The sequence below is a fragment of the Pongo abelii genome, chromosome 21, assembly GCF_028885655.2.
Source record: "Pongo abelii isolate AG06213 chromosome 21, NHGRI_mPonAbe1-v2.0_pri, whole genome shotgun sequence".
Lineage (NCBI taxonomy): Eukaryota > Metazoa > Chordata > Mammalia > Primates > Hominidae > Pongo > Pongo abelii.
Genome location: NC_072006.2, coordinates 65527135 through 66541000, shown reverse-complemented (window position 1 = coordinate 66541000; position 1013866 = coordinate 65527135). Strand labels below are relative to the sequence as shown.

The window sequence follows — 1013866 nt, the reverse complement described above, 5'->3', positions numbered from 1 at the left end:
CGCCGCGAACGCGGAGGCTTTGCCCCCTTGGCCTCAGTTTCCCCTCCTACAGAAGTGGGGTCTGGACGACTCCCCTATCTTGGGCCAGATGCGCCTATAGCCCTCACCCTCATGGGGGACCGGGGAGTGGCGGAGGCCCTGGGAGCCTGGTGTTCCCGGGGAGCCCCGGGACTCCCGCCCCAGTGCCCAGGTGCCGGCGGGGGGCGGGCGCGGCGGCAGCTCCCGGGAAGGCGGCGCTTCCGGCGTGGCAGCCTCTAAATATAACATGCTGAGCACACTTTCTCTTTTAATGCTGCCCCTCCTCCCAAAGCCTGCCGCAGCTTTCCATTTCCCTTAAAATAAATTCTGACTGGCTACCGGGGGCCTCGGAGCCTCCGCTCGTACCCGGGGCTGCGGCCCGAAGGCCTTGCCCACCTCCCCGGCCGTGGAGGAAGCTCAGCCCCCCGCAGTCGCTTAGCTGCGGGCCCTCCCCGCGTGTACTCCGCGTGATTAGTGACCGAGGGCGCACGGTGTGCTTTTTTTGCTTCCGTCTTGACCGTGAACATCATCAGATCAGGGACCAATATTGGGTCCTGAAAAAAAAATAGTGGGTGGTGACTATAAAAATGCAATAGGCTGGGCGCGGTGCCTCACGCCTGTAATCCCAACACTTTGGGAGGCGGAGGCGGGCGGATCACTTGAGGTGAGGAGTTCAAGATCAGCCTGGGCAACATGGTGAAACCCCGTATCTACTCTAAAAATACAAAAAAATTAGCCGGGCGTGGTGACAGGCACGTGTAATCCCCAGCTACTCGGGAGTCTGAGGCAGGAGAATCGCTTGAGCGATTGGAGATTGCAGTCAGCAGACATCTCACCACTGCATTCCAGCCTGGGCGACAGAGCTAGACCCCGTCTGAAGAAAAATAATAATAAAAATGAAATAGAATAAGATAGAAAATATCAGATGGCGTGGTGGGTGGCTCATGTCTGTAATCTCAGCACTCTGGGAGGCCGAAGCGGGAGGATCACTGGAGGCCAGGAGTTTAAGATCAGCCTGGGCAACATGGAGACCCCATGTCTACAAAAAAAAAAACTTTAAAAAAAATTGGGCGAGTGTGGGGGCACATACTTGTAGTTCCAGCTCCTAGGGAGGTGGAGGCAGAGGCGGGAGGGTCACTTGAGCCCAGGAGTTGGAGGCTACAATGAGCTGTGATTGGACTGCTGTACTCAGGGGTGGCAGCAAGACCCTATTTCTAAAGGAAAAAAAGAAAATAATAGTATCTCGCATGGTGAAAGTAAGTATTATTTTGTGAAATATTTAATTCACCTGTTTGTGTAAGTGTGGCCTTGGTAAGGACCTAAAATGTGTTTCTGACTATAGTAAGAAGATCTCACCTGCCCTGCAGGATAGACGCTGTGACTCCCCATTTGACAGAAGGGGAAACAGAGGCCCAGCACGGGGGAGTCACATGCAGGGAAGTTGCAGTCTGGCCTGGTGGCATCCTTCACAGGCTTGGGGTCGCATCACACTGTCTCTTGTCTCTTCACAAAGGTGAAGCCAAGCTGCTCCCACCAGAGCCCGGCAATGGCCAGTAAGAGAACAGTGATGAGTTTGAGGAAGGGGACACAGGAAGCATAAGAGAAGAGGGAAAATTCAGTTTCATCTGCCAAGATTGACCTGTACATTCTAGAATTGCTTCTTGGCTCCTGGAACATCATGTGCAGGAAGAGAACAGAGACGGCAAAGCCATGGAGTCAGCCCAGCTCAGGGAGGAGAGGTCTCCAGTGACTGGGGCATCTGGCCCTGGGAAGCACAACCCAGACTCTCAGCTTCTCAACACAGCACATCCTTCCCCACTTGGACATACAGGGTGCACCTGTCAGGAGGAGGTGCCAACCAGGTCTCCTGAGTGACCTGGCCTGGTGATCCCGTGTGGAGTCAAAGTCCTTCTGTCCCCCCACCCCGCCCCACCCCATTTGCCAAGTAAGGAAATCCAAGGTCATAGATCCTGTCCTTCATGCCTTCTAGTTTCTGAGCCACAAGCTTCTGGCTGTGTTGGGGGTGGTGTGCATGCTTCACTAGCAGGAGCTGATTCTGCCTTGAAAGAGGAGCTGGCTTCTGAGCCCCCGGACTGAAGGCAGGGAGGGTGCAGTTCCCAGAGACCTCCGAGTGCCTGCCCAGCCCGTGGGTGTGCAACTGGTGGCTCCCTGAGAACATTAGCCACCCTCCAAATGCCCAGGAAGGCAGAGGCTAAAAATATACGTAGTGCCCAGGTCCAGGAATGCAGGCCCTGCCATTCATTCTTTGGTGTCCTGCCCAAAGTGGAGGGCACTTGGGTGAGGTCTGAGAAGGCGAGCAGTTGTGCCAGGCCTAAGTCGACCTGGACGTTCACTGGCATGGCTTGTTTTCCAGGCTGGGACACATGTATCCAATACCTCCACTATAAGCAGCTCTTTACTGTGCACAGGTCTGAACAGCCCGCCTGGTAATCACCAGGCTTTAGACCAGCGAGCCCAAGGATTTGGAGGAATAAGCTGGGGCTTCTGGGAAACCCTGGGCCAGTTGGACTGCCTGCCTGTTTCTTCGTTTGCCTGCCCATCTCACTGGTGTGCTTGAGGACCCTGGAAGATCATGCCTGTGAAGGGCTTTGAGAGTAACCAGGGGCTATTCTGGAGGAACATGTAGGAACTGGGTGTGCAGAGGGCACTGGGAGGGCCATAGGGACAGCTGGAGAGGTTTCTGCTGCAGCCACAAGCCACTCATTACATGCTCGCTCTGTGTATGTAGGAGCATGCCATGGTCCCCAGTGACAGGTGGGGAGACATGGAGTAAGGACCCTGCTCTGCGTTGCATCACCAGTCTAGCTGAGGTGGCATAGGCCAGCATCCTGCAGCAGGTAAGTGTGCCCCACCACAGAAAACCATCCTGTGACTCTAATGTTCCCCTCAGCAAGAATGACTGGCACAGCCATTGATCTCACAGGTGTCATTGCTCAGTAGGCGCCACACAAAACAGCTGAGTTAATTCAGAGGGTGTTAATGATGGGTGGTCCACAGATAAGTCAGTGGTCTGAAGTGTGGCCACGTGCTGGTGAGACAGGACTCAACCGTCCCCCTCCCCTCATTCAGGATCTGGCACAGGAGAGGGGATTGGGGAGGCCCTGCAGGCCTCCGGCCCCCTCCCCCGAGGAAGACCCTCCAACCGCACAGGTGCAACAGCGCCAGCCTGGAGGGAGCTGAGGGGGGCACAGGTGCGCCAGGTGGGGAGGCTCAGCGCCAGCTTTGCTAGGAGGCTTTCCGGGCAGGGAATGGGACAGTGAGGCCCAGGGAAGGTGTTCAGGGCACAGGGACCCGCAGGTGGCTGGACAGTAAGGTGAAGAGGGAGGGCTGAGTTGATCCTGCACAATCAGGAATTCTCATGGAGGTCTGACCTGCTCTCTGTGAATCCAGTTAAAATCCATTTCCTCCTGCATGGGGCTCTGCAGGGCTGTTTTCCCAGGAGGCTGGATGAGCACCAGTGGGTCGAACTTCAGGCATCCTCAGACCCTCTTCCCTCTTCCCATCCATCTCCCCCTCCTGCCTCCTGTCCCCTTTCCACCTCCCTTTCTCCCCTTCCCACCCCAACAGCCGAGTTTCCTGGCGTGAGGAGCCCTGTGTGATGGGAAGTTCCTTGGAAAATAAAAGAAAAGCGTGTTAAACTCCAGCAGCTAGCGGGCAGCCTCGGCCCCGCTTCCAGGTGCAGCTGGAGGGACAGCCGGGCAGAGCTGATGAGAACCTGGGCAGACCCAGACACCAGCTTTCAAAATGTCAGATTCTGATAGGGCCAGCCCTGGCGCTGCCATCTCAGAATGCAGGATAAAATGCTGACAGATCCTGGTGGAACAGAAGACGGGCTGTCAGCGGGAGGCCGGCAGCTTTTCTCTCCCGGTGGCTGTGAGGGGCTCCTGGGCTTTAGGGGCTCAGGAATGGCTGGGGTGGGGGCAGCATTCCCCGGCCCTGTGTTCTACTTGGATAGAAAGTAAATGATGAAAGGTCCCTTCTAAGTGAATCCACCACTGTCTTACTGAGTGTCCACCAGCCCAGTCCCACCGCTCAGTGCCAGACCTGGTGCCCAAGCCGGCCACGCATTTCCTCCCCGAACCCCTCCGCAGCCCTCGGGATGTGGTGCTGCACCTTGCGAGAGGAGGAAACCAGGCTCTCAGCCTGGGCTAGGTGACAGCCAGCGTCACACGGCCAGCACATGACAGAGCTGGGATTCCTGTGTCAGTCTGTCGGCTGCTAACCCTGGGTGCTCAACGTCCGGGCCTCCTCCCTGGTGGTCCTCTGTGCTCAGCCTTCAGGTTGGGGTGGGGGGAGGGGATAGTGAATGGCAGGAAGGGACAAAGCCCAGACATGATTTCTGCACTTGGAACTCGTGCTCTGCGGATGTCCAGATGGAGACTGACCTGAGGTTGGCACTCGGCATGAGGGAAGGAAGCAGCAGCTTCTTTGAGGGTCTCTCCTCTTACATTGTATCCTCTCTTGACTCCATGCAAAGGATGCCGGGTGCGTCCTAGAGCGTTGCCATGGTTACCGAAGAGGCCTACGGGCGCGTCCCAGCCAGGCTGGGCCGTTGTCTTTACGCCTGCCTGATGCGGCACGAGCGCCTGCTGGGCAGAGTCACAGCCCGGGGAATGAGGTCATGTAGATAAAGGAGCGGTGCAGATGTCGGGAGACGTGTGCCAGGCCTCCCAAAGCCTGTCCTCACCCGGCAGTACACCTGCGGACCCTCGTCCGTGCACCAAGACATCCTCGCCGTCAGATGGAAAGCATTCTGCCAGGGCACGTGGTTACTTTTATTCATGTTCAGTTCCAACTTGTTAACACCGTAATCCTTTCCTTATGTTGCTGCCTTCACCACCCTGAGAGCACAGGCTGGATTGAGGCTCTCTGTGGCAAGAAATGATGTGCATCAGAAGCCAGCAGGCACCCACACGGGCCTACCGAGGTCGACCCTGGCAGTGAAGCCCATAACTGGCTGCGCAGGGGTGTGTGTGGCGGAAGGGGCAGAGCGTGGGCTAGGTGAGAAGAAGGTGCGCCAGTGCAGGGCTGCCCCAGGCTTTTCCAGCAGGTACCAGGAGCTGGATGGGGAGGATGGCGCCTGAGACATTTCTGGTGGCTCATCTCGTTGAGACAGGCAGTCGCGGATGGACGCGAATACGTGTTAGTCTTTCCCAAGCACCGGAACATGGAAACCCCATTTGCCCTAGAAGCCTTGCTGCATTCGGGCCAGAGAGTGTTTACAAATGGCCTTCCCCACGCACCATGGAACCTCGGAGTCTGGCCCTTCTGTGCTGGGTGGAACCGGAACTTGTGCCTTATTATGTGTCTAACAGCTTTATTAAGGTTGTTTATTTATTCTATAATATTCACCCATTTGAAGTGTACAGTTTCGGCTGGGCACGGTGGCTCATGCCTGTAATGCCAGCACTTTGAGAGGCCAAGGCGGGCAGATCATTTGAGGTCAGGAGTTTGAGACCAGCCTGACCAACATGGTGAAACCCCATCTCTACTAAAAATACAAAAAAAAAAAAAAAAAAATTAGCTGCGCATGGTGGCGCACGCCTGTAGTCCCAGCTACTCAGGAGGCTGAGGCAGGAGAATTGCTTGAACCTGGGAGGCAGAGGTTGCAGTGAGCCGAGATTGCACCACTGTGCTCCAGCCTGGGCGAAAGAGCAAGACTCCGTCTCAAAAAAAAAAAAAAAAAAAGCTGTATAGTTCACTGATGTTTAATATACACATAGAGTTGTGCAGCCATCACCACTAATTCCAGAATATTTTCCCCACCCCAAAATGAAACCCCAGGCTGGGTGTGGTGGCTCACACCCATAATCCTAGCACTTTAGGAGGCCGAGGCAGGTGGATCACTTGAGGTTAGGAGTTCAAGACCAGCCTGGCCAATATGGTGAAACCTCATCTCTACTAAAAATACAAAAATTAGCTGGGCGTTGTGGCATGCGCCTGTAATCCCAGGTACTTGGGAGGCTGAAGCAGGAGAATCACTTGAACCCAGGAGCAGAGGTTGTAAAAAAAAAAAAAAAAAAAAAAAAGAAGAAGAAAAAAAACCCATGCCCATTGGCAGCCTTTCTCCATCCCCCTTCCCCGAGTGCCCAGCACCCACTGTTCTCCTTTTTGTCCTGGTGGATTTGCCTTTTCTAGGCATTTCCTGTAAATGGAGTCCTACCGTAGATGGCCTTCTGTGCCCGGCCCCTTCACGTAGCACGTCTCTTGGTTTCAAGGTGTGCCCGTGCGGTGTGGGAGCCTCTTTCCTTGTTAGGGCTGAATGTGGTGCCACCGTGTGATGCTGCCTATCTGTCACCAGCTGATGAACACATGGCTTGTTTCCACTTTTGAGCAGTTACAAATCATGCTGCTATGAACATTTGTGCGTGTTTTTGTGTGGACATATGTTTTCATTTTTCCTGGATACATACCAAGGAGTACAGTTGTAGGGTTATGTAGTGATTCTTATTTATTTATTTATTTATTTTTTATTTTTGAGATGGAGTTTCGCTCTTGTTGCCCAGGCTGGAGTGCAATGGTGTGATCTTGGCTCACTGCAACCTCCGCCTCCCGGGTTCAAGTGATTCTCCTGCCTCAGCCTCCCGAGTAGCTGGGATTACAGGCATGTGCCACCAAGCCCAGCTAATTTTGTATTTTTGGTAGCGATGGGGTTTCTCCATGTTGGTCAGGCTGGTCTCGAACTCCCGACCTCAGGTGATCCACTTGCCTGGGCCTCCCAAAGTGCTGGGATTACAGATGTGAGCCACTGCGCACACCCCCATGTGGTGATTCTTTGTTTGACAGTGTGAGAAGCTGCCAAATTGTTTGCCAAAATGGCTGCATCACTCCCTGTTCCCAGGAGCCATGTGTGAGGCAGAAATTTCACTTTTTTTTTTTTTTTTTTTTTTTTGGAGTCTTGCTCTGTCGCCTAGGCTGGAGTGCAGTGGCGCGATCTTGGCTCACTGCAAGGTCCGCCTCCCGGGTTCACGCCATTCTCCTGCCTCAGCCTCCCAAGGAGCTGGGACTACAGGCGCCCGCCACCATGCCCAGCTAATTTTTTTTTTTTTTTTAATTTTTAGTAGAGACGGGGTTTCGCCGTGTTAGCCAGGATGGTCTCGATCTCCTGAACTTGTGATCCACCCGCCTCGGCCTCCCAAAGTGCTGGGATTACAGGCGTGAGCCACCGCGCCCGGCCAGAAACTTCACTTTTAAGATATTGGTTGTGGCTGGGGAAAGGGTGTTGGTGTCTCGGTGGGGCTGTTCCTCCACCTGGGGATGAAGGCGTCTCTCTGCTCAGATGAGTGCCTCAGAACCAAGGGTCTACTCTGCCTGACAGCAGCTGCCTTGGGCACAAATGAGCAAGGCAGATAGAGGCTTCTTTTACATGGGGAGGGGATAGCAGCCCCTCCTCGGAAGAGTGACGCAGAGGTTGCCACACATGCAGCCCCCTCTTTGCCAGCCAGCCATATAAGTTCATGAGACTAGCAGCCATGCACCCCAAAACCCCCAGATTTCACCACTCCAAATCCTCAGTCTTCTTGGTACCATCCCTCCCCTGATGCTTGTCAGACCAGGCATTCTAATTTCTGAATAGTAAGGCCCACATCCCCAAAACCTTGAAGTGAATGCACCAACATATTGAAAATAACAGGCCGGGCGCGGTGGCTCACGCCTGTAATCCCAGCACTTTGGGAGGCCGAGGCAGGTGGATCATGAGGTCAGGAGATCGAGACCATCTTGGCTAACACAGTGAAACCCCGTCTCTATGAAAAATACAAAAAAAAAAAAAAAATGTCTGGGCGTGGTGGCGGACACCTGTAGTCCCAGCTCCTTGGGAGGCTGAGGCAGGAGAATAGCGTGAACCTGAGAGGCGGAGCTTGCAGTGAGCCAAGATTGTGCCACTGCACTCCAGCCTAGGCGACAGACCGAGACTCCATCTCAAAAAAAAAAAAAAAAGAAACTGAAAATAACAGCAGACAAAATTCCTAATAGTTGAGTGCGTGCTGGGCATTGTGCTGAGCAGTTTATGTGTGTGGTGTTCAAAGCAACACTCTGGAACAGGTTTAATGAGTGTCCCCATTTTATAGCAGGGAACTGAGGATCAGGGCAGTTAAGGAACATGCCCACTGTCCCAGCAGAGCCAGGATACAAACCCAGGTTGGAGAACCCACAGTCTTAGGTACAGTGTTACACATCCTACCCAGATATTTGCTGAGTAAATAAATGAACCCTGTCTGACTTTCCTGCCTGTCGTCAACAAAGGCCAAGTGAGGTCAGGTGCGGTGGCTTACGCCTATAATCTCAGTGCTTTGGGAGGCCAAGGCAGGAGGATCACTTGAGGCCAGGAGTTTGAGACCAGCCTGGGCAAGATAGTAAGACCCTGTCTCTACTAAAAATAAAATTAGCTGGGCATGGTGGCATGTGCCTATAGTCCCAACTTTCAGCAGGCTGAGGTGGAAGGATCACTTGAACACAGGAATTCAAGGTTACAGTGAGCTGTGATCTTGCCACTGTACTCTAGCGTGGGTGACAGAGCAAGATCCTCTCTCTAAAATAAATACATTAATACATAAATAAAAATAAAGGCTGGGCCAGGCATGGTGGCTCATGCCTGTAATCCCAGCACTGTGGGAAGCTGAGGTGGGCAGATCACTTAAGCCCAGGAGTTCAAGATCAGCCTGGGCAACATGGCAAAACCTCATCTCTATAACACATACAAAAATTAGCCAGGTGTGGTGGCACTCACCTGTAGTCCCAGCTCAGGACTGAGGTGGGCAGGTCACTTGAGCCCGGGAGGTGGAGGTTGCAGTGAGCCGAGATTGCACCCCTGTACTCCAGCCTGGGTGACAGAATGAGACCCTGTCTCAAAAAAATTAAAAACTTTAAAAAGAAAGGCCAAGTGTGAGGGCTGTGGGCTGGTTTCTCTGGGAAGGAGATGCCAAGGAGCTGGAACTGAGGGTGCAAAAGTTAATGGGAGGGTAACACCCGTGAGAGGAAACCTGGGGAAAGCGGATTAGGCTGGAGCTGTTGGCTGTGATGCCGACCTGACACAGCACCTGCTGAGCCGAGTGGGAGTTTGGCGAGTTGGGAGGAGAGAGTGGCCGGTACAGGAGCCCTGACGGGGCAGAGGTGGCTGGTCCTGGTACTGCCATGTGACTCAGTCACTGGCTGTGGACACCCCAGCAGGCGCCACCTCAGCAAAACCAGAGGCAAACCCTCAAGGCTCTAGCAGCTGCAGGCAGGAAACTGGGGAACAGGCAGGTAACCCCTGGAGAAGGAGCTGGGCAGCAAGTCTCTTTCTTTTTTTTTTTTTTTTTTGACACAGAGTCTCGCTCTCTCTCCCAGGCTGGAGTGCAGTGGCGTGATCTCAGCTCACTGCAAGCTCCGCCTCCCGGGTTCCTGCCATTCTCCTGCCTCAGCCTCCCAAGTAGCTGGGACTACAGGTATGTATCACCATACCGGGCTAATTTTTGTGTCTTTAGTAGATATGGGGTTTCATCATGTTGGCCAGGCTGGTCTCGAACTCCTGGCCTCAAGTGATCCACCTGTCTTGGCTTCCCAAAGTGCCAGGATTACAGGTGTGAGCCATCGCGCCTGGCCTCTTTCTTTTACCCTTTTTCTTGTTTTTGTTTTTGAGACGGAGTCTCACTCTATTGCCCAGGCTGTAGTCCAGTGGCTCGATCTCGGCTCAGTGCAACCTCCACCTCCTGGGTTCAAGCGATTCTGCTGCCTCAGCCTCCTGAGTAGCTGGGATTACAGGCGTATGCCACCACGCCTGGGTAATTTTTGTATTTTTAGTAGAGATGGGGTTTCACCATGTTGGTCAGGCTGGTCTCAAACTCCTGACCTCGTGATCCACCTGCCTCAGTCTCCCAAAGTCCTGGGATTACAGGCGTGAGCCACTTTTCTTTTTTTCTTTTTCTTTTTTAATTTAAACAGAAGTTTGCTGTGTCACCCGGGCTTGAGTGCGGTGGTGTGATCTCGGCTCACTGCACCCTTGACTTCCCAGGCTCAGGCAATTCTCCTGCCTCAGCCTCCCGAGTAGCTGGGACTACAGGCATGCACTACCACGCCCGGTTAATTGTTTTCCTTTTTCTTTTTCCAAGTTTTTGTAGAGAAGAGGTCTCCCTCTGTTGCCTCGGCTGGTCTTGAATCCCTGGGCTCAAGCTATCCTCCTTCCTCAGTCTCCCAAATCACTGGGATTACAGACATGAGCCCCCCCCCGTGCCTAGTCCTTTTCTGAAGGGAGATCTGAGTGGTACATTTCTGTACCGTCCACCCCTCGTGCCCAGGGCCTTTGTCCCGTGCCTGGGCAGAGGCTGCTCCTCTGGGGTCTATAGCCCCTTTCAGGAGGGAAGATAGAGCAGGGAGGTGGGCAGATGAGCCCCCATTGCTGTGGCTGAGCTGGGGCCCACCTGGCACGTGTCCCCTCCCTCCTGCACTCTCCCACCTCAGCTGTGACTACTGCAGGTCCTGGAGGCTCACGCTCCTTCCCTGAGCCCCAGCCACTGGACCTTCTCAGGCTGGGGTGGCCGCACTTGTCCATGCAAGAAATGATCCGGCCAGGGGGTGCCATGATGCCCAAAAGGACCCTGAGCACCCTTGGAATCCAGTGCCACAAGTGTCCCCCAGTCTTGGCAGCATGCGCTGACTGAGCCTTGCAGCCCCCCTGAGGGTGTGGCCTCTTTCCTCCAGTGTCAGCCCAGTGTGTCACCAGGTGGGCTATGGTCTGGTTTGGGGTCTGGTGGCTCAGAGAGGATTCAGGACAGCTCTCAGAGAGGAGGAGCCTGTTATCTTGTGGGGGAGAGAATTCTACACTACAGAATTCTGGGGAACAGTGGGCTCTTGATGGGGAAGGGGGCGTCTGAGGGGTCAAATGCTACAAACTCCTCAGCATGGTCTGCACATTCAGTCTGCACCCCCAGCAGGGTGTCCCAGGGCTCCCAACCAGGGCTCCTGACAGCCTAAGCTGTGACTCCGCTGGCTGCTGAGCCATCTCTGTGTTCAGCCACTGTGGCTGTGAAATCTGGACTTGAATTTGAGCTTGTTCTGCACCCCTGCCTGCTGCCTGCTGCCTGCCTGCCCTGAGGGCTTCTTGGAAGCCAACACACTTGCTGGCTCTCACACTTAGTCTTCAGTTGTTTGTTAATTGCCCTCAGCTTGTCATTATCCATCTCTAAGTCAATGCGACTTAGTTAACAACCCTCCAATTCCATTATCCTCGCCCTCGCCACACATTTTAAGAACTCGAATCAGCTTGGGTTGTGGCACAGGGCTGGCCACGGTCTCTGCACCCTCTCATTCTCCCAGGTTATTGCAGGGAGAGCATGAACGGCTGGGCCGGCCAGGCTGGCTGTGCCCCTTGAACCAGGGAGAGTCCTGGTCACTGACCAGGTGGAGTGCGGTCCTGTCCACAAACCCATCTTGCTGCCTGCAGAAGTGCAGGCAGTCACTGCCTTGCTCAGCAGTGACTCAGGTCACTGGAGAAGAACATGACCTGGCTTGAGATGGTCATCTGCCAGCTTACTCCACCCCCGGCAGCAGGGTGTAGTCCTTCCTTAGATGGGGATCTGGGCAGCACCTTTCTGCCTTGGCCATGGAGAGGATGTCGGTATTCACTGTAATCCATGCCCTCAACAATGTCCTCGTGTGCCATTTTGTGAGGAGTCATGCACACCCTTTGGGAAGCTGCCATAGTCCTTGTGTTTGAAATCAGCATCCACCCCATGCCCCTGCTGGATCAGACATGGGGCTCCCACGGCCATGGCTGTGCTGCCCGGCCATCTCCTTTGTCACCACTGATTGGATGGGATGGTCACCTGGCCAGGGGAACCAGTCCCTAGGCTGGGCCGACTTGTTCTCTCCTGGGAATCTGCATTTGGGGCACGAAGGAGGGTGCTGAGACTGATGATGGTAGGTCTTCTCATGGGAAGAGCACACAGGGCTGGGCTGGAGTCAGGGCCCCAGAGCGGCACCTATTATGGGGCTGCAGAGGAGCTGGGAGCAGTGGAGAGAGGCAGACAGTGGGGCCAACACGCCCAGGTGCAGCTCCAGGAGAGGCGGAGGGAGTCCTCCCCTCCCCTCCCCTCCCCTCTTTTGAGCCTGAGTCTCAGTCTGTTGCCCAGGCTGGAGTGCAGAGTGCAGTGGTGTGATCACAGCTCACTGCAACCTCAACTTCCCAGACTCAAGCAATTCTTCCACCTCAGCCTTCTGAGTAGCTGGGACTATACAAGCATGCACCACCACACCCAGCTTTTTATTTTTTTATTTTTTTATTGAGAGAGAGGTGGGGTCTCACTATGTTTTCCTGGGCTCAAGGGATCCTCCCACCCTCACCTCCCCAAGTGCTGGGGTTACAGGCATGAGCTGCCTGGTCTCATTTCATTAAAAAAAGTTTTTTATGCATACATAGTAGTTGTATATGTTCATGGGGTACATGAGATACTTTGATACAGGCATGCAACATCTATTTTATTTTTTATTTTATTATTATTTTTTATTTTATTATTTATTTATTTATTTGTTTATTTTTCTTTTGAGACAGAGTCTCTCTCTGTCGCCCAGGCTGGAGTGCAGTGGCACCATCTCGGCTCACTGCAAGCTCTGCCTCCCAGGTTCATGCCATACTCCTGCCTCAGCCTCCAGAGTAGCTGGGACTACAGGCACCTGCCACCACGCCTGGCTAATTTTTGTATTTTTAGTAGAGTTGGGGTTTCACCATGTTAGCCAGGATGGATTCCATCTCCTGACCTCGTGATCCACCCACCTCGGCCTCCCAAAGTGCTGGGATTACAGGCGTGAGCCACCACACCTGGCCTAGTTATTTTTTAATGTATGATAAATTACTGTTGACTGTAGTCACCCTGTTGTGCTATCAAATATTAGATCTGGCCAGGCACGGTGGCTCACTCCTGTAATCCCAGCACTTTGGGAGGCTGAGGCAGGCAGATCACTCGAGGCCAGGAGTTCAAGACCAGCCTGGACAACATGGTGAAACCTATCTCTACTAACAATACAAAAATTAGCTGGGCATGGTGGCCAGCACCTGTAATCTCAGCTACTCAAGAGGCTGAGGCAGGAGAATCATTTGAACCCAAGAGGCAGAGGTTGCAGTGAGCCAAGACTATACTATCACACTCCAGCCTGGGTGACAGAGCAAGACTCCATCTCAAAACAAACAAACAAACAAAAAACTAGATCTTACCAATTCTATCTAGCTATATTTTTGTATCCATTAATCATCCCCCCTTCCCAACAGCTCCCCCTCCCCCTCCCCGTCCCCCCACCCCAGTATTTCATTTCCGATGTCGGTTTCTGGAGCCCAGTGTGTGTGCAGCTCTTGGCCTTTGGCAGCCTTCATGGCAAGTGAGACACTCATGACAGATTTCCCCAGTGGAGCTGGCATAAGGGGCTGTCTGTTCTGGGGCCAAATACCCTCCCCACACCTAAGCACCCACAGCAAAAAGGGCCAGCTTTCACTTCCAGTTTGCCATTCTTCCTTGTCCCAGCCCTAGGAATTCTACAGCAGCCGTGCCCCTGTTGTAAACTTCAGGCCCCAAGAGATTTGAAAACTGTCTGAAAGGCTAGGGGAAGGGCAGAATTCACTCCTCCCCCATGCCCAGGATGGACAAAATCACTGTGATTGGCTCAGGTGTGGTCATGTGATCCCAGCCTGGCCAATGGGAGGATGGCCTGGGACTTTTGCTGCCCTGCAGGGATGGAGCTTCCCCTCTCCCCGCCTCCACCTCCCTTGGGCTGCCTGGATGGCAGCTGCAAGCCTGGAGCTGCTGGGGGTAGGATGGGGGGGATGTTGCCCCAAAGTGGACAGAGACAGACCACCAGAGGCAATTTGGAGGCTAAATCCACCTGTGCCCTTGTTGCATTCTTCAGACATGAGCCAATAAGGGCCTCTTTTTCTTTGAGATAAGTCTTCCTCTGTCACCCAGGCTGGAGTGTAGTGGTATAATCGCAGCTGACTGCAGCCTTGACCTCCTGGGCTCAAGGGATCCTCCTGCCTCAGCCCCATGAGTAGCTAGGACCACAGACATGTGCACCGTGCCAGCCACCATGCCTGGCTAGATGGGATCTCACTATGTTGCCAACTCCTGGCCTCAAGTGATCCTCCTGTCTCAGTCTCCCGAACTGCTGGGATTATAGATATGAACAACCACACCCAGCCATCTTTTTGTTGTTGTTGAGACAGAGTATTGCTCTGTCACAAGGCTGGAATTCAGTGGCACCATCATAGCTCACTGCAACCTTGAGCTCCTGGGCTCAAGCAATCCTCCTGCTTCGGCCTCCCGAGTAGCTGGGACTACAGGTGCATGCCATGGTACCTGGCTATTTTTTCTTTTTTCTGTAGACACAGGGTCTTGCTGTATTTCCCAGATTAGTCTTGAAATCCTGGGCTCAAGTGATCCTCCATCCTCAGCGTTACAGGCATGAACCACTGCACTGGCCCTAATGTCATCTGTTGAAGAACAAACATTTTTTAATTTGATGATATCCAACTTATCTATTTTTTCTTTTGTTGCTTGTGTTTGATGTCACATCTAAAAAACCATTGGCTAATCCAAGGTCTATGCCTATTTTCTTCTAAGAGTTTTACAGTTTTTGCCCTTACATTTAGGTCTTTGATTAATATATTAGGCCATTCCTATATTGCTTTAAAGGAATACCTGAGATTGTAATTTATAAGAGAAGTTTAATTGGCTCACGGTTCTGTAGGTTGTACAGGAAGCATAGCAGCATCTGCTTCTGGGGATGCCTCAGGAAGCTTCCAATCATGGCAGAAGGAGAAAGGGGAGCAAGCACATCACATGGAGAGAATAGGAGCAGAGGGGAGGGGGGAGGGGGGAGGGCGTGTCACACATTTTTAAATGACCACTCTCACAAGAACTCACTCACTATCACAAACACAGTACCAAGCCATGAGGGACCAATTAGGAGGTGTTTGGGACCCATGACCCAAACACTTCCCACCAGGCCTCCCTCCAACGTTGGACATTACAATTCGACATGAGATTTGAGCAGGGACAAATATCCAAACTATATCATTCTTCCCCCAACCACTCCCAAATCTCATGTCCTTCTCACATTGCAAAATACAAACATGCTTTCCCAACATTTCCTCAAAGTCTTAACTCACTCCAACTTTTTTTTTTTCTTAACTGAGATAGAGTCTCACTCTGTCACCTAGGCTGGAGTGCAGTGGTGCAATCTTGGCTCACTACAGCCTCCGCCTCCCAGGTTCAAGTGATTCTAGTGTCTCAGCCTCCCGAGTAGCTAGGATCACAGGTGTGTGCCACCACACCTGGCTAATTTTTGTTTTAGTAGAGAGAGGGTTTCGCCATGTTGGCCAGGCTGATCTCGAATTCCTGCCTCAAGCAATCCACCCGCCTCAGTCTCCCAAAGTGCTGGGAATACAGGCATGAGCCACAGCACCCAGCCTCATTCCAGCTTTAACTGAAAAGTCCAAAGTCTCATCCGAGACAAGGCAAGTCCTTTCCACCTATGAACTTGTAAAATAAAAAAACAAGTGATTTATTTCTAAGTTACAATGAGGGTATAGGCATTGGGTAAACATTCTCATTCCAAAAGGAAGAAATTGTCCAAAAGAAAGGGGCTACAGGCACCACGCAAGTCTGAAACCCAGCAGGGCTTCAGACTTACACCTTTTTTTTTTTTTTTTTTTGAGACAGAGTTTCACTCTTGTTGCCCAGGCTGGAGTGCAATGCTGTGACCTTGGCTTACTGCAACCTCTGCCTCCCAGGTTCAAGTGATTCTCCTGCCTCTGCCTCCCAAGTATTTGGGATTACAGGCACCCGCCACCACGCCCAGCTAAGTTTTGTATTTTTAGTAGAGACGGTGTTTCACCATGTTGGCCAGGCTAGTCTTGAACTCCTGAACTCAGGTGATCTGCCTGCCTCGGACTCCCCAAATGCTGAGATTACAGGTGTGAGTCACCATGCCTGGCCTCATTACATCTTAAAGCTTCAAAATAATTCTCCTTTCACTCCATGTTCCACATCCTGGACACATTGGTGCCAGGGGTGGGCTCCCAAGCATTGGGCAGCTCTGCCCCTGTGGCTTTGCAGGGTTCAGCCCCCAGGGCTGTTCTTACTAGTTGGAGTTGGATATCTGTGGCTTTTCCAGGTGCAGGATGCAAGCTACTGGTGGATCTACCATTCTGGAGGTCTGGAGGATAGTGGTACCCTTCTCACAGCTCCATTAGGCAGTGGGGACTCTGTGTAGGGGCTCTAATTCCACATTTCCCCTTGGCATTGCTCTAATAGAGGTTTTCTGTGGGAGCTCTAACCCTGCAGCAGGCTTCTGCCTGGGCACCTAGCCTTAACCATACACCCTCTGAAATCTAGGCAGAGGCTGCCAAGCATTCTTCATTCTTGCATTCTGCAAACCTACAGGCTTAATGCATGTGGAAACTGCTGAGGTTTATAGCTTGCATTCTCCAAAGTGGCATCCTGAGCTGTACCTGGGCACCTTTGAGCCATGGCTGGAGCTGGAGCTGCCCAGATATGAGAGCAGTGTCCCAAGGCTGTGAAGGACAGTGGGGCCCTGGGCCTGGCCTACAAAATCATTCTGTCCTCCTAGGCCTCCGGGCCTGTAATAGGAGGGCTGCTGCAAAGGTCTCTGAAATGCCTTTGAGTCCTTTTCCCCATTGTCTTGGCTAGTAGCACTTGGCTCCTTTTTAGTTATGCAAATCTCTCTATCTAGTGGTTGTTCTGCTGCCTGCTTGAATTTCCCTCCCAAAAGAGCTTTTTCATCTGGGTGTGGTGGCTCATGCCTGTAATCCCAGCACTTTGAGAGGCTGAGGCAGGTGGATCATGAGGTCAGGAGTTTGAGACCAGTCTGGCCAACATAGTGAAACCCTGTCTCTACTAAAAATACAAAAATTAGCTGGGCGTGGTTGCGCGTGCCTGTAGTCCCAGCTACTTGGGAGGCTGAGGCAGGAGAATCACTTGAACCTGGGAGGCAGAGGTTGTGGTGAGCTGAGATTGTGCCACTGCACTCCAGCCTGGGCAACAGAGCAAGACCCCATCTCAAAAAAACAAAAAAAAGGAGTTTTTTCTTTCTCTGCCACATGGCTAGTCCACAAATTTTGCAAACTTTTGCACTCTGCTTCCTGTTTAAATGTGAGTTCCAAATTTAAGTCATTTCTTTGCTCCTGCATCTGAGTTAGACTGTTAGAAGCAGCCGGTCGCTTCTTTATTTTTATTTTATTTTATTTTTTTTGAGGAGTCTCACTCTGTCACCCAGGCTGGAGTGCAGTGACGTGATCTCCGCTCACTGCAAGCTCCGCCTCCTGGGCTCATGCCATTCTCCTGCCTCAGCCTCCCAAGTAGTTGGGACTACAGGCGCCCACCACCACGCCTAGCTAATTTTTTTTTTGTATTTTTAGTAGAGATGAGGTTTCACTGTGTTAGCCAGGATAGTCTCCATCTCCTGACCTTGTGATTCACCCGCCTCAGCCTCCCAAAGTGCTGGGAGCCACCGTGCCCGGCCCTTTTTATTTTTATTTTTTTTGAGATGGAGTCTCACTCTGTCACCTAGGCTGGAGTGCAGTGACGCGATCTTGGCTCACTGTAAGCTCTGCCTCCTGGGTTCACGCCATTCTCCTGCCTCAGCCTCCTGAGTAGCTGGGACTACAGGCACCTGCCACCACGCCTGGCTAATTTTTTGTATTTTTAGTAGAGACGGGGTTTCACCATGTTGGCCAGGATGGTCTCGATCTCCTGACCTTGGCCCCCCAAAGTGCTGGGATTACAGGCGTGAGCTACCACGCCCGGCCTCAGCAGGTCACTTCTTGAATGCTTTGCTGCTTAGAAACTTCTTCCAGCAGATACTCTAAATCATCACTATGAAGTTCAAACTACCATGGATCCCTGGGGCATGAACAGAACACAACCAAGTTATTTGCTAAGGCATAACAATGGTGACCTTTGCTCCAGTTCTCAACAAGTTCCTCATTTCCATCTCAGACTTTGGCGGCCTGGACTTCATTGTTCTTATCATTATCAACATTTTGGTCACAACCATTTAACCTGTTTCTAAGAGGTTCCAAAGCTTCCTTCATCTTCCTGTCTTCTTCTGAGGCCCCCAAACTCTACCAACCTCTGTCTGTTACCCAGTTCCAAAGTTGCTTCCAAATTTTCAGGTATCTTTATAACAATGCCCCCACTCCTTGGTAACAATTGTCTGTATTAGGCTGTTCTTGCATTGCTATAAAGAAATACCTGAGACTGGCCCAGCACAGTGGCTCACGCCTGTAACCCTAGCACTTTGGGAAGCCAAGGCAGGTGGATCACGAGGTCAGGAGATTGAGACCATCCTGGCTAACACAGTGAAACCCCGTCTCCACTAAAAATACAAAAAATTAGCCAGGCGTGGTGGTGGGTGCCTGTAGTCCAAGCTACTCGGGAGGCTGAGGCAGGAGAATGGCATGAACCCAGGAGGTGGAGCTTGCAGTGAGCTGAGATTGCACCACTGCACTCCAGCCTGGGCGATAGAGCGAGACTCTGTATCAAAAAAAAAAAAAAAAAAGAAAGAAAAAGAAAAAAGAAATACCTGAGACTGCATAATTTTTTTCTGAGACAGTCTCGCCCTGTCACCCAGGCTGGAGTGCATTGGCGTGATCTCAGCTCACTGCAACCTCCGCCTCCCAGGTTCAAACGATTCTCGTGCCTCAGTCTCCCAAGTAGCTGGGATTACAGGCATGCGCCACCACGTCCGGCTAATTTTTTGTATCTTTAATAGAGATGGGGTCTGGGTTCTCAATATGTTGGCCAGGCTGGTCTTGAACTCCTCACCTCGTGATCCGCCTGCCTTGGCCTCCCAAAGTGCTGGGATTACAAGCACGAGCCACCGTGCCTAGCCATGACTGCATCATTTATAAGGAAAGAAGTTTAATTGACTCATGGTTCTGCAGGCTTTACAGGCATCTGCTTCTTGGGAGGCCTCAGGAAGCTTCCAGTCATAGTGACAAAAGAAGTGGGAGGAGACACATCACACAGTGAGAACGGGAGCAAGGTTGGTGTGCCACACACTTTTAAATTACCAGATTTCACTCGTTATTGCAAAGACAGCACTAAGTGATAAGAGATCCACCCCCATGACCCAGACATCTCCCATCAGGGCCCACCTCCAATGCTGAGGATTACAGTTCAACATGAGATTCGGACAGGGACATACAAGCTATATCAATTAGTTTTTTTTTTTTTTTTTTTTGAGACAGAGTCTCGCTCTATTGCCCAGGCTGGAGTGCAGTGGCACGATCTCTGCTCACTGCAAGCTCCGCCTCCTGGGTTCACGCCATTCTCCTGCCTCAGCCTCCTGAGTAACTGGGACTACAGGCGCCTGCCACCATGCCCGGCTAATTTTTTTTGTATTTTTAGTAGAGGCAGGGTTTCACTGTGTTAGCCAGGATGGTCTCGATCTCCTGACCTCGTGATCCGCCCACCTCGGCCTCCCAAAGTGCTGGGATTACAGGTGTGAGCCACCGCACCCAGCCTATCAATTAGTTTTGTGTTAATTTTTGTATATAGTGTGAGGTAGTATCCAACTTCATTCTTATGCATGTTGATATTCAGTTTTCTCAGCACCATTTGTTGAAAAGACTGTTTCAACAAATTTCCCATTGAATGTGCCTGGTACCCTTGGCAAAAACCAGTTGCCCATAAATGTGAGAGTTTCTTTCTGGTCTCTGTGTTCTGTTCCATTGGTCTATATGTCTACCCTTATTCTAGCACCACACTGCCCTGCGTACTGTAGCTTTGTAGTGAGTTCTGATATTGGAAAGTATGAGTTCTCTAATTTTGTTCTTCTTTTTCAAGATTGCTTTGATTATTCTGGATTCCTTGCCTTTCCATATGAATTTAGGGACAGTTTGTCAATTTCTGCAAAGAAGGTAATTGGGAATTTGATAGGGATTGTGATGAATCTGCCATACCAGTGGCATCAGGGAAATGCAAATAAAAGCCAATTTGGGCAGTAATGTCATCTTAAAAATATTCAGGCTTCCAACCCATGAACATAGGATGTCTTTCCACTTCTTTAGGTCTTTTAAAATTTCTTTCAACAATGTATTGTCATCTTCAGAATATGTGTTTTGCACTTATTTTGTTAAGTTGACTCCAAAGTATTATGGAATTTTTCTCTTCATCTCACTTTTGGTTTGTTGATTGCTGCTGTATAGAAACACAATTGATTTTCATATATTGATCTTATACCCTGCAGCCCTGTTGTACTCATTTATTTATTTATTTATTTATTTATTTATTTATTTATTTATTTTTTTTCGAGACAGAGTCTCACTCTGTCACCCAGGCTGGAGTGCAGTGGCGCGATCTCAGCTCACTGCAAGCTCCGCCTCCCGGGTTCACGCCATTCTCCTGCCTCAGCCTCCCGAGTAGCTGGGACAACAGGCGCCTGCCACCACGCCCAGCTAATTTTTTGTATTTTTAGCAGAGACGGGGTTTCACTGTGTTAGCCAGGATGGTCTCGATCTCCTGACCTCATGATCCGCCTGCTTTGGCCTCCCAAAGTGCTGGGATTACAGGCGTGAGCCACCGCACCTGGCCTGTTGTACTCATTTATTAGCTCTAATAGTTATTATTTATTTATTTATTTTGGGACAGGGTCTGGCTCTGTTACCCAGGCTGGAGTGCAGTAGTGTGATCATAGCTCACTGCAACCTTGAGCTCCTAGGCTCAAGTGATTCTCCTGTCTCAGCCTCCCAAGTAGCTGGGACTATACACATGTGCCACCATGCCTGGCTAATTTTTAATTTTTTTCTAGAGCTGGGGTCTTGCTATGTTGCCCAGGATAGTTTTGAACTCCTGGGCTCAAGCAATCCTCCCACCTCAGCCTCCCAAAATGCTAGTTCTAATATTTTTTCAGTGGCTTCCTTAGGATTTTCTATGTACAAGGTCATGTCATCTGCAAATAGAGATGACTTTACTTCTTCATTTTCTTTTCTTTTCTTTCTTTTTGAAATGGAGTTTTGCTCTTGGTGTCTTGTTCCAGGCTGGAGTGCAATGGCATGATCTTGGCTCGCTGCAACCTCTGCCTCCTGGGTTCAAGTGATTCTCCTGCCTCAGCCTCCTGAGTAGCTGGGAGTACAGGCATGCACCACCATGCCCGGCTAATTCTGTATTTTTAGTAGAGACGAGGTTTCTCCATGTTGGTCAGGCTGGTCTCGAACTCCCAACTTCAGGTGATCCATCCGCCTCAGTCTCCCAAAGTTCTGGGATGACAGGCGTGAGCACTGCACCCAGCCTACTTCTTCCTTTTCAATATGGATGCCTTTATTGTATCTTCTTGCTTAATTGCCACCTCCCTCTCTTTTTATAGATGGGGCTCAGAGAAGAAAAGTGACTTTCTGGGTTGCTCAGCTGGGGACTGGCAGTTGGGGCTGATGCCCCATTGAGTAGAGGCAAATGCTGCCTCCCTGGCCCTTCCTTCCCCACCTGTGTTATTGCCTTTTACTGCTGGGCCTCTCACTGGGGTCCTGGAACTCAGCACACCAGCACATGTAAGGCCTTCTGTGGCCATGGGGATGGGGAGGGCCCAGCATGCTCCAGCGTTTCCAGGAAAGCCTGTGAGGATCCTGTCTCCCCACAGCAGGACTCCCTGGAGTCTTCCTGACCTTGATGGCCTCCTGTGGTGAGAGGCTGGCTCTTCTGAGCACATGGCAGGCTAGGTCTTCATCAACTTTACAGGTGCGAGCCACCGTGCCTGGCCAAGACTGCATCATTTATAAGGAAAGAAGTTTAATTGACTCAAGATTCTGCAATCTTTATGGGAAGCATAGTGGCATCTGCTTCTTGGGAGGCCTCAGGAAGTTTCCAGTCATAGTGACAAAAGAAGTGGGAGCAGACACATCACACGGTGAGAACAGGAGCAAGGTTGGTGTGCCACACACTTTTAAATTACCAGATCTCATCAGATGGCAAAACCAGATGCCTCCCCAGATGCCGTTCCGCAAGGTGGAGCTCTCTGGAGTGCTGGTTACTTCTGCACCCAAGCCAGTGGGCTGTCTCTCCTGGACGCCAAATCAGGGTAAGAAGCTGACTTGACCCTGACCCCAAGCAGGTAGGGACCAGCAGGTGCATGGGGCAGCCTGATGCACTCTCCCCTCAGGGCATCAAATGGCAGTAGAGTCCAGCCAGGCACCCCCTGCCTTCCCAGGAGCCCCTTTTCTGGGGCTCTGTAGATACCCCCTCACTCTGGGAGGTACATGATGAGGGAAAACCAGGCTGGGGTTGCCCTCATGGAACATCCAGTTGAGAGGGGGAAGGAGAGGTAAACCAGATACTCACCTGGCTGAGTAATGACCGGCAGCCAAGCAAGCACAGAGAAGACAAGGAGAGGGTGCATGAGGCCTGACCCTATAGGGGCCCCAAGGAAGTGACAGCGAGCCCCAAATCGAAGAATGCATGGAGGTTAACGAGGCAAAGACAGGAAACTGCATGGCAAAGGTCCTGTGGCAGAAGGGAAGATGGCACCTCTGGGGAGCTAGAAGGAGACCAGAGTGGCTGGAGGGGCAGAGGTGTAGGTGGTGTAGAGTGAGGTAAGGCTGGGAGGGTTAGGGTGGGAGAGTGGTGGCACAGGTATGGGTGGGCCAAGGAGAGGCTGGGCAAGGGGCAATGGGGAACTTCAAAGGGTTCGAGTGAGGCCCCTTATGTCTGAAGACCAGGCAGGGACATCTCTGCAGAATGCATCCCAGAGCAGGACCGGTCCCCAAGAAGAGCTCAAGCAGAACACTTTATTCTTTTATTTTTTATATTTTATTTTTTTGAGACAGGATCTCGTTCTGTAGCCCAGGCTGGAGTGCAAGAGTGCGGTCACGGCTCATTGCAGCATCGACCTCCTGGGCTCAAGCGATCCTCCTGCCTTAGTCTTCTGAGTAGCTGAGACTACTGACATGTGCCACCATGCCCAGCTGATTTATTTATTTATTTGAGACGGAGGTTCACTTTTGTCACCCAGGCTGGAGTGCAATGGCACGATGTCGGCTCTCTGCAACCTCTGCCTCCTGGGTTCAAGTGATTCTCCTGCCTCAACCTCCCATGTAGCAGGAATTACAGGCGCTCACCATCATGCCTACCTGATATTTTTATTTTTGTACAGACGGGGTCTCACTATGTTGCCCAGGCTGGTCTTGAACTCCTCTGCCTCCCAAAGTGCTGGGATTACAGGCATGAGCCACCATGCTCGGCCTCATTATCTTAATGATTAGAACATTGTCAAGTCCACAGGGGTTCAAACATAGTTGATTTATCACTCTGGTAGTGCGTCTGTGGTTCAAAGGCAGCATTAGCCTCTTGAATTATTTATAAGCTAAATGTATAAACATGAAGAATTTAAATAACAATGTAAGGTTATTTGTAATTATGTCCAGAAATAAAGGTTATAGGCAAGAACTTCTTGAGAACAAAGAGAAAGAGAAAAGTAATGTGAGAAAGGCCTTTGGATAAAGGTTTTGGAGGTGAAAGACAACAACCCAGTCCTAAGAAAATAGAGTTGAACTGATGTTCAGCTACACAGGCATCTATCCGTGCATCCACCCACGCATCTATTCATCTGCCCATGAATTCGCCTATCCTTCTATTCATGCATGTATCCATCTATCCACCTACCCACCTATCTGTTCATTCACCCATCCATCTGCCCATCCATCCATCCATCTATCTGCCCATCTATCCATCCATCTGTCCATCCATCTGCCCATCTATCCATCCATCCATCCATCCATCCATCCATCTGCCCATCCATCCATCCATCTGCCCATCCATCCATCCATCCATCCATCCATCCATCCATCCATCTGCCCACCCATCCATCCATCCATCCATCTGCCCATCCATCCATCTGCCCATCCATCCATCTATCCATCCATCCATCCATCCATCTGCCCATCCATCCATCCATCCATCCATCCATCTGCCCATCTATCCATCCATCCATCCATATATCCATCCATCCATTCATCCATCCATCCATCCATCCATCCATCCATCCATCCATCCATCCATCTGCCCATCTATCCATCCACCCACCCATCCATCCATCCATCTGTCCATCCATCCATTCATTTCTATTATTCATTCATACATTTATGCATTGTGTTGGGTCTGGAAATGCAATAATGAACTGAACACAACAGGGCTCTCCCTTGCGGAGCTGGCAGAGATCAGCTGCAGCTGGTGGCAGAGACCAACGTATACCCAAGTGTGTGCTTAATACGGGGTAAGGCTTCTTGATAGGCAGGTGCAGGCCACAGGGAGGTGGGGGGAGCAGGATGGGGGCACTGCTCCCTCTAGGAAGGTGAGAAGACCTCCCAAGGAAGGAGCCGGTGTGATGGGGCTTCTGTCTGCTCCCAGCAGATGCAGACCCTCCCCACACTGGCCTGTCCACTCCTCCTCCTCCTCCACCTGGGGCCTTTGCTCAGCCCATGTTCTTGTCTGGAAAGCCATCTCCTCTCTACCTGGCTGATTTCTACCCATACTCCCACCTCTTCCAGAAAGCACTCCCTGATTGGTATCCACGTGACCTGTGTTTCTCAGAAATGCTAAGAACATTCACTGTTTGGATGAAGAACGCAATATTTTTTTTTCCTTCACATGCACTGGATGACTTCACCGTGTTTACTGTCTTTGGTTTTGTTCCAAAGTGGTTGTAAAAGTTGGGCCTGAGATGTGAAAACATCATTCTTTGGTTGCTGCTTGTGCGCCTGGCTGAGTCCAAGTCCTTATAGGCAGTCCCTCCCGCCTGCCATGTATCCCCCACTCCCACCTCCCCCAACACCTAACTCTTCCTCCTTTCCCAAGGGCTCCCTCCTGCCTCCCCCTCCTTTTCCCCACCTCCCCTGCCTCCCACCTCCCCTGCCTCCCACCTCCCCTTCCCATTCCCCCCATCTCTTATCTCCTTCCTTCCACAAGGCTCCTCCCCCGGCCCCCCGGGCTCCCTTCCCTTCTGCTGAGTCCTCTCCTGGGAACTTCAGCTTTCCCCTCTCTTCAGAGCCATCCCTAGTAGCCCCCAAGTATCCTGCAATTTTGCCCACTCTAAACCCCCTTCCTGTAACCCCCTATCCCCAGCAAGCTTGCCTCCTATTTTCTGCAAACTCCAGAGGAACCGCCCCTGCGATCACTGCTGTTCTGCCACAAGCTGATGCTGTCGTGGTCAAGGTCACCCATGACCTCCTGGAGATTAAGTCCCTTAAGCTGTCCTCTGGGGTGGGGAGGGGCAGCTCGGCCACAGTCCCCCTCCTACTGCTGCCGGGCTCCCCAACATCCCCTGGTTTCCTCTCTCTGCTGGCCCCACTTCTAGTCTCCCTCGGGTTCCTCCTGGGGCTCAGCGCCCAGTCCTGGCCTGGCCATGTGCAACCTCACTGCATGGGGTCTTCTCCCTGAGCTGCAGCCCCCATGGCTCCCGAACCGCGGGTTCCCATCTCTCCGGGGCTGAGTGCAAAGGACTGCAGTTCTGATGCCAGGAATGCAGATCTGTCTCCACTGGCCCCAGTGGCATTGGTCCCCACCACCAGTGCTCAGGCAAAGGCCCTGGAGCTCTCCACAACCCCCTGTCTTTCTCTCACAGCTGGGGCCAGGAAATCTCAATGCCTTGACTTTCAACACCTATGCAGAATCCAACGACACCTAACCTGCAGCCACCCGGCCCCTGCCGCGGCCACCTTGCTTGTGTTCCAGGAGGAGCCTCTGCCTGGCCCTCCTCTGCCCTGGCCCCCCACCTGGTGCACACAAGGCCAGGGGGGATCCCTTCTGGAGCGTGGAGTGGCCTGGGGATCTGCCCAACCGCCCACCTCCCTGCTCCTCCCCCTTGAGGTGCCACTCGGGTCCCCCTGCTGTCCCCTGAGGCCACTCCTGCCTTGGTGCCCTGTCATCTGCTGCCCCTACCTGGAGACTCTTCCTCCAGACCCCACGTGGCTGGGCCTTAGCCTCCTCTGCTCTGACTTCATCTTGGAGAGGCCACCCAGCTCAAATGGCAAGCAGCTCCTCCCTGCCACCCTGGGTCCACCCTGCACTCAACCCATCTTTGCCTCATGTTCTTTCTGGCTCCCCGGCTGGCATGCCTACCCCGTGAGGGTGGAATGCGTCCCCAGCTCCCACAGCAGGCACGGAGGGGCACCAGCCCAGGCCTGAGGAGTGAAGGGCTCCGAGGCTGCCCCTGCACAGTGGAGGGGAGAAGGGGCCTAGAGCCGCCCCACAGTCACCCTAACTCCCTAGGCCCAGGGGTCATAGACTCACTAGTAGGAACGGTGGTAATGTTGGGGAGCGGGCAGATTTGAGGGGCACAGATCCTATCCCAGGGGGTGGGGCAGTTGTCACACCAGGCCATTTTTAAAAAATTAAAAGTAAATTTTTATTTTACAGATAAATACATTGACACTCAGAAAAATGAAGTGGCTTGTCAAGAAGCCCTGGCTCTAAGCAGACAGACAATGCTGCTTTGTGGGAACTCGGCTCCAGAGCTGTTTTTTCTTTTTTTGCAACAGAGTCTCACTCTGTTGCCCAGGCTAAGTGCAGTGGTGTGATCTCAGCTCACTGCAACCACTGCCTCCCGGGTTCAAGTGATTCTCCTGACTCAGCCTCCTGAGTAGCTGGGATTACAGGCATGCACCACCACGCGCAGCTAATTTTTTGTATTTTTAGTGGAGACAGGGTTTTACCGTGTTGGCCAGGCTGGTCTTGAACTCCTGACCTCAGGTGATCCATCTGCCTTGGCCTCCCAAAGTGCTGGGATTACAGGTGTGAGCCGCTGTGCCTGGCCCAGAGCTGGTTTTTAAGAGGAGCTGTATGTTAGGCTGTGGTTTTTGTTTGTTTGTTTCTTTTTTTTTTTTTTTTTTTTTTTTTTTTGCATTGCTATAAAGAAATACCTGAGGCTGGGTAATATAAAGAAATAAGTTTAATTGGCTCATAGTTCTGCAGGCTGTACAAACATGGCATCACCATCTGCTCGGCTTCTGGGGGTCCTCAGGGAGCTTCCACTCAGGCAGAAGGGAAAGCAGGAGCGGGCACATCAGCGGGCACATTACCCGGCGAGAAGTGGAAAAGGAAAGAGTACGGGGCGGTGCCACACGCCTCTAAACAATCAGATCTTGGAGAACTCACTATGGCAGGACAGCACCAAGCCACGAGAGATCTGTCCCCAGGACCCAAAGACCTCCCGCCAGGCCCACTTCCAGCACTGGTAGCCACAGTTCAACAGGAGATTTGGAGGGGATGAACATCCAACCTATAGCAAGCTGGAAGTCTGAATGTGACGATAAATCTCCTGATTTTGTTTGTCGGCTACTCCTACAACTGCCCCATAACACTGTGCCCCGGATTCTTCCCGAGGTGGGAGGACTGCGGGCAGAGGCTCCTGGCCCAGTCACCCAACCCCACCTCCGGGCTTCAGCTCTTGGGCCAGGTGGACACACTCTGTCTTCTTTTTCTCGTGCAAGTGACATCTCAGGTGCCATTTCTTGAGATTGCCAGGCTTCCCAGCCTCTGGCTGCTGCTTGTGTCTTTGTGGGGGAGGTGGCTATGATGGTGACAGCACATTTGAAGCAGCAGTGGTTACAGTTTCCTTCTAAAAATACATTTAAGACAGAGTCAAATGTAAGGGGGTGACTTCTGGTTCAGCACGGTGTGCAGAACACACGCTTCTCCCTGGATCTTGGACCACAGAGGGGACACTGCTGACCTTGCTCCTCTGGGGCAACCCCTCCCTGGACTCATGGGAGGACCACAGAGGACACGGCTGACCCTGCCCATCTGTGGGCATCTCCTCTCTGGCTCAGCTGGAAGACAGACAGCTGGGCGGCACCAACTGGGCAGACCAGGGAGAGGCAGAGCCCAGGCACACAGGGTGGGGAATCCCCAGGACCCCAGAGGGACTCTATCCAGAAGGCCAGGCAGCTCTGAAGGTGGAGCATGGGGTGGACTGGGAGCTCAGACCCACCCCTAGGAGACTGCTTTTCCTACAGATGCAGGCAGCAGACAGGGGTCCAGGTGCTGCTCTCAGGAGTCAGGGCTGGGAGGTTCTGGGCTGGGGCCAGGGGTAGGCACAGCCTATGAGAGAGCAAGGCACTAAGGAGGGCCAGGAGAGCAGGTCACAGCCACATCCTGAAAGGTGGCCTGAGCCCTTTACTCTGCTCTGTCCCCGAGGGCCGACAGCCTGAGGTGTCTCCAAGGTGGGAGATGGGGGGCTCTGTGGACTTGCACTGGCCTCTTAAGAACTCTGACCACATATTCAGACCTTGCTGCTTCCCCCTCTGAGGTCCACCCTGGAGCAGCCCCTCATCCCCCTACACCCACACTGCTCCACCTCAGCACTTTTGAGCCCCTCATGAAGACATGTGGACCCCAAGGGTCACTGGACTTTGAAGAAGAAAAAGACCCCACACGAAAGACAGATCCCACATCCCCACGTACCAAAGAAGGGAGCTTGGGGGAAAGAGTAGCAACCTGAGGAACAAAAAATATAAAAAAGAAAAAACCCTATTGCTGATACCCTTGGAGAGAGAAGAGAAAACAGCACATCCATGACCTAAGAACAGGATGTAATAAAAAAGGAACAGTGAGAAATTAAGAAAGAGCTCTTGGAAATGAAAAAAAAAAAGCACAAATGAAAACTTCCACAAAAGATAAATTTCTCAGGCAGGGCATGGTGGCTCATGTGTAATCTCAGCACTTTGGGAGGCCAAGGCAGGTGGACCACCTGAGGTCAGGAGTCCGAGACCAGCCTGGCCAGCATGGTGAAACCCTGTCTCTACTAAAAATACAAATATTAGCTGGGCATGGTCGTGGGCACCTGTAATCCCAGCTATTCAGGAGGCTGAGTCAGGAGAATCACTTGAACCCAGGAGGTGGAGGTTGCCATGAGCCGAGATTGTGCCACTGCACCCCAGCCTGGGTGACAGAGTGAGACTCCGTCTCAAAAAAAAAAAAAAGATAATTTTTTCATACAGTAGAGAAAACGAAATGAAAAATAGGGAAGAAAACATTAATAAGAGCTCCAGAAAGAGAAAACAGAATGGAGAGCATCGCCAAGCAAGTGATTTATGAGAAAACATCCTAAAATGTGGACATGAGGCTCCAGGTTGAACGAGTGAAGGGAGGCCGGCATGGCATCATGAAATTTCTGAACACAGGACATGAAGCCAACTCTTGGCAGAGCAGGTCCCAGTCCCATGAAAGAGCTGGTGATCTGACTGGCACTGCCTCTCAGGTGGCCGCAGGTGGACACTGTCAGCAGCGGGCAAAACCTTCACAGCCCCGTGGGAAGCTACTCTGCATCCCCGTCGCCGGGGGGACCCTAAGGCTGAGGAGGCCTCCAGGCACCTTTCTCAGTGAACTCCTAGAGAATGTGCAGGGAGTGAGTGGGGAGGGCAGTCGGGGTACCCAGGTTCCGCTCAAGACAAACCCCAACAGAGACGTGGGAGCCCGTTGCCCGTGGACAGCAGCGTGAAGAGCAGCCGCTGGAGAAGTCAGAGCCAGGGTGCCCACGAGAGCCCCTGGGAGGATGGGGCTGACGGCTTTCTTGCTCCCCACGTGGAAAGGTGGCCCAGGACATGCTTTCTAGAGTCCCTGGGGAGGTTTGGGATGGGAACAGGCAGACACGGGATAAACTGACCACAAGAACGACTTACACCCAAAGCCTGGAGGAGTGCGCTGCTCAGGCCTGCTTGGGCCCAGGGGACCACCCTCTGCCGGGCGGGTGAGCAGAAGAAGTGCAGGGAAGAAGCAGCAGGACAGCAGGGCCGTGGGGCTGGGAATCCAGAGCAGGCAGGGCCATATTCTTCTCTTCGTGGCATCATCTGCGGCCTCAGATCATTTTGATGCAGATGCAAAGGATGCCTTAGGAGAGTCAGCTCGGTCGTCATCGGGATTTCCATCTGTATCAGAGGCAAGGGTGTACCCATGGGAAGCAGAGGTGGGTCCAGGGGCGCACGGAGGAGGGTGGGCTGCTCAGACAGCAAGCAGGTAGTGAGGACAAACCTGAGAGAAGCCGTCTCAGCCAATAGCAGTAGCCACTCAGATCATCCAGTCATTGGTTTGTTCATTGATCTGTTGATGGACTGATCCTCCCATCACTGATGTATTGATCCCACAGACACTCATTGAGTGTGGGTCAACATACAATCCCCAGGCTGGTGAGCATCGGGGCTGGGGTGGGGCTGGGCAGTCTACGGTAAGGGCTCCCTCCTCTGTCTGGAACTGAGGCTTCCTACCTGCTGCACCCTGGATGTACCTCGAGGCTTCCAGGCCAACTCTAGGTGTCTGGTTTAATGGGCCTGGGTATGGCTGAGTATGGGGTTTTATTCAAGCTTGCCAGGCATTCTAATAAGTAGCCAGGGATATGAGCTGTGGGTCTAGGGAGAGTGGGGGAAGCTTCAGTGAGAATCTAGGAGGAAGGAGCAGGCAGAGAGGTGGGCTGCAGAGTCCCCTGAAGGCTGGTGTGGGGAGGCAGCTGTGAGGGTCTGAAAGGGGGTGTGGAGGGACAGGCGGGGGAGAGCCAGGAGGAGCCCCCACGGAAGGGCTGGGTTGAGGGAGGGTATGGGAGAGCAGAGCTGGGAGGTTGCAGGAGAGCCTGGAGAGGACAGAGGGGACGGCCTCGGCATGGCGGCTGGACCCACAGAGCAGGCAGTACCACGTGGCACCTATCGAGTGCTGCCAGATGCCCAGTGACTGAAGCAGGGCTAGTGGGGCAATCTGTAGGCGGGATGTCCGTGGGGTCCTGGGTCTTGAAGTGAAGAACATGCTTCTAGACTGTTCTTCACCACCCTGTTCAGCTTTCCCCTGTCCAAGACGCCGGCTCCCAACAGGTTGGGGGGTGACCTGGAATGGCGTGGAAATCCTCACCAGCTGGCAGATGGTGGAGTTGGGTCCAACCCAGCAGCCAGCCCCTCCACCATGAAGTGGCGGGAGGTAAGTTCTGGGGAAAGCTGCTTGGTTCTAAGCAGCACCCTGTCTGTGGCAGGACAAACCCACCCGACCCAGTTCTGTGCTATTTTTTTCTTTTCTTTTTTTTTTTTTTTTTTGAGATGGAGCCTCCACTGTCACCTGGGCTGGAGTGCAGCGGTACAATCTCGGCTCACTGCAACCTCCGCCTCCCAGGTTCAAGAGGTTCTCCTGCCTCAGCCTCCCGAGTCGCTGGGATTACAGGCGCCCACCACCATGCCCAGCTAATTTTTTCTATTTTTAGTAGAGATGGGGTTTCACCATGTTGACCAGGCTGGTCTTGAACTCCTGACCTTGTGATTCACCCGCCTCGGTCTCCGAAAGTGCTGGGATTACAGGTGTGAGCCACCTCGCCGGCCTGTTCTATTTTTAAACTCTCAGCTTGCGGGACTCCTTCACCATCACCTTTTGATCTCCCTGGAAGACAAGGGTTTTTTTGGTTGTTTTTTGGTTTCTTTTTTCTTTTTCTTTTTTTCAAGAAGGAAATGTTCTGAAACAAAAGATTTGTCTAGGCCCACATCTCCTTTTCCACAAGATTCACCTGGGAGGAGGTGCAGGCCAGGCGCCGCTGCAGCGTCTTTTCCTGCCGTTCACTCTGGTGCGGGAAGGGACGCTGGGGATCCTGTGACTGAGGGAACAGTGGACCCCAGGCAGGCCCCTCCCCAACGCCGCCTTGCAGGTCCAGCTTTGCTCCTACGCTCGTCCTGGCTGCAGGGTCTGTCCTGAGCAGCCCATGAGGCGGTCAGAGCCCTACCTGGCTCCTGTCCTGCTTCCTCCTGGCCAGTGTCCAAAGAGCCCCAGCCCCAGGCCCAGGTCCCCACCCTGGGCTCCCACGGATCTGGGCTCCAGCACATTGAATCCTGGGCTTTTAGGGTGACTGTGTTCACTCTGTGTTTCAGAAATCCATTTTGACACCAGAAAAGCCATGGGCCGCCCTTCCCATCTTCCGTTTCTCTGCAGTGGGGCCTGTCTGCCTGTGTGTAAAATGCTGCCTGGAATGTGCCGTCCGCCCGACTGTCCGTGGTGCCCCCACCCTGCCTCTGGCAGCACCCATCCCCCTGCATGGGGGCACAGACCCCTCTCTCCCCACACCCTCTCCCACCTGCACTGCCCCTTGTGAGGGTGGGGCAGGCTGCCCCATGGGCCAGTCCATGCTGGGGGACGGAACTCAGAGCCATGCCCCCCCAAAAGCATGCAGATGCCTGCCTCATGCCCACCCTGTTCCTGGGAACCCGCATGCCCATGTCCGCAATCGCCTCCCTCCCCACACTCCACCGCGTTTGCCCTGAGCGTGGTGCCTGCGTGGCCTTCCCGGAGCAGGCTCTTGACAACAGTTCTGCTGGGGCTCGAATTACCCATCACTGGACAGCGGGTGCAGTGAGCAGGGGGAGTCCCCATTGTGAGGACAGGCGGGAGCTGAAGTCATGTCATGGGATGTGGTCATGGACAGGATGGTCTCCCACCCCTGGCGGGAGGACCCGAGGGTCTGGTCCCATGAGGCCCCCAGGGCATTTTGTCCTTGGCTGTACCCGTGGTGGCATCAACACAACTTCCCCAGCCTAGGGGTCTTCCTTCCTCTTTGAGACCCCCGCCACCCCCCACCCCGCGCTCTGATCCGACCAGGCAGGACCTCCATTCCCCCGGTCCTTGCCATGCCCCACGAGGGACGCAGAGGTGGGGCACTGTCCCTACTGCATGGATGAGAAACTCAAGCCCCAGGGCCAGCCTCAGGCCACACAGCCGGCGGGGACAGAAGAGGCACCCAGTGCCATTCTGGGTGACAGGTAACCGCAGGGCCCAGCCCTTCCTGGATCCACTTCTCGGCTCCCGGCCTGGGCAGTGCAGATCCCCCTGCAGGGTGCATCCCTCCCCATGCCTGACAGTGTCTGTGCCCATGACACCTCCGGGAAGCCCTCCCTGGCTCCTGTCCTCCCCCTCGCAGCCCTGCTGGCTCCTCGTGCCGGCACAACTGTGCTTGTCTCCTGTCTCCCTCCATGGTGGGAATGTGTCCCTGGCACCTGGAACATGCCTGGCCCAGCGTGGCACCCAGGAGGTGTCTGCAGAGCCAGTCAAGGTTGTAGAGGGGAAGCCTGCTAGGAGCTCCTGGCCCCTCCTCTTTCCCCTGAAATGTCTGCCAGCAGATCTGAGAGGGCCTTAGATGGCGAAGAATGAGGGGACCTTAGGAAACCCCTGTGGTCCCTGCCGCAGGCCCCCAGGGGAGGGCTGGTGAGTGCGGTGGGGCAGGGGTGTAGCAGAGGAGGCAGGACTGGGGTCCCAGAGGGAGAGGTCGAGGTGGGGCGGTGGGCCGGTGGGCCAGGGCATGTGTGAGCGTGAGCGTGCTCATGCGTGTGTATGCAAGGGTGTGCAGCGTGTGCACCGTGCGTGAGAGTGCAGACATGCATGTGTCCGGCGAGGTCTCGGATTATCTGTTCTATGTTTCAATTTAGTGCTTTGGCCCTTTCTCCTGCAACTCAAGTCAAGGATAGAGGCCCAGTACCAGGCTCCTAATGAGCAGATTCTGGCCCTCATCCATTCCAGAGCATGGCTTTCTGTCTAGTTTTGGGTTTTTGTCTTTTTTGAGACAGCATCTTGCTCTGTCCCCCAGGCTGCAATGCAGTGGCACGGTCACAGCTCACTGCCGCCTCCACCTCCTGGGCTCAAGCAATCCTTCTGCCTCAGCTTCCTGAGTAGCTGAGACAACAGGTGCACACCACCATGTTTGGCTAATTTTTAATTTTTTTGTGGAGACTGTGTCTCGTTATGTTGCCTAGGCTAGTCTTGAACTTCTGACCTACAGCGATCCTCCCACTTCATCGTACTGAGCAGCTGGGACTACAGGTGTGTACCATCATGCCTGGCTAATTTTTTTTTTAATTGTGTAAAGACAGGGGTCTCACTATGTTGCCCAGGCAGGTCTTAAACTCATGGTCTCAAGTGATTCCTTCCTCAGCCTTCCAAAGTGCTGGGATTACAGGCATGAGCCACTGCTTCTGGCCTCCCTCTGCTGTGTTATTCTATTCTATTCTATTCTATTTTCTATTCTATTCGAGACGGAGTTTTGCTCTGTCGCCCAGGCTGAAGTGCAATGGCGTGATCTTGGCTCACTGCAACCTCTGCCTCTCAGGTTTAAGCGATTCTCCTGCCTCAGCCTCCCAAGTAGTGGGATTACAGGCACTCACCACCATGCCTGGCCAATATTTTGTAGAAACAGTGTTTCACCATGTTGGCCAGGCTGGTTTCAAACTCCTGACCTCAGGTGATCCGCCCGCTTCGGCCTCCCAAAGCGCTGAGATTACAGGCGTGAGCCACCGCTTCTGGCTTTCCTGTTTTTTAAGCTGAAAAAAAAAATGTGCCTAGCTTATCGAGGCAGGACATTCATTTTGCAAACCGTTTCTGAACCCCACATCCCATTTTATAAAATATAAACATTACAATGCAGATTGACGTGAATTTGGGAAAGGTTTTAATGTATGGGAAAGGTTTTAATGTATGAGATTACACTCATCAGCCTCTTCATGACTTCTAGCCTCGTACAGCACGTTACTCACTTTGGCTTCTCATGCAAAGAGCAAATGATGTGTTTCAATTATCCCTCATTTTGGGAAACCTGAGGGAAAAGATTTGAGAGCACGAGCACCTTTTGTTGCAGAGCAGGAGGTCTCAATCTCGGGGGCTGTGAGAATCATCTGAACGATCTTTGCAGAATATGCAGGCGGCTGGGTCCCACTGACACCTGCTGGCAGAGCTCCTGAGAGAGGCTGGGCACACCTGTGTGCACAGCTGTGCAGGTGCAGGCACATACGCAAGTCTGTGCATGTGAGCATCTGTTTTACTGTTTAATATGAAATCTTTTTAGGCCGGACGCGGTGGCTCATGCCTGTAATCCCAGCACTTCAGGAGGCCGAGGCGGGCCGATCACAAGGTCAGGAGATCGAGACCATCCTGGCTAACATGGTGAGACCCCGTCTCTACTAAAAATACAAAAAATTAGCTGGGCGTGGTGGCGGGCACCTGTAGTCCCAGCTACTCGGGAGGCTGAGGCAGGAGAATGGCTTGAACCTGGGAGGAAGAGTTTGCAGTGAGCCGAGATTGCCCCACTGCACTCCAGCCCGGGCAACAGAGCAAGACTCCGTCTCAGAAAATAAATAAATAAATATATATTTTTTAATGTTAGAAGAGTGCAGGCTGGGTGTGATGCCTCACACCTCTAATCCCAGAACTTTGGGAGGCTGAGGTGGCTGGATCACTTGAGGTCAGGAGTTTGAGACCAGCCTGGGCAACATGGTGAAACCCTGTCTCTACTAAAAATACAAAAATTAACCGCACGTGGTGGCAGCCACCTGTAATCCCAGCTACTCGGGAGGCTGAAGCAGGAGGATCACTTGAACCCAGGAGGTGGAGGTTGCAGTGAGCTGAGATAGTGCCATTGTACTCCAGCCTAGGTGACAAGAGCGAAACTCCGTCTCAAAAAAATAATAATATTAAAAGATTACATATATCAGGGTGTGTATAAAAGAGTGTATATATCACACAAGCAACTAAAAAAAAAATAAGAGTGCACACCCATGCACCCAACACACCACCCAAGAGGCAGAATAGAACCAACACTCTGAGCCCCAGGAAGCTTTCTCGATGGCTTCCCTTAGTGACAGACTTCGTTTAGCTCACCTGCCTTGGTCTCGCACATGGCAGCTGGATGGGCTGCCATAACAAAGTGCCATAGACTGGGTGGCTTATAAACAACGGGAATTTACTTCTTACAGTTCTGGAGGCTGGAAGTTTGAGATCCGGGTGCCAGCATGGTCGGATTCTTGTGGGGGCCCTCTTCCGGCTTGCACCCTTCTCGGCTTCTCAGTGTACCCTCATGTGGTAGAGAGCAGAGAGACTTGCTCTCTGGAAATTCTCATAGGGCGCTAGTCCCTCTTGGCGTCAGCTGATAATGATCACCTCTCAAAGGCCCCACCTCCAGATGCCATCACACTGGAGATCAGACTTCAACATATGAACTGTGGGGACACACAACCATTCCATCCCAAGCTCCCCAAATGTATCTATTCTTCCCGTGTAAAATACATTCATTCCATCCCAACAGCTTTGCATGCCTTAGGCTTGCTGCAGGTTCTACTCTAAGGTGTGAGGTCCAAGTCTCATCTAAATATCATCTAAATTAGATACAGGTGGGACTCAGGGAACAATTCATACAAGGCAAAATTCCCCTCCAGCCGCAAGGCCTTTTCGCCAAACAAGTTACGTGCTTCCAAAATACAATGATCAGGGCTGGGCCTGGTGGCTCACACCTGTAATCCCAGCACTTTGGGAGGCCAAGGTGGGCAGATCACTTGAGGTCAGGAGTTTGAGACCAGCCTGGCCAACATGGCGGACCCCATCTCTACTAAAAATACAAAAATTAGCTGGGCATAGTGGCGGGTGCCTATAATCCCAGCTACTGGGGAGGCTGAGGCGGGATAGTTGCTTGAACCCAGGAGGTGGAAGTTGCAGTGAGCCAAGATCATGCCACTGCACTTCAGCCTGGGCGACAGAGCAAGACTCTGTTTCGAAAGCAGACAAACAAACAAAAATAGTGGGATAGGCATAGTATAGACATTCCCGTCCTAAAAGGGAGAAATAGGGAAGAAGGAAGCGATGGATCCAAGCAAGTTGAAACTCGGACTTGGAAAACTCCAAGGAAAACTCCAAGCCAAAATAGTCTTCTTTGGCTCCATGCTCTTCCTGCCAGGTGCACTGGGGCGGCAACCCTACCTACCAGCTCTGCCAGGCAGGAGTCCCACCCCCAGGGCTCTGCTGGGCAAGGGCAGGCCCCCATGGCTTCGGGCAAAGGTCATCTGGTCTGCCGAAAGTGAGGTGAGACCCCCCGCTTTTGAAATCTGGAAGGCAGCCGTGATGAGCTTGGATTCACCTATGGGGTCATTCTTCCACTGTCTTGAAGAATGGAGCATGTTCACATAGAGCAGCTCTATGGTCCTGACCCATTAAATCCAAGAAGTCCAATTCCTTCATTCCTTCCCGTCTCCTTCCCCTTCAGTTTAAGCTCCAGTGTTCCCACTGGGTGGCTAATAGAGTCCGAGGTTCACACCCACACAAATCTCCTTATCCACTGGTTGATGACTACACCCTTAGTCTTCTTTGTCAAATATGCTTTCTCATTTGTTGCAATACGAATGGATAGGCTGACCATTTTCCACATCTTTTTTTGTTTTTTTTTTTGTTTGTTTGTTTGTTTTTTGAGACGGAGTCTCACTCTGTCACCCAGGCTGGAGTGCAGTGGCGCGATCTCTGGTCACTGCAAACTCTGCCTCCCGGGTTCACACCATTCTCCCACCTCAGCCTCCCGAGTAGCTGGGATTACAGGCATGAACCACCACGCCCAGCTTTTTTTTTTTGTATTTTTAGTAGAGATGAGGTTTCACCATGTTGGCCAGGATGGTCTCAATCTCCTGACCTTTGATCTGCCTGCCTCAGCCTCCCAAAGTGCTGGGATTACAGACGTGAGCCACCGCGCCCAGCCCATTTTCCACATCTTTAAGTTCTAGTTACTTTTTGCTTAGTAATTCCCTCATCAGTCATTTCTCTCTTCTTACGTTTTGCTATAAGCAGTCAGGAGGAACCCAGCCAGTCCTTTCACACTGCTTAGCAATCTCCTCAACTCAAATCGAATTTCATCACTGGCAAGTTCTCTACCTTTCCCATAACACTAGAACATGAGCGCGATTCAGCCACGTTCTCTGCCTCTTTATAATAAGGATCATCTTTTCTCCATTGTCCAATAACATGTTCCTCGTTTCCGTCTGAGACCTCATGAGAATGACCCGACTGTGCACATTTCTCCCAACAATCTGGTCATTGATTGCATATTTGCTAAGAAGACAGAGGCTTTTGCTCTGGCCTCCTCTTTCTTTTCTGAGCCCTCACCAGAATCACCATCAAAATCCCTTCATGACAATCTCGGCTTCTTCAAGCATGCACTTCACAACCCTTCCAGCCTCTACGCCGCTACCCAGTTCCAATGCTGCTTCTGCATTTTTAGGTATTTGTTACAGTGGCACCCCACTTCTTGGTACCACCTTCTGTGTTAATCAGGGTTTTCCAGCGAAATAGTGCCAATAGGAGGTATATACATATACAATCATGTGTCACTTAATGATGGGGCTATGTCCTGAGACACTTAATGATGGGGCTATGTCCTGAGAAATGTGTTGTTAGGCAACTTTGTCCTTATGCAAACATCGTGGAGTGTGCTCACACAAACCTGCACGGTACAACCTACTACCCACATAGGCTGTACGGTAGAGCCTGTTGCTCCTAGCCTATCAGCCTGTACAGCCAGCATGCTACTGCACTGAGCACTCCAGCAAGTGCTGCAGCTCAAACGCTTGTCCCCTCCAAACCCACACAGAAGCTTGATCCCAGGGTGGTAATATTGGGTGGTGTGGCCTTTAAAAGGTGATTGAGTCATGGGGGCTGTGCCCTCGGAATGGAATAATTCATTCATGAATTAATTAATGAGTTAGTGGATTACTGGATTATCACAGGAATGGGACTGGTGGTTTAGCAATAAGACATGAGCTAGCAGGCTCAGGCCCTTCACCGTGTGATGCTGGCACCACCTCAGGACTTTGCAGCTTCCCCACCAGCAAGAGGGCCCTCACCAGATGCATCCCCTCCACGTAGAACTTCCAACCTCCAGAACTGTAGGAAATAAATTTCTTTTCTTTATAAACCAGTTTCACCTGGGCACAGTGGCTCACGCTTGTAATCCCAGCACTTTGGGAGGCCAAGGTGGGTGGATCACGACGTCAGGAGTTCGAGACCAGCCTGGCCAACACAGTGAAACCCCCCCCATCTGTACTAAAAATACAAAAATTCGATGGGCATGGTGGTGGGTGCCTGTAATCCCAGCTATTCGGGAGGCTGGAGCAGGAGAATCGGTTGAACCTGGAAGGCAGAGGTTGCAGTGAGCTGAGATTGCGCCACTGCACTACAGCCTAGGTGACAGCCTAGCTAAACTCTGAATCAAAAAAAAAAAAAAATTACCCAGTTTCAGGTATTCTGTTATAAGCAACAGAAAATGGACTAAGACAGCAATACGTATTTCTGTATTTAGACATATCTAGACAGAAAAGTTAAAGTTGGCTGGCCATGGTGGCTCACACCTGTAATCTCAGCATTTTGGGAGGCCGAGGTGGGTGGATCACCTGAGGTCAGGAGTTCAAGACAAGCGTGGCCAAATGGTGAAACCCCGTCTCTACTAAAAATGCAAAAATTAGCCAGGCATGGTGGTGAGCACCTGTAATCCCAGCTACTTAGGAGGCTGAGGAGGGAGAATCGCCTGAACCCGGGAGGTGGAGGTTGCAGTGAGCCATGATCATGCCATTGCACTCCAGACTGGGCGACAGAGTGAGGCTCCATCTCAAAGAAAAGAAAAGAAAAGTTAAAGTAAAAATGTGGCACAAAGATAAAAAGGGCACCTGTGTAGGGCACTTACCATGGATAGAGCTTGCAGGACTGGATGTTGCTGTGTGTGAGTCAGTGAGTGAATGTGAAGACCTAGGACACTGCTGTAACTGCTGTTGCCTTTATAACACCATATACTTAGGCTACACTACATTTATAAAAAATAGGTTTTTTTTTTTTTTTTTTGGCCAGGTGCAATGGTTCACGTCTGTAATCCCAGCACTTTGGGAGGCCAAGGAAGGAGGACCACCTGAGCTCAGGAATTTGAGACCAGCCTGGGCAACATAGCGAAACCTCATCTCTACTAAAAATACTAATAAAAAAAAAATCAGCTGGGCATGGTGGTACATGCCTATAGTCCCAGCTGCTTGGGAGGCTGAGGTGGGAGAATTACTTGAGCCCAGGAGTTTGAGGCTGCAGTGAGCTACGATAGTGCCGCTGGACTCCAGCCTGGGTGACAGAGTGAGATGCCATCTCCCAAAATATATATGATGTGTATACATATATATGTGTATATATATTCTTTCCTCAATAATAAATTAACCTTAGCTTACTACGACTTTTTTACTTTATAAGCTTTTAAAAATTTTTTGATTTTTTTTGAATTAACAGCTAAAAACATGAACACATTGTGCAGGAAAATATAAAGAAAATATTTTTCTTTATATTTTTATTTTATAAGCTCTTTCTAATTTTTAAAATTTTTTATTTTATTTTTACTTTTAAAACTTGCTTGCTTAAAAGTGAGACACAAGCACACACGTTAGCTCACACCTACACAGGGTCAGGATTGTCCCTGGCACTGTCTTCCGCCTCCACACCCTGCCCCACTTGAAGGTCTTCAGGAGGAGCCATCCTCTCCCGTGATAACAGTGCCTTCTTCTGGGTACCTCCTGAAGGGCCTGCCTCACTGCTTTACAGTTAACTTTTTTTTTTTTTAATAAGTAGAAGGAGTACACTCTAAAATAACAATAAAGGCTGGGCGCAGTGGCTCAAACCTATAATCCCAGCACTTTAGGAGGATGAGGTAGGAGGATTGCTTGAGCCCAGGAGTTTGAGATCAGCCTGGGTAACATAGTGAAACCCTGTCTCTACAAGACAGAAAAAAAAATTAGCCAGGCATGGTGGCACGTACCTGTAGTCCCAGCTACCTGGGAGGCTGAGGCGGAAGGATCTCTTGAGCCCAGGAGTTTGAGGCTGCAGTGAGCTGTGATCACACCACTGCACTCCACCCTAGGTGACAGAGCAAGACCCCGTCTCAAAAATAAAATAAAATAGGCTGGCGCAGTAGCTCACGCCTATAATCCCAGCACTCTGGAAAGCTGAGGCAGGTGGATCACTTGAGGTCAGGAGGTTGAGACTAGCCTGGCCAATGTGGTGAAACCCTGTCTCTACTAAAAATACAAAAATTAGCCAGGCATGGTGGTGCGGACCTGTAATCCCAGCTACTCAGAAGGCTGAGGCAGGAGAATGGCTTGAACTCAGGAGACAGAGGTTTCAGTGAGCCAAGATCATGCCACTCCACTCCAGCCTGGGCAACAGAGTGAGACCCTGTTTCAAAAAAATAAATAAATAAAATAAAATAAAACAAAAAATAAAAATTATAGCATAGTAAACGTATAAACCAGTAACTTAGTTGTTTATTATCATAACCAAGAATTATGTACTGTGCATAATTATATGTGCTAGACTTCTACGTGAGTGGCAACACAGGTTTGTTTACAGTCACGTCACCACAAACATGAGTCAGTAGGTTTGTTTACAGCCATGTCACTACAAACATGAGTCATGCATTGCCCTGGGACGGCTATCATGTCACGTGGAGAAAGGAATTTCTCAGTTCCACTGTAATCTTATGGGACAACCATTATATATGCAGTCTGTTGTTGCCCCTAACGTCATTTTGTGGTGCATGACTGTATCTGTGTGTGTGTGCGTGTGAACACACGTACATATAGCTCATATATACAGTCACAGTCATACAGGAGCATGTGTGAGTGTGTGTGCAACTGAGTATACAGGAGCACAGGTGAATGTACAACAGCACGTGTGAGTGCATGCAGGTGAGTGTACAGGAGCACACGTGAGAGTGTGCAGGTGAGTGTACAGGAGCGCGTGTGAGTGCGTGTGCAGGTGAGTGTACAGGAGCGTGTGTGAGTGCGTGTGCAGGTGAGTGTACAGGAGCGCGTGTGAGAGTGTGCAGGTGAGTGTACAGGAGCGCGTGTGAGAGTGTGCAGGTGAGTGTACAGGAGCGCGTGTGAGTGCGTGTGCAGGTGAGTGTACAGGAGTGCGTGTGAGAGTGTGCAGGTGAGTGTACAGGAGCGTGTGTGTGTGCAGGTGAGTGTACAGGAACGTGTGTGAGAGTGTGCAGGTGAGTGTACAGGAGCGTGTGAGTGCGTGTGCAGGTGAGTATACAGAGCGTGTGTGAGTGCGTGTGCAGGTGAGTGTACAGAAGCGCGTGTGAGAGTGTGCAGGTGAGTGTACAGGAGCGCGTGTGTGCGTGTGCAGGTGAGTGTACAGGAGCGCGTGTGAGTGCGTGTGCGGGTGAGTGTACAGGAGCGTGTGTGTGTGTGTGCGGGTGAGTGTACAGGAGCGTGTGTGAGAGTGTGCGGGTGAGTGTACAGAGCGCGTGTGAGTGCATGTGCAGGTGAGTGTACAGGAGCGCATGTGAGAGTGTGCAGGTGAGTGTACAGGAGCACGTGTGAGAGTGTGCAGGTGAGTGTACAGGAGCGCGTGTGAGTGCGTGTGCAGGTGAGTGTACAAAAGCACGTGTGAGTGTGTGCAGGTGAGTGTACAAAAGCGCGTGTGAGAGTGTGCAGGTGAGTGTACAGGAGCGCGTGTGAGTGCGTGTGCAGGTGAGTGTACAAAAGCACGTGTGAGTGCGTGCAGGTGAGTGTACAAAAGCGCGTGTGAGAGCGTGCAGGTGAGTGTACAGGAGCGCGTGTGAGTGCGTGTGCAGGTGAGTGTACAGGAGCGTGTGTGTGTGTGTGTGTGCAGGTGAGTGTACAGGAGCGCGTGTGAGAGTGTGCAGGTGAGTGTACAGGAGCACGTGTGAGTGCGTGTGCAGGTGAGTGTACAGGAGCGCGTGTGAGTGCGTGTGCAGGTGAGTGTACAGGAGCGTGTGTGTGTGTGTGCAGGTGAGTGTACAGGAGCGTGTGTGTGTGTGCAGGTGAGTGTACAGGAGAGCGTGTGAGTGCGTGTGCAGGTGAGTGTACAGGAGCATATGTGAGTGCGTGTGCAGGTGAGTGTACAGGAACATGTGGGAGCGCGTGTGTAGATGAGTATGAGAGTGAGTGCTTGGGAGCAGATGTGTGTGTGAGTGTGTTTTGCATCTCCCCTCTTGCCTTTCGTGGGGCTGGTGCAAACCAGCAGGGCAAGCTGGGCAAGAGCAGCTTGTCCCGGTGCGGTAAGCCAGGCTCCGCCCCTGGTCTCAGCAGGGTTGGATGGTCCTCAGATGTTTGCCGCAGCCTGAGTTGCAATGGACACAGCTGTTGTGTTGTTCGTTCAGATCTGTTTCCTTTGCAGCCTGTGGGCTCCCCACCCAAAGTAACATCCTCAGTTGTTCTTTAAAGACCCCCAATTTCTTGGAAGGGATGTGGCTGCTGTCCTCATCCCGACCTCGGCTGGGCTGGGGTCCCAAGGACTGTGTCTCTCCTTCCTCCTTGAGGCAAGAACTGGCCGCTGTACCCACCCAGGTTTTACTGCCTTCAGGAGCTCTGAGCCTCCGCTCCCTACTGGATGGGCCGGTGGTCTCAGAGACCCCTAAAACAGTTTTATGCGGGAACCTGAGGGGTTCTCTTCCCAAGACGCTCTGTGTCTGTGCCTAGCAGTGATTAATACTGAGCTTCCTTCATAAATCCCAAGGGCTAGAGGTGGAGACAGAGGTGTTGTTGTTAGAGAGTGGGGTGCCTGTTATCTACTGACACACAACCACTCACCCCCAAACTTAGCAGGTAAGACAGCAACCGTTTTATCCTCTCTCTGTTTCTGTGGATCAGGGATCCAGGCAGGGCACCGTGAGGATGGTTGATTTCTGCTCCCTGGAAGCCTGTCCAGCCTCTGTGAAACCCCAGGCCCCCGCCTCTGTGTGACCCCAGTCTCTCTGTGTGCCCAGCTTCTATGTTACCCTCGAGGGATCCCATGGGTGGAGAGAAGTCCACATCCTCCGTCCTAAAAGGCAGAAAGAAGGCAAGGACAGACCAGATGCAGATCCACTCATCATGGTGGGAGCAGAGGGCCAGAGTGTTTGACAACCTCTCCCTTCTCAGACGAGTGGAGACCAAGGCGGAGGGTCAGGAGAGAGGGTTTTGTGGTGGTGTAGGAAGTTGGAGGAGTGTGGACAGTTTGAAATGCAGCAGTCGCTTGATCTTAAGACACAGAGTCTTTCTGCCATCAGTGTTCAAACTTCATTAATAGCATTTCTTTTTTATTTTCTGGTTTTTTTTTTTTTTTTTTTGAGACAGAGTCTTGCTCTGTTGCCCAGGCTGGAGTGCAATGGTGTGATCTTGGCTCACCGCAACCTCTGCCCACTGCAACCTCCGCCTCTTGGGTTCAAGCGATTCTCCTGCCTCAGCCTCCTGAGTAGCTGGGATTACAAGCATGCACCACCACGCCCAGCTAATTTTTTGTATTTTTAGTGGAGATGGGGTTTCACTATGTTAGCCAGGCTGGTCTCAAACTCCTGACCTCAGGTGACCCACCTGCCTTGGCCTCCCAAAGTGCTGGAATTACAGGCGTGAGCCACTGCACCTGGCCTGGCTTTTTATTTTACATAATTTTGATGACATAAATCACACAAGACCATCTTCTCCTGGTAAAACATCAAAATATCATCCAAAATGCGAACTTCTGGAGGCCACTCCTCCTTGTCCAAAGACTCCTTCACAGGGAACCAAGCTGTTTAAACGAGGTTTTAAAAACATCATTGAAAAAGTAACATGGCTGGGCGCGGTGGCTCACGCCTGTAATCCCAGCACTTTGGGAGGCCGAGGCTGGTGGATCACGAGGTCAGGAGATCGAGACCATCCTGGCTAACACGATGAAACCCCATCTCTACTGAAAATACAAAGAATTAGCTGGGCGTGGTGGCAGGCGCCTGTAGTCCCAGCTACTCAGGAGGCTGAGGCAGGAGAATGGCGTGAACCCAGAAGACGGAGCTTGCAGTGAGCCAAGATCGCGCCACTGCACTCCAGCCTGGGTGACAGAGCGAGACTCCATTTCAAAAAACAAACAAAGTAACGTGCATAGGTAGAAGAAAAACGTCCAACCGTCCAGCGGGGGACCGGCAGGGAGTGCGACTCCTCTGCAGCCCGGCTCTACCCCCGCGTGTCCCTCTGTGCAGTTCCTCAGTCACCCTCAGTCCAGGCTTCCTCCTCCCCTGTGAACTTGTACACATCTCTAGAGACTCTGAGAATTCTGCAGGCTGACTCAAGTCTAACACAGGGGTGCTGGCAGGCCTCCCAGACTCAGCCCCTCGAAGTCACCAGGCCCCGTCCGCATCTGCTGCCCCCACCTTGAAATCCTCCATGACATTTGAACAAGGAGCCTTCGGCGTGACCTGGGGCTGCTGTGACAAATCACCACAAGCTGGTGGCTTAAAACAGCAGACATTCATCGCTCACAGTTCTGGAGGCTGGAAGTCCAAAATCAGGGTGTCAGCTCCTTTTGGAGGCTCCGAGGAGAATCTGGCCCAGGCTCTCCTAGCTTCTGGTGCCTTTGGCAACCCTGGGCGCTCCTTGGCTGGGGGCAGCAGCACCTGCCCCTGCGTCTGTCTGTAAGATGCTCCTTCTGTGTATTTCTGTGTCAAATCTCCCCCAGCTTCCTCTTAGAAGAACTCCAGCCACTGGATTTAGGGCCCACTCTAGTCCGGGATGATCTTATCTCAACATCCTTAATTACATCTAGAGACCCTATTTCCAAATAAGGCCACATTTGCAGGAACCATGCTGTCAGGACTTGGAGATACCTATATCTATATCAATATCTTTATATCAATACCTGTATCTATGTCAATATCTTTATATCTTTGTCAATATCTTTATCTACAGATAGACAATCTTGAAAAAATGTAACTTTATGTCCATTAAAAAAAAGCTCCCCACTTTTCCCTCTCCCCAGTCCCTGGTAAACTCATTCCACTTTCTGTTTCTGTAAATTTGACCACTTTAATTTTTTAATGTTTATTATTTTATTTGAGACAGAGTCTCACGCTGTCACCCAGGCTGGAGTGCAGTGGTACGGTCTCAACTCACTGTAGCCTCGACCTCCCTGGGCTCAAGTGATTCTCCTGCCTCATCCTCCCGAGTAGCTGGGACCACAGGCAGGTGCCACCACGCCTGGCTAATTTGTGTATTTTTGCAGAGGTGCAGTTTCACCACATTGCCCATGGCAGGTCTCCAACTCCTGGGCTCAAGGGATCCACCCACTTCAGCCTCCCAAAGTGCTGGGATTACAGGCGTGAGGCACCACGCCCGGCCTTGTCATATTGACTACCTTAGATTTTTCTCATTTAAGTGGCATCACGCAGTATTTGTCTTTGTATGACTTGCTTATTTCGCTTAGCACTTATTTATTTATTTTCTGATTTTTTTTATTATGGTAAAATACATGTGACGTAAAATCTGTCATCTTAACCATGTTTTCAAAGATTTTATTTTTTATTGACAAATAATTGTATATATTTATGGGGTACAATGTGATGTTTTCAGACATGTATACATGGCAGATGATCAAATCGGGCTAATTCATACATCTATCACCTCACAAACTTACCCTGTCTCTGGGTGAGAAAATGTCAAACCCACTTTTTGGCAGTTTGGGAATCTATAATGCGTTACTTCTCACTCGAGTTGCCCTGCTGCCTGTGCCGCAGATCAGCAGAACTCACTGCTGTCCATCCAGCAGAGACTTCGTGTCCTTTGAGTGAGGTCTCCCTTTCCCACCCGCCCTTGGGTGCCCACCATTCTCTCTGCTTCCAGGAGTGCTTCAGCCAGGGTTCTCCAGAGAGACAGAGCCATGGAGAGGCGAGGGGTTTGATAGGGGAATTGTCTCCTAGAGGTCAAGGAGTCTGCAAGCCGGAGAACCGGGGAGGCCGGTGGCGGGCTCAGTCTAAGCCCGGAGGCCTTGGAACTTGGAACCTCAGGTTGCAGTCGCCAATCTGAGGCCAAAGACCCAGGAGCCCTGTGAGGCCCCACTGCAAGTCCCAGATCCCAAAGCCAAATGACCTGGAGTCTGATGTCCAAGGGCAGGCAGAGTAAAGGTGTCCCAATTCGGAAGCGGGAGAGAGGGAGAGAGAGAGAGAGAGAAGGAGAAAGAGGAGGGGAGAGAGAGAGAGAGAGAGAAGGAGAAAGAGGAGGGGAGAGAGGGAGAGAGAGAAAAAGAAGGGGAGAGAGGGAGGGAGAGAAGAAGAAGGGGAGACAGAAAGAGAGGCAGAGAGAGGGAGAGAAAGAGAGTGGGAGAGAGAAAGGGGTGCACTCCAGCCTGGGCAACAGAGCGAGACTCTGTCTCTGAAACAAAATTAAAAAGATGAAAAGCCTCTAGAGATGGATGATGGTGAGGCAGTGATACCATTATGAACGTACTTAATGCTACTCGTACACTGAAATTGGGTAAGATGGATGCCCGAATGCCTGATAGAAAGGCTACTGTCAAAAAGGTGAAAGGTAAGTGCTGGCCAGGTGTGGCAACCTGTTCATATAACAGCATTAGATGGGTGTTGTATTAGTTCATGCTCACATTTCTATAAGGAAATACCCAAAACTGGGTAATTTATTTTATTTTATTTTATTATTTTTTGAGATGGAATCTGACTCTTGTTGCCCAGGCTGGAGTGCAGTGGCACGATCTTGGCTCACTGCAACCTTTGCCTCCCAGGTTCAAGTGATTCTCCTGCCTCAGCCTCCTGAGTAGCTGGGATTATAGGCATGTGCCATCACACCCGGCTAATTTTTCTATTTTAGTAGAGACGGGGTTTCACCATGTTAGCCAAGCTGGTCTCAAACTCCTGACCTCAGTTGATCCACCTGCCTCCGCCTCCCAAAGTGCTGGGATTACAGGCATAAGCCACCTCACCAGGCCAACTGGGTAATTTATAAAGGAAAGAGGTTGAATTGACTCACAGTTGAGCATGACTGGAGAGGCCTCAGGAGACTTAACAATCGTGGTAGAAGGCAAAGGAGAAGCAGGCACCTTCTTCACAGGGCAGCAGGACGACGGAGTGAGTGCAGCAGGGGAAATGCCAGATGCTTATGAAACCATCAGATCTTGTGAGATTCACTCATTGTCACAAGAACAGCAGGGGGGAACCACCCCCATGATCCAGTTACCTCCACCTGGTCCCACTCGTGATACGTGGGGATTATGGGAATTATGGGGATTACAACTCAAGATGAGATTTTGGGTGGGGATACAGCCAAACCATATCAGGTATGTTTGGTTTGAGAGAACGTGTTGATGTGTGTCATTTGTTGGAATATGTTACACTTGAATGAGAGACAGTGAGGGAATGTCCAGCTCTTCTGAGCAGACTCAGCTTTCTGAGCTGGAAAACCTAAAACAAAACCCTTATTTTGTTTGAGAAGGAAACCAGAGTCCAGAGCTGGCAAGTGACCTGCCTAAGGCCACCAGCAAACGGTACAATGTGGACCAAAACCCACGTTTCCTGAATTCCCAGCCAGCAGTCTCTCATCAACGTTTTTAAAAATTGTAGTTAAGAATAAAAACAAAATTTACCATCATAACCAGTTTCAAGTGTAAGTTGGGGAACAGTAAGCATATTCACATTGTTGTGCAACAGATCCCCAGGACTTATTCATCTTGAAACACTGAAACTCTACACCCATTCAAAGCTCTCCATTTCACCCTCCCTGCCGTGCCTGGTAACCACCATTCTACTGTCTGTTTCTGTCAATTTGAGTGCTTTTGATAACTCATGTAAGTGGACTCACCAGCATTCACCTTTTTGTGCCCAGCTTATTTCACAGCATAGCAGCCTCACGGTTGATCCTTGCTGTAGGGTGTGTCCGAATTTCCTTCCTTTTCAGGGCTGATTAATATTCCACTGCACATTTTCCTTCTCCATTTCATCTATAGTTGGACCATTGGGTTGCTTCTACCTCTTGGCTATCGTAAATAATGCTGCTATGAGGCCAGGCGCGGTGGCTCATGCCTGTAATCCCAGCACTTTGGGAGGCCAAGGCAGGCGAATCACGAGGTCAGGAGTTCGAGACCAGCCTGACCAACATGGTGAAACCCTGTCTCTACTGAAAATACAAAAATTAGCCGGGCGTGGTGGCACATGCCTGTAATCCCAGCTACTCAGGAGGCTGAGGCAGGAGAATCACTTAAACCTGGGAGGTGGAGGTTGCAGTGAGTCGAGTTCATGCTGCTGCACTCTAGCCTGGGTGACAGAGTGAGACTCCATCTCAAAAAAAAAAATAATAAAGCTGCTATGAACATGAGTGTGAAAATATCTCTTCGAGATCCTGCTTTTACTTCTTTTGGATATAATCCAAAAGTGGCCTCATCAACATTCTTTTTTTTTTTTTTTTTTTCAGATGGAGTCTCGCTCTGTCTCCCAGGCTGGAGTACAGTGGCACAATCTCACTGCAAGCTCCGCCTCCTGGGCTCACATGATTCTCCTGCCTCCGCCTCCTGAGTAGCTGGGACTACGGGCGCTCGCCACCACGTCCGGCTAATTATTTTTTGTATTTTTAGTAGAGACGGGGTTTCACCGTGTTAGCCAGGATTTTCTCGATCTCCTGACCTTGTGATCCACCTGCCTCGGCCTCCCTAAGTGCTGGGATTACAGGCGTGAGCCACCGCAGCTGGCCAACATTCGTAAGTTATTTAAGACTTGTAGGTTTTACTACCTCAAGCAAACTATGAGGCTCTAGAGTCAGACATTGATTATCTGGGTGGGTACTGCTAAGTGTTTAACAACCATCTCCCTAAGGAAAAAAAGCCCCGAGGCATAGTGTCTGCCAACGCCCCCCGAGGCATAGCGTCTGCCAACGTCCTTGGTGGAAATGCCCCCACCCTGGCTGGTTTCAAGCTGTCAGTGTGACGTCACTGAACATGGCATTGGGAAGAGACACAACAGCTGGTTCTTGTGAGCTGGATGTGGTGTATGTGCCACTCAAGTTACCCATTTTTCCTTAACACTTGCCCCAGTGTGAAGGCACACACGTCAGTGTGGACACGGATAACTCTTTTCCCATAGACACAGGAGGACTTGGCAGTAGATGTGAGCCAGGAGCAGTTCCAGAATTTGCAGGGGCTGGTGCAAAATGAAAATGTGGTGCTCTGGGGAAGGTTGAATAGTGTCCCTGGAAAAGATATGTTCAGGGAGAGAGAATGAGGAGTTAGTGTTTAATGGGTGTAGAGTTTCAATTCTGCAAGACACAAAGAGTTCTTGGCATACACTTGCGGTCCCAACTACTCGGAGGCTGAGGGGAGAGGATCACTTGAGCCCAGGAGGTTGAAGCTGCAGTGAGTGAGCTCTCTCATGTATCAAGAGTGGGACCAGGTGGAGGTAACTGGATCATGGGGGTGGTTCCCCGCTGCTGTTCTTGTGACAATGAGTGAATCTCACAAGATCTGATGGTTTCATAAGCATCTGGCATTTCCCCTGCTGCACTCACTCCGTCGTCCTGCTGCCCTGTGAAGAAGGTGCCTGCTTCTCCTTTGCCTTCTACCACGAATGTTAAGTCTCCTGAGGCCTCTCCAGTCATGCTCAACTGTGAGTCAATTCAACCTCTTTCCTTTATAAATTACCCAGTTGGCCTGGCGAGGTGGCTCATGCCTGTAATCCCAGCACTTTGGGAGGCGGAGGCAAGTGGATCAACTGAGGTCAGGAGTTTGAGACCAGCTTGGCTAACATGGTGAAACCCCATCTCTACTAAAATAGAAAAATTAGCCGGGTATGATGGCACATGCCTGTAATCCCAGCTACTCAGGAGGCTGAGGCAGGAGAATCACTTGAACCTGGGAGGCAAAGGTTGCAGTGAGCCAAGATCGTGCCACTGCACTCCAGCCTGGGCAACAAGAGTCAGATTCCATCTCAAAAAATAATAAAATAAAATAAAATAAATTACCCAGTTTTGGGTATTTCCTTATAGAAATGTGAGCATGAACTAATACAACACCCATCTAATGCTGTTATATGAACAGGTTGCCATTTATTTCTCCTTTTTACTGTTGATGGAAATTTTGGTTGTTCCCGTTTTGAATATTAACGTGCTGCTGGGATGTCCAGGCACTTCTCTTGGGGCACAGAAGGACTCATTTCTTCTGGGTGCATATGGAGTAGAGTTGCTGAGCCAGATGCTGAGCAGTTATACAACTTTAGTGGAAATGGCCAAGCAATTTCAACAGTGGCTGAACTGACTCCTGTCTCCTCAGCGAGTGCTCCTTACCAACACTAGGTGTTGTCAGTCCTTTTAATTTTGGCTGTGCTGGTGGGTCTGCAGTGGTTTTAATTCAAATTCCCCTGATGACTAATGAGGTTGAGCATCTTTTTACACCCCTGCTGGCCATCTGGCCATCCTCTTTGTGAAGTGCCTGTTCCAGTCTTTCACTTATTTTTGTATAGTGCATATGTCTTCTCCTACTCTGTCAGCTGTCTTTCCATTCTTGTAATGGTTTTGATGAGAGGTTCTTTTTTTTTTTTTTTTTTTTTTTTTGAGACAAGGTCTCACTTTGTCACCCAGGCTGGAGTGCAATGGCATGATCATGGCTCACTGCAGCCTCAACCTCCTGGGCTCAAGCAATCCTCCTACCTCAGCCTCCTACGTAGCAGGGACTACAGGCACATGCATGATGCCCAACTCATTTTGTACTTTTTGTAGAGACGGGGTTTCGCCATGTTGCTCACGCTGGTCTCAAACTCTGGAGCTCAAATGATCTGCCTGCCTTGGCCTCCCAAAGTGCTGGGATTACAAGTGTGAACCATTATACCCAGCCCATGAAAAGTTCTTAACATCACATAATTTATCAAATTTTTTTCCTTTATAGGGTTTAGCACTTTTTTGGGGGGGTGGGACAGGGTCTCACTCTGTTGCCTAGGCTGGAGTGCAGTGGTGCAATCATACATCACTGTAGCCTTGAGCCTTGAACCCCTGGGCTCAAGTGATCCTCCCAGCTCAGCCTCCTGTGTAGCTGGGACTACAAGTGTTTGCCACCATGCGTGGCTAATTCTATTTATTTATTTATTTATTTTGAGATGGAGTCTCGCTCTGTCACCCGGGCTGGAGTGCAGTGGCGCCATCTCGGCTCACTGCAAGCTCTGCCTCCTGGGTTCATGCCATTCTCCTGCCTCAGCCTCCTGAGTAGCTGGGACTACAGGCGCCCACTACCACGCCCAGCAAATTTTTTTTTTTTTTTTGTATTTTTAGTAGAGACAGGGTTTCAGTGTGTTAGCCAGGATGGTCTCAATCTCCTGACTTTGTGATCTGCCCGCCTTGGCCTCCCAAAGTGCTGGGATTACAGGCGTGAACCACCGCACCCAGCCATGTCTGGCTAATTTTTAGTAGAGATGAAGTCTCACTGTGCTGCTCAGGATGGTCTCAAACTTCTGGCCTCAAGTGATCCTCCCATCTCAGCCTTCCAAAGAGCTAGGATTACTGGCATGAGCCACGGTGCCTGGACAGGTTTAGCACTTTTAGTGCTTACTTTTGAGAAAATTTTTGCCTTAAGATTAAATGCATGCTTTATTCTAAAAGTTTTGCCTGTTATTTGACAGTCTATAAATAGGTTGGAAAGCTTTATTTCAATATTTTAAAGATGTTGTTCCACCTTCTTCTGGTTTCCATAGTTTCTGATGAGGTCACGAGTTTTAATTCTTTGTTCCCCTGCCTGAACAATTATAGTTCACTCTAGCCTTTCACTCCTGGGCTCAAGTGATCCTCCCACCTCAGCCTCCCAAGTAGCTAGGACTACAAGTGTGTGCCACCATGCCCAGCTAATTTTTAAAGTTTTTGTACAGACGGGGGTCTCACTATGTTGCCCAGGATGGTCTCAAACTCCTGGCCTCAAGGGGCTCTCCCACCTTAGCCTCCCAAAGCACTGAGATTACAGGCCTAAGCCACCATGCCTGGCCTTGAAACTGTTTTGAGGCACATATCAATTTATCATTTCTTTCTTCTTATGAGTTAACCATTTTATCATTATGCAGTGTCTCTTTTTATCTCTGAGAAGGTTCTTTGTGTTGAAGTTTATTTTATTTGATGTTAACATAGCCACCTAGCCTTGCTAGGCTTACTGTTTGCATACCATATCTTTTCTAAAGCATCTCTCTTGAAATCTGAAGTCTTGTCTTTCTATCCTTTTTAATTGACGTGCTTAATGCATTTAAATCTAATATGATGATTAAAGCCTGGCACGGTGACTCATGCCCGTAATCCCAGCACTTTGGGAAGCCAAGATGGGCAGATCACCTGGGTGGATCACCTGAGGTCAGAAGTTCAAGACCAGCCTGGGCAACATGGTGAAACCTTGTCTCTACTAAAAATATAAAAATTAGCTGAGCATGGTGGTGTGTGCCTGTAATCCCAGCTACTCAGGAGGCTGAGGTAGGAGAGTCACTTGAACCTGGGAGGCGGAGGTTGCAGTGAGCCGAGATCACACCACTGCACTCCAGCCTGGGTGACACAGTGAGACGCCATCTCAAAAAAAAAAAAAAAATCTAATATGATTAATTAGTGGGATTTAGGTCTATCATTTTACTATTTGTCCTACGTTCATTCCTTCTAAAATTTCCTCTTTTTCTGCTTTTTTGGGATTATTTGAAAACTTTTAGCATTCTATTTTAGTTTATCTATTGGATTTTTATCTATACCTCTTTGTGTTGCTTTTCTAGTGGTTGCTTTAGGGATTATAATACACATTCTTAATTTATAACAGTCTTCTTTAATATTGTACCACTTCATATAAAATGTAGAAAACTTCCAATATCATAGTTTCATTTTTTGCTACAGTTGAGTGTATCTACAGAGTCAAAACCTCACAGTTCAATGTTATAATTTTTCATTTATACTGACATATATTTTAAATTAAGAGGAAAATTGTTTTTTAAAATTTAATCTACTATTTACCATTTCTGATGCTTTTATTCTTTCCTGATGATGAAATTTCCATCTGGGATCATTTTCCTTCAGCCTGAAAAATTTCTTCAGCAATTCTTTTTTTTTTTTTTTGGACATGGAGTAGCGCTCTGTCGCCCAGGCTGGAGTGCAGTCGCACAATCTCAGCTCACTGCAAACTCCGTCTTCTGGGTTCATCCCATTCTCCTGCCTCAGCCTCCCAAGTAGCTGGGACTATAGGCGCCTGCCACCACGCCCGGCTAATTTTTTGTATCTTTAGTAGAGACGGGGTTTCACTGTGTTAGCCAGGATGATCTTGATCTCCTGACCTCATGATCTGCCTGCCTCGGCCTCCCAAAGTGCTGGGATTACAGGCATGAGCCACTGCGCCTGGACAGCAATTCTTATAATACAGGTCTGGTGGTGATGAATTATGTTAATTTTTTATATGAAAATGTGTTTATTTACCCTCATTCTTTTTTTTTTTTTTTGAGATGGAGTCTCGTTCTGTCTCCCAGGCTGGAGTGCAGTGGTGTGATCTCGGCTCACTGCAAGCTCTGCCTCCCGGGTTCACACCATTCTCCTGCCTCAGCCTGCCCAGTAGCTGGGACTACAGGCGCCCGCCACCACGCCTGGCTAATTTCTTTTTGTATTTTTAGTAGAGTTGGGGTTTCACCGTGTTAGTCAGGATGGTCTCGATCTCCTGACCTTGTGATCTGCCCGCCTCGGCCTCCCAAAGTGTTGGGATTACAGGTGCAAGCCACTGCGCCTGGCCTATTTACCTTCATTCTTGAAAGATAGTTTGACAGTCTACAAACGGGTTAAAAAGTTTTACTTCAATACTTTAAAGATGTTCTTCCATTCTCTTCTGGTTTCCATAGTTTTGGATGAGAAGTCATCAGTTTTAATTTATTTAAACTGATTTAAATAAATTTAAATTTTTTATTACATTTAATTTATTTAATTTATTTGTTCCCCTGCCTGAAATTTTCTTTTTTTTCTCTTCTCCAGACAAAGTTTCACTCTGTTGCTCAAGCTGGAACAGTGGCATGATCTTAGCTCACTGCAACCTCTGCCTTGGGTTCAAGTGATTCTCCTGCCTCTCAGTCTCCCGAGCAGCTGAGACTACAGGCATGCACCACCACACTTGGCTAATTTTTGTATTTTTGTAGAGATGGGGTTTTGTCATGTTGGCCAGGCTGGTCTTGAACTCCTGGTCTCAAGTGATCGGCCCACCTCGGCCTCCCAAAATGCTGGGATTACGGGCACAAGTCCCCACACCTGGCCTTGAAATGTGTTTTTGTACACTTATTTTTAGGAATTTTCTTTTTAGATTTGCTTTCCAGCAACTTGACTATGATGTACCTACATATGGTTTTGTTTGAGTTTATCCCAGTTGGGGATAATGAAACTTCTTAAATACATAAATTTGTCTCTTATTAATATAGAAATTCCAGGCAGTGTTTCTTCAAATACTTTTTCCTGCCCCATTTCTTCTCTCCTCTCTTTTTGTAATTTTGACTACACGTTACAGGCTTTTTGATATTGTTTCACAGGTCCTGAGGTTCTTTTTGTTTTCCCCCCACCCTTTCTTTTTTAGATTGGATACATTCTATTGATTTATCTTCAAGGTAACTGAGTTAATTGTCATCTCCACTCTTCTGTTAGACTCATTCAGTTAACTTTATATTTAAGATATTCTAATTTGCAGTTCTAAAATTTCCATTTAAAAAATACAGTTTCTGCCAGGCATGGTGGCTCATGCCTGTAACCCCAGTACTTTGGGAGGCTGAGGCAGGAGGATTGCTTGAGGCCAGGTGTTCAAGACCAGCCCGGGCAACATGGAGAATCCTCAACACTACAAAAAATACAAAAGAGTTAGCTGGGTATGCTGGCGTGAGCCTGTAGTCCCAGTTACTAGGAAGGCTAAGCGGGGAGAATCACCGTAGCTGAGAGGTCAAGGCTGCAGTCAGCTATGATTGTGCCACCGCACTCCAGCCTGGGCAACATAGTGAGACCCTGTCTCAAAAAAAAAAGTTTCTAATTATCTGTTGCAATTTTAAAATCTTGTTAAAAGTGTATTTTTGGCTGGGTGCAGTAGCTCACACCTATAATCCCAGCACTTTGGGAATCAGAGGTGGGTGGATCACTTGAGCCCAGGAGTTCGAGATCAGTCTGGGCAACATGGTGAAACCCTGTCTGTACCAAAAAAAAAAAAAAAAAAAAAAAAAAAAATTAGCCAGGTGTGGTGGTGCACACCTGTAGTCCCAGCTACTTGGGAGGCTGAGGTGGGAGGATCTCTTGAGTCTGGGAGTCAAAATCTGCAGTGAGCTGAGACGGTCTCACTGTATTCCAGCCTGGGCAACAGAGTGAGACTGTCTCAAAAAAAGAAAAGTGTATCTTCCTTTACAGCAGCAATTATAATAGTTGCTTTAAAATCCTTGTTTGCTAATTCATCAATCTGGGTCCTATCAAGCGTCAATTTCCAGTAGGATGGAGAATGTATAACAATTTTTTTCTTTGTATATTCAGTAATTTTGAATTTTATCCTGAACATTGTGACAGTTTGGAGTAGAGCATTGATGTGTGTGTGTGTGTGTGTGTGTGTGTGTGGTAGCAGACAATCGACTTGATGGAACTGAGACTGCAAACCCAGTCCCTTGGACAGTGGCTCAAATTTCATTTCTGTTTTATTCTAGGTCGAGCTGCTTGGAGTCTGTCCCATACATGTAGTTCAGTGCTCAACTAGAGATGTAGACAAAGAGTATCAACAGAATTTGGATCTGCAGCTCTCTCCTTTCTGGGATGCTCCCATACTTTCAAGAGGTTGTGGTTAGTTCAACTAGCAAAAAGTTTGCTAGTGGGTCACTAGGGGTGATGGTGAGTGGTGCCACTTCCATTTCCACCCCTTGATTTCTGGTCCTGTGAATCCTGACTATGGGAGAAACAGTACCATATGTTGGATGCTGATTCAGAGCATACATGGCCTTCTGGAGAACTCTGCCCCAGTCTTGCAAAGTATTCTCACATAGTTGCCATTGTGACTGTGACTTCAAAAGGCCATTCCAACATTCAATCAATCCAGCTGCTTTGGGATGGTGGGGAATATGGTACAACCAGTGAATTCCACGAGTCTGAGTCCACTGCTGACCTTCTTTAGCTGTGAAGTGAGTACCTTGGTAAGAGGCAATGCTGTATGGAATACCATGATGGTGGATAAGGCATTCTGTGAGTCCACGGATGGTAGTCTTGGTAGAAGCACTGAGTGCAGGATAGGCAAACCCATATCTGGAGTAAGTGTCTATACTGGTGAGGACAAACCACAGCCCTTTCCATGGTGGAAGAGTTCCAATATAATCAACCTGCCACCAAGTAGCTGGCTGATCACCCCACTTCTGGTACCAATTTACTGTATGATCAGGGTTCTCTAGAGGGACAGAATAGGATAGATGTATATAGGAAGGGGAGTTTATTAAGGAGAACTGACTCACATTATCACAAGGTAAAGTTCCACAATACGCTGTCTGCAAGTTGAGGAGCAAGGAAGGCAGTAGTGGATCAGTCTGAGTCCCAAAACCTCAAAAGTAGGGAAGCTGATGGTGCAGCCTTCAGTCTGTGGGTGAAGGCCTGAGAGCCCCTGGCAAATCACAAAGGCCAAGAGTCCAAAAGCCAAAGAACTTGGAGTCTGATGTTTGAGGGCAGGAAGCATCCAGCGTAGGAGAAAAATGGACGCCAGAAGACTCAGCAAGTCTGCTCATTCCTCCTTCTTCTGCCTGCTTTATTCTAGCCACGCTGGCAGCTGATTAGATGGTGCTCACCCACATTGAGGGTGGGTCTGCCTCTCCCAGTCCACTGACTCAAATGTTAATCTCCTTTGGAAACGTCCTTACAGACACACCCAGGAACAGTACTTTCCATGCTTCAATCCAATCAAGTTGACACTCAATATTAACAATCACACTTGTCTTCTAGCTTTTCTAGCCAGAAAAACATATGGCTTTTTATTGGAGTTTTATTTGCCCTGCATGGCATGGCCTGTTACCTGACTTTGGTCTAGGAGCTGTGAAAACCCAGTACCGTTTTCCTCTTCCAAGTGTTGACACCTTCAGAATGTGCCTGCTGTGTTCATGCTCTGGTGACTTCAGGTAAGTGTTGTTTCCTATTTTGCCCAGAGTTTATAGTGCTGCCTTTGGAAGGGTTAGTTCAATAGGTGTTTACTCCACCATACCAGAAACAGAAGCCCAGCTTGTCCATTTCTGTAAAGAAAAAAAAAAACCAGCTGGGATTTAAATATTCATTTTGTGTACAATCTGTAGATCATTTTGGGAGAAATGACATTTTTACAATATTGAGCCTCTGACTCTTTTTTAACAATTTTTTTTATTATACTTTAAGTTCTAGGGTACATGTATACAACGTGCAGGTTTGTTACATATGTATACATGTGCCATGTTGGTGTGCTGCACCCATTAACTCGTCATTTACATTACGCATATCTCCTAATGCTGTCCCTCCATGCTCCCCCCACCCCACAACAGGCCCCAGTGTGTGATGTTCCCCTTCCTGTGTCCATGTGTTCTCATTGTTCAATTCTCACTTATGAGTGAGAACATGCGGTGTTTGGTTTTTTGTCCTTGCGATAGTTTGCTGAGAATGATGGTTTCCAGCTTCATCCATGTCCCCACAAAGGACATGAACTCATCATTTTTTATGACTGCATAGTATTCCATGGTGTATATGTGCCACATTTTCTTAATCCAGTCTATCATTGATGGACATTTGGGTTGGTTCCAAATTATTGTGAATAGTGCAGCAATAAACATAAGTGTGCATGTGTCTTTATAGTAGCATGATTTATAATCCTTTGGGTATATACCCAGTGATGGGATGGCTGGGTCAAATGGTATTTCTAGTTCTAGATGCCTGAGGAATTGCCACACTGTCTTCAACAGTGGTTGAACTAGTTTACAGTCCAACCAACATGTAAAAGTGTTCCTATTTCTCCACATCCTCTCTAGCACCTGTTGTTTCCTGACTTTTTAATGATTGCCATTCTAACTGGTGTGAGATGGTATCTCATTGTGGTTTTGATTTGCATTTCTCTGATGGCCAGTGATGATGAGCATTTTTTCATGTGCCTGTTGGCTGCATAAATGTCTTCTTTTGAGAAGGGTCTGTTCATATCCTTCGCCCACTTGTTGATGGGGTTGTTTTTTTCTTATAAATTTGTTTGACTTCTTTGTAGATTCTGGATATTAACCCTTTGTCAGATGAGTAGATTGCAAAAATTTTCTCCCATTCTGTAGGTTGCCTGTTCACTCTGATGGTAGTTTCTTTTGCTGTGCAGAAGCTCTTTAGTTTAATTAGATCCCATTTGTCAATTTTTGGCTTTTGTTGCCATTGCTTTTGGGGTTTTAGACATGAAGTCCTTGCCCATGCCTATGTCCTGAATGGTATTGCCTAGGTTTTCTTCTAGGATTTTTATGGTTTTAGGTCTAACATTTAAGTCTTTAATCCATCTTGAATTAATTTTTGTACAAGGTGTAAGGAAGGGATCCAGTTTCAGCTTTCTACATATGGCTAGCCAGTTTTCCCAGCACCATTTGTTAAATAGGGAATCCTTTCCCCACTTCTTTTGTCAGGTTTGTCAAAGTTCAGATCATTGTAGACGTGTGGTATTATTTCTGAGAGCTCTGTTGTGTTCCATTGGTCTATATCTCTGTTTTGGTACCAGTACCATGCTGTTTTGGTTACTGTAGCCTTGTAGTATAGTTTGAAGTCAGGTAGTGTGATGCCTCCAGCTTTGTTCTTTTGGCTTAGGATTGACTTGGCAATGCGGTATTGAGCCTCTGACTCTTGAACCCAGTGTATCCCTCTGTGCATTTTTTTTTCCCTAATTTCTCTCAATCATGGTTTACAATCTTCTGACTATAGGTCTTACATTTATTTTTGTTAGTTTGATATTGAGGTATTTGGTTTTTGATGCTCTTGTAAAGGGTCTTACTTTAAAAGTTTCATTTTTTACACTCAAATTGACACTTGATGGTCAGCATCTATTATCTTAGCTGTATATGTCCCATCCTAACTATGCTTACTGAGCAAACTTTACCAATGACAAACCTGTGGTTTGTTAAATCTTCCAAAGCACCTGCAATGGAACTAAAGGTTTTCAGGAAGGTGGGGTTTTTTTTTGTTTTTGTTTTTGGCAGGGGGGTAGTGTCTTCCTCTATCACCCAGGCTGGATTGCAATGACACGATCTCAGCTCACTGCCACCTCCACCTCCTGGGCTCAGTAGCTGGAACTACAGGCACTTGCCATCATGCCCGGCTACAGTTTGTATTTTCGTAGAGACAGCCTTTTGCCACGTTGGCCAGGCTGGTCTCGAACCTCAGATGATCTGGCCACCTTGGCCTCCCAAAGTGCTGGGATTACAGGTGTGAGCCACCACGCCCAGCCAGGAGGTGCTTGGGTTTTATAAACTGAGTATGTGAACATAATATGGGGAAAGTTATTTTAGGAAGTAACCACAGCAGCAACAGCACTGCTAAGAAACTCCTGGGTGGACCTCGTGCTTAGAAAGCGGAGCCCAGTAGCATTGCACCTTTCCAGGTTAGGGAGGAGTCCAGAGGCCACAGGCTTCTCTCACTGGAAAGGTCATTTCTTACTTGCACCTTGGGAAGGAGGAAGCGTCCCAGGAAGGCTGACTTGTTGGAGTGCCGTCAGGACAAAGCCGTTCACTCCCGAGCTTTGAAATGCGCTGCTGTCTGAGTTAAGCTAGTAAAACCCATCCGCGATGGCTATGGTTAGCCATTTGTGGGAGTCAGCCAAGAGGCTGTTGTAAATGAGTCACTCAAGAGTTTGCAGACAGCCCCACTTGGGAGATCTGGGTCAATTTCAGGGAGGAAGCAGGCCTGACTCTTGACTATAATTTAGTGAGCAGGCGTCTAATCCGTGGCGCCTGGTGTGTGGATGGATGCACGGGCTGGTCAGCTGGGCGGTGCCAGCTCTGCCAGCTTTGGGGTCTGAGTCCAAGGTTTCTGCCCCTTCCAAGAATGAAACCTGGGCTGCTGACTTAACCTCAAGCTCCAGTCCCTCCTCATCTGTACAACAGGCTCTGCCTGGCCCTTGATCACGTGTCAGGCCTGATTAATGCTGGTGCCTGGCCAAGCCCTGACCCTGGTGAGAGTCCTGGCCGAGCAGATCTGAGCATCCTCATTTTCTTGGGAAAGCAGGGCAGGGGTTGGAGGTGTCTTGGCCAGTGGACTTCTCTACTCCAGAACTCTCAAGTCGCAGGCTACTGTCTCAGACTCCAGCCTCCCGAGGCTTGTGTCCCGGGGTGAAGGAGCCAGGCTAAGTGCCTCTTAATTTATCAAAGGTCTCCCCATAAGTGAACAGTAAGTAGCCATCCCATATACTAGCTTGAATAGTGTCCCCTCAAACTATATCCACTAGAACACGAGGATGCGACCTTATTTGGAAGCAGGGGCTTTGCAGACATAATTGGTAAAGGATCTCATGATGAAATCGTTTTGGATTTAGGGAGGTCTTGAATCCAACGACTGGTATCCTTGTAAAAGGAGAGGACTCAGACACACGGGGAGAAGGTCAGAAGACAGAGACTGGTGTGATGTGGCCACAAGCCCAGGAATGCTTGGAGCCACCGGAAGCTGGAGGAGGCAGGAAGGATCCTCCCCTAGAGCCTCCGGAGGGAGCGCAGCCCTGCCCACACCCTGGTTCTGGCTTCTAGAGCTGTGAGAATCCACCTGTTGTTGAAGTTGGATACGTTTGTGATCATTCGTTAAGGCACCCTTGAGAAATGCATCCCTCTGCATTTACAGAGCAATTAGGTAGCCACAAGTTTCTCCCTGGGATGTGGATTCATTTTTGACCACAGACATCCCCCTGAGTCTGCAAGACTGAGGAATGCTGCCAGCGGGGCTGGTGAAGACACCCCAAAAACATTCAGCTGCTATCTAGCTGCACGCCTTTTTCTTTGCGGAGTGGGTGGGGGCAAGAGGTCTCATTCTGTCGCCCAGCCTGGAGCGCAGTGGCACAATCACAACAGCACGATCACAGCTCACTTGTAGCCTTGAACTCCAGGGCCCAAGTGATCCTTCTGCTCCAATCTCCCAAATAGCTGAGACCACAGGTGCACAACACCACGCTCGGCTAATTAAAAAAACCTGTTTTTAGTAGAGACAGTGTTTTGCTTTGTTGCCCAGGCTGGTCTTGAACTCCTGGGCTCAGGCCATCCTCCTGCCTCAGCCTCCTAAAGCGCTGCAATTATAGGCGTGAGCTGGCGCTGGATTTTTTTAGAAAAACTTTTATGATGAGGGCTGTCAGACAATAAAAGCACAGGTCACACAACAAACACCACAGACCTTTCACACAGCCTGCAGCTTGGAAACCACTGATTCCTTTTATTCTTAGTTTTGTTTTATTCTTAATGTGTCTTAAACTTAATTCAAAACTTGTTTTTATAATTTTTTACATTTAAGTGAGCATGTCTGATGCTCTATTTTATTGAAAAAGACAAGACTCTGCTTAGTAAACTTGGAAGGCCCACTGAGCTGCCAGCCGCCGAGGCCACCTCTTTGCCCACAGCCTGGCAGCAACCATTTTTCCGGGTTGAAACAGTGCTTATGATTGACATTTGCTACAATTCCCCCTTTTCTCTTTTTATGCTGGGTGAGATTTTTCTTTCAAACTACACAAGTCCTAACTGCTTGTGGCAACAACTAAAATCACAGAGATACTAAAATTTGGCCGGAGGTCCCCAGGGTGACTCCCCACCACGTGAACATTAGGAGGGGAAGTCACGTGGTGTCCTCACCTGCCCCGCCCCCGGGAGGCAGTGCTCCTGCAAACCCCAGACATAGAAGAGCTGTCTGGCTGTCTGCGGCTCCCACCTTCCTCAGGGCCTTCTGGTGCACAACACCCTCCTTGCAAGGGAAGCTGGGATAGGTGGGCACAGACCCTCAACTTCTCGCAGTTCCTGCAGCTGCCAGGCTGGACGGTTCCCCAGAAGATCCTGCGAATACGTTGGAATTAAGGACTCCTGGCGGGGCCTTGGAGAAGAGCAGCCACCACTGTGCGTAGATGGCAGGAGACTCATTACAGATCTCAGTGGAGTAGCAGCGGACTTGAAGAGTGGAAGCCTGAGCGTGGGAACCTTCAGTTACCCCAGCCTTTGGGACCCAGGGGCCTTGGAACCTGGTCTGTTTCATGCGAGTCCTGCGTTCTGCTTCTGCCCCGACTCCAGTCTGAGGGGTCTGTGGGTATGGGTTGTGCTGTGAGCCTGGTGCGCCCTACCTTGCAAGTTGTGCATGGGACTGGTTAGCCTGCCTGTGGTTTGACCTACTTTAAAAATGTTCTAATTAGTTGTCAACACTCAAAAATTAAAAATCCCGAGATTTAATCATCACTTTATATTTCTGTTCTTTCTGGAAAACTCAGACCGTCCCCCTACTAAGCTCAAGGTGCCCCGTAGGTGTACCCACAGGGGCCCTCTCCGCCATACTCAGCTTGCTTCATTCATTTCCTTTCCTGCCTTCTGGGAGCCAAAGTTCAGGTACAAAATTCCAGCTGCACGTTTACAGTGATTTCCCCCAAACACTGTTCCCGTATAGGGGAGGCACCTCTCCTAGGCTCCGTCCTCAATGCTCATTGGCTGCTGCTGCTGTCGAGAAACAAGCCTGGGGTGAAGTCCCGTATTCCAGTTATCAGTAAGTCCATTCCTTTGCAAGGCTGCAATTCGAACAGGCACAAGGGTCCAGTTCGGGTCTGCTTTCGAGACTAGCAGTCTCCTTTGTTAAAGCAATTAAAAAAATCATTTTCTATGTCAGCAACGTCATTCATCGTCCCGAGGTCTCTGCTTATTGCGGCGCTGTCTTCAGCTGCAAAGACTGATCCTGGGGCCTCTTGTCCCCAGTGAGGTCCGAGGCAAGGAAGCGTCTCTCTGAAACCTATTCTGGGCTCTTAGGAAGAAATGAGAGAAAGGAAAACCACTAGAAATGTCCAATAACACCATCTTTTGGTTGGAAAATAAAACACGCAGAAAGATGGGACTGGAACTTTTACCGAAGTATTTCTAGACAGAAGGTGCTTGGGAACACTTCAGGTAACTTACTCCCCTCCCCCAGCACAAGGTAAAAAGAAAGCTATTTCCAGACGTGCCGGCTTCAGGCTCGGGAACTTCGTTTGGCGCCTGGCAAGCACCGTGCTCTTACCTACGGGCTTATAAGACACTCCTGTCTCCAAGGCAGCTGGGTGCGGGGACAGTCACCCCGGGGGCGGCTTGGTTTATTGATTAAAAATGGAGGGAAGGGCCAGGGGTGGTCACGATTGGAGGGCGAGAAGAGTCGTGCGCGCAGGACCCCTCCCCACTGCCCGGGACCGGCTGAGCCAGAGGCAGACCCAGCTTCCCCGCGGCAGCTTGGAGGGACCAGGCGCCGGTCTCCGTCCTCAGGGCGCGCTGCGAGAGTCCCGTCCCCGTTCCCGCCCGCCTCCCAGGCCCATCCACTCCGGGGCCTGCGCGCTGCCCGGCCGGCGCCCCGGCATCCCCGCGCGCTGTTCCCCGGGCCTCGGACCGGCCCTGCGCCGCCGCTGCCACCGCGCACGGCGGCCCGCCGGGCGCTCCCGTCGGCGCCGCCGCAGCCATTTTGGAGCGAGAGGAGACAAAGAGCGAGGCCCCGTCGCCGCCCCGCGCCCGCCTCGGCCCGGCCCAGAGCACCTTCCCCGCATCCCGCGCCCCGCCCGGCGGCCTCCGCCCCGTCCGCCACCGCCCCGGCGCCCGCGCCCCTGAGCTCCAGCCCCCGCGCTTCCCGCCGCTGCTATCCCGCCCCGGCCGACCGCCCTCGCCCCGGCCTCTAGCGCTCGCAGCCATTGGCCGCGCCTTTTAAGCGCGCGCCGCAGCCAATCGCCGGGCGCCCGCGGTCTCTGCGCCTGCGCAGTGCCGCCACCCCGCTCCCCCGCCCCCCGGCCGCGCGCCCCCGCCCCCCGCCGGCCGCGCGCCGCCCCCCGCCCGCCCAGCGCCCGCCCCACTCGGAACCTCCTCCTCGCCCAGGCGCGCTCGGCCCGAGCGGCGGCGGCGGCGGCGGCCGAGGAAAAAAGATGGCGGCGGGCTCGGATCTGCTGGACGAGGTCTTCTTCAACAGCGAGGTGGACGAGAAAGTGGTGAGCGACCTGGTGGGCTCGCTCGAGTCGCAGCTGGCGGCCAGCGCGGCCCACCACCACCACCTCGCGCCGCGCACGCCCGAGGTGCGGGCCGCGGCCGCCGGCGCGCTCGGGAACCATGTTGTGAGCGGCAGCCCGGCCGGAGCCGCGGGCGCAGGGCCGGCCGCCCCCGCCGAGGGCGCGCCCGGAGCGGCGCCGGAGCCGCCCCCCGCAGGTAGAGCGCGGCCGGGGGGCGGGGGGCCGCGGCGCCCGGGCCCCCCCTCACCGCGCCGCCCCCTTGTCCCCGCAGGGCCCGCGCCGCCCGCCGCGAAGCTGAGGCCGCCGCCCGAGGGCAGCACGGGGGCCTGCGCCCCGGTGCCCGCCGCCGCCGCCGTCGCCGCGGGGCCCGAGCCCGCCCCCGCCGGCCCCGCCAAGCTCGCCGGCCCCGCCGCGCTGGCCGCCCGCGCCGGCCCCGGCCCCGGGCCCGGCCCCGGCCCCGGCCCCGGCCCTGGCAAGCCCGCCGGCCCCGGCGCCGCGCAAACTTTGAATGGGAGCGCCGCGCTGCTGAACTCGCACCACGCCGCCGCACCTGCTGTCAGCCTGGTCAACAACGGGCCCGCCGCGCTGCTGCCGCTGCCCAAGCCCGCCGCCCCCGGCACTGTCATCCAGACGCCCCCCTTCGTGGGCGCCGCCGCGCCCCCTGCGCCCGCCGCGCCCTCGCCCCCCGCCGCCCCCGCGCCCGCCGCCCCCGCCGCCGCCCCGCCCCCGCCACCCCCCGCGCCCGCCACTCTGGCCCGGCCGCCCGGCCATCCCGCCGGACCCCCGACAGCTGCGCCCGCCGCGCCGCCCCCCGCCGCCGCCCAGAACGGGGGCAGCGCCGGGGCAGCCCCCGCCCCCGCCCCGGCCGCCGGGTGCCCCGCGGGGGTCAGCGGCCAGCCCGGGCCCGGCGCGGCGGCTGCGGCGCCAGCGCCGGGGGTCAAGGCCGAGTCGCCCAAGACGGTGGTGCAGGCGGCGCCCCCGGCGGCGCAGACCCTGGCGGCCAGCGGCCCGGCCAGCACGGCGGCCAGCATGGTCATCGGGCCAACTATGCAAGGGGCGCTGCCCAGCCCGGCCGCCGTCCCGCCGCCCGCCCCCGGGACCCCCACCGGGCTGCCCAAAGGCGCGGCCGGCGCAGTAACCCAGAGCCTGCCCCGGACGCCCACGGCCACCACCAGCGGGATCCGGGCTACTCTGACGCCCACCGTGCTGGCCCCCCGCTTGCCGCAGCCGCCTCAGAACCCGACCAACATCCAGAACTTCCAGCTGCCCCCAGGTGAGTGGCCGCACGGGGCGGGAGGGAAGGGCGGGTCCCAGCAGCGCCAGCTGCCAGTTCCAGGAAGTTCTCCGCTGGTGGAATGCTAAGGTCATCTGTCCCGTAGGCCCGTGGCTGGAGCAGGCCGAGGGGCAGCCTCTACCCAGGTGCGGGGCCAGCCCGGGTGGCTGTCTGCGAGTGAGCCAGAGGGAGTCGGCATAGCCTGCGTCTCTGTCGCTGTCCCTGACGTCCGCGGTGGCTGCCTGTGCCTGAGGCTGGTCTGTTTCGGAGTGGCTCAGCCAGGACTCCTAGTGGAGCGGTCCTTACCTGCTCCCGCCCTGTGCGTCCCTGCCCGGGTTGGAAGGCTCAGCGCAGGGGCTCCCTGGGCCAGGCGATGGGGTCTGCAGAGCTGACGGCAGTACTTGGGGTTGTGAGTGGCAGCAGCTGTTCTCTGCTTAGTTTTGCAGTTAGGCGTGTGGCCTGTGTCCCCACTTAGCTTTTCTGCCCCTTGGTGACCCTGGGCTTGAGCCTCCTCAGTCTCCAGGTGAGGACGGGGGCGCGACGCCCCCTCCTCGAGGCTCGGGAAGTCTGGATGGAAGGCTTGGGCTTCCTTGCTGCCACCAGGCAGGCAGAGATGTCAGGCGCACCCTGCGAGAGTCCTCCCGGCGCGCAGCCTTGCTGAGAGCCACGCTCTGGAGTAGGGTTTCAGCACCGTGTGTCACTGTCTCTTCCAGAGCTGTGTTGGTGCCTAAAGGACGGAGCGCCCAGCTACTCTGGTTGCTGCCCCCTCGGAAGGGCAGTGGGAGGGCGGTGGCAGCAGATGCTCTGGCTCCGTGCAGGGGTCTCGGGGTGATACTGGCTATGCTGCGGATGCCTGGGGCTCAGACACCCCTTCCGCCTGGCAGTTCTCACGCTCCTGTCTAGTCTGCTGTCTCTGCGACTCCTCAGGGCCCCTCCAGTTTGACGGGAAAGATTGCCTGGCCAGCATTGCTGCTTTTGTCTGGGGCTCCCCGTCCCTCCCCAGCCGCCGTGGTGGGTGCTGGGCAGGGGAGCTCCTCCCCGGCCTGTGGTGACGCGTGCCGTGCAGTTGTAGCAGCGCGGTGGCAGCAGTAGTAGGAACTGCAAGGAGAGCGTGGGTCCCTCCTGCACCCCCACTCTGAAGGGAGCTAATTGGTCACTTTGACAGGGTTGCAGCATCTTCAGAAAGTGAAAGGTTTTCTTGTCCAAGTATGTGAGGTTCAGGGCTGGTGGTCAGACTCTGGACAGGGCAGGGAAAGGGAAAGCCTGTCTGGGCGGCTGCTAGGCTGCAGTGCTCCAGGGAGGAAGAGGGCTGTGAAGCCACTTCCCGGGGTTGCTGAGACGCCCTTTACGACAAGCTTTTGGGGTACTGAAGCGTTTGTAGGGGTGTTTTGCCAAAGGCTTGGTTTTGCTGTTGTGTGTAGGTTGACCTTTTAGTAGGAAATGTGGCTGATCTTTAGTAATGTTGTAAAAAGGTGTTTGATGGCTGTGATCTATTATGTAAACTGTCACAATGCTTTATTTATAAAAATGTTTTTCAGCGGTCCCACGTTTTTCAGCTCAGGCCAGGTGCCTGTTGCACCCCTTTGGGTAGGTATTGGACTCTGTCTTGTGGGGCTGGCCAGGTCCTCTTGCTCTTAGCCTCTGCAGAGGTAAAGCCTCATTTCTCTCTTTCTTCTGGGAGGTGGTGGAGGAATACGTGGTTGGAAGAGGGCATCTCTGCTGTATTTATCATGAGTGATCCTGGGACTCACTTCTGTCTTCTGTTTTAAGGTCAGTTTTAGGGTCGGATGTGTTTGATGAAGGGACAACTTGAAAAACTACTGTAGGAGTGTTGCTGTGCGTGATTCCTGTGTGTGAGGACAGAGGAACAGCTCACACAGACATTTGGGTGGCAGTGCTGAGAGTGGTGCTTTCAAGGAGTTGAATGCTACTGTCTAAAAAAATGAGAGATTTACCCCATCTCTTCATGCCCCCCTGCAGTCGATCTACTGATGAGGAATTTTGATTAATTATGTTATTTATTTCAATAATAGCCAAAGCAAAAAAAAAAGAAAGTATCAATAAAACTACCAGTGCCCCGAACCAGAGTACCTTCTTTTAAACAGTACAAGTTAATTTTGTAAATCAAAATGGCAAATTGCAAATACTCTGGTTACTTCCTGTAATTGATTGATCAGAGAATATTAAATTATTCTAGTTGACTCCCTTTTCATTGAAATATTTCATAATAAAAATGTTTAGGACAAAGATGGAAGTAATTTATAAAAATAACTCTTGCTTGGCTAATAATTTATTCTCGTTACAACTCAGTCTTGCAAACTGAGGAGGAGCCGGGAGTATTAGGGGTGGGCAGGGTTCTCAAAGCTGCATGTGGGTGTCAAGTGGAGTAGCAGACGGGTGGCAATTGGATGGGGTGTGAAAGGGCCTGCCTTTCCCAGCCTTCCCTCCGTGGAGGTCTTGAGTGGGAGAAGGGAGGGGACAGAGGTTTCACCCTGAAGTCTTTAAGGCTAAGCCTTAGGCCCAAGTGTTTCAGCCCCACAGTGCACTGAGTATGTTGAATTTGGCTTTAGCTAGCTGTCTTGATATTCTTTGTCAGGACAGTGTTGTAAAGACAGTTATGTTAATGTAATTGTAATTTGCTGGTTTGAGGTGCCAGAGTTTAAATTTTATTCACTGAGGAAAAATGAGAAAACTCCGTTTTTAGTGAGATTGTTGCAGATGACACAGTTGTCCCAAGATCACGGAAAAGCACTAGTTATGTACAGCTTAGGTTAGTCATAACGTCATAGTCAGGTTGTGATTACAGCTGAAAGAAGAAAAAAGTGATCTGACACCCACATTAGCATGTTGGTAAATTGTTGAGAGATCTTTTCAGATCAGTGTAAGGTAAAGAAGCTCATTTCTAAAGGCCTGGCAAATTCGCATTTTCTTCAGTGTATCTTGGTCTATTGTGCTTTCATGCAGAATTTACTCTCCTGTTGCTCTAAGATTTGGCCCAAGTGTAGATTCCCATTCCAGGACAGAAAAGCACTTTCTCACCATGGGCCTCGATCCCTTGGCCTAGGGAGCGTGTGCTTGCTGCGTGTTTTAGGATGAGTACTCCCAGGTGAATGTGTGTCTGCGGGTGCTGTCTGGAGCATTGGTTCCCGTCTGTGGGGAAAGGGCGAAAAAGTCCACTAGCCCTTAATTGCGCTGTTGGGACACGGGTTGGGTTTGGCGCGTCCAGGCCCATGCTGGGTGGCGGCATGCAGAGGCCCACCCCTGAGGTTGCAGGAACTGTGAGTTCCGGTGGCCAGTGGTGGCAGCCAGTGCTCTGGCACAAGGGACATTCCTAGAAGTTTAGATTTTGTGACTTGAGGGCCCTGTTGCCATTTGACCTGGGAGGAATATGTTGTTCCTCGGAGCCTCGGCTTACCCAGCTGTAAAGTGGGGTTGCCTGTTTGGTGAAGAATGTGAATTCTGTCAGGTTGGGCCAGATAACACAGCTGTCAGGTGGCACTCACTATTCCAAACTCTCCCAGTTCCCCTCATTTTTCACTGATTTTCACACATTAATCCAGACTGGATGTTTTCTCAGTGACCGAGGTGTTTGGTGTGGCAGCTGACTGGCTCTGTCAATGGGGAAGTTACTGAGGTCTCAGGTGGGTCACCCTGGGGCAGCGGTTGCCAACATAGGGGAGGGTTGCAGTGGCCTTTGGAGGCCTGGACCTGGGTGGAGGGCTCACTTTAGGCTAGAGGCCTTAATCAGGCGTTTCTTTTGACACACTCAGGTAGGAGTGACATTTGAAAAGAACAAAGAAAAAGAACTTTTGGGGAGCTGTGTAAAGACAGCCCTGGACAGCTCTGCCTAGCATAGGGCAGGGGCGCTGCTCTGGGCCTTCCCTTCCTCCCTGCCCCGCTGCTGGGGTCGTCACCGTCGGTTGGGATGGAGCTCACCTGCCTTTGGTGTCTCAGAGCTGGTGACCCTCATGGGTTAGTGGCAGCCAGGACTCGGGGTCCTGTGACACTCTTAGGAGCCTCTCTCCTCACTGCTTACTGTACCCGAGCACTGCATTCACGGCAGAGGTCTGTGAGTTTGAACAGAGGATGACGTTTGAAGTTCGTTACAGTTGCCCTGTTTCTTAGGGCCTGCGAGAAGCTTTGTAGGAGAGAGTGTCCCGCTTGCTTCCGTGGCAAATGGACCTGAGGCAGGCCCTGAGCACCTGGGAAGCTGGCCTTCTCCCAGGGCAGAGAGCAGAGCCACCCTGGCTCCCAGGACTGCCCCCGGGCTCCCCGGTGTGCTGTGGAAGTTGCCCCTTAGACATCAGCACAGGGTGGCCAGGAGGCGGCGTCTGGTCAGAGCAGCACAGATCGGGCTCAGCAGAACAGAGTGGTGGGTGTGTCTGCTTCCTGAAATCAGAGTGGAATCGAGATAGTTCCTGTTCTGCCTCCAAAGCCTTTTCTACCGTATAATGTGAGTTTTCTTCCACTTAAGTGATAAATTTGAAGAAAGCTTTTATAAATTGTTGGTTATATGTGTGTTGATCAAAGCATAATTAGCAGCTGTGTTTGAGGATCTTGAAGCAGAGGTGTAACAGGGCTCTGGAGAAGCTTGCCTGAGATTTGGGGTAATTTGCAGTGTTCTCGAAGTGCTTTGCTTTTCTTCTTCGTGGTGCTCAGTAGGAACCTCCAAGCCCTCGATCATCCAGGAAACAGTTGCTGTTTAGGGTGTTCACCTGTGGCGCCCGGCTCAGACAGCGTGTTGGTGGCCTTTACTTAATCAGGCCTTTGATAGCAATAAAGCAGTTAAATAAAGGGGGGCTTTTTGCTGCAGGCCCTTCTGTGCCGAGTGCTGTGCACCTGGGCTTCCTGGACGCTTCTGCTTCCAGGTGGGCCTGCGGTTGCTATGGCATTGTGGTGTTGTCAGCTGCAAACATGTACACAGCTGTTCTCTCCAATTCTTGCTTGGAATAGTGAAGTAGAATAAGTGCTGTCAAGTTATGCTTGAAAATGGGGTGTTTAATTTTTCCATGGTTGGACCATGAAAGTTTTGAGTGAAAACTTTTGATTTTTATACATCTCAAATAAAGGTTTGCACCAAAGATGTACAGCTTTCAAAAAACAAGGAGATACATGTTGTCCACCATGAGGTCCCTCTCCCATTTGAGAAGGTACCTGGTGTCCCCTGTTGGTCAGTCCGCGGTGGTCCCAGGCTCTTTTCCAGGCCTGCCTTCTGCCTGGAGCAGGCCATGCTGCTGTGTGCAGGATGAGGTAGTGAAGTGCCCCCAGCTTCTCCCGCCGTGGGTGTCATGTTGTGGAGCGGAAGTTGTCGTTGGGAGCCGCGTGTGAGGACAGGAGAAGTTGTCTGTTGGGGACTGTGTTTGGGGACTGGAGAAGTTGGCCCCCCGAGCCCCATTGTATGTGGCCTTGTGTGTAGACCTGTGTCCGTCCTTCCTGAGGTCTTGATGGGCCCTTTCTGTCCCTCACTGGGCATCACTGGAAAGCACCAATGTGAGGAAGACACACGTGGCATCTTGATCTCGAAGTTGTGAGAGGAGCGTGGCCAGGTAGGGTGGTGTTGGGGCACATGGATCTTGGAGGGACCATTTCCGAATGGTCAGGAAACCCCAGAAACAGTTTTTTATGTCTATCAAATTTGACATTAGGTTTTAGAATGAGGGCCCTGTGGCTCCCAAGGGAATTGTTTCGGGGTTGGGGTCAGAGGTCTGAGTGGACAGTGCATGGACAAGGCAGGACACTAGGAGCCAGGGAGCTGAGCCCTTCTCTGGGCGCTGGGTGTGGCCAGAGCACACCCGGGGCAGAGGCTTTGTGGGTCAGCTGGTCCGCTGTGGGCTGCAGACACTGTGGGCGGAGGTGCTACAGGTGGCAAGGCGGGCACCTTGTTCCACGGGGTCGGGGGACACAGCCTTTCATTTTCTGACTTTGCACTGAAGTATGTGGGACAACGACCTGTGAAAGTTTTTAAAAGCAGTTCTGTGTCTTCTGTGGACGAGCGTGGTCTCCGTGGTGTTCATAGGAGCCACGCACGGTGCTCAGAGCATGGCCAGAATGCACAGGCCTGCCTTGCTTTGGAGCTTTGCAGAAGGTTACGAATGTCAGTGTCAGAAGCATCATGACAGGAACGAGGGGTGACACGGGAAGCAGGCTCGATTGGCTTTTTTATGTAACTGTAAGTGTAAAAAAATTACTAGTTACATCAACATGATTTTTCTGATTATAAAATTAGTTTTTATTCGTTATAGGAAGTTTGGGAAGTAAACTGTGAAGAAGAAAATATGGTCACTTGTAACGTCACCTGGCCCAGACTACTAAAATTTTGGGGTGTCTCACTTCAGCTTGTGTCCGGTGCAGATCTGTTTCTGTGTTTTTCTGTAATTACAGTTCTCCTGTGACCCAAGTCTGTGCTTTGCCTTGTCCTGTGTCTGGTGCACTTTCCCTTGGCCCTCGGTGGTCTCAGGCTCCAGCATTTGGTAACAGCCCCTGCGCCAGGGTGCTGTGCTGACGGTGACAAGTGGCCCCCGTAGGTGAATGCCTTTATGTCTAACTGTGTGTGTTTCTGGTGGGTTGAGCATTTTCAAGGCTTTGATCCATATCATCTTCCACCAGATTACACTTTTAAAACCATTGCCAGAATACGACTTTTGGAAATGGGTACCATTCTAAAGGAAGAAAATCTTGTCTAGTTTTAAGTTGCATTTCTTTGAGTGAAATTAGACCTCGTTCATGCGGATGTTGGCTATTTATTCTCGCCAACCGTGCCTATTTGTATAAGCGCGTTCTTGTTTTTTCTTTTTTTCTGAGACAGAGTCTCACTCCATCACCCAGGCTGGAGTGCAGTGGTGCAATCTCAGCTCACTGCAACCTCCGCCTCCCGGGATCAGGTGATTCTCCTGCCTCAGCCTCCCGAGCATCTGGGAATACAGGCATGTACCACCACACCCAGCTAATTGTTGTATTTTTAGTAGAGACGGGGTTTCACTGTGTTGGCCAGGTTGGTCTCTAACTCCTGACCTCAAGTGCTCCGCCTGCCTCGGCCTCCCAAAGTGCTGGGATTATAGGTGTGAGCCACCGCGCCCGGCCTATGGTGGGATTACAGGTGTGAGCCACCGCGCCTGGCCTGCATGAGAGCGTTCTGAGGGTGTATACTGGGCCACGGTGGAAGGCTGATGAGGGTACCAGGGTTCAGCTGTGGGGGGTCCCAGGCTGGCAGCCCCTGCATTCATGGTGTGTCCATTGTGGGGGCCAGGCAGTTAACAGGCAAACAGATCAGCAGGTCTGTCTGATTGTGATTAGCACCCTTGGGTGAGAGGGGACTGCTGGGCAGGGCAGTCAGGGAAGGCTTTCCCAGGAGGCTGAGGGATGAGAAAGGGGTCAGCCACATGCAGCTGGGACCTGTATCCAGGCCGAGGAAAGAGCAGATGCAGGGGTCCCCCGTGCAGATTGTAGGGCTGCCCTCTGTTAGTGTGAATTGGTATTGTAGGGCTGCCTGTACACAGTGTGAATTGATTGTATCACAGGGCTGCCCCCAGGCAGTGTGAATTGATTGTATTGCAGGGCTGCCTGCACCCAGTGTGAATTGATTATATCACAGGACTGCACAGTGTGAATTGATTGTCTTGCAGGACTGCCCGCAGGCAGTGTGAATTGATGGTATCACAGGGCTGCACACAGGAATTGATTGTATTGCAGGGCTGCCCCCAGGCACTGTGAATTGATCATATTGCAGGGCTGCCCCCAGGCAGTGTGAAGTAATTCCAAGTGCCTCAGTGGCTGGAAGCCATTGAGGGTTTGAAGCCAGATAGGGCATAATTTAAAGTTGTATGTTGAGGTCACTTTTGCATCTGAGTTGTGGAACGTGGGAGTGGTTGTGGCAGGGGCCCAGGGCGGATGGTGGGGCTTAGGGAGGTGTGAATGGGCTGGAGGGAGGGGTGAGGACAAAGGTTCTTGTGGAATGAGATTGAGGTGGGCAGGCGGGGTGAGAGGGAACGTCAGTGGTGGTTGGTGGGAGGCAGGAGCTCAGGGGAGCAGCTGGCACAGGCCAGGGTCTGGGAGTCATGGTGTTGCTGGCTCTGACGGCCACGACGGTGTTATGAGCCTGTAGAGTAGACTAGAAGAGCCGTAGGAGGCTGTCCTGCAGGTGCCGGCACCTCCAAGGCTGGGCCAGCTTGGGAGCCAGGGAGGAGTGCTGGGAGAGGTGGGCATTCATAGGGCGCATCTGGCCAGCAGTGCTGGGAGTGGGATGGTGAGGGTGGACACCTGGGTGCAGGAGCCTGGTGGAGGAGGTTGCAGGAGGGGTGGCCCAGAGCAAAGAGCTGTCAGCTCTTGGGGCAGAAGGACGTGGTGTGGCCGTTGCTGAGAGCCTTGTGTGGTGGAGTAGCGTTTGTTGCAAGGTTGGCGTCTCTCCTGGCCTCCAGCGCAGTGATGGTGGAGGTAGCATGGCTGTGATGGAGGCTGCTTTGCTCTTGCGCGTGCAGTCCTCGCCTTCCTGCCACAGGTTGGCGTGCACAGATTCACAGATCTGTAGATCTCTAGAGCCAGAAAGTCCTGGAAGAGAGTCCCCCTCCACAAAGATGCTGAGGCTCACAGAGGTGACCGGCTTCTCCAAAACCCCATGGCCACTTAACGGAGGCTGCATGCCACAAGGCACCTGTCACTCCTTCAGGCCTCCTCCTTCATGCTTGTGCTGCTGAGAGAGACTGGAAATGGTTCAGCTTGGAGCAAACTTATGGACTTAAAACCCCTAAAGCACGCGGGCTTTCAAAGAGCAAATCCACAGAATGGAATGTCCTGAGTGCATGGTGAGGGGCTGTTGCACTGGGGTGGGTCTGTGTGGCGCGTGGCCTCACCCGATGATCCTACTGTGTCCTGTGGGCCCTCCAGTGCTTGGGCTCCCCCCAGCTGGTGGCTGTCTGCTAGGTCTGAGCCACCTCATCTGCCTGGGGAGGCCCATTTCTGTCAGTCCCTGCAGTCCTGTGGCTGCAAGGGCGTCAAGTGGCCAAGAGGCACTCCTGGTCTTAAGGCCCTTGCTCAGAAGTGACGCAGGCCTCTCCCTAGTTCCAGCCGAGAAGACTTGGTCATTGGCCGTGTCCATCTGCACAGAGTGCTGGGTGGTTTAGCTTGTGCCTGGGGGCAGGGTGGGATACAGGTGGACAGCCAGTAGGCCTCAGACCGTGCATGGCCTTGGTGGGCCAGGGGGATGAGTTTGGTTGGTTGGTCAACAAACGTGCACTCGGCAGTGAGCTCAGGTGAGACCTTGTGGATCTGGCAGCTTGCTGACGGAGTTGCTTGGGGAGTGCTGCAGGTTGGCGTGGACGGGCGGAGGCGAGGTTCACGGATGCAGCTTCTCAGCATAAACGTCACTTGCGGCTCTCTTCTCCAGAGTACCTTCTCAAGGTGGGCGTCTTCTCTGTTCAGATGTGGGTGCCCCAGCATTTCCCTGCTGCTCCTGCCTGACCAGGCACTTAATGGAGCCGCTTAGTGATGGATCCAGAGCAGCAGAGAGCTGGGCCGGGAGCTCATCAGAGGGCAGTGCAAGGGCGGTCCTGGTCCTCCGGCTCGGCGGCCTCATGGGCTCCTGGCTTCAGGACGGTGCTTGCACTCAGGGCCACTGTGGCTCTCCATTCACCCCACCATCGATCAGATGCAGAGCTCTGAGAGTTTGGAAAGCACGGACTGGGTGTCTTGGAGGCTGTGATTCTGGACGGGTGATAGGGCCGCCCTCTTCCACTTCCGGGTGCTCTGTGGGCCAGACGCAGCTCTGCCTGGGCCCGAAGGCTGGGCTTGGGGATGGCATCACCTCAGTGCCTTGGAGGTTGTGGGCGTGCCACCAGAGTTCCTGTGTGGGAAGGGCTGCCACCTGCCTTGGGCCACACAGTTCCAGCCCTGGAGACCTGGTGTTGTGGGGGGTGGCGGAAGGGACCTGATGTCATGGGGTGTGGTGCAAAGGAATTGGCATTTTGTTGGGTGGTGTGAGGGACCTGATGGTACGAGTGGCGGCGTGAGGGACCTGGTGGTGTGGGGAGTGGTGTGAGGGACCTGCGGTGTGGGGGATGGCACGAGGGACCTGGTGGTGTGGGGGATGGCCTGAGGGACCTGGGATGCGGGGGATGACCTGAGGGACCTGGTGGTGTGGGGAGTGGTGTGAGGGACCTGGGATGTGGGGGATGGCCTGAGGGACCTGGGATGCGGGGGATGACCTGAGGGACCTGGTGGTGTGGGGAGTGGTGTGAGGGACCTGGTGGTGTGGGGGTGGGGTGGTGTGAGGGACCTGGTGTTTTTGGGGCGGCTTGAGGGACCCGGGGTGTGGGGTGTGCGGGGCGGTGTGAGGGACCTGGTGGTGTGGGGGGCGGCGCGAGGGACCTGAGGTGTGGGGGGTGGTGCGAGGCACCTGGAGCGTGAGCCTGCAGTTCACAGAGGGAGGCATTGTGGGAACGGTGGTGTTCAAGCCATGGGACACTTGCCCATCTGTTGTGGGGGAGGTGACAAGATACCAGCCCAGACACCTGGGCGGGGACATTCTAGTGGTGCAGGGGAGGCAGTGACCCACAGGGCACACACGGGCTGGGGCTGGGGTGTGGAGCTGGTGCGGGGCAGGGCACCCTGGGGTTTGTCTATCTCAGCCGACTGGAGGCGGCTGGTCCCAGATGGCACTGCTGGGGGTCAGGTTCAGGAGGAGATGGAGAAGTAGGTCACTGACTGTGGTGAGGGGGTCAAAGGACAGTTTCTTTATTTTTTCTTGTTTGTTTTTTAAGGAGAGATCTTGGAGCCACGCTCAATAGTGGAAACAAAGTGCGCCCCATTTGGATTTGTGCTTCGGGTCAGTGCGAGTTAGGCTGGATGAGGATGGGTGGGGCGGGAGGTTGAGGTTGAGCCTTTGACGTGCTTCATGTCAGCCACTTCATCCAGGCCACTGTCATTTAGCCTGCACCCCGCTACTGCACCCCACTTGGAGCTGGTTGGCCTGGGCACGTCTGCAGTGCTCGGTGGCCATGCTGTGCTGCGGGGATGCAGGGAGTCCACGGTGCAGGACGCAGAAGGGGAAGGTGGCCTTCCTGTCATCTCTCTTCCTTGTGGTTGTGGAGGTGACGTGGCCCTGCAGGGGGTTGGTTGTGTGTCTGCAGGCCCTAGAGCCTGGTGGGAGGCGGCAACCTTGGTTTGTCTAGGAAGGGGTGGCAGATGTCCAGAATGGAGCGTGTCCTGTGGGTGCAGGTTCCTCACGGGTGGATCTGTCTGTCATCACTGCATCCCTGCTGCCCGGGACGCCCCTGAGGTACTGATGGCCTGGCCAGTGACAGCTGAAGGAGGCTTGGCAGGGGCAGCGTTGAGGGCCACAGGCCACCTGCCATGAGGTTCTGAAGTGGTGCCATGGCAGGGGCCAGGCCCCTCAGAGGAGGGACTGTGGGGACTGAGGGACTGTCCCGATGGCTGTGGGGGTCACTGAGCGGATGGGGAGGGAGGGTGGCCTCTGTGGATCAGGGCTCTGGTGGTGGGAAAACAGGCCTGGGACAGGCCCAGCCCTGTGTCCTATGGCAGTGAGAGGGGTGGGAGTGAGCGGCGGATGGGACTCATGCTGCAGGCCTGAGATGACAAAGTTCCCTCTGCACGTGCAGCCTGGGGAGGGCAGTCCCAGGGCCCTGTGGGGAGGGAGCATTGCTGGCTGGCTCCCTGCCTGACAGGAGTATCCTGTGAGAGGAGGCCTGAGAGTAGCCAGGCCGGGCGGTGACGCCCTGCGACTGCTTCGGGCACAGTGGGCCCAGAACCCCCGGTGTCCCACGTCAAGAGCTGAGCACCCTGGGTGTCTGGTCAGTGGGCAGGAAGGGGCCTCTGTGACTGGCTGGGGCACAGGCCTGGGCCTCGCTGGAACCCTCCCAAGGCTGCCGGTCCCACAGGGGACTTGGTCTCTTCTTGCTCCTCAGCCCCAGCGCCCGCGGGGTGGCCCTGCCCCCTGCCTTCTCCTTGACACTGGAGGCCATGGGCTGAGGTTCATTTTGGACGTGATTTCCATGGTGATTTCCTCCCTTTCTGAACCTCCTTGTAACTTTTCGAGAGTGTGCTGTTGACTTCAGATGCTTCCCCTGTGAGGGGTGAAAATATTTTCTTCCCAGCTCTGAGCTGTTCTGTGGGAGGGGCCCTGCCTGGGGTCTCCACTGATTCCCCAGTGCCCAGGGCAGTGTGGGTAGTGGCAGAAAGGGGCCTTGCTGGGTGGGTGCAGGAGGAAGCAGTGCTGGGCATGCCTTGTTCTGGGGGGCCAGGTGTGGGGATTCTGATCTCTTGGGGCCAATGTGTGTGTGTTTCCTCGGCAGAGGTCCTTTCTGCCGTGACTTCTTCCTTCTGCCTGGAGCCTGGCAGGTGGCTCTGGGTGATGCCTAGACGGCCCGTCCTATCAGCAGCAGGGGTGTGCCCTCCCGGGCGGGCCTCTGCTGTTCCTGAGCCCCGTGGCTCTCATGGAGCCTGCACTGGGTTTATTGAACTCTCTTGTCCTTCTCTTCTCTTTTTATTGGGGCTTTGACCATTTAAATTCCTTTACTCTTGTTTTGGTGGGTCTTGCTGGGGAGGGGTGGGGGAGAGAGGAGACTGTACTGCCGGCACCCAGGGCTGCTCTCAGCGGGTGGGGGCACCTGTCTGGAATCTCCACGTACAAGCACAAGCAGGCATTGTGGCGTTTTGGGAAGAGTCGTCAGAAGTTGCCTCCTATGGGGCAGAGGTGCCAGGAGGAGACTCCTGCCGTGCCCAGGTCCAGACTGGCAGGAGAAGGGAGCGGTGAGGGATGGGACATGGAGTGGTCCATGGGGAGCAGAGCCAGGCCGGGACCCTGGAGTGGAGGATGATGAGAGGCCGAGGACAGGTCATGCGGGGGACGAGCCCTTCCTTCTGCTGCTGTGCCCTGGTCGCTGCTGTGCAGAACCCTCTGGTCTGCAGTGTCTTCCTGGGGCTCTGGGTGTTACCTGTTTTGACTGTTGTGGCCTCATCTTATGGAAGGTTGTAGAAAAACAGTTTGTCAGGTGTCCTCCGTGAGTACTTACGACTCCAGCGTGTGACAGTAGGTGTTGGGTGAAGATGGGGTGAGCGGGTGAGGCTGACTCCCTGTATTGGGGATGGGCTGCTCCGTGGGGCTGCTGTGTGCTCCGTGACAGGTTGGGTTTCTGCAGCAGGTCTGAAGCAGTCACTTTGCTCCAAGCATCTTGAGTGCCATCGTCTCTGGCACTGTGTTTAGTCTTTGTGATGATGGTGTTGCGAAACCTGCCTAGGGACGAGGACACTGAGGCTCGCATTTCTATGAACTACTCAAGGCCACGTGGCTGGTGGGGCCTGGGGCTAGAGACCCGGGCTCTGGAACCTCTGCCCTGGCCCTGCCTCCCTCTGGAGTGACCCTGGTGGCAGCTGTGGACTGCTGGGGAGTTGGGAGTTGGGCTGGGGTGCATGGTGGACGAGGGGCAGGGTGTGGGGCTGGGGCAGGCAGGGATCTGGGCTGTGGTGCTTCTCTGCAGGTGTGAGTATGGGTGTGACTCAGGCAGATGAGACCCAGGACGATGCGGAGAGCAGGGCCTTCCTCTGCAGGCAGTGGGGACCCCTGAAGGCTGTGGAGTGGAAGAGCCAGAAGGTCTGGCCTGGGTTCTACACGTTGGTCCTGATGACACACTGGAGACAGAATCAGAAACAGGGTGGTGATCACTGAGCAGGGGACGCAGAAGTGGGCCTGTGTGTCGTGGCTACCGGGTGCTGGCTGGTGCCAGGCACTGTGTGCGCCTCCCATGCTCACCACTGCCCTACAGGGCAGACGTTTGGGGTCCACTTCCTGGACAGGTCCCAGACACTCGCACAGAAGCTCAGCCCGGGAACCCCGCTCGCAGGGTCTCGGCACGTCCTGATGGTGGGGATAGTGGGGGCAGATGTGGAAGGCGGGTGTGGGCACTGCTGCACCTGGAGAACCAGCAGCCATGATGGGGCTGGTGGATGGTGCCCAGTGGAGGCACAGTGCAGATGCTGCAGCTTGGAGTTTGGGGACGGAGCCTGGTGACCGAGGTGGTCATGCGGGGAGAGGACTAGGGGAGGGAGGACGGAGCCTGGTGACCAAGGTGGGCATGCGAGGAGAAGGCCGGGGGGGGACAGCGCCCAGTGATCAAGGTGGGCATGCGGGGAGAGGGCCCGGGGGGGCGGAGCCCGGTGACCGAGGTGGGCATGTGAGGAGAGGGCCGGGGTGGGGGTATACGGAGCTGGGGGTGTACGGAGCCTGGTGACCAAGGTGGGCATGCGGGGAGAGGGCCAGGGGGGCAGGGAGCCCAGGGACTGAGGTGGGCACGCCAGGAGAGGGCCCTGGGGGGATGGAGCCTGGTCGCAAGGTGGGCATACAGGGAGAGGGCCTGTGGGGATGGAGCCTGGTGACGGAGGTGGGCACGTGGGGAGACGATCCTGCTTAACGGAGGTGTGGCCCCGCATGAGGACCCTGAAAGTGCAGTGGGTTTGTGTTGCATGAGAGTGGGGGCACCTCTGTTAGGGGAAGAGCAGGGCCCACCCCGGGGACAGGAGGGAGGGGCTAGCTAGGACCTGCTGGCCAGCTGGAGTCAGGGAGATTCCAGCCAGGCCCTGCAGGTGGCCGTGTCTGTGGTTGTCCTCACTGCTCTGCACTCGGGATGCCCAGCTGAGCAAATCACTTGACAACTCCCATCCTTTCTTAGCTGTGTCCAGGAGGAGCTAGTACAGGGCTGGGCTGCCTCTTGGTTTTTAGAAAAGCATTTGTGGTAGAATGGAATCCCCAGAGGCAGCCCCCTTTCTCATCTGGGACTTGGGCAGGCATGCGCCAGCCTGCCCTGTGTGGAAGGGTGCTAGGTATGTCGCAGCCACAGGGAATTGACTCGGCATTGAGCCCCAGGGCTTCAGGGGATTTTCAGAGGTGACTTCGAGACTTGATTTCTTCCACACACCCCTCCCCGTATTGTGGCTCTGGGTGGGGGACCAGGCATCTTGTTGAGGGGGTGGTCCAGTGAGGGCGTGGGTGCTGGGGAGCTAGGTCTGGGATGGCCCTGATGTGGGGCGGTCCCGGGGCAGGGTCGTCGGTGTCAGGCAGCGCCCGTGTTTGAACATCTTGGCGAGGAATCCCGGGTGCCGGTGTTTATAAAAATAGACCTGCGGCTTCCGTGGCTGTGTCATTTTTGGTTTGATTGACATTTGATAGCGTGCGTTTGTATTCTGCCGTGTTCCTGTGGTGGGAGCCAGGGGCAACTCTTCTCATGGCAAAGCCTGGTTGGTGCCGAAGCACGTTGCATCACCTGGGCTTGACGGTGCACTCTGCACTCACGGCAGAGGCAGAGGCTGCAGCATTTTCTGCCACCGTTTCCATCTCTTTATGCCAGCTATTTCCAGTGCGATGGTGCCTCTAGCACTGTCCTGAGCGTGGCCTGTTGTGCATGTGATGGGGTCCTCACTGGCCTGTGGACTTACTCTTCTCAGCGCCCCTTTCCTGTGCGGGGCTGGGGAGGGTCTCGCTGTAGAGGGAAGAGGGTAGAGCAGGTGCCCTGAGACTGTGTGATCTCTTCCTTCTAAAGGAGCTCATGAATATCCATCAGCTTTAAGGGAAGTCCATACTCTGAGTGCCTTCTTAACCAGACCTCAGTGTGACTCTCGGAAAAAAAGAGTGTTTCTAGAAGGTCAGTGTTTCAGGGGTGTCAGTGCAGGCTGGTGGTGTGGCCTCTCGGGGTAAACAGGGAGCCTGGTCAGCTTTGGGATTGCAGTGGTGGCTACCGTAGCCCCATGCTAGTAAGAGTGTGTCCTGCTCATAGTGACACTGAAGTTGTCCTTCTGAAAAGAGAGTAATTGTCGAAGAATAGATGAGTAAAACACAGTGATGGTCTTTATGACTGTGGCTGGAGAAAGATGTCCTAGGATACAAATAGCATGAACTAATAGAGCAGAAAGTCGATACACAGGACTTCAAAATTAAAGACAAACTTTTGCTAGTTGACAGACGTTGTTAAGACAATGAAAAGGCAAGCCGTCGACTGGGAGAAAATATTTATATCTAACAAAGAACTCATATCCAGAATATGTAAAGAACTGTCACGACTAAATAACAAGATGACAAACTACGGTTAAAAATGGGCAGAGGGTTTGAATAGACCCAAAAGAAGGTACACAAATGGCTAGCACGTGTATGAAAAGGTGCTCACATAGTTAGACTCCAGGACATAAAACCCCAGTGGGATGCTGCGGCTGATAACACACCCACCTAAAAACAGCCGGAGTTAAACTGACAGCCATCCCGTGTGTCGGTGGGTGTGGAGGTCCAGGGACCCTCAACGCTGACAGTTAGGAGAAGCGTAAAAAGTTAAGTACTGATTGACCGTGTGCGGCAGCCCCACCCAGGATATTTGGAAAGAACCGAAGTGTCCATCCTGCCATGAGTGGTGACAGGTGATGTGATAGATCCGTATGGTGAGATGCTGCTCAGCTCCACGCAGGAGCAGATCACGACACATGCAGCAATACAGTGAATCTACAAAATTCCCCACCAGGTGCAAGAAGCCGGGAGGGAAAGACCACCTATCGCACAATTTCATTTGTATGAAATTCTAGAAAAAGCTAAGCTGGAACAGTCGTGGTTGCCTGGACTGAGGGTGATGTAGTGTGGCATTAGGACATGTTTTAAGCGAATAGAAACGTTTTAAATCTTGATTGTGGTAGTGGTTACACAACTGTATACATTTGCCCAAACTTTTCAAATTGCACACTTAAAATAGGTGAATTTGTTTTATGTAAACTGTATTTCAGTAAAGCTGTACCAAGTCCCTGGAGCCACATTCCTTCCTGTTGCCTGTAGCGTGGTGTTTCGGGGAAGGAAAGGCAGTTGTGGCTGTGGTTGTCATTTGTGTCTCATTTGTTGGTACAGAATCCCGATGTCTGCCATCCGCTGCACCGGGCACCGCAGAGCGAGGGCTTTCAGCGGCCTGGCGGGAAACAGCCTTGTTAACTGCCTCTTAAATCTGATGCTGGCTGTGGAACTTTGCATTTCTTTAGGAGAGAATCAGTATTTGGAAGTGCTCGCGTGAGAGAAGGAAAATTTGTTAGTTATAGTTGTGAAAAAGAGGTTACTGCTATTCTTGCAGAGGACACAAATGAGGAGCTGTGTGTTTGGGACCTGTTTGTACCTGGGCGTCAGTTCTGTCTTCCCTTTGTCCAAGCAGGAGCGTCTGCTCTGGATTAGATGAGGAAGAGTTTTCGTGTCCACCGGCTCTTTCGCCACAGATCTGTTGCGCTCTCCTCAGCATTCACCCTTTCCAGGAGCAGGTGTGTGGCAATAGCTTATGTAGCCTTATACTCACAAACAAGGCAGTTTTCTGGCTTTTTAAATAGTTACTTTCTTTCTGAGTAATATGTACTCATCCTAGAAAATTTGATAAAGGCAAAAAAGTATGGAAAAGAAACGCATGCTAATCTGTATTCCTGTCACCAAGGAAGAACTGTAGAACCGAGACCACGGGTGTGTGGCTCAGGCAGCATCGCTGGTTCATCCCGCAGCACTCACGGAGTGCTCGCACGTGCAGGGATTCTGCGCCTGTTCTCTGAAGCTTAAACCCAAACAGGCGCGCTGTTGAAAGTTTAACCGCCATCGGCTCCACCAAGCACCTGAAGCAGGTCAAGGGTAGAGAGGAGCAGGGCAGGCACGGCAGGCAGGGCTTTCCCAGGAAGGGCAGGGAAGAACATTCCAGACCTTGTGTGGCCGGTGGGGAGGGTGCATGGGCCAGGAGGTGTGGGACAGTTGTCCCTGTGACAGTCCTGAGCGGGGAGCGTCCCGATGGGATTCCGTTTGAGCGGCATGGCTTTGCGAGTTCTCTTCCTGCAGTGTGGCTAGACTGTCTGTCCCTACCTGAGGTTATTTACGTACTCACCTGTGTTTTCACGTCGGTGTTGTGAGTTTTCTTTTCCTTGTAGTCACTAATCTGTCTAGGATTAGTTTTCATGTGTCACTCAAGGTGGCCTGTTTTCTCGCCCTGGGCTGAGTGGCTTGTCCATTCCCATGTGGGACTGCTCCCTGTGCCCCTGGGTCTCCTCCTGGCCTTCTCTCCATCTTGTTTGGTGCCTCTGGTGCGAGACACCAGCCTCATCCTATATTTCCTGTCCCAGGCCTGTCTCTTCCCCAAGGAGCCTTGGAATGGCATTTAGAGGAAGATGACTCTTGAGCAGTTTCGGCAGGGCTGGGGGTGCTGGTCACGCTGGTCACATTTTTAACACAGCACATTCTCCCCCTCCTGTAAATTCTGTGAAATTGTATTTTTATCTCTTCTCTTGCACAGAAAGGCTTAGATCCTAGTAACATAAACATATTTACTTACTTGGCTTCTCCTACCCTATCCTTAAACATAGATTCAGAATTACAACAATAACATGAGAGTAAAGTTGAAGGTTTCTTCGCACTCTGTCTTTAGAATTTATTCTTTAAGGATGTTAGATCAGTACTGCGTTCAAAACTCCACCGAAATGGTTCTTTTTTTGTGTTGGTTATGTTACCAGTTTGATACACAATTTAGTTATGTTTTGGTTTGTTTTCAATTTTTACTTTTTTTGTTTCATTTTGTATTTTGAGGGTATAAAACATTTATGTGGTTCAAAATACACATACTCGCATGCATACACACATATATTCTTTTTCTCCTATTATAACTAATGTAGCATATACACTGATTTTTACCTTGATATTTTTTCTTAATATAATCTGGAGATCATCTCTGGTAGCATTTTATTTTAATTGAAGAGCTTGAAGTTTTATGTGTAGTACACTCAGGATATTACTTTGAATAGTGATTCTTTTCTGCATAATTTAAGCACTAAAACTTAAAAAAAATAATTTTGGAAGGAAATAGTTTAAAAAATACATTATATTTTTCTCTGCCAAGGCAAAAAGCATATAATAAGCACAAGCTAGCTATGCCTGGGAATATTGGGCTGGAGACAGGGGAGGCTCAGTCTTAAGGGAAGGCCAGGCAGGGTGGTCTTTGCATTGGTGGGAGGCTGAAGCCTGGGGTAGCTAACGGGCCCTGCCTCTGTGTCTTCCCGTCCAGCCTGCAGTGGGCTTGGAAATACTTCCTGGAATTACATGTAAACCAGGTACAGTTGTGCGCCACTTAGTGATGGGGATACATTCTAGAAATGCATCATTAGGCAATGTCATCGTTGCGCGAGTATCGTGGAATATACTAACACGAACCTGGATGGCATGGCCTGCTACACTCTTAGGCTGTGTGGTGCGGCCCCTGGCTCCTGGGCTGTAAACCTGCATGGCTTGTGACGTGTACAGTTGTAACACAATAGTGAGTTTGTGTATCTAAACATAGAAAAGGTACAGTAAAAATAGGGGATAAAAGATGAAAAACGGTGCACCTGTGTAGGGCGCTCACCATGAATGGAGCTTGCAGGACTGGGTGTTGCTGTGCAGGAGTCTGTGAGAGGCCTGGGACATGACTGCGCTGCTGTAGGCTCTGGGGCACTCTATGCTTAGGGTATGCTTAGGGACTATGGAATTTATAAAAACACAGTTTTCTTTCTTCAATAATAACCTTAACTTACTATAACTTTATAAACTTTTTAACTTTTTAAAACTCGTTGACTTTTTTGTAGTAACACTTAGCTTAAAAGACAAACACATTATACAGCTGTGCAAAAAAATACTTTCTTTGTATCCTTATTCTGTAAGCTCTGTCACCCAGGCTGGAGTGCAGTGACGCAATCATGGCTTACTGCAGCCTTGACCTCCTGGGCTCAGGAAATCCCCCCACCTCAGGCTCCCGGATAGCTGGAACTATAGGCAGGCGTGGCCACCATGCCAGGCTAATTTTTGTATTTTTTTTTTAGGTTTCACCATGTTGCCCAGGCTGGTCTTGGACTCCTGGGCGCAAGCGATCTGCCTGTCTTAGCCTCCAAAAATGCTGGGTTTACAGACATGTGCCACCACGCCCAGCCAGCTTTTTTCCATTTTTAAAATTATTTATTACTTTTTAAACTTACTTGTTAGAAACAAGACACAAGCACACACGTTAGTCTAGGCCTACAGAGTCAGGATCATCCATATCACTGTCCTCCACCTCCATCCAGGTCCTGTCTCCCTGAAAAGTCTTCAGGGGCAGTAACACACATGGAGCTGTCATCCCTATGATGACAGTACCTTCTTCTGGATTCTTTCTGAAGGACCTGCCTGAGGCTGCTTTACAGTTAACTGTAAGATTTAATAAGTAGATGCAGTATATTCTGAAACAGTGATGGGAAATAGAATATAGTAAATACAGAAACCAGTAACATAGTTGCTAATTATCATTGAAACAGGAAAGTTCCCTGACCCCCTCTGGGGACTTGCAACAGGGGGTGTGGCTCATTTGCTGGAGGGGGAGCGCGCAGACGGACAGGTGCAGGAGCCCGGGTGAGCCCTTTTGGGCTCTGGCCCCACAGTAGCATCTAGGGGTATGTTACAATGAATGCTCTTTTAGCAGTTGCCATTCTCAGATGGCTAAGTGTTAACCAGCTCAGCAGAGTGTCAGGCGACAGCCTTTTACCCCCTGCCCTCTCGGTACCCGAGTCCTTGTGCGGTGTCCAGGAAGAATCAGGTCACACGGACTTGAAGGATGGCATTTGTGGGGATTTTATTGAGTGATGGAGGTGGCCTTCAGTGAGATGGATGAGCTGGCAAGGGAATGGAGTTCTCGAGAAGATGATCTTCCTCTGGAGTTCAGCTGTCCCACAGCCGATCTCCTCTTGGACGGTGCCCAGCCAAACCCCTCTCGACATTCAGACGCTCCTTCTCTTTTCTCCTCTGATGCGCTACTTTGCTGTCGTCAGTGGAGCTTGGGGTTTATATGGGCACAAGATAGGGGCGTGGCAGGGCAGAGTAGTCTTGGAAAAGGCAACATTTGGGCGTGCAAACAGGAATGCCTGTTCCCATTTAGGGACGCAGGTATCCAGGCTTGAGGGTGGGGCCTTTGCTGGGGAATTGCCCTCTTCTACCCAGTATTTCCTTGCCTTCTGTCCGTATCATTAGCCAGTATTCTGTATGCTACAGAATTGTATGTGGGAGGGTTTTTTTTTTTTTTTAGGAGATAGGGCCTCACTCTGTCACTCAGGCTGGAGTGCAGTGGTGCCTTGAACTCCTGGGCTCACGTGATCCTCCTGCCTTGGCCTCCCCTAAGTAGCTGGAACTACAGCCACTGTGCCTGTCTGATGTTTCAATTTTTTGTAGAGAGAAGGGCTCTTGCTTTGTTGCCTGGGCTGGTCTTGAACTCCTGGCCTGAGGCAGTCTTCCCACCTCACTCTCTCAAAGTGGTGAGCTACTGCACCTGGTCAGTGTGCCAAACTTTTCTTTTTTCTTTTTTTTTTGAGATGGATTCTCGCTCTGTTGCCCAGGCTGGAGTGCAGTGGCGCGATTTCGGCTCACTGCAACCTCTGCCTCCCGGGTTCAAGCAATTCTCCTGCCTCAGCTTCCCAAGTAGCTGGGACTGCAGGCGTATGCTATCACACCTGGCTGATTTTTTGTGTTTTTAGTAGAGACGGGTTTCACCCTGTTAGCCAGCATGGTCTCGATGGGACCAGCGTCATGTGTGCCGTCTGTTATTGCCAGGAGCATCATTATGTGAGGTGTGGCTGTACATGGAGGCTGACAGTTTGTGGGGGGGGGGGGGGCTCTCCTTTAAATAGAGGTTAACATGCATAAAAATTCTTGGAGGGGACATAATTTATATACAATAAAATGTCCCCGTTGTAAGTGCACAGATTGAGGATGTCTACCCTCATTTTGTTCAGCCCCCCAGAGGGTCTGCTTGTGCCCTCTGCTGTCGGCCCACAGCCCCGGACGGGAAGGCGTTCTCTGGGCCGCCTCTAGCCGTCGGTGTGGATCTGTCCTTCGGAGAGCTCAGGTCGCTGAAACCCCAGTTGTGTGCTCCCTGGTGTCCGGCTTCCTACTCAGAGTACTTGGAGGGTCATCGTGTGCTACACGTGTCCACAGTTTGTTATTTTTATGGGGAATGGTTTCTGTTTCGATGTATGCTATACATTTGCCAGCTGAGGGGATCTGGCATGTTTCCAGTTTTTGGTTATTATGAATAAAGCTTCTTTTTGAACATTTGTGTTCAAGTCTTTGTGCGAACATACGTGTAGCCGTCCTTTTCTTTTGGGTAAATGTTAGGAGTGGAATCGCTGAGTCGTAAAGAAGGTGTGAGTTTGGTCTGGTCAGAAACTGCCAGGCCGTGTTCCTGAGCGGGTCTGCGAATTTAGTTTCATCCGCAGGCCCAGTGCTGCTGCTGTGAGATCCTGCTGGTGCTTGGCGTGGCCAGGCTTTTCTGTTTTGCCCATTCTAGTGGCAAAATCTAGTGGCAAAAAGACTTTTTAAATCTCCGTTTATGGAGGCATAGTTGGCGCATGGCAGAGTGCACCTTTCTCAGCGTGTAGGTCTGTGAGTTTTAACGATAGTCACGTCACCACCACCGTCGAGTACAGAATTCGGAATCATTCTGTAGCCTCGTGCCCCTGGGAGTGAACCCCTGCTCCAGCTTCCTCCCCGGCAGCCACTGAGCTGCTTCTATCACTGTGATTTTGCCTCTTCTAGAATTTTGTATAAATGAGATTATGTAGTGGGAACCTCACATCTGGCCCTTTCCCTTGGCGGGATACTTCTGCGTGGTGCCCAGGTGGTGTGTCGTGTGCGTGCCAGTAGCTGGTTCCTTTGCATTGCTGAGCAGCATCCAGGCTTGTGGCTGGATTGCAGTTGATCTGGTTACCAGTTGATGGGTATTTGGGTTGTTTCTAGCTTTTGATTATTATGAGCAATGATTCTATGAATGTTTCCTATAAATCTTTGTATGAACATAAGTTTTTCTTTGTCTTGGGTAGATAACTAGGGGTGGGATTGCTGAATATGGCAAATGAATATTAATTTCTGAAGGAACTCCAAAGTGGCTGTCCTATTTTGCATTGCGTCTCACCAGCAGCGCATAATGGTTGACATCCTTGCAGAAAGCTGGTATGGTCAATCTTGAATTTTAGCCTTTTCGATGGGTGCTGTGCCATTATGTTGTGGCTTTGATTTGCATTTCCCTAGTGACTAATAATGCTGAGCGTCTTTCCACCAGCTTATTTGCTCATTTGCCTATCTTCTTTTGGGAGGTGTCTTTTCAAATCTTTTGTCTGTGTGTTTTAAATTGGGTTGTTAGTTTTGTCATTATTGATTTAGTAAGAGTTTAAAGTGTATTTTCCAGATGTAAGTAATTTATCAGAGAGAATTGTTCTGTAACTATTTTCTTGGTCTGTGTTTGCCTTTTCTTTTACCTGCATGCATTTTAAAGTGCAAGTTTTCAATTTTAAGGAAGCCCAATGTATCATTTTAAGAATTCATTTTGTGCCTTCTTAAATAAATCCAGTGTATCATTTTAAGAATTCATCTTGTGCCTTCTTAAATAAATCCAGTGTATCATTTTAAGAATTCATCTTGTGCCTTCTTAAATAAATTTTTGCCTAACCCAAGGCACAGGAGTTTTCTAGAATGCTTATGGCTTTAGCTCTTACTCAACCCAATTCAAGTTAATTTTGGGAGAGTTGTAAGGTGGGGTTGAGACTTGTTTTTTCTGTGGGTACCAATCATGCCAGCCTTATGTGTTGAGGAGACCTTCCTTTCTCTGTTGAATGATGCTGCTGCCTTTATTGAAACTCAGTCGGCCACGTGTGAGGACGTCACTTCTGGGATGTGTTCTGTCCACTCATGTCCTTGTCTTCCCCTCTGCAGCTCAGCACTTTCCCGCCCATTTAGAGGGAGTGTTGATGGGTGGCAGGAGTCCTCCAGTGCTGCTTTTTCGAAAACGTTGAGGGCTGTCCTGGTCGTTTGCATTCATGTGTTTCAGAATGAGTTCGTCAATTTCTACAAAAAAAGTCTCTTGATACCTTGATAGCTTTTTGTTTGTTTGTTTTGAGACAGAATTTTTCACTCTTTCACATCTTTTCCTGGAGTGCAGTGGCACGATATTGGCTCACTGCAAGCTCCGACTCCTGGGTTCAAGTGAGTCTCCTGCCTCAGCCTCCCGAGTAGCTGGGATTACAGGCACGTGCCACCATACCCGGCTAATTTTTGTATTTTTAGTAGAGATGGGGTTTCACCGTGTTGGCCAGGCTGGTCTCGAATTCCTGACCTCAGGTGATCCGCCTGCCTCAGCCTCTCAAAGTGCTGGGATTACAGGTGTGAGCCACTGGGCCTGGCCAATACCTTGATATCTTGCTTGGGATTGTATTGAGTCTATAGATCGGTTTTATGATCACTGGTATCTTAGCAATATTGAGTGTTCTGATTCACGAACGTGGTGTACTTCTTCATTGATTTAGGCCTTTCAGGATTTTTCTCAGGGTTGTTTCATAGTTCTCAGTGTTTGTGTCCTGAACATATTTTGTTAAATTTATTCTTAAGTATTCATATTTTATGCCATGTACATGGTCCTTTAAAAATTTTTGTTTCCAATTGTTGCCAGTATTTAGAAAAACAATTGCTTTTGGCTGGGCGTGGCCGGTCGGTGGCTCGGTGGCTCATACCTGTAATCCCAGCACTTTGGGAGGCTGAGGCGGGCGGATCACGAGGTCAGGTGATTGAGACCATCCTGGCTAACACTGTGAAACCCTGTCTCTACTAAAAATACAAAAATTAGCTGGGCATGGTGGCACACGCCTGTAGTCCCAGCACTTTGGGAGGCCGAAGCGGGTGGATCACGAGGTCAGGAGATCGAGACCATCCTGGCTAACACTGTGAAACCCTGTCTCTAGTAAAAATACAAAAAATTAGCCGGGCGTAATGGTGGGCTCCTGTAGTCCCAGCTACCTGGAGGCTGAGGCAGGAGAATGGCGTGAACCTGGGAGGCGGAGCTTGCAGTGAGCCGAGATCACGCCACTGCACTCCAGCCTGGGCGACAGAACGAGACTCCGTCTCAAAAAACGAAAAAAAAAAATAAAAAAATTGCTTTTAAAAATACTGACTTAGCTCTTCCCCACGCAGCCTGAGATGAGCTGTGAAAATGGTTCATTAGTCACTTGACCCAGAAATCCCCACAGAATCGTGCAAATCAAGAGGTTCAAGTCTTCCTGATCACTTTAAGAACGCTCGCGAAACTGCTCAGGCCATCAGGGGTATGCATACATGAGAAGTCACCAAGTGTCTGAAAGACGTCCCTTTATACAAACAGTGTATGCCATTCCGACATTGCAGGGGTGGAGTTGGCAGGTGTACCTAGGCCAAACAGTGGGGCTGGACACAGGGTTGGTGGCCCAAAAAGAGCGCTGAATTTTTGCTGCACACACTTAAAAATGTGGAGAGTCACACTGAACGTGAGGGTGTAGATGTAGGCTCTCTGGTGTTTGAGAACCCAGGATGCTCCGTGGGACTTCCAGGGCTGGTGGTCGGGTTCATCCATACAGGGCGCCCTGTCACATTGAGACGATCCTCACAGTAAAGACACTTGTTCCCAAGCCAGGTGAGGAAGTTGCACAGAGGAAAACTGTACGAGAAGAAACTGAAGAAACAAAAACTTATGGCATGGGAATAAACTCAGCATACAATAAATGCAATTAAAATAAAAAAAAATTGACTATATCCTGTGGCTATGCTTCATTCATATATTAGTAGCTTTCTTCTGTAGATTTCTTAGGATTTTCTTCAAAGATAGGTGTGATCTGCAGTAAAGAGGGGTTCATATCTTTTTTTCTGGTCTGTGCACCTTTTATTTCTTGTTCTTGTCTCATTGCACTGGCCACAACCTCCAGTGTAATATTACAAACAGAAGCGTTGAGAAGGGACATTTTGCCTTGTTTCCGATCTTGGGGGAGGCATTCCGTCTTCTCTCATGACGCGCATGATGTCAGCTGCAGGTTTTTCATAGAGGCCCTGTATTAGGTTGAGGAATCCCCTTCTGTCGTAGGCCGTTCTGGCTGCTGTAACAAAATACCGTAGACTGGGAGGCTTCTAGACACTGGAAATTCATTTCTCACAGTCCTGGGAAGTGCAAGATTGCCATGCTGGTGAGGGCCTGCTGCCTGCTCCCATGCAGCTTCTTGTGTGTCCTCAGAGCATGGAAGGAAGGGGCAAGGCAGCTGTGGGACAGGCTCTTTCATAAGGGCGCTAATCCGGTTAATGAGGGCTGGGCTCTCAAAGGCCCCCCCACCCTGCCCCTTCTGCCACCATCACCTTGGGGATTGGGTTTCAGCATATGAATTATGATGGCAGTCAGTCTATGCACCTTCTTTTCCTAGTTTGGTGAGAATTTTTGTCGTGAGTGGATGTTTATTTTTGTTAAAATGCTTTTCTTCCTGTATTGGGATGCTTGTATGGTTTTTCTTTTTTAGTCTGTTAACATGGTGAATTACACTGATTTAATTTTGAGTGTTAAACCCTGGTGAGTTCCTAGCATAACCCCTGTTGGTCACATGTATTATCCTTTTTATATACAGTTGCATGCAGTTTGCTACAGTTTCGTGTGTAGGTTCAGGAGGGATACTGGCCTGTCATTTCCTTGCAGTTTCTCTTGCAGTACTGCATGAGTAATGTTAGTTGCAACAGTTCACTTGCCTCCCCGCAGTTTCTGTTATTTTATATCCTTGATAGCACTGGGTGTTGTCAGACTTTTCAGTTCCTCAAATCTGGGGGTGTAAAATGCTATGATAGTGTTGTCTTAATTTTCATTTAAAAATTAATTAATGAGCCAGGCACAGTGGCTCATGCCTGTAATCCCAGCACTTTGGGAGGCCGAGGCGGGTGGATCACCTGAGGTCAGGAGTTCGAGACCAGCCTGGCCAACATGGTGAAACTCCATCTCTACTAAAAATACAAAAAATTAGCCGGTCGTGGTGGCGGGTACCTGTAATCCCAGCTACTCAGGAGGCTGAGGCAGGAGAATCACTTGAACCTGTGAGGGGGAGGTTGCAGTGAGCTGAGATCGCGCCACTGCACTCCAGCCAGGGCAACAAGAGCAAAACTCTGTTTAAAAAAAAAAAAAGAAATTTAATTAATTTCCTTTAATTTATTAATGAAAATTAATTTCATTTAACTTCTTTTCCTTTAATATGGAGGAAATTAATTTTCTGTGTTTATTGTTTGTGGGTAACCTGTGAAATGTCTGTTTGTGTCTTTTTGCCCAGTTTTCTTTAAATTATTTCTTATTAATTATAAGAGTTCTGTGCATATTCTGGTTACTGTGCCTTTATAGGTCATATGTATGGCCAGTATCTTCTTCCAGTTTATATTTGATCTTTTCACTTTCTTTATGGTGTCTTCTGATGAATAGGACTCCTTGATTTTAGTGTAGTTGAATTTATCTATTGTCTCCTTTTTGGTAAGCCTTTTCAAGTCATCTTTAAGAAGTCCTTTCTAATCCGAAGGTAATAGGAATATTCTTCTGTATTTTCTTCTAAAATGATAGCTTTTGCTTCTGCTTTTAAGTATGTAATCCTCCTGGCGTGGGGTTCGCGTATGGTGTGAGTTAGAGCTCCATTTTCATTTTCCTCCTATTTGGATGAACAGTTGTCCTGGTGTTATTTATTTGAATGGTCCTTCCTCACCTCTGTGGTCTCCATGGCCCGTCTGTAACATTTCACGTTTTATATTATGTGGGATCCGTTTCTAGCCTGTCGGTTGTTTCCGCTTCGTTTATTTGTCTGTCCTTTCATCAGTAGCATCCTGTCCTTAAAATAATTTAGCTCCATACTAACTCTTGATGTCTACTAGAGGTAATACCCCATTCTGTTGCTTTTGAGAATTGTCTGTGCAACTCTTGGCACTTTGATCTTCCTTATAAATTTTAGAATCAACTCTTCGGGGCCCATAAAAGTCCTTGTAGGTTATTTTAATTGAAGTTGTATCAATCTGTGGGTCAATTTTGGGAGAATTGAAATCTATGGGCCGGGCGCGGTGGCTCACGCCTGTAATCCCAGCACTTTGGGAGGCCGAGGCGGGTGGATCACGAGGTCAGGAGATCGAGACCATCCTGGCTAACGTGGTGAAACCCCGTCGTTACTAAAAATACAAAAAATTAGCCAGGCATGGTGGCGGGCGCCTGCAGTCCCAGCTACTTGGGAGGCTGAGGCAGGAGAATGGTGTGAACCTGGGAGGCGGAGCTTGCAGTGAGCCGAGATCGTGCCACTGTACTCCAGCCTGGGCGACAGAGCGAGCGAGACTCCATCTCAAAAAAAAAAAAAAAAAAAAGAAATCTATGATATAGTGACTATATCCATGAATATGGTATATTACTCTATTTACATATTTTGTAATATTTTTCAATGAAGTTTTATGTGTCTTTTTCATATAGGTCTTACACATATTTTGTTAGATATGTGTAGGGCATTCCAGGACATTCTGAGTTCATTGCTGCTATTTTAAGTATTTTTTTTTAAACACATTTTCTGGCTGGGAATGATGGCTCATGCCTCTCATCTCAGCACTTTGGGAGGCTGAGGTGGGAGGATTGCTCGAGGTCAGGAGCTTGAGACCAGCCTGAGCAACATAGTGAGAACCCCTGTCTCTACAAAAAATTTAAAAAAAATTTAGCCAGGTGTGGTGGTACATGCCTGTGTCCCAGCTACTCAGGAGGTTGGGGTGGGAGGATCGCTTGAGCCCAGGAGTTTGAGGCTACAGTGAGCTATGATTGTGCCACTGCACACTAGCCTGGGTGACAGAATGAGACCCTTCTCTAAAAATAAATAAAAAATTGTGTTTTCTAATTCTTTGTTGATATTGTGTTGAATTGCAGTTGAATTTTGGATATTGATCTTACTTTTTAGCACTCTTAAACTCTTCCATTAAAAATTTGCAATTTTTTGAGTGTCATACCTAGAGAATTTATTATATGCCATTAATGACAATTGTATTTCACTGACGTCCTGTGCTTCACTCCCTTGTTGTCTTCTGGTATTGGGCTTGTTGGGGTCTCAGGTGTAGTGTTGAGGGGAAGTGGTGATGACCGGCAACCTTGAATTGTTTCTGGTTATAAAGAAAATGCTTCTAGTGATTTACCATTGAAGATGATAGTTGCTACAGATGTTTTTCATAGATTCCCTTCATGGAGTTAAGGAAGTTCTTTCCCACTCATTTTCTTTTTTTTTTTTTGGAGACGGAGTCTTGCTCTGTCACCCAGGCTGGAGTGCAGTGGCGCGGTCTTGGCTCACTGCAAGCTCCACCTCCCGGGTTCACACCATTCTCCTGTCTCAGCCTCCCAAGTAGCGGGGACTACAGGCGTCTGCTACCATGCCCAGCTAATTTTTTGTATTTTTAGTAGAGAGGCGGTTTCACCATGTTAGCTAGGATGGTCTCAATCTCCCGACCTCGTGATCCACCCGCCTTAGCCTTCCAAAGTGCTGGGATTACAGGTGTGAGCCACCTCTCTTGGCCCTTTTTCTTTTCTTTTTTTTTTTTTTGAGACGGAGTCTCACTCTTGTTGCTCAGGCTGGAGTGCAATAGCGCAATCTCAGCTCACTGCAACCTCTGCCTCTCGGGTTCAAGCAGTTCTTGTACTTCAGCCTTCCGAGTAGCTGGGATTATAGGCATGCGCCACTATGCCTGGCTAATTTTTGTATTTTTAGTAGAGATGGGGTTTCGCCATGTTAGCCAGGCTGATCTCGAACCCCTTACCTCAAATGACCTACCAAATCCCAAAGCGCTAGGATTACCGGCGTGAGCTACCCTGCCCAGCTCCCACTTCTTGTTTTCTAAAGTTGCTTTCTGTTTGCTTTTCTTGGGGCAGGGGATATTTGTTTATGTGTCTCAATGGATGTTGGATTGTATCAAATGCCTTCCTATTATTTAAAACCCACTAGGGCCCTTGTTAGCTCCTTTGTCCTGCCACCTCCCTCTTCTGCCTTGGTCTCTGATTCCTGCCACACACGCATCTTGGCAGGTGGCTCCCCTTGTTGCTTCATGGAGAGCACCAGAGCCATCCGCTGAGGGCTGAGGCCACCCTGCCTGACCCCGCCCCGCTGAGGGCTGAGGGATCTCATCTGTGGCCTCACTCTTCTCCTGTGGGTGGCCCTCTGCCCTGCTCTTCCTAGGTCACTCCCTCACCATGTCCTTGCTGCTTTATTTGCCCTCCTGCCTCTCACCACGTCCAAACAGCCGCCTCCCCTCTTTTTTTCCCCCCTCATCCATCATTTCCCAGCTGTTTCCTTCGAGAAGCCAGTCTTGGTGCTCAGATGAGGCCAAGAAGATCTGCTGGTGGCAAGTTCTTAGAGGGCTGGGCAGCTCTCCTTCCTAGCATAGACTGATGAATCGCATTGATTGGAAGCTCTAGGAGGGTGTGCACCATCCACATGTGTTTCTGATTTGGGGCCAGTGCCCAGTGTGTGCTGGTTGGCTGCCGGCTGCTCGGAGCCCCTGCTTTGCTGTCTCCCTGCCAGTGTGTTCTGATGAGTGAGGTTGTCTGAAAGCTGGGTTCTGGAGAACTGATGTTTTGCTGTAAGTCATTTAAGGTCCATGTCATCTGCCAGCTGACCTCAGTTTTCTTGAAATTGTGCATGGGGATGGCACTATTTAAAACATTTTGAAAGTAAGCAGAACATTTGGAGTTGAGTGCTGGAGATGTGGTTTCAGGTGCTGAGAGCCGAGGCCCTGGTGGGCCACCGGGCCTTCTGGAAGCCCATCCTCTGCAGACAGCAGGTGCTGCCTGTGGCCCCGAGCTCCTCTTCTTGTCACTGGCACTCTCAGATTGGTCCCCCTTCCCCAGCCTCTCTGGATAAAGCTGCCTTAAAACACAGTGAACATGTGGAAGAGAAGCGATGTTTGTTGCCATCTGGACAAACCCGTAGACTTTAGGTTAGAGAAGTCCTGTGTCCTGGCCCATCAGAGGACACAGAAACTGCTGAGATGGTAGCTCAGGAAGCAGCAGTTTGTGGGTGGAGGGAATCTGAGCATGGTCCTTGTCCTCTCAGAAAAGCAGAGCCGACTGCTTGCAGAGTTGACTGCCCCCACCACTGGCTTGGAAGCACCATCCAAATGGTGACTTCACTAACTGTTTTTAAGTTAGCAGATCAAATGTATCCAAATATGTGAAGTCTTAACCTGGAGACTCCAGAGGTGCTGAGACACCGCTGGCTTCAGGAAGAGTGCGAGGTGGGAGGTGCAGGCTCGCAGAAGGACAGTGCTGCGGGGGAGCTCTGAGGAAAGGAGGGTTGTTTTCTTCTTGCTTGCTGATCATGAGAAGAATCCGGAACTTTTGTTTGGAAGTGTCCTGTGCGTTCTGTGTCTCGGTGTTGCTGGGCCAGCTGCCCTCTTCCCGGGCTGTTCCACGGGGCCTTCCCTGCGAGCCCCGTCTCCGGGTGCCGGGGGCTGCATGCCCTGCACCCCGGCCTCTCCCTGGGGTTTTGGTAGGAGCCTTTGCTTGTTGACTATTTTATTTGTTGACACATGTGCTTACTCTAGTAAGAGCTTACAGTGACTAAGAAAAGTACTCATAACCCAAGAAGATATGATTAATGAGAAAGTCAGGGGACGGGGAGGATAGAGTGAAAAACGCCCACCTTGGGCTCTGTTCAGCTGCTAGTGGAGTAGGGTAGGGGGAGGCTGAGAGGTGGGCACAGAGTTGGAACTGAGCTCTCAGTCAAGGCAAAGGGAATGCCCAAAGTGTCATTTGAATGAATTCAGAATCTGCAGATGAAAGAGCACATGTTAAAATTGTGCAGAAGTGAAGGCTCTCTGTTAGTGCAGGATTTTTAGAGTCTTGGGAGTTAAATATGTGCAGATGAATATGCTTTATCCTGAGGTTTAGCAAAGTGTCGAGGAGGCACCCTGGGCCCAGCCAGCATGCTCACTGCTGTCGGCGGAAGCAAGCACAGCCTGATTCTGCACACGCTGGGCCTCAAGGTGTGCGATGCCTAGAGGACGAGGGCTTGGACGCCCAGCCTGGAGCAGCCTGGCCACGTTCCGACCTTGGACCCAGGCTCCCTGAAAGAGGGAGTCAGTGAAGTCGCACGAGGCTTGTGGGTTTCAGAGATTTTAGAAACCTGAGAAAATTAGAAACCAGGAATGGCTGAGAATATAAGGGAAGGCTTCACGAAGGCAGAAGTGATACCAGGTGCTCGATGTTTTCAGCAGAAGCCTTTTACCTAAAGACGTGGAGAAAAACCTGCCCGAGACCAACTGCAAGTCATTTCCTGTTTGTTGCATGTTGTGTCTGTCAGATAGACCCGGGCATTTCAGGAAGCTCAGGTGCAGTTGGGCAAGTGAATTGAGTGCTGAGAAGAGGCGAAGGAGGCCATCGTATCGTGGAGGCGGTGGGGTACGGACAGCCTCCGGAATCAGGCCCTGCCACGTGTTTATCCATGAGGTTCCACATTTGCGCTGTGTGGCCCTTGGTGTTGCTTTCGTGGTCACCTGATACATTTTGTGGGGCCAGTTTAAAAAGTAGATAAGACAATTCAACATTATTGGCAACTTAGTAAAGTTTTTGGACGAAATTTGTTTTCAAAAAATTATTACTCTAAACATGTTAATTGGAAAATTGCAGGCTGTACTGAGGTGTATGGAGTAGGGCAAGCAAGACCCTTCCCAGCACTCTCCAGCCCATCCTGCGAGTGTGTGCTCTGGCTTCAGGGCTAATCGAAAATGTGCCTCGAGGCAGGACAGGCCGCAGTGGGGTGTGGCAGTTAAGAAAAAGCAGAAATGGGCACTGCTGGGCAGGGTAAACTTTATTAACTGTTGAATGACTGGAAAATCATTTTAATGTTTCAGAGCTGTTTTAAATTATGTGTCTGTCTACACATGAAAGCGAATCTAAATTAGTATTAGGCTTTGGCATGAAAAGGCTATGGTGTCCTGACTCTGGGTGGTGACGTCTGTGATGCTTGTGATGCTGCTGTGTCGTCTTATCCAGGACACCAGAAACTCAGATTCATTGCCTGCACTGACCGGGCACTGTGGAGGTACAGGTGTCCAGTTTCCTGGCAGGCTCGTTGGTGTCCCTGCCTGTGACTCCGCTCCCTGGCATGCTGCAGAGGCCTCCACTGCCTCCTCTCCCTGTGCCCGTGGCTGCACCCCCCTCTTAGGGCTCTGGCCGCTGCCCTGCTCGCCTGGCCTCCCAGCGCTGGCATCTGTCCTCTACCTGGCACCACATGGGGAGCTTCACCGTGACCATGCCCCTGCGGCGCACTCTTCTTCCCTCTGGGCCAGCCCTGAGGCTTCCCCTGACCACCGTGGGTTACCTGTGCCTGCCGTTCTTTTTTTTTTTTTGAGACGGAGTCTTGCCGTGTCGCCAGGCTGGAGTGCAGTGGCACGATCTCGGCTCACTGCAAGCTCTGACTCTCGGGTTCAAGCGATTCTCCTGCCTCAGCCTTCCAAGTAGCTGGGATTACAGGCGCATGCCACCACGCCCAGCTAACTTTTGTATGTTTAGTAGAGGCGGGGTTTCGCCATGTTGGCCAGGCTGGTCTCGATCTCCTGACCTCATGATCCGCCCGCCTCGGCCTCCCAGAGTCCTGGGATTACAGGTGTGAGCCACCACGCCTAGCCTGCATTCCCATTCTTTACCAGACTGTCAGCTGCTGGAGGCCGAGAGCCAGGCTTTCCTTACCCCACCCCACCAAGGCAGCCCCAAGTACAGGGGATTGGATGGAGTGTGCATGTATGAGTGTGTGTGTGTGTGCGCGCGCGTGCGGGCACTGGGCCCTGGGGCTGCAGAGCTAGCAGGGCTCCCTTTGAAGGGCTTCTGTGTCAGAGTTTACCAGGAGTCCCACTGTTTACCTTGTTACTCCACTTGCCCATCAGCCCCAAGTGGAGGTTATCACACAGAGTTGCATGTCTAGATAGCAAAGCAGTCCTTGCCTCCGAGTTTTATCTTGCAAAATTTCAAACTTAAAAGAATGAGTACAACGGACACCTATGTACCCCTTCCCTGATCCATGAATTCCTAAGTTTTTTTTTTTTTTTTTTTTTTTTTTTTGAGACAGTCTCGCTCTGTCGCCCAGGCTAGAGTGCAGTGGCACGATCTTGGCTCACTGCAACCTCTGCCTCCTGGGTTCACACCATTCTCCTGCCTCAGCCTCCTGAGTAGCTAGGACTACAGGCGCCCACCACCATGCCTGGGTAATTTTTTGTATTTTTAGTGGAGCCGGGTTTTCACTGTGTTAGCCAGGATGGTCTCTATCTCCTCACCTCGTGATCCGCCTGCCTCGGCCTTCCAAAGTGCCGGGATTACAGGCGTGAGCCACTGCGCCCGGCCCATGAATTCCTAAGTTTTGAGCAAAGCAGTTTTAACCTGTAGCTGACACAGGGGTTGGTATTTATGGGATGCAAGCCTGTGCCTTTGTTGAGTATCATTGGAGACTTAGGCAGGTGCTTTATGGCACTCCTGAATGTGAGCTCACTGTCGGGAAGGAGATCTGTGTTGGAGGTCAGGTGGATGCCAGCCTCACTGAAGGCTGCTCACGAGCTTTTCGGAAGCAGCTTTGGGTTGAGGTTTGCAGCAGGGCTCTGCTCCCAGGCTGTGGCTTGACAGACACGCATGTGCACTGCACCTGTTCACGGAGATGTGTCCATGTGCTAAGAATTTCCTAAAGTGATCGTGCCAGATACAGTCACCCCGCAGTGTTCTTGGGACGGTTCCAGGGCCCTGTACGCACATGCAAGTTCCCTGTGGAACCCAAGCGAGCAAAAACATCAGCCCTCTGTGTATGTGGGTTTCATGTCCTGTCAATGCTGTATCTTCAGTCCTTGCTTGGTTGAAAAAAAATCTGCATGTAAGTGGACCCTGGAAGTTCGACCCATGTTTTTCAAAGGTCAACTGTATTTCCTAAAGTATTCTTACCAAAATATCTCAGCCATTTAAAGTTAACTTAAAGAGAATTCAAGGAGCTAGCATTCTTTGGGGGGTATGTTTGGGTTTGCAGAAGCCCTGGTGGGAAAAAAGGGCAGAACCCCTGTGTGGGGTGGGTCTGTCCCTGTTGGTCACTCTGACCGGCCCCCCTTAGCACCTCTAGCATCCCAGAGCAGGTGCGGCTCCTGGGTGTCCAGGCCTCTGCTCAGTGCTTTAGGGAGGCTCAGCTGCAGGAGCAGAGCCCTTGTGGGACCCTGCACCATAGAGAGGTGGCTGTGAGCAATCAGATGGCTTAGAAGCCCACTCGGCTGCTTTTACAACCTGGAAAATGCAATTCAGAATGATACAACTCCTGGCCTGGCTGACTGGTTGCACGACCTAGGCCGCCGAGGTGAGGGGAGAGCAACCCACCCAGCAGGGAATGGAGAGGGGCCAAGGGGCAGGCGGGAGGCTGTTTCTCAGTCACCATTTCTTTGCCCCATGCGCATAGAGCGATGCGGGCCACTCCTGCTATGCCCTCCATTGTGTGTTCAGGGCTTGGTGATAGTCAGTGTTTCATAAACACCTCTTGAATGAATATGTGATTTAGATGTTTGTAAGGTAAAGTTAATGATTTTTTTAGGAATCCAATGCAGAAAATTAACTATTTGCCAAGCTTATTTTATCCTGTTCTGAAAATGGATAAATTTGACACAGTTCCAGTAGTATGGTTTTGTGGTTGGCAGGAGAAATGGAGACAGGTAAGGAATTAGCATATACGGTGGGAGAGGATGGGCCTGGGGTAGGCACAGCACACCTGTGCGTTCACTAAACTTTTCTCCAATCTGTTCATTTGTGTGAACTTAGAGATTTAATCCCTGAGCGCAGGGAGCTTGCATTGAGGGGGAGACAGACGTTAGGGAGTGACTAAATCACAAAACAGTCACCGAATTGCAACTGTGATAATGCCAAGGGGGAGGAGGGACTGTGTAGGCCGATGCTGAAGGCCGGGTGAGGGTTTTCCAGGGGCAAGTCCCATCAGTCACAGCGCCTGTTTAGGGTTTGCACCTTGCTCTTTTGACGACGCTGCTTGGCTCTCAGGGCTGCGAGGCTGGCTTCTTCCCAAACTTCATTCCACTCCAGGTTTCTGCACTGGGCCCTGAGAGCCACATCTGGCCATCAGTACAGATGTGCTTTGCAGTGCCTCTGCATTTTGAGGTGAAAGACAGTCTTTAAACTTCAGGGTGAACTTCTAACTCGGAGTTGGGTGTATTGTTGCCATTTCTTTTGTGTTGATTTGCACATAGCTCTTTTGTACACAGGCACGAGGGTAAGCATTCCTGTTGAGTTGCAGAGGAATTAACGAGTGAAACAAATCATGAGTAGAAGTCTCCACGGGTTGGTGTTTTAACTTTGCTCTAAGGTGAGCAACTGTGTATTTGTGAAATTTGGCCAAATGATGGGGGGATGCTGAGTTGGCTGACTGCTGTGCAGACCACCTAAGGAATAAGGATAAATCCTGGAATCAGAGCCCAGGGGAGAGTGCTGGGCCCAGCTCTCCACTCACAGGGCGGCAGCAAGCCGTGGGTGGGTTGGTGGAGGCCCCATTCAGGCCCTTCTGCCTGCAGAGCCAAGCTGCTGATCCTTCAGGAGAGGCTGCTCTTTCCTGTGCTGAGTGTGGCCTGCTGGGTTCGTGTTTCTGCGGAGCCTGGCTTTCCAGAAGGCGTGGAGGGTGCACGCAGTCTGTCCACCTGCGGCTTTGTGGAGATGGGGGCTGGAGGCAGCTCCCACAGAGCTGGTACTTTGTGGCCTGCTCCTCAGGCCTGACCACAGTTCCTTCTGCATCATTTCGGGGGATCCCTTTTCCATCAAAGGAGCTAGCTTGGTGTTATTTTTCGGAGACTTGAACACGCACTTTCATTTGGAGGCTGGGAGCTGAGGACCCCTGCAGCTGTTTCATGCTCTGAGCTACTCAGTGAGCTACTCTGTTAAAAAGGCAGCGTGGTGGAGGGTGTGATCGCTTGGGGTGCCATCGACAGCACACTCACGTCCCTGTGTTGCTCACGGGGTCAGGTGGAGTAAAACTCATTGAACATGGCCTGGTTTTTGTGTGTGGTGGTGAACGGAGTTGTTAATACGACTCTCAGGCAGCTCCTAGTGTTCTTAAGAGGCAGGGCTGGTGGGGGAAGGTCGTGTGCTAGCTGTGAACTTGGCAGTTATTTTCACTCGGGAAGGATGGTGGGAAGAAGAGAATTAAAACTATGCTTTCCATTATTTTTTGGGGGGAGAGTTGTACCTTTTTCTAGCTCTCTAAGGGCTATATGCGTGTGTTTTAAGAGCTTTATTGGGGTGTGATCGACAGCAGTAAACTGAGCACATTTAAAGTGACTGGTGAGTTTTGACAGACGTGCGTGCACGTGGAGCCGACACCCCAGGGTCGGAATGGTGAACCCTACCCCCGTCACGGCCTCTGCCTCTCTCTAGCCCTCCTTCCTGTCCCTCCCACACCCCTGGTCCCATCTGCTTTCTGTCACTGCAGGGGAGTCTGTGTGTTTTAGAATTTTATATAAATGCAGTCAGACAGCGTATTAGTCTGTTCTTACATTGCTATAAAAAAATACCCAAGGCTGGGTAACTTATAAAGGAAAGAGGTTGAATTGACTCACAGTTCCACATGACTGGGGACAATCATGTGGCAAAGGGGAAGCAAGTACCTTCTTCACATGGCGGCAGGAGAGACAGGAGGGCAGAGGAAACTGCCGTTTATGAAGCCACTGGATGTCCTGAGAACTCACTCGCTATCATGAGAACTGCCTGGGGGAAGCCGTCCCCATGATCCAGTCACTTCCCTCCCTTCACACGTGGGGATTACAGTTGGAAATGAGGTTTGGTGGGGACACAGAGCCAAGCCATATCACATGGTGTGTACTCTCTCTTCTGGCTTCAACTCGGTGTGATTATTCGAGAGTCATCCGTGTTGTGTGTATCAGTAGTTCATCCCGTTTCATTTGAGAGCTTTTCCATTATAGATACACGAGAAATTGTTTATGCTTTCATCCTTTGCTGTACTTTGGAGTTGCTTCCAATTTATGGCTATCAGAAATAAAACTGCTTGGAATGACCCATGTACAAGCCTTTGTAGGGCCACACACTTGCCTTTCGCTTGCTTAAACACCTCAGGTGGAATGGCAGGTCCTACATGAGGAGTATGTTTAACTTTCTAAAAACTGCAGGGCTGTTGTCAGAGAGGCTCCCACCAGCGGTGCACAGGAGCTCCGGTTGCTCCACATCCTGGAGAGCACCTGATCTTTTTAGTTTTAGCTATTTTAGTGAGTGTGTAGTGGTGTCGCTTTAAGGATTTAATTTGCGTCTCCCTAATGACTAATGATGTTGGGGCTCTCTCCGTGTGCTCTTTTGCATCCGTCTGCCACCTTTGGTGAAGGGTCTATTCAGTTGCCCACTTTTTTTTTTTTTTTGAGACACGGAGTCTCTCAGTGTTGCCTGGGCTGGAGTGCAGTGGCGCGATCTCGGCTCACTGTAATCTCTGCCTCCTGGGTTCACGCGATTCTCGTGCCTCAGCCTCCCAAGTACCTAGGACTAGAGGTGTGCACCACCACGCCCTGCTAATTTTTTGTATTTTTAGTAGAGATGGGGTTTCGCCATGTTGACCAAGCTGGTCTCGAACTCCTGACCTCAAGTGATCTGTCCTCCTCGGCCTCCCAAAGTGCTGGGATTACAGGCGTGAGCCACTGCGCCCAGCCTGGGTTATTTTCTTACTGAGTTTTGAGGATTCTGCATATATTCTGGATCCAAGCCCTTTATTAGAGGGATGCTTTCTAAAGAGTCTGTCCGTTCTGTGCCTTGTCTTCTCATTCTCTAGCAGTGTCTGCTGAAAAGCCGAAGTTTAACATTTTGATGAAGTCCAGTTTATCCTTTTGTTCTTTTATGCATTGTGTTTCTGATGTTGTTTCTAAAATTTCTTTGCCTAACCCTGGGTCAGAGAAATGTTCTCCTGTTTTCTTCTGGAAGTTTTAGGTTTCACATTTAGATCCGGATCCATTTTGAGTTGATGTTGGTACACACTATGGGGTGTCGGTCCAGGGGTTTGCCTGTGTCTGTCCAGTTGTTCCAGCATGTGAGAAACCCGTCCTCACCACTGGATTGCCTTTGTCCATCTGTGTGTGGGCCTGTTTGTGGACTCTGCATGGCTGTGTTGATCTGTTTAACTTTGCACCAACACTGTGCTGTCCTGGTTACTGGAGCTTTTTTTAGACAGGGATCTCACCGTGTCACCCAGGTTGGAGTGTAGTGGGGTGATCTTGGCTCACTGCAGTCTCTGCATCCCGGGCTCAAGCAGTCTTCCCACCCCAGCCTCCTGAGTAGCTGGGACCACACCGTCTAATTTTTGTATTTTTAGTAGAGATGGGACTTCACCATGTTTCCCAGGCTGGTCTTGAACTCCTGACCTCAGGCGATCTGCCTGCCTTGGCCTCCCAGAGTGCTGGGATTACAGGCGTGAGCCCGGCCCTGAGATTACTGGAGCTTTCTCTTTCTTTTTTTTTTTTTTGAGATGGAGTCTTGCTCTGTTGCCCAGGCTGGAGTGCAGTGGCATGGTCTCGGCTCACTGCAACCTCTGCCTCCCGGCTTCAAGCGATTCCTCCGCCTCAGCCTCGTGAGTAGCTGGGATTACAGGTGTGCGCCACCACGCCCAGCTAATTTTTGTATTTTTAGTAGAGACAGGGTTTCACCATGTTGGCCAGGCTGGTCTCGAACTCCTGAGCCCAAGCGGTCTCCCCGCCTCGGCCTTCCGAAGTGCTGAGCTTTCTAATGCATCTTGAGATCAGCTCCTGTCAGCCCTCTGACTTTTTCTGGTTTGTTTGGTTTGAGAGGGAGCCTCATTCTGTCACCCACGCTGGAGTGCAGTGGTGTGCTCTTGGCTCACTGCAACCTTCGCCTCTCTGGTTCAAGCGATTCTCGTGCCTCAGCCTCCACTACAGGGGTGCACCACCACGCCCAACTAATTTTTTGTGTTTTTAGTAGAGACAGGGTTTCACCATGTTGGCCTGGCTGGTCTCGAACTCCTGGGCTCAAATGATCTGCCCGCCTTGGCCTCCTAAAGTGCTGGGATGACAGGCGTGAGCCACCGCGGCCAACCTGACCTTTTTTTTTTTACAGCTGTGTTGGTTACTCTAAGACTTTCACATTTCTGTATGAATTTCAGAATCACCTTGTCAGTTTCTACACAGGAGGCTGCTGGGACTTTGGGATGCGTTGCTTCTGCAGATCAGTTTGGGAAGAGTTGACATCTTAACTATCTTGAGTCTCCTGACCCATGAACACAGTGCACGTCCCTTCACTTGCTCACATTTTTGTTTTAATCAGCATTTTGTAGTTTTAGGGGAGGATGAATCAAAGTTCATGATTTTACAATAGTATCTGCAATGTGCGGGCAGGGGGGCTGCAAGTGCTGGACCAGGAGCTGCATCAGAAGTTTAATCTTAAGCAAAATATTCGGGTTGCAGTGGTGTTAGCGCCTGCGCCGGGCAGCACATGTTCCCCTGTGCTGCCTTGCTCCGGCCCTTACGCCTGCCAGCCCCCAAGAGGTGGGAGAGAACACTTGCTTTAGCCAGGACAGGTTAGAAGGAAGATGCGGCCGTGCGTCTGTCACAGCACAGCACCTGCTTAGAGAGAAAGCCAGCCTCTGTAAGGAGCGCACGCTGGATTCTGGAGGGGCCCTTTCCACATCTGGGCCGTCACCACGTGTGTCCTGTCCACCACTGGTCCCAGCTGGCAGCATGAAGAGGGTTCAAATGTCCTAGTTACAGAGGGAAGTGGGGCTGCAAACCCTCAGGCTTCAGACCACCCCTTTCCACTGCAGGGAAACACCACTTTTGCTCATCTCTTTGGCCCTTTTGGTAGCTTATTCCTTGAGGACCATGCTCTTCTCTGCTGGGGACGAGGCTGCCTACTGGTGGCTCCGTTTGTGTTTTCTGGGCCTTCCAGAGGGGCTGCCTTTATTCTGCAGCCAGCCCTGACCCTTCCCACCTCTCCATGCTTGGGTGAGGAGTGAGGACCAGGGCAGCTGACTGACAGCACAGCTGTCCTCTGCATCTTCCTGGACAGAAACCGTCGCAGGCCCACCCACCTCCTGACTGCACAGGTCTCCATGGCGCAGACACTTTCGTGATACTATTATAAATACAGCTGGGAAAGGGAGGGAGGGATTTTCTTAGATTTGTGTCCCCAGGGGTCCATCCTGGGGTGTTCTTGCCCCTCCAAGACCTTGGCAAGCCTGGAGGGCCTGCTCCGCCTCTGACGCTGTCCACCGCTGGCCGCTGTGTGCCTGAGTTTCGGAGTGCCCTCCCGGGCTTTGGACCTGCCCTGCTCCCCAAGGATGCACTCACTCACAGAGTAGCCGCTGCACACAGTGCCTCCCCGTCACCGTCTGATGTGCCGGCTGCTTTTTTTTTTTTCTTTTTTTAAATATTTAAAAATGTAAAACTTTAAGCGAGACTCCGTTTCAAAAAAAAAGTATAGAACTTTAATCATATGCCTGTTTTGAAGAGCAGAGCTTTCAGTGAGAAACAAACTCTGCTGGCCCACCCACCCCCTTTTAACTGCCTCTCAGAGGGGACCACTTTGAAAACGTGTATCCACATGGCTCTGCCTGTACAGCCACCTCCTGAGGTTGCTGAGTGAGTGTCAGCTAGTGACTGTCTGGCTGCCCAGCCGCAGTCCGCAGAGCCCCGGCCCAGCCCACGCAGTCCTGGCCGACTCTGCGTTCGGCGCGCACGGCCATTGGCTGTGAACACGCTGTTTGAGTCGAGCCAAGTGCTGTGCTGCTTCTGCTTCCTGTGCAGGCAGCTGTGTCTCAGCAGCTAGAAGTGCTGCGGGTTCCCAGGTGCTTACTGCCCTGCGGCCAGCCCCAGCGCCCTGGCCCTCCGGACCCTGTGCCTGGCCAGGCCTGTTCCTTCCTTCTGCTTCGTCCTTGAGAGTCCCGTTGTTTCCTTTGGGTTCAGTCCCATGTTTCCTGGATCCTGTCTTTTGTTGTCTTCACGTATTCCCTTGTTTAAGTGGCTTCTCCCTTCTTACAGAATATACCTTTTTTGAGACCTAGTGTGTCTGAAATGACTTTTTTTGCTTCTGAGCCTTGGTGGGTGGTTTGGCCTGGCGTTGAGTTCCAGGTGGAAGGTAATTTCCTGCGGGGTTTTGAAGGTGCTGGCCATCTCTTCCCGTTTCTATGGAGCTCTCAGGGCTGCTGAGCTCTCCTTCCCTGTACTGTGGCTGGGATCTGTGTTTTTCCTCTGGAAACACGGGGAAGATCTTTCCTTCCCAGTGGTCTGGCTTCTGCGGTGAGGCTGGTGTGCGCCTCCTTCCTCATGTTCACCCTGGCTCCAGCAACTGCTCTCCTTTCTGTCCTCCTAGAATTTCTGTTGATCACCTGTTGGGTTTTCTGGAATGCTCCTTCACATTTTCTCATCTGTTCTTCCAAGTTTCCACTCTCTTTTTCTATACTGTATTCGGGGGAATGACTCGGTGCTGTCGTCTGGTCATCCCAGGAATTTTTAATTTGACTGTATCGTATTGGGTAATCTTTGAGATTTTGAAGAGGGTTTCTTGCTTATTTTGATCAGTTCACTGCTTTGGTGTCTGGGTTGATGCTGGGCCTTCCTCAGGTGGCTGGTGGTCCCTGGCTGTTTGCCCATCTGGTGGAGGGGCTGGTATTCAGCTGCGACATGACAGAGAGATGGGACAGAAGTCCTAACACACCTTCCCATTATCAGACACCCAGAAAGGCTGGGGAAGTTGGATAAGAGTTCTTTTAAATGAAGAGTTTAGCGTTCTAGAAAATAAGGAAAACCAGCAGGGCTCAGACGTGGAGCTGGACAGCAGCTGAGGGTTGGGACCTTGTGTCCCCGTGGGCTGGCAGGGGTGGCTGTTCAGTGCCTGGCTCCGTGCCCCTGATGCTTGTGCCAGAGAGCCCTGTAGCCTCAGGAGGAGAGCTGGGGCTGAGAGCCCCTCAGGACCAGAAAGAGCCCCCCACCGGCAGAGGGCACAGCGGTCCCTGCAGCCTGTCCTGTGCGTTGGGAGGGAGGAAATGCCCCTCTCAGAATCCACAGGGGCCTGTCCTCCTGGGCTGGGGTTGGGGCCGTGCTCCCGAGTGACTTGCATACCAGGACGGTCGCAGCCCTGGGTTTGGCAGAGGTGAACGTGGACCCCTGTGGAGGGATGTGTCCTGACCTGGGCTACACAGGAGAGCCACAGACAGAGCCAAGCCAGTGCGGGCAGTGCAGGGCCAAGAGGTAGCCGGGGCTGGGCCTCAGGAGGCCAGGGCGGAGTCCACAGCCCCAGGCCCAGGGCCGGGGTTTGTGCTGAGAGTGTGGGGCGGCCTGCGGCACCCGGCAAAGGCATTTCTCCCACAGGTGGGGGTTCCCAGGGTGCAGGTGCCTGTGTGGTTGTGGCGCAGCTTCGCATGCTCTACATTTTGGCTTCAAGTACAGTAAAAGTGTTACCTACGAAAGGAATCAGGAAAACTGTCATATGGGGTCAGAACCCTGGTGTTTCTCCTCAGGGAGGGTGGCATTCACTCACACTGTGGGAATCGGTGACGGCATGCTGAGCTGGGGATGTGGGTCCCTGGAAGACTCCGGGGGAGGCACTGGTCACCACTGGCCAGGCTTTGGAGGGGTGCACGCTGTTCCTTCTCCTGGGAGGCGCCTGGCGGCCGCTGCTGACTCTACATTGCCCGCCTCAAGCAGTGTGGCCTTGAACCGCTGGGAGAGTGGAGAGAGTTTCACACTGTTTCAGTTTCAAAACCTACATTTTTCACCATAATGAAAAATAGAAAATAGCTTAAATCTTCACCAAAAGGAAATTATAAACACGTTTTGGATGAAATAGTATGTAGCCACGGACAGTTATGTTTCTGAAGAATGTTTACTGCCATGGGAAGTGAGCCCGGGGAGTGGGCAGGGAACAGGGGAGCTGGCAGGGAACTCGGGCGGGTGGCCCTGTGGTCCTTACGGCTTCCAAGTGCACAGTGCACACTGGGTGGCACCTGAGCAGTGCCAGCCAGGAGAGGGGCTTCAGGAGGTTTCCATTGTTCTTATACTTCTCTGCACTTCTTAAATTTTCTGTGAAGAACACTTCTTTCTATGGTAAGGAGAATATTAGGACAATTAGAAAAGGAAGCCCCAGTGCGGTTCTGTTAGCTGGACCCGACATACTGTGCTGGTTGCACGTGCACATTGGCTGGTGCGGGTTTTTGGCTGTGCCATGAAGGAGTCTCCAGGAAGGTGGGGTGGGGCAGAGAGAGGGGCTGCGAGCTGGGGAGGTTGCGGGGGAGGCGGCGGTGGCCACGGTGGCCCGGTCAGGAGGCTGGGTCCCAGGCCCCAGCCTCCTGACCTTAACTGTTAATGACCTTCAGGGCTATGCCCCATCCCGTCACCACCTGGAATTGCCCATCTTGGTTGGACGAGGATGCTGAGGGTCTTTGGGACGGATGTTGTGTTTCTCGTTGCAGGTTTGACTGCTTCCTCCCTGACTCGAGGGCTGGGTGCGTGGAGCCGGTTGTGCCTCTGTATCTGAGAGCCCTGCTCCCTGTCATCCTTGGCTCCTCTCTGCATTCCTCACAAAGACCTGGGTGGGGACGTGGCCAGTGTCCCACGCGGCTCTCTCCGGGGAGCTCTCAGACAGAACCCTCCGCCTTGGCCTTGGGGTCCCATCTGTGGGGCGGGGTGGGGGCCACACCTGCCACGTGTACCCTGCTGCAGGTGCAGAGAGAGGAGTAGAGGCACGAGGGGCGGCTGCCTTTCGTAGGTCAGTTGTCGCCCGTAACCACGGTTGATTACTCTTAAATTAGTTATGTCTTGAGACGGAGTTGCATTTCTTTGCCTTGGCATGAATAGATGCTGCTGGATTATTTGTCCTAAACAGAGCTCACAGGACCCAGAACTGTGAGAACATCTCGGAAACATGGCGTGGATGCAGCCGTTGGTGTTCTGAGTGTCCTCAGAACATCACACAGTGTCTGACTTTGCTTTTTGGTACAGTCAGGCTGTGATACAATAACCAGGGAGGCAGACGAGAAAGTCCCCAGTGACAGCGCCTCCTATGTGCTGTTTGTTGGAAGCAAACCTCGGTTCGGCTTAGGAGACGTGGCCACTCGCGCTTGGTTCACAGATATTTTCAATGCCTCGAGAGGCTACGTTATACCTGCCTGAAGTCACATGGTCACTTCTTGTGGGACGTTTGATTCCTTCTCCAACTTTTTTCCTGACCACAAGGGACACTGGGCCCGACCATAGGGCACATTTCACAGTGACCCATGGCTGTTTCCTTACACTTTTGTGATGTCCAGAATGCCACTTTTATTTTGTTAGAATTTTAACCACATTGCTATTTTGTTAATACTTTTTTTTTTAAACGTATTCCTTTAAATATCTCTGGAGACTTTTTTTTTTTTTTTTTTGAGGTGGACTCTTGCTCTGTCACCCAGGCTGGAGTGCAGTGGTGCAATCTCGGCTCACTGCAGCCTCCGCCTCCCAGGATCAACCGATTCTACCTCAGCCTCCCAAGTAGCTGGATTACAGGCATGCGCCACCACACCTGGCTAATTTTTTGGATGCAATTTTTTAAAATTATTATTTTAATTTTTTGAGACGGAGTCTCACTCTGTCACCCAGACTGGAGTGCAGTGGCGCGATCTCAGCTCACTGCAAGCTCCGTCTCCCGGGTTCACACCATTCTCCTGCCTCAGCCTCCTGAGTAGCTGGGACTACAGGTGCCCGCCACCACGCCCGGCTAATTTTTTTTTTTTTTTTTTGTATTTTTAGTAGAGATGGGGTTTCACCGTGTTAGCCAGGATGGTGTCTATCTCTTGACCTCGTGATCTACTTGCCTCGGCCTCCCGAAGTGCTGGGATTACAGGCGTGAGCCACTGCACCTGGCCTTGGATGCAGTTTTTTAAAGCACAAAGCTCCTGATAATTAAAGTCTCTTCACTCACTATGAGATTGTCAGGTTTGACGTTGGGTGTGGAGGCACTAGGACACTGAAGCCTCCTTTGTCCTGTTTCCGTCCCATTCCCACGTGTGTGCTTAAGTCTGCGTCCATTATTAGCTTCTCAGAATTCCTTAAAAACATTTTTTTGTTTTTAGGAGATGGGGTCTCACTCTGTGGTCCAGGCTGGAGTGTGATGATGCGATCATAGCCCACTGCAGCTTCCAACTCCTGGACTCAGATGATCCTCCCACCCTAGCCTCCCAAGTAGCTGGAACTACAGGTGTGCCACCACGCCTGGCTAATGTAAAAAAAAAATTTTTTTTTTGTAGAGATGGGGTCTCACTATATTGCTCAGTCTGGTCTTGAACTGGCCTCAAGCGATCCCTCCTCCATGGCATCCTAAAGTGCTGGATTTCATGTGTGCCACCACACTCACCCTGGCTTCTCAGAATTCTTGAGGAGGAGGAGCAGGCATCTCCGAATGCAGTGAATGAAGTGTTGGATTTGAGGACGTTGTATTAGCGTTCTCTAAAGGGACAGAACTAATGGGAGAGATGAATATATGAAGGGGAGTTTATTAGGAGAATTGACTCTCAGGATCACAAGGTGAAGTCCCTCAATAGGCTGTGTGCACGCTCAGGAGCCAGGAAGCCAGTCCGAGTCCCCAGATCTCAAAAGTAGGGAAGCCAACAGTGCAGCCTTCAGTCTGTGGCCAAAGGCCTGAGAACCCCTGGCAAACCACTGGTGTAAAGTGGTTAGCCAAGAGTCTAAAAGCTGAAGAACTTGGAGTCTGATGTTCCAGGGCAGGAAGCATCCAGCTCTGGAGGAAGATGGAGGCTGGAAGACTCAGCCAGTCCAGTCCTTCCACGTTCCTTTGCCTGCTTTATTCTAGCCACGCTGGCAGCTGATTAGATGGTGCCCAGCCACATTGACGCTGGGTCTGCCTCTTCCAGTCCACTGACTCAAATGTTAACCTTCTTTGGCAACACCCTCACAGACACACCCAGGAACAATACTTTGCATCCTTCAATCAAGTTGACACTCCATAATAACCATCACATACATGGGGGTATTTACCAGGTGTCTTGTTTTGGGGTCCCCAGGCCCCGTGTGTGCTTGGGTGAGAGTGGAACTCTCCCTCATGACTCGCAGCAACTCTGGCAGCCACATGGCTGATGAGTGCCCGCCTGGCTTGAAGGCTGTCCTTGGGCACTGTGGGCACAGACTCGGAGATGGAGCCTTGGAGGCCTTTCCTGTTACTTCGTTCCTGAGCTCCAGGCTCAGAGATTCTAGCAGGTTATTTGCTGCAGCTGGGTGTTTGGTTTTTGTTTGATTTCAGCATGGTTTACTTTGAAAGGGATGTTTTGGGGGGAAGTTTTCTTAATGGGCATAAATGTGGCTTTTTGGATCAAGAATTTGAGATGTTAGCCCAGGAGAGGCATCACCATTATTCTTGATACCATGCTGAGTTTCGAAAGAGCTGGAGCCCGACAGCTCTGAGAGTGCCCCAGCGTCGTAGTGCAGGAGGAGGAAGCCCCACGCTCATTTGTCGTCATGACCAACAGGAGGTTTTCAGGCCTTACTTCATCTTTTTTGAGGTTATCGTTTTCCATTCTCCATAAAGGGGAGGAAGGAGAGGCTGGGAAACGCAGTGGCTGCCTTGTGCCCCGTGTCTTGGCCAGTGTGTGATGGGTGGTGGGGACGGCCGGTGGCGGTGCCTCATTGCACGTGTGTTTAGTTTCTCAGCTCCGTGGTGCTGGGCCGTCTGCCGAGGCTTCACTCGGGAAAGAGTGCAGTGTTTATAGCCCTGCTCCCGCGGCTGCATCCCCACCTCTGTCATGGGAAGTTAAATTTAAAAGTTGGACAATTGTGTTACTGTTTCTAATGGAATTTATGATAGAACTGGCTGCTGTTTTCTGAAGCTAAAATTAATGCCAAACCTAAATGGTAGGATTTGCTTTCCTGTGATTCAGCTCAAGAACCATGAAGGGCAAATGGTTCTCCTGTCCTAAGGGTTACGTCGCATCTCTGCGCCTGTTGTGTTGTCAGGGCAGCGTGGGGGCAGCACTGCCCCGCCTCCCGAGAGGAGGGTTCTGGTGAGGAGCCTCGTGGCCCACCCTCCCTCTGTTGGGTCTGGGTGTCACAGGACAGCAGGCTGGGAGACCCTGGAGTGTGGGCTGTAGACATGGTTGTGCCCTCTAGGCCCAGCCTAGCCGACGTGGCCCTGGCACAGGCAGGAGGTGGGGGCAAGGAGACTGGCATGTCTGTGGGGTGTGTGGGCCGGTTGGGGGCATGGGGGCACGTGGTGTGGCCGGTGGAAGCCATTGCTACACTGCCTTGCTGTCCAGCTCATAAAAGGAGGGCTCAGGTGCCATTTTTTTTCCCTGGCCTTTTACCAGCCTTTACAGTTTTTTCGTCTTGTATACCATCTTGACTCACAAGTGTGTTTCGAGTATGGGGGATTCGTGTGTTTAAGACTTGATTTCCTTTGTTTCCTTCTCACAGCTGTCAGCTTCCCCTGGGTCGGGCCAGGGCCTCCTCATGGCTCTGGGGTGGGTGCGTTCCTGACGCCAGGTCTCCTTTGTCTGCAGGAATGGTCCTCGTCAGAAGTGAGAATGGGCAGTTGTTAATGATTCCTCAGCAGGCCTTGGCCCAGATGCAGGCACAGGCCCATGCCCAGCCTCAGACCACCATGGCGCCTCGCCCTGCCACCCCCACAAGTGCCCCTCCCGTCCAGATCTCCACCGTACAGGTGAGTGCACGTGTGCCCTGGAGTGCGAGCCCCTTCCCTGCCCAGCCCCTCTCCCCACGCATGCTGGGGAAGCCTGCAAGGGCCAGGCACAGCCGTGGGAGCGAGGACTGGGAAGTGTGGGCGGCGTCCCAGTCCCATCCAGGATGGGCCCGGGACGGCGCTGCTCTCCTGTCCTCCTCTCAGTGGCAGGGCCGTGCCTGGCTCAGAGACGCCAGCTCCCGCAGCCCACTGCGGGGCTGGCCGAGTGGGGTCAAAGTGAGCAGTCCAGGATTGGCCGCCCCGGCCCCTTCCCTTCTCTCCCGGTGGCTTCACCTTCCTATGCCTGTCTCCTCATCTGCAAAGCAGAGATGCTGCTAGGACTCCACTGGCAGGACCACCACCAGCGCCGCATGGAGACTCTTAAGGCACCAAGAGTCCTGGAGCTGCTGTGTGCGAGTGGGGCTGGCTGCTGCTGTTAGGGGGCGCATGAGGGCCGCACACACACACACACAAAACCGCGTCAGCCTTCAGGGCCGAAGCTCCCGTCTCCCGAGCTGTGGTAGGGAGCAGGGATTCTGACTTGGAGGGCAGAGTGCCCGGGACTCGCCTCTCCCGGCGTGTGTCTGTGTCTGGCCCCATGACTGTCACCTGCACGTGCCCGCACACTGCGTGTTCCTGCTCCGTCTCCTGCCATGTTTCCCTGGCACTGTGACCCTGCTGCTCTGAATGACCTGGCAGGTTTGCGAAGACTGGAATGACTTGATCAGCATTCTCCTCCTGCTACGTGACCTGCGTACCCTCTGGAGTTGTGCCTCCGTCCCATAGACAGGGACGTGGACGGACGTGCCGGAGGCTGCCAGAGACCACCCAGATCTGAAGTAGCACAGAACGGTGTCCTCAAGTCTGCAGCATCTGTCTGCTGAGTGGGACACCGTGGAAGACACTCGTGGCTTCACTTGCACTGTGGACATCCCGTTGCAGTCTGCCATCTGCTCTTTCCATGTCAGTCTCTCTCCGACAAACTTCATGGGCTCAGGACTTGTGGCATCCCTCTGTCCTGGGCAGCCACCTTCCTTCCCATCTCTGGCAGTGACTGGCCATCTAGCCTAGGGGCGGCCACCTCCCTACCCCTCAGCGGCACTGACTGGCCGTCTGCCTTTGCACCCTTTTTAGTGATTGTTAAGGAGGTCACAAGCCAGCAGCACGAGGACTGATTTCTAGATACCTGCGTTCTTCAGAGATGACCTTTTGTAGACTCTGTTAAGAAGCCTAATGATATGTTTATTGTAGTATAGGAAAATGTTTGTCATACACTTGTTCTTTGGTAAGAAAACTTTAGAATTACAGTGGCTTCATTGCAGATCACGGATAAGCCTGGGACCCACTCGGATATACTAGTTACATATGGAAGGAATAATTTCTGTGTACCTGGGTGTGGGAATTCCTTTTACTTGCGCTCGTTTTAGGTGACTCTGCTTATTTTTCAGGCACCTGGAACACCTATCATTGCACGGCAGGTGACCCCAACTACCATAATTAAGCAAGTGTCTCAGGCCCAGACAACGGTGCAGCCCAGTGCAACCCTGCAGCGCTCGCCTGGCGTCCAGGTGAGAGGGCAGGCGGCGGATCTGTTGAGGCTGCAGGGGCCACGAAGTGTGATTTCTTTGATGCAGAGATCAGGCCTTAGGAGTTTTTTTAATTTTATTTTTTTTAACTGGATACTACGTCAAACCTGGGGAGGAAGGTTCTCTGTGAAGAAAGTGCTTTTTCTTTGCCCACCAACATGGGATAAGTCAGGATTTGTTTTTTTTAGTCACACAGAATTTAACACCAGCAGCACTGTTCAAGCTTTCCACCATGTTGGAAGCATTAGAACTATGTCCTTACTAATACTTGATCATAAGGCATGTCTGAAGCAGAAGCAGCCTGCGGTGAGGACAGTGTGTGTGTGCGCACATGTGGCCTTGTGTGTAACTTGAGGACGGCAGATGTCGTTAAGGTGAATGTGGCCGAGGCGTCGCTCTCACTGTTGCAGGCACATGGACTATAATTTTCACCACACCCTGGGAAGCAGATGACATCGCTCCGTTCATCTCATGGTGCGGTGCTTATGCTGAGGCGAGGGAGGTTCTGGGACTCACTCCCGGCCATGCCACCTGCACGGTGTCTGCCACGCCATGCTACCACCTGCCGCTTACGTCCCTTGTCCGTAGTGAGAGCATAGTTCTAGAAGGGTTCTGTATCCACCCTGGTGGCTGCTGGTTTCTAGAACAGTGTTTTCATCTGCAGAGAAAAGCGTGTCCCAGAGCAGGTGCTGGCCCCTCTCCTAGTGGTGCTGATGCTCCTGACAGCTCAGCCTTTGGCCTGCAGATCCCAGAAGGGTTTGTATGCAGGCCAGGCTGTTCTGGAGGGGGCGGCGGAGGTGTGTAGAGGAGAAGGGGCTGGCCGGTCAGACGCACCTGGTGAGGGAAGCAGCCTTCTCTGGGCAGTCAGCAGGAAGCAGCTGGGAGAAAAATGGTTCAGGGGTTTTTCTTGGTCACCTGGTGTCTGTGAGCGTCCATGGATGCGTAGGTCTCTGTGGTGTTGGTCACTGCCGGTGAAGCACCTTCTGTGAGCCGGGCAGTGGGCCTGGACGCGCTGCCGAGAGATCCAGAGTCCTTGCCTCAGTGCCACAGGCCCTGTTCCTATTGCTCAGTGGTGAAATGGAGGCTGAGCCCCAGGGGGTGTGGACTCCAGGGGCAGCTCCCCCAACAGCCCCGGCTCTTCCACCCTCACTGGGTCATGTCCTGGCTGGCTGCAGCTGCAGTGGGTGAAAGTGGGTGGAAGGGCGGTTCAGTACCAGGGAGACGTGTGCTGGCCTTTGGTGCAGGCCCCGCCCTTGGTGTTTTCCCTGAAGGAGCTTGCTCAGTCCTGTGCTCTGATTGGTGTGTCTGGATTTTTGGTTACAGTGACTTTTCTGAGAAGGTAGTGGAGCTTATGGTTAAGTTTTTGCATTATACTTAGTGGCAGACACAATCTGGATATCATCAGAGTGAAATACGTGTTCTTAGGAGTGGAAGTAAGTCTGAGGAGTCAGTTTTGATGGGAAAGAAAACTCCCAAAAGATGAGGTGGGTCCTGGGTACTCCCGGGGTCCAGAAGCAGCAGCTTGGTGTGTGTCCTTTTACGTTTTCTTCACTGGAGGTTTTTATTTGATGTTTTTCAGTTAAAAAAAATCCACGCTTATTGTTACAAGTGAAAAGATACACAGACTTAGAAACAGTCCGTCCCCCCTGCTGCCTCCTCACAGCCCTTCCACACCCCTCTGGAAGCGGGGTGGTTCAGAGCTGCTTCCCGCGTGCTGGCGGGGCTGCACCCATTGGGAGGGAGCTGCGCTCGCTGCTCCGGAGCCATTCTCAGGCTTACACTGCCCCCTGCTTTCAGAAGTTGCAAAGGAGTGTTTAAAAAATTGGAGAGAGAAAATGTTGACTGCTAGATTTATACATTGGAAAAGTACTAGTTTAAAATATCAGTAAACATTTGCATTCTGATTATTCATGTAGAATGGAAATGTTAGGAATCGAGTACGGGCCACTGAGTTGTCTGAGCTACCTTTTGGCGTCTGGCTGTTCGTTTGCTTAGCAAAGCAGCCCCTCCTTTCTGACAGTTTGACACTGATGACCCATCCTCCATTGCTCGAATCTGCTCTGAAAACTCCCCTCTGTGGGAGGCTTCTTGTTGACACTTTTGGGGAGTAAAGAAAGGTGGGTTTGGGTGATTGCAGGGAGCTGGGGACCCTCCCCTGTGGGAGGCTGCGGCTGTGGAGCCCTGACTGCCCTGTAGCCAGCCTCCGCACCTGGGAGGATGGAGCGTTCAGGAGCCGTTCTTCTGTTTGTTGTTTTGATTTCTGAGAGATGGGGATCTGGGTTGCCTGTTAGGATTATTTACTCTAGTCGCTATGTGACTTTTTCCATGGACTTCTGAGGACTGGGGTCTCTGCAGCGCCTGGCTTTGTGAACGTCCGTTTTTGATGCAGGTGCAAATCATGCCTTCTTCACGCGCTCAGGACTGCAGTCATCAGGGCACAGGGCAGGCATCCCAGCAGCACTCCCGCATCCAGCGGGCTGCAGGTGGCCGGGGTCCTTGGCTTCCTGGGCATCCTGGCCACCGCAGGGAGGCTTGTTTTCTTTTGCTGGGCGTGAGGCTGGTCTCCCCCTCATCAGCTGGTGGCGTGAGATGCCCTTACCTTGTGTTTTGGATTCTTGTAGCCTCAGCTCGTTCTGGGTGGCGCTGCCCAGACGGCCTCACTTGGGACGGCGACGGCTGTTCAGACGGGGACTCCTCAGCGCACGGTTCCAGGGGCAACCACCACTTCCTCAGCTGCCACGGTAAGAGCCGCTCCTTTCCGTGCCTTCAAAGATGGTCAGGCCCGTGGCGCAGGTCAGAAAATGCAGCCTTGAGACCTTAGGCCAGCTTCTGTCCCAGACTGCTCGCTGCCTGCTTCACAAAGCGGTGAACAGTCTGGGGCCCACATGAGCGCATGGGGCTCTGCTGCTGTGCTGTGTGAGGTGGGCCCTGAGGGCCTCGGACCGCAGAAGTCTGCAAACAGCAAAAGCCCAAACACCTGCCTTTGAAAAAGTCACTGGTGGACTGTCACGTTCAGTCTGTAAAACAGCAGCGCCACCCGTTTGTACACACTCGCAGTGTCGGCCTGTATCGATAGACATCTTTAATCAGTGGGCCCCACTTGACGCCTTTTTGGTGTTTCTTTGCTGCGCACTTTTCGTTGCTTTAGTGACCACATCCTGTTTGGTTCCTTCTGTGTCCATTTGGATTGGCATAGGTTGTCCTTATGGTCAGCAACATTGTAGCAGGCATCTTCGCAGAGTCTCTTCACTTTTTTAATTATTTGCATAGCTGCATTCCTAGACGTGGCCTTGCGGGGCTGAGGGAGATGCTGACTTCGGTGGCCATGTGACTGATGTGGCTGGGCTGCCCCTCAGAGCACGGCCCAGGGTTCCACTCCCGTCCACAGGCCAAGAGGTGGTGCGTTTTCTTGAAGGAAGTTTAGAGAAGAGATATATGTATCTTTTGTACATATGCATATTTTAGTAACCAAAGGCTGTGACAAAAATCTGCCTTTTAAGATTTTTCACTTTTATCTTTTTACTTTAATCCAGGAAACTATGGAAAACGTGAAGAAATGTAAAAATTTCCTATCTACGTTAATAAAACTGGCTTCATCTGGCAAGCAGTCTACAGAGACAGCAGCTAATGTGAAAGAGCTCGTGCAGAATTTACTGGTGAGAAACCTTGACTTTACATTCCCTTTCCCCTAAAGCCTGTTGCATAGGACAGACACCTGTTGCCGCTGTGACCTGTGCCCGGGAGGCCTGTGCCAGCAGGGAGAGCTGCTCTGGGAGGCTGCAGGCAGAGGGCAGGGGTGCACACCTGTCAAAGGCGTGTGTGGCCTAGCTAAGGAGACTCTTTCCTGGGGCTGGGTGTTCTGGGGCCGGCGCCTGGCGGTCTCCCAGGCTTTGCCGTTTTCCGGTACCTGCGTCCCTTGTCTGTGGCTGTCTTCTCCTCTGGCTGCCCCAGCCATGCTGCACTCTGGTCAGGGTCCCCAGCAGCTCACTTCTGGCCCTCTCCCCACTCCTGTGTGACCTCTTATAAAATTCCCAGGTGTCTGCAGTCCCGGCTGGAACAGGCATTCCACACCCTGAGCCACCAGAAGCCCCCTCCCCATGGAGCAGACCAGCTGAGGCACATTCGTGCTCCAGCGGCGGAGCCGTCCCCCCCCAACCCCTGCCCGCACCCCTCCCGAAACCTCTGTCGCAGAGGACAGCACTCTGTCCCCTGGCCAGAAGGTGGGAGGGAGGATTCCTGGCAGCCTCCCCTCTCCTTAACCCACAGTCCCAAGCTCCAGATCTCTACTCATGGCCGAGCCCTTGGCTGTCCACCCTCCTCAGCCTCATGGCTGTCTCATGGCTCAGGGGTATGCTGGCATCAGTGGGATGGCCTGGGGATCTGGAGTGGCTGGTCTTACCGTGCCTTCATGACCATGTCTTCCCGAGTCTCTTAGGGTTCAGTCCAGGCACTGCCTTCCCACCCTTGTCGCCTGTCTTCCCGACTTTTATGCCACGCTGGCCTCTGTTTCTGAAACAGGATCTGGCCCTCTTGCTCTGGGCTCCCTTTTTTCTGACTGTGGACTCTGGGCACCCTGGCCGCTTGCAGGGGTGAGCACAGCTGTCGTCTGCTCCTGAAGGTGCTGATGCCCTGACTGTCTGGATCCTGTCTGTGTGGTCCCTGGCACGCTGTGACCTCCTGCAGCACCGCACTTGCAGTGCTGGCTTTGATAATGGAGTTACTTTTAGGCTGATCTGCCTCCTAGCAAAATGCCTGACACCGAGTAGGTGCCTGGTAAACACTGAGTAAAGACTGGCATTGAGTAAGAGACTTAGAAAAAGACAAGAAGTAGACAGGTGACCCTCCCAGGAGGAGACGTGGTCCGCAGCTGGCTGCACTGCAGTGTCCAGGGTGAGCACCTGTCACACGTGTACCTGTGGAAGGTGTAGCACGCAGACTTTCCCATCTCCTCTGTCCAGTGAAACTCGGGGCGGAATCAGCCGTAAAATACGAGACCAGAGTGATGCGGGATTCAGAAGTGTGTGTGGAATCTCATTCACCAGAATTTCAACATGGATTTTATTTTTAAGGATGGAAAAATAGAAGCAGAAGATTTCACAAGCAGGTTATACCGAGAACTTAATTCTTCACCTCAACCTTACCTTGTGCCTTTCCTGAAGGTAATTTCAAAGGCCCCGGTGCCTGTGAGCAGTAGAGCCAAGGAGGGGTGGGGCACAGATGCTCCAAGTGCACAGGGGCGAGGATGCTCCAGGCACGGAGAGTGCACAGCGCCTGTGCTGCCTGCGGGGGTGGGGCCGGGGACTCAGTGCCTGGGGACAGAATGTTAGGTTTTTTCTGTAAAGCAGGAGCTCCCCTGACACTGGCCTTGTGGTTCTGCTGTGCGCCAGGTGAGAAGGGCGTGTGCTTCCTGAAAGTGAGGGGGACGGGGAATGGGGTAGCGTTTGCAAAACTGGATAGGCCAAGGGTTTCAACAGCGTCAGGCTGTCTCTGTTGGGTAATCATTGGTATCAGCACATTTTAAAAATCAATACGTATATTTGTACTATTTATGAGGTGCATGTGATGCTTTGTTACAGTCATAGAATCAGGATATCTGGGGTCTGTCACCTTGAGTACTTATTTCCATGTGTTGGGAACATTCAGAATCTTCTCTTCCAGTGATGTTGACATATTTTAAAAAGTATTTTAAAAATATGTCTCTTTTTGTTTGTTTTCTTAAACACATTTTGGACATTTGCTATCAGGAATAATCCCGCTTAGTGGGAGGGCAGGATGGGGTCCTGGCCCCTGACATCCAGACATGCTGCTGTGAGGGCCAAGATCCGTCTTATTTAGCTCAAAAACTTTCTGTAAAAGTTGATATTTCTGAATTTTTAAGCAAGGAAAACCGACGCATGAGCAGCCGCCTGACCCCTCGTGTCTGTCTTTCCACCCAGAGGAGCTTACCCGCCTTGAGACAGCTGACCCCCGACTCCGCGGCCTTCATCCAGCAGAGCCAGCAGCAGCCGCCACCGCCCGCCTCGCAGGCCACCACTGCGCTCACGGCCGTGGTGCTGAGTAGCTCGGTCCAGCGCACGGCCGGGAAGACGGCGGCCACCGTGACCAGTGCCCTCCAGCCCCCTGTGCTCAGCCTCACGCAGCCCACGCAGGTCGGCGTCGGCAAGCAGGGGCAACCCACACCGCTGGTATGGAAGGGGTGCCTGACTGGTCTGCACAGCCCACCGTGCCTCTGCTCCCGCCAGCTTCTTAGATAAATTGGCCACGGCTCAGAAACTTTTTCCAAGCATGCAGGAAGGCTCCTGCTAGAGGAAGCTTGGGTATTACCTTAAATAGTTAAAATAGAAACCAGAGGTAGAGGCCCTGGGATTTTGTATTTTGTCTCAGTAAAATGAAATAGTTGAGTTGACTTTGAACCACTGGCACGTCCCCACCCTGCCTTGTCTAGGGATGTTACTGGTGTAAATGAATGCAGCGTGTTTTTAGAGGATCTTGTAGATAGATGTTCTCTTGGATTAGGAGCAGCGGTTCAAGCGTGTAAGACACGGGCACCCACGTGGGACAGGTGGGCAGGAGACTGGAGGCAGGGTGTCAGCTCACAGCACAGGGTGGATTTAGGTGAGTCCCGGGAGGCGAAGCTGTGGCTGCTCATAGCGGTTCATTTATGTGCAGTTTGGATCTGGCTTTCTTGGTTTTGTAGTCATGATGTTTGCTCTGCAGCTAGAGAAAGGATGTCTTTGCCAGAAGAATTACATTTTGAGCACATTCCCTTTCATGGGCAGAGGGATTCACCAAACGTAGAAGGGCAGTTTTAAAAAAATTTCAGAGGGGTTTTCTTCTTCTAAAGACAGCTTAAACAACAAAACGGTGCGGGCTCCCTCATCATGAGCTGGTATGTGTTCTGATGGTGCACACATGGGAACCAGCTGGGTGAGGAGTATCCATTAGGGGCTGGTTGTATTTGTTCTGTCTTGATGGCAGCGAGGAGAACAGGGTGATTGTGCACACATCAGAACCAGCTGGGTGAGGAGTATCCATTAGGGGCTGGTTGTATTTGTTCTGTCTTGATAGTAGCGAGGAGAACAGGATGATGGTGCACACATCGGAACCAGCTGGGTGAGGAGTATCCATTAGGGGCTGGTTGTATTTGTTCTGTCTTGATAGTAGCGAGGAGAACAGGGTGATGGTGCACACATCGGAACCAGCTGGGTGAGGAGTATCCATTAGGGGCTGGTTGTATTTGTTCTGTCTTGATAGTAGCGAGGAGAACAGGGTGATGGTGCACACATCGGAACCAGCTGGGTGAGGAGTATCCATTAGGGGCTGGTTGTATTTGTTCTGTCTTGATGGCAGCGAGAGAACAGGGTGATGGTGCACACATCAGAACCAGCTGGGTGAGGAGTATCCATTAGGGGCTGGTTGTATTTGTTTTGTCTTGATGGCAGCGAGAGAACAGGGTGATGGTGCACACATCGGAACCAGCTGGGTGAGGAGTATCCATTAGGGGCTGGTTGTATTTGTTCTGTCTTGATGGTAGGGAGGAGAAAGAGGAGAACAGGGTGAAGTGGCATGGAGGGAGGGAGGGTGCCCCTTAGAAAGGCAGGGAAGCATGGCCACCGGGAAGGGCTGAGCTCCTGTGGAGAGAGAGGGCTTCCTTGCCTGCCTTTTGACTCCAGAGGGGAAGAGATGTGCCGTGCCTCTTGCTTTAGTGTAGTGTAAGGACAGAACTTCCCTATTCACTAGTCAGTGGAGCTAGTTTACCCAAAAGGTGGGTTCTGTTTAAGCAGGTACAGCCTGTGGGCGATCATTTTCTTTTCAAATTTTGACCTCTGGTGCTTAGTCACACACGAGCAGCATGGGTGTTTTTAGAATTAGATGTTGTGTTCGGCAGCAGGATCACCTCTGCATTCTGCTTCCCTGGGCTCCTCCTGACCAGGTGTGGAGTCTGCAGAGCACAGCCAGCGGGATCCAGGGCATCCAATCCATTGCCTGCACCCTGAAGCCTGTGGAGGCAGAACCCAGGCTTCTCCCTGATTTGATGACAGGCTCCCTGCACCGCAGGGCCTGGCCCTGGCATTTGATGGCAGGTTCCCTGCACCCCAGGGCCTGGCCTGAGCATTTGACGGCAGGTGGCCTGAGCTGCCTGAGGCTCTTCCTGTCCGGTGTGGGTGTTCCTGTTTTGTTGAAGACATGTTTGCATTACAGGCCTCTTCCCCAGGTCCCCACACATATTCTGCAGCATAGAGTTTACCTGCCAGGGCACCTTTGCAAAATGGTAGCAACTAAATTCTGAAACATCTGGGCCCAGAGGTTTGAGGCCAGGCCTTATGGACTTGAGCATTGGCTTTTGACAAGGACACCAGTGTCTGTGGGCCCCAGCGTCCTGGGTACAGGGCCAGAGCACAGGCCATGGTCAGTGCTGCCAGGTTTTGGATCTCTGCCTTGTGCCGGAGGTGAGAGTGAGAGGCAGGATGACAGCAGAGCTGGGCAGACCCTGCCATGAGGGGCCCAGCAGGGGCTGGGCGGACAGAGCTGGCCATGCTGGGGGCAGTGGGTGGAGGCCCTTGAGGGCCAAGTTCAGGCAGGACTTAGGAACTCTAACCCCCCTCCAGTAGAAAAGCCCTCAGCCTTCTTATAGAAAATTCAGAAAGGGAGCTGGGTTTGGTAGCTCATGACTGTAATTCAGCACTTTGGGAGGTCAAAGTGGGAGGTTCGCTTGAGCCTAGGAGTTCAAGACCAACCGGGCCAACATGGTGAAACCCCATCTCTACAAAAAAAAATACAAAAATTAGCCAGACGTGGTGGGCGCCTATGGTCGCAGCTGCTCAGGAAGCTGAGATGTAGGATCACTTGAGTCTGGAAGGCGGAGGTTGCAGTGAACCGAGATCATGCCACTGCACTCCAGCCTGGGAGACAGAGCAAGACTTGTCTCAAAAAAAAAAAAAAGAAAAAAGAAAATTCGGACGAGGTGGAACCACTTGACCTGTAGCCACCAGGCAACAATGTCACCTCTGCTAATATTTGGGGGGCAGTGGTCTGCCCCATCCTTTGTTGCTGAGGTCAGCAGGCATCACTTTGCCACCCGCCCCCTCCAGGCCCTGACCAGTGCCCAGGGGCAGCTTCCAGGCAGCAGATCTGCTCCTGCTTGCCCCTTCTGTGCCCACACAGGCACCCCTTGCCCACGTCCTGCCCTGGTCTGGCCGAGTCCATGCCCAGAGCATGGTCCTGCAGCCTGCTGGGGCTGAGCTGCACACGGGGTCTTCCTAGGGCTTCTTACTGGGGGTGTGGGGTGCAAAGGAAGGGAAGGGAGGAACCTCCTGCTAGGGACTGAGTGGCCCCCAGCCCTCGGGGAGCATGCTCATCATTCTCTGCTGGCTCTGCCTCAGGTGATCCAGCAGCCTCCGAAGCCAGGAGCCCTGATCCGGCCCCCGCAGGTGACGTTGACGCAGACACCCATGGTCGCCCTGCGGCAGCCTCACAACCGGATCATGCTCACCACGCCTCAGCAGATCCAGCTGAACCCACTGCAGCCAGGTGAGGGCCTCGCGGGCCCCTGGCCGCTCAAGACCAAGGGCTGCTCTCAGAGCCAGCTGCCACTGGGCTTTTATTTAATTGTGGTAAAATGTATATTTACATAAAATCGGCCATTTTAAGTATCTAGTTCAGTGGCATTGATTTCATTTACACATTGTGTTGTGTAACCATCACCACTGTCAGTATGGTTTTAAATGTTATTTACGTATTTACCATGGTTAGCTTCTTTATCTGTAATCATTCCTGCACTTTAAAAACCTTGATGAAATACAGAAAAATAAATGCTTGAGAGGTACAGCTTACACTTTGTACTGTAATTTAGAGTTATTAATCTGAAGTTTTTGGAAACTTTCTTGTAGCTAATTAGGAGAGTGGTAGCTGTGCCCTTGAGCCTGTAAAGCACCAAAGCACATAGTTGATCTAATAAAAGCCTTGTGTGGTTTCCACTGTGTGTTTGTTTTGTAGTCCCTGTGGTGAAACCCGCCGTGTTACCTGGAACCAAAGCCCTTTCCGCTGTCTCGGCACAAGCAGCTGCTGCACAGAAAAATAAACTCAAGGAGCCTGGGGGAGGTTCGTTTCGGTAAGGAATGGGCCTGTGTACATTGGAGAAGTGTGGCCAGAGCGGAGAAGAGTCCAGAGTCCGTGCTGCTCCATTCCCGCCCATGGGTCTTTCCCACGTGGCCCTGGTGGCCGGGGGTTCCAAGGCTCCTGCTTCACGCTCACTTTGACCTCGTGTTCACACAAGTGTGTTTTCCCATACAGTTGGCTCAAAGAGGTTTTGCTTCATACACATAGCCAGAAAGCAAATCAACTGATTATTTTTATATGAACTAATAGGAAATTCATTTTTTAATATAACATAGTATTTTGAGTTCATTGCATTCATAGTATGGAATGCTTCACTTTCCATGTATTCAACTTCAGAACCCTCAGAAATGCTGTACTGGGCCAGGTGTAGTGGCTCACGCTTATAGTCCCAGCACTACAGGAGGCTGAAGTGGGAGGATCGCTTGAGCCCGGGAGTTTGAGACCAGCCCGCACAACATAGTGAAACCTTATTCAACAACAACAAAAAAAATTAGCCAGGCTTGGTGGTGTGCGCCTGTGGCCCTAGCTACTTGGGAGGCTGAGGCAGGAGGATCACTTCTGCCCAGGAGTTCAGTGTTACACTGAGCTATGGTTTTACCACTGTACGCCAGCCTCGGTGACAGAATGAGACCCTGTTTCTAGAAAAAGAAATGCTGTGCTTTGCCTGGGCCTCCTGGAAAGCAGCTGGTCTGAGCATCACCTCAGTCAGGGAGGTGCTTATGGGACCTGAGCAGTGGGAGAGGCTTGGAGTGATCTCTGTTGTGATCAAGGGGCGGTGGAGTTGTGTGTATTTCAGGAAGTCTTACTGTGAATTTTCCCTTTCCCAGACGCTTCATCCCTAAAGGCATCAGGCAGGGCATAGCAGGCCTGGGGAGTGGCTGTGGCCCAGCCCAAGCAGGGAGAGGTGGCCAGCATGCCTGGGCCCAGCGTGAGGCTGACACCTCAGTGAGAAGGGAGGGCACTTAGGGACATACACGAGTGAAAGAATTCATCAGGGCTGCGGGAAGCCTTGGTGTTTTGCTGTCAAGGAGTTCGCGGCCTGGCAGAAGGGAGAAAGGAGAGTGACCCCTGTGGGCTGGCTCAGGATTGGAATGCTGACGCGAACCCCTGGGTTTCAGCGTGTCGGCAGGCGTGGATAACCATGGGTCTTGCCGTAAGTTTCTAGCTTTGTCCACTGCAGGGTCCTGGGAACAGTGATGCCCCAGTAACACTGAGCACACCTAGTGTTCAGATGTCATCTTCTAAAAACCGTTTTCCACTAAAATGACAAGGGCTCCTGAGAGAAAAGGCTGATTGCAGGGCTGGGATACGGAAATACAAGATGAGCGGACACCGTCCTGTGTCAGAGAGCAGTGGACATGGGTATGACATGGACGTGGATGTCAGCAGAGCAGCCTCCCTCCCACGGCTGGGTCCCTCAGCTGGAGCCCTAAGCTGTGCAGCCCAGCCACAGCCCGTGACCGCCAGGGACGCCAAGCCGTGGCCAGACCCTGAGTGAGCACCTGGAGCCCATAGGAGGCCTGGGCATGAGAACTGCTGTAGAGCTCCTCCCCGAGACACAACGACCCCAGGAGACACCAGGCAGGCCCTTGGCCTCGCGTTCAAAGCCCACTGCTGGAGGCGGCAAGTGGAGGCTGCGTGCGTGTGGAATTCCCAGCAGGACTCTTAGTCCATGTCTCCTCACGAGGGGGCCGAAGTCAGCCTGGAAGAGGACGTCCTGCACACAGGCGGCCTGTGCCTTCCAGGTGTCAGGGGCAGCCCAGGAGTCAGGAGAAGCTGAGGAACCTTCCAGCTCGAGGAGCCGGACAAGACGTGGCAGCTGCAGGCAGCTGAGATTGGGATGCCGACTGTCCTGCAGGGAGAGGCGCTGCTGGGACCGGGGCCCACGGGGGAGGGCCTGGGGAGGGGCATTCATCATGGCCCGGTCTCAATGGCATCCTGCTTCTGGAGGGGATGCCCTTGTCTGTAGGAAACGCGTGCAGAATGTTCCGGGTGGAGGAAAGTCAGGTTAGCAACTTTCAGGTGATTCAGGAAAAAATTGTGCGTACTCTTCTTCCAACTTTTCTGAGCCTTTAAAAAGAATTTAATGCTGCTTCTGGCTTTGAAAAGCTTTGCATAGATCAGACCCCCGCAAGTCCCCGCGCTGCTCCCGGCTTTGCTTTCTCTGGACTTGAGTCCCCTGCGCATCTGTGTGTAGATGTTAACCCGGCGCCAACTGACAGCTCTCCTTTCGCAGAACAATCGAGCTTTCCAGGAAAGCAGCGAGGCACCCTCTTTGCTGTGGCAGATGCAGCAGGTGCAGGCGCTGGGAGGACAGAGGCCTGGCCTCCGCACGGCCCTGCCTTCCACGTGGAATTTCCTGCCCTTACCACCCCAGCCCACCTCCTGATGAATTCCTTGTACAGTTAAAATGATCTTTCCTTCTTTCCTCAAGGGATGATGATGACATTAATGATGTTGCATCGATGGCTGGAGTAAACTTGTCAGAAGAAAGTGCAAGAATATTAGCCACCAACTCTGAATTGGTGGGCACGCTAACGCGGTCCTGTAAAGATGAAACCTTCCTCCTCCAAGCGCCTTTGCAGAGAAGAATATTAGAAATAGGTACGTTGGTGTTTAATAACTGAATCCTTATTAAACAGCTGTGCTGCTGGGGCATGGGAGCTTCAGGTGAGCACACCTGATACCTGGTCATGTGTTTTGTCTGAGTTTGTGATTTCCACATGGTTGCTGGTGGTGGTTCTTGGGTAAAATGTGGGTACCACTGCCTTCCACCCCACCAGCCTTTCTGGGCTCCCCTTGGGTTGTATAAAAGCAGTAACTGCCGGATCAGAGATTAGCCGTAAAGAAAGAACTGTGCTTAATGATTTTAAAATACTGTTTTTATGCCTGACTTTTAGGTAAAAAACATGGTATAACGGAATTACATCCAGATGTAGTAAGTTATGTATCACATGCCACGCAACAAAGGCTACAGAATCTTGTAGAGAAAATATCAGAAACGGCTCAGCAGAAGAACTTTTCTTACAAGGTAACAGGCTGTTTGCCGAGGAGAGCGTCTTTATATTGTTGGCCCCCACTCTCTGCTGGCTGGGAGCCTCCTCCCCACACCCAGGTAGAGGGCGGTGGGTCCCAAGTGCCTCCATGTTCCTTTTGAACGTGTTTGGGATTTCTTACAGAACTAGATTTTGGGAAGATTTCTTTTTGAGATAGGGTCTCACTCTGTTGCCCAGGCTGGAGTGCAGTGACGCAGTCTTGGCTCACTGCAGCCTCCGCCTCGTGGGTTCAAGCGATTCTTGTGCCTTAGCCTCCCAAGTAGCTGGGATTACAGGCGCACACCACCATGCCCAACTAATTTTTGTATTTTTAATAAAAGAGACAGGGACTCGCGATGTAGCCTAGGCTGGTCCTAAACTCCTTGCCTCAAGTGATCCTCCTGACTTGGCCTCCTTAAGTGCTGGGATTACAGGCATGAGCCTCTATGCCTGGCGGGTTTTGCCTTTTGGAAGGTGATCCTATTCACGTTGTGGCACCTGCCTCTCTCTCTGGGCCATGGGCTGAACTGGCAGACCCTGAGGTGCCGCAGCCCTATTCTCATGAAGCAGCTCTTCCAAGTAAAACATGCCTTCCTCACCAGCAGTCACATGAACACTCTTCCAAGGGCACACTGGGTGAGGTGGTGCCTGCTCCCACAGCCAGGAGGCAGTGCCTTCAGGGCAGCACTGAAAATAAACACACTTAGCCCTTGCTGTAAAAGTAGTTCTGTGTTGCAGCAAAAAGGTAAATGTTACTTTAAAAAATCTGACAGTATCAAAGTGTATAAAAGGGACACTCTCCCACAAGTGTGCCCCTGAGACAGCCAACACGAGACTTCGTTCTGTGGACATGAGCATTGATAGAGCTCTTGGGCGCAGCATTTGCAAGGTGGGAGGGATTGGGTCCTCGCCGCATTCAGACTGGACGGAGGGAGGGCGTTGTGCACGGATGGTCCAGTGGTGCTAGACAACCCCTTTGCTTGCTGGGCTCTCAGATTTATGACAAGCAGTATTTTAACTTTCTTCATAGGATGACGACAGATACGAGCAGGCGAGTGACGTCCGGGCACAGCTCAAGTTTTTTGAACAGCTCGATCAAATCGAAAAGCAGAGGAAGGATGAGCAGGAGCGGGAGATCCTGATGAGGGCAGCAAAGGCGAGTGCTGGGTGTCTGCTGCTGCCATCTGGGCACCTCCGTCTCGGCTGCAACCTGATGAGCTCACTGAGACGCTAGGGTTTTGGGTGGTCAGAGCATGTTTTGGGCTGGCCTTGAAGCAAAGGTGATGAGTGCTGTCAGTGGAGCTGCAAAGAGAAGCCTCATTCATTCGGCACGAGTGTAGATGCTTGAAAAGTGGGGCTTCTTAAGATTCCCAGCACCTCACACTCCACACAGTCACACCCAGGTGTGAAGCACATGTTCCTAGAGCCCCCTGTGTGCGCTGGACTGGACTCTTCACACTCACATTGTCCTTGTTCTAGAACATTCACAGCCAGGCGAGGCGCCGCTCATTAATACAATCAGACAGGAGACCACAGTTCCCCAGGGACGGGGGTGGGTACTGTGGAGTGGGAGGAGCACTTGCTTTGATCACAGCCACAGGCTGTCCCGTCCCTGGTGTGTGGGGCAGGACAGCAAGGAGCCTACGAGGCCCATTCTGCCCGCCGTCATCCGGTCACATCAGATCAAGTCAGAGCCTGCGACTGGTAGATGTGTTTCAAAGACTGTATCTTACATCCAAATGTTACTGACTTTTCTCAAGATTACTGGCTTTTTTCATGGTGTGTGATGTAAATTTTCATCTTTGGCTATAAGCATTTCACAAATTTGCTATGCATTCTTTCACATTACCTAGATGTTATTGTATAGTAAATAAGATAACACATTTGTTAAATGATAAATATTTAGTTCATAACTTACTTTTCTTTTCTACCTCTTTTAAAAATAGTCTCGGTCAAGACAAGAAGATCCAGAACAGTTAAGGCTGAAACAGAAGGCGAAGGAGGTGAGCCCTGTTAGTCATGGACGCTTTGCTGTGCACTGTAATGCCCCACGGGAGGGGGCTGAGGAAACCGTGGCACTTCTGTACGACAGGCATTTGTGTGTCTATTTAAAATGTTTGCCAAGTTTAAATAAATACAACGTCAGAGGTATTTTCCTGTGCAAACAGTTGGTATCCTACTTTAAATTCAATGGTGACTTCCCTTTGGGGGAGCATTAGTCTCTGTGCTTTTGACTTGCATATGTTTTCTGAGAGTTTTAAGGCAAACATCTGTTGCATTAAAAAAAATCTAATTTTTTGGATTATAGAATATGCTTACTATTGAGAAAGTCAAAACATTAAAGAAGTTATGATTTAGAGAACTACAGAAAACCCTTTCGTATCTATGTATTACTTTTGTGGTAAGTAAAAAACATGCAAGAAATGATGCTCCTTGTTTCCTTTTCAAAATAAAAGATGCAGCAACAGGAACTGGCACAAATGAGACAGCGGGACGCCAACCTCACAGCACTAGCAGCGATCGGGCCCAGGAAAAAGAGGAAAGTGGACTGTCCGGGGCCGGGCTCGGGAGCAGAGGTACGGCAGCGTTGTGGGATCGAGGTCCTGGGGGAACTGTGGGTAACATCTTAGAGCCACCCTCTTCTAGGGGACGGACACACATAGGGGAATTTGCTTTCTCACCATTTACATGTTGTCTCACCTTTTCTGGAATATTTGTTTTACATTTGACATTTTAAATCCTAATCAACTTATTTGTGGCTATCACATGAGCTGAAAGTCTTTTTCATGAGGAAGTTTGATTACCGTGATGAGGTTTAGGCTGGATATGAAAAGGATGTGGGGAAGTTATAACTGTCAGAAGAATGATCCAAATAGGGATCTTGCTGATTGTTCTTCCTGCACAGTGTCTATGGGATAAGCCGCTGTGGGAGAATGGGCAGTTCGTGGGATGAAGGGGAAGAACTGCTGCGCACTGCTGTTTGTCCAAATTCCATTAGTTTCTCGTCTGTGTTTGTGGTTGTATCTTTTACTCTAATAATTATAAACCCAGCCTTGACATGTTATTTTTGCTTTCAACTGTCAGTTGTTTTTTAAAGTAAATTACAGGAAGAAAGATGTTTCCCTCCTTATTTGCCATCTCCGGTACTCTTCATTCCTTTCCGTGGGTCCGTTTCCGTCTGCCACCATTTCCTTTTGGCTTGAAGGAGAGCTGTTGGGATTTCTTGTGGTGCAGGTCTACTGGTGATGGATTCTCTGGTTTTGTTTACTTGAAAAATTGTATTTCACCCTCATTCTCTCTCTTTTTTTTTTTTTTTTTTTGAGACGGTCGTGCTCTGTCGCCAGGCGGGAGCGCAGTGGCGTGATGTCGGCTCACTGCAACCTCTGCCTGCCAGGTTCAAGCAATTCTCCTGCCTCAGCTTCCCGAGTAGCTGGGACTATAGACGTGTGCCACCACGCCCAGCTAATTTCTGTATTTTTAGTAGAGACAGGGTTTCACCCTGTTGACCAGGAGGATGGTCTCAATCTCTTGATTTCATGATCCGCCCACCTCGGCCTCCCAAAGTTCTGGGATTACAGGCATGAGCCACCGCACCTGGCCTTCATCCTCATTTTCAGAGGATATTTTTGCTAGTTAGAAAATTCTGGGCTGATTGTTTTTTTTCTTGCAAAACTTTGAAGACCTTGTTCCACTGTCTTCTGACGTCCTGCTGTAATTTTTAATTTTTAATTTTTTTAGACGCAGGGTCTCGCTGTGTCACCTAGGCTGGAGTGCAGTGGTACGATCGTGGCTCACTGTAGCCTCGACATCCCTGAGCTCAGGTGATCCTCCTGCCTCAGCTTCCCAAGTAGCTGGGACTACAGGTGCATGTCACCATGCCTGGCTAATTTTTTTTTTTTTTTTTTTTTTTTTTTGTAGAGACAGGGTCTCACCATGTGGCATGGGCTGGTCCTGCTACGATTTTTAAGCTTGTTCCCTGTACGTAGTATGCTTCATGTCTCTGGCGTGACTTTCAATCTTTGTTTTGAGATGTTCTTTATTTTTTAGAGGTTTGTCTGTGTTGTGTTTTGCTGTGGTTCCCTGGATATTCAGCCTGTTTCCGGGTTCTCTGAGCTTCACAGATCTGTAGGTCAGTGTCTTTCATCAAATTTGGAACATTTTGGCTAATATTTCTTCAAATTTTTTTTTTCCATTTCAATCTTACTTTCTTCTGCTGGGGCTCCAGTTACATGTATGTTAGACCTGTTGATGCTGCCCTGCAGGTCTTTGAGCCTGTGTTCCTGGACTTCAGTCTGTCTTCTCTCTGTTTTCCAGACTGGAAGATGTCTACTGATGTGTCTACGAGGTCCTTGGCAGATGGATTTCTGCCGTCTCCAGTTGAAGTTTCCATTTTGTTAACGTATTTTGCAATTCTAAGATTTCCATCTAGTTCTTTTTTACAGTTTATATTTCCCCTAATTCTTTGAGCTTATTATTAAAGCTGTTTTATAAGGTTTTTGTCAAGTTCAGCACCTGGGCCATCTCACATTCAGTTTCTCTCGTCTGCTGTTTTCCTCGGCCTTGCACACTTTCTTGTCCCTTGCATGTCTCATGGTTACCTGCCAAGAGACTGGACTCTGTGAACTCTGTGCTCTCCCTTGAAGAGTTGATTCTTGCACGCGGTTGAGTTACTGGCTGACCATCTTGAGTTTGTGTGGTTTTTTCATTTTGTCAGTAAGGATCTGGGGAAAGCTCAAGGTGTTTCTCAAGCCCCTTTAACTTAGTGGGACTCAAGTTGCAAACTCTGTCTTTCCTGTCTGGGTTTGGCTTTAGGCTTTGCTAAGGTAGGTCTTACTCTAGGGTGTGATCCTTACGTACAAGGAAAGGTCTTGCTGCTCGGGCAGGCTGGACTCCCATGCTTCTGGACTCCCTTCTACTCTGCCCGACCCCTGACTTCTCTGTTTCGCTTTCAGCCCCGTGGCAGCTGCTGTCTGATGCGCACTGGACGGTCTTGCACCGCTTCTTGGTATGCAGTTGCACTCTGGGACAGGGTCAGGGTAGTGACCTGATGAGGACAGAGCCCCCCCTCCCCACCAGGGCTGTTGGAAACGTGTGGGTGGGATGTCCCAGACCTCAGGGCTGGGGCTCGCCTGCCCACATGCTAGTAGTGACTTCTGAGAAATGGCTGCCTGGCGTGGAGAGGAGGGACTCCAGGTTTAACGGACGCTAGAGTTTTGGCAATATGGCGTCCCAGAGGTTCAGAGAAATTCCTCCTGGGACAGTACAGGTTAAAATGTCGGGTACAATGTAGGAAGAAAATAAAGATCTTGTCTTTATAAATGCATGCGTGAGATATAGATAAAATAGGGGGATTCTTCTCTGGGCCAGAAATAATAAGTAAGTACAGATTCCCAAGGCTAACACGGGCTCTGGCCACTGTGTGGCTGGGAGTCTTGGCCCAGGACGGGCCCCAGCAGGAACCTGCACTCACCTGGGCGTAGGCCTGAGTGCCCCCTGGCTGTGAGGCCCGCAGCCCACGCTGAAAATGTAGTTGTAAACCAAGAAAGAACTGAAATTCTGAACGACAACAACATATATCGAGAAGAGCACTTAGAGTTAAGGACTGTTATTTTTTTGTGGGGGAGGTGAAAGATATTGATTAGCCTTTTTTTTTTTTCTTGGATTTCTTTTATGGTTAACTGAATTCTCAAAGGCGTAGATCTTGTAGCCCATCATCAGTTCGAGAACTATAATGTTGTAATCCCAGCACTTTGGGAGGCCGAGGCGGGTGGATCACGAGGTCAGGAGTTCGAGACCAGCCTGGCCAAGGTGGTGAAACCCTGTCTCTACTAAAAACACAAAATTTAGCCGGGCATGGTGGTAGGCATCTGTATTTCCAGCTACTCAGGAGGCTGAGGCAGGAGAATCACTTGAACCCGGGAGGCGGAGGTTGCAGTGAGCTGAGATTGTGCCACTGCGCTCTAGCCTGGGTGACAGAGCGAGACTCCATCTCAAAAAAAACAAAAAACAAACTAGAACATGCCAGTCACCTGGGAGATCCCCCACCCTTTTATGTGCCCCACCACATCACAGCTGCTTTTACCTCACTCCAAAATTAACTGCTGCCCTGACTTTATGGCAAAGCCAGGAAGAAATGCCAGGACATGACAGTCCCCAGTTGTGCAGCCAAGACACTGGTTAGCCTTGCCATCCTTTCCCATTAAACTTGACTTAAAAGGAAACCAGAATTTAAAATTTTTAAAAATCTGTAGGTCCCTCCCACCCCTCCATCACTTTTCTTTTCCTTACAACTTGTCGGTTGAAGGACCGGGTCGTTTGGCCTGGGGTGTGTCCTGCGTCAGGATTGCTGGTGGTGCCCTTGTGGTGCAGTTCTGCCTGTTCCTCTGTCCTCTGAACTTCCTGCGCGTTGGTGGCTGGACACAGAGACTCCTCCAACTCTGGCCGCGTCCCTGCGTCAGGACCCTGGCTGCTCTTGTGCCCCCTCATCGCGAGGACACAGGTCTGGGCTGTGCGCTCCAGGGATGGTGGCTGGTCATGCTTCATGCCTAGGGCCACTAATCCCTTGAGGTTGGAGATGGCGATGCTCTTAGTCTGTGAGTTCCTTCTCACTTCCTCGTTGGGGTATTCTTTTGGAGACCCTTCCTCCTCTACTGTTTGGCCGCTTGGTGAGTCCAGCTCATAGAGGAGACGCAGGGTAAATACTCGCGTGTTTTCTTCCATATATCCAGGTGAAGATAATGAATCAACTGGTTGTCACCCTCAGAGGGTGACCAGTAGTTTTATGTTTTAGTGTGTTGTTTTTATTTTTTATCGTTGTAATCTCAAGGGCTTGCACATAATCCATCTATTACAGTTCTCATTTTGGTTGCAGTTCAGACTGTGCCATCTTTGGCCAGTGGAAGCATCTCCAGGTTGGTTCCTGAGTCACGCTGGGACGTGGGGCTGATGTCCTTGCCATCTGGACGTTAACATGTGTCAGGCTCACCTTACACCTTTCCTGTTTCAGACCGAAAAAGTCATTTCTCCAAGAACTGGTTTCTTCTAGTGGGAAATGGTGTTTGAAGACCACTCGCTGGGACTAGGGATGTCATTGCCGCTGGAGTGGGTTGGCCTTTTCAGTGGACAGCACTGGGAAATGTGTGTAAACAGGGTCTCATGGGCTTATATGGGTATTTCCAATTCAGGTAGTTCAAATTCAGAGGTGTAGGAGTTAACCATGTTCAAAATGACGTCTTTATCTTCACAGTAAGAATTCTGGCTCTTGGCTGCCCCAGGGGCTTAGGAGGCTGGGGAGTTCGAGGGGAGGGCAGGAGGAGAGAGAAAAAAAAAGAATCCCGGTTATCATGGACATAGGAGATAATAGAATTAAAATATCTCCTACCTTTGGACATAGCCTGAGAATAGGAATATGGGCACTCCTGCCGAGGGTGGTGGAAACAGCTGGAAGTTGTTCATGTGCTTTCTCCCTTGGCCCCGTTTTGTATTTTGTGCTGTATTTATGTTGTCAAAACATTTAGCTGTTACACACCATGAGCTCTCCCTTTCGCCCTCTTTCAGTTTTAGTGCCATAAATAATGACATGTTTAATGCCGTGACTCGTCTCTGTGTTGTGTCTCTGTAGTCATTTTGGTTTTTCCAAGTCTTATTCTCTGCTAGATTCTTTTGGAACGCTTCATGGGAACAGCCACTCCCAAGTTCCCACCTGCTGATGAGTTTGTGCACTTTGTACCTGAAGGTCTGTTGTTTGGCTCACATTGTATTTCCTGAAGTGTCTTAAAGACGTTACTCTGGATTATTTCCTCCCTAAAGTGTTGCTGTCCAAATCTAATGAGAGTCTCATTTTACTTCCTTTGTAGGCCACGTGTTTTTCTTCCCTGGGTGTTCTTTTTCTTGGAAGCTGGCTCATCCCACTGGAGTGCGTGCTGGGGTTGGTTCTGCTGGGGTGGTGTTCTCAGTACTGGCTGTGTTCTTTCAGTGTGGTCTCAAGTCTCCTTAGGAACATCTGCAATAATGATCCTTTGTGTTTGTTCTGTTCTCTTGTTTCTTTCTTCAGAGATTCCCATTTTCCACATGTTGTATCTTCTTTGCCTGCTGGAGCACTTTTTACAGTCTCTTAGTTTTTAAAATCTCTCTCTTTTTTTTTTTTTTTTTTTTAGAGACAGGGTCTCTTTCACCCATGCTGGAGTGCAGTGGTGTGATCACAGCTCACTGCAGCCTCGACCTCCAGGGTTCAAGCAGTCCTCCCACACTGGCCTCCCTAAATGCTGCTGAGCCACTGTGTCCAGCCTAATTTCTCTCTCTTTTTTTTTTTTAAAAATTTTTATTTTTTGAGACAGAGTCTCCCTCTGTCGCCCAGGCTGGAGTGCAGTGGCTCTATCTCGGTGTGATCTCAGCTCATGGCAACCTCTGCCTCCTGGGTTCAAGTGATTCTTCTGCCTCAGCCAGCTGCGATTACAGGTGCGCACCACCACACCCAGCTAATTTTTTTGTATTTTTAGTAGAGACAGGGTTTCACCTTGTTGGCCAGGCTGGTTTCAAACTCCAGACCTCAAGTGATTTGCCCGTCTCAGCCTCCCAAAGTGCTGGGATTACAGGTGTGAGTCACTGTGCCTGGCCTAATTTTTCTCTTTTTAAAAAAATTTATCTTTTTTGTCCTTTTTGGCTTCCATTTCTCTTAAGGCGTGATTTGCTGTTTACCTGCTGTTTTGAGTATGTGTTTCTGAGGTCTTCTGTGGTCTGTGGGGATGCTCTTCTACTTTTTATCCTCTTTTTCTCTCATGGTAGCCTGTCTGGGATTTGACCTTGATGTTTTTCTGTTGCTAATTTCGACGTGAGTTTAGGTTTCTCGAACTTGTAACAGGACACGTGGTTTGCAGCGTTTGCTGACTTTGTGGTGCTCCTCTGTGGTTACTTTTGCGTGATGTTAAGAACGGGAGTCCTCAGCTTCTGTGGCTCCAGGGCTCTGAGCACCTTCCAAGCATCTGGACCTTACTTTGCCTTCCTTGTCCCTGTCCTGCTCAGTACTGATTCACTCCCAGCAGGTTCTCTCCTGCGTGAGGCCCTGTGCTGCAGGAGCCCTGGCAGGTCAGTGTGGGCATTTGCGGTGGCCAGGCTGCCCTCCCTGGTCCTCCCCTGCCCCAGGTTTGACTGCGGCTCTCGGAGGGACCTGCCGCTCTTCCCAGGAAGTCTGCTGGCTCCTGGGTCCAGGCCCGTCGGGGTCCGGTTCTGCAGCGTCCTTCAGGTGATGGCTGCTTGTGGTTCATCTTCATCGGTTTTGTTCTAAAGATTGTCCACTGGCTTTTGGTTTTGCTGTGTAGTTGCTCTTTTATGTGGAACTTTGGGAAGATCCAGAAACTATGCTACCCCTGTCATCATCTTCCAGAATACATTAACTTTGAAAATTATTTATTTTAGTCTGAAGTAGTTTTCAAATCTACAGAAAAGTTGCAAGAACAGAATGAGGAGCTCCGTGCAGACTCCGGTGTATGGGCATCACGCTGCTGCTTCATCCCCACTACACCACATGTGTTTGCGTGCATTCCTGTATTTTTTCAATATGTACACTTTAATCCTTGTTTTGACACGAAACCCAGCACCCTAAGTGCTCGTGTGGCTGATACCTTAGGTGGCTACCAGGCAGCCCTCCTGGTCAGGTGCTTAGCACTGACGCTACCACCCCCAGCATAGCACTTGCTGTGGGCTGTTTCTCCACAGCGTGGTGGCCGATTCCCTTGGCTGTGTTACCGTGTTCCCACCTCACACAGATGCCCCACCCTTATCGCACCTCCACCCACAGCCTCAGTGTCATTAACCGCCTGCCTGTGTCGCCACCTCTGGGGCTGCCCAGTTGTGGGGATGCTTCAGGCACCCCTTCTGTTACCTGCTGGTTGCCCTCTGCTGGGAAGCAGAGCTTCGCCCCTCCTTGTTGGTTTATTCATTCGCTCATGGATTCACTCACTCATTGCAGTGCTGTGGGTGCCAGGATCCCTCATTCACTCACTCACTGCAGTGCTGTGGGTGTCAGGATCCCTCGTTCACTCACTCACTGCAGTGCTGTGGATGCCAGGACCCCTGTTGTGTTTGGTGGGCTCTGATCAGCACTCTCATTATTTCTAGGCTTGCTTGGTGGGAGCTTCTTGTGGCTGGAGTCTGTATCCTTTGACGCGTCCCTTGTCTGTGGCATTCCTTATTGCCACGTGCACTTTCCCTGCCCACTCTGCAGCTCCCCTGGAGCTCTGGTTCCTCTAGTGGAGTCTGATGTTGAGAGGACAGGATCTGGGCACTTGGTGTGCTGATTGCTGGGGCCCCTGCTTCCGGGCCGTGCCAGCAGCCACAGCTCGGGACCCCAAATGCATGTAGGGGAGTGTGTGGCGTGCGCCCTTCCATGTCGAAGGGGTCCTGTATGTTCGTGTTGAGACTATGGTCCTTGCCTAGCCTGCCAGGGCTTCTGTTTAGCCGTCCCCCATCCTTGTCTGTTAGTCGTTTCTCAGTGAGGAACCTGGTTCCCATCATTCAGTGTATTTGTTTTTTTCTTCAGTGTAACCAGCTTCCCAACCGTTTTACCTGCTGGGGTCCCTGCGCCAGGAGGGAGGATTGAATGGGAAAGGCACATTGATGAACTTTGGATGTGAGTGTTAACAGGTGCAGAGTAGCCTCTAAGGAAGAGTAAGGGAGCTCGTGCGTCCTCACTCACGAGAAGGGCCGGGGTGTGGGGTTGCGAGGTACGTGGAGTATCGAGAAAGCCGGACCTGGAGGACCCAGGTGAGGCGCTGCTGAGTGGATGAAGATTGGCGCCAGCGTCTGTTTGGGGAAGGACCCAGGTGAGGCGCTGCCGAGTGGGTGAAGATTGGTGCCGGCGTCTGTTTGGGGAAGGACCCAGGTGAGGCGCTGCCGAGTGGGTGAAGATTGGTGCCGGCGTCTGTTTGGGGAAGGACCCAGGTGAGGCGCTGCCGAGTGGGTGAAGATTGGCACCAACGTCTGGGGAAGGACCCAGGTGAGGCGCTGCCGAGTGGGTGAAGATTGGCGCCAGCGTCTGTTTGTGGAAGGACCCAGGTGAGGCGCTGCCAAGTGGGCGAAGATTGGCGCCAGCGTCTGTTTGGGGAAGGACCCAGGTGAGGCGCTGCCGAGTGGGTGAAGATTGGCACCAACGTCTGGGGAAGGACCCAGGTGAAGCGCTGCCGAGTGGGTGAAGATTGGCGCCGGCGTCTGGGGAAGGACCCAGGTGAGGCGCTGCCGAGTGGGTGAAGATTGGCGCCGGCGTCTGTTTGGGGAGCAGTTGTTTCGCAGTTGTTCCGCTTGCCTTTTCTGAACTTTGGGGATCTTTGTGTGTTATCTGTGTAACAATTAACACAAAACACAGAAAGTAAAAGTCCTTTAGACACCTTTCTTCATCAAAGATGATGCTCAATCGTTCTTTTCTTTTTCCTTTAGGATATCTCTTAAGGGTAAGTCTTCTTTTTTAACTTTTAATTTTGAATTCTACACTTACAGGAAAGTTACAGAAATAGTACAGAGAGTTTCCATCTACCCCTCACCCAGTTTCGCCTCACGTGAAATATGGGTATGATACTGTTTACTGAAGACCTTATTTGATTTTTTTTCCCTTAAATTAACTTTAAATAAATTAATAAACTATTTTTTAGAGCAGTTTTAGGTTCACAGAAAAAGGAGGGGACTTTTTTAGTACAGAGACTTCCCATACACTCCTCCCTGCAGGTGCACAGCCTCCCCCGCTGCCCAGGTGGTGCGTTCGTTAGAATCCACGAACCCACGTCAACACGTCCTTCTCACCCAGCTTCCATAGTTCCCATCAGGGTGTACTCTTGGTGTGTACATTCTGTGGGTTTTGACAGCTGTAGAATGACGTGTTTCCACCAGTATCATATCATGTGGAGTCGTTCCGTAGCCCTGAATTCCTCTGTGTTCTGCCCGTTCATCCCTCCCCTCCTGTCAGTCCCTGGTCCACTGATCTTATTGTCTCCTAGTTTCACCTTTTCCAGAATATCGTGTGGTTGAAATGATGCAGCCTTCTCAAACTGGCTTCTCTCATTTAGGAATATCCACCTGAGGCTCCTCCATGTTTTTTCATGGCTTGATGGCTCATTTCTTTTCAGCACTATTCCAGTGTGCTTTTGAGCACTATTCCAGTGTGTAGCTGTGCCACAGTTTATTTTATCCACTCACCTACTGAAGCACATTGTGGCTGCTTCCAAGTTTTGGCAATTATGAAGAAAGCTGATATAAACATCTGTGCGCAGGATTTCGCGTGGACATAAATTTTCAGCCCCTTTGGGTAAATACCAAGGAGCACGATTGCTGGATCGTGTGGTAAGAGCACGTTTAGTTTTATAAGAAACCGCCAGACTGTCTTTCAGCAGCTGCGCCATGTTGCATTCCCAGCAGCCGCGGCTGAGGGTCCTGTTTCTTCACATCCTCGCCAGCGTTCAGTGCTGTCCGTGTTCTGGGTTTTGGCTGTTCTAGTAGTTGTGTGCATCTTGTTTTAATTTGCATTTCCCTGGTGACGGAGGATGTGGAGCATCTTATTGTTGATATTGTTGAGTTTCAAGAGTTCTTGGTATATTTTGGATAATAGTCCATTATCAGATGTGTCTTTTGCAAATATTTTCTCCTTATTTGATTTTTACCAGTGTCCCCAACGTCCTTTCCTGCCCCGGGACTCTTGTGGCTCCTCGGCTCCTTGGTCTCCTCTGCTTGGTGGTAGCTGCTCAGTCTTTCCTGGTCTTGGATGGCCTTGGCGTGCTGGAGAGCGCTGGTCCTTGTCTGGTGGACGTTTCCTTAGTTTGCGTTTGTCTGGCGTCTCCTCGTGATGACGTCCAGGCTGTAGAATCTCAGCTAGAATGCTGCAGGCTGGCTGGCATGTCCTCAGAGCACCGTATTGGGAGGCAGGTGGTGTCGCCTGGCTGCTGCTCCTGCTGACTTTGAAGCTTGGTTAAGGTGGGGTTGGCTGGTTTCTCCACTGTCGAGTTACTCTTTTTCTCTTTGTAATTAGTAGGTATCTCAAGGAGACACTTGGAGGCTGCTGATACCATTTCTTATCAGGCCTTTGGCCCCTGCACGGGCATTCGCAAGGACACTGCCAGTGGAGGCTGCTGTGGCGTCTGATGCTGACTTTCTATTTCTGTCTTTCTGTTTACAGAATTCCAATTAATAAATGTAAAGAGAGCTGCCCCTTCTCCCTTATTTCTCCCACTTGTTAATTCATTCAGTTACTTATTCATATTAGCATGGATATTTATTTTCTTCTGTAGGTAACAAGCCGCTGCTGCAGTTTATTTATTTTGTTGCTTGAGCAGCCCGGCTCTGGCCATCATGAGCTCCTCAGGTTGGTTCCGTGTCCTTGTGACGTGACAAGAGGATTTGGTGACTTTATGACACCACAGAATGTTCCAGCACATCTTCTGTTTTCCACGGTTTCTTGGAGGGGCATTGCTTCCTTTGGTTGGGGATGGTGCTTCCTTTGATTGGGGATGGTGCTTCCTTTGATTGGGGATGGTGCTTCCTTTGATTGGGGATGGTGCTTCCTTTGATTGGGGATGGTGCTTCCTTTGATTGGGGATGGTGTTTCCTTTGGTCGGGGATGTTGGTTCCTTTGGTCGGGGATGTTGGTTCCTTTGGTCGGGGATGTTGGTTCCTTTGGTCGGGGATGGTGCTTCCTTTGATTGGGGATGGTGCTTCCTTTGATTGGGGATGGTGCTTCCTTTGATCGGGGATGGTGCTTCCTTTGATCGGGGATGGTGCTTCCTTTGATCGGGGATGGTGCTTCCTTTGATCGGGGATGGTGTTTCCTTTGGTCGGGGATGGTGGTTCCTTTGGTCGGGGATGGTGGTTCCTTTGGTCGGGGATGGTGGTTCCTTTGGTCGGGGATGGTGGTTCCTTTGGTCGGGGATGGTGCTTCCTTTGGTCGGGGATGGTGCTTCCTTTGGTCGGGGATGGTGCTTCCTTTGGTCGGGGATGGTGCTTCCTTTGGTCGGGGATGGTGGTTCCTTTGGTCGGGGATGGTGGTTCCTTTGGTCGGGGATGGTGCTTCCTTTGGTCGGGGATGGTGCTTCCTTTGGTCGGGGATGGTGCTTCCTTTGGTCGGGGATGGTGTTTCCTTTGGTTGGGGATGGTGGTTCCTTTGGTCGGGGATGGTGTTTAGAACCATACTCTGGGCAGCAGGTGTGCTCATTGCTCCTGGGGTGTCCCTGCATCCAGGCCTTCCAGGTGGACCGGGGCATGTGCACACACACAAACACTCGTCTGCACCTGCACCTGTGCTGAACACAGCGGCCTTCTCACTTCTCCTCAGGCCTCAGGATCTAGTCTTGATGTCACAGGCTCATTCTAGCTTCCCTCATGCCTTACATGGGAACCTGGTTCTCATCCCCCACAGTAGATGTACTTCTGTGTTCAGTTCCAACGTACAGATAAAGCACCTTCGGGATTGCCAAGCTGTGTGAGAAACAAACGTGCTAACTACCTGGAGTGCAGCATTTCTGTGCAGCCCTTTTATTTAACCTCACAGGTCAAAATAGTACACTTCAAAGTTACATAGACGAGTATTGTTCTTGCTCATCCTTTCATTTTTACTTTTTATATTTAAATTTTTATTATTTGTTTTTAGAGATGGGGTCTTGCTCTGTGTCCTGGGCTGGCCTGAGGCTCCTAGACTCAAGCAATCCTCCTGCCTCAGCCCCCATCAGGAGTTGGGACTGCAGGCACACACAACCAGGCCTGGCTTCCTGCCCACCGTTCAGTGTGACTGTCACTCACCTGCAGGACAGCTGGGGTTTAGTGGTTACTGTTTGTGTTCCTGTTGGTTTCCTCCAAATCTTGGTTAATTTTTTGTTTGTGAGGGGTGGAGCATTGCCATGGTCCCGAGAGTCGGAACTATACAAAAAAAGTATAGAAAGAAGTGCCCCTTGCAGTGGTGTCGTGCCACACCCTCCCTCCCCCCGCCGCCCCCCCTCCCCCCGCCGCCCCCTCCCTCCCCCCGCCGCCCCCTCCCTCCCCCCGCCGCCCCCTCCCTCCCCCGCCGCCCCCTCCCTCACCACGCCCTCCCTCCCCCCCACCGCCCCCTCCCTCACCACCCCTCCCTCCCCCCACCATGCCCTCCTTCCCCCCTGCCGCCCCTTCCCTCCCCCACGCCCTCCTTCCCCCCTGCCGCCCCCTCCCTCCCCCACCCCCTCCTTCCCCCCACCACAGCCTCCCTCTCCCACCACACCCTCCCTCCCTCCACCACCCCCTCCTTCCCCCGCCGTCCCCTCCTTCCCCCTACCACAGCCTCCCTCCCCCTGCCACACCCTCCCTCCCCTGCCACCCCTTCTCTCCCACCCCCCTGCCCCCTCCTCCTGCTGCCCCCTCCCTCCCCCCACCACATCCATCCTCCCCCTTCCTCCCCCGCCGCCCCTGCCGTCCTCCCACCTTGCTTGCCCTCCTGCTGCACCCTCCCTCGTCCTGCTGCACCCTCCCTCGTCCTGCTGCACCCTCCCTCGTCCTGCTGCACCCTCCCTCGTCCTGCTGCACCCTCCCTCGTCGCACCCTCCCTTGTCCTGCTGCATCCTCCCTCCTCCTGCCCTGCCCCCTCCCTCCTCCTGCCCTGCCCCTTTCCCTCCATTTTTGCACCCCGTTTCCACTCACCATGCAAACAGATGAGCTCCTGTGTCTTTTTCCTTCCCTGGCAGTGCAGCACAGGTCAGTGACAATCTCTCACTCTCTGCAGCTGACAGAGTTCCTGGGCACCGCCCTCGTGTCACTGCATCAAGAGCTTCCTCTTTCCCAGCTGGGTGGCACTTCATCGTGCTGATGTCCCGTAGCTTTTCACCCTCTCTCGTGTGTGCATCTAGGCTGTTGACACGGTGACAGGTGATGCCATCAAGAGTAACCTTGTACGTGTGTCTTTGTGCTGTTGGAGGCCTGCTGTTGGGGCTGAGTTCCGAGAGATGGGATTGCTGAATTGAGGAGTTGGTGCGTGTGCACTTTTGTTAGGTTTTGCCAAGTCCCCCTGTTGCATGTGAGAGAGGCAGCTCTTTCCCCCAGCCTCACACGTGGGACACGTGTGTTGTCATAGTTCTTGTGTTTGCTGGTCTGGGTGGTGCAATCAGCGTCTGTGGATGTGCTGTGGGCGCGTAGGGCTGAGGCACGTGATGAGCGGGTGGGCATCCCTGAGCCGCCCCTTAGCGATGGGGTCGTTCAGTCTTCCGGCTGCTGGCTTAGTTTTGTCTACTTGACCTGTTCTGCGGCAGGCATGCTGTTCCATGACTGCTCCTAGCATGTTTCTGTCTCCTCGCATCTCCTGTGTTTTTATTGGTAGGGGCTGCTGTGTTGTTTGGTGCATAAATATCCACGTGTCATATCTTCATTGGCAGCTGTGAGTTTTTGCATTGGAAAGTATCTGTCTTTGTCACATGTCAGACCGTCACCCTGGGTGTCTTTCTTGTACCCCAGCCCACAATCCCTGAGATCCTTACTTTTCACCTTCTGAATCCCTTTGTTTTCTGTGTCTCTCTGTAGCATATGGTTTGGTCTCAGTTTATGAGCCGAATTGAAAATCTTTTTCTTTTAATAGGTGAGTTAAGCCCATTTACCTTTATTGATAGGACTGACATGTTTTGTCTTGACTCTATCATAATGTTTTATAATTATGTAAATTTTTATTTATCTTTTGAGACATGGTTTCACTGTCACCCAGGCTGGAGTGTGGTGGCGTGATCATAGCTCACTGCAACTTTGACTTCCTGGGCTTAAGAAGGATCCTCCTGCCTCAGCTGCCCCAGTAGCCTGGGACTATAGGTACACAGCACTGCACCTGACTAATTTTAAAAATATTTTGTAGGAATGGGGTCTCATTATGTTGCCCAGGCTGGTCTTAAACTCCCAGCCTCAGGGAATCCTCCTGCCTCGGCCTCCCTTTTCAAAGCGTTGAGATTACAGGTGTGAGTCGCTGTACCTGGCCTGAATTTTAAATATTTGCTGTGTTTCTTTTTCTGTGAGATGTTTATTCTTTGCTCTTTTAATTGATTTTTTTTTTTTTTTTTTGTATTTAGGAAGGTTCGTAACTGTGTATTCCTGGTTACTTTTGTACTTAAACTAGTTCCTGGTCTCCTGTCTCACAGGACTATTCACGCTGCAGTCGAGCAGTTTGCACTGGCCCGGCAGCTCCACTGTCGGCCTTCGGCGTCTGTGAGCCCTAGTGGCTTCTTCCTCTGCCTTTTGGTGACAGGACCTCCACAGGGGAGGCATACTCTGGTCCTCAGCCTCCGTCTCCCGCCTCTGCCTCACTTGGAGCCTGAGGATGTCTCTTCCCTGCAATTTCCCGCCCAATAGAGGAGGCTCTTCCTCCCATTCCTGAGGCTGTTTCTGGGCCCTGACCGGAGGCAGCTTGGCTGGCTCAGAAGTCTTTCTGTTCTTGCCTTGTGGGGGACGGGCGGGGAGGGGGGTGCAGGCTGGGAGGAGCCGTGGAGGCTGATTCCTTCCCCTTCGTGGGTTCTCTTCTCTTCCTCCTCGGCAGCCCTGCCATCGGCTCTTAGAGCCCGTAGTGTATGAGGTTGCATCTCAGAGTCCTGCCACACACTGGGCCCTCTCAGTGCGTTGGGTTTGGTGTCTCCTCTCGGGTGGGTGTGGGTTTTGGTGTCTCCTCTCGGGCGGGGTGTGGGTTTGTCTCCTCTTGCGAGGGTGGGGTGTGGGTTTGGTGTCTCCTCTCGGGTGGATGTGGGTTGTGTGGGTTTTGGTGTCTCCTCTCCGGTGGGGTGTGGGTTTGGTGTCTCCTCTTGGGTGGGTGTGGGTCATGTGGGTTTTGGTGTCTCCTCTCGGGTGGGTGTGGGTTGTGTGGGTTTGGTGTTTCCTCTCAGGTGGGGTGTGGGTTTGGTGTCTCCTCGGGTGGGTGTGGGTTTGGTGTCCCCTCTCGGGTGGGTGTGGGTTTGGTCTCTCCTCGGGTGGGTGTGGGTTGTATGGGTTTTGGTGTCTCCTCTTGGGTGGGTGTGGGTTGTGTGGGTTTTGGTGTTTCCTCTCGGGTGGGGTGTGGGTTTGGTGTCTCTTGGGTGGGTGTGGGTTTGGTGTTTCCTCTTGGGTGGGGTGTGGGTTTGGTGTCTCCTCTTGGGTGGGTGTGGGTTGTGTGGGTTTTGGTGTCTCCTCTCGGGTGGGTGTGGGTTTGGTGTCTCCTCTCGGGTGGGTGTGGGTTTGGTGTCTCCTCTTGGGTGGGGTGTGGGTTTGGTGTCTCCTTTCGGGTGGGTGTGGGTTTGGTGTGTCCGCTCGGGTGGGTGTGGGTTTGGTGTTTCCTCTCGGGTGGGGTGTGGGTTTGGTGTCTCCTCTTGGGTGGGTGTGGGTTGTGTGGGTTTTGGTGTCTCCTCTCGGGTGGGTGTGGGTTTGGTGTCTCCTCTCGGGTGGGTGTGGGTTTGGTGTCTTCTCTCGGGTGGGGTGTGGGTTTGGTGTCTCCTCTCGGGTGGGTGTGGGTTTGGTGTGTCAGCTCGGGTGGGTGTGGGTTTGGTGTCTCCTCTCGGGTGGGTGTGGGTTTGGTGTCTCCTCTCGGGTGGGTGTGGGTTTGGTGTCTCCTCTCGGGTGGGGTGTGGGTTTGGTGTCTCCTCTCGGGTGGGTGTGGGTTTGGTGTCTCCTCTTGGGTGGGTGTGGGTTGTGTGGGTTTTGGTGTCTCCTCTCGGGTGGGTGTGGGTTTGGTGTCTCCTCTCGGGTGGGTGTGGGTTTGGTGTCTCCTCTCGGGTGGGGTGTGGGTTTGGTGTCTCCTTTCGGGTGGGTGTGGGTTTGGTGTGTCCGCTCGGGTGGGTGTGGGTTTGGTGTTTCCTCTCGGGTGGGGTGTGGGTTTGGTGTCTCCTCTTGGGTGGGTGTGGGTTGTGTGGGTTTTGGTGTCTCCTCTCGGGTGGGTGTGGGTTTGGTGTCTCCTCTCGGGTGGGGTGTGGGTTTGGTGTCTCCTCTCGGGTGGGTGTGGGTTTGATGTGTCAGCTCGGGTGGGTGTGGGTTTGGTGTCTCCTCTCGGGTGGGTGTGGGTTTGGTGTCTCCTCTCGGGTGGGTGTGGGTTTGGTGTCTCCTCTCGGGTGGGGTGTGGGTTTGGTGTCTCCTCTCGGGTGGGGTGTGGGTTTGGTGTCTCCTCTCGGGTGGGGTGTGGTTTTGGTGTCTCCTCTCGGGTGGGTGTGGGTTTGGTGTCTCCTCTCGGGTGGGGTGTGGGTTTGCTGTCTTTTGTGAACGTCCCCTGGGTCACGATGTGAATGTCCCACTCTGCCTGAGGGGGAGATTCGCCCAGCTCTCATTTGCCCTGTTTTCTCCTGACCCTTTTCCTCCTTTCTGCATCTCAGTTCCGTCCTCTTGGCTTCCTGCCTTTTGTAGGTTCCTTACTGCATTTTCACCGCCTCCCCTCCCTCAGACTGTTTGCAGTTTATTCATTTCTGAGATAATTTTGTCTCTTCCTTCCATTACTTTCTTAAGTCCAGTCAACTCTTATTTCCTTTTGGTGTTGCATTTGTAATTTTATGGTTTTTATAAAAATTTGTCTCCTAGTTTTTGAGGTTCTGATTTGAGGTGATTTTCATATCCTTAAGAGCACACTTAAGCAGATTTTCCTGTATTGAGAGTTGTTAATTTTCTTGTTGTTCCAGGGTGGGTTTTTCTCTGATGTGTGTGGGGCCCCCATTTTCTGACTCTTCTCTGACTTTCCCGTGGCTCTGGATGGCTTTACCGCCTCTGTCCCTTCGCCCTGGTGGCCTTGGAGTGTTTGCCAGATCTGTGGTTTCCTGGCGCCCTCTGCTGGCCGCATAGGGAAGTCCAGGTCTTGAGCCGGTCCTTGCTGGTGTGCAGGACGGAAGTTGTCCTCTGGTTCTCCTGGCCCTTTCCTGCAGGACCCAGAACTTCCCCCTTTCCTTCTTTTCTGCCTTACCACCCAGTGGCCAAAGGGCTCCTCTCAGGACACGCTGTGTTGCCTTGACAACCCCTTCCCGTCTTGTGCTTGGTGGTCCCTGCCCTGTGGTCCGCACTGACCTTCCTGGACACCTCTCAGGCCCTGGGACTTGGGGTGGCTTAGCCTTTCAGCAGTGGCTTCCCACGGACCCCTGTCCCACCCTGCCCCACCGCGGCCTTGCAGGGGAGAGACTGGGGGATCAGGCTCAGGCGTGTGTTGACTCTGCGCCGACTTGTAGTGATTTTGAAGTCTAGGCACCCTCGTCCTGTGCAGACGGCGATGCTGGTGTGAACCTGTGTTCCTTGCTTGTGCTGAACTGTGTTTGGAAGAGAGGCTGGGAGACATCAGCTCGGCAGCCACGTTGTCTTCGGCCTCCTGGAAGTGATGCTAACTTTGTAAGCTGTGTGTCTGAGTGTTTTTCGCTACTACTGCTGTTCTTCAAAACATGCTGCCAGTGACCTGGCCTCGTGTTTGTGATACCCCGTAAATGGTTAGGCACGGAGAGGGCACGCATGCGTTCAGGGCGGAGCTGGCTGGAGTGCGTGCGGCATGGGCTATTGTTACCCGCTGCCCGGGGCGGCTGTGGGCACAGCATTCTCCACCCATTGCTCGGCTGGGGCTCCGTGGCAGAGTAAAGGATGGACCAAGGGGCTCCCACCCCAGGAGCAGACGCACTCCTCCCAGACAGCCCCCAGGTGCTGACCGTGCGGGGCCTGACGTTCGGGCGGCACATACCTTGCACCAGGCGGTTCCGCGGACGGTGACTCTGCATTTGGCTTCGACATTGAGTGCCTATGGTGCATGTGCAGTGGAGAGATCGCCTACTTTCATTTGATCCTTTTAAGAGCCCTGTGATGGGGCGAGGGGTGTCTGTAGCACCATGTTTCAGAGGCGGAGACCTGCAAAGGGAGGGTTCATGTGGTATGTCCAGTCATGGGGATTTTGGTTTGCTTGCTTGGTTTTCTAATCCTAGTACCTGTACCTAAAAAACCCCAAGCCCCTGTGTTTGGAGTTGTTTAGACCGAGGCCCCCAGGGCTCCATGTTGGTGCCGGCCTTTGTGGAGCTGTCTGTCGTCCCAGGCTCTGCTTTGCGCCATCGCGCCTGCACGTGCCGCAGTCCCTCTAGAGTGGCCATCGCGCCTGCATGTGCCACAGTCCCTCTGGAGTGGCCATCGCACCTGCACGTGCCGCAGTCCCTCTAGAGTGGCCATGGGTGCCTTGGCCCTGGTCCCCGCAGGCACTTCTTTCTCAGGAGTCCCATGGGAGCTGGAAGCCCCCACTGAACACTCTCCTCCCAGCAGGCTCCATGACCAGTCCCTGCCTGCCCCCGAGGGCTGCTGCGCCCACCACGGGCACAGCCCATGAGGGGTTTGGATGAATCTAGGGAGGAAAGCCACTGCCACTGCCATGTGGGTTGGGCACAGAAGGCCTTGGTCCGCCGGCAGCCCCAGTCCTGAGAAGAGAGGGGGAGGTTCCCACGAGATCTCCACTCCATCTTCAGAGCAGTTTAGCAGCAGACCCTCTGCGGGAGCCAAAATCCACATAGAATTCTGCAAGCAAAGACCCTATGGGAAAGGCAGGGAGTGTGGACCCCTTCTGCCTGGGGCGAGGTGGGCTGGGGAGAAGCGGGAGTGTGCCATGTAGAGAGAGGCAACTGGAGTATCAGGTAGGTTAGATTTGCATTTTTCTTTTAAGATTTAAGAAAAATTTGAAGAAAAATTTGTATTTATAAAACTCACAGAATCTGGAGAAGTTATATTGTTCATTCATAGTGCACCTTCAGAGCTTGATGCAGAAGCAGGGCCTGGCATCAGTTTCTCAGTGTGCTGGGCCCTGGGGGTGGCCTCAGCTCCAAGGAGGCACCGTCTGGCCTTGGTTGGTCTCGCCCCTCCCTTGGTTGTTCTCACCCCCGGCCTTGGTTGGTCTTGCCCCCTCCTTCGGTTAGTCTCACGCCCTCCCTTGGTTGGTCTCGTGCCCTCCCTTGGTTGGTGCTGACACTTGCATTAGAATATCTTGATTTCTGACCCTCAGCAGCCCTTAAATTGCACACCTGAGATGAGCGTCTCTCCTTCACCCCGGTCCTCTTTTTTGGCTGCTGAACTATTTTGAAGATAGAAACATCAAACACAGTCCGGAATTTATAGCAGGCGTCACTGGGTCGCACAGCCTGTTTGGGTGGTGCCTGTGAGAGCCCCGCCCTCACCCTGCAAACTGTCACTCGCCCCGCCTGAGTTCTCTTTTGGGAGGCCTGGCCTCAGGTGTGGATCACTTTGTAATGAGCTAGTGTGGAGCGCGGAGGCTTCAGTAGCAAAGGGACCCCGGGTAGGTCTGAAGAAGGGCCCTCACAGCGCAGGGCGTCTGAACGGAGACGGGTGCCCTCATCTGTTTGAATCTCACAGGAATAAAGAAAATGCAGTGGGTCAGAGCCACACTTGCATGCCATCACACAAGGCAGCCATGCTCCCAGCCTGAACTGAAAGTGGCAGAGCGAGGAAGGGAGGAAGGACGGGATGAGGGGCGGTGCCATGTCGGGGCAGCCCAGGAGTCGCCTGCAGCTGTTCACAGCAAGGCTCCCACTGGCACACAGAGCAGAATCCGCTCCTTCCAGCATCTTAACTTCAGTTGAGAATGTGCTATAAAGATGCCATCGTAATCTTTGTACTTAAATATACGTGAGCAGCTTTCACCATCGGAGCAGACCTTAGTTTTCATGCCAGATGGGGAAACGACAGCCATTGGGAGTTGTGTGGCGTGTGCCCCGCTGGGCGGTGTCATGTGTATGGCGCGTGCCCCTCTGGGCGGTGTCGTGTGTGTGTGGCACGTGCCCCGCTGGGCGGTGTTGTGTGTGTGGCGCGTGCCCTGCTGGGAGGTGTCGTGTGTGTGGCGCGTGCCCCGCTGGGTGGTGTCGTGTGTGTGGCGCGTGCCCCGCTGGGTGGTGTCATGTAGGTGTCATCAGCTGAAACCACCGGAGCTCTCCACAAGAGCTGGCACCCAGCAGCTATGCTTCTCCAAGCAGGAACACATCTGAGGCAGCTCGGGAGACACCTGGTCACCTGTAGGGGCTGACGGAGGCGGGGTCTGTGCAGCCAGGGCCCAGCCAGAGGCTCAGAGATCACTGTGGGAGCCACTGAGCAACCCAGCCTTCCCAGCTGACCCAGCATGCCCAGTCCCAGCCAGCCCCAGGCCTCCCAGTGCAGGAATTCAGCAGCCAAGCGGGGATGACACACACAGACCTAGTGTGGCTTTTGTGCCCCAGCTGAGTCCACAGGCAGTCCAGCTGTGGTCACATGGAGGGTGGCCCTGGGGCCGCTCAGCCATTTGCCTTGGGTGGGTGCCACCCCCTGGTCCATCCTCAGCTCCAGGACCAGGTCTGAGCACTGTGGGGCGTTGGGCAGCATCTGAGTGTGCCCTGTCCTGAAGGCGCAGCATGGGGCCTCCTACCCTTGCCCCTGCCCTGGCAGGGCCCTGGACAGCACCCCAGCTCCAACTGTGGGCCTACCAGAAGGAGCCCGTGCCAGGCCTGGCCTCCTCTGGAATCGGGGTACTTGGCTCAGATACACAGGCCTATTGCAAGCCCCACTCTGAGCCCCACTAACACACTGTCTTCTCCTTTTTCATCACCAGGGGTCGGGCCCCGGCTCAGTGGTCCCAGGCAGCTCGGGTGTCGGAACCCCCAGACAGTTCACGCGACAAAGAATCACGCGGGTCAACCTCAGGGACCTCATATTTTGTTTAGAAAATGAACGTGAGACAAGCCATTCACTGCTGCTCTACAAAGCATTCCTTAAGTGACACAGGAGGACGCCTGGGGACTTTTTATATATTTGCAGATTACGCCTTTTTGTAACAAGCAAATGGGATATTGTTTAAAAAACAGCCACCTCTTTACAATGGAACAGTTTTATATTCCTGTTTCTAAATCAACTCTTCAGTGTGAAAGAAAATACGTTTCTGTAACAGAGAGAACACAAAGGCCTGTGGATACTCTTAAAGGACAATTAAATCTTAACTCATCTTGATTGAGTGGCCTTCTTGCCAAACAAGCCATATATAAAGACTGATGGAATCGTTAGCAAATAATTAGCTGCCCTCTGTCAACTCATAGCAGTTTCTGCATTATTTGTGCATTTTGGTTTAGTTCTACCTAACTTACTATGTAGGTGTATGTCTACAGCCGATGACCTCATTTCGTTTATTTTATTTTTGTAATAGTCAGTTGGCAAAGCAAACTGATTTTTTAGGCTATTTATCTTCCTTCCCCTCCTCCCCCCCCCCGCTCTCCTCTTTGCCCCCCTGCCCTGCCCTCCCCTCCTCTCCTTCCCCTCCACTCCGCTGAGAATCCTGGAGGAATACACAATTCATCGTTGCACCCCCACCTCAGAGTGTAATCGCATTTCTGCTTGGTAGAGGCCGAGCCCAGCAAAGGTGGCTTCTTCTGAATGTGTGGTCAGCATCTGTACAAATGCATTTTATTTGCTATAGTTTGTAAAGCTGTAAAGTTAAAAGAGATGAAAACCTTTTCAGCATAAATATATTTTACTTGCACTGTGTTTTTTAGCTAAAAGTGAAAACCTAGATTAAATAAAATCAAAGTTGAGAAGAATCATCAAAAGACTGTTTCTCGGTGTGAATCAAGTGTTGAAAAATGGTTGGTGTATTTTGTCAGTAATTGTACATAACTTTTGGCACATGACATAGAAATGGCTATGTAAACTATAATTATTTTGCTAAGAGACTGTATGCAAGCCTTGGGCCGACTTTACAGACGTCCAGAGCAAAGCCCCTTCTTTGTACCTATTTTTTTATTACAAATATACTAATTGGTTCTTTCTATTTTCAGAGGTTATTGTATGAAATTGTCTATTGATAGTACTTTTATGACTGTAAATACTCTGGCTTTCTCCGTGTGAATTCTCACATTAGACTTTAATTCGAGCGCGTGTGAACTGAACGCTGATCAGTATTTTTTATCAACACCTGAGAACTGTTACACCTTTTATTTTGTCTTTTAGGAAATCCCTGTCTTTCCATTTTTTCATGTAAATTTTGCACAGTTACTTGTTCATATGTAAATATTTTACTTTCAAAAATGAAGTTTTTAATTGCTATTGTTTTATATAGGATTGAAAGAAAATTAACTCCTTTATTAAAAACAAATTTATCTGTATTTGTTTTGCCTATTTTTCCCCCGTTTTCCAGTTTTAGATTCTGCTGCCAGATTGCACTCTGGCTCTGCTGAGGTGCTGGTTTCTGAGCCACCTGTTGGAATCTGTAGCTGAGCCCCATCAGAGCCGGGAGAAAGAACTTTCTCTGTGAGGACAGGGGCCGAGCCACTCTGTGCGTGGAGTCTGGGGGCTGGTGGCTGCGCCTAACACCTTCTGCTCTCACAGGTGGAGATGAGCTGGGCACAGCTGGGAGGGGCGGGGGGAGGCCCAGCGCTGGGTGAGATGTACACAGAAATGCACCTGGCGAGCCCGGCTGAGGTGCCCAGAGGGCCCCAGCCTTGACGCAGACCTCTTGCGGGGAGAGAAGGCGTCTCCAGGGCAGTTTGGTATAGGTTGGTCCTGACAGGTCACAGCTCCTGCTGGGCCCTCAGCGCCAATGTGTACTGCTCCCTGCCTTTGAGCACCTTGGGGAGCCTTTGGGAATGGTCTCTGATGCGACTGGAGTCGGTCTCCCATCGTGACGTTCACTCCACCTACTGTGACGGACCCACAGCGATATGCAGGTTTACTTACAAGTTCCGCTGGAGACACTGCCCCTGTTCCCACACCTGTTGCACTGCCCCACTGGGGCTGCCGTCACAAAGGACCACAGATCGTCCCACAGCTCTGGGGGCCATGGTTGGAGATCAAGGTGCCAGCAAGGTGGGTTTCTCCCCAGGCTCTGGGGAAGGGTCCACTCTCCCAGCTTCTGGCAGCTGCTGGCACCTTTGGGTTTCTTGGCTTAGACACAGCGCCCGATCTCTGCTTCTGCCTTTCCACAGCTTCTCCCTTGTGTATGTCGGTCTCTGGGTTCAGCTTCCCCTCTCTGTAAGGACCTCCAGCCCTGTTGGATCAGGTCCCGCCCAAACGACCTCATTCTGACTGGATTATCTCTGTAAAGACCCTAACTCCAGATAGAGTCACATTCTGAGGACCGGGGGTAAAGAGTCCTCCATATCTTTTTTAAGGAGGAAACAATTCACCCTGGACACCTGTGGCCACACGGAGAGTCTCGGCAGGAAGCACTGGTGGGCGCCCTCTCCAGCTTCCTGCTGCAGGCCGTGCCAGGGTCGTTCACTGATGGGGTCACACCTGTGCTTTCCATCCATGACCCATACCTGCCTTTCACAAAGTTCTTGGCCTGAAATAAATTAGTTTAATCAGGTACAAAGGGCAGTTGCACTTGAATTTCTGCAAGAGTGATTGATTTCATTCCAGCTCTTCTGCTCTTCCTGTCGGGTCCAGTCAGTCTGCGTGGGACAGTCATGGTGACTCGAGGCTTAGGCCAACATGAGAGAGATTCCCCTCAGCCAGGCACTGCCAGAAGACTGGGTCCGCAGGCATGTTTGTTGTACTCTGTTCTTGAGACCCGTAGCTGCTGTTTCGCATCTCATCACAGACTTGCTGGCTGCCCTCAGTCTGATCTGGGTGTTTGCACAGGCTTGGGGCACAAGCAGTCTCATGTGAACATGACCGGGATGGCCGCTCTTGCTGCCTCTGCTCCCCATGTACAGGCAGCTCCAGTTGGGCAAAAAGGCAAGAAAAAGAGGCATCAAGTGTGGAGAGGAAGAAGGTGAACAAAGGATTCAGAGGCGACACGACTGTGTGCCTTGGAAGTTCAGACGAACCTACAAACACAACACTGAGCACGGCACGTGAACTCCCAAAGAGGGCTGGAAGTGAGGCCGGTAGCTGGAGGCGTCTGTAGTTCCGTGTACTCACAACCAACAACCAGAAGGTTAAAAACATGCCGTCAGCAATAGCACAGAGAACACACGCCTAGGAATACACCGAATGAAAGACGTATGAGATCTTACACTGGAACTGAGAAATCGAAGCCCTCAGTGGAGGCCGACACCACAGTGCTAGTAGGGAAGACTCACTGTTGCTGAAGACCGCAAGTCTGTCGGAACTGAGAAACAGATGCAATGCCAGCTCAACCAAATCCCAGCAGGATTTTCCTAGAAACTGACAATCTGATTCCACAAATGTATATAGAAAGGCAGAGGACTTAAATAGCCAAGACAGCCTAGAACAGAATGGAGCACTTGACCCTCCCACATTTCAAGACTTCCCCTGAAGTGACAGCAATCAGGATGTCGTGGCGTCGGAGCAAAGACAGGCGTGGCTGAAGGCCCTGTGCACGTTCTGTGCCCTGTGGGGGAAACATGAGCCTGGAGTCCATCTTCAGACTGTGCATAACCATGAACTTGAGGTGGATCAGAGACCTGGAAAGCATCAGAGGTCTTCATGACTGGGAGTGGGCAAGGATTTCTAAGCACATAGAAGGCACACATCCTGAAGAAGAATGGATAAATTGGGCCTCAAAGCTACAGCCTTTTTTGCTCATGAAGATGCCCTTGGAGGTTGGTCAGCGTTTGGTTCAAGGTCAGAGTGGAACCTTTGCTTTTTGGCAGTCACATGTTGTGGTCCGAGGTACGGGACACACAGGAGATTTTCTTGAGACTGGCTCATTCGCCACACTTACGAATTCCACAATCTATCATTTAGATTTCATGAACACAGTGGGAAAAAAGTGTCTATTCAATTTTTATGAAATACATTGTTTCTGAAAAAGTTTAGATACTAATCTATATTTTTTTCTTTATTGTTTTGCTATGTTACTGAGAAAAAAATGGAATGTAAATTTCTCTTTAGAATGTTAAAAAAAGGTATATAAAGTAAAAAGGCAAGCCACAGACTTGGAGAAATATTTGCAATATTTATACATGACACAGGAATAAAGAATTCCACGACTCAGTAATAAAAAAACACAATAACAAATGTGTGAGACACTTGAACAGGTGCTTTAGAAAAGATACACAAGTGGCAAATAAGCAACTGAAAAGGTGCCCACCATTACTGGTCATTAGAGAAATGCAAATAGACACCACAGCGAGACTCCACTGTGTGCCCACCCTCAGGGCTTGAATCTGAAAGACCCTCATCCAGTGGTGGCGTGATGTGTGACACAGGAAGCCAAATGCATGTGTATCCAGTGTGTGACACAGGAAGCTGAATGCACGTCTACCCGGTATGTGACACAGTGATGAAGCTGAATGCTTATCTACCCAGTGTTGAATGCACATCTACCTGGTGTGTGACACAGTGACAAAGCTGAACGTGCATCTCTTCAGTGTGTGACACAGTGACAAAGCCGAATGCACATCTATCCTGTGACCAGCAGTTCCAGTCCTAAGCATCTACTTGAGAATGAGTTCCTTTGTCCGCCAAAAAGTTATACAAGAATGTTCACAGTGGCCGTGTTCATTGATGCTCAAGATGGAAGCAGCCCAAATGCCCATCAGCAGGTGAATGGAGAGTCAAACAGACGCATATTTAGTCAGTGAAACGTCCCCCAGGAATAAAAAGGAACGAACTACTGATATGCTCAACGACGTAGCTGAATCTCAGAAGAGCTACGCTGACTGGAAGAGGCCAGACACAGAAGCCTATGCATTCTGATTACACCTGATGCAAGTTCATGAGTGGGTAGAAGCAGGGCGTGGGGCTCTGGTGAGGAGACTGTCGGGAAGGGGCGCCAGGGCCCTCTGGGGTGATGAAAATGTTCTGATCATCGTGGGGGTCACTCAGGCGCGTGCCAATGTGAAACGCTAAGCTGACAGGTAATATCTGCTTTTGAGCCAGTGTAAGGGCACCTCAGTTAAGCACCCGGGAAAAGCTTGGGCCCCACCCAGGTGGGTCTCCTGGCCCCGCACTAGGGATCTGGCACCAAAGGACTCGTGGCATGTAATGGCCCCGATGGGGGGCCGAGTGCCCCGATGCTGGGCCCAGTGCCCTGATGGGGGGCCGAGTGTTCCGATGGGGGACCGAGTGTTCCGATGGGGGGCCGAGTGCTCCGATGGGGGGCCGAGTGCTCCGATGGGGGGCTGAGTGCTCCGATGGTGGGCTGAGTGCCCGAGAAGTTGTCATCGTTTTTCCAGTGCTGCTCTGACTGCAAATCTGGTGGTTCTTCACAGTCAGTTGCTGGTGTTTTCCCTTCTATCAGATGGTGGCCTCCAAATGTAATTTAAAAAAATCTTTTTAATACTAGGTCTACAAATCAATTCAAGTGTAATTTTATCTTAAAAAAAAAAGTCTGGGCGGATGAGGTGGCTCACGAGGCCTGTAATCCCAGCACTTTGGGGGTCCGAGGCGGGCGGATCACCTGAGGTCAGGAGATCAAGACCATCCTGGCCAACATGGTGAAACCCTGTCTCTACAAAAATATAAAGAATTAGCCGAGCATGGTGGTGCACTCCTGTAGTCCCAGCTACTCGGGAGGCTGAGGCAGGAGAGTCGCTTGAACCCAAGAGGCAGAGGTTGCAGTGAGCCAATATCACGCCACTGCACTCCAGCCTGAGGACAGAGCAAGACTGTCTCAAAATAGAAAAGGTCCCCTGAGCCTTCACCTGGCCCTGCCCTCAGGGCATTGCCCACCTGGGGCCGCCGCCAAGGCAGTGGCATCTGTGCTGCTCTAGGCTTTCATTGGTCTGAGCAGCTTTGGGGACCCATCGGGGCCTCCTGTGTCCTCAGTGCCATACATACAGCAAGTGCTCAATCAGTGCCTGATTTCACGATGGTGGTTATATGATTCGAAAGACCCCAGTCCCTATGCAGCCTTCCTAAGCCCCCTGCCTGGCAGGGCTGGCTATGCGCAGCAGAGCGTTGACACAAAGCTGGGCTGGGCACAGTCCCTGTGAGGCTGAGCTCACCAGGAAGGTTGAACGGGAGCTTCCCAGAGCACCTTCAAGACTTGCTTGAAAGACAGATCACACTCCTTGTTAGAAACGCAACTAGCTGCTTGTCAGGCTGTTAAGTCCTAACTGCTAGCATTTCTGTTTGAGAAGGGTGGGCCTGCGTATACCTTGTGTTTTCTCAATGTTCTTACTCAGCAAGTGCTGTGAGCGCCTCTCAGGCACGGGAGCCCTTCCAGGGGCTGCAGGGGCCGGACCCTGGGGAGCCTCCTGGCTGGCGAAGGGGCTGGGTAGAGGCTTGAGGTGGAAAAGGCTGGGGCTGGGGAAGGGCGCAGGTGGACAGGAGAGCTCTCAGGTGTGAGCAGGAGAGAGGCGGCTTCTCTCTGGGTGTGTCTGAGGAGGATGTTGAGAATCATGTTTCCTGAGCTTATTTAGAAATTAAAAACGCAACAAAATACCAGGAACACACTCCTGAGGATGGGACCAGGACGAGTGTCGGGAGGGTGCCGAGCTCCTGGAGGTGCTGGGGTGTGGACGGTGGTTCACACCCTTCTGGCAGTTTCTTGAGGGGTTAAACATGCGTCTCTCACCGCTGCTCCTAGAGAAATGAACACAGGTGTCCAGCAAAGCCTTGTACAAGATTCACAGCAGCTTTGTTTTGCCCCGCAGCGGAACTCTCCGCAACAGCCAGGAGCCAGCCGCTTACACTTGTGGGAGATGCTGCGCAGCGCAGTAACGGGAGTGAGGAAAGGCCCCTGGGCGCCTTCGGGGATGGGGTGGGAGAGGCCTGCCAAGGGCATGAGGAAACTCGGGGGATGGAGAGTTATCTTGACTGTGATGGTTTCACAGGTGTGTAAAGCGTCGAAACTTTCCACATTGCACACTGTAAATATATGCAGGTTACCATACATCAATCAGCTGTATTCAATAACGCTGCAAAAATGAATGAAAAATAAAAAAAGCTGCGTTCCTGTGTGGAGACAGGAACATGGGAGACGCCAAATGGAAGAAGCAGAGGTGCGGGTGGGGAAGAGGTGAGGGTGGGGCAGTGGGGAGGGGGTAGGAAGGAGCAGGGAAGGGGAAGGAGGAGGGTTCAAGGAGCGGGGAGGGGGTTACAGGGAGGAGGGATGGGTGAAAGGGAGGGAGGGGAGCAGGGGGTGCGGGAAGAAGGGGATGCAGGGAGGAGGGGAAAAGGCATAGCAAGGGGAGGGGGGAAGGGGAGGGGAGAGGGGAAGGGAGGAGGGAGGAAAGGGAAGGGAGGGGGGAAGGGAGGAGAGGGGTAAAGGGATGGGGGTGAGGGAGGGGAGGTGGGGAAAGGAAGGAGAGAGGGTAAAAAAAGGAAGGAAGGGAGGGGAGGGGGTAAGGGAGGGGAGGGGTAAGGGCGGGGAGGGGGGAAGGGGTGCAGGGAGGTGGCAGGTTTGATGGTGCCAGGGGTGGGGGTGGCCACTGCTGCTGACCCCGGTCCAGGTCCAGCACTGTCTCTGCCGATGCTGGAAGTGAGGTGGGAGGTCCGAGGTGGGAGGAGGGAGGAGGTCTGGACCTGGTGGAGAGACGTTTCCATCTCTAGGCTGCAGGGGCGGTGGGGAAGGAGGGGGGGACGTACAATATTGTTTCCCCAACAAGCGTCCTAGGAGCTGGAGCTTGCTGGGCTGCCAGAGTCCCCCGAATGTGGCCCAGTTCTCCTGCAGGGCCTTCCGCTCTGTGCTGCTCTTCCCCTGTGTCCTCTCAAATGCCACCAACTCCAGGAAGCCCTCCGCCTCCGTCTTGAGCACTCATCCCCTCACCAGCAGCCCTCTGGGTCACTTCAGACTTCACTTCTTGGCCACACCGGAGCCCTGGTGGTCCCTGGGCCGCCTCGGAAGCTTATGAGAAACGCCATGTGATGACTGAGGGGGCCCCGTGTCTCCCGGCACAGCGCCTTGCATGGGCACATGGGGCCAGCGGGCTCCACCCATCCTACCCGCTGGGGGTGGACCCAGGGGGGTGGGTCATGTGGTCTGGCTTGTCTTGGTCACTGACACAAGCTGAGGGATGGCCGTGACCTCAGCCTGGCCAGTCCTGTCTCACCCAGACACGTTGCAGGAACTCCCAGAAGGACACTTCATGTTTGGGGGCTGGCAGGATGTCAGCTCAGTTGCCCAAGGACCGCCACCGTGGCCACTGCAGGGCAGAGTGTGGCTGAGACAACACAGAGGCCGAATGAGAAGCCAGCCTTGATGGCATTCCCGGAGTGCCTGGATCCAGCTGTGCCTGAAGACTGGCGCCGGGATCCAGCCGTGCCTGAAGACTGGCGCCGGGATCCAGCCGTGCCTGAAGACTGGCGCTGGGATCCAGCTGTGTCTGAAGACTGGCACTGGGTCTGTTTTCATGGTTGGGGGCAGGTGGCCGTAAGAATGCCACACACCCATTCCAGGCTGCGGTGGACCCAGCCAGCCATGAGAACGAGCTCCCAGGAGCTGAGGATGGAGGGGGAGCCCGACATTGCAAGGCAGGCCCTGGAAAGCCGACTGCCCGGTCCTCACTGCTGCCCTGCCAGGGCCCCTCCCCGCCCTTCCCCTCCCAGGGTAGATTGAGAGGAAAGGAAGCGTGGGCCCCAACCCTGGTGGTGCCGAGGACGCTTGCCAGAGAGACTTTGGGGAGCGCTTCCCCTGGAGGGGATGTCAGAGGCTTTTGGACACTCGGTGCGTGGGGAGGTGCTGAGACTCCTGGCGGGTCCTGAGGGCTGGATTGGGGCCACATCGCAGGGCTGAGGCCCGCCCCTCCTGAGGGCCCCAGAGGGAAGGGTCCCCGCACCCCCTTCTCAGAGCACCCACTTGCTGCGTTCGGGGGGGGCTAGTCGAGGCCTCCCTGTTCCTCCAGGAAGAGTCCGGCTCAGGCCCTCCTCCGGACGCAGATGGCCCTTTCCCCTGTGAGCCTCAGTTTCCTCATCTCTGAAATGGGGACAGTGGCAGCACCACTCAGCTCCCGGGTGGCCGAGGGTTGACCCCAGAGCACTCGCCCCCACCTGGCCGCAGAGGCAGGAACACAAAACACGTGGCCGCGCTGCGGGGTGGGGACACGTGGCGGGCCAGGGGAGGGGCGGGGCCAGAGGGCCGGGGGCGGGGCCGGAGGCGGGGCCGAGGCGGCAGGTGGCAGCGCGAGTTCGCGGTGGGTTTGGGGCGGACACAGGCTGTGCCTTGTGGGGGCCGAGGAGGAGCCAGGGGCGGGGGGCCCGGGGAGGAGAGCAGGCTCGAGCCCGGGGGTAAGGCCCGGGGCGGGGCACCTGGGCCTGGGATTCTGGGTGCACGGTGGGGGCCAGGTGGGGAGGAACGGGACGTGAGCGGGGGCGGCCGGGGGGCCGGGGAGGCTGGGGAGGCGGGACGCGGCACGTGTGGGGACGCGGGCGCCGGTCGGAGGGTGCCGGGGACTGGAGGCCCCGCGCGCCCCGCGTCCTTCGTGGGGGACACCTCCGCCACCTCCCACCCTGCTTGTGTCCGTCCACACCTCCCCAAGCAGACTCCTGACCCGTACCCCGGGGTTTAGAGCCCAGGGCGGTCGCAGTCACCCGAGCCGACTCGCGGGAGGGCTGCCATGTGCTAGGCTCTGCGGGGAAGGGAGGGGTCACAAACCTGCCACAGTCCCTGCACGTCGGGGCGCTGCCGGTGGAACTCCTGAGAGGGCACCAGACGTTGGAACCCAAGAGGCATTCGGCACCACAATCCCCAGGTAGAAGGAAAAAGGGGCCCAGGAGGACGCAGTCCTGAGAACCCCGCGAAGGCTCATCTCCAGGGAGTAAAAGACTTGGGGACCCCCCGCCTTCCCGGACCTCAGGGCATCCGGGGTCCTGCAGTCGCCTAGGGTGGTGACACCCGGAACGGTGTCCAGGCAGGGCAGGCGGAGCCAGCACCCACCACATCTCCAGGGGGTCTTGCTTCTCAGAGAGGAGACTCTTCCCAGAAAGCAAAAGAGGCGGGGACACCCTAGATTCGGCAGCAGGTCCCAGGAGGAGGGACTGCAGGGACAGACTTGGGGCATACTCGTAGGCAGGTGGGCGGGAAACTGGCTCAGCCTCCACCACAGCAGCTTAAAGCACAGCCACCAGTGCCTGAGAAAGGACCTCTGCTCTTCCTAAAGCCAAGGAGGCTCTGTGGGGGTGAGGCAGGGCCAGACCCCACCCCAGCCACACAGGGCTTTGGCTTGCCGTCTTGACTCCTCCAGCAGTGACTTGAAGTTTCTCAGCTCAGTTTAAAAAAACAAAACAAAACAACAAAAAAACTTGGCCTATTGCGGTGGCTCACGCCTGTAATCCCAGCACTTTGGGAGGCTGAGGTGGGAGGATTGCTTGAGCCCAGCAGTTTGAGACCGGTCTGGGCAACAAGGCAAGATCCTGTCTATATAAAAAATACAAAAATTTTCACGCATGCCTGTAGTCCCAGCTACTGGGAGGCTGAGGTGAGAGGATCACCCGAGCCCAGGATTTCAAGGTTGCAGTGAGCTGTGATCATGCCACTGTACTCTAGCCTAGGGGTGGACCCTGTCCAGGACCTAGGGTGTTGAGAGCAAGACCCTGTCTCCAAACAAACAAACAAACAAACACCACCCCAAACAAACTCAACTAGGAATTTTCCTGGGATTGCATTGAATCTACAAATTGATTTGGGGAGAGCTGACATTTTACATTATTGAATTTTTTAATCCAGAAGTACGGCATAGCCATTTATTTATGTGTTTAATTTCACTGTGTAGTTTGCAGGTGGAGGTCTTTCATGTCTCCAATTAGATTTATTTCTAAATATTTGGATGCTGATATGGTTTGGCTGTGCCCCCACCCAAATCTCATCTTGAATTGTAGCTCCCATAATCAGCGTGTGTTGTGGGAGGGACTTGGTGGGAGGTATCTGAATCATGGGGCTGGGTTTTTCCCGTGCTGTTCTCGTGATAGTGAATAAGTCTCATGAGATCTGATGGTTTTATAAAGGGCAGTCTCCCTGCACACGCTCTCTTGCCTGCCGCCATGTAAGACGTGACTTTGCTTCTCTTCCACCTTCCACCATGATTGTGAGGCCTCTTCAGCCACGTGGAACTGTGAGTCCATTAAACCTCTTTTTCTTCATAAATCACCCATCTTGGCTATTTCTTCACAGCAGTATGAAAATGGACTAATACAGATACTGTTGTAAATGGTGTAATTTTAAAGTTTATGTTCTGTTTGTTTGTGCTAGTCTGCAAAACACTTGATGGATTTTTTTTTTTTTTGGGTATGTTGACCTTGTCCCCAGTGACCTTGTAACTCCACTGATTAATTCTAACAGATTGTTTATCTATTCTTGAGGCGTTCCTCTGTATGCAGCTGTGTCATCCGTGAACAACCACGTTTTATTTTTTCCCTTCCAACCCTTACATCTTTTATTTCTTCTTGCTTTCTGCACAGGCTGAGGCTTCCAGGCCAATGCTGAGAAGAGTGTGGTCCAGGGCCCTTGTCTCCTTTCCGTCTCCAGAGGAAGTCTTCCCGTGCCTCAGTAAACTTTCTGAGCTTCATGCAAGTCCTGTGCCTGGCTGGGTGGGCTTTCCTAAGGCAAGTCCCTGTGTACTGTGCTGACATTTGTTGTACCCTGGGCATGGAGGGGCTCAGCCAAAGCCTCCTTTAGCCCAGCCCCCAGTTGCTCCCCTCCCTTCGGGATTGAGAGAGGGAAGCAGGCCCCGGCGGTGGGTGTGGTTTGGTGGGGAGCGGCACTCCTGTCTCCTGCGCCTCCTGGGGTCTCTGTGTGTTTTGACAGCAGACCCCTGAGCCACGGGGGGCTTTCCTCCTAGATGTGCTTACGTGGTCAAGGCGGGCTCCTGGTTTTTTTGTTTGTTTATTTGTTTTTTTCTGAGATGGAGTCGTCTCACTCTTTCACCCAGGCCGGACTGCAGTGGTGCTATCTCAGCTCACTGCAAGCTCCGCCTCCCGGGTTCACACCATTCTCCTGCCTCAGCCTCCTGAGTAGCTGGGACTACAGACGCCCGCCACCGCGCCCGGCTAATTTTTTGTATTTTTAGTAGAGATGGGGTTTCACCGTGTTAGCCAGGATGGTCTCGATCTCCTGACCTTGTGATCTGCCTGCCTCAGCCTCCCAAAGTGCTGGGATTACAGGCGTGAGCCACTGCGCCCGGCCGTTTTTTGTGTTTGAAACAGGATCTCTCTCTGTCATCCAGGCTGGAGTGCCGTGGTGCAATCATAGCTCACTGCAGCCTCGAACTCCTGGGCTCAAGCAATCCTTTGGCCTCAGCCTATAGCTGGGACTCCAGGCATGCACCACCACACCTGGCTTGTTTTTAAAATTTTTTTGTAGAGATGGAGTCTCGCTATATTGCTAGCATTGGTGTTGAACTCCTGGGCTCAAGAGATCCTCTTGCCTTGGCCTCCCAAAGTGCTGGGATTACTAGCGTGAGCCACCATGCCTGGCCTAGGCGGGCTCGTTTTCACTGGGAGTGTCTGCTTTCCGGTCATTATCGGTGCCTGCTGTTCCTGAATCACTGCTGCCTGGAGACATCTTCCTGTTCTATCTGGAAAACTTCCTGGTCCTACAGCCTGTGAATGGCTGATCAGGGCTCATGAGCCAAGTAGAACTCTGGGACCCAATCCAATTAAACAGTGGTGGAGGTCACTGTGCACAGCGTGTGCCGCAAACTCTGCTTCAAGCCCTGTGGCAGCCTCTCCTCTGGCCTCAGCCCACCCTGCACCACACTCCCCAGGCCCATCCGCCTTCCCCTTATCGGTGAAGCATGACCGTGATGTTGGGCTTCTTGCCTCCAGAACTGAGGGAATACACTTCTGTTATTTTATACCACCTCATTCATGTCCTGTGTCAGTGCAGCCCCGGAACATGAGCCCAGCTGGAGAAAGAGCCACTCGCTAGGGTTAGAGGGAACAATCCCTAGAGCTCACACAAGGCTGGGAATAGGGCCTCTTCCCATCAGTCAGAGGTAAACACCTCCTCATTCGTGGGGTGTTGCATAGAGCACCCAGAAGGACTTTTCCTCACCACCAAGGAATGTGCTGCTTTCCTACCTAATAAAGCAAGGTCCCCAAGGATGAAACTGTTAAGTGAGGTGATAGTGTCCCACAGCAAAGCTCAAGAATGTTTGGAATAGAGAAACATCCAACACCCAGAAGAAAGGTAACAGTCACAATGTATGGCATTCAATTAAAAAAAAAAAAACAATTACCAGGCCAGCAAAGAAGCAGGAAAATACAACCCATAATGAGCAGAAAATCCAACCCATTAAAATTGACCTAGAAATGTGATAGGTGAGAGAACTGCTATGCAAAGAAATTCACACAGTCACTGTAACTATGTTGCGTGCTCAGGAAGCCAGCTGAAAGCCTGAGCAGAGACAAAGAACATATAAAAAGGCTCTGACAAGGCTGGGTGTGGTGGCTCATATCTGTGATCCCAGCACTTAGGGAGGCCAAGGCAGGAGGATTGCCTGAGCCCAGGAGTTCAAGACCAGCCTGGGCAACACAGCAAGACTCTGTTAAAAAAAAAAAAAAAGTCTCTGACGAAACTGCTGAAGATAAAAACCACAATGTCTGATGTGAAAATCACACTGGATGAGGTACGAGATGAACGGTAGAGTGGACATGGCAGAGGAAAAGAGCAGAGGACCTGAAGACGTAGCAGCAGAAGTCATATAAAATATAACACACGGGGGGATGGGAGGGAAAAAGACTCCAGAGCATCAGTGGGCTGTATGAGGACGATGCCAAATGGGTTAGTATGTCTGTAAGGGAAGCTTCCCAAAGAGGAGAAGCAAAAAAAATTTGAAGAAATAGTGATTAAAGTTTTTCCAAATTTGGTGAAATGTAAGAAGCTCATACATAAGAAACACACAAAACATAAGAAACATAAGAAACACACAAAAAACCCCGACATCAGCCAGGCGTGGTGGCTCATGCCTGTAATCCCAGCACTTTGGGAGGCCAATGCAGGAGGATTGCTTGAGCCCAGGAGTTCGAGATCAGCCTTGGCAACGTGGCAAAAACTCAACTCCACAAAAAATACAAGAATTTTCCAGGCATAGTGATGCACACCAGCAGTCCCAGCTATCCAGGAGGCTGAGGCAGGAGGATTGTTTGAGCCTGGGTGGTGGAGTGAGACCCTGTTTAAAAAACAAAACAAAAACTGACAGCAAGGCATGTAAAAAATCAAATGGCCTTAAAAAGAAAATCTTTAAGGAACAAAAGGATGACAATATTTTTGTCGGAATATTTGCATTGTTGGAAACAACACAGTCTGGAAATGGTGGAACGGCATCCCGAAAGCACTGACAGAAAACAACAGTCAATGTAAAATTCTTTTTTTTTTTTGTTTTTTTTTTAATGAAGTCTCGCTCTGTTGCCCAGGCTGGAGTGCAATAGTGCGATCTTGGCTCACTGCGACCTCCGCCTCCCGGGTTCAAGCGATTCTCGTGCCTCAGCCTCCTGAATAGCAGGCACATGCCACCACGCTCAGTTAATTTTTGTATTTTTAGTAAAGACAGGGTTTCACCATGTTGGCCAGGCTGATCTTGAACTGCTGACCTCAGGTGATCCACCTGCCTCGGCCTCCCAAAGTGCTAGGATTATAGGCGAGAGCCACCGTGCCCAGCCACTTTAACATTCTTTACCCAATGAAAACATTTTTTTTCTTTAGAAAAGGTGAAATTAGTTTTTCAGAAACACAAAAATTGAAAGAGTTCATCGTCATCAGACCTGTGTCCTGGCAATGTTAAAGTGATGTCCCATTGTTACCGGGTGGAATGTCTTGACTGTGGGTTGTCCAGGTTCTTGGCGTGTTGAACAAAGAATTGAACAAAATGCACAAACAAAGCAACAAAAGAACGAAGCAATGAAAGACAAGCAACGAAAGAACGGAGTGACGAAAGCACAGATTTTTATTTATTTTTAAAATGTTTACTGGAATGCCATGCATTGCCTTCATTTATTGTATTTCAAATCACTGTACATTTACTTTTGTGAAAACACTGCCTACATTTTCTACTACCAAAAAAAAAAACCCTAAAAATTGTTTCAGGAACGTGGAGAACTAGCCGACATAAATATTACTACTGCACTGCAGTCATTTCTGCAATTCCCGTTTCTTAAATAACTATCTTGTCTGAAAACACACAATATATGGAGCAATTGTGAAAAACAAACATTTACATATACTTCTAAAATCTTACTGAGAATGTCTTTTTGGCCCCGGATAACCAATCATAGGTGCGGCTGCAGTAGCAGGATATGAGTGTTCCTGTTGGTTCTTACCATTGTGCATATTTGGAACATTATTTCTGTTTTGCTGAGTCGAAGGCACAGCTACATTGAGGCGGAAGTACATTCCGCAGAGTGGGAGTGGGCTCGAGCAAGTGGCTCAAGACACTAACCCCCCTATTGCAATGCTCCCCACGGTTTTTATAAAGCTAAAAGATTTGGTAACACCCCAGGTGCCCTTTAGAGGCCTCCCATTGGTTACACCGTATGAAGGATTGATATGCAGCCAATCAGAGGCTGACGTGGAGGCTTCTGTCTTGTCATCGTGGGGGTGGGGATGCGGCCTGTGTGCTGCGCAGTCTTGCCTGGAGCTGGCGGAGCCTGCTGCTCTTTAGCTTCTGCCTTAACCCTTGGTTACCCCGATTCCCTATTCTCCTGCCTCAACATCCTCAACATATTAAGGTTAAAGTAAGCTCTGTAAGCAGAAGGAAAGTTGTATCAAACGGACACAACAGTAAAGAAATAGCACCAGAAATGGCAACTATGTAGCCAAATATAGAGATGAACGTTCCTGTGAGACAAGGGATTGGAACAGACTTCCCCAAAGAAGAAGTACAGATGGCAAATGAGCACACACAAAGATGCGCAGCATCATTCGTCATCAAGGAAACACAGATTCGAACCACGGTGGGACACCGCTGCGCACCTCCTGGAAAGGCTGGAATATGCACAGGACAGACCATGCCAGTGCAGGGAGGGTGTAGATTCGCCGGAACGCCCACACCCCGCATGGGGGAATGTAACATGCTGCAGACATTTTGGAAATCAGCCTGGCAGTTTCTTGAAAAGTTACACCTCAGTCACCGCGTGATCCAGCCGTTCCATCCCAGGTGGCCATCCACGAGAAGGCCTCTGTCCATGTGAAGAACTTGACTTCGACATTCATAGCGGCTTTATTCATAATAGCCGTGAATGGGAGACAAGCCAAATACCCTTCAACAGGCGATTGGATAAAATAAACTGTAGTACACCCACATAAGGAAAGTTTTTCAGCTAGAAAAACAGAATGAGCTACCCCAGGGTGCAGCAACGATAACTCTCAAAAGCATTATGTTTGGTGATAGAGGCCAGACTCAAAATGCTGCATCCTGGGTGGTTTCATCTATATGAAAGTCAAAACTACAGGAATAGCGAATAGAATACAGGAGCCCAGGGCGAGGGTCGAGGAGGGGATTGACTGTAAAGAGGCCCAGGGAGGGAAAGTTTTGGTGTGATAGGAATGTTCCACATAATCATCGTGCTGGTGGTTCCACAACTGTATACCTTTGTCAGAACTCATCAAATTATATTTAAAATTGGTGAATTTTGTTGTATGTAAATTATACCTCAAAGAGTTTTGTTGTTGTTGTTTTCTGAGACGGGATCTTGCTCTGTCACCCAGGCTGGAGTGCAGATGTGTGATCACAGCTCACGGCAGCCTCGGCCTCCTGGGCTGAAGTGATCTGCATGCCTCAACCTCCCAAGTAGCTGGGATGACAGACACACATCACTACATTAGGATATTTAAATTTTTTTTTTTTTTTTTTTTTTTTTAGTAGACATGTGGTCTTGCTATGTTTCCCAGGCTGGTCTTGAACTCCTAGACTCAAGCGATCCCCTTGCCTTGGCCTCCCAAAGTGCTGAGGTTACAGGTGTGAGCCACTGTGCCTAGCTCTAGTTTTAATTTTATTTCAATAGCTTTGCACAGGTGGTTTTTGGTTCCATGGATGAATTGTGTCGTGGTGAAGTCTGAGATTTTAGTGCACCCATCACCTGAGTAGTGTATATTGTACCCAATAGGTAGTTTTTTGTTGTTGTTTTTTTCTGTTTTTTGTTTTTTTTGAGACAGAGTTTCGCTCTTGTTGCCCAGGCTGGAGTGCAGTGGCACGATCTTGGCTCACTGCAACCTCTGCCTCCCAGGTTGAAGCGATTCTCCCACCTCAGCCTACTGAGCAGCTGGGATTACAGGCACCAGCCACCATGCCCGGCTAATTTTGTATTTTTAGTAGAGATGGGTTTCTCCATGTTGGTCAGGCTCGTCTTGAACTCCCGACCTCAGGTGATCCGCCTGCCTCGGCCTCCCAAAGTGCTGGGATTACAGGGGTGAGCCACCACACCCGGCCTCCCAATAGGTAGTTTTTTGTCCCTCATCCCCCTCCCTCCCTCCTCCTTTTTGATTCTCTAGTGTTCGTTATACCACTCTGTATGCCTTTGCGTACCCACAGCTTAGCTCCCGCTTATAAGTGAGAACATACAGTATTTGGTTTTCCATTCCTGAGTTGCATCACTTAGAATAATGGTCTACAGTTCCATCCAAGTTGCTACAAAAGACATTATTTCATTCTTTTTTATGACTGAGTTGTATTTCATGACATATATATGTGTGTATTTCATTGTCTGTCTGTCTGTCTATCTATCTATCTATCTATCTATCTATCTATTTAAATCTATCTCACACTTTCTTTATCTGCTGATCAGCTGATGGGCACTTAGGATGGTCCCATGTCTTTGCAATTATGAATTGTGTTGTGATAAACACACATGTGCAGGTGTCTTTTTGATGTAATGACTTCCTTTCCTTTGGGTGGATGCCCAGTAGAGGGATCGCTGGGTCGAATGGCAAATCTACTTTTAGTTCTTTGAGAAATCTCCATACTGTTTTCTATAGAGGTTGTGTTAGTTTACATTCCCACCAGCAGTGTGTAAGCATTCCCTTTCACCACATCCACACCAACATCTATTGTTTTTTGACTCTTTAATGAGGCAGAAATTTAAAAATAAATATGCATTCACTCTAAGAAAAGTAACAGGCAAGGCAGGGGTTAAAAAGAAAAGAACAAGTTTTCCTCTGCCTAGCAGGGGAAAGTGCAGCAAGCTCACTTCAAGGACAGTTGTAAGATAACACCGTTTTGAGTAGCCACCGCCAAAGGAATGGGCTCCAGACACCCCCACTCCAGAGCAAGGTTGAGGGAAAAGAGAGAGAAAGACAAATTCTTTTACTGTTACTCCTTTCCCACGCCTCTTAAGCATGATTATGTTTTACAAATGTCTGTATTTAGCCAGTTCTTGTTTTTCTTTTGACACAGCTATGAGGTCACTAGCTATGCAACGCCACAAGTTATGCTAAGTCAACAGTTATGCTATAGATTACGTGACCTGTCACTGTACGATTAACTGCTTTGTTTGACTCTTGTAAGTCCGCTTATAAACCCTGCTCAGTCTTTGTTCAATGCTCAGCTTTTTGGATGTGAGTCCACTGAGCCGGTGCGTACCTAAAATAAACAACAATCCTCCTGTACTCCATAGTGGTCTCTCCGTTCCTCAGTTTACCCCAACATTAATGGCCATTCTGGCTGGGATAAGGTTTGCATTTCCCTAATGGTTAGTGATGTCAAGCATTTTTCATATGTTTCTTGGCCATTTGTTTATCTTCTTTTGAGAAATGTCTATTCATGTCATTTGCTCACTTTTTAATGAGTTTTTTTTTCTTGCTGATTTGAGTTCCTTGCAGATTCTGATTATTAGTTATTAAATGCATAGTTTGCAAACATTTTCTCCCATTCTGTGGGTTGTCTGTTTACTCTAATGATTCTTTCTTTTGCTGTGCAGAAGGTTTTTAGTTTAATTAGGTCCCACTTATTTATATTTGGTTTTGTTGCATTTGCTTTTGGGGTCTTGGTCATAAATTCTTTGCCAAGGCTGATGTCCAGAAGAGTTCTTCCTAGGTTTTCTTCTAGAATTTTTATGGTTTCAGATCTTAGATTGAAGTCTTTAATTCATTTGAGTTTATTTTTGTGTATGCTGAAAGATAGGTATCCAGTTTCATTCTTCTACATGTGGCTCACCAGTTTTTCCTAGCACCTATTGAATACGGTTTTGTTTGCTTTATCAAAGATCAGTTGGTTGTAAGTATTTGGCTTTATTTCTTGGTTCTCTATTCTGTTCTATTGGTCTGTTATCTACTTTTGTACCAGTACCATGCTGTTTGGTAACTATAGCCCTGTAGTATAGTTGGAAGTCAGGTAATGTGATGCCTCCAGATTTGTTCTTTGTGCTTAAGATTGCTTTGCCTATTGAGGCTCTTTTTTGGTTCCAAATGAATTTTAGCATTGTTTTTCTAATTCTGTGAGAAAGGAATGTTGGTATTTTGATAGGAATTGCACTGAATCTGTAGATTGCTTTGGGCAGTTTGGTCATTTTCACAATATTGATTCTTCCAATACGTGAGCATGGGATATATTTCCATTTGTGTCATCTGTGCTTTCTTTCAGCAGTGTTTGTAGTTCTCCTTGTAGAGATCTTTCACCCCCTTGGGTACATATATTCCTAGGTATTTTATTTTTCTGCAGCTATTTTAAAAGGGATTGAGTTTTTGATTTGATTCTCAGCTTGGTCATTGTTGGTGTATAGCAGTGCTGCATTGATTTTGTGATCTGAGGCTTTACTGAATTCATTTATCGAATCTAGGAGTCTTTTGGAGGAGTCTTTAGGGCTTTCTAGGTATAAGATCATACCATTGGCAAACAGATAGTTTGAATTCCTCTTTTCCAATTCGAATGTCCTTTCTTTCTTTCTCTTGCCTGATGGCCCTGGCTGAGAAATTCAGCTCATTTTGCAAAAGCAAAGAAAAGAGGGTGTCAGCCTGGGAAAAGGCATACAGGAAGATAGCTCAAAGTCAGCCTGGGAAAAGGCATACAGGAAGATAGCTCAAAGTCAGCCCGGGAAAAGGCATACAGGAAGATAGCTCAAAGCCAGCCTGGGAAAAGGCATACAGGAAGATAGCTCAGAGCCAGCCTGGGAAAAGGCATACAGGAAGATAGCTCAAAGTCAGCCCGGGAAAAGGCATGCAGGAAGATAGCTCAGAGCCAGCCCGGGAAAAGGCATACAGGAAGATAGCTCAAAGTCAGCCTGGGAAAAGGCATACAGGAAGATAGCTCAAAGCCAGCCTGGGAAAAGGCATACAGGAAGATAGCTCAAAGCCAGCCTGGGAAAAGGCATACAGGAAGATAGCTCAAAGCCAGCCTGGGAAAAGGCATACAGGAAGATAGCTCAGAGCCAGCCTGGGAAAAGGCATACAGGAAGATAGCTCAAAGTCAGCCCGGGAAAAGGCATACAGGAAGATAGCTCAAAGTCAGCCCGGGAAAAGGCACGCAGGAAGATAGCCCAGAGCCAGCCCGGGAAAAGGCATACAGGAAGATAGCTCAAAGCCAGCCCGGGAAAAGGCATACAGGAAGATAGCTCAAAGCCAGCCCGGGAAAAGGCATACAGGAAGATAGCTCAAAGCCAGCCCGGGAAAAGGCATACAGGAAGATAGCTCAGAGCCAGCCCGGGAAAAGGCATACAGGAAGATAGCTCAGAGCCAGCCCGGGAAAAGGCATACAGGAAGATAGCTCAGAGCCAGCCCGGGAAAAGGCATACAGGAAGATAGCTCAGAGCCAGCCCGGGAAAAGGCATACAGGAAGATAGCTCAGAGCCAGCCCGGGAAAAGGCATACAGGAAGATAGCTCAGAGCCAGCCCGGGAAAAGGCATACAGGAAGATAGCTCAGAGCCAGCCCGGGAAAAGGCATACAGGAAGATAGCTCAGAGCCAGCCCGGGAAAAGGCATACAGGAAGATAGCTCAGAGCCAGCCCGGGAAAAGGCATACAGGAAGATAGCTCAGAGCCAGCCCGGGAAAAGGCATACAGGAAGATAGCTCAGAGCCAGCCCGGGAAAAGGCATACAGGAAGATAGCTCAGAGCCAGCCCGGGAAAAGGCATACAGGAAGATAGCTCAGAGCCAGCCCGGGAAAAGGCATACAGGAAGATAGCTCAGAGCCAGCCCGGGAAAAGGCATACAGGAAGATAGCTCAGAGCCAGCCCGGGAAAAGGCATACAGGAAGATAGCTCAGAGCCAGCCCGGGAAAAGGCATACAGGAAGATAGCTCAGAGCCAGCCCGGGAAAAGGCATACAGGAAGATAGCTCAGAGCCAGCCCGGGAAAAGGCATACAGGAAGATAGCTCAGAGCCAGCCCGGGAAAAGGCATACAGGAAGATAGCTCAGAGCCAGCCTGGGAAAAGGCATACAGGAAGATAGCTCAAAGTCAGCCTGGGAAAAGGCATACAGGAAGATAGCTCAAAGTGAGCACATCAGATTCAGGGCGAACAGGTGTGTGTGGAGGAGGGTTTGAGGGCTACTGAGTGGAACTCTGAGATCGTAGAGGGAGGACCCGTTCTCCCTCACCATCGGGGTGGCTGGGCTGGTCATTGTGGGGAGCTGGCTTGTGGCCCGCGTGGATGCCCTCCCTCTGTGGGTTGGCTCTCTGCCCCGCGCCACCAGGAGTGCGTCCTTTGTTATTTCATACTCAGCCTGCACGCAGGCAGCAGATGCAGGAGACAAGGAGACACGGGACACCTGGGGGTATGTTCGGGATGGGCAGGTGGAGAATCCATCTTAGTTGGTGGTAATGGAATGGTTTTAGTGGGTGGAAGTTACAAAGAAGCTTGTTTTGGCTTACCATGGAGTACAAGGGTACCATGGGGAACCGAGCTGTCCAAATACAGAACTGACTGTTTGCAGGCTGTCTGGGCGAGTGTGTGTTGGGGACGTTGCTGAGAGGATCTTTTCCTGCTGAGGGCTAGATAGGGCTGTTGAACGGCCCAAGTCAGGCTTCCCATGAAGGGTCCCAGGGCCCCACAGCATCCGAGACTGAACCTGACAGGCCCACGGAAGGCCTGGTAGTAACGGTCAGCACCCCAACTGCAGTGGGGACCCCTTGGCCTCCCTGGGCTCCAGCTCCAGGTCTGGAAGGGCTGAGCAGGCGGACACAGTCACAGCTGACAGGAAGTCTGAGGAGCAGCTTGTAACGAGCTTCGTTGGCTGACAGTTTTTTTTTTATTAAAAAAAAATTTTTTTTTGAGACAGAGTCTTGCTCTGTCACCAGGCTGGAGTGCAGTGGCTTGATCTTGACTCGCTGCAAACTCTGCCTCCTGAGTTCAAGCAGTTCTCCTGCCTCAGCCTCCTGAGTACCTGGGATTACAGGCATGCACCACCACCTGGCAGATTTTTGTATTTTTAGTAGAGACGGGGTTTCGCCACGATGGCCAGGCCGGTCTCAAACTCCTGACCTCGGGTGATCCTCCCGCCTTGGCCTCCCAAAGTACTGGGATTACAGGCGTGAGCCACCGTGCCCAGTTGGCTGACAGTTTTATGTTACCACGAGCGCAGCTCCTTGTCAGGGCAGGTCTGTGGTTGTGCTACGGCTCATTAACGAGATTGCAAATCATGCTTCTCTCCTGTGTGTGCCCACTCCCCCTGCAGGCCTGCGTGGCACTTGGTAAGCAGCGGGCTCAGGGAGAGCGTCCCGGATGGTCACCGTGCAGGTAAGATGAGGAAGACACTTGGAAACAGGCATTGGATGCAAGCCCTGCCCCATGGGAGGGGGATGGGGGGACGCTGGGCACCTGGGGGACCTGTGGGCCAGCTGGCCCTGGGCTTGTGCTCAGGGAGTGAATGATGGGTTCTGACCCCCATGCACCCCTGGCATCACTGGCCCCATCCTTCACCCCCTGCCAACCACACTTGCCCTGTGCCTCTGAAGCTCCCCCACTAAGGGGGTGGAGTCTAATTCCCTGCCCCTTGACTGTGGGTTCAGCCATGTGACTTGCTTTGACTGAGGGGATGTTCACAGGGCATGTGGTGCTCTGAACTGAGAGCTGTGGTGACCAGGCTGCTGTCCTGTGTTGCTGCCATCAGTGAGGGTGGCTAGCCTGCTGGTCAGGAGGAGGATGAGGGAGTTGGGGGCAGAGCTCAGCTGACCCAGCAGCCTGGCTTGGACCAGCCAACCAAATGCTGACTCTGTGCTGCTGAGATTGTGTTTGTGTTTGTTACTCAGCAGTAACTAGCTGATACATGGTCCCAGAAACAGACAAGGAAGCCCAGAGGTAGCTAAGTGACACTCCCAAGGCTACACAGCTGCTCCTACTGGGAGCTGTGTAAGAAATGACCCCCCCAAACCCTCCATCCTGGCAGCTGAGGGATGAAGGAGAGACCCAGTCCTCCTGTTGTCCACCTCCTCAATATCTAGGTGGGATCCCTACAATATCTTGATTTTTTCATGTTGACAATTGTGGTCAGCTGAAAAATCCCCCCCCCCACCCCCACCGCCCTAAAAGAAAAATAGCCCGTGAAGGTGAACTTATTTGGAAATAGAGTCTCTGTAGATGTGATCAAGTTAAAGGTCTCAAGATGAGATCTTTCTGGACTAGTCATAGGCCTGAAATCCAATGGGAAGTGTCCATATATAAGAGGGAGGCAGAGAGAGGTTACACTGAGAAGATGAAGTGAAGATGGAGGTGGAGACGGGAGTGATGTGGCCATGAGCCAAGGAACAGGAGGCTGGAAGAGGCAGTGAGGGCTCGTCCCCTAATTCCCCGGAGGGAGCTCAGCCTTGCCGACCCCTTGATTTTGGCCTAGGGATACTGATCTCAGACTTTTGGCCTCCAGGACTGGGAGAGCATAAATGTCTTTAAGCCACCCAGTTTGTGGGATTTTGTTACCCTAGGAAACAAATACAACAGCATATTCAACACTGTAAAGTGTGCTGTGCCAGGCGGACTGTGCCTGAGGCTGGGCCGGCCTGTGGTCTGCAGCGTTGACCCCTTCTGAGCCCCCCGAGGGAGCCCCTGCCTGCCCCAGGCCAGGGTCTCAGTGTATCCGGCTCAGTCTCTGCCGAGGCCACAGACCCTCCCTCTTGCACCTCCGTGTGCTTGAGATGAAGAGCCGGCGCTGTGTCCTCAGGCTGCTGAGGGGTAGCCCTTGGGTGGCTGGCCGTGGTCTCGGGCAGGAACGGCACAGGGGGCTGAGCAGGGATTTCGGGTGCTGTCCCTGCCTGGCCCTCCCAGCTGGCCCAGCTGACTTCCCCTGCCCAGCTCAGCAGTGAGGGGCCCAGCAGCAGGGAGGTCAGTACCTTGGACAGCGTCCTGCAGCCCCCTGTGAGCCGAGGAGGGCTGTGTGTGTGTGTGTGTGTGTGTGTGTGTGTGTGTACGTGTGTGTACATGTGTGAGTGAGTGGGGTGCAGGGTCCCGCAGCCGGCTGTGTGTGTGTGTGTGTGTGTGTGTGTGTGTGTGTGTGTGTGTGTGTGTACATGTGTGAGTGAGTGGGGGGTGCAGGGTCCCGCAGCCGGCTGGGCCATGCCTCTTTCGTCTGCCCTGCGGGTGGGTCTGTCAATACCTGCCTGAGTGGCCAGTGCCATGGATGAGTGGCTCTGCCCAGCATAGGTCTGTGAACTGACCTCTCTGAGTCCTCCTGGGACAGAGGAGTGACAGTGACCCCCATCCTGGGAAATGACCCAAGAGAAGGCCTCTGGGACTCCCTGGAAAGGGCCCCAAGCTGGATTTTTCAGGTCGTTTGCCAGGCCCTGGCCTCTAGGCCTGTAAGCCCCGCCTTGAAGCTAGGAGGGGGCTGCTTTGCAGATCACCTGATCCCCACCCCCGCCACAGGGCCTCACCCTGGGAGTCTGATTACAAGGAGTGTCCCCCCTCAAGGACTCCTGTCCCAGGCCTACAGCAGTTGCCTAATTGTGCATGTAATTAACTGCTTGCACCCTCAAAATTAGCAAGTGGCTAATTGTGCCTGTAATTATCAACTGCACCCGTAATTAAGCGTGTGAGTGGTTTTCTGTTATGCAAGTCATTGTACATGTGAATTGTGCCCCAGGAAAAGGAAGGTGGGGGCGCCCAGGGCTGGGGGAACGGAGAGGGTGGGAGGGGGCCCAGGGCTGGGGGAGGGGAGAGGGTGGGAGGGGGCCCAGGGCTGGGGGAGGGGAGAGGGTGGGAAGAGGGGCCCAGGGCTGGGGGATGGGAGAGGGTGGGAGGGAGTCCCAGGGCTAAGGGAGGTGAGAGAATGGGACAGAGGGGCCAGGGCTGGGGAAGGGGAGAGGGTGGGAGGGAGGGCTCAGGGCTGGGGGAGGGAAGGGGTCACCACTGGGCCCAGCCCTGTGGCCTGCCCTGTGGGGAGCTGGGACTGACTGGCTCCTGAGGCAGAGGTGGAGGCTGCTGGGTCGGGCACCAGCGTGGGGCTCAGGTCAGACTGCTGCTGCCCAGCAGGGGCCGGAGGGCTGCCTGCTTCTTCGAGCTCAGTTTCCTCAGCCTTTGAGCTCAGCCTCCACAGGTCCAGGGTGGCTGGCACTGACGCTGTGCAGGGGCTCCACTCGAGCCACTGCCGGTGTGGACTCAGGCTCTCAGGGCAGGTGGGGTCAGGGGGCTGGGCCAGTTGTAGAGCTTTGAGGACCCAAAGTCTGGTGTGGGAGAACCCGTTTGTGCCTGGACTCATGGCCTGGGGGGCTGGGATTCTCTAGTGGGGAGGCGAGGCCAGGGCACCAAGGTGACCAGAGGGGCACGTTGGCTTGGGAGAGGCGGGCAGAGCAGGGGGGCAGATCATGGGGCTGTGAGCCCATGACCCCCAGCTTGGCTGGGACTTGGCAGGAGAATGTCCTCCCTGGGCAGCGCCCACGGCAGACCCACCTTACAGCCACGTGCCAGGAGAATGTCCTACCTGGGCGGTGCCCACGGAAGACCCACTTTACGACCACGTGCCAGGAGAATGTCCTCCCTGGGCAGTGCCCACGGCAGACCCACCTTACAGCCATGTGCCAGAGCGGATGCAGATGGGTGGGATGGTTGGGAGGCTCAGCCTGGGCAACTGGGGTATTGGGGCAGCCTGGGGGGTCCTGGATAGTTGTCTGCAGTGATGGGCAGTGAGTGGCCTGGCCCAGTCACCCATGGGCAGTCTCTCAATACACAGACACCGCTGCACTGACCCTACATGGGGCCTGGCTGGTTTGGGATGGAGGCTGTCCCGGCTGGGTCCCCTTCGTCATAGCCAGGCAGGCGCTGGGAGCCGATGCTTGTGCCCTCCAGAGGCACACAGGGAAGGTGGGTCCTGACCACTGAGGGCCTCCGAGGTTAGGCCCAGGACTGTGGACTTTGGCCCAGGTGTGTTGGGAGACTCAGTGTTCCACTAGAGTTGGGAATGCAGCTCAAGTTCACGTCCAAACTCAATATGCTCTGGAGGGACCCTTCCCCCACCCAGTACCACAGCCTCCTGATACAGTGCTCTCTGCGTCCTGGAGATGTCCTGTTGCTGCGTCCTCCAGGGACGCGGGTGCTGTGTCCTCACATGGACAAGAGCAGAAGGCAAAGGGGGAGCCTTTTTTATCAGAGCACCAATGTCATGCACGAGGTGGGAGCCCCTGGGACCGGGATGGCATCTTATCAAAGGGCAGGAGGTAGAGAGCTGGGCCTTTCTGCCCCTCACCTTCCACCATGTGAGGATGCCTGGATGGCACCACCTGTGTGGGGCAGGCCCTCACCCAGCACCAACCCTGTGGTGCCTGGATCCCGGACTCCCGGCCACCAGACTTCACCCATGTTCCCGTCCATTGTGATCAAGTACCCAGTCCCGGCAATAGGTGGTTACAGCACCACACATGAGACAGCTGGTTACCGGACATACTGGGCTGGTTAGTATGGATAATAGGCCGGCTTCCTGGGCTGGTTAGTGTGGTTAATGGACTAGTTCCCACCCGGTTAGCGTAGTTAATGGCTTGCTTTTCTGGACTGGTTAGTGTAGTTAATGGACTAGCTTCTCACATGGTTAGTGTTGATAATGGGCTGGTTGATAATGGGCTGGTTAGTGTACTTAATGGGTTGTTTTCCTGGGCTGGTTAGTATAGTTAGCAGACTAGTTTCCCACTGGGTTAGTGTTGATTAGGGCTGGTTTCCAGGGTAGTTAGTATAGTTAACAGGTTGTTTTTCTGGGCTGGTTAGTGTAGTTAGTGGACTACCTTCCCACCTTGTTACTGTAGTTGATGGGTAGTTAATGCCCCAGAGCTGCTGGAGGCTGGGCAGGTGCTGTCTTTCAGCAGGTGGTCATCAGGGCCCTGGGCAGCCACTGAGCAGGTGTCCTGTGTGCTTCTCAGTCCTGGCACCCAAACCCCCAGCTCCCACAGTGCAGAGTCGCAGTGCTCCTCATCGTCGGTGAGAAGGGGCGGCCACGGTGCAGAGTCGCAGTGCTCCTCATCGTCGGTGAGAAGGGGCGGCCACGGTACAGAGTCGCAGTGCTGCTCATTGTCAGTGAGAAGGGGCAGCCATGTCGCAGACAGTCGCAGTGCTCCTCATCGTCGGTGAGAAGGGGCAGCCATGTCGCAGACAGTCGCAGTGCTCCTCATCGTCGGTGAGAAGGGGCAGCCATGTCGCAGACAGTGGCAGTGCTCCTCGTCGTTGGTGAGAAGGGGCTCCCCTGGTGCAGACAGTCGCAGTGCTCCTCGTTGGTGAGAAGGGGCTCCCCTGGTGCAGACAGTCGCAATGCTCCTCATCGTTGGTGAGAAGGGGTGGCCTCGGTGCAGACAGTCGCAGTGCTCCTCGTTGTTGGCGAGGAGGGGCTCCCCTGGTGCAGACAGTCGCAGTGCTCCTCGTTGGTGAGAAGGGGCGGCCTTGGTGCAGACAGTCGCAGTGCTCCTCGTTGTTGGCGAGGAGGGGCTCCCCTGGTTCAGACAGTCGCAGTGCTCCTCGTTGTTGGTGAGAAGGGGCGGCCTCGGTGCAGACAGTCGCAGTGCTCCTCGTTGTTGGCGAGGAGGGGCGGGGCTGCTCCCCTGACCTTGGATGATCCTGAGCTGGGCTGCCCAGAGGGAGGTGCCCGAGGTCCCCTCTCCCCCAGGAGAGGGGACTCATGGTGGGTGCCCGCCGAGGACCAGAAGCCTGTCCGGTATCTGGGTCTCTTCCCCCAGACCTCAGCCCTTGCTCCTCCAGCCCCCTGTCTCCATCGCCCCTCCCAGGCTGTCCCTGCCAGCAGCTTTGGTCGCCCTGCCTGGCCCTCCCCCATGTGTTGACCTGTCTGGATCCCCTCCCTCCACAAGATGGAAGCAGAACTGAGGGAGGGGACATGTTTGTTGCAGGGTCCCGTGTCTGGTACAGGGTTCTGGTGAGTGTCACCCCCAACCCCCAGCACCACGCTTGTTTTTACAGGGGAGGCAGTGGAGGGCCTCGCAGAGCATCTCCGCTGCTGAGGAGGGTGGGCTGGGCTGGGCCTGGCTTCAGGTGTCCCAGAGCTGGAGCAGCCGAGGCTGTGTCTCTAAGGAGTCCCCCAGTGACTTTGAGACCAGAGCTCTGTGGGGCGAGGGAGACGCCTGGGCTGTTCTGCTGGTTCTGTGTCCTGGGAGGCCCCCAGGGACACAGGGAGGCCTGAGTTCAAACCCCGCTTGCAGTGGGCGACTGCCCCTCTCTGAGCCTCAGTTTCCTCCTCTGTAAAGTGGGGGTGACCATAGCCTTTCCATGGCCGGTTCTGTGGGACCCAGAGTAAGGCCTGGGGACAGGTGGCATTGTCTGTGCCTGTCCTCTCCATCCGAGGGGGTTCCCTGGGCACTGTGGATAGGCATGGAGTGCCCGTGAGCCTCTGTGTAGGAGCCTGGTCCACAGGGCACTGTGCTGGGGAAGCCTCCGGAGCTCATGTCCCCTCCCCTACAGAGGACTAGGCCTGAACATGGCCCCCAGAGCTGCCCTTTGGGGACCAGCGGTGATGGCCTCAGCTGGAAGGGCCCGGGGAATGCTGGACTGCATGCCTGCAGAAGGCCCAGCTCACTGCCAAGGTGAGCCCCACTGAGGGGTACAGCACTGCTGCATGGCCCGTGCCGACCCTGAGGGGCCACTAAGATGGTGTGCCACCGTCCCTTGGTGCCCAGGCCTCCAGCAGGGTGCCTCCGGCTGCAGTGGTGACCAGCCTCCTGCCTGGCCATTCCAGGAGGCCCGGCCCAGGGACTTGAGCCTCCTCATGCCCCCCTCCTGGGATAAGGCAGTGACAGGAAAGAGGGAAGCAGGAAGCGTGGAGAGGACAGGAGGCACGGAGGGCAGAGGGCGAGAGAGGCACCTTCAGAGGCCCAGCTGGTGTCACCACTGCAGGAGAGCCTCCACTTGAGGCTGGGGAAACGAGGTGGGGAGGGAGTGATGCACGCGGCAGCTGGCATCCGTGAATGGGGCTCCGGGGCTTGGTGGTTTTATCTGCTGATGTCGGCTGTGGCTGCGGAGGGTTTGCATCCAAACATGTCAGTGGCCAGAGGCCTATCTCAGTGCATGTGCTCCATGCGTGCTGCCTGTGTTTGCAAGTATGTGAATGAATGTGTGTGTGTGCACACGTGCATTGCATGCATGTGCATGTACACGCGGGTGTGCATGTATGCTCGTGTGTGCAAGCATATACATGTGTGCACATGTGTGTCCGCTTGCTGGCACTTCAGCCCATTTGACTGTTCCCCCACCACAGGGGGAGGAGTCTACAGGGCTGGGGCCATGTGCTCGCCCCTGCAGACACCTCTGGGCACCAGGACCCTGAAACTCCTCACAAAGTGCCTTGAGCCCACTCTCTGGTCTGCTCAGGCCTCTCCTGCAGGAACATTTTCACCAGGTGGACCTGTCCCGAGGCCCAGGGGATACTGTTTGTTGGGGGCTTAGGCGAAGCCAGGACATGCTGGCTGGGGCATCCACATGCCTACACGCAGGCCCCCTGGGGCGCTGGGCAAAGCCGGAGGTGGGAAGAGAGGGAGGTGGGAAGAGAGAAAGGTGGGACGAGAGGGAGGTAGGAAAAGCCATAGGCCCAGGCCAGCTCCTTCCTTGCTGCCACTTATGGCATCAAACTCCAAGGAGTCTGAGAATTCCAGATTGGCCTGGGCATTCCATGGAGTCTGGGAGGTGTATATGCCGAGGTAGGAGGGGAATGTGATTTTGCTTGTTAGCTTCATGGATACCTTCTAAACCCTTTAAAACATTGAGACAGATGGCATGTGGGCCCACAGGTGTGAGGAGCGGGCCTGGCTTTGTTCTTTCTGTTTTCCCGCAGCCTAGGACAGTGCCTCGAGCTGCACAGGTGCTCAAGGAGTGTGTTCGGCGTGGATGGAGCTCATGGTGGCCGCCACCTCCCCCGTGTGCACCCAGCTGCTGTCCCGGAGCACCATCTGTTTCTCGAATGCTTGGAAGAAAATCAAGCCAGGGTGAGGCCGACTACGAAGAAGGGGGACTTTATTCAGTCTCTGGAGCAGCACGCCCCGCCTGCCCGCGCACAACCGCTCTGCAAGGGTCTACTCAGTTCGGGACCAAGACTGTCTGGCACTAGAAACACACTGAAAACATCAACTCTCTTCCCTTTTTTTTTCCTTTTTTTTTTTTTTTGGTACAAAATGATACAAACAACAATACAAAATAGTTGTGCTGTTGACGATTACAAAAAAAGGTGGAACGTTTAACCTCGCGATGCTCAGATTTGCAGGTGTGAGTACATCATACTCCAGTATCTTTCCCCAAAACAACTGTGCTCATGCGGGCTGCTACACATTTTGTCCATTTCAAAAAGAAACATGCAAAAAAAATCAGAATGAAAAAAGAAGAGAAAAGAAAAGTAAAACGCGTTCCAATTATACAGAGAGGTGGTCCCCTGCTGGGCCTGTTGCGAGGTGCTGTCCCTCCTACGGACCCACGGCGCCGCGAGCTGGGTCACGTGTGTCTGGGAGATTCTGTGTTGATTCTTTTGGTGTTATTCCTTTGAGCACTGACAGAAATTGAGACTGCCCCTTGCCCAGCTTTTTGCTTTGGAGAGAACAGAATTATCATCTCAGTGGACCGTGTGTGTCGGCTGGTGCTCATGCTAGGGAAACTGACGCATCTCTGAGAGCCTGACAGTTGGACATTGCTCTGACACGTTGGTGGCAGGAGGCCTAGCATTTTGGATGTGCTGAAAGACACTACAAAGAGAAACCTGCTGGGCCAGAAATTGGGGCTGCCCAGGCCCTGAAGAGCACTGTGGCCCTGGGCTGGGGGCTGCCTGCTGACCAAGGCCAGTCGTTCCTGCCACTCCAACCTGCAGCACGGGTTTCTCCTGTTTGCCAAACAAAAATTCCCTAAAGGAACCAAACCATGCCCTCCCACCCAGCCAGCATTGGCCTCCCAGCCTCCAGCGGGGGTCCCCTGATTACAGGCAGTCATATCTACAAGCTAAGGAAGAGAGACGTTCGACATTGATTGTATGCTTAGCTAATGCTAACTCAAGTTCAGAGGTGGAGCTGGGAAGGTGCTTCGGGAAGCCCATCTTTCTCTGGCCCCCAGGGGCTCACCGGGGTGGGGGTAAAGGGCAAGCGGCCCAGCCGTTTGGAGCAGGGATGGGCACGGGAAGCCCTACAAACGTCCCTCCAGCTGGCACTGCAGCTTCCGCCTGCGTGATTTGGGCAAAAGGAACGGGGGCTTGGCAGTGACAAGAGGCTGTGGGCTAGGAGGGGAGCTGGTGGGAGGCGGCACCAACATCGCCCAGCCCTCCTGGGTAGCGGCGGCTGCTGGCGGGACTGGGGTCTCCTGGTGCTGGGTCCTGGGAACGCCAGCCCAGGGTTCAGGGAACCCAAGGAGGCCTCGAAATTTCAGAGAAAGGAGTTCATGCTGCCCTGGCTCCCGGACCATGGTCACACTTCGAACAATCCACGCACACTCCTCAGGACTGGAGCATGGACTTCCCCAAACAACAACAGAGATTTCCAGTCCTTCCACTAGCCGCCCAGCCGTCCCTCCAACGGCCATGCCCTACACACTCAGGAGCATTCTTGTCTGCATAGCACAGCTCAGAACTGGGGGACCCCGGTGTGGCCTGGCCGGCTGCCCCTTGACCTCTGTTGGTCCATCTCCTGGACTGGCTGTCTGCAGAGGGGGGCACCCAGCACGTGGCACAGTGAACCCCGCCCTCCCTGGGCAGCCATAGGAGGGTTGGAAAGGACAGGGTTGGAGACTGGGACCCCAGCTCAACTCTGAAGGCTGCACAGGGGCGGCTGTGAGTTTGGTTTGGACAAGGACCCTGACGTCCATCGGGAACATGTGTGAGCCTGGCACAGATGTGTGACTCAAGGCCAAAGCTGTTCAGAAAAGGCGTGACCTTAGCCATGGGGAAGGGCCATAGGCTGAGGTGGGGGCCGGGGCCCCCGGTGGAGCTCATGCTGCCCCCACAGGCACCCCGAGACACTCCCTGACCCCAGCGGCAGGTGCAGGGCGGGGCTCCGGGAGGGCTCCCTGTCCTTCCCCAGTGCTAGCACCGCCCTGCCCGACACCAGGTCCTGCCCAGGGTCCCTGGTACCTCACTTCCTTCCTCAGGAAGCCAGTTGTCACTGGCCTGGGAGGGACAGAAAGCTGACCAAGCACGAGGCTTCCCCACGTGGGGCCTGCCTCCTGCCGCAGCCCAAGGCGCCCAGACACAGCCATGCCAGAGGGAGAATGCACCCTCCAAGTTTTCTCATGCAGTGAACACAGGCAGCTGAGCGCTGTCCCGGGGGTGCCGGGACATAGCCCCTCTCACTGTCCTGCAGAACCAATTCCTTCCCCCTGTCTGGCTTGAGTCAACCCAGCCCTGGAGATAGCAGTGCCAGCCTCGAGGACAGCAGCAAGTCTGGACCCGGCCACTGCCTGCCCCCAATGTGGATCCATAGGAGAGGAGAGACACCGTCTGCAGTGTGCAGAGGCATCTGTGCGACAGGTAGGCACGGCAAGACGGGGCCTCCCGCCACCCACACAGGCTCACAAGCGTCTGGTGGGAATCAGGAGCACAGGCTGGGGACGGGGAGGCTGCGCAGGCTGCTGGGTGTGTTCTGGTCACCATGCCCACCTGTAACTGCCCTCTCCAGCCGCCAGGGAGGGTCCTTGGTTGCTGCCACCTGCACAGCCCCCTGGATGGTTGGAGCTGTCGAGAGTGTCCTGGGGTTTGAATTGATGCCTGTCGTGGGGCCCTTGATGGCACCCCATGCGGTCTGGTCACCAGGGTCGGAGGGCTGGAGCCAGGATGCTGGCTGGTTTGGACAACTCACTCTTCTGGACCAAAGGCGGAGGGAACCTGGTGGCACTCAGGGTGACAGGTGGCCCTGAGGGAGGCCTGGGTTGACTGGGGGTGGAGCCCTTTCGGGATGACCCCTGTTTCCCTCCAGCCCCTCGCCTGAGCTCCTCACAGCATCCGGGAGGGGGTGGGGAGCAGCCACAAGGCGGGGGTAGTCCGAGCCACACCGGCCCCAGGGCCTTCTGCTGCTGGGGCTGAAGGGCTAAGCCTCCCGGCTGGCCTTGACTCCCAAGAGGCTCAAGAGACCCCCAAATGTGTACAGCAAAGGCTGCTGGGATTTGAACCCCACTCTGTTTTCAAACAAGTCACCCACTTTCTTTTTCTTAATAAAAGACCAAAATAAAAAAGAAAGAAAGACACAGTCTCCCCCATTTCTGAATGATGCCTTCAGAGCTGGGACTAGCTGGGGTTGGAGGCCGCTCGGGATGGGAAGGTGGGGACAGTCTGTCTGCTTTAGACACTCCTGAGTTTGAGGGAATCTGATACATGTACCAAAAGGCACTTTCTTTTTTTTTTTTTTCTTTCTTTTTTTTTTTTTTTTTTTTTTAAAAACAGTGCTTCTGTTCTAGGAAATTCAAGTGAAGACAGAGTGCCTCTTGCTGTCCTTCAGTGCCAGCCGGCGCGGTGCTGGGCAGCGGCCGCGTGCAGGGCGCTGTGGGGGTGGGTGCTCATGCTAGACAGCTCAACGTGGGGATTGGGGGGCCTCCTAACAGCACTAAAGACACGGCCGCAGGGAGTCGGGAAGACCGGCCACCTCTGCTCAGTCCTGCTCCTCCGGCGTCCGAGCGCGGCTCTCACTTCGGTCCAAAGACGCGAGGTCAGTCAATCCTCTTCACCGCCTCCATACATGTCCGCCAGCTTCTTGAATCTGGGCCCCCAGTCGTTGAGGTAATCGTAGTCTTGGTCCCCGGAACTGGATGAGTTCAGGGAGCTGACGGAGCCTGCGGTGGAGCCGCTCCCCTCGTAGTCGAAGACCAGCAGGGAGTCGTAGGGGGGTGCCGTGGGGTCGTTGTCGGCAGCGCGGAGTCCCTGGGGGGTCACAGACACACAGTTAGGGCGCAGGACGCGCTGTCTCAGCCCCGGGATCTGACGGAACGGAAAGTGAGGCCCAGAAGAAGAGGTAGGGAGGTAGGATGTTGCATAAAGTCAGTGTCCAATAAGTGCTCTCTGCATTTAGCTGAAGGGCATTTCTGAGTAGAAAAGGGCATTTGTGAAGATGGAGCGTGGGAGTGTTGAAGGGGCAAACTCAAATCCAGCAGCGGCCTGTGGGCAGGGGAGGCAGAGGGTTGAGTAGGGCCCATGGCTGGAGTTCAGCTCCTCCCAACCCAAGGGCAGATGAGGGGGGTGGGGGGGGAGGGGGAGGGGTGTGGGGGAAGGTGGAGGTGTGGGAGAGGGTGGGGGGGGTGTGAGGGTTTATAGGGGAAGGGCAGGGGGTGTGTGGGAGAGGGCGAGGTGTGGTGTGGGGGAGGTGAGGGCTGGGCCCTGTGGCTGAAGCTCAGCTCCTCCTAAGGGGGCAGGCAGATGGTTCTCCAGTCTAGCTGACCATTGTCTGGAGGGAAAGTGGACCTAGGGTGGACAGAAGTCAGAATCTGGCAGTTATGAGTGTGGCATTCCCACGGACAAGCTTTCGCAGTGCCATGGGTGTTGCTGGAGCCCCGTCCTCTCCTCAGTGCCTGTGGGTGCCACCTCCATGCCAGCACCTGCTCCTCCTGTGGCCCTGGGAGAGGGTACTCAGTGTCATTCAGTACGGACTGATTTGTCGTTTTCATTTTTAATTTCTCCTAAGAGCTATCTAACAGTGGGCTTTATTTATTATTTATTTTAAAATTTTTCTGAAATGGAGCTTCGCTCTGTCTCGCAGGCTGGAGTACAGTGGTGCGACCTCGGCTCACTGCAACCTCTGCCTCCCATGTTCAAGCGATTCTCCTGTCTCAGCCTCCCAAGTAGCTGGGATTACAGGCACCCACCACCATGCCCAGCTAATTTTTGTATTTTTAGTAGAGACGGGGTCTCACCATGTTGGCCAGTCTGGTCTTGAACTCCTGACCTCAGGTGATCCACCTGCCTTGGCCTCCCAAAGTGCTGGGATGACAGGCAGGAGCCACTGCACCCGGCTAACAGTGGGCTTTAAATTATAGACGGGGTAGGGCATATGTTTGGCAATCTTTACGTTTTTATTATGTCATAGACGGTAAGCGTCGTGTCGTCAGAGCAGCTTCTGCGTGGGCAGTTGTAGGAATTTCATTTGTGGCCCACAACACCATCTGCTTTGGGGATACCTTTCTGTCTTTCTGCTGAATCACTGCCTGGGTTATCTTCTGTTTAAATCAATTCCTTTAAAGTGAGATTCTGACCTAGGCTGAGATCCAAGTGTTGCTAAACCTCCTTTAAAATGCAGTGGGCATTGGAGAGCAGGTGATGAAACCACAGGGGCTCATGCCGGCTAGAACCGGGATGGAGGACACCGTGATCCCTGCAGAGCCACAGGCAAGTCCCAGCCTGGAGCCTCAGAGTCACTGCCCGGAGGACGCTGCCTGGGAGGAGTCTGCCCTGTTTGACTTGCTCCTCTGGTCGCTTCACCACAAAGGAAGATGGGAGTGAAGACAGGGAGCTGCGCATTTTAAGTGGAAACTGAGTGTTTCCCTAGCGACATTGTAAGAGATGTTTCAAATGTTTCTTGCAAAGGGGAAGATAGAAGGCTGAGGTGTGCTGTTCGTTGGACAAGTCCCCTCCAACCCTCAAGTGTCAGGTTGGGCACGTGGTCAGGCAGCAGCCCTGGAAGGCGGCCACCTCTGTGTGGCTCCCACCTGCTGTGTCCTGATGCTTGGGGCTGAGGGGAGGGTTGTGGGGGAAGAGTGGCGGGGGAGGGCAAGTTGGCCTGGGCCCTGAGACCAGGCTTGGGCCTCTGCCTCTCTGAGCATCTGGGTGGGCCGAGCCCAGGAAGGCCATTCCCAGCGGCAGTGGGCTCTGTGTAAGGTTAATACTTGGGGGGCTCATTGCACCAAGTGCGGCTTCGCCGCCGTCACCCCACTGATTCTCCTCCTGAGGCCCGTCCTTGCTGCTGGCGCCTCTGCTGCAAACCCGAATTCTTATGAAGCCCCTGCCGTGCACCCAGCCCTGTGTGTTGATCCTTCGCCTAGCCCACAGGTAGGAATCCTTGTCCTTGGAAAGAGGGCCTGCTGAGGGAGGTGATTTACCCAGGCCACCCAGCTGGAGGGGCAGAGCAGGGCCTGGAACCCAGGTCTGAGCTGCCTCCTCCCCACGGCGGCCGCCGGCACTGTAGAGATGGCTTCTGTTTGTGTGTTACTAGAATTTAGTTTTTAGAGGAGACACCTTGCCCGGGACCCCCCCAACTGCTGAGAGGCACACACCTCATTGATGAAGTCACCGATGTCGCCTGGATGCGGCACCATGGGCCTGATCGGGTACTGGGGCTCGGCGCCCACCGGCCGCTCATCCACGCGACGCACGCCAGGGGCTTTGCTTGGCACGTGCCCCATGGCTTCCGGCTGCTGCAGCTGGCTGAGGTCGTAGTCCTGGGGGAGGGAGCCGGGAGGAGTCACGGGCATCGGAAGAATCTGCCAGACCCCCTTCCGCCCTGCATCCTTTTCTGTCCCTGGGCCACAGATGTGCCTGCTGCCCTGTGGCCTGGTCTCCAAGCATCCCACAGAACCATGCTGTCCCCTCCTCCTCCTCCTTTACCCCACCTCCTCGCCCTTTACCCCAATCCCTTGGGCAGGGATAGGGGCTGTGCCTGGCTGTGTTCTATGGCCTGGGTCTCTCCCCGAGTGACCCCACCACCACTCTGCTCACCAACCACATGCCCCGAGTGCTCAGGTGGCCGGGAGCTGGGCCTCCGCAAGGCACATGCCTCACATTCGTTATGGTCATGTTGCGGGAGGGGCGGGGAGGGGTCTGAGCTTTCGACGGGTTTAAGGACTTGCCCCGATTCCCTGAAAGGCCAAGGGCAGACCCAGATTCCAACCAGCAGCTCTCACAGTCTACCCTCCCGGGCACCTGGTGCGCTGCCCCTGGTCAGTCGACAGCCCTCTGCACACAGCAGCATCCGCGAGTGGACATCGGTGTCCTCGGCCAACCCGGAGCCCTCTCCCCTCCAGGTCCCAGGATCCCCCGTGGGGGATGCAGGTGCAGTGTGCACAGCTCAGCCCAGGCTAGATATGCAAACGTGGGCAGGGTGGCCAGGCTAGGAAACTGTGCTCCCCTGCCTGGCACCTTCACTGGTGAAAAGGTTGAAATGTCTTACTGTTAAACCCCAGGGCAATCCCTGCTGAGACTCTAGTACACGTGAGAGCTGGCCTCGCGTGGGGAGGCAGGGGCGGGCCGCGGTCTCACCTGGTCCTCCTCTCCGCCGCCTTCCTCGTCATACTTGAGGATGTTGTCGCGGACGTCGTCCTCGGGGTCAATGAGCAGCTGCTTCGTGTGGCGCTCCTTCTCTCGCCGCTTCATCCACACAACAAACAGCAGGACCATGGCTGCGGGGGAGGGCCGCCCGTGAGCAGGGTGTGTGGGTGTGCCGCGGGTGTGTGCATGCATGCCTCTGTGTTTGCCATGTGTCTATGTGGGCATGTACATACAGGTGGCACACAAGCATGACTCTGTGCCCATGTGTGCATGCACACCTGTACTGCACACGCGTGTGTCTCTGCACATGCAGGCCTGGATGTGCAAGGACACATCTGTGCACATGTGCGGTCCGTGTGTGTGCATTCGTGGATGTAGATGCTTCATGCGTGTCTGTGTAAGCATGCATACGTGTATCCGCAGGAGGATGTATGAAGGCTTGCACATGCGTGTGCCTGTGTGTGTGTAGATCTATGTATGTGTGTTCATGTGTGTAGATGCACACAGAAGTCTGCACAGGTCTGTGTGTGCATGTGTCTTCATGTGTACTTCGTGTGTCTGTGTATGCTCATGGGGCGTGAGTGCATGCATGTGTTCATGTCCACAGTACATGTGTGCCCATGTGTCTGTGCGTGTGTGCATGCCTCTGTGTGTGTGTGCATGAGTTTCCAAGGCACAGCTGCACTGGCTCAGGCCTTCTCCCCAGCTCACTGCCTGGGCACTGGGCTACATTTTGAGTCATTGATTTACAAGCTTGCCCTCCTCTTGCACTCCCCTTTTGAGGAGGCAGCCAGCTCAGGGTGCCCCTCACCGCCTAGGGGCGGGAGGACATGGGGGGCTGAGGGGCCCACCCACAAGTCTTTCTGAGTCCCTCTTCTGAGCAGCAGGAGGGAGATGGCTTTGGCAGAGGAGGTGGAAGTGAGGTATTAGGCACACAGTGTCTTGGTAGAAATCACTGAGAGAGGGAAATGGACTCCCCCATATTGAAAGAGGCTCTGCCCTGGGAGGACAGGAGCCCAGAGAGGGGATCCAGGGATCCTGCTTCCTGAAGGCCCTTGGGGCGGGGTCAGTCCGGGGCTTCGCTGGACAGAAGGGCAGCCCCACCCAGTACCGAGGGGGTCACTCAGGGGCTCTTTCCACCACTCGAAGGAATTGGGGTACAGGCTCAGAAGTTCAGGTGCATGTGGAGATTGAAGAGAGGTAAAGCCCCCTTGTGGGGTGGATAGAGGGACCCTCTCCCCCAAGCTGAACTGGACTCTCTCTGCCTTCCGAGGTCCGTGTCCAGGCCTCGCTCCCCTAACCAGCCTTGCTCACTCTGGACCCCTGGCTGCCTCTGCTGCAGGAAAAGCCTGGCGCACCCATCTGCAAGGCTCCGGGAGCAGGTAATGCGGCCCACGGCCCCAGTAAATGCCTGCACAAACCACTCCACTGCATCCTCCTGAAGCCTCCCGTCACCTCCCATGTCACAGATTAACGACTGAGGCCCAGAATCACAGGTGTGCTCTTATGTACTGCAGAGGGTGAGCTCGGAGGCAAGAGAGGCGGCGACACCCCAGTCAGGAGGGCTGTTTTTTGCCAACCCGATTAATTGGCTGTGGCTGCCTGAGTGCCGTGAGGAGGATTCCGAAGCTGAGTGGAGGCTTGGGAGGAGCTCTGTGGGTACTGGAGGTATCCCTGCTGCCTGCGGAGGTTGAGGTGACAGCCGGGGGACGCTTCCTGACCTGGCCTAGATCATGGAGAGGGAAATGCAGGCAGAGGGAGGAGCCACCCGCTGCAGGTGCAGCTCGGTGAGAACCTGGAACCTGGAGCCTGGGCCTAGACTTGGCTCGACGGAAGCCACAAGGCCAAGAACCTTTGAAGGGGTCAGCTCCACTCTCACAGCTGGCATCCCAGGCTCATCCAGGCGGACAAGATGAACGAGGGTTGAGAGGAGGAGTGTGGAGGCCACTCCGGGTGCCCCCCATGCACCCCACCAGGGCTGAGGTGCCCACGACTGTGCAGAAGCCGGGCAGCAGGCGGATCTGCTGTTGACCCTGGACCCGGCCCCACTGTGGCTGCCCTCGAGAATGGCCCAGGTCTCCTGCACGGGCCAGGCACTCAGCTAAATTGGGTCTCACAGCCCTGCCCACAGAGGGTGCTCTGGCTGGGGCCTGGCCCCGATGTCTTCAGAGCAGGGGACATTGGTGAGAATGCCCCCACCTTTGCTACAGAGACACCTCCCAACTTCTGTGGGGCTCTTTGTACTCCTGATCATACAAAGAAGCCCATGACACTGAACGGCTTTCAAAACAAGCCTCAGAAATGAAAACCGGCTTTTCAAGGGGTGATAGGTCTGGAAATGGGGAAAAAAGCAGAGTCCTCATAACTCAGACATGCTTTGGACAGGGTTCAGGTTGGTCCCTGGGGTCTTAAGTCAGCCACAGGCCAGGTCTGCAGGAGGGGCCTATCGCCTGCTCTGGCCTGTTCTGGACGTAGTGGGGGACCCTGTGGTTTGGGTGTGAACTGGGGAGGTGGTGGCCCAACCCTTCCCCGCCCTGCCTCCCACTGGGATCCCTGGGGTATCACAGACCTTGGCGACTGTCCATGAGGGATGATGGGAAGAGGGACCTCTGGAGTCATTTTCAAGCACCTCCCCTGGCACCGCCTCCCTCCCCCCCGCCAGCCCTCAGGCCTGTTGGGAACCCACAGTGGTTGTGGGAAACTCAAGAAACTACTAGAGCATGTGATCTGGGCAGAGCCAATGAGAACACTCCATTGCTTGGCTGGTGATTGGCTCCAAGGTGTGCATGTGACCCAAGCCAGTCCAATCAGAGAGTGTCCTGGGACTTTGGATGGGGATGCTAACAGGCAGGGCTGACCTTCCCTCTGCTAAGTCCACCTGGGAGCTGCCCACAGGCGTCACAGGTCCTGGAGGGCAACAGCTTCAGGACACGGGGGCTCTGGGAGGCAGAATGGAGCCATGGAAAGGGGCCAGGCCATGGGAGACACCTGGGCTGGCCTGCACCTCCAGACTTGAGAGTAATGGGAGGCTCCAATTTCCCATTGTCATATGGACCAGTTCAGCTGCATTTCTGAAAGGCTCCTGACAGATGAGGCTGAGAGATGAGGGCTGAGGGGCAAATCCAGGCCCCCCTCTGCCCACCATCCCTGGGACAGGGCACTCATACCCACGATGCCCCTACCCACCCTGGTGCTCAGCCACACTCACTCAGCAGGATGAGGATGCAGATGAGGATGGCCACGATGGCACCGGTGCTCAGACCAGCCGCCGCCACCGCGCCAATGGTGGTGCAGTCCCCGTTGTCATCACATGGGCACACCTTGACTTTGATGATGGACGTGTTGGACAGGGGAGGGTTTCCAGAGTCTGTGACGATGATGGGGACGTCATACATCCCAGCCTCCAGGTACAGGATGCGCAAGCGGAGTTGGGCATAGTCACCTGGTGCAAAGCAACAGTAAACATTCAGCCAGAGCCCGGCCCTCCCTTCCAAGCAAGACGTCCAAAGGAAAAGACTAAGTCCGATGGCATGGAAATCTGAAATGTCTGCCTGGTTACCACACATACATACCCCTGTGCTACATCATTAAGTTAAAAGACATTGGAGGTTGGGTGTGGTGGCTCACGCTTGTAATCCCAGCACTTTGGGAGGCTGAGGTGGGCAGATCACTTGAGGTCAGGAGTTCACGACCAGCCTGGCCAACATGGCAAAACCCTGTCTCTAGTAAAAAATACGAAAATTAGCCGGGCGTGTGGTGGGAGCCTGAGGTGGAAGAATTGCTTGAACCTGGGAGGTGGAGTTGCAGAGCTGAGATTGTGCCACTGCACTCCTGTCTGGGCAACAGTCTTAAAAAAAAAAAAAAAAAAAAAAAGACATTGGAAACACAACCAAAAAGAAGCAATTGCAACATGTAGGATGAAGAAATAATTTCCTGAATATATGAAGAGTTTTACCAAATCAATAAAAAGAAACTCCCCAAAGAAAACATAGGCAAAGTCATTGAACAGACAATTCACAGAAGAAACAAAAATGGCCAATAAATATACATAAAAAATTTCCACTGGTAATTGGGATATACAAATGGAAATAATGATGACTTTGGCCTAAAGGTGACAGAATAAAATATTATTTTAAAACAATAATGTTCAGTGTTGGTGGGGTTTGAGGAAACAGGCACTCTCCCGATGGAAGTAGACATGTCTAGAGCACATTTTCACAGTACTGCAAAAACTTGAGAATTTTGATATCCTTTTATACCACAAATCCATATCCAAGGAAGTATTCTAAGGAAACATATCAGTCAGGGTCCAGTCAACTGATTGATAACCGGCACAGGAAGTTGTCATGGATGTACATGGGCAGAGCTGCAAGGATGTTCATGGCTGGGGTCGTTAAAGCAGCAAGAAACTGGGAATGACTTGGTGGCCTCCTCAGGGCCAGGTGAAGAAGGCTGAGCAGCTGAAGCGTGGCCAGTGTCCCCAGCCTTGGCGGGACAATCCTATTGGAGGGCTGTCGCCCACCTCTGGTGCTCAGTCTTCCAAAGCCAGCTGGGTCTCCCAGGAGCCTGCACCCCAGGCTAGTCTGACCCTCCCCGTGGCCTAAGGCGGGCTCACCGTTTAGGCGGGTGATGGTCCAGTTCTTCCGCACGGCCGCCGGGACAAAGGGCAGCTCAAAGACGTAGGGGCCGATGTTGGGGTCGACGTCAGCGTCAGCCGCCGTGATGTTGATGGCATTCAGGTTGGGCTTCTCACAGATCTGCGCCTCCTTGGGCAGCAGCTCAGGGGCATTGTCGTTGATGTCAATGAGATAGATTTGGAGGGTCCCAGTGCCGCTGGCCGGGGGTATCCCTGCAGAACAGACACAGGTCACCACACGGGCCACTCCTGGTACTCCACGACCAACCCACAGCTCCACACAGGACACACACACAAACAACCACACACAACATACACAGGGACACATCTGCAGCCCCCCAGCCGGACACGGCCAGCCACCCCCCAACACAGCTGCACAGGGACTGACCCACAGCCCAGCCATGGCTCCTGACCGACACCCTGCCACACACCATGGGCAGCCACACCACTGCGTACGGCATCTCAACAGACACGGCAGAGCACACGACCACACCCACACCCACAGCTGCACACACGCACACAGCGGGGTGTGGCATTCACGTGGAGCCCTCGCCACATGCCCTCCACCAATGCCACGGAGGTCACAGCCACGCACGGGGGACTCACTCCCGCTGGGGAGCCAGGGAGGGGTTCTGAGGGTGCTGGGCTCTGCACCAGCACCTGAGGGCTGCACCGCCCACATCTTGCCCCCATCTGGGACTTCTTAGGGCAAAACCTTTCCTTGCCTCCCTGAGTTTTGCTGGCCCCACCCAGCAGAGCCCCAGGGTGCTGGAAGCCCTGAGCCGAGATGCATGATCGCGTGGAAGAACTGTTGCTTTTGGAAGTGTCTGTGAGAAAGGCAGGCACGGCCACTCCAGATGAGCTTTGATGGAAACTCCCTCCTGGCCCGGCAGGAGGTCTCCTTGGAGGAGCCGATGACCTCTGGCCTCAGCATGGATGGAGGTGCTCTGCCGAGCCCCGAGAGCTCCTCAGGGGCCGTCCCTGTTCCTGGGGACTTCACATGCTCAGTCCTTGCTGCAGCCCAGGCCAGCAGTGCTGGTGGATGCAGCCCAGGTGGCTGGAATCTGGGGACAGAGAGATGCCCTGTCTGCTCTCCAGGCTTGGAGGTGGCGGCGGTGGCAGCTCCTGACCTGACATTAACAACCACGTGTTTTGACTGAGGCAGGCGAAGCATGTAAAAATATATCCCACAGGATGTCTCTTTAATCTTCTGGAAGCTGCATCAAAACACATTTAAGGTGACGCAGCGCAGCGCTACCTTTGAAAACTGCTTTGAGATGTAGCTGATGGCATGGCACGTGATCAGAGAAGCACAGACAGGTTCTGTTAACCGGAGGGCTCCTGCTCTGGCCTGCACACCCAGGCTCACTCACATGGCGTCTGCCACGTGCGATGGACGCTCTGATGTTCCAGCTACGGCCTCAAAATCACTTTCTTTCTTTCTTTCTTTTTTTTTTTTGAGATGGAATCTCACTCTATTGCCCAGGCTTGAGTTCAATGGTGCGATCTTGGCTCACTGCAACCTCCGCCTCCCAGGTTCAAGTGATTCTCCTGTCTCAGCCTCCCGAATAGCTGGGATTACAGGCGTGCACCACCATGCCTAGCTAATTTTTGTATTTTTTTAGTAAAGACAGGGTTTCACCATGTTGGCCAGGCTGGTCTTGAACTCTTGACCTCATGATCCACATGCCTCGGCCTCCCAAAGTGTTAGGATTACAGGTGTGAGCCACTGGGCCCGGCCCAGGCTCACAATCACTTTCTACTTTAACCTCAGGGCTTGAGCTGCGGCGGGGGTCCCTCAAGGGGAGACGCTTCCCCTGACCAGGGCCCTGGGCTCATAGGCAGCTGCACAGCTACACAGCCCGGGCTCTGTGGACCCCGGCAGGGGAGGCAGCGATGGCTGGGGGAGGCTGGCAGGGAGGTGACCACGTCCTGTCTTCACCTGCTATGGGACGAGCGTTTGCACAATGGCTACTTTCACTCATAAGGCTTCATGCACAGCCGTTCGAAGAGCCGACCAGGCACGGCGCCGCCTTGGGGCCTTTGCGCACACCGTTTCCTAACTGTTCGCCTCCTCTGCCACCCCACCTTCCCCTGCTTGCTCCTCTGGTTCCACAGCTCTTGGTCCCAAGGTCAGCTCCTCAGAGCAGAGCCCGTGGTCACTGCTTCCCAGCCGACCATTTTGTTTTCTTCCAGCTCTTGCTGCCTGAATCATCTGCGTGGCTGGTTTCTCTCCGGTCTCCCTGGGGCAGACACTGCTGAGTCATCCCCAATATCCATTTTCTGTTTCCTTTTAATAAAATAATCGGAGTCCTACATTTTGTCTGGGATCATCACTGTCCACCTAGAAGGCCCCATTTCCCAGCACCCCTTGCAGCTGGGGGTGGCTGCATCAGTAAGTTCTGGGCTTTGTGAGCTGTGGGTGGAGGACTTGCGTGGGGCTTTCTGAAAGTCCTTAGTAGCAGGCGTGTGCCCGTGCTCTCCCTGCAAGGCCTTCTGTTTGCCAGAATGTGGCTGTGATGGCTGGAGCTCCAGCAGCCATTCTGGACCATGCCGTGGCACAGTCAGGGTGCCCCGGGTCTCGGATCTCCCCCTGGGCTGCCTGCCTTCAGCCTTCTTTGACGTGAGAGAAAAAAAGCCTCAATCGTGCTGCAGTTTCCTCTAACGGTATTCACTGACCTGGGTTCCAGCCAACACACTCAGGCTGTCAGCCACACCAGGGCAGGGCATCGCGGTGTTCTGCCCACTGATGAGCAGCTGCAGGCACTCGGCCGGTACTCAGCGAACAGCAGGCCGGGCAGTCATCACGGCCGCAGCAAACAGGAGCCCATGCTGCCCTGAGCCAGGCCCTTCCTCAGTGCTCCGGTGACTCGGACTCGTTTGATTCTCAGGGGTACTAAGACTCCCCCGACTTGGCAGAGGAGGAAACTGAGGCACAGAGAGGTCACGTCTCTTCCCACTGGTAAGCGGTGGCACTGGACTGATCTTCGGTTCCAGAATCCCTGCTCCCACTCGTCCTGCCTCCATGCCTCTGAGAGCGTGTGACCCGTGGGGGGCTCGGCCAGCTTGCGGGGTTACTGCAGGTCCAGGAAGGGGTGGCTGCTTCTTGAGATGCCGGCCCACATCCCTCAGAAAGCCCCGCGTGTTCTCAAACCTTCTTCCTGCCACCTCTGCCCAGCCCATCCTCGCCCTCCCGTCCAGGCTCTTGACGTCGTCTGCTGTGCCGCCTGCCCCGGGACCTTGCTGCTGCCTTCTGCACTCCCAGGGCCCTGGAGGGTCTCATGCCTCCTGTTGTGACTGAGGGCCACAGGGGTCTGTGCTGTGGGTGGTCAGAGACACGAGGGCAGCACCCCAGGGGCTGCTGACTGCTGGGGCTGGGCCTTCTTTGCAGGATGGGGTCTGTGGCAAGGGCTGCCGGCTAAAAGCATTTGAAAACTGTGGACCTGGTTCCAGTGCCTTAGTTTACAGGCAACAAAACTGAGACGCAGTTCAGGTTGCAGAGTGCAGCAAAGACAAGCCTGGGATGACCGGTGCCCTGACGCCCCTGGAGCCTGTGGGTGAGTGACGTTGGGGGGATGGACCAGGCACACCTGTGAGCAAGCAAGTGAATGCTGGCGAGGGGGCAGAATAAATGACTGACATGGGATTGGGTGGAGGGCGAGCATGGCCTGGGGGCCCTGAGATGATGCAGCCCTGATCACCGCTGTCTGCGCAGATGCCCCCTCACCCCTCTGGGTGACCCTCTGGATGCCCGCTGGCCTCTCGGGGTCTCCCTGGCTAGCACCCTCCCTCGCCCACAGAACCCAGGACACGGGAAGGCCACTGAGACAGCTGCCTCCCTGGGGCGGGCCGCACCATTGTCAGCTGCCAGGAAGGTGGCCTCGTAGACGTTGTTTTTGGTGTAGAGGGACTCACGGTCCAGCACTGCCGCCGTGGTGATCTGCCCGTTAGTGGCGTTGATGTGCAGCCAGTTCGCTGGGTCTGACAGCTTTGAGTATCTGTGGAGACCACAAGTGCATGGGGAGGTAAGGCTGGGGGTGGGCAGGGCTGCCCTGGATCCCAGGCCTCCTTGGTCTGGGTTGGGCAGCTACACTGGCCACACCTCCAGGGCCTGGGCCTGGGCCAGTGTCTCCGTCTCCTTGGAGCCCCCGAGGCCTTGTCCTCTTCTAGGGCTTCCCCTCCACATTGGACTGGCCCCCACCGCCCCACAACAGGACAGGCCACGCAGCGGCTACGGGCACCGAGCTCATCCATTAGTGGGTGGTCTCAACTCACGAGGACCTTGTGGGCAGACGCCCTCATCGTCCCCATCAAATGGACAAGGACGCTGAGGAACAGAGAGGGCAGGAGGTTGCTGAGTCTCACGGCTATGAGAGTGCGGCCAGGATTGGGCCGGCTTGTGTCTAGACAGTGCTGAATGTGTAAGCACCGGTCACAACACTCACGATTGATCAGGGGCTGCATCTGGCTATCTGGGACTAAGGGGCTGCTGCTCCCTCCTGGAAGGACGCCTCAGGTTGGAGATGCCTCCGACCACCCATCTGGGGGAATTCTGGGCTGTGGGTTTCATGGGGTATTTCTGGACCCTTCTGTATGGAACCTGGGAAGCTGCAGGCAGGGACGAGGCATGTCCTGTGGACCCACCTCACAGCCTGCTGCATGAACCGGTCAGGGTCCACAGCTGAAAACGTGGTCAGCACGGTGCCGGGGGGCACGCCTTCCTCCAGGCGGATCAGCTTGTGGTTTGAGGGGAAGTAGGGAGCCTCGTTGATGTCCATGACGGAGATGGTCACCCCTGCCGTGGACTGGAAGGACATCTGGATCCCGCTGGCCAGGGGCGCCTGGTTGGACACCATCACTGTCAGCATGAAGGCTCTGTTGAGCTCGTAGTCGACTGCCTGGAACAACAGATCAGGGCTGGGAGTGACCTGGCACAGCTCCCGCGGGGGTAGGCATGTGGGGACACACGGGAAGGTTGGTCTCCACCCCTCCCTGAGCCATGTCCAGCTCTTCTCTGCCCTGCTTTTTAGCCAGGAGGCCCCAAAGGGTCCCATCTCCCAGGCACCCTTATCTTCTGGCTTCCTGCTGGGTTTGGCCGATGGGAGGAGAGAGGGAGGGGGTCTAGGCCTCCCAGCCCCTGTCTCATGCTGTGCTGAGGTAAAAGCTGGGCTCCTCCTGGGGGGCTGCAGCCCCTGATGGGTGGCCCCTCTTCCTGGCCTGGTAACCCCGTCCCTACCTTCCTCCTTTGAGCCTAGTGTGGGGAAGGCTCCTGACGTTGTTGGCCAGGGGGGCCTCACCAGGTGCAGGGGGTCAAATGGTGGCCCCCAAAAGACATGTCCACCTGGGACCTGTGAATGAGCCCTTATTTGGAAATCGGGTCTTTGTACATGTAAGTTAAAGACAGAGGCCCTCATAAGAGACAGGCGGGGCTGGGTGCGGTCATGCATGCCTGTAATCCCAGGGCTTCAGGATGCTAAGGTGGGAGGATCGCTTGAGCCCAGGAGTTTGAGGCTGCGGTGCACTGTGATCACACCATTGCACTCTAGCCTGGGTGACAGAGCGAGGCTCTCCAAAATTTCAAAACAGAGAGGAAGGGAGAGGGATATTTGAGACACACAGGTGCAGGGAGGAGCCATGTGGCGACAGAGGTGCAGTCTGGAGTGAGGCAGCTACAGGCCAAGAAACAGGAGAGAGGCAGGCAGTGGGTTCTCCTCTAGAACCTCCTAAGCAAGACCGTTCCTGCCGGCACCTTGATTTTATGTCTCTGACTCACAGAGCTGGAACAGAAGACAGTTCTATTGTTGTAACCCACCTGGTTTGTGGTAATTTGTTACCACAGCCCCGGACACAACCATGCCAGGTCTGCAGCTCCCATCACTGCTGCACTTGGCCCCTGCATTCACACAATTCTTTGGTGCCCTTCTGGTGCACCAGGACCCTGGCTGATAAATGCTAGAGCTACAGTTCTGCAGTGATGCTATATTATCAGAAAAGCTTCGCTCAAGCCTTTCCTACACATTTTGGGGAGGGAGGGAAGTTACATGGAAACAGCTTGGAGCCCTGAGACGTTCAGTGGCAAAGCTTGCAACAGTCTCACTGGAAAAAACACAACACAATGTGTTGCAATTGCATTAAAGTATTCTGCTTAGATACATGCAAAGTAACATATGCATAAGAGTATTCATTGTGTAGTATCTGTAGAGACAATATGCTGGAAACGACCCAAACATCCATCAGCAATGGTTGGCTGCACAGCCTGCAGTACATCTGCATGGGGAGACACTTGCAGCTGTAAAGAGGAATGAGAACAACCTCTGTGTACTGAAGAGGAGAGCTTTCCAGGATCTACTGGTGGGTAAAAAAGCAACCCACATAGTGTGCACCTTTTGTGCAACAGAGGGAGAAAAATATGATTTGTATACGTATTTGCTCATATTTGCAGAAAGAAACATCGTGAGGATAAACCAAAAACTAGTAAAAATGATTATCATTATCAGAGGGAAAGAATGGGGTCAGGGTCACAGCTGGGAGTGTGAGTTTGTGAGTTTCCTCTCTATTTCTTATCATAGAGCTTTGATTTTTTTTTTTTTTTTGACAGAGTCTTCCTCCATTGCCCAGGCTGGAGTGCAGTGGCGTGATCTCGGCTCACTGCAACCTCTGCCTCCTGGGTTCAAGTGATTCTCCTGCCTCAGCCTCCCCAGTAGCTGGGATTACAGGTGCCCGCCACCATGCCTGGCTAATTTTTATATTTTTAGTAGAGACGAGGTTTCACTATGTTGACCAGGCTGGTCTTGAACTTCTGACCTCAGGTGATCCGCCTGCCTCGGCCTCCCAAAGTGCTGGGATGACAGACGTGGGCCACTGCACTCTGCCCAAAATATGCTTTTGAGGGTGATGCATTCTGACAGATCTAGGTGCGGAGGATCATGAGGTCTGGTAATTAAAAAAACGTACTCCTGCAAAAAGTGCAGATTGCCACGCAGCAGCGTGCCTATCACTGTGAGATTTACACGACACCACGCTTCCACACAATCACCGCGACACCACGCTTCCACATAATCACCATGACACAACGCTTCCATGCAATCATACCACATTTCCACACAATCACCGCGACACTGTGCTTCCACGCAATCATCATGACACAGTGCTTCCATGCAATCACACATTTCCATGCGATCACCAAGACACACTTCCACACAATCACCGTGACTCCATGCTTCCACACAATCACGATACCACGCTTCCACACAATAACCACGTGCTTCCACGCAATCATCATGACACAGCGCTTCCACGCAATTACGCAGGTTCCTCCTACTTCTAGGAATGCCTGGAAACCTTCATGATAAACAGTGTAAGGCATTTCCACTTAGAGAGGAACTTATCTGCTGGAGGAATCAATCAGCTTTCCCCAAGAAGCATGAGGGCACCATGCCCCGCCACTGATGTGATGTCCCCATGTTCCCAGCCCTCGTGAACCACCTGCAGGCAGGCCAGGCACTGTCCACAGTGGAGCGGAAAAGGCCAGTTTGTGGCTTTGGAGCTTCATAAGCTGAGGGCCATAGGTAAGTCAGGAAGGAACCTGGGGTGTTCCACCCACAACGTGCTGTTGCTCTGAACCCCACTCCCCATGCTTGGGGCTGGCAGTGAAGCACCTGACTCTGAACAGGTCCAACCCCGCCCCATATCTGGGGCCACCACAGCCTCTCAGCATCTGATCTTTCCAAGCAGGAACAACCACATAATCTGGTATGTCACACTCAGGACTTCTCGGCACTGCTATTGAATAAGATATTTCAATACAAAAAGAAGAAATTTAAAAATCACATCAATAAGGCCAGGTGCGGTGGCTCATGCCTGTTATCCCAACACTTTGGAAAGCTGAGGCAGGAGGATCACTTGAGCCCAGAAGTTCGAGAGCAGCCTGGTCAACATAGTGAGATGCCGTCTCTACAAAAAAAAAAAAAAAAAAGAAATTAGTTGGGCGTGGTGGCACACACCTGTAGTCCCAGCTACCCAGGAGGCTGAAGTGGGAAGACTGCTTGAGCCTGGGAGGTCAAGGCTGCAGTGAGCAGTGATCGTACCACTGCACTTCAGCCTGGGCAACAGAGTAAGACCTCGTCTCAAAAAATAAAATTGCCTAAATAGTATTGGATGAGCATGGAAGGAAAACTGAGACGCTGGCTCCTGGAAGCCCATGACAACCTCCAGGAGGGTCTGCAGGGAGTGGCAGAGATCACAGTTCTGGTCCTGGGTCCCCACGGTCCCTGCACTGCCCCTGGGGGTGACACGCAATCACTGCGATACCACGCTTCCACGCAATCAGCACGACACCACGCTTAGGTGAGCCCTCATCCTCCCCAGGGGTAGTCTCCTTGTCCATCTGAAGGAAGGGGTGGTCCCTGCAAGCCTCCCTGAGTCCTGAGTGAGATGCCTCGTGGCTCGCTGATGCATGCCGTCACCTCTCACTGCGTTGGTGCACGACCCCCACCCTGACTCTGCCACCCCTGGGGCAGGGGCTTTGCCCTGTACCTCTGCCTCCCCAGCGCCCAGCACAGCACCAGTGTGGGTCATCTGTGCCCCATAGGTGCCTGGGGGTTATAGGGGGTGGGCACTCCCTTGTTCATCACCACTGCCCAGGCCCATCTCGGGGTTGTGTGCGCCACACAGGGGCCTCGCACCTGCAGCTGTCACCCTGCAGTACCTTCCACGGCCCAAGCTGACCGCAAGCCTGAAGGGACGCCCGATCCAGAATAACCCAGCGCACTCCTCTGAAAGGTTCTACCAGGGGTCTCAGGTTCCCCCAGGTCTGGCCTTGCTCCCTCTGTCTCTGGACTCCAGATGCCTCCAAGCTCCCAGCACCTGCCTGCACCCACATCGTGTTGGGGTCCCCCCAGAGCTGACCATGCCAACACCTGCAGCTGCTCCCCCAGGCCCTCCAGGAGTTGGCTGGGATGGGGCCACTCATGTGGCTAGACTGTTTCATCACGTGGTGGTGGTGCTATGAACAAGCCCCTGAGGGAAGTGGTCTTTCTCCCATATTTGTTGGCTCATGTTCCCGGGGACATGGAATAACGCTGCATGTCATGCGTTAAAAAATCGTGTCACCAGTCTGAGCAAGGAGGCCTTCCAGAAAGACGATTATGGCCAATAAAAGCCCACAGGAAGATAAAATAAAACACATTTGTAATGGAGAAATCAATAGGTAATTTGCTCCAGCAGTTTGGATTAGGGTGGCTGGATGTACTTGCCGAGGCTCAGCATGGCTGCCGCCCACATGTGGCCGTGACCCTTCACTCAGAGGTGAGCAGCTGGGCGTGTGCCTGAGCAGCAGCTCCAGCACCGGCTGAGCGGAGTGGGCAGGGCCAGGTGGGGACACACCAGGATGTCTGCCCTGCTCTTCTCCGATGGGAGGCTCAGGAGCTTCCATTCAAAGTCTCACTCTGTGCCCCTGTCTTGGGGTAGAGTTGCCTGAACTGACCCCATCACTGACCTGCTCTCCCTGGAATTCCCACCTACTCTCCCCGGAATTCTTGCCACCTGTGAGCCTCTCACAGGAAGGCCAGCTCTGTTGCTGCCCAAAGGGGAAGTGGCAGAGGCCGGTTCTTGGCTTTTTAGCTTTAAAACTGAGGGCCATGGGTGAGAAAAGAAAGAACCTGGGATGAGCCTGGGCCTGGGCCTTGCTCCTTCGAGATAAGATTTCACAACTGGAGGAGGGAGACAAGAGGCCGTGCTGGGCCCTGAGGAGGGTGTGATGGTAACAGATGGTATTTGGGTTTGGGGACCTGAGAGCGGAGAAGCTGTGTGCCCACCTCAGGTAGAGCCTGGGAGGTGGCAAGGCGTATTCCTCATCCCCGGCTGGTATGGCTAGGGAGATGGAATTGGGAGTGTGAGGCAGGACAGATCTGGATGACCTGCCCGAGATGCCTGTGGACTTCTTTTGACAGTGGCCAAGCTGGACCCCAGAAGTGAGGGATGATGCAGCCAGGATTTGGGTGACTGATGGCTGAGAACAGAGGTGACCAGACACCTCTGACAGTTGCCCAGGAGTGCTCTCCTCCCCTGCACAGGGCACTGCATCAGCCCAGAGCATAGACACAACTGTGTGAAAAGGGAGGCAGAAGAGATGCCAGTCTACCACTTACCACCACCTGGGGGGACCCGGCTAGAAACAGAAGCTAAGTCGATTTAGAGAAGGAAAGAGCACACTGCTGCATTGCTGGATTTGGGGCCTCCAGTGTGTACCTGACATAAAATATTTCAGTGATTCCTCCTCACCACCCCCTCTGCAGACTATAAACTACTAAAGGTTGGGAGCAGTGACCTGGTCAGGTCTGCAGTGTACATACATGATATGGTGCCTGCTCTTCTGAGGGACTCAGGGGACCCTTCATGGAATTAAAGTAACCTTCACGCTCTGGGGAACTAAGCAGGGAGAATGATCAGGAGCCTCTCCCCAGCTCGGGACAGCAGTGACAATGATGACAATGAGGATGATGATGATGATAACGATAATGGTTATGATGACAACAGCAGCTAATACCACTGATTCAGTCCTTACCTTGTGCCAGGCACTGTGCCAAATCTTTTATATCTAGGGTCTATTTCAATATGAGTCATAAGCCTCTGGGCATAGGCCCCACAATTTGCCTCATTTTATGTTTGAGGTAACTGAGGCACAGAGAGATTAAGTGGCTGGTCCATGCCAGGAGTAAGTGAGCAAAGAGCTAGTGTGGGAATCTAAGAACAGATGCCCTCAAGATACTGGACATCTCCTGCGGGCTGGGCCATGGGGTCCCTGCACTGGCCTTCTACCTCCCGCACCACCCACCACTCCCCAACCCCTCCCCTCTACCCCACTCCCCTGCTCTGAAAGAGAATGCCTGAAAAGACGACGTCTCTACCAAAGAACGCAAAACCAATTTTGGAAATGTTTTCTAAGGTGAAGCATCCCCAGACTAAATACGCACCTTAAACAGACTCTAAATTGAAACTTCAGAGAAAAGCACTATATGGAGTAAGAACAAAAATGAAAGAAAAAAAGAAAAAGTATGGTTCTCCTGTTGAATTCTACCTAGGACACAATGACCCATGACTCTTTGGGGACAGTGTGGCTGTGAGTCTGTGCTCTCAGCTCCTCAAATTTTAAAATTTATTTGGAAATTGACATGCAGTAAGAGTCACTCTCAGGAATGTTAACAAGTGTACAGAAGCACGGCCAGCCCCACAGCCAAGGTGCAGGAGAGTCCCGTCTCCTCCACACTTCTCTCGTGCTGTGCCTTTGCAGTCCCTTCCTCTCCACCCACCAGCAAAGCACTGAAGGGTTTTCTGTCCCCACAGTTTTGTCTTTTCCGGGATGTTCTGCAGATGGGGGCATGCAACAGGCCACCTTTTGGTTCTGACTCATCTCACTTAGTGTGATGCATTGGAGACCCATCGCATGTCACATGGATCTCCTGTTTGTTCCTTTTGACGGCTGAGCAGCTTCCCATTATAGGACTCTTGGACTTACAGCTGGGGAGAGGCATCATGGGGTCTCAAGGCCCCTGGGCTGGGGACCATCAGCTGGGCCAGAGTGTCATGCTGCCTCAGGAGGCCTTGGACCCCTCCTCAAGCCTCCGTGTCCCCTCCTCATGGCACTAGGAAGGTTTCAGGCTGGTCAGACGGTACCATCTGGCCTTGTCAGGATGCCCTGGAAGAGGACTGGTTTCTGAGCAGACACAGCCCAGCCAGCCCTCAGCCCCAGCTTCAAACCTGTGGAACGTTGTCCTGAACACACACACACACCTTGGCTCAGTCAGATAGGCAGGGCCAGCGAGGAACCTGGACGGTTAACAGATGGCTTTATGGAAGAGGTAGCAGGTTCCAGCCCCAGCTTGTACAGTCCCCACTGTGTGATCCCGTGTGTGGGCCCCCAGTTATGCCATCTGTGAAACGGGACAAGAATAGCACCTCCTTGGTGGGCGTAAGGACCAAGTGAGATGGGGGTGAGGATGGCACACCTGGTATTGGTGCCCAATCAATGTCACTGTAGCTGATCACATCGGGGCCTGGCCTGAGGCTCCCTGGCAGTTTCAGGGTGCTGGAGATCTGGGGAAGTGCAGAAATAGGGATGGCACTAGTTCTCTGGGTCATGAAGACTTGAGCCAGCCGCAGCCCTTCTGGGCCCTCCCCTGGCCTGGAGGGCCCCTTCCCTCCAGGCATGTGCAGCAGGCGGTGCTGTAGGAACTTGGTTTCCTCCTCCTTGTGCCCAGTGGGGAAGACGGCTGCTGTGAAAAGGCAAAATGCAAAATGCACCCCAAGCCCCAAATCTGAAAATCTGCAGATTTTTACATCTGGGTTTCTGCGGGTGGGTGCCAGCCCGCCTGTGGGTGTGGAGTGGCAGCACCTTTCTGTGGCTCTGGTGGGAGATGCGGGGTACCAGGCAGGGGCTATGTTTGTTCCCCTGAGCATGGCAGGTCTCCAAGCCTCCCAGGCCTGAGGGATGGGGCCTGCAAGATCTGAGTCGATTCCAGGGTGATTCTGCTGAGGCTGAGCCCGCACCGATCTCAGTCGATTCCAGGGTGATTCCGCCGAGGCTGAGCCCGCCCCGATCTCCGTCGATTCCAGGGTTATTCTGCCGAGGCTGAGCCCGCACCGATCTCCGTCGATTCCAGGGTTATTCTGCCGAGGCTGAGCCCGCACCGATCTCCGTCGATTCCAGGGTTATTCTGCCGAGGCTGAGCCCGCACCCGGGAAGAAGAAGCACAAGTCCCAGTGGGATCTGTGTCCTGTGCTTTTCCCAAAGAGGGTTTTGAGGACTTCAGTATTTAAAGAGGAAAGAGCAGACAGGAGGGGAAGGAGGAAAGGAAAAAAAAGCGGGGGCTGGGTAGGCAATGAGACAGTGGCCACATCCTTGTGAGGCTCTGCTCAGCGCTCAGTGGATCCACCTTTCACAGAAGCTGGGGTAGGTGTGTGAAGCCCCAGCTACCTGTGTGGCCACAGAAGGGAGGCAGCACCGTGAGACTCAGTCCCCACGCTCCACTTCCCTTTGGCACAGTGGGTTCGGGGTCCTGAGGTTTTATCTTCCTTTCACAGGCCCCTCAATGGCCTCAGTGCCACTGATGTTGACTGGCTGTGGGGGGCAGGAAGCACAGGTGATGGGGAGATTTTAGCTGTGAACGTGGCTCACAGGCAGCGCTCATCAACATCCTGAGAACCAGCATTCTGCAGACATGCTTCAGGAAACCCCACTGTCACCACGTAGACAGAGGCCTGACAAGGAGAGGGTGGAGCTGGACAGGAGACCCTGGTGGCTAGAGGAGGGGATGTGGCACAAACTCAGCAGAGGGTGGCCTGCTGCCAAGCTGTCACATGGCAGAAGGACAGTGAATGTGCCCGGCCATGCCCACCTGGCTGCTGTCAGCACCTCCTCTCTGTCTCCAAAATTCATGCCCCACCCACCTGCCAGCCAGGGCCTTCCTGCTGTGGGGAGATGGCTGCCAAGCAGCTGAGCCCTGGAGGAGTTGCTCTCCCAGCGGCCTTCTCAGGAGCATCCCCAGCTGGAGGAAGAACCCGAAGGGGATGATTTCCCACCTCAGGAATCAGTTCCCGGGGTGGCGGCACCCAGGCCTTCCTGGGACCCTCAGTCCATGCCCCACAGTCTAGTCTGTGCTATATGCTTGGAACCAGTGGCTCCTCTCCGAAGAACAGAAGAGGGCTCCGTGGGCCTGCCGAGGGCCTGGCCCAGTGCCACAAGGCCCATGCAGTCCCAGGACACTGGCTCTTCCCTGAAGTTGGCTGTGCTCTTCCACCTTCCGTGGCCGTGATGCTCTGCGCAGATAGGGCCAGGCAGCCACATGATGGCTGAGGCCACCAGCCCCTGGGCTGGGCAGGAAGCCACCTTCCCTGGAGTCCTTAGGGGTCAGGCTTTCCCCACCACATCGAGCCAGCCTTCTTCCTTGGTACCGGCCCTTTCTGATCTATGTTCGGCCGATGAAGGTGGCGGGGCTGTGTGTGCTCCAGCTGCAGAAGTGGCCCTCCAGGGGCAGGGGAGGTGAGACAGGTGCTGCTCTCCTGGGGCCGGGGGCTGCCCTTTGGGCCCCCTGTGAAGGCCACAGAATCTGAGCTGTGGGAGTCAGAGATACCTCCTTGGAATCACAAGCAGGAGATGGGCCGAGGCTCGCTGCTCACTGGGGAAGGCCCCAGCCAGCTCTGGGCTCACGGCTCACTCCTCTCCTCTGCCCGCATGTCACATCCAGTCTCCATCACCTTCCCATGAGCAACGTTGCCAGCAAAGCACCTGACGATTCACCTTGTGGGTTTCTAGAGGCCAGAGCTAGAATGCTAGCGCGAGGTCAAATGCGCCCAGAGAAAAGGAGAAAGGGTTTGCTGCATCCTTCCTCACCATGCCCAGTCCCTGCGCACACAGATCTGACTTTGCCACTGGGGGCGTGACTGTGCTAATGCCTTACTCTGAAAATTCATAATTAGAGGGGAAGTGAAACGTGTATTTTGCCTCTTCTCTAAGAACTATCTTTCAAGGTGAAAAAATAGCCTCTCTTGAAGAAGAAAGCTTATACAGAGTTAGGGCTGGAATGCTGTGACATGTTAATTTACTTTCAAACATATCAGCCAAAATAAAAAGATTTAGTAAATGTAGCACAATGTTAATTAAATCTAGGTGACGGGTATACGGAAGTTCATTTTACTATTATTTCTGCTTGTCTGTATGTTTGAATATTTCATAAAATAAAAATGATGAAGAATTTATAAGATTTTTCAGGAGAACTGGTCTTCACTAGCTTGCTTAGAAAAGGGGTTATTAAGAAAAGGAAAAAGATGACTTTGGGGTGTTGAGAAAAGACACAGATCCTGGAGAAAGCCTATTTTCTTCCCCTGTGATCTCCTAACATCTAGCTCCACTCTTCCTTAGGAGAAGTTTGGGATATGTGCCCATAATTATGTTATGCAGTGTCTTCTCTGGATAAGAATGGCCATGTGACTAAACTCTGCCCAATAAGATGTGAACAGGTGTTCTGGGAAGGTCCCTTAATAAAGGAGGGGCGAGCCATTCTTCCCCCTTTTTGATTTCCTACCGCCTGGGAAAGTCTTGCAATGGCTGGTGCTCTAGCAGCCATTTTGGACCACAAGGGGCCCTAGAAGCTGAAAGGCGTGCACAGCAGAGCAGAGGATAGAAGCAGCCAGGGTTTCTGTTGATTGTGCAGCTGTGACATCGGCCCCAACTGCCCACCTCAGACTCCTCTCACGTGAGAGAATACAACTCTCGAGTATTTAAATTTCTGTGGTTAAGTCTCTGCTCTGGGCTGCTGAAGGAAGTTTCTAAATTATCCAACTCAAAATGAAACTTGCTTTTCCTTATGCTTCGGCAGATCCTATCCAGCTTTAAGCTCACCTTGCTTTTCCTTACGCTTCGGCAGATCCTATCCAGCTTTAAGCTCATCTTGCTATTCCTTACGCTTCGGCAGATCCTATCCAGCTTTAAGCTCACCGTTCTGTCACCCCCCACTTTTCTCTAAAAATGCCCAATGTGCTCTTGCTCTTTTCTTCTTAGTCCTATTCAAAATTGTTTTGGGATGATAGCTGCTAAACTTCTTCACACTAAGTTGTAAACGATCGCTAAGTGTTATGATATAATTCCCAATCTGCCCTTCCAGGGGAATATGAATTATGAGTGTAGAAAAAGAGTTAGGTTAGAAGACTGAATCACTACTACTATAATGATAGACCTTTATAAGTAAATTTGAAAATTTAGATTAAATGGACACTTTTCTAGAAAAACATATCTGACCAAAACCATCAAAGAAATTGAACCAGTAGTTACAAACTGATCTCTCTCCAAAACAAAAAGAAGCACAACCAAAAAGACAAAATCTACAGCTACTCAATGGCTTCACAGCACAGTGTGACCAAACATTCAGGGGACAGATTATTACAGCATCACAAGACCCATCTCTGGGACAGAAAAAGACTCTTGAGATTAGTCTGTAACCTTGATAGCAAAACCCAGATGAGGACGCTATAGGCCTAAATCACCCAGAAAAGTACATGAAAAACTTCAAATATCAGCAAAACAAATTCTTCAACGTGTTACAAAATATTACCTCACTACTCAGTGGGATCTATCTCAGGAATGCAAAGATGGTTTAACATTAGGAATTCTAATAATGAAATTCGCCCATTACTAGATTGGGGGCAGGAGCAAATATATAGACATTGAAAAGGGAATGGGAGGGTATTTTTGGGGAGTCTGCCAAGCCCCTGAAGGTCACATGACAGGTCCTTGTGAAGGTTGTGTCTGCCTCCAGCAGGTTGGGTTAACTGCCTCTGCCCTTGGATATTAGGGGGGCACTAACTTTACACTGAGTATCACTCCTGTTTGACTGGTCCTAAGGGAGTGTGCAGGTGGCAGAACTTGGGGTGCCTGGCAGGGTGTGAGAAGAGTACGCACCTTCACCACGGTGACCATGCCCTCGTTGGTGACGGGGTCTGTGCGGACGCTGAAGTGCCCGGATGGATCCCCACTGATGATGCGGTAAACAGCATTCCAGTTTGGAGAGTGGGGCTGATCTCGGTCCATCACTGTGAGGTTTGCGACCACGGTCTCCATGCGATTTTCGGGGACCTCCCCTGCAAACTGCAAAATGGAAGGAAAGAATGTTACAAACCCGTGTTAAGTGTAAATATGCACAGAGAAGTGCACGTAGCATATGTGCAGCTCAACGAATGTTCACAGACAGAACACACCATGTCAGCCCAGCTCAACGAATGTTCACAGACAGAACACACCGTGTCAGCCCAGCTCAACGAATGTTCACAGACAGAACACACCGTGTCAGCCCAGCTCAACGAATGTTCACAGACAGAACACACCGTGTCAGCCCAGCTCAACGAATGTTCACAGACAGAACACACCGTGTCAGCCCAGCTCAACGAATGTTCACAGACAGAACACACCGTGTCAGCCCAGCTCAACGAATGTTCACAGACAGAACACACCGTGTCAGCCCAGCTCAACGAATGTTCACAGACAGAACACACCATGTCAGCCACGCCCAGATCAGGAATCAGAGAAGACAGGCTGCTCGGGGGTGCACAGGAGTGCATGCCTCGTAGCATGGCTGCTGGGGCCCCACTGAAGCAGGTGTGCAGACCTACCCGGCAGGCGCGTCAGCCCCGTGGCCACGGCAGAGGGCCACTGATTTAGCGGCTTCAACAATGGGCATTTCTCTTCATTCCCAGTCCCCACCCCAGACCCCTTCCACGTCCCAAAGTTTCCACCTGTACTGGTTCAATGGTGGCCTCAAAGATATGGCCACATCTCAATCCTCGGAGCTGGAAATGCCACCTTGTAGGAAGAAGAGGCGCTGGAGGTAAGGATTCTGAGCTGGGGAGATTTTTCTGGATTATCCAGGTGGGAGCTAAATGCTACCATGTGCATCTTCAGAAGAGGGAGGCAGAGGGGATTTCACAAAGGAGAAGACACAGACATATTCAGAAGATGAGGCCATGGGAGACGGAGGCACAGACTGGAGTGATGCCACCACAAGCCCAGGAACACCAGGGTGGCCAGCAGAACCCGGAAGAGGAGGAAGGGTGCTCCCTGGAGTCTTTAGAGGGAGCAAGACCCTGGTGATTTCAGACTGACAGAATAAATTCCTGTTGTTTCAAGCCCCCAGTTTGTGGCCATTTGTTGCAGGAATCTGGTAAGCTCATGTTGACTTCCGGCGTCACAGATGAGTTCACCTGGGTTTGTTCTTTACATGGGTGGAATCTTCCAGCACTTGTGTCTGGCTTCTGCTCAGCACTGTGGGTCTGGGATTCCTTTGTGTTGCTTCATGCAGCTGAGATGGCTGAGCAGCGCTCTGTGATGTGATGATGCTGTGATCAGGTACCCTTCCTCCCAGGACGGGCGCTGGAGTGTCAGGACAGGGCTGCTGTGCACATCTGCAGGCAGCTCTGCTCCGCTTCCACTGGGAGTGTCCCCGGGTGGGAAGCCCCTGTGTCCCGGCATGGGGCACTGTTAGGGGCTGAATGGTGTGTCCTGGAATTTCTGTGTGGAAGCCCTAAACCCCCAAGGCCTCAGAGTGTGACTGTATCTGGAGATGGGACCTTTAAAGAGGTGACTAAGTTAAAACAAGGCTGTTAGGGTGTCTAGGGAATTACCCAGGCCACCTTCACACCTGCCCTCAGCCAGGAGTCACAGAGGAGCCCTTGGGTGCAGCAAACAGAAACTTGCACTGGGGTGACCTGAACCCAGGAGCCTGAACTTCCAGGGCTGCAGGTGGCTGGGCCCATCGGGGCGGGGCTCTTTCCTTCCCCGGCCTCCCGTGGTCAGGACTTTGCAGCTCGGCCTGGCCCTCTGGCTGCCTGAGAAGCACAGCTGCCCCTTCGGTAAGAAAGAGTCTTCCTGGAGTGCCCCTCCCCAGCTGACTTGTGCTGATGCTCCGTTGGACAGGGAGATGTCCCGCGGCCACCAAAAGCCCAAAGAAGGGAGCCCTGTGAGGTGGGAAAGGGAGAAGGGGTCGGAAACGGGCATCGGGAGGCCAGCAGACTGCATCTACCATAGGCAGGTCCTGCAAGGACAGAGAAGCACACAGAGGCCCCAAGGTGGCGGTTCTGTGCCCAGAGTCTCAGAGCCGGTGTGAGAGGAGGCTGTGAGACGGTGCAGATTCACCTGACCCACCCGCGCCCCTTCAGTGCACATCTGTCATGAGCGTGGAGGCCCCGTTAGACCAGTGGACAAAGACGTCAGGTGAACAGGGTCCGGGGACATACAGATGGTGACTGTCCCTGCTGGCCCAAGGCCTGGCCTCTCATCAGTGCATGAAGGAATGAGTGATAGCCTTCATATAAATGCACAAAAATGAAATACGCTGGTCCCCTTTCCCAGGCAGGAGCCAAGTCAGCATTCCTAAAAAGGACGGAGACGCGACAGAAGAATTCAGAGCCCACACCAACGGGCTGCCTTGTCAAGGATGGAAAAATATTCCAGTTTAATCCCAGACAAGTGTTGCGTCCTTTCTCTGTATTTCAAAAGCTTAGAGAAAGTCCTTTAATCAGCTTCCTCGACCTGGTGCTCTAAGCTGGGCTGAAAACCCCGCAGCCCGGCCCAGCTCTGGGTCTGGTAGGAAGGGCCCTGCCTGTCACCGCAGGTCCAAGCATTCACATCCCGATACAATCAGCTTGTTAGGAAGAAAAATTGTGGGTTTGTCCAAAGTGGGATCTCAGCCATGTCTGTGGAGCAGGAGCCCTTCCTCCCACAATGGCCACGCTCAGCCATAGATCGCATCTCAGGATTGGGAGGAACCATCTTTGTTAAACTCCAGAGTGGACAGCTACTGCCCCCACCACTCCCGATGTCCAGTGTGGGACGGAATCTCCTAGCTGTCTCTGCTCCTGAGCCAGGTGGCCAGAGCCCGGAACCTGCAGCTCGGTCCCCGGGGAGGCCTGGAGACGCTGACCCGGCCCTAGAGGAGGGAGCTTCGGGACTCCCTCCGTCTTCCCTTCATCACACATGTTTTGAGCCACCCGGGGTCAGATCGTCCCCCAGCAGGACAGGGAGCTGGCGTCGCCGTGGGACACACTGGGCTCTGCATCGCGTGGCATCATGGCATGGGGGGTGGTGCCTGCTGGGGGATAGCAGGGGTGACTCAGGCCATGGTTGGAGATCCATATGTTCTGGGGGTAAGAACATGCCTGAGAGTGAGGCGCAGGGAGCTGCCTGCCTGATCTCAGCCCTGCGGTCCTTGGGTGCAAGAGGACAGCCCTTGCTGAGGCTGTGGCCACGAGGGATCCTGGGCGGCCAGGCCCCAGGCAGAGGACCACTGCAGGGGGACATTCAAGGAAGCTTCGCTGAGGCCTGTGAACAAGTTCCAGAAGGGCCGGGGACTGGGCGGGAGGAGCAGCCTTCCTCAGCCAGGGTTGTGCTGCTGTGAGTCTAGGAGCTGACCTGGTGCCTGGGGGGGCCTGGGGGTGGGACAGAGCTGTGAGGTGGAGGTGATAGTCCCCCTGGTGTCCTCAGGGGAGGTGGTAGCTGGGCCACATTATACACTCCCTGCTGGGACCATCTTGAGGCAGAGGTGGTGGTGGGAGGGCCTCAGGCTGGGGGGAGCTTTGCAGACCTGGAGCAGGGAGGAGGGTGTCCTGCCCCATTGTCAGTGAGGCAGGCAGGTGACCCCTGCAGTGGCTGGTGGAGGAATCAAGGCCAGTGAGCTCCCCTGACCCCAGGGATCTGAGTTGCAAAATGTGCTGGGTGCCAGGACCCTGAGCCCTCTCCAGAGATGCCATGAACACACAGATGCTGCTCTGGCCAGGCCCCACAGCATACAATGCTGGTCTCTGACACCTGGCCCCGGGCCATTCCCTCTGCTGGGGACACTGCCTTGCCCCAAAGCAGCCTGCCACGGCCCCATAGCACACACTGCTGGGCTCTGACACCTGACCCAGGACCACTCCCTCCACTGGGGACACCGCCTTGCCCCCAAAGCAGCCTGCCAGGCCGGCCCCTGCAGCGCACACTGCTGGGCTCTGACAACTGGTCCCGGGCCATTCCCTCTGCTGGGGACACTGCCTTGCCTCCAAAGCAGCCTGCCAGGGCCCCATAGCACACAATGCTGGGCTCTGACACCTGGCTCAGGGCCACTCCCTCTGCTGGGGACGCTGCCTTGCCCCCAAAGCATCCTGCCAGGGCCCCGTAGCACACACCGCTGGACTCTGACACCTGGCTCAGGGACACTCCCTCCGCTGGGGACACTGCCTTGCCCCAAAGCAGCCTGCCTGAGTCTTGGGGCTACCTCTCCTTCCTTGGGTGAAAACCTGCTGGCCTCCCCCGGGAGCCACTTGGCAGCCCTCAGTAGCTTCTGGCCTTTAGGACTCTGTGGGAGGGTTGAGCAGGACCACACCGCTCTGGTCCTGCGGCCATGTCACCCCAAGTTTCCTTAAGGGCTTGGTGGGATGAAGGGCTCTCTCTGGTCAGCTTGGTCTAGTGTGGCGTTGGCCCGAAGCCTATTTTTATAAATAAAGTTTTATTGACACCCAGCCATGCCCCATTCATTTACATATCACCTGTGGCTGCTTTCCTGCCCCAACAGTGGCATTGAGTCGCAGTAACAGAGACAGCCTGACCATAGATGAAAATACTTTCTGGTCCTTCGCTGAAAATGCTTCAGATCCTTGTTCTCCACCCCTGAGGCCCCTGCCTCAATAACTGGTTTGAAATAGGCTAATGACCTAAGTCAGCCAATTAGGGGTCAGTTCTGGTGGCCCCTGCGTCTGGCCTGGGCATGGTAACCACGTGAATCTGGAGGTGTTGGGTTGGGTGGGAGCCGCCATTCGCAGCCCGAGAACAAAGCCAGCTGGAGGAAGCATGGCCCAGGGGAGCGTCATGGTGAGCTGGTGGAGCCTAGGTCCAGCCATGCCTGAAGGGGTAGATTTTCCAAGACTTCTCAGCTCTTGTGAGATGAGCCACTCTTTTTTTTTCAAGTTGCCAGGGTCAGCATAGTGGTCATTAGTGAGGCTTCCTGGCTCCCCTGCACCTTCTGAATTCCCTTCCTTATTTTCCAGATATCCACTTTCCCAGCCTCCTCTACAGCCACAACCAGGTAGGTGACCTAGGGACCTGCCAGCCAGCTGCACCTGGATGTCTGTGGTTCAGAAGAGAGGCGGAGAGGGCCTGATCCTGGCAAACTGCAGAGATGCCTTGAGCTTTGGAGCCAGCAGAGGCAGAAGGTGGGGCCAGCACCCTTGCAGGTGGCAGGGGCAAGGCTCTGTGCCCAGTGGTGGGGGCAGGAGGGCCCCCTCCTAGTGGAGCAGCCATGCCTGATGCTCCCGGCCCCTTGGATTTCGTGGCCCCTCACATCATCCTCTGTAGCGTCTGTCTCTGCTTACATGGCCAGGTGGGTCCTGGTGTTGTCTGCCGTTTTAGTGAGGGCCTGTCTGATGCTTCTCCACTCGCTCCTGTCCTTCTGAGGAGGGAGTGCGGCGCTGTCTGCATCCATTCCCTTGCAGACTTCTGAGTGAAGTTTATACAAAGAGTCTATTCTAAATCATGCAAGTTTAATAAAGGTTCACAAAGAAGGCCTTAGCTGATAAATCTGGTTTAGAATTTTCTTATTAACCTTCCCCCAGCCATAATGACTTTTAAATTTAATTTTTTCAGATTTTCCGACACAAGGAAAGCCTCTCAGTCCCCTTGGGATGAAAAGGCAGATATTTGGGAAAGGAGAAATTTTAAGAGCATCGGAATGGAATTTGTTGCCGAGACTGTAATCTAGAATTCAACTCTGCACCCATCCTGAGAGGTAGGAGGATTTTGTCTTCCTACGAGGGCCTTCCAGCACAATCCCAGCTCTGAGGCAGAAACCGTGAGGTTCTCAGGGGAAGGTCACCATTCCAAGAGGAGGATTTGGGCAGGAACCCTGCAGCACAGCCGGTGTTTCAGGAAAAACCCACCCAGCTGTTCCCTTATGATGTCAGCGGGTGGTCAGGGCCGAGAGGGCCAGGCCCCATCCACACAATGTCCAGCAAGACCCTGGGGCCTCCAAGGCACCTATGCTGGGGCCACGGTGGTCCTGTCCTCAGGGAGAAGTCCCACATCTGCCACACGGCAAGCGGCCATGTCGGAGGCAGTGGGAGAGAAGTTTTGTTCCCCACAGGAAGGTGGTCCCCTCTGTGACACGGGGAGGAGGGACCCTGTTCTTCAGGAGGCTGTGGGGTCAGGTGGGCTGGCACAGTCAGGGCACTCAGTGCAGCACCTGGTACAGGGTCGGTGCCCACCTGCTGCTGCAATGACCAAGGCTAAGGGTGGATTTCTGTGCCTGCAGCCGAGAGACCAGGGGGACACGGTGCAGACGAAGCTGACTTCTGGCTGGTGGGTGTGAGGACTCCAGCCCAGGCAGGTGTTTCATCAAGAAAGAAGGGGGCCAGGGGAGAGAAGGAAGAGGGAGAAGCTGCCAGAGAGGAAGGAAGAGCACAGGGCACACCCTGTCCCACGTCCCACCAGTTCTCAGCAGCTGCCTGGTGATCCCCATGCTGCATGACCATGATCTCCAGGTACCCAGAGGACTGGGAGCCCCATGAGAGAGCCGCAGCCCCTGGTACCCCTGCGCCCCTTCCAGTGAGTTGCTGCTGTGCTAATCCTCATGCCCCTAACATCCAGTCCCCGGTGGAGGCCCTGATGACAGCTCCCGCCAGCTCGGTGTGGGTGGGGCTACGGGCCCTGCAGCCCACACTCTCGGGACTGGCTGCTGTCCCCCGTTGGGGCCAGCCCACAGGACGCCGGCTTGGGAGAAGTCCCAGGGGCGGCCACTCAGACGCCTCCAAAGCACCAAGAGAAGCCACATTTGCAAGAGCAGAAACGCAAAACAGCTGGCAGTGGGCAGAAGCAGAGAGGAGAAGCTTGCAGGCCCTCACAAGGAGATAGGCCTGTCTCAGAGAGGGGGCACCTTGGGCTCATGCTGGTGACAACCCCAGGGAAACAGAATGACAGCATTTCAGGAGCAGGAGGCAGAGGGGATTATATTATTGTTCCCATTTTGCAGGTGACGAAACTGAGGCTCCAGGAGGCAACCTGCCCAAGGTCACCAGTGGTGGGGAAGGGGCGCTGAGGCTGCACTGGCCCCCTGGGGGTGGCCTCTCGGCCCCACACCCTGCTTGAGAGGTCACCTTCATGGTTTTCGTTTGGAACAGGGAATTGTACATCCATGAATGAATAACAATTGCTCATGGTAGGAAAATGGGAAAAAACAAAATCCACAGAAATAAAATATGTACATTTACACTTTTTTTTTTTTTTTTTTTTTTTGCGATGGAGTCTCTTCTGCTGCCCAGGCTGGAGTGCAATTGCTAGATCTTGGCTCACTGCAACCTCCACCTCCTGTGTTCAAGCAATTCTCCTGCCTCAGCCTTGTGAGTAGCTGGGATTACAAGCACTTGCCATCATGCCCAGCTAATTTTTGTATTTTTGTAGAGACAGGGTTTCCCCATGTTGGCCAGGCTGGTCTTGAACTCCTGACCTCAGGTGATCCGCCCGCCTCGGCCTCCCAAAGTGCTGGGATTACAGGTGTGAGCCACCATGCCTGGCCTTACAGATTTTAAGTATGTAGATTAACCTCTGAGGAGCAGGGGCTGTGACTGCTTTGGTTTTCGCTGTAGCTGTCCTGTACCCTGGCATAGGGAGTGCCCAGTGCGGGGTGAAATAATGAATGAATGAATGAATGAATGAATGTGCAAACGTAATGAACAAGGCCTGGCACGTGGCACACGAAGTTTCGTAAGATATTTAGTTTTTTAATTCAATGCTAATACTGTGTGTCTTTTTTTTTTTTTTTTTTTTTTTTTTTTTTTTTTTTTTTGAGACAGAGTCTTGCTCTGTTGCCCAGGCTGGAGCTTAGTGGCATGATCACACCTCACTGCAGCCTCGAACTCCTGGGCTCAAGTGATCCTCCTGCCTCAGCCTCCCACGTAGCTGGAGCTACAGGCCTGTGCCACCTCTGCCGTGTGTGGTGTGTGAGATTTTTAATCAGCTCTCTGAGACAGGTGGTGATGAGGCGCTGACCTCAGACGTCTGCGATGCTAGAATCTTCCTCCTTCAAAATATTCCCAAAATGACACCGATGTAGCCTTTTCGCTATAATTGAAGTCAGGGCTCGACAACAAGCCTGTGGCCTGAATCTTTGTTTTTGTAAATAAAGTTTTATTGGGACATGGCCACACCCACTCGCTTCTGTTTTGTCTGTGGTTGTTTTTGTCCTACAATGGCGGAGTTTCGGAGTTGCCACGGAGACTTTCTGGCAGCCAAAGTGCAAGCATTTACTCTCCAGACCATTCAAGAAAAGGTGTGCCTGCCCCTGTGTCAAGGGCCGCTCATTTACCTGCAAATCCCTGGGAATGTGGGCCCCGCACGCTCCTCTGGATCTGCCCTTGCACTCCTGGAACGAGCACAGGAGCGGTTCTGCGGGGTGGTTATCGCGTGCCCCAGGGCATGGCTGGCATTTAGGGCACTGCCCATAGCCCCCAGGTCTCCGTGGCTGGTGAAGGGCAGAGTGAGGCTGCTCCTCCTGGAACGGAGGCCCCGGGGGTCCTGGTTTCAGAGGCCCCGGGCTTGACCCATTCTGCCTCTGCATTGTTCATCCGTTTGTGCTGCCTGCCCTGCTCTGAAAACGGCCGTCCGCGATCCCTCCACGCCTGCCAGGGACCCGCCTTTCGCGACTCTGGAACTCCAAGGACTGAACACGTCATGGATTGAATTTCCATCAGTTGCTGGGAGCCAGAAGGTGCCCCCGGCTCCAGGCTGCTCCTCAGGTGTGACACACAGGACTGCGTCTTGGTGATTTGCTGCTGTACTTAATTTTTGTCCGTCCCTCCCACATCCTGTTTCCTGGCAACTAGGCTAGTGGTGGTGAGTCAACATCTCATAAAGATGAACCACGGCCGACTGCGAACTTTGCTTCCACCTCTGACGGACAATAGTGCCACTGAGGCCCGGCTTTGTCTCCTGGAAGGCTCAGGACCTCCTTTTGCCTCTTCCCACGGAGCAGGTCTGAATGAGTGGAAATGGGACTCTGCTGCTACCCTCGTCACCCCAACCCCGTGGGCCAGCGTAGGATCGATGCTTTCACTGAGGCGCCGCTTGCTCAGAAGCGTCCGGCTGGTCCTAATGAGGCCTTGACGTTCCCAGCCACCCGGCATTGGGCGCTGCTTCTCCCGGCCGGTGCCCGGTGTGGACAAGGGCATCTAATTGGAGGGAAGTGCCCAAGCCTGGTGCTCTTGCCCAGCCGGAGCTCAGCGGATCCATCACTGTAACTAGCACAGCTGAGCGCCGGCCCTGACGGCTCCTGTCTGGCTGGGGTGTGGTCTGCTGCGCACCCCCATGGGGCTGGGAGCCACCTGGGGACACAGCTAGCTGCAGTTCTCTCCATTCTGCGATTGCTTGCATTGGAAAATTGATAGTGTAAACCTACAAACCACAGCTCCTTTGGATGTTACAATGTCATTGCTTTTTGGAATTTTGTGTTCTATTCAATGACGATTTCTGCTGAGTTCTGAGTTCACAAATCAGAATTGTTGGATCCATGTCTCTTGTGACCAGAAGGAAGTTGCAGGCCCTGCTCCTGCTCCTGCTCCCTTTACAGACAGGAGCTTTGGGGGTGGCGGGGGGCAGTGGCAGAGCCCACCTGCCTGAGCCTCTGCTCCCGCCTTGCAGTGCTGCTATGAGGATAAATAAATAGTGTACAAAAAAGCGCTCACTGCAACGCCCGCTTGAGCGAAAGGACCAGTCATTTAGCTAAAAATTAACTTGAAACCCCCTTTTGGGCTTTTGGGTCCATAGACCAGGTTGGCTTGCTCCCTTCCCAGAAAGGACACAGAGATTGACCCATCTTCTTACCCCGGATCGGAGCACAGCTTCAGGCAGCTCCTGTCAGCAGCTTGTCTGTGCTGGGGTGAAGGACACAATTGCTATCAATCGTCATTATTAATCATACAACAGCCACAACGGCCATATTGTTGCTGTTTTACTCATTGGTCTTTCTTTGAGTCAGGTACGCTGCCAAGGAACTGATATCCGGGAACATTCAGTCCTCACACACCCATCAGGCAGGAACAGATGAGGAAAGGGAGGCAACTTGCCCAAGGTCAGCAACTGGTCAGTTGTGGAACCAGGCTTGAAGCTGGGGAGTCTGGCCCAGCGCCCACCCCCAACCCCTGGGCCCCACCTCTCCTGCGCAGCTGGGACAGGTGGGTGCAGGGAGGCCTGAGAGACTGGCGGGAGCACCACGGCTGGGAGGACTAAGTCTTGACCCCCAGGCCGAGAGACCTCAAGTTTCTGTGTGTCCCTGCCTTGGGGTTGTCCTTCCCAGTACGCGGTTCCCCCATGTCCCTGCCCCAGGGTGGGCCCCGACTTGGCCTCTCAGAAGCGCCCCCTCTGCAGCCGTCTCTGGGAAAACGTCCCTGGTGGGAGGAGCAAGGAGGCGGGAGGAGCAAGGAGGCGGGAGGTGATGTCGGGCGGGTGGGAGCTCCTGGTCCCTGCGGCCGCCACCTCTGTGCTCGGAAAAGCTGGCTCCAATTAATTATTTATGGCCGAGGCTTGCACTGCGCACCCAAGCATAATTAAGGGCACTGAGTCCATTCTAATTTTAAGATGCCAAATTCCTGTGCTCAGGAACTCACGCTGCATCGTAATTTCTCCCTTCTTCTGCAGAAGTCAGGGACTCACAGGGCTTGGCCAGAGTGGGCACACAGCCAGGCTTGAGGGGCCGGGGATCTGTGGGTGAGAGCTGCCCTGGGTCAGCCCAGCCAGTGCCCCCGCTGAGGCTGGCCAGTAGTCTGTCTACCCTGCAGAGCTGGGGCTGCCCTTCTTCTTGGCCAGGAGGGTCACTTCCGAGGAGGGACCTCAGGCAGCATCCTCGGGCGGCTTGGGGAGGGAACTTCCAGAAGGACCTCAAAAACATGGGGGCCAGAGACCCACAGACACCAGGGCTCCTAAGCTCAGCTGACACCCTGCCTCTGGCAAAACCATTTTTAACCCCTTCGAGAGAAAAATCTGTATTTCCACATCAACTGTGATAACCAGGCACTGGCTGAGCTGGGCACATCCTAAACGCTGGGGACCCGCTCATCCTGCCCTGGGAGACCCTGTGGGGAAACCACCACGACTCCCCTCCCTCTTTATTCAAAAAATATTTAACCTGGGCTGGGCGCGGTGGCTCACGCCTGTAATCCCAGCACTTTGGGAGGCCGAGGTGGGAGGATCACGAGGTCAGGAGATCAAGACCATCCTGGCCAACACGGTGAAACCCCATCTCTACTAAGAATACAAAAAATTAGCCGGGTGTGGTGGCAGGTGCCTGTAGTTCCAGCTACTCGGGAGGCTGAGGCAGGAGAATGGCGTGAACCCGGAAGGCGGAGGTTGCAGTGAGCCGAGATCGCGCCACTGCACTCCAGCCTGGGCGACAGAGCGAGACTCTGTCTCAAAAAAAAAAAAAAAAAAAAAAAATTAACCTGATTTTATTCATGCTTGCCTTGGGACAGGGAATAGATCATTCATGAAAGACATACAGTAAACAAAATAAGTCTTATCATGTATGCATTTTAAACTACAACAATGATATACCACCTCCCTCTTCTTTTCTCTCTCTTTTTTTTTTTTTGAGACAGGCTAGAGTGCAATGGTGCGATCTCGGCTCACTGCACCCTCCACCTCCCAGGTTCAAGCAATTCTCTGCCTCAGCCTCCTGAGTAGCTGGGATTACAGGTGTGCACCACCACACCCGGCGAATTGTTTGTTTTTTTTTTTTTTTGGTATTTTTAGTAGAGATGGGGTTTCACATCTTGGCCAGGCTGGTCTTGAACTCTGGACCTCGTGATCCACCCACCTTGGCCTCCCAAAGTGCTGGGATTACAGGCTTGAGCCACTGCGCCCGGCCCTCCCTCTTCTTTTAACAGCTGGGGAAACTGGGCTGAGAAGGTTTTGGTGACATTGCTGTAAGCCCCTCACCTGTGAAAGGCTGAGACGGGACAGGACTCCAGGTCTGTTAAAGCTGGAACCTTGTCTGCTCGCCACCCAGCTTCATGCCCCTGGGATGGGGGTCTGGGCAGCACCCATGGCATTTTTAGAGCAGATTTATATTGCTGAAGTCTTAAACTTTCACATAGATCAGCAGTGCTCCCGATGACACCTTGAGGTGGGATTAATTCTAGGTGGAAAGCGGGGATAAAATCCTGCTGCTCAGAGAGGTCCAGCTCTCCGGCTTTGGCTACACAGCTGGCAGGGACCAAAAGGGGTGCCAGGGCTGGGCTTCCTGACTCCAGGGGACCCTCCCTGTGGGCATGTGCGTGGGTGGGGTGGGGGTGGCCTGGAGGAAGGCCTGTGATGCCAGATCTCCAGGGTCACTCTGTGCTGTCTGGACCTGTCCCTGAGAACTTCACTGCAGGACCCATCAGTGTTAATAGGAGGCTTTGGGGCAGGGTCTGAAGCTCGTGTCCTCTGTGGCCACCAGCTTCTAGTGCAGCAGACCCCATAGCAGACCCCATAGCAGACCCCATAGCAGACCCCATGCTCACCTGCTGGAGGGAGTGCTGAGGGCCGAGGGTCCCCACTCAGCCTCACGTGGGCAGTGCAGCCACACTCAGAACCAGTGAAGGGAAAATAACTTTTAATTAACATTTAGGACTCAGAATCGGATCATGCAAATCCCCTGCATCTCTGTAGCTTCTGCTGATTGTTCTTGATTACGCTTGGTAAAAATAGCCTGGCGGCATGTGCGGCAGTGTGGCCGGCCTTCACCATCCTGCTGGCCCCTCTGCCCGCTCCTTCCCACGGTGAGGCATGGACAGTGTCCCGGGGCTCCTGCCTGTCACCCTTCTCTAGGAGGACACACCAAGGGCCATCCTAACCCCGAGTATTTACGGACACCCCTTCTCCATGACCATGTGACCCAGTCACCTGGAAAAGCCACCCCAGGATGGAGGGAACCCTCCCTGCCAGGGTCATCCGTCCATTGTCCACCCACTAGCATGTCACCCCGCCGGCCTGACCAATGCAGCAGATTGCAGATCCTCTCCCGGACCGTGTTAGACTGGGAGGTGCCGCGGACACTGGCTGAGAAGCATCTAGACATATCTGCGTACTCCTCAAGAGATGCCATTCCCCTGCCCCATGATCCGGGGTCTGGGACCTGCCTGAGGCCCCCTGGAACCAAGGATGGACAAGCGCAAGGCTGCAGTAGCCTGTGCTTAGCCGTTGGAAAAGCACAGAGACGCCTCTCTCTAATAAATGCCATGGAGACCCTCTGCCCCAGTCCCAGGAGGAGCAGCCCCAGGGTGGTGTGGCCGGTCAGCAGTTGCGGCGAGGGTAGCTCAGTGCCAAGGGCTGCTTAGTGCTGGTCAGTGCTGGTGGCTGGTCAGTGCTGGCGGCTTGTCAGTGCTCATGGCTGGTTAGTGCTGGTCAGTTCTGGTGGCTGGTCATTTCTGGTCAGTGCTGGTAAATGGTGGTGGCTGGTCAGTGCTGGTGGCTGATCAGTGCTGGTCAGTGCTTGTGGCTGGTCCACTAGATCTAGAAGGGCCTCTGCTTTGGCCTCCCAGAGTCTCGGGAGGGGGACCAGAGACGAGGGGTAGGGCTTGCAATGGAATGATGGGATTCTCTGAATTTTGGGATTTAGGACCACAATTCCCCTTGTTTATCTTCTGCCGCCCAACATCTCAGAGAATCAGGCCATCCCCACCTTTCGTTCATGGGGACACAACGGTAGGAATGCTCCCCTGCAATGTGCTTTAAGTTGCCTTGAGCCAAATGCAGAATTCTGTGGGGGGCTCAGTGTGACTCTCGGGCTGGCCGTTTTTCAGAGCATGTGCCGGTCAAGGACATCCTGCCAGTTCTCCATCTGCCTTCACAGGGATTCCGGCTCCAAGAAAGGCAGAGACACCTGCTCCACACAATTTGGGTCACCTTCTCCCCTCCCTCCCTGCCATCACTTCCTTCTCTTTCTCGGAGTCAGGGAGGAAGGACAGCTGGGGCTGCCCGGCCAGCTGTGTGGGTGCAGCCCTGCTGCACTCTTGGGCCTGGACGTTATTATTCTCCAGGGCCCTGGGGTTAGCAGCTGCTTCCCCTATGTCCAGACTCCCCGGCAGCCTGGCCCTGAGCTGTTCCTGCCCATTGCTCACTGGCCGGAAGACAGCAAATAGAGACTGAAGCCAAGAGAGAGAAGCGGGTGTGTTCCAAACCATCTGAATGCCTTCGTGGCCAGTTGTATGAGAGCCGTTGCATCCTGGGGCTGTGCCCGGTTAAATGCTCCTCGGGCTCCTGGTTGCCCTGGCCGCTTGCTGCCTGGGGCTCACTGCCAGGAGCCTGGGGGAGCGCCTAGAGCGCCCTAGCCCTGCTGCAGTGGGGCTGAGCTGGCTTCCTTTTCTGTGGTCTGCCATCTTCCCACCACAGGGCACTGTGTGCTCACGGCCACCTCCGCCTGGTGCAGCCGCGCCCCAGGCCCAGGGATGCAGGACGCAGGAGGCCCAGATGCGGGACGGCCGCTGTGGCGAGGGGCTCTGGCTTTGAGTTGCCTTCTCAGCAAGCCAGCCCACCCACCAGGAGGAGTGTCTCCCTCCTGACCCCATCCCTTCCCCTCTCCCTCTTAGCCTCCCGGAGCCCAGAGTCCTCATCTGTCACTGGGTTGGTCAGGGTTGGCAGGGATCAGAGGCTAGCTCCACACCTGGCCGCACCCTGGTGCCCGAGGGGCAGCTCCACAGATGCAGCTGGTGCTGCTGCTGTCATTGCTATCATGACTGACACACAGCTCTGCGGGGGCCTAGGCCTGGGAGAGAAGGGGGTGATATGGTTGTAGGAGCAGAGAAGACCCTGAGATCCTGGCATCTCAGGGCCACAGCCACTCTGGGAGCCCTTGCTGACCCTCCCCTCTGCACGTCCCAGCCTGGCGCCTTCGACCTTTCTAGAGGGGCTGCCGGGGCTGGGCCACATGCCCATGATGTCAGCACCGCCACGCGGGGCCCAAAATGACAGCCTGGGGACAAAGTGTCACACCCCACGGACCCAGGGAGTCACCACAAAGGGTCCTGGTTGGTAAGCAGGGTGACAGCCAAGGCCGGGACCTCCCCAGATTTCCGGGCAGCAGGGAAGTGGGGTCATCAAATGTCTGTTGGCGCGGTGGCCTCTGCAGATTTAAGGGAAGGGTCCCTCCTGGTGGTGCAGCTGCCCTGCTGGAATCCAGAGGAAGTGGGGGCTGCATGCCTTACAGCCCTGTCTCCACCATGTTCCCACCAGAGAGAGTTTGGTCCCCTATGAACTGGGGGCTCAGGGCTCACAGTGGACTTTCAACAACATTCAGTGAATGGTCACTCAGGCCCCAGGCAGCCGGTATGGGGCCCAGTCACAACCCCCTTTCTGCCGACAGCAGGCCACAGAGGGTCAGCCAAGTTCCACACACAGGGATGGACCCGCCATGCCAAGCCCCCATCTGGGCATCCCCCAAGCAGGTCCCACACGCAGGCCTCCCAAAGTGGCAGTGACATCAGCCCAAACAGTACCAGTCAACTCCTCCAGACATCAGAGATGCCTCCCAGGCAGCAACCGACCTCCGCCGCAGGTCCCCTCCCTGGCTGAGCCCCAGCCTGTCTCCTACTGCACACACCAGGAGTGGAGCCACTCCACACAGCAGCCTCCGCTGCCCAGGGCCTTTCTTACACGCTACCTGCCAAGTGCCCATCAGGCAGAGCCTCAGAGAGAGAGGGGGCTGCGCCGCACACCAGTGCATTCCTGCCCCGCACAGGCCACGCGTCACTGGGCAGCTTCGAGGGACTCACCGTGCTAGCGGTAAATTCTGGTGGGTTGTCATTCACATCTGTCACCGTGATGATGGCTGTGGCTGTGTTCGAGAGGCCATAGTTGAGATTTCCTTCCATATCTGTGGCCTGAATGATGACTGTGTACTGCTGAACTTTCTGGAAGGGAGACACCAGTTGAGAAAGAACAGAAAATCAGTTTGGGTTTTAATTGACAGGGCACTTATGAAAAGAAATCTGTTCAGAGGAACGGAGTTCCTGGAACCAGTTCTCTTTCATTGAGGGCTGTGTGCTGGGCGCAGGGCCCTCCCCGAGCCTCCTGGTTGACACTGCCTATTGGAGTAAGTTTCTCCTCCCCTTGCCATGCGTTAAGATGTGGCATGAAGAGGTTTGCTTGTGTTTTCATCTCAGTGGCCCTGCCGTTGATAGGGGCAGATCACGTTTGGTACCAAGATAGAAGGGAGGAGAACAGGGGAGCCCAGAGGGCACTGGGGTTGCATTCGGTCTAGAAAACCAAACAGGGACAGTTTGCAAAGGAAGGGATGCCCCACAGACGCGGGTCAGGAGGGACTTCGTTTCTTGAGTGTTTACCTTGTCCAGCTGAACTGCAGGTCAGACATTCAAATGGGAAGAAAAGACAAACCCTTTCCCTTCTCTTTGCAGGTGCAGAGATGCAAGCATGCTTTCTGCTGGAAAATGCAGTCCTGACAGTTTACTGTGCAGGCTCAGGTGTGAGCTTTAAATGGCAAATAAGGCTTGGTGGGATGAATGCATTTTATTAGGCATTGAAGGAGTCTCAGGCCTTTCTCCGCAGGGCCCTTGCTGGGAGTCCATCAGTGCCAAAATCCCTGAGCTGGCAGAGGTGGCTTTTCCACACCTCTGTTCTGACCCAGAGGCCATGAACTTCTGAGGTGACAGCGGAGGACAAGCTTGTGGGCAGCTCCCTGCTGGGACCACAGCCCACCTCTCATCAGTACCATTAGGGGAGGGGGATTCTGGGGACCAAAGCAAAAAGGGACCCTGTGAAATGCTGTCCAAGCGACTAACAATCCTGAGTCGTACTTCTCTAAGAGGTTAAGGGAAAAGACCAGCTCCTAGCAGTGTGATTCAGTGAAACGTGCTCAAGTTCCATAAACTGGCTTTATAAGGAATTACAAACAGCAGATGGTCACCAACCTTTTCTCTTTCCAACCATCATCCATCCATCTATCCACCCAGCCACCCACTCCCACATCCACCATCCCTCTATTCACCAATCCATCCATCCATCCACTCACCCACCCATCCACTATCCCTCTATTCACCCATCCATCCATCCACCCACCCACCCATCCACTATCCCTCTATTCACCCATCCATCCATCTATCCATCTACTCACCCACCCATCCACTATCCCTCTATCTGCCCCACACCCATCCATTCACCCACCCACCCACCATCCCTCTATTCATGCACCCATCCACCATCCCTCTATTCACCCACCCATCTATCCATCCACCCACCTACCCATCCACCATCCCTCTACTCATCTGCCAATCCGTCTATCCCTCTATTCACCCACCCATCCATCTATCCACCCACCCCTCCATCCACAATTCCTCTATTCACCCATCCATCCATCTATCCCTCTATTCACCCACCCATCCATCTATCTATCCATCCACCCACCCACCCATCCACCATCCCTCTATTCACCCACCCATCCATCTATCCCTCTATTTACCTACCCATCCATCTATCCATCACCCACCCCCCATCTACCATCCCTCTATTCACCCACCCATCCATCTATCCACCCACCCCTCCATCCACCATCTCTCTATTCACATATCCATCCACCTATCCATCCACCTACCCACCCCTCCATCCACCATCCCTCTATTCACCCATCCATCCATCTATCCCTCTATTCACCCACCATTTATCCATCCACCCACCCAACAACCATCCCTCTATTCACCCACCCATCCGTCTATCCCTCTATTTACCCACCCATCCATCTATCCATCCACCCACCCCTCCATCCACCATCCCTCTATTCACCCACCCATCCATCTATCCACCCATCCCTCCATCCACCATCTCTTTATTCACATATCCATCCATCTATCCATCCACCCACCCACGCACCCATCCACCATCCCTCTGCTCACCCATCCATCTATCCCTCTATTCACCCACCCATTCGTTTATCCACCCACCCACCCAACCACCATCCCTCTATTCACCCACCCATCTATCCCTCTATTCACCCACCCATCCATCTATCCATCCACCCACCCATCCACCATCCCTCTACTCACCCATCCATCCATCTATCCCTCTATTCACCCACCCATCCATCTATCCATCCACCCACCCACCCATCCATCTATCCCTCTATTCACCCACCCATCCATCTATCCATCCACCCACCCACCCACCCACCCATCCACCATCCCTCTACTCACCCATCCACCCATCTATCCCTCTATTCACCCACCCATCCATTTATCCATCCACTTACCTACCGATATACCATCCCTCCCTCCCTCTTTCTACTTTTCCATCCCTCTGTCTTTCTATTCCTTCCTCCTTCCCTCCAAGACCAGCCAGCCCCAAGCCAAACTGGCAGCTGATGAGAGATGGATGAATGAGCCCAGCCAAGGAAGGAAGGGTTTTCCAGCTGAGCCTAGCCCAAATTGCCAATTTGTGGAATTGTGAGCTAAATAAATAGAAATAAATGGTGGTTGTTCTAGGCTGCTAAGTTTTGGGATCTTTTATTATGCAGCAAAAGCTCCCCGGCATACTCCCAAACCCTCAACATGGCCGCAGCACTCCCTGTGTCATGGCTGCTAACCCCCTCTGTGGCCTCATCTTGAATCAAGCTCCCCAGCCCCTAGATGTCCTTTTCCCATGGAATTCTCTCGTGGCCCTCCAGCCCAGGATGCTCTCAGCTCAGCCTGCTCTTCATCCATGACTCGTTCCTGGCTTGCACTTTTACATTTATTGTGTCCTCCCTTGATCGTTGTCTGTGACCCTTGCCAACCTGAGCTCTGGGGGGCCATGGCTGTCTCATCCATCACCCACTGTGTCTCCAGGGTCAAATGTGGGCCCAACACAGAGTAGGTGCCCCATGACAGCAAGTTAATGTTGCCAATGATTGTGGTGGCAACAGAAGCTCTGAGGAATGACAGAGGGGCCTGGGTGCTCCATAAGATGTCTGGACAGTCTTTGGACAGCTGTGAGTCACCAACGGGCTTTGAGTGCATCACAGGATCCAACTTATACATGACAGCAAGCGATGGCCTGTGGGCTGAATCTGCCCATCACTATTATTGTAAATAAAGTTTTATTGGCACATGGCTCTGCTCTTTTATTGACACATTATCTATGGCTGCTTTCACACTCGCAAGGCAGAGCTGAGTATCTGCACAGAGACTGTATGCCCCACAAAACCTAAAATATGGACCACCTGGTACTTTATAGAAGATGTTTGCTGAGCCTGGGCTCCAATATCAGGCAGTGTAAGCCACTGCCACCTGGACAGGCCTGAGAGTGAGGCCACAAGCATCTCAGGGAGGGAGGGCTGGGGATCCAGGGGAGGCTTCCAGGAAGAGGCAGTCACACTGCCTGAAGGTGACAGGGTGAACTGATGGCAGGGCTGGGAGGTGTGGTTGGACCCGGGAGGTGGGAACACGGCAGCCAATCAGGGTCTGGGGTGTTCCACATGGCCTCCCACCCAGAACAGGGTGACTGTGGCCTGGTGACCAGGCCCAGCCTACATGGGGCCAGGGCTCAGTGCAGTGGGGCGCTGGCTCCTGGGCCCTCCAGCCCCAACATGTGCCTCATCACGCAGCCCTGGCTGTTGTTCTGAGAGATCTCCCTCAAGGAGGCAGGTGTCAGGGGCCTCTTGGAAGGGCAGGAAACTGCTTCTTGGCCTATGCCTGCATGGTCCCTGCAGCGAATCAGTCACCTGGAGAGAGTGGGGGAGGACTGCAGCACTCAGAGCTCCTGCAGGGCCGGGGAGAGTGGGTGGCTCAGGCCCCCTGCAGGAGAGGGTTCCAGGGGGAGGCTGTGAGGCTCAGCAGGACAGGGAGGGGCCTGCAGGCTGCAGAGCCGTCGGCAACATTGGCCTCCTGTATTTGGCAGCCCCCTCTGTAAAATGGGACACAACTGTGTGTTCTGCTGACCGCATAGCCGTGACTAGTTGCTGAGACAGTGAACAGGAACGTGCAGCCCAAACCAGTTTTTCATTATTTCTCTCCCACTGTTGGCTTTCTCCCCTCCCTCATTACCCCAACATTTGCCCCACATGGCGCCCTGTCTGCACTGTGCACCCCACACCTCCTATCCCTGCCCCTCTGTGCTTGCAGGTGTGTTGTCCCTCTCCTTCTTTCTGCTGGTGAGACCCCACTCTTCCTTCCAGAATGAGCTCCCCTCGTGCCTCTGGAATTGATTTTGCTTCCCTCATTAACCCTGGAGGTGCAGTGTGACCCGGACAGCCACAACCCTGCCCACATCTGCTGCAGGCCGGACTCTCCTGGAAGACCCAGAGTGCCACGAGGACTGAGTCTTGTCTAGCTTTGTGTCCAAAATGCCAGGTACAGACCTGGCACACAGTAGGTAATCGGTGTCTGTTGAGGGAACCAAGTTAATGAGTCATGTCTAACAGAGCTGACATTTACCAAGATGAATAGAACTTGGAGTCAAGGAGACACACACACACAAAAAAAACAGAAATAGATTACATTTACTTGGGTGCTATATCCTACTTTGATAGTTTTCTCCCAGTAGGTTAACCCTTACCTGCTCCCCTTCTTTCTTTCTCCCTCATCCATCTACCCATCCCCTTACCCATCCATCCATCCATCATTTACCCATCCATCATCTGCGTATCCATCATGCATCATCCACCCATCCATCCATTCATAATCCATCCATCCACCTGTCCATCATCCATCATCCACCCATGCATCCATCATCCATCATCCATCATCCATCCATCCACTCACCCTTCCATCATCCATTTATCCATCCATCCATCCATCATCTATCCATCCATCATCCATCCATCCATCCACCCATCTACCATCCACCATCTGCTTACCCATCCATTATCCATCTATCCATCCATCCATTCACTCACCCATCCATCATCCATCTATCCATCCATCATCCATCCATCCATCCACCCTTCTGTCATCCACCATCTACTTACCCATCCATTATCCATCTATTCATCCATCATCTATCCATCCATCCACTCACCCATCCACCATCTGTCTATCCATCCATCCATTATCTATCCATCCATCATCCAACCATCCATCCACCCATCCATCATCTACCATCCACCATCCACTCACCCATCCATGATGCATAATCCATCCATGCATCCATCCATCCATCCATCCATCCATCATCCACCTATCCGTCTACCCATCATCTATCCATCCATCATCCATCCATCCACTCACTCATCCATCATCGATCCATCTACCCATCCATCATCTATCCATTCATCCATTGACTCACCCATCTACCACCCATCTACCATCCATCCATTATCTATCCATCCATCATTCAACCATCCATCCACTCATCCATCATCCACCATCCACCATCCTCTCACCCATCCATCATGCATAATCCATCCATGCATCCATCCATCCACCATCCATCCATCCATCATCTATCCATCCATCATCCAACTATCCACTCACTTATCCATCATTGATCCATCTACCCATCCATCATCCTCCTATCCATCCATCCATCATCTATCCACCCATCATCCATCCATCCACTAACTCATTCATCATCGATCCATCTACCCATCCATCATCCATCATCCACCATCCACTCACTCATCCATCATCCATTCATCCATCATCCATCCATCATCCACTCATCCATCCATCCATCCATCCATCCATCCATCCATGCATCATCCATTCATCCATCATCCATTCATCCATCATCCACCATCTACCCACCCATCCATCATCCATCATCCACCATCCACCCACTCATCCATCATCCATCCATCCATCATCCATCCATCATCCACTCACTCATCCATCATCCATCATCCATCCATCCATCCATCCATGCATCATCCATTCATCCATCACCCACCATCTACCCACCCATCCATCATCCATCATCCACCATCCACCCACCCATCCATCATCCATCATCCACCATCCACGCACCCATCCATCATCCACCATCCACTCATCCATCCATCCATCCATCCATCCATCCATCCTTTAGAGAGACCTCTCCTTATGTCAGGTGGATTACAACCAACCAATAAGGAAGCTGAGGTCCTCTCATCCATCCATGAGATAAGGAAACTGAGGGAGGTGAGAGAGGCTTCTACGGAAGTGCAAGGGGAGCTGGTTGTGGAAGGAGGGTGGGGGCTCACTAGAGGGAGGAGGAAGTGACAACATGAGCTGGAGGCACAGCAGGCTGGGGCAGGAGGTATGAGGTGCATGGTGCAGAGCAGGGCATTGTTGGGGGCTAATGTGGAGGCCGTGAGGGAGGGGAGAAAGCCAACAATGGGGAGAGAAACAATAAAAACCCAATTTTGGCTGCATGTTCCTGTTCACTGTTTCAGTGACTGGTGTCACACTGCATGGTCAGTGGAGCTCATGTTTCTTTACCATTTACAGAGGGGAAGACTGAGTCCAGTGAGGGCCAGGTAGTCCCATGACCTCCCCAGTTCTACACAGCTGACCAGGGCGGAGCGAGGGGACCGGTCAGGGTCCCTGACACTGCGTCAGTCTGCGCTTCAGGCCTTTGTTATGGATGGGACTCAGGCAGCACCAATGATGTCCACGGTGACATCAGCCTGATGCCTGCTGGGTCTCCTGAATGTGGGATGGACATCATAGAAACAGCAGAGCTGGCGCCACCCTTGACTGGCTGCTCTTGGCAACCTCAGGGTCAGGATCTGCCTTCTAACTGCGGACAATGTGTATCCAGACTTTCGCTGGGCCTGAGGCCTCGGACTTCATGGTACTACCCATGGCAGAGGTCCCTTCCCCAAGGGTTCTGTGCCTCAGGATCCCAATAGAAAGAAAAAGTGCCTCCTGTTCATCAAGGCAGAGACCAGCCAGCCCACCTCTGGAAGCTTCCCCATCCTGGAAGCACCCGGCTTCCAGGTGCTTCACCTTCACCTGTGAGCACCCGGCCCTCCCTCGCAGTAGCTGGACGGAGCCTGAAGGTTGGCCCTGCCTCTGGGTAGGATGCTGCAGAGATGGGCTGGGGATGGTGCCAGCAGCGGTGCACAGGCTTGCCAATGTGAACCCAAACGTCAGATACCCATGCCACCTTGGCGAGCGGCCGGGATCCTGCCTGCGGAGCCTCATTTCATCCGTGCCCCATCTATGTGTACCGGCAGTGGCGGCGGCTCCACGGGGATATGGCTGCATCTCACTTCAGTCCCCGCTCCCCCAGGAAACGGAATCGGGTTTTCTGACAGGGTAGCAGGCGGCCTCGCTGTGGACACTCTTCATTTCTCACCCAAGTTTCTCTTGTTCTTTACAAATCCGATTTTCTTCCCCCTCCCAGGACAGATTTGGAAATCGAAGCTGCAGGGGGCTCTCAGCAGCCTCTTTCCTGGACGTGATGTCCCCCTCAGGCAGTGCCCCACTGCCTGCCTGCACCGGCCCCCCTCGGCCACCCATCCTGCAGCGTGGGGCCCCCAGGCTGCTCTCAGCTACATGTTTATTTGGCCGTGGCCGCCTCCTCCCGCAGCATGGCACCACCAGAAGGACCAGACTGGAAAACAGGAGACTGACACAGGCCGGAGGGAAAGGGAGGGATCGAAGCAGAGAAGAATGTCAGCCCGCAGAGAAACCGCTGTCACAGACTTGCAGCACGACATCATTCTCCAAGTCTCCATTTCTTCAGTCATCGAATCAGCGCCGGTTCATGGAAGCCACCCCTGGCTGTGGTGCTTTCAATGTATAGGAAAGAAATGTATTCTTTTCTATATATTGAAAATAAATCAAGAATTGTAGAAACCCAGAGACATGTACAGTGTATTGTATGTGCGTGTGCATGTGTGTGTATGTGTGCTTGTGCATGAGTGTGCATGCCTGTGTGTGCGTGTATACACACGTGTATGTGTGCACCTCTGTATGCATGTAAACCCACATGTGCATGGATGTGCATGGGTGTGTTGTGTCTGTGTGTGTGCAGCTGACTGCCACAAGAGGGCAGCTGGGTCTTGATTTCGAGAGGCAGGGCAGGGGTGTCTCCTGGCTGGGTAGGGGCAGGAAGCTAGACCCGCAGGAAGGAAGAACTCTCCCAGGGGACCCTCAGAAGCAGCCAGTGGCCTTCCTGTTGGCAGGGCTTCTGAAGTCCAGGCAGGGTTGGCCTGGCTCCCCTGGGAGCACTGGGGAGGTGGGGTCAGGCTCCTGACCTCATCACTGTCCCCACCGCCCCCTTTTCCAGGATGGTATCTGGGGCTAGAGGGTGGGTAGGCAGGACCCAGGCATGTGCTCATGAGGCAGCCATGGGAGCTCCTGCAAACAGGTCTCCTTGCAGACGTGGCTGGTCTGCATGTAGCGGGCCTGGGCTGGCTTGGCTGGAGGTTTCCACATATTTATCTAAAAGGCTTACATGGGGCTGCGCCCTTTGCCCTCAAGGGCATTTCATTCCTATGAGGCAGGCGAGGGGAACCCCACGTTAACCACAGGGCAGGGCCCTGTTCTCAGAAGTGTCTGGCACCTCCTCCCAGTGCCCCAACAGATCTCGCTGTGTGCAGCCTTCCAAGGGCCTGTGTGGCACAGGGGCAAGGCGCCCTCCCACTTTGCAGAAGATGAAGGCCTGGGACTTCCCCGAGGTCAGGGGCTGGTGAGTGCTTTGGAGGCCAGCAAGTGTCTCCCAGCCCTCACAGGACAAACAGATGACCCAGGACTCAGCTCTGGACCAGCGTCCCAGCATCCTCTCTCCATGGCTGACAAGTGCAGCCTCCGCTCCCCACGTCAACCCTTGATGGAGGTGTCTGCGGGGGCAGCGGGAGTCCTGCACAGCCAGGTGTGCCCTGCTGGATGCCTGCTCGTGTCCTGGGCTGGGGCCCCTACCCTTCCTGCTTCTGCTGGGTGCAGAGAACATGGCAGAGGTCTCTGGAGCCAGCCACACCATCAGCAGTGGAGCCAGAGTGAATTCATTAAAAAGTGATTTGGCCATTTTCAAGTTCAAGAGGAGGGAAGAAAACCAGTGGGCCATCCCTGGGGTTTTTGCTCACCTTCCCATAGCTCAGCATGTAAATTTCGCAGAACAGCCATCAATAATGCGGGTGGCCGGCCTGCCCTAGAAAGGCATCAAAGCTTCCTGAGTCGAGCGTGCCCTGCCCATACCCAGCGTCGGCTGGCCAGCCGCACAGCCAATGAGGCACCCTGGCAGGACCGCGCCTGGAACTCAGATCCTGAAGTTCTCCTGGATGCTGCCCCCACCCCAGCCACCATCTAGGGATGGTCTCATCTGCCAGGCTGCAAGCACGCCTCCCCCACCTGCTCCGGGCTCTCTGTACCTAGAGGCGGTCTGTATGGGGGTATAAAAGGAGTCCCAAGGCCCTGCAGCCCAGGCTTGCAGATGCCCTGCATCCCTTCCTTCTTGGTGAGCCGGAGCCAGTCCCAGCGTGATGGCGGCTGCTGCTCTGGGAGCTCTCCAGCTCCTCTCAGGTCAGTGCTGTTCCCACCACTTCCTTCTGGACCACACACTCCCCAAGGGCCTTCCCAGCTGTCATTGCTGGAACCTCCATCCCCTCGGAAGCTGAGAGATGGAGCAGACAGAGGGCTGGGCCCTGCTCTGCGTCTCATCCTCAGGCTGCACAGCACCTGGGGTCTGTCTGGAGCCTGAAAATGTGACTCCAGCACGAAGATTAGATGCTGTGGGAGGAGGGAGTGCAGGCACCGTGGAAAACAGGCTGGCGGGTCCTCACAAGTCAAGAGTCACCACGGGGCCTGGCAGCTCCGATCCTGGGTATGTATCCAAAAGAGCTCAAACCAGGGGTTCTGACAAAGACTTACACGCCCTCGTCCAAAGCAGTGCCATTCACAGCAGCCAAAAGGGCCGAATAGCCAAGTGTCCATTGAGCAATGAGTGGACAAAGAGAACGTGGTTGCCCCATGCAGCGGAATATTATTCAGCCATAAAGAGGCATGAAACGCAGACACGAACTACCACGGTGATGCTCGGTGAGAGACGCCAGACACGAAACGCCATGCGTGGAACGAGCCCACTTACAGGAAATGTCCAGAATAGGCGAATCCGCAGAAGCAGTAAGAAGATTCGGGGCTGCCAGGGGCTGGGTGAGCTGGGGGAGCTGGGGGAGCTGGGGGAGCTGGGGGGAAGGGAGTCGAGGAGAAATGGGAGTGACGGTTCTGGGGTGATGGAAGCATCCCGGAGCTAAGTCGAGGTGATGGTTGCACAACCTCGTGACCACGGAACCGCTGAAGCGTACAGTTAAAGGGTGTGTTTGGTGGCGTGTGAGCTCCCTCTCAAGGCACAGGCACGAACGTGCTATGTGTCGACTTCAGTCCCCGCTGCCTTGCAGGGCCCCGAGGGACTCAGCACCCTATGTCCACTCTGGCGTGGATCACCGAGCTGGTGGGGTGGGGGCTGCCTCTGGCTGGCAGTGGTCCTGGCCAGGCTCTGTGCTGGGCCTGCAGGCTGACCCTTAGGCTATCAGAGAAGGGACCCTCCAGGCTGAAGGGACCTGGGGCCTACCCTACGCCTACTCCTAGTCCAGGGCTCCAGCAGGTGTCCCGACCCTGCACCTCCCGCTACAGGCTGAGTTCCTCTCCAGGAAGCCTTCCCCACCCCCACCCCAGGGCCCTCTCCTTCCTCCAAACCCCTCAGCCCTTCGGGGCTGCTGCTGTTCTGGGAGGAGGCGCTGCCTGGGTGGCACATCCCACCTGTCCAGGTGAGTTTCCCGGGCACCCAGGAACTAGCAGCAACTGCCCCCGAGGTGAGGTGCTCAGCCCTTCAGCCTTCAAATGCAGGTCCAGGGGTGCAGAGGGCTCCTTTCTGAGGTTCCCTCGCCTGGGGTGGGGAGGGGCTGAGCATGGAGCCCCTCGCTGGGTGCCCCCAGGCTGTCACCGAGAGATCACCCCTGCTCAGGGGCACGGCCACACAGGGAGCCCCAAGGGGTGGCCACCTTCCCTCCCTCCTTCCTGAACACCCTGCTCACCCCTTTAAACTCATGGACTGCCCACTGCCACTGTCTCTCCCTCACCACTCCTGGCTCCGCAGACTTTGCCTCCTCCAGGATGAGGGGCTGAAACCCGGGGACCTGGCCCCTTAGCTGTCCGGGTTGCTGTGTGGAAGGAAGCGTGTCTCACTCAACCTTCTGCTCAGCTGCCTTTGCACACCCACGACAGTGACGTGCAGCTGCCTCAGCTCTTGTGGGTTTTATGACCCCTTGGGGCCTCCGGTGTCCCTAGCCCTGGCGGCATTCACTGGTGGCCCAGAGCCTCTGCACTGCGCCCCACGAGCCCAACTCCAGCAGACCCTCCCCCTCACTCTATAGCCAGGTTTGCCTTCTGCTGCGCCGAGCTGGATCAAACCCAGAGAAAACACCAGCATTTCCCAGTTCCAGGCAGCGAGTCCCAGTTCCAGGCAGCGATTCCTCCCTTGGCCTGATGTTGGGGGCAGGGGAGGCCACAAAGAAGGTCTGTGCTTCCTAAATCCACAAAACCCACCACCTGGGGGTGGAAAGGGGAGATGCTGGGACCCTCTCGCTTCCCCCGTCTCTCTCTGTCTGTTTCTCTCTGTCTCTCGCATTATCTGCTGGGCACAGAGGGAAGAGGAGCTGCCAGGAATGACCGCTGGTGATTCGAAGAGTCTAGATGTCTGGTAGGAACAAGATGGGGGCAGGCAGGGGAGGTCCCGTCAGTCCAGCAGGCGCTGGGGGCTCCTCTCTGGGGCCTCTCTTGGCCCCTCACCCCTGGGTCACAGAGGAGAACACTTCCCTCTCCAGCGGCCGGGCAGTCACACCCGACTGTGGAGGGCCACGTGCCTGAGCTCTCCAGGGGCCTGGGGTTTCTGAGCCATGGATTCCAGTGGCTCTTGGAGCGCTTGCCCTCCTGGGGCTGATGCCCTGGGGAAGCTTTTCCCACACTGGGCACTGTCAGCCCTGGGGCTGGGTTGTTTTCTGCTGTGGGGTGTCCTGGGCACTGAGGGGTGCTGAGCATTCCTGGTGTCCACCCATGCAATGCCGGTGGCGCCCCCCACCCAGCTGTGACAACCACAGATGCCACCACTTGCCCAGTGTCCCAAGAAAGACGTCACCCTAGGTTGGAAGCATGGCTCTAGGGGAGGAGACCGACAGCAAATAGCAAAGAGTATCATATCAGCTGGGGGCAGAGGCCGTGTAGAAAAACACAGCAGGAGAGAGGGACCCGGCACTTAGTGCGCTGGATTAAACCAGGTGGTAGGCAGGGCTGTCTGCCAAGCAGACATGTGGCTATCGAGCGTGGGGATCTCGGGAGGAATGCTGTAGGCAGGGGGAACAGCCAGAGAGAAGGCCCTGGGGCAGGCGGGGTGGGCTCGGGGTGCCGGCGGAATGGGGCCGGGTTTGTTTCTCATTCTGGGTGAGACAGGAAACCGTGGTAGGGTTCGAGAAGACAAGAGCTCAGACTGGTGTTTGAACAGGATCGCTGGGGCTTCTGGGCGTGGACAGAGCAGGGGATGCGCAGAGGCTGGAGACAGCGGAGCAGGTGTGCCATGGTCTGAGTGGCTTCCGTTGGGTGTGGGGGAGACGGTGGACATAAAAGAGAAGGAAAGGCACCTGCAGGGCTGGCCGGGAGACTTCTCGGACAAATAGGAAGGGGTGGGGGGCTGGGGCGGCCCACGCCACCTGGGGTGCCGGGAAACACTCGGGAATATCCAGCCCTTCCGCAGACACGCTCCCTCTCCCATCCTCCTGAGACGCACGGGACTTTTTGTCTTTCGTTTTCTCACTTTTGATAGACCTAGAGGAAGTATTTCTCCACGGCAGGGAAAACAGCTGCACACAGTGACTCAGGGAGCACCCTGGGCCTGGCGTCGGAGCCCCAGGAGGGAGGGGCTGCACCCCCCGGGCCAGGGGCTTCAGAGCCCTGGGTGGTCACTCCCTTAGCCCAGGCCTCCTGGTGCCTTGCAGGAAAGCAGGCCCTGTCACCAGAGGATCTGAATCTTGAGAGAATCCAGAAGGCGGGATTTGAATAGAAATCTCCTGCTTCGACGCTGGCCGAGTTAAAACAAGATTAATACAAACTGCACCTCTGTGGTGGGACCTGTCTCTGGGTTTGAGACTCTGGATCTGACCGATAAAGGAGCCGTGCGGCTGAGGGTGCAGATGAAATCCCCGCTCCTTCCTCTTAAGTAACCTGGCTTTCACGACACGGTGCCATCCTGGAGTGTGGCACCGCCCATGTGCAAATGGTCAACCACGCTGTGTGCCAATAAAGCCTCGGCACAGAGCCAGACACAGGCTTCTCGGCAAAAGGGACTGAGTCTGGCCGCTTCCTGTCAGGGTCTGGTCAAACGAGGTGGCTTAAAAACAGCAGTCCAGAAGGCCAGAGGTTCGAGGTGGAAGCGTGGGCAGGGTCCGGCTCCATCCAGGGGCTTGAGGGAGGACCCCTCCTGCCTCTTCCACCTCCTGGCGGCTCCAGGCGCCCTTGGCTTGTCTGGTCTCTGCCTCGGTCTCCAAGCAGCCTTCTCCCCTGTCTCCCTCTGCCTCTGTAAGGATTTAGGGTCCACCCCAATGCAGACGATTGTATCTCCAGATCTTTACGCCTGCAAAGGCCCCTTTTCCAGACAAGGTCACACGGCCAGGGCTCAGGGTGTGGACATAGCTTTTCTGGGGACCACGAATAAACCCAGTTCAGATGCCAATTGGGCCAGGTCTGTGGCTGGGCCAGTGGCCCCCAGGGTACCTGGACTTCCGGCTGTGACGGGTTCTCACTCCTCGCCACCTGCAGCCCCCTACGTGCCGCCCCCTCCTCTTCCTGCCCTCTGCCTGGCGCTGGCCCTTCTCAGATGGGGACGTTGGCCTCTGCTCCGGCTACAACCACAGCTGCCTGGGCCCAGTTCCAAAAGCAGATGAACAGAGGTCGACTAATTGACCACTAGAGGCTCTGAGGCGGGAGTCTTGGCCGCTGCTGCCAGGTGGGGCCGTAATCCTGGCCACGGTTCATGCCGCGGCCGGCTCACGGGAGCGGCTCGCTGGGGAGCTGCACCACGAAATGGTTTATTTCTTCCGCAGCCACCGCTTCTCTCTCCTGCAGCCCTGCCCTGGACCACACTTGGCACTTTGGTTACGAAATGCCACGGCTGGAATGGAGCCTCCTCTCAGACTCCATGGCCATCGCCTCCCCTCCCTTCGCAGCGCTGGTTCCTGAGGCACAGAGATCACCCCGTGTGCACGTGGCCCTATGGTGGAAGAGCTGCTCAGGGGCTGCAGGCTCATCCTCCAGTGGCGTCCGTGGACGGAGGAGCTGTCCGGACTCTGCTCTGCTGTGACCCTGCTCAGCGTGGTTGACACTCATGCCCTGTGGCCGCAGGACCCCTTCATGCTGGTGGGTGTAAGGGGCACTCAGCTTCCTCACCAGGGAGGGACCTCTTGGTGGGAAGTGGCCTGAGTTGGTTGGGGGTCACCTGGGCCGTCCTGTGGCTCAGCCCCCTCCTCTGCCATCCAGGGTCCCCCATGAAACCAGGTCACCATTAGCACCGCTGTTCCTGCCCTCCTGGGGCCTGGGGGTCCCTCACTCTGTAACTCACTGGCACCTCTTCTCACCTTGCTGGGTGGCCACACCTGCCAGCTCTAGCCTTCGGAAACCTTGAGACAGCAGCGGTGGGTGCCAGCTCACGTGTGGCCCAACCTTCAGAGCATGCACTGCCCGGCGTGCCTGGGAACCTCATCCTGTGTGGGGACCACACCCAAACCCCGACCCTCTCTCTGTATCCGACCCTCACCCCCAAGGCAAGGGGTGGCGGCCTCTGCGTCCTGGGGGTGACCTGCTGGCCTGAGGTCCTCTTGGGGCTGCTCAGTGCCCCACACTTGGGGGACGCTATGGGACTCGGGAGCCGAGGCCTCTGTTTTGGAGGGAGGTGGAAGCCCCAAGATGGCGGCTCCTTGGCTGGGTCCACCTTCTCACCACCGTCCTCCCCTTTCTTCTCTTCTCTTGGGAGGGGCGGAGGGGAGACCAAGATTTCAGGGGGCACAAATCTGGCCCAAGGTGGGTCAGCAGCAGATTTGTCTCAGTTGCTAATATTTTTTTTCTTTGAGACGACATAGCCATATTCAGCGTCTTCAAAACAGGGTTCCATGACAGTGATTCAAAACCCAGCCAGCAGGAAACGCTGAACCCCGCCTCCCCCAGGCTACTGCCCTCCCCAGACAGACGCCTCTGGGTGGGGCTTACGAGAGGCTCACTGCCTGGGAGAAACGCCTTCAGAATGCCACGCTGCTCTCAAAGGGAAAGGGGACATTCTGGTCACCGATGAACACTTTCTACTGGAATTGGAATCACGTGAATACATTAACTAAAGTCGATGGTGGTGAGAACGATATCCCGAGCAGTAGAACAAAGCCACGTTATCACTCTCCATCCAGTGGATGACAGCGCCGAGCGGGCAGAGGGTCTTGAAGACGTTCCGGGAGGTGTGGGTTTTGCTTTCCCCAGAATCCTTTCAGACCAGGAGATCACGAATTTGGCCCACCTTGTTTGGGAAGAAATTTCAAGCTGATGAAGGTGACCAGGTGATAGTCCTCTTGTGATAGGACCGGGAGGCCGGATTCAGTTTCTAATAACAAAATCAACGTCCTCGGGAGCAGCCAGGAAGGGACGCTGAGCACAATGCTGGCCCGGCGCTAATTTCACCACACAACAATCGGAATGGCGCCTGCGTCTGCAGAGCCCACTCTCACCTTCAGGATGGGGCTCGGGCGGCACGTTCACCTCCTCATTAGGCCATAAATATTCTAATTAGGAAACAACGTCAGATGAATAGGATTAGCAAGTGGGGCATCTTCGGCTGGTACACGAGAGACACTTGAACCGCTCACGTCTTATCGAAGCCTCTCCTGACGTCTTAATCATGTAGAAGCGCTCAATTTACATAGCTCTGCCTAATTAGACACGGCAGCAATGATGTTTGTGGATTTTCTTCTTCCTAAAGATGACTCACTCTGTCAGATGGAGGCTGGTGCTGAGAAGCATCTCCGGTGCTTCCCCCGAAGACTCTGCTTGTTGCACAAGGGCAGGGGAGATGAATCTTTGTAAAGCGGGAGGAAGAGAAAAAGGAACTACTGATGTGTCCTTTTCAGAAGCGGCTGAGCTGTCCAGCTGAGGCAAGCCAAGCTGGGCTGGTGGAGAAATGGTCCCGATGTGTGCTCTTCTCTGATAGGCCAAGCCAGACAGAAATCAGCTTGTCGGGCTCAGCAGGCCTGGGCCCAGGGGCGCAGTGGCTCTGCTGGGTGAAGGCCGGGTCCTGGGAGGGGCTGAACTGGTGCTTGCTTGGCGTCTACACTGCTGTCAGTGGCTGCCTGGGTGGGTTTACTAATGCCTGGCAACAGTGGTCCTGGAGCCGTTGTCTTAAAACCTGTTGTTGTTTTATTGTTTGCTGCTGAAAATCCAACAACGCGCTTCCTCTGCTGCAAAAGCGGTTAACTGTAAACCATTATTCAGATTTCCCCAGGAGGTGGGCGAAGGAAGAGCAGGGCAGCTCTGAACATTAAGCACAGACCCACACTGAAAGCAGAGCCGTGGCGAGGGGCGCCCTGGCCTCGGCACACCCCCGCTGAGTCTTTGGCAGCTTCCAGGACTTCTATTCCGAGGCAAAGGCGAAAAAGTGGGAGAGACTGTGTGCAAGGCGGGAGACAGGACCTGGAATGGCTGAGTGGGCAGAGGGGGGTGGCCAATGCCAGGGCCCTGCGTCTCCCCCGGCCAAGGGGTCACAAATTCAGAGGTCACCTACGACCTTGAGACCACGCCATAAACTGCTGCAGAGACTGGCCCAAGGGGATGACCTCTCCATGTCTGGGGAGGGGAGCCTGCCTCAATGTCCCCACTGGGAGGGGCTGCTGAAGACTTGGGGCCAGGCGGTGGCCCGGGGACATGGCTGCTGTGTGCTGGAGGCAGCTTCTCTAATGGAAGCCCTTGAGCTGGTGCCTTTAGAAGGGGAAACAGACTCATTTGCACAAGGAAAATAACGTGGAAATGACATGAACACCTTTGGTTCTGCCCACCAGGAGCTCTGAGGGCGCCCAACACTGTCTCTGTACCCAAATGCAGCCAGCTGCAGGCCACGCGTAGGTCTGTCTCAGATTCAAGACCCCACAGCCACCTTCCAGCCAGGGGCTACATCGAACCTGGGGAGGGAGCAGCTCAGGGACCTGGATATTCCTATGCTTGGGCTCAGTTTGAAAGGGGCAGGGGGAAGAGAAGGTGGGAGGGGTCCTGCTGCCAGGGACATGCTCCCCATGAAGGTCTTGTTTTGATAGTGGCTGGGAATGAGGACGCCACGGCCACGATGGGGCCTTAGCTTTGCCCCAGCTGCCCCAGGCCTGCAGCTCAGCTCCCGGCCACTCACGCAGGCCAGGGCCTGTTGTCCTCTCTAGGACAACCACGCCCATCTGTGTCCACGCAGGCCTCCCTCTGTGGCCCCCGTGGTTCCTGGTGATGACCCTGTCACAGTCTCCTTGGGGCTGGGCCTCATTTGGGTTACACCCCATCCCCTGCCTGGGGGTCCTCCCAGCCAAAGACGCGTTGTCACACAATGCACCCCAGGGACGTTCTGGGGGTCATGGCCCCAAAGTCCAGCCCCATGACCGTCCCCTGAACCCCTGGGCCACGGCTCTGCTGTCCCCCACGATGCCGGTCCACATGGGGGTCCTGGGTTTCACTGCATCAACCAGCTTGTTTCACACGCACGAGACAGAAATGGGACAGAAATGGATCTTCCTGGAATCGAATGTTAGCAGCTGAAGGATCATCAAGGAAAATAACCACACAACCTACGTTCCCGACGAGCCCTGGAGGAGGAAGACACGAGACCGCCCTCTCCAGCACACCACACCTGAGATGCACCAGACGGGGCCTCCCGTCGGACAGAAGCCGGGCTGTTCACATCCCCAGGCACACACAGCGGAGAACGCCAGCACCCGCAACACCAGCGTCTCCTCATGTCCCTCAGTCTTCATAAATCTCCGTCCGTCAACCACACCTCTAATGGCTTTTAAATGAGCATTTTATTTGGAACATTTTGCAGGCCACGGTGAAGCTACCGACAGCGGTGGCTGGGGGGTGGGGGGCGGGTACTGCTCTGTGTCTGCTGTGGGCCTTGGGGAGCAGGCTGGCCCCGCCTTGCCTCAGTGTCTGGCCTGGGCAGGGGGTCCAGCTGCCGGGTCAGCCTCACTGGGGCCTGGCCAGTGGGTGGGGAGATCTCTGGGTGGCTGGGACTGCTGGCCCTCCCTTGGCCGAGCTGCCATGATCTGTAGGGGCAGGGGGAGCTGAGCCCAGGAGGCTGGGCACCGTCCCTATCACGGGCCTTGACATGCCCACAGGAATGCCCGGCCCAAGGAGGCCAGGGGGTGTCCCTCCCGTGGGGTGCGCCAGGCCAGCTGGGGGAACCCCAGGGTGTCGTGGGCTCCGTGGCGCTCTTGATCCCTCCCAGGGTCAGAGTCTGCACCCATACTGACTGCTGGAGCCTTGCAAGATTTTCAGCTGTGAAGCGGGGTCCACAGATGTTGCCTGTATATATTTTCAGCCTGGAAAATATCACATATTCTTTCCTACAATATAAACTACAAAGTACCCCAGACCTCCCAGCCCTCCACCCAGCAGTGGGAAAGCTTCAGCTGTTTGTCTTTAGTCCCTTTATCTATAGACACTCGTGCTAAAGGAGACCAGATGGTCCTGAAGCCACAGGGACCCCCTCAACCCCATCGGAAACCAGAGGGAAGGCGGACCGACATGAAATTAGTGCAGGCCAGAGCAGGTGGCCTGTAGTTCCCTTTAGATCCCCAGCTTATCATTATAATACGAAAACCCCGGCCCTAAGGGAGGACTGCTGCCATGTTGTACACGAGATGTATGAAGAGGTGTGTTCATGGACTGCGTCTGCGCATCTGGAACCCTCCGCACGCCTGCATGCCTCTCCTGCAGGCACCCAACCCTGTGAAACCCCCACACCTTCCCCTTCCCAGTTCTCCTTTTGCTCAGTAGAACCAGCTGCCTCTCCAATTGGACGTTGCTCCTTCGCAATGTCCGATGCAGAGTAGGGAGAGAATGGTTTCCTGGGGCCAGCATGCAGCCAGCCATGCCCCTGCACTGGGACTGGAGGGCGAGGCCCCATTGGATCTCCCTGAGTGTCCCTACTGCCCTTTCGGCCCCTGTGCTTTCCCCGTCACAGACCAGGAGCTGATGGCTCGCAGGTGGGGCAGTCTGTGGGCTCTAGGTAACCCCTGCCCCTGCCCCTGCAAGGGGCCATCCCAGAGGTGTCGGCGCCCACAGGCCTGACCGTTGCTCGGCTGTCCTGTCCTCTCCTTGGACACAGCTGGCAGCCGTGTCATGCCATCTGTAACTCTGGAGCATCACGTGTGCAGGAGTGTGTGGGCAGGGGCTTGCAAGCACACGCTCCAATCAGACCACCTGCTCTGCCAAAAGCTGTGCAAACACCCTGGAGAGGTGCCAGCCTGTGGAAACGAGCTGCTCACAGGTGTGTGTGTGTGTGTGTGTGTGTGTGTGTGTGGGCAAACAGGGGCTGCCCTCTCTCCCCAGGGCAGGCGGGGGACCCCAGGCTACCGAGGAGATGGGGGACGGTATCTGGTTCCTCTACATCTGTATGGGCCTCACTAACAGCACTCCTGACTCGGCCATGGGCCCATGGGATCGTCTCCCCAGCTGAATGATGGGACCAGGGCCAGGCGCAGCTCATCTGCAGAGCCTTGTCTGAGTGGAGCGGGCGCTCATTCATGGCCACTGGAGGGCGGTGGGGCCTCAGCGGATCCTGCAGTCCTGGGGTGAAGGTGCTGGGACTGACCGCAGCTCACTCGGAGCCCCGGGCATTCTGGCCAACATCACTCTAAGAACGTTTATGTAAATCCTGCATCAAAAGTCCTCGCCTGTGCCATCCGTGCCAGCCCTCACGCTGCCTGCCACACGACTCCATCTCTGATCCTTGGAGTCCCAGGCTGTCATCATCCTCCCGTTTCTCAGATGAAAGGTGCCACGGCCGGGGCTGACAATGTCCTCTGCTGTGCGGGTGTGAGTCCCGAGCCTGTGCCGACCCTGGGGGCCACCTCGCTTTCCCTGCAAGCCACACGGCTGCTGAGGCTTACCTCCCAAGTGGCCTCTCTGCCCCCATGTTACCCTGAGCACCACCCCCTTACAATTTAGGAATTTCCAGGAAATCCCTTTGTGCTCTTCTCAGGGATGGAGACAGGTGGGATTTTCCAGGCTGTAGCTTGGCTTTGGTTGATTTGAAAGGCGGGGATGAAGACAGCACCACAGGTTAGTCTTGGTTTTTGGAGAAGAGGTGGAAACTGGCGGCCCCGGGGGTCCCACAGCCCCAAACCTGGAAGAACCTGCCACCTCCTTGCCAGCCCCAGCCCCAAAAGCGACACCAGCAAGTCCTGGTGACAGGTTGGCAGCCCCAGCTTGCAGTGGGGTCCCCGCACACCCAGAGCTTGAGGGCCGTGACGCACTCAGAAGCCACCGACTCGGAGCAGGACAGTTGAGGCCAGCAAGACCGAGGAGCTGCCAGAAAGTGGCACTGTGGCCTCTGGAAACAAGCCTCCCGTGGGCAGGGCCCCACTGGCTCTGAGCCCAGTGAGGTGGCTCTACCGGCTCCTGGGAGCCAAATGCCTTAGAGGGTAAATTACGTCTGGAATGACGCTGGCCTGTGTGGGCACAGTGCAAACAGGAGACCAGACAGCGAGACCTGGAGATGGAGATGGGGAAGGCAGGTGATGCCCTGTCCTGGGCACCTGGGGACTCAAGGTGCTGCTGGTGGGGTGCTTTCAGCCCCAGGAGTGGGTGGTGAATCTTCCGGGGACCTGGAGATGCACCTGCACTTGGCAAGCTTCAGAGCAGAAGCAGGCACCCGACCTCACCCACCGCCCAGGGCCTCCCTCTGTGTTCTGTCTCTGAGTGGGGCGGGCACTTGAGATGAAGGGGTGGAGGGAGGCCTCTGTCGCAAAAGCCTCGTGGGGCCGCAGGACAGTGCAGGAGGTGGGAGCGCATGGAACCCAGCACCAACCAGCAGCCCATTCATTTGGCTGTGATGGTTTCAGGCTGTGTGAAAAGCATTGCTTCTCCATGCCCTCTTCGTCACAGCCAGGCTGCCGCAGCCTGGGTGGGGTGGGTCTCCTCGAAGGCGCCAGGCCCAGAAGGGGTGGGTTTCGAGGCAGGTGTGTGTGTTCAGGTCCTGAGAGGGGCCGTCAGAGCACCCCAGACTCTGAGTGCCACTGCGGCTAGACCCTGAGACCCCAGCGTGTAGTCCCTGCTTTTCTGAGGCCTCCACCCATAGCCACACACACCAGCAGGGCCTGTTCTGGAAATCTCACAAGGACTCGCCCATAGCAGCCGGTGGTGAGTGCTCCAGAGCCTCCTTTGTTGAGTCTCTCTATGGCAAGAGAGTGACACTGGGGAGGCTTCCGATCACTCCCCGACTGCACCACTGGAGAGGCTCCCCGAGGGTCCTGTGGGTGTCCTGCGGGGACCAGGAGCTCACCCACCTGCACACAGACCCCACCCCGCCTCACCTCTCGGTCCAGGCCAGCTGCCACTGTGACGATGTCTCCAGTCTCGCTGTTGATGGTGAACATATTCTGGGACGGGCTCTGTGGGGTCTGGGTCACGATCCGGTACCGCACCATCCCATTGGCCGTGGTGCTGTCGTCAGCATCGTTGGCAGTGACGGTCATCACGTAGGTGCCTGGAACAGAGACAGCAGCTCAAATGGGGATGGCCTGCCACACAGGCTGCCGCCCCTGCACACACCTGGGCAGAGCCTCCCGACGACAGAGCTCTCTGTGAGTCTGGCGTAGCAGAACCCCCTTCCTCTCGGCATGTTCAGAGGTGGTGTTAGTGCACCTGCTGCCTCCACCCCACCTTCTAGAATCACAGAAGGATTTCTTCTAGAGCTCGAGGTTCCTTTGAGGTCATCTGCTCTGACCTCTTCCTTTTTCAGCTGGGGAAAGACCAGGCCTCAGAGGAGGAAGAATTTCTCTAAGCTTCCAGAGCATGGGGCAGCAGACCAGGCCTGGAGCCCGGTGGCCTGAGGCCCCGACAGTGCGTCCAAGGTGCCTCCACTCCTGCAGGGAGCCCAGCCTGGCTGGGCTTAAAGGGAGGGACTCAGAGGCACTGAAGCAGGGCCTGGTATAGGTCTGGACACACAGAAGCTGTATAATGAACACCGCAGAGGACACAGTGGAAAACAAACCTAGAAGGGACCCCCTGAGCAGGGAGGCTGTGCCTATGGGACTCCGTCAGATGGAGAACATCTGGGGGTGCTCTGGGACTGGGGGCCGCTGGCATTTCAGAGGGGCTCAGTGAGCTGCCCATGCGCTCTCGCAGCTTGGTGCCTCAGTTTCCCCATGCACACATTGGGGTTGAGGTCTGTAGCACACACTGGCACATTCCCCACTTTCTGAGAATGGCACTTGGCTTTCCTTTGGCCGTGCAGCCTTTCCTACCCTCGGGAGGGATTGCATCAGCACACCCCACCCTGTGGCTTCAGAACATCTCCAGGTCTGAGGACCAAGCTCTGCCGGGAGCAGTGGTGGGTGGGGGCTTTAGTTCCTGCCTACTGAGCACCAACTCTGTGCTAACGCTGTGCCCGGTGGAGGCCCCACTCTGTGAGCTCCTAACTGCTGTCTCCTGATGCTGGCACGGCGGGCTCTCCCACCTGGAAGTCCTGGGGCTGCACTCTGCCCTCCACCTTCCGGTGTTCCTGCCCCGGCTCTGCACACGTGTGTGCTCAGCTTGCCCTGGTGGCTGCCTGAGATGCCCCAGAACCCTGGAAGCTCGGGTGCCCGGCCCTGCAGCGTTCACACACAGAGGAGAGCTGCTGGTGCCCTGCTGGGCCCTGGGAATGGTGCAACCTTTACCTGCGCAGCGCCTCCCCTGGCTGATGGGGCTGGGGTCATGTGGAGGGGGGGCGGTCTCAGAGAGACCCGAGGTGCTCGTTCCTGTGTGCATGAGATGAAAGACTCTCGCCACACCAGCCTTGGGATCTTGCGCAATCTGTTCTGCATCTGGAACGTTCTTCCCTCTCCTCCACCTGGCCAACTCCTCCTCATCCCCAAAGCCCCGTCCTGGCCCTCTGGACTGAGTCATGGGGCCCTGTGCATCCTCATCTCACCTGCATTGAAACAGCTGTGTGTCTGCTTAATGTCTGTGTCCTCTGTGGGATTACAGCCACCACAAGGGCGGGGCTGGGTCCATGCTGTCCCTGTGACTTGGCACACAGATGCCCTGATGGACATTTGCTGGACTGTGCCAGAAGCCCAGGGTGTGGGGCGGCCTCATGCTCAGGAGGCAGGGTCTGCGAGGAGCCCGAAGCTACTACTTATTTCCAGGACCCCAGAGCAGGCAGGGAGCCTTCCCCCTGTCCCCCTCTCCCACCTCGCCCTCCCTCTGCAGCCCTGCAGAGAAGACCCCCACTCTGGCCTTCCACCCAGGCAGGACAAGCCCAGGTGGGACACAGGGGAACCTTGGGTGTGTCGGACTAGGAGTTTGCTTCAGCTTTCAGCTTCTACTGAATGCAAAATTCTCAAAGCAGACGTGTTTCACGAAAACACAGAAAAGCAAGCGGAGGCAGGAGCGGCTTAAAGAGCAAGCTGTATGGCATGTGAAGTATAGTTCAATCCAATAGATGTATTTATGCAGTAAGCAAATGGGTGGGAGGGGCCGTGGCCTGGCAACCATCAGCCTCTGGAACTGGGTACCACACCCCGATGATCTTTGCCCCCATCACAATGTCCCCACCACTTTAGAGCACAAGCCTGGTCCCAACCATACTCCCCTCTAAAGAGACATCCTTCTGCCTCTGTTCTGGCTTTCCTCTGCATTTTCCTAAGAGGAAAACCTTGAAGTGCAGCACCCTAGGAGCAAGGGTGAACTGGGAAGAAACAGTCCTAACACACGCACAGAGCTAATTGCAGTAACTTAGGCTGAGGTTCTCTGTGATTGTTAGCGTCCCCTACTTAGCAGCAAAAAGAAATCATTCATGGAGAGGGATAACATCACACACAGCCTCCTTTTTAAAAGAGCACAAAACTTTCAATGTGGCAATAAGAAGACTTCAAGCTGACTTCTCAATAGGAACGATGGAAGCTGGAAAACAATGGAATACAAGGAACTCACGAAGAACCTGGCGTTCATTATTCGGTGAAAAAAACTTTCTAAAATAAAAGTGAAAAATAGACACTAAAGTGATAAATGATAAAACAAAAAAATTACCACCTGGAGACCCACACTAGAGGAAATACTAAGGGTGTTTTCAGGCAGAAGGAAAATGATTCTAGAGGGCACCTTGGAAATGCAGAAAAATATGAGGAGCTCTGTCTCTGTCTCTCTCTCTAATATGTACACACACACACACAGCTCCTATAAATATACATATACATAATGTTTATATAAAGGATAAATACACTGGTGCATCTAAGGAATATGACTTGTATAAACAAAAATAACTTTGCCTTGTGAGGGTTTTAAAGCTGCTTACCAAAACACCAGAACAAACACCTGCAGAATTTCATTTGCAAAGCAGATGGTGGGTCTGACCAGGGCAGTGTTACTGATGTTCAGCCTTCGTCAAGCCAGGCATCCCCGAGCAAGTGAAGCCAACATTGGCACATCAGGCACTATTTGAAACCACCCATCTCTACGAAAGCTGGGAAAGTCATGGGGGTCAGTGGTGACTGCATTTGGCTCATCTGGTTCAGAAAGTCAAAGGGAGAAGCCACTCCAACTTCCCGAAGCACTCACTGTTCCCCTCCACCCGTGGCCCCCGGCATTTTCGTCTGTGAAACCTGTGAGGATCCACATGCCTGTCGCAGAAAGGAGCCTGCAGCTGTGATGGTGGGGGTGGCAGGATGATGGCAGGGACATGGAGAAGGTGGAGGGAGAGAAGTAAAGCCCTGACCAGTGAGGGAAGAAGGGATCAGGCACTGTCTGTTGTACTCACTGAAAGCAGCACAGCTGGCCTGGTTTCTGAGAATGACGGTCTCTCGGGCTGGATGGGGATGTGGAGCCCTTCTGACTGCCTTGGTCTCTTCCTCACCCTGCCCCAGCCCCTCACCGCCATTCCTGGGTCCCCACCCTGTGCCCAGCTGGCCCGAGGACCTTTTGTGCATGGGTTTGTCATGTCTCAGACAAATCTCACGGACGGCCTGCTGCCCACGTGCAGGAACTCGGGCTAATCACACATCGGACAGTGGTGGAGCAGGGCTAGGGTCCAGGATCTGGGCTTGGAGCTCTTCTCCACTCAGCCCTACTGGCTGGGGGAGGTGGAGGGACAATGAGTCAGCCCAGGACTCCCAACACCCCAGGGTTACTGATCCGCTGTGAGGCAGAGACCCGCGTGCTCCCTTTGAGTGCCTGCCCTGGTCCACCATGTCACTGAGAAATCACATTAGCAGAACGGCTGGGAGCCTCCCACCACAGAGGTCCCCCTCCTCCGCCTCCACGGGGTCAGATAACCTGACGACATCACGGGAACTCCCTGCCCACTGGGGCCAAGCTCTCCCCACTCAGGACAGAATGTGGAATGGCGTTTCCAGCTGATCTGTCCTGAAAGCCTCCTCGGTCCCCGAAGGCCAGGCAGGAGGTCCTCCCCCACCAATTGAAGCTGCCTCCTCCAAGCAGTCCCTCGGCGGAAGGGGCCCGCTGCTGTGTGATTTCATGTATGGAGGAGGACTAAGCCCCCTTGGAGGCTTGGGGACCTGGGGAAAAGGCGGGCCAGGATGTGGACGTGAGAGGGCTTGGCATTGAGGAGGGGCCAGGTGGGATGTGTGGAATGGGAAGTCAGCGGGAGGCTGGAAACAGACCTTTGGGACCCTGACTGTGGCCACCTCCTTTTTTGACAGATGGGGAAACTGAATCCCACAGAGGAGGAACGTGGCTGGGTCCAGTGAGCTCTGCTAGACCCAGACTGAAAGCAGCCACACTCTCCTCCAGGGTCCAGCAGACACTTTCTGTAAAGGGCCGGACAGTATGTATGTCAGGCTTTGCGGTCACACATTCTCTGTCCCAACTCCTCAACACTGCACAGAAGCAGCCTGAGAGGATGCGTCCAGCAACGGGCACGGCTGTGCTCCCATCAAACCATTCACAGAAGCAGGTGCTGAGCTATGTTTGGCTGGTGGTTTGCTGACCCCTGCTGTATGCTCTTTTTTTGGATTTCAGGGACAACATTGGTTTTTAAAAATACAGGGGAATCAATACAGGGTTGCCAACTTCTCGTTCTACCAAGGGAAGACTTTAAAATATACATCTAGCTCAAATGTTTCATGAAAGGAAAATAATATTTTACCACCAAAATCATAGGAAAGACTTAGTTTCAGAATAAAGGCCAGTCCTTCATTCAATAAGTTGAGCTCCTTGAAGGCACTTGCCACATTTGCCACGTCTAGAGGCTTTGTGTGTCCACCACAGCCTGTGAGCTGCAAGCACCATGGCTGGAGGCTTGGCTCAGTGGGGGCCAGGTGTGCCCGGCTGGGATGGGGCTTCCCCACGTGTGCTCAGAGCTCCCTGTCTCCTGCCCTCTTCCCTGAAATACATGGTGGGGAAACCAGGTGATAAGAGGAGAGGCAACTCCAGCACAGGAGGAAAGCACCTGGCCGGCCAGGGAGGAGGACACCTGCCCAGTGTGGAGGGACATCTGCCCAGTGTCGGGAGACAACCTGCCCAGAGTGGAGGGACACCCGGCCAGTGTGGAGGGGACACCCGCCCAGCATGGAGGATACCGCTTAGCATGGAGGGACACTCAGCCAGCATGGAGGGGACACCTGCCCAGCATGGAGGTATAACCGCCTGGTTTGCCTTAAGGCTGATGACAGCAGGGTTTATGGCCTGTTGTGGGTTTGGGAGTCAAGATGCTGACCCTTCCCCCCACTGTCTATGATGCTGAATACTGTGGAGCTGTCTGGGTCCCCACCTCCCAAGCTATCTGTGCCTCTTGCCCCTTGTTGGCCCCTGCCCCATTAGAAGTTGGGCCTCTGCGGCAGGAACCAGCCCGGCTGCCTCCCCTCTGACTCCTCAGAGGTCCTGCTCAGGCCAACAGCTGTAGAGGGTTCCCTTGGGCTGAATTCCCTCCCATCTACAGCATTCCTGCGTCTCTGTACCAGGGAACACAGACGGCCCCAGGATGCCCGCCCTGGGAAGGGGTCCTGGCATGGACGCACCCCCTCTGCACCCCCACCGTGGGATGAGATGGTGGCCCTGGCCCAGACCCCAGAGTCCTCCAGGGTGGAAACTCCACGTGTCTGACTTGAGGGGCTGATCCAGTCTGTGGTTTATGCTCATTAACCAAGCACTAATTGGACATTGATCAGGGGTCCAAGTCTCTGCCTGCTTTTTGGTTACAAATAATTGCACCCCTTACATCTGATGCAAGCAACAATATCCCCATTTCCATTTGGTGGAGTTTTTGCAAAAATAGAATGTCTTCCTCACAGAGAAGAGTCTGGACATTCTGAGATGGCCAGAGTCATCGGAACCCAGCTCACCTTGGCAGGTGCATCGCGCCTCGTGGGCCGCCTTAGTTTAAGCACCCCTCCCCCATGGAGAGGACTGCTCATTAGAAGCTTGAAGTGGCTTTTATCACATTAGCTCTTCATTAACTCAAGACAGTAATGGCTTTAAACCAATGCCATGATGCCCTCCTCTGCTCGCCTCCTGCCTCAGGAGGCAAATCCTGCACTTAGAGTTGTTGGCCACCTCCAGGTCACAGGAGGAGGGGCCTGGCGGGGAGGAGGAAAATGTGATGAGCACCCAGGAATCCCCCACTTTACTTGGGCTCAATTTTATCGTAAGCTCTCTCTCTCTCTTTTTTTTTTTTTTTGGATGGAGTCTTGCTCTGTCGCCCAGGCAGGAGGGCAGTGGCATGATCTTTGTTCACTGCAGCCTTCACCTCCTGGGTTCAACTGATTCCCCTGCCTCAGCCTCCCAAGTAGCTGAGATCACAGGCATGCACCAACATGCCCGACTGATTTTTGTATTTTTAGTAGAGATGGGGTTTCTCCATGTTGGTCAGGCTGGTCTTGAACTCCTGAGCTTAGGTGATCCACCTGCCTTGGCCTCCCAAAGTGCTGGGAATACAGGTGTGAGCTACCGCGCCTGTCGTATCATAAGCTCTTTGAGGGGAGGTCCCCTGCTTCTGACACAGTGCCTGGACTGGCAAAGCCAGGGTGTCAGTGTTTCAGGAAGGGAGAGCAGGGCTTCAAAATCCCAGGCTCAGAGTCAAACATGCATGAGCCCAGAGCGAGTGTTCTGGAAACAGGTATGTGTGCGTGGGCACCTGGAAGGCAGCCTCCACCCGTCTCTCTCCTGCTGGTTCCTCACTGGATGCTCCCTGAGGATGGACACTGCTCCTAAGAACCCACCCCAGCCACCTGCATCGTCTCCTTCCCGGGAAAGGGCGACGGCAGGGCCCCTCTTTGGGAGGTGGCTCAGGATCCCACTCTCTGGCAACAAGGACTGCTCACTGCTTTCTGGCCAACTGCAAAAACATGCTCCATCTAGGCATCTACCTTTTTTTCTTTTTGCTACGCTCAGGAATCTGCTTTATAAGGCCAAATGATATACTTTTGAGAATTCTTTTCTGGATGCAGAAATAAAACACACTCATGGTAACTAGCACACGCTCACCGGGAAATATCTAAAGGCACAATGAGGAGAAGGCACTGACCGTCTCACACCCAACACACCTGCTGGAAAGCTGGGGTGTAGCCCTCTTGCCAAAGGGGCTGGATCCTATATCTTTAACACAGATGGGCTTTCTGCTGCTTCTCCTTCTTTTTAAAACCAACTTTATTTATTGATCAAAGAAATGAAAGGAAGACATTTTCCACATGTCAAATGTGCAAAAGCTACTTTAAAATGATGATGGTACCTAATCGCGATGGCACAGAGGGCAGCTGGCACCTTCCATGGCCTACAGGGAGAGGGGGAGGCCTCAGCTTCTCGGAGGCGGTTTGGCTGTGCATACACAAAACCCTTCAAAATGTGCCCACTCAGCAAATCCACTGCTAGGAGTTTATCCTAAGGAAAAAATCGCAGGTGTGGAAAACCCTGGCTGTCCAAGCTGACATCGTTTCTGAGAGCAGAATGGGGCCTGGAACAAACATTTACTGAACATCCACTCTGTGTCAAGCATTGAGACCTATGTTGTGTATACCCCAGGGGCTGAAGCTCATAAACAAAATCCCCCATGCGAGGGGGTGGCACCGAGGGTCCTCTGGGCAAAATCCCCCATGCCAGGGGGTGGTGTGGCCACTACAGAACAACTGATGGTCCTCTGGGTAGGAAACTTCTGTCCCTTGACGACCTCAGTGCCAGGATACTGGTGGTGACAGGGTACCGTATGATCCCAGGTATTGCTAAGATGTTCAATATAAACACGAGCAATGACCAGACCAAATATAAAAATAGAATTCTGACCACACCTGCAGTAAGCAGCCCAGGAAACTAACCCATTACATACACTAACCAGCCAGGAAGCCAGCTATCATCTACACTAACCAGCCAGGAAACTAACCCATTGTATATACAAACCAGCCAGGAAGCCAGCTATCATCTACACTAACCAGCCAGGACGCCAGCTATCATCTACACTAACCAGTCCAGGAAACTAACCCATTACATACACTAACCAGCCAGGAAGCCAGCTATCATCTACACTAACTAGCCCAGGAAACTAACCCATTACATACACTAACCAGCCAGGAAGCCAGCTATCATCTACACTAACCAGCCAGGAATCCAGGTATCATCTACACTAACCCATCCAGGAAACTAACCCATTACATACAGTAACCAGCCAGGAAGCCAGCTATCATCTACACTAACCAGCCAGGATGCCAGGTATCATCTACACTAACCAGTCCAGGAAACAAACCCATTACATACAGTAACCAGCCAGGAAGCCAGCTATCGTCTACACTAACCAGCCAGGAAGCCAGCTATCATCTACACTAACCAGCCAGGAAGCCAGCCATTATTTATACTAACCATTCAGGAAGCCAGCCCATTATCTACACTAACCAGCCAGGAAGTCAGTCCATCACCTACACAAACCATTCCAGAAAGTCAGTCCATCATCTACACTAACCATCCTCAGAAGCCAGCTCATCACCTACACCAACCAGCCAGGAAGTCAGTCCATCACCTACATTAACTAGCCAGGAAGTCAGCTCACTGCCGGATGCAGCGAGAGACACAGGGCGGCAGGAGGGGTACCTGGCAGAGCTGTTGGGGGGCAGGGGCAGGGGTGGGAGCACAGGGAGAGGCCAGGCAGGGGTCGGGGCATGAGGTCTGGGCACACAGATTGAAGGTCACGAGGCTGCCTCGAATCCACTCAGGGATGGATTTAGGCAGAAAATCCCCCAGGTGTGGCACAGAGCCCTGGAGGCTCTGCTGCACAGCGGACTGGAGAGAAAGCCAGGGCCCGGGTTAGTGACAGGGCAGGAGAGCAGCTCCGTGCAGCCCCAGAGAGGACCACGGCCAGGGGTCAAGGGCAACAGTACAACTGCTGCACTTGGCCTTGCCCTGGGAGGCCCCAGCGAACTCACCAGGGCTGGTTTGTCAGTGGATTCAGGAGAGAATGATGGGTGGAGATAATCGGGTTTGTCTCATCAGGGTCTGCCCGGGAAGCTGGGGCCACCTCCCCCTCGGTCCTCTCACGGGCACCGTCTGCGCTGGCAAGGGCTTGGCTCTGGGAGTTGAGTGAGTGTGTCCTGGAGAGGGAGCCGCCGTGCCTCTGACCTCACTGGATCCATGGGCCCCTTGTGTCTGGAGTCCCTGAGCCAGAGTGGCCGCTCCAGGATCCTGGGATCAGCAGACGTGGTCTCCGTGGCTTGGGTCACACAGCCCTCCCCAGCAATGCGTTTTCTCGCGTTTCTGGGGGCATGCGCTGCGTTCCCCACAGGCTCCAAGTGGCGGGATGTTCGATGGACGGGGTTTCTGGCTGCACGGGGAGGGAAGTGGGCGAAACCAGGGGGGTCCCCAGGCTTCTCCCCAAAGAGGACTGCACTGGTCTCCTGGGCTGCTGTGCCAAAGCACCGCAGATGGGCAGCTTGAAGCAACAGAACTGGCCCTGTCAGTTCCAGAGGCCAGGAAGCAGCACCAGCACACAGGGCTCAGCGCCAGCAGCCCTGCCCTGGCCCTTCCAGGTCCTGGGGTGGGGGCGCCGTCCAACTTGGGTGTTCCTGGGCTTGTGGCCACCTCACTCAAGCCTCTGCCTCCACTGTCTTGGGCCCTGCCCTGTGTCTTGTCCTCTTGTTAGAAGGAAAACAGTCATTGGATTCAGGGCCCACCCTACTTTGCAGACAAAATGTCTGCAAAGAACTATTTTTGAATAAGGTCACATTCTGAAGTGCTGGATGGACGTGAATTGGGCGGTGGGGGCTCCAGTCCACCTGCCCAGGGGCTAAGCTGAAGCTGAGGCAGGCAGCATCTGGAAATCCATGCTGGCAAGGCTGGGAGGAGACAGGGGCCTCTTTCCATCCACATGAGGCTCTGTGGCCCTGGGTGACTTTGGAGGCCAGGTGGGGCTAGGCACTAGGGCAGCCGTCCCAGCCTCAGGGCTCTGCACCCTGGCTTCACCTCTGGGAGCCTTGGCTCCTCCTGTGCACCTAGAGCTGCCCTGTCCCTCTGGCCTCCTTCCTGTGCTGTGAGCAGGGCTGGCTCTGGTGTCTGGGAAGTGGGAACCTGGACCTCCATGTCCACACTGACCCTCTCGCTTCTCCAGTGATGCAGGATCTGGGCCACGCTCAAGTGCGAGCCCTGCAGGGCTCCATTCCACAGAGGCTGTAAATCCTGAAACTGGGCTCCCCGCACGAAAGACGCAGCCAGCAGTCCCTCACCGGTGCCCTCTGCCGAGGAATGGTCACCCAGTGGCATCTGCGCTAACCTGGGGTGCCAAAGTGAGTTCTCCTGCCCCGTGGGCTTTGAGAACGAGAAGGAAACCATCTTTCTAGGGCCTCATCTTTCAATTCTCTAGACCTGAATATTTCCCCAACAGCGAAGCAGTGAGTCGGGACAGCATCCCCCACCCTGGCTGCAGGTGAGAAGCAGTCTCGTCTTTCATGTGGGAGATGCTGGACACCTCCTTATGAATCGTGCTAACAGGTAAAGGGGGAGACAGCGGAGGCTGCCAGGCCCGGCTCTTTCTCGGAATTCATGTACCAACACTGCCATGCGCCTTAAAGGATTAATTTCACAAGCCTTCAATTGCAGTTTAATTTGAAAACTAATTCAGCCCCATAATTGGCTTTCTGCTCAAATCACTGAGGCTAGAGATTTAAATTCTTAATATTCAGACGACTTTCAAGTATCTAGTGCCATCTGTGCATTAACCTCAGGGGGACTTCTGCTGGCAAAGAAATAAAATAAATAAATAAATGGGGCCCACTAATAGAATAATCTGTTTAAGCAAAAACTCGGTGCTGTATAGATGAAGGTCTCTTTCACTTCATTTGCAGCACGTAGATTTCCCTGCTTTTTAATATTTTAAAATGACATTAATTTTAAAACTTATAATATAGGCCCCACACAGTTACGAGGGGTTAGAGGAAGTAGCGCATCCCGATTAGAGCCCTTTTTAGTTAAAAAATCATCAATACGGAGTTGTCTTTCCCTGGGCAGTTTGAGAAATGCTGAGAGCCTGGGTGAGTTCCCGAGCCCTGAGAGCTCGTTCTCTGATGCTGCGGCGGACAGCGGTGGAAAACGGTCACTGGGCAGTGATGGGGAGTGAGGGGTCCAGGGGACCAGGCAGGACGGATGGCAGGCTGGCTGTCCACTGCCCTCCTGCCCTGGGCGAGACGCCTGGCCTCACTGTGGGCCTGGCAGACATCTGCCTCCCTCTGCGCCTGTGTGGACCCGACCTGTCCATCAAGGACCGCCCCCCCAAGGAGGTCCTCATGGACTCCTGCCCGTCTTGCAGAATGAGCCCACCTTGGGAGCACCAGGAGCTAGCGCTGGGACACGTCCGAGGTGTCATCGAGGCTTGTGAGCTGCCCCCAGGGTCAGGCTGAGGCTGGGCTCTCCCTGCAGCCTCCACGGCAAGGGTGAAGGAGGAGATGGGGTCTCTGCGCTCAGAACTGGAACCCGGTGGTGGAGACCAACAGCCACCTGAGTGACTCTCCAGGTGTCAAGGGAGTCGCCCAGGGCATGGAGGGGGCTGCCTGGGGGAGAGGCTGGGGCAAGACATCTTTGCAGAAGTAGCTGTGAGCTGCAGGAGGAAAGGAGCTGGCGCAGAGGGTGGGGGACAGCACCCCGGGCTGAGGGCACAGCCTTTGCCAGGGCCCGGGGACAGGGAAAGGCGCTTCCCATTCACAGTGGCCTGGGACGTTTGCTTCCCTGCCTTTCCCCAGGTGTGAGTCCTGCACCTTGAGAAGCGGATGTATCTCTGGGTTTCTCAACTGGACAGTGGGCTTCTGGAGGGTGGGGTTCATGCGTTCCCACCCGGTGCCCTCCACAGCACCCAGCTAAAATGCCCACCTTACCCATGGAACAACACAGCCACCTGGGACTTCTTCCTACAGGAAACTGCCCATGCTACACACTGCCCCCTCCTCCCTCCTGCCTGATGGTGTACATGACGCTTGAGGGCGCCACAGCCACCTCGTGATGACGTGGTGAGAACTGAGAAGCGGGGTGACCACCACACAGGCCTCGGCCCGACGCCTTGAGCTCTCACCCCAGCCTCCGCTGGTTCAAGCTGCTGTGGTTGGGTTTTCTGTGACTTTCAGCCAAAGGCATTCCTAACACACAGGCAGGGAAGGGGAGGCGGTTTGCAGAGTGGTTAGCAGGGGATGTTCAGGAGCCAGTCCGTTGGCCTCTAAGTCTTGCCTTTCCCTGCCAGCTGCTGTGGGTCTTTACTGTTACAGAACGGTGCCTTCACTTCCTCATGTTGTATGCGGGGGAAATAAAACTAGCCGTTTCCTGGGGCTGTTGTGGCATTTAGTGAGCTGATTCGTATGGAGAACTTAAGAGTGGTGTCTGGCGCCTGGCCGAGTGGACGAATGCCGTCGGCCGCGTTTCTGTGATGACCGCATGATTGCATCTTCAGTGGAAGGTGTGTCCTTCCCACGTGGAACCTTACTAGGCCTCATTGCTGGCCCTGCCCCTGGGTGCAGAGAAGCAGGGATCGTCGGTGGAGACTAGCGGAGCCCACGTCCAGTGCGGTTCTTGGGCCTAGGCAGAGTGGACAGCTGAGGCAGGTGCGGGCGCGTGAGCTTCAGGTCAGGGTGGTGGCTGCAACTATTTTTCATCTGTTGCTTGCTCTTCTCAAAAGGTCCAGTTCAAAGGAACAGAACACACCTTTTTAGACCCAAAGGCACCCTGGGGTGCTGCATGCTGATCTGCAGGCAGACAGCCAGAGGGTCCCCCAGGCACTTCTCCGCCCTGGGGCAAGGGTGGCTGTTTCTCAGCACAGGTCTCCACGGGTCTCAGAGTCCTCCTGCAGATATAAATGCCAGGATCCTGCAGGAGGAGCCCTTGGGAAACGCAGCCTGTGGGCCATTACTCTAGAGGGGAGGGGGAAACCAGCTGTGGCTTGTAGCCAATCCTGCAGGGGCCGGGATGCCACCTGGACAGACACCTTCAGTGGTCACTGTCGTTTTCAGTGACGCCTCTTCCCCTCCTGAGAACCTGCTGGAGCCGTGCACAGAACCCAGCAACCTTGCCTTGCATCGGGGCCCTTCTGAGGTGTTGTTTCCGCTTATCAGGGCGTCCTGCACCTCCTCCTCCCTCCTAGATACCTCCTGGGAGCAGGCGGGTCCTTCATAAATCACCTGCACCCAAATCCTCCTGGTAGGCCAGCGTCTGGGAACCAGACCTCAGGCATGGCCAAGGTTGGCCCATCCCAGGCCAGAAAACTGCATCATTCAGACATGGCTGATTTGGAATTTGTGATAATTCAGAAATATGCGTATCCGAGGTGTAGCTCAGCCCTCAGGGAAGACAGGGCCTGCCAGGAAGACCAGCAGGGTGACCGGGCAAGGACCCCGTGGACCTTGGTGCTCCGAGGAATCTGGAACACAGGTGGTTTTCAAAGTTGTCTTGTATTTATTAAGAGGTTTGAGTTGACAAAATTACCTTGGTGGAGTCAGGAAAATGAACTGATATTTTGAGCCAGAATGTATTATTAAGTTGCTGTTAATATGAAGGAGTTACAGCTGCAGATAATAAGGACACTGTCAATGACAGCGTCACTGCCGGGAGCCACATGGACGCCTGCCCCTGACCTTCCCCGCCCATGAGGCGGGCACTGTCCTTGTTCTTTTACTGAAGATGTGTGAGGCAGTGGGAAGGAGCTTGCCTGGGGCCACACCAGGGCCATGCTGTGGTCACACGGCACTGCCGTGGACAGCGTGGCAGAACCCCTGCCTGCTGAGGAGGGGGCTGAGTACGGGCAGTGCTGTGTGCATGTTCCCACCTTGGTGGAGGGACACAGGTGAAGGCCAGGGCATGACCAACTCACACTGTCCACGAAGCTATCCCTCTACCCGGCAGTGAAGCTGGCCGTGAGGCTACGGTCATCCTGTGGTCTTGGCAGGAGACACACAGACCAATAAACCTAGGAACAGACCCACACAAATGTGCCCAATGGATGTCCTGCAAAGATGTCAAAGCAATTCACTGAAGGGAAGACAGCCTTTCAATGTATGGCGCTGGGGCAGTCATGGAAAATATGGAGATGAGCAAAAAATACACCTGGATCTACATCTCACATGTTATATAAAAATTAACTCAAAATGAATCATGGACCTAACGTAAACTACAAACCTAAACAACCGTTAGAAAACCCAGAGACGAGCATTTTCAGAACCTAGGGCTCGATGAAGAGCTCTCAGACTTGATGCCGAAGCCTACTCCGAAAGAGGAAGCATGGATAAACCGGACTTCCTCCAAATTAAACACTTTTGCTCGCGAAGACCCTGGGAGGAGGATGGTAGACAAGTTACTGAGTGGGAGAAATATTTGCAAACCACATATCCGACAAGGGACTTGTATCTAGAATATGTAAAGAATTCTGAAAACTCAACAGTAAAAGAATAATGTAGTAGGAAATGGACGAAAGCCATGAAGAGACGTTTCCCTGAAGAGGACACGCAGATGCCAATAAACATAGGAAAAGACACTCAGCACCATTTGCCAGAGGGAAAACACATTAAAACCACGAGGGGCCACCACGCAGCTCTCAGAATGGCTAACGTTGAAAGTGATGACAACATCAGATGCTGGTGAGGATGCCGAGAATCTGGGTCTCTCGGGAAGGCGGGATGAGTGTGCGACGGGGCAGCCCCTCTGGCAGAGAACATGGAAGTTCCCCACAAAACAAACGCCTGCTCCCGAGATGACCCCACAATTGTATTCTTGGGCATTCATTCTAGAGAAATGGAAACTTACGTTCACACAAGACCCCATGCAGGAATGGGTGCTCAGAGAAGCTCAGTTCATCACAGCCCAGAGTTGAAACCACCCAGCATCCATCAACTGGGGATGGCTCATAAGCCGCGGTACACCCAGGCCACGGAATTCTATACCATAGAAAGGAACGAGCTATGGATACGACCTGGCTGTATATCCAGAGAACGATGCTGCGGGAAAACAGCCAATCCCAAAAGGGAACACACGGCTGTGATTCCATTTCTATAGTATCCTTGGAATGACAACACTACAGATGAAAATAGAGTCGTGGTTGCCACAGGTTAGGGTTGATGGGAGGCACACAGACAGGCACACATGCAGACACAGACACACACACAGACAGACACACACACAGATGCAGACACACAGACACAGATACACAGACACAGACATACAGACACAGAGACACACACAGAGACACACACACAGAGACACACACAGAGACAGACACAGACACACACACAGAGACACAGACACACATACAGACACAGAGACACACACACAGAGACACACACACAGATACAGACACAGACACACACAGACACACAGACACAGACAGACACAGAGACACAGACACACATACAGACACAGAGACACACACACAGACACACACACAGATGCAGACACACAGACACACAGACACAGAGACACAGACACACATATAGAGACAGAGACACACACAGAGACACATACAGACACAGAGACACAGAGACACACAGACACAGACACATACACAGATGCAGACACACAGACACAGACACACACATACAGAGACACACACACTCAGACACAGAGACACACAGACACTCAGAGACACACACAGACACAGAGACACACAGACACACAGACAGACACACACTGACACACACACAGATGCACACAGAGACACACACACACACACAGACACACCAGTGAATGTAGGTCAAACTGGTGGGATCCCAGTAGGGACTGTGGCGGGTACGAAGGCCAGTTTCCTGGCTGTGACCCTGCGCTGTGGTTCTACAAGATATCGCCCTTGGGGGAGGCTGGCTGAAGGGCTTACAGGATCTGTCTGTCTTATTTCCTACAACTGCATGTGACTCTACAATTATCTCAAAATGAAAAGATTTTTTGAGAAGTCATTTCTCCCAGTGAAATCCCATCGGGAAGCCCAACGCAGCAGATGAAAGTGGCGAAGCTTGGGTGGACAGAGTGAGGGCTGCGAAGCCAGGCCCCAGCCCCCTGCACATGGGAGGCCCCTAATCACCTCCGTGGGGCTCAGGCCCCACTGGAAACTGGGCAAAAATCCTCGGCCCTCCCGTCATTTCAGGTGGACCTTGTTTTTTTTGGAGGGAACCCTGATTTTGGTTCCACTTTCTGGGGAACTTGAAATAAACAAACGTTGATTTCTTTGTGGAAAATGTTTGTGGTACAGGTCTGTGGATCACTCAGCAGGGCCTTCTCCCACCATCGGAACTCACCAGGCTTAGGGTCACTTCTGCAGCCTGGGCCGAAGGCCTCGGTGGGAATGCCCACTTCTTGGAGCCCCGTCTTACTTGACGGCGAACGCACATGCACCGCCCACAATCCCAGACAGCCCGGAACGCATGAAGATGGAGGGTGTCCCCTGGTTGTGTGCCACAAGCTGTCACCCTCTGTCCCGGGGAGGGGTACGGGGGCAGGGGCAGGGCAGTGAGACCCATGAGAACCTGCCTTGGGACTTTTGCAGGGACTTTTGGGAAAGACACGCTCCCCTCACCCCCAGGGCTGTCCAGCTGCTTAGGAACAAGCTTTCGGCCTCCAAGGCCATGGTGGCTGCAGCAGACAGGATCTCTTAGAGGGGAAAGGACGGTGGGGTTGAAAACCGGCTGGGGAGACTCTGGAAACACATCTCAGCCAGGGGCGCTGCCACACCTGGCACTGCCAACCCTGCCTGCACTTCCCAGTCACAGTCCCCTTGCTTGGGGAGCCCCTGGGGTGGGCTCTGCATCCTGCTCACTAAGAAGGCATCTCACTCTGCACCTCAACCACAAAAGAGCCGGCCACGGCGCCTGCCACACCCTCTGAGCCCAGCAGGGCAGGTCAGCAGTGCCCCAGGGGATTTCATGAAGTCAGGAGGGCTGGATAAGAGTATGGGGTGCACACAGGACCCTCGTGGATCCTGGGGTCCTGGGGAGGAATGTGGGGTGCACACAGGACCCTTGTGGATCCTGGGGGTCTGGGGAAGAGTGTGGGGTACACACAGGACCCTTGTGGATCCCAGGGGGGCTGGGGAAGAATGTGAGATGCACGCAGGATCCTTATGGATTCCAGGGGGCTGGGGAAGAGTGTGGGGTACACACAGGACCCTCGTAGATCCTGGGGGACTGGGGAAGAGTGTGGGGTGCACGCAGGACCCTTGTGGATCCCGGGGGGGGGAGCTGGGGAAGAGTGTGGGGTGCATGAAGGATCCTCGTGGATCCCAGGGGGGCTGGGGAAGAGTGTGGGGGGCACACAGGACCCTTGTGGATCCTAGGGAGGGAGCTGGGGAAGAGTGTGGGTATATGCAGGGCTCTCGCGGATCCTGGGGGGCTGGGGAAGAGTGTGGGGTACATGCAGGACCCTTGTGGATCCTGGGGGGAGCTGGGGAAGAGCGTGGGGTGCATGAAGGATCCTTGTGGATCCCAGGGGGGCTGGGGAACAGTGTGGGGGGCACGCAGGACTCTTGTGGATCCCAGGGGGCTGGGGAAGAGTGTGGGGGGCACACAGGACCCTCATGGATCCCGGGCCTGTAATGGCGTGCTCATGTCCCCAGATGAACTCCCCAAGCCTTCGAAGTTCCTCTGGAGCTGAGTCAATATTTAACCCATCTTTCCATTTGTTTTCCATTAGAACGCGCATCTGAAACCCTTCATTAGCCTGTCCTTCCAGAGAATAATGACTAATTTCTGGCGGTAGTTTTTCCTTATCCCACAAAGGCACTGTGTAGAACCCTTCCATTATTGTAATTTACTGATGGAAGAGAAGAAATTGTAGAGATGATTTCCAAGTCCTGGGAAGACCGCCACCGAGAGAAGCAAGCCACACTTTGCGTGGGCACCATCTCTCCCCGCCCTTGTCCAGGGTGGGTGAAGGGTGACTGAGGTGGGCTTGACAGCAGCACCTCCAGCTCCTTCCTGGCCTTTGCACAAAGACAGCTTGTTCTGGGACCAGAGACAGACTCCCGATCCCCCAGGGGCTCTGAGAGTCCATGGACATTTCACTCAACATAGTCCTGGAAAAGCTCAGGAGTGGTGGGAAGAAGGGCTGACTCCGGGGTCCCGGCATCAACATGTCCTCTGCCTGCCAGGCCACACCCAGCTCTGCAAACGGCCGGGCAGCCGGGCTCTCCAGGCTTGGCTTACGCGGACTTCTGAGGCCACGGCTCCGCAATTTGCTCTTTGTTATCCTAATGAGCAAAGCCAACTGCGCTTTTGGGAAGACTTTCGCTATTGATTTTTTAAAAAGTAAGACATGGGAGGTTTGATTTGTGATAGAAAGGCCAGGAAAATCCAGGCGCCTTTAAATAGCATCCTGGGTCTCTGGGAGAGAGGCCAGTGGTATCTGTGTGAGGAGTGTGCCTGGCCTGCCGCCCACTCTTCCACATCTGCACCCTCGCGAGGGGCTCCCGTGTCCTCATCTGTTTTCTTTGGCTGCCTGGAACTAATCTGCTCACTCCCTGCCTGCCCCTCAAGGGACAGCTGAGGAGCAGCTGCCCACGGTTCCAGTGAAATAATGTCACATTCGTTCCCTTCAGTGACACCAGATGCTCCCGTGTCTCATAATCCTGAAAGACAACCAATCAAGGGTGCAATTCACCCTGTTCACACTGCAGCCCTGGGGACAGGCGAAGGGCACAATTCACCCTGTTCACACTACAGCCCTGGGGACAGACCAAGGGTGCAATTCACCCTGTTCACATTGCTGCCCTGGGGACAGACCAAGGGTGCAATTCACCCTGTTCACACTACAGCCCTGGGGGCGGGACAATGGTGCAATTCACCCTGTTCACACTACAGCCCTGGGGACAGACCAAGGGCGCAATTCATCCTGTTCACACTACAGCCCAAGGGTGCAATTCACCCTGTTCACACTGCTGCCCTGGGGACAGACCAAGGGTGCAATTCACCCTGTTCACACTGCTGCCCTGGGGACAGACCAAGGGTGCAATTCACCCTGTTCACACTACAGCCCTAGGGACAGACCAAGGGTGCAATTCACTCTGTTTACACTACAGCCCTGGGGACAGACCAAGGGTGCAATTCACCCTGTTTACATTACAGCCCTGGTGACAGACCAAGGGTGCAATCCACCCTGTTCACACTACAGCCCTGGGGGCAGGACAACGGTGCAATTCACCCTGTTCACACTACAGCCCTGGGGACAGACCAAGGGTGCAATTCACCCTGTTCACACTGCTGCCCTGGGGACAGACCAAGGGTGCAATTCACCCTGTTCACACTACAGCCCTGGGGGCGTGACAATGGCATAATTCACCCTGTTCACACTGCAGCCCTGGGGACGGACCAAGGGCACAATTCACCCTGTTCACACTGCAGCCCTGGGGGCGGACCAAGGGTGGTGCAATTCACCCTGTTCACACTGCAGCCCTGGGGCGGACCAAGGGTACAATTCACCCTGTTCAAACTACAACTCTGCGGACAGACCAAAGGCACAATTCACCCTGTTCACACTGCTGCCCTGGGGGCGGACCAAGGGTGCAATTCACCCTGTTCACACTGCTGCCCTGGGGGCGGACCAAGGGTGCAATTCACCTTGTTCACACTATAGCCCGGGGACCGCTTATGCAGCCACCTCCATGAGCAGGCATGATAAAGGCCTCCCTTCCCATCCCAGAGCTGGGATGCTGCTGACTCCTCTCTGGGGGCCTGCAGGGGCATGTGGTGCCCCTGGGAGCTGGCCCTGGCTCTGGGCTCCATGTGCTCCAGATTTCAATGCAGAAACAGCCTCCCATTTGCCCGGCACTGCCAACTTCTATAAAGCCTGGAAGCCGTCACTTGCTGGGCACTGGCCAGGCGTGCGGCTGCTGGTGAAAATACAGAACACCCCATTAAACTCGAAGTTCAGATCAGCAAGGATTACTCTGTTAGTGTAAGTCCGTCCTAAATGGTGCTTGGGCCACACTTTAAAGTGCTTTGCTGACTCTCTGAACTTCACATTTACTTGGTGTCTTGTACTTTAGGGGTGGCCCCAGCAGAGGCTCCTCAGTGACCTCACCTACCCCCACCCAACCCAAGCCAGGCAAAGGTTTGTCCCAAAGAGGACCCCTCTCCACTCCCCACGCGGGAGGCAGCCACAGTGGGGAGCTGCTCCCCCCACACAGAAGCCCCCTGGGGTTTGTTAACTCACAGACCCGGGCCACCTGCAGCATCTGGATGAGCAGGTGGGGGCTGTGCCAGCCCTGTGGGGATGTGGACACTCAGGTTCTAGCCCATGTGCACCCTGAGGGTCTGCAGCTGCTTCACCTCCCCGGCTGAGCCTCCTCACTGCTGTTGGGGGTCGTCCACTTCTTGGCAGTCACAGAGGGCAGAGATGCAAGACATGACACGCTCAGCTAGGGCCCCACTCATGAAAAAGCAGGTGCCGCCACCGGTGCCAGAGTGAAGTCTCGGGGGACAGGCTCTTGGGTCAGCTCTGAGGGGAGCAGACGGCCTCAGTCACATGGGATTGCCTCTGCGGGGGGAGTCCGGGCCTCTCTCACTTCCCGTTTTGCTTGGAACCAAATCTTATGTTTAGCTGGGAGGCCTCCAGTGGCTTCAGCCCTCTGACCTCGTTGCCTCCCCAGGCCCTGGCATGTGCACCTTGCTCCCCTAGCCTCTCCGCCTGCCAAGGAGCCCACCCTAGTCCCACTCTGGGAGCTGCTCCACCTCAGGCTTCAGCTCCCAGCCCACGTGCCAACTCAGCAGAGGGGCCTGCCCAGGCCCACCACTGTCCCCAGGACTCCCAGTGCCAGGGTTTCCTTCCCAGCCCGTCGGCCCTGCTGTGGCTGCAGTCGCTTCTCACCTGTGGTCTGCAACCCCCTTGACCCCGAGACCTGTGAGAGCAGGGGCTTTGGTGACACCTGCTGCGTGATGTGTGTCTGCACCCAAGTTCCGTGGCACCATCCTGGTAGTGGGGGCTAAGCAGCCCTCCCCTGCTCTCGGGGCCTGTGCTGTGCCCGCAGAGCCCACAGGGTCTCCAGCAAGAAAACGCTAAAGGTCTCACCTGGCTTGGAGCCCTCGTCCACGGAGCCATTGTAGACCTGGTTGATGAACTCAGGGCGGTTGTCGTTCATGTCAATGACATAGATATACAGGTCGATGGGGTTCTCCACCTTGTTGCCATTCATGTCCACAGCGTGGGCTCGGAGCTGGAAAAGCAGCAGAGACACGTCAGGGCCCAGTGGCGGGTGGGCACCCCCACTCAGCTGAGAGCGGCCTGGGACCCGCGGTGCTGGGGTAGGAGACTGATGGCAGAAGCAGGTTGGCTATAGGGGCCAGGGGGCTTTGGACACGTCATGGAATTCTCTGAGCCTCAGCTCTCTCCTCTGCGGAAACAGGGGTCGGGAGAGTGCAGAGTGGGGCAATGCACAGAGCTGGAAGCCAGCATAACCCCCCAACACCCCATGGTCAGGCCCACCCAGGACCTCCCACGCCTGCCTGACTGTTCCGTGAGCCACCGACTGTTCTGATCAGATGTCTGGAGCAGGACAGGTGCCCCTTGGATGGGATGATGTCCACCCAAAGTGGCAACAGAAAAGACATTTGTGCCTAACTGGGCGGGGGCTTAACTTCTGCTACTGTAAGGTTAGTCCTCAGGGGAGATGGGGAGGAGACAGGCCGGAGTGTGCAGGGGCCAGAGCTGGAGCTGGGAATTGGGCCCATTTGGGCGTCCACTGAGAGTCCAGCCTGGACAAGTTCCAGGCTCCTCTGCGTCTGCGTGCCCTGTCAGCTCTTGGGCACAGCAGGGGAATATGCGTGGTGGGGAGGATCCATGGAGAGGCAGGGCCGGGAGGCCTGTGCGGAGCTCCCGGGAACGTCACAGGAACCACCTTCGAGGTGAAAAGGGAAGAGCTGAACCTGGGCTGGAAAGTTCTGCAGGAGCTTCTCAGAGTCACCCCTTAAGTTCTGGATTTGTTCTTTCACTCATTCATTTGTTCTGCAGATGCCCATCAAGGGCCTGCAATGGCAGGTGCTGGGCTGGACTCTAGAATACTGTGCACTGAAGGCAGTGTGGCTGCCCTGGAGCTTCCATCCAAGGGACAATGGACACCGGGAAGAGAAGAAGCCATCAGTGGGTGTGGTGGCCGCCAGGGAGGCCTCTCAGAGGAGGGGCTGCTTGAGCTGAGACCTCAAGAACAGGCCAAGGCAAAAGACACGGAGAGGTTGGGCGCTGCCGGCAGGCAAGGGGGCTGCTGAGGGGCTGTCGGGGAGTGGAAAGGGCATGTCCGAGGCCTCTCCACCCAGAGCTGGATGGATACCCAGAGGTGTCCTCAGCTCACATCTTTCTGCCAAAACTCCACATCACCCTCGAAGTTGGACACAACAGACCTCACTCAAGGTATTTGCAGCAAAACATCACCAAGCCCAGGGTGTCTGGGAGAGGAGCCTCATGCCAGATGGGTCTCCACATCATCTCCTTGGTGGCCATCACCAAGCCAGGGTGGCCGGGAGAGGAGCCCCATGCCAGATGGGTCTCCACATCATCCCCTTGGTGGCCTGCCTCACATGGCCGCTGCCGCTCCCCCGAACTCAGGGGATCAGGGGGGCCCTGAATTCCACGCCTGCCCCAGGGAAATCCAGGAGCTAACTGTGTCCATGCCTACACCAGTGTTTTGGTTTGGTTCCAACAATCCAAAGTGGAATTTTACCCCCTACATTGCCTGTCTACGGAAGATCTGGAGGCTGGCTTTGCCCAAAGAGGCAATCTGTGCTGTAGTAAGGAGACAAACTAGGCCTGACTCCTGGAGGAACTGCAGACTGCCACACGAGATGTGACTGCACGCACGCCAAGTCAGCTTTACATATCATGTTTAAACAGCCTGAAGTGCTGTGTGGTTGCTGTAACCAGCTGCCCCCGCCCCGTCGCGGGCAGACTCCCCCATCCCCGACCCATCTGCAGCTCTGTCCTGCTGTGGATGTGCTTCCCGCATGCCCAGTCAAAGGTCACAGGGCCTCGGGGGGAGAAAAAGTAATTCTGAGCTAAAATTAAAGTTATTATCTCCTAACTAAAGCAGTTTCAGGTGCTATCTGTAGCAGCGGGAGCAGCGCGAGTGCAGATAACGAAGAAATACCGCCTCTGCCCGAGGCCTGTGTCCTCCTTGTCCCACTCCCTGCCTCACCCCCAAAAGATTTAATTACATTTGACAGCCCCTGTTGGAAATCTCCCCTGCCCATCTCAGGCTGGGCACACCCAGGGTGGGCCTGAGAGAGGTGATCTCGCCGTGGTGGTGGAGGAAACACGCAAACATGGGTGGAGGAGTCCCCCGAGTGTTCTGCAATCTGCACATCCGAGCGTCAGGTGCAGAGTTCATTTCCTGCAACATTTTGAATAGGACATTTTTCTATCCTTGTTCCAGGAGACAAGATTAGGAAATATTAATACGTGGGTGTGGTCTGGCATTGGGGCGGGAATGCGCTCGGGAGAAATGTGTCTGTTGACAGACGACTGTTCAGATGTGTGTGGGATCTAATGCTCCTGCCTCTTGGCTGCTCTCTTTTCCTCCTATCTTAATTGTGGGTGTGGGTTCCCCCCAAGGCGTATGGAACTGGGAACAGTCCATGAGGGCCTGGGAAGTGGCCGAGGGGTGCAGGTGTTGGAGAGTTTCTTCATCGGTGACATCGGCAGCCAACACGCACTGTGCGTGTGCTCAGGGCCAGGCAGTGCTATAAAAACCCTACACACGTTAACTCCAATTTTCATCAGAATCTGTGAGACTGGCATTGTCTTGGTCCCTCTTTTACAGGTGAGGAAACTGAGGCTCAGGAAGGTTAGAAAACTTTCGGAAGATGACAGCGTGTGGCCGGGTGAGCTAGTGTGTCTAACTTACGGAATCCTTCAAGGAATCTTCTGGAGCATCGCCCTGCAAAGCCAGCAGTGAGCACTTGTGCGTGTTGTGCATTTGAATCTTTACAGGCTGGCTTTAGGGTGACACGTGTCACAGTCGTCAGCATACTCAGGCTGGGGATGCGTCCTGGTCACCCTCAGCCCACAGAGCTGGGTGGAAAATGGAACAGGCTCCAAGGACACTGGGGAGGCAGGCAAAACTCTAAGATGACCCCAAGGATGTCAGGTGCTGGTCCCAGATGTGAAGACAGATGTGTTCCCTCCCCACTGGGCTACGTTTTTGACATTAAGACAGGGCTGGGTGGGCGCCATCCAACCACATGGGCCTTCAAAAGCTGAGCGTTCTCTAGCTGGAGGCGGGAGAGAAGGGCATGCGGGCATCCTATGCACCTTGCTGGGTGACAGTGGAGGAGACACGTGCCGAGGCATGCAGGTGCCCTTTAGGGGGTGGCTGTGGCTCCCCGAATAGCCAGCAAGGACATGGAGACCTCAGTCCTGCAACCACAAGGATCCTGACCTGCCGCAGCCCCAGTGAGCCTGGAGGCAGGTCCTCCCTAGGGCTGGGGGAGCGCCCGGCCTGGCCGGCACTTTGATTTTGGCCTGGTGAGACCCTGAGCAGAAACACAAGCCAAGCACATCTGGACTTCTGACCTACAGCACGGTGAACTCATAGGGTGCTGTTTCAGCCACTAAGTTTGTGCTGATTTGTTTCACAGTGCAGAGAACTAACACGCCCCTGCTGGCTGGCACAGCTGCCCCCAAAGACCCTGGTGGGCATCCTATGAGGTGGAAATCCGGAGTTGGGGTCACACTGGAGTCTGATAAGGACTGCGATGCCTGCAGGGAGGGGCTTCCTTCTCCAGGGAAGGGCAGGAAAGCTGGGCATCCCCAAGGCCTCCATCTCGGTGGGACAGAGAGATTAGCTACAAGTGGAACTTGAGGGCTTCATTCCAGAATTTGGCAGACGATGCAGCTTCTTCTCCAGTCCGGGCCCTGCATCTCCTGCTGACTCTGCCATCCCCGAAGGGGTGAGGAGGCTGGAGCCCGGCCAGATCTCAGGGTTCACCATTCTTCACCGTGAAAATGGGGAATGAGGATGATAAAACTAATGATCTCCACAAGCTTGCTCCTAGAACCTGGTGTGCAGGAGGCACTGAGAGACACTGGTGATGTGGGATGACTGCATTTCTCATCTTCAAAGCAGGGAGAAAACCATGAAGCCTCAGGGCTGAGGCAGGACATACACAGGAACATGGACCGGGTGCAGTGGTTCATGCCTGTAATCCCAGCACTTTGGGAGGCTGATGCAGGCAGATGGCTTGAGCTCAGGAGTTCGAGACCAGCCTGGCCAACATGGTAAAACCCTGTCTCTATTAAAAATTCAGAAAAATTAGCTGGGCGTAGTGGTGGGTGCCTGTAGTTCCAGCTACCTGGGAGTCTGAGGCAGGAGAATCATTTGAACCTGTGAGGCAGAGATTGCAGTGAGCCGAGATAGTACTACTGTACTCCAGCCTTGCTGATGAAGTGAGACTCTGTCTCAAAAAATAAAAAAAATAAAAAAAGTCCCAGGTACTTGGGAGGCTGAGGTGGGAGGATTGCTTGAGCCTGGGATGTTGAGGCTGCAGTAAGCTGAGATTGCACCACGGCATTCCAGACTGAGTGACAGAGCGAGACCCTGTCTCAAAAAACAAACAAAAGAAAAACAAAAGAAGGGAAGGGAACGTGTGTGCAAAACTGCGCAGTGGCAAGCCACGTGGGTGGCTGGGGCAGGGGTGCCTGACCTTTCACCAGCAGCCCCACTCCCACCACCCTGGGCTCCCTCATCTTCGTCCATGGCCAGCTCAGGTGGGGAGTGTGGGGGGCCTAAGTGCATCTGTGGTGAGGGCCAGGGGCCTTTGGGGGCACCTCAGCTTCCCCTGCAGGTGTGGGACCCAGGTCCCTGGTCCCTACCAGCCTGTGACCCCCATCTTCCTGGGGGTTTGCTGCAGGACCATCTACAGAGGCACCGCACCTTTCCTAGGTAGAGCCTGGTGCTGAGCAAGGCTCTGCATATGCATCAGGCAGAAAGAATAAACAGACGAATGGAGGTGTGTGATGTGGTTTGGATGTTCTGTCCCTTCCAGATCTCATTTGAAATGTGCCCTCCAGTGTTGGAGGTCGGCCTGGTGGCAGGTGTTTGGGTCATGGGGGTGGATCCCTCGTCAATGGCTCAGTGCTGCCCTTGTGGTAATGCGTGAATTCTTGCTCTGAGTACACTCCAGGGCCTGTTGTTTAAAGAGCTTGGCACCTCTGTCCCTCTCTGTCTGTCTCGCTCCTGCCATGTGGGACGTCTGCTCCCCTTCACTTTCTCCCATGAGTGGAAGCTTCCTGAGGCCTCCCCAGAAGGAGATGCCGGCGCCATACTTCCTGTACAGCCTGCAGAACTGTGAGCCAAATAAACCTCTTTTCTCTCTATATTACGCAGCTTCAGGTATTTCTTCATAGCAATATGAAAGGGCTAACACAGCGTGTTTGCACCACATGTTTACACAGTGTGTTTGCACCACATGTTTACACAGTGTGTTTGCATGGTGTGGCAGGAGGTGGTGGGGGCGCTGGATTCCTCCCCAGTGCCAGCCACTGTCTCTGCACATGGTGGGTTGAAAATTTCTACCTGTGCGTAGAGGAGGGCCTTGGGAATGAATCACAGAGGGGTGGGTGACCCAAATCCCTGGAGTGGTCATTCCAACCTCTGGCCCTACACACCTGGACCCCTGCTGTAGGCAGAGCTCCCAGGCTGGGTTGCAGGCTGTGTCTTAGGCTTCAAGGTGCATGGAGGGGGCACTGTCCAGCGGTGGCCCTGGAGGTCCCTCTCCCCTAGCCATGCTGTGTGCAGAGGTAGCTGAGCCCTGAAACCTTTTCCAGGGAGTCGGTGGGAATGCGAAGGCTGCCTCTGGTGAGAATCAGCTCATTGGGGATGCTGCAGTGAGCTCCAGGTTTCCAGGAGGAATTACAAGATGAAATGGAAGGAAGAGGCCTTCTGCTGGTGCGGGTCACCCGGGAATCACTGTGCATTCAGCAAGTGCTGGGTCCTGAGTCCTCCTGCAGCAGGCACCTGGCAGCCCTACAGCACTCCTGGTGCCCCTCAGATGCCCCGGCCAGCACCCATAGGCTGCATCTGCGATGCCACACCTGGGAGAAGTGGGCCGACCCAGCTCTCCTGGTGCCCCTCAGATGCCCTGGCCAGCACCCAGCTCTCCTGGTGCCCCTTAGATGCCCTGGCCAGCACCCACAGGCTGCATCTGCAATGCCACACCAGGGAGAAGTGGGCTGACCTAGCTCCAAGTCTGCCTTGGTTAAAAAAACAACAGACAGAAACATGTGTCAGGAATTCACAGAGTTGAAGGGTTGGCTCCCCCTTCCCCACATCTAGATCTGGCAAGACTTGTATCAAGTCTCTGTCTCTGAATCTGTTTCTCACGGTCAGTCTCTCTTTACTTCTGTCTCTGTATTTCCTGTGTCTCTCTTCTCTGTCTCCTATGTCTCTGTGTCTCTGTATCTCTATCTCTGTGTGCGTGTGTCTGTGTCTCTCCCTAAGTCCTTGGTCTGTCGCTATTTCTTGGCAGTAAGGGCTGTTGAGTTCCGGTTCCTGAGCCTGTTGTAGACGCGTGTTGACAGCAGCCCAAAGCCCGTTTTGGGAGCCAGCAGCCATGCTGAGGGCTTGTCTCTTGCTGCACAGCCGGTGGGCGTCAGCCGGAGTCTCTGGTTGGTTCTGTGGTTCTGCCCCGGCCACTCCTGGGGGGCCCAGCACACGAAGCCCAGGCACTGTCAATCAGGTCTCCCCAACACCCAGCCAAGGAGTGAGCCTTCCCAGGAGGCAGCCGTGAGGGACTGATAAGTCCCCGGTGCAGATCAGTGTTAGGGCAGCCACCTCCCAAGTGGGGTCCCCAGGATCCATCCAGCTCTGCCCCTGCTTCAGATGGTGCCTCAAGGGCTGTCAGGGAGGCCACCGTGGCCAACGGCAAAACCAATCTTCTCCCGTCAACGCCCTCCCTTCGTTGAATGCTTAGTGAGCCCCCCGAAGGCCAGGCTCTGTTCTTGGGCCTGAGATCTGGCGTGGAAAAGCTGGAGGATTCTCTGCCCCTATGCAGCCTCCTTCTGGTGTGAGATGGAATGAATGAACCCCAAAACAAATAGTGGCAGACATGAGAAGCTGCAGGGTCGGGCCCTGTTTGTTGCCACTGACTGAAGCCAAGCGAAGGTAGAGCCGAGCAAGGTGACACCGTCAGGCAGGGCCGAGTCTTCCATGGTTGTTCCCGAGTTACCACAGAGAAGCACACGGCCCTGACAGCACAGGCTTGTGCTGAACGCCTCACCAGGGTTAACCCTGGAGTCCTCAGAACAACCCCATGAGGAGGAGCCGGGACTGAGGCCAGGAGAGGCGACATCATTTGCCCAGTAGCTCACACCTGGCCAGGGGCAGGTCTGGGTGTTACCCTCGTGATCTGGCTTCAGCCTGTTCTGCGCTGCTGGTGCAGCCTTCACCTACACATGATGGACAGCCCCGGACCCTGAGGTGGAGGGATGTGCACCCCCCGCTGCTTTCACCATGGCCCAGGCCCCCTCCTCTCAGCCAGGGTCAGTTTGGCCCGGGAGGAGAAGGCCCGCTCCCTGGAAGCTGAGGCCGCAGCCCCACGTCTCTCCAGTATTTCTCTTTCCGTGCACAGCCCGTGACAGGGAACCAGCGCGGCTCTCCTTTCAGAGGCTATTTCTGCCGCAAGAGACGTCAGAGGAAATGAATAGCTTGCAGGACTCATGTCCCAGCCTAGAGAGGGTGTGAGGGACAATGGGCCGTGCTTTGGAGAAAGGGGCCAAGGGCAGCATGAGGGGCCCTGAGGGAGCATCACAGCTGGTGACCCTGACTCCCAGCCCCGCAGAGCCATCCAAAGCAGAAGACCACGTGGATGGAGGCCTTCTGGACCAGTGGTTCTCCCAGTGTGGGCCCAGGCCTGACTTGCATCCTGGAGAGTGTGTGAAACGCAGTTTCCCAGGCCCACCCTGGGCCCACCCTGCTGAATTAGAGACGGGGGACAGTGCCCAGCGACCTGCGCTTTCCCCAGCTTCCCAGGATTCTGCTCCAGGCCAAAGTTGGAGCGCTGCCTGTAGAATTAGGGCAGGCATGGACCTGCTGGGGGCACCTGCCAAGGCCTGGTGGGGCTGGGATCGCCACCCCAGGGCCCCGTGCTCAGCCGCGTGTGGACACTCACATGGTAAGAGGCGTGTTCCTCCCGGTCCATGGGCCGTGTGACATACATCCGGCCGGACATGGAGTCAATGCTGAAGACCTCCATGGGCGGCTGGTCGGCGCCCACTCCCGTGATGCTGTACCGGATGGGGATGTCATTGTCTTTGTCGGACCGGATCTGAAAGGCAGGAGCAAAGCGAGAAGAGGTGAGCCTGTGGTGAGGCGAGGCCCGGGGCCGATCTCTGACATTCATCCCCTCTCAAGAGTTCCTCGAGCTCGACCATTTTCAGGTACAATGGGGACCACAGCTGATCTTTCATCCACTTTGGGAAGTGGAAGGACAGTCGGTGGTCAGGGTTTCACTGAGAGCCGCTGACTGCAGGTCCAGGGCCTGTCAGTAACTCAGCAAATGCACCGAGAACTTGAGACGCCTGGCAGACATCCATAGCACAGGTGAAAACAATGGAAATGATGGTATAAAATGGCCTCGTGTTATGACATCAAACCCAGGACAAGACAAAGGCAAGAAAACAGAGCAACCTCCACAGTGAGAGAAAAGACTAGGACCCAATGCATGTGTGTCCCAGCCTTTCTAATTGTTTAGAAAACAATTGAATGATAGTTATCTGGGTCTCAAGTCCAAAGTAAGCTAGAAAAGGCTGCTAACTGGGGGAGGAAATGGAAAGACACAGGCAGACACGAAACTCCGAGTTTTACTTGGGATGGGGAAGCATTAGGCAAAGGCTTCATTTGGTTTTTGAGCAGAGAGTGAGATTCATACAGATTTTGGGAAACAGAAAGGACACTGGTAGCATTAGAAACAAGATGCATGTCTTTCACTCAGTTGAGGTGAAACCTCCTGTAATGAGAAGGGGAACTTGGTGGTCACCAGCCCACCACAGGTGAGTGGTGCTTCCCAGAGCCTGGCGGTCCCTCAGGGAAGTTGGGGGAGGCCACGGGGATTTGAAAGGTGAAACTGAGAAGGTGGAATGAATGGATTTGCATTCAACTTTGAGCATGTCTTTAGAATATACTACTTTTTTTCTCAAAGCCCACAGGACCATCACAACATTTCATAATACAGTGGGCCGTAGCGGAAACCCCAAAAATACCCCCAAAACAAAATGGAACAGGACTTTTTTTTTTTCTTTTTTTTTTAGAGACAGGTCTCACTCTGTCACCTGGAGTGCAGTAGGGCAATCATATCTCACTGCAGCCTTGACCTCCTGTGCTCAAGCAATCCTTCCACCTCAGCCCAGGAGTAGCTGGGACTACAGGTGCCGGCAACCACGCCTGGCTAATTTCTGAAATTCTTTTGTACAGACAAGGTCTCACTATGTTTCCCAGGTGGTCTCGAACTTCTGGCTTTAACTGATCCTCCCACCTTGGCCTCCCAAAGCACTGGGATTACAGGCGTGAACTACCGGCCTGACTAGGACCTTTTACTGAAATGATGCAATTAAAAGTTAATAATAAGACTGAAAAAAGACCTTTTAGAAATCTGAATGACACTGCGAAATAACCATTGGGTCAACAGGAACCAAAGTTATTTTTAGAGGCTTTTAAAAATATTTCTTTTGTTTAATAATAATATAACAACGTGATTGTTATACAGTGAAGCCCAGAGGTAGAGTGCCTGCAAACCCATAACCTTAAATGTTTTCATAATCAAAACGGAATTACAGCCAACAAACCAAGCGCTCAACCCCACAAGGAAAGGAACAAGAAAGCAGGCAGCAGCAGACACCAAAGTCATCAATAAAGATGACACAGAAACTTCCAAATCTGAAAACAGAAAAATAGGGGCAACGATAGATTCCAGAGCTGTAGTTAGGGGGAAAGTCCTCAGGAAACTAGCTGAGTCTTTGATAAACTTCAGAGAATAAAATAAGATTTTTTAAAAAGCATTTTCTTCTCTATATGTTATGCAAGCACAAGTGAAAATTGTATGAAATTGATTATTTTTTGAGAAAATACACAATTTAAAACTTGACTAGCAGAGAACACACACCTGGAGATACCGTATGACTTCAGGAAATTCCTTCTAAAAGAGCTGAGGACAGGTCAGCTTGCCCTGGAATTTCCTGAAACTTTTCCAGAGCAGAGAATGAGATAGAAAAAGCAGCCCACTCGGTTTTATGAAGCTCGCAGACCTTGAAGTGCAGGAGCATTCTGAATTCTGATGACACACAGTGTGACCACAGCAACTGCCCCACGTGTGGCATAGGTGTGACACCCAGCAGAGATACCAGCCAGTAGATGCAGCGGTGACTTCCAAGCCTCCTTCATCGTGCCTGAGTAGCACTTATCTCAGAGACAGAGGGCTGGCTTCTCACCAGGCACCTCATCTCTGCAGCACAATGACAATCATAGGCTAGCCTTCAGAGAGGCTCAAAGCACGTTTGATAGAGTATCCCTTCCAGCTTAATTCGTATCAAAGAAAGCAAGTCACCCCCCGGAAAAACTCCAATTCATAGAGAATTCAGCCTGATGGAGAACCTCTTTCTTAAACCAGCATTTAGCATTTGCACACCAGTGCTGTTCCTATGTGCAGGAGCACAGTGCCCGGCACACCAGCCACCCCAAGACTGTCTCATGTCGTAATAGAAAAAAGCTGTTTTCCATATAGAAAGAGGGAGATGCTGTTTCCATCATAAAGGCGCCATGGGGGTCAGTGCCAGTGGGGGGATGCTCATGTGCTGGGAGACACCGCCAGGAGAGGAGGCCTGCAGGCCCGCGGTGCGCATGCACGCGCACACACACACTCCTGTGCACATGTGCACACACTGGCAGTCTGTGAGGAGCGTCTTTGTTCCCCCCTGCAATGCACCTCCTTACTTTCCCATGATCAGGTAGGGCCCTTTCCCGGCTCTGCCCTGAGCTGCAACACACCAAGCAGGGCTTCAGAGACAGCAACTGAGGGAAGGGCGGGTCTGGGCCCCTCAGCGGTCCATGGGAAAAGCCTCCGACGGAGCCTTAATCACCCCTCCTACTGCCAAAGGCCACCAGCAATGTTATTCCTGCAGGCCTTCCATGGGCAAGGCCCATCTCTTCTCCACCCATGGAGAGTTTTCACCAAGTTTGGTCACGAGGGTGTATGGAGCAATGTCTAGATAGAGGGGAGGAGCCCCTCTCCCTGACACCTCCAATGACTTGTTCCTCGGGGGTGGGAGAAAAGCTAAGAGATCACATTCCCAGGACAGCAGGCAGCTGAGGTGGGGTACGGAGCCCACCAGCCCTGCTGTCTGGGAGTGCGGCGCTTCTCTGAGGCCTGATGAGTATGGACGCTGCTTTGGCTTTGGGTTAGGAGAAGGGCACTGGGAGCACACAGTAGGCGCTCGAGTGGCTGAGTGGCACTGGGCTGAGGAGAACACACGGAGCCAGGTCCAGGAGGCAGGAGGTGGGCGCGAGGGACGGGGTCTGTAGCAGCCGGAAGGATGGATTGTGGGCGCCAGGGAAGGGGTCTGCAGCAGCCCGAAGGATGGATTGTAGATTCACTGTGTGCTATTGCTAGTTTTGGGCGAATCAATCCCTCTTTCATAGGGAAATTTAATGAGGAGACTGCTGAAAATAATCCATCACATATTTAAAGAGAATTTGTTTTTCAAGGAAAGCTCATTATGTTTTGGCCATCAGGCTGCATTTGCTTATTCTCCAGGTCCGTCTGGCCGCCTCTGAAATACGGCGGGGCAGCAGGCGGCTGCGGGTGGTATGCATCCAGGGGCTCTGAGCATCAGCTCTCAAAATGCTCTGAATTCTCCACAGTTTACCATATTAAGAAGAAATACTGTGCGAGTGAATCCACCAGATCAGGGGAGAGCAGTTTTCCACTTGATTTGTATCTGGCAAATGAGACAAACACCGCAGAAGCCCATGATGGGCCGTGAATAGAGAGCACAGACAGGCGCCTCCAGTGCACCGATCGTCTTAGGATGCCGCGGAGACCCATGCTCTTCCGCATTTGTTATTAGAGGACAGAACAGATGGTGAAAGGTTAGTTTAAAGTGATGTCTACATTAAAATAACTTACAGGGCTCCGCGATAGTGTTCACCCAGGGACTTCTGCTTGGAAGGCCAGTTCTCGTCCTCAGAAATGGCTGGATGACATGAAACGTTCTGGCAGAGTCTCCCCCAGGAGGATTTGCCAGGTTTCAAATGAACTTGAAACTGGAGAGAAGTCACCCTGTGTTGTTTTGAATCGCAGACACCTTGGAGGTGGATTACCTAAGCTTTCAAGGGCAGAAGCCGGGGAGAGAGAGTTACACCCAGATTCCGGGGGAGAGAGAGACCCACCCACCTGGAAGGCCCCTGCACCAGGGCCTCCTGCCAGCCAGAGCTGTCCCCGTGCACGTGCACAGTTGGGAAGGTCTCTCTCAGTCAGCCCACAGATGGACACAGACACTCTCAGAATTAGGGCTTTTCCCACGAGTGACACCCCCTTAAGTTGTTGTTGTACATCAGGATAAGCATTGCGGGGTAGAGCAAGGTCTGGGAGACCCCTTGGGGCACTGGGTAAGGAAGGCCTTGGAGAAAGTTGGGGTCAGGTTGGTCAGTTTGGTCCTGACCACTGCCTCACACAGCTCTGGACACACACACACCATGCACACAAATGCACATACAGACATGTACACATGACACACACAAACACGCACACACAGTACACACATACACACACCACACAAGCACACAATACACAAACACACATACACGTACGCATACCTACACACATACACACAACACACACATGCACTCAATACACACAAACACACACACGTACACACAAACACACAACACATATGCAACACACAAACACATACATGTACACACAACACACACTCAATACACAAACACATAAACAAACACACAAATACACAATACACACGGACACCATACACATACACAAACATGTACACGACACAAACACAAACATGCACACAGTACACACACACAACACACAACATACACTCAATACCCAAACACACACACGTCACAAACACATGCACACATGCACACAACACACACAATACACATACGCAAATATACATACAACACACAAACACACACTAAATACACACATACAAACGTACACATGTACACAGTACACACATACACAACACACACATTCAATACACAAACATACACAAACACAAATATACATACGTATGAACACACACACACAGAACACAATACACACACACACACTCCCCCACGCACACCCGGCGGGATATCCTTTCAGAAGGGAAAGGGGTGGCCATTCTGCATTCATGGGACTTGCCTGCCACTCATCAAGCCTCCCTTGGTGCGTGTCCCAGCATTTTAGACACTTTAAAAATCTCCTGGATCAAGTTCTTCCAGCAGGATGTAATTCTTCAGCGAAGTGTTTCAGCTTTCTCCATGATATTAAGCCCAGAGATGTTCCCAGGAAAACAGATTGCAGGCCCTCGCCTTTGCAGCCTGTTGGGAGTTCTGAGCTGCCTGGAGCAGTTCCCCTCTCTCCATGGAGTAAAAGCTGTGGATGGTGCCAACAGGTGCCATGGCTGTCTTGCCCCATCCCAAAGGCACAGGATCCAGGCAGGCGGACTTGCACTTGGCCTGCTGAGACAGGCAATTTTCTTTTCCTTTTTCTTTTCTTTTTTTTTTTTTTAGACAGGGTCTTGCTCTGTCACCCAGGCTGGAGTGCAGTGGTGTGATCTTGGTTCACCGCAACCTCCACCTCCTGGGTTCAAGTGATTCTCCTGCCTCAGCCTCCCAAGTAGTTGGGACTACAGGCACTCCCCCCACCACAGCCCCCTAATTTTTGTACTTTTAGTAGACACGGGGTTTCACCATGTTGCCCAGGCTGGTCTTGAACTTCCCGACCTCAGGTGATCTGCCCACCTCAGCCTCCTAACGTGCTGGGATTACAGGTGTGAACCACCATGCCCGGCTGAGACACGCAATCTTCTTTTAGGATCTGAGTCTCATGGGAGCCTTGAGGGAAGAAGGCGACTTGCCCATTGCACCTGCAACTTCTCCGTGGCCCCAACCAGTGCTCCTACTTGAGCTTCTTGGTTTTCTTGCCAACAACATCAGAGTTTTCTCAGGGTTTCTGTCTGTTCCCCTGCCTGCATTGCACAGTCAGGGCCTCCCTATCTCCCCACCTCCTGCCTTCCCCTCCACACCCTTCTCTAGGCCCTGGGAACACACACGGGGCTGCCAGTCCCCAGGGATGGCCTGTTGGTAGGTAGGGCCCAGCTGTTCCTGGACAAACAAGTGAAACGAGGAAGGCAGCTCAAGGGGCAGGGCAGACAGGCAGACAGGCAGGTAGACGGCCCCGGTCACCCAGCTGCGTAGGGAAACCCAAGGCTGTCCTGGCCCTAAGGAGGCCTCCTGGAGCAGAAAAGGCCACCCCGAGACCCACGGTGAGCAGGCAGAGAAAGGTGGGGATGGCGGTGAGGGCTTGGAGGGCGATCGGAGAGAATGTGGGAACCTCTGCACGAGGGAAAATGAACAGGACCGGAGGCCACAGAGAAGGGGGGATGGGAGGGGAGGAAGGGAGGTGTGGCCGACCCAGCAACCAGCAGTGGGCTGGCCTGGATGACACATGGGTTCCAGGGCATGAGGAGGCGGAGGAGAAGGAAGGCTCCTGGAGGCTGGGGAGGATTGTGGAGGGACAGACTTACGGGGGGTGCTCTGTTCTCCCCTCACCAGGGCGTCTCTGGGGGCTTACCAAGGCTTGTCCTCAGCCTGCTTCTCACTGTGTCTGTCCCTGGCCCCTTAGGGCAAATCACAGTTCCCAGCCTTATGTGTCCTCACCACAGCCTCAGAAGCCTCCTCATTCACCCGGAAGCAGGCCCAGAAACCTCCACCCTCCACGCCTGGAATTCCTTAAGGGACCATTGAAAAAAATCCCAGAGCGTCAGCCCCACCTGACCATCTCACAGAGCCCATTCTGAAGACGGAGGCACTGAGGCTCAGAGAGGCTGAGGGATGTGACGAAGGTTCACGAGTAAGTGATGACCCAGGTGGAGTTCCCAGCTCCTGTTTCTGCATCATGCTGCTGGCCTAAGTAGCCTCTGAAAGCTGGAAGGGGGCAGAAGAGTTCCCTCCCTGCCATCCACAGGGTTTGAGTGTCTTCTCAGCGCCCCTGGATGCTCCACAGGAGACGAACATCCTAGCCCCTTCTCTCACTCCCACCAGCTCTACAAATGCAGCTTTGAGGGATGCAAGTGATAAATGAAGCCCCATTTTTTGGAGACAGGGTCTTGCTTTGTTGCCCAGGCTGGAGCGCAGTGGTGCGATCACGACTCACCGCAGCCTTCAACTCCTGGGCTGCAGTGATCCTCCCACCTCAGCCTCCTGAGTACTTGGGACCAGAGTGTGGAGCACCACGCCTGGCCAATTTTTAAATTTGTTGTAGAGATAGGGTTTCACTATGTTGGCCAGTCTGGTCTCGAACTCTTGGCCTCATGTGACCTTCCTGCCTCAGCCTCCCAAAGTGCTGGGATTATAGGCATGGGCCAGTGTGCCAGACCCCTACCCACACTTTTAAAAGTCTCTCTCCAAGGTCCTGGACTAGAACTTCACTTCAATGGAAAGTGATTCTAAAATTGTAACCCCCTCCAGCGTGAGATTCTTCCAGGTTGATGCAAAGTGTAATTCCAAAGCCCTTGCCATGGTACTGGATAACCAGCAAGATTCGGCGACGTGAAACCTGTTCTCATAAAATTAATGGGACAAATGTGGGGCCGAGTAAGTATTCTTACTTGTTTTCCCCCTAACTCTTCCTTGATTCTTGAATATTACTTAAGAGGTTTGAAGATGTTTGTATTTCTTGCATTTTCCGAAATACTTTTCACGCATGATGAAATTCAGCCTTCAATTACTTTCAATTAGGTTCTTGTAATGAGCAGAAAAGCCCGGGATGTGATGTGAGAAGTCATTTGTTGTGTAACATTGACACCATCATACAGAACTGTTCACACATACTTTGAATTTTAGCAATGACAAAAAGCCCCTCAAAGTCATATGAATGCTAATAAAAGGCATGAATATGTTCTCACAGATTTGCCCGGTGGGGAACAGTGAATTAGCTCCTTCTCAAAAATGCCCTTCAGTTTGCACCAAATTAACAGAGAGAGGCACCTCCTGAATTTTTGGCGTGGGATTGCAGGAGACTCTCCCGGCTCTTCTGGAAACAAAGGCCAGTTTACTCCGGAGGCGTCATTGCTCTCCCATGGGGAGTGGTCCTGGGAACACAACCGAGGTGCCTCACCCTGCCCGTAGCCGATGGGCAGGCCCAGGAGCTAAGCTGGGTCGATCAGCTTCTCTCACCAATGTGGACCTGGAGTTAAGGATGAGCCCAGAGTGGAAACACAGATGGAGCCCCCTTCCTTGCAATGCCAGAGCCCAGTCAAGACCCAGAGCCCTGGGGTCACCCGACCGGCCGGCCTTCCCCTCCAGCCTGTAGGCAGTCGGGTCCTTCTGGCAGGGTCCTTCCACTCGGGACAGTCGGAGTTTGCAGGTGCAGCAAGTTGACGCCTCTGCCTGACCTGGTGCTGTCTGGGGAGCCCTTAACACAGTGCCCGGCAGGAGAGAGCTGACCAGAGGGCGACCTGACTGTGGCGCTCAGGGCTGGGCCTCAGCCACAGAGAGGCCCACCTGGACTTCTGGATCCCTGTGTCTTAGGTTGGGGTCCCTATAAACAGAGCCCAAGACACGGATTCTCGTACAAGTTATTGACTAGGGAGAGCCCCTAGAACCAGCGGGAGGGATGAGTGATGTCTCAGCCTGGGTCATTTCAGCCTCACCCCACGGGAAGCCCTGGTGTATGACCTGAGCCTTGAGGCCAGGAGGCTGCCTCTGTGGGCCGACCCTCCTCCCAGGCACCTCCCAGCACAGCTGCTGCCCTCAGCCCCACTCCATCTTCTGGGAGGCGTCCAGCTGTGAATCATTAGCAAAGCAAGCCGACCTCATGATGGCAGGGGCTGGGTGGCTGGCTCCCAGGGGACCTGGCTACACTAGCAGTGCCTACCACACCCAGTGGAATTGTCGTCCTAGCCCTTGTCATGGCCAGCTATTTTTTTTATTATTAAGAACACTGGCCAGCACGGTGGCTCACACCTGTAATCCCTGCACTTTGGGAGGCTGAGGCAGGAAGATTGCTTGAGGCCAGGAGTTCAAGACCAGCCTAGCAACATACCCTGTCTTTAAAGAAAACAAAAAACAAATAAAAAAAAAAAAACCTAGTTGGACATGGTGGCACATGCCTGTAGACCCAGATGCTCAGGAGGCTGAGGCGGGAGGATCACTTGAGGCCAGGAGTTCAAGACCAGCCTGGGCAACACAGTGAGCCCACATCTCTCTAAAACAAAACAAAACAAGACAAAAAATGAACACCGTTTTCTTATTTTGTTGCCTGCCTTCTTTCTGTCTCACCCACTGGACTGTAAGCTTAGGAAGCCAGTCTGTGATGACACAGCACCAGCCTCCAGCGGTCTCTGGACAGCTGTTCAGAAGAGTGACAGATTCTCTGAAAACTGTCTGGGGCAGATCTGAGGCGTCCAAGGAGCTCCTTGAACTTGATGGCTAACAAGGGCTGTCACTGCACAGAAGCCAGAGTGGAGGCAGCTTCTGCTTCTGACTCAGCCTAGGAATAATCCTGCCTGTCAGAGAGCCACACAACTAAAGCCAACTCCAAAGCCGAGACAGTTCTTCGTTGTTTCAGCCTGTGAGGCCGGGACTGCAGGGATAGGCAGCGCGAAGTGTCAACCTGTAGCGCAGCGTGTTCGCCCTCAGAGGTGTCCATGCCCTCCCCTGATTAGTCCCTGTCATTTTCTGGCTCCAACACGAGAAGTCAGGAGTCTCGTCAGAAAACCTTCATTGATATTTAATGCACGCGTCCCCACCTGTCTCTGGAAGGTCACAGCGTCTACTTTCCTCTAACAGGACCTGTCTGCCCCTGTAAATGTGCCACATCGCTGGGGATAAGGGAGCAGGGTCCTGTCCCTTGGGGGCCGGGCTAGAAGATGCAGGGAGCTTAGACCCTGCCTGGGCTGGAGCACAGGTGCAGGGGTGGTGGGAGCCCAAGGGGGCCAGTGTCCAGCAGAAAAGATGGAGGCCAGACCCCAGACCCCAGGCCCCAGATCCTAGGCCACAGGCCCCAGAAGGAGAGGCAGCTGAGTGAGGGGGGCAAGGGGCAGCAAAGGAGGGCATTTAGGGGCAGCAAGGAAGCCATGAGGCTGGAGTCAGGCCCGAGAAGGAGGCTGCCGTCAGCCCTGGCTTTGCCTGCGGAGACCCACTTCTGCCAGTCTTTGGAAATCGCCCCGGCCCACCCTTGCTCTGCATGGACTGCGTGGGGGAACCCTCCCACCTGGCCCCAGGACAGCCATGGGACCCCACGTGGACCAATGAGAGTGCAGCTCCCTGGGCACTGTGATTGGCTAGGAAGGACATGTGACCCACGCTGGGCCATTGGGAAGGAGACCTGCCAGAATGGATGTCTCCCACTCCTGCACCCTGTGCCTCCAGGCAGTGCTCACAGAGATGCAGAGGAGGGGGCGCCTCCTCACTGGCTCTTCACTTTGGGAAATGGTTTTATCTCCTCATCTGGAAATGGGATTTTTTTATCCAGCCTGCAGAGCTGTTGCCAAGAGTATATGAAAGATGGCAACTGAAGATCTGCGGTGTCTGTAATTCAATGCTGATGGCCGAGTGCTGTGCTCAGTCACTCACGGGGGCTGAGTGCTGCGCTCGGTCACGCATGGGGGCTGAGTACTGTACTCAGTCAGTTATGAGGGCTGAGTACTGTGCTTGGTCAGTTATGAGGACTCAGTACTGTGCTCAGTCAGTCATAGGGTCTGGGTCCTGTGCTCAGTCAGTAATGAAGGCTGAGTACTCTGCTTAGTAATGTGGGTTGAATACTGAGCTTTGTCAATAAATGAGGGCTGAGTACTGATCTTTGTGAATAAATCTGGGCTTTTTGTGTTGTCAATAATGAGGCCTGAGTACTATGCTATGTCACTAAATGTGGGCTGAGTATTGGTTTAATCATTAATTTAATCAGTAATAATGCCTGAATACTATGTTTGCTGTCTCCCCTAGAGAGCTCTGCACACTAGTAGACACACAGAAAGTGCTCTGCAAACCAGAGTGGATGATTGAATGAAACAAGGGACAAGGGACAATAAATATCTGTATATCCAGCCTGGAGGTCCCAGACCACAAGAATAAAAGGATTTAATTTAGGCTTTTACTGCATGATGGCACATTTAGGTCTTGTCCACTGGAAACGTCAGAAATCCCAATGTAACTGGCTCAAGCAAAAAGGCAATGTACTGGCTCCTATCCTGGAGTGGTGTGGGTTTCAGGCATGGCTGGATCATGCGGGCTGAGTACTGTGTTCACTCACTCATGGGGGCTGAGTACCATGCTCAGTCCATTATGAGGGTGTCCATTCTGACAGGGCTCTCAGCACTTGCTCAGCCCACCCCTCAGACTCGCAGGTACTCTCCCCTTCTGCTGCCTCACACTTCTGTGCTTACATCCCATCAGCCTAGCAGCCCCAGGGGTAACAGCAATAGGCTGACAGTACAATTGTGACAGTACTAGTAATAGCATCAGTATCAGGGACACAGAAATAGAGGTCGTAGAACCAGTGATGATGGTAATGACAACGGATGCTTCCCTAACTAGTTCACAGTGCCAGGCAGTACCCCAGGTGATATGGTTAGGCTTTGTGTCCCCACCCGAATCTCATCTTGAATTGTAATCCTCAGGTGTTGAGAGGGAGACCTGGTGGGAGGTGACTGGATCATGGGGGCGGTTCCCCCATGCAGTTCTCATGATAGTGAGTGAGTCTCATGAGATCTGATGGTTTCATAAGTGTCTGGCGTTTCGCCTGTTCACACGTCTCTCTCCTGCCTCCATGTGAAGAAGGTCCTTGCTTCCCCTTCGCCTTCCACCCTGATTGTCAGTTTCCTGAGGCTTCCCCAGCCCTGTGGAACTGTGAGTCAATTAAACCTGTTTCCTTTGTAAACTATCCAGTCTTGGATAGTATCTTTATAGCAGTGTGAAAATGAACTAATACTCTAGGCACATTACAACCATCCACTCACTTACTCATCACCACAACCCCATAAGGCAGTGCCGTTAATATAGACAAGGCCATTCATATGCAGCCCTTCCTTGTTACAGATGAGGAAACTGCAGCACAGGGAGGTTGAGTCACTCACCCAAGATCACACAGCTCACAAGCCCTTGAGCTGGGATCCAGAACCCAGGTGTCCTGGCCTCAGTGCCCCTGCTTTGACCCACCAGCTCCCTGCCTCAGTAGGGAAGGCGGCTGTTTCCAGACAGCTCCGTCGAATGTCCTGGGGCAGACACTCATTGGCTCTTATCCCAGCCTTGAAGCAGCTGCCATGGCTGGAGATTGGAATGAGCACATCTACCAGGCCTGGGTTGGCAGCAGCACCCACCCAACCTGCAGGATGAGTGGGCAAGGCGGTCCCCCAGCCAAAGGAGATGGAAGGAGGAAGTGGATGCAGGCAGGCTCCAGCCGCTCCTGCCCAGGCCCGAGGCTCCCAGCCGGTCCTGCCTGTTGGGTGCCTGTGTCACATCTCATAGCCTTCTGGAAGCCATGAGCCTCTCAGCCTCTGTGGGAATGAAGGCAAATGCTGGAGAGGCTGGAGGATTCAGAATTGGGCACATCACTTGCCAGTGACACCTTCTCCCCTTAACGCTGGGAATCCCACTGCCGGGGTGGTATGTTGCGGAGAAATCCCTGTCCCCCCACCCAGCCCAGGAGCCTGGAGGGACCACATGAGAGTGTGCAGGGTGGGCCTGGGGTCCTGAGGGGGAGGGGGCTGCACTGTGGCCTGCTGGACACTTGCTTTGTTTGGCATCAAAGTTTGATGAGGACGGGGACCTGCTGCATGGCTCAGGTGAAGCATAAGACCAGAAGCTAGTGAAAAGCTGGTATTAATGGAAGGTCAGGGAGTTGCGCATTCGGGGTGTCAGGGCCTGGCTGTGGCCCAGGGACTCACCCGTCCTGGAGGGGGTGTAGCCTCCACAGGTGCAGGGATTTGAGCACAGGCCCTGCTAACAGAGGCCTGGGGCTCTTCCCTCGAGACTTTACTGCTCGCTAAAATGGACAACTTTTTACAAAGAAATGGCTGCTTCTCAGTTGAAATTCAGCCTGGAAGTGGGCCAGGTCTTTGCTGGTCACCACGAAGACCCATCACCATGATTTATCCTTTTAATTGAAATTTCACTTTCATTTATCCTCAAGTGCAGGGCACGTTCCCAGTGCCAGATGTGGCCAGGACAGCCACAGGAAGGAAGCTCTGGCTGCCTGGTCTACCAGGGACAGACGCCGGTGTGAAGCCCGCGAAGGGGCTGAGAAGATCGATTTCAAGTAAACTCCATTCACAAAAGCTCCCCCAAGAGCTGAGGGTAGCCAGCGCCTCCAGGAGGGGTGAGACCCCGGCCCTCTTTCCCAGAGTTCTTCCCTTTCCCTGCCCTTGAGGCCTTCAGAGCTCAGCTTCAAACCCCACTCTAGGAGCCCTCCCGACTGACATTTCAATTTCCTAACTGCAGCAGCAGGTTCCTGCACCATCAACAAACAGGGCCTCAGGAGAGAGGAGTGGAGGTGAGCAGTTGGCAAGCTCCTGCAGCTCCGAGACTCAGCGCGTGCGACCAAGAGCAAGATGTGTAGAGGCAAGAAAGGGCTCCCAGAAGCAGAAGTAAATGACCTCGGAGTGAAGCCAGCACCGCCCGCTCCTGCCGCTGTGCAGGGCCTGCCTGTGATGGATTCTGGCCTTGGGGGAAGAACTTAATGGGTGAGGAAAGGGGACCAAGTTCATTTCACTGTCTCTCCGGAGCACGCACTAGGGCGTCTGTTGAGGTGGGTGAGCTCAGCAAGGGGGAGGCCTGGGAGGCGGGGCCGCTGCAGATTTTCTGGGGCTCCTGTCAGCCCAGCCCCACCTCACCAGCAGCAGAAATGGGGCAACCTGGGTTGGCCAGGTCCTGGGGTGCCCTGGGAGATGGTGGCCCTGGGCCGGATGGCAGAGGCCCTGGGAGGTGTGTGCTGCCTTCCTGGATGCCGGGGAACAGGTGGAGTGCGGCAGGCGGTAGAAGCCCAGGGAGGGTCCTGGGGAAGCATGCTCAGGGCCCGCCATCTCTGAGGCTGAGGGTGTGGATGGACTTGAGTATGTTCCACACAGGACGCTGAGCCCCAGGATGTGCCGTGCTGCGCAGTTGCAGGGATGTGGGATGCTGAGGGACAGGTGGAGTGCGACAGGTGGTGGAAGCCCAGGGAGGGCCCTGGGGGAGCACGCTTAGGGCCCGCCATCTCTGAGGCAGAGGGCGTGGATGGACTTGAGTATATTCCACACAGGACACTGAGCCCCGGGATGTGCTGTGCTGCGCAGGTGCAGGGACGTGGCCTCTGACAAGAGAGGACTCACCTGCTTCCCTCGGAGCCTCTGTCTAGTGAGAACAGGAGGTATGCTCAATTTCACCTGGGGGCGGGGGGCTCCAAGGAGATGGATCTGGGTCACGTGAATGGATGTGAGGATGGGGCATGCGGGTAGAACTGCGGGAGTGGGGTTGGGGGGCAGTCCCCATGGAGGGGGCAGGCCATGAGGGCAGGGCTGTGGGGGACAGAAAAAAACTTCAGAGATCTGGGGTCTGCAAGGGTTTCCATAGCATTTAATGGGAGTTTGGGTCAGCTTGACAAACACACCGAACCACCCACCTGCACTTCCCACACCTGCCTCCCAGCCCCAGGGCCGTCCAGGCAGGAGCCTCGTCCCTCCCACCCCAGCGGGCTAGGGGCAGAGGGATGAGGGAAATGAGCTTTGCCCCTGGTCCAAGGGGACTGGGGGCTGGAGGAAGGCTGCACAGACTCCCTGGGGGCAGAACCATCAGCCCCAAAGCTGGAGGCTGAGCAAGGGGCCCACAGTCACCCACCGTCTGCAGCCCATGGGCGTCGGCACAGAGGGAGCCTCCTGGGGGCTCCTGGAGTCCAAGTCCGTCCCCAGTGGTGAGTCCATATTTAATGCTTGGCAGAGGAGCACCCACTCACCAGGGCTTCCTCAACAGGAGGCCCACAGAGCCGCCGTGGAAAACAGGCTCGTGGCCTCCAGAAAGGCAAGCAGAGCTGCTGCATGCATGACCCAGCAATCCCACTGCTGGGCAGATACCCTAAGAATCAACACCTGTCCACAGAAAGCCTTGCACACAGATGTGCCTAGCAGCACATTCACAACAGCCCCAAAGTGGAAACGCCAAGTGTCTGTCAGCTGCTGAGTGGCTAAACGTGGTCCATCCACACAATGAAATATTATTTGGCCCTGAAAGGAACTAGGTTCTGATACGAGCTGCAGCATGGCTGAACCTTGAAAACATTATGTTCAGTGAAAGAAGCCGGACACAAACCCCACATAATATCTCCTTCCATTGACACAAAGTATGCAAGACAGGCAAATTCGTAGAGACAGGAAGTACGTTATTGGCTGGTGGGGGCGAGGCCAGGGAAGGAGAAGCGACTGCTTAAAGCAGGGTCCCCAACCCGGTACCGGTCTGTGGCCTGTTAGGAACTGGGCTGCACAGCTGGAGGTGAGTGGCGGCTGGGCAAGCATGACTGCCAGAGCCGCCAGTGCTCTGCCTCCTGCGACGTCAGTGGTGGCGTTAGACTCTCACAGGAGTGTGGACCCTGTTGTGACCTGCGCATGTGGATGGAGGCTGCGCACTCCTTGTGAGAATCTAATGCCTGAGGATCTGAGCTGGAACAGCTTCATCCCGGAAGCATCCTCTCTCCCCAGGTCCATGGGAAAATTGTCTTCCAAGAAACCAGTCTCTGGTGCCAAAAAGGTTAGGGACTGCTTATCTTATCTTTACAAGCATACTACGAGGCAGGTAAAATAATCATGCCTAGCTTATAAGTGAGGAAGCAGAGGCACAGAGAGGCTCAGTGTCCGAGCCAAGGCCACACAGAAGTGAAGTGCAGAGGCTGGGAGCTGACCCAAGCATGCAGGACTCCCACATGCAGGCCATCAGCCAAGGGAAGGAAGAGCCTTGGGAAGCAGTCCATTTCCTCAGGACGCTCCCCTCAGGAACTCTGAGCAAGAAGCGGATTCCGAAGATGGGGCACACACTGCCACCAGCTGATTGTGCTCTTAGATCCCCTTGAATCTAGAGGTTCCTCCCTCTCTTTCTATCTTCTTGTGATTTATGTGTTGAGGAAACCAGATCATTGGTCCTACAGTTTCCCCAGGACTGGATTTTGATGGCTTCTCCCTATGGTGAAATTTAATCTGTCTCCCTCTCTTCTGTATCCTACACATGGTGGTAAGATCCAGAGGCCAGGTCAGGATCATGTGTAATGAGAGGAGGCAAATACTTCACAGGCGGTAGGTGGTGGGTGCTTTCGTCAGAAAGCAGATAATGTCTGTTTTCCTCTTTTTCTTGGTCTCTCTCGTTGCCACTGTCTCTCTTTTATTTATTAATTTTTTGGGAGGTTAGCAGCAACTAATGATCATTGTCTAGACCCGTTATTTCATTAAAGATCACAAAATAGAAATATTTCATCACCTCTACCTCATTTATCAGGTGGAAAACTTGATGAAGTGCAACTTCCTGTCATACTACCTTGAGGCAGTGGCATATAGAAATGTCAGGAAAATGCTTAGTTCTTTTGCTTTACTTTCTTGTTTTCAAAATAATGAGTTGGTTACTTAGCTTCCTCAAGGGTGACCTGTGAGATTTATTTATTTGTAAAGAATCCTGATGAATCTAACCAATAGATTTATTTCCACCTGTTGCAATTGCTACACTGAGAAACCGTTTCATTTTGACCAGTGGGAGCATCTCCAAGTTGACTTGGGTGTCCTGATGGTGTGACCCTGTCGTCTTTGAGTGTTCATTTGCCTGCTGGTGTGACAAAGTGTTTTGGTCTCATCTTGTACATTTCCTACCTGGAATTAAAATTTCTCCAAGAAGCACTGATTCCTCTTGGTAGGAAATGGTCTTTAGAAGCCATAGCCTAGGGGCTTGGGTGTTCAGTGCTATTGGGCTGGTCCTTATAACGGCTAGAGCTAGGAAATACATTTTTTTAAAAAGATGTCATATATCAGGAGTTCACATTAATATCTAAAACCAAATTGAGGACTACAAGGTAGTAGAAATCATTGATTTCACATCTGTATCTCCTTTCTCCCATACCAATCATCCTGATCCTCAATACTTACTCATTTGCTTTATACCATAAGACACAAACAACAGTCTCAAAATAGCAATACCAATAAATCACAAACAACATGATTACTGAAAGTAGTTATGATTTTTCTTTTTGGTCTTGGACTATATCCCACCAAGAATATGTAAGTAAAATTATCATGTCTTAAAGTCACTTAAAATAATTCCCACCTGTGCAGCAATGTCACCAACTTGACAGAGAGACGCATTGATTCGCTTTTGCTTTTGATTTTCAGGGATTGCTTTGTTAATGTATTATAAAAGATAACTTTGTAAAAATCTTTCAAAGTCAAATCCACTGAGGTCTATTCTGCAATGTTCAGCTTCTATTCCTATCCCCTCCATCCTGGCCCCTTCCTTCCCCACATTTGTTCATTTTTTATTTATTGTATCTTTTTTTACAATAAGGAAACACATACACACACACACACACACACACACACACTTTTCCCTTCTTAAACGCTAACAGCTATGCACATTTTCCTCTACCTTGCTTCTTTAACTTACTGGTCCCGGATCATGGTTTTGTCTTCAGACCTCTCTGTGGACTGCAGAACCTCTGCACTGGATGGGCCAAGAGCAGAGGTGAGGAGACAGGTAGGAGGCCATGAGGCCACCAGGTGAGCAAGGTGGGCAGCCTGGTGAGTGAATGCTATCCCAGGCCATCAACATGTCTCGAAGGACCCAGCGTACCCTAATGCACGCAGTAGGTGTGAAATAGTGGCTTACTTAATTCACCCGAGAACAAACATTTGTGGAGGTCTTTGCTGAAAACGTTTCCTTCCCTGGAACATTGACCAGCTTATATAAAATCTCCACCTGTGTTATTCTTGAAACCACCCCCACCCCCATCACTGCCCTATCTTAGCACAGGGGCTGGTGCATGTTCTCCTTAGCACAGGGGCTGGCGGTGCTGTTCTCATAGACACGGTTTTCCATACGGGCATCAGCAAGGCCTTCTCTGACAGGGTGGCCCTGGAGCAGAGGCCTGGATGGAGTGAGGAGACAAGCCACATGGGGGTTGAGGCAAGAGCATTCCAGCCAGAAAAGACCAAGAGTGCTTGGGAAGGCAGAGGCGCTGGGCTGGGGGCTTAGCTGGCATGGCTGAGGGGCAGTAAGGAGGCCAGGATGGCAGGTGTGGAGCAAGCGAGGAGGAAGTTCATAGGAAATGGGAGTAGGTTATGCCCAAGAGGCCCAGGAAGGCCTCACAGGGACTCTGACTTCCACCTCCATGAGAAGGGATGACACCATCTGGGAGTTCTGAGCAGAAGGGGACGCTATCTGACATGCATTCTAGAGGGACCCCTTGCTCTTGCTGCATGGCCTGCAGGAGGAGTCAAGGGCAGAAGCAGGAAGGACAGTGAGGAGGCTGCGGCAATAACACAGGATGGTGGCTGGGGTCAGAGCACACCGTGGCGGTGGGAGAGGCGGCCTATTCTAGATCTGTTTGGAAGGTACAGTTGACAAAATCTGGAGACAAATCAGATGTGAGATGTGAGCTAAGAGAGGCATCAAGAAGAGCTCCAAGGTTCTGAGCAGAGCAGCAGGAGGGCAGAGCTGCCATTAACTTTGGGGAAGCCCATGGGGAGTGCGAGATGGTGTTGGAGGGAAGTCAGGTGTTTGGTTGGACATGACAAGTTTGAGAATCAAGTAGGCAGCTGACCACATAACAGCAATGCCTTGGAGCATGGCAGGTGGGGGTCAGCTCTGGGTCTTGACCAGCTGGGTTCAAATTCTGCTTCCATTTTCTGCCTTGTAATTTTGGGCAAGTCACTTAACTTCCTCTTTGCCTCAGTTTCCCCTCTGGTAAATCAGAGATAAATATAGTCTCGCCTTCCAAAGTCTGGGTGAGTATTAACTGAGATCTTTATGTGAGGCACTGAGAACAGTGCCTTGTCCTTCATCAGGGCTCAGTAACATTCTTAGGAGTGAACTTGGTGTTGGGGCAAGAACTAGAGACTATATCTATCACTCTGCATTTTGGTGTTATAGTTTTTTTTGTTTGTTTTTGAGACAGGGTCCTACTCTGTTGCCCAGGCTGGAGTGCACTGGCATGATCTTGACTCACTCTGCCTCCCAGGTTCGAGTGATTCTCGTGCCTCAGCTTCCTAAGCAGCTGGAACTACAGGCATGCACCACCATGCGCAGCTAATTTTTTGTATTTTTCGTAGAGATGGGGTTTCACCATGTTGCCCAGCTGGTCTCGAACTCCTGGCCTCAACTGATCCACCCACCTTGGCCTCCTAAGGTACTGGGATTACAGACATGAGCCAGTGTGTCTGGCCTATAAAGATAGTTTTTAAAGTAATGGGGTGAAGGAATGAAGGAGGGATGAAAGGAAAAAAATTCACCAACTTACAAACTATGTAGAGAAAAATTAACCCATGCCATAAACCCAGTTATAGCTATGGTTATAGGATAAAGAAAGTGGCCATGAGGTCCCAGAAAAGGAGTGAGGTTTGGAAAGACGATCTGACTTTTCAACACCATCCTTGAAGAAACCTCATGCTTCAGCTGTCAACACTCAGAAAATTTAAATTCATTTTGTGGTCTTAGGAGGAGGGTTAAGCCTGTTCTTACAAGGCACATGGCCCGGTATTATTATACAACTTACTGTCTCCTTTACAGACTAAGCAGGAAAAAGGCTGCAGATGAAAAGGCCTTCACATGAAAGGATATCCCCCCTCTTCTAGATATCACTAGAATTGGATTAAATGTGACCTGGATCTCTTGTTTGGCACTGGCTTACTATTTCTTATCAAGACTTCTTTTCTACCAAGTTTTCATGCTGGTTAATTCCAAATAAGTTAATGATGTCAATATTAGAAATATGAACACATGCCTGTTAGAAATAGAATCTTCTAACAGGGCAGACGGCTCAGTGTAGGGGAAAAAAGGATGGGAATTTCGCCTCCTTAGGTGAGACCTGTGACCCTGCAATGACACTTCCCAGGAGCCTCTCTGCTTTAATTCTCACCTGCCTCTCTACCATCATTGATCCATTTAATTCATGTCGCTGGGGTTGGGGGGAGGCATCTTTTTTGTTGTATTTTTATCCATCTTTTTAAGATTCAAGAGCCAACACTCATCTCAAGCCATACCAGTTATCCATGAATCCAGCTACCCACCAGACACCTGTAGTTGACAAGGTGGCAATGGGGATGGCTTCTAAGGACAGTGTACTTGACAAGGTGGCAATGGGGACAATGGGAACGGCTTCTGAGGACAGTGTAGGAGGGGATGAGGCTATGCTCCAATGGAAAGTGGGCACGAAGCAGCCATGACCCTCAAGCTGTGGTGGACAGTGAGGAGGTTTTCCAGGGAGCCTGTTGCTCCAGACATCTGGTAGAAAATAGTAATGTAAAAAGAAAATAGGCTGACGTGTTTAACAGTGGCAAACAAAATAATGGTCCTTAGTGACTTTGCTTCCTCCAACAGTTCCTTACCTATCCAAAAGACATTGTCTCTTCCAGTCTCAATAAAACATGCCTTTTACACATAAAGAAAGCCACCCCACTACATGGTTTTACTACACAGTATTTATTGATAGAGTCATCCTTTGGCATAAAATTTACTTAGCAGAGAATAGCATGTCTTATTTTCTAAATAATGTACATGAACTGGCAACAGAAATGTTCTACACACATATATTCTTGCGCTACCAAAGATTTCAGTGGACATCAAGAGATTTAGCAATTCAGATGGGTTCAAAATATACAAATTCATGGTGAAGATACCATGTCAACAATTATAAGCATGGGTTTGGGATATAAAGAGCTCCGGGTTCAAGTCCTCATCCTGCCACATTTTAGTGTATCTTTGGACAAGTTTTGACCTTCTTAATTCTTGGTCTCCTCATCTATAAAGTGGGTATGACACCTACTGCATGAAAATTCTTGACAGGATTAAAACAAAGATGTTTGTAATTTAGATGACTCACAGGAAGCGCTCAAGACAAGGTGGCTGCAGCTTTCTCTTCCTCTACCACCATCATCACTATCACCTTCATCATCATCACATTATTCACCTTCATCATTGTCATCATCATCACTGTAATCACCACCAACACCATCACCACTATCATCACCATCAACACCATCATCACTATCACCACCATCTTCATCACGATCACACACTTATCACCATCACCATCACCATCATCATCATCACCACCATCACCACCACTACCATCATCATCACTATGATCATCACCACCATCACCATTACCATCAACACCATCACCACCATCACCATCACCATTACCATCAACACCATCAACACCATCACCATTACCATCAACACCATCAACACCATCACCATTACCATCAACACCATCACCACCATCACCATTACCATCAACACCATCACCACCATCACCATTACCATCAACACCATCACCACCATCACCATTACCATCAACACCATCACCACCATCACCATTACCATCAACACCATCACCACCATCACCATTACCATCAACACCATCACCACCATCAACACTATCATCACCATCATCACCACCATCACTACCACTACCATCATCACCATGATCATCACCACCATCACCATTACCATCAACACCATCATCACCATCACCATTACCATCAACACCATCATCACTATCATCATCATCACCACCATCACCACCATGAGCATCACCATCATCACACCATCACTATTACCATCAACACCATCATCACCACCATCATCACTATCACCACTGTTTTCATCACTGTCATCATCACCATCATCATCACCATTTAAACTGGCCAAATCTGGGTAAAGCAGACTGCCCTCAACAGTGTGAGTGGGCCTCATCCAATCAGTCAAAGGCCTGAATAGAACAAAAAGGCCAGCCTTCCCCAAGCAAGAGAATTCTCCATCAGACAGTTTTGGGACCGGAACTGTGGCTGCAGATCTTAGGACTTACCAGCCTCCATGATCACCCTAGCCAACTCCTTAAATGGAATCTCCTTCTCTCTGCACCTGCATCCCCCAGCTCTGCTTCTCTGGAAGCCCTGGCCAGCACACCCGTGCTGGAGGTGACAGTAGGTGGGTTACCTGGGATCTTCGACCTGCTCCTCTGGCAATACTATGTTCACAGATCACGGGAGGAGGGCATGCCCTGTTGTGGCCGGAGTCTGACCTGGGCTAGGCAGCCCTCGTCCATTAGGGAGAAGGATCAGATGGGCAGCTGGCCATTTTGATGAACTCAATGCCCTTTGGTGGGCCATATCTGATGAAAATTGACCTTTTCCCGCCCCAAACTCGGTGAAGCCCAGAAGTACTTATGCAGATGCTCCATGGGGAAGCAGGGGCACCGGGGGTGCCTCTAGATGTTCCCACTGACTGCTCCACCCTCATATGACGCCGTGGTGTCCCTCGCCCGGCACCCTCCCCTCCCTGCCGTGTGGCTGTGTACACAGAGGAGGCACCACGGAATACCTTGTAGATCGATAGCGAGGTCGCTGAACCACACCTTCGCTGTGGCTGTCTGCCTTGGAGACCCTGGGAACTACAGGTGTATCTGCTACTTTTCCCGTTATCAGTTTTATTTTAGCACCATAATAAAAATTCTGATAATCTAAACACAGCAATAGCTCTGCTCTGTAAAAACGACTGTCTCCCACATTATTGCTCTCATCAGAGGTGCAATAATCATACTCACCACACAAGACAAGACGGTTATTGTATTAAAATGAATAAATGACAAAGGTTTCTATTACATGAGCAATTTTTCTAGGCATCAAGATGTTTTTTATGCAGTACTCACATAATGAACACATAATTCATCAGCACGTTAGAGCACAGGCCTTAGAAAGTCTGAAGGCAGAGTTACTGCAAATAAGTAAATCATTAATGAGATGATGTTTTAAAATAAAAGCGCAGAGCCCCACCTTCCTCCTAAAGAAGGAGAAACAAAATCTAGTAAGTATCCAAGCCAAAAATCACTTTCAGAACCATCACTCGCTGGGTGGAGTGCTCTCCCGACTTGCTTATGAAGAGCCTGGGGAATCCTGTCTGCACCCCCACACAAGGAGGTGTGCCCCGAAGGGCCTGCCTCGCTGGAGAACCACAGTGTGTGTTACTCATTAATGTCTGGGTAACACTTATCTCCTTCCATCTCTCTCGGGTACATGGTACCCAGGTCATCCAGGTGCCTGGGAAATGGTTGTAAAATTGAGCTGGATTACAATAGTAGGATTTTTCCTTTTGCTTTTCCCAGGAAATGAAAACCTTCCTATAGATCCAAAGTAGACCCACCCAAGGGTCTTGCAGGAAGCAAGGTATAAGCCCAAAACCCAGGGCAGCAGTGAAAGGGCTGAGGTGACATCTCCCTAACTGTGTCCTCCACACTTGCCAGGACTGGACTTTTCTACCTCACTGCCTCTCGGAACATCAGGGAGCAGGGATCTGGGCTGGGGTAGGGGCTGCGTAGGGAGTGAGAGGGGACTGGAGCAGTGGGATCTGGACTGGGGTGAAGGCTGCATAGGGAGCGAGAGGGGACTGGAGCAGTGGGATCTGGGTTGGGGTGGAGGCTGCATAGGGAGTGAGAGGGGACTGGAGCAGTGGGATCTCGGCTGGGGTGGAGGCTGTGTAGGGAGTGAGAGGGGACTGGAGCAGTGGGATCTGGGAGGTGGAGGCTGGGTAGGGAGCGGGGCAGTGGCATCTAGGGACCTGGGATCTTGGGAAGTGGGAGCTGGCAGGGGGTGAAAGCTTTGGGTGGAGGGGAGCGGGAACTGCCCTGCAAATCCTAGAACTACAGGACATGCTAAGGCCCAGCACTGTGCCTGGAGCCCAGGACACAACAGGATTTTAAGGATTTTTCTTTCACTCCGCAAAGCCCGTCGTATTTCTACCTGCATGTCATATTTCCCCAGGTGGACAGAGGGTCCTGGGCCTGGAGGGGGCACAGCCTCCCTGCCTGGCTGCCTCGAGCTGATCCTGGGAAGGTTTGAAGGTCGGGGCAGAGGCAACTCGGCTTCAGAAAGCTGATGTGGGTCTTGGGAGGGGAAAGCTCCCATATGCACTAACCCGGGGGTGTCAGAGCAAAGCTGCCTCCAGGCCTTGAGGGGCTGCGAGGGCAAGAACGCAAGAGGGATGGGGGGCGGTGATGCCGGCACTGCTGTGTGGGAGCCCCGTGGCCTGGCCACAACTTCCACCTGCCACCTCCGCCTCAGCTCACCTCTGCTCAGCGGGTACAGTGGGACTGCTGTGAGGGTGACGTGAGGATTGGTGTGGACAGAGTGACCCTTGGGCAAATGGCTGCTGAGGAGCCTCCTCGGGTGACTTTGGTTTGACCAGAACAGGTTTTAAAAAATCTGAATGTGAAGGCCTTGAGGTGGGCAGGTGGCCGGAGGCCCGCAGCTGCGTGGCTGTCCCTCAGGTCACCAGCCTGGCCTCAGCGGTATCTGCAGTGGCTGCATGATAAGTCCCCCACGGACACAGAACATTCTTATGCCAGGCAGCAGCCAGTGAGAGCCGCTGGTTGCTGTGTAGGTGGAAGGCGGTCTTGGGGATGCCAAGTTCTCATGCCAGGCAGCAGCCAGTGAGAGCCGCTGGTCTATGTGTCAGTGGAAGGTGGTCTTGGGGATGCCAAGTGACCTGGGCCTTCTGGGCAAAACCGGTTTTGGAAGACAAGTGGAGAGGATAGGAAGCCACAGCGGGAGGCAGGACCCCCAAGTCTGAAGCAAGGTGCAGCTGAGGGGATGGGAGAGTAGGGGAGGAGGAAGGGGCCAGACACGGTCCCCGGGAAAAGTCAGGAGATGGCCACCCCTGGGCTGCAAGGGCCTGTGCCTAGGGCTTGACTCAAGGCCTTTCACAGGCAGGTGTGCACACAGCTCAAGGTCGTGGGGTCAGATCAGCAGCCCTGCACCCTTGCCTGGTCTGGTACCTGAGGACCAGGCCTGCTGAACAATAACAGCTAAATAACCACCAGGCCCCCTAAATGAATATGCATTTCATCAGCACAACTAAAATATCACCTTTAAAACGTCTTTCCTCCTCAAAGTACACAAAGCCGGGAAGAAGGGTTTGTAATTATATGTGTATCACCAGCAGTCCCAGCCTGGCAGGGGGCTTACAGCCTTCATATAAATTATACCAATCAGCAGCAGAGGGGAGAAAACCCACAAGGCTATCAAAAGTGATACTTTCTTATAACTGGTGTACACAAGTACTAAATCATGGCAAAACAGTGCTGGGGGTGCGGCGCTGTCATCACGAAGCGGGTGCTGGGCTGCAGCCCGGCCGCCTTTGTAAATGCATGTGATCATCTTAATGATGCATTTGGGGAGACGTGGAAAATCACAGCATAGAGGGAGGCTGCAGAATGCGAATGCATGGAACGCTCCTGGGGCAGAGCGAGCGACGTGCACTCATGCATCTGGAAGCCGAGCAGCATGTGCCAACATCCATGTGCTCCGGTTCTCTCTCTTTCTTAGAAGGGGGCAGTTTCTGGGCCAGCACCGGTTTAGCCACCCTGCAGTGGCTTCCAATGCACTCTCGTGTCTGCTTACCTTGGTCCCTACAGGGCCTGGCCGTGGGGCTGTCTGAGGGGGTCTAACTGGGAAGCAGAGATGACATCCTTGCAGATGCAAAGACCCCACAGCTCAAGGATGGGGGAAAGGCCTGCAGCAGTGACCCCAAAAGCCCATCTGGACAGGGTCCTCTGTCTGCTCAGGGCATGTGGGGTGCAGCCACATGGCTCCTGCCGTGCTGCCCACCTCAGAAAGTTCCAGCAGGTCTCCCGACAGTTCCAAGGGCTCACCCTAAGCAGCCCCTGCAGGCCAGGCTGGGATGTAGGATGAGCAGAGGCCCGAGAGAGCCCCCTGCTCTCTGTGCCGTCAGTTAGGATGACATGCATCACCTTCTGCTTGGACTGCCGGGCGGGGTGGGGCAGGGGGTGTGGATATGCAGAGGGCTGCCTGGAAAGCCCACCTGCTCCTTCCCACCCACCATCCTGGAATCCTCAAGAGATCTGCTGGGGTCTGAAACACTCCTAGGCCCACACAAGATGTGGAAAGCAACTTCCCGCTTTTTTATTAATTTTTAGTTTTTTAAGAGACCTCATTCTATTGCTCAGGCTGGAGTGCAGTGGGACAATCATAGCTCACTGCAGCCTGGAACTCTGGGGCTCAAGCCATCCTCCTGCCTCAGCCCCACAAGCAGCTGAGACCACAGGCACACACCACTACCATGTCCAGCTAACTTTTAAATTTTGTGTAGAGACAGGGCCTGGCTATGTTACCCAGGCTGGTCTGGAATTCCTGGCCTCAAGCTATCCTTCCACTTCAGCTCCCAAAGTGCCGGGATTACAGGATGGGCCACCACACCCAGCCAAGTTCCCACTTTTTGGAATTCTGACCTAGAGACCTGGAAGGCAGTTCTCACCAACTAAAGCCCAGAATCAGGCCTGGATGGGTTGGGAGGACAGTGCAGAGAGGACCTCCCCCACACCCCAGCAAGGGCATGCAGCCTCGAAGCCAAGCCCTCCTCACCGTCTGTGTGATGTGAGATAGTGTTGCTGAAATACAAAACATAAGAGGCGTAGTGGTGTGTACCTATAGTCCCAGCTACTCGGGAGGCTGAGGCAGGAGAATCACTTGAACCCAGGAGGCAGAGGTTGCAGTGAGCCAAGATTGCACCATTGCACTCCAGCCTGGGTGACAGAGCGAGACTGTCTCAAAAAGGAAAAGGAAAAAAAAAAAAAGAAAGAAAGTGCACGTGACAGGGCAACTGCCCCAGGTGTGAGGCTGTTTTCACCTGAAATCCTGCAAGATCCAAATCCCTGGGTTACTGGAGGTCAAGAAGTCCTGACTGTGAGCTCAGCTTGTGTCCTGCTGCTGCTCAGAACCCTCGCTGGCTCCCTATGGCCTCCCGGGAGACAGCCCAGGCATTTGCAGCTCATCAGCCTCCACTCTCTAACCCAGTTCCTAATTCAAGCCCTTGCTCTCAGCAGCCTGGCCTCCTCCCTGCTGGTGGGAATGGACCTTGCTGACCCACTGTCCAGCCAGGCGGCATGTGTGGATGCCCCGGCACGTGTGGATGCCCCGGCACGTGTGGACGCCCCGGCACGTGTGGACGCCCCGACACGTGTGGATGCCGTGGCATGTGTGGATGCCCCAGCATAGCTAGCCGTGGATTCAGAGATGAACGCTGACACATCTGTGACCTCAGGGCACTCGCTGTTCAGTGTAGAAGAAAACACATGTGGGAGGGTGACAAAGTGCGCAGAACAGGCAGCCCAGGAGGAGTGCATGCTCGGAGGAGCCAGCAATCCATTTGCGGGGTGGGGAGGGCTTCCCAGGCCAGCTGGGAACAAGGCAGATCTCGGATCCAGGTAGGCTAAGCCCAGAGAGCATCCAGGCAGAGGCGGCAAAGTAGCAAGGCACAGAGATGAGAGAGCTGGGTGCAGCCCAGGACTTGGCGGGGCTGGGGCCGGTGAGGGACACTCACTCAGGGGCCTCTGCCTTGGGGTCCTGATCTTGCTCCCGCAAGAACTCACATAAACATGTGATTTGGGGTTCAGACTCAGGCATCAGGGCTGTGCCCAAGGATGTGGGGGATGGAGGTGTCAGCAGGTTTGGGAGAGGACCAGAGGTTGGTTGGTGAAACAGTCAGACAAAGTGCGGCGTCACGGTGTGCCCAGCGAAGGGGCGAACATTTCACTTTAACGGAAACAGATGCTCCTTCCATGAGGCAGCCAAGCCTTTCCTGTAGGTGCAGGCCTGCTGTTTGGTGTTCTCTGGCACCTTTTCCCCCAAGCCACTGCCATGATATTGAATTAACTTGCAGAAACGAGAGCAGGTGGCACACACAGGGAACAAACATAAATGACCCCTGAGCGTCCCCACCGGGCAGGGGGATGGGGATGTGGGCGAGCTCAGGGCGGCTTGCTGATGGGAGTATCCCAGGCCTGGGCCCAGCTCTGTGTCAGGAGCGGGTCATGCCCCACTGGTGTGGCAGGTGATGAATTGAGGCCTGTGAGGGCATCTGCCCCCTTAGCAAACCCACACAACCCCCATTTAACGTGCGATTCACCCAAGTGCCATCAGCCCTTCCAATGCCCGCCTGCCTTGGGGTGGTTTCTGAGCCCTCCCCAGCCGCTCACCCACGGCAGGAAACACATGGAGCATATTTCGGCTCAAGCAGTTGTTTGAATAAGTCTCAGGGAGCAGAGAGAATGGGTTCTATCTGTGATAGTAGCTACTTTTTATAACTCCAGTTTGCAAATATATGATAGCCTCAGTTATTATAAGAATTAACAACTCATAGGATAAAAGAAAATAAGTTTGGTGTTTAAGAAAGTGGAAAATAGAATTCTCCATCGCTTTTTTCCTAAGAATCTCAGCTGAACTCTGCTACCAGAATGGCCCCTTTTCTATTTAGAAAATCAGGGAGCGATTTGAGAAAACTCTTTAATCTTGCTGTGTATTTTATCCTCTGTGAACATCACAGACGGGAAATATTATTAGGCAAATGATGATGAAAGCAAAGACAATTGTTAAGTTTAGGTTTGGGAAGATGATGGTGGCACCTCCTGGAGATAACCTGCTTCTTCCCAAGGCTCCCACGGGACAGACACCAGGTCACAAACCCAGGGCCCCCCAGCTGCCCTTCTGCGGGGTGCTTGCTCCTGGACTTCCTGGGAGCTGCTTGGGGAAGCTCCTAGTTTGTTCTGAAACGCAGCTTCCCTGGGTTTATGCGACTTTAAGCTCCTTGGTGCCGAGGCCAAGGGAAATTGCTTCCTTAAACCTTCTTTTGTAAATTGAGAGAAGTGGAAGCTTTAACGAATAAATGCGGGCATTGCGGCTCACAGGCCAGCCAGGATAACCAAGGACAGATAAACACAGTCCTGGTTCCAAACCTTCGCCAGAGGGAGCTTTGCATTTCTGGCTGCGGCATATTTTGCATTTGATAATCTAGGATTAACAGTTTCGAAGATTTAAAATCAGAAAACTGGTGTTCCTTTGGTTTATTTTAATTCTGGCTTGGACCTCCCTCAGCCAGGCCTCCAGGTGTCGAAAGCACAATCTCTCAGCTTTCCAGGCTGCTTCTGTACCTTTGCTAAAACAGATGCCAACCAGGCGGGCTTTCCACTCTGAGAAGGTTTCATCAGGGGGTCTTCAGGCTCCTGCAATCCAGGGAGTTTCATTTCATGTTGTTTTACCTTCAGAGGCTCAGGACAGAGGCTGCATCTTCCTCCTGTCTCCCGGAGCCTCCCTGGGCCGATGTGGTAGAGGGTGAAGTCCAGCTGAAGAGCTCTGATTGTTCTAGAAAACAGCGACGGGCGGCTTCCCTGCTCACCAGCACAGATGTTACTGGAGTTATCACAGAGGCCACTAAGCCTGGGCAAATCCTTCATGGGCACAAAGCATCGTACACGAGACTCATGACAGGCAGCCCCACGCCCTCCACAGCAGCGGCCCTGGGATGCTCTGTTACTGCTTTTTGTGGCTGGATGTGTCAGGCCTGTGATTGTGGCCTTGGGGTTAGACAGGACTTCGTACGTAGCTCGGCCGCCACTAGCTCTTTCTGCCCCACCTCCCCCAGTCCTATCTCTTGTACTCCAGGGCAGAAACTGTATGCTTAACATATTAAAGGGAACCCAAGTTAATTCAGGGTGCAGAATTTCCTAGAATCCTATTCAACGATTTCAGAGGTCCAGGGTTGCTGGAAAGCCAGGCGGGATAGGGAGAAATTCATTTTGAGGGGTGCCTCCCAACCTCAGCACCTATGCTTACACGGGCACTAGAACACCCTGGGCTTTGCAGAGCCGGGGAGCGGAGCATGGGAGGAGCTGATGGAATTCATGCTGTGGACACTGGGCCTCAGCGCCTTGCAGGGATCAGAGAGGACTGACTTTCCCTGGGAGGCTTACTGCAAAGAAAGGCCGGCATCAACATGGTACCACGAATACCGTGAGAGCTGCCTCCTCAGACTGTTTGCTCAATAGCAAGGAGGACATTCAGAAGCTACTCCATCAAGTGCTCATCGCCCCTGTGGAGAAGCACGGCGAAATCAGGAATTTATGAAGGTAGCAATTACAAACACTCCAACATCTTAAGTATGTATTTAGTGGATATATTCTTTTAATGGGGGTTCATTTTCACATCACTGCAAAGCAGGGCTTAATTGCACACTGCAAATGTTCTCTCTGCACATGAGCTCCGCCTTCCATCTCTTGCACAAACAACTTTTCTGCAAGTTATTTTGGGGGCTTCAAGCGTGGGTGTGAGGGGCTGGGTCTGCAGGGATCATCGTTGAGCGGCTGCAGCCACCCAGGTCAATGCTGCCAAGCTCCTGGGCAGATCTGCCAGCCTCGGCCCACAGTGGGGGACAGGTTTTCCAGGGCCTTTCAGGTGTCTCTGAAGGCCTGGGTTCCAATCCTGCCCCTACTTCCTAGCTGTGTGATCTGGGGCAAGTTGCTGGCCTTCGTGGCTTGCTTTGGGAGGGTCGCAGCGTGGGATTCCTAAGAGAGTCCCTGGGGTGGTCTCAGGGGCTTCAGGCCTCACTGCCTACAAAGTGGGCCTTTCCTGTCCCTGTTCCACAGATGTAAGACATGCAGGTTGCTGTACTCAGACAGCAGGAAGGTGGGGACCTGCTCCCCGTACTGAGCCCCTCCCCACGCTGCACATGGGCCCGGCACCTGGGGTGGGCTCCTCTGGCCTGGTTGTGCCTGGAACAATTGGTCTGCATTCTCAGGAATGGGGATGGCCTGGGAGCCAGCCCTGCACCAGACACATATGGACTCCTGCTACGTGTTGGGCTGGGAAGACCCTGGTGAGCAAGGTGGGCCAGTGCCTCAGCTGCTCCCAGGGGCACTGGAGAACACCCTCTGTGCAGGGTTTGTGCAGCAGGGGTAGGGCCGTTGGTAATCTATTATACTGGAGAGGGCTCGTGAGCCAAGGAGGCTATGGGATCCCTGGCAGTTGGGCATAGCTTCCTGGGAAGAGTCAAGCTTTGTCGAGGGAAAGGGAACAAGGTGAGAAAACAAAAATAAACAGAAATAAGCTGGAGCCCCGAAAGAGGCCCAGGCACCCAGTTCTTGCCCTTCTGACAGCCAGAGTCTGGGCCCCCATTACACGGCCCTGAGCCAGCAGAACGACCGCTCCTCTCTGCCAGGCCTGGCCCTAGAAGCCGGAGATGTGATGCTCACACAGCATTTGGAATCACACACCTGGGTTTGAAGCCACTGCCTTCCAGCTGTGACACCGTGGGCAAGTGACAGCTTCTCTGAGCCTCAGGTCCCCATTGGTGGAAAGAGAATGTCCCCAGAGTCCTCACAGGGACGCTCACTTCATCCCCCAGCTCCTGCTATCAGCACTTGCGGGGCACTGGGGAGGGGCAGGTTGGGGGGCCCAGTGCTTGGCACCTAAGTACATTACTCCAGACTCCTCAAGGGAGTGAAGACACACGTGGACTCCCGAGGGTGTGGCCCTGGGTGGGGGAGATCCTGGCCCGAAGCTGGGGATCTCCAAGGAGCTGGAGGGAGCTCGTGAACCATTTTAACTGGTCACCCCACTGCAATCTTGTTTACACTGGGAATACTAAAAACCAAAGGAGTTTGCCAAGGACGTTAGAAATTCTGTTTGAAATCTCTGGCAGTAATAATTTAAGACCTTGCTCTCTCTGTTTGAAAAGGAAGGCAGCAGGATGTGGATCGCAGTCAGCCTCCCATGTGTGCGTGGAGACTCCCAGCCCTGCGGCCCGGAGAGCCTCGGCAGGGCGCCTCCACCACGTCTGGACTTGCAGTTTCCCTGCAGAGTCCCCATTTGGCCATCATGTTAGCTGTGATTACCAGGCAGCTGTGATTTTTCCTGATCTGTTCCTGGATGTGCAGGTGACCTGCAGGAAGAAGCCTTGCACAGCTGTCATGGCCTGGGGAGCACACCCCTCCACGTACATGGCCTGGGGAGCACAATCCTCCAAGTATTTGGGATACAGTAGTTGAGGGAGGGATAGAAGGTTGCAAGAATTTTGTACAAATGCAAATCGTGGAAAATGCACATATCCAAGCCCCAACTCCCTGTATTATGCCCAAAGGGCGTTGGCTGGCAAGGAGCCATCTTCTACATAACTGCAGTTAATATCTGTTGGTCAGTGACTGAATTACACACCAAGGGCAGGGAATGTGTTCATGAAATGTTAAGACTATGTTTGCGATGGTTTGACTGAAAATACAGACCAGGTATGGTGGCTGAAATTCTCTCGGGGGTTAAAGGATACGTCAAAGAGAGAGGTGGAAGCTGGTGCAGTCGGTACCAGGCCCAGACCCATTTCCCTGGGCAGCGAACCTCTTCTCCAGCTGCTGGGGGGTGGCTGCTAACAGCTCACAGCTGCCCCATCTCTGGAGAGCTGCCCCCGGCCCATGGCAGCCCCACCCGGGTAGCCCAGCAGCCCAGGGCCAGTGACGGCTTGAGGGCAGGGACCCCAGGCCAGCCTGTGCTCCTCAGCTCTGGCAGGGATGGGGCTGAGACTGTCTCTGGCTGCAACCACGCCCTCCCATAGCTGCTCCCCCACCCCCTACAACTTTCCTCCCTGATACCCCGCTTTCAATAACACGCACCTAAACCCCGGTCTCAGCTCTGCTTCTAGAAAACCTGAGTGAAGCTTAGACAGCCACCCTTGGAGCAGATGAACTAAGGCACGGTGAGAGTGCTGTGTCCCCTGCAGCGGGGGAGAAACAGGAAAGACTAAGGTGGGCAGGTGGGAAAACCACACAGGGCCTCAAACCCAAGCCCAAGCGGGGAGTCTGAAGGACAGCAGGCGGCTAGGTGCAGTGGCTGATGCCTATAATCCTAGCACTTTGGGAGGCCGAGGTGGGTGGATCACCTGAGGTCAGGAGTTCGAGACCAGCCCGGCCAACATGGTGAAACCCCATCTCTACTAAAAATACAAAAATTAACCAGGCATGGTGACATGTGCCTGTAGTACCAGCTACATGGGAGGCTGAGGCAGGAGAATTGCTTGAACCCAGGAGGCAGAGGTTGCAGTGAGTGGAGATAGTGCCACTGCACTCCAGCCTGGGGGTGCCATCTCAAAAAAAAAAAAAAAGCTCAGCAGGCAGCCAGGGGCGTGACCCCGGGTGGCAGTGGCTGGGCTCATTTGTGGGCTGGTGGGCTCTGCTTTCACACAGTAGCACTGGCAAGGCCAGGGAGCCCCGGGATGTTCTGGACTAGGGAGCCACCATTTTCCCATTTCTAACTGGTTGATTCCACTGCTCTGAAACGAGCTTCCTTTCCTCGTGGCAAAAGCATACAGATAGATGTCGGCTGTTTTTTCCTTGCTTCAGATTGTCAAAAGTGTGTTCTTGATTTCAGGCAAATGGTCACTGCTTTTTCTCCTGGGCTGTGTCTGCGTGAGCTGGGAAGGGGCATTTCATTCTCACCCTTGATGAGGGCAGTCTTGGACTGCCGGCATGTGGATCCCAGCTTTCAGGAAAAGCTCCTTTACAAAGCCCAAGCCTTTTGGATGTTTCCTCCAGCAATTCTTCACTTCACCTGGATCACATCCTCAGCAGGGATTGCATTTTTTTTTCTCTAAGAGTTTGGGGATGTTTGGTTTTTTGGAAATGTGGTTTCTGTTGTTCTTCCAGAGCAGCAGGTCTGACAGGCGGTGGCAGGGCTGCTGAGGATGCGGCTGTCAGCACCGCGCCGTTAGTTTTGCAGGGCATGAAGAGCCATGAGTTCACTTGGCTGATTCCTTTCTACCTCCCGTTACAAATGCAGCATCATTTGCAGAGCAGGATAACGTCAGGCTCTGCAGGCTCCTGCAGCCCCTGTCTCGAAGCTTTCTGGAGCGGCCACACCCTCTGTGCTGGCTGCGTTCTGGAGAAGCCGGGCCAAGGGGCAGTGGCTCTGTTGAGCAGCTGAGACCGGAGAGGTGACCACCGAGGCATCTGGGGGTCCCAGAAGTTCTTGCAGACTGCGGGCCCTGCTTGGTTCTGCCCTGGCAGCCAGACCCTGAACGTGGCTACACTTCATCTAGCGGCAGAGTACTGATTTTTTCCAAAATTAAATGTTTTATAGCCCTGGAGTGGTTCCTGGCTTGTTAGGGGGCTGGGAGGTGTTGGTGGCAGTGGATGGGAGCAGGGCAGGAGGCAGGGTGAGGTGGGCACGCTGGCCCGGGGCTCTCTCGGGCTTCCCGTATGCCTGTGGCTTACTGATTCTGGTTCCTGTAAAAGCTCCCTTGCTCCTTCCCACTGCGGGTGAGCAGAGTGGGTCAGAACTTGGGTCTGAGAACCCAGGTCAGAAACATGGCCGAGGGCAGTTTTTGCTGGGAAGAGTCCTGGTAACGGCACAAGGAACTCTGCCACAGACACACACAGCAGGCTCGTCGGGGGTGACGGCCTGGCACAGCCACCCCGACTGGCCTGGTGGACAGCCAGGTAATTCTTCTGTCCATACCAACACATCCATGTGGCTGGCCATGGCCTTTCCCGGGGTCTGCCACTGGGATGTTAGCATGGCTGGCCTGGCCTCCCTCACGCATCTCTGTCTCTGTCTTGAGAACAAGTCTAGGCTCAGGTGACCCCCACCCCGCCGCGGCTGAGGCCCGTCCAGGTGTGACCAACGCTAGCCAAGCCTCTGGATGCGTGAGAAACACACTTGTCGTTGGATGTCACTGAGGTTTTATGGGTGGTTGTTATGCAGGATTATCAAGGCAATCAACAACTGATACGATGGTCTTCTACAGGGCAGCCAGACCATCTTCCTCTCCTAACTGCCTGCAACAGCCTCCTGTGCAACTGAGAACAATGCACACACTCCTCACCACGGCCTATGGCCCACAGTGACCCCCACCCCGCGCTGTGCTCCGGCCTCACCATCCTCACTCCGGACACCTGCCTTGTCTCAGGTACTTGTTGGTTGTAACATCTGCAAATATGGAAGTTTCTGCCTTTGTCCAAACAGCCTCCCAGCAATGAAAAACACCGCCCTGGTTAGAAAACAGCTCCTTTCTACCGGAACCCCTCCTGGCATTAAAACCCCAGTTCCCAGCTTTGGCCTCCTCATCTGCCCATTGTCAAGCAGTCCCCGGCACAGGCAGATCCAGAACGGGATCCAGCCATGCCTTGTGCGCTCACAGCCTGCTTTCCCTCCTCCAAGCGCGAACGCTCATTAGTCCCGTGTCGAGTATGTATGGCTATAATTACACTTAATCATCCAGCATACTGGGACTTTGATCTTTAATGAGATGTCACTTATTTTCAGGATACCTGGAACTGGGAATTGGTTTTAGTTATGTAATCCACGCAGATAACAGGTAAGCTTGTCTTCCTGGGTGTCATTTGCAATTTGCCACAACATTTAAGATCATAGATGAATTTGAATCCCAAGTAGCACAGGTGCGTCACACCCATCATCCCGCCGCTGACCGTCCCCGGGACCACGCCACACCCATCATCCCACTGCTGACCGTCCCTGGGACCACGCCACACCCATCATCCCGCCGCTGACCGTCCCTGGGACCACGTCACACCCATCATCCCGCCACTGACCATCCCCAGGACCACGTCACACCCATCATCCCGCCGCTGACCGTCCCCAGGACCACGTCACACCCATCATCCCGCCGCTGAGCGTCCCCGGGACCACATCACACCCATCATCCCGCCGCTGACCACACCCATCATCCCGCCGCTGACCGTCCCCAGGACCACGTCACACCCATCATCCCGCCGCTGACTGTCCCCGGGACCACGTCACACCCATCATCCCGCCGCTGACCACACCCATCATCCCGCCGCTGACCGTCCCCGGGGCCACGTCACACCCATCATCCCGCTGCTGACCATCCCTGGGACCACGTCACACCCATCATCCCACCGTTGACCGTCCCCAGGACCACGTCACACCCATCATCCCGCCGCTGACCATCCCCGGGACCACGTCACACCCATCATCCTGCCGCTGACCATCCCCGGGACCACCATGGCGGGTCACGACAGCACGTCCTTCCTAGAAACACATCTGAATAGTACAAGAAAAGGACACCACCCGGATTCGTGGAATCAGATCACATATAGATTAATTCCCAATCAAAGGTCTGGGTCCAGAGGACCCCTGGCCACATGCCTGCAGTCATGGACACGGGCATTTTCCAAGGTGCCAGGCATCTGAGGCTGGGACTCGGGATGCCTTCTGTGGTGGGTGGGCACACACTCATTTTAGACAATAACATGACTTCTGTATTGGCATTGTATTTAATCTGGAAAGTCACATTATCTTTATAGCTACTGACTTGTTGTTGTTGTTAAACAATGACTCCATAAAATGTCCTTGAAAATAAACGTATTTAGTTTAAAAAAGGAGTTGATTTAAACAAACACATCAGAGTATCAAGAGTATTCTTGGAATCCAGTCAAAGGTGGAAGGGGCAGGCGGGTGGGTGTGGACAGCTAGCCCTTGGCCAGCGCCTGGACAGTGTGCAGGAACGCAGCTTGGACGGGAGCAGCTCCCACACTGGAAAGGCAGTTGCAGGCTCACAGCAAGGGGAGGGGCGTGCTGCCAGAGAAGCTGCTCCAAGGGCCAGTGTGGGGCTGCTCTTCTGTTTCAAATCACATTAAGGAGGAATTTTGCATAAATTCCCTTTAATGTTCTGAAAAGTAGCAAGATCTGGGAGGGGCCGAGCCAGGGCTGGAGACAAAACCTACACCTCATTAAGTTCTAGAGTTTGTCCTTAATGTGCCCACAGACTCAAAATGAAGTCTACACGGAGGCTTCCCCCACCGACTGCAGGGCGGAGTGATTATAAATGTGTCTTTGCACAGAGACGTGGCTGTATTTTTTTAAATTTATTTATTTATTTATTATTTATTTTTGCAGCTGGTGTTGCTACATTTGAAACAAGTCCAAGAAAACTGATTGTATCCCTTAGGTTTGAAATCAAAGTGGGGTTCTGGAAGTGAGGATTCCTCAGTGACCGGCTGAGACGGGGTGATTTTGAACCCAGGGCTAGGGTGGGGCTTGCAGCTCTGTTCCTGCCAGGGCCATGGTTCTGGGCCTCCCCAGCCTTCCCCAGGCTGTGGGCCCCGCGCTCAGCTAAGGAGGATTTATTTCCATGCTGCTTCTGTGTGGCAGGGGCATGCCGACCACACTTGCTGGTCTCAGCTCCCTTGTGCTGGGATTCCTGGGATCTGGATTACCGGCCATTGTCAGGGCTGGAGACGTGTGCGGGCTCATTGCTGCTATGGCAGCTTGCCCTGAGGTGGCACCCAGACCACCCAGCACTGTGCTGGATGGCGCTGTGCCTGCATCCTGCCAGGCCCACAGCCTACTGCCCAGTGGACGGCCTCTAACCTAATGAAAGCGACAGTAGTGACCATCCTACATGGATATGTGCTGTGTGCAGAGACGTCCCATCACTTCCCTTCCTATATTTCAGAACTCCCAGCTAGCTGGGCCTCCTACTGGCACCAGGCATTTTCCGAGTCGGTTTGTTCATCACACCGTTTGAGTCTGAAGAGCCGTCCACAGTTCCCCAGCTGTTCTCACAATCTTCTGTTTACCTCCCTGAATGCTATTTGGCCACCACTCTGTGGCTGGCCTCACACCAACCAGCCCTGCACGGAACACCTGCCCTTGGTCACACTCCCCTCGCTGATGGTGGGCACAGCTGCACCTCGATGGGGAGAAAGGGCTGCAACTTCCCAGCCGGGAGGAGATGGAGTAGAAAGAGGAGGGAGATTTCCAAATCCAACACATTGAACTTGAATAGCCTCAAATTCCGACATTTAGGTACCCAGACACCCTGTTACGAGAAGCTGATGGTAAATTCTACAGCTCAGGGAATCCTCTCCCACCGCCCACTCTCCTGAGATCCAAAGACCCCAGCGGGGCCGCAGCAAGGCTGGGTCTGGCCCTGGTGGTTCTGAATACAGCTCCGAGGACTGGACAACACCCAGTCTCTACAACATCACTGACTTCCTTCCCCAGGGCAGTTCTCCCACAGGCCACTCCTCTGCCTGGCAGGCCCCACCAGGCACCTCCCGAGGCCCTCCCGGCACCTGCCCCACCGGCCTTGCAGCTGGGGGCTGGCGGGGCTGCGGAGCCCTGGGAGCTCGTAGATCAGGGGATGAGCGAGACGTTTTCAAAATCATCTCCTGTATCAGTTTCTTAGCAACCCATTATTAGAGGGCTTTGTGGTAGTTAAAAAAAGATCCCCTCTCAAAGTGTAGCTGTGGTTTGGAGAAGCCCCCATCTCTGTACCATGCATTACGGGAAAACCTGGAGTGCAGCGGCTCTTACCCAGGTCCTCCAGGCCCTGTGGTCACCCCTCCCCTGTAGGGGACAGGAACAGGCACAAAACACCACCCCCAGATGCTGACAATTCCCACTCACAGAGATGTATGCACATGTGTGTGGCAAAACATGCATGTTGATGAACGTGTCCCTGATGTCTGCTCACGGCAGCCATGCCAGGGACCAAGGTTTCTTCCTGCGTCCTCACTTCCCTCCCAGAATTAAACAGCCCCAAGGAAAAGGTGAGGCAGCTCCTCCAGCAGCCCCCGAGCGATTCCAGTCCAGTCTCTGCTATACCACCCACCCTCTACATGCTCCAATGGCACTGCATGTGTGTGTGCGTGCGCGTGGACATACGTGTGCACACGTGTTCCTCAGATGCTCACATGGGTATGGAATTGCCTCCCCACTCCCTTTTAACAGGGTGCCTCCTCACCCTGGGTGTGCACGGCCGCACAACCTGTGTTTCTGGTGCCCTCCTGCAGGCGAGTGGACGGTCCTCCCTGTGTGTACCTAACCCCATGGGAGGTGGCGGTGCCTGGTCTCCTTGTCCTGGGCATGAGGCTTTGGGTAGGCTTCTTTAGCCCTGTGGATGCCCCCCTCCCCATCTCTCCAGTGGTGACAAGGACACTCCAACCCCAACCAGGCAGGCAGGCAGGCCATGACGCCTGGCTCTGACATCTGGGAAGACGCAAGGGTCCTTTTGGCTACTAAGAGGTCACTGCCGCTCTGTCCTACAGAATAGGCTGTTGCCTAGAACAGACACACTTGTGGAATTCCTTCCAGAACGACATCCTGCAGCCATTCTAAATGCACCCCGAACCACAACGCTTTCAGTGCTGGGTACCACAGAGTGGAAGGAGCCCCCAGGCGAGGTTTCCTGCCTTTCCCTTTCCCCAAGCACCCGTATCCCAGTGGGCCTGCGTAGTTGTCCACAGCACCGCAGTGGACACCAAGTGAGTGATGGTGGGTCTCTCCTGGGCATATACCTACATAGCTGGCAACTGCTGGGCAATGAAGGTCCCATGTTTTCGCTCTTTCTAAATTAAAACTGCTTTGCAGAGCTCTGGCTGTGACAACTCATGCACCCACCACAGGGCTGGATGATCTTGGGGTGATGGCCGGTATGAGAGGACCCCTCCCTGAGTTTGTTTTCCACGGATTATCAATGAGCTTGAGCATCTCCCAATACACTGCCCTGGCCTCGTGAGAGTTTTAAACATACCTCTGCCATGCGGTAGGTTGGGTGGCATCAGGCAGTCGAATGCTCCCCAGGTGATTCTGACCTGCGGTGGGTCCGAGACCCCCGGGCAGGCTGCCCTCTCTGTGCTGTGCACAGGAGCCTGTGTTTCTTCGCAGGAGGGCGAGTGTCTGAGGCCGGGCAAGGGAGTGTACCCTCTGGACCCCAGAAAGGTTGTGCCTGGCTGGAGAGGTGGCCCTGACCCTTGCTGGCCTTTATGGTTATGGGGCTCGGGCGTGGCTCTGTGGGACACCCAGCCATGCTGCCCACCTCCATCTGCCAGCACAGAGGCCATCCTGGCCACTTCTCAGCAGATGCCTGTTTGTTTTGTTTGCTCACTGTCCACTGTCCCCTCTTCTGAGGACAGCACCCCAGGGATCCTTAGGAAGCTGTTCTTCTCTGCTCCTCTCTGTTCTAGTGGCTTGGGTAGGGATGGGGGACTGGGTCAAGGACTGGCCAAGCAGAGCCTAGAGTCTTCTCAGCACTGTGCCGGCTTCAGGCTGCGCATATGAGCCCATCGGAGCCAATAAGTCACTCCCAAGATGTTTGCTGGAATGACAAGAAGGAAAGGACCTCTCTTTCCATGAACTTGGAGTTACTGGGATGCACTCTTGGTGCTGCTCAGGGCCTGGTGCTGGGGGTTCTGTGGAGACTGGGGCTAATGTCAAAGACGACAGGTCTGCGGGATGAGGGGAAAGCGCCTGCTGACCCTGGCATCGTCTGAGCGCCTAGATCCCGCCGGTCCTGAAGCTGACAGCTCCGTATGTTCCATTTATGTGCCGCATAAATCTTGCACTTTTCACTGGCCTCTGCCTTTTAGAGTTGGCTTCTGCCCCTTGCAACAGATGAGTCCTAACTGCTCTACTCCAGACCTCTGAGCCATCTCTTCTTCTGGTTTTGTACTTAGATGGTGATGCCTCCACACAGGGACTCCCCTCTGGACTCTCCCTGCACTTCTGAGGCTACGGCCACTCCCTCCCGTGGAGGATCCCCACTCTGGGGCAGCAGAAACCTGACACACCCACCAGGCAAGAGCTGGGCAGGTCCACAGAGGAGACAGGAGGGATGCTCAGAGGGGAACCCATATGGTAAGGAGAGGGCAGGACCTGGAGCCTTCAGGAGGAAGGGGGACTGAGTGCTTTCAGTGTGGCCCAGAGGTCCAGACAGCAGAGCTGCCCGCTGGGTATGGCTGACCTCCAGGTGACTGGTGGCCAGCAGTGGGTGAGGCCGAGGCCAGATGCAGAGGCTGGACGGCGGAGAGGGGTGGTCAGAGAGCACGGGCAGTGGCCGTGCAGGGGACAGCTCTCTGCCTCTCCTGTCACTTCTACCCGCCTTGGTCCTCTGTCTCCTCACCTGCACCATGTGGCTGGTGACACTCGTCTGGTGATGCCTCAGAGACAAAACAGAACCTGCAGAGGCCAGCCCATCACCTGAGGGCGAATCTCCACTCCCCTCCAGCCCCTCACCTGAGGGCGAATCTCCAGCCCCGTCCTCAGCACAGTAGTTCGGCCGGCTCTCAGGCCGCCATGCAGGCAGGCCGGACATCCTGCAAACTGCTGTTTCCACCACCTGCTCCAGGTCCCAGCTTAACACGTTTTCTGTCGTGCCTCCTTACCAACAACAAGCTTGTGTGGAGAGCAGGCGCCTCTCTCTTGGCAAGAACATTTGCGAGTTTGGCAACTTCCTTGACAAGAGATACTTGTTAAAAACAACAAAAAAGTTTAACTCATTTCTGCTTCCATTACCTCCGCCGTCTCGGCACCACCTCCTGGAAGCAGACGCGGCGGGGGCCAGCCTCCTGCTCTGCAGCGATGGAGCCTGTTCTCGTTTCTCCTGTCCTTCCTGGGTGGCGTGTGTTTTTCAGTTTTGAGTTTTCTAAGCTGCAGAGCCACTGGAAACGGAGCTTTTCTTATAAATGACTTTCACTGACAGTTTATAAACATCGAGTGATTTGCTAGGACTCTGGGAAGCACACAATTAAACGTTTCCTTCCAACCTCCCTTGGGGAAAGCAGAGCTCTGGGTGCCCCCTTATCCTGGCCATGCAGAGTAACTGGAATCCCCCAGCCTCAAGATGCCCCACCCTCCAGGCCACCAGGCCTGCGGCTCGCCCGCGGTAGCAGAACTGATTCCTAATTTGGATGGATTCCATTCGCTGGAGGATGAACTCAGAGGAGCAGAGATTTCGGCTCTAATCCCCCGACCAAAGCTACCTTAACATGTAATCAAGTTACCATTTCATATTTCCAAATAAAGTTGAACAGTTGAACGAAAAGATTTCATTTGGGAGCCAGACTTAAATTTAAATACCGCCCGTCTCTTGGTATTAGGGAGTTTTAGACTTTCAAATAACCCAGCCCTGGGAAATTGGGTTGGACAGCCTCTCTGGCCACACCTCTCTTGGTGGCTTCTCTAATTGCCAGCCCGGGCGGATTGTGCCGAGCATGGAGAGTACCCAGGCTGCTCCCTGCCGCTCTGAAAGCATCTAGAGGAAGACCCCAGCCCATCCACAGCCGCCACAATGGGACCCCACAGCACGCCACGGACACACCGGCAACGACGGAGCTGTGACTCGCCGTGCTACAGAGACAGGGCTGGCCGCTCTACAGGCAGGCAATTAGCAGTGGGGGCGTGGGAAGGAGGGGGGCGCTGTCCAGACCTGTTGGTAAATCAGGTCCCGGCAGTGACAAGGTAGACACGCCGCCTCCTCTGCCTCCCCAGCTGCCATGTTGGAGAGAGCCAGACCCAGGACAAACAGAATTCGAAGCCCCTCCAGCGAGAGCCAGCCTGCGACTATCCCGCAAAAGGCAGCAGCCAGGAGGATGGGGAGGAACGCTGCACGCACCTGTGAAGCCTCTGTGGATGGCGGCGGCCACAGACAGGGCCCCATGGTGGGAAGGCCTGGTTCCTCCAGCCTCTCCTCCCAGGCATCACCCCGTCTAGGCCCAGGTGGCAACTGTTTCCCCCTGCACGGCCCCCAGGCTGGGAGGCAGCTCCCAGGGCTGCGCTCTGCCTTTTCTCCATTTCCTTTGCAGCCATTCTGCAGTGAAAACGGCTGATTTGCTTGAAGCAGCAAGTGAAAAACCCAAGCGGGGACTCCCGTTTGGAAATTGCTCCCAACGGAGACAGTTGTTTTTCTTTCCCCAAGTAAGTTTTCCTTCAAAGCGATGCTCTGCAGAGAAATTCCTTTCTTTAGAACTAACTGAGAGACGGTGAAAACAGGGACGATGGGGCCACCCCCACGATTTTGGGGGAGGTTGTTTCCTCACATACTTTCTCAGGCACAACTGACCCCCACGAGGTTCTCGGCTACACACAGCAGGGTGGCTGCAGGGTGGATTCTTTAGTCTGACTTTTGGGGTTCAAAGCCTAGTTCTGTACTTTGAGCTGTGTGACCTGGAGTGAGAATCTTGACCTGTCTGAGACTGTCGTCTCTGCTGGGAACAGAGCATGATCAGGGTGTATAGCGCCCTTTCTGGGGCTGCCAGGGTGGCTGAATGAAGCCGAGGAGGGGTCTGCCCGGGCCTGGCTCCAAGGAGGTGCTCTGTGAATGAATGCAGCTGTCATTGGCATCCTCGTTTAGAAGAGAGAAAGGTGGGGAGAGCTTGAGGACATTGCTGGACAAAGGGGCAGAGACCAGACCTGATTGAGGCCCGCTCTTGTGCCACTTCCAGGGCTGGGAACTCCATGGCATTCTCTTACGGCAGCAAGGCTGGCTGAATCCGGCTGCCAGAGACATCTAGGTTCTCATCCTGGGACCAGTGAATGCCACCTTCCACAGCAAAAGAGAGTTTGCAGACGTGATGGAGTGAAGGACCCTGAGATGAGGCCCATCCTGGATTTCCCAGGGGCCCCTCAAGGTCATGTGAAGGGTCCTTATAGAGAGCAGGAGAAGGAGCTTTGACTACAGAGGAGAAGGTGATGTGGAGAGAAAGCAGAGAGAGGCTGGAGGAGGCTGCGCTGCTGCCCTTGAAGACACAGCAAGGGGCCAGGGGCCACGGAGGCAGGGCAGGAGCTTCCAGAAACGGGAAAGGGCAGGAGATGGGTTCTCCCCTAGGGCCTCCAGTGGGAGCATGGCCCTGCTGACCCTTGACTTTGACCCACAGAAACTGACCTCCGACTCTGACCTCCAGCACCGTGCAGGGCTACACGGGGCTGTTCTCTGCCACCTGGTTTGTGGTGATTTGTGACAGCAGCTCCCGGCAACTCAGACAGACAGGGAGTGACCACTGAAGGAACACCTACTTCTGCACTTTAGAGACACAAAGAAGAGGATAGGTGGCTTCGGGATGACGTCTCAGAACTCTGAGGGTCCATGGCTTTAACCACACACACCAGTGTTTGTGGTTGATGCCCCCAACCCTAGAAGGACGCTTGGCTGATGCGGCTGGACACCCTGGCCCTGCCCAGAGGCTGCCTGACCCCACTCCCCCAATGTCTAGGTGTCGGGGGACCACCCTGCTTTCTGCCGGCTCTCCCACTGCAGCCTGCAGACACTGAGAGGTACTGCTGTCTGTGCCTTTTGTCCCCAAGTCCGCAACATCTCCCAACGAGAGGTAGGAGCCCCGGTGCCATGGCATCCTGAGGACTAATGTCACTGCAGAAGGGGGGTTTCTCAAGCCCCCAGCGAAAACCAAGCCTGGGGTTGCAGTGCCCAAACTGACAGATGAGAAGGGGACAGTCAGTGCCCCTCGTAGCTGCCCCCAACCAAGATGCTTGGAGGGTCCCAGGAGGGCCCTGCAGCCATGCCCAGGCCTACCCTATGTGTGGCACAGATGGGCCCGAGGCCACTGTGGAGTGGACACTGGCCATTCTCACTGGTGGGCACTAAGGTTGTGGAGTGCCAGAGGTTACAGGCCCCAGGGTCCACAGCGGGCCTGTTATCATGCAAGGGAAGGCAAGGAGTTCCAGCCCATCTGTCTCCCAGCCCCGGGCCCTGGGGGTGTGTCCAAGAGGCCATCCGTGCTTTCAGCCTGCCTGGGGCTCTGCCTTGAGCCAGGCACTGCCAGCACTTCCTGTGAGCCCCCTGCCCATATCCTGGGGACTTGAGGTTGTCAGGCCCTAAGGGCAGGCAGTGGCCCTGGAGCCGAAGGGCTCACACTGCAGCCCCGCTCTGCCCTGTCTTGGCTGTGTGTCTTTGGGCAGGTGTTTTACCCTCTCTGGGGCTCCATTTCCTTTCTGTGGGGGGCGATGAGGAGATTCACAAGGATAGTGGTGGGAGAAGCGCCACCCCCGTGGAGCCACAAGGCAAGAGTGCAGCAAATCGTTGCAGTGACAGTGGCCCTGAAGCTGGGTCAGCCCTGTGACGGGCATGGGACTCTTGGCGTAGCCTAAAGGGAGTGCCCGAGGAGGGGGCAAAGAATCGGCTACGCAGAACTGCCCCTACCTGGTCATGGGGCGAGGAGCTCTGCCCCTCTGGTGGCCGCGCAGCTTCCCAGAAGCACCGTGCATGTCGAGGGAGTGCGGTCTGGTCTTCCGGGCTTTGCAGCACTCACAAAGGGGCCCTTGGGGCTGCAGGCCGCTCGCTTGCTTGCACACAAGGGAGATGCAGCCCTGCGCAGGCTTCAAGGAGGGAGTGGAGGATGCTGGTCCCACCCGGCCCTGGACCACGCTGGGGGCTGGGGAACCCCTCAGAGGAAGCATAGGCGGGGAAGCCAGGCCCGGTGACTGCGCCCACCGAGGGCTGCTGCAGCTGAGCGGGTCATGGGAAGGGACGGGACATGAAGACAAGCGGAGATGGCCCTGGGCTCTCAGGGAGGTCGCACGAGAGATGGGGAGGGGGGCAGAGTCGCCACAGAGGCCCCACTCGAGGCCCCGCAGGGACCGTGGTGTTATGAGGCTGGCGGCCATGACCATGTGACTGGCCTTTTGGGCTGAGCATCAGTGAAGGCAGCACGGGAAGGAAATCTGTTACCGCTGTGACCGGGCCCACCCCCTGCCCACCCAGGAGCGGGGACACCCTCGGAGGAACTTGAGGGACCTAGGAGAGATGGAGAGGAGCTCCCTAGGCCCAGCTCAACAGCCCTTTGTGCAGAGACTCCAGCACCCCTCCTGCCCCCGATGCCCAGGCTGAGTGTGGTATCCTGGTGGGGAGGAGCAGCCCAGGATGCATCTCCTGAGACATGGGAGAGAGCAGCCCCCTGGCCTCTCCAGACCACAAAGGGTGATGCCAACCCACCTGGAAACGCAGGCCCAGGCTCTGGGCACAGGTGCCAATGGTTAAAGGTTAGCACAAAGATCGACTCTAAAATGCAAAGTCCCTACCAGCCTGCAGGGAATTGAGGCCTCAAAACATTCATAGCTTGCTCGTGTTCTCCAGAAATTCATAGGAATATTTAAAATAATCCTCTTATATTATGAAGCGTATTTAACCTTTTCTCCTGGAGGTAGCAGCTGGGTTTCACCCAACTCAAAACTTACACCAGCCAGTTGCACGGACCTACCTCTTTGCAATTCCCAATTTATAGCTTTCCACATGTAATTTCCTCATAGAGGTAGTAAGACAGTTTACTTAAGCTATTCAAATATTATCTGATTATTTTGAAACATTTATAAGGGCTAATTACAAGTAACAGTTGATGAGTAATGTAGCAGCTATAAAATTAATCCTCAATAACCACAGCTCTGACAAGTAGCTGGTATTTACTTAACATACATTAAAAGCTTTTTAAATTTGCATTAAGAAAGCCTTGAGCTTAGTGAAATCTCAGGGGACCGTTGATCGCAACACAGTAGCTGTCACCTCTCGCCCTGTGTTGTGAAAGGAACCCGGGTCATCGGGTCGGTGGGGACTAATTCTCACTGACTGCCAGTTTGGAAAGGACGCATCGACGTGAGCTAATGAGACTGGGACCAGCGCCGTGTCCTGGCTGGACTCGGGACACACAGCCGCCACCCTGCCAGACTGACCACTGGCACCTGGGGCTGCTGCGGAGGACTCCTGCCAGACCGGCCCTCTCCTCTTCTGCAAGGAGGAAGAAGCAGGCTGTCCAGGGTCCCTGGCATGTGAGAACGTTACTCAGAGCCTCTGCCCAGCGTGCTGATGTCCCTGAGAACTGGTCACCAGGAGCAAGGGGCCTGGCCGAAGTGGCATTTGTCCATGTGGTCTTGGCCAGTCTAACATTCAGGTGGCTCCGCACAGAGCATGCAGCAGCCGCGTCTGTTGAGTAGTTTTCTTCCTGAGGGGCCCACCCGCCTGCAGTGGAATCAGCACGATGCACCCCGGGGCCACGCTCCGGACCACACCCCACAAGCCCTGCTGCGCACAGAGGTAGCAGGAAAGGAGCCGAGGGTCCGGACGGGCTGAGGACCCACAGCCCATTCTGTGTGTGAGGAGTGTGGAGGCCCGTGGGGCCAGGGAGAGGCTGAGGTACAGGGAGGGGGCGCCCACAGCGGGGATGCGTGCGAGGCGGGACCGCACCCCCTCCCCTGGGTTGCTCTGTGCTCCCGCAGGAAGCTGAGAATGCTCCTGGCAGGAGGCGCTGCCGCAGAGCAGGGCAGGGGCGGGGGTCACGGCTGCTGGCTCAGGAGAGGCGCAGGGTGAGAGGGCGGTGACCGACGGTGTGACCTGGGCGAGGGGTGTCAAAGGAACTGCTCATGGATGTGACAGTGAGACTCAGAGAGTCTGGCTGTGGACGCTCAGTGAGGCCGGAGCTGACCCCGGAGTGGTGCTTTTCCATTTTGGCTTTCTCTAGAAAAACTCTAGGATGAGCAAGTGCTGTCCCCCGGCACACAGGGCCCCGTGAGGGCCGCAGCTTGCCCTAACCTGCGGTCCGTGTCCTGTGGCCATGCCCTACCTGAGAAGCTGGAAAAGATGCCGATCCCTCCGCCTGGGCTTCTCCGCCAGAACCTCGGTGGGGAGGCCTGGCCGGACATTTGTCTTTTTTGTTTTTTGTAGAGACGGGGTCTCACTTTGTCAGCCAGGCTGGAGTGCAGTGGCACTATCACAGCTCACTGCAGCCTTGAATTCCTGTGCTCAAGCAATCCTGCTGTCTCAGCCTCCCGAGGAGCTGGGACTACAGATGTGCCCCACCACACCTGGCAATTTTTAAAATTGTTTTGTAGAGATGGGGTCTTGCTATCTTGCCTAGGCTGGTCTCAAACTCCTGGGCTCAAGTGACCCACCTGCCTCCCAAAGCACTGGCATTACAGCATGAGCCACTGCCAGAGGCCGGATGTTTTTATCAAGCCCACCAGGTGGTGTGGTTTTGTTTTGTTTTGATACAACCCCAGCTTCATGTAAGCCAGGACTGCTTGATTTTGGGCTGTGGGGAAGTGCGGCTCGGCTGCCAGATCCAACGCTTACCTCCCCTCTGTGCAGTTTCAGCCTCTTTCCTGCTCGTCCCCACCCTGGGCAGTGGATGGTGTGAGCCTTCCCCATCCTGGGCAGTGGATGGTGTGAGCCTTTCCCCACCCTGGGGAATGGATGGCGTGAGCCCTTCCCCACCTTGGGCAGTGGATGGTGTGAGCCCTTCCCCACCCTGGGGAATGGATGGCGTGAGCCCTTCCCCATCCTGGGCAGTGGATGGTGTGAGCCCTTCCCCACCCCGGGGAATGGATGGCATGAGCCCTTCCCCATCCTGGGCAGTGGATGGTGTGAGCCTTTTGACTTGGCAACGGCATTATTGTTCTTCCAATGCTCGGGGAGAGGAGGGACTTGTGTCTACCAGGAGCTGGCCAGTGTTGTGGGGGGCTCTTCCTGTCCCAGCCTTCAGAGAGCAGCCCACACCCCCTCTTCCCCGGCCACCCAGGAGAGTGGCTGGCACTACCTCCCCAGTGGGGAGCTGATGCCGCAGCTGGCGCTGGATGGCGCTCCCAAGCAAGCTGGCATGGGCACGCGAGCCTCACCGTCGGGAAGGCAGCGTGAAAGTTAAATAATTTCTCGATGGAGTGGAAGATTTCCCACTTTAGCAGAAGCCTCTGGAAACGGTTTCTGCTCGGCAGCTCCATTTTCTCCCTCCCACCCCTCATTCTCACACACTCCACTTTCCAGCGTTTCCCGGCAGGATGGGGGTGCTGGGAGCCGCAGGCTCAAAGCTCCCCGTGGGCCCTGACACCACTGGGCAGCTTCCACACCATGGAGCCTCGCCTCAGCCTTCATGTGAGACCCTGGCTCTGTAATCAAAGCGACTTTCTCAGGGCTAACCACACCCCAGGGGTGGCCAAGCTGAGAAATAATCAAATCCTTTGGTCCTCCCTTTCCCAAGCCAGAGCAATGGTCGGGGGCCGCTACAGGGCCCGGGAGGATGGCAAGCAGGACCTCATCTGTTCCTACAGGATGCCCCTTCCAGGAAATGGGAGGCAGGGCAGTGGACCCAGTGAGGCTGTAAGATGTGGGGCTGAGGGTAGTGACATCTGTGTCAGAAGGTGAGAGCCCAAGCCGAGTCCTCCTGGGCAGCCCTGGCCTGTGCTGGGCTGTAAATAGAGTGTGGGGTGGAGGGGCTGGAGAGGGGCTTTGAGCAGTTGTCAGGTGCCCTGGATGCAGAACGGATGGGTCAGGGTCCTGCTCTGGAGATTCCTGGCTGTGTGGCCTCAGGGGAGTCACTCAGCCTCTCTGAACCTCCGTAAAATGATAGGAGTAAAATGATAACACTCCTTGCCTCACAGGCCAGGGCAGTGCAGGGAAGGACTGTAAGCAGCCAGTGGCCCCTCAGGATGAGGAGGCAGCAGTCCAGGAGCTTCCCTGGATGGTGGTTGGGGCTTGAGGGAGGGGGAGGGGCCAGCCCCCGCCCCTGCCTTCCACTAGGGTCCAGCTTGCTGTGTGGGGAGTGGGAGGGGAAAGCACGGATTAAGGTAAGCACAGATCTGACCATGTCACTCAAAGCCTGAAAGCTCATCAAAGGCTCTCATTACTCTCAGAACAAAGCCCACCCTTCTTAGCACAGCTCTGAGAATCTTCATCCTCCATCCACTCATTCATTCATTCATTCATTCATTCACTCATGCAACATTGCTTCTGCCCCAGGCAGCCTTCCAGGGTGGCTGTGTGAATGAAACTCCAGCCCAGTGGCTCTTATGGTCCCGGGGCCCAGCCTCCCTCCTTCCTGAGTCCACACTCCTGGCCCTGCCTCTGGTATGTTCCAGATATAGACGAAGCAAGCTGCACGTCCCAGTGGCCTGCTGGCCTCCCTGCCCCTTCTCTCTGCCTTGATGCCCTCCTTGCTTTAAGGGGATGATGCCTTTTTGTTCTGTTTTCTGCTCACGCCTCTCTTCCCCTGTGAAGCCTGCCTCGGTCTCCCCAAGCACAATGTACATGTCCTCTTGGGGGGCTCCCATTGTCACCCTGAGTGTCTCATTTATGCCACCATGATGTGACTTCCTGCTCACCTGTCATTCCTCTCACCTTCCTGGGGGCTCCTTAAAGGCAGAGGCTGCATCTCATTCACATCATTCATTCCATTCTGTCCCTGGTACACAGGACAGCAACTGGCCGATGGGGCTCAGGATACTATGGTGAAGAAAGGGTCAGTACAAAGTGATTGCTGGGAAGGTGATGGGTTTTATGAGGACTAAAACTTAGGATTTTAGAGATGATCTGTATGAAACTCACATGGTAGCTGGTAGCAATGATAAATACTAGCCCTTGTCCTCCTCTTAATTATTATGATCACCAACCCCGTCATCCTTACCACTACCATCATCACTACAATTACCATCATCACCATCATCACTACCATCACCATCATCATCACCACCATTATCACTACCATCATCATCACCATCACTACCATCGCCATCACCGTCACCATTATCACTACCATCACCATCACCATCATCACTACCATCATCATCACCATCATCACTACCATCAGCATCACCATCATCACTACCATCACCATCACCATCACCATTATCACTACCATCACCATCATCACTACCATCATCATCACCACCATCACTACCATCACCATCATCATCATCACTACTATCACCATCATCATCACCATCACTACCATCACCATCATCATCATCACTACTATCACCATCACCATCATCACTACCATCACCATCACCATCATCACTACCATCACCATCATCATCATCACTACTATCACCATCACCATCATCACTACCATCACCATCACCATCATCACTACCATCAGCATCACCATCATCACTACCATCACCATCACCATCATCACTACCATCACCATCATCACCATCATCACTACCATCACCATCACCATCATCACTACCATCACCATCATCACCATCATCACTACCATCACCATCACCATCATCACTACCATCACCATCACCATTATCACTACCATCACCATCATCACTACCATCACCATCATCACTACCATCACCATCACCATCATCACTACCATCACCATCACCATCATCACTACTATCACCATCATCACCATCATCACTACCATCACCATCACCATCATCACTACCATCACCATCACCATCATCACTACCATCACCATCACCATTATCACTACCATCACCATCATCACTACCATCACCATCACCATCATCACTACCATCACCATCATCACTACCATCATCATCATCATCATCACTACCATCACCATCACCATCATCACTACAATCATCACCACCATTATCACTACCATCATCACCATCACTACCATCGCCATCACCATCACCATCATCACTACCATCATCATCACCATCATCACTACCATCAGCATCACCATCATCACTACCATCACCATCACCATCACCATTATCACTACCATCACCATCATCACTACCATCATCATCACCACCATCACTACCATCACCATCATCATCATCACTACTATCACCATCATCATCACCATCACTACCATCACCATCGTCATCATCACTACTATCACCATCACCATCATCACTACCATCACCATCATCACTACCATCAGCGTCACCATCATCACTACCATCACCATCACCATCATCACTACCATCACCATCACCATCATCACTACCATCAGCGTCACCATCATCACTACCATCAGCGTCACCATCATCACTACCATCACCATCACCATCATCACTACTATCACCATCATCACCATTATCACTACCATCATCATCATGATGACTACCATCGCCATCACCATCATCACCATTATCACTACCATTACCATCACCATCACCATCATCACTACCATCAGCATCACCACCATCACTACCATCATCATCATCACCATAATCACTATCATCATCATCACTACCATTGCCATCACCATCATCACCACCATCATCATCACTACCATTAACATCATTGTCACCACCACCATCACCATCATCATCACTCCCATTACCATCATCATCATCACCACCATCACCACTATCATCATCACTACCATTACCATCATCATCATCACCACCATTTTCATCATCACCATCATCACCATCACCATCATCACTACCAACAATATCACTATCACCATCATCCTCACCACCATTATCACCACCATCATCACTATCATTACGATCATCACCACCACCATCACCACTATCATTACTACCATTACCATCATCATCACCATCACCATTTCCATCATCACCATTATCACCACTATCATCACCATCATTACCATCAACATCATCACCCTCACCATTATAACCATCATCATCCTCATCATAATCATCATCACCACCACTCCCACCTTTGTCACCATCATCCCACTGGAGGAACACTCTGTTCTACTGATATTTAAGAAACCAAGAAAACTCTGACAAACATTAGGACAGAGGGAACCACTTCAAGAGTGGCTCAGGAATTACGCCAGTTTGACATTCTTCCTATAAGGCGCATAGTTACATTTAAGAACATCCTAAAATGCCCACAGTGCCTGGCTCAATGAGCCCTGTGGCAGGTCTGAGAGCAGGCAGGCAGGACCCACTTGCGGGACTGTGTGATCATGCACTTTTCAGTCCTGCTGGCCGGGGTTAGAGCTTCTTTTTGGTCCTAGGTGCATAGGACCAGCCATAGGTGGTTTGGGGGAGAGTCATGGAGCCTGTGTCCAGTCCAAGGACGTGCTATTGTAGCAGAAGCTGTGGGTGCCCACCCGTGTCTGCCTGATGTTATCATTTCAGGGCACATTTCCAACTTCCAACCAGCACCTGCGACTCTTTGCCAGGGGCCTTTCTCTTCCCGCTGAGCCAACTTTGCTGCCCACTTGACAGGTTGAAAATGCTGAGGAAGTAATGTCCTTGGGAACAGCCTCCAACTAAGGACCAAGGGACCATGAGCACCCCAGGATCTCAATACAGTGGTGGAAGCGGGGGAACGATGCGTTCCCAGGGCTGGCTTAGCAGGATGTCCAGCTGCCCCCAGGCGGGTGTCTTGATAACACATCATTTACTGGCCTGCATCCCCTTCATTGGTTCACTTCCCCGCCCCACCTTGTGTCTCCTCCACCTCTCAAAGAAGTACTCACATCAGAGTTCTCCCGGGGGCCCAGGCTTAGACACCTCCTGAGCTGCCAGGGTGAGAGGTATTCACTTATTTCAGGCTCATTCTATTTTTTATTTATTTATTTATTTATTTTTGAGATAGAGTCTCACTCTGTCGCCCAAGCTGGAGTGCAGTGGCGTGATCTTGGCTCACTGCAAGCTCCACCTCCCAGGTTCACGCCATTCTTCTGCCTCAGCCTCCCGAGTAGTTGGGAGTACAAGTGCCCGCCACCATGCCCGGCTAATTTTTAGTAGAGACGAGGTTTCACCATGTTAGTCAGGATGGTCTCGATCTCCTGACTTCGTGATCTGCCCGCCTTGGCCTCCCAAAGTGCTGGGATTACAGGAGTAAGCCACCGTACCTGGCCTCTTTTTTTTTTTTTTTTAATGCAGTCTTACTCTGTCGCCCAAGCTGGAGTGCAGTGGCACGATCTCGGCTCGCTGCAACCTCCACCTCCCGGGTTCAAGCAATTCTCTGCCTCAGCCTCCCAAGTAGCTGGGATTACAGATGTCCACCACCACGCCCAGCTAATTTTTGTATTTTTAGTAGAGACGGGGTTTCACCATCTTGGCCAGGCTGGTCTTGAACTCCTGACCTTGTGATCCACCTGCCTCGGCCTCCCAAAGTGCTGGGATTACAGGCGTGAGCCACTGTGCCCGGCCTCAGGCTCATTCTTGCTGGGAGCCTGAGAATGACTGTCCAGGGAGAACCCTGACCTCGGGGGCCACTTTATGGGTCCCAGAGCAATGTTTCTCAATGTCTCTTATTATCCCCCCAGCCCCCAGAGCCTTTTTAAAATTTTTCTTTCCCAGTTGCCTCTTCCAGCCATGAAATCTGTTTATGTGCCTTTGGAGGGCCACCATCCGTTATAATATCTAAGTTGTTTTTTTGTTGCCAAGAACTGATGTTTGCTCCGCTTGGGAGCATCATCTGGGCCAGGCACAGTGGCTCACGCTTGTAATCCCAGCACTTTGGGAGGCCAAGGTGGCCAGATCACTTGAGGCCAGGAGTTCAGGCCCAGCCTGGCTAACATGGTGATAACCTGTCTCTACTAAAAAATACAAAAAATTAGTTGGGCGTAGTGGCGGGCACTTGTAATCGCAGTTACTCTGAAGGCTGAGGCAGGAGAATCACTGGAACCCAGGAGGCAGAGGTTGCAGTAAGCCAAGACTGCACTACTGCACTCCAGCCTGGGCAACAGAGTGAAACTCTGTCTCAAAAACAAAAACAAAAACAAAAAAAACACATAGGCCAGGCACGGTGGCTCATGCCTATAATCCCAGCACTTTGGGAGGCCGAGGCGGGCGGATCACGAGGTTGGGAGTTCAAGACTAGCCTGATCAATATGGTGAAACCTCGTCTCTACTAAAAATACAAAAATTAGCCGGGTGTGGTGACACATGCCTGTAGTCCCAGCTACTCGGAAGGCTGAGGCAGGAGAATCACTTGAACCTGGGAGGCAGAGGTTGCAGTGAGCTGAGATCATGCCACAACACTCCAGCCTGGGCCACCAGAGCGAGACCCCATTTAAAAAAAAAATACACACACACACACACACACACACACACACACACACACACACACACACAGAGCATTATCTACAGATCTTCTGATTTATTTTGATTTACATTTTTTGGGGTGGACTAAGAGACAATAGAATAAAGATCGTGGGTGAGGTGTCAGTGGCCTTATTTGATTTCCTGCTTTCCTGCAGCATCCTGGAGAGCTGAACACAGAGCCCGGGAATCAGCCCAGCAGACTTAACTCCCACGCACCCAGCAGCTGCATCTCGGAAGAGGCCCCTGGGCTGGGGCAGGAAACCTCTTTAGTAACAAGAGGTGAGGAGGGAGTGGGAAGAGATGGATGTGCAGGACGGGGGACAGATGTGCACGGCATCCCCATGGCACCCCACACGTGGGCACCTCCTGAGCAATGGGGATGCCGGGTGCTGTCACCTCAACATCAGGGTGGGCTGAAAACCCAGGAGCCAGCCTCGATGGCTCCCTTTCCTCCACCTGCCTCTCCCTAAGTCCTCTGGGTCCTTCCTTGCAGGCCATCTGGGCTCCCCACTTTCCCCTCCTCACCTCCACGCCTCTACTGTCCTAGCCCAGGCCCCCACATCTCTCCTCAGGGCAACTCTCTTCTCCCTGGGGCTCTGGGGCAGCTCTCGCCTTAACCTTCCAGCCCCACCAGGCAGCCAAAGGCATCCAGGGGATGATAGATGGACAATCAGATGGCTCCTTGCAGGCTTTTTCCTGCATTGGAGCTACACACAACCTCCTACTGGCTGGAGGCCGTGGGACCTGCTCCTGCCCTCCCCCAGGCCCCTCCCTCCCTTTCCCTCACTCATATTCTCACTGCACAGACCTTTCCATTCTTTGGGTGTGCCCAGCTCATTCCTACTCCTGGGCCTTTGCACTTGCGGGTCTCTGCCTGACCTGTGCACAGCTGGCTCCTTGTCATGCAGGACCAGTTCAGCAGCTGGCTCCTCGGAGAGGCCTTGGTTGGCAGGTCCCATCTATAGCCTTGCTCCCCATCCCAGCCTGCCCTTCACTGCCCATCCCATCCCTGTGCTCCACTCTCCCTGTGGTTCCTTCAGTGTTCTAACAGTTTCTTCTCCTCTCATCTGTTTTTGCCTTTACTGCCTGTCTCCTCCAGCAATGTATAGTGCTTCAGGATAGGAACTGTGACTGAATGGCCCACTGTGGATCTCAACACCAGCCACAGAGCTGATCGCAATACACGTCTCATCCATGACCGGGTGAATCACTGTTTTCATCTGGCCTAAGATGGACTTTCCTAGAAAAACCTAACATTTCCTCTAAGGAGAAATCTGGGTGAACACACTTCTTTCTCTAAGTCCACATTTTTGTTGCTGATGATTTAGGAAAACAATCAAGAAGACTGCTCTGGTCCTAAAATCTTCCTCAGGGCTAGGCTTCAGCATCAAGTCAGAAAGTTTGTGTAGTTTTCATAGGTAAGCCAAATGGGATGGCTTTCCCCAAACCCCTGGAAGAATTTTCCACCACTGTCAAAAACTTATTACCTTTATCCTCGACAGGGAGTTTTCAAATGTTGAAACAGTTTTAAGGACAGCAACTCATGACGCAATTTTTTTTTTTTGCCTGTTCGGTTTTTCATTTACTTGAAAGGCCTTAAGCGTTTTGAAACAGTAGCTGGAGCTGGGTGCTGTGGTTATGCCAGAGTTCTGGCTTAGGGGCCTGCTGCTGTCAGGAGCAATGAGATAGTCTGAGGGTGAGAGCACTGAGGATGGATGGGTGGATGGATGAATGGATGAATGGAGAGATGAACGAATGGGTGTAGAAATGAATGGATGGATGGTAGGTGGGTGGATGGATGGATATATGGATGGATGAATGGATAGAGAGATGAATGGATGGATGGTGGGTGGGTGGGTGGGTAGATGGATGGGTGGATGAATGAATGGATGGAGAGATGAACGGATAGATGGATAGATAAATGGATGGAGAGATGAATGGATGAGTGGAGAGATGAATGGATGGAGAGACAAATGGATGGATGGAGAGATGAATGGATGGATGGTGGGTGGGTGAATGGATGGGTGAATGGATGAATGGAGGGAGAGATGAATGAATGAATGGAGAAATGAATGGGTGGATGGTGGGTGGATGGATGAATGAATGGATAGACAGATAAATAGATGGATGGTGGGTAGGTAGATGGATGGGTGGATGGATGAATGGATAGATAGAAAGATGAATGGATGGATGGAGAGATGAATGGAAGGATGGTGGGTGGGTGGATGGATGGGTGGATGGATGAATGGATGGATGGAGAGATGAATGGATAGATGGATAGGTGAGTGGATGGGTAGAGAGATGAATGATGGGTGGAGAGATGAATGGATGGATGAAGAGACAAATGGATGAATGGAGAGATGAATGGATGAATGGATGGATAGTGTGTAGATGGATGTGTGGATGCATGAATGAATGGATAGAGAGATGAATGGATGAATGGAGAGATGAATGGATGGATGGTAGGTGGGTGGATGGATGGGTGGATGGATGGATGAATGGATGATGGATGGGTAGATGGGTGGGTGTGTGGATGGGTGGACAGAGGACGGATGGATGAATGGATGGGTAGGTAGAAGTGTGGATAGATGGATGAACAGATGGATGGGTGTATGGTTGGAAGGGTGGATGGACACTAACCTAATATAATAGACTGTAGATATACTGTTCACCCCCTGTCATCCTTTATTGACCAATTTCAGACTGAACACAATAAATTGTGTCAACCCTGCCCAAATCTACACCTTGAATTTGCAACATGGATTAGCTTCAGATTCCATTATTTTTCATAGAAAGCCTAAGTCTTCACCTAGCTATTTATTTATAGACACAAAGTCTTCAGGCCTGGGCTGTCCCAAATTGATCACACAGGACAGCCATACTTCCTTTCCCTTCACCAGTTCTACCTCGCAGAGGCAATGGTGAGTGGGAAACGCTGTGCTTGCAGCCCCTGCCTAACTCTGGGCCTGCATGTCGGTTTGCTGGGCTGAGGCGCTGGCATGCCCTGGGCAAGGCAGGCTCATGCACGCAGCAACATGGGGAACGATTTTCTGCTGAAAACACGGAGCACATCAACAATTTCCTCTCCTCCCTAATGTGCTTTATGTGCGTAGAAAATTCCTGAAACCACTAGATCAGATAAGATCCACTGGTTTTGTCCTCCGGGGAGAGGCTGCTTCAGGCAGGCAGGGTGTGACTGCTGGCCCCTCCTATCCCGGGGGCACCAGCCCAGGCACCACCCCCCCCTCCCCTTTTCTGACATGCATCTTAGCTGAATGCTTAACTTTGCTTTTAAGAAACAGACACCAAGCCTCCATGGCTTTTCTTATTTTAATAAGCCTACATTTTGGGAAAATGAAATCAGCTTCTCAACTTCAATAGGCATTACAACTCAGAAGCCGGAAAGCCCAAATCAAACACAACTCCATCGAAAACCACTCTGACAGGGCCCCACACAGCACAGGTGCAGATGCATCTGTAGGCCGTCGTGGGCCTCTACGGAGAAAGCCAGTGCCATTAAGACAGCTTCGAGGCCTTTTCCCCGGGTTGGTACCAGGGAGGTCCCTGAGCCCTGGTGCCTGACCAACCCACACCCGTGTCAGATGAGCCTTTCTGCCCGAGCAAAACAAAGCCCCACACAACCCAGGCCAGCTTGATGCTGGGGCCCCGGGGACAAAGTCTCTTTCTCGGGCATGATTTTAGAGAGTCATTTTGAAGACAGAAGCCTGACTGTTTCAGCACCACTAGGGAAGCGGAAACTGAAGCAGCATTTTCTGCTGTCTTCTATAGCTAAGGGACAGTTTGATTTCCAAGATGCAATTCCCCTCCTATGCATCTACTTCTCATTGGCTTTGCTTTTGGGCCTCGTCTCCCATGCTCTTGTTTCTCTGAGCTGAAGTCAGGTCTTTGAGCAGACAGCTTTGGGGAGGTGGCTTTTCCTCCTTAGGTCTCTAATATTCTGAGAAAGGAGTCTTCAGAATATTAGAAAAGTCTGCTGTTAGAAATTAACAGGAAACATCAAATATCGGAAACATGGTCAGGCCTCCTGCAGGACTGCTATCAGCAGGAAAACACTGCTGGCCTGGGAGCCCAGGAGGGCTGACAGTACATGGGCTGTCTCCTCTATCAGCTCCAGGGAACACCTGCTGTCAGCACCTGGGGGCCTCCTGACCCCACCTCTGGGTGCTGGAAGGGAGCTGGGAGCCAGGATCCTGGAAGATGAGTTTCAATTTCCCCAGGGCTCCTCTGCCATCACTTCCCTTCCAAGCCAGGAGAAATCCTTTAACGAGAACCTACGCTGTGCCTCATCCCCACCCTGTCTGCACCCCCAGCCCTCCCCCAGCCCCTCAGGGCTGTTTCTTTTTCTGGCTGTCACACTCCAGCTCCTCACATGCACACACAAAGTGAAACAGAAGCTCTGCAACCCCATGGTCATGAGTGGACTCAAAGGGAGCCTCTCATTCCTCAAGGGTCACAGACGTCCAGTCTGTGATAAGATTGGGGTTTCCAGCTGTTTTATTGGGTGGGACATTAAAACAACACCCCTGGCCTCCTCATAGCTCAGTGGGAGGGTTGCGAAGCCGCTTCCTGCTACTGCTTTGCTCCTGCTCTGCCTGGTCCCTCACAGCAGTCAGAGGGGTCTTGGTAAATCAATTTATGCCACACCACATCACCCTTTTGGTTTCAGAGTCAACCACCAAGTCCCTCCCACGGCCACATGCCCGTGAGTGACCTGGCCCTGACACTCTCTCAGTTCCTGTCTCTCACCCTCTCCCTGGCCATTTCTATTCAGCCACTCTGACATCCTGGCTCTTCCTCTAAGACTCTGAGCATTTGCACTTACTGTTCCCTCTGCCTGGAGCACTCATCCCCTTGATATCCCCATGATTCTCTCTGCCACTGCATTCAGTCCTCTCAGAAGTGACTTTCCTGGCCACCTTATCTGAAATCAAACTTCAATGGCACCCCACATTCTCTGGTTCCCAGACTGTAACTAATGGTTACTTATCCTTGTCTTTGAACATAAACTCCATGAAGGCTGGACTGTTCCATCTGTTCCCTGTTGTAGCCTCTGTACCCACAACAGCACACCTGGGGGTTGATATGGTTTCGCTGTGGCCCCACCCAAATATCATCTTGAATCGTAGTTCCCATAATCCCCATGTGTTGTGGGAGGGACCTGGTGGAAGCTAATTGAATCATGGGGGCAGTTACCTCCATGCTGTTCTCATGATAGTGAATTCTCATGAGAGCTGATGGTTTTATAAGGGGCTTTCCCCTGCTTTGATCTGCACTTCTCCTTCCTGCTATCATGTGAAGAAGGGCATGTTTGCTTCCCCTTCCACCATGATTATAAGTTTCCTGAGGCCTCCCCAGACCTGCTGAACTGTGAGTCAATTAAACCTCTTTCCTTTATAAATTACCCAGTCTTGGGTATGTCTTTATTAGCAGCATAAGAACAGACAAATACAGGGGTGCTTGACATGGCAAGGCTTAGTGAATGCACGAATGGATGGATGGAGGGATAGATGGATGGATGGACGGACAGACAGATGGATGGATGGATGGATAGATGGATGGATGGATGGATAGACGGATGGATGGATGGATGGACGGACGGACGGATGGATAGATGGATGGATGGATGGATGGATGGATGGATGGATAGATGGATGATGGACAACGGCCACCACAGCCTGTTGTCACCATCATTTCATGCACAGTTTCACCTTCTCAAGTATGAAGGCCACAACTGAAGAATGAAGGACATCTCTTTCCAAGGAAGGGCTGTTGCCAGCTTGCCCCAACATACATACATACTCTCCTTCATCCTTAAACTTGTCCTCAGAACAGCTGCACTCTACAGTGGCCCTGGGAACCCACTCATTAGCACCTAGACAACATCTGGTCAGCAGTCCTGGAGCTGGCCTGGCAGACACAAGGCTCCCTGGCCATTGCCAAACTCTAAGAGTCCATTTGTGGAAGGTGCCTGAGCTCTCATCCTAAACACCTGTTCACACAGGGTGCTCCAGCAATTCAATGACGAAATTAAATCCCTGAATATTCAATTAATGATGAAAATCTAAAATATTAATATATTCTAATTGAATATTCTCCAATAAATTATCTGAGCATTTCCAGCCATTTGATTTTACTTTCGTTTCTTAAGGAACTTTCAGCTGCGTAAATATAGCCATTGAAGCAATTCAAGAAAGGGAACATTTTCTGCTTGGATGAGGGGGCAGTAAACACAAAGGGCCTGCCTGTTCCTTTCACACGAGCAATTAAACCACACAACCCAGGGCAGTAGAGTCCAAAATGATTGCTTTCTTCAAATCCCTCTGGCTTCAGCAGGGACAATGTGAATCCCCGTGGGTCTCACTGCGGTGTCTGGCTGCCGGGCGACTCGCAGACTGCAGCAGGGCGATCGCGTTCGTCTTGGGGCTGAGTCTTTAGAACCACACTCAGGACAGTCATGGGGGTGGTGCACATGTGTAGCCGCCCCTGAAGTGTAGGTGATGGGCAAATCAAAGTGCCACGCTGTCTTGCTGTGGAAGGAGACGCTGTTTGAACGAGAGGTCCAACTTTCTCAGGGGTCCTTGTTTCCCCTGAGGGCTGAGCCGAAGACCCCAAAGCCTCTCGTTCACATGTTCTTAGAGCAGTTCCTCCCATCTTGGACGTGGATTCTGTGTCTGGTGAACCAGAGGGGAGATTTCCACAGTCCACTTACGGGGGAGAAAACCCAGACTCAAGCTGGCTCCTGGGATACCTCCTGCCACTGGTTTCTTCCCAGAGACTTTCAGTCTGAAGGTTCCTTTGGAGGAAAGAAACCTACCTCATTTTCCACTCACTCGCAAGCTTCCTGGCTCTGAAGACTTAAAAATTCACTAGCACAGGTAGAGCTGGAGCATGAGGGGCTTCTGCCTTCCAAGAAAGTGGTTAAGCTGGCCCCAAATCTCTCTCCAGGCAGCTCCTTGAAAGGGAGGTGTCCTGAACTTTAGAGGGCCCTGTCCACCTGGGCAAGGTCTCTACACACCTGGGTAGGAGCCCTACACACCTGGGTGGGGACTCTACATACCTGGGTAGGAGCCCTGCACACCTGGGTGGGGGCCCTATCCACCTGAGTGAGGGCTCTGCACACCTGGTTCGGGGCCCTGTCCACCTGGGTGAGGGCTCTGCACACCTGGCTAGGGGCCCTGTCCACCTGGGTGAGGGTTCTGCGCACCTGGCTAGGGGCCCTGTCCACCTGGGTGAGGGCTCTGCGCACCTGGCTCGGGGCCCTGTCCACCTGGGTGAGGGCTCTGCACACCTGGCTAGGGGCCCTGTCCACCTGGGTGAGGGTTCTGCGCACCTGGCTAGGGGCCCTGTCCACCTGGGTGAGGGCTCTGCGCACCTGGCTCGGGGCCCTGTCCACCTGGGTGAGGGCTCTGCACACCTGGCTAGGGGCCCTGTCCACCTGGGTGAGGGTTCTGCGCACCTGGCTAGGGGCCCTGTCCACCTGGGTGAGGGCTCTGCACACCTGAGTGGGGGCCCTGTCCACCTGGGTGAGGGCTCTGCGCACCTGGGTGGGGCCCTGTCCACCTGGGTGAGGGCTCTGCACACCTGGGTGAGGGCCGTATCCAGCTGGGTGAGGGCTCTGCACACCTGAGTGGGGGCCCTGTCCACCTGGGTGAGGGCTCTGCACACCTGGCTGGGGGCCCTATCCACCTGGGTGAGGGCTCTGTGCACCTGGCTGGGGGCCCTATCCACCTGGGTGAGGGCTCTGTGCACCTGGGTGGAGTGTGAAGTGTCCACCAGACGATCCTACCTGACAGGCAGTGCTTAGTCCAGGGGTCACAAACCACAGCCCACAGGCCAAATCCAGCTCCTGCCTCTAGCAGGTCACCATCCACTCCTCCAGCAGCAATTCACCTAGGGATTCTCTGGGCCAGGCTGCATTCTTAGTGGCTGGGACACAGAGAAGGGCAAGATCAGAGCCGCCCCACCCTCAGGGAGCCCACAGCCCAGCAGGAGGAAGCTGATAATAGGTAAAGCTGAGCTGCCGCAGGTGTGACCCTCCCCATGAGGAAATGCCACGTGGTGTGAGGAGATGGTGAGGTACGGCCAGGGAGCAGGCCAGGGCTGCGTGTGAATAGGGTGAGGGTCCTATCGTGGCAGAGAAGCCGTTGGAGGAGAGACCTGATGAACGGAGGTGGTGAGCCCTAGAGCCACATGCTGGGCGGGCAAACAGCCAGGGAGGAGTGTCCTGACCCCGTCTTTGGGGAGCAGGAGGAAGCCCCCAGTGCCCAAGCCTCGGCCACAGCTTTGACCTCGAGTGAGCTTGGGGAGTGGCCAGAGTGGCTTAGGTGTAGAAGGCCGCTCTGCTCCAGGGGTAGGGCAATGAGCTGGAGGCCACGAAGGAGGAGGCCAGGATCCAGCCTGCACTTGCCCATAGCCAGGAAGAGGATGGGACGCGGGAAACTCGCACCACCCAGAGCTGCAAAGGGACTGTATGCTAATATCTGACGGGGCCCCGGGGGCACAGGACATCTGAGGGCCTGGAGAACTGTCCCGAGGAACTGGGCTTACATTTCTCCTGGGGGCACAGGACATCTGAGGGTCTGGAGAACCGTCCCGAGGAACTGGGCTTACATTTCTCCTGGGGGCACAGGACATCTGAGGGCCTGGAGAACTGTACCAAGGAACTGGGCTTACATTTCTCTCGGGGGCACAGGACATCTGAGGGCCTGGAGAACCGTCCCGAGGAACTGGGCTTACATTTCTCTCAGGGGCACAGGACATCTGAGGGCCTCGAGAACCGTCCCGAGGAACTGGGCTTACATTTCTCCCGGGGGCACAGGACATCTGAGGGCCTGGAGAACCGTCCCGAGGAACTGGGCTTACATTTCTCTCGGGGGCACAGGACATCTGAGGGCCTGGAGAACCGTCCTGAGGAACTAGGCTTACATTTCTCTCGGGGGCACAGGACACCTGAGGGTCTGGAGAACCGTCCTGAGGAACTGGGCTTACATTTCTCTCGGGGGCACAGGACATCTGAGGGCCTGGAGAACTGTCCTGAGGAACTGGGCTTACATTTCTCTTGGGGGCACAGGACATCTGAGGGCCTCGAGAACTGTCCTGAGGAACTGGGCCTACATTCTCCTGGGGGTACAGGACATCTGAGGGCCTGGAGAATTGTCCCAAGGAACTGGGCTTACATTTCTCTCGGGGGCACAGGACATCTGAGGGCCTGGAGAACCATCCTGAGGAACTGGGCTTACATTTCTCCCGGGGGCACAGGACATCTGAGGGCCTGGAGAACTGTCCTGAGGAACTGGGCTTACATTTCTCTCGGGGGCACAGGACACCTGAGGGCCTGGAGAACTGTCCCGAGGAACTGGGCTTACATTTCTCCCCGGGACACAGGACATCTGAGGGCCTGGAGAACCGTCCCGAGGAACTGGGCTTACATTTCTCTCGGGGGCACAGGACATCTGAGGGCCTGGAGAACCGTCCCGAGGAACTGGGCTTACATTTCTCTCGGGGGCACAGGACATCTGAGGGCCTGGAGAACCGTCCTGAGGAATTGGGCTTACATTTCTCTCGGGGGCACAGGACATCTGAGGGCCTGCAGAACTGTCCCGAGGAACTGGGCTTACATTCTCCTGGGGGCACAGGACATCTGAGGGCCTGGAGAACTGTCCCGAGGAACTGGGCTTACATTTCTCTCGGGGGCATAAGACATCTGAGGGCCTGGAGAACCGTCCCGAGGAACTGGGCTTACATTTCCCCCGGGGGCACAGGACATCTGAGGGCCTGGAGAACCGTCCTGAGTAACTGGGCTTACATTTCTCTCATGTATTGGAGGAAAGGAAGGGAGGGAGACCTTGATGTCACTTTAGCTCTATTTAATGTTTTTATCTAGAAAACATCTACATATTAAGGAAAGGTTGTGGGCAAAAATCATATAGAATGTGCCTTTGGATAATTTAGAGTTTAAACCATCGATCCTAGAAATGTATATTAGTGTGTTCAGATAGAATGTTGGGTAATGAATTTGGAAGAAGCCTTCAGAATCATTGATGCCTTGTATTTGTTTTCATAGGTGGGCACATCCAAAACTCACTTATTCGTGCTAATAAACTGGACAATCTGGTGACTAACAGTTTTCATTTATGCATATATAAAGAAATTCTTTTTTTTGAAACAAGGTCTCACTCTGTTACCCAGACTGGAGTACAGTGGCATGATCTCAGCTTACTGCAACCTCTACCTCCAGGGTTCAAGCGATTCTCATGCCTCAGCCTCCTGAGTAGCTGGGATTATAGGCATGTGCCACCACACCCAGCTAATTTTTTGTATTTTTAATAGAGATGGGGTTTCACCATGTTGGTCAGGCTGGTCTTGAACTCCTGGCCTCAAGTGGTACGTCCACCTCGGCCTCCCAAAGTGCTGGGATTACGGGCATGAGCCACTGCACCCAGCCTTAAAGAAATTCATTTTTATTAACTTTACTAATGACAATACCTATCTCAACCTCATAAGCATCACAGTTTACCTAGAGTTAATATTGGACCACTTAACCAGCAATGTCAGAACCTCAAAACAGCCTTGCTCCATTTACCCTGTCTGTCCTTTGTCCAACTGTTGTCTTATTTAGTTTTTCTCCTACTGTTGTCATATTTATTACATCAACATATATTATAAACTCCCTAATACAATGCTGTACTTTTGCTTTAAATAGTCAGCTTTTTAAAAGAAATTAAAAGAAAAATGATAATCTTTTATATTAGCCCATCCCGTCCTGGAGGTGTGGATCTCCAACTGGTGTCATTTGTTTCTGGCCTGAGGAACATCCTTTATCACTCTCTCTGGGTCTGCTGGTGATGAATTCCCTTAGTTTGTTTATCAGGAATGTCTTTATTTCACCTTCATTTTTATTTTTATTTTTTGAGGCAGAGTCTCACTCTGTCGCCCAGGCTGCAGTGTAGTGGCGCGATCTCGGCTCACTGCAACCTCCGTCTCCCAGGTTTAAGCGATTGTCCCACCTCAGCCTCCTGAGTAGCTGGGATTATAGGCATGTGCCACCACGCCCAGCTAATTTTTTTGTATTTTTAGTAGAGATGGGATTTCACCATGTTGGGCAGGCTGGTCTTGAACTCCTGACCTCAGGTGATCTGCCTGCATTGGCCTCCCAAAGTGCTGGGATTACAGGTGTGAACCACCACGCCCAGCCTCACCTTCATTTTTGAAGGATATTTTTTCTGGATATAAAACTCTTGGTTGGTAGCTTCTTTTCAGTAGTTTAAAGAAGTTGTTCTGTTGGCGTGTGACTGCAGGGATTCTGAGGAGAAGCCCCCATTCTGACTGCTGCCCCGGACATATTGCACCTTTTCCTCTACTTCAGAGACGCTTTCTTTATTTTTGCATTTCAGCAGTTTGACTGTGAGCAAGGAATGGCGCTCTTTGTATTTCTCCTACCTAGGGTTCACTGGGTTTCTTGAATCTGTAGGTTTGTTTCACTACCACATGTGGGAAAGTCTCAATCATTGTTTCTTCAAGGATTTTTTTCTGATCATCTCTCCTCTCCTGTTATTGCCATCACACAGATGTTAGGCCACTGGCCACCGCCCCACTGAAGCTCTGTGTGCTTCACTTCTCCTCCTTCTTCAGGCTGGATAATTGTATTGATCCATCTTCAAATGTGCTGACCCTTTCTCCTGCCTCAGCAATCCACTTGTTAACCCATCCAGTGAGTTTTCCGTTAGAGATACTGTACTTTTCAGTTTTATCATTTCTATTTGGTTATATTTTTAGAGTATCAAAAATTTTTTTCTGCTGTGATTCCCCATCTATTCATCTATCCATCTATTCTGACCCTTGAACATACTATAAAGCATTATGTTAAAGGCCTTGCTGCTAGTTCCAATGTCTGGGTGATCTCAGGGTTCCTGGCTTCCTTTCTCTGGGCAGTTTTTTTCTTGACTGTGGATCACATTTTCTCTCTCTCTTTTTGACATGTCTAATAATTTTTGTGTGTATACTGATCACTGTGAATGCAACCTTGTAGAGACCCTGGTTCTGTTATCTTTCCCTGAGGGTGTTTATTTTTCATTACAGCAGGGAGTTCACTTGGCTGGAGGCAAATCTCAATGTGTTTCCCCTGGAATCTCTGCTTAGTTCTTTCCATCTGCTGACTGTTACTTTCACTGGGTCCTTCGGTACCTGTCTGTGCATTTACAGTTCCGGGGCAGCCAAGGATCTGGGCAGAGCTTACATGCATATTGGGGAGTTCCTATCTGTGGCTACGTATTTTCTAGAATTTATCCCCTCACATTCCAGCTGCTTTGTCAATTCTAAATTCCATCTTACAACTCCTGTGACCAGCACGTCTGTGGCTTCCTGCCTGAGATCCACTCACCCTTTGAGGCGAGGCCTGGGATGGTGCCCTCGGAGGGAAGCCACCTGCACACACGTCTCCCCCAGTGCCATTTTCTCCCTTCGAGCGTGGAGTCCCCAACAGATTCTGTCTACTCTCCATTTCTCCCAAGTAACTTCAAAGAGCTTAAACATTTTCCCCTAGAATTTATAGTTATTATTGATAGGAGTGTTAGAATGAAATAAACCACACCACCATTACTAAAAGATCTTCCAATTTACTATGGCCAGGTACTGTATCCCTAACATAACAATCTTCCTAATGACCACGAAGGGCTGACTAGCAGAGATGGGCACGGGGGCTGTGTCCATCATTCTCACTTAAGGAGTGTTGAACGACACGTGCGCTCCTCAAGGAGCTTTAGGTTTAGTGGGGGATGCAGACAATAATTACCGACAAAAGTGTCAAAAACTCTGCCACAGTAGCAGGCAAAGCGGGTGCCCTGGCCCCATGGGAAGGCCTCTGATGGGTCCTGAAAAGTGGGGAGTTCTCAGAGCAGGTAGGCAGTAGCCGGGCTGAGGGGAGTGTCGGGTGCACTGGGAAAACCCTCCAGGCTGAGGGGAGAGCTTGTGCACAGGACTGCAGGTGACCAAGGCTATGAGCCAATCTGGAAGCTACGAGCCACCAGCACAGCTGGAGCTTGCTGTGCCAAGGGGTGGCATGAGCTCATGAAACCTGCGGGGCAAGGTGAGGATTCAGGCCATCTCCCAAGGACAGTGAGAACCACCCAGCCACATCTGTGCTTTAGAAAGGCCACCCTGCTTCCATGAGACAACGAATGACTACCACGTGAGTCATTCGTACACACATGGATGCTTTAGAGTATCAGAAAGTGGGTGCTTAGGTGGACTCCATGCTAATTACACTGCTAAGTTACCCAGCAAACATTCCGTAAAGATAACGTGGGGCTAAAATTCAGCTGGCTCCATCACACCTGCTCACACATCCAATCAACTTTTATGGGGCCCCTGCCACGGGCCAGAGAGGGGTCTCCGGCGCCTTGGCTGTGCATCTCGGGATGCAGACCCAGCTCGTGGCATCACTCATTTGCTCAAGCAGTCCAGAGCCCGTGCAGGGCAGGCACGCGCCCTTTCACCTCCATGCTCCCAAAGACCCAGCCCATCTCTGTTCACATAGAAAGGCGTAAGTATTTGTGGTTGGATGTGAAGCAATGGGGTGTATGTGCACAAATGGGAACCGAATTTATCCAGAAGATGTGAAGGAAACGTTGCACTTCCATCCGCTTATGCTCATTTGAGTTGTTTGCTGTCAGGAGCTGACTTGAGCAATCCTTTGTGAGCTACCTGTGGCTGTGCACCTGTGATTGTGCTTCTCTGGAAATGGCTCCTGCGTGTCTCCTCCAAGCGGCCTAAGCACCTCGTAGGCTCCGTGATTGTGGAGCGACCTCCCTCCAAAGCCTTGTCTTCAGAGCTCTTTTCCTGGCTTGTCCTCTGGCAGGGGGGCCCAAGGGTTTGCATGACTTCTTGTCTTCTAAAATATCAACCGCCAAAATGAAAGGATTCGCACCCAGGAGCACTACGTTCCTCCTCGTCACCTTGAGCTGATTCGCTGATTCCTACAGTTGCCCTGGACAGCCTCTCAAGGCAACACATTGTGAATTGGTATTAGACTCAGCCAAGCAATAGATCCTCTTCTTAAAAGTTTCATTTTATCCTCTTTCTGAATCTCGCCAGGAGTCAAACCTAACGTGTACGCTAGCCAAGCAAGTGGTGTTTTAAAACCCTTCACGAATGTGCCTGTGTAGGTACCAGCCCTACAAGGGCCGAGGGACCAGGTCGTGAACTTCAGGCAGAATGTGGATTGCTTGGTGGTTCCCGAAGGCCACAGAAGAGCTCTATATCCTCTCTCCCCTGAATCCCCAGTGCCTGCGTGGTGCTTGGCACCATAGCAACTGCCCAAACTGTCCAGTCCAGAGCCAGAATTCCAGACCAGGGAGGGTGTCCTGCTAACCTTTTAAATGCTGCTCCCTCCTGCGATTTTCCCCAGTTCCCCTGGGGACATAAAGAAAAGTCCCTATCCAAGTTCCTGGAAAATCAGTTCGGTAACTGTGAGCGGCTTCCTCCCTCCTCTGCTTGAGAAGAAGGGACAGCCTGGGGTTCCGAGAGTTCCCTCCGCAGTGTGGCTCCACCTCCTCACTCACCACTCACTTTAGACTGCGGTCCGATTCCAGTGGCAGAACCACCAGGCGTGGCTCCCTGCTTTGCCACGGATACCCCTGGCTCCACAGCCCCGCCGATTAGAGCCACCCCTTTGCTTTTCAGGGCTTTCCTCTCTACAAGTAGGTTACCTATTTCCCCCTGCGTGGCGCCGCTAGTGCTTAGGAAGAGACGTGATATTCCTTCCAAGGAAAAAGCCTGTAATTAACAGACGTTTTTTGGGGAAGAGTATTCTGCCTCCTCCTCTCCTGCTCGTTTTTTCATTTAACATATTTTATCAGAATGAAATGCCTTAATGAGCGCAGAACTGCAGCTGATCCCAGCTGAACCTCAAAGCGCTCTGTGCTCAGCTTGCTGCCCCACATCAGGCTGCATTCACCACCGTCTCTGTGATTGGGGCTTCTTCCAGGAGCCGCCTCCCCTCCAACACTGCCAGGAAGCTCATCAGCTTCCTATAGATAGAAACGGGGACAGGAAAGCACCCCCCAAAACACTGCCTGTGCTAGATAAGAACTTAATGGAAGATAGAGGGGAGGGTGGAGGGAGGGAGGTGGCAAACATGAACGTGTAGGAGTGTGTAGGTGTGAAGCAGGGTGGTATGTGCATGTGTGTGCATGTGTGTATAGTATGCACGTGTGTGCGCGTGTAGATGTGTGTATAGTATGCGTGTGTGCATGTAGATGTGTGTATAGCATGAACACGTGTGCATGTGTGTATAGCATGCACGCGTGTGCATGTGTGTATAGTATGCATGTGTGTGCATGTGTGTATAGCATGCACGCGTGTGCGCATGTGGATGTGTGTTTTTGTATGCACCTGTGTGCGCACGTGGATGTGTTTTTGTATGCATATGTGTGCGCATGTGGATGTGTGTATAGCATGCACACGTGTGCATGTGTGTATAGTATGCATGTGTGTGCATGTGTGTTTTCGTATGCACGTGTGCGCGCACGTGGACGTGTGTTTTCGTATGCACGTGTGTGCGCACGTGGATGTGTGTTTTCGTATGCACGTGTGTGCGCACGTGGATGTGTGTTTTTGTATGCATGTGTGCGCATGTGGATGTGTGTTTTTGTATGAATGTGTGTTTTTGTATGAATGTGTGTGCTTATGTGGATGTGTATATAGCATGCACACGTGTGCATGTGTGTATAGTATGCACGTGTGTGTGCAGGTGGATGTGTGTTTTTGTATGCACCTGTGTGCACACGTGGATGTGTGCTTTTGTATGCATGTGTGTGTGCACGTGGATGTGTGCTTTTGTATGCATGTGTGTGCGCACGTGGATGTGTGCTTTTGTATGCATGTGTGTGCGCACGTGGATGTGTGTTTTCGTATGCATGTGTGTGCGCACGTGGATGTGTGCTTTTTGTATGCATGTGTGTGCGCACGTGGATGTGTGTTTTCGTATGCATGTGTGTGCGCACGTGGATGTGTGCTTTTTGTATGCATGTGTGTGCGCACGTGGATGTGTGTTTTCGTATGCATGTGTGTGCGCACGTGGATGTGTTTTTGTATGTATGTGTGTGCGCACGTGGATGTGTGTTTTTGTATGCGTGTGTGCGCATGCGTGTATAGTATGCATGTGTGTGCATGTGTGTATAGTATGCACGTGTGTGCGCATGTGGATGTGTGTTTTTGTATGCATGTGTGTGCGCATGTGGATGTGTGTTTTTGTATGCGTGTGTGCTCATGTGGATGTGTGTATAGCATGCACACGTGTGCATGTGTGTATAGTATGCACGTGTGTGTGCAGGTGGATGTGTGCTTTTGTATGCATGTGTGTGCGCACGTGGATGTGTGCTTTCGTATGCATGTGTGTGTGCACGTGGATGTGTGCTTTCGTATGCATGTGTGTGCGCACGTGGATGTGTGCTTTCGTATGCATGTGTGTGCGCACGTGGATGTGTGTTTTCGTATGCATGTGTGTGCGCACGTGGATGTGTGTTTTTGTATGCATGTGTGTGCGCATGTGGATGTGTGTTTTTGTATGCATGTGTGTGCACACGTGGATGTGTGTTTTTGTATGCATGTGTGTGTGCACGTGGATGTGTTTTTGTATGCATGTGTGTGCGCACCTGGATGTTTTTGTATGCATGTGTGTACGCACGTGGATGTGTGTTTTTGTATGCATGTGTGTGCGCACGTGGATGTGTGTTTTTGTATGCATGTGTGTACGCATGTGGATGTGTTTTTGTGTGCATGTATGTGCGCATGTGGATGTGTGTATAGCATGCACACGTGTGCATGTGTGTATAGTATGCATGTGTGCGCACGTGTGTATAGTATGCACGTGTGTGCGCACGTGGATGTGTTTTTGTATGCACGTGTGTGCGCAGGTGGATGTGTTTTTGTATGCACGTGTGTGCACACGTGGATGTGTTTTTGTATGCACGTGTGTGTGCACGTGGATGTGTTTTTGTATGCACGTGTGTGGGCATGTGGATGTGTGTGCACATGCACTGAGTTCTTACGTAATGACTTGGAGTCCATTTGGAAAAGGCAAATCTACAGAAGCCACAATGGAAATTCCATTTTCCGTTCACTAAAGGTCTATCTTTCTTAGGCATTAAGCTGGGTTTGGATGCCCACTCGCCTTCCTGTGGATGGAAGCTGAAGGGGATGCCCCTGTGTGAACCACATCAATACTTGCAGGGACTCTGAGAGCCAGGACAGGCAGTGCTAACGTTTCTGCCAAATTCCACCTGCTGGGCCATTTTGCAGGGTGAGCTGATGGGTGCCCAGCACAACAGTCACCACTGAGATCACATCTATCACTCACTCACTCACTCACTCATTCATTCCCTCAACAAATATAGTGCCCACTGCATGCCAAGGGCTGTTTACAACACTAGGGGTACAGCCAAGATCCTTGCCTTCAGGAAGCCTCCTCTTAGAGAAGAAGTAAGTAGGTGAATAAAGAAAGACAATACGGCCAGATCACACCAAGCACTATGGTGAACTGAAGCAGGGCAGAGGGTAAAGAATGACGTGGTTGGCGAATTACATCTGAACTGCTCGCCCAGGGCTCCAGTGACCGGGGGCTTCTTGGGACAGTGGGTTCATCAGGGAGGAAAGGACACAGGCTGATCTCATCTTTAGAAACCTGCTTTGGCAGAGACCAAATATTCACCAACCATATTTCCCCCTCCTCCATGACATGGATTTGGACTCGTTCCCCATGTCCCTTACAATTAGACGTGGCCATGCGACTGGGCTTTGGCCAGCAGCATGTAGGCACGATTGACGTATGCCACTTGTAAGCCTCGCCAGTCCAGAGATGCTCACCCTGGGTGGCTGAATGACTGGAGCACAGGCCACCCTGGCCCTGCCCACCAACCTTCACAGTGAGCAAGAAATTGACTTAGGTTGGGTTCAGTTTCTGAAATGCTGCAGTGCAGCTTGTCAGCCCTAACACGCACCCACCTCACTGCCTCCTTCCGCTCATGGCCTGTTCTGCAGTGACGTTCTGGGCATGGAGGTGACCCTGCCTGCAGGGGCTGCTGGACAAATCAGGGGGTGTGAGGAGCAGATGACAAAGTGGTTCCAAACCATAGCAAAGCCACAGACCCCAAAACAGGAGAAGCTGCCACTTCCTGGGTCGGAGATGCTGGAGGTGGTTTCCTGGGAGCACGGAATTTGCACCTTTTCTCATTCTGACACCCAAAGCCAAATTCACAATTCCTCCCTGCATATTTCTAGTTTAGAAAGGTCAGCGGCAGACAGTCCTCAGGAGGCTGCACCTGCAGGGCCTGGAGAGCTCCTGGTGCCGGCTGCTCTCTCAGCCACACTTTCCAAGATCGTGTTAATCAGAAGGGGCATATTTCCCTGCCGCAAACTGGAAAACCATGTTCCCCATCAGGGCATTCAGATGTGGAGTAAGCTGGGCTCTCATGGTGATGTTTTCAGGAGAAACGTCCTCATCAACAGGACAACTGGGCCCATCCTCACCCGAGCCTTCTGCTGGTCTGGGAGGATTCAGTCCTTTCACGGGCCCTGTCCCAGCCCAGACTTCCTCAGCCATGGATGCTGCAGGAGGTCTTTCTCTCCACTGTCCATCAGGAGATGGTGTGCGGGGCCACATGCAGCTTGGGGACTCTCCTGGGACAGGGGCTGTGCCTATGTGACCTCGCTCTTTTGCGTTCCCTTTTACAAGCCTGTCTGCGGAGCAGAGCTGAGGAAGAAAGACCCGCCTTTCAGTCCTAGATCATCAGGCTGAGAAACTCCAAAAGCCAGGACAGCAGAATATCCCAGTTGTGCTAAGATAACAGCCAGCTGCCGCGGGTACCCCCTCTGTGGGGTGCAAGCAGATGAGGGCCCTCAAATTCACTGTTCACTCACTCCACAAATAATGTGCCTACCCTGTGCCTGTGAGGGTGGCTTGGGCAGCCCTTTCTGGAGTTTGGGAAAAGTGTCTGATTGGCTGTTGTCAAATCATGGCCCATGGGCCAACCCAGCCCACTCCCTGTTTTTGTAAATAAAGTTTTATTGGAACGCGGCCAACCTGTTAGTTGACACGTTGCCTGAGGCTGTTTTCACACCACAGCAACAGAAGCTGTATGGTCACAATGCCTAAAATATTTACCACCTGGCCCTTCACAGAAAAGGTTTGCTGACCCCAGAGTAAGATCGATGACTGTCTACCAGGGGCAATGTGGGGGTGGCAGAAGCACAAGGCATGAAATAAGGCGGAAGAGCACGATGGAAGCCCGCTCCCTGTCTCGGTGACCTTCAATCCTGATGACCTTCAAAGAGGAATCTCTAGTTGGTCCTCACACCTCCAGCACACCCTGCAGCTCCTGCCCCACTGGCCTGGGTAACAAATCAGGGGCAGCCTCTGTTCCCTCGCCTTACGCTTTTCTCTATAGTTGGCTTCTAGCCTGACAAACTGTCCCAGTGATCAAACTGTGGTTTGGTATACAATCTCCTTTGGGGATAAACAGTGTGGCGATTCCTCAAAGACCTAGAGGCAGAACTCCCATTTGATCCATAATCCCATTGCTGAGTGTACACCCAAAGGAACAGAAGTCATTCTCTTATAAAGACACATGCACGTGTATGGTCACTGCAGTGCTATTCACAACAGCAAAGACATGGAATCAACCCAAATGCCCGTCAATGATAGATTGGATAAAGCAAATGTAGTACATATACCCCACAGAATACTATGCAGCCATAAAAAGGAACGAGATCACGTCCTTTGCAGGGACACGGATGGAGTTGGAAGCCATCATCCTCAGCAAACTAAAGTGGGAACAGAAAACCAAACACCACATGTTCTCACTTATAAGTGGGAGCTGAATGATGAGAACACATGGACACAGGGAGGGGAACAACCCACACTGGGGCCTGTGGGAGGGGTGGGGCAGAAGGAGAGCATCAGGAAGAGTAGCAAATGGATGCTGGGCTTAATACCTAGGTAATGGGTTGACAGGGGCAGCAAACCACCATGGCACATGTTTACCTAGGTAACAAACCTGCATATCCTATACGTGTACCCCTGAACTTAAAATAAAAGTTGAAAAAAAAAAAATGAATCACTTTGAGAAGAATTTTAAGTCAATGACAACATAAGCAACGGCCGGATGCAAGAAATCCCGGCCCCAAGGATGGTGAGGTGGGTGCAGCATGGGGGCCACGGCACTGCCATTGGCATCGTCTCTGGCTTCCGTGGTGGGTGGGAGGTTGCCCAGTGGGCCCAGGAGATGTAGGACTGGGAAGCTCCCCCAGGATGGGGTTCCAATCCCTGGTGGCTTCCTTCCTTCAAGCCCTGAACTGCATTTCACAGGAAAATCTTCAACCCTGCCTGGCCCTCAAGGGGCGTGGGTGGCCAAGGAAAGCTGAGCCCCGACAGGGGAGGATGCAGCAGAGGCTGGGTGCTGAGGTGGGAGGGCCGGCTCTGTGCAGAGAAGGCAGGTGATATATTTGCAACCAAGTCACCTTGGCTGGGGTGTGGAGGCACGCTGCATTCATTCATGCCAGAGTTTCTGCTATAAATAACCGGTCATTTTGGCTGCTCCCTGGTGGGGTCCCCTGGTGGCCAAGGTTAGGGATACAAAGAATTGGGGGGACCCTGCCTGGTGGCTGCTTTCTTCCTCCCATCTCTGCATTCCAAACGCACAGCCCAGCCTTCTGCATTGAAAGGAATGAGAAACAAAACACACCAAACAGCACGAAGAATGAGAATGACCCCTTAAGCACACTCTGGGGACCCTCATTTCCAAAGGGTGGGATGAGGCTTTTCCACAATGGTTGGGAATTATTTAATGGAATTCTCGCCATCCTTTTATCAAATTATTGCGCAGATTCAGCTGCAATTTTCTTCAAAGGGAAGAAGAAATTGCTCGTTGATGGCCTTGATAATAGAAACACAAATTTGTAAAATAAATTATTTCTGCGGTAAAAGCAATCTCGGGTGGCCTTGGGAGCTCCGGGACCAAGAACTTGCAGACAGACCACGGCACGGCGCACACTGGCCTCTGTGCAATGATCGTCATGGCACCATCCCATCATCTGGGATCTTAGTCATCCATGGAAACAAACGTGATCAGACCAAAGAAAGGGGTCAGAGGTCAAAGGCCACGATCCACACCCCTGCCCACTGCTTCCACACACACAGCAGCCACTTGAAAGTAACCAAGAGAGAAATCACCCCTAACTCACAAAGGCCCATCCACCTCAGAGGACGCAGCTTCCCAGCCTGAATTTTTCATCGCCCTGTGTAAGGGTAATCTCATTTCAGAAAGGGTGAAATCGCGACCTTCTTAGACACCAAACGCGGAACCCGCCCCTGGCTTTGTGATGTCGGGAGAAGAGCCTACCGCTAACGCCGAGACCCCTGTGCCAAAGGGAGGCGTCTGCACTCACCCTCACGAGCTGCTGCGGGAAGGGCCCCCGCGAGTTCTCGGGCACGTTGATGGGCGGGATGACCCAGTCCCGTTTGCGCCGCCTCAGCCCGTTGGCGTTCTGGTGCTGGGGCCACGGCAGCAGGGTGTCCTTCGGAGGCGGAGAGGGGTCCAGAGCCACGGTCTTCTTTCCTTTCTGTGACTTTATTTGGAAACGGGAGAGAAGAGGCAAAGAAGTCCAGTTAAGTTTTGCACAGAGGAAAACGGCATCTGCTAAGACGAACTGCACTGCCCGAGACTGAGGGGGAAGGCGGGTAACGCTGGGACAAGGAGCTAAGTGGGCAGGGCGGCATAACGCTGGGAAAGGAACTAAGTGTTAGGGAAAAAAAAATCAAGTGACACCCCCATCAAAATGATGAGACAGATTACAAAATTAAATGCGGGAAAAAGAAACCATAAATAAAGAAGAAAATATAGTTGACAATGTCACCAATAGCGTAGACAGGGCGTTTTAAGCCCACCCAAAACAATGCAAGAGATCACAAAAGAAAAGACTAATACGTTTTTCCACAAAACTCCTGTTTATGAAAACAGACCCAAAAGGCAATTGACACATTTGGAAAATATGATTTACAACAATTTGACACAAGGTTAATAGTCACTAGATAGAGCACTCTTAGAAATAAGAAAATAAAATGAAATGTTGTTTCCTAACAAGAAAAGGACATGAATAGATAATTCACAGCAAAACAAATATAAATGATCAATAAACTTATGAAAAATGTCCACATCTCCCAGTAATCAAATAATGCATATCAAAGTAATATATCCTTTTTACCTGTCAGATTGACAAGGCTGAGCGAAATGAATCTGCAACACTGGGGGTGTGCAGTGAGTCAGTGGGCGGAGGCTGATGGCTGAGGGTGTGGGATTTGGCCTTAGACCCCACCTGTGTGTATGTACAAAAGTTCATGTGACACGGGGCAAAGTCCCTTCATCTCTCACAATCCTGGGTTCTTCTCTGAAGAAGGGAGATGGTAGCAATGGCCCTGAGTTTAGGGACTGCTATGGGAATGACATCAGATGACAATGAGAAAATGCCCAGCCCATGCTTAGCATAGGGCCCAGGCTGTCAGGACTGACACTGATGCAGCTCCTGCTGCTGGGGCCCCGCGGTCACCCAGCACAGCCCTCTGCCTCCCAGTTGCCAGTGACTATCAAGAGCCTCAAAAAGGATGGTCCCTTTTGATCCAGTAACTCCACAGCTGGAAATCTGTCCCCAGGAAACTCTAGGTGGACCAAAGTCCTCATAGACAGATGTTTACTTTGGATGTTTTTAAATAAGTAAAAATACCAGAGCACAAATCTGAATGTCTGACAGTGAATTCTAAATGCATTACACTGTGTTCATGTCTTGGAATATTATAGTTATCATTAAAAGTTACTCTTTTAAGACTGACATGAAGAAATGTCCACAAAATATTAGTAAGTGGAGAAATAGCACCAAAGCATACATACAGCATCAACTGCACCTGCATTTTTTCCTTTTTTTTTTTGAGATGGAGTCTCACTGTGTCACCCAGGCTGGAGTGCAGTGGCACGATCTCGGCTCACTGCAACCTCTGCCTTCTGGGTTTAAGCGACTCTCCTGCCTCAGCCTCCTGAGTAGCTGGGATTACAGGAGACCGCCACCACATCTGGCTAATTTTTGTATTTTTAATAGAGATGGGGTTTTGCCTGTTGGCCAGGCTGCTCTCAAACTCCCGACCTCTGGTCATCTGCCCGTGTTGGCCTTCCAAAGTGCTGGGATTACAGGCGTCAGCCACCATGCCCAGCCTCAACTGCATTTTTTTTAAAGGATAGAAAAACAGCCTGGGCGTGGTGGCTCACGCCTGTAATCCCAGCACTTTGGGAGGTCGAGGCAGCCAGATCACCTGAGGTCAGGAGTTCGAGACCAGCCTGGCCAACATGGTGAAATCCCATCTCTACTAAAAATCTAAAATTAGCCAGGTGTGGTGGTGCGTGCCTGTAGTCCCAGTTACTTAGGAGGCTGACACAGGAGAATCACTTGAACCCGGGAGGTGGAGGTTGCGGTGAGCCAAGATTGTGCCATTGCACTCCAGCCTGGGGAAAAACAGCGAAACTCTGTCTCAAAAAAAAAAAAAAGAAAAAAGAAATGTAAGAAAATACATGAAAATGCACACACTGGTTTTCTCTGGTCTCCAGGGAGTTCTGTTATCACATTTTACTTCCTTCCTTTTACCTTTCTGTGTTTTCTTTCTTTCTTTTTTTTTCAGACGGGGTCTCACTCTGTCGCCCAGGCTGGAGTGCAGTGGTGTGATCTCGGCTCACTGCAAGCTCCGCCTCCCGGGCTCACGCCATTCTCCTGCCCCAGCCTCCTGAGTAGCTGGGACTACAGGCGCCCGCCACCACGCCTAGCTAATTTTTTGTATTTTTAGTAGAGACGGGGTTTCACCTTGTTAGCCAGGATGGTCTCGATCTCCTGACCTCGTGATTCTCCTGTCTCGGCCTCCCAAAGTGCTGGGGTTACAGGTGTGAGCCACCGCGCCCGGCGCCTTTCTGTGTTTCATAAACGTGATAGTGCACATGACTCCTGTGGCTGACAGCGCCAACAGAATGTCATGCATATACGTGGCGTCCATGCGTCTGCCACATCGGGTCCAGCGCAGGGTGCCCACATGGCATGCCTCGCCAGTCTTCGTGGTTGATGCTCATTTTATCTGAATTGCAGAGGCAGTAGGATACGAGAGTTCACGTGGAGAATGGACCTTGCACCAGGGCAGCCCAAGGCAGGGAGGACAAAGCTGGCCGGGAGGTGTCTGACCACAGGCTGCCCCTCCAGGCACAGTGGGGGTCCACACCACCATTTGCCTCAATTAATAAAACCCAGGAGGCTTCCATGGGGCACTCCCAGCCTTCCTTAGAAAGGAGTCATGTGAGGTGCAAACATGGAGACCCAGGGGTCTTGACTTCAGCCCCTCATGATGACAAGGGGCGGGTGCTTTCCTAGGCTCCTCAGGGGCCTTTGAAAAGCTTCCAGGACAGTCCTAGCTGCACATTCTCCCCGGAACCCAGCACAGACAACTGGACTCCATGGTTTCCTCGCCCAGACCAGTAGCCTGTGCCTCATAGGTACTGAATGTCCGATGAGCAGGACAGCAGGACTCTGCATCTGGCCGTTCCACTGAAGACATCCCACCTGTCCTCCAAGACCTAGCCCCAGACAGACAGCACCTCCCTGGGAGCTGGTCTTTACCTTGGGGATATGACAATTTAGGTTAATATGCTCTAAGCTTTGATGAGAAAGATCAGATTAATCCCACTGCTCTAAGTGGCTTGAAATAACGCCAACACAGCCAACAGGAACAATGATAATAGATGTGGCATGCACTGAGGATCCAGGCTCCAGGTCAAATGCTGTTCCATGCAGTCTCCCCATAAATCCTCCCTCTCACCAGTTCAGCGGGGAGCACCATCATTCCCACTTTCCTACCATGCGAGGCCAAGGCACTCGTGAAGCCCACGCAGCCCGTTCAGCAGAGGCAGGATTCGGATGCCAGGAGTGTGACCCCAAGGCCAGAGCACCTGAAAGTGCCACCCCTCCCTTCTGTGGTCTCTGTTTGTGAAGTCGAATCCCCTTTGCTGGACCTCAGGAAGGTCCTGGACTGGGCAGAAATCGATCTTCCCATGGAACAGATGGGGAACCAGGGGAAAAGGGGGTCTGAGTGATGTTTCCTGCACCCACCTGGGATGTGTTCCATAAATCCCAGACTGGGGAGAAACAGGTCTGAGCTCCCAGGCTGGTCCCAGGACCAGCAGCTCAGCACCCTGCGGAGCTCATTAGGAATGCAGGTTCCTAGGTCTCACCTAAGACTTAAAAACTCTGGGGTGTGGCCGCCAACCACGCCTGAGATGTGCTGCAGTTGGAGAACAGGGGGTCTCCCAGCCCACAGGCAATTGGGGCTCCACCTCTGGAGAAGGGTGGTGGAGCATTATGTTTGTTCTTGAGCATGTCTGCACGGGGGCAGGCAGCCTGGACAGATCTCTCCCAGATGAGGGCGAGGGGAGCCTCTGGCACAGCCGCTAGGAGGGGCCCTCTGGCCATCTGCAGCTCCCCTGCATTTCCCAGCGGGAGACCGAGGCAGAGACTGGCTGGTCTCTCCCACCCGGTGGTGCTTCAGAACCAGCAGCAGCTCACCAGGGCCCTCTGAATCTCAGACTCTGAGTTTTAAAGGGTTTCCATACAGCTGTTTTTAAAAAAAATCCTTCATTTTCATTTGCTTGGGATGAGCTTGCATGGCGTTAATTTCCCTAGTGTTGTTTAAATAAATTGCACATATTTGCTACTATTGTAAAGCTGTGAGACAAATGTAATAACAAAATCTGGTGAAAATAAGTGCCAGACCTGTGCGGGCTTCTGCCTGGAAGATGCACCCGCTTCCCTGGAAGAAAATGTCAACCACAATTAGCACTCACCCTGGTCGAACGAGCATGTTCTTTTGAACACGCAGTCATCTTGGGCCCATTCAGAAGACATCACATAAACACTGATGCATAATTATACTCATTAAAAATAATGCTTCCAGTTACACTTAAAAATATTTTCTAACAGATGACACCTGCTGATTTTCCCTAGTGCATGTCTTCTGTATTTCTGAGTGAATGAAGACTGAGCATTGGGTAATGACTTAAAGGTGACCTCTACTACACCATTACCAGAAACTAGACAGTACACATAAGCACATGTGTATACAGGCGCTATGCACACATGTATGCATGCATGCACACACATGCACATGTAGATATATACGAATGCACACGTCAAGTATGCACAGATGTATGGGTGTATGACTACATGTACACACATACACAAATGCATGTGTATGAATACATGTGTGTTTATGCATTCTACACATGCACAGGTATGCATATGCTTGTGTGTGTTTGTATGTCTGTGTGTATGTGTATAGAGCACATCACAACTTTCTCAAAACCAACAGCCCAGCAGCAAGATATCTTGGCCATGCCCACTCCCCGCATCCTGACAGTTTAGCTCAAGCTAGAAGTCCTGTAACTAGCAGGGTCCAGGAGGGTCCTGGTGGCTGAGCTGGTCTTTGGGGTCCAACCAAGCTTGTGCCTGCAGATCTGCAGAATCAGGAGCTCCAAGGTGGCTGCCCACTGTCGCCTCCATCCACTCACTGACACCTGGGAAGATGCGTGAAGGGGGCAGCTTCCTGGACCTGCTGCAGCCTGCAGGATGGCTCCCCAAGGATATTTCATGGAGCCATCCTTGGCAGGATGAGACCTGGGCTGTGGTCCTACTTTCATCTCCCATGAGTGTTTCTGGGCCTGGAAACGGGCCCTGTCGCCCGTGAAGAGGCCAGCCACCCTGGGCTGCAGTGTCCCATACCCCACAGTTCCCCTCCCGTGCTCCCTCCTCTTCCCCGTGCCTTTGACTCTGCCCTGCTGCGGCCCCACTGGGCTCCCTGATGCACTCTCAGCTCCCTCAAAGCCCTGCCTATAGGGCAGTGGGCAGGAGCGGCCCAAAGCACCCACTCTGGCCTCCACCCTATAGGGTTTCAGCTCACCTGCCAGGTGCTGGGGACCGGACATCCACCTCCACCACCCGAGGCCCTGCTCCCGCCCCTCTCTCTGCCTGGGCGCCTTATCCTCATGCCAGGCTCAACCTATAGCACCTCCCCTGGCAGGCCACACTCCACACTGCAGGAAACACCTGCTCTGGTGCCACCCTGGACCTAGTACTGCCCCGGGGGCTGTGCACCTTTTCCTAGTCCCACACGTTAGGGAGGTACCACAACCCCGGTGGGGGCAGCAGGGCCCTGATAGCCACTCACTTTCTATGGAGCAAACTCAGTGGACAGACTTAAGCCACTGCATCCACACACAGTTACTGATACCACCCTTGAGCCAGGAGACGACAAAGCAAATGGCCCTCAGCCTGTCTCCTGCATGCTCATGTGGGGGCGGGGTGCAGCCATGACCTCAGGGACGCCTTCCTGAGTCCTGCACGGGCCCTGGCCCTGCCCAAGTGACTTCCCAGGCACAGTCTCATTTAGTCCTCAGGGCAGCCCACAGAGGACATCAAGCTCAAGGGGTGAAGTCCTGCTCAAGCTTGGAAGGCCAGGACTGGAGCCCAGGCTGTCTGATCTGTAGCCCACCATCCTGATGGGCCCATCCCACCACCTCCCACGGGGCCCATGATTAGTGCAGAGTCAGAATCAGGCAGGAGGTTCAAACCGGCACCAAGTCGCACACAATCAGTCCATTGGGGACTTGGGGACAGAAATACTCATGGTGGGTATTATACCTCGGTCAGGGCACTGAAGGGTGAATAGGAGTTTGACAGGCAGGACAGGCGAGGAAGGGGGCACAGACAGTGGCGCAGGACAGTGTGGATGCCTCGGAAACCAGGCAGACACCACCATTATTTGGGGCCTGGAAGGAAAGCAGGGTGGGGGCGTCACAGGCTCCGAGGTTAACACAGCTGCGTGGAGTGTGGGTTTGCTCTCCACTGCCCAAGTCAGGATTTATTTCATCCCCGACCTCAGTCCCTCATCTGTGAAAGGGGGGTGATCAGGAAGCCCCCCTGCCAGGTGTGGGGTGAATGTGGTACTGTCTAGGGAGCATTGACAGACGTGGGGACCTTTAGCCCTGCCATTGGAAGAAACCTGAGAAGGGGCAGAGCTGGGGGTGGAGCTCCTAAAAGCTGGGCAGGACTTCCAGAGGGCAGAGAAGGAGAGGGCAAGGCTCCTGCAGCCTGGAAGCTGGGTCAAGGGGGGCCTGGGATGAACTCTGAGTGTTCAGGGGCTAGGGCTGGGGCGCGGGCGAACTTGGGGTGTCCCACAACCCTTACATCCCAGGAAGGGAAACTGAGGCCCAGGGCAGTGGAAGAATTTGTCCAAATTGCCTGGCTAGGGAGAGCTGGGGCCAAGTGGCGAGGGAGACTGAGGGTGGGGTAGGGAGGGGAGGGTCAGGGACTGCTCTGGTGAGGGCACCGTGAGCAAAGTGGGCTCCTGGACCCAGACCAAGGGGCCTGCCAGGGAGGGCTCAGGCTCCTTCCTGGGTGGCCTAGTGGGGTCCTAGAGAACCCAGGGCTGGGCCCAGCAACCACAGTCCCTCTACCCCACCCATACTTTCCTCCTGGGAGCCAATCCCAGAGGCACGGGGGTGGGCCTAAGGGTCCAGCTGGCCAATCAGAGCCCGGCATTCCACCTGGCCAGGTGACTGCTCCAGAGAAGGCAGGTGACCCCAGCAGGGGACTTCCCCGGGGCTGCTGGAAGAGGTGGGCTCTCCTCTCTGGATGAGGGTTCGACATGGGAGGGTGAGAGCCCTGCCAGTTCCCTTGCCCCCACAGGCACCTGGGGCTTTGGGCCTGGCCTCCAGGCCGCCCGGATCAGCCCCTGACTCCGCCTTCCTGACTCCTGACCCCAGTCTTGCTGTTCCTGAAACACGCCATGCCCAGGCTGGTCCCTACCAGGACAGGCTCCTCAGAGTCTGTTCACACTCGGCCTCCTTGGCCTGGACAGCAACCTGGAGACACCGTACTTCTCCTCCTCCTCCTCTTCCCTGCTCTCCTTACGCCCTGATGCTGCTCTGCTGCAGCTGAGCTGAGAGCCCGGCCTGTCTGTTTGCAGATGACATCTGTGAGCCCCGCAACTGTGGCTTCGTGGCTTTAGCTACCTTTCCTGGGACAGACCCCAGGGTGAGTCGCTGGCCTCAGTATCACGTACAGCCATTGGCCGGTTGGGGATGGCAGTCCACCGGTAGAACAGAGCCCAGGGGTGGAGAGAGTCTGCAGCATGGGGCATCATCAGAGCCTGGAGCAGTGTGCCCCAGATGCCTGGTAAGTGGTGTCACCACTCCCGCCTCTTGCTTACATGAGGCTGTGGGAGGTCCACCGTCGGGACTCCTCCGAGCCCGGAGGAGCCAGGAGTGGCAGCAGATGAGCTTGTCCAGGGGCCCAGGTTCCAGGGTCAGAGCCCACCTGCCCAGTGCTGAGCGGGGACAGGGCCATTTCCCCAGGGGGCAGATGAAGGGTGTGGGGGCCTGAGGCCCCCAGGGATGTCTCTACAAGGTGCAGGTGACTCTAAACCTGCCTGCTTCTTAGTCAGCTTTTATTTACAAAGCGCTTCTCACTTCAGATCACCTCTCCCTACTAAGCCCTAATCAACTGTGCTTCCTATCGAACGCATTCTGCTGATCCTACTCTAAGATGGTGATTTATGGAGGCAGCGGTAGCAGGAGCCCCCAGGCACGGGTCCTAGTGCTGGGCCCTGCGACCTGCATGAGGCTGCCACTCTCTCTGGGCCTCGGCTTCCCTGCTGATGGAAGGGGCTGGTGAGCTCTGTGCTCTGGAGCTACCCGGACGCCTGGGATGTGGGCAGCAGTGGGGATAGGAGTGATATTAGAAACCGATGGCTGGGGCACCTTGGGGAGCAGAAGCTTCACTTCATATCTGGGGAGGAAGGTGCCGCGAAACTGCCACTGATGGGGTGGATGCGCGACAAAGCCCCATGCATAAGTGGAGCTTGGCTTTTTAGAGATAAAATGACAGCCTGGGCTCCAGTGGGCTGCTCGGGGGGCCCTGCGCGGAAGGTGTGTTCACGCTCCATCCATGGCTCGAGGGGTCTGGGTGGTCTCATGGTCTTTCTGGATGAACTCTTTTCCAGCCCTGGGTCTCTCTGTGCAGGCTCCCTGGACCAATGTCAAATGCAGGCATCCTCTCTCTTCCCAGGGATACAGTGACCAATCCCTCACACTCAAGAATATATAAATTGTGATTTGAGGAAGTGATGAGAGGTAAATGAGCTTAAGAGGACAAAAGGAAGGCACGCAGACAAAGACAAAGACAACTTCCGCTCCACTGGAAGTCCACGGCCGCGGGTTCATGGGCAAGGTGCATGTTGAGAAAACCACACTAGCCCCCGTGTCCACACCTGCACCCTGCAGCGGTCTGTGCTCTCCCCAGGGCCAGATTCTGCCCTGCCAGCTTCTCGGGGCCACATTTTATTTTCTTAAGCTCCTGGCAGCCCTGCTCCTCGCCTGGGTCTTGCTCTCCTGTCTGTGTGATGAGGCTGTAACTGGCTGTGGCTGCGAGGTCAGGTCTCCAGGGACAGCTCAGTATCAGCAAAACGCAGGTCATTTCCCTCCCCTCATCACTTGCAAGTGAGAGACGAAGAATGCAAAACTGACCTGGGGCAGGCTTTACATGATCGTCTTTTTCTGTTTTTTGAAAAAGAAAAAAACAGTGTTAAGGAAAGAATATAATCATATGCACCTCCCAAGCTACATGCAAAAAGTTATCATTTGTTTTATTTTTTATTCTCGAATCCACACGTCTGTTAGGAGCCTGGAATTACGAAGAGCCAAGGAGGAATCCTGGCTTTTAAGTGAAGGGACAGATGCTGAAACACTCAGAGGTGAAGCTACACGGGAGAGGGCAGCCACCAAGACCCGGCTTCCATTCAGAAACTCCCAGAGCGCCTTCCATGGAAGACGAGGGGTCTTTCCCCACAATCTTGGTCTGGCCGGGGAACGGGAGCTGGTTTGCAGGTGAATGGTGATCAACTATTTTAACATTTCCTTGTGGTAGAGATGCAGATAGCAGGTCCCACTCCGGACCCTCTGGACGCATTGCATGAGGCTCTCTGCAGGGTGGACGAGCTCCCTGGGCATCCTGAACTGAGCACCCACTCTGCAGTGCTGTAGCCATTGTGTGAAAATGCCTCCCAGAGGCACAGATGCCAGAGCAGGCCTCTTGAATAGATGGGCTGAGATGGGGTGGACCTGATCAAAACCCCAGCGTGGCGCAGATGGAACAGGGGAACAGGGCCTGGGTTCCCTGAGCATGGGTTATTAGTTGTGGGGGGCCTGATGCTCCTGCCAAGTTCAGTGAGGAAGAACGAGCATCCCTTGTTCCTAGTCGAAGTCATTACCCTCAAGAGATGGCATAAACATGGAAATTGCTTCAAATTCCCTGACACCAGATCCGTAGTATGTTTCTAAGGGAAGCCGGCAGCCCTGGCCTTTGGTGATAGGTCACAGATGGCGGTGGTGGCATCCCTCACTTGTCATCCTGCCCAGCGGCCAGGTCCTGCACTGATCCTGCTGGACATATCCTTAACATCTGAAGTGCCCCACAATGTTGAGAAAATGGCATGGCACAAGTCCACCTGATTCTACAAAAGCATTTATGGGAATGTTTTCAAATCGGTTTCTGCTGGGACATGACCTCTGGTCACCATACTGGCTGTTGCCATGGTCAAGGTGCTCCGTGTCAGCTTGTTGGGGTGCACCTGCCCCCCTCCTGGAAAGGTGTAACTGCTGGCTCTCATTACCCAAGAAAGTGGCTCTTTGGGGAGGTCCCCATGCCACTGGATTTCTCTGATAGGCAGCATAGCCCCGTGAACCTGTAATGCTGAGAGACAAGGCTTCTGTAGCCGCAGAGCCTGGGGGTCCGATTTGCATAAGCCGATAAACTAGACCCAGTGTCAAGGAATGGTGAGAAGACACAGAGGGGATTGTGCTTCTTCACTTCCCTGATTTTGCTGCCTCTCCTTGTCTTTCAGGCTGGACAGAGTGCAGTGGGAGCCATTCCTCCAAGGAAGAGAAGAACATTTGCAACAGCCCCAAGCTGGGAATTCTGCTGGATCTGCTCCACACACCCCTGTGAGCCACGTGGGGGAAACAGAGCCCTCCTTTTCCGTGAAGATAAAAATAGAGGCGGCAAATGTCTCCAGAAGTAGAAATGTGGGTGAACAGTGGGTATTGAAGATGGTTTTTGGTGTGAATGAGAAAGTTAATCATCATGAGAGAATTCAGCTCAGAGAGCAGAACTTTCTTTACATACCAGATGCTGTCCAGTCCTGCTGTGTGGTCACGTCAGGCATAAGACGCATCTAACTTGTGGATTTCATTTTGTTTCCAACATGCTTCATGACTGTGTAGAATGGTGACGGGCACAGAACAGATCTTGGAGGTGTCACTAGAGAGTGCCTACGAAACGGTCTTACTCTGACTTGGGGAAGTCCGCCACCTGCAGACTGGATGGCCCAGGGAAACAGCGCAGGGGAGTTCCTGCCCCCTGGCCTATCCCCACAGCAGAGCCAGGTGGGCCCTGGGGTGGCTTTGAGGCTGGACTGGCTGCAAAGGCAAAGCATTGCAGCTCTTCCCTGCGCCCAGCCCTCTAACATCATCCTGCTGTGCAGAGCTGCCTGCTGTGCAGAGCTGTCAGCATGGCTGAACAGCACGGCTTATGAGGATGCTCCATGCACTGGAGCTTCCTGTGAGAGGAAAGGTGCTCTGTCTGGGAATGCAGGGAGAAGAGCACTCTCAGGATGGAAGGTTCTGGGAGCTCTGAAACCCTATGTAGGTCCCGGAGCCCTGCTGAGGCCATGGCGCCTTCTGCGCATTATTCACTAACAAAATCAGCGCTCACCTCTCTGTGCACTGCAGTCCCAGCCACCCAGCACCTCTGTCCCCAAAGCCACCGGCTTTTGACTTTGTCTAGCCTCAGGCTCCTGGGTGCTGGCAGCTTCTCATGTGGCAGTGACCACAGACCCATGGCAGCATCTCATAGTGCATTTTCGGCTCCTGGTTTGCTGAACGCTCTAATGTTTGGGTAAATATGTGGCTGACCCCAGTCACATACACACCACGTCTTGGAGTCTAGTGCTCCAAGACTATCGATTGCATAGGAGTCTGCCACGGAAATGAAACATCTGGGGAAGGACCAGCCGTGCCTGCATTATGAACGTACATTGCTCTGTTGGAACAGGGAGGATACGATTTCTTCCCCAAATATCAAGGCTATTTATGGCTCTTCTCAATCTCTCTGATTCGCAGTCTTCCTGTTCTCATTGCTTCCTTATAGCTTTGGGTTAAACATGCTTCAAGAAGAAATAATGTGGGCCCCCCTCCCCTAAATGTCAAACCTAGTATGGATATTTACTGAGGATAATTAGATTTCTTTTAAAAAAGGGGTGCCCTAAAACCTACAGAGTTCATTCCTCTACCTCCTGTTTCCTTTTCAGTGTACCTTTGAGAAAGGGTCCATTTTGCTTCCCCGAAAACATGTATATTTAAAATATTTAACTAGGATATTGTCTGCAGCCTTCTAGCTGGTTTCCATGGTAGCTAAGGATGGATGGAATAAAATGGTATTTAACAAACACAAACTAAAACAACAGAACGATATCTACATTCTTTCACAAATAGAACGTGCGAGCCATTGTAAGTCAGCATTTGCATGAGTTTCATTCCGAAAAGGCACTTAGTGGATTTTTTTCTTACGTCAATGACACCAGTAGGGACTGAACCCACTCTCCCTGCCCGACGAGCACCACCGAATTTCTTACTTCTGATCTCTCATAAAAAGGCGACATCATTTTGAAAATTCCCATAGAAATAACACAAGGAAAGGTTTCCTGAACACAGTTGGGCGGTTATTTCTTCACTGTGTCCATTTGGAAGGAAAGCCTTAGCAGGAAGGCTCCTGGCTTGCTGCCATGGTGTCGGTGCACCGAGGTCTCGGCTCATTGCCCCCAGGATGGAGTAGGGGCAGGGAGCCAGCACCTTCATTTTTACCCAGGGAGGTTCCATGACCTACCCAGCGTCATGCCGCTGTCCTCTGGAGGCCGCTTGGAACTCAGGCCATGGCCCCAGGAGCCTGGGCTCTCAGCCCTCACCATTCCTCCTCTCACAGGACACAGAGGATAGAGGATCACCCAGCACGCTGCAGTCCTGGGACCCCTCTCCCCCCTGCACCTGTGGGCAAAGCCGGTGCCTGGGCTGTAACTTCTGAGGGCCTGGGCTGTCCTGGGGGAGAGAGTTTAGAGTTGGTTCTTTAGGCAACTTGTAACAATTACCATCACTCCGTGGAAGGATTTCATGTTGTTCCTAATTAGCATCACAAACCACGTAACCACCACGTTTCTCCGGATGAAGATCTCAAAGCCACTCACCCCCTCCCCCTACCCTTCAGCCTTGCCTCCCACCAAAAGCGAAGATACAGAAGGATGAGGAATTGTGGCTGACAAGAGAGCATGTGGCATGTGTGTTCTGATGTCAGCCTCTTTAAGGGTGTTGATAAGCATTTCCGTCTAGCAGAAGAAAGGAGGTTCCAGAATGTTCTGGTACAAAGAGACCTGGATAAGCCACTGAGCTTGTGACCTCGGTCCTGGGCCGGGCTGCACCCTTGGCTTTAGAGCAGGTTTCTCCACCTCGGCATTCCTAACACTTTGGGCTGAATCCTTCTCTGTTTTGGGCATCCTGGGTTCCGTAGGATGCCGAGCAGCATGCCAGGCTGCACCCAACTCACAAGCAACCCCACCGTGGTGACAACCACAGGCGTCTCGGGTCTCGCCTAGTTCCCTGGCTAAGAACAACTGCTCTAGAGAATCAGGAAAATTACGTTTAGTTAGAAACACCTTAAACAAAATTACCCTCCAGTTTACAGAAAAATATATTCATAGTAAAAAAAATTAAATTAAATTAGCAAGTTAAGGGAAAATGTATTACTTTTTTCCAGAGTCATTAGTGGTGGAACTGAATGAAATCATTCATATTTTGTCCATTAGTGAGAAAGATGGTCGGTGCCATCAGTGTGTGTGATTCGGGAAGGCTTTGGTGAGGACCACGGTAAAGGTTCCAACCAGAGCCCTGGCACCCAGACCCTCAGTGACATGTCCTCTGAAGAGTCCCCTGGGGACCTCCGGCTTCATGGATCTGTCGTCCACCACATGGTGCCAAGTGCCCGAGGGATGGGCTCCAGCCACATCACATGCCCAGGCACCTGCGTTTTAGTCTCACAGACACCCCTGTTCTTGCTGGGAATCTTTCTGCCAGCTACAAAAGACTGTGTCCGTGACCCCTTTCTCACTGTTTTCACAAAATCCTTCTCCAGAACCACAGAGGGTTTTATTTTTAACCAAATATTAAATGAGAACCATGGTGCTGGAGTGAAACACAAACGTGTTGGTTGAGAAGTCTCTGCCTTCAGCTTTACTTTCATCACCTGCAGGAGGGCAGCGCTGGCCCCTCACACCTCTGCTTGGGGGGCTCTGAACAGGCTCCCCAAAGTGTGCATATAGATGTGTGTGTGTGCACACATGCATGCACAAATATGCACATGTGTGCACACACATCTTATCCCATGTGCGAATGCACACATGTGCACACACATACACTCACACGCGTGCATACACGTGCACACCCATGTGCACACCCCCGCACATGTGCACACTCATATACATGTGTACACCCATGCACACACATGTGCACACACACACCAGCTCTAGTCGAGAGCTAACGGCCCAAGTAGAACTTGACTGTGCTAGAAGCTGAGACGCTGGAGGGCCCATGTGCCTGCCCCTTCACCACGCCTGTGCACCCTCTCAGCTCCCAGCCCACACAGACCTGCAGAGGAGGTGGGCAGGTGGGCTCATCCCCCATCAGGAGGCCAAGTCTTGGACTGACTGGCCCAGACAGACATGGAGCTGGGGTTAGAGTGGCCACGGCTCAGGGGGACCGTCACTGTACATGGGACGTGGTACCACGTGCAGTCCTGAGGTCATGTCCTCAGGACAACTTCACGGACCTCGTGGTCCTTATTTTGCAGATGGATCAGAGACATCCTTGGCTGGGAGGTGGGCAGCGGCAGATTCGCCCCGGGGCTGTCTCTCAGTGCCCCACTGCCCCTAAATCCTCGTGGCAATTCTGGGAAAGCCCTTGAGCCTCCGATTGCGTCAGGACAGACAGCAAATGAGTCAACCATGCAGAATATACAGCCTCATCCACGGCACCACAATACAGGCAGGGCCCGGGGCCCGAGGCAGAGCACACATCCCACAGTGGAGCACTGAGTAATTACGCTGTGACCGGGGCTGGCCTGGCTCGACTCTTTGCATCTGCTGTTCCCTCTGTCTGGAACACTCCTCCCACGGGAATTTTTTCACGGCTGGCTTCTTCCCATACATCACCTCTCAACTTGGATGTCAACATCCTGCACCCCTGGATGAAACAGCACCTCTACCCTCTGACCACCTGTCCCGGGGCTGGGTACCCCTCACCTGACTCTGAATGTGCCTGCACAGCATTTGCCAAACTACATCTGCTGCATGGACACCTGGCCTGCCTGCCCCGAGAGAAGGTAAGCTCGGTGAGGGCGGGGACCATGTTGCAGTGTCCTCCGTCGTGTCCCCAAGCCTTAGACGGAGTTGCCACACAGCAGTGCCAGGACACGTGAATGCCCAGCATCACTCCTGGAGTGAACAAAGACAGTGACTTCCAGATCTTCCCAGCCCATGGGACTCCAAGGTCCTCAGAGGCATGGCTGCTACTCAGGTCCAGTCCTGTGGCCATGCCTCTGGGGGAGGAGGTGACACAGAGTCTGTACCTCTCGCTCCTCCCTCCACAGCTCACGTGACCAGAGCCTCCCTGCTGGCATGGCCCACTTTTATCCCCGACACCCTCCACATGGCAGCAAGAATCTTCACCAAGCCACCTTCCAGGTCACCACAGGCTCAATCCCCTTCAGATGTTTTTGGGACCATGCCCCTGGCAGCGTCTGCACTGAGGTCTGCCCTTCTCCCACCAGGACGGCCTGGGGAAAATGACCAATAACCCACCAGATTTTGCTCCCTAGGGGGCTTCCCTGCCTGGTCCTGGGGAGTCTGGGGTCACCCCTGCAGCTGATCGCCCCTGGGGCCCTGGGCACCCCTCTATGTACAAGTGAAGGGCTGGTGGGGAGTCTGGGGTCATCCCTGCAGCTGATCGCCCCTGGGGCCCTGGGCACCCCTCTATGTACAAGTGAAGGGCTGGTGGGGAGTCTGGGGCCGCCCCTGCAGCTGACTGCCTCTGGGGCCCTGGGCGCCCCTCTATGTACAAGTGAAGGGCTGGCCCAGATGTCATTCAAGGCCGTTTGCAGCCTGAAAACACTGGCTAAGTTTGAACTTCTCAGGCCTGAAAGAAGCAAGACCAATTCCAATAGTCACTCCCGTCCTTCGCACCCTTGAAGAGTTACAAGCTGCCGTTCCTTTGGGGTGCATTGGATGGCCATGAAACCTAATACTGACGGCCTATCACCCCCGAAACTCGAGCCCCCTGGAGGGCGCTGGGGGGCTCTGTGTTCTGATGTGGAGAAACACGCGTGGAGACACCAACACACGCTCTGCTGAACCCAGGGGCCATGGAATCTGTGCCTGAGCAGCCAGACCTCTGCTGGTGACACTGTCTGAACTTGCAGGAGCGTGGAGGTTATCCACACTCATTAAAATAGCTCGTCATCTTCAAAACAAAGCCAGGAGGTGGACAGGTTGTCTACAAGTTTGCCAACGGCACTGTTGCTGTTTATTTATTCTAGAATTGCTGTTTTTCAGTCCCGTTGAGGGCCACCTTTTGGGAGAAGGATAAAACAAACCACTATTTTCTGGAGACGTGAGCTTCAAACTTGGACCCACAGCTCAGGACCTTCTAGTTGCTTTCCCAAGGCAGACGTGCCTTCTGCAGAAACAGCTCATGTGGAGAGCCCTGGGGGACCATCCCCTCACTGCCCTGATGACCTGTAGCCCCCTTCAGTTAAAGTTCTCAAATGCTCAGGTGTCCAGGTTCAGATCAGACACGAGCCAGCCAGCCCTGGGGAACTCACGGAGGAACGCAGTCTGTGGATGCTTCCCTGCAATATCAGCCTCACTTACGAGGCCTCCACTCTCAGGGTGAAGGGCAAGAAGTGATTCATATCCAGGCTTCTCCAGGAGATGGAGGGAGGGACCAGGGGATGGGGGAGGGACCCGGGGATGGGGGGATGGGCCTGGGGGATCGGGGGATGGGCCTGGGGGATGGGGGGATGGGTCTGGGGGATGGGGGGATGGGGGGATGGGCCTGGGGGATGGGGGGATGGGTCTGGGGGATGGGGGGATGGGCCTGGGGGATGGGGGATGGGGGGATGGGCCTGGGGGATGGGGGGATGGGGGGATGGGCCTGGGGGATGGGGGGATGGGTCTGGGGGATGGGTCTGGGGGATGGGGGGATGGGTCTGGGGGATGGGGGATGGGTCTGGGGGATGGGGGGATGGGTCTGGGGGATGGGGGGATGGGTCTGGGGGATGGGGGGATGGGTCTGGGGGATGGGGGGATATGGACCACGTGAGTAGTGGAGGACAGGCCTGTGCAGGAGAGTTCGCCCTGGCCTAGGCCTCTCCTGGGCTCCCTGCTCCGGCCTTTGCACGTGCTCTACGGTGACACACCTGACATTTGCTAACAGCTGCCTGTGGGCCCCACCTCCACAGCTCAGCAACCCCTCTCATTCTGTGTCAGCCCCACAGCCCCCAGAATACAAATGCAGATCGGAGGCAAGGAGAAGCCGAGCCCCTGGCCAGGGTTGAGAGGAGCTCAGGTGCAGGCCCAAGATGCAGACTCCAGACATCCTGCTCTGAGCTTTTGCACCACAGCCCAGGGGGTGCGTTCATGCTAACGAAGCCCGCACCTCCTCCATGTGCTCCTAGGCTGTCTGTGATTCATCAGAATGTGCAGAGAAGAAGGCATGAGAGCTTGGCCCAGAGCGGACACAGTGGCGCAGCCTGCCCTGCTATTGGAACGTGAGCATGGGGGGCATGGGCTGGGCATGGTGAGCACCCCAAGTGAGCCTGGGGTGATGCAGTTGGGCGGCCGCATCCAACCCTGTGACGTGCTGGGTCCTTTGCTACTGACCATACACAGAACTCTTTTTCAGACTGAGTTTGGTATCAGTGTGAGTGTGCAACACCCGCGCATGTGTTTCATGTAGCAGCACGTGTGTACTGTGTGGAGTGTGTGTACGTGTAGATGTGTGGTGTGTGTGCATGGTGTGCCGTGTATGTGTATGTGTGGTGTGTATATGTGTGTAGTGTGTGTGGCATGTAGTGTGTGCAGTGTATGTGGTATGAAATGTACTGTGTGTGGTGTATATGGTGTGCAGGGCACGTGTGGCATGCTGTGTGTGTGTGGTGTGTGGGGCATGTGTGTGGGTGTGTGCAGCATGCACTGTGTATATGGTGTATGTGGTGTGTATGGGGCATGTGTGTGGGTGTGTGCAGCGTGCACTGTGTATATGGTGTGTGTGGTGTGTATGGGGCATGTGTGTGTGTGTGGTGTGTGTGGCATGCACTATGTGTGTGGTGTTACAAGGCAGTGTGTGTGCAGTGTGCACTGTGTGTGTGGGGCGTGTGTGTGGTACGTGTGGTACGTGTGGTATTGATATGGTTTGGCTGTGTCCCCACCCAAATCTCATCTTACATTGTATATCCCAGAATTCTCACGTGTTGTGGGAGGAACCCAGGCGGAGGTAACTGAATCACGGGGGCCAGTCTTTCCCGTGCTATTCTCGTGATAGTGAATAAGTCTCACGAGATCTGATGGGTTTATTAGGGGTTTTCATTTTGCTTCTTCCTCATTTTCTCTTGCTGCTGTAATGTAAGAAATGCCTTTCGCCTCCTGCCATAATTCTGAGGCCTCCCAGCCATGTGGAACTGTTAAGTCCAAGTAAACCTCTTTTTCTTCCCAGTCTCGAGTATGTCTTTATCAGTAGTGTGAAAACGGACTAATACAGGCACGCACTCTGTGTGTTGTATGTGCAGGGTATATGTGTGGTGTGTGTGAGGTGCACTGTGTGGTGTGTGTGGGGCATGTGTGTGGTGTGTGGCATGCATCGTGTGTGTGGTGTGTGTGGTGTGCACTGTGTGTGTGGTGTGCACCGTGTGTGTGGTGTGCGTAGTGTGTGTGGGGCATGTGTGCATGTGGTGTGTGGTGTGTGTGCCATGCACTGTGTGTATGGTGTTCCGGGCACTGTGCCTGCACCTGTTGTGTGCTGCTGCCCTTCAAATGGCACCCATTCCTCATCCCTCCTCTCCCCAGGGACACCCCAAGCCCTGTGGAGCCTGCAGTGGGCAGGGGGACAGCAGGGGCAGTGGAAGGGCCTGGACAGCAGCAGAGGGACCTGGGGGCTGCCGTGGGTGGGGACTTGTCCTCAACAGCCCTGGAGGGAAGAGTGGCTGCATCAAGAGGATTCAGGGGTGTTTGGAGCCCTGGGTGGGACCCCTGGCTGGGGACACTCCTCCCTGCCTTCAGGGATGCCTTGGGGTCTGTCTGCACTCTGCCATCTGAGTCTCCACCTCGGCTGAAAGGCTCTGGTCCACAAGCCAGCGGGCTGAGACAGAGATTTATTCCCTTACAGCTCTGGAGGCCAGAAGTCCAAAATCAAGATGTCGCAGTGCTGGTCCCTGGGAGGCTGTGCAGGAGAATCTGCTCTGGGCGTCTCTCCTGGCTCCTGGTGGTGCTGCAATCTTCCCTGATCCTTAGCATTTGCAGGCATCCCCCAGCTCTCTGCCTCATCTTCACAGGACTTCTCCCTGTGCCTGTCTGTGCCCAAATTTCCCCTTCTATAAGGACACAGTCCTATTGCATCAGGGCCCACCCTAATCACCTCTTCTTCACTAATTACATCGGCAAACCCCCTATTTCCAAGTTAAGTCATGTTCTGAGGTTAGGGTTTCAATACCTGAATTTTAGGGGACATAGTTCAGCCCAAAAGACCTGTGGGGACAGAAACACCCAGGAAAGTCCACAGGTCAGCGCCTGGGCCCGCCTGGCTGTGGGACATTGCTCGGCCGAGTTTATCCTCATAAACGCTGACGTGTGCTAGAAGACACGATATTAGTTTCATAAACAACAGTTTCTTTTTTGCAAACGATACCCACAGGTCCTATTGCCACTTTTCAGTGCTGTAGCAGCTAGTCAGATGACAACTGGGTGAGAACTCGGTCTCGAGTGTTTCCTGTGAGGCCAGAATATTGCTCTGATTCCTCAGGGGTGACTCAGCACTCCGGTGGGAAATATGTGACCTCATTTGCATTTCCTAATTGAATTGCTATCAGCTTTCCTGCAAGACTGCACCAAAAAACAGTTCTTCCAGATTCCAGCACTGCCTGCATTGCCCACAGAAAGGCTGCTTTTAAATAGTTGCTAAGAGAGGGCGACAAAAGAAGGAGAAAAGTTGCCAAATTTTTATGGTTCATCTAACTGTAAAGCTGTCAGTTTTACCCAACTCCACAGAGTCGCTAAAATAATGGACGGAGGAGGCTGCACTTGAAGAAACCTCAACATAAGAGAAATGAAATTTACAGAACCAGGAAATTGGGGGTCCCCATGCGCCTGCCCTGGCAGAATTTGCTTCCAGGCTCCTCTCAATAAACACTGCCCTGGGACTCCCAGCGCTCTGTAAACTGATGCTTTGAAGGAGGCCATTTGTTTCTCCAGAACCTTCTGCCAGCAGAACTCTTGCTCACCACGTGCCCCCATCAGAACTCCCACCTTCTCTAAACACAGTCAGGTAGCCCTCTGCATGCATTTGTTTAAAAAAAATTAAATTGTGAGTAATAGACTATAAGCACAACAGCGTACAGAACACCAGCTAAAAAAAATGATGGCAGAATGAGCACCTGTCTCGCCACAAGACTCCCTCCCACCCTCTGGTGTCCCCCAGCATGGCTTCCTGCTGCCCCCTGAAGGGAACCCTCAACCGACTGTAACTCTGCACCTCAGTGCCACCCGCATTTGGACTTCATGGGAATGCGGTCACTCAGCTGACACATGTTCCTGCTGCCTGGCACCTGCCTGCTCTCCTTCTTTGGTCTGTTTGTGAGATTCGCTGGCTTTATTGCTTCTAGCTGCAGTTTGTTCACCTTTACTGCTGTATAATATTCCACTTTAGGAGCCCACCGCAACTTATTGACTCATTGCAATGGTGAGGGCATGTGTGTTGTTTCCAGCTTTTGGTGATTATGTGTAAGGTTTCTCTCAACGTCCCGTACAGAGTTCTTGGTAATACCTGCCTATACTGCTATGGGCATACACCAAAAAGAGGCATATGTATATTTGACTTTAATAGTAATTCTGAATTGCTGTCTAAAGTGTTTGTACCATTGTACACTCCCATCAAGAGTATATGCAAACGCCAGGCAACGTGGCTCACATCTGTAATCCCAGCACTTTGGGAGGCCAAGGTGGGAGGACTGCTTGAGCCCAGGAGTTTGAGACCAACCTGGGCAACATGGCGAGACCCTGTCTCTACAAAAAGTTAAAAAACAACCAACCAACCAACCAGGTGTGATGATGCATGCCTGTAGTCCCAGCTACTCAGAGGCTGAGGTAGGAGGATTGCTTGTGCCCAGGAGTTTGAGGCTGCAGTAAGCTAAGAGAGTGCCACTGTACTCCAGCTTGGGCAACAGAGTGAGATCCTGTCTCAAAATAAAAACAAACAAGTGAAAAACAGTATTTGAAAATTCCACTTGCTCCAGATTCTCACCAATACTTGGTAGTACAAGTCTTTCCAATTTTTGCCATTCTGATTGCCCTGCTGAGGTTGAGCCAGTCTTATTTATTTATTTTTTTGAGACAGAGTCTTGCTCTGTCATGTAGGCTGGAGTGCAGTGCCATGATCTTGGCTCACTGCAACTGCTTCCCTGGTTCAAGTGATTCTCTTGCCTTAGCCTCCCCAGTAGCTGGGACTACAGGCGCCTGCCAACATACCTGGCTAATTTCTGTATTTTTAGGAGAGATGGGGTTTCACCATGTTGGGCAGGCTGGTCTTGAACTCCTGACCTCAAGTGATCCTCTTGCCTCAGCCTCCCAAAGTGCTGGGATTACAGGGGTAAGCCACCATGCCCAACCTCTGTCTTATGTTTATCCACCATGATGTACTGCTCTCTGGCGATCAGCCTGTTTAAGCCTCTCACCCATCTTCTGTCTGTCTGTAGGTAGTGATCTGAAGTTCTCTACATGTTCCAGGTGTGAGTCCTTGGTCCATAAGTGAGTGCGGCAAATGTCCTTTCCCAGACTCTGCCTTATTGTCTCATTTTTAAGATATATGTTTTGATGATCAGAAGTACTTTTTTTTTTTTTAAACAGTCTTTTGCTCTGTTGCCCAGGCTGGAGTGCAGTGGCATGATCTCGGCTAACTGCAGCCTCCACCTCCCAGCCTCAAGTGATTCTCCTGTTTCAGACTCCCTAGTAGCTGGGATTACAGGTGTGCACCACCATGCCTGGCTAATTTTTGTATTTTTAGTGGAGACAGGGTTTCACCACGTTGGCCACGCTGGTCTCGAACTCCGGACCTTGGGTGATCTGCCCACCTTGGCCTCCCAAAGTGCTGGGATTACAGGCATGAGCCACCGCATCTGGCAGAAATTCTTATTTTTAATAAAGTCCAATGATCATTCCTTCCCATGTTTCACACTTCATGTGCCACGTGCGAGGAAGCTTTCCACACCCTGGGGTCACATCACTCCCAGCTGCATTGCTTTGCCTTTCCTGTTTAGGTTTTCAGTCCACCTCAAATGGATTTTGGTTGTGGTGTGAGGTAGGGGTCATTTTACTTTCTTCTTAAAGATGCCCCATTGGCCCAGCATCATTTATTGAAAAGACAGTCTTTCCTCTGTTGTTTCTGTAGAAATGGGCAAACTTTCCCCCAAATGGCCAGATGGTAAATATTTTAGGCATCTCAGGCTAAGGGACAAAATTGAGGACATTGTATAGGTACTTACATAACCCTTTAAAATGGAACCATTTAAAAATGTAAAAACCAGTCTTAGCTTGCTGGCAGTAAAAGGCCTGTGGGCTACAGCATGCTGGCACCTGCTCTACAGTGCTGCTCTTATAATAAAAAATCAAGCGTCCGCACCCTGGGCATTTGACAAGGCTCATCAGATTGTAAAGATGAACTGGGTGGATTTTGTAGTATGAAAGTTATATGTCCATGAAGCTGATTTTTAAAAACATTACATGTCTTTTTCTGGGCTCATTATTTTTGTTCTAAGTGTCTATCCAATCATCTTTGCTTCAAAACGACACCATTTTAATGGCTGTAGTTCAGTGGTTCTCAAAAGGGGGCAGTTTTGCCCCCCAGGGAACATTTGGCAGTGGCTGGAAAGAGCTTTGGTTGCATATGGAGGTTATGGGGCTTTACCTGGCATTTAGTGGGTAGAGGACAGCAGTCTGGCTTACTGTCCTGTAGCACACTGGACAGCCCCAACAACTTGTCTGGAAGGATGTGTCCTCCCATCTTTTTCTTGTTCTAGGTCACCTTTGCCCTTTCCATTTCCATTAAAAAATTTTAAGTCGGCTCTTTACTCTTCCCAAAACGAGCAAACAAAAAATCTGCTGGAATTTTTATTGAGGTTGTGTAGACTCTATGGCAACTGTGGGTAGAATCAATATTCTAACATAAGCCTTCCAAGTCATGAGCTCAGCATATCCCTCCATTTTTATAGGTCTTTAATTTTTCTCAACAAAATGTAAGAAGTCTTGTACATTTTTGTTAGATTTATTCCCAGTTATATGATCTTTTTAATGCTATTGTAATTGGGATCTAGTTCAGATTTTATTTTCTAATGATTTATTCCTGGTACATAGAAGTACAACTATTATGTCCAGCACCCTTGCTAATCTTACTCATGAGTCCCAATAACTTAGGACAGGTTCTTTTAGGACAGATTACATTTTCTAACATTCATAATCATATAAGCTACAAATAATGTCAGTTTTATTTATTCTAATTTCTTTTTCTTGCCTTACTGCATTGGCTTGTACCTCCAGTGTGTGCATCCTCCCTATAAGGATTTGGGAAGACAAAACTTTGGGGGAGCAATTCCTCTCGTTGTAATCTGTGAATAGGTTTGTGTAAGATTTGTTTTAATTTTTCCTGACAGCTTGGGTAGAACTTACTAGTGGAGCCAACAGGTGTGGACAGTTCTTTGTGATAATGATTTTAGTTTTGTTTGTAACAATAAAACAGTGCAGGATTTTTTCTTATGTTAGTTTGGTAAGGTGTATATTTCTACACTATTATCCTTTTCATGTATATTTTTAAGTGTATTGGTATAAATTGTACATAATATCCCCAAATGATCTTTCTGACATCTACGAGATTAGTCACGATGTCATCTTTTCATTCCTGATAAGGATTAGTTGCAGTTTATACCTTTTCTTTTTGCTCAGTCTGATCAGCCTCATGGTTTAAAGGACCAATTTTGTTATTTCTATTGTTTTCTGTTTCATTGTTTTCTCCTCCTGTTTTAACAATTTCTTTAGACTTTGGGTCTCATTTTCTGTTATTTTTATAGTTTCTTGAGATGAATGCCTGGATTGTTGATTTTCTGCCCCTTTGTTTTTTTTCTTCTGATAGGGTCTCGCTCTGTTGCCCAGGCTAGAGTGCAGTGGTGCAATCTCAGCTCACTGCAACCTCTGCCCCCTGGGTTCAAGCAATTTTCCTGCCTCAGCCTCCCGAGCAGCTGGGATTACAGGGGCATGCCACCATGGCTGGCTAATTTTTGCATGTTTAGTAGAGACGGTCGCTATGTTGGCTGGGCTGGGCTCAAGCTCCTGACCTCGGGTGATCCACCTGCCTTGGCTTCCCAAAGCGCTGGGATTACAGGCATGAGCCACCACGCCCAGCCAATTTTCTGCCTTCTTTATCTTGTAATGTATACATTTAAGGCTGAACATTTCCATCTGGGCATGACTTTAGCTACATCCCAGTAGTTTTATTACTCAGTTCAAAATATTCACTAATTTCCATGTGATTTTTTTTTTTCTGCCCAAGGGTTAATGAGAAGGCTTTTACTTAACTTCCAAATCTACGGGGATTTTCCAGTTATGTTCTTTGTTATTGATTTCTAGCCTACTTGCTCTGAGTTAAGAAAACAAACTATGTTTTGATTTTAAACCTTTGAAGTATGTTGCGAATTGCTTGAAGGCTATGAAATACGTCGGGACTTGCTTGGTTAATGTTTGTAAATGTTCTGTCTATACTTAAAAATCATGTGTATTTAGTGGTGGTTGGTTTCTGTGCTTTTATGTGTCTCAATAAAGCCAGACCTGTTAATTGTGTGATTCTAATCTATTTCCTTACTGATATTTTCTGCTCGTTCTATTATTTGCTATGAAATTTTGTTAAAATTGACCACTGATTGCATAGTTACTTCTCCTTTTATTTCTATCAATTTTGGCATAAATATTTTGGAGTCATATTAATAAGTGCACACAAATTTAGGATTCCTGTATCTTCTTGGTGAATTATTTATCATTATGAAGTGTTCCTCCTTGAATAGAATGCTTTTTCCTCAGATTCTATTCATCTGATATTAACAGAGTCCACTAGCTTCCTTTTGATTTGTACTTGCATGGTATTTATTTCTCTAGGATTTTACTGCTAACCTTTAGCCTTATACCTTTTAGATATATCTTTTATAAACTGCATATAGTTGGATTTATCTTTATCCATCAATTTTTTAATTACAACAAAATATATTTTCATTTGTTATAATTACAAATACATTTGCAAATCTGCCATCTTACTTAAAGAGAAATGTGTAGCCCATCTATTCTGTTTTCATTTCTCTTTCTTGCATTTTTTGGCTTGATAATTTTTATTATTCTATTTTTTCCTTTTATTACAGACTTTGACTCTTTCAGTGATTTCTAAAGACTTTATAACAAGTGTTTTCGTCTTATTTAGGAGTCATATTAATTTGTTATTTCCATCATTTTTGAGAAAAATGCAAACAACTTCTATCTCTTTGATTCCATTTATTCCTTCTCAAAGTTTATGCAGTTTTTGCTGTAAATTCGAGTTCTCTGTTTACACCCATGAAACATTACACTGCTGTGATTCATTTGTATTTTTCTGTGTTCTTGGCCTTTTCCCAGCTCTTCATTCTTTCCTCCATTTCTGAGTGTTCACCTCAACTTGTTTTATTTTTGTTTGAAGAACATCATTTGGGACAGATTCTTTCAGTTTCTCTTCATTCAACTTTACTTCTTGAAAGACAGTTTTACTGGATAGAATTCTATTTTCTTTTAGCACTTTTAAGATATCATTCCTTGGGAAGCCGAGGCAGGCAGATCACGAGATTAAGAGATCGAGACCAGCCTGGCCAACATGGTGAAACCCTGTCTCTACTAAAAATACAAAAATTATCTGGTCATGGTGGCACACGCCTGTGATCCCAGCTACTCGGGAGGCTGAGGCAGGAGAATCACTTAAACCCGGGAGGCGGAGGTTGCAGTGAGCTGAGATTGCACCACTGCACTGCAGCCTGGGCAACAGAGCGAGACTCTGTCTCAAAAAAAAAAAAAAAAGAAAAAAAAAGAAACCATTCAATGGCATGGATTGGAATGGTCTTCCAACCCCCCCACAACCCCCCAGCTCCTGCTGAGAAGTCAGCCTCCTAGTCATTGCTCCCTCAAAGGAACTCTGCCTTTTCTGTCTGCTTTTGAGATTTCCTCTTTGTCTTTGGGTTCTAACTATTTTACTCTAAAGCATCCAGGTACTGTTTTTTAAAATATTTCTCCTGCATAGAGTTCATAGGCCTTCTTGAATCCATGCCTAGATGAATGTTATCAGTTTTGGAATATTTTCTGCCACTATATTTTCAAATATTACTTCTGCTCCATTTTCTCTCTCCCCCTCATATTGCAAATATACACGTTAGACCTTCTTACTACTTCTCCAATATCTCTTACGCTTGCTTCTGTATTTTCCTTCTGTGTATCTCTTCACGCTTTAGAGCACGAATGTTTTTGATATACTTTGCTTCACTAATTCTTTCTTCAGCTACGTCAAATCTGCAGATATATCTATCCATTGAGCTCTTCATTTTGTTTGGTTTAGTTTTCAGTTCCAAACTGCCCAATGATTAAGAATTCTGTTTTATACCTTCTAATTATCTATCAAAGTCTTCTATTTAATTTGCTTAAAGATAGTAAGTATAGTTACTGTAAAATCTCTCTGATTGCCCCATGCTGTGGAGCCTCTGTGGGTCTTTTTTTTTTTTTTTTGAGACGGAGTCTCACTCTGTCGCCCAGGCTGGAGTGCAGTGGCTCACTTGGCTCACTGCAAGCTCCTCCTCCCGGGTTCACGCCATTCTCCTGCCTCAGCCTCTCAAGGATCTGGGACTACAGGCACCTGCCACCATGCCCGGCTAATTTTATTTTTTTTTGTATTTTTAGTAGAGACAGGGTTTCACCGTGTTAGCCAGATGGTCTCCATCTCCTAACCTCATGATCCGCCCGCCTTGGCCTCCCAAAGTGCTGGGATTACAGGCGTGAGCCACCGCACCCGGCCCCTGTGGGTCCTTTCTTATCTGCCACTTCTTTCGATTGTTCTTTCTATGTCTTGTCCCTCCTCATGTGCCCAGTCATGAGGCTGAGTGCTGGACGTTGAATATGAAAGGAGATGGGTACAGCTCAAGGCCTGGGTGACAGTTCACACTGGGGAAGATGCACAGTTGCTTCTGGCAGGCGGCCAGGACACCAGCAATCCGGTGTCACCTTGATCATCTATAGAGGCTGGCATCACGCTCTGTAAGGGTGTATCAACCAGGTGGCCCAGCGTCCCACAGTGACCCCCACTCCCTGCCTGCTCCCTCCTGCCCCCATGCCACCTGGCGAGGCCCAGCAGCTGTGATAAGCACAAGACTGTGAAGCCTGGAACCAGGCAATGACAGCCATATGTGCTGCTATTTTCCACCTCCTGACCTCCATAACCTCATGAAATACCAACACTCTTCGGCTGGGATGTGGGTAGCATTACTCTCCCATTCTCCAGAGCAGTTCACCTCAAAGTTGTGTGAATTCTCCCAAAACACCCAGCCAGTAAGTTGCAGAAGCTTTGCCGTGCACCCATACCCCGGGTGGCTGCTCTTGCGCCATGCCAGGCTCTGCCATACCTGCAAAGTCCTTTTCCACTCCTTCCCCACACATCAGTTCTCCTATGCAGCACAGGGCTGTGGTCACATGCTCAGCACTCTCATCCGTGATGTAACAGCACCCACTTCCAGGGGTGTGGAGAGGGTTAGACAGACTACACCACTTGGGGCAAGGTCTGAGTGGGTGCTAGAAAGTCAGGAGAGGAACCATTGGCAACAAAAGTGCTGGAGGACCGGGTCTCCCGGGCTGCGGAGACCGCCCACTGCGCCCTGCAACAGTCATGTCTCAGGGACTCAGGGCTGTGCCCCACAGTGACCCCATGGCCCCCATGGGACAGGGTCCCCAGGCTGCCCAAGGGCCTGCCTTGTTCACCAGGGCGTGGCTTGTAATAATCACTCAGGAAAGAACGAGAACGACATACGCTGGACTCACAGGTGGGGCTCACGATTTTGGGGCCACTGCTGTTATAGGCACGCTGTGCTGCCTGGTTTAATATCTGGGCTCCCCCAGGTGCACTGAGCCTAGGACACGAATTCAATGTCCCCTGCTTCTCTGGTTGGGTGCTTCCTGCGCCAGCCTGGCGTGGGTTGAGGTGCATTCCCACAGGGACTGTCTAGCGGCAACCACAGCTGGGCCTGCCCCTTCCGCAGAGGATCAAGGGATTAAATCTGAAATCGCTTCATTAACATGCCCAAGAAAAGGTGTCATTATATTTTCAATTAGAGCCTTTATCAGAGGCCTTCGACAGGCTCTCAGGGGCTCTGCTCTCAGCTTACAATCGGGGACTTGGGGACAGTTTGGAAGTCACAGGCATGATGGGGATGGAAGTCCCTGCCTGTCAGTGTCCCAGCACAGCTCTGGGAGGGAAGGGACCCCCATGGGACAGTGTCCCCAGGCTGTCTAAGGGCCTGCCTTGTTCACCAGGGCATGGCTTGTAATAATCACTCAGGAAAGAGTGAAAATGACATATACCGTGTTAGACTCTTCAGGACTCACAGGTGGGGCTCATGATTTGGGGCCACTGCCATTACAGGTGCGCTCTGCTGCCTGGTTTAACACACTCAGGAGGACGCTCAAGATCTCCTTCCCCCGTGGGGTCAGCTCATCATGCAGTAAAGACTGTCCACCTGAGTCACATTTTCTCTTTTCTAACCTAAACCACCTCCACTTCCATATAAGAAACAAGTCAGAAGATGACACAGGTCCCTCCCTTCCCAAAGTGGGTTCCTTGGCACACCTGTCTTGCAAGATTTCCATGGAGAAGGGTTCCTTGGTTAGACAGTTTGGGGAAACTTGCAGACTGGGTCCCACTCAGAGGCTTACACAGCACATGAGTCATGAGGTTCTGGGAAACCCACGGAAAGGAATCTGCTTGCCTCTGCTTAACACTTTACTTCCCGAGAGCCCTTTTCCGAGGGAGTGCCCATGACTGCTAGTGGCCACCGCCTTGCGTGGTGATTTCCTTTGCTCACCGTACCTCAAACGACCCCATAGAGGCCTCATGTTAACTGGGGGGATCTGGAGGGGTTGGCACACGTTCTTTCCACCACTGGGGCCCCTCAGGCAGGCAGCTGCAGCAGCTGGACCTGCAGGCTGGCCTTCCTTAGTGCCCTCCCACAGGCCGCCTGGTTGCAGCTTCTTCAGCAGCCTCCACACCTTAAGGCTGGTGCAGTGGCTGCAACCAACGCCAGGACACTCAAGGCGAATGGGACCTGGCCACTTCCCCATCAGGCATGGGGAACCTAACAGCTAGAACTGGGGATGAACACAGGTTGTTCAGGAGCCTGGTGCTGGACTGCTGGAATATGCTGGGATGAAAGGGAGCCTCAGGACAGGGGATGGTGAAGGTGCCCCTCCCTGTCACCCGGGTGAGCCAGGCAGCCGGGTTAGAAGGAGGCAGAGTCAGAGGGCAGCTGGGATCCTGAAGAGCAGACGTTTTATGTCTGTGTGAAGCTGTCTGTCTGTCTGTCTCTCTCTCTCCCTCTCCCTCCCTTTCCTTCTCTCTCTCCCTCCACCTCTCTCCCTCCACCTCTCTCCCTCTCTTCCTCTCCCTCCCTTTCCTTCTCTCTCTCCCTCTCTCTCCCTCCTTCTCTCTCCCTCTCTTCCTCTCCCTCCCTTTCCTTCTCTCTCTCCCTCCTTCTCTCTCCCTCTCTTCCTCTCCCTCCCTTTCCTTCTCTCTCTCCCTCCACCTCTCTCCCTCCTTCTCTCTCCCTCTCTTCCTCTCCCTCCCTTTCCTTCTCTCTCTCCCTCCACCTCTTCCTCCTTCTCTCTCCCTCTCTTCCTCTCCCTCCCTTTCCTTCTCTCTCTCCCTCCACCTCTCTCCCTCTCTCTCCCTCCTTCTCTCTCTCCCTCTCTCTCCCTCTCCTCCCTCTCCTTTCCTGTCTCCTTGCACCTGCCTTCCTCTCTCTTATTCTCTCCATCCCCTCCCCGCTCTCTGGTTGGCTCCTTTCCAACCACATGTTCTCCGCTTGCTTCTCATCCCTCCAGGCTTCAGAACGCCCTGGGCCTGGTGGACTACAAACTTTGGGAGGCAGAAGAGATTCCAGAATTTGCAGTGCCCAGTTTGAAATGAAAATGTGGGGCCCCTTGTTCAAAAACATATGAAGAGCGACAAGACCGTGGCATAGTATCTGAACCTGAGTGTGGGGCCTGTGCACCTGCCCAGGGGGCCTTCCCACAATGACGGCCCTGCCTCAGGTCAGTGCAGAGGGCAGGGGTGCTTGGTTGGCAACGGCCTGAGCGGCACAGCCAGAGGAGGAGGTGACTGTCTGTCCCGTAGGAGCCCTGGCAGAGGCTCTGCCCAGGGCCTGCAGGAGGAACTAGGTCACCTAAACTCCAGCGCAGACCCGGGCGGTCACACCTTACCTTGTGTCCAGAGTGCGGGGACACGGTCTGGGCCACCAGCAGCCGCACCATGGCGTCCCATTTCTCTGCTGTCTGGCTGTCCCATGCGGTCACCGTGAACGCCACCTGCTCGGAGGGGACCTGCAGCTCCCGGGTGGCGAAGACTGTCCCGTCTGCCCCAACTTTGAAGTCCACGCTGCTGGTCTCATATTGCGTCCCCTTGGTCCCCACACAGCTGCTGAACTTGACTGTAAGAGGAGGGGGAGAGAGTCAGGGTCGGCTTGGCCAGCAGAAGGGTGGTGACAATGGCAGCAACCACACAGGACGCCCTACAGGCCCCCAGTGGGCATCAGGGGCATGAGGTTTGCACTAATTTCTCCACCTCCCGAGAAGGTGGTGTGTTTTATCTCAACCCCTAGAGAATTAGCCAGAGGCCTTTAAAAAAGGAGGGGGAAAAAAAAAACAAAGCCGAGCTTCCATTCTATCTACAACACAGCTGCACTCCCTTCTGCCAACGCATCTCTCCCTTGCCGCTGTTATCTCCAAATCCAGCCGGAGTCTGTGAGCAGCACAGTGGGTATTCTCCACCTCAAAAATATTCCCTCAGTTCCCCCCACTCTTGCCTATGCAAATCTTCTTCCTGCCAGCGGAGACTGTGAAGCCCCTAATGGACCTGTTTTTCCACCCCAAGAAGGCTAAGTACAAGGAAGGAGCAAGAGAGAGCTGGCATCTGGGACCATTCCCCCACGGCAGGTGGATTCTGGCAGCAGAACTCGGCTCTGCTGTGTTTCTGGTCCTTTTTATTACTAAGCCAGACCTGATGCCTGCAAATGGCCTTGGGGTGGGCTGGGCAGGTGTGGCCAGGGCAGACCCTGGCCCCACCAAGTGCTTTCTTGGTGAACTGGAAACAGAGTTGAAGGCAGACAGTCTATTGATACCGCTGGGTGCTGAGCATTGCTTCGCTTCCAAAACATTAACTACTAGGCACCAGGATGCCAACCTCCCTTCACAGCTCCAGCACCATGGCCATCTCTAATTCTGCTGCAGAAAAAGACACCTCCAGAGGCGCAATTCATCCGGACACATTAGTGCATTTTTTAGACATGTGCTTTTGCAACTGTCACCTACAGCCATGGTAAGTTACGACGCACCCACAGCCCGTGTCACATTCTGCTGATAAAAGCCATGGATAAAGTTACCTGGTATTTATAAAAATGTGGCTATCTAAGCAATTATGGTGGGAGGATTGGTTTTTCAAGCAATTTTGCTGTCACAGCTTACATGATTTAATTACTATTTATTTGAGAAACCAAAAAAAGCGACTCACTGTTACACTAGATAAAGTGTTTTCCCCTCGCATTCACCTTTTACTGTTGCCTGCCTTGAAAGAATAAATAACGCGTCTGTTCCCTCGTCTCAGTAGTTCACTTTAGATATCTTCCCAGCCAATGGCACCTCCCACTTGTGGGTTTCATGTGAAAATGTTTTTAAATGTGATGACACCAGGCATTTCTACCCTGTCTGGTTCAACAGAGCAATGAAACTTCCAGACTCCAGGGCCCCCCGGTGGCTCTCTGATGGACGGGGTCAACCCAGGCAAGGGCCTGCTGTGGCTCCCCGGACCTATTTCCCCTCTAAGGATGGAATCATTACATTTTTTTTTCAGGTGACAGGAAAATTCCAAACTGCTTTTATAGTACTGTTTGCCCAATGGTAAACAAATTAAAATCAGCAACAACTTAGTGGATCAATCATTTCTGACATCCGATTATCACTGACAAAGATAAAAATGACAGCTCTGTGATTGCTGAGAGATGAGCACAAACACACAAATAAGCCCCTTTGTTCTCTAAAAGCAAATTCCTAATAAAACAAATGCAATTGGACAGCAGCAGGAGGGTTTGTGTTGTCTTCAGGATTAAACACAGTGTTGTAGTTAAAAAAAAGTACAGGCGGCCGGGCGCGGTGGCTCACGCCTGTCATCTCAGCACTTTGGGAGGCCAGGCGCGGTGGCTCACGCCTGTAATTCCAGCACTTTGGGAGGCCAAGGTGGGTGGATCACGAGGTCAGGAGATCGAGACCATCCTGGCTAACATGCTGAAACCCCGTCTCTACTAAAAATACAAAAGTTAGCTGGGCGTGGTGGCGGGCGCCTGTAGTCCCAGCTACTCAGGAGGCTGAGGCAGGAGAATGGCGTGAGCCCAGGAGGCGGAGCTTGCAGTGAGCCGAGATCGCGCCACTGCACTCCAGCCTGGGCAACAGAGCGAGACTCTGTCTCAAAAAAAAAAAAAGACAGGCACACAGCTTTGGCGACATCTTAGGCAAGCGTTGAAGCTTCTTTGAGAATGAATGGGCCACCAACATCTGAAAGCCAGGCAGGAAACAGCGGGGGTGTCGGCCACGTGAACCAAGGACTTTGCAGGTGAAAGGTGTTCCCTGCAGGAGACACCCTGGATGAAACTGACAATAACGCCCTCAAAGGCAGCTCCATGGGTGGCTTGGGGGAGTGATGCCCAGGGAACCGCACCAGGGCCCCTGCACACCGGCTTCCTAGATTTTTGTTGTTGTTGTTGTTTGTTTTTTTGAGACGGAGTCTTGCTCTGTCGCCCAGGCTGGAGTGCAGTGGTGCCATCTTGGCTCATTGCAACCTCTGCCTCCCAGGTTCAAGTGATTCTCCTGCCTCAGCCTCCCGAGTAGCTGGGACTACAGGCATGCACCACTATGCCCGGCTCATTCTTGTATGTTTAGTAGAGACAGGGTTTCACCATGTTGGCCAGGCTGGTCTTGAACTCCTGACCTCAGGTGATCTGCCCGCCTCGGCCTCCTCAAGTTCTGGGATTACAGGCACGAGCCCCTGCGCCTGGCAACTTCCTAGATCTTTATGGCCTTTTCCGTCTGTGTCTGACATGGCCCCGTCCAGTCACGAGAAATCTCCAGGGCTTTGTGACAAGATGCAGTCCCAACATCCTGTTTCGGTCTAACTATAACTTGGGTGTTCCACTCGAAACACTACCTCTGTGTCTGAACACTCAGCCTACTAGCATTTGTGATTCTGAGTCCTCATCCGCAGAGAAGCAGGAGGAAAACAGGAGTTGTCACTGGTAGAGAAGGAAGCAGCCCAAGGGACAAAGGTCAGGATATGGTTACGCAAATGGTGCTGGCCCACACCCTCCTGGAGAGAGGCCCGGAAGATGGGGGAGTCATTCAGAGACCCCAGTTGTTGGAGGGACCTGCTCTCCAGGAGAAGAAAGGAACTTCAGAACCTTCAGTACCTGCTCCTGTGCCCCACCAGGCTGTGGCCTCTTTCATAAGGAAAGAGCAATAAGGCAGGTCTTCTGAGATGCCAGGGGCATTCATAGAACATTAGCACTGAATGTATGAACACTCTATTTGGAAACTGTGAAATGTGGGTACCTGTGAACACAACTCAGAATGTTACTAACAATTTGCCATGCTACAGAAACGGCAAGTGAGTATGCAGGGCAGCCCCAGGGGAGAGATGTCTGAGGTCTTGGGATGGGGACTCCTCCCCATATCCTATTTGTCTTTCCTTGTGAATTGCCTAAATATGGTTTCCCTTTTCACTTTGGCTACTGGGAAGCTCAGAGGCAGTACCGTAGCTGGCTTTTCTAACAATGCTGAGACATTTACTAACCTCAGCACATTCCATTCTATTTTTCACCTTTGTTTCCTCTTCAACCTGCTTCCTTTTGCTTCCTTTTTAATTTTTGGAGTCTTCGCCTCTCTCTGCAAGATTAAATGCATTCCAGGAGGACAACAGAAAAGTGCCCATGTATGTGTGGGTGTCGGCATGCACTGAGTGTCCCCGTGTGCAGAGAGGATGCTCCTGACGCTGTTGCCTGGCACAGACTTATTTGGATTCTGCTTTGCCTCTCTATGAATGTGGCTGGAGGCTGAGCCTGAGGCGTCAACTGGAGAGGCCCCTGGCTGCTTATAGAACTTTCTGTGGGCTCTTGGAGTCCTGTGCTGCCCTCGCCTCTGCAGCGGCCGGGAGCGGCCTGCTGTCTGCCTGAACCTTGGCTCTGGCCAGCAGTGGGCAGTCCTTCCAGTTTCACCTTCTGAGCTGGGCCTGGGCTCCAAGCCCACTGTCACTCACCCTCCTCTAGGCAGGAACCTGGTGCCTCAGCCCCCTCCAGGCCCGCAGTCTGGACTCTGCAGACTGGACACAGAGGTTGTAACTGGTGGTTTCTGGTGGAGCTGGCTCCGGCCCAGTGCTCAGGCCTGGCTGGGATGTTGGCTCCCGTGGAAACCTGTAACCTCCCCCACCCCTCCCCTCACATCACCCATTTTTGTTTCATTCCCTGGCTTCATACCTGGGATTCCCGTGTCCTCCCATGTCCCCCCAGGACTGGTGAGTGTGCTGAGGCCAGGGCTGCTGTCCTGGGACCGGACAGCATCAGGCACCTGGTCAGGGTGAAGTAGGGGCAAAGCCTCCCCAGGCTGGTCCGGGGTTCCCATCAGGCTGAGGGCAGAAAGGGGGCTTCTGTCCTGCTTTGTGCTCAGCCCAGAGTCTTCACGGGACCCCCCGCACCTCCCTCCCCATGGCAAACAGCCCCCAGAGGAGACTGCGCCAGCAGCTGCCCAGGCGTGAAGGTGAGTGACCAGTGGCAGCGCCCCGGCTGGAAGTTTAGTTTTCTTATGTATTTGTTTTTGATCTCCCGATTTCTCTCTTAGTCTTCAGGAGACAATTAACATCCAATGGATTCCCAGAAAACTTTTCCCTCAATGTACCAGCAAAAACCTACAATGCCCTGAAAAGCCACCTCTGCAACCCCAGTGCAGATCACACATCCTGTCCCAGCCCCTGCAGCCTCCACGCAGCGGGTGCGCTGCCAGGTACGGAAAGGCAGCACTGATAAGTGGAACTGGCCCATTTTGCAGATGAGGAAGCTGAGACTCAGGGACGTTTCATGCCTTCGTCAAGGTGGTGAGAGGAGGAGAGGGGTTTGCCACCCGACTTCAGGGATCTGTCACCCTTGTCCAGCAGTGTTGGTTCTTCCCGAGGCTGGGAGGATGCCAAGCCTGGCGGACGACGGGGGCAGTGGTGTGGTGTGGGGAGCTTCTGACTTGCACATCCTGAGGGAACTTTCTGCAGCTGATGTGTGAACTGGACCCCAGGAGGTGCCTCCGAGGAATCCCCAAGGCTACGGCCCCTCAGGTCCTGCTGGGGTGCTGGCCCCCACCTCTGCCTCAGGATGCAGGGGTTCTGCAGGGAAGCCGCAGACCAGCCTGCTGCCTTGGGCCCTAGGGACACTGTGGCCCCAGAAAGAATTGTGGGGGACGAAAGAGTTGTTTCTTGGGGGAGAAAACACCTGTGAGGAAATGCAGGTGCCACAGAGGGAAATCCTCATGGGGAGGAGGGCACCTGTTCCATCCTCGGCCGACACGGGCCTGCCTGGTGCCCGGTACCCACAGCCGCTACCTGCCGCACGCGTCTCTCCATGGTTTGCTAATTACTTCCATTAGTTTTAAACAAACTTGACAAGAGACAGAAGGGTCTGGAGAGAAATTAAATCTAACTGTTTAAACATGTAGTCAGAGCCTCCCTTGCCTCTGTCCCCCTGGCAGTGGCTGCTGCAGATCCCCAAGCCAGTGCTGGAGGTGGCACAGAGGATTGGGCCCTGGGGTCAGGCCCGGCACCGCGTGCCCCAAGGAGGTGGGCCCCGGAGGGTGGGGAGGGAACACCTGCTGTCCTCACACCACAGCCACAGGCATGGAACCTCAGGGTCTCAGCACCCGCTGTGAGCGCTATGGGGCAGGTATGCATGTGCCCAGCAAGGCGGGTGTGCACCAGCAGCCCTGCGCACACCTCCCCTGGTCTTGGGGTGCAAACACCAACCACAGCCTCCTGTCTCTGTGACTTGAAGAACAGGGGCCCCTCTCTGAGCAGTCTTTGTTTCTGTGAAATGGGAGTGATGGCAGAGACTTGGGGAGGGGGACAAAGGTAGCATGTTGATCCCTTTGCTCAGTGCCTGGCATAGGGCAGGCACTGGGTGGATGTTGGCTGCTGTCCTTATGCTCTGGCCAGTATGCCCTGTGACATCCTCCAGCGGTATGGACACGGCACCAGGGAGCAAGGCACCCAGCCAAGGTCACACAAGGTCAAGGTCGTCCATCCCACAAACACTTACTGAACATCGGGGTCTGCCGGGAACCGCACAGGCTGAGGCCAGGGTGGTCAGTGGCCGGGTGATGACAGCACGGATGGCCGAGCCCTCCAGGTGCAGTGGGGTCACACAAGGGCCCTAGTCAGGCCGGGGGTCCCCGGGGTGGGATAGGGAGCTGTGCAGGGTGTTTGCGGCCAGCCGGCTCTTGGGATTCTGAGCCTATGGGGATCCAGCTCTTGTTCTGCTGGGGGTCAGCTCCCTCTCCTCACCCCAAGGTGTGGGGTCAACAGCTTCTGAGGTTCTGGGCAACCTGGCCCCATACCACTGGCCTCGTGTTCTGGACAAGATGGATTTAATTTTAAAGCCCATGTTTTCTTCTGAGAAGACACCAGAGAACAGAAGCTGCTCCATCTTTCATCCTCCAGGGACCACCCTGTGCTGTCCACTCTGAAATATGACCAAATGCCGGGCAGGGCTCAGCTCCCAGGGCCGGCATCCAGCAGGATCTGCAAAGCCATCCAAGCAACACGAGGAGCAATGAATGCCGAGGCAAACCTCTGCCAGACACCCAGGAAGGGCGCACACCAGAGAATCCAACAGCCTAGGACTCGTCCCAGGGCGGCCCCCTGCCCCTTGACCAACTCCTGGCAGCCAGAGAGCCAAGCATAGGCTGAGGGTGGTCCAGTATCCTCTTCCCTTCCCCTTCCCCTTTCTGGGCTGGGATGCGGCTGGCCCCCACCTGTCACCCACATCTTTGTGCAGTGTGAATGTGGGCCTTAGTCTCCCTCTGTCGCCCTGGTCTTGGTTGTGTTGTGGATGGAGTTTCTGTGGGCGCCCCCCCCCCCGGTGACCTCATGATGGTCCCATCTCCCAGGACTCACGCCAATCCTGCTCCCCTAAGAAGGGACCCCCGCCTGTTGTGAATGCGCCTCTGGATATGCACAGCTGAAGAAGGGTAGCTTGCTCCTCTCTCTCTCTCTCTCTCCTTCCTTCCTTCCTCCCTCCCTCCCTCTCCCCTTCATCCATTCGCATGACATATCACTGATACCACCAGTCAGCAGACACCAGACACAGAGACTGCCAGTGGAGCTGAGAGTGTGGGGCAGGACAGACATTAATCAAGTTATCACATCAGAAGTGCGGCACTCTACAAGGAAGACACAGGTTCTGTGAGAGCCTGACCCAGGCTGGGGGGACAGGTGGGGAGGGCTTCCTTGATGACAGGACCCTTCCGTGGACATCTGGGGAATGAGGTTCCAGAGAAGGCTCGGGTGGGGAGCACATTCCTGGTAGTGCAGATGGCACTTGCAAAGGTCCTGGGGCAGAGGAGGGGAGGAATTCCAGGACCTGAGAGCTGGTGTGACCGAAGCAGGGGCAGCTGAGGTGACAAGAATGAACACAGCATGCTGGCAGGAAGACCCTCGGCCAGCGAGATGACCTAAACCTTTGGGGTGAGGACCGGCCCAGGAGATGTTGCGTGGAGCCTGCTGACCTGGTGACTGCAAGAAGGCTCAGAGATCTGCACAGGAGTGGGGGGCACCCTGAGTTCCCAGGAGGTCCCGCAGCCTCTGGGACCGAGGGGGGTGTCCTGAGTGGAAGCCACACCCAGACACCCCCTTTCGGGCACAATATTAAGAGAGCTATGGCCTTTCCTAGCCTTGCAAACAACTTGGGGAGCTGAGTTAGGAGGCTGTTGCAGTGGCTTCAGAAGCACATCCTCAACATTTGGCTGCAAAGAGGATCACAGCCCCCGAGGCAGAAGGCTGTGGCCCCCGCTTCATGCACATGCTCTCAGACATGTCTGCTGGGGACAGAGAAATTCAAAAGCCAGGAAAAGGAGAAAAGAAAGAAGAAAGAAGTGAGGAATGTCAGAGGGAAGTCGATTCCTCCATTCCTGTAGCAAAGACCCCTTAGCTACGGAGGCCGTGGGGAGGCCCCAACCCTGGGCACCATCGTCAGGGAGCATGGGGTCCAGCGGAGAGGGCAGATGTGGCCTCAGTCCCCGCAGTGGCCCCGAAGGTGCTGGCCCGGAGGCAGAACCTCAGGGTCCCTGTGGTCCCCCCCGTTTCCTGCGCTTGGTCCCTGAGTCCCTGGGGAGCCCCTTGGGGGTCTGCATTGGGCTGGGCTGTGGTCCCTGCAGGCACCTTCCTGTACCTGCCACAGGTTCTGTCCACCAGGGGGGTGCAAGAAACAGAGGAGGGTGGGGGAGTGAGGACTAATGGGGACCGGGTTTCCCTTGGGGTGACAGTGGCCCAGCATTATGAATGTGCTCAATGCCACTGAATTGTATGCCTGAAAACGGGGACATTTACGTTATGTGAATTTTACTTCAATTTTAAAAAAGCAGCTTCCAGGGTCCCTAATTCCAGCCTCTGGGGAGATGGGAGAGTCCTGCTGAGCTCTGTGCCCACGGGGCCCCAACTGCACCCTGAGTCTCACACGTCTCCCTGGAGTGGGTCCCGAGTGCCAGCCACAGTTTCCTCTCTCCACAGAGATCTCCAGATCAGCCCAGGGCAGGGTCCCTCCTCCACGACTCCTCTTTCTGGCCCTTCTGTCATTTTTCCTGTCCCTGGGGAAGACGATGGTACTTGCCGGAATGAACTGAGACAGAAACGCTGATGTCGAGGGGAAGGGGCCACAGGGAGGGGCTGCAGAGCAACGGCCATCCCCAGAGGACTGGGTACGTCCGACACCAGGTGCCTGCCCGAGGCCCACCGAGGGCAGGGAGATTCTCGGGAGTGAGGGCTATCATCTGTGCTGGGCCTCAGCCCTGGAGACTCAGGAGGGAGATTCGTAGGTTCTTGAATATCTGCCCAAATTGATATGTGTGCCTGTGCGCGCTTTGTGTGCACTGTGTCCACGTGCTGGGTGGGGACGGAGAAAACTGGCGGCACAGGGAGAAACTGCTGAGGCTTAGCTCAGCCTCCAGAGCTCCCCACAGCCCCAAGCCTGCAGCACGCCAGGCCGGGAGGCGCCTCGGAAATGATCTACTCCAGCCCCTCGTTTGGGTGATACGGAAACTCAACCTGCTGAAGGAAAATTACCTTGTAGGATGAACTCTCATTCAAACAGTTTCCCACACTCTTATTGAATCCCTGCACCATGCGGGGCCCAGAGTCACGACCGAGGCCATCCCTCCCCGTCTGGGGCTCTGGGCACTTCCAGAACCTGTGTAGTAGATGCCCCAATGCAAAGCATGTCACAAGCGCACTGCCATGGTGCTTTTCTTAGAACTGTGTGTATTCACAAAGCTTGCAGCTGGTGCAAACCTCACATACAACAACTCCCCGTTCTGAGCCTGGGAAGTGTGCAGTGAGCCCCGCCCAGGCTTGGGCCAGTTCTGAACTCTGAGGATCACGTGGTTGATATTCCCTGTGTGTAGCAGTCATAATTAGACCCTCAGCTAAACAGCAGAGCCCGGCTTCTTTTGTTTTTCCAAGATGAAGGAAATAATTTTCTTAGCGTGTGACTTCACATCTCCCCCCAGCCCCCAGTCTCACGCGTGCATGGCAGTGATGGGTGCAGTGATGCGGATCCAAAGCCTCTGTGGAGACTCGGCATCACGCACCCACAGAGGAGCCGGCAGCTCCCCTCATTAGGAGGCTTCCGGGTTAACCCTTTACCCCCATCTGTCTAATTGCTTCTCTGTGAAAGGGGCCGGGAGACAGCCCGCGCTGGGAACCAGCCCTGAGTGACACACGCTCTGCTTCCTCTGCGGCAGGAGCCTGCTGACATTTATGGGCGCAGCAGGCTGTGTCTCCCCAAGACGGGCATGCCGGAGAATGGTGCTGCAGTTATAAAACACACCTTTTTATTATTTTACTTGTTAGGTGAATTGAGAAAAATCAAATGAGCCAGAGGTGAGCTTGTAGCTGGGACCGTGCTGAGGAGAGGGTGAGTTTCAAACCCTCAGGTTCAACAGCAGAGGCTGCCAGCTTTCTTTCTTTCTTTCTTTCTATCTTTCTTTCTTTCCTTCCTTCCTTTCCTTCCTTCTTCGTTCCTTCTTCTTTCTTTCTTTCTTTCCTTTCTCTCTTTCTCTTTCTCTCTGTCTCCTTCCTTCCTTCCTTCCTTCCCTCCTTCCATTCATCCATCGTGTACCCATTGCCTCCCTATGTACCGTCCTGGGTGCTGGGCAGTCAGCCCACATGGCATGTAGTGTTGTGGGGAGACCACGAGGCACCCGGCCCATGAACAAGGTCACTGTGACAGGGACAGCAGGGGAGATGAGGGAGCAGAGGGCCTGTGGGGGAGGAAGGATCCATCCCGAGGCCTCTGTGACCAGGGGAGCAGCCCCAGAAAGTCGGAGCAAGAGTGCTTTGATGCGGGAACAGCACGTGTGAAGGCCTGGAGGTAGAGAACCAGTGGGAGCGGCGGCTGTGAGCGGGATGAGGGTGATGGGAGAAGCTGGGATCCAGCCTGGTGGGCGTGGACCACGACTGCAGACCCCCGGGCATGTAAATGGCTGCCACTGCCCGGAACTTGCTCTGCGTGGAACATAGAGAATTCCCTTGAAACAACCAAAGACCCTCTTAAACGACATCAGCAGCGGTAGCAACCGAGCACCGAGCGTCCCAGGAGACCGCCCTTCTTCTTTCCCGCCCTGCCTGCCTCGCCCTGGGCCACTGGTTTCCATGCGTCATCTCACACCTGCTGCCCCCACACAGCCCAGAGCACCCCCGTTTTCAGAGGTGGGAGCTGGGGTCTAGAGGGGGAGAATTAGGCCTGAGCACTCTCTCCTCAGCAGGTCACTCCAGCCGGTGCTGAAGGGGCTCCCAGCACACGTGGCACAGGCAGGAGGCCACATTCAACCTCTGCTTTGAGATGCCCCAAATGGAACAAGATGCCCTGAGACATCAAAGTCTTGGGCAACACAGGGACGTGGGCTGGGGGACTCATCTCCAACCTCCAGCCTCTTCCTTTCTCCCACATATCCATTCAAGAATCGCCTCTGAGCACTCTCACAGGCGTGGGGGACGAGCGGTGGACACCGAGGTTCTCCCCCAGGAAGCTGTCTAGTGGGGGACCATGCGTGATGAGCTGGCAGCTGGACGTGCCTGGCTAGGGAGGGGTAGTGTTATGGAGGAGGAGGCGTCCCCTCTCCAATAGGCCAACCTGAATGAAGAGAGGTGGGAGGCTGTGTTGGTGCCTGAGGGAAGAGCATTCCCCGCAGAGGGAACAGACAGTGCAAGGCCCTGGGTTCTGAGGTATGCTTAGTGTATCTGAGGATGGGAGGGGACTGGGGGACATGAAAGGAGTGAGGAGGAGGCGGGGAGGGATGGGGCAGTGCCTGTGGGCTCTGGGAGCCCCAGTACGATTTCTGGATTTGATTCCAAGGCACGCGGTCACCTCCACACTTGTAGGTGGGAGAGCCGGGACTTGAACTCCAAAAGCTCCTTTTCCCTGATGCAGTGCGGAGACTGAGTGTTGGTTTGGAATATCTCAGTGTTCATGTCCGTCACTTCACCAGGACTCACTAGGAAACCACTGTCTCTCATGAAAGTTAGATGCTGCTGGGAGGCAAACGTATATGCATATTTTGTACATAGAAGAAACTTGGGTTATTGCAAAGACCTGAGTAATTCACTCGAGCCACTTTAGAGTGAACCAGCCCAGCGGTGATTCACCGTCACTGTGGCAGGAGCTCGCAGAGGGGAGAGGAGGCTGAAGAGGAGGGAGAGATAGGACAGAGTCTGAGTCCGAGGTTTCTGGAGGTGGCGGCGCTGGCTCAGGTTCTTGATGAAGGAGAATCTCCTAAGGGGAGTAGGTGGGTGGGGGGACCGTGCAGGTGGGGCAACCTGGATTCTGATGTTGTTCATTCCAGGGGACACACCCTCCAATAGAGGCATCCCCGCCGGGCTGCGCAGCCCCCCAGTCCTCATGGGGGTGACAGTCGGGCGGAGGAACAGCCGCACCCCCGTGGCGCCAGGACACCTGCAACAGTTTGAGAACCTTCTACCCCACGAGCCACTCGCTCACGTCTCCAAACCAAGGGGGCATTTCCCGGGTGATGTGGCAGTGTCTGCACGGGGCCTGCCCATCCCAACCCACCTGCGCAGTTCTGGGTTTGGCAGGAGGTGTCCCGCTGGAAATGGCGCTTTTCCGATTCTACAAACACGCAGCTGCCTCAGGAATCTGCTGAGCAACAGGATGTGGAGGAGCTGAGGCTGCCCAAAGCCTCTGCTTCACCCCGCCCGGGAGGGAACTACCCAGGCTCCAGGTGCACCCAATGGGCCCTGCCCAGTGAGTGATGGGACGGCGTGCATCTTCCAAAGAGATCATCCTGACTGAGTAGACCCCTGTGGGGTGGCAGGGATCTCATGGAGGGTTGCAGGGCTGTGCTCAGAACCATCTAGGAGGGTGGCTGCCAGGAAGGGTGCTGCGGGAACACAGAACCGGACTGAGCACACATGAGGGGCTGCTGGGGGGCAGGGGGGTGAGGAGAATGTCATGAGGCCAAGATCCCTCAGGAGACCCTCGGGACAGGACACACCACAAGGGGCACGATTGTTTGGCCTGAGCAGAGCCAAGGGCAGGGCTGAGGCGGGGACTCGGGCGCCCTCACGCTCTGCAGATGAGAGGACCCTGCCGCGATGGGCCCCAGGACATCTCCCAGTGCAGATCCTTCTCCTGAACTCCAGACCCCAGGTTGAGGTCTCTGGGGTCCTCCCCTTGCACACCCCTCCACAGCACACCCTTGCTGCCTGAGACCCCCTCAGCTGCTCCTTCCCCTGGAGCCACCAAAGGAAGGGGTGCTACCTTCCATGCCGGAGCCAGAGCCCCTGGATACCCCACCTGGACACCCAATCCATCCCAGACCTGCCCGACCCTGCCGCCCGGCTCAGCCCGCTGCCTGCATGGCCCAGTGGTCTCCCCAGCCAGGCCCTGCCCCCAGCACCAATCTCTGCCTCACAGAGCAAGTAGATCTGGCGTTTCTGGAAGGCTGATTTGCTCCTGTCCCGCCTACAGTCACAGAGACGCAGTCGAGTGTCTCCACTGATGGCTGCTCAGGCCGCCCTGGCTGGTTTCGCCCTGGCTGCAAGCACAGGCAGGGCCTGAAACTGCCAGCCACCTCCTGCGAGTCTGTGGGCCTGGGGCTGGCGGGCGCTGGGCCTGCCTTCCTCACCGGGGTCTCTGGCACCTTCCAACCAAGTGACTTTGGCACCCAGGAAGTACTTGAGAAAAGTTAGTGGGGTAAATGCACAAGTTCCATTTCCCTTAGCTTCAGAACTGGATATCCAATGAGCTATCAGGCCCCCAGACATGGAGGAGCATTAAGGACATGTTGCTAAGTGAAAGACGCCCATCTGAAAGGCTGCATACCGTAGGATTCCAACTCCATGACATTCTGAAAATGGCAAAACCACAGACACAGTGAAAGGACCGTGGGAGGAGGGAGGGATGAACAGGAGGGCATGGGGGACTTTCAGGCAGGGAAGCAGCACTGTGAGGTCTGTAGTGGTGGCTCCGTGTCACCATGCATTTGGTCCAAACCCACCATGCATTTGTCCAAACTCACGAATCCGCCACACCAAGACAGAGCCCTCCTGGAGCCTGGACTGTGTCCTAATAACGCATCGGTACTGACATGTTATTTTTCCATTGTCTGTCAGTCCTAACAAATGCACCACACGAATGCAAGATGTTAACAACAGGGGAAGCTGGCAGTGGGAGATGGGGGTGACTTCCTGCTCCATTTTCCCATAAACCTAAACTGCTCTAAAAACCAAAGTCTATTAAGAAATGGATATTCACTATCTATCAGCTGTACCTTCTCCAAAGAAAACAAAACACTATGTCTCCGGAATGTTAGAAATCCCATTATAAAGTAAAACAGTGAAACCTCTCTCTTGCTGTCTCATTTATGGCAGGAAATATTAAACTTACGTCTCCCTCTGGGTTTTCTTGATGCATCCAACGCTGTAATCTCACATCCTCACGGACACTGCACTTCTAGCTGATGAGAAAATACCACGGGATTCTTCCTGTCCAAGAAAAGCCAGCCAACATGGCAACAAGTGTGTGTCTTACACTCTCCAGCGTGGCCCTGTCCCCCAAAACTTGCATTCATCATCTCCACGTCTTTGTTTAATATTTATGGTGCTATGTGCAAACCAGAGACTCTGCCAAGAGGAGACGCAGCTCCTCAAAGGTCCTGAGCGAGCCTGTTTGCAGCTCCCTGCTGGTGACAGAGCCTTACGTCGTGAAAGGTCTCTGAGCCTATATAAAGAGAGGAATTTCTCTAGGTTCTGGCACTAATTAACAGTACTCTGTTCAAGAAAAAAAGGTGCAGGTGTATTAGGAGATACAGAAGAGGGGACAACAGGGAAGGGCCGCATTCTGAGGCAGGTATTTACACAAAAGTTCTTTTCCGCAGTGGCCGTGGAAACTGAGCTGTGAGCGCCTCATTAGCCAGTTCTACTGGTGCCCACTGAAATGAAGCACAGTGGCTCTTGATGTGGGCGATGTCGCTAATGAAGTCCTCCCACTCACGCCGACACAGGAGTGAGCAGAGAACAATAGTGGTAAATCCAGCCACTGACGCGCCGTGCACCGAGGACTCCTGGGCTTGTGAGATGCCAGGGCCTCTTGTCAAAACACGCTGCAGTCAGCACTCGCAGAGCAACAGGGCTAATGGGCAAAGCCTCGCTTGTCATTCCCATGCGGGCGAGGATGGCTGGAGACTGACATTCTTCCCAGCAATGGCCAGGACATCGGGGCACCGCTGCCGCTCTGAGTCCCTGCAGGGAGGAAAGCCCTTTGTCCCTCTCTCCCAGGGCCAGCGGTGTCCTGATGGCTAGGGGTGTTCCTTGGGAACCTGGACGGGGTGGCCTTGCTGGGACTTTTGCTCTCTCATTCAAGGCTGTGAGAGACCATTTAACGGTGTGGAGAAGTGTGAGTAATTTTTAGAACTCTTAAAAACGTCACATTTTTACTGAATATCTGGAACTAACATTTCATGAACTAACATGAACCAGTGTTTCCTGAATCTTCACTCATGCATTCATCCGTTCATTCAATATTGACTGTCTGCTCAGACATCCTGCTAGGCACTTGGAGCACATTCTCTTGCAGAACCCACACAAACCCATATGGAAGGTCACGTTCCTTCCATTTTCCCGAAGAGGAAACTGAGGTACAGGTATCCTGCCCCCTATCCCGAGGTTCCACCGTTGGGGCATGGTGGGCCAGGGGTGCCTGGCTCTGCCACCCCCCACCCTCACGAGCCTCATGTTGCTTGGCACTCCCCTTTCCTGCTCATTCCAAACATGGCCCTTGAGCTCTTCTTGAATGACAAACTCAAGCAGAGTTTTAGAGGACGGAAGGATGAGAATAAGGCACCATCTAAATAACACTGCCCTGTCAACAGTGCTGTGATCTTCCACCACTCTGCCCCCTTCCACCCTGCGCTCTTGCTATGAAGAGCTTCCTGGATGCAAGACACACACAGGCATCTACTCATAAACAGGTGGTTATGCTTAGATGTTAAGCACCCCTTACAGAACACAGCAGCCCACTCACTCACAGCTTGGAAAGCAGAGAGGCCAGGTTCTATGGCTGATGATGTTCAGGGAGAAAAAAGGTGTGCTGAGGTCTCTGGATCCTCTTAGGGCAGGTGGCCTGCTCAGGCCCCGGCTAAAGCTCGCTCACTGAGGTGGCCCAAGGGGCCCTGAGCTCTTTCTTCCATGATGAAGAGGTGCAGGTGCTTTCTACACTGCTGGGAGTGAGTCACCTTCTTCTAACCAGGGCAAGGCCTCTCCTTAGCCCTAACAGCAATGCCATGGTGTGGTCATGGTTGGTTTGGCCCAGCTAAGTCTCGTGGAAATTGGATCCCCAGGGTTGGAGGTGGGACTTGTGGCAGGGGGGTAGGGGGGCATTTGGGTCTTGGGGACAGATCCCTTATGAATTCCCTAGTGGGGGAGTTCTCACTCTAAGCTCCCATGGGAACTGGTTGTTGAAATGAGCCTGGCACCTCCAACTCTCCCTCCTCCTCCTCTCTCACCATGCGATCTGCACACCCATGGTCTCCTTTGCCTTCTGCCATGAGTGGAAGCTTCCTGAGGCCCTCGCCAGAAGCAGATGCCCATGCCATGCTTCCTGTGTAGCCTGCAGAACCGTCAGCCGATTAAACCTCCTTTCCTTATAAATTACCCAGCCTCAGGTTGTCCTTTAAAGTAACAAAGGTGGACTAAGGTAAAGGATAATAATAATGCATATGATGATATTGGCAGTGATGATGATGATGGCCGTGATAGTGATGATGATAGAGATGGTGATGATGATGATGTCAGCAATGGTGATAAGAGAGATGGTGATGGCACTGATGATGGTGGTATCAATGGTGATGATGGCACCGATGATGATGGCACCGATGGTGATGGCTCCAATGGTGATGATGATGGCAGCAATGGTGATGGCTCTGATGGTGATGATGACGGCAGTGATGGTGATGATGATGGTACCTATGGTGGTGATGATGGCACTGATGGTAATAATGGCTCTGATGGTGATGATGGCAGCAATGGTGATGCCTCCGATGGCGATGATGATGGCACCAATGGTGATGCCTCCGATGGTGATGATGATGGCAGTTATGGTGATGATGGCACCAATGGTAATGATGGCTCTGATGATGATGACGGCAGCGATGGTGATGATGGTGATGATGGGACTGATGGTGATGATGGCAGCGATGGTGGTGATGTCATGATGATGATGATGGCAGCTCCTGCTTACTTGGCCCATACCACATGCCTGGGAATGTACCAAATTCGAGACACAGAGCACCTCACTAGGTCCCCACAATGGCCTTAGGCTGGGATTATTATCACCCCATTTTACATATGGACACACTGAGAAATAAATACCCAGCACACCCTGATTTCCGAAATGTAGTCTCTGCCTTCAAGATGCATCAGTTGAGGAGGGGGTTCCCAAGCAGAAACCACCGCAGGGCACCTCAGAGGAAAATACCCCAGGCCTGGCTCATGGGATAACTCACTCCACCATGAGGCGCCTGGTCTGTGCTGGTGCCAATGGTCACTGGTGGCTCCCAGCTGCTTTTCAGCTCCTGTTTCTTTTGTGGCATCAGCCCTGGGCCACTGGGGGTACCCAGACACACTTGTTGCTGCAGGAGTGGAGAGGGTTCACCACTGACCCCCCCAAGACTACCCCTATGCCATGCTCTCCCCACTGCAGGGCCCTGGTTGTGGTGGCCGGGGGCTGGCTCCTGTCATCTCTGAAAGCTCCCATCACACATCTGAATGCTGTCCATGTGACGTGGTGAGAAAGATGTTGGAGCTGACAGCTGGGACTCAGGGAAGCCGGGCCCTGGGGTGGATCCTTTCAAACACAAGGCACAGGACCGGCCAGGCTATTTCTAGAGCTGCAAGACTCCCTCATTAGTGCCTTGCACATCAGCACTGAGCTAATGAAATCACTTGCAATTAAGGCTCAGGTGGAGAGACAGCTCTCTTTGCTGTCCTGAGAGGCCACCTCCTCTCCCAGCCCTCCCCTTCCTCACCTTCCCCTCCCTCACCTCTGGCCTCCTCCCCCCGTGTTTCTCTCTGCAGATGGGAAAGCCCACTGGAGAGGTGGAGGTAGGGGCGACTCTCGATGGGCATCTAGGGTTGGTTTCTGCTTGCACTCCATTTCCCACAAGTGCAATTTGGGGGTGTTTCTCGTTTTCTGTATTTAAAAAGCATTCCTGTGGCAGTTTCATCCATTCAGACTGGAGGGAGTCACAACTTCCTTTTCCTCTCAAAGCTCTCAGAAACATCTGAGAGAAAAAGAGAGCTGAGGCCTCGGTGAGGTTCAGGAAGGCAGCTCCTGTTGATACTGGGAACAGTGCTGCCTGCTCCCAGGCAGTGCAAGGCCACAGGGGAAGAAACTCCAGGCAGAGAGACCAGACCCGGGTCCTGGCTTTGGCCCTTCCCAGCTGCGGGTGCCTATGCATGTGCGTGTGTACTGTGCAGTGTGCACTGTCTATGACCAGCTCGGGGAGGTGTGTGCGGGGCAGGGCCCTTCCTATGCTGTGGTGTGTGCAGGTGGACGGTGCCAGAGATGTCCCTGAAGCAGAAGGGATGGGCGCTGGAAATGTGTACATCAGTGTCATCAACACACTCACTCCACAGCAGTGCCTCTTCGCTCCTCCACCTTTTAAAATTTACTGTTTATTTTTTAGAGACAGGGTCTCACTCTGTCACCCAGGCTGGAGTGCGATGGCACACTCATAGCCCAGTACCACCTTGAACTCCTGCACCCAAGTGACTCTCCTGCCTCAGCCTCCTGCGTAGCCGAGACCACGGACACCTGCCACCATGCCCTGCTCGTTTTTAAATTTTTTTGTTGAGATGGGGCCACGCTATGTTGCCCAGGCTGGTCTTGAACTTCTGGGCTCAAGCGATCCTCCAGCCTCAGCTTCCCAAGGTGTTGGGATTGCATGCATGAGCCACTATGCCTGGCCCTCTCTCTTTTTTTAATTAAAAACAAATACACAAACGGAAAATATTTTACCCTCTGCCCTTGACCGCAGGTGTACAAATCAGGAGGAAAATTTAGAGGCAAGGATTACAAGACAGAATCTTCCCATCTTGACTGCCGCCCCCAAGTGGACAGCCCTGATGGCCACAGTACAGCCCGGGGTCGGGGGCGAGGGGGCAGCAGGAGGCACCCCCATCTTTCCACTTCCTGCTGCCTCTCCTGTCTGGAAGGGCCTTTGATTTTGGTGGAGCCAACACTGCAGTCTCTGAGGCTGTGATTGGGTAAATACCTCTGGGCTCCACGGGAGTGCAGGGGGCAGGGCTGAGCTTTCTTGCTGAGCCCACTGTACTCAGCTCACACATTTCAGAGTTTTCTAAGTGAGGGCCTTCACGGGGAGTCTTGGCGGGACACGGGGTTCTGAACTGCGGCACCCACAACACAGGTGCTGGCTATGCTGGCTCCTGTCTGAGGCTGCTCTGCTGCCGGCGTGGTGAGTGCCTGGATGCTTGCCTCAAAGCAGGGGCAGGGCAGTGAGGAGCCCGCTGGGTCCACCCGACTGTGCCCTGCCGGACCCCTGCATGGGGACCCACCCCGCCTGCTGCACAGGGCCTCCATCCTGTGGCCCGTTCAGGGGGACCCACCCTATCTGCCACATGGGTCCACCATCCTGTGCCCCCCATGGGGACCCACCCCGCCTGCCACAGGGGTCCACCATCCTGTGCCCTGTGCATGGGGACCCACACCGCCTGCTGCATGGAGCCTCCATCCTGTGGCCCGTTCAGGGGGACCCACCCCACCTGCCACATGGAGCCTCCATCCTGTGCCCCGTGCATGGGGACCCACCCCGCCTGCTGCATGGGGCCGCCAGCCGCTTGCATGTCTGGCTCATGTTCACCTCGAGCTTTCTAGGGCTGAATCCAAAGATGACCCTGAATTTTCCCAGCCCAGATCCCTCTGTAAACACACTCTGGTTGGCTGCCAACTATGTTTTCTAGAGTAAATAAGAAGTAACTCAGGAAATGCAAATAGATTTTCTCTCCTCTCTGCACCGCACAGCCCTGCCCAGGAAACCTCTCCCTGTCAGCCCTCTTGTCCCAGGTGCGTTCACTTCTTATGCATTTTTGAGCTGTTCAGGGACCCCCTCGAGAAGAGCAGGTGCTTGGGGTATCTGTAAAGTGAGGATGGAAGCTCCTAGGGTCTCTGGTGCCCTTCATGCCCAATCCCTCAGCAGGGCCCAGGCCAACCCCGCCTTGAGCAAAGGGAACCCAAGCCTGGAGAAGGCCGCAGGCACTGGGGAGGAAATTGACGGAGCCAGAACCCACTCATTTAAACGGCGGTTGCACTGCATGCCGCATGGCGCACGGTGCTCAGAGGGCCCCGGGAGGGGCCTGCCTGCTGCTGGGGAGCTAGGACAGGGGTCCAGAGGAGGTGCAGGGGCCCCTCACCCAGTGAGGCTGCCCTCGGGCAGGGGAGCAGTCACCACTGAGACCAAGGGTCCACTTCCCTCCAGGCTGACCAGGGCTCCATAAGGCCCTGTGAGGATATTGCTGAGGACTTCTTCGGGAAAAACAAGGACTCTGATCCTCTGGGAGTCGGGGACACATGACCAAACTCATGGTGATCGGTGATGAAGAGTGAGGTCTGCCCTCGTGCAGAAGGAAAATCATCATTCCACTTTCTAGTGTCTTCTACAGCGTCCTCTTCCTCAGCCAGGGGCCAGCCCACAGCAAGCAGGACCCCGGATGTCTGTGGTGGCCGTTCCTGATCCAAATCCTGTTTCTAAAGAGCACGAGGAAAGAATCAGCGGGTACTCTCAGGTCACAACAGCATCGTCCCAGGAACGTCTTCTCTCGGAAATTTTCAATGCACATCAGAGGGTCTGAGAAGTCCTAGAGGGGAGGTGATCATTGGATCCCCACAAAATTTCTGGTATCCTTGGAAGAAAGGCATCGTTGGAAATTCAGGGTGCATCTGTCAGTGCGGGCTGGGTTAGGAGTACCAAACTGCTCCCAGATCTTGTCACTTGAAAGAGCAGAGCGTGATGCTAGTCCATGCACATGACATGTCCACTGTGCACGCGTAGTGGGTGGGGGGTGCCCTGCCCTGCGGAGTCCCTGGGACAGAGTGCAAGAGGCTTGTTTTTCTGCTTCCACGATGGCCAGTGCGGAGACCGGCCACAAGGGATTAGACACAGCCTGGTAGGGCCCCTCCTGGGGGGATGCACCTGGCTCCTGCTTCCATTTCATCGGCCAAGGCAAGTCACATGGTCACCTCTAACTTCAGAGGCCTGAGGAGGTGAAATCCTGCCTCACATCTGGAAGGATGAGTGGGCTCTGTGCCAATGATATGTTAACATGTGTGTAGCAGTGAGTGCTGATGACGGCGGCTGGCATGACCAGCACGCTGGGCTAGAGGTTGTCTCTGTTGTTCATTAGCAGCCCTCCCACAGCATTTAGAGATAGTCCTGACTTTCCAACCATGGCTTCTTTTCTGCAATAAATACAATGTCATTTACAAAGGAAAAAAAACCCCAAAGCAGGTCCTGTGTCTAAAGAAGTAATTTTAATGGATGCTTCCAAAATAATCTGCCATTTCTTCTTGGCCTGGGGTGTGCTAGTCTGTATGTTTCTCTGCAAAGGCTTCCTAAATCTGTCTAATCTCAGTTTGTTCTTTCTCTCACACTGGACTGTGAGGTGCCTGAAGGTGGAGGTTGTGAGGTTTCTGTCTTCTGTCCTTGAGCAGGAAAGAGCCCAGGGCCCCCACTCTCCAGCACACCCCATTTCTCTGAAAGGGCCAATGGAGAGTGTGGGCCATGGAGCCTCCCACAGCCAGGGAAGGGATGCCACGCAGCGGGCCAGGTCCTGCAGGAATTTGTCAAGATTCCTGCCCATCCAATATCCACTCTGATGATTTAATTTGTGGCTGGGAAAAAGGCTGGTAACGAAGTCAGTTTGGAGGTGATTGATACTTCAAGAGGTCCTTGACCGATCCCCAAGCCTCACCAATGCCCCCTTCCAGAGAAGCGTATCACCAGCCCTCAACAACACTGCCCCAAGGGGAGCTGTGCATGGTGCATTATGCAAATGAAGCATTTCTCCCCAGGTAATTATCCCTGTACAATTCTGACATGAAGTCTTGATAAAGAATTGTTTTTTAAGATAGCAGTGAAAAAGCCCAGCTGAATGCATAAAAATTATTTGACATTTTACTCCTGGGTGTAAATTATAATTTGCAGAAAGGTCAATGAACCAGAAATGATTTTTTTTCTGATGATTTAGACACTGAGAAGCGAGAGGGCTGGAGGCAGAGGGAGAGCCCCTGGTGTCCATCCTTCAGGCCGGGGTGGGCTCCTCTTCTGGAGAGGGCTGTCCACCAGCCTGGCCAACCATGCCTGGCCTTAATTCCATCCATTTCTAGTGAGTTATAGCTTCTGCCGAATGCACATTAGAAGATGGTGAAAGAAAGCTCTAGGCTTTCCTTAGAGAGCAAAGTGTGCTCTCAGAGAAGGGCAGCCTCTGGACTGGACCCTTCTGGCTGCTGAGAAGAGACAGACTCATCCTGGAGGTATTCAACTCACCTCCCACTTCATGTCACTGAGTCCCACTGTGCGCTTAGCTTCTACTCTGTGCTAGAGCTACTGGAGGGTGCAAGAGTGGCAAGCTACCTCGGGAGGAGCTCAGGGCAGGGAGCCGGGGGGACACATGGTGTGGCCTTGGAGAGCTGAACCCTCAGAACATCAGATCTGACCAAGCACAATGCCCAGAAACCACCAGGCACTTGCCTGTAGCCAACAAGTCAGGTTTAATGACTCACTGGACCAAGGGAGGCCGCCAAGCTAATGGTTACTGTCTCGTGTCAAAGGGAAATAACCACCTCTACCTGGCAGGGTGTTTGAGACAATTCAATGTGATGGTACAATGAGAGAACAAGCCTCCCCCACCCCTACAATCCTCGGCTTCTAGAGGCACCTGGGAGGTTTAGCTGAATAGGGAGAAGCCTGTGTGTATCCATGGATCAGAAAATCACGCTGGAGAGAAAAGCATGCAAGCAAATACACAGAACACAGACACAAGATGATGGCTTAGGAATGGCACCCTGCACCCATGCACTCTGCACCCCTGCGCCCTGTACCCCTGCACTGTGCACCCCTACACTCTGTACCCCTGTACTCTGTACCCCTATACTCTGCACCCCTACACTCTGCACCCCATACCCCTACACCCTGTACCCCTACACTCTGCACCCCTGCACCCCTACACCCCTGCACTCTCCACCCCTTCACCCCTCCACTCTGCACCCCTACATCTTGCATCCCTGCACCCCTACATCCTTACACTTTGCACTCCTGCGCCCCTACACTCTGCACCCCTGCACGTGTCCCCAGCACACATCACTCTCAAGCTGCTGCCCTGCTCCCTGGTGAGTCAAGACCAAGCCGTGGAATCCCGAGCAGGATCGGGGGGCCAGGAGGTACGGCCCATGAAGCGTGGAACTAAACCCGGCTGCTGCATCCTTGAGAGATGGGGAGACTCCAGCTCCTCTCACCACCAACGTCCACCCAAAACATGAGTCAACTTACGTGAACATGCCCTCCACCTGAGGGCAGGAGGGCCCTGCAGACACACGGGCGATGTTGCCTAACAGCAGGCGGCACCACCCCCAGCCCCACCGCCGACTGCCCTCCACTACTGCCTCCTTCTCCCTTACTAAGACATGGGAGGAACTTGCAAGAAGGAAGACACTGGCTCACCCAGGAACACGATGCAAAGTGGTAACTGTGGTGTTTAAACTCTGGGAGGGAGCACACCGCAATGTCTTATCACCTTTTCTGCTGTTCACAAAAGCAAGGTGCTTCCCCACCAGCCGCGCCTTCATCTCAACAGTCAGGGCTGCAAGGTTTATCTTAATTTAAAAAACAATTATGAGCGAAACAGAAACTGCCAGGAATTATCCACTCTTCAGAAGGAAAGAACAAAAGGAAGTGATGAGAGACAGGGCGGCTTCTTGTCGTACAATATTAACACGGCTGTTCGGAAACACCTCGAGAGAGACACCAGCTTTCCCCACGCTCTTCCTTTGGTTTCTCTTCTGGGGGGACGTTGGATCGCACGGATTTGCAGGTGAGCACAGCCTAAACATAGCTCCGTGCGTTTTGCATCCATAACTCTAAAGGCTTTTGTGATTTAAAGCGGCAATTATACAGAGGAATGAGATAAAGACTCCCGAGAAATTATCTCTCTTTGGGTTGGGAGGGGAAGAAAAGCCAGTGAAGGTTAATGTAGTTAGTGAAATATTTCCACAGTTATTTCACGCAAGCATTTTGCAATATTGCTAATGTTTTTGCATATTACATGCTCTTCCAGGGGAAAAACAGCTTGTGTTTTTGAAAGCAAGGAATAAAACCTCACAGGCCTCCGTGGCTGACTCGTACCTTGGAAGATTCTGCAATGAGGCCACATGGCACAGAAATGTTCTTTTACATTCAGGCACTACACAGTGGCTTGCATCCTTCTCTGTATTAGTAATGAACAAAAACTGCCAAGACTTAAAAAAAAAATCTCTGATTAGAACCCATGGATGCTGACAATTATGTGTTGCTTTCAGATGCAAAGCCATTTGGCTGTAGGTGACATGAAGAGGCTGGGATACGATTTTGATCATTTGCTTTCGCCAGCACTTCCTATTAGCACGAGTGTGGCCAGGGAGGGTCCTTCTCTCATCAGGTTCCATCACACTTAGAGCCACTCGTGATGCTGAATGTGCTCGTTCATCTGGTGCAGGGCAGGGGGCAGGGCGAGGAGAGAAGACCCCTGCTTCACCCACTAACAAACCCCCTGGGCTGGAAGAGCTCCAACAAGCAGCAGACAGAGAGTTCCATCCCCATCCTGACAGCATGAACAGTGAAGTCCAAGACACAGCCAGCTGTCGCTGGGAGCCCGGGACGGTTGTGAGTGCAGCCTCCTCTGCAGCTGGTGAGGGTGTGTGTGTGCAGGGGTATAGGGTGGCCTGTTAGCCTAGTGGCTCCTGCACTCAAATGCCATCTGTTTCAGTTGAGTAAGCTGATTGGCACAGTGTTATGCAGGCTCCTCTGGCTTAGGTTAAAGTTAATGTCCCATTGAAAGGCTTCTGTTCGCCTTAGGACACCCAGTCGGGTAACCCCTGCAGTGCTCTGCCCTGTGAGCCTGTGCAGGTGGCACTTGGCTGTGATCCTGTTGGGCTGTTCCAGGAAGGGAAGCACGGCCTGGGATATGGGATGGCACTGCCCTGGCACTGCCCCTAACCAGGGTCAGGCTTAGCAGGTACCTGCCTCCTTCTGTGTTGGGTGTGTCCAGAGCCAGAGAGGAGCATTCCTTTTCATCACACCTGAATTATCTCCTTCAACACCCAGAGGGGCCAGGCTCCCACCCTTGGCATGATCCAGGAAGAACATTGACTCGAGTGTGGCTTGGCAGCGCCTTACAGGAGAGGCAGGGATGCCGAGAAGGGCAGGTTTGGGCTTCCCCAGGAGGCAGAGTGGGGTCTGGAAGGCAGGGCCCCTTGGACAGCATGCACTCTTCACCCTGCCCTGGAGAGGGCAGGAGGACCCAGCGGCTTAGTCTTCCGGGTGGGTCCTAACCAGCCCCACCCCCACACTGTGGCTGCTCCCTTGCCTTCTCTGGGACCAGGTCAGCGTGGCTACAGTAAAGGGCCACGTCCCTTCACAGGGGATGCTACCCACAGAGGCCAGCATTGGTAGGGTGCTGAGGATGTGATGTGCAAGGTTGTAGGGCACATCAGGGCCTTCTATGGCACAGGCAGGACTTGACCTCAGGTGGTGGGCTCCTCGGCCTCCCTCACAGCGCCAGAGCCCACTCTCCTGTCTCCATGTCAGTCCCTTCCACTAAACTAGCCCAACACCTGGTTCACGGCTACCTGAGCACAGCATCACCAGGGGCCAGGGGTGGGTGGGGGGTTCTCATTAAAACCAAGAATTGGACATGGTGGCTCATGCCTATAATCCCAGCACGTTGAGAGGCTGAGGCAGGCAGATCACCTTAAGGTCAGGAGTTCGAGACCAGCCTGACCAACATGGTGAAAACTGCCTCTACGAAAAATACAAAAATTATCCAGGTGTGGTGGCATGCGCCTGTAATCCCAGCTACTCAGGAGGCTGAGGCAGGAGAATCACTTGAACCCAGGATGCAGAGGTTGCAGTGAACCAAGATCGCACCACTGCACTCCAGCCTCGGTGACAGAGCGAGACTCCATCTCAAAAAAAAAAAAAAAAAAAACCAAAAACCAAAAAAACAAACAAAAAACCCCACCAAGTATCTGTGGGGGCAACCCGTGCTTCCAGCTGCCCAAGAGATGGGTGCCACTGCAAAGAGTCCCTGTGCTCAGAGAACAGCAGTGTCCGTGGCTGGTCCTGCCCAGTACCGGGCCACTCTCTGTCCTGTCCACCCTGTGTTGTCACTAGATCCCAGTGGCACAGTGCTTATGCCCCTGCAGCTGTCCTGGGCTGCTCCCGCTCCCCTGCCTTTGTCCTGTGACAGCAGCAGAAGTGGGGACAAGTCAACGGGGACTTGGTGCATGTCAAGTGCTTTATTCATCTCTGCCAAGCAGGAGGAGCTGCTCCTGCCACTCTGCCCTGACGCCCTGCCCTGCTCATGGCCCAGCATGCTGAGGAGCAGGGATGGGAAGAAGCTGCTGGCACTGGCAGCCAGTGGGCAATGACGGGGGTGCAGAGGGCTTCCTCCACCTGGTGAATGCCTGCCCAGGAACCCACATTCCACAGCCTCAAGGTCAGTTATACATCAAGGACCTTGGATTTTATTTATTTATTTATTTATTTTGAGATGGAGGCTCACTCTGTTGCCCAGGCTCGAGTGCAGTGGTGGGATCTCAGCTCGCTGCAAACTCTGCCTCCTGAATTTGAGCAATTCTCCTGCTTCAGCCTCCTCAGTAGCTGGGATTACAGGCACCCACCAAACACCCAGCTAATTTTTGTGTTTTTAGTAGAGATGAGGTTTCACCATGTTGGCCAGGCTGGTCTCAAACTCCTGACTTCAGATGATCCTCCTGCCTTGGCCTCCCAAAGTGCTGGGATTACAGGTGTGAGCCACCACGCCTGGTCCAACCTCAGCTATTAGATGAAGTGAAGGGCTTTGGTGAGTCTTTCTTTGTGGGACACAAGCCTGCACTATTCTGTAGACAAGCCCGTGGGGATTACCTTAGTGGGTGCCTGTGGACAGGTGAAAAGCAGCACTCAGACCTCCAGTGAGGATGGGACAGTTCCTCCTGCTGGGTCCAGCCCCCAAAGCCCCAGCTCAGGGCAAGAGGCAGCTCATAGGTGATGAGGATCCACTCCTTTACAGGTCCAGCCAAGGGGTGGCTCACAGGTGAGGAATGTCCACCCCTTTACAGGTCCAGCCAAGGGGCAGCTCACAGGCAAGGAGCATCCACCCCTTTACAGCTCCAGTCAAGGGGCAGCTCACAGGGAAGGAGTCTCTTGCCCTTTTATAGCTCCAGTCAAGGGGCGGCTCACAGGTGAGGAGTGTCCACCCCTTTACAGGTCCAGCCAAGGGGCAGGTCACAGGCAAGGAGCGTCCACCCCTTTATAGCTCCAGTCAAGAGGCAGCTCACAGGGAAGGAGTGTCCACCCCTTTACAGCTCCAATCAAGGGGCAGCTCACAGGCGAGGAGCATCCACCCCTTTATAGCTCCAGTCAAGAGGCAGCTCACAGGGAAGGAGTGTCCACCCCTTTATAGCTCCAGTCAAGGGGAGGCTCACAGGCGAGGAGCATCCACCCCTTTATAGCTCCAGCCAAGAGACGGGTCACAGGCGAGGAGCATCCACCCCTTTATAGCTCCAGTCAAGGGGCGGCTCACAGGGAAGGAGCGTCCACCCCTTTACAGCTCCAGCCAAGAGGAGGCTCACAGGTGAGGAGCATCCACCCCTTTATAGCTCCAGTCAAGGGGTGGCTCACAGGTGAGGAGCATCCACCCCTTTATAGCTCCAGTCAAGGGGTGGCTCACAGGTGAGGAGCATCCACCCCTTTACAGGTCCAGTCAAGGGGCGGCTCACAGGGAAGGAGCGTCCACCCCTTTACAGCTCCAGCCAAGAGGAGGCTCACAGGTGAGGAGTGTCCACCCCTTTACAGGTCCAGTCAAGGGTCAGCTCACAGGCGAGGAGCATCCACCCCTTTATAGCTCCAGTCAAGGGGCGGCTCACAGGTGAGGAGCATCCACCCCTTTACAGGTCCAGTCAAGGGGCAGCTCACAGGGAAGGAGCGTCCACCCCTTTACAGCTCCAGCCGAGCACAGTGACAGCAAGAGAAGCCACCGCCAGAGCCCCAGCTGGCACTAGGGCTGCTGCTGCCTGGAGCCACGATCAAGTGTAGCCAGGCACGTCTGGCCAAAGAAAGCCCAGAGGGGGCTGTGGAACTTTGTCAGGCAAAGTGGCATCAGGTGGGGTCTCTGAGGGGGCCACCCAATTGCAGGGGCTCTCCAATCCTGCTGAGAGCATCTGTTAGAAATGCTGGCTCCTGCTACGGCCCTCAGGCCTGGCCCAGTGTATGGGAGCTGGGCCGGCAAGCTGCATGTTAGATGAGCATTGCTGTGACTTTCAAGAGGCTGCTGACCTCCTTGCTCTGAGAGCTGAGTCACATTCCAGGGCTTTCAGTCTCAGGGGTCTCCAGACTCTGGCAAAGCTGGGTGGTTTCAGACCAGAGGGAGCCACCTGTGTCTGCCCCTAGAGGCAAATTTAAAAGGTGCTGTGGTTTGAATGTGTTTGAGTTGGAAACTTAATCCTTCTACCCACATGAATGGATTAATCAGGGCTCTGCCCTCATGAATGGATTAATGTTGTTATCCTGGGAGTGGGCTTGTTATGGAAGGAGTGGCTTTGTTATAAGAGTCAGCTCTCTTGTCACCATGTGATGCCTTCCATCATGGTATGAGGAAGCAGGAGGGCCTACACCAGGTGCCAACGCCGTGGCCTTAGACTTCCCAGCCTCCAGAACTGTCACTCAAATACACTTTTCTTTATAAATTACCTTGTCTGAGAAAATATTTGCAAACTATGCATCCAACAAAGGACTAATATCCAGAATTTACAAGGAACTCAAATCAGCAAGAAAAGAAGGAACAGTCCCATCAAAAGTGAGCCAATGACATGAATAGACACTTCTCAGAGGAAGAGATACAAATGACCAACACATATAGGAAAGAATGCTCAACATCACTAATCATCAGGGAAATGCAAATGAAAACCACAAAGATATTACCTTTCCCCAGCCAGAATGGCCATTACTAAAACGTCAAAAAACAATAGATGTTGCCATGGATGTGGTGAAAGGGAATGCTTACACATTGCTGATGGGAATGTAAATTGATACAACCTCTATGGAAAACAGCATGGAGATTTCCCAAAGAACTACAAAGATTTACCATTTGATCCAGCAATCCCTCTACTGGGTATCTACCCAATAGAAAAGACGTCATTGTATCAAAAGACAACTGCACTTGTATGTTTATCACAGCACAATTCACAATTGCAAAGACATGTTACCAACCTAAATGCCCATCAACCAATGAGTAAATAAGGAAAATGTAGCATATATATGTGTCATGAAATACTATTCAGCCATAAAAAGAATGAAATAATATCTTGTGCGGCAACTTGGATGGAACTAGAGGCCATTATTCTAAGTGAAGTAACTCAGGAATGGAAACCAAATATTCCATGTCCTCACTTGTAAGTGGGAGCTGAGCTAGAGGGCACAACGTCATGTAGAGTGGTATAATGGACACTGAAGACCCAGAAGAGGGGAGTGTGGGAGGGTAGCAAGGGATTAAAAACTACCTATTGGGTACAATGTCCACTACACGACAATCTCAGACTTCACCATTGTACAACTCATCCATGTCACCAAAAAACACTTGTATCCCTAAGGCTACTGGAATAAAAATATATATGAAAAGGTAAATAAAAAATAAAATAAAATAAAATAAAATATCACGAATACCCAGTCCCAGGTGTTCTGTTAAAGAATAGACAATGGGTCCGGGCGTGGTGGCTCATGCCTGTAATCCCAGCACTTTGGGAAGCCGAGACGGGCGGATCACGAGGTCAGGAGATCGAGACCATCCTAGCTAACACAGTGAAACCCCATCTCTACTAAAAATACAAAAAATTAGCCGGATATGGTGGTGGGTGCCTGTAGTTCCAGCTACTTGGGAGGCTGAGGCAGGAGAATGGTGTGAACCTGGGAGGCGGAGTTTGTAGTGAGCCAAGATCACGCCACTGCACTCCAGCCTGGGCGACAGAGCGAGACTCCATCTCAAAAAATATAAAATAAAATAAAATAAATTAAAAAAAGAATAGACAATGGACTAAGACAGGTTTCCAGTGATGTTTCCCATTCAGATAGAGGCTGATGTGCTCAGTCCTGCTGGGGTGAACACATATCTGATCAGCCCACTGCATGGGGAAAGCTGAGCATGGGGGTCCCATGCCCACACCCACCTTGTTGATGAGAAGATGTCACTGGGAAAGCCACAGATGGGCTTCTAGTCGTCTCAGTAGCCGTGTAGGAGCTGCTTTCTAACTTTCCATTTTGAGGTATCATGAAAGGCAGGTGTGGTGCTGCAGCCCATGAGGAGTCCCCTCCCGCACTGCTCACATGGGGAAACGGAGGCTTGTATGATACAGCAGGGCAGTGGGGGGCAGCCCTGGCCCCAGGTCCTTACTCAGTGCTGGCGTGGGAGCACAGACTGTCCTTTTCTGGAGGGGTCTTTGGCCCCTCACACCTGCACATCCACCGTTAACTGTGCTGCTACATAAGCAGAGGAGACGGGTCTCCGTCCTGGGGAGCTCAGCATCACAGAGACCCTTGCAGACAAGCATGATGAATTCCAAGATTTCCCCAAGAAGACGTGTCCAAAATGCCTTTAAACAAAGCTAAGAAACAAAGTTCCACACTTAGAGTACACAGGACCCATTTCTGTGCGTATTTGAAAGGTGGGCTGCTTGCACAGGACCCCCATGGCTTAGCTCACTCCTTGCGGGAGGTCTGGGAGGGAATGGAGACACCCCATGCACCTTGAAGCTCAGCATTGCAAAGTGTATCTCCAAAAGGTACAGGATGTGCACCTCGAACCTGGTGGACATGCGGGGGTCAGGACACGGATGCGGTCCATCTTGTGAGGATGTGCGGATACATTTCAAAAGCATCTTTAGTTATTTTTGCATATTTTGCACATCTGCCCAGACAGAGGAGGGATAAGGCTCTTCTGAAATGTCAAGATGGGAAGATGGGGCCAGAACTGGCCACGTGAGCGAACGACAGTGGACACTTGACCACTGTCCTGCTTTTGAGAGCTGTGGCTCTTCTGCTCTGAATTGCCAAATCACGAGTCTCAGGGCCATCCCTGGTATCCTGGTGAAGTTTCTGCTGCTTGTCTCTATTAATACATTAACATTTCACAAAATGACTTCCTGCCTGTCAACAAGGAGTTCCCACCACCCTCAGGGAGTCAGGGCATTCACTCTCCTGGGCTGCCCAGGGGACCACATGGGCCCAGAGCATGGAGCCAGCTCTGAACCAGGGCCCAGCATGAGGCTGGGCATGTGGAGCTTTCTGTGAGGGAGGCTGCCCCGCTGAATTCCCAGCCAGCTCGCCGTGGCTCCTGCTGCCTTCTGGGCACTCAGACCCTGACTTTGGTCTGTCCCTTGGAGCGGGTGCCCCTATAGGGCCAGGGATGTGCCTGTAGGATTGGTTTTTTGCACCACAGATATTTGATCCAGGCTTTAGGCTACAGAGAAGGGGAGGAGGAAGAAAGGAGGGGAGGAGAAGTTGGGGAGGGAAGAAGAGGAGGAGCTGGGCAGGGCTGGCACATTCCCATGCACCTTCTGCCCTGCTTCCTAGGACTCCCATCCTGCCCTTCTCCCCTCCAGGGCAGTGGCTAAGCGTCCTCTCTGGATCAACACTGTTGGCCCTGCCAGAGCTGGTATGACCTTCCAAACACCCTGTCCCTGGCTGCCACCTCTCTCATCAGCTGGTTCTCCTCCCACCTTCGCCGGGCAGCCCACCACAGAGCCCCACTGCCTCCAGGGCTCACAGCTGACCCTTCCTTCCCATGCACCTGGAGGCCCCAAGGCCCACAGGACTCCACCACAGGGATCAAGTCCAAAGTCTGGACACAGCTTACTTGGCTTGGTGGAGATGGCCCCTTGGACCACTCAGCCTCACCAGCCTCTCCTGGCTTCTCAGTTCCATCATCCACGTGGAAGACCCTCCGCCCCTGCACCACCATGTCTGGCTGACCCAGTCTCCTTCCCAGCCTCTCTCCAGCCTCTCTCTGTCCTGGCCGAGGCTGCTCAACCCCCTGGGGACCCCTCCCTGCACAGAGTGGGGCAGTGTCTGTCACAGGCTCCCAGCAACTCACCTCAGCACACAGCTATCTGTCATGCTGATGACACCCCAGGACACTTGCACTGACTGTCCCCAGATGTCTCCATGGCTGGCCCCCTCCTCCCTGCAGCTGGAATACCACTTCCTCAGAGACACCTTCCTCCTCCACCCTATATCTTGTATGTTTCCGCCCCGCACACGGTGCTACCCAAGCCAGTAGGTGATGGTTCACTTCCCCCAGGGCAGGCAGAATAATGGCCCTCCCCAGATGCCCAAGTCCTAATCCCAGACCTGTGACTATGCCACCTTACACTGCAAAGGAGACTTGCAGATGTGATTAAGTCAAGGATCTTGAGACAGGGGATTATTCCAGATGATCTGGGTGGGCTCTGTGTCCTCACAGTGTCCTTATGAGGGAGGAAGGAAGGTCAGAGGGAGATGGGAGAGGCTGCGTTGCCAGCTTTGAGGGTAGAAGGCAGAGTCGGAGCACAGGCGGCCTCCAGGATTGGGAAAGGCAGGATTCTGCCCTGGAGTCTCCAGAAGGAGCCAGACCTGCCGACTTCTTGGCTGGCCTGCAAGACTTCTGTATTAGTCCATTCTCACATCACTATATGGAAATATCTGAGACTAGGTGATTTGTAAAGGAAAGAGGTTTAATTGACTCACAGTTCAGCATGGCTGGGGAGGCCTCAGGAAACTTACAATCATGGCGGAAGGCGAAGGGGAAGCAAACACGTCTTTCTTCACAAGAAGACAGGAAGGAGAAGTGCTGGGTGAAGGGGGAAGAACCCCTTATAAAACCACCAGGTCTCATGAGAACTCACCCACTATCGTGGGAATAGTAGTGGGGGAACCGCCCCTATGATCCAATTACCTCCACCTGGTATCTCCCTTCACATGTGGAGATTAGGGGGATCATCATTCAAGATGAGATTTTGGGTGGGGTCACAGCCAAACCATATCAGCTTCTGACCTTGAGAACTGTAAGGTCATATGCCTATGATGTTCAGGCCACTGAGCTCATGGCGATTTGTTAGAGCAGTGACAGGAATCTGGTGCACTCTCCCCGGCAGGCGCGCTTCATGAGGGCAGGGACCCCCTTTCAGGACTGCATGGTCTCTCGGCACTTTGAGCAGGGCTGAGCATGTAGGGCCTCAGAAATTGTTTGTTGAGTGAATAAGTGAGCATCTGGTCTCTTTAGCCTGGAACAGCATCAGCTGACCTTATCTCTGCAGCACCGAGAATGTCAGGATGAACGTGGCTCTGCCTGCTCCCTGCTCCACATGGGCCCTTGCCCCTTCCTCACCAGGGCCCTCCAGCTCCTCTGGAGGCCATCGCCTTTGCAGCCCCAGGGCCCCAGAGGCAGGGGCTGTGGAGTTCCCTGGATGAAATCCCTTTTCATCAATGCACATTGTTTTAATTATCAATGGTGATGCAGCTGGTGGACTGAAGTGGGAACGTGCATCTGAAGCTCCCCAGGAGGGGGGGCTCTGCCGCAGGAGCGAGGACTCAAGGCCTGCACACAGATAGAGGCTGGGAGGCTCGGCAGCTTGGGAGTTCCTGTGCCGCCTTCATCCACAGACACTCAAGCACTCAATTCCTTCACATTGGGGCCCAGAGAACCAATCGGCAGCCACTTAGCCAGGACACCAGGCTCAGAGAGGTGAGCTGACTTCTCTGAGGACACATAGGCAGCTGCCAGCAGAGGGACTTCTGGCCACCAGTTTTTCTGGAAAGTTCTCTGACTTGGTTATTATTAGTCTGGGCTGGGAAAAAACACCGAGTTGAGGCTAGTAGGGGAGATAGTGCCTAGTCTGCTGTGCAGACGCACCCAGCAGGGCTTTGAGGTTCTCGGTTCATTCTGGATCCATTTGTTGAGGATTCTGCATTCCCCAGGCCCACCCTGGCCGCCCACAGACAGGGGAAGAACATCCCACTCAGCTATCGTTTCAAAGTTTTAAACTCGCTGTTGGTGGCAAACTTTTCTCTACAACACACAGATGGTCTTGCCCGATCCCGTTAATGAAAAAACTCTCACATGGCTACAAAAACAAACGTGATCATCTGTTTTCCAACATTCTGAAAAACGTCTACAGAGGTGTAAGGTGCTACACAAATGAGAATAATTAGCTTGTGCCATCTGTGGGAAAAAAAGAAGAAAGAACCCCTACCTCCTGCTCCATCCTGCTATTTTGGGCTTCGTGAGGACCTGGGGACGTGGCAAGTGTGTACAGTGGAGCATCACCAATATTGCTTCCGTTTATGGGTGCCATTTGCCCTCCTTTACTCTGGAAACCATGCTACCTTCTCTGCCACGCACCTCTGCTCACTCTGTGATTAGCCAGCAATAAAAAAAAAATTGTCATTCAAAAATTGCCAGGCACAGTGGCTCACGCCTGTAATCCCAGCATTTTGGGAGGCCGAGGCAGTCGGATGACTTGAGCCCAGGAGTTCGAGACCAGCCTGGCCAACATGGTGAAACCCCGTCTCTCCTAAAAATAGAAAAAAATAGCCGGGCATGGTGGCACCTGCCTGTAATCCCAACTACTTGGGTGGCTGAGGCAGGAGAATTGCCTGAACCCAGGAGGCGGAGGTTGCAGTGAGCCAAGATCACCCCACTGCACTACAGCCTGGGCAACAGAGCAAGACGCTCTCAGAAAATAAATAAATAAATAAATAAATAAATAAATAAGTCTGACGTTTGCTGACAGCTGTCTTGATTAAATTTGTGGAGAGCAAAACCCCTGACAGTGGCCCAGCCTGGCCCCAGTTTCCTGCATTTGCTCACACTCCCCTGGAGAGAGGGGCAGGTGCGTTGTGGGCTCATCGTTTGGGTGGCCGCTATGCCACTGGGTCCCGAGGCTTTGGGGTGATGTGAACTCAGCCAGTGTCCTCCACACTCCCATCATGAGCCAGGCCTGAGCTGGACCCCAGCCCCACTGCCTGTGTAGCCTGAGGTCCTTCGGGGAAGGCAGGGCTGAGCAGGTCTGCTGCCCGTCCGTCCGGCTGAAGGAACAGCCTTTTGTTTTCTAATGTCCAATCTCTGTCACAAGCTGATACTTCGTAAAATATGATAAAATTGAATTACCAGGAAAAGATCGCATGTGGGGTGTTCTGCACATCTGCCAATGCCCACTATTGATTTCTGTGCTCATCTCTAACAAACAGCCCGCAGAGGAGATGCCTGTCCATGATGTACACTCAGAGAAGGGGCCTGCAGAGGCAGTGCTGCCTCACGTGAGGCTGGGCAGGATGGGGCCTCCCTGGAGAAGGCAGCATTTCTCTGAGCCCCAAGGATGGGAAGGGGTGGGGTGCAAACATTTGGGAGGGGCTCCAGGCACAGGAGGGCGGAGAGGGTCTACAAGGCGCGCGAGGCTGGAGGGAGCGGGGCTGGGGGAGTGTGGGGCAAAGAGCCTGCAGCCACCAGCTACAAGTCAGGGCTGTGTGCCCGGGTGTCAAGCTGGGAGCCCGGGGCCTGGATTGGGTTTCTTGATAGACCCCGGCTGTGGCAGGAGGTGGATGCTGCAGTTGCCCTGGCTGGGGAAGCCTGTGTCTGTGACCCAGGCTGAGGCAGCCAAGGTGGAGAGTGGAGGGTGGTGCCCCGACCCAGTTAGGAGGCAGAGGGGACAAAGCTGCTGGGGGTAGGCAGGGGATGGGGAGTCTGGGTCAGCGGGGTGCTTGGAACGTCTGGTTTGGGGTAAAAGTCAACCTCCTGCTGGCCACGCTACACTCAGCCCCTGTGTGTGTGTAGGTCCAGGCACTTGTGGGCAGCAGCAGCCCCTCTTCCTAGGTTTTCCTCCCAGGCTGTTGCCTGAAGCTATTGCTCTGCTGGGTGATGGCTATTCCCAGGGAGATGGGCAACAGCCCAGGACCCCCAGCAGAGCCCAGGTCCTGGGTCCAGGGCACAGCTGGCTGGGCTGCCTCCTCTCCTCAGCACTGGTGGATACGAACTCCACTGTCTCTCCCTCCAAAGCCTGGTGACCGCCTTCCTAAGCCGGATTTCACAGCATGACCCTCCCTGGAATCCGCAGGCATAACGTGGAAACAAACACACCAGACACATTCCCGAGCTGAGAACAGGACACAGGAAGAACCCCCTGGCAGGTCCTCCACCTCCTGTCAGATTAGCAGTAACACCAGAGTCTCAAGATTGTGAACCCTGTTGTGAACTGCACGTGTACGGGATCTAGGCTGCGCGTTCCTTGTGAGACTCTAACACCTGATGATCCGAGGTGGGACAGTTTTATCTCGAAACCGTCCCCCCTACTCATGGTCCATGGAAAAATTGTCTTCATTGTCTTCCACAAACCTGGTCCCTGGTGCCAAAAAGTTTGGGGACCACGGTTGTGAAGGATTTGTTTTTATTGATCTTTGCTTCCTTTCCCCTTTTTTATGGGGTAACATTTTCACTATGCACCAGGGCAGGATGCTGGGCGCTCTAGAGAGGTAAGGATTACACGGCACCCACACATGTCCACATCCCACGTTCACCCAGTACCCCAGGGTGCCAGGGAGGACACAGCCAGCGGGGCTGCCGGGCAGGCTGAAGGCCTTGGTTTAAGACGTCCTTTCCCTGTATAACAGGCCCAGGTTTCCTTTACTGTCCAAGCTGCACAAAGCACACACTGCAAACAGCAATTGATGAAGGCAGAGTTGGGCCTTTCCTTGTCCCATAAATGTGGACAGAGGGCCTCTGTGCATAGGACCATGCCAGGCTCCTGGGCACCAGGTGGGAAGACAAAGCGGGTGCTGTCCTCAGGGAGCTCAGGGCCACCGGCTCAGCAGCAGGGCTGGCGTCCACACCATGGGCTCATGGGGACCCCAGCACTGTGTTCAGACATGGATGACAGCTCGTGCCTGTGTAAGGGACTGGCCTCGGCTTCCTGTTTTATCCCAGGGAAGATGGAGAGAGAGTACAGCTGCAGAAGCTTCCAGAACAGTGTTGCCTTTGAGATTGCTTTCAGGCAGACCCACCTGAAAGCCCAGCTGAAGGCAACCAGAATCCAGGGGCTTCTAAAGACCAGGTCCCCCACCACGTGCCACAGACGCCTCTCTTCAGCCCTCTGCAGGGATTGCATCTCAGCTGGTCTGGGCATCACAGAGGGTCATGCGGCTAACGTGGAGGTTGGAGGCTGACGGTCACATGACTCATTCCGGTTGGAACCTCACCATGAACATCCTGCCCGAGCCAGTTCCGGTGAGATTCCCAACCACGGTTCCCACTGGCCTGCATCGGGCTCAGGAGAATTCAGCCAAGGCGGTTTCTACACATGGGGGATCAGGGAGTCGGTGTCATTGTGTGCAGCTTGGGAGAAACCGCTCCCTTTGGTCTTGGTTCACCTCTCTTCCAGCAGATCCCACAGGCCCTGTCCTCAGCTCAGCAAACTCCAACTTCCATTTGGGCTGGCCTTTCCATCCGTCCTTCCTCCCTGGAGTCTTCGTTGTAGCTAAACTTTCTCCGTTCCCGAACAGCTTCCTTTCGCTACACACATTTTCTCTCATCATGTTTGTTAAGACTGTGCCCCATGTTATTGTTGAGAGAAGGGGGTCTGCGGCAAATGAGGCCGGCTGCAGTTTTCTGTCAATTGGCAGTGCCTCAGGTGGTGGTTGGAGTCCTGGGTGGGGTGTCAGGTCCCTCACCACCCCCGGCCCTCTGAAGCCCCCTTTAGTAAACATAGCCCCAAAGCCTGCTGTGCCCAAGTTGCTTAGGGGAAAGCTGCCCAGACCCTCTGAGACAGGGTCCTGGGCCTCACGGGAGAGCTGGGAGAGACGCAGCTGGGAAGGTTTTACAGAGAACAGTTGCTGGGCAGGCACCGGGCAGGTGTTGGGCCAGCATGTTCCTCAGCCAGCCTCACCCGGTTTCATGGGCTAAGGCCACTGGGCACAACGGGGCGGGATGACTTGCTCTCCGTCTGGAAGGGAAGAACAGGGCTTTCAGATCCCAAGTCCAATCCAAGCCAGCACCCATGGGAGAGAAATCCACAGGCGTCTTTAAGAGAAGGAAGTGACGTGGAATTTACAAGGGGCCCTGAGCTCTGCACATCACATCTGGGAAATCTTGACACAACTGGGGTATTTGATTTGTCTGTTAGTGATGTAATTTTTCACTGTTGACACAAATATGTGCAGAAGAGCCCGGCCAGCCCCTTGCAAATGGAGCCTGTCGGCGATTCTGCAGGCATCCACCACATTTAAAACATCACTGGGCTCACACTCAAGGCTGTCGTTAGAGAAAGCCAGCTGCCGGCTTCCAGGGATATGCAGCTTGGGTGAGGGGGCTTCCAGGCCAAGCTGCAATGAGTCCCCCTTTTCTACATGCTCCCACCCAGATCTACAAGGGCCAGAGGGAGCCCCATGAGGGTGGCTCTCCTGATGGAGGGTTCTTGGAAGTGGCAGGAATGGACCAGTTGCTGCTTGCATGAATGGCCATGGGCCGTGGACTCTGAGATTGAAAGACACTGTGAAGATGGCCACTGGGGCACCTACGGCTCTCCCACAACTGAGGGGTTAGCCCCAGCGAGCAATATCTGAGCACATAAACCAAATGCAGAAGCCAGAGCTGAAGGGCTGAACGTGCTCCTGCTGTGGTGTGGAACCCCCAGGTCTGGTCCCCCAGATAGGCTGTTGCACACCATCTCCCCCGCCAGGTGGAAGGGGCCTGGCCGGGACAGGCAGCAGGGTGACATTCTGTTCATTTCATGGGATTTGTAAAACAGCCCCACCTGGGATCTTGAGTCAGCTCAGGTGCGGATGCCTCCACCAAGGTGAGAACAAATATTCCCTGAAGTTTGTGAGTGAGTGGGGTTTGCAGGAAGTCTGCTAGGTCTAGGCACAAGGCCCCTGTGCCCTGAAGAGGGCAACGAGACAAAGCGGACGGGAAGCAGCAGCTGGCTGGGTGCAGAAGCACTGTGTGCTCAGGGGACCTCTGAGCCCCAACGCGTTCCTGGGCCCAGCTGGCCATTAGTTCACACCTGGGTCCTTTGGTTGGACTATTAGAGAATTCACAAAATGACAGCCCATACTCTATATCCCTGGTTCTGGAATCGGGGTGCATTTGGCTCCAGGAGACACTTGGCAGTATCTGGAGACATTCCTGTAGTCACAGCTGGGAGTGGTGCTACTGGCATCTCCTGAGTGGACGCCAGAGATGCTGCTAAATGCCTGCGGTGCCCAGAGTGGCGCCACCCCATTTAATGCCCACGATGGTGACCACGCCAAGACTCAGACACCGTAGAGATTAGATATTGGCAATTTCCACATTTTAAAAAAGCCCAGATGTTTGGCTTATCTTGAAAACTCAAAAGCTCTGTGGACACTAGGGGTGAGAGTGACTCTACCCACTGAGACGACACCCCAACTCCTACTGTGCGCTGTGGCCACCGGATCCCACCAGCCCCGCCAAGCATCCTGGCTCTGGGGGCTTCAGGGCCAGCTGCTCTCCTCTCTCAGAAGGTGGCGCCAGCCAGGCCTCCAGAAAACTTGACTTGGGCTGAAAGGTGGCACGGCACCCAGAGCACGTTCCAGCTTTAACGAGGGCGTCCCACAAGGCTGCCTGACCTGGGGCCTCCTTCCTCCCGAGAGACCTGGATCAGCATCTGCATTGGTTCTTCACCGCAAAAGCCCATTCTGAGAACGTCAGAGTGGGGAGGCAGTGCCGCCACTGCTTCTGCTTGGGAAGGAGTTGGGTTTCCTGTGAGCTGATGCCTTCCTCGCAGCACCTTGAGACGACATAGAGAGAACCAGGGATCCTGTCCCATCTGCACTTCTCAAACACTGCAACTTCAGGTGCTGGAGACGCCGAGGACTGTCCTGACCCCCATGGACATGCGTTTCAGCCACTGGTGCCTGACCCCAAGACGGGGAATTCTGCTGCTTCTTCCAGGCTCAGCCAAGAGCGCTCGAGGCCTGGCTTTGCAGGAGGCTGGCAGGAAGCGTGCCCGGACTCAGGTCTCCCCATCCAAGGGGGCAGCTTTTCTTCTGACTCCAGGTCAGGGTCCCACAGGGCACAGCCACCTGCCTGGCCACTCCCAGCGGCTGTGACTCTGCCACCCTCATCCCAACCACGCCCCTGCCTCTGCTCCAGCTCAACCTTCTCATTTTATTGGAAAAATTTAATTGGGAGTTCTGAAAGGTCACAATTAATATTTCCAAATGAAAATACAAGGTAAAGCAGCTCTGAGTAAATATTGTTTAAATCCAACGTGCTTAAAATTAAAATGAAAAGGACACGGTCAGGGGAGGGAGGCTGAATAGGGCACAGGGTCTGATGCAGACACAGAAAGCCTCAACCCTGCCCTGAGCGGAGCCACCTCATCACCAGGGCCCAGATGAGGAACGGGCAGCTCTTGTATGGCCAGTCAGATGGCTGCACACATCGGATCCCTGCTCTCTTCGCAGATTCATCCAGGCATGGGAAAGAGGTGCGACGGGGAAGGGACACAAGCTGGGGACGAGGGGCTTTGATCCCCACGCCTGACCTCGCTCCTTCCTTCCCCACTAATTTGTTGGTGGGGACAAATGTTGTCTTTTCAATATTAGGTTAAATACTCTGCAAATGCAAGGCCGCCCATATCCCAGCCACACCGTTCCCTCCTTATGAAATCCCCCTGCTGCCAGTGTCTCCATTCACGCTGAAGTATCAACTGTGTCCATCCTGCCAGGCCCATTTTCTCCATGACACTCGTGGTGTGTACTGCCTGTCTCCTTAAACTAGGTGAATGCCTCATGATGCTCAGGTCCCTGTGCTCAGAGCAGCCCCTGCCACAAAGTAGGAAATTCACCTCACACTGAAGTCAGGAAAAGACAACCCAAGGCCTGTGTGTTCTGAGCTTGTCCAAGGGCCCCCACTTCTGATCACAGCTCGGTCTCTGCCGCATTTCTAACATCCCGTGGCCCCCTGCCCCACCAGAGCGTAAATTCGGCCAAGAGGGATGACATCCTTTATGTTCATTGCTCTACCCCAAAACATGGCACTGACCACAGCACGCAGAGTGAGATGAAGAAAGGCTTGTTGAGGAAGTCTTCACACCCTCAGGGCTGCACGCACACAGCCTCTGCCAGCTGAGCACATGCCTGGCAAGACCTCCCACACGTAACAAACAGGTTGTCACACACCAGGCCTGATTTGCTTTGCAGGAAGGTGACAGATATAGATCAAGAACTCTAAATTTCAATCAAATGGAACAGCAGATTAATTGCAAAATCCTTCAAAGTACTTTGGAAAAAAATAACACGATAAACTAGACATAAATGCCCTGTGCTTTTTCTACAGATGACATTGCCTATAATTGGATTTACCGAGCACTTTTGAATCTGCAGCTCAAGTACAAACAAAGTTTTTGTGATTTTAAGATGCATACACAGATAAATTAAAAAGTGTGTAATTACAAGCAACCGCTTTACCTTGCTTCAACTTTGACGGCTCTGGCTCAAGGTCGCACTCAGCTTTCATATGCTTCAGAAGAATTAATTGCATCACCAGAATGCCTGCAAGGATTGTAACAACACACAGTGCGAGGCATCTGCACCTGGGCTAGTGACTTTGGCTGCGTTTGGGAGGGTGGCCCTTGTTGTCTTTTTACAGAGCAACGTTTTGTGTGGAGCGTTCCCGGAGGACAGAGGGACCCATTACGTGGCTCCTGCCCTGTCTAACCCTGCACACACCTTTGTTCGGTCCCATCCTGGGCCCCCGATTCCACAAGGATCGAGAAATGGGCAATTACAAGCCAGTCTTATTTTGCCGTCTTCGTGTGGTTCTCAACAAAACCCAGTTCGTTGGAAATAGTCCTATGAGGCGGCCAGATGGGCTTTATGGAGAAAGTGGCAGAGGACCGTGTTTTATTGCTTCTCGGCCACCTCTCAGCACAAGAACCACTCAACAGAGCTGAAGGGACCAGGAAATTGCAGTGAAGAAGACGCTTTCTTCCCATTGTCCAATTTCTGTCTGGCAGACTTGGCTGCACTTCGGTGAAGAGGGGATTTATCAAGACCCCTGTGAGGTCCAGGCTTTTCCTCCCGGCTGCCAGCTAAGCAGCTGACAAAGGAGGGGGACGAGGCTTCACGCAGCTGAGTGAACTTCTCTTTGGCCTGAGCCACACCCATGCTTCTGTGATAAGGTCAAACTTGTCCCACTAGAAAGCAGTCTTTTTTGGACTGAAGAAAACTCCATTCTGGGCTCACCTGGATATTTCAAATCTGGAAATGTTTTGCCAATGCACGCTTTGTCCGAATCATTCAGAATGAGGTCAACACTGAGAAGGGGAGATCCCTGCATGAGCCGAACTGAGGTTCTAGGAGCCGCAGCTCCTAAGCTACCAGCGCTGGAGGCCTGCCTGGTGAGTCCGTTCCTTCTTGCTCTTGCTTTGGTTTGCGATCCACCCCCGACTGATCCATAGTCCTGCTGTGCTGGCTGGAAGGCACCCCATGGCACACACCACTCCCATGGGGACCTGACACCCACAGGGCTGGTCCCCACCCAGTGAGGATGGGCACGGCCTGATCGCTTGGAGGCCATGGCACTGCCAGCTGCACCCAAACCTCCAAACCCACCTACATGGACAAGCCCAGATGTCCACCAGCCCTGGATGCATGGAACTCACTTACCCACGGGGACTCTCACAGCCAGGACCCTGACATCCATTCACCCGTTTGTTATGGGTTCAATTCTGTCCCCCTAAATTCATACATTGAAATTCCACCCCAGCATCTCATAATGTGACTTTGTTTGGAAATGGGGTCGTGGCAGATGAAATTAGTTGAGATGAGGTCATACTGGAGTAAGGTGGGTCCCAATCCTGTATGTCTGCTGTTCTTATAAAACTGGAGACTTGGGCACAGACACACTCCCAGAGGGAAGGCGATGTAAAGAGATGTGGGAAGAAGGTGGCACCTGCAAGCCGAGGAGAGATGCCTGGAACAGAGTCTTCCCTCCGAGCTCTCCGACAGCTTTCATCAAACCACCCCTGCCGATGCCTCGGCTTTAAGCTTCCATCCTCCAGAACGGCGAGAGCATACACCTCTGCTGTTTGTACCGCCCCTTTGTGGCGTTCTGTTATGGCGGCCCTGGAACACGAATACACCTTTGAAAGTGTTCTGCAAAAAAGGGGGGAGCCGCCGTTCCCTTGAAGATGTCGGTTCGCTGTCAAGATCGGGCACTCCAGCTTTGAAGGCAAGACTTGTGTGGCACTCACCTGCTGAGCCGGCAACCCCGACTCTGCCCCAGGCCTGGGCCACACACCCATGAAGACAGACATGAAGAAGACACCCATGAAGACAGACATGGCCCCACAGTGAGGCCGTACGGGGTGACGTGTGGCCCCACAGTGAAGCCGTACGGGGTGACATTCTTTCACTGACCAGGCATGCACGGAGGCTGACGACACGGCGGGTCCCTTGCTGGGGTGACAACCCTGAGGCCTCTCTGGGTTCCTGCCCTCTGGGCCGACATGCTACCGAGGAACTTCTGACATGCGCTGGAGTAAAGAAAGACCAAGATTCTGATCCACATACGTTTTTCAAGGAAGGCCTGACCCCAAGAGTCTAATGTAAGCCCAAGGACAGACCAAGAATATATCCCAGATGCAGGAGACGTGACCAGCCATGCGGGCACATTTCCTACCCAGCCAGTCAGAACGGCTGACAATGAAAAAACTGTCTTCCCTGTCGATGCTAAGCGCTCTCCTGACGTGCGGATCTAGGGAACGTGTGTCTGTGGGCAGAACTGGGCCTCCCTCACTGTGAATCAGTCTTTGAAGGCAAGAGCAGGCAGAGCTCACGGCTGGAGTGAAGGGGACAGGATGTGGCACATTCCACCCTCTGGGACCTTTGAGGCACCAGGAGAAGGGAAGTCACCACATCCTCTGACCAGAGGCCCCCTTCCTTGTCCCCGGGGTTGGGGGTCTTCCGAGTGCATGCCTGCACTGATACCTGCAGCTCCGGCGCTGTGAGCCTTCACGCTCATTCCTCAGCAGCCACCTGCCCGCATTTTGACACTTCCTGGGCTTGATGTGGGGCCCCCCAGAGTGGAAGCCCCTGGCCTCACTGTTTGGTTTGTACTCACTCAGCCACTGCCAGCCCATGCAGCTGAGCCCTTGGAAGTAAAGACGTTCTTACAGGCTGGTCACGACACGTGTGTGCCCTGGGTCAGCGGTGAAAGCCCCCGGGTCAGCGGTGAAAGCCCCCGGGTCAGCGGAGAAAACCCCCGGGTCAGCGGAGAAAGCCCCCGGGTCAGTGGAGAAAGCCCCGGGTCAGTGGAGAAAGCCCCGGGTATGCGGAGAAAGCCCCGGGTATGCAGAGAAAGCCCCGGGTCAGCGGAGAAAGCCCCGGGTCAGCGGAGAAAGCCCCGGGTCAGCGGAGAAAGCCCCGGGTCAGTGGAGAAAGCCCCGGGTCAGTGGAGAAAGCCCCGGGTATGCGGAGAAAGCCCCGGGTCAGCGGAGAAAGCCCCCCGGCAGCAGCCCTGCTGCCGCTCAGACTCTTTCTTACCCTCTAATTTGTCTTCAGCTCTGTTTTCCTTTTGACACTAATGACAAAGTGAAACAGCTACACAGGCTCGAGAAAGGCTGAGGGGGGTGATGTTATCCAGCCTGGGGACATGACTTGGCAGGAAGCCGTGTGAGAAGCAATCTGTTGAAAATAATACTTTCTCGAGTGGACAACAACTCGGAGAGCCAGAAAGTGCTGCTGCCACATATCCTAATTAGCCACCTGGGGCTGCTGACCCAGGGTGAACAGTGCTCCTGGGCAGAGCTGTGAAGAGGGGCAGCTGGCTGTGCCCGCCGACCTGGCAACCGTGGCCTTGCCACAAGCCCAGGGAGCCCCGGTGCCCATCCTGCACCGGGGGCTTGTGATGACTGGGGGCGTTCGAGGTGTGAGCACCACAGACCCTGCCTCTCTGTCCCCTCATCAGCCAGGCCACACGCTGGCCAGCATCCCCCCAAACATATTTACAGCCACAGTGACCTTTACCAAAGGACAGGATGACCAGCTAATTAAATGCAGGGATATGGAGAAGGTCAGAGCGCCTGTGTGCCACCACACACTTCATAGTAAGGTTCTAATAAATCATGTCCATGGCCGAGGCTGTAATGAGAACAGAAAAGTCATCTTTCTCCAGATAAAGACACTGTAAACACGTTCCACATGACCAGCCACCGTGGGGACCTGCCAGTGGCCATTCTTGTGTAGCATAAAGTGGGTGAATCTGTAATGGGATGCAACCACCAAAGACGGGGATATCCTTGCATACGCTAAGTGAGTGGCTTATCCAGCTGCCCTCAGTCAGTTACTGGTTTAACACACTCTGAACTCTCAGCCCCATGCCCCAAGGCAGCCCAACATCAGGAGGACACAAAAGGCTAAGCACATCCAAGCTTGGGTTCCTTCCTTCCAGCAGTGACCCCCAGAGGTTCTCAATGTCTGGAGATCTCCTTGGTTGTCACACTGGGGGTGTCTACTGGGTGGGGACCAGGGATCTACTGAGCACCCCACAGTGCACGCCCCACAGCTGAGACTCTGGCCCCACATATCGGCAGCACTAAGGCTGGAGACAGGCTCTAGCATATTCTCCTAGACCCACTCCAGGAAACAATTGCAAGCCCACCAGTCCCAGCTCAGGTGCCTTCCTGTGGGAGGCCTTTGCTGCTGACCGCCTGACCAAGGGCACGTCCCCCCTGCCCTCTGCAGGCACCTGCAGTCACCAGCCCCGGGAATGAGCTCCTTGCCTTGGTTTCTGACTTGCTTCCCCTGAATGGGGAGCACCCGGACGGCAGGGCTGCGGCTCCCACTTTCCAAGTGCCTGGCACAGCCCCATTAGGAGGTTTCTGCATGAGTGGAGCCATATTAGAAGACCTACTCGAAGGCTCGACTCTGTGCCCTCAATTGCACCAGCAGTACAGATCTGGGGCAGACGCTGGCATGGGCTGGAATGGTCAGTGGGGGCTGCACTTGGCTTTGTGCTTGGCTTAGAGAGCAGGCGTGAGGGCGGGAGAGTCTCAGGGACCGTCCAGAGTGGAGCCCGTGCAAGGGCACCCCTCCTAGGGTGGACGACATGTCCCAGGTCTGTGCTGTCCAGCAACGTGTGGCTAATGGCTGCTGTCTCAGGCAGTGTGGCAGTGTGAGACAGGCCCAAGATGCTGCCAGCTCAGTGATGAGCCCGAGCGAAACAGCCAAGGAATGGCCGGCCGGGCCAGAACCCTCTTCTCCTGGCTTGGTCTCTGGCTTCTGCTGCCCAGCCCTGGCTCTGCAGGGAGGCACTTACTCTGCAAAGGAGAAGAAACAGATGGGAGGGTTGAGAGGCCCGGGAGTGGGAAAAGGTGGAAGCGTCTCCTGGGCAGGTGGACAGGTGAGGACCTTCCAGCCTGGAGCAGGAGCAGCACTTCTCGGACAGAGGAGACAGCCCTGGGGGATCTGGAGATGGACACCCCTCTGGGGAGACACCCCTCCGGGGAGATACCCCTCCAGGGAGGGCCCATGAGTTTAGATTTCAGTGGTTTGCAGTCAGGAACCCTGCTGGGTTCCGGAACACAGGGAGCTGTGATGAGAGCAGGGTTAGGGATTTCCTTTTTTTTCCCCCTGAGATGGGGGTCTTGCTCTCTTGCCCAGGCTGGAGTGCAGTGGCGTGATCTCAGCTCACTGCAACCTCCGCCTCCTGGGTTCAAGCGATTCTCCTGCCTCAGCCTCCCGAGTAGCTGGCATTACAAGTGTCCACCACCACACTCAGCTAATTTTTGTATTCTTAGTAGAGACGGGGTTTCACCATGTTGGCCAGGCTAGTCTTGAACTCTTGACCTTGTGATCCGCCCGCCTCGGCCTCCCAAAGTGCTGGAATTACAGGAGTGAGCCACCGTGCCCGGCCTTCTGTCTTATTTCTGTGCCATCTGATGTTCTTTTCCTAAGGATCCAGACTTGCCTGGGTGTGGGCCCTGTGAACTGGGCTTCTCATCAGCATCTTCCACCCTTTCCATCTTTCGTCCTCACTCTCAGGCCCCAGGAACCCCTAGGATCCTTCATCTGCACATCCGAATGTTTGCAATTGGGACCTCCTATGTTAGCTTCCTGGGGCTGCTGCAATACATTCTTGATTTCAGAAGTCTGAGATCAAGGTGTGGGCAGGGCCATGCTCCCTCCGAAGGCTCTAGGGGAGGGCCCTTCCGGCCTCTTCCAGCCCCTGGGGGCTCTGGACATTCCTTACTTGTGGCTGCATTAGTCCAGTCTCGGCCTCTGTCTTCTCGTGGCCTTACTCTCTTCTCTCCAACTCCACTCTGTGCGTCTCTTTTAAGGACCCCTGCCATTGGATTTAGGGTGTGCCTAGATCACCCAGGATGATCTCATCTTGAGATTCTTAATTTCATCACATCTTCAAACACTCTTTTTCCAAGTAATGTCCTATTCACAGGTTCTGGGGGTGAGGACATGGATGTATGTTTTGGGGGCCTCCATTCAGCCCACTCTCCTCTGCCACCTCCCTGGTAGTATGTTCTAGAGCCCTGGGCCAGGGCAGCCCCATGGACCATGGAGGGCAGTGGGTCAGAGGGTGGACTCGGGCCAGAGTTCCCCCTCAAGCCTCAGCTCCTGCCCTCCCTGACCCAGGCACTGGCCTGCTGGGATCTCAGCCCTGGTCCCGTCTTAAGGACCGTGTTGTGGAAGAGTGAGCTCTGCTGTACACAGCTGGCGCTCAGTACAGAGCTGGCGCTCAGCCAGTGCTAGTCTTGACCACACTTTCACATCCATTCCCGCCTCTCTCCAGCGTCCTCAGCCCAAGTCTCACCAGGGGTGCTGCATCTGCCTCCCAGTTCCTCCTGTGCCCGGGAGAAAGAGTCCCTGAGGTACTGGACATCTGGGCCCCAGGCCCTGCCCCTGGCTCAGCCCTGTGCAGGCCTCGGAGCTTCCTTCTGTGCCCAAGTCAGCCTTGTTGGTTTGTGGGGGGGCGGTTCTCATTCTTTCCTTCCGCTTCCTTCAAGTATGTGTGGTTGGTAGACCAAGGCACGTGTGGAAGGGGCCCACAGAGAGGCCCCCAATCAAGCCTGGCACAGACATGGCCCCTTCCTCTTTAGATCTGTCTGTGTGCGACATGGATGTGAGGCTTGCAAGAGGGGCTCAGGAAACGCAGGTAGGACAGACCTGCAGGCCAGGAGGTGCAGCCCAGCTGGCAGAACCAGGGCCTGCAGGAGGAGGGGCCTCACAGAAGAGGAGCCTCATGGAGGGGGCTGGTCGGGTGCCTGAGGCCTGGCAGCGGGTGGGTGAGGCCGGGCCTGGGGACCCCACAGGAGGGGCTGCATCCTTTCCTGCTGTGTAGCTCAGTGTGGCGGCCGAGTCACTGGGGCAAAGCCCAGCCCAGCAGTCCAACTGCAGAGAGGGGAAGGATCGGATGAAGGAGGTTGGTGCAAATTCCGAGGGAACCCGCCAGGGCTCACCATTTTCCAAGTCGATGCTCCTCTCTCAGACACTGCGACTGCCTCCCTGCATTTTTGACCTCCCCTGTGGGCCATGCTGGAGGATCCAGGGGTTCACTGCTCTCTCCTGTGGTCCCCAGCACAAAAGCACCGCCACGTGGAGCCTCACAAGGTCCCGAGCTGATGGCAGACCTTGGATTCCTCTGTGGCTAGACCCAGAGCGTGACATGCCTTCTCTGTGGTGATCTCAGGCTCAAGGATGAGAGGGTGCCACAGAAGGGGGCTTGCTGGGCACCCCTAGACTGTACTCAGTTTCTCCTGGGCAACTTGAGCTCCAGGACAGTTCAGACCCTCGTTTGGGTCTGATGGCGTGAGTTTGCAGGGCCCCGTGGAATACATCTGATAACCACAGCAGCAGGGCCAGCAAGAAGAATGAAACGAAGCTAGTTCATGCCTCCTGGGCGGGACGCCTCTGCGGGCAACTGGCCTGTAACCTCCGGCGGAGGCAGGGTGTGTGTCTTTAGCTAATCCTCTCCTTGTTCGGTGACCTCTGTGCCTACTGCATAAATTGCTAGTTACTCTAAGTAGGTATCAATTCTGAATCAACATTACCAATCTGGAGGCACGGTTTCAAAGCATTCAAATTCTGCTCTCAGAAAACACGGCTGTTTTGATCCTTCTATGCAGCCAGGCAGTGAAAACGTTGCACATATTTTCTGCACCTATCCAAAGAAATTTATCTTTCACACCCTACTTCATGCCATATGCTGGGAGCTGAAAGAATGAAGGATTTAGCTGTCAGTCTCTGAAGGCACAACAGGCCTCATTCCAGCTCTCCGGCGGTGCACGGGATCTGAAGCTATGACATTTCACTTCGGTTTCTGTCAGCACTATCTGCCGCGTATCGCCGGCGCTCGGCGGAGCAGGCTTGTGAAGGTGGCTCCCGTGCAGAGGAGAAAACCGCCTGCTAATCTCCTCTTCACGGTGCCAGGAGACAGGAGTGGCTTCTCATCTCTAAAGCATGTGGGAGACTGGAAATCTAAGGTACCCTCACACCCCCGTGTCCAACTGTGGGGCTGGCAGCCCCTCCTCCTGGAGGTGCCTGTTTTTAGGAGTTTTTACTTCTATCCCACAACCCCAGTTCAGCCTTCCTCCAAGTGTGCTCATTATCTTGGGTAAGACTTGGCAACCCCAAGGTGCACAGCCTCCATCCCAGAAAGCATTCTCTTTTTCAGTTTGAAATCCAAATTCACATTTTATCTGGCAAGGATGATTTAAAAATACGTTTACCTCCTCATTTCCCTCAGTCAAAGGGTCATCTTGAAAACTGCACCTTGACCACCCTGGGAAATGATTTTCTCCTCTGCCTCAAGCCTGGGAAGGGGCACAGTCCAGCAGTGTTGATGCAGAACCAGTACCTGCAGCTCCTCCGTAAGGGAGGGAGTAGAAACAGCAGTGGGGTCCATAAAGAATGCCAGGCAAGTCAGTGTGGCTTCCTCCTTTCCGTTCTACCTGCACCTCTTCCCGACACCTTGCACGTTTAGGAAAGGGTGCCTTTATGAGTGTCTGAGTCTGGGCGTGGTGGCTTACACCTGTAATCATAGCCAAGGAGGGTGGATCTCTTGAGGTCAGGAGTTCAAGACCAGCCTGGCCAACATGGCAAAACCCTGTCTCCACTAAAAATACAAAAAATTAGCTGGGTGTGGAGGCAGGCACCTGTAATCCCAGCTACTCGGGAGGCTGAGGCAGGAGACTCGCTTGAACCTGGGAGGCGGAGGTTGCACTGAGCCAAGTTTGCGCCACTGCACTCCAGCCTGGGCAACAGAGCAAGACTCTATCTCAAAAAAAAAAAAAAAAAAAAAAGAGTGTCTGAGAAGCATTTTCAGTAGGAAGGTGACTTGGAGCTGTGAGTGACAATTAGTTTCTGATAAATAGCACCAAATCCTGCCTCATGCAATTATGGGGGGCATGATTGTTCGATTCCATGTGTGCTCCACTTCTGCCTGTTGTTGGGCTCTAGGTGCCGGGGATGCCCAGGTGGATGAGACCAGGCCTTTGCCCTCTAATGCTATAGCTCAGGGAGGCTGAAAATTCCAAGGAAATAAACATAATTCTAGAGAGTGACCCATGCTCTAAAAGGCTGCAGGGGAGCAGACGCAGGGCAGAGGAGGCAGGTGGGCTGGGCAGCAGGCACTGTGGAGCAGGTGCTGAGTGGCAGAGGTCAAGGATAACCAGTGCCTTCGGCCTTGGGGACTCAAGCCCACACGAGGTCATCTGCTCGCTGCCCCACCCACAGAATTACCTTTGCTCAAAGATCCTGTGCAGTTTCATCAGAAGTCAAGCTAAAGCCGCTCCCCCGCACACTCCCCAGGCCTCCCCCACATTTCCAGCACAGCACTGGAGCAGAGCAGGCAGTCCACAGAATGTGCCTGCGAAAGGAGACCAGGAGGCAGCACAGCCCAGGAACAGGCCCGACATGGCCCCCTGCACTGGCCTTCATCACAGGGAAGCATCAGGGACAGGCCTGGAGTGACCGCTTGTACCTGCCTTCATCACAGGGAAGCATCTGATATACTGTGATGTGCCTTGAAAGTGACTGGCCTCTCTGATTGTTACCAGGCTGAGCTGTGACCGGTCGACCCAGTGATAAGTTAACAGAGTCCCTGTAGATCCCAAAATAGCCATTCAAGACCCAGCTGGCATTCTCCCTCCTCTCCATCCCAGGGCTGGCTGAGCTCATGGATCATTTTAATTGGATAACTGGAAAAACATTCTCCTTTCATAAGCCTCCTGACACAACTAGCTTCAAGGCTTTCAGGAAAATGTGCTAACTTTTGACCAATATCCACACGGGCATTTCTGAGGTCCTATCTAGCATTTGCAAAAAAAAAAAAAAAAAAACAACACCTCGCTTGCTAGTAGAAAATAGAGTATTAAAATAGAATCTAAATCAATTTTTCTGATCAGTTGCTGCAGAAATGTGTATAAGTAGCTACAAATTGAGTCATATGGCACACAGATGTGCTTTTGCGATGGTGTAAAGTTGTTATAAACTTGCCCCCTGCCCCATCACACTTCCGTGCCTGGGGATTTGCTCGCACGGACACATATCTGAGAAAATTTCCTGGTCCAATCAATAAATGCTTATTAGGAAACTTGGCACAAAATGTGCCCACAGTAAAAGCAAATTCACGTGATTTAAGAGGCCAGGACTTTTTCTCACCCTTTCTCTTTTAAACCTAAAGGGAGATTAGTCTTATGTCAGTCTATCTATTTCAAACAGATCTCTTTAAGAAGATGTTGACCAGAACAAAAATAAAATACCTTGATGCCTTTGGAAATAATAAATGTTCCTCTGATAAATTCCTTGATTCAAGTTGACGACATAGGTGGTGAAAACAAATATAAAAACAAGTTACATACATACACAGACACACACATACACACACACAAAGACACATATACACACACATACACGCATATGCACACATATACACATACACATACACATATACATACATATAAACACACACATACATACACACTTACATACATACACACGTACACACGTAATACATATGCACATACACACATACAGACATACACACAGACACACACACGCATACACACAGACACACACATACACACACACATCTTTACCCCTCATTGGACCTGGTTTTACCTAATGTCTGGAAATTTCCTTGCTCTAAGACAAGGTGAAGAATTTTACATCCTTGGCAAAAACAGCAAGGGTTTATTTCTTTGCAGATTCAGATAATACACAAAAGTGCTCAGTAGGCTGTCATAGGTGCTAGTTTATTTTAAGGACTCAAACATACATGCATACATACACATACACACATAGACAGGTATGCGATACACTGTCGTGTGCTGCGTAAGGACGTCTCCGCCAGTGACAGACCACAGACACGGTCGTGGGCCCGTGGGATCAGAATGCTGTATTTTTACTGTCCCTTTTCTGTGTTTAGATTTGTTTAGCTCCATAAATACCATTGTTACCACTGTCTGCAGTACCCAGTCCAGTCATAGGCTGGACAGGTTTGCCGCCTGGAGCAACAGGCCCTACCATGAAGCCGAGGGGTGCAGAAGGCTGGACCGTGTAGGTTTGCATCAGTTCACTCTGATGTTTGTACAGTGATGAAATCAGCTGCTGACGCCATTTCTCAGAGTATGTCCCTGTCATTAAGTGAAGCGTGACTGTACATATATGTTCCTAATATCTACATCTATAATGTATGCACACACACTACACATGCACACACATACACACATACACACATGCACATACACACATCCACGTGCACACACATACACACAAATACACACACATGCACATGCACACACGCATGCACACACACAAATACACACACATCCACACATCCACTTGCACATACACATCCACAAATACACACACACATATATGCACATGCACACGCACATACACACACTTGCACACACACACACATACACTGAATTCTTACTGCTCTTGCTTCCCCGAGTCCTGGGATTGGTCACAACCCGGTATTTGGAAATCTCAGGGCAGAGTCAATGTGAAGGGGCTTCTGGAGACCAAATCTAGGGGTAAATCATGTCCCTGCTGGCCGAGGGGTGGGGAGGGACTCAGTGGCCATGCACTTCCGGGAGCTGTGAGAGGTGGCATCACTCTCAGAAGGAAAAGGAAAAGGTACCAAATGCTGAAATCATTCTGTGAGTTCATCTCGACCCAGGAAGGGCTGGGCCTCTGCAAAGTCTAGAGGGCTCAGCCCTGGGGTGGGGGGTCTGCAAGGCTGTGGTCCCCAAGTGTGCCCCTCCCAGGACATGCCCCTCCTGGCAGCTCCAGAAATGCCTCTGCTTGGACCTGGCTTTCCCCTGAAACCTCACAGACTTTGGAAAACCTTAGGCCACTTTCCCTTGTCTCTTTCAGGCAGGCTGTGCCATCGCCAAACTCCCCGATGAGGACTCGCAGCAAGTCCATTGTGAGGAGAGGTGGACACTATCCCTGGTGGGGGGTTGGTCTTTGAGTTGTCCCCACCCGCCTCTCATTCTGCCAGGTCCACCTGGAGAAACTTCTCCCGTCCTCCAAAGCTCAGGTCCAACGCTCAGAGCAGCTCCGAACAGGAACGGAGACATGCAGCAGACCTGCCCCAGGAGGCTCTTCAGGAAAGACAGTGAGTTATTCAGAGAAAATGCTTGGGCGGGGACACCAAGTGGGCAGCCGAGTGGCTCCACAGTCCTTCCTTGGCCTCAGTCTTTCCAACCCAGAACTGCAAACCCTGTGGCCCCTCCCTCCTGGCATCACCTGCGCCACCCTGGGGCTGAGGCAGTGGACTCAGAGTTGGTCTTTGAATGCACCAAACTTACCTAACACATGCTGATCACACACAACGTCACCACCACTCCGGGAAGCCTCCCAGGAGGGACCATGCACACGGGTCTCAGTCACAGCAGAGGGTCCCAGCCTGATGACCACACCATCTCACCTAACCACTGTCCCTGCCCAATTCCACATCACCTCACCAACCACTATCCCATCCTGATTGAACATCACCTCACCAACGACTGTCCCAGCCTGATTCCACATCACCTCACCAAACAATGTCCCTGCCCAACTGCATTACTTAGACTTGTCACCAGTGTCCAGTGGCAATAGGGTTGGTGTGAGTCAGTCACAGCCACCCACAGATAGGAGAAATTCATCCAAAGTGGAACATGGTATCCTCCCAAGACACACAGGGAAGGGGAGGAGGGAGCTGCAAAGGCAGGTCCAGTGGGGCTTTCGGTTTGAAAGAATAAAATACAGGATACATGTGTGTTTTTCACTTTCTACAAAGGAGAAGATCTTGAAGGAGGACCACCCAACTAGCGGTGCTTCTCTCTAAGCAGCTGAGATGACAGGGACGTTTCCCCCACTGGGTTGCACACTCCTGTGTGTGAAATTTTTCTGCATTATGTTACTTGTGTTATCAGAAAAAACAATCAAAAATATAATTTAAAAGATGAATTGATTCCTTAACAGCTCTGAGATTGAGGAGCGACTCTTAAGTTGTGGGCACTGGCGGAAGCTCTCTGAATGGAAGAGGCAGCATGCACATGGTTACAGCGCGGGCCTGAGTCAGGAAGCCTGGGCTCCGTGAAGGCTCCGGAGCTGCAGAGATGCTGCGAGGCCCTGGAGGACTCCAGCCTGTGTCCCAGTGCTTCCGGAAGGCGGCCAAGAAGCAGGTGTCCTGCCCAGAGTGCAGTCCAGGGGACCAAGAGTTAGTGCTGCTGTCAGGGCAGGGCACGTGAAGACCCTGAATGCATTTGCTGCTGTTCTTATCATTATCAGATTGACAGCTATTCCAGAAGTGCTTAATAAACCATCATTCAGAAGGAAGTTCCTTGAGGCACTGGGTGGTGGGTGTCGGTGGGGGGAGGACACAGTGGGGAGAGACGACGAAGGTGGGAGGAGGGAGAAAGACAAAGCCCCCAGCTGGAGAAGTTCCCTTGATCTGGCAGCTATTTGCATGGCATTGCTCAATTTAATGGTGGTGGAAAGACAAACCCGTGGAAGAAGGGTGTTTCTGGTCATGACGTCACCCCTAACATTGACCCCTATGAGCCCAGCTTAGGGGAGGCCCTGCAGAAGCTCAGAGGCTGCTGCAGGGGAGGCCTGGGCTGTCGGCGGGTCCTGTGATCCTGTCCACCCCACTGGGCCAGCTTCCTCCAGCCTAGGGTCGCTCATCTATACCCGAGGCTCCTGCACGTATGACTTATTATGAAGTCATAATAATATCTAAGCTGGTATAAGGTACATGCTTGTCCTTAAGGAATGTGACTTCATTTCCTGCAGAGAAAGGACTTGAATACTAAAAAACCCAAACCCAAAAGCCCCCAAGCTCCCCTGTGGTCTAAGGTAGGCTAAGTCCTTTTACTGGAAATATTTTCTATGCCCTAGACACATTGTAACTGTAGGCCACAGACCACATTTCTGGTTTTTCAAAAATAAATTTTTGCTTCATCAGGTGGTGCTCCCTGTGATAAATGCTACCTGTCAAGACTTCCCTTTGATCAGACTTTAAGACAGAAAGAAGTTCCGAATCATTTACTTGGGAATTTAAAAAACTTACACGCATTTGTTTGGCAGAGAGGAAACCCTAGCCTGTTTTACATTTTGTCAAATCTATTTTTAGATAAATTTCCTCTTTGTGCTTAAAACTACTCCTAAATTAACTCTTGGGTCGTTTTATGGAATTAAAATAAAGTTACTGATTAAATTCCTGCCTGAGTCAGCAAGTCCTGCCCAGGCTGTGGCTGAGGATGCAGTGTCGGTGTGTCCCCGGGGGCGCCCATCTGCATTTTGGGTCCATTTCACACACCTTCATTCCTCCTGGCACCGCGCTGCCTCCAAGTACAGACGGTCACCGACAAGGGAGACGGGGTTTTGTAAGAAACTCCCCTGAACAAGTTATCCCAACAGGGAAAGGGGAAGAGAGCAGACACTGTCCAGCTCAGTCCAGTGGATGATGTCTGGTGTCAGAAATAAAAATGGGACAATAGGCCATGGAGCGGGAGAGGAGGGCACCTCTGCAGCTTTCTGGAAAGGGTGTGGTTTGCTTCAGTGTACACTGAACATGCACTTCAATGATGCCAGTGAAGTCTGAGGGACTGGACAGGGCGTGCGGGGAGGTCGCCTAATCAATCACCAGCCACGGTCCTTGGAAATCTTCGGAGCAGAGACTTCCAGCAAGGGCACCACCCAAGCTGAACCCAGGGCTGATGATCACGATGAAAAAACACCTTGCTAGTCGGGGGAGCAGAGTTGCTGGTGGCGGGGGGTTGGTTTGGAGGGGAAGGTTTAACCTGACTTGAGAGGATCTGATAGCAAGTTAATCACCCTCTGTGCTGTACATGCACAAACCCTAGCACAAACCCTAACAAACCCTACACACATGCCCACACATGCATGCAAGTGGACATGCACACATGCACACACACGCGTGAATGCATACACACATATGCACACACGTGTGAAGGTGCACACACGGGAATGCACACGCACATACACACATACACGTGAATGCACACACACGTGAATGTACACGAGAGTGCACACACACATGCACACACACGCACATGCACACACATACACACACAAATGCACACACACGCGAATGCACATGCACATACACACAAGCGAATGCACACACATACACACATGCACACACAAATGTACACGCACATACACGCGAATGCACACACACGTGAATGCACACGAGAATGTGCACTCAGATACACACATATGCACACGTGTTCGTGCACACACATACACACGAATGCACACACGCATGAATGCACACACATACACACGCGAATGCACACACACACATACACAGGCAAATGCACACGCACATACACACACGAATGCGCACACGTGAATGCACATGCACATACACACATATACACATGCAAATGCACACACAATACACACACGAATGCACACACATGCGAATGCACACGCACATACACACATACTTGCGTGAATGCACATGCACACATACACACGAATGCACACACACACGCGAATGCACACACACATACACACGCGAATGCACACACATATACACACACGCGAATGCACATGCACATACACACATATACACGCACAGTTGGGCTTCTGTTCTCTCCAGACTTTCCATTATTGGCACTCACAGGCAGGCCTCCCAGCCACGCAGATATGGAGACTGGCTAGTGCTTAACAGAGAGCTCTGCAAGGAAACCAACTGTCATCAGATTCGCAAACAGTTTGTAGAACTCCAGGAGTTTCGTGAAACTTCTGATTCTTTTAGGAAAAGCTGGCAAGATCCTCATTCTCTTGGCAGAAAATTCTGTAAAATTATCGGTACAGATGCCGCTGGTCTATTTTCACTGGAAGAAAAAAAATCCCATCACCTCTGATGGTGCTAACATTGACATTATTTTTGCCTTCAGTATTTATTGAGATCTTCAAGAACTGCACAATTTTCTCTGATGAAAGGCAGGAGAGGGGTTTGGAAAGAAGAGCTTTCCCTTCCAGAACTCGGCCATCTGGAATGTTAAATGGTGTGTGGGTACCACCCAGTGGGGATCCCACAGCCTGGACTATCCCACCTGAGATTAATGTGAAGGTTTTGAATCAAGTGTATTCCAGGTTTCTGCAGGGGGCTGGAGGTACACATGGGACGAGGGGTCGCCCTGTGAGGACTGGAGTCCAGGAACTCTCCCAGGGCAGGTGCCTCGGGTGCTCTGAGTCTGGACAGCGGGAAGGGGTCTGAGGACAGTCTCACTCTGTGCAAAGGGGTGTGGGTGACGCAGTCAGAGCCAGAGACACAGAGGCTGAGTGACCAGGCTGGGATAAGGTGGTAGTCACTAGGACCAAATCAGGACACTGACAGAAAGCGCCACAAACAGCGGGGTGGCGGGGCCAAGGAGCGGCCTTTGCAATCCAAAGGGGAGAGATGGGACTGATGAGAGCAGGCACTCTCCACAGGGGAGATGAAGGGGCCCAAGCTTTTATTATGAGGCAGGTACAGCGAGAATGGTTTGGTACACAGGCCACTTGCTCAACCCCTGTCATGAGCCTGTGGAGAGGGGCAGTCACCCCACTTCACACAAAGGGTGGTGGAGAGACCAAGTTGCTTTGAGACATGAATTGAGTGGAGACGGCTTTGAAGCCAGTAGCAGTGCATGGAGAGTGAGGCAACACAATACATTCCCAGGAACAGACCCAAACCGCACGGGAGACCCTTAAAAACACTGTGCTAAGTGAAAGAAGTCCACCCCAAAGACGATCCCACCTGCATCAAATATCCAGACTAGGCACATCTAGAGATGGAAAGACAGAAGGTGGAAGGTGTATTTATGGCTGTCAGGGGACCGGGGCAGGGAATGGGAGTGGCTGTCTTATGGGTACAGGGTTTCCCTGTTGGGTGATGAATAGGTTGCACAATTAGATGACAGCAACAGTTGCTCTCTGTAATATATACTCAACTCTACACTAGAAATGGAACTCCGTGAATTGACTAAGGACCATTGAATTGTACACTTTAAACAGGGGAATTTCACGGTATGTTTTTATATCTTAATAACATGGTTAGAAATAGAGTGAGCAAATATTTACGGATGAATTGTGTGTTTGAAGGTTCAGGAGCAGTTTAGAAACCTCACCCACATCGAGGGGTGGTCACGGCAGGCGGCTGTGGGCTGCAGATTGAGGGAGGCTGCAGATTGAGGGAGGCTGCTGGGCTGGGTGGGTGTGGCAGGTCCCAGGTGCTGGTGAGGATTGGGAGCTGTTTGCTCAAAAACGCTAAGATGGTTTATAAGACTTTGAGATAAAATGAAACTACCCAAGAAAGCCCTAAAATTTTAAAGAGCGGGTTAAAGCCTGAACCCCCAGGAGCCTTTCAGCCCCCAGGACAGAGCCCAGGATTCCCAGCTGCAGAACAACATAGGAGGCTGGACCTTGTGTGTGATATGGAACAGGCAGCCAGGAGATGGCTGCCTCCGAATTCTGCCCAGGCTCAAGGCTATTTTGTATAAAAGGGTCTGAGATGTCCCTGCCCCTGCATTTTGGCTTGGTTAACATCAGACCTACTTAACCAGCATAAGCAAGACGGAGGTCGAGGCCATGTGCGCCGCGCTTGCTGCTTCCTTAGCTGGGCAGCCCCCCTGCTCTTCCCACAGGGCTTAGCCGCATGGCCGCCCCTTTGCCACCCTCTGAGCACCTCCCAGGCCAATTCGCAGGCCGGCCAGTCCCCCTCATTCACAGCACCCCGACGGCCTCCTTCACCAGCAGCAATGGCTGCATTTATTCCTTTGGGCGTTTCTAGAATGTTTGGCGTCCAGAGGGCAGGGGCTTTGTCCGATGCCACTGCAATCCCTGCTACACAGTAGGTATCAGCCAACCCTGTTAAATGAATCCACACAACAGGGAAGAAGCATCAAACAGACCCAGCTCTGGTTGTAGTCCCTGCCACACCCACCTCCCTAGACACGAGGAGCTCCTGGGAAGGGGATGATGTGGTTGTGATGGGGCTACAGTCTCACCCACTGCCAGGAAGAGCCCAGCCTCCCCACTCCCACCCGTCCCTCTGGCTGCTCTCTACTGTGAAGTGCCAGCTAGGCGGTGCATCTCACCCCATGGCAGGCAGGCAGCGGCTTGTGCAAGAACAGACAATGAAAACAGGGTTTTAATCAAGATCGTTTACTTAGCACAGAGCCTGGCTTGAAGGAAGAGGCCAGTGAGTGGTAACTGTATGACAGGAAGAGTCTTCTACAGAAAGATCATGCCCCTCCAAGGAAACACATTTTCATATTTGACCTGAACATGAAATCTCATTCTATCAACAAAGTATGCATCTCACTCTGTGGGTGACTGACAAGCTACCAACAAGGTTCTGAACACCTGGCCCATCTGCGGGATCTGAGGAAGCAGATGCTTGCAGTTTGGGGTGCTCTTCTACCACCCCACCCTGTTCTGGTACCATCTGCCTGGGCCGCACTCCCGGGGCACCTGCCCACGGGCCTCCACAACTCGTGGTTCGGGGGACACCAGATGCACCGTGACAGCTCCAAGGAAAGAAACCCGTGCCGTTCACTGCAGGATACAGTAGATTTTGCTGGAGACTTTCTTTGTGAAGCAGAAACTGCCTCTGAAATGCATGATTTCCTCTTGTGATTGTTTCTTTCTCTGCTGTCTTAATGCCTATTACTCATCCTCCCAAAGATCAGAATTTTATAAGAAACATATGGATCTCGAGACTTATCATCTGCCCTATATTGCACAGACGTGGAGAGTACAGCTGCGTGCACTTCTCTGTACTCTGCACATTTACACACAGCCTATAAACTCCCATAAACACATTCCAGGGAGAAAATGTTGAATCAAAGCCATAAGCAGCCAGTCCCATTGCCAGGTCCCGACATGGTGACTTTATATTTATTTTAATAGACTCTGGGCTGTCATTTCCATCTTTATAAAAAGATACTAGATTTTTTGAAAACTAGCTGAAAGAGAACCATTCACAATTGGTTCTTATACATCTTCTCACCGAATGTATTTTCACAAATAAAAGGAAATATTAGATGGATGAGCAGCTGATCTCTACCTTCAGGGGATTTGCTTACAGGTAGATTGCCCCACAATAAGAACGTTTCCATAACAAATGCCATAAACCTACAGATGTGAGAGTAATACAACATTCCACAGATTAGAATCACTTTGGCCTTCCCAAGGTTCCTCTTCACTAAGCCAGAAACATCAGACATTCCTGGCGTGGGGAGGTAAAATCATTCCTGGCGTGGGGAGGTAAAATCCATGCTTCCTCCAGTAATTGCTTTATCATTAATGAGTTTCAATGCCCTGTTCTCTCCTCTCCTCCCTTCCACTTTTCCACCCATCCCTCCCTCTGTCCCTTCATCTCTCCCTTCCTCTGTCTGTCCACCCATCCCTCCACCCATCCCTCCACCCATCCATCTATTCATCCATCTATCCATCCATCCATCCCCCCCTTCCCTTTCTCCCACCCCTCCACCCATCCATCTATTCATCCATCCATCCATCCATCCATCCCTCCCTCCCTCCCCTTCTCCCACCCCTCCACCCATCCATCTATCCATCCATCCATCCATCCATCCACCTGTCTGTCCGTCTGTCCGTCCGTCCATCCATCTATCTATCCCTCCCTTCCTCCCTCCCCTTCTCCCACCCCTCCACTCATCCGTCTATTCATCCATCCATCCATCCATCTATCCACTTATCTGTCCATCTGTCCGTCCGCCCGTCCATCCATCTATCCATCCATCCATCCATCCCTCCCTCCCTCCCCTTCTCCCACCCCTCCATCCATCCATCTATCCTTCCCTCTGTCCCCCACTTCTCCCACCCCTCCATCCATCCATCCTTCCATCTGTCCCTCTGTCCATCCATCTATCCATCCATCCATCATCCATCCACCATCCATCCATCTATCCCTCCCTTCCTCCCTCTCTCCTTCCCTCCATCCTTCCATCTGTCCCTTTGTCCATTCATCCACCTGTCCATCCATCCATCCATCCATCATCCACCCATCCACCTGTCCATCCATCTACCCTCTACCCACCTATTCCTTGGTCCACCTTCCCATACCCCATGAAGGTAGTGTCATAAAGGCAGGGACTGGCCCAGAAGCCAGGACCCAGAATGGAGGCAGACGCTTAGCAGGACACAGCGACTGTTAGCACTGAAGCCATAGGTTCTCCACTAGCAGCTGAAACCCACTGGGCTTCCTCCTGCACTGACAGCCCAGATTGCCCTGAGGTCACAGGCAGCTCCTGCAAGTTCACAGCCCTGGCCTTGGCATCACGTCATTTTCTGCTGAGCCTGCTTGCTCCCGTATATACCACACACCCTCAAAGGCAAATGTGGGGACACTCTGTCTGTCCCTCCATCACCAGGAAGCCAAAGGAATATCAGCTGCATGGGCCTCAGAACACGGCAACACCATTGCCTGGGTTTCTAGGGTGGCACCTCCACATGCACTGGGTTTCTCCACCGTTCACTGGGTTTCTAGGGTGGCAGCTCTACATGCACTGAGCCCTGACTTTCCCGATGCCCAGGAGGCTCTTTAGGGGCTCTGCAGCACCCTCAGCTCTGTGCCTGCGGAAGGGATTCCGGGCTTCCTCCAGGAGGATCCTGAGATTCCTCCCAGCTGCTAGATGATGCCCCCTTTTTCTCCCAGCCCTTGGAACAAGAGTTCGCGAGCTAACAGATTCCTTAAAATGCACACAGTCATCAAGTTCCAAGGACTGTCTAATTCTCCCACCCCTCAGAACGAGAGCTCAGAAGCCAACAGATCCCTTGAAATGCGCACACAGTTATGAAGTTCCAAGGATTGTCTAATCCATTTTTGTCACCTTTTGGGTGATTTCGGCCTCATTTTTATGCATGGCAGAAGATCTTAACTATTTAGAAAGAGTATTTTGTATGATTTGGACAAAAGAGAAAATTCATACCAAGCCTTGCAAAAAGCTACTTAGTCCTAAAGTACTGTATACAATTTGTAGGTAATTCACAGCAAATTATGCCTCAAATTTGACTGTGTGTGGCTGAAAGAGAAAAAAAGCCATTAGGACATGAGGGCGGGTGTTTTACGCTCGCAGAGACATTTTCTTGAATTCTGGAGGGTCTGCATCCACAGTGCCCTCAAGTGATGTGTTAATAATTGCACGGCACAGAGGGATTATGTTAGAGAAGCTACATGTTTCTTTCTGGAATGTGACCTATTTGTCTTCCCAAAGAAGTGGGTGGAAAGGGAGGAAACAAGTAGGAATTCTAACTCTGCCCTCACTGCCCAGAGAACTAGCCTCTGAGCCACCTGCTGTGTCTCTAGGGAAGAAATGGTGCATCCTGGAGACAGGCGGCCACCCCTGGCTTCCATCCAGTCCCCCTGAAGGACGCTGGATGAGAAGACACAGGGGGGACTCAGGACAGAGCTGAGGTTCCAGGGCACTGGCCGAGGCTGTCCGAGGTCCTGCATCCTGGGGAGATGGAATTCCCTACAGAGTCAACGCTCCAACTACCACAGTCCCAGAAACAGCCAGGAAAACATTGAACTTGCTGAACCACGACTACCGCAGCTTTGAAAATCCACAGGGAACCATTTCCTTAGAAAGGACACCGGGGCACCCTTCTAGCCTCTGGGGATGCTCGGCTCTTTGTGTTTCTCCCCGCCCTTCCCGCACTCCTCATTTCTGCCCTTGCTTCCCATTTTGAGAGCCCCTGCCCATCAGGCATTATCCCCTTGACTATTCTGTCACAGTGGCCCTGAGTGACTGTCTTGTTTCTCATTCTCCCCACAACCTCCCATCATATTTCACCCTGAATGGAGGCCCTGGCCAGGGACCTTGGGGCAAGGTCACGGAGGCAGGAGCCACCTCCGTCAGGCCATTTGGGCCGTGCCCAGCCCAGCACCCCTCAATCCTAGTGCAGGTCCCACAGCAGCTTCTTCCCTGTCTTAGTGCCAGCCTGGCACCCTGTCCCTCCTCATGGTCTGGATCCTGACACAGAGCCAGGGCTGCAGGGTTCCTGCGGAGGACAGCGGCAGGGGATGATGACTGGGCTGTAGTGGAGCCCCTGGCCCTGGGGAGGTGGTGCTGGGTCCTGGGGTGCTTAGAGATGCTTAGAGATGGCGTCTGTTCCTCACTTCAGGGTGCAGGGTGCAGCCCTGGGGCAGGGTCCTCCATGGCTTCCTGCTTCCCCTTTCCTCTCCGCCAGGTGCCCCAGGCTGTGGGCAGGCTCTTCAGCTTCCTGGGGGCTGCAGGCTTCACTTGGGTACGAGGGTCTCCTCTCGGGGACTCTCAGGCTACCCGAGGCCCCGGGCAGTTCCCACTGACAGACAAAATGGCTCTCTCGTGAGAACCTGGTGAAGAGCCTTGGAGGTCCACCCATATGCGGGCCCTGAGAGCTAAAGCAAAGCTCCGGGGTCTGTTCCAGGTGGAATTAGCATGTGGCCCAGGTTTCTGCTGCAGGCCAGTGGGCTGCTGAAACCAGAACGCCCCTCCTAAGTCGGGAGCTACACACAGGGGCCACGGGCTCCCTCCTGGGCCTTGGCGTGCTCACAGCACCACCAGTGGGGGAGGATGATGGGGAGGCCCCTGCTCCGCACGCAGCTCCTCACCTGCCCTGCAGATCTTAGTGGGTGCTGCTGTTAACCTCAGGTTTCAGGAGAGGACTCTGACATCCCCAGCAGCTAGTGGCTTCCTGGGTGTGCACGGGCGTTGGTGGTGGAGCTGGAACTGGAGTGCCGTTCTTTCGGAATCTAGAGGAGCCTTCTGTGCTTTCTTGGACCAGTGGTCCTCAAAGTGGGGTGCTGGGCCACAGAAGCAAGATCCCCAGGAACTTGATGAAAGGACAAATACCTGGGACCCACCCCTCACCTCCAGGCCTGGCCCAGCAATTTGTGTTTTGACAAAAGCCCTCCAGGGGCCCTGACAAGCACTCAAATTTAGAACCTCTGTTCTATACCGTGCTGCAAAAAAGCTGGAAAATAGAGGAAGAGAGACGAGAACAGACACAGGGCTGTGTTTTATGGAGGAAAGGAAGGCCATGAGGAGACAGAGATGGAAGGTGGACGCTGAGTGTGAACTGCAAACACCAGGCCATGCCATGCAGCCACTGATCCACCCCACCTGGCAGCATTTCTGACCCTTGTCACTGTGTGTGCTGTTCGCTGTTGCGGGCTCTGGGTGTGGCAGGAACAAGACAGATCCAACCGGAACGCTCAGCAACCTTCAGAGAAACGTGTGAAATCCACAGGGCAAAAAGAAAACCTGAGTCATTTTCATACTTGCCCTCTTGGACACTGCAGGGATGAATAGTGTCCCCCAAATTCATATCCTCCTAGAACCTGAGAATGGGACCTTATCTGCCAGTGTAATTAGAGGCGAGGAGGGTTGGAGCTCATGCTGGATCCAATGAGAGCATCCTCATAAGAAACAGAAAAGGACACACAGGGAGAAGATGGCTATGGGAGGCTGGAGGCAGGGATGGGGTGAGGCTTCCTCAAGCCACTGGACGCCAGGGCAGCTGGAGCCCCAGAGCTGGGTGGGGCTGCTGCGGACTCCCAGAGGAGCCTCCTGGAGGAGCTAGCCCTACCCACACCTGGATTTCAGACTCCTGGCCTCCAGGACCGGGAGAGAAGATGTTTTTATCATTTTAAGGCGCCCAGTTGGTGGCACTTGTTACTGCAGTGCAGGAAACTGACACGGGCACCCAGAAACTGCGTTGTTGAGACGCTTACTTTCCTGGCTACCAGGAGTCATTGCGCCCACCACAGGTCCGCATTATTAATGTCTGTGACCTTGTTGATAGCTTTCCTGTCTACTTACTCTCCTTCTGAAGATTCTGAACCAATTACCCAGTTACCATCTTCAGAAAATTATGAAGCTACATCTATATACCCATGTCTATATTGATCTACATTTATATTTACCATCCATCCATCTATCCACCCATCCATCCATCATGTATCTATCTCATCTATCATCTATCATCCATCTATCTATCCACCCATAATGTATGTATCTGTCGTCTATGTATGTGTGGATGCATGCGTGCATCTATCTGTCTATCATCCATCCATCATCTATTTACCTATCTATCCATCTATCTTCCATCCATCGTCTAATGTATCATCTATCATCCATCCAAAATATATGTATGTGTGTATGCATGCATCTATCATCCATCATCCACCCATCATCCATCTATCTACCTATTTATCCATTATCTATCTTCTGTCATCCATCTGCCTATCTATCATCTATCCATCTATCTATAATTTATCATCTATCATTCATTCATCCAAACATCCATCTATCATTTATCTAATGTATCGATCATCTATCATTTATCATCCATCCATCATCCATCTATCATCTATCCATCTATCATCTATCCATCATCTATTATCTATCTATCTAGCCTATCATCTGTCATCCATCCATTATCTATCTATCTATCTATCTATCTATCTTCCATCCATCATCCATGTATCTATCCATTCATCATCTATCTAACCATCCATCCACCTACCCACCCATCCACCTGCCTACCTACCTATCTTCTATCACCTATCCATCCATCCATCCACCCACCCACCCACCCACCTACCCACCCACCTGCCTGCCTACCTATCCTTTTGTCATTAGAATGCACCCCACTAATCTCTCTTAACTTGGATCTGATGGGGATGTGCCTGCTGCAGAAGGAGGTAGTCTGAATGAGTAAAAAAATCTAAAGTGTGAAGTGCTATGTTTTTTTGTTTAAAAAAGACAGTTGTATTATCGTCAAGTCTATACATTGACACCAACTATAACACATTAACAAAAAGTAAAAGTGAACTGCATGCTGTGAGGCAGGCGTCTGGAGGGAAGGCCCTCCCACAGATGGGAGGCCGCTTTCTCTGTGTGCCTGGTGCTGGGGGTTCAGCACATTCGCTGCCTGCGAATGGCGCTGCTCGTGCATTGTGTACAGGCTGTCATCTTAAGTAAGTTAAATGCCCTTTTTCTGTACTTGAATCTGAACCAGGAGTCTGCCCCTGCTCCCAGATATCACAGAGGGCAGGGCCCTGCTCCTTCCCCTACTCCAGCCAGCTCCACTCTGGGGAGTCCCAGCAGTCATTCTTCCCACGTATACTGCACACCCCAGAGGTCCTCAACTACAAGGCTCCTCACCGCATGCGGAGTAAAAGGTATGGTCCTCATGACAGGTGACAAAGCCCTACAAAGGACCTACTGCACCTGTCCTCTCTCTGTCTGGTCCTCAGCACCCTCCTGATCTGCTCTGCTGGGGCCATACCACAGCCCCTCGTGCCCCAGGGTCTTGGACCACTGGTCCCACTGCAGCCTGGCCCACCACCTCACCCCATCAGGTCCTCCAGCAGAGGCCACCCAGTCAGGCCTCCCTTGGCAAAGGCCACCCAGCCAGGCCTCTCCTGACCTCCCCTTGGACAACAGCAACCCCCCCCTTCCACTCCAAGCCTCATCCTGATCCCACTTTCCCTTTCTCACAGCAAACACCACCTTCTGAAATGCAGCATCATTTACATTTGTATTACATGAAGGTTTATCGTCTGGCCACTTCCACAGGCTCCTGGGGGCGTGTGGGACTGAGTTTGTTTGTTGAGGGCATGTACAGACAATTGAGAGACTGCCAGGTACACTCAGTGAACCTTGCCTGGGAGCACAGAGCCAGGGCACTGTCACAGCCTGACCCGGGGTCTCCAAGCAGACCCATCCCTGCAGACAAGGAGTTTTCTCACCTCCCCTATGTCTGTCCCCCTCCACCCTGCTCCTAAAGGGGTGGGTCCAGGAGGAGGGAACCCCGGGACTCCATTGTTCACACCATCCCTCCCCCATCCACCTTCTTTTTCAGGTAAAGATGGATGCCTTGGAAGATCCAAATTGGAATGGAAAGAAGGCGCTAATGCAATCCCACCTCCTCTGGGGGCCGCAGTATTCAATCGCACTATTCATTTCCCAACCTGAGTTTTATAAAGATTGTCTTTGTGGCTGGCAAATAGACTTGAGTCAATTACAGCCCACCATTCCTGACACCAGGCGAATGTTAATGGGAATGACAGAATGATGTGATTTCAGAGAGCAGCGTCTACACGTGCAAATTTGAACTGGCAGGCCCTGTTCAGAGAACCTGGAATTAAGTCTTAGACCTTGGACCCCACACTCGGTCCTCACTGAGGCTCCCCCCACCGACTGCCCAGTTACGTTATCTGCGACATCCCGAGACCCCTCTGAGGGTCCTAAGCAGGCAGTGCCAGGAGCCTGAGCCTGTGCTCTGGGCAGGAGGAGGGGAGAGCTGGGCTGAGTGTGCAGTGGGCCTCCAGGCAGGGCAACACTCCACAGCGCAGGTGGGCCTTTTGGAAAGCACAGTGAGGGGCACCCTGGTCTCAAACTCTGAAAGCACGGGAGTGCTTGGCTGAGCCCAAAGCCTCAGCCCCTACGATAGTTGTTCCCTTCTCCTCAAAGCAGGGGTAGGCACAACACCGTCTAACCCTGTCCCCGAGCTGTCTTCCACCCAACCTCATACCAATCTACCAGCTGCAGGGATTTCTGCCAAAAAACTGCAGCCCGTCACACGCTGCTCAGACCCAGCCCCTTCCTGTGCTGCTAGAATGAAGACCCCATTCTATCTCCGTCTAGAGCAGAAGGCAGCAAGCATTTTCTGTAATGGGTCAGGCAGTATATATTGTGGGTGGGTGGGCCATAAGGTCTCTTTCTATTGCTCACCTGGTCCACAGCAGAGGCAAAAGCAGCCACAGACAATACGTACAGGAATAGGTATGGCTGTGTGTCAATAAAACTTTATTTACAAAATAGGCAGGGGGCCAGACTTGGCTTGAGGACTGTAGTTTGCTGACGACCACAGTCTAGGTTCTAGGGCTGTGCTGGTTCTAACTGGGCTGAGCAGTCAATCAGCATGAAATACACATAAGGCTTTGCAGTCATCACTCCCCAAAATGAATGTCAGGTTTCCCATGAACAATTTTTCATATGGACTGGATGTTGAAAGAACATTTTGGATATATTAGGTTAAATAAAATATAGCATTAACAAGGATGTTGCCTGTTTTACTTTTTTGAATGTAGCTCCTGAAAATTTAAGAATACAGAAGCGCTCCTATGCCATTTCTATGGGACTGTGCTGGTGGAGGCGGCCCCAAGTGGTGGGCCCTGCTGAGCACCGGGCCCAGGGTCTCTTGAGCAGCCGGCTTCTCCTGCTCCCTGTGAACTGGCATGTGTCCTTCCCATTGTCTGCGTGAAAGGCCTGCTGCCCGTCACTCCCAGCCTGCTAGTTAATGCCCACCCTCCTTAGCCTGATGCTGCTTCCACAAGGGCCCTGGTCTGGACGCCCTGTGACCAGCACGACATGACATGCTGTGACTCCTGCTCCAAGCTCGGCGTCCCTCCCTCCACCTCTCCTCTGCCTCGCTCTTGTCACCCTGTGTCTCTCTGCGCCACGGGACTCGGGGCAGCTCGGGCTTGGGGCTCCGCTAGTCTTGGATCTTCCTTGCGTGTGCTGTGCTGGGCTTGGTGCCTGGCCAGGCAGGCTTGGGGATTATTTGCTGAACAGATTCTGGGCTGCAGAAGAAAGCTAGGGAATAAGGTCTCATTTGCACACCCCCAAAGCCAGGCAGCCCTTTCAAGTCATGTGAAAAACAGGTTTGTTCCCAATCAGGCCTTCTTTTGAGGACTTCCATTTGTTTCTCTTAAGATATATGTTAAGACTGAAAAATGTAATCTTTTAATGGGTGCAATTTGGAGGAGATCGTCACAGGATGCAAATGCAAGGACTTTGACTTCCTGAAGGACATTTTCCCTGACTTATGTCTCATTTTGTCATATTGTCTAGAAGAGAGATGTGATTTTTATTTCCCCCTTAGCAGAGAGATAATTTGCGTGTGTTATTTGCTCTGTGGGCATCTCCATAACCCATTTAGAATTTATTTCATGATGTCTCTTGAAAGCACCATGAACCTGAGACATGCTGAATCAGACTAATGAACTCCGCACTCGACCGCCAGACCCTCCCCAGCCTGCCAGGCTGTGTCGCCTGGGAAGGATGGATAAATATTCAAGAACGAGGGGCCTTCTGGGCCCTGGACACGTGTTCTTGAGATAATGAGACCTTAACAAAGATGTAGCTGCTCCCACGGAATATCAGACCTGACATTTCATCTAAGGTGAAAACCACCAGGCTCCTCAACCACCTCCTTGCTTGCTAGGAGCAGAAGGGCAGGGCCCAGGCACGCAGCCTTCCTGTGTGCCCCACGGTGATGAACACCACACCCTTCACGTGGGCCTTTAAAAGGAGGCACAAAAAGATTGTCCCGGAAGTAGGTGCTGGCCCTGAGCTGTCCTTGAATTCCTTCTAGGATGGCCTCACGCTGCAGCTGCAGCTGAGACTCAGGGACACCGAAGTCCCGAGCCTCCTGGGGCTGCTCTGATGATGACCACAAGCCTGGTGGCCAAAAACATCTCAGCGCTCTGGAGGTCACTGTGCAGGAGGGGCAGCTGAAGTCGAGGTGTGGGCAGGGCTGCGTTCTCTCTGGGGGCTCCAGGCCAGAAGCCCTTCCTTGTCTTTCCAGTTTCTAGAGGCCGTCTGCATCCCCACTCCTGGTCCTGCCTTCATCCTCAAGCACAGCATCTTCCAATCTCTCTCTCTGATGCTATCTTTGTCTTTCTCTCTGAGTCTCTTTCTTTCTCTGTCACTGTCCCTCTGTCCCTGTCACTCTCCTGCCTCCCTCTTTCTCTTCTACGGACACTAGTGATGGCATTTAGGACCCACTGGATAACCCAGGATGACCTCCTCCTCTCCCCACCTCTTCCCCTCCCCTCAGGCCTGTGCCTCACCCATTCCCTTCTTGACAATCCCTGTCAGGTTGACAATCCCTGTCAGGTTGCGGTTCCCAGCTGAGCAGGGACACAGGGACCCAGTCCTTGAGCCCCGTTGGGTTCCCAGGGATGCTCCATAATCTTCTCCCACCCCTCCCAGTGAAGATTCCAGTCTCTGCCAGTGACCCTGAGGGATGCTCAGCACCAACTCCCACCCTTGGCAGATGCCTCACTGTCCACCCCAGAGACTCGGCTCAGACCTGCTTCCCCTTCTGTGGTCTCAGGTGTTGTCCTGACTATGGGCAGTTTCACTCATTGGAATCACACCTCATTTCTCACAGAGCCCTTACTACACAGCAGGCACAGTGCTGGAGGTGGAAGCTGTGAACACACTTCACGGATGGGGCCTGCCCTCTTGTGCAACACATACACACCTGATTGAAGTCTGTGTGTCTGACTTTGCAGAGGGCTCCTTGACGGACTGGGCTTTGCATAATTCATCTTGGAATCTCCAGGACAGGGACAGCACCTGGCACACAATCCTACTATGTACAGAGCATCTGATCTGCTTTTGGAGGAATATTCTGTCCATCCACACACCCATCCATCCACCCATCCATTCATCTGTTTATCCACCCACCCACCCATCTACCGATATGATCATCCATGCATTCACACACCCATCTATCCATCCAACATCCACCCATTATCCATATACCCACCCATTCATCTATCCATCAACCCATCCACCCATATGATCATTCATCCATCCTTTACCTGCCCATACACTCATCCATCCACCTACCCACCCACCTATCCATCCATCTATTTATCTATCTAGCCACCCATCCACCCATCTGTCCATACATCCATACATCCAACCACCCATCTATTCATTCATCTGTCTACCCACTTATCCACCCATCCATCCATCCACCATCTATCATCCATCCATCCTGCATCCACCTACTCATCCATCCATCCATCCTCCATCTGTCCATCTATCATCCACCCATCCACCCATTCATACATCCATCCATCCTTCCATCCATGCATCCATCCAATCCACCCAGCCACCTACCCATCCATCATCTATCCATCGATCCATCATCCATCCATCCATCCATCCATCCATCCACCCACCCACCCGCCCACCCATCATTCATTCATCATCCATCCACCCATCCATTCATTTATCCATCTACCATCTATCCACCCACCCATCCATCCACCATCCATCCATTATCCATCCATTCACCCATCTATCCACTCATCTACACACCCATCCATCCATCTACCCATCCATCCATCCACCTGTTCATCATCCATCCAGCCACCTATCATCCGTCTATTATTCATCATCCATCCATCCATTCGTCCATCTATCCATCCACTTATTCTTTTTTTTTCTAGAGACCAGGTCTCACTCTGTTGCCCAGGCTGGAGTGCAGTCACACAATCACAGCTCACTGCAACCTTGAACTTCTGGGCTCAAGCAATCCTCCTGCCTCAGCTTCCCAAGTAGCTAGGACTACAGGTGTGTGCCACTGTGCCCAGCTAAATTTTAAAATTATTTTTTGTAGAGACAGGATCTTTCTATGCTGCACAGGCTGATTTCAAACTCCTGGCCTTAAGCCATCCTCCTGCCTTGGCCTCCCAAGGTGTTGGGATTACAAGCATGAGCCACTGCACCTGGTCCACTTATTCTTTATTCACCCATCCAATGATCCATCCATTCATCCACTGATCCACCCACCCATCCACCCATCCATCATGCATCCACCCATCCACTTATTCATCATCCATCCACCCATCTACCCATCCCTCCATCTACTCATCCATCTACCTATCCATTCACCCTTATACCATACACACTGGACTGTTAACTGTGCAGCAGGATTTGATATGTACATGTAATTCACTAAGGGCAGGGACCAGGGTTTATGCCTGGACACTCACAGGTTTTTTAGGGCTGAGTCTGTTTTCCTCAGTCTTACCTCCTAGGGGCCCTTCCTTTTGTGGAGAAGGCCTTGGAGCTGAGATGCAGCAAAACCTGTTTGGAGCCCCTCACTCCACTGATCCCAGTTCCTTCCTTACTTTCTATCCCGTATCAATGGGAGAACAGTGCCCCAGACTTCCCCACGTTTCCATCCCTTTCCCTCATCCTCGTTGACACCCTGGGCCCCACCCATAAGAATGGCCACAGAAGTCATGGAAATCCTCACAAACCACTTTGATTTTGCTTTTCCTGAACAGCCTCATCAGCCTCGGGCTCTCCATACAAAAACAAGTGCTTTGCACTTTTTCCAGCATCCTCCTAGAGTGCTGGACAAATCTTTGGCTGTTTCCCTCCTCTTTTGGCAATGGTGCCTCCAGTATTCTGTAGGGAACCACTCCTTTGTTATCTTGGTCTATTTGGTGAATGGGCTGACTTCACCCTTGGCTCCATCAGGGGACACGTGACCCTGGTCTGGCCAGTGCACAGAGGCCATGGCCTAGACCCCATGACCAGGTCAGAGGTGGACACATGACTGAGGCTGGGTCAATGACAGTCACTCCCAATATTTTCCTGGAACTATGGGGGAAGAAAACAGTTTTTCTCTTCCTACTGAACTTTAAGGACAGAAGTCAGAAGCTGTTGGGGACCAGCATGGGGGTGAGGAGCTGCCTGAGCACAGAGTCAACTCAAAGGGAAGCAGTGAGAGCTTGTTGGTGGTGTTGCAGAGCACCTGAGTCTAGCCATTCCTGAAATCCATATTTCCCTGCATGTCATGTGGCAGCCATGCTGTCCAGCTACTCGGAGCTATGTTTTATTGCTTGCAATTGGAAATGCCCTGGCCAGCATCTGCCTCCTGTCAGCACCACCTTTGGGGGTCATGCATTCCTCACACTCATTAGACCAGCTCCTGCTAGAAAGGGTATTAATGCTGCAGCCTGGCAGATCCTCACAGCTCGAGGGTCCACATTGTCTCAGGCTGCCTCCCATGCTTGGAGTTCAGGTCCACCAGTGACCTCATGGGAGCAGAACCTGCTCTTCTATTTGCTCCCAGAGCCATGTCCTGCATAGATTTATACAATTTATTTATACTGAAATGTCACATCCCATCCTGGATCAGTCTCTCATAAACACAGCTGCCAGAAGTTATTTTCATTAAAGTCTTTTGTAGCAGAGGGTACGGGAAGATTGAGAGGGAGGACCCTCTTTTGCCAGGCAAAAGGAAGAGCATTTAAAGAAAAAGATCACTGTGGCTCAGCGGTAGATTCGACTTTCAGGAAAGAGCTTCTCTCCAGGAACATTACACACAGATAAGTTTCTGATGGGATTTCAGCCACCCTTCTTCAGTTTTCCTTCTACTCTTTAATACCTCTGGGCTTGAAAACAGGGGCTGAGGCATAGGCCACCTAAGTTCCAATTAAATCACAGCCTCCACTCCTGCTGAAACCCTCAGGGGCTCCCAGTGGTGTGAGAATAAACCCTAAGTTCCCTCCTGGGTGCATTCTCCCTCCGAGGCCCTCTGTGGCCTGGGGGCTCCTCCAGGCTCCCCTTCCCATCCTGCCCGTCACCAGATGGTGGACCTGCCAGGACTTGCCCTGGCCCAGGCTTGCCTTGGCACTTGTGGTGCTCGCTGTGTGGGGTGCCAGTGCTGCATCATCCACGGGACTGGATCCCTTTAACTCTCCAGGCCCACAGTCACATGTCTTTGGGGAAGCCTGTCCTCTCTATCCCATGGTGCTCTGAATGCCCTTCACAGGGAATTACTGCCCCGAGATGTGGCCATGCCTGCTCCTTAACTTACTGCTGGAGAACGTGGGCTCCAGGAGGCCCAGGGCTATGGTAGGCACCATCCCCGAGGGTGAAGGAAGGACCCGACCTGCTGCCGGCTTGGGGCCTATGGGGCGGCCCTGAGCTTTGCTGGACAGGGGTCCTCCTGGAACACACCTGTCCCACTGGCTTCCCAGCATTGTCCCGAGGACAGACTGGAGAGAGGGGCTGGCGGACGGTGCTCTGATGAGAACAGGTGGGTGCTGGTGGAAGGCACCTGGGCCTGCTGGTGGATCCTAAGTACGTTTTCCTTGCATCCTTTCTTTTCTCCCTAGATGACTCTGCAATAGCACTGAGCAGTGGGAAGCAAGAAGCGGCAAGTGGAGGGCCCAGGGGCCTGGAGCCAGCATCCCCCTAGAGCACACACAGACAAGCAGTGCAACCTTCTCTGAAGACCTGGGCTTTGGTCCTACAGCAGTGAAGCTCCCAGGCTGCTTAAGCTTGAGTGTGCCATTTCACCTCTCTGACCCCAGTCTCTTCTTCCCTCACGGGGCTGGGGGAATGCACACAGGAGGAGTTGCCCTGGACAGCAGTGGCCAGCAGGTGCCGGCAGCCCGGACAACCCAGCACCGTCAGACTCCACAGCATGCACGCGGGCCCCAGTGGTGAGCACGCCCCATGACAACCTCCAGCGGGGGCAGCTGGTTCCACAGGGCACTGCTTTGGCTTCTAAAATCTGGATTCACTGTGTGTTCTCAGGGTCATGTGCAGAGGGTTTTGTGCTTCCTTTTCCAGACAGGTGCATCCTCTGCGGCTTTGGGGCAGCCTGGGCTAAATTCCCCCTGCTGGCACATGCATGTGTGTGTCTGTCTGCCAAGAGAGGGATAAACATCCACCCACACGCATGCACCCATTTGCACCTACAGCTTCCAGATCCTCCCGCTAGATAAATACACACTAACACATGTGCACACACAGCATAAAAGCTCGGCTTCCCTGGGATGATAGCCAACCTGACCTCTGGAGGAGAATAGGGCTTTTCTTCTCTTAGGGTTGGAAAATTTAAAAGATAGCAGGGACCTAACAAATTAGGAATGCTCACTCTTTTCAATATAGAAGCACTTAGCATCCCTCTGGTCTTAGAAGCCTTGGGCAACAAAGTGCTTCCAGCCTCTCAAGAGCACTTACTCTAATGTCTGCAATGATCATCTCCCTGGCTGCCCCCGTGACAGCCACGTGCGACATTTGGCAGCCTCAGACTTGGCGGGGTCCCTTTGCCTTGCAGTCTTGCTTTTAAGAAGTGCATTTCCTGTTCAGAACGAGTTCCTTGCTCCTCTGCCCTTGCATTCATTCGCTCTTCCTAGCCTGCTTGTCCAGGAAACTCACCGAGGACCCAGCAGCGAGGTCAGTGGGCTGAGAGCAGGATATAGGGCACATAAAGACCGGAGTCCAGCCTGACCCCTTCCATTGCCTCCCAGGGCATGAGTGTGCATGCACGTGTGCATGTGTGTGTGTGTGTCGCACACAAAGCCCAGGCCCTACCCCATCCTGGGCCATCACCTCCCAGGGTATGTGTGGGGGCACGCGTGTGGGGGCACACATGTGTGCTCACATGTGCAGCTGGTGCAGTGGGGCTGTCTGGGCGCGTTATGCCAGCATCGGGTGCTGGCCACCCTCTCTGGAAACACAGGTTTGGAACTGGAAAGATCCGCCTTTGAGTCCCAAGTCACTTTCTGGCTCTGTGACCTTTGACATGTAACCCCACTTCTCTGTTCCCGTCTCCTCATCTGTCGAGAGGGCTCATGGGGGGTCTCTGGCTCACAGAATGGTGAGGACGGTGTGCATAGAAATGCTGCATGCGGAGCCCCAGGGTGGGCGGGACATGCAGTGAGGGCTCCGTGAGCCCGGCCATCCCGGCCGACTGTTTCTCCACACACCTGGTTGCCCAAGACCCTCTTAGCCTTCCTGAGGGCGGGGTGGCCCTGTGAGCCCTGCCTCCCACACCACTGCAGCTCCCAGTGCCGGCTGGACTGGCCCCTTCTTTACCTCCATCACATTGTCCCAATTTTCTCTGATCAAACACATCCACAGGGACCCTGGGTGCAGCTTATGAGATGGTGGCGTCATGCCCAAAGGGCACGGTCCACACAGACCGTGTACCAGCACTGTGTGGGCTGCCAGGGAGCAGTCGTCTGGACATACAGACTGACTGGGTGTGCAGGTGAGGGATGCTTCTCATCCTTCTCCTGGCTTTGCTCGAGACATCACCCCTACCCCGGCAAGTGTAACCACACTCCCAGGGCAAGCGGAAGCTGGGCCCAGACTCTGCTGTCTTCAGATTCATGCCTCTTTCACCCTTTCCTGACAGTGAGCTGTGAGCAGCTTGCTGCCACTGTGGCAGGCAGATTCCCAACACCCCAATGAGGGTAAGATCCAGTCAGCCAGGAGCTGTGTGTGGAGAGTGGCGATCTGGGGCGGAGGGGGTTCTATGGGCTCTGCAGGGGGATGGGATCCCTCCTGGAGTCCCTAGTCCTGCCTGGGCTGGCCCTCCGGAAGCGACAGTTCTGCGGATGTGGCTTTTGTGAGCCCTAGGCCTCAGCTCCAACATCCTCCATGTGGACTCTGAATTCAGTGGACCTCGGCCAGCGTCAGCCATGCCATCATCCTCCCTCCTCTGTAGGGAGTCTGCCTGAGCCCACGGCTGTTTTCATGGAAGTCACAGCATTGGTGCCCGTGCACTGCCAGTGGGATTGGCTCTAGCACCAAGGGCAGAAGTGGATTTCTTCGGGTTGCAAGGATGCAGCGGCCCTGGCTGTGCCGGCAGCAGCTGGTGTTCACTTAGCAGCCTTTCTTCAGGTGAATTTCAAGTTCGTCTACAGGGCCGACTCCCCAGCTCCAGGCACTGTGGCTCTCATCTATGCAGCCATCTCTTGTGGGGAGGCATGGTTGCTGTTGGACAAAGTGTGGCAACAGCCACTCCGCTTTTTGGCAGGGAAAATCAAGAACAGCCTGACGATGAGGGCAGGAGGCCATGGCCTTACTTGCAAGCCAGGATTAAGATGGGGCTTGCAGCTTCTGTCTGCAGTTTTGGAAAACACAAGTGGGATTTGGGCCCCAATGTCCATTTGGGTGGGGCTGGCTGGATGGTATGGCATGGCCAGGGTCAGCATTTGGAGTCCCCAGCCATTCTCCCACCTGGACCCCACCCAGAACTGCAGGAACCAACCTTCCAACGCGTGACCTTAATATGTAGCCGCAGGTGCCCCTCGGTCCCGCCGCCCCGATTTTCCTGGGCTTCCTGACAGCCAATATCGCTTCGCAGATTCCCAGGGTCCAGAGAACGCAGCTGTGGTTTACTGGAGGACCGTGTACGCTCTGCATGCAGCAGCCACCAGCCTGCCTGTAGACACTCAAAGGTCGGAGATAAATCCGATGTTAGGTGACCCCCGTGTATCATAAGACAGCTCGGCTGCCCTTGGCTGCGTGCACACCTCATCAAAATGAATAAACATGAGCCTGCCAGGAGCACTCGTTCACAAAGCGCTGCTGGTGGATGCTCCAGGCCCCTCTGCCTAGGACGTGAGCTTCATGGGGGGAATTTATCACCCACTAGGAGACTGACGGGGACCTCGGCTCTCCGAGAAGGGAGAACCTGGGGTAAGAAGGCACTCTGCAAATTCAAAGGCAAACCCTTGATGAGAAACTACCCTGGTCTTTGCAGGCAGCCTCCCCTCAACCCACAGTTGCACATCCAGGCTGCTTTTGTTTTTAGCATCGCTTAACTGATGAAAGGTCAAATTGTTGCATATGCCATTTCAGGAGTGAGCACTAAGCGCCCTGGCCAGGCCAGAGAACAACAGAAACAGCTGCCGAATTGAAGGGCGGGAGCCCTGGTGGCAGCTTCCTGGGTCTGGAGGCCAAGGCCACCCCCAGCCCACCAGCATGGTGCTCGCCTTCTCGTCTGTGATGTGTGACCAAGATGTCACTATCAGCTCAACAGGCATGGGCCCTTCAGGCTGCGGCACCCGGATCTGGTTGGATTGTCCTTCTCAACTCGTCCCACCTCCCTTCTGACTCAGGGAGCAGCCACCTGTGCCAGCGACGTCCCCACGTGGTGACATCTGCCTTTTAGCAGCTAGAGATTTTTATTTACTCAACCTCAGATGAATGGGCTGGTAGAAGTAATTTCAACTGTCAAGCTTATTTTCTGGGTAGCCTCTTTGTTCAGATACGACGACTGTTGCTAATTTCAAGAAACTTCATTCAGTTCATGCTGCTTTCCTCTTCCGAATAAGCGTTGAAAAGATTGGTCTAAATTGTGGACACCAAGACGCCACACTGGAGCAAAAGATTTGGATTTCTTGGGTGTCTGCTGATTTCTCAGCAGGCAGACCCCTGGAAGGAAGGAACTGGGGCAGGGTGTTTGAGGTGGAAGTCTGGGCTCTGAGCCGACGTCTACAGATGTCACTGCAAGAATCTTGGCTGAAAGAACTTTTCTGGGCTGCCCAGGCTCTATCTCCGAACACAGGCATCTCAGGGAGTAGAAGTGTTCATGTGAGGGTCTTGGGGGCAAGACCTGCTCCTGGGTTTCTTGATGTGATGTGGGTTCTCAGCTTTCCGCAAGCTGCTTTAAAATCAGACTCCTAGACCTGGCTCCCAGCCCTGCTGATGCAAGCGGTTGCATTTTCGGAGATCTTCAAGGAAGAATGCTGCAAAGCCTGTGGTGTTCAGCCACACAGGAGTGGGGACTAGCTCTCCCTATGCCCCAGCTGTGGTTTCTGCCCTCACCCCACTCCCAGGCCCAGGAGTCCCCTGTCCTTCCCACCCTGCTTTTGACTTAAAACAAGCAACAGGAATAAACAAGGGGTGGCTGCAATGCCTGGGGCATGTGGATGTCAAGAGGCAGGTGACAGCACAGCTCCAGGAGGGTGGGCAGACGGGCCCAGGGCCTGCCCTGGACTTGCTCTCCCAGGGGGTGGATTCTAGAGGCGAGTGGTGTGACCCTGTTTGGGGAGGCATTTCCACTGGGGAGAGTCTGGGATGGCCCACGGCGCAGGGTCAGTGGAAATCACACGTGCATGGTGTCCTCTCTGGCACTGACTGAGGCCCGGTCAGCCGATACACAATGCCCCTGGACCCCTCAGAGCAGGGTCAGGCCTGGTCTTCATGGTGCATGTCTATGGAAGGGTCCCAGTGACACGCAGACACCTCAACGTGGACCGGTGCTGGACAGAGGACAGTGCCGCTCTAAACTGCCGCGGGCACAGATGCTGGTGTCAGCAGTGGGGGTATGGAGGGCCAGGGCAGCCTTGAGGGAGCTGGAAGACCCAGCATGGGAGCGATTTGTTTACCCCGTGTTCAGTGGTGCCCACAGCGCCCAGCCTGGACACCGGGAGCTCCTGATCTTCCCCCGACCCCGCATCTGTCAGCCCTGCCTGGTTCTGCACGTCCTTCCTCAGTGCCGCCAGCTCCCTCCGGGAAGACAGCACAGCTTCCTCCCTGCTCTCCCTGAGTCCACGCTTCCCCTGGGCAGCCAAGACGGTCTCTTGGACGCACACACCCGGTCCTGCTGTCCCAGCAGCCTCCTGACTCACTTAGGATAAAATCCAGCCCCACTGCCCCTGCCCTGTTCACCTTGCTCCGGCCCCTCTGACCCACTCGGCGGCATCCCCAGCATTGGCATTTATAGGACTCTTGCCTGAAATGCCCCCGACCCAGAGCCTTCAGAATTGCCTTTTACATAGCTCTTTTTCTAGGTTTCAGCGCAAACACTGCCTCCTTGGAGAGGCCTCCCAATCCTTGTCCGAAGCAGCCCTTGCCCCAGCGTCACCCTCTCAGGAGCTTGGCAGCACAGGCCTCCTGTGGGTGCCACTCCTTTCCTGCACGGACTCATTTGTTGTGGGCGCCACGCCCTCGATGAAAGCTCCTCTGGGACAGGGACTTTGTCACAGAACGTTTACCTCATCAGTCCACACATGGAGGCGTGGACACTCATGTAGCTGCGGGCCCAGTAGCCTCATTTCCTTTTCTCCTCCAGTCAATATTTTAACAACGGTTTGCTTCATGTCGACACTGTCTGCGCTGGGCAGCATTGTCATCAATATCACGGTGGAGGGGGAGGGAGGTGAGTCGGGGCCGTGGGTTCTACCCCGGGCTGCTGTGCCAGTGCCTGTGGGGAGGGGAGGCCCTGAGGGACAGGCAGAGTCTCAGTGGACAGAGATGAGTGCTGAGTCGAGGGCTGCTAACGGTCCTCTCCTGGACTTGCGTCCCGATCCTGGGCCTGCACCACTGGCTCTATCCCATAGGCGGACATGGAGATAAGAGGGCAGGGCGCTGTGTGAGCCTCCCCAGGGTGCTGTGGGCAATGGTACCTCCAATTTGCGTGCACAGGCGCCCTTGCCACCCCGAGTCTCGCAGGCTGGAGTCCAGGTGAGCTGCCCTGTGTTGGCCATGCGAGCAGCTGGGCACAGCTTCACCTCAGACACTGTCCGTTCCTCTCTGTAATCAGCCTGGGGACTGAGCGCACTTTATGCCCTGAGAGATGTCCTTTCCTCACGCCCCAGTCCTCCAGGCGCACAGCCATGGCTGGGGACTCAGGGGGCCTCTGTGTGCTCGTTCTGTGCCCCCAGCCCCCAGCCCCCAGCTCCCAGCTCCCACCCCTTTCAGTCCGAGTCTCATTCAGGCTTCTCTTCCCGGTGCCTTTGGGCAGCCGCCCTCGTCCTCCCAAACTCAGAATGGTGAAGCCGCGCACAGAGCTGAGAACGTTGAGGACAGATTGTTTCATCATTAATTGAACAGCACAACTGGCGCTACAGTCGCGCTGACAGAGGTTGCTCTGTGCGGCTCCAGGAAGCCAACGATGGCTCCAGAAAGGGGCCCAGAGCCTACCTTTGCCACCGCCATTCCCACGTGCTCTCACCGAGCAGTCCAGTGCAGGTCCAGTTTGGAAGAACTCTGTTTTTACAACTTCCCTCAAACCACGGTCTGCCAGCATCGATCACACACCAGGCTATGGCAGATTAGGGGGGTCAGTTGGGGTTCAAAGGGGAGGTCTGTGCCTGTGGTGGGGGATGGAAGGCTGCTTCTTGGAGGTAAATCCCAGAGAAACCCAGCTTGGGAAGGCAGATAGGATGTGACATTCCAACACACCTGGGGTTTCAAAAATTAACCTTTTAAAAAACATGTACCCTGGAAGAATTTTAGGTTCACAGGGAGTTGCAAAGGGAGGCCCTGTGGACCCTTTGCCCAGTGCCTACAACAGTTGCATCTTACAGGACCACGGCACAATATCAAGTGAATGAGATCATTTAAATGGGGATCCATAGAAGGCGTACCCACCCTCGGCACCGGCCAGAGACCTGGCCTGTCATACGAGCTGCGTCAGTGTTTGGTGAATGATGGGCGGACACTCAAAGATGGTCAGTCCAGACCCAAAGTGGAAATGTGTGTGGTGGCTGCAGCGTCTCTACAACAACTTGCCGCAAAGGTGACAAACACGAAGGATCCATGGTCCTAAGACCCTCTTTTTAGCCTGGGTTAATTGGGAAGACACATGTCAGATCATGCCCGTGACGCAGATGGCATCAACTGTAGGCCCTTCCTTCAGCTATTAAAAAAGAAGAGTTTCTTTATAGACCCAACTCTGACATGTATGAGTGTAAAAAAAAAAAAAAAAAAAAAGTCAGAAGGCAAAGCCCACTTAAAGGGCCATCCGAGAGCACCACCTTGTTCTAACAGAGAACTTAGTTTTGGCGACGTTTTCCCTCCTGTTGTTGAGGCAGAATGATGTGCTCACTTCCACCCTGCAAGCTGAAAATACAAGACTTACGATGCAAAATCCAGCTTTCCCATCTGGCTGAGCTGGCCCTGCAGAGGTGGCCTGGTGAGAGCCTGGGGGGTGCTGGCCTCCCAGCTCCCAGACGGGCGGAGCCACGGGCTGACGGTGACAGCCATGGCCCTTCTGGCCCTTCCCAGGTGGAGCTTGGGGAGCAGGTGCAACATGCAAGAGGCTGCCCCACTGCGCCCACCTGGCATGAGCCTGGCACTGTGTCCCCCCCCATGCCTCCTGTCCATGCTGCCTCCCTCCATCCATGGCTTCTTTCTGGCAATGATCTTGTTAAAGCCACTAGAATTTTTTAGAATCTGCTCTTAGTAGCAATTTAGAGCAGAAAAGGATGGAGGACTCATTAGTGCTGGCCTTGAGCAGAGTCACAAACTCCAGAGGCTGCAGGACCAGGAGTCCTGGTAAGGCTGCCCGGGTGGAGCTGCCAGGACTGTGGAAACTGGGCAAAGAGGCTCCTCCACCCCTGCTGGGTGTTCCATGCGGGAGTCCAGGTATCTCCGCGAAGCACCTACTTCTTCAATGTAACAACCAGGTATAAAGCAACTGCCAGCCAAACAAAACCTGGGTGGCCCAGGGTGGCTGAGGACTAGGCCTTCTGAGACCCAAGCCAAGAATGAGGTCCCATCCCACTCAGAGGGTCCAGACTCAGTGACTTCCACGAACCCACAGGTCCTGCCGGGAACGACTGCCCCGTCCACCCCTCTGTCTCCTGAGCTGCAAACACAATCCATATTCAAACAGTTAGGCGCACCCGCATGTAACAGACTCGCCACGGCTGATGTTTGAAAATGGATACATGCAGGACTTGGGGGAAAGCAGAACCAAGAGTGAGGTGCAAGCGAGTCCCGGCGTCACCTGCCTTTGATGATTAACATTTCGAGGCATTTTACTGCTAACATTCACTGACTTCTGTCTAATATGTCTGATTTATAGGAGCACCAAAGTGAATTAATTATAGTTATTAAATGCTGTTTGTTTAATAAGAAGAGAACAGATGCCTTGCGGGAGTTTCTGTTGTAAGTGGAGGGCAGCAGGGCCAAGCTCCGAAGCAGGGGAAGACAAGAAGGAAAGACGGGGAGGGCGGCCTCTGGCTCCCAGGGGGGCTGCTGGGCCATCCAGAGATGAAGGTCAGAGAAAAAGGTCACCATGTCGCCTGAGGCTCAGCCGACCGCAGCCACCTGTGGGTGTTTCCATCCTTAGCTCCGGGGTGGAAAAGCGCTGGTGCAGACCCCCGAGGAGCTACCCACTTGGGAGCGGGCATCACAGCCGGAAAAGCAGGAGTCCGGATCCCTGCTCAGCGGCTTTTCCACCACTGTGCATGGAATAGCCAACTCAGGAACAGAGACAGGCTTGGAGGAGGGGCCAGGAGACACAGGGGGGTGGGGGGGACAGACTGAGGAAGCCAAAGGAGAAGGTGGAGCCGCTTCCTTTTCCAGAGGCTGCAGCTGCAGCCCTGCCTCTGCCCGCCCACTTCACTCAGGCCTTCGTTGCAAACAGCCTGCCCCGGCCCCTGGGTCCGAGGCCCACCCCTCCTCCTGTCTCCAAGCGTCGGACGCCTGAGGCCCACCCTCCTCCTGTCTCCAAGCCACTGAGACCCTTCGCTCACTTGAAAGCCAGGCCGGAGCTCCAGGAAGCAGGCAGCTTCCTCCAGGCCCCACTGAGCAGACCCCTCCCCAGGTAGGGGGCAGCACAGCCCCTCTCTTCCCTGCACTTGTTCTTTGTTTCTTTTCATTTTCTTCTTTTTCTGCCTTCCCTGGTTTTAAATGAGCATTCTATAAAACTCTGTTTCTCTCCATAGCGGATCAATTGTGCTTCTTTTCATAATGTTTTAGTGGTTGCCCTAGAGTTTGCAATCTACACTAATCCGATGTCCATGAATCCAAGTCCACTTTCAAACCCCCACGAGTATCACGGGTGGTGCAGGACCTCACGTGGCATGTCCCAGGCCCTCCTGCCTGTCTCTTGGGCGTTGCTGTCATTGATTTCACTTACCCATCAAATACATTCTGGGTGCTATGACCGTGAACAGTTTAGTATTAGGCTGATTGGGAGCTACTATTGGAGTATGAGGTTGATTCTCACCATGAGTTCAAGACCAGCCGCAGCAGCCTGGGGGCCTGTTAGAAATGGCCTGAGGGTGAGCCGCTGCTCCGGGGGCCACAGATGTGGGGAGATCTAAGGGTTCACTCTGAATTGTGGGGACCCCTTCCCTGCATGTCATTCCCCCCTACCCTGGTCCTCCCTGGGTTCACTAGGACAGGACAATTTCCTCCCATTGGCCTCACCCACCAGGCCCATCTGCCTCCATGTCCACCGTGGATGTTGCTGCCTGGGAGTGGGCGGGCGGTATTTCCCCCAGCTCTGACTATCCGGTTCCTTTGTTCCTGGGTATTTGGGCTTTTGACAGCTCTGCCCCAGACCCCCAAGCCCGGGCCCCAGCTGGTGCTGGGACAGGAGGGCTCCTGGGCCAGGACATGTATGGGGTGGCGAGCCCCTGCCCAGGGCCACACTGGTGTGTACAATGACCTGGGCTGCCCATCCTTTGCTCCTTGCAGGTACTCGGCCTCCTGAGTTTTGTGCAGGGCAGGCTCCCGGGGTCCTACCCTGGACACTCATCCCACGCAGAGCCTGTAGATCAGAGCACCCCAAGTGGAAAGAAGTATCTCTGAGGTGCCTGGGCTCCTGCGAGCTCAGAGGGAACAATGACTCAGGGATTGCAGCTGCGATGGAGCCCTCTCTAATAGAGATATCTGGAATCTGGAAGGGACGATGACTCAGGGTTGCAGACCTGTTGGATCCCTCTCTAATACAGAGATCTGGAGCTCGGAGAGGACGGTGACTCGGGGGTTGCAGGTGCGATGAAGCCCTCTTTAATAGAGATCTGGAACTTGGAGGGGAGGATTGCTCGGGGGTTGCAGATGCAATGGAGTCCTCTCTGATAGAGAGATCTGGAGCTTGGAGGGGATGGTGACTTGGGGGTTGCAGATGCATTTGAACCCTCTCTAATAGAGAGATCTGGAAGTGGGAGCAGCCTCCAGGGGAAGCAACAGCCAACAGCGCAGCCAGACCTCAGCACTTGCAGGAAGGCTGGAGCTTCCGTGGCTGGGGTCCTGGGAGACTTATTAGCTGGTGAAATAACCAGCTGTGTGGGGACCCTGTTCCCTTAATCCACTCTGCTTCCCTCCAGTAAAGGGTCATGAAGCAGAACCACAAGACACACAGTGCCGTTGACTCCCACCGGCGACGGGCCTCTAATTCACTCCACATGTGTCCTTCCCAGGCCCGGCACCCTTACTTAGCACAAACGGGCACAGCAGTGTATTTTTAAAGGATTAGTTATTTTACTGACATGGATTTAACACTATTGATTTTTGGCCCATCACAAATCCCATGTAGCTCCACATTTTACTACGAGGTGAATACGGCATTTATATTCTTAAGCATTCTGCAAATATCTTCATTTTGATCGACGTCCCTTCAGCAAAGCACAGATGTCAATGCGCAAAGCCATGGAAGGCCCATCCAACTCCTGTAGATCTTTCCAGGACAGTCTGTCTTCTCCTTCACAGTAACCTTGAATAGGGTAGGAGAAACTCTGCCCCACGTTTTCCTCATCTGGGGAATTGGAAGACTACTTATCTGCTTCCGCAGAGATCCTTTAGAATGTTTTTTTGGTAAGTGAGAAAAACGGGCAGAAGACTAATAGGTTAAGCTCGGCATTAATAAGGTGCTTTGAAAATAGTCTTGTGGTTGTATCTTTATAACCCCTAAACTACAGAAGTCATTCAAAGATACATCTGCGAAGTGTGCACAGGTTACCATTTGAGGTTCTGTGGAAGCAACCCGTTTGGGGAGCGGAGACTCCTTCTGCGTAATTCAGAGCATGTAGGAGAATCAACCTTGTTTTGTTAGCAGCTAAGTTTGTGTCAAAAACAGATTTGCATGAGATAGGAGGAGAAGGAGATCTGACTCCTGAAGGGGAGGGTGAAGAGGTCTTGTCCACGCAGCCCTGGGTGGGAGGGATGATCCCTCTGGGAGGACCCTAAAGGACTGAGTGTGTGTTTGGCATAAGCCCTGTCATTAGATTTGCTCAAATACTGCCAGGCGTCTGCTCTGGCCCAAGAATGGCTCTAGACACTGTGGATGCCCTAAGTCCAGCTGAGGCCTCCAGCGGCCTCAGCTGGACTCAACTGCTTTGAGGCATGTCCAGTGCATCCCAGTGGGTGTTTCTGGGCAGTGGCAACATGGAGTGCTGATGGTTGTGAAGGCTGCCGGCCTCCACATGCACCTGTGTCCCAAGCCTCTGCACACAGCCTAAGACCTGGGCTGGTTCTGTCCTTTCACAGCTGAGGCACAGGACTTGACCGCAGCCACACAGTGGGTTTCCTGGATGAATGGACCCCCGCCTTTGGCATCACCTCCTATTCACGAATGCAGGGGACGATCCAGGGAGGAGAGATTTTCTGAGGTTCAGTTCAATGCAGAATGGCAGGTGGCCTGGTTAGACACAGGGAAGCGCATCTACCCACCCAGGAGAGTGGCTGTGGAGCCCAGAAGCCCCTGTGACCACAGCTAGAGAAGCCTGGTGATGCACACTGACCCACGCCTCAGCCAGGGGAGGCTGCGCCCCACAACAGCCACACACCTGACCACGCTGGCCATGCACCTGTCCATCTCAGCACGCACCTGCCCACCCCAGCATGCACCTGTCCACCCAAGCACAAACCTTTCCGCCCCAGCACGCACCTGCCCACCTCAGCATACACCTGCCCACCCCAGCACACACCTACCCACTCCAGCATGTGCCTGCCCACCCCAGCATGCACCTGCCTATCCCAGTACATGCCTACCCACCCCAGCATGTGCCTACCCACCCCAGCACGCACCTGCCCACCCCAGCATGCACCTGCTCACCCCAGCACACACCTACCCACGCCAGCACACACCTGCCCACCCCAGCACGCATTCCCAAGCAACACCCTAACTAAGAGTGCAAACCCTGCTGTGGATCCCAACCAAGAGCATGTCAGAGAACACAGTGGGTGGTTCGTCTCCAGCCAGTCTTCAACCACCTTCACATCATCCACACTTTCCACCAAAGCAGGGCTCAGCTCCACCAGCCCCTCTCACTCCTCCAGGGTGATGTGGCTTCATGTGGTCTGTGTCCCTTCAGGACTGTTCACGATATCCGAAGCTGTCACCCTTCAGCCTCTCATACTCTCACAACAAGGTGAGTTCAGAACCACGTCCTCTCCAGGCACATGCAGCCTTGATCTCAGCTGCTCTCTAACAGTCACACACTTCGCCTGGGCTGTGCCATTTACCGACTGCATGCAGGTGATACAGGTGACCCTGCAGGTGTTGGGACAACCTGGTCCCTGAAGGCAGGGACTTGTGCTGGCTGACCCTGCAGCATCCCCATGCCCAGGACAGAACAGGGCCTGGCCCATGAATGAATGAATGACCCATGGAGGCTGCTTTCAGAGCTAACCAACTCATCAACACACCGACCACCTAACAACAAAAGCCAGTGGAGCTTCTTGGCCGGTGGAGCTTCCTGGCCGGTGGGCGCTGCCTTCTGCTTCCCCTTCCTGAAGCTAGAGCCCAGCCAGAAAGTGGGCTCTCATCCCAGAGAGAGAGGAGGACACGGCAGTGGTCAAAGAGGCCCCTTGTCCTGGGACAGCCGTGCCTGGAACGATGGCCGTTTCTTTTAACTGGATCCTACTTGCCTTGTCACTCTCCAAAAGGCTGAAATGAGTGTTCTGTGTATGTGTGTGTGTGTGTGTAAGTGTGTGTGTCAGTGTGTACTTTAAAAAATGATATTTACATACTTTGTTTATGTTAATGAAGTAATATATCATCCACTGGAAACTACAGGGCACATACAACTTTAAAGCACAAAAATTACGCTCACAATCCCACCCCTGAGAAGGACCCTTGGTGATTATTTTCAGGTGTGTGTCCAGCCGTTTTCCCATGTGAAATACACACAAGCAGACATGTACACATATATGCCTGCATATATAAGTACGTGTGTGTACCTACCACACATACGCACGCTATTAATATAGTTACAAACGTAATATCCTTGTCAAGATAACAAGCAAAACTTGACTCTGATGAAGACACTGAAATTCCTCCCTGGGACCCAGTGCCACCTCCTCCCCACAGGAGCCAGCACTGGGGACTCTGCAGATGCGTTTCCATGGGCCCCCTGTGTCCCTGTCCCAAGCGGGGCTGGCTCAGGCCCCCACGTCCCTGTCCAGAGCGGGGCTGGCTCAGGCCCCCGTGTCCCTGTCCAGAGCGGCGCTTGGTCCGCCCGTCTTAGAGGAGCAGCTGGTCCTGCACAGCCCCTTCCTGGGCTGCATCATGGCCCCCAGTCTGTGCTGGTGCATGGAGAGTTCTGCCCGCTGGTTTAACGGCCACTGGCGCTGGCCATCCTGGGCAAAACTGACATTGGTGAGACCACACTCCCTACAGAATTCGTATCCTGCTTTGATGAACTTAATTTCATAACCATTTTATGTCATCTAACTTTCCTTTGTAAACATTTTTAGTAAGTTGTTTTTGATGCCAAACGAACCCCAGAAATGGACTAAGAGACATCTAATAAATGAAACTATGGAATAAATTACAAAAGAGCCAGGTGAAAAGTTAAAGAAACATACGACTGTGTTTTGAAGATTATATTGCTTCTCATACAATGTAAATACACAACTAACCAACAATTAAAATTTCTTTAAAATTCTTGATTTTTCTTTGGCATTATTGGAAATGAAAATGTATTTTTTTTTCATTTGAAAAAAATCACCCCATGAATTAATTCCTAAGTATAACCTTTGGGACTCTACCCAGGAAAAATTCAATTTCAAGATTCCGTGAATTTGAGTGGCTTTTCTCTAATGCCAATGGTGGGGATGTATGGAATCACATTTTTCTAAAGATGATATGGAAGTATTTATTAGAAGCATTATCAATGTCCATGCATCGTGACCTCAGACTCCTATTTTTAAGAATGTATCTAAGGAAATAATAGACAAATGCAAAAAAGATTAAAGGTGTTCATCCCCATGTTATTTATGAACTTGAAAAATTAGAGATAACTCAGCCATCCGTCATAAAGGACGTTTAAATAGACAACAGTTATAACAGTGAATTCAGTCATTTAAAATGGTGATGTAAATGTATAAGACTGCAGGTGTGCATGGTTACTGCTAAGTGACCAAGCCTCGTACTGTTTAGTATGTAGGGTACGGTCCCACTGCAATAAGCAAACCCACATACATAGCTACGTATACAAAGGATTAAGAGGGTGGAAGGAACTGTTCGAATGTGTCACCGTAGTTTCATGTGGATACTGGGGTTCTGTAGGATTTTTATTTTCTTTCCAGTATTTTCAGCTTTACCTATCATGAGTGTATATTATGTACTTTAATAAAGAGACGGTGACATTAAAAGTGCTGGCACGTGCGCAGACCCCACGGCGCTTGGCTTGCTCTTCCTCCTCCCTGGGACCACAGGCTGCCGTCCTGGCCAAGGACATCTTCTAAATAAATGTGTGGAAGAGAAATTGTTCTTCACCACCCTGTAGGTCCATCACCCCCTCCTGTGAGACTCTCCTCTCCCCTGTGAGTTTCTATCGCCTCAGTAGCAGGACCGTCATAGGGCCTGCCTTCCACCCCCGGAGCTGGGGCCCTGCCTGGCACGCCCAGCCCCGATGGCTTCCCACCCTCAGCCTCAAAGACAGGATGACTGAAAATCAGAACGCCATTTTTTAAACAATTGTGTTTAACATGAAGACAGACAGAATCCTGAGAAAGATACTAAAACCATGAAATCACTAGAAAATAAACGAATATAGATAAAAAATAATTGGGAATCTTAAATTTGAAGGAGAGGAGGTTGGTGCAAGTCCCCTGCAGCAGGGCTGAACAGATGGCCCCCGATGGCCACCTGGGAGGTGGGGCCGCCTGCCTGAGGTCACAGGGCAGCTAAATGGTGAAGCCAGAGTTCCGGTGCAGGTATGAGTCCAACCCACACACTGCTCAGGGCGCCCCGTGGCCTCCAGGTGGGGGCTGATCGCACCTAGGACCGCTGTGAAACAGGCTGCCGGTCATAAGGGGTGGGAAAGACGCAGAAGGAAAGGAACGCCGCGACAGGCACAGGTGTGCTCCCGGGAGGCCCCTGTACGCTTGACTCGGGGCTGGGACACATGCCTTTGGGTGACCTGAGCAAGACTCAATATCCCTAGAGTTTTGGAAATGGCACAGAAGGGGCACTCGTCCTTCCCAGATCGTTGAGACCCTGCAATCAGAACTCACTGCCATGGCCAAGCATATGGTAACTCGCTCACACAAGCACACCAGTGCACGGCCAAGCACGACGCTAACTCCCTCACACAAGCACACCGGTGCACGGCGAAGCACGACACTAACTCACTCACACAAGCACACCAGTGCACGGCCAAGCACGACGCTAACTCCCTCACACAAGCACACCGGTGCATGGCGAAGCACGACACTAACTCACTCACACAAGCACACCAGTGCACAGCCAAGCACGACGCTAACTCATTCACACAAACACACCAGTGCCCTCCGTGCTGCGTGCCATGGGGTAAAACCACCTTCAGTAAAGGTTCGATGTTAGCCCTGGGTGGAAATAAATATGGGGCCACTGAAGAGCATAATTACATAGATAATCTGTGTATGGAAGTGTTGATTAAAACCCCCGCTAATGTCTACGTGAAATACATCTCACACCAGCAAGAGAGACGGAGCTAATTGTTAGCTCTTGGAAAAACCAGCAAAATACTACTTATTTCTGAATTAGCAGCACTAAAGACCTGTAATTATTGTTACCTTTAAGTATGGAAGTAAACCTTTTAAAATACAATATAAATGCAGTATATGGGTGATCATCTATGTTGATTCTAAGATGTAGTTTTTCTAAAGGTGGGGAAGCTACTTGTCTCACGCCAGGGTATGCCCTCCTGGCTGTGCACAGGGCCTGATGTACAGTAGATGCTTAGTAAGAGGGAAGAAATGTTTAATTGAAAAGCTTCCTGGCTAATATGAAGATACACTGATTAATGACAGTATCAGCCAGCATTTACCCACACTTCCAGATATGCAGTACATATATATCTTATGCATATGAACTTATAGAAACATACAGCCCATTAGAGAAGACAAACGTGGCATTTATTCTACAAGTAAGTATATACGGATTGCTGCCTCTGTGCAAGACAGCACTAAGCAGTCACTGGTGAACAAAACACAGACCCTGTTTTCACATAGCTAGAATCTTGAACCGTAAATGAGGTCAGCGGTGGCCAGAGCAGGGAGGGCCATGTGGAAGAGATTCTTCTGATTTCACTCCAAATGGGATGCAGAGCCATTGATGGATTTGGAGCAAAGCAGTCACATGATCTAATTTTTGGTATAAAAATATTGATGGGCCGGGCAACAGCATGGAGGAGAATACACTGGAAGAGGCAAGAAGGAGAGGCAGGTAAGATTGGGATAGCCAGTGATTGCCCATTTAGGAAATGTGCCCAGGAGAATGGAGCTGCTGGCACAACCTGGGGTGACTCAGGGCTCCAGCACAGGCAGAAGGCCCGGCATCCTCTGCAGTGAGTTTCACACTGTCAGATCCCAGGCAACAATGCCTGGAGCTGGGCCATAGCTCAGCGTCCTGGAGGTCAGACACAGGCTAACAAAAGGTCCTGCCTCAGTCTTCCTTCTTTCAGATGTCACAGCCCAGGAAATAGTGAGTGAGTCCAGGGCCAAGGGACTGTCCTGGGAGTAAGAGATCACAGACCTGCTCATGGCCTGCCATGCTCTTCTTGCTAATCACAAACACAAACGCTTCCTGCAAGCTGCTCTACACTTTCCAAATATCCAATCTTCCGAAGTGGATACTGAGCCCCCGTTCAGCCGCACCTGCTCCCGGCAGGAGTCAAGCCTGCAAGTCTCTTCCTGCAGGAGGCGATGCATTGTCATCAATGCCAGGCTCCTTGATTCCCTGTCTCCACTGAAGAGATGTCAGTTTTTCACTTTTGAAGAAGAGTTTCATGACAACTGATAAGTGGTGACCTGGATGTACAACTTCCAGAATTTCAAAAATGAATTCAGTGGAGTAGCGTGCAAGGGAAGATGGCTTAAAAAGAAGTGAGGGAGAAAGTGCAAAGGGTTTAGAGGAAGATCTAAGCCACACACCTGGCCTACACGGCCCCAGGCAGCGGAGCCCAGCACGCCTCTTTGAACTCTCTGCCAGACGTGGTACTGTTGACCCTGGCCTCTGGCCACAGGATGGGTGTGTGATGCAAAAGGTGAGCGTGCATGCTCGGGGGGCTCTGTGGGGCCTTCGCCCTTGATGTAGTCAGAATCTGGCAGCCATAGAAGGGAGAAGAGCCCACTGGCAGACACACGTGTGCAGGTGAGGTTGAACAGAGCTGGAGTTAGTCAGATATGTGACCATCACTGTTATCAGCTCATGCCGAAGGCAGAGAGGATACAGACTCCAGGACAAACTCCTTCCCGTAAAAGTAGGATTCCTGCAAAGCTGGAGTCAGCAATCGCAGTGCCAGACACTGTTCTAAGCATTTTACATGTTAACACACTTAGTTTTCGTTACCACGCTGGGAGGGGTGTGGCCATTGCTATCCCCATAACACATGCCAATACTGTGACCCAGAGTGGTGGTTTGACTTGGTTCAACATGAACCCTGGGAGTGCACCTCAAAAAGCTACCTTTACGCACCGCAGCCAGCAGCTCTTCTCGCCACTCACCCCCGGCAGTGGTTCTGATGGTAAAGGAATGATGAGAGACTCTCCAACGTGGGAAATGGGAAAACGATGGGCGAGAGCAAGCTCATCATACTGTTCACTTCCAAATCCCCACCCCATGCTGTCTAGACGACAAAGTGGGGCTCGGCAGAGCTGACCCTGTGAGGAGCTGCGGACCTGGGTTGCCTCCAGCTCGGTCGGACCTGAGGTCTGTGTGCCCTCTCCACATCACACTGCCGGCCCTCGGAGGTTAAGTGAGAAATCCTGTCTGCACAGAGGAGTGAGTCCTTATACATAATGCAAGCACAAGCAGGATCTGATAACCACCAGCCGCGAGTGCCTCTCCAACCCGGGCTGACCCTTCTTCCTCCCTCCTGAAAGCCCTGAACTTCTCACTGCCTCCTATTCCCACATTCCGTCAGAAAGACCCAGACAATGAATTAGCATCTTCAACAAGTCTTCATCTTCCTTTTCTGTTCCTTGCAATACTCAACCGATGGTGTGGTGTGGCCGGTGCCTTCTGCACCTGCGCTCCTCTGAGGGCAATGGCAGGCAAGGGAAGTCAGAGGTGGCTGGAGCCCACACCTGCCTGCAGTGAGTCGTGCTCCTAATTGGGAAGCGTCTCCTCTTCTGTCCCGGCACCCAGTAGTCAGGGTTCCTGGCCAGCCAACCTGTGTCCATCCCCCACTCACTCCGAAGGCCGCAGGCCCTGCAGGGGTGAGCTCATGACCAGCGTGACCTGAGACTGCCAGTCTCGGTTTGTGCTTCTGATAATGGCTGCTGTTTAACTGTCCCCTGGGGGCTGTTCTCCCTCCGAGTCTGACACATTGCTCTGCTGTCCTAAGCAAACACCCGTGCAGGGGCAGTAGATGGGTCAGGACCTGTGACCAACTCCCCATGGTACCTACAGAGCAAGCACCCCACAGACACACAACACCAGCCTGGCTCTTCTCCACATTTGGAAAACCAGCAGTAGCCTCCCAGATGGGGATCAGCCTGGTAGGGAAGATCTTCCCCATCCATGTACCTAGAGCCCCTTGACACCTAGTGAGGACAGAGAGAGAGAGAGAGAGAGAGAGAGAGAGAGAGAGAGAGAGAGAGAGGAGAGGGGGAGAGAGAGAGAGGAGAAAGGAGAGGGGGAGGGAGGGGGAGGGAGGAAGAGAGAAGGAGGGAAGGGAGGGAGGGGGAGAGTATGTGTGTGTATGCTGATGTGCTTTTCCTATTAGATGCTTTGACTATCATTTTGAGATACAAAGACACAAAGCACGTGTTTCTGGCATTCGACAATTTCATTTTACTTCTGCAAATCACCCCTTTGGCTTCTTACAATTCTATGCGAATCACGTTTTTGGACTTCTGCTAGGACAAGTTGTGCTAGGGCAAAGCGTGAGGGAGATGCCTCCAGGCAGACAGACAGGTACCACCTGCAGTGAAGGGTGTTTGCAAGGGGACTTTGGTGGCTCTGGATCCAGTCACCTGGGGCATGAGACCCTGATCCTACCCAAGGCTGAGCTACTTGGGAACCTTGGGAACCCAAGTGAACCTGCTTGGGAACACGTGCCTGGCGCTATACTGGCTGGATGAGGTATCTCCTTCCCTAAACATTCAGGTGGATGGAGAGGACAGCTGGGTGGGTGTCACCCACTCTCCCTCCAAGCATCCTGTGCTCAATTTTGCATAATTGTCAAGAACAACAAGAACGGCTGAAGTGAACTACTAGGCAAACGCTCGAGAGCCCACTCCCCGGAACCTTCATTTTCCCAGTCTTCCCAGGTCACAGACAGTGTGTTTTAACCACACTTGCAGTTTTGAGCCAACATGGAAGTTCAGTATTCCAGTACACTGGAATCAGAAAATGTTCTAACCAAATGTTTAAGGCTGGATTTAGCCTCAACTCCTTAGCAAAAGCTTTCCTGTGGTTATTTAATTCATAGCCCTTCCTTGAAGTGTTTCTGCAGAATTTTTAGTGCTCTTGGCCTTAATGAACTAGAGGCTGATGCGTCTGGGACTCAGGGAGGCAGGCGAGCAGCTGGGGCGCCAAGGCCTGATCCGTGTCTGTAGCCCTCACCTGCCTGCAGGAGTGAGGGCAGAAGCTGCTCAGAGCCCCAGGGCATGGCCCCTCTTTACCTTTGTCCCTCCAGGGATCCCCCACAGCAACCCCTTTCTCTCTACTTGACAATGAGCTGAGGCCCAGAGGGGGTGAACGGCTGGCCCAGGGTCACACAGGTAGAAGGTGGCAGAGCCAGGGTGAGCCCAGGTGTGTCTGACACCCATGCCCACGGCCGGTGATCACTGTGCCCTGGTCCTCTGTGTGGGTCCCTTCAGAGGGGTGGCTGTCAGGTGGCAGGAACATGCCTGACCAGAGCTCTGAACAGGGATGCTGAGCAGGTGCAGGCTGAATAAACACTCACGGAAGATGGCCCAGTGTGTGAAGGCCTGGGGACCCGAGTGCCAGGAGGTTTAAATTTCAGCCGAGTTCCTGAACGGACATCCAGGCAGGGTGAAGAGGCCCCTGCTCTAGGTGCCGGGTTCTTTAATGAGCTGACTTCCCACCGCGGGAATCACATGCTCGGTCCTCTGAGCTGAAAGGGGTATGATTCCAAGCGTCGTGGAAACCATGACCTGGGCTGTGAGTGACCACACAGACTGTTAGAATATTTCTCCCAAGCTCACTGCACGCTGGTCCTGGGCCAGGCCCTGTACACACAACATTGCCTGTGAGTCTCAGACTTGCGCACTGCAGAGCTGGAATCCAGACTGGCTGTCTGCCCTCTTACCCACCACCCTGAGGAGGAAGGTGCTATCTTTCCCTCCACCTTACAAGAGGGGCAGGACTAACTCTGGGGTCAGATGACCTGGGTTTGAGTCATGGCTCCATCACACAGCAGGCTGTGTGATCCTGGGCAAGCTACCTCACCACTCTGTGACTCAGTTTCCCCCTTAGTGTGTGCAGGTGATAACCACAGCACCCTGTGGTTCTGGGTGGTTGAAGGCAGGTGAAATAGACTGGGTGTGCAGCTCTCCGCATGGTTCCCTGAGGTGCAGAAGCACCAGGAAACGTTAGCAGTTAATTTTTTTTCTTTTTGAGTCAGGGTCGTACTCTGTCACCCGGGCTGCAGTGCAGTGGTGTGACCATAGCTCATTGCATCCTTGACTTCGGGTTCAAGCTATCCTCCTACCTCAGCCTCCTGAGTAGCTGGGACCACAGGTGTGTTGCCATCATACCCGGTTAACTTTTAAAAAACATTTTTGTAGAGATGAAGTCTTACTGTGTTGCCTCAGCTGGTTTCAAACTCCTGGGCTCAAGTGATCCTCCCACCGCAGCCGCCCAAAGTGCTGGGATTATAGATGTGAGCAGCTGCCCCTGGCCAGCAATCAGTTTTTAACTATGAACTTGCTGCTCAGAGAGGTTAAGTAACAGGCCCTAGGTAACACAGCACAGCCATGCAGGGCAAAGCTGGAATTCTAGACTTGGCTGTCCACTCTTATCCACTGTTCCAAAAGGCAGATGGGATCAAGAGTTACAAGCACACGACAATGGAAATTGTTGTTGGCAACACAGGGAAAGAATGCATCTGGAAACCTAGTAACTAACTTGCGTGTGGTTGAATTTGGAGTTGGGGCCTCCAAGGAAGTTTAAGGTTAAATGAGGCAATAGGGTGGGGCCTTTGTGATGAGTGACCTTGTAAGAAGAGACTCCCGGGAGCTTGCCCGCCATGTGAGCACACAGAGAGCCGGCGCCCACAGGCCAAGCTGAGAGGCCGGTCTGGAGTCGGCTGGCGCAGTACCTTCCTCAGGCGGCACGACTCAGCGACTCCTCCCTAAATGCTTCTCTGTTTTGGATCCAGCTCGCAGCGTGTGTTTTCTGCAGGCTGGACAGGCCAGGGAGGAGGGTTTCCACATCAGCTTGTGGACTGCTGTTCCTGGCTGACGGTGGGGCTGCCCCTTCCTGTGCACAAAGTATTTCAGAACTCCACGAAGCCAGAGCGGTAGGGCACAACCCCACCACACAGACGGGTTGTTGATGTTGTTGAAGAAGCCCCTCTGGTCCTGGCTTTGCCCTGGATGTGGAAGCAGCAGGTGGGGCCTGGGGAGGCCGCCCCTCCTGAGCTCGCTCTGTGACCTCGTGCTTCTCCTCTGGCTGGTGATCATCTCATCCTGGCAGCTCCCCTTCTGGAAAGCCCACTCATGCCATTCAAAGCGGGGGCTCCATGGCTCCTTTATTGCAAGCATCTGGGACCAGGACTTGAGGGTGCAGTGGGAGGCCAAGGCAGGGTGGTAGAGCTGTTGAAGGTACCAGGCGGGTTCACTGGGCTTGGCTTTGAGCCTCTGCTCCCCCTCCTCGAAGGGCTCTGTGCAGCCTGTGCATCTGTGAGGAGGTGCTGACCCTGTCCACCCTCAGGGGTGCTCCGATGATTAAAACGCACCTGTGATGTGGCCTCCCTTTTTGAAAGAACTTCACTCAGTCTCCTCTGGTCCCTCTTCTGGACGGGGCCTTGACCTTGGCCCGCCAAGCCTGGTTTTGGCAAAGCTCAGCTCATTCACTGAGACTCTCCTCCACACTCCTGATATTGGATCAAGTTCCTCATTCTCCACTCTTGGTATCTAACTCCTTGGCCTGCCTTTAGCAAGAATCCCCACCCTTGCTATCCAATCCTGTTCCTGTCTGTAATTTTCCATCCCCTGACCCCTCACTCTGCTCATTGGCTGTGAATCCTCAGCTGTCTCTGCTGTATGCAGAGTTGAATTCCATCACTCCCTTCTACTGCAAAATTCTCCCAGAAAGTCTTCCTTGCCTTCTTTAACTAGTGTTGGAATCATTTATTTTTTTCTGGACTAACGTAGCAGGGGCTCCGCCTACTGGGGATGCCTCAGTGCCAAAGCACATATGACGAGGGGAACTCAGATGGATTAAGGAAAGGGCGGGTCCAAAGTTAAAGAACATGGAACAGAAAACCGTGAGGATCTGGTGTAGCAGCAGCTGGCTGTGTATGGCATTGCTGATCAAAGAAGAGCCACCGTGGCCAATGACAGCTACAGAAAACAGTTTCTGAGCTGGTGGAGTCCTGAGGTCTTGGGAGGAAGCCTGGTCCGATTACACTAAATGCTGTGTTCTTCAACACACATAGGACACACGGGTGAAGGAGAGATGGGACATGCACCTCTCGGTCCCCTGACACACTCAGGGCATTAGTGCACACGTTTCCCTCTCTCCAGAGGTGTGGTGGGCAGAATAATGGTCCCCCCAGTGGCCTTGCCCTAATGCCCAGAACCTGTGAATTTGTGACCTTACATGGTGCTATGGTTTCAATGTTTGTCCCCTCTGGGACTCATATTGAAAGTCAGTTCCCAATGTAACAGTACCGAGAGGTGGGGACTTTAAAAGGTAGCTGAGTCATGAGGGCAGAGCCGTTCGTGGATTAACAGACTAATAGGTTATCACAGGGGTGGGGTCGTTACCACAAAAGTGGGCCTGTTATAAAAGCCAGTCTGGCTCTCTCTATACCCCTCCCTGTGATGCTTTCTGTCATGTTATGACACAGTGCATGGCCCTGACCTGAAGCCGGCCAGATGCATCTGCCTGGTCTTGGACTCCACAGCCTCTAGAACTAAAAGAAAGACATTAATTTTCTTTATAAATTTCCCAGTCTCAGCTATTCAGTTGTAGCAACTGAAAATGGACTAAGACACATAGCAACTAGGACTTTGTACATGTGACTGAGTTAAGAATCTTGAGATGAGGACATTGTCTTGTATTATCCAAGTCAGTCCTAAAAGTAATCACAAGGATCCTTAAAAGGGAAAGAAGGAGGCAGGAAAATCAGAGTAGGAGATGTGAGGATGGAAGCAGAGGTCTAAATGATACATTTTCTGGCTTCAGAGATAGGGGAAGGGGCCACGAGCTGAGGAATGCAGGCAGCCTCCAGAAATGGAAAGGTAAGGAAGTGGTTTCTCCCCTGGATCCTCAATAAGGAACCAGCTCGGCAGACACCTGGATTATAGCCCTGTAAGACTTCTTACCTACAGGACTGTGTGGCAATCAGCTTATGGTAATTTGTTACAGCACAATAGGAAATAAAAGCAAGAGGACTTTTATGTCAGCCTTCATTGGGAGATTCTTAAGGATCACGCAGTTCGTGTCTGCCTGTGCTTCAAACTGCCCGCCAGATCCTGTTGTGCTCCAAGTAAAACCCCAAGTTCTCGCTTCAGACATAACCTGGCTCTGGCTACCTCTCTGTTCTCATCTTTGATCACCTTCAACAACCCTCCCCCTCAAGCCTTCTGTCCTGCCCACATCTCCTGCCCAGCCTGGTAAGCACTTCCTTTTGTAGTGTAGACCTCTCTGCCATCCACCTGCTGGTTCCCCCTTCCACACCCCAGGCCGCCCTAGGACTTCTGTGGGCCTCAGGCACTTTTGCCTTGGTGGCCCCTTCCTCTAGAACAATAAAATTAAGAATTATATTTCATTCATGACCGTATTGGTAAAAAGATGACTACAATCTGGGCTAGACCATACTCATTTTTTCTTTCTGATTTTAAAAGAAAACATTTCAGGGGCTGCTAAATATCACGTGGTCTTGGGTGCTATGGTGCCTGGTGGGTCAGGCAGCCCCATCTGATACAAAAGCTGTAGGTGTGGTGGGGTCAGGGCTTTCTGGACACCCACTAGGCAGCTGGAAACATCTGCTAAACCAAGGGTGCTGAGGTGAGGGATGTATTCTGAGCCAGAATGAACTGAGGTGGCAAAGTCTGATGATTCCTTGAGGGCTCTGGGGTAGCAGGGGGTTGGGAGGAGAAGGCCTGGTTTGTGGGAACAACTGAGAGAAGGGGCCAGTGGGCTGTGGGGAGCTGGAGGGGTGGCCCACCCTGCTGAGCTCCCTTGGATCCTCTGTGCTGAGCGGATAAAAAGGGCCAACCTTCTAGAAGCCTCTGAGCAGACATCAATCATGAAATGGGGAAAGGGCTGAACACTCCCCCAAATCACTGGCACACAGCTGCAGCGAGGCTTTCCTCTCCCCAGACCCTGAGCCAGGCTGCCTTCTCCCTCTCCGGGGTCCCCTTCCATCCTGCCGCCTTCCTGTTCTCCACTCTGCCCAGAGCCTGCAGCTGAGAGGGCAGCACAGGGCTGGGGAAAACATAGAGGTGCACGTCCCAGGGACCCACCTGCCCAGCCATGTGCAGCAAACGTGGCCACCAGCCACCACCATCCAGAATGCAGGCTGGGCATTCCCAGAGCAGGCCCAGCTGCCTTGGCCGGCGGCACTCGCTTCCCCCGTCTCAGAGCTAGAACTCGCAGCATTAAGGAGTTATTAGCAGAAACGGAACCAAGAATCACCCAAAGACAGACCAACAGCGTAGCCCACACTCCCGCTACCCTTCAAACATTAATCAGTGTCTCATGTTTAATTAATCTCTGCTGAGTTTGCTGGGTGATGAAAGCAGAGTTTTTCATCAGTAGGAAAATCACGTATGTATTCAAGGCTGCTTTATAAATTCTCCCCCAGCAAATTCCTGCCAACTCTTTAAAGATGCATCTCCAGTCCATCTCGAAGCATCCCTCCTCTCCTCCTCGAGGGGTGTCACCTGGACTCCAACCTACAGATTTATTTTTTACCTGTCTCATCATGGTGGCAGTATCCCACTGATATGACAATAGCTCCTCCCCTTCTCTAAACCCTCCTCCAATCCCCCTGAACAGCAGCAGCCCCCTCATAGGCCCCGGAAGCCAGCACAGGGCTGGGTGGTTGGTCTACAGTCGGAGAATGTGTCTACTTGCATGCTTGTCTTCTGAGTCAGATTCGCATTTATGCACGTGCACATTCATCTCTTCAGCTGGGGCCCTCATGCAACCTGGATGGCGTGGCCACTGTGTCTGCGGTGAACCAGGCCGCCGAGGCACGTGACATTGCTGCTGTGTGCACTCTCTGAGCTGGCTTCCAGTCTCCCCAGGCAGCAAGGCTGGCCTGGGTTTCCCTGCTGATAATGTCACAAACACCAAGAAGAGTCAATGACTTTGAGCGCACGCCTTCCTCCAATTAGAGAGATCTTGCTATTTTCTCTGGGATTTTATATCAAAATCTACCACTAACCATCAGAAGCTGCGGAGCTTCATGGGGAAGCCAAATCTATGGCTTTCTTTTTCCCATCAGCTCTCCCAAGTGAACTATCCACTATGATAAAACAACAGAACTCCTATAAGACAGTAATTACTTCAAAACTGAACAGAAGGCAATTATGACGAAGCCGAGCTGGGTTTGGGTTCAGCATCCGACACAGTGGCTCCAAGATGACAAAGATGGGCATTTTCATTGTGAGATAACCAGATAATTTTCTGTTCACAATGGTTTTCTCAATATAAAAAGGACATAAAATAATTGGCCAGCTGACCTAAAGCCTACCAAGAAATAAAGATGCTGTTCACAGATCCAAGAGTCCCCACAAAGCTCGAGCCTTCTGCGCCGCGTTAAGAATATAAATAGCCAGAGGAGACCTAGGTTAGGGAAACAGCAGCCTCTTTCTCTTTAAAACCGTGCAGAGTCAGGACCCGTGTGCAGACAAGCACTGCCGCGATGCATCCCTTCCGCCCCACAATCATGTTACACTCTGGGTCTCATCAAGATGACCTCTTAGGCAAGGCTTTCATCACGTCCTTAGAGAGGTCATGTGTGGAAATTAATCTCGTAAACGATTTTATTTCAGGTTAAGAACTGTAGGCATTGAACATTAGCAAGCATACCAAGGAAATGACAGAGCAGCCATCTAACACAACCAAAGCAAGAAACCAATTATTTCAATGGCACTTGCCATGCTGAGCTGCCCTGCTGGCAGAGGGAGTCAGCGTCTGCCAGTCTGACGCCTGCCCCCCACCTCCAAAGGAGGACCAATGCAGAGAATGCCCTGGAAAGCCCTGTATGAATGGTGGGTATATAACGGCACAGACTATAATTGCACAGATTACCACCACTGAAGTAGGGGCAGGTCCTACATGATACATCCCTGCTGTGCTACATTTTCAATTCACCACCTTGCACGGACCTCAGAACCGTCGCCAGATATTGTGGGACATCGCTTATCCCGCACGTAGGCTGATGCTGCCCCTTTCTTTCTCTCCGTCATTCACTTATGCACGTGTTCATTCATTCTACCGGCAGTAATAACAGGGACTGACATTTGATAAACATGACTACGTGGCCTTGGCTGCCCTCCACATGGTGTCGTTCATTCCGTTATGACAATGCCATGGGTGACTATTGGCCTCCGTGGGTCCCTGGATCCTGAGTTGGCTTCAATCCCCTTCCCTACACTGTGTGGAATCTGAAGTCTCACTGCGATCTTGGGGAATTTTCAGGGTGCTTCAGTTTTCAGGGTCACCTTTGCTTCTGTCCCATAACCCATCCGTCATCCATCCATCTCCCATAGAGCACCTCTGTTTTGCATTGCATCTACCCAGATGTCGAAGTAAAACCAGAAACCAACCCATTTTCAAAGGATTTAACTCACAATGTGGGCAGAGAGGAAGAAAAGAAAGGTTTACGTGCACATTGTGCCTCAAATGGAATGACAGGTATTTTTATATTTCACCAGGTTCTTCAGCCAATACCCTGGGAACTATCAGGCCCCTTCCCATTGTTGGTCTCCATGACACCCGGCTGCCCTCCCAGCTCTCCTCCATCCATCGTACTTCCTTCCAAAGTGTCCTCCCAGAGTTCAAAACACTTCCTGCTCTTCTTTTCATATCTCAGCAGTTCTCCTATGCTTTTAACCCCCTTGCCATATTCAAATCCATTAGGATATTCTACAGAACACAAGGGGTTCCTGTTTGCCAGGACACACTCTCCCTAGAAAGCCACAGCACAAATCTCATTTCTCCTTTAGGATTCATTCATTCAGCAATATGGTGAGCAGGAAATACTCAATGAGGTTAAGTGTTTACTCAGGGCTGCCATGAGATCAGGAAGAAAGTGTGGAGGGGGCAGCCGATCCATAGATCAGCACCTTATATGTGAGGCCTTCCCTCAATGATGCGTGCCCCCTTCCACTCATCTATAGTGGATGCTGTTCTTTTTCAGATTTTTGGCTGTCTTTCAACTTACTAATTAGCCTCATGTCTGTGATCTCACTCCCTGACTCCTCTCCTCTCCTCTCCTTTCTTCCTTTTTTTTTTTTTTTTTTAGACGGAGTTTTGTTCTTGTTGCCCAGGCTGGAGTGCAGTGGCACGATCTCGGTTCACTGAAGCCTCTGCCTCCTGGTTCTGGGCTCCTTCCAGTGATTCTCCTGCCTTAGCCTCCCGAATAGCTGGGCTTACAGGCACCTGCCACCATGCCCGGCTAATTTTTTATTTTTAGTAGAGATGGGGTTTCACCATGTTGGCCAGGCTGGCCTCGAACTCCTGACCTCAGGTGATCCGCCCACCTCGGCCTCCCAAAGTGCTAGGATTACAGGCATGAGCCACCATGCCCGGCCATATTTTCATGTCATTTTTCTTATCATGTCACAGATGCTTTATGCTAGAAGAGAACAAAGCTAATATTTTATACGGTTTAGATGCTTGTTAAGGGAGAACGGGAGCATGACATGAAGAAAGTAAGCAGAAGTAAAAATAAAAAATAAAAGAGAAAAAAAAAGAAGGTGAAATTCACAGAAAAGCTGACATAGGGCAGTGACAGGACAGCTTCTTGGAGTTACTGCCAAGAGCTGAGACACTGGGGTGAGAAAGAGCTGCAGCTTCAGGTAAAAGCAGGTAACCAAGGCAGTTCTTAAGGGCGCCTCCAACGTTCACACCGGGAGGTTCAGCCTCACATACACCCTCAGAGGAGATCCAGGGTGGGCACTGAGTAACCCAGATTCCGCCTCAGGGCTGGGGGTAGGGGAGGTCTCTCTGGTCGTGAGAGCAGCTGTGCAGCCTGATTGTGGTTAAACAAATCCACCCGTGTGATAAATGGCAGAGTCAGACACACATGCACGTCCCCTCACTAGCTTCCTAGCGCCCTTTTCCTGGGAAAGGGTGCTTGGGACCCCTGTGCTATCCTTGCAACCCTCCATGAACCATGATTATATATTTCAAAATAAAAAGTTAAAAAGCAGAACTTGAAGAAAAACAAACAAAAGCAAAAAAGCAAAGAAGGTAAAACAAACAAAAACCCCAAACTGAGGCTCCCCTGCCTGCCCCCGAATGGACCCAGGAATCTTTGCTGGACTGGAGTCCAGGTGATCTCTGCATGCCAAGGGGTGGATCAGAACTGGCAGAGGCCGCTGCAGTCTTTGCAGAGGACTGTCAGGGGAGGTGAGTGGCCCGGCCCTGGTGCAGCTCAGGGAGGGTGAGCCCCCAGCTAGCTGCCCTCCTACATGCTGTAGAATCTTCCTGCAAAGCCTGGCATTCTGCTGCTCCTGTGGAGCCTTCCTGGGCTTCCCTCTGGGGTTCAGGCACCCGGTGCTTCGCAGTGACGGAGCGACTCAGGAGTCTGGGGCACCAGGGGAGAGCGTGGAGCTCTGGAGCCTCCAGGCGCTGGGAGAAGAGGAGCGGGTAGGACTGGCAGCCTTGTCTCCTGCCTTCCATCCTAGGCCACAGCTGGGCTGAAAGCCCCATGGAAGAGCGGCCAGAGCCTCGCAAAGATAGACAAAAGGCCACACTCGCTGGGCTCAGAGACTAGTAAAAGGCAGCAAGGCCGCCCGGGACAGCCCTGCGATGGGAACAGGGATTGATGTTCCATTTTATTTGGTAATGATAAAACGAATTATTCAAACAAAGATCCTCATTTAAAAATCACTTGGCTTATTAATGGAACAAGAGCCCTGGCAGGTCTCTCTTAAAAAGAAACTTCTTTTCTCTCTTTCATTTTTAATGATCAGAGCCAAACTCTCCCAGATTAAATAGGAGCCACTTTCTGCCTTTTCACAAGGGCTCTGCCGTCGCCACATTCCATTGAGAGGCTCCGGGAGTTGCTTTTTCTTATGCGATTCATGGTCCGAAGTTTAAAGAGAAGCGAATCCGCACAGGGGAAACTGCCTAAAAATTTCGGCAACGGCCATTAGCCCAGCTGCCAAAGGAAGGGCGGGGCAAGCTTTCTGTGTTGGAAGTAAGATGAGGAAAAAACTCGGAAGAATGATCCACGGTGGACCCCCACGCGTGTGGAGCCCCCCGCGTTCATCACGCGTGTGGAGCCCCCCGCGTTCATCAGCAGGCCCAGCCGCTGGCGTCCTGCCTACCTTGTACTGGGAGGACTCAGGCCTGCTGCTGTCATGGCCACGCTTTCTGGGGCTCAGGAAAATGCTCTCTGCCCCTCCCTGGAAGAGTGCGGGAAGCCCCCACTGCCTCTAAGTCACTTTCCAAAGCTTCGAGGTCTGTGTCCTGCCCCCTGCTCTGGAGTCTAGCAGGACCAGCCATGGGCGGGCAGGCTCTGGGAGCACAGTGGGGAGATCCTGGGGGCAGGTGTGGACCAGGAAGACGTGCTTGCAGCCCTAGCGCTCAGGCAGAAGTGGGTGGCAAGTGTATGCAAAACTGGTCAGCCCCCAGGGAATCCTCCTCCTCCTGCTTCAACCCCCAGAATTCCCAAGCAGCTTCCCGGGGATGCCCTCTCTGGTGGTGATAGCCCAGCCTCTGCTGCCCGGCCCCTGGGCCCCTGCCCGCCCCTCGTTCCCTTGTGCGCTGTCCTTCTCAGGGGACCACGGGGATGCCCGCAGTCAAACAGAGCATGGAGGGGACACAGAAGAGCCAGCTGAGACCCTGAAGTTCTGTCTTCAAAATGCAGGCAAAAGGCCCTCCCTCTGCCAGCCCCTCTTGGGCACAAGATGAATGAGGGGACATCACCCACAGCAGCCAAGTCACCATTCTCCCAGGGGCGGTGACTGGGTTGGTTATATTTGCAAAAAGCCCCAGCACCATTTCACAATCCTCAGGATGGCTATTATAAAAAAACAGACATTCACAAGTGTTGGCAAGGATTGGGAGAAAGGGGATCCCTTGTGCATCGCTGGTGGGGATGTGGAACCGTGAGGCCCCTGTGGAAAACAGCTTGGAGTTCCTTACACAATTAAACCTAGAGTTACTGCCGAGTCCAGCAATTCAACTTCTCAACAGACATCGTAAGGAACAGGAAGCAGGACCCGAAGAGAGGTCTGCACCCCACGCTCACAGCAGCACCGTTCACATCACCAAAATGTGGCTGCAACCAACCCAGTGTCCACGGGGAGACAGGCGCGGAAGCAAAGTACCGCCTCTACACAGAATAGCAACCACTCAGACTTACAAAGGAAGGCAATTCCGACACATGCTTCGGAACATTATCATACTAAGTGAAATACGCCGGTCACAAGAGGGCAATTACTATAAGGTTCCATTTATGTGAGCACAGAGACGGACAGTGGAACAGCGGTTGCCAGGGCCTGGCAGGAGGGGAAGTGGGAAGTTTGTGTTTAATGGGGACAGAATTTTATTTTGGGAAAAAGAATTCTGGAGGAGGATGGCGGTGATATCCACACAACAATGTGAATACACTAACGCCGCAGAGCTCTGCGCTTCAAAGTGTTAAAATGAACGCTTACATTAAGTGTAGTTTACCACAGTGGGAAAAAAGCTTCCAGCAATGGGCAGGGGCGGCCCAGGAGTGCTGGGTGCCCCCCCCCACACATTGTTGCGATGGGCACAGGAGGTCACAGCCAGATGCTTCCTGCAAAGTCTGCTCCAGCCCCCAACGATCTCAGGTGGGTGTCCTGCCCCGCAGCCTCTGGGCATTGTTGCTTTAAAGCTGCAGATCTATGGGTGTGGAGAACACTCGCCGGAAGTCAGGGTCACCGGTGTGGGGTGCTGTGCGGGGTGACCGCTCTCTGCCTGAGCTGTCATGGCGTTAGGCACCTACCCCGAGCTCCACGGGACTGTATCATCCTCCCTTTGTTTCACCATTCCTTCTGGGGGCTCGGAAGGTGCTGCGTGTGTGTTCAGTGCATAAATGAGCCCGTCTCTGTCCACACACAGGAAGGAGGGGTATGCAGAGTGAAGAGGCTCTCCCTGTCCGTGTGGCTGGGGGTAGCCCATGCCCTGAGCTGCTTACAGAGCGTTACAGTTTGCAGAGCCCTTTCATGAAATGTGCCACTCATTTAATCCTGAACAACCCACTGAGTTGGATCAGGTAAATAACAGCACCTCCCTGTCAGAGATGGAAAAACCGGGCTTTAGCTGGGTCCGAAACACTGACTTGCCATAGGTTTCACTTGCAGAGGGAAGCAGAATCAGCCTTGAAAAATCATTTGGGATTGGTGGTGGTGTTTTAAAATCTGAACTGGGATTTTCCATCAGGGCCTCCTGCTATTAAACAACAGAAAGCCCTCGTGTTTCTGAGAGCAATTAGATGTCTCTGTGTTTAAAGAGCACAGTATGGACAGCTGGGAGGGAGATGGCACTCAGTGCACATTAACTGCAGGTTACATCACTGGGCACCAGCCCTGGACTGAGCTCTGTGCAGGGGCATCACATTGACTGTCTCGTCTGTTCTCACCAGAACCCCGAGAGGCAGGTGCTCCTGTCACTTCCTTTCCCAGATGAAGAAACTGGGGTACAGGAAGGTTGTGCAACTCACCCTTGCTTCCAGAAACCATGCATTTTACCACCATGATAGATGGTCTCTGGGAAGATCTAGGCTGTCTTACATGTTTTGGAACTTGGTGATGGGTGGATGGGATGAATGGGTGGATACATTGATGGATAGGTGGACAGATAGGTGGAAGGACAGACAGATACATGGGTGGATGGATGGGATGAATGGGTGAATAAACTGATGGATAGATGGATGAATGGATGGGAAGATGGATGGTTGGATGCATGAGTGGGTGGGTGGATGGGTGGATGGATAGATGAATAGATACATGGATAGATGGATGGATGAATGAATGAATGAAGAGATGGATAGATGAATGGATGGTTGGATGCCTGAGTGGATGGATGGGAGGATGCATGAGTGGATGGGTAGATGGACAGATGAATAAATAGATGGATAGATGGATGGATGAATGAATGAATGAAGAGATGGAAGGATGGATGAATGGATGGAGGATGGATGGGTGGATGAATGGGTGGATGGATGGGAGGATGCATGAGTGAATGGGTGGATGGATGGATGGATGGATAGATGAATAGATGGACAGATGAATGAATGAAGAGATGGATGGGTGGAGGAATGGATGGAGGAATGGATGGAGGATGGATGGGTGGATGGATGGGAGGATGCATGAGTGGGTGGGCGAATGGACGGATGGATGGGTAGAGGAACAGATAGGTGGATAGATGGATGGGTGAATGAAGAGATGGATGGATGGATGAATGGATGGAGGAATGGGAGGGTGGATGGAGGAATGGATGGGTAGATGGATGGGAGGATGGATAGGTGGGTATATGGGTGTATGGGAGGATAAGAAGATGGACAGAGAGACAATGTAAAACCAATAGGTAAGTTGATGGATGGATAGGTGGATGGGTGAGTGGATGGAGAAGTGAGTGGGTGGGAGGGTGGGGAGAGGAGGAGAGGAAGAGGAAGTGGGTGGTGCACAGGGGAGTACGGATATGCAGACGGGTCAGTGGGTGAGTAGAGGGATGGATGGGTGAAGGGTAAAAGGATGAATGAGTGAGTGGCTGGTTGGTGGCTTATCAGGTAAATGGGGGAAGTGAGAAGGGAGGAAAGGTGGGTGTGTGGGGGGATGAAAAGAGAGGTGGGGAAATGGATGGATGTGAGCAGACGAGTGGGTGGAGTGGGTGGAATGGGTGGAGGGTAGAGTGGGGGCTGCCTCTACAAAAGAGAGACCACCCAGCCCGGGAGAGGGAAGCCTGGCCGGTATGCCTCCAGCAGCCTTCAAGGCTCCCTGGTGTGAAGGTCATTTCCTGGAGGCCCAGCGTTAATGACGCTTCCATCCTTTAATGGGGCGAGGGTTACACTTGTCCTGGCACCTCTGGGTGGAGAGTTGGAAGGATCGGTGACACTGTTTTGCTGAAAAGCACAGCGTCGATTATTGGGGGTGATACAGGGGGGATTGTGCAAGTGCACAGCTCAGGAGCCACACTCCAGACAGGCAGGCAAGGCCTCCAATTGAATTTGTATTTCCAAGCAAACAAGCCCCATCCCAACATGCTCCTTCACAGCCTGCACTGAACGCACGTGCCCTGCGCTTCACTCTCCGCCCTAGGAGCATTTCTTCTGAAGGTTGCATTGGTGGAGACTCCAAACTCAGAGCCTGCCCCAGTGTGCGGTGCACATCACAGGAGCCTACACGTGTGTGTGTGCCAGCACATCTCGGATGATCTGACATGTCAGCAGAGACTGGCATCATCCCGACAGCCACCTGTGCAGCCTTCACAATGCACTGGATGGTGCTCCACTGTCAGATGGAAATAACCTGTGTGGTTCCACCCACACCTGGCTGCTTACGGCAGCAGCTGGGCGGGGAGGTGCCGTCTTGTGGTCTGCAGTTGCAAGGGAGGACACGCCTCCTGAGGGCTCCTTCCCTTACTACTGGCCAGAGGACACGTGCCACCCCCACTGCTGTCCACACCTTCAGCCATTTCACAGTAGAACAAAAGCTGCTGTGGCAGACAATGGCAGAAGGCAGCCAAGAGGGTACTCCTCAGGGGTGGTTCATGGAGTCTGAGTCAGAATCTCAGGGGTGCACCTGAGAATGCAGATTCCTGAGCCCCACTCTATTTTTTCTTTTTTAGAAATGGAGTTTCGCTTTGTTGCCCATGCTAGAGAGCAGTGGCGTAATCTCGGCTCACTGAAACCTCTCCCCCGAGGTTAAGCGATTCTCCTGCTTCAGCCTCCTGAGTAGCTGAGATTACAGGCACATGCCACTACGCCCAGCTAATTTTTGTATTTTTAGTAGAGAGGGGTTTTCGCCATGTTGGCCAGGCTGGTTTCGAACCCTTGACCTCAGGTGATCTTTCCTCCTCGGCCTCCCAAAGTGGGATTACAGATGTGAGCCACTGCACCCGGCCATGGCCCCACTTTTTATTTATTCATTATTATTATACTTTAGGTTTTAGGGTACATGTGCACAATGTGCAGGTTAGTTACATATGCATACATGTGCCATGCTGGTGCGCTGCACCCACTAACTCATCATCTAGCATTAGGTATATCTCCCAACGCTATCCCTCCCCCCTCCCCCCACCCCACAACAGTCTCCAGAGTGTGATGTTCCCCTTCCTGTGTCCATGTGTTCTCATTGTTCAATTCCCACCTATGAGTGAGAATATGCGGTGTTTGGTTTTTTGTTCTTGCGATAGTTTACTGAGAATGATGATTTCCAATTTCATCCATGTCCCTACAAAGGACATGAACTCATCATTTTTTATGGCTGCATAGTATTCCATGGTGTATATGTGCCACATTTTCTTAATCCAGTCTATCATTGTTGGACATTTGGGTTGGTTCCAAGTCTTTGCTATTGTGAATAATGCCGCGATAAACATACGTGTGCATGTGTCTTTATAGCAGCATGATTTATAGTCCTTTGGGTATATACCTAGTAATGGGATGGCTGGGTCAAATGGTATTTCTAGTTCTAGATCCCTGAGGAATCGCCACACTGACTTACAAGCAACCAAGCCCCACTGAACTTGAAGCCCTGGCTCCAGTCCATGGTTTTCTTCCAAACGGGACAGCTCCATGTCCCCAGTACTATGGCGACATGCACAGTGGACACAGACGCAAACGCCTAGCAGCCATCACGGTGGGACAGTCAGGGGCCTCCAGGGGAGCCGGGCTGTCTTATGCTTCCCCTGTGCATCCCCAGTCCCAGCTCAAACACCTTGGACACAGCGGTGCTTAGTAGGCAGAACTGCAGACCACTGGGAACCTCCGGACTTCTCCTCTGTCCTCACACATTAGAGTCTGTCTCATTCCTCAGTCAATGTCACCTCCTCAGAGAGGCCCTCCAGGCTTTCCTGGGGCAGGCCAACCTCCTATCCCTGCTCACTTCCTTCTTACCTTGTGTCTCCCTTGTCAGTAACTGTGGGTTTCACCCGTCTACCTTCCCATGGGCACAGAAACGTAGCAAGGGACCCGTTCATGCTCTACCCCCAGCCCCAGCACCTGGAGGGCTCTGGAAGGGTTTGGTGAATGAATAACTGAACGCTGTTTTCTACCTATTTCTACCCAGACAGTCGTTTCTGTTTCAAATCGGTATCAGGGAGGATCTGAACCTGACCAAGAATTATAATCCATAAGTTGGTTCTTGCCAACACTAACTTTGGGATCCTGGAGTGTCTTGGACTCTGGGAGAATTTTAAATCATAATATAAACTAATTTCCAACCAACCGTGACTCCTTCCACAGGAGGAGGAGAAAGGCGCTGAAGCCCCATGCAAGAGCAATGCCAAACAAACAAACAAAAAAATCCAGGGGAGCCTGGATCCCATAGCTAGGGGCCTGCAGGTGCAGCCGTGCCCTTCCCAGCAGGTGTGAGCCCCGAACCAAGGCCCTGCCTGACCTGCCCCGCTGAGCGTCCCATGTTGAGCTAAACCACAAGCCCTGAGCCAAGCAGATTTCCACCGTGCAGAGTCCCGGGGCTTTCTGACACTTCGCCCTTCGCTGCTGACTGTGGTCAAGAGCATCCTGGGGCCCCAGTGGCTGGTGTGAGCGGGCGCCCAGGCAGACTCTTCAAGCCCAAGTCCTACTCCCACGTGTACCAGGTATGGCCATGAGGTCACAGTACAGAAGTGTTAGGAGGATGCAACACACGCCGCACACACACCGAGGCATAACTGGCGGCTGGCAGACGCCTGGCTGGGCTGGCTGGGGATGGTGGCTGAGGTCCAAGAGGGACTGGGGTGGATTTGCCTCCGAGCACTGCTCTGCATCCTGTGTTCATGGCTGTAAGCGGCGGCACCTTCTAGGGCTGATGCTGCCTCTGCCAGGCTCCCTGGGCATCAGGGAGCAATGTGAGAGGCCTCGCACCACCTCAGAGCCCGGGCAGAGGTGGAAAGCTGGGACAAGGCAGTCACCTGTCCTCCGAGCCACAGGTCACGTCTCCCTGACTCCTTGCTCTGAGTCATGAGGGACTCCCTGACTCTCACCCTCTGCCTCCTGTTCAGCTGGTTCCATTTGCAGAGGCCTGAAGACCGTCTAAGGAAGGGGCCGCATCAGGATCAGGCTCAGGCTCCAGGCTGCAGGGAGGACGGAACCTGGACACGCCGGGCACCGAGCACCTTCCCATGGGGGCAGGGAGCTGTGCAGACAGTTTTCGGCAGGGACATGGCAGCCTAGCTTGTCTGGGGCTCCTAGATTCTTCTCCATGGCTCTGGCCAGCTCTGTTAAGGCTGGAAAAACTGCGGCTGCCTTAAGTGATCATTATGAACAGGTTTCCCTGTAATTGGAAGATAAACTTTCCAAGTTCGCAGCTGTCTCAAATTCATCTTTAACTTAAAAAGAAATATCAATAATTAAAGCCAACCACATGTGCCAGGGCGACAAGTGTGGAGGACAGATAACAGCCCACCATTCCTTTGATTACAGCTCATTTTTGCCTTGGGGAATTTTAATCCCTAGACCTTTGGAGTCCAAGCTCTTAATTATTTTTTTTATTTCATTTCTGGCATCAGTGAGCTCTCAAAACATCCGTCTCCAGCTCTCCCTGCCGGCTGCTCCCAGGGACTCTGGCCGGAGTCAAAGGTTTTGGCCAGAGACTTCCTGGAGGGCTCGGGCTGGGGGGCCGGGCTGGGTGCACAGAGCCACAGGGGGCTCCCTGGCCTGCACCGCCTGGCCTTCCAGTGGCCATTTCTGACCTGCTTCACAAGACAAGAACATGCCTCCTCCCAGCCCCTCTCTGCTCTCCACGGCACAGCTATGCAAAGTGGCAGCTGCTTTGGGGACTGCAGCTGAACCTGCGTGGCCAAGCTCCTGCCTGTGCGGATCAGAGGCGGCTCCTGCAGAGAGAGCCTGGGAAGCTTGCGAGATGCCTTGGCTGAGAGGCACTTGCCGGCACACACTCATTAAGCATTTATCAAGCCCCCACTGTATGCAGCGCACGGCCAGGGATGGTGATGAGAGATGAAAGTGAGACACCATCCTACCCTAAAGGAATGTGCAAGCCAGGAAGGAGAGGGGCCCATCATCCATTCCTCACGTCCCCACACACTTGTCTGTGCCCATGACGTGGCTGGTGTCCAGAGAAGACCTGGGATGCAGAGACAGGGCTGGGGAGCAGGCTCTGTCTTCTTGGCTGCAAGCCTCTGCGTGACATCCCAAGTCAGTGGGCGTGAGTCTAGCCTGGCAGCTGCACTCAACAGACCCGCTAGGCGGGGTGAACCCAGGCCATCCCCCACAGGACCCGGAGAAACTCCAGATGCCTGGCCTGTGGGGCTGGAGGCCCTGCTGCCTGGTGGACGGCGTTCTCCTGTAGCAGCAAGGGCACCTGAGCTCCCGGCAGGGCAGGAGCTCAGCCTCATGCTCTCTGCCTTTAATGAATGTGGAGAAAATAAGAGTTTGTAAAGCCGGGCTTAGAAGGGCAAGCAGATGAATGAATGAATGAATGAGCTGGCAAACCCAAAGTGCAGTGGGGAAGCCAGCTGCAGGCAGGCAATTCCTGAAGTTGCTTTGACAGCAGTGGGGAAGCCAGCTGCAGACAGGCGATCCCTGAAGAAGTCACTTTGACAGAGCAGTGACCAGCTGAGCACAGGGGTTCCATGTGCAGAGGGGTGGGGGTGGCAGTGAGGAAAACCGTGGCACGGCAGGCGGCACCATCGCTACAAGAGCTCAGCACCTGTGTGTGTTTTCAGGCCGATGCAGCAGCCAGGGGTCCTGGGAAGGGGAAATTGCACATGTGAATGAGACACAAATAGCTCAGGAAGCTGCAGGCTTCGGGGCTTGGGTCTTCAGGAGGATGTCTGCGGCGATGCCAGAAGAAACCCGGCCTCCTCGGGGCTGTGTCCATGCGTTCCCACACGGGAGAATGGCTGGGCCACACATGTGAGGTGGGAATTCTTGGTCGGGCATGTTGGCTTTGTGCTGTGTGAGGAGGTGGCACAGACCCCTGAAAGGCCACAGGGAAGGCGACGGGCCCAAGGAGGCGGCTGGCCTGCAGGGAAGGGAGGGATGAGAACAAGTCCTGGGCCTTGCTGGGGGACACCGACCCAAAAGGGAGAAAGGACGAAAGGCTAGAAGTGGCCGCCTCTCATAGAACCGCCCTGCCCCACCCTAGCGGTCAGGGACCCACCCTCCTCTACATCAAAGGGATCCTGCACCAGGCCGTCTGGACACCCCTGCATGACACCAAGTGCCTAGGCCTCAAGTCGAGAGGGGGGTGCTCTGCTGTCCCAACCAGGGGGCCTCAACTCTACCAGGCACACAAGGGACCTTCCTGGGATGCCCTCTCTGCCCGTCCGCTTCCCAACTTATAAAAACAAAAAGCAGTCATGGTCGACATAAAGAGCTCTCCATGGGGGCACATCTGCTCTGCAGGGGACACTTGGCGATGGCTGGTGACCTTTTTGATTGTCACATTAGGGGCAGGGTGCTCCTGGCATCCCCGGGGGTGGAGGTGGGGAGACTGCGGAACACCCTACAGAGCACAGAGGTCCCCACCCCAGACAATGAGCGGAGAATGTCTCGAGCATTCACCGTGCGAAGGGGGAGACCTGAGTGTTCCCTGCTGTCCCACGGGCCTGAAGCCGGCAGGCGGGTTGGCACCTAAGTGCCACCAACACCCTGGGAAGTTCTGGGCGGAACTCTGGCACAGTCAGGTTTCCAGCAGATGGTTTCCTGGTTTGCTCACCTTGAACCACTGGCCTGATCCCCAGAGGACACACCCCTGGAACGGGTCCTCCGACCTGTGTCTAGACAGAATTTATCACGCGTGTGCCCCTCTCCTGCCGCCGCCAGAAGCCGCTGAGCTGATAGGCCTTTCTCAGCACCCACCCACCCTCCTCCAAAACACGCTTCTTCTGACTCTTTCCCCCTAAAGTCTGTCTGGTTCAGCGATTGGAGCTGAGGCTCCTCTCATCACTGTATGAGCCAGGGTAGGGTCCGCCCTCCTACAGGATCCGGAAGAGGATTCTGAAGCCCTGATTTTCAGGGTTTTATTCCTGACCCTTTCAATCCCAAAGAACCAGGAGGCAAGGGCAGAAAACAAACATGTTTTCTAGAGTTGCTCATTCTCTGGCCTGAATTCAGTGTTTCTGACCCTTCGAGTGCAATTTAAAAAATTCAGGAGGCTCTGAGTTACAATGGCTGCCTTCCTATCATTCTAAAATCTATAGGCAGAGGCGACAAGTTACACCTTCCTTCCTGTTCACTCAACATGAGCAACCAAGCTGTCTATGGCTCCAGGACCACCTGCTGCTGGGCTGGTGCAGGAGCAGACCTGCTGCTCACGTTAGCTAAGCCCGGGCACGGAAAAAGGCCTGACCCAGCAGAAGGGACTGGCAAGGCCAGGCGCCGGCCAACACACAGAGGAGCTTCTGCCCTGTCCCTGTTGTTAGGCAGTGAACCCGTCCATCCTCTCCAACCCCTTCTGTGCCACCCCCACCCCTCACAATGTACTGACTTCGGGAACACGAGTGCTTCTCCTTCCGCTTCTGAAAGTCACGTGCACACACACATACATTCTTGGCTCATGAGCCCAAAGTAATGCCCCCACATCAAGGCCAGACAGAAAACGCAGGTGACAGTGCAATGAGACCAGTGAAACTGGCCTCTGCAGCTCCAGGTCGTCTTTGGAGGGTGCAGAGGTGGCCTCCAGCTGATTCCCCCTGCTTTGACGCCCCATTTAAAACTGACCCCCACCCCTTGGCCTGCTCCGCCGTTCCCTGACCCAGTCGACAGTTCACTTCTGGTTACCAACTCTCCCACTGCAACCTCTAGAATGTCCCCTTCCCAAGGGCAGGGTCTTGGTCTCTTCTGTTCCCTGCTACAACCCCTGGACGCAGGACTCGGCCAGACACACGGTAAGTGCTCAAATATTGCAGGGGCTGAGTGTGCCTTGCTGTGCAGTGAATGGCCCATGCCAGCCCAGCACTCAGCAGGGGTGCTAACGTGGGTCCAGCACTTCCTGACTGGTCAGGTCCTGTTGGATCCTCACAGAAACCCTACAAGGTGCGATGGGAAGTCAAGGTTACATGATGTGTGAATGGAAAACTCGGGCCAAGTGATAGCTCAGCTATAGACCCTGGTAGGTCACAGTCTCCTCGAGCCTTGGCATCCTTATCTTGTAAGTCCAGATGATGTGGTATAACTGCTCTGCGCTGAAGGTGAACACGGGGCTTAGAAGATGAACCCATGATGGTAACTCTTGGGTCTGTTACAACATTAATTTTGTGAAGTATGGAGGCTGCGAGCATCTGAACGGTGTCTGCTCATACAACCAAGTCTAAAAGCAATCCTGAAAAACAAAATTTAAAAACCCTGTTTTTTTCTCTTGAAAATCATGTTGTTTTCGCTGCTTTGAGATTTGTTTTCGTTGATCTGCTGATATTTGTTCTCATGATAAGCAGATAATCATTATTCCTGACCCTAATATAGCCCTGTGTTTGTCATGCTTCCGACTCCCACATGCGCTTTTTGGAACAAACTATCACGCAGACTGCTCAAAACTGTGGACGCCTCACATCCAAATCCATAATAAAGATGCCAAGCTGGTTCAGCAAATGTCAGAGATTTCTGATGTCATGGAGAAAGAAAAAAACTCCTTAAATATTTGAATGTTGAATGAATATACTAATTAAATACACAGAGAAACAAACTTGGTCAAAATGCCTCTCCCTCCCTGCTGTCGAGCGAGCAGACTAGGATCACGCCTCGGTCCGGGTGCCTCTGGAGACCTCACGGACGCTCCACGCACAGCTCGGGAGAGGTGCTTCCCTCTCGTCCCGCCCTGGTGAGTTTTGTGGGGATTCTTACACATCCTATTAGACACTTCAGCCTCAAAGGGCAACACGAGAGGCCCAGGAATCTCCCCAGCCCCATGACTCAGAAACAAAAGCCCCCCTTGCTCAACTTGGGTTCTGGGCCTTACAATGTGTCTGCGATTATAATTAACTGGGTTCAGCTCACCTGCCAGTTATTCTGTGGCCCCAGTCACCTGCTCCACCTGTTTCCTGGCCTCCTATGCTGCAGGTTCTGCAGATGGTGTTGCTGGGATCAAGGGGCGTCTGGCAAGCGGTGAGGGGCTCTGCGAGCAGGTCTGTACTATCCCCCATGCCAGCGTCGGCTCCCTAGATCTCAGACTTCCCCGACTCTTCTTCCTTCTGCAAACACGCCCTGCAGCTCTTTGTAAACCTGGCTCTGTTTTCTCCTCACCAGAGAATTCACCACTGCTTTCCCTGGGCCTCTGGGCCAGTTATTCTGAAGTCTTTTTGCCCCTCAAAGTTGACTTTGTCTTTTCCTCTCTTTGTCCCTGTCATCAAGCTGAGGATCTCGAATCCAGAGATCCCAGGTTTGGCCACTGAGGCTTGGCCTCCTGGCTGCCTGGCCTTGGATGCCATTTGGTGGACACAGCCCTTCAGACATCCTCACTCCTGTCTGGATCACCCTTTGGGGGAGCTGGGGAAGGGAGAAAGCCAGGTTCCTTCCTGTGAGCTAAGCCTCTCTCCTGGGGTACATCTGTGATTCCAGAGAAGGATTCAGTGACCAAGAAGCCCTGACTCCATGTCTGCCCGATGCTGGGACTTGGTCATTGGATACCTTGGGTCCAACAGTCATTCCTATGGCTTTCAGGATGACTTGTGGGACTTATTTAGACCTCTCTCAGTAAGCCACTTAGCGACTGTTAGTATCTTCCCGATTCCTGAGAGGAGGTCCCCAGGTGAGCATGGCCTAGCACAACTGCTTTGGGGAACACTGACCGGATGATTGGGTCGCAGAGTTTTATCCTTCTAGCAGCCTTCTGAGCTATGAACCATGCTCACTTCACTTCAGATGAGGAAATGCAGCTCCAGAGAGAACAGGATACTTGCCAGAAGACACGGAGTGAGGGAACGTTGGAGCCAGATTTGAACACCAGTGTCTGATGGTGGATCCACTGTTCCTCGCTCTAGGAACTGTGTCTTTCCTGTTCAGATTCTGGGTACCTTTTATTTTCTGATTGCAAAAATACTTTGCGCTCAGTGATGCACTAAAACCAGCCTTCTCCGTGGATGGCTGGTCCCCAGGGCTGCATGGTGACATGTCAGAACCTCCCTCAAAATCAGCTGTGATGCACTTTCCACAAATGATGCTCATGTACAGGAAAGACAACACGGCTGCTGGGTCTAGCTCTCGATGACCCTGCGGGCTCTCTTGATACGGTTTGATTATACTTTTTTAGGTATTCAATTTGCTCTTGAAATTGTTTTCATTGTAATGGTATTTCTGAAGGCTTCAAGGAAGGTGTAATCTATATAAAGAAGACAATGTGAAATTAGCACCTTCAATCACTGTTCTAAACGGGAGTTGAAAGGGGGCTTCGTGATGGGGTGGGGAAAGGTAACAGACAGGAAGCCGTCACCATGCTCCCCTAGGAAGGCAGCCACGGAAACCAGCAGCTGTCTGCTGATGACAGACGTCCCAGATGCTCAAGGAAAAAGCAGGCGCCGCGGTGTGGTGAGTGGGGTGCGGCATGGCAGGTGGGGTAGCCAGCGGCTGGCATAGGCAGGGTTGAGATTTGAACCCAGGCCCTTCTACTCCCACCTCCACATCCTCATCTGGAAACTCCACTTCTCTGCATCCATCTCCAACCCACACGTCTTATGTCATTATTTTAAATGAAGCTTTGCCTGTAAGGCACCTCCCCGTTTGTTTCTCTGACTGTCTTAAATGACTGGTTGTGGTCCATGTTGGTAACAGGCTTATCCCACTGTCCCAAGCAGCTTCCGAGTGAGGGCTCCAGGCCTCCTGGGCCCCCAGTGAGCACCCATGACTGCGAGGCTCTTAAACTCTGCAGCCACCTCCCCTGATTCAGGTCCCCTCTAACTCAAATGCAGGAATTCTCAGCTGGGGGCGATTCTGTCCCCAGGGGACGGGGCAACGTTTGGAGATGGTCTTAGCTGTCACAACTGGACAGGGTGGGTGCTACTGGCATCTACTGGGCAAAGGCCACAGATGCAGGTAAGTACCCCACAACGCACAGGGCAGCCCCTACAGAGAGTTATCCAATCCCAAGTGCCGAGGTCAGGAAACCCCACTCCAGTGGCATGCTGTCCCTGTCACTGACGTTTTCCGTTTGCAGAGTTTTAGGTGAGTCTTCCGTAGCAAGGGCCTGGGCCATGTGCAGCAGGAGGCTGCTGTGCTGGGGCAGCTTTAGGACCCTCTGTCTCCCTGTCAGTCTCTTTGGCATGGGCCACAAGTGTCTGGTCCTCGGATGCTGCAGCCAAGCTCCATCATGTCCCGACGTCAGCTTCTCAAACACCAGCCATCCAAGAAATGTCTCACTTCCTGCACCCAGGGTATGCCTGACAGACTAACACCTCTTAACTCTCAGCAAACTACCTGCCCCAGGGAGTACATAGCAGGGGCTCTCCCCTTTCTGAGGAAAGGACGTGGCTCCCATGCATAAAACTCAGTGGCCACCTAGGTCTTTTCCATAAGCACATTACTCCATAAACACATGGGTGGGGAGGAGGCGGTGGCACCTTAAATGCAGTACCTTAAATGCAGCCAACAGGAGCAGTCTGCATTTCGTAGTTACAGACGTGGAGCATCGAGACCCAGTTTCTCCTTTTGTGGCATGTACTGCTGCTGGATGACATCCCTGGCATTCAGTGAGCAGCCAACCCTTGAGTATTGATCCTAATAGGAGGCCTGCCGTGATAGGGCAAGATGCAACTGTGAGGCGATCGGCACAGATTAACAATCGGCTGCTGGGACCTGCAGAGCATGTTTCCTACATGGATGGGAACATGGAGCTTTGACAGGAGCCTATTTTAATAATTATAGTTTATGCACTTCGTCTGTTTTTATTTTTAAATTAAACACCTATGTATATTAGGGATCTTCAGAGAGAAGCACACACACTTCATTCCAAAGAGGGTTTTCATCTGTGGCAAATTAAATAAAATATAAAATTAACAAATGTAAATAGGATCAACAATCTGAATTAAATATTAAAGCCATCTTATGTCTTAGTGGCTATATTTTACTTCCAAAAAAGAACTTGAACTATAAACTAGCCTTGCTAGTGCAACGCCCAGCGTTTGGGTGCTTTGCTCTGGAATAATATTTCCCTCTGCAGCTGACGCTCGTGTGTGCTGTATTTCTGCCAATTCGTATGAGCCAGCGATGTTCTCCTGGAGAAGGACGGTGATGAAAGCCCTGCCTGACAGATGCAGGCAGCAACAACTTTGTTGCTCTGATTGACTACATGGTATTTTAGGCAAATTAACCTGTCCAAAAAATTCTTTATTACCATGCTCATGCACAGATGGAAATATGAACTTGACAATTCTGGGTTCTCGCTTTGCAATTAACTGAAATGTTTCAATAGACTAATGAACTTTCATCCGAGGCATGTTCACTGTCAGCAGAGGAGACAGGCTGTTGTTGGAGAAAGAGTTACAGAATGTCAAACAGATCTTGACAGCGTGTTCTAGGAAGCAGGGCAGTACAGAAGCAAATAGCCAACACTAGCAGCCGGCCCTGACCTGGAACCGCGGTCCATTGGAGACTTTCTTTCTTACATGCACATTCCGCCTGACGGTCAGCTTTCTACAGAAATCTCAGTTCACAATGCTCACCTTTGACTAAAGAAATACTGACGGCGCCATCTTAAGATATGTTTCACTAGAACAAATATTAACAGTGTGGTTGGAAAACAGAAACAGATGTCAATGCTTCTTTGAACACAGATAAATCTCCATAAACCTGCAGACATGATCGAGAGCAAACAGCCAGACTTGGGATGAACCAGAGACTCAGCGAAGCTGAACCTTCCCGCGTGGAAGAAGTGCCTCTCCACAGTCCGGGGGCACTCACTGGGGTGGCGGGGGGGCTGGGAAAGTGGGCTTGACATTCCTGTTTGATAACCGGGATGGCATGGCTAGGGAGAATGTGTCCATTTTCTACCTGATTCTTATTACAACATACAAGAAGAGCCTCTGCAAACAAGTAAACAAACACAAACAAACAAACAAACATTGCTCTCCTGGGAGCCTAAAGGGAAAGATGTTGGTTTCAATTAAATGAACTACAATTAAAATAATTTAAATATCTTTGTTAATAAATTATGGAGCATGTTGGTAAGTAGCAATTTTCACCACTATTTCTCCTGCTATAGCAAGATTTGTCTCTCTATCCACCTCTTTATTTCTCCGTGTATCTCTGCCTATCTATCATGTATGTATGTACATATCAATCTATCATCTATCATCCATCCATCATCCATCGATCATCCATCCATCATCCATCTATCTATCCATCCATTATCTACGTATCTATCCTCTATCATCCATCATCATCATCTATCCATCCATCCATTATCTATCTATCTATCTATCTATTTATCTATCTATCTATCTAATCTATCTATCCATCCATCCATCCGTCTACCTACCTATCTACCTACCATCTATCATCCATCCATCAACCATCTATCTACCCACTCATCCATCATCTATCCATCTATCTGTCTATCTATCTGTCTGTCTGCCTGCCTACCAGCCTGCCTGTCTGTCCATCCATCCACCCATCCATCCATCCATCCATCCATCCATCCATCCATCCATCCATCCATCCATCTTTCCAAGTGGTACCCAGCGCACACTTTCTTTCCTGACCCCTCTGGGCCCTTCATCTCTGAGCTGACTCAGGAAGCCAGGGAGGACAGGCCTTGTGAGCAGCTGTGATCCCTGCCTGGCTGCCCCTGAATGCTGGGCCCATTACCAGCTGTAGTTCTCCCTTCTACCAATGTCTCAACAGAAGCAGAACAAGCGTCATGGAGGCCCTCGTGCAGCTGTGCTTGGCTTGGATGTGCCTGGTCCTGATGCTCGGCCATCAGGTCTCCAGCACTGCCATCATCAGAGGCCCTACAGCAACCTCTTCTCCTGCTGCAAACTCTGACAAGTGAGTGCCAGCCCCTCTTCCCTGTGGTGTAGGTTCCTGAGTGCCCTCCCACCCAAGCATCTGCAACCTCTTTGTGTGGAAAACTCAGCCCCGTCCAACAGTGCTCACGTGAGGATACAGATCACAACGGCTCGACATAATCACCATCCCAAACTGAATGCTGGACCCTGTGCTCTCTGAGAATGGAGACCAGGAGAGCCTCACACAGCCTGAACCAGACTCGAGCAGACACCGCTCTGTCCCAGAAACAAAGCTCACTCTGCTTCGGTGTGAGGTGTGGCCCGGGGCCAGCAGTGGATGGTTCATATCTACTGAAGCTCTCACTCTGTGCCAAACCCGGAGAGTTCTAATCATCATTTTGCTTTTAGGTATAGTTTAGTGAATGAAAAAAATTATTTGCGTTTTAAAAAATGGATACTAGGGGCTTCCCACAAGTTCCAGAAATCATTTGATTGATACTTATCCTCCTTCTAACTCCGGGAGACCACATCACAAAGCAGGAAGCACACAGGCGAAGGAGTGAGGGGCATGCGGAAGTGGAAGAGAGGCGGGAGGGAACGGCAGCCCGGGCTGGGGCTGGTTTCGTCCAGCGAGTGTCCGGTCAGGGTGACCGAACCCAGCAGACACTCCTCAATCTGCTCCTCAATAGCAGAGCATCACCTGTATCTGTGGGGTGGCAACATCTGAGACCTGCCAAGCACTTAGTGGGGCCAGGCATGCTACTGCAGCCGGCCCAGTCCTGTTTCTTTATTCACTATCACTGGGCAGGGGCCATGCCAAGACTTGCTGCTCTGGAAAGGAAGAGGGCAGTGAACTGGGGTCTCTGCTGCCGACTTCAGATCTCCTGCTGTTGAGGTATTTGTGGGAGGTACATCCCAGACTCCAGGGGTAGCGTTGTAAGCCAGCCTGCATGCTCTTCTTGGCTCCAATTTCAGAGTCACAGAAAGAACAGAAGGCTGGAAAGTCACCCCGTTGGCTCCTGGTCTCTACCCCTCTCTGAATTCACCACTTGCCATAGAAACCTCAGTCCTCAGGCAATAAAGGGCAACACATCTGCATTGCTCACACGAGTGAATTCTCAGTTAACTGAAACAACAGGGGCCTCCATAGGGATGCTCTGAATCTCAGAGTCTCTGTGACACAGCAAACTCTGAGATCCATCTGCCCAGCACTGCTGAACTTCTGCTCCATAGCCAGGACCATGCCGGGTGCTGGATGCGCCTCCAGTCATTGATTTGGGGGACTGGACACTGGGTTCTGAGGGCTGAGCACACAGGCAGGGGTCCCATTCCCAGGCAGCAACACCAAGGTGGAAGGACCCGCTCCTGCCCCCTGGGCATCTCTGCGCCACCATCAAACCAGTCTCATGAGGCTCATTTGCTTCTTTTGCTTGTCCTTTGTTGATTCATTCAGAGAAATAAGAATAAAATCCCCTCAGCCAGCTGAACAGATCCCATCTCAGCCAAGGGGACCCCAGAGAAACCTGAAAAACAAGGCTCCCAGCCAGGATGGGATGGGAGGCCAGACACCCCTCAGTGAACCCCTTTCCCATGAACATGTTTACCCAGGATGCTTTCCTGAGGAGGTGGCGGAAACCAGCTCCAGAAAACAAGAACCGGGCCCCCCATGCCTTTGCTGCCTTCAGCCACCCAGCCGAGGCCAGCACCGGCCCTGTATTAGTCTGTTCTCACGGGCCACCCATGCCTTTGCTGCCTTCAGCCACCCAGCCGAGGCCAGCACCGGCCCTGTATTAGTCTGTTCTCACGGGCCACCCATGCCTTTGCTGCCTTCAGCCACCCAGCCGAGGCCAGCACCGGCCCTGTATTAGTCTGTTCTCACGGGCCACCCATGCCTTTGCTGCCTTCAGCCACCCAGCCGAGGCCAGCACCGGCCTTGTATTAGTCTGTTCTCATGGGCCATCCATGCCTTTGCTGCCTTCAGCCACCCAGCCGAGGACAGCACCGGCCCTGTATTAGTCTGTTCTCACCGCTGCTGATAAAAGCATGCCCGAGACTGGGTAATTTATAAAGAAAAAGAGGTTTAATGGACTCACAGTTCCACATGGCTGGGGAGGCCTCACAATCGTGGCGGAAGGTGAAAGGCACATCTTACACAGTGGCAGGGTGAAAGGCGCATCTTACACGGTGGCAGGGTGAAAGGCGTGTCTTACACGGTGGCAGGGTGAAAGGCACATCTTACACGGTGGCAGGGTGAAAGGCGCGTCTTACATGGTGAAAGGCAAGAGAATGAGAGCCAAGTGAAGGGGCAAACCCCTTCCAAAACCATCGGATCTCGTGAGACTCTCTCACTACCACGAGAACAGCATGGGAGAAACCGCCTCCATGATTCAATTACCTCCCACCAGGTCCCTCCCACAACATGTGGGAATTATGGGAGCTACGATTCAAGATGAAATTTGGGTGGGGACACAGCCAAACCCTATCAGGCCTCTCCTCCCTCTTTGCAGTTTTGGGATGACAGCGCACCTGTTTCACAGGTATCCCTTTCTAAACCCAGAGCGCTCTCCCTGGACCGGTTCCAGCTGATTCTCAGAGGATTGTGCTCAGGGCGTTCATGCCCCCTGCTTCACCTTTTCACGTCAGAGGCTGAAAACTTCACCCTCGGACCACGCTGTCGCCCCCAGATTTTGAACCTGTGACCCACGAAGGGGCACGAAGCTCAGTTGTGCCTGTGCATTTTCTCCTTTTGTAAGTATTTATGCTCCTCCTATGACTTCTTGAAAACAGGGAATGGGGGGACGTTCTCAGCCTGTGCTGGGGGCTTCATTCCCCAGCCTGTGGGATGGCTGTCTGCAGCTACAATGCTTTGTGAGAAAGAGAGCTCTCCTCTCCAAACGTAGGGACTTCGGGAGTCTTCAGTTGACAACTCATGACTTAACTGCCCACTGAGCGCTGCCCCACGCCAGGCCCCAGGTGCTGGGGACACATCTGCAGATAGAGTGGAGTCCCTGCCCTCTCGGGGCTTAGCTTCTAAGAGGAAAGACAGGCAGACACGACATAGCGTGGTAAGTATGGGTTCAGACAGGCTGCATGTTCTGAAGAAAACAAAGCAGGCAGCAGCACAGAGGGCGGTGGTGGGTGCGGGTGAGAGCCAAAGCCGACGAGCCTCTGCAGGATGACTCTTGAGAAATGGACCAAGTGCCAGTTCTTCCAAGTCACTTGGTGTTTTTCCGTCCCATAGTGACAGGGGCAGGCTCAGAGGCACATTTCAGGAGCTATTTGTTCCTCTGTTTCCCACTGAGACACCTTTGCACTGCACTCAGTCCACTCACCCCCTCCACCCAGCAGCCCCCCATGGACCCACTGCCCCAGGACACAGGAAGAACCCCCAGATGTGCAGCAGAGACCCTGACCGGGTCCACGTGCCGGGCCAAGGCCAGGGCAGTGGTGAATTTTCTGGCCTGTGTCCCTGCAGAATGGGAAGGTTGGCCCTGAAATCAAGAACATTTGGAGAGAAATGCAAGGACCCACCTGGCTATGACTGTTTTTGGGGTCCAGGAAGAGCAAGAATGGAGAGAGCCCATTGCGGTTGCCATGATGATAGCAAGCTTTGCTGACAGAAACCTTCCAGGGAGGCTGAGCTATGCTTTGCCCTAAGTAAGGTCCAGCCCTGCCCTCTTCATCAATGCTCAGATGCCACCAGTAAGCTCTGACCCTCCCTGGAGCAGGAGAGAGTTCTATTATTTACCCCACTAACCTGCCTGGCATCGTCTCTTACTGTGGAGGAAAAAAGGGCCTCCCCCAACTCCTGCAGGGTGGGCTGCTGTTTCCTGTGGTGGAAAGAAGGCGCTATGGACTGTGTCCTCCTCTGTGGGCAATGCAGGAGTGGGAGTCTCCAGAGTCCTCCAGAGACTGACATCCTCCAAAGTGCTGCAGGAAGGGCTTCAGATATGAGAATCCCGACGGGCACCTCCGCCCGCCCCACACAGAGGCTGGCTGATTCCCCGAGGGAAGGTGGCGGGGCAGCATCCCCAGGGCCTGAACCTGCAAATGGGACCTCCCCTGTCACGGCCTTTCCGGTCAGAGACGGCAGTGGTGGTGCACGGTGTCAGGGAGGGAGCTCACCAGCTCTGCAGTCTCCCTCCCTGTGCCATTGAGCTTCTGATTCAGCTTTGTGATGTCACCGGCCTCGTGCTGCTCTCTCTGCGGAGGGCTCACTCTGAGTTCCCAAGGGCAGGACGATGCAGGGGGCCCGTGGCCATGAGTCGGCTCGCTCAGCAGCCACGTCCCTCATCCCGTGGCTGTTGCGTGGCCTTCACAGGGGCCCACTCTGCCCTCTTGGCCTCTCAGACAGGAGACAGGGCCGAAAATCCAGCCAGCAGTGAGGCTGACCCCACCAAAGGCGTTTGACCAAAATCATGGTAGTGGCAGAGAAACTTCCACAACCTGATACTCTGTTCTATTCCCAGCTCCCTTTGTCCTCACCATCACCCAAAATCTGGAAGTGCAAGATTCAGTTACCCTCACTTTTATATATGCTGATTTCATAGAAATCATTAATTCTCCTAACCCTCACATCCCTACACTGATAATGACAATGTCTGTTGGGAAACACAGAGCTAGCTAGGCCTAGATATACGCTTTTTCCTTAAGACACTGCAGAGACTAAAGGAAATGCCAAATCCTGAACCCTCAGAGTCACAGGCAGGAAGTTTCCAACTCCCCACTATCCATTAATTTATTTTTCTTTACAAAATATTAATGCTGGAAACTTGAAAGTTGACAAATAAGCTGCATGTGGGCACTCTGACGCTTCAGTGATTATCTATGTTTTCATCATGGGACGTTCCTCACTTAAAAAATGCAAAATGGGCCGGGTACGGGGGCTCACGCCTGTCATCCCAGCACTCTGGGAGGCCAAGGTGGATGGATCACCAGAGGTCAGGAGTCCAAGACCAGTCTGGCCAACTTCGTGAAACCACGTCTCTGCTAAAAATACAAAAATTAGCTGGGTGTGGTGGTGCACACCTATAATCCCAGATACTCGGGAGGCTGAGACAGGAGAATCGCTTGAACCCAGGATGTGGAGGCTGCAGTGAGCTGAGATTGTGCCACTGCACTCCAGCCTGGGTGACAGAGTGAGACTCTGTCTCAAAAAAAAAAAAAGCAAAATGTATGAACACTTTTCCAGTGCAGAGAATTCTAACACAGCCAGAAGAGTTATCTCCCAGCAGAGGCCTCTTCCACTGGAAGTCAGGTCCACCTGGTTTCTGGTGCTCTGGGGTGGGTGGGATTCACTGTTTTCACACGAAACCTGGACAGCAGGGCTGAAGCAGTTCTCACAGTGCTGGGAGGCTGAGCTGGGAGTCAGTGCTGGGAGAAAGTCGGTGCTGGGAGGCTGTCCCGCTGCCCCATCCCATGGATCTAAGCAGGTGGCCCTCATCCCCATCCTCAGGGAGCCTGAAGAGCGGGCCCCCATTAGTGAGTCACCCCGTCGCTGAATTTTGAGAAATGGGTTCAGCTCTGGCCACCTACAAAAACAAGAGGCTTTTCTTTTTCCCTTGCTTTTTTGTCACATTCTCTGGGGTGTTTTCTCTGACACCAACCAATTCTTCAGTTCTCCAATTCTCCAACACCCAAACTAGGTGTCCAGAATTCAATTCAATTCTGACACTAATCGCCCACATCAGCGAAGACCCCACAGATAAGGGCTGGGTCCTACTACACAACCCCCACTGCAGGCCAGTCCCATGTACCAGCCACCTGTGCTTCTGACTGACGGTTCCCAGGACTCCCTCCTCAGGCTCAGTCCGTTGCTAGAAGGGCTCCCAGAACACAATTTGCTTAAGTTTACTGAACAGACAAATGGAGAGGGCAAAGGTGTGGGAGGTGCGGGAGCTTCCCTGCCCCTGATGTGCTCACCAGCCTGAAAGCTCTGCATCTTCCTGTTCGGGGGTTTTCACAGGGTTCAGCTTCCAGCCCCAGCCCCTTTCTTTTCTCTTCCTGGGGTCAGAGGGTGGGGCAAAAAGTTCCCATAATCTCTAGGTCTTTCTGGTGACCAGCCCTGTCTGAGAATATACAGGGGTCCACCCTAAGTCACCTCATTAGCATAAACTCATAAGCATAGAGACACTCCTAACACTTGCTAAATCCCAGGCTCTGGGAGCTGAGCCAAGAACCTGGACAAAGACCAAGTCAATTTCTCATTCCACCACACGTCCGTCCCTGCCACCTCTCCTCTCATACACCCGCCTGCCTCTGCGGGACGAACATCTGCACCAGAGACTTAGTCATGTTTTCAATCACAAGGAACCCAAGACATACAAACATTTAAGCTGCATTTGGAAAATCAAGCGCCAGCAACCACTGTGGGGAAACAAACAAGCTCCTCCCCAAAGGCCCCCCTCCCCAATTTGAGCTTCAGGATGTTGGAAACAAGCTCCAAAGAGCAAGAAGTCTGTAGAGCCGATGGCTCCACAAAGAGCTGTGGACTGCATGCCCGGCTCAATAATCAAATTCAAGGGCTCAAGTAGAAAGCAGGGAAGGGAGACACAGCCAATGACTTCTCCACATCGTCCCTCTGCTTCTTTTACCTTCTTGAAATTAATTATTTCCCTAGTGGTTTAGGTATCCAGTTCACCAGATCTTTTTTTTTCCTTTTGAAGCCTTTTTTTCCAGATTTTGTTTTTGGAACCACATCCTAGATTCTGCACACAGATGGACAGTTTATAAATGACTAACACCACTGTGGAGGTGATAGGAAGAAAAGCGTACTCCACACGGAGACAAGCATGTGTCTAGGGCGATATTAGGAGGTGAGAAGATTGTCACCTGGCACTTGAGGTTCCTCCACTGACTGACCTACGCACACGGCCCTGGGCCAAATCTGGCAAGAACTTCTGCACCACTTGGAGATGAGCTACTTCGGAAACTCAGAATGAAGCCTCCCAGCTCGCTCTGCTTGGAAGGCAGCAGCTGTGTCTCTTTGGTCTTTAAACGACTTTAAAGTGTGTTTGTTTTCTGAAGCACTTGGGTAAAGACTAGGGGCTGTCAAGGGGACAGAGAGTGTGAAATGAAGAGGGGGCAGGAGAAGAAGAAAAGCTCCTGTTTTTTCCAAGGAAACTTGTGGAGGTGAGAAAAGATGAAGAGACGAGGCAAACACTGCTCTCGGCAGGGGCAGGAGAAGCCTCACACTCCAAGCTTGTCTCCCTGGGCAAGCAGGGACCTCTAATTCACACCTTTATCTGCCCTCCTGGAGGTGCGGCCGGCTGTTCATGGTCGTTTTCTGCTTTGTACACAACACAGAGATGATGAAAGAATGCCCCTGAGGAGCTGAGTTCCCTGTAGTAGAAATTAGGCAGGAAACGGCCAAAGACCAAAGAGATCAATGAGGAGAATGCAGAGGTGTGCAATCCCTACCTCACACCAAATGCCAAAGCCAAGCCCTATGGGTGACAGGCCTAAATGCAGCATGCAAAACCGTCATATTAGCAGAAACTAGGAGGCTGTTTTCAACTCAGCAGCTAGGGAGAGAGTCCTTAAATTAGACCCTAGAGTCTAAGCTGTAACATCGGAATGAAGGGCTTTTCATTTGGGAAAGTCCATAATTGGCCATGGTTACATCCCCACTCTGGGCCTGAGCAGGAAGGATGGTCTTAACAAATCTCATGGCAAAGTCAGGTGTGATGGAAAAGTGACCATGTGGACAGCTGTCCCTGGTTGGGTAAGTGTGAGTCCAACCACAGCATGCATATGGCACCCTCATTAACATGGGATGAGAGGCACAGCTGCTGACAAGGAGGAATGCCCACAGCATCCTATTATGAGAAAAAGGCAAGTCCACCCAAAATACGTCAGGCCTCAAAAATAGGCAAAAGTACCAGGAAGATATGTTGATTACTGGTTACAAATATACAGTTTGACAGAAGAAATAAGACCTAGTGTTTTACAGGTCAGTAGGGTAACTACAGGTTATAATGATCTATTGTATATTTTGAAGTAGCTAAAAGAGAATAATTTGAATGTTTCCAGCATAAAGAAATGATAAATATTTAAGGTGATGGGATATCCCAATTACACTGATTTCATCTTTACAAATTATACGAGTATATTAAATTATCACAAGTACTTGAAAATATGCACATTTTTATGACTTGAAAAGAATTTTTGAATTCCATAATTGTACTAGATTGGAGACTTGCTATCTGGCAAAATCAACAATGTGTGTAATATCCAAGAAACCTTTGCAAAACCACAAGAAAAATGCATGAGCTAAAGATGTCACCAGGATGGTGACACAGAAGTGACTCACCCGTATCCCCCCACACAACAAGAAGTTTTCGCCCATCCACAGTCACAAGTCTCTCTGCAGGAGCCTCTAGATTCAGGCAGGAGTTCGTGAAGCCCTGGTGGAGCCCAAGATGTGGGAGGATCATTTTTGAGAGCTCAGACCCACACCCAGGTGGCTGATCCACTCCACTGAGCTTGCTTCCAGGTTCAAGCCTGGAAACAGCCCTGTCCCCCAAGCAGCTTGGCTACAGCCTCATTTGGCCTGAGCGTGCAACCAAGACATTTGCCAAGCCCAGGAGGAATCGCTCATGCTAGTGGGTTGGCAGAAAAGCTCTTGTGACCTCCGACATGAGTCTTGGCAGTGAACCCAAATGTGGCCCAGAAGTGCAGCTCCAGCCCCACTCAGCTGAGGTCCCAGCAAAGAGCTGCTCACACAGGAACCCAGAGTGAGCCTTGCCCACATCCCGCAGGCTGGGAGTCTGAGCCTCCCTGTCAGGCTCAGCAATCCGGGATCACCAACCTCATCCCATGGCAGATCCTCAGGGACTGACTTGGTCTTTGCCCAGGTTCCCGGCTCAGCTCCCAGAGCCCTGGGATTTCGCAAGTGTTAGGAGCATCTCTATGCTTATGAGTTTATGCTAATGAGGTGACTTAGGGTGGACCCCTGTATATTCTCAGATGGGATTGGTCACCAGAAAGACCTAGAGATTATGGGAAATTTTTGCCCCACCCTCTGATCCCCAGGGAGAGGAAGGAAAGGGGCTGGGGCTGGGGCTGAAAGCTCTGGCCCCACTCACTGCAGTTGGGGACTATCCCAACGTGCTGGGAGACGTGCACCCTCTGAGCCAATGAGACTAAGCTCTCCAGCCTCCACCCCACCACAGAGCCTGAGGGGGCCCAGTCTCAGCTGCAGCCCCTCTTGCTGCAGGCAGGGATCCATTGTGCCTGTGCAGAGACCTGCTGGGAGGCATGGCTGTCTGGGCCACCAGACGGTCTTCTGGATTCTGAGCCCTGGCCAGCATTTCCACACAGCCCCAGCACGCTTACTGGTCTTCTGCAGGTCCACTCTGGAGCCCTCGAGAGCCTAGTGGCCAGCCTGGACTTACAGTATCCTCTAGTGCTGAGATGGCTGCAGGGGTCACAGGTTCAGGAAATGGATTCGTATCTGAAGGACAGGCACAAGCAAACCTGACTGCAAAGACTGAAACAGACACCTAATCCCTCAACACGGACACGTCACATGTCCACAGGCATCAAGAACACTTGGGGAAATACGACCTCACCCAACAGAAAAAATCCTGCCAGCAAGGAGGCAGGGAAAGGGGAGCCCTCATATGCTGCTGCGGGGAACATTAGGTAAGACCGCTGCCTTGAGAACAGCACGGAGGCGCCTCAGAGTCTACGAATGGAACTGCCCTATGACTCAGCAACCCCACTGCTGGGCACTCATCCTAAAGAAAGGAAAGCAGGTGTCTCGAGGAGATAGCTACACTCCCCAGTTTTTTGCAGCTGCATTTGTAGTGCTAAGAGATGGAATCAACTTCAGTGTCCATCGATGGACAAATAGATAAAGACAATGTAGTTCATGTACACAGTGGAACAGTATTCAGCCATAAAAAAGAATGAAATTCTGTCATTTGCAGCAACATGGATGGAACTGGAGGTCATTTTATGTGAAATAAGCCAAACACTGGAAGACAAACACCACACGTCCTCAATCCCATGTGGGAGCTAAAAGGATGGACCTCATGGAGGCACAGGGTAGGATGGTGAATGCCAGACCCTGGGAAAGTGGAGTGTGGCTGGGGGGTTGAGAGGGATAAAGAGAGGTTGGTTCATGGGTACAAACGTCAAGTGAGACAAAAAGAATAAGTTCTAGTGTTTGATAGTATGGTAGGGTTACTATAGTTAACCATCATTTATTGTATGTTTCAAAATAGCCAGGAGGAATTATGATGTTCCCAACGCTAAGAAAAGATAAATGTTTGAGGTGGTGGGTACCCCGATGATCCTGGTTTGATCACAGCACACTGTATACATGTATCAAAACATCACACATGTCCCCAAAATATGTACAATATATTAATGGGAAAGAAAAAAATAGAAGAAAAACACAGGGAAAACAAATTTTAAATGGCAAAGGATGTGAGTGGAGAATTTGCAGACAAGCTCACTCAAATGGCAATCAAGTGCATGCCGAGATGCACGTGTGCAGAACTGCTGTAAAGACAGGCCACGCACACCCACTGGATTAGTGAAGACACGAGGTGACCAAGCGTGGCCGCCTGCTGCCTGGTTCAGGCTCAGCCGACAGAGAATGAGGAGCACATGGCATCTCCTGGAATTTGCCTGTGGAACTTGCTGCGTGTCGTGTGCTGGGTCTCCACCTTCTCTCCAAGAGGTCCCTCCCTCAGGGGAGGGCCACCCCATGGCACTTCTTTTGGAATTTGTTTCAACTTGGGAAGGAGAGGCTGAAAGTACTCTATAAACAAACAAACACAAACTAGACAGAAAAAAAAAAACGCTCTGCAGATCTAGGCAGCCCTGGACAGAGGCCGCTGCATTGCACGAGGCCAGCGCTTGTCGCAAAATCACAGGAAAAGCACCGAGCAAAGGCTGCCCAGTGGAGCACAAACTGGAGGGGATTCTGCAACAGGAAAGACGAAGTCCTCTCCATGGTCATTTTCCAGCCCTCACATCAGCATGCACCAGTGATCCCATCACAAGCAACGGGAACATGTCCATGTGTTTGGTTTTACAATGATGATTCAGAGAGACATACTGAGATGTCCTTCCTATAATGGCTTGATTGCACTAATGTTATGCCACATTCGTATGCCCTAAACACATGATGCTTGAGGGGGTCCCTGTAGCACCAAAACCTGAGAAGGAAAACTGGCCTGTGATTCAGCAAAAGATGGAGGAGCTGGGCACTGAGCTTAGGGTCTTGTGCTTCCCCACCAGCCCTCCCGGAGAGGTGAGGCTGCAACAGCCTAACCTCGACGGGGCGGCCTTGATGTAGGTGCCACAGAGCAAATACAGCAGTGTTGGCCAAGGCCCCAGCTGCCAGCATGGCTCTGCATACAGAAGGTGGACATCTGCTCTGTGATCTAGGAGGTCACGCTCACCACCCCGCGTTTGGCTGATCACATGACAGCTTCATTGGCAAATACCTCCAGATACCCGTGGCAGTGACGCCTGCAGCCTGCCGACCACCACCACCAGCAATGAGGAAGGGCAGGTGGCGGGCCAGTGACCAGGACAGCAGAGCGTCCAACATGCAGAACTTTCTGAACAAAACCAGGGGAGCAGTGCGAGCTGTGGTGGACCACGTTCTTAGCTGCGTTGAGCACTCCTATGCCATAAAGCAAAATTGAGAGGATCAAGTAGAAAGAACAAGTGCAGTCTTAAAAGCCCAGTGGGGCAGAGTCATCCATCACCAGGCATGAGACCTGGAGAACTGTCCAGGGTTCTGACGACTCTAGGCTGCAGGGCCAGGTGCTGCGGGATGCGTGCTGGGGTCATAGCAGTCCCACTTGGACAAGGATGCTTTGTGGGCTGTCTCTTCATAGACTCTTCTCTTTGTTCTCAGAATGACAGCTGCAACTTCTGTTTGACTGGACCCATTTGGTAAATTTATTAACACTTTCTAGATAACATCAAGATATTTCCCTGCCAACCTGCGTGGCTTAGAAATAAATTTGCTCTCAGCCAAATTATGCATGCTGGTTGGACTGGTTAATCAAGCGTTATGACAAGCAGACACATCTAGGCTAGAACCCTGTGGCGGGTGTGGCTTTACCTTGTCCTGCAGCCCAGGATCTTCCCAGAAACACAGGACACACGCTGGGGGCTGGGGGAGAGGGGAGAATGATGGAAGGGGGAGATGCAGAGGGGGACAGGCTCAGCTGTAAACTGGTGGAGTGTGAAATCTAACAAGGGCAGGGTTCTAGGAATGTGGATGAGGGAGAGGAGAGGAGGAAGCCTCAGGCGTAGACCCAAGTGTTGGGGTTGAGAGGGTAGGGAGACTCTGCCCTGTGAGACATGGGCAGAGCCTGGCAGGCTCAGGTTCCAAACTGTCCATACAACAAAAGCATTAAACCACCTCCCTTCTGTCTTTGCCTACTAAGGACAGCTGCTTCCTATTCCTGCAGAAACCTTCCCAAGGCAACCTTTGCATTACCCAACGACAACTTGGGCAGGAGCTGGACCAGTCTCTGAGGGCAGCCTGGCCCAGGTAAAGACAACACTGGCCCCAGCAGGTCATGAGTCTTTGGCCCCGGCTTGATGCTGCTGATTCCTCTTCACTGGGACCTCTAAGATGCTATTGCGAGTCCACGCAGGTGTTGGAAAAACTCCTTAAAAAGAGATGCTTTTTTTTCTAATCTTATTACATCATTGCCTGTTTTGCAGCTGCCAACCATTTCAGCCTCATGTTCCCTCTTTCTGCACTAATGTGTTGGGTTTTCCATTTTTTTAAGTCTATAAGAAAAATAATTTATGAGAAAATCATAAATAATGGGTATGAGGCATCAAGTGTATTTTCCAAACAGGACCTTCTCATCTTAAGTGGAATAAAAAGGCTTTTTCTGAATTAAAAAAAAAAATCTATTTGCATTTCAGAAGGTCGTGGTATTACCTAGTGCTTTTATGAAAGGAAAAAAGCAAACAAATATTAGCAAGGAAAACATCTCAGTTAGTGCACCCTGGGGCTAGGGAAAAATCCATCTTTATATGTGCACAGATTAAAAATCTGCCTGGTCCTACATTGAGGGGTATGTTTGTTTTTTCATCCAACTTGTATATTCAGGTTGGTGCCTGGGTTTCAGGTCTGTGTGGCGAAGGCAGGTTAGAACGGTGATGGTGTTATCACAAGGTTGTAAAGGTTAACAGAGTAGGATATGGACACATCACTGTCACCCACCACAGACTGGCCAGCAGCTCTATCCCTCCTCAGCCCTGCCCCAAGCTACTCAGCAGACCTTTGACTCAGTTTCCTGCAGGCCAGTCGGAGAAATCATTTCTGGCCACCCTGGACTCACCAGGACGTCCTGGAGGCAGCCTGGAGTCGGTCTGGAGGGGACAGTGTCCTGCACTATCCATCCCACCAGGGACCTTCAGGCAAGGCCACACAGAGCCATTTAACCTCAGGCAAATTAGAAATTTGCTTTGTTTCCACTTACAACATTTGGACCCCAAAATGTCACTGGGCCTGAGCAGGTGTGTGCATGACACAAGCCATGGCAGCCAAGGAGCCCTCCAGTCTACACAACTGAGGAGTGGCGGGGTGCACTTCCCAGGACAAGCCACTGAGGCCACATCAGGAGGCAGCAAATCTGCCCACTTCCTGGGGGTCTGGCCCCTTTGCCAACAGCAACCATTCAGATACGCAGAGGAACTGGGAGAGGGAGAGGCACCTCTGTGTTCACAGGACAGGGCACTTGTGGGTGCTTGTGGGCCCTATTTTAGCTGAGAGACTGTCAGGTTTTGCGACAGAGGTGAGCTCTGGAGTCAGCCTGGGTCTGGGTTCAAATCCCAGCTCCCTCACTTGACCTGCTGTGTGACTCTGGGGAAGTCATTCAGCCTGTCTGTGCCTCAGTGCCCTCGTCTGTAGTATGGGCGATCACAGCAGCTCTCCCCTGTGCTGTGGAAGGAATGGCAGCATGCAGAGCACTTGGAAGTGAGCCCAGCACAGAGGTGGCACTTATCGGAATGGCCATCTCTCCGCCATTCTCTGTCTGCTTGGCCACCTTCTATCCACAACTGCTGCGTGGACACTGAGCCACAGAGGGAGGTGCCCTGCAAACCCTGGCCACCAATCTTTGCCGTTCAGCCCGGCCTCGGGACTCTGCCATGCCCATCACCTGCACGGGCAGCCCTGGCTCCAAGGCACCCTGGGCCCATGTGTCCTCAGAGCCAGCGGGATGCCATTACCCAGCATTGCCCAAAGGTTTGGCTCCACAGCCCATCCACCCAGGGCCTCCTCATCCCAGGGGCAAATCATGCAGAGGTCCTTAACTTACCAGCTTATCACTCTCTACCTGGTTTCCGGTTTTTTTTTTTTTTTTTTCCTCCACAGCCTTGACCGCTACTGGGAACAAAATTTTGCCCTCTCTGTACAGGGATCCAGATTCTAGATGTTGCAAGTACCTTCACTCATGTGCAAAACCTGAATTCTGCACCACAGGTCACAGCTTCTCATGGCAATCTGCTTACTGTTTCATGGAAAGGAGTTACAGAGGGAAAGCAGGGTGGGATAGACAGGAAAGAGTGAATGAGAACAAGTCAGAAAAAGACAGAGATAGAGACAGAGAGACAGAGAGACAGGGAGACAGAGACAGAGGGAGAGACAGGGAGACAGAGACAGAGAGAGGGAGAGATACAGAGGGGGAGAGAAAGACAAATAGGGAGACAGAGAGAGACACAGAGTGGGCACCACGGAGGACCCACCCCACAGGCAGCAGGGCCCTGGGCCTTGCTGCACAGAGGGGCCTTCGTCACCCCTGCACCCCGAGGGCATTCATCCAAAGCCACATTTCCTCAGTGGCAGATGCCTCGCCGCCTACCTGTGCCCAGTGGCAGGCAGGGGTCATTACTTCCAATCACAGTAACTCACACTCATCACCTAATCTTAAGGGTGACGTTTTCCCAAGTGCGTGGATTTGCATTTGATGGAGAAGTGAAAACAGGCACCACGAGAGGCCAGCCTTCCACACTGTCTGCACCAAAACTTCCAGCATGAAATACTGGAACCATTTCACCCAGACCCCAACAAGCCTGGACACAGCCCCTATTCAGGGAGGTGGTGATGGTGACAGCAGGAACTGTCCTTCCAGGCCAGGCCTCTCTCTTCCTGTAGTCATTTCCTCAAATTATACCAGGGTCCCTGGCCTATTTCCATTTCTCCTGAAGTGACGCCCATAGCAACATTCACCAGGAGATTCTAATTAGACCATTAGTGCAAGCTGCTGGATAGAAGAACGGCCCATTTATCAAATGACTTGTCCAAGAAATGACAGTAAAAACAAATCTACATGTCTGTGTGTTAAACGGATGCATGTGCATGTGTGCTCTCAAATGTGTGCAGGAAGGAGTGCGTCCGTAAGAACAAACATCAAACACCGAGACACCTCCCAAGCCAGGGCGCCCCTCACTTCCCTCCCCTCCCTTCTTACCCACGAGGTGGGGAGATGATTTCTACAGGACTTGAAATGCTGAAAATATCCTAAAAGCAAATCTCATCTGGGCTGGCCTCTCGCCTGGGAATATGCTGAAAGGAGAGGCCAGCGAAGCATTTCTTCCACTGTCAGGTATATTCCCATTTGGAGTCCTGTGCTTTTCTTGCAATTATTCAAAAGCTGCATCACAGTATTAACAACTCATCGGAGATCATCGTCACTGTCCAAAAAGGCACATTAGGTGCAAAGACAGGCGCTGCACCTGCCGCCAGGGCAGATACTGTAATGAAGTTTGCATCTCGGCCTCGACTGAAGCTTTTGGGCCTGTTACTCCGGAGACAGCCACTGGCTCAGGATTCTTCCTCCAGGGCCTAAAAATAGTGTATTCTTAGCTTTGGACACAAAAGCTAATCGGGAAGGAAACAATGGCATCAGTACAATGGAATGGGAGCTGACAGCATCTAAACAACACCCAGGCTCTCTGTTAGGATGTGGGTAAGGGGAGGCTCAGCAGGGAGCTGGCCATGGGGATTGCGGTAATTCCCTGTGGGTTTTAAAGGATGATCAATCACGTATGTGTGTGCATGAGCGTATGTCCCTGCTCATGTACATGTGTGTGTGCCTATGTGCATGCATGTGTGTGTACTGCATACCAGCATGTGTATATGAACACTCTCAGGGCTTACTATGTCCCTGATGCTTTTCCCACATTATCTATTCCCCTATTTTCCCCTATTTTCTCATTTAGTCCTCAAAAGGTCACAGGCATTGAGCCCTTTCCTCTTCTACCTGGAGAACACCTAGGCAGGCTTCCTGACCCAGCTCAAATGTCACCTCTTCCAGGAAGCCTCCACTAGCACCCCAGGCACTTTGCTGCTCACGTCTCTGTGCTCCATTGGCACTTTGCAAACTTGAGAGCCTGCCCTGGGCAGATGGGGTGGGCGTGGAGTGAAGGGGACAATGGGATCTAGCAGGTGAGGGCCTGGGATGGGCCCTTCTGCTCCCTGTGCTTTGGGTCTCCCCTCCCACCCCTGGCAGGGCACACCTGGCCTCCACAGCCTGGACCTGCCTCCCTTCCAGCAGGGACCCTCTCCTGGCTCCCACAACAGCCACCCAACTGCCTGCCTGCATTTGTTTTCCTAGAGTCTCCTCGTCCAGATCTGTCTGCAGCCAGCTTCCCCGGGGAGCTGTGTCTCTGCAGGGGCCATCGGGAGTGGTGTGGGGCCCTGGTTGCCCCACCTTAGAGACTCCACCCCATCACCTGGCTTTGTTTTCTCCACGACACTCACCACTCCTGCAAACACTCTCCATGGACTTGACTTCCCTATCTGTCTCCCAGCCAGAGTGGGAGCTCTGTGACGTGGACTCCGTGTCATCCCTGGCCACACCCCAGTGCCCTGAGCTGGACCTGGCTCACAGGGGTGCCCAGAGAATAAAAAACTGTGCTTCTGTTTAGCCACTTCTTGAACTAGACTAAGAGCTTCTGAGGGCAGGGGCCATGGCGCTCCCAATGTGTAGCCTTAGTGCCTTGCATGGTGTACGGTGCAAAATGGTTGCTTAATCCAGAGCTTCTCTAAGACACCTGCAGATCACGCAGGAGCTGGTGAAAATGAGTCCAGGGAGGGGGCCTCAGATGCTGCATCTCTAAGGCACCCCATTCGCTGGTCTGGAGACCACACTGAGAAGTGAAACCGTAACATGTTCATCAAGTAAACGCCCTGCAGGCGTGTACTCCAGTAAGCAGCTCCTCTGTGTGCGCTCACCAGGCCAGTCACAATTTCAGAATCATTTCATGATGTTGGTGCTGGCCTGGCACACGCAGCACCTGGGAGACAGGGGGTGCTCAAGTTTTTTTTTTAATAAAGTGAATGTATAAACCCAGCATCAGAAAGCGACGCAGAGAACGGGCTGCAGCTTCAGGGTTTTTCCCCAAAGAGCTAGAATGAGCTTCCCTCTGCTCCTTCTTCCAGCTCACCAAAACATCCCTGAAGAATGAGGCTTGCAAAATTCGGAAGTGTAGGCTGTATTATGGCTATTTTTACTGTTATTATTATTGTTTTGTTTCTTTTTCAGCTGCTTCCTTTCCTTCCTAAGCAAGGCCTGTTACACCAAGATGTCCATCCAGCTGTTTGTGACAGTGGAGTCCTGTAAGTTAAGACGTGTGAGTTTCCTTTGAGGACCTGGTCATTTTCAGAGCAAGTTTCCTTCTGGAAGTTTAAGGCCATCCTCTCATTTTCCACCCCACTGGAGACTGGGTGTCTGCCTGTGTGATGTAGCAAGCCCATCGCTGAAATGCAGCAAGAGAAGAACCTTGTGATAAAATGTGTGCTTTGGGGTGTCAGCGAGGGTGCTGGCAACATCCCCTAACCTGGGAGGGCTCAGCTAGACACCCTCCGAGCCCAGCACATGATGAGGACCTGCTGCATTCACCAGAAAGCATTGCCAGCAGCCCCCAGCATGGGCCGGGCAGCAGGGCACGGCGCCTCTCCACCCCCTGGAGAAGATGCATTCTTGGGAGTCGAACGCTTTGCCAGCCCCTACCTTGGCATCCTGCAGCTTGGCTCTGGGCGGCATTGTAGGCATGCCTCAGGGCAGACGGTGTCCTGCCATTCTCATCCCTCCTGGTATGATCCTGTCTCTCATATTTGTGGCTGACTTTTCTACAGAGCTGTGTTTCCAACTGAATGCGACACTTTGCTTTCTGGATGCTGAGGAATGAAGCCGTGCAGCCCCTGTAGGCATCCACAGGCACCAGGACTGGTAGACTGAGCTCGGCCTAAACAAACGCCCATGGAAGGGAATGCATCCGTCTCCTCTGCACAGACCTGGGTGGTGAAGAATGGGCTGCATGCGCCCTGTCAGGTGCTACTCAACTGAGACCAGGGAAAGGCCAGACAGGGCCCAGTGTCCGCCTTCCCTCCCCCAGACTCTGCAGTGTTGTGGGAGAGCTGGGCACACACGCAGGAGGGCAGAGGGTGCATGGTGGTCAGCGAGTGGGCATCTGAACAGGCCCCGGGAAGAGCAGAGCTGAGGGTTAGGCCGGGGCTGACAAGGAGCACCACAGTGTTGGGCTGCAGGCTGCCCAGGTGAGTCCGGAGATCTGCAGGGACGGCACAGGTGAGGGGTGTGGGGCACTGGGCACCAGAGGAGGGAAGCCAGGGGACACAGGTTAGATGTTTGTCCCATCCAAATCTCCCGTTGAACTGTGATCCCCAGTGTTGGAGGTGGGGCCTGGTGAGAGGTGTTGGGTCGGGGGGCGGATCCCTCGTGGTTTGGTGCCGTTCTCACCACAGTGAGTAAGCTCTCATGACAGCCAGTTGTTTAAAGTATGTGGCACCTTCTCCCTCTGTGCTCCCCTATCGCCATGTGAGGTGCCTGCTCCCGCTTTGCCTTCCATTATGAGTAAAAGCTCCCTGAGGCCTCTCCAGCAGCTGAGCAGATGCTGGCGCCATGCCTGTACAGCAGGACCATGAGCCAATTAAACCTCTTTTCTGTATAAATCACTCAGCCTCAGGTATTTCTTTATAGCAACACGAGAACAGACTAACACACAAGGGAAGCTGCTTCAGGGAAGGGCACTCGGGCAAGGTGACTAAGGCTGAGTAGGAGCTCGCCAGACAGCAAGCAGGGCTAGAAACAAGTCCACAGGGTCATGGTAAGATACAGCTGGCTTTCCACATTCGTGGGTTCTGCACCCACAGATTCAACCAACTGAAGACTAAAATATTTGAAAAAAAATAAAATGACAATGTAATAATAAAAGATAGTCTAGCTATTTACATAGCACTTTCATTATATTAGGCATTATAAGTAATCTAGAGTTGATTTAAAGTATACAGGAGGATGTGTGTAGGTTACATGCATATACTACGCCTTCTTATATAAGGGACTTGAGGATCCTCGGATTTTAATATCCCCGGGGGGCCTGGAATGAATCCCCCTGTCCCATACAGAGGGACGGCAGTTGTGAAGACAGCAGTGGCTGGCTGAGTGCTTCCTGTGCTGAGGCACTGCGCAGGGCGAGTTGTGGGCATTCATTTCTGAATTAGATTCTCACGGCAGTCCTCCACATGAGCACCACTGTAGCTCCCGTTGCAGAGATGGCTCAGGCTCAGTGACTGGAGTGACTCCCTCAAGGCCCCAGAGCCAGGACCCGGGAGGACCCTGCCAGGCACCGAAGTCTGTGTCCTCAATCACAGCATGCCTGTGCCTCGCAGGAGATGAGCTGCAGAGAGCACGCTGGGCCATCCCCGCCCTGGGAAATACGGCACGCTCATAGCTGGGAAAGCAAGGAATCCGGGAATCCAGGTGGCCACTGACCCCGCCACCCTCTGTCTCCATAACATTCTGCACTAAAATTAGATGCACAGGCCTCCGGTTCTGCAGCAGCGGCCTCCCCGCCACGCCCTCGCGCGGGACCTGCGCTGCTTTCTCACGGCTTCCCCATTTCATTCTCAGCAGCATCCGAGGAGCCAGCTGGTTTTAAGAACCATCCCCGGAGAGTAAGACAGTCTGTTCAAATAGAAAGGCTCCTAAATTATAATAAACCCTTCACACTTTCCCCATCATGAACACGGTGTACCTGTCACTTCAGCTCAGGAGCAGCAGCGTCTCTGTGGAGGGGCCGTTCCTCTATCCCGTGGCTGGGACTCCTTCCTCCCTTTATTTTCCAAGCTGTGAGCGCACGGCTGAGAAGATTGCTCCTGTGTCGTGTGCGGCGAAGGGAAGCGGGCTTCAGCTTCAACCAGGAACGGGAAAGGGGCAGCATCATCAAGGCAGAGGGAGAAAGAAGCAAGCCAGAGCGCCGGTGCGTGGGAGAGGCAGAGCCGCGTCAGGAGGAGGCGCCGGGCCTCGGCAGATGAAGGAGCCCAGACGCGGAGGCCGCGCGAGACGCTTCTCCACTCTGTGTCTTTCACTGGGACAGGGCTGTTGTCTTGGAGGGAAATGCCGCCTGCCTGCGCTGCTGAAACGTTCCTGCACTGATCTGGGGGCTGCCCCGCCTGGAAGGGTGGCCGGCTTAGGTGTGTTTTCCACGTATCCCCTTGCTGCTCCCCACACCTCCCGCCACGGTGGGGTCAGGGGTGTCGGGGAGTCAGGAGGGTCAGGAGGGTCGGCCTTTGGAAAGCCCTTGCTGGGTGCACACTCAGGGTGCTGATGAATTCACATTGCGGGTGAGAAAGGGCAGGGCCGAGGCCTGGCTCTGCCACCTGACACTTGCCTGTCCCTCAGGCACATCCATCCAGCGTGCCCCTCTTTTCTGCAGAGTCCCCCAGGAGAAGGAGGTCCCCAGTCCAGCACCCAGCACAGCTGCCCCCTCAGCCGGGTGAAAGAGGGCAAAGCCCTTGGCTTCAGGGATGGTGAATGGCCTGGCAGGGTGGGGTGGGGGTGACCAGCAGGACACAGAAACGAAGCCAGCTCTCCAAGAGCGACCTCTAGGGGCAGCACCATGTCGGGCGAGCCACCAACCTGCAGGGGCAGGTTGGAGGTCCCTGAAAAGAAGAGTGGGAACTTCCCAGAGATGTGGCGTCAAGAAGTCAGCATCGTCAAATTTATTCAAAAGGGAGAGACAACACTGACAGAACCCGAGGCTTCTCCCATGACCACTGAGGGACTCGTGTTAGCTCAATGGACCTCAAGACACTCCTAAAAGAGGCGACCCTCAATGACCGCAGAGACGCCCAGGCTGCACAGCGTTGGCCCTGGAGGAGCCATCCAGGGAAGCTTGGCGGGGAGTGCCTGCAGTGGGGAAGGGCCTCGGGTACTCCCACCACCCTTCCATGGAGGACCCCGCCATGTGGGGTGCCCCACAGCCAGTCCCTCCGGTGCATCAGCAAGCTTGGTCTCCGGGACGCATGGAGAAGAGGGTGAGCAACGCGATGAGATCTGGCCTGTGGCTGAGGCACAGACGGCAAAGTCCCCGTTCTAAAGGAAAACTGGTCCCAGGGTCGGGTGGGAGGTGGGGGCTCCCTCTGCACATCCTCCCCACATGCGATTCTGGAAATGGGGCATCTCCACACCTTACTGCTGGCACCGCAGGGGTCGTCACTCCCTGTTTCGGCCACTCAGGTCCCTTTTGTTTCAGGAGGGGGTGTGGCTCTGGCTGAAAGGCGAGGGAGGAGCATCCTCTGCTGGGGTCCTGGGCTGGGGGTCTTGGGGGGTGCATGATCGCTGGAGCAGCCCCTGAGGTGACAGTGGGGGGGTGGGGTCCCAGTAGGGAGCAAGGGTGGCAGGGGCTGGTGTTGGAGGCAGGCATGGGAAGCAGGCAGGCCGGTGGGTGGGAGGGGCTTGGAGAGGTCCCAGCAGCCAATTCCTGGAAGGTGCTAGAAGGAAAACATCCCAGCAATTCAGCAGATCAGAGGGCAGTGGGGTCCTCCCATCCAGCATGCCGCCAAGAGGCAAAGTCCCGGCGGGTCACCATCACCCCCGCAGTGCCCGGTGTGTCTGGCCATCGACAAGAGCTTGGCATGTGTTCACTGAGACTGAGGTGGGAAGGGGCTTGGGATTTAACCTGCTGACAATTCAGGAGCCCTAAAGGGGCTTTTTAGGAAAACATATTCTAATTACAAAATGAATAAGTGTTTAAAGCAAAAACTTGGAGAAAAGAGGAAAAAGGAAAGAGTTCTCTGCTGGTCCACCCTGCCCTTCAGTCTCTGGTGGGTTCTGTCCCTGCCCTCTGAGGCTCACTCCATGCCTGGCTGCATCTGAGGCTTGGTCTTGTTTGTGGTTGGCTCTTTTATTGTTTTGTCCACTGGGGATGAACATTTTTGACCTCGGGTTGATGTGGTTTCTTCATAGACCACCCTGTCCCTCTCCTGTGAGAGTCGCTGAAGGCGCACCCCTGCTGAAGCTGCCCCTGTCTCCCACCCACCCAAGGAGGCCCTGCCTGTCCTGTTTGGGTGGCTCTGCCTCTCTGCCCCTCCCTCTCCTCAGCAGAGCCCTGCCTGCTTCACCCGGTCCATCTTGTGCAGATGCATGAAGTAACTGGCCCCTCTGTTCGCCCTGATGCCCCAGGACAGGGCTCTCTGGATCTGGCAGAAGGTATGGGCAGCTGGGGTATTGGGGAATCTGCACTGGGGAAGGTGGAAGGTGCAGCCAGGCTGGCCAGGAGGCAGAAAACAAATCCAGGCAGAGGGTGGTGAGGACGATGTGGGGACAGGCACAATCCTTGTATGCCCCAAGGTAAGCAGGGCTTGCAAAGATGCCAAGGAAAAGGAGCGCAGAGGGCAGAGAGGCAAGAGATGGGTGCAGGGTGGAGGGAACAGACCTTCTGGGCCAAGGGTTCTCAGTCTGTAGATCGGGGGATGGAACCCAGGGCTCTGTGAACTTGGACGACCAACAAATTCACCTTTTATTCCCCTCTTACTTAATGTTTCCTTCTGTTATGAATGTGGGCACCACGCCAAGAAAACAGCAGCCTCCTGTGAGTGCTCATCTCCCAGCACAGTTGTAGCTGATCTGACATTTAGTTTATAGTTGGCACCACCTTGAAATCACCGCATTTATCAGGCCCACTGCAGGCTCTTGTTACTAATCGTGTTAATAAAGATGCGCCTACCTCACAGACTTGTTTTTAATGTTTTGATAACTACATGCCAATATGATTGTTTGCTTCTGTAAGTCAATGTGTTTCACTTTGTTAGGCATTATTCTGTAAAGGTGGGCGGGTCACAGGCTGCACCAGGCTGCTAACAGGATCAAGGGCACAAAACAGCTTCAGAACAAGACATGCAGATGCCTGGGTGGGAAGGAGTATGGAAAGGAGTCCAGGGCAGCTCCACAGAGGAGTGATCAGCCCCATCCATGATGTTATTCATCATTATTATTATGAAATCTGAGCATTTCCAGGACCTCATCTGTTGTGTTCACAGCTGTATCCCAAACCCAGACCAGAGCTGCCATTCAAGATGTGGTATGACCTGTTAGTAAACATTAGCCACTGTTTCTATTACAGCCAGGGTGATCACTGCCCCTGATCTTCCACCACCTCTTTTCTTACAGACATTGGGCATAAGGATGAGCACCACTCACGGCCCAGAGACTTGCTGCTTCCACCTGCATAAGAGCCATAGTCCTCCCCATGCACCCAGCAGTGTGCAGGGGGCCTCTCCTGACACCCTTCCTTTCTGCACACGATGAGTTGGGTGCATAGGTCAGAGGATGCAATCCTAATAGTAACCCCTCCTGTGGCCCCGTGAGCCAGTCCACGCCCTGGGCAGCCACCAATTGTGCACCACCCTCTCCTACCCAAGATGCCTTTCAGAAGTGCGTGTGCACCTGTCAATAGCTACATCTTCCATTCCTTCATTTCCAGGGGGCGGGAAGTCATTAGGGGAAAGAGGAAAGAAAATTTTACAGGTAAAGACCAAAAATACTTTATCCCAGCACTGAATGCCATTCCCATGCCTGGACACTCCATAACTCAGCTGGGTCCAGCTTGGCCCCATGCTCTGAGGACGGTTGGTCCCGGCGCTGTCTCTGTCATGGAGAAGCTGTGTGTTCCCAAAGGATGCTCCATGACAAGCTTGCACATTCCAGCCGCCCAAGGGGCAATGTGCAGCTGGGAGCGAGTGGCCCCTCCTTGCCCTGAGCCCAGGGAGATTGACTTTATGGACAAACGTTATGTGAGGGAGGGGTTTATGGGAAGCCGTGCGGGAATCATTCACCCCCACTGTGCTCACGGCTGCCTCAGGTCAGCACCGGAGCCTGGTCCCTGATAGTTCCATCTTTCCCACCCACGCACTCCCAAAATGCAGTTCACAAATTCATTCAGTGGCCCAGCTCTGTAGTGTACCGACAACACACCACGCTGCTTAGACAGACAGACACCTCTAGTATCGAAACGAGCCCCACTGCTTTCATGCACGTGGTGCCTCGGAACCTCAGCTAATGCTCTCTAAATGACTACAGAAGAATCGATAAAAACATTTTCTAAAAAAAAATTAAGAAGTAACAGAAAACGTTAACTCCAGGGCAGTTCTTATTGTTTGTTCCAGGGGACACAAAAGGGAGGGCCCCACGGGGTGTTCCCGCACGACGCAGGGTTGCCACAGCCCGTCCTTCCTTCCATGGACTTCTCGGACAGCGCGTGGTGGGGAAGGATCCTGCAGTCAACACAGGCAGCTCATTAGGCTGTCAGGAAGGCGGCCCTGATGGGCACACTCCATGCAAAGGGAATCTGCTCAGGGCAACAGCCACGGCTCTGCTGTGACCTGACACTCAGGTAGGGCAGGCCCCATCTTCCCAGATGCACATCCTTCCCGCCCACAGGTCACAGCAGGGCTTGGCTCCTCACACATGTAGGGCTGGGCAGGACATACCCAGACACTGGCGGCAGAGGGAGGTTCACTCAGGAATGCCTAAGGGCCTACAGTTTTGTGCTCAGGTGGACCCAAGGGTGGGAGGTCCTGGGGCGCTGCACAGGTCCTGATTCTCTGCCCACAGGCTGCGTGACCTGACATGTGACCAACCACTCTGTGCAACACGAGCTAATGACAGCACCAGGGTGCCTGGATGGAGCCCACAGTCACTGCACCCTCAGTGCATGGCCAGTGCTGGGGTAAAGAGGGTACCTGATAAACAGTAAGCGAATGAATGAATGAATGAACCAATAAATGGCCACACTGAGGACTTCGTGAGATAACGAAAGTAAAGCCCTGAATATCATCTATTGATGTCATCCTTCTATTTGTCTGTCTTGAAAAAGCCAACAGTGTCTGTGGGTCGGCAAAGATGTCTTGATTTCCTCAGGTATCTGTGTGGGGGCTGAGGGGACCCAGCGCTCTGCAGACACAGCGGCGTCTTCACTGCCTGACCTGGAAGTCTAGGCCCTTTCTTGAAGATGCACATTTATTCTCCCTGCTAGAAGCATGCACATAAGCAGAGTCACAGGGCTGTGGCATCTTCAGCAATTTAGAAAAAGGCGGCAGCAGGTGTCTAGGATTGGAAGGACCCTTGAGCTCCAGTGAACTGCCCTGCTCACCCTCCCGTGTACAGTCCTTCCATGCACAGCATGCCGTTTTGGAAACCCTGGCTGCTGTCGACATTGAGGGGACACACATGTGATAGTTCTGTTCTCCTCTCTGGGCAGTGACAGGAGCCAGGGCAGACCCAGGTGGGCCTTGTGGGGGCTACCTAATGAGGGGCACACTGTCCTCCCTCTGCATCTAGGGCAACAGTGTCCGGCCTGTCCCTGGGCGTCAGGGACCAGCACTGGAAGTGGCCCCCCACCTTCTTCCCTGCTCAGCTCAGCCCCTCTTCCCTCTTCCCCACCACCCTCTTCCCCTGCTCAGCTCAGCCCCCCTCCCTCTTCACTCTGACCCCCTTCCCCCTCTCAGGTCAGCCCCCCACCCTCCTTTCTCCCCTCTTCCCCCAACCCTCCTCCCCCCAGCTCAGCTCGCCTCTCCCTCTTCACCCTGACCCCCTTCCCTGACTCAGGTCAGTTCCCCACCCCCTTCCCCCCCTTCCCCCAACCCTCTTCCCCCCCAGCTCAGCTCCCCCTCCCTCCTCCCTCTCTCCCACCTCTGAATCTGTATTTCCTCATGCATCACAGCATTTCATCCATGCATTCACCAGGTGCTGAATGTCGAATGTGTACTGGGGAGACTTCAGCAAACAAAACCCCAATCCCTGCTCGGGAGGTGCTGGGTTCTGCTGGGGGGACCCTTGGTGAGCAGCACGCACCTCACCGAATGTCACAGCTGCACTCCAGGCATGGCCCAGACCCCTGGGCATCCCCAGGGGGTTCTATTATGTCCAAGAATCTTTATAATAACATTCAGATGTTGCTTCAAGAGACTTCCAGAATGGAGGCATGAGGACTTTCACAGACCTCGTCCCCAGAGAAACAACCATAACTGGTGAAAAGTCTTAAAAAAATCCACCATTCAACATCTCTAGAAATTGTCCTAAGCATATACAGCAAACTGAGTGACTCTCATTCTGGAAAATCTACTAAATTACAACACGACACTGCTTCACGCCCCTGGGATAAACTAAAACATGAAACCAGAACACAGCAAGTGTTGGCGAGGATGTAGATCAACTGCAGCCCTCACGCATTGCTGATGTGAATGGAAAATGGCACGGCCATGCTGGAAAGCAGGCTGGTAGTTCTTGAAAATGCTGAACAGTGTGAGTTATCCTATGACCCAGCCACCATTCCAGTTCCAGGGTATAACCAAGAGAAATGAAAACACATGTCCACACAAATGCATGCACACTAGTGTTCACAGCGGCTTTACTTCTAACAGCCAGGAAGTGGGAGAACACCCTGTATGCATCAGCCCAGGCAAGGACGGACAAAGTGTAGCCCATGAGCGTGTGTGAGTTTACTTTTGCTGCCGTAACAAATTACCCTAGTGTCTGAGGCTTAAACTGACACACACGCATTACCGTACAGTTCTGCAGGTCAGAGTCTAAAGTGCCCCTCTGGAGGCTTCTGGGTAGAATCATTTCCTTGTCTCCCATGGCACCTTGACCTCTGTGTCCACTGCCACTTCTTCTCTGACCTGACCCTCCTGCCCCCCTCCTATAAGGACCCTGTGAGTGCATGTAGGGCCCACCCAGGTAATCAGGGATCATTTCAAGGTTCTAAACTTTGTCACCCCCACGAAGTCCCTTTGCCACATCAAGTGCCATATTCACAGGCTCCAGGGATCACAATGTGGACCTCTGGAGGGCCATTATTTTTCCTTCCTCACCACACTATGAAGTGATTCTGCAATAAAAACAAAGCGAGTACGAATGATACTGGACACATGAACCATGACAGCAGTGTGCTGGGTGGCCTAGAAGACTGCGTGGGAGTGACTCCGTTCACATAGGGTATCCCAAAAAGGCAAATCCACAGACAGAAAGTACACTGGTGGTTATCTTGGGCCCGTGGGAAAAGCGGGGTGGAGGGGGAATGGGGAATGACTGCTTAATAGGGATGGGGTTTCTCTTGTGGGGTTCACTTTATTTTGAAAATGTTCTAAAATTAGATTGTGGTGTTGGCTGCACAACTCTGAATGTACTAATCACCATAAATTGTACACTTTCAAAGTCTGAATTTTAAGGCATATGAATTGTATTTCAACCAAGTTTATTTTACAGAACAATACCATTGGCCATTTTCACAGTGGTGCCTTTTGCATGGATGATGGGTGCCCCCATGGAACCACTGCAGGGCCCTGAGCAGTACCCAGACGTCCTCTTGCTCTGCCTCACCATGCTGGGGCCGTGGGAGAAACATCATTCCACTAGGGAATGTTCTCAGTGAAGTAGAAGTGGTGAAATCAATTGTACCAAGTCTTGACTTCTTGACTTTTAAATATATTTCTTATTACTCCATGTGACAAAATGGGAAGTACAGACAAACTCACACCAAAGTAAATGGCTGGGGGAAAGCACCTGAACCACTGTTTGAGTTGCTAGCTCAACTAGCCACTTCTTCATGGAAAACCTGTTTTTGCTTAAAAGAAGGATTGACAGACAAGCTGCAGGTAGTCATGTTTGAGCGTTAGGCAGATAGCTAATTGAAAAGGAACTCGTGAGTCTGTTGCTTTGAGGCAAACAGTTGGCAGTATTTGCTGCAAGGACAAACAGAGCTTTCAAGCAAAACTTAGAATTTTGGAAACTTTGTGTCTGCCATGGCAAGCTCAATGGCTTCCCAATAATGAAGGACTTTTCTGATGAGGCTGGTGGTGATGTTAACAAACGTCATTTTTTTAAACTGCTGTATAATGGAAGACCTGCATAATTCAGAAAACCAACAATTACATATGATGAATCCATGATGCTACAAAATTATGTATCGGTTAAAGATCCATTCAGAGAACAAGAGAAACCAATAGGGTTTAGCAGAACAGAGCAGAAGTTCAATGACACGGCTTCAGCTTTCATGCTGCAACTAATGTTTAAGAAACAGAAAACTACCCCTTGTTGACTTTTGAAGTAACATCAAAGAATAACATCCACAATCATCTGAGGAGATTAAAATGACCCTCCCTTCCCATCTACACACCTGAGTGAGGCTGATTTTTTTTTTTCATCTATTTCAACCCAAACAACGTATCACAACAGAGTGAAAACAGAAGCAGACCCCAGAGAACCCAGCCAGCTTCTGTGACACCAGACACGGAAGAGATTTGCAAAAATGTAGCACAATGCCACTGTCTCACTCAGCTGGTGTTGTTTTGGAAAACACAGTTTGTTTTCATACAATACATTGCTTCCGTTAACATGGAATAGGCTTATTGTTGATAGTTTAAAACAAATTAATCACTATTTTTCAAATGTCTGGGTTTTGATGTCTCATATGGTGATTATCAATAGGTCTGGCCCTAGTACTTGTCAATCAGTAGATCCAGCCCTGGTACTTATCAGTGGGTCCGGCCCTGGTACTTATCAGTAGATCCAGCCCTGGTACTTATCAGTGGACCTAGCCCTGGTACTTATCAATGGGTGCAGCCCTGGTACTTATTAGTGGATCTAGCACTGGTACCTATCAATGGGTGCAGCCCTAGTACTTATTAGTAGGTCCAGCCCTGGTACCTATCAGTGGATCTAGCCCTGGTACCTATCAGTGGATCTAGCCCTGTACTTATCAGTAGGGCTAGACCTTGTACTGGGGAATAAAGTAGCCATCTCCCTGGGCCCCTGAGGGGTGCCATCTGGATGCTGTTCATGGCTCAGCATTGGTGGTGCAGACCAACTGCCCCCATGTCAGGAAGCATCACATGGAGCTGGAGTCTGGAGACCGGGGACCCCCCATAGATTTGGGGACGACCAGGCTTTGGCAGGCACTCACTGTAGGTTGTTTAGAGTGCCCACTTTAAAGGGTCAGGTATTTAAATTATATCCCCAAATCCAGACGACTGGACTCAACACCGTCACGAAGGTGAAGGGTGTGATAACTGCAGCCCCATCTCCAACTCGGGCCCACTGAGCCGAACGTGGGCTCCCAAACCCGACCCGAGTCCCCAGGCTGGGAGGCTGCCTGTGGTCAGAGCCTGGCAGAGGGAAGGTTCCAGGCCCTGTCCAGCCCCCTCTCCTCCCTAGCCATGGACGATCTGCTGATTTCAGCAGCTCCACTGTTCCAGACTGCAGCAAGCAGACATATGTTTCTATTTTCTATAAGGAAGAAAGACTCTTGTCAAAGAGTCAGCCATGGGTGCTGGGCTGACTGTCGCAGATTGGGGGAGAGTGCCCTCCTTCGGGTGTGAGTAAACGCCCAAACCTGAACCTCCTACTGCAGGTGCAGGAAACGCCAGGGCTCCCCCGACCCACTGGGCCATCACAGCTCCCTGTGATCACGAGCAAAAGTAAATTTAAATCTCCCGTCAGAGGACTCAGCTCAGGCCTGTATTCTAGGAGTTTCCTCCTTTGTCACCAACTCTAGGCCACTGGCCCCATCCCCATCCTTTCCTGTCTCTGAGAATCTCCTCGAAGGAGACTTCTCTGTCCCCCTCCCCCCACCCATCCCTCCACGTCCATCTCCCTACAGCAGCCAGAGGAACCACAATCGTTTAAGCTCTTGTGCTTCCTGTTGCTCCTGAAATAACAAGGAGAGGCTCAACTCCCCTCTGTCTGGGGATCCCACCGAGTCCTTCCCCACCCAGGGCCTGTGTGCTCACCCTGCCTGAGACTCCCTCTTCCAGCTGGGCACGGCTGCTCCCCGACCCTGGCCTCCTGGCCGCCCCGTCTCAGGGAGCACCATTCCCATCGCTCCTGTTAATCCTGTTGGTTATCTGTTCTCTGCCCCTGCAACGTCTGGGAGCTCCCTGGGGCTGAAACTTGTCTTTCAATGTCAACCATGAATCCTTGCCATCTAGCACATTACTTGGCACAGAGTGGGTGTTCAGCAAACACAGAGTGAAAGAGCTTTGGATGGTTCTTGTGGGACTCACCCTGCTTTTCTGCATGCCACTTGTAGAATTATGTGAGGACAGGCACATCATATTTACCAAGAGGAATTTTCTAGCAGAAAAGCATCTGAAAATTTACACATTAGAAACAAAGTAAGTGGAGTAAAACAAAGGCAGCTCAATCATTACCCTTTCACAAACAATTTAAAATTCAGACCAAGAAGAAATCCCTCCTAATTAATTTGTGTCTGTCTTAAGTCTAAGTTGAACCTTTTTTGTTTTAACATCACTTCATGCTTAGACAGAAGGAAGCCTTGTGTTTTTTAAGACAAATGCTTTGAGTCTTGTTTATGAGTCACCATGCAAGCATTCATCACTCTGGGAAGCCTATTTGGCAAAAGTTAATCAGAGATCAGAGATTTAATATTATGCACACATTTAAAGTTATGAGGAAAAATTCTAAGCAAATAAATCATGTTTTACAAATTACTAATACCCAAGGAACAGATTAAAAGGTGCACTGAAATCACGCTCCAGCCTCAGATGTAGGGATCCTCACGCAGCTCTGATCTGTCGTCAAAGGCTCCAACTAAAACAATTATCGATGTTTGCATATATTTATCTCCATGTGTGTTTTTACGAACAGAATGGCAACAGTGTGCTTGGAGCGGCACAGAAGATGAAACAGGACGAGGTCTCAGCCCTCGAGGCTTACAATCAAAGTAGGACAGATAAAACAATTCAGACATGAAATACATCAGTTGGAAAAGCTGTTAAAATTTATGAGGTGCAAGGTTTCATCGGCTTTTCTCGGGAAAGACAGAATGGAATGGGAGGCCAAATGGCTGAGGACCACCTTGGGCTGGTGGCGTTTGCGAGGAATGATGAATGAAAGATAAATGCACTGGAGACAGAGGAGAAAGGGGGATGGTGAGCAGCCGGCTAGTGTGGTCTCAGGAGGGGTAGGGCCCTGGGGTAAGAAAGCCAAAGGCCACGGCACCACAGATCTCAGCATGACTCTGTTTCCCCTCAGGGGGGAACGAGTCATTGGCCAAGTGTATAAAACACAGCTACTTGTGTCTGGAACTGGTCACTCCACTCAGAATTCACGATCTTTCTTTTTTTCTTTCTCTCCCTGCAAAGGGCCTAGAGCTGGTCCTTGGTACGAGCTGAACAGAACAGAGAAATAATCAGCCTTGTGCCTCCCTCCCGCTGTGCCCAGACCTCCTGGAAGCAGGACCAGCATTGCAAATCACATGACTGATGGACGTTGCAAGACCTACGCCTTCCTAGTTCTTAGATTTGGTGTTATCTTGGTTTACCCATCTTGGAAACCAATTTAAAAATCTGGAGTTTTCCCCAGTTTACAAATCCCAGTTCAGTCTCTTTCCCAATTTCGGCTTGCTACAATTAATAATAACAGGTAACATTTCCAGAAGGGTCGTGGCAGGCTAAGCGCTTGGCTAAGTCTTTGCATGCTGGCTTCTCGGAAGGCCCTCCAAGGCACGTTATTCAGTGAGAACAGCAAGTTCTGCACAGCTGCACCAGGACATCATTTATGTTTTTAAAATGCCACGGAAAACAAATCTGTACACTTTTACAGACATTTTTAGCCACACAGGAAAGTAAACACATGAAGCAGAAAACGCTGGTTGACTCTGAGGTGAGAATCAATTTAACGTGGGGCCTGGGCGGGGGCAGAGTGGAGGATTATTGCTTGAACTGTACACTTTGAGTTTTCAGTGATGAGAAATCACTCATGTGTTGCTTGTGCAATTAAAAAAACAATAAATAATAGTGAAAGTGGCTGCTTTCTGCTGCTTAATTTTCCTTCAGAAAAGGTGCTGAGAACTGTGTGGGTGACTGTAATGCCGTCTGCCTTTGAGTTACCTACAGCCAGGGTCCCTTTGGAGGCCACAGAAACACAATAGCTGTGGAAGATGTGGTGCCCCAGCTGGTTATGGGGTCAGCTGGGGAAGGAACTGGAGTCAAAATGGAATCATTTTGTCCCTGGGCCCTAACCTCCCCGTGCTCTGCCTGGAACCCTGCCTCAGAAAGCAGGACCGCAGTTTCCGACTGGATGACCCAGGACTAAGAGCTCTACAGGAAGACCCAGGCCTTAGATTCAATGTTATCTTGGTCAAACTGATTTGGAAACTAATTTTAAAATCCAGCAGGGCAGCTGCTGTGCCCCTGCTGCCCCTCACTTAGTGTGGGCAGGCGTCCCGGGGGCTCTGGGAATGAGGAAGATGGCAGAAACCAGAGGGCAAAGGTGGAGGAAGAAAGAGCGTCCCCCTTGACAGTGTCCACCTGCCCGGCCCTGTCCAGTCACTCGGTGGCCCCCCTTCAAGCACCCAGCCTTCCTCACCTTCCCCGTGGGTTTCCCACTCTCGCCTGCCCCGAGCCTGGAGGCTTCCCCCTTGTCCTCCCCACTGGCTCCCTCGGATTCTCAGCCTTTCTTCAGCAGTTGGATCAACAGTACTGATGCTGAGAAGCTGTGCCCACCATTTCCAGCCTCTGCTGACATCCCTCCTCTGACCTGCAGATATTCCCAGCCACACCTCCTTCCTCAGCACGGCTCACCCCGGGGGGTGCTGGGAGAGCAGCTTCTCCCTTCTGCTCCCAAGCTCTGTGAAGGCATGGCTGCTTATCTGTGATTTGATCCCCAGGCTTAGTACACAGTAGGTACTCGGATGTTTATGGAATGATAAATTAAATAATGAGCCTCAGTAGATTATTTTTTGAACTGTTATTTAATTACTCTCTCTCTCTCTCTGTGTGTCTTGTCTCTCCATAACCTGGTGACTTTTCCAAGGGCAAACAGGATGGTGATTGAGAGTGTGATCTATAGTCCCAGGTGACCTGGGTTTAGATACCAGCTCTGCCACTCACTGGCTGGGCAACCCTGGTAAAGTCACGCTGGGCTGGTCAACTTCCTATGCCTCAAGTTCTTTGTCTACAAAAGGATCAAATGCTGCTTAATTTTCCTTCAGAAAATGTGCTAAGACCTGGGTAGGCTACTGTAAGGGCATCTGCCTTTGAGTTACCTCACGTCCAGGGTCTCCCATACCTTAACACCCCCTCAGGCACTCCCTGGCTGGAGGCCACAGAAACACAATAACTGTGGAAGATGTGGTGCCCTAGCTGGTTATGGGGTCAGCTGGGAAAGGAAATGGAGGATCAAATGAAGTAAATGCACATAAAGAGCTTGGAACTGTGATGGGAAACCCATCAGTGCTGAAGAGTGTTAGGTGCAGTTCTCACTGTTATTGTCACGGCCATCCCTATCCCCACTATCACCATCACCACCATCACCATGATAATTGCCATCATCATGACCATGATCATGATTAATATGATTATCATCACCATCATGATCATCACCACGATCATCATAAACATCATCATCATCTCCCCATCACCATAATCACAGTCATCACCATCATCCCCCCATCACCACAAACACTGTCATCACCATCATCTTCATCATCACTACAATCACTGTCATCACCATTATCCTCCCCATCACCACAATCACTGTCATCACCATCATCTTCATCATCACGAAAATCACTGTCATCACCATCATCCTCCCCATCACCACAATCACTGTCATCACCATCATCCTCCCCATCACCACAATCACTGTCTTCACCATCATCTTCATCATCACTACAATCACTGTCATCACCGTCATCCTCCCCAACACCACAATCACTGTCATCACCATCATCCTCCCCATCACCACAATCACTGTCTTCACCATCATCTTCATCATCACTACAATCACTGTCATCACCGTCATCCTCCCCATCACCACAATCACTGTCTTCACCATCATCTTCATCATCACTACAATCACTGTCATCACCGTCATCCTCCCCAACACCACAATCACTGTCATCACCATCATCCTCCCCATCACCACAATCACTGTCTTCACCATCATCTTCATCATCACTACAATCACTGTCATCACCATCATCCCCCCATCACCACAAACACTGTCATCACCATCATCTTCATCATCACTACAATCACTGTCATCACCATTATCCTCCCCATCACCACAATCACTGTCATCACCATCATCTTCATCATCACGAAAATCACTGTCATCACCATCATCCTCCCCATCACCACAATCACTGTCATCACCATCATCCTCCCCATCACCACAATCACTGTCTTCACCATCATCTTCATCATCACTACAATCACTGTCATCACCGTCATCCTCCCCAACACCACAATCACTGTCATCACCATCATCCTCCCCATCACCACAATCACTGTCTTCACCATCATCTTCATCATCACTACAATCACTGTCATCACCGTCATCCTCCCCATCACCACAATCACTGTCTTCACCATCATCTTCATCATCACTAAAATCACTGTCATCACCATCATCCTCCCCATCACCACAATCACTGTCATCACCATCATCCTCCCCATCACCACAATCACTGTCTTCACCATCATCTTCATCATCACTACAATCACTGTCATCACCGTCATCCTCCCCATCACCACAATCACTGTCTTCACCATCATCTTCATCATCACTACAATCACTGTCATCACCGTCATCCTCCCCATCACCACAATCACTGTCATCACCATCATCTTCATCATCACTACAATCACTGTCATCACCATCATCCTCCCCAACACCACAATCACTGTCTTCACCATCATCTTCATCATCACTACAATCACTGTCATCACCATTATCCTCCCCATCACCACAATCACCGTCATCACCATCATCCTCCCCATCACCACAATCACCATCATCACCATCATCCTCCCCATCACCACCATCACCATCATCACCATCATCCTCCCCATCACCACCATCACTGTCACCACCATCATCCTCCCCATCACAATCAACACCATCATCATCATCTTCATCACCATCATCCTCCCCATCACCACGATCACCATCATCACCATCATCCTCCCCATCACCACAATCATCACCATCACCATCATCCTCCGCATGACCACAATCATCACCATCACCATCACAATCACCATCATCATCATCATCACCATCATCAACTCAAATGGCTCCACCAAGTTCGGGAGTATCCAACAACAGATCCTCAATAAATTCCTATTAAATTGAATTTGACCAAATAATCAGAAAGATAAAGCTCCCTCTAAATATGGAGATTGAAAATTAAGAGAGAAATGGCACAAAATAATAGACATTTTATAAAACACAAATATCTGTACATCAAAGGCCTGCCCTAAAACAGGACCCTAACAAATGAAAGCAATCTTGCTGGTGGGTTTAGAATTGAAGGACAGGAGGAGAAGATCGTAAAAGGGATGGTGTGGCAAGAAAGACTGAGGGTGGGGAGGGCTTCCCCAAGGTCAAAGGAAAATGCTGGAAGTGACCAATAGCCCCTCGGCTGGAGTGAGCCTTGCTGCTCTGCACAGCACCTGTCCATGCTGATGGTGCTTTTCAGTAGGATCGTTTTATTGGAACGTTTCAGAGCAGACCTGTGGCTGGGATCCAGCCCTGCCACTTACAATGTTGGTCACCCTGAGCCAAGATTCCCACACTCTCAAGCCTGGTTTTCCTTATCTGTCATGTGCAGGTGGAGAAGCAGAGGGGAGCCAAGCCTGGCAAGCTCTCAGAGGCAGCAGTGGTTCCCTGCAGGCCTGCAGGGGTGGTGGAAGGAGGGGCCTCACATCGGCGATGGCTTCCCAGGGAAATGCCCCTGCTCCTAGGAGCAGGCTCCATCCAGACACCTGCTCATCTCACTGGGTCTCACTGTGACCTGCAGGCAAGTGTGCAGTGTGGGAGAGCTGCTGGCCCAGGCAGAGCGCCCTGTGCATTCACCTCGCAGCTGTCAGCCCCCTGCAGGCTCTGGGTCCCTGCTTCCTTCCCCTTAGGGCTATTTTTTCCCCTAAACTCGATCCTGTAGCTTCTTCTAATCCACATGCCCCACCCCCACTAAGCACACATTCTCACAGGGTATCTGCTGAGCTTGTGTTATATTTTATCATTGTTTTAGCAAAAATCTATTCATGCATTTATTCAACCGAGGTGCCCCCAGCACCCAATACCTCCAGGCTGTGGCCAGGTACCCTGCTGTCCACCAGAGACAGCAGCGGATGTGAGAGGGGCTCTCCCACTCCATGGAGTGGGCTTTCTAGTGGGAGAAAGCAGCCCCAAGTCAATTGTTAAACAGGTAGAACTGTTAGAGCGAGAAGAGCTGGGAAGGAAATGCATGGGGTCTGGGATGAGCAGAAAGGGCAGGGATTCTAGTTTGGGAGGTTGTCTGAGAGGCCTCTCTGAGGAAGAGCTTCTCAATATTGATCTGCAGGGGCTGACGATGCTGTCTGTCAGTACCCAGAAGCCAGGACGAACATTCCAGACTCAGGAAGGCACGTGCAAGAGCTGTCTGAGGCTGCACCATTTAGAGCCTTGATGGGTAGGAAAGTCACTAGGAGTTCAGTAGGGAACCTCTCTACTGATGCATGTATATTTTTAAGATAGGGTCTTGCTCTTTCATCCAGGCTGAAGTGCAGTGGCGTGATCTTGGTTCACTGCAACCTCTGTTTCCTGAGTTCAAGTGAGTCTCATGCCTCAGCCTCCTAAGTAGCTGAGACTACACGCATGCATCACCACACCCGGCTAATTTTTGTATTTTTTGTAGAGACAGTGTTTCACCATGTTGGCCAGGCTGGTCTTGAACTCCTGGCCTCAAGAAATCCACCTGCCTCAGCCTCCCCAAGTGCTGGGATTACAGGTATGAGCCACTGTGTCCTGCCCTGATGAATATTTTAAAAGTCACTCTATCATCTTAAAGGCGTGTGTGGCTGTACGGGCTGTTCCATCCAGCGACACGCTGTCTACACTTCAGTGCAGGTGCAGACACAGGTGGGTGGGCAGGAGAGGAGTCTCATAGACACTGAGTAATAAGATATCAAAGTTGATGACCCCTACATGTTAAACGAGGAGGGAACGAAGGATGGCAATGTGATGTCAACCAGGAAAGTGAAGAGAGATCAGGCCAGGCACCCAGCCATGTGTGGGGTGGTCCCTCTAGGGCACGGGCTCCCAGGGACAACCCCTCACCCCAGCCTCGTCTGCTTCCACTGGATGCCAGCTCAGCCCCATCTTGTGGCTGCCTCTGTCCCCTGCTCCTGGATGCCTTCCATGGGACCCAGGGAATGGTCTGCACAGAACGCGTGTGTGATAACCCCCGTCTCCCCTCAAACATCTGATGCTCCTCACTGGTCTCTGCACAGGGACAGGCAAGCACCCAGACATGACCATGGGGCCAGCACCATCTGGCCATCCGGCCGCCTCTCGCGTCCAGCCCTCTGTCCCCCCACAGAGCCCTCTGTCCCCCCGCAGAGCCTTCTGATGCACGGTCCTCTCTTCTCTTCACCTCCCCTCTGACATCCACCACAAACACCAAGAACATCTGGAACACCAAGGGTAGGACCACACACTGTACAATTCCCTCACACACATTTGCCCAGAACAGGGAAGTCGACAGAGACAAAGTAGATTAGTGGCTGCCTAGGGCCGGGGACCATGGGGGCGCAGAAGGGGGACAGACAAGGGTATGGAGTTTCTTTGTGAGGTGATGAAAACATTCTAAAGTGGACTGCAGTGGTGCCTGCACAACTCTGAATGTAGACATCATTGATTTGCACGGCTTAGATGAGTGGAGTATAGGGCGTATAAATTATACCTTAATAAAACTGTTAAAGAAACAAAGGGCAGGCATGCTGGGCACCAACAGGACATCTGGGGAGAAGTGGAGCCTGCAGGGCTGGCTTGTGTCCCCAGCCTCAGAAGACAGGCTCCCAACAGGTGCAGGGAGCACTGCCCGGGCTCCACCGCACCAGGTCCTGCAGGAGACAGAAGAAGCTCTAGGTACAGCTTTCAGGGCGCTGGGTGCAACTGGGGAGACTCTCCCTGGAAGCACTGGGAGGGAAGTCTACAGGCCAAAGGGAACTTCTGGTGCCCAGAAGCCAGGTTGGAACATTCCAGAGAGCTGGCCTGGAGCCCTGGAGCCCAGGGGCACAGGGACAGGCACATGGGATGGTTCTGAGAAGGACCTGGGGACAGGGCCCCAGGCAGGGGGATGGCCCTGGGAAAGCCCCAGGGCTCACGCTGCCTTTTTCACTGCGCTTGAACAATAAGGAGGAGAGCGGATCCGTGCAGGGCGCTTGGCTCATGGAAATAGATAAGGAGGCAAATGCCTCAAAAATCAAGAGCGAAGCCTTGCGTGCCTCTGTGGTTGGAGGTGGGGGGGCGGCACTAGGAAGAAGCTGCAGAGGTCAGGCCTGGGATGACCACGGAGGGGCAGGTGGACAGGAAAGTCTCCGTGCATATACAAGGCACGGGCAACATGCTGCCGATGGTAATGAAGGCCACGAGCAAAGTGAAACAGGGAGTGGATCACCCGCAGCCAGGCTGGAGGACTGGGAGCACCCTCTTCCCACAGGCCTCCCTGAGGAGGTGCCCACATGACGCCTGAGACTTGAGGGCAAAGCTCAGCCATGCCAAACGCTGGGACCCTCAGGCAGGCCAGCCAGGGCCAAGGAGGTGCCTGTAGCTCGGGTCTACCAGGCTGGGGAGATGGCGGGAGCTCAGCAGAAAGGGCTGAGCCGCCACATTCCCGATTCCACCTCACGGTAATGGCTCCGGGCATTCCAGACATGCATGTGTGGGGCTGAAGAGCGGCCCCTAAAGGTGTCCATGTCCTGATCCCTAGGACCTAGGAACACAGCTCAGACAGCCAAAGACCCTGGCAGAGCTGACGGAGTCAGGGCTTTGGGATGGGAGATTCCCCTGGGTCCCAGAGGCAGCCCAGGCACAGGGCATGTCACGGGTCCTTAGAGGAGGGAGGAAGCAGGGCGGGTCCGAGGAGGAGGTATGACTTCGGAGCAGAGACTGGAAGAGGCTGCCTCACTGGCCATGAAGATGGAGGAGGGGCCGGGAGCCAAGGAACATGTCTCCAGAAGCTGGAAAAGGTGAGGAAATGAATTCTCCAGGGTCCGCCAGGAGGAGCCATCCCTCCTGACCCTCTGCTCTAGCCCAGTGAGGCTGATTCTGGACTTTTGACCCCTAGAACTGCAAGAGAACAAACCAGTGTTGTTTGAAGCCACCTGGTTTGTGCTCATCTGTAACAGCAGCCACAGGAAACTAATATATATGGCGAGACATCATGCACGGATCCCTGGAGCCAGGCCCTGGCAAGTAGTTCCCACTGGTCCCCTGCCTGGGCGAGCCTGCTGCCTCCTCTGGGGACCAGGCCAGCGGGAAGCCAGGCAACTCCTGGGAGGAAGACCCTACTTGCTCCCTCCCCTGCCTGCAGCACACAGAGGCCAGAACCCTGGCTCCAGTTTCCTTTTGGATAGTGCCCTTGTCCATTAATTTGGGAGAAGCCCTAACGCTCATGAGGTCTGGAATCCATGCTTCAGGACGTCAGGACAGACTCTCTTTAGCGGACTCTGACTTATCCTCAGGTCTTCGGGTCCTGTTGTTTGTTGGGGTGCGGGACTTGCAAGGCCTCAGGCTCCCATCTACTCCTGGAGGAGTCAAGGTCCTAGTGCTTCATCATCCACATGAACACAGTCGGGACTTGGGTCGGCCCACTTTGTAAGCCCCCATTAGGCGCCACCCATTGCTAATGGCTCATTTCGTGCGCCCAACGCCTGTCACCAGTGGTGGTCTGGAAACAAAGACGCCAGAGCCCCTTCCATAACACGGATCCCTGCTTCAGCCAACGGGAGTCATGAGGGGGCTAATTTCCCCCCTAGAGCGTCAACCTGAAAAACCAATGGGCTGCCTTCAGTGCACAGCAAGGCAGCTGAGAAGGTCTGTGCATGCTGCTAATTAAGGTGTGAGAGGTCCACATGCATCAACCAGAGACTTATGAAGGTGTCAAAAAACACATGCAATTTTTTTTTAAATAGAGGTTTTATTTATTTATTTATTTATTTTTGAGATGGAGTCTTGCTCTGTCACCCAGGCTGAAGTGCAGTGACAATAGCTTGGCTCACTGCAGCCTCCACCTCCCGGGTTCCAGCAATTCTCCTGCCTCAGCCTCCCTAGTAGCTGGGATTGCAGGCATGCACCACCACGCCTGGCTAATTTTTGTATTCTTAGTAGAGATGGGGTTTCACCATGTTGGCCAGGCTGATCTCGAACTCATGACCTCAGGTGATCTGCCCATCTAGGCCTCCCAAAGTGCTAGGACTACAGGTGTGAGCCACTGCGCCCGGCCAAAAGAGCAGAAGTTTGCCTTGACTTTATACAGATTCCTTTTTTTTTCGTTTGCAGCAGCGTAAGAGTCTGTAAATCCAGGCCTTCACCTGGGTTGCACTGTAAACAATGAGGGCATGTTACCTACCGCAAGTCAGCTGCTTCCCGGCTGATAAACATGTGACTGGCGGGGAAGGTGCTGGATGCGCCTCAAGTGAACAGATGTTTATTTTACAGCTTTTTTTTTTTTTAATTCAGAAAGTGTATGCAATTTAATTAGACATCTTATTTTACAAAAAAAGGCAGTACATTTTGGCTCCAGGAGCTTCTGAATAACTATAATATAGAGGGACGTTTGCATTCATAATTGGTACTCAGCCTTATACTTCAATTTTACTGAAGTTTTAATGGGGAGGCAAATGTCATCTAGTTTTGCATGGAGATTTGCAGCTCAATCCAACTCCACAAGTATTCATCGGGTGCCTACTCTGTGCTCTGCATTGGGGCAGGGTGGGGGGGGTTGTGGGAGATAAGCCAGATGTGGCCTCTGTTTTCAGGGAACACAACCTGGGGCTGGAATCGCTGAAAGGGTAGACTTTAAGATTTCCATCCGGGCCAGGTGCAGTGGCTCACAGCTGTAATCCCAGCACTTTGGGAGGCTGAGGCAGGAGGATCATTTGAGGCCAGGAGTTTGAGACCAGTCTGGCCAACATGGTGAAACTCTGCCTCTACTAAAAATACAAAACTTAGCCAGGCATGGTGGTGCCTGCCTGTAATCCCAGCTACTCAGGAGGTTGAGGCAGGAGAAATCACTTGAACCCAGAAGGAGGAGGTTGCAGACTTAGCCAGGCATGGTGGTGCCTGTCTGTAATCCCAGCTACTCAGGAGGTTGAGGCAAGAGAATCACTTGAACCCAGGAGGAGGAGGTTGCAGTGGGCTGAGATCATGCCACTGCACTCCAGCCTGGGCAACAGAGCGAGACTCGGTCTCAAAAAAAGAAAAAAATCTCCATTGAGGGAGATTTAGAGGCAACTCCTCGACTGCCTGGCTGGCTGCTAGTAGAGTCTCCCCTGCTCGAGTGGGGTAAAGTGAGTTTTGAGGAGTCCTGGAAGAATTGTGAGAGTGTGAATACCTATTTGTCCATTTGGGACCCTGGATTTCCTTTGGGAAGCCCCCATCCTCCACCCTCAGGTGTGGGGTTTGAGTGGGAGGACGTCTGTCTGTGCCATGCATGGCCCCGCAGGACTGAGGATGATCACGGCTGCTCATCCCTCAGCACACGGTCAGGGTCGCGGATGGAACTCAATCCCAGCCCAGGGGTACTGGAAAGAAAAGCATCCTTTCCTTTCCACAAGACCGAATGGATGAAAAAGAAGCCCTCTGTTCCCTTGGATGGGGCAGGGTGTCTGTTGTCTTATTGCTTGACCGGAGGATCTAGACTTGTCCTGGGCCACGTATATGGATCTGAAACTAAAGACTAAAAACATGATGTAAGGCAGAATGGACCAGACGAGAGAAGCGATATTTTTAGTGACGTTAGCTCACATCAGTTGGATTGGGGGGTTTTGTTTGGTGTCACTCACAGCCCAGACTTACCATGGACAGCAAGTGCAAGGCTGAGATGAGATGGAGGAGAGGTGGCCAGGTCCTCGGTGAGAATCCTGGCCGACCACCCCTTGAGTCGGCTCTGTGAGTAGCTCCAAGTACTGGGAGGGAACCATCTTCCTGTGGTTACTGGTACATGTGGAAAATCATGAGCTGTAGAGATGTTTTCTTCTTTGATGAACCGTAAATAATGGTTCTGTAATTTTCACGCATTGCTCAGAGTTCAACCAGTGGGACGTGAGAACATCCCCAGTTCTTTTGCATTAATTTGTAAAGAAAGTCAACAGCTACATCCAGTGAAATCACAGAATGCTATGGTATGAGAATCTTCTGACAAAAGCAAAAAATTAAAGACCCTTAGAATACCTGGGTTTGCATAACTCCCAATGGCAGTATGTCATTGCCCCCCAGTGCCCAACACATTCTCACTAGCCATTCTCTTTGGTGGGTAAAAGGACCTCTCTCTTCACAAACAGGGGTGGGTCATACAGGTAACAGGCCCCCTGAAATTGCTCTGGCCCTTCCCAGGTGACAGCTGGCAGAGAGGACATATGTGGAATGACACCTTAATTTGAGTAGAGCTGAGGGTCGGGACACAGATTTGCCAAGGAGGAACAGAGGTTTCCTGGCTGGGCAGGCAAGCTTGGCAGTCCTGCATGGTGGGGAGGCTGTGTGGGGACAGGGGGCCTCAGGGAAGGAGTGGGGCTTGAAGGAGGGAAAGAGACATTAAGGAGAGAAATGAAGACAAGCTTTCCCTATGCACAGCTTTGCCTCAGGCTAGTTTGCTTCTTAGATGATCCACAGGCAGGGAGCCAGGGATCAGAAATGTTCATTATGTCAAGACACATTCTTGGTATTGAGCATCAGCATGTTTTCCTGGGGCTGCCCAGGGCCACCACCCAGAGATTTAATCAACCAAGGAGAAGCACCTTCTCCCTCCAATGCAAGCATCTGGAACACATTAGAACCATAGGCTGCATTTCAAATGTGTGGCCCCACACAGCCCACCCACCAACCCACCCATCCTTCCTGGGACCCCAGAGAATCCAGGCCCATGGCTGTGCCCAAGAAAATCAGAGATTCAGCTCAGCTCTCATGGACCGTGATTGAGTCTTTTCCCCATGCAGACCCTTCAACATGAAAAACATCCATGCATCCTTCAACATGCAAAAGATCTATGCATCGTTCAATACATAAAACATACAATCATCTTTCAACATGCAAAACATCCACTCATCCTTTAATTCACAAACATCCACTCATCCTTCAACACACAAAACATCCACTCATCCTTCAATACACAAACATCCACTCATCCTTCAACACACAAAACATCCACTCATCCTTCAACACACAAAATACCCACTCATCCTTCAACACACAAAATACCCACTCATCCTTCAACACACAAACATCCACACATCCTTCAATACGCAAGCATACACTCAACCTTCAATACATATCCAATCATCCTTCAACACACACCCAATCATCCTTCAACACACAAGCATACACTCAACCTTCAATACACATCCACTCATCCTTCAACACAAACATATACTCAACCTTCAATACACACACATACACTCATCCTTCAATATACATCCACTCATCCTTCAACACACAAAACATCCACTCATCCTTCAACACACAAAACATCCACTCGTCTTTCAACACACAAAACATCCACTTGTCTTTCAACACACAAAACATCCACTCGTCTTTCAACACACAAAACATCTACTTATCCTTCAACATGCAAAACATCCATGCATCCTTTAACACACAAAACATTTATGTGGTGACACAAGTGAATGTTTCCATGCACTCCTACAGCCATCAGCTGGGGTTCCCTTGTTGCTTTTTAATTTCCTACTGCACTTTATGGCTCTTACAATGACATTCTTCTCTGGCATTAAAAATAATGAAATCTCCCAAGACCCTAGAGTCCCAAGGATTAGTGGGGCTAACTGTGGATTGGTGTTTTCAGTCTTCCAAACAAACTGTGGAGAGGTATACATTTTGCCACAGAGAAATCTATGCACTCATACAGGCCCTCTTACTTCATTCGCCTGACATTTCTGAGCACCAGCACTACAGGGGTGAACAGGCTTCTCCTGGGTGCCGAGTGGCAGCAGTGGCCACTAAGAGCTCAGAGCTGAGATAACTCACAAGGCTCCATCTGGCCCAGAGGAGAGAACAGCAGGGTTGATAAGTGATGTCTGCCTCATGTGAGGGATGGAAGAGAGTGGGATCGATTAGTGATGTCTGCGTCGGGTCAGGGAGGGGATGCAGTGGTACAGACATATGTTTGCCAGCCTACTCCTAACTCCAAGCCAGGTGCTGTCCTAGATCCTGGTGAGATGGGTAATCAGCTTGGTTTGTCAAGTAGGAACTAGTGAAGCCAAGACCAGGGATTAGGGTGGTCAGTTAATCTGTATTAGCCTGGGTGGGTTTCTCAGCACAAGGAACCTTTATTCTCTCCTAACCCTGACCTGCCAGCTGCAAACACAATCAGCTGTGGAAGCATCATGACAGAGAGGGTTAATGGCTCTGCTGGTGGGTGACCCAGCAAGGATGAATCTGACGCATCGCTGTCTTGCTGCAGGAAGAACCGTTTTATGTTCACACACAAAAAATAAAAGTCAAAATAAAGCCCACACTGAGAAGCTGTGCTACCAGGAGCTGTGCTCCAGTTCTTCCTGGAAGCTTCGATTCAGAGCCCACACTGCCTGCCTCCGAATGGGGAGCACACCCTCTGGACTCCCTCTTTCATCTTCCCCTCCACTTGTCCCTTCTCCTTCCCTCCCTTCTCCTCCCACTCAGAGTCAATCCTTAGACCATGTCTTAGACCAAAACCCAAGGATGAAGCTCTTGAGGTAGCCACCTTTCCTGTCTTTCCAGCCCCATCCCATGTCATCAGCCTCTCCTCTACTGGCAGAGTTGAATCCTATTTATTCCTGAGACCTGGGTGGTTCACATGTCCCCAGGGAAGCTGTGCCCACCTCCCGTCTGGGTCAATTTCTTTTATCATATGCTGCTCAGCAGGAGTTGGCAAACATGTTCTGTAAAGGGCCAGATAATAAATCTCTCAGGTTGGGTAAGGTCACTACTACAATTACTCAACTCTGCTGTCACAGAGTGAAAGCAGTTACAGACAATATGTAAATGAATGGGTGTGGCTGTGTTCCAATAAAACTTTATTTACAAATACAGGCAGAGGGCCAGATATGGCATGTGTGCCAAGTTGCTAAGCCCTGTTCTATAGAATCATGATCCCTTCTCTCCATTGCCTTTTCTTCATTCCAAGATTTTATTAATAACTGTCACGAAGAGATTTAAACTCCATGAGTACAGGTCTGTGTCTTTCTACCACCATTATAGACTACCCAATAAATATTTGTGAAATGTGCCACTGAGTCTGACAGGAAGAACCTTTGTTTTATGGTATCTGCCATAAAACTGGAGCTGTGTGTAACCCATAAGTATATACTCTGGGATTAGTGTTAACAATACCAGGAAAAACCTCTCTCCTTTCTCCTCAACTTAAACTTGGGAACACATAGGCTTAGACCTGTCCTTGCCAGCTTGTTGCCATCACGAGAGAAGAGCCTGACTGAAGAGTCAACCTAGAGGCAGTGAAAATAGAGGGAAACCAGGCCCTGGTAATGGCTTCAGCCTCTGGATCAAGCTGCTCCTGAAGCTGGACCCTGGATTTCAATGGCACTTAGCTTTTTTGTGTTGGCCACTTTGAATTCAGTGTTGTCACTTGCAGATGAAAGAGCTCTACCTGCTAGAACCTCGTTAATAAAACCCCGAGCTCAGACCCTGTGTCACACCTTGCCAGCGTGTTGTTTCTTCACATGGCAGCACTCTTCTTGAGTTTATCATCAGGTGTGCAAACTGCTTGGGTTATCTCTGCTCTGTCCCGAGAGAATCCTCCTCAGCAAAGGTGGAGTTCCACTCACTGGAACACTGCTTGTGGGCATTTAACTCACTATGGCTCAGGCATATGACAGCTGGCACTTCTATGAGAACCCTGGACTTGGTCCAAAGCTTTATAAGGGGTCCAGAGCCCACAGAGAAGAGCTGAGGATCCAGCCCCTAAAGCAGAGATGTGACTCCCCCAACCCGTGGAGAGGCCGGAGCACTTCCATCCAGGCAGCTTGTCCTGGAACAAGGGCTTTGTGGGGAGGTGGCACCTTCTCAGTGACCGGAGGCGGTATTTCTCACATTGGGTCCTCTGCAATAGTTTTATACTTACACTGAGACCATTTTTTTTCTCTGTAATTAAATAAGATCCAAAAGCTTGCAACAGCATTCACAAATGGGGGAGAAGGCAGGAAGGAGAAAAGGGGGTGGGGGTCAGGTTGAACCTGTACGTGTGAACTGTGTAAACTCTGTCTCTGGCAGCAATTTAAAGGCTGTGCCTTCTCTCCCCCCGAGGTGCTCCATGACTCCCACTGCAGTCAGATGCTTGTGTCCACTTCATTTCGCATTGCACATGGGGCCCACGAGGCCTCTACCAAGCACATCCTTGCATGGTGAGGCACGCAGGCATTTGCTGGCTGGGCCAGTGAGAGCAGGCCCCAGTGAGAATATTAGCCTTGGCTGGGCTACAGCATGGTGCTGCTTGCTCTTTTGAATCTATGTGTGTGCAAGGTGTGGAGACGGGGAGGGAAGGCACCTTTGTGGTCACCACGCCCAGCAAGCACCAGGCGAGGGGCCTAGGCCACGAGGCCAGCTGGGGCCAGCTGGTGAATGGGTTCTTGGAGCCATCCCGGGGCTGTGGGTACTCGCTGGCCAGAAGGTCCACTTGCAGGCCTCTGGGGCTTCTGGAGCCCTCACAGGCACTCAGATCATCAGCTGGATTCAGGAGCTGCAGCAGCCACAAGCCAGAGCCCGCTGTTTCTCCTGTGGGAGGGAGGATGGGACTGCAGGGAGGTGAGCGAGGGGAGCTCCTGGCAGGGCTCAAGATGTTATCAGCACACAGCTTTCCCTTCCATCTGTCCTGTATTTATCAAAATTGTGTTTATATGCAGTTTACATACACAGCCGTAACTGCCATGTGATGGGATTTCTGCTATGGGAGGGCCTAGAGCACATCGGCTGTTGCCACTTCCTCTTGCTAGGAATGGCAGGAACCCCGTGTGGATGGGGGGTCACCTCTGGCTTCAGGCTCATGCTGCTCAGTGGAACATCAGGGCCACTGTGCTGCAAGCCAGGAGGCCCAGAGGCTCCTGGGATGGCCCTGGGGTGCCCACGCTGGTCAGGACTATGGGACATGACCCCCTCCAGCAAACATGCCAACAGGGACCCAAGGACCCTCAGGCATGATGGCATGCTCTCCATGCCCCACTTCCGGATGCTACCCTGGCAGGTGGTCTAATTATAGCAACACTCCTTCTGCTTCTGGAGATGCCAAAGCAGGTGACATTTCTACAAAAACCTCAAAATCCTCAACTTGTGTTTCTGAAATGAGCAAATCTCAAGGCAAATGCCAATAAGAGCCATGGGCATCCACCAGGCCAGGGACTGTGTAGTCACATGGACTTTGACCCTCCTTCCCAGACGCAAAGAGGTTGGTGTTCCCTTTGCTTCAGTTCCCTGTTGGGTGGGGTTCTATTCCCTGGGCTTTAACACTCAGCTGAAATAGGATGCTCCCACCCCATCAGCCCACTCTCTCTGAAGTAAGGACTGTGCAAGGGTATGACCCGCAAAGGGAAACCTACATGCCACCCCATCCATCCATCCAACCATCCATCCAACCATCTATCCATCCATCCATCAATCCATCCGTCCGTCCGTCCGTCCGTCCATCCATCCGTCCATCCATCCATCCATCCATCCATCTGTCCATCCGTCCATCCGTCCATCCGTCCAACCATCCATCCATCCATCCAACCATCCATCCATCCAACCATCCGTCCATCCGTCCGTCTGTCCATCCGTCTGTCTGTCCATCCGTCTGTCTGTCCATCCATCCATCCGTCCATCCATCCATCCATCTATCCATCAATCCATCCGTCCATCTGTACATCTGTCCATCTGTACATCCGTCCATCTGTCCATCTGTCCATCCGTCCATCCATCCAAACATCCATCCATCCATCCATCCAAACATCCATCCATCCAACCGTCTATCCATCCATCCATCCATCCATCAATCCATCCATCCATCTGTCCATCTGTCCATCCATCCAACCATCCACCCATCCATCCATCCAACCATCCAACCTTCTATCCATCCATCCATGAATCCATCCATCCATCCATCCATCCATCTGTCCATCCATCCACCAATCTGTCCATCTGTCCAACCATCCGTCTGTCCGTCCATCCGTCTGTCCATCCATCCATCCACCCATCTGTCTGTACACCCACATGTCCATCTGTCCATCCATCCATCCATCCATCTGTCCTTCCATCTGTCTGTGCATCTTTCCCTCTGTCCATCCGTCTGTCTGTCCATCCATCCATCCATCCATAGTGTTCTGAAAGAGGGATTATCTGTACAAGATTGACCCCTTGGGGCTGCATATTCCTCCAGGGGCTGTCTTCTCTGAGGTCAGCCTTCAATACTAAGCTGAGAAGGACTCCTCTTTTGTGTGACGCAAACTGATCCAGATGGTGGAAACATGGAGCCTTTCATACAAAGACGCGCTGTCCTGTGGGCCTTGCTCAGGACTGGGCGTCCTCACCATGCAGCGTGGATCTGCCCATTGCCTATGTGGGTCCTGAGAGGGGATGCTTCCTAAGAATGGCAGGGCGGGAGTTGGGAGGACCTGCACTTCCCCCTCCTCCAGGAGAGAGGGCAGAGGCTCACCCCAGCTGGCTGTTTCCCTCAGTCCTTCAAGATATGCTGACTGCACCCCAGGCCAGCCCTTCTTTGAATCCAGGCAAACATCCTCTGTCCCTTCCCTTGCGTCTCCCACTCCAGCTTTTGCTCTGTCACTTGGGAAACTTCAGCCTTCATTCCCATGAATTAAATAATATTTGTATATTTAGATATAACACGTATAACATCACATATTATCTATCTATGATTAGTCTAAGGGACATGCACACTTCAAGGAAATAGGAAAATCCATTTTAAAGTGAAATCTGACTTAACATGGAGCTGATATGACTGACCCCAAGCCCAAGAGAGGCCCTCCACATCCCCGTGTCTGCCAGTTCCTTCGTAAGTGAAGCCTGCATTCTGGAGGCAGCAGCCCTCAGGGTGAAAACTCTGGCTGGCTCAAGCTGGCTGCTTCTGTCTCACTCACGCAGGAAGGGCCTGGGTTCTAAGGCAGAGGTCCCTGGATTTGAATCCCAGCTCCTGACCTTTTGTCTGTGAGACCGTGGGGATCTGAAGTCTCTGTGCCTCAGTTTCCTCCTCTGAAACATGGAAAAAACATGAGCATGCACTGCACAGAGCCAAGGTAGGGACACCACGTGTGATTCGGTGACATTGCATGGTGCGGTGCCTAGCACGCAGCATGATTCTGAGAGTCCCTGAGGATCTGGGGGCAGGGAGGGGAGGGGTGGGAAGGGGAGGAGAAGGACGGGAAGGGGAGGGAAAGGGACAGGAGGAGAGGCAGGTCCTTCCTGTCCACCACAGTCATGTGGTCTTATTTCATTTTCAGCTCCTATAGAAGGTCCTTCAGTGGGAGCTGGGGCTTGCCAGGCTTCTGGGAGCTGGCATAGAATGCAGGGGTGGTGAGGACCCTGTTGCTGCAGAAAGACCCATGCCAGTTCCTGTATTGGTCCCTCACAAGTGGGTTTTGGGGACCGGGCTTGCCTGTAAAGTGGGGCACCTGCCATACTCTGATCACATGGCCCACGGAGCTGGGTCCTGCAGTCACTCCCTGCCATGGCGCCTGGAAACCTACGGCCCAGATACCCTCTGGGCATCAAGGAGACGCTCACCCAATGTCAAGGCCAGCACTGTCTACCTTCGGCTCACGGTGAGTCCTTCTGCGCCAACATCAGCCACGCACCTGAGTGTGCCTGAGGATGCCAGGGTCCTCCCAGACATCAAAAGGCTGTGGAAGGACCAGAGTCCAAATTCTGTTTCAGACCACCCCTCAGGGAAACACCATAGAGAAAAAAAGACCAATGCATCCTCAAAGCCGGTGTTCCTGGAGGAAGAGGCTGGACACAGGAAAGGACCCTGCAGGCGGGTTATTCACACAGCCACGCCAAGGACGTGGGGGAGAAACCCATGTTGGACCCCACCACCTTGCATAGGCCTTGCCCCCTTGGAGATGAGCCAGGTAACAGCTAGGTATCCGCCACACTCTCTGCATCCCCACACACATGCGGCGAATCTTCCAGCTACCAAATGTACTGCCTCCCTGCAGCCCTGCACCCACACAGACCTACTTAAGCGCCTCCATGCTGACGTTTTCTTAGGAGAAGCTGACAAACTTCTTAACAGCCACTACACATCCAAACGCAACACACTTGGAAGGGGAAGAAAACAGCAGCAACCCCCTGGTGTGGCAGAGAAGGTAATTAGCATTTATTACAGTGGCATCATCACAAGCTGTGGCTCAAGGATCTTACCTCCTGCATTTTCCCTGCCTCCGTGAAGCATCTCCGTTGACTTTGGCATCGCTTTCCTCTGGAACTTGAGTTCTGGATCCACAGCCCAACACCATTGTTAAAAACAAAATTGTCCGTCCCATTCCCACACACACCAGGACCCTTTAAAGGGCAGAGCAATGGGGTAAAGAAAGCCACAAAAGTCAACGCTTGGATGTAAAGCAGAGGTGCCTTGTCATCGACCTTCTCATTCCCATCCTCGAGAGCAGGGGCTGTGTGGGAGACCTGGCCTCTGGGAAGAAGCAATTTGGGTCAAGCTCAAGGTAGCACCAGGGCTGCTGAAGCCCAAAGTGTACGTCTGCAGTCAGACCCGTCTAGTCCCAACCAGGGCACTATTTCCTGTCTGGCCTGGGAAGTGGCTTTTCACTCTTCACCAGCCTCACAAGTAATTCTGGCACCTGAAGATTTTCTTTCTGAATTTTAAGTAAGGCACGTACATACAGGTGCATACAAACAGCCTCTCTTGCTGTACCATAGAATCTAGGTAGCCCAGCTCATTAAAGTAGAATTATAGTCTTGATGCCTTCTCCAGAACCTTCTACAATGCTCCCCGAGTGACAGGCCCGAGATAGTTCTCAATATTTTCCTGCACTTGTTTTAGGCGAGCAGCTCATTTTCCCCGGAACTCCCCTTGCAAAATGGCGCCATAGTAACCATTCATGTCACTCCAGCAAGCAATGGGCCATGTAAAACCAGTGCCGAGACAGTGAGCGGCCAGCTAAAGAGAGGAGTGTTTTACCCAGAAAACTGGCCTTGTACTTTTCGAATGAGACCCTCAATTCTGTAATGATAAAACTGATGAAAATAATAAAAGTGTCATCAAGAAACATCAGCCGCGCCTAAACTGCAGGCATTCTACAAAACAACTAGCCTGGGCTCCGCAGGAACATCAGCGTTAGGCAAGACAAAGAAAGGCCCAGGAATGTTCCAGACTAAAGAGATGAAAGGGCATGACAGCAAATGCAATGACTGCTCTGGGATGGCATCTTGATTAGCGGGAGGTCGCCACCTCAAAAAAAAATTTGGGGGGCAGTTGGCAAAACTGGAATATCTAGATTAGATATGAATCTCATATCATTGATACATTTCCTGAATTTAGTAATTGCATTATAGTTAAAGTATATCTCATTCTTAGGAAATATACGCTGAAGTATCTAGGGGCAAAAGGTGTGATATCCATAACTAATTCTCAAATGATTCAGGGAAAATATTCTGTGTGTATTCTGAGATAGATGTGAGAGAGAGAAAGAGGAGACAGAGAGACTAGAGCAGACATTGTGTATAGGACCCATGGGAAATAACAGGTGATGAGTCAGTGAAGAAAATCAGAGACTTCTTTGTCTTATTCTTGCAACTCCTCTAAGTTTACAATTATCTCCAAATAAGAGTTAAAATGAGAATTACAGGAGATGAAAAATCAGAGCTAGCATTGAGCACTTACTATGTGCAAGGCAGTGTTCTGGAAACTCCACACCTCTCATCTCAGTTAATCATCATGGCCACCCCAGAAGGCGAGGGATATGAGGCCCATTTTTCAGATGAAAAAACCAAGGTTCGGGGAGGTCAGTTGCTCACCCACAGCAGGACAAGTGGTGGGGCTAGGATTTGAACCCTGAGGTCTTTGAGGCTCCAGAGAGCACAAATTGGCTTGCTGCCCCCATGACCCAGGCAGTCCAGCGGTCCCTCAACTGGGTCACTGATTTCAGATTTCAGGTTTGGGCTTTCATCTGTTGAGTCTTGAGCGATGACCTACTGTGTGCCAGGCAGTCCAGCAGTCCCTCAACTGGGTCACTGATTTCAGATTTCAGGTTTGGGCTTTCATCTGTTGAGTCTTGAGTGAGGACCTACTGTGTGCCAGGCAGTCCAGCGGTCCCTCAACTGGGTCACTGATTTCAGATTTCAGGTTTGGGCTTTCATCTGTTGAGTCTTGAGCAAGGACCTACTGTGTGCCAGGCAGTCCAGCGGTCCCTCAACTGGGTCACTGATTTCAGATTTCGGTTTGGGCTTTCATCTGTTGAGTCTTGAGCGAGGACCTACTGTGTGCCAGGCAGTCCAGCGGTCCCTCAACTGGGTCACTGATTTCAGATTTCAGGTTTGGGCTTTCATCTGTTGAGTCTTGAGCGAGGACCTACTGTGTGCCAGGCACTGAAGGTGCACCCTTGACTGAGCAGAAAAGTTGCCAGCCTTTTCTGCTCTCACTGGGGGAGAAAGCAGTGAAGAAAACCCACGTGTGCAACGCAGGTGCGTGAGCTGCAGCCTCCCAGGAAGGAACATGGCTGCCAGGAGACCCAGCATCTTGGAGGGAAGAGCACAGCTCAGGCCTAAGGCTGGAAGTCGGGAGAGCCCCATTAAAAGGTGGTGTCTGAGCCAAAACCCAAAGGAGGCACAGGATGGAGCTGCGTGGGGAAGCATGTTCTGGGCAGAAGGAACAGCAAGTGCCAAGGCCCCAAGACTGGAGCATAGCAGGAAGGCGGGAAGACCAGGAGGAACGCATGAATTTGTTGTAGTATCCTCCAGACATCATCAAAAAGATCCACATGTCTGGCCATATGTGCTAGTCCGTTCCCATGCTGCTAATACATACCTGAGACTGGGTAATTTATAAAGGAAAGAGGTTTGACTCACAGTTCAGCATGGCTGGGGAGGCCTCAGGAAACTTACAATCATGGTGGAAGGAGAAGCAAACACGTCCTTCTTCACATGGCGGCAGCAAGGAGAATGAGCGTGGAACGAAGGGAAAAAGCCCCTTATAAAACCATCAGATCTTGTGAGAACTTACTATTATGAGAAGAGCATGGGGAAGTCACCCCCATAATTCAATTACCTCCCACCGGCTCCCTCCCACCACATGTGGGGATTATGGGAACTACAATTCAAGGTGAGATTTGGGTGGGGACGCAGCCGAACCCTGTCACCGTAACTGCAACACTATATTCTCACGAGAAAGGTTCATCTGTTTTAAAGGGGACTCTGCCACGGCTGCCTCTAGACCTTTGCTTTTCTTTCCTTACGTTTCCATAAAAAAGTAATTAACAATAAGCATTAATTCTGTTATTTTGATCTCCTCAATGACTACCTAAAATTTTTTAATAGATTTTTTTTCTTTTTATTAGAGATAGGGCTTTACTCTGTCATCCGGGCTGGAGTGCAGTGGTGCAATCATAGCTCACTGTAGCTTTGAACTCCTGGGCTCAAGGGATCCTCCTTCCTCAGGCTCCCAAGCAGCTGCGACCACAGGCGTGTGCCACCACGCCTAGCTAACTGTTTAACATACGGGGTCTTGCTGTGTTGCCCAGGCTGGTCTCAAACTTCTAGCCTCGAGCAATCCTCCCGCTTTAGTCTTCCAAAGTGTTGGGATTCTGGCATGAGCCACCACACCTAGCCTATTTCCACATGCCTCCAGCTCATTTCCCCTCTGTTCTCCTCCTTCCAGGGGAGGACCTGGAATGGTTTGCAACAGTCTGTTGATGCTATGGCTAAATGTTTGTGCCCTCGAATTTCGTGTGTTGAAACTTAAGCCCCAAGGTGATGGTGTCAGCAGGTGGGGCTTTTGGAAGGGTCCCAGGGTGGAGCCCTCCTGAATGGGGCTAATTATGTTATAAAACAGGCCCCAGAGAGATCCCTCTCCCCTTACCATGCCAGGACACAATGAGCAGGCACCAGCTATGAATGAGGAAGCGGGACCTCACCCCACACTGATCTGCTGGTTCTCTGACCTTGAACTCTGGCCTCCAGAACTGTGAGAAGTACATTTCTGTTATTTCTAAGCCACCCAGTCTGTCTGCAGTTGTAGCAGCCTAAACAGACTGAGATAACTGCTGCCATCCCCACCTAGGAGATCTTACAAAGGCTGTTCCTGGGGAGCTCGGAGACAGGTGCCCGGCTGCGTGCTGTCGGCTTTTGGAATTTTCTGTGCATTTGAAACATGCCACTTTTAACAGATACACTAAACAGTGATTTTTGGATGGCAGCTTGGTGGGATTTAGTGTGACAGGTTGAGTCCCATGCTAACGGATACGGGCGTTTGGAACAGAGCTGCTCTCCACCTCACAGAGCTCCTCAGTGTCCACAAAGCTCCCCCTCCTCCCATCAGTTCCTCCGAGGCAGGCAAGCCCATCATCGCCACTGGCAACAGCCATGTGCTGAAGACACTGCAAGGAACACACGCAGTCCATTCCCGCATTATCTGCGAGCCGCGTGCCACTGGCAGCCTCCCGCGCAAACCCAGAACTCCCCGACGAGGTGCAGCCTGGAGAGTTACCGATAAGCGAGCTGTTGAGTGTCTCGGTGACCCTTTCTCCCGGTAGAATCGGCCCTGCTCAGTTCTTTGGGCTTTCAATCTTTCCGGCCTCTCAAGCAATGACTGGTAAGTTAGAAAGTGATTTAGTGAAGTTTGGGTAAATATGCACCACTGCTAAAGTTTTATGGGCACCCCGTGGGCACTGATGGGTCCTCGGGGCCACCTTGTCCCATCCTGCAGGATGTCAGAGCACTGCAGATACTGCAGACACAGAGCTCTCCTCTCTCCCCATGTCCATGTGCGGGGCCTGTCAATCTCCATGGAAGGAGACACTTGAAGGAAATGGGGTTAATAAAAATGAGCGTTCTATGCTGGCAACCACCGAAACTCTCCGGCTCATGGTAAATAGGTGGATACTGACTCTGCCAGTTTGTAATTAATTTTTACTCCGACTCTTCATCCTTGGTAGAGAAGCTGAAAATGGTCCCTAAGAAAATAAGAGTGTTTTCCAACCACTTTCAAAATCTTTGGAAGAACCAAAAGCAATGGAAAGGTGAAAAACACCTGGTCCAATCTGCTTTCCCTAAAAAGGCGGCTCATGGTCAGACATGGTGGGAAACAGCAGGACAGCAGAGGAGTCAGCCATGTGGGCCACGAAGCCCTGGGACCATGCAGGGGTGGAAGAAGTGGGTGAGTCTGTTGGGGATGAGAGCAGCCCAGTGATGCCCCAGCAGGAGACTCAGCCGGAGGCACCAGGGAAGCAGAGGACCAGCGACCCACCGGCTGTGGCACTGTGCACCCGAGAAAGGGCTGGGGCTATGCGGTGGCAGGCACTTGATGGGCAACAGGGACAAGGTGAGGGTTCTCCCAACAGGTGGGAGGCAACAGGGTACATGGGGCTGGAGAACCCCATGAGGACAGAGGGGGTGGATCCAGACACCCTCACCCCGGGCAGCTGAGCAACCCCAGCAGCACCCTCATGACAACGTCCAGGCAGGCATGGAGCCTCGGCTGGCTCCTGGCAGCAGCCCTCTGCAGGCAAATGCTGTTCCCTACGTGGAAGGAGGCTTCTCCTCTGCCAGGGTCTGCTGGAGCCTTTCCCTGCTTTGTGTATCTTGGCACTACCTTACTCTGTTCTCAGGGGTGAGCAGTCGTTTTGAGTAGGGGGTCTGTGGCCCCAGCTGCAACTGCATGCAGACATTGGATTACCTGTTTGGGTAATTTATCTACCACCCATGGAGCTTAACCTCTGCATGGCATGGGACCCCATGGGGCTCAGGTGTGCAAGTGGGACACCTGGATGCCAGGGAGGAAATGCCTGAAACAGCCCTGAGGAGGTGGCTGAGCTCTTCCTCATAGCCTTTCTAGGGTTGTTACATGGTCTGATCAGGCCTCACAGAGAATAGCAGCACCAATAGCAATTGCACCAAGAGTACTACCACCACCACCACCAAGAGCACCACCAAGAGCATCACCTAGAGGACCACCACCACCAAGAGCACCGCCACCACCACCACCACCGACAGCACCGCCACCACCACCCCATCACCAAGAGCACTGCCACCACCACCACCACTGACAGCACCGCCACCACCACCCCATCACCAAGAGGACCACCACCACCACCAAGAGCACCACCAGTGGCACCAAAGAAACCAATCCAGCAGCCGTGTGTTGGGTACCCACCGTCTACCAGGTGGCTGCTTTCCTGTGATATTTTTTAATCCTCATGGAAACAAATGGTAACATGTTCACATTTCAGAGGCTCAGTATGAAAACCAAGTGGAGTGAACGCTGTGGATTTACAACTCCCCATGCACCCGCATCTACCCCGGGGACCTCGCCGCTATGGGAAGGGCTGCTTGTTTGAATCCCTGAGGGAGGGCTGTGTCCACTCTCAGACCCACCTTCTATTCCTTCCCGATTTCAGCTCGTGTCCACTGGAATTGCAGGGTGGGGTTATCTACACGTGTCACCCTGTTCTTGCATTACTGTGAATAAATATCTGAGGCTGGGTAATTTATAAAGAAAGAGGTTTTATTTTGGCTTGTGGGTCTGCAGGCTGTGCAGGATGCATGGTGCTGGTATCTGCTCCTGGTGGGGCCTCAGGAAGCTTCAATCATGGTGGAGGGTGAAGCAGAGCCAGAGCGTCACATGGTGAGGGTGAGAGTGAGAGTGAGAGCAAGAGGGAGGGGGAGGTGCCACAGTCTTTTAAACGACCAGCTCTCCCGTGAGCTCAGAGCGAGAACTCACTCAGCACCGAGGGGAAGGCGCTAAACCATTCATGAGGGATCCACCCCTATGATCCAATCCCCTCCACCAGGCCTGCCTCCAACACTGGGGATCACATCTCTGCATGAGATTAGGAAGAGACAAACATCCCGCCACACACAAAACCACACACAAAACCACGCACTGTGCTTAATGGGCAGAGTGGGGTGAACAGTGCCCCCTCCCAAATTCACGTCCACCAGGAACCTCAGATATGACCTCACTGTGAATAAAGGTCTTTGCAGATGTAACTGAGAGTCTTAGGATGAGGCTGTCCTGGATTTAGGGTAGGCCCTAAACCCAACCACTGATGTCCTTATAAGAGAAAGGAGAGGGAGATTGAGAGAAACACAAACGCTGTCCTCACAGGAGACTGACGGCAGTGATGACAGAGAGGAGGTGCATTGAGGGACGGACAGAGAAGGGAGAAGTGAATGAGGGACGGAGAGGGCAGAATTAGTCTCATTTCTGGGTAGGTAGAGAGGTCAATGGAAGAAAGCAGAGTTTTGCTGCCAAGAAGGCAGGTTGGAATCGAGGCCCCACTACTGCACGCATCACCTGTTAGTACAACAGGTTCAGAACCTGCCTGGGTTTCAGCTTCATATCTACCAAGCAGTCAGAATACAACGTACCCTATGCCCATTACGGGGCGAAAGGACACAGCTCCACAGAGCCACACAGAGGGTGCTCAGCAAAGGTGAGCTGTCCCTGTGTTCCCAGTGAGGGGTGCCAGGCACTTCAGCTGGAAGGGAGCTGCATTTGCAGGCGTGTGGAGCAGGGTGGCCTGGTGAGGACCCATGGAGAATCTGCTGCCTGGCAGAGTGACCTGGCCCCAGTTGCTGGACTCCACAGGTAGTGGAAGGAACTATTTCATGGGATGCTGGTGAGGGGACAGCCCCTGGAGCAGCAGCCACCACCCTCCCTGCACCCCCCTGCTGAGTGTGAATGTGTAGGCCCAAAAGACAGAACAATTAGGTCCAATGTTTTCTAAAAGCTGACACCAAGCACCTGGAGCGAGTGAGGGAGAAGGAGGGAGACACTGGGGCTGGATTCCTGGACCAGCCGGCTCTCCGCATCCTTGGCACTCTGCACCTACAAGGGTCCTTCTTCCCAAGGCATTTCAAGGAACAGAAATGGAAGCTGATTGCTAACATGGTGAGTGCCTGCTTTGTGAAAACGGCTACTTTCACATTGCTTTCCTGGAGCCGGCAAGAGGACTCCAGAGCTAAGAGCAGAGCTGCCGCTGGGCAGCAAGCCTGGGCTCCCCGCGGGCCCTTGTGTAGAATTCACAGGTCAGGAGAGGTTGTTCTGGACTCTGGAGGTAAGAGCAGAGCTGCTGCTGGGCAGTGCCAAGCCTGGGCTCCCCGCAGGCCCTTGTGTAGAATTCACAGGTCAGGAGAGGTTGTTCTGGACTCTGGAGGTAAGAGCAGAGCTGCCGCTGGGCAGTGCTGAGCCTGGGCTCCCCACGGGCCCTCGTGTAGACTTCACAGGTCAGGAGAGGTTGCTCCGGGTGCCGCTGGACAAGACTGTGAGCACAGTGCAGGGCCACTGGTGCCCCTGGACCCAGCCGTGCTCCTGGGAGGGCTTCAGTCAGCATCCCTGGGCTGAGATCCCGGGGGGTCCTGTTGCTGCTTCAGGAGCCGTGAAGACTCAGGGACTGGGGTCCCGGACAGGACAGTGCTCTTCCATCCGATGACAGTGTGCATCTGGCAATGTGTGATAATTCACTGAACCACGATTTACATATAAAGAGAGCCTATTTAACTTTTTAAATTAAAGCTTAAAAGCCCTTAATTAAAATAATAAATCAGAGAACCATTCCCATGGCAAGGTGGGAGCAGCTGGAACAGACTCCTGTATTGCTCTGTTCAACCACAAGAGGTCTGAACAGTGGCATTCCGTGGGGACTCTCCCTGCTCTGCAGGCCTGGCAGCCGGGCTGAAGCAGGCCGTTCTGTGCTCAGATCCTGCAGGGACGCACCAAGTGTGGGGTGTACAAAGTAGGTTCGGACCAATCCCCCCAGTTTCCCAGGCAATGACTGTCCTGAAGATGAAAGAAGCGACAAACCACCTCTCCACACGAAGGTCCCTCTCTCTCTCTGGGAGCCCCGGGGTCCGCCTCTCCACACGAAGGCCCCTCTCTCTCTCTGGGAGCCCCGGGGTCCGCCTCTCCACACAAAGGCCCCTCTGTCTCTCTGGGAGCCCCGGGGTCCGCCTCTCCACACGAAGGCCCCTCTGTCTCTCTGGGAGCCCCGGGGTCCGCCTCTCCACACGAAGGCCCCCCTCTCTCTCTGGGAGCCCCGGGGTCCGCCTCTCCACACGAAGGCCCCCCTCTCTCTCTCTGGGAGCCCCGGGGTCCGCCTCTCCACACGAAGGCCCCTCTCTCTCTCTGGGAGCCCCGGGGTCCGCCTCTCCACACGAAGGCCCCTCTCTCTCTGGGAGCCCCGGGGTCAGGATTTCCAGACACAGCATTACTGCCATCATAGTCACGGTCATTGCCCAGAAACATGGTGCTCGCCGCCACTGGGGCCCAGAGAAGGGCCAGCTCTTCAGCACAGGAAAGGAGCTATAAACCTTTGTGGGTTGTTTTTCTCTTCTTGTCCATGTTCCTAAAGCAGGGGTCAGAAATGTTTTCTGTAAAGGGCTAGACAGTAAATATGCTCATTTTGTGGCTAAATTAGTCCCTTGCAACTCTGCCTTCATAGCACAAAAGCAGGACAGGATGCCAACAAACAGGCATGGCTGAGTTCCAATAAAACTTTATTTGTAAAAACAGGCAGCAGGCCAGATTGGGCTCACGGGCCACAGTCTACCCTTACTGGAACCCACTGGGATAAAGGCAGAAACCCACCTGCCACTGTGTTTTCTACTAGATTCTCCTAAAGCATCATTCCTTTTCTAAACACGCAGGCCACTTGGAGGAGACGGGAAGAGGGATGGCCCGGGGCCCCCAGCCCTAGCTTGGCCTGACCTGCCGTGTGGCTGGGAGCAATCACCCACTGCTTGTGTTCTAGCATCTCATCTGTGAAACGGGGATGATGCCTGTGCTTCCCCTTAGGGCTGTGGTGAAAACACATGGGCCAAGCCCTGCAGCACATCTGGCAGGTCCTCTGGCTCAGTTCCCATCCTACAGGAGTGGGTTGTGTGGTCACCAGATGCAGAGGACGTGAACAGAGGCGATATTGGATTCCCCATATTTACCATAATGGCGAAAAGAGATAATTCTGAATTCCTGAATCTGTGCACCCAGGTCTCGGGGGTGGTGGGGTGGGGGCAGCTATGTGGAAAGCATGGTGACAGGATGATTCCTAGAGTGCTTGGGCACCTCTGAGGCTTTGCCTGTGGGTGGGGACCTGCACCCGGGGCATAACCAATGGCCTGATCACCAAGATCACAAAACTGCATCCCCTGCCTGGTCATCTGCTCATCTGGGTACAAACGGCTGGTCACAGGGGTGACCCCGGCCCATCCCTCTCATCCGGGTTGGGGAGAGTAAGAGGTTGGCTGGCTCCACGTCTGCTGGCTGCGGGATCCAGTACGGGTGTCCAGAGCTCCTGCTGCGAAGGCCAGGACTATCCCCGGATGGACAGACTGAGGGCCCCAGGCTGAGACCCGGGCTCCTTCTGGGACATTGCCTTCATGGCGAGGTGGTCACCGGGACCTGGGGATGGCTCACATTCCTGGGAGCTAAGCCCTGCTGGGCAGCATTCCAAGGCCTCTGTCTACTCCGGCACTGAGCCCTCGCCAGGGCCCCGCGGGTGGGGCTGTTGTGACCTTTGTCTTCCACATGATGGCGCCGGAGTGCAGGGCGGGGTGAGTAACCCGCTAAGGAACCTTGGCCAAGGGCTTGGCCCCGGGGCCGTCTGAGCTGTGGCTCATAACAACGTGGCTTTGGCATCTGGAAGCATCTTCAGGATAACTTCCACCACAACCGTGACACGTGCCTATGAAGTTTCAAATAAGCTTAAATCAACGCAAAACTCCTCAAACACAATGGTTGCGAGTCACATGCCCAGAAGAATATTTGCTAGGTTTGGCTGTAGGATCTTCATGGTTTGAGGTTTTACATTTAGACATCAGGCAATAAACAAACCTGCACACATACCCCCTGAAACTAAAATAGCAATTTAAAAAGTCATGTGCTCTTTAAATCTGCTACCTGGGCCTTGATAAAAGCAGGGAGCACCTGCGGGTGGGGGGAGTCGCTGTCTGTGATGCTGATGACATTGGTTCCCAGGGTCTGCCACAGGGGGTCTTCGTTTGTCTTCGCCGACCAGATAAGCAGAGCAAACAAGCGACTTCGAAGTTCGCGTGGCAGGGTCGATCTCCTCTATGCACACGTTGCTGGGAACTTGGGCTACCTAACGCCTGATGGCAGAATAGGTTGGATGTCGATGGACAGAGGGTCCATGGTTGAGATGTGGTGCTCTGAGGTTGGCAGTGCATGCAGCCGAGGGCCTCCACGCTTCCGAGGAGGGCAAGGTCAGCTGATGCACACCGCACTGGCAAGCAAGAGGCCCTCAGAAGCCAGCAGCATGGCCAGCTGGGACGTGCAGGGAGAAACGAGAATCTGGCTGGGCCCGGTGGCTCACACCTGTAATCCCAGCACTTTGGGAGGCCGAGGTGGGCGGGTCACTTGAGGTCAGGAGTTTAAGATCAGCTTGGCCAACATGATGAGACCCTGTCTCTACTAAAAATTCAAAAATTAATCAGGTGTAGCAGCACACACCTGTAGTCCCAGCTACTCGGGAGGCTGAGGCAGGAGAATCTCTTGAACCTGGGAGGTTGCAGTGAGCTGAGATCACACCATTGAACTCCAGCCTGGGCCACACACACAGTGAGACTCTGTCAAAAAAAATAAAAAAAAAAAAACTAAAGAAAAAAAAAAGGAGACTCTAACTGGGTGATCTTTAACTGCTGCATCAGACTAGTGAAACCGCCTTCCTCCCGACAGCACGCCGTCTCTTGCAGGGGGCTCCTGGAGGTCCTCCCCTTCAGTCCAGTCCCAGTGATGGCCATCAGCATTCCAACAAGTAGCAGTACTTTTTTAAAACTTTTTTTTTTTTTTGAGATGGAGTCTCACTCTGTCACCCAGGCTGGAGTGCAGTGGCACAATCTTGGCTTACTGCAACCTCCGTTTCCCAGGTTCAAGCAATTCTCCTGCCTCAGCCTCCTGAGTAGCTAAGATTCTAAGCATGAGCCACGACACCCAGATAATTTTTTGTATTTTTAGTAGAGATGGGGTTTCACCACGTTGGCCTGGCTGGTCTCAAACTCCTGACCTCATGCTCTGCCCACCTCAGCCTCCCAAAGTGTTGGGATTACAGGTGTGAGCCACTGCGCCCAGCCCAGCAGTGGTTTTGTTTCCCTGTCAGGTTTCTCTCAGGTCTGCCTGACAGGAAGAAAAGAATTTAGTCTTTAAAGCCACTTACTACAGCTGGTGATTCATCAGTGAGGGATCGCAAGGCTGGGGCCAGCTGGCAGGCAGCAAAGCCATCCAGCGGCCCCACGGTGCTTGCCACGGGGACCATGGCATGCTGGCCACTCCGGAGGTGAGACCTTCTGAGGAGGCTGCTGTGTGTGTTGCAGGGACATTTTGGTAAATGCAGGCAATGACTTCTTGTTACTACAATAAGTATCGACATGTGTTGAGGGAAGTGGGCCAAGACAGGGCACATGGGATGCTATTCGCAGCTCTCCTGGGACCATTTTCTTGTGCTCTTGTGATGGAGCCCGCAGGGTTTCTCACAACATGATCACTACCACGACCTTCATTCTTTTGCCTGATACGCATTTCCTGAGTGTGTCCTGCACTGCATGAGGCAATACTGGTGAGATGGGGGCAGGTCCAGAGGCTACAGGCGAGTGTGGGCTCTGGGGATGGCCAGGTAGCCCCAGAGAGCTACAAAATCCTCTTCTTCTCTCCCCTTCGCATTAGAAATAAGATAAAGGATTTACGAAGTTACCTACTACACTTTTGCTGCTGAAAAGAATTTCTCCATGGGTACTGATGGCATTGAGCATGAGTAAGGGGGATGGAAATGGGACTTGGGGGGCAGGTGCTACTAACATGAAGATTTTGAAAGGATGGTCCTAGATTTGGGAACAACTCTGCCCAGGGACAGGGTTCTTGGTGTGAATTCTTGAGTATTCTCTATCTTGGTCATAGATAAGAACAGTGTAATCTCAGACCAAAAACCACCCAGCAGCTAAATGGGGTGAAAGAGATACCCCTTCATTATTACCCAATAATCACAGTTTGTCCAAGTCTGATATGATCACATTAATAAAAAATTTGTTCAGAATTTAATGAAAACGAGTCAGCCTAAAATGAGTCCACCAAAACTCGAGCTTGAAAACATAACTGTTCTCATTCCAACTGGCAATTTCAGCACAAACCCCAACCTACTACAAGAACCATTTTATTGTCACAGCTTGAAATTTGTTTTGAATTACCTTGATAATAACATGGCCATTCATCCAGCGACGGTGCACCACACAGCTAATGGATCTCAGAGGCCTAATTCCTAAAATCCAGCGCCGCGTCATTATCGTGTAACTAGAATTAGTGATGCTCCACCACACAGAATGGCCCGAGTTTGTCTTTGAGTGATTAAAATGCAGGTAGCTGCACGTTCACGCCCTTAATGAGCCTTCTCAAGAGGCGCTCCGTGGTTCCCTCTCCCCCTGAAATCCAAGCATATCCCAAAAGTGTGGCCATTCCACTAAAGCAAAGATGCGATTTGGAACAAGAATGTAAAAGAGCGGCATTTTCCCCTCGTGAGTTTTATCTCTTCTCATTCCTCTAAGCTATCCAAATAACAGCTATCAGAAGAAGAAACTCAATTAATCTACACCAGAAGTCTGCAGTAAGCAGACCCAGGTCCTGGAGGGCATAAAATTTACTTCCCACTCGAAGGCAACCATGGAATGGAAATGGCTTTTGCATGATCTTGTGTGGTCTTAGTGAAAGTCACACAGACCTAAGAGTCCCTTGGATCAGCCAACGGTCGGCAAACTCTGGCTCTCAGCTGCAGGGGACCTGCCGCCGGGTTGTGTGAACATTCCTGCAGGAGGGCAGCCTCTTCCAACACTTGGGTGTTGCCAACAGCTGCTTTTGTGCTACAATGGCAGCGTGTAGTCATTGGGACACAGGCTGCATGGTGATGATGCCTAAAATACATACTCCTTGGCCCTTTAGAGAAAAGATCCTGTCTTCGATCACAGAACTTGTCCACTCCAGCATCAATCCCGACCTTTTTAGTATTAGCTTATGGCTTGCAGGACGCCCACTCACCCATGAACACAACACCCACACATCCAAGAGGAAGGCTGAAACTTAAAAGCATTCTCTCCAACTCATCAAGGGATGACCTTACATTTGGAAAGCCCCAGAGAGAAGCTTTTCTTTCGATTAAATTGAAAATCCATCTCCAGTGACATTTCTATTCATCAGGCCCCAAACTGAGGCGGGGACCAGCCCTGGTGTGAGGAGGATGGCGGCACCCCACGTGTTCTTGGTGTTGTTGCCTGGAGGACGGGCCGACCACAGCTCCCTTTCACCCTCCTTGTCCGACAGCAGCGGTGCAGAGGACAGCCACTGGCCACCTGCCTCGGGGCAGAGCACCAAGGTGGGGGGCACCAAGACTGGGGGACATCTACTGGGGGCATTGGAGAAGCACGCAGGCTTACACGGGTGGCCTCTAGAAAGCATGATTTTGATGCATAAGTTGCAGACTGCATGTCGTCAGGTGGGATGCTATGAAAATGGGAATTTTGGACCACAGAGTCTTCACCGTGTGATGGCCAAGAGGCCCCCTTGTTCCATTTGTTCTCAATTGTAGCGCAGTTAAGAAAACACTCAAGCTTCTGTTCGGACTCTCATTGTTTCTCTTAAAAGATCCTTCTGCTGTTTAACAAAAGTCTGTGTGCAGAACACCCAGATATACCGGTGGTGATTATAACACAGTTCCTCTGCCTGGAGGACTGTGTCATCCCCGTCTCCAGCCCTGCCCCCTGGAGCCTCTCTCTCCATGATTTCTTTCTTCTGAATCATAAAAAGGCCTAAGAGATTCTCCACTATGTTCTGAATTCTGGTGACACATACAGTGGGAATTCACAAGAGGACAAAGCCTGCATTTGCCCAGATCATCCTGGCCCTGGGTGGATAGATTTTCTAGAACAGATCCAAGCTTTGAAAACACCAATGCCCAAATGCACATTCTTGTTGCCGAAGTTCAAGGCATCCCTGGCAAACTTCTGTGGTCACGGCTGCTCTGACCGAGAAAGGCAGGAGAACTTCTGTGTCTCCCACATGGGGGGTACACCAAGGCGAGCCCACCGTGGGGTGCACCGGAGCAGAGAGAGGGCGGCTCCATGTTCAGAGCCACAGGGCGGTACATACACAATGTGCTGTCTTTCTTTAATACCATTTTTAATGTATAATCAATCTTTATGGGCTGTCCCCATAGGGAAGACATAATGGAATCACATTGTCACACAACTGGAAACTGTGTGAATCCTGTTAAAAATGGGATTGTATCATGTTTCCTGGAGCAATACTGATGATTCCTTAAGGTAGGTATGAATTGTTTCTAAAAATGAACATTCTGTGTGATTTAAATAAACTTAATATGATAAAGGAATGTGCTCTGCTACTCTAATGAGCCCATAACTCACCGCATGGGTCCAATTCATTCCAAATGGTATTGCTATTTATGTGGAGTTGTTGAATAAAGGGTGTGATTTTGTGATTCATCACATCAAATCCGTTTTAGTCTCTGCGCAAATGGCTGCAGAGTTGAACATAACCAGAAAGACAGAAAGGGACTGCTTCTCCCCCAGGTGTGGGGCATGATCGTCATGGCAAATGGACTGGGCTGGAGAGTGAGGGAGGCACTGGGAGGATGAGACCCTGTCCTCAGAGGGTCCTGCTCCAGGTAGCAGGACAGTCCTGCACATCCTGCAAAAGGTCACCCTGGTGGGTCCCACCCAGTTACCTGCACCACACTTAGCTGTGAGGTGAGAAAGCAAGGCTGATGCCAGCAGGCCCCACTGCCCTTACTGCTTCACCCCACATCCTCGCCATAATTAAAGATAAATACATCTTCACTCTTCAAATGACCTCTGCACACACTCATAGAAACCACTCACCAGGAGGCTGCCTGGTTCTCAGAAACAAGCAAATGAAGCAGCAGCTACAACTTGTATTGTAAGGGCAACCCCACGCATATGTTCACATGCACACACACACACACACACGCACGCACAGACACATGCACATGGCTCATACTGGAAGAGCACTCCCATGGGCAGACATCATATACAGATACACTCACATATGCTCATACATGCACACAGGTGTGCACACACACACGGGCAATACTGGGAGGGCACCTTCACATATATTTGCCATGTAAACACACTTGCACACCTAAACACATGCACAATGCATGCACACATGAGCACACATGTACATGTCTGCACACATACATGTAAAAACGTGGTTACTCACACACATACAAACGTGAACTCACACACATACATGCACAAATATGTGAACCTACTCTCACACACACGTGCATACATGTGCATGTGTGAAAACATGTTCACACCATGCGCATATGCACATATATGTTCATGCATGTACATGTATATGCATGTACACACATGAACACCCACACAACAGATCCACAGTGTTTCTCCTGCTCTGCCGGCTGACCCACCCACTGCAGGCTCAGCACTGGTTGTGGCTCCCAGGCAGCCGCTTTGAGAGTCTGTGGGTGACCTGTTGTCAGCCTGGCTGGGTTTCCACAACAAATCCCAGTTCCATGGCTGGGGCCCTTTCCAGACTGCTGAGCCCCAAAGGGAAAGGCTTCTTATGGCTCTCCCAGCACTCATTGCACTCTGATGTACATGTGACTTTGAACAATTAACTTTAAGAGAAAATAGGGTTTGGACTCTTGGGTCCTGGTCAGTGATGACATAATGTTTCAAGGGCAGCCATGTGGCTCTGGGTCTTTGCCCACCAGAGCCTGTGACTCCTCCACTGCCCCCTGCCTCAACCACATCACAGAAGCAATTTACCTTCATCAGCTGAGAGTCCGATTCACCTACGGGAGCTGGGAGTCCAAGGGCAACATGAACCAGAAGGAAATGGAAATCAGGGCTCTGACCCTAACAAAACCACCTAAGAACAACAGAAAGAAATGGACCTAGTGCTTTGCAAATATATCATAGCTCTGTCTTCAAATGAAACCCTCTACAGAAGATTCCTGAAACAGAAGGTCAAGCCAGGCCAGGCTGTCTTGGCCAATGGGGTGCGGGAGAACCTGCCCCTGCCCTGGGGATTCCTGCCCTGAACTGTGGGTGCTCCTCAGAGCAGATGGAAATCACTGACCAGCTCCTAGGACAGAGACCTGGCCCCTGCAGGCACAGAGCTCACCACAATGCTGTGAATTATTAGCTGTATCTGAGGCTCACCTTGAAGCTCACAGTTCTGGAGTCACGACTCATTTTGGAGGGAACTTGCCTCCTGGCTGTCCATATTTGATGCACATATCTACCAAGCGAGGTCCAGCAACAACACAGCTTTGGGAACCTCATGGGACAGGGGATAGGGAGATAGAATCGGAAGAAGTTACAGTTCCCACTAGAATAATTAAAATGCAAAAGGTAGATACTCTCAAGTGCTGGTGAGACTGTGGAGCAACTGAGACGCTCATGCAATGATGGTGGGATGATATCTGTGCCGCCATTTGGAAATCTACTGCACTACATCTATAAAGCAGGGTGCAGGCATTCCCTATGATCCAACAATCAGACCTGCAAGAGAGATGCATACACATGCTCATCAAAGACATGCACAAGGATGTTCATACATCTTTATCTGTAATAGCCCCAAATGGAAACAACTCAAAGGCTGGTTTTTAATCTTTGTGAAATTAAGATATACTTCACATACTGTAAATCCACGCATTTAGGTGTATAATTCAATGTATTTTAGTAGAGTCACAAGGTTGTACAACCATCTTCACTTTTAATCCAGTACATTTTCATCGCCCCCAAAAGAAACCCTGCACCCATTAGCGTCTCTGTCCATTTTCCCCTTCTCCTTATTCTCTGGAAACCAATAAAATACTTTCTGTTTCTATGGATTTGTCTATTCTGGGGATTTAAGATGAATGGAATCATACAGTCCATGGGTTTGTGTCTGTCTTCATTCACTTGGCGTAATGTTTCCAATGCTTATCTATGTTGTAGCTTGCTTATGAACTTCATTCCTTTATATGGCTGAATATTCCACTGTCTGGATGCGCCACCTTTGGTTATCTACTTTTCAGGTGATGGACATTTGAGTTGTTTCCACTTTTTGACTACTATGAATGGTACTGCTATAAATATCCATGTACAAATTATTGTGTGGACATACTATTTTGGGCAGATCCCTAGGAGTGAAATTTCTGGGTCATATGCTAATGCTAACTCTATTTTTAACTTTTTGAGGAGTTGACAAGTTTTTTTTTTTTTTTTTTTTTACAGTGGCTGCACCATTTTACATTCCCACCAGTAATGCATGAGGGTTCCAATGTCTCCACATCCTTGTCAACACTTGTTATTGCCTTTTTAATTACAGCCATCCTAGTGGGTGTGTAATCTCACTGTTTTGTTTTTGTTTCTTTCTTTCATTTTTTGTTTTTGAGATGGAGTCTCACTCTGTCACACAGGCTGGAGTGCTGTGGCATGATCTTGGCTCACCGCAACCTCCACCTCCCAGGTTCAAGTGATTCTCCTGCCTCAGCCTCCTGAGTAGCTGGGATTACAGGTGTGTCCTACCACGCCTAGATATTTTTTGTGTTTTTAGTAGAGATGGGGTTTCACTATGTTGGCCAGGCTGGTCTCGAACTCCTGACCTCAGGTGATCCGCCTACGGACTCCCAGAGTACCGGGATTACAGGTGTTGAGCCACTGGGCTTGGCCTCTCACTGTTGTTTTATTTGCATTTTCCTACTTACTAATGATGTTACATAGATTTTATGTGTTTATTGGACATTCGTAGGTCTTCTTTGGAAAAAATATCTATTCAAAACTTTTGCTCATTTGAAATTGAGTTATTTGTATTTTTTAAGTTGTAAGAGTTCTTTATATATTCTTGATACTAGACTCTTATATACACAATTAACAAATATTTTCTGTCATGCTATGAATTGCCTTTTCACTGTTTTGATGGTATCCTTTAAAACACAGACATTTTTAATTGTAAGGAAGTCCACTTTGTTTATTTATTTATTTTTTGCTTGCCTGCACTTTAGGAGTCATATCTAAGAAATCACTGCCTAATCCAGGGTCACAAAGATTTACACCTATGTTTTCTTCTAAGAGTTTTATAGTTTTAGATCTTACATTTTTGTGTTTGATCCATTTTGAGTTAACTTTTGTAAATGGTGTGAGGTAGGGGTCCAACTTCATTCTTTGCATGTAGCTGTCCAGCTGTCCCAGCACAATTTGTTGAAAAAGCTGTCTTTTCCCCATTGAATGGTTTTGGCACCTTTGTCAAAAAATCAACTGACCATGGAAGTATGGGTTCACTTCTAGACTCTTAATTCACTTCTATTGGTCTATATGTCTATCCTTATGTGAGTACCATGCTGTCTTGATCATAGTAGCTTTCTATTAAATTTTGGAATCAGAGTCTGGAAGAGTCTTCACAGTAGTGTGTTTTCATCTGCAACAGGACACTATTGTGCAGATGGGAATGAAGGGACCACACTCCCACCAGCTGGATGAATCTCACAAGCATAAGGGTAGGTGGGGGAAGTCATTTGGTTCCCTGCATAGGAAGTTCCCCAATGGCAAAGGTTGTCTGAGCTGTGAGAGGCCAGGAGAGTGGCTGCCCCTGGGATGGGAAGAGGGCAATTGATGAGAGAGATGAGGGGCTTTGGATGCTGGGGAGGTTGTGTTCCTTTATCTGGGTGCTGATTACACATTGAACTCATTTTATGAAAATCCAGTGAGCAGTACACCAGTGATTTGTGAAATTTTCTGTATGACTTTATACTCCAGTAAAATTTACCAGATAAAAGAACAAGACCAAGTTGATGTGACCCAAGGTGGAGACAAGACAGTGAGAAGGCACTGCTTACACATCCGGCACATCACCCAGCTGTTATATATGCTGTGGACTGAAATGCACAAAATAATAACTACATATTTATTAGCTACTGATTATTGAGTGCCCATGACATGCCATGCGCAAATCTAAGTGCTTCACAGACATTCTTTCATTACACCTTTATCGATCCCGAGGAGAAGGGAATGCCTGTTACCTGCCTTTTGTATTTGAGGAAACTGAATTTAAAGATTAAATGGTTTGTCCTAAATCACAAGACTAGTGGGTGGCAGAGCCGGGATTTCAACCAACTGTCCGACTGACCAACTGCAGAATTCACTCTTCCCACTCTCCCCATCAGCTGCAAGAGGAGATTCTGTCTGTGCACTGGCCTGTGCACGTCTGGCCAAGTGTCTGCCTTCTGTTCAGTGATTCTACTCCTGCTCAGCCCTGCCTGCCCCTGGGCACTGCAGGCTCTGGGAGCATTGCTGTTGCATCTTACACCAGGAGGCCAGGTCCTAATCCAGAAGGTAACACGGGAGCACAGACACCACCATGTGGCTCTCTGCACTGCAAGGAGCCCAAAGAAGAGGAGGGCTCCGGTGCAGGTTTTGGCATCCAAGAAGGGCCTTGGGTGGGTGTGGGAGGAAGATCTAGGGGTCCCGTAGGATATGAACTGTCAGGGAGGATGACAGAGGTCATCCCCCATGAGAAGGATGAACATAAGGGCAGGGTCCTGCAGACATACTGGAAGGGTGGTTAGATGGGGTGGGACCAGTTACAGGGAGCCCTGGAAGCTGGCAGAAGGAAGAGATTTCCTATGGTGCCAAGTGGAGAGTCAGGAAGGCTTCCCAATGGCCTGAGAGAGGAAGCAAAGGAGGCAGTGGCTGAGAGCAGCCAGGGAGGCCAGGGAGGCAAGCTAGGGAAGCCAGAGAAGCAGGCTAGGGAGGCCAGGGAGGTTGGGGCAGGGAGGCCAGGACAAGGAGGCCAGGGCTGCAGTGAATCCAGGGGAGGATAGGTGCCAGTGGGGAGGAAGGTCTTCTCCAAGGAGTGGCCAGGACTCCAGGACCAGCTGGCACCTTCACTGAGGGGGGTGGGAGCTGACCACAAGCACAGGAAGAGCCTATTCTGCAAAGCAAACCTGTTGCCCCAGCCCTGGGCTGTTCCCCAGTCCTGGCATCCTCTTTGTGATTTGGGGAATATTTCCCATGTGCTAAATGCTCACGTATCTGGACTCTGAGAACCATGAAGGCAGCACCTCTGTCTAACGCTGCAATCTCAGCATCTCTGACACTGCCTGGCCTCCAGCGGTGCCCATAACATCCTGGAGGCTTCACTGTTTAGTCTCCCAGCACGTGCTTGACGTCCTTTCCCGAAATGGATGAGGGATAAAGAGGCTGCGAGCCCGCATGGACACACATCCATGGAAGACACGAGGAGCATCTGGACTGAAAAGTTTGTCCACAAAGCAAGCAAATCGTGGCCAGAGCTCTCCCTTAGCATCCTACCCCCTAAACCTCCCTTTGAAGCCTTCTAGTAATTTTTTAAAAGACGCTCCCAGTTTAGCACTGTTGCTTTGTATCTGGTTCTTGAACAGACACCAGCAGGATGGTGTGGGTCTGAAAAGCCTTTGTAGGCTCCAGGCCGTTCCTCATCAGGTGTTTGGGATGATGCGAGGGGGTGACATGGGAGGGAGTGAGGTGCCCAGTTCCTTACCCATGTTTATGCCCATAAAACTCCAACCACTTTAACCAGCGACTGTCACTGCGTATTTCACGCCAATTGCTATTGGTTCAACCTTGGGGTCAGAAGGACTGTTTCTCAAGACTGCAGGAAAAGGACTTCTCACTGTAACATCAAGAACAGGGAATGACATTGCTGTTCATCTTCTGAGACGAGACACGTTTGCAAAGTGGAGATGTGGCAAGACACAGAACGACACTGCTTAGATAACGTCTGCCTGCCCCCGTGGAGCCCCATTCCCTCCGTCCCAGCGGCGGCTTCCACCCGCTTCTCCCCCCGAGACCCGAAGCCATTTGTAGTTTTATATAACAAGATACATGGCTTGCACTCTCTGAAGGCTTCAGCTCTGTAATCTTCCTAATTCAGTTCCCTGAACGAGCCATCTTTACCCACTAGTTTTTAATGATAATGTTCCAATCACCTGCCAATTCTTGTAATGTTCCTATCCTTCCTGTCTCCATCTCCTCAACTGTGACATTTCTTTTTAGAAGAATAACCGTCACGGTGTACCTGTTAACTGTTCTTTAAAACCTTCCAAGGTTGTGCTGCGCCATCAGACACTCCTAATTTCTCACTCTTCTCTTTGAATTACTTAAAAACAGGTGCTTTTAGAGGTAATTTAGTGGCTACACCCTGATAATTTAAGTTTCTATAAACATGATTTAATTTTTTAATGACATTTTAAGCCACTAAAATGCAACAAATCTGAATAAAATCTTGCCCCAAGAATTCTGCCTGATAGTTCCATATTAAATTTTAAAATATTCGAGGGCTGTAATGCGGGGGGAACTGAGCTCAACATCTGAAACAAACACACCACTGCTCTCCTTCTCCTCTTTGTACTCGGTTTACCTTCTCCTCTCAGGGTGACCCTGGCTCCTTACTTCCAAGTCAGAAGGTGGACAAGTCGGGCCCTTTTCCCTCCTTCCACCTGCCTGCCCCAGCCTCAGCCTGGAGCCCTCCCAGCTCCCCTCTGGCCCAGTTCTGAATTGCTTGGAGTCTTAGAGTGAAACCACCCCTCTGCTCGGAACGATACAGGTTTTTGGGTATTTCTCCCATTACGTACCCATGCACAGAAACCTCTTATATTGTTTTCTAACTTTAAAGGCGCCCTGGGGACTGGGCCTGACTGGACCTCCAGCCCCACTCTCCAGCATGGGACACTGGGGTAGGGCTGGGCTCTGACACAGACTAGGAGCCCTGCCCTGAGGGTCTGATGCTGCCGCGAGGAGCCAGGAGGAATCACAGGAAGCAAAGGCCTCCCTCCCCTCAAGGCCAAGGGCATGTGTTACTTTGTTTTTATTTATTTCACACGTTTATTTAAAGCTTACTCTATGCCAGCAGACTGTTTGACATAGATGTGCACACACGGATACAGTCGCTCTGCCAGCCCCACGCGGTGCCGCTTTACTCATATGTGCATGTATGTGCAGGCATGCACACATGTCCATGCACGGGAAACGATTTCAGATGCTCAAGTGAACACTTAAGTGGCAACCGGGCCATTCCCAGAAAGGCAGCCTCAGGTGGGAAAACGCTGCTCCGGCGCTGTCTGCAGGGGCAGGAGCTCGGGAACATTCTGACTTCAAAGGTTCCTTGTGTCATCATTGGCCAAAGAGTGTGAAAGCATTGAGGCCAGGCTTGTATTTGGCAGTATCCCCCCCACCCCCACCCCAGGGTCAACAGTGGCAGGAGACTCACTATGGAGAATCACAGGCCAGAGCAGGAAGTACTCTGGGCTGGGCACGGTGGCTCACGCCTGTAATCCCAGCACTTTGGGAGGCTGAGGCGGGTGGATCACAAGGTCAGGAGATCGAGACCATCCTGGCTAACATGGTGAAACCCCATCTCTACTAAAAAATACAAAAAAAATTAGCCAGGCGCAGTGGTGGGTGCCTGTGGTCCCAGCTACTCGGGAGGCTGAGGCAGGAGAACGGTGTGAACCCGGGAGGCGGAGCTTGGAGTGAGCCGAGATCCAGCCACTGCACTCCAGCCTGGGAGACAGAACGAGACTCCGTCTCGAAAAAAACAAAAAAAAAAGCGCTCTGGGGCTGAGTATGCGAGAGACTGAATCCAGTAAAAGCTACTTGCACTTGGGGGTCTTGGGGAGTTTGATTGACTCAGTGATGGAGTGTGTGGCCCATTATGGTAAGTGAGGACACCAACACGGAAAGGATATAGAAAGGAGGGAGGCAGCGATCTGTTGGTTTCCTAAGTCACCTTTACCCAGCAGCATCCTAAGAGGCACCGCCCATCACTGCTGTCTGCTTTTTGAGCCACCACCTGTCCTGGAGCGTGGGCACTGAGGCGGCAGAAGAGATGCCTATCTCCAAAACTACCTGTGGGTCCCCTGTGCAGTCCCCCAGCCAATCAGTGGCTCACTAAAGGATTATCCGGTGGTACTGCGTCGGTGCCCAGCCAGCCAACCCATTCCTGCCTACACTCCCAATCAGATTCCTATCCTTCTGAAAGGAAAGTTGCCCTGGGTCCTCCTGGTGAATTTCTCTTCTGTGTTTCAACCTTTCAGACCTAGGCCAGCTCATCACATTCAAAGCTGGATCTCCAGGGAGCATGTAAACCACACACAAGCCCTGTTCTCTCATTTCATATCTGCTTGTCTAGTGTAGCAGAGAGGGAAACACACATGCCCCTCCCTACCTTGATTTCTGGGCACAAAACTGCCTGAGAAACATTAAGGACCTCAGAGCAGTTGAATTAAGCAAGTGCTTGAGGTGAGGCCTTTAAAAAATGTTGTGAGTCACTGGATCCTAGAAGCACTGAGTCCCTAGAATGTCACTAACACAAAGTGTGGGCATCTACCGCACACACACACACACACACACACACACACACGCACATTCACATGCATGTGTGCACACATACCTCTCCCCCACACCCACATGCATACCACAGACAGGCACATATATACACACCTCACACACACACCTCCACACACATGCATACTCACGCACACTCGAGCGCACACACCACACACATGTGAACACATACCGTATCCCACATACCGCCTGCACACATGCACACACCCCTCCACACACACACGTGTGAACACACACCGTATCCCACATACCTCCTCCACACATGCACAGACACCCCTCTACACACACACACACGAACACATACTGTATCCCACATACCCCCTACACACATGCACACACACCCCTCCACACACACACACACAAGCAAGTGAACACATACTGTATCCCACATATCCTCTACACACATGCACACACACCCTTCCACACACACACACACGTGAACACGCACTGTATCCCACATACCCCCCCAAACACATGCACACACACCCCACCCCCACACACTCACATACACAAGCACACTGTCTTGGTGTGCAGGACAAAGCCGCCTCCTGCCCGCTGGGCGCCAAGCATGAGTGGCACCAGTTGCCAAAGCCTCCGGTTCTCTTGACAGCTCTGCCAGCAGCTCCAGCAACAGCTGGCCAGTGAAAGACGAAAAGAGAAATGAATTTGTAGGGTGATCATGAAAAGAAAGTCCACGTCAGCAGTAGCTTTTCCAAGAAAGAGGACGGAACAGAGTGGGGAAGATGTGGGTGCCCAGTGACCCAACGCCAGACGCCAGCAATGAGGGACATCGTGCAGCCTGGGGAGCGCCGGGGTCAGCGTCCTTCCTGTGACAGACTGATTGCCGTGACCTGAAGGAAAAGCATCCTTCACTCTGACAGGCTGGCCAAAGTTCCAGCCAACAGCCAGCAGAATTGTGAAATGTTAATTGGCGTTGCATGGAATTTACCACCACTTCCCAAATGTACGCATGCTGGACATGGCCACAGGGTTAGCATTTTAAAGGTAATTTTTAACATAGAAAACTGCTTGGTCTTTTTAAAAAGCTGTGGTTGCTCCCACATGGGAGCGGTAAACAGCCACGTTGTCCCGATGCTGCATGGTAGAGCTTGCTGCTCTCTGGGATCTTCTGTTTGCTGAACCACTTTGGTCTCGGAAAGCAGCCTGGAGACACTGCCTCAGCGTCAGACCCACAGAAGCGAGGGTGCTCCTGCCATCTGAGACGGCCCAAGGACAGGGGCCTGTGGTTTGTCCACTCGGGGCCCCAGTAGGGCTGCTCAAGGGTCATTTGCTAGTCACCCTACTTGTCTACCTGGATATCTAATTACTTATCACATACATTTGATTGTACCTAGCACGTGTATGTACCAAGTTCCAAGACCCCCTAGTGCATCCCCCGACCCCTCAATTAAAAGCTCAAGTTTTATAACCGAGGAACAAGGCTCCTTCCTCGGGGGCAGGGAGGGCTGTCGGGGGAGTCAGGCTTCCAGTCCATGGACCAAGCCAATTCATCCAGGTGGTTTCACAGCTTTCTCCACCAAAATTATCCCAAACTGCCCCTGTGGCAGGAGGCAGGAGTGTGGTCAAGTACAGGCAGGGGGCCCGGGGCGGAGTAGAGCAGCATGGGGTCTGGTGGTCCCTGTCTGCCCCCAGCGCATCCCATCACACACGGTCATGCCACCGTCAACACAGGGATCCCGTCACCGTCTCTGCTGGGCGGCTGCCATGGCGTGGACTGCTTTAATTCCTGGATGCGTAATCCACGGGCTTTCCTTCAAAGACCCCGATGCCCTGCGGCTCCCACTGTGCTCCCACCACAGAACAGCTACAAAGTGAACACCAGTAGTCCCACCCCTCTCTCCTGGGCAAGCTGGATTTCTATGTTGGGTTTCTCGGCCTGGGCACGAGTGATACATGGAGCTGGATGCTTCTGCTGCGAGGCTGTCCTGGGCTGTGGGGTGTTTAGCCGCACCCAGCCTCCACCCACTCGATATCAGCAGCACCCCGCCATATACACACACAACTGTGGTCTCTGGCATTGCCGAGGTCCCCTGGGGAGACAGGACAGCATCATCTCTGAAAGAGAACCACAGATCTAAAGAGACCACATGGCCGTGGGACCGGACCACACAGTGTAGTGCCAAGAGGCAGGTGTGGGGCCAGGGGCGTGGGGCAGCCTCCAAGGATCTCAGTGCCAAGAGCCAGGTGTGGGGCCGGGGGGTGTGGGGCAGCCTCCAGGGACCTCAGCTGTGACGAGAGAAAGCTGTACCACCACACCCTCTTAGCTCTGTGGAGAGCCTATCTTTGCAGATGACAGAAAAATCCCCAGTCAGAATCTGAGCTGTTTCTAGAATCCTAAGGGAGCCCAGGGTCCTGGGAGGAGGGCTACCTGCCAGCTCCATTCCATCAGGTCAGCAGCCTTGGTCCACCTTTGCCTCAGTGGCCTGAGGGCAAGGAAGGCGCCATCTCAGAGAAATGAACCTTGCAGAAGGCCAATTTACACTTGTGAGATTACTTTAAGACAACGGCACTTTACAGCTGCCATTCATGAGTCTTTATGCAGCCTCCTGGGGGTCACCTGGTCACACCAGCCCCCTGACTGAAACCTCAGCCCTTGTCTCAGCAGGCACAGATCATAAAGGCGCCATCAGCTTTGTTGCTATTATTATTTTTTAATCTTATAACTGACTATAGAAAGATAATGCTTGGTTTGGCAATGTCATAAGTAACAAATGAATCCTATTAAGGTTGTGAAATTAGCAGAGTTAAGTGACATTAGTGAATTTAGCGACATTTTTATCACTCAACCAAACTTTTACTAACAAAAGAAACTGTCACTTTTCTAAGTCACAGGAACTTCATAGTTTACAGAGTCATGTCAAACACTTCAGCGTTTCCATTGCTGTGTTCCAACTTCCATGTAGAGATAACAAGTGTAGACATTGCTGAGGGCCTGTGACAGCTAATATGGAGTGTCAACTTGATGAGATTGAAGGATGCAAAGTACTGCTCCTGGGTGTGTCTGTGAGGGTGTTGCCAAAGGAGATTAATATTTGAGTCAGTGGACTGGAAGAGGCAGACTCAGCGTCAGTGTGGCTGGGCACCATCTAATCAGCTGCCAGCATGGCTAGGATAAAAGCACGCAGAGGAACGTGGAAGGACTGGATTGGCTGAATCTTCTGGTCTCCATCTTTCTCCCGAGCAGATGCTTCCTGCCATGGAACATCAGACTCCAAGTTCTTTGGCTTTTAGACTCTTGGCCTTACACCAGTGGTTTGCCAGGGGTGCTCGGGCCTTTGGCCACAGACTGAAGGCTGCACTGTCGGCTTCCCTACTTTTGAGATCTGGGGACTCGGACTGGCTTCCTGGCTCCTCAGTGTGCACACAGCCTTATTGAGGGACTTCACTTTGTGATCCTGAGAGTCAATTCTCCTAATAAACTCCCCTTCATATATTCATCTCTCCTATTAGTTCTGTCCCTTTGGAGAACCCTAATACTGATTTCTAACAAGGCCGGAGCTATTTATTAAGAGGAAAAGGAGACCCTTTCTAGGAGTTCTGATTATAAATATTCCCTCATGTTTCCAAAAGTTTACTTGGCTGTTAGGGGCTTTTGTTTTCTTATGCTAACTTAAAAAAATTCCCCAATATAGTGGAAAATATGATATTTGTTCATTAAAAAGCTTGTTGCTCTCATTATCATGGAAAACCCTAGGATTTCAAAGCCTCATAACTGAGACTGCATCTGTGAAGAGTTGTACCCATTGCAGATTAAAGCGATGAAATAACCTCACACTCCTCAGATCAGAAAGTGTGCAGGATCTAAATGAACGTGCCAGAGATAATGTGAGAAGCCCTCTCTCAGAGGCTGTGGGAGTGACTGAGAACATGTTGCAACCCCAGGAAAGTTGAAAAAGCAGGTGCCCTTTGACTCAGCAAGTCCAGGAATCCACTTGAGAAACCTGGCCACGTGTGAAGGTCAGCACTGCACACTATTTATAACAACAGAAAATCGGAAGCAGCCTCTATCAGTCAGGATAGGGTGGGTTTTGCTGAACTAACAGCCTGCCCCCAAATCTCAGTAGCTTAACCCAGTATGAGTTGATTTTCAGAGCAGGTGGAGTGTGGTGTTTGGACCAGCTGCCCTCTGGGTATGGGCTCAGCATTCCCGGCTGCTTTGATTTCTGGATTTTCACATGAGAAAGAGGGCCCAGAGCAGGCTCAAGGGCAGTTAAATGGTTCAGCATGTGGTGGCAGGCACCATTTCCACTCACCTTTCATTGCCCAAACCAGGCCACACAGCCATACCCAGCTTCAAGCAGCAAACAGAGCAATCCTGCCAGGTGCCCTGAGGGAGGGTGGAGGTGGGAATATGGCTAGGAAGTAGCAAGGGTCACACACAACCCCAAGTCCTCAGGAGAGAGAGGGATCCTGGCACACTCACCAGCTGGACAGTTGCTGAAATGAGCTAGAGTAACATGGACCCACGGGGAGAGGCTCACAGACAGCATGAAGTGAAAAGAAAAAGCCATAAAATTCTAGCATAATTTCTGTCTATGCACAAAAGAGCAAAGACACAAACACATGGCGAAGAGATGCTGCCTTCTTTAGGGATTCTTCTGGAGAAGGCAGGAGATCACGGGAATGTGACCTTTTCTACACTGGTCTTATTCCTTTTACAAACATGCAGCTCCTGTGGTAAAGTAGTAACATCTGCTAATTCCAGATGGTGGACACCCCAGTGCCGGCTACACCATGTGTCCTTTTCAGAGCTCTATTCAATATTTTTAAGATAGAAAATTAGCCAGTGCGCTTGCTATTAATAAAAACAGAAACATACCCTACATGGAAAACACACAAATAAAACATCAGCAGAGAGTGCTGACCGCCAGGCTAAAACCATCGTGGTGAATCCCAGGAGGAGCTTCGTCCTTGCTTGGAGATGTGGCCTCTCCTCCTCTCATTTCCTCCTGGCGTTCTCTGCACGTTAATGCACGTGCACAGTGGATTGATGCCAGTGGGAGGGCAGCACATGATCTGGGATTCTACATTTTTATTAATAACCTGGGCAGATAGATCTGGAATGAATGACGACTGGGGTGGTTAATTATTTTCTGGAGAGGGGCAGAAGAGACATGAACAGCTCGCTTCTGGAAGTCTCTGAGCACACGGGTAAAATGGCAGCTAATAAGCTATTTAGTTAGCAATGGGGAATCGTCAAATTTTTCCTCCCACCCACTCTTCCATCTCTGACAGTTTATGACGGAACATTTCAGAAAGAAATTCAAGGATGGCACGGGCTTGAACAGCTTATGGGGTCGCGGGGGGAGTTTGTAACCAAATGGCCCTTTTGTTTGCTTCCTGCCTTATTGGAGGGTCTCAGGGTCGCCTAATCACTGGGAAGCACCAAATTCCCCTACAGGGCCTATCAGGCTGCAGAAAGAGGAAAAATTCCTGCTGTTGCCTCTGGCCTTGAAGCTACATGGAAGAAACTGGCATCCAGTCTTACTGCTTGGATTCTAGAAAACTTCTTCCTAAAGTCAGATATTAGAAACAGAAAAATCTGTTGAAAGTGACATTATTTTGAATTGTCACCACTCCTTCGTGTGGCTTTATAAGATCTTCCCTGGGACAGGAGATCGCCAGCCACCCGGTTCTTCCTGCCAGCATTTCGCACGGCACGTGGAACCCATCGGGTAAGATTTTATGAGTTGATCCCAAACCCCAAGACCAGCCCCTGAAGTTATGTGACAGAAGGCACCAGCTTGTCTCAGTGATGACAGGTGAGCAAATTTTCCAGGAATCAGATATCAACATTTGGGGTACCTCCCTCTTATCATGTGAGGTCATCCCTTTCAAACATGGCTTCCAGTGCTGTCATGAACAGTTTTCAAGACTGTTCCAACTTCTAGAGCACAAGAACCATGTCAACTGATACATTTTTGGCTGGATTTCATAGGTAATTTTTTTTTTCTTTCAATAAAGGAAATTCTTCCATTGTGATATGAGGTCTTCATAACGGCAATTTCTAAAATTGGATCAAGACGATGCTGCCGTGCATTCGTCCGCCCATCAGGTTTGTCGAGCGTCCATGTGGTGCCAGGCCCTGCTCCAGGAGGGCCTGGGAGAGCCACGGTGCATGCACCCTATTCAGCCCTCTTCATATTGGCTCCCCCTCCACCCTCAGGTCTACACCTGACCACCAACCAATCGGATCGAATCGCCTCCCAGGTGAGGCTGCTCTGAACGCTGCGGGCATCAGGGGAGGAGAACGGTGGGAAGCTGGGAGGGAAATGGGCAGGGAACATGGTGAGCACACAGAGTCCACACAGTTCTCCAAACACTCTCTTTCAAATCCTGTGTGCACAGAGATCCACTCGGCAAGACCCTTTGGAGAGGCACAGTCATGTGCTCAGCTCCGGCCAAGGGAATATGCACAGAAGCCATGGCGGTCAAGAGCTGGTGTGTCCCTGCTCTGCTCCCTCTCGTCCTGTGACAGCAGGGCTGTGGGGGGGGACACCACCAGGAGCCCTGAGCCAATGCTTGGCCGACCACTGCCTTGGGCAGACTGTGCTCTGTGTCTGCCTTGCTAAACAGCTTGAGCTCAACTTCAACTCGGACTCCTAGGCTGAGTCCTAATCCCGTCAGAACATGGCTGTATTTGGAGCTGGATCTTTAAAACGGGGTTAAGGCAAAATCAGACCATTAGGGTGGGGCCTAATCCAACCTGGCTGGCGTCCTTATAAGAAGAGGAGGTGAGGACACAGACACACACACAGGGACGACTCTGTGAGGACACAGGGAGAAGATGGCATCTACAAGCCAAGGAGAGAGGCCTCAGAAGAAACCAGCTCTTCCCACACCTTAGTCTTGGGTTTTGAGCTCCTGAATTGTAAGAAAATAAATCTCTGTTGCTTAAGCCCCCAAGGAGTGGTGCTTGGTTGGTCCCAACTGACTAATACACCTACACTGTGGACGCGGCCCATGCAAGAAGTAAGCTGGGGCTGGGTGAGCCCCAGAGGCTTCAAAGCAAGGTGAGGAGAAGATGCTGAGAACAGGAGGCCACAGGCAGCTGTGCACTCCTGGGGACTCCTCTAGGGCCGTGGGTGCACCGGCCACAGTGGGCAGCAGCAGAGTGTGTGGCGTATCTCAAGTTCCCATCCCCCTCCGCCTGACCCGCTGTGGGTCTGCTGTAGATCCCAAACCCTGGGATCCTCCTTTAGTCCTCTTCCCCTGCCTCCAGCAGCAGAGACAGAAGCAGGTTTCAAGATGGCCAGAACCCAGGCCCAAGCCACCTCCTGTATCTGGCATCAGGCAGGAAGCCACAGTGCCCTGGGGCAACCTCCCCACTCCCTGCACAAACATCAGAGCCTCCTAAGAGCCCCTCAGCCCAGCCCCACGCCTGGCCTGCAGCAGGGAGCCAGCAAGTATGTGCTGATTAGATGAGAAGTGGCATATCTGGATGGGGACGGCCCCCAAATCACGATGTGACCCAGGCCTGGGGACAGTCGCACCCAGTGGGAATAGTGGGAGAAAGTGTCCCATCCACCCTCCTGGGGACAGGGAGGACTGGGGGCTATGCCCAGCCACATGGCCTCCCATGAATGCACGAGGGGCAGGAGGTACTGGATCCTGGGAAAGAGTCCTCACTGCATCCACCCAGGAGGCACCAGCAGGGACAGGCAGGTGTTAAAGTGTTGGCTCCAGGAAGGCCAGGCGAAAGTACGCAGAGTAGGAGGGGAGGGAAGGATGAGGTCAGGAGTGGGGGCCTGGGTTTCGGGCTCTGGGTTGGGGCATGGATATTAGTTCTGTCCTTTGTGTATCAGAGCAGAACAAATCTGTCTGCGAGTAAACCTCTTGACTTGATTCGATTCCTCTCCCTCTGATCTCTGGTGCACCAGCCCCTGGGGAGGGGAGATGGCAGGTGTCCTTCTCCCAGAGTGACAGGCACAGCTGGAGGGATAAAGGACACTGCTGGATCAGCCCTAGAAAACCCTGCTCAAACCAGAAGAGATTCAAAGGAAAGCTCCATGGAAAACGGGCGCCCACCAAATATCTCAGACAAACGGGTGTGTGGGCTTTCCTGGAAAATACAGCTCTGGGTGGACTTGAACTTGGCCTCTCGGACAGCTCCTGTGTGAACGCACCTCCTCACAGGCCGGGGGCCTGGCTTTGTGCATAATTAAGCAGCCTAGGGGTTTGGAGGGACCACTTTGCTCAAACGAGTGGGAGAACTTGGTCTTCACAGCAATGTGGCCGGGTTGTCCTGACCCCATCATGACCCGGTGGTAGTTCCCAGGGGTGCAGACACTGCAGAGAGGAACTGGAGACAGCAGGCCACGCAGCCAACTCGCTCGGCCCCTTTCATGGTGCTGTGATGTTTCTGTCACTCAAGGGGACCATTCTCTCCTAGTCTAACTCCAGAGCCCCTTGGCTTCCAACTCAATGAGGCTTTTCAAGCTCTCCTTTGAAAGGCCCAGCTTGTTAACTCCCCACAAGGCATCTGCCTTTTGAGTCTGCACAGAAAGGGAGGAGAATGGCTTAAAAACACCCCGCACAACGCCTCGTGAATGGGGAGGGCAGTGCGTGCCTGTCCGTGAAGCCCGCGTCTGCTTCTAAATCACTCCTGGCTCCTTGAGTTCCAGACCGGGGTAGGGTGATTTCCTTCCAGGTTTGTGTCTTCTTTTTATGTTTACAGTGGAGAAAGTGGTAGGCAGAGAGCTCTTGATCAGGGCACCTGGCTGTGAGATTGAGGCCCCCAGCTCCCTGCCCTCCCGAGCTGGCCTGGGCCTCCCTGATGACCTGGGACACATCACCGGCCACTTGCTCAGTCAGTCAGCCTCTCCCTCTCTTCCCAGGGCAGGGATACCTGGTTAGTGCTATGTGATGCTTCTCTACCCAATGGTTACTGAGGAGAGAAAAACTGCGAGCAACGAAGGATAAGTAAATGTCGGATTTCAAATATTAGACCTCTAAGGGGCCCTAAGAAAAATTATTTTAACAATTCCACTGACACATTGTACACGCGACAAAGGCAGCAGCAGATGACTCAGGGGTAAAGAAAGTGAACAGTCAAAAGCAATGACGTAGACCTCAGCCTTTAAACAGGTGAAATGGCATGATGCCTGGCATCCCCAGTGAACGCCTGTCTACCAGCCCTGCAGGGAGGGGACACTGAGTCTCCAAGTGGCTTCTGGGGGTGCTCAGAACATCATTTGTCCACTTGGTCATTCGTTCATTCACACCCATCCGTCTTGAGCCAGACACTCCCAGACACTGGAGCATAGAGTGTACCTGCAGCTAGGGCCTTCCTGGGACCCACTGGCCTCTTCTCTAGAGGGGAGGGCCAGCCCCTGCGCTGAACACACTGGGCCTGGCCAGCTCTCTGCTGTGCTCTCCTTCCTTCCTCTCATCACTGTGGAGTGTGTAGCGGCATCCCCGAACTATACCCACCAGATGCCAGGGCACTGCTCCCAGGCGGGGCAGCCGAAGCTGTCTCTAGACATGTATGTCTGTGTATGTGTATGTATGTAGGCCTAGACGTATGTATGCACATAAACTAATGCTGTGGCCAGACACGCTAATTAAAATTATTCTTTTATTTCGTGAGAGAATGCATCATAGAGTCCTGTTTTTCCTCTACCGTATTAGGTGTGGCCTTGCAATGGGGGTGCATGGGGGACATCGGAAGGGGTAAGGGCCCTGGCTTGAGTTTCGTGGGTTATCAATGCCCATGAGCCTTTTCTCCCTCCTCCTCTCTCCCTGCCCCACTCCCTCCCCTTCCTCTTTCCCTCCTTAGTAATCATGAACATGATCATTGTCTCATGATGGAACCTTCCATGGGTTGTTCTGTTCGGTGCGGCCTCCTCCTTTCCACCACCACCCGGTGGATCCATCTTCCCAGTTAAGCCATGTCTGTGCCCCTCAGCCCTGTCGGCAGAGCCTCCAAGTGCCTAGGGACTTCTGGGTTGTGGGGGCAGGAGGGGAGCCATGACTTCGGATCTGAGATGTATTTGCTGCACCCGTGGAACACACGAGGGAGGCAGTGAGGCTTCTCTAAGCAGAGCCCTTCCCTGTGGCTGGTTTGGGCCTGGCTGGCCTGGCTGGGTTCTGTGCCTGCAGGTAGCCTGGGCCACTCACTGGGCCATTCCCATGGTCTTCCAGGCTCTGGTGGGGCTTGGGGGCACCTCCTGATGCCATAAGAAGTGCAGAGTGGAAGCAGGCAGTGTGGGGTCTGCTGGGTTGAAATACTGAGGGAGGTAAGCATCCCAATCTTTCAGGACGTGGCTAGATTCCCAGCTAGGCACAACACTGCTTGCCACCTTGAAACACAAAAGGCATCTAACCTAGAGGAGCGCAGTGCAAAGGGGCAGGAGCGGGAACAGGGGGTTCAAATGCCCAAAGGACCGGCACTGAGGGGCCCCCACACCCTCCCCAGGGCCGGCTCAGGGGCATGTGGCCGGGCCCACTCAGAAGGGCTCCACACCAGGTGAATGCTCTGCTGCTGCCCTCGGGAAGTCCCAGTGCTTTTTGAACAATGGCCCCGCGTTTTCATCCTGCACTGGGCCCCACAAATTATGTCACCGCTTCTGACTTTCCCATATATAATTTATTTCTAAAAACATTCTACTTAAAAGGCTTTCTGGGAAAACTACAAATTGATTTTTTTCCCCAAGCTTGACATTACAACCATTATTTCCCCTCTGTCAGCGACTGCCTCAACAAATGGACCTGGGTTTTCCAAGAGCCAGGCCCTTCCTTGTTCTGTGGGCCTGGGGATGGGATCTGTGCACATGAGGCTGAGCCTGAGGGCTGCCCCAGGGCTGTCCCCTTGGCCAGGGCACCTCTGTACCTGACTCAGCCCGCCCCACTGTAGGGCTGCTGGGAACCAGGTGAGACTACTGGATCTGCCACTGAAGTTACAGGTCATCAGGTCACACCTCTGAGCCTCAGCTTCCTCGCCTGTGAAATAGGAATCAGTCATAGCAACGCCCAGCCCAGTCATAGGTTTCAGTAGATCAACTATGGTGAGGGCTCAACCAGCGCCGACCATCCATGCCCCTTGGAGGGAATGGTTGGTTTTAAGGGCAGAACCTCCACGTGAGTCTGCAAAGGTTTGTATTAACCAGGAGGAGGGAATTCATCTATTTGATTGTCCCTTTAAGTGAGCAGGGCTGGCTTCTGAATGGACCCAGGATGAGCAGGCATCTCTGCCACTGTCCCACCAGAGGCTGCTCCAAAGGAGCGTCCCAGCAAGGGAGGCTGTTGGGTTGACCACAGAGCTGGCACAAGTTTAGGAAAACACCTCAAAAAAAAAAAAAAAAGAAAAGAAAAAGAAAGAAAGAAAAGAAAAAAAAAAAACCACCACTTAGAATCTGATCCCTGCAGAAGGAGAGGACAGCAACACCCCAAGGCTTCAGCCTCTGGCTCTGTCCCATGCCCTCCCACAGCAGGTGCCTGTAGACAGCTGGCTGGGAGCTCTTCCAGGCTCTCAGCCTCCGATCACGGTGGTGAACCTGTGATTTGCTATTTTATCACCTTTAAAAAAGTGTATTAAATATGGAATGCATATAACGAGTTGCACAGTCATGGAAACCAGCAAATTGCACAGTGTTTTTTCTTTGCCTCCTCTAGCAAACCATCCTCCTGCCCCGTGTGGTCGTTCCTGCCCTGATACCCTCCCCAGTGCAAAGCGAAGTCACAATGTCCCATCTGCATGAGACATGACAAGAAAAAATGGAACAGTCTCAATCATATTTTAAGCCACAAAGTAATATTTCCATAGCAGAGTGCAAATAGAATTTTACATAATGCACAGAATAAATGCCTCCAAAAATCAATATTTCCAGCTGGATGTACAAATTAAATGATGATATTCAAGTGTGAGATTAAAACAATGATTTAAGATAGAAATTGAGTTATGCTGTCTCATGCCTGCCTATTGCTGAATATGTTAATAGAACAAATCTGTTAGCATTCAGTCCATTTATCTCTCTAAATAGAAGGAGGTGGGGATTCCTGTCTGTAAGCAAAAGCAATGGCAAGAAACACCTCCCAACTACAGTTCAGATGGGGAGGCTGCAGAGTCAGATGCTTCTGTGGGAGTTGGGGTTACTTTTCTAGAAGCATCTTTGGTCCCATATTGAGGCTTTAAACACCTCTGCCTGACTCCCTCCTTCCCGCCAGGGTTGTGGGTAATTAGGCTCCATATATGCGAAGTCTGCAGAGCCCATGCTCCCCATGGCCACGCCCTCACCCCATCTATTCCCCTTGAAGAGTGGGGGCCCATCTGGTCTCACAGGGCACCTGTGCAACCATGAAGCAGGAGACGGCAGCGCTAATGGGCCCTGTACCCGAAGCAGCTCTAATTGCAGAGTGAGGCAGCCAGAGGGGCCCCTCATGGGGAGACGAAGGCAGGGACAGTGCTCCTACATCCAGCAGCCCCGGCCAGGGCCCTGCCAGGGAGGCTGAGTCCCGGTCCTCAGGCATGCCCTGCTCTCTCAGGCCACGCGGATCTTTCCTGTCTAGGGAGGACAAGGGATGGAGAGACGAGCACAGCTCTAGCTGCCTCTGCAGCAGGGCTTGGGCGACGCAGCTTTACATCAGCGGGTTGCAGCCACACCCACTTGCCCAGGGGCCCCTGCAGGGTCGGAGTTGGCTGGCAGTCCTGGGTATCCGCTCCTTCCTCATGCTGCTCACTCAGCCGCCTGCCGCGCCCAGGCCTGCCCCCCATCGCCCTGCCCTGCCACTCCTTGGCTGGGCCGTGGCACTGGCTGCTGTGGATCCCTCCATCTCCTTGAGGCTGGCTCCCACCTTGAGTTCAGTGGCCTGAGTCACCCCCAACCCAAGTCCCCTTCTTCTCTGTGCCTGCTCCAAGCTTCCTCCTCCTCAGCAGCCTCCTCGGCTTTCACTCTCAGGGTCCCTCTCAGGGTCCTCACCTTGAAGCTGTCTCCCCCTGCCCCACACCAGCTGGCATTCCCTGCAGAAGAGGCCATTTGGAAAGCAGGCAAAAGACCCAGTGAGCCTGGGAATGAACCTGAGCCTGAGATAAGAACTGCAGCCCAGCCCCGGCCCACACCTTGATTGCACTGCAGGGAGACCCGAGCAGAGAGCCCAGCTACGCCACACTGACCTGCGGAACTACGAGAAGACAGAGGAGTGTTGCTTCACCTGCTAGGCTTGTGAGAATTGGTTACAGGACACAGAAAACATACCATGTGCCTTTCATACCTACTGATCCCGCCAAACCACCTTCCCCAATCTCCCCTAGAACCCGGCCAGAGAACCCGTCTCTCCAGAGCCTGCTCTACCTCACATCAAACCTTAAAACAGTGGCTAATCAGATTAGAAACGTGGTGCTTTGGTTTGCTTTTAACTGATTTCTGGGGCAGGAGAGTATTTTCACAGACTTGCTGCTTGCATTGTTTGTGTGTTTTGCACTGATATCCTTTGTCCACTTACCCATCATTTTCTGTTGTGTGCACTTGTTCTTATTGAACAGTAGTGAGATGCGGGTCTTTTTAAAGATGAGTCACAGGTGACATAAGGGGTGGGGTCAGATTTCAGGGTCTCTGAGTTCTGAAACCGAAGAGGTCCATTTTCATACTGGGCTCCATTTTTATATTTGCTGCCTTGTGTTGAACCAGGTGCCAGGGTCCGTTGGAAGGGTGTTGAACTGGGTACCAGGGTCCCACACCTGGGACCTCCTTCATGTGTGAAGACCACGGAAGAACAAAAAAACCAGGATGTGACTTAGTTTAGGTGCAGTCCCGCCTGGAGGCAGGGGACAGAGAGAAGAACCCAGCAAACTCACGGTGTTCGGGGCTTGGGTGCCTCCTGGGTGGTCCCTTTTATGGGGTCCACACTCTGCAGGCGATTGGGGATGGTGTCATCGGTGTGTCCTCACACAGTCAGGACACAGAGGGTAGCAGCTCCTTAGGGTCTTGCTCACACCTGTGTTTTATCCACCTCTCCTCCTCAGTGGCAGAGCCTGAGGGCCGGCAGCAGGCGCCACTTCCACGAGACTGGCTGACGCTTTCCACAGCTGAGGATCCTCCACCACAGGCTGCAGCCACCTCGTTTCCTCACTTGAGCAGCGCAGAAGATAAGAACAAACTTTAAAATCCTGGATAATCCTCACTTTACTAATAAGCATTTTATCTAAATCCTGCTTTTAAAATTGTGCTTCCCCAACCGGTGTTGGTTGAGGTGAGTTTCCACATCCAATTTCCAGTCTGCATTCTGAGAGCACTCGCTCCAGGGCTGTGCATCAGGCTGAAGACTCATCCTGGCTTCATCTCAAAGCCAATCCGTGGCCCCCGCCAGCTGGGGCTCCACCGTGCTGCATCCACGTCCACACATGCAGTTGGCGCTGACCTCCAGCCCACCCCCAGGGATGGTCCGTGAATGCCATCCAGAGAATATTTATTTAAATTAATTTAGCAAAGCTTTTTACAACACACATCCTCATGTGCCACACATTTCGGCTCTTTCATATTAATTCATTCCATCCTTACAACAAATGGAAGTAAATCCTTTTGCTAAACCTTTTTTTTTTTTTTTTTGAGATGGAGTCTTGCTCTGTCGCCCAGGCTGGAGTGCAATGGCATGATCTCAGCTCACTGCAACCTCTGCCTCCCAGGTTCAAGTGATTCTCCCTGCCTTTTTTTGAGATGGAGTCTTGCTCTGTCGCCCAGGCTGGAGTGCAATGGCACGATCTCAGCTCACTGCAACCTCTGCCTCCGAGGTTCAAGTGATTTTTCCCTGCCTCAGCCTCCTGAGTACCTGGGATTACAGGCACCCGCCACCATGCCCGGCTAATTTTTGTATTTTTAGTAGAGACGGGGTTTCACCACGTTGGCCAGGCTGATCTTGAACTCCTGACCTCAGGTGGATACCTGTCTCGGCCTCCCAAAGTACTGAAATTACAGGCATGAGCCACTGTGCCTGGCCTGCTATACCCATTTTACAGATAAGATAAGTGAGGCAAGAGGAGGCCACCCAGCTGGAGAGCTCAGATACAGCAGGCCAGCTCCAAGGTCTCCCCTCTGGTGCCATTCTCTCTACTCAGCAGCTCTGTGTACTGAATTTCCAAAACCTGAAGGCTGTTGAGCCCTGCTTTTCCCTTGGCCTACCCATCTGGGGGCCTAGAGATGAACTATCGGCATGGATATTAGTTGTCCTGACAGCCACCACCTCGGAGCCTCTCATTCTTTCCAACATGTGTTCAGCACCTCCTCCCTGGACAGCGCTGTGGCTGCAGCTGTGGATAAAACAGTGAGGAAGGCTTCAAGAGGCTGGAGATACTTGTCTCTACCGCTGGATGTGGCTGAGGGCAGGACCGCCCTCACTCGTTCTGCTGTGTGCTCACCTGCTCCCGAGCCCTGACTCCTGGATCCAGCATCCACGGTTTAGGTTAACAGATCCATCTACTTCATGACATCAGACACTTCTGATGTAGCCCCTTTCTAGCCAAAGCATTCTGATTGCTCCTCTATTTTCCGAGGGCCTCTGAGACTCTCCTTTGACTCCTCCCTGGCTTGCTCTGGCTCTCATCCAGCCTGATAGAGCTTGCTGGGGGAGGCAGGGGAAGAGGCTACTTCGTAGCACACGCCATGCAGGGTCCCCTTGCCATGGCATCCCTCCACCACAGTGATGGCATTCACTCAGTGTGACTCTGCTCTGCCATGTGCAGCTTCAATCAAGACCAAAAGGCCCCAGACTGTGTCAGGGTAGGATTCTAAGGAAGGACCGCTGGGGCAACAGACATAACCGCTAAGATCAAAAATAATGCTGGCCAGGTGCAGTGGCTCACACCTATAATCCCAGCTCTTTGGGAGGCTGAGGGGGGCGGATCACTTGAGGTCAGGAGTTCGAGACCAGCCTGGCCAACATGGTGAAATCCCATTTCTACTAAAATACAAAAATTAGCCGGGCATGGGGGTGGGCCCCTATAATCCTAGCTACTCAGGAGGCTGAGGCAGGAGAATCACTTGAACCTGGGAGGCAGAGGTTATAGTGAGCTGAGATCGTGCCACTGCACTCCAGTCTGGGCAACAGAGTGAGACTACCTCTCAAAACAAACAAACACACAAACAAACAAAAACAAATAAATTAGCCAAGCATGGTGGCAGGCACTTGTAATCCCAGCTATTTGGGAGGCTGAGCCAGGTGAATAGCTTGAATCTGGGAGGCAGAGGTTACAATGAGTCAAGATTGTGGCATTGCACTCTAGACTGGGCAACAGCGAGACTCCATCTAAAAAAAAAAAAAAAAAAAGGAAAAATAATGCTGATGAGTGTGTTCCACCCATCAGACAGCTCTTCCAATAAAAGAACCTTGAGTAAGAACAAGAAGTTCTGAAGACACCACCCAAGATGCCTCTAGGAAGGGAAGAAAACAGAAGCACGTGACGTTCCCTCAAGGCCCTCGTTCACCATGAACACAGGACAGGGCCTCTCCCCATGTTTCAACAGAAACATATGAAACAGCAGACATGATTCCCAAACCACACGAGGCATTGAACAGACCTGCAGATGACAGAGATGCTCTTTCCTCACTGCACAGATTCCCATAGATTCCATGGCATGTTGCAACACATTTGTATGAAATTATAAAAACCAATATTCACCCCGGGATTGTGCAACAAATAGAATTTATTAAAGTACTTGTGAAGCGCCTCCAGTGAGAAATTCATCTTTGATCCAGATTTTAATAAGGATTATATAATCATAATGAGACCGTAATAAAACAGCATCACCTGAATAATCCATTTTATTACCAGTTTTATTATGAGTTCCCATTTATTACAAGTCACTGGATATTTAAAGCATATGTAAATAATACAATATAAAATATGAGGAACAAGAATTATGGTGCCTACCTATGTAAATGTATCTTCCTGATATCTAAGATCTCCAGACTTCTGAAGTTTATACAATCAAAAAGGATCTCGAAAGGTTACAAAGGTGGCTTTGGGTCTCAGGAATGAAAATATCAATGTCTCACCATGAAAATGGTCATTCCTTCCTATGGATTTGAAACCCAAAATCTCTGTGATTAGATCTTTATTAGGAATGGAATACTCCAGGCTGACTGAAAACTGAACATTTCACCAGAAAACCCTTCCTGCTTTGGCCTCTGTTGGGAACCTTTCTAAAATGTCTAATTCCCTGCATCAGTGAATGTAATCTATGGACTGTATGAAATCCGTAATAATAAGGGACAAGGGTGGTGCACTGGTTAAAAAAAAAAAAAAATCAAGATCATCATGAGTTCCCTTTCCAAGGACGGCCAGACACGGGAGAGCAGCCAGGCCCTGCACCGCCCAGGATGTGACCCCACCATGCTTCCAGCTTCGTCTTAGGGCAATTTCTAGCCTATCTAAATCATCGTTGTTCATCTCCATTCCCGCAGCTTTGGTCTCCTCTTCTCCCCCTCTCTGGGAACTTTGCATTTCCTTCCATCTAACTTCTTTCTCTTCTCTTCTTTCCTTTTCTTTTTTGTGGAGATGGGGTCTTTCTATGTTGCCAGGCTGGTCTCAAATGCCTGGGATTAAGTGATCCTCCCGTCTTGACTTCCCAAAGTGCTGGGATTACAGGTGTGGGCCACTGTGCCCAGCCTGTATTTTCTCCCCCTCCCCTCCCTCTCCCCCTCCACCCCCCTCCCCTCCTCTCCTCTTTCTTTGAAAGGGAGTCTCGCTCTTTCGCCCAGGCTGGAGTGCAATGGCATGATCTGGGCTCACTGCAATCTCCGCCTTCTGGGTTCAAGCGATTCTCCTGCCTCAGCCTACTGAGTAGCTGGGATTACAGGTACGCCCCACCACTCCCAGCTAATTTTTTGTATTTTTAGTAGAAATGGGGTTTCGCCATGTTGGCCAGGCTGGTCTTGAACTCCTGGCCTCAAGTGATCTCCCCACCTCGGCCTCCCAAAAGTGCTGGGATTACAGGCGTGAGCCACCGCACCCAGCCTGTTTTTTCTTCTTTTTTAAAGTTACCTGTTTTCCAGCTAATCAGTAAATCCTTTAAGAAAAGGAGCTGGGTCTGCTTTAACTATCTCTATACCCTGGAATAATGCTGCGTAGATTGTCCAAAGTGTCAGGGGCACTAATGGGACATCACCACTCTCAAAACCAAAGCCAGAGCAAGACGCGGAAAGGGTGAGCACCGGCGCCCCGGGTTCTGGGAACAGAGCTCTCCTGCCCAGTGCTGCTGCCCTGACAGAACGTCTTGTCATGTTGGCGTGGTGCGCATGCAGTAGGATACCACCCGAGATGCCTCTGGAAGGGGAGGAAACCAGAACCATGAGACGTCTCCACAAGGCCCTCACTCACTAGGGACACCAGGACAGGACTCTCTCCCCATCTTTTAATAGAAACATATAAAACAGCACCCATGATTTGCAAACCACATGGGGCATTGAACAGAACAGACTTTCAGATGATAGAGGTTCTCCTCCCTCACTGCATGGATCCCTGCTTAAAAAGCAGAGATGCTATGCTTAAAAAAAAATAGCGGCCAGACGCGGTGGCTCATGTCTGTAATCCCAGCACTCTGGGAGGCTGAGGCAGGTAGATCAATTGAGGTCAGGAGTTCGACGACAGCCTGGCCATCAGGGTGAAACCCTGTCTCTATTAAAAATACAAAAATTAGCTGGGCGTGGTGGTGCACACCTGTAATCCCAGCTACTCAGGAGGCTGAGGCAGGAAAACTGCTTGAACCTGGGAGGTGGAGACTGTAGTGAGCCAAGATTGTGCCACTGCACTCCAGCCTGGGCAACAGAGTGAGACTCTGCCTCAAACAAAAAGCTCTTATGTTTAAAAACCGGTGTTTACCTTTATTGGGAGATAGTAGGTTAGGGAGGGTGCCGGGGCGCCTGGGTGCTGGTTACTGATTGTGATTCTCTTGTCAAAGCGCAGAGGGGTATGCTGACAATCTGCTCACTTTCTCTGTATGTGCACACAGTTCATGAAAAGTTTTACAGCGTTAGCAAGTAATCCCAAAGCTAGAGACACACCATGGAGGCCAACGGAGTCCCGTCGGGAAGGTCCCGGTGCGGGGCTCCCACACGCTGTCACTGCTGCCTTGGCGGTAGAACGCTTGACATATCAAACTTGAATCAATTTTCAAAAAGCTTTCCGAAAGAACATAATTAGATTAGAAAGTTACATTTGTTAATTTTTCAGTTGCTCATTAAAATTGACATGCCATTTGATTTTGACAGCAACCTTTTTAACTTGATGTAAGACTGCAGGATCTTTAAAAATAAAGCTCTATTTAGGAAGTTCGGAAATATGACAACTGCAATCATGAAACTGAAACCAGTCTCCCCATCACTCATATCCAACAATCATGAAATCAATCACTTGCCCCATAATATTTTTTTAAAAAGCCAGGGATGTGGTCTTTTTTAGACTTGTGAAAACATGAGTCCATCGTCGGAGGAGACATCCCGCTCCTGTGAGGGGTCCGGCACTCACCTGGGCGGGCTGCCTCCACAGAGGTTGTCACAAGACCGGGCAGGGGACTCGTGTTTTGGAAAGGGCTTCGGGCGGGGGACTCGTGTTTTGGAAAGGGCTTCGCTTCCTTCTGCACAAAGTTAAGTCCTTGGATCCTGACTCAAACAGAGGCCAGGCGGGTCGTGTTTATCCCTACAAAGAGAAGAACCCTCCTGCTTCTGCCTGGGCTTGGGCAGACTTCTGAAATGCTGGACAGAACCACCCGGGGGGGACCACCAGCAGGAGAGGGACAGAGGGACCTGTAGACTCGGAAGGAACAGCCAGTGTCCACATCCCCACCCATGTACTAGCCACGTTGTCATTACTGCAGAGGTTTTGGGGGACCATGTGTTCTTGGGCAAGATAACTCGTTTCTTGGATCTTCTGTTTCCTCTTCTGTAAAATGGAGATAATTAAAGGGCTAACTTTGTGGCCAAGCTGATCGGCTGACTACCAATGCTGAGCTGCCCCCACGGGGTCAGTGGAGATGGCCTTTCCTTCCCAGTGGCACCGCTTGCCTCTGGGCTATGAGCAGGACTTACGATGCCCGGCCCAGCCACAGCAGCTGGGAGACTTAAGACAGAGAGAGTCTTCCTCCCTGAAATGAGGATAGGCAAGGGGCAGCCGCAGGGGTCTGTGACATGAGCCGGAAAGAAACCTGCAGAATCCCTGGGAGTTCTGAGTTTCTCAGTCACAGCAGCTAATCAATAAGAACATAACAGTAAGTAAGGAGAAAACGAGATCAGGTACAGCTGCAGCACAGAGCCGAGCACACGGAAGCTACCTGATCAATTCGTTTCCCCTCCCACTCTCTCAGAGTTCGGCAAGTCCCGGCTCCCGCAGCTGGAGGGGGCTTAGCCGGAGAGGCTCCTGGATGGGAAGGCAACGCTTCTGGGGTTCACGGCCATGGCTGAGCAGCCTACAGACCCTGCTCTCTGCATGCATCCTCAGTATCCCGGGAGGGGCCTGCAGGAGGTGAGCACAGCCCGCTTCCCCAGCCTGTTGGGGGGCCCTGAGTGATGGAGACTATCCAGGGCAGCACTGGGCAAACCCAAGGAAGTGCTGCAGAATCCAGCTCCTCCTGACCCTCTTTCTCCTGGGGCTTCTCTAAATCTCCCAGGGAAGCTCTTCCAAAACCACAGGCAGCTCAATTCCCTGTCCAAACCTCTACTCTTCCAGCCTGGTCTCCAGTCACCAGAACCTTCCAGCTGAGTTAAATTATAGGGGGGATGACTGAGCAAATGGGCATTAGGATAAAACCCGGGAATCATGCCTGGCAAGGTCTGGCAAAGGCACCATTTGAGCTTAATGACAACAGAGAGATCATTCAGAAGATGACCCGCCCCGCATAATTTCTGACTTGGCAATGAAAAGCTGGCATTGAAGCCAGCTGGTGGGTCCCACACGGGTCTATGTTCACAGTGGAAAGAAGGTTTTTTTAAATGAAAGATGGTGGAGGTGGACAGGGTGAGGAGTGGTCACTTCTGTGTATGAGATTCTGGCTTTTGTTCAAGGGCATGGAAAATTTGTTCAATAAATCTGTCTACAATGGTATTATCTAATGAATGAGAATGGAATTTAAAAATGCATTTAAACATTTTAATTTTGAAACAGTTGGTCAGGTGTGGTAGCTCACACCTGTAATCCCAGCACTTTGGGAGGCCGAGGTGGGCAGCACTTGAGCTCAGGAGTTCGAGACCAGCCTGGGCAACGTGGGAAAACCCCATCTCTACAAAAAATACAGAAATTAGCTGGGCTTGGTGGCATGTGCCTGTAGTCCCAGCTAATCAGGGGACTGAGGTGGGAGGATCACCTGTGACCAGGAGGTTGAGGCTGCAGTGAGCTGAGATTGCGGCACTGCACTCCAGCCTGGGAGACAGAGTGAGAATCTGTCTTAAAAAAAAAAAGTGTAATATTCACAGAAGTTGCAAAATTAGTGCAGAGAGTCCCGAGTACTTCTCACCCAGCTTCCTCTGCTGACAACATGGATCATGACCCAAGCCCACGGTCGAACGTGGGAATAGGATGCCGACACAATCGCATGAATGCAGGTGTCCAGGCTTTCTGCAGGTCCAGGCCTTCTCCAGCTTTCCCTGGGTTTTCACGTGCCCTCCTATGTGTATTTTTAAATGACTCGAGAGTGACTGTGTCTCCAGCAGGGAAGCATTCCAGGGAGAAACAGGGCCTTTCCATAGCAATGTTCCTCTAACCCCAGCAGCATAAACCAAAGCAGCCCAATGGACCACAGCAAGCTCGGGATTTTAGTTTAGTTGTGTGGGTTTTCTCCCATAGCTTTAATAAACAGCACTCCCCAGGTAAATGTTTAGAGACAGAGGGAGTCACGGCTGCCGTGCTTTTGGGAAGTCCTACGGTTCACAAGTGGAAAGCTTCCATCCCCTCACCACCCCTACAGGAGCAGCAGCACCTGGGTTCCACTCCTGCCTGGAGCTCCCTGAGCCCTGGCCAGCGGCACAGCCAGGATGGTTTCCCTGAGCCCGGGCCCTGCCTCCACAGAGCTCTGCCTTTTAAGGCAAGGAGCTTATTCCTGGCAATCTTGCCCGATTCTGCAAGGGGGAGGCTGCTTCAAAAACTTCGGCTACTGGGCCCTGGGAAACGAGCAGAATGTGCCATTCACTTGTTCTAAACAGGAGGCTTCCCTGGCTGGTGCTCTCAGCCTCAGCTCTCGGGGCTTAGCCGGCTGCAGGTGGTCCTGAGGGGGCTCGCTGGGCACTGTAGCAAAAGCAGCCCTGACCTCCTCTTGCCCTTTAGCCTCCTCACACTGTTCACCGTCTGAAATTAAATGAGCCTATGCCCTGCAGGATTTACAAGGAGTCAGTGTGGAAAGAACTCTGCATGTGAGTGTGTGTGCATGGGTATGTGCGTGTTGTTTGTGCATGTACGTGTGTGTGTGTAGGCATGCCTATCGATAACCCTTTCATACCACAGTGCTGGGGAAGCCCTTACACCTGTTTTCAAGGTAAGCCCCTTGGGTGCACGTGGAACTGACTGCATCCTTTTCTGGGCCAATGTCCTAAGATCAAAGCTCTCAGTCTCCCTGGCCGCACGTGCTCAGTGTGCAGGCCGAGGGGTACTGCGTCTCCACTGCTGTGTCTATGCCAATTCCCCTGCTCCTGTGTACTGACGTCCTCGGGATGAGTATGTGGGCAGTCCCCCTGCTCTGGGCCACAGCACCCCGAGGGCTTTTCCTGCCCTCCCAAGCTCCCAACCAAGGGAGAACCCTTGGCTTTTGCTTTACTTGGGACAGGCCCTCTGGTTGCTCAGAAGCCATCTTATTCAAGTGGCATAACTGAAGCCATCCCCCTCCTGGGCCTCCCCTCACTGCAAGGCACTCATGCCAGGAGGGAGGCTGAGCTGCACCCCTGAGTCCTGAGGGCTTCCCCGTGGGTGGTCCACGCAGCAGCACCTCATTAAAGGAGGAGAGGTTTTGGGGGGCAGGACTCAGAATCTGACCCCAGAAGACATTTATTTCTAGATGATTTCTCTGTTGTTGCTCCTCTGAATTCCTTCCTTGGATGTTGTGAATTTCTGAAAAGGGAATTTCTGCCTGAACCAGGGCAGTGGTGGTTACTTGCCTAGGAGCTGGAGTGGAGGGGATGCCACTGGGACCCCGGGGTGGGCTGATTTCGGCCGGTGCCGTGCCCGATTCCTGGCTCAGGCCCACGGAGACGCCTGTGCTCTGTGGCTTTTGCCGAGCCGTGTCCTGCGTGGGAAGCCCGCTTTGCAGACTCCAGCAAACGCTTTGCAGGGATGCCGCCATTTCAGCAATTTTGAACCCGGGAGGATTCACCCTGACCAAGGTCATTGGGCCATATCTGGAGACAGCTTTGGTTGTGACACCTGGGCAGGTGGGCGGGGGAGGACCCTAGCATCCAGGGGAGGAGGCCAGGGATACAGCTCACAGGCTCAGGGCAGCCGCAGTGGGAGAACCTGCCGGCCCTCAGGGGAGGAGGCCAGGGATGCAGCCCGCAGGCTCAGGGCGGCTGCAGCGGGAGAACCTGCTTGTCCTCAGTGGCCACCATGCTGGGGCCGAGAAACTCTCACTTACGTCTTTGAATCTCATCAGCAAAGATCTCTTATCACTGTATGTTCTTATGAAAATGTCCTATTATGAAACTTGCAGACATACTTTTTTTGGGTAGTGGTGGAAGGAGGAGGGAGGGTCAGAAAAAGAGTAAGAAAACAATTAGCAAGGGTTTCCCCTTAAGTATTTCATACTATTAAAGTACAAAGCTGTTTCCACACTTTTTTTTCCATTGAAGTCATCAGAAGCAGAGAGGGGTGTAGATTGTGTTGTTTTTCCCCCTTATTGTCACATTTGTAATAGCCACTCACAAACCAACTGTGACACAGCTGTGCCTTTCACCCTGCTGGCCCCTATAAAAAGAGTAGATTTAATTAATCTGTTCAAGTGTAATTAGTTGGATTAAAGGACATAATGGATATTTAAAAAGCTTTGAAAAGAGTGTCAAGGACTACACACATATAAAGTGTCATCGTTGAAACCACGGAAAACAATTTGTCCCAGTGATAATTGTGCAATATTTGCACGGGTGACGAGTACCAGGCCCTGCCTTTGTGTAAAGTGCCAGCATTCCCACATCACTTACACACACATTACTGCTCTATAAGACGGCGAAGTGTTTAGCAACCTGGGGAACACTGATCGCTAGAGGCAGCCCGTCTCAAAGGTCAAGCCAAAAGTGGCTTCTGGGTCTTTTAATGGGTAGATACAGGTGAATTCGTCAGATATCTTGCTTCTTTATATAACACCATCCAAGCAAAGTGGCGGGTGTTGTCCATCAAATAGCTCTTAGTTACAGTCATTAGAAACTGTTTAGCCATTTTTAATTTGACTTTTTTGGTAAAGAAAAACTTGGCATTACAACTCCACCTGGAGAGGGTAGGGGTCTCCCTGGCAATGAAAGGAGCTCACTATTTACTGAATAAGGAACGCAAAGGTATCCACACTGATGGTCGGGGAGGCAGATGGGTGGTGTCTCTTCCCTAAATGGGCGGCGGAAGTGTGTGGTGCCCTCCTGACCCCACTGTAGCCATCCGTCCCCCAGGAAAGTAGCTGGGAGGAAGCCCCGGGCCCGTTTTCTGTTGCATGCCCTGCACGACAGCTGCGATCTGCCCTGGTGTTTATAGAATGAACCTTAGTAAAAAGTTAGGCTGCTGGGAGGAGGCTGCCAGAGGGAGGAAGATTTACAAGAGGCTTCCATGGAAGGTTCTGGAAGAGCACGTGGCGGGGAATGACGGAGGCAAATGCCTTCTCTGTGTTGTGCAGGAATGCTGGAAGGCTGCGTCTGTGCATGCAAGGAGCACGCCATGCCACGCAATCATCACACGTGGCACACGCATGGTCACCTGACAAGACAGCAGAGACCGGCGAGCAGAGATGGGCCCGCCGGCAGTGCTGCAGCTCCACCCAAAGACGGAGTCGCCTGGATCAGCAGGCCGTGGCCTGAGATGAGGCCTCCTGATGGTGAGAAAGCTCCAGCGGCAATGAGGAAACTGAGGCACCGTTCTGGCATGGAGCCGCCTTCCCACCTCCGCGGCCAGGGGGAGGGATGGAGGACGGGCAGTGAACGGACAGTGCTGGCCAGCTCTGGGCAGCAGGATGCATGCCGCCTGTCACCTGGCGTGGGTTGCCTTCCCTGGCACCCTCCCTCCTGCTCCTTCCTCAGCTCCTGGAGGCCGGTGGCTGATGGAGCCACCAACTGGTCTGCAGGCCACATCCTGATGCCAGGGCACTGCCAGAAGCACCTGCGAGTCGGCAGCTTTGTATGCTTTCCCTGCACTCCGTGTACAGCAGAACACTGCAGAGGGCTCCAGCCCAGCTGGTAGAAAGTGTTAGACTAATCAACTGGCCAGGATAACTTAAAAAATAAAAAACTGAAGGGAGAGAGGAGCAGATAATAAGGCCACACCGGCACTGGGCCGTCAATTACACTTTCCACAGAAGACAACAGCCCGCAGCCAGGTGAACAAGGGCAGCGCTGGCTCCCACCCGGACTGCACTCTGCATGCAGTTGCGAGTCGGGCCGCTTGCCTGGCTGGGGGGAACATGAATCAATTAATAGAAACAAATTACCTTTTACTAAGTTAAATAAAAGCTAATATAAATGAAGTCTCTGTGTACATGGCAGATTTATGCTAACCATAACCATTCTATTCCAAGATGGAAGCATTTTAATGTGACATTGAAAAAGATCAAAGTAAACTTTAAGGAATGCGACATTTGGTGTCAGGGATGGCGCAGCACCTCACACATGGTTATCGAGTTCACGAGTGGCTATTCCTCATGCATCAATTTTCAGTGGCTGGAGGGGTTTGGGAGGAAATCTGCCCCCATCCCTTGGGGTCTGGGATCCCTCCCCACCCCCTCCACTGGCTTGGGGGGTTCCCGATCCGGCCTCTCCACTCTGCCCACGGGCTCACTGGGTCCGGGGCTAAGCTGGGGGTGAGGGGGTATCACAGCGAGGCTTGGCTGGGCTGGAGGCCCCTGAGGACCTCAGAGGACGGAGGTGGACATGCAGGGAGGTGCCAAGCTGAGGCAGGAGCCCACACCACTGTCACGGGGGAGGCCAGATGGGAATTCAGGAGAAGGCCTGCAAATCCCCGAGAGCTCCCACAGACGGGACGCAGCTTCTCTCTCACCACATAAAAACGATTCTGCGCTCTCGGCAAATGCATGGGAATTAATAAGCGGACCTTCAACCAGTTACATCAAGATGTGTGCTCACTTGTGGCAGGAAGATAAACTCCATGAGTCACAGCAAGGTGGCCCACAATGTCTGCAGACCTCCAACAGGAAATGCGACTCAAATCAGCGCAGGCCGGCCGTTGCACTGCCTGTTGGGAGCACAGTGGGGTCCGATCACCAAATCCGGGTCAAAGAGATACAGACGGCCGGGCTCACAAACCAGAGATCCTGAGAGGCTCTTCCAGGCTGCAGGGGGGCCCACACCCACCCTCTTATTATGAATTGTGGTTTGTTCTGATTTGAAGATGGCTAGTTCCAGCCAGGCTCATGAACCAGAGATCCTGGGTTCAAATCCCAGTGACTCCTCGGCCTTGTTGAATTCAGGTTTCTGCACATCAGCCTCTCCTCTGTTAAAGTGGGGGCACCACTGGTTTTCTTGGCGGCCCCCTGGAGAGTGAGTGAGTGAAGCCTGTGGTGTGCCCTCCTACAGTTCTCACGGCTGCTTGTTCCTGGAGCTGGAGCTCAACTTGTAAACCTTCCAGCAAAAGAGAGATGGGGATGATGCTGCCTCCCATCTTCTTACAATCCCTACAAACTCGCTCTCCTCCTTTTAAAACATACTCCCCAAGTGATGCTTTTGATGGAGCTTTGGAAAACGGTGCCTGGTTTTGCTGTCTAGCTGCCCCTCCTCTCAGAGGCCGTTCCTGTCACTGCTGGAGGAGGCTGTGAGCACAGACCCGCTCCCAACAGGCCTGTCTGGCAGGAGCTCAGAAGCAGTGGGACTTGCAGAAATATGCAGCCCTCCACACGTGCTGGAAATTAGTCATCATCACGAATGCTTCAGGGTAAGCAAAGAGGGAAGCAGAAGTCCTTTCTGATGGGATGATCACAAAAGACACTAGCCATCTTCAAATCAGAACAGACCACAATTAGTTCTTAATAAGGAGGTGGGTGCGGGCCCCCCTGCAGCCTGGGAGAGCCTCCTGTGTTCCCACCACAACCTCAATTCTACTCGCCCTTCAAGGCCCCTGGAGCTGCACCCCCGCAGAGCTGCACTGACCTGGGTTTGCTCCCTTCGCCCACTAAGTGCGGTTGCCTGTTTGAACTCTGAATTATTCCCTTCATTTTCCTGCCAGAGTGGGATGATTATAATCCTGCTTTCTCAACAAGACCGAAAGCTCCTTCAGGTAAAGACCTCTAATAAGCAGTACGGGGGGCTGTTAAGTCTTCAGGATCCGGGGCCTGGAAGCCTGGGCGTGCACTCTGAGTTACAGCTCCCCTCGTGATGCTCGGAAGGAGGAAAAGACCCGCATCACCGTCACTGAGCTGCTCAGAGGATGAAAGAAGAAACTATGGCCAAATGCCAAGCCTAGTGCCTGATCCATAGGCAAGGCCTGGTCAGCCTGACAACCAGCAACGCCAAAGCCCTCACTTGCTTAGCTGGTCCTTCATTCTGTGCTGAGCGCTGGCCTGACAGACAGCTCCCCTGACACGCACACCACCCCTCCAGGAAGGCACCGGGGTTATCTCTACCTCACAGATGAGGACACTGAGGCACAGAGAGGCTCAGTGACTTTCCTGAGGTCACAAGGCTATCAAGGGATGGATATAGCATTTGAACCCAAGGGTGTGGTTCTGGAGCCCGGGTTCCTAGGCAGCACTGCCTCTCAGGGTCCAGCACCAGCATGGCTGGGCAGTCACCCTGTGCTGGGCTCTGCAGACAGTCCCACACAGGCAGCCTCCTGGCAACAATCTCAGATGCAGGTACTACTATAACCCCCGCCTTGGAGACTGGAAGACAGATCAGATGGGTTGAGTTGGTGTCTCCATGGACATGGGCATCTCTGCTGGTGACACCCACTCAGCAGCACTGGGCAGAATAATTCCCAAAGAAGATGCTTGGCAGAAACCCGCAGGCAGATCAATGGATAGTCAATAGCTTAGAAACTGACATGCAGGTCTGTGTGCCAGCAGGGTCTTGGGGAATCTCATACAATGGATCTGAGCCTATCGGGGAGCAGGACTCATGTGGCCCAGCAGTTGGTGGGCAGAGTCAGTGGGCACCACTAACGCGAGGCAGTCATGTCTCAGGTGGGCATGGCGAGGCCCTTCTAGACAGCAGGCAGGGCCCTGAGGAAGTAGAAGTTAAGAGCCCATCTCTGCACCTCAGTTTCCTCCGCTTTGTAATGGGGATTATACCACCAGCATGCAGTCTGCCTGTGAAGACACACTGGCATCCTGCGCCTAGGACCTAGTGGCATTCGATTAAGGAACAACGAAAGAATAGACACCCATCTAGAGCCCAGCACAGGGTAATCGCTCTGTGATGCTGATGCAGCAGCCTGAGAGGCAGTGCTGCCTGGCCAGTGCTATGAGCCTTCCTCGGGGTCGGGGCCCCGGGGAGCTTCCTTGGGGAGCCTGAACACAGACCTGTCACATCACAATGCCTTCGTAGAAAAGGTACCGCGAGGTTTAAGGAGTTAAGGATGATGGAAGGACAACAAATGTAGCTCCTTTGGTCAAAAAGGCTTTTGCACAGAATGATCAGAGGATCTCCCGCCGGCACCTTCATGTGCAGCTGCTGCAGCTGCTGCAGCTGCCTCTAGACTGGAATCCACGGGTATGAAACCAAAGCCCAGAGGCTAGAAACACAGTGCTGGGAAATGACTGCTTCATGTCTAGAATGGAGACATCAAATTTTCTGAGAAGTCATTAAGTGTTAAAAGAGTGATTGAAGTCAGTTTTCAAAGACAGAGGTACACATCATCCTATGAAGGTCCCAAATGTTATTAAGCTTTTAAGCCTTCTTCCTTGTGGACCGTGAATGTGATGCCAAGGGTCCAGAATTTTGTGGTGGAAACTTCCATTAAAGCACCTGGCTTCTAGGCTTTGGCCACTGGAGGGGTGATGGTCATACTCAGCCACTTACAGAAAGCCCATCTGGGGTGGTGGATAGGGCTTCATGAGTGTGCATCCTGGGAATGCATGGATGAATGGATGGATGGAAGGATGACTGGATGATGGATGGATGGATGGATAAATAATGGATAGATGAATGAATGATGGATGAGTGATGGGTAGATGAATGAATGATGGATGAATGGATGATGGGTGGATGGATGAATGGATGATGGGTGGATGGATGAATGAATGATGGATGAAAGGATGGATGATGGGTGGATGTATGAATGGATGGATGATGATGGATGAATGGATGATTGGTGGATGAATGGATGGATGAATGAATGACAGATAGGTAGATGAAGGATGGATGAATAAAGGATGATGGACGGAAGGATGAATGGATGGATGGATGGATAAATGGGTAGGTGGATGAAGGATGGATGGATGAGTGGATGATGATGGATGGATGATATATGGATGGATAGATGACAAATAGAAGGATGATGGATGAATGATGGATAGATGGATGGATGATAGATGGATGGATGGATGATGAATCAATGATGGATGGATGGATGATGGGTGGATGACGGATGATGAGTGGATGACGGATGATGGATGAGTGGATGATGGATGGATGGATGGACAGCCTCATCATAATAGAGAATTTGGCCAAATTCCAGCCTGTCTGATAAGGTACCTTTCCTTTAGGTGAAACAGACTTAGCATAGGGAAGTGGTGGTTAAGAGCCCATCTCTGCACCCGGGAGTCCTCCACTTTATAGTGGGAATTATGCCACCGCCACGCAGTCAGCCTGGGGAGAGGCACGGGCTTCCCGGGCCTAGAGCTAGTGGTGTCCGATAAAGGGATGATGGCGGAATACACACCCACCTAGTATCCCAGACACAGTGAGTGAAGAATGAACACTAAACCCTTGCAGTAGCGTCATGATTTCTTGCAAGTTCTTTAGAAAACTGAGGGCCTTATCTGCATGGGGAAAATAGTGCCTGAGAAGGGATCAGGTAACCTGGGCTGAGGCATCCCCCCCACCCGCGGGGAGGCAGGCAGCTCCTGCCCCCAGCCCCACACGTGAGAGGCCCATCCAGGGGCAATCAGCCCCAGAAGCTCTTCTGGCTGTGTCTGTGCATTTGGGGGAGGGACCCTGAGGGGTATATGGGTTTCGGAGGCACCTGCATGGGACGGAACTGAGAATAAATGAAATAAGAGGTAACTCAGCTAAAACGATGAACCCTGGACTGACCACGTATTTCAGGATGAAAACCATAAAATCAGACATATAATAGCTGACAAGAATAAGACGAATGGTGACCTTGAGTGTGCTGTTCCTGTCCTGAACACGTGCGACGCCCCTCCTTGTTCATTCCCTCCATGGTCCTACAGCGGCGCTGCTGTCATTCTCCTCACTTTGCAGCTCAAGGGGCTCAGCCACCCTCCAAGTTCCAAGGTCAGGAGTGAAGAAGGCAGGAATTGTGCTTGAATTCATCCTCCACTGGGGGGACTATAAACAAGTCTTATTCTTAAAAGCAGCCAGACACAAAAGTCCATAGGCCAGGCGTGGTGGCTCATCCATAGGCCAGGCGTGGAGGCTCCCCCATAGGCCAGGCGTGGCGGCTCCCCCATAGGCCAGGCGTGGCGGCTCCCCCATAGGCCAGGCGTGGCGGCTCACCCATAGGCCAGGCGTGGAGGCTCATCCATAGGCCAGGTGTGGAGGCTCACCCATAGGCCAGGTGTGGAGGCTCACCCATAGGCCAGGTGTGGAGGCTCACACCTGTAATCCCATCATAGGCCAGGCGTGGTGGCTCACACCTGCAATCCCACCATAGGCCAGGCGTGGAGGCTCACCCATAGGCCAGGCGTGGAGGCTCACACCTGTAATCCCACCATAGGCCAGGTGTGGAGGCTCACACCTGTAATCCCACCATAGGCCAGGCGTGGAGGCTCACCCATAGGCCAGGCGTGGAGGCTCACCCATAGGCCAGGTGTGGAGGCTCACCCATAGGCCAGGTGTGGAGGCTTACACCTGTAATCCCATCATAGGCCAGGCGTGGTGGCTCACACCTGTAATCCCACCATAGGCCAGGCGTGGAGGCTCACCCATAGGCCAGGCGTGGAGGCTCACACCTGTAATCCCAGCATAGGCCAGGTGTGGAGGCTCACACCTGTAATCCCAGCATAGGCCAGGCGTGGTGGCTCACACCTGTAATCCCAGCATAGGCCAGGCGTGGAGGCTCACACCTGTAATCCCAGCATAGCGCAGGCGTGGAGGCTCACACCTGTAATCCCAGCATAGGCCAGGCGTGGAGGCTCACCCATAGGCCAGGCGTGGAGGCTCACACCTGTAATCCCACCATAGGCCAGGCGTGGAGGCTCACCCTGTAATCTCAGCACTTTGGGAGGCTGAGGTGGGAGGATTGCTTGAGACCAGGCACTCGAGACCAGCCTGGGAAACACGGCGAGATCTTGTCTCTACAAAAAGTAAAAAGATTAGCTGCACAAGGTGGTGCGCACCTGTGGCCCCAGCTACACAGCCCCACAGGAGGTGGGAGGATCGCTTGAGCCCAGGAGTTGGAGGCTGCGTGGGCTGTGACTGCGCCACTGCCTTCCAGCCTGGGCAACAGAGTGAGATCTCACTTCTAAAAACAAAAAGGAATTCCATTTACCTGAAGTTCAAAGTCAGGCAACATCTAGAAAGTTGGAATACAGGAATCTGGTTACCCTTTGGTGAAGGGATGGTGGCTGTAAGGGGCCTGAGGGAGCTTTCTGGAAGGGCAGATGGAGTGTGACTCAAGCTGAGTGTTGGCCACACTGGGCTCTGCAGTCTGTGCAGAGCTGTCTGGTTGGGCACTAATCATTCCTGCATTTTTCAGGGCGTGTATGACATCCGAATACATTGAAAACACCTCATGTTACAAACGCAGGACTCGCTGGAGGAGTTGAAAAGTTGACAGGCTGAGGGTGCCTGGAGCTCCTCGCTAGGATGAGGATCCAAGGAGTAGGGGAGTAGGGGAGTAGGGCTGTGTGGACAGCGAGCCCAGGTTCCCAAGAAGGAGGCAAGTGTGATCGCCAAACCTATACTCACTGACCTGGGAACGGCGCCTGGTTATTTTTAGTGCCTGCTCTCGGGCAGGGCCGTGGTTTGACATTTCATCCTGAGCCGGCGCTGCGGCCCTGTGCTATTACAATCAATCCGGCCTCTCCCAGGGTCTGATACTTTGCTTTAAAATAGCTTAGCCACTGGGCTTTCTGCCAAATGACGTTGTAAACTGTTTTCTGTGATGCTGTGAATCGGGGGCAGGTCTGAGGCAGATGTAGCTTCCAGGGCGGTGAGAACCTGCCGTTAGACTCCCCGACATGGACATCTGGCTTGACCTCTGGGGCTCTACCTCCCAGTCTGTAAAATGGAAGCTGTAGCGGCATCTGGTGATGACGAGTCGGAGGTGATGCACGTGAGCTCATGCAGTGTCCGATGGGGACTCTGTGTGTGTGTGACAGATGTTGGCCCCATGACTGCTCAGGGACCATGGCATTAATAGAGGGGATGGAAGGAAGGAGCAGGAAGAGGAACAGGAATGGATTGCTCCTGTTAGTGTGGGGCCGGTGGGTCTGTGGGCCTGTCCCTGTTTTGCTCAGTCTCCAGGGCGGACACCTGCAGCAGCTTCTAGGGTAAGAGAGGTGGCCAGCGTCCCCTCCGGCCCACGGCCCAAGGGCCTGGCCGCAGAGTTAAGTCCTGTGCTGCCCCTCTGCCAGTGCAACGCAGAGCACGAGGTGAGCCCCTGTGGAGAGGGAGCTGCCTGCCTGCGGTGGAATTGCACTGGGGGGCGTTCCAGAGCCCGGCGGGAGATGGGGCTGGAGAAGTTCCGCAATCTACCTGGGAGCAGCCAGGAAACCAGGCGGGAGGGGTGAGGGATGGCGGGATAGACTGCGGGATGCGGGGGATAGACTCTACGGGAACTGGGCAAGCCACATGGGAAACAGAGAGCGAGCGAATGAGAGAGTGAGAGAACAAGAGCAGAGTGAGAGAACAAGAGCAGAGCGAGAGAACAAGAGCAGAGCGAGAGAGCGAGCTAGGAGAATAGATTTCTGACAAGAACAAAAAAAGCCAGACGTGATTATTTTGCCTTTATTTGTAACTGGGCATCATAGCCTTCCTTTCCAGTCACAGCTAAAAGAGAGGCAATGGCCAGGTGGGGTGGACTACACCGGACCCCTGAATCTCATCCCAGGAAGTGCTGGACATTTGTGCCTGGGACTTTCGTGTGGAGTGACACCTCTAATTCGTGGAATCCACAGGTCAATTACATCTTTACGAAGGACACCGGGGAGGGAAGGAGGGGAGGGAGGGACAACCCACTCCCAACAGGCAGCTTTTGTAGCACAGAGGGGAAAAGAGAAAAGCCCCACACCGTCCTTCTGCAGCCGTCATAAGGAGGGTCCCCCTTCCCATCCAGGGAAAACCAGGATCTAAGCTAATGAGCCCAGGAGGGTCCTCACTAGCTTTGCGGGTACAGCCAGCAGTGCTCCCCTATCATACACGCAGCTTTTGGGGACTGCGGCGTCCTTTGTGACAATCTAGGACCTGCAGGTTCCTGCTGTATGCTCACCGCAGGCTCCCAGGCCACATCGTGAGGGTGACCACACAGGGGAGTCCCCAGAACCAGAAGCCCAAATGGCGACGGACAGCAGCAGGGCCTGCCGGTGCTGGGCCACCCACAGATGTTAAAGCTTTTCAATTGTTTGCCAAAATGTAAAAGCAAGGACGTTTTGCGTGAAACAAAAAATTCCAGTTTTCTTTTCTCCAAACTCGCTACATGATCGTGAATGACAGGCTCTGTGCCTGGCACTTTGGCAGGAACCCGAGAAGAGCTGGCGTCTTGTTTTCAGGTGCAGGGCAGAGGCCCAGCCGTGCCACCCGCCCCCACCCCAATGCCAGGCAATGGTGCAGGCAGGTGTGCCCTGGGCCTCCAGGGAGGTCCTGGGCCCTTCCTGCCACCCCATGGCTGCTGCCCAGGTGCCTCTTGTAGAAAACGTTACAGTGATGACCTTCTAAATCCTCCTGCCCACAATTCCAGAGCTGTTCTTGAGACTGAATATCGAGGCCCATATTCAATATGTGTTTTGAGAGGCACAATAAATCTACTGCATTGCCAAGGGTCATGTCCATGTACTTATTACCAGCAAACCTCAGCCCCAGTGCATATTTGCCTATGGTCCTTTGAAAAGCCAGCGATGAGACAGGGCAGGGACCCCTTTTAGGGGCCTACTAGACCCTGCAGCATGGAAATAAAGGAAAATCTTGAGTGCCTTCAAGGGAAATTCCAGGCACCCAGCGAGCCCTGAGAAGTAAACGAGCAACATGATAAAAGCAGAAGGAAACAATAGCCTAAAACAATAGCCCCCCAAGGAAGTTAGAACCACAAGATGTTCCTTCCCTATGGAAACCCAAGATAACATCTTGATCTGCATCCCTGAACTGTTTTTCGGAAACCTGGACCCCCACCAGATGGAAAATGCCAACCACTGTCACGCAGACATCGGGCGGTGGGGGGGGGGGGGGGGGGGGGGGCGGGAAACTGAGGCCTGAGCGCTGACCACCGTTTTTTGCTCCAAAATTCTTCCTGAGGGGCCTGAAGAAAGTCATACCCAGCAGCCAGACCTTAGCTTTCCTTTCTGATGACCCCAAGCTTTTAGACAAATCCTTAACCAACTGCAAATCAGAATCACTGGATCCACCTATGACCTGTCAGCCCTTACTTCAAGATGTCCTTTTTAAGCCACATATTGATTTATGATTTTTTGCCTGTAGCTTCTGCCTTCCTGAGACATGCCCCTGCCTTTAAAAACTCTTGCTTGTAAGCCAGCCAGGAGGTCAGGTTTCCAGTGGGAGTTGCCCTATTCTCTCTGCTTGGCACCCTGCAAATAAATGCCCTCCTTTCTCCCGCTGTGAAACTTTGGCGTGAATGCTTGGCTCTATTGTGCTGGGCAAGTGGACCCCAGATGGGTTCAGTAAGTGACAGGGAGCAAGGGAAGAGTCTGTGGAGCTCGGAGGCCAGGCCCGTGGTGCCTGGGACAGGTGTCCAGTGAGTGGGTGGCCAGAGGGGCCTCCACTCTAGGGAAGAGGTGGCCGCTTCTCGCCTGCAGCTGGTTACAGCTTCCTTGGGACACAGGTTGTGGTTGTCAGATGCTTTTTAAAATTGTTTTTCAGAGAAAAGAAAACTGGTCAATTTTAAGAGGTGAGACTGCTTAGAGGGAAGGTGGCATGGGTTAAAGCTCCCAGAGAGCAGCCTTGTTGCTAGAACACTAGGGAGCACGGAATTCCGGGCCCGGCTTCCTCCTTGACAGCCGTGCACCACGGCGGCCTGGTGCCTTCTGTGCCTTGGTTTCCATCTGCAACCTGGAGAGGATGGCAAGCATGTGGCCTGTGGGGTTGCTGTGAGGTTGGCATGAGATGAGCACAGAAGTTCTCAGACGCCCCAGGCCCTTTGTTAACATTGTGTAAAGTCAACAGAGGGTCCGTTCCAGAAGGAAGTTAGCCCCCGCAGTCATGCTGGCCAACTTGCAGAGACCCTGGATGTTCCCTTTCCACCCTGCGCCCAGCACACCTGTGGCATCACAGCCCGTGGGCCTGAGCAATAGCAACAGGAAGTCCCTGGGGCAGGAAGGGCCAGACCCTGGGACCTCCTGCAGGAGGACAGGGCTCCAGGCCAGATGGAAGGGGCCAATGGTGGCTGCTGGCTGTGTGTGCCTGGAAAGGGAGGAATGGATGCCCTACCTGTAGGACAAAATCCCGCGAGCTTTCCAGGGAGGCATTGCTCATTGATGGCACGGCCTCCTTCATACACTTTGCAGTTGGAGGGCACATGTGCTTTGAAAATGGAAAAAAGCAAAACTCTAAGGGGGCTCTGATCCTACTGTTAACAATCAGAATTTGATGGACTGAATTTGTAATTGGCCCAAACAAACAAACAAACACAAACTGAACAAGCTCAATCACAAATCCATCCATGTCCCTGTGAAGACTGAGAGGCCAGTCCTCTTTCAGGAATTTTCACTTCCTGTGCTCACAGCCATGAGCTTCCTTGAAGAGCAAGGAACGGACGTGCTCCTGGGATGTGCATGCTTGTCGTCAGCGGCCGCCCCCAAGGGCCACCTGCTGTAGGTCCCCAGGCACCACTGAGAAACGAGACGGTGGGTCCTGGAAACTCTGCCCTGGTGTGTCAGTGACTCTTTGGATGCCGGCGTTGGAACACTTCTAAGTGACTGCTTATGAAATGATGTTTCCCCTCGCCCCATTCATCTCCCTCCCATGACCTAGTTTTGGTCTTTTATAAGCTGGCACTTGTAGAACTAGGTCATGATGTGAGTGGGGCTTTGGCGACAGATGTTTTAATAGACTCAGCCATTTAACCTCCCTTTCTTCTAGGCCTTGGACCAGATGAAGCTTATTATGAAGTGGAAATGGGCGACCTGGAAGAGGTATGGTTGATTCAAATGATCGGGTCTCCTTGCTTCCCATGTGGGACAATCCCCTTCCCGGGCCTGGCTATAAGAACTCTCGAGGTCTTTTCTTTGAGGGCCACACTCACATACACACTCCAATCACTGCCGTGGTTAACCCTTGAGAGATGATGACCTGCTGAGGCAACTGCCCACACAGCCTTAATTAGAGAGCGTTCAGGATCCATGAGCCAAACCACCGGGCAGCCCAGGAACCCAGCTGCAGGACAGGAGCCTCGCCCTGGTTTACTACTCAGCATCCTTAAGAGCCAGCAAGCTCAACCACATCCCAGGAAACACACAGGCTTGATTGATTACAGTCCTTGCAGGCGAGGAAACAAGAATAAATCAATGTGGATGAAGGGTGTTCTCGGCCTACTGTGAAATCTCAGGATCCCAGCAGGTGAGCTTCACAGTTCTCAGGGGCAGATAGAGGGGATTCTTTCTCTGTAGGGATCTTATCAGGAATGTAAGAATTTTCCAGATATTTATTCTACAGTATACCCATGAAAAAAATGAGTTTCACAATTCAGTGTATCAGTGCCCTCAGAGCAGGAAATCAATGCTGAGGACCAAGATAAGGGAAGGCACCCAGGATGCCTTAATCTTAGGCAAAGTGATTAGCTCTGTTTCTGATTAAGAGGTTTCAAGCTCTCTTGAACGTCTGCCAGACACTTGCCAAACATGAACTTCTTCTCTCTCGTCTTTCTTTCTCCATCTAGGAAACGGCCACAAAGTCGCTTAATACATACACATATTTTATGATTCACGAGCATATTTGTAAAATGCTATAAGTAGACTTAAGTGAGTGTTGGGAAGTACCTGCTGCTGGTCAAAGCAGAGAGAAACTTCTTTGAGGATCTTTTTCTTAGTAGGTGCAGAGAGGGCATCTCTGAGTCTACCATCTAGCCTCAGTAGTTTGCTTTAGGGGAAGGACTTTTTTAAAATGAATTCTGCATTATGGTGAAACACACAAGAGTTTGTGTGGCAGCAGGTGCAGAGCAGGGTCTTCCTGGCACAAGCCATGGAGTTAGAGGCAGGTGGGGATGCAGAAAAGGTAAGACGACTTCCAGGCCACTGGCCCCCAAATGTGGATTTCTGGTGGTGTGAAGTGGGGCTGACGCGTCCCAGGTGATTCTGAAGCGCACACATTCCAAAAGGCAAGGCCTGCCTACTCCATGGATAACACGGTCCCGCCCTGCTGGTATATGCTACCTCATTCACTTATGACGTAGTTTGGATATTTGCCCCCAGCAAATCTCATGTTAAATGGAATCCCCAGTGTTGGAGGTGGGGCCTGTGGGGAGATGTCTGGATCTGTCATGAATGGCATGGGCCATCCCCCTTGGTGATGATTAGGCTCTTGCTCTGAGTTCACAGGGAATCTGGTTATTTAAAATGTGAGACACCCGCCCCCAACTTTCTCACTCCTGCTTTCATTTTGTGACATGTCTGTCCCCACCCCCTCACCTTCCTCCACGACTGGAAGCTTCCTGAGGCCTCCCTAGAAGCTGAGCAGATGCTGGCACCAGGCTTCCTGCAAAGTCTGCAGAACCGTGAGCCAATTAAACCTCTTTCTTTTATAAATTACCCAGTCTCAGGTATTTCTTTATAGCAATGCAAGAACAGCCTAATACAATTTTCAACCTGCCTCCTCTATATAATGGAGGGCACACCTTCCCGCCTCATAATCCCCCAAGCAACGTAATTCCCCAGCAATGCAATCCCCCAAGTAATCCCACTATGGGTCTTCAGCCACCAAGCAGTAATGGGAGCTACCTAGTCCTGAGGTCGGTCATCACCCCCGACACCCGTGGGCCATTCCTGGGGCAGTAGACAGTGGTGGCATTTTATGTGGAACGAATCTCTCTTCTTTATGGGATGCCATCAGCCCAGCAGGCATGTGGGCATTCCGATAGTAAACGTGCCCTTCCAGCTCTTTGACAGAGGCTAAGGCAGGGGCTGGCCAACTCCAGCTTCCACACAAACTCCCATGCACCAGACATCTCCAGAGTCAGGCCTTGTGCCTTACATCACAATCCTCCTGGGCAAATAGAAACTCCCCTGAATGCACGTTCCTGGCCCCCCCAAAACACAAAGCACACACCAAGTAACATTCTCATGGGTGTCCTTTCCTGAGCTCCACGAGCGGGAGCGCTGAGCGCATAGATGCTGGCATATTGCAAATCACTAAATTTCTGGGTTGAAGCTCTTTCTGATCAGATTTTCAAACAACTTTAAATGAATAACACTCCACTGGAAAACACTCACAGAGTTATATAGACTTTCAATAGAACATTTCAAATGCTGAATATAGATGCAGCTGATATTTACAGCCATCTCCAAATGACATGAACCAGCCATTAGCTAACTTTACAATTGATTTTAATGAGAACCTTCGCCATATGGAAAAATCCCCCCACCCCTTTTCTCTCTTTCCCTCCTTTTTTACCCCTAAAATATGAGGCTCTGCTCCATTACATCCTGAGATGCCAGCTGCATAGAGAGCTTGCAGCCGCCAGCATCTGCCAGTGGAAATCCACTGTTTTCCTGAGACTTCGGTGGGGCAAGTGACCTCTGGACTGTGATATCAGACACCCAGACCCTGTCTGCTGACTGGTGCAGCGTCAACCAAATCTCACAAATTCAGCCCATTCTTCCCCTTCCGTGGACTCTGCCACTCGTGTCCCTGACTCCCCCCGCCTGCCTGGCTAAGCCTTCAGCTCTGGAGCGTGGGTCGGCTGTGTGTGCACCTCTGGCCTTGGCACGACGGTCCTGTCCCCCACCCTGGTACCCTCCTCTTGCCATGCTGCTGGGTGGCTGGGAAGAACCCTCCTCCAGCTCAACATTCGCATGCTCGGTTTCCCTTAGGGCCCATCTCGAATGCCTCCTCCTCCTCCAGGAAGCCTGGCTTGATACCCCTGACAAAACAAGTGGCACTGATGCCTGTCTCACGGCTCACAGTCACCCACCTCCTGGAGTCACCAAATCATGGTTGCCCTTGTCCAGATCTCACTTCTCCCGTGTTAATGTTCCCTGGGGCAGGATGAGTCCCTCTGTGGGCGGGTCCCTCTGAAGGCAGGAGGCATAGTTTGGGCACTGGCTGACAGTGGGGCTCTGAGAGCTGGGGATTCTGCTTAGACACAGACAAGGTGATTTCATTCATGCCCCAAGTCCTCTGCCGTCTCAGAGGACCCACCGCAGACAGGCAGCTGGCTCTCCTGCTGCAGGATGCCATGGCCTTTGTGCCTGGGTCCACCCTACCATCTGCAGGGGTGTAGGGTTTGCTGCTCCTACCAGGCACAGTGAACCCCACACCTCCTCCAAAGACCGGCTTAGAACCCAGGCAGGTCCAGGTCCATGTTGCGAGCATGTGCCATGATGGCACTGGGCGAGGCCTGGGAGAGAAGCTGCTCCTGCCCTGAGGATGTTAACACAGCAGCTGGTGCTGTGGAGGCAGAGTGGGGAGGGGCTGGAACCCAGCTTCCTCATTCCTAAGCCACTTGCCAACCCAGCCCAAGCCCTCCTTGCCCTCTGGGCTCCAAGCGGGAAGTTAGCATCATTTTTGTCCAGCCCTATCTGCCAGTAGAGCTTTCTGTGCTGCTCAAGAGCAGCTGAAGAAACTGCTCAAATCCCGGTGGCCACCCAGGCTGAGCCAGGCATTCCAGGTGGGGCAGCGACTGGGCTTCACTGCCTGTCCTGAGGCCAACCCTGCCTTCAGCACTGCTGCTTAGAAGCCACTTGGATGTCCCCTCCTGTCACCAGGTCCTCCTGAACACATGCCCCTGTCTTGGTTCTCTCTCTATTACAAACCCTGCCACAGCCTGGTCTGTCACCCATCACAGTGGGCTCTGCCACTGTCCACCTGCTCTGTTCAGCGAGGGGGCCTTCCCAAATCAAGTAACCCAGCCATAGTCACCAGCTTCTCATTAGCAAGCTCAGGGCCGACCGCACAGTCCTCAGCCAGCCAGTGGGTTGGGGGTGGGGGCACCCATGTGGCTGAAAGTGTGCACAGGCACGAGAAGTGGCCCCAGTCACCGAGGACTGGCTTCTCACCTGGTGGAGACCTCTCCAGGCGGCTGTCCCCCACTGTGAGCATTAAGACCCAACTCAGTGGGGGTCACACGCACTGCCTGGGACCTTCTGTGTTTTGCTACATAGAATCATTTGCATATTTACTTCCACTCTTAGGAGGAGGCAATGTTCTCTGAAGCAGCATTTATTTACACACTAACTGATTGACCGAACACATTTTTAGGGACACAGGAAGGATGCTTATGTTTGTACAACATGAAGGGAAAATGCATGCAGCAAACTTGAATGCCCAGCATGGTCTCACTCTGCACTACAGTGTGCACAGAGACAGCAGGATACAACCCCATCCTGACAGTGACGTCTTCCCAGCGGTGGAGTCACGGGCGTTTTAAATTATCTTGTTTATACATTTTAAAGCGAGCCTTTTATTTTAGAATAGTTTTAGATTACAGAAAAGTTGCAAAGATAACACAGAGAGATCCTGCCCTGTTTCCCCTGCTGTTCACATCTTACCTTAGTATGGAACATTTGTTAGAATGAGTGCCAATACGTTGTTATTAATGAAGTCCAGAGTTCATTCGGATGGCCTCAGTTTTTCCCTAATGCCTCTTGCCCGTCCCAGGATCTCACATGACAAGGAGTCGTCACGTGTCCTTAAACACCTCTTGGCTTTGACGGTTTCTCAGATTTTCCTTTTTTGGTGACCTTGATGGTTTGAGGAGTATGGGTCAGGTATTTTGTAGAAGGGACCCATCTTTTTCCTAGAAAAATCATCTGTTTTTCTTAGAGTGAAACCTGGTGCCTGAGACACAGTGAGCCCCACCTGTACTGTAGGTTTTACTTAAAATTTCCTCCTGCAAAGTACAGCAAACTTCTCAGAAGAGCAGCCCGGTCACGCGCCGCTGGCCAGTGACCTCCCACGCTCCCGGAAAACCCTCCATCTCCATTTGGATTCCTGGCTTCCAATAAGAACTAAAAATAAACCAAATCTACTTACAAAGTAGCTGTTGAGTGAGCTAATTTAACACCACATTATCTGAAGACGGTTATTATAATCAAGATGGCTGCGCCTTGTTCTACCATCTCCTAATTAGATGTGGTACCAAAAGCTATTCTAGCTTTTAGAAAAACTACCTTTGGGGAAAATGTATATATTTATAAATGTCTGTTGTGTATATGTGTATATGTATTTATTTTTAGTTGTTGCATCTGACTCAAGAAACTACATTCTGCTAAACAATCTCACACATGTTGCAAACTCACTTAGGAAAACAAAATACTCAAAAGTCTCAAAATGGGGCATATTTCACTAAAGCTGCACTGTTGGAAAGCCAGCATGGTTACGAGCCATTGATTCGAGTAATTTTAATTCTTCCAGCAGCCTGGGGCATCCACAGCCTCATGTCTGAATAGGTGGACCTTGCTGTTTCCTTGCTCAAATCTGAGTATTCTGAAAATCTCCCGACCCACAGGGTCCATGGTTTCTTTCACAAATGTTTAACCCTACCCAGCACCACCCTGCAGCCTCTCCTTTCTCCCAGCAGTTCCCATCTAGAGCGAGTTAGACAGAGCAGGTCCCTCGAGACCCCCAAAAAGCCTCTTGTGAGTTGCTGCTCTCAAAACGTGCAGGTCGACCCTACGCTAGAGTTGGCTCAGCCTTTTTCTCCCCTAGCTCCTGCAGGCCGACTCATCTCTATAAGTAAATACAGCAAAATGATCTGCACCTAGTAGGTACCATGTAAATATCCACTGAATTAATTCTTTGATACAATTAATTCTCTGATACAATTCTGCCCAACTGGCAAAGCTGCCAAAATGGAAGCTTAATCCTTAAGGGAGAAAAAATTATAATAATGTGGATACAATGTAATGTATTCAGTAGCGTATTCTTCAGATTTCTTTTACCAAATAGATCCCAGAAAGCCAGCTACAATTGAGAACCAGGTCACCAATGGTAGGAAATGTGAACTGAAGAATTATGCAACCAAACTGTTTAAACATTTATATTGCGTTCATAATGTTTTGAGTTTAAGGCTGAGCTATTACTGTAACTGGATTTTAATAAGGACAGAGAATTGTCTAGAGTTTTGTTTTTTGCATGCACTGCATATGCAAAGAAGATGCACGAGTGTCTTTACTCTCTTCCGAATGCATACGTTTCCTAACTTGTCATTTTGGGAGAGATTCATTTCTGTCACACTGTGTCACACACACCATTTACTCCCCTCTATGTAAATATTTAACGCAAATAATAAAGTCACTTTGGTTTTGTTGTTCTCCACATTCAGAATTCTTATGGGGGGCAAATGACTCTCAAATTCCATCCAGTGTGAACTGCATTTGTCTAATTCAGCCACCATGTTTTGGTGCCATCACCAGACTTCGAATGGACCTGGCAGATTCCTGCATGTCTGAGTTCCATTCTCAACACATCAATAGAAATTTTCTACTTTTATTAATTGGGAAGAATGGAAACACTGCGTGGACCTTCATATACTGTGGGGCAACCAATAAACCCGTTCATCTTAACATAAGCAGTGTGAGGACTGAATTTCCCTAAAAACACATGAGAACATTAGCGTCTTGGGAGTGAAGACTCTCATGTGCCAATTCTTTCCATCTTTCTTTTTCCTGCCAACCTGCATTGAGTGGCTGTGGCTTGCCAGGCAGGATGCCAAGCACAGGGTCAATCATGGATTCTACAGGAAAGAATAAAAGTGGCCATACCCATGCCCCTTGGCCCTGGCACGGACCTTCCTAAGCAAGTGCTGAGTGGGGCACAAGCGTTAGGAAGGGCACTTTTTCCCTGGTCCACACTGACACTGGGGCCCCCTGCATAGTCCCAAAGCCAAGCGCTGGCCTCATTCATCTGCAGTGCTAACTTCTCTCCTTAAGATGACAGGCTGCAAAGACAAAAGAGAGAGTCACTCTCAGAACCTTTCACTCCTGAACTTAACACTATGCTCCCATTGATTGGATTCCAAAGTGGGCCGTCCTGAAGCTACGTCTAACTCCTTGAAATGCCCTGAAACATACTGAATCTGTGTTCAGAGGGTTCAGGGTTCATTTCCACACTCTAAACAGGCCGGTAGCAGAATGCCAGGCTGATGACGGCGCTGCTCTCTCCTGCTCTCGTCTTCATTTAACTCTTTTTAGCCACCACTTTGCTGTAAACGGTGAAACACCCCACAATGAACCAAATCCACCCGATGAGCCTCGCTTGCGTCACCCACCTCCCTTCCCAGACATGAGTGAGAGCAGATGCGGATTTTAAAATAATCTCCACCAGGAAAATAGCCTCCAGCCCTACATCTTAAGCAAAATGTTAAAGAGCGAACAATGAACAAAGTTGTGTAATGAAAGAGAAGCCCCCTCCCCCACATTTGCAGCGCTCTGAGTGGCCTGACTTTGCTGTTTCACCTTTTATTTTCCCCGTTAAACCAGACACTTCTTCCAAATCAAGCCCTTGGGGAGGAAACAGTGAAGGTGACGAGGACGCGTGTGCGGGTATGGAAGCAGAGCGTGAGCTTTCTGACCAACTCTGTGCCGAGGTCAAGGGTAGTGCCACCACGCACAGCCATCAGGAAAGAGTCCATGTAATGGTTCTTCTGGTACCAATTTAGGTCGTTAGTCAGATTCGCATGTGGCAAAGATGCTGTCACTGCCTGACATGCAGGTGAGGCTGGGTGTTTAACGAGGGGCTGGAGCCTGGATCCTCTGCTCTGCTGAAAAGCAGCCACCACACGTGTCTGCACCTGGAGGAATGCGGTCAGGACGAAACGGATCCATTGCCTACAGTGGGATCTTGGGCAGTCACAACCTCTATGGGCTTCAAAAGCCATCCCCCCGCCTCCCTGTTGAGATCCCCTGAGTTAAAGGAAGAGAAGGCCCAGAATGTCACCACAAACACCCCACCTCTATCTAAGGTCATGTTTAAGGAGCCATCCCAAGCATCATTTTAGCTGTAGATGTGTCTCTGGAGACAGTGAGAAAAAAAAACACAGTCTGAATATCTGAGTATCTAATAGGCTTCCTTGAGAGAGGAACCTCCTGAATTTCAGGCTAAGCCAGCCTCAGCCATAGGAAGACATACGCAGCCCAGAGGGCAGCAGAGGCTTGGGCCCCAGTGTGTGGCCGGCCATGGAGCCAGCCCCGTCGGAACAGGCTCCAGTCTTCAGTACTACCTGCAGGATCTGAGGCACAGAGCTCTGAGATCCTGAAGGCCCTCCAAGAAAGTTGCAAATAGTGAGGTCCTTGTTCCCAAGACAGGCGTGCCTCGGTCCAACAACAAGACATGGGGAAGGCCGCTGTGGCCTAGGGATGGTGAGTGGGATGGGGGCGTATCTCTGGCCCCTACAGAAAACCAGACCATAAGCAAAGGCCTCCTTGGCTGACCTGGCTCATGTTCTTCTCCCTGTTTGGGTGAGCCAAAGACGCAGAGTTCAGACAGCAGAAACACCTTCACACTCTGGGAACAGATGCCAATACTCAATGAAATTCACAAGAAAATTGTGTCCACTGTACCCACAGGCTTGACATGTTGAATAACATTCAATACAAATTGTTTAATAAACAGTAATTATGTAATTTATATCATTAGTTAATAATAATTTATTTAATGATAAATAAGAATTATCCCAACACATAGAGAATGTGGCTCATTCTATATTGGAGTCAATTACCCTAAAGCCAAATGTTATTTCCTGAATTCAAGGTTAAAGTATGACCTATGTCCTTATGACATATGACCTCTAACATACGACCTACATCCTTCTATGAGACTTGAGGAGATTTAGGGTCAGTGACGACCCGATGCCAACATCCAGGACACAGTTACTCTTCAGCATTCATGATCCCAAATACCACACTCATGCCGGACAAACATCTGGGTTGCTTTTTCAGAAGAAATTTTCTCTTCACTTTTAGTAATGCTGGCTGATTATCTTTACTTTTATGACCTCTTTTCCTATTTTCCTTTGTCCTTTTTTAAAAGCAAATCCTACATATTTGCAATGTGGAGTAGCCGATTGAAGATCTAATGAATGCCTGCCTGACTCACCTGCTGCTCCACCTGCAACTCTGAATGGACACATTTCCTGTGGGCCCACGTTGAGCTTCTTCTCTCCCCAAAGACCTCACCCTGATCATGTATATCCCATTTCTTAGCCAGTTGTTCCATCCATATAGCCAGTTGTTCCGTCCACAAACACCCCAGGACATTTGCGGCCCAACCCCAGGCAAGGGGCCTCCTGCCCAATTCTCCTCAAGGTCTTGCTGGGAGGAGTACCAATCACAGTACTTACAACGCGTCTATTTTGTGAGGTATTCTACGTTCTCCCCAAGATTCCATCAAGCCAATAAAAGAATATTCATTTAGGAATAATCATCTTTGGCCTGCAGAAATGCTCACAGTGAGTGACACTTCAGTGTGATCCCACTGTTTTAGTAAATAAATTGCCCCCAACAACCACAAAGAACCCTCCACTGTGTCTTCTCCAGAAATGTTAAGAATGTGGTTTAATATATTATTTGATGTCTCCAATTCAGGAGCCCCAGTACAGAATAATTCTTATGGAATAAGTTAGTTCTGGTAAGAGTAATTTCTGCCAGTAACAAAAAAGAAAATAATGGTAGTTTCTCCTTCATGATGTTGGCGACTGTTTTGAGTGCTCTTATTTTCCTCTATCCTTGGGACGCCAGGAAGCTCACAGCCAAATATGAGTCTCACCAACAGTAACAAACTGTGCAGTATCAGGTTTAGAGGGAAGATTTTTCACATATGACTCAGGAGCAAAGGGAACACTTCTTAACCACACAAACACAGACAATGTTGCATCTGTAACTCCTATTTCAATCAGCTGGAAAAATCTCTAGCTATGTATTTTTAACATTTTAACCCAAAACACTCCTTGAACCAGTGGCTACACCAAGAGAACAACCTTTGCCTCATCGGAGGCCAGTCCCAGAACAACCCTGGGAAACAGAAAGCAAATTCCCAGAAAATGTTAAAGATTTAGAGATGGAAGCTTCCAAGCTACACTCAGGAAAAACGACAAACTAGACCACCAGGATGCTAAGATGGGAAAAGCACCTCACAGCGGGAGCAGGTTTTGAAGTTCACATTGAAACTCTGTGTTCTATCTCATTTGGGCCTTGCAGATGCTGTGTTGGAGCAGAGAGTCATCATTTTCTATGATGGTTTCTCAGGTTAGATCGTCCACGTCAGCTGCTTTTTTTCTGGCTCACTGCTTAGCTATCTCATCCCACCCCCCTCCCCCACTCCACTTCTTCATTTGCACAAGTTTGACCAGGAAAGATCATGCAATGCCATCAGTCTTGGAAACTGTGACCCACAGCCCTCACACGCCCACTAAAGGGCAACGGCCTGGGCTAACGTGCACACTCGGTTCATCTTACTTTACGCAGGGTCCTCACTCAGTCATCCTCAGAGGAGCCGGGGGAGTGGAGAACATGTTCTCGCAGGTGCAACAGGTATGTACAAGGACACACGTGTCCAGCGTTAGCACCGGAATCACTTACCTAGAAAGGAGAGAAGAGAAAAGTTTCGTTAGTCGCGTCTGGTGGTCTGTCCCATAATGAGTGGCTCCCTAATGAATGGTGGAGGCAGTGGCAGGGGTGGTGCTTGTGAAGATAGCTAGTATTCTAGTACCCTCTTCTAGTTCACAGGGCATGGCATGCTTTCCAGAACATGCTGCTTCTGCGTGGCCTTTGAGCCTCACCACGGCTCTGTTGGGCAACTGGAGTCAGCGTCTCTAGGCTGCAGAAATGCAGGCCCAAAAGTTCTGAGATTCAGCAAGGATGAGGGGGCAGAGACGGCAGCAGCCGTCTCCTGAATCTCAGCCAGGCCTCATTCCAGCTGCATCGCTCACCTAATAAATCCTTCCCACCTGGACTCTCCGTGGCCAAGTAGCCAGGTAAACACCAATACTTTTCAGCATTTCCCAAGCAGGCCACACTCCATTTGTCTCAGTCACCCCAGGGCTCTCTCTTTCCACCCGTCTCTAACCGCTCTTCTGCACGGAAGCCAGATGCAATAATGTATTAGCTGTACTATCGCAAGCTGCAGGCGTCAAGGAATGATTGCCATTTAAACTATGAAGCTCTAAACATCAGATAAGGAGACTGGAGATGGCGGATGGCAGCACCAACTCCCCCAGCCTGAGTCTATTGTAGCTCAGAGCAGGAGCGGATGTGGCCTGTTTTGGGCTCTACAGAAACATGTTTCTGGTCTTAACAAGAGAAGACCTTGGAAATCATGAACCGTCTGTTGGAGAAGAAAGTTCTCTCCTCCCCATTTCACCAGAGCCATTCCCAGGGGCCTGCCTGCTGTGGACACAGGAATGACACAATGTCAAGGAGAGATATGCTTAGCACACTGCTGCAAAGAGAGCTGAGTGCTCCAGGAATTTGAAGAGTTTCCATTTCCTGCCTCCACACCAAGAGCGGCTGCGTGGGCCTGAGGGCATGCCTGCATTGGGGGTTGGATGTCCCAGTGCCAGTTCAACCTCAAGGCTCATTCCAGATGGGCTGTGAGGCTATAGGTCAAGTACTTGACAGGGCAACGATATGAAGGAAACAGGATTTATAAAGACTAAATATTAACATGTACAGAAAACGCCTCTGCCTAACGCTGCAGAGACAGTTCCTCTTCCCATCAGTTGCACAGCCCTACCTTCATGTGAATAACATCTTATGATACGCAGGTGTCTGTGCCTCTCAGAGGTCTTTTCCTCTCCACGTCCTGAGAGGAAAGAGCACACATCGCAGAATGCAGGCATTCCCTTCCTTCTGTGTTTTCCCAGCACAACAAATATACCTGGTTACTCAAGTCTCTTTGCAGTGAGCTGCAGGGCCTGAGACGGGACCCACAGTCGGCACAGGCAGCCACCCAGGTGGGAAGACACTGCGTTTTGTTTCTCTCCCTCTCCACGTCCGTGATGTGGAATTTTAATGAGCGAGTACTGGGGACTCTGTTCCCAAACAAGCATCTTAATTCACACTGCAATTCCGAACGCGAGTGAGCAATGGCTTTATAATTGGTGATTACTGTGCCCGTGGTTGCCTTGGTGCCCATCCTTTATCACCACCGTGCATCCTCTGAAAAATTTAATTTCCATTTCCCAGTGCAGCCTATGATGATACTTCCATTATTTGACAAACACAACAGTAGTGTGAACATGTTACTGACACACAGGACCATCCCGAGGCCAGGGGATACCCTGCTCCGTTCGGCTGGGCCTCCTCCTCCTGGCTGAGGATGCCACAGCGATTCCGACAGGGAAGTGACAGCCCTCACACCCAGGGCTGTTGTCATAGCAACAAGAGTCATCATAAAACTAATAATAATAGTTCTCATGGCCCAGCCCACGACTCAGGGACACGTAAGCTGCGCCTGTGCCTCCTGGGCGCTTTGCATAATGGTGCCACTGACCCTTCCGGCCAGCCCTGCCACAGACAGAATCGATGCCCACATCTGGAGAGGAGAAAACAAGGTTCCATGGTACAGGCTGGGGGCGGGCAGGAGTACTCAGAGGCATCCGGCTCAGGGCACAGATGAATTCAAGGTCTCCTCATCGTCCCCAAAGCCTCGCTCATGAGCCCTGTTCCTGGTGTCTGCTCAGCACAGAGGTGAGGAGCTCAAGGTCGACACCCCCGTGGTTCCTGCCCTCGTGGGATGGCAGGTGGCACTGGCCTGCGTTTGTGGGCCGGGATCTGTCATGTGTCTGCAGGCTGAGGTCTAATTTCTGGCTTGGAGCCCTCCTCCCTCTGTGACCTCAGGGACACTGTCTGAAGCATCAGGGCCCAGTTAAATAAAGAAGTGGCCCACAAACAACCCTAAACCCCCCTAGCACACCCACGCTCACCTTCTTTAAAGCAGGGTAGAAAGGAGGCGCTGAGAATGAAGTCACAGCTGCCGTTCATTGAATCCTTGTTCTGAGCCAGGCACACCTGCACCCCAGTCCCACATAAACTTCAACAGGTCAGAGCAAGAGGCACTGCTATCCTTCCAGGTGGGGAAATTGAGGCATAGGGGGTGAAAGGACCTGGCCAGAGTGAGCAGCATGAAGGTCCGGGGCTGTGCCCCCAACCCAGATGCTCCTAACTGCCTGACACTGAGGATGAGTGGGCAAAGGTGCCTACTGGCTTCCCCGACCAGGGCTCCAGGAGCTACGAAAACACAACCACAGGCAGCCTGACCTCCACAGCCACAGTGCAGGGAGGCTCAGGAGGGAACTGGGTGTCCGAAGCTCCTTTTCATGAGCAGTGAGGACCACTGTAAGCACGGAAACCTGCCCCCACCATGCAGCCTGGAGGCCGTGCTGCCGGCAAGTCATAATACACCCGCCTCCTACTCAAGGCTCAGGACGTGTGGGGTTCTATCCTCTCCTGGAAGGAAACTCATTCCGAGGAGAGAAGCTGGGGCTGAACGCCAGGTTCCCTCGTCCTTTACAGAAGACCGCTGGAGTAAAGGGCTAGGGCAAACTCATCCAACCCGAGGCCCTCAGAGCCCTCGCGGCCCAGGACGGCTTTGAATATGACTCAACACAAATTTGTAACCTTTCTTAAAACATTATGAGATTTTTTTTTGCGATTTTCTTTTAGCTTATCAGCTATTTTTAGTGTATATTATGTGTGGCCCAAGACAATTCTTCCAATGTGGCCCAGGGAAGCCAAAAGATTAGACCACCCTGGACAGAGATTCTGGAGATCCTGGTTAAACTACGTGTGTTTTTTGGGAGGTCCTCCTGTGGCCCTGTGAGGCTTAACTGCAGATTTTAACAGGAAAGGAGGGTCACTATGTGGTCCTGGGAGTTCATCTTCAAATTCCGTGTTATTTTTATATTAAGAGTGGATTTTTTAAAATTCAGCAGTGAGTAGACAATTCTCAAAGGTGTCACTGGAAGTCGGAGCTGTGTGTCTCTGATTTGAGTGTATACAGCATTATTGATTACATTATCAATACAGTTCCCTGGCAGGAAGAGTTTCAGTGTACACTGTGGTCATCTGAGCTAGAACATTCTGAAACTCCTTTTTCAATTAACTAGAAAATCAACCAGCCAACAGGTGGGAACTCCTCGCTGGCCTCGTGTGTTTATTTGCCCATCCAATCTGGTCTTCACAAGCTGCGGCCTTTTTTCTTTTTTTATTATACTTTAAGTTCTAGGGTACATGTGCACAACGTGCAGGTTTGTTACGTATGTATACATGTGCCATGTTGGTGTGCTGCACCCATTAACTCGTCATTTACATTAGGTATATCTCCTAATGCTATCCCTCCCCACTCCCCACGACAGGCCCCGGTGTGTGATGTTCCCCTTCCTGTGTCCAAGTGTTCTCATTGTTTAATTCCCACCTATGAGTGAGAACATGAGTTGTTTGGTTTTTTGTCCTTGCGATAGTTTGTTGAGAATGATGGTTTCCAGCTTCATCCATGTCCCTACAAAGGACATGAACTCATCCTTTTTATGGCTGAATAGTATTCCATGGTGTATATGTGCCACATTTTCTTAATCCAGTCTATCATTGATGGACATTTGGGTTGGTTCCAAGTCTTTGCTATTGTGAATAGTGCTGCAATAAACATACGTGTGCATGTGTCTTTATAGCAGCATGATTTATAATCCTTTGGGTATATACCCAGTAATGGGATGGCTGGGTCAAATGGTACTTTTAGTTCTAGATCCTTGAGGAATAGCCACACTGTCTTCCACAATGGTTGAACTAGTTTACAGTTCTACCAACAGTGTAAAAGTGTTCCTATTGCTCCACATCCTCTCCAGCACCTGTTGTTTCCTGACTTTTTAATGATCGCCATTCTAACTGGTGTGAGATGGTATCTCATTGTGGTTTTGATTCGCATTTTCTCATTTTTCTTTTTTTAACAACAACAAAAAAACCCCAAATCTTTCAGTAGCCTGTGATGTATATTGTAATCCCTAGAGCAACCCCTGAAACATAGTGCAAAGAGGTAGAGCTAAAAATCCTATAGCTAAATTAACATAGAATTCTAAAACAAATTAATTAACACAAGAAAGGAGAGAAGCAGGAAAAGAGACATCACAAACAGAGCGGAGCAAACAAAAACACAAATACAAGTGTTAGACCCGACTCCACCCCCACCAGTAACATACCAGAAAGTATCAGGAATCCTGTCACAAGGCAAGGGTTGTCAGAAAGGACTGGGAAAAAAATCAAGGTTCAAAGACATGCTGTTCACAAGACACACACTGTGAGTACACAGACAGGTGGAGAGTCAAAAGATAAAAAATACCATGCCAACGGTGAGCATAAGAGGCTTATTCACAGCCGATATTAACATTGGATAAGAGAGACTTAAGGCAAGATCTTTCACCCGGAAAAAAAAAAAAAGCAAAAAAAAAAAAAAAAAAGTCCCCAAAACCAAAAAGGCCACCTGTCCACAACAAGATTTGCACAAGAATGTTCTCAGCGGCTTCACCCATCATAGCCCAAGCTGCATGCAGTGTTTTCATTGGAAGAGGCAGAGCCAACATCAAACCAAGCCTACAGCACATCCAAAGAACACAGCACAGGAAAAACCATAGTGAAGAAATCACGGCAGTGGCTGCTTTGGGGCCAGAGGAGGGGCTGACTTTCTAGACACCAGAGCTTTCTAGAATGATGTTCTGTATCTTGATTGGAGTCTTGGTCACCCAAATGTAAGCAATTGTCAAAGCTGAGGGAATGCATGCCTAAAATCGATGGCTTTTTCTCTATGAAATTTTGCTTTATTAATGTAAATGAATATTGAACACTACTGAGATACACACAGAAGTGTTTAGGTGTGAAGTATACTGACGTCTGCACTTTTATCTTGAAATGCATTAAAAAGTAAAATCAATATAGGGATGGGCAGAGGATAGATATGGGATGAAGCAAACACAGGAACATGTGAATTTTAGATTTCTTTTTTTTTTTTTTTTTTGAGACAGGGTATTGCTGTTGCCCAGTCTGGAGTGCAGTAGCATGATCACGGCTCACTGCAGCCTCAACTTCCTCCTGGTTCAAGTGATCCTCCTGCCTCAGCTTCCTGAATACCTGGGAATACAGGCACGCACCACCATGCCCAGCTAATTTTTAATTTTTTTTTTTGTACAGACAGGGTCTCACTGTGTTGCCCAGGCTGGTCTCAAACTCCTGGCCTCAAGTGATCCTTCTGCCTCGGCCTCCCAAAGTGCTGGGATTACAAGAGTGAGCCACCGTGCCTGGCTAATTATAAAATCTAGACAGTGGTTATATGGATGTCCGTTGTTCAATTCACTCAGATTTTCTGTAAGTTTGAAAATTTTCATAATGAAATACCTACAGAAAAAAATGTTTGAGGAGCATTCCCTTGCATGGCACAACACCTGGACCTTCCCTTTCTCTCTCATGCTGTGTGTCCCTGGCTTGCTGCACTGGACTCTTTTTTTTTTTTTTTTTTTTTGAGATGGAGTCTCACTCTGTTGCCCAGGCTGGAGTGCAGCGGCACTATCTCAGGTCACTGCAACCTCCGCCACCCGAGTTCAAATGATTCTCCTGTCTCAGCCTCCTGAGTAGCTGGGATTACAAGTGCCTGCAGCCATGCCCAGCTAATTTTTATATTTTTGGCAGAGATGGGGTTTCACCATGTTGGCCAGGGTGGTCTTGAACTCCTGACCTCAGGGGATCCACCTGCCTCGGCCTCCCAAAGTGCTGGGATTACAGGCACGAGCCACCGCGCCCGGCCTGCCCAGGACTCTCTTACCTTGTGGCTTTCTTTTTCTGAGACAAGGTCTTGCTCTGTCTCCCAGGCTGCTGTCTCTGTTTCTTAAGTGGCCGTTCCCACCTCACAGCCTCATCTGTTTCCTGCCTCCTCCCCCACTGGGCAGTCCCGGGTTGCCCTGCAGCACAGTTGCTACCATCAAGGGAGCCTTGGACGACCTCCCAGGATAAGCGGGGGGCGTGGGGGGTCTCCAGGCTCCACGTGGCTGGACTCCCTCCCACAGCTCCTCCTGGGGGTTCCTAGGCTGTGCTATAGTTAACGTGGGGAACCTCATGTTCGGCTCCCCCTCAAGTGCCTGAGCTTCAGGGCCTGGGCCATGTTTCTCCTGGTTGAAGGTCTAGGTCCAGAACCAAGCCCGACACATCACAGACTCAACATTAAGTCCTGAATGAAACGGACGAGGTCACTACCCTCCTTCTGGTCCTCATACCTCAACGAATAGCATCAGCTCCTACAGGATCATGTTAATTTATTAAAACAGCTGTTTGGGTGCCCTGCCCTGGTTCTCCTGCCCCTGCCATGGGCCCCTGAACCTTAAACTCCGCCCCTGTTACTCCCACCGTGCAAGGTGGCTCCCTGTGGATAGGCCTCTTCTAGCCTCAATTTCCCCAGTGCAGAGCATGGCATCTGGCGGAGGGCCCATGCCAAAGAGTGCAGGTTGGGCAAATGAATGTCAGCTCAGTCATTTGCAGCTGATCACAATAGGCATGCACGAGGCGCTACCACACTCAATCACAGCCTCTGATGCTCCACCTTCCAGAAGAAAATGATAGCTAGAGAAACAGATAAAGAATTCACAAAATAGCAAATAATGCCAGTTTTCAATAAGTCCCTTTCTCTCCAATGCTTTGTTATCCAAAATTGATGCCTTTGACTAGATGTCTCTTAGAGAAATTCTTAACTGCTATGTAATAAAATCTATTAGAGAATAATTCAAGTTCTCCCACATATAGATTTTTGTAGATACAGAATGTTTTAGAAGAATTATTCTCTCACACATATTTTATTAAAAAGCCTGGTGCTAAACATCGCTCTTCTTGAAACAAAATTACTACCTGCAAGGAAATAGCTATTTTGGAGAGGAAAAAAAAAAAAGCCTTCCAATTGAGCCCTTCTGTATTTCATTATGAGTTGTTTGTTAAGTATTGAAAGGATAATGGATAACAATGCATTTGTTAAATGAAAAAACTTCAGATATAAAGACTCATTTATGGGTTTCTTTCATAGCAGCATATGATTTTCTAAGTCTATTCAAGTTGATAGATTTCAGCGATTTGCACAGTATGCACAAACAGAGGTGGGGGTCTCCTTATTGAGTTTAGAAGAAAGGAGGCTGAAGGCAACATTTGACACCAAACTTCTCTCGAGTTTCAGGATGAACAGCAACTGTGATTTTAAGTCAGAACCTGGGACCGAGCCTCCAGAACTTGCAGGGGCTCACACCCAGCCTGGCTCGGCCCCACTGAGCGCTCCCGTCTCCACCTGCTCCTGGAGTTGTGTGTGATGAGTGGCAGTTAGATGGCCATTTTCTCCCCAGCCTGCTCTTTGTCTGGCAGTGTGGCTGCTGAGCTGTCACAACAACAGACCTGGAGAGTTCGCTCCAGAGTGTTCAGGTCTTGTTTCAGGGGGAAGTTTGTGGGGGACACTGAGGACCATGGGCCAGGATCTGAGGGGCATCCACCTGGCCTCCATGGCCATTTGTATGGGCCACTGTTCTCCCAGGACTGGGGTGGGGGCCACCTGTAGCGGAATGCACACTGGGTCTGCTCTCTTTCTGGAGGGGAGTCACCCTAGAGGGTTGGGAGTGAAAGTTTATCATGACTCGACCTGCATTACCATCCAAGAAGACTGGCTAGGGAGACATGAGAGGAGGGGAGAGGAAGGAAGACTAAACCAGACAAGACCACCAGCCCCAAGATGGAGTGGGGATCTACCCTGTGTGCAGCAGATATCCCCCTGGGAACCTGTCTCCTGCAGGAAGGCACAAAGGGACTACTTGCCATTTTATCTCACTGGCAGCCACCAGCCATCATGAAGGAGAAGAGCCGGAATGGCACACGGGTTGTAGCCATGAAGGCATTGCCTAAGGCAGCTCCATCAGCACCCACTTTCCAGCTTGTTTCCTAACAACTTATCTTTATGGGGCAACAGAGGTGATGACCCGCAGAGGGGAAGACTGCTCTGTAAGAAGCAAAAAACTCAGAGAACTAAAAGGTTACTTGTGGGCATTGTCCAGGAGAAGCCAAACAGATCTCTAGGCCAAGCAGGGCATAGCATGCTTCGCATATGACGGAAACAGATCTCTAGGCTAAGCAGGGCATAGCATACTTCACAGACGAGGAAAGGCGCACAGCGAGTGTGGGCTATAGCACTGACACAGGCCTGTATTCTGCGTCTCCTAGAAAACAGTCAAGAGATAGAAAAGTCCACTTTGGCCAATTTCCAGGAAAATTCCTGAGCTAAAATTAAATGGGTTTGAGTGACTTACTAGAGTCTAATTTACATACTTCATTCAAACCTACTGGGCTCCACCTATGTCTCTACCATGGGCAAATCCCAAGCCCTGGTTGACCATTCCAGGCTGACAGGCATGACAGCTCAAAGCTGAAAATGATTCTCCATCCACCTCCACTGCCAACTTGGCTCATCTTTCATGGCTGCTTCAACTTGCCATCCAGGTTTTGGCTTAACTGTGGACTCCCCAAAAGTGGTCTTCTCTGACAATACTATTTAAAGTAGCCATTCCCCAAACGTTCTATACTATCTTTCAATATTGAATATTTTGATTCTGTACATGGCACTTCTTGCTTCTTGATATTGTCATTGTACATGGACTTGTTCATTATATGCCTGGCCCCCACCCCCAGACTGTGAGCTCCACGAAAGCAGGCATCTCATCTGATATTTTCACCATGGCATTGCCAGTCCAAATCACGCCTGACACAAAGCATGCCACCATCTATCTGAGTCTTCATCAGGAAAACAAACTTACATAGAGCCCAGCCAACACCAACATCACTACCATCAGCATCAGGAACATCAGTACCACCATCAACATCAACAATGACACCACCAACATCAGCATCAAGAACATCAACATCACCAACATCAACAATATTGACACCACCAACATCAGCATCAGCAACACCACCACCACCATCAACACCACTAACATCAACAATATTGACACCACTTACATCAACACCACCACCATCAAAAACATCAACAATATCTACACCACCTACATCAACACCACCAACATCAACAATATTGACACCACCAACATCAGCAACATCAATACCACCAACATCAACACCACCAATATCAACAACATCAACACCACCAACATCGACAATATCAACAACATCAACACCACCAACATCGACAATATCAACACCACCATCAACACCACCATCAACAATATTGACACCACCAACATCACCACCATCAACAATATTGACACCACCATCAGCAACATCAATACCACCAACATCAACACCACCAACATCAACAATACTGACACCACTTACATCAGCACCACCAACAGTATCAGCAACATCAGTACCACCAGCATCAATAATATCAACACCAACATCAATAGCATCAACATCAATACCAACATCAACACCACCAGCATCAGCACCACCACCAACAATAATGGCACCACCAATATCAACACCACTACATCAGCATCAACAGCAACAGCAATGGCACCAACATCAGCAACATCAACACCACTGACATCAGCTGCAAGAACATCAATACCACCAGCATCAACATCAACACCACCAACATCAATACCACCAACGAAAACAGAGGAAATATATGTACGTGGGGCCAAAACAACAGAGAGACAATTGCAGACTTGTCTTAAAATTTCACTTTCTCTCTTCAAGACTGCATCACAATTTTTGTGTATCTTTAAATCACAGTTTGTGCGTATCTTTAATATTCTTTCCATTATGTAAACTCTCCATGATGCACAGTTGTAGGTACCCTTTTGTGCTGTCTTCCTTTTTTCCATCTTTTCCTTTTCACTAGCCCTCAGTTGTGAAGTTCACCAGCATCACGAGTCATACACAGCCTGCTCAGAACACCTGTCCTGCAAATGCTCGGGGCTAGAGCTCTGTACTGTCCACCGTGGCTGGAGGTGGTAAACTTAAGAACCAAGTTTACAGCCCAACCAAGTAACCTGTGTGGAACTGGGCATGTTGGATCTAAGCTGCCTTGGCCCAACTTATCACAGAGAAAACTCTCCTGAAAACCAGTGTGCTATCTTTGGGCTTATCCACACTATGCACACACTCGTAATTAGAAAACCCAACATAAGAAAGAAAACAAAACCCTGCTATAATATAACATGGTGTTGGCTATACCATATGCCAAATGTTGTATTGCAATGGAGTCAATGATAAAATTCTGTTATTCTTGAATAAGGCACTTTGTTCCCAAGGACTTCAGGCAGCCTACATTTGGTATCCAGTGTGGGTGAGGAATTCCAATCAGTCAAATACACCCTGAGTGTGACCACATAAATCTTACACAGATTGTATCAGATGACTAAAATACACTCAACCATCCTTGTTAGCACCTTGATTATCCTGAATGTGACTTTACGTTTCTTTAAGGATTTGGGAGGTATTTTAAGAGCCTTGCAGTTGGATTCATCACATGACAATTACACAGCCGTGCGCTGTGGGCAGGGCCTGCTCAGTCCAGGAGTGCCCCCTGTCACTCCGACTCCCACCACTGCCAGAGGCAAACACCATAACTTTTTTTTGAGATGGAGTCTCACCCTGTCACCCAGGCTGGAGTGCAATGGTGTGATCTCAGCTTGCTGCAACCTCTGCCTCCCGGGTTCAAATGATTCTCCTGCCTCAGCCTCCCGAGTAGCTGGGATTACAGGCGTCCATCACCATGCCCAGCTAATTTTTGTATTTTTAGTAGAGACAGGGTTTCACCACGTTGGCCAGGCTGGTCTCGAACCCCTGACCTCATGATCCACCTGCCTCGGCCTCCCAAAGTTCTGGCATTACAGGCATGAGCCACTGAGCCCGGCCACCATGACAATTTTTAAACCACCAATTAGTTTGGCTTCTTCCAGAGGTGCCTATAAGTGGACTTGCACTGCTGAGCCAGGCCCCTTCCGCTTCATGTGTTTTCAAGGCTCAGCCATGTGGCTGCACACCCTAGCAGGCTGCTCCTTCTCATCGCTGGGTAGAATTCCACCACATGGATAAACCCCAGTATGTTGTTGGTCACCTGGGCTGTTTCCAGTTTTTGACCTATTGTGAATAAAGCTGCTTTGACCATTCTCTTGAATGTCTTTCATTTGTTTTGGATAAAATACAGGAAAAAAATTGTTGAGCCATAGATTAGGTATCTGTTTGATTTTCTTTTTTGAAACAAAAAACAAAAACCAATGTGATGGTCATCAACCGGGAATTTGTGAGCTAAAACAGCAGTCCCCAAACTTGGCCCATCATCACAATGATCTGAAAAATTTTTTTAAAAATACAACTCCTTGGGCCCATGACCTACTGACTTAGACTCTCCCTGAGAAGGGCTCAGGAGCTTTATGTTTCAGAAGCATCCCCAAATAATGCTGATGTAGAAGTACTTTTGGAGGTCCCTGGTGGGCCAGCACAGTGGTTTAGGATGTGGACTCTGAGGTTCTCAAACTGAGTTCAAAAAGCAAGTCACTTAATGGCTGTGCATCAGTATCTTAACCTATGAATTGAGGATCGTGGCAGCAACCTCTTCCTAGGACTGCTGAGAGGATGAAATTGCTTAACGCGTGCAAAGCGTCCATGCAAGTTATTAATGTCAGGACCAGCCAATTGGCTGAATCAACCCTGGCTGAGGGTTCAACTCAACCTCGACTGTGGTCATTAGCAATCGGGGCTCAGCCCCCTGGGGAAGGAGGAGTGTTAGATTTCCAGTTTAATGCCACTTTATCACGACTATTAGGTGGGTGCAAAAGCCATTTTGGTTTGGCCATTAAAAGCTGCTTTGAACATTCTCTTGCATCTCTTTCATTTCTTTTGGATAAAATCCAGGAAAGAAACTGCTGGGCCATAGAGTAGGTGTAGGTTTGATAATGCTGACCCAAGTAATGGCAAAAACCACAATTACTTTTGAACCAACCCAATACATTTGTTCAATAATAGTCACTGGGCTGTGCCTAGGTCTGAACCTGGTTCTATCTGCTCAAACAGGAGAGGCACAGGAGCTTAATAGAGTAATGGCTGTCAAGCAATTGAAGACCCACTTGGAAAGGGTGGAGCTGTCATGTGCAAAGCTCTCTTCTCAATTCTCCTGAGGAGAGGGGACTCGTGTTAGTGAGGCTGGGAGGAGATGGGGTTGCCCAGACTCAATACCCAGGAGCTTCCAAGCAGAGGTCTGGGAAGTCCTGTTTGTGTTTCAGAGTCATCAATGAGTGCATTGCACAGTAACGCACTGAAGTGTAAAGTAATGGAATATATTATTTTTCCAAACTGACGGATGAATTTTTAAAAAAAGTGATTTAAGATGGCTAGACATACTGACTTCCTGACTTTGCATCTTTAAACATAATAAAAAGCTTCCAGGCCACACTGATGGGGCTGATCTGAGGACATATTGTGAATGGCAAGGTCCATGGTGACTGTTTTAGGTGCACCCACAAATTCTTCCAATCTTTTAGAGACTACTCAAGGAATACAGAGAACAGCCGACAGGAGCATGCTCTCTTAGTTCTAAAAACATTATCAAAAGCATTTTCAACCTTATGGCTTGATAACAAGGGCATTATTTATTGGCAGCTGCAGAGCCCCATTTTTTTCTCTCTCTTTTGTCTCTCCATGTTCAGTCCTCTTGCTACCAGTCAGGCCCCACGACATTTTTTATAGAGTACATACTTCTTGTACTTCAGAACTTATCCTGCAATTTAAGATAAATCAGCCCAGTACAAATTCTACCTCAAGTATAATTCACTCCAGTGGAAACAATCCTAACGCAATCACCACCGTGGGATGCCTTTGAGCCAAAGCTACTTAGAAGGATCATTCCACGGGGGACCCGTGCGAACTCCAAGCGTTTGTTTACAGAGGCGCTGAACAAATGAGTTAATGTGGAATGATCTTTTAAAAAATTAAAAACGGCTCTGTTCCATTAAAAAGGTAGGAAGCACTGTTGTGGCTGCTGGTCACAGTCACCTCACCCTGCTCCGTGCTTTGCTTTTTGGAGGTCAGAACAATACCTGCTCTGTGCTTTGCTTTTTGGAGGGCAGAACAATAGCTGTGGGAAATGCAGCAATAGTAGATTCCTTCCTTGGCGATTAGATCACTGCTGCTAACACTAGGTCAAGACTGGCCACGATCATCAGCATCACACAAGACAAATAAATGGCACTGAGTGATCGTCTTTGCCTAAGTTATTCTGCCCTTCTCCCACAGAATCATCGATTGAACTGCTTCCATTTGCCTCTGGGAGTGACAAACAGACATCATGACAACTGCGGCTTGAAGACTTAGACATTGCTTAGATGCTCCTATTAGGAAGAGCTGACCTCAGTTTGTATTTTTTCCAACCCATACTTAGTTGTAACTGCATATGCAGACTGTTTCCATGGACAAGACTTTGCCACTTTGAATAGTACTTCAATTACGAAGCAGACTGGCGTATTGACAAGTCCTCACGGGGTGAACTTGGCAGCTGGGAGACCCAGATGTTGGGCTTTGATAGATGTTGTTTGAGTAGTAGTGTTTCAAGCTAGATTTCTAGCTGGAAAATTGAGGGTCTAGTACAAATTAACCTGCTGAAGGGTTGCCTTGTCAGATTGCATTTAGTTTCCTTCTGATGCTTGTTCAGGGAGGAATGGGGAAATAGCAGAGAATCAGAAAATCACTGCAACTCCAGTTGTTTAAAGGGCAAATTGAAACACAAACTCCCTGTGGCCATTTCCCTAAAATTCTCCTCTCATGTATTCAGAGGCTGAAGCTCATGGTACTTATTAGAATGAATGGAGGCTCCATTATGAGAACCAATAAACAAATTAAAAGTTGTGCTGAGAAGGATTCATTAACAATCACATGGTGAGCCGAGGCCAATAATCCTGACCCCAATTTCATTCCTCACCCCTCACTTCCTTAGGAATCCTTCACTCTCAGGCCTCCCACTTCTTCCAGCCCACGAAGCCCCCTTCCCCTGCAGAACAGACTCACATAACTACAGTCAACTGATCTTTGGCAAAAGACAAAGGCACTTCAATGGAGAAAGGATTATCTTTTTGACAAATGGTGCTGAAACAACTGGACATTCGCATACACAGAAATAAAACTGGACCTAGACCTTACACCCTTCACAAAAATTAACTCACAATGGATCACAGACCTAAATGTAAAATGCAAAACTATAAAACTCCTGGAAGATAACATAGGAGAAAATCTAGCTGACCTTGACTGATGACTCCCGGGCCCTTCCTCTGCCAGGCACCACTGGGTACACACGAGAATAAAACAGTACTTCCCTTTGAGCATCTACCATATCCAGGGAACTGGAACTTGTATCTCATTATTATTTTATTATTTTTAGAGACAGAGGCTCTATCACCCAGGATGGAGTACAGTGATGCAATCATAGTTCATTGGAACCTTCAACTCCTGGGTCCAAGTGATACTCCTGCTTCAGCCTCCTAAGTGGCTAGGACTACAGGCACACACTACCATAACTGGCTACTTATGTTTTTTTTTTTTTTTAAGAGGTGAGGTCTCCTCATGTTGTCCAGGCTAGTCTCGAACCCCTAGACTCAAGTGATCCTCCCACCTCAGCTTCCAAAGCTCTGGGATTACAGGCATGAGCCATCGTATCTGGCCTAAAATTTATATCTTAGAAAGAGGATTATTAACTGAGGTGGCACTACACAAGTGGTTTATTTCCAATGATGGTTAAAATCCTAAGGCCAGCACATGCCGGACACTGGCTTTACTGAGCCATGAGCGTTCAGAGCTACAGCTAGTCTCGTCCTCCTGCAGCCTGGATCTGATAATGCTTCCCGGACTGTGAGAGGAACAGGGTAGGGCCCCACGGGGACACAGGACCTGTCCTGGGACTGTGATATCCATGTGTGAATGCCACCAGTCATGCACAGCCCCCACCCACAGGCTAGGCACTGGCCCATCACTCTCCAGCTCCTAAGCCTGATGCTGGGCTTCAGGGCTGCTGTGCACACAGATCTGTTTGTAGAACTGTGCAGGTTTCCGGGGTGTATTTTGCTTACAGCATGGCGGTGTGGAAGGATGAAACAAGGAATGCAGCAGAATTGGACATTTTGCCTTTAGCTGAGTTTCTTTTTTGTGTTTTATGAATTTTTTGGGCTCGTGATATCCTGGAAGTTTAAAGAAAGCATGGCTCACCTACGCGGGCCAATGCTCCCCACTTCTCTCACGTTAGATGGCATAGCCTGGCATTCTGGCACCCCAATCCAGTAAAATAATTTGGAGCTGATGCACTCATCAGATTGTTGGTCTCAACTCAAGGGGGTGGTGTAATTAGTGGGTGCGTGTGTTGGGAGTCTCTCCAACCAAGGGAGGATCAGAGGAACGTGGAGTGTAGATGTGTGAATGAAGCAATTCAGTGCTGCTCTAAGGAGCTGGATGTCGACAGAAACCTGTATGGGGCAAGTGCTGAGAGAAATAGGGCTTGTGCCTGGGCACTGCAGCACAGACAGCTGTCTGGCCCACCAGATGGGCAGTGGTACCTGGCCAGGGCCGATTCACCCTGCAGTGGTCCTGTTCTGCACAAGAGTCAGGAGAATCCTCCAACATCGCCATGGAGAACCAGCTTCACTGCGGCTGCAGAAGAGGTCAATGAGCCACCCTCCCCACCAGTACCCTGCAATCCCTGGGCCCACACCTGGGCCTCATCTGGCAGAGCACCGTGGAGCTCTCTCCTTGGCTGGGGTTGCCCTTCGGAGCAACCTTCTTCAGCTGTGCATCTGGGCTGGACCTTCTTCAGCTGTGCATCTCCAGGACCCAACACCGCCCTGGCAGAGTGAATGGGCTCTGTGCATGCTTGGATCCACAGAGGAAGGAGGGCCCTGGTGTGCTAACTGCAGCCTCCTCCGCAGGGATGCTTTCACAATAGGGAATGTTCTTGGAGAGAGTGTGGTGCTGTGATCCACAATAGCCACCCCAAATCCAGCCAAGCGTTGGAGAGTGGAATAACAAAAAGTTGGGCAGGTCTCCCTATCACCCTATAATTATATTAGAAAGTTAATGGAATACAATTCTCTATCGGGGAGATCTTTAGAAGCTCACGGCTGCCAAGCACATCTCGCAATGGAACAGGGGTGCTGACTTCAATTTTGAAGAACCCAAGTCCTTTGCCAAAATCATCAAAATGAAGCACAGCATGCCAATTCATTTCACGAAATGAAGCTGCCGTTGGAAAGGGATGAAATTCTTATTTCTTACCAGGCAGCCGGTGACCATATTAATGCTTTCATATGAAATTCACAGGTACATCCCAATAGTCTTTTCTTCCTAGCCCCAGGAGAAAACACTGGCACCTTTATCCTCTGAACATATTGAATCTTCTTTGCAAATAGATGAGATGGAAACAGGGTTTGGCCCCCGTCATTGTAGCTAAGCCTGAGGAGGGCTGTGGGGTCCTGGATAAGGTACCTCAACACTGTGGTGATGCGGGTTCAAATCCTGGCTGGGCTGCTGGGCGCACCCCCTGAGCCCTCTGTGTTCAGGTGTGAAGGGTCATGATAGCTCTTTCCCCACTGGCTGGTCTTAGGGATCCAATGAGCACACAGGTAACTTCTCCCCAGGGTGCCCACAAGGCCTTGCACGCCCAGCAAATGCAAGCCACCCAAACGTGGTCCACGTTCTTCCCGACTGACTGCATGAAGCTGGCACTGGCTCCAGGGCTGCTCTTCACCTGGTTGTGGTGATAAAGGAAACCAAAGCCAAGTAAGGTTGCTCAGCATCCAAGGTGGCAAATTAGCAGAAGATAAATGGGCTTGATGAAGAGTGGGGAAGGCTGGAGAAACAGCGATGGAGCTCGTGCCCAGTGAGGGCACTGCAGATCTGAGAGTCTGGAGGAGCAAAAATGGCCAATAAAGTTGTCTGCAGAGGCTTTAGGGAGAAAGTGGGGGTTGCGGTGGGTAGAAGTTCAGAAAAGACAAGAGTGCATATTTGCATTTCAGGAAGGAGATGAAAGGGCAAAAGAATAAAACGTGGGAATGTACATGGCATGGTGGTAAGTTTTTGTTCTCAGGGGAGGTGCTGGTGGGGAAATATTATGTGGTAAGTGTGGGTGTTGGGACCTCAGGTATGGTCTAGGCAGGTGATGCTGCTTCCTAGGGGTGAGGAGGGTCTGCTGAAGCCTGGCCAACTAAGTAGGACTTGATGAAGGCTATGCTTTAGGAAGATGCGTCCCCAGTGGAGAGCAAAGAGAAAATACCAAGAGCAGCATCTGGAGTGAGCACAAGGCCACAGGAGAGACACATCTGCAAGTGGCCAGCCATGAGGTGATGAGTATATCAGAAAGATGGGACAGGAGTGAAAGGGAAAGAAAACATGGTAAGACAAAACTACACTACAGGCTTTTCATTAGCTTTGGCTGCGTAACCACTCCCCTCCAAAATTCATAAATCTGTGGGTCAGCAGTTTCGACGGAACTCAGCTGCATGGTTCTTCTGCAAGTCTTGCCTGGGGTCACCTGGGAAGGTGTCAGTCATATGGTTTCTCCAGGGCATGCATCCACTAGGTCTTAGGCTATTTGTGTGTGTGTTGGGGGCAGCGGGGGAGGGGGGTGCTGTTTCTCCTCTCCACCAGGTTCCTTCTCATCCTGGTCTCAGGCTCCAACCACAGTGAAAGAAGGCCACCCCAAAGCAAGGGCGCGTCCAGGCCTTGGCTCACAGTATGTTTGCTAACATCTCCTCAGCCAAAGAAAGTCCATGGCCAAGCCCATCCCTGAGAAGAGGAGGAGTCAATTTCATGCTCAACGGGCGTGCACAGACATGGGATGAATTCTTGTTACCATAACCGTCTCTTCAAGCAATCGACATGAGGACTGAACTCAAGGGAGACAATGATGACTCCCACGGTTTTGAGCTTGGGTTATTAGAACAGGAAAGTTTGGTAGAAAAGCCACAAACACAGATCAAACTGGGCCAAGCTGAACTGTTGAAGGGGGAGAGTTATGTCTGGGATTCTCCTCTTTCAGGTCCAGCTGGATCTAGGTGCTAAACCACTCTCTCTCCTCTCAAGGGGAGCTCAAGCGCTCTCTCTTTTCATCACTCAGCTCATCTTACTTCACTTCCACTAGTGTTCCTATCTGCCTGGACTCCCACAGCTCTGGGCTCAGCAGCTCCAGGGGGAAGAAAGCTTCTCTCTGAAAAGTTTTCACAGCAGCAGAGCTGAAGGTTTCGGACCATCCTGACATAGCACAGCCTGGTAGTTAAGAGCAGCAGATGTGGGGGCTGACCCATTGGTATCAAATCCTGGCTCCACCATCTTCCAGCTGCGTAAACCTGGATAAGCCCTGTGCCTCAGCTTCTTGATCTGTAAAATGGGGATGCTGATGGCACGCGGTACTACACAGTGTGGACGTGCGGATTCACTCAGTTAACCTGAATACAGTGGAGGACCGGGCCTGGCATGTGGCAGGTGCTCCATCGGTGGCTGCTGTTGCTTAGTGTCATTCCATCAACAACTCGGGCTCATTGCCCATCTCTACAGACAGCTAGTCCAGGTGGATGAAGCACAGTGATTGGCTGGTTCTGGTCACATGACTGTTCCAGGAGCATCCAACCACATGGGGCGAGTCCGCTGAGTAAAACCCAGCCCTGTCAGCAGAAGCGTGCGGGAGAACAGGGGTAAGGAGAGGAAGGGCAAAAAACCAGTCCCAGCCAGGAAACCTACCATGAACAGAACTTAGTCTCAGGCTCTACCCACAGTAAAAGAGGGCCCACCTGCTGCACAGGCGCGTCCAGGCCTCCGCTCAAGTTTAACAGGACTTGGGTGGGGCCACAAGAGAGAAAACAGCGACCTCACCCTTCCTGGCACCTGAATGCACTAAATGAAGCCACTCTGATTGCTGGCAGTGTGTGCCAGAAAGATCTGTGCTGTTAAAATGGACCAATTATTTTCATAAGAATTACCTTATGAATAAAAGAAATGCAGTCAGGGGCAGACACGTACAAACATCTTGAGTAATGTTTGCAGGTATTCATTCCAGGATCCCTCCGCGGCCAGAGCTCTGATAACTTCTGGCTTCTTCCGGGCCCTACAGAAACGTGCCTCCATTAATCTGCACTTTGCAGAAAATGTGGCAAGCAGAGAATTTCAGCAACTTGAATAATACGTGAGAGCAATGGGCCCAGAGCAAAGCGGGATTCTAAGGTCTCAGTTCTCAATAGCAACAGGGCCCATTTTGCTGAAAAATGAAGCTGCAGACCTTTTGTACGGGATCAGCTAGCTGAACCTTGAGAGTGGGTGGGACAGAAACAAAATCATCATGGATGAGCCATACAAAGTCATCGATATGTATGGAAAAGTCATTGATATGTATGGAACTGGAAAACATATGCTATGGGGGAATATTTTATAAGTAAAAATTTATGAGCATTTTACTGTATTTGAAAACCATTTGCTGAGGCAGTTTGGTTCCTGGAAAGATGTTCTCTTATATACATGTAAATGCACAAACAGAATGAGAGACAAACTACGATTCTTTTGAATTGTTATTGCATTTTTAACCCCCTATTTGTATCCACACCGTGTGTGCTTGCAGCCAGCACATTTTAGCTCGAACTTGTGCTTTAGAAAGGAGCCTGCACTCTGTGAAATATCATTTTTTGCTTCCTCAAAGCTTGCACACCCTCTAAAGAAATGTTTACTGTATGTATCTGGAACAAATGGCTGAAAGAGCATGATGGTAAATTCAACTATATAGTTGCACAGATGACATAAGGGATTTAAAGAGATGCATTCCCCTTTAGACTTGACGACAGAAATAAAGCCTGGGCTATAACAGCAATGGCACAATCATGCCCTATGCTGAGATTTTATTTGCAATGGCCCTTCATGGCCTTCTAAGCATTTTCTCAGACAAGTGCAGACCAGGGGTTCCCAGCTGCAACTCTGTTCCCCAACGTGTGGGACCAGAAAATTCTGTTGTTGGGGGGTTGTCCTGGGTGTTGCAGGACATTTAGCAGCGTCCCTGGCCTCCGTCCCTCAATTCCAAAAGCATCTCCCTCCCCCACGCCCCAGCTGTGGCAATAATATGGCTCCAGGCCCTACCACATGTTCCCTGGGGGGTGAAACTGCAGTTGAGAACAAGATGTGCAGAGAAAAGGAAAGAGGATTTGTCATTGGGAGACTTGAGTTCTAGACCAAGGATGGTCACTGCCTAGAGTGAGAGCTTCGGCAAAGTTCTTTACCGGGTACGCTTCTGTCCATAGAACAGAAATGAAGCTGACTGAGAATGCCTCTCATGGATGTCATCTGAGAACCAAGTAGAATCATCAACGTGGACACACTTTATAAACAGTAGCATCCGAGTTGTATAATCTTGGTTGCACAAATCCATGTGTGGGCAATGCATGTAGGAGCAGCCCTAATGCACAGCCAACAAACTGCAATTCAAAGACGGGGCATGAACTTCTTAACTTCAAACAACCAGTAGGTGTGGAAACTGGATCACAATTCTAGTCCCGTAACCTCTTTTGGTGGAATGATAATGCAACATCAGGCCACAGGCCTCGGCTGTTCCAGCGCCTTACCAGGGCACAACCCGGACGCCCACACAGTGCTCTTGGGGAGACGTTCACCTGCCTTGGCTCAGCCCCGCCCTCCCCATACCGCCACACCTCCTTCCCCTGTGTCAGCTTAGCAGGCAGCCAGCCACCAGGCTCTGGTCAGGATGGGGATTCGCTGCCACTGGGAAGGGAGGGGCCTGGCTCCCGCAGGGTCCAGTTCTGCCTGGGTTCCTCAGGGAACATGTCTCATTGGGCGCTTTGATAAAACCCGGACGAAGAGGGAAAGGAGGCTTCCCCGGAGATGGCATGGCAGGGACTGTGTATCCATCACCCACCTTGGAACAACGGGAAACCCAAACAAAATAAACAGACAATGGTGCTGAGGCAGTGGCACAGGGCAGTGGCCCAAGCAGAGGTCACAGCCAGGGGGCGCCACAGCTGCCCCGGCTTCCGCTTGGGGAGTTTCCAGGCTACCAAGAGAGGGGGAGCCTGGGGTCCTCCTGGGGTGGAAGAGATGGATTGGGACTCTGTTGGGGAAAAAATAGGGCCCATGATGAGAATAAAAAGCAATCAATAAAATATATCAGGATGACAGAATTAGCCAAGAACATTAAAAAGTTACCATTCCTATATTCCATATTTGTTGAAGAATGCAGAAGAAGACATCAACAGATCAAGACACAGAAGATGTCCCGAATCAAACTTCTATAGATGAAAACTATAAGTTCTGAAATGAAAAATACACAGAATGTGATTCATAGCAGATGAGACACTGCAGAAGAAAAAGAAAATGAACTTGAAGATAAAGTATCTAAAATGAAACAGCCGGAGAAAACATAATTATCAAAAACAGAAATGGCCAGAATCAGCGAGCTATGGGGTGACCCTGAGTAGCCTGTTACACAGTCATTAGGGTTCCCAAAGGAGGTGGGGGCAGAGCGACAAAAGCCATGGAATCATCACCACGATTTTCCCAGTCTCATGAGAACTACAGATCCAAAGATCCAAGAAGCTCAGCAAACCCCAAAGAACCAAATAAAACATGAAGAAAACTAGACCAAGCCCACTTAGAATCAAGTTGCTTAAAACCAGTGATCAGCTTTTTTATGGCTGCATAGTATTCCGTGGTATATATGTACCACATTTTCTTAATCCAGTCTACCATTGTTGGACATTTGGGTTGGTTCCAAGTCTTTGCTATTGTGAATAGTGCCGCAATAAACATACGTGTGCATGTGTCTTTATAGCAGCAAACTATCGCAAGGACAAAAAACCAAACACCGCATGTTCTCACTCATAGGTGGGAATTGAACAATGAGAACACATGGACAGAGGAAGGGGAACATCACACACCGGGGCCTGTTGTGGGGTTGGGGGAGCGGGGAGGGATAGCATTAGGAGACATACCTAATGTTAAATGACGAGTTAACGGGTACAGCACACCAACATGGCACATGTATACATATGTAACAAACCTGCACGCTGTGCACATGTACCCTAAAACTTAAAGTATATAAAAAAAAACAAAACCCTGCATTAAAAACAAAAACAAAAACAAAAAAGCCAGTGATCAAGAGAAAATCTTAAACGCAGCCAGGAGAACACACATTGCGTATGGAGGAACAAAGATAAGAGCCACAACAGATTTCCTCTCAGAAATGATGCAAGCCAGAAGACCACGTGGCCATATTTTTAAAGCACTGAAAGAAAACATACAATCACACACCCCTTCAGCCTAAAATTCAAGATCCAGCCAAAAAAAAAAAAATTCAAAAATGGCAAAAGAAAGACTTTCTCCGACATAGAAAAGCTGTTAGAATCGCTCACAGGCAAACCTGCACGGCCAGGATGTTTAAGACGCCCCCAGGCAGAGGGCGATGCAACCAGACAGAAGTAGGTGCCCACACGAACAAATGGCCAGCACCAGAAATGCTAACTAGAAAAGGGTGATTTTCAACTTTCATCTCTAGAAAATGGTGAAGGAAACATAGTTTGTAGCTCTTCTGCATTTTTCACATCACCATGACCTCTTGCTGTTATGTCTGCTACACGCTGGGCGTCGACTCCTTGGTAGACCTGTAGGACCACAACGCATATTCCCCCAGATCAAGACATGGTGCCCAACACACATCAGGCACTCATAAATGCCCCAGAAGTTAATCTACACATGGAGGGCACATTCACACCACGGTGGACAACAGTAACATGCACAGATGTGCTACACTGGACACACACGTGTTCTCTGTTGGATGACAAGCAGAGTTGGCCCTGACTGGTTAAACATCTGAACTAGATCCATTTTATGTCCAAATTTACGTCACGCTCAGCAGAAACCTCACTGCTCCACAAGTAAACCACTGTCCCCTAGCCAGGTGCTACTTTGGAGCCAGTTATGAGGATACACACCCATTGCTGCTAGAGATGGGGCTCCTGGTGCCGCCCAGCACTCCTGATCGTTTCCGTTCTGGCAGAGATGACAGCTCCTAGCGCCTCCTCTTCCTGCCTTCTTGCTCTGCAGCACACCCCATGCTCACGGGCCAGCAGGGCAGGTGGCATCTGGAACCCTTTGGAGGAGTCCTGTCTTTGTTGTGTGGGGTGGTGTTTTCACAGTTCCCAATTTAGAGGCATATTTTTGGACTCTGAGAAGCTCCGATCCTTGCCAGTAGACTGAAGGGAATGTCAGTCCTCACGCGATTAGACAGCTTCAGACTCCCATCTTACCGAAGTTATATTTACATCTCATAAACTATGTTGGTGTCTTATTTTCCACAACAAAAGCTCTACGTCTGTGTGTAAGACGGAGAGAGAGAGAGGGATGATTTCTCAGTCCATGAAACCTTCTACAGAATGAGAAGGTTCTGCTTGAGAACACTACCTTTTAGAGCATTCACCCAGCAACGGGATCATAAGCTGTTCCAAGAGGAGGTCATTCTCCCTCAGGGGAAACACACACCATCTCTTTTATGAGCAATGGGCTGGAAGGAGGGAAAGCTGCCCCAGGAATGGGCTCCTGCGGGAGGACCACGGCTTTGATAAGCAGGTTCGCTGTGTGTCAACCGCAGGATGCAGAGGCGCCAGCTGGGAGCAGACTGAGCTCAAGGAAGGCGGGATGGCACAGCCACACCAGTGTACGGATATCTCTCTCCTAAATCTCACCCCAAATATCTAAGATTTTACAAGGCCAGGCGGGGTTCAGTTTGGCTGAACTTGAAATCTCATTGTTAGATTAGAACCTTCTTCCCAACTGAAGGGTGTGGAATATGCCTATGGTCCAAACGTGGCCCCGTGCCCTCAGTCATGCCGAGCCTGGTGAGGCCAGGAGAACATCGGTTCCTGCAGTGTGGCCCATAGGACGTCCTGCAACCATGGGGATGGTGCATGCCCCCCCAGCCCAGGAGGGTAGCCGCTGGCCACATGGGTACTGGGTGCTTGAAATGCAGGTGATGTGAGTGAAAGTAACTGTTTCACTGTGCTTAATTTTAGTTACTGAAATCTGAACAGCTACGTGTGGCTAGGCCAGGACTGGGCAGTGTGGGTCCAGGCATGCTCACAGGAGGGGCTCCTGCTGAGCTGGAAGGTGCGGTCTTCATACGTCCTCGGCCCCCATGCCTGTGCACTCTTGACCTATGTGTACCTTCTTCCATGCTCCGCAGAAAGCACAGCCCTCATTTCTGTCTTCGAGTCCTGGCCTGGATTGGCATACACCCCTGCAGCTACCCATCATGAGGCTTCGTTTCTGCCGGTTCCTCTGCTCCCTGTACATGGGCACAGGTCTGCCATCTGGACAATACCTGCCTTTGGCCCAGCTATGTTCCTGACCATCATCATAATTCCTCCCTTGTTTCCACGCCTAACCCCATGGGGCCTGGCCCATGTCTCCACCATCGTAATGAAATCTTGCTGGAGCTTCTCACTGCCCCCTTGCACTGCATTTGCCCATTGGCCATAGGACCCCTCCTGCCTCAGACCGTGGTGCAAGGAGCTGGGCCTCCAGGCACACTGTGTGGCTTCCCTGCCCACAGGATTCCGCTGGCAGGCAGAGGCATGGGGAGGCAGGGACCAGGCATCTCTCCCCATCTCTTGGCCTCAGGCTGCATCCCCTGCAGTGTCCACACGTCCTCCCTGGCCCCTGCAGGCAGCCCTGGCCCCTGGCTCTTTCCCTTGAGCTGACAGAAGCCGCTGTCTGCCTTTGTCACCTCTGGCTGGCCTGTCTCTCCCGGGGCTTCTGTGGTCTTCTAACACCTAAATCCAGATTCCTGCATTCAACTTTTCTATAACAGTACCAGGTGTGATCCTGTCCACCTGACTGGACTTGGACACATCCCACCTCAGTGGCCCAGACGGACCATGGAGCAGCCTGTGCCAGTATTCCTGGGATCCATGCACAGACATCCTGTCCCCAGCCATGTCCTTTCAACCATATTCAGGAACGTTGTTTTGGTTGAGAAAAGTTTACAGCGGTAAATGTCATAGTGTGAAAATCAACTGGCTGGTCTCGCCCAGCCTAACACTTAATTGTAGAGCTCTTCAGCTACACAGGAGGCCTGAAGGTGGGGCGAGCAGCTCTGAAGCCAGTGTGGTGGCTGATGCTCCCGCTCTCCACCTGTGTCTCACTGGGGGACTTCCTTCATCTCTCCAGCCCCAGGTTCCAGAGCTGTAATGTGGAGGTACATAGCACCGTTGTGAGGATTAAATTGATACATATTGTGTGTTATGTGTTGTGTCTACGTTTAGAAAAAATACACACATATGTTCAGACCACACGTTCAGAACACACACACGTGCACACACACGGGCACACACACTTCTAGATGAGTCTGGCAGGCAGGAAGTGTCCTGCAAACATTGGCTTTGACTTCCATCTCCCAAGGACAGGAACCAGGGAGCATGCCTCCTCACTTTCCAGGGGCTTAGTTCAGAGCTTAACGCAGGACTGAAATTACCAAAATATTTGTGAGGTAAGAACTCAAGGAAACTCCAGTAAAATTAAAACTTGAATCAGTGTGAAACTGAATGTGAAAATGATGTCGTTAATTTTCACTCTGATTAGTATTCCAACAAAGGAGAGCCATCGAGCGTCCTCATTAACCCGCATTAAGCTGGTGGCTTATGTCACCACTACTGTTATTCCTGTGTGTCCAATAGGACTGGTCTAGTGGTGACCATGTGCAGATCTCTTCTGGTGTTCTAGAGACTCACTCTGGCCTAGAACTTGTGACATTCCTGAAGCTAATTCCAGCATTAGCTGGAATTCTGCCTTTGGCTGCAACACTCATGAGCAGATGCAAAACCATACTGTCCAAGAAAGCTTTCTTTCAGAATTAGTAGAAAAACACACTGAATTTATCTCACAAGTGGTGTTCATTTGTAGTTCGTGATCAACCAGCAATTGCATGAATATTTTTAGGTTGCCATGAAGTCGGGAATAAGGTTTTACCTTAAGCCATGAAGCTCAGATCCTCTGTCTCAGAGTCCACAGTTGTGGGGTAGGGGGAAGAGAGGTGGAGAGAGAGGGGAAGAGAGGTGGAGAGAGAGAGGAAGAGAGAGAGGGGAGGTGGGTGAGTGAGGAGGGGCAAGGAGAGAGACAGAGAGAGAGAAGGAGGGAGGAGCAGGGAGAGAAAGAGAGGGAAGGAGGGAGGGGCAGGGAGAGAGGGAGGGAGGGGCAGGGAAAGAGGGAGAGAGAGGAAGGGAGAGAGAGGGAGGAAGAGAGGGAGAAGGAGGGAGAGAGAGGGAGAGGGAGGGAGGGAGGGAGAGAGAGGGAGAGGGAGGGAGGGAGGGAGAGAGAGGGAGGGAGAGGGAGGGAGAGGGAGGGAGAGGGAGGGAGGGAGAGGGAGGGAGAGAGAGGGAGGGAGGGACAGGGAGGGAGGGACAGGGAGGGAGGGACAGGGAGGGCAGGGATGGAGAAAGAGAGGGGTAGGGAAGGGGGGGAGGGCAGAGATGGAGAGAGGGGGGAGGGAAGGGAGGGAAAGAAAGAGGGGGAGGGAGGGGAGGGAGAGGGGGAGGGAGGGGAGGGAGAGAGGGAGGGGGAGGGAGGGGAGGGAGAGAGGGAGGGGGAGGGAGGGGAGGGAGAGAGGGAGGGGGAGGGAGGGGAGGGAGAGAGGGAGGGGGAGGGAGGGGAGGGAGAGAGGGAGGGGGAGAGAGGGGGGAGGGAGGGAGAGAGAGAGGGGCAGGGAGGGAGAGAAAGAGGGGGAGGGAGGGAGGGGGGAGAGACGGGGAGGGGGGAGAGAGGGAAGGAGAGAGGGGGAGGGAGGGGAGGGAGGGGAGGGAGGGGAGGGAGAGGGGGGAGAGGGGGAGGGGAGGGAGAGGGGGGAGGGGAGGGAGGGGGGAGGGAGGGAGGGGGAGAGGGGGGAGGGACAGGGAGGGAGAGAGGGAGGATGGGGAGGGAGAGAAAGAGGGGGAGGGAGGTAGATGGGGGAGGGAGGGAGAGGGAGGGAGAGAGGGGAGAGGGAGGGAGGGAGAGAGGGGAGAGGGAGGGAGGGAGAGAGGGGAGAGGGAGGGAGGGAGAGAGGGGAGAGGGAAGGAGGGAGAGAGGGGAGAGGGAGGGAGGGAGAGAGGGGAGAGGGAGGGAGGGGAGGGAGAGAGAGGGGGAGGTAAATTCCATGGGGGAGAAAGTGGTGGAGGAGTCTGGAGGCAGGGTCACTGAGGATTCTAGTTCAGAACAGTCAGATTTCTAGACACTCTCATTTTTGGTGGATCAGAATTTCATGTCTGGGCATTTGAAGGAAACTAAGTTGGAGGGGGCTGGGGTTGGTAGAAGGGGGCACTTCTGAATTCCACCCCTGTGGTTTGGCTGATTTTATTCTCCAGATACGAAGTCAACAGATACCACATTTCTATTAGTGCTTTTTGGTACTGTGCTCAGAGTAATTATGGGGAAAAAAGTGTAACACATGCCCCCTTTTGTACAGTGACTTTCATAGCTAGCTTATATAATGCAGGATTCTCAAATAAAGCACGTTATTAATTATGTGGGATCGCCGTAATCAAAAGGCATCACAAATCAAAACTGAATAGAAAGATACTGCTCTTGTTTTATTTGCTTTGGGTCTTTTAATATTTTCAGATACTGAAAGTAAATTATGTTAGGAAGCAGGTTTCTAAAATGGCAATGGAAACCTTAAGTTTACAACCAAACTCTGCAGCATGTACTTCTGATATAATGTTCTGAAATGCTGAATAATGCTATAAAATCTCATTCAAGACAGAAACAACAGACAGCTCTAGAGTATTTGCTGCTAGCATCTGCCACAGCAGGGATTTCCTTAATAGAACATATAAAAATGCCCTTGGAAGTATCAAAAATGGAAAAAGGAGAAGAAAGGATTTTTTAAAAAAAAATGTTGAAAGCAATTGTAATTACGTTTTAAAGAAAGAGTCTGGTTGCTTAACTCAAGTCACCCATGGCACAATGATTATAAAAAAAATCACCTGTTTAAGTAGAGCCTTCTTAATAATCTAAAAAATATTACAGCATCTCTTCAAGCCCACATGAATCATGATATTTACTACCCTGAAGGTACTACATTTCTTTTGTATCAAAGAACAGCAATAATAATGTACTATTCTGGCTGGGTACAGTGTCTCATGCCCGTAATCTCAGCACTTTGGGAGGCCGAGGTGGGTGGATTGCCTGAGGTCAGGAGTTTGAGACCAGTCTGGCCAACATGGTGAAATCCCATCTCTACTAAAAATATACACACAAAAAAAAATTAGCTGCGTGTGGTGGTGTGCGCCTGTAATCCCAGCTACTCAGGAGGCTGAGGCAGGGGAATTGCTTGAACCAGGGAGGTGGGGATTGCAGTGAACCGAGATTGCGCCACTGTACTCCAGCCTGGGCAACAGAGTCAGACTCCATCTCAAAAAAAAAAAAAAAAAAAAAAAAAATCCTATTGTATGACAAAAGAATACCTCATCGAGTGGATGTTTTCTAAAATCCAGAGAGTGGAAGAAGTTTAAACTCATCATCTTTGGCTGTCAGCAGAACAGCCTGGATCTTTACAGCAAGCCAGAGTCATCTACAATCCCACAGTGTTTTCCTTACAGCAGAATCAAGGAAGAAGCACCGTAAATATATTAATTAGTACACAGTGAAACAGGGAAGGAAACAAGATTTATACCTGGCTATTCATCCACAGCTGATCACCAAAATCACCCTTCTATCTTGACATGGCTGTAAAAAGAGGAGGGGTATGTGAATTCTGAGTGTCTGTGTGTGTCTGAGTGTCTGTGTGCGTCTGTGAGTGTCTCTGGGTGTGTGTGTGTCTTTGTGTGTGTGTGTGTCTGTGAGTGTCTTTGTGTGTGTGTCTGCGTGTCTGCGTGTCTGTGTGTGTCTGCGTGTCTCTGTGTCTGCGTGTCTCTGTGTATGTGTCAGTGTGTGTGTATGTGTGCACGCCATTCTGCACTCATCAACTTATTAAAGTCACTTTAACAAAATCATATAGACGTGGTGGACTTTATTCTCCATAGCGTATTTTATTACAAGATCATAGAACCCAGAACTATAAGCAAACTCCTAAATGAACCAGAAATTCAACCTTCTGCCTACGAGTTAAATTATGGTTCTGTTGGTTAAAATGTGAGCTCCTTAAATAGGCTGTTTTGGAAAGGAAGACCCAGCACTGGAGAAAACAATGTGCTGGCTGAGATAAAACAGGATGATATGCAGCTCTCCACTGGAGGGGCTCATAAGCTCTCTAGCCACAGCTTCTTAGGTGGGGCATAGCCAACTGAGCTGCAGCAGGCTCCTGCAGACTCACCAGAGCCCGCTGTTAAGGATCCAGAAACTTCCCTGCTTGTTGTTAAACATAGCCACACATAAAAACTAACCTGTAGAAAACTGTAATTAATACATCATATTAAGATAAAGGTGAGGAATACTCATAATTTCTCACTTCAGAATTATTTTACCACCTTATTCTTATCTATGCTAAAGAGGTTATTTTGACCTATTATATCTGAGAGATAGAAATATTATAATGTGCTATTTTCATCTCTTCCCAACTCCACATTCGATGATGTAATGTTGGTAGCTTGAAATAGATCACAAAATTACACCATGGCAATTGGCAAAGACTAGGAATCAGGGCTCAATCCCCTCCCCTCCCCTGCCCCACCAGAGTACAGCCTACCCAGCACCCGGTTGGGTATAGTCCACCAACTTCATATAACAGTTTTTAATTGAAAGAGCATTAGGTAAAAACAAGTTTTACCATATAATCTAATTTTGTGGAGGGCTGGTTAAGCCTCTTTTTTAGCAAAATGAGGATAGATGATTCATATTTTACTGAAAAGCAGACCTGTGTAAAATTCTACATACATTCAGCAGTATTATTTGCTGAAAAAATTAATAATCAAATGTTGTAGTTAGCAGAACAACACACAAAAAACTAAATTAATAATGATGCCTCCCAAGAAGTAGCAAAAATCAAAACTATGCAGTTATTCAAACTTCATTCTGACAGTCAAGCTGTGAGGTAGACAATTTGTTTGTTCGTACAATCAGTGTTAAGTTGTCATCAGTTTAAAATAGTGGGTTATAAGGTATTATTTGAAAACCTCATGGTAGCCTCAAATCAAAAAACATACAATGGGTGAACAAAAAATGAAAAGCAAGAAATTGAAACATATCATCAGAGGAAATCACCTTCACCAAAATGAAGACAGAAAGCAACTAAAGAAGGAAAAGAAGAGACCATGAAACAACCATAAAGCACATAATACAATGGCAGGAGTAAGTCTTTGTCAATAATTGAGAATGGAAAAAGATATTCCATGTCAATGGAAACCAAAAGAGCAAGAGTAGCTACACTTATATCAGACAAAATAGATTTTGAGACAAAGGAGGTCATTACATAGTGATAAAGAGGTCAATTCAGCAAGCAGCTATAACAATTATAAATATATATGCGCCCAACAAGGGATCACCCAGATATCTAAAGCAAATATTACCAGAGCTAAAGAGAGAGAGAGACCTCAATACAATAATAGCTGAAGACTTCAACAGCCCACTTTCAGCATTGGATGGATCTTTCAGACAGAAAGTAAACACAGAAATGTCAGAGTTAATCTGCAGTACAGACAAAATGGACCTAATCGATATTTACAGAAGGTATCATCCAATGGCTGCAGAATACACATTCTTCTCTTCATAACATAAATCATCCTCAAGGACAGATGATAAAACAAGGTCACAAAAACAAATCTGAAAACATTTAAAAAATTTAAATAATATCAAGTATCTTCTCTGACCACAATGGAAAACTAGAAATCAATAAAAGAGGAATTTTGGAAACTATACAAACACATGGAAATTAAACACTATGCTCCTGAATGATCAGTGGGCAATGAAGAAATTAAGAAGGAAATTGAAAAATTCCTTGAAACATTATAATGGAAACAAAACATAGCAAAACCTATGGAATACAGCAAAAGTAGTACCAAGAGGGAAGTTTATAGCTATAAGCACCTACATCAACAAAGTAGAAAAACTTCAAACAACCTAACAATGCATCTTAAAGAGCTAGAAAAGCAAGAACAAACCAAACCCAAAATTAATAGAAGAAATAATAAAAATCAGAGCAAAAATAAATAAAATGGAAAAAAAATACAAAAAAATCTACGAAATGAAAGCTGGGTTTTAAAAAAGATAAACACAATTGGCAAACCTTTAGCTAGATTGAGAAAAAAAAAGAGAGAAGACCCAAAAATAAATACAATCAGAGATGAAAAAAGAGACATTGCAACTGATAACACAGAAATGCAAAGGATCATTAGTGGCTACTATGAGCAACTGTATGACAATAAGTTGGAAAATACAGAGGAAAGGTATAAATTCCTAGACATATGTAACCTACCAATATTTAATCATGAAGAAAATCTTAACAGACCAATAATGAGTAATAAGATGAAAGCCATACTAAAAAGCCAGCAAAGAAAAGCCCAGGACCCACTGGCTTCACTGCTGAATTTTACCAAATATTTAAAGAACTAATATCAATCCTACTTAAAAGATTCTGAAAAATAGAGGAGGAGGGGATACTTCCAAACTCATTATGTGAGGCCAGTATTACCCTAATATCAAACCCAGAAAAAGATACATCAAAAAAAAAAAAAAAAAAAAAAGCCTACAAACCAATATCCCTGATGAATACTAATGCAAAAATCCTCAACAAAATACTAGCAAACCAATTTCAACAGCACATTAAAAAGATAATTCATCATGATCAAGTGGTATTTATCCGAGGGATGCGAAGATCGTTTAACATACATGAATCAATCAATCTGATATATCAACAGAATGAAGGACAAAAACCATATGATCCTTTCAGTTGATGCTGAAAAAGCATTTGATAAAAAGCAACATCCCTTTATGATTAAGAAAAATGCTCAAAACACTTGGTATATAAGAAACATACCTCAATACAGTAAAACCCATATGTGACAGACTCACTGCTAGTATCATACTGATTGAGAAAAAAAACTGAAAGCCTTTCCTCCAAGATCTGGAACATGATGAGGAATCCCACTGTCACTACTCTTATTCAACAGAGTACTAGAAGTCCTAGCTACAGCAATTAGACAAGAGAAAGAAAGAGCAACCAAATTGAAAAGGAAGAAGTTGAATTATACTTGTTTGCAGATGATATGATCTTATACTTGGAAAAACCTAAAGATTCCAACAAAAAATGATTACAACTGATAAATTCAGTAAAGTCACAAAATCAACATGCAAAAATTAGTAGCATTTCTATATGTCAACCGTGAATAATCTGAAATAGAAATCTAGAAAGTAATTCCATTTACAATAGTTATAAAATAAAACACCTAAGAATTCACCAAAGAAGTAAAAGATCTCTATAATAACAACTATAAGCCATTGATGAAAAAAAAGAGGCCACAAAAAAGAAAAGATGTTCCATGTCTCTAGATTAGAAGAATAAATATCATTAAAGTGTCCATACTATCCAAAGCAATCTATGGATTCAATGCAACCCCTATCAAAATACCAACGACATTCTTCACAGAAATAGAAAAAATAATCCTAAAATGTATATAGAACCACAAAAGACCCAGAACAGCCAAAGCTCTCCTGAGCAAAAAGAACAAAACTGGAAGAATTACATTACCTGACTTCAAATCATACTACAAAACTATAGTAACCAAAATAGCATGGTACTGGCATAAAAACAGACACATAAGCCAATAGAACAGAAGAGATAACCCAGAAACAAATCCACATACCTTCAGTGAACACATTTTCAACAAAGGCGCCAAGAACATAAACTGGGGAAAAGACTGTCTCTTCAATAAATGGTGCTGGGAAAACTGGATATCAATATGCAGAAGAATAAAACCAGATCCCTATCTCTTGCCATATACAGAAATCAAATCAAAATAGATTAAAGACTTAAATCTAAGACCTCAAACCATGAAATTATTAAAAGAAAACATTGGGGAAACTTTCCAAGACACTGGACTGGACAAAGATTTCTTGAACAACACCCACAAGCACAGGCAACTAAAGCAAAAATGGACAAACAGGATTACATCAAGTTAAAAAGCTTCCGCACAGCAAAGGAAACAACAACGGGAATAGACAACCCACAGAATGGGAGAAAATATGTGCAAACTACTCATCTGACAAGGGATTAGTAACCAGAATATATAAAGGGCTCAAACAACTCTACAGGAAAAAATCTAATAATCTGGTTTTTTAAATGGTCAAAAGATCTGAATAGACATTTCTCAAAAGAAGATGTACAAATGGCAAACAGATATATGAAAAAGTGCTCAATATCACTGTTCATCACAGAAACGCAAATCAAAACTACAATGAGATATCATTTCATCCCAGGTAAAATGGCTTTTATCCAAAAGTCCAAAAGACAGGCAATAACAAATGCTGGTGAGGATGTGGAGAAAGGGAACCCTCATACACTGTGGGTGGGAATGTAAATTAGTACACCCACTATGTAGAATTGCTTGGGGGTTCCTCAAAAAACTAAAAATAGAGCTACCACATGATGCAGCAATCCCACTGCTAGGTATATATCCAAAAGAAAGGAAATCAAAGAGACATCTGCACTACCATGTTTCTTGTAGCAGTATTCCCAACAGTCAAAATTTGGAAGCAACCTAAATGTCCATCAACAGATGAGTGGACAAAGAAAATGTGGTACCTATACATGATGGAGTATTATTCAGCCATAAAAAAGAATGAGATCCTGTCATCTGAAATAAGATGGATAGAACTGGAGATCACTATGTTAAGTGAAATAAGCCAGGCACAGAGAGATAAATATTGCATGTTCTCACTTATTCCTGGGAGCTAAACATTTGAACAATTCAACTCATGGAGATAGAGAGTAGAAGAATGGTTACTAGTAGAAGGATGGATGAGAAGGGTAGTGCAGGCTGGCGGGGGGGAGTGGAGATGGTTAATGGGTACAAAAAATTAGTTAGAATGAGTAAGACCTACTATTTAATAGCACAGCAGGGTGGCTACAGTCAACAATAATTTAATTGTATATTTTAAAATAACTAAAAGAATGTAACTGGATTGTTTGGAATATAAAAGATAAATGCTTGAGGTGATGGATACCTTATTTACCTGTGACTATTACACACTGCATGCCTAAATCAAAATGTTTCATGTATCCCAAAAATATATATACCTTCTATGTATCCAGAAAAATAAAAAATAAAAAAATGTTAAAAAACCAAAGGAAAAGAAAGAGAATTTAACCTTACCCAAAGAGAGGTCTGGCTCTTGCCTTTGGCCCTGGGAGAGGCCATTTCTAAGCCCTTGGAATGTCATTCCTGATGGCAGTGTATTTCTTTCCCTGGGCACCCTGGGCCAGTTGGATAGTAACAATGTGATGTGGGGTGGAGGTTTGGGTCATATGGAATCAGTTGGCCACCAGAAGGGCTGGAGATCTGAGACTTGGGTCAGCCACATGGGCAATCAATCACCCCTAGGTGATGGAGTCCCAAATAAAGACTCTGGACATGGAGGCTCTAGTGAGCCTCCTTCACTTCAACATTCCACATACACTGTCACACCCTGTGCTGGGAGAATAACACTTTCTTGATTCCATGGGGAGAAGACAACAGAAACTCCATGTTTGGTGCCCTTCTGACACCACCCTGTGCCACTTCTTCCCTTGGCGGATTTTAACTGGGGTCCTTTCCCTGTAATAAATGGTAACCATGAGTATAACAGCTTTCCGTGAGCTCTGTGAGTCCTCCTAGAGAATTATCGAATCCAAGGGTGGTTTGGGGAATCCGTGAACTTGAAATTGGTGTCAGCAGTGAGGGTGGTCTTCAAGAATGTCCCCTCTAACTTTGTAGTTGTCCACCTCCACATAAACCATAAAGATGATGGATATGGAAAAAGCATCACTGATTAAGAACCACAGAGTCTTCATGAATAAGAAGGTCTCTTGCTCTTTGTGGGCAGCAGCATGTGTAATTATGTTATGTAGAATTTGTCAACGGCAGCATAAATAGTGAAGGCAGGGATGGAAGGGGACATATTATTTCTCAAACCCCTGGCCTCAAGGAAACCCTTCCGCCTTGGCCTCCCGAAGTGCGGGGATTACAGGTGTAAGCCACCATGCCCTGCCAGAATGTACTATTATTTATCACACTCAAGACACACGTTTCAGAGAAATGGCCACAGAGTACCCAAAATAATTCAGAGTGCTGAGAATCAGATGCTTCTACGGAACATTTCAAAAAGAACCAACCCAAATGGAACGCTGATATGTAGTAAGTGATTAACAAATGTCATTGCGGTGAATTGAAATGTGGAAGACTTTCTTCATTGCTATTTATTTATTTGATGCAGGCTTGATTTAAGGAAGCAGGTGATGGCTTTGAGAATCTGTACTAATGAGGTCTGTGACCGTATGTGAGGAAACTCCCACTCTGAAGCCAGCTTCTTTATCTGTGAAATAGAGATGATTTCAAACTTCCTCATCGGTAGTTTACAGGAACTAACTGAAATAATGTTTGCAATGGTTTGTTAAAAATCCTGGCTCACAGTGAACACACATAAAATGGCAAATATTAAAACCAGTGAGAACACCATTGCTTTGGTGGGTCAAAAACAGGCCAAGATAGTAATTTTAGATGAACCAATGCTTTTAGCAACTATTAAGAAACTACAGTTTGGTTGCCTCCACCCCCGCCCTCAGTCTTACCTGCCAGGAGAGGACTGATTATTTGTATTTATTTGAGACAGTGTCTCACTTTGTCACCCAGGCTGGAGTGCAGTGGTGCGTTCTTGGCTCACTGCAACCTCTGCCTCCTGGGTTCAAGTGATCCTCCCACCTCAGCCTCCTGATTAGCTGGAACTACAGATGTATGCCACCATGCCCAGCTATTTTTTTTTATACTTTTGTATAGGTAGGGGCAGAGTTTTGCCATGTTGCCCAGGCTGATCTTGAACTTCCGGCCTCAAGGGATTCACCCACCATGGCCTTCCAAAGTGCTAAGATTACAGGCATGAGCCACAGTGCCCAGCCAGGAAAGAATGAATTCTTAATGCACCAGAACCAAAATGAGGGTGCTGCACAACCTCTTACGTGAGAAACAAGTTTGTCAGTCCCAGATGGTAATTCTGGGATTGTACTGAGTCACATGTTATGTATTTCTTCTTTTAGTCATATGATGCACCTGCTATGCACGCTCTTATTACAATGGGGGTCCAGCCCTTTTTCCTTCTTAGCACGTTAAGAGAAAACATTCTCTAACAGGACTGCAGCAAAGCCGCCTATCTTGGTGAAGACAAACCAGCTGTGCTCACATATTGTCAAACATCTGGAGAGAAGCTTAAAAAACATTTGAATCAAACAGTCTGATGCTTGGGCATATCTAAAAAGAGACTCTGCTTGGTTCTTTGTAAATTCCTGACTAAACCTTTCCATTTTCAGCTGGCTGTTGTGGTACAAGGGCAGCCACAGTGAGAAATAAATGGAAATCCACATCTCCTTGGGTGCACAGGAACACATTCTATGCAATCCACGTGGTGAGCTAAATTCTGATGCATTCTCAAAATTAAAGAATGTCCAAGAGGAAATTTAATCTCATTGCCTGGCCATTCTAAACAAGATGGTGTCTTCATTTGTGAACCCGTGGCAGGCAGAGTAATTTGGAAACTGGCCTATGAAGAACATTAGAAAGTAAAACTGTACCCCCCGCCATCCTGCAAAAAAAAAAAAAAAAAAGTCCTATTTATACAAAATAATACACAAGATGCAGGAATGGATTGTTCTGGTTTATGATTTCTAACAATCCCATAGGGTCAGAATTGAAAGTAACTTTGCAAGCATGAAACTTGCCCAGAAATGCAGATCAAGTTAAAAATTATTGGCAAAGATTGACAACAACAAAAACCAGGAGATAAAGATTCAAAATTAAAATACAGCCATTTACCTTCATTACTGACAACAGTTCAAACATATGTCCACCAAGATGCAATGCCCTTCGGATGCATTTAGCCGTCTCTACATAAAATCAATACATCCATACAATCTACAGAGAGGTGCTAGGCACTGTCCCTCCTGCAGAGCCTCACCACACCAAGAACAATCTTTTTAAGATAATAAAAGTATAACTTGACTATCATGGGTAAATACATATGCTAGAAACTTGCTAGAAAACATTTCACATGTGTGAAAAGAGAGGAGAATTGGAGAAATTAAAAAAAAAAAAATCCCACGTTCAATACCCACTTCTTCCTCCCCCATTATCATACCTCCCTGGAAAGCTTTCTTTAAATGCATAATTCCAACAGAAATCCCATTCTTCCTGGATGCTATGCTAAAAACTGGAAAGCAGCAGGTTAGCTATTCTCATATAATCAAAATGCCGACTCTCCAGCAAGTTCTCTGGCAGATCCCTTCCTTGTTCCCAGAGGGACAGAAAGATACACAATACCTTGCCCTTCTAGCATTCTGTATGCCAGATCAAAGTCCCTGTGGATGGTCACCTGGGATGTTCAAACACATCTTTTAAATGTGAAGGCATATAAGACTTGCACACACTTTTTCAGGCCCGTGCGCACTTTTAGGGCCTGCTTAATAAAAGATCCAAATTTGGCATTTTCAGACTTTTAGCTTATTCAACAGGGAAAATGTAAAATGCATGACCTGGATAAAAAGAGCCATTCTTCTCACTGGGCTCTCAGTTTTGAAGCCGGCTTCTTTGTTCTCAGTGAAAATAAGTTTGGTAACAGCTCCAAGTCCACAGTGGATGATGAGCCCTGTCCCTCCACCCCCCAGTGGATGCTGGCAGGAGCGTCCACTCTTGCTCAGGAGGAGACCTGGGCCCTGCTAGTGTGTCTCAGTCCTAGAACAGCAGAGACACCTATGTTAGTTACCAGGCTGTTAATAGGACCGGATCCCAGAGACCTCACAGTCCAGCTGGCTGCTCTAGCCTCAACTCAAAGGATCCAGGGAGAACATCTGTGTCCAAAATTGCCCAAATCAATTAACCTTCTCTAGTATTAGTCACTACTCAGGGACCAAGTGCTGCGTGCAAAAGCAAGATGATGTCTCACCCCATCAGCAGACAGGGCCCTCAGAGGTAATGATAAACGAAGCTATTCTGGTCTATAGCCGGGCATTGGACTGTCACTTCTCAACTGAATCATAGGAGCAGCGTTAACTTCTTGTCTCCTACCACCCAGTCATAGCCTAGAACAGACTCCAAACACTCACTCTTTATGTTCAATCTGGATTCAAAATGCAGGTTAGCAGGATTACATCCATAATAACTGTGCCTAGAAATGAACTTATTGGGATTTTTTTTTAAAGGTAATACTGTGGCCTTTGTTTTGTATCCCTCTCTGCATCTGTAGCAGCAGGGTTTGCCCAGCACCTTCTTCCTAACACCAGCCAGAGCCCCAACGTGCCAAGTTTCCTAGAAAGTGATACATTGCAAACCAACAAGTTTAACAGAAGAAAAACCCTAACTCCTCTAATTCTACCTGAACCATAAGCTTATGGACAGTGACCACATTAGTATGCACCTGAACTGCTGAGGAGAGGGTCATTAGCCAGGAGCTACCATCAGAGAGGTATAAGTTCAAACCCTTCCTTTGTCATTTCCCTGGGGCCAAGACAGCCTCGATGTTCTGCTCAGTGTGACTACACTTGATAGGTTTTTTCCTGACCATTGCCCCTGACCTCCCTGATCCCCTGATGGCCGAATCACAGACCACCTTCCTTAGCATCCTCCTATCCTTTCTGCCAGCTCACCCACTGCTGAATATCCCTCCCACCTTTTGTTTCAGTGGAGTTGAATTCAGTCTCTCTCCCATTACAAGAGTCTTGAATAAAGTCTTCCCGGCCCATTTGACTGCTCTGGTGCGGTTTTTCTTTTACAGCTCTGGTGCTGTGACTTACTTAGGATGGGATTCAACAGGAGACCCTCAGCCTTCTCCTCCAGGACCCATCTATGCACATTTGAAACCATTGTCTTCACTCCTGACTGATTGGTTGGGGAACCACCAGTGAGGCCAACTCCTGATCCAGTGCCCTGCACAGTGGTGCAGGGAAAGCATGCATGGTGGGGACAGATCTTGATTCCCAGGATTCTGAGTTCACTCCTGAGGCTGGTTTAGAGTCCCAGGCATCTTTGTGTGAAAAGTCTCACCAGTTTTGTACATGGGGCATCTTATAGAGACCTCATTTGGTTGAACTTTGGTCTTTTGGTGTTGAGAGCACTCTTCCTCTGTAGAGATCTGCTTGGATTTTCTTCCTTTGTTGCTGTTACTTTGGGGCCTTGCTGCCTACTCCTGCCCTGGTGCCCACCTGTATTAGTCTGTTCTAATGCTGCTAATAAAGACATACCAGAAACTGGGCAATTTATAAAGGAAAGAGGTTTAATGGACTTACAGTTCCACATGACTGGGGAGGCCTCACAATCACGGAGGAAGATGAAGAAAGAGCAAAGGCATGTCTTACATGGCAGCAGGCAAGAGAGGGTTTGTGCAGGGAAACTCCCATTTAAAAAACCGTCAGACCTCATGAGACTTATTCACTGCCATGAGAACAGTATGGTGGAAACCGCCCCCATTATTCAATTATTTCCACCGGGCTCTGCCCTTGACACGTGGGGAATTATTACAATTCAAGGTGAGATTTAGATGAGGACACAGTCAAACCATTTCACCACCTGCCCTGATCCTTACCCTCCTGCTTCCTCCCCTTTGAAGACTCTGGCTGGTGAGGTGCCCACCCCATGGTGCTGACTGTCCACCTCCCTCCTTTCTGGCAGGATTTTACTGAGGATGATGTAAACCTTCCTCAGAGCAACAAAAATATTTCCAGCAAAGACGAGATCTTTTCTGACCTGGGGTTGTGAAAAAGTCAGGCCAATGACAAGGATGGAGGATGAAACCTAGGGAAGGAGGGAGGGAGGGGAGCCCCAATGAGCTGGGAGTGTCCTCCCAGGCATGGCAGAGAGGGAGGAGCAGCTGGGAGCACAAAGGGGGCTGAGGGAGGCTCTCGGCACCCAGGTCTGCTCAGGAGCAAGGCACAAGCTGAGTGAGCGGTGGGAAGCCTATGGGATGACTTAGTTTTTAAGAGATTTTGTTATTTTCGGTACAGGCAGAAGATGATGCAGGAATCCTCAGGATTACTACACCCCCTTGATTTACCAGGTGAGAATAAATTGTAATCATATTAAAAATCATTTCCATATAAACAAATCTCCACACCTCTGAAGATCCACAACTACTTTGACTAATTCTTCCTCATGGAGGATGCAATGCACCAGGTCACCCCAGATAGGGAAGGGCCAGTCCTATTGGGTTTGTACCACGAAATCTTAAGGTATCTTCATCTTCAAGAGGACTCCAGTGAAATAAAGGCAGAACTTCAGCAGAAAGTTCTAACCTGTAACAAGATTTTGGCAAGGCTGGGAGATGATGGTTCAAATACCCTTCTTATCATGCATTCCATCTGCCAGGTTTGCAAAGCCACAGTGCTTCCAGTCCTGGGTTAATTTTGGATTTATTCATTAATCCAGCTACCATCCACTCTTGATAACTTTCTTGTCAAGAAGCCTTACTGCTGTGTAGTAATTTTAAGTGCACGCAAGTGCTGTGCTGGAACCTGATCTGGGAGGACTAAAAGTGGGACTCCTTTTGTCAACTCCATCTTTAATAGGCATCTTCATGTTTCATGGACTTTGCCACTGGGCTTCACGTGGCCCTGGGAATGCACACGGCACTCCAGAGCTTTGGGCAGCAAAGCACTGAATAATATCTCTCTCTCATCACTTGCTAGTCAAGTGTAAAGAGACACGGTGCTTGTTCAGTGAGATTCCCCTGCAAACATCACGCGTCTCCGTTGGGGACAATTCCAGGTCAGCGCACAGGTTAAGTGAACAACCTCACAAATGTGGAAATAACACAGGAGGACAGGCACAAATTCCAGAGAGTAACAGTTCAGGAAAAATGTAATCACCCCTCACACCCCTGCTGCGGGCCACCTCCCCTCCCACTCCCACGTGGGTCCCGTTGCATTTCCCAGGCATCCGTGCCTGGACTCAGGAGTAAGTCCGCATCACCCTTGCTTGAACCCACTCATTCAGAAAGAGCCCTCTGAGCAGGCCCCCTCAGTCTCTTCCTTCCAGCGGAAGCCGAGTCACTTTTAATTTCCTACAAAGATATTCTACGGAGACTCCTCACTGCTGCTGTGGCAGGTTCTGACAGTCAATATGTTATTTTTCAGTGAACTAATGCAGTTTATTAACCCTGCACAACTGACAATTAAGAGACAGTGTCTGCAAAGCTTTGCTTTTCTTAATACCCTTTTTAATTGCAGGGAAAGCATAAGGCTGTTTCCTCGCTGTCTTTCTTGCTGATGCACCTGAAATTCCAGACTTAGGGATTTTGCATTTTTTTTTTTAAATGGCTTCCTAGATTGCCAATATTCTCTTTAAAATAATTTGTGTAAAATTGGGGGAAGGGGAGGTTCCAACATTCATTTTAGAAGTTCAAATTTAGATCAGTGTTTCTACAAATGCAACCAAGTCCTGTATTAGGAACCTGGTCTTCAGCAAATTCTCCCTGGTAATGGCCCTGGAAACAGGGGGCTTAGATGGGAGCAGGATGCTGCCAACAGGGCAGCCCAGGGAGAGGGGTCTGCCCTAACGGGGGCTGATGGAGCCAAAGCAGAGAGCCCGTGCTAGCAAGAGGGCCACCGGGGAATAATAGTAGTATCATTCACAGCAACAATCACAGAACAGCTGGGGCCATGCATTGAGCCAGATACTCCCATGGATGACTTTGTCAAGCCCCCAGCTCTCGAGAGGCCTGCTGCCACCCTGAAGCCAAGTTCAACACACACAGCTCCCTTTCCCACCATGAGCCCTTTCTCTGCAGAACAGCCAGCCAGCTCTGCAGCCCCTCAAGGGTTCCTAGGATACCCACTCAACATGTTTCCTCCTATAGGTGCCACCTCACCACTCAGGGATGCCTCCGTGCATACCTGGACAGGGCAGCCTGGCCTTTGCAGCCTCAGCAGACCACCTCCTGGCCCAAGGCCCTTATCCCCAAACACGGACCCTTGTAAAATGAGGCTGCTTCCAGTGGCAGGTGAGTCCGGTGGCTCTGGGGCCCCCTACTGCCCACCTTTGGTTGGGCAAAACTGGGATCCAAACCTCCCCAGTTTCCCCAGTGAGGCCAGGCATCAAGGTTTCTGGGGCCCAGCTGAGAGAAGCTGGTCTCTCCCTCAGATCACCTGGGCATACCTGCATTCCTTAAAGAGACAGAGCACCCTTTTTCTGCTACAAAATTCTGCTGTCAGGATGAGCTGCTCACATTGATTGCAGGTTTCCCTTCCTTAGGGACTGAGCAGAGGCACCAATGAAAAGTCTGACAGTGGGCACCTGGCTATTCAGTGTTTATTATGTGCTAGCCGAAGGCAAAGCGCTCCCTGTTAACAGCCTTTCTCCTTGAGTTTTACACCTTGCACTTTCATTTAACAAACATTTATTGAATTTCTACTAAGGGAGAATATCCACTGATTGACAATGCACGGTCCCAGGCCCCACCGTCAGCCTCTGCTTGGGCCTCGAGACACCCAGCAACCCATCACTCTGCTGTTGGTTCCTGGAGTGTGAGGTCCCTGGTGTGGGGGTACCTGGGGCCCTGGGGTTAGCTTGCGGAGCTTTATCAGATACTGCGGTGTGACCCTCTGCGGGTCACAGGCTCTGTCTCCCTTTTCCTGCCCTGGGGTGGTGTGTGGGTTCAAGGAGCTGCCTTCTGAGAAGTCATTAACCCTGGCTGCGAATGTGCTCATGTGAGCCTGGGGGAATCATTTCTGCCTCCCAGGTCCTGGCCTAACTCCTCGTACTTTAAGGACAACCACAGGAAGAGACATGAGAACATAAATCACTGCGTTGTTCTTCACAGGGTGAAGACAGGGTCCCTGGACCACAGGTCAGCCTTGTCACCCCGCATCTATGGTGTCCTCACCATGTCCCTCCTGCTCTCCATCCCTCCCTGGGCCACTTCTCTTGCACTGGTTGTGAGCGTCCCCCCTCCTAGGCACTGGTTCCCGGCCTCAGCTGCTGTGGGAATCCTCTGAGAGCTTGGTGAATGGCCAACACTGGGGTCCTGGGGGGCGCAGGCACCCCCAGCTCCCTACACGATACCAATACGTGACCAGTGAAGAACTGCAGTTGTGATCAGGTGGGAGCCCCGGGGTTGGGGTCCTCTGACCATTGCTCCATCGTGCCCATTCTCGGCTGGGATCCAACAGCCACCCAAACACTGACCCAACCCCACAAGTGAACACAAAGCTCTGAGTCAGGGTTCTCACTGGCAACTTTGTGTTTGACTAGCATGGACCAAAAACTGGGATAAAGTGATACTCCCAAAGGACCAACCTTCTAGAGAAGGAGATGGCCACACAAGCCCTAAAGAAGCTAAAGCAGCCACCAGGCAACACCAGCCCATGAAGGCAGAGACGATGCTGGGGCCATTGGGGCCTCTCCAGGGCACAGTGTGAGCTGCAAACTGACTAAAAAAGGAGACAGCCAGGGGGAGGTGTGGATGAGAAGCCTCCAGAGAGAATAGACAATACCAGGGCTCAGAGGCTGGACCAAGGTTGCCAGGCTCCAGAGAAAAAAAAAAAAAAAGTGAGGATGGCGGAAGCTCAGATGTAGGAAGAACAAGAGAAGCAGGAGGAGCTGAGAGCCATGACGTGTGTGGGGCAGAGTGTGCATTCACTGAAGGGTAGAGCAGGACTGAGGGATTGTTCCACTGACTCTGCCAGGGCTTCACCCATTGCCACCATCACTACTGTCCCATCACTGCCACCATCATCATCACTACCACCGTCACCATTGTCACCACTGCTACCACATCACCATCTTCATCACCCCCACTACACCCACCACCATCATGACTATCACCATCACTATCATTACCATTATCACCATCATCACCACCACCAATACCACTACTGTCACCAGTCATTACCATTACGACTATCCAAATCATTATCACCATCATCACTATCATCACCTCCATTATCATCACCACCACCAGTGTCAGCACTGTCATCACCATCGTGACCATCACCATACCATCAGCACCACCACCACCACCACCACAGTGTCAGCACTGCCATCACCATCACAACCATGACCATCACCACCACTAGTGTCAGTCATACCATCACCATCAGTGTCAACACTATCATCACCATCATGACCATAACCATCACTGCCACCACCAGCGTCAGCACTGTCATCAACATCATAACCATCACCATCCCAACACCACCAGCAACGTCAGCGCTGTCATCATCATCATGACCATCACCATCTTACCATCACCACCACGAGTGTCAGCACTGTCAGCATCATCATGACCATCACCGTCATACTATCACCATCACCACCACGAGTGTCAGCACTGTCAGCACCATCATGACCATCACCATCATACTATCACCATCACCACCACGAGTGTCAGCACTGTCAGCACCATCATAACCATCACCATCATACTATCACCATCACCACCACGAGTGTCAGCACTGTCAGCACCATCATGACCATCACCATCATACTATCACCATCACCACCACGAGTGTCAGCACTGTCAGCACCATCATGACCATCACCATCATACTATCACCATCACCACCACGAGTGTCAGCACTGTCATCATCATCATGACCATCACCATCATACTATCACCATCACCACCACCAGTGCCAGCACTGTCAGCACCATCATGACCATCACCATCATACTATCACCATCACCACCACCAGTGCCAGCACTGTCAGCATCATCGTGACCATCACCATCATACTATCACCATCACCACCACCAGTGCCAGCACTGTCAGCATCATCGTGACCATCACCATCATACTATCACCATCACCACCACCAGTGCCAGCACTGTCAGCATCATCGTGACCATCACCATCATACTATCACCATCACCACCACCAGTGTCAGCACTGTCAGCACCATCATGACCATGAGCATCACACCATCACCATGGTGACCATCACATCACCATCCTCACTACTATCACCATCTTTGCCACCACCACCAATCACTGTCACCTGTCCCCCATCACTACCACCACCATTGTCATCATCCCTGCCACTGTCACTCACATCACAGTCACCACCAAATTTCACCTGCTTTGTGAGTTGAATTTCTCAGGGTGGCTCTATGTCCTGTTCACATCTCTGGCTCTCTCTACCCTAGTGTCTTTTTTAACAGAGTTATTTGAAGGAGGATCCAACAAGCCACCCTTTTGCTCCACAGATGGTAGAGGGTGACAGAGACAGTAGAGGTAGGCAGAGAAAGTGACTGGGGATGTTGGTAACATCCCAGGTAAGTGGAAGAGCAGGACTGCAGCCACCACCATGACCTTGTCCTCTCATCTCTAAAAGGGACCCCGTGGTGATAGCAACACTGTGGCTTGTCTGTGAACCTCACGGAGGTCCTTTGTCCTTATTTTCTCTGTTTCAGGTGGATGCTGTAAACACAGGTTTGCTCTCTTTTAAGGAAAATTCACGCTCTGAAAGGAGAAGTCTGGCACAAAAGCCCCTTTTGCCACTCAGTAATTTTCTGACAAATTAAAACACCAATTCTTCTTTGTGCAGCGAGTTTCCATTTATTACCCCATTGTGAATCCAAGCTTCTCATTCCCTGCATGTTAACTTACTCATCCCCAGAAGAAGTTCTCCTATTATTCTCAGAAGCTTTGCTGCATTTATAGAACAACTGTGTCTTCACATAAGTACATATAATCATACTAATGATACATCCAACATACAGAACACACTTTCTGCTCTAAAGACACCTCAGGAAGCTTCCTCACGGAGCTCCTCTCTGGAGCTGCCTCTCCTGTGTCTGTTGTCTTTTGAAGGCGCAAGAGATCTTTCTACAGTCTTCAGTATTCCAAAGATCAATTATGCACATTATAGTGGCTTTTAAGAAATAATATAGCTCCTCACCTTCAGCAGAGTTTCCCGACCCCAGCACTTTCAACCACGTGGGTGAATTATTTGTTGATGTGGGAGTTGCCCTGGCATTGAGAGATGTATAGCAGCATCCCTGCTTATCCCCAGGGTGGACTCTACCAACTAGATGCGAGTTCACACTCCCCTGCTTTGTGAAAACTAAAAATATCCCTAGGGATTTATAAACGCCCACTGGGGGGTCAAAATCAGCCGTAGCAGAGAACCATTGGCCTACAATAAAACCTCAGATTCTTAAACAACTTAATGTTCTTCCAAAAGCCAACCTAAGATTTCACCTGCCATGTTGCCAACACATTCTATTTAGCAGTGGAGAGGCCCATTGTGCCTGAAGGGTAGAGACGGTGAACTCAGCACAAATGCTGGGCAGCAGGTTCCTGAGGGTTTTGCAGGCAGAGGTTATTTAAGAGCCATCAGTCCTCCTGTCCACCCACCTACCCATCTATCCATCCACTCTCCATCTATCCATCCAACCATCCAGCCATTCTTCCTTCCTTCTCTCCATCCCTCTCTCTTTCCTTCCTTCCTTCCTTTCCTTCCTTTCTTCCCCTCTATCCTTCCTTCTCTCCCTCCATCCATATATCTATCCATCCATCCATCCATCCTTCTATCCTTCCTTCTCTCTATCCATCCATAGATCTATCCATCCATCCATCCATCCTTCATTCTCTCCATCCTATTCTCCATCCACCCATGTATCCATCTATCCACACCTGCATGCATGTTTGGCTCCTTCATGCTTGCTTGCCCCCATGCTGCAGATGACATGTAAGGACCATACACACGGTCCTCGAGGATCTCAGAGTCAAGCACAGTGGCTCTCATGGGGGTGGCACCACCCCATGGGGCAGTTTGGAAATGTGAAAGGTACATTTGGGTTTTTCCAACGTCTAGGGATGCCATTAGCTTCTTATGGGCACAGGCCGGGGAAGCGAATGCGCCCTGCGTGGCATATGGGAAGCTCCACATGTGGCTGGCTAGTCGCTGGCTAGTCCTAGAAGTTTAGGATTACCCGAATCCAGATCTTCATTTTGTTTTACATATAAACAGCACCTGGTTTTTGCAGGATTTATTAAAATCCTTCACTGAATTTTTCAGGAGTGTGATTGCCATATGCACAGAAGGGAAGCTGTCCTTTGTGCAGCTCAGAACTTTCCTAGAGCTCTTCACCAATTCAGAGAATCACACAACCCACAGGCACGCTGATTTGAGGCACTCGCACCACCAGCCCACCCTGGGCTGTGGGTGTTTGCAGTTGTCACCCTCAAAGAGGTTTCGTGGACAAGCCACAGACCTTGTGGCTGTGCTTTCTTCTGGAGCGCTTACATACTGAACATCATCACGCAGTGTACATGCTCTCCATCTCATCTTCCTGTGTCTCAAAGTTGGACTTGATGTCTTTACAAAGTATATGCTTGTGGAGATGTAACACTCTGGGATGTTGGTTTTGGTGGTTACACAAATCTACACGTGATATGAAAAATTACATAGAACTTTTTGGGGTGATGAAAATGTGCTTGAATTGATGGTGATGGCTGCATAACTCTGAATAAACTAGAAACCACTGAATTACATTAAAAGGGTGAATTTTATTGTATGTGAATTATATCTCAATAAAGCTGTTAAAGAAAATAAAACACTTAAATGGTTCTCAATTGCTTGCAATAAAATCCATGCTTCTTACCCTGGTCACGGAACCCACCCTTCAAACCACTCCTGCACCACTGGCCCCCGCAGTGGGGAAAACTAACACCAGGTGCAGGCTCCTGCGTTTGCCACAGACCTCTGACCTGCAGGCTACCATATACACCGTTCCCCTGCCTAAAATGCCCCTCCCGGCCGGGTGCAGTGGCTCACACCTGTAATCCCAGCACTTTGGGAGTCTGAGGCGGGCAGATCATGAGGTCAGGAGATCGAGACCATCCTGGCAAACATGGTGAAATCCCGTCTCTACTAGAAATACAAAAAATTAGCTGAGTGTGGTGGTGGGTGCCTGTAGTCCCAGCTACTCGGGAGGCTGAGGCAGGCGAATGGCGTGAACCTGGGAGGCAGAGCTTGCAGTGAGCCGAGATCGCACCACTGCACTCCAGCCTTGATGACAGAGTGAGACTGCGTCTCAAAAAAAAAAAAAAGCTCCTCCCTCCATGTTCCCCCCACTTCTACTCTGTCTTATGGGCTCTTCACTAACAATCACCTGTGTTTGACCCGGGTGCCCCTCCCAGCACAACGTTCCCCCCAGGTGCACGTCCCCATCACAAAGTTCACCCCATGGTTGTGGCTGCCTGTTTACTTTGCTGACTCCCCATCTTGAGTATAAACTCCGTAAGGATAGGAACTGTCTCCACTTTGGTCACCACCGTATCCCAGCAGCCGGCCCAGGGCTGGGAGAAGGGAATTCAGTGAACACACAGGCAGACTCATGCTGCGGAATTTCATCAGAGTGCACACAGGTCACCAGGATGGCCGTGTATTAGTCTGTTCTCACACTGCTATGGAGAACTGCCGAAACTGGGTAATTTATAAAAGAGGTTTAATGGACTCACAGTTCCACAGGGCTGGGGAGGCCTCAGGAAACTTACCACCTTGGCAGAAGGGGAAGCAAACCTATCCTTCTTCAGAAGGTGGCAGGAAGAAGTGCAGAGCAAAGAGGGAAAAGCCTCTTATAAAACCATCAGATCTTGTGAGAACTCGCTCACTATCAGGAGAACAGCATGAGGGTCACCGCCCCCATGATTCAATTACCTCCCACTGGGTCCCTCCCACAACATGTGGGGATTATGGGAACTAGAATTCAAGATGAGATTTGGGTGGGGACACAGCCAAACCATATCAGTTCACAGATTATATCTTATAATTCCGCAAAGAAAGATAGGCCAAATATTTGGTTTTTAAACAGACAGAATCAAATCTACAGCCTGCAGATTGTCTGCAGGGGAGGTTCCCAGAAGGCGCCATGTTTCTCTGAGGCTCTGGTTATAGGTTGAGCACACCCTGGACCCAGCTTCACACAGAGCCTTTTCCACACACTGAATCCTTTACTCCTGAGGACCTAAGAAGTGGGTGGTAATAGCATCCTCCTCCCATGAGAGACAGGACACTGGAGGAGGCTCAGAGGGGTCCCATCACTTCCTGGAGGACCTCACAGCCTGCTGGGATTACACACGTGCGAACCCAGCAAGTTCAGCCCTGACGTCTCTGCTGGGCCGCCCCACAGGAACTTTGCATCTTCAAAGTGCAATGTGAGGCTGGTCTCCAGCTCCTGGCCTAGAGTGATCTGCCTGCCTCGGCCTCCCGAGGTGCTGGGATTGCAGACGGAGTCTCGCTCACTCAATGCTCAATGGTGCTCAGGCTGGAGTGCAGTGGCGTGATCTCGGCTCGCTACAACCTCCACCTACCAGCCTCCTGCCTTGGCCTCTTAAAGTGCTAAGATTACAGCCTCTGCCCCGCCACCACCCCGTCTAGGAAGTGAGGAGCGTCTCTGCCTGGCCGCCCATCGTCTGGGATGTGAGGAGCCCCTCTGCCCGGCCGCCCCATCTGGAAGTGAGGAGCGCCTCTGCCCGGCCGCCATCCTGTATAGGAAGTGAGGAGCGCCTCTGCCCGGCTGCCCATCGTCTGGGATGTGAGGAGCGCCTCTGCCCGGCTGCCCCGTCTGAGAGATGAGGAGCACCTCTGCCCGGCTGCCCCGTCTGGGAGATGAGGAGCACCTCTGCCCGGCTGCCCCGTCTGGGAGATGAGGAGCGCCTCTGCCTGGCCGCCACCCCGTCTGGGAGGAAGTGAGGAGCACCTCTGCCCGGCTGCCCCGTCTGGGAGATGAGGAGCGCCTCTGCCTGGCCGCCACCCCGTCTGGGAGGAAGTGAGGAGCGCCTCTGCCCGGCTGCCCCGTCTGGAAGTGAGGAGCGTCTCTGCCCAGCCGCCCGGTCTGGGAGGAAGTGAGGAGCGCCTCTGCCCGGCCGCCACCCCATATGGGAAGTGAGGGGCGCCTCTGCCCGGCTGCCCCATCTGGGAGGTGAGAAGCGCCTCTGCCCGGCCGCCCGGTCTGGAAGGAAGTGAGGAGCGCCTCTGCCTGGCCGCCCCCTCTGGGAAGTGAGGAGCGCCTCTGCCTGGCCGCCCCCTCTGGGAAGTGAGGAACGCCTCTGCCCGGCCGCCCTGTCTGGGAGGTGAGGAGCGCCTCTGCCCGGCCGCCCTGTCTGGGAGGTGTACCCAACAGCTCGGAAGACACAGCGACCATTGGGAGCGGGCCATGAGGACGATGGCGGTTTTGTTGAAGAGAAGGTGGGGAAGTGTGGGGAAAGGAAGGAGAGATCAGATTGTTGCTGTGTCTGTGTAGAAAGAGGTGGGCATAGGAGACTCCATTATGTTCTGTACTAGGAGAAATTCTTCTGCCTTGGGATGCTGTTGATCTATGGCCTTTCCCCCAGCCCCGTGCTCTCTGAAACATGTGCTGTGTCAACTCAGGGTTAAATGGATTAAGGGCGGTGCAAGATGTGCTTTGTTAAACAGATGCTTGAAGGCAGCATGCTCTTTAAGAGTCATCACCACTCCCTAATCTCAAGTACCCAGGGACACAAACACTGGGGAAGGCCGCAGGGACCTCTGCCTAGGAAAACCAGAGACCTTTGTTCATGTGTTTATCCGCTGACCTTCTCTCCACTATTATCCTATGACCCTGCCATATCCCCTTCTCCGAGAAACACCCAAGAATGATCAATAAATACTTCATAAATTAAAAAAAAAAAACCAAAAAAAAAACAAAGTGCAATGTGAGTTCCTTCTTCCTATACGCTGAGATATATAATCCCTCAACACTGCCACTGCTCCCATGACAGAAAAATGAATGCTTCAATTTGACAGTTTCAAGAACTATAAATTGTTCAAGTTCCTGGATATCAAATGGTGACATTAAAATTACTTAATATCCTCAATACACTCTTTCATTGGCTTTTTTCCCCTTCCTTTCAAATGTCTTATGGCTTATTATAAACTCATATAATTACTTCCCAGGAAGTTTGATTTTCATTTCTTTATTTGCTTAATAGAAGCTTTTTCTATACTGCTAACTTAGGAGAAGACACATCACTAGTTTAACTTTTAAGAAGTTACAAGATTAAATACCAGCTATGCTTTTTCTGAAGTGTGTTATCATAAGAAGGCAGACTGGTTAGAACCCAGGGCTGTGGTGTAAACGGATGGTGGAAAAGCTGAGAAACGTAAGTGTCACTCAGTTTTCTGTTTTTGTCTCACTCCCCTATTTCATATCTTCTCCATCTGCCAGGGGCCACTTTCTCAAGGTTTTACTGTCTGAATCACAAGGCCTGCAAGGCCTCTACACATTAAAAAAAAAAAAAAATGCATCACAAAGATGAAGTGTGAAGAATCAACCAAATCACACACCTCTTGCTTTCCCTGCCTTACTTCTGTATGGTGTGGGAAAACTCTTCAACAATTGGAAAAATTTAAAAACTGAATAAATAGCAAAACTCAAACAGCAAGCTCACCAGATGAGATGCTTCAACGACCATCTCTACCTTTGAAATTCATTAACTAAAGCAATTTACCAAGCCTGCCCCAGAACGCATTATTCACACAAGAGGAGCTGCATTTGATAAATATCGAAACCTTGACTATTCTGCAGAGTCTGAACGCTTTTACATAAATTCCCACTAGGATTAGCAATCTTTTCAGAAATCAAGCTACCTACATAAAGCTACTTAAGGTTGGCTTTTCTTCTCTATCAAGCAGTGTAAGGAAATCCTTAAACGAGGGACTAAGATCTATTACGGACAAGAGGCATCAGGCATCATCTCATATAATTTTCTGACACATGAGATTAATTCCAAAGACACCTGGAACTCAACATGTAAGTCTGCCGCCTGCCTGTTCGTGGGCCCGGCCTGGGAAGATGAAAGGCTATTACTTTATTACAACCCAATCTGCTGCCTGCCTGTTTGTGGGCCCGGCCTGGGAAGGTGAAAGGCTATTGGTTTATTACAACCTGAGCACAAGCCTCCACCAGCCGCGCAACTCTGCAGTGGAGCCCAAGCACGGGCTGACCCAGCGTCACAATCCACAGATGAAAGGAAAAGCGCAAACGCTCCGGGTTCTCAGGAAGGGGCCGCAGCCGTTTTCTGAAGGACACTGAAGGGGTGGATGTCAGACTCACAATCAAGTTTCCATTTTATAAGGTGAAGTGTTAGGCAATTATCTGGATAATTAATTTTCCAATGGTTTCTCCCTAAATCATCTAAGTGCCTATGCATGAGAGAAGAGCCGGGAAGTCTCTACATCCCTCCTCATTTATGTTGCGCAGATTAGGCCTTTGGAGACGAAGAGCAGCTTGTATGCTGGGCTCCCTGGCACACCACGGCCAGGGAGCCCTCCTGCCCTGTCCAGAGTCCACCCTGGAGGCCCTCCTCCCAGCCTCCCACCCCCTCCTCCTCCTTCCCCTCTCCTTTCTTTAGTGCCCTCCTCCCTCCCGCCTTCTGCAGGTTTCCTTGACGACCCCAGCTCTCCTAGGTAAGTCCACACAGACTCTCAGGGCTCCAGGCGATCCTCCCTTTACCCAGTAAGCAAAGGACCTACTTGGAAGGTAGAAGAGGAAGAAATGCTGCCGCTTCAGGCTTTGCCCGAGAAGCATTTTCCCATTTGAACCTGTTAGATTGTCTGTATCCTGGAAATAGTATTAAGATATATAACGGTATTATTATACCCATTTTGCAGATTACAAAACTGAGGCTTTGAAGATGTGGCTTCAGGAAAGCAACAATCCTACCTGGGATTCAAAGCCAGGTCTGCCCGGGGCCAAGCACTCTGAACTACTCCGACGCGGCTGAGACGCACATGCTCCGTGGTGGTCCGTGCTGTTTCCTCCTTATATGCAGCCGCCTTTTGAAGCCAGGTGCCAAGTATCATGCCCATCAGGCTTCCGCAGCACCAGGCACAGCTCTCTATCATAGAGTTACTCAAGACTCTATTGAAGAAACATGCACAGGTGGCAGGATGACACGGCGGGAAGGAGGGGGGCGTGAGAGGGAGGGAAAGAGCTCTAGAATAGCTGGCGAGCATCTATTCCCACAAAACCCCCTCCCCTCTCCTGAGCCTCCAGGCCCCTCTCTACGGAGGCTTATGATCCAGGTATGTGGACTTCCTCACAAATGGACTGTGTTAGAGGCATCATGGCTATCTGGTGTTCTGTGATAGCGCAAGGACTCCTGAAGGCCTGGGTCCACAGCTCCAGGATTCATTCAGCAAACTGCTGGGCAGCCACTGTTGTCAGGACGCTGGGTTAGAGCAGAGAAAACCCCGCTCTAGCCACCTCCACTCTTGGAGCACAGCAGCACTCTCTCCATTGAAGAGCGGGGTTCTCTGCCCTAACCCAGTGTCCTGACCACAGTGGCTGCCCAGCAGTTTGCTGAATGAATCCTCGAGCTGTGGACCCAGGCCCTGAGAAGTCCTTGTCTTATCACAGCAAGCTCAGACACCTTCTCGGTTTGGGACAATGATGAGGGAACTGAGCTTTTAATAGGAATAGACATAGATAGAACCTCAAATGTATTTGCAAAACCCAAAGCATATTTCAATATCAAAGCAGCTGTTCGCATCTGAAGTCTTCCTTAATAAATCCTCTGTCAAGTGAAGACCCAGCATAAAGTTTTGTTGAAATAAACTGTATCTTTAGAGGTTAGGGCTTGGTGCAAATCACACTGCATCTCAGCCCCCACTGCTGTGAAAACAGGCTTAAAAGGGCGTGGAGAACAGTTTGGGAGAACCCCCAGCCCCCAGACTCTTTCCCTGCATGGCTGGGCCAATGCATGGGTGGAAGGATGGATCTGTGGGTCCTGTTGAGCCCCTCTTGGAAGCATCATTTCCCTTTAGTCTCAACTGTCCAGAAGTTTGAAGGCTGGGGTCCCACCAAAGCCCTGTCCTGGATGATTATCCCAGGAAGGTGGGTCATACAGAGACAGCCCTGAACCAGACTTGGGTTAAACATTCATAAACAGAAGGTCATTCAAGGAGACTTAAAAGAATCCACTAAGATAGTTTTGATTGTAATGACATCATTGTCAACACTGTAGAAATTAACATACCCTCAAGTTTCCATTCTGAATAAGGGTTGAGATCAGTCAGGGGCAGAGGCCAGCCGTGCTGCAAACGGCACCTGCTCCAAAAGGGAACACAGAGTTCCTGCTGGTTTCGTAAAAGCAAGGTGTGTGGAAGTGCCTTTTACCCATCTAATGATAGGATAATTGAAACAAAGCATATTTTCCGACTTGGTTATGGAAATTACCATATGAAGTAGTACAAAATACCACAGAATCTATGCAGCTCTTAAAAATGGTATAGAAAATTAAGTCTAATAAGAAAATAACCTCAGTATACGGATACATTGAGGAGAAAACCAAAAGTATTTGGTATAATTTCACTTCTGTAGAGTTAATGATAAAGGCTAGAAAAGGTATTTGCAGATCAAAATATTAACAGTGGTGATTTCAAGTTCTTAAGTCTTATCCATTTTTATTAAAATTCTCTACCATCAACATACACTACTATTAAAATAATCTTTACAAAGCAATAAAAGTTGGAATTCTTTCTTATCCTCCTTTCTCTTCATACACTATTAGGAGACTGTACAAATTACCATATAAGCAAGATGGACTATACGTCCGATTACAAAATATCCCCACGTCACAGGCTACAGAGAGAGACTAGAAGGCAGGCTGGATAGTCCTTATTAGCGGAGGGACTCAGGGAGTGGAGCTGCCGGGAAGAGTGGAGGCTAGCCTTTGCACAGAGCTTGGGAGCAAACATGAGAATCAAGAATATGTAAATTAATGGTTTTAATTTCCCCTTTCCTTGGGTCCGATGGCAGTTGGCCCAGCCATCCACACTGACCTTTGTTCCAAGGTCCCTCGGCCCCCCGTGGAGATAAATGGACCATGCTGTGGGCCTCTGAGGACAGCCTTGGCTTGGGTTAAAACGCTAATGTGGCTGGCACCAGTGCCCCTTGAAGCAGCAAAGATGAAGCCTGAACACCCTCACCCAGCCCCTGGCACTGCACACAGTGGGCATGTGCCATCCCATCCCCATCTGCTTCCCCAGAGGCTGTGTGTGAAGTGACAGAAGTTAATGTGGATCCAGGTTTTAAAAAGTAGAGAAAAAGTCTGCATATTCAGGACCCAGCAGCCCCTTAACATGACCTACTGTAGAATCCAGACACTGCAGCTGGCTTCTAATGAAAATTTAAATATGCCAGGGCTTTTCGATTTTGTTTTATTTTTCATGCTGTTGTTATTATTATTATTGCTATTTCTCCATCACTAACCTCGAAGATTGGCCTAATAAAAGAAAGAATAGCCTTTTCAGAGTATCAAAAAGAAAACCTCAGATGCGCGGGTGCCTATCTGTGTATTCATTATACAGAACAGCACATGCACGCGAGGAAAAGTTCATCCTAACAAAGCTTAACACAATGACGATTTCGGAGGCTAGGTCTATTTAAGTCATTTTCTACCACCAGAACGGTGATAATGCAATACATAAAATTCCTCTTGCTCCTATCACAGCACAGAGCCGACTAAATCAGAGTCCGCTTTGTCCTTTCAGAGACACCCATTATCTTCCCAGAGAACACAATGTGTGTTTATTTTACAAAACCCCCAACACAAATGGAAATAAAAAAACACATTATGAAGGAGATTGGAGGAGCCTGTGCCGTGATGTATGATTAACCGTACTCTGTTGGGTGCGAGTGGCAAACAACATCAAACAACCCAAATTTCTAGTAGTTTTTCTCCATTAATTCCTACATTCTGCTCATAAAACGTTCGCATAATACCTTTCCGGTCTGGAAGAGTGCAGGTTTATTTAATAAACATCTCTTATGGAAACTATAAAAGCACCTTCTTCACAATCAACAGAACGTAAAAACAAGGTGCCCAGCTGCCCGTGATTCCTGGGATACAGAAGGAATTAAGTGCAAATGTCTCCTGGGGCACTGGCTTCCAGCCAGCATAGAGTCTAAAGACCTGCTGGGCTGAAACAAACCAGCAAAGCCTGGGCCAACCCACTTTTAAGATCCTTTTGGTTCTTTTCTACCTTGATTAGGTATGGAAATCAGCATAGAAGGCCCCAGGGAAGAACAAGAAAGACAAACAGGATGCTGGTGGCAGAATCTTGGGAAAAGCCCATGACCCCCAAAAAGTAAGTTCATGCTTCAGGGTGTTGGGAAAATAAGAGAAGAAGGAAAATGAAGGAAGAGGGAGAATTCGGAGGAAAGTGTCAGAAAATATGATGAAAGGAAGGTAAAAAAAGAGGGTTATGGAATGAAGATATAATTTCCAAATGAGAGTCTTGTACATCATTATATGTTTTAAAAAGCAAATAAAAATAGAGTTTGAAGATACAAGCAAAAGGTGACATTCTCGTCCTCGCCATCCAAGTCTTATTTTTCCTTTTCTACTCTTGCTCCTATCTCCTCTCCTCCCTTCCCATGCATCTTATTAAAATTTTCCATGCACCATCTCAAGCTAAAAAAAAAAAAAAAAAAAAAAAAATGGAAGTAGAATGAGCAGGAGAGAGAAAATGGATCTGAGTGGGAAAGGGGAAGGTAGGAGACCCCGAATGATAAAAATTGAAATGGGACAAGACTGAAAAGCATGACTTCTAAATACCAGGAAAGCCTTTATTTCAAAAATACCATGAATAGGTCGGGCACAGTGGCTCATGCCTGTAATTTCAGCACTTTGGAAGGCCGAGGTGGACAGAACACCTGAGGTCAGGAGTTCAAGCCCAGCTTGGCCAACATGGCGAAACCCTGTCTCTACTAAAAGTACAAAAAAAAAAAAAAAATTAGCCGGGCATGGTGGCACATGCCTGTAATCCCAGCTACTTGGGAGGCTGGGGCAGGAGAATCGCTTGAACTCAGGAGGCGGAAGTTGCAGTGAGCTGAGATCGCACCACCGCACACCAGCCTGAGTGACAGAGTGAGACTCCGTCTCAAAAACAAACAAGCAAAGAAACAAAAAACACCATGAATAAACCCAAAAGACAAACAAAATCACAGAGAGTGTTTGTAATGAGTATGGTAGGCAAAAAGTTTAGTAAATAAACAATACACAAAGAATTCCTCCAAATCATACTGGAAAAGATATGTACTCCAGAGGAAAAAAACGTAAGTTAAAATAAACACACACAAAATCCAAAGAGATAACTAATTTACAAAGAAAAAAAACTAATGACCAACAAAGAATTGGCAATAAAAATTTAGCTTCACTAATAATGACACATAAAAATGGGCAAATAACAATTTTCCCCTAACAAATTGGCCAAACTGAATATATTTATTAAGGTATATATATAATTGTACACACTCTCCACCCCAACACATACCCTGGGTTAAGGTGAGACAGGTGCTCAGACACACACAAACTCATGAATGGATAAGTGGGCTGGGCTTTCTTCGGGGCAGACCAGCAACACATGCGGAAACCTTAAAACCATTCTAGTTCTTCAGTCCTGTGAGTCAACCCCAAGGAAATGAACAGAGATGCATGAAAAATGCATGCACAAGAATTCGCCTTACAGCCACCTTCTATCACGAAAAGTGCAAACAACCCAACTTTTTAAGATGAGGCAGATCAGCTGAACGATAATCCATGAGATGGAATGTTTATGCAGCTATGAACGTTCGATGACACGGAACAGTGCAAGTGATGCCAATAGAATAAGAGTGTTTGTTTAAAAGTGTGACGCTAGATCTTATTTAAAGTTGTTTTCACTTAAAATATGGGTATGATCAAAGTATAGTGTTTTTTATTGGAGAAGTAATTTTGTAAGCAAAATAAGTAATCAAGTACTTATGTACATTTTTGTACCCCTACTTATTTTTAGATAAAAATAAGATAAAAGTGAGATAAACTTGTAGAAATAAGTTTTATAAGAATATAGCAGTAGGCCTTGGTCTAATAAATGTATTTTACATTATTATCTCTGGCTGACAGTGCTTAGTGACTGCTAGTCCAGTCTGGTTCCAAGGTCATCTTAGTAAAACACACCCTTCCCAAGTATGACCCACACTTTCGATCTCTGATTTCATTTTTCACGGTCTTTCCTAAAGTGGACCTAGGAATCATTACTTCTAAATCAACTGCCCACCCACAGTTTCCTTGTGGTTTCAGTTTCACTGCCATGTCTGCTACATTGTAACCAACTGCTATCCACCAGTGGGCATGCGAGGCTCCAGGGCCAGCATTCTGGAGGAAAAGACGCCAGGCACTGGACCACAGATGGCCTCCTTCAGGACTGCGGGGAGGACTAGCTCAGATGGGCTGGGAACCCTCCCTCCCCATGTCAAATCAGGAAAGTGCGAAGGTCCGCGGCGTCCAGCCAGCACGTCACATCCTGGGAAAGGTCTTGCAAGTCTCTACCTTTAATGCTGCAACATGGCTTTCCTTCTTTTTCCTTCTTGAAAAATCGAGAGCACAGTGAAATATAACACAAACCTGGTGTATTCTGAAGTTGGTGAGAAAATTGCATCTCTAGAACTAAAAGTAGAATGGCCTTGGGCCCTTTGCCTCCTGCTGACCTGTTGGAAGAAGGAAGGAAGAGGAGGGGAGGGGAGGGGGGAGAAGGGGCTGGAGGGAAGCCAGGCGAGGCTTGAGGGGCATTGGTCTTGCCCAGCTCTTCGTCACTCCCACCCTTCCTATCATTGGCACTCCCATGCCCCGCCTGCCTCAGAGGACCCTCACTGTGGCTGGTCTTGGCATGGGGTGCTATGGCCACTCACTTTGAAGGAGGCACCTGGGGCAACAGCTCATGCCTTTGGCTTGGCCAAGCGGACCTTTCCTTCAGAGTCAGACTCTGAACACCGATGCTGTCCTGCCTGGGGATGGCTGGGACCCTGCCTGGCTCTCCACAGGCCCCTTGGTTCCTGGATATTGTTCAGCTGGGGTCCCCCAGCTCCATTGATTCCAGAGCTTCCTGACAGTCTTCGAATACATTCCCTGGCCAGAGGTGGCCAGGGTCAGGCTGGGATTCTTGCAATAGGGAGTGGGGGAAGAGAGGAGAAAAAAGACTAGGGACAAGAATTCCCCGTAGCAAGCACCAAGATGGGAAGGGAAAATGCTCCATCAACACATGCGTGCATGCACACAGAGATACACACTGACACAGAGAAACACACATGCAGATACAAATACACACACAAAGAAACCCACACACACATACACACAAATAGATACAGACACACACACACACACGCAGAAACACACAAATATATACACACACAGAGAAACACATACATATACACACAAATATACACACAGACACAGATGTACACAAAGACACACAAAGATATACATACGGATACACAAAAACACACACATGCAGAAACACACAAATATACACACACACACAGAGAAACATTCATGCAGATACACACAAATACACACACAAAGAAACCCACCCACACATACATACAGATACACACAAATACACAGACACACACATGCAGAAACACATAAATATACACAGGCACACACAGAGAAACACACGTGCAGATACAAATACACAAAGAAACCCACGCATACATACACATACACACAGATACATACAAATAGATACACAGACACACACAGACGCACACACGCATGCAGAAACTCACAAATATACACAGATGCACACAGAGAAACACACAGATACAAATATACACACAGACACGGATGTACACAAAGACACACACAGATATACATACGGAGACACAAATATACACACAGACACAGATGTACACAGACACACATAGACACACACATGCAGAAACACAAAATATACACATAGATGCACACAAACACACAGGTGAATGCAAAGACACACACACAGATATACACCCAGACATACATACACACGCAGACACACATAGACATGGACACACACAGATACACAGAAACACACACAAAGACTCATACACAGATACAGAAACACACATATACACACATAAAGACAGACACACGGAGACACACACACATAGATACACATGAACACACACAAAGATACATAAAGAGAGACACAGCCACATACAGATACACAGACACCCACATAGAGAGATCCACAAAGACACACACACATAGATACAGACATACATACACAGACATACAGATAGAGACACATATACAGATACACACAATCACACACAGAATCACACACACAGATACAGACACACACACAGACAACCACACAGAGATATCCACAAAGATACACACACGGATACAGACATACACACACACAGACACAGAGATACAGACACATATACAGATATGCACAATCACACACACAGATACACACACAGACAGATACACAGCCACACACACAGAGATATCCACAAAGACACACACACATAGATACAGTCATACACACACACAGACACATACACAGACACACAGAGATGTGGACACATATATAGATACACACAATCACACACACAGAGACAGACAGATACACACACAGACACACCACACAGAGACACACACATACACAGATCCACACACACACACACACACACATACAGAGCCAAGCAAGACCCAGTCCTGCAGGCCCTGCCCACGTATAAATCACAGTCGCAGCCTTCGGATGCGCTCATTTTAATAACTTAGCCAGCAGTCTTCTCTCAAAATTAACATCTGCTCCAGCAGCTTCCAGCTTTCCTTGTGAAAATAATGGCAGCTAATAGGGAAAGGGCTGTCGTGTTCCGACTCCAGGTACTGCTGGCGTGACAGCTGTGTGATCAGGAGAAGAAAGGTATGCCAAGACAAAAGGAATAATTAAAATGAGCCACGAGAACCAGCCCTGGATTTAAATGTTTAAATGTTTTAATTTAAAAGAACAATGGCTCCTTGAAGTGTCTTCACTACCAGTACTGACAACCTGCCATTTATTAATCAGTGTTAAATAACAGCGGCTCAGGGTTTGACACCAAACAGCAGATGATGTGTGATGATCCCTAAAATAGCAGCCACATTTCAGGGCTGATTTCTAAATGACTCCGGCATAACAAGGAAGACTCTGGAATATTTACTGCACCAATTAAAGAGCATTAACCACTCTGCGACAAATAAGTGTGCAGGGGAGTGGTATTTAAATATGCCGGGCCTTCCAGGTAAAGCAAGGTGCTTCACACCTAGGTGGGGCACGGTGTCTCTCAACTATAAAGTACATTAAAAACAACAAACAAATGAAAAGTGTGTCTTCCTAGGCAGCGGTTCTCAATCAGGGGTTGCTTTGGTCTCTAAGACACACTGGCAACGTCTAAACACATTGTGATTCACATACCTGGGAGTGGAGGAAGGAAGAAGGGGTGCACCTAGGGGTCATCTAAAGGGTGGAGCCCAGGGACACTGTTAAACAGCCTTCAATGCACAAAGCAGCCCCCACCATGGGGTGATTCGGCCCCTGAGGCCAACAGTGCCAAGGCCGGGGAACTGCAGAAAAAGGATCAGTGCTCAAACCCAAGACATGCATTCCCACACATGTGTATTTTTTTATCAGCATAAAGAGGGTTAAAATTCTTCTTTGCCACTTATTTCCTAAAAGGAGCTGCTTCAGTGCATCCCGGGAGCCTCCTGACACCCTTGCCTGTCTCTGGAAGTCACTGACAGTGGATGAGGCTCCACTGGGTGTAGGCAAGAATCCCACGTTTTGCCTTTGAGTCTCTGTAACGCAGGCTTCTGCCCCTCACTGCAGACAGCTTAAGTGGAGTTTAATGTATAACCCCAAAGTGAAGGCTGGAACCATCTGAGTGGGCCTGTTAGAAATGTCACTTCTACTTAAAAGTGTGGTTAGTTCTGCAATCATTTTACTGGAGTTCTCACAATCTGTTATCTTTTTAAAACCACAAATATTTGCACAGCAGGATGATGAGCATAAGAGATATGGGGATGTTTCATTGACCTGATAATAATGATGTTTGTTTAAAAATAGGTTCTGCAAGTGGAGTATTTGGAGGGTCTCCACATCACAGAGGCACGGCTCAATCCACACCCGGTGTGATGTGGCCCTTCCTCGGACACACACTGCTTTTCAACACTGGTGTGAGCCAGCTTGCCCTGCATTTGGGATTTATGAAAAGTGCACTAACACTCCTTTAAATACATCCTCGTTTATTTGCTCAATTTAGCAAAGACTGATCAAATCCATCATGCTAAATAGAAGCACTTAAAACAGTAATAACTGTTTCCGGAAGCTGATGGGGCATTTGCGTCTGGGTGGTCTTCAAGTGTGGGTCACATTCGTGCTCATCACTGTCCTTCAGAAGAATATGCTGATACAAAAGATTGGATTTGAAAGCTGCAAGAGTTTCCACCTCACCAGGGCTTGAGTTTTTCTGAAACTATGTCCTGTTAGTAAAGAAAGGTTGGAGAGAACCTGGATGAACGTGCCATGCAAACTGCACAGCCCAACCTGGCTCTTGTTGTTGTTAGCGTCCTGTAGTAGTCTGATCGGGCTGCCATCACAGAAGAGCTTAGACTGGGTCATTTAAGAACCATGGAAATTTATTGCTTACAGCTCTGGAGCTTGGAAAGCCCAAGATGAAGGTGTCAGCAGATTTGGTGTCTGGTGAGGGCATGTTTTCTCCTAAATGATACTTTCTATGTGTGCTCACATGGAAGACGGGCCAGGCAGCTCTCTGGAGTCCCTTTTATAAAGGCTCTAATCCCATTCCTGAGGGCAGAGTCCTCATGACCTGGTAACCAAAGGCCCTGCCTTCTAACACCATCGCCTTGGAGTTAGGTTTCAGCAGATGAATTCTGGAGGGACACAGACATTCAGAACACAGCAGGATCCAACAGCGGTTAAATGGCAGTGGGGAAAGGGGTCTTTTCTCCCACCTGGAGTGGGTATAACCAGTGTCATCGATGAGTGAGCAGAGCCCAGAAGCCTGCCCAGCTCTGCCCCAATTAGCTGTGAGGCCCCGGCCCAGTCCCTCTGCCTACGTCCTTTCTGAAGCCAAGGGGCTGACCTGGATGCTCCTTCTACTTCCTTTCCTTCTGAAACCCCTGATTCTGAAATTCAGTCCTTTCTCTTGTTACTCTTCCAAGAGAATGGACAGTTTGGCTCCTGCCATGGACGGATGACAGTGGGGCTGGTGTTGGACGCTGCATTTCGGGTCTGAGATTCTGTGTGAGCCGTGGGAAAGCTCACCACATAGCACAGGCTTGGAACTCAAAGAAGTCATCTCTGCTCTGAAATGGATAAAGAAATGTGTCTTTTTCACCCCAAGACTGAAGCTGGATGCAGGAAATGTTTTGGAAGTGATATCTGAACTCAAAAGAAACTTCTAGCTCAGATCCAAAGTCTGACACTTTTCTGAGCAATCTGCCTGCCAATTTGCTGACCTGGGCTCTTCCCAACAACTACAGCCTTCCAGAACTTACTACCGCAGGGGCAGCAGCATTTAGACACCTGATGTGATTGCCAGAACTTCTGTCTCAGAGAAGCGCCATGACAACCAGAGGCACCAGGACACCTGCCGAGGACACCAACAACAGTGTGTCCTCCATGGTGCCCGCCACATGGCGAGGGGAAAGCAGGCATTGCAGCCCTGGTCCTCCGGATTCACATCTCAGGAGGTCTTTGTTCTGAAGGACAATCCATAGAAATCTTCAACAGGAATCCACTGAAAACCAGGGTTGAAATTTTATAGTCAAGAGTGCAAACCGAGTATTTGCTTAGCACTTCATATCCAAAAAACAAAACTAAAATTTTGCAAAAATAGATGTATTTTATTTTATATTTAATAAAACTTTGCTTATAACTGCAACTAAATGCTAACTTTTAGGGTGAAAGACATGCAAGCAGTGACTGCGTCCTACTTGACTTGTTATGGCTAACAAGCATTTTGGCTGCTCAACAGGGTGTTCCCTTTACATTTGCCTTTCAGAGCCCCATTGCAAAGAGTGATCTTTGCAAAAACGAGTCTAGAATGTTACTAATATCCTGAAGGTGTTCTCTGAATCATTCATCACTTCAGTAAGTGTCTTCTACTCTCATGGACTAACTGGATCTCTGCCTCCTCAGTGGTTATCTGGTTGAACTCCACCTCCTTTCTCAATAATTGTGGCTGCAATTCCTGCACTTTCTTGACAGTGCTTTCATCATCTTCATGAAGTCCTGCATGTTTGCATTACTTGCACTTTCAGTTTGCAACCAACTCCATTGCACTGAGGCTTTATGATAGGACAGTTGCAATATAAAACAATCAGCTAAGATCAAGCCATGATGACCTGAGTGTATTAGGCAGAGATGGATCTCAGTGATGAGCAGTGAGGCATGTTAGAGCAGGAATTCAATTTAGGAGTGGTCTGTACAAGAATGCCTTTTTTCCCCAATATCACCATGTAACCAGGGCGATACAAAGAGTTAGGATGTGAGCAGCCCTCCCGGCTAGTCCCCTCTAGTGCTGAGGGTGATGGTCTCCAAAGAGGCGCCTCGAATCCTCCCTCTCTGTATTTGCAGGCTGGACTGCCCATCAGAGGGAGGGGTTAATGCCCGGCCCTTGAACCTGGACTGGCCAGGGACTGTCTGACTCATAGAATGCCGCAGAAGAGATGTTCCCACCTTCCACAGCTGGGTCGCAGGAGCCTTCTGGTTTCCACAGGGGACTCTTGGAATGCTCCCTTTGGGGACATCTGCTCTCAGAACCTAGTCCCTATGCCATGAGAAGGCTGAACCATGTCCAGTCTTTGCTGCCAGCATATCTCCAAGCTGGTGACCAGCATCCACTACTAGCCACACACATGTGCCATCTTGCAAGCCCTGGCTGGTCATGGCTTGGGATGATGCCAGCCTTAACCCCACTGAGTGCAGGTGCACGAGAAACTCCAAGTCCGGACAGGCCAGCTGAGCCGAGTCAACCCTCAGAGCCACAGAGCAGCTGTTTGAAGCCTCTGAGCTTTGAAGGGTTTGTTGTGTCACACTGTACAACCGAAACGCACACTGCAACACCCTTCTTGGGCTCTCGCTTTTAAGACAGGCCTGCATCTTCAGACAACACAACTTCAACCACCAAGATTGTTCTGACCATTTTGACAAAAAGTCAAACTATTTTTCAGTTAAAGGACAGGTCTTTTAAAAGTTAAAAACATATTCAGTCAGAACAGTCAACACCGAAGACAGACGCTAGGCTTAGGGGGGAAAAATGAAAGAGGCGTTGAAAAGCTTTACCCAATCTGTTTTCATTGTGTAAATAAGAATGAAATTTTATGATCTTGATGTTTTTAGGTAAGTTAAGGTTTTTCTTTCTTTTTTAGCTAATTTTTACTATTTGTTTGGGGGTACTGAAAATGAATTGAGCTTCCTTCCACTGATTTTGGGGATCTTATTGACTTAATAACATGGCAGGATTTACTTTTGCCAAGGTTCTCTTTCTGGACACTGCTGGGATGTTTTCTGTGGGTAGTTAGTGGACTTTAGCACCCTACTAACACAGGATGGCAGAGTTTTGACCAATATTTTTTTTGAAGTACAGAATATGCCTTTTCATATGAAATGTTTTCAGAGCAGCTTCCTTCTGCCCTTATCCACTCAAATAAAGTTCTGACATGCAAATAAATTTTGCATAAGCAGAGATATATGATGTCTACGGTTAAGGACTATGGCCAACCAATTATACCCACGTGCCATTTTCTACTTTTACAAACCCCTGATAAAAGAGAAAAGTCTTGAAGACAGCATTTCACACATAAAATATTTCTTTTATAGCAAAATGTGTCCAACTGATTTATGAGGTCCTCTCAAGGAGAACAAAACACACACTATAAAACTGAAACTCACAGAAAGGTTTCCCAGCTTCTTTAGAAAAAACACACTCAAATTGCACGGGGTATAGATTTTCATAGTATATAATGTGAATTCTTCATGGAAGCTGTGCTTTCATCCTGGTGAGTTTATTTATTTCTATGATAGTATAATTTTTTTTAAAAAACAATACATTTTCTCAAGATACTTGTCCTTGAATTAAAGGCATCACTGGAAAAATCTGACCCATAAGTCAGGGAAATGCAAGGTACATTTTGCCTAATTTGGGATACCTGAATCAGAATTGTAGCAGGGTTCAGGGTTGCAGACGATAGCTCACTGGGCAAACCTGGCACACACTGTTTGTGAAAATAAAATGTTGTTGGAGTCTGGACGGTTCATTAAGTGGTGTCTGTGGCTGAAGTGGTGTCCTGCTGAAGTGGTGGAGCTGAGTGGTTCTGATGGACATCTGGCCCATGAAGCTGAAAAACCTACTGGCCCTTAGTAGAAAACGTTTCCCGATTCCTGGATGGATGGAAAAGGACCAGTCTTTCTGGCATCATCAGAATGTCTTCTGTTTTCCAGGGGCACATCTGGAGGCCCCATGGAATTTTCCTAACAGTTGTGTGGAATGTGTCAACAAAATGGGACCGTCTGCATCAGGGCAGTCATGAAAGGGTCCCCAGCGACCTAAGTCCTTTTAAATGGAGTACAATGGACCCAGATTCCATGAAAGAAGCCGCCATGCACAGTGGCACTTGGGAGGAAAAGAAAAACCCTCTCATTTCCTTATTACCCGAACACACTGACGATCCGTTTGTAAAAGACAGCCCAGCCAGCATCTCCCTCCCTGAGAGGGTGGTGTGTGCTGCTGAAACTCTGATTACAACTGCTCTTAGGATGAAATGACTGGAGCCCAGATACCTTATTTAGCAATCAGTGCCCGGCACAAGGACTTGCTGTGCCAATGAGAAGGAAGCGAGGCATTTTGGCTAGTCACAGCGTTTTTGCTGTGTCACAGGGAGACAGAAGATGGGCTGCTATTTCATCGGCTAAATGCTATCATTTTAAGCACCGTTCCAAAGAAAACAGGGATCTTGCCAGAGGAAAATAACATATACCATAAAGGAAAAAGAAATGTACATCAAGGCAAATAAACAGCTTTCTACCAAGGGCCTAGGATCTTGCTAGAGGAGTCATTTCTCTGGTTGAAAAGCAGTTGAGAAAGGCAAGACAAGGGGGGCGGGGGCCAAGCAGGGCACCTCTGAGCCCTTCCTGCTGCTCTTCAAGGACAGATGCATTTTCCTTTCTATGGTCTCCTTGCAAATCTGCTGTAGGCCCTGCCACCTTCAGGCTGACTGACTGCCTCCTTCAAATATCAGCATTTGGTGAGTTCCCACCATGTCCCAGGCCCTGCGCTGGGTGCTAGGATGCAGGAGGGGGCAAAACAGGCCAGGCCCTGCCTTTCTGAGCTTGCTGCAGGCAGAGCAGACAAGAGGCCTTTGTCCTTGGGCCCTGGCATGGAGTATCTAAAAACCCTTGGAATTTCCTGAGAGATTGGAGTGTCTTTGTTATGCTAATGAAGTGACTCACTGTTGGCCCCTGGGTGGTTTTAGGATGGGGAGGCTGGTTGCCAGAAAGACCAGGCACAGGACCAGAGAGTTGGGGACTTGGAGCCAGCCTGACCTCCAGATGGGGGTGGGGGGGTGTTGGAGACTGAGTTCAATCATGAGGCCAATGTGTTAATTAATCATATCTACATAACAAAACACAATAAAAACCCTGGACACTAAAGCTCATTAGAGCTTTGTGCTGGTGGACAGATGGATGTGCTGGAAGGAGACCCCTGCTGACCCCTGCTGACTCCATGACAGAGGGATGGAAATTCTGCCCCTCGCAGACCTCACCCTATGCGTTCTGTGTTTCCTTTATAATGAAAGCATAATTAGAGGTAACTGAGTTCTGTGAGTCATTCCAGTGAGTTATCCATTCTGAGCATGTTGTGGGAACTCTAAAATTTGTAGCCAAGGCCCCCCCCCGGGACTTGTGGCTTGCATCTGAAGTTGGGGTAGTCTTTTGGAGACTTTTGTCCTTAACCTGTGGGGTCTGAGCTGCCTCTGCTAGACAGAGTCAGAAGTGAATTGCAGGATACCCAGTTGGTGTCTGGCCAGTGGGGTTGAAATGGAATCCATGCAGTTGGGGGTGAAGGTGCAAGAGTGATCATGATGGTGCTTAAGAGAGGAGCAAGGTGAGCCCAAGGTGGGGGTTGAAGCCGAGATTAGGAGGTCCTGACCTAGTCGAGGAGGGCAGGGCCAGCTCCACCAGGAAGTGACAGCTGACCTGGGATCTGGAGCATGAGCAGGGCTAGCCAGGTCAGGAAAGGGCACTCCAGGCAGCAGGAAGAGCATGTGCAAAGGTCCTGTGGTGGGGCTGGGAGAAGGCAAGCGTGGCCAGAGTGGAGAAAGCGAGGTGACCTTCCACACTGGCCTGGAAGGTCACGCAACACATGTGGCCAGAGCCCTGGAGCCCCTCCCTAGCACATGGGCCAACAGGATGCTCCCCACACCCAAATGAGGCAGCTGGTGTTTTTTACCCCCACTTTAAAGCCCTGACTTCTGCGTCCCCAGGAAGAGTACTGGGGAGTCGACACCCCCATGTCTGTGAGCTGACTGTAGGACGTCTCCTGTCTGGGTGCTGGCACCTCATCTAACATTTGAAGGTAAAAGCAGCTCCAGCCTCCTGCAGGTGCAAGGACCCGGGAACTGCTCTGTGGGCTGGGCTCAACCCAGGTGTCGGCCAAGGCTCGGCCCAGGCTGGCCATTCCTGACGATTCTCCTACTTCCTCCTTGAAGTCCTCACGGATCACTGTCCCCTTGCACTCCCTGTCTTTGAATCTTACTTTCCATCCTCCACCTCCTCCTGCCTCCGTGCACCAAGCTGGAAGCAGCACCTGCAGCCGGGCTGGACCACTCTGGAGAGCAGTGAGCCCAGCAGAGCCCCCCTAGGGATCTTCAGCCCCAGCTATGAGTCTCAGAAGCCATGCCCCAGGGCTGTGGTCTCACAGGTGCAGGTCAAACCCTCCTTTCTCTGCCTCGTGGCTGCCTGTCCTGGGGCAGGTTATGTTGCCCCTGGGAGCCTCTGTTTTCTGTAAAATGGGCCCAGTAATGGCACCCAAACTCCTGAGCGCTGTAAGGATGGACAGAGAAAGCATCGGCGCAGTCAGTCCCTGTTACTACAGAACCCATTGTCATGAATTCTGCTGCTTTGCAGGCTCAGAAGAAAAGCCACGTCTGCCTACACAATCTCACAATCTGGCTTCAGCAAAGCATGAGTTAATTCAACTTCATACTTGTGAACGTGAAGCGGGGGTTGGAAGGAATGAAGGCTGCAGGACACCCATGTACCAAGAAAAAGAAAGACAAATTGGTTGTTTTATCTACTTTACATCATGATGGAGTCCTAAAAAGTAAACAAATTTACACAGTTATTAATAAGACATATTAAAAAGAAAGGAGTAAGAATAAGTTTTTTTTTGTTTGTTAGTTTTTTTTTAAATTGCAGGGGCCCCATGAAGGCAGGCAGCCCAGGGAGGAACCACTGGACATTGACAGTGTGCAGGGGGTCTGGAAGTTGCCAGCGCAGGGTTTAGCAGCTGCAGCCTGGCCTGGTCCTGTCTGCTCGGCTGTCAAACCCAGAAGACCGTGGTTTCTGGTGGCCTCTGTGTGACAGCGGAGGAGATGGGGCGAGGCCTAGAAGTGAAGCATCTTGTGAGCCACTTAAGTGTTTATGAAGCTCGCTAATGTGCTTAAATGAACGAGAAGCAGGTACTTGCTCCCGGGACCAGAGCCACCAAAGCAATTTCTACTGCAGTCCCTAGTACTTTGCACACTGCGAAGCTTGCATTCTCTCCCAGAGGACAGCTGGATTACAGCGCCACCTCTAATGCAACCCAATCTGGTTTCTTTTAGCGCTGCGGTGAATGTGCAATCTATCTCATAAATGCATCGCAATGTTCCACAAATCACCCACGTTCATCCCTTGAGACGTCTTTAACTCGGGGCTTAGAGTTGCAAATGAATTCTCCTATGGATCTATTGTTCCATCAAATAGCGGAGAGAGGGGACTAGCTTGTGCAGAGCCTTCATAGAGCTGGGCTAAATTTGATTATGCAAAGTCTAATGAGCACCATTCAGCAAAACCATGGCGGGCATGAGCTGCAGGCCAGCCCTCCACTGGGCCACTATCCAGGGGTAAACACCACTGGTGGGTTAGTTCCATGAGCTACTTACTGGCTGATTTGACCTGTGATACTCCAAAGTGGAAGTAACCAAAGAATATGTATCATGAGCCCCAAGAACGAAGCCGGTGGAGAGTGGTACATGCTAGAGGGTAATGCCTGGCCCTCTGCAGGACAGCATGTCAGCCATGCCCCGTGGGATGATGGTGGTGGCTGGGACACAGGAGGCCACTGCAGGAAATGGGCAGGTAGGTGGGTCTACGTAAGCTAGCTTTAGATTTAAATCCACAAGCATTTGCAGCTCAACTACTCAGTGTCTTCTCTTATTTAATCCTTTCCACAATAAACACTCTTTTCACATGCAGTAAGGTTAAGAAGTCTACATCATACCCTTTATCATTATTAATAAAGGGGCACACCCTCCAGGGATCCTAGGGAAACTCCTATCCACCCTGTGGTCACTCTAGGGAAAGGAAAGCTCTCAGGGACTGACGGCAGCCTGGGCACATGCACCGCAGCTCTCTCCTTTATCCCCTCTAGCCTGGCTTGCTGGCTCTCACTTTCTTTTGCGCACAAGAACTCATATATAAGTTGCACACCCAAACCCTTGCATGCTGCATTTCAGAGTCAACTTAAGTGATTTTTGAGTGTGATTTTGACAATCCCAATCAAAATTCTAGCAGGTTTTATTTTTTTACATGACAAGTGGATTCTAAAATTCATAGGAAAATGCAAATGACCTAGAAGAGCCAAAGCAATTTTGGAAGAAGTAAAGTTGAATGGCTGACACTACCAGATTTCAAGATTCACTTGAAAGGCACAGGAATCAAGACAGGGTGGTGTCACCAGAAGGAAGGCATCAGAGCAGGGCGACAGGAGGCAGGGCCACACACAGACAGCTGATTGATACCTGACAAAACCACTGAGGTAATTTCACAGGGAAAGGAACTCTTTTGAACAAATGGTGCACCAACAATTGGATAACCATACGGAAAAAATTTAAAAAACAGAAGAACATTGTGGAACCAGCTTTATTCACAGTAGCAAAAATGAAGAAACAGCTCAAAGTGCACATCAGAAGCGGAAAGGATACAGAGAATGTGTGTTCCATAACTGGAGTGCTGCTCGGCATTAGAAGGGGCACACACACACAATGATGCGGTCAGAGCCCAAGTCATCAAGCTGACATCCATGTGTCAGTGCAAGAAGCCGGCACAAAAAAGTACATTCCCTACTACTCCATTTACATAAAACTGCAGAAGATGCCAGCTGGTCTTAATGATGGGTTCCATAATGTGTGCCAGGGGATGGGGGAGGGGAGGAGAGACTGTCTAGGGGCAAAGTGAACTTTTGGGAGGAACAGAAATGGCCTATCTTGATTATGGTGGTGGTTTCATATTTTTATATGTCAAAATTCATGAAAGTGTACACTTAAAACCTTGATTAAAAAGAGTAACTTCGGCCAGGCACGGCTGTTCACTCCTGTAATCCCAACACTTTAGGAGACCAAGGCAGGTGGATCGCTTGAGCCCAGGAGTTTGAGACCAGCCTGGGCAACATGGTGAAACCCTGTCTCTACAAAAAATACAAAAATTACCCAGGCATGGTGGCATGCACTTGTAGTACCAGCTACTCAGGAGGCTGAGGTGGGAGGATCACTTGAAACTGGGAGGTCGAGGCTGCAGTGAGCCATGATCCCAAAACTACACTCCAGCCTGTCTGGACTACACATACCAAGACCCTGTCTCAAAAAAAAAAAAAAGTAATTTTGGCCAAGCAAGATTTTCTCCTACGCTGGAACTTCGGTAGCCAAGATTTGACAAATAAAAGTTCCTTGCACAGTAATTTAAGATTTGAAATAGTGGGGAAAGGCAGGGTTTTGTCTTGTTTGCTTTTTAGAAGAGAACTATTATGATAAACTTTAAAGTTAAAATCCACCTGATCCTCTACCCACGCGCTTCCCCTGGAGTGGGAATTCCTTGGGTGGGTCTGTGTGTGCTGCGCTGTGTTTCTTCGCATACATGGAGCCAGCATGCTACAGCCAAGCAAAGAAACACACAGCAACACAGTCTCTGGATTGAGGCTGATGGCAGCATGTGGCCCCTCGGGAAGGAGGCGTCTGGGGCATTTTGGAGACAGGGAAATGCTTTTCAATTCTTGCCACTGACACCCTGTTCCACAGGAGCCCTGAAGCCTGGGGGTTGCAGGCACCAATGAACACACAGGCTCCTTTCTCTGTTTCTTGGCCAGTAGGAAGTAAAGAATACACTTTTAGCCAAATGAGAGCTGAAGTGTATGGGAGGAGTATTATAAATGATATGCAGGCTACCAAATAAAATTCAATTTTCGGGTAATGTGAAGGTGTAATGCGTGTGGAGCAGCTGCTTTGCATATCACACAAGACAGCAGGTAATAAGGAGGGAAGCAGGACTGGCGACTGATCTGTCACCGGCGAGGCTGGGATTGTTTCCTTCCTTTACCTCCTCTAATCGCACCATTGCAGTGTTGATTCAGAACACGGCGGCCCATGAAAAATGTCACCGTTCTGTCGATGGTGCGGATCTGCTGGCAATTCCAGCAAGCAGTGGCTGCACATAAAGGGTGATAAGGCACTATATCCTGCCACGCTCAGCAGGTTTCCCATTTCCTCCTGCAATTACACATCAAACTGTTTTAGCTTCACAAGCTTCTGCACTATAAATGGCCTGGAGGCAGAAGGCCGCCTGGCACACTGATGAGCCGGGCTTCAAAGCTGAGTGCAGACTCAGGTTTGGGGGAGGCTGCTGAAAAAGCATATCACCCCCTTCTCTGCAAGCACACACCCACTCTGCAGGGCCCTGAAGACATGCCCTAGAAATCATTCTTTCATTATCTCTGCTTAGTCCAATTAACAGAGGGTTTAGAGAAACATTACTGACTGTTGTTGCAAGAGAGACGGCACCAAAGGCACTGGACAGCTTTATGTCTTTGCCTCTCTGCTGTGGTCCACAGATGAGTATAGGGGCATCCCCTGGGAGCTTGTTGGAAATTCAGGGTGTCCAGATCCATGGGAAATCTGCTGACTCAGAATCTCTGCGGCTGGGCCAAGGAATCTGTTTTAAGGGCATCTCCAAGTGAGAAGCATGGCTCCAAGCCATGCTCAGCACACAAATATGCCTGAAATTTTGACACCTTTCTCAGGGAATTCCTCACCTGCAGATCCAGCCAGAGGAAAGCTACAGATGTAGTGCTTTTTGAAAACCCTACCCACCCATCCATCCATCTATCCATTCACTCATCCATCCACCCAACCATCTACCTATCCATCTTCCCATCCATCCATCCATCCATCCATCCATCCATCCATCCATCCATCCATCCGCCCATCTATCTATCCATCCATCCATCCATCCATCCACCCACCCATCCATCCATCTATCCATTCACTCATCCATCCACCCAACCATCTACCTATCCATCTTCCCATCCATCCATCCATCCATCCATCCATCCATCCATCCATCCATCTGCCCATCTATCTATCCATCCATCCATCCATCCATCCATCCACCCACCCATCCATCCATCTATCCATATCACACAACCACTCATCCATCCACCTAACCATCTACCTATCCATCTTCCCATCCATCCATCCATCCATCCATCCATCCATCCATCCATCCATCCATCCATCCATCTGCCCATCTATCTATCCATCCATCCATCCATCCATCCATCCATCCATCCATCCATCTGCCCATCTATCTATCCATCCATCCATCCATCCATCCACCCACCCACCTATCCATCCATCCATCTATTCATGCACCCATCCACCCATCTATCCACCCATCCATCCACCCACCCATCCATCCAGATACCCACCCATCTATCCACCCACCCATCCATCCAGATACCCACCCATCTATCCACCCACACATCCACCCACCCACCAATCCATCCATCTATCCACCCACCCACCCATCTGTCCACCTATCCATCCACCCATCTGTCCATCCACTCACACACCCACCCATCTACCTATCCATTTATTCAACACACACCAGGCATTAATTTACTGCCTGGTACTGGAGACACAGAGATGAGAGACCCCACTGGGTTGTTGTGCTCTCTATAGTATCTGGCATACGATTTGCTATAAACTGGCACCTAATCACTAGGCTAGAAAAAAGAGCCTGATGGCCAGGGCATGTGTAGGCTCTGGAGGCTGCCTGCTGGATGTGGGATGCTGCCTCTGCCTTTCACCAGCTGCATGGATTTAGGTACACTGAATAAATTTTCCAAGTTTCAAATGTGTCTGATCTGTGAGATGGATATAAAGGTGGTTCCTACCTCAAGGGTTGGTTATAAAGATAAAATGACTTAATTCTTACTGAGCACTTAGAACAGTATCTGAGAAAAGTGAGCATTTAAGTATAAGCTGCCATGATCATTATTTTACCATCATCTTTGTTAACATCTTTCTGTAGTCTAGAAGGTAGGTTCTGGACTAATACAATATAGTTAGATAACTAAGGCAAACTAATACAATACAATTACTAACCTCTATAGAAGGGGCAGAGGGAGACATATGCACTGTGAACATGGGAGAAATGGCTGTCAGTCTGTGCACAATTGTCCCTGGAACATAGCTGGAAAGCTCGCCTGCTTTCGCTCACTCTCTCTCACTATCTCTCTCTCCCCATCGATTTAGTTAAAATCTATATTAAAGTATACATATGATAAAATGCACAAATCATGATGCATGGCCAGATGGATTTTCAAAGTGACAAACACACCATGTTATCAGCATCCAGATCGAGAAGAGAACATCGCATGGACCACAGAAGTCCTGGACGCCCATCCCGGCACCTTCCACTCTGCCTCCTATCATTAGCACACCTGTAGTCCGCGTGGCAAAGGGCAGTGGTTTGTTCTTATTGAACGCTGCATAGTATTCCATGCTAGGGGTATGAATAGCCCACAGTGTCTTTCTCCTATTCTACTCCTCGTCCAGTTGATGAATCTACCACCCATTAAGCCAGATGCTTTCTGGCTTGGGGACATAACAAATGATGTTGCCATAAACATTCTTGTGTTTGTCTTCTGGTGCACACATCTCTGTTAGGGAGACATCCATGAGTAGAATCTCTGTATCTCTGTTCGTGAGACATCCATGAGTAGAATTTCTGGGGCATAGGATATGCATATATTCAGCTTTAGAAGCAATGATTCTCCCAAAAGACAGACTAGTTCACATACCACCTGCTGTGTGTCAGGATTCCAGGTGCTGCACGTTTCTGTCGACACTTGGTAGTGTCTGCTTTTTGCCTTTAGATAGGCTTTGAATGAACTCACCGTCCCAAGTTAAGAATCCCAGAAGCAGAAGGAATTCCTACCTGGCCCCACTTTTCAGCAGCTGCTTCCTGCTGGGGGTCTCTGTCTATGACTCGGAAAGGGTGTGACCTAGGAGTGAGCAAGGTCTCGGGGAATACCACGCACCATCTTCATTCACTCCTCGGTAGTTCTCTTTTCTCTGGGATTTTGACTTCTCCAGCTGGTTTGGTTGTTTTCTGATGCTATCAAAGTCTTTCCCTCTCTTTCTCCTGCCTTCCTCCTTCTCTCCCCGCCTCTCTCCTATCTAATACAGCATTTGATTCTTGGTGACTTGGTCTGATACCAGCCACTCTACCATATGGTAACTGGAGGTCCTTGGAGCTAGGTATGCACTGCCTGCCTGCAGTGAGGGAAGGGTGGGGAGACAGCTGCTTGCACAGAGACAAATAATGCGTGGGTAGACATTTGCCTGTCACGAAATTGGGGGTCTGGAGCTGGCATTCCAGGCAGAAGACAGAGTATAGGCTGCACACCCCAGAGGCTCCAAGTAGAGAATCCTGCTCAGGAAACTGGAAGGAGCAGCTTGGAAATGTGCAAAATAATATGTCAGGAGGTAGACAGTGCAGGGATGAAAGATGACGCCAGATAGGCTGGAGCTGCCAGGTGGTCCAAAAAAAGAAAAAAAAAAAAACCTCTCAGTTGGGAAACAGTTTTGATGAATGCAGGATGGCACACAGATCCAGAATCAGGGAAGATGATGTTCTGATTTCATGCCACAGCCTCTAAAAACCCCTGCAGAAAAATTGCTAATGCCTCTGGCCTTTGGCAGTGCCTGTGCTGGGAGAAGAGACACATCATCTTCCACCCTGGCCCATGGAGAAATGGGCCAGGGGGTCCCAATCAGGCAGGCTGTGCAAAAGAGAGAGTAAAGGGCAGAGCAGGGTCAGCTCCCTGCACACACAGGGCACAGGTCCTCTCTGCAACGCTGGGAATGTGGAATCGGGAGGAAGGGCTCAACGGTCTCCGCAAATGCGGCAGGAAGCTGTGCAACTGGCTTCAAGGTTGTCTTAATTATTTGTTCCAAAGATGTCAGCCTGTGATGTATTTACTTTCCTGATTTTTCTCCTCCCTAGTTAGTCTTGGAGCTGCTGTTGTACATACAACTCTCACTTCAGTCATAAATGAGTGACATGAACATTACTAAAGAGAAACATCACTTGCCTGGAACACAGTACCCAATCACAAAAAAATTACTAACAATTAGCCCAGGACTATACAGCTGGTTTAACACAATAGGCCATAAGCCAAGATTTTTATCTAGAAGAACATCTTCATTTTGAAATCCTCGACATGTGAACACACCTCTGCATATACCCTACTCCCGAGACAGGGTCTATGAAGAAAGCATCCATACTTCTGCCCCGATTACCTGCAGGAATTTGCGGGGCCAAAGCCCTCCCTCCACCTTCGCTGGTGTCAACAGCTCAGGTCACTTTGATAAGAAGGCAATGCTGCAATCTCAAAAAATTGCGAATGGCCAAGCCTGCACTCCACAACCATATTCTGATGGAGAATTTCCGTGACAATCATAACTGGGATCTATGAGTCACTCACACATAAAGAGGAAAGGCAGGTGACAGGGAAGGGATTAGCAAACAGGCAGACCAGTCCTCTGCAGTTGCTGAAGCTCAGAACTGAGCGAGGCACCCAGAGTCTACCTACAGCCCTCCACACAGGACGCCCCCATCCCCTGCCACCCACCCTCCACCCACATGATGTCCTTGCCGTACTGGAGCCACCCGAATGCAGTGCCTATGAGTTAGACACGGCATTTTTCAGGTGTGAGCATTATTCATTATAGGTACCTACATCTTCCTATATTTCTCATCCTTAATATATTAAGCCAGAGTGTTTTTCCAAGCAAAATTTTTATCAGCTAGATTAAAGCACCTGGCTGTGTCAAAAAATGAGATGATTCCTTTAACTCTCAGATGAAAAAGAAACAAAACAACTAGAAACCCCCATTGAATACATCACATATTCTTCTGGCCTCTTCTATTTCTTTTATTGCTTTTTTCATAAAATTAATACCTCTTAATATATTTTTTAACTGCAATGAGTTAGTAAGGAGTCAAATCTCCCCGTGGTCTCACCAGAGAGGTCAGCCCTGGTAACTATTTGTTGCATGTGAACTGCCCCGACTTAAGAAACACAAGAGCACATGCCTCAGTTTTCAGATGATCTGAGGACATCAGCACCTCCTGCAATTGGCCATCCTGCCCTGGGCGGGGCCCTTGAGAACGTCCTGCAATTGGCCATCCTGCCCTGGACGGGGCCCTCGAGAACGTCCTGCAATTGGCCATCCTGCCCTGGACGGGGGCCCTCGAGAACGTCCTGCAATTGGCCATCCTGCCCTGGGCGGGGCCCTCGACAATGTCCTGTCCTGGCTGCGCAGTCACCCGGGTTTCCGTGCGCTGCCGCCCTGTTCTCCCTGGGCTGTGTCCCTCCTGCAGGATGTGCTCTGTGCCTTATCTCACGGAAAATCACAGCAGCGTCTGCCCTGCCCACTGTCCTTCTCCTAGGCTCGACCTCAGAGCCCACGTCCCGCTCAGGGTTCCAGGCTGGAGACATGGGGTTTCCTTCACCTCTCCAGCCCCCCTTTCAGACAGGATCCAGTCCCAGTCGTCCCACCCTGAAGGCCCCCCGACCCCTGCCTCTGTCCTGGCTCTCCGTTGGCCAGCTCGCTTCCACACTGAGCGTCCTAGTGTCGAGGGTGGCTCCGGGTTCAGGGTGCCACTGCTCTCCCGTCCTGGCCGCCTCCCTCCCTGCTCCTGTCCCCGGAGCCTCCTGTGGTGCCTGCCCTGCTCAGGGTGAGGGTTGGCCATGCCTCTGGGCCGGGCTGGACCTAGCTCTGCAGGCAGCTCTGCACCATGGGGCGCACGGTCCTGAGATTCAAGGGGCTCGCAGAGCCAAACGGGCGGTCTTGGGGATCCTTCACCAGAGCAGTGACCTGCTGCTCCTGGTCCACCTATGCTTGGCACAGAGCTGGGGCTCAGCAACCTTTCCTGGACGAGCCGGCACCGGCTAGGAGGCCGCAGGCTCCTCCTCTGCATGAGGCCCACGGTGCTGCACGTGGTGGGTCCAGTTTTTTAAATTTGGCTCTGGGTGGACCACGTGGCACAGGCTCATGCCTTTCCCATCTTCAAGAGCATGTGGGGCACTGTGCTGTCACAGCCAGAAGTGGATTCCAAGCCTTGCTCTGTGGGGGGCACTGGAAGGGAAACAGGCGGGGTAAATGCCCACAGCACAGAGCGGGACACTGGATGGGAAACAGGCGGGGCAAATGCCCACAGCACAGGGATGACTGAGGCCTGTGTCAGGATGACACTCTCCCTAAAGAATGGGAGTCAGGGAGACAGGGTCAAAAGAGATGGACCGAAGCTGAAATCCGGAGGGTGATGAGCTGGAGCTGGCCGGAGTGAAAACAGAGAAAGAGTGGGTGACAGGGGACATCCCTGGCCTAGGAGTGGCCTCTACAGAGACCCAGGAGGACATAAGGCCCATGGGAGGACCACATCAGTGGCTGCAGTGGAGGGTCTACAGGGCCTGTGCGTCTGTGAATATGTGTGTGCTGTGTATGGATACATGTGTATGTGTGTGCTATGTGTGGATATGTGTATATACATGTGTGCTATGTGTGGATACGTGTGTAAGGGTGTGCTGTGTGTGGATATGTGTGTGGATACATGTGTGCTGTGTGTGGATATGAGTGTGTTTGGATACATGTTTGTTGTATGTAGATGTGTGTGGATATATGTGTGTGGATATGTGTGGATACGTGTGTATACATGTGTGCTGTGTGTGGACGTGTGTGGATACATGTGAGCTGTGTGTGGATACATGTGTGTGGATATGTGTGTGCTGTGTGTGGATGTGTGTGTATATACGAGTGTGTGGATACGAGTGTGTGTGGATACTGTGTGTGTGAATATATGTGTGCTGTGTGCACATGCCCATGCACACGTGTTCATTTGTAGGTGTGGGCATGTGCATGTGTACAGGAGCATGTGCACAGCCTCCATGTGTGTGTGCACAGGGAGTGACAAGGTGTGAGGCTGAGGATGCCGCCAAAGGCCAGGCGAGGAAAGGCTTTAGAAGCCACTGAAGAAGCTTGGCCTGACTGCGACGGGACCATCCATTTAGAACTGCTTGCTGGGATGCTGAGAGAGGCAAAGACGCCTTTCATTAGGACCTGGGAAGTGTTATTAATGATGCAGAAATCAAAGGATTTAAGTATGTAGATCTCAAAATGAAAAAAAATGACAAATGCACCTGCCAAGTAAAAGAAGGGATGCAATACAGTCATGAACAAAAAAAATCCCAAGCCATTGCTGCTATAAATGCAATTTCTCAAAACGCCATCCGAAAGTCAATGCTGAGTTCATCCGAGTGCATTTGCAATATTAAACCACACCAGAACTAAAGAAATGGAGATAGGGGTCTCTACCACATTGAGTCTCTGTTTTGGACTCTGGGATAGTTTTGCAATGTGTCAATTCAGCTAGGATGAAAGACATTTCTTGCCCACACAGGTCTGGGTCAGGGTTGGCAATGAAGGGGACATGAGATTTATAAAGAAACATAGGGCAGCGGCCCCTGCATCTGCGAGGTGAGTGCACACCCGGGGCACTGGAACAGCTCAGGACACCTGCCTGCCCTGCGGGCTCACCAGTACCGCCCACAGCTCCTCCAACTCCTGCCAGCCTCACTTGCAGGTCATCACTGATGTGTGCAAGGCAGATGCTGGGTCTGTCCCATCCTCGTGGGTCTGGGGGTCCTTGCTTCCCCCATTGTGCTTCTGGCATCCCTCCCCTGCTGTCTGCCCTGCCCCGAGGTGCACCACGTGCAGCAGGGCCACAGAGTCCAGGCATTTCTCTACCACATCCACTCAGCCATCCTGTTTGCGACTTTTCTCTGACCTTCTGACCTCTCTGAATCTTACCTCCTCAGCTTCTCCCACACCATGTAAAGTTTTAAGCCCAATAAAAAATCCCTTATCGCTTGGGTTTTTTCCTAGACAGAATCCTGATTGACACCTGACACCTGACAAGAGGGCTGGCCTTCCCAGCAGCAGGAGAAGTACTGAGGCTGCTGAGCCCAGGAAGCGGAATCAGGTGATTCTCCCAAGACACATGACACACCCACATGCCCAGGAAGCGCTGACCAAGCAGGCGCAAGGTGGCCAAGAACAGGAACTCTCAGAAGCCTCCTGAGGCCAGGTGAGGACCCTTCTGCAGCTGAGGTGCTCAGCAATTGCATCTTGTCCTAATTTAGAATTCGGAGCCAGATCTGTAAGTTCTCCTGCGTGGGTGCTCTCTAAACTCTGTGCTCATGTACGCCACGGAGAGAAGAGAATTTCCGGCATGCACCCTTAGTATAAAAATATTTATATGTTTATAAATATATTTATTGCTGCTCTGAACCCTCCACTGGTAAATACTTAAAGAAGACACTTGGGGAGATTTGTCTTTTTTTTGAGACAGAGTTTTGCTCTTATTACCCAGGCTGGAGTGCAATGGCACGATCTCGGCTCACCGCAACCTCCGCCTCCCGGGTTCAAGCAATTCTCCTGCCTCAGCACCCCCAGTAGCTGGGATTACAGGCATGCACCACCACACCCGGCTAATTTTGTATTTTTAGTAGAGATTAGGTTTCTCCATGTTAGTCAGGCTGGTCTTGAACTCCCGACCTCAGGTGATCCACCCACCTCGGCCTCCCAAAGTGCTGGGATTACAGGCATGAGCCACCGCGCCCGGTGAGATTTGTCTTTGACGACAATGCAATGGAATGTACAGATATACATTCAAAAAGTCATCTTGGTAACTTCACACATTTGGGGCTGACATCTTTCAGATGTGATTGGATCATAAGTTTTTGTTTGGTTTTGAGCCTCTGACTGTGGCTGGTGATAGCCGCAGCCTGTGAGGAATGTGTATCAGCCCCACACTGCTCAAGGCTTGCTGGTGAGGAAGGTCTCCAGGCTGCGGTGTCCTTGCAGGGCTGTGTTAAAGCTGCTTGGTTTAGTCCATGAGCATGGGTGGAGTTAGAACTCGATACTATTCATAAATCCACTTACTCTAGTGCACACCCAGTGGGCCTCCTTCAGCCAGTGCTGGACAAATGATGGGGGCCACTGCTTTCTGCACACGTCCTGCCCCTCACATCCCGGCACTGGAATCCCGGCAGGGGGAGGAGACTCACATCCACCTGTGTCATAAATGTCAAGGAAGCGCAGTTCCTCCTTTTTTTTTGAAGTATAACATCTCCAGAGAAAACATGCACATCCTAAGTGTACAGCTGCACATGGATTTTCACAAGGGGGCTCTGTGCAAGCTGCACCCCAGAAGGCCTCTTGATTCCGTTCAGGCATGAAACACCCTCCATCCTGAAACGCAACCTCCACCCTGGCTTTGGAGGAGATGAGTTTGACTGTTCAGCATTTCCTATCAATGAAAGCATTCAGAAAGCTTCCTTTTCTGCCTAACTTCTTTTGATCAAAATTAGGTCTACGCACTTCACGTGAGTCCCTTTTGGTAGCTTCCATTCTGTCCAGGATTATGACATCTCCTCCTGTTATGGAATGGAATAAAGACCCCTCAGTGCTTTTCTGAAATTGAAGTGTTGCGCACATGGAGGAAAGAATCCACTCCAAGTGAGGGACTCTTACAAATGCACACTGCCATGCAGCCACCAGCCAGCCGAGGGGAAGACATCAGCCCCAGGAGCCTACCTTGTGTCCCCTCCCAGTCAGGGTCCCTACGGAAAAGGGATGTAAGGGCTCCCATTACAAGGACCAGCTGCCCCTCCCTGTCTTTAGCTCCACAGAAATGAGTAACACATGGAAGCTGCCACTCATATTCCACAGCACGTCTGAGACCCATCCACATGGCTGGCAGGCCTTGCCGTCACTGTCCTATCATCCCCCATGGGACATGCCACAATCTATTTACCAGTGCACTGTGTGTGGATACCTGGGTCACCCCTGTCCTACCATCCCCCATGGGACATGCCACACTCTATTTACCAGTGCACTGTGTGTGGATACCTGGGTCACCCCTGTCCTACCATCCCCCATGGGACATGCCACACTCTATTTACCAGTGCACTGTGTGTGGATACCTGGGTCACCCCTGTCCTACCATCCCCCATGGGACATGCCACACTCTATTTACCAGTGCACTGTGTGTGGATACCTGGGTCACCCCTGTCCTACCATCCCCCATGGGACATGCCACACTCTATTTACCAGTGCACTGTGTGTGGATACCTGGGTCATCCCTGTCCTACCATCCCCCATGGGACATGCCACACTCTATTTACCAGTGCACTGTGTGTGGATACCTGGGTCACCCCTGTCCTACCATCCCCCATGGGACATGCCACACTCTATTTACCAGTGCACTGTGTGTGGATACCTGGGTCACCCCGTCCTATCATCCCCCATGGGACGTGCCACACTCTATTTACCAGTGCACTGTGTGTGGATACCTGGGTCACCTCTGTCCTATCATCCCCCGTGGGACGTGCCACACTCTATTTACCAGTGCACTGTGTGTGGATACCTGGGTCACCCCTGTCCTATCATCCCCCGTGGGACGTGCCACACTCTATTTACCAGTGCAGTGTGTGTGGATACCTCAGTCACTCCTGTCCTATCATCCCCCGTGGGATGTGCCACACTCTATTTACCAGTGCACTGTGTGTGGATACCTGGGTCACTCCTGTCCTATCATCCCCCGTGGGATGTGCCACACTCTATTTACCAGTGCAGTGTGTGTGGATACCTGGGTCACTCCTGTCCTATCATCCCCCGTGGGATGTGCCACACTCTATTTACCAGTGCAGTGTGTGTGGATACCTCAGTCACTCCTGTCCTATCATCCCCCGTGGGATATACCACACTCTATTTACCAGTGCACTGTGTGTGGATACCTGGGTCACTCCTGTCCTATCATCCCCCGTGGGACGTGGCACACTCTATTTACCAGTGCACTGTGTGTGGATACCTGGGTCACTCCTGTCCTATCATCCCCTGTGGGACGTGGCACACTCTATTTACCAGTGCACTGTGTGTGGATACCTGGGTCACCCCTGTCCTATCATCCCCCGTGGGACGTGCCACACTCTATTTACCAGTGCACTGTGTGTGGATACCTGGGTCACCCCTGTCCTATCATCCCCCGTGGGATGTGCCACACTCTATTTACCAGTGCAGTGTGTGTGGATACCTCAGTCACTCCTGTCCTATCATCCCCCGTGGGATGTGCCACACTCTATTTACCAGTGCACTGTGTGCGGATACCTGGGTCACTCCTGTCCTATCATCCCCCGTGGGACGTGCCACACTCTATTTACCAGTGCAGTGTGTGTGGATACCTCAGTCACTCCTGTCCTATCATCCCCCGTGGGATATACCACACTCTATTTACCAGTGCACTGTGTGTGGATACCTGGGTCACTCCTGTCCTATCATCCCCTGTGGGACGTGGCACACTCTATTTACCAGTGCACTGTGTGTGGATACCTGGGTCACTCCTGTCCTATCATCCCCTGTGGGACGTGGCACACTCTATTTACCAGTGCACTGTGTGTGGATACCTGGGTCACCCCTGTCCTATCATCCCCCGTGGGATGTGCCACACTCTATTTACCAGTGCACTGTGTGTGGATACCTGGGTCACTCCTGTCCTATCATCCCCCGTGGGACGTGCCACACTCTGTTCACCAGTGCACTGTGTGTGGATACCTGGGTCACCCCTGTCCTATCATCCCCTGTGGGACGTGGCACACTCTATTTACCAGTGCACTGTGTGTGGATACCTGGGTCACCCCTGTCCTATCATCCCCCGTGGGATGTGCACACTCTATTTACCAGTGCACTGTGTGTGGATACCTGGGTCACCCCTGTCCTATCATCCCCCGTGGGATGTGCACACTCTATTTACCAGTGCACTGTGTGTGGATACCTGGGTCACCCCTGTCCTATCATCCCCCGTGGGACGTGCCACACTCTGTTCACCAGTGCACTGTGTGTGGATACCTGGGTCACCCCTGTCCTATCATCCCCCGTGGGACGTGCCACACTCTGTTCACCAGTGCACTGTGTGTGGATACCTGGGTCACTCCTGTCCTATCATCCCCCATGGGACATGCCACACTCTGTTCACCAGTGCTCTGTGCATGGGCACCTGGCTCACTCCCAACTTTGGACTGTTAGGAGGAGTGGTGCTATGAACCTTCCAGAACACGGCTTTGGCTGCACCTGGGCATGCGTTTCTCTTAGGCCTTGTTAGGAAGAGAGTTGCTGGATCCCTGGAAATACACACACTCAGCTTTACTGGACACTGCCACGTGGTTTTCCAGAATGGCTGGGCCTGTTTATTTTGTTTTCAGTGGCGACAAAGTCACAGTTAATAGAAATTGTGGTGAGATATTCCCACCCCTGGGGACCCTGTGGGGAGGGGAGCACTGCACTTGGAAGCCTCTGGCTGGAGATGGCATCTTTCCTTCCTGCACCCTTGCATTTCATGGCCATTAGTGGCAAGATCAATGCCCTCCAGAGCAAGGAGCACCCCTGAATGGTCCCTCCTCCAGTTCTTTCAGCCCTTTCCAGCTCCAGACCCCAGGCCCTGGTGCTGACCTGCTCCCTCTCTCTGCGTTTCCCCAGACAGCAGGAGGAGCTGCCTGCAGAGGGAGGCTTGCTCTCGGGGCAGAGGATTCCTGCAGCTGCTCACGCTCCTGAGGGACAGTGGCTGGAGACCACTGGTAAGAGCCCAGATTTGCAGTCACTCTCTGGGTGAGTGCCTAGTGCCCCCTCGCATGCCTGGCATCATCGGGGGGTCCCTTCACCTATCTATGCTCTTGGTACAACTGCCACTAATAGGGCCGTGGCTGGAATTCAATGAGAATGCACAGGCTTTGCAAATAGTGCATTCAACAGACACCTACTGTGTGCTGGGTGCTTTTCATGAAGCTGCCCTCGGACGATCACTGACTGAATGATGCCAATGTTTGTATAATTTCAATTCTGACGATGGCTGTGAGGGAGCACACATGTGTACTTAGAAGAACACAGCAGGTGGATGTGCCAGGCACGGGGCTGTCCGGATGGCCTCTCCAGGGTGGAAGGCTTAATCTGAGGCCTGAGGGTTAGATGGAATTGGCCAGACACAGGGAATGGGGTGTATACTCAGCAGAGGGGACGGCATGGGCCATGCCTGGAGTGGGGTGGCCTTGGCTTTGGGGGAAGACAGAGGCAACTAGGACTGCAGAAGAGGGGAGTGTGGGGAGGGAGCTGGGGAGGGTGGTGAGGGTGGGGAGGGAGCTGGGGAGGCAGACGCAGCCAGAACCTTCCTGGTGGAAACTCCGCTGTGGCTGGCCTGGAAGCCAAATGCTCCCCTATCCTAGCTCTGTGCACCAGCCGATTGGAAAGCTACCCCAGGATGTAGAGTTTGAAATCCCTCTTTCATCTTAATGTGTCTTTTAGAACTTCCAAGGACGGGAGTCTTTACATCTCTCAGGTTTCATCTCCGAGGCACCACGAACTTGCCTAAGCTGTAAGGATTAGCGGTGGCAGAGAGATCCTTACAGGCCCCAGAAACAGCCATGATGGGAGGGGATGTATTTGTCGGGGTACAATAGAAACTGATGAGCGGAGACAAGAACCAAAAGCGCCGCCCTGGGCAAAGCAGCCGCCTCTGCTCTCAGCTGCACCTGCTGCGGGGAACGGGTGATCTCGGGCTCAGGGCACGTCTGCAGTGAGCCCCACCCCCATAATCAGCAGTCCCACCAAACCCTGCAAGGCCTTTCTCCATGGACAAAACACTGACCCACTGTCATGGGTTGAACAGTGGCCCCCAGAAAGACATGTATACCTGGAAACGGTGTGTGCAATCTTATCTGGAAAAAGGGTCTTTGCTGAGGCTAACCTGGATGAGGGCAGGTCCTAAATCCAATGACAAGAGAAGTCACAGACACACAGAAAAAGTGGTATGAGGGCCAAGGCAGAGATTGGAGTGATGTGGCCACAAGCCAAGGAACATCAAGGGCTGTCTCTGGCAGCCACCAGAAGCTGGGAGAGGGGTGCGGGGGTGCAGTGGTGTGGCCATGTAATCACAGCTCACTTCAGCCTGGACCTCCTGGGCTCAAGCAATCCTCCCTCAGAGCCCCTGAAGGAACCAGCCCTGCCTACACCTCCATCTCAGGCTTCCAGCCTCCAGACCCCTAAAGGAATAAACTGCTGTTGCCTTAAGCCGCCCAGTTTACGGCGCTTTGTTACGGCAGCCTCCAGGACACTAACTCCTCCACACGCGATTTCACTGGGCTGTAGAGCAAGTGCCATTATCAGCCCATCTGACAAATGGGAAATCAGAGGTCTGGGGAGGAAAACCAGCTCACACAATGACCTCACTTAGTCAAAAAAGTTTGGCCAGGTGCGGTGGCTCAAGACTGTAATCCCAGCACTTTGGGAGGCCGAGGCGGGCAGATCACGAGGTCAGGAGATCGAGACCATCCTGGATAACATGGTGAAACCCCGTCTCTACTAAAAAACACAAAAAATTAGCCAGGCGTGGTGGCAGGTGCCTGTAGTCCCAGCTACTCGGGAGGCTGAGGCAGGAGAATGGCGCGAACCCGGGAGGCAGAGCTTGCAGTGAGCCGAGATTGCGCCACTGCACTCCAGCCTGGGGGACAGAGCGAGACTCTGTCTCAAAAAAAAAAAAAAAAAAAAAAGAAAAAAGTTTGGGCTGAAGCTTGCAAACTCATCTTTCACTTTCATCCGTCTTCTCTGTCTCTTGAGACCAAAGGGCCAGCGCAAAGCCAATGGACACCTTTACTTTCCTGATCAGCGTTTGCCATTTCATCAGCATTTGCCATTTAACAGCAAAAGAGCAAAGGCAGGTGAGACTTCTGCTTGTGATCTGAGGAAGCAGGTGGCTTCTCTGTGCCTCAAATGCAGCGTCCTCCTAAGAGAGAACTCAAGGGATGGCAGGCTCCATCTCTTCCAAGTGGGCCTCTGAGCATGAACGGCCCTGCTGCTCCCGGCCTGGCCCCTTGGCCCAGGACCACAGTACACTGAAGTGCAGTCTCTGGCGGTGCCTTCCAAACTCAGACTTCCTGAGACCTCACCTGGCCTCGAGGACCTTGTCAGGTGAAGGCTCCTGTGCCCACTTCCCACCATGTGCACCTGCACCCATCTCCAGCCATAAAACGGGTCATAACGAGTCAGGAGAAATGCATGTTCTGAGGGGGAAGCGGCTAGAAATTTGCTCCCCAATCCACACTGCCAATTTACAGCCCTGCTAGATAGCGATACAGAAATGCATTCCAGCCGGAAACAGGGCCAGAGAGGGCTGACAGTTGTTGACAGTAATCAACCCAGAAGGGGAGATGTTCCGATGGCCCGATTCCCAACTCCCAACTCCAGACGCAACGGTGCTGGCTCACGTGGGTGATATTTTTAGAGGAAACAGCTGGCACCCGGGCCCCACACCCCACAGCTGGCTCAAGGTGGAAGAGGTGAACTCAGCAGGTTTGCTGGTAAAGGGGAGAGGGAGGAGAGAGAGGGGCTAGGGGTGAGGGGAGAGAGAAGAGAGGTAGAGGGAGGGAGGGAGATGGAGAAAGACAGAGAGGGAGGAGGGGTAGAGTGGGAGAAAAGAGCGAAAGGGAGGGGGAAGAGCACAGACCAAGAGAGAAAGAGTGAGTCTCTTGGAGACCAGGACTGCATGCCCCCAACAGAGTCCTTTTCTGAAGAAGAAAGAAATAGGCCAAAGAATCTGGGTTTTATCCCAAGCACCCACATTTGGCTCTGCGGGCCACATATTTTTCTATTGAGCAGTAATGCCAGGCTGCGCCAGTCTTGCTGCGTTCCGAATTGGTGTTTCCAAACACCTCCCCAGCTCAGCCTCTCCACCGCTCCAAGTCATTTCAAACCAGCAGCTGGAAGAGCCCCCGAGACCTGCAGCCTCTGTGTTTGAGCACAGATATCCACTTCTCCCCGAAGGCAATGAGTCAGGAAAAAACTGTCCGAAGATTTCACCCCCTCAAAAAGATACCCTTCATTAAAATGAATAGAGCTGCAGGCCCTAAAATCACACTTGGTAAGCTATGTCCTCTGTCCCTTTCTGGAGCTGCGGGGAGACTCGCCCAGCGCCATGCTGTCCGCAGGGTGTCTAGGAGGCGGGCCTGTGCCAAGTGACTTCAATGGGTCTGGTCTGAGCAGAGCTGCGGTGTGAGTGTGTAACGCACACCGATTTCAAAAGCTTCCTCCAAAATAAAAATTTTAAAACCATGTAAAATACCTGATTAATACTCTGAGTATTTTTACACACTGAAATAATACCGTTCTGGTAATACTAGGTTAAACAAACTCATTCAAGAAACTGATTGCATACCACTTCACACCCATTAGGATGGTCACTATCAAAACACAGAAAATAACAAATATTGGTGAAGATGCGGAGAAACTGGAACCTTGGGAACTGTTGTGGGAAGGTAAATGGTGCAGCAGCTGTGAAAAACAGTGAGCCAAATATTCACTCATGAATGAGGGGATAAACAGAATGTGGTCTACCCTATGATGGAATGTTACACAGCCTTAAAAAGAAAGGAGAAGCTGGGACCGGTGGCTCATGCCTGTAATCCCAGCACTTTGGGAGGCCGAGGTGGGTGGATCACGAGGTCAGGACTTCCAGACCAGCCTGGCCAACATGGTGAAACCCTGTCTCTACCAAAGATATAAAAATTAGCCAGGTGTGGTAGCACATGTCTGTAATACTAGCTACTCGGGAGGCTGAGGCAGGAGAATTGCTTAAACCCAGGGGGCAGAGATTGCAGAGATTGCAGTGAGCTGAGATTGTGCCAGCTTGGGTGACAGAGCAAGACTCTGTTTTGGGGAAAAAAAAAAAAAAAAAGGAAGGAGAGGCCAGGCATGGTGGCTCATGCCTGTAATCCTAGCACTTTAGGAGGCCAAGGCAGGTGGATCACTTGAGGCCAGAAGTTTGAGTCCAACCTGGGCAAAATGGCAAAACCCCGTCTCTACTAAAAATATGACAAGTAGCCAGGCATGGTGGCGCACACCTGTAATCCCAGTTACTCGAGAGGCTAAGACACAAGAACTGCTTGAACCTGGGAGACAGAAGTTTTAGTGAGCTGACACTGCACCACTGCACTTCGGCCTGGGTGACAGAGTAAGACTCAGTCTGAGAAAAAAGGAGATTCTGACACTCGCTATAACATGGGTGAACTTTAAGGACATCGTGCTAAGTGAAAACAGCTAGATGCAAAAGGACAAATACGGTATGATTCCACCTGTTTGAGGTCCCTAGAGCAGTCACACTCAGAGAAATAAACAATAGGATGGTGGGGGCCGGGGGCTGGGGAGAGTGCGGCTGGGAGTGCATGTTTAATGGGGATGGAGTTTCAGATTGGAGAGATGTAAAAATTCTGGAGACGGACAGTGGCCATGGTTTCCATGACCCTGCGAATGTACCTAATGCCGCTGACTGTACACATAAAAAATGGTTAAAATGGTTAAATTTTGTAAATACATTCACCACAATAAAAATTAGTTTTACAGTTTCTTTTCACTTTTTTTTCAACATGGCCACTAAGACATTTAAAGTCCCTCCATGGCTCCACCATGTTTCCACTGGACGGCAGCGCAGGGGTGGGGTACAGGCAGGTTCCTGAGCTCCAGCCCGAGCTCCTGATTCAGCAGGTCTGGGGTCAGGGGGCAGAGAATGGGAGTCCCCAACGTCTCCCAAAGTAATGCCGATGCCACTAGTGTGGGGACCCCGCTTGGAGAACCACCACTGAAAAGAATTTGAATACCACCCACTTCTGAGCTGGCAGTTTGATGAATGTGGGCCAAGGGTTCCGAAATTTCCAGCTAGTGGAAAAGCCCAGCCTCCCTCTGGCTGGTTGAATCTTTGGAGTCACTATGAGGGATGCAGGACATCCATCAGCCTCCTGACCTCCGGTCCATGGAGAGGCACACCCCCACTGCATGGGGCAGCTCCTCCCAGGCACTCACAGGCATCTCACTGAAGAGGATGAGTCCAGACCAGCTGCCACTCTCACCACGGGAGGAGGCAGGCTGGCTCTACAAGGGACACAGCTCTCGGCTCTGCTAAGGACTTCAGACAATGTCCTCTCCCATCTGGAGGGACTTCCTGAGTGCAGCTCTAATCGGAATTCTGATTCTGAGAGGTGACATTAATTTCTGCCCTAAGGACAGGATGAGCTCTCTGCCAGCAAGCCCCTGTTTACAGCAATGCCCCCCTCCACCACCCCATCACACGGCCGCTTCCTGCTGCGCTTGCAACAATAGTGAGCATTATTAATATTGCCACACAGAGAACAGTTGAATCATGTGATAATGCCAGGAGTCAGCTTTGCTGGGAGCTGGTCGGCGAGCATTTGTACCAAGCCAGCTGGAGAGGGGCTGGGGCGCCTGCCTGTCTCAGAATGGCCTCCACGCAGGACTCTCCCTGACTCCACTCTCCTTTCCAAGTCGCCTCACACCACAGTGAAAGCAGCAGAGGACTCAGTGGCCCAAATGCAGGGGAGTCCATTCCTCCGATTCCTCTACCAATGACACCCACTTCCTGCAGGCATCAGGGCTGAGCTAGGCATGGGCTGTGCCCTGCCCACTCCAGTGAGATGGGTCATTCACGCTGGGAGACCCACGTTACATGGGACATCAAGCCGGCTAACCTGCATTCCCCAAGATTCATATGCTGAGTCTTAACCCCCAGCAGCACAGAACGTGACTATATTTGCGGTAGCGCCTTTAAGGAGCTAACGGAGGTAAAATGGGGTCACTGGGGTGGCTCCTAATGCAGTGTGACTGGTGTCCTCTTAAGGAGAGGAAATTTTGACAGTGACACACACAGAGGCACAACCTTGGGAGGTCACAGGGCGGAGACGGCATCCACAAGCCAAGGAGAGAAGCCTCAGGAGAAACCAGCCCTGCAGACACCGTGGACTTGGACTTCCAGCCACCAGAATGGTGAGAAAATGAGTGATGTTGAGGCTGCCCAGCCTGTGGGTCTTTGTCACGATGGAGATAGGGAGGCTGCTGAAAAGGCCCTACTAAGTGCTGCCCTTGGGGAATGAGAGCTGGCTACAGGGGATGACCCTGAAGATCTGTGGCCACCAAGAAATTGCCTTTTGTAAGTGACTGTCCTTGAGAACCAATGGGAGAGAAGTTCTGGTGGGAGGGGACTCCACAGTGAATATCTGAGCATCCACTATGGGCAAGGTCCATCCAACCGCCAGCGCCAGGCCATGGCCAGGCAGGAATCACACAATAATGGCGGTAACAGCCATCACACACGGCGTGGCAGCTGTGCGGGGTTGTGTTAGGCACAAGACACACAGCGTGCCATCCTGTGCAGCAGTCCCACCATCTCCCCAGTTTACAGATGAGGAGATGAGGCTCAGGGGGGCTTGTTACAGACTCAGGTCACCAGCTAGGCAGTGGTCGACTCAGAAGGTGAGGAGAAGCCCAGGCTCCACAACCACTCATGCAGCCCCGGAGCAGGGCAAGCTGGTGACACACCCCTCCCCTCCACTAGGGTCCTGACTGCAAGGACAAAAGCCAAAAGCCATGCTGGAAGCTGTGGGAGGGACAAAGAGAAACACAACCAGCTGGAAAGCACTTCCAGGCCAGCGGTGAAAGGCAAGGAGGCCACCCAGGCGGGGAAAGGGAGCACGCGCTGGGGGTGGGGGGCGGGCAAGCTCTGCAAATGGGGAGGGGAGCTTCCAGAGCTGAGGCTGGGATGGGAAGGGGGCCTTGGGTGCCATGAAGGATGATTTAAAACCATGCAAAGACCGGGAGGGGTGTTTGCAGGGAGGTGGCCTCCCACACCAAGAGCCTGGAACATGGAAAGGAAGAGTGGCTGGGGGGATGGACTATTTCACAGAGGTAGAGGATGGCAGCAAAGCCCAGGCAGGGTTCTATCAACACAGCCTGGCTCCTTCCTCTGGAAACAGCCCCTCAGGGTCTCCCTGGAGAAACACTCTCCCCGTTCCCAGGGCTTGACCCTGGGGTTTAGTGGGGCTGACCCTTCCCCTCCTGCTTAAAGGGCGATCATATGAGCCAGGCCTAGCCATCTAGAACATTCCACTTCATTGGACTGGTTCGAAGGAAAAACAAGATGTCCATGAGGCCAGAGAGATGCAGTCCCAAAGCTTCTGGGGAACTCCATGAATAAAGTTGACCTGGAGCTGGCAGAGACCACCACGTGGAGAAGGCAGAGCTGGAAGGTGGGGCTGGACCCGTCTTGAGCACACAGTTGGCACCCTAGGATCTAACTATGTCTCAGGACATCCTGGAAATTAAATTATATGAGCCAAGAAATCCCTCCTCCACCTCTCTGTTTCTCTGCAGCCATTGTGAGTTGGATAAGAAAACCAGGAGGGACCTTGAATGCTATGCTGAGGAATTCAGACTTCAGAGCATCAAACCAGTGGGGTGCTGATAAATGTAACCTCCGGCACTCTGGGGAGGAGGCAGATTTATAGCATTTGCCAATTTCTGTCATGTAAATATTCCCACCATGGCCAGTTCCAAGCTACCAACATGCCCTTGCTGACCATGGTCAGGGAGGGACTGCACAGACGGCTCTGGGGAGTCAATGAGAGCCAGCTCCAGCCACCATGGGCTCACGCTATGGACCCAGAGTTTCTTGCTAGAGTGTTTGCTGAAGTTCACTTTGGTCTGTTAGCACAGACTAGACTGAAGGGCAGAGGCCCTGCTCTACCCACCATGATCTGGGTAAGAACCAGGCAAGGGGCAGCCACAGAACAGAAACTGGCTGGTGCCTGCAGAGGAGGATTGGTCATATCAGTGACCAAGAGGACTCCTTCCTTGGCTCTGCCCACCCTGAGTCGGCCTTGACCTTGGCTCAAGGGCAGGGTGTCTTTCTGCATGAGGCAGCAGCTCTGCACGGCCAGTGCCCACGGTCACTCTGCTGAAATCAGGTCTTGGTCTCTCTGGCCTCACCCAGTCCCCTGTTGGGCCATGCTAAGGAGTGAGTACAGGGCAGCCCCACTGCCTGTGGGCACTGATCGGGGCCTGGCTGGAGGCTTCTGTGCACTGTGCCCATGCTGGCCAGCTGCCCACTGTGATCGGCCCACAGTGCTGACATATCCCTGCCCAGACACACCCCCAACCTCCCACACTACTTCCCATCCAGGCCCAGCAGGCACTGCTCATTTCATTTCGATTTTTTTGAGCTCAAATCCTGCTCTGCATCAGAGAGAGCTGAACAAAATGAGCTGTTCAACGTAGACATGGAGTATATGGCAGGCCATGTTTGAATGTTGCTGCTGGTGGCATCCCTGAAGCAGACAGCACCACGTGACCAGCCCGGCCGGCAGCTGAGCCCCCAGGTTGAAGCTGGGCCGTTTTGACCCTGTGGGAAGGCTGCCCATTTGAAAACTAAAATAAAAAAGATGAGAGAGTTTGGCTTGAGGTTCTGCCAAGGCAATTATCTAGGCACAGTCTTTACATCAATGAATGCGGCTTTTCCTTGCATGAGGGAGTGACTGAGGCAGTTTTGAAAGCAGAGTCATACTAGATGAACCCAGAGGTGGATGCTCAGTGGGGATGTAATGAAGGCCTTGTCAGGAAACTACACAGTTCCCCCTTTCCCATGGTGGTACAGGGTGGTGAAGAATGAACAGTAAGAACATTAGACCCGTGAAAGCAGGCAACTCATTAGCCTTGTTGGTCATGGAATCCCTAGAATCTAGCAAGGATGGACGGATGGATGGATGGATGGATGGATGGATGGATGGAAGGAAAGATGGATGAATGACTGGATGAATAGATGAACTGATAGATGGGCTAACAAGTAGGAAGATGGACAGGAGGATGAATGGGCGGTTGTGTGGGTGGATAATGGAAAGATGGATGAATGGATGGATGTGTGGGTGGATGATGGACAGATGGATGAATGGATGGATGTGTGGGTGGATAATGGACAGATGGATGAATGGATGGATGTGTGGGTGGATGATGGACAGATGAATGAATGGATGGATGACTGGATGAATAGATGGAGAGATCAGTGAACTAACAAGTGAGAGGATAGATGGACGGATGGAAGGATGGATGGATGGATGGATGGATGGATGGATGGATGGACAGACCAGTGGAAGGAATGGAAGATGGATGGAAGGACGAATGTGTGGGTGGATGATTGACAGATGGATGAATGGATGGATAGATGGAGCAGTGAGAGGAATGGAAGATGATGGACGGATAAATGGATGGATGACTGGATAAACAGATGGACAGATCAATGGGCTAACAAGTGAGAGGATGGACGGATGGATGGATGGATGGATGGACCAGTGGGAGGAATGGAAGATGGATGGATGTGTAGATGAATGATTGACAGATGAATGGATGGATAGATGGGCCAGTGAGAGGAATGGAAGATGATGGACAGATGGATGAATGGATAGACTAATGGGAGGAATGAACAGGTGAACAGAAGGATGGATGGGTGAGTGGATGGATGGATTCGTGTGTGAGTGGATGAATGGATGGGTGGGCAGGTGGGTAGATGGATGGATGGATAGATGAACACAAGTTACTCTTCTTTTCCCTAATAACATGTAGGAAAGGCACTCAGATGTCACCAGGCTTCTCCATACCTCTAGCCTGTCCCATCTCAGTGTAAGAGCCAATTCTCATGGGGTCAAGCAGCCTGTTGTCAGGATTCAGACTGGTTGGTTCAGATCCCCGCTCTGCACTGAGTTGCACTGTATGCCGTGGGGCAGGCCACTTCACTTTGCTGAGTTACCTAGTTCTCCTCTGGGAGAAGTGGTGAAGTTGCACTGACTAGGAGGCCTGGGCAAGGATGGAATAAGATGGTGATCAATCTCTTAACACAAAGCCTGGGCTGCTGTGAGCCCCCCAACCATTAATTATGATGATGAGCTTCTGAAGCATTGGATATTCTTAGCTACCTATTGTTATATTTCTTCGGTAGCTTTGATTGATTCTCTTTAAAAATGTCCAAATTGGGAATATTAGAAAATAAATGGCATTCCAGGGCTGCAGGAAAGTGCAGTGTAGAAGAAAAGTTGCCCGTATCTCTGTAGACTGATTTCTGCGACCAACCTGTGTCACACGCAGCGGCTCTGCCTGCTTAGGACATGCATCGGGGTCCTTACTGCCTCTTTGAAATGATTCTGAAATGCACACAGTGTGATGCCTCTCAGGGCAGTGGCGATGGTGAGTCCCGACTGCCCAGGCGGCCCTGGGTGTGGTGAGCATGCATCCCTTCCCAGTGGCTCCAGGGAATCCTTGTGTTGGATGCTTAATTTTCAATTTGCATCTTTAGAAAGGTAACATTTGATCCAGACGAGTTGGTCTGTTCTTGAAATATTTACCTGAAAAGAACACATTTTATTGCCTTATGGGGAGGGAGGGAACCCCTTTTGATGCTGAGTCTGAAGTTATTTAAAGAGTGTTCCAGGGACGTAGTGAAGTTCTCCCTGAGTCCCAGCTGTTTTGAGGTTTATTTGATGCTGGCACTACGTGGGGGAGGGCTCAAGGTCAGGAGCACTGCTCCCCATGGCGAGGCGCCTATGCCACACTGCCAAGCCATGTGAGAGCCGTCCCCACCATGTGATGGAGTGGCCGGTGCAGCCTTGGCATCTGTGCCAGCCCAAGCTGGGTCTTTGAAGACAGAAACATCTTGAAAATGCCCAGGGTGCTTTGTCTTTGACAAACCTGCCCAGCAGTTTTCTAAACTGCACAATTTCCAGAACCTTAAATGCCACATTGAAGAGCAGAGAAGCCTGTGCAGAGTCAGTGTCTCCAAAAGCCCACAACTGTGTGTGTAGGACCCAGTCCCAGCGGGCCCGTGGCCCCGTGGCCATCTGGCTGGGATCCTGGAGACCACTGAGGGCCTGGGGTACTGAGGATCACAAAGAGCTTCCCTTCCACAAACATCTATTAGAGGCCCACTCACTACGCTGTCATGGGCCCCATATAAAAAATAAGCTGCTTCACTCTCCATCATGTGATTTCCATGGTGTTGTATGCAAAATAAAATGGAACCAGGAAGGGGCTCTAAAACACAGGTGGTGGCAGCTAGCTGCTCCATGCCTCACCTCTACGCACCCCACACTGTCTCCATGACGCTCACTAACACAGGGCCTGGTTATTGCTTTGTTCACCCTCTGAGCACAGGGGCATTACACACAGGCAATGCAACATCTGGAGGAGGGTAGGTTTCCCCTTCTCTTCTGTTTTAGATTTGTACCCAAGTGTAACAAACACACAGCGACGTGCACTGAGTCTACGGTTACGGTCTGGTCAACTTTTACTCATGCATGTGCCTGTGTCCAAGTCTGAGGTCCAGATCTAGAGCATGGCCAGCCCCCAGAACACTCCCCTCATCCATTCTCAGGCAACACCACCCCCCAAGTTAAACCACATCACCATCCGTTACTGGGGCAGGAAGACAATGGCTCCCCTGAAATGCCCACGCCCTAATCTCCAGAGCTTTTACAGATTTTGCAGGTACGATGAAGTTAAGGAGTTTGAGATGCAGAGATGATCCTGGGTTGCCTGGGTGAGCATGAAGTGTAATCTCAGGGACCCTTATAAGAGAGAGGCAGGGGACAGTCCTAGTGAGAGGACACTTGATGATGGAGAGGTCAGAGTGGGGCAAGGCAGCTCCTAAAAGCTGAAAAGATGAGGAAACAGACTTCCCCCTGTAACCTGCAGGAAAAGCAGGACCTGCTGCTGCATTTTAGACAGGTGGTTTTCAGTAAGAGAATTCGCTTCTGCTGCTTAAGCCACTGAGATTGTTGTCCTCTGTTATGGCAGCAATAGGGAACCAAGACAATTAGCCTTGCCTGTTCCTGGACTTCATGGAAACAGCATCACACAGTGTGTCTCCCCTTGTGCCTGGCTTCCTTCGCTCCATGTAATGTAATGACATGACAGTCACTGATGTCACTGTGCACAGTGCATTCCTCATCACCGTGCTGTGTTCCATCCTATGACTGCGCCATGGTCCTCTCATCTGTCCCTCTAGGTATGCACACTTGGGCAGTGTCCAGTACGGGGCTACTAGAATACAGCTTATCTGCACATTCCTTCACATGTTTTATCAGGACAGACTCATTCATTTCTCTGGAGAAAATATCCAGTTGATTATAATTTCTGGAGCAATTTCATAGGGAAGTTTATGTGTCACTTTACTTATAAGACCCTGCCGAAGTCTTTTCTAAAGTGGTTGTAGCCATTTAGGCCTTTCTGAGCCATGATTCACCCACAATTATTTGTCTGAACAAATCCCAGAGTTGCAGTTGCTTGGAATCGGTGGAGAGCGAGGCAGCCACACCTGTCCCCGGGGTTCGGTGGCAACAGGTGAAGGTGGCATCAACCGCTAGATGCCAGGTGCTGAGAAGCTCAAGGAAGAGACAGAACTCGGGGTGGCAGGCATGGCTTCGCTAAGGACCTGGCATTTCAGTCGAGGCCAACATAATGAGAAAGAACCCAGCCATATATGGAACCAATGGGAAACTGTTCTAGAAGCAGCAGTCGGGTTTGGCAGCTAACTGTTGCAGGAGGCTTTGTGTTGGCTCTCTCGAGTCTTCACAGGGACCTCACAGCAACCTTGCAAGTGGTACATCTTTGCTTGGTGGGGACAGTAGAGACATCTGTCTTATTTGACGCTGTATCCAGGCAGAGCAGATGGTGGTCCGGGCAGAGCAGATGGCGGTCCAGGCAGAGCAGATGGCGGTCCAGGCAGAGAAGACGGCGGTCCAGACAGAGCAGACGGTGGTCTGGGCAGAGCAGATGGCAGATGGTGGTCCAGGCAGAGCAGATGGTGGTCCGGGCAGAGCAGATGGCAGATGGTGGTCCGGGCAGAGAAGATGGTGGTCCAGGCAGAGCAGACGGTGGTCCAGGCACAGCAGATGGTGGTCCGGGTAGAGCAGACGGTGGTCCGGGCAGAGCAGATGGTGGTCCGGGGTGAAACCAGGTATTGGTGCACCAGACGGGTATTACCTGGGCTTTTGGGATCCTGAAAAATCCCGACAGAGATTATAACCTTGGAAGCCAAGCGCAAGGTCTTTGCTCCAAATAAAGATGTGGAAGATTTTGATCCACATCAAGGGGCTGGGTTTATGGGACAAGTGACAGTTATGATCTATAGAGGAACTCATGTGATTAAGTTCATCAATTATAGAAATTATAGGCCGGGCGTGGTGGCTCATGCCTGTAATCCCAGAACTTTGGGAGGCCGAGGCGGGCGGATCACGAGGTCAGGAGATCGAGGCCATCCTGGCTAACACGGTGAAACCCTGTCTGTACTAAAAATAGAAAAAATTAGCTGGGTGTGGTGGCGGGCGCCTGTAGTCCCAACTACTCGGGAGAATGGCGTGAACCAGGGAGGCGGAGCTTGCAGTGAGCTGAGGTCGCACCACTGCTCTCCAGTCTGGGCGACAGAGCGAGGCTCTGTCTCAAAAAAAAAAAAAAAAAACTATAGATACATAGATACAGCTATAATATATATAGCCAGACCTAGTCTAAATATTTACTATAAAAAAGACCTAAAACAGGAGTTGAGACCCTTGGGTTCTATTTCTACTACAGCCTCAGATTTCATTTTCCCCTCTGTGGCAGACATGAGAATAACAACTAGTCTAATAGTAAGAACACCAGGGATTGGGTTGCGGTGACAGTGTGTAGTTGTACCACACTGACTCTGGGAGCAGTTTCTTTGGTTTTTATCTTTACTTTACAAGATGGGAGAGGCTCACAGCCCCTAAAATCATAAAGGGCCGCACTGCAAAACATCAGCACCATGGTGATGAGTGATTTCCAGAACGTTTGATAAAGGATATATGTCTGCTAGCATTATCAGTATGGAAGCGGCACACTAGTTCACAGGAGGGGGACACGGAATCACTGCCCAAGAACAGTGCGTGGGAGAAAAAGATGGCCATGGCTTCTGCAGAGGGACACAGATACGCAGCGCATCCCGGGGAGGGAGGCAGGGTCGAAAGGAGGGGCTGGAGGACCTCTCCACATCCACTCCCTGGGACCCAAAACAAAATCAGCCTCAAAGATGCATTTAGATTCAATTATCAGTAACACCAGTAAAAATAAGGGAGCTTTTTCTTTTTGAGACTGAATCTTACTCTGTGCCCAGGCTGGAGTACAGTGGCGCGATCTCAGCTTACTGCAACCTCCGCCTCCCAGGTTCGAGCGGTTCTCCTGCCTCAGCCTCGTGAATAGCTGGGACTACAGGAACGTGCCACCATGCCCAGCTAATTTTTTGTATTTTTAGTAGAGACGGGGTTTCACCGTGTTAGCCAGGATGGTCTTGATCTCCTGACCTTGTGATCCACCCGCCTCAGCCTCCTAAAGTGCTGGGATTACAGGCGTGAGCCACCACGCCCAGCCTGAGCTTTTTCTTAATAATGTTCTCCCTAGGGAAAAAAAAAAAAAAAAAGCCTAAATATCCTCACACAAGTCCCTGAAGCCTCGGGATGTTTCACATTTTCCTTAAGAAGGAGCTCAGATTAATGGGAAATTTGGCCTTAAGAAAACAGAATGCAATTTTCTCCCAAATCCCCTGCCCACGTTGTCTCTGTGCCTCAATGCAAGCGGCGTCGGGAATAATCAGGCCTCCTCTTGCAGATCGCCATAACCACAATTAAGTCTCGAAGCCCCGGGCCGGAGCCAGGTGCACTGGGTGCGTTTAATGCCACTGGATATTTCAGAAAAGGCAAGAAGCGTGAAATTTATTTGATGCCTTGACACAAAAGCACTCTACCATTGTGGAGGAGAGTGAAAGGTGTGAAAATTAAACAAATTAACCCGACTTTCCAGAGAAGCAGCATTGTTTAAGACTTCAGCAGCTGTCCTCATCATGGTTTTTGGAAATTAAAACAATCAGGAACAAGCAGAGGAAGGGGGCGGGGACTGCAGAAGCATCTTGTCCTTAGCAATGAGAAGAAATGTGCCCTGGGACAGGTGGTGGTGGGAGTCCTGGCCCAGGACCCCTATACCCGCCTGGCTGCACCAGCTCAGCTGCACCTGCCCAGCGTCTCCTTGCCCAGTGCCCAGCTCCTGGGAGTCCGAGCTGTACTTTCTGATCAACGGCATGTGAAAAGACGTGGTCCTTTCATTAGGACTTAACTGAGGTTGTCAGTTACCTAATTGCTTCAATAAAATATAATTAATTAAGAATAACATGTGGAGATATTTACATGAGCTGGAGATCACACACTGCAATTTGTAGACTTTTTCCTGAAACACTGTGTCCTGTCAGACATTTTCTCCTTTGTATTTAGATATTTAGATAAAGGGGACAAGCCATTCCATGTTAAAGATGTTGATTTCCCCTCTCAGTTTGGGTTTTGTGATAAAGACAATTTAAGTCTATTATCTGTGCCAAAAAAAAGTGTCCCATGCAAAATCAGGAATAGACACGGAGTTCCTGAGGGGAAGTACAGACCCAGGAACACAAGAGGTGAGCACAGCCCTGCATGAGCACACGGCCCTCCAGAGAATAATGCCGCACGCCTGAGGTCCAGGCAGAACTAAAGTCGGGGAAAAAGGCCCGTCCTAGTCTCTTAATCCAGCCTGCACATTTTCCACGATGATTTGATTTGAGTTATGGCACCGACACCAGGGAGACAGGGCCCACAAAGTGGCCACTCTCCAGAACGTCCGGATCTCTAGAGAGGGGACCATAGACCTCAGGGTATGAGGACCACCCAAGAGAAGCAAAGCAACAACTGGGACTCAGTACCACCCCTGCCCCCAAACTCAGCCGCTCCAGAAAAAATACATTACTCAGTATGAAGGACTGCAGGTTCAACTGCACACAAGGAAACACCCTCAAACCCACAGGGCTGTATTTGCTCCTGTAAGTGAAGCCTAAAATCTGGCAATGCAGGAGGATGATAGTAGCGAAGAGGATGGCAAAGATCAAGACCCACCTCCTGCTCTTCTGCTGTGTACATGTGTGGCTTGCCTCTTCAAGATCCCCTCATGGTCCCAGGTGGCTGCTGGACCTCCAGCTATCACAACTGTGTTCCATGCAGGAAAAAGGAGAAAGGGAGAATGGGGGCAGGAGAGACCCCTGCAAAATTTGCAAAATTAACTTTCCGGAAGTCCCGCAAAACATTTCCACTTAATCGCAGTGGTCAGCACTTAGTGACAGGGTGACGCTTTGCTGTAAGGGAGCCTGGAAAATCAGCCTTTTCGCTGGGTGGATTATTGTCCTATGTAAATTTGTGGATCTGTAAATAAGGAAGAAAGGAAAATGGATTTTCTCCAATGAACTCCATCCTAGTGACCAAAGGACAAGTGGCTTAACCGTTCTGTTTCTTCATCTATAAACTGGCCTAACACCTGTTTCAGATAAGATGCTATGTAGATACAGTCAACCCTCCATATCCATGGGTTCCATATCCGTGGATTCAACCGACTGCTGATTGAAAATATGTTTTAAAAACTGCATCTGGGCCAGGCATGGTGGCTCACGCCTGTAATCCCAGCACTTTGGGAGGCTGAGGTGGGCAGATCACCTGAGGTCAAGAGTTTGAGACTGGCCTGGCCAACATGATGAAACCCCATCTCTACTAAAAATCAAAAATTAGCAGGGCATAGTGGTGTGCACCTGTAGTCCCAGCTACTTGGGAAACTGAGGCACGAGAATTGCTTGAACCCGGGAGGAAGCTGCAGTGAGCCAAAATCGTACCACTGCCCTCCAGCCTGGGTGACAGAGCGAGACTCCACCTCAAAACAAACAAACAAAACTGCATCTGTACTGAACATGTACAGACTTTTTTCTTGTCAATATTTCATAAACAATACAGTATAACAACTATTTACATAGCATTTACGTTGCGTTTGGTATTATAAGTAACCTGGAGGTGATTTAACGTACATGGGAGGATGTGCATAGGTAACACGCAAATACTGCATCATTTTCTATCAAGGACTCGAGCATCCTTGGATTTTGGTATCCTGGGGAAGTCCTGGAGCCAGTGCCCCATAGATACTGAGAGATGGCTGTATATGCTTTAAGACAGGAGCTCTGGGCAAATATCCATTATTATAAAAATCCATTCTGTGCTGTGTAGCTAGGTGACTGGGACAAATGTCACCCAGGGATGTTTCTGGCCTCCACAAACAACATCTGAGCAACCACTGCTGGCCTCCGTGATACACCTGTGAACAAGATGGTTATAGAAGTCCATCATTAAATGGATGTGCAGCTGGTCAGTTCTTCCTAGCAGCTTTTGTCGCAGGTGACTGTGGCCTCTGTCCCCTGGGCTCCCTTCTCCTTCTTTCACGGGCCTCCGTTCCAGGAGATGACTGCAGGGCTGACCCTTCACTTACACTGGGGCCTCAGCTGTGGGTCCGTAACCCAGGCCTAGTCATTGTATTTACTCCCTGGCCAAAGAATCTATAGATGTGTAGAATTCTGTCCTAAGCCAGACCAGACACGGTGACATTCCTATCGCAGTTATGAGAAGAGGCTGGCAGTCTAAGAAGTCATGATATGTCACAGTGCCCACCATATGAAGAAACTGTGTTCAAGAGATGGGACATTTGAAAACCTGGATCCAGCCACGCCTGAAGCCAGGCTATCCTTGCACTTCAAGTTGTGTGAAGAAACCCATTCCCCTCTTGGCTGCACGAGCATGAGTTGAGCTTCTCTCATTTCAAACAAAAAAGATGCCACACAACATTCATGACAGCCCCATGGTAGGGTGGGGTGCAATCGTGAGATTCTGGCCCTGTTCTCTTTGTCATTACAAAAAAGTGTCATGGATGATTTCTGTACAGTTCAATGCACAACAGGGACTGACGCCTGCAATGTACCAGGCACAGAACCAAAAGATATAGATCCTTCCTTCTCAAAGACTCATGGGCTACTTATTAGTGGAGCAGGTTTACAATTGCATTTTTGAAATTTGGAGTGAAAAGTACAGGTTGCACGGGAAGAGGCTTCAGGTTTGTCTGGGTGACAGTGGGTAGGCCCTGCCTCCTAAAGGTTGTCACTTCTGAGTCTGCCAAGGACAGTACGTCTGCTGAGTGATGAGCATGAGGGTGGAGAGGCCTGCATGGCCCAGAAACAGGGTCTAGGGACTGTGCTAGGAGCTCTGGACTTGTCTGGAGGGCCAGGTGTGAAATGAGTGGAAGATGACAGGGTTGCATCTGCATGCTGGCAACTGTGAAAGAAGATCTGAAGAAAGCAGAATACAGAGAAAGAATGACTACAGTGGCAAAGGGATGTCAACTTAGAAAGTAGTTAGGAGCTCACAGGGTGCAGATGAAAGGATGAGGCTCTGGAAGGGGGCAGGGCTGGTGGAAATAGAAAGGCCAGAACAACAAGGAGGTGATGGTACCAGTGGAGGTGGGGCCAGGCCGGCCCCGAAGCCCTCTGGTGCCACAGCCAGGAGCCCTTATTGTCCCACCAAGGGGCCCAAAGGAGCTTCTCACATCCCCACCCCCAAGGCCATGACTGCTCCCAGGGGGGCTCATCCCACAGCAGTGACTAAGGAGCCTACCTGTTCCCGATGGTGCAGAGATGAGACGGTGGAGACTGGATCCATGCGTGACCATATGGAGCAGAGCCCCTACAGACTCATGGGAACATACAGAATGAGCAAGAAATAAACCTTTGGCAGTAGTCCTGAGATTTAGGGGATGTCTCTTATCAAAGCAGAACTAGGGTTTCCGGGGATCATCTAGGCTGCAAGGAGGATCGGGTCCTCTTCCCTGGACTCTGATGCAGCAAAGCTACCTCCAATGCAGCATCACTTTCCACCTCAGATCAGCCCTAAAGGGTTCCTTCCTTTCCTTCCTTCTAGTGAATACTTCAGTTTCCAATAACTATAACTCCTGAGAGGTCCTGTTGATCATAGGAAAGCTCTGATTGTAGAGCATCATCTTTTGACAGACGAAACATTCAGGTCTCCAGGAGCTTCTGCAGATTGAGAGGTGCTAACTCCCTCCAGAGAAGCCCCCCGAAGACCTGGGGGCCTCTGTGTTGCCATCAGAGCTGTGAGAGTCAGAGGGAAGCCAGCCTGGGCATGGCTGTTCTCTATAGTTAGGGCCAGGCCATGGCCCACCTCTGGGAGAGTCATCCCAAAACGTGCTGCCCAGCTGTAAGGGGGACTGGTTTGAAAAATGACAGGAGGGATCCTGGTGAAAATGGGCCCACCCAGCTATTCCCCCTACCCCTGGTCACCAAAGCAGCTGTCCAGGGGGTTGCCTAGAGCAGGAGTGCGTGAGAACCACTGGGCTTGGGGTGAGCAACCTGTGCTGAGCCCCTCAGCCCCTGCCAGGGAGAGTACCATTGTCCCCGAGCCCCTGCAGGGCAGGCTCTGAGTTCCTCCCCTCAGGATCTCCTGAGCCCAGCATCAGGCATGTGAGCAGGAACTAAAAAAGAGGCAGGTTGAAAAAACACTGAAAGGGAATCGGAGAGGCTAAGTGCTTCTTGGGTGATGGATGGGCGGGTGGACATCAGTGGCCAATTTGCCAAGTCCTGCAGCGAGGCCCGGCACATACCATAGACCAACCGGATAGGACCTCATGAAGGAGGTGTGGCTTTGGGGAGGGCAGAGGGGGTGCAAAGGCTGAGCCAGGCCTGGAGTGGTCATCGAGGGAGCTGGGAGATGAGCCAGGGGCTCAGGATACTATGCTCTCTACCTTTGGGTATGTTTGAAATTTTCCAATAAAAAATCTTTTTAAAAAGTGGGTTTTTCCTCCTGAAACAATTGTAAGGTTCTGAGTGGTGAGCCTAGTCTTTAAGGACTTAGTATAAATAATGACCTGGGGTTCACTTTACAAAGCATTTAACCCACATCCACATTTAACCCACATCAGCATTTAACCTACATCAGCATCACACCTCCACGGCCAGAGGCTGCACAATCTGAAAATGTGAGAGCAATGGGGCCTACAGGAGGCAGCATGGCAGGACTGGGCTGCAGCCGGGGTCTGACAGTGAGAGTCCTGCTCTGGGCACTCCAGTCACACCTGCTGGCCTGAGAAAGGGGACACATGATGCCTGACGCAAGGCCAATCTTCCTCCAAGACATAATTGTGTATGTGTCAAAATTAACGAATTTGGCGATAGGCCACAGTACCCAGACCTAGGTACCCAGCCTGAATGTGGTGGTGAAGATATTTTTAGATGGGACTAACAATTCAGTTCATAGACATGGAGTGAGGTGGATGAGCCTTCGTGGTGTGGGTGCACCTTGTCCAATCAGTTGAGGCTTTAAGAAAGACTCGGCTCCCTAGAAGAGGAGGGAATTTCGCCGGGAGACTCCCTGGGACTCGAAGGGCCACACTCGCTCTCCCTGGTCACCTCCTGCGCATCAGCCTGCTCTGCAGATTTCAGACTTGCCAGCCCCCACGACCTTGGGGCCTAGTCCTTAAAAGAAATCTCCTCTGTGTAGACACATCCGATGATTCTGTTTCCCTGGGGAGCCCTGCCTCACAGAGTCCCTCCACCCTGCTCTCTCCACCCTTAGAGGTGATAGACGCAAATAGCATTAAATAGTTTTCCTTTTGTGTTGTTAACAGTGCTCTCAGGAACATTGTCCCTTCCATGCATAAGCTGAAGAAATCGAGAATGCAAATCTACCATAATGCAGAATCAGGCCTCTGTCAATATTTAAAGCTGGAAATCTTTGGAGGTACATTATCAATTCCAAGATAAATAACCAAGACTGATACGCTTGAATGCTCATTCAATTCTAATGTGAGAATACAAGTCTCTGCAAATGAGCACAGCAAGTGAATCGGTGGAAAGAAGCTCACACTCCTGGCTGGTTCAGGACACACAGGTGAAGCTTGCCATGTGGTTCCCAGGCACGCAGCTCGGCATGCGGTCAGCCTTGTCCTGCTCCATCGAGCAGGTCAGGCCAAAATACCAGTGATATCCCTTCTGTACACTGGGTGCACTGAAAAAAAATAGCAGCTGCAATACGGCCAAGCGTTCATGCTAAAGTTTCAGTACCATGGTTCTAGACTTCAGGGCACATGAGAATCTTATTAATTTGTCCAATCCATGTGTCCATTCACTCAGTGGCCACTTCCTAAGGTATGCATGGGTGCTCCACCTTGCACCGATAACTCAGCCACAAACAGGACAGGGGACCCTGCTCAGGAGGGAATTCTTTTTCTAACAAAAACTATAGTGCAGTTTGAACATTTATATCTAATATATTACCACTGAAATGGGGAAAATACAATGCAATGTGATTATGCCATTCTGAAGAAAATGACAGGATTTATAAAAAGTATTAATTCAAAGGGCAATATGGGGCTACCTCCAGTAACAAGACCCAGGTTTCAAGTTCGGTCTCGACGGCGTATCAAGGTGATTCTAGGTCTCATTGGTAAGACCCTCAAAAGCCTGTATTTTTCTAAGTATGTGTTTAGGAAGCATGTGATATGTGCAAGGAAGCCTTAAGGTCGTGAACACAGTTGGGTGAAGTTTCACAACATGAATTCTGTGCCTGGCCACCACCCCGTTGGGGAAAAAGACCACGATCCCCTCCTGCAGCTGCCCTTCCTGCCTCCTCCATTCATCGCAAGAAACTTCACCCAGAAGAGGCCTCACTTCTCAAGACTTTCTAGTTTTTCCTCATTTAAATAAATATTTTTATCAAAGGCCAGGTGCGGTGGTACACACCTGTAATCCCAGCACTTTGGGAGGCCGAAGCGGGTGGATTGCCCAAGCTCAGCAATTTGAGACCAGTCTGGGCAACATGGCAAAACCCCGTATTACAAAAAATACAAAAAATTAGCCGGGTGTGGTGGTGCACCTGTAATCCCAGCTACTTGCGGGGGCTGAGGTGGGAGAGTTGCTTGGGCCTGGGAAGTCGAAGCTGCAGTGAGCTGTTATTATGTCACTGCACTCCAGCCAGGGTGACAAAGTGAGACTGTTTCAAAAACAAAACAGTATTTTTATCAAGATACTGTTTACATAGTTGAAAGATTTAAGTAGTATTAAAAAGTGTATCATGAAAACCACTAGAGCCCTGGGGCATCCCTCCCCACCCCAGGGCTTCCAGCCCCCGGCATATCCCTCCTAGGCTAGTGACGGGTGACTGTCCCTATGGCGACTGACTGAACAGAGGAAGAAGCTACCCCTTGGGGGCCTCCGCAGGGCCCCTGAACTGTGAGCTGAGAAATGTGGAGATGCTGGAGAGAGGAGGAGGAGGAAGTCTGCACAGGAAGTGGAGCTGCCAGGCCAAGGAAGCCGGGCCAGGTCTGCTGGTCTCAGGATGCTCCCCGTGGCCTGTCCCAGGCACAGAGATGCTCAGGGAAACAGGTTACTCAGTAGTTCCGTGGCCAGGTGAGGGCAGGAACCTGTGCTGTGAGGGGGCAGCACCCCAGGTGGTCTATGTGCAGAACGCAATTTGAGAAACACTGGACGCTGCCAGCATCCTGGGAAGTCCACGTGCTTTCCAGATCCTCCTGAGCCTCTTGCCGCGCTCCATGATGGCCCCAGGGGCTCAGTTCCATACACAGTCCCGGGCTCCCTGCCTGCTAGGTCTCCAAGGAAGAGGCCTCGATCTCGGTCTTCAAGGGCCCTGGAAATTCCGATGTAGCCAGGATGGTACCGGGATGTGGCCCTCACCCTCCACCCCCACCTGAGTTTGGGAATAACCACTTTTTCTGTAAAAGGCCACCTGGTAACTATAATATTTTAGGCTTTCAGGGCTATATGGTCTCTGCAGCAACTACTCGACGCTGCTGCTGTTGTAGCATAAAAGAGTCAAAGATGGCATGACGTATGGGCCTGAGTGCCAATAAAACTTATTATTTACTCAAACAAATTTGGCGGCCCCACATCCAGTCCTAATCCAAGCTATCTGTCAGCCACATTAGGGGTAAAGACAAATGAGGATCTAATTAAATTGATGAAATCATCCCAAACATCTGAAATTAATAAGAAGACTATGAAATATGGATCAATGCTGGCTATCATTAAGCAGGACACTCCCCTAAGAGTTTTCGTGCCTTCAGATAATACCCCAATAGCAAAGCTAGCAAGCCCTTTAAAACCTAAGTGTTTAGAATACTAGTAACATTTTTTATTTGAAACAGTCTCCCTGTTTCCCAGGCTGGAATGCGGTGACACCATCTCGGCTCACTGCAGTCTTGACCTTTTGGGCTCAAGCGATCCTCCCACCTCAGCCCCTGGAGTAGCTGGGACTATAGGCACGAACCACCATGCCCAACTAATGCTTGTGATTTTTGTAGAGATGGGGTCTCACCATGTTGCCAGGCTGGTCTCAAACTCCTGTGCTCAAGAGATCCTCCTGCCTTACCCTCCCAAAGTGCTGGGATTACATGTGTGAGCCACCATGCCTGGCTAGTAACATTATTGATAATACTATGCATATATTATGTCATGGCATATCATATACATTATTAATAATGCCATGTACATATTAATGCCATATACATGTATGCATGTATATCTGTCATATATGAGCAAAAAGGTTCTTCCGCTGTTAATAATACAAATTTATTTTTGCAACTTTAACATGTCAATTTATGTTGTATGTTTTTACTAAATAACAGTAGTACAGGAGTTCCCGTATATAATTTATAAAATAACAAATGTCTATATTTTGGAGTTACAAGACTAAAATATTTTTCTCTGGTTGAGTTCCTCAGCATTTTTTCTTTTGACAAAGTGAAATTTCAGGATTAGGACAGGCAGGAGCAAGAGAGGCTGAAGGTGCATCTCCCCCCAGGGACTTCCCAAGGCCCGTCCTGCCCGGTGTCCTGTCCTCCCAGGAGAAGAGTGGCTTCAGATTTCAAGGTTACCATTTCCAGTTCTCCCAGGAGACTCTAACCTCCAGCCTAGGAGCCACAGGTGGGGGTCCAGACAGGTGCCCTAGCTCAGGGAGTGCTTTTCCAGGATGGACCTGGGGGCCTCAGAATCACTGCTGGGCAGGGTGGGGGTGACAGGGGCAGGGCTGTGGGGGCTCACAGCCCCATGGCCACGGACTGCTTCCAAACCACAGGTGCCTTCTGTTGGGCTCATAGAGTGTTTTATGTTTTTTAAAAAATATGAAGTTTCCAACATTTAAAAATTAAATAATTTCATATAAAAATATGGATTTGTTGGCTCCTTTTGAGAGGTTGGAAGAGGAGGCAGTTCTGGCTCCACCACCCACTAGGAGAGGCCGCCTATCTGCTCAGATGGCGCTTATCTGCCCCCTGACTGCTCAGATGGTGCTCAGCTGTCCCCTGGCCGCAGTCCTCACCCTACCCTGGTGCTCTCTTCGGCCCAGCCTGAGGACAAGTGCTACCTGTCACCTACTTCTTACTGTCCTTGCCAGAGAAAGGGACATTCTCACCTTTGTATCTCTATGTCTCTATCAAAGTGGAAACAGGAAAGAGTTTAAGAAATCCATGTCTTTCCAGGAAGATGGGAACAACTGACTTTCTTTACAAATGAAGCAGTTCTCAGGACTGGGTTGCTGCTACTGCTCACCTGCCGCTGGTCGCTGGGGCTGAGAGGTGGGTTCTGCCCGAGAGTGGCAGGCAGGGGCAGCAGAGTCCTGGATGGCAGGAGATGCTGGAGTGGTGCCTTCCCGGGTGGAAATGAAGATGTCCAGGAGAAGGGGCACCTCTGAGATCGGTGGGGACTGAGGTCAAAGGGCTGGGGCTGTGGTTAGAGAGGAAAATGTTCCCCAGGAACCACTGGCTGAACCTGAGACACGAACCAACATCACCTACAAATCTTCCAAAGCTGAGGGTGGCCTCCTGCCTGTTCTCACATTTCAAAACACACAGCATAGTTCTCGATGAATAATAACAATGCAATGATTTATATAAGTATTTGTATTATACGTCGTCTGTGATCTATGCAGATAGAGCAATGTTATTGGATTACATTGGTATAATAGAATATGGGGTGATCATTATGATGATGTTAATGGTAACATTCAGTGCACACTCTTTTTCAGGGGCATTACAGACCCATTTTACAGAAGAGGAGAAGCCCATGGCACATCTGTCTTGGTGGTGAAGGTGGTAGTAGCTCTCATGCACTGAGCCCTGGGGTGTAAGGGTTCACTGCATGGTCTCCAGGACTCTCGTAATCCTCACGAGAACCCCACCAGCTACACATCTTGTCCTGACACAATGGAGGAGTGAGGGGCTGCAGTGACTCTCACCCAGCCAGATCTACTTCGATGATCCTTGCTGCAACCACTACGCTTTGGGTCTCTGTTACTCAACACCTGCCTTGCCAACACCTAAAACAGGGCTCAGCCAAGTGGCTGTGGCAAATGTGGGCTACGTGAGGAGCCTGCTCCATAAAGACCCCACTCTGGGCTGTCATTCAGAATTACTCTGGAAAGAAAGTCATGGTTCAGTGTGTCCCTTACTGCCAACGATCAAAGCATCCAGGTTTAATTTTGTCAATCCCTGGAGGGCCTCAACATCAGAGGGACTGGTGGTCGTTGATCCATACACAAGCTAGGAGGTAAGGAAGACCCCGGCCTCCCCGGCTGCTGCCCCCCACGCCACTGGAAGACTGGATGCTGGGCCTTCTGTTTCTCTCCAGGCGTGTGGGCTCGCCTGTGAGATGGCCTCTTGTTGGAGGGAACACTGGGTCCTGACCCCCCAGGGAAGCTCCCGCGAGGACCGATTAAACAGTGTTGTCAATGTCAAGACTGCTCTGTATAAACCAAATGAAGGCCCTCGGGTCAGATGAGATAATAAAGAGGATATTTCTACAGAGATTCAGTGGGAATCAATTCAGTAAGAAATTAGGAGGAAAATAAACGGCGCTGATCACTGAGGGGCCCCGCAGCGGCTCTATCCTCACGTTTTCTATCCCGTCAAGCCCCGAGCGACAAGGCATGTGCTCAAGCAGGAGGCTCGGCTGCCCTTGGTGAGTATCGGGGTGAGTATCTGCACCTCCTTCCCCGATCGGGGAGCCTTTATGTCAATCCACTGGCTTTACTTAGTGCAGTGACACAGGGGATGGTGGTGGGGCTAATGGAAGACAAATGCATCTGACATTTCTAGAGCACCGTGGGGGGCCAGTGTTTTTACCCCGCTAGGAAATAAATGTGCAATACTGAGTTTCTGATGAATACTGTGAGAAACAGTCCGAGGTTCGAATTTAACAGCACGGGAAAATGTCTTTTGAATCAGAAGATGAGAACCCAAGGGAGTTGAATTAACAACATAGCACAACATTTTACCAAGTAATAGGACCATATTTCCCCTTTATGGGGCACTGCTCAGGGCAATATTTAATCTCTTGAGTTTAATGAACTTTTGAAACTACTCAATAAATACTCAAGGCCATGACAAGCACTGTCATAAGATAAATCCAGCCCTACTTCAATGGACTATATCATTTCTGTTATTAAAAAAGGTTAATTTTAACATTCAAGGAACTCAGTTCTCTGGAAAATCACGTCGGGGCACCATGCGTTCCATCCCGGTGGCGCCCTGTGATCATGCATACTGAGCAGCGTGGGACTCCGAGCGGAATCGCGGGGGAGCCTCTGCTTCCAGGGAGGCTGTGTCCTGACAGCAAAACACTCATTTGGTGGAAGGATCTGCCTCGGGTTCCTGTCCCTCCCCAGCCCAGAGGGAGCATATCTGGGTCCCGTGTTAAGGCCACTCATACTGAACGTTAAACCACTGGAGGAGTCCCTGTGACAGTGTCACATGCCCGGGTTCACCTCCTGCAGCACGGGCTGCCTGACCACCACTTGGTTCTGCAAAGCTCTCTGGGCCTTTCTCCACAGTCCCCATGATGCTGAAACCCACGCTCACCCTTGCCCTGGCATTTGGCTCTAGAGCAAGTCAGAAGTTCAGGTGGTTCACGGCAAGCGAAGACGGGGAAGGGCTGAGAAGTAGCCAGCTCTCCCCTATCCCATAGTATCTCCATGCTGAGTCACTGGGGCTGTCTTTATCCCAATTGCTCATCTTCGCCTTTCTGCAGAATGCAGGCAAAAGGAAGTGTACCTGGCAGAAAAAAATCCCAGAGCCCTGCAGGCCCCTGGAGCTGCTGTCCCTCCTAGCGGCTCAGCATACCCAAGGGTTGCCTCGGGAAAGCTGCCTGACACCAGCAAATTGGATGCAGGGCAGGTAATTAGGGACAGACAATGTCCTCCCACTGTTATTTCTTGTCCACCAACACAAAAGAAGCAGGAGCACTGGTTCTCCGCTTTTCTACCTAAGGATCGTTCTGCTCACATTCCCCACGGGAGAGAAGAAGAGCTTTGGACCAACTGTCTTACTAACCAAGCACAGACATGCTGCAACCAGGAAACATCCCACAGGAAATGAGGCCAACGGATACAAAACACACAGCTTTGCTGTCTAAGAAGGAGCTTCTGTTTAGACAATTGCTGAGCCCCTTATGCCACACGTGCAGAATGGTGGGGAAGTGTGTCCAGCCCTGGCGATGTCCCTTAGTCCAATAAAGCGGTTCAGAGGGCGCAGGTGGTGGACATTCTCGTCTACTGCAGGAAGTGCCCTGGCTAGCAGGTCATCCACGAAAACCAGCTGCCCCACATCTTTCTCCTGATGCAAGTGTCAGATCAGATATGTTTAGCAAGTCCGGACCCAGCCCAGCCCCGATGGCTTCCAGGGCCCTCAATACAGCACTCAGCCCTTCTCCCTAAATGGCAGTAATTTTGTCCACTTGAGTAAATTATTGCGTTCCTGGGTTTACTTACTTGGCAAACCACAGAGTGGGCACATCTCAGGGGTGTTTTCTAGAACAAATGTCCAAGTGCTCTGAGGCCTGAGGCTACGTGCAGACCTTCAACCTGGTACCCCAAAATTCCCCATGCAGGACAAAAATAAGCAGACAGGAGCAGTGTGCTGTGGTCAGGCTACCCCCCGCAGCACTGCCTCCTTTTCCCCAGCTTGTATTAGTGAAGAATATCTCTTTAATAAGTTATTTTTTAACTACAAAATTATTTCAGAGAATTTGGAAAGCTGATACAAAGAAAAGGGAGAAAATTACCTATGATGGCATGATCTCATTCAGGGTTTCCCAGACATGGTGTTATGTGCACTCTATGACCGTAAAATCTCAATCGGGTTCTCCCAGACACGGCACTATGGGCACCCTATGACTGCACGATGTCAATCGGGGTTTCCCAGACATGGTGCTATGGGCACTTTGGGGAGGATCCTTTGTTGTGGGGTCTGCCCTTTGCACAGCAGGATGTTCAGCGGCACCCCCAGCCCCCACCCACCAGGTCCAATTGTTCTCACCCCCTGATGTGACAATGAAAAATGTCTCCAGACATTGCCACGTGTTCCTGGCCCAGTTGAGAAGCGTAGATCTATAGAACAACAATGAAGACGCTGGGAGGCGTTCTCCCAATCTTTCCTCTATCCTTTGTCAAATCCAATCATACGTTCATTCAACAAATATCTAAAGCACCTACTGTGTGCCAGGCATTGGAATTAGGTATGAGAAATACTGTAGTGGACCAGAAAGACATGCTCACTTTTACAAGAGGGTGATATCTGTAACCACAGGGACAATCAGATGTTTAGGAGCTGTGTGAAGTGTCAGAAGTGCCCAGCGGGACAGGGACGTGCCATGTGACAAGATAAAGAACATCTGGGACAGGCCACCACATGGTCAAGGCAGAAAAGCCAGGAATGAGCCACCCAAGAGCAAGAGGAGGCAGAGCCTGCACCCCTACCCCTCCCGGCCTCTCTGAGTGCACACAGGTGCACAGCCAAGGCCGGGCCTGGGGACTGTGGGCTGATGGACTTCAGCCCACTGGCAGAATAGCCTCTAGCTGTTTGCATTCTCAGAAAACAAAAGCAAACACCAGCAAAAAACCTTGATCAGTTTAGCCATACATAAAAGGAAGCTTTTAAAATATGTCCTTTGACTCAATGCTTCTCTTACTTAAAATATCTCCTAAGGGGAGAAAAATTCAAATGTGAAAAGATTGGACTCCAAGGCTGTTTATCACAAAGCAGTTTACAATGTAAAAAAATTGAAACAGAATATAAGGGCTTAAATATAGTATATTATGCTCACAAAACGGCATAATTGAAGTTACGTTTTAGATGTATTTTGTTTTCATGAAACAGCTCTAAGAGATGTTGTTAAATGAAAAAAGCACACGATAAAAATGTAACTCATGTATTTGTGCACGTATACACATGTATACACAAACCATACACATGCAGCCAACATCCACCTGTTGTCTGTGCTAACTTTAAAAATCAAGCTGTAGCACAATACAGAGTACCCCCGAGTTTTTTTAAAAATGCTAACGACAGAATAGAAGCATGGGCAGAAGGCATGAATGGGCACGTCACAGGTAACACTCATGGCCAGTGGAGCCTATGAGGGGATGTTAAACCTAATGTGCTATCAGGAAGATGCAAATCGGAGAAGGGTCACGGTATCATCCTGCACCCCTTCGAGGGGTCAGGCTTCCAAGTATGACATGACCACCTCTAGGACAGGATGTGGCTCGCCACACAGTGCAGCTGTAGCTGTAGGGGTGGAAATTGGGACCCCACTTTGGAGCCGATGAAGGGCAGTGGTATGTAGTCTACTCTTCCAGGAAAGGTGAAAAGTGAGACAGGGGTCAACCCCACACCCCCCAACCCCCACCCACCACCACTCGGACAGCTCAGGCTTCAAGGCAGGGCTCTGCTCCCGGCCGACAGCTGCACAGCCCTTGCCTGTGAGCCTGCAGAAATGTGGACCACGCACATTCTAACTGCAAAGAAACAGAGCCAGCCCTGCCGTCTCCACACTGCAGGATGATGAACTGTGGAGTTCAAACAGTGGTATACCATATGGTGGCCAAAATGTTTGCTTTATAAATCTTATCAACATTGAATGCAAAACTGTAAGTGCCCCCAAATTATAGATACCCATTTAGTACAATTTAAACAACCCAAACCAAAAATAGAGATACCTTTTAGCTAAACACACAGATGTGATGAAACTGCATTAGAAAGCAAAGCAGGGAACAGAGACAGTGAATCTGGGCGGCCGTGGAGACCTGGGGCGGGGCCAGAGGGGGGTGGGGCGGGGAAGGAGCGAGAAGGAAGGGGCAGGGCCACGGGCGGGCGGGTGCGGGCTTGTCTGGTGCTCTCACTGCGGAGAAGCTTCACGGTAGAGTCATTAAAAACACATTTATAAAAGAGAGGCTTGCGTGGACCAATGACAAGATTGAGCCACGAGCCACTGTGATGATTAATTATGTACCTGAGCACAGACTCAAACAGGACATCGGGATGTGTTTGTGTGTCTGTGTGTATCTTTTTGTCTGTGTGTGTTTGTGTGGATAAATGTGTGTGTATCTATGTCTCTGTATGTGTCTGTGTGTATGTTTGTGTGGCTGTGTGTTTCTGTTTGTGTGGCTATATGTGTGCCTCTGTGTGTGTTTGTGTGGCTGTGTGTGTATATGTATGTGTATATTTGTGTGGCTGTGTGTTACTGTGTCTGTGTGGCTGTGTGTGTGTCTCTGTGTGTTTGTGTGGCTGTCTGCATGTATATATGGACCTGTGTGTGGGTTTGTGTGTCTGTGTGTGTCTGTGTGTGTGTGTGTGTGTGTGTGTCACATTAGTGGGTTAGAGGAGAGGTGAGTATCTTTTACCTTCCAGCATCCTGAACTGCAGGATTTTCCTTTCTTCTAATTGTGAATATATTTTATTTTTATAATTTTTAAACAAAATTGCAAAATATAAAAAGAATCCAACCCAGTAATGGAAACTCATCTCAGAGACATGGAAAATTGGTAACAGAACTCGGGGGAGTTCCTCCCATGGGCAGCTCACATATCTACATGTATGGACCCGGAGTGTGGTCTTGGGCCTGGTCCTGACGCCTCCGCCCCCCGGGCCCCAGGACACACCTGCCTCACCCTTCAGGTCCAACTTTGACCTCTCTCAGGAAGCACCTTTGGAACCTGCAGGGTCAACTCTCTGTTTCCTGAAGGCACAAAATATCGAGGACAGCAACGGTTTACCTGATGGTGTGCTAGGCACCGTGCTGAGTGCTTGGCAATACTCTCCTGCTTAACCCTAAAACAATCCCACGAGAAGACACCGTCACCCCCAGGGGGAGATAACACATTTCAGAGATGAAAGAATCCATGTGCAGTTCTCCAGGAAGGGCAGAGCCAGGTAACCCAGCCTCTCTAACCTCATGGTGCCAAACCGCCTCCATCTTCCCATCAAAGACCTCAAGGCCGTGCCCCCCTCATCATTCCACCAGAAGGAAAGAGCTTACAGTACAGGTTCAGTGCGTGCCAGGGCTTCTGCAGGGAAGGCTGGGGGAAGGCAGAGTGGAACCACTGGTGAGTAAGAAGTTGACCTAGAGAGAGAGGTGGCTGGGAGGTGAGAATCCACTTATCCAGTGTCTCCTGTCTGGAGGAGGGTGTCATGGATGGGTGGGTGTCGTCCTGGGCAACACCGTCAGCATCGGGGAGGCCACGCCTTTGGAGGAGACCGAGAGGCTTTTTTCCTTCCAGGAGCTGTGAGGCCAGGCACAGTAAGACTGTGGCTCAGGGAGGGGCACCCACAGGGGCCGAAGCCCTCCCCAACAAGGAACAGCAGTGGCACGCGGTTTATTCTTCCAGGAAAGGCAAACAATGAGATGGGGTCAGCTTCACCCCTACACACCCTCGTCACTACTCAGACAGCTCAGGCTTCAAGGTAGGGGGTCTGCTCCTGGCCGACAGCTGCATAGCTGAGCACAGAGCCACGGGAAAAACATCCACAGGCGTCCCCAGGCGCTAGGACAACCGTGGCTCCTGACCTCCTGCAGCTCAGCTCCAGTCCGGTGCCAGGCATTAAATCCTTACCCACACGCTGCACGAACCGCAGCCGCAATCTACATAGCAAATGCCAAGTGCAGAGATCAAGGCGAACAGGAGGCCTGGGCACTCGGGGGCTCTTTGAGTAAATGACATCTACGCTAAAGTTTAAAGGTGGGCAGGACGGGAGTATGGCTTCTCCCATGAAGAGAAGATGGTGATTCCCGTTGGTGGAGAAGGCATCTGTGACAATCCTGAGCCTGGGAACCTGGCGTGTGGAGAAGCTACAGCCAGCCTGGATACAGCCTGGACAGCAACAGAAGATAACGGGAGAAGAGGCAGGAGAGCAGGAACCAGTCCCAGCAGAGGAGGCTAGTCACATGTTTGGCAATATGGTAAGGCAGGAATTTGAACCAATGCAGGCAGGGACAGCTGGACATGTTGCATTAAGGCTAAGATAAGCTCAACAGACAGGAAGAGTTCAAGAGTTCTTGAGACCACAATCCAAGGGGGGATGGGGATTTCATCATTGGCACAATGAATTCAGCTGTTCTTGTCCAGGGGATTTGCCAACCTCCTGATCTGAGTGCTCATCTCATGGTCTTGGAAGGGAAGGGAAGGGGTTGGTTGTGGGGAAAGAAGACAAAGCCTGGGGCCCATCCAGGTGGATGGTCTTGTAGGAGACAGATTGCAGAATGCTGCCACTTCAAAGCGCACATCCTCTGTAAAAGGTTAAACCCTAGCCCCTCCTCCTGCCACTTCCAGAGGCTTTAGGGAAGGTGGCTCAGTGGAGCAGAGGGGTAGGAGTACTGTCGGAGAGGATGGAGGCAACATTCACCACACCTAGGTGGTGCCAGTAGAACCCCAAGTTCAAACTCGGTTTAAAGCAGTTCCAAACTGACAACGCCCCTAGGACCTGGCAATCGCCAATGCAAAACCTCCCTGGAGACACACATCCTCATTGTAGGAAGATTCTCACCAGTGATATCCCACAGCAAACGGGTAGCTCAGAGTTAGATATGACTACACTATGAGCTAGAACAAGCAGAAACTTCAGACAATAAAATCAGAACTGCAAACATCAGGACTGAGAGGGATCAGACTTGGAGTCTGAAATACCTATGCTTATTATGTTTAAAGAAATTTGTTTAATGACCTAGAAAATAACTGCAGAGAACAGAAAGTATAAAAAAAAAGAAGCTGAAAATTAACGAAAGAGAACCCCCAGAAGTGAAAAATAGAGAATTTATAATTTAAAACTTAATGGGTAGGATTAGTAGCTGAGCTGACATCGCTGATGAGAGAATTGGTGAACTGGAAGGCAGGTCAGAAGAAACTGTTTAGAATGTGGTAGAGAGAGACTAAGGGATTAGAAAGAAAAGGGTAGAAGATGCAGAGGGTGGGATGAGAAGTGTTGAGAGATTGGGGCAGATGTTCAGAAAAGACTGGTTTGCAGGACAAACCACACATCCAGGTCACCAGCTTCCAGACGGACAGCAGCACAGTAAATGCCAGACCACGCTGTGAAAGCACGGCCTTTCTCTATCCCACCAGGGCCTGAGTAAGAGGCCAGATCTTTAGCACCCCCATTGGTGCTAGTCTCAGTTGGGGCTGACCTGGGTTCCATGCTCTGTGGGGAGACCCTGTCTCTACACTCTTGGTTCCTCCTGGTGTGATTCCCAATATCGCCTCCTGTGATGGTTAATACTGGGTGTCAACCTAGTTGGATTGAAAGATACAAAGTATTGATCCTGGGTGTGTCTGTGAGGGTGTTACCAAAGGAGATTAACATTTAAGTCAATGGGCTGGGAAAGGCAGACCCACCCTCAGTCCGGGTGGGTACCATTTAATCAGCTGCCAGCACAGCTAAAATATAAACAGGCAGAAAAATGTAAAGAGAGAGACTGGCCTAGCCTCTCAGCCTTCATCTTTCTCCCGTGCTGGATGCTTCCTGCCCTTGAACATCAGACTCCAAGTGCTTCAGTTTTGGAACTTGAACTGGCTCTCCTTGCTTCTCAGCCTGCAGATGGCCTATTGTGGGACCTCGTGATTGTGTAAGTTAATACTTAGTAAACTCATATATATATATACACATATATATATATATGAGTTTATATACACACACACATATATATATATACACATATATATATTCCATTAGTTCTGTCCCTCTAGAGAACTGTGACTAATACACTCCCCCACCATGATACACAGTGATTGGTTTTTTTGGTCTGTGTAGTGATTGACTTGTGTCCTCCCCTTTGCAAAAAAACATGTCTATATCCTAACCCTGGTTACCTGGAAATGTGAACTTATTTGGAAAAATGGTCTTTGCAGATGTAATGACATTAAGGATCCTGGGATGAGATCATTCTGGACTTAGGGTGGGCTGTAACTCCCTGGCACTGAGTATTTCTGATGACAGGTGACCTCCCAAGAAGGGAGAAGGCCATGGAGGTGCACCCAAGGAGAACCACATGAAGACAGAGGCAGAGCCTGGAATGACATGGCCACCCGAGGCTGGAAGAGGTGAGGCAGGGGCCTCCCCTGAAGCTTCAGAGGGAACATGGCCCTGCTCGCACCTGCATTTCCGACTTCTGGTCTCCAGAACTGTGAGAAGATAAGTCCCTGTGGTTTTAAGTCCCCTAGTTTGTAGTAATTTGTCACAACAGTCCTGGGAAGCCAACAGAAGGTGTCACTTCCTCTGCCTTTTCAGGAGGGCCCATGGCAGAGACACAAGAAACACCTGCTCACAGGAGGTCCACTCCCAGGGGTCCCCCACGCCAGGGTCTTCCATGTGCATGTTCACCGTGTGCGTGTTCACCTGTCTTTCCTCTTGGCATAAGGCTCTCTCGCTCTTCTCTTTATCCTGATGAAGAAACGACCCCTACCTCACACCGCCTACCTTTCCCCAGTAAGTTAGAGCTGCTGCATTCGAGCATTCCATTAGGCGGCCAGGCAGTCAATGAGCATCAAGTAAGCTTTGTTTGTAGTTCCCATTTCTTATTTTTATGTTTAAGCCTCTAGTTAAATGAAACATGATGCCATAGGTATCAGGTATCCTTTCCATTAGACATTTCTGCTCAGAACAGTGATCTTTTTATTTTTATTTTTATTTTTATTTTTGAGATGGAGTTTTGTTCTTGTTGTCCAGGCTGGAGTGCAGCGGCGTGGTCTCAGCTCACTGCAACCTCTGCCTCCCAGGTTCAAACAATTCTCCTGCCTCACCCTCCCAAGTAGCTGGGATTACAGGTGTGCATCACCACACCTGGCTAATTTTTTTGTATTTTTAGTAGAGATGGGGTTTCACCATGTTGGCCAGGCCGGTCTCGAACTCCTGACCTCAGGTGATCCACCCGCCTCAGCTTCTCAAAGTGCTAGGATTACAGGCATGAGCCACTACACCTGGCCAACAGTGATCTTTTTAAATAGTTTTCTGAAAGGTGTCATGTGATCAAAGTGTTTCTCTGGTAGTAGATTATGCAAAGGCCAAACTGGGGTGGGAAAGTGAGTAATTGATATTCCTTAGGTAGGTGGGTTAACTGGTGGCTCAAATCTTCCAAGGGGGGGACATTCTGCAGACTGCCCTGTGGCTTTAGAGCAGCGTTCCATCGTAGCGTGTACAGTTTTTGTTGAGCTTCAAGGCATCCTGAAAAGGGAGAAGGCACGCAGGGATGGGGAAGGGGTCACATGTTCTTTCCTTGGTTCATTTATCCTCTTCAAAAACTGAAAAAAAATCTCCTTGCTAAGTGGATGTTTTTGTTAATCGTAAACTGCTAGGTTATCTGCAATGAACTAATTATTTCCGCACAGGCTAAGACAAGCCCAAAACAGCTGTCTATGATTTTCTGCACTTACTTTCTCCCAAAGAACTTATTCTTCCTTACATTTCAAAACCTGAGTCCCTGATTGGGCCCTGGTGATATCATCTATAGAAATAAGCAGCAACTCCTATCAAGAGTCAATCACAAACGTCCTGGTGACCTTTCAAGGCAGGACACTTGACAGCTTCTTTGGAAGATGCATTAAGGAGCGCAGGCACCCCGAGCCTCATTCGAGATCACTACTCCATACAGGCTAGGGGAGCTAGTCTTTCTTCCTTCTCCCAAATTTAAAATGTGCCATCCTATGACCAGCTAACCTTCCCTTGCAAAATAACACTCTGAATTTCCATCTGCCGAATTCAGACAGGGACTACGTCACGCTGCGTAGCTTGTAGTTTTCAAATATTTGCTAGATTATAAAGGATGATACTCCAGTATTTTTATATCATCTAAATTTTACCACATCTTCCCCTGCTAAGGGTGAGTATTTCTGATGACATCTTGAGCAGATGCAGGAGAAATAATTCGGATACAACAGAACACAGATGACATATTTCTTTGTAGAACCTCAAACCTTCATTTGCCGAAGCTGCAATAAGCCCCACACCCTCTTTTAGCGTTGTGAAAGATCTGCAAGTCGTAACAACCATGCGGGCTGCCATATTGAGCCATTTAACAGTTCATATGGTCTTTAAAATGCATATCGTGTGACAGTGGGTCTGAGTTCGTGAATGACAGCTTTTTATTAGAACTGCCTTCCATCCTCCTGAAAGATATTATCTTCTCATCATTGCAACTTGCTAACATCTTGATGGATCGAGGGAGGGGTGAAAACAGGTGGGAGAGGGCAGAGGGGGGTTTGTAGGATGGTGTTGTTGGTGGGGGTGCCATGGAAGGGAAAGCCTGTGAATTATCAGAGTTCACACAAACCCGATCACTCATCTATCTGTCCACGGATATGGATACACAGAGATGATCACAACTCTATCAGGCCATGGCCCAGAACTGGGCAAAACGGGGATGAGTGTAGAGTGTGATTCATCTGCAAACGGTGTCCATTCAACCATTGAGGCAGTCATAAAGGTATTAATTTAGCTGCAAACATTAAAATGTGTAGAGTAAGATGGATTTTTTTAACAGTTCAGTGTGGCATAACCTTAATGCAGTACATTAAAATCATTCATTACAATGAATAAATAGCTTAATGAGATTTGAAGCATCGAGCAGTCTCCCCTAAATGTCTGATGAAGTGAAGCAGGCAGTGGCTGTCACTGAGCATAAATTATGCAAAATAATATGCTCAACACCATCTCTCCCTATGCATCCTTGCTTTTGTTGAATATTCAAAGGGACAGCTTCCCAGGACAATATCAAATTAGTCTTTGTAATAAAAAAGTCTGCAACAAAATTATCTACACAATCCTTATCTGCATAACTCTCCACTTTAAACAAAGGCCAGTGATAGTCTGATATTTTCTTTGAATGATTTGTCTCTGCTCTAAGCAATGCTACCTATTTTTGAGTCATTTTTCTTTTTGTTTAACATTCCTGGAGTTGACACGTCACCTCTAAAACTTGCAGTGGGAATTTAAACAAAGAACATTTGAGCACAGGAGCCTTGAGCAGAGTTGGTTAAACCGTGGGAACCGGAAAGAATGTCCTGGCAATTTTTCTACTGCTCCTTACAAAAATTCTTTGTCGAATCAGTGCATTTAAATGAAGCATTTCAATAACCTCCCTCCCCTCCATTTGTGGATTTCAGAAAGTGTGATGGTTATACTGGACAATGGGGGTGAGGCAGAGGATTTAAAGACCAAAAGCCCCACAGGCCACCTCCCTGAAGCCTCTGGCTTGGGAAGATGAGGTTCTGAATTTTCTTAATGACCTTCAGAACTTCCCTACACAGATTCGGATGTTGGATTAACTTCAATAACTGTAAAAGTCACGGCTCTAACTATTCCATCCTGCTTGGTATTTACAGCGAGAAGTACAGGATGACTCTACATGGTTGTCTGTCAATTAAGGGGACCCCATGCCACTACTGCCCCATTAGTGACTGTGAGAGTACAGCATTCCCAAGACCTCACTGAGACCCAGCGCCCCACAGCCAAGGCACTCACTCCAAAACCACATGCATCCTCTGTATCTCATCCTCAGACCCTTCCGAGGAGCAGATCTTGGAATGGATTACATTTTCACACCCTGGTGTTAGTCTTTTAAGAGGAATTACACTTACCACTTCTCAGCCAGGCCACGTGCCCAATTTCATTCATACAATCTCATTTAATTTTCCCAACCACCTACCCGGCATTCTCACGCTCCCTTTTGCATAGGTGGAAAACAAACCTTGGGCTCAGAATGATCACAAACTTGCTTAAAGTCAAATAGCGAGGAAGGGAGGTTCTCTCTGACTTACAGCTGAACCCTCAGTAAAAAATGGATGCTTAACATCTGTGGACTGGACTAATGTCGATGTCCTGGTTGTGATGACATCACCCTACAGTTAATGGAAGGCTACCACTGGGACATCAAATGAAGGGACCTTTCTGGGCTATCTTTGCAATTTCCCTGTGAATCTAGAAATACTTCCAAAAAAAGTTCTAAAAATTATGCTAAAGCATCCTTCTACATAGAGTGAGTTGTCTGATGGCCAAAATACGTCCATGTCAATCCCTAGAACCTATGATGTCATTTTACTTGGGGAAACGGTATTTACAGGCAGATGTGATTAGTAATTTTGAGATAAAGAAATCATTCTGGATTATCTGATTGGGCCCTAAACCCAATGACAGGTGTTCCTATGAAAGACACAAAGTGAGAGACACACAGATGAGAGGAGAAGGCCACAGGAAGACAGAGACAGAGACTAGAGTGATGTGGTCACAAGCCAAGGAAAGCCGGAGCCAGCAGGAGCTGGAGAAACCCAGGAAGGGAGCAAGCATGGTCCTGCCCACACCTTGATTTTAGATTTCAGATTTCTAGGACTGTGAGACACCACATTTCTGTTGTTCTAAGCCACCCACCTTGTGCTAATTGGTGACCACAGCAGCCCCAGGAACTTCACACACTATAATTTCAAAGTTTTAAAGGGAAGAAAACTATATCCCAATAAATTTTTTTTTTTTTTTTTTTAACAGAGAGTTTTGCTTTCTCCCTCTGGCTGCCGTGCAGTGGCATGATCATGGCTCACTGCAGACTCAACCTCCTGGGCTCAAGCAGCCCTCCTACCTCAGCCTGCTGAGTAGCTGGGACTATAGGCGTGCACCACCATGCCCAGCTTATATTTGTATTTTTTAGAGAGATGGGGGTCTTGCCATGTTGCCTAGGTTGGTCTTGAAGTCCTGGGCTCAAGCGATTGCCCACCTTGGCCTCTAAAAGTGTTGGAATTACAGGTGTGAGCCACCACACCCAGCCTCCCAGTGAAATCTTTAGAACCATTTTTCCTAAGTCATTTATCCAGATCACGTGAGTCAACATCATGGGACATGAAGGGATGTGTGAGCTAATTCCCCACTAATTGGCAGGGCTGCATTGATCTCCTTTCTGCTAGAGAGGACACAGGCCTCCAGCCTTCTAAGGACAAGGCACAGGCCAGTGGACCACCCTAAGGAGTCCAGATGGGGAACAGATGGAATGTACCCTTTACACAGCACTGAAGAATTGCTTGGAGCCAGTGGTTATGACACATTAACAGCCTGAGACTTCTGGTTTTGAAAGGGATGTTCTTTCTGGGGATCTGGTTCACGTTCTTCAGATAAAGTTAAAGACACTACAGTTGTTTGAAAGCTAAAGCGACTCGTTGACTACAGAAAAGCACCATGCAATGGTTTTGTTTCATTTAACAAGGACACTTGAAGGTCACCGTAACCACAGCCTCCTCCTTACACAAGTACACATGGGGATGTCTTGGTGCTGGAGGGTTTTGCACTCAGGAAAGGCACCAGGGAGGTGGAGAGAGGATGAAGGAAATGGGGCAACCAGGAGGCGGGGCCGGCAGAGCCCTGGACCACACAACTCAACCGTCCGATGGGCACTTAGACATGGAATGGGGACCCTTTGGATTCGTCAGGGCCCAGGAGTCCCAGGCTGTGTCATCTAAATGATGCTGTGACAAAGCGCAACATGGCCACTGCCCTTCACCAGAGGCCCCCACACCTCCATGCCACTTCTGCAAACTCCAAGGCTCCTCCGTTTTAGATTGAGCCGCCAAGTCTTCAATAATTGCAGAGCCCTGCTTGCAAAATATGTCACTTGGCTGTCCCTTCCAACTCCCCAGTTACCTTGGCAACGCAGACTTGAAGGACAGCAGCCGCCCTCATGTGTTGGTGGTGGGTGCACGTTCGTATTTTGATCATCCTACAGCTTTCCAGCTTGCCTAACTAGCGCTCACTGGTTGGGATGAAAGAGTTGGCCCCAAAGACTTGCAACGCAGGCTTTCGACTCAGGAACTGTGCCCATCGGTGTCAGAACCACCTAGGAAGGCTGTCAGATCAGGGCATTTGCCACAGGGAAGTGCCAGGGAGGAGAGGTGGTGTAGGTGGTGCCTCCCGGTGCCAATGATCCTGGCCACCCGCCATTCACCTGTGTCTCTGAACTTTGTCTCTCACCTGTAGCATGGGAATGTGAGCACCCACCTTCCAGGGCTTGCCTGGGGGTCTGTGCTCAGACAGATGGGAAAAACAGGGGCAGCCACAGAGAAGGATCCACGGGAGGGAACCACTCCAACCATATGCCATGGGGGAGAATGCTCAGTAAGACGCATCATGGACCCAGACTAGCTTTTCCCCACGGGTGATCTGAACTCTGCCTGGAGTAAGAGCCCTTCCAGCATCAGAATGTCCCAAGCCCATGCCTCCACCTCAGCATCCTCACCATGTCCCTCTCAGTCCCTGCTCCAGGTTCCCCTGCCCCACTTCTCTGCCATTTCCATTTCTCTAACTTGAGGAAAATGTCTTGCTGTCTCCCTTCCCAGGCCTGGCCAGAGCCTGGTTTTCTCCAAGAAGATGGCTCTGGCTCCTCTTGCCCTCCTTCCCCTGGGATCTTTCCCAACAACACTCACATCCCACACAGCAGAATTCCAGGCACTTTTGTGGCTGGTCTCAGGGGTTCTATGCTCCTTTCATCAGCACCGGTAGGGCAGAGACAAAGCACATCACCACCACTACTACCACAATTGATGCAAAAATGCCACCACTGGCATTGGCACCACTACCACACCCACACAATCACCAACATCAGCACCACCACCATCCTGAGCACATTTGCCACCAGTACCACCTTCATCACCACCACCAGTCCACCATCATCACCACCACCAAGACCATCACACTACCATCAATAAACCACACCATCACCACCAGCACCAAGACCATCACACTACCAACAACAAACCACTCCATCACCACCAGCAGCACCAAGACCATCACACTACCATCCACAAAGCACACCATCACCACCAGTACCAAGACAATCACACTAACATCAACAAACCACACCATCACCACCACCAAGACCATCACACTACCATCAACAAATGACACCATCACCACCAGCACCAAGACAATCACACTACTATCAACAAACCACACCATCACCACCACCACCATCAGCACCAAGACCATTACACTACCATCAACAAACCACACGACAACCACCAGCACCAAGACCACCACACTACCATCGACAAACCACACCACCACCACCACCAAGACCATCACACTACCATCACCAAACCACACCACCAGCACCAAGACCATCACACTACCATCAACAAACCACATCATCACCACCATCAGCACCAAGACCATCACACTACCATCAACAAACCACACCACCACCACCACCAAGACCATCACACTACCATCAACAAACCACACCACCACCACCAAGACCATCACACTACCATCAACAAACCACACCATTATCAGCACCACGAAGACCATCACACTACCATCAACAAACCACATCATCACCACCATCAGCACCAAGACCATCACACTACCATCAACAAACCACACCACCACCACCACCAAGACCATCACACTACTATCAACAAACCACACCATTATCAGCACCACGAAGACCATCACACTACCATCAATAAACCTCACTATCATCACCACCACCAAGACCATCACACTACCATCAACAAACCACACCATCACCACCACCAAGACCATCACACTACCATCAACAAACCATACCATCACCACCAGTGCTATGACCACCACAAGCACCACCATCATCACCACCCCCAAGACCATCACACTACCATCAACAAACCACATCATCACCACCACCAAGATCATCACACTACCATCAACAAACCACACCATCACCACCAAGATCATCACACTACCACCAACAAACCACACCATTATCACCACCACCAAGACCATCACACTACCATCAACAAACCATACCATCACCACCAGTGCTATGACCACCACAAGCACCACCATCATCACCACCCCCAAGACCATCACACTACCATCAACAAACCACACCATCATCACCACCAGCAAGACAATCACACTGCCATCAATAAACCACACCATCACTACCAGTGCTATGACCACCACCAGCACCTCCACCAAGACCACCACCACTATCACCAACACCTCCACCATGATCACCATCATGACCACAATCCAACCATCACAATCAGCATGGCCACCACATTCATCACCACCTCCCCACTGTCACCACCATCACCTCCATCAGCACTGCTACCATCACCCAACATTACCAAGCCCTTAGTAGGTACCATGAACTTTTCTAAGCATCACTCCTATGTTGACAAAAAGAGTCAAACTCTGTAAAATATCTGAAGAGATTTCTGAGCCAAATATGAGTGACCCTGGCCTGTGACACAGCCCTCAGGAGATCATGAGAACATGTGCCCAAGGTGGTTGGGGTGCAGCTTGGTTTTATAGGTTTTAGGGAGACATGAGGCTACAATCAAATACCTTGAAGAAAGACATTAGTTTGGTCCAGAAACGTGGCATGACTTGAAGGATTCAAGTGCTTCCGGGTTATAGGTAGATTTAAACATTTTCTAATTGGCAATTGGTCGGAAGAGTTATCAATAGAAAGGAATGTCTGGGTTGCAATAAGAGGTTGTGGAGACCGAAGTTGTACAATGCAGATGCAGCCTCCAGGCGGCACGCTTCCCGGGAAATAGGTCGAAACTGTTTCTTATCAGACTTAAGGTCTGTGTTGATGTTAATGCCAGAGAGGTATCATGAGGCATGTTGGACCCCTACTTCCCATCATGGCCTGAACTGATCTTTCAGATTAAATTCTAGAGAGCCCTGGAGGCATGTCCGAACTCCACTCAAGGCCCGACCGATCTTTCAGGTTAAATTTTAGAGAGCCCTGGCCTAGGAGAGAGTCCGTTCAGATGGTTGGGGGGTGCTTAGAACTTTTTTTTTGGTTTACACCTGTGACAACTGTGTGAGATCGGTACTACGGTCATCCCATCTCACAGCTGAGGAAACTGTGGTCCAGGTACCTTAAATAACTTGCCCAAGGCCACAGGGAAAGTGAGTGGAGCACCAGGACGCGAGCTCGGGCAGTCTGCAAGCAGAGTTGCCCCTCCCAGACCCTCTCGGGACTCCCAGGTAACTCCCAGGAGATGCCACGACATGTCACGCTGCGAAGATGGGGTGCCCTAGTCACCCTCAAACTGCACCTTTCCCCCAGATCATCACCTTCTCTGCGAAGACTTCCCTGAGTCCTGTGCATGGGGACGGCCCCTGGTCCAGCTTCACGCATCTCCTCCACGTCACGCTGGACAGAACTCACCTTTTCCACATGCTTCTCCCCTTTCAGACAGCGAGCTCCTCAGGGAGCTACTGCCAACCTACAGGTGCTACTGCCAACCTACAAGCCCCAAGCTCAGTGCCAGGTCCGTGACAGTGCTTGATGGATATTTAAAAACTTGGGGTCATGCTCTGTCACCATCACGCAGGAGCCCCATGGGCTCTGTATCGCTAAACCCTCCACACCCACCGTGCACACTGCCAGCCACACCTCACCTCCAGAGAACACCACTGCCCCACGAGTTCCACACCGCCCCATCCCCATCACTTTCTGAAGAGAACAGGTATAACCATATGTTTAATGTGACTAAGTCCTCAGAGTTTATACAGTCACCCACATATGTCTACTTCTTCAAGCTTCTGTGCATTTAAGAAATCACACTTAGCATTTATGTTGTCCTCAATGTGTTCAAATCACTTTCCAACCCATTCAACAGCCAACCCGCATGGCACCCAGAGGGGAAGGTGCGTTATTGTGATTCCTCAGTGGACAAAACAGCCCCAAATATCCCACACAATCAGCCCAAGGTCACCTGGCAATTCAAGTGTAAGTCTGGTAATCAGAACTCATATTCCCTGGGTTCTAATCCCATTTTGCTGGGAGGGTGGATGCAGCAAGGAATTTCTACAGCTTTGTCTGCTGCTTTCTCTCCATTAAGTCCAAATGGTCCTGTGAGCCCCGGGACGACATTCATTATGAGAAATGTAATGGGAGAACATCCAGCACATTATCTTCAAAGAACAAAGAATATCATTGCTGTTTTTAGAACAATAAAAGGGTCTTTGAATCAGCCTCCAACAATGCAGAATGATGGCTAAAGGGCATAGCCCATTTCACTCAACGGGTGCAAGCCCTCCTGCTCGGGATCCCTGGCTCTCCCCAGAGCTGGGGCCTGTGCTGGGCCCCAATGCCCTTAGCCCTCACCGAGAGGAGCTGCCTAGTGCTGACGGCCCAGGGCACAGGACACAGGGTGTTGGTCCAGGCTACAGGGCGGCAGGACACACACGTGGGTGTTGAGACCTGGGCGGGAGTGTTGGCCACACAGAGGACGTGCCCAGTTAAGGGACAGCTGCTGCCCTAAGCCAGCCATGGGGCATTGCAGCAATGTGGGCCCTGGAAGCCAAATCCTCCAACTGTCTAGAAAATTAGCCAGGAATCAGGATTTTTATGAAAAGTACTTTTTATAAAAGTGTTAACATCTAAACAAGAAAAAAATCCGAAGTACTGTGTGAAATGCATGCAAGGACGTGGAGGGCACGGGTCTGGGGCTGCGTGTCCACGGCTGCTGCCGAAGGCCCCGCCCTTTGAATCTCATTCCTGGAAACCTCCAGGATGCTTTTTAGCCTTCCCTGTAGGTATGGAAAGAAATAGTCTAGCTTGGTAAGTGTGTCCTGCTATTAGGAGTCAGCCAACCCTCCTATGTGGGCAGAAACCTGGGAGGCTTTGTTCCTCATCTGCGGCAAAACTGAGACCTGGCCGGCACGTGGGTGGGGGTTGGGGGAGGGTTGGCTCCAGGTCTGGATCTCAGGGGACGTCAGGGTGACCGAGAACAGGAGCCATGTCAGGGGGACCAAGATCTTTGCAGCCGCCCAAGTCCACCACAGCTTTGGGGTGACCCAAGAGCAATCCAGAGGTCCGGCAGGGCTCCAGCTCTTCCTGGATGTCACCCTTTACTGAAAGATGAATCTGTGCTGCTTAGTCCATGTCAGGCCCCTGAGGTGGGTCTGCAAATAGAGCCATGGGGGCCTGCAGGCAGAAGAGTCCACGGTTCAGCTGCTCAGCAGGGCGGTGCTGCACGGAGAAGGAGGCGAAGCGTGTGCGGGTAGACACGTGAGCACGCTATTTCCTTCTGATGTAAACACTGGGCAGGAGGGCTGGGTGCCTGGTCCCATTGCAGCTGCCTCTGTGCCTGCATGGGACAGACCCATGGGCCAGGTCACCTCTGTGTGACTTCCCAACAGGAGCCAAGCCACAAACAAGGGCCGGGCCATTAGGAAGACACGGCTTTTGGCTCTCAGGGACAGATGGGGCACCCACACAGGTCACATGCTTCACTTTGGGGCCAAAACACCCAGCAGAGAATGGCTTCTCATCTATCCCAGGAGGGAGAGACCTGGGTGACAAATGTGGAACAAAAGTATGGAATCCAAACATGGAAGCAAATTCAGAGTCCTGTAAGCCTGGAATGTGCACGTGTTTACAAACACAAGCTGCCTGCCCGTGACCTCATTAAACATCACTCTGAGTCATCTCCACAAGACTGGGCTTGGTACATGGAGCCCAAATGACAATCACAAACACTTGGCCAGGGGCGAGGGACGGAGGGGGAGGGTGGGGGTTTACATCACTGCAGGAAAAGATTTCAGATTCAAAATCTGCCTTCAAGATGTGCACCAGCACACTGCCCGTTCTGGACTCAAGACTTCACCTTCCACACGCCCAGCCCAGGGCTGCTCTGTGTGTGATGAGGCCCCGACAGGAGCCCCATGGCCTCTGTCCTCCAGACACCGGGACCCAGCCATGAAGCTGGTAACACACACAGGCCTTGGAAGGGGCTCGGCGCCCGCAGCGGAGGCCTGCCCGGCGCTCTTGGGGAAGGGATTGTTCAAATGCGGAATGAGCTGAAAGGCTGAGAAGCCACAGGAAGAAAAATGAGGTGTCTGGGGAATAACCAGACGGTCCACCTATATGACGGCTGGTTGAAGGCTTTTCCCGATGGCACTGAGAGCTGGAAGGGTGAAAACACGTCCGCAGCGTCTCGTGCTTCTTACCTGCGGGGACAAGTCGTGTGTATTGAGGTATTCAATGTCCACTGGACACCAAGGTCTGCCCCAGGAAGGGTCCCCTTCATCCAACCCCGGCCTCACAGCCCGAAGGGGGTCTGCCTGGGGGATGCTGCAAGAGGGCAAATGGCCCTGATGGCCTCCATCCTGCAGGTGCCCACCTCTCCCCACTTCCCATCCTCCTGGCCCCATCACCGCCAGCACTGCACAGTCCAGGGCCAAACCAGTCCTAGCCACTCTAGAGCCTTCTGCAGGGCTCCGAGCGCCCGGCTGCAATCAGATTACACGCTCCAGTGCCCAGCCTGCTCGCTCCAAACAGAACGAATCCATTCATTAACACCAAGGCCAATTAAAAAGTAGGCATGCTCCCAAATAAAAAATCCCCCAGGCTGCGCGCTCCCACCCCGTTCCCAGGAAGCCTCTCCAAGCGATCTCTGCCCAGAGCGCTGCAGCTCCTCGGGAGGACAAACGGCGTGGGGGAAAGGGAGGGAGAAAGGACAAAGAGCCGGCACCATTCTGCTCCTCGCAATGACAGAAGGCTCGTTCATCAGTGAGCTGGAGCCTGCACAACTTTAATTTCGCATTAAGTCCCAACTCAGCTCTCACCATCCCAAGTTTTATATAGTCATTTGTGTACTCTCATTAAAAAGCTTAATATCCAAGTGACGGGGGAGAAAAATTGCCTCCTCATTACAGTCTCTGTAAAAACAATATTGTAAAAATTTACCATTGAGTTATTTACAAAGCAAAAGATGTAATCAGTATTTAAATGCTCACTGGAATGATATATCTTCCCTTAATGCAGGCATGTCAAAAGCCCTTCCTGGCAGTGCTGGCTTGAATCCTTTTCCAGTTTAATCCTTAGAAGTAACTGATACTCCCTGTCTGTAGAGGAGGAAAGCCCTGGACTTGGTGGGAATAATGACCACCACTCACTCAGCAGCACTGGGAAGAGGGAAGAGGCCACAGACTGAGGGAAGAGGCCGTGGTCGGGGGTGCAAAGCCCCCTGCAGGCCCAGGCCAGGCCCAGGGACCACCCAGCTTCTCTCCTGTGCATCGCCTGTACCACTCTCCTCTGCATTGATCCCAGAGCCGGGAGCTCCTTGAAGGCATGGAGAGATCCAGCCCAGCACTCTACCTTCACAGGCAACAGCCACTCCCAGGGCCAGCCAGGAGCTCAGCGTGAAAGAACAGGGCCCTCCTTGACCTGGTCCCTCCCTACACACAACTTCCCAGGGCTACCCACCCTCGGGGCAGGCCTCCACCAGCTGCCACCTGGCTAAAAGCAGGGCTTCCCTTCCCCCAACCCCAGTCAGTTCTCTGACCAGCAGTAGACACAGGATGCAGCCCCAGCAGGCCAGGCTGGGGCCCTGCACGGCTTAGAAACCTTCCCACGAGGTCCCAGAACACCAGAATAAAACCCCGCTCCTATCCTGGGGTCTACAAGGCCCTATGGGCCGTGCTGCCTACCTCTCCTGTCCCCAGGATGCCAGCCTTTGTGTCCCCAGGACTCTGGAAGTCCTCCCCACTGAGGGTGCTTCACTCTGTTCCCTCTGATCTTTGTGTGGCAGGGCACCTTCTCTTTCGCGACTCAAATGGTGCCTCTGCAGGGGTCTTCTGTGATCCCCTGTCTGAAATGGCGCCTCTGCAGGGGCCTTCTGTGATCCCCTGTCTGAAATGGCGCCTCTGCAGGGGTCTTCTGTGATCCCCTGTCTGAAGTGCCCCCTGAGCCCCGTCCCTTTCCATTTGACATTGCTGACTTTTTTTTTTTGGTTGGTTTTAACTTTTATTTTAATAGAATTTTAGATTTGCAGAAAGTTGCATGAAGAGGACAAATAATTCCTGTAATTCCTTCATGTAGATTTTGTGAACCCCACTGGGTTCATCTCTAATACATCCTTCCATGTGCCTCTTCTAAAAACATGGGCATCTTCTTACGTATGCACAGTACACATAGCAAGATGCAATCCCATCTTCTAATCTACAGACCCAACCCAGATTCTGCTTATTGCCCCAACATGTCTTTTTTTTTTTTTGAGACAGAGTCTCACTCTGCCACCCAGGGTGGAGTGCAATGTTATGGTCTTGGCTCACTGCAACCTCCACCTCCCGGGTTCAAGCAATTCTCCCACGTCAGCCTCCTGAGTAGCTGGGACTACAGGTGCGCCACCAAACCTGGCCAGTTTTTGTATTTTTAGTAGAGAGGGGGTTTCACTATGTTGGCCAGGCTGGTCCCGAACTCCTGAACTCATGATCCGCCCGCCTCAGCCTCCCAAAGTGCTGGGATTACAAGTGTGCACCACCATGCCCAGCCTAACAATGTCTTTTAACAAAAGACAATCCTGGGCCAGGGGTTCAACTGCTATTTTGACAGGAGTTTTCTTTAATCTGGATTTAATCGGTCTGTATGTTTCATGAAAATGGCATTTTTGAAGATAGTAGGCTACGAACTACAGAATGTTGCTCACTTTGGGTTTCTCTGATGTTTTCTCATGATTAGATTCGGGATTTTCAGGGATATATCACAAAAATGATGCTGCGTCCTTCTCAGTGGATTGTGTTAACAATCAGTGATACTGATTTGTTCAATTACCAGTGATATTAACTTTGATTACTTCATTAAGGGGTGTTTTAGTCCCTTTGGGTTGCTACAACAAAATACCATCCCAGCCGGGTGCAGTGGCTCACGCCTGTAATCCCAACACTTTGGGAGGCCAAGGCAGGCAGACCACTTGAGGCCAGGAGTTCAAGACCAGCCTGGGCAACATGGTGAAACTCCATCTCTACTAAAAATACAAAAATTAGCCTGGCATGTTGGCACATGCCTGTAATCCCAGCTACTTGGGAGGCTAAGGCAGGAGAATCACTTGAACCCAGGAGGTGGAGGTTGCAGTGAGCCTGGGTGACACAGTAAGACTCTGTCTCAAAAAAAAAAAAAAAATTACCATACCTTGGGTGGCTTATAAACAACAGCAATTTATTGTTCACTGCTCTGGAGGCTGGGAAGTCCAAGATCAAGGTGCCTGCAGAGTCAGTGTCTGGTGCAGGCTTCTTCCTGGTTCACAGACGGTGCCTTTCTGCTGTGTCCTCACCTGGCGGATGGGGTGCGGGTTCTCTCTGGAACCTCTTTTCTAAGTGCACTGATCCCATTCCTGAGACTCCACTCTCATGGTCAAATCACTTCCCAAATGTCCCACCTTGGGGGTAAGGATTTCAACACAGGAACATAAAACACTCAGAGCACAGCAAGGAGGTACATGCCATTTCTCCAGTGGAAAGTTACTATTTATTTTTCCCGTTGTAATCATTAAGAGTCTGGAGAGGCCGGGCACAGCGGCTCACGCCTGTAATCCCAGCACTTTGGGAGGCCGAGGCGGGCGGATCATGAGGTCAGGACTTTGAGACCAGCCTGACCAATATGGTGAAACCCCATCTCTACTAAAAATACAAAAGTTAGCCTGGCGTGGTGGTGGGCACCTGTAATCCCAGCTACTCAGGAGGCTGAGGAAGGAGAATTGCTTGACCCAGGAGGCAGAGGTTGCAGTGAGCCAAGAGCGCGCCATTGCACTCCAGTCTGGGCAACAGAGCAAAATTCCATCTCAAAAAAAAAAAAAAAAAAGAGTCTGGAGAAAGGCATTTCCAGGCAATGTATAATATACATCCTGTACTTGTCCTCAAACTTTCACTCAGTAGTTTCAGCATCTATGGAGGCTTCTGGCCTGAATGTATTATTGTCATGATGCTTGTCAAATGGTGATTTTCTCATTCTATGATTCCCTTCTCATTGATTAGTTGACATTTTGCCACAAGAAAGTGCTGTTCCTCCTTTCTCCTCTATTTACTTCAGTGTGGACTCGGGGCTCCTATTTATTCTGGAGGTTATGATCTACAATGGTCATTGTTTGTTTCTGATCCTCAAGGTTGGGTCAATGGAAGCCCCTTCAAGCTGCTCAAGGTTGGGTCAGTGGGAGCCCCTTCGAGCTGGCTTCTGTGGTTTCCTTTTATCACGTTCCCATCACTATTTGAGCACTTTCTTACTTTCTCCATTGTTCTCTTTTTTTAATTGGCTTCACTTATAATTAGCTGGAGCTCTACTGTTTACTCATTCGTCCACTTATTTACTAACTGTCTCTTGTGTCAGCCAGTCAGTAAATAAGTGGCTGTGCTTCAGCTCCAGCTGTTTACAGCTGTGCTTCAGCTCCAGAATGTGTTCAGCACAGAGCAAGCATTTAACTGAAGACACTCTCAGGTGTGTTAGGAAATGTGATCTCAGGGAGCCCCCAGAGGCACTCTGGAGCCCTGCCCCACCCTGGCCTGGGGGAACTGAAGGCTCTGGTGGCCACTTCGGCACATGCCCCACTCCCTGAGGACCTGCACATTTGCTCAGTCAGGGCTTGGGTGGACTGGATCTGCCTGAGTGAGTAGCCCAGGCACGGCTCTCTGCCAGCGATGGGGTGGGTGGGGTCGATGGGCCCTGCTGTTTTGTTGCCCGCAGTGTGTTCTGTGTGGTCTCTGGAGGGTCCGCAAAGGGCCCGAGCTCCAGTTGTCCAGGGCTATGAATGACCCCGTTAATATGCTGTTTTTATGGTTTTCTTCCTTTACCGTTTTTCTTCCTGTTGGGAACAAGCCCCCCAAAATCTGGCCATAAACTGGCCCCAAAACTGGCCATAAACAGAATCTCTGCAGCACTGTGACATGTTCATGATGTCCATAACACCCACGCTGGAAGGTTGTGGGTTTACTGGAATGAAAGCAAGGAACACCTGGCCCGCCCAGGGCGGAAAACCACTTAAAGGCATTCTTAAGCCACAAACAATAGCATGAGCGATCTGTGCCTTAAGGACATGCTCCTGCTGAGTTAACTAGCCCAACCTATTCCTTTAATTCGGCTCATCCCTTCGTTTCCCATAAGGGATACTTTTAGTTAATTTAATACCTATAGAAACAATGCTAATGACTGGCTTCCTGTTAATAAATACGTGGGCAAATCTCTGCTCGGGGCTCTCAGCTCTGAAGGCTGTGAGACCCCTGATTTCCCACTTCACACCTCTATATTTCTGTGTATGTGTCTTTAATTCGTCTAGCACCGCTGGGTTAAGGTCTCCCTGACCGAGTTGGTCTCGGCACTTCCCCAGCCTCCCTCCTTATGTTTCTTGGGTTCATCTCCCAAATAGTCACAGGGTCTACCTTGACCAGACTCTAAGCCAAGACAGGAACCTCATCTTAGGATGACCTCCCAGGACCGCAGAGAACTGCTAGGAATGAATTCAAAGTGAGACTCAGGAAGATCTCTTTAGGATTGAGTCTTCAGCCCTGGAGGACTGCAAAGACTCCAGCCTTTCTTCAGCAGAACTGTGCTTCAGCGGAGACCACCTCTTCCCACAGGACACTTACCCTCCTGACTGCGGCTGGCCGGCCACCACTGGGGAAGCCATGAGCTGCCTGAAACCTGTTATCACAGCCCTAAAAGTTGGGCTCTAGTGCTGCATGCCTGTCTAATTCTGCATTTGGGTAATTTACTATCATTAAATTATCTCCCAGCTCATACATGCATCCTCTTTAGAAAGGGCATTTTCAACCCTCCCGGCCTCTGTGGAATCCTATCTTGCTTACCTGTGTGGAGTTTGCCTTGGATCTCAGGAGCAAGGTGGGGACACTATCTGCAAATCCTACTGATTGTTGATCTCAGCACTCTCAAAGGCCATGCCCCAGCGAGCGTGGTTACTGTCTCTCCAAAGGGAATGCAGGCACGCCCCATCGCAGCCCCACCAATGTTCGGAGCCTCTCTCTGCTGTGCTGGACTCTGCTGCGTCAATGAGTAGCTCATCTCTCACCAACGTGCCAGGCCCTGGCAGGTTCAGACCCGGCTTCCCTTGCCAGCTGCATCCTGGCTCACAGCCATTCTCGACCCCTGCACGGAGCCCACCCTCAGGAGTCAGCTCCACACCCTCACAACCCCCCAGCTCCAACCAGAAGCCTTTCTGGGTCCTCTGGAGGTAGTGAGTGCTGCCTCCTGTCCTCTTTGCTCCTCATACCCCAGTGCTCGTCACCCGTCTGACCCTTGTTGACTATGAGCCACTCAGGTTTCCACCCCTGTCCCTCCGTTGATGGACCAACCACGCCCATGTTCTTGAATGCTCCTAACAGACATCTGCAAACACAAAGAGAAGCCAAGCCCTACGAAGAAGACACCTTTGTGCTTACTTAGGTTTCTCATTAGGAGCAAAATGTTGACTCTTGGTACAATTTGATTGTTCACCAAAAAAGACAGCTAGGAACCAAAACAACATGGAAACCATTTCTGCCCCCACGATGACCTACCTTGGACTCTTACTATGATCTTACCAAGTACACAGTAGAGTTGGGCACTGAGGTGCATTATAGACTCCAAATCTACAGGTAAACGGCTAGAGGACAAAAGTTTGTTTCAAAGGAGATCCACTCCATATCTTGGAATCCATCATGGGCCAAGTTTGGTACATGTGGTCTGGGGCAGTGGTTCTTAAACCTCAACAGGCATTGGGATCCCCTGGGGGCTCCTTAAAACAGAGTTGCTGCTCCCCACTCGAGTTCCTGATGCCCCCACTCTGGAAGAGGGCCTGAGGGTCTGCATTTCCAACAGGTGCTGTCACCACTGCTCGTCTGGGGGCCGCACTGTGAAAGCCACAGGGGATCTTGCAACTCTCCCAAATTCTCATCGTCTTCTGCTGAGGCAGCCTCATCATCGCTTGGGTTGGAAACCAGATCTATTTCACTACTTTTAATGTTCATTCACTAGAAGCAAGAGAGAGGTCACAGTCTCCACCCTGGGGTTTAAAAAAGCACAACTTTGTGCATGTTTATGCACATGTTTATGGACAGCGTGTGTACCAAGATGTCTGTAAAAGTCTAAGAGCCAAGGAGAGGGTGAGCTGTGACCTGGCTAGGTGGACCTCAAGGTCCCATTTGGAACTACCCTCCTGATGCGGAACAGAGACAAGCCCAGGCTGAGCCCTGTGGAGGCGGTTGATCTCCATCTGCAGAAGCAGCTACAGAGGAGCCCTCCAGGCAGCAAGTGCAAGGCCATGGGGAGCCCTGAGCTCATGCAGTGCTGTGAACATTCATGGGCCTGATCTGGGGGTGTGAGGAGTCCCCAGGGAGAGCACTGCGGTGTTGCCTAGACCAGGGCAAGTTGATCTAAGAGTCCTCCCACTGGCTCTACCCCCACGGCTTGTGTCTCTACCAGCTTCCATGTGGATTCCCTGGGAGATGTCACTTCCCAAGGTGCCCGGCCACTGGATCAGAAAACCCTCCTAAATCCTCAGCTCCTACTGGATGAGCATGAGCTGGGGTAGAGAGAGCACAGCTGGAATCAGGTATCTGCTGGACCAGGTGCCAGGCCTTTTCCTGTCCTTGCTTCAGATGGCATATTGGTCTATGGGTTAATGCATGGTGAGTGTCTAAACGACACATGGAAATGCTGGCCACAAGCAATTTAGAAGTTCAGATGCTCCTCAACTTATGAGGGGACTGTGTCCTAATAATCCCATCATACACTGAAAATATCCCAAGCTGAAAATGCCTTTAATACACCTCTCTCACCAAATATCATAGTACAGGTTCTACTGTTACCATTTTCACACCATTATGAAGTTGAAAATTTAAGTTGAATCATTCTAAGTCAGGCACCATCTGTAATGATTTCTATATCTACTTCTTCCAATTCACTTGCCTAGAGAAATACTGACCTGGTAGCTTTCACTCCCTGATTTGACCTTTCTTGACTACCTCTGAGCTCTGGCCACATTGGTTCTCTCTTCGAAGGGACAACTTTCTCACCTTCTGGCCTGTGTGCATGCACTGTGGCCCCTGTCAGGAACACTAACTCCTCCCTGACACCTGCTCTTCATCCCTGGCATTAGCCTAACTCTTGCTACCTCAGGAAGCCTGACTTGGCCAGATCCCCCTTATTTAACACTTCTGTTGAGTCCAGGACTTCTTTATAACATTTGTCATAAGGTTGTGTGTGTGTGTGTGTGTGTGTGTGTGTGACAGAGAGAGAGAGAGAGAGATATTTAGATTCTTTTATGCCTCTCAAAAGACTGGCACTCCATAAGGACAAGGAATCTATCTGTTTTCCTGGCCATTATATTCCCCAAACCCTGAACAGTACTTGGCAGATAATAGATGCTCAACAATATCTGTTGAATGGATAAATGAATGAATGAGTTAAAGAACAAACGGATAGGAGGACGAGAAAATGGCCAGCTCACACATGTGCATCAGGCCCTCGGTCCAGTGCTCTGCCTCCAAACCTGCCAGCAGCTGTCCTGGAACCCAGATACAATTCTAAGGCACAGATGCAGCAGGTTCAGCTCACCAGGATGAGAAGATGTCAGAGCTGGATGAAACTCACTGTCCTCACAAATGGGAACCCCAGAGTCCAGAGCCACTCTTCAACTCTCCAGGACACACAGTTCACATGTGACACGGCACAAGGGCACAGGTGGTGCGGAGCTTCGTAAAAAGCCACCCGTTCACATTCTTGAAAAGTTAGGAATGGCATCTTTGGACTCAGACCCCGTTGGACCAATGATGCATGTTGCTGGACCCTTCTACTTGGCAGTTATTTGATCTCATCTCCTCTGGCCCAACACAGAACACATGATCCTCTTGCCACCTCCTTCCTTCCCTAATGCTGTCTCAGGTGCCCCTGTCTCGGGAAGTGCCCCCCACTCATCCAGCCAGGGGCGCTGGTGGCCCCGGAGGTCATCAGGACTGTGATGTGTCTTCACCTCAAGCCCCCTTTGCTCCCCCATCGCTCCCCCATACTGACCCGCTGAATCTCACCACTTCCCTTCACTTCCACTACGCTGTCCTAGGCCACGTCTCTGCTCTCCCCTACGCTGTCCTAAGCCACGTCTCCACTCTCCCCTACGCTGTCCTAAGCCACGTCTCCACTCTCCCCTACGCTGTCCTAGGCCACGTCTCCGCTCTCCACTACGCTGTCCTAGACCATGTCTCCGCTCTCCACTACGCTGTCCTAAGTCACGTCTCCGCTCTCCCCTACGCTGTCCTAGGCCACGTCTCCGCTGTCCCCTACGCTGTCCTAGGCCACGTCTCCGCTCTCCACTACGCTGTCCTAGGCCACGTCTCCGCTCTCCCCTACGCTGTCCTAGGCCACGTCTCCGCTCTCCCCTACGCTGTCCTAGGCCACGTCTCCGCTGTCCACTACGCTGTCCTAGGCCACGTCTCCGCTGTCCACTACGCTGTCCTAGGCCACGTCTCCGCTGTCCACTACGCTGTCCTAGGCCACGTCTCCGCTGTCCACTACGCTGTCCTAGGCCACGTCTCCGCTGTCCACTACGCTGTCCTAGACCACGTCTCTGCTCTCCACTACGCTGTCCTAAGCCACGTCTCCGCTCTCCCCTATGCTGTCCTAAGCCACGTCTCCGCTGTCCACTACGCTGTCCTAGACCACATCTCCGCTCTCCCCTACGCTGTCTTAAGACACGTCTCCACTCTCCCCTACGCTGTCCTAGGCCACGTCTCCGCTCTCCCCTATGCTGTCCTAAGCCACGTCTCCGCTCTCCCCTACGCTGTCCTAGGCCACGTCTCCGCTCTCCCCTACGCTGTCCTAGGCCATGTCTCCGCTCTCCACTACGCTGTCCTAGGCCACGTCTCCGCTCTCCCCTACGCTGTCCTAGGCCACGTCTCCGCTGTCCCCTACGCTGTCCTAGGCCACGTCTCCGCTCTCCCCTACGCTGTCCTCGGCCACGTCTCCGCTCTCCCCTACGCTGTCCTAGGCCACGTCTCCGCTCTCCCCTACGCTGTCCTAGGCCACGTCTCCGCTGTCCACTACGCTGTCCTAGACCACGTCTCCGCTCTCCACTACGCTGTCCTAGGCCACGTCTCCGCTGTCCACTACGCTGTCCTAGGCCACGTCTCCGCTGTCCACTACGCTGTCCTAGGCCACGTCTCCGCTGTCCACTACGCTGTCCTAGACCACGTCTCCGCTCTCCACTACGCTGTCCTAAGCCACGTCTCCGCTCTCCTCTATGCTGTCCTAAGCCACGTCTCCGCTGTCCACTATGCTGTCCTAGATCACATCTCCGCTCTCCCCTACGCTGTCCTAAGCCACGTCTCCGCTGTCCCCTATGCTGTCCTAAGCCACGTCTCCGCTGTCCACTATGCTGTCCTAGGCCACATCTCCGCTCTCCCCTTCCCTGCTGAATACTCTGTGGCTTCCATCGCCCCAAAACCCCAAGCCCCTCCCCAAGGCCCACACAGCCAAATGCAGCAAGCACGTTCCCCCCGCCAGGCTTTGCACTTGCTGTGCCCCCACCCGGACCTTTCTTCTCCCTCATCATTGCCTTCCTGGCTCTTTCTTGCTTCTCAGGTCTCAGCCCAAACGTCTCCTGTTCACAAAGGTCTTCACCGAACGTTCTGGCTAAGGGACGCGCAGCCCTCTGCATCTTCTTCCCCAGCACCCACTGCTCTCTGAGCTGCTCCAACTGGGCAAGACACTTGCTGGTCCCCTCTCAGAGAGTGTGGGCTCCGGGAGGGCAGATGCCTGACTCACTTGCTGTGCACAGGATCCCCCGGGCCTGGAACAGTACCTGGGGCATGAGAGGAAGCTGATCCCCTGGGTCTGGAACAGTACTTGGGCATGAGAGAAAGCCATGTGCTGGGCTGGCCTCTTCTTGCGGGCAGGCACCCCGGGTTCCACACCACGGCACCTCCTCCCTATGCCCGAGCACAGACTGATGAAAGCCTCATTGCCCTGGCTTCACGCCTGCACCACTTTCCTGACTCGGGCTCCAGCTCTCCCTTCTTAGACCCCGAGCTTGGGTTGGTTCCGTCACCTGCTGCTCAGCGGATGTCTGTTCAAGGAGGGAGTCAGGCTGGGCTCCTCCACGCACGACTGTCGGAAACCAAAGTTAAAATGAGAGCATCTTCCTTTTCGGAACCAAAGCCAGTAGGCAGATGCTCTGCAGATTAGAAGAAAGAGGTCCAAGGAAAGTGTCTGGTTGTCTGTTTTGATCACTGCAGCTGTATCCCCCTCCCCACCCCCTGGAAAATCACACCTGGGAGTGATTTACAAATAGTCATCAACTTGCCAAGTGCTTCTCTCATCTGCCCATTTCCACAAGTTCTCCCTTGTCTTTCTTGACACATGTGATCATGAAAGCTAAGAAATAATACCTCCTCCTCCTCCCCCACTCCCACCCACATACGATCCAAGTGTGCAAGTCTCTTGGCAAAGGAGGGCCCACCCCAGAAACCCTAGCAGGGTCTCCAGAGCAACGGGAGGGCCCCGAGCTCCATGTTGCCAGAAAGGGCAACCCTCAGGGCTCCTTCTCTCTGTCTCAGCCTGAGAGTCACCCCAGGCTCCCCAGCCAAGTCGTCTCCACGTGGCTCCCTTCCCAACTCGATGATGCCGGCCTTGCCTCTTGCCTGCTTTTCCCTGAGTCTCCTGTCTCCTCTCCTCATAACAGAACTTGAAGGGCATCCCCTTTTTGGAAACTGTGATCCTCTGCGTTCTCTCAGGCCTCCCACCCACACTCCTCCTGCTACCTTTTCATGCTGTTCCTTTTGTTTCCCCCTCCGTGGAAATGGGAATAACCAGTCCGTATTCTTTTTGTTTGATGGATGGGGTTAAAACTATCAGTTCACAAGTACACAGCCCTTATTTACCAAAGCCTCCTTTCTAGAATTGAGTTTGTATGCCTCTGATCATTCTGACTGCTTTTGACAGATTCTTTACAGTTTTCTTTTCCATTTTATGTTAAGTTCAGGAACCCCCATGACCCACAGCCTCCAATATCAGGTTCAGAGTGGAACCGTAAGGAATATCTGGGGCCTTCTGACTTCCCTCTGTTGCCACATGTCCCTGGGCTGGAATTGGTGATGACATCCTGAGTGTGTCTCCGTCACTTTGCTCTTCACAGTGTACTGAGAGCAGGACTCCCGTGGCCCCCTGCTCCTAGGTGAGAGGGTCTCATCTCTGCAGCACTGGACAGAGCCCTCCACCTGGCTCACAGCTACTACCAACAGATGCCAACTGTCCAGGAATGCATGGCTGATGGAAGCAGGGGCTCATACCTGAGACTCAAACCCGGGATCCCGACCGCGGCTCTCTCCAATGTTCTTCTGCCCTGCTCTGAGGGCACATGCCAGCCCCAATGGGCATCTCTTCTACTTCTTGGGTCTCTCCCACATCTCACCTTGTAACCTTCATACCCTTGAAAGACCCTCAAGGGTAAGGAACACACTTGTTCATTGTCTGACAGCTTCTGGCTGTGCCTAGCACAGATCTGCACACCCAGGACATAGTTCAGTTTCTCTGGCTCTGCCCGACAACTCTATGAGCCTATGTGACAAATCTCCCTTCCCCAAGATGCCGAGTACATGGAGACACTGTCTCAAAGGCAGCCTTCCCTGGATTTTAGTGATTCTGGTTAAATTTGGGTTCAATGAGAAGAGATAACTGGGTGTGGCAGTTTGCTTTTTTGGAACCAGGGTCTCACCAAGAGCTCCAGATTTCGGCTTTTGGTTATGATCCACTATTCCTTCCAGAAAGTCCTGTTCTCCGATCACTTTCCTTCCAGGAAGATTTGTTTCATCTGTTGCCTTATCTGAGTTTATTATGGCTGATTACTCAATAAACACTTTCTTTCTGAGGCCTCTGTCTTTAAAGTGCCATCTCGCCGGGGTGAAGCCTCTGTCTCTCTCTTTTCTCTCCCCCACAGCCTGGCTTTCATCAGGACACGCTGCAGACTTGGATGGGAGCAGTTCATGTAGAATGCAGCCTTTAGGTTTTGTCCTTTCCTCTCTGCCTTTCTTGCTAAAGCTGAAGGATGTGGGAGAGAAGAGAGTGATGCTAAGTCCTTGTCCTCAAAGACAAGCACCGAGGGGTTGCCAGGCTGGGACACGGAGCACCTGCTTCATGTATCACTTTGTGGGACACAGCAAAGACTCAGCCCACACTCCTATGCCCTTCAAACCTGCCACGTGGAGGTGGTGGGAAGGAGCCTCCTCCTGTCCAGGCGGCCTGCGTGCTGGGGAAGTAGGGAGCTTCACAGCGGTGCTCCCAGGGGAGCCTGGTGCCCAGTCCTCTGTGGCCTCTCACCGTAGGTTCTCCCGGGACAGGGAAGGTGGAGAGCACGCACACAGGCGTGTGGCCACAGAATTCAGTGTTGGCGTAGCTGACAAATGAGTGACCTCGTAATCCACCCCCCACCCCCAAACTCCTAGGGAAGTAAGCCAATGACACAGAGTAAATACCTCGCCGGGTTTAAGAGGGGCTTTCCGTGGTGAGGTGTGAGTTCATCGTTTATTAATTAAAAGAAAGCCAAGATGAGAAGTCACTGACTCAGAAACTTCCCGTGAGTTAATGAACTCAGGCTGCCAGGGAGTGAAATGCGGGCATGTGTCTTTGCTGGCTGATTCTGGGAAACTCTGCCTGGCTCTCTCGACATTCCGGCTTCCCAACCTGACCCTCTGACAAGCATAAGGACGTGAATGTTGTGGCACACTCTGATTAGAGACCCCTGTTTTATTCGAGGTGCTCTGGAACCCCAAAGCTGGTGCACTATGGAGTAAAACCCCCTGTCACCCTGGGCTGAAACTGATGGTGAGCATGCCGCACGATGGCTCCCTGTGGAGGGAACGGTTTCCGTGGCTCATGCAGGCCTCCTCTCCTTCCTCCCAAATTAAAGTTACTGTTCCCTGGGTGGGAATTACTGTCTGAGACCCTGGCCAGGATCACTGTTGCCTGAAGCTTCCAGCATCCAGCCTTCAAAAACAGGCAAATGTGTTCGCAAGACAAATGTGAGGTTTGCAACAGAAAACCAGGGAAGGGCCGTGCATTTGACCCTCTCTTTGTAAAATACGGGGATATCTCTTTACAAGGGACTGGATTTTAGGTTTTACTAACTAGCAGAATAATGCTGATGTTTAAATTGTCCTCATTTAGACATCAAAAATAATTAGGAGGGAGGTGATGGGAAGCCTATAGTTTATTCAGCCTTCATTCAACCAATATTTATGAAATGTTCGCTCTGCCCCAGGCCCTCTACTAGGCATTGGGGATATGGCAGAGAAATGGCCATGCCGGACCCGGCGCCCCTCGTGGAGGTCAGTGTCAGGCCTGCAGGAATAGCCTGACTGGAGAGGGTGCTGTGTGCAGGGCACAGGGCTTGGTGCCTTGGGAAACAAAGGGGCAGGACCATGACCCTGCTGAGCACACAGTGGGGTGGCTGAGGGAGAGGAAGGCAGACAGCACACTCCTCATCCTAAACCAACAGCTCAAAGGAGGGGTTTCGAGGCTTCTGTGCAGGAAACACATCCTAGGGGTTTGCTCATGGGAATCTCTCAAAGTACGCATATCCAGGCAGAAGAAAATGAGCACAACCCACAGTTACAAGTCCTAACATATCTTCCTGGAGCGAGCAGGGAAGGAGCGCACTGCTGTACATCCAAAGACCAAGTGCAATTGTCATAAATCTTGAACATGACACACAAAAACACCATCGTTCTCCCCGCCGCGCCCTGCCAAATACACTTAGGAACAACTACCAAGAGCTCATTATGTCGGTGTTGTAGGGGTGACTGGGGAAAAAAATAAAAAGCAAAGAATCATCGTTCCTGTCCTTGGGGATCACAGAGTCAAGGCCAGAGATCACTCGCAGGCATGTGGTCCTTGCTGGCACACGGGTCTGCTTTGTGAGGCCGGAACTGTGTTTTTACAACCCTTGGATTAGCTGCCACTATTTGAAAATAGGGGATTTTGCATTTAATTCCAGATTTCTGGTTTCTTCTGGAAGATGTGAAGCTCTAGCAACATTGGACCCACACTGAGATGCAATGACCACTTGTCCATCCCTGACAGCAGGTCATGGGCTGCCTGGTGGCCAGGTTCCCTCTGGGGGCTGTCTGGTCTCTGCAGGAATGGGCATATGGAACCAGGAAGAATTGGTAAGAAGAGAAACATAAAGCGTGCATCACCATCAGAGTGAAGAGCCACACGTGAGACCTCACAGGGATGAGGGGCAGGTTCCAGGAATCGGAGAAACCCAGAGGTTTCCCAACAGTGTGTGTGGCGGCAACACGGCAGGGTGAGCAGCGGGTATGGACCAGCCCGTCCTCCTCTGCCCAGCCTACCTGATGTCTCAGACAATGCTGGGAGGGGCACACGATGTCCAAGGAGAGGCCGAAACAAAGCAAAACTGGATAACTAACAAATTATAGAGAAGAAGTGAGGGCCAAGATGTAGGAGGAAGAAATAAGGAGGCAGGTTTCAGCTCAACACAGGAAGGAACTTCCTAGCAGTGTATTCCCAAGATGGCGGCATGGCCATGCTTCTAGCCTGGGCGGAGGAGGGGGCACATGCTAAACCTGGCACCCTGCATCTCAGTGAGGCGGAGAAGGTCACCAGCATGGTTGACCCTAACCCTGGTACACCTTGGGGAGTTCAGGCCCACTACAGATTCCCTCGTCTCTTAGCACATGGGCTGCCTTTGAGATCCATCTCTTCCTTCCAAACAGCTGTGGAGAGAAAGAGGCTAAACGTGAATAACATCTTTGAACTTTATTTCACATCTTTCAAATCTGTCCAGTTAATCCCCACCTAGATCCAATCTGCTGACTTTTTAACTAAGTATCCAAAACTGGCTGATGTTCCATTGCTTTGGCTTAATTTTTTAAAAACAGAATATTTTCTAATAGACGAAAAAAATTTCCTTTCATGCTTCACTAATGCAAAAACAGCTGAACCAATTTAGCTCAAACTTTCTCAATAGCTTGTTACAATCCTAATTAAAATATTCACATACGGTGCAAGCTTTGGGGAGCATAATATTGCACTGTCAGTCAAATTCTGGCTGAATATTTACAACCAGCTAAACAGAAAAGCAACTGCACGGCTTTTACTCTTTGTTGCCTCTTGAAGAAAATGTAGTCAGACAATTAATGGTGAGGAGATAAAAGCAAGCAAGAGGCATGGTGTTTCTCCGCTTGGCTTCACTCATAAACAATTGGGCGTAAAGACTCTTGGGGCTGCTGGCTGAGCCGGGCCGGGTAATGCCTAAACCCTCGTTTACCTGGACACTCTGGGAAACGGTGGTTCTCCACCGGGGAATGGCCTGCTGCTTGGCGGGAGGGTGTGGTGCTGTGATGAAACAGAGCAGGTTACAGTCCAGCTGTGGTGCCTTCCAGATGCAGTTTCTTGGGCAAGGGACTCAACCCTCTTCCAAGATAATCCCTTGTCCATTCAATAGGAACAGTGGTCATTTTAGATGAGGCCCTTCATAGAAAAGTGCTGGCACATTGCCTGATGCCCAGTGAATGCTCCAGAAATGCTGCTGCTCTGCCTCATCATCCCACCTCCATGGGATGCCCAGATGAAGGAAGACAATTTGCTCTAAATACTAAAAAGAAAAAGTTTGATTTCCGGAAAGAAACTTTAACCAAGTGCATGATAAACTTTGTGCATCTGAAACCCCATAACATGCTCTCTTGACAACTTGATCATTTCCAGAACAATCCACCACCTTCCTATTCCATAAACACTCATGCCCTTACAGGCTGTAGAGAAGGCAGGAAATTTTTCATGCATAGAACGTAGGCTGGTGGCCTGAAAGGCTTCTCAGGCCTTCTGACTATGGTGCGCATGTGTGGTACGCATGTGTGTGCAGGTGCATGTATAAGCAGAGACAGAGATCCACGAACAGACAGGTGGCAGACAGGCGCACAGTGCACACACACACACACACACGTGTGCACGTCTACATGGTTTCTCCCTTTGTCTTAACCACCAGCTACTGCTCCTCAGCGTTCTCAGAGAGTGTGTCTTAGCTGCCTCTGTTTTTTTCTCTGAAACCAGAAAACCAGGCTGAGCTTGTGTTCAATGAGAGAACCGTCCCTTGGCAAGGACAGTGCGGGAGCTTGGGATGGACTCTGGTTTTCATTTATAAGGCATGTGGTCTTTTGCTTCATCTGTCACGTTTGTCTTAGATCCAGAAATTTCCACGAGAGGAAGACCTGTACCTGCACCCCCAATCACGTTCCCCTTCAGTCCTGCCGAGGTCACTGCTAACTAAGAACCAAGGACATTTAAATCCCCATGGATGACTGGCCACGTGCTCATTTTCCTCGAAGCCCACAATTTTGTGCCAGCAGAGGCGGAATGAGAGTCCAGTTCCTGCTCCAGCCTTTCTGAACGTTTTGCTTTCTTGGTCACCCCCTTGACTCAGAGCTTATTTCAAGGACTTCAATTCTCCAGGGCAGGTTTGTTCAGTGTTTATTGCCTGGAAATTAAAGGATTTAGGGGTCTTTGCTAAAGGACTAAAACGGTACGTTTTTCTTCCTACTCAATGACTGCAGCCACATTTGAGGAATTTTATTCCCACAGTGGTTTCGTCTGATGTGCTGAGTGTGAAGCCAAAACCCCAAAGCCAGCAAGAATTACATTGGCTTTGCTTTTCTTTATGAGAAAATGGCCCATAAAATGTTAATGCGCCATTCCAAATGTGGCCGGTGATGCCTAATTAAGAGGACGCTCTTAGGTGTGGAGTAAGCTGTGTCGGCAGCCAGAAAGAGGCTCCCTGTGCCCTCCTCTCCCCTCACAGATGCCCTCCAGCCGCTCCTGCACCCTTGGCCGGTTCCAGCAACATGAAAGTGTGACTAGGAGTGTAGGATCAAATCTGGGCTGGTCATCCCCGGGACGATAAGCCAACGAGGTCCTGTGAAGGCCAGGGCTAAACCTTGGCCAAGCAATGTGGTGGGCAGGCCCCGGTCAGCCACGGCAGGCAATGTGCCCTGCACGCTGCCAGGCCCCACAGGGAACCCAGCAGGTGCAGCGGGGCTGAGCCACAGGGAGGGGTCAGGACAGCACCTCAGATCCGGGGCAAGGGAAAGCCTGGAAGTCTCTTCTCTCTCCCCTCAATTATCATCTTTGATTTATTTCAACAGCAATGGCAACAGCAGCAGCAACAGCCACCACCCGGATGTGCATCAGTGGATCCATTTTCATAAGGACCCAGCAAAGTGGGGATGGCTATCTCGAGAGCCCTCGTCAGGAAACCTTGGTTCAGAGAGGTCACGTTGCCAGGAAGAGGTAAGTCTTGGAATTCAAAGGAGAATGATTTGACTCCAGGGTCTTGGGGGATCCAGGAGGACTGTCTGGAAAACCGCGCTCTCCCACTCATGCGCTGCCGGGAGACATTTCCGCTCCTTAGAGCAGCCAGGCCCGACCTTGGCGCTGGGACCTTTGGGCCTCTGGGGGGTGGGGGGCGTCCTAAGCACTGTAGGACGGTCGGTGGCACCCTGGCCTCCACCTACATGATGCCAGCACCACCCAACATCCCTACACGTTGTCGAATGTCCCTTGAGGGCAAAATCACCCCTCGTTGAAAACCACTGCCATAGAATCTTCAGAATGATCCCCATCCCTGTAAATTATCGATTCCTCACACCTACAAGCAGGAAAACAGAGTCCTGCAACACTGACACAGAAGACAAGTCCTTTCAGCACAAAGCAGGGCTGCCGGGGTGAAAAATCATCATTCTCTATTATGCACAAAGATAAATTTCATTAAACCAACCAAGCTAAAAAGCAATTTTCATTTGCGGATGTTTCTAACGGGGCACATTCCAGGCTCTGGCATGAAGCGCTGTTCCCACCCAGTGGAAGGTGAACTGGGGTGAATCATCGTACTGCATTCGCGTCACCTTCCAGAGGAAAAGGGGAAGCAGGGGAGGAGGAGGAGGGGAGGAGGAGGGGGAAGAGGAAGAAGAAGAGGTGGAGGGGGAAGAGGAGGAGGAGGGGAGGGGGAGGGAGGAGGGGGAGGGGGAGGGTGAATCATCATACTGTACTCTCATCACCTTCCAGAGGAAAAGGGGAATGGGGGAGGAGGAGGAGAGGGAGGGGGAGGAGGGGGAAGGGGAAGAGGAGGAAGAAGAGGAGGAGGGGGAAGAGGAGGAGGAGGGGAGGGGGAGGAGGAGGAGGGAGGGGGAAGGAGAGGGAGGGGGAGAGGGAGGAGGAGGGGGAGGAAGGGTAGGGGGAGGAGGAGGGGGAGGGGGAGGGTGAATCATCATACTGTACTCTCATCGCCTTCCAGAGGAAAAGGGGAACAGGGGGAGGAGGAGGAGGAGGGGGAGGGGGAGGAGGGGGAGGAGGGGGAGGAGGGGGAGGAGGGGGAGGGGGAGGAGGGGGAGGAGGGGGAGGGGGAGGAGGGGGAGGAGGGGGAGGGGGAGGAGGGGGAGGAGGGGGAGGGGGAGGAGGGGGAGGGGGAGGAGGGGGGAGGGGGAGGAGGGGGAGGAGGGGGAGGAGGGGGAGGGGGAGGAGGGGGAGGAGGGGGAGGGGGAGGAGGGGAGAGTGGGGGGAGGGGGAGGAGGGGGAGGGGGAGGGGAGGGGGAGGAGGGGGAGGGGGAGGGGGAGGAGGGGGAGGGGGAGGAGGGGAGGAGGGGGAGGGGGAGGGGAGGAGGGGGAGGGGGAGGAGGGGGAGGAGGAGGGGGAGGAGGGGGAGGAGGGGGAGGGGGAGGGGGAGGAGGGGGAGGAGGGGGAGGGGGAGGGGGAGGGGGAGGGGGAGGAGGAGGGGAGGGGGAGGGGGACGAAGAAGAGGAGGAGGGGGAGGAGGAAGAGGAGGAGGAGAAGGGGTAAGGGGAGGGGGAAGGGGAGGAAGAGGGGAAGGAGGGGAGGGAGAAGGGGAGGAGGAGGGGGAAGAGGGAGGAGGGGGGAGGGGAAGGGGAGGAAGATGGGGAGGAGGAGGAGGAAGGTAGTAGTATTAATCTGAATTGAAAGCCAGGATGCACAAGAAGTGACCAGTTTGAGAGACGTCCACTCTCAGCGCTGTGGAATATATTCGGTTTTCTACGAAGATTATATTCTGCAAGGCTCAGTGTATTAAGGCAGTTTATAAGGTAAAGAGTTAGATAATGGTGGTGAAATAAATTTACAGGTCAAAGTCGCAGGCATTACGCAATGCGTGAAGGCTGGCACATCGCCGGAAATTGCGAAATTACTTTTAATGGAAGAGGAAATGTTAGTCCAGATACAGTCCGCTTCAGCGACACACAGCCGCCCCATGGTTCCAGACCCTGGCACCTCTGCACCCCCAGACCCCCATTCACAACCTTGAGACCCCTCCCACCAACTAAGCTTTGCCTCCAGTGGAGGAAGTAGCACATTCATCATGTACGTGCTTTCCACAGGTGGAAACCTAAGACAGCAGAGCCAACACCAGAAGTGAAGCCTGTGGCTGGAGCAGCAGAAGCAGGACAGAGTCGGGCAGGCGAGAGCCCCTGTGGCGAGTCAGAAACCTGCGGAGCTAAGAGCGGGGAGGGGAGGAGACAGAGCCCGTGGGGTCCCCAGAGCCTGAGCTCAGCCCCAGGGGCCCCTTGGTCCGGCATGCCACAATGGCAGAGAGAACTTTGAGGCTTCCTGGGTACTGGAACCTCCTGTGCGCCGCGAGGATGGGACACTGACACACTCCTTGTCCCCAGCATCTCACAGGTGCACGGGGTGATGGGCTCCTGGCTGCACTACTGGATGAAGAACTCCGAAGAGCAGAAAACCAGCAAGTAGCAGATGGCCAGGAAGAAAATGCAGTGCAGGTGACCCGGGGGAGTGGATAGCAGGCTAGGAAAAGAATGCCTGCAAACCAACAGGAAACAGCCAGCCCCTCTAGAGAACATCTCCATCCAAGGAGAACATCTGCATCCAAGGAGAAATACAAACAGGCTCAAACATGAAACGGCCTACCCCAGCAGAACCAGGAGATAGAAATCAAAACGAAATACAAAGCTTTGTTTTCTTTCCACCAGGTCAGAAACGAAAAGGGCTGGACGTCCCGCGCACCGGACAGGCTGCCCCACGGGCGGCTCACACCCCGCTGGCAGGCACGGGGGCTGGTGCAGTCCTTTCTAAAGCAATGTAAAGACGTTTGCCACATTTTCAGACGTGCTCACTGCATTGTGGAAAAACACTGGCTCTCATGAGGGACAACACTGGCAACAAACGAACGTCACCAAAAATGACTAAATAAATTTTAATAGGGGATTTTTTTAAACGAGGTAAAACTCTTTGTTCTGACACGGCATGTATTTCAATATATATTTAATTTTAAAAGTAAGTTGCAGGACAGAAAGACAAACTTTGCACATTGTCACTTATTTACAGAAGCTAAAAATGAAATGAACTCATGGAGATAGAGAGGAGGAGAAAGGTAGCCAGAGGCTGGGAAGGGTAGTGGGGACAAAGTGGAGACGGTGAGTGAGCACAGAAAAAGTTAGAAAGAATGAAGAAGAACTAGGATTTGTTAGCACAACAGGGTGACTGTACTCAATAATAATCTAACTGTACACTTAAAAATAACTAAAGGAGGCCGGGTGCGGTGGTTCACACCTGTAATCCAGCACTTTGGGATGCCGAGGTGGGTGGATCACCTGAGGCCAGGAGTTCAAGACCAGCCTGGCCAACATGGTGAAACCCTGTCTCTACTAAAAATACAAAAAGTAGCCTGGTATGGTGGCATGGGTCCGTAGTCCCAGCTACTGGGGAGGCTTAGGCTGGAGAATCGCTTGAACCCGGGAGGTGGAGGTTGCAGTGAGCCAAGATTGCGCCACTGCACTCCAGCTTGGGCGACAGAGTGAGACTCTCTCAAAAAAAAATAAATAAATAAAAATAAAAATAACGAAAGGAGTGTAACTGGATAGTTTGTTATACAAAGGATAAATGCTTGAGGGGACGGCATCCCATTGCCCTGATGTGATTATGGTACATTCCATGCCTGTATCAAAACATCTCATATCCCCCCACACACATACATGCCTGCTGTGTATCCACAAAAAATAAAAATTACAGCAAAAGTAAGTTGCAGAACTATATGTTAGTAAATGTCATTTATGCCAAAGTATACAGCTGTCCCTTGGTATCAGTGGGAGACTGGTTCCAAGACCTACCACCGCACATGCCAAAATCTGTAGACGCCCAAGTCCCTGATATGAAATAGCACAGTGTGTGCGTAGAATCCATGCACCCCCTCCCATAGACTTCAAATCACCTCTGGATCACTTATAATACGGAATACAATGTAAATGCTATATACACAGTTGTTAGACTGTATTGTTTAGGGAAGAATGACAAGAAAAAAGTCTGTCCATGTGCAGTACATGCACAATTCTTTCTCCGAATATTTCTGATCTGTGGTTAGTTGATCCAGGGAGGCAGAGCCCTGGAAATGGCCATCACCTGACCTCCCCAGCATCTGAAAGCAGGGATGACAGCAGGCCCTTGAGCACAGGCTACCCGGGGATGGAGGGAGGGCGGCTGTGACACCCAAGGCACTGCCTCCACCACAGCTGCTACCCCAGCCCCACCGTGAACACGGGTTTGTTGGCATTCAGGACGCAGCACGTGCCTGGTTCCCGCTTCAGACTGGCTCAGCCTAGAGCGATGGTCTCTGTATTGAGTCACTCTTCAATGTGTACAGTATTTCCTTTCAAAATTATTCCTAGAAAATAAAAAAAGGCAGCATGCAACATGCTCATGGAATCATAATTCCAAGTGAAGCTCGAGTTTCCAACACAGCATCTTTCCCATAAGAGTGCAATTTTCCGCTCAAAACACAACTTTTCTCTCCAGGCCACTTGAGGGCGCAGTTAGCACTGGGGGCGGTCTGCCTGATGCTGGGTGGGAGAGGCAAGGTCAGAGGTGTTCTGCTGGCATCCTGGCACTGGGAGAGGGCAGGGATCTGCCTGACCCTGGGTGGGAGAGGCAAGGTCAGAGGTGTCCAGCTGGCCTCTGCAGCACTGTGAGGGGCCTGCCTGACCCTGGGTGGGAGAGGCAAGGTCAGAGGTGTACCGCTGGCCTCGCGGCACTGGAGGGCGGCCGCCTCCTCGCCCACGTGTCCAGTTCCTTCCTGACGTGACTGTCCCAGTGGGCAGGGGCAGGAGGAGGGGGCTCCTGGGCTCCTGGTGCTGGGCTGAGTCTGGCACTGAGGCCGCCACTCGCTTGAACGGTAGCATGAGCTGCCCTTCCCCGGAGGGTGAGCTGTGCTTTGAGCTGGGTCCCACATGAACTTGGTCCTTTCCCCTCCTGGAAAACTTAGGAGCACATGCTCCTTTCCACGTACATGGTTGGCCTCAGAGGGGTCTTATTTGCAGAAGGATCAGCAAGACTGCCCCTGAGAGCCGTCTCCACGAGTGACTGTGTGATTCTTCATAACACAAGGGCGTGCCTCATGGGGCATGGAAGGGAGCTGTGGGGAACCCCAGCTTTCACTCCACAGACCTCCCGATGAGGCCCACCATGCCATACCCCAGGTCCATACACATCCAGCAGCATCCAGCAACGGGGACATCAGCCAGCATCCCAGCTCCCGGCCTCGTCTGGAGCCTGGCTCTGCTCACCCTTCCCGGGTACCTGCAGGATTTTTCCTCACTGACTTTGTAAATTAACTGGCTCAAGCCTCAAGTGGGCGTTTTCTCCCTATGATTCAATTCACATCAAACATTAGCTGGTGCTCAAGATGAAGACTTCAGCCCAGATGTGCTGAATCCTACCCAGCACGGGAGCTGCCACACCCGGCTGCGGAGCTGGGGCTGAATCCCAGGTTGCAGCCACCTTTCTCCCCAGAACCACCAACTCCACGACTACGGAGCAGCCTTGGGTTGGGGCAGGTAGAGCATATGTGGCCCTGCAGGGTCCCTGCTGTCTGTTCCTGATGATCCAGCCTGTCCGTCGGGGCTGCAGGCCAGTTCCTGAGAAGTGGCCCATGTTCTGTATAGACAGGCACTCTGTCCCATGACATACGTGTGATCTTCCAAGCACAAAACCCTGGATGCTGGGGCTGCACAGCATAAAATAAAACAGGAAGCTAACTACATAAAGGAACAATTGCGGTGCAATGCGGCCCTCCCACCACCACCGTTATTCCCAGAAGCCCTGGGCAGCCAGGAGAGGAGGGGCTGCGGGTCTCTATGCCTCTTCTTTCAAATGTAGTCCCAAAACAAACGAAAAACAAATAAGAGCTTTTAGAGACCCTGTGTCAATTACATCCAAAAATCCAAATGGCTTTCTGTTCCATACTGGAGAGAGAAACAGTTATTGGCTGTCATCGGAGGGTTTATTTCAAAGCCAGGAAGACAGAGGCCCTTTGGAAGTGACAAGCACTTTTATACTTCCTGAAGTCCTGTTCTCACTTCTGCCCACTCATCCACCTGCCCAGGGCCATAAACTCCCAGCCATTTGGAGAGATTCAGCCAGATTATCGAAAGAAGATGTCGTGATGCATAAACTGATCCTGGGTTATTTAAACACAGAAAGTGAAAGAAAATTAAAGAGAACAGAAATGAAGCTCTCACTGGAAGCTCAGCTTTAAGATGAGACAAAGTGGGCAGCATTCAGTCTCTCTGCATCTTGGTGGAGAGAACCGCTGGCAACAGTTCCCTTGTCTCCTATTGATATGGTCTGGCTGTGTCCCCACCCAAATCTCATCTTGAATTGTAGCTCCCATAATTCCCATGTGTCACGGGAGGGACCCCGTGGGAGGTAATTGAATCATGGGGGTGGGTCTTTCCCGTGCTGTTCTGGTGATAGCGAATAAGTCTCACGGGATCTGATGATTTGATAAAGGGGAGTCCCCTGTACACGCTCTCTTGCCTGCCACCATGTAAGATGTGCCTTAGCTCCTCTTTTGCCTTCCACCATGAACCTGAGACCTTCCCAGCCATGTGGAACTGCGAGTCCATTAAACCTCTTTCCTTTATAAATGACCCAGTCTCAGGTATGTCTTTATTAGCAGTGTGAGAACAGACTAACATGCCTACTCTCTCCAAATGTAGAAATGTTTACCATTATGGGGCGAAACAGACCAGTGGGAGGCCACCATGTTACAGGCACACCTGTTCCCGGAAGAAAGTCTTCCCTGATAATACATACGCGGGTTTGCGCTCTTCCCTTTAACCATGGAAAGGGCTGTTCCTCATTTTAAGGACTTGTTATTCCCTCTGACTATCAGACTTCGCAGACACAGGGCTCATCTGATATTCCAGGCACGGTTCAAATGCCATGCTTCCCACCTGGTTTGTGGGTCCCAAATCAAATCAGCTGAAGTTGAAGAGATCAATGTCCCGTGCCGAACCAGGAAAGCACACCCCGTCAAATGTTATGAGACAAAGAAGGCGAGTTGGCACTTCTCAAACACCACCCCCCGCCAGCTTATTTTGCCTGATAAGCATATACATCTCCTGACTAAGCTGAACAACGGACTTCCAGGTCCACGATGAATCAGAACAGCCTTATGTGTCTCTCAGAACAGCCTTATGTGTCTCTCAGCGCTCACACTGGAGGGAAACTGGAAAGGTCTAATTCATTTTAAATAGCACTGACAGCTGCCATTAATGATTCCTTCTGCGATCTGTCATACATATTTATATTTAGTCACCACAGGAAGCATCGTGGGAGTCAATATCCTCTTACATTTTTTCTCTTTCTTTTTGGTAAAGTATGAAGAGGGGGAAATGTGTAGATAGTTTTGTTTTTCCTTTAAGCAAAATCCAAGTAAGAACATTTGGAATCATCTAAGACAGAAGCCTCGTCTAATCTGACTACGTGTACATTTCTAAAACTACGTTGGTCATCACGCAGACTCAGCCGCCACTAGTAAAATGTGTGCAGCAAGCATTTAGCCAGGCAGCGGCACGGGCTGTCACCTGTCTTCTGAATGCAGGCAGGGACTCAGGGCCATGCGGGCCACGAGGCTATGACTTTGGTCTCCCACAGAGGTCGGGTTCTAAGAACCGCAGTCCATGAGTCAGGGGTACTGTGGGTTCCTGCTGGGAGTTCGGGCCCTACACTGTGTTCTACAGATGAAGTTAGTAAAACATGGCACTGACCTTGAAGAACCCTCAGGCTAATGGAGGAGACAGCCATGAAACCATGTTATTAGATGATGGGAGAGATGGTTTATGAGACATGTGTGCCAATCTGCAGGGGAGCAAGCAAAGCTGCCTGGGAATGTGGGATGGGGATGAGGGACAGATGGGGGGCACCTGTACGTGGAGTCAATATGATCTAATCCCCACCCCGGCCCACTCACCGTCGCCTCTCACCTGCACAGCGCAGAGCCTGGCTTCCTGCTGCACCCTGGCCCCCAGAATCCATTCTCATGCCACAGCAGAGGGGTTAATATATTTTTTTTTTTTTGACAGAGTCTCGCTCTGTCACCCAGGCTGGAGTGCAGTGGTGTGATCTCGGCTCACTGCAACCTCCGCCTCCTGGGTTCAAGCGATTCTCCTGCCTCAGCCTCCTGAGTAGCTGGGATTACAGGCACCCGCCACCACGCCTGGCTAATTTTTGTGTTTTTAGTAGAGATGGGGTTTCGCTATGTTGGCCAGGCTAGTGTTGAACTCCTGGCCTCAGGTGATCCGCCTGCCTCAGCCTCCCAAAGTGCTGGGACTACAGGCGTAAGCCATCATGCCTGGTCAGCAGAGGGGTTAATTTAAACCTTAAATCCAACAGCACGTTCCTGCTCAGACCCTCCAAAGCCTCCTCATGGCCATGGGAATGCAGCCCAAGCTCCTTGCTGGGGCTCCCATGGCTGGCCTGGCTGATCCCTGGCTCCCTCCAACCACACCAACCATGCACTGATTCTACTCATGGCCCCTGGGGCCGTCTTGTGGTTCCTCTAGGACCTCCTGACCATCCTGGTCTCAGTCCCCTGCCTCTGCTGTTGCCTCTTCCAGACACACTCAGCCCCAGGGCCTGACAGAATGGAACGACCACCTCATTCCGAGAGAGTCTGTCCTGACTGCACATCACCCCTCAGCCTCCAGCCCATGGTGCTGGTTTCCCTGCAGCATTTATCCCGCGTGGGATCCGCTCACTGTGTACTTCCCTGTGTGTTCTGCCTCTCCCAGGGGAGTGCCACCCGCATGAGGAAAGGAGAACGTGCCGCCAGAATGCTTAGAAAATACCAGGTCCACAGCAGGTGCTCAGCAAACATTGACCGAATAGAAGACGCAGAGCTGACAGGGCACCCTAGGGAATGAGTACCTTGGAGAGCGCCTCTCCTCTTGCCCATGTCTTTCCTGCCAGTGGCAGGGGTCGTCCACCTCTCTAGTTTGTAACCCGGAAGCACAAAGAGCCCTCTCCGAGGATGAAGCCCCAACACCGCTCACTTCTGGCAGCTGCTTCCTTGCTGTCCATTCAGGATCTTAGTGCGGGGCGACCACAAACTCTCTCTTTCCCTGTTCCCCCGCTTGTTGCCAGAGGGGAAAGTAAACCTGACAGGCAGTGAATCAACATTTCCTTGTCTAATAAGATGAAGGCATCGTGAGGAGTGTCCCAGGTAGGGCTCCTTACATTGTTATTATAGATTTTCCACCCTGAGTATTCCATAAACGCACGGTTACCTTGTCCTCACGGACTTCTTTTACCCCATACTACATTAAGCTGAGTAAAAATGAAATACGGAATGTTCAATGAAACATTATATTCCCAATGAAACATGGCAAATTAATTACAAGAACGAACACTGCTTTTAAAAACCAGAGGGCTTGAGTTTCACTATGCTCATCATCGCGGGGTGCTGTTGCCTGAGGTTTTAAAACTACTCCAGGTGAGAAAGTAGAGAAGAACATGGTGTGTTGTCGCTCTCGATTTCCCTGGGGTGGAAATATGACTTTTACAGATAAAGGTAACTGCAAACATGCCAGCAGTGAGGGAGGCGCACTGGGCCTGGCCCGAAATGCACACACGGAACCCATTAGGTTTCTCATTAGGAGCAAGTGTTGACTCTTGGTAGAATTTGATCGTCCGTTGAAAGAGACAGCTAGGAATCCAAACGTGATAAAAATCACTTCTGCCCCCACTGTTACCTGCACATAAGTAGCTCTACCTTGGACTTGGTCTTTTACCTGAGAGATCTCACTCAGAACACAGCACAGTTGGGCACTCAAGTGCATCCTAGACTCGAGTCTGCGGGTCAACAGCCGGCGCATAACATGACTTTGTTCCAAAGGATGCAAAGCCGAGGAAGTGTTCTATAATTCTGCTGATTCTGACCCTTGATTGGTGGCTTCATATGATCAATTTTAATCTTAGGAAAGCCTTATTTTGAGCCATTGTCTTTGAGCTTGTGTTAGTATTACAGACATCACACAAAAAGTAAAATATTAAAGTTGAACACAAGACACCGGGAAACAAGGATTTAGCCAAAAATCACAAAGAAAAATCAATCTAGGAACTGGCAGCATGTATGGAACTCTCTAAATTAATGAGCAACAGGGAAACACAATGGCTTACTTCTTAGTGAATGGGTGGTTTGGCCCCTGGCTACCTCATCACTGAGAACAATGGCAAATGTAGAAAACAAAAATACTTGAGAACATTCACGAAAAAAGAACAGACACAACTTCAATAAGTTGCTTCTCTCGAACTCACCATTTAACAACCATAATTTATACTGTATTTTTGAAAATTACTTCAAATCCTTTCTTGATTGTGGACAGAAGAATAATTAATTACAACAAATAGAAAAGCCTGACAGACCGGCCAAGTCATTCCAGTCCTGCAGTAATTCCCAAATGAACATGCAAACTGAGGGCCCCGTCCACGTACAGCCCCCATGTGTGACCCCAGTGGAAGCAAAGCCTTATAGCTGAACCCATCAACAGGTGTAAGAATACACACAACAAACAAAGCATCAGTATCAACCCTGGCAGTCCCCATGGACCATTCCACTCGCCCTTCGAGGCCAGCCCTAACTCGTCTCCTCCCCAGTCCTCATTAGTGCTTCCCTCGGCCCCACAGTGACCGCTCACGTGGAACTTCCTGGAAGTCCTCAGTGCACTCTGAGCTTCACCACGCTCCTATGTCTTTGCTCAAACTTGTTCCTCTTCCTGGAACACCCCTCTTCATTCTTCACGTAGGTACAATCCTTTAAATCTAAGTGAAGTCAATTTCTCAGGGAGTTATTCAGTGTTTATTATTTTTTTTTAATCTTGGCCCCTGTAGTGTCTAGCCTAAGTGGGCCCCATTCTTTCAACCGATGTGACCAACTGTCTTTGCTGTGACAGGCACATGAGGTTGACACAATGGCCCATCCCTCTTGGGGCTTCGAGCCTAATAATCGTGCTAATCTGTTTCTAATATGAGCTGGGAAAAGTGCTCTAAAGCAAAGTCACATGGTACTAGAAGAGCACCTAACATCTTCAGCCAGGACTCCAGACTACCGGAGATGTGACGCAAACCACAACAACATGATGAGCCTTTTTGGAAGCCACTGAGACCCTAGGGTCGTTTGTTACTGCAAGCATAACTTGCCTATGCTGACTGCCACTGGAACCACTGAGAGTTTTATACTATTGCAGCAGGATCTTAAACAAATATACAAAACTGATGTGTTTCTTAAACACATCACAAACATTTCTTGAGATCCGCCTGGGCTCCAACACTGATACACAGCAGACACCCATGCACACACACATTTTCTCACATAACATTCAAGAATTCTAGTTAAATATTGTTCTTTTCATGTTCCTGGCTCCCAGCCCATCCCTTGATATAATCTGAATGAAAATCATTTTTTGGCAATGACTGCTAACCTGAAGTTTCTTTTACCTTAAGTCACAATCATTTTGAGCCTTATTTTCCAGCCTAGAACAGACATTCATCTACTTATCCACATTACGCATGCTAAGTGCAAAAACTCTTCAGAAACAGAACATATTCCAAAAGGGGGATCAGCAAATGTGCGCGTCGCCAGCCACAGCACGAATGAGCATCCTCCACCCAGAGCAGCAGCTTTGAAATGACACCATGAGGCATCCAGAGCCTAAGAACTCATCAGTGTGTCCCTTCATAACCAGTGAGGTCATCTGTGAGGGTCAGGGGAAAAGTCTATCTGAGAGCATCGGGCCATAGGTGGGTGATTTCAAATCCATTCATATTCAAGAGGCTTCAATTGCTCATGTTACTTTTTGTTTTTGTTTTAAAAGAGGCTAATGTTCATTTAAGATGCCACCTTTATGTCTGGCTATAATCGCCTCACAGAACTTTAAAACAGAGCATTTTTTTATTCACAAATTTAATCTGCTGCCCCCTGGGCTCCCATGGTCTCCGTGATTAAGAGAGAATCACTTCCAAGTCAAGGAAGTCTCCAGAGAAGAGGGTCTGTGTGCATCTCCCTGCCCGAGATACTGCAGCCCATCCTTCCCAGCCAGGGCAGAATGAATGGTCTGAGTCAGGGGTCCCCAACCCCCGGGACTGGAATGGTCCTGGTCTGTAGCCTTTTGGGAACAGGGCTGCATCGCAGGTGAGTGGCAGGTGAGTGCGCGAAGCGTCCTCTGTATTTACAGCTGCTCCCCATGGCTCACATTCTCGCCTGAGCTCCGACTCCTGTCAGATCAGCGGCAGCATTAGATTCTCATAGGAACTCAAACCCTATTGTGAACTGTGCATGTGAGGGATCTAGGTTGCACACTTCTTATGAGAATCTAATGCCTGATGATCTGTCACTGTCTCCCATCACCTCCAGATGGGACTGTCTGGTTGCAGGAAAACAAGCTCAGGGCTCCCGCTGACTGTACATCATGGTGACTTGTGTAATTCTTTATGTATCACAATGCAATAATAAGAGAAATAAAGTACACAATAAATGTAATGCGCTTGAGTCATCCCCAGACCATTCCCTACCCTGATCTGTGGAAAAACTGTCTTCCATGAAACTGGTCCATGGTGCCAAAAAGGTGGAGGACCGCTGGTCTAAGTCATACAGCCTCATCTTTTCAATCATTGCTGTCCCAGGAGATGAAAGCCTCCCCTTCCTCAGACCCTACATGCACGGCTGGCAGTCATCCATAGCTCTGCCTCAGTGCCACCGCTGCCAACAGCCTCACCCACTGTGGCCTAAGCATTTCTAAAGAGTTTTGCGAGTTCCAGAATCCCAGATTAAACAACCAGTTTCCTCCCCATTCCATGCTCCACTGATCCTGTGGGCAAGAAAAGGAGACGCAAACCCCTAGGAAATGACTGTCCTGGGTCCTCTCAAGGCAGGATGGGCGTCTCCAAATCCCGCTCACTTGGTCTCTGGCCTGTCGCTCTCCAAGCTTTTCCATCCCACTCTGAAGATGCCCTGTGCTGAAAATGGTCATAAAAATGCAACAAACAGATGGGCTCATGAGACCTTCTGCCAATCACTTCCAATTACTCAGCTGCCTATTAATAGCACATGGCAATTAATCAACAAAGGTGTTTATCATCTGAGAAGGAGCTTCTGCTTTGGAATAATGTTATTAACCAATCTTCTCATTCGCCAGTTTTCAAGGCTGCTAAAAATCATGATCTCAAACTCCTTTCTCAACACCATTTTATCTAAAAAAAAAAATAAAAGAAAAAAAAGTATATGAAACCAAGTAATCTTGCCCTGACAGTTTGGTCAAACAAAGGTAATGCTATTTTTTTGGCTACTTCACAATTCCCAGATTTGGTCAATATTAGGCCATAAAATTGCTTTCCCTGTCACTGGAGTCATTTATTTCTCTCCTGAGTTTACATAGCCGAAGCCAAAGTTTAATGAAAGTAATAACAATGACAAACATTTCTGCAGGTCAAGCTCTGTGCCGCATTTTGTGCTAAGCACTTATTCCCCTTCTGTTTGATCACAACCAAGAGTGATGCCTTCAACCAAAACGATTTCTTCCTTAAAAATACTGGAAAAATTCACAGAACACACTGCAACAGCACTCACTCCTCGAAATGTTTATCTCATGCTTGCACTTTATCTCACTGAGCGAGAAGGGCAAGCTTGCGGTGAAGGCCAGGATCATGACTGTCTCTCCAGGGAAGGAGGTAAGGAAGGGTTTCGTCCCAAGCGGCCTCGCGTAGCAGACGGCAAGCCTGCTGCTACCTGCTGCATCTGCCCAATGGGGACGTTGCTTTCTGTTGCTTGGCAGATACAAGCAAACACCTAGTTCACATTTTGAAACTGTGCTCATGAAGCTGTGGCCAGTGTTGCCCTTACTGGGCAAAAACTTAGATTTATTTATTTGCACCCCAATATTCAGGACTTCATAGGTAAACAGAATCAAGTATCAACCCAATGGGCTAAGAAACTGTCTCAGCCTGGGCAACAAAGTGAGACCTCGTCTCTAAAATAAAAAATCAGCTGAGCATGGAGGTGTGTGCCTGTGGTCCCAGCTATTTAGGAGGCTTAAGCAGGAGGATTGCTTGAGCCCAGAAGATAGAGGCTGCAGTGAGCCGTGATCATGCCACTGGACTCCAGCCTGGGCAACACAGCAAGACACTGTCTTGAAAAAAAAAAAAAGAAACATATAAATAAAAGAAACAATCACTTGTTTTATGGCCCACTCTAAGTCCAGCAATTATGTCATGATGCTTAACTTTACACAAATCATGACAGAATCCTGTTTGGAAAGTCCAAGTTGCCACCTCATGGAAAAGCCCCTTTAGCAAAATATCTCCGACAGATGGACACCGGACTTGGTTTGTTCACCCACGATGGAGGCTGCATTATGTGCTGCACAGCAGCAGACTGGGAGCTGGCTCCCTGTCAGAGGCTCTGGCTGTTGGCAGCTCATCCATATGTTCACCTAACACCATCTCCCTGGTACCCTCCACTATACACTGTGACTCAGGGTCAGGTTGAGTCTCATTCCTCGTCACCCGTTGGTTCTCCCAATGCCTGACCTTCTCTCCCTTGCTAACTCCCCTTCCCTTCACTCCAGTCCCCTTGTTGGGGATACTATATCCTTCAATCAGAATATTATTTTCCAGTCTCCCATTCAAAGTTTTAAATGATGGGATTATACCTACCTGGGTTTTAAAATTATGTCAAAGAGGCTTTCTGGGAATTATACTTCATTAATTAACTCATGATCTTAAACTTGGTAATACCCTTTTTATTCATAAAAGGAACTCAGAGGTAATGAGATAGCATTTAAATAACTCCTTAGAGGTGGGACTAATTCAGAGGACTGTTCCCTTCGAACATTCTAAGTCAATTGCTCTATAGGGTACACTGAATAGTTGCTCTGATCCGGCATGTGGAAGAGCCCTTCTCGAATTCTCCATCAGATAATGGATCCCTCTAAGACTTCCAATCCCCAGCAATGCCTGCAGGGAACTGAGCATGAGGAAATATCTGGGTGTCCATGGCACAGGTCTGGAGAAAGGCAAAGAGCAGGCAGGAAGCCCACGTCACGATTTCGTTCATAACCTATCACAAAGTCCCTTAATCACTCTCACACCTTTCTGCATGACCCTGATTTTTATCTGGACTCAAGAATTCCATCTATTATGAGCGAGTCTGATGTAAAAAAGTATGTACAATCTCTTCATCAAGCCCATCACAAGACCAACACTGTTTATTTAACTATGAAATATTTCAAACATAAAGGAATGTCCCAAAAATGATCACACACACACACGCACGCACATGTGCAAGGCACACACACACACTCCACCTAAATTTAGCAGGTGAGAACATTCATCATCTTTGCTTCAGATCTCCAGGAAGTGTCACACATTCTAGCCGAAGTATCACCATTACATCATCATCATCATCACCATTATCACCATCATCACCATCAGTGGAAGACCTGTTTGCTCACTGTCTTCCATCCCAGTCCCTTCCTCCACAGTGGGAACCACGATTTGGAAATTGGTCTGTGTGTCCTCTCTGTCCATGTTTATGCTTTCATTCCATATGAACACATAAATAAAATATAGTGTTTGGGGATGTTTTTAAACATCATATAAACAATACCATTTTGTCAAAATAATTCTGCAATTTTTACATATCAATATGTTAGAGATTCATCCATGAGAACATGAATATATGGGGTGTGTGTGTGTGTGTGTATGTGTGGCTTACTGCAGAATTGTAGTGCTTGAATACACCACAATTTGCATATTTGATATTCTCCTATCATTGGACATTTTGGTTTCCTTTTGTTTGTTTTTGCCATGATGAAGAATACTGCAATAAATTTCCCAGGTAATCTCTTTGGAGACATGTTCAAGAGCATCTCTAGGTGTTTGCTTCAGAAACAGCAGAAACACACACATAAAATGAATGATGGAATTTTCTCTAAGATTCTCAGCCTTACAATATTATCTTGGCCCTGAGGATAGTTCAACATTTTTAAAAACAAACACTTTCTGGGGAACTATTAAGTATAATTTAAAAGTCTCCTTTTAATTCTAATTTAAATCTCTGCATTGGGCAAGTGCTTGGTATTATTATTACAAATAAACAGTAATGGTCAGTCAGGGAGCAACTTAGTCTGGAGGGTCAGGGAAGACTCTATGAACAAATGAAAGTTAAATCCAGGTCAGAGGACCAGGCAGATTGGGGAAGGAGCAAATATCTAGGCAGGAGAAGCAGCAAGAGACAAGTCCCCAAGTCCAGATGGGGCCTCGTTCGCCGATTCCCATTCTTCTGGAGAACGAGTCTTCACAGTGAGAAAACAACGTCTTTTGCTCTTCCACTTCCATTCCTGGTCAAATCTAATGTACAACTACTCAATTGCTGCCAAGAAAGAATGTTCCCTTTTGAGATTTTTAGGTGCAGGAAAAACCTCTGCTGGCTTTAAGATCCTGATACCCTGATTTTTTTTCCTCTTCAGTTTTTTCCCAATCTCCCAACTTAAAGTACCTTGATAATTTGTGCTTTTTAAGTGTTTCTAAGCAAAATCTATAGAAAATGAATAGTTGAACAATTAAGCTATGCATTGTCTAATATCCTTGGTCAAACCAAAAAGACAAACTGAGCCCTGTGACTTTTTGAGGATAGCTAGAGGTGATTTCAATGACTCTGATCTCTCCTTGTTCCTGGATTCTCTGCAAGTCCTACCACCCATCCTTGTGACTAAAACATTGCAAAAGACCCCAGTGAAGAGTAGGAGTCCTTGGATATCTTCCCAGTTAATAAGAAAACTGTAAATGCTATTGTGAAATAACCAAACTAATTAACCCCCTGCAGTTTGAGAAAACTAAAAACCCCCGGGCAGAAACTCACACATCTCAGAATTACCACAGGAAAGAAGGAAGCGCCATTTCTGTCTTCACAGCAGGGCAAATGATTGGTGCGGAAACAGGTTTAGAAAGTAGAATAAAGCACACATACTCAAGGAAAAATCACAGCTCAAAGAAATAGAAATCTTATAGATTACGAAAGTCATGGAATGGAATGTCAAGCTTCCCAAGCAGGGAGGACAATTCAGCATGGTGTGAAAATAAGAAGTTGATGCACTCACAGGGAGAGGCTTTGAAAATGGACACATGCAAAACTCTTTAAGGAAATACTGAAGAAACCTGAGGATTAGACCCAGGAAGTATCTATACACCATCACCACCATCATGATCATGATCATCATCCGTTTATATCACCATTGTCATTGTCATCATTATCATCATCATGCTCTTCCTTCTCCTCATCATCCATTGTTATCAGCAGCATCATCATCATCATCAGCAGCAGCAGCAGCAGCATGATCTCCATCAGTTTTATCACCATTATCATTATGATCTCCAACATCATCATCATCATCCATTGTTAGCAGCATCATTGTCATCATCACATTATCATCATTATGATCTCTATCAGTTTTATTATCATTATCATTATGATCTCCATCATCATCACCATTGTTATCATCACCATCATTATCATCACCATCATCATCACCATCATTATCATCACCATCATTATCATCACCATCATCATCACCATCATTATCATCACCATCATTATCATCACCATCATCATCATCACCATCATTATCACCATCATTATCAGTATCCACTGTTATCATCACCATCTTCACTATCATCATCATCACCATAATCATCATCACCATCATCATCACTATTAAAATCACCATCGTCATTATTATTATCATTATCCACTCTTACCACCATCATTATCATCATCACCATCATTATTATCACCATCATCATCATTACCATCATCATTACCACCATCATTATCAGTATCCACTGTTATCATCACCATCATCATCACCATAATCATCATCACCATCATCACTATTAAAATCACCATCATCATTATTATTATCATTATCCACTCTTACCACCATCATTATCATCATCACCGTCATCACTATTACCATAATCACCATCATCATCATCACCATTATGATCATTATCACCATTGTCATCACCATCATCATCAATATCATCATCACTATCATTACCATCATTATCCACTGTTATCATCACCATCATCATCAACATCATCATACCACCATCATTATCATCATCACCATTAGTATTATTATCATATCACCACCATCACCATCACCATCATCTTCACCACCACCATTGCCTAACAATGCACTCTGCCAGCCACATGGAAGATGATAACTCACTAAGTTCTCAGGCATCCATGGGATGTGGCTGCCCAGAGCATCCCCGCTTTACAGTGAAGCATCAGTCACTCAGAGAGGGAAAGAAGCTTGTTCAGGAACATCACAGCTAAGAACAGTTGAGTCAGGATTCCAACCCAGGCCTGTCTCCAGCCCTTGCTGTGAACCTCACAGTGAGAGGGAGCTATGACACAGAGAAGAGGCATGTCATTCCAAGGTTACACACCTCTGCCTGATAGCCAGAATCTGCCCACCCACCCAGACCACCTGTCTTCACTCCCCAGTCATTGCTTTCCCCTGAGAGAGACTGGGATGTGCTTCTACTGGGCAGGTGTTGTTTCAACAGAAGAGAGATAGGAAGGAACACATCTCAGTCTTTCCTTGTAAAGTCCAGCAGGGAAAGCAGGTCAGACAAACAGGAGCCAGGACTCAGGGACTCTTACCTTCAACTGATTCTCAATGAATTGGGCAATCAACCCTCTGAAGTGAGAATCTACACTGACAATCTCCCCCATTTTTGGGTCAAAAAGAAGTTTCATCCTACAGGCTGGCTATAGAAGGCCCTGGCTTCCTTCCACCAAATACTTAGCAAGGACCTACTCTGCATTGATCAAGGGAGGCTGAAGGAGGCCCACAAAAATGCCTTCCAGGTAGGAGACAAAAAGGGGCTTGAAGAAGGAGTAGGTATTGTGCTGAGGAACAGGTGCCACGAGAAAACAGGTCACCACGGGGAAAGCATGGTTGTGGTGGTTGTGGTGGGGGAGGAATCAGGGAATAATCAGTGAAACACTCATGTTTAATGATAATGTTGATGGTCGAGGAGGAACAAGAGGAAAAAGCACTTTTACGTGTTAGTCACAGTGCATATTTTATACACATCTCTCATTTGATCTTCAAAATATCCCCACTGTATAGATAAGAAAAAAAGGCTTATTGAGTGAACTGTGATTTCACCCACGGTCTCACAGCCGCCAAGTGGGTCTGTTTGGGCCCTGTAGGATTTAAACAGGCAGGAATGGAGAGAAGGCACCTGTAGGATTTAAACAGGCAGGAATGGAGAGAAGGAACTCTAAGAAGCGGAAAGTTCCCAGGCGGGAGAGCTGATGAGAATGCATCTCCTGGTGATCGTATCTGCACCTTCTCCCCCACAGTATCAAAAATAAGCTGGATAATGACAAAAAAGCTTGAGATTCTCTCACACCGGCCAGTTGTTTAAGAGGTGATCATGGTGGGGGCTGCGTTTCTATTTTCATCATAAAAAAACACATAAATAAGGGCCAGGTGGTAACAGAACCTTGCGTCAACCTGGATGATTCTTATTGGATCAGAGAAGCAGAAACAGTCATCAGTGGGTAGAACCAGCTCTTACCAAAGTCACCCTTTAAACAACTTCAATAGCCAAGACAGGATGCAGACGCTAGCCCCTTTACACAAGTAGCTGCCTATGAACCACACCCTGAGCCTTCAGCACCCAAGCCAGGGAAGTGTTCAGGTGGGACGCATTATGCTCTCCTTCTCTAAAAGTGAACTCAGATGCCCTCCATGGAGGGAGTTTTCTGACAATTTGCACGACTTATTGATCCCACCTCAGTTTGAATTTTCTTGATGGGAATCTGAATGAGTCATGGAGATGGAGAGAAATGTGTTAGTTCTCTTATTAGGAACAACTGCTGGTGCAATTAGGGTCCCACTGGGGCTCCCTCTCAGTGGTGAGACCACCTTGCCCTGGAAGGCCCCGCTGAGTAACTGGCTAGCAGGAACCCAAACCGGATGTGACTTATTCATGGTGCCAATAATCACACCTGTGCATCACACACAGTGCAACTGAATGTTTTAAATGTCACGTCCTTTTGCCTGGAATCTTTGAACGCTTTACCTGTGCCTTATTCCTAAGTTTTTGAACAAAGTGAATATAATGACCTTCGATCTCTGTTGGACCAAATACACGGCAGCTTTACCTGTTATGTGGAACACAGGGGCGACCACTGGCTTGGCCCTTGCACATTCATCCCAGATCGGGTGGGCCACGAAGGAAGGGATCAATATCAATACATTGACATTTGTCAATGGCCGTGAGACCTCCTCTTGCCAACTCTGTAAAGTGGCTCATGCTGAACAACCCGAAACCATGTTAGAGAGACTCGTTGGATGTCTTGTATCTCATTGGCTCCTCAGCTGCATCATCACTGTCATCATGCTTGTTAAGACGCAGAATGCCTCTTACTGAGAGGTCTTTGAAGGAGAGGCTGGAGCCTGGGGCTCAGCAGCCTGGGAAAAGGAAGGTCTCAAGGTTTCCTGCAGAAAACTCATAAGCAAATGAGGGAGGCGAAGTGGAGTTTCTCAGCACATCCGGCACCATCACGGGCAGGAGGAAGCCTGAGGTTCTGAAAGCTGAATGCCAATGACCTTCACAGACCGAGCAAAGGACACGAGCTTCCACCCCAGTAGGCGAGGGCCAGAGACGGAGGCCCTGCAGAGGTGTGGGTGCTCATGTCCCCCACCCCCAAATCCATATGTTGAAACCCAGCCCCAGCGTGGTGGCACGAAGAGGCAGGACCTTTGGGAGGGGTTGGATCCTCTGCCCTAATAATGGGATTAGTGCACTTATCAGAGGCTTGAAGACGCAGCAACAGGCACGGTCAGGGAAGCAGAGAAAGAGGCCGAACAGATGCCGAACTTCTGGTGCCTTGATCCCAGCCTCCCCGGCCTCCAGAGCTGTGAGCAATGATTTCTGCTGTTTGTTTATCCATTAGCCGGTCTCAGGCGGTTTGTTATAGCAGCCCCAACAGACTAGAAAAGACCAGATGCACTGCACCACCCACTGCTGTGTGATCTTGGTGATGGTTTAACCTCTCTGAGCCTGATCCTCACCTGGAAAACAAGGAAAACCAGCTCACAGGTCTGTGAGACTTACCTGTGATTATGTGAGACACCACAAACATAGGAAGTACTCCATGAGCCTCATTTCCGGTCAGATGAGGTTTTATAATGACAGAGACACTGTTTCAAAAGTTGCAATAGGAAGCAGATCTGCGGGGTTACAGAATGGCTCAGGGAGGCCCTCAGAGGGGGTGGCCCAGAGGCTTACTGTGGTCAGTGGCTCCAATTCCAGGCCTTCTTGGGGTGGCCAGAGCTGCACAGGCCAGGACACCCTCCCAAGCTGGAGAAGAGGGGACACCTCCCAGGATGGACAGGGGCTACCCTTCTCAGCCCGTGAAGAGTCAAGACTTACCCATTGTCTCTCCCGCCCTCACTGACCAGGAGGCCCCCTCCCACCCAGTCACCTCATGATGCCCCCAATCTGCAGCCTGTACGCACCCATTGCCAGGCCCTGGCAGGCCACAGATGTGCCATGTGCTAACGGTGGCGCCAGAGCCATGTAGAGTGTGTTTTCACAGCAGGTCTCCCGGACAGCCCAGGGGTTCATTTTCAGCCACTCTGATACAAGGGCAGTAAACTACATCACGATGCTCTTCGCCTGAAATCGCAACCCAGGGATACTGCAGAGGCCTGTGCAGGCTTTGGTAAAGGGAAGGCAGCTCTGTGGACCACGTGTGGCCCGGGGTAAGGGCTCTGACTGTCCTCCCAGGTGGCTCTCGGAGGAGAGGGTCAGCCACACACACCAACTACAGGGTAGCTCCCTGTACAACTTCACTTCTTAGGGCTGCACCTGCCATTGCAGTCACCCCTCCTGGAACCAGGTGAGAGCTCTGTGCTGGGTCCCCCTTGGCTGGATTATCTGGTGACCTTTGCAGTGAAAGAATGCCTGTTGGGGTCTCATTAAGCCAGAGCTTCAGGAGCCACATTGACAGCCCGCACCCCTGCAATGTCTGAATTGAGGTTTCTATGACTCAGATTTTGCCAAATGTCCAGAAGAAGAGAAACTTGCCAGCTCCCCCATGCAGGTGTGCATGTGTGTGTGCATGTGTGTGTATGTGTGTGTGCATGTGTGTGCGCATGTGCCTGTGCATATGTGTGCATGCATGTCTGCACGTGTATACGTGTGTGTGATTACAAGCAGTTGTCACACCTACCTTTGTTTCTTTTCTTTATTAGAGTTGCCACAATGCCTCTAAAAATAGTTCCCTGCTCTCAAAAGGCCAAGGAAGTCTGCCACCAACCCCTGGTAAGTTTCTTAGGAGCCAAAAAGCACCACCCTTTACAAACAAATAAGTGTTTAGTTTGGTCCAAAAATAAAGACTTTGCCCAGCAGTGGGGAAGAAAGGCTGGAGCTTTAGGATAATGCTGTAAGAGGCTCTCGGGGCCTGTGAGGGCAAGGGCGCGTCAGCCTCCGCAGGGGCTGAGCAGAAAGCCAGGGTGATGAGCACTGTGACCACAGCCCTCTCCCGAAATAGCCTGGACCATCAGAAAACACAGGGTGAGGCCAGAGGAAGGGCTGGTGCCACAGCCGGGGCAGGGACAGTAACACCCACCAGGAAGCGAATTACTTCCTGTAAGACCCAAAGCAGGAGAGCAAAGAGAACAAACAAAAATGCTCACACCCCCAGGGAGGAGGGCAGCCAGCCAGAAGTCTCTAAACTAGCCAAGGGCCTTCGCAGAACCTTCAATTACCCCCACTGCAGGGTGAAGTTAACTGCAGGTAACTGACTGCACATGGCCCGAGTGCCTGCTGTGCAGGGTGGGGCGGGAAAGGCACAGAGGTGGTGGTGGTGGCCAAGGGGATGCACCGAGAATCCCCCTACCCCAGATCAGAAACCAGAAGGAGACCTAAGCCCTCTTCTGAGAGAGGTCCTCCCGAGGGCCATCTGGGGTCACACGAATACTTGCACTGTCGTGGGCGTAGGAGGCAGCAGCCCTGAGGCTGGGGACACTGTGCAGTGGGCCAGCATCATGGGTTTCCCGGACTCTCTAGGGAAACAGCCTGGCTTGGCCAGCTCTGAATCCATAGCCACAGAGACCTTGACACCCAGAAGGAAACCTGTCACTGCTCCACCCACCCTGATGAGAGACCGACATTTGCTAGCTCCTTCCTGACGGACGTCCAAAGCCCATCTCCTGGAGCAGTGAGGGCCACGGGCAGGTTGGCGGAGGGGGTGTGGCTGAAAAGGACCCTGCTCTTCTCTGGGAAGCTGGGCATCGCTGTCGAGCGTCTGTGTTCTCAGCCAGGAGCCAGCCTCTGTCCACTCAGAGATACCTTTCCAGAGCCCGCCTGTGCCTGGCCCTGCTCTGGGCACTGAAGAACCATGGCAGAGAAGAGGGCAGAGGCACAGCTCCCTTCCCTGTGGGGTGCACAGGCGACCTCCCTTGGAAGAGTTTCCTCATGCCCTCAACACATGCTTTTTACACGCCTACTGTGTGCCAGGCACCGTTCAGCACCAAGGATGGCGGCAAGGGCTTGCGGTCCAGGGGAAGCGACAGAATGCCAGCAGATGAAGAACTGCTCAAGACCGCTGCAGGCAGGCTGAGTGCTGTAACTAACACAGGGGACCTGGGGACAGTGCCTGGCATCTCATTTCTGTCAGGTGGTTGGGGCAGGAGGTGGGTCTGGGGCAGGTGGCCGGGGCAGGAGGTGGCTCTGGGGCAGGTGGCTGGGGAAGGAGGTGAGCCTGGGGCAGGTGGCTGAGGCAGGAGGTGGGCCTGGGGCAGGTGGCCGGGGCAGGAGGTGGGTCTGGGGCAGGTGGCTTGGTCAGGAGGTGGGTCTGGGGCAGGAAGTGGGCCTGGGGCAGGTGGCCGGGGCAGGAGGTGGCTCTGGGGCAGGTGGCCGGGGCAGGAGGTGAGCCTGGGGCAGGTGGCTGAGGCAGGAGGTGGGTCTGGGGCAGGAAGTGGGCCTGGGGTAGGTGGCCGGGACAGGAAGTGGGCCTGGGGCAGGTGGCCAGGGCAGGAGGTGAGCCTGGGGCAGGAGGTGGGCCTGGGGCAGGTGACCAGGGCAGGAAGTGGGCCTGGGGCAGGTGGCCGGGGCAAGAGGTAGATCTGGGGCAGGTGGCCGGGGCAGGAGGTGGGCCTGAGGCAGGTGGCTGGGGCAGGAGGTGGCTCTAGGGCAGGTGGCCGGGCAGGAGGTGAGCCTGGGGGAGGTGGCCGGGGCAGGAGGTGGGCCTGGGGCAGGTGGCTTAGTCAGGAGGTGGGTCTGGGGCAGGTGGCCGGGGCAGGAGGTGGGTCTGGGGAAGGTGGCCAGGGCAGGAGGTGGGTCTGGGGCAGGTGCTCAGGCAGGAGGTAGATCTGAGGCAGGTGGCCGGGGCAGGAGGTGGGCCTGGGGCAGGTAGTCAGGCAGGAGGTGGGGTTTGAGCTGAGACCTGCATGTCAGCTGTGGGCAGATCAGAGGACAGCTCTGGCGGGGGACATGCTGGACATGTGCAAGGAACAGAAAGGACAGTGTGGCTGATGCACAGACACAGTGAGGAGATGGCCAGGCCAGCCAGTGAGTGTTGGCTCTGGGTGCCGGCGAAGGGTCTGGACACAGAGGCTAAGCAAGCACAAACAGGGCAGTGACATGGTCGGACTCATGCTTTTCACAGTCCCCTCCTGACAACCATGGGGAGGACTCAGGGGACCAGAGGGCAGTGAGGACAGGCTGAGGGAGGGCCTCATCCCAGGGTGGGAGCTTTAGAGGGTGTCTGTGGAGATGGTGCAGCTGTGGCCATGGCAGGCTCCTGGGCACTGGGCATGGGAGGAGATGGGGACAGAGATGTCAAGCCCCAAGACAGCCTTCCCTGCCACAGCCCTGGCAGAGATCCTCCCACACGTGGGGTGGCTGTGGAAATGCACCCTCGCACAGGTGTTAGTGGGAGGGAAATTGCAGAATCTCGAATGATCATTTGATGACATCCATCAAAATGGCCACCTTATAACTGACCCAGAAATTCCACTTCTAGGAACTTGTTTCACAGACCCCCTCCCAGGTGTGCAGGGGAACTCAGGGGAGGAGGATTTTATGATAGGAAACTGGAAACAACTCAGTCTCTATCATTTGGGCATATTCTAAGCAAGTACAGCCCAACCACAGAGCAGGAAACCAGGCAGTGATTGGAAGGGATGAGACAGAATTTTGCAAAGAGCTATGCAACTTTGATAATGCTCTTATATGAAAGTCACTTTCAATACTTAATCTCACGTGAGAAAAGTGAATTCCCAAGGTGGCAGCTGTGTTCTGACCCTGTTTGTGGGAATGAGGGCCATCCTGCTGTAGCATGTTGGTGCCCAGCCAGCCACAGGCACCAGGTGTGCTGCCCAGAAGGCAGGCGTTCCCAGTCAGGACATGCGGGTACTCTTCTTGAAGGCAACCACCTATAATGACTTGAATCCTATTCAACCAAAGCACAGGCTGCTCTGGTGACAATCAAACCATCACAAGTGACAACCTAAGCTCAACATCACTGATCATTAGAGAAATGCAAATCAAAACCACAATGAGATACCATCTCATGCCAGTCAGAATGGCAATTATTAGAGTCAAACAACAGCAGATGCTGGTGAGGCTGTGGAGAATCAGGTACGCTTTTACACTGTTGGTGGAAGTACAAATTAGTTCAACCATTGTGGAAGACAGTGTGATGATTCCTCAAAGATCTAGAACCAGAAAGATCTAGAACCATTTGACCCAGCAATCCCATTACTTGGTATATACCCAAAGGAATATAAATCATTCTAGTATAAAGATACATGCACACTTATGTTCATTGCAGCCCTATTCACAATAGCAAAGACCTGGAATCAACACAAATGCCCATCAATGATAGACTGGATAAAGAAAATGTGGTACATATACACCACGGAATACTAAGCAGCCATAAAAAGGAACAAGATCATGTCGTTTGCAGGGACATGGATGGAGCCAGAAGCCATTATCCTCAGAAAACTAACACAAGAACAGAAAACCAAACACTGCATGTACTCACTTATAAGTTAGTGCTGAATAATGAGAACACATGGACACAGGGAGGGGAACAACATACACTGGGGCCTGTCAGGGGGTGGGGTGGGGGGAGGGAGAGCATCAGGATAAACAGCTAATGCACGTAGGGCATAATACCTAGGGGATGGGTGGTAGGTGCAGCAAACCACCATGGCACATGCTTGCCTATGTAACAAACTTGCATGTCCTACACATGTATCCTGGAACTTAAAATTACATTAAATTAATTTTTTTAAAAGTGACAATCCAGGGTCTGTGGAATGCAAGTGGCTAAGCTCTGAGAGGAGAGCACAGGCTCACTCAGCCTTCTGATGTTTTAGGGGGAACTATGCTGGAAAGAGATTGATTGAAAGTACAAAGCAGGAAAGAGAGAGAGAGAGAGAGAGCAAGAGCCCTCTCTTATTATAAAATACAGAAGCCAAGGGCAGAAGAGCCACTCACAGCCACCTTGACCCGCATCCCAGACCCACGAGGGGACCATGAGGATCTGGGTGCCCTCCACGCATGCTGCAATCCACCACAGCACACTGGGCTTAAAGCCACCTCGACCCGCGTCCCAGACTGACGAGGGAACCATGAGGATCTGGGTGCCCTCCACGCGTGCTGCAATCCACCGCAGCACACTGGGCTTAAAGCCACCTTGACCCGCGTCCCAGACCCACGAGAGGACCATGAGGATCTGGGTGCCCTCCACGCGTGCTGCAATCCACCGCAGCACACTGGGGTTAAACATTGGAACACAATGGATTCCAGTGCAGAACGTATGTGAATATTTCATATTAACTGTCAAGTACAGACAGTCTCCAACTTAAACAATAGCTGAACTAAAATTTTTTGACTTTATGGTGGTACAAAAATGATACACGTTCAGTAGAAACCATCCTCGGCACCCACACAGCCGTCTGTTTCCCACTTTCAGTGCAGCGTTCAATAAATTGCACAAGACACTCAACATGTTACTATCAAATCGGCTTTGTGTTTGATGATTCTGCAAGTGTTCCGAGCACGGTTAAGGGAGGCTAGGCTAAGCTGTGATGCTCAGTAGGTTAGGTGTATTAAATGCATTTTCAACTAGCTATCTTTTCAACTTACAATGGGTTTATTGGGCTGTAAATTAAGGAGCATCTGTACAATGTGAGTTTTCATCATTCAGAGCTAATAGAAAACACCAAGTTCCTCCTTGAGCAAACTGTTTTTTATTTTATTTATTTTATTTATTTATTTAGAGACAGTCTCCCGCTGTCACTTCAGGCTGGAGTGCAGTGGCACAATGACGGCTCACTGCAGCCTCAACCTCCTGGGTTCAAGCAATCCTCCTGCCTCAGCCTCCCAAGTAGCTGGGAACACAGGTACATGCCACCATGCCCAGCTAGTCTTTTTTTTACTTTTAGTAAAGATGGGGTCTGGCCATGTTGCCCAGGCTGGTCTTGAACTCCTGGGTTCAAGCAATCCTCTTGTCTTGGCCTCCAAAAGTGATGAGATTACAGGTGTGAGCCACTGCACCTGGCAAAACTATTTTGAAAAACAGCAATTTTGGGCCGGGCGCGGTGGCTCACGCCTGTAATCCCAGTACTTTGGGAGGTCAAGGCAGGTGGATCACAAGGTCAGGAGATTGAGACCATCCTGGCCAACACGGTGAAACCCCATCTCTACTAAAAATATAAAACATTAGCCAGGCGTGCTGGCATGCGCCTGTAGTCCTAGCTACTCGGGAGGCTGAGGCAGGAAAATCGCTTGAACCCAGGAGGTGGAGGTTGCAGTGAGCCGAGATTGCACCACTGCACTCCAGCCTGGGTGACAGAGCGAGACTTCATCTCAAAAAAATTTAAAAAAATAGCAATTTTATTAAAAAGTAATTTGAGTCCACTATATCTAATTCACATAAATAAAGACCTCTTTGTCCCCCTGCATCCTCTAACCCACTCCCTAGCTAAACTGTACATTTAACAAATATCTTTCTAAAAATATTGTACAAACACATATAAGCATAAATATCCTCAAACATACAGTCCATCTCCCACAAAAGCACCAGTATTGTCCTGTGAATTTGCTTTGTTCACGTTAAGATTCGTTATTGACCAAATTTCCCTGGCCATTCATAAAACTCCACCTGATCCTTTATGCAAGCCATGTGGTTTCCTGTTCTGTGGATGCTCTGGAGTGAGGTGAGACAGTTCTCAGCTGCTAGAGATGTGTGTAATCTTCTGTTTCCTATCATAAATAGCCCTGCAGTGAAGACCCCTGCACACCTGTGAGTACATCTATAGAATAAATTCCCAGAAGTGGAATTATTGGGTCAAAGGGTGTGTCCATGTTACATCTTGGTGGATGCTGTCAAAGGACCATCCAAAATGTGCAATTTGTACTCCACCAACTCCCTGCATGAGGGTCAATTTCCCTACAGCCTCCCAGCCCTAAGCACCCACTTTCTAATCTTTGCCAATCTGACTGGTCAAACAGGAGATCAGAACTTTCTAATCTTTGCCAATCTGACTGGTCAAACAGGAGATCAGAGTTTTATTCTGCATGTAGTAAATGTGAGTATCTTTTAAAACTGTTTCTCAGTCACCTAAAATCCATTCTCCACTGGTTCACAGAATTTAGCCTTTCTTTCTTCAACATCCCCAACCTCCACCAAATTGAGTTGTGGGTGTTTATCTTATTGATTTCAAAGAGCTCTTTATTTATTAAGGAAAATTGTCAAATATATATAAAAAGTTTTCCTCAGGTTTCTATTTATTTCTATAAAAATGAAATTGTGTGTTTTGACAGTGAAGAACTTCAATTTTTATATAGCCACACATATCTGCCTTTTCTTTTATGGCTTCTGGGTGGATACATTTTTTTAGATAAAAGATGAGATTTCAAAGCCATCATTTGCTTCCAGTAGACCACTTCACACAATGCTCACAGGAGCCCAGGGCTACCTCTTCCCTCTCCTTTGCTGCAGAATGACTGAGAAAGACCAGGATGAAGAGTAAGGGGTAATCTTGCCTGGTGGAGGTAAATCTCAAAACTTCTAGCCAGTAAAAATGCACCTGACAAGCAGGTTGTTTGTAGATGACACACAGGAAGGCAGTATTGGAAATAGTTATTTCATGTATCTTACTACACCTCATAGCTGGCTCTTGCTGAGCCTGAGGATTACTGAGATGAGAAGTCGTAAGAAGTAACACATCTTGCATTTACCAGTGCCTTCTATCCACCTAAAATCAGATAAATTTTTCCTCCAAGGAAATGAAAAAAAAATCATTTTTGATACCAATTGATGTGACCTGATGTGGGAGAGGCTGTGTCCTGTGGAATTTCACCACCTGACACTCAGTCAGCACATTTGCAAACCCCACATGAAGCCACGTAGGCTCTCCCATGACCCCCCAGTGTCTTCCAGAATACCTGTGTGCCTTCTCGATCGAGGAGGAATGGAATTCCATACAGTGTAATTTTAAGGCTAGTTTGATTTTCTTATACTGAATATTTTTTAACTGGTTATCTACTTCATATGCTGTGACAGATTCAGAGTGATGCTTGCACCTTTGATTAACTAAAATGTCATATCCTCCTCTGGCTTACCGGAGGATTTCCAGAAGATTCTGAAGCCACACAACATATTGGAGAGACTGTTGTGTATTTCATAAAATAACATTTTTTTCTCAGCAATTTTCCTCTTATGCTTATTTTTTTAATCAGCAAATCAACAGGTTTCAAACAGGTCACTCAATCCTTTATTAGTTGAATATTTTCACAAAACCTAGCATGAGCCAAACTTTGGGCTAAGCCCTTCCTCAAACAAGGCAGTGTGGTGGAGAAGTAACGAAAACGGTGGCATATTCATCCCCGCCTGAGCCAAGATTCCGTGAGAAAAACTCGGACCTGCCAACTTACTCCATCCTCCACTCTATCTGTCCCTTAAAGTTAGTGTCTGAAAACGAACAGAAGGGAAAATGTAGTTATAGTGAGAGCTCCACTCCCACAACTATCACAGGTATATTAGGACAGGCAGCTCCTCACTTCCCGATGGGTTTGAACCAGTACCGCCACCATCAGGGAGACTGAGAAGCTGGGAACGGCATGGCACTGACCAGGCCAACCAGACAGGCTCTGGTGGGAAAGGGGGCAACCCATTTGCTTCGGCACCCGTGGCGAGAAGCACACATGGTGTTGGGTTTTCAAGAAATTTTCTAGTAAAGCCTGTTAGCTTTGTTGGAGGCAGTCCTCCAAAGCTGATGGCCGTGGAACTCTTTATAGACAGCACTGCTTTTTTTTTTTTTTTTTTTTTTAAATTAAACCTATAAACACTCTTGCACATTGAGTGGCATTTTCAACCCTTCCTGTCGGGGCCCGCTTTGCTGTGGCCCCGCCAGTCGCACCACCCTGGGCCAGTGCTCCTGGCTTCATAATCTCTCCAAGAACTCAAATGCCGTCCCCTGCACATCTAACCCCCTGCCCCACAGACCCCCACCTGATGAAAAGGCCACTTCCTGCCTGAATTTCCTCTCTTCCCCAAAACACACCTCTCCAGTTCTGACATCTCTCAAGAAATGCAGTCTTTACTTCTCTTTTTGCCCTTTTTCAGAAAAAAAAAAAAATGAGACATTTCAAGGCCCTACTATCTACAGGTAAGGGAACATTAACAGAATTTAAAATAGCAACTTCACTCCAGAAAGAGAAAGATACCTTTGGATTTGCCTTACGGCTACGTGAAACAAAATTCAGGGATGCCAGCTTCCTCTGAACCTCTTCAAGAGATTTTCTACATGAAAGACTTTAAAAGCCAAGACTTTTTTTTTTTTTTTCAGTGACCACTTACTTATGACCCACCCAGGATAGTGAAGAAGGATGCTGTGAAAATGCCGTCCACTCTTTCCAGATGGCTGGCTGTGCGTCAGGCACCGTGAGGTGCACGTGATGTGTTCCATCTTGTTTCACATCCACATAGCCCCACGAGGAAACGGCCTATGGTGGCTCTGGACATGAGGCACTGGCGGGTTACGGGACTCGCCCAGCATCACCCAGCCACAAGAGGTGGGAGCCAGGACCCCCGCAGGCATGGCTGTGAGTGCTTCCTGCAAGCTTAAGAAACAGGCTTGATGGGGTCTCGGAAATTGTTCTTGCATCTCCTTATTTGATGGCCTCCCAGCGAGTTCCATGTCCCAAAGCTCTCCTGGGTCAAGTGCCTGCCACACCCTCTATAAATGGGGAGGTGTGCAGACTGACACACAGCCGAAGTGCCTTGAAGATGACTTAGGGCAACTCTTCCTGGGTGCTAGATTCTCCTCCACTGCTCCGCTTTCATATTCATTGTGGATTGGTGTACTGGGTTGAGCAGCATGCCTGCAAAAGTCACGTTCCTCTGGAAACTCAGAGGGTGCCCTTATTGGGTACCAATTAGATGAGTTCATACCAGACTAAAGTGAGTCCTAACCCCATGACTGCTGTCCTTACAAGAAGAGGGAAATGTGGACACAGAAGAGACTCAGACACACCAGGAAGAGGCCATGTGATGAGCCAGGCAGATACTGGAGCATCTGAGCCCACAGCCAAGGTCTGCCAGCAGCCACCAGGAGCTGGCTAAGGTCAGGAAGGGTCCTGCCCCAGAGCTACCGGAGGGAGCATGGCTCTCTGACACTTTGACTTCAGAGTTCTGGCCCCCAGAACTGAAAGAGAAAAAGAGATCTTTGTTTTAAGCCCCCCAATTTGGGAAAATTTGTTATGGCAGCCCCAGGACACTAATGCAATCAGTTTCAATTTAATATTCAAACTCCTCCAGGAAGGCTTCCTGGACTGTACCACATACAGAAGCCCCTGCTCAGGCCCAGCATCCCTGGCCCTCTGCAAATCTGTCTCCACAGCCAGGCACACACTTCATACCCAAAGGCCAGGACCACATTTGGACGATCTGGGTCCCTACCCAGTATCGCACACACTCCCACACCCTTAGCAGCCAGTAAGGACAGACAAATGGATTTTTATACAAAAGTAAATGGCATAACTGCTGTGTCAAGTTCTAGCTAGTTGGAAACCATCTTTGGGATCTCCCCTCAGAAGTACTGGGCACCAGAGCTAATATTTTTCCGTAATTTCAGGTGCAAAGGCCTTGTCTCTGGGTAAGTCACAACTATCATCTCCGTCCTTCCACTCTTAGGATCATACAATCTCAAGTTCATTATTACCCCAACACGGAGGCATTAATTGCAACAAGCCTCTTTGAAATGCTCTAAAGAGCTAAAACAAACCCATTTTGCATGTACTAAAGGTCCCAGCAAGATGAGAGGCCCCTCCTCTCCAGGGAGAGCCCCCTTCAGTGTTCCTGCACAGCCACAGTCCCAGTCCCTGTGGCCCCAACCTAGAAACCCAAGCATCGAGAATGTGCTCTGATTGCCGAACTGGTGACTAAAACACCCACGAAGATGCCAATCTTGGTAAATTATCACCGTCAGGGAGCAGGGATGGGGAGGGGTTGCAGGTCCCCGTAACATGACAGAATGGTGGCAGAAGCTGAGTGTCACTGGCTCCGACTTCAGGTGGCTGAAGAATTATAGGCATCACACATTATTTTGTGTTTGGTGTATTGTTTTTTCCTGTTCGTGGATTCAGCCAACTGAATAGAACTTTCCAATCAGCCTGCACGTGAGCCATAAATGTCTGGTGGAGGTGAAGCACTCACTCGATGAATAGTTTCCCAAACATCCCCTCCTGGCAGGCTGATGAACAAATGTGTGATGAGTTCACGCAGAGGTCAAGACGAGGGGACAGGGACTGACCTGCCACCCACTCGGGACAATGGGCTGCCCTGCAGCTGGTGGCAATCACTCCTAATGAAGAGAAGTCCTCTAGGTGCACATTCCCCTAGGGAAAGCCAGCTGACTCTCAGAAGACCCCGTGCTGCAAGGGAATCCTCATGCCTCCTTGCTATCTTCTTGCCACCATCATTCCTAATACTCAAATTTGGACAGGCGAGGGGTACACTGGGCAGTGTGTCCTCGGTGGATAAGCTCAGGCCCTTGGATGCTGGCTGGAACTCTCAACTCTGAACCTGTGAAATGACAGGGAGGGTCCTTGAATGTTCTGGAGCTCAGTGTTCCTATCTGTAAAAGATAACGAGACTTCCTGACAGCCTGGGACATCAAAGGGGACACCGGGGATAGAGCCTGCTGTGTGAAAAGCATGCAATACACTCTTGCAGAAACGCGCTGCTGTGATCAGAGGCCTCTGCACAAGTCCACTGGGAACTGAACCAGGGGCCCCCACCCCAGTCTGTCACTTTCCCCTCCAGTTGTGAGTGTTCCGCTCCCTGCCATCTATCCGTTCCTTCCAGGATGCCACCCCTCGGTGGCTGCATCTCGGCGTTGGATGAAGTGAACATATTGCGTGGCTGGCACACAGCCTTGCCTGGAAAGGGCTCTGGGACAAAAGCTGCTCTGGGCACAGCTTCCTGCTGCCTCAGCACACCCCAGGATCCCGAATGCTGCAGTGACAGCCACTGCACACACCAGGACCCAGGAGGGGATTCAGGCACCAAGGAAGGGACTCATCCTGGGCTGTAAAGGGAGACAGAGAATCCTGACTTCTCTCTCCCCTTCATGCCAGTCTGGGCAGGAAAGGGGAGGTGGTTCAGATACTGCAGGAGCCAGGTCTCCGCTCAGTTCAGCTGCAGGTGTGGGCTGCGGATCCTGATGCCTGCACCTCCCAGCTGCTGCAGGAGAGACCGAGCCTGGTGCACCCACACAGCCAGGTGAAGCCTCAGGTGCAGAATAAGCAGCCTCCCCTCTCCTGTGTATGTGGGGGGTTGGGGGGGATGGGAGGTAGTTAGTCAAATGAGGAATGTTAGGTCCCAACCACAGGCCAGCAGAGTGCAAAGCACACAGACGGCACCAACCCCATTGCACTGAATGAATAAATAACCATCCCCGAAGCAAGTACAAGGACCCGGAAGAGCTGCCGGACCTGAATCCTGGGGTTCGTATCCTGGCTGGACCTCTGACCAACCACGTAACCTCAAGCATGGGGTTTCATGTTCAATGTCACCTTCCTGAGCCTCAGTTTCCCCACCTGTAAAATGGGGATAATAATGCAGCTCCTTGTTATATTATTATATAATATTTATTATTATAATATATGTTACAATATGTTATTCTTATATGTTATATTGTTATGCTTATTGTAAGACTGCAGAGAGGACTGAGGTAAGAAACATGAGGTGAGCGTCTTTGGCAGCTATTGGACAAGGGCTCAGTGCTGTCACCTGTTAACATTATGGAAACTAAGTCATCTGTTGATCATGGTATCATGTGACATGCGTGGCACGCAGCATCTCCCAGGCCTGTGCTGAGAAGCACCAATTCTGCAGGCTACTCCAGGGAGGCGGCTCTGCCATCAAATAGTGGCAATGGCTGAATTCAACGAAGCCGGAAGTCCTCTGCTCACTGCACGTCTTCATGGAAGGTGTCAGCACATACATCAGGTACCCAAGTACCCAAGGGAGATGAGGCCACATGATGTCTTCCAAATACACTGACCCGTGGAAAAAAATCCTTATATTCTCTCTCACACACATACAATGGGAAATGTTTTAAGGAGAAACTTAACAACATTAGCATTCCAAGGCCCATATTTTGTAAGACATCAAAAATTAAAAAAAAATTTCCAGCAAAAAAGCAAAGATAATCAAGCCTTTTTTGTTAAGAGTAACCCTGCCTCTGGAATTAGCAGAACCTGCCTCGCCTCCTCCCTCTGCCCTCCTAAGGTGAAACCCGCTCTTCCCTAGATCAATGAGAAGACTCTATTCATTTCCCAGGAAATTAACTGTTCTAATTTGCAGAGTTAAATAAACGCCAGAGCTCTCTGACCTCAATCAACGACTAATGAGACCCACAGAGCCCTCTCTTTCTTCCTCTCTCTCGCACATGCTCTCGAGGTGGAAATGTGCGGTGTGGCTGACCACAGGGAGGACTAGGTAGGTCAGTGCCACCCCACGGAGGACCCACGGTGTCAGGGGACCCTAGGGGAGGACCCAGGGGTTTAAAAGGCTAGAGCAGCTGGACAGAGCCAGCCTGGAGGAGAGACCTGGGACATTTCCCCACAGCAGGGGCAGAAGGAGGAGCTCCCCTGGCTCCCGCCTAGGCCTGGAGCCTGTGCACCCCGCCCTGCCCACAGGCTGTCTTCACGCCACAGCCCTGCCCACCCCTCCAGCCATCTGGCCGTGTCCCCACACTCCCTCCCAGCACAGGACCTCTGCACACGCTGCTCCCTTTGCCCAGGCCCCTTTCCTGCCTCTTCATCTGCTTGGCTCCTGTTCATCTTCCAGGTCTCACTAAAGCTAGGCTTCCTCGACCTCAGCAGTGCTGACACCTGGGGCTGGACGGTTCTCTGCTGGGAGGCAGTCCTGGGTAGGGCACTTAGCAGCATCCCTGCCTCCACTTCCCAGATGCAAATAGCACCCCCATCCCCCACTCACAAACATCAATGTCTCCAGATATTGCCAAGTGCTCTCTGGGGGCAGAACTGTCCCAGTTGAGACCCTCTGGCTGAAGTAACACGTTTCATGGTAGTGGCTGAGACCACCAGGTCACCACTCCCTGTGGAGGCCAACCCAACCCCACCGACACTCCAGTCTCACCCACACCTGCATGGTTTTGTGGTTGGTGCTCCTCTTGCCCACCAGACTGAGAGCCCCCAGGGACTAGAAAAATGATACCCTGTGCCTAGCACTGGGTCTGACCCACGGCAGATGCTCAAAGATGCTGGTTGAATGAGCAAATGAACAATCACGACAAAAACTGAAACAAGGAACGCAGGGAGAAGACACAGTCGGCACACATAAGATGCCTTGGGAAGAGACCCTCAGGCTCTTCTGGAAATCCATAGGCCCTGCAACATCAGCAACACAGAGGCCCAAATAAATGGAGATAGGGAACAGTCCCACCTGGGAGATGCTGCAAAAATGCAAGCAATTTTGCAAAAATTATTGGGGGAAGAACATTTAACATGAGATCTATCCTCAACAGATTTCAACGGCTCAACAAAATACCATTGGCTGGATGTTCTGCAGTGGATCTTCAGAATCTATTCACCTTTTCTTTTTTTTTTTTTTTTAGACAGAGTCTTACTCTGTCGCCCAGGCTGGAGAGCAGTGGCATAATCTCGGCTCACTGCAGCCTTCACCTCCCAAGTTCAAGTGATTCTCCCGCCTCAACCTCCTAAGTAGCTAAGGACTACAGGTGCCTGACACCACACCCGGCTAATTTTGTTTCTTTTTTAATCGAGATGGTGTTTTACCATGTTTTGCCCAGGCTGGTCTTGAACTCCTGGGCTCAAGTCATCCATCCACCTCCACCTCCCAAAGTGCTGGGATTACAGTCGTGAGCCACTGTGCCCAACCAAAACTTATTCATCTGATATAACTGAAACTTTATATCCCTTGAATAGTGACTTCCCATTTCCCCTCCCCCAGCCCCAGGCAACCACCTACCATATGATCCAGCAATCCCACTTCTGGGTGTTTATCCAAAAGAATTGAAATCAGATCTCAAAGAGATCTCCGCATGCCTGTGCTCATTGCAGCATTATTCAGCAAAGCTAAGATACGGAAGCCTTGATGTGCCCACAAGGTGGACGGATGAATGAAGCTGCACGTGTGATGCACTCTTTACAGTGCGATCCAGCCCTGCTTCCCGGTAGAGCATAAAAGGGAATTTTAATCGATGAATTCTCTGACCTGGGAAATGTTAGCAATCCCAGTGTATCCTTTTGGCCCTACTCACGTCACCTTCCTGAGCCTCAGTTTCCCCACCTGTAAAATGGGGATAATGCAGCTGCTTATTGTATTATTATATATTATAATATTTATTATAACATGTTATATGTTATATTTCTATATGTTTTATTGTTATGCTTATTATAAGACTGCAGAGAGGGCTGAGCTAAGGACCATGAGGTGAGCATCTTTGGCAGCTATCGGGCAAGCGCTCAGTGCTGTCACCTGTTAAGATCATGGAAACTAAGTCGTCTGTTTATCACAGCATCATGTGACACGCGTGGCGTGCAGCATCTCCATATCAGTGTGTGGTGGCCACCACGGCTTAGGCTGATGGCAGCATCATTGCGGGCAAGGAGGGGTCTCTGTCCAGCTCTCTACCGCTGGCGTCTGTGCAGTGGCAGGCACAGACAGGGTGACCAGGCATTTGTGAATAAATGAATGAAAAGAAACATTACATGGGAAAAGCGGCATGTTACCGCTTCAACTCAATCAGTGCATATCCAAGGATTACTCTCTCTGTGCCGAAGAAGCGGTAGTAATTAATAACATAAAGCCGAAGAGCTCAACACACTTCTTGACGTCACTGAGCTTCTAATTTCCTAATCAGTCGCTACGCATTGAGCATGTATTCTAACTTGAGTATCACTGATTCCAGGCTCCTCCTGGGCACGAACCAGGCCTTCTGGACCATGGTGCCCTTTTAGAGTGCGTGCCCACATCATAGCCTCCAGCAATCCCTACCCGATTCATGATCCAATAATAAAACCAAATGGATAAGGTTTTCTTAGGAGAGTCACAGTTAATCCTAAGAGATGAGGCAAAGGGTAAAGGAGAAAAAAAAAGAACATCAGTTCAAATCATCGTCACACGCTTAGGTTTTTGAATCATTCAAAGCAGTAAATCTTGGACAGGATCAAACAAAACCCAAGGCTGCATCCGCTGGCACTCACTGCTGGTCAGCTGAGCACTGCGAATCCCAGGCTGGTGTCTTCCGCAAAGCCGGGGCTGTTGGGAAACTTCACTCCAGATGAAGAGGAACATAGGGGAGAGTCGTTAACGCAAAGTGAACTGCTGTCTCAGCAGGAGCCGGGCAGTTTAACATCTATTAGGACGGCGAGTTCTCCTTTCACGCATCCTGCCACCACAACAGCACAGGGTGGGGGCGCATGGGTCCCACCTCCAGGTTTTAGGTGAAAAGTGTCCCCCCAGCCAAGACGGAGAGCAGGAAACCACCCTCTAGCCCTTTAGGCTCTCTGGGTCTCTTAACCTCTATCCATTTAGGTTTCCTAAGAACAAACACAGTTGGTGTTTTCCTCCAACAAGTGTGCACAACACTTCACAGTTGGAATGGCTGGATCATTCTGTTTTTCCCTAAATGCCATGGGGCATTAACTCCACTTTTACCCCACTCTCACATATCCCTTGAGGAAACCCGTGCAAATTCACCCTTGCTGGCTGGCTGGACACTCACAAATTCACACCAAAAACCCTTCCCGGAAGTGCCCTTTGTCTAGAGCTGTGGGGGTCTCGGGCATGGTGGGAAGGGGGTCCCTGCTCCCAGGGGACACTGGGCAACATCTAGAGGCATTTTTGGTTGTGGCACCTGGGGGAGGGGTGCTACCGGCCTCCAGTGGGTGCCAGCCTGGGAGTCTGCTCAACACCATACAGTGCACAGGACGCCCCACCACAGACTCATCCAGCCCGCCATGCCCGCAGCATCGGGAAACCTGGTCTGGAGCAATGGTGAATGGAGGCTTTGGCAGGCACGTGAGCTGGGAGATGCAATGGGGCCACAGACCTCCCCATCCAATCAGGTCACGAGGTTGGGGACTGCTAATAAACGGTTCAGTGCAAACAGACTTGATAGAATTTACAGTGCAGGCACCTGGAGACTCAGTGGCAAAGGTACCTTAATTTATCCCATGTTAGAAATAGCGGGTTATTTGGAAGGCTGAGGCAGGAGAATGGCGTGAAACCAGGGGGTGGAGCTTGCAGTGAGCCAAGATCAAGCCACTGCTGGGACTGCGGGCGCCCGCCACCACACCTGGCTAATTTTTTGTATTTTTAGTAGAGACGGGGTTTCACCGTGTTAGCCAGGATGGTCTCCATCTCCTCACCTCGTGATCCGCCCACCTCGGCCTCCCAAAGTGCCGGGATCACAGGCATGAGCCACCGCACCTGGCCAGGAAATATATTTGAGCATGGTATTCAGATTTCTAAATAGTAATAAAAATAGTAAGTATAGAAATAAATAAACTAAAAAAAAAAGAAATAGCAGATTATGTGCAAGACTTATCACTCCACTTGCAAGGCACGTGCTTAAAGGCTGCTGCCAAACATTCAGGTACAGAGGCCGCACGCACCTGAGGGAGGCTGGAGGACCCACGTCCAGGCGCCTCCCCACCCAGCCCTGCATCTCGGCTGTGACTATCATGCTGTACAAATGGCTAAAACAAAAAGGGTGGCCAGTCCTCAGCTCTGGGCAACGACAACTTAGAAAGAGAAACTCCCCCTCCCCTGAAAAGCAGAGGCGGCGGCTCTAACGACAGTGAAGTCCGACTTCACTTTCATCCTTTTTCACATGGCCAGAATTTCTTCGCTATCAATTAACCAATCTGTTTGATCAAACCTTCCTCCCATCAGTCAGCAACATTTGTGGCCTACTAAATTAATTGCGCTGAAAAGCAACCACTTTCCCTTTAACAAGCAAAGTGATCCCTGCTTCGAGGATGCAGCAGATGGCGGATGGGAAGGGAGAGAGACAGAAACCTGATAAGAGGGAGCTGATGACTTTATTCTTCCTCCCAGCCAAAGGTTTGTTCCGTCTCTGTTGGAACAACACATTTGTTCTGCCGCCTGAACCTGATATAGGGGGCCAAGTGGACTTTTTCAAACCTGTTAGAGCCTTCAAATTATTGACTTAGGTTAGCGCGGTCTCCATCTACGGGCCGCAGCACCTTTTCCATCTCCAATGTTCCAGAAAATTAGATTTTCCTTGTCCTAACTTCTTCTGATGGATTGGATTTTGAAAAATGCAGATCTATCAAGAAGTCTATCCAAAACTGCCCTTCTGTTTGGGAAGTAAACTTCCATTTCTTGTTTCATAGACTGCCCTGAAACCCGCCCCAACCTAACCCAAAGGAACTTGCCAACAGCACCCAGGAGGAAGAGGAGGAGGTGAATCAGGAAATCTGAGTCCTGTCTTCAAAGGGAAGTTGCCAAATCCTTCCTCCCCCGGAGAGCCCCTCAGTGCCTGCATCAGAAGCGCACCTTCCAGGGCCCTGTGGAAATCGCCTGTTTCCTGGAAGTCCTCCATCCAGGGGCAGATCACTTGAGCTCAGGAGTTTGAAAGAAGCCTGGGCAACATGGTGGGACCCCCATCTCTACAAAAAATACAAAAAATTAGCTGGACATGGTGGTGTGCACCTGTAGTCCTAGCTACTCAGGAGGCTGAGGTAGAAAGATTGCTTGAGACCATGAGTTTGAGGCTATAGTGAGCTATGATCACACCACTGCACTCCAGCCTGGGTGACAGAGCAAGACCATGTCTTAAACAAAAAATGATAATGAAAACGTAAAAAATCATCATGTTGTATACCATAAATATATACAACTTTTATTTGTCAATTTGTCACGAGACAGAGAGGGAGCCTCATGACGAACAGGTCCAGCACACTCCTCCTTTCTCCCCGACATCCTCCTGCCTGGTTCTGCGAGTTTCTTGGCATCATTCAATTCTCACGTCCTTTTTCTTTCTGCAGCTGAAGACAGAAACCTGGCTACACCGAAGCCGGGCTGATGGGCTTTCACAGCTGAAAATCCATCTGAGCCTGGCTGGCTTCTGGTCTTTTTTTTATCAGGGCACCCACCTGTCCCCAGGGCCAGCTTTCTCTTTGCTCTGAGCTCCACACTCACTGGAAGCTCAATGTCCCCCAGTTCTCTCCTTTTGGATACCAGACATCGGTCTGACATCTTCCTGCCTCATGCCCAGAGGAGGAAACGTTTCTTTCCCAGAAATCCAGAAAGCCATGAGCATCTCACTGGCCCCATCCGCATCACAAGCCCCACCCAACCCATTCAATTACTGCAGCCCCAGAAATGAGATGAGCTTCAGGATGAGGCCAGGCCCCCTTGAGCCCCTACGCACCTGAGCCCAAGGAGGAGGAGTCCGGCGTGGAGCTTCCAGCTGTGAGTGGAGGCTTTCGTGTTTAGACCCATCTGGGCTGAGTCATGTTTAAAATAAAGGGGTTGATAACCAAAATACATAAGGAATGCAAACAAATCAATAGCAAGAAAACAATGTAATAAAAAAAATTAGCAGAGGACCTGAACAGACATTTCTCAACAGAGATGTACAAATGGCCAACAGGTTTATGAAAAAGTGCTCAATATCACGAATCACCAGGGAAATGCAAATTCAAACCACAATGCGCTGTCATCGCACACTTGTTAGGACGGCTACTGTCAAAACGACAAGGATAACAAGCCTCGGTGAGGACATGGAGAAAAGGGAACCCTCCTCCTCCGCTGTTGCTGGGAAGATAAATTGGGATGAGCGTTATGGAAGACAGCACAGAGGTTCCTCAGAATATTAAAGGTAGAACTACCATATGGTAGTCCCACCTCTGGGCATTTATCCAGAGGAAATGAAGTCAGGATCTCAAAAAGATCCCTGCAGTCCCAAGTTCATTGCAGCACATTCTTCACAACAGCCGAGATATGGAATCCACCTCAGTGTCCACTGGTGGACGAACAGACAAATGAATTGTGGTCTACACACATACACACAAGGGACTAGTAATCCACCATAAGAAAGGAAATCCTGGCATTTGCAACAACATGGATGAACCTGGAGGACATGATGCCAAATAAAACAAGCCAGGCCCAGAAAGACAGATACTGCACGATCTCACTTCTATGTGGAATCTAAAAACGTCAAACTCATAGAAGCAGAGAATAGAACAATGGTTGCCTGGGGCTGGGAGTGGGGAGAGGGGAGCTGTTGGTCAAAGGGGACAAAGTTTCAGTTCTAAGATGGGTGATTTCTGGGGATCTAAGTTACAGCTCAGGGACCAGGGGTAGCAACACTGTATAGTTAATTTGAAATCTGTAAAAGGAATGGACCATAAATGTTCTCACCTCTCACCATAAAAGGTAACGAGGTGAAGTGACGGAGATGTGAACTGACTTGATCTGGGGAATCATACGTATATAAAATCATCACATTGTTAGCTGGGTGCTGTGGCTCACGCCTGTAATCCCAGCATTTTGGGAGGCCAAGGTGCACAGATCACTTGAGCTCAGGAGTTTGAAAGCAGCCTGGGCAACATGGTGGGATCCCATCTCTACAAAAAATATAAAAATTGGCTGGGCACGGTGGTGTGCACCTGTAGTCCTAGCTACTCAGGAGGCTGACGTGGGAGGATCACTAGAGGCCATGAGTTTGAGGCTGTAGTTACCGCTGCACTCCAGCCTGGGTGACAGAGCGAGACCATGTCTTGAACAAAAAATGATAATGAAAATGTAAGAAATCATCATGTTGTATACCATAAATATATACATTTTTTATTTGTCAATTATACCTTCATAAAACCAAAAGTGACCGCAAAACACTGCACCGTGACCACCCCTGCGATGTTCCCAGGGCAGACAGCGCTCACTCATCTCACGCAGGCTGCAAGCAACCGTCTGATCCTGAAATCCACGCTGCTCTCCACGTGGTTCTACCAGCGTATTCACGCAGTGGTCCACGCACTGTGAGACACGGCTGGTGCCTGGTGGCTTCCCGTCAGGGTTTGTTTAGATGAAAAACAAAGCGTGCCAAGGGCGACCCAAAGGTGAACTAAAAAATGAGAGCAAAAGATGCCCTTCATTTTAAAAGACGAAGGGAGCTGCGTAGGCTTCCCGGTGAGTGCTCGCACCTACTTCCCGGCCTGGCTGCAGATGCCAGCTCTGGAACCCTCCCTGCTGCTCCTGGGTCTCTGGGCTCTTCCCTTTGCTGGTGGCTGGAGACTCGCAGTGAAGCACCCTGAACCACTCAGCAGATCCCTCATCAGACACTCGGGCTAAGCCAGGCCCCATGTAGTGCACGGATTGAGAGTGGTGAAATAATGAGGTTTTAAACACGACCAGGCCTCGATGAGCCCACATAGCACAGTCTTGTTGGAGCAGAGCCAGCCCGTTCTATGCATTTCCTCTCTGCAGTATTAGAATCGGTCTTTGGAAGGCATTAGGGACCACCCCGGGGCAGGGGTAGGGAAGGGCTCACCGCAACCCCACAGGAGTGAGACCCCCAGGCCCTGGAGGCAGTGAGCGGGTAGGAAAGCTTGGATCGAGGGAGGGGGCCTGCCAAGCACCCCTGCGATCCCAGGCAAGCTCGCTTCTCTGCACAGGGCAGGCAAGAGCAAGCCGAGGATGGGTGGGAAATGCAGGCTGGAGAGGAGGGACTGCAGGCACTGTGGGTGTCCCGTCCCACAAACTCTAGGGGGCAGAGCTCAAGCTCTCTGTTCTGGAAGGGGTCATCATATGCTGCACAAAATTAATAACTACTCACATCCTTGGACATAGAGTAGCTGGAAGGAGTGACGTGTGCAAAGAGGAGGGAGAACGCTGGCCAAGCCATCAGAGATGACCACAGTAGGGTCTCACGAGGAGGGCCAGGCTCTAGCGAGAAAATCACTCCTGGCTGGGCCTCAGCAAAGAAGGGGGTGCAGGCCTGACGGTGGGGACTGCAGGGGCAAGGGGTCCCCAGTACAGACCAGCTGGAAGGTCCACCTGTGCACCAGGGGGCTGACGGCTCCTCACTCTGCCTGCCAGGCAGGGCCCATGATCACCAAGAAGAATGGGTGCACACACTCACACATGCACACACACATGCACACACCACAGCACTCACATCATGCCACACATATGCATACATCACAAAATGCACACATCACACACATATGCACACACAACACACACATGCACACACCACACACACACCGACATATGCATACATCACAAAATGCACACATTACACACACATACACACACACCACACACATGCACACACCACACACACCCCACACATATGCACACATCACAAAATGCACACATCACAAACATCACACATACATACACAACACACACATGCACACACCACACACACCATACCACACACATGCACACACGTGCACACATGCACACACCACAGCCACACATCACACACATGCACATATACACACCACACATGTGCACATCACAAATACATGCAGTCACACAACACAACGCCCATGCAAACACACATATGCACAACACATGCACACATTACACACACGCAGGCATGTAAACACATATAGCACACATGTGCACACACAATGACCTCACAGGCTTGGGCACAGGAGGAACAGGTGTGGATGCAGCCGGCTCCACAGGAGGCCAGGGTGCTGTGCCGTGCTCTTGCCGCCCCGCCCTGGCGCATCCCACACATTCCCACCCACTTTCAGATGTTTTGTTTTTTCAGGCTTGACTAGAACTTGAATCACTGAGTAAAACTGCAAAACCATTTCTCTGGCCCTTGAGATAGTCGGTCAATTTTTTTTTCAATTTCAATTCAACATTTCTGGATGCAGCATATACATCCAACCCATAGGTCTTGGCCAGTTTTGAGTAAACCAATTAAAATAAAATTACACAAACACAAACTTTGCTTAATTGGTAATACCAAAGTGGCAAGACAGTCTTCTAGACTCTGCCTTGGTTACTAGTGAGGTGTAACATGTTTTGTCTATGTTTACTAAATATCTGTTATCTGCTGTTCTATAATTTTGCTGTTTTGTACTTTGAGCACTGTTCTAATTTGCATTGTTCTCACCAGTCTATATTACCTCTTTATATGGAAAGATGAGAAGTTCTTCCTCATATCTGTAGAAATGATTTTCCCAATATGTTTGCCTTTTAATGTGAAAACTTTTTAGTAAAAGTTATTTATAAAATATCTATTGAGTCAGATCCATCTTTTCCTTTCTGATTTCATTACTTTTTTTCTGTTCAACAAGAACTTCTCCATGCCTATTCAAAGTTCAGATAAACACATATTGCTGGCGTGGGTGTGTGTGGATGTGGGTGTGTGTTTAATGAGCTAATTTTAAATGTTTGATCCATTTGGAATTCAACTAACTACCCATCTCACCCAGAACATCTGAGCCTGTGTCACTGGAGGTTCGTTTCACTGTATGGATCTGATGGAAACAAGGAGGACAAGGACATCCCCCGCCTCCACTGTGCAGTGGGGATTCTTCCCACATTGGGGTGGGAAGCGTTAGGGCTGACCTGTGTCCCCGTCAAATTCCTATTTTGAAGCCCTACCCCCCAGTACCACAGAACGTGGCTGTATTTGGAGCCAGGGCCTTGGAAGTGGTGATTAAGGTAAAATGAGGTCCTTAGGGTGGGCTCCAATCTGAGGTGACTGGTGTCCCTGTGGGAAGAGGGGGCTAGGACACAAACACACAGAAAGAAAATCATGGGAAGATACAAAAAGGAGACAGGATCTGCAGGCCACAGAGCCAGGCCCCAGGAAAACCCAACCCTGCCAACACCTCGATCCCAGACTTCCAGCCTCCAGAACAGTGAGGAAACGACCTCCTGTTGTTTAAGCTGGGGGTACCCAACCCTGGGGCTGCAGACCCATAGCAGTGCATGGCCTGTTAGGAACCAGGCTGGGCAGCAGGAGGGGAGCAGGAGGGGAGCAGCTGGAGAGCCAGCACGGCCTCCTGAGCTCCACCTCCTCTCAGATCAGCAGCATTAGATCCTCACAGGAGTGCATGGGAGGGATCCAAGGTGCACGCTCCTTATGAGAATCTAATTAATGCCTGATGATCTGAGGCAGAACAGTTTCATCCAGACACCAACCCCCACCCAACCCCGGTCCGTGAAATAGTTATCCTCCACGAAACTGGTCCCTGGTGCCAAAAACGTTGGAGATCACTGGTTGAAGCCACCTGGTTTGCGGTACTTAGTTATGGCAGCGTGAGCTGAGTAGGACATAGAGCCTTGCCCTCCTGTCCTGGCTTGTGCAAGATGAACCCCCATCACCCCACTCTAGCAAAGACCCCTAACCAGACAGTGGGCTGAAGACACTCAGCCTCTTCACCACAACTGGCTCTGGGCTGGTTCCAGGTGGCACCATCTTGCAGCCCACATTCCCATGGGCTTTGGAGGGGAGCAAGTGACCTAAACCAACCAACTGGCATGAACTTTGGAATTTTACAAGGCCACCCATTTCTGTAAGCCACAAGAGAGCCGTCCTGCAAACAAATTCATCTTGCAGGGGACAGGGGAGCAGAGAGAGCAATGGAGAGGCCACCCTAACTTCTGCCATACCTGGCCAGCCCCTGCCACACTTCTGCTCCATGGACTTCTTCTCTTTAATAGATTTTTCAAATCCCTAAGGCTCCCAAGTAATGCATTCAATAGGATGAAACTGTCCTAACTCTTTCTGAAACATTGTTTAGTTCACCACTATAGACAGGGCCTGGCACTTGCTATATGTTCATGAAGCATTTGTGGAATTAAAGGACAAGGGAATCTACAAATTAGTCTTTATGCTGTTCAAATCTCCACTAAATAGAATAACTAAGTTCATGCGTTTCCCTGAAATAGGAACACAAAAAGGTACTGACCACTTGGGGAAACTTTTCGAAGTTTTGTCTATAAACCATTTCTCTTTCTAAGTTTTTCCCTCCTTTTTTCGCCTTGCTTCCAGATCGCTACTGTGTTCTCAACACCATATCCACTCCTAAGTAAAATGCCTCAAATGAACATCTAGAGGAGGAGGGGGCCCCCAGGGTATCTGTAAACTCGAGAAAGACAGCTGAGAACCTCTATGCACACCTGCATGGTTCTGGAAACTTGAGGAAGACAGCTGAGCACCTCTATGCACACCTGCATGGTTCTGGAAACCCGAGGAAGACAGCTGAGCACCTCTATGCACAGCTGCAAGGTTGTCACAGTGAGGCGCCCCCACCCATGTCTCAGTGCCACAGCCCGCACGCAAGCTCCTGCTGCACCCCTACAGGGACAGCCCCCTAGCCCCAGGACCCCAGCACTCAGCCAGTTGGCCTCAGGACCCAGCTCCAGAGAGATGACAGGATCTCCTGGGCACCCACCGAGCTGCAAAGGGGCGGCCTCGCGCTCAGAAGCGCCCTGTGGTTGGCTCCATGCTCTGCCGTTGCCATCTTGAACCTCAGTAATTTTTTAACGAGGGGCTCCACATTTTCACTGTGTTCTGGGCCCGAAAACATGCAGTCAGTCCTGCTCCGACTGAGGTCTGTCAGGAAGCGGGAGGCCTCAGAGCACCTCTGCTTGACTTCCCATCAGATCCAGGCAGGAATCAATTCTCCTGCAAACCGCAGGCTCCGAGCTCTGCTTCCCACAGCCCAGCCCTTTGATCAGGGCTTAAGTAAATTCAGATGTACAGGAAGAGAGGCATTGAAGGAGCTGCAACAGGTTTCTGACAGCAAAGTCTAACCTCCAGAAATCTTCCTGTTCAGCCTCTCCTCCGCCTGCAATCATCGAATTCAGTTTTGACAGAAGGCGTTGGGAAGGTGACTGAATAGGTTCACATTAGCAAATGAAAACCACATCAGACAAGTAAACACACTAAGCATTTTGTCTGGATGGCACCAAACAGTAAGCCCCGGTGCTCCTCATTTCCCATCACTCCCAGGCACAGGCAATTATGCCAAGGCACAAAAGCAGCAGCCATTTCAGCAGAAAAATCTCACAGACTGCTGGCGCTGTCTGACTTTTGCCAGAGTTTGCAGGTGGACAGAGATTAATTGTCGGCACAGCTTTCCTGCATAGTGCAATGAGAAGGAGGGTGTCACCGACTTCACCTCGCCCCGCCTTCTCTTCCCCACAAAAGACATCGGATCCCACTAATTCAATCAGCATGAAACTAAGTCCACCGCCCAGCGCTGCGGCTCACGGCAGCTTTGTGACAGCTTTGGTTAAGTATGTGCACTCACATAGTATTTAATGTTAAAGAACTCATCTGCAGAACCCTTGAAAATTACACTGCCCTGGCATGGTACAAATGTGTCAACATATGCTACATACGTCCAAAACCAAGAGGCTCACGTGGGGCCACAAAAAGACGAAAGGAATATCTGCATGTCCCCGCCCCCTGGGCAGTGAGGTTCAGCCCTGACACACTGGGCAGTTTCACATGTTCCTTGTACTTCTACAGTGATTCTGGTCATCTCACCTCCACAGGGAGAGCCGTGTTTCAGAAGCTCTCCATGCCTGGACTCGGCATGTTGCTGTTCAGTGGGCAGTCACCACATATGACAGCTCCTACGGTGACACCATTAGTGACACCCAGATGTCTGTGAAGAGTACACTGGACAAATCAAGCCTGGCACATTTCCAGGCAGGATATGTGAGATCAGGCCACACTGACTTGTCCCCGTGGGTGGAGCCCGGCTGGCTCCACATCGCTTACATCTTCCCATGCCAGCACCTCACTCTTTTGGAAGGGAAGCAGTCCAGCCCTGCAGGACACCAGCAGACAGCCAGGCTACAGGCTCAGGACACCTAGGACCACCCAGGAAAGAAAACAAAAGCCCCTCTTTCTGATTAGTTTCCCCAATATCCAGCCAATCAGCATACAAATCCCAAGAAGCCAGTAGCTACAGATTCCTGCCTGGGGCAGGTGGATGGGACAGGGACTTCCTCGAGGTCCAGCCTGCCCAGCTATGTTCAAGGTTCAGGTTTTAGTGACCTTTTCCTCATTTTAATAGTGAAAAACACACCCCTAGGCAGAGACCTTGTATGCGAATGATACATGCAACGTGTGTTGGAGCATGTAGGTGCTGAGTGCCTGATGCATGCAAGGTGTGTTGGAGCATGCAGGTGCTGAGTGCCTGATGCATGCAACGTGTGTTGGAACATGTAGGTGCTGAGTGCAAGCTCCAACTGCAGATCTGCCTTTGCATCCCCAACCTCACCAGTATTTCATGAATATTCACGTACAGCTCCCATGAAAGGAATTCCTCCTAAGGCAGCAGCTGCTATCTCCCTCTGAGCCGCTGCTCTGTCTCTCGGAGTGGACTTTTGCTTTGCAATAAACTTCTTTGCTTACTCTCACTATGGACTGGCTCTCAAATTCTTTTGTATGGCAAAGTTAAGAACCTGAACTAGCTCTCCCACCGACAACATAGCCACACCAAGGAAGAAACGAGAAGTCCCGCCCGGCCAGGACACAGATGGCTCTCCAAACACGGCTCGGGAAAGAAGCCAGGCACACAGGTGAAGTGGGGCTCTGTCTACACAAAGTTCGAAATCAGGCAATGCTGAGCTGTAGATCCGCAGTGGATCTGGGTGGAAGGGTGTGAGGACCAGGGAGAGTGGGCCATGCTCCAGTGCTTGACTGGTCAGTGCTGGCCCCAAGGGTATGTTTGGTTTAAGATGATACACCATCTGGCCACTCACAACTTGTGTGCTTTTGTGTATATGACAATGAAAAGTTTGTAAAAACTTAATGGCGGCTGGGTGCAGTGACTCACGCTGTAATCCCAGCACTTTGGGAGGCTGAGGCAGGTGGATCACAAGTTCAGGAGTGTAAGACCAGCCTGGCCAAGATGGTAAACCCCATCTCTACTAAAAATACAAAAAATTAGCCAGGCATGGTGGCAGGCACCTGTAATGCCAACTACTCAGGAGGCTGAGGCAGAGAATTGCTTGAACCTGGGAGGCAGAGGTTGCAGTGAGCCGAGATCGTGCCACTGTACTCCAGCCTGGGTGACAGAGCGAGACTCCGTTTAAAAAAAAGAAAAGAAAAGAAAAGAAAACTTAATGGCATCACTCAATAGCAAATCAGCCATTTCTTGCAGAGTAAATTGAATTTTTACAGGAATCCAGAATGTTTTACCTATAGTATTCTGAGGTAATTTCTTGAGTCCAGATTCACAATCATCTATCTAATCATGCTTTCCAGCAACCTTTGGAAGACTTAAAATCAACAGATGAGATGAAACCCTAAGCAAGGAAGAAGAGATGGACAGAAGCCTTCGAAGTTTTCAAGAGTGTGATGGCCAGGATCTGAAACCCACAGCCTACTCCCATCTTGAACTCTGAACTGTACTTGAGGGCCTGGCTGTGCCATAAGAATATTAAAAGGCCTAGAGAAAAGGTCAACGGAAGGGGTGCTATTGGCAGAAGGCTTACAAAGTCCAAGAGCAACTAGGGACTATGTATTTATCATCCCATCAGATCAATCTGTGCGCCGATCTTCATTCTGGAAGTCTAATATACGGATATAGATCATATTTTCAGTTATCTCTGAACTCTCATGGATCTCCTGGTGAGCCATTTGCCAAATCCATTTGTGATGTAGTAGCATCTTTCATGAAAATGACAAGCGCCAGATCAAGGTGGCTCCCTTCAATCTTGATGTTAACCCAGCCACTTAGGTGCACATGAGCGGTGAGCCGGATGACATCTGGAAATGCACAAACTCATGGCCACCAAAGCCCTGGGAAGCTCTGAGACCAAGGGGAAGAGAGAAGTTCGTGAACCGAGGGCAAGAGAGTTGAAAGGAATCAAGGGAGTTTTATTTTCAATAACTTAGGAATTGGCCCAGGGACTTGAAATGTCGTGAGGACCTCAGGCTGTTCAAAGTCTTGCTGCAAAAGTGTGGTCCCCACACCAGCAGCATCCATAGACAGAAAGTGTTGGAAATGCAGACTCTCAGGCCCCACCTCCCCCGGGAGTGGGAATCTGCATTCAGCAGGATTTCCAGGGGGTTCGCAGCACACTGATCACTAGATGCCTGAAGACTGTAAGGTTGCTGCATAAGATACAACAGGTGCACTGGCCCTGCATCTCACAAGCTGCGCTGGGTGGAAGGTTTCTTCCCCTTCTTCCCCTAGACAAAGAAAAACAAAAATCACAAAACAAAAAGGCAGGTTTATAGATCCACTGAAACACACACTTACGGATGGTGAGTTTCAGTATCAGAGATGACGCTGAAAAAAACACACAATACAGGCACACAGCACACGCCACACACACAGTGCATGCACAACACACACAACACACTGCACATACACAACACGTGCACAGAACACACACACATACAACACACACGCTGCATGCCCAACACAGGCGACACACTGTACACACACCCACACACAGCACATGCACAGAGCACACACACACAAACAACATGTACACTGCATGTACAACACACACAACATACTGTACACACATCCCACACACAACACACACACAGAACACACACACACATACAATACACACACTGCATGCGCAACACACAGGACACACTGTACACACATCCCCACACACAATACATGCATTGCACACACACACACAACCCCACACATACAACATGCACACTGCATGCACAACACACAGCACACTGCACACACAGAGGCTCTAGTACATACATAGTCTAGAAATACATCGTCTCTAGTTGCTCCTAGACTTTATAAACCTCCTGCCAATAGCACCCCTTCTGTTGTCCTTTTCTCTAGGCCTCTTAATATTCTTATGGCACAGCCAGGCCCTCTAGTACAATTCAGAGTTCAAAACATACGAAACACACAGCATATGCACCATATACAACACAACAAACACAGCACATACACACACATTCACACACACACAACCACAGGTGTCCTGTCCTCCAGGCGCTCGTTTAGAGAAGCCAACCACGCAGACCATTATGAAGCAATACTATGTAATATGAAATAATAAAACTAGGATGCAGAAAACCAGTTTCAGAATGACGTAAAATAACAAAAACTGGCCACTTCAGTGATTACCTAGGAAGTCACTCCTATAACGACCACACCAAAGAACGGGGAGTTGGCGGGGAGCTGTCCACTATCTTCAATCCAAAACGCTGACTGCTGAGAACTGCGTTCACAGGATAGGCAGAGAAAGACCTAAAACCAGGATTCGTTTTCAGAGAAGCCTGGGGCTGCGAAGACAGTTTCCTGATCTGCAGCTGAGGAAAGGAGCGCGTGGCTTTGTCCTTCCCAGGCCCCAGGACACGGGTTCCTTGAGGGTCCCATAGAACTGGGGACATCACCACCCAGAAAAACGTGTGAAATGAAGCCACTGGCAGGAGCCTATCCCTGTGGCCGTGTTAACCTTCAGAAGAGCAGCCCCAGGTCAACTCCGTTCCGAAGCAGCCTCTCTATTATTTAAGAGGAGGTGCACGTGTTGCCTAAGTTAACAAAACAGGATGGCACCGTGCCCATCGGACCTCCTGGGATCCAGGCTGCTGCTGAAGGCTTACTCTCCAGCTCGCCCTACTGGACTTCCGTGGGCTCCTCCTGCTGGTGCCTCTGTGTCCCGGGCCTGGGGGTGGGCACAGATGCACAGTGATGCTCCGAATATCTCAGCCCAGCTCCTACCTCCTCCTCCCTGCTCCCTGAAAAGAGCTACAGGAAAATTAAGCAATGGCGCTGGAGGTGAGAAGGCAGAGAGAAGAGGACTTCAGGAGAGCTGGCACCGGAGAGAGCAGACCCCCCCCAAATCACAAGGTGACCGGTTGGGGGCCTACCTGGATCCCTGTCCTGCTGCTGCAGGCTTGCTGGGAACCCAGGAGAAGCAGGAGGGTGAGGATGAAGCAGAGAAGGGGAAGAGGGGCAGCCAGAGGAGCTGGAAAAAATGGCAAGGGCAGGGCCAGACGGGGCAGGGCGTGGATACGGCTGTGCCTCAAGCCCCTTGCTGTCCCTCACCCCTGCCCTGGCTCTTGTAGAGGACTCGTGGCCTTGACCAGCACCAGGGCAGGCACCTGGACCGGCAGCAGGAAGGCCACCCCAGCAGCAGCTCATGGCTAATGTCGCCCTCCTTGAGCCAGGCTGGTGACACATTCACCATCTCGCCCATCCTCACAAGAACGCCTGGGTACCACTCTCCACTCTTGTTTCACAGCTGAGAGAACAGGCATAGGAAGGGGAGCCACATGCTTTGGGTCTCAGGGTGTATCTGCTTCCTACTGTGGCCGTAACGTCACCACAAACCCCACGGCTTAATGTGAACACTTCCATCTTGCAGGTCTGGAGGTCAGAAGTCCGATGTGGGTTTCCCTGGGCCAAGGGTCAAGTGTTAGCCATGCTGGGGAGGCTCCAGGAGAGAATCCTTCCTCGTCCAGCCTCTGGAGGCACCTGCATTATGGCCTCTTGGACATCACTCCGACCTCTGCTTCCCTCCTCACATTTTCTCCTCCCAGCCTTGACCCTCCGGCCTCCCTTTTGGAAGGGACCTTGGGGTTCTATGGCACCAACCAGGATAACCTCCCATCTCAGCGCCCTTCACTTTCATCACATCTGCAGAGTCCCTTCTGCGGGGCAAGGTGAGACATTCAGAGGTGGAGCGATTAGGACTGGGGCATCTTTGGGGGTCCCTGTTCTACCTCCCATGCTCAGGGAACCGAAACAGGTGTGTCTCACACAGACTCAAACACTGCAGCCATCCCTCTGGGCCATGCAGGACATGGGAGGCACCAACCAGTCTCAGGATGACTTGAGGGATGGAGGGGGCAACAATGCCGATTCCCTGCCCCCATCCCCAACTTCAGTCAGACCCTCCCATTCTCCTGTGAAGAATGACATTTGTGACAACAGATCCCCCCAACCCAGGCCAAGGAAACACACACAGGAAACATCCTGGATGCTTTTGCTTTTCACCGTTCATCTGAAGTTAGGCGTTAAGCTTGTTCATCACTTTGGCTGGTTTAATTTTAGAAAGACCTGCTTGCAAAGTCTTGAAAACGCATAATGAATTGGCAGACAGCAAACACATCTGCACCACAGTGAAGATACGGACTGCACACACAGGAACGTGACAAGGTCCCCGGTGGCTAAGAAGATGCCCAAAGCAGCTCCCTGGCCCTCACACGGAAACCGGCCCTGCGGTGAGGGCTTAGACGGTGAGCTGCAGGTCACCGCCCAGACCTCAGACTCCTAAATGCTCTCTCTCCCCACGAAAGGGGCACCGTTTGTAGTGGAGTATCCTTACTTTGTCAATCGGATCTGACTTGCAAATTAAAATAATCTGCTTTTACCTTTGCATTAGCCTTTAAATACTTAAGTTTTAATTATACATAAGTCTACCTGGAGACGTTTTGGGCAACTTCCAATATTGTCAGTCAGCAACGGAAGTACGGCGTAAAAGCGCATGTAATTTCCAAACCCCCGGTTGTTAATGAAATCCCAAACATTCAGATTTTAATTGAACTAGATAAAGATTAAGAAGCTTAGCAGCAGCTGGCATTACGAATTAGTTCTCAGCAGAGTTTTATGTTGTACTCTAAATCATGGCTTTTGTAATCGCCCTCAATTGTCCTTTATCTTGCCAATGCAGATTCCATTCTCAGGGACCATCAGGCTTCCTGTCCCCCCACTGCCTGAAATATTTTGATGTGTAAAGTCTTAATAGTAATTTTCATAATATTATGATCTGTGCATATGATGTATATTCAATAAATCTTTACACTAATTAGAAGAAAAGTTGGGGCCTTTATGAAACCTATTTTTAAAGCTGAGTTTTATGGCCTGAGAATAATTGGTTGAAACAACTTAAAAAACAGCAAAAACTCTCTGGAGGTCGTATGACCAAGGCAAGAGGCCTCGCGAAGCATCAAGAATTCAACAGAAAGGTCTGCCCCAAAGGTGAGCAAAATGCACATGCCCAGGCCAGTGAGTACCAGCAGCTGCCCATTTAAATAAAGGGGCAATGTGTTTTCAAACATGGCTGCCATTTTCCCGAATGGCCAACATACGGGCAGGGCACCACCGCTGGCACTGTTGACAAAATGTAAAGGCCCCAGCACTGTATCCCCTTGGTTCCTGCATGACACAGCAACCCTCAGGCATTTACCGGACCCATTGCGGAGACAGGCCGGGCTCAGCTCTGCTCCTTCACTTTCTTTTATTTCTTTTTTATTATTATTATTATTATTATTATTATTATTATACTTTAAGTTTTAGGGTACATGTGCACAATGTGCAGGTTAGTTACATATGTATACATGTGCCATGTTGGTGTGCTGCACCCATTAACTCGCCATTTAGCATTAGGTATATCTCCTAATGCTAGCCCTCCTCTCTCCCCCCACCCCACAACAGTCCCCAGAGTGTGATGTTCCCCTTCCTGTGTCCATGTGTTCTCATTGTTCAATTCCCATCTAGGAGTGAGAACATGCGGTGTTTGGTTTTTTGTCCTTGCGATAGTTTACTGAGAATGATGATTTCCAATTTCATCCATGTCCCTACAAAGGACATGAACTCATCATTTTTTATGGCTGCATAATATTCCATGGTGTATATGTGCCACATTTTCTTAATCCAGTCTATCATTGTTGGACATTTGGGTTGGTTCCAAGTCTTTGCTATTGTGAATAGTGCCGCAATAAACATACGTGTGCATGTGTCTTTATAGCAGCATGATTTATAGTCCTTTGGGTATATACCCTGTAATGGGATGGCTGGGTCAAATGGTATTTCTAGTTCTAGATCCCTGAGGAATCGCCACACTGACTTCCACAATGGTTGAACTAGTTTACAGTTCCACCAACAGTGTAAAAGTGTTCCTATTTCTCCACATCCTCTCCAGCACCTGTTATTTCCTGACTTTTTAATGATTGCCATTCTAACTGGTGTGAGATGGTCTCATTGTGGTTTTGATTTGCATTTCTCTGATGGCCAGTGATGGTGAGCATTTTTTCATGTGTCTTTTGGCTGCATAAATGTCTTCTTTTGAGAAGTGTCTGTTCATATCCTTCGCCCACTTTTTGATGGGGTTGTTTGTTTTTTTCTTGAAAATTTGTTTGAGTTCATTGTAGATTCTGGATATTAGCCCTTTGTCAGATGAGAAGGTTGCGAAAATTTTCTCCCATTTTGTAGGTTGCCTGTTCACTCTGCACGGCAACCACCTTGCTAAACCGGGCCTTGGTCCTTCCATCTATGAAGTGGGCTGAGGGCCATGGGCTTTGGTGCCTTCACGGAGACACTGCAAATGGGGAGTTGGGCACAGCCCCGGCACACTGCACGGGAAGAGTCGTGAGCTTTGAAGTTAATGGGATTAACCGTGGAGTGAGTCCACGGCTGCCCAGCAGCTCATGTGAGGAGGTGGGAGGGCCCTGCTGCCAGCTGCAGGGGCTGGGGGCGGGAGCAGCTGCCCACGGCTGGTGCTCCGGGCTTTGGACAGCTTGAACTGCTCCAAAAGGAAGGGTGAGGAGGAGGAGGTGGGTTTGTTTCCCGGGGTCCCTACCTCCTGGTGGCCCTGCCAGGAAGCCGATGTTTTTCCACCTAAACAGACAGTTGTCCTGGGAGTAGAAGAGACTGCCTCGCCCCTGACAGGGGACCCATGAGTGTCCCGGAGAAAGGAGACATCCCACCCCGAGGGCAGCAGGAAGGCTGGGTGTGGGGGCCAGTGGTCCTGCATGGGCAGAACAGGGCAGGAAGAACACTGGACAGAGGGGACACAGACCCGGGAGACGGGTCCAAAGGGCTGGTGCAGGCCAGGCCGAAGGAGCGAAGACAGCAGCGAGGAGGAGAGCCTGGCAGGGCAGACAGGGGACGAGCGAGGGCTGCGGCCGCAGCCAGGGAAGGTCTGCGCCCAGGGAGAGCTGGCACTGTCCTCTTCACCCAGAGGCCACCTGGCTGCAGAGAGAGTGCCCTGTGCTGGGGCCCAGCAGCAACCCACCCAGCCGAGACTCCCAGGTTCCCAGGAGCAGCTGAGGGCTCGGGGCCTCCGCACACGCTGTTCCGTCTCCCAGAACATGCTGCCCTGGGGTCCTCGCGTGGCCCTTCTCCTGCTCATTTTTCAAGTGTTCCCTTAATATCCCTTTACCTGCCAATTGCCCCGGCCTCAGACCCACGCATCCGTGGCACCTGACCCCACTGCCTGGCTGTGGCACACCCGCCTCTCCCCTGGGAGCTCACCACCTGCTTCAGCTGTCCACCCGCCCTCCCCGTGCCACCGTAAGCTCCAAGCAGGCTGGACATCTCTGTTTTTACACCAGTGCATGGCCAGTCAGTGTGCAAAAGAGTCTCTTCATGTTTGCTGGATGAATAAATACACACATGATTCCCTAAAGAGCCATTTTCAGTAATGTCCCTTGTGAGATCCAGCCCCAAACCCGGTCCCCCCCTACACATCATTACAAATGGACACACCTACACCGGCAAAGCCTCTAACCCCAGACACCTCCTGTAAGCGTCACGCCCCCGGGGAAGGTGCTGGCGGCTTTTATGGCTTTAGTTATGGCTTATAGTTTAGGGTCCTAACACTTTTATAGACTGCGTTTTTTGGCGCTAGTCCTCCTCCTCATCTGCATCTGGAAGACGGTTTTATGACCTTACAGCAGAACAGTGTGAAAGGCTTGAGAGATGACAGCCCGGCCTGCAGGGAGGCCTTTCAAGGGTAAGGCACTGGGTTCCAGGGTCCTGATATTAACCCTAGTGTTTCTGCAAGGAAGCAATTCCTCCGTCCATAAGGCAAGCTTGGAACAGAGAACTTTCAGCCCCAGCAGGAGGAACCTCATTTTCAAAAAAGTCACTTCTGGGAGTTACTAAGAAGTCAGGTTACCAAGAAACGTCTAAATCAACATTTTTCTTCCAGCATATTTACTTTCTGGGCTTTTCAAAACTGCCATTTTCCTCAGTGTGTCAGTTTCCCGTGGCTGCCATAACAAAGTATCACAAACCTGGAGGCTTAAAGCAACAGAAACGGATTCTGTCTGTTCTGGAGCCCAGGAGTTTGACAGAGATCAGTGTCTGCAGGGCCGTGCTCCCTCTGGGACCTGTTGGGAGGAGCCCTTGACGCCTGGGGCTGTGGCAGTCCCCGGGGCTCCTGTCTGTGGATGTATCACTCCCATCTCTGCTCCGTGATGAATGAATAAGTGAGGTTCTCCCCGGGGCCTCTGTCTAACACTGGATTCAGTTTCCTCTTCTTTTCTTATAAAAGCACAGGTCATTGGATTTAGGGCCCACCCTGATCCACTCTGACTGCCTCTTAACTTGATTCCATCTACAAAGACCCCCCATTTTTTTTCCAGATATGATCACATGCACAGGTTCTGGAGTTGGGATTCAGCAAAAGGCATTTTGGGAGATTCAATTCAACCCATAATGCTCAGTGATCTGACTCAAAATACTGGTGCCAGGGTTCCAACTTGGCTGTTTTCAGAAATGAACTCTGTTCTTTTAGAGCATTTTTAGTTCCTGAGTCTGGCAAACCATTTTGTTTACCGCATACACAGACACACTAGTGCACTTGCTTTTGTGGTTACCACGAAAAAAAAAAAAAGGACTCTCACCAGCGATACATTTCAGACCCCTTCACAGCTTAACTTGGAAATGACTTTCTTCAGTCTGTGTTCTTTTAAGTTTCTTTTTCTTTTTCTTTTTTTTTTTTGGCAAGAGAAAAGGGTGATGATTATAGTAGAATTAGAAGGTACGGTGGGTGCCAGAAGTCTCAGAGTGTGTCTCTGAAAAAAAAAGTGTTATTGTTCAAAGGAAAAGTGGTAACCACAGAAAAACAGAGTCCAGGGCCTCAGAGGACTTGCAGCCCCTGCAGACGGGGTGTGTGGTTGTGCATGCAGCGTTCCTGAGGACCTGACAGGACATGGCCAGCAGAACCTTCCAGAAATCCAATCCAGGAGAGAGGAACATGGGGATGTGTGGGAGGAAGGGGCGTGGGAGAGAAGTGAGCCAGGCTTCCTGCTGAGTGGTGGGTCCTCGGCCCTTGGAGGGGCCTGCTGATTGTCTAGGAGAGGGGATCAATGAAGCCTGTGCACTTCCGTCTAATCCCTGAGAATTACACACTCTCAACTTAATTGATCTCCCTGATGATGCAGAGCTGGCGGCCGGGATGCTTACAGCGGTCAGGACTGAGTCATTGCGCTGGTGTCCACGGTTAGGCAGCCGCTGACACAGGCCGGAAACCTGGCTCCCTGCCAGGTCAGCTCTGGCGCCTAATCGCACTCTTCACTTACTCCAAGCACCAGCAACAGGCCGCCCCAATGAATGCCAAAGTTGCTGAACCCACCTGCACAAAGGCCACCTCGTGATAGCCAAAGCCTTCCTCGGGTGCCTGCGTGGGCCTCCTTGACATGGGATAACAGGCCCCCAGAGCTGACCTGAAACCCCAAAACCCAAAAGAAGGGTAAGGCATTTTGCAGTGGCACAGATACCTCCACGGCCACAGGCAAGCACCGCCCGCTTGTCATTCGCTCCACAGCGCCATAATATATTCACTCTGGTTCCCCACGGATTCCTGAAAAGTTCAGCCAAGGGCGCCTGCTCATTAGATGAAAGGAACACGCCAAGACGATGGGAAGCCCTGGTAAAGGGGCTGACGCGTGCTAATGTCTCTATCACACACGTGAGAAGGCACGAAAGCGTGCCGCAAGGTCTCTGGAATCCAGCCTGCTCTAGGTGGCAGGACAGAGGAGCTTCTTGGTGCAATCGATAAATCTTTCTGAAGGGCCCACTGTGTGCCAGGCACCGCCCCGGCTTTGGAAGAACAGCTGCTGCCCAGCCCTCAGGAGTTGGGCTGTCAGTGGGCCACACCCAGGGGCCCCAAGACACAGACGGACCGTGGGGATTCGCCTCCGAGATATGCTCATGGTGAGCAAAACCTTCATCCATAGTATTATTTTATACAAAATATAGGGTGTTCTTCACACCCTAAGGCCAGGACTTTTCCACACTTTTTTTTTCTTCTTTTTTTTGAGATGGAGTTTCACTCTTGTCATCCAGGCTGGAGTGCAATGGCACGATCTCAGCTCCTCATTGCATCCTCCGCCTCCCGGGTTCAAGCGATTATCCTGCCTCAGCCTCCCAAGTAGCTGGGATTACAGGCACATGCCACCACGCCTGGCTAATTTTTGTATTTTTAGTAGAGACGGGGTTTTGCCATGTTGGCCAGGCTGGTCTCGAACTCCTGACCTCAGGTGATCCACCTGCCTTGGCCTCCCAAAGTGCTGGGATTACAGGCATGAGCCACCACTCCTGGCCTCCACACTTTTTAAGAGAGGGATCCTTGTTAGGAACCCCTAATACATGGTAAGTAAAGAGAGAACTGCTCCTGTGAAGCTCAGGTGGGGGTCCTGGAGTCCTGGGGTCCCTCTCACTTAATTCAGCTCCCAGTTCTGTTGCTCAGAGCCAGCAGCTCCAGGAAGTCAGCGGACAGTAACCACTATGAAGAGACTCAAAGGCATCCATCGTCCCCCACCTACCCATCCACCCATTCTCCACCCCCGTCCCTCCCTCCACCTGATGCCACCTGCCCATCGTCCGTCCGTCACCCTTCCAGGTGCCGTGGCCTGAAACACGCAGCTCAGGGACCTTCGGCCACGCCTGCTCTTTCCAGAATATCACCCCAGACGCCTGGGTCTGGCCTTTCAGAACACGCTTCTCAAACCTGGGACACCAGTTTCGTGTGGCATGGCGAACATTTTAAAATGAAATCAAACAGAATGGAAAAAAAATACCTATTCTAATTGTATCGATAACATTTACGAGGCGGTAAATGCTGCTCTGCAAAACACTGATTTCTGTTTGTGTGTGGGGACGTTTCTGTGGGAAGGGAGGGTTTGGGGGGTATTTCCTGGCTCATAACTTTAAAGCATTTTTTTTTCTATGAATCATGGTCAACACACTTTGAGATCCAGGGTCAGGCAGGCCCAGCCCTGCCTGAACTGTGTATTCTGTGCAAGCACGGCCCGTGGCCTGCAGTGCTGAGAAAAGAGGCAGGCAGGTAGGAGATTGATCTCTCTCTCTCTCTCTCTCTCACACACACACATGCATGCACACACACATGCATGCACACATACACACATGCACGCACACACACACGCACGCACGCACACAGGCACGCACACACACACGCACGCACGCACACACACATGCACGCACACACACATGCACACACACGCATGCACGCATACACACATGCACGCACACACACATGCATGCACGCACACACACACGCACGCACGCACACAGGCACGCACACACACATGCACGCACACACACGCACGCACACACACATGCACGCGCATACACACATGCACGCACACACACATATGCACGCACACACACATGCACACACACGCATGCACGCACACACACACGCACGCACACACACATGCACGCGCACACACACGCACGCACACACACATGCACGCACACACGCACGCACACACACATGCACGCGCATACACACATGCACGCACACACACATGCACGCACGCACACACACATGCACGCACACACATGCACACACACGCATGCACGCACACACACACGCACGCACACACACATGCACGCGCACACACACGCACGCACACACACATGCACGCACACACACACGCACGCACACACACATGCACGCACGCACACACACATGCACGCACACACGCATGCACGCACACACACATGCACGCATACACGCATGCACGCACACACACATGCATGCACGCATACACATACTCATTATTTTGACAACTCTAAGGTCTCTCTCTCATACACACACACGCACACACTCATACTTCTTATTTCAACAACTCTAAGGTTCCAGCACATCCAACCCTTGATGTGGTGTGGATCATCTGGTCTACCTTGCTGCCCAGAAGCCTCTCTCCTTCTCGCAGGCCACTCCCCCTTGCCCCATCGTCCTGGCTCGGCCATTAACTACTCCCCACCCCTCCTCCATCCTCCTGAAAACTGCCTCTTGCAGCGGGGGTAGACCCTCCCACGTGTTCCCACGGCCTCCGCGATACCCACGGCACTTTCTCACTCTACCGCTGTCCACTGGTGTCAGCTCCCTTCAAAGCACCTTCCAGAGAGGGAGACAGCTGCTTCCGGCCGGCCGGGGACCCCAGGACACACCCTGCTGGCCGCCCTGGGGAGTGAGTGAGTGGACATAGGCCAGGCAGCAGCTGGCGGGCATGAGGGGCTGGTAAGGGGCAGGGGTCTGCCGGGCCACCGCCTCCTTCCCCACTTTCCCTGGCTGCCATTTATCCAGCTCAGGCTCTGCCCAGGCCACTCTGCTGACCAGGCTTCTGGCCACATTCTACAACCTCTGTTTCCTCACCGAGAAATAAGAACCGCAGGATGATGGCCACGTCCACTCCCAAGTCTGCAACGTCCTGGAGTTATTCGATACTGATGAGTATTGAAATCAGAGATACCAAAGGGAGGTTGTGGCCATTGCTATTAATTACCTCCACTCCGCAACAGTCGCAGTGCGTGTACATCCAAAACTGCATCTCAGCATCACAGCCGTGACAGGGACAAACGTCGCAATCCCCTGGCAGACAACACAGCAGGGTGTGAGTCTCAGGTCGCACCCTTCGTCAGTGTGCTTTCGGGTGCTGGGCTCCAGACTCCCTCAATACCGCATGGTCGGTGTTCTAACTCAAGGTATCCATAAAAATCACTGCGTAAAACATCAATAAACATGTCCCAATCTCAGCAAAATTAAAAACCTTTCCAGGAAACGGGGACAGTGCTTTAACTGCATTTTTAAAAACAAAGTGTCCTTCCCCTCCCATACAACAGCCTGATTCATCAAATAATCAATACATGCAAATGTGTTTATAATTACGCCACATTCTCCATGACACTCCCTGCCTTCGACAAAGTCATCCCCAAAGGCTGTTTCCACCAGGATATTGAGGGTGCAAGGCCAGACGGAGACTCCATCCAAGGGGACATTCTCGCGGGCTCACTTTCTTTTTCCTGAACAGCCCCACAGCCATGTTTTTGGGGCAGAGGCCTGGGCCTGGTGGAGCTTGGGTGGGGTTTGGGAGCCAGTGGGTGACCCTGTGCCCGACGCACAGCCAGGTTTAGAATCACTGCCCTGTGAACGCACACTGAGCGCCGTGACCAGGTCAGGAGCTTTGGTCCAGCCTGGTGCCTGTCCTCAGGCCTCACACACAAGGGACCCGGCTTTCAGCTCTGCTGTCCGGGGTCAGCTTTCCCCAGGGCGGCCCAGAGGACATCAATGCCCGCATCTCACAGGCTCCAGGCTGCTGGAGTGGGCGACAGGGGCCCTGTGCGTAGTGACACAGGCCAGGTGTAAGCCCTAGGGAGAGAGCAGCGTCCAGCGTGTGTGTGGTCCCACAGTGGAATGAACCATATTGTCCCCTGAAGGTGGTGACCGTGGGCCAGTTCTGCAGCCTTTCCAGGCCACTCAGCCATCCGTTAAAGGGGCGTAGGGTGGAGGATGATGGGAAGAGCAGCTGTGTTTCCTCTGGGAGCTGTGAGTAAGACGGGCCGAGTCGGGGCCCTGCCCTGGGGGGAACTCAGTGCACTTCGACCGCTGCCCTCCCAGATGGCGAGACCACAGAGCTCAGGGCAGGGTGATGGCAGGTCATGAGCCTTCACTCCCGTTGCCCCAGACCCACCTCAAGACCTTTGGCCTTGGGCTTTAGCAGATCAGCAGCCCCGGCCTCAGTGCAGACCCCTGCTCAGGGCACCATGGGCTGGTGTCATGGGCAGACCCCCCAGCCTCCAGGTCAGCCCACGATGCCAGCAGGATCAGGGAGTGCGGGGGTGGCTGGCCTGGCCAGGCTGACTGAAGCCACCACCACCCATGAGGACGTGGGTTCTCTGCGAAGGTCAGAGCCAGGCCAGCATCCTCGCGGAAGCTCCACCCACACTGACCACCTGTGCTGCCGGAGGCTTCACCTGTCCCGGGGTCTCCACACTGTGAAACAGAAGGAAACGGCCACAAAGACCCCCGTGCTGACCCCACAGCACCTCACCAGCTCCCCTGCGCCTGTGGGCACGTCCAGACCACAACATGGACCCACACAACCCGGCACTGCCAAACAGTTCTCAAAACACCACCTCCCATCCCAGGATGCCACCTGGTGAGGGGCCAGGAAGAAACAGGCGCTCTGGGCACCTTCCTCTCCCCTCACTTCAATAACAAAGGGTCTTGCTTGGCCTCAGCCAGAGCACCTCCAGGCTGAAGGCCTCATTATTTAGGGGGTCCTCACCTCCCTCCAAGAGGTGCTGTGCTCATTTGGCAGAAGAGAAAACCGAGGCTTAGAGAAAGGATTCTAACACAAGTCAGACCCAGGGTCTCTAGGCTTTAAAAATGTGCCTCTCTGTCCCACTGATGGGGACACATACAAGGCTATTTCAGGGCTGGGACTTGACTTTCTTGGCACCATTGTCCCCAGGACCAGTCCAGGCCTGGCGCTCAACAAGTGTTTGTTGAGTGACTGACCTTCCTTCCCCAGAAGTCCCCACACGCCTGCCGGCCACCTGGGGCCTCTCCAGCCAGGGGTCGGAGCTGTAGTCACGTGACTCTGTGAACCCACGGGATCTGATACTGGGGTAACAGTGCACTAACCCTCACTCTGCGCCTCCCTGTCCTAGGGGTCCTCCTGCCACCCTCCCCAGGAGCTGTAAGACCACTCTCATCCACCCTCATCCTCCTCTCTGCATCCACACAGGCCAAGTCCCACGTCCTGCATGTGGGGAGAGCTAGAAACCGCAGGGCAAGTCCCACTACGTGCATGTGGGGAGAGCTAGAACCTGCAGGCCAAGTCCCACTACGTGCCTGTGGGGAGAGCTAGAAGGAGCAAAAGTCTCCCTGTCTCCCTGAAGGGAACCAGCTCTCCCTCCTGGGTCCCCACCATCCTGATGTGAGCTGCAGGGGATCTGTGGAAGCAGCTACACCAGGGGAGCCCTGAGCCTCGGGGAGTGTGGGAACTACACTCAGCCACAGCCAGGCCCCTAGGCAGGTCGCTGCAGTCCCCGGTAGCACACAGACTCATAGGCCTGCTGACAGCATCTGAAACAGGCAGGCACTGCCTGCCTTATGGGGCTTCCTCCCTCCTAGGGCACCGAGGCACCTCTGCATCTGGACTGCTGATACCAGAGGCTGCTCAGGGGCCACAGTTTCCTGGGACTCAACTCCTTCATTGAACAGAGGTTGCTACAAAAACAAAAACAAAAACAAAAACAGCATTGTCCAAGTTTCTCTATTTTCTCCTGTTTCTGGCACTTCAAAACAGACCTGTTAGGAAGAAATCTCCGCACAAGGGCGTAAGTGTGCTGTGCATCTGCAGGTCAGCCCCGGCCACACTTCCAAGGCTCAGTGCTGTTGGCAGCTGGGGCTGGGCCGTCCTCTGTGGTGGGGCCGTCTTGTGCCCACCAACACCTTCTGCGGCAGCTCCGGCCTCCATCCACTGGACGCCAACAGCACCCCTCCTCAAGCTGTGACAACCAAAAATGTCTCCAGTAGTTGCCCAGTGCCCCTGGGGCTGGACTTGCCCCCTTTGAGAACCACTAGACTAGACCCCAGGATGGCAATGGAAGAAAAATCATACTAATAAAAAGAGCAGCGCCCACTCAAAAAGGACTTGGGGTGGATGCATTTCACATCCTCATCAACCCCACGAGGCAGGGACTATCTCAGTCTTTGCTTACAGAAAAGGAAACTGGCTGCCTAATATTGCATGGTGTATATCTACCACATTTTCTTCTCCAGTCTGTCACTGATGGGCGTTTCGGCTGATTCCATGTCTCTGCTATTGTGAGCAGTGCCGCCATGAATATTTGCATGCCATGTGTCTTTAGGGTAGAATGATTTACATTCCTCTGGGTGTATATCCAGTAATGGGATTGCTGGATCAAGTGGTAGTTCTGCTTTGAGCTATCTGAGGAATCACCATACTGCTTGCAGGGACATGGATGAAGCTGGAGGCCGTCATCCTTAGCAAACTAACGCAGGCACAGAAAACCGAATACCGCACGTTCTCACTTACAAGTGGGAGCTAAATGATAAGAACTTATGAACACAAAGAAAGAAACAGCAGACACTGGGGGCTACTTGAGCAGGGAGGGTGGGCGGAGGGAGAGGAGCAGAAAGATAACTGTTGGGTATCAGGCTCAGGTCCTGGGTGATGAAATGATATGTATAATAAGCCCTTGTGACACGTGTTTACCTGTGCGACAAACCTTCACACGTACCCCCGAACCTAAAGTAAAAGTGGAAAAAAAAGATAATGGAAACTGAGTCTCCGAAGCCAGAAGTCACCAGGATAGGGTCACACAGTAGACTGGAAACCCCCGGTAACCCGGTGGCCTGGCGTGAGTGCCCGCATGTTTGGCCTTGTGGCACACCGCCTTAGGGAGGAACAAAGGCTCTTGGGGAGCTCCTGCTGACAGGCAGTCTTTGCAGCACCTTGCATTCTTAGCTATTTCACCCTACCTGAGGGAGGCACTCCATTATCCCCCCTTACTCTGGAGGAGACTGAAGTCCAGACAGGGTGAGAAGCTTGTCCAGGATCACACAGCTAATGGGTACCTGTAAGATGTGACCTCCTGCCACAAGAGCAGGCCCGGGGCCCACACACCATGGTACTGTCTTGAGTTCTTGTTCTTTCCACAAGTCTTCACATGGCCGTGTCTTGTCACTGGAGATGGGACCCAATGGGGTGATCGCATCTCCAGATCATTAACTTAATCACACCTGCAAAGACCCTTTTGTCCAAATAAAGTCACACTCACAGATTCTGGGTGGACGTATCTTTTGGAGGCTACCATTCAACTCACTACAAGGTGTGAGTCAGGCCAGTGGGACTCAGTGACAGGACTTCGGGGAGGATGACTAGAAAAGAGAGGTTCGGCCGGGCTTGGTGGCTCACACCTGTAATCCCAGCACTTTGGGAGGCCGAGGTGGGTGGATCACGAGGTCAGGAGACTGAGACCATCCTGGCTAACATGGTGAAACCCCATCTCTACTAAAAATACAAAAAATTGGCCGGTCGTGGTGGCGGGTGCCTGTAGTCCCAGCTACTTGGGAGGCTGAGGCAGGAGAATGGCTTGAACCCGGGAGGCGGAGCTTGCAGTGAACTGAGATCAGGCCACTGCACTCCAGCCTGGGAGACAGAGCAAGACTCAGTCTCAAAAAAAAAAAAAAAAGAAAAGAAAAGAAAAGAGAGGTTCTCACTCTCAGGGACTGCCAGGGTGCAGGCAGGAAAGCTGAAAAGACAGAGCTGAGTGTGAGACAGAGGTTGGGGGGACACACAGGTGCCCCATGAGGGAAGATCTAGCTAGAGAATAAAGTCAAGAAAAAGAAACAAACCAAACTCCAGAATGAGCCAAAAAAAGTCCAAGCCAAGAGATGGAAAGATACAGGCTCTTGATAATGGTGTTTGGACTCCTGGATCCAGCCATGCCTGAAGCTAACATCAGACTCCTAGACTCTTCAGGAATATGGACCACTTTTGTTGGTTTGGGTTATTACCACTCCTTTCTGTAACAGTTCCTAAACCTCAGAGGCTAGGGAGAGTAGCAGGTCCTTTCTCCCCCCACGTCACAGCCCACTATGGGTGGCTGGGTCCTCTTCTCTCCAGTGACACAGAAATTGGGGCTGTCTTCATCTTACACCTGTGCCATCTTCCAGGAGAATGGAAGATGGCAAGCCTGGAGAAGGCACTCTTTTCAACTCTTCATCCCACATCCCCTTTGTGCCCATGCCATCTGCAAGGACCAGGGCAGGTAGTCAACATGTCACACTGTCTGCCACACCATCAATTTCCTCTGCGACTGGCTTCTGTGGTGCTAAACCCAGCAAGTCTCATTGGATATGGGGATATCTTGGTGTCATATGCTGTTTTCCATGACATCACCAAGCAAGCCTCAAAGCCCTCTTTAATCCAAAGGCAGGGACTGCCACTGGCCTGTGGTCACACTCCCCAGGCACTCATGCCCCTGGGTACCCACACAGCACCAGAACAGAGATTGTTCCTCTCCCACAGCGCCACAGGCTGGCGACATCCCGTACCCCTTACTGTTGGAATGCACTGGTGGCACGAGCGGCAGAGAGTTTCAGAAACAGCCTCCCCCAGAGGAGAGAGGGCTTCAGGGCTAGAAGACTTAGCCTGGGGTCACATGGCCCTGGGTCAGATCCTGGCTCAGATGTGGGACTCTGGGCTGGTCACTCCATCCTGTGAGCCTTGGCGTCTCTACCCATAGACTGAGGGAGCACGCTGACAGCTGACAGTGCCGGGAGCACGCTGCTCAGCACACGCCACTGTTCAGGCCAGGACAAGGCCCACTGAGCAACGGCAGGGTGCAGTGGGGCACCCCGCTCTCCTCTGCCCTCCCCATCACCCCAGAATCTTGCTCAGAGTGTCTGCAAATGGTACATTTGGCCTTAGGGAAGAAACAACTTCTACCTTCTAAAGAAGAGTGTGCTTCATAAACCACTCTGTCATTATAACTGCTTGAGAAGAAGAAGGAATTCCTAGCTTAAAAACATTTTTCTGTCCTTCCCTAATAGGATCTCTATAAGCCACTTTCCTTTAAAGCCCCAGTTTACTTTAGAAGAGCGAGAGCGTATGACTTCCGCCTCAGAACATGATGATTTTATTGTTGCCTGAAGACAAGGAATACCCTTGAACCTCCCGACACAGATAAAAGCCGAACCTGCTTATATTTTTATTGTTTGGCTGCCCCGCTTTGAGGAGCAGCCCGCGATGTCAGTGCCAGGCAGACGTGCTCGAGTCGCTGGCACCTTCATTTGCCGTGAGGTCTGGAGCCGGCCGCGGCAGCCCAGCAAAGTTGTGCTGACAACTTTCTGACAGCGATGCCCCCTCTCCTTGCAGCAGGAGGGCTGCCTGGCCCCATGGTAACCGCAGCTCTGGCCGGCCTGGTGAGACCAACATGGGCATCAGGGCCCGGCTGCACAGAGCTCATTCATCAGGAACTGCTCAGAGCCCACAGCCCGTGCTCAGGGGCTCTTGGCAGCACTGAGTGGTCCATGCCCTGAATGAGCAAAGCCCCTGACCACCTGCTTTCTCCAGACCCAGCCATCCATAAGACTGGCCTAAGTGCGGACAAAGGGTCACCCAGCAACCAACGGCCACCGCTTTGAACGCTGGCTGTCAAGGGCATTAGGTTGTCTGCCAAGAGCAAACAACATGATGTTTTCAGCTCCAACAGGTTACATAGTTCAACTTTGGGGCCTATCCAGAAGACTGAAAAATCCTCATTTTCACGGATCACTCAGACAATACAGCCAATCCCATGAAAAGGGATTTTTTTTCCTGGGAAAATGTAACTGGATCCTGTGCCCAAAGACCTCTCCTGAGGAATGCATTCTACTTGGTAAAAACAAAATCGTGAGAATAAAAACAGACCAGAGCCTTTTTTCACCAAGCAGATTTGGATAAATATAATTTTCCAAGGCTGACAACTGTTCTACCAAATCCTGTTGGCTGTCATTTCCTGTCGTGCTGTGGAACTCATATTTCTCTGAGATAACATAGCCCTCGTGCTGATTTCCACCACACTCTGGGTGCAAGGAACCGCCCATTTCCTAACAGAAGCAGCTTGATGCCACAGTGCCGCCCAGACACTGGCCTTGTCCTCCCAGCTTCAGGCTCCTCTTCACAGCAACCCCAGGAGGCCAGTCCCTGCACGCCTCTTCTTGCCACAGCGGATGCTTCCTGTGCGGGAGTCACGCACAAGCCTCACTTAGCGGGAGTGGCTGGCAGGCAGGGATGCAGACACAGACTCCCTCTCCACGCCGAATGCACCACCCCAGCAAGAAGTCCAGGGCCACACGGGGTAAGCAGGGTCTTCAGCAGCCTGGGATGCATGCCTGTGACAGTGCACCAAACTCCAGGCTCCCACCCCACCCCTGTGCCCAGGGAGGGAACAGAAGTCAACAGGGCATCCCTTGTGAATGCTACCCCACTGCAGAAAATGAGTAGGGCTCAGCCACTCACAGGACCCCATAAGCACTCTTTTTTCTTCTTCTTGAGACAGGGTCTCGTTCTGTCACCCAGACTGGGGTGCAGTGGCATAATCACAGCTCACTGCAGCCTTGACCTCCTGGGCTGAAGCGATCCTGCCACCTCAGCCTCCCGAGAAGCTGGGATTACAGGTGTGCACCACCACACCCAGCTATGTTTTGTATTAGCGTAGAGACGAGGTCTCCCGATGTTGCCCAAGCTGGCCATGAGCGCCCCTATTTGTGCTTATTTTAAAGAAGATGTAGTACGCACTGAGAGCGGACTGCCCGCCAGGCACCCCACAAAGTCAGCAACACACAAGCTCCACTCACTTCACCACACGACAGGCTGCTGTGAGTCTCATCCCAGTTTTCAGACGAAGATACTGAGGCTCACAGAGGACCTGCAGCTTCAGGGCCAAGGAGCAGGGAAGGGAGGGGACCTGGAGTCCATGGCCATTGACTGTTTTGCACAGCTGGGAGATTCATGTCCCACTAAGATACCTGTCCCACAAATTAAATGCTCCAGGAAGCACCATCGAGAAGTGTGACATCCAATATGTTTAAGACAATTGGCTTCTCTGGAGTTAACTTGCCCATTCTTCCATCTGACCTACTTGATATTAAACTTCAGGCAAATGCCAGTCACACAGAGTCAAACAAACAAACAAACAAACAAACAAACAAAATCCCAGAGGATGTCTGAGTGCTCACAAAGTAGGAACAGATGCAACTTTGAAATTTGCCCATAAATAAGTAAAAATGAACTCGTCAGCTATTCGGGACTCTTCCCTAAAAGCTGGGCTGGCAAACACATCCCTTCTCATTGTTTTATTTTCGGTTTTCAATGTCTTGTGAACCAGAGCAATACGCAGGGATGTTAAAAAGCTTTTACACTGTCATATGTTTGTTTGCACAAAGCTGCCGAGCAGGAGGTTTGCTCATAATTTCACTCCTGGAGTAAAAGCATTAGCTGCTGCTCTTGACTTCTGAACTGAAACCCGCACACGCCCCACTCCACGCTAAGTAGCATGGAAAGAAGATGCCTGATCCATGCCCTCCGCAGAAGCTGCAGTGGCTGGGTCTGGCAGGTTCCATGGGGTCACATGTGTGAAACAGCTGGACCAGTGAGCTTCGCAAAGCAAGTGGGTCCTCAAGTCCATATGACACAGGCAGGCAGCTCGTCAGCATCAACCCCAGTCCCAGCACACGCACTCCTCTGGACTTAGGTCTGGCTTTGAACAGAAGGCTCTCACCCTGCACTGCCTCCTGTCCAGCTAATCAAGCCTGGAAGAAAGCGGGGCCAGATCTGGGAGTCTGGGTTGCATCTCATCTCAGCGTTCAATGCAAAGGGCAATGAGAAGGAGATACGAATGCTCACCTTGGCCAACTCGCCATCAATCTGAGCACCATCTCCCTCTGATCCCTTGCTCCTCATTAGGATGGGCTGGCATGTCCGGAGTGCAAGATTTAACACCTGGAATCTGGGGCACATTCACAGGACGGGGGGAGGAAAAGAAGCCAGCACCAGGGCACTCACAGAGAGGGATCAGGCGTCCGGATCTGGGATGCCCCTGAGCCACCCTTCCTGCTTGCTGAGGCCAGAGGTTGGTGTGGGCGCCCATGGCCATCCCCAGCCCCCTGGCCAGGTGAGCCGGGCAACATCACCAGAACCACGTGGGCTTTCGGGGCGTCTGCACCAGGTCTTCTAATGAGGCAGAACATTGACATTTGGGTTCCATGTCTGCAGAGTAATCCTTTCATTTCCTTATCTGGGATGAACAGAGCAAAAAGGAAGTGAGAAATTGGTTCATTCTTGACTATAGATTTGCAGTTGCAGATCATTAAATTGAAAACCGAATACACTATCCATCAATGGTTAATAATGTTTCATTTCCTTTATCTTTCATTATTATAGTCATCATTATGGTGCCATTGTTATCTGCCCAGCAAAAAATGCTCCATGGCAGGTTTGGAGGGGCCGCACAGGCCAGGCCTTTCGGCTGTTTTCCCAGTTTGGCTTCCCCTCCTTCCTTCTTCTCCATACCTGGGTGCTGTGGCTCACAGGCATGCGCCACGGCCTCGGACCCGTCCTGCCCCTGCTCTATGATGCACTCACATGGCCAGTGTCAAGAGCAGGCAGCTGTGGGTTCGATACCTGCCCCTGCTCTATGCTACACTCCTACGGCCAGTGTCAAGAGCAGGCAGCTGTGGGTTCGATGCCCAGCTCTGCTGCTTCGTGGCTTCGTAACCTTGGCGATGTCACACAGGCTTTCTGGTCTGTTTTCCCACCTCTCAAATGGGGCCAATAACACCAAACTTTATAATGCCACTAGGAGGGCCAAAGAGGCTGTTAGAGCCTTGGCTCTCAGCCAGGGGCCGTTTTCTTCTAAGTGCTGAAAAAAAAAAAACAAACAGGAAAAGCTGGGCTGAGCAGAGAGCAAAAATGGGGGCATAAAGTAGAGAAGCAGCAGCAAGGGGCTGTGTCCTTACACAGCAGGGAGGGACAAACCACGGCTCAAGGCCCAATCTGGCTGCAGCCTGTTGTAAATAAAGTTTTACTGGCACACAGCCCCACCCATTCACGTACATATTGCCTAAGGCTGCTTTTCAGCTACATCACAGAGGTGAGTGGGTCCCAACATCTGTCCTGCCAAGCCTAAAATAACGACTATCTGGCCTTTGATGAAAACTTTTATTCTTTGGTTCCAGGCCCTAGAAAGCCCCATTCCCTTTCAAAAACATTGCACTGGGGGCTTCAGCCAGTTTGGATGGGTTTTGCCTATTTATCAATATAACTCATGATCCTTGGATAAAACAGATTCCCTGAACCACCCACATCACCAGCACCTCTGTCCGGTGCACATGTTAAGCACATGCTAGGCATATGTTATAAGTATGTGTTGGGCATATGTTAAACACTTAGGGACAAACTCTAAGAAGGCACTAGGACTATACGAAACAAGTCACAAACAGCCCCGGAGACTGATGTGACCTCTGTGATGTGGCTGGACAGACCCAGAAGCTGTGTTTGTAGGTGGAAGACAGATGTCTGATGCCCCAGTGAATCTCTGTGTTTGCACAAGGCCATTCCCACCACCCTTAGTAGAAAACGCAAACACACACGCGATGCACAAAAAAAGAAAGGAAGAAAGCTAAGCAGATTTTTTTTTTTGAGACGGAATCTTGCTCTATTGCCCAGGCTGGAGTGCAGTGGTGCAATATCACCTCACTGCAAGCTCCGCCTCCCGGGTTCACGCATTCTCCTGCCTCAGCCTCCCGAGTAGCTGGGACTACAGGCACCTGCCTGTATTTTTGTATTTTTAGTAGAGACGGGCTTTCACCGTGTTAGCCAGGATGGTCTCGATCTCCTGACTTCGTGATCGGCCCGCCTTGGCCTCCCAAAGTGCTGGGATTACAGGCGTAAGCCACCACGCCCGGCCAAAGCTAAGCAGATTTTTAAGTGCTCAGCCTCTCCACTAATTGAGTAAATTTGGGATTGATTGGGGCCACCTCACACCTGTCCACTTGGGAAGCACGTCCAAAGGAATGCCCACATGACAGAACTAGGGCCAGGGTGGCAGTGGGGACATGGCACAGCCAGTGTCCTTGCTGGGAATATAAATTGGCACCACCTTTCTGAAACATCGTTTAGATGTGTGGATCCAGGGCCACATAACAAACAGAGCTTCTGAACCAGAAATTCAGAATCCTGCTTCTAATAACTCATCATAAAGAAATGATGAGAGATGTGCTGTATGGTTTACACAGATTTTCATCATGGCATCAGTCCCAGGAGGAGAGCACTGGAAATACCCTCCCATCCACTCACCACACACACACCACAGCACACACGTGCAAATGCACATACATCACACACACACCACAGCACACACGTGCAAATGCACATACATCACACACACCACAGCACACACGTGCAAATGCACATACATCACACACCACAGAACACACGTGCAAATGCACATACATCACACACACCACAGCACACACGTGCAAATGCACATACATCACACACACCACAGCACACACGTGCAAATGCACATACATCACACACATGCACACACGTGCACACCACATCCATGCACCACTCATGCACCCCTTCACACATGTTCATCTGTGTGCATGCACAGCCCATCACACTTACATGTGTGCTTGTGGGCATGCACACACACCAACTCATATGCACATCCAAACATCCCACAGCCACACACGTGTGCACAAGGCACCCACATGTGCACAGATGAACACATCACATGTGTACACACACACCATGCTCATTCAGTTGTGTGTGCAGGTACAAGTACAGATACACACACACACACACGCGCGCACACACACCATGCCAAAGATTAAAAGTGGTTTGTTCAGAGGAGGGAAATGAAATTACCCTTTTATTCTTTGTACTTTTCTGTTTTCTAAAGTCTTTAACAATAATTTTTTTGGCATTTTGAAAATACAGAATGTTTTATGAAAGTAAGAGGGATAGAGCCAAAGGTGAATTTCTTTTTTTTTTTTTTTTTTTTTGAGACTGAGTCTGACTCTGTCTCCCAGGCTGGAGTGCAGTGGGGCAATCTTGGCTCACTGAAACCTCCGTCTTCCAGGTTCAAATGATTCTCCTGCCTCAGCCTCCCAAGTAGCTGGGATTACAGGTGCACACCATCACGCCTGGCTAATTTTTACATTTTTAGTAGCGATGGGGTTTCACCATGTTGGCCAGGCTGGTCTTGAACTCCTGACCTCAAATGATCCACCCGCCTCGGCCTCCCAAAGTGCTGGGATTACAGGCGTGAGCCACCACGTCTGGCCGTGAATTTCATTTTAGAAGAAACCACAATATGCCACACGTGCTCCCGAGGTACGTTCTTCCTTCTTCCAACGTGACCATAGCTGCTGACTGGCCCGACCCCCAGTGTGCTGCTTTTCTCCGGCTGCTCCCTTCACATCAGTTTGGAATTTTCAAGCAAACATTCAGATAGATTCAGAATGATGGCCAGGACTTCCTAACTCTGCAGAGCCAGTGTGTTTTATTTCGTGTCTAACATGTCGGCAATCATGTCGGATGGCAGACAAGACATGGTCATAACCCCTCATGATGAAAGCACAGGGATGGGGTGTGTCCCCTCCAGGGGAGGAGGCGGCGGGAATGCCCCTCTTTGGTTTGGTGTTTGCTTTGTGGTCAGCCTTGCCCCCCAACACTGAGGATTTATCCTGCCATCCTGGAGATGGTGGCAAGTGCACGTGACTGCCTGACTTCTCCCTTGGGCCATGTATGGCTGCCGGGAGGCCGGGCTGGGAGGGACCTCAGACCACCAGGAGCACTTGGTGTCAGTCTTTCTGGCTGCTGTCACAAAGCCCCTTCCCTTGCACGGCCCACAAACAACAGACACTGGTTGCTCACGGCTCTGGAGGCTGGCCGTCCAAGGTCGAGGCACCGGCAGGTTCCGTGTCTGGTGAGGGCCCAATTCCTGGTTCACAGATGGTGCCTTCCCACTGTGTCTTCACATGGGGGAAGGAGCAGCAGGTCTCTCTGGGGTCCCTTTTCTAAGGGCATTCATCCCACTCATGAGGGGTGCACCTTTGTGACCTACTCACCTCCCTGCAGCCCCACCTGCTAACACCATCAGCTTGGCACTGAGGATTTCAACACGGGAATCTGGGGAGAACTCTAACATTGAGACCACGGCCCTCAGTGAGAACCTGCTGGCGCCTCCTGGGCCATGAGCCCATGACAGAGCCAAGCATGGTCCTCTCTGGCTGGGCTGTCCTGAATTCCAGCGCCAGCTCTGACCCCAGCCAGGCATTAGGCCCCATCTGCAGGCCATTTCTACCATTATGTCCTTCCTAGTTTCCTTTAATAACTCACAACTTAAATGAGAAACATTTAGTCACCCTGGAAAATGGAAAGCCAGCAGTGGAGACAAAAAGAGAAAGCAAAGCCACCCTAAAAAGGAACGCAGCAGGCAGCGGGCGCAGGGTGAGCTGTTCCTGGACCCCGCCACCTACTCTCCTTCACTCTGGGGAACAGGGAGGGTAGCGAGGTGAGAGCTGTTAGGGACTCAAGAGCATCGAAACCCCACACCAGGGAGGCCGGTGTGGCCGGCACTTCACACACAGGGATGCTGCAAAGCCACGTTAGCCCAGGGGTGCTGGCACTGTGGTGCCCCCACATTCCCCACATCCTGACATCACTAGATGTCAGGGCCTCTGCTTTTATTTTAATTGGCTCCATTATTTCACATAAGTCCGTGTATCTGAAAGGGAACTTTATATCACTACCCTAGCGTTGTGCTTATAAATAAACACAGTGAAGGCTAGATAATGCCGTGAAACCCTGGCTTTCTAGTTGGAGCCTGCCTTCCACGGGAAACAGGAAGATTTGTGAGAGTGGGGACATTGGCTCCCACTGCCATGTTGGAAGAGAACTTACCAGGGCACCGTCTTCCACGGCAGGGGCTGTGTGTGCCACGGCCCACACCTGGTGTCCTCACACGCGTCACACGTCCCCCGCCTTGCGAGGTGCCAGAGAGGGAGTGGCTGCTTGGGTGGCTTCTGGCTCTAACAGCCTATGTTTGAACAAAAGGCGGTTCACATCCTCTCTTTCCACCTTCCTGGGCATCTCAGGTGACATGCCATCGTTCCCACGCAACTCCCTGCACCATCACCCTATGTGTACCCTGGCCCTGAATTCTCACCCTCCTGTCATGCTCAGAGAGCCCATCCCACACACAGCCCAGGGTCACCCCACCCAGCCTGGCAGACTCAGTCAAGGCCGGCAGTCGCAGACTCACAGCCCAGGGTGGGTGAGTTCCCAGTCCCACCTGGGAGGCCCCATACTTCACAGCTGTCCCCGCCCGCCCCGCCCACACACCTGCAGACAACCCCACCGACGGAGTCAGCTAACACTGGGCCGGGTCTCCACTGCCTTGAGGAGGCCATCTCCTTGCAACCAACAGGCCCTGGTGAAGATGTCCCCTTTCCCTCCGAGTATCCGTATCTTCAAGCAGGCCAGGCTCACGAGAATCCTGGCAATCACCCTGTTACTCACAACAGCCCCAGCCGGCAGGCAGCACCTGGCTGCCCGCAGCTCAGCCTGTAGATCTGCTGCGCTTGGTGCACAGAACGTCACAAAATAAGGAACTTGCACATCGAGGTCCAGACTGCCCCCATTTCTTGGAAATTGGAAGGACGGGCCTTGTCTACGTTCCCGGGAAACAATGTCCTCTGCACTTTGGTGGAGACCCCCAGTCCCGGCTTCACTGCTCTCTGCTGTCGAGGCCCATCCCTGGGAATACTGAGGGTGACCTGCTCTAGACAGAGGATGCAGGAGCCTTCCCCCACTCAGGAAGCCAGCACCCGTGGGTGACTGTGGGAAATGGAAGGCCCCGCCCCCACCCCTAGGAGCTGAGCCTCTTGCTGGAGAAAGAGGGTAACACGAACCCAGGGGCCAGTTCCCTAAAGCAGAGGTCCGGAGACGCAGGGGTTGCCAGGCCCTTCTGGGAAAAGGCCAAGGTTTCCTTGCTGCCTGGGAGGAGGCTCGGTAGGTGCTAACCAAGGAAAAGGAAGGAGGGCCAACGAGTTCCAGCCAAGTGGGTGGGGCAGTCCACGAAGCTCCACTGCGGCAGGGTTATGGCCAGGTAGACAGCACGAGTGCCTCGCCGTGTCCCTCTGGAGCCTGGCTCTGCCCACCACGTAGCATGTTTCCAGATGCTCATTTAATAACATGCTTAATAAAAGGCTGTGACAGAGACTTTAATGGGGCAGCTCTCAGGAACGTCAGTCATGCCTACTTGGCTTCTCATCCCTCAAAATAGAGGCCTGTGGGGAGGATCTTAGAATAAGAGAGAAGGGAGCCACGAAGCCCCTCCACTCTCAGCACGCTGGTCTCAGCTCCCCTGGCAGATGCATCCACTTTCAGGGGCTCATACTGAACCCTGCTATGGCAAAGCCTCCAGAAGTCAATTATGAATCTTCCCAGTAAGAGTCCTTGCCATTGCAATCCAAAGCCAGCCGCCACCTACGAAGAGAAATCCCTCAAATCAACTCCTCCCAGGTAAGTGGCACGGCCAGCCCAGGCAGGCCCGACTGTTGCGAGGCTGCTCTTCCCCTATCCACTGGGCTTCCACAGACTGGGGAGGGGGAGCCAGCAAAGTCTCAGCTCCTTGTTCTCGAGGGGAGAAAAGATCCTGCATGGACCACTCCGCTTCTCTCTCAAAGTCCCTGCCAAATGGCCTCTATTTCCCTTGCATGTTGAACATTCTCAGAACAATTATTGTAAACACTTCAGGGAGACTCTAAAGGGAAGCTGAGTCACTTCCCAAGGGCTGAGCACCAAGCACAAGAGGGCCTCTGCCTCTCAGAGCAGAAGGGGCAGCTGTACCACCCAGCCAGATGGGCCACAGCCTAAGGTCACCACGGACCGTGATAAATGTCCATGTCCTCAGCCTGCAAACACATCATTTCAACATCTAGAGTCAGAACTTCCATGCCTGGCCACAACACCAGCACATCCCTTCCTTATCTGAGGAGGCCTCGGGCTCAGCAAAGCAGTGAAAGGAGATGAATCAATAAAAGGTTATCAGCCAAGCAGTTTGATTCCTGCACATTTAAGCACACAGGTACTTGTAGATCTTAGTTCCTGCAGGTCAATATAATTTTTAGAGAGGTGCCCAATTCTCAGCAGTGAAATGATACAGGCAATGGAGTTACTCAGGGAAGGATGGCTGGCAGGAGAGGCAATGAGTCCACACTTTAAAAAATGGAGCAGAAGTCACAGGTGGGGGCTCCTTGGCCCCCTGACCCCAAGACAGACAATTGCCTGGCTCACAGATGCCTGGAGCAGGCAAACTGCCACTGAGTGAAAGTTTATCAAATGGCAACAGACATGCTTTTCACCTGGGCCATAACGCAGGCTCTGAATCTGAGATCAACGCCAGGGGCTGAGATGTGAAGGCCCATTAGGCCTGATCGGCACCCACCCTGCGGTTCCAAGTCGGAACCAGAGCTGGAAAAGCTGGCCCTCCCCTGCTCCGTCAGAATGCTTATGAGCTACACTGTACAGAAAGCACAGGAAAGCGGAGGCCGTCCGGTGCTGAAACTCCCGACACAGTAATTGTCATTGTTATCCAATTATGCTCTGGATACCTGATGCCAACACGGCCCACAGAGGGGCAATTTCATTAGACTAAGACTCACTTGTCTTACTTTACTTTGATAACGGCTTAATAAATAAACTGAGCAAGCCCTAATACACAGGTGCAAAATAAAACATACTTTGGCTTTTTCATTTTATGCCCATCTTTTCCAATTATAATGCTTTCATATTTCCTTGCTTGTCAGTTCCAGCCTTCCACCACTGCCATCCCCTCCATGAGGTGGGAGAAGGCTCCTCTCCTTTTCATTATGAAGATTCCCTCCTGGGAAGGAGGCTTCAATTCATGTGAGTGCACTGAGGTACTTGTCTCTCTCCTCAGTTCCATCACACACACCCCTCACAGTTCTCTTGCTGCTAACCAGCACATGCATACACACGCACACACAAAGTCACAACAAGGCCACAATTTAGGAAGACGAGGAAGAGAGTATAAAAACATTATATCATTATACACTGTAATAAAACTGAGACAAAAAAGGTGGAAATAATTCATCTTACTTAGCTCAGGTAGAGGGGAAGGGAGAGGACGCAAAAGAGGGCTCAGTGGAGGAGTAACTCTTGAATTCAGAAGCCCTGGAAGATTCCCACAGGAGAAATGGCAAGCCAGTCAGAGGGTGGCAGCCAAAACAAAGGAACACATGAGGGAAGGGCTAGCGAGTTCTAACAAGCTCAGCAGGCAGACCAGTGCTGGTGCCTAGAAGGGGGTGGGCGTGTCACAGGGAAAAAGGGAAAGAGGCCTGGGGACCCCTGCATGGAGGGCCTGGAATGGTGCACTTGAACTTTAATCTGCATAGAGCAAAGCCTTCAAAGGTTTTAGAGAACCTGAGAGTCTCTAGGATCCCCTGCTGAACGGGACAAAGATGACTACAACTACTTTGATATCCAGGAACCCACAGGTGTCTAGGAAGTAAAACCCCAATAACAGCAAAATGAACAATGTGATCCATTCATGAAAAGTGCAGCATCTTGCTGGCTCCTATGCCTCCCTCTGCCCAACAGCCCCTGACCCTATGGACTTCTTAGAGCCACGGTGATGGAATCTCCACTGCCCAGGACCACCATCCTTGGTCTCCATGGATGTCCATTCCATCAAAACAGCTGACTTGGCCACAAGAGAGGCAGCAAAGCCAGTGAGAGAGTCACAGAACGTCATCCCAAGAACAGCATAGGGATGCCAGGCACAGCCCTGTCATTCCCCTGGTGGGGACAGAAAGACAGCAGCGACATAGCATGGGATTTAGCCACTGCTCAGGTGCGGCCTCTAATCCTCTCTTCTCGCAACCCCAGGTAAACACCAAGATTAGCACCTTGATCAAAAAACACCCACCGTAGAGCAAGCTACTTACATTGAGTCTAACCAAGCGCATCTAATCTCAAAGCTTGAGATCATTGAAAAGCAAAGGCATAAGCACAACATTGCTATAAAACCCCTGGAAATATGTTGAGTTTGAAAGTGCAAATGTGCACTTCTGGTCTTAAGTTCTAGCTTAAGAGTTCAAACAGAAATGAGACTTCAATTTATACTCAGGAAAATAAAAATAGATTAATAAAATCCAAGTCAAGCTGCTAGAAGAGGTTTTTCTGTGCCAAAAGACAGGCACTGTGAGTTTTTCTAAACAGGTTATCACTTAAACATTGTAAAGCACTAGACTTATTTTTTAAATAGCAAAACTACAATTATCTCTGCACGTCCCGTATCACCGCTCTGCAGTGCTCCTGCATAACGAACCCACTGTCAGTGATACTGATGGGATGAGGGTGTCGCTGATGTGCCAGGCGGCCAGCCTTATCAAAATCCAGCCACATTAATCCTTTTCCTTACATCAAAAATCAAATAACTTCCTAGAGAGAAGCTACAGTCTCACCAAGAGCAGTTCCATTGGGAGAAGGCAAGTTGAGATTAACAGTGCAATATGTTAGGATATCAGTAGATAAGTGTTTGCTTCCACCCCCAGTGATGCTCAGAATCCAGGATCCTTCAGAAAAGCACAGTCAGGTGTCCCGAACTGCACACAGTACTCCAAACCGCACATGATACTCCCCCAAACTGTGCATGGTACTCCCCCAAACTGCACACGGTACTCCCCCAAACTGCACACGGTACTCCCCCAAACTGCACTTGGTACTCCCCCAAACTGTGCACGGTACTCCCCCAAACTGCGCTTGGTACTCCCCCAAACTGCACACGGTACTCCTCCAAACTGCACACAGTATCCCCCAAACTGCACATGGTACTCCCCCAAACTGCGCATGGTACTCCCCCAAACTGCGCACGGTACTCCCTCAAACTGTGCATGGTACTTCCCCAAACTGCACACGGCATCCCCCAAACTGCACACGGTACTCCCTCAATACTCCCCCAAATTGCGCATGGTACTCCCCCAAACTGCACACAGTACTCCCCCAAACTGTGCTCGGTACTCCCCCAAACTGCACATGATACTCTCCCAAACTGCGCATGGTGTTCCCCCAAACTGCACACGGTACTCCCCCAAACTGCGCTCGGTACTCCCCCAAACTGTGCTTGGTACTCCCCCAAACTGCGCATGGTACTCCCCCAAACTGCACACGGTACTCCCTCAAACTGTGCATGGTACTTCCCCAAACTGCATACGGTACTCCCTCAATACTCCCCCAAACTGCACATGGTACTCCCCCAAACTGCACACAGTACTCCCCCAAACTGCGCTTGGTACTCCCCCAAACTACACGATACTCTCCCAAACTGCGCATGGTGCTCCCCCAAACTGCACATGGTATTCCCCCAAACTGCACATGGTACTCCCCCAAATTGCACATGGTACTTCCCCAAACTATGCATGGTACTCCAATACTCCTCCAAACTGCACACGGTACTCCCCCAATACTCCCCCAAACTGCACATGGTACTCCCCCAAATTGCACACAGTACTCCCCCAAACTGCACATGGTACTTCCCCAAACTATGCATGGTACTCCAATACTCCTCCAAACTGCACATGGTACTCCCCCAATACTCCCCCAAACTGCGCATGGTGATCTGCCAAACTGCGTATGGTTCCCGCAAACTGCACATAGTACTCCCCCAAACTGTGCATGGTACTCCCCAAAACTGTGCACGGTACTCCCCAAACTGCACGCGATACTCCTCCAAACTGTACGTGGTACTCCCCCAAAGGGCGCATGGTACTCCCCCAAACTGCACATAGTACTCCCCCAAACTGCGCATGGTACTACCCCAAACTGCACATGGTACTCCTCCAAACTGTGCACAGTACTCCCCCAAACTGCACACAGTACTGCCCCAAACTGCACACAGTACTCCCCCAAACAACTGCACACAGTAATCCCCCAAACTGCCCATGGTACTTCCCCAAACTGGGCATAGTACTCCCTCAAACTGCCCATGGTATCCCCCAAACTGGGCATTTGTCACCTCTGAGGGTGAGCAGGAGCTTCTGCAACAAACAATGCACTCATTGATGGTGCCATTTTCCAACAACAAAAGTTTTGACCCATATGGCATTTAAGCAAGTAGGAAATAATATTATTTCAAAACTGATAAGGGAGAAATGCAATAAGACAATTCCTAGATAACTGCACGGAAGGGATGTCTTCCTGACAAAACAAGCACCTTTCAAAATGAGGAAATAATGTAATTTTCTGCCTGGCAGAGAGGAGCAGATAGACAGGGGGTGGCTGCAGCCTCCCTATCTCAGGAGCAGCCCCTCTGTCCCACTGGGGCTGGAGGAAGTGATTAATCAGTGCCTCCTTGAAGCCACAACCTTAGAAAGCCACTGGGGGACTTTTTATGTGCACGTCGGAGAGTGATATCCTTCCCGAATCCTCCTTTTAGAACCCAACAATGGGGCATGTCTCTGACAATCCTGAGTGCCAGCACGGGGCTGCCAAGAGGAGGAGGAGGAGGCCTGGCATGAAAAAACTCTTCTTGGGGCTTCTTTTGTAAAGGGAGGAAAAGCCATTAATGACACAATTTTAAGTGAAAGAAGGAAGCCACCAAGTACAAGAGCAGCGCCTTGCCTCCCGGTCCCCCGCTCTCTCTGGCTGTCCTCCATGCACACGGCTCCCTGCCCACCCTGCCCCCAATCAGCGAGCTGCCTTGTTTAAACATAGCACATGCAAACCCACGTGGGTCAGCCCCGAGTCCCAGCCTACCCCCGAAAACAGAATCTTGGCACGTTGAGGGGAGAGCTCAGTGACACCTCGTTTTCATCTTTCCATTGCAAAAAGGCAAAACCAGGACCATGGCATTGTGACAGAACCATCTCGTGAGGGGCACCTTCTCTCACTTCCCCAGGGTAAGGCACAACCTCCAGGTTGGTGGGGTGGAAAAATCAAATTCTGATGTTCAGTTCACGTGGCTTCACGCACCGTTGTAAGAAGAGGCTGGGGGAGAGCGTGGGAGATGTTTGGGATGTGAGCACAGACCTGAGAACCCCAGGCCGGGCCCTCACGTTGTAGGATGCAAAGCCACGGCCCGTGGCTCTGTGCCAGCCCACAGGGCGATTTAATCCTCTGCTCACAAAGAGATGACAAAGACATCCCGCTGGCCTCTCTGTTGTGCTGACTCAGCAGGGCTGGATGCTGAGGGCTGTCTTCTATCACTTAGGAAGAAGGAGCGCCATTGTCAATGGGCTGGATTTAATACAGCAGAGGATGCCAGCCCCAAAGGGCACTGGGAAATTAACTCACGATCAGCAATTATTTTGGAAGCCAGGCTCTCCACATTTGCTCTCATCGCAGTCTTTGTGCTGTCCCCTCAAACTTGCATCCCAAGTAAAGCAGATGAGATGGGGCCATCGGGGTAGAGATGCCAGTAGGAAGAAGTCCTTATTCTCCCAGCCCCCCAGTCCATCCGTTTAAAACCCTGGAGAGTTCCAAAATCTTGATGTGCTGAAATTCCAACCCAAAAAGTGAAGACAGACCTATTCTAATGTCAGAGATTCAACCAAAAGCCTGTCACTGCCATCATATTTAGAAATGAGATTTTTAGAGAATATTGTGCTTATAGTATTTAACATTGCCCCGTAGGGTCCAAGTGTGTCAGGGCGGCTAGATCGACTGCAATAAAGATGTCCCTCAGAAAGTTTCCCAGACTATGAATCCAGAGGATGGTAAATGTTTAACCCAAAAACACCCCAGAGGAAGACAGGAAGACATCCTCACCACTCCAGAGCTGCCTCGAACCCCCCGCAAAGGTGCCATCACTCAACTATGACAAAAAAACACTTGAAGCTCACACTACCCCTACCCCACCACCATTTACGAAGGATACGAGACTTCAAAATGGATTTCAAAGGCCCTTGTAATTTTGGCAGCACGACATTTTATGTCTTATAAGCTATTTTTATTAGCCAGGATTGAAGAAAATTGACGTTTACCAGCCATTAACCTTTCAAGCATATAACTCTATTTTTTTTGCTCCACACGGAAGAGTATCTTACATGTCTGTGCGGGTCAATCCTTAAGTGTCCAGCACCTTTAAGGAAAAAGTCATTGTGAATCCTCTCTCTTCTCAAGAAAACGTAAGTTCTATAATTTTACGGACTCTTGATCACAATTTTATAGCCTTCAGCCCAGCACTGGTATTCCATTTTTATCTTAAAATATAAGAACTAGATAAAACAAGTTATATAATCCCCTCTTTGTATCTGAGGGAAGATGGAAAAGAATAAGATAACCTGAGAAGAAGCTGCAGGCTGCAGAAGGCCTATCCTCAGAACAACTTACTTCTAACCCCCGTCAGTTCATCGCTGCCCAAGCATTAAATAGGATACGACGTAATCCAATCATACCAACACACCCGATTAATAAATAACGATAGCCGGTAACTTATGTTCATTGCCGCCTCTCTCCCCCATCAGCCTACGGAGTTTTAAATAAGCCATTCTCCATAATTTATTTATTCAATTTTTAAAGCATGCCTTTTGCCAAAAGATCTTGGGCCACGCATAAGAAATGTAAAGACCATTAGGGGAGAAAGTCTCTAAACAAAACCATAAAACCCTCAAATCAAGCCGCCTTCTGATGGAAAAATTGCTGCAAAGGTCAGCCGGCCCTCTCCACATCTGGGGGCCAGATTCTGGAGGAGATTGGTCTGGTGAGCTTAAGGTCATCGTCAACAGCTGGGGCCATCTGGAAATGAGTACCACTGGCTCTGGAGGTCCGGTCACACGTCGGGAACATGGAGTTGCTGTCTGTCAGTCTCCCCGCCGGGAGCCTCCAGAGCCTGGGGTTGGGAGAGCAACTCACCTTTCCCAAATATCAGCAGCCAGGCAGGTCACTTCACAGGGACCAGAAGAGGAGGAGGAGAGCAGGAGGGCAGCTCTGGCAGGGCCTGATGTGTTCACATTAATAAATAACTAAGTATAATTCATTAAATAAATAATTATAACTAATAAATAATTAATAAATAAGAGCAAGCCAGCAAGCCATGGTGTTTCCATAGCCTGGTGCCTCAATACACAGGGACATGGATCACCCTGCTGGGTCTTCAAGGCCCTCCTGAGATGGACCTGGCATCTCCCTCCTATGGAGGTAGGAGAGGACACACGGACCACACAATGGTCCAGTGTCACAGAGCTGATGGCTAAGGACTAGAAACGTGGACTCTCCAGGCAATGGGGTATACCAGGTCTCCATGGGGGGACTGGTTCCAAGGTGATACAGAGGATGGGGTGGAGGGTGGGGCTCTGAAGGCTGCCCCCTGTCAATCCTGGCTCCTCCAGGGCCACTAAGGGAGTGGCAGTGCCAAACTGTCCTATGTCAGCACCCCAGCTCTGTGAAAGGAGGGTTAGTAACATGCCTCCTGCCTAGGGTGGTCATGCAGATGAACCCAGCTGGTACGGTGCAGCACCCGGCATGGGGAGGGCTCCATCAGTGGACCAGAACAACAGACAGTGGTGCCGTTAACCCCTCAAGTGGGGCCAAGCCCCAGGACCACCACAGGGCTTTCCATGGGATTCTGATGCTCACCCAAGGTGTCTGCACAACACCGCTCATCACATTTGCAGGATTCAGGAGCCAAACGCCAGTGGCTGTCCCCACCCACAAATCATCCAGAGCCTTGGTAATATCCCATTGTCTTAGTCCATTGGTGTTGCTATAAAGGAATACCTGAGGCTGTGTAAGTGATACAGAAAAGAGGTTTATTTGGCTCATGGTTCTGCAGGCTGTACAAGAAGCATGGCACAGGCATCTGCTTCTGGGGAGGCCTCAGGAAGCTTCCACTCATGGCAGAAGGCAAAGGGCAGCCCATGTGTTGAGATCACATGGCGAGAATGGAAGCAAGAGCAATGAGAGGGAGGTGCCAGGCTCTTTCCATAAGGATGAGCTCTCCCAGGAACTAACAGGGTGGGAACTCACTCATTACCGCAAGGACAGCACCAAACCACTCATGAACACTCACCAGGTCCACCTCCAACAGCTGGGATCACATTTCAACAAGAGATTTGGAAGGGACAAATACTCAAACCATAGCACTCACCGAAGAAAACAAGAAGATAGGAGAAAAAGTATCTTCCTCTTTCAAGTTCTCACTGATGCAAGCCAACGCCGGCATCAGGAAAAAGCACTTTAGCCACTGACCTGTTGGCCTGGGCCTCCCCGTGCGCAGGTCCCGCTCGGCTCCCACTGCCTGGCTTTGCCTCCTGGTTCTGGCTGAGCCGCTCCGAGACATTAGCAGGACAAGGTCAAGTGCAGCCAGAGGTGCCTTCTCCTCTCCTTGGCCTGGAGCGCCTCCTCGGGATCTGCACTGGAGAGGTGGATGGACCCGAGATGCTCTGGCATCCAGCTACATGCCACCCCCTGGGCCAGCCAGGCCCGCTCCCATTCCAGGCACTGGCTCTGCAGCTGCCCATCGCAGAAAGAGAGACGGGAGGGCAGGCTGTCCCACAGCCACACATGTCGGAAGAAGACCCTAGGGGTACAAAGAGCATGCCTCTGTCGATTGCAGGCCCAGACCCACACCTGCAACCAGCCCGCTACAACACAGGCTGCGAGAGTGACACCGATCCGCCCTGAAGCCAGGCTCAGCAGCTGCTTTCCTGAGCAGTGTGCGAACCCTCAGCCAGGCTGCAAACACACAGCTGCTGGAAACACAGGACAGGAGACTCCTGCAGCCAGAAATTATACCTTTTTGCATTTCCACAGTAAAGCGGTTTTGGGGAGAGAAGAGGCATGTTCTAAAAATGCCGGAGAGTGCCCAGCTCCTCTCTCTGTGTCCCTCCACATCTCATCAGCAGAGGGAGTGTGCCTCCCCTCTGTGTCTCTGTTGAACGATCCATTCCCCAACGCAGACCTTTAGATTAACAAAATATTTACAATATATCTATGTGATATTATCTGAGCTATAATCCTTGTTAAGATTCCATTTGACAGAGGAAGATAATGGGTGGAGAACAAATGTTCCATATACATTTTAATTCCAATGAAATTGTTCGATGTCACGCTTTACAATATAAAATACCCCATTACTACACTAAAGTGCCTCATTTGCCTTTCCGGTGGGATGGAAACACCCAGCACTGTTTCAAGCCGCCCACCTGAGTTGCACTTTGAGATGCTGGTTACATTCGGCAGACACCTTCCCAGGTAACACGGTTTCTCTCAAGGGATGCATCCCCTGGGGAATCGGAAGCTAAACATCCTCTAAGCCTGAAGCCCTGATGCTTTCGCAAAGATCGGATTCCCTGGGAGATGGAGAGAAATGGCAGAGTCCCAGGTCACAGCCCCAGAATTCCCAGTTCAGTGGGTAGATTCGTTCCTTTGACTGCTGTAATAAATGACCATAAACTTGGTGGCTTCAGATAACAGAAAGGTATTCTGCAGTTCTGGAGGCCAGAAGTCTGAAATCCCGGTGTCAACAGGGCTGCTTTCCCTCTCTCTGCACATTCTAGGGGAGTGTCCTTCCTTGACCTTCCCACCTTCCAGGAACTCCAGGCATTCCTGGACTTGTGGTTGCGTTGCTCCAATCTCTGCCTGTGACTTCACAGGGCCTCCCCATCCAAGTCTGTGTCTTCTCTGTCTCTTGTCAAGACCGTTGTCCTTGGATTTACGGCCCACCCAGGTAATCCAGGATGATCTTATCTAGAGATTCTGAAGTTGATTACATCTGCAAAGACCCTTTCTCCAAATAATGTTACATTTGGAGGCTCTGCGTGGATGGATCCTTTGTGGGCCACTGTCAGCACCCTCCAGTAGGTCTGGGATAGGACCCAGGGGGCTGGTGAGTTTAGCAAGCACCCCCCAGGCAGGCAGTTCCTGGACCACAGTTGGACATCTTACCCCTCTGCTTTGCACAGGGAAACTGAGGTCCAGAGAAGGAAGGGCCCTCACCCAATTCATCCCTCTCCAGACTCCCCACCAGCATCTCTCTGCACCCTATCGGGTGCTGCAGCCTGCGTTTCTCCTTAGACCTTCCTGGAAGTGGAAGTCGGGCACTTCATACCTAGCAAACTCATGCACCAACCTTCCTTCTTGCTTTTCTAGGCACATCAACATAGATAGCATCTCAACTCACATTTGGGTGCCAGAACAAATGCAAAGCAAAAAATTTCAACATTTCTCCAATACAGACACACAAATCCAAGGGCACACTCCTGAAAAGAGACCTGGAAGGCAAGCCTTTCTCCTCTGCCTTCTCCAGAGACAAAGAGAGCTAGGTCCTCCCCTGGGGAGAGACAGTGTCCAATACCCACACCCTGGGGCTGGAAATTCATTACATCGTACCCCAAATGGAAAATGCACCCATTCCAGGAGCAAGCACACCTCTCAACACCTGCGGCTGTACCAGGGCCATCTTTCCTGGACTGGGAAGCACCCAAACTCTCAAGGATCAGCTTCCTGTTAGCAAGGTGCGGGTGGCACTCTGGGGCCCTGTGGATATTTATCTGTCATGGAAGGCTTACCTTAATCCTCCCTAAATCCCCACATACTGTCAGCAAGAAAGCACAGTGAATCCAGACGAGGGAGAGTTAGAAGGGCCCAGATCGGAAGCTGCTACGGGCTTCCCAGGCAGTTCACCCTGCGGAGTCCCAAAGCAGCAAATCCCCACCTCAGGGCCCATAAGGCACACTGCCCCTCTGAGTCCTAATTACAGCAACTGGATAAGGCAGGTGGCAGGAGCTCCTGGAGCCAGGCAGGACGGGGTGAGAGCCAGTGGGCTGTGGCTAAGTGCTGGAGCATTCCTTCAGATAGACCTCCCTGACCCACCGCTCATGCCACGTCACTCAATGGCTCCATGCCTCAGTTTTCTCAACAGTGAAGTGGAGATGCCACCCCGAACCACTGGGGTGTGTGTAAGATTGTGAGGTATGTGTAGGACTGAATGAAGGAACCACTGAAGTCCATGTAAGGTTGAATGAAGCAGCCACTGAGGTCTGTGTAGGACTGAATGAAGGAGCCACTGAGGTATGTGTAGGACTCAATGAAGGAGCCACTGAGGTCTGTGTAAGACTCAATGAAGGAACCACTGAGGTATGTGTAGGACTGAATGAAGGAGCCACTGAGGTCTGTGTAGGACTGAATGAAGGAACCACTGAGGTCTGTGTAAGATTGAATGAAGGAACCACTGAGGTCTGTGTAGGACTGAATGAAGGAACCACTGAGGTCTGTGTAGGACTGAATGAAGGAACCACTGAGGTCTGTGTAGGACTGAATGAAGGAGCCACTGAGGTCTGTGTAGGACTGAATGAAGGAACCACTGAGGTATGTGTAAGAATGAATGAAGGAACCACTGAGGTCTGTGTAAGATTGAATGAAGGAGCCACTGAGGTATGTGTAGAACTGAATGAATGAACCACTGAGGTACGTGTAGGACTGAATGAAGGAACCACTGAGGTATGTGTAGGACTCAATGAAGGAGCCACTGAGGTCCGTGTAAGATTTAATGAAGGAACCACTGAGGTCTGTGTAGGACTGAATGAAGGAACCACTGAGGTCTGTGTAGGACTGAATGAAGGAACCACTGAGGTCTGTGTAGGACTGAATGAAGGAGCCACTGAGGTATGTGTAGGACTGAATGAAGGAAACACTGAGGTACGTGTAGGACTGAATGAAGGAACCACTGAGGTCCGTATAAGATTGAATGAAGGAACCACTGAGGTCTGTGTAGGACTGAATGAATGAACCACTGAGGTATGTGTAGGACTGAATGAAGGAACCACTGAGGTCTGTGTAGGACTGAATGAAGGAGCCACTGAGGTCTGTGTAGGACTGAATGAAGGAACCACTGAGGTCTGTGTAGGACTGAATGAAGGAACCACTGAGGTCTGTGTAGGACTGAATGAAGGAGCCACTGAGGTATGTGTAAGACTGAATGAAGGAAACACTGAGGTCTGTGTAGGACTGAATGAAGGAACCACTGAGGTCTGTGTAGGACTGAATGAAGGAACCACTGAGGTCTGTGTAGGACTGAATGAAGGAACCACTGAGGTCTGTGTAGGACTGAATGAAGGAGCCACTGAGGTATGTGTAGGACTGAATGAAGGAGCCACTGAGGTATGTGTAAGACTGAATGAAGGAAACACTGAGGTACGTGTAGGACTGAATGAAGGAACCACTGAGGTCTGTGTAGGACTGAATGAAGGAACCACTGAGGTCTGTGTAGGACTCAGTGAAGGAACCACTGAGGTCTGTGTAAGATTGAATGAAGGAGCCACTGAGGTATGTGTAGGACTGAATGAAGGAACCACTGAGGTCTGTGTAGGACTGAATGAATGAACCACTGAGGTATGTGTAGGACTGAATGAATGAACCACTGAGGTCTGTGTAGGACTGAATGAAGGAACCACTGAGGTCTGTGTAGGACTCAGTGAAGGAACCACTGAGGTCTGTGTAAGATTGAATGAAGGAGCCACTGAGGTATGTGTAGGACTGAATGAAGGAACCACTGAGGTCTGTGTAGGACTGAATGAATGAACCACTGAGGTATGTGTAGGACTGAATGAATGAACCACTGAGGTATGTGTAGGACTGAATGAAGGAACCACTGAGGTATGTGTAGGACTGAATGAAGGAACCACTGAGGTCCGTATAAGATTGAATGAAGGAGCCACTGAGGTCTGTGTAAGATTGAATGAAGGAACCACTGAGGTCCGTATAAGATTGAATGAAGGAACCACTGAGGTCCGTATAAGATTGAATGAAGGAACCACTGAGGTCTGTGTAGGACTGAATGAAGGAACCACTGAGGTCTGTGTAGGACTGAATGAATGAACCACTGAGGTCTGTGTAGGACTGAATGAAGGAACCACTGAGGTCTGTGTAAGATTGAATGAAGGAGCCACTGAGGTCTGTGTAAGACTGAATGAATGAACCACTGAGGTATGTGTAGGACTGAATGAAGGAACCACTGAGGTCTGTGTAGGACTGAATGAAGGAACCACTGAGGTCTGTGTAGGACTCAGTGAAGGAACCACTGAGGTCTGTGTAAGATTGAATGAAGGAGCCACTGAGGTCTGTGTAGGACTGAATGAAGGAACCACTGAGGTCTGTGTAGGACTCAGTGAAGGAACCACTGAGGTCTGTGTAAGATTGAATGAAGGAGCCACTGAGGTCTGTGTAAGACTGAATGAAGGAAACACTGAGGTACGTGTAGGACTGAATGAAGGAACCACTGAGGTCTGTGTAGGACTGAATGAAGGAACCACTGAGGTCTGTGTAGGACTGAATGAAGGAACCACTGAGGTACGTGTAGGACTGAATGAAGGAGCCACTGAGGTACGTGTAGGACTGAATGAAGGAGCCACTGAGGTATGTGTAGGACTGAATGAAGGAGCCACTGAGGTACGTGTAGGACTGAATGAAGGAACCACTGAGGTCTGTGTAGGACTGAATGAAGGAGCCACTGAGGTATGTGTAGGACTGAATGAAGGAACCACTGAGGTATGTGTAGGACTGAATGAAGGAGCCACTGAGGTATGTGTAAGACTGAATGAAGGAAACACTGAGGTACGTGTAGGACTGAATGAAGGAGCCACTGAGGTCTGTGTAGGACTGAATGAAGGAACCACTGAGGTACGTGTAGGACTCAATGAAGGAGCCACTGAGGTATGTGTAGGACTGAATGAAGGAACCACTGAGGTCCGTGTAAGATTTAATGAAGGAACCACTGAGGTCTGTGTAGGACTGAATGAAGGAGCCACTGAGGTATGTGTAGGACTGAATGAAGGAGCCACTGAGGTACGTGTAGGACTGAATGAAGGAGCCACTGAGGTCTGTGTAGGACTGAATGAAGGAACCACTGAGGTATGTGTAGGACTGAATGAAGGAACCACTGAGGTATGTGTAGGACTGAATGAAGGAGCCACTGAGGTATGTGTAGGACTGAATGAAGGAGCCACTGAGGTCTGTGTAGGACTGAATGAAGGAACCACTGAGGTCTGTGTAGGACTGAATGAAGGAACCACTGAGGTATGTGTAGGACTGAATGAAGGAACCACTGAGGTCTGTGTAGGACTGAATGAAGGAACCACTGAGGTCTGTGTAGGACTGAATGAAGGAGCCACTGAGGTATGTGTAAGACTGAATGAAGGAAACACTGAGGTCTGTGTAGGACTGAATGAAGGAACCACTGAGGTCTGTGTAGGACTGAATGAAGGAACCACTGAGGTCTGTGTAGGACTGAATGAAGGAGCCACTGAGGTATGTGTAGGACTGAATGAAGGAGCCACTGAGGTATGTGTAAGACTGAATGAAGGAAACACTGAGGTACGTGTAGGACTGAATGAAGGAACCACTGAGGTCTGTGTAGGACTGAATGAAGGAACCACTGAGGTCTGTGTAGGACTCAGTGAAGGAACCACTGAGGTCTGTGTAAGATTGAATGAAGGAGCCACTGAGGTATGTGTAGGACTGAATGAAGGAACCACTGAGGTCTGTGTAGGACTGAATGAAGGAACCACTGAGGTCTGTGTAGGACTGAATGAATGAACCACTGAGGTATGTGTAGGACTGAATGAATGAACCACTGAGGTATGTGTAGGACTGAATGAATGAACCACTGAGGTCTGTGTAGGACTCAGTGAAGGAACCACTGAGGTCTGTGTAAGATTGAATGAAGGAGCCACTGAGGTATGTGTAGAACTGAATGAATGAACCACTGAGGTACGTGTAGGACTGAATGAAGGAACCACTGAGGTATGTGTAGGACTGAATGAAGGAACCACTGAGGTCTGTGTAGGACTGAATGAATGAACCACTGAGGTATGTGTAGGACTGAATGAATGAACCACTGAGGTATGTGTAGGACTGAATGAATGAACCACTGAGGTACGTGTAGGACTGAATGAAGGAACCACTGAGGTACGTGTAGGACTGAATGAAGGAACCACTGAGGTCTGTGTAGGACTGAATGAAGGAACCACTGGGGTCTGCAGGGTTGAATGAAGGTCACCGCACAGTGTGGGACGCATAGCAAGTCCTCAGTGTGCAGAAGCCAGTGGGAAACACAGTGGGAGCCACACACACCTGCTAGGCTCGCTCTGTCGTCAGACACGCATGTGGTCAGCAGAATCACGGCTCCCCAGGGAGGTCCCCATCCTAATTCCGGAGGCTGTGAGCCTGGGATCTAACGTGGCAGTGGGGACTTGGCAGAGGTGACTGAATTAAGAATCTTGCGATGGGAGATTATCCTGGGTTACTCAGGGAGGCCCAAGGTAATCACAGGGATTCTTACAAGTGGAAGAGAAGGATGCAGAGAGAGGTGGATGTGACCAGTGACCCTCAATGACCCTGGAGGACGGCACAGAGATGCTTCACGGCTGGCTCTGAAGACGGAGGAAGCAGCCAGGAGCCAAGGAGTGCAGAAGCCCCAAGGAGCTGGGAGGCACAAGGAGACGGATTCTCCCCTGGAGCCTCCAGAAGGAACCCGCCCTGCAGACACCTTGATTTCAGCACAGGGACTGGAGCTGGACTTCTCACCTTCAGAACCACAAGATAATAACTTTGTGTTGTTTAAGCTGCTACACGTGTGGGGATTGGTGCTGCAATAAGAAAATAATACAATTTGTAATCTAAGTAAATTCCTCCTGGAAAAGGCAGTGTGGGAGATAAAAACATATAGACAAAGTCCCCTGCCCACAGCGAGTGATCTGGGGCATGCCTTCTAACTACCCTAGGCTGCAGGTCTCAGGAAAGCGTTAAATGAGAAGACACATTAGCACATGGTAAGTCCCCCCAAACAACAGCTCCTCCCCTCCTTCCTGGCCCCTGATGTGGGGGTTGCCAGGAAAATGGCCTCGGGGAGCACATACTGGGTCAAAGATAATTAAATAGGGATTTTTGGTTTGTTTGTTCTCTTTTGTTTAAGAACTGAAAGCAGACACCAGCCAGAGACAATACCGGAGGCCACCAGGAGAGGGCAGCCCAGAGCCCGGGCAAAAAGGCACCAAAATTCTGAGCCTTTTGACGAAAAACGAAGGATTTTACCAGCTCAGCTTGCAAGACACCACAGTCCCACTCGCGGGACTGAAGGAGCCTACAAATGCCATGAGGTTTTACAAGAACACACTGGGGAGAACTTTACCGCCCTTGACGGAAAGAAGCTTCATTCGGCTTGTATTTTTTATAGTGGAATTCACTTGGCGGAAAAATTGGCGGAAAAATTGCTTCTTCAAAAAGTCAGAATAATAGGCACACTTTTTGGGAAGATGAATGCTTGCTTGCTCTCTCTCTCTGTCTCTCAGTTCATGATTAGTCCTGGCATCTACTTAACCCAGCTTTCAAAGAAAAAAGAAAGGAAGGAAAGGAGGAAGGGAGGGAGGGAGGGAGCAAGGGAGAGAGGGTGGAAGGAAGGAAGGGAGGGAGGGAGGGGAAGGGAAGGGGAGGGGAGAGGGGAGAGAGGGAAGGAGGGAGGGAGGGAGGGGAAGGGAAGGGGAGGGGAGAGAGGGAAGGAGGGAAGGAGGGAGGGAGGGAGGGAGGGGAAGGGGAGGGGAGAGGGGAGAGAGGGAAGGAGGGAAGGAGGGAGGGAGGAGGGAGGGGAAGGGAAGGGGAGGGGAGAGGGGAGAGAGGGAAGGAGGGAGGGAGGGAGGGAGGGGAAGGGGAGGGGAGAGGGGAGAGAGGGAAGGAGGGAAGGAGGGAGGGAGGAGGGAGGGGAAGGGAAGGGGAGGGGAGAGGGGAGAGAGGGAAGGAGGGAGGGAGGGAGGGGAAGGGGAGGGGAGAGGGGAGAGAGGGAAGGAGGGAAGGAGGGAGGGAGGAGGGAGGGGAAGGGAAGGGGAGGGGAGAGGGGAGAGAGGGAAGGAGGGAGGGAGGAGGGAGGGGAAGGGGAGGGGAGAGGGGAGAGAGGGAAGGAGGGAAGCAGGGAGGGAGGAGGGAGGGGAAGGGAAGGGGAGGGGAGAGGGGAGAGAGGGAAGGAGGGAGGGAGGAGGGAGGGGAAGGGGAGGGGAGAGGGGAGAGAGGGAAGGTGGGAAGGAGGGAGGGAGGAGGGAGGGGAAGGGGAGGGGAGAGGGGAGAGGGGAGAGAGGGAAGGAGGGAAGGAGGGAGGGAGGGGAAGGGAAGGGGAGGGGAGAGGGAAGGAGGGAAGGAGGGAGGGAGGAGGGAGGGGAAGGGAAGGGGAGGGGAGAGAGGGAAGGAGGGAAGGAGGGAGGGAGGAGGGAGGGGAAGGGAAGGGGAGGGGAGAGAGGGAAGGAGGGAAGGAGGGAGGGAGGAGGGAGGGGAAGGGAAGGGGAGGGGAGGGGGAGAGAGGGAAGGAGGGAGGGAGGGAGGGGAAGGGAAGGGGAGGGGAGGGGGAGAGAGGGAAGGAGGGAGGGAGGGGAAGGGAAGGGGAGGGGAGAGGGGAGAGAGGGAAGGAGAGAAGGAGGGAGGAAGGAGGGAAGGAGGGAGGGAGGAGGGAGGGGAAGGGAAGGGGAGGGGAGAGGGAGAGAGGGAAGGAGGGAAGGAGGGAGGGAGGAGGGAGGGGAAGGGGAGAGGGAGAGAGGGAAGGAGGGAAGGAGGGAGGGAGGAGGGAGGGGAAGGGGAGGGGAGAGGGGAGAGAGGGAAGGAGGGAAGGAGGGAGGGAGGAGGGAGGGGAAGGGAAGGGGAGGGGAGAGGGGAGAGAGGGAAGGAGGGAGGGAGGGAGGGAGGGGAAGGGAAGGGGAGGGGAGAGGGGAGAGAGGGAAAGAGAGAAGAAGGGAGGAAGGAGGGAAGGAGGGAGGGAGGAGGGAGGGGAAGGGAAGGGGAGGGGAGAGGGAGAGAGGGAAGGAGGGAAGGAGGGAGGGAGGAGGGAGGGGAAGGGGAGAGGGAGAGAGGGAAGGAGGGAAGGAGGGAGGGAGGAGGGAGGGGAAGGGGAGGGGAGAGGGGAGAGAGGGAAGGAGGGAAGGAGGGAGGGAGGAGGGAGGGGAAGGGAAGGGGAGGGGAGAGGGGAGAGAGGGAAGGAGGGAGGGAGGGGAAGGGGAGGGGAGAGGGGAGAGAGGGAAGGAGGGAAGGAGGGAGGGAGGAGGGAGGGGAAGGGAAGGGGAGAGGAGACGGGAGAGAGGGAAGGAGGGAGGGAGGAGGGAGGGGAAGGGGAGGGGAGAGGGGAGAGAGGGAAGGAGGGAGGGAGGGAGGGAGGGGAAGGGGAGGGGAGAGGGGAGAGAGGGAAGGAGGGAAGGAGGGAGGGAGGAGGGAGGGGAAGGGGAGGGGAGAGGGGAGAGAGGGAAGGAGGGAGGGAGGGAGGGGAAGGGGAGGGGAGAGGGGAGAGAGGGAAGGAGGGAAGGAGGGAGGGAGGAGGGAGGGGAAGGGGAGGGGAGAGGGGAGAGAGGGAAGGAGGGAGGGAGGAGGGAGGGGAAGGGGAGGGGAGAGGGGAGAGAGGGAAGGAGGGAAGGAGGGAAGGAGGAGGGAGGGAAGGAGGAAGAAGGGAAGGAGGTGAGGTAAGGAGGAAAAAGCCCTTTCCTTAATTTTAATCCACCTCCATTTGCAACATAAGAGAAGTCACAGAATTTCGACATTTTGAAATGAGTATCATGGAGCACACAGTACAGGCGCGCACACACCAAACACACTTCCTTTGAACTTGGTTATGAATTTCATTGTGATTTTTTAACAGTGCAGTATAGAATTAGAAAAATCATTATTTCTGAAACAAAGAAGCCACAGGTCTTGGAAGCTTATACCAACCCAGTTGCCACGCAGTCCCAGAGTGGAAGTGACCCTGCGCCCAGGAAGGTCACCCCTGGAGGCAAAGGGGTGCAAAGGGGCTTCACCGCAAGGGGGGTGGCAGTAAAGGGGAACCCACGTGAACCTTGGAAAGCACCACATCTTCAGACTGTTTCAAGTTATACCAAGCACCTTGCTCTCTCTCAGCTTAGAATACAAGATCTCTGCAGACACCCAGGACCCTGACATGGGCAGAAATGCCACAGCAGCCTCAGGACCAGCTCTCCCCGGCTGGCCAGCTGCACAGTCGTGGCACTTTCTCTCAATCTGTAACCGGCCTCACTAAGGCTCCTCATGCCCCGTGTCACAATGTGAGTGTTGACAACGATGGATCCGTGCATAAACCCAGCTCAGATGGAACGTGCTCAGGGCTTCCAGGACCAGCTGGACTCTTCTCTCAGCTCCCTCTCTGCACCGCTTCCCCAGAGCTGGCAGAGTCTAAAATCCGAGAGAGAGCTCTGCTCTGGGACTGCTCGCTGCATGCTCAGAATTGAAAGCTCCCACTGGCATCACAGAAGCCGTGGGCTCTCCTAATCCCAGGGCTGGTTTTGCAAACCCCCGGTGTCGAGAGTTTAGACCCACTTCAGTTGAGCCTTATACATGAGCAACTGCAACCAAGCACTTTCCGACACACTGAGGGCCTCTGTTTACTGCACATACCTGTGTGCCTGGTCACTGCTGGTTTTATAGCTGTGGCCCTGAACATCTGGCTATGATCCTGTCTGCACGTGACAGCGGTGCTCTAAAACCATCTTCTTTAACATTAATTTGGAGAAAGGAATGAGCTAAGTGTCTAGGACTGCACAAAGAGGGAAAACAGAGCCAATCTCATACCCTTAGGCCAATCTCCAGAACTCACTGATCATCAGTTACTGATCCATAAAATGGGGACAATTTTACCTCCCTGGAAGGGCTTTTGTGAAGGTTAAATGAGATATCGTGTACCAAGGACTGGACAGAACATAATGTTATCATATTATAATTCTGCAAAGCCTCATGCTCCCTCATCTGAAAACTCATTAAAACACATATTTCTCAAACGCAAAACCTTAATCTTTAAGTCACAGCGTCAATGAGTTCACACATCCTCATTTCTGTAGCTGGTGCGTGCACTGCCTTCTACAATGAAGGGGGTCTGCTTAGTGACAGTGAGCATAGAGAAGCAGCGGTTAGGAAGCTTGCGGGGTGGGAATCCTGATCCACTGACTTAGGAATCACTGACTAAGGAACCACTGACTTAGGAATCTGGGGCAGGTGTGGCCACCTCCTTGAGCCTAGATTCCTCATCGGTAGCAGCAGGGCCACTGACCACAGCTCCCTCTTGAGATGAAAGGCAGAGCCGTGAGAAGCAGCCGTACACAGGGGCATGTGGCTGTGCAGAGCCCAGGACGGCAGTGTTCTGCCTCGCTTTGTTTCTAACCAGGGCTACCAGGACCCTCTCTCAGCGTGAGATTTGGCCTGCAGACGATGCACCATGCAGCGCTTTCTGTGCTTTATTCCTGGGCCGGTCCTACCTTTTATCTGATAGCAACCACTTTCTAACGACAGGATATATACTTCCCTTTCTGAACCTCTTAACCCTGGGACCAGACAAAACTATAAGAGGGAAAAGCTGCTGGAAACCTCAAATAATAACGGCCCCTTGAAAAGGCAAGGACCACCCCCAGAGATGGCCAAAGAGATCCCATGGTCTCCATCATGGGCTCTGCGTGCCCATTTTTGGGGATCCCTGAAGTGACCACCCATGGAGGCAGTGGGGGTCTGGGTGCTCAGAAAGAAGTAGTCCTCTGACTTTGACAGCAAGAAAGTCTGGGCTTTGAGCTCACCCAAGCCGCCAGTGGGGTCTGAGTCCCACTCAGCCTTCACATAATTCTGCTTCGCTATAGAGACCAAGGTTCCCTAGAACCAGTAGACATTGTGACCAGAGGCAAAACCCCCAATACATAACTCCTGGCTTCCCGGAAGAGGATCACTATGAGATCCAGCAAAGAGTTTACCTTCTCTGGCGGGGGTTCAGATAGTCCCGGCTTAGTATATCTAAGGGTTCTTTCATCCCTGGCCATAAGACAGTGTGGAGTAGTGACTGTTCATTTATTCAACAAACAGTTACCAAGCATTCATGACATGCTCTCTGCAATCCAGTGTGCTAGGTGCAGACATCAATTCACAAAAGGAGCACAGGAGGGCCTTTAAAGCAAGAGCAAGTGGCCAAGGTCCAAGGAACACTGGAGGGTAGAGGGAGCCTGAAAAGCCAGGCTGAGGACAGAGGTTGACTTTGCTAGTGTGCACAGCTTCTCCTAAGTCAGGGAATGCACTAGGCTGCATGTGACAACAAAACCAAGTGTGGCGTTTTGACCTTATTTTTCTCACCACTCAGGAGACAATGAGTCCAGGGCTCTGCCATTGTTTGAGGATGCCTTCTGGGACCCAATTTGTGTTCCACCATCCTCAAGTCACAAAATGGCTGCTTTCCCTCAGCCATCACATCTGAGTTCCAGGTAGGAGGAAGAAGTAAGAGCAAAGGGCAGAAGGCATGGCCAGCTCAGTTTGTTCCTTGTTATCAAGAATAAAAACAGCTTTCCCCAAAGCCTAACCTAATAGACTAACCTAATTAGATACCAGTGACCAGGAAGAAGCCACATTGCCACATTGGTGTAAATGAGTCTAGAGGTGTATTAAACAGGGCACATTTTCAGCCAATGGACTAGCACAGATGAGGTTTGTTGGCAAGGGAGAGAGAGAGAGAATCAATACTGGACAGGCAACTTCCAGTGTCTAATAATTCCAGGCATATGTGGTTGGCTTATCATTAGTGCCACTTATTTGAATATTCATAGCAGCTCCTTCTCTGCTGTGAGTTAACCAAAGCGACTCAGAAACACGAACAGTGTCAGTATTTTCCGGCTCATTCATTACTTCATTTGACTAATACCGACTGCACAGCCAGCATGCATTAGGCCAGCGCTGGACATCGGCTATGCAGGGAGATGGGCTGACATTCTTGCCTATGTATCTAGCATGCTTCTGCCCTGGAAGAGTTGCCTATCTATGCAGAGGTGGTTCAAACCAAACTGCATGGGCAAAGAGCCTATCTTCGACCTACTTGTAAAGACAAGATAATAGTACTTCTGGCCATGCAGTGTGGCAGAAATGGCAGATTCTTAGATATGGATTCCAGACACTGCATCTGATCTCTCTTCAACCATGCCTCTGTCTGAATGCCTCTGTATGCAAATGAGTCATTCACTCATTCAGCAATTCACTGTCTGTCAGCTCTGCTTCGGGTACAGCACTGGGCACTGGGGAAGGTCTAGTCAGCATCCATCCCTCCTTCTTCCTTCCTAAAACAAAGCCCCAGTTCTGTTCTGAGATGAGCAATTGGGACACCTACCACATGATGGATTATAATGGATCTAAGACACGCATGACAATGCAATTCTCTGCATTCCCAGTGCTCCACCCCCATCAGTTCAGCTAGAAGTGGCCTGTGACCTAGTCAATGAAAACTTCTGCAGGGATTCTGAGAAAGTGTTTGTCTTCCTGGTACAGGGAAGAAATGCAGATGGTGCTACTATCTGCACCTTCTTCTGCTCTGAACTCAGAAGCAATGACTGGAACCACAGCAGCCAGTTTGCAGTGACGAGGCACTAAATGACACACTAAAGATGGCAGAATGGAAGAAGAGGATTAGGCAGGCACATGACCATGTCCCTTGTCTGCTGCTCCAGCATGTGACCACCTATGTCTGCACTCACAGTTATGTAAGAAAAATTTAGCCCCATTTATTTAAGATTATGTGAATTGGGTTTTATTCTGTGGCCAAGAACGTCGTGAAATGATATAAATAGAAACAAGAATGACGAGCTCTTACCCTCAGAAACCAGAGAGTTTAAGTAAGAGAGATGATTGGCCAGATAATGTAAGTTCTCCAATAAGGAGGCAGAGGGTGGTACGAGGGTACACAAGATGGTCCTAAACTAGTTGAGAAATGGGGAGAGGCAAGGCTTTGCTGAGGACGTCATGTTAAGTCATTAGAAACATGCTCCTCTTTCTTTTTTTTTTGAGACGGAGTCTCGCTCTGTTGCCCAGGCTGGAGTGCAGTGGCGTGATCTCGGCTCACTGCAAGCTCTGCCTCCCGGGTTCACGCCACTCTCCTGCCTCAGCCTCGCAAGTAGCTGGGACTACAAGCTCCCGCCACCATGCCCGGCTAATTTTTTTTGTATTTTTAGTAGAGACGGGGTTTCACCATGTTAGCCAGGATGGTCTCAATCTCCTGACCTCGTGATCCACCCGCCTCGGCCTCCCAAAGTGCTGGGATTATAGGCGTGAGCCACTGCGCCCAGCCAAGCTCCTCTTTCTACACTGTGTGGCCCATAGTGTACCCATGTTAATCTGATGATGCCAGGCTCCACCCCATCCCCAGTGAACAGCGTTTCCACTCACCTGTTGCCGCTTCGTTCCAGGACAGAGGGGAGATACGACCCGGGAGTCCTCAGTTCCCACTGTGCCACCTAGGACTCTCCCGCCTGTACGAGTTATGAATCGGGTCTGGGTGTGCCTAGACTCCACCCACCACGCGGGAGAGCAATGCAGGTCACCGTACCAGGCTGCAGCTTCCGGCGGGCTGGCCATTAATTATTAACAAAGCAGAGAAAAAGACACCAGCTTAGCCATCACCCCAGACTAAACTACGGTTTACAGAACACTGCATTTTAGCCTAAGGCAAACAGCTTCACCTCCTATTTTAGATACGACCATGCATCAGTGATCAGGGCCATAAGTGAATTATCCTAAAAACAAAACTACAGCATAAGAGTATATGCAATAGCATTCGAATGCTCTCCAGAAAAAGCACAGACAGGGGACACAGGAGCGGCGTCTAGGAAGGCTCCGATCAGCAGCGAAGTCCCACATTTCCATACTTCACGGCTCCACTTCTCGGAAGGTTCGTAATACACAGTATTTGCTACCCTATTGGGGAAAACTATTTCCAGCCTAATTAGCATGAAATTTTTAGAATGCAAATGCTTTTCATTTAGACATAAAACAAAATGCCACGACATTTCTTCCATCCATTTATCATAAACAAGTTAATTACCGTGTAACAAATCGCTCCTGCTGGAATCTGTATGTTTGCGGCTGCTGTGAGCTGACTCAGACAAAGAGAAGGAGCCACGGAGCAGTCGCTAATAGCTGATGGCCTACTCAGAGGAACACGGCCACTCTGTGAAGCTTCACTCATCAAATTAAGGTTAAGCTCTCTCCGCTGGAATAACTCAATTATAAGTAGTCATTATCTGTTTAACTTGATTCCTACCAGAATAACAGAAACACCACGCTTCGTGTCTCCTCTCCACACAGGCCTCCTCACCGTGGTCTTATAGTTTCAAAGTACTCTGCGTACAGAGAGAAATGTCACTGTGCCCTGGTTTCAGTGCCTGTCAGCCTTAGCTCTTGCCTCCATATGTGCAAAATTATTTGTAAGATATAAAACATCTCTTTCTTCCTGAGACTCTGCACCTTCAGAAGAACAAGTGGAAGAAAACAGTGAGAAGGGGACCCACACAGGCGCAGGAGAAGCAATGCGACTACAGCCCCTCGAGGAGGGGCAGAGAGGACCCAGCATGCCCAGGTGCTTGGGAGATTCTCTGCAATGCTTCCCTGAACCAGCCCTGGGCTGGGCTGCACACGTAAGTCAACGGGCACTTGGAAAATGAGTCCACACAATGTCTGAGCTGGTCCAGATTCACCCCGGGTCATGTGACTCTTGGCCCCCCATGAGGAGAACACCACCTGGGCACAGGGGCCAGGCAGACATCCGGCCAGTGATCTAGACTTTCCCACCACACCGATCAAGAGCACAGCACGGTTTGGCCTGGACCACTGGGAGTAGAGATCCCCACACAACACACCATGAAAGGGAAGAGATGCTTGTTTGAAATCTGACGTAGTGTTGTAGAAAGCATGAGAATTTGTCATTCTCTTCTGTAGTAAGCAGTATTTATTAATAAAAAGAGAGGCATTTTTCTTAAGTGCCTGAGTAAAATGGATACTCCAAGGTCTTATCATATTTGGCCACAAAATCAGAGAACTTAAGGATGCCAGTTTCAGCATAGCAGGACATGCACACAGCAGACTGCAGTCAGTGCCCCACGAATTATAAGAGACCGTACAATGCACTGAGAGTGAAGGATCCCCTCAGGCCTTCTCCGGGGGTCCCCTGAGATTCTCAGTAAACCAAACGATCCTGAAAATGGCCTACCTGTTCTAACTCCAAAGTGACATACACAGTGCAATCAACAGAGTAGCTCTTGAAAGCTCTTTACTATGTATGCCCTGTTAGATTGCACATCCATTCTGCTCCTAGGCCAACTGCCTAGAGATTTTTTATTTTTTTGACGATTAATGAGTCAGTAGTATCACAGTTTAGATAACAAAACTAAGTCAGAAAACTTGGATTCGGTGCAAAATAAAAATTCTATCCACATAACCAGGAATCAACAAGGCACGTCAACAAGTTCTGTCTTGAAGGGCAAGGATCTGAAAAATCACTTCACTATAAGCGTGAGCGAGTTCACGCACATGCGTGCACACACACACATACACAGGAACCGCTGTCAGTTCTGGAGGGAAAAGTTTACATTCCCTGAGACACAAAACCGGTAGGGCAGTCAACAGTCCTGAATGTGGAAATTTAGCTTCGATACTTTATCAAAAGTCCTCTTCCTCTATCACTTTGAAATCAACTCAAAGGCTGCCACTTCCAGGAAACTGATGCAGAGAGGAAAGGCTCACAGCCAAGGTGCTCACGGCACAGAACTGATTTATCTCCCGTCCCATGCAAACATAAAGTCTAATTAGTTTGTCTTGAAAGGGAAACAGACCAATAAGCAGGATGATCTACTGTCATCTGAGTTTTGAAGCTGTCTCTGACTTTCCCATCACAAGTGTGGATATAATCCTGCAATTACGATAAAGCTAATTGGTAGTTCCCTCCTGCATGTGTGTTTTCGTGTTGTCAGTGGGGCAGTAATGAAAATGAATGCCACATTTGTGAACAGACCGTCTGTGGGCTTATTTACCGCATTTCCAACAACATCGTCTGCTTTATCATACATTACAAAGCAGGGATAATTTAAGTATCCAGAACTTCATGCATAAAAATACTTGGTAAGAAGGTCTCTCTCTGCACACTATTTGGGTGATGTTACATCTGAATTAGTTTGCTGCCCAGGAAATGATTCACTTCACTCAAAAATGACAGGGATTCTGAATCATTCACCTGTTATGCAAAACACCTTTCAGGTCAACCAATTTGCACCTCGTGGACTTCACCACCATCATCTCACAGAGAGCACAAAGATGAGGCAAGCCTTGCCTCTCCCATCTACGTGTTTCCCCAAGGAAAAGCATGGCAACAATTCACTCCCACCCCTCCACACCCCGCCTTACCTTGAAGTAGCTTCTCCCCTTCTAGAATATTTTGGGAGATTAATGCCGTGTAATCATCTTCAGAGAACCCAGCCTTGCAGGTCTCTCTGGTTGTAAGATCCTCATTATGGGCCTGAGAACACAAAGGGGAGAAAGTAAAACAATAATAAGTTCACAGAAATTTAATCCAACCAACATTTATCCAGGGCCTGCGGTGCAAAAGGTCTCTGGCTAAGAGAGAAAGGCTGGCAGGCCACAGTCTTCACCCAGACGCGATATCCCCGTCTGCTCCTCTGCTCTCTGGGGACTTTAGGGAGCACTCTCCAGGCTGCAGACCCGGAGCATCCTTCCCCAGCCCCACACACAGCAGGTAGGGAATGAAGGACGGACTGTTGGGGAAGCCAGGCCGGCCAGGGCCTTATTGGCAGAGGAGATGCCTAAGAAATGTCCATAAGGCAGAGACAGAAGACTTCAGCCGCTGCTCCCGAAGCTACTAAGGGCAGGGAGGCCAAAGTGTGGGCGGCTCTGCTCAGACCATTCACGCTTTGGGCCCACTGCTCTGCGCTCTTGGTAAGGCGGAGGCGGCAGCTTCTTGTCTCCTCTCCAGGTCACCGGCAGGGAGGAGAATGAGGAGAGAAAGAAAGAAGATTCTCTAGGACTAGGTCCAGAGCCGGTCGAAGAAGGCAGCTCTGCGGGAGGCTGCCGGAGGCTGGGGTGAGGAGGCAGTGGGGGCGCTTCCACCTTCTAGTCTTCAGCCCACATTTTCACCCTCAGAGCCCCCATCTCCAGCCCAGGCAGGGAGACAGCACCCCTAACTGACCGGAAAGGGGGTCTCCTCCTGTCCCCCGGAGCTCGCTCGCCTTTCCTGTTCAGTGGGGAAGTCTAGAGCCCATGGCACACGGCCAGGGAAGGATGGGGTGGATGACAGGGCCCTCTGACCAAGCTTCTAGGAGGGGGCGTGACAGGCAGGAGGAGGTGGTGGAGGGAGAGGTAGTGTGTGCAAGCGGGAAGCCAGCCCCGCTGCAGGAGCACGAGCACAGCGGTGCTTGGCTCCCCGGCGAGCGCAGGAAGCTTCAGGCGCAGCCCGCACCGGGCAGTGGCGCCTCCCGCCCGCCGCCTCCTCCAGCTCCGCGCGCTGCCGTCGCCCGCCCATGCTTCGACTCCGGAGGCCGCCCCCAGCCCGGAGCTCCAGGCTTCCCGACGCCGGCACCGCGGAGGGCGCCCCTCTGCCCCCAGCACCGAGCGAGGAGAGCGGGACGCAGGGTCATTCCTTACGAAAAGCTCTAAAGCGCGGCTTTCTTCATCGGCCACGAAGCTCCAAATCGCACCCGCAGCCCGGTGGGAGGCTCAACTCGTCCAGGAAAGTTTCCGCCCGCCCGAAGCGTGTGCCTAGCGCATCCCCCTGCGCCCCGCGGCCTCGGAGCTGGCCTCCCGCCGCTGGCACTTGTTTATTTCCGAGGTTACAACAGCGCTGCTCGGGAGAAGGCAGCGAGGCCGATCGGCCACGAGAGGGGGTTCCTGCAACTCCCGCCGCCCCTCCGCCTCCGCCCAGGGGCGCCCCCGGAGCCGCCGCGCACTCTGCCCCCGCGGGCCGCGCACCTCGCCAGGCGCAGAGCAAAGCCGGCGATCCGGCCCGCGGGGCTCTGCAGAGGCAGCGGGAGACTCGCTCGCCCTCCCGGGGCGCCCTCCCGCGCCGCGCCCGCCTGGCGTCCGGCTTCCCGGCCCAAGCCCGGCCCCGCTCCCAGCCCCCGGGGCCCCGCCAGACACGCGGGCTCCAGCCCCGCCGAGGGCTCGGGGGTGAGAGTGCCCCGCAGTCCTACCCCGCCGCCCACCCTCAACGCGGGTCCTGCCGGCACCCACAGAACTGAGCAGCGCTGCTAGACGGACCCCCAGGCCTTGGGCAGGAGAGGTCGGGCAGGCGCCCCGCACTCCCGGATCCCTGGCCTGCAGCCGCCGGGCGCCCCACGCCTTCAGCCACGGCCGGGGCTGGGCTCGGCAACTCCCGCGGCGCGCGGCTCCCGGGCGATGGAGGGCGCGCCGGCTCCGCCAGTGGGAAGCCTGCCCCATGCAGGCAACCCGAGCTCCGGGTAGCGGCTACGGGCTTTGGGCGGCCGAGGGAGGCTCCGCGGGTCCGGTGCAGGCGGACCTCCCCGGGTCCTCCACCGAGCCCCACTCCCACCCTGCTCCGCCGCTCCCCGCTGCCCAGGCGGCTTCCCGCTCCTGCCGACCGCAGGCAGCTTCGCCGAGCGCGGGCGCCGGGCTGGATGCAGCGGGGAGCGCGGCGGGGGAGCCCGGGAGAGCCCCGCCGGGTGTGTGCGCGCCCCGCGGGATTCGGGGACGACCTCGCGCTGCCCGGGGCTTCCGAACGGCGGGGGCGGGAGGCGGCAACTTACCCGGAGCGCGCCGGAGAGCGAGAGCAGCAGGAGGAGCACGCCGGCGCCCGCGGTCATCTTCCCCGCCGCCCGCCCGGTGCCCGGCACCGGGAGCCCGCTCCCTTCCGCCGCCACCGCCGCCGCCGAGACCACCGCCGCCGCTCCGATCGCCGCCGCCGCCGCTCCCCCGCGCCTGCCCGGAGCCTCCAGCCCCGCTGCGCCCGCCGCGCTCGCCGCCCCGGCTCCGGGAGCCAGGCCAAGTGCGGCCGGCGGCGCGTTCCCTCGGGCCGGTGCGTCCGCCGGCCTCGCAGCCGCCCGCGCCTCTGTTCCGCGCGCTCGGAGCTGCAGGTGAAGCCGCGGCCGCCCCGCCGAGGCCCCGCCCCGCCGCCCGGCCCCTGCGCTCGCTCTGCCGACGCGGGCCTTAAAGGCGCAGCGCCCGCGCCCGCGCCGCACCAGCCCAGCCTCGGCCCTCCTGGACGTCTGGAGCCGCCCGGTTGCGACCGAAGAGGCCAAGGACGCTCGTTTTCCAGGGGAAAAAGGCGCGGGTGTGGAGACAGCGCTAGGGTTTCCGTCCCCACACCCTGGGCACCCCTTCTGGATGGGGCGGTCCCGTGGTGGTCTTAGTCCGACTTCCCGCCCGGGCCCGCGGTGGGAGTGTGCACTTCCATTCTGTCCTTTATTTTTCAAGTGTCTCCTTGCTAACTCCCCTGACCCGGGCTTGAACCCAGGTCAGGCAGCTCAGGGGTGAGGGTTTCCACCTGGAGCAGATGAGCAGAGGGCCACGCTGAGATTTCAGCCTGTGGGGCTTTGCAGACCCTCCCGCTCCTAGGAAAACTCAAAGCCTTGGTCTGGGCTAGGGATGTGCCCTAGGATTGGGGACGGTAGTAATTCCTGTGTGTGCATCAAAACACCCTGTTAGGCCTCAGAAGCCAAGAAAGAAATTAGAAAGAAGTGCCCAGACAGGAGCTGTCAGGAGTGTCTGCGCCGACAGGCTGGGCGAGCGCCAGCTCCCTTTGCCCTGCATGGGTGATGGCTGAACTGGGGAGCACTTCTTTAAGGGTTATCAGGTAAAATATATGTACAGCTTGGACAGTGAGTAAATGTTTCTGCACTTTTCCTTTTGGCTTGGAGATTTAAAGAAACGCGGTTTTGTTTGTTCAGATACATCGAATTTTCTTTGTCTGGGGTTTCAGGGACTCTGTGTCCAGAATACATTAGTTCTGGTTTAAGAAATAGGTTGCAAAGGAGAGGGTGGAAGATTGAGTGACACTGTTGAGCTCCAAGATCAGAGTCCCTTGGGCAAGCCAGTAGAGAAAGCTACAGGGCAGCCGCTTCCTTCTCTCCCTCCCAGAACCCCCACCCTTGGGAGCAGGGTGGTCTTCTGGTTAGAGCTCCGCCTTACACTTAAGGAAACCAGATTTTAGATAACCCCAAAGGACCAGAGTAAGCACTACATCCGAGAGCACAAGGCGAGATTCGGTTTTGCAACTGTAACTATGGAACTAGTCAGGAGACAAAATCTGCCCCAGCCTGGACTCCTATCAGTTATGTCCTTGTCCCACTCCCCACCTAGCCGAAGAAGGAGAGGTTACCAGTTGACATGGCTGGACGTTTAGACTCACTCGAAGGTCCTGCATAGCCAGTGAGGTTTCATGAACAGACCCATCCAAAATCTTCATGGGCAGAGGATTCCATTCCTCGGCCACGTGCCCGTCCTTTTGGAAGACGCCCCCTCTGCTTTCCTCCTTATTCAAGGTGCTTTACCACTGCTCAAGCGACATCAGAAGCTGTCCAAGACTGCTTTAGACACCAAGACAGCTCTCTTGTCTTGTGTCCCTGGTCTATTTTCTTAATATATCCGTCCCTGGGGATACACCTTTGTCTGCAGGAGGCCTGAGCATTATGCGAGTTATTTCTTTGGAGAGGCATCACAGACCCCCACATTTGCTCCAATGTGCTCTGCGAAACTGTTGAAGCGCTGAGAGCGCACCAATTTGAAAAAGAAAAGGTGTGAGTGTGTGGCAGGGAGACTGGGGTCCAGGAACAGGTGGGTCCTGAACTCCAAACACTGTGTTAAGCACATCTCCCTCTACTACTGAATGAATCTTGAGTCTACTGCAGCATGCTTTCCAGAAAGGGTAGAGCTTGACAATAGCCTGTTCTTACAAGGTGCTAGCTATGTGCCAGGTACATGTGTAGGAGCTTTATGTAAAGTTGCTCTTGGAGTCCTCCTAACTCCACTATGCAGTCAGGCAGAGGAGGGTGCAGAGGGCAGGCACGGGGAAAGCTGCAGTGCCAGCATTCTCACCCAGAGCTGGGACCCTGGCGCACGCAGCATGGCCCCAACTTTGTTCAAAGGAACCTTCTTACACAGCTGTAATGTCTTACGGGAACTCGCATTTTCAGAAATACATAGTTTCAGAAACACTGCAGTAACTGATAGGAGTCCAGTAGAGAGCATTGGTTTATCAGACTTACTCTGAATGCAGCAGCAAAGATTGCTGAGACAGAAAAGAAAAATATGACCTAAAATACAAAGCAGTGGCTCCAAAGAATGGTCTTCAGCCTGTCACTCCGAATGTGGTCCCCAGACCAGCAGCATCAAGAACCCCCAGGAGCTTGTTAAAAATGCAGAAACTCAGGCCTTACCCCAGACCTGCTACATTGATTCTGAATGTTGATGGGATTCCCCGCCACGCCCACCTCTGGTCTGCAATCATTTGCATCAAAATCACAAAGAAACTCATGAAAAATGCCGGTTCCTAGGCTCCACCTGAAATCCACGGACTTGGAGCTTTTGGGAGTGGGGCCTGGAAGCTGACCTTGTAACAGTCTCTCCAGTCCATGCTCATGCCACTAGCATTTGAGAATCATGGCCTGTCCCACAGACAGTATGTCCCACGTAACAAAGCAGCAGCTGGAAGCATCAGAAAAATGCTCTCTCCTATGCCCCACCCTGGATTTCCAGAACCTGGACCTCCAGGGGTGGAGCCTGGGCCTCTGCCTGGGGTAGCTGGGGAAACCCTGGCACAGTGTTTGGCACACTGGTCAGTGGGGCTGTGGCCTGCCATTGCTCCCCCCAGTGTGGGGAAGACCACAGCTGGCCTGGAGGAGGAGCAAGTCTCTCTGCACTTTTGGATAAAGAGCCCTAGAAAAATGTGTGCATTTGTTTCTAAGAGAGATTAAGAGAATGCATTTGGGAGGTGGTGTATAAGTGAGTGTTTGCTCTCACACCTGTAAACTGTTGACTGTAATTGGACTACAGATGTTTGCTAAGCTTGATAGACTTCTCTTCTCTGTCTCCTTCTCCATGAGGTGAGTCTGGGAAGGGGTTCATCTTTAGAAGCAAAAACCAAGTGCTTGTATCAGGGCCACATTTCCCTATATTCGTTGGATGTTAATTTGTTTCCTTCCCTATTGATAGTTATTATTGTAGACACTTCAATGTTAGACAAAAAAGCTGTTTTGTACAGAAAGCAGTGAGATGTTAGCAAAAGGTGTGTTCGTAGAATAAAACATTGTCTTTGTGGGCGATTGAAGATATTCAAGGCACTGTAGAAATGAATGAAATCAGCCTGCTACCCAGCTCAAGAAAACTCCCTGCATGCAATAGAGAAGAGCGATCTTAAAGCAAAAAGCAAAGGAGAGATTGAGAGAGGCGAGCAGGCAGCAGAGAGACCAGTACGAATCGCTCCCTGCCTTCCATTCCAATAACGCTCACCCGCCGAGGTGAAGCTACACTGGGAATAAAGAAAGGAATAGAGTTATTGTTGTAGGTTTTTCAAAATCTATCTTTCTCCATGAACAGGGATCCCTATGTACTGTGTGGCAGGTACTGTGTCGAAGGTTTTCAATCATGATCCCATGCGATCCTCACATAGGACGGAGGTGGTGATGCCCATGGTCCACAGACAGGACAGACTTGGGTATGTGAGCAGCCTGGCCTGGGTCACCCGCCGGCACGGGGTGGGCTGAGATTCTACTCCAGGCAGTGTGACTTAGGACCTAGGGGCATGGCTGTGAGGTGCATCCCTTGGAAGCAGAAATCCCAGGGAGAAAGATGCAAATGTCCCCTTCCAACCTAGGGCAGTCTTCTTTCCTTTTCCAGTCTCAGGCTCAGCCTGGCCCACTCACCACCAGCAGAAGCCTGACCCTCTAGTCCATCTAGAAGCACACGCCCCCATCCAGGCTCTGTGCCTGTGCCTCTGCTGTTCCCTCCGGAGCTCCTTCCTCTCGGAGCACTCTGTTGGCTTTAGCTGCTGCAGGGCTTGATGGACACCTCTCTCCTCACAGTGTGGTGGAGCTCCTTTCTGTGTGTCCGCCCTCTGGCCACTCCGAGAACCTTGAGGGTGGGGGAACAGGGTGTTCCCCTCTCCGCATGTGGCCCAGGCTCTAACCCTCTAGGGGCCCCCAGAGGGTGGACCCATAAAGTAATGATACCAACGATGACCCCCACTGGCTGCATTGTACCCTGGGGTACTTCCTGCACTCCCCCATTGTACAGATGAAGACACTGAGGCATGAAAAGAGAGGAGGAGCTTGACCTGGAACCCAGGGCTGGCTGAGCTCAGACTTACAGCCTTAGTCATGACTGTGCTCCAAAGAAGCACACCATGCACGCTGGGTTCTGAGGAAGAACCAGGTGAGGCTGCTTCACTCATTCCCCTGGGACTTGGGGGTCTTTGAATCTTTGGAAATTTCTATGGAGCAGGAGATGCAATTAACAAGGGGAAAAAAAATTCAGAACGAAACAGTCAAACCGTGCAACGATCAAAGGTATCGGATCTGCTGGAGAAAGGAGATGCGTCCCGGCAACAGAAGATGGGGAGGGGCCGTTTTGAGATCCCAGGGTTTTTGTTTGTTCCAAGTTGTTGCTTTGCTTGTTTGTTTCTTGTCTGCTGTTAAAAAGGGGGGAACACCAGAGGTGGGAGCAGAGACACATGTGTCACAGGGACGCCAATGACAGGGCCCTGGCTCCACCTCGCATCCTGTCTGCCTTGTCGCTGGCTGGTTTATAGAACCTGGCTCCACCTCGCATCCTGTCTGCCTTGTCGCTGGCTGGTTTATAGAACCTGGCTCCACCTCGCATCCTGTCTGCCTCGTCGCTGGTTTATAGAAGCAGCTTGACAGAGGAGAAAGGAGGTCCGGGTAACCTCTGCTGGAGCGGGAGCCGCTGACATGGGTGGACTAATAGTGTCAGTGTGAGACACAGTGTACCTTGTTACACTCCCATGTCCCACGGGGGACGTGGGCCCCGGTTCCCTCAGCCTGGCCCTGTCCTCTGCACCTGCTCCCTGGGACACCCCCCAGCATGGGATGGGCTGTGCCCTTCACATCTGGGACTTAATGCATTCACCTGCCCCGTATCCTGGTACCATTAAGGTGGAGCAGAGAATTGAATGTTTTTCTTTTACTTTAATTTTTATCTCTTTTTCCTTTTATGGTTGATTCTTATCCCAAAGCATATCCCAAGTCCATCCACTTCCCTCCAGCTGAAAATTGGAGCTCCATCATTGCTCACCTGGATCTCTGTCAGTCTCCTCCTCACTGGGTTCTCTCTGCAAACCAGGCCCCAGAGGGACCCACTGAAGACTGAATCAAGACTGTTACATCCAGGTCCTGGCTTAAAGCCCTCAGGGGTCCTCCTGTAGACACTCAATAACAGCCCACAGGTCCTAAACCCTCTGGCCTCTGCCTGAGTCCTCAGTCCGGTGTCCCCACACTGCACCCCACTCCCAACCAATGGCCTCTCACTTCTCCCTAGCTGATTCCTGCATCTGGGTCTCTGAACTTGCCATTTGGAACATTCGGCCCCAGATGCCCTGATTGCTGATGGCTGCTCAGCACACAGGCTTCTGCTCAGAGAGGCCTGCGGGACCCCCGGCAAGGCTGCTAGGTAGCGACAGCTGCTTGCCCCTCTTGCTCTGGTTCTGAGCTTCTTGAATATTTCCAAAGGGCAGGGGCACTCCTACCTGCACAATGTTCTGTCCCTAGCACCTGGGACAGCATCTGGCCTGCAGGGGCTCAGCAAATACCCAAATAGAGAAATCCGAATACAGGATTGCAAAAGCTGGGAGAGGAGAGGAGTTTCCCAGGACTTGGCTTTGCAGGAGTGGGGAGTGGTCCCGTGATGCTGCACCTGCCCAAGCCGCTGCCCCACAAGGAAGTAGGAACGAAAAGGAACAGGGCAGGGCTTGCAAGAGTGGGTCCCTGTGAATGCAACATCTGCCTGGGATTCCAGAGGCAAGCGTCGGGGGAGTGCGAGGAAGATGATAAAAACCAATGTCCTAGGAGAGGAAATCAAATTAAACAGTAAAATAGATAACATTGGATTTAAAAGGAGGCAGAAAACAAGGGAGATGCTGGGAGAAGGAGTCATAGGACAGTGGCCATAAAATACCAGAGACCAAGGAGAGGGGAAGAAGGTGGAGAGTAGGTCTTTGGTGCTAACGTATCCGCCTGGAGTGTGAGGCTGTCTGCTGGGTAATGAGGGCCTGGGGGAAATGGCTCTCACCTACAGAGAGGCTGGGTGGCTCCTTTCAAGTTACCTTTCACCGGGTTTTGTTATCAAATTTTGGGATTACAGCTGATCACTTTTTGCAGAACACAAGTCCTAGGCTGTGAGAGGTGGCTGGGATCCCCGGCGAGTGGGATGGAAGTGCCCAGGCCATTGCCTTCTGCTCAGGTAGCGCATGGGGGCTCCCCGCTGAGCATGTGTCCTCAGGAAGCAAACTTCCAGCAAGCCTAGGTGCTCTACTTTTTGGCTCTGCGGTTGGAGCTCTAATGGAGAAGAAACTGGAGAGGCCAGTGGAAGATGCCGCCTTCTCAGACACACATGCCCCACTGGAGAGCCACTTCCTGGGAGAAGGGGAACTAACTGACAGTGGGACCGCCTGACAAGCGCCTTAAAAATCTGATTGCATGGACCCCTGCCCGGCTCTGTAGATTCAGGTTCAGCAAACATCATCAGCGCCTGAGTGACACTATTCTTGACATATCCCCAGGTGACTCAGAATGCACATCAGTATTTAGTCTTCTGGGGAAGGCACACAGTCGCTTCCAAATGTTTCCGCTCCAACACCTTCCTGAGACTTAAGTTTTGATAGTTTTCTAGTAAGGTGCCACCTTGGGTTGGCACGTGAATGCCTGATGTGATGGGGGAAGTGAGGCAGGGGTGCAGAGGAGGCTGGATGTCCCCTTCCCGGGGAAGGGCTTGTGGCCGTGGGAGTCTCAGGACAGCCAGGAGGGGCCTCCAAGTGATCAAACACCACATGGGAGGCAGAAAGGAGGCCCTAAGGAAGAAGGTGGGGTGATACTGACATGATCATCTGGGTAACTCAACAGGCAACTCAGTGCTCAAGCCACATGGGGGAAACTAACCCCAGGAACAAGATTCCTCCCAGTGGACTAGGTCCGGATGGCCAGCTGCACGCAGAAGAGGCCATGAGTGCAGACGAATTAGTGCTGTTGGGGGTTGGGGCATATAACGCTGCTGTCTAACACCACCAGGATGGATTGGGAGGATGCAAGTTCCCTTCTCTGCCCCCAACAGCTGCAGAAGGAAGAGGTGCAAGGGGCTGCGTGGAGGGACCCTAGCAGAAGGCCGAGATCTGCACACAGCCTTCAGCTGTGTGGCTTGGACACATCGCGTGAGAATGAAAAGCATCTCTGACATTCAGGCAACACTTTGCTGTCTCAAGACTGGTTTCTTCTGGAGAATTCTATGACGAAGGAAAAAGAAGAGAGAAAACTGGATGGCTGATTGAGAAGGACAGTGGGTGTTCTCCAGAGATGACATAGGGTTCTCCCAGGACCACAGAGGCCCAGCGCCGTCAGTCAAGGATGAGGAAAGCCTGTTTGGTCCAGCGGCAATCGGTGCCTTTGTTTAGCATACTTGGGTTCATGTGCATGGATAAGTGAGAACAGCACAGATGTCAGGCTCAGAGGAACTGAGCTCGGCCTAGTCCTATATGAAGGATTCAAAGTCTCTTGTCCCATCCCTGTTGAATCCTCCAAATTCATTGATTAATTCAGCGCTCCAACTATGCACAGGGGCTGTGTTATGTTTCACAGAGGCAACTGGGGATACAAGAGACACGGTTGCTGGCCCTCAGACCTCACAGTCCAGTGGGGAAGTTATGCCTGGAACAAAGATGCCAGGTGGACTGGCTCAGAGAGGCACGAATCCTGGGGGTACCTCACACGTTCACACCTAACATCTCAGCTCATCCTCCCGCTGCCGGAGTGGGACTTGGCAAGATCAGCCTCAATTTATAGGTGTGAAAACACAAACACTGTCGGTTCTGAGATTAGAAACAGGGCCATCCTAGTCCCAGAACCCCAGCGTTCAGGGTTCTAGGGGCCACGGCGGATTATTCGTCTGCTGTTCCAGGTGGAAGCAGCTGCTTCAGGCTGGGCCTCCTTTGCTTTCCTCCAAACTCCACCAAGTCTGCAGTCTGCTCTTCATAGAAGACTATGAATAGTACACGTCCTGCATCCTCTCCACTACCACTCTAAAAAATATTAATGGACTTTATATTTCAGAGCAGTTTTAGGTTTACAGAAAAATTTAGCAGAATGTATGGAGCATTCCCAGACACCATTTCCCCTCCAGACACAGGTGCACAACTTTCTTGTTAACATCTTGCATTTGCTACAATCGACAAACTGGTATTGATACACTATCATTCACTGAGGTCCACACTTCACATTGGGGCTCACTTTTTGTGTCATAGGATTGTATGGGTTTTGTGAAATTTATCCAGTAATACAATATAATAAAGAATAGCTTCACTGCCTTAAACATCCTCCAGCCTGGACAATGTAGTCAGACTTCCTCTCTAAAAAAAAATTAAGAATTAGACAGGTGTGGTGGCACACACCTGTAGTTCAGCTACTCAGGAGGCTGAGGCAGTAGGATCACTTGACCTGGGAGGTCAAGACTGCAATGACCTAGGATTGTGCCGCTGCACTCTAGCCTGGGCAACAGAGCAAGACCCTGTCTCTAAAAAAATAAAATAAAACAATACTCTGTGTTTCACTTATTAATTTCTTTCTCCCCCAAACCTCTGGCAAGCACTCTTCACTGTCTCCATAGCTTTGCCTTTTTCAGAATGTCATGGAGTTGGAATCACACAGCATGCAGCCTTTTTCAGACTGGCTTCTTTCACTTAGCAATGTGCATTTTGAGTTTCCTCTGTGTCTTTTCCTGGAGCAACAGTTCATTTTTATCACTGAATAATATCCCACTGCATGGATGCCCCACGATTTGTTTACCCATTCACCAGTTTAAGGACATACCCACTCACCAGTTTAAGGACGTACCCATTCACCAGTATAAGGGCGTATTCATTCACCAGTTTAAGGGCGTCCCCATTCACCAGTTTAAGGACGTCCCCATTCACCAGTTTAAGGACGTACCCATTCACCAGTTTAAGGACGTACCCATTCACCAGTTTAATGCGTACCCATTCACCAGTTTAAGGACGTACCCATTCACAAGTTTAAGGACGTACCCATTCACTAGTTTAAGGATGTACCCATTCACCAGTTTCAGGATGTACCACTTGCTTTCAAGCTCCCTGGGTTTTGAATAGTGGAGACTGAGGCACTTTCTTGTCCACCTTCCCCCTAAATGAATTTCAGATAAGCTAATGGCTTCTTGCCTTCCGTACATGGCCAGCCCCACTTATCATTTCAACAGCGAGCCTCTGCCTCCTGCCTGGCCAGAAGGATTTGGTTACTCTGCCCCAGCTTTGACTGTGAGCTTGGGGGATGGGCTGAGTGACTGTGAAACTTCTGGGATGGGCTGAGTGACTGTGCAACTCCTGCCCTGTCCCCTTGAGGTAGGAGGTGGGACTCAATTCCAGGGGCTGGGCTCAGACACTGGACCAAACTGAGGACTAGCTAAAACAGGGATGGGGTGGAAACAGCTTTCCATAAGACACGCCCACCAGTGTGCCATGCCAGTTTACCATCACCATGGCAACACCCAGGTATTACCCTCCCTTTCCATAGCAATGACCTGACCACTTGGAAGTTACCACCCTATTTCTAGAAATCTGCCCCTTAATTTGCATGTAACTTAAAAGCAGCTATAAATATGAGGGTAGCACCATCTCTGAACTGCTGCTCTGGGCTCACTGCCTATGGGGGAGCCCTACCTCACAAGGAGGGGTCCCTCTGCTGCTGCTGTGTATGGCCACTTCAATAAACGCTGCTGTCTAACACCACCAGCTCACCCTTAAATTATTTCCTAGGCTAAGCCAAGAACCCTCCCAGGCTAAGCCCCAATTTAGGAGCTCTCCTATCCTATCCTGCCTCACCCTCATCACTGTGCTGTCCCCTGCAGCCTGCAGGTAGCATGCATGGTGTCCCATGGAGTCCTGTGAGCACCTCTCACAGTACAATATTTTAGATGTCAGTTAACAACATTGCCCTGCTCTCTCCCACTTAGGAACATGCATGGGGAACAAGCATGGAGAATTGGCAAGTCTGAAGCACTCTGCATTTATAAATAGTCTCCTTCTTTGGGGAATCTCAAAGACTATTATGATTTGCCTTTCATTTATAAATTATTGCTGGGAAAGGCACATTCTCAACCAACAGTCATTGCTTTTAAGAGATAATGATCTTTAGTGAGTGTGTCATTGTCTTCTCTATGAAAGATCCAATTTATTGCACTTGAAATTCATTGTTTGGAGGAATATCGTTAAAGTATGGGAGCTCTCTCTCACAGCTGGAGGAAGAGTCAAGTCCTAGGTGGGTGACTTGGACTCTTGGTCTTGGACTCTTGGTCTGAGGTTGCTGAGAAGCTCCATACCCAGGAAATTTCCAATCTTTCTGCATCAACGAAAAGAAGGGCCATCTTCCTACCCTATTCAAATGCTGCAGACTGAGTACTTTAAGCACAGTCTCTCATTTCATTCTTGCTCCCAATCTCTGAGGGAGAAACAAGACTTAACAGAGAGGAAGTAGCTCTGCTGTGGTAGACTGAAGGTGCTGGTGTTCTTTGTGGCTCGTATCAGTGATACAGGAGGATGGAGTCCCCTTTCTGAAATCTGGACCAGACTTAGCAGCTTGTTCACTGGATACAATGCAATCAAACTGCTAGATCTTCAAGACTAGATCATGAGAAGCTATGCAGCTCGCGCTGGGACCTCTTGGGCCATTTTGTCTGGGACGCTGAGCTGCTGTATAAGAGGTCTAAGGACCCTGAGACCACTGTGCTGCAGAGGCCATGTGTAGGTCACCTCCAGCTGTCCTTGCCAAGGTACCAGGCATGAGCCTGAAGTTCTCCAGAGCTGCTAGGCCAGATCATTCCTTGGCTGAGCACCACAAAATGAGCCCCATTCACATCACCTGGAACAGATGAACCATCTGGCTGAGCCCTGTCTTAATTCCTGACCCACAGAATTGCGAGATAAAATCCAAGATGTTTGTTTTAAGCTACTAGGTTATGGCATGATTCACTGCACAACAGTAGATAACCAGCTTTAACACTGTTCTACTTAAGAGGCACAGTTGACTCAGACCCATACTCTTGTATCCAAAGCCTGCTCACTTAACCACTGGTGGTTGAAGAAAGCCCACTTTCACTTCCAATTAACCCCTGGTGGGTGAGACATGGGAAGAAAGCCCACTCTCGCTTCCACCATGCTGTTGATGCCAGGGAGCTCAGAGGCTGCCCTGGGCAGCTGTTTGAGGCTATGGGGTGGCCGAAGTTCCCCATGCTTCCCTGTGCCCACAGAGAACAGCCAATGGGCTCAACCTCTAGTTGATTCAGCCTCAGACACAGAACTCAGACCCTAGAAATACCAACCATGTCTGTAATGAGGTTTTTCTTCGCTCACACAGCTGGAAGGAAGTAGCCCATTCCCGGGAGGCGCTGACGCTGCCTGCACACCCTCTCCACACCTGCCCTTCACATATGGAATGCATTACCCTGCTCACACTCTTGTTTGCAGGAGAGAAACAAGACAGGAATCATGTATCTCAGGTTTTCAACCACAGAAGGATGGGGTAGGGGAAGGGGAAGAGGAGCGAAGGGAAAGGATTTTTTAAAAAGGAGTGAAACGATGCCTTTCAAGAGGCTAAAATATGGGTTACATGTCTTTCCTTGGGAATCTGCCCTGTTGTTTTCTTAAAGACTGAGCTGCCTCAAATGAGCTTGGAGAGTTGCTCAGGAGGTGGGCTGTGTGTGAGTTGAGTGTGTAGTAATCAAGCAAAGGAAAGCAGAGAACGTTGCCTCTTATTGCTCCCAGAATCAGACACAGTGCCCTAAGAGAAAGATATATTGGCTCTAAGAGAATCAGTGTAGGAACCAAGCCAGGGATGAAGCTCCTATAATTCTAAAGCTTTCTGCTTCCCCTGACAATTGGAGGCTGACATCACGATGCTGGCTCCAGGGCCACCATTGTGTGGCAGCTGCATTGGAGGGGCAGCATCCACGGAGCTTGTTCTCCCTACCTCATTACACATGGAAAACCCACAAAGCAAGGACAGAATGAGCAAGAACATACAGCCGAGGAAGGAATAGACTTTCCAAACTTTACTCAGTGGGGGCAACTTATCCCAGGAGCAGGAGGCAGCAGGTTCTGCCCAATTTGTTCTCCTCTCTAAGCTCATCTTGCAAATGAAATGTAGGATGGGTGGTTTGCTAAAGGCAATCCCAGATCCACAGTGTTCAATTCCAGGCCAGTGAATGTGGTGGCCCCAAGGCTGGCTCTTTCTTGAAGTGTCCCCCAGCCAAGTCATATCCCCAGTGTCCCCAAAGGGTAGGGAAAATGCAGAGGCCAGTTCAGAATGGATGGTCAAGGAGGGCTTCTCCGTGTCACAGTGGATACGTTGGTGTCCCATGATGCATTGCCTAGGTCCACCACTGATGTCAGGGGCCGCTGTTGGGGACTGCTCCCACGCAAGCTACTGGCTGCCCCGCTCAGTCCTGGCCATGTCTTCTGGCTTCAGGGGCTCCTCAGATGTGTGCAGGCTGAGCTGAGAGAGAGAGAGAGAGAGAGAGAGAGTGTGTGTGTGTGTGTGTGGGGAGGCATACTGGTAATCCCCTGGGGGCAATCAGCAGCGGCTGGAGTTGACTGATGTGCCCTCCCAGGCTCCTGTCCTTTGTAAAACCAATCTCTCAGGTTATCAGAGTGATTCGATGGGATGGAAGAACTGTGCTATCCAAAATGAACAGGGAAAGGCCTTTTTCTGAGTGTGTTTCTCTGGTTCTGAGAGACCGGCCCCCGCCCCAGCCCCAGATGCCCAATCAGGGAACAGCTCAGTAACTCACTCTTGTTCGCTTCTCCACCTTCTCTCTCTTAATCTTTTAAAAACTAAATGCAAATTTATTTGTTCATTTACTTTTTTCTATTTAGTGGTAAGTACACTTAACAGGAAGCTTACACTCTTAAACTTTTCAGTGTACAAGACAGCATTGTTTAGCATAGACACAATGATACAGCACTGTTCAGCGTAGACACAACGATACGGCACTGTTCAGCGTAGACGCAACGATACGGCACTGTTCAGCGTAGACGCAACGATACGGCACTGTTTAGCGCAGACGCAACGATATGGCACTGTTTAGTGTAGACACAATGATACGGCACTGTTTAGTGTAGATACAATGTTGTGCAACAGATCCTTGATCTTAGTCATGCCATGTAACCAGAACATCGTACCGCTGAACGGCAGCTCACATTTTTCCCTTCCCAAGCCCCTGGAAACCACCATTATACTTTTTGTCTCTGTGAATTTGCCTTCCCTGGGAACCTCCTATAACTGGAATCATGTGGTATTTGTCCTTTGGTGACTGCCTTCTTTCATGAGTGTAATGTTCTCCAGGTTCATCCATGTTGTTGCATATAGCAGGACTTCCTTCTTTTTACAGGCTGAATAGTATTCCAGTGTATGAATAGAGTGCACTTTCTTCATTCATCCATTGATGGACATTTAGGCTCTTGCCATATGGTGGCTATTGTGGATGTTACTGCAGTGAACATGGGGCTGCAGATACGTTCTCCCTCAAGCACATAGGGAGCATTCTCCAGGACAGGTGACAGATGATGTCACCAAACAAGTCTTAAGTAACTGAAGAAGACTGAGATCACACCAAGTATTTTTGCCAATCACTATAGAATAAAACTAGAAATCAACAGTGAAAGGAATACCGGGAAACTCACAGAGATGTAGAAATTAAACCTCCCACCCTGGAACAGCCAATGGGCCAAATGACAAATCCAAGGTGGGGGATATATTAGAAAATATCCTGAGACAAATGAAAACCCAACACAACAAAACTTATGGAGTACAGCAAAAGCAGTGCTAAGAGGGAGGTTTATAGCGATGAATGCCTACATTAAAAAAGAAGAAACTCTCAAATCAACAACCCAATGTTAGACCTCAAGGAACTAGAAAAGGAAGAACAAATCAAGTCCAAAATTAGCAGAGGGAAGTCACTCCAAGTAGCGCATTTGGGCAGAGGGCACACAGAAGGTTTTAGCCACATTTACGTAGAATCAAAATCCAGTTCTTGTTTTCAAACCACACAACTGAAATCGAACTTTTTACCTCCCAGCATCTTCTGAAGCAAGAAAAGCTTCCATTCAAAGGGAAGCAAGGGGCCACCAACACAGTCAGCATCTTTGCTGCAATGAGAAACCCAAGTATTTTCTGATTTTCTGTTTTTCTGAGGTCTAAACCAAAGTCAAGACACAGGCCCCCTATGTTGGAAAATTCAATGGCAGCATAGCAACCTCCAGGGGCATGTATTTGCATAGCCATTTTACACAATGGTGCATATTCATTTACATAGATTTTCCTGTTGTGTTCAAAATGCCATCCACTCTGGTATGCAAAATAAAGTAAAATTAATAGTTCAGCTTGAGCCATGTGTATTCACACACATTATCTAAGGCCACTGATAGAGGGGAGACAGTGGCAGCCCCTGGGCAAAGGGCTTGGCTGTCCACCTCTTCTCTGAATCCAAGGGCATGAGCTGGAGAGCTGGGAGTAAAGACGCATCTGTGGGCTGGAGGAAGAGCCAGCTGCCTCCAAAGTAGGAAGAAGAGGGTGGAGGGGGAGGCTGGAAGCGCTGGAGGGATAGTGACACCAGGTGCAAAGAAAACTCCTGGAGGAAAAGCCTTTCCCTTTCTATTTTAAAATGGTACATTTTGGCGGGCATGGTGGCTCATGCCTGTAATCCCAGTACTTTGGGAGGCTGAGGTGGGCAGATCACTTGAGGCCAGGAGTTTAAGGCCAGCCTGGCCAACATGGCAAAACTCCACATCTAATAAAAATACAAAAATTAGCCGGGCATGGTGGTACATGAATGTAATCTGAGCTACTCAAGAGGCTGAGGCAGAAGAATCACTTGAACCCAGGAGGCAGAGGCTGCGGTGAGCCAAGATTGCGCTACTGCACTCCAGCCTAGGTGACAGACGGAGACTCTGTCTCAAAAAAAAAAAAAAAGGTACATTTCCTCCAAATAATCAGATCACTTTGCACTCTAATACCTTGAGAGATTGCTTTTACAAAGGACAGCACTTGGAGGAATCCAAAATCTACTAGGAATTTAGAACCGGACTTTTGTGGTTGTAAGGAAAGCTTGACAGGTGTCAGGAGGATGGGCGAGGTCCCTGATCTTGGTATTTCGGCTGTCCTTTGTATCAACAGGATCTTTTTTTCCAGCCAGAAAAGAGTGAATCCCAACTCACACTAGCTTATGATTTTTTAAAAAGTATATATGTTGGCTTAGGTAACTCAAAAGCCGAGACAGATGTGGCTGAATTCAGGCATGGCTGGATCCAGGTGCTCAATCAATTTCTCCTGACCTGTGGGCTTTGTCTCCTTTTCTATTTGCTCACAGTAGCTTCATTTTGAATGAAGCTTTCTCCTTCTAGTAGCAAGAATGCCACCAGCGGCTCTAAGTTTATACCCTACCTTCTCAGCGACCCCAGCAGCAGGGAGCTGAGCATATTTAATTATTTTGGCAAAAAGGCCTCATTGGACTTACCTGGTAGCTCTCTCTGAGCCTGGTAGCTACCCTGGACTAACCTGGTAGCTCTCTCTGTAGCTCTCTCTGAACCTGTCACTATGCCAGGATGACTGGATGCTCTGATTGGCCAGGTCTCAGCCACAGGACCACAACTGGAGGCCGGGGTGGAGTCAGTCAACTCAAATCTCACTGATGAGGGTGAAATCTCCCACTGAAAGTTGGGGGTCTGTCACCAGAAGGCGGCGGTGGTGGATGCTGGGAAGGCCAAAACCACTGCATCCATGAGACAGTGACACTGATCTGTGGCTCTCAGCCCAAGGTCTGGGGTCCCTCCCTAATAGCGCAGGGAACTCCTGAGTGTGCATATGGCATTTGTGACTTTGGGAAATAGAGCTGATGTCAAAAGGAACATATATCTGTAATACTCCTAGGCATCCATTTTACTTTCCTTTAGATGGAGCCTTAAAATAAAAAGGAATTTTCTGTTCTAAGCATAGGTTCTGCTCCAAATATGCAGAACCCCTTTAATTACTCACATTGGCTGCACCAAGAACGCTTCTTGGTGACTCTAGACCCCCTGGGGGAGCAGCATGGGTGGGAGCCCACCCTGCCTCCCTGTGCCCCGCAGGCCCCTTCCCCCACTGCCGTGGGCTCCTCCTCCGGGGTAGTCTTAGCTCCCTTTGCTCACCTTGCATAGAGCGAAGTACTTTCAGCTCAGGTCACTGAACAGAAACCCACAGGAGCCGGTGCACACCGAAGCGACTCTTCTAAATCAATACAAAAATGATGGCGGTGACATTTCACCTTCACAGGGTGCAGCTCAAACAGAGCCGGGCTGGAGCAGTAAAATTGAAACTAAATGGAATTTCAGGGGTGACGGCGGTGGGGGCTGAGGTGGCAAGGTTGCCTTTGTAGCACAAATTCATATGCATTCTAAAAAATATCGCCCGAATCTAAAGAACTTGGCGCGATTCCAGGAGACAAGCAGACGCTGCAGTCGTGTTTACCCGGCATGCTTCAGCAAACTTTCAATCTATTTACAGGTATGCATGACAAACTGCGTTGAATGGATGAGTTATTGGTTCTGCTATAAATGAAATTAATAATATGAGGTGGAGGAGGTGTAGTAATAACACCATTAAAGCCAGCTAAGCTTGGAGACCAGAGATCAGCTTTCAAGTGCAGCCCGTTTCTCCCCAACTGCGGTGCGTAGCCAATTGACCCAGGCACAGGCTCAGGCTATCTAAATAGCTAGAAAAGGCAAGTGTCTTGAACAGGTGATTAGCGAATACATAAATCTGGGAGGAAGGAAAGGTTGTGAAACAAAATCACATCCCTCCATGACAGTGTTTTTGAAGGCCTAAGATGCCCAGTCTTCTTGCCAAGGTCAGCTGTCACGGAGCAAGGAGGTCACCCCTTATTTACAGATGGGAGGGACAGTGGAGACGCAGTGTCACCAGGCCAGTCTCCCAATTTATCAGAGGTGATAATGGAGCAGTCTGGTGATACTCAGCTCTTGCCTGAAAATAACCACAAAGCCACTGCTTACGTTTCCATCAGGCAGTTAGAAAGGGTGCTCCGATGTCGGTCCATAGCAACCGGGAAGCACCATGAGATTTGGGGGGCACTGAGGTCTTGTTTATGATTGAAAACCTGTTTCCCAGACAGTGCAATAGTAGGTATTTTTCCATGACAGAATGAATGGCACACCCTTGTTTGTACAATACATGACAGCACACAGATTTTTCCCTGAAAACTTTGTAAAATAATCGTTCCACAACTAGAGCAGCGGGTATCATGATGCTGTTACTGCTGTTTAAGGAAAGGCAAATGTCTCTCAGAGAAATGGGCCACATCTCTCACGGGGAGCACCCACCCCTTTATGCACCATGCACAAGAGATTTGCAGAAAATTCTTCACAGGATGGTATTAGTGGAGATTGCTAATGGTGACATTTGTTTCCCTGAAATGCACGCACGCACACACTCATGCACACACTCATGCACACATTCACACTCATACACTCATGCACACACTCACAGAGACACACTCATGCACACACACTCACACACTCATGTGCACACTCACACTCCTGCAGACACAGTCACACACATGCACACACACACAGTCACACTCACACACTCGTGCACACACACGTGCACACTCACACACACACACACTCATGCACACACACTCACACACTCATGCACACACACACGCACAGGGTTCTGCGTTGCATTTTTCCCCATTCATCAAAATATGAAACCTGAATAATTCACCCCAAACTCACATCCAATAATGTAAAACCTCATCATGATTGATGGGGGTTGCAAGTGAGTAACCCATCTGCAGCCTCTGGATTTCCTGTCGCTCTGGGCAAACGCAAATTAGGGAGAACAGAAGCCGTGCAGGAGGGCGAGGCCAAGCTCTGACACTGCTCCCCTCCCTGGCTCTGCCTGCATGTGGAGAGGCTTCACACTTATTTTTCAGAGGCCAGGATGCTTTATAATTATTGAAATTAAGCAGTGCTTTGAAAGTGATGTCAAGTCACTAGCAGCGTAATGATCCAGCAGCACAATGTGCTGGCAAATGATCCAGCTGTTGGAGTGAGCCTGGGCTGTTGGAGTGAGCCTGGGCTCTTGGGTTGTGCCTGGGCTGTTGGGGTGTGCCTGGGCTCTTGGTATGAGCCTGGGCTGTTGGGGTGAGCCTGGCAGGGCCTTTTTGGCAACTCCTGGACGCTGATCCCCATTAGACCCTTTAATGGGCAGTGTTTAATTGGGAGAAGCATGCCTTTCAAGAGTACTCAAAGGCCCTGGGCTGCACCTCTGGCTTCCTCAGGTCTGTGAGATGCAGCTACCCCATTTACCTAGTCGAGGTGAATGCTGCTGAAGCCCAGCAAAGGTGGATAAACATGGTTTGGCCTCGATTGGCCTGTGTTATCCAGGGTTGACTTGTGTTGACCTGCTTTGGCTTAGGTTGACTTCTGTTGACCTAGTTTAGCTTAAGTTGGCCTGGGTTGACCCCTGTTGACCTAGTTTAGCTTGGGTTGGGCCTGGGCTGACATGGAGTAGTTTGAGTTGGCCTGGGTCAACCTTTGTTAGCCTGGTTCAGCCTGGGTTTGCTGCCTGACCCCCAGGCCCAGCCTCCCTTGAAGAGATCTCCTGAAGATTAGCCTTTTTTGGTGGAGGAGTTGCCTTGGGGCCACACACCCTCCTCTGAACACACCTGGAAGGCTTACGGAGTAAGCAAGGGAGATGTCAGAAGCCAGCAGGGCACTTGGGATGAAAGTGAATCTCAGTGTCTCAATGAAGCCCACCACAGTGTGAGACTAAGAACCAGAGCGGGGACCAAGGGAGACATGGCAGGTGCCAAGTGTGCAGGGGTAAGGTGGCATCACTCCATTTTGAAAAGAAATGATAATAAGTCTTTTGCAGGCAGCTGGTGAGGAGTAGAGTTTGATACATGCAAGTCAGAAGCTTATTTCTCAGAGTTCTGGAGGCTGAAAAATCCAAGACTGAGGTTCCAGCCAGCATGGTTCCAGGTGAGGGCTCTCTTCCTGGCTTACAGACAGCAGCCTTCTTGCTGCCTCCTCACATGGCCTTTCTCAATAGGTGTGCATGCAGAGATGTCTCTTTTTCTCTTCTTTTAAGATCACAGAGCCCATCATGGGGGCCCCACCCTCATGACCTCAACTAACCTTCATTTCCTTCCCAAGCCCGCATCTCTGAATACCATCATGCTGGGGGTTAGGGTGTAAGCACATGAATTTCAGGGGTATACATTAAGTCCATAGCAGGTTTGTCAGTGTGCCTGGGGGCTCACACACTCACTCTGGCAGTGCCAGCCCCAGGCCCGAATGTCAGTAGGTCACCCTCCAGCAGTAACTGAGAACCCCGTGTCAGTTTTCTGTCCCACATAATGGGGACAATAAGGGCTGTGGTGAACATTGGATGACGGGCTCCCCACAGTGCTTATCCCCTGCCTGGCTGGCAGCAAGTTCTCAAGAATGTATAGCAATGTTTATTTGTGCACTGTTGTGGTTTTACTAGGCAGGAGGTCTGTTGCTGGAATGTTGATGCAGTTTGCCTTCTCTGTCTAGGGAATCCTCCTGCCAGCCTAGCTGCAGGCCCCCGGGGCTGTGCTGAGCTCAGAGTGGACACTCAACATGCCCTTTGCTCAGCAGGTGCCAAGTGTGTGGAGGCTGGGCCTGGTGGAGATTCCAAACAGGCCTGTGGACTTGACCTTGGATACACCTTGCTCCGAAGCAGCGGAGCCATCATTTGGTCAACCTAACCCTAGGCATGGAGACTCCTTCACAGCATGGGGAATGGGAGCAGGGTTGGGAGAAGAAGAAGAACATTTTAGAAATTTGTTGCTGTTTTACCAGTTGGGGCAGACAGGCATCATGGAATTTGCCAATACAGAAAAAGCCCTAAAAGGCATTTTAAAAATGAAAATATCACTTACAGTCAGTAAAATTTACCCCTTTACCCTTTTAGTGTGCAGTTGTGAGAGTTGTTAAATGCTTCAGTAGTTTGTTGTTGTTATTGTTTTTCTTGCTAAGGGACACTTGGATTGTTGCCAGTATTTGTGATTACAAGTAGGACTAAGGGCTGTTATCAACACATGTCTATTGTATAGACATATATTTTGTTTCTGTTAGATAAATACCTAAGAGTAGGATTGTGGGGTCATGTGGCAACTGTAGGCTTCGCTTCATAGGAAACTCCCAGACTGTTTTCCATAGTGGCTGCTGCATTTTGCATTCCCACCAGTAACGCAGGAGAGTTCCAGTTGCTCCAAATCCTCCTCAGCACTTGGTATTGCCAGTTTATTGTTTTGTTTTAGCTGTTTTTTTAAAAAATATTTCCCATTTATTCTAATAGGCATGCAGCGTGTCTCACCAGTGGCTTTAATTTGCATTTCCCTGGTGGCTGACAGCGCTGAACGCCTTTGCATGTGCGTATTTGCCATCTGTATATCTTCTCTGGGGAAGTGTCTGTTCAAATCTGTGCTGCTCTCCAGACATGGGACAAGGACAAGTGCCCTGTCTGCAGCAGTTATCTTCATTATCAACACTGTGGGTGGGCCTAGACACCTGGGGCACAGGGACATAGCAGGCCAGAGGGGCCCGGCTTGCAGGGCAAACACTGTTAAGACAGAAGACAGAATTCCTGGCAGAGACTGTGTGGGTGGGGGGACGTCCCACATTCCGTGGCGGGATCTGGAAAGGCTTCCGGAAGGAGACAGCACTGAGAGGAGAGGGCGCGGAGCACCCCACGCCAAGGCAATGGGGAGTGCAGCAACCTGGGCTGGGCTGGTGGCAGGGAGGGAAGGGAGAAAAGCAGGTGAGCGACAGCCCTTCCTGGCCTCAGCTGATTGACCTAGCATCGACAGGTGACCTGGAGGGGCGCTCCCCATTGGGCAGGAGTAGCCAATCAAGGTCTTCCTTCAGAGAGTCCGGAATTGAGGTCGGCGGATGGCTTGGGAACCAATGGGCCACGTGGGGCGTGGAGTATCCTTCTCCCTCGTGCCTGCACCTGGCCAGTGAAGGAGAAGCAGAGGTGAGGCAGCCACAGGGAGTAGGAGTCCGACATTTATGAAAAACAACAAACATGTTACCAAAAATAAATAAATAAATAAATAAACAGCTTTATTATGAAGTTCAGGAGCCCGATTGTTTAACTCTGTTACTTATTCTTAAACACATTATCAGGCTGGATGCGGTGACTCACGTCTGTAATCCCAGCACTTTGGGAGGCGGAAGCAGACGGATCACTTGAGGTCAGGAGTTCAAGACCAGCCTGGCCAACATGGTGAAACCCTGTCTCTCCTAAAAATACAAAAATTAGCCAGATGTGGTGGGCACCTGTAATCCCAGCTACTCGGGAGGCTGAGGCAGGAGAATCACTTGAATCCGGGAGGCGGAGGTTGCAGTGAGCCAAGATCACGCCACTGCACTCCAGCCCGGGCCACAGAGTAAGACTCCGTCTCAAAAAATCAAAACGAAACAAGCGACAACAACGAAAACCTCCCACAGTATCGGAATTTCCCGGGAATGAGAATATATATATATATTCTCATCAAAGTATATATATATATCCTTTGTTTCTCCAGTTCCCCTATACAAATATTAGGTTGATCCATTTTTTGATATCTAAATGCTAATTTCATAGGGTTCTGTTGAACATATCAATACACAGGCATGCATTTATTAATTCTCTTTAATTCATAGTTTGCTGCTGCCTGCAAATTCCAACATAGATACACACAGAGCTCTAGGAACAAAATGAGGTGGGGATTTACAAAGACCTATTTTTTTCCATTCCAGTCTCGCCGAGACGCGCACAGCCGGCGCGCCGTGGCTCTCGGACGCTAGGTGGCGCTGTCTGCAGCTCAGCGTCCTCGCCCCGCCGGGCTTGAGGTGCAGCCGCGCCTGCAGGGGGTTTCAGCAGGGGCATTGCAATGAGACCTGCAGTGATGGATGCCGTCCTTCCCCAGGCCTGGCTAACAAGGAGGAAGGAGGAACACACTCCCAAGGGAAAAGAGACACTGCGAGAATCACAGACCAACCGGTTTCGGGAAAACTGCGGGGAGAAAGAAATTTACTTGCAAAAAAATGGTGAAGGGGCAAATAAAGTATTGAGCTTGTGCAGCATAAATAAAAAGGCTTTGGTTTTATCTCTGGGAAATAAGAACAAAATACAACAGTTCCCATCTCAAAAAGCTCAGACTTGTGGGAATAAAACCTCTTTCCCTTTTGCATTATAGAACAACGCCACAATTTCCAGCATCGTCCAGAGACTGCAAAGGACTCACCTCAGATTGCAGGGCCCAAAATGATCTCCTCATTTGGGGCCTCTTTATAGTTCATGTATATTCAATCAGCAGAGCTCTGGTTCTACGCAGCGAGAGCATGGAGGCATGCGGCTTCCCAGGGTCCCGCGCAGAGCCCGGCATCGAGGGTTCTCAAATGCTTGCTGCATGAATGGATGGATGAATGAACAAAACGAAAAAGAGCATCCTAATACCATTAGCTCTACGTTCAAGTGAAGTAGCTCTAACTTGCAAATCTGTAACGGCTACAAAAAATCCAGCTCTGTGATAAGCCTGCTATTTACACGATCATGATTTATATCCTTGCTATCATTACAAATTCAAAATTTTGCATTTTGTGGTGCATAGCGCCTTCCTTTTTTGGCTCTAATGATGACTTACACACACTGCATGATGGGCCAGGTGCCTCTCCAGGCACCATCTCATTTAACGTGTAAAATGGTCCTGTGGAGTAGGTATGGTAATGACCTCCACGTTGCAGGAGAGGCTTTGCGGTGCCGGGGTGCATGTGGGTGATCTGAACGTGGCCAGTGGACTCCAGAGCTGTATAAGTTTCCTATGCAGCTGTGACAAATGACTGCAAATGATACAAAGTTACCATCTCCAGGTTCTGGAGGTCAGAAGACTACAATGGGTCTTGCTGGCTGAAGGCTCCAGGGAGAATCCATCCAAAGACTACAATGGGTCTTGCTGGCTGAAGGCTCTGGGGAGAATCCATCCAAAGACTACAATGGGTCTTGCTGGCTGAAGGCTCCGGGGAGAATCCATCCAGTTTCTAGAGGCGGCTGCATTTCTTGGGTCATGGCCCCTTCCTCCATCTTTAGTAATCACTCTCTCAAGTTCCTTAATCACATCTGCAAAGTTCCTTTTGCCACGTGAGGTACCATATTTCACAGGTTTTGGACATTAGGGTGCGACAGTTTTTTGGGGGGAGGCATTATTCTGCTGGCCACAAGAACCCCTCTTGTGGTTTTTATGTGAGCTCTGCCCAAGCCTTGTAACTGTTATTTCCAGTGGCAATTTTATATCCATTTTATTTTCACAATTTGCCTCTCTACATCCTCCCATTGGCTTTTGAGTATTTTCCAATTTCTAGCTACAAAAATAGTTGCCTCCATTTTAAATGCTCCCAAAACACTGTATGCATTTTTCACATTTTGAATAGACAATATCCTAAACCCATCCACCCATTGAAAATCGTTTGCTATTATTCCATTGTTCTGGTGGGCAGCAAACCCTTGCCATAAATTGAAATCCAGAGCTGTAAGGTGGATGAGATTTCCTAGGGCTAGTTCTCAAAAAGATACCCAAGGGAGCCCTGCCTTGTTCAGGAATCTGACCCAGATACTAGGTTAAATGTGGCAAAGCTGGTTAGCGGGGCCTCCTTACGCAGGAATTTAGTCAGAATATTAACTCCCTTTAAGGCAATTTCTGCTTGATCTGATTTAATTTGCTCTGCGTATGTGCGAGAGAGATTTTTAAACTGAAATTGATGCGTGGATCCTAAGCATGTTCTGAGCGGTAAACAGCATGCGCCTCTGAGTGATGGGCAGAGGGGACAGACAGTGATGGGAAAATAAACCCCAATTTATCTAAGACCCAAGGTTTGCCTTTGAAGCTGAAACGAGGAACTGTGTGAAATGTTGATGTGGGGGAAGGAGGGATAGATTGGGCGCATCAGTGTCATGATGGCCCCCTTGAAAAGCCTCAACACCTGGCTTGAGGGGCATTTGTTTACAAGGAAACCCTTTGCTAAGCACAGCTCTGCCTGCGGGAATGGAATTTGCATCCCCACTCTTTAGGGGAAGGAGGATTGAGTGGGTTCATGGAAGGCTTTGAAGAGCACTGGAGAGCGACGTGCAAGTGTGTGTTATAATCACTATTATCACGGTTACCCAGATCTCAAGCCAGGCCACTAGTCATAGACAAAGGTCCTGCCGGCCCACCTGTCTCAGAGCCTCACCGGGAGCTGGAGCGCATTTGTTTACTTCGGGCATCTGGCATCTGTGCCTCCTTTGCGTCCGCAGCCCCTTCTCTTGGCACTAGGAGGTTTCCTGTGAGAAACAAGGCCTTGTCCACACCCAGGCTACATGACGAGGTCAGGTAGCCCTGTGGCCACCCCTGTTCTGGGAGCACATGGCCCAGGTCACGCCAGTGACCACAAGGGAACTTTTAGTAACAGGTGGGGCTATGGAGACAGGAGAACAGAGCATACTGCCTCTGGACACAGCCACTCAAATGTGCTTGGTTGTGTTTCCTGTCTCCGGCTTTGTAAAAATGAGCATCATGGTGCACAGCTCCTGCAAGATGCTCCTCTTAAGAAACAATGGGTGGGATATATTCCTGTTATGGCCATAGCACATTCTGTTCATTCATAATGAGACGTACAGCACTGATGCCCGCCACAGTGTCATGCATCCCGAAAGCATGCTAAGTGAGAGACACCAGACACAAAGGCCACAGATTTATGACTCCATTTCAATGAAATGCTCGGATGGGCAAACCCACAGAGACAGAAAGCAGGCTACTGGCTGCCAGGGGCTGGGGGTTGAGGGAGGGGAGTGACTGCTTATTGGGTTTAGGGTTTCCTTTTGGGATGATGACAAAGTTCCAAAACTAGGTAGATACAACATCATGATGTATCCAATGCTACAGAATTGTATTCTCTAAAATCATTAAAATGGTAAATAAGAAAACACAATGGCATGGGAGACTTTGAGGTTATTTTAAAAATACTTTGAAAAACAAAAACATATCCTATATCCATTATTGGGTTCAAAGACCTTATACAATTTGTTTCTAGCCTGCAGACTTTTTAAATTTTATTGTAGTACTGGTAATTAGATTTACTTTTTAAAAAAATTTCAATAGTTTTTAGAGGAGCAGGTGGTGTTTGGTTACATGAATAAGTTCTTTAGTGGTGATTTCTGAGATTTTGGTGCGTCCGTCACCCGAGCAGTGTACACTCTACCCAATGTGTAGTCTTTTATCCCTCACCCCCTCCCTCCCTTTCCCCTGAGTCCCTAAAGTCCAATGTATCATTCGTTCTTCTGCCTTTGTGTCCTCATAGCTTAGCTCCCACTTATGAGTGAGAACATACGATGTTCGCCATTTCATTCCTGAGTTACTTCACTTAGAATAAAAGTCTCCAATTCCATCCAGGTTGCTGCAAATGCCATTATTTGTTCCTTTTTATGGCTGAGTAGTATTCCATGTCATGTGTATATATATATACCGCAGTTTTTTATCCATTCATGGATTGATGAGCCCACAGACTTTGGACTAATATGCATTTTTCTATCCCATCATGCATCTGGTGACATCCAGACAAAATGGCTGCAGAGAACATTTTGGAGGTCCAAGCACCCATTTTTCCCTTTAGCTGTGGGGAACTCATCTTGCCTGTGCTGTGCCGAGCTGCAAGAGGGAGGTAGTTCTGATGACTGCTTCCCATTCAGGGGCCCGAGGGATGAGGGCAGCTGCTTCCTTCGTCCAGCCTGGCAGTCAGAGGGCCTGGCCATGTTTGGGCACAATCACCTTGTCCCTTGGAGCTCTGCCCTCGGACTCTCATTCATCCTTGTTGGGGGCCGTGGCTATGGAACCCTCCCTGGGGCTTTTGAGGGCTTCTGTGCCTAAGTCTGATTCTCCAGTCTTCCCCCAACCAAGAACTTTCCAGAACTTCTGGTAAGTGATGCCCAACCCCTCTGCAAATTAAAGTTCCTTGGGAAGCTTAAAAAATACTGATTCTCAAAGCTCAATGCCCAGAAATGTTTTTTTTTTTTTTTTTTTTTTTTAACAGAATCATAGTGTTTTCTGGGCACTGGCATTTGAAAAAAGTTTCGCAGGTGATTCTAAAGAACAGTCAGGGTTGAGACCACTGTTCCATATAAATTCTTTTTTTTCCTTAATGTAATTGGAATCAGGGTCTCTTGAATTGTAAACAAAGAGCCCTGACAGATTAGACTGGGTTCTCAAGGAACACTCATTGGGAACCTGTATTACACGTGATTGTGTGTGGTTCATGAAAGCCCTGGTTGGTTTTGGTTTCTTTGTCTTTCCTTGGAAGTGATAAATATTGACATATTCACACCAATAATTCATAACGTGCAGCCTCCCTTCCCTGTGTAGCAGCCCTTGTTCATCTCCTGAAATCTCTGGAAGCCGGTGCACCAGGTCTGCTGTGTTTATCCCGCGCCCTTTAACTGGCTTAAAGCACAGCCACAGGCTGAACAAATATTTAAGAGCTGCCTACACCACTCGTTCAGGGTCTCGCTTTGAGAGATCACATTTCAACAGGACCTCCGATCCCATGTGATCAATAAAATAACTTCATAGCCGGTGTGTGGAATAGAATATGGGCTCTGAAGGAGAAAAGACAATCTTCTCTTCTTCAGTTCCACGGCGTAAGGATGGTTAATTTCAGGGATCCTATAGCTGGGACAGAGAATCACGGGCTGTCATTTCCCTGGGAAGCCCAATCAGACAGCATCCTAAATAACATGTGTCAAATATACGGTGCTTATTATGAGGATCAAAATGCGGAAACTGGCGAGTAAATCTATAAATCTCGTTTTCCTCATTTAAAAATGTCATTCAATCTGGATTATGGCCTGGGTGCTTTGACACATCTGGAGATATTTGTGAGTGCTAAAGTGAAGTTGAAAAATGTGTGTCTTGAGTGGTCTTTATCATGCCAGGATGACAGTGGTTCTGCGGCTCTTCTTCCACTGGATTCTGAGAGTGAGACATGAGAACAGGTTATCCTGGTGAGAGAGAGTTGGGTTACAAAGCCCAGGAGTCTGTCCCCACTCCACCAGGCACCTGTCTACTGTGGTTCTCTGAACTCCAAAAAGTTCAAGGATTTTTTTATGGTGAACTATATTTTTAATTGATAGCTGTAATTAACACTTGAATTGGTTCCGCAAGTGCAATCAAATGAAATGTGGGCTACCTCAGGGCATGGATTCCAGTTGAGGTATGATGTGCAATGCAAATGGACAGGTACAGTAACCAAAGAAATAGATACAAGACATCCAGACTAAAGGTCTTTTGAAGCAATGACAGGATGATGGATGAGTGAGCATGGCTTTTCATGCAAGGATTATATTTCTAGATCCTGGAGGTTGGGATGAGCCTGTCTGCAAAGCTGACCATTCCAAGCCCACTAGCCATTGGAGTGTCTGTTTTTAACTCTGGACTCACACTTTTCAGCTTCACTTTAGCACTCACAAATATCTCCAGATGTGTCAGAGCACCCAGACCGTATTCCAGATTGAAGGACATTTTTAAATGAGGAAAATGAGATTTATACACAATTATAAGTTCAAAAACATTTCTTCAATTCTATGCTGTCAAATATAAGAACCACTAGCCATGTGTGGGCATTTAAATTTAAATTAAGTGAATTAACGGAATTAAAATATTCAGTTCCTCAGTCCCAAGAGTCACAGAAGTGCTCCGTTGCCATGTGTTTCTGGTGGCTCCTGTGTTAGAAAGGGCAGACCTAGAACTTTTCCAGCACCACAGAAAGTTCTGTTGCACAGCTAGAGCTGCCCTCCACATCATGCCCTTTTTACTTCTACTCAGCATAAAATGGGCCGTTGCCAATGCAGGGAGAGTTTCTCATATGTAAATACTACTATCGCCTTTTCGTTCTGGTGTACACTCCTGTGTATACACACACGAGACGTGGCCAACGGCTCTCAGTAAGCTGATATCCCTACACCACTGGGCACTCAGTGGGCTGCATTTCTGCGTACACATGAGGGGTGGGATTAATAACAAGAGGCCCTCAGGATTACATCACTCTTAGCCCTCACAACCATGAGCCTGGCAAAGCCATAGAGAGCTGTCGTGTTTATCCATCTCCAGAGACTGATTTTGGATGTAGCTTCAAGATCCCTTTTGGTAAGACCCCTTAGCAGAGACAAGACAAGAAGCAAGCCACAAGTTGAAAGTATTAGGTTGGTGCAAAAGTAAATGTGGTTTGCCATTAAAGACCATTGCAAAAACCGCAATTACTTTTGCACCAAACTAATAGACATTTCCCAAATAAGACTGATCTTTCTATTACCTCTAGCTGACAGAAATGCATTAAAATCATGGAGCCCTGTACTTGGCCTTGCGAGCCAAAACTCAGTTGCGTTCCAATCCTGCCCTAGAGGTCTCTTACTCAATAGGGCTCTGGATACGTATTAAACCATCCAAAGATCCATTTTCTCAGCTCTAAAATCAAGCAAATAATTGCTCAAAAGAAAGGCTGGCTGAGGAGAGGGTGCTTTTCTGGGAGAGCGGCTTGGGGAGCCGCTCACTCAGCACACAGAGAGCTGGCCCCACCCTCCCCACGCTGAGCTCTGATGGAGGGCAGCCACGTGTCTGCTCACCCCTTTCTCTCTGCCGAACCTCTCTCTTCTCCGATGCTGATAAAATTTATGTTGAAGCGGCCGAGTTTCACAGCCAAGTCATTGGAAGGGCGGGCTTGTGGGTGGCGGGAGCCTACCTGGGTGGTGTTGACTCTGCGCAGCTGTGCAGTGCCCGAGAATTTCCTGAATCACAGATGCATTTGCTTTCTACTGCTGCTTTAACCAATTACCACACACGTAGTGGTTTGAAAAACATGTATTTATTCTCATTTTGGAGTCCAGGAGTCTGACACGGTCTCACTGCGCTGAAATCAAGGCATCCAAAGGGCTGCGTTCCTTTCTGGAGGCCCTAAGTGAGGGTCTGCTTTCCTGCCCTTCCCAGCTGCTAGAAGCCGCCTGCATTCCTTGGTTGGAGACACCTTCCTTCATCTTCACAGCCAGCCATGGTGGGCTGAGTCCCACATTCTATCTCTCAGACTCTGCTCCCACGGACACAGTCCTTTCTCTGTGAGCCTCCTGCCTTCCTCTTCCCCATTTAGGGAGCCTGGGAGGACACTGGACCCGCCTGGATAGGGCACTATGATCTCCCTACTTTAAGGTCAGCTGAATAGTAGCCTTCATTCCCGTTCGTCATGTAATCTCATCTATTCACTGGTTTGGGAGAGGAGAATGTGGACATTTTTGGGTGCCCATGATTCTGCTGATCATCTCTGAGAATAAAGTCATAAGAGGCAAGCACATATTCCCGTGTTTCCCTTTATTGATTGTGGGTTTCACATGGGAAAGGTGGAGTTCTCAAGCTATCTCATGTTGTTTTTCCATAGTCTCCTTCGATTAGGGAGAAAGGCTGGCAAGTGAACCTACTGAGTCCTGTTCGCGTGCTGCCTCCTTGTTCCAGCAACACATCAAGATAATGCCTGTCCCAGAGCTCACCTTTCAGCCAGGCTCAAAAGGAGCCAGAGCTAAAGTGGGGGGTTATGGGTGTCTTCCCCTTGGTGCTCTATCTGGCTGTTTCTGGGTTTAAGGAACAGAGGAGGCTATGAGTTCTCTCTCTCCTAAGGTATCTTTCAGATCCTCTCACTTTTCTTTTTGTGCTCCTTGAGGAGGGCACTCTATTTGTGGTGCTTTGTTTATTAATTCATTCCTTAGCACGGAATCTTCTGCAACAATTACATCATGCCTGATGACAAATAGCATTTGTCTAATGATACTAGTTTTCCAGTATGATAGTTAAGGAGATTATTTAATGAGGCTGAAGTCAATGTTACTTAACATTGCATTACTTAACATAACATTACAGCATTATTTAATAAAACAAATTTTTAAGATGATGCCGGGGAATTAGGTGCATGGCTCTCATTATTGTTCATGGTTGTTGCATATCTAATTCCCTGCTCATTGCGCTGAAATCTCGGCTCCAACTCCTCCTCCTATGGAAATGAGCTCATGAGCATCTGCACAGAACATACCGGCCGCAGGTGTAAATAACTGCAGTGATGTTTCTTTGTGTATGCAGAAATTAGCCGTGACCCCAATAGAGGGAACGCCTGCATATAGATTCAGTTTGACAATTAGTGGCATGTAAGGGTCATTACCAAGGAAATGAGGTAAACATTTAATTAGTTTTTATTGACTTTTAGGGTGCATCGCCTGCCAGGGTCTTAGCGCTGGGATGTACGCGTTTTAAGCAAGATTTATGCCTTCAGTGGCTGTGGGAGAATGGACAGATCTGGGGGCAGTGCTGGAAGACGACTCAGGGATAACTGGCGCACAGGGAAGTACACAGGGCTCTCTCTGACAGCCCACATGGCCCGAGGTGGACCCACTGTCGGATGGGAAGTAGTGATGTCACCTGGAGAACTGGCTCTTCGGGATTTGGATATTTGGGAGGGGAGTGACTAGACCAGAGGACAGTCACTCCAATGTCCTCTTAATCTGAGCAGACAGCCCGGCCGTGGCACGTTAAAGAGTTGCCTGACCACCAAGATGAGCTCCACGAAGGCAGAGGGCAGGTTTACTGCCAGTTCCTCTGTGCTTGTTACAGTCCCTAGAATGTAGCAAGTGCTTAAAAAATATTTGTCAGATTTCTGCCCAGAGCAGATTTCTAAAGATTGACATTTTGATATGGAAGTGGATGCTCCAGACCCTTTTGCTGGTAGGTGACAGAGATCTACCTGGGTCTGAGATCAACCTGACCACGTGGATGCAGGGTGCGGCCAGGAGCTTCCCAGTGGAAAAATGGCACTTGAGTAATGAGCAACAGGAAGCAGGTGAGTCACCTTCTTCTGCAAGAAGGTCACCTGTGTCACTGGTAAAGGTGTGGAGATGGTCAAATTAAAGCCAGGAAGCCTGGCTTTCGGTAAAAGTTTTGACACTTGTAGTCTTGTGATTTTTGTTAAATATCTTCATTTGGATGAAGCTAATGACATCTGTTCTGCCCATCTCACTGGACTTTTGTGAGGAATAAGCAAGATGGCAAGACTGTGTTTTGTCACTGTGTGCAGTGACACAGCTTAGGCAAAATGCACTATGATCTTGAGTTGTTCAATAAATGCAGAGCACCAAATTATATTACAATTTCAGCTAAACAGTCAAATTTGTTAGTGTAAGTATGTTCTGCATAATATGTGAGGCATACTTACATTTAAAAACAGTTTCTTGGCCAGGCGTTGTGGCTCATGCCTATAATCCCCGCACTTTGGGAGGCTGAGGTGGGTGGATCACCTGAGGTAAGGAGTTCGAGACCAGCCTGACCAACAAGCTGAAACCCCGTCTCTACTAAAAATACAAAATTTAACCAGGCGTGGTAGCAGGCACCTATAGTCCCAGCTACTCCAGAGGGTGAGACAGGAGAATTGCTTGAACCTGGGAGGCGGAGGTTGCAGTGAGCCAAGATTGTGCCACTGCACTCCAGCCTGGGCGACAGAACAAAACTCCAACTCAAAAAAAAAAAAAAATTGTTTCTTGCATGAAACCTACATATACCAAGAAATTATTTGTTTATCTGACCTTCAAATTTAACTGGATGTCTTTTTTTCTTTTCTGTTAATCCTGGGAACCCTACCTTGATAGTGACATAAGACCAGCATGTTTGACTCTAATGCACATTGTTCCTCTGTCTTCTTTCTTCTATAAGTGCCAGGGAGGGTGGTGTTCTCTGCACTGGAAGCCTGGCTGTGAAGCTGGCCAGCCTGACTCAGGGAACCCACAAAGCAGTCCCTCTGACACTCAGCCTGAGCAGAGAGAGAGGCTTCCATGTAAGACAGGCCCAAAGATGAGTCGTTTTCCACATGAAAAGGTCAAGAGGATGCTAATTAAATATATTCAGCCATGAAGGCAATGAAGGAAGGGAGAAGAGATTGTTCTCCAAATCCCAATTCCCAAGTTCGGGGGGAATTTTTGTACAATGTGAAGAAAATCATGTGAGACTCAATAAAGGAAGTGTGATTTCCTGCAACTGGAATTAGGCACATGGAAATGATTAAAGGCCCAAAGTACACACAAGCACATAAAGAATTCCAGCTCCTTCATGTGTTTATGGACATTTACTGGGTGTTTTGTGTGCGCCCCGGTGTGGCTGGCCCTAGAGGTGTGGAGCTCACCTGCCACTCACGAAGACCCGGGAGCTACAGGTATGTAAGGAAGATGTCAAACCTCAGAGATATGAACAAAGTGCTGATTCTGCCTGAGATGGTTAGGGATGGTTTCCCTAAGCTATGACTATATCTGCATCCACACCTGCACCTGTACCTGAAACTGCACACCTACACCTGTACCTGCACCTACACCTGCATCTCTATCTGCACCTGCATCTATGCCTGTACCTGCACCTACACCTGCATCTAAATCTACATCTACAGCTGTGTCTACACCTGTCCATGCACCTACACCTACATCTACATCTACACCTGGATCTACACCTGTGTGTACACTTGTACCTAGACCTGCGCCTACATCTACATCTACACCTGCACCTACATCTATGCCACATGTACACCTGTAGCTACACTTATACCTACACCTGCACTTGCAGCTACATCTACATCTATACTTGCACCTACACCTACACCTGTAACTACACTTGTACTGCACCTGCACCCATATTTACACCTGCATCTACATCTACATCTGCATCTGCACCTGCAACTAAACCTGTACCTGTACCTACACCTCCATCTACATTTACGTCTACATCTACATTTGCACCTGTGCCTGTACCTACCCCTATACCTGCACCTGTACAGGCACCTACACCTGTACATGCACCTACACCTGCACCTACACCTGCACCTGCATCTGCACCTATATCTATATCTGCATCTACACCTGAACCTATGTCTTTGCCTGTACCTGCACCCACACCTGTACCTACACCTACACCTGCATCTCTACCTACACCTATACCTGCAGCTACAGTTACATCCCATCTGCATCTGTACCTGTCTCTGCACCCACACCTGTACCTACACCTATACCTGCAGCTATTGTCATCTATATATGGACAGATAGATATCAAAATTTATAAGCGTTAAAGATGTGACTTTCCAAAGTGAATACATACATGTAACCATGTCCAGACCCAGATGCAGAACATGGCCCAGAAGCCTGTCTTCGGTCAAGGTGACGTTTAACTTGGATATTGAAGCATGGATAGAAACCAGCCACTGAATGAGAGCGGGAAGAGATGTGTGGTGGAGAAGAGAAGAAATAAATTAAGCAGTTAGGTGACTTGATGAAGGCCAGGCACTAATTCTAACGCAGTCAGTGGCTGGTTCCCAAGGTGATGCACCCCACTGCTGCGCTGTGCTCTGTCAGCTGGGGTTAGGGGTGGCTGCTGATAAGAGGCACACCCTTCCCCCACCCCAAAGCAGTGGCTTAAATAAGATTAATGTTGATATCCCCCAGGTAGAAGAAGCATCCAAGACATGGCAGAAAATAGCAGTTGCAAGGTGTCATCTGAGGTTCCAGCTCCTTTTTTGCCCTTGCCTCCAGCACATGGCTGCCATCTTCAGGATCAGCTCATGGTCCGGGGGGACTCCTGGAGTCACAGCCTAGGCTGGAAGAAGGAAGGACAGCACAAAGTCTGTTCGGTTGAGGCTTTCAGCTTTCCTCGAAGTCCCACGTGATTCCTTTTGCTTGTATCCCTTTAGAGAGGACATAGCCAGATGACCAGGTGAAAATGTGTGGCTATGAATGTCAGGGTGCTCCCAAGGAGGACGTGGAGAGTGTCTGAGGGACCCATGCCCCACATCCCATCTCATTCATTTCCGAGGAGGAAATTCTGGCAAAACAGATCAGGCCAGTGGCAGGGATTTTGGAATGAGAGACAATCATCTAAGTGAGAGTTGGTATTTCCATAGCGATGGTGGGGTTAGAGAGGGTAACACAGTGCACAAGACATTTCTGGGGCAGATTTGGAGGAATTTGGTGACTAGAGATACTCGGTAGCAGAGAAAGATGTGATGTGTTTAAGTGTGGGAGACAGGGTGGGTTGTGAGGCCTTTAGTTGGAAGTGAAGTGAAGGAGTTTGAAATGTCTGCAGGGCTTTGAGGTGATGGTGGAGTAGGGAGTTGTGAACAGTGGGAAGTCAAGAGATGGTCTAGAATGGGAGAGAGCCGCTTGGGAGTTGACAGTATATCAGTGATTCCTGAAACCACTGCAGGGGTGAAGTCCTCCAAGGAGAAAGAGGCTGGAAGAGGATCGTAGAGGCACCAAGGAAGGACCATGGCAAGGACCACTATCTAAGAGGCCAGTAGAATTTCACCAGACAAGTGCAGGGTGGAACCAGGGAGAGCCCAGCCATAGAAGTCCAGGAGGAGAGAGTTCCACAAAGGGGCAAGATGCTGGGGTCCACAAACCATTCCCCACCAAAAGGAATCAGGGCTCCAACAGGACCCCATGTGTGCAAGGGCTGGAACAGGACAGAACACAAAGAAATGGGAACATCTTGATATGACAAAGATAAAGAAGTGTCTAAAGTTGTAGAGACAGAACAAAAGGACACCAGAGCCAGCTCAACGGGGCTCCCACTGGCCAGGGCTTAGAGCAATTTTAGCATAAAATAAAAGCTATTGGAATAGGTTATATGTTATCAAATGAGAAAAAAAGAGAAAGAAATCCATGAGTCCACACTCAGATAAACAAACAGACAAACATTTAAAAAAACTTAAGCTACTTGGGAAAGCTCCTTTTTACAGAAGAAACACCAACAAATAAATGTAGAGGAATAAAAGACATTGTAAATCACTGCTTTTGGAGCCACCATAATAATTACTGATTCAGGCAAAAATCTTCAATGGATGTTGAAATCATTGGGTGGAAGATGACTTTGAAGAGGATCTCCATGCAGCCTCAAAGTCTAGCTCCATAACTTATTATTAATTACTAAGGCAAAATATCACTTAATAAAACAGAAAATGCCAGAAACCCCCTTCACTGAATGATCAAACTTAACATGATGTGTAATGGGACAAGGTAGCTTCATGCATCCTCTAAGGGGTGCACTGGGAAGGGGCACATCCTGCACAGAATTCAAACTAAGAATGATTATCCCGAACCACATCACCAGGAAGAGATCAGAGAAACACACTTGAGGAATTGTCTACAAAATAACTGCCCTGGACTCATCACAGGATCCATGCCAGGAAAGACAAAAAATAAAAATAAAGTCAGGAGAACTGTGCCAGATTACAGGGGATTAAGGGAATCTTGCAACTAAAGGCAATTTGTCATCTTTCATTGCTCCTAGAGGTTTTCTAGAATAAAAAATAAAATGGTTGTAACAGGTGTTACTGGGGCAATTGGAGAAATTTGATTGTATTTTATTCTAATCTATTTTAGATCATAAAATTATATAACTGTTGTGCCTCCTGTGTATGATAACAGTATTGTAGCTGTCTTTGTTCTTGGGACATACATGTTGATATATTTAGTAATGAAGTGTCCTGAAGGCTGCACCATTTACATGGTCCAATAAAACAGAATATACCATAAAACCATATGGATGAATCTCTGTGCGTACGTGTGTGTGTGTCTTGGTGTATGCTCATTATACTTGCCTGGGAACTAACGTGTAGGTCTGAAATTTTTTAAATTAACAAGTTGTGTGAAAAGAAAGGGCAGATGTACCCAATGTCAAATATTCCAGATGTGTTTGTGAAACTGTGTGAATCTACATCACTACATAACCATCCTGATATTTGAACTGATCCTATGGAAATGAGGGCACATTCTCATAAAGATGCATGCTTATGGTTCTTTTTTGTGTCAAAAACAAAAGAGTCCAGAAACAAACTGACTATCTGTCCATCAATGATTTTAAAAGTGGGCCACTTATAATGTGGAATTTTATGTAGCTATTAAAAAGAATGCCTCCTCGCAGAATGATGGGCTAGATGTGAAAACTCCCCCCACCAAAAGCAACTAAAAATGCTAAGTTAAACACACACACACACACACACACACACACACACACACATTAAAATGCAGGATGTGCCAGCAAAAAAGTAAGCTGCACTTGGAAGCCAGCAACTGATTATTACTGGGAACCCAAGGAGGTGACACACACAGGAAGGCTGGCTCTACCTTGAGGGCATTTGACAACTGAGGACATTTGAGCTTCAGTCTTGAGCCTCCAGGGGCTCAGGGGAGAGACAGAAAAAGTTCAGCATCTGTCCAAGGTGGTGAGTCTAACAGGAGCTCTTCCCAAGTAAAGGTGGGTCCCCAAAGGGCTACAATCTTACTGTAAGGTGAAGTGGAAATAAATCCACCCCTCAGGGGACTGGATGACCAACTGTCTGTCTCAAACCTTGAGGAACATTCGAGAGGGAAAATCTACCCTGAAAATTTATAACTTGAGCAATCAGCTTTATGGACTGAATTTACATTACCACCAAGTCTGTAAAACTGCAAACTGAGAATTTAGTTTAAAGTAGTCCTGGCTGGTAATGTCCTGGGGAACCTGCAGAAGCAAAAGGAGATAATTCCACCTTCAATACAGATGGCAGGGAATTCCCATAGATGAAGCTCCAAATAAATATAAACTCATGCAAAAATTATAAACTCATAGCAAAACTAGGCACCATGAACAAGAGCTATAGAAAACAACAGATGGTTTAATAACTATGTGAAATGTTTGATATTAGCATTATCAGGTGCAAAATATAAAATAGGTATGTTTAGTTGGTTTAAATAAATAAAGGATTGAAAATATGAGAAAAGTGCAAGAGAATATAAAATTCAAGCAAATTATAAAAAGAGCCAATTACAAGTGTAAAAAACCCCCCACAAAGATAAGGATGAGAATGAAAACTCAACAGATGGGTTTGATAGCAGATTACACACAGATAAAAGAGAATTAATTTACTGAAATGTGTATCTGAGAACATCATCCAAAACGCAGCCCAGAAAGGTGAAAAAATGAAAAAAAAATATGAGAAGAACACTGACATGAGGCATGGACTGAAAAAATACAATGTATCCACTGAGAGTTCCAGAATGGGGGGCGCAGGTAATAGGGACAATATGTGAAGATACAGTGGCTAGAATTTTTCAGAACTGATAGAAGACACCAATTCACAGATTCAGGAAGTGCAATTAATCCTAAACAAGAAAACAAAGAAACAAACACACATTTAGACATATTTTAGTGAAAATGCAGAAAATGCATTTAGTAAAAATGCACTAAACTGCATTTTAGTGAAATGCAGAAAACTAAAGACAAGAGACCATCTTCAAGCAACTAGAGGGAAAAGGCAGGTTGCTTAAACTCTCAGACAATTAGGCAGCAGTAATTGGCTTCTCAATAGCAACTGCATGTATTCTCTACAGCCTTTTTTTTTGAGACGGAGTCTAGCTCTGTCGCCCAGGCTGAAGTGCAGTGGTGTGATCTTGGCTTACTGCAACCTCTGCCTCCCAAGTTTAAGCAATTCTCTTGCCTCAGCCTCCTGAGTAGCTGGCATTACAGGCAGGACACCCAACTAATTTTTGTATTTTTAGTGGAGACAGGGTTTCACCATGTTGGCCAGGCTGGTCTTGAACTCCTGACCTCAGATGATCTGCCTGTCTCAGCCTCCCAAAGTGCTGGGATTACAGGCGTGTGCCACCATCCCTGGCCCAGAAAAAACATTATGAAATTTGAAAAAGATGCCATTATCTGCCCAGGCTCTGAGCTTGTGGTCCATATATTAAAAGGGCACATGAACAAGAGGTAAAGAGATGGAAGACTCACTGATGGTGAATTGAGATCTTCTCCTTGAGTAGTCAAAGTATTGAATAAGATGCATTGTTATTTAACACTCATACTTGTTGCACCAAAATTAACCCTGGGACCACCTGTGTGACCTTGATTGCTTGTGAAACCACCCAGGGTGTTTCTGAAAAGCACCCATGCCTGGAGGTCAGTCCCAGGTGTTCCAGCTTCTTTGGTCTGGGGTGGCACCCAAGCACCAGGTTGTTTTCAAAGGTCTGCACCGAGTAGAGATCCTTCTCCAAACATGCTTCAGTGTCTGTCATTTTGTGTATGTATTGGATGGCGATTGAAACCAGCAGGCTCAGTTTACAAGATAATTCTCCCTGTATTATCCACTTTAAATCCATTCAGCAAGTGCTTCCTGAGTGCCTACGAGCAGCACAGCTCTGTGTTCCAGAGAATGAGAGAATGAGCTCTCCAGCAACAGATGAAGAGAGCTGGAGCTCATGGATGATTTGAAACCTGAAAAATTATATCACGAAATTACTAAGTATATGTGCATTACAGAAACAAAAGAGGCCATAGTCATTGCCCATGTTCCTCCAAGGCCTGGGTTTTTTTCCCCTGTGGTAGAGGAATGCCATTTTACTAAGCATTCTATGTGTCCCCGTGGGCCATGGGTCTCCCTTTATCCTTTAGAGCAGAAATCCCCAACCCCTGCTCTAAAGGTCGCCCTTAGTCCACTTGCCCTGGAGGTCTAGAGAGGGCACACATGCAAGAGAGAGGCGTGACTACAGACATGGAGAAGAGGCCTCAGGCAAGAGTAAAAACTGGCTTGGGCTGGCTTCCCATGTAAAAGAGCATCCCGAGCAAAATAGTAGCACCAGCCGAGAGAATGGTGGTTTTGAGTGACAATGAGTTTGGTTGTGGCCATTGTTATTCCAGCAAAACGCTGACTGAACCTGGATGCTGTAGACCCAGTTGAAATCTATGCTTTTCTGTCAGGACAAATGAAAATGACTGCCTGATCTTTAAGTGAATATAATTTTCAAGAGCCCATAAGGTATTATTGGTTAAACAGAATAAAGGCATACTAAATTTCCCAGCAGGAAACAGTGCCGTTATTCTTTTCCATGGAAAATAAATACTAAGTTCTAAGTGGTATTTTTGGATGCATCTACTGAGTAGCTAAATCAGCCAGTCCTCCCCTCCATGGTGTCTCGTATGGGTGACAGACAACCTCTGAATTGTTGCATGCAATGGGTAATTTTGCCATTCACAGCCTCAGTCTGCTCATTTAGCACTAGGAAATCTCAATACTTTTGTAAACGACTTAAAATATTTGACATGTATGTCTCAGTCCCAGGAATACTGTGGAGGTTGTAGAAAGAAATCTTTGTCAAAAACTCAGCTTTTGAGGAAGACTGAACAGGGTGCTCCAAGACAAGGAGAAAAGGTATGTGAAGTAATCGATGCAGGCAAATTTTAGTGCCGGCTCACCTGTCCTGTTGCAACAAATTTGTCATCACACACCTGGACATATCTTTGGAGGCGGATGAAATAACAGGAGGACAGCTGTCTCTGACTCCTCTTTAGCAGATAAAGCCTCTTGTTACTGAGGTATGCAATGCCATCATTTCCACTAATGATTCCCATGGAAGTCCAGTGGACCTCACCACGATGTGAGCGGGATCATTACAGCTACCACCAGCCCTGCAGATCAGCTCCATTCCAGATGAAGTGTCACTTTTTGCCAGTGATTTTGAGATTCGAGAACTGAAGCAACATCTTGGGAACTGGAGTCAATGGGGGTTGGAACTGCATAAGCTTTTATAACTTAGAGGTTGAGATCCCATTGGAACTGCCCGCTTTTATAACTCAGAGGCTGAGATCCTAGACGTGTCGCTGAAGAATTGCATAAGACAGGAGGTCCGCCTGCAGTCAAAATAAAAGGAAGGCTCAGTGGCAAACAGTACAATTCCACCACGTGCCAAAATGGCTGCACCCCCAACTTTGGTTCCCACTCTATCTAAGTAAAGGTGACTAAGGAGAAGAAGGTAGCAGTGAAGCAACGAAATTATTTTTAAAGGCCCGGGTTGCTTAGCTTCGATTAAATTAGATGTGTTCTTATCAGAACGACAGGAGACACGGGGTCATATTTTCCTCAGTGACCAGGAAGAAGGGAGGATGAACTTTCCCAGGGGGTCTCAAATTGCGTATTTGACTCCTTGGTTACTCTTTGCAGACTGAAAACCAAGTTCACTCTGGTTTAAACAATCAGTGGAATATACTGGCTCATATACCTGAAGATCCTGAGTTAATGGCTCATGTGAGGGGCCTCTATAGTGACACTGAGGGCTCATTTCGTTTCTATCTCTACTCTGCTTTTGAGGGTCAGCTTCATTGCAAAGCCATCTGCCCTCAGGATCCCATGATGGCTGCATCTCCTGGGGAGATTTTCCTCTCTGACCCTGTCTTCCTGGAACACCCTCAGGTTAATTTGATGTGAACTGGCTCAACATCTGACCCGAATTCTATGGCCAGGGTGCTGGAGCTCACAGATGGGTTTAGCCAGGTTCACTGCTCCTCTGCTGGAGCCTCAGGTGGGGTCAGGTGCCTGGCCGCCGCACGATGCTTCCAGAAACTCAGAGCTCTGGGAAAGGAGTATGATCAGACGGGTGGTGAGGCACATGTCAAATATCTCATAGAGGTTGTAAATAATGTTACTAACATTTTTTTTTTCCACGTGAGAACATTACAAACACCAGGACTCAAACCAACAATAACCCACAACAGTAATGGCAGCAAACATGCAACCGCCCTCTCGTTTTCCCACTACTGCCTAAGGAAAAGTTTATTTTAGCACCCCCAGAGTAGGAAGGACACAATTTCAGGATAAAATTATAAATAAGTAAATATATAAATAAAGTACATCAATAGGTAGATAGAATTAGCACTTAAAAATAATTCCTACATTGTTTTATTTTATTCAGTTTGTGTCCGCTGAAAAGTTCATCAAAGATTTTTATTGGTTCTCTGGTGTTTGGGACCTGTGACCTGTAAGCTTTCCACTCAAGGAGGCTGTAGCGTGTACATATATTGCTAAGTTCATGGGCCCAGGCATTAATAGGGGGAGTTGTAGTCCTAATGCCACCACTCATCAGCTAACTGACCTCGGACAAAATATTAAAATTCTTGTGCTTAAACTTCCTCGACTTCATATGAAGAGAATGGAATGGATGTGGAGGAGATGGCAATGAAGATGAAATGAAACCATGCATAGCCAACAGGGCAGAACATGGCCTGCCCTCTGAATGATTGTTAGTCTTTGTTAGTTACTATGTTTTCATGCTACCATTAAGGAATAGTCCATTTTACCAGCTGCCTTGTAGGTACTCTTCCAAAGATACACAGAGAAAAGCCCAGCTATGAAAATACCTTTGTGCGTTACAAGAACGTTCTCTTCATCTGCATGTCTGGTTATGTCAGTGCAGCCCAGATGGTCTGTGGTTGATTGACTGCAGCTGCCCCAATCCTCCCCTGCACTTTTACTCGTGCCCTTTTCAACATGACTCTAGAGCCCAACTCATCTAGAGATAGAGTTTGTTTCCTTTTCCCTGGAATCTGGGTTGCTCTGTGACCAACAGAAGTGGAGGAAGGGGCGGGCATAGTGGCTCACGTCTATAATCCCAGCACTTTGGGAGGCTGAGTGGGTAGATCATCTGAGGTCAGGAGTTCAAGACCAGTCTGTCCAACATGACAAAACGCCATCTCTATTAAAAATACAAAAATTAGCCTGGCGTCGTGGCGCATGCCTGTAATCCCAGCTTCATGGGAGGCTGAGGCACGAGAATTGCTTGAATCCCGGGAAGTGGAGGCTGCAGTGAACCAAGATCATGCCACTGCACTCCAGCCTAGGTGACAGAGTGAGACTCTGTCCGAAAAAAAAAAAAAAAGTGGTGGAAGGAATGATGATGTACCAGTTCCAGGCTTGCTGGGTGATGAGAGACAACGTGGAGGAGACCAGTCCAGGCGAGGCCCTCCTAGAGCAGCCGCCCCCACAGACTGCAGCAAACCCAGCCCAGACCAGCCTAGAACCTGCCAGGAAACCCAAGTCTTGTGAGTGATCATAACTGATTATTGCCTTGAGCCACTTATGTTGGAGTGGTTTTTTACACAGCAATAGTTAACTGATACAGAAACTCACTTTTGCATTTTCTCATATAAATAACAATTTACCAAGTATGAAATGCAATTATACCTGACTTTTCACCATATGTACTCCTGGAAAGATTCTGTTTACTGGATTTGTAGAAAGAGGGTTGCCATTCTCTCTGTTGTGCTTTCAATACACCATCCTCATCCTCATTTTTTTTTTTTCTTTGCAGTGGGTTGGGGGTGGGGGCATTGTCTCCAAACAGTATTCACTGGTCTGAGTCTAGATTTTTTAATGTCTGAGAGGATTTCATGCACGGAAAGAACTCTCCCCAGCACCGCCTAACAGCTTTTGGAACCTTTACTTGATAATGTACAATGTTCTAAACATTTTATGTTTAATCTTTATAATCTTATGAGGTGAGTGCTGTTGATGCCACCCCCATTTTGTAGATGAGGAAATAAGGACAAGTGTTGACATTTTGCTGCAGCTGCCTTACCATTTCCCCTGCGTCTAGCTGGCTTCTCTACAGATTACGTCTCTTTTCTCTTAGACGGGCCCTGCCCCTCCAGTTGCTGCCATGACTGTGATTGGATGAAGAGCTGAGCTGCCATCCTGTAGGAGGCCCCATGTTCTGCCTGAGTCTGATCAGGCCTCGTGACAGCCAGCCCTTCTACCCCCAGTATTTCCTGCAGGCTGGATGTTAGGTCCGGGGGCCTCACGTGGTTCAGGTAAACACGTTTTGGTGTCTACTTTGACGATGATGCCATCTTTGTACATCACGTGTGTCACATCCTGACACACACGTCCAGCTGCTTCACCATGAGTGATGTTGTTTTGTCACTGGGTTGTGGTGAGTGCAGTCAGATCCCTCTGCTTTATAATTATATTTTCTCCTACTGACCTGTAAGTAATCTGTGGAGTTATAATCTGGCACCAAAACATCTCCAATTCCTCATCGACTTTCACAGATGGCTTTGCAAACTTTATGATAACTTTTCCCATTTTGAGTAGCATTATAGACCTGTGGTTTTAAAGGAAATGACTAGTCCTAATTACCCATAATTGTCACTCCTCTGATGATGGTTACATTGGCATAATATGTCCACTGGGAGCCTCTTGGGCTAGCTTTTTTGTCCTTTTGATATGATTCCCAAAAATTTTGGAAAGAATTATTGCTTTCTGGCAATAAGATGTACCAGAACCATCTCCACTTTCCTCTTCCCAAGACATTAAATCAGTTTCTCCCTGAGGAGCTCTGACTCATGTTATTGCAGACTAATATTTAAGATAAAAACCTAGAGGACTGGAAGATGTAATAGGCTGTCTCGTGGGAATCTTCGTGGCTCTTTTACTGACAGAGATGGGGAAGGTACTTAGCATTTAAAGCATGAGTTCGCGATGTAACCATTTCATTACTAGACCTTTCAAACAAACTGTATCCTAATGTTGAAAAAGGAAATATTTTTGCCTTCTAATATGTTTATCTGAATGTCTAACTGTAATTGTGATTATAATTCTTACATACGCTGTGACCATCACCCTGGGGTCCTCTTGAGGTAGGAAGTGGGGCTCAAACTCGAGCAGATTGAAGAGTAGCTGAAACAGGAGAGAGGTGAAAGCACCTTTCCATGAGACTGCTAACCAGTGCCATGTCAGTTTACCATTGCCATAGCAACACCCAGAAGTTGCCACCCCTTTCCATGGCAATGACCTGGAAGTTACCACCTCTTTTTCTAGGAAATTCTGAATAACCTTTTCCTTACTTTGCATGTCATTTTAAGTGGGTATAAATATGGCTGCAGAACTGCCCCAGAGCTGCTGCTGTGCACCCACTGCCTAGGACATGGTCCTGCTCTGCAGGGGCAATCACAGAGCTGTAACGCTGTGCCTCAGTAAGGCTGTTTTCTTCTACCACCAGCTTGCTCTTGAATTCTTTCCTGGGCAAAGCCAAGAACCTTCCCAGGCTAAGCCCCAATTTTGGGCTTGCCTGCCCTCCAACAGCCTTGCCGATAACCTGCCTGTTTCCCTCTTAACTGAAAGCTCTCTCCTCCTTCCTCTGTTGTAGAAAGCCACTTGGCACAAAGTCACTTTGTGCCAGCCCTGGAGCTATGTTCTGGGCATAGGCATGAACAAGACAGACACAGATGCTGGACTTTGTGAAACTTATAATTTAGAGGCAGACACATAGCTAAGAAGTTACAGTGCAGTAGGACGAGGGCTGTGTGAGCCATGTGGAGCTGGACCAGACTCTGAGCAGGAGCTAGAGGTTGGGAAAAGGGCCCATTTCCTCCGGTCCCAGACTCCCCTCCTTCCTTCCTGTTCTTCTGCTGTTTCTCGCTCTGCCTGCGTTGATGACCTCCCAAGCGCCAGTTCTTACCCACAGACTGCTCCTTTCTACCTGCTGGCTCCGCTCCTCAAGGTGGGGAGTGAGGGCTCAGTGCCATGTGGTGGCCCTGGTAGGGCTGGGCGGGGCATGTTCTCTAAGATGGGACTGTGACTGGGGAGCTAGTGATGTGTTGCCTCTAAAATAACCCCTCCACGCCGGTGGTCTGGAGTCAAAGGGCACTCGGTGAGGTGGACAATGCTTTCACACCTGGGCCTCCCTGGTACCCACTTCCCGCTCCATTCCCAAGCCCCACTTCTGATGCTAGGCACCTGATTGTGCTAGGACAAGTGCCCTGGCATCCTGGTGGGGGGTCCTTGTCCTTCAGAGGGTGCTGTTTTCCTGCAAGGATGCTTTACAAGTGAGAAGACTCAAGAGGGATGCCCCAAGGCCATCATGACTCAGTTGAGATCATGGAACCTCTGTTCCTAGACAGTTTCAAGAGGACAATGAATGACTCCCGGATGTTTCTGGTTATGAATTAAATATGTACATGAGATGACAACTATTCCCTAAAGAGGGTTTCCTGTAACTGATTGACCTGTGGTTCCAGGGTTTCTAAAGTTGCTCTTTGGACATCCGAGATGACCCATTTTTCCTTAAAACACAAATTTTGTCAGTTAATGGACTCATGTCAAATTTTTAAGTGAGATATTTAATTTTAAAATTATTTAATTTTTACAATAGAAATTTCTTATACCCTATATTAGGAATACAATACAGCAAAAAATAACTCGCAAACCTAAAGAACACAACCCATCCCCAAACTAAGGGAACAAAACCATGTCTAACCAGAATAAAAGGAGGGGAAAACGTCAGCAATAAATATGCCACTCAATAGATGGTGTTCCAGTGATTGAATAACCACAGCTGCACAGATGCAAAAACAAGATATTTTTCAGAAACAATTACCCTTCAAGTGACTTGATTCTGGAGAATTTGCTCAAAAAAGAGTCAATCAGAAATAAAACAGCTGCTTTTAATGGGGGTGGGAGGAGGAAGTTGCCTTTTGGAATAACTTCTAAAGTGGAGAGAGGACCAGGGGAGGGCAGGACACACCTGGGATGAGCTCGATGCTGCAGACGTGGCAGCCGTAGCTCATCCTGTGATCCACATGCCCTGACCATGTGCTGGGAGGATTCAGAGCTGCCATGCTGGGGTGATCCCCGTGATCCCCCCTCATCCTCCTGATGAAAGAACAGATTCAGGAACACTAATTTTCTTAAAGGTTTTTAAGTCCAAGTTTAAATGCTGAAAGCATTTTTCGTGGATACCTGAGTCGCAGTTGGACTGGGATTCAGGAACAGGATCCCAGGGAGTTGGAACTGCTGGGCCATTTCTTTTTAATTCAATAATGGGAAGTTAAATCCCACCGCATGCATGCCATGTTGACTGAAGGTGAAGCATTCACTTCATTTTTGAGGGCCTCATTCCTTGAGGGCCTCATTCACCTCATTCCTTGAGGGCCTAGTTGCTGGATGGGGATCTGAGAATCTAGGCACCAAAGGCTGCTATAGGAGGTCTGAGCTGCTGTGGATTGAGTGCCAACTACATGCTAGGCAGTTTGCTGATCTCAGGTCATCTTCAACCCTAGGAGGTGGAGATCTGTTCTGCAGGAACATAGAGACAGGGCTCTGAAAGGCTGTGAAACTGGTGAAGGTTCAAAACAAGTCATTGGCAGACTTGAGGGATGGAACAAGACAGTCTAACTCCAAGACCAGAGAGTTAACTTCCACACCCTTGGGCTGTGCAGAGCGCCTCCCTCCAAGTGCACAGAGCTCGCATTTGCTCACCCTGAGCCAATATCTTCAAATTTTGCCCGCTGCTCCCTTTATGCTAGTAAACTTGCTCAGCATGCTAGGTTTCAGCCTAGGTTTCTCTCCAGATAAAAACAGTCTGTACCAGATCTTCTGGGGAACTGGATCTGCTTAGCTCACGGTGCATAGAACTCTGAACAGCTTGCCAGTCTCTTCGCTGCAAATAAGCCTGTTTCCTCGAGCACACATATTCCCAGCTGAATCTTTGAATCATTTTCAGCGTCATGCTGGAACTGCGTGTAGAAAGGGGAGAAAGCAGCAGTTGATTTGGATCCGTGGGTGTTTTCCAAGCCCTACACCCATGCCGTTGATCAGCAACGGGATTTCATTTTCCCTCCAGAAGACATTATGTACAGTGCTACATAAGGGTGCATTCCTAAAATTTCCTTACTTAAGAAATCACATCTTTCTTCCGATCATGCACTTGCCAAATTTCAATATTAATTGTGTGCAGGTCTCTTTTCAGGCCACAGGATAATTATGCCTATTTATAATTTATCATCATTGTTTCAACAATGCCCCATCACTCTCTTGTTAAGTGTTTTGTCTCAAGCATAAAGAAGCTAAACAAAGACATTCAAAATGTTGGCCAGAAACACCCATCTAAGAACATATGATATGTTAAGAAATACGTCTGCAGTACTCTACCACGCTCTCACTTTCCTGTTCACAGCATGCCAGAAAGGAATTGTCCATCATTTTCCAAGCCACACCAATCATGAAAGTGTCTAGAAACTAGCCCATTCCACCCCTTTCTTTGGGTTTCTTCCCAGTTTCTTATAACAAACCCTAGTCTATTGATAAAAGGAAACTCACAGGAGACAGGTTGGATCCAGGGTCCTGCAGCATAAACAAGGTAGAAGAAGGAAGTACACAACCTTAGTCTAAGGAAGAGTGAGCCCCTCAAAAGGCATGAAAGAAATCAGGTGACCCTTTCCACGGCCAGGACATACAAGTTGATTTTCCAGAAAGAGTAGCCCTGGGCGGGAAGGACCCCAGGTGGTGCTGAATTCTGGAGGAGGCTGGTCTGCCTTGGACACCTTCCAAAAAGTTAATTACCAGAAGGTCACCATGGAAACACATTCTTAACTCTGAGCAGTGCCCGTGTGGGCTAGTAACTTGTGGGGAGCAGATGCAGCTTCTGTCTATTAAATCAAGGTTGTGGAGTTCCATCTCAGTAAGGCAGCCTGATGGGGAAGCTGTGGTCCCATAGCATGCCACACCGAGGCCACATCGAAATTAGACTGTATCAGAGAACAACCACGCCCAGGACAGCTCCCGCCAAGACCTCGCAGGCTCAACAGGGTCCATCTCTCTGTCGTCTTCAGCACCTGTCCTTCCTTGCCGTCTTCTTTTTTTTTTTTCTATCCTATAGCCTGTGCTTCCTCCCTCTCTTATTAAACAAGACATATTTACTGAGCTCCTAGATGTGGCAGGTACTTGCTGTGTCCTGGAATAAAGGGATGCCCCAGAGACAGAGTCCCTGCCCTCTAAATGCTGGACCTCAGTGAAGGACAAGCAACAGCCACATAAACAACAAATGCCGTGAACCTGTTCATGCAGGCTCCCTGTCTTGGCATCCACCCTGCAGTAGCAACTTCCACGAGTGCCCATGAAGTGTAAGCCCTGAGACAGGGAACACGGGGTGCTGGAAGGGAGGGGTGGAGGGGATGTGTCATGTGTGCGCCTGCACAGGAGTGAGTGTCTCTGTGTGGATGAGTGTGTGAGTGTGTGCCTGAGAGCAGGTGTGCACAGTATTGAGTGTGCCAGTGTGTCAATGAGTCTGTGTATATCTGTGAAACGTGTCTGGGAGCATGAGTTTGTGGGAGAAGGTGACTGTGGCCATCTGACTACAGAAGGATGTGAGGAAAGCAGTGAACTGTATAACTGTGGATGTGAGTTTGAGTGTGAGTGAGTCAGTGTGCGTGTGAGCAGGTGTGAGTGTGAGACACCAGACAATGAACAGGAAGGGCTCTGGGAACTCATGTTGGAGCTGAGCCTAGTCTGGGAGAGAGGTGCCCAAGAGAAGCTCAGAGAAGAGCCAGGCTCAGGGGCCACAGCTCAGTGTCCAACCCTGAAACAGTCTGGGTCTAAGAGGGAGGAGTGTGGATGGTGAGGACATTCACAGAAGGTCCTGAGGGTAGATAGAGGAGACACTCATGGAGGGTCCTGAGGGTAGAGAGAGGTGGCACTCACGGAGGGTCCTGAGTGAGGATGGAGGTAACACCCATGGAGGGTGCTGAGTGAGGATAGAGGTGACACCCATGGAGGGTCCTGAGTGAGGATGGAGGTGACACTTACAGGGGGTCCTGGTGAGGATGGAAGTGGCACTCACAGAGGGTCCTGAGTGATGATGGACGTGACACCATGGAGGGTCCTGAGTGAGGATGGAGGTGACGCTCATGGAGGGTCCTGAGTGAGGATGGAGGTAACACCCATGGAGGGTCCTGAGTGAGGATGGAGGTGACACCCACGGAGGGTCCTGAGTGAGCATGGAGGTGACACCATGGAGGGTCCTGAGTGAGAATTGAGGTGACACCATGGAGGGTCCTGAGTGAGGATGGAGGTGACACTCACAGGGGGTCCTGAGTGAGGATGGAGGTGACACTCACAGGGGATCCTGAGTGAGGATGGAGGTGATATCATGGAGGGTCCTGAGTGAGGATGGAGGTGACACTCATGGGGGGTCCTGAGTGAGGATGGAGGTGACACTCACAGGGGATCCTGAGTGAGGCTGGAGGTGACACTCACAGGGTATCCTGAGTGAGGCTGGAGGTGACACTCACAGGGGATCCTGAGTGAGGATGGAGGTGACACTAACAGGGGATCCTGAGTGAGGATGGAGGTGACACCATGGAGGGTCCTGAGTGAAGATGGAGGTGACACTCACAGGGGATCCTGAGTGAGGATGGAGGTGACACTCACAGGGGATCCTGAGTGAGGATGGAGGTGATACTCACAGGGGATCCTGAGTGAGGATGGAGGTGACACTCACAGGGGATCCAGAGTGAGGATGGCGGTGACACCATGGAGGGTCCTGAGTGAGGATGGAGGTAACACCCATGGAGGGTCCTGAGTGAGGATGGAGGTGACACCATGGAGGGTCCTGAGTGAGGATGGAGGTGACACTCACAGGGGGTCCTGAGTGAGGATGGAGGTGACACTCACAGGGGATCCTGAGTGAGGATGGAGGTGACACTCACAGGGGATCCTGAGTGAGGATGGAGGTGACACTCACAGGGGATCCTGAGTGAGGATGGAGGTGACACTCACAGGGGATCCTGAGTGAGGATGGAGGTGACACTCACAGGGGATCCTGAGTGAGGATGGAGGTGACACTCACAGGGGATCCTGAGTGAGGATGGAGGTGATACTCACAGGGGATCCTGAGTGAGGATGGAGGTGACACTCACAGGGGATCCTGAGTGAGGATGGAGGTGACACTAACAGGGGATCCTGAGTGAGGATGGAGGTGACACCATGGAGGGTCCTGAGTGAGGATGGAGGTGACACCACGGAGGGTCATGAGTGAGGATGGAGGTGACACTCACAGAGGATCCTGAGTGAGGATGGAGGTGACACCACAGAGGATCATGAGTGAGGATGGAGGTGACACTCACAGAGGATCCTGAGTGAGGATGGAGGTGACACCACGGAGGGTCATGAGTGAGGATGGAGGTGACACTCACAGAGGATCCTGAGTGAGGATGGAGGTGACACCATGGAGGGTCATGAGTGAGGATGGAGGTGACACTCACAGGGGATCCAGAGTGAGGATGGAGGTAACACCCATGGAGGGTCATGAGTGAGGATGGAGGTGACACTCAGGAAGGGTCCTGGTGAGGATGGAGGCGACACTTGTGGAGGGTCCTGAGTGAGGAAATTCCTTCTCTAATGGTGAAAGCTTAGGTTATTGATTTAAATATTTTTTTCTAATATAAGCCTCTAGTAGTATAGATTGTCCTCTGAGCACTGCTTTAACTGCATCCCATACATTTTGATATGCTGTATTTTTATTGTCATTCAGTTCAAAACAATTTTAATTCTCAGATAATTCCATTTTATCCACATTTTACGGACAAGTACATTATTAGTTTCCAAATAGTTAGAGATTTTCAGATATCTTTGTTATTTTCTAGTTTAATTTGATCTTTTAAAATATACTTTGTATCATTTTTATGCTTTTAAATTTGTTAAGGTGTGTTTTAAGGCCCAGACTGCAGTCTCTCTAGGTGGATATTTCATTTGCAGTTGTGAAGAAGGGTATTTTGCTATTGTTGTCAGAGTGTTCTCTAGGTGTCAATTATGTCAAAATGGTCAATGACACTGTTTAGGTTATCATTATCTGTACTTATTTTTGCCTTCTTGTTAAACCAATTGCTGAGAGAAGTATTCAAGGCTCCAGCTGTAACTGTAAATTTTGCTGTCACTTTCAAATAAATCAATTTTTGCTTCACATATTTTAAAGCTGTGTTGTTAGTATTGTCTCTTGTGGGAGACTTGATTCTTTTATAATTATGTAATATCACTCTTTATCTCTGATAATATTCCTTGTTCTACATTCCGCATTGTATGGAATTATTACAGTTGCTCCAGCTTTCTGTAGCTTGTGTTGGCATGATCTATCACTCTCCATGCTTCTACTTTTGATATTTCTATGTCTTTAAATTTAAAATAAATGTCATGTGGACAGCATATTGTAGAGTCTTTTTTTCATTCAACCTGGCAATCTCTGTCTTTTAACTGCTGTGTTTAGATCATTCACATTTAAAATGGTTATCAATATAACTGGACTAAAACCTACCGTCTTGCCAGCTGTTGTCTAGTTGTTTCATTTGTTATTTGTTTATTCCCCCTTTTTGTCTTCTCTAGATTTGATGGACTATTTTTATAATTTCATTTCACTTCCTCTATTAATTATTTATCTCACTTGATGTTTTAATATTTGCCCTGGTATTTATAATATGCACTTTAAAAAATCTAAGGTCTTCTTCAAATAATAGTATACTAATTTGTATAAAGTGCAAGGGCCTCTAAGGGTATGTTCTAACTCCTTTTCTCATCCTTTGTGGCATAGCTGTCATGGATTTCACTTTTTTTTGTTGTTGCATATGATATAAGCACACAGTAGTGGGCATGCTCGTAAGACAGTGCAAACCCCATCCATGCTTCTAGTCCTAGGGCTTTACACTTTCCCATACTTGGCTTTAAGCAATTAGTTAAGAATTCATAGCTGGATTTTATTACCAGTGTATGTAGAATCAGGCAACATCTGCTCCAAGTAAATGAATGCTTGGTTCTTCCTTTTCTCTGCAAGCATCTGTCTTTCCCCAGGTTTGGGGCGTTTTGTTTGCTCTGCAACTTCAATTCTTTTATGATATCAGGAAAAGTCAGTGGTTTGCAGTTTGTTCAGTTCTTTACTCATTGTAAAGGTGGAAGCAGTACCCTTTCCAGATCTCTTTGTCACTTCAAAATCTGACGTCCTGGACTCCACTTTGTTTGAACTGTATTTTACCATCTCTCCATGTACTCAAGTTTTATCATAGAAACTTGGTCTTATCTGGCTATCTGCCTGGCGCATCTTTTAAGAAACTGTTAGAGGGTACCTGCCAAGACTTGTGAACACCTACCAATTGTATCTCACACCAAAAACTTGCAAATGATATCTTACCTTTCCATTACCTTGAAGATTCCTTTCTCTGCAAAAAAATTCTCAAGAATTCTCCAAGATGCCCTTAGAATGGCATGAATGCTTAGAATCAGGGAGATCTGGGTTCAAATTTGTGATTCACCACTTCTAGTTGAACCACAATGTTGACATTCTTGATTTCTCCAAGTCTTCCTAGAGTGGGGGTGATCACGATGTGGAACTGTGCATATGAAAGGAATTTTCACATACATGACAACCTATGCAGCCACCATTTTGTTTTATCTTAGGTAGTTACTCCCAGTAAGTAACAACTATTTGAGTAACTCAGTAAAAGCCTCAAGCACATTTGTTTCTGTAGGAAGGATTCTTTGGTAGACTTCCATGAAACAGTGAATCTTTTTTTTTTTTCAAACACAGAATGGCCAAATCATCACTTCTTGCAGGCTTTACCCTTCCCTACAGGTCACAGCTGCTCTTTGTCCATTGCTCTCCAAGCCAGTCCATGCCTCCCCAGTTAACTCAGATGTCCAAGCTCTAAATCTAGGAATGATTCCTGATTCTTCTTTTTTCTTCACCCTCATATCTGGTTTTTCTCCAAATGATATCTCCCTCCCTTTCAAAACGACCAGCACCTTCCATTAGAACTGCTCCATCACCTGTGAACTTGCATTTCCTCCAAGCTCTTCTCCACTTTGTTGCCAAGTGCTCTTCCTAAGAGAGAGTCCTGGCTCCTCAGGGCTGTACGCCTTTGCTGGCTTCCCAAACATTTGAGCTCCCTGCCACTGTCCCTGGGCAGATTACCTTCTTGTGTTCCATTAGCGTCCATGCCTCCACTTCATGCCTCTCTATTCTCCTGGACTTGGAGGTTTCCCTTGTTCACTACTTCATCCCCCACAACTAGCTGAGACATTGCCACCAGCTTTCAGAAGGCACTCAATAAACATTGGATAAGTAAATGAACGAATGAGTTTGTGAGTGAGTACATGATGGTAATCTTATATTGTGGAAAAGAGGATCAGACTTTAGAGAGGAAGAATACGAGCACCAACAGTCAGTGCTGCCACAGCCCCTGCCATGTGCTCAGCACTGTTTTTAGATACTTGACTTAGCACATGCCAAGCCTATGAGGCAGGTGCTGTTATGTTCATTTTACAGAAGACAAAATTGAGATACTAATTTACAAAAGTCATAAAGTAAATTGCATGTACACTTAGAGAAATTTATAGAACTGGCTCAAAAGGATGCCTTAATTTTATACTACAAATGGAGACAGCCATTTTTTTCATGAGTGATAACTTTAAGTCCATTTTATCTTGATTTATATTTGACCAAATGCATGAGAGATTTCAAAGATTGTCTTGGTAACCTTCCTATGCTTTCAGCCTAGTGCATGGACCCCCATGCCAAGACTAAGAGTGGTAGGGTCTGTTGCTCTACCCGCATCCTTATTCTTGGAGGAGTCTTTCTTTCCTCAGAGTTAGGATGAATCCCATCCCAGACTCGTGGACTGTCAGAATGTTCGGGCTGGAGGAGCCCTGGGTTGTCTGGTCCTTTATACATGACTATCGATTCATCTTACTTCCTTGAGTGCATCATCTTGTTTCTGAGCCTGCTGACCAGAAAGCCCTGGGGGTGTTGGGAGTTGGGGTGTGGCCTCCAACAGCAGAGCCCATCATGACCCATAACTATGGAGAGCCAAGCTTGTTAAGCCTTCTGGAAGGTGTCCACAACATTTGCTCAAATGTTGGTCTTTCAAAAATGCTAAGTTTGCTAATTACTAATTAATTATTTTTAAATAAAATTGCTATTTTTTAAAGCAACTTTACTATTTTTTTAAAGCAACTCCGTCTCAAAAACAAAAATTAGTCTCCATCATATCTTCTGGAGGTGAGCATTGTTAGGAATTTGATGTGAGTGCGTCTATCTTATGTGTGTGCATAGACACAGGCACACACCTTACATATGCTTATATACACATTTAAGTAGTGTTTTATTTAGTTATGTAAATGTGCATATGTATTTTTTAGATATTTTCTTTTATTATTTGTTTCCCTTAATTAGCTTGATTGAGCCACTCTACAACATTTCCATATTTCAAAACATCATGAGTACATGATAAAATATACAATTACTATTTGTTAATAAAATAAATAAATCAATTAAAAAAAAACAAACAGAAGCGAATCATGTCCTGGGTGCAAGCTCTTGCTCCTGGTGGGAAAGCAAGATGTAGCAACCACACTGGAAAGCAGCTTGGAAGTGTCTTAAAAAGTGAAAGCTACACCTACCGCATGGTTCAGCCATTCCACTCCTAGATATTTATCAAAAAAAGAGGTAGAAGTCTGTACAAAAATGCGTCCATGAACATTCATAGCTGCTTTATTCCTATAAGTCCTAAACTAAAAACAACTCAAATGCACATCAACAGAAAAACTGGTAAAACCCTGTGGTCCATCCACACCCCCGAAAGCTACTCAGCCACAAAAGCAATGAACTATTGACAAAAAAAGGCGGATGGATTTGAAAACAATTATCTGAGTGAGAGAAGCCAGACAGAATTGAGTATATAGTGTGTGATTCCATCTGTATTAAAGTCTAGAGGAGGGAAATTAATCCTTGGTGACAGCAGACGAGTGGTTGCCTGGGGAGAGAGAGTGCAGAGGGACCCCGGGAGGACTTCAGGTGCGGATGGGTTCCTGTCTTGATGATAGTGATTGTTTCATGAGTGTGTTAAAATGCACCAAATTATACACTTTACATATACGCAGTTTATTGTGTGGCCATTATGCCTCAACAAAGCTGATTTTAAAAATGCCCCGGGCATCTTGCCATCATTATAGATAGATGTGCATCATTGGATTAGCCGTACAGAATGTGCCATAATAGAGATGCCCCAAATGACAGAGCCCACTCTTGACAAATGTTTAGGTTTTTTCCCGTTTTCCATTATTCATGATGATTATCCATATACGTGTGTCTGCTCGTTTTTGGTGTTACTTCTGTAGATAGATTTCCCAGAAATGGAATTTTTGAGCCAATGGGCATTCAAATTTCTAAATGATACTGCCAACTGCTCTGCAAAAATTTAGAAAATCAACCTAAACAAACAAAAAATAGTCTAAAAGTGTTCCATGGATATATTCGCTAATCAGCAGTGAGTGAGAGATCCCATCCCCACATCCTCAGCAACATTCCCGGGATAATAGGGCTGACAGCCCCGCTATTTCTGCTAAGATAATAGGGTGGTTGCCCCTGGCATCTTAAGGGTAGTGGCATAGTTGGGGCATGCTGCCATGGGGGCAGATTCCTCTTCCTAGGGAGTCTGTGAATAGAAGGTGAGGGTGGAGACATCATGCACTTAAAAAGTAGCTCGATTTGTAAAGGGGCAGGTAGAAATTACCATTGTGGAGAAGAGTTCTAATTTCAGACTGCAGCACTCACTGGCGTGCACAGACCCATCTCTGCTCCATTGCTGCACACAGTGGCTGGGGCAGCAGGAGCCAGGCAGGGGCTGATGGAGATGCTCACCAGCCTGTGGTCTGCTGCCACTGCCCCATCACACAGATGCGGGCTCCTCTGAGGCTGCCATCTCTGTGTTGTGCATGATTCTGCTTGCCATACTTGGCCTTTGCATCGGCAGCTGGGCTTCCAGCCCTGGTAACTGCCCATGTTTGGGTTACAGCTGAGTCCCAGATCGGTGCTCCTCATTGTCACACCCACGGCCAGGACGTTCTCTGGTTCACACGCACACAACACCAAAGCAAAACAATAAACACAATCAATGTGACTTGCTGGTGAACTTTCAAGCCCAAGACCCTCTTCACTCTACATTAGCCAAGATGCATTCTTTTTGCTCTTCAAGGTGAGGAAACCCAAGGCAGACAGCAGATCTGGCATCCCGCCCTTGAAGGTGAAGTAGTTGGGCTTTGTGGAGGTCCTGGGCACTCGACTGTCATCCCCAAGCCTGCATGTAAATATTGGATTTCTATTGTAAAGGCCCGTCTCTTTTGCTGCCAGGAGGAACAGGGCAAGTGAGAGAGGCTGGTGTTTGAAATATGAGAGCCAGGCTAAAGGTCTGCCATTTCCTGGGCTCTGGTTCCTTTTTTATCTGTGGTGAAAAATTATTCGAAGGCCAGAGAAACTAGGAATTTGAGGTTTCTTGAATGTTTAGACCTTCTTTTATATTGATACATTTGACTATTATTCTTGTTTTGAAGGAACTGTTTTACTCAGATGTTCTGGAATTTTGCTTATGTTTGAAATGAAGACTTTAGAGCTGCAGGGCTGTTTTCTGAAATTGGAGTGTGGGCTTTTAAAAGCCATTTCACTAGGTTTAGATAAGCATTTCTAAAGACCTCTGGGAAGAACACGGGTTCATGAGCACCCAGAAATGAGGCTTAATCTAGTTCTTTCCTGAAGGTTCTGGTTGCCGGAGGCTGGAACCATATTCTATTCAACAAGAAAATTTAGACAAAGGTAATGAGTAAACTCGATGTGTTGGATAGTAGCCCAGCCTTCCTCAGAGTAGGAAAGGCAATGTCTCTGTTCTCCTAGAGTTTGTATTGTCACTGTATGGGTGTCAGAAAGGCAAAGAAATCAATAAGATAAATTTAGATATCAGAATAAATGCGACAAAGATATGATCCTAGGAAGTGTACAGTGAACAAAAACTAAAGTTGGTATGAAAGGGAAAGGAGAGAACTTGATGTTTCTTCATGTTCTCCTGCAAGCCTGGGGTACCCATGGTCTAGCCCTGAAGTACCTGTGACCAATCCCTGTAATACTCATGCGCCAGCCCTGCAGGACCCACAGTGAAAACCTGCAATACTCATGGGCCAGCCCTGCAGGACCCACAGTGAAAACCTGCAATACTCGTGGGCCAGCCCTGCAGGACCCACAGTGAAAATCCGCAGTTTCTGTGGTCCAGTCCTGCAGGACCCATGGTCAGCCCCTGTAGTACTTGTGGCCCAGCCTTGCGGTACCTGTGGTGCTGAAGCACCTCCCGTGGCCCATCAGACGTGACAGTTCACACCTCTTCCCAATTCTGCTTCCAGTCACGTCACATTGGTAAGCTTGCCGAGGGCCACAGAGAAAGTATTTACACTACAGGAATTATTTAATGCTACAAATTGGGGCCTTCCTACCCTCCTCTCCTGAGAGTTGGATGTTAAACATTTACCAGCACACCAGTGCCCCTGCCTGTCCCTGGTCTCCACATTGATGTGATTGGGCTGCTGGCTGAAGAAAGAGTCTGGCTGCCCACTTTGGAACCCATGGGTCATCTCCCCAGGTACCCACTGGAGCTTAGACAGGTAACATCTGTAGCCTCGTTTTTGGAGAACATAGTGGGGATTGCAGACCCCTTTCAGGCTGCGGCAAGCAAGGGAGACTTAGGCTGTAAAAGAGAACCAAGGCACGCCTGCAGGGAGACTCCCACCTGGCCCCAGCATGCTTTCACAGAGAACTTGAGAGCGAGACTCATCTCAATGGGTTCCTAGCAGCCCCAGCAAGGGAATCCAGGCACAGAAAATCACTGGCAGAAGAGTCCACTGTCTCTTAGGTAAATTGTGCTGAGTTAACCAATCTGAAAATTGTAAGGAATAGAAAAAAGAGGGAGTATAGGAAAGAAAATTTGGAAACTAATTAACGTGATGTAATTCTAAATATTAGAGGCACTGTGTTACGGGAGTGATAGAGATAGGTTGACCAAATGGTTTATTTTTAGTTTCAGTAGAATTTGCAAAGTAGGGCATAGATTGATCGATTTGTCTATTGATCCCCCAATTTATTCAATCAGAAGCATATTGAGAGTACACTATGTGTTAGACAAAATATGCTGGGGCTACTATATTTGCAGAAAATAAAATTTTTTTTTAAGTTTTCTTTTTTGTTAAAGAATAAATCGTAAGTGTTATAAATAATAGTTTCTTTTAAAGACTAACTTTATGCTAGACATGCTCACAGGCCCGTAGTACCTTCTAAGTCCTTGTACTTTAACTAAAATATCTGTGCTGGACGTGCTCACATGCATATCCCAGTTCCCAGCCTATGCCCCTTCCTTATTGAGGAATGTTACTCCTTTTCTAAGTCTTTTCGTAAGCAGCTTCCTCTTTTCCTTTGTCTTTTCATTACTGTTACCTATTTTAAAAAGTTTCAAATTCTTAGCCAATCGGTTTTTAGTTTAGAGTGTAAGGTCTGGCTCCAGCCAATGGAGACAGGACACAGTAGCAAAGACAAAATGTATAAGGAATAAATACGTCTCCTTTTCCTTTGTTCCGGTTTGCTCTTGCCATTATTCCATCTGCAATGAGCACCCTTTCTGCAAGAAGTAAAAATTGCCTTGCTAAAAAAATTAATGTTCAAATACTATTTCTTTGTGGCATCAGGGAACAAGCATTCTATTTCTAAATAAACATTTTTACATATAAAAAATGGTGGCCCGTACGGGGATACATTCTCCTCCGGGGTGGTCTCTAGTCCTCTCTCATGAGGGGGCGCCCCGCTGCCTTATTGCAGTGGTCTCAAGGGTAAGGAATCGAGACCCACCCGGTGTGACAAATAGACCTGGACTCTCAGCAACGCGGAAAGAAACTGGCCAGCAACCTGGAGTAAAGGATCCTCACATATCACGTGGCCCGGGCGACCTCCTGCATGAGCCAAGGAAGGAAAAATACTGGAGGAGCTGGTCAAGTATTTCCCTGGTGGTCGGGACTAAGGAAAAAGCCGCGGGGCGGTAAAGCATTCCTTGGTTGGGACACACCAAAGTGAAAGAACCCCCAGGGGCGGTAAAGCATCCCTTCGTCAGGACTGAGGAAAAAAAAGCTGCGGGGGTGGTGGTGGGGTTACGGGGGGTGCGGGGAGGGTATGGAGGGGTGGTGGGGGGGTGCGTGGGGGTGGGGGGGTGCGTGGGGTGCGGGGGGGTTGCGGGGGGGTGGGGGAAGGGTGGAGGGGTGCGGGGGGTGGGTGGTGGTGAAGTATTCCCTAGTCGGGATGTCTTAGAGGTTAAAAAGAGGTTAAAAAAATCCCCATCAGAGGAAGATTGAACATCACACAAACCTCCAGTAGAAAAAAAATATATATATATGTATATATGTGTATATATATATATATATGTGTGTGCATATATATATACGCATTATATATATATATACTCATTATATATATACGCATTTTATATATATATACGCATTATATATATATACGCATTTTATATATATATATATGTATACGCATTATATATATATATTTAAAAATTCCCTTTCCCCTCTTCTCGGGGGAAGAAAGAGGCTAAGCTCCACTTCCCCTGGCTGCTCCCTAGGGGAAAGGGGAAGAAGGGAGAACAGCAGCATAGGTGGCTGGCAGAGGCAGGGAAAAACCAGCAGAGAGAGAAAGAGGCAGAGACAGAAAGCAAAAATCTTTTGGCAAAGTTCCAAAGTTTTCTAGAAAAGGTGAAAAAAAAAGTTAAGACATGTCAGGAATGCAAAAAAAAAAAAATAAGGCAAGGTCAGTACTTGAAAGGAGAAGGTCAAAGTAAGCGCAGTAAGGGCTGTAAACGTAAAAATAAGGAGGAAAGACAAAGGGACCCTCTGGCTCAAGGTTAATGACCTGTGCAACTTGCGCAGGGCACCTGCCAAGCCTCTGGGCCAACAGCAGCCTGGCCTGGGGCCTGCACTGCAGCCTCACAGATCCCATCCAGCAAGTAAGTGTGAGAGAAAGAGGAAACAAGGGATGACGGAGAGAGAGAGAGAGAAAGAGAGAGAGAGAAAGCTCAAATAAAAAAAAGGGAAAAAATAAGTAAGAGAAAGACTGAAAAAGACAGAGATCAAAGAAAGGCACAGAGGATAAAACTAGGAAAAGAAATAGTGTAAAAGGAAGGCCAAAAGTTAAGGCATGTTAAAAATTATCTGTGAAAGTCATAAAAAAAAGTTACAAAAGGGAATGTGTGCAAAAAATGTTATATAATTTAAAAGTAATTAGGCCTCCTAAATGTAAAACTATTAAAGACACAGTTTATGTGCATGGTATGTAAAAAAATACTTTTAGTATAAAAATTGTAAAAAAGCATAACAATGTAAATTTTTACCTACATTAAAAGTTTAAAAATGTATATATTTTGTTTTAAGGTTTAAGCAAGTTTTAAAATGTTAATTATAAAGAAAATTCTATGTGTAAACATATTAGCTAAAGTTAAAAAGATATCATCCAGTTTTTCTGTAAACTGGACATTAAAATAAAAGCACAACAGGTTTTTTTTTAAGCACTAACCTGCTCTTTAACAAAAATTATAAAAAGTTAAAAAAGTCTATAAAAATCTTACCTTATAGTCAGACATTAAAATTAAATAATGTCTATAAGGTTTTATTAAAATTAAGTTTAACATTAATAACACACTAATATAAAAGTAAAATTTAACTTATCTGGTATAAAATCACACAAAAAGCATTGTCAAATATAAAATGGTGTTTTGCTTTCTTTAGTCTAAAAACTAATTTTAAAAAATTCTAAAAAAAATTCAAAAAAAAATTGCTATACCAAAAAAAAATGTTATCCAAACCCTTTATAAAAAAAATTCTTGTTCCAACTGCATCAAAAAACCCATTAGGGGCCCTCCAGCACAGGGTTAATACCAAGGAGTTTCCACCTCCAGCGGCTCCGCAAGCCGGTAGGGGCTCCTACCCGCAAACACTTCTGTGCAAGGGAGGGGGCCAAGCAGCCTTGAAACCACACAGCTCAGCCCAAGGCCAAGGGCTGGATAGCAGGGGCTCAGGCAGGAGCAAGGTCCAAAGGCGGCAGGTGAATCACAAGACCCCTCATCCCAATAACACAATGCGCAAGAGCTGTAAAAGCCACAGGGAGGCCAAGACCTCAAAAAAGGGCCAGGCCTCGGAGGCCCCTGGGCAACGCTAAGCGGGGCTAAAGCAGGAGGCATCACCGTAGGGCCTCTGGCCCCAGAATGTGCAAAGTTCTAGCAAGGTGGAAAGCCCCAAGAAATCCATCAAAGGCAATATGGGTAGGAATTAAAAAAAAAAAAAAAAAAAAAAGAAAATCTCACCAAAAAGGCACTAAGGACTATAAAGTCCACTACTAATATCCCCACATTTAAAACAAAAATGGGTTTCTCAAAAATTTATGCTTAATTTGTCTTCCACTTTCCCTTCCCTCAAAACCAAAAATCTTTTAGCGTGGGTACCACCCCTAAAATTTCCAGTACACCAGCACCAGCCTAAAGACCATGTCTTCATCAAAGGATTAAAAAAAAAAAAAAAAAAAAAACTCAAGCCAGCGTAGGAAGGGCCCTATCTTGGGCTGCTAACCACCAAGACTGCTATTCGTACAGCAAAAATATAAATAAACACGTCATACCCAAGTCAAAAAGGGTCATCGCCGTCAGTCATAGGCCATTATTCCAGGGTCAAGCCCTACCAAGTTAAAGCTAAAAAAACTTAATCTATCGTTTCTTTTTCTTTTCTTTCTGTCACTCCCCAACTTATTATTAATGTAACTAAATCTAACTCTCCTGAAGTTATTACTTTTAATGCTTGTTTAGTTATCACTCCTCCAAACACAATAACAAGACCAAAGTTTACTATAACAAGACTATAGTTTACTATAGAGACCAAAGTCTCTATAGTAAAAGGAAAAAAACCTAAGGCAATAGCCATGGTCCAGCCCTGCAGGACCCACAGTGAAACTCTGCAGTTTCTGTGGTCCAGCCCTGCAGGACCCATGGTCAGCCCCTGTAGTACCTGTGGCCCAGCCTTGTGGTACCTGTGGTGCTGAAGCACCTCCCGTGGTCCATTGTTTCATTAAGGCAAACAATAGCAATTAAAACAAGGTATCAAAATATAAATGCCTGGCTAAAACAAATTAAATATTTTATGCACACTCTTAACAAAAGCGACAGTTATGCTTGTGCGCACAGTAGGCCAAAGGCCAGGTTGTCCCTTTTCCACTCTAATCAGCAAAACATGAACTGCATAATAACTCTTTCTCAAAATCCTGCAACCCAGGATAATAAACTGTGCCGAACTCTCTCTGCTATTTCCTGAAGTGCAGTACCCTGCAGGTCAGCCCTCAAGGGCCACGCAGCCTCCATCATCAAAAACCAGTTTTACCTCATGTCTCCAATGACAAGGGGAAAATTGGGCGTACCTTAAAGACTTAACAAAATGCAGTAAAGTCAGGCACTTCCAAGAGCTAACCCTTCAGTCCACCTTTAGTCATCCCTAAGCAAATATATGGTAGTATTATAAAAAACCTTTACTGAACACTCGGCCAAGTAATTACAGCAGTACTTATGCTGTAGTTCAATTAGCTATCCTTTTACCCTGGCATTTCATCAACCAAAAAAAAAAAAAAAAAAAAATAGGCAAATAAAAAAAGCCTCAAAAGAAGCAGCCCCTTATAGATCTTTTAATTCCCATGTCTATTTAAATACAAGTTCCTCATAAAGTACCAAATAAATGTAAAGCCAAAAATCAAATAGCTGCAGGGTTTAAGTCAATGTTGCTTTGGTAAGTAACAATTAATACAAATGTAAGTTAAATAAACTGCATTCATTACAACCAGCAGCAATTTGTTAAATATACCAAAAATACTGTGGAAAAAAATAGCTAAACAATTAAAATCCACTAGTCAAATGGCCTAAAAAAAAACTTGAAATACAATATTAGCAAAAAAAAGTAGTATTTGTGTCATAAGCAAAACTCAATGTTGCACCTTTATCCCAAACAACACTGCTCCCAATAAAAGCATAACAAAAGCCCTCCAGGAACTTGCTGCCTTATCAAATAGGTTAACAAAAAATTCTGGCATTAACAACCCTATTTCAAATAGGCTCAAAAAGTGGTTTGGCCAACAAAAAAAACAAAAAACAAAAAACAAAACAACCCCATAGCCTCAGTCCTTAGTTCTCTAGCAACTGTAGTAAGTATACTTCTCCTTGTTAGATGTTATATTATACCATACATCCAAAAGTTAAAACAAAGAAGCCAAGGCATACTAAAAAAAAAGGTTAAAAAAACTATAAAAAAAGAAAAAATTGTAGAAAATAAAAAGTTCCTCTTCAAAGTTTCCCTTCTTGTTAAATAATAAATCATAAGTGCTATAAATAATAGTTTCTTTTAAAGACTAACTTTATGCTAGACATGCTCACAGGCCCGTAGTACATTCTAAGTCCTTGTACTTTAACTAAAATATCTGTGCTGGATGTGCTCACATGCATATCCCAGTTCCCAGCCTATGCCCCTTCCTTATTTAGGAATGTTATTACTTTTCTAGGTCCTTTTGTAAGAAACTTCCTCTTTTCCTTTGTCTTACCATTGCTTTTACCTATTTAAAAAGGTTTTAAACTGTTAGCCAATCGGGTTTTAGTTTAAATTGTAAGGTCTGGCTCTAGCCAATAAAGACAGGACACAGTAGCAAAGACAAAATGTGTAAGGAATAAATACATTCGCTTTTCCTTTGTTCCGGTGTGTTCTCACCATTATTCCATCTGCAGTGAGCACCCTTTCTGCAGAAAGTAAAAATTGCTTTGCTAAAAAAATTAAATTTATGTTCAAATGCGATTTCTATGTGGCACCGGGGAACAAGCATTCTATTTCTAAATAAACATTTTTCCATATAACGATATTGAACAAAATAGACAAGGTTCCTAATTTACTGCCTGGCAGGAGAGGCAAACACTAATCAAATAATGGCATCAATGAACGTAATGACTACAAATTGTGGAGCGTGTGCGTGTGAGGTCACAGACAGACAGTCCAGCACGTGCCAAGGCCCCGGGCACTGGGAGAACACAGAGCGCTAAGGATGTGGTGGTGTCAAGGCCCATGGGCCGAGCAGGGGCCATGGCAACTAAGCAGGTCCTTTTGGTCGCCAGCATCAGAGCAATGGGAAGCCAGTGAGGGCTAAAAGCCAGGCGAGGGCGTGGCCAGATGTGCTGGTTTCAGGAGCCCTCTCCAGCTCGCTGGTGGGGGCAGGTGGGTCAGCAGCGGGTCCTGCTGGGAAACAATCATGGTGGGGTTGATGGTGCCAAGTTTTTCTTGTGCTCCCACGTCGTGAACCTGCCACTCTGTGGTTTTGATGACCGGGGAAGTAGACAAACTGGTTCCTGCTCCCATGCTTACTTTTTGATTTTCATAAATGCAAATTAAAATACTTATCTGCTCTATAAAGACTTGGCATGTTTAAATAACCATTATCCCTTCAATGTATTCCAGGGATGTTGGAATCATTATTCTCACGGATAGAATAGGCATTAAATCCACAGGGGAGTCATTAAGAGATGGCTATTTCTCTCCGTTTGACCGAAGCAGCAGTTGTAATGTATTTATTCAGGATTTAGAAAATGGGATTCAATTAGAACTGAAACGGTGTTAAATTAAGTAATTCCTATTGTATTTGCCTGATAGACAGGGGTGGCCTGACCTGGGAGGGAAAGGGCCCCTCCCGGCAACCAGGTTCCCTCATGCTGCTGACGAGATACCACTAATCCGGGGAGAGCCAGCTTAACCCCTTAATCACTCCTGTAATTCCATCAGTGACATCTAAGAGCCACGCAGCTTTATTGATATGATTTGATACCTTAATAGGAATAATTCTCTTTATTCGAGTTGTCTGGAAGGGGCTTAACTTTCTCAGGGTTGCTGTCAGGTACCAGTCCTGAGGTTTGATCATGCTCCTTTTAAATAACCGGGTATTATGAAAGGATAAAACACATGGAAATGGATGCGCCAGCTGCCTTTTTAATGTCACTTTTTTACAGTGATAGAGTTTGAGATTTGCAATGACAAGGAGACTCGGGCTGTTTGGAAAGACACCGTTCTAACGCCTGCCTTGTCACATTTAAATTCCCAGTTGCTATCTCCCGAAGGAGTGTACGTAAAACAATTGTTATGGACCTGAATGAAGACAGAGTTTGCTAGCCAATTGAAAAATGAAATGAAAACTAGTAATGATTTTAAAATCTCTAACATCCCACTCTCCCCTGCAAACCAAACCAAACAAAAAAACCCTACTGATTTTTAGTTCAGCTATCTAGACAGAACACATATTCCAAACAGCTATTAAATGTCTCCGTTCTGCCACACAGCCATGATGTAATGTAAGTATTTAGATACTACATTGGAACAAATCAACAGCCACAGACATGGCTAAAACTTCACACTACTATTAAAACAATTACACGCCCAAATGTGTATTCTGAAAACATAAACCTCATCCTGCATAGCGGACTGTGCTCTGCTGCATTTACTAATTTGAGATTATAGCTAGAGTGCTATGATGAAACTTCTGCTGGCCAAAAATTATACTCTCCTCCCGTAAGGTACACAATATATTTGGAGAAACTGATAGCACCAATGGCAGTGACATCTTTTCTGTTCTTAGAAAATAAATGATGGATAATTCTGGTTTGAGTGGAAAAGGCAGGAGGATGAGGGGCTTAAAGCAACTGAGACTGTGGATTTCTGCGACGGGTGTTGAAACAGAAGCACGGATTGAGACAAATGATAGGATATGTTTGCAGCCTCTTGACAAATAGCAACCTCAATGAATTCTTCATACGTGTGGAATGAGGAAGGTGGACTTGGCAGCTTTCAAAATATTTCTTCACTCACAGAAGTGGCTAAGATATGACCAACAACCCAGTTGGCACAGACGTCCCCTTTGGAATGTCTGGAAGCAGATGGTGCATCTCTGTAAGGCGTGAGGGAGCTTAGGGGTGTGGGTTTGGGGCATTCAACTTAACAGAATACTGTTCACCTAGAAGGCTGACGCCAGCTCTTTGCTGATCAGAAGAAAATTCTGGAGTTCAAATGAAAGGTTATTTCCTCCGAACATATTGAGGAAGCAATAGCTCATTACATGAATTCCTGTTTGCATTACATGAATTCCAGAAAAACCTGAAACAGTTAGTGCTCATTCTTCAAGAATGAAGTCATCAGCTGGAATCTCAGATCAGAACCTCTATATACCAAGGAATAGGAGAAACCTTTGGAGATTTGTTGGTGAGATGGAGAATTATAAGGACAAAATGCACTCTGTTGAGCCTGCCAAGCTTGGGTGGGTGGGATGCTTGCCTGCCTATGAAGTGATGAGTCTCATGGGTGTGCTGCTCTGTCAAATGAAGACTCTTTTCTTAGTTCCTTGGATGTGTTTTATATATACCACTAGGGCGTTTGAGGGACAGTGTATGTCATTTAATAAGAGACATATCTCAGCTTCCTTCTAGCGGGTGAATGCCTTGAATCCCAAATAGAAAACCACAGCCTCGGCACAGTGGCTCATGCCTGTAATCGCAGCACTTTGGGAGGCCAAGGCGGGTGGATCACTTGAGCTCAGGAGTTTGAGACCAGCTTAACCAACATGGTGAAACCCTGTCTCTACTAAAAACACAAAAATCAGCCGGTCATGGTGGCGCACATCTGTAATCCCAGCTATTTGGGAGGCTGAGGCAGGAGAATCCCTTGCACCTGGGAGGCGGAGGCTGCAGTGAGCCGAGATCACATCATTGCACTCCAGCCTGGGCGACAAGAGCAAAACTCCATCTCAAAAAAAAAAAGAAAAGAAAAAAAGGAAAAACAGAAAAGAAAAGAAAACCACGGCTCTTTCTTCTCTCCAGATTTACCTCCGAGCTCCGGGGCAAAGCAGAGTGTGTGGAATGCAGTGATGCACGGTGTGGCCTGAACCTTCCCTCCAGGGTTCCGTGTCCTCTGAACCGCCCTACCTTCTAATGAGGTGGCACACTTGTTACTCTTATTCGTGGCCTGTGGTTTGTTCCAAAGAACCTCTCAGCTTCTCTAACGGTGACTCCACTGCGATCGCTGTTCCGCCTGAAATGGCATGCGAGCTCATGTTCATGTCATGAAATGCATGCAGTGACTTAGCATGATGGCAACCTTGGATCTTCGTGGTGAATGCCGAGCAAACAAATGTCTTAATTGTACCCTGAGAATGGCCCTGAGTCCTGGAGATGTTATCTCCAAGAGGCTTTATTAACTTGGATGAATCCATATTACCTTCCCCCAAGAGTAGACATTACAATAATAGCCAAGTCTATGTAAAGAAAATAAAAATTTACAATATTGCATGAATCATGAAATGCTTCACCCACCAGGAACAAATGGCACATTTACTAAGAATGTTCAGTAAGCCTTTTCATCTCTCCAACACGTGGCCAGTACACCCGTGTCGGGCTTGTATTCCTCTGGCAGGCACGCTGAAGTTAACATTTAGAATCAGTTCCTGTAGTGTGGACAGGCAACGAACACTATTTTGCAATGTCTTCATTTCTGAAATCATTGACTGGGAAATGATGTTCCAAGTTATTGGCAGGAGTGCTGATCAATAGATGTCCAATTTGTTTGCCCACGTCCAGCCAATTCCTGAAAGATGGGTCCTTGAAAGATAAGAAAGCAGATTATTTCTTGTGGTAATAACAACAACAACAACAACAATAATAATAGTTATATGCTTGCCTTGGGCTACACTTTTCATGTTATCTCATGGAATGTTTGCAATGTAAAAGTCAGTATTCTAATTTTATAAATTAGGCTTAGTGATCAAATAACTTTTCCAACCCACACAGAGGAGCACCCAGGTTTGAACTCCTCACCCCTTAATGGTTGTTATTTAGTGGCTTCTCAGCAGTGAAGCCAGCACGCATCCATCATTACCTGAGTGCTGGGCAGTGTGCCAAGCACGCTATGCAGCCTGCCACCACACTCGGGATGTGTGGAATGACCCGTTGCACGCCAATAAGGCGTGCCAGATCAATTGTGCGTCAATAAGCCAGAGCAGTCATCGCAGAGTGGATGGTTTCTGAAGCCTGTTTTCTCCCAGATGTGTAGACTTGTAACAGTGACAGGACTCTAGGCTACCTTGGAACTTCCTCCTGGCCTCAAATGTAAGAATTGGGAAACAATCTTCAAAGAGCTTGTTTTCCATCCCAAAGGCATCTTCAGTGGGGCACCTTGGGGTCTACATCTGGGGAGGGGGCAAAGCCAAGGTCGACTGCCCACTTCTCAACTGCTTCACCCGCTGGACACCCCATTGTCAGGCTAAGAAGTAAGCACCACGTAGGGCTGAACCTTCCCTAGAAAAGAAATGACAACAACAACAACAAAATCAGTTTCCCAACTGCATGGCTCCAGTCTTTCACTGGCGATTTAAATTATACAACGTTTCTATTATAAACTCCAAAGGATGGCTTCATCTTAGCCACCCCTCGAAAAATCAGTCAAACTTAGATAATAATAGGAAAGTAGAACGATAAAGACTTTTTCTAACACCTTTTCCCCATTCAAGTTAAATGACACTTTTGTTTACTTGGTTCAGGGAAAATTCCAGTAGCACTGTGAGCTTTTTAGAAGAATGAGAAATTGATTTTCTCCTCATACAGCATGGAGCACACAAACTCTCATAATCTTTATATAATCTTTACAATGATATATAAAGAAAGCCACCACTGCCTATAAATTCATCGGGGCCTGGAAAGTCTGCGTTTTTCAACTGCTCAACCACATCCTAGTAAACCCTACTGGCCTATTAGGGAAGATAGTTCACTTATATTCGGGGTCCTCTTGCACAAGAAGTCTCAAAGTCAAGTGTCCTGGGGTCACGGTGTGTGAGGAAGCAGAACTCACTGGATGTGCAGAGCAGAGAAAGAAAAACCCCCTTCTCCCCCTCTCTGTAGCTATAGCCAATTCCAGCGGTGTGGGAAGGTAGCCACAGAGCTATTAGATCTGAATATACCTTTTTTGTATTGTGTATACATTTTTAATGTTCTGTAATAAAACACTTGTACAAAATGACAAAGTTTATCTGCACTTAGCTCTTAAGGTCTTGGTTACCTTTGGGAAGGAGAAAGTGTCAAGGGCATGAACAAATCTGATTCTTAGATACACAAGTGTATTTATTTTGTAATAATTCATCAAGCATTCCATAAATGTTTTGTGCCTGTATTGGGGTATGCATGTTATACATCAATAAAAATTAAAATAGTAAAAAAAAAAAAAAAAGAAAAGCCAGGAATTCTTTTTTTATATTTAAGTGAAATTGCCTAAGTTTTAAATATCAGCAGGTCATTAAAAAACAAAAAAGGCAAAAAGCGCTGTGAAAGTGAAGCACAACGAACCAGCGGGCCACCCCTTGCTGGCAGGCTGGGGACCCTGGCTTGTTCCTTGATCACGTTGGACCCAAACACTTCCTTGAGCGGCATCCTTGACAGGTTAATTACTCTGAGCGCCTGCCCTGGACAGCGTGGCGTTTATATTCACACATTTTTACCTTGTTTCTGCTAATACTTCATTACCTCGTTTATGGCTTTACCTCATGATCTGCCATCACCCAAATTGTGATATCAGCAGCCTGACTTGACAGGTTATCTCAGGACCCGCTCACATTATTATTCGACTTGCTTTTGGTTCTGTTTTGCAATGCTTTATATGCACACACAGACATACTGGGAGCTTTAAATGCATTCAGCACCAAGCATTGTATTTAATAGAGTGATTGCTTAGTGCCCTTTGAAACAATTGCATTTAAAATCCATCGTTCTTTTATTTACTTGTTAGGTGTGCACTCTCTACTTGATGCTAATATTACTTAACATTCAATCAATAATTCCAGAGAACGATTGGTTTCCTCGAACTCTTCTGCAAATGTCCTTAATTTCCTTGCTTTAATTCCCAGAGTCATTCTTATTACCTCCCCAACCTAGAAAGGCTGCAGGTTTACGGCTTGTGGCTGTTGATTGAGAGGGCCCCACACCAAATGCTAAAGATAATTCAAGCTTATGTGTTGCAGTAGGTCCATAACTTCTGCCCTCTTTACCTTCCATTTTTAATCCTTCATTGGAAGCTATTTAATTTGTGCACCCCAGAGTAACCTCATTTTAAATTCATGGGCTGTCATTTAAAAAATTAATCAAGCCACATATGTTTCTAAATATATAATAAACATCCATACTATATGGGATGCAGAGGAATTTAGAAAAATATTTCCTATAAATTTTCCATGAGGAGACATGGTAGAACTAGAAACACAGAATGCCAGTGGCAAATGCTTTTTCTAGCAATTTGTTTTTACAAATAAAAGATGTGCTCTCGAAATTGGATATTAACAGTGGTACACTGGAAATTGACATGAGCCATGTTTTCACGGAGCGTTGTTAGGTTCCCTGATGCCAGGCAAAAGTTGGCTCCGTGAAAATCGATGATTTTATTAATATATACAGGACCTAGATCCTCACCCTGCTTAGAGGTTTTTTAATGAGGTCGATGCTGAAAACATGGGGTTTTGAAAAAAGTTGAATAAATGGCATGTCAGTTCTGTTAAATCATGCTTGGTTATATATTTTTTCCTTTTTCTCCTCAAATATAGCAGGCTAAATGGCCACAGCACTCAGACATCATGTGATCTTGTTAAGATGGGCTACTTGCCCCTCAGTAAAGTCACAAAAATGAGGCTGAACAGTGCTCTCTCCTGATACCACACACACGTCCAGATGTTGAGGTGTCTACGTGGGGGCTTGTCTCCGTGACACACAAGATCATGATGCTCATTAGTGCCACAATTGGTATAATATTAACTTTCGGAGCTACTGAAAGATCTAATTAGATGGAATGAGTGATTTTTAAACACTGCAGTCTGTGATGACACTCACTTTGCAAAATAAATTAAGCTTCCATGCATGAATCTGGGCCTAGTGGGTTGGAAGAAAAAATGCAGCCCTGTCTTTGTCTGATGCAGTTGCTTCTGTAATTCTCATTGTGAAGACTAAAGCACATTTTGTTGTTGTACAGGGTGAGTGGGAGAACATTGAGAAGTTCATAGGTAGTTCTAGACCATATTATTTAGTTACCAAGTCTTAATTGGAATATTTTATTCTTCTAAAATAGGAGGGAAAAATGGCCAGCTTATGGGAGCTCCAACATTAATCCCCTTCTTTCTGTATATTTCTTTCTTTCTTTTCTTTTCTTTTTTTTTTTTGAGACAGTGTCTTGCTCTGTCGCCAGGCTGGAGTGCAGTGGCGTGATCTCGGCTCACTGCAACCTCCACCTCTCAGGTTCAAGAGATTCCCCTGCCTCAGCCTCCCAAGTAGCTGGGACTACAGTTGCGTGCCACCATGCACGGCTAATTTTTTGTATTTTAGTAGAGACGGGGTTTCACCATGTTTGCCAGGATGGTCTTGATCTCCTGACCTCGTGATCTGCCCGCCTCAGCCTCCCAAAGTGCTGGGATACAGGCGTGAGCCACTGCGCCCAGCCCTTCTTTCTATATTTCTAATTGGCTATTTCAAAGGCAAGATATGTTGTATCCTGTTCACAAATTCAGCAAGGTGAGAAGTAATGTGTCATGATTTAGTGTCTTCCTGAAAACTGCAGCTCGACCTAAGTAGATGCAATCTGTCTCAGGCGAAGATGCTGCAGTGCGTGTGAGCCCGGGCTGGGCTGGGAATTTGTGACCAGGGGCACACATGGGGCGTTAAGATTTTCCAAGTGTTACAGTACCTTGTCACAATATTATGTCACCTTTTCCCAAAGTCTCAAGCAAATTATGACAACATGTAACTTGTCAAATAATTATCTGTTGAGGCTAATTAATGTAGACAGCCTATGGGAATATTTCAGATAAGTGGAACCTTCAGAGGCTGGCGTCTGGGTGAGAGACAGGCAGGTGGTTGCTTTAACGTGGCATGCCCATTTCTTTGGAAGACTTTAACTTCGAGTGAAGAGTTCTTATGCAGGCAGTCCATTTCTTAAGTTTACAGATCTGTTTTAGTCTACAGAAATAACAACTTGAATGTACAATGATGTATTTTAAAAGGATTCAACTCAGCACCGTTTGTATTAGGAAATCATTGGGGGTCATTATATTGCAATGTATAGGAGTGCAGAAGCAGGTATATAAATTGAGATATATTCATATGGAATGTGTTGCAGCAGCGAGAAAGAATGTGGTTGATCCTATGCTCTGACATGGAAGGGTCACTAGTATGGTCAAATGTAGAAGGCAAATCTTAGGATGATGTGCATGTGTAATCTTAATATTGCAAGGAAAGACAGTCGGAAATCAAATTTTCCGTGTGCGTGTCTGTGTGTGTCCCTCTGTGTGCATGTGTGTGTCTCTGTGCACGTGTCCCTGTGTGCATATCTGTGCACGAGTGTATGCATGCGTGCAGGTGCACGTATGCATGCCTGCGTACACGTATGTATATGTGCACACATCACAGCATTTGTCTGGAAGGTCACACATGCATCAATTCTCTGCTTTTATCTGTGTGGATGGTATTGAGGTATACGGGTGGAGTTTTATCTACATTTATATTTTCTGTATTTATTACAGCTGGTGTGGATTATTTTGTAACAAAAGCAAACAACCTACAACACAAGAAAAAACAAAATGCATGGTCCTTCCAGGGTGAAAGCAGCATTTGCAGCAACAGCCCATAGGGAAAGTGAATAACTTAACAGGAAGGATTTAATCTGATTCCATCGTGGGATGTGCTGGACCAGATGCCTCAGAGAAGGTGGCTTTTGGCTCTTTCTACAAGGAAGCTGCTGGCCTTTTCTGGGCTTCCTGAGGACTGAGGCAGGCACAGGGATCCACACACAAGATGGAGTGGGCCATGGTTTCTAAATGTTCTTTCCCCATTGGTTTCCAAAAAGATGACAAGAATTCAAATTCCACAATCATAGAAATAGCAGCCATCATGATTTAGTTAATAGGCATTATGTATTCTAAGTATTCTCCTGATGTTATCTCATTGAATCCTTGAAACCAGAGTTTCAGGGAGATCAATTACTATTATGAGTTTACAAATGAAAACACAAAGCTTAGCAGTAGAGTTGTAATTGTTCCTTAAAACTAGTTGGATTGCAGTGATTTTAGAGAGGTTAGTGCACACATCTATAGCTATTTCTTTACCTGCTTCCTTTAAGAAGGAACTTCAGAGGAGGAAAAACTGTTCACACTGGAGGAAACCTCCCTGGTGGGTCCGACTTCTGCCCACATTCTGTGGCTTTGGCCAGTAACATCAATGCACAGCCTTGGTTTCCAATCTGTGAAGTGGGGTCAAAGACACTCACATACCTCCCGGTAGACGTGAGGCACTGGGCATCTAAGTGTGGAGATGCTCCAAAACTCTTCGAGGGCTGCCTCCTCCCAGGCCAGCGATGATTACCCGAGTCTGTGCAGAGACCAACGCAGGGCTGAGTCCAGTGCCGCAGCTTTGCCACTTTAAGTGGCCTTGAGAAGGGGTGTGGGGCTGTCCCGATTTCCCTGATTTACAGGTTTCCCTGTAAATGTGTACCTTCATGTGTATCACAGCCCATTGGAGAGAGTTTTATGAGCAGGGGCCTGACCTGAGGACAGGGCTGGGGTTGGAGCAAGGTGCTCAGAGGAGGGCTGGGCTCATTAAGGGGCCTGGTGGCGAGATGAGCAACCTGTTTGCAGACACATCTACCCTGAGGGAGAAGGAGCATATCAGAGAAGACTATTCACCTTCACCCTCCAAAGAAACACAGTGACCTGAGCCCTTCCTGCATCACCCCTGAGGCTGCAGCCTGCTTGAATAGGGCATGAAGCCAGAGGAGCTTGGGTTTTCGTCCTGCCAGTAGGAAAGGAGAAAAGAAATGCACTTGTGTTCTGGGAGAGGCTCAGTAAAAGTCATCTGCCCTTCTAGCTTATGTTAAAGTGGTTGTAAAACTGTTTACCTGACACCCGGGCCCCAGGTCGTAAAATTAAAGCCAATCATTAACTAATGCCTTCCTTAGAGAGAGGCATTCTGTAGAAAAGCACAGGACTGAGCCCTCTCAGCCCTCCAAGGGCATCCCAATTAACAATTGCAATACCCTGTGGTGTCCATAGATATCTTCGTTTTATGTCTAGGAGTGGAAAGAAGTAGAAACTGGGCATTATGGGAATTTATTAAGGTCTCAGAGCCATCAGCTGTAAAAATGTTCTCTACTTCTCTGGGCAAAGCATTTCCCCTGGATGTCAGGGTAGAACATTGGGGTCATACGGGATATGAAGAGAATTACGGAGTTTCCCAAGTAGAGAAAACCACGGTTGTAATGCAAATCTTAATCCCTTCTTTCATAATTTTTGCAACAATCATTTTGAATTGTGCAAGTAATTTTTTTATGCTTATTAAAAGTGCAAAAATGTAAGGTAATACAGGAATTCGCCTTGACCTTCACCCAAGCCCAGTTCATTTGGAGGCAGATATGCACATGTAAAGATATGTGGTTCTGTTTCTCCATAGATAGGATCATACCACACTGTATCACTTTGTAAGTTGTTTTTGTTGCAGTATATCTTGGAAATCTTTCAGTGTCAGGACATATAAAAGTACTGAATTCTTTGTCATTGACATAATTTTTCATAGCATAGACCAGGGGTTCTGCAAACTACAGCTCACAGGCCAAATCCTGCCATCAATCTGTTTTTGCACAGCCCTCAAATGAGGAATGGTTTTTACATTTTAAGCTGTTGTTAAAAAAATACAAAAGATAATACAAGGCAGAAACAGAACGTCCAACAAAGCCTAACACATTTACTGTCTGGTCCTTTCTAGAAAATGTGTGCCTGCTCCTGCTACAGAAGTACCAGGGATTATCTCCCAAGTTCCCTATTGGTGAGTAGTTTAGGCTTGTTATGTCCTGAATGTTTTTGTCCCTCCCGGATGCACAGGCTGAAATACTAACTCCTAAGATAATGGTGTTAGGGGATGAGGCCTTTGGGAGGTAGTTAGGTAAGAAAGGAGCCCTCATGAATGGGATTAGTGCTCCTGTAAGGAGAAGCCAGAGAGCTCTATTGCTTTTCTGCTATGTGAGGACACAGAGAAGGTACCATCTGCAAATCAGGAAGTGGAAATCAGGAATGTCCCTACACAGCAGATCCACCGGTGCCTTGACCTTGGAGTGTGCAGCTTCCAGAACCGTGAGCAATCCATATCTGTTGCTGAAGTCACGAAGTCTATGATAAGTTTTTACTGCAGCCCAAACTAAGACAAAGCTGCTTCCAGATCAGTATTTTTTTGTAAAATATAGATAATGCAAAATTTACCTTTTCCACCATTTTTAAGCATACAATTCAGTGGTATCTGATACATTCACAATGCTATGAACCATCATCACTATTTCTAGAACTTTTTCATTGTCCCAAACATAAACTCTGTATCCATTAAGCAATAACTCCCCATTCCTCCCTCCCTCCCTCCAGCTCCTGGTAACCAACATTCTATTTTCTGTCTCTTTGAATTTTCCTATTTATTCTAAGTACTTCATATAAGTGGAAACATACAGTATTTGTCCTTTTGTGACTTGCTTATTTCACTCAGCCTAATGCTTCCAAGGTTTATTCATATTGGAGCATGTGTCAGAACTTCCTTCCTTTCTTTCTTTTTTTTGAGACAGAGTCTCACTTTGTCACCCAGGCTGGGCGCAGTGGCATGATCTCGGTTCACTGCAACCTCCACCTCCCGGATTCAAGTGATTCTCCTGCCTCAACCTCCTGAGTAGCCGAGATTGCCACTGTGCCCAGCTAATTTTTGTATTTTTAGTAGAGAGGTGATTTCACCATGTCAGGCTAGTTTGGAACTCCTGACCTCAGGTGATCCACCTGCCTTGACCTCCCAAGGTGTTGGGATTACAGGTGTGAGCCACTGCGCCCGACCAGAACATCCTTTCTTTTTAAGGCTAAATAATATTTCCTTGTGTGCACACACCACAATTTGGGCATCCATTCATCCACCACGGCCATCTGGTTCATTTTCCCTGTTTGGCTATTGGGAAGAGTGATGCTATGAACACTCAGGTACAAGTGTCTGCTTGTGTCCCTGTTTTCAATCCTTTTGGCCATATACTTGGAGTGGTATTCTAGTTTAATTTGAATTTTATTGCCAATACCATAAATACTGCAGTGAACCCCCTTCTGTGTGCCGCCTTTTATTCTTACATGCAGGCATCTCCTTAGACTGGGAATGGAGAAGTAGGACTGCTCTGCAGAAGGTGAGGTGCATTTTAACTTTTCACTGGGGCAGTTTCACCTCCAGGAACTGAGTAGGCAATGCCACCTCCATCATTGTGAACATGGCAGCACAGGGAAGCCTTCTGATAGACAAGTTCTTGGGGTCACAGAGGCTTCACACAACATTTGATTTTCCCATGTCTCCCTGGGGCTGACCATTAAGAGCCTCTTGTATCTCCAGTATATCTATATTTTGCAGAATGGTGTTCTGCCTAGCTCTGATTTATCCTCAAGATCATTGCCTCTAATTATTTTCATTGACAGATTTCATGAAACAAACATTGGAATACACCATCACCTTAATTTTCTGAGGGTCTAAGTGCCATAATAAACCTCTGGCTTGTGAGAGCGGCCAGCTCACTTTACTTGCTGGTCCTCATTCAGTGTGCTGGGCTGAACCACAAAGCAGTCTGCTCTTCAGCAGCCTCACTTCTGCCTTCTCTTTTGAGTCCTGGCAAACCGTGTTGACCTGTATGATTGACAAAATGTGGGCACATGTAGGTGTTGTCCAGCATCCTGGCTGGGCATCCAGAGGCCACGTATCTGATGGCTCAAACCCTCTGGAGGGTAGGGATGCAGGCAGCTGCTGGTCAAGAGCAGCAGACAGTTAGAGATTATAAAAGTCCTTTGACCTTCCAAAAGGTGTCCTAACCCCAGTGCAGCCTGAGATGAGTTGACTGGCTTGAATCCATGGAATAATCAATGGCTGGAGGCTAGATGAAATTTGAGGCTATCCAAAGAGAACAGAAGAGGTGAACAGAGTGAGGATGGGGACCCTCCATGAAGACAGGGCCATTGAGGGCTCAGAGAGCCCTGAACTGGTGGAGCACCCATTTCCAGGGGCTCCTGGAATAAGTAAATTGTGCTGTGGATAAGCAAAATGTGGTGCATACACACAATGATGTATCATTTAACCTTTGAGTTTGAAGTTGCTTCTGCCGATGTGATGCCTATCACAGAAACACTCATCATCACCATCTTTCTTTGATTTCCTCTTGGTTTCTAGCCATGTAGCTGGGAGGAGGGAGGCATATGGAGGAAACCCTGCAGGTTCACACTGTAGAGGGGCAAAGCCTACTCCTCCAACACCTCCCATCTGTTTTTCTTCACTTTGCAAATTCAACACACTTTTAGTTTTGTTGTCTTGGGTCTGCAGCTGCAAAAGCCCCTCTTCTGGCTCCTGGGACCTACCTGGAAGCCTGGCCTCAGCTCATGGAAGTGTTCCTTCTCCATCAAGGCCCCTTGGGGACACAGGGCTTGTGCAATGCCACAGCATGTGCCTTGCCGAACTCAGGGAGAGAACACATCTGCCTGAGACCTGGCTCTATGGCAGAGGGTCTGCACCCTCTCCCTTCTGAAAATCATCCAGGTCTGCTTCAGCGCAGCACAGTATCTTGTCTATATGATGTTCACAGTTGGGAACCTGGCTCAGCAGCAGCCTCCCTGCTCCCTCTTAAAGGAGAAGCTGCAAAACCTGTCCTGCCCTCACTGCACCGTGGGGACAGCAGGAATATCGGCACCCTGTGGTCCTGCCTCTCCCATGCTGACTGGTCCAGGGCCGAGCATCTGACTGAGGAGCTTCCCCTTCCTGGCTGAGTCAATGACATAAAATCCCTGTGGTCTGGATTAAATCCAAGCAGGGTCAAGTAGGCTCATTTGTACCGGACACATGGGAAGGATTTGCCAGTGTTTGGTGCAGCAGGAAGAAGTAAGCAGCGGCCAGCTGCTGGGCAGTTTCTGGAGGAACCCGTGAGACACAGCCACCCAGTCCTGGTACAGAGGACTCTGAGCCACCCAGATTCAGGTCTGCCCCCATGGGTCCCTGGGAGAACCTGCCCCACAGCACACCTCAGATTCCTTGGGATTCCTTGTATGGCTTCCTGTATAACCCAAGTGAAAACGCTGCCCCCAAGTGAGTCTGAGTGGAGCCTTTGTTGCTTGTAACCAAAGAGCTAACCTAAAAAATGACATTCCTAAGTGCTTAATAGCAATATAGACACTTTCTTGAGTTCTTGCAGGGTGTCCAGAGCTGAGCTAATATCATTACAAGAGTTAAATCACTTGATACTCACAACCCTATACACATGTTTATTCACATGTCATGCACTTTTTGGGTACCGAGTGCAGGCCAGACAGTTCTAGGCACTGAGGAGACTATCATAAGCAAGGAGAAAGTAACCCCAGCCCCCAGGGAGTGTGCAGGTAGTAGGCACAATATAAACACACAAATGAACAAGATGCTCTTAGAGAGCTGGGTCTTGAGGCAGTAACATGTGATAAAGGATGGAGAGTCCAGGAGGGATGGAGGATCTTGAACATCATTTCAGCTGAGACTTAATGCTGATGAGTATTTGGCAAGTTAAAGATCTGAGGAGATCTTGGAGATGGATTGTGGATATGGTTGTTGGGTGTGGAGAGAGTTGATGGATGGTGGTAATGGCTGATGGATGGTAGAGATGGTTAATGAATGGTGGAAATGATTGATGGATGGTGGCGATGATTGATAGATAGTGATGATGGTTGATGGATGGTGATGGTAGGTGGATAGTGGAGATGATTGATGGATGATGGAGATAGTTGATGAATGGTAGAGGCAGTTGATAGATGATAGTGATGGTTGATGGATGGTGGTGATGGTTCTTGGACGGTAGAAATTGTTGGTGGATGGTGGAGATGGTTGATGGATGGTGGAGATGGTTGATGGATGATAGAGATGGTCGATAGATGGTGGAGATGGCTGATGGATGGTGGAGATGGTTGATGGATGGTGGTGATGGTTGGTGGATGGTGATGGTTGATGGATGGTAGAGATGGTTGATGGATGATAAAGATGATTGGTGGATGGTGGAGATGGTTGATGGATGATGGAGATGGTTGATGGATGATAGAGATGGTTGGTGGATGGTGGAGATAGGTGATGGATGATAGGGATGGTTGGTGGATTGTGGAGATGGTTGATGGATGGTGGAGATGGTTGGTGGATGGTGGAGATGGTTTATGGATGGTAGAGATGGTTGATGGATGATAGAGATGGTTGATGGATGGTGGAGATGGTTGAAGGATGATAGAGATGGTTGATGGATGGTGGAGATGGTTGAAGGATGCTGGAGATGGTTGGTGGATGGTAGAGATGGTCGATGGATGGTGGAGATGGTTGGTGGATGATAGAGATGGTTGGTGGATGGTGGAGATGGTTGATGGATGGTAGAGATGGTTGATGGATGGTCAAGATGGTTGTGCACAGTGTGAATGTACTTAATGCCACAGATGTGTACACTTAACAATGGTCAAAATAGTGAATTTTATGTTATATGTATTTAACCACTATACACACTCCCACCACCCACCCTGCACATACATATATATGAACATCTTTTGTGGGGAAAAAGCATTCATTGTTATCTTGGAATCTTTAAAACAAAGCCAGAACAAACTGTGAAGATGAGGAGAGAACAAGAGGCCCTCACTGCAGTCACTTTCCTGAATGGTGTGTCCACATCCAAATCCCTGGACCTTGTGAACACGACCATATTTAGAAGAAGGGTCTTTGCAGGTGCGATTAAGTTAAGGATCTTCAGATGCAGAGACCCTCCTGGTGGGGCCTAAGTCCTGTGACAAGGGTCTTACTAAGAGGGAGGCAGAGAGGTAAGCCAGGCAGAAGAGGAGGAGGCAGAGATGGGTGCCTTGGCTGGAAGGCTCCAGCACTGGGATAGGAAGGAGAGGAAGGAATGGAGCCTCCCCCAGCGCCTGTGGGGAGTTGTGGTCCTGCCAACACCTTGATTCACGTTTCTGGCTTCTAGATTGTGAGCCATTACACATCTGTTGTTTAAATAAAAAAAATAAAAAAATTAAAAAGAGATCTGGGACAGAGCCTAGGCAGAGGGATAGTGAGTGCCCAACCTCCCAGGAAAGGAGAGAGCCCAGGGATGGGAGAGACCCTGCACTGTAGGGCAGGGAGGTAGGCAGTGGCAGCAAGCAGGTCAGACATACAGGGCCTGTGTAGATATTCCTTCCCCACGTACCACCAGGCTCAAGGAGGCTGGGAGCTGGGAGCCCAGGGACATTGGGAGACGAAGCCAGGTGCAAGCATCTGGGGTGTCCAAAACACATCAATGTGATGGTACAGCACGTTCAGAACCTCTAGGACTGGATGCCCACGTCAGGCGATGCTCATGCAGGTGATGTATCCCTGGGTGCTTCTAAACCCCTCCACTCGGGAAAGAAAACCAGAATTCAAGAAGAGTGCCTTTGCATCTATTGCAATATGCTTAAAATATATTATTTACCAGCTGCAGTGCTTAATTTGACACAGATTATTTGCAACCACATACGACTGTCTGCAGCCATAGCAGTGCACATAACCCTGTGGTTGGGAAGCCTGCCTAGATGCCCAGCAGCAAAGGTGCTGGCAAAAGGGCAGAACATGGGATGGGTAGGGTCCCTGGCAACAGGAGAGGTGGTCCTCAGAGGAGCCGTACTGAGACTCACTTTGCCTTTAATTCCCCTCTGATACTTTCCAGAGAGCCCCATGGGTGTCTGGGGTGTCCGCTTGAACCCATAGGGACTCTACTGAATGCACCGATGGAACTTATCCCTGGCAGGTGTAAGCAGAAATGAGGATCTACTGGTGAATGGAGCTGAAAACACGTGGTGCTCTACAGTGCCCAGATTGCCTTCTCACTCTCCCTCTCCACGACCTCCAGGCACAGACAGAGCCCTCCAAGGTGGCAGCTCGTTGGAAAGTGACCTTCTCTGTCTCTTCTTTCTAGAAAAAGCCCCATGGCTTGGATCCCATCACAGCTGCCAGGGGAATGAGCCCTTTATTAGACCATGTCTGCAACCAAGCTGGAAGATGGGAAGTGTGTCAGTGTGCCAGTGCCTGAGTGTGCATGAGTGTGAGCAGGTGTGACAGTGCATGATCATGTGTGGGTGTGAACATGTGTGGGTGCCTGAAGAGGGTCCTGAAGTCAGGGTGTGGGTTTCTTTTATGAGGCTCTGCAGTAAAGGGAAGTAAGGGGAACCATGTAGCGGTGGGGTTTTCCTGGCCCATGCATGGTAGTCCAACGTGCCCTTCATACAACATATGTCTCATTAGCATCTGAAATCTCCACCTCTGGACATGAGTTTTAGCATTAACATAAGGAAAAGGTAACTATGAGTTGGAAGTTAAGCCTAGCTGTGCATGCAGGGCCTTGGGAAAGTCACTGATCCCCTAAAGCAGAAACATGTGGTTAAAAGCTTCTTGGGCCTTTGATGCTGATTGGCTGGAGTTACAGCTGGAGGAAAGGGGCCTTTTTTCTTTTTTTTTTCTCCAGACCACGTGGAAACAGGAAACCAGCCAGCTTGCCTGTCTCAGGCCCACCTGTGTCACCCTTGCCTGTCTTATGATCAGGGCCTGGATGGGCAGAGGCAGCTGGATCACTTCTTCATTTTAATGCCAGAGGAAACTGTCCACAAAGTCGCCATCATTCCTGCCCTCTCAGTAGACAGAGGTCTTGTGCTTGGACCAAGAGCATTCCATGCCGAAGCAAGGACTCCACTTAGCCTCAGGTGTTCCCTGAAGACAGGTGACCTGTGAGCCAGGCCACTCCTCTTTAATGCATCTGAGGAAGGGCCAGAGTTTTCAAAGTGCTCATCCTTGGCCTAAGCTTTTGGCCAACTGGGAAAATGCGCATCCCCAATGAGCCCCATAGCCTCATGCTGGCTGAAGCGTGTCTAAGACCCAGCATGGACTGGCGCAGGACCCTGGGCCCCGGGCTTGAGTCAATGATGCAGTGATCTGGAAAGAAGTATTTAGGAACGTCTATTTAGTTATGGCCCAATTCCCTTTTACTGCATCCTGCTGAAAACTTTATCCCCAACAGTTTTGCAAATGAGTTGAGCTGGCTTTTAGCAGAAATCCATTCATTAATGTGGATATTTTCATTCACAGATGGCTACCTTAGTAGCATCACAAGCACTTGGCGTGTGTAGGGGAGAGTCGCAAGGCACTTGCTGTTCAGGACAGGACAGAGCTACAGCACCCCCCACCCTCACTCAGCACCAAAGGGGCATTTGCTGCTTTTGCTCATCTAGCCCAGTGCCAGGCATGTCCAGGACTTCAGTGAAGAGTCATTGCATTCAGTGAATAATTTAATTAATGGGAGGATGAACAAGAAGGCAAATGACTCCTCCAGCTTCTCCCTCTTGAATCTGCTCCTGGGCCAGTAGAAAGCAGCTGAAAATAAAAGCAAAGCCTCCGGCCACTCACCAGGCTCAAAGCTGCTGCTGGTCGCGGTCATCGATGGGCAATGACCTGGAACTCGGGCGGGCAGCTCCGACTCATTCCACAGCAGCTCTTTGTTATGTTTATAACCCTTAGAAAGAGCAAGTGATTTACTGTCAGCGTTTTATCTAGCTGTGGGCTAAACAGTCTCATAGCATCCTTGGCGTGGTGATTCGAGAAGAAGCAAGCTATTTTTGTTACTGTTTTCTTAGCATACAGTGAAGACAGATCCAGCCAATGGATTTCACAAGGGACAGACTCAAGGAAGGAAGAGACAGAGGGGCACAGGAGGATACAATGATGACACTTCCACACTCAGTGGCAGTGAGCAACCTGGCCATCGTTCCTGCAACACCTGTTTGCTTCTGTTAAAGGGTGAATATTAATCTGCAAATCAGGGCAGCTACGATAAAACACATCCTCTTCTTTGAGACACATGCAATCATTAATGAACCTGTGATGGTTAATTTCAGGTGTCAACTTGATTGGGCCATGGAAAGCCTAGATATTTGGCCCATCATTGTTCCAGGTGTGTCTGTGAGGGTGTTTTTGGATAAGATTAACATTTATTTTTATTTATTTATTTACTTTTATTTTTTGAGACAGAGTCTTACTCTGTTGCCCAGGCTGGAGTACATCGGTGTGATCTCAGCTCATTGCATCCTCTGCCTCCTTGGGCTCCACCTCCCAAGTAGCCTCCCTGGCTAATTTTTTGTATTTCTGGTAGAGATGGGTTTGCCATGTGGCCGAGGCTGGTCTCAAACTCCTGAGCTCAAGCAGTCTGCTCGCCTTGGCCTTTCAAAGTGCTGGAATTACAGGCATGAGCCACTGCGCCTGGCTGACAGTAACATTTAAATTGGCAGGCTGAGTAAAGCCAATTGTCCCCTACCCCACCTCAGTATGGAGGGCCTTGTCCAATCCGTTGAAGGACTGCATAGAACACAAAGGCTGACCTTCCCCCAAGTAAGGGAGAATGCCTCCTGTCCGATGGTCTTTGATCAGGGACAGCTGCCTTTTTCCTGCCTTTGTGTAACCCAGGATCCCCGGGTTTGGGACATGCATGGCACAAAAACACCTGTTTGCAACTGTTGTATCTCAGTTTTTGTTGTTTCAGAAAGTTCCAGGAAGAAGCTCAGCCCTGGAAAAACAAAACCTGGTCGGTCCAGAGATGCCTGAGTTGGAGATGAGCTTTGGGGAACTCTCCTTATTACCATGCTAAACACTCGGCCCAGGGAGGAGCTTATTTGCCGTTTTCTATACATGCAATGTATGTAGAAGCATGATCAGCAGCCACGCCTGCACCGCCTTTACCCCACCTCTGCATGCAACGTCTCAGCTCACCAGCCTAATAAAAGCCCTGTTGTCAGCTTTGTTCGGGAAGGCACTGCTTTAGGGTGGGGACTATCCCTGGTGTCCTCTTTACTTGCTGCAAGTAATAAAATCCCCTTGTTAAATCTTCCTTGCTTGTGGCCACTGGACTGTCACCTGCCAAGCAATGGAACCCACCCATTGTGCAGGTAACACTCCCGGTGTCCCAGATGGGAGGAACACTGCAGACTTGTACTGCAACGTTGCCTCTTGCCTGGTCTTGAGACTTCTGACTAGAACTGCATCATCGGCTTTCCTGGGACTCCAGCTTACCAGCTCCCTCTGCAGATCTCAGGACTTGTCAGCCTCCATCATTGCATGAGCCAATTCCCTACAATAAATCTCTCTACACATACATCCTGTTGGTTCTGCTTCTGTGGAGGACCCTGGCTGATGCACGCTCCCGTGATGAGAATTCAATGCAGTCATTGCGAAGGCTTCACCCCCATGTCAGGTGGTTGCTGCTAGGGTGTCAGAGGAGGTGTGCAGGGACAGAAGCCTGGGGAGCTGCCTTGGGGCTTTGTCTTTATCGGTCTTTTGGTCCCTGTAAATGTGCCCTTGTCGAGTTGGGCATGGCTCCTGGAAGGGGGACTCTGCAGCACCCACCCTAAGCCTGGGTGTGTGGATCTTTGCTGGCACTGGGAGCCACCCTCTGGGCTGCCACCTGCTACGGAGCACCACAGGGCCAAGTCCAGTGTGGCTGTGAGGACAGAGCCCCTCAGCAGTGCAGCTCCCTCTCTTCCCCACATGTTCTCATCTTTCCTCTGGCTTCCTCTTCGTCATCCCCTCCGGGGGTCCTCAATGGACTGATGCTCTCATAGCATCAGGCTGGCCGGTGCTCTCCAGGCAGCCTCTCCCTTTGGTTCTGACACGGCCTTCCAGGCAAGAACACATATGAACTCTCAGAGGGTGGAAGAAACACAAAATCTTACTTCCAAACCTTGTCCTTTCACAAGGCCTCGGGACCCCTGTGACATCGCCAAGGGGAGGGAGGGTTCCTTAAGGAGCACGTTTAGATGGATGACTTGCCTCCATTTTATTGAATGTTCTGAACTAATGATTACTTATTTTAAAACTGCCTCATTACTTCCATCTTGACTGCAACTTGAATTCAGCAGGGAAATGCCCGTTGGGATTAGCTTATTAAAAACAGGTGGGGAAGGTGGACAGCCACCTTCACCCAGGAGGTACAATCAAAGAGGATTCCACTTTCTATTTTACATACATTAGTTTTTTCATTATGAGGACATATTATTTCATAATGAAAATTAAACACAGGCAAAATGGCTTATAATTAGCATATAATAAGAATTTATAAGGAAACGAATGTCTGGAACCTGCTTGGAAGCTGCATGTGCTCCTACACATGGTGTGATACAACAAATGTAATTCCTGTGTTTGTACAGGAATTGTATTTGCACCTAGGTGTGTCTACTAAAGCAAAATTTTTTCATGAAGATTTTTTTAAACCAAAGCCTGCACGAGCACAAATTCTGAATTAGCAGAGTTCAAATTAATGATAATTTCCTACAATTAAAGTGGTTTTTCAATCAACCAATTGGTCGGTGTTTACTGTGTTCCGTGGGCAGCACCCTGGAGAAGGAACCAATGGGCAGCAGGTGCTTGTGCTGAGTAAGCAGCATGGTGGAGGTAAGAAGCACCAAGAGCATGCACATTTATTTTCCCTTAGGCTTCTAATATCCTGTTCTATGTGTTTGCAGAAAAAAAGCACGTTTCTGTCTTTTGATTCATAATTCATATGCTTGGTACACCAGGTCTACTTATGATCACAATTGTTAATGTTTTCTCTTTGTAAGGGTTTGAGCAAAGTCAATATTTTAGTGTTGACAGTTAGTGCTTGCTCCACATAATTTGTATATTACTTTCCTTAGAAACTGAAAAGAAAAGAAAGAACCCCCCCACCCTGAAATAAAGTTTTAGGTTATGAAGATCACCACCACATTGAACATTCAGGATCCATTTATCTTATGATTTTAAAGAAATATTAGAAATATTCGCAGTGGCAAGATATCACTAGAGCAGTCTACAAGATAAATTAGAAACAATGGTATCTTGCTTTTGATTTATTACACAGAAAATGTAAATGCATTCCAATGAATATTACTCAATGAGTGAAAAATGCCAAGGATAGTTGATCATGATTATTTTAGGCTAAAAATTCTGTCCTGTTGTTCTATCAATAGACTAGTTGCTAGAAACTTTAATCTGTGTGACATCCTTCTCTTGGGGAATGCTGGGATTTTATTCCCTTTCACTGGGTGAGAGGTGAGTGGAAGGATGGTTCTGGTGCACCTGACCACAGACAGGAGGGCTGAGATTTCTTGGCCAAATGGCTTTGTTAGGCAAATGATTGCTAAGGTGGTACAGATTGTGATAACATGTCAGGCACCCTCCCACAGTTCAATCTCAATCATCGCTGGTTTCCTCTGTGTCCTGAATTTGGTTATAATACTATGCCCAGACACTCTAGGTTTTCCCCATGGTTGGACTGGCACCCCCTACACCTGGATGGATCTGATGTAAGGATGACTCTGGAATCTTCCTTGGAGGTGGCAGTTGCTCCATCAGCCAGTTCTCATGAAGTTGGCTGGATAAGCCAACCAGAGCTGATGCATTTTGCACAAGAGTAAAGATTAAAAAAATAATAGGACTCTGGCTGCCTGTGGTGGCTTACACCTGTAATCCCAGCATTTTGGGAGGCCGAGGTGAGTGGATCACTTGAGGTCAAGAGTTCGAGACTAGGCTAGCTAACATGGTGAAACTGCATTTCTACTAAAAACACAAAAATTAGCTGGGGGTGGTGGCACACACGTGTAATCCCAGCTACTCAGGAGACTGAGGCAGGAGAATCGCTTGAACCCAGGAGGCAGAAGTTGCAGTGAGCTGAGATTGTGCCACTGCACCCCAGCCTGGAAGACAAAGCAAGACTGTCTCAAAAAAAAAAAAAATAGGACTCAAGTGCCTATTTTAGCCACGGGTCACAGACTCGCCAACTGCCTACATAGCAAAAGGCTGTCAGAGCCACAGGTCTTTTCAATGGAGCACCACCAGCCAGATATGACCACAGCCTCCTTCCTGGGCATTCCTCAAAATGACCATCAGGAAAAGCGAGAAAAAAAATGTTTAAAAAACTTGGAAACACTGGTCTGATGTCACGGCTCTAAAGTAAGGGGCAGAAACAGATGCACCAAGGAGAATCCAGCACCTATGACCCCAGCGCCTAAAATGTGGTGGGCGTGTTTAAACATGTTTCAAATTCTTTGAGTCCTTAATCCCAGTTCTGAGGGGTAGTTTTTATTATCATCAATCACATTTTTCAAAGGTGGAATCTAAGGGCCCGAGAGGTAAAGAGACTGGCCCCAGAGACACACGAGCTGTGGTGCAGGCGAGATCCAAACCCCAGGCTGTGGGGGTTTTGCTTTTTTGGCTTCGTCGTGCCCTCTCCTCCTTCACCTAGCATTCCAGCAGCAATGCAGTTGCCACCTAAGTGAATGGGCTGGTGGCAATTTGGAAGAAGACACTTGAAAAAAAAATCTTTAAATGCACGTTGGTATTTGTCATGACTATTCTAAATTTCTCTGCTCCCCAAAGTCTTCACTTTGCTGGGCACTGAGAGGTCTCTGGGCTTCTGACACACATTTACCAGCAAGTCTCATCTTTGTGGGTGACACAATAAATGCTCATCCTCCTGCCAGGGGCTCAGGAGATGAAATATAATTCTGAGAGATGCGGTAGACTCTCTGGTTAAGAAAACAAAACTAAGGTATAAGAAATAATTAAAAGCTTCCCAGTGCTGAAATGTGTGACAGTCTCTCTAGAGGAGCATTTCTCATTTCTCAGCATCTCCACATTTGCTACTGTCATTGTGGACCAGAAAATTCTCTGTTGTGGGGGTCGTCCTGCGCACTGTAAGGTGTACAGCAGCGTCATAGGCCTCCACCCACTCTTCTTCAGCTGTGACAACCAGATGTGGTTCCAGGTATCCCCTGTGTGGAGGGGCAAGACCTCCTCTGGTAGAGTGCTGTGACTCTACCATGTGGACTAGCTCGGCTTCACCGCCTGGGCCAGTGTGGAAAACCCTCCAGTACTCCTCAAATCATGAGCTTCTTTCCTTTCTGTTTGTTCTTTCCATTTCTAGGACAGAAAATAATGTTTCTAGGACAAAGCTAGTCTCTTTGTCTCAGGGAAGTACACAGACTTTTTTTTTTTTTTTTTTTTTTTTTTCAGAATCATTAGTTCATCATTTTCTAAAACTTCAATCCACCCATCTTGGAAGGATGGGAAATGTGTAGCAGGCTTGAGGAAGGGAAATGTTTCTGGGCATTCTCTTCTCTTCCTTTTTGAAGCTCAGGTTGTTGGTGAGTTTTGGAGACAAGTGTTAAAAAGAGAGAAGGAGCCTCTCTGCTATAATCCTTGCCTTTGTTTCAAGTACAATTTCATTATGTTCTCCATTTAGTCAGTTTGATGGGAACAGAGGAAATGACCTCCTTCCATACAGCCTCATTCTGAAGGTACACTTTGTTTCCAAGAGCAGAAGAATTTTGACTAACTTAGAGCTTTTAACTTCAGAACGACCCTGGCACACAGCTTGGGCTACTCAATTCTGGTCGGATCACTTGAGACTCTAAATGGTCCTTTAGAAGCACAGTATTTAGTGTGTCTATCAATTTCTTAATATTCTGACACGTGGACTGCCTATCACTGCTTATTACTGAGATCAGCTGTGCCCGCGTGCACGTGTCACCGGCCACCCACGTGGCATATCAGTGACTGACCTGCAGTCTATGTGCGGCTGGGTGTCTGGCTTTTCTTTCTCTGCTGCCTTAGGAGGTCTTGATAAAATACCAACAAGCAGCAAGGGAGAGCCCTGATCGTACATGAAAACAGCATCCAGTCAAATAGTGTGGAGACAGCAGCCTTTGAAAATAAAACGAGAGAGATAAATAAGGGTACAAATCTCCTAAAGCAATAAAGAACACTTTGACATTTTAGAGCCAATATAGTATCAGAAATAGATTTTTTATCTCTATTTTTCATTTGCCCTTTAGTCTATAGATCACAATTCAAGAAAGCAAATAAAGGGACTGATGTTACGGGATGTGTGTTTTACCCGTGATGGAGACATCATGGTAAAGCCTTCTCTTATATGTCGGTAAATAAAAGAACGCTATTACAAGAGGTAATCAAAGAAATAAGAAATATAATCGCCATTGAAGAAACAGACTGCTACTCTGGGCATTCTCTCAGGAAAGGAATAGATACCAGGGCAGATGAAATCATATTTTCTCTCCCTGGTTTGTTGTGGCTCTTGCTGACATAAATAGAAAGCCAGCGCTTCTGTGTCCGTGGGCTCCAGCGCTGCACAAATCACACAGCACAGCGTGGTTTCTACTCTGCTCCTGCATGACACAAGCACCTGGTTCTGGGGCTCGAAGCTGGAACTGCCTCTCCGGCTTGTGGAGGGCCTGGGGACTGCCAAGGCTGGTGGCTGGGAAGCGGAGAGGTCTGTACTGAGACCCAGGGAAGGAAAGTGGGTGGAGGGTGTGGGGTGACAAAGGTGGGCATGAGTTGGTGGTGACCTACTTACTGAAATGAATCCATATTGCACAACCTTAGCAGGAGGCACTTCCCTGACATCACCCCAGTTTGGCCGCCATGTCCCTGGCTTCTAGAACGCTTCTCACATATTAGCACCTGGGTCTCCTCCCACCCACGACGGGCTGGACGCATCAGTAGTTGCACTTTGGTTGGTTTCCTGTCACCCACAATTTCCCCCACTGTACCCCCTCCTTGCATTACTCTCCCTGGTGCAGCTCAAAAGGGGCATGTTGCTATAATATATTCATCCTGATTTCTATAATCCCTCTGGGGGGTTGAATTCTTCGAGACGTGGCACCTGGTGTCTGAATCTCGTAGCCTCTCGTGGGAAGAGGCGTGCCTATAAATAAGCCTCAGGGAGACGCCAGCAGCCTTGCTCCTGCAGCAAGCACTGAGGTGCTAGGCGCCTGGGCTTTCCTTTCCCTTTTCCTGAAATACAGACTGGCTTCTCTTTGGATATTGGCATCCAGCCTTCTGGCAAACTGGGATTCAGAATGGCAGAATATAGACGCCGTGAATCTAGTGTCAATAACAGACCGGTACAGGGGACAGCTCAAGCTGAAGGAGGTTCGTCGTGCAGAAACGGCTTGCTTCTCACCAAGCGCAGTAGCCAAGGTTTGAAATGCAGCGTCTGAACCCTTACCCGGTGGTTTCTCCTCTGCTTCTGCGGTGGTCTGGGCAATGCCAAGTTGTCCTATTGGGTGGATGATGTGGTGATTTTGCTGCAGCTTTTCTCAATCTCAATATGTTTTGCAGAAGTAAAGGATGGCATAATTTATCACAGTTGAACATGCGCTTTGTTCAATGACAGGGTAATTAGACATTCTTTCAGCAGACACATTAAATATATACTTATGCATTAAAGTGCTGCATCTCAGATCAGCTCTGTTGATTTATTCTTTATGCTTGGATCTTTGCCTGCTGATAGCCATATAAAACTAAACTTCCATGCCAAAAGATAACAGTGACAGGAGAGAAGAAATGGCTTCCATATGTTAATGAAGTCAAGTTCAGGGAAGGCGGGGGTTGGTTTATGGGGGATGGAGACACACACAAGCGCGCACGTGCACGCACACACAGGTACACATAGATATACACGCATAGCCCTTGTGAACAGGCTGGGGCTTGGTTCTCCTTCCTACCTCCGTAAACATTAATTATGCAGCAATCAAAATAATTTTGCATGCATAATGCTGACCTCATTCACTAGAGGGCAACAAAACCCCAGCTTAAGGAACTTCACCTTCTGCTTCCAGTGACAGGAAGCGTTTAATAAGATGCCACATAGATTTTATAATGAATACCCTATTAATTTTACATAAGTGTGAAGTTATATTTGAAAATCCAGTTATGCTCCTGAATAGATGTGATCTGGCCTTCACAACCTGTTGTGAGTAGCTGTTTCCTGCTCCTGCCACTGCTCTGGTGTGTCTGGTGGGGCAAAGCCATGTTTTCCTTTGGGGGTGCATTCTTTTTTTATTTTTTTTGAAACGGAGTCTCGCTCTGTTACCCAGGCTGGAATGCAGTGGTGAAATCTCAGCTCACTGCAACGTCCACCTCCCAGGTTCAAGCGATTCTCCTGCCTCAGCCTCCCGAGTAGCAGGGACTACAGGTGTGTGTCACCACACCTGGCTAATTTTTGTATTTTTAGTAGAGATGGGGTTTCGCCATTTTGGCTAGGCTGGTCTCGAACTCCTGACCTTAGGTGATCCACCTGCCTTGGCCTCCCAAAGTGCCGGGATTACAGGTGGGGGTAGATTTTTACAAATGAGTTACACTTAAAATCCACCCATGAGCTGCCCACTCCAGAATGGAATTGCTACTGCTGCACATCAAAATACACGGACTCACCCACAGATCCTGGGAGCTCCTGCTATTGGACATGGGACCAAATGCACCTCTCCATTCATGGACAAAACTTTCTTTTTGTGCGTGGCTTTCTGCTGCCTTCTTCTCCGCCATCCTCCTTGGGAGGGATTTTGGGGGTAGGAGCTGCAGCTTCTGGGGAAGCCATCCTTTCCAGGAGTCACTTTTGGGGTGTCTTTTTAGAAGACTTGGAACTTAATTGCAAGGAGTAGAGTTAATTTTCATCTCTGCCCAAAAACCCTGAGGATAATTCATCACCACCAGAACTTGTATAAGTGATGCTAATTTAAATTTTTAAAAGTTCAATTAATTTAACCAAAGAGGCTACAGGATCCTCTTTCCAACTTAGGAGTAAGAAGTTTCTACTGCCGCCATGCTGTGAGGAGGAGGGAGGAAAATTAAAAACCCTGAGAAATTGATTACACAGCTTCAGCCAATTGGAAGCTCATTACATGAATCTGTCTTTTGTTCTTAAACATGTTCAAAATATTAGGAGTTATCAGAGAAATGAAACCAAGCTTCCCGTTTTGAGAGTCTCATACCAATTTTTGCATATGCGAAGAGCAAGTTGAATTTCTCCTATCAGAAACTCTTCAGGCCAAGATGAATCAGGAGGCACCGGGTTTCCTTTGGAGGCCGAGCCTGACAATTTGCAAACAGCCTTACTTGGCATTTCTAGTTCTAGAAATAGCCACAGACTTTTTTTTTGAGGCGCGTTCTTTGAAATAGGTGCTCATCTCTCTAGCATGGCTTCATTTCCTCTGAGAGGCAGAGGGATGGGTGTGTGCTGGAGGAAGCGGGTAAAGACATGCAATTTTAAGACATCCGTATAATATACAAATATGCAATATACAAAAGATGTACACATATATAAATATAATTTTTCATTATTCAACTGACAGCCCTTAGGAAGAAGGGGGCCAGAGAACATTCAGGGAAATATCCGCAGAGCATGGAGAGGTGTTTTCAATGTGAGCTTGTGTCCATGTGTTCAGGGTCCTTAGTCACTGGGCTCCATGGAGCTGAAAAAGCCCCTGAAGAGGCCCCTTGGTGCCTTTCACCTTCGCCTTCTCTCTCTGTAGGAAACCACCACCGAGGGCTGGCCCAGATAGGAGTGGCATGGCATGGCGCCTCTCCCTCCAATCTGCTGGGCAACGACGTGGCCCATCGGTGCTGAAGTTTTTAACAATTTCCTTTGAAATGTAACTCATTATACAAAAGCAGAACTAAATAAAAAATACTCCGGAGAGGGAACAGATTGTTAGCTATAGATTAGAAGCTCAGCTTAATCCTTCACAAGCATTAAATATTTAACATCATTGCACCACAGGTGCCAAGAAGATGTCAGCATTGTTTAATTAGACTTAATTAAACATAAGGAAAAACCTAATACTAATGCAGGTCGGGTTTTTTAATCGATTTCAAAACCTCCCCCTTTGCGGTCCCCATGCATTCTCCATATTTCATCTCACCCTCTTACTAACCAGAAACAGTGGCGGGTAGGAGTTGAGAAGCCGGTGCCTGAAAAAAGTGAGAAGGAGGCGCTGTCTGTGAGCAACTGGACTGTATGAATGGACTGAGCCAAAAATATTTTTGCAGAGTAAAGAAATTGCGTGGGCCAGGCATGGTGGCTCACGCCTGTAATCCCAGCACTTTGGGAGGCCGAGGCAGGTGGATCACCTGAGGTCAGAAGTTCGAGACCAGCCTGGCCAACATGGTAAAACCCTGTCTCTACTGAAAATACAAAAAGTTAGCCGGGCGTGGTGGTGGGTGTCTGTTATCTCAGGTACTTGGGAGGCTGAGGCAGGAGAATTGCTTGAACCTGGGAGGCAGAGGTTGCAGTGAGCTGAGATCACGCCATTGCACTCCAGCCTGGGCAACAAGAGTGAAACTCTGTCTCAAAAAAAAAAAAAAAAAAAAGAAAGAAAGAAAAGAAAAGAAAAGAATTGCATGAATACTTGGACACTCCAGCATGTGTACTGTGGGTATATGACTTCTATTTGTCATGCATCTCATTATGGATCCGAGATCTTCTAGCTGGGATTGGCTGTACTGAAACTTTAATCTGTCTGCTATTTGTACATATACACGCATGTGCACACCTGCAGATACACTTAAAGGGTAGCATTCAGACGGTACTATTCCACACCGGAATGCTAACCGAAGGTATGATCAATCATATCTGGACATGTTTCCAACACTAACTCAAAGAGCCGCAAAAGGGCAGGCAAACGCATTTGCCGCACGTAAGGGAAGTTTGAACATTACATATTTATCACTGAAATAATGTTCTTTCTTGATGCCAGTGCTGGAGTCTATGATATTACTATTTCAATTTCCTACATGCTATGTCTCTAAAATGAGGAAAAAAAAAACACAGAACCTGAGAAAACAAGACGTAGTCATGAGAAACGATGGGGCTTTCAAGACGTAGTCATGAGTATTTAATGCCAGCTTTCAAAAACCTTTTGCCTCTGTGTGTGATTGTGCAAATGTACACTTCTCATATGAATGTATCTGGCAACAAGAATGTTGACTGCCATGTCATGTCACTGACGTGGGATTTGCCCTGCATCTTGTCATGTCACTGACATGTGTGTTTGCCCTGAGTCTTGGCCAACAAGAGCCTTGATGTGCTGTCACACCATCAGTGCTGGAGTTCAACTTTGAGAAGTTTATCTTAAGGAAATAATCATGGATGTGCCCAAAGATTTAACTAGACAGATATTCACTCCAGTGTTGTTTAAAATAGAATATAAAGAAAAAACCTAAATGCTTCAACTGTACAAAGAAGCCTTTAAAAGATTAGATTGTAGAAAACGAATGACATTAATGACACGAGGACAGAGTGAAGTGAGACCAGCTGGTGGAGTGGCTGCTTGACTCCAAAGCACCTGGATGCCTTACTGTTTTTGGAATTCCAAATAGACAGCAGGCGGGGGTCTGAGCTCTGCAGAGGAAGGTGAGGCCACAGGAGAAGGCGAGCTGTATTAGTCCATTTTCATGCTGCTGGTACAGACATACCCAAGACTGGATAATTTATTTAAAAAAGATTGAATGGACTCACAGTTCCATGTTGCTGGGGAGGCCTCACAATCATGGCAGAAGGCAGAAGGCAAAAGGCACATCTTACATGGCAGCAGGCAAGAGACAGAACGAGAACCAAGCAAGAGGGGAAACCTCTCATAAAACCGTCAGATCTCATGAGACTTATTCACTACCAAGAGAACTGTATCGAGGAAACCGCGCCCATGATTCAATGATCTCCCACAAGGTCCCTCCCATGACATGTGGGAACCACGGGAGCTACAATTCAAGATGAGATTTGGGTGGGGACACAGCCAAACCATATCACAAGCCAACTCCTTGCCTGGTGGACAGAGCTGGGGCCACCCTGGAGGAAAGCCACGAGGGGCATCTAAAGATGTGATTTCCTGTGGAGTGAACGAAGGCGTGGGGTCAGGCAGAGTCAGTGAGGCAACTGCAGTGAAGGTGGAAGCCCATTGTCAAAGGGCAGTTGTCCGGTGGCAGGGGATGGAAGTCCCTGTAGGGGAAGCTCTGGGAGTGAGGCCAGAGACAAACGTCTGGGTGTCACGCCGGTCATGCTGTGAGCAAGCTTTGGCTGCACCTTGCTTCCTTGGCTTGTCTGTGCCAGTCTGGCTTCCCAGCATCCAGTGGATTCTGTGAGCTAAGAGATGCCTTTCAGATAAGGCACCTATATTAGTTCTCTTTGGCTGCTGTAACAAATGATCACAACTTAGTGGCTTAAAACAACATAAGTAGGCCTGGCACAGTGACTCAAGCCTGTAATCCCAGCACTTTGGGAGACTGAGGCAGGTGGATCACTTGAGGCCAGGAGTTTGAGACCAGCCTGGCCAACATGGTGAAACCCTATCTCTACTAAAAATACAAAAATTAGCTGAGTGTGGTGGTGCACGCCTGTAATCCCAGCTACTCAGGAGGCTGAGGCACAAGAATCACTTGAACCAGGGAGGCAGGTTTCAGGGAGCTGAGATGACAGCACTGCACTACTCCAGCCTGGGCAACAGAGTGAGGCTCTGTCTCAAAACACACACACGCACGCACACACACACACACACACACACACACACATGGATTATCTTACAGTTCTGGAGGTCAGAAGTCCAGACTGGATTTTAGGGGCTAACATCAAGGTATCTGTGAACCTGGTTTCTTCTGGAGGCTGGAAGATAATCCCTTCCCTGGTGATTTCTAACTTCGAGAGCATGTCACTCCTACCTCTGTTTCCGTTTTCTACCTCTGACCCCTGCCTCCCTCTTATCAGGCCCCTTCTGATTACATCCAGGCCTGCGAGTATCCAGGATTATCTCCCATTGCAACACCATTAACTGAATCACCTGTGGAATCCCTTTTACCAGGTGAAGTGACAGATTCACCAGTGCTGAGGATTAGGACATGGACAGCTTTAGGGAGCAATTGTTTTGTCTCCCACAATCACTCTTCTACTTAAGTTAACCAGAGGTTGTGTTTGTTTTTTGGAACCAAGTATCCTGAAGATAGCAGGCTTCTGTGCATGAAAAGGTCCCCTTTGTTGGAGCTAGGGGAGGGGCATGAATGCCGTCTATGCATGTCTCTGTACCTTCTACACATTAACACGGGAAAAGGTTGGAAAGTACGCATGCCAGCGTGGTAATGTGGTTCTTTCTTTCTTTCTTTTTTTTTGAGACAGAATCTCACTCTGTCATGCAGGCTGGAGTACAGTGGTGCGATCTCGTCTCACTGCAACCTCCACCTCCCGGGTTCAAGCAATTCTCCTGCCTTAGCCTCCCAAGTAGCTGGGACTACAGGTGCCTGCCACCACACCCAGCTAATTTTGTATTTTTAGTAAAGACGAGGTTTCACCATGTTGGGCAGGATGGTCTCGATCTCTTGACCTTGTGATCCACCCGCCTTGGCCTCCCAAAGTGCTGGGATTACAGGCGTGAGCCACCGAGCCCAGCCTAATATGGTTATTTCATAGTGGGGAGATTATGAGTGGCAATTTTCCCTGGTTTGTTTGCCTCCGTTTTCCACATTTTCTACTTTTGTGTTACTTTTTGCAGCTTGTATTTTTGTAATGTAAGTTAAAAAATCTTATCAATCACAATGTAAGTGTAAATATAGGAATAAACTGTTAGTTTTCCAAAGGAAACCAACCAATTTGGCTATGAATATGACGTTCATCTTTGGAAAATGGTCTTGAGCTTTATGCTTAGTGCATTACCAAAAGTCAGAAAGATCTTCCTGTCCACAATCTTGTGAAGATAATTTTTCTTACACTGGCAATGTCCCTGAGTTATTGGCAAAAACACCAGAAATTATGATTCTCTCTAAGAGCTAAGAGGGTTCTTTTTTGGGAAACAAGCTTTCTCTAACAGGGATTCTCAACCCAGTTGCCCACCAGAACCTTCTGGCTGAACAATGACAGAGATGCAGAGTCCCAGGCTCCTCTGGCCCCATTGACTCTGGGGTAAAGGCCTGGACATTATGTTTTAGAAACATTTGCAAGGTGAGTCGGCTGCGGACATCCTGTTATCCATCTTGGGAATTTGGAAACTGACTCTCTAGTCTTTAGAAATAATGCATCTATTTGTTACTGGGGCATATACCCAGCGGAAGCCACATCTGCCAAGTGCTATGGGACTGGCATAAAAACAGCACCTGTGCCTGGGTGTGCTGCTGGGGACCCTTAACAGTCCCGTTGTCACTGGAGAGTCTTCCCATTACGCACTGTACCTGGCTGCCCCCATCCAGGGAGGCAGGGCCCCAGGGTAAGCTTCTTACAGCAGAAATGGAGAGAACAAGAAGGGGTCTATACCTAACTTTTTAGGTTCAAACAGACCTTGGAAACCAAGGTACAGCTCACAGGCTGGGCCAGAAAAGCCTCTTGAATCGAAGAATAGAAGCTCTGGATTGACAAATCGGCAAAGAAAAATGCATGATCAGTTGTTAAAACTAGTATTCCCCATTTGCCCAGACCAGACAAAAGCTTCGAATGCTTGGGGATGGGAAAGAATCTGAGAGCAAAGCAATGTGGCTGCTGCAGTTTCCCACAAGGTGGCCCTGAACCTTCCACCCTGTGTTGAACCCTGAGGGAAGGCGTGGCAGTTAGGGGATTGAGAGTCAAGGGTGGTGTCCAGCTCCCCAGCTGGGGCCCTGGGATGTAGAAAACCCTTGTCAAGCTGCTCTCAGCCGCAGGTGTGCCAAGGCAGAGAGGATGTGTGGGGCAGTCCCCTGAACCCCCTTCAGCTCCAGAGCAGGGGAGAAAGGCATGGAGTGTATGGAGGACTCTAACCCACAACCATCAGAAGTATACATGTAACTGAGACAGGGCCAGAGCCCAGTGGTGAGGACCAGGTGGACACACGGTCAGTTAAGGCTGACAGCAAGAGGAGGCAGGCCCACGCTCAGCTGGGTGAGCAAGAGGTTGTCCTTGTCCCTGGTCCTGCCTGTAGCCAGGACCAGACCCTGGCAGAGACAAGGACATCCTCTTGTGGTGATGTGGATGATATCAGTCCCTCTGCCCATCAGACCTGCCATATTCAATACCCTGAAAGCTAGACTCAGCTGTAGGTTAAAACTGGGAAGGACAACTCTGAACTGCTTGAGAAAACCCTGTGTGGCCGAGCGCATGGGGGTAATGAGGCATCCATTCAGTTGGGATTTAAATTCTCTAGGGGGTTTCAGTGTGTGGGGAGAGCAGTCATTGCCACCTGGTTCCCATTACTGTGTAATTTATTAAACTTATGGAAATAAACCAAGTTATCTTGCTATTTAGTAATTCAAATTCACTTTTACATTTTACCCACTTTCTTTTTTTTTTTGAAATGGAGTCTCGCTCTGTCGCCCAGGCTGGAGTGCAGTGGCACGATCTCTCGGCTCACTGCAAGCTCCGCCTCCCGGGTTCTGGCCATTCTCCTGCCTCAGCCTCCCGAGTAGCTGGGACTACAGGTGCCCACCACCACGCCTGGCTAATTTTTTGTATTTTTTAGTAGAGACGGGGTCTCACCGTGTTAGCCAGGATGGTCTCAATCTCCTGACCTTGTGATCCGCCCGCCTTGGCCCCCCAAAGTGCTGGGATTACAGGTATGAGCCACAGCGCCCAGCTTCCACACTTTCAAAATTAAACAAAACACAAATTCATGCAATCCCCCCCTACCCCAAACCTTATCAGGGCATCATCCTCTAACCTGGCTCGGAGTATGACCTTCAGAATCCGTTCCTTTTCCTCCTCCATGCTCCTGGGGTTGCAGCCTCACTTACTCCAAAGGACAGCTGAGAGCCTGGAATCTGTGTTGTCACCACGAGGTCCCTGGGTGAAGTACTGTGGTCCTTCCCAAGGTGACTGCAACCCACCCTGACCTGTGCTAGACTGGATGTCCTCTCTGGCTGGTCACTCCAGTGGGACTCTTCATCCCCTGCTTCTTGCTGGATGTCCCAGGGGCCTAGTCAATCATATGCATTTCCTTTCTTGCAGTGCCATGTTTTCTGCTAAGAACCACTATGCCTTGTTTCTATTTTGACAGCTTTACATGACTTTACAGAACTTTCTATCCCATATAGCCATCAGTTTGGTCTTTTAGGCCTAAGTCTGAAATCTGAGGTTATGGAATCTCTCCTCTATTTTCTGGGTTCCATCAGCCATTAGGATTGCCTGTTTCAATGCAAGTTTTAGAAACATACAGTTCCCTCCCTCCTGTACCTGGGTTGGAGTGTTGGGGCAGATGCCCCGATGGTGGTTATCTTTTACTGAGTATTTTTCGTGAAGAAGTCTCTGGGTACAGCGTTTTATGTACCTATCCTGAGCTCTCACATCCACCCTGACAAATGGGAATCCACACATTTTGGGTGTCCCTATTTTAAAGATGAAAAACTAAGGCAATTCAGCACATGAGTGGTGAATTCAAGACCAGAGCCCACGTCTGTCTGACAGGGTGTGATCCTGGACCTCAGCTGTCCCGTCTGTCATCTCTCCCTCGCCCTTGACCCACTGTTATCCGGGAGCCCGCTCTCCCCCTCTCCTCTCCTGTCACACCTGTGCTTTCTCCCCATCCTGCCATACCCAGTCCAATTCCCCTAGTCTCTTTGATCACTGTCCTGTCAATACTGTGTAGATCCCAACTCCAATTATGCCTACATTGTCAGATTACCAACTTTATGACAGAATTTTCCTCTCTGGAATCCTTCCAGGGCTCCTCCCTAATTATAGATAAAGTCCTAACACCTACTGTTGGATGCAGATATTCCAGAGCGGAATCTTGCCCAAATTCACTGGAATCATCTTCCCTATTCATCTTGTGAACACTGAGCTCCATCTCAGTGGTATCCGCTCCATGCCCAGAAGAAACCACACTTGCTCTCATCTGAAAGCCTTTCCTCATTGTGTTCCCCTTCACGAGACACTTTTCTGTCTGTTTTTCCTCTAGCTGTGTCTGTTATGACTGGCCAAGGTCATTTCCCCTCCAAGGCAGCCTTTCCTGCCTTCTCTTGTCAATACTGGCTGCCTCTTCTCTGACCTGCTGCCCATGGTGGGTTTTCTCCAAACCACTTACTTGCACTTCATCTACTCCTTTGAAGTCTTACCTATTTCCAGGGAGAATATGCTCTTCCTATTGAGTTGCAAGTTCCTGTAGGGTGAGACTCATTTACATAATTGTTTCTCCTCCCCACCCAGGTTCTAAGCATGGTGCCTTGAAATATAGCAACTGACGAATATTTGTGGGGTGAACAAACATATCTGCAATAGAGCAAAAGCCATCGCGTTGGTGCCAGTTGTAGTTCATGGGACTAGGTCCCAAGAGAAACAGAGTTAGTCAAAATAAGTCAGGCAGGCAGGTGTACAATAAAATATAAAACAATAATAAATGTCAAAGTAGTAGGGTGCACTCCAGCTCTCACTTTTCTTTCCTTTTGTCATAAGCCCATAACTGTGACCAAAGATATTCACATCCTAATCTCTGGAAATTATGAATATTTTCATTTCTAGGGCAGAAAGGATTTTGCAGATGTAATTAAGGACTCTGGGGAGATTATTGTGGATTATCTGGGTGGGCACAATGATGTAATGAAAAGGGTCGTTGGAAGGAGGAGGCAGGAGGGTCATTCGCAGTAGTAAGTCCTGTGATCATGGAAACAGAAGGTTGTAATGAAATGAGGAAGGAGCTGCGAGCCACAGGATACAGGGAGCCCTTGAAGCTGGAAAGGGTAAGAAAATGAAGTCTCCTCCAGAGTCTCCAGCAGAAACCAGCCCTTGACTTTAGTCCAGTGAAACTGGTTTCAAGTCTGTGGCCTCCAAAACTATAAGAGAATAAGTCTTGTTGTTTTGGGGCCACTGAGTTAGCGACGGTTTGTTATAGCAGCAATAGGAAATGATGTGCCTTGAACTCACAACATGCTCTTTTCCTGGAAGTCTGCCTAGACCGTTGCCTTCGGTGGGTGTCCTTATCTTTTTGAATGTGATGGCTGCGAAAGGGAACCCGTGAGTGAAGAATGCAGAGAAAAAAGTCACTCATGCGGATTCTGGAGCCTTGGACTCTAGCTCTGCTTCTACGATCTGCAAGTTCAGTAGCTTCTATGGCCTGAATATGTCCCTACAGCTCATATGTTGAGACTTCATCACCAATGTGATAGCATTAAGAGGTGGGACCTTTAGCCTGTGCTTAAGTCATGAGGGTGAAGCCTTTATGAATGAGATTAGGGCTCTTATAAAAGGGCTTGAGTGAGTATGTTCTTTCTTTTCCTGTCTTCTGGCAAGTGAGAATACAGAATCCATCGCCATTTGCCCTTCTGCCTCTGCCATGTGAAGGCACAGCATTCCTCCCCTCCAGAGGATACAGCAACAAGGCACCATCTTCAAAGCAGAGAGCAGCTATCATCAGACGCCGGTCCTACCAGCACCTTGATCTTGGACTTTGCAGCCTCCAGAGCTGTGAGAAAATGAATTTATGTTCTTTATAAATTACTCATTGTCAAGTATTTTGTTATTAAAGTAGCACAAACAGACTAGGACAGAAAAGTTGTTACAACAAACACCCGAAAATGTGGAAGTGGCTTTGGAACTGGATAATGCATAGAGGCTGGAACCGTTTTGAGATTTATGCCAGAAAAAGCCTGCATTGCTGTAAATGGACTGTCAAGGGAGATCTGGTGAGGGCTTGGAAGAGGACAGCTGTAGGGAAAGCCTGAATCCTCTTAGAGATTACTTAGGTGGTTGTGACCAGAATGTTGATAGGAATATGGATAGTAAAGGCAATTCTGATGAGGTCTAAGACAGAAATGAGGGCTACTAGAGGAAAGGCAATCCTTGTTATAAAATGGCAAAGAGTTGGCCTGAAATGTGTCTCTGTCCTAGTGCTTCGACAAAGGCAGAACTTGTGAATAACGAACTAGGATATTTGGTGGAAGAAATCTCTAAGCAAAGTGTTGAAGGTGCTGTATGGCCTCTCTTGACAGCTTATAGTAAAATGTGAGAAAAGATAAAAAAATTAAAGATAGAATTTATAATTAAAAGAGATCTAGAACTTAAAGACTTGGAAAATTCTTAGCCTGGCCATTTTGTAAAAGCATGTTCAGGAGAGAATATCAAGTGTGTGTCCAAGTGAACATTTAAGGGGAGATGAGTATGGACAGAAAGAAGCCATATGCTATTGATCTAGACAGGGGAAGAATGATCAACATTTCAGATATCTTCAAGGCTGCCATATCCATCATAGGCCCACAGAGTGATGGCCTTAAGGGAAAGATGATTTCAAGGGAATGCCCAGGACACTTGTGTGGGACCTCTGAGCTCACCGCTCTAGGCCACCTCAAGTGTCTGCCCACTATATTGTGACATAGCACTCCTTGGCTACCCCAGGTGCAGCTCCAGCCACCATTCCAGCCACCATTAATGCAAGCAATAAACATGTAGTGGCATCCATGTGGTGCTAATTCTGCAGGCTTTCAGAGTGCAAGAGCTATGGGGGCATGGTTGCCTCCACCCAGATTTCAAAGGATGCTGCAGATAAACTTGGGGCTCAGACATAGAACTACCACAAGGGTGGGGGTGCTGAAGACAGCCCACACTAGAGCAATGCCCAGTGGAGCCATGAGTGGTAGTAGCTAAAGTGAGCCCCCATTAGGGCAAGGTCTAGAAGAGTGGTGAGAGTAGGGCCACCCCTGAGACACCATAACTGTTGAGTAACCAGTGTGCAATGCCAGCCAAAGAGAGCCACAGACATATGACACCAAATGGAAGAGCTGCTGTAGGGTTGGGGACCCGAGGCTTTGGGGGCTGAACCCCTAGAGGGTGGGACATGAAGCCATAGCTGATTTTTAAGGTTTGCCTTGTTGGATTTGGACCTACTTGGAAATCTGAGACCTGCTCCTCCTTTCCTCTTGTCTATTGCTTCCTTTTGACTAGAAATGTCTGTCCTGTTCCTGTCCCACTGCTGTGTTTTGGAAGCACATAAACTCTGATTCCAGGCTTGCAGCTGGAGAGTACTTTTTCTGACGTTGAATCTTAACCTGAGTCTCACCCATATATGATTGAGATGAGACTCTGGACTTTAGATTTTCAAGATGGTGCTGGAATGTATTAAGATTTTGGGGGTTGCTGGGATGGGAGGACTGTATTTTGCATGTGAGAAGGACATGAATTTTGGGGTCTGAGGCAGAATGCTATAGTCTGTGTGGGTCACCCAAAATTCATGTGTTGAAACTTAATTGCCAATGTGATGATATTAAGTGGGGTGGGGGCCTTTAGGAAGTGATTAAATCATGAGGGTAGAGCCCTCATGGAGGGAATTAGGGCTCTTATAAGAGAGCTTGAGAAAGTGGTGCTTTTGCTTGAGCTCTTGTGCCATGCCGTGTGAAGACATAACATTCATTCCCTCCAGAGAAAGCAGCACTCAGAGCCCCATTCGGAAAGCAGAGAGCAGCCCTCACCAGACACCGAGTCTGCAGAGGCTTGATCTTGAACTCCCAGCCTCCAAAACTAAAAAAAAAAAAAAAATTCCTGTTTGTTATGAATTACCCAGTCCCAAGTGTTTTTTTGTAGCAACACGGGTGGACTAAGATAGCACCTTTCAGCAGGATGCTCCCCTCCTCTTGACCACGTGGGAAATAGAGGTGGTGCCATCTTTCCCTCCTACCTACCCCAAATTTCTGAAGCTAAATTAAGGTAAGACAAGAAAAAGCTTTGAGGTTATTTAAAGGAGATTTCTCCAAGATGTTATTAAAAATGTTGAAGCAATGCTTTTTTAGGCAAATTCCTTTTGGTTCCATTTAAAGCTTCACATTTTTCTTTTTTCATATTTTTCTGTTCCTGAAATTGGGCCGTAGTATAAAAATAAAAGCTACAATAAATGTAGTATGTTCTCCCTCCTCCCCCCGAGAAAGTTGTTTTGAATTTGAAATGTGTGTTTTGCAATTAGTGGTGTTAAAGAGTTGAGGATTTATGGAAACACTTTTTTAAACCTCAGTGATTTAACAGAATAGCTGAAAAGCATTTTCATAATGACTTCAGGCCGGTGAGTCTGGTGTACATGTGCTGCCATTTGTAATCATCCAAGTAGGTGCTTAAAGTGAAATGAGGGATTAAATAACCCTGGGAATTTCATTGTTTCTGGCGAGACCAGGAATTCCCGTGATCCGCTCTGTAAAAGAGAGTGTCGCATGGATGAGCTGCCCAGGGATTTGACGCCAGAGGTTGGGGCTCAGTCACTTTGTCTGCAGAAATCACAAATAGCCCCAGACTTATGGAACTCCATTAGTGATTTCATTTCTTCTTGAATTTTCGCCTCAGTCACAATGCTCTGGGTGGTTTGTTCAAGGGCTTGAATTCATCTTCCAAATAAATTGCTTTGGCTTTTCTGGAAATACAGATGTTACCAGCAATTGCATGAAATAGCTTAATCACAAGAACAAGGAGGTTGTCGAAAGGAAAACTATCTGGAAAAGCTTACTTTTAAGCACCATCCGTCTCCTTTTTGTTCGTCTCCTTGCCCTGGGAAGAGGCAGGAGGGTGTGGCAGCCTCCAGCATCACTCCCTGCTGGCAAAAGCCTTCAATGGGACCACAGGTGATTCACACAGGCCATCGTGGGAGAGGACGATCTGCTCAGCTCTAGCAGCTGCCTGCCCATCCTGCATTCCCTTGGAGCCCCTTCCTGGTCACTCAGTCCTGCCATGTCCTCTGTTGCTCCCAAGCTCTCCCAGAGCTGCCCTCTCTTTTCACCCTGACTTTGTGCCGGGCCTCTCTGATGGAGTCTTCCACACAGTCTCCCTTTTTCACTGCATTAAAAATATTCGCCGGGCACTGTGGCTCACGCCTGTAATCCCAGCACTTTGGGAGGCCGAGGTGAGTGGATTGTCTGAGCTCAGGAGTTCAAGACCAGCCTGGACAACACAGTGAAACTCCATCTCTACTAAAATACAAAAAATTAGCCGGGCATGGTGGTGTGTGCCTGTAGTCCCAGCTACTCAGGAGGCTGAGGCAGGAGAATTGCTTGAACCCAGGAGGCGGGGACTGCAGTGAGCTGAGATGGTGCCACGGCACTCCAGCCTGGGCAACAGAGCGAGACTCCATCTCCAAATACATATATATATATATTTTTTTTTTCTGTTCTTCTCCAAATCATTAAAGGTCTTGCTCATAAAAAATCAGAGCAGAACTGAAGGAAATAGAGACAAAAAAAACCCTTCAAAAAATTAATGAATCCAGGAGCTGGTTTTTTGAAAGGATCAACAAAATTGATAGACCGCTAGCAAGACTAATAAAGAAAAACAGAGAGAAGAATCAAATAGATGCAATAAAAAATGATAAAGGGGATATCACCACTGATCCCACAGAAATACAAACTACCATCAGAGAATACTACAAACACCTCTATGCAAATTAACTACAAAATCTAGAAGAAATGGATAAATTCCTCGACACATACACTCTCCCAAGACTAAACCAGGAAGAAGTTGAATCTCTGAATAGACCAATAACAGGATCTGAAATTGTGGCAATAGTCAATAGCTTACCAACCAAAAAGAGTCCAGAATCAGATGGATTCACAGCTGAATTCTACCAGAGGTACAAGGAGGAACTGGTACCATTTCTTCTGAAACTATTCCAATCAATAGAAAAAGAGAGAATCCTCCCTAACTCATTTTATGAGGCCAGTATCATCCTGATACCAAAGCTGGGCAGAGACACAACCAAAAAAGAGAATTTTAGACCAATATCCTTGAAGAACATTGATGCAAAAATCCTCAATAAAATACTGGCAAACCGAATCCAGCAGCACATCAGAAAGCTTATCCACCATGATCAAGTGGGCTTCATCCCTGGGATGCAAGGCTGGTTCAATATATGCAAATCAATAAATGTAATCCAGCATATAAACAGAACCAAAGACAAAAACCACATGATTATCTCAATAGATGCAGAAAAGGCCGTTGACAAAATTCAACAACCTTCATGCTAAAAACCCTCAATAAATTAGGTATTGATGGGACGTATCTCAAAATAATAAGAGCTATCTATGACAAACCCACAGCCAATATCATACTGAATGGGCAAAAACTGGAAGCATTCCCTTTGAAAACTAGCACAAGACAGGGATGCCCTCTCTCACCACTCCTATTCAACATATTGTTGGAAGTTCTGGCCAGGGCAATTAGGCAGGAGAAAGAAATAAAGGGTATTCAATTAGGAAAAGAGGAAATCAAATTGTCCCTGTTTGCAGACGACATGATTGTATATCTAGAAAACCCCATTGTCTCAGCCCAAAATCTCCTTAAGCTGATAAGCAACTTCAGCAAAGTCTCAGGATACAAAATCAATGTACAAAAATCACAAGCATTCTTATACACCAATAACAGACAAAGAGAGAGCCAAATCATGAGTGAACTCCCATTCACAATTGCTTCAAAGAGAATAAAATACTTAGGAATCCAACTTACAAGGGACGTGAAGGACCTCTTCAAGGAGAACTATAAACCACTGCTCAATGAAATAAAAGAGGATACAAACAAATGGAAGAATATTCCATGCTCATGGGTAGGAAGAATCAATATCATGAAAATGGCCATACTGCCCAAGGTAATTTATAGATTCAATGCCAACCCCATCAAGCTACCAATGACTTTCTTCATAGAATTGGAAAAAACTACTTTAAAGTTCATATGGAACCAAAAAAGAGCCCGCATCACCAAGTCAATCCTAAGCCAAAAGAACAAAGCTGGAGGCATCACACTACCTGACTTCAAACTATACTACAAGGCTACAGTAACCAAAACAGCATGGTACTGGTACCAAAACAGCATGGTACTGGTACCAAAACAGAGATATAGATCAATGGAACAGAACAGAGCCCTCAGAAATAACGCCTCATATCTGCAACTATCTGATCTTTGACAAACCTGAGAAAAACAAGCAAAGGGGAAAGGATTCCCTATTTAATAAATGGTGCTGGGAAAACTGGCTAGCCATATGTAGAAAGCTGAAACTGGATCCCTTCCTTACACCTTATACAAAAATCAATTCAAGATGGATTAAAGACTTAAACGTTAGACAAAAAACCATAAAAACCCTAGAAGAAAACCTAGGCATGGGTTTTCCCTATGAATCCTAAACCATTCAGGATATAGGCATGGGCAAGGACTTCATGTCTAAAACACCAAAAGCAATGGCAACAAAAGCCAAAATTGAGAAATGGGATCTAATTAAACTAAAGAGCTTCTGCACAGCAAAAGAAACTACCATCAGAGTGAACAGGCAACCTACAAAATGGGAGAAAATTTTCACAACCTACTCATCTGACAAAGGGCTAATATCCAGAATCTACAATGAACTCAAACAAATTTACAAGAAAAAAACAAACAACCCCATCAAAAAGCGGGCGAAGGATATGAACAGACACTTCTCAAAAGAAGACATTTATGCAGCCAAAAGATACATGAAAAAATGCTCATCATCACTGGCCATCAGAGAAATGCAAATCAAAACCACAATGAGATACCATCTCACACCAGTTAGAATGGCAATCATTAAAAAGTCAGGAAACAACAGGTGCTAGAGAGGATGTGGAGAAATAGGAACACTTTTACACTGTTGGTGGGACTGTAAATTAGTTCAACCAGTCAGTTGGTTGGACTAGTTGGTAGGAGTCAGTGTGGCGATTCCTCAGGGATATAGAACTAGAAATACCATTTGACCCAGCCATCCCATTACTGGGTATATACCCAAAGGACTATAAAACATGCTGCTATAAAGACACATGCACACCTATGTTTATTGTGGCACTATTCACAATAGCAAAGACTTGGAACCAACCCAAATGTCCAACAATGACAGACTGGATTAAGAAAATGTGGCACATATACACCATGGAATACTATGCAGCCATAAAAAATGATGAGTTCATGTACTTTGTAGGGACATGGATGAAATTGGAAATCATCATTCTCAGTAAACTATTGCAAGGACAAAAACCCAAACACCGCATGTTCTCACTCATAGATGGGAATTGAACAATGAGAACACATGGACACAGGAAGGCGAACATCACACTCTGGGGACTGTTGTGGGGTGGGAGGAGGGGGGAGGGATAGCATTAGGAGATATACCTAATGCTAAATGGCGAGTTAATGGGTGCAGCACACCAACATGGCACATGCATACATATGTAACTAACCTGCACATTGTGCACATGTACCCTAAAACTTAAAGTACAATAATAATAAAAAAAAAGAAAAAAAAAAGAAAGATACATTTGAATGAAAATATCTGACCTGGGATGTTAGTAGATGATAATGCCATAAAAATCACCTGAGTGTTACCTTCTGATTTATAAAACCAACGTGGTATAAGACTGAGGAGACCTCTTCTTCTGGGGTTGGGAAAATTGTTAGTTTCTCTGAGCCTCAGTTCCTCATCTGTGAAATGTAAATGAATCCTGTCCTACTCTATATATTTCAGGACATGAGAAGTTTAAGAGTTGGATGTCCCCAGTTAAATGGTTCTGGTTTTACAATCCAGCTCTGCCCTAATAGCTGGATGAGCTCAGGCAAAATTTCAAACTCTCTGATACTTAATATTCTCATCTGTGTAAGTCAGGCAATCAAATCTATCTTGTAGGTTGTTTTGAAGTTTACATTAAATGAGATTTTGTACGTGAGGTCTTTGGCATGTTGCCCAAGTGCACGATGAATGACAGTTGTTATGATTGTTATTTTATAGACTCTCCAAAACCCAAAATGAATTATTTTTAACATCATTTTAAAAATGAAGAAGCTGATTTGACATTCATTCTTATAGAAGCCTCCAGAAACCCTCTTCTCTCAATTCCCAGCACCCCTCCTGCAGCCTAGAGGGTGAATTTCTGAGTGTTAAATCTGATCATGTCAACTGTCTTCTTTAAGATCTGAGAGTGGGTTCCCATCACCTTCGGGATAAAGTCCAAGAGCTTTAACCTGAGCAAAATGGAATGGACATTATGACCAAAGGCCCAAATTTCTCCAGCCATATATGCTGTATAGACAGGTGCCTCTCTCCAGGTTCTCTGGTCATAGTGCACCCTGAGGGGTTCACTGACTCATGCCGGGGACCCTGGTCCTTGATCCACTGGCCTCTTCTCTCCTTGGAATGCTCTTCCCATCCCCAAAGTCATTTTCCATGCTGTTTGTCACCTGGATATTTGTGACAGCTTCCATTGATCTGTTCACACCCCCCCTTCCTTCTCCATCCACTCACACACAGTCATCTGTTCAAAGAATGTGTCTGCCCAAATCTCTCCTCATAGCTTCTGCTGCACTAGGATTTCAGGTGCAGCTGGTTACCTGGCATCAGGTGAGTACCCAGGAAATGTTGGCGTCTCTATCGTCCACCTTGACCCTAGCCAAGCCCAGTGCCCGGCATGCGGTGGGGACTGGGTAAATATCTGTGGAATGAACTCCACTCTGGAATGTTCCTGGTGGGGCAGAGGGGCCAGAGACTAAGAAATTTCCCAGCCTTGGAATCTGTGGCTCTGTGGTCTTTTCCGGAGTGGTGCTGAGGATTCCAAGTCTGGAAGAGTCTAGACTCATGCCTTGGAATCTCTAAGGACAGCACCAGTGGAGCTGGAGACATAATCCTGCTAATAGAATCCAGGGGTTCTTAATGAGAACACTTGGACACAGGATGGGGAACATCACACACCGGGGCCTGTCATGGGGTTGGGGGAGGGGGGAGGGATAGCATTAGGAGATATACCTAATGTAAATGATGAGTTAATGGGTGCAGCACACCAACATGGCACATGTATACATACGTAACAAACCCGCACATTGTGCACATGTACCCTAGAACTTAAAGTATATATATATATAAAAGAATCCAGGGATTCTTGGCCATCCCAGGTTCCCCTCACCTAGTTGCTGACCCTGTGGCTCAGGACTTTGGTGTCCAAGCCTGGCTTGGGGCTCGTGCCTTTAATCCCAACACTTTGGAAGGCTGAGGCAGGAGGATTGCTTGAGGCCAGGAGTTCCAGACCTACCTGTATAACAAAGCAAGACTCCAACACTATAAAAAAATAAAAAACTAGCTGGGTGTGGTGGTACATGCCTGTGGTCTTAGCTATGGGGGAGACTGAGGTGTGAGGATTGCCTGAGCTCAGGAGTTTGAGGCTGCAATGAGCTATGATCAGGCCACTGCACTCCAGCCTGGGTGACAGAGCAAGGACCTGTCTCTCCATAAGTAAATAAATATATAAATAAATAAAGATATCCTGGAAAGGCTGACCTGGTTCACCATAATCATGCTTTTATTTATTCTGGCAATGTAAGGTGATTCTTTAAAATATATGCTAAAAGTCACACCCACCCCTCCCCACCCCCCAGCACACAATCTCTCTCTCTCAACAAGGAAGACCCAGAATTCAGATCTTTCTTTCAGATTTGAGACCCAATAAAAGGAACTAGATATTAAAAATATTGTGGTATGGTCCCCTAAAATCATTATTTCATGCTGATTTTGCTTCACAGAACTAAGGGCAAGCTGCACTTGTGCTTGTGTTGTCAGAAAGAACACCAAGTCCTGCATGGCTCTGACTGATGCTTCCTTTTGCAGGAAGTGTGCTCACTGAGAAGACAAGCAAGTCACATGTTTCCAAGGAAGCTCATTGAATACCCAGAGCTGTGTCCACAAGAATGAGGATGAGACAGTTCTCAGCATCCCCAGGATTCCCTGGCTCGATTGCATGTTGGCCTCTACCTTTGACCACCAGGTCTCTCTGGTCATGCGTGAGTTCATGGAGAACTGGCAGGAACCCAGCCTCTGTCCAGCTGAATGCTGGAGTCAGGCTGAGGGCCTGGGATGCCTTTTGACTTGCTGAGAATGAGAGGGGGTTGACAAATGTGCCATGCAGTGGAGGCAAGCACAGCGCTTGGCAACCTCCTGTTCCTGGGAGAACCATTTGCCCCACAACTTTCCACAACAAATCAGTTGGTTTATAAAATCAAATTGAACATGTCAAACAGAACATGTTGTAAAATATACTTAACTTTCTGTCACAGATATGCTCTGCAGGGAAAAGAGAAGAGAGAACACACTTTGCAGGTCACATTATTAAAAAGGTTTTCTTTGATGCATGAATACTCTATGGTATCATTTAATCATTAATGCAGTCAACAGATATTTGTTGAGTGCTTTTGATGAGCCAAGCACTGGGATAGGCAGGGGCTGAGGTTACAGCTGTGGTGGGAATCTTTTCGTTGTTTTGAGACAGGGGCTCACTCTGTCACCCCGGCTGGAGTGCAATGGTCTGATCACGGCTCACTGCATCCTTGAACTCCTGGGCTCGAACTGTCTGCCCTCCTCAGCCTCCCAAGTAGCTGGGACCAGAGATGCATGCCACTATGCCTGTCTAACTTTTTATTTTTATTTTTGAGACAGGGTCCTGCAATGCTGCCTAGGTTGGTCTGGAACCCCTGGCTTCAGTCAATTCTCCTGCCTCAACCTCCCAACGGTTAGAATCTTTGGTTATATGTTCTTCTGCTGAATATCTTCATCTAATAACTCAATAACATATTTTTGATTAAACAAAAGTTGTGCTTAAAAGGGAATGTATTAGTCCTCTTGGGCTGCTATAACAAAACATAGACTGAGTGGCTGAAACAGTAGACATTTATTTCTCACAAGTCTTGGGGCTGGAAATCTAACATCAAGGTGCCAACACATTTGGTTGAGTGCATCCTGGCTTGCCACTTTCTTGCTGTGTCTTCACATGGCTCAGAGAAAGTGATCTCTCGAGCCTTGTTTTGTAAATATTTAGATATAGAAAGGCAATAGGATCATAGCATCAGTTTGTCATTTCCTGGCCATAAGCATTTTCCCTGTGGAACATATTGATATCAGATTTCAGTAAAGTTGCAGGATACAAAATTAACGTACAAAAATCTGTAGTATTTCTATATACTAACAGTTAAATAGCAGAAAAAGAAATCAAGAAAGCAACGTAATTACAATAGCTACAAAGAAAAACCCTATAAATTAATTTAGCCAAGGAGGTAAAAGATCTCCACAAGAAAAACTATATAACACTGATGAAATAAATTAAAGTGCTCACAAGAAAAATTAAAAGATATCCCATGTTCATGGATTGAAAGAATTAATACTGTGGAACTCGCCATGCTACCAAAACTAACCTACAGATTCTATGCAATCCCTATCAAATAACCAAGGACTTTTTTTTTCACAAAAACTGAAAAAGCAATCCTAAAATTCATATGGAACCACAGAAGACCCTGAATGGGACAATCCTGAGCAAAAAGAGCAAAGCCTTGAGACATTACATTATCCAAGGCCAACATACAGAACAAAGCTATAGTAACCAAAACAATGTCATATTGGCATTAAAAACAGACACATAGATCAATGGAACAGAATAGAGAACCCAGAAATAAATCCATGTATTTACAGCCTACTGTGTATTTTCATGTATTTATAGCCCATCATGTATTTTCAATGAAGAACATTCAGTGAGGAAAGACAATGTTTTTAATAAGTAATGCTGGAGAAACTGGATATTCATATGCACATGAGAGCTCTCCATCTTAAGCCATATACAAATATCAAATCAAAATGGGTTAAAGACTTAAGTGAAAGACCTGAAACTATAAGATTACTAGAAGAAAACATTGGAGAAACACTCTAGGACATTGGTCTTGGCAAAGATTTCCTGGGTGGGACCTCAAAAGCACAGGCAACAAAAGCAAAAATAGACAAATGAGATTACATCAAACTAAAAGGCTTCTGTCCAGCAAAAGAAACAACCAATGGAGTGACAACGCAACCTACCAAATAGGAGAAAATATTTGCAAACTGTCATCTGACAGGGGATTATTATCCAGAATATATAAGGAACTCAAACAACAAATAGCAAAACAAACAAACAAACAAAAAACCCACAAATAATTTGATTAAGAAATGGGCAAGTGATTTAAAAATGGGCAAATGATCTTAATAGATATTTCTCAAAAGAAGACATACAAATGGCTAACAGATATATAAAAAATGTTCAGCATCACTAATCAGGGAAATGCAAGTCAAAAGTACAATGAGATATCATCTCATCCCAATTAAAATGCCTACTACCAAAAGACCAAAAATAACAGATTTTGGTGAGGATGGAGAGAGAGAGGAATGCTAGTACACTGGAACACTGCTGGTGGGTGTGTAAATTAGTACAGCCACCACAGTAAACAGGATGGAGGTTCCTCAAAAAACTAAAAATAGATCTACCATATACTCTAGTAATCCCACTGTTGAATAGATATCCAAAAGAAAGGAAATCGGTATATTAAAGAGATAGCCGTGTTCCCATTCATTGCAGAACAATTTACAATAGTCGAAAAATGGAATCAATCTAAGTGTCCATCAACAGACAAATGAATAAAGTGTAGTACATATACACAATGGAATACTATTCAGCCATGTAAAGTAATAAAATCCTGTCATATGCAGCAACGTGGATGGGACTTGAGGTTATTATGTCAAGTGAAATGAACCAGGTACAGAAGGGCTAATGTCACATGTTCTCACTCATATGTGGGAGCTAAAAACACTGATCTCACAGAGGTAGAGAGAAGAATTATGGTTACCAGAGGCTGGAAGAGGGCAGAAGAAGATAAAGAGAGCATGGTTAATGGGTACAAAAATACAGTTAGATGAAAGAATTAAGTTCTAGTTTTTGATAGCACAGTAGGGTGACTATAGTTACAAAAATAATTTATTATAGATTTCAAAACAGCTAGAAGAGAAGATCTGAAATATTCTCAACACAAATAAATGACAGATATTTGAGGTGATGGATATCATAATTACCCTGATTTGATCGTTACACATTGCATGCAGGTATCAAAATATTATATGTACCCCACAAATATATACAATTATTATGTATCAATTTAATAATATTTGTAGAGACATCATTTCCCATCCCAACCTGGACTGAAAACCTCCCCAGGGCAGCTGAAGATTGGCAAATTGGAGGCAGAGTGGCAGAGACTCCACAACCTGTGAATTTTTAGACAAAGCGGGCAGAGCCAAGGAAGCATGTGTGTCATTCACACCAGCATGGGCATGGCATGGGCCTCTTGCCAGAGAGTAAATTTGGAAGTCCAGGACCCCAGAGATGGGGCCCCGTGAAAACCAGCCACCAGAGGGTGACTCGAAAGCCTGCTAGCGTACCCCTGCACAGCAATGCCACATTTTGATACCCAGGGTAGTGAGCCAGCACCCCACCATCCCTGATTGTTCCACAGAGACCCCTCACACTGCCCTCCACACCCCTGCCTCAAGTTGCACAGAGAAGCCAGTGCAGTTGGGGAGGGTGTACGGGATAAACCTTGCCCAGCATGGCCCCTTCTATGACATCTGGGTCCTGAAGCACTCCTGCAAAATATGGGCAGAAGACTTGAAACAAAATTACCCGACCTAATTTCCAACTCACCTAAGACACTGTGACACCACAAGTGCCATCTCAGTTTGGACCTCTTCCTGTTCACACATTTTATTAGTATTGATAATCCTTTTGCACTGTCAGGAAAGTCAACCTCAACCTCGTTTCTCATGTGTACATGCATCCTTTAATTTAAAAGAGGAAAAGTTACAATAGTCAAATTTTCTGTTAACATGGTGTCAGTGGAGGATGGAGAACAGGAAAAACATTTTTGTATGGTGAAGCAGGTTATCACTGAACAACCACAGCAGCAGCAGCAGTTTCTTTTGGAACTGCTGCATGTGAAATTGGACTATGAGGGTGTATATGTGTGAGTTTTCAGAAGAAACTTTCTTACTGAACCTAAGAATGCATCCAAGTCCATTCAGCAATCTGTACCTCTCAGAGTTGGGAATCATTTTCCTGGAGATTTGAGCATAGCAGTAAACGTCTTTCCAAGTATCACTAAAAACCATCAGCAGGAGATCTGAGAGTCTTATCATTAGATGTGCCCTGTCTTCCTAATTTTGAAATAGAAGATAAACTAAAAAGAAAAAAAGGTCAATTATCCACAAATTAAAATTTCTAAAATTAGAAATAATAACTGAAATAGAAGATAAACATTCTGGAGAACATTTGGAATTCATGTAAAAGGCAATAAGTTAGTTTCTACTTGCTTAAGAAACTACTGAGACTAACATCATGGTAGTAAATTAATATCTATCTACTTAACAAATGACTGAGACCAACATCAAGGCTTCAACACCCTGGGACAGTACTTCCCAGTAGATCTTTAATAAATATTCTTTTAAAGTAGGGTTTCAAAATGAAATACAGGAAGCCCAGTTAAATTTGAATTTCAAAAAGGAATAAAATAATATTTTAGCATATGGCACAGGACTTTTTTTTTTTTTTTTTTTTTTTTGAGATGGAGTTTCACTCTGGTTGCCCAGGTTGGAGTGCAATTGCGCAATCTCGGCTCACTGCAGCCTCTGCCTCCCAGGTTCCAGCGACTCTCTTGCCTCAGCCTCCAGAGTAGCTGGGATTATAAGTGCCTGCCACCATGCCCAGCTAATTTTTGTATTTTTAGTAGAGATGGGGTTTCACCATGTTGGCCAGGCTGGTCTCGAACTCCTGACCTCAGATGATCCGCCCACCTCAGCCTCCCAAAGTGCTGGGATTACAGGAGTAAGCCACCGCACCCGGCCAGGACATACTTATACAAAAAGTTCTTTGTTGTTTATCTGAGATTCCAATTTAACCCAGTGCCTGGTATTTTTATTTGCTAAATCTGGCAACTCTACTTTAAATAAATGAGTCAATGACAATTCAAGGAAATGGCTGAGAATTACGAAGGGACCATTTCTGTGCTGCCATGATGTTGCTAACAGTGACAAAATGTTCACCCTTTTAAAATAGAGTAAAATAACAATGAGAAACTATTAAAATCTATTAAATTAACATATTTTAAAAACTGTAATAGTTAATACTATTGGGGTTATCCTGTGCTGGAATCATAAATTGCTGGTAGCAGTACACATTGGTACAGGCCCTTGCAGGAATAATTTGACTATACATAAAAATAACCATAAAAATATAAACAACTTCAGACACAATGATTTGGCTCCCAGGAATCCATCCCAAAGAAGGAGCTGCCTGACTAACAATGGTTAGGAGCCACCCCCAAGCTAGCCCCCCTGCCGACCCTCCCCTAGACCAGCCTGGCCACCCAGAGCCTATATTCCGTCGTCCACTCCACCTGAAGCCTTCCTCCCCTGGGTGTGGCTTCCTCCCTCACCTCCTTGTCTTGGCCCACATCACCTTCTCCAGGAGGCCCACCAGGCTGCACACTTTGAAGCCGCAGACTCCCCTCTCCACCTCCACACACCTACCTTCCTCCTCCACTGCTGTTGTTGACTTTTCCAGTAACCTCTCACCTTGGGACAAATAATAAAGTTCACTCATTATTCATTTTTTAATCCTTATGTCCAATGAAAACCTTTATATCTCAGCATCTTTATCTCTTTAATTCAGAGTAGGTGCTCAATAAGCATTTTTTAAATGAATGAATAACTGAATGAACCTAAAGTTTCAACAGTAGCAGAATATGGGACAAAATGGCGGCCTAGCCCCTTGATAGTTTGCACCCTTAGGCAAACGGAGGCAAGAGATGGAGGTGATCAAACAGAGACAAGTGAGAAAACAGAACACAGAATCCTGTCCAAGCCAGGAGTGTGACTCTGTAAAATTATTCATCCTTAGAAACTAGGACCAACAGAAAACGCAAAAATGATAGTCACGGTGAAATTATCAGTGACTAAACAAATAGAACATGTTCTTATTGTCATGATTGTCTTTGAATTATAAATTTGAAAGCAGGCAAAGACAGGAAAAACGACCACTTCGAGTAAATAAAAACAAGGGACAGATTGGGCCACTGTACCTGAAGGAAGCAGCTGGCGGCAGGGTGATCGTCAACCACCCTGCTCTGGAGGGGCTTCACTTTGGCCACTTAAGACATCTAAACAGATCCTCCTCCTCTCAATTGCCGCCGCGTGCTGGGATCTCAATTGCCTGGAGACCTAGCTAAAGTTTGGTTCCAACTCGTGCTTGGTTTGAGCTCTTTTCCATTTCCAGCCTCATTGCTGCAACTCCAGTCTCTCACTTACAAAGTGTAAGCATTTTATTCTTCATAAGTATTTCACTGTTGGGATTCTTTGAGCATGAAAGGTGTCACATGAAGCCAAATTGCCTTCTTCCCGTCTTATAAAACGTCCTCTGATTCCTCATTACGCCACTTTGAAGGAAGCACAATGAACATATTCAAGCCCTCTCCACGTGGACTCCCGCGTAAATATATTGTAAACGTCTTGCTTTGTGGGAAAGAGTTGACAGCTATCTTATGGTGAAAGTACCTCGGAGGTATTCATGCTGATTGAATATCCCCTAAGTCAGATTTTAAGGAGCAGATCCTTTCAAAGGAGAGACAAGCATCAGAACCTTTTGTGAAAAGCACCCATCTAATAGCTGCTGTACTTATTATGGGCTTTTAACTATTGCATTTAAGAATTATGCACTGCTTGGTTTTCACTTGAATTCTGCCTTCCTGATTCCTTTGACTGTGGAAAAGGAAGAGTGGAAGAGGGAGAAACGACTTAATCTCTGATTATACTTAAGCTTTTTGCAGCAAACACTCATCAGCTTCATACAACACCCTCCCAGACAACAATAAAAGGCTGGAATTGCAAGAGCTCGCAGGAAAGCAGCTAATAAAAACCCAATCCTCCTGTAACCTGAGTTCTGAGCTAAGTCTTTAGTGACATGAGGACAGTTCATTAATTTGCCATCCCCGGAACAAGCTTGGAATCAAGTTCTGATTTTTTACAAGTAGATTCAAAGAAGTCAGCCAGAGAAAGCTGCCTTTGAAACTCCTTTTCATCCAAGGCAGCCCTGAATTACACCTTTGATGACATTGCACGGCTGCGTTAATAACAGAATTCAGTGGGAGCACCATCACTGTGCACTTTGCAGAGAGCTCTATTATTGGGTATGAATGTCTAACTAGTAACAAAAGAAGCCGTTGGTTCTTTCATAAGGTGGGTAATGAAACCTTGAAGGTGCCCACGCAGGGCTCTCAGGAATGGCAAAGATCTAGGAGAGGAAAGAGTCATGCGTGGGTCCCCTCGGGGGACCTTGTTGGCAAATCGGAGACCATCTTACCAGCTTGTTGGCATTTTTCTGAGCCCACCAGTCCCTGGTGTGCTACATAATGCTGCTGAAGCAGTAAGCTATGCCTATTTTTTCATTTCACTGGGAAGGGGGCGCAGCATTGAAGAGAGAATTCGAATAAACCCCCACAGCTCACTTTAGGTTTAATCGTGGCCTTTGTGGTGAACAAGCAAGCTTCAAGTGTCAGCAGTTAGATCAGCCATTGCTGGATTGGTGACAATTAGTAGGTTAAGGAATCCCTGAATTAACACATGTGATTGTCCAAACTGTGTGTATTCAGCCTCACTCAACTCTGTACTCCAAGAGGGGCTACAGGATAGTTACCAAGTTCAAAACCCGACTGAAGTTAGAGAGAGAGGGAGGGAAGTGGGGGTAGGGGGTGGATGAGGGGAGAGAGAGAGAGACAGAGAGAGAGAGAGGGAGAGGGAGGAGAGAGAGAGGGAGAGGGAGGAGAGAGAGAGGGAGAGGGAGGAGAGAGAGAGGGAGAGGGAGAAGAGAGAGGGAGAGGGAGGGGGGAGAGAGAGAGAGAGAGAGAGAGAGAGAGAGAGAGAGAGAGAGAGAGAATAGGCCCAAAGAATTGAAATTAAGAAACTAGAAGACAAAAATAGATAACATGCATGGGCGAAGATGACTGTCGCTGGCCACTTGCAGCTTTGTGTTATGGTCCTTAAGCACCCGCAGAACTCCCACAGGGCAAAGCTGTCATTCCTGATGAGCCTGGAGGGTGTAGCCAGGCTGCATCACCACATCAGGACCCAGGAAGGCTTTGTCCATTTGCAAGCTGACCTGGTTCCTTCCATGTTTGCTTAGAAATGTATGAGCAAAGCCTCTGAATTAGTACAGCGTACCTTTGGAAACAAAAGCTTTGTAATAGGTGCCAAGTCCTGATGCTGAGAAATGTCAGACCTGGTCCCTCTCTTGAATGCTTACCTAGGAGTTTGAATTTAGGGTCAGCATTGTGTGTCATGCAGGATACCTTTGTGGGATGATTTAATTAGTCAGTGGCTGCCCAGAGTGTGCTGGGAAGCCCCGAGGACAAGGAGAAGAATTAGAAGGGGTAGCCACTGACCTTAGCATCCACCAGGCACTTGAGGAACAAAGCAACACGTATGGAACAAATTTGTAGGAACATCACAACAAAGTTTATGGGTGATTGCTAAGCTGTACCATTCAGAGGAAAAATGCTTAACCTGAGAAAGAATGACCTCGAGGAAGCTCTGAAATGACACCCGCTGCTCTGGGGTATATGAGAGCCAACTCGCAGGTCCTGTTGGGGAAGGAGGTCCTGTTGGGGAAGGAAATGCAGCTCACAAATGCTTAAAAAGTGGAGGGAGGTATTGCCTCACATGCCTGGAAGATTCAGCAGTGGGGTGGGCTTCCGCCGCAGCTTAGGTAGAACTCTGGTCAGTTTCTCTGGGCTCCTTCCCCTGCTGGATTCTGATGGCTGCTGCTGGCAACCTGGGCGCTTTCTCGTTGACAGCAAAGAAAGGGCATGAGTGAGCCTCTTGAATCAAGGGCCTGAGATACTCCTTGCTTCAGTCTGCTCAGGTCATGGGTGGGGTCCTTGCTTCAGTCAGCTCAGGTCATGGGTGGGGTCCCCACATGGCCTGGTCTCACTGGAATAATCCTGATTGTCCTGATTAATTAGTCATTGAGCCCTTCTCACTTGCCATGTCTCCAGGTTGTAGGTCCCAACCCTGCACCAAACATATGGCAGGCAGATGACTTGAGGCTGATGGTTTCGGGGCAGTTGTGGCCATTCCTTAAGACTTGGGGTCTATCCTATTCATGTCATAAGATATTGAGCTTCTCAGCCTGTTGGGAGTGGGAGGAAAGGAAACCAGCAAAGACTGACACATTGGCTCACGGGAAAGCTTTATGGCCCCTGCCTTCTTCATCCCCCAGATCCAAACATGATCCACACAGGGCCAGTCTTCTCGTCTCCTCTTCTCTGCTATCCTCCCTTCCCTCGGTTCTTTTAAAGCAGATCTCAAAAATCCTGTTGTGTTTTGACTTTGGGAAACAACAACATTTTAGCCTCTGAGAAATAGCAGATATTACTTTCTATTTGGCCTCCCCACTTTAGAATTCAACCTGCTAAATATTATAGTTCAAAACTTATATTCAAGCTAATTAATAGGCTTTTATTTTCTCCTTCGTCAATCTGATTAGCTTCTCTGTGGAGTAAAATGGTGATGTACGGAAAGCAAATGTCGTCTGAAGCATTAGTACATTTAGACAGAGTCTCCCTTGAATTAATCAGCCGTTTCCTCCTGAAAATGGCAACAGCTTCTCCACCCAGGCGGCGCAGCTGTCTCCACTTAACGTCTTACATCTCCTGACACGGGTTCAGGGGTCGAGGTGTGTCAATGTGGGACACATTGTGGAGGAAGTCAGGCAGGGGTTTGGTGGGGGCCCATGACCTGACATGTTTTCCCAGCTAGGGGCAGTGAAGGCAGGAGCCTCCCTGCCTCTGTGAATGAACCAAGTTGCTCACACAGAAGCTGCCCCAGCCTCAGAGTGAGGGATGGTGCGAGCATGATCTAGACCCTGTGAGGAGGGGCGAGACACCAAGAGCTCACAAAGGCAGCTGCAGTGTGCAGATTATCAACAGAGCCTCGGTCTTGCAGCATTTCTCTCTCCCATCACTAAGCCATGCGAGGTGTGTGCCCTGGATTTACTTCCATATCAAGCCTACTACTGCTAAGCTCCTTAGTAACGCGGAGCCCAGGGCTGATCTCTGACCTGTGTGTAGCGTAGGGAGCGGTCCCTGGGGTCTCCGTTTGATGTCCCGGCCTGACTCCCCTCACCCGCGGTGTACAGGGCCATAATACCCACATTCAAAGTTGCTTTGGGGCAGCTCCTCTTGCTTGGAACTAGGAGGGGATTATCTGGTGGTCGTGTTTCATTCTGGGTGAATTCTTTCTCTTTCTGTACTTTTTATGGGGAACTCTGTGGCACTCTGCCACTTATGCAGTGATTTGGGCCCCAGTTGACCCACAGAAATTCAACTCTATGTCTCTGGCTGCTTCTGAAATCGGAGGCTGGCAGTGCGCTAGCCTCAGCTTTGTTTAGCATTTTGGATGTTTGTTTTATTCAATTAGACTTTTAACTTCTTTTACAACATGGCTGTAAAAGAACTGTGACCTTCTCAAGAAACACAAAAACAGAAACAAAAGAATGTCCTGTGATAGTTTACTGAGAATGATGATTTCCAGTTTCATCATTCTCAGTAAACTATCACAAGAACAAAAAACCAAACACCGCATATTCTCACTCATAGGTGGGAATTGAACAATGAGAACACATGGACACAGGAAGGGGAACATCACACTTCGGGGACTGTTGTGGGGTGGGGGGAGGGGGGAGGGATAGCATTGGGAGATATACCTAATGCTAGATGACAAGTTGGTGGGTGCAGCGCACCAGCATGGCACATGTATACATATGTAACTTACCTGCACATTGCGCACATGTACCATAAAACCTAAAGTATAATAATGATAATAATAATAATAATAATAAAAGAAAGAAAGAAAAAAAAAAAAAAAAAAAAAAAAGAATGTCCTGGAGCTATTTAAACTATTTAAAGTGGAAAGTGCGGCCAAACGGAGAGAAGCAGCAGGGCCTGGAGAGAAGCAGATGTGGGCCTGGATTCCTGCCCCACCATGCGTGGCTGTCCACGCATTCACACGCCCTCCCAACACAGAGGGAGCACCAGAAGCAAATCATGGGATCCCTTTGCTGTGGCAAATCCTTTCCAACCTTCCGTTTATCACGCTGGATGTTTGGTCAAAAACGCTAAGCGTCATCCCAGGTCACCTGTCGCAAAACTACAGATCTGACTTGATTTGGAATTCTTGATTTCTCCAGTAGAGCCACTCCTCGGTTCCACTTAGGAGGATAAAGTGGGTGACAGAGGCTGTCTTGCACTGGGGGCGCCTTTATCCACTCAGAGGGCGGTCATGTCCAGTGTCTCCTCTCTCCTCAGTTACTTGCGAAAGCCCCCAGAAGAGGGAGAGTTGCGCTATCCCCATTCTCTGTGAGGAACCCGAGTCCTGGCAAGGGGAGATACCCCATGAAGATCACACGGTTAATCCAGGCACCCCTGGCGTTAGGTCCCTGGATGCATGTCACCACCCTGTGCTTCTGTGTGGGCCTGAGCTCACGAAAAGTTACTTAGGGTCACTCCACAGGGGCTGATTTCTAAAGGAGTCTGTTTAAGAATTACTTTCAAGTTTGTTTTCTCCTTGCTTTCAAAATAGACAGCTTTATAATGCACTGATCTTCTTTCAAAAAGATTGGGTCAGAATCTGTGCTCATTCTAAAGCAATTTCAAAAGCAGCTGTTTATTAAAATGCCAGCAGCAGTGATTAATTTCGAATGCCCTGCAGTGCATCTGTTTGCTGCTGACGACATCCTCGGGCTCGAGCTGATGTCTGGGGTGGTAGCTCTGCTTGGACTCCCCTGTGTGTGTTTGTCCCATAAGATGCATTTATTTCATTCAAGAAAGATCTATCGGTAAGTCCCATATCCAAATAACATTTATGCCCTTTGACATCTTCACAGACAACTGGCACTTCTAAAAAAAAAAACAAAAAACCAGAAGAATCTGAAGGTTAACAGTTTGAATTAGAATCTCTAAAGAGGACATCTGTTCACTGAGATTCCAGAAGTGATGATTGATTCATGATGCCCTAAAATCACATCTGTGTGGGGCAGGGGATGGGCGGACTGTGAACTCTTGCAGAGAAACATCCGTCACCCACCAAATACCGACCCAAGTTTAAACAGCATCCAACGGCGAATCTCCTTGTGACAGGAGGTGAGATGGGGCTGAGCCAGCCCATTCCACATCTCCTTGGGCTGCAGCAGGAAAGGAGGAAGAATGGACTCTGTGACTAAGTCTTTCTGCACCCTGGCCAGCTTGTGGTTTGATACATTTAAATGAATGAATTGAGGTTCTGAATGTGTAATGTAAACATTTCAGCAGAAAGCAGGAGCTACTTGGAGCAGGGTGCTGTGGTCCGGGAGGGCTGTGGCTGAGTAGGGAGATAAACTTTGGATCCAAATAGATGGGTTGTCAAAACTAATCTGTGGTCAATCAGTTGACAAAATAAATGCTTTGCTACAGGACCAAATCCCTGAAATCGAACATAATTCAATTCACTGAAATCAATTTGCAAGTTTATCAGTTGGGTGAATTACCTATGTGCTAAAATGTGTTTCGGTTAACTTAATAAAATGCCTAGCAATTTCAGTTGCAGGGACTGGTTTTAACAGCCTCTGAGGATATTTCCAAGTGTTTTGAAAGTATAAAAACATCTTGCGTACTTTGAGTTTTAGGCGTGGTGCCTATTATGCATGTAAACATTCCCCCCTCCCAATGCGTTTTTCCTTGTAAATGTTACACATTGGAAGCACATGCATATTTCACTGGATTATCCTAAAAATCAAATGGGAGAGTGTAAAAGGGCCAGCACATAAGAGAACTCAACCAATGTCCATACATTCCTTCCCTCGGCTGGGCTCTCAGCAATTCCATCTGAGGCCTTCCTGCTTCACTACCAAGATTGCTGTGAATTTTCCATGCCACACATGTGCCTTTCATAGGGCATCCCAAGCCCACCATCCATCAATGGAGAAATCACGACACCCTGTCTTTGAAATAAGGAAGGCTCTAGGTATACTGCAGGGCTGTTGTATGGTCTGGAGAACAGAGCAGCTTTTTTATCACCGGGGCTTCTAAGGTCAGTGCACACCTATGGGAGGGCTGGGGAGCCTGCAGTCTTGCTCCCGGAGCAATGGACCAGACCACACGGATGCTGGGTCTCAGAAAAGGTGGTCCATGCTGGTCTCAGCTGCCTAGCAGGAGGACTGAGTCCCGTCTTCTCCAGTTCACCAGGGGATACTGCCATGCGCTCTTGGCAGCTAAGCATATTCTGCCTCACATCCTGATCCTTCTCATCCTCTCTTTTCTCCTGTACATTTTTAGCAATACTTTTGTGCTTTTCTTCCTCGACACGGCCTCCCTGGTTGGCTTCCTCCCTTGCCCTGTGTCAGTGTAGAACTTGCGTGGGGCAGCTGAGCTGTGTGCATTCTCCACAGCCACACTGCTGAGAATTCCTGAAGAACACCCCTGCCCCTCGTGCAGATCAGTGTCACTATAAATTCCTGGCTTCCCAGCACACTGGGCCCTCAATGTCTGGCAGTGTTTCTAAGATTCCTGCAGGGAACGACCTTTCCCCTTTGCCCCAGTGACCTTCAAACCCTCTTGATTTTCTGTAATTCGTGTGCCTTTTCAATGTGGAGGAGAAAACTAGCAGCCACCAGAGGCAACACCCTCAAGGGCACTGAAGAGACAAGTAGGGAAGAAATCCATCCAAGAAAAGACCATGTCCTGTCCTCCTGCAGCGTATGTTCTAGTGGAAGGAGACAGGGAGTAAACGAAGAGGCAAATTGTGGCCTATATACACCAGGGAATACTACTCAGTCATGAAAAGGAATGAAACAGTGTCTTTTGCAGCAACTCGGATGGAGCTGGAGACCATTATTCTAAGTAACTCAGGAATGGAAAACCAAATATCACATATTCTCACTTATAAGTGGGAGCTAAAGCTATGAGGATGCAGAGGCTTAAGAATGACACAATGGACTTTGGGGACTCAGGGAAAGGGAGGGAGGGGGGCTGAGGGATAAAAGACTAGACATTGGGTACAGTGTACACTGCTCAGGTGACAGGTGCACTAAAATCTTAGAAATCACCACCAAAGAACTTATCCAAGTAACCAAAAATCCACCTGTACCCCAAAAACTGTTGAGATAAAACAATTATAAAAAGAGGTAAATTACGTTGTATGTAAATGGCAAAGTGCTGTGGAGAATAATAAAATGTGAGAAGGGAGGCAGGGAGGGCCGGGCTGGATCTTAATTTTAAAAAAGGTTCATCAAAAAGGCAGCACTAGCTGGGGGTGGTGGCTTACATCTGTAGTCACTGCTACTTGGGAGGCTGAGGTGGGAGGATGGGTTGAGCCCAGAAGATTGAGGCTGCAGCGAGGTCTGATAATGTCACTGCACTCCAGCCTGGGTGACAGAGCAAGCCCTTGTCTTTAAAAAAAGTCATCAGAGAGAAGGGGACATTAGAGCCAAAACTGAGAAAGAAGGTGTGGGGTTAGATGTGCGGATATTCCTGCCACCCTGGAGATAAAGACCAGCAGCTTTAACACTGTCAGAAAGTCCAGGTGGCATGGCATCTGCTAGCCCCCATCCCAGCCACATCTCCCCCGACATGCCCTGGTACTCAGCATTCCATTCCCACCTGCCATTCTGCAGACCTGCCACGCCCCCTTCAAGGGACGTAGCCTTTCCTGTCTCTGACTCCTCCTGGATGCCAAACACTTGGCCACCCCTTCCCAGCTCAAGCATCACATTCTAGACTTGGGGGTGGCTCTTCCTGTTAGATCGCCAGGCCCATACATAGGCCAAGCTCTCTGGGATGAGATCTCACACCACCCTTCATGTTTCTTTCACAGTGCTTATCACACGCTGTAATTAGACATTATTTATTATTTGGGACATCAACTGATGAATGTTGGAGCTCCATGAGGTCAGAGGTGGCTCAGCCTTCTTGTCTACAGCAATGGGCAGCCCACAGCCTGAACGTGGCTCAATGCCTCAGTGCAAGAAGGCCTCAGCTTGGGGGGCACACATCTGCCTGCACGGTCAGAAGGTAAACTGCAGGGCAGGGCTGTGACTTCTTTACCTTGGCACAGTTGAGAAGACCCGGGCCCTGAAAAATCCTGGAATAGTTCTGCGGGGTGCTAGGGCTGAGGAATCCACTTGTGGGCAAGGAGGGGAGTGTATGAAGGAGGTGATAAACCAGTGCCCAGAACAGAGGCAGTGTTCAGCCCAGCCTGTGTTGTGACATTGAAGAGGCAGTATTCAGCCTGTGTTGTGACACTGAATTGCATTTTAGACCCAGCCTCCTGCTTTAATTCCCGATTGTTTCTGGGTCTCTGACAATGCTTTTGTCCCTTGACTCAATCACCATTCCCAACAGACAGGTGCTCTGCCTGCCTCAGTTTAAGAGAGCCCAAGTCCACCCGAATGCCATCTGTGTCTTGATGGGATATAAAGTGCCTTTTGCTCTGAGTCCATCATCCTTCTGTGAGGCCAGGGCGCCGTCCTCATGCATGACATTGAGAGTGCCCTCTGCCCGCTGCCATGTACCTAAGAAGGTCTAAGTCGCGGACGCTTCCCAAGGGCACCACCTCTTTCTCCCACTCTGGGTTTCCAACAGGGCCAAGACGTTCATTTGTTCACCCAGTGTAGATTTGGGGAGCTTCTCTGCACATTCAGCACTGTGCAAGGTGGAGGGTTGGGGGCTCTCATGGCGGTCATGGCCGCTCCCTGCATGGACCACCATCGTAGTGGTTGCGGAGTGGACTGGAGGGGCAATTCACATGTTAGCCAAAAATGAGGTCTTGTCAGACAGGTGCTGTGAAAAACAAAGAAATAAGGAATAAAGCAGGGTCAAGAAATACAGGGTGACTCCCAGGAGGGCAGCTGTGAGTGCCGAGAGCTCAGTGGGTCTCTGGGGCCCTGCAAAATGCAGGAACAGTTCTGTGGGGTATCAAGGGCAGAGGAATCCACTGTGGGCAAGGAGGGGAGTGTGTGAAGGAGGTTATAAACCTGACGGGGGCGAGACTAGATAGGAAGGTCAGGACAACGTATTGACATTTTATCTTAAGACAAGACTAGGGAGGGACCGTCCCAAAGCCTGTACCTCCTCAGCATGAACTGATTTCTCAGCTGCTAACTGCATGCTGGCCGGTCTGTCCCTCGTCTGTTCCTCTGAGAGGCTGGAGCTGAGGGTAGGTGCGTGGGGAATGGGTGAGGATTCTGGGGCTCAGGGGCTGGCAGCTCAGGGCCAGCACAGGCTTCCTGGAAGGGGTACCAGGACACTGAGTTGGGAAAAGCTCCTGACCAAGCCCAACTCTAAAACCTTTCTCTTCTTCTACGGGTGACAGCATTGGGTTTCAAAGGTCTTGTGAGCTGATTTCCCACACTGTTCCGCAGAGATGCAGTAGTTTCCTACAAAGCGCCACGTGGCGTGTATGATATGCACGTAGATACGGTCCACAGAACATTCGCTGTAAGATACGTCTTTGTTTAAAGCAAAGTTTCCCTGGAGCACCTGGCTGTCTTTACATATGCACACTTTAAATGTTAACAAATTAAACACTTTTTTGAAGATGGAATGAGCACACACAGCAGACTTTATACCAGTCACCTGCATGTTTGCCTGGGAAATGAGGATGAGTGGGAGCTGGCCAGGTAGGTAGTTAGCATGGGAAACTCTACCATGGGAGGGTGGGTGCTTCAAGGGTGGAGACTGAGTGATGAACAGTGAGAAGTCCATGCAGGTATTTAGATAACTCATCTCAGCTGTGGCAGGGGTCC

The 1013866-nt window shown here is 50.9% G+C and overlaps 2 protein-coding genes, 1 long non-coding RNA gene and 1 pseudogene across 4 annotated transcripts; 2 read left to right on the top strand and 2 right to left on the bottom strand.

The window, feature by feature from the left end:
- Positions 1–267: 267 nt before the first annotated feature.
- LOC129052169 (uncharacterized) lies at positions 268–1511 on the bottom strand. Its single transcript, XR_008517063.1, has 3 exons — positions 1375–1511; positions 1109–1232; positions 268–572 (listed from the first exon to the last, which is right to left on the bottom strand). It is a non-coding gene; the product is annotated as an uncharacterized LOC129052169 (long non-coding RNA).
- A 63097-nt stretch (positions 1512–64608) lies between these two features.
- TAF4 (TATA-box binding protein associated factor 4) lies at positions 64609–154373 on the top strand. Its single transcript, XM_024239136.3, has 15 exons — positions 64609–66021; positions 114388–114548; positions 116015–116134; positions 118774–118893; positions 119686–119808; positions 121222–121311; positions 122089–122337; positions 125536–125683; positions 126149–126263; positions 128706–128875; positions 129172–129302; positions 130337–130462; positions 131253–131309; positions 131763–131882; positions 152831–154373. Exons 1-15 carry the CDS (start codon positions 64668–64670, stop codon positions 152996–152998), a joined length of 3252 nt encoding a protein of 1083 aa, XP_024094904.2. The 5' UTR covers positions 64609–64667; the 3' UTR covers positions 152999–154373.
- A 29016-nt stretch (positions 154374–183389) lies between these two features.
- CDH4 (cadherin 4) lies at positions 183390–886486 on the bottom strand. Of its 2 annotated transcripts, XM_024239065.2 has the most exons (16): positions 886183–886486; positions 883811–883922; positions 385256–385482; positions 354634–354813; positions 278493–278648; positions 270406–270550; positions 249288–249460; positions 227557–227694; positions 211697–211882; positions 199888–200141; positions 199099–199241; positions 195223–195456; positions 193816–194049; positions 190599–190738; positions 189617–189781; positions 183390–187274 (listed from the first exon to the last, which is right to left on the bottom strand). In XM_024239065.2, the coding sequence occupies exons 1-16, from the start codon at positions 886237–886239 to the stop codon at positions 187068–187070; spliced, it is 2751 nt and encodes a 916-aa protein (XP_024094833.2). In that variant the 5' UTR covers positions 886240–886486; the 3' UTR covers positions 183390–187067. The 2 variants fall into 2 exon arrangements, with proteins under 2 accessions (XP_024094833.2, XP_054397891.1); XM_054541916.2 differs by lacking the exons at positions 883811–883922; positions 886183–886486 and adding an exon at positions 865835–868646.
- Positions 780273–781832, top strand: LOC134760802 (uncharacterized; annotated as a pseudogene).
- Positions 886487–1013866: the final 127380 nt, after the last annotated feature.

Excerpts from the sequence above, each read along its gene's own strand:
- TAF4 (XM_024239136.3), top strand. The coding sequence starts at position 64,668 with ATGGCGGCGGGCTCGGATCTGCTGGACGAGGTCTTCTTCAACAGCGAG. Across the intron at positions 66,022-114,387 it reads GAACTTCCAGCTGCCCCCAG|GAATGGTCCTCGTCAGAAGT; the intron begins GTGAGTGGCCGC and ends CTTTGTCTGCAG. Across the intron at positions 131,883-152,830 it reads GGCCGGGCTCGGGAGCAGAG|GGGTCGGGCCCCGGCTCAGT; the intron begins GTACGGCAGCGT and ends TTTCATCACCAG.
- CDH4 (XM_024239065.2), bottom strand. The coding sequence starts at position 886,239 with ATGACCGCGGGCGCCGGCGTGCTCCTCCTGCTGCTCTCGCTCTCCGGC. Across the intron at positions 270,551-278,492 it reads AGGAACACGCCTCTTACCAT|CTCCGAGCCCACGCTGTGGA; the intron begins GTGAGTGTCCAC and ends CTGCTTTTCCAG. Across the intron at positions 249,461-270,405 it reads GGACGAGGGCTCCAAGCCAG|GCACCTACGTGATGACCGTC; the intron begins GTGAGACCTTTA and ends TCTCTGTTCCAG.